Source organism: Podarcis filfolensis (assembly GCF_964270895.1).
Source record: "Podarcis filfolensis genome assembly, chromosome: 8".
Taxonomy (NCBI): domain Eukaryota; kingdom Metazoa; phylum Chordata; class Lepidosauria; order Squamata; family Lacertidae; genus Podarcis; species Podarcis filfolensis.
In genome coordinates, this window is record NC_139611.1 from 59,351,571 (window position 1) to 60,497,817 (window position 1,146,247).

Consider the following 1,146,247-nt stretch of genomic DNA (forward strand, 5'->3'; position numbering starts at 1 on the left):
CATCCGTATATCAGGGGAAGCTAATCTAGTGCCCTGCAGATGTTTTGCATTTGCAGCTCCCATCAGCCTCTGCAGCCAGCTTGACTACTGGTGAGAAATGTAGCCTCAGCAACAGCTGGAGAGCCACAGGATTTACCACTCCTGCATTAAAGAAGGTGTTGGACTTTCCTTCATTGCTATTTTTTAAACAGAAGCTGGATGATCACCTGTCAAGGGATCTTTAGCTGTGATTTTGGCATTGCAGAGGGTTGGACTAGAGGACCTTTGGTGTGCCATCCTTCCAACCTGACACTCTATGATTCTGTGTTCCAGTCTGGTACCCAGACAACGAGAGCTGATATCCCCACTGGGCAAAAAAGGCAATTGATGATTTGCATGCTGAGATGGAAGCAACACTGCAGGGTGGGGACAGGTGTGTGTGTATGCACGCACCCAGTGTTTTCTTAACAGGAGCAGCAGCTGCATCTGAACAGCACAGCTCAGAGTAGCACCGTCCAACAGTTGGGCTTTCCCTTGCCTCCGCCCCAGCTGTGATTTCCAGAAGGGGATGCTGTGCTGCCACTGCTGAGAGAGACAGCTGGTACCCACCCCGCTCGTTTAAGGCTGCATCGTCAGATCCTGGCAAGCATCTTTCTACAACAGCAGAAGCAGGGAAAGGCTGCGAGAGACAGGTGGATGCATGCAGGAGGCAGCGGGGAGCAGCTCTTCGCCAGTGGCAGCAGGGAGAAGCGGGGAGGTGAGTAGCTACTAACAGCCGGCTCGGGCGGGGCGGGGGGGGGGCAGAGGCATTTGTTCCTATTGAAGGCGGGAGATGTTCTCTTTGCGAACAATATGGATGTTGTCTAGGAAGGGTGCGCAGCCTTCTGGTCTCCTGGGTTGTATTCAAGTGGCTGCAATTTACTCTCAGCTGTGATACTCTCAAGTTCGACAAAGGGCCAGCCTGGGTTTTAATTCAACCCCACTCCCAGCAACGAATGGACTAAAGGGGCTGGGTGGGGAATGGTGTGTGTGCATGCACAGAACTTGTCTTTTTCCTACAGGTCCTAAGGAATTCTGGGGTATGCGCTCCAGAGGGCTGTTGGTCATCAGTTCTGCAGATGTCCCCCTCCCAGTATTATGGAGGAGTGCATTATTACCCCCTCCCAGGAAAGAGTTCTGACTTTTTTTCTGTGACTGATCCTGGTGATCTTATGCCTTTTGCAGCAACCTGCCCGTCTATGCCCCATAACATGCTCCCCACCACTTGGCTCTGTGATGGGGAACATGTGGCCCTCCAGGTGTTGTTAGATGACAGCTCCCATGGCCATTGGCTATGCTGGCTGGTGCTGATGGGATCTGTAATCTAACAACATCTTTAATTTTGCTCCACAACTGGAAAAGCTTGTATCTGCTGGTTTTGCATGCTGGGTGGCTGTTCTAGGCGCAAGAGCAGAGTGAGTTAAAAACAAACATGGCAACCCAACTGGAAGTGACCATCTCTGGGGAAAAAAACCATCACCCCTGAATTGTGTGTACTTTTTACTCCAAGTGTTTCCCTGCCAACAGTGTAAAAATATGCATCACGGTGTTTCATGTTTAGAATATTTAGAATCGTTTTTCTCACAGAGACTCCTAGAAGCTTGAAATAAATAACTCATCATGCAAATTAAGGCAGTGGTCCTCCTATGCAGGTTTACTTGGGAATCGGCTCAGTGGGTATTATCTCTGAGTAACAAGGCATAGGTTTGGGTTGCATGTGTTTCTGCCATAAATTAATACCCCAAAATCTTCTACACAGTATTTTGTTTATCGTCTTACAATCACCAGTCAGGTTTGCCAACATCTTTAGTGCTTTTTGTTACAGTACCTTTGGTAACAGTTTGATCCATATGCATTGACAAGTATAAATCTCTTTAGGTGGGTTTTGATAGCTTTTTTCTTCTGTGTGGTTTTTAATGAGTAAATACTGCTTTATATACTTTTTATATTTAATTCTCTGGTTGTATTCTTGTTGTGTTCTAATATTGGGAGCCACACTGAGATAAAATTTTCTATTTTTAAACAGTGGGTAAAAATGACTTAAATATATAAATAATGATAATTTCCATGTTGTCAAGTGTTTCACTTGCTGGTTTCTATAGCTGTTATTAAAGGCAGAAGAGCATGTCAGTCCTTTTTTCCCCCCTGCTGAACTGGCAACCGTAGCCAAAGTCCAGCCAAAGTCCATTGCGACTAACTACCCAGCTAGATTTATGTAGGAATTCAGTGTTTGGAGCTTCCAACAAATTTTTCTGTCCTCAGAAATAATGGTGTGTGTGTGATTTGGATTGGGGCCTCTGTGCAAAAGGAAGCGGTCAGGTCCTGGCCCCTGTGCTAATTCCCCACATTAAAGCAGTCCATGGAACACAGGAAGACATGAACCTGTCCACTTTGGTGAGAAGCATACAGCCCAGTTATTCATGTTTGTACTTTGGAGCAAGCCTAGTAAGCTCAGTGAAGTTTATTCTTAGTAAGGCTACATAGGATTGTTGCCTTACAGTGCAGTCCTTTACATTTCCATTCAGAAGCAAGACCCATTCAGTTCAATGGGATTCTTTCCTAAGTCAGTGTGTATTGGGCTGCAACCTCTGAACTGACAATTTTAGGCAGCTTGGGATGAACTGAGTCGATGGACCATCCATACTGGACTGTGGTTTTGTTCTGTTTTGTTTTTGAATTAGTTTACACTGGGCCATCTGCACATCTTCTCATAGTGGGATTTTGTGTACAACTGCTTCTATTCCATCATAAGCACTAATCATTATGAATGCACAATAAAAATCATGTTTGGATACCCAGTGTCACTGGCGGAATGTCCTCCTGAAGTTGTTCAACAGTTGGTCTATTGAAAAACTTGACAGAACATTTGGAGAATGTTCTCCTAAGTCCACCTTCTTCAACCTAGTTCCCTCAAAATGTTCTGAGACTCCAGCTGGAAGTCAAACAACATCTGGAGAGCTACAGGTCCCCATCCTAGATCAAAGTTGTATCAAGACAAGCAGGGTTTTCCCCACCTTGCAATCTGCTAGCAGGGGAATATTTATCAGTCAGTCACTACTTGAAGGGCCATTCTGTCCACGTTCTGTTTAAATAACTGCAAGAAGGGAGACCAGGAGAGGGGCTCAAAGTGGTTAGCACCATCAGTAGTGAACAGCACCTGGGCAACTAAGTAGGCACACACAACGGATCACCTGGTTATACTCTTATTCCCCACTATGGTGAGACATATCATGTTTCTATTTAAATTATAGTAATTATTTCTAATTGAACCTATAAATTAGCCTCTTCAGTTTTTTGCAACTCTCTTTTTGTAGTGGGGTGTGTGTGAATGCACTTCCTTTTTTTATTTTGGCCGCATCTGTGACCACTCTACTGCTGCACTGTATGCAGTACCTTTGCCCTTCATAATGTTGTTTCATGCAGCTTTAACCAGATAATGAATCAGTTGAAACTCATATGATTAACTGATGGAGATTTCCTAACTGACTGAGAGCACGCTTTGCTACTGATAGATCTTGTGCCATACCTCTTTCTGGTAGCGTTGCCAGCTTATCAAGGGGAGTGGCTAAACTTGTGGAAGGTGAGGATGAAAAGTAGATCATAGAATTGTAGGGTCATCCAGTCCACCCCATGTAATGCAGGAATCTTTTGCCCAATATGAGGCTTGAACTCACGACCCTGAGATTGAGTTTCATGTTCTACTGGCTGAGTTGTGATATGCTACTTCCAGGGTCAGAGGCAGCCTGCCTCTAATTACCAAATGCCGGGGTTTAGCAGCTGGAGAAAGCTATTGTGCTCATATCCTGTTGGTGGGCTTCCTTCCCAAGGGCATCTGGTGGCCTGCTGTAAGAAGCAGGATTTAGACTACATATGCCTTTGGTTTGTTCCACCAAGGCTGCTCGTATGCTGTTATGTCCAGGAAATAGCTGGTTTGGCTGATTTTCTCAATTGAACAGCAGCCAATGCCATTCTCAGGTACTTAAAAGATTTGAGACCTATGTCCATCAGTGGCGTAGCGTGGGTTGTCAGCACCCGGGGCAAGGCAAGTAATTTGCGCCCCCTAACCCGTGGATTTTTGCCCCCTAACCCGTGGATTTGCACCCCCTAACCCTAACCCCCAGATGTTGCGCCCGGTGCGGCCGGCCCCCCCTGCACTCCCCACGCTACGCCACTGATGTCCATAGGCAGAATTTATAGAAAATTTGAATATGCTCATTTGTATTGTGGGTGCGAATTTAAAATCTAAATGTCACAGAAGGCAAGCAAACTGACTTCCCATCCAAATCACCCCAAATTAATTCTTCTTCGGTTATTTTGCACTCTACCCCCAAACCAGTTCCTTTTCCATTCATTTGCCCTAATTAATTTCCCAATGGATCCTGTTATAATTCAATTTTCTTTCCGTTGCCCCATTTTGTGCCCCCAAATCATCTCTAGATAAGGTGATCTTAAATTTATTTTCCCAAATGAATATTCTATGCAATGATTCAGATCACTGCTGCCAATTCACCACCCTGACACACACACATGGAACACTTGGGGCACATAGGAAAAGATTTGGAATCTGTGCCCCATATGATCACCCCTAACAGCACCCAGACAGGAGCTGGAGAGGTAGGAGTTAGCTGGTGAAGCTTTACATGGCATTTTCATCTGCTAACCTCAGGAGATCAGGCTGTTGTTAAAAGCACAAAAAAGCAGGGGCCGTTCAAGAAGTTGGCAAGCTTTCTTTTCATTCCATTCCTATGAGGTGCAGCCAGATCCCACACAGGTGTATCTGTAGGTAATATTCACTGTATTCAGTATGGTATGAGTTCTATGGAAGTGTCAGCCTAATCCGAAGTATGATTATTCAGAAGTAAATCCCACTGAGCTCAACGGGGATTGTTTCTTAGTAAACCTGTTTAGGATGACAACTTTGGCTAGGCGCAATCCAACCAAAAGAACTCTTAAGGCCCAGTGATTTCAGTGGAAGAGAGTTAAGCATCTGTTTCACTTGTGGAAATCAGTGGGACTTGAATTCAGGCAAATTTAAAGACATTCTTTATTTTTGCAAAGCTTTTCCCATTACACATTGATTAGGAGTGAAGAGTAAAACCCTAATAACTAAATGTCCCAGTACTAGAATTTAGCCATGGCGTTTTTATGAAAAAGTACTTATATGAGCACATACCTATCCAAACTGCCAATTCTCCACAACCAGTTTGCACAGATCAGGAAGCAAGACCGGTCATTCCAGTTCTCATCCAAACAAACTGGATCCAGAAGACTTCTTCTTCGAAATGAATCACTGAAGGTCACACAGCTGAAATTCCTGTGGGTAGACAGTTGCAGAGTAGAAATCCATTCCTACTCCACTAACTTAACAAAGCTGTATCCACAACCTTATTTTGCAGGGGTGGGGAACCAGTGACCCACAGGTCAGTGGCCCCCTATCTAGCCTGCATTGCCTCTTCCTTGTGCTGCCTGCCACCCTGTGCAGGTTTTAATCTTGAAAAAAGTATTCTACTGGATCTATTAGGAGGATTTTTTTCAAAAATACTATGGAGAATGGAGGTGTTTGCAGAAGCATCACAGCTGGGGAGGAAAAGGTTAGGCCAGGGGTCAGCAAACTTTTTCAGCAGGGGGCAGGTCCACTGTCCCTCAGACCTTGTGGGGAGCTGGACTATATATATATATATATTAAAAAATGAACGAATTCCTATGCCCCACAAATAACCCAGAGATGCATTTTAAATAAAAGCACACACTCTACTCATGTAAAAATACGCTGATTCCCAGACTGTCCACAGGCCGGAATTAGAAGGCGATTGGGTCAGATCCAGCCCCCGGGCCTTAGTTTGCCTACGCATGGGTTAGGCTTAATTTGGGGAAATAAATTTTAGGTCGCCTTATCTAGAGATGATTTGGGGGCAGAAAATGGGGCAACTCCAGAGGTCTGGTTAACAGCGAATGCAACCCTCAGGCTGAAAAATATTCCTCACCCCTGTTGCTGGGTTGAGGTGAGGAGAGGGTCCAAGAAACTTTTAACAAAGGATCAGACAGCCAGGGGTTAACAGGCTACCTTCAGCCGCCAGAAGCTCTCTTCCAATTAGCTTTAATAAGACAGCAGCAGGTCCCTTTGGGGAAATGTGGCTTGGACTAATTGGCGGCAAACTTAAATGATTTGGCCAAATGCTGGGAATGTAAAACCGATAATGGAACAGGGGTGGTGTGTGCATGTAGAGTGCACAAGGCCAAGAATGAGGAATGCAGGGAGGTCTCCTGGAGTGCCACCTTTGCATCTTTTTAAATCATTTAGTTGCTTGACCAGTAGAAATCCAACAGGTGAAGCAACCCACTTTCCACAGCTTCTCATGTCAGCCAACAAGGAAGCACATGGAACTGACACTTTCTGGTGGTTAACACAACAAAATAGAAAGAAAAGAGAGGTGTGCTGGAAGCTTTATCCTCCCTGGTCCTCAGCATGTGGGGATGCACCATGTTCTTTTAGCACTCTGCATATTCTCTGCTGCATGTAGAGTGGTAGAGCTCTGGAACCAAAAAACCCCATGGCCAAGGCTGAGTCATGGTGAGCTCTGGCTTAGCATAAACATTGTGTAAAGGTAAAGGGACCTCTGACTGTTCGGTCCAGGCGCGGGCGACTCTGGGGTTGCGGCGCTCATCTCGCTTTACTGGCCAAGGGAGCCGGCATACAGCTTCCAGGTCATGTGGCCAGCATGACTAAGCCGCTTCTGGCGAACACCATTTACCTTCCCGCTAAAGTGGTACCTATTTATCTACTTGAACTTTGACATGCTTTCGAACTGCTAGGTTGGCAGGAGCAGGGACCAAGCAATGGGAGCTCACCCCATTGTGGGGATTCGAACCACCAACCTTCTGATCAGCAAGCCCTAGGCTCTGTGGTTTAGACCACAGCACCACCCTTCCTTGGTTAATCTGGGTCTTCATCCACATTATTGCTTGAAATAACCATGTTACAATAACTGCCAGTGTGGCATCTGAATCACTCTTTCACGTGTCCATCCAGGAAATTAATCCAGCTACTCTGGATTAACACTAGTGAGGATTTGGGTGGGTACACATATCACTAGAAATATCAAGTTTCAGTGACCAGGGTGGGGGAGCAGTTTTTGTCACCCACCCACTTTGAGGCTTCAGGAAGGGGAAGGTTAGAACAGACTGTGTTGCAATTAAAATTATCTGCATAAACACACTGGGAATCGTTTTTATAGTATTGCTCCAGATCAATAACTAGAACACGGGTGATGGAAGGGATTATGCATAAATGCCTCTTGTTTTTTTCACTTCTCAGACAAGGAGGCATTTAAAGCGAACCTTCAAGGCTATGCTAAACAAGCAATTAGCCTGGCACTGTATTACATCACTCAGTGTACTGAGACGGTGTCTTGTCTAGAGTGGCTGATTTCATTAGCACCACGACAGGGCCTTGAATTATCTGAGAGATGGCAGCTTATACAGCCCAAATCCCAACAGTACTCTTTGGTGCCCTGCTCCTTAATTTCGGAATGAAAACTTTAGCATAGCTGTTCATTTATTTCAGAGCTTTTATACCCCAATTTTCCTCCAGATCTGAGCACAAGGTTGTTTGCAATATGCACCATAAATTATGAACAGTGATATAAAATACAACAGAAGAAAACCATGCATCCATTATTTTAAAAAACAGCAGCACTAAGCCTAAGCTCCAATCAGCATCGACTTCATCCTGCTCCAAACACCTGAACAAATAAATATATTTTCGCCCGTCACGTAAATATAGCTGCTGTTTTCATGAATATGTGCATTTCTAATGCACATTTTACTCCATTATATGCATTTTTGTACACATTAATTAGCTAATGAACTGCATTTCAAAGTCTGGAGGCAAGTGAATTCCAAGGGATGGCTGGGTCGTAGTCTGTGTGTGTTTCAGGAAGAGTGAATAGGGAGGTTTACCTGTAAATGCTAACAATACCAAATTTCTCCCCCATCCCTAATGTAGGGTGACCAAAAAAGAAGAAGAAAAGCAGACTGTACACCAATATTTTATCTTTCATAGTAGTGCACAAGAGAACATGAATTTAGCGCCATAAATAGAAAAATAGCCTCTTGGGGGTCCTGAACATAGGAAGCTGTCTGATACTGTCAGACCATCCAACCATCTAGCCTGGTGGTGTTTACATGGGCTGAAAGTAACTCTTTGGGAATTTAAAGCTGGAATAATTCTTCTTTTAGCATTATTCCACAAGATCCTGAGTTGGCAAGGATTAAATATGGGTCCACCTTCATCCAAGTCTGGGCTTTCTCACTGAACTATAAGCTAATTTTAATTCTTGTTTCTTTTGTTGCCAAAGGCAATAGGTTTCCATCATGCTGTAGCAAAATAATAGTAATAATAATTGACGATGAAGGGCTAGAGGGAGTAAAAGCAACAGTGCTAGAGGCTAATGACTTAATTGGAAATCATTTAGGAAACTGCAAGAAAGGTTGAAAGCAAACCAGAACACAGATGAAGTCAGTAATTCTGGTTTAGGGGTGTACAAGACTTGTTTTAGACTGGAAATTATCTTAATCTAATGGATTATTTTGTCAGATGTCTGGAAACAATCTGGACTGAAGCCAAGATTCAGGGATACTAGCATGGGCTGAAGCCATGGTTCTGCATCAGTGTACCAGGACTGGACAAATGGAGGTGGGGAGAAAAGGGACACAGCTTTGGGTGAAGAAGATGATACTCTGTAGCATCTTCCTCAGCCAGTGACCCTCCAGACATTTTGGGCCACGACTCCCATCAGCCCCAGCCAGTACAGCCAAGCCCAAAGCATCTGGAGGCACCAGGGGGCAGAAGGCCGTAGTAATGCATGCTGAAAATTGTTTGAATTTTGAACACTCAGTCTCTGCCCTAGAAATGGATGTCTTGCAATGCAGCAAAAAAAGGGTTCTGACCTATTCATTTTGTTTTAGGTGTTTTTATACCACCCTTCAATCATATTCTCAGGGAGGGATGGTGAAATAAGAAAAAAGAAAACAATTAAAATGCAAGTACATGTCTACCCAAGGCCACAGAAGTAGAAAACAGTCAGTTTTCAGATTAAAATTGTGCCTGAAAAGCTTGGAAGGGAAGGTCTTTGGAGGCTGAAAAGACATGATGGTAGGAACCAGGCAATCACCTTTGGGGAGAGCATTGGACACCTGGGGTGCCACCAACAAGAAGGCTGCCCTCTGGTAGCCTCCTGCTTCGTGTCAGATGGTGGGGCACCTGCAAGGATGCCCTCCACTGAAGATCTCCAGGAGCAGAAGAAGACACACTCTTTCAAGTTCCTTGGTCCTTAGGATTTAAATACAGTGGTACCTCAGGTTACATACGCTTCAGGTTACAGACTCCACTAACCCAGAAATAGTACCTCGGGTTAAGAACTTTGCTTCAGGATGAGAACAGAAATCGTGCTCTGATGGCGCAGCAGCAGCGGGAGGCCCCATTAGCTAAAGTGGTGCTTCAGGTTAAGAACAGTTTCAGGTTAAGAACGGACCTCTGGAACGAATTAAGTACTTAACCCGAGGTACCACTGTATCTAAAACAGCACTTTGGACTGAGCCTGGAAAAAGAATGGGATCTTGCGTAGTTCACAGGGCAGAGGTATAATGTGAACATAAGTACCTGGTCCCAGTTAAGTACTCCAGTAGCCACATTCTATGCTAACTGCAGTTTCTGAGCAGACTTCAAAGGCAGGCTCACATAGAGTGCATCAAAACAGCCTAAACTGGAGGTTACTGGAGCATGGATAACTGAGGTCAGGCTATCTCTGTTGAGATAGGGGTACATCCAACTTTTAAAAGAATATCTGCTTGTTTTTGGCCTTCTCAAACCTTAGGGCCCTTTCAGAGGGCTGATGGCCAAAACTCTACTATCCTTCACTGAAATCCTGTATTTGTGGAACCTCTAAGCAGAGGCCAAAGCAAGGAAAAGCATGGGCAGTCTCAACATTATGCACATGTCTGCTGAAGCCTTGGTGGGTCTGAATATACTGATGAGGCATGGAATTTTTCTGCATTTGAAAACCGATGCCTTGCTATCTGATTTCCCCCATGCTGACCTCACTAATTTCCCCCATTTCTAAAACACAGACACTCTTTTTGCCCCATAGGGACACCCCTCCCTCCTTGAGAGCTTCTCTTTTGTTTGTGGTAAGCACAATCTTCTCCAGGGTTTGCTGCCAGCCTTTTGGAGTTCTCCCGAAGGGAAGATTAAGTTTTGTTGTTGATGAGGCTGCAGTGCCCTAATGAAACCCAAGCACTTGCTTTGCAGAGATCAGCTTCTGCTTTGCAAGGAAGAGCAAAGTATGACTAAGAAGCCATCAAGTAAGGGCCCAGCAACTGATCTCTCTGGGTGAGGGGACGCTGCTTGATCCCTCCAACAGCTTTCCCCAGGGCAGGTGAAGGGTATTGAGGTTAGACATGGATGACCCTGTCAATTTTTGTTTGTCTCAGTTTCTCATTTTTCTAACCAGTTCTCCACATTTCCCCATCAGTTTACATATTTTTAAGTCCTCGTGGAAATTCACCAGCATTTTAATGCAAATTTCTCCACATATTCACATTTTGTATGCAATTTTGCCTAATTTAGACACTTCCTCAAAGCTTTTTTGAACATGTTACTTGGCATTGCAAAATTCAGAGAAGTGAAGTGTGAATTTCAAAGGCTGGCTGTGTTCGGTTTGTGAATCGTTTCGTAAAGTGTGAATTAAGTAGGTTTTCCTTTAAATTGAAACTGCATTGATTTTCTCCCCTCATTCCTCATTAGAGGGCTGTTGGAGATCACTGACCAGGTGGAGAGGTTGTTAGTTAGGGTTAATCTGTTTCTGGTTGTGTTAATTTCACATGTGTTTATTCATAATTACATTCCATACTTGTTTCTGCATTAATCTGTTATGTGTGTATATATATATATATATTTGTGTGTGTGTGTGTGTGTGTGTGTGTGTGTGTGTGTGTGTGTAATGTGAAAATTGTATTTAAATACCTATTTTATTACAAAACAGGTATTTAAATATAAACACATACTTTGGGATAAAGCATAAATGAGACAGAATGGATTTATAAATTGGCACATGTAAAATTGACACAGTACACATTTCATCTCAATATGTGCATTTCTAAACATACTTAATCTTAAAGTATACAGGTGGACTGGACCAGTGACTGGTTAAAGAGCTCAGTCTGTAACCAGCAGATTTGGTTTTAGGGCAGCGTGACCCAAGCAGAGAGGGTACCCAGTAAGCATGTTGTTGCTTATAGGAAGGAGCCTGACAGGGGCCGTCTTTAGCATATGTGCCGCTGGGGTGCAAAGATCCGCCCAGTGCCCCCAAATTTAGTTTAGCCACCCCAAATTGGGGGGCAATATTTGAAGCTACGGAGCAACAGAGCGACGGAGGAGGGGACAGGGACTTTCGCTCCATTGTTTTTCACTGCCGCCGATTGAGAGGGACTGATATACAGTAGTTATACATCTGCAGCCCCCTGGAATTTGGCACCGGGTGCCCCGCACCCCTTGCACCTCGGGGTAAAGACGGCCCTGGTCCTAGAGACCTCCCATCTTCCCAAAGCCTTGTGGGGGAAAACAAACCAAGGAGGCAACCCACCCTCCCCAAAATAGCCCAACGAGGGCTGAGTATGCTCTGAGGCCTGTGAACATCATCAGACACAGGACGTTGAGTGTCAGTTGGAAAAGAAAAAGGGGAAATAGAGATGGAAGAGAGGAGAGTTAGTGCTTGAGACCCTAACTAACAGTTTATAGTATTCTGGGGTAAAGGAATTGTGGATTTGAACAACTGCCCTTCTATTGGGCCCTAGCAGTTAGGTGATGGGGATATATGGCAATATTTCATTATGGTCCCACTGGTAAACAGGTATTATGAAAAAGCCCAAAGTCTTCAGTACACTCTTCACTCTCCCTGCTGAAAATGTCTACCCCCTCAGGACACTGGGGAATGCAAAGTGATACAATAGTCACATGTTTCAGCGGAGTACCTTGCAAACAAATAACCAGGCATGTGACACACCTGCCAGGCACAAAGGCAACTCAAGGGCTTCCAAGGAGCTCCCCTGCGACTCAACAAGCACCACATTCTCCCTCGGTTCCACTGAGATATGTTTGTGCAGCTCCTTGGGTCTGATTACATATTGATCCTGGTGGCAGCTTCCATTAAGCCCAGTTCCCCCGGTGCTTGGCCTTGCTTCATAACCCTGAAGATGGAAAATGCAATGGCTTCCCACAAAGCATCCTGGGAACTGAAGTTTGGCAAAAGCGCCAAGAATTCATCACTAGAAGCCTTGTAGAACTGCATCCTAAGCTTCCTGGGAAAAGGGAATGACTGGGAATCTACTTTAAGATGTGTAGCTCATGCTCTCAGTAGTACACCAATGAGTCATGCCTGTTCCTGCCTAGGCTCTTGTTCTCACACCCTTTTTTTCTCTCCTCTCAGTTGAAAATTAGCATGTAAGGACCTGTGGGGGGGGGGGGGGAAGGGAGCAGGGACCACACTTTCTTTCTTTCTTTCTTTTTTTGCTTAAATTACTCTGTAAAGGGCTATATACACAATGCTGGTAATAGTCAATAATTGTTGTTTTAAGGGTAAAGGGGTAAAGGGGACCCCGACCATTAGGTCCAGTCGTGGCCGACTCTGGGGTTGCGGCGCTCATCTCGCTTTATTGGCCGGCGTACAGCTTCCGGGTCATGTGGCCAGCATGACTAAGCCGTTTCTGGCGAACCAGAGCAGCACACGGAAACGCCGTTTACCTTCCCGCCAGAGTGGTACCTATTTGAACCGCCGACCTTCTGATCGGCAAGTCCTAGGCTCTGTGGTTTAACCCACAGCACCACCCACGTCCCATAATTGTTGTTTAAGTTTTAATAAAAAAAAAACCCCAAGGAAGATCATTTTTTTCTCCATTGGTCAAGACACCTCTGTCAAATCTCTACTTTTTGAGACCTTTTTCTTATCCTTACTTGAACAACCCTTTAAATGCAAACTGAATCAAATCCCGCCCCCCATCCCTACCTCTGATTTGTGGTGCGCCTTGGGCCTAGAGGGAGAAAGCAAGTGAGTGGATGGCAGAAGTTATGGGAGGAGGTGGAGGGGAGCACAGTGGTGCCATCAGGGCCTTGCGGGCAAAAGCTTGTTTCGCACTTGTGAGTAATTAATCCTTCAGTGTGGCAACACCTTTCCTTTGGAACTCTCTGCCCCTTGATATTAGGCAGATGCCTTGGCTATATTGTTTTCAGCACCTGCTAAAAACGGTTTTGTTTCAGCAAGCCTAGCCAGGCATGTAATTTTAACCTGCCGTTTTAACATGTAATTTTATTATGTATAATGGATTGCTGATTTCATTTGATTCCACTATCCAAATACAATCTTAGCAGCGTGGGTTATAGTCACTGGGAAGCAGTAATGATATTGCCCTGATGACGTATGAATAGGCCCTCGGTGGAATGATTTAATGTGACAATTGTAGTGGATCTGCCTCTAACTGGTCCTCTTTTCTTTTCCCTCCTGCTCCCTTGAAAAATTGGGATTTGCATCCTGTGCCTTAAAAGTCTTCATCATTTGCATGCTTCCCTGTGATTGGACAGCACAAACTGCAAAGTCCTAGAGGATGCCCAGTGAGAGAACCGCATGTAAATTGCAGCGTTGGTTCTTGTTACTATGTCAGAAGTGTGATGCTCTGGCAGATCAGCTTATGGGCATCAGACATGCATCTCAGTGGCTTCAGATTAAGGGGGCTGTGATTGCTGAGCTGCTGCCACAGAGAGCAAGATATATAGAGAACAGGGATGAGGACCCATCTTCAACTAGAGGGGTATATCCCTTTTGGACCCCCACCCAGAAACAAAAGTGATTAGAGCAATGGATGTGGATTTGACCTTTGTACAGTACGGTAGTTTCTACACCCAACTCACACACCCCTCTCTGTCCTCCATGCAGGAAAGCAAGAGGTGTTATCAGAGCTGAAGGACATATCCCAACCCGGCAAAAACATGCAAGGAGGGTACAAAGCAAGGCCAGTGGGTGTTGTGACCTTGGGGAAGTCTTGGGGGACTGCATTTGGCCTCTGGGCCTGAGTTTCTCAACCCTAATACAGAAGGATAAAAGCAGGAGTCTAGTTACACGCTAATCTTGATAGCAATGGGGCAATATAACCACAGCAAATGACATGATGAAATAACTAAAATCAGTGGCGTAGCGTGGGTTGTCAGCACCCGGGGCAAGGCAAGTAATTTGCGCCCCCTAACCCGTGGATTTGCGCCCCCTAACCCATGGATTTGCGCCCCCTAACCCATGGATTTGCCCTAACCCCAGATGTTGCGCCCGGTGCGGCCCGCCCCCCCTGCACCCCCCACGCTACGCCACTGCTAAAATATTACTTAAATGGTCTCATGTTCCATCTTCTTAGTGTAATAATCATGGCACTATGATTTAAGTGAGTTTTAACTGTGAAACTGTATGTGCTCAAAGAGTTTTTCTATTTTAAACAAGGTGGCGAGCTGCTTTTTGTTGTTGTTTCTTTATGCTTCCTAACTGCTTCTTCCTTCTGCTTCTGCATATTTCCACATCAGTTTGTGATTTTATTTTTTTTAAAGAAATGTCCCCATGGAAATTCATCAGTGCATAATGTGAATTTCTCCTAAACGTACACATTTTTGTATGCAATTTTGCCTGATTATACATATCTTTGCAAAACATACTTTCCCTAATTTCCCCCTTATGCTCACTAATTGTATTTATGCATACTTTACCTTATTATATGCATTTTTGTACACACTATTCCGATGAAGAAATGCATTGCAAAATTTGGAGAACTGCAAGTTTCAAAGGATAGCTGTGTTTCAGTTCACCTCTTTTTCTTTTTTGCAACCTGTGAATCGGGAAGGCTCATCTTTAAATGCGAGCTGAACTGAATTTCTCCTCCCACCCTTTTTTATTTTTTTATTTTATTTTTTAAAATAAATTTTTATTAAGTTTTACACAAATATCGCCAATCAAACAATTTCATAGATAACATATTTTCATCTTTTGGACTTCCCTCCGCTTCTCTGACAATCATCCGTATTTAAATTTTTATCTACGCATTCCCCAAATTTAGTATCGCCTTTTAAAATACCTTTTCAAACATGTTTACATTCTTGCAATATTCCTCCCACCCTTTATTCTGGCTCAGAGCCATGTATCAGGCTGCCATTGAATTACCTTGACTGGTACCGTTTGCCCTCTTCAGTAATGACCTTTAGAAGCGCAAAATCTCTCTTAGACAGTGGCATTTCACATAGTGAACACTTGTCACCCCCCTGTTCTCCTTCCAGGAAGCACTGCCTGAACACCCCCAATCCTCACATGTTGCTATAGGCTTTATTCTGCCTGCTGATAATTTACTCTGCAATAGCGAGTCCTGACCTGGCTACTGAAGTACAAAGTATGTCTGTCTGGAAAAGCAGTTGACTGGGATAGGAGGGAAAAGGATTACATTGCTCTGCCCAAACAACAGTGTTTGGGAAATGACTTTAGCTCAGTGGTAGAGCATTTGCTGTCCAGGTTCAATTCCTGGCATCCCTAGATAGGGTTGGGACCCCTGTTTGAAACTCTGAAGGGTCACTGCCAGTCAGTGTAGATAATATTGAATTAGATGGACTAAGTTAGATGCATTTCTGTACACATTACTTGGCTGGAGAACGGTATTGCAAAACTTGAAGAAGTGTGGTTTTCAAATGATGGCTGTATTTTTGTTCATATTGTTTCAGAAAGTGTGAATTGGGCATTTAATTTCTCCCGCATCCCTTCTGAGATAACAAAACCTTGTCCAAAGCCCACATGGATTAGGATACTGAGAAATCATTTGCAAACATCTCCTCAGATGCAACGGGTTTGTGTGTACATTCACACATACTTGCCTTCTATGAAGGGGCCAATTCCAGCTTAAATGCCACTGTTGAGGTCTGCTATACATATGATGTTTCTCTTCTTTGGCCTTCCCCATTTTTGGTGACCTCCCCTGTGTGATAGGTGGTGGATAGACTTCAGCCCTCTTCACTGACCTGTGCTCTGCAAAGATTGCTCTCAGCCTCTTCTTTTATCCTGAATTGGATTAGGAAAGTTAATCAGCCATTTGATGGAGGTCTGAACCCTTCCTGCATTTCAGGATTAAGAACCTGCTGCCAGAGCTGTTAGCCACTTCTCTAACATGATAATTGTTTCTTGGCTGCTAATATATCCTGTCCACCCCCCCGCCCCGCTTCCTTGCAGTGAGGTTAGCTCTGTCTTAGGAGAAAGAAAGGCTTCGGAAGATACTGATATTGCCTGTTGGTACGACTGTGCTCTCTTGATGTCTAAGCCACAGGGAACCTTTCTTTCACAAGAAGAAAGATAAGAAAGCTCTGATTCACACATGTATGCATGTCCTTTGATGACTGCAATGCACAGAATACCACTGAAGCTTTCTGACATCAACTTAAATGCACTGCTTTTCAATAGAGTTTGTAAAGGCCAGGGCTACACAAGTGGCAGCGTGGGGTGGTGCGATCCTGCAGTGGCAGACTGGACTGTGCCACTTCAGACTTCAATTAGGGGGCAGGACACGGGTGGCACTGTGGGTTAAACCACAGAGCCTAGGACTTGCCGATCAGAAGGTCGGCGGTTCAAATCCCCGCTACGGGGTGAGCTCCCGTTGCTCAGTCCCCGCTCCTGCCAACCTAGCAGTTCGAAAGCATGTCAAAGTGCAAGTAGATAAATAGGTATTGCTCCAGCGGGAAGGTAAACGGCGTTTCCGTGCGCTGCTCTGGTTCACCAGAAGCGGCTTAGTCATGCTGGCCACATGACCCGGAAGCTGTACGCCGGCTCCTTCATCCAGTAAAGCGAGATGAGTGCCGCAATCCCAGAGTCGGCCACCATTGGACCTAATGGTCAGGGGTCCCTTTACCTTTACCTTACCATTGTTAATGGTCTCTTATGTGTTAAAAACCAACCAAACCCAAACTTCATTCAATCGACAAGGAAATTGGGAGGGAAGCTTCTAGTCCAGTGTGCTGTTGCATAACTATTCTACTTGAACAGAGTGCCCACCACCACCTATAGGCTGACGGGATATAGTCCAGTCTAGAACCTCAGAACTATGCCACTATGTTCAAGATTTTGGGCTCAGGCTCTAGCCTAACCCTGTCCCTCCTGTACCGGCTTTCTGTTTGCAAGGAGGGGTTTTTCTCCTTGATGTAGGAAAGCAGTAAAAAAATATGATTGGCCCACCAGGAGTGATGCAGTTCATTTTACCACCATATTGCTTGCTTGTTTGTTTGTTTGAAACATGCCTATATTGCCCTTCAATTAAACAGATCTAGAGTAGTTTTCAATAGCTCATAAAACGCAACACATTTGCAACAATAAGTAAAACACTTTATTGCAGCAATAAAAAAGCAATTGCAGCAGAAACGTTCTAGGCCGTCTTCAGGGACAGCCCTATGCACAATGCACTGCGGTAGTCTAACCTGGAAGTTACCCAAATGTGGGCGATTGCAGCTGAGCTATCTCCATCCATGAGGGGTTGCAGCTGGCAGAGCAGCCTTAGCTGGTGGAAGGTGCTCCATGACACTGAGGCCTTGTGGGTCATTAATCACAGAGCTGGACTAATGAGCACCCCCAGGCTGTAAATATGACGCTTTAGTGCAAGTGTGATGATTTCCAGAACAGGCTGAGTAACCCTGGACAAATGAACCGCTCAACAACAGTACTTCTGTCTTGTCAGTGCTGTACTTCAGTTTATTCATCCTAATCCACTTCACCACTGCCTCTAGGCAATGATTCAGCACATGGACTACTGAATTTGTAGGCCCACTCTCAGTGGTCATTTGTAAATGTGTGGTAATCAAAGGTAAAGAAATCAACAGATGTGCAACCCAATCCAAACTTGATATTATTATTTTTTACCCTTTCTTTATGAGGGCAAGAGATGCAGTTGTGACCAACTTTGGTTTTGTCCAGTGGAGGACTGAATCTGGAACATGGAGTGTAGAAGGAGGAGACACAGAAACTTGATACGCTTTAAAGATGAACCAAGTGTAGAACACCATAGCTTACAGAATTTTTGTGCATGGTTGACTCTTAGCCTCATCTGCCTAACCCAGGGCCTGAATGTAGCTTTCCAGGCCTCTCTGGCTTGCATCCATCTCCGGCCCTCTTCTGCACCTTCATAAGGTACTGTTGCCTGGCTGGAATGTGTTCTTGAGTTCTGATAATGCCCCTTGCTTGTCAGGATGGAAAGATTGCTCTGCCCACTTTTGTATCTGGCCCCTCCCACCCCAGAAGGTTGCCCATGAGGGGCCATTGGGCCGAAAAAGGTTCCCCATCTCTGGGCTAGAAGCTATATACTGTATGAGCTCTTCTGGGTCAAGAAGTCAGTCCTAAGGAATGGGTGTTCTCTTGGTAAGCCCTGGACATCTAAGCCAGGATTTCCGTATAGCAACTGCTGCTATTACTACTTCACCTCCTTTTCCAGGTCCTCACTCTACAGTTAAATGGGAATTTCAGTCCATTGACAAGCCTGTTAAGTTGCTAAGAGAAAGCATCTATTCCGTCCTCCATGAAACTTGGGACAAAGATATGTGAGGCTACATTTTCCTTGGTTCCTGAGGAATGCTGTTGGAGTAAATTTATTGTTCAGCAGTGGGCACTGAAACAATTCCAGGTGACTTCACTGGAGCCAGAGTTTTCACCTTAGTCTTCAAACATCTTAATTCTGGAGCCGCCTTTGTCTCCTGCACCATGGCCAGCATGGACAAACGGACATTTGGATGCATGGGCTATTTTATACTCAGCCTAAGAATCAAGTGCTCTGCAAAACAGAGCAACAGCAACAAAAACACTGCTTGTTAGAACTGAAACAATAGTACACAGATATTCAGATTCACCCCAGAATTTCATTTGACAAATTTTACGTACAAAATTTTGAACCTGAAACTCACATTTAAACATTGTGTGAAATTTTAAATGAGTCCAATTTTCAGTTAGATTTGTTGGCATCTCTCGATTAGTTTGATTTGGGCAGGTGTCAAACCTCATAAACTGTCACCTCTCAAATACTAAATCCGATTAGACATAGGCCCAGTACACACAAGCATAAATGTCACTTGATATCTAATCACTCAACAAATCTATTATGACTCTCGGCTCAATGTCACAAACAAACAAAATTCCCAGCATCCAAATTTTACCCAAGATTCTACGGTTTCAATTCACCTGATCTTGTTTGTGGATCAGCACTGAGGCAGTGCTGTCATTACCAAAGCACAGGAGAAACATTATGTGCATTGATTAACATATCATTTAAAAAGGAATACTGATGTAATGAGACCATCACATCTGGATTCCTTTCCTGTTGTGATTTAATCAACGTACTTATACGTAATTACAGCATCAGAAACAAACCCATCAAGATCCCTATGTTGCCTGGTGTTTTGATCAGTGCACATATTGCTCTCCTCCACCTGGTGGTCTGTCAGTAAGAAAGAAAAATACATTATGCAAACCTGCAGCAAACTGTGCACCTACCAATCCTGAAATTAATTTTAGAAATCATTCTAGTCAAATTTTAGAAATCATTCTAGTCAAACCAGAATCCCACAGAATGAAAACAAGATGGAATGGGGTGCACACCCACTCGTCCCTGGCATTTTGCGTTTGAGGTGCTGTGAGGTGATGCTGAAGCTCTGTCTGTGGCATGTGATCTGCGATGCTCAATTCATGCATGATACAATCACTGATGTCGCCGCCATCAGAAGATGGAATGTGTTCATTTGCAGCAACTCAGTGGCAGGCAAATTCCAAAGAAGAGGAGCCCGTTTGGAAGGATTTTAGGGAAACTGTGAGGGTAATAGGGATGCATGTGCTGTGTGCGTCACCACTTGTCAGTGATCTGATTAGCATTGTGGAATAATGAGCCGGTGATTTGTACTGCTGTGGTTGAAATCCAGAACAGTTGGAAGATATGGATAAATATCCTGTGTATTCCGATGAACCTTGAACCTTTTCCATTGAACCTTGAACCATTAGCACCGTACTGTCTGCTTTTCTGCACTGGCTCAGACCCAGCGCCGTATCAGTGGTACAGAGATGGGGGTGAATGCTGCGAGTGGGTTCAGCAGATTCTTGCCCCTCTCTACATTTCCTCTGTGGCTAATCCCTCCCTGTCACTGTATACTATCCCCCCCCCATGACAATAGAGTTAATGGGGTGGGGAGGAGGAGACACAATATTTCTCTCCCCCGTTTCATTTCTGGAGGGGAAAGAAATCCAGAGGCTGCTTCCCACATGCTCGGACTTTTCTTTCTTTCTTTCTTTCTTTCTTTCTTTCTTTCTTTCTTTCTTTCTTTCTTTCCTTCCTTCCTTCCTTCCTTCTCTCTCCCTCTCCCCCCCCTCCAACTTTTGGCTGTGAGGAGAATTGGGTCAGCAAGGTAACCATGGTAATGCTTAAGCAAAGAGAGTCTACAATCCAGCCCCCTCCCCACCATCTCCCTCTCCCTCTCCCCCCTTTTTTTTCTCTCTCTCTCTTTCCCTCCAGAAACCCTTACATTACAGATTAACTAGATTGTCAGCTCCAGCAATGAGATTTGGGGCCTGAATCCCTTCCATTTGGGGGCCACGATTATTCCGATCATTTCTGGAGGGGAGGTGGAGGGCGGGTTGTTGAGCTGCTTCCGTGACTCCATTTACACTTGGATGCAATATAGGACCCGTCCATCTCTAGGTAAGGAGCATCCTTCTTCCCACCTGCATTGATGTTTATTTTCATTGATGTTGGGCAAATGGGGGGGAGGGGGAGGGGGGTGTAGCATTACTTTTGCAATAACCCTTGGCAGTGTCAATTCTGGGCTGGCAAAGCTGAATTTTTTTAAACAAATACAGTGAGGAATTTGTCCGTCCCCCTCTGCCAAATGACTGGGTCTATGCACTGTATTTTCCTTGCCACAAAGGGAGATTTCTGTTTGCATTTTGCATGCATGGCTCTTTCAAAGAACAACCAAGCTGGCACCATGAGGCAAGGATGCTAAAAGATGCATTCTTTTGATGTCCTGCCACCTCTTTGCTTCCTAAGGGAGGGTCCTGGCAGGGATGACAGGTCATCAGGAATGTGAAATGGATGCATGATTTAAAAGAAATCTCAGAACAGTGTCTGGAGGTACAAATCTCACACATTAAGTTCAGTGGCCCTTACTCCCAGGTAAGTGGATGTATAATTACAACCTGCTCGAGCATCTGTAATCCTGTTAGCTGGTGATTGCCTCACTTCAAACACCCCCGCCCCCGCCCCCGCCCCAGTTCACTTGGAATAGTTTTTTCATGATTTTAGGAACCTGGTATCTTTGAGAATGTTTTCATTTGTTAAAAAGTCAAAAGTTGAGGGACAGAATGCTTCTGCAAGAGAAAGACAGCAAGAGTTGGGAACTGACTGAGCTTCTCTTGCAAACCTTCCCCTCTTCTTGCTGTTTATTTGGAGAGAAATGATGAGGAAACAAACAGCGGTTTGGTTTTGGGATGCTGAAGTGAATGATGGTATTAGCTGTTGTGGGTCTTACAGCAGCCACCCTGTGGCTAAATTAGCAGTGCAACTCTCAGGGTTTCTTTTTTGGAACTACCTTAAAGGCATAAACAGCCTGGGAGAGCCGAGGAAAAGGTAAACCGAAAAGACAGGCTAAGAAAAATAGATGCCTCGTCTTGTGTTCCAAAATGAGCAAATAAGCACCCACCGTTTCAGTTTTTTGCCTCACCTTCTCTTTCACATGTTGCATTGCCAGCGATCTTACTGGCATCGCTGTGGCATAATGATCTAATTTCTGCACCCACCCTAGTCTGGTCAATCTCAGCAGCAGCAAATAAAGAGCAGGGTGGAAGAGGCAACTGACATGGTCCTTTCTACCTGCTTTTAGAGAAGGCTGCTTTGATTATTGTTGTTGTTAATCATAAATGAAACATAAATTTGCTTCATTTATGAATCACTCCCAATGAAGCATATCAAATCAATTTCACAATACAATAAAAACATACAAGACAATTTCAAATCCAATGCAGATATCGATTGGGATAAAAATCTCCATTTGGAAGTCTTATTGAAAGAGGAAAGCAAGCCTTTTTACCAACACAAATGTTCCCTCATTTAGCTATCTATGGATACAAGAGGTTTGGAGGATTATTGCACCCCACATATTTCTGCCATTCATGCCTTGCCCTGTCCTGAAGCACAATTTCACTTAAAATTGTGGAGTGTTGTCATTATGATAGCAAAAAGAACTGTGGTAATTAGTTGTTCAAACATGTGCTTGGTGTGGGAGAGTGGGAATTAAGCAGACCAACAGTGCAATTTATTGGATCTCTATCTGGAAGCAAGCCTCGTTGAGTTTCATGGCGCTTACCCCCAGGTAAGTGAATATAGGGTTGCAGTCTAGTGGCCAAACTATACATGACCCTAAACCAGGAGTGGCATTCCAGATGTTGTTGGCCATTAACCAAACTGTATGGGGCTTGTGGGAGATGGAGTCCAGCAACATCTGGAAGGTCACAGGTTACCCACCTAGAAACATCACTTGCAGTTGGTGTCTATCATGTCGCTGCATCCATGTCCCCACTGTTGCCCTGAGGGGGGCTTAGATGGAGATGACTTACCAGCAGCCACCAGCACCTCTTTGACACCACCCAAACCTGAGGTCATTGCTCTCTAATCATCCTCAGACTCATCTGATAAGCCTGCTGTAATTTCTTCTGCTCCATGGCCCTGCAGGAGCAGGTGACTGCAGAAATAGCTGTGGGCTTCGCTTGCCAACTTTAAGACTTCAGATGACTTTGGTCCTCTGCTGAGACAACATTTTCATTAGCTCAGCCAACAGGGCTTAGCACTCCTTTAACAGAGGTTGGATTGCTATCTGCCATGCATGCTTTAGTTGGGATTCCTGCATTGCAGGGGGTTGGACTAGATGGCTGGTTGGAAAGAGTTGTGCATCTCTAGTAGGTTGCTTAAGAGAAGTTTGAAAAGAATTTAACTTGTTAAGAACTGAGGTTGCAGCCTTCAATCAGTCATTTGTTAGATTAGTCAGCTAAAAAGCTAGCAGGTGTTTTTTTTTTAAAGTGGTTAACTGTCTTAACACCAGAATGGGCAAAACCTGTAGGTGGCAGACAACTTTTTAAAGTGGATGTTTCCCCTTCTCTTTCACACATGACTGTAAGTTGGGTGCTGCTGCGACACTTAAACACAAATAAAAATGTCTTATTTACTCATAGAGGTATTGCTTTATTCATTTGCTAATAGAATAGAAATAGAAAACCCGTATCAGGTAAGAGTTCTTTTAATTGGCTGATGGACCTATTAAGAACTTGAATAAGATGTGTTAGGATAGCTTGAGTGCTGGTGTTGTATGGCAGCATAATGAATTTTCAAAGGGTCTACCTCAGAAACCTCAGCAGCCACCTTTGTAATTCTAAGGAGAGTTAAGTGTCTTTCACTCTATATCTGGGTCTCAGTGTTTCTATAGGAGCATTCAGATGAATCACTAGGGATCCCATTTGGATCAAGTTGGGCTCTTAGCACCTCCTTATGCACTCTTCTGACCTGGGGATATTGCTCTCCCATCTTATTCATACTCTCACTCTGACTCCCCTGTAGCTTCTTTAGCTCCACAGTCATGTAGGAACACGCAAGTTTGGAATCCACTATGGGCCCTTTAAGGATTGCAGGCAGCTTTCCTGGGAGAGGCGGGCAGAGTCACTGGAAAAAGAGGTCCTGACCGCTTTTTAAGGCCTTCACATAATTCTGGTCCTTTGCTGATAAAACATCTTTCTATAGCCCAGCTAGCAGAGGGTACATAGAACTATCCATGGTCCTGATTGTTGCTCCCTAGAACCTGCCATGACAAAGGCAGTAGTCAACTGACCAGCCTTGACCTTGCTTTTTATACCTGGACTTCTCTCCACGTAACTGTGATCTTAAGGAGCTGGTGTTGTCCCATGGCAGTGGCCTTAGATGGAAGAACTCTAAAATGTCACTTATTCAACCCAATTTGTATCAGCATGTATTCTTTGTCAGGGGTGCTAGCCAAACAAAACAGTACACTGCATTTCCATGGAGCAGAACAAAGTGGTAGGATTGGTCTGTACCACATCAGGCAGCAGATGAAGAAATTCACAGGGCATTCAAAACTCTCCCTGTTTTGAATAGGCACTGTTTTAAGGGAGAGAGCAAAACTAGAGCTTTTCTTCCCAGTGTGCTGCTTGGCTGCTCACAGAGAGTCTTCACAGAGAGTCTTCACATGAAAGAGCATTCTAAAAAACAAGATCTCGTTCCTGCTATCAGAAGAGCGGGGACCATCTCCTTTTGATGTTTGTGTCGACAAGGCCCAAGCAAAGTGGTAAGAGACAATATTTTTAGGGCCACCAGTATAGGAACATGAGATCTTCGCAATGCACGTAGAAAAGGTTTTGCACCAACTCACGAAGTGAGGAGGGATGATGGAAACTCACAAAATAGATTTGCTGCCACTGTGATAAAGTGAAGGCAAAGTTTTTCAAATTGAGCTGCTCTTAACTGGGGGCAGGGGGCAGGGGGCAGGCAATTTTGAGGTGCTCTGTAGGAGGCTGCTGTAGAAAGTGCTTGCCAGCAGCTGAAAAGCCACTTGTGAATATGAGTACCTATGCTTAAAATGTGCTGGGATTATTTTAGTCAGTTTAACTGTCATTCTTTCTCTGCAGGGAATTCTGGGCACAGTAGTTCTGTGTGCAGGGTCAAGGAATCTGTGGTAGAGAATAATCAGCACCCTCCTCAAATTCCAGTTCCCAAGATTCTTTGGGAGAAGCCACTGAAGTAGCATGAAACCAACTTTCTCCTCATTGTATGGCTGAATACCTAGGTTTGCTAACATTGGAACAGGTAACAGCAGCCAATCACTACAGGGGAAGAGCTTTAGCTCAGTGCTCAAGCAACTGCTTTGCACTGGAATGATTTCTGGCATGGGACAGATAGGACAAATAAGCAAACACTGGCAATTTCTGCTCCTGTTTCAATTTTTGTCAGAATTCTCTGACGCCCCTAGTGAAGTGCACCTAAAATGTAATGTGTGAAGTGACCCTGAGAACTTCAATTATATACCATTGAAAGCAGGATGTTACAAAAAGTGTGTGTGTGCAGTTAAGGATCTCATTATTTTGACTATTACATTACTCTTTAATTTTCACCACTGTGCTAAGTATTGCTTTGCCATTTATGGCTGGCTTGAAGGAAAGGTCCCCTGCCTCGTTCATTTTCAGAGAATAGAAAAGCGACCCGCTAACCCATTTTGTTACTAGGAGCTGGTTAACGCTCTTGAGCAACAGCCAAATCTTTTATTGAAAGGCTGGCAAGAGAGGTCTATTTATCTAAATTTCCTGGGGAACAGCTGATTTGCAGGACTAATTGAGGGCTGGGGTGGCATTGGCAATGATTTAAACTTGCCGCACAATGCCTGTCTAAAACAGAGTCCTGCTCCTTGACAATAGAGATCATTGGCTAACAGCCTACAGCCAGCACTGTCTTTGTTCTGGGCCACAAAGAAAACCTCAATTTCACATCCAAATTCTGAACTGAGAAAAGCCTGATTCTGCAACCTGAATTGATTCTGCAAATCAAATGAAGGGAGTCCCCTGGAGATTGAATACCCTGCTCTTTTAATATTCTGTTCATTCCACCTTGGGGCTTCTTAGATATTGCGGCTGCTCAAGGTTAACTTGCATTGCCAGGGGCTTAAAATATGCAGAATGGAGAGAGAATTCAGGTTCCTATCCAATATCATTGTCTTTCCCTTTGACTCCCCATCCTGCCCCCACTATATGATTGGAACAAAGTCAAGGGGAACCATCCACAAGGGAGTTCTCTTGCAGAAACTTCATTGAACTGGATGGGGAAAGCACATGGACACCATGCTCTTGAACTTCTGCCATTCATGTGCAGGAGCTTTTCCCAGTGAATGATACTTTTATTCAGCACCTCTGTTTCTAAATGCGTGAGTAGCCTGGTGTCTCCTGCACACACTGGGAAAACCAAAAACCAAACGTTCAAAGAGCAGTGCAGGGCTGTTTGCAAAAAGGCCTTCAAACAGCTCTGGACTGTGCTTTGAAGTCATGAGAGTTAGGGCTTCAAAGCACAGCATCATCTGATGCAAGATGATTGGCAGGTGGGTGGCTCTGCCTGACAAATTTGACCAGGGGTGGGGAGATAATGATCTGGTCTAGCCAGAAAAGCCTCCCCACCCCTGTGGTATAGAGTAAACTGATAAGTCATGGCTGGACCTCCAAATTTGACCCAAAAGGCCATTTTGCCCACCCAATATTCACCTGACATCAGGTGCAGGACAGGTAAAGCTGTGGCTGCAAAGGAACAATGGGAGCCTTAAAGTGAGCTCTCCCAGTTGTTCTTTTGCAAGCACAGTTTGGTTCAGAATGTTTAAAATTGGCACAAAATGCATGCTGTGCTGCTTACAGCAGAGGTTAGATCTACCCGACATCATATGATGCCAGATGATTGACAGGGGATCTGGCCCTCTAGCCAAAAGTGCTTCCCCGCTATGATAAGTAATCTGTAATTCTTTCAGGCAAACAGCAATGTTGGCAAGCACTCTTTCTGGAATCAGATCAGATGAAGGGACAGGGCTCCTATGCAGATAGAAGCAGGCTTAAGGTTCAGTCACTCTAATTCACTTCTGTGATTGGTAGACTGTCAGATAAAGGGGGGCAGCTACCCCCTCCACTCCACAAACCTGAGTTGCAAGGGGCATATTCCTCCCAACATTTTCTCTATGCTTCTCAGCAAATGGCTGCCATTCAATTTTATAGACGAGCCTTAGCTCAGTGGTAGAGATCTGTTTTACATGAAGATCCCAGATTTAATCCCTGGCATCTCCAGATAGGGCAGGGGAAAAACGTTTTCCTTAAATTCTGGAGACCTGCTGACAGTTAGTGTGGACAGTACTGAGCTTGTTAGATCAATGGCCTGACTCAATATATAAGGCAGTTTCCAATGTTCCAGTGGCAGAGCAAACCCTTTGCATGCAGAAAGTCTCAGGTTTAATCCCTGGCATCTCCAGGTAGGTCTGGCAGAGACTCCCTGTCTGAAACTGTCTGGAGAGATGTTGCCATTCAACGTAGCTAATTCTGAACAAGATAGACCAATGATCGGATGAGTAAGGTTTCCTGTGTCTCCACTAGATTTCTCCTTTAGGTTGATGAGAAACAGTCTATTCTCTATAACCTCAAGGTGCTCTGTACTCAGGTCTAGGTTAGTACAGTGGTACCTCAGGTTACATACGCTTCAGGTTACATACACTTCAAGTTACATACACTTCAGGTTACAGTCTCCGCTAACCCAGAGATAGTGCTTCAGGTTAAGAACTTTGCTTCAGGATGAGAACGGAAATTGTGCTCCAGTGGCGCGGTGGCAGCAGGAGGCCCCAATAGCTAAAGTGGTGCTTCAGGTTAAGAACAGTTTACGGACCTCCGGAACGAATTAAGTACTTAACCTGAGGTACCACTGTAATCCCTTTGCCCAGCATTGCCACCTGGAAAGGAGACTTGGGAGAGAAGCCTCCCTTCTCCAGCCATCCATAATCAGGGCCAGCCCTACCATTTGGCAAAGTGAGGTGGCTACCTCAGGCGGCTGATTTTGAGTATCATGAAAGAGCAGCAGATTGTTAGTTCTTTAATTTATCATGGTCCACTTTTTGCTGCTTATGGTATTTTGTGCCCCAGGTGCCCAAATAATTTGCCAGGCTTTGGGTACAATGCACCTTTACTGGAGGGGGACACCATTTGCAGCTCCACCTCAGGCAGCAAAATGTCTTGGGCCAGCCCTGTAAATAACAGGGATGCTTACCCAGCTTCTTGCCAGTGACTGTCTCAGCACTCTGGTCCTTTCCTTCTTACTGTCTCCGAGACTGAGTTGAGGCTCGTGTGCTGCTGTATCATGCCTATTCTGGGTAAAGGGCCATGGCTCAGTGGCAGAGCATCTGCCTTGCCAGGAAATGACCCTAGGTTCAATCCCCTGTTGTGATAGACCACTATCTGAAAGAGAGAGAGCTCCTGCCAGTCAGTGTAGAAAATATTGGGCTAGAGGAACCAGTGAGCTAGACAGAATTCAATTCATCTGGGATGTTTTCCCACACAAATTCCACTGAAACAAATGGAGGATGCAGAAGGCCACAGTAATGTTATTGTACGACACCCAACTATTTCAGTGAGGTTTGTGCTGTGGAACTTCTTTGTGGATTGTTCCTCACATTCACCAGTGTCTGCAAGTAGGTGACCTGTGAACTTTCTGACTCCAAACATCAAAATATTTCAGGCTGGTCCAGCAGTAACAATGTATTTCCCCTCTTCCTTGCCCCTTAGTGCTGTTTAGCATTCAAAATTACATTTGCCACCAGAAAGGAGGAGAAAATTATTTATTTATACCCTGCCCTTCCTCAGAAAGAGCCTAGGGCAGCTAACAACCTTTATCAATACATCTGGGGTTCCCAAAATGGTGCCTTCACCATCTGCCAAGGCTGCATTTCGCTTTAAAAAAGAAAGCTTTCATTGGTAGGGGTTGTTTGTTTGGGTGCCTGTTGTTGTTTTTTGCCTGTGCATTATTTGTTCAGGGATCCACATTTTGTCTCTTCTTTGGGGTGAGTGTCTGAACATCACTGTTTATTCTTCTTTTGTGGAATGAGTATATTGATGTGCCCATGACAGAGCCTTAGCTTTCCAAATGTGCCCTCAGGACCCAGAAAGATTGAGGACCCCTCCCATAAATCAACATCGCCAAAATCATCACGCCAAAATCACAAGGATGCTACACAAGTTGCTACAATGTGGAATAAAATGCCAGGAATTTGTTGTCTCCCAGTTAGCTCCAACCAGCTAAAAGTGCAGCACAAAACCTTTCCCGCACAAAAGCAGTCCAATTCCACCCAGGCACAGCTGGTAACTTGGCAGGCCAGTGAGAAATGTCATCTCTAGAGATCTAGAGAGTTTGCTCATATTTAATCTTTATTTTTTTCCCTCCCTTTCCTCCCCACTTTTTTCTTTCTTACCGCTTTCCTGGAAGTGTTTTCCAAGGCGCAGCCGCCTTCCCCTCTTATTACAAAGTGGCAGGGAATGAATAATTTAGCTTCCTCTAGATGATGGATGCATCCCATCACATGGGAAGGCTGAATTATTCATGGCAGGGAAAAGCAAGAGTGAGCAAGTTAGGCATCTGGGCATTTTAGAGGAGCATTGGAAGCTGCCTTATAGCGAATCAGGCCGTCAGTTCATCTAGCTCAGTATGACTACACTGACTGGCAGGGGCTCTCCAGGATTCCAGGCAGGGATTTTTTTTTTCTATTCCCTGCTTTGAGATTCTGCTGGGGATTGAACCAAAGAGTATCTGCGCACAAAGTGGATGCTCCACCATCGGGTTGCAGCCTGTCCCACTACCGTCCCTATGGCAAGGCTGAGCCACTTTGACACAGAATGGGCAAAAGGAGACATTTGCTGGGAATGTGACTAAAACCTAGGCTATCCCAATGGCAGAAGATGCCAAAGAAATTAAGTGGGGCTGCAGGTGGGGAACCTCTTCTCTGGGAGCTGAGAGTGGTGGCCATACCTTTTACTGGCCTTGCCGCACACCCTCCTTGAAGCGTGATAATGCTTTTTTACTTGCCTGGAAAGAGTGTGTGTTTGTGTGTGTAGACCTCTGCCTTGTGACATCAGCAAGCTCTAGTTTCTGAGTCTCGAAGGACACATATCAGAAAATGTCTGGGAAATAACTGGAATGGAGTGTTTTGACCATATTATGCCTTTGAAATGTCAGTTCATTTCTGGGCACGGTTTAATGTGTTGGTTTTGGCTTTTAAAGCTGTTAATGACTTGGGAACAGATTAACTGAAAGAGCCTCCTTTTCTTGTAAGTACTTAGCCAGCTCTTAAGATCTTCAGAAACCCTAGTCCGAGTGCCCTCACCAAACAAAATGAGGTAGGCCACCACTAAGGAAAGGGACTTTTCATTCAGTAGAGGCACCCCAGTTCTAGAATAGCCTTCCCATAGCTGTTTGCGCCTTTAATTTCAGGAGAGAACCTTCCTATTTTCTCAGTTCTTTAACTTCTGTTTCACAGCCTGGGCCTCTCAGTTTTAAACTGTTTTAATTTTTCAGATCAAGCCATTCTAGTTTTTATTGTTCTGTGCTGCATGCTAATACTGTATTATTTAAAAATGTGTTATTACAACATTATTAATATTGTATTAAAAGCTATAGTTCAGTGACAGGGCATAGTTCAGTCCTAGCTGCAATCTCTGGCCTCTCCAGATATGGTTGGGAGAGACTCCTTTCTGAAATCCTGATTTGCTGCCAGTCAATGTAGATAATACTGAGGTAGATGGACCCAATGGTCTGGCTTGGTATAAGGCAGCTTATATTCCTATTTTAAGGGTGCAATCCTATAGCTTATGAAAGGGGAGAGGGATACAACAGCACTTTAACCACTCATTTGACACCCTCTTAGACAAGCACCCGCAAACCCAGCCCTCCAGATGTTTTGGGACTACAATTCCCATTATCCCTGACCACTGGTCCTGTTAGCTAGGGATGATGGGAGTTGTAATCCCAAAACATCTGGAAGGCTGAGTTTGGGGATGCCTGCTCTTAGAGATGCAGAAGGGGTGGATTCTATGTTCTTCCAGATATTTCTAGGCTAGATTTAAAACAACAACAACATTGAAAACATTTTCCCTCCTGAAAGGGAAGCAATAAGTTTAGACACACTCAGAAGTGTGACCAAATTTCCCTTTGTTTGAGGACCTAACAGGGAACTTGAAGAGCTTAGGATAGTTCAGATCTCATCTGCTTTCCCATAAACTCCACTGTCAGTTTGGCCACAGCAGCAGAGGAGCCCATGTCATTGGAGAAGGCAGCCAGGGACAGGAAGGCAGATCATGGGCCTACTGTATTCTATCTGTTTGGCACTCATACCCCTAATGGATCAAATATTTAATTCACTGATGGTGATTCCCAGAGAGACAACCTAAGGAAGAGATCCTGTATAATCTGTGCATATAGGAAGGAAACTGTATCTCAGTGGCTGGAGAACTCACTTTGCATGCAAAATGTTGAGGGTTCAATTTTTTGGCTAAAGTTTCATGGGTGATAGTCAAATAAAGGTCTTTCCCAGCTCTAAGACTTGGAAGCAACCTCCCCCAACCGAGACAGTTTGGACTATAGCTCCTATCAGCCCCAGCCAACATGGCCATTGATATCCTTCTAGCTGGCTGTGCCAGCCCACATGCAGGCTCTGCCATTAGCTAACAATAAAGAAAATAAATACGGTGATAACCATAATAACCTTTTATACCCTTAGCTGTCAGTCTTTGTTTAATTATGGTGGTAAATGAAAGAACATATCAGAAGACAATGCCAAAGGACCTGCTTACGTTGTATGAAAATCACAGTTGAGCTCTGGTAAATAGATCTCCTGGGCATCAAGGACAACAAAAACGATTCAAGAGCTTCCCTGAAACTTGTTTTCTGGGTGTTACAGTGTTGGCTTCTAAAATAAGACTGAGAGTTACACCATCCAATAGGACTTTTCAAATGTAGATATAGCCATTGGGTATTCATTGAACAGGTAAAAATATGGCTATAGGAAATGTTTGGAGGATTTGACTAGATTTTCAGTAAGGAAATGATACATATTTTATTAAGAGCACTGTTTCTATGTACTCAAAAGTGTCCCATGGAGTCCAGTGGGTCTTTCTCCTAATTACGCTGTGGCTGAAGCTCCAAAAAGCACCTTTTGCTATCCTTCTCTTCAGTGTGAGAAATAAGAACATCCTGCATGATTTATGTTGCTGCATTTTTTTTAAATTTTTTTTGTTAAAGACAATTATGGTCTGAGATGCAAAACATCTCTGTTTTCTAAAGACCCCATCTGTGTGTACTGCTTGGTACTGTCATAATTCAGGGACAAATGCCATTGACTAGGCACAGCTAAATCTAATCCATGCCACGCGAGAGAGCTAAAACAGCTCTAATGTTCAAGCTGGCGGTCAGCTCTGGCAGGGTGGGGCAGACAGCAACACTCAGCAAAGCTTTAGGGCCATGGTAGCTGGTGTCCATTGAGACTGGCAGGGTGCAAAGCACGGAGGCAAATAGTAGATGGAGACAGGACCTATGAGAGGCAGAGCCAATTAATGCTGGTTTTGTTTCCCCCTCTTCTTGGTGGAACGCTCTGTCACAAGAGACTAGGGCCCTTCAGGACTTGACATCTTTCCGCAGGGCCTGTAAGACAGAGCTGTTCTGCCTGGCCATTGGCTTGGACTTAGACTGACCCTTATGTTTTTCCCTCCCCTTACTGTTTTGATCTATGGGCTACTTTTAAAATAAGGCTGCATTTTAAATTGCATTTTAACCTGTATTTTAACCCCTCCTTTATGTTTTTATTGTAATTTTACTGGTGTTAGCCACCCTGAGCCTGGTTCTGGCTGGGGAGGGTGGGGTATAAATAAGTTTTAAAATAATAATAATAATAATAATAATAATAATAATAATAATAATAATTCCCTGCTGAGTTCTGTCAGAGAAAACCTGAGACTAAGGACTTATCCACACTTCCTCTCATCCCTCTGCTCCCCACCCCACCCCACCCTGGGAGAAACCACTCTATTGTGCTCAATTGGAACAAACAGAAAATTGAGTTTTCTCTGGATTGATGTTTGCTCTTAGTGCTAAGGAATGGGTTTTCTTAGGGAAAGGAGCGGGGCAAGGAGGAAACTGCTTGGACCCATGCCTAGAAAGTGTGGGTCAAGTGGAAAACGGTTTGGACAAGCGAAAGTGTGGACGAACTCTAAGGAGGAAGAAGCTGACAGCTGGGATGGCCATCACTTGGTTTTAGTTTTTTAAGAAAAAGGTGAGTAAGGGGGTGAGGACATGTTCCCCCCCCCCCCATAATACTAGAACCTGGGACTTTTGGTCTTATCCCAGCCTTTAAAATAGGTAATTATAATGTTCAAAGTGAAAAAACCATTGAGACATTGACAGTCTCTTTCCTTGGACACTCAAGTCTCCTTTGTCTTCTGTTGCAGCTTCACCCTGCTGGCAAGGAGCCACTGAGATCACCTCAGGTGACCATGCTTAACGGGGAGACAAGTTCCTCCTCAGCCAGGAATGTGGTCCGGAGCTCCAGCATCAGTGGAGAGATGTACAACATTGAGAAGAGTAATGCAGGCAACCCGGATTCAGCTAGCCTCTCATCCAATAAGAAGCGGCGATCCAGCCTGGGGGCCAAGATGGTGGCTATCGTGGGGCTGTCCCAATGGAGCAAGAGTACGATGCAGCTCAACCATCCTGGTAGGGAGGCTGTCAGGGATTTTTGTGTGCTGTGAGATACCAGGGGAGGGAGACTGGAATCAGCCTTCATAGACCTGAGTGTTAAGCAGTCTCTATGTATGGAGGGCTGAGTAGGGAAGCCTTGGAGGACTCCCCTTAAGTGAAAACACTGCTTTTGATCATGCTCAGGGGCATCATTTCCTGCCAGAAAGCAGAAATTTTATTCATTTCAGGAAGCAGAAGGAACTCCAAGTCCCATGCTACGCGATAATAAATGACACTTGTAGATATGCTCAAGGACAGCCTTCCCCTTACCTGATATCCTCAGGTACTAGCCAAGGCTGATAGTAATTGTAGTCCAAAACATCTGGAAGGCACCAAGTTGAGGAAGGCTGCTCAGCCAAGCCACTGAGTGACTATAGTTACCATTTGTTAAACAGGCCGATATGCATGTCAAATTGACAAGCATCTCTGCCTAGAGAAGGAGTTACTCTTTCCTGATTTTAAAAAAGTAACCACAACAAATGTTCTCGAGATACAGTTAGGTGCTTGGCAATTCCCTGAGTGGTGAGAAATGCCAAGAGATTTGGAGGCTTATGTTGTTGCTGTTGCAGTATCTAATTTATTTACATATATACCAGCAGCAGGGAGGCAAACCTGCCCCCTCCGAGGTTGCAAGTTCCATCTAACTTCCTCCCCCACCAGTGGTAGAGCATCTGCTTTGCATGCAGAAGGACTCGAGCTCAATCCCTGTCACCCCACAGGTAGAGCTAGTAAATAGTCCTGTCAGTATAAATAATACAGAGCTAGATAGACCAATGGCCTGGACTTGGTATAAGGCCCCTTCCTACATTCATATGATGCTCCTTGCTTCTTCTTCTTCTGCAGAGTCAATTAACTCCCCTCTCTCGCTTACATGCACATTTTGCCCTTTCTTTTGCCTGTGGAATAGTTTCTCCTTGCAGAATTTCATGCCACTGCTCTCTCCAGCAGATAGCTTATGCTTTTTTTTGCTTCGGCTCGGCTGCGGGCATCAGGGTCAGCTGCTGCTATCTGGCACCATGCTTGCTAAGCTGCTGCCTTGTCCTCAGGAGTTAGGAAGGGTTAGCACATAATGGACAGCTCACGCTGGCTCAGCCACCTGCCCCTTTTCGTCCCATCTCTCGCCGGAACAGTGATCAAATTATAATCATTTAATAAGAGGAAATCCCATTCCCGTCTGTCCTCTTTCTCTTCTGCCCTCTCTCTTTTCCTTGTAACCTCTAACATCGGATGGAAGAAATCCCCTCCAGTCATTGTATATAAATCACACAAAAGGGTTCACAGTAGGATACCGAACAAGCCAAGTGGCTGAGCTACATCCCTAAGGTTTCACAGCATGCCTCCCCAAAGGTCTTTAGAGAAAGGCCCTGCCACACTCTCAAAGCCAAAGAAAGTTTCACTCTGTTTTGCATGCAATCAGTGTGTTTATTCCTCTGTTTGAGGGACAGGGAGTCTCTTTCATTGTAAGGGCCACACTTGCTTCTGGAAACCAGTGGTGGATGGGGCCAGAGGCATAAAGGAGAATAGCAATTACAGTGGTACCTCGGGTTACATATGCTTCAGGTTACATACGCTTCAGGTTACAGACTCCACTAACCCAGAAATAGTACCTCGGGTTAAGAACTTTGCTTCAGGATGAGAATAGAAATTGTGCACCAGTGGCGCAGCGGCAGCAGGAGGCCCCATTAGCTAAAGTGGTGCTTCAGGTTAAGAACAGTTTCAGGTTAAGAACGGACCTCTGGAACAAATTAAGTACTTAATCCGAGGTATCACTGTAATGTAAACTAGCAAGAGGCTAACTTCTACACACACACACCCGCACTCATCTCTGTCTTCCATCCTAGGACTGGATATTTGCGTGGAGGGACTGTGGGTTCCATTCAGCTCTAGCTAAAACAAATTACTGGGCTCAGAATTCATTATTTCTGATGTCTATCTGTCTTCTGCACCAGGCTCTGGTCTTTGGATCTCAGGGTTCTAGTGAAAAACAAGCCTGAAATCTTTCCTCTCATTTCATATAACAGTATCTATCAGCAGTTAAACACTTTAGAGCAGCCTTCCTCTACCTGGTGCTCTCTGGATGTTTTGTACAACAGCTCCCATCAGCTCCAGCTACTATGGCCTTTTTCACTCTGGCAAGAATCCTGGAAGTTGGGAGCTGCTCCTCTTCTTACCATTTGAGTTGAGGACCACCTGAATGGCTTACCGGTAATTAAAAGGGGGAAGGCGTGCCTCCTCCATCATCTGTACAGAGGAATAAAGGAGAAGGGGCTAGGAGTCTGGTGCCCTTGTCAGTTAATCAAAATCATGTGGTGGAGAGGGGCCTGCTTTCCTTGTCAAAGGTTGCCAGTTCAGTCCCAGGAAACCCAAAGAGCCATTGCTAATCAGTGTAATGCTAGCCTGGAAGGACCAATGATCTGAGTTGGTATATGGCAGCTTCCTATGTTCCCATGAGTGGCAAAGGTAACAAGTGATATACCTGTGCAAATTGAAACAGATACTAGAACTTGTTTTGGTTGGACCAAAGACTGAGGAGATATAACAAAGGCATCACAGAATGGGTGGGTTTTGAGGGGGATTTGAAGGAAGAGCCTGTGTGGTATTGTGCGTAAACTTGGATTGAAAAGCCTTGTGTTCAAATTCCTGCTCTTCAAATTGAAGCTCACTGAATGATCTTGGATCATTCAAGATCTTGGACTCTGTTTCTCAGCCTATTCTACCTTAAAGAGTTGTTGCTGCAAGAATAAAAAGGGGGCACTGAACTCCTCAGAGAAGGGGTGTTGTAAAAACACATGCAACATAATTGAGCAGGAGATCAAAGCAGAGGGGAGTATGTCTCAGTAGAGATGCATATTTTGCAAATAAACAACAAGGCTTTCATGCATTCAGCAACTGCATGCAAGTCATTTTTGTTATGCAATTGCATTTTGAAACTTTAGGCTTTGAATACCTACAAGGCATGGGACAATGGGCAGTATCTTCTGTGACCTGCCCTTCTGCATTTGGCATCATGAATTTTCAAAAGAGACCATCAAGTGGAACTGCTGAAGGGGTGTGGAAAATGCTCTTTCAGAAGAAAAGGGGCTTGTCAAGTATTACAGCTTCAGGAAATTTTTATTTGCCTAAAATAGATATTTGGGGGAAAGCCTGAAAAATAATAATATGAAGAGCCCATTATAATCTTGGCAGTTTTTCAAAGTCATCCCTTTGCATTATTATAGTTCTGGTATTTGCTGGCATTTCATGGTTCAGCTGTGATTTGAAAAGAAGGAGTTTATTTGGAGCTTTTTAAGACTTGCACATCTGAGATGTATCCAAAGGGTTGTAATTATCCGCAGAAAGGCTAAGAAAAGAAAGAGCAAAAATAAATAAGTTAAAATGGTGAAGAACATAGCTCAGTAATGTGGAACCCCAAAGCAACATTCTCAAATTCTACTGAACATGAAGAAATACTGCCAGTTTAGCTGGAGAAAAGGTGATGCATAGGAATTTTAGATATGAACAAAAAAATTCAGTGCTCATTGCCCACATGGAACAAGGAGCAGAGACACCAACCCAGGTTCACCTTTGGTGGAGTGAATCAAACTTTCCCAAACTGGTGCCATCCAGCTGTTTTAGCCTCTAGCCATGCTGGTTGAGGCTGATGGGAAATGGGGTCCAGGACAGCTGGAGGGGACTGAGCTGGGAAATGGCCTCTTTTCCACAAATGATTATTGTTCAGCAGGGGAAATTATTTATCAAACCATTTATATCAGGCATGGCCCTCCAGATGTTTTTTGCCTACAACTTCCATCATTCCTGACCATTGGTTATGCTGGCTGGGACTGTTGGGAGTTGGAGTCCACATGTTGCCCATGTCTGGTTTATACATTGTCTTTTAGCCTCAAAAGAACCTCCCAGGCCAGTTTACAGCTTTAAAATCACAGTGGAATTAAACCAGAGCACATTAAACATGCCAATAAAAAGCAAATCTAAAAAAAAGAAGTATGTGTTAAAATAAGTCAGAAGCTTGGTGGAAAAAAGCTCATCTTTCCACCTAAAAATCATTTTTTTAAAGTGCCATTCTAATGTCCCTTGCATGTGTGTGGGGAAGGGGTGGCAGTTCTACAGAGAATGTGGAACCACTAAAACTTGCTTCATGAACAACCAAATATCTCTTGGTGGTAAAACACAGAACACAGCCTCCAAAGGTTTATGCAGAATGAGGTGGTCCTTCAAATACCTGGTCCCTAGGTAAAGGTAAAGGGACCCCTGACCATTAGGTCCAGTAGTGACCGACTCTGGGGTTGTGGCGCTCATCTCGCTTTATCGGCTGAGGGAGCTGGTGTACAGCTTCCGTGTCATGTAGCCAGCATGACTAAGCCACTTCTGGCAAACCAGAGCAGCGCACGGAAACGCCTCGTTTACCTTCCCGCTGGAGCGGTACCTATTTATCTACTTGCGCTTTGATGTGCTTTCGAACTGCTAGGTTGGCAGGAGCAGGGACTGAGCAACGGGAGCTCACCCCGCCGCGGGGATTCGAACCACTGACCTTCTGATCGGCAAGTCCTAGGCTCTGTGGTTTAACCCACAGTGCCACCCGCGTCCCTAGACATTCCATTTTTCAAAGGAAAAAAACACCTGCCGACTTTGATTTTTGAGAAGCATGATCTCACAATAGGTGGGGATCTCTTTCCAGATTTTGGAATGCAATACTCATCAAGGGTTGAGCACTATCACCTTCTAGCTCTTGGAAGCGGGGACAGAGAAACAATTTGAATGTGGCAGAGATGATCACAGTGATAGAGAGATTGGGGGAGATGGGAGATGAGAGAGCCCTGAGAGTTTTTGTCTAGAGTTGGCTGATGATGAAGCAGCTGTGGGTATTGTGGCCTTCCCTGGAAATCTGGCAGATTTTCTGCCTTCTGGAGAGTATCTGTTTCCAATAAGCTCAGCTTGAATATTTGTAATTAAAACATATGTTATAAAAATGTCAATAGATCACTGTCCTAATCCATAGGCAAGTGAACTCTGCAGTGATGCCCCTGAACTTCTTGCTGTTCAGGGAAATAAGGAACCAAGTGGCAATATATAAAGATGCCCAAACATCTCTTCTTATAGAATGAGTACAGAATTCTGGCCCATTAGGCGTTCTCCTGAATCCAATGGCTTTGCCAATATCCTAGCAGCCACCTAGAAAAGGTCAGAAGCTTAGAGCTGAGCTGATGTCCCTTGGTGCTCAGTATTGTATTATTACATCTTATGTCCCCTGCTCTAGATGTGCTGCACAGCCTCTGGGGCAAAGAAGTGAGACATAATTCAGTTTCTGTTGTGCTTGCAACCCTCCCATACTCTGAAGCTGCTGAATTAGCATGGGCCGAGGGTGCTGGGTGTTTGTATGGCATAGGTGCCCACCTACAGGGAACTGGACCAGACAGGAAAGCAGCAGTTTTGAGTTTCTACCCTCTTGAGTGTTGAGCAGAAAACTAGAAGCATCTGTGCCTTCCTTTCCCCCTCCCCTGTCAATCTCATCCAATGGGGAGAGGGGTTACAAATCAGTAACACTTTGCCTTGCTGTCCATGGTGCTGAACTTTTATAAGTAGGGAATGCATGTCTTCTGAGATATAGAGTGGTAATCAACCAAGTTCTATTCTGAGTAGACCCGCTGAAATTAATGGGTCTAAGTTAGGCATCTTCAGTTCAATGAGTCTACTCGGAGTAAGCCTAGCAACAAATACAAACTATAGTGCAAGTGTGGGGAACCTTTGACTCTCCAGATGTTACTGAACTACAGCTCCCATTAGCCCCAGAAAGCATGGTCAATGGTCAGGGATGTTGGGACTTGTCATTCAGGAGCATCCAGAGGGCCAAAAGTTCCCCACACTTGCTGCAATGTCCTGGATTTAGCCCAGAAACTCGAATTGCTCCTGCTCTGTTCGCATACAAGTCATTTTCAGGAAAGTTCATTTCTGACTCTATTTATTCTCCCACCCTGCAAATCTTGAATCCAGGCAAACTGTGGCATGAAGGAAGGGAAAAAAAGAAGCACAGAGGTTCAGCTGTAAATTAGTGTCAATGCAAATGGGGTTAATTAATCCTTGCCATGGATTTGCCCACACTGTGTTCTGATCATGAAGCAAAATAGAATGGGGGTGGCAGGACTTTTATCCTCCATGACTCATTAGGAAATAGCTCTCTTATGCCAAGTCAGACCATTGATCCACCTAGCCTGGTACGGTCTACCCTCTGGACTTTGGGCTATAACTCCTATCATCCCTAGCCATTGTCCATGCTAGTTGGGACTGATGAGAGCTGTGGTCCAAGACACCTAGAGGGCACCAGATTTGGGCAGGTTGCTTCATTCTAATTGGCAACTCAATCTAGCTGCAGTTCCCTCTCAGGACCAGCAGCACTGGTGGACCAGGTGCTCCTAGTTTGAGCCTTACAGTGTTTGCCCCCTCCCCCGTGGCTTAATCACTGGCTTCAGCAGGATCCTAACTTAGGTTTGAGGGAGCCTGAGAGCATCATACTAGGAAGGGAATCCTGTCCAGGCACTGATTGTGTCATTTGGCTTCCTCAGAACACTCACTGGAGATTTCTTGGCATTTGGGGTGTTTAAGCCTCCCTCCTGCATGTCATGGTCTGGATTTTGTGGGTGCATCTGTGGGGTTGATTTCTCGATCGACAGTAGGAATAGGATACCTGTATACTCTTGGGCTCCAGCTCCTACCATCCCCATGGCCAATAGTTGGGAATGATGGGAGTTGTAGTTCAGCAACATTTGCAGGTTTGCAGATATCCCATCCCTGATCTAGGGAGACTTGGCATGCCAACATTCCTGGGGATGGTTCGGCTCCCCACTGCTGGCATTCCTTCCGCTGGTGAGCAACTCCGGGAGGGAGGGAGGTGCAGTCATGAGCAGCTGGTAGTCAGGCCATGCTCTGTGGGGATGAATCACAGTCAACAGGACCAGAGGAACTGCCATGTCAGATCAGGCCACTGGCCCGTCTCATTTCCCTTCCCATGACAGGCTTACGCTTCAGAAGAAACAAAGCAGCCGGCCTCCACGTTCTGTTCCTTCCTCCCACAATGCTGTTTGCCGTGGTACTGGATGTGTGTGGGTGGTGGACTCCAGCAGATTCTCTCCTGACCTTTAAATCAGTTGACTTATGTCCTGCAATGGTCTAGTTTAAATTCTCCCAGAAATGCCTCCTGAGTGACTGTAAACCAAATTGTCTGGTAACCGTGAATGAAAATGGGAGTGAGGGGGCTCTCCAGTCTAGCGCAAAGGTTCACAGATGCTTGTTATTAACACAATAAGTTATTCTGTTGTACAAAAGGAATCCTCTCTAGGTTTCTAAATAGTTAAGTATTTGATGGAGAACAACAGGCTTTTCATAATGGGCATTTTGTACTGCCCCTTGACTAAAGAGCCACATTAGAAAGTATCCTAGAATTAAAGAATCATAGAATTGCAAAGTTGGAAGGGATCCTGAGGGTCATCTAGCCCAAATCTCTGTTGTGCAGAAATCTCGACTAAAGCATCCAAGACAGATGGCCATCCAACCTTTGCTTAAAACCTCCAAGGAAGGAGAGTTCACCACCATCTTAGGGAATCCGTTCCACTGTCAAACAGTTCTTACCACCAGAAAGTTCTTCCTGATGTTTAATCATACCCAACTCCCTCTACCATTCCTCATAAGGTTTAGTTTCCAGATCCTTGATCATCTTAGTCACCCTTCTCTCCACACATTCCAGACTGTCAACATCCTTCTTAAATCGTGGCAGCCAGAATTGGACACAGGACTCCAGGTGTGGTCCGACCAAGGCAGAATAAAGCGGTATTATCTGAACAGGATACTTCTCTTGATGCAGCCAAGAATAGCAATAGCTTTTTTGCTGCTGCATCACACATTTTGAGTGATGCAAGATAGCTAGGGGAACTAAGGTCAGCTTTGATCAGCAGAAGCTAACACTTTCCTTCCCCAACCTGGAACCCTCCAGATGTTTTGGGCTACAATTTCCATCCACCTAAGCCAGCACAGTCAGTGGTCATGGATTATTGGAGTAATTGTCCAAACATCTGTAGGTTGGGGGTGGCTGGTTGCCATATAAGAACAGATCTGTGTAAAATCTGCATATGCAAATTGTTTATATAGTTGAAAATTTAGGACCAATATAATTTAAATGAAAATCCAGTGCACTGTCCCATAGTGGGGAAGGCTTGTGACCTGGGGGCATGGTGTGCTTGCTGGCAATGCACTAACAGTTGATGCACAGTTTCAAGGTTCCTTCTCTCCTGTCTCTGGTTCTTTATCTTGAAACAGGACACTTTCAAATAGAGGACTGTCCTCTTTAGTGCAAGACATATGGTCACCCTAAGCCCATTGCTGGTTCTGCTTTGTCCTTTCTTCCAGGCCTGCTCCTCCCATAAGGGCCTGGCGGTATGATTTATGCCAGACTCTCCCTGGAGAACAGCCTGCTGAAGGATGCTGGCACAGACAGATTAGTATTAGTGAGCAAAAGAGAGAGCATAAGCCTGCTCTGGGAGGAAGGAAGGTACTGGGGAGGGGGTTAACAAGGAGAGGAAGGGTTGTCATGGCAACTCTGTGAATGATTGCGTGAAGTGCTGATTAGGACAGAAATTAGGGGGCCAAAAGGAGCCTGGATAGTCTTGCTCAGTGGTGCACACAACTTCTTTTGCTTCTGTTCTGAAAATTATCCTTATCTACACCAGCCTCCTTCATTCCCTCTCTAGGGGCGCCGCGTTTAAAGCAGGCTGTGCTCCTGCATCTGTAAGAGAAATTTAGCAGCTTTGTTTTGCTGTCCAACTGCCCACACCTCAGTCTGTTGTGGCAGCATGGCCATGAGTCAACACCAGCTGGCTTCTGAATCACATCTGCCTTGGTGTGAGGCAGTCATGTGGATGGCCCCTACATCAGACAACACAGCACCCAAGCCTTAAAGCCTAAGGTTACCCAGATGCAAACTGGAAAGCCCTGTTTGCCTTTTATTTGTTGGTCGGCTTGTTTTAGTAATTACATTTGCATCCCGCCCTTCCTTCTATGGGAGCCCAGGGTGGCAAACACGACAGTGGTGAAATAAAAACAATTTTAAAAATGTAAAACAGTCACATACCCTCATGTCTAACAATTTTGAGGTTGCCAGAAATAGTCTTTCAGCTAAAAGATGTCTGGGAAAGCAGAAACATATTAAAATTCCAACTGAAAGCCAATAATGAGGGAAAGAGACACCTTACCAAAGAGCATTCTACAAAGGAGCTGCTACCAAAAAGGCCCTGTAATGGGTCAGTGCCAACTGGGCAGCACCCGGTGGCAGCACCTCCAGCAGGGCCTCCTGTGTTGCTTGCAGGGCCTGAGATGGTTGGTACTGAGGGGAGGCACTCTTTTAGGTACTTAGGTCTCAAGTCATTTAGGGCTTTGCATGTCAGGCCTGAAACCTTGAATTGGGCCCTTATAAAGCAGGAGCTGTGTGCTCTTCCACTCCTGCCTCTTCTCCACACCACCCTTCCCTCTACTTTCCATCCCTTCCTGCAGCAGGTCAAAGGCTGCTCCAGATGGAAGTAGAGAAGGACAGAAGAACTAAGGGGAGAGATGGGCATAAGACTCCAAACAGGTTCTTTTGTCTCTAGGATTGCCACCTGACCAGGGAAAAACCAGCCTGCTCTGTTCCTCTGCTTTTAATTGATGCTTGATAAACAGTTCAAACCGCTGCCAAAGGTACAATTTTGGTGGCTAGTTCAGAAGTTGGAAAACTAGTGCCTTGCATTGTTGGAATTTGACATTAAGTTGGATTTAGCATCTAGGCCCCGGAGAACAAACCTTTATCAGTCCAAGGTTCCCTCATTTGCAACCTCCAAGGGGCCATGTGCAGGTGGTGGACAGGGCCAGAGGAAGAAATGGTCAAAGAAACAGTGAGGAGTATACAAAGAGTTATATTCCAGCCAAACAAAAGTCACCAAGGTCTACAAACACTAGGGCTGCCATATCTTGAAGAGCAAAAAAGAGGACAGCCCAAGCCGCTGCCAGCCCGAGTGGGGAAAAAAGGTGTGGGGGCTGCCAGACCACTTGCCTCTTTCCCTGACTTGGGCTGGCAGTGGCCGCAGCATGCAGAGCAGCCTGAGCACAAGCCGCCCAAGCCCAATCCCTCCTCCAAAACCCAGACATTTCATTTAAAATGTAAACATCCACCTGGATAGGCATATTGGCCCCCCAAAAGAAGACATGTCCGGGTTTTTCCAGATGTATGGCAACCCTAACAAACACATCATTCAGGCAAATGAGAAGCACCAGCATTATCATCATCACCATCGTGTTCAAGGACATTCTAGCCAGCCAAAAACATTCAAGGAAGGCATGAAGCAGGGCCAGTGAAGTGTGTGGCCTGGGGAGGGAAATGAGGGTTAGTTAGGGAGGATTAGAGGGTTGCATTTGGCCCCCAGGCTTCAGATTCCCCACTCCTGATCTAGACCAAATTGCTATCTCTGCTAAGGTAGGGTTGAATAGAATTTTAGTCAAAAACATATGGAAGACCCCAGGGTGGAGAAGGTTAGATGCCGCCTTGCCACCAAGGATCTAGAGGAGGGAGACGTATTTTCAATAAGATGGGCTCACCTTCCTCTTTGTTTGGCTCCAAGACACACAGAAGTGCCTGAGTTTAGAGCTGGAAGGGTTTAAAAATAGCTCTTTTATTTTGGATTCTCCAGAGGCCTGGCAGGAGGCTTGTCCGCGTGAGGCTTCATTGCGCAATCTGTGACAGCCTCAACGAGTTGCTCTTGAGCCCCCAAATATTGTGAGTGGTGCTGGTAGCTCAGTGAGGAGGAGGCTGCTAATGAGTGGAAAGAAGTACAATCTCTCGCACAGAAGCAAGCCTTTTCGATAGGGCTGGGCAAGTTTTCTTAGGCTCAGTTCTGAATTGACGCACATAAAATGAGCTGATTTGGGATTTCTTTGGACCGATCTTGAATAGCTTGGGTCTATTCTGGAGACTAGGACATGGGTGGTGCTGTGGGTTAAACCACTGAGCTTAGGGCTTGCCAATCAGAAGGTCGGTGGTTCGAATCCCCGTGACGGGGTGAGCTCCCGTTGCTCGGTCCCTGCTCCTGCCAACCTAGCAGTTCGAAAGCACGTCAAAGTGCAAGTAGATAAATAGGTACCGCTCCGGCGGGAAGGTAAATGGCGTTTCCATGCGTTGCTCTGTTTGCCAGAAGTGGCTTAGTCATGCTGGCCACATGCATGACCCAGAAGCTGTTCGACGGCTCCCTTGGCTAATAAAGCGAGATGAGCGTGGCAACCCCAGAGTCATCTGCAACTGGACCTAATGGTCAGGGGTCCCTTTACCCATTATTCTGGAGACTCCCAAGTTTTGTCACACTCCTGATGATATCATTGCAGACATGACCGGCTCTGGAGACCTTTTCTCCTCCACCATCCACATCCATGGCTATATATGGGTGGCACAGCACATGCTTTGCTCACAGAAAGTCCTGGGTTCAATCCCCAGCATCCCTAGGGTGGGCTGAGAAAAATGCTTTCTGAAACCCCAGAGAGCCACTGACACTCAGCATAGACAACACCAAGGAAGATGGAGTAAAGTTCTGGCTTAGTATAAGGCTTTAGGTTCCTTTGCAAGCCCTCTCTTTCCATTGTCCCTGTTTCTCAGAAATAATAAGGGGTGCTGCTCTGGCAGTGGCACCACTGTGGGTACAATGGGCTCCTGGATCCTGCGTAGCCTTTGGTAGCCTTATCCTCCATGAATTGGTTTAATACTTTTGTGCAATCGTAATACAAGTTGTTGGCCATCACTGCACCCTGTGGGAGAGAACTGCACAGTTTAACTATGTGCTGTAAGAAGAAGATATACCTCTTTGCCTGTCCTGAATCTTCCAATGCTCAGCTTTCTTGCATGGCCCCAGCTGATTTCTAGCATAATGAGACTGTGCACGTGCAGGATCTTGTTTTTCATTCTGAGCCAGCAAAGAATTTGGAGGACAAATGCAGCTCACTTCATCATACATCCAAGCATTTTGAGCTTGCTCCAGAGGGCAATGTTAAGTATTTCATCACTGAAAGATCAACTGAGCACATTAAAGGCCTTTTGAACATTTTTTTTAAATAAAAAAATATTGGTTGTGAATAATTTATCAAAGGGCCAGGGACTGGCAATGCAGGGATCAGAAATCTGTTGTAGGGAGTGCGCAGTGTGAATCTGCTTTGCTCTCATCTGCTTTCAAGTATTCACAAGTGATGCCACCCTTGATTCCCCCCTTCCAGAGCCTGGGGGTCTGCAAGTCAGGGACTGTTTCTAAGTGGTTAATCTTGTCCACTCTACTGTCCCTATCTGAGGGAAAGGTCAGTTGTAAAGGGCAGGTAAACAGCATAGCTGAAGCACAAAGCGGAGTCTTGCTTTGTTGAGCCATCAGGAGGGGAAATTCACTCTTTTGTAACTCTCTGAGAATTACAGCTTGGCCACAGGGGATGGGGGTGGGGAACACACTAATGGAGACAGATTTGCTCCGCCAGGTTAATTGCTGTGGATTCTGAGGTTGGCTAGCCGTCGGATTTCGGTTATGGTTGTGCAGTAGAATAATCAACTTTTTTGGTTTAACTTAGGACATAGTGCCACATTTTGGAAATTCTCCCCAGACATCAATTCTGCCTTTGAAATCCCAGTGATGTCCAGATATATGGCAGCCCTGTTTTAACTATAGCCCAGCCTTGTACATTTAGCAGTAGATGAATTGGAGGTGTTTCTATCCCCGTTCTGAAAAGCATCACATGCTAACACCTAAAGCACAAGCACAGAGCAGGTGCTCCCCTCTCCCCACTATGGTGGTGCGGAACATGAACTGTGAACCAGGAAATCCCTGAGTGAATATTAACCTCAGCAATGAATTCACTTGCTAGCCTTAGGCATGATATTGTCCCACACTTGTGTAACTAGCCTCTCACCCACCAAGATGAAGGCAGCCCACTGGGGGATCAACATTTTTGCTCCCTCCTTGGGACACCACAGACCATGGAGTTGTGAGCAAGTTGTGCTGGTGGGCTGTGTACAACTCGGTGGTCACCGATTCTGCAAACCTGCCCCATTTTCTCAGTCTTAGTTTACCATGCTTCAGTCTGCAATGTGGGATGGGGGATACGATCATGCTAAAATATAAACAGATTGTCAAAATCTGTTTATAAACTGACATGTAATGGAAAAGGAAATGTCTAACTTAGTGTGTTAGACATTCCGTTACAGTATGCAAAACTATACTATAACACATATTCATTTTATACCAGTTTAGGGGTTTTCCCCAGATAATTCTGGGAGTTATCATTTGATGAGAATTCTTTGTTGTTTAGCTCTCCCCCCGCCAGACTTTCCATGTCGGGGGGCAGGTGTTAATAAGCATTAACTAAGTTTAAGTCTGTATTGGATGTTAATGAAATTGTAATTTTCAAATGGAAAGGCGGGGTATAAATGTTTAATTAATAAATAACATTGTGGCATAGATGCATCCAAAGAGCAATCCTCAATAATTTGATGGACCTGAAGGTGCCTTGAAACCAATAATAACCCAACCATGGGCACTTTTTAAGTCTCTGAAATCTACCCCCCCCCCAAGTATAATGATTTCTTTCTTTCAGATGGTGGGCCAAAAAAGCTTCGTAGTAACATCCGCAGGAGTACGGAGACTGGCATTGCTGTGGAGATGAGGAACAGGGTCACCCGGCAAGGCAGTCGGGAGTCAACTGATGGAAGCACCAATAGTAACAGCTCCGATGGCACGTAAGGCCCAGTGGCAGTGAAGGCCACTTTTCTATATAGGGCAGGTGTCCCACATCTTTTGTAAATGGCTTTCAGGTTTTACAATCAAGCAGTATATAAATTTTATGAAATCAAATAAACATAAATAAGCATAAGCACAGGAGAGACAGATTACACAGTCGTTCCCCAGTGGCTTGGTTTTTTCTTTTAGTGATCTGCTGTTGGTGGCTCATAAATGGGACAAAGGCACAAGAGGAACAGAAAGCATGATGCCTTTGTGCTTCCTGTTCCCCCACTCCTCTGCATTATCAAAAACACATTCCTCAACAGAGGCTTCTGCAAGAAAAGTGAATGAAAAATGAGATAGTTGGCCTGTCTTTTCCTGCTTTGCTTCACCATCATGTCTGAAACCAGCCTGTGCCTGTGAATACTTTCTTTATCCTGAGCTAACCATTTTGTATGACTGGCTTTTCAGACTGATGAAGCGTGTAGCGAAACTTGTAATATATCCGGAGAACAGGTCTCCTTTTGCTGACTTGCGTTATTCTCACCAGGGTGGTGGCTTTGATTGGCCTTCCCGTGATTGATCCATGCATATGGCTTTGTGTTTCAAACTCAAGACCCATTGAAGAACATCTAATCCAGTTGAATCTTTGAAAAACAGCTTTGAAAAACTTTTTCATATTCTCCAGTGTGCTACCCTTGCCGTTGTGATGGCACGGGGTCACCGTTCTGTGATTGGACTTGCGCTATTTGTTGAACGGTTCATTTATCTAGTTTGTATAATATTTACTGCACATGTAACTTGTTAAGATAGAGTTGTGGCATGAGGAAGAAATGAATGAAGGGGCAAATGAGGAAGTGACTCACATGCCTTACCCTTCCAGGCTTTATCTGAAGGTAGGGAGTGCATTTCTTCTGAGGGAGATATGAACATACTCTGTCCTCACACAGGAGACCCCTTTATTCCTCATGGAAAAGATGTGAATTTTCCAGACCTAGTGTTAAAGGTTGACACTGCTGAGGGCCCAAACCCACTGACAAGAGCCCTCTTAGCCAGCTCCTCCTCTTTCCCATCACAACCTGCTTGTTCGCCCAACTCTCTGGCAGGATGAGCAGGTAAAGAATCATGGTGGGGAGATGGAAGCAGACTTGCTGCCACGGCCTGCTTGGCTCTGTCTGTCAACCAGTCAGGTGGTAGCACTGATGAGGCAGGGGAGCAGTAGCTGCTGGCAACAGAGGTAGTGAGGGGAGTAAGTCTGCTGAGGGAGGGGGTCCCATTGATGGCATCTTGCCCAAGGGCCTGCCAAAACTTGGGGCTGGCACTGCGTCTTTTCCATTAGACAAAGGGATTCAGGGATAACAGTGAATCTTGTTTCTGCATCTTCTCACTCTTCACCTCTAAAATGTCCAGTTTAGCACCTGCTCACTGTATTTCCACACTGCCATTTCTCTCCCCTCACTCCCTAACTCTCTTGTCCTTTCCTTCAGGTTTATTTTCCCCACAACCAGGCTGGGAGCTGAAAGCCAGTTCAGTGACTTCCTAGATGGGCTGGGGCCAGCACAAATCGTAGGACGGCAGACACTTGCTACTCCACCAATGGGTGAGCAAACCAGTTCTAGGCACTCAGTGCTACAAGGTCACCTGAACACCCACCTAATTTGGATTTTGTGCAGTTAACATGCTATCAAAGTCATTTTTCACTGAGCAGGCATGGCACAGGGGCGGATTCCTGCTGAGCTCTTCTCAGACTGACCAGAATGGTGCTGTTCCTCTGGCCCATTGTTGAGTTTTGATGTGTGAATCACAGGTTCAAATCCTCACAGAGCTATGAAGCTCTCCAGATAGCTTAAACAGGGGTGGCAAATGCTTGGCCTGTCTGATGTTGCTGGTCTCCAGCTCCCACCAGCAACATGGCTGACGGGGATGATAGGAGTTGTAGTCCAGCAACAACTGGAGGGTCACAAGTCCCCACCTCTGCTTTAAGTGGTTCTTATTAGAAACAATCAAAGAAGGCCAGGAAAGTGTGCCAAAAAAGAGCCACAAATCCCCTTTTCGTTGTTGTTAAGAAGGGATCTGTGGTCACCTTGTGTTGATAACGTTGCTATTATGAGGTATAACAAAATGCTCTATAAATACACCTGTTGTTTTGCAATAGAGGTGTGAACCTTGAATCTTTTCACTCCAGTACTTAATTTTGAAAATGAAGGTTTTCTGGGAGATTCAACCATCCCTGCTTGAAAGCCTGCCTTTTAAAATTCCTCTCATCTTTTTATATGAGACTAGGATGTGGTTGTTAAGCAGTGAGGAAAAGTCTATCTGCACATGTTCAGAGGTACTTCTACATCTTTTTTTCTCGTGTTCCAAGCCTGAGCTCTGGCTCAGAACAAGGACCCCTTCCCCCAATCCTGTTCTGTTCAAGATCCTGTTCTCAATTCCTATCAGCTCCATGTGCCACTGTTACAAAAATTCCTTTGAGCGTACTGTTCAAGATAAAGCAACTGTGAAACTGCACTGTTGGCACAACAGTAGTTTTCTTAAAAGGAGAGCTCCTTTTGTTTTTCTGTTTCTTGTGCTGCTTTTATCTTTTTTATTTTCCTTCTGCGCTGCTTTATTTTATTTTATTTCAATTTGCCTTTTCAGCCTGAAAACCGTGCCCTCTAGTGGTAACATCTGAGATAACAGATGGCTCATTCTTCTCTTCTACAAATAATGATGCATATCATAAAGGAGTCGTCTCTCCTTTTGCACTCCTAGCAATGGAGAACCCAGTTTCTTTTTTGCCCTCTGCTGGTTAAAAATAGGAATGATGGGCATAGACAACTATCCTAGGGCTGTATTCACATGAACAGGCAAGACAATTTTGCTTTGTGATGTTCACACATTACATGTGGGATAAGCAAGGCTCTTTTTCAGCCAGAACTGGCCAGAACTCAGTTCCAGCACCTCTTAGGTGGGTGCCATTGCTGTTATAAGAGAAGAAGGGAGGTGTTCATGGTGAGTTCTGGCACCTATTTTTCTAGAGAAATAGCACTGGGTATAAATGTGCACAGAGAGCAGCAGACTGTGCTTTTAGCTCCACCTTTGATGTCACATTTGGTTTCCCCCCGCTGCTTGTGAATAAGGGCTCCGCATAATTAGAATACAGTGGTACCTCAGGTTAAGTACTTAATTCATTCCAGAGGTCCGTTCTTAACCTGAAACTGTTCTTAACCTGAGATACCACTTTAGCTAATGAGGTACTGCTGCTGCCGCACCGCTGGAGCACGATTTCTGTTCTCACCCTGAAGCAAAGTTCTTAACCCGAGGTACTTTTTCTGGGTTAGTGGAGTCTGTAACCTGAAGCATATGTAACCCGAGGTACCACTGTACCAGCACAACCAGATGTCCTGATGTGAAGAGCCCCCACTCATTAGCAGTTGCTCATACATTGAACTTCCTCCTTGCAGAACTGTGGTGGATGGGGCAGTGTTTAATGCATGGCCCTCAACATAAGCACAGGACAAGACCATGCAGTTCTGTGGATACAGCACTGAATTGTCCTCTTTGGTGCTTTCTGAGGAGGATCATAGCTCAGTTGTAGAGCATCTGCTTCACATGCAAAAGGTCCCAGGTTCAGTTCCTATTGTCTGCAGGTAGGACAATGGGAAACCCTGGACAGCCTCTTCCACTCAGTGTAAAACAGTGGTGAGGATCCTATGGCCCACAAGTCCCATCATCCCTGATCAGTGGCCATGCTGGCTAGGAGGTGGATGGGAGTCGAGTAATCTCTGGAGAGCAACATCTTCCCCATCAGTGCTGTAAGCAATTCCTGAACTCAAGGAACCAAGGAACTAAGTCAGCACCCGCCAGATTACTAGGTTCCTAAGCTGTCCAGCCTGTTCAAAAGCATCCTGGCAAGGGAATGAATCCTGATGAGGGGCCACTTTTGGTAAACCCTTTGCACTGATGGTGGAAAAATGTTTTCATCTGGTGAACCCTGCTTCCATTTTACATTGTTTTGTTTCAATATTGTTGTTTTATTATAGGATTCTGATGTGTCCGGATTTTTGAACCCCCCTTTAGCAGTGTTGGCTGGTATTCATTGGGACTGGTAGGGCAGAAGGAGGGCGGGCGGGCGGGGGGCAACCGTAGGTGGAGCCAGAGCCAATGACAGGGAAAGCCAGCTAATTCTGGTTTTGTTCCCATCCTCCTACCTGCTGAGTTCTAAACAGGCAAAACTGAGATGGAGGAAGAGGAAGCTGACTGCCAGTGCCACCCCCTGGGCTGGTTTTGAGTAAGAGGCATGCAGGGTAGGAGCAGGCTGAGGTTGGTGGGACAGTGCCCCATTTGCCTTTAGAGACCACCCTCCCCTGCCCTTTAACCTGTATCCAATCCATGGTGTCACAGTATTCCAAATGTGGATATGCTACAGAAATGTCAAGGTGGCATAAAGCAAGTTGCAGAGATGATACATGACCGGCACAGGACTGTGAATATGTTCCCATGCTGACTTCTCTGACTTCTTCTAGGTGATGTCCACATTGGAATGATTGACAGGAATGGACAGCTGGAGGTAGAAGTAATAGAGGCCCGGGGACTCAGTCCAAAGCTAGGATCCAAGTCCATTCCCGGTGAGTAGCCACATCAGAGAAGGCCGTATGGATAGAAAATATCACGTATGACAACCGGCATGGAGCAATTGGATGTGGTTTGGGAAAACAGATTAGTGGACTAAATTTGGTCCATGCACCAGAGGTATCCCATGGAGGAGTTAATTGAGTTGTTTCTAGTTGTTTACTTTTTTCAGAGTGCTAAACCTAGTCATTATACATCCTCCTGCCTCCTTTAGAAGTAGAAAGAATATGTAAAATGGGGTTCATGTTTGTAGAGAGGCAACTGGGAATTTGAGGGAAAAGTACAGGGAAGACTGGGTCTTTTCCAGTAACTCCTTCCTCACTTAGTTTTTCCTTCCAAGAGTTTTACCATCATTAGTCTCACTAAGACACCCAATTCTCTCTAACATATATTTTTTAACTCTGAACACACAGATTATTATTATAAATTGACTTAGTAAGAGTGCTAATAAATGCTTAACATTTAATTAATTCATGAGATGTTTTCATAAAGTGCTATTTGATTATACCTTTGTTGCCTAAATATCTGGCAGTTCCTTTTTAATCCTGCCCCAGCTTCTACCTTTTTCTTTACTAGAAGGCAACATTTTATCTGAGTTTCCCTGCCACAGGATAATTTTGTTTAACCATAAGGGCAAATGAAAGTGCCTTAATGTAAGAATAAAGTCTCCCCTCAAGCCCTATCCCTCAGAGACCTCAAAAGTGTTTCATCTGCTAGACTGCCTCAAAAACCAGCCCCGAGACATAGCTGCCGTTATAACAGGCCATTCATGTTTTCCTCTCTCTGCCAATGCAGCCACCTACATCAAGGTTTATCTGCTAGAAAATGGCGCCTGCTTGGCCAAGAAGAAAACAAAGACTGCCAAAAAGACCTGTGACCCGCTCTACCAGCAGGCCCTACTCTTCGACGAGGGCCCTCAGGGAAAAGTGCTACAGGTGATTGCTTTCCTCCTCTTTAAAGGGTAAGAGGATCACTACCACAGCTCATCTTCCCTCGGACAGAATATGTCCTGGTGGTACATGAGGGAAAGAATATTCTACAAGCTTTTATAGAAGGGCAACCCATTGGGGCAAAGTGAAAGTTTCTGCTGAGGTAAAATGCCCTGGTTATGGGGAGGGGCTCGGTAGGCCTATGTGGGCAGCAATAAAAAAGCCAGGGTGGTGTAGTGGGTAGAATATTGTACTAGGACCTGGGAGACCAGGGTTCAAATCCCCACTCAGCCATGAAGCTCACTGGGGCCAGACCTTGGGATAGTCACTGCTTCACAGGGGGGTTGTGGGGATTAAATGAGGAGTGGGGAGAAGTGTGTACACTAAAACCGCAAGACAAAGGATTTGCTTCGGCAAAACCCCAGTTTTAGACAAGAGTGAAAATACAAAGGGCATGTTCAGGCATTCACAAATGCTGAAAGTGAATGAGCATTTCCTCAGTCCCTTATCTTTCCCAGAAGTCTGCTTTCTCAGGGTCCCCCAATGCAAGTGGATGCTCCTTACAGATCTTCCCCACACAACAGGGGAACTGGCAGCCACTGTTCAGGGTTTCAGGGAAGGAACATTTTCAGCTCTACCTGGAGAAGTTGGGGATTGAGCCTGGAACCTTCTTGGTTGCAAGGTAGATGCTCTGCCATTGAACTATGGTCCTTCTTGCATAAAGCAGCCCTTTGGTTGACTCTGTAGGGAGGGATTAAAAGGGATATAGTTTATGAATGTCAGCAAGTTAAAGGCAATGGAGCTCAGGATTGCTGACTGTATACAAATTACTTTTATTTATTTGTTTGTTTGTTTGTTTGTTTGTTTATATTATTATTATGAGCCATGCATATACTATTCTATTTCCTGCTTTCCTGTGTGTATAAATGTCCAGAATCCAGTTCAGATACAAAGAAATTAGAGGTGTCATTTGAGATTTCGTATGGGGCCAAGGAGCTGATGTTAAAAGCCTGCTCTTCAATATATTCAAAATAGATTGTAGACAGAAAAGGAAAGGAGAGTAGCATTAAGGGCTCATTCATACCTTTTGCCCCTGTGCTTTCTAGGCACAGGTGGCACAGGCTGTGCTTTAAAGTGCTGTATCCTCCTCTTTAAAGCTGGATAAGAACAAACAGAAATTTGTTTTTTTGTGGATTGCTGTTTGCTCTGATTCAGCAGTAAAGAGTGGGCTTTCATGGGGAAAGTGCCAGGGCAAAGACAAACCCAACAACACCAACGGTTGGACATGGTGCTTTAAAGTATACACTTGTGCCTGGAAATGCGGCATAAAAGGAAGTCTAGATAAGCCCAAAGACTATATGTTTGTGGTTACATTTTTATACTTCATAGTTGGCATAGGAATGTTAACCACAAAGGTCAAACAGTTGCACATATATTCCCCATTTTGGAACACAGGGATTTAATTGTTTATTTATGTATAGAATTTACAAGTTTACCTTTTGATGGGAACATCCTCAAGGCTGGCTAGCAGCTTACAAAAATCAGTACACAAAAAAATAGAAGATATAGTTGTTACGCATGTCTAATATACTCTCTGTGCATGTTTGCTCATAAATAGGGATTTTTCTCATTTTACCAAATTCAGTAGTTGTAGTAATAATAATAATAATAATAATAATAATAATAATAATAATAATAATAATATGCTGCCCATCTGACTGGGTTGCCCCAGCCACTCTGGGTGGCTCCCAGCAGAATATTAAAAACCCATGTCTGCAGGAGTGTGTAATTCATACATTTTTGTGTGCCATTTTCACTAATAAGTGCATTTTATGCATGCTTCCCTTAATATGCACATTTTTTTGTCACAAAATCTGGAGAAGTGCTAATTTCAAAGGATAGTTATGTTTTGATTTGCATATTATTTCAGGAACTGCAGATTAGGTAGTAACCTAACCAAATATCTCCCTACTCAGTTCCACTGAACTCATTGGGACTTACTCCCAGGTAAGTCAATATAGGATTGCACAGCTTAAACTACTTTTGCTGCAATCCCTCTTCATGCTTGCCTAGGAATAAATCCCATTGAATGGTATGACTCACTTCAGAGTGAAGATGGATAGGACTGTCCTGTGGATTATTTTGTCACTCAGCGGCTGTATTGCACCTCACAGTAAACCGGGGTGAATGGTTTATCACTATGTACAGATCACTCCCACTTTGCTCCCCTAGTGAGAAGGAGCAAAAAACCCACAGTCCTTGGCTTAGTATTACATCTGAACCAGGGTTCAAGCAAGCCATGATCTGAAGCTAATGTTTGTTCTTGGCTTACCAATCATGGGTTGTTTGGAGCGAAACAAACCACAATCCCTGGTTGAAATGCAATGCTTTTGGGGAAGATCTTCATGTTCTCTGTGAAACACTAATCATGGTTTAGGATGGTGTGCGAATGCACCCAATGTGTAGAACTAGGGAGTTGGCTAGAAACACAGGGGCTCCTAAGGATTAATCATGTGGTCTGAAAAAGCAGAAGGCGGACAGATTCCTTCCCAACTTCTCTAAGTGGCATATCTGGTAGGCCTCCCCCTTACTTTTTACTCCCCATGGTGAAGTTCTGCTGGCAGTTCAACTCCTCCTTCTCCTTCATTTTAGGTGATTGTTTGGGGAGATTATGGGCGCATGGACCATAAGTGCTTCATGGGAATGGCCCAGATCGTTCTAGAAGAGCTGGACCTGTCCAGTGTGGTGACCGGTTGGTACAAGCTCTTTCCCACCTCCTCGCTGGCGGACTCCACCATCGGACCCCTTACGCGACGTCTCTCCCAGTCCTCTCTAGAGAGTTCAATAAGTCCTTCTTGCCCTTAAGGATGGACTGGGAGGAAAGAAGGAAAGCAAAGGAGGAGACACCCTGCTCTGCCACAAATTTGGTAGCATGGTTTGTAAATATCCCATGTCTTTCCCTCCCATCACCCTTCCTTCTACTTCTTCACAGAGGGAAGATTGCTACCAACGATTTTAGGCATTCCCTCACTCACCCTGCAGGTATGCGATTATAGGAAGAGATAATTCCAGAGTGTGGTGGGGGAGGAATTAAAAGGAGATGGGGGTGGGAGGAAAAGAACATGTGATAAAAGGCAAGTCATGCGACTGGCTCCCCATTTTCAAGACTGTTGCATCACTTTCAAACAAATTGCCTTTGAAAAGGAGTCACCCATTTCTCACATCTCTAATGCATTTTGGGGGACACATCTCGAACCTGACTCAGTTAATCCCATTGCAAGTAGCATGTTAATTGAATATGTTTCTTTCCTGCTCCATATTGTTTCATTTCCATATCTCTGAAGGAGAAAGTAGAGCTTTTCTCATTTTTGTTTAGAAAAAAAGAAAAAAGAAAGACTGACTGAAATCAAGCACTATTCAGCTTTTTAAAAAGGAATGTAGCATCTTCAGACATTATGTAGCCTGCCATGTGCTTACAAATCTCTCTGCAATATATGGGTAGACAGTTTTCCTCCTGAATTTCTGGGTGCAAGCCTTGGAAATGTTGAGCAAGCAATCAGAGTTTTGTTTGTCTTGCATATAAAGGGTGGGAAGACACATGATTCTGCCAAAGTTGTGAAGTGGGGGGGGGGGAGCTATAAATGGTGCATTTGACATGACTGTTAAGTTTAAAGCATATTAAGGTTCCTGTTTTGCTTTCTCATCTTACGAACAATTTAATTTGTTTCTCCTACTCCAACCAAGGCATTAGCCTTTGGGCATAATCCAATCTCTCATCCAAGCCCCACTGGAATTGTGGGGCCTGTGCAAGAGCCCAATAGCACTGCATTGCTTCAGCTGAGAGATGCACACAAGATATTGCCAGAGATTGGCATCCTTTGCAGTTTCATCTTTGCATGATCTTTGCCTTTGCATCTGGGTCCAGTTGGCAACCCAAGAGGCAGGATGTCCAACCACTGGCATTCAAATAGAAGGTGAAACTTTCACTGGACAAGGGAGAATATGCCTCTTTGAAACCCTATTGGTGGGCATATCTGAATAGCACATTGTGGTTTTCTCATAAGGGTGAATGTGGTTCTGTCAATCTACTGTTTTGAATTTAAAACGTTCTGGCTGCAATCATAAATGCACTTACTAGGGAGTAAGTCCCCACTGAATTCCCAGTGGGGTTTTACACCTGTGTAAACCTGCATAGGACTAGGTTATTAGTAGTGTATTCATGTATTCTTACGTAGCAATCTGGCACCCAAAGCAAGGGCCAGTTCCTGTAGCAAAACTGAGAATTACAGCTTTTAATGAAGGTGCCTACTAAAATTTGATGAAAATACTCAGGGGAGATACTACTGGAAATCATTATTTCTTCTTCATTATTCCTATGTTTTTTAAGTTTCACACTGACCGTAGTGTAGGAGATCTAAAACAGAAGGACCCCTTGTCACTGCAGAAGCAAAAAAGAAGTTTTGGGACAATTTCTGCTTGCCAGGTAGCTTTGGATGTTTCATATTCAATCCAACAGTGCTCAAATTGAGATTTTTAAAGAAATTATTATTAGTGGTAAGGAGCACATTTCACAAAGAAATTTCATAATCCTATATATAATGTACAAGATAAGATATGGGTTCTTCTGTTGCTCTAGCCAAGCATGAAACAACCAAGTTCTTAAGAAGAGTTAGATTCAGAGAGATAAGAAAGCAGCAAAGAATCATTTCCACCATTGAAATGAAGTGGATGGCAAACTTTTGCTGATGATGATCTGAAGGGATCCTGTCTCTGCCCTCACAAGGCACAAAGATCTGCACAGTAACCCTCTTTCAGCAACTTTAAACCTTTCTGATCTTTTGGATTTGTAAATTATGTGCTTTCATGTTTAAGGCATCAGATGTACAATTTCAGCAAACCTGCAGCCTTCAGAGAGTTGATGAAATTCCATTGGTCTGGGTGTTCTCCTTGGCCATTTCATGCCTTGGTTCCAGTATTTTGTCCATTGTGGCTCCCCTCGCCACTCCACCCCACCCCCAGAAAAAGCAATATGTTGGTTTGCACCCAAGGTGCTCATTCTCTGGTTAATGTTAGAAAGTCTTCAGCGGGGGTGGGGGGGGGTGGGGAACTGATGCTCACTGGTGTGTTAGTCAAGTCATCTGTATTGATTGCTTTTTGCTGTCCTCCTGCTATACCTGCAGGTGTGGGCATTGCAGAAGATATAGCAAAGCATGAACTACTTTAAGTTATTTGTCCATCAGCATTTATGACAACCAATGCATTCAACTTTGCTCTTGCAGAAAAGTGAACAGATCTGTTTGGAGGTGGAAAAAACAACTAAATCACCACTTAGGTCATGACATGAAAGTTATTCAATTGGCTGTCCAAGCCACCTACTTTCTTGTGCCAATAGTAGAACTGTGCAACCAAATAGACCTATTTCTTGAAACCAAAAGAGGGCCATAACAAGATTTGCTGCCAAAGGCATCACTGAGCCCACTGTTTGTTTGGGAGCGAAGTAGGAAAGACCATTGAGATAGTGGACCAGTTGACTTGCTCTGCAAGTTACACCAGCTGGAAGAATATTCATAAAGCACCTAATGCCTCTGGGCCAGAATAGGGAGGAACTCTCTATGGCTTAAGTTTTCATAATGGCACTCATGCTCTGGAAAAACAATAATAAGAGAGCATCACTTCTAAACACATCTCACCAGATATTTCTTCAGATGAAACTGGAACATTGTTGCCAGGCTGAAAGCACCTGACAGCAGACAGAAAGCGGGTCAATGATTCTCCATTCCTCTTGCATCCACATGGTGAAGTCATGACAAATCAGTTTCCAAGATGGACGCAGTATTCTTGAGCCAGTGCTGATAGGCATGAAAAACCTGACCTGCTTCACATTGCAGTCAACCACACGTTAGCGCAACCATTGGACTGCTATGCTGTACATTAACTCAACCCACAATTAGTGCACCAAACATCAAGGTTGGTCTCTACGGGAGATGTTTCAAGAAGGGTATGAAGACAAGTCACAGGTGCAAACTGGGGCATAGAACCACTCAGTCCACATGTCAGCATATGGGCTTAGGCTTTATCAGTTGGCCCATAACAAACTGTGGTGGTGGGATATCTACTTTGCTTTTCTTACCATGAAGAACCCCAACCCACATTTGTTCAGCAATGTGTGAATTAAGATTAGCTCTATATTTTATTGTCTGCTTCCAAACATAAGTGCACTGGCCGGCATCCAAAGAAAAAAGCATTAGTTTCATGCATGCATTCAAAGACCTTACAAAAACACACACAACACATTTAAAACTTTTTTCTAATGGCTCATCTTTGTAGGCAAGGGGTTGCATCCATGGACAGAAGATATAAAGGTTCAAATGGTATTTGAAAAAAAACATTCCAGATTCTCTTGCACTAAACAATTTTCTAGGGGACACACAACCCATTCTGGTGGCAGTAATACTGTAGGAAAGAAAGCTGATGCAAACTAAGGGCGATGGGTTCATAGGAGCTCCTTTCCTCGGAAACCAAGCTACCAAGAAGCAGCTACTCTGCATTCCCAATCTTATTCCACTAATAAATGGGACTTTGAGCAGTTTCCCCAGCACATCCTGAAGGACAGTTGGGTTGTAGGGTGAAAGTATAGCTGATGAATGAATAATTTGGTATTTATTTGCCCCATATATTAATCCAGGTTACAGGAAATGCATGAAGGTGGAATTAAAATTGGGATCTATGGTTAAAACAAAGCTGGAGGGGGAGCGACTCATTTGAAATATTTCCTCTGGGAGTAGAAATGGTGAACAGCAACAGTCTTGGCCTTGTGCTGTTAATTAATAGTGCAAGACTAGCTGCTCCAGTTAACTGCTAGTTATTGGTTGTATACCTCATTATTTTAATTACTAATATGTTGTGACTTGTTTCAAGTGTTTGTCTGTCTGATAAAGGAAACTGTGGGTGTTGAGAAACAGCTGTGAGAAGCCTCCATTAGCACATCTCTTCCCCCGTTTGCTTTGCCCGTGAGTAGATACAGATTCAGAGTTTGTCTACTAGTGTGCGATTATTTATTGCCATCATGTATATTTCACTTTTTTAAAAAGTTTACAAAAAAGGAGTCCGCAGAACCACAATAAAATCACAATTGAAATAGTATCAGATAATTATGAGCACTTCAGCACAAGCTGTATAAAAGGCAGCCACTCGGGTAGCCATTCCCAAGCTAGTGCCCTCCAGATGGTTTGGGCGCAGTCAGCACACATGTGCAATAACAATGGTTATTAGAGTTCTTATTGAAGTTGCTGTTGAAAAGTAGGTTTTGTAGAAGCCATTTGTCCGTTCCACAACTTCAAAAAAAAGTAGTAGTAGTTTTTGGCTTAAAAAAGCAGCCTCAGAACTGTTGAGGAGTGTTGGCAAAGGGGTGATGTGTGTGTTAATTGAGGTTGTTTTTAAGTCACTGGTCTCTGTCCACATTTAGGGGGTGGGTGGGTGGGTGGGAGGGAGGGGAAGAGAGAAAGATGTTTGTCAATTAGACATTCCAAGCACTTGCTGGAATGGAGGACTGTATTTCCGATATTCATAGCAAGGACCTCGAAGCAATGCTTTCCTGATGCCAGAGATGACAGCTTGTTCTCACTGGGCTTGGGTGCAATGGTCTCCCCCAAGACTGTGCACCTGGCTTTGGCCTAGTAGCGAACAGTTCTGGACTGTTAGCACTTTTGATGTTGGTGGCCTTGTTGGGGTTTTTTTCCTTCTTTTTTTAAAAAAGGGCTTATTACCGTACCGTATTTGTTAACTGGATGAAAATCCTTCACCTCCCCATCAGTTTGGTCTTCCCATCCCTTTTAAACAAAGCAACTAGCAAAATAGCACAGGTGATACCCACTGAATTCCCAGAGTGTGACAATGGAAACTGGAGGCGATTCTACCTCTAAATCCTGTTTGGCCTGGAGCTGTTCTGGAACTAGAATCGTGGTAAGGCCTGAGATCTATTCATAAGACCATTTAAAAAATACCCCCAAAATGACATTTAAATAAAAAGAGACACTGATAAATGCAAACCTGATTTAGAAACTCTTTATATTGCCGTTGCTTTAAAATGAGACCTAATGCTTCCCTGAAGGAAAGAGTCCTTGTGAATATGATTCCTTCAGAATCGCTGCCCATGGCAGATGTGGTGCAGGAATTCATATATTTGCAGTTTTATGTCACTTTTCATTATAAAAAAATTCAAAACAGTATACAAGTAATTAAACTGCATACAAAACACACACACACACACTGTAAAAACCACATTAGCAGCAGAGCTGAGCAGCATCTTAGCTAGGGGTCAGCAACCCGTGGGCTGGTCCACCGTCCCTCAGACCATGTGGTGGGCCGGACTATATGTTGAAAAAAAATATGAACGAATTCCTATGCCCCACAAATAACCCAAAGATGCATTTTAAATAAAAGCACACATTCTACTCATGTAAAAACACACAGATTCCTGGAGCGTCCACGGGCCAGAATGAGAAGGTGATTGGGCCTCCTCCGGCCCCCGGGCCTTAGGTTGCCTACTCCTGATCTTAGCAGATGCCACTTCTAAATGCATAATAGAAAAATATGTTAATCTGCTTCAAAAAGGATGACAGAGAGGGAGTCAAATAGGCTAAAAGTTCTGGGGCTAAAACAGAAAAAAGCTCTGCTTCATGGAGGCCAACTTGATTTCTATATATTATACTTTCAGCAGTAGACCTTAAATTGGTGGTGTTCGTATGGAAACAGATTCCCCATGGGAGAATCTGGACCTAAACCATTTATGGTTCTTTAGGTCAAAAACAGAACCCTGAACTGAGCTCATTAACCAGGGGTGGCTGACTGACATTTGGTCCTCAACATGTGGGACTACAGCTGACTACCGGGCATATTGGCTGGGGCTGAGGGAAGTTGGAGCCCCAACATCTGGAATGGCACAGGTTAGCCCTGCCATGTTAACAACCAATGCAGATTCTCCAAGGAGGTGTAATGCGACTGCAGCACGTTGCGTCTCCCAATAGTCAGGCAGCAGCATTCTGCTCTAGCTTAAGTTTTCTGACTTGCTTCAAGGGAAGCCTCAGTAACTGGAAAGCAGGCACATCCGTCACCTCACCCACGTTTCCTTCTGTCAACAAAGTAGCATGGGCCATGGGACATTACCATGGAGACAAGGAGATGAGGAACAAAAGATTGACTTAGAAGCCTGACATGACTGAGGAATGCAGAAAGGGTATGCGTGTGACATGATCACAGCAAAGAATGTTTAATTAAGCAGGGGTGACACGAGCAATCACTAGGAGTTAGAATACAGCAGGGAAGCAGGGATCAGTCTATTTCTGGCCTGTGTCAGTTTCACATAACCATTCCCCCCTCTTTTGGTTTTAATCTGCAACAAAAATTAATATTTAAATAAGTATTTCATCTAGATATATTTTATCCCAAAATATGAATTTTGGTACATGTTTTGAGCTGATAACTGTATAATAAAATTTGGACCAGGGCGAAAGCCAAAGGATGATTATTTTCCAATCAGTGTATTTGTCTGGGAGGTGCAAATCTTTTGCTTAAAGATATGGACCAAATATAGTTCTCCTTCAAGGAATAGCTATGGTAGTCCTCACCATACAGCATAAAAAAAGGTTTCAAAATCAGGTTTTTAAAATTGTGGTTTTGGGGTGTGTGTTTTTTAAAGCACGTAGAAAGTCAATATTCTTTAAGTTGAGGTGGAGAACACTTTTGCCCTCCAGATGTGGCTGAGCTACAGCTGCCATAATCCTTGGCCATTATTCATGCTTGTTGATGCTGATGCAACATCTGGAGGGCCAAAGTTTCCCCATCCTTGCTCTAAGTCAACCAATACAACTGCCAACCTGCCTTCAAATCTCTCCTATTTGGCTATATTTTTTTAAAAAAAATGTATAATGGCCTTTGCTTTAAATGATAGACTTACCACAAAGTTTGAATACAAGGGAAAACCCCACACTTGGAGATTAGAGTTCAAAATCTCCTGGTCACACTGAGCACAAGAAGGGATGAGCTTGTGATGGGCAGTGGAAAATTTGATTATTTATGAACCAAGAAACATAACACACACTTACACACAAATGGCAATTTTATACCTGCGCTCTGTAATGTTTTCTATGTGATGTGGTCTTTCCTAAATGTAGAACTCTTGTATTTTTCTGTGGGTTTATATGCAGCAGGACTGACAGCTTTGAGGGTGCACGCTCAATTTTGTATAAACATTCTTGACAAGTTTTTTCTCCTCTTTCCAAAGGAGACAAGATGGATTAAAAAAAAAAGTTAATGTCTCTCCATTTGGCTTGTTAAATGCATGTACAGTATTTGGGCAGCAAGTAAAGACAATTAAAGCCAGTTTTGAAAACTGTTTTGACTGCAAACTGTGTTTGGAAAAGTTGCGCCAATAGTATTTCCAGTTCTTGACTACACGTTTCATGCATCCAGTACATGCACCCACGCAAATAAGCGCCAAAGGTAGGTGTTTGCATAAATTCACACTTGGTTTTAATAGGAGTCTACCATAATTCTTGCAGATAAATGTATGTGGCCGTGTGTACGCCACACTAAAGATGGAAGTGATTCATTCAACTTCTCCACAATATTATCCCACCTTCATTAATCCTTTCACACTATTGTCATCAAATGGTTCAATGATCTTCCTTAATGTTTCTTGCATCTGAAGCATCTGCTTTAACACACGTTTTTAGCTTTGAAATCGTTTCCCCCCTTGCTGTGTTGTCAACCTGCATACATTTGTTTTTCTGGAATTTGTGCTCTTTTATCATCTCCATTTAGGCAAGACTTCCACTTCTTTAAGGAAGCCTTCTTGCATTTGATTATTTATCCATCTAAAAAAATTATAATCTGCTTAATGAAAGTACACCTGAGCAGCACAAACAAGACAATATAAAATAATCACAAGGCAGGTATCTAAAATAGTATAAACAAGGGTGCATGCTTAATGTTAATGGGCAGGAAGTTCAGAGTAATAGATGCTGCCATGATGAAAGAGAGACTCCTAATAGACACAGAATCAATACTGTGTCATTTGTAAAATGTTTAACAGATTTACACTGAGGAATTTTACTTCCCTCCTTTTAAACTAGTCTCATGTTGAAGAAGTTTCTGTTTTGAAATTAGATGTGGCCACGGTGGACTTTCTGGATAATTGTCCACTTACACCTGTTCCTGGGAGGTTTTTCAATGCTTGCCTCACACACCAGATTTCAGGTCCCTCAAAGCTTCTTTTAACTGCACAACTTTTCTTGTGACTCTTTAGTCTTTAGTTTCTGTATGCTCATTGCCAAAGTTCACCCCTCCCTAGTTTGAGGATCTGAAACACTTAACACCATCCCTAAAGGGTGAGTTTTCCCAAACCAGATTCTTCCAAGCAGACAGCTCCCTCCCTAAGTGGTCACTTAAAAACCCATAACATCTTCAAGTGAGTGAAGCCTGTCTCCTTCAACAAGTCCAACATGTCCCAAAATGTTCTCAGTGCTTACCAGATCTAAGTCCTTCCTCCCAGCACCAGCCTCATTGTTAATTTGCTTGTCAGACCCTGTCCAGGCAGTGATAATGAAAGCAATGCCTTTGAGGTCCTGGGCTTAACATCCTAAAATTTGGCTGCCAGGACCTTGCAACTATATTTATGGGATTACAACACTCTGGTCAGCCACCTTGGACTAAAGATAACAGATTTGTTTTCGTAAGAGCCAGAAGCTCACAGCACCAAGGACACATGCATGGGTTCTACCTAGCAGGCAAAAAAAAAGCATACACAGGATGCACCATGCAAGCAAAACAAAGACAAAAACAAAAAACAAAAAAACCCAAAACCCAAAAACCAATGCATAGTTCTTACAGTTGTTGATTAGCAGAGACAACTGAAATTCACTCAGCATAAGTGCTGAATGCATTTGGGTACATGTGTAGAAGTATTAAAATAATTTTAACACAATGAGTTAAGATAGAGAGAAACAAGGCTTCACTGCAATATTTTTATTAAGGAATTTACATATACACAAGGTAAAGTAGACAGAAGATGCCTAGCTTTCATTTATGCTTTCTTTCAAAACCACAGATTGGATATTCTTCCTCTGTGTAGTTGCTGAGGCGAGTCGGACCACCCCAGTCCCATAGTTTGTATTCCACCACTAAAACTTTCAGGCTGGCAAGTGTGTGTGTTACACAGGAAAACAAAAAAGTGCAAAAAAAAGTGCAAGGAGAAAACTTGCCAGAGTCTTGGCCCTTTGATCAATTAGGTCATTAAAATGTAAAAGAAAGGAAATATTGGTGGGCAGGTGGGGAGAGGAGAGGTTGTTTAAATAGGTCGCCACCACTGGTGGTTAGAAAGAAGAAGCAGTTTCACCCCAATTTCACGCCAATTTCACCCCACCTTGTTCACAGTTCCAGAAAAAAAGATTTGTGCTCAGGGGCCTCATGGGAATTCTACCAGTTCCAGGGTAATAAATTTCAAGCTCATGAAAGGTGGAACTAGTTCTGGAAAACTCCATAGTGTGTGTGTGGAAATGGAATGTTCAGTAGAAAAAAGGCAAAAGGATGAAGGCAAGATAACTTTTTTTTTTTTGGTATGGGGGAGGGGGGAGAAGAGATCGTAAACCTCAGAGAAGGGGCTTGATTTCTGAAATACAGGCCACCTCCCACCTTATGTGCACGCTCACATAGTTTTAAGAGCCAAGATAGTGAAATATCCAGTTCCATCATCAGTTCCATGGATGTGGAGTTGGAAAGCAGCAGAGAAGGTTTCCCTTATTACAGGGAAGGTCCAGCCAAGATCACCAGAATGGAAAGCAAAACCTTAAAATAACCTCAGGGAGCAACTTTTAATAATGCAGAAAACAAACAAACAAACAAAAACCCCTCAAACAAGAAAACAGAAGCAAAGGAAGAAACAAAAGGTCCAAAATCCTGGTGTATTATTTCCACACCTGGGAACTGAGGGTTTGATTGGTTCCTTGGGCCCCTCCTCTGCCCATAGACTGTCCATATCCCACCATTCCATTTGTGCCATAGAAGTTCATCCCAGCCATCTGCTGCGTCATCTGAATGAGAGAGAAGGCAAGAAATTGGTCAGAAGGCCCATTCTATAATACCAGGAATGAGGAACCTGTGAGCCTCAAGATGCTATTTGACTACAGCTCCCATCAGCAGTGGCCAGCGTGGCCAATAACCAGGATGATGGGAGTTGGAGCCCAGCAACTTCTAAAGTAGCCTTCGTCAACCTGGTACCTTCCAAATGTTTTGGCTGAGAACTCCCATCACCCCTGGCGCTTAAGCCATGTTGGCTGGGGCTAATGGGAGTTTCAGTCCAAATCATCTGGAGAGTACCAGGTTGGAGAAGGCCAGTCAGGAGCACTGCAGAGGATACTCATCCCTGTCCTACACACACCTTTTAAATTTCTTGCTCTGTAAACAGATTTCAGCTGGCTATGACACCTTTGCTGCTCTCATTTTTCTGGACTTGCTAGCATCTAGGTCCAATAACCAGTTGCTAGTGACCATGGTGGTTCTCAGAACGGACTTAATGAGCTTCCACAATTTCTTATCCTTTACAGGGAGATCATGATTGTTATGAAAAATATCCATTTTCAGAATATGTTGGCAACTAACTCCATGGGCTTACTGATTGGAGTTCTGATGGATTGAACGCCACAGGAGCCTGATGTTCTGTCTCTGGATCCAACCCATCCAAGAAGGCGGCTGCCTCTTTGCTTAAGAGAGGCAGAATGCCTTCTTGCAATGCCCAGCCTTGAGCAAAGGCCAGACATCACATGTGCATGGTAGGGCTGAGCCAAATGAAGCTTCATCAGGCTCAGTCCCACCTCCAACACACAGACAGCAATGTTTTGAGGGGACTGTGAAATAGTTCTTAGTGAACCCTGTAGCTATAAAAGGAAGCAACCAATGTATCCTAATGTATTTCATTTGCCCTTCATGACATCAGCACATAAGAGATGTGATGTCATCACACGCAGTACATGATCCCCAATTGGCTGGGATTATGGGGGTGGGGGGAGGCTACCAAAGCAGCAGAAGAGGGAAAACAAGCAGTAGTTTAGTTAAAACCCTGCATTTCCCTCCATATGTTTTAGTTAGGGCTACCAGGTTATTGAAGGATTCAGTCAGCATATTACCCAAACCTCTACAGTGGTACCTTGGGTTACATACGCTTCAGGTTACAGACTCCGCTAACCCAGAAATAGTGCTTCAGGTTAAGAACTTTGCTTCAGGATGAGAACAGAAATCGTGCTCTGGCGGTGCGGCAGCAGCAGGAAGCCCCATAAGCTGAAGTGGTGCTTCAGGTTAAGAACAGTTTCAGGTTAAGAACGGACCTCTGGAACGAATTAAGTATTTAACCCGAGGTACCACTGTATCTCTCAGTCCCGAAAGGCACCTATATGAGAGACCCTATTTTAGTATCTCCTTTCATTCCCTCTTACAAGTAGAACACAAAAGCCAGAAAAGCTCACCCTGTTTAACTCCCAGCCTCCATCAATTACATTTGTTTCAAGCATTTCATTTAAGAAACTTTGAGAACTGTTACACAGAGAGCTACCTATATAATGAGAATACACATAAAGTGAGAGGCAATTTTATTTGTCAACTACTGTACTTTTCTGTGTACGTACTTTTTGGGGGAGGATTGAACAGAATTTTTGGGGGAGTTGTTGAGCTTTTGGAGGGGGGGCAAGAGTTGTTGAGCTTTTTTAAGGGGAAAATGCCAAAAAAACGCTCGCACGGCAGACCAACAATACCGTGCGCGCGCGTCACCAAAGCAACCTATCCTCTGTCCCATTGCTGAAAAAAGCAGCAAATTGACCAGCCATTTGCCGCAGCGACAGCCAATGAACAACAGCCCTTGCAGCAGCCACCAATCACAATCTCCAACTCGTGGCAACAACCTATCCCACGGCCCCACAATGCACTACCCATGTATAAGACGACCCCTAATTTTGAACATGCTTTTGGAATAAAAAAACATACGTCTTATACAAGGAAAAGTACGGTAACTCTACTGACTAAAGATTGCTGCATCATCCCAGGCTTCCCCTTACTCATCCTTGATGATGTATCCCTACACCCATTTCTCAGACTTCCCAATTCATTGAAAAAAGAGTAGGCTAGAAATGTAAAAACTAAATTCTACATTATTTGTAAGAGCAGGCAGCTTGTTTTTGTGGAAAGCAAGAGAGCTTGCCCCAAGCCCAAAGGAGTTATGCAGCAGCCACCCTTGCCCCCAATGCCCCCTCTTACCTGGGCAATGTTCCACTGTAACTGCTGTGCTGGTTGCACCCCATACACGGGGGGTGGGACGGGTGCCATGCCAGCCACGTACCCAGCCTGCTGTGCTGGCATCATCCCATTGGGGACGCCGATGACTGCTCCCTGCATGCCGCCTACGTAACCCGCTGGGATGGCCATGGGTGCCACCATGCCAGCTGCTCCCTGCTGTGCCATCATCCCAACTGGTGGTGCCATCATGCCACCCATCATGCTGCTGGGGGGTGGCATGCCTGGAAAACTGGGGTATGCTGCAGGGTACCCAATTTGGGCTGGGGTGATGAACACAGCTCCTAGATGAGATTTTAAAAAAAAAGGTGTTAGTGCTGAAGGGAGTCCTGGGAGGAGTCTGGGTTATTTCGATTTCTCTGCTGACATGCTGTCTTTATGCCTGACGAGCCCACAAGGCAGCCTTTCTTTGCTACTCCATTCTATGGGCATCAGAGTTTGACATTTTGTGTGAGTCACACCGATTGTAATCAAGAAGCAAGGTTGGGAATTGGGGGTGGGGCAAGAGGAAGAGACAATCACCTCTTCGCATATGCTCATCCAAATCGGGAACTAACCTTGGGATGAAAGACTAGTAATGCATTCCTCCTCTACAGCCTAGAAAAGTGCTCTCAAAGGGTGTGAATGACGTAAAACAGTCTGTGATGATGGAGACAGGGAGTGGGAGGAGGAGAGTGCAACTACTTCTTTCGCATGCAGCGTGGTGAAGCAGTTAACAGTGTCAGATGAGGGCTGCATCAGAATGCTAGCCACACCACTGCTCTCCAAATACAGGATATCAAACTAAATCCGATGCAGACCCTTTTCAGCTGCTGTCCCCCCCCCCCCCCCCGCAAATGGCTGTAGAATGCTCTCCCCGGCAAGGACTGCCTGGACTAGGTGCCAAAATTAATAACTTTTTGGTGCCCAGTTACAAAATATCTCTTCTCCCATGCTTTCGTAGGATTACGATAACCATGCTTAATGCTGTTTGGGGTGGGGCGTAGGAGAGAGAGGGCACTGCTTTATTGCTAAACTTCATGGAGATTTTTCCCCCCACCTAGAGCTGCTTTGTACTGGATGGTCAATAAATCAAACAACAAGTCCATCAATTTCTACTATTAAATTGCCTAACTCCAGTGATTTCAGTGGGCTTATTCTGAGCATGATGAACATTAGATATCACCCACAGCATCTAGGAGAAGCACTTTACTTGCCTGTCATAGCCCCAGCACCATAAAAAACCAACATAAAACATTGACATAAACTCTTCAAGAAAACCAATTGCATATTCAACAAGCCTTCCTAGCTTTACCATTAGAACATCTCCATGCAGTCTACTAACTTGAACAAAACCTTTCCTAAATTTAGAAGCTGCACCAAACAATGCAACTTTATGCTTCAAACCCAGCAAATGAGTTAACCACTTACAAAATTTTTCTCTACTAGTTACATTCATTCGCCTTCCTCAAATATAGCATTAGCGATAACTGGCCACAGGATCTTTCCCCTACCCTTTCCATCCCTCACTGGGTACCTTGTGCAGGCATTTGTGGGGTCTGGGAGCCATATAAGGAGAGGATAGAATCCTTTGAGAGCTGCTTCTTCCCCATTTCTTCTGACTTGCTTCCAGGCTCTGGGAAAAGGTTCAGGTTTTCAGGAACAGAACCAGCACTCCCGGCTGTGGGCATAGAGCCAACAACCTGGCAAGAGAATGTACCATGTTTATTCCCAATGGCGGAGGGAGGGAGAAAACAAGGGATACAGCATTCTCCCTAAACATTCAAAAGCATTTCACAAAAATATTTGAGATACTGTATCTCATTCTCTGTGACCAAAAAGGCCCTCAAGGTAATGCACAGCAAACCAATTTACAGTCCTTACACAGCAGCCCTGCATGGTAGGACAATACTGCCATTCCCATGCAACAGATGAAAAGCGGAGGACAAAAGAAAAGTGGATTTGCTGCTCTTTGAAAACTCAGCCAGATAGTGCATCAGGGACAAATAAGAGCAGATAGACAATGGAGAGAAAGATGGTCAGCAGCTCCACAGTCAGCCTTTAGCTTTTCTGCCTGCCTGAGAGGATCTTCAGAATTCTCAAGAGGAACAGCCTGACTTGCACAGGGTTACCTGTTAAGTAATGTGTAACCAGAATCTAGTTACAGTGGAACCTCAGATGTAGAACGTAATCCGTTCCAGAATACCGTTTGACTTCCGAAACGTTCAACAAGCAAGGCGCAATTGATGGTTGGCAAATTCCTTTTAAAAATAGAGAAACGCGCCTCAGAAGCCTTTCGACTTTTGAGGCGCGTTTGAAAACAGCAGCATTCACTTCCGGGTTGTCAGCATTCGGCTTCTGAAGCGTTCGACAACCAAGGTTCCACTGTATTAGCAATTCGCTGCAGATGTTGCAATCAAACACTGAAAGCAGACATGTCAGCCAAGCTTTCTTTGCTAGTCAATTTGATTTAACAACAGTGAGACGCAACAATATACAAGCATTTGGAAGCTGGCTGCAAGGGTACACCAGCCCATCAACATGAATCTTCCTCCTCCTTTCAAAACTTGGGTTGTTGGGTATTCTACTTTTCTCACCTTCCTCTCAGAGGTCATGGAGGCAAACAGGTCCAAGTCCTTCTCTAAACAGCTACTTGATCTGCCATTGGGGAGGGTTGTTGAAACAGGAACATCTGGAAAAGAGGAATGTAATGGGAACAGCCTGAAAGAGGGGCTAACTAATCCAAATCCAGTAAAAATCCACTGGTGGCCAGAGGCCCAATCACCAGCTGGCCCACCACTTGCTTGGGCCTTTTGACTCCCAACAACAAGATGTATCAAATCCCTCTAGCTATATAAAAATTGCAGAAATTAGGGTGAGTTCTCTCACCATGGATTATTTCTGTCGCTGTGTTCACATGGAGGGCAAGGAGCTACACAGAGCAAAGTCCCATCACCTAGACCAAATGAAATCCTATTCAGCCTCCCCGTTACCTCTGGCTTCCGAGGTTTCATCAGGCATTGCTCACACATGTACAAGTGTAACTTGGCAGCTATGCTGGCAGCAGGCAGTGAATTTGTGGCCATCCAGATGTTGTTGGACTCCCAACTCCTATCAGTCCCAGCTAGAATGGCTAATGGCCAGAGATATTGGGAGTTGGGAGTCCAATTGTGTCTGAAGGGCCACAGGGATTCACCATCCCTGCCAGAGGGGCTACAAATTTGATTTAATTTTTTTACATGAAACGTAAGATTCTTAGGAAGCTGAATTTTACTCCATATACTGTAATCTATGCAGGACTTGGGGAAGACACAAAGCATTGGCTTCAGGATATAAAAGGAGAAACTGCCACAAATGTTAGTGCTGCCCATCCCCCCCCCAGTCATCTGTCTTTTTTGAAAAAAGCAGGCTGGAATTGTCATGATCTCCACCCTAAACTAGGCACCCACCACTAACCCAACCCCAATGGCTCATGGTGTATGTTAATTTGGGCCACGGTGTCCTTTAAACCAAGCTACGCTCTTCACTTTGCTGATCCTGCAGAAGCAACTGAGACCACAAGCTCTGTTGCAGTGCTGGGTAGCAGCTGCAGTTCAGAGAAGACTCAATTCGGTGATTTCTGCTGCAGAGGCAGATTTTCAGTACCTCAAAGGATATGTTCCTGTCCACCTCCCATCAGGGGACAACTCTTGGGGAGCAAAGGCAGAATATTACATGCTACATAATCTGCAAAGAAGAGAGCAAGTGCAGAAGGGAGAGTAATGCAGAAAGCAACATCTGCAGCTGTTCCGTAACCCCATTAAGAGGGAGGTGAGCTGCTGCAGCCAGGATAAGAGGAATTTCATGCATGGCTTGCAGTTTTGCTTTGTCGCCCCCCTCCCTTAAATGTTTCATCATCTTTAAAGAACAGCAGTGAGATGGGCTGGGATCTAAACCTTGGTGCCAGATAGAACTATGTGAGCTGCAGAAAACAGAAGAATAGAATATCTAATTCACTTTAAGCTCAAAGGCAGCCCTACACCAACAGTCTAGCTCGGTAAAGCCTACTCCGACAGGCAGCAGCTCTTCAAAGTTTCAGGTAGAGAGAACTACTCTGCTAGAAGCCCTTTTGATAGGGCTTACAAGGGACTGAACCTGGGGTCTTCTGCATGCTAAAGCACCTGCCAGGTTATGGGTGTGCAAAACCCCTATGCAAAAGCACAATGATGTAGAGGCAGAGACAAGTTATACTACACTGGAGCCCACCACCCAGGCAGATCAAAGAATCCTATTGCCAATGCCAATGGTGTGATCCATGCTGCCAAGAGGCCACCTGCCAGGAGCAAGCTCACCTGAGGGAACCTGAAGCACCCCTTTCTGCACAGGTATACCTGCAAATCCTGCCTAACAATCTGCTTTGCAATCTACCAAAGCTACCAGATCTCTTCCAAAAGAAACAATGGATGGAAGTAGATCCAGGAACATCTACTGAAAGGTAGAGGTAGCACTGAAACACCCCAAAGGATTTGTTGCTGTGGCCTCTCTAGGGAGCAGCACTTGTTATTTCTGCCTCCTCTTACTCACGAATGCCTAGTTTTAATACCACACAGAGTATGACATCACCTTGCTATGCTCTTCTCCACCCACACTGCTGACTGGCAATGGTGCAGGCAGGGGAAAAAGGCAAGAAAAAAGGATGTTGCGTTTTATGTTGTGTTCAAAGTGGATCTTTTGAGGAAGGCAGTCCCAGGAGTGTGGGAAGGGAGACAGACTGAGCCATGGGCTCTCTTGGAACACCCAGTCTCATTCCTGAGTGTTTCAGCAAATGTCGTTTATGCAGTTCCATTTCAGTCAAGGATTAAGAATGAAGGATTAAAAGGTTAGGCCAGAGTCTTTGTAGGAGGGGTTGGTCTTGGAACTTTGAAGGCAGTGATTTTTATGCTTCACTGAAACACAGAAGTATAGCACAGAAAGCTGCCTTATACAGAGATAGGTCATTTGCCCATCTGTCTCAGCCCTGTCTACAGTAGGGGTGGGGAACCTTTTTGGCTTGGTGGGTCAGAAATTTATTTCCACCCATCATGTGTGCCAATTTTAACAGGTGGTTGGGACCACCCACATCTTAAAGTGGGGAGAGATAGTGAGTGACCAGCAGGCTTGAACTCCTTACACATCAGCTGATGAGCAGGAAACTCAATCCTGCTTTCTTCAGGTACACAAGTGAGTTCCCAGCAAAGAACCCGCTTGTGCACCCAAACCAAACAGGATTGGTTCCCGTGATGATGCATTGCAGACAGTGGCGTAGCGTGGGGGGTGCAGGGGGGGCCGACCGCACCGGGCGCAACATCTGGGGTTAGGGCAAATCCATGGGTTAGGGGGCGCAAATCCACGGGTTAGGGGGCGCAAATCCACGGGTTAGGGGGCGCAAATTACTTGCCTTGCCCCGGGTGCTGACAACCCACGCTACGCCACTGATTGCAGAGGATTCTGGGTGACACACAGTTCACACAGGGGTGGTGCAGGGCCTGACTCTACATAAGCTTGGGAGCATACAACACACCATATGTTCCCCCACATCTCACACTGCAGAGGATGGGCAGTAAAATCAGGCACAAGCTGTCTTTCAAAGAGGCTTGCCTGCCATGTGTGTTTTCCTTATGGATAAAAGCCCTTTGTTCAAGGAAACACAAGAGTGGACAGAATACCCTGTGGCAGCTATTTAACCTGTTTCCAGCACCTACAGTGTGTGTTATCATGTATAGAACATGACACCAAGGTGCATTTGGACAAAGAAAAAGCTCCAAAGCGCACATCATCTTACCAAGTCCCAGCAAGTCCATGACGGGCTCAGAAGATCTGGAAGGACTTTTCCTGGATTGAGAGTCATCTTTCTTCTGAGGCTGAGCCAAATAGAGTAAAAAGCCCCTCAGTTACTTTGATGCAGACCTCGCCAATCTGGCGCCCTCCAGACGTTTTGGACTACATGCTGGCTAGGGCTGATGGAAGTTGTAGTCCAAAACGTCTTGAAGGTACCAGGTTGCCAAATGTTTCCTTTACATGTTGTCAAAAGCTGCCTCCAGTTTGAAAATATTTTTCAAATGTTTGGAGGCTGTTTGAAAAGCAGAAAATAAACCTACTAAGTAAATCGGGGGCAGGCAATATGGAGCACTCTAGATGTTGTCAGACTACAACTCCCATCATACCTGACTACTGGGCCATGCTGCCTGGGAGTTGGAGTCCAACAACATTTGAAGGGCATCTGGTTGCCTACTACCAAAGTAAAATAACTCATACTAGTTCTGTACATAAAGAGGGTTTACCCAAATTCCCAACAAAAAACGAAACAAATGATACACGGAGCATAAAATTACAGTCCCAGATGTTAACACGCCCCCATCTGTTCATCTGAAGTTCAGGAACAACCACACACAGCAGAAGGAAGGGTTGTCTTACCATTTTCACTTTCTCAAAGATTATTGGCTCCAGCTTTTTCCCTGAGGCTATCTCTTTTTTCCATTTGTCATCCTTTTCTCTCTGTGTATACAATCAAATGAAGCAGTGAGAGAGTGAGGAAAGTAGGTGAACATGACATTGTCTTTTCCAGGCCAGTGGGACAGAAAGCCCAGCTGTTCTGGCAAATGTAAAACCCCTTAAACCACACCACACTTCCCCAACAGAAGCGAAGCATTCCTAGTTTCCAGCCATATTACGTCAGAAATGGGACATGTGTTGGTGCTTATTCCCTTTCAACTTCTCCAATGTGCAAGAGGACACAGTAGCCACATCTGGCTGCTGAGCAAATGCAAAAAAGGTTCAGGTAGTCTAAAGTCCCAGTGTGCTGACCAAGATAGCAGCCTCTGGCAAGCTCAACTGGATTTTTTTTTTGGGGGGGGGAGGTGAAGAACTCTCATCCTTTCTACCATAAAAGGACAGCTTAGATGAAAATTCTTCCAAAACCTGGGCTATCAACAGTTTGGCTGTCTCACGCTAACAAATTAGTCCAGATTATGGCTTTATACTCTTGAATTTATACCACTGCTTTGTATGCAGCAGATCCCAGATTCAAATCCAGGGATCTTGGGAAGCCAGGCTGGAAAAGACACCTCTCTGTCTGAGGTCTTATACTGGGGGTAGTCAGTGTGGCTCCTTCCATGCTTTGGACTACAACTCTCATCATCCCCAGCTGGCACAAGGTAATGGAAGTTGTAGTCCAAAACATTCAGAGGGTGTTATGTTGGGGAAGGTTGCCTTAAAAGAAGCACTGGCAGTCAGAATGAACAGGACTGGGCTAGATGGGACTTAATGGACATCATATATTCAGGATGCAGCAAGCATTCTAATGCATTTAAGACTCACTCGCAACACGTTGATATCGAGGCTTCTGTCGATGTACTTCTTCTTTTCGTATTTGTCCCTGATAAAGCCCTCCACTGCTCTGCATGGAAGTCAGTTAAAGAAGAACAAGGAAGGGTTGACAGCTTGTGCACAACATGGTCAGGCAGCAGCAAGATTCTAGCCCAAGCTAGACCTCTGTCATAGCATGGTTTGACCCACACCTTCTCTATTCTTGTTGAAAAGGTAGACATTGTGACAACAAGGATCCTTGGCTGAGTCGCTATAGCTGTGCTTGCCAGCCAAGTGGTAACAGTGCCTCTCTAGTATGAGCTACAGGACATGTGCAGATCCAGCAGCAATCCAGTGCCTTTTATGGTGCTTTCGCCTCCAATCTACCTAGACCGTGGTGGGGATACCATTTTAAACCCAATAATTACATTCCCGTCTGGGCAACCTTCTGAGGGCCACATGCCAGTGTCAGATGAGGCCAGAGGCAAAGGTGGGCAGAACAACAAATGTTTTTACTTTTGTATGGTAGGCTAGTTTTTACACACACATCCCTCTCTATCCTCCATCCATGCAAGAAGCATTATCCAAGTTCAAGGGCATGTACCAGCTGGGCAAAAACACTCAGGGTGCAAGCAGAGGTGGTGTGGCCTGGAGAGAGTCTGAGAGCTAGACAGAAGGGCTGCATTAGTCCCTTGGGCCTGAGCTTGACAATTAGAAATGCAGAGGCCATAGCCTTGGAATGCGCAACACATGCCAAGATTTTTTGAGCGAATGCTGTGCACCACCCACTCCAGTCAGTTCTCTCTTCCGTCCCTTTGATCAGCCCCCCTGCCTCGCAAAGAGACAGAGAGACACACACACTTCGCTTTTCCAAGGAATCTTGGATACAGTATAATTAAGCTGAGCGTTAAAAAAAGCACCTAGAACTGAAAGTGGAAGTGAGAAAACACCACTCTTCCAACTCCAGCTCTATGGACTTTTCATGGGTGAGAAAAGTTCATCTCATGACCAAGGGGGATTTATAGGAATATGGCTCAAAGGCATCATGGGTGCTGGGGAAGACCTCAAAGGCACAACTTCACTCATGGGCACCATGGTAGCAACCCCCAGTTTGACCCGGTGGGAGTGGGAGCAAGATCATGACTGCAGGGAGGGGAGAGCAGATGGGTGTGCACTGGAATGCAGGCAGAACTGAAACATGGTCACAGTCATGAGGAAGGCAACCACCAATGAAGTTTCACCACCTGTTCTGCTGGCCCTGCATTCAAGACCCATAGTCACAAAATGGGACAAACCCGCTGCATCTGTCTGCTTTGCTGTGGGCAGTCACCCCTCTAGCAACAGCACCTTCTGCAGCCTAATTTTCCAAAAAGTGCCAAGTAACAGAGAGGCCTCAATGAATACAGATTCTAACAAATATTTTAAAAAGTTATACATTCCATTTAAGGTAGACTTCTGCTCCCTTCAAAAGTATGCATTCAGAGATTAGTGAGATGCCCTCCATCCAACAATATGCTGGGAGAAGAGAGGCAGAAGAAGGATGCTGGTCCGTCTGAGGTCGCCTGAAGTTCTCCGGAAGGTAAGCTTCATAGAGGCGATTTGCTTTGCCATTCCCCATCTCCTGCATGCACTGGAACAGAAGCAAGAAACCTTCAATAATGGCATGGCATAGGGTGCTGCCAGTTAGGCTATTCTTGCCATCATTTCACTTTGAGCATAAAATGTTTTATGGAACCCAGAATGCAGGAGTATCACAGAGCCTGCTCTGTGCTGGTATGAAGGAGATGAGAGTTTTCAAAGTCTGCCAAAGCAGTTTCTGAAAGGTGCTCCTACACCAATCTGCAGAGTCATCGGTAACGGTGACTTAGTTAATTCATGCCCTCGATTTCTGACAGATCAGCAGAAAATGGCTGCAGCTCCTAATGGCTACAAAGAGCAGGCTTCTTGCAGTTTTTGTTCTTTTAACAAGGAACACTTTTTGCTTTTGCAATAGGACAGATTTACTTTAATTCTTCTCTCCTTCCAAAGTGGATGCCTGATATATTCTCAAGTGCCTGCATCTGTATTTGTCTTGCCCATTCATATCGCTGCCTGCCTCAAACTTCCCACAGTTCAGCTTTCCTTTGACTATGCCGCTTTTTCAGCACAGTTATTCAATTTTAGTTTTTATTAAAGTCAAGGCAAGGAACAGAGAACACTGCCAGGAATACATTTGCAATTCTTCAGTACTTGTGAGTTCATCCTCACTCACTCGAGAATTAGGAATATCAACTGAAGTACAGATTGGGCAGGGTGTTGTAATACTTAGGGTTTGATTCAGGCTGGATAATTTTGTTTGTGTGTAATACAACCATCTTTTTTTTTTTACTTTCTACAGAGTGTGTAAGCACTGCAGCAAGCATAACCTGATTTGCATAACACAATGATGTCCTAGATCTGAAGCACAGTGATAAAAAGCAAGAGCTGAACAGCAGAGCATGTCAATGACAATCTCTAAGTAATAGCACACAAGCTCAATTTACTCTTGTTCAGACTCCTCTCCTTAAGGAGCACTACCTACCAGATCCCTTCTGGAGGGCAGACTTCAGGCTTGCTGCATCTGCTTTGGTTGGCAGCTCTTGGGGTTCTAAGCAAAAAACAGAGCTACACTCCAGCACAAAGCTATGCTCCAGCGCATGTGTTTTCTAACTATTGGGGGCAGGGAGTGGGGGGAAGGTTGCATGGAAGAGCGCCCGAGTAGTCCAGGCTCACGTTTTTCCTTCTCATCTGCCATTTGAGAAAAGAAGGCCAAGGTTCCCCATATTAATATAAGCAGAGGTACAGAACTGCAGAGGAGAAGCTGAATGGTCCTCAAAAATGAAGCCCACATACAAGGGAGATAGTTTTCTGTTACTAACCTGTATCTGCTCTTGTGTCCATTGGTCCAGATTGACAGATTTTACCCGGGATATGTGGACACCCAGGTTCCTGTGGATTCCGGCGCAACGGATGCAGATGAAAACACCAATATTCCATGACGCCCATCTTGGCCCTGCAAAAGTACAAAGGAAGTGGTCACAGGAGCACTTCTGAGCATCAAGCTAGTTATGCTGGATGGGCTCTGCCCTGAAAACTGCTGCAAGCCAGGCAGGGGCTGAAGGGTTTCCATCTGCAATGTAGGCTGGCTTTAACACATTCATTACCAAAGGTCACAACCATGCTGGAGAAACGAGGGATTGGGAAAGAATCCGACCATGCTTTCTATCTTAAAAAACAGACACAGGACTGGAGAGGTGGGGGAAAAAACGGATGCAGGCAGGAAAAGACAGTTTCATTTTTATTTTTTTATTTAACAGGTCCAAAAATTTGTCTATTCCAACCACATTGACTAGGAATCCATAAGAAAAGCATGAGTTTCAGAGCACCATCTTAGAACAAGAAGAAACATTCTTTTTCAAAGGCAGAAGATTTCTCTGTATGCAAAGGCCTCTGCAGCAGATATGCATAAATCACAGGGTGAAGGACATTGGACACTTTCTAGACATTGCTCCCATCTGCACTTAGGTCTAGTTTACATATGTGAAGAGAATGAGGTGCAGATTGCAGGTGAGGGGGATGCACCTCATTAAAAAAAACTTGCTGCAAATCTGTGATTTGGGAGCCCCCGCCCAAATATGAATTGAGTTTCATTCATTGTAAAGCCAACCACAACTCTTTCCCACACAAGCCAGCTAGGAAGCCCACTGCAGAGTAAGAGAGGAGTCACTATGCAAGGCCGCACAGTGCTGCTCACTTTGTTCATGTGCCCTTAAAACTGAATAATCAGCTGCTTTGAATACAACCAGCAGTGTGGGACAGAAACGGTTTCTCGCCTACGCTGCTTTGCACAGGCAGATCCTTAAAGGAATAGAATCGCAAGTCTTCAAGTCCAGCCACAGAGGCAGTTGAGTGCAGCAGTATTGGGAAGGGCTGCAATTCAGTGGCAGAGCATCTGCTTGGCATGCAGAAGGCCCCAGGTTCAATTTCTAGCAACCCCACATAGGACCAGGAAAGACTCCTGCCTGAAACCCTGCAGAGCTGCTGCCAGTCACATGATATAGTTACACCTCACTTTTCTTGCTGGCTCTACATTTATGTCTTGCTTTTCCCATGGGTGTCTTAAGCATATGCAGCGCCGGGGTGCAAAGATCCACCCAGCGCCCCCCCCCAGGTTGCCCAGTCCCAGGCGTGCAGGAGGGCAGAGCTGGCCAGCCACCTCAGCACCTCGCTGGCTTGGTCGCCCCTGAACTCGCAGTGCAGAACCGCCCGCAGCAGAAGAACCCGCTGTGGCGTTCTGACCAACGGGTGGGCTCTTCCCCGGACTCAACTCTCGGGCCCCAGACTCTCGGCCTGGCGCCCCTGAGAGACCGGCGCCCGGATGCCCTGCACCCCTAGCGCCTATGGGTAAGACGGCCCTGGCTTTTCCTTCCAGGAGCTCAAGACTGTGTACATTTTTCTCCCCTCCCACTTTTTATCTTCTCAGCAGCCCTGTGAGATAGGCCAGGCTAAAATAAGCAGCAATAGGTTGCTTATTCCTGCCAATAGGTTGCCTAGCTAGGGGGAAGATGCAGGGGGTCCAGTCCTGTTGGCATGCCTGCACATGGAACCTCAGACGCCAGAGAAGTCAAGCGTTTGAATGATGAAAAGAGAACCCAGGTAACCACATATTATAAGTTATTTTTAGCTCTGAAAGTTAGCTAGGAATCATTTAGGGTTAGGTCTAAAGTCCCTGTTATATTTAGCATTTACTTTGTTGGAAAGGATTAGTAATCTAGATAAAGCCGTTTCATCACCTTGAGGGTTAGCACCAACTGATTCACATACAGCTCTAGCCTGCGCTAAGAGATGCAAATGTTGGAAACATCTGACCCCCCCCCTTCATTGAGACAGTAGATGGGGGACATACACCAGTTCAGAATATCATGCTGGTAGGGCAGATTTGTTTTTCCTTTTCACCACCTGCATGCACAGTTCTATTGAAAAAGCTTAAGCAGACATAATGAAAGCATTAACTGTTTTAATTGTGTCCTACTATTAAGAGGCAATTTCCAGTTTAGCTTCTTGGCTTCTGCAGGCACTTAAGGGAGAGATCAACTGCCACCAACTAAGTTGATTTTAAAGGTGTTTTTCTTCCCTATCCTTCACAATCTAAAAGAGGAAGTCTGTTTTATTGTTTCATTTCTATTTTATAAATGGTGTAAGAGCAGCTTTGAAGGCGCTGGATAAAAAACAGAATCTAAAGCTACTCAGTAAATCAATATATACATAAAAGGGGCTCCCCCCCAATATCTACTATCTCTGAACCTACGATCAGCAGGGGAGGCCTTGTTGGTGGTGGCACCACTGCTGGGTGCTGCCCTCTTGGCATTAACCCATGATAGGGCTTTCTCTGTGGCGTTTCCCTATCTATGCAAAACCATCTCTGGTGAGGTGAATTTTGTCTTATTAACATTCAGGCAGAATTTTAAAAGCATTCCTGCTTACCCAGGCAGTTGATGGTTGAAATGTGCTGTTCCTGTAAACTTTGACATTATTAGCTATGAGGGTATGCAACTGTAATAAATAAATTAATTAAATATATTTTTATCCCTCCCTTCCTCCCAATGGAGCCCAGGATAGCAAATAAATGTTTTTAATGCTCTTAAATTTAATTTATTTTAAATTACATTACAGTGGTACCTCTAGTTATGAACTTAATTCGTTCTGGAGGTCTGTTCTTAATCTGAAACTGTTCTTAAATAGAGGCGTGCTTTCGCTAATGGGGCCTCTTGCTGCCGCTGCACCACCAGCACACGATTTCCGTTCTCATCCTGGGGCAAAGTTCTCAACTCGAGGTAACTCTTCCAGGTTAGCGGAGTTTGTAACCTGAGGCATTTGTAACTCGAAGTACCACTTAATACCAAAATAGGCTTTAATTATATTGCGTTGCCACTCTTCTTACCACCCTGGGCTCCGCTTTATTTGTCCACCCCAACCCACAAGCTCACAAGCAACAAATGCACAAACCACTGGACAACAAGCCAGACTTTGGAGAAACAAAACCATGGCCAACACCACCACTGTGAATGCTTGGGGAAAGCGTGACATAAAATACAAAATTTATAACCGCCAACCCCTTCCTCTCCAGTGCTGATGCATTTTCATGACTCCATAGAATAACTTGAAATCTACAACACAGAGGTATTGAGCGGGGATGGAGAACCTTTTTCAGTCTGGGGCCGCATTTACTCATGGGCAACATTCCAGTGGCTGTATGGCAGTCAAGAGTGAAGCAATATTAGTATGGCAGGCCACATTCCAGCCACACAGAAGTCATAGGTTTCTATAGAGACATCCATTTCTCCATCCAGGTATGCTAGAGGCATCACTACATTTCAGAGACACATTCCAGGCAGGCCAAAGCACTAGAGGATGGAATGAAGCAGAACCAGTGATGCTCATGACCTGCAAATAGCCCTGGAGAGCTGCATCTGGCTCTTGGGTCGAAGGCTGCCCACCCCTGTTTCAAAACACAAGAAGCAAGGAACATCACAGTATCCAAGAGAAATGCCTGAACAGGATTAACTAGGCTATAGGTGTGCAGGCTTCAGTGGGCTGGGAAGTGGAGAAAGATTTCTATATAAATAAAACATTAGCAGAACACAAGCAGCTCTGCCTGCCAGCTCCACCATGAAAGCAACTTAAAAATGCACAAATGAAACAGCAACTGTACTGCCAACCTCTCATGGTGCCGCACAGCACTAAAAATGCATGTATGCTGGAACTTTGGTGTGAGGGGAAGTGGAAGACGGCACAATTTTTATCTGGATGTTATGGAAAGTATGTATCTGCTCTTGTTGGGAAAGGATAACAGCCAGTAAGGATATTATTGAAACCAAGTTGGATTGTGGGCTTAATCTTGAGGGCTTCCCAACAACATTCAAGCCATGGCTGTGGAAGAATCCCTTAGTAGACTGTCTTCCTAACAAAAAGAGATTCTAATGTCTGCTGCTAAGGAACAATTAAATTGGCTTTGCATCCCTACTGCTAAGCTCCTGTGCCTTGAAAAGACCCAAGTGTCCAAGAGAAAAAACAAAATTAGCAAGTTTCTTAACATGTTTCTCCAAAAACAGTGTGTACAGTCACCTTCCCAAAACTGGTGCCTCCAGATATTTTGGATCCAGCAAATTACAGCCAATAATCAGGGGTGATGGAAGCAGTGGTTCTGGAGGGATCCAGGTTGGGGAAGCCTGGTGTAGAGAACTCTGTTATTCCAAGAAACAGCTTTTTACGCTGTGAAAGATGCACATTTCCCCTATACCTTAAATTCAGATATTAACCAAAGGCTATAGCAGGGGGTAAATATCATCCTACAATTTTATGATCTCAAATACTCATCATGTTTTCCAGGGCAAGTCAAGAAGGGGGAAAGAAAACACTGTTAGGCACAACTGTATATATAGAAGAGGGAGGGAAGGGAAGGTTGTTTAAATTGTGGGTTGTGCCAATTTACAATTTTGAGTGGTTTTAAAGGCTACAATGGGTTGTTTTAAAGGGTGGCTGATCCACCACTGGAGCAATAGACTAGGGCCTTTTCTCCATTTGCCAGAAAAAAATTCAAATCTATGAAGGTCCAGCAGAAAGTTTAAGCACATACCTAATTCATACTTAGGAGGAATGAGCCTTCAGGGTCAGATATCTGACCCCAAGTAAATTGGCCAGGATGTACAAAAATGGTTTGAACCTATGTTGGAAGTGTCAAAGAGATGGAAGGCACATTTTTCCACATGCAGCAGACCTGCAAAAAGGCTAGAGGATTCTGGGAGACAATATATATTGAATTGAAGATGTTTAAGATGTCCCCCCTCCCCCCAAAATATATTAAACCAATCCCAGAAGTCTTTCTTCTAGGAATAATGGAATTGGATATCCCTAAGAAGCTACTTAATTTATTCCTGTATTCAATGACAACAGCAAGAGTAACATATGCACAAAAGTGGAAAGACAAAGATATGCCAACCAAGGAAGTTCGGCTAAACAAACCGACAGAGTATATGGAGTTGGCAAGTTTGACAACAAAAATTAGAGACCAGGAGGAATCTATATTTTGAGAGGTGTGAAAGCCCTTTGCTGAGTATTTGAAGAAACATAACAATAATCAGATTAACACACAAGTAGGATTTGAACTGTAATCAGCAATAAAACAGTAGCTATGATGTTTTGATGACACTGTGTGAAATGTATTATGAGAAGTTGTGGGAACTTTTATAACTCATGTAACCTTTTGTTCAGGGTTCTTCTTCCTTGTTTTTGTTTGGGAGTTGGAACCTTGTTGCAACAATAAATGATCAGGCTTAACTAGCTGTTAGTTTTGTTTCTTTAACCTGGCTTTGGTCTCGTGCTTGAACCTGACCAGTTCTGAACTGGCTAGACCCAAAGTTGGGAAACAATTTAATTAGAGAACCCCAATATCTCGTCCTTAATAACATTAAGAACACATTACGGAGCATCAATAATAAAAATCATAAAGCATACTGACAGCATAATAATAAAATAGTCGTGATAACAGTCCCCCCCTCCCCGACCCCACTTAACAGGTCATAGATTATTTAATGGTTAAAGCCCACCATCACAGTGACACAAGTTTATTGATATAATCTCTCACCGGCCAAGGAATATGCTCATAATGTGTGCTGCCCAAAGTCAGATTTTGACTATATTTACGAAAACAATCTTTGCTTTCATCACTCCCCAGACAGACAAGTCTCTCTGTTAAACTCCAAGCAGGTTCTGTTTCAAAAGAAAGTGGTATCCACGCATGTGGGTTTTATGAAGGCGTTTTGACATCTCCCAAAAGGATTTCATACATTCATCACTATGGCTACCTGCCAGGTTTTTTTGTGAAAAAAATATTAAATTGAAAGTTCAATTTTCTACAGAAAGCAGCTGTCTTTCACACAAAACACAAATTTAGAGGCTCCAGTTTCACATTACAGCCCATGCTATGAGCTCAGGGGGAAAAAAATGTATACATTTCATTGTTCATAACCAGGTAGCTCAGGGCATCTGCAAAATGGAGTCTGGCAAAGACCAACTAAAACATCAAATGGCTTGCAACCAATGTTAGGGAACACTGAGCTGTACAGCTCAGTTAGGATCTCAAATCTTCCACAAAAGGTGGACAGTCACACAATCACATCACACACATGCCATTCCCTTATCAAACCACCTATATATGCTTTAGATATGTTGCTGTCTCTGAAACATCACTGGCTTTGCCTTCTAGCTCTAATGAAACCACACAGTGGCAGTTAGATTGCAGATGTAGAAAGTTGTCATTTCCACAGCTTGGAATGCAGGGTGGCAAACTGAAAATAAAACAACACAAAAACTAATACAAAAGTTGTTTCCAGCCTTACCACTTCAAGAGCAGCTACACATATAATTTAGCCCTCAAATGCTATGCACTTAGCTGGAACTCCAGAAGACAACCCCAAGTTGAGAGCAGGTAATATCTGCCCTCCAGATATACTTTTGGAAACACATCTTAGGTAACAGCCTATGAAAACAGACATCCCTTCTCCCTTTGCACAACTGATTTGGTAACCACATATGATGTTAACTGACTGCATCAGAGGCTCTAAGGCAGAAGCTGGAAAGCTACCAGCCACCTAGAAATCTGAATCAAGCTGGCATCCAGGAGTACTGAAATATTTATTTAGGTCTGTTCAAGGCCAGAGCCCAGAAGCTTCCACTCCCAGGGTGGAAAAAAGTACTTGTGCCTTGGAATTTGAAATACTCTTCCAACCTTGCTTATGGGAAGTACCCATGATAAAAGCAATGAATAAATGCTATGGTTAAATACCAAGAACTGTGCACCACCACAAAAGTAAGGAAGGGTAAGGTCTTCCCATCTACCTGGCAATGTGCTGCAAGAGGGTTGGATTTCAGAGAGGGACTTAAGGGAAAATTCCCACAACACACTGGGGCAAGAAGGAAGCAGGGGAAGGCAGGGGAATGATGTTTGGACAAACCAAAGGAGGAATTAGGGGGCAACCTTAAGACCTGATGAGCAGACACAGTAGAAGTTGCAATAATCAGCTGGTGAGGGCTCCACTTGGGGAAGAACCTGCAGCTCTTGTCACCTGTGGCTCTGGATCCAAAGGAACCTGTGGGAAAGAAGGGATGTGGATCTGGAAGTAGAGAGGAAGAGTTTGGAGAAGCGGAAGTATCAGATACAGTACATCTGCGCAGCGTGATCAGTTTAGTGTTAAAGATTCAAAGACAAGCGAGCCAGAGAATGTCACACTTGCTTAGAAAACTCCAATGTTAGCTTGACAAACCATTCTCAGCATCCATACCCCACAGCAGGGTTAATACAAATCATAAGGCAGGTTGGGCCCAAGGCAACATGGCCAAAGACAATGCCCTTTTCTGGTTATGCGAGGCTCCTGGAGACCAGTGGGACAAGCCTACCCATCTTTATTTGAATGTGAACAATGTAACCAAAGCAGCTATCCTGAAAAACACAGTAGCATCCAAGAATACAGTAAACCTGCAACTTATGTGCATTTAACTTGTGCACATTCAGCTTTACTTGCTAGGCGATTTTTGTTTTTAATTAAAAGGTGGAAAGGGGGCAAGCATCCAGAGGGTGGGAGGAAATGGCAATTCCACCCTTCATTGCACGCAATGTGTTTTGACTATGTGTGATTTTGGCTTTATGTGCTATCCCCGGAACGTAAACCCTGTGTAAGTTGTGGGTCTACTATATTCAAACCCACTTCGCGTGCATATGAAATACCACAAGTGACCATGGTAGGCAGGCAGAACAGAGTATCAAGAGCTGCCATGGGCAGCAGAGAGTTGGGTCGCAAAGGCATTTGGGGATGGGAGAAGCCAAGACAGGTGTGGGTCCTGCGAACAAATGTTTTGGTGGGGACCACCCCACCCAAGGCAAAGCAGCAATCAACCTAACTAAAGAGGGACATGCCAGGGACAGCAGCCAGAGTAAGCCTAACCATGACAGGCTAAAGGGGAACAATGGAAGTTGCCTTATTGGTACATCTCGCTCAGTATTGTCTGTATTTACTGGCAGTGGGTCTATAGGATCTGACAGGGTTCCCTCCCAGCCCCACATGAGGATGCTGGGGATTGGACCCAGGACTACTGCATGTAAAGCATCAGATTTGTCAGAGTTACAGCCTGGTTTATGGTGTGTGTGTGTGCATTTTAATATTACGTGCGAATGCACACACCCCTGCTTAAGAAGAACCCAAATTATTCCAAGGTAACCAACATTTTACATCCTGTATAAATTATGCAAATTTAAGCATAATTTTTGCAGTTTGCCCTATATCCACTAGACAGGACAATGGGGCCATGGAAGGTCATGTTAGATGTCACTTCTGAGAGTTCACAATCATAGTTTGCATGCTTTCAAGCATATATTCTCAACCATAAGGGCTGGAATCTTGCTTTTCGAAAAATAATAGTCCTGATTCTAGGAAAAAGGAATTGTGCACCCAACACTACATTCTGTACTTTTCTAGCGCTACTGCAAAAACAGTAGTATAAGTTATCACTGCAATTTAAGCAATTCCATTTTGTGCTGTGGCAGTGTTACCTTACACTGAACCTTTGTGGGTAGGGGCCACATGAAAAAAGTTTTTCCAGCCTGGAAAACAAAATGAATTTGCTTCAACAAGCACATTTATTAACACACACTGAGCAGCCTTGACTCAGCTTTACCATCAAGCACTGGGAACGATAAAGGACAATTTCATCATTTCTCTGTGTAGTCACAGGAAGTTAACGCAACAGGACCTTTTGAAGACAACAGCATTGGCTACAGCCAGTTGGAGGGTTTCTTGAGCAAGGCAAAGGAAGCAAGTGTGGTTGAAGAAACGGGAGCTAAGTTTATGGTCTGGAGAAAAAACCTGTCAACAGCCTTTGCCCTTCAGTTCCTCTATTTGCCATACTTCCCCCTCACCCTCAAGAAAAACTCAGATAGCTGCTATGAACCAGAATAAGCTGCCCATGGATCTATTTCTTTGTTTATAGTGGCTCCAGTTCAAGTTTCAACCAGATTAAACATGCCATTGTTGACTGCAAAAGGTTTGTCGCCTCCTTAGTGTGTTCTGCAACTGTAACATCCCAGAAGGCACAGGCAGTTCAAGTTCTTAATTACCAAAAATTTGGGAAGTATGTTCCACTGCAATCAGTGGGTCAGGCTGCTCATCAAGCAAAAGAAGTGTCATCATCACTGCAATATGTACAGCACTGAGCACATTCTGCACTACATAAATGTTAGAACACAGCAACAGCCCCGCAAACTGCCTTCCCTCAGACTCAAGTATTGCAGGCAGGCAGGCAGGCAGGCAGGCGATCAAGTTTGCTCAAAGCCAAAAGAACAACCTTAGGTATACACACAAATGGACATCCTGCAATTAGCCATGTTACGCACAATCTGATTAATCTTCTGTTGTTGCCTTTGTCCCATTTTCTCAGCACTGAAGTCTACATGCCTGCTTAGGCATAAAACCTCCTCATTCACTGCCATCCCATTTCTACAAGGTATCTTTCCCTCTTCAAGGTTGCTGTGGCAGCGTTTGTGCTGCCTTATGCCCCAGTTGCAATCGATAGAAAAACAAAAACACAGGTTCAAGCCAAATGCAACCTCCCATGAAACAAAATTGCTACAAGCCTGTACTAGATACCATTATCCAAGTGTGGAAGTGCTTTAAAAATGACAAAATCTCAATGACCATTATATACAGAAGAGGAACACGGGAGGAGGTCAACCTTCCTGTACCACCTTCATCTTCTGACTTCTGCCAGGCACTCTGGCTGAATCACTAATTTTTACTCCATCTTGATCAGGATGAACCTCTTGGAAGTATTGGGGTGCAACCTAGCTTGCACTGTAGGCTGATGCATCTGCATGAGAAAGTGCCAAGTTTCCTAGACTGTCCTTATCCCAACCTGGGTTGTTCTTCCTTTAGCGTTACTGGTAACTTAGACCGCCTTCTTCCTTAGCAACCCTCTTGGGTGCTGAGATAGGCAAAGAAGACCTGCTTGGTAGTTCCTCTGCCTTCATAGAGACTCAGGTGGGGGTGGGGTGGGGACGCCTGGGAGAGAGCATTGTCTGTGGTGGGCCCTAATCTGTGGAACTGCCTCCCTATGGAGGTGCATCTAGCAACTTCATTATACAGTTGCTGGAGAATGCTGAAGATGCACTTTTTTACCCTGGCTTTTGACACTTGAGGTGCATGTTTTTAGAACCCACCTTATTTGTATGATTGTAAGTTTTTAGTGTTTTTAATGATGTAACCTGCCCTGGGACTTTAGGGTGAAGGGTGGATGATGATGATGATGATTAATTGCTGACCTGATCGTACTTCCTACATCTCTTCCCTCCCTTAACAAGACAGAACTAGCATCTTTCCTATCCAAAATTTATTCCAATAATAAATATCTTTCCTATTCTCCTAAAACCAGACTCTTGATGTGATTGTATCCAGAGCAAAGTGTGCTGCTCCAACAGGGTTCAGCTTCTGCCAGCATTCAACTCAAATGCTAATGCCCCCAATTCTGCAGTCCCCATATTTATATTTTGTAAACCAATTAGAAGCCAAATTTAGCATTAAGCAGTATGTAAATAAATAAAGTTCCGCTTAACTAGCCTGCACAAGCCCTTACTGTGGAGGATGCAAACCAGACAGCAAAATGTAGCATTATAAGCAGAAAGAACAAGAGTGCTGCAGGCGAAATAGAAGAGTATATTCAGATAACTTAAGACCAACTCTCTGCAACAGAAGGCACACCACTCCCTCTCTCTCCCCCTGCCACCCCACCAACAGCTGCCAAATCCCCAAATTAGGGTTGTTAATCTGGCCCAAGGGAGAAATTGTTTCAGGCCCAAAATATGGCAGGGAAGCAAGCAGTGAGCATTAAGAAAACCCTATCTACGAAGTCATCCCAAGAGATATTTAAATTGAGCACACTGTGGATGTGCATAGCAATCTTCACAGTCAATTATCTGGCCAGGTGTCATTTCAATGTCAAAACATGGCTCAGGAGACTGTTCCATTGAAGACAAATGGAAAAAAACCACGTTACCAAGGAGAGTATAAGTCAAACTCAGGCAACTGCAAAAGGTCACTTTCCCCACCCATATCTCTCCACCTAAGGCTCTACTCACTTATAATTCCAGTCTGAGGTTCTGCACTTTTGACTAAGTTCACCTGCGAAGTTGGAAGCCCTACCAAGGTGAGGGAAAACCTCCTACAAGATACAGAGGATTCTGGAAAATGTCTGAGGTCACATACACAGCCCATATGAGATGACAGCAAAGCCTGTTTGGTCTTGCCATTTACTCTGCAAAAAGGCAAACATATCTGTGAATGGATCCTAGAAGTACACAACACAAGGAAGGGTTGCCCACCATTACTGACCTGGCACTAAGGATCCAGAACTGTTATAAGACACCCTTAGAACCCTAAGAGTCCCTGATCACAGTCTGAAAATCATGGATCTACCAGGTATTAACCGCAGACTTCCCTCGTCAAACCTAACCAGTTTTCTTCTCGTGCTAGGCATCCTTTTTCACTTTTGTTTCCTTTTTGTCTCCATGCTTTTAAAATTTTCTGTACAGTTTTGCGGGGACACTGGCTGTTTGAAATTTGTTAGCTGTGTGGTACATTTTACATTTTTAATGGCACGCTTCAATTTTACATTAATTATACCATCAAGGTAGCTTGCTGTTTTATGGGCTACTCAAAAATGAATGCTGGCAGGTCAGGGAGTGGATATTAAATACTGTACAGACTTTAGGGAACGTTTTAGAAAGCGGTTTCAGCCAAGTATCATAGAGAGCAAAACTATCAGTCTTGGCTTCTCAGGGAACTGTCATAGAAATATCTTCCAACGCTCAACCACGGGGAGGCTAGCGTAGGCTGCTTGGAGTCAAGGACTATGAGCACACAGGAAGCTATGCAAATGAAGAAAGGAAACTCAGAAAAACAGGAAGTGGACAGAAATATGAGGCAGGCACACCAACAAGAAACTAAGCAAAGGTCTTCAGCAATATTGGTCATTGGTGTTATAGATCTGAACCCTTATTGACATGGGATAACATAAGAAGTGCCTATGGAATTTACAAGAAGCTTCTCCCTCAGACATACACAGATCTTATGCCGGATATGAATCAATGGTTCATTCCAAACAGGCCAGCACATTTTTAACAAGATGCCCTTAGACAAGCAGAGCAAGACAGAAATCATGCCTCTAGCGACTGGTATTCAGAGTTATACTGCCTCTGAACCTGGAGGCTCCATTTAACCTTTCACCATCACTGGTGGCAATGAATTCCATCTTTTTAGGATGTGTTTTGTGAAGAGGTATTACCCCTGCCACCAGCCTTGAGCTTCCAATCAATTTAACTTAATGACTCAATTCTGTTTGCAAACACATGGGCATTCTTCACATGTTCTTTGTAGCCCAGCCTAGAAGCTCTGAAGTTTGGTGCAACACAAAGAGTGAAAGGGGCAAAACCTAAATCAGCCTTCCCCAGCCTGGTGCCCTCCAAGACTATGAACCCCCATGAGAATTCATAATCTAAAACATCTGAAGAGCACCAGGTTGGGGCAGGATGACCTAAATCATTGGTAACTCAAGCTTCAAGCCATCAACATCCACCAAGAAATCCACTTGACTTCCAAAATACAGGAATCTTTCTGCTTAAAGCACAGATGGGACCGAACCAACTGAGCCAAAACATTCTTTGCTTAGAGTTGGGCAATCTGGACTGCAGCTAATCTTTTCCCAATTTTGCATTGCACTTTGCAAAGTGCCACTAGACCCCAGAGCAAAGTTTGTTGGAACATGTTTAGTTTATACTGGGTTCTGAATTGTAATCTATATTACTATTCTTAACCATAAGCTTTGGAGCCTTGCATCATGAAAGCAACCAGAAGGCCACTGGGTCCTGCTTCCTGAGCAGCTGATTTGGGTAGCAACAAGAACACAGGAACACAAGCAGAGTGTTTTCAGAATGGTTACTGCAGAGCAAACAGCACTAGGCAACGGAAGTAAGGGGGCAAAGATATATGAAAGAAGCCAAACATGCTCCATTTTTCTAGGTAGCTTGATTGGGGGAGGAAGCATCATCTTCTTCATTCCAGATATGGCAATCCCCTTCCAAAGAGTTTTCCAAAATCAGTTTTTGAGGATATCATGAGTCAGCCTTCCTCAGAACTTTGAACGGATCTTAGTAACCAGAGGCATTCAGAATAAATCTTGAGCTGCCTTACCAACATGTTTGTTTGCGACCCTTCCAGACACTAAGGTTTTTTCAAACTTCCTTACAACCCGAAGAGCTAAAAAGTTAAGGCATTTAACAGGAAGCTGAGACACAGGAATGTTAACAGGAGCCTGGGAGTACATAATGCTAGACTCCAGTAAACAGATGCTGCCCATGGCTCACATATACATTTCCCAAATCTGTATTTTTTGTGAATCATCCTTCCCTTCTCTTTTCTGATGCGGCCTTCCCATGTGATCTGGCCTTATCAGCCTCCAGAAAGAATTCATCCCCAATGTACCTTCTTTAGATACAGAATTTATAATACGGTCTGTGCTGTCAATTTGCCCAGTTGATGCCATTATGTAACCAACTGCATGCAGTACCCCCTGCATTAGGCGTGGGTTCCCTCCCCCCCTTCACAAAAATGCCAGCCAGCCTGCCAGCAACCTTCCTTTCATACCGCCACTTGATTTCTCCAGCATCAGGGACCATTTTCACCACCTGTTTGCTTTTCCTCCCTCATCCAACTCAAGAGGCAGGGCACGAGCGCATACATCCAAGGAGCTAGAATTTCTGACAAAGAAACCTGCAGTACATGCTTCTGCCTAAGAGGAAGTCTCATCCTGATACCACACAGTATTTATGAAGATGACCTGAAATTCACAGCATTTGCTGCTTACATTTATATAATGCTTTTAGTAATTTTTAAATTAAAAAATCCTTACATGTATTTGTATATTATGTATGCATATTATGTACATATGCATGTTAACACACTCTGGCACACACCAATGAAGATATAATCATCATCCACCAATAGTGGCACAATCTTATCCCACCTACTCGTTGCCACACAGTTCCCTACGGTAAGGCTAAGCTCAGAGTTTTCCCCAACCCCACAATACGTTCACCGGTTCCGCATGTTACCTTTGGCCTGACAGTCTGCACAGTATTTGTTCTCCTCTTCCAACAGCAGATTGGCAAGGACAGCCTGATATCTATCCACATCCCGGACCGATTTGCCTGTCATTGCAGATAAGAGATGGCTGCGCAGGAGTGCAAAAAATATAAAAAAATAAAAAGGGAGAGATGTCCTTTCCTTCCTTTAGCTCTCTAAAGCAGGCCTTTCCAGGCTCCTTCACTCCACACCTCTGATAAAGTGCACCCCACCCTAAAATTCAGCTCACACCCGTCTACATAATCAAGATCTTGGTCTAGAGAGAAAACGGCCTCTCAGCTCCCAACAATGCAACTTCCCCTCTTGCTCTTTGCCAAAAAGGCCTTCTGCAGTGCTGAGCCGAGCACTCCTCCCCAACTGACTGTCACACAGTTTTTAACCCCTCCACAGACCTTCCCATTGAAATAATATCCCAGAAGCACGCTAACATGCTACAAAGGATTACGCTCCGTAATAAAGCCTCTCTGCGGCCTCCCTCTGGTCACAGCATCCCTCTAGCACTTCCCGAACCGAAAGCACAGGCCAGGTCAGGCTCTCCCCTTTCCACATATGAAGCAAAACCCAACCCCAAAACTAAATAAGCTGCAGCTGCCAGTTCCTCCTCCCCCAACCACCACCACCTCAATTGACAGTCCCCTAGGTTTCCCTACCCTGGCAAGTTCTCTGGAAACCAAGGCTCCACAACTCAGCCTCCCCAAAGGCACCTAGTACCCCTGACGTCTGAATGCCCTTGCTACCTCCGCAAACCTAGACCAGCGAAGGGTCACCCCTGAAAGTAGCTGAGGAGCATGTCCCAAGCACACCTCTTCTTGCCCCTTCACCGGCAGGCACGACAGAAGGGGCCCTACAGGACCTGCCAAGCACCTGGCAAATAAATACCTCTCTTTCCTCAGATATACATGCAGTGCCGGCACTCAGGTGTACCTTCGACCCTGGGCGACTCAAGAGGGGTTTTTCCTGAGGGACTCCGGAGCCTCCCACCGCCACCTTCGTGGGAGGGGGGGGAGGGGACCGGCGATGCCTGTGGCCACTTTAAAACCGCGCCTAAAACTCCAGCAAAGGTCACCCCCCAAAAAACCCCAATAATAATACAAAAAGCCCCTCAGCCGCAGCTCTCCCCTCCCACACAAAGCCCTTCTGGCCCCTCAAGGGGAAGCAGGGGGAGCCCGAAAGACCTCCAGCCACCGGTGGCGAAGGAGGACGTTGTCAAGGTACGGAGAGAGGCGGGCAGGGAAGGGAAGGGAAGGGAGGAAGAAAGAAAGAAAAAAGAGGAAGGAAGGGAGGAAGAGGAAAAAGACGTGCGCGCGCGCGCGTCTCCAGGCAGCGACTGACGGCGCCGCCTCCTGGCAGCGCAACGCGCGCGCGCACACGCACACACATAGCGCCGCTAGACGCTTCCGGGAGAGGTGGGCGGGGCTGTGATATAAGCCCCGCCCACCGGCTTTTCTGAGGGGTTTTTTTGTATATACTGTATATACTTTAAACCCGTCAACCTCGGTTTATTCGACGAGCGGATTGCAGAGGCGCGTGCGTCGAACGGAGAGCCAATCAAATCGGAGGGGCGGAGCGAAGTCGGTGGGGGGGAAAGGGTGAGGCAAGAATGAATGAGCGGGAGAGTGAATGAATGAGGGCGGCGGGGTGGGGGGATAAATGGGTTGGGGGCGGGGGAAGAGGAAAGTGGTTTTTGTTTCAGGAGAAGTGGAAGCTGCTGTGTTGATCCATGGAGGGGAGGGGAATTTCGGAGGAAGGGGGCTGCTTTGCCTGTCAGATGCCCAAAGCTCAATTCCCAGCATCTCCAGTCAGGGCTGGGAGGGAGCGCTGCTGAAGCCCTGGAGAGCTGCTGCCTGTCAGTGTAGGCTGCATACTGCAGATGTTGCAGACTGCACACTGCAGAAAGCATACGTACATTTCTGTAAACGTTATTTGGTTGGAAAACTTCACTGCCAAAGTTGGCGAGGTGGGAATTTCAAAGCGCATATTGTTTTGGGAAGTGCAAATTAGGAATATGGACCTCCAAGTACAAACTGAATTGAATTGAATTTCTTCCTCATCCTTAGCTTTTTATACTCCAAACTGTAATACTTCTGCCCTCCAGGACTAAAAACCTACACAATGTTTTTGTGTGTGCGCGTGTGTGCACTGAGCTTTCAGATCCCAGAAGTCTCAATTTGAGGTGCTAATTGGATTAATTAAGAAATGACACTATAGAAAAAGTGAGTAACACAGAGGCAGTGTCTCAAGTGCTTGGTGGTAGGGAAGGCTGTTGAATGTGTATAGCCATGCAGGAGACGCTTTAGACCTGCCTTCCCCAACTGAGGTTTCGCCAGATGTTTTGGACTACTCCCATTAGCCCCAGCTGTCACAGTGTTGATTATATCAGTTAAGTGTCTTTAACTCTCCATCTTAACAGATTGACCCAGAGTGAGCCACAGGTGGTGAGGGTATATTGACCTTTCCAGTGTTTTGAATAAACAGCTACCACACAGTTTCAAAATCATCTTTGGTCTTGCTATTCTGAAATACTGTGTTTCAGTTTCTCCATAAGAACTACATTCTAAAGCTAGCCTCAGACCAGGCAGTATCACCTCTCACACAATAGCAGAAACTTTTTCAAACACCATTTTCCAAGGGTTTGCATTCTCATCATATTATTTAGCTATTTGTTTATTAAAAATATTTATATATCTCTAGCATAAACAAAAATATCAAGGTAGTTTGCAGCAATAAAAATATGAACCTATCAGTTCCCATTGTCCATCTTAAGACGGACACTCAGGCAGGATTTATGGCTTCAACACCAAGCTTGCTTCGTTTTTGTTGTATTTCAAACCTTGCTCCACTTCAGGGACAGGGGCAGACAAGATGGAGATCTTCTCTATTACATTAAAAACCCCCGCCACCATTGGTTTCCTCCAAGGAGTTCACGTGGCACTCATGGTCTTCCATTTCCCCACAGCAACTCTGGTTAAGCGGAGAGAGTGATTGGCCCAAGGTCTCACCATTAGTTTTGTGGTAAATTTAATCCTGGTCTCCCAGCTCCTAGTCCAGTTCCTATAATATCGCCTTCACCTTCTAGAGAAAAAAAAGAGATAGGAGTGAATAAGCTGGGGAAGGGGAATTCCCGCCCCCCTCCGAGGGCTCACCCACGCTTCTGTTTGTTCCATGTTTTCTAGGCATGGGTTAGAGAGCTTTCATTTGCCCCACCACTTTCCCCAGGAAAATCCTGTTTATTGCTGAATCAGAACAACCTTCACTCTACTGAAAACCCAATTGACATTTGTTAGGCGGGTTTTTCTGGGGAAGGCAGCAGGGCAAATGAAAAACTTCGAAAGCATGGGACAAGCAGAAGTGGGGATAAGCCCTAAGGAAGGAAGCACCTGACAAGTGGCAAATAATTTCTGCAGTGTCCCTCATCCCACAAGGGAGTGATATAGGCTGTTCAATGTCTGCATGTCTTCACCAGCTGCTGCCCACATCTTCTGGCAGGGTGCAAAACCTTTTGGAATTGCAGCTCCCTTACCACGCTCAGTGCAAACAGAAAGAATTGTGTCCCTGCATAACCTTGTAGCAGGCAACCTGCGAAGAGGTATGGCAACACAAGCAGTTAATGAATAGCTAAACATAGCTTTGAATGGGATTGGTACAGCCTAGTCCGCTGTACTTTACTTTCTTTCAACCAGAGGTGGGAGATTACTAAAGCTTGTTCCATAGGTTTATGTTCAGCGGGATTTTGTAATAAAATAAAATAAACTATTTTGGAGTTGTGGAGTTTTGAATGCTCAGTTTATTTAAATCACAGTAATTTACAATTTAATTTATTTAAAATGAATGCCTTGTGGTACTTGTTTATTTAAATAGAGATTTAAGTGATCTTTAAAATAAAGATTAAAAATACCCCTTTGCATGATTTTAAAGTGCCATCTTGAGTTCACCCCCCTCCTCACCAGTGAAAATTTATTTAAAAAACAATAATAATAATTTATTATTTCTACCCCACCCATCTGGCTGAGTTTCCCCAGCCACTCTGGGCGGCTTCCAACAAAAGATTAAAAATACATTAAAACATCAGTCATTAAAAACTTTCCTAAACAGGGCTTCCCTAAAAAAAGCCCTCAGTGTCTTAGTCAAACAATACCTGGAAGGCCACAGGTTTCCCACCTCTGTGCTAAGGAAAAATAATAATAATAATAATACCCTGCCCATCTAGCTCAGTATCCCCAGCCACTCTTCGCAGCTTCCAAGAAAAGATTAAAAATACATTAAAACACCAGTCATTAAAAAATTCCCTAAAAAGGGCTGAATAATGAATGTTTTATACTTTCCCACAGTCCAAGAGGAGACAAAAGGGCAGGATGCCTCAGTAATTTCCCTTCACCTGGCCCATGAATTCCATCTTTGAGGCCAGCTCCTCTCGTCTCATATGTCAGTGGGCTGGGAGGGGAGTTCCCAGTCAGGTCATTAACTCCCCTTTCACCAAAATACTACATATTAATGACCCACCATCTCCTCCCTTCTGCCTTTCTCTCTGCTCCTGTTGGATCTAAAGATTTAGTCATTCAGGGGCTGGCGGGCCCCCACTTTTCGTCCAGCTAGCCTGAAGACCTCGATATGGCTAGTTTTTTGGGTAGCCTCAAATTCTGCCTTCTCCTCCAAACCATCTCTTTCTCCGTGACACAATTCGTAAGTTTCCTTTTTACCTATGATTCTACTGGAAAATGCCTAGGTGTGGGGGGTGAGCCAGATGGGGTGGGGGCCTAGAAAACAACAAAACTTGATTGCAGTTTGGGATCCAGTGCTGGAGGACAATGTCTGAATAATTAGTTTTAACACACTATCTTTTCTTGCAAGCTTAAAATAATGAGGGGAACTGGCACAGCTTGATTGTTGGGATTATAAAACATACTCTCTTTTTTTCCTTTTTCTTTGGCTGGGTCAGGGGAGGAGAGAAGAGCTTTCCTTTTATTCCTGGCGAAACTGTTTTTTGTTGTTTTCAGGGGTCTCCCTGTGCTTCTGCACTGAGACTCCTGGGGAATTGTACTCCCTGGAAGTGAACGGGGAAGAGATCTGTGGAAGAGATTTGTGGAAGCAATGTTGTAAGAAGCAAAACAAAAGTGATTTCAGATGTCTAAAAGGGGTCTTGCATTATACCATTATATTGAGTAGGGTGGTAGTAAGTATTATGGCAGGAAATGTTGCCTTTTGTAGGGCCCTGGGCAGCTGCGGAAAAACATTTTGCCTTTGGGAACCAAATTAAAAAGTACTTATGTGGATCTGTCTTTTGGGGCAAAAGATGTGTTATTATTATCTTGATAGTGATGATCAGGATATGTCCAGCAACTGGTACTCTCTGCAGACTACAAACAAAAGGAGCTGAAGAAATTTGGCCGGTCATCTGATGATGGCAATGGGATGTTTTAAAATAAAAATCCAAGTCCCTGGTTAATTCTGAAAAGAAAAAGAAAAACAGTTTTTGAAGCAGAAGATAATGCTTTGAGTTATTTGGTGGTGGTGGTGGTTTGGAAGCCCTTGATTTGCTGAATATTGAGTGTCACCTTCGGGACAGTGACATGCAGTCAGAGATGCACGCAGTCCTTTCTACAACTTCTTTTTGGTTTGGAAAAGAACGCAGGACCTTAACACAGAGAAACTTTTGCCACGCTTTTTGAGGGACAAAGGGGGCTATTCATTCAGCGAATGCCTTCAGGAAGCTTCCGTCCCCAGTGACTGCAAAGCTGGTATTTTATAAGTTCAATGCCTTATTTAGGAACATGTACATATATTATTTGCATCAGTCCAGACCCTACAATGTCACATTTAAAGTAAAGAGAAGTGGGGGAAATAAAGCCAGAGGCCTCAGATTGCTTTAGGATGTGACTGGACTGCTTTGTTTTACATAGTTCCAAGGCTCACAGTGGCCTGGATTCAATTTGCTGTATTCAGTGCTTTTTTTCTGGGGGGACGCATACCCCCTAAACATTTTGTGAATCTTTGTACTTTTGTCCATTTACTGTATTTATTTCCCCCGATTTGAACTGTAAAATGGTGATTTTCTTGAGTCAAAATGAGAGTACCCCTAGACAATTTTAAAGAAAAAAAGCACTAGCTGTAATCATACATGGAAACGTTTAAGATGATTCTTACTAACCAACCACCTAGTAAAACTTCAGACAGGAATGCTTTGTTTTATTCCAAACAATGTCAATCTAATCATCTACCATCCAAACCCTTAAATAAGAATACTGGTTGCAAAATGTAAGCACTTTGAAATTTCATTGATTTCAATGGAATGTATTTACTATGCATATGCTTAACCCCACTGAAATCAATGGAACTGCAAAGTGCTTACATTTATCATTCCCTTAGCATTTATTGTTGAAAGCACTTCACATACTGAAACTCAATCAGCCTTCCTTATTATTATTACTTGCTGTTATTTATAGCATGCCATCATTGGGGGGAAACACAGGCCAACCCCCGGCAGCTATAAATATATACCAAAGGACCTGTGCTTTCATAGTAGCTCCTTGTTTTACACGCAGTAGTAATCTCGGGCTGACTTATTACTGTCTGTATTAAGGTATGCAGCCATCTATTCAGAGAAATTATGTACTGAACACGTTAGAATGTGATTCATCCATATGCTGGCAAATTCAGGTTGTGCATTTAAAGGCGATTTGGCGCTCTTTTGCAACAAACCTGCTTCGCCGAAAAATTGGGTGTTTTGCGATAAAAGAATGTGATGGGGAAATGGACTAGAAAATGTGGGATAACACTTGATGCAATGTCATCTAACCTACCCACGAACAAATTGGGATGAATGCTCTGGAAGCACCCTAAATTGTTTTTAGAATTTTAAAGGAATTTGAGGTACCAAATCCAACCAGAGTTCTGCGCAACTTCTGCATGTTTGTTCAAGCTACTTTTAAAATCGCACAGAGCCTGTAATTTACAGCACACCAAAGTTGCCTTTGGGTATGTGGAGAGCAGATAATGGAGAAAAATGAAAGCAGCAGAACACATCACGAAAGCCAAATTTTGCAATTTGGTGGTGGGGGAGAGGATTTGACACACAAGAAATGCAGTGCCACCAAATGGCATAGAAATGTTCTGGTTCTTCCTTACCCTTAGAAACATATGATTTGTGAGTTATTTTATCTGCAGTAGCCAGGGTTCACATATCCTTTTACCACAATGAGAAGCTTAAGTCCTGTAATGTCTTCCGTTTTGGGGCCAAAGATGTTCTCGCTGTGGCCAGCATCCTCGTAAGGAGTTCCTTAGATTGGAGAGTTGCTGTCTGATCTTCCCACAAATTCAAAAGGCCAAGTTGTAGAGAAACTTGAACAGAGCATTTAAAATTTGTTGACATTATTTTAAAAATGTCAGTCCGAAATTTGGATGCCTGGGGGCATTGCCGCAGTCCAGTTTATGAAGCTGTATGTGTTGGATAAGTAGGCAGCTGAAGACAGTGATTCATATTTAGGGGAAATTTCATTGAGGCCAAATTCCATGCTGTCTTAAGATCCTGTGTCCAATTCTAGGACACCCTGAGATCTGAGAGGAAAAGGAGGAGGAAGCAAGATCTATTTGCCTTTACCTGGTTGATCAAAAGGGCTACAAAGCTGCAGCCAAACCTTTTTCTTTTTCCAAACAAAATTCTGTCTGTTGCTGTCCTTTTGCATCTTACCATTACAACAACCCTGCACAGTAGTTCAGACCAATAGATGGTGCTTAGTCTAAGGTTGCTCAGTGATTTGCCTGCCTGCTTGAGGATTTTAACCTCAAATCTCCCGGATCTATCATGATCTGTACCATATCCCTTATTGTCACCCTGCTTCTGAATGGTTGGCTTCACCTATTTTCAACTGATTTTTTTTGTTTTTTGATCAGGCATGGGGGGGGGGCTGGAAATCTGTCTGCCCTTCCCAAGGCTTCAGGCACACTCCTATCCACACCTCTGTTTTGCAACCCAGCTCTCCGGGGAAGAGGTTGAGGCTTTCAATCTTTGGCTTCTCTGGGGTTGTGATGTGGTTGTGGGACAAGCTCGTCCAGCTTAGTTGGTTCTTGGTTTTCGGTGACCTTTTTCTCCACCAAAATAACTTTGCTTCTTGTTTGATTTCTCTCCTTAGCAAGGTCCTCCAGGAGAACCTGGACCACGAGGGCCCCCGGGTCCGCCAGGAGTGCCAGGCGCTGACGGCATTGATGTAAGCACACCGCACAGGAACCTGAGCAGCAGAAGGGATAGTGTGTGTGTGTGTGTTGGGGGGAGAGAGATGGTTTGGGTACAAAAGAAGGCATTGTATACAGGATCCCAGGTGCAGTGCCCATCCAAAAAGGCTAGAGGGAGCCAGTGGGCTTTGCTTTCTCAAATCTGATTTACAGTACAGACCAGAATCCGATTCATCTCCCAGTGGTACCTCAGGTTACAGACGCTTCAGGTTATTTCTGCTAACCCAGAAATAGTACCTCGGGATAAGAACTTTGTTCAGGATGAGAACAGAAATCACGGCGTGACGGCAGCAGGAGGCCCCATTAGATTAAGTGGTACCTCAGGTTAAGAACAGTTTCAGGTTAAGATCGGACCTCCAGAATGAATTAAGTTCTTAACCCGAGGTACCACTGTATTCTCTTCCCGCAATAACACCCTATTACCATACGTGGGCTTTTCTTTAAGAAACATTCCCTGGAATGCTGGGGAGAGCTATGGCTAGAGTGGGGGTGTTCATTCATTGGCTTTATGTATCAGCATTGCCTTTGCCTGGGGAGGGGGGTGTTGGGCTCCTGTTATTATTTAGAAGCTGCCTAAAGGAGTTGGCTGAGGGGAGATGGATGTGGTGGGATGGAAGGGATGGGAAAGTGTAAACTGGGGTGGATGTTGATGATGTGGAGGGGAATCTGTTCTATGACGCCATGATCCTATGGGGTGGGGCCTAATCCAAGTCTTCCACCCCCTTGCTTGTAACCCTTAGCACGCTTATGTGATTCTGGGATTGCAGTGCAAACTCAGAACAGGATATCTGGATTGCCGATTGGTAATACAGGCACCTTTGATTTCCAAGTGCAAGTTTCTAGTCCTTATGGCTGCAGACGAAAAGCTTGGAGGGGGTGAAATTGCAGAGAGGACTTCCAGTATGCAGTTCTGGAGTCTTAGTGCCTTGGATGCAATTTTTGACTCCCTACCATGATGGCTGTTTGTGGTTCTTCCCTTCTCATGGACCCATCTCTAATTTTTATCTCTTAATTTTAGAGTCTGTACAGGTGACCATAACTCATAACCATTCTGGCTTCTGAGATGCACGAGGCCCCGCAGCCCACAGCAAGCAGTGTGGCACGTTTCCCCAGCAATCATATGGACTAGACACTTTATTTTAAAAGAAAACAAAGCTTAACACTTTTGCATTGGCCTCTACATACTCTCAGTTTGTGTGCCAATTTTTCTAATAATGCAATACCCCAAACCAGGCATAGGCAAACTCAGCCCTCCAGATGTTTTGAGACTACAGTTCCCATCATCCCTGAACACTGGTCCTGTTAGTTAGGGATGATGGGAGTTGTAGTCCCCAAACAAGGTACTGCTTCTGGGTTAGCAGAGTCTGTAACCTGAAGTGTTTGTAACCTGAGGTGTTTGTAACCCGAGGTACCACTGTATCTACTTCCCTCCATGTCTCTCCAGTGATAAGTTTATTTTCACTTCATATGATTCTGTGACTTATTGTTAATATCCAGGAGCAGGTCTGGCCCCTACTGACAGCATTACAAATAATTGCTGTTTTTAAACCTTTCCTCCTGTTGATGTGCCTTCTTTATAGTGGACCCATGCCACTCTGTAATGGGTGAGACATATATTTTGTATTACTAAGAAAAAGAAAAAAAGAAAGAAAGAAGGAAGGAAAGAAAGAAAAGAAAACCTGAAAACATTTGTTTTATTTATGAGATTTATCCCCCACTTCTCTTCAAAAGCAAATCTCAGAGCAGGTTACAACAATATAAAAGGCATTTTTTAAAAAAAATGTTGTTTAAAATACTACTGTAAATTTAAAATGCAATTAAGGCAGGGGTCGGCAGCCTAAGGCCCATGGTCCACAAGTGGCCCATGAGGGTCATTTAACCGTCCCATGGACCCCCGTCACCCACTCGGTTGACTAAACTGGCATGGAGCAGAGTGGGGATCGCCTTCCGTGACACTAGCCGGCTTTCCCATTGGCTGCAGGAAGCTTCTGCAGCCAATGGGAAGCTGCGCACACCTCCACCGCGCCAGAAGGAGCACCGGAAATAGTGTTTGTGCATGCGTGTGTGCATACTCTGGCCCATGGCTGCGTCTGTGGGACCGTGAACCAGCCCAAGCCACAAAAACTTTGCTGACCCCTGAATTATGGCATACCAGCACATCCATCTGCATTATATGACATGTTCAGAAGGCCTGTTCAGAATAAGTTTGCCAGGTCAGGAGCACCCCAGATTTAAGGCTCCAAACCTGAGACCGGGGGTCATCCCCAGTGACATCACGGGGCGGTGATCTCACAGGGGACACCCTCCAGTGATGCCATTGAGCCTGACAAATTAAGCCATAACCACAGTCGCTGAGAGCATGCCATTAAATTAAAAACTGAAAGTCTAACAAATGAGCAAATATATCACTGCTTAGAAATTAAGACAGAAACCTCAGACACCCTCCCTCTTGAGAGTCTGTGTAGTAATCTGCAGCTGGCTCCTGCCGGGCTGATGCTTGCAAGCTGCATACACAGTCTTCTTAATAAAAATGTTGCTTAAAACTGCTCTTATCCAACTGGGGTGTCAAGCCTTCCACCTTCTACCTGGGTGTGCCAGGCAAAACAACCATATTTCAAAGACCTGCAGAAAGAGGACTGTCTTCAGCTGATGCCAGCCAAATTGATGGAAGGAGGATGTGCTGCAGCTGGGGGTGCCATTGTTGAGAAGGCTTTGTGGGGCGGTCACTGATCAGCTGATCTTGGCACTGCTTAGAGTGCCACCCCTGCTGAATCTCAGAGCCCAGACAGGACAGTATGAGGAGAGATGTTCTTTCAAGTAACCAGGTCCTAAGGTTGTCGGGTCTTTACACATCAAAACTAACACCTTGAATTGGTTCCAAGGAGACAGCCTGTGCATATCTTTCAGGACCAGGGGGCAGATGTGCTCATTATATCCCCCAGAACTGCGTATTGGTGACTTTGCATTTCCAGTTGCTTTGACAGCGATCATTTCAAGAGGAACATGCTATTAACCATTTCTCCCCTTTTTTCTCTAGGGCGATAAAGGCCCACCAGGAGCAGCAGGGAGCCCTGTGAGTATCTAAGCAAGCAATGTCAGGAGGGGTTACTTGGGCCTATAATTTGTTTATAGTGTGGACATTAGTATTAATAAAAATCTGCAATCACTTTCAGGTAACATACAGTACCTGTCTCCCAGCTTTGAGTTGTATTGAACTGTCAGAATTAGGTCTAGAATGCAGAGCCCTAAATATGATGCTTATGAGAAGCTGCTGTTGTGGGAGGCTTAAGACCTGTTTTGTAACTGTTGGAAAGCAAAGATGGCCTTCAGTTTAATATGCATTGTTTGTAAGTAGTATCAGACCTTACCACTGTAAAGCTGTGGTTGTGATCGTGTGGGAAATCAAATTACTTTGCACTAAAAAACAACAACCCACCAGTCTGCTCCAGGGGGTTAGGGGACCCTCCAGAGCACATCTGGGGGGCATGTGGAGAGGGAAGAGGGAGTTTCATTGCGCAAGTGGAACTGAGCTTGCAGTGTTGGACAGAGCCTTTGGGCCGGCCCTGTGAACATCCCCCAGAGTGGCAGTGTGCAACTGTGATGCTTTCACTTTCTTTTCTCCCTAAGAACACTTTTGATTCCTCAAATGTTTTTCTGTGACAGGGGGCCAAGGGAGAACCCGGCCTTCCAGGTCCAGATGGCCCTCCGGGGAAACCTGGGATTGATGTGAGTACAAATGGTTGTCCTCCTTTGCTTGCTCCAAATCCACTGTGATTTGCATGCTTTGCTAGTACAGTCAAACCTCGGTTGTCGAACGTAAACTGTTCCGGAAGCCCGGTTGGCTTCCGAAATGTTCCACAACTGAGATGTGGCTTCTGATTGGTCGCAGGAAGCTTCCTGCAACCAAGCAGAAGCCGCATCGGATGTTCAGCTTCCGAAAAATGTTCAAAAACCAGAGCATTTACTTCCGGGTTTTCGCCATTCGGGAGCTGAAACGTTCCAAAACAGAGGCGTTCAGGATCCGAGGTTTGACTATCCATTTTCAGCCTGTTGAGCATTCTTGGGCAAAGTTGTTGAGCTGCAGAAACTGGTTGTTTTGCACCACACTTGGGATACTTTAGCAACTCACGCTTTATATTTGTTTATTTGTCACCCCTACTTCCATTAGACGGAAAATCTTCTGTATTTGTAAGACTCCTGGCCCCACTGCCTGAACCCCATCCTGCCTGCACGAGGTTGAGCATTCCCTGCTCTGTTTGTTTACTTTGCAATCGCCTGCCCTGTGCTGATTTAAAAAGCAAAGAGGGCGTGTTGTTTTGGTTAAAGATATCCTAGAAAAACACTATTGTCCTCAGTTACATCTTGAGCTGTTGATAACATGTCAGTGGCTGAAGCAGCAGGTGAAATAGCAAACTGTGTGCTCTGCTTGGTGCCGTCGTGTTCCTGCATGTGCTATTAGAGGCAGATGCACTGTCAAGGAGATGCAGCCGCCTCCTGCTCAGAGATTGAACTGCTAGCTAGAGATGTGGGGGCTGAAGCCAGAAGGACTGCAACTTGTGCTATCTTTTTTTTTTTTTTGGTAAAAACGGCACCCCCACATCACTCACAATCACTCCCAAAGCTAAACCTTTTTATTTATTCACAGCATTTTGTTCTTTTTTTTTTTTAAGAAATAAGCTTTATTTTCAAAAGCTATAAACTATAAATACAGGTACAAAAGAAATAGATGGATAGAGGAAATAAATGGGGAGAAAGTACAAGAGATGGAGAGAGAACACATATAAATAGAAGTACATAACATTTTCATAGTATTCCCAGAATCTGAATTTGTGGTTTAGCATTTTCCTGTATTTTGTGACACCAATACATAATAAAGGGACTCCACCGCTTATCAAAATACAGTTGTGCCTTGGAAGTCAAGCGGAATCCGTTCGACTTCCAAAACGTTCGGAAGCCAAAGCGCGGCTTCTGATTGGCTGCAGGAAACTCCTGCAGCCAATCAGAAGCCGTGGAAGCCCTGTCAGACATTCGGCTTCCAAAAATAGTTTGCTCTGGGTTTGCGGCGTTCAGAAGCCAAAATGTTCAAGAACTAATCTGTTCAAAAACCAAGGTACAACTGTAGTTATCTGTGTGCCCACCTTCTTATAATACTCCTCAGCTTCAGTGTCTGAACAGTCTCCCATGCTTTCAGAAATATGGCTGGCTGCTTCCACCTTGCCACACTTCCTGGAGTGCTGCTGCTTCATATTCTACTACTATGAAACCCGTCCAGTAGGAAGTGCTAGGTAGGGGAAATGGGCGCTTATGTGTGACTCTTCTTTTAAAAGTTCAAAACTAGTGTGTTGGCTTGTCAGACTAGGACCTCGGAAACCAGGGTTCAAATTCCTACTGGGCCGTGAAGCTCACTGGGTGATTTTGGGCCAGTAACCAACTTTTAACTTAACCTACCTCACCTATGTTGTGAGGACAACATAGATAAGGGGGAAACCATGTACAGCACCTGGAAATCTATAGAGGGAAGCTTACATAAGGAATGTAATAATAAAAGCAAACACATAAAGAAATAAAATAACCCTTGGTCACCTCATATTTTTAAGGTAAGAATGGAAAGGACATAGCAGGTGGGGGAGGCATCTAGTCTGCCCCCCCCCCAAAAAAAAACCTGGCTGTGCCTGTGATCACTGGGATTAGTACCAGAAAGTATGTAATTTAGGAATCTTGGTAAGGGAATGCACATTTGAGGTCTTTTTGCGAAATGCTGGTTTAGATGACTAGCTTATTCCTTAATTTAGCAGCGAAAGTTATACGCATATGCCTGCATTTCCACAAAAACTTTATTTTACACTTGCAGTTTCTATTTCTGGATGCTCTGCAGCTGTGGCAAAGATTTTTGGTTTGAATTTGCCGCTTCACCCGGACTTCCGGAGGCGGCGCGACCGGTAATGGCTGCCTTCTCCGAGTAAGGAGAAGGGAGCTCCGCTGTAAACGGGTCGTCCGCTACGGCGAAGCGGAGACCCATCCAGGAAAACCACAGGTGGCAGAAGCCTGTGGTCTCGGGACCCGGCGGGCGCCAGAAGCAGCCCCCAAAACGTTGAAGGGACCCCGTAAGGGGCTCCGGATCGCGGAGGGGGTAGCGGCGCTGTGGGTCGTTGCGCAAACAGCGAAGTGAAGCCGCATTGCTGTTGCCGGTCAGCGCTGTCCTTTCTTCCTGCAACTTTTCTGAACTTTGGAAACTACAACCCGTGAGTAAATTTGGACATTGAAAACTTTCTGAAACTTTCGTCAACTTTCTGAAACTTTTTGAGAACTTTATGGAACTTTTAAAACTTTTTAAAAAAAAAGTTGAAATTTGGCTGAAAACGGAGTGAGAATAAGCAGGAAGCCCATCTCCCGCGATACTGAACTTTAAGCAAAGAGCAGGAGGAGTGGAGACAAAAAGTTATGCTTTAACTAAATGCTGGCACCCTGTTAAAGCAGCTTTCTGAGAGAAAGACTTTGAGCTATTGACTTTTGCTGGTCATATGTGGGATGCACTGATATTCTTCTTCTGTGGTACCAGTGGATTATAAAATAAATAAGAATCTCTGGTGCTGGAGCTGCCTGAATGAGCACCAGTTTGCAACTTTGGATATATTGAATTCAGGTTTTGAAACATTCTGAGCTGGAACTGGATACTTTGAAACTGTTGCAGTCAAGGCACTGTAAGAAACACTGTTTTGCTTTAAGTTTTACTCTGCTAAAAATAACACACTGTGGAGGCGATAGACATGGATTTAAATTTATAAGTTTAACTTGGATTTGATCTTTTCCCTGAAGACGTATTAAGCTCCCTCTAGAGGATTTTGGGCTTACAGCAGTGACTTTGTTTTACTTTCCCTTTCCCGGCCTCTGTTTGACTATTGCATCTGGGACTCTGCTTTCTCATGGGAACAACTTGGATTGACCTTGGATTACAGATAACTTTGGAATGAGTGGCGCAAGGAGAAGAGGAAGGACTAAACAAACAACTTTAACTTTATCTGCAGCCTCACAGCGTAGATCTTCTGTGCCGGCCTTGCCTTCCACTTTGCCTCCAGACATAGAGGCGGCCTCCCTAATACAGGCAGGGGAGGGTGAGACAGAGGAGCTGCACCTGGGAGATATGGCTTCAGGGACAAGTAGCTCTGTCTTGGAGAAAATTTTGGAGAAACTGGAGGCTCTGGACAAGAAGGCTGATTTGCATACAGCTAAAATTGAACAGAACACAGAAAGTTTGAATAAGCTGACTGGACAAGTTGCACAGAATGCCCAATCCATTGGAGAATTAAAGGAGGCTGTAGGTGAAAATCGTAAACTGGCTGAAGATACTAGTCAAAGATTGGAAGAACTTGAGAAAGAAGTAAGACCACTCAGCAAACAAGTTGGAGAACATCAGATTTACTTTTTGATGACAGAACTGCGAAACAGGGAGACCAACTTGAGGATACGGTCAATACCAGAGGTGGAAGAAGATAATCTTATTGAATTTCTAATTAAGGAATTTGCCAAGTTTTGGGAGTTAGAGGAAAAAGACTTTAAAATTGCATCTGCTTTCAGGCTTGGCAGAGTCAGAAGGACAGAGAAGCCCAGAGATTGTTTGATAACATTGAGATCAAAGGAGGAAAGGGACAAGATTTTGGGCCTGCACTACGAAAAGTCACTAGACATCTTGGGCAAGAGAATTGAAATCTACAAGGACATTCCTAAGCAGTTGCTGGACCTTAGATCTAATTACACGGAATTGGCAAGACTGTTGAGAAGCAACGCAATTATCTTCAGGTGGGAGTTTCCACAAGGATTATCCTTTACCTACAGAGGGAGAAAGATCAAAATCAAAACAGTGGAAGATAGAGACAAGTTTTTGGGAGCACACGGAGAAGACCTCCACAAAGGACTTGGATTGCCAGCGCCAGAACCTCCAGGGGAGCCCGCCCCCTCGGATCCTCAAGGACCGGAGAACAAGGTACCACCCCAGAAAGAATAACCAGATCTATCCAGGATGTCTCTGCAGCTTTTGAGTTGGAACATAAATGGCTGTAACAGTCCCGAAAAAAGGTCTAAAATTTTTCATATTTTAAAAAAGGAACAATTGGACATTATATGCTTACAAGAAACGCATGTGATTAGGCTCCATAGAAAGGTGTTAATAAATAAAAGGCTTGGTCAAGAATTTATATCATCGGATACAGTTAAAAAGAGAGGTGTAGTGATCTATGCAAAAGAGAGCCTTTCACCAAAATTTCTCTTTAAAGACGAAAGTGGAAGAATCCTCGCAATAGAAATACAGTATCAAGGAGAAAAAATTTTGATATTAGGAATTTATGCTCCAAATGAAGGAAAATCGGATTTTTATAAGAAGTTGCACGAGATCATGCTGGACTATCTGGATTACAACAACGTCATCATGATGGGGGACATGAATGGGGTCGTATCAACAAATATGGACAAGTCACAGAACCAGAACATTACTAAAGAGGGAAGACTACCTAAGACCTTTTTTGAAATGACTGACAATATGGACTGGGTTGACATCTGGAGAGTTAGAAACCCCTTGGGAAGAGAAGGAACATTCTTTTCTGAAGCTCAACTGACTTGGACACGAATCGACCAAATATGGATAACTAGAAGTCTGGCACCTAAGGTGAGGAAGGTGGAAATCTGCCCCAAAACATGCTCCGACCATAACGCCTTGAGAATGGATATGACATTGATCCCAATCGGCTCCTTTAGATGGAAGATGAATGATGGCCTGTTTAGAGATCAAAGAATTGTAAAGAAGGCCCAAAAAACCTTAAAGGACTATTTTGAGATTAATTTGAACACTACGGTGGAAAAAAGAACTATCTGGGATGCAAGTAAAGCTGTGATGAGAGGGTTCTTGATCCAACAGAATTCCTTAAAGAAAAGACTGCAAAATGAAAAGAAAGATAAAATTCTGGAAAGTATCAAAGAGTTGGAGAAGAAGTTAAGATCTAACCCGAAGTCCCAACCGATTCTGAGAGAAATTAAACTTTATCAGGCGCAATATTCCAAGCTGATAAATCAGGAAATAGAATGGAAGATTAAAACAATGAAACAAAAAACTTTTGAATCGGCAAATAAATGTGGGAAACTGCTAGCTTGGCAGTTGAAAAGGAGACAAAGATTAAATACAGTAACAAACTTAGAGGTTGAAGGAAGGAACATTCAGAACCCGGGAGAGATTAGAAAGTGCTTCCAGAGGTATTTTAAAAAGTTATATACTCAAGGGCCACAAGATGAAATAGAGACTACACAATTTTTGGAGAGAAATGGATTAGCAAAGCTGTCAGAAGAAAACAGAACAATTTTAAATGGCAAAATAACACAACAAGAGATTGAACAGGCCATCCTGAGTCTGAAACAGGGCAAATCACCAGGGCCAGATGGACTGACCTCTAACTACTATAAGACATTGAAGGATTATTTGATACAACCTTTGTTGGAGGTCAGTAATGAAATAATGGAGGGGAAGAAGGCGCCTGAATCGTGGAAAGAAGCATTTATCACATTGATTCCAAAGTCAGAAACTGAAAAGACACAACTTAAGAATTACCGTCCCATCTCCCTTTTAAATGTGGATTACAAAATATTTGCAGATGTTTTGGCACGAAGATTTAAGAAAGTTTTAAGTGAGATAATCCATAAAGACCAGGCAGGCTTTCTCCCGGGCAGACATATGTTTACTAACACAAGGAACATTATAGACATATTGGAACTTTTACAAACAAACATAAACACCAAAGCAGCTTTAATTTTTATAGACGCGGAGAAAGCCTTTGACAACATTTCTTGGAAATTTATGAAGGGGAACTTAAAAGAAATGGGAGTGGGACGGGGGTTTGAGAACGGGATTGAGGCAATATATTCAGAACAAAAGGCTAAACTGATAGTTAACAATGTGGTTACAGAAGAGTTTAAAATTGAAAAAGGTACACGACAAGGCTGCCCGATTTCCCCATTACTGTTTATTTCGGTTCTGGAAGTGCTCCTGAATATGATTAGGGGGGACCGGTTGGTGGAAGGGATTCAGGTCGGAGCGAAACAATATAAACTTAAAGCTTTTGCAGATGACCTAGTTCTGACATTACAGGAGCCGGAGTCTAGTTTGAAAAGAGTACTACAACTGATTCAAAACTTTGGTCGAGTGGCAGGATTTAAGTTAAATAAGCAAAAAACTAAAGTTCTGGGGAAAAACATGACAGATATTGAGTTGGAACAGCTTCAGAAAGAGACAGAACTAAATGTGGTTAAAAAAGTTAAATACCTAGGGGTAAACATAACAGCAAAAAATCTGAGTTTATTTAAAGATAATTATGAAAAATGTTGGTCAGAGATTAAGAGAGACTTGGATAGTTGGTCAAGATTAAAACTTTCATTGCTAGGCCGAATAGCTGCCATCAAGATGAATGTATTGCCAAAAATGTTATTTTTGTTTCAGACACTGCAGATTGTAGACAAGACAGAGTGCTTCCGGAAGTGGCAGAAAGATATCTCTAAATTTGTCTGGCAGGGCAAAAAGCCCAGAATCAAATTTAAAATATTAACAGATGCGAAAGAAAGAGGGGGCTTTGCCCTGCCAGACTTAAAGTTGTATTATGAAGCTGCAGCTTTCTGCTGGTTAAAAGATTGGTTACTTCTTGAAGATACGGATGTCTTGGATTTGGAAGGTTTTAATAATGCGTTTGGATGGCATGCATATTTATGGTATGATAAAGCTAAGATAAATAAGGCCTTCAAGAACCATATTGTCAGAAAATCAGTTTTTAATGTCTGGACAAAATATAAAGACTTACTGGAGAATAAAACTCCGAGGTGGCTGTCACCCCTGGAGGCTAAGGCTCGGAAAAGAGCCAATATGGAGGCCAATTGGCCAAAATATTGGGAGATAATAGAAAAGGATGGTGACAACTGGAAATTGCAGAGTTTAGAAAAGATGAGAGACAAAGTGCGAGACTGGTTACACTATGCTCAGATTAAAGAAGTGTTTAAAAACGACAAAAAGTTAGGATTCCAAGTGGAAAAGTCAAAGTTAGAAACTGAACTGTTAGAACCTAAGACTAAGGTACTTTCAAGAATGTATAACTTGCTGCTGAAATGGAACACACATGACGAAATGGTAAAATCAACAATGATAAAATGGGCGCAGGATATTGGGTATAATATTATGTTTGAAGATTGGGAAAGGTTGTGGACCTCTGGGCTGAACTTCACTGCATGTAATGCGTTGAAGGAAAATGTGATGAAAATGATGTATAGATGGTACATGACCCCTGTCAAACTGGCTAAAATATACCATTCGTCTGATAGCAAATGTTGGAAATGTAAGGAAAATGAAGGAACATTTTTTCACCTCTGGTGGACCTGCCCTAGAGTGAAGGCCTTTTGGGAGAAAATATATAATGAATTAAAAAAGGTGTTTAAATACACCTTTACTAAGAAAGCAGAGGCCTTTCTCCTGGGTATTGTCGGCCAGAGTGTGTTAAAAGAGGACAGAACATTCTTTTTGTACGCAACAACAGCAGCAAGAATATTAATTGCCAAGAATTGGAAAACTCAGGAGCTACCCACTGTGGAAGAATGGCAGATGCAACTGATGGACTATATGCAACTAGCCGAGATGACCGGCAGAATTCGAGACCAGGGAGAAGAAAGGATGGAAGAAGACTGGAGGAAATTTAAGACTTATTTACAAAAATATTGTAATCTGGCTGAGTGCTGAATAGGATGCCAGTGCAGACAATTGTCTACCATTAAAATAGATTTAAAGTTGAATTATATGTCAAACCAAATTAAGATTATTAATTAAGATGAGTTAAATGATAATTTGCTTGAAAATAATTTAATAATGATGTAAGTGTATGCGGGAGGTGTGGGGGAGTCCCATGTAACAATTGAAAGATGTTAAATGGACAACGATAAGTGCTTATTTGATATATGTTTTATTTGAAAACTTTAATAAATATATTATAAAAAAAAAAAAATGAATTTGCCGCTTCACCCATTTCTTTCCTAGCCCTGGTTTTTTTACGTATTTTATTGCAGTTGCCAGTTGATGTTCCGCAAGCTGATCCTATAATTCTCTTTCCATTTTTTACAGGGCCTAACAGGAGCAAAAGGGGAACCAGGACCTTTTGGGCGACCTGGCCCCAAAGTGAGTGACTGTTTTCTGTGTGACTCGAGGAGATGGAGTGGTTCTTTTAAGACTGTGACAGCTGTGCATTGCAGATGCTGTAGTGGGGGGCTGAAGTCCTCCAAATGAGGACTATTGGGGGACAAAATGATTCAAAGTGGTTTTGGATGCATGTATGCACTGTATACATCCCCCAGCAACTACAGCAGGGGGAAACAGGGGATATAATTGGCCTGTGCAAGGTAACAGAGGGCTTAGGTGAATTCAGACAACAATACTGTCCAGACTGCACCTGCAAACACAAGAGGTTCAATCTTATCTGGTAGGGCTGGGTCCTTGGAGCTCATATCTGGATCTGTCCCATGAAGTAGATCTACAGCTTAAGTCATATTCCACTTGTGTGGATCCTGCTACACCAAATATCTCTTCCCTCTTGCATTCACTCAGGGCCAGACTGGACTTCCAGGACCTCCAGGGCTTCCGGTAAGTGTTTATTCTTTATTGGCTGTATTTGTCAAGAAAGTATACCGCTATATGAACACGTCCAGTGTACACAATCACACCAACGTGTTGGATTATAGTTGAGTGTGATGAGAGTGGGCTTGCATACTCCCCATATCTCCTCTAGTGCGGCAGTAAGGAGGAATTATATAGCATTCACTTTTAAACTAACCACAGTTGCTTATTACCTTTGGACTTGGGGAAACTGTGGTTTGATGAAACAAGCCAAAATCAAGCTGTCCTTTATGGTGCTGGCTTGTTAACAATCCGTAGTTTAAACTAGCCAGAGACCCCCCAGGTTCAGACACAGAGGGGAGCTCTCATTAGTTTAAAAGTGGAAGCAAGTGCTTCCGATCTCTTCTTTGCAGCCAGAGGAGGGAGCATATTGAGCCTCAGGCTTATCAAGGCTCATTCCTATAGCTCTAAGCTATAGTTTAGGGCAGGTGTAGCCAACATGGGCTACTTTGGGCCAATTACCATCTCTTAGCCAAACCTACCTTGCAGGGTTGTCATGAGGATAAAATGGGGAGTGGGGGTGGGGGAGCTATGTATGAAACCTTAAGCCCTGTAGAGGAGAGATAGAAGGCAAACATACTAATAACTAAGTCATTTGTTTATTAATGTCCCATTGATTTAAGTAGAGCTACTCTAAGCGTGGATAACAGTTCAGTCCTAATCATCCATCTCTACTCATAAGTAGAGTGGACAGAAGGTGGTGGACTCTTTCACTGGAGGGTGTGTTTTACGCTGTAAGTTGTTTTAAGCCTCTGCATTGTGGTTTTGATGGATCTGAGTGCTGCACGCTCAGTTGCTATAGTAGATCTGTTTGCTGGTTTTTTTGTTTATAACTGTTATTATTTGCCTAAACTGTCTATCACCCAAAGAGAACCCTGGTTATGGGGCAGGTGACTCAGAAATGCAGTTAATTAATATGACGCAATCAGATTGGGAAAACGAGACATCTGCCCTGCCTCTGGGAGATGCCTCAGCTGCAGCCTTCATGTTTTTTAGCTGGTTTCTTCAACGCAGTATGATTGTTTACTGTGGCTGTCTTCTCATTTCAGGGGCCTGGGCTGAAAGGATCTCCTGTAAGTGCTGTTCATGTGAGCTTGGATTTGGCTGGCGGGAGGCAGTGTGCTGGATTTGTGAGGGGTGCTTACAGGAGTGTGCGCTCAGAGCTTGGCTTGGAGGAAGGGGCAGTGACCCAACACAAAGGGTCTTGCGCTGTCGCAGCATTGTGAGCAGTGATGTGCCACTGGTTTGGCAATTTTTTATTAAAAAAATAATCACTTTATTAGTTCAGCCATTTGGAAGAGGGATCTTGAGCCAAGATGTACCGGGGTGTGTGTGGGGGGGGAGTTTTTCCAGCCAGTGGGCCAAATCCTGGGTTCCCTCACTCCCGTGAGCTACTTTGGTGGGTAGGTAGAGATGCCAGCATGCCAATCACTTGGTGTCATCATGGCATGATGAAACGAAGATCCCTGCTGATCTGAGAAGGGCTTGAATTCAGCACCTCTCAGCAGAGTATGACTCCACTTGGGAGCACCGATTGTCAAGGAGCAACCAGAAGCTGATTTCAAGGCTCCCAGTTGTTCCTTTGCAGCCATATCCTTTTATAAACAAACAAACAAACAAACAAACAAACAAACAAACAAACAAATAAATATTGGGCCATATAAACAAAGATCATAGCAAATGAAACAAATAAATAGACCAAGTCTTCCAATGTTATTTGTATATCACAAAAATAGAATAATAAATTTGCAGGAATATCTGTGGTTCATTATTTGTGGTCAATGCCACATCTTTACCCGCCCCATAACTGACATATATGATGACAGATGTGGGACAAGGGGATGTGGCTTGGGGGAAATAGCCCCATGAGAGCTCTCCCTACCTGACCTGCTGCCAGAGTATTGGGCTAGAATCTAAATTGATCTGACTCAGCATAAAATAAACCAGCCTTATCTGATGATAACTATCCAGACTTTTGCTGGATTAAACAGATTTTTTCCTTGCTTGGTCAGTGGCCAGAATTAGAAAATGCAAACCCAGAAGCGCCTCCAGATGAGCTCTCTCTCCTGTTAAATGTGCACATACTTGTGCTGCCATAGGGCACGTAAGTTCACTAACGTGTCACTTAAGCGGGAGAATGAGGCGCTGCGTTTTCAGCAGACATAGATGGAATCGTTTGCTGTTAGCCGGAGCGTGCCTGCTCATCTCTCCTTCTTGCTTATTAGCCTAGCAAACACTTTGCCACCGCAGACGTCCGACAGAGCCTGAACAGATGAACAAAGGGCTGTTCCCATCATATGACTAAAAGAGAGCATTTTCTCCCCTCTCTGTTTCTTTCTCTTAAGGGCTCTCCAGGCCAGGTTGGACTCCCTGGAGAAATTGGAGCTCTGGGACCCAAGGTAAGGGATCCAGCTAAGATGGGTGAATACTACCTGGGGTTTGTTGGCTTTCCTGGGCCTGCTCTGCAATGAGAGCCTGGCTATATGCTGCTACAGTTGTCAGAAGCAGATAGGCTTTACCTGTTGAAAATTAAGATGTGCAGAGAAAACTGAAGGGGATTACAGGCAAGCACAGGGAAAGCTGAAGCCGGAGGGCCATATCTTAATAGTACAGCACATTACTACTACTACTGCTACTACTAAAGTTAAACATTAGTCATTTTCAAAACAAAAGTAACTCAAAGCGACTTACAACAATAAACAAACTCACACTAGCATAAAATAAAACAATGACAAATCTAAAAGACAGTCCTGTTTTTTAAAGGCAGGATTAAAACATCCCACCCAGTCAAGGTGGTTACAGTTAATTAAGAGCCAAAGGCTTGGAGAAAAATGAATGTTTTTGCCTGCCGGCTTAAGATATGTAATGAAGGCCTCAGGGGAGGTTTCCTGAGGAGAGCATTTCACAAATGGGGGGCCACTGCTGAAAAGGCCTGTTCTCGTGTTGCCTCCCTCCATATACCTGTTATTTACCTCAACTGCCTCACTCATCCTCATCTCCCCCCTCCTAACTCTTAATGAAAATTTGCCCCTAAAGGAGGGAGAAGGTGACCCTGAGATGGAGAAAGGCATCTAGGGGCACTGTGATCATCTCCAACTTTCTCTTCTTTTCTCCTAATGAATTTTTCGAATTCTGAATTGTCAGACCATAGATATTTTTCATGTATTGACTGTAGCACGTAGCCAGGCCTTAGACTAAGCTGCCTCAAACTCAGCCCTCCAGATGTTTTGAGCCTACAATTCCCATCATCCCTGACCACTGGTCCTGCTAGCTAGGGATCATGGGAGTTGTAGGCCAAAAACATTTGGAGGGCTGAGTTTGAGGAAGCCTGCCTTAGACCCAATGTTCATTGGCATCCAGAGCTTCTGTGATTTATACTTGCGTATTCAAATGGATAGACCATGCTGCGCAAACAGCTCAGGTGGGGGTGGGAATCAGCAAGGCTGCAACAATATGCAAATCTAAACATAAACGAGTGGGTGGGTCCTCCTGTAGCCGAAGGGCTCATGTGCTAAGGAGAGGGGAGAGGACAAAAGATCCAGAAGTAGAAAGAAATATGTCAGCATAAAATGAAAACAGCTACATCTCTTCCCAATTGCTTCCATTCTCTCATCCTCTTCCCTATCACTAGGACTGTGTATGCTAAAATAATTGAACTTCTCTGCCAAATTCTGTATCAATATGTGCTGTAAGTTACAACTTGCATAAATTATGCAAAATTATATTTGCATAAACTATGTGGCACATGTATTCTGCATGTTGTTGTTTTGTAGTATTCTGCAAAATGTATGCTTTTTCTGTTAGGCATGAAGGCAGCAGGGGCGAGAAAAATGTTCCCTTCCATCTAAATCAGAAATCCCTTTCCGTTCAGACGCACTCCAAATGGGTTTCGCATGCACACTTTCCAATATGCCTTTGTAACCATAAGAAACTTACTTTTTAGAATGAAACATGTATTCAACTTCCCCATGATGTTTTGCTCTTCCTCTGTGCCACTCTGCAGAACTGCGGCTTAAACACAACCTGGCCTAAGACCTTCCCTCCCTGTCCTTATGTTCATTCTCAATTTCCCCTGTTTTCTAAGTGGCCAAGCAGTCTTTCCAAGGGCTGCAGATCAGTGGAAGAGCAACTGCTTTGCACTCATGAGGTCCCTGATTCAGTCCCTAGTGGCACCTTCAGCTGGAGCTGGGAAAGGCTGAGACTCTGGAGTGCTGTTTACTAGTCACTGTTGACAACAGTAAGCTAGATGGACCAATGCCTGGCTTGCTATGAATGAGGCAGCTTCCTGTGTTCAAGCCAGGTTGTGTGTTCCCATCATCTGCTAAGCCATTATTCACCAAAGACAGCCTCTGTTCTTTTCCTTCCTTGGTTAACTCATCCTCCCAGCGACTCCTGTCACAGTCATTATCTTCACCCTGATATTGATGCCCCCTTACCGGCAGTCATTGTACTCTTGCCTGCCCATCAGCACCTTTGGGTATTTGGGCCTTCATGTCTTCTACTGGTGACTGTCAGTGACTCGTGTTAAAAAACAACATTTAGTAACTTCCCTGCGTAGGGACTGTGACAGTATTAATGGGGAACATTCTGGATTCTTTTTTCACATGTTAGGCTGCTAGTCTCTTGACTTTCATGTCTCTTTTTCAGGGGGTACGTGGACCAGAAGGGCCACAAGGGCCTCCAGGGCCTCCTGGGAAACCTGTAAGTTTTATTGCTACTATTTGGGGTAATTTCGATAGAATTGGAGGGGGAAACACTTACAAGGTTGGAAGCAGCCCTGGCTGACAGCTAGAGACTACAATGCCCATGATGCCATGCAAGTGTGATACTTTGTTTAAAAAAATGAGTAACTACCGTGGGCTGTGGGAAGCACCTTTCCCTGTGCAAGTTGACCATGCACATTTATTTTTTGATCTGCTCCAGGCTGTGACCTCTATTGGTTGAATCTTAAATCTTTTCTTCCGGTTAAAAATGAGAGGGTACACAGTCCGCCTCTCCCTTTCTCAGGCTGATATACATATTGCCTTTTTGGATACTTGATTGTTTTTATTTTCTTCTGCAGGGCCCCGTTGGGCGCATCCAAGGAGTTGAAGGCAGTGCAGATTTCTTGGTAAGGAGGGTTGCATTTACATACCGTGTTCCATTAAAAAAAAGAAGAAAGCCACCCATCTTGTACACGATGTTTGAAAAGTAGAAGGCAAAAGATAGGAAGTGCATTTGGGATTTTGGCTTGGATTCCTTTGTTGGCACAGATTCATTAGATGTTTTCAGAGCTTGGCGGTTCCTGTTTTGCCATTCCTTTAAGGGTGGCAGTGTGCACAGCCATAACTAATCAGAATCCATGATGCTTGGTATGCATGGTGCACTGAATGCAGATGCATGTTAAGGACATAAGGGCCCTGCTGAATCACTCTAAAGGATTTAGTGCCTGCACCTTGTTTCCAACAGTGGCTGCCAGACACATGCTTCTGGAAAGCTTATAAGCAGGGTATGGTACTCATAGCATACAGAAACTTCATGTAGCTATCATGTCTGCTGATAGGCCTATTCACCATGAATTTGTGCTTTCTGCTTTTTCAGCCCAGTGGCAAGCGTGGCTAACCTGTGGCTCTCCAGCTGTTCTTGTTGGACTCCAGTTCCTGTCTTCTCCAGCCAGTCTGGCCAGTGGGCACAGATGCTGGGAGTTGTAGTCCATCAACATCTGGAGAACCACAGCTTCTCCATCCTTGATATGGGTTTTCAGAGCAGAGGGAAGGGAACTTCTTTCTCATCCTCGTTGCCTCTCTGCAAAAGTAAATATTCACACAGTGCATAGTTAAACTAAGAGGGTTGCTTCCATAGGTTGTATATTGATGGCCACCAACTTTAGAAGAAGACTAGACAAATGCAGGAGGATAGTGTACTAAGTATGATGGCTATGTTCTACGTCCACCGTCAGAGGCAGTAATACCTCTGAATACCAGTTACTGGGAATTGCAAGTGGGCAGAGTATGCTGTGCTCATCTGGTTCGTCACTGTGAAAACAGGAGGATTCCTCATCATCTCTCTTTGCTTCTCCTGATGTTCTCCTCCTCTTTGCCCCTCACAAAAAATAAGGCCATGTATAAACCTATTAGTTTATCACTGTAAGGTTCCTGGAGGAGGATACTACCTGGAGATCTTGTGAAAGACCAGGTAATGTGGGCTTTAGGAGGACTAGCTTGTGTTTATCCCTAGCTGCTAAATTCCTTCTCAGTTGAGACAGACCTCTAATCTCCTCTTCCCTCCCTTTTCTCCCCACACAGTGTCCAACCAACTGCCCAGCTGGACCCAAAGGCCCTCAGGGATTACAGGGCTTGAAGGTAAAGCATTACATGTTGTTTTGGGGTTGATAGTGGTTATGGTAGAGAGCCAGTGTGGTGTAGTGGTTAAGAGCGGTAGTCTCGTAATCTGGGGAACTGGGTTTGCGTCTCTACTCCTCCACATGCAGCTGCTAAGTGACCTTGGGCTAGTCACACTTCTCTGAAGTCTCTCAGCCCCACACACCTCACAGAGTGTTTGTTGTGGGGGCGGAAGGGAAAGGAGAATGTTAGCCGCTTTGAGACTCCTTCGGGTAGTGATAAAGCGGGATATCAAATCCAAACTCTTCTTCCTCTTCTTCTTATGGTAACCTCAAGGAGTTGGGGAATCTTGGACAGCTGCACTTAGATAGCTAATCAATCCACATGCCCTTGAATGCTGAGGTGAACGAACCTGAATTAGCTATCACTTTCTACTGTCATTGTCACTAACAGAAATACCAAAATCCTGGCAATATGTTTGACACCAGCTTGGCAGCAGGAGTTGCCAGAAGGAGGTGTACAAGATGCCATCCAAATATCTTAGGGACTCCACTCCGAATTTGTGTAGGAGGTTTGGGATCAGAGTTTTCCTTCCCAGGTAGACAAGCCCTATCTGCCCCTCACTTCGCTCTACAGCATGTGCAGAAATTGCCTTGTTGACCATTGAACCCACTATTGGTCTTGAAGCCATTTCCCAGGGTGTGGCCACTGTCGCATGCTGAAAGCTTCTAGGAGCCACAAAAGAGTGCTCAGGGCAGGGTAGGGACCAAAAGGGGACAAACTATCCCAGAAGGAGCACATCATATCCCCCACCAGAAGTACTACCCCTCCCCTAACACTTCATACAACCCAAGGCCTGAAGTGAGGAAGAGAAAACCTCTCTGTTTCTTCTCACATTATACTGTTCTTGTTCCATTTCCTCTGTAAAGTGTTAGCAGGAATTTTTTCCCCTCTTTGGACTCCATCTGTGTTATTTAAGTTACATTGCTTTGCAGAGGGTTGGATTGGGATGTGGGATACACCAGTTCAAATCCCTGCTCAGTCACATACGGTTCACTGAAGCCAGCAAGCTGCTGTTTCTCAGGAGAATCTGCTACACAGGGTTGTTGTGAGGCAACAATAACTCTTGAGGAAGGGTGGGTTACAAAACTTGTATTAATGAAAACAGCAAAGAGTCTTGTAGGACCTCAAAATAGAGCAGAATTATGGTGGCAGAATTATAAGCTTTTGTGGAACTAGAGTATAATCATCAAATGTTTCTGTTGGAGTAGATTCTGCGCCATGAAAGCATTTTGCCATAACAAATTGGTCAGATTTTAAGGTACTAGAAAACGGTTGCTTCTTCAAGAGACTAACATACAGTAGCTACCTCCCTGCTCAAACCTTATTAAATAATACAGCCTTCACCAACCTGTTGCCCTTCAGATGTGGTTGGACTACAACTCCCATCAGTCTCTGCCAGCATGCCCAGTCATCAGACTGGATGGCACCAGGTTGGCAAAGGCTGAAATGATAGGCAAATGAGCACTGTTTGCCCATTCTCTCTCTCAAATGGTGAGCTAGGCCCACACAGAAATGGCAGTACTCCATTCTTTTTCTGTGGTGGTTATTAGGCCACAAAAACATGGTGGCTCTCTCTCCGTCTCTGCTTATAACGATGGTTGCTAAGGGAACACAGTCTATGGAGCACCTGTCCATTGTGGTTGCTAAGCAACATGATGGATATGGTCCTCTAGAGGTGGCTGCTAGGCACTGCTGTAGCTGTGATGCTGTAATTTATCTTCTCATGCAGGGATAGGGAACCTGTTGCCCTCCAGATGCTGTTGGGCTTCAGTTTCCATCAGCCCAAGCCAGCATGGCTAGTGGTCAAGGATGATGGGAACTGTAGTCCAACACTAAATAGAGGGCCAAGATTCCCCTATAGTGGCATCTGCTATACCTTTTTCTGCTCTGTGAGTCTGTTGCTTCTTTAAATAAAACAATCCTGGTATGTCATTGCTTTATCTGAGACCCATCTTTTTGAAATTTTAAAACAATTTTTCTAGCCATTGTAGCTGGTCTTTCTTTCTTTCTTTCTTTCTTTCTTTCTTTCTTTCTGTCCTTGTGCTTGGAGTTGTGAAGATGTGTTTCGGATATGCTTGGACTTCTTATTGGTATGCCTGAGAACTCACTCTCTCTCTGTCTCTCTCTCTGTCTCTCTCGTCTCTGTCTGTGCACATGTGTGCATTTGTGTGGTCAAACCCCATGTAACAACCACTAGCAAATCGCATCGTAATTGGTTGGAGAGGTGGCATGCTGTTTGATTATAGAGTAGGAAACTATTCATTCTATGTGAGACTCAGGCAGCTTTTAAAATGTTGGCTCTCTTTCTCTATAGGGACACAAAGGCCGTCCTGGAGCTCTGGGAGAGCCTGGCAGACAGGGCAGACCAGTGAGTACATACTTGGTCTATCTCTTCACAGTACCTGTAGTTGATTTTAAGAAGAAAGGTGCAGCCTGGGCAACTGAAGTGCTTTTCACCCAGTACACAACAGCAAACCCAGCCTGGCAACTGGAATTACATTCAGCTGGAACCTCTATCTAATCTGGGCTCCCCGTGAAGTTTATGTGTACATTTGCAAAATTAAGGCTGTTCCCATCTACTCCATTTCCCCCCCATGTGTAGATCCTTTAAACATAAAGAAACACCAGCCCTGGGTTCTGAGATCTTCGTATTTAGAGGGTTGTTGGCATGGTCTGAGGGATCTTCCAGGCGACCTTTTTATTGAACATCCACCCTGATTTGTTTTCACAAAGTGTGTGTGGAAGTTATACCACATTGTGTTAAGTGATGGTTATCACCCCATTTGATTTCCTGTCACTTTCCTTACTGTGAAAAGGCTGGGTGGTTTGTTTTTTTATGGAAGCACATGAACACCAAACCTGCTTCCTTTATTATTTTAAAATTTTATAAGGTTGAATCCCACCTGCAAAATAGCAACAGGGTTGCCATATTTTGAAGAGCAAAAAAGAAGACACATTTACCGACTTCTACTTTTACCTTTGAATCGCTATGATGACTCTACCCATGAAAAAGCGGACGTGTCCTGGGAAAAGAGGACATATGGCAACCCAATGGAAACAGTTTCAGTGTTAGGTGTTGGAAAAGAGAGAAGCAGATAAAAAGAAGTTGTGGGATGAAGATTTTTTTTTAAGGCAGAAAGAAGCAAAGGAAGACATGAAAATAGCATGGCAATACCAAGGGCAAGGAGAAAGACAGACGTGTGTAGGATGATGAGGGAAGACCTAATACACCTTGACAGCATAGAATTGAATGTAGATTTCCTAAATTCCTTTCCATTCTACCATAGAATCAAACTTACAGCTTAAAGTCCACATTTCAAAGCTGGTTTTTGCATTTTTGTTTCACTTGTAGCTCTGATATCTTCCTGTTATTTATTTATTTTCATTTCCTCAGGGTCCGAAGGGTGATGTGGGCCTCTCTGGAGAACAAGGCATTCCTGGCCCTCCCGTAACGTATTTATTTATTTCTGTTTCTTAATGTTCTTGTTTTCATCTTAGACCTGTGGGGACATAATTTATATGTTGTATTTTGTCTTTCCACCAGGTCAGTGTAATTATATTAACTGTATTAATATGGACACTTTTTTTCTAGAAGTACGGATTTCCTCTTTTATTCCTGCATGTTTGGTTGTGCAAATAAGTCCACGAAAGGGTTTACTAGTGTATCTGTTCACATACAACCTCACCTGGTCACCTAGAGATATGTTCATTCCTTACCACAGGGGACCAGATATGCTATTGTTTATACCCCTGTATTAGATAATATTGAGTCTTCCATACAGTTTATGAGGTTAATTAATATAACCTTCATTTTTACTTGGTATTAGGTTAATGGTTTCTGTTTTTAGTTTCTCTACTTGCTAATTGCCAAAGGGGGGGAAATGGCTGGAGAAAAATATGCTTATGATGTAGCCACTTCAGTCTAGGCATCTTGGGGGGCCAGTGAGGTGAGCGAGTGGGGAACTAAATAAGGCTTTGTTTGCTTGTTTTTAAACTTCATATTATACGCATAGCACTGTTTTATTTGTTACTCACCTGTGGTGCAAGTCCCTTGGACTCAATAAAATTTACTTCTGAATAGATATGTACAGGCTTGAGCTGTAAATTGTATATAATGCTTTTCGTGTTTGGAATGCAGCCTGCAATCCCCTGCTGCTTTCATTGCTTGCTTCTGGAAGAGTCTTTGCAGGGCACTTCCAGATGACCTGTTTATTGAGCATTCATCCTGATTTGTTTGTAGCAAGGTTACCAGATTTTTTTCAATGAATCCGGGGAAACTTTTCAACTTCAATGGATTTTGTATGGGGACTGATGTGTAAATCCAGGGACTGTCCCCGGAAAATGGGGACGTCTGATAACCTGAGGTTAGAGTACCTGCATCAAAGCAGGTGCTTTCTCACATTCCAGTTCATTTCCCTATCACTTTTCTAATCTCAGAAAGTCCAATCTTTTGGGGAAACACCTTTGTTGCGCAAGGCCTCTCAAAATCACCTACAATTGACAACCTGTAACAGATTTAATTCCACCCCGAAATAGTGACAGTCTGGGAAGGACCATAATTCTTAACAGTCAGAGCCTGATTACTTACCAGTGATCACTTTTTGACATGCGGGGTGTATCATATAGGCAGACTCTAGAGTTCAAAGGCTAAGTGGGAGGAGGGTCAATTTGGGACTGTATTCTTGGCCAATCCATCTTAGTTTATTGCATTACCATTGAGGCATTCTGCTCTCAGGGTCTACAAAGAGCTCACTTTCCCACCGAATTCATTAGTTCAAAGCTCTTCTGCTTTGGTGATAAGAAGGAATTAACAGGACGGAATTCTTTGTTGAAGCCGGCTGGAAACTTTGTCTTTGCTTGACTAAATGTTATGGTCCTTTCACTTAATATAATCATTAAACTAATGTCTCGACTCCTGTATGGGGTTGTGGGCAGGAAATATCAGCATTAGGTGATGATCAGTGAATCAGACAGAAAAGGTGGCGAGGAAACTGGTGATTAATCTTTACGGGTAATGACTTCCCACGCTTCATCCATGGATGGATATTTTTCAAGATGACAGATGGGTTGGGGGTTTGAGCAGCTTTAGCTGCGAGATGAGACCTCACCCAGAAGGAAGGTAATTAATCCAGGCTTGGTTTCCTTTTCTTTCCAGGGCCCACAAGGTCTCAGAGGATATCCTGGAATGGCAGGCCCCAAAGGAGAGATTGTAGGTACACTAGGCAGAAGGGAAATGGTGAATGAGCTGATGATGTCACAACACAGCAGGACACCATTTTGGGAGTTTACTTTTGTCATCGGAGCACAAAGAGTTTGCTGTGAATCTTAATGTCTGCTTCTTTTCACTCTGTGTTTGCATAGGGCCCTCAAGGTTATAAAGGCATGATTGGAACCATTGGGGCTGCAGGGCCACCGGTAACTCATTTATTCTTCGTTTTTGGGTTTGTTTTTCTCGTTAACCCTATACATTCACTATGGTCCCATGTTTGAGCCCTTTGACCAGTGGCGTGTGGTGAAATTTTTCATAGGGGAACAGTTAGGGCCAGAGGCGCCATCTTGCGAGGGTGATTAGCAGGAGAGGGGGATGTCCTGACGTCGCACGTGTGAGCGTTGTGCCTCCCTCCTCAAGCCAGGCAGAAGCTTCAAAGGCTTTAGGAAGGAAGCACCAGGCCTCTGACAGGATGTTGGAGCCTTGTTGCCCCCTTCCCAAAGCCAGATGGGCTTTGGGAAGGTGGGGGAAGGGTTCTTGGATCCTGTCAGAGCTTCAAGCCTCCCTCCTTTAGCTGGGCAGAAGCTTCCCAGACTTTGGGAAGGAGGCGCCAAGCTTTAATACTCTAATTCAGGGGACTAGCCTAGTTCCCCATGTCCACTGACTGCACGCTACTGCCTTTGACAGCATGGATGGAAACTGGATTGTGGGTGCGGAAGTCTCTTTCTTGGTTTTTGCTAGAGGAGTTTTCTTAGAGGATAATCTGAGCAGATGTCCCAGGAGCTGGACATCAAAGGACATCAGTTCCCTGACCCCACACAACTTCTCCTGGGCCACAGGGCTTGGCTGTTCACCCATGTTCCACTCTGCACCACATGCTAAAAGGAACTCGTAGGAGTTACCAGCCCTGAAAGAAGCATTCATAAAAGATGCTAGAAACAACATTTTGCCCTGCTCTCTTTTGAACTAGCGAACATGGTTAATACAGCATGTAATGCAGCCATTTCTTAAACTCAAACAGTGGCTCCCTCAAGGGTTTCAATAAATCATTGCATTTATGGTGTACATTTCAAATTTTCAAAGTGTGTGCTGTACATGAGTTCAGCTAACCATCTTCTTCACATTCAGAGGCGGAGCTAGCTGCTCCGGCACCCGGAACGGCGCACATGCTGTGCACCTGGGCTCAGGGCGAGCGCCCCAGGGGGGTGGGGTGGCGATGTCACTCCCCCCTCAGGGATGACACCCGGGGTGGGCTGCACCCACCACACCTCCTTCCTCCACCAGTGTTCACATTTTGTGTTTGGTCTGTTGTTAACCAGTTAAACTTTTTCCTAGGGGGTATCCGTGTTAAGTCTTTTTCAGAGTCTTGTAACCTCACAAAGCTGGTCAAATGGGGCTAATTCTACCATTTCCTGTTGCTGTCTTTTGGGTGATTTAACAATTGCTGGGTTTTTTGTGTGCTCTTTTATTGGATATATATTTAATTGCTTTGTGTTACACACACATAGATATATGCCACTTGGATTGCTTTGACAGAAAAATGAGGAAGAAATAATGAACTGTACAGCCTGATGCTGGTTATTTTGTGTTATTTGCATATCTTAGATGTGGGGGAAGAAGTATTGGGCCTTAAAATGACAGTGGCTTGCCTAAGTATGTTTGCGATTAAGAGTTTTTTGTTTGTTTGCTTTAAACCAGGAACTTCTTGGTTTGGAGCTCTCACACTTACTGCACAATCAGACTCATTACCAATGGGGCTTACTCTCAGTTTAGCAAGCATAGGGATTACAGGATTCGCCACTCTACTCCCCCACTCTCAAAAGATGCAAGTTGTCTATCCATAATCACCCAGAATCAGAAGCTCTTCCCAGCTCTCTGGCTCTCCATGAACAAATTGAATCAGGCTTCAGGGACATCAGAAGGATCCATGTTGGAGTCCATGTTCTCTGGGAAGGATCATTAGAGTGCTTCCAGATAGTTGGGCATGTTGTGGGATCAGTGCAGTGTCACCCAAGTTCATTGGCATTAAAAAGGTCAGCCCATATCCCTGCTCCTCTTTATTTATTTATTTTTTAAAAAAACCCCTCTGTTGCCACTGACCATTTTGTGATATCTCAGTAAACTGCCTGCAATATTAATGCCACGTGTTAATTTTAGGAAGGCTTGAAAATGTTCACTTTCTTTTTCATTTTCTATTTTAACCATAAAATATTTGTTGTAGGGTGAAGAAGGACCCAGGGGGCCACCAGGACAGGCTGGCGAGAAGGGAGACCTTGTGAGTAAAACATTTGACTGCAGCATTCAGTTGAATCATCAGGAGATAAGCAGTTTCATGATAAGGGTGCTCCTTTGACCTTTTTTGATCTCTTGATAAACCCACACCACACCACCCTATCCCAGGGGCTCAAGAGCATGTGACAACTCCCACTTCAATTTCATTAATTTATTTCATTGATTTTAGATATTTCAGTTATATATCCCATCCTTCCTCTAAGGGTCTCAGGGCAGCAGAGCATATATTTCTCCCCCTACCCCCTTTATCCTTGCAAGAGCCCTGTGAGGTAGGCTAAGCCGGTGGATCCATGCCAGTTTTATGGCTGAAAGGGAATTTGAATTTGGCTCTTCTAAATATGAAAATAATAATAATAATAATAATAATAATAATAATAATAATAATAATAATAATAATAATTTATTATTTATACTCTGCCCATCTGGCTGGGCTTCCCCAGCCACTCTGGGCGGCTTCCAACAAAATATTAAAATACACTAATGCATCAAATGTTAAAAGCTTCCCTAAACAGGGCTGCCTTCAGATGTCTTCTAAAAGTCTGGTAGTTGTTGTTCTCTTTGACATCTGGTGGGAGGGCATTCCACAGGGCAGGTGCCACTACGGAGAAGGCCCTCTGCCTAGTTCCCTGTAACTTGGCTTCTTGCAGTGAGGGAACTGCCAGAAGGCCCTCGGCGCTGGACCTCAGTGTCTGGGTAGAACGATGGGGGTGGAGACACTCCTTCAGATATACTGGACCGAGGCAAGGGCTGTCACTCAGTGGCAGAGCATCTCTTTGCATACAGAAGGTCCCAGGCTCCATCCCCAATGGCATCACTAGGTAGGATTGGGAAATGTGCTTGCTGCCAATCATGGGAGACAGCGCTGAGCTGTATGGACCAAGGGTCTGACTTCCCATGTTCCCAATAAAAAAAATTTTTTTTCCTTCCAGTAGCACCTTAAAGACCAACTAAGTTAGTTCTTGGTATGAGCTTTCGTGTGCATGCACACTTCTTCAGATACCTGAAGAAGTGTGCATGCACACGAAAGCTCATACCAAGAACTAACTTAGTTGGTCTTTAAGGTGCTACTGGAAGGAAAAAAAATTTTTTTTGTTTTGACTATGGCAGACCAACACGGCTACCTATCTGTAACATGTTCCCAATAGCACTGGAAATTCACTTGGAACTGGCCTCTTAGAGACGGCAGGGCATGTCCAATTAGAATTAGTTCTGTAATCTGCTCCCCATCTATATCTGAAATTGCTTTTTGAAACTCTCCCAAGAACCTGAAGGGAAGAGCTTCCTGACCTATGCTTCCCTCCCCCCAGCTGTGATGTTTGAACAATACCGCTCCTTCCCTCTTTATTTCACCGGGGCAACAAAAACCTCAGCTCCTTCCAGGTTCCACTGGCTCATTAACTCAGCCATCATCAAGATGCATGTTGACTTGCCTTCAGTACAAACGGGATTACTGGGATTCCAGCCTCCCTGCTGTAGCTGAAGAGGGGGGGAGTTGGAGTCTAAACTTGTATCATGAACCTTGCTTTTGAAATTTATCCAACTACTTTCCTCCTGTCTCTCACGCACACACTCCCTGGGGCCAGCCTAAGACATTTTGCTGCCTGAGGTGAAAAACAAAATGGCACCCTCCTCCCGGTCCGGATTCTAAAGCTGATGGGACTGGCAGTTTGGGCCTGGCCCATCCATGAGGCAAGGTGAAGCAACTGCCTCAGGCAGCAGGATCCGCAGGAGCAGCAGATCTGGCCTCCCAAGAATGCACTGTCTGCTGCGACCCGCTGCTGCCATGGTGGTGACGAAAGCTGCGGCACGCTCTTTGAAGGCTGGATTTGCCTTCTCCACAGTAGTCCCCCCGCCACCTCTACAACAGCCCCTTCGTGAATAAGAGGCACTGCTGGTCTCTTTCCACCCCTAGTGTAATGGCGGGAGCAGCCCTCTGCAGACACATGGGCTCTGCACCCAGCCAGTGGGTTTCAGATTGGTGTCCTGTCCCCCCAACGGCCTTTGATTCCCACTTCAATCGTCGGGTAAGGGTGATTTGATTCCTCCTGTTGTCCCTTCTTCCCAGGTAGTGGGAGGGGCGCCATTGTGTGGTTTGCCTCAGGTGCCAAAACATATTGGACTGGCTATGGCCAGTTGAACCTTCAGCCCCATCAGCACCATGCATTTAAGGTACTATTATGATAGGTTATTAAAAAAAAATAAAAATTGGTTGGCTTTTAGTTCCACTTAGCTAATTGGTAGCATCGGTTCACAGCTATGCTTTTGATTTCCGGAACAATGTGCAGCTACTTGACGATCGAAACCCCAGAGGAATTTAATGCCACAGGAACTCCCTCCCTTCTTGCAGTCAAAAGCCAGCCATTGATTTCTGCACATTCAATGTCTTGTTGAAGTTTGGTGGGTCAGTTGGTGGCAGCTATAAGCAGTGCAGAAACCACAGCCAGAAGCTCCTTCAGATTTTTGTGGTTGTCATTTCCTTGGTATATTAACAATGGGTCTTTCTGGGGGGTTACTTTTTTTAGGGTGCTCGTGGTTTCAGGGGCCCTCAAGGAGGAATGGGGCCAAAAGGGGGACAGGTAAGTATCTCCTTTTTTCTGACCTCCATCTTGGAGTCCAATGGTGCTTGGGGGAAAAAGATGAAAGTAAGATTCCTTGATTTCCTGCTTGGGGTAAATCAGCTTCCAAATTGACTGAAAACATGTAAACATCCAGAAACAGTATTACATTTTTCTTCTTTCCCCTTTGCTGTAGGGTCTTCCTGGGATTGATGGCAAAGATGGCACCCCAGGTATTCCTGGGGTAAAGGTAAGAAGATGCCCTTAAATGATGTAATTGACTCTTTGTTCTGCATGCATTTTCTTTCGTGTTGTTTATTGTTCTGTCACAATTGTAACTTGTTTGTCTACATACAGTGACAGTGTTTTGTTTTGTGTTGTGTTGTGTAGGCTCCTATGATGTTAGTAATGGGCCCCACCTGCTAGCCTGCTCCCTAAAACATCAAATATTTTGTTAAGTGCAAATGGCTTTAGATACCTATTAGGTCCATAAATTACCATATAGCATTTATTCAACACAAAAAGTGACAATTTGTTGTTGACAAAGGACAGTTGGACATATAAAGGGCCCCATTACATTCAGTAGCTTAGGGCCTCATCAAACCTAAATCCAGCCTGAGTGAGGGTTTTTGATGGGAGGGGCAGCAAAGCAGCTATACCTATCAAGTCTCTCTCTCTCTCTGTATATATATTTATATATATATATTCTTTCAGAAAGCTAATGTATGGACCACAGTCCTCCCTTCACAACCACCAAGCACATGTGACACCTCCCCTCCATATTTTTTATGGTGCCACCACTACACAAGACCTACTCCCAGTCTCATTCCTGTTTGGCAACCATGTCATGTCTGAATGGGCCTGTTCTCCTTCTTCCCTTTCCCATTTGTAGCAGTTGCTAAGCAACACAGAGCCCACGTTGTCCTTTTAGTTGTTAGGCCTCGCAGGTGCCCAAACATCGCTCGTGTTTGCTTAGCAATTCCCAGAATTACAACCCCCGCAGGTAATTTTTGTGTACTAGGCCACAGAGTGGCTGGGGATGCTGTAACAGTATTATTATTTTATTTACCCCCGTAATTGTGCCCTAAGTAGTTCATGACACCAGAACAACAATACAACAACAACAACAATGCATATTAGTACAACCAAGAGTCTAATCCTAATTCGGTTCATATGTAATGGGTTGTATCCAACTACGTTCTACTCAAGAGTAGGCCCATTGAACTTAATGGGCCTAAGTTACTTGCATCCATTAATTTTAATAGGTCATTTCTGGGTAGGACTGACATTGGAAGCACCCTGCTTAATAATCTAAATGAACAGTTCATTTTGCTAACACTAACCTTATAACATTTTAAAATATCATAAATCATTGGAATTATCCATAATTAAAACACAATATTATGTATGAATTATATCATGATAAATGATAAACATTTGTGCAGTGCTTTCAAATGTTCAAAGTGCATTATCTAGCTGTAGTCCTTACAACAACCCTGCAAGTTTATTCAGTATTACTGTTATATTATTACTACTATCATTAGTATTACTGTTACTATTATATTCTAGTTATAGAATATATCACCACATTCTAGACTGGGGGACTGAGGCTGAGAATTGCTGGGCGGAGGCTACTTAGCAAGTTCAGGCAGGAGGAAAATTCAAACTGGGAGCCTCTTAATATTTGACTCAGTCTTCAGATTGCAGAGAGATCTTGGTGTGACCTTTGCTTGATATTAGATCCCTGTGAGATCCCACGAGTCTCCTTTTTTTATAAGCAATAAGATGGTGTTCCCTTCTGTGAGGCTGGAGTTGTGATCCTACAGCTATTGAAGTTTTATTTTTTAAAAAGACAAAATTGTAAGTGCTGCAACCGTGTCCCGTCTTGCTGTTTCTCAATATTTGCTTCATTCTTTCCTGCCTTCCATTAATGGCTATTCTTCTGTCTTGTAGGGAAGTGCAGGGCAACCAGGTCTTCCAGGGCCTCCAGGCCACCGAGGCTTAGCTGTAAGTATTATTTCAAATCATTTTATTATATTACCTGAAGGTAGTTTGGCAACCTTCCTAGTTTAGAATCAGCCCAGTCAATTTATCCATTGGTGAAAAACTGCCACTGCTGTATTTCATTTAAAACAAACAAACAAAATCTTCTCGTCTGTGTAATCGTAAAGCTCTTATTGAATATGTGTTGGGAACAGTGAAGATTGTGATTCGAACTAGAAAATTGGATATTACTGAAATGGACAGGTTAACTGGATCATGTGGCGGTAGATGGGAACTGGGAATTCTCAGGAACTGCTGCAGAGATGGGCTCCTTAGGTCAGGAGTGGGGAAACTTTGACTCTCCAGCTGTTGCTGAACTACAACTCCCATCAGCCCCAACAAGCATGGCCAATGGCCAGGGATGATGGAAGTTGTAGTTCAGCAACAAATGGGTTACCAAAGGTTCCCCACACCTTTGTTAGATATTTGAGCAACAGCTGTAATGGTCCTCAATTAGGGGAACATATGGCGCTGTTGGTTAAACCACAGAGCCTAGGACTTGCTGATCAGAAGGTTGGCGGTTTGAATCCCCATGACAGGGTGAGCTCCCATTGCTCGGTCCCTGCTCCTGCCAACCTAGCAGTTTGAAAGCACGTCAAAGTGCAAGTAGATAAATATGTACCGCTCCGGCGGGAAGGTAAACGTCGTTTCTGTGCACTGCTCTGGTTCGCCAGAAGCGGCTTGGTCATGCCGGCCACATGACCCGGAAGCTGTATACCAGCTCCCTTGGCCAATAAAGCAAGATGAGCACCGCAACCCCAGAGTCGGTCACAACTGGACCTAATGGTCAGGGGTCCCTTTGCCTTTACATTTATGCCCAATAACATATGATTTTAACATTTTAAAAAAACAAACCATAAGTATACCATAGATTCATAGAATTGTGGAAGTGGAATGGACCCTGAGGATCAACTAGTCCAGGCATAGGCAAACTCGGCCCTCCAGATGTATTGGGACTACAACTCCCATCATCCCTAGCTAACAGGACCAGTGGTCAGGGATGATGGGAATTGTAGTCTCAAAAACATCTGGAGGGCTGAGTTTGCCTATGCCTGAATTAGTCCAACCCCCTGCAATGCAGGATTATGCAACAGTCCCACACAGGGATCGAACTTGCAACCTTGGCATTATCAGCACCACACTCTAACCACTCTATCCAGGCTGCCACATGTTGGCAGAACTCTGCTTATAAAAATGATCCACGTGGCTTATCTAGCTGAGTGCCACATCCACCAACCATCTGTGGTAATGCATTATCTAGTTTCTCTCAGAAGGAATTTCTCCTTGGATCTGGACCGAGAAACCCACCCTTCGCCAAGCCAAACAAGACAAGAAATTCTGGTATAATAAATATTAAATTATCATACAATAGATAATTTGGGGTTGCTGTTTTTTTTCCATCGCAGGGCTTGCCAGGCACACCTGGAACCAAAGGTGGCCCAGGACAGAAGGTGAGTGCCTTGACTTAATAATATCACCTGCTCCTCTTTCCTTTTAAACCATCCTTCCCCTGGTTGGGGCTGATGGGAGATGTAGTTCAAAACCTCTGGAGGGCAACAGTTTCAGGAAGGCTGTTATAAACCACATACAGATGGCCACCACAGGCACATTGATGGATCAAGGAACCATCTAATGCTTTGAATTATGTCTTTTGATGTTTTAAACAGGGTGAACCAGGGGGTCATGGCCTGGCAGGCTCATCGGGGGCACCTGGGAAAATTGTAAGTAAAAAGGGATCTCTGCCCCCCATTATATTTTGTTTCTTAACTTTAAAACATAGACACTTTAAAACAGCAGACACTAAGAGCTCTGCAATATATCCCAGTTTCTGAGGTTTCCTTGCTTATCCAGTAGGTGTTTGCTTCCTGCCACCTTTCTCATAATTTATTGTTAATTCATTTTATTTATTCTCTCTCTCTCTCTCTCTCTCTCTCTCTCTCTCTCTCTCTCTCTCTCCTCCCTCCCTCCCCCCTCCCCCCCCCTCTCTCTCACACACACTTTTTCACTTTTGCTGTTTGGAGAACCTCATTTTCTCTTCTGCAGGCTGTGGGGGGTTTTGGGGAGTGAGAGAAATTGTCTTCTTGGACTCACAAGCACTTTCTATTACATTAATGATGCTTCTGCTATTAATAATGTATATGTAAATGACATCTCTATGTTGGTTGGTTTCTGTTAGTTGCCTTGGTTATATCCCACGGAAATATTCTACATTTATAAATGAAGTTGGGCTCTTGTTACTCCCCACTGCAGGGGGAGAAGGTCCAATATGGCTTCACCTGCAGACATCAAATGCTTGCATTTGAATGGCAAAAAGGTGCCAGGGCAAAGCAGGTGTTGCTTTTGGTGCTTGTACTTTCCTGCTTTGGACAGCAGGGGGCAGCACTAGCCTATCAAATTCTTAAAAGCAAGTAAAGGCTGTGCTGCTTTTAAAGAAGTGCAAATATAATGATATTGAATTACCGTAATTCTGTGCAGTAATTTTTTTTTTTAGCTTCCTTCCATGGCCGAGTAATCTTTCTCTACCCGCCCCCCTCCCCCAGCCCTGCAACAAAGCAGACTTCAGGCCTCACCAGACTTACGTCTTATACTGGTGTGTTTTGCAGATACATTCTGTGAGCTGTCATTGACACAATAATAGTGAACTAGTGGTGGATTTATACTGGACCCTCCTCACGTTGTTCCACTTTGTGAGTTGTTCTGCAATGCTTATCTGCTGTTACCACATTCATGCTGTCTGGAGGGGAACTTTTGTGCTATAGCACAATAAAAGTGGTACAGAAAGAATAACTGGAGCGTTAGCGGTATAAGAAGTTGCAGGACATGCACTGAATGGAAGTGAAGCAGTATGTCCACCCCAGAACCTTTGCAGGCACAAAGATTATTGAAAGTGGGATTGCGTATCGCTGCCCTGATACCATCATGAGCGCAAATTGTCATCAATGCACAAAAAGGGGCTGTTCATTCCTTAAAACCAGATCTTCAATTGGTGTGTTCTGCCATTCCCATTCAGGGTGAGCCAGGACCTCAAGGAGAAGCAGGGCCCCAAGGGATCGCTGGTGTGAAAGTAAGTCTTTTAAAATGAATTCCTCTAAGGTACGGATAATGTAGAGGCATTTTGGGAGTGGGGACAGCAGACTTAGTTTGTACACCAAATTGCTCAACTAATATCAGTGCATCCTTATGGCCTTTTGCAGTTGAGGCAGATGATTCCTTGAAGTAGAGCACTTGCTTCAGGGGGTGTGATATTTTTTCCATTCATAAACTGAGGTTTATGTAGACCAGCCTTCCTTAGCCGGCATGATGTTGCTCAACTGCAACTCCCATCATGCCTGACTGTTGGCCATGCTGGCTGGGACTGGTGGGAGTTAGAGTCCAATAGCCTCTAGATTGGGGGAGGCTGGTGTAGGCCTTGTCAGGCAGGGCGAAGGATGTCTTGCTCCCTGTGGACACATTTAGCTCACAGTTATGGCAGAATCGAACATCTTGAACTCTTCCCTTCTATTTCACAGGGAGATCGGGGAGAGAGAGGCCCAGTGGGTCCTCCAGGAGTGCAGGGGAAAGTGGTGAGTATGAATAAATTCAGTCCTTGAATTCAAATGCATTCCTTCTGAAAAAAAGAACCAGAGCTCTTTTCCAAGAGCTCCGTTGGATGGTGGTCTCCCTTCCAGGCACTTCTCTCTCTGTTTCACCTCAGAAGAGACCATAAGAATCAAACTTTCATCCTACTGTTTTCTCCAAGGAGCTCAAGGTGACATACATGGTTCTCCCTTTCCTCATCTAATCCTCACATCAACCCCTGTCAGGTACTGTAGGCTGTGAGGCAAGTGTTTGGCCCACGGTCAACCAGGGAGCATCATACCTGAGTGGGGATCTGAACTCAAGTCTCCCAGGTCCTAGGCCAACTTGTATATACGGTTGTGCCTCGGTTTTTGAATGTCTCCGTTGACAAACATTTCGGTTTACGAACACCGTAAACCCAGATCTAAATGCTTTGGTTTTTGAACACGCCTCAGAAGTCGGACATGCCACGCGGCTTCCGCCGAGTGTGAAATCTGGAGGCCTAGCTGTTGGCTTTTGAGTCCTAACCACCCACGCAACATGGAGGTGATATTTGGGCTGGGTGCAATATATCTGTGCTCATCGCATCTCAGGAGCACTCTTCCAACCAATTTGTTTTTGTGACTGCATGGATCTAGGGCAGGCATGTCCAACTCCCAAGAGACTGTGATCTACTCCTAGTATATAAAAAAATGGCAGTGATCTACCCATTGTCATTGGAGGGAGGAGGAGCGTGCGTGGGGTGGGTGGGTTGCCCAGAGCTGTTGAGCTTTTGGGAGGGGGGAGGATTGCACAGAGTTTTTCAGCTTCCCCCCCGTAACTTTTTGTACACGATAAGGATCCCGCGATCTACCAGGATCAGCTGCGGATCTACCAGTAGATCGCGATCTACTAGTTCGACATCCCTGATCTATGGTATCATTCGATGGTAAAATTCATGTTAAATTGCTGTTTTAGGGGTTGATTTTAAAAGTCTGGAACGGATTAATCCATTTTACATTACTTTCTATGTGAAACTGCGCCTCGGTTTTCAAATGTTTCAGAACTCGAACGGTCTTCCGGAACGGATTGCGTTCAAAAATCAAGATACCACTGTACTTTGACCCTGCTGTAGTGTCTATTGTATCATTGACTATTTTATTGTTTTTTAAAATATATTGTAAGCTGCCTCAAGAACTTTGGTTAGTAGGCAGGGTATAAATAACTCCCAAATAAATAAATGCTTGGACAATCTCTGTTGTGGCAGGCAGCCCATGGTCCATGATTGTGGAAGGACTGGAACACCTGCTTTGCATTCAGAATGTCCACTTTCAGTCGCTGGCAGCATTTCCAAGTAGGCCTGGGAGATACCCCTGCCAGACTAGGATATCAGCCTCTTCACTGTGACTTACTTTCCCCGTAATGTGTTTTCTCCTTTTCTTTATTTCCAGGGTCCCAAAGGAGAGCAGGGCCCCCCAGGAATTCCAGGCCCACAAGGTCTCCCAGGAGTTAAAGGTGGCAAGGTACCATCGTCTTGAACTCTCTGACCAGAGTGGTGTTGAGGATGGAGTCACACTTGGCTTTTCTGCAACTCTGGAAATGTGACAGCAGGTTTTGAAACTTCCAAAGCCACTTTTAGAGCAGATCCTGCAAACGGGGCAGATTTGCATAAACACACATACTTTGCATAGATGTGGACATGAGGATGGGTGGGAGGAGGCAAAGAGGAATGTCTCCCAGAATGCACCAGGCTTCTTATGCCAGGCCTGGGTTCCACTGAGATGAACCAAAGCTCTAGTTCCCACACGGTGATCCATACAGTGTGATGGCCTGCGTACATAAGTACAGATCTACACCAGGGATTCTAACACCACTTCATTTCCGGGTCCAACTTGGTGTTTAAAATCCTAAACAACTTAGGCCCCAAATATCTAATAGACCCCCTCCTTTTCTACAAACCACTCCAAATGTACAGATCAGCAGGGAGAAGGGACCTCTTGGTAGTTCCACCTCCCTCAGAGGTCCATGGTGTGTGTGACCTGGGAAAGGGGATTCTCTGTGACAGCCCCTAAGTTGCAAAATGCCCTCTTCATGCAGGTGCGTCTGGTATCTTCACCATCAGCAGCATATTTTCAGGCATATCTTCTTAGCTATAAAGGCTAGAGCATCTTGCTTGATTCACTGGTGTTTACTCTGGAAGCCCCTTTTCCGTTGAAACTGGGCCTGCACACACTGTGGTCTGGTTTGGGGAAGGTTTTTGAGAGGCTGATTAATCATTTGTCTTTTCTGTCTCCAGTGATAAGCTGGAGTGGGTGGTCTATTACTGGAAATTTATATAGAATTCAGCATCTCTTGAATCTCAGCATTTCCCTCTTGTCTGCTCTAGGGCTTTCCAGGAAAAATTGGGCCCAAAGGTGACATTGTAAGTCTTTATGATTGATTTTTGTCTATTTTTTACTGCTCTGTTTATAGGGTTACATTGGTGTGAGCAGCTGGAAATTTACTGCCTTCTACTTTTGCCATATTTTATTAATTATATTTTTCATCTTGCACCTTGAGTATAAAATGCTCCCAGAGGGTAGCTAACAAACCATATTAAAAAGTCTTTTGCAATTAATCCATAAAAATCAATAACATGACAAACAGTAGGAGATAAAACCTAGTCAGTCAATAAGTAAATAAGGCAGGCAAAAAACCCACCAGCTTAGATTGTCTGGAACATCCCAACAAATCTAGAAAAGCTAAAATATCTAGAAGGCCTGGAAGATAAAGGTTGGGGGGGGGACATATCCCCATGGCCTAAAAGGAAGCCGTGTAAGTGCTAGGTGAGTCTGCCTGAGGAGGGTCTTCAAAAGGCAAGACATACAGTTGAAAAGACCCTCTCTCTGGTCAGAGGAATCTAGAGAAGAGCCTCAGATGATGACTTCAATAGCTAAGGGCGTTGGTGTCAGGAAGGCAGCCCAACAGGTATCTCGCTTTTCAACTAGGGAGGGGTTTAAAGATAACAGACACCACTTTGAACTGAGCTGGGAAATAGACCAAGGCATGAACCTGCCACCTGGCCCTGTGTGACCAGTGCTGGTCTGAGATGCTTTGCCACTGTAGGCAAAATGCCTTGCCGCTGCTGCCACAGATCCAGGCCCCTGCACTTCCCCCTCCCTGCCTCCACCACCATGCCTGTGATGCCACTGACCCCGCCACCACAACTGCACCCTAATCTGTGGCTGCAAGAGCGCAGTGGTGAGGGCACAGTGGCAGCAGGGAGGGCAACAGCGCTGTGGCAGCTGCATGGGCAAAGCTCTGGCACAGCTGGTAGCAGCACAATGGCAGGGCGGGGGCAGAGAGGAGGTTGGATCTGCCGCCTGAGGCAAATGGCTTCACCTCACCTCATTGAAGGGCCACCTCTGCAGTATATGCTGAACTGCAGTTTCTGGATTGTCTTCAAAGGGTGCCCCATATACAATGCATTGCATTTCTCCAAATGCCAGATTGCCAGAGCATAGATTACCATGGCCAAGCTATCTCTTGTGCACTAGTGGCTTCAGTTGGTGCTCAGCCTAAGCTGGTAAACGACTGGACTTTGTAGCAATTCAGAGACAAAGGGGCATGCAAGACATGAGGGAGTGGAGCACTGAGAGGGAACAGGAAGTGTTAGTTTGGGGATGATCATTTGCTATTCTGGCCGGAAAATAAAGCTATTGTGCCTTCCTTATAGGGAGATCCTGGTGTTGAAGGCCTTCCAGGGGAGAAGGGCGAGAAGGTAAGATAGTTGCCAAAACTGTGCTTCTTGACTTGCAAAAGCCAACATTGTCTGGTGGGCAGAATGTTGTAGAGCAACTTTTGGAGCTGGCTCAGTTATGGCCTTATGGCAGGGATGAGGAACCTGTGGTACTGCCAGATGTTGTTGGATTCCAGCTCCAGTCAGCCCCAGCCAGCATGACCAATGGTCAGGGGTGGTGGGAGCTGGGAGCTGGAAACATCTGGAGGGCCACCAGTTAGACACCCCTCCCTTACAGCATCCTTGTGTCCTTTCTGAAAAATGTTCCCCTCTGACTCCTTTTTGTCAGTGCTATTTACTGCAAACATCATCTTCAGCAGCAAACAGTAGCCAGCTAGGGAGTGCTTCTGGCAGAAAACGGGCTTGAAGCCCAAAGCTATTGCCCTACTCTAAATAAAAGCAGCCGGACTAAGCACACTTGTTGAAACACATGACCAAGGTCTTGCCCTGTTGAGCAGCCTGGCTGCTGAATTAGGCACAAGCTGGCATTCTGTACTCTCTTCAAAAGCAGCCCCATGTATAATGCATTGGAGTAATCTAACCTAGAGGTTGCCAGAGCATAGACAACAGAAGTTAGGTTATCTCTCTCCAGATAGGGGAGCAGCTGAGCTGGGCCACCAGCCGAAGCTGATGGAAGGTACTCAGTGCCACTGAGACCACCTGAGAAGTACCCTCAAGCTGCACACCCGCTCCTTCAGAGAGAGTGTAACCCCCTCAAGAGCAGGCAACCTCCCATTCACCGGGTTTAGGGAACCTCTCACTAGCAGTGTCTCAGTCTTATCTGGATTGAGCTTCAGTTTGTTGGCTCTCATTCAGTCCATTACCAAGGCAAGACCATTGGTCCAGCACATCCACTGCCACACCTGCAGATGTGAAGGAGAAGTAGAGCTGTGTGTCATCAGCATATTGCTGACAGTGTATTCCAAAACTCTGGATGACCCCACTCAGTGGTTTCATGTAGATGTTAAACAACATGGAGGATAAAAGCAAACGCTGCAAAACTCCACATTGAAAGCTCCATGGGATTGATCAACACTCCCAAACACCACCCTCTGACAGCGACTGTCCAAGTAGGATTTTTAAAATAAATAAATGCTTTATAGGTTAGGTTGAAAACTGCATAACATCAAGACAGCAGAGATATGAGACGATCAGAGCCCCCCTGAACTTGAAGCATGGGGAAGTCCTTAAAAAAAATTATATTTTGGCAGAATATTTGGACTATACGATTTGTATTTGTATAGTTTGGAATATTTAATGTGATTTGATTGGATTGTTAAAGTGGAAAATTTAGTAAAACATTTTTTTAAAAAAGAAAGAAAATTGCATAACATAACAAAAACGATTGGTTGATGTTGAAAACAAAATAAAAATAAGAGTATACAATCTTTCATTCCTTAATTGATACTTGCTTTGTACATCGTTTTGTAATTCAATTTAACTTGACCTCCTATCCTCCCATTTCGTTCCCTGATTAAGTTCTTTAAATAGGCACATGGATTCACATGTGGTGGAACTGTAAAATATTAGACAGTTTTGGGAAATGATTTACAACGAGCTTAAGAAAATGTTCAAATGCTCTTTCCCTAAAAAACTTGAAGTCTTTCTGCTAGAAATTATGGGTCATGAAATTCCAAAAAAGTTCAGGAGAATCTTTATGTATGCCACTGTAGCAGCCAGAATCTTAATTGCAAAAGATTGGAAAGGAGAGGATATACCAACTAAATCAGATTGGCAAAACAAATTAAGGGAATATGCTGAACCTGTGAGATTATCAGCAAGGTTAAGAGGCGTTGCAGATGAAAAATCTATCAGAGATTGGGACACATACAGAGTTTATGTAAAAGAACACTGTCAAATTACAAATCAATTGGCAGGTTTTGATTGAACTTCTGTGTGTAAAATAGGAAAACTTGATAAAACTCAAAGTAAGTCAGACAACATGGAGAAATCTTAGGCAAGTCCGTCCAAGTAGGATTTGAAGCACTACAGAGCAGTGCTGCCCACTGCCAGTTTAGGCAGACTGTTGATTATGGTGTGAATTAAATATACATAGGGAGTTTTTCCTCAACTGATGTTTAGAGATTGCCCAAGCAAGCTGTTAAGAAAAAACAGTGGATGATCTTTATTTTTGGTCTCTGCTTTTCATCCGTAGGGTGAATCGGGTGAGCCAGGACCAAAGGGACAGGTGACTATTTGCAAACAAATATGCATTTCCTTTAGCATTGTGAATTAGGTCGGTTTACACCTTTAAATACAAAAAATAAGAATGATTTATTCTTCTGATGATCGGGGAGGGTGGATTGCATTACTTATGGGGCAAAGTGTGTGACTAACTGAAGTTTTTTTAGGTAAGAAAAAAACAATGAAGGGGAAACATGCTAGTGGCTTAAAAAGTTATGGGGATAGAATTTGGTATGAAGAGAATGCAAGGAATAGAACCAATAATTTCTCACGCTTAGAAAGCAAGCGCTATGGAAACTGATGGCCAGCAAGTTTAAGGCAATCATAAGGAATTCCTCCTTCAAGCAGTGCATAATTAACCCTGGAATTTACTGCCAGAGGATGCCCTAATGGCCATTTTCATAACTGTTTTTCTTTTGAAGAAATGGTTTAGATGAGTTTATGGAAGCTATTGGGCAATTAGACATTTTAATCAAAAATAGAATCCTGTATGGCTACTTGGGGATTCACAATGGGGTGGTGGTGGATATTACCCTCATGCCTAGCTTGTTAACTGTAAGAGGCATCTGGTAGGTCACTGAAACATGGAACGGTAAGCTGGTCTTACCCACCATTAGGGATTCCAGAGAATACTGTACAAAACAGATACTGGGGCGGAAATCGTTGCAATGCTTATGTTTCTCCAAGGACAGAACAGAAACCATGCAAGCAGATACAAGCAGTATTCACAATTATTTGCATGCTAAATAATAAAAATGTTATGTAAATAATTATTTTACTTTCCGCATGTTTTTAATATTTTCCTTCCGCTGAAATTCATTGGAATTGATTGCATAATTACTGAATGTTAGTTTCCGCCATTGTTAATAGTGAGATTTGCCACTGTATTCTGCTCTGGTCAGACCTCACCTGGAGTACTGTGTCTAGTTCTGGGCACCACAGTTCAAGAAGGACACTGACAAACTGGAACGTGTCCAGAGGAGGGCAACCAAAATGGTCAAAGGCCTGGAAACGATGCCTTATGAGGAACGGCTAAGGGAGCTGGGCATGTTTAGCCTGGAGAAGAGGAGGTTAAGGGGTGATATGATAGCCATGTTCAAATATATAAAAGGATGTCACATAGAGGAGGGAGAAAGGTTGTTTTCTGCTGCTCCAGAGAAGCGGACACGGAGCAATGGATCCAAACTACAAGAAAGAAGATTCCACCTAAACATTAGGAAGAACTTCCTGACAGTAAGAGCTGTTCGACAGTGGAATTTGCTGCCAAGGAGTGTGGTGGAGTCTCCTTCTTTGGAGGTCTTTAAGCAGAGGCTTGACAACCATATGTCAGGAGTGCTCTGATGGTGTTTCCTGCTTGGCAGGGGGTTGGACTCGATGGCCCTTGTGGTCTCTTCCAACTCTATGATTCTATGAGATGCATAACCTAGGTTTTAGTAGAAACCAAACTGTAGTGGAACGGAAACAGTGCTGGCTGCAATGAACACAGGATGGGACATAAATGTCTGCCTCCTTATGCCCCTGTCTACCAGGCATTCTTACCACGGTGCGTTAGCTCTCCAGTTTTAAAAGGGGCTTTTTTTGAGTCTTGGGCCTCTTCTTAACTAGCATCTGATCTTTCACAGCAAGGTGTCCGTGGGGAGCCTGGTTTTCCTGGACCTACTGGGGATGCAGGCGCACCAGGTATCAGAGGCTTCCTAGGACCTCCGGGGCCCAGAGGTCTACCTGGGGAGCGCGGTGTACCTGGAATGCCTGGGACTCAAGGTGCTCCGGTGAGTTAAACCTGATAATGCTCCATGCTACCACAGAAAACAGCCACACAGCACAGCACATGCCTGAGCTAGATGGACCAATGGTCCGACTCATAGTATAAGACCGATTCCTGTGTATTCTGGCAGTGGCTCTTCAGGCTCTGTCCAAGAGATCCTGTTCTCACAATCTGTTAGCAGGTTTTTAAAATAAGAGGTACTAGGAACTGGAACTGGGTTCTCCTGGATGCAAAGCAAAGGGGCAACTCACAGAGGAAGCAGTTCACTGTGTGTCTTCATGCCCCTCTGTGCTTGTCTTGCATTCTTCCAGTTACCCTCCTCTAGAGGTGAATAATTCTCATCTGTGTCTCCCTGCATCAGGTGCAATTGGATCACTGAGGAGACTGGCCTATTACACCTCTGCATGAATAATTATTCCTCCTTCATGTCAGAATGCATGCCCTGCTGTTGATACTTTGGACGCTCTGAATTAGGGCACAGCACCCTCTCATGGCCATCACTAAGTAGTGCAAAAATAATCTTTACCAAATCAGAAATTTAATCATTTGCACGTGAAGTAGAAACCCTGGTTGGCTGTTGCTGTTCTGCAAGCGTGCAGATTCACTTGTCAGCCCAGCAGAGCTGAACTGCAGGTTGTGTAGACACTGCCTCTCCAAGGAGATGCTATCACGCACTGATATTTGCCCATTGCTTCCTCTTCCACTGATTTGCACACAGAATCTCAGCAGTACCACAAGCAGAGAGTAGAACTGGAAAAGGCACTCTGGAACTGGGCATTGCTTGATAAAACGAAGAGGGGCGAGTAGACCTTCCAGGTTTAGTGGTTGGGGTGTCAGCATTCTGCATGGCTTTTCGTCCCCCACTCCCAATCCTTCATTGCAAGTAGATGCACAGCTCTATTTAGGTAGCAGGTCTGATAGCACATGAGTCAGATATTTTCCTCCATGTAGTGTCCTGGTTGTGATAACCAACAAATCACCTTGCAGGCCTGTAAGGTTTCTGGAGTCCAGAGCTAACTATGATGGTAAGAAATTGGTGCAGGCTTCAATGGGGGAAAATTGTTAGGCTATGGAATACATGACCACAAGAGGCATGATGACCACCAGCTTTAAAAGTGAATAGAACAAATTCATGAAGGACTAAGAGCCTTGTAGCTGGAGTTGCACAGGAATTCTATGAAAGCCCCCAAATTGGTGCAGTTTCTAAAGGTTCAGTCTACCATCTTGATTCATAATGGTATCCAATTTTATCCAAACACAGATGAAAGCCTGCTCCTTGGTCTTGGGTGTCAGATGCACAGCAAAGAGACAAACAACTTTTCAAAATATATGGTAGACTAGAGGGTTCCACTCTGCTTGCTCTACTTCCCAACCATGTTAGTGCCTCCCGCCCTTCTCTTCTTGTGGATTTCTGGTAGGGCTTTCTTCCAAGTCTTGGCTCAGTCTGTGTGCCTATTGTACCCCCTAGTGACTCAGAGTGTTGTCATTGGTCAGGATAGCTGTGTATAATCTCTGGTATCAGAGCCTATGCCTTTGAATACTTGTTGCTGGGAAACAACAGCAGGAGAGGATTGCTGTGCTCGTGTCCTGTTTATGGGTGCCTCATAGCTATCTGGTTAGCTGGTATGAGAACAGTATGCTGGCTTAGGCGGGCCTTTGATCCACCAGGGCTTTTCTTAGGTCTACTGTGATTGTAATTGTGGTGAATGACAAGATCTCCTCTATTTCCACTTTCCAGGGCAGGGACACAGGAGATCAGCACATTATTGATGTGGCTTTAAAAATGTTACAAGGTGAGTACATAGAAAGAGCCTGCTGGATCTGAACAAGTTGGGTCTGCCTTGGCCAGTGTCTAGATTACAACGATGTCCAGCCAGATGCGTCCTATGAACCCACAAATGGAGCATGAATGAAACAGCCTCACCCTTCCATTGTTTGCCCCCAAGTAACTGGCATTCTGGGGCACATTGCCTCTGAAATTGGTAGTCCCATACCTTCTAAAAAACAACAACCAGGGTTGAAATCCATCACAGAATTCACACAGCATTTTCACAGATGTAGATATACAAAGACTATCAACCTAGTGAATTGGCAGGGTTTAGAAAATGATCTTCCACAGCAGATCATCTATTAACTATGAAAATATTGATAGGAAAATGCAATGAATATAGCATCCCTATATGTTGGGTTCATCAGTTATGAAAAAGCTTTTGATGCTGTTGAAACCTGGGCTGTACAATGAGCATTATGAAACTGAAGAATTGACACCAGATACAACCAGCTATTGCAAGAAATAGCAGACAAGGCAACAGCAATGTATCATATCCACAGAAAGACCAACCCAGTACCCTTAGAAAGAGGCGTAAGGCAAGGAGATGGCTTATCACATAAGCTATTTACACTTGCATTGAAAGGTGTGTTTAAAAAGCTGTTATGGTCAGAAAAAGGAATTAACATCAACAGAAAATGCCTAAATAATCTATGATATGCATATGATATATAATTGCCAAAAGTTGACAAAAAGTGCAAGAAATGCCAGCAGAACTAATTGAAGTATAAAAAAGGTAGGACTGAAGATGAATCTAGCAAATACCAAAATAGTGTTTAAAGAAGAGAGTGATATACAATTAGAAATTAAACAAAGCAAATTGAATAACGTCTATTTAAGCCAAAAGAATAATACTGAGAATTGAAAATCAAACAGTGGAAATAAAGTGGAGGTTAAAACAATTGTGGGTGGCCTTGGGAAACTGTATAATGAAAAAAAATTCCTTAGGCTTTAAAGCTAAAGTGCTCAATACGTGCATTTTACCTGTGATGTGTTATGTTGCCGAGAAATGGACCATGACACACAGAAGCACAAACAATGTAAGAATAGAACAATATGGCATAGAATGCCCAATGTTAAGAATATCATTAACATATAGAAAAACTAATAATTGTATGTGACATAGATTGAAGGTTATGGATGGTAGTGGAAAAGGCCACAAAATTAAAATGGACATACGCAGGACATGTGGTAAGAGGCTATTCAGGCTGATGAAATTAGCAGTCTTAGTATGGAGGCACTACAATTTCAAATGACCAAGGGAATGGCCACCTATGTGATGGGTTGATGATCTAAAACACACAGCAGGGCTTACGTGGTTGCAAGAAACAAACAACAGAAAATAATGGTGAGAACTTGAAGAGGTGTATGTCCAAAAAAGGAAGGAAGGAAGGAAAGATATACAGTGTAGCCCTTCTAGAGTTTCATCAGCTGCACATTAGTAAATAGTGTCCTCAAAATTCAGCCACTTTTGCAGTTTTATTCTGCAATAAAATCTTCTTCTTCTTTTTTTGCTACTGGGGTGGTTTTTTTTGTCCCAAATAATGCTAATGTGTAAAGTGTCCCATTCATTTTTTCAAGGAAAAAACAACCTGGAGAAGCAGGTTAATGTCTTTCTCCTGACACATTTAGCTTTGTTTTGGCACATATTATCACTCCAAGACACACTGGAATTTGGCTTGGAGTAACAAAATGTCCATTTCTTAGTAGTGGAGGGGCAGGAATTTGGCCCAGCATTTAAATGTGAAGCTACCCAATTTGCACTTTCCAAACCAAAACATGAACTCAGCAATCCTTCGAAATGCCCACTTCTCTGAATTTTGCAATGCATTTCCCTAGCCACGGGATGTGTATAAATATGCATATATTAGTGAAAATAATATACAAAATGCATTCTATTAGGGGGTATTGCATAAATTGTGTATATTAGGAGGGATTCACATGAAAATGCTGGTGAATTTTCATGAGGACTGATATGGAAAAGTGGAGATTTGAACTCAAGATTGGAAAAATGAGAAACTGAAAAACTAAAATTGGCCCATCCCTATTTCTTAGTTTCTGTCTGTGGAGGTTAATAGCCATTCATAGATCCATCCTCCTTGAATTGGTTTAATTTTGTTTAAAGGCATAGTGAATTCCACATGTCAATTGTGTATTGTATGAATACATACGAAAAGCACATTCTTTTTGTCTGCCCTGAATTTGCTGAATCCAATAAGGATGGAGGAGCCCCATGTACATGCAATGCCTCTCTCTCATTCTCTCTCACTCACTCTGCATTACAGAACAACTGGCTGAGTTAGCTGTGAGTGCTAAAAGAGATGCCATAGGTGGGGCAGGTGTGATGGGACCACCTGGACCTCCAGGACCACCTGGGTCACCTGGTCAGCAAGGGCCACATGGACACCCTGGCCCTCGAGGCATCCCAGGAATCCTAGGAGCTGTAGGACAAATTGGCAACACTGGACCTAAAGGTAAGAGCCCATCTCTGCATGAAAAGCCTCATTGAGTTTTGTGGCTCAATTCAAGTGACATGTGATATGCTTCCTCCTCCCCGTACTGCCTCCTCTTCAGTGCTTAGCAATGGTTCAGTCTGACATCCAAACCAGCAAAATATGGTTAGTGTTTACCCTCCAAACCAGTATCAGAATCCCCTTGGTAAACTTTGCAAATATGACTATTTTCTCTGACATGTTCTGTAGTGTTTACTGTCTTGCATAGTTCCAAGTTTTGCTAGTCATGGGGAGGGGTGGCAAGGAGCTATGTGTGGGCACTGAAGCCCCATCAGATTCCAGTCACCTGCTGATTTCAGCCATGAGGGCTAGAAACTTGTTCAAATTTTAAAGCTGAGATTCTGAAGAAACTGACTTCTGCACACGTTTGCACATTCTATGGGTTTTCTCTGTGGAATTGCAACATAACTGGCAATGGGGGTAGGGAAGCTGAATCATGTCAGTTTCCTTTGCGGTAGCTTATTGCTAATTTTAATTACCGTTGTATGTCTTCAAAACACTTGTTTTAAACTGCCTTTTACTGATAAGTTCAATGTTTTAATTTTTGTAAACCACTTTGAGGTTTTAACTGCAACCGAGTGGTATATAAATTTTGTTAAATAAGAGCTTTTCTTCAGCCAGAGCAATGCAGAATCAGCTGCTCTGCTGTCAGTCCTGGAGGGATGTGTGCATGAAGTGTTAAAAGTCTGTCACTGTTCCCCCCTTCCAATTCTACAGGAAAGAGGGGCGAGAAAGGGGAGCAGGGAGAGCCCGGCCGTGGACATCAAGGAATGCCAGGGCCACCAGGAATACCAGGTAAGGTGACTGCAGAGGCACCAAGGGCAAATAACAAACAGAAAGCTTTTTCAGGGACTTCCCACATGATATCAATACAAGTTGCCTGGGGCAGTAGTGGTACATGTGGTGTGGCAGAGGTGCCTTCTGGTGCCCACTTTGCCCCTGGATGGGAATGAAGCAGTAGTGAGGTTGGGGCCAGGACACTGGTACAACCACACTGCCTTGCCCCTGCTCCATTTAGGCCCCACAGATCTACCCCACCACATGCGCCATGGCCATGGGTCTTCCACTCAGCATGATCCCAGATCACTTATCGCACCTACCTTTCAGTCCACTGTGTCTTTGAGCAGCTTTGTCAGGGTCTTGCCAACAGGCTGGCATCCCGCAACCCAGCCCCCTCCCCAAAATGCCCACCCAGAGAGCGTGAGAATAAAGAGGTCACAGCAACCAGGCCCAGCATCAGCATCTAGGCTGCCATGGGTATGCCAGGACTGACCCCGGTTGCTGTGACATGTTTTTGTTCTTATTTCTTTCAGAAACCTTTTATAGTCAGGGGGCAGCCAACTGGGCATGTCCATGTCTACAGATGATCTGTTCAATATTTTTATTTTAAAGTACATTATCGATTTCCATGGTGCTTAAGGTAAAGGTGTTTAGCCACGGGTGGCGCTGTGGGTTAAACCACAGAGCCTAGGACTTGCCGATCAGAAGGTTGGCGGTTCGAATCTCCGCGACGGGGTGAGCTCCTGTTGCTCGGTCCCTTCTCCTGCCAACCTAGCAGTTCGAAAGCACGTCAAAGTGCAAGAAGATAAATAGGTACCCCTCCGGTGGGAAGGTAAACGGTGTTTCCATGCACTGCTCTGGTTTGCCAGAAGTGGCTTAGTCATGCTGGCCACATGACCCAGAAGCTGTACACCGGCTGGCTCCCTCGGCCAATAAAGCGAGATGAGTGCCACAACCCCAGAGTCAGTCATGACTGGACCTAATGGTCAGGGGTCCCTTTACCTTTACCTAGCAAAAGCAAACACCATTTTATTCTTACAGTCATGATGGAACTATTTCACCTCCTTTTTCTTTTACGATTGGTAACCTGGTTTGGGTTTTTCTGTTTGCTTTAACATACCAAGAATGTGGAATCAGCTGTGAAGCATGGAATGGCAGCGGAGAGAAGAGAAATGTTAATTGTGTGCTTCACACTTGAAGCAATGCACTTGGCTGCCTGAAGGGTGTGTGTTTAAGACTGTAACAGGTGTGAGAAAACTGTGTCCCATTAGATGTTTGGCTCGAGCTCCCATCAGCCCCAGCCAGCATGGCCACATGGGAATCTCCTTTGCTTTTCTCCTTGAGGTCCACCAACTGGAGCCAAATGCAAAATAGTGTCATAGAAAGGGGCAGTGGCAGTGGATGAGGGCACCCCCAAATGTATCTCACTCCAGGAAATTGTTCTCAGTAGTAGAACTGAGATCACAGTTCTATCACACAAAAATCTGTCTTTGTTTCAGCAAACAACAAACAAAAGTTGTTGTGATCATTAAATGGCTGGATTCCAGAAACACTTGGTGATCTATTGCAAATCAGCCAGAGACCTACCAGTAGGTACTGACCTACTTTTTGCCCACAAAAGATGCACAAGCATGAACTACCCATGCCTCTTTTCGTTCTTCTAGGTCTTCCAGGACACCCTGGCCAAGCCACGAATGGCAAAGAGGGAGAGCGAGGCACCCCAGGTGTTCCAGGAGAAGCTGGGCGGCCTGGTTTACCTGGCCCTCCTGGTTCTCCTGGGCTCTGTGAGGCAGCCGCTTGCCTAGGAGCCTCTGCCTATGCTTCAGCCCGCCTGACTGAACCAGGTGCTGTCAAAGGACCTTCGTACTAAATGTGGTCAGGGAAAAGTTATGTTGCATTGAGCTGGCAAAAGCTCCACCACTGGCATTGAGGGACCAAACACACCAGGACTTGAGAGCAAAGAGACGGGGAACAGCCAATCAAAAGCTCTTACAGAGTGAGGAGGCTCTGTCTATTGCTTGGGCAACAGTCCATTGCTGTTGAGAAGACAAAACTTGGCCACTGTGAGTAGCCTGAATCGAGGTGAATTAAAAGGCGCCCATGGAGACTCGCAGAGATGCAAAACTTGTCTTAATATCTTGGATCGAAATTGCACATGAAACCTCACTAAATGACTGTTCCTCTTTTAAATACATAGAGGTAATTGTTGACCCCATCTCACTGCCATGAAAATAAGTGTGTTTTGTCTAGATGGATGTTGTCAATGGTTCCAAAAGCAAGGGGGAGGGGATTTTATCATTTATCTTGACCCCAAATCATATTATAATTTGTTGACTCTGTAGAGCAGCCTTCCCTAATCCGGTTTCCTCAGATGTTTTGGACTACAATTCCCATCAGCCCTAGACATCATGGCTGTCCTGGCTGGGGCTTATGGAAGATGTAGTTCAAAAATTGGAGGCATCATTTTGGGAGAAAGCACACAGTGACTTCTCTCTGTTGGTGTTTGTGTGAAATAGCTCCACATTGGGGAAAAATTTGAATTACTGCATGAATGAATTTTCTTAAAAAGTAGCATTTGGTTTTTCAAAATGTAGTCTTTGATCATTCCCTACCCATCCGAGTTTTCCTTCACCTCACTATGTGTAAATAGCACAGCAAAGCTTGCTGTCAGAAGAATTTAAGAACAAGCTTATCAATTGATCCCTTGATAATTCTTTACTTATTTCATTGATTCACTGGGCCCCCTTTACTCTTCAGTCCCTTTCCTTCTAAATCTCTAACTTGTTAACTTTTTGTCACATTATATTGCATTTGCATGGAAGGATTGAAGTCTCCAAATTTGTCCTCATTTTTACTTCCATTATTATTGTACTTTTTATGAGATACAATTTTTGGTTGATTATTTATCAGAGTCACTCCGAATCATCTCTCCAAAGCTGTAAATCTTTGTAAAATAATGTTATTTTATAAGTACTAATTAAAAATCATTATTTTTTTCCCTCCACAAAAAATAGCTAGTCAAACAAGACAATAAAATGAAGAATGAATGCCAATTAACTTAATTGCTTCTCTGGGTTTAATAGACTTGTAAAAATTTGCTTTTCATTAGTGTGTGTTTCAATAATTATCTTTTGTGGCTAATTAATCATCCTCATGATTTATTTACTGGATCTTGCTCCTGTTCAGGGGATAAAATGGATTACTTTGGAGGACCAACCTGGCTCTGTGATCCTTTAGATACCATATTGTCCAAATTTTGTGGAAGGGCTTGAAATGTAGCTAACTTTCCAAATTTGATTCAAATTCCAGTTCTGAAATGTGTTTGGTGTGTGTGTGCAGGGATGAATCTCAGGTTTTAATGCTAGGACTTTAGCTACATCATTTATTCTAGGGGAGAGCCATACTGGACGATGGAGAGGCATGAAATGCTGTGAAGACCAACCATTTTTGGTGGCATAAGCTTTCATGGGCTTTTTTATTGGTTTTACGTAAAAGTTATACATAACAAACACAACATTTTCAACATTAGAAAAAAGGTTCTTTCGAACCTTCAGACCTCCTTCCATGGGTTCCAATTCTAAATCTATTATATAATCATAGTGTCCTAAATTCATGTTACAAGTGTCACTGTATTCCTGCCAGTGATTTCAACTGTTTACAGTGGTCTCTCAAATATGTTAGAAAGTTATTCCAGTCTTTTAAGAATACTTGGCCAAGGGTAGTGTTCCATGCCTCTGGTGAAAGCTGGTTCACAAAAGCTTATGTCACAATACATCTGTTAGTTGTTAAGGCGACACAAGGCTGTTTTCTCCCTAGTTTGTCACTGAATTTTTAACAAAACTTGAAATTCCCTTACCCAAACTCTGAAGTCCTGTGTCATTCTCATTTGACAATTTATCCACTTTTAAAAACAATTAATTGAGGCTAACACTTCATATATCTGATAACCAATTTAGCTGTAAGATCTACAAATTTGCAATCTTACAATTCAAGTTTCAAAGCAGGAGGATGTGGTTGTAGGGAACGGCCGTGTTCTTGAACTCTCCAAGGTCCTGAACAGCAGAACTGTCCAGGTTATTTAAAATAGGAATTCCAAGCACTTCTTGAACTTGAGGCTCTGTGTATAAGTCCATCATAAATGTTCACAGCTGTCCTCTACAGGAGCATTTGTAGTGACATTACTTTTATTTGCGGGGAAGAAATTTATTCTTCCATTTCTTTATTTTAGAACAAAAACCAGAATAAGAGATGGTGCCATGGCAACCATTTCCAGTTATGCCACACCCTGTGGCAGCCATTTTGTGGCTGGTGCTGATAGAACTTCCTCAAAATTCCAAGTGTGCTCATTGGCTTCAAAGATTTCGCTACTCCTGATGTACAGTTTTGAAGGACAAAACCGCTACCACAGACTACAATAGGCAGTGTCTTTCTTTCAATATGGAAGCAATATGCCAGCTTGCACGTCTCACCAATCATAGGGTTTGGTAGAAGAGTCTGAATGCATAATAAAACCATCACAGATTTCTCATCGCTATTGCATTGTGCCCTTTTACAGAATACAAGCCCAGGTATCATTAGCTTCTGTGGGGATTGGAGAGGGGCTAATAAGGAAGAAGTTGTTGCGAGACCAGCCAGTATAGCGACATGGGCGTGTACCATCACTGGTGAGTCCTGTCATGTGACGCCCAGGGGACCACTTCCTTGATTCTCTGCCACCCACCTCAAATTGGGCAAAATAGGTGGAAGTTAATTTCCAATATTATATTTGTAAGATGAAATTTAATCAAGAAATTAAGCCTCTTGCATACTAACAAGGCTCCACGATGCATCTGACAAATGGAAAAAATGAACGAAAACCCTCTTCCCCCTCCCTCCTCTTCCCCTTCGCATGCTCCATCTTTTTCATTAAGGGCCTTCATAAATATTCATTGTATAAATAGAAGATTGGATGCCATGAAAGCAGTGGGGGCCGGGGGGAGAGAGAGAGAGAGATTGAAATCAGAGTGTTTCTGCAGGAATAAAAGGCCAGGCGACTGGCCAAACTTCAGCCCAAATAACAATAAATCATTGGCACAAGGAGGATAAGAAACAGTCCTGTCATCTTTGTCATCTCAGTCTTCAGGGTAAATCAAAAGAGAGTTAGCCAATTTTTTTTATTAAAAAAAAATTAAACAAAGACCTGCTGGTGCTTTAATTGTATTGGACACTTAGAATGAAGTACTATGAATATTAATTAATGTGGCCAGAGGCAGCTAAACAGAAGACGTGGGAATATAACCCAAGTCAGCCCCAACCACCTGCTTAACAAGTCTACTGATTCGGAAAGTAAAACGAGTTCCTTAGTTAGCTTAATAAATTGCACATTATAATTTATATAGCAGCTCAGTGTAAGATAATGCTGTGCTGAAAGTTCTGAATTGATTTCTTTTCTTTTGGGCACATTCCCTGGGGTGAGGAACAATAAAAATTTTGTGGGGAGAGAAACCCACAATCTTTGATGGGCTGGCCATTTCAGAGGCTGGAGGCTGAATTTTTTGATGGACATGCTCTCCACTGCTCAGGACACAGGTGGCACTGTGGGTTAAACCACAGGGCCTAGGACTTGCCAATCAGAAGGTCGGCGGTTCGAATCCCTGCGATGGGGTGAGCTCCCGTTGCTCGGTCCCTGCTCCTGCCCACCTAGTAGTTTGAAAGCACGTCAAAGTGCAAGTAGATCAATAGGTACCACTCCGGCGGGAAGGTAAATGGTGTTTCCGTGCGCTGCTCTGGTTTGCCAGAAGCGGCTTAGTCATGCTGGCCACATGACCCAGAAGCTGTACGCCGGCTCCCTCGGCCAATAAAGTGAGATGAGCACCGCAACCCCAGAGTTGGCCATGACTGGACCTAATGGTCAGGGGTGCCTTTACGTTTACCTCCACCCCCAACTTTTTTTTCTGCCAAGGGTTCCACTGAGGGCAACCAGGGTCCGCCCCTGCCCCCCAGCTGCAAAAAAAACCCCAAATGTACCTGACCGGATGCTGCATTGTCACTGCTTTTCTGCAGAGACATTGTGGGGTGAAATAGCCCCAGACAATTCTTGGAGCACCACTTTTTGTTTCCCATTGTGGCAAAAACATTTATAGGATGCCTGCAGACCGTCAGTGTTTTGTGCGAGGGACTCAGCACAGACCATCAATTTAAGTTTGTGCAATTCGCTTAAAAAAAAAAGAATGGGACTTTTTGAAGTTAGGGAAGTGACAGGAAAATGCATGGAGAAGTCTGGGGTAAATGGATGATTCACAAGAAGACACACAAACACCCCAAAGCCAAATCAGGATGAATGCTCATTGTCATATAACGGCCCAGCAATGAAGAAGAAAGACTATTAAACAAATACCAGGCATCATCTAACCTTGGAATGAACACTCAGTATACAGGTCATCTCACAGAGCCCATAGAGAAGAAGGGGCAAAGGGGAGGCCTGTGCTGCCACATCCTGCCAACCTTTCCTCAGAAAGTGCCTCCCCACTTTTGCTGCTATAGAATGGTGATTTTAAATTGGCACTTTCAGCATGTTAGGGCAATCAGTTCGTATGTGCAGTTGTCGTCATTTGTCTGTTTGTTTCAAATATTAACCTACCAAGCGGTGCAGGAGGCTCTCCGCCTCATGCTTGCCCTCATTTGTGGAGGCTGGGGATGAAAAGCAGGAAGGGTACATGCCAGAGGGGCACTGTTCCTTCCTTCCCTCTCTCGCTTGCATGAAGATTGCGCTTACAACCTGAGTGTACAAATAAAGCTTTGGTGTGTGATGCACTTGGCAGAGTAACTGTAGGAGCATAAGATGAGCCTGGCTGTTGCATCAGGCCAGAGACCCATCTAGCCCAATATTCTCTTCTCAAAGTGGCTAATTTGGTACCTATGAGAAGCCCAAAAGCAAGACCTGAGCACAGCAGAAGGTATTCAAATTTAGGGACTCTGGCAGCCAGAGCCTGGTGCCTCAGCCTCTATGCTCCTGTGGAAGTTTGTTAGAAGAGGAAGTTGCTGATCTGCTCCTAGCTAGAACACAGAAAGCTGTCCTATACCAAATCAAATCATTTGCCCATCTAGTTCAATATTTTCTACACTGACAGGCAGCGATTTGCAGTTTCCAGCAGGATTCTTTCCCATATCATCCTGAACAGAGGGGCAGGGTTTGAATCTCAGACCATCTGCAAGAAAAGAATAGGTTCTGCTCCTGCACTACAGCCCAGCCCCAAACAGACAAGTTTTAATGTTTGCAGTAAGTGGTTTCTCTCTCTTTCTTTCTTTCTTTCTTTCTTTCTTTCTTTCTTTCTTTCTTTCACCAGGGGGCACTGTTTGCTTTCCAAAGATGCACTGCAAAGCATAAGAGTTTGTGTGGCATGAAAAATAAAAAGACCAAGATCAGACTGGTTGAGTGAACAGAGCACTAGTGAAATGGGGGAAGGGAGCAAGGTGTATGAGTGCCCATGAAATTCTCCCACTTTCAGATTAGATTGCTGCTCAAAGATTCTCAAATGTCGACACCGCGTGGGTTATGGACAGGTCTTTAAATCGGAGACCTGCTTTCAGTAGCACAGTATATCAAAGTGGGAAAGACATACACAAACAGTCCAACTGATGAACATAAGAATGTCTTTGCTGTTTCAGGCTACAGATACGTCTAGCCCAGCTTTCTGCTTCTAACAGTGGACAGCTAGATGTTGTTGAGAGTTCATAAGCAGGGCCTAAGGAGGGTGGTAGCCACCCCCTAGGTGTTGTGACAACTCCAAACACTTGTATGGATCTGAAGCTACTTAGCCTACTGAGATGCAACCCACAGGTGGAGCCTGTGCTTTCAGTATAGAGGGTCCTGGTTCAGTATTTGGCATTGCAAGCAAAAGGATCAGGTGGCAGATGATGAGGCCTCACAGAGCCAGAGTAGGCAGTAAAGGCTATGTGCTTTGTAGGCAGATGATATCATTTTACTGAGACTGAGCAGGTCTGGGTCTGGTCAGTGCTTGGATGAGAGGCTGTATGGGAGCCACATTTACACTGCCTTGGGTGTTGGGGTGGAAGAAAGGTGGGATATACATATACAATGGGATAAACATAAATAAACAAAAATGTGAAAGTAAATAGTGTGTAGAATGAGATGAGGAAGAGAATTAGGCGGGGATGCAACGGAGCAATTTTGGAGATCAGTGTGGAACCAGTTTGACAAGCTGTCATATAGTGTATCCATAAAAGAGGAGCAATATAAATTGCTCTTCAGATGGTACCTAACGCATAGCACTAGAAAGATTAAATAGACTCTACAGGGCTAATTATTTTAAATGCTGAGAGTGCCAAGCTGATTGTGCTCACTTTCGTCATATGTGGTGGGGCTGTCGGACTGCTACATGTTACTGGAGAACAATTTTTCAATGTATGCCAGACATTGTGGACATTACAATAGGAGCTACTTTTTTTTTGCTGGTCCTGTTCAGTGTCATTGGAAAGAAATGAGGTGGAGAAGACTGTAAGATTTTTAGTTTTATCTTATTAATGGCTGCAAAAATCATGCAGGCAAGGAAATGGAAGGACCGGAATTTACCACCCGTTTGGGAATGGCTAATGAAACGTGTTGAACTGGCAATGATGGATAAACTAACAGATGCAATTCAGAAAAGAGAAGGCATGAAATGGATTTCAATAGCTGCAGAGAGATGGAACTGTTTGGAGGATTATTGGAATGAGCTATACAGAGACGAGATTAGAAATATTTTTGATTATTTAGCTTATGTATTTGACTATTCCACCTTCTGTTCATCAGCCTATCATAAGCTACCATTTATAAATGAATAAATTGCCCAATGGATGGTTAGCCTATAGCTCTTCAGGTGTTGTTGGACTCCAACTCCCATCAGCCTCAGCCACCATGAGGGATGATGTGAGTTGCAGTCCAGCAGCATTGGGTCTCTTGGCAGCCTCTGCTATAAGACATGACTCTTATAAGTGTCCTCAGTAAAGCTGAAATAAAACAGATCAAGGCACTGGATCCTTATGAAGAAAGGCAAAATGCTTTGGAGCATTTTGCTGAAGAAGAAGGCAGGAAAAGGATTAAGGGGGGGGGGGAACCTGATTGACATTTATAAAATTGCACATGGGCCAGAGGAATTGGAGAGATTTCTTCTCTCCCTCCCAACTCCCACTTCATGATAAGAACATCTAGTCCAGCATCCTGTTCTACAGTGGCCAACTAGATGCCTGCAGAAAATTTGCAAGCAGAACGCAAGCACAAGAGCCCTATCCCCTCTTGTGGCTTCCAGCAACTCGTATTCCTAAGCACACCCATCGTGCCAATCAGCTATTGATATTTTTATCCTCCATGAATTCATCCAGTTCCCTTTCAAGGCCATTCAAGTTGGTGGCCATCACTACATCTTGTGGCAGACTATTCCATAGTTTAACCAAAGTGTTGCATGAAGAAGTCCTTTCTTTTATGTCATTGGATGTCCATGAGTTCTAGTGTTATATTGGGGGGGGGGGAGCTTTAGCCTATATACTTTCTCCATCCCATTCATAATTTTATAAACTTACATTGTGTCACCTCTTAAAAAGCGCCACTTGCTGCAACCTTTGTGGGGGAGTCACCTGTTGATGATTTCGGTTTTCCTTTTCTGGACCTTTGATACCATAACTAGTATGGAGGATGGGAGAGATCACTTGATGAACCTGACTGCCTGCAGTTTCAAGAGAGACCAAAGCATGTCCTCCTTCATGCAATGCAGAATTAACTTAAGGAATCCACTTCAGATGCCTGGGAGGATGTCTGTGTTCATAGACCCTCCCAGGCTTAACAAAATGCATGGCAGAGGAAGAAGGAGTAGGAGAAAACCCTTCCACAAGCTTATGATTAATGAAAATGCAAAGCTTACCCTTTGGAGGCCTGGCCCAATCTTCAGAGGCCCCAGCTCATGGAAGGCTACCGAGCTGATATGATTAAAGAGCTTTCCCCACAACTTTAACAAGGCATTGATTTGGAAGGACAGTGCCTGAGCAGATTAAGAAAGATTATGTTTTAATTAAAGTAGCTGCCCAGGCCTCAATGTCTTTCTTCCTTTCCCTTTGCCAGTGCATGTCTTAGCTTGGCTTGAGTCACTTCACTGGTGCAGACCAAATGGGACTCGCCAAACCTTGATATTGCAGGGATATCCCCGGATGCAAAAGGACCCAGCTGATATCTTCCACTGCCCTCGTCTGTGAGGTTTCCCTTTTCGTTCTTGGATTTGCAGCTGCTGACTGAACTCAGGCATCAGACTCATTCAGCACAGAGCTGAAATGGGCCACGAGAAAGGCATGTTGTGGAGCACTGAGAGCTTTCATGCTTTCAGAGCTGAAATGGGCCACGAGAAAGGCATGTTGTGGAGCACTGAGAGCTTTCAAGCTCTGGAATAACATTGACCCTCTCACCCAGGCTCACATTAGGAGGAACATTAATTACCTGAAGGTTGTACACAGTGTGTGGGACTTTCCTCTGAGTAAACTTGCATATAAAGCACTGGGAGTCTCTCTTCTTCCAGAGTTCCACAATCTGTCTGGAAATGATTCAGGTAGGTAGCTGTGTTGGTCTGACACAGTCTAAATAAATAAAAAATGGTCCAGTAGCACCTTAGAGACCAGCTAAGTTTGTGCTGAGCTCCTGGACAATTTTTAATTTATTTTATCTGGAAAATATCGAGGAACATTTAACCAAATAAAGGAGGCAGGACCAGCCCACACATTAGCCCTGGTGAGGCAGTTGCCTCAGGCAGCAGACTGGTGACAGATGGGAGGCCTAGCAGATTTAGGCCCCCCAAGGGACATGTGGCCCCATCACCTCCAGTACAGAACCCAAAGGATTAACAGTCTGTTGGGAGTGATCTTCCTGCCCTGGATTACAGTTTTCTTCCAATTCCCTTCTCTCTCTCTCTCTCTCTCTCTCTCTCTCTCTCTCTCTCTCTGTGTGTGTGTGTGTGTGTATGTGTGCATGCGCTCATGATTATTAATTATTTCTGTACTCTCTCTTGAAAGCCATAGGAACTGGGGATGCTGAAGTGTTCTGTAATTAAAGGCACCCAGTTGTGAGCATTTACCAGCAGGGGGATGTTCCAGGGCGGGTGGCAGGCTGCAGTTTGCATTGGCAGAAGCCCCACACTCCATCCACTTCATGTTCAGGCATGTTTTGACTCAAGGGACTATGGATGCAATGGTCTTCTTTCTGGGGCACCAGGCAAAATAATTGCTTCCTGCTTCGCACACAGAAATACATAAAGAGCCCTGTTTCTTTTCTTTTCTTGGAACAACCAGAAGGAAAAGAAGAAAGGGGGGGCAGCGGATGTCATTGTAATGCATACCAATGCTCAAAGACTTATCAGGACATCATTGTATCCATGTCTCAGGGCCTGAGCTAGACATTGTTGTTGTTATAAATTTTCCAAAAATAATTGTACAAAATTCTGCAAAACACAGTGTTATCAAACAGGATCTGATGACAGTATACACAGCCCATATACAATGACAAATCACTGTTGAACAAATACAGGCATGAAAGCAAATAAGCTACAGGTAAGTGAATGCGTGGAAGGTAGCAACTAAAACTGTATATACCACAGTCATAATGGTTAGACAAAACAACAGCCCTATTACACCAAGGGAAAGTAATTGGAATATTCAAATGCCCAAAGTCATTCTATATCAACCATATTCGTCTGTAGGCTGTGGGTAGGGGAGGGATGCGTGTCTATTTATGGAATCCTATCTCACTGAAAAATTCCCTGCAGAATGAAAATCATCAAGTGCAGGAGAAAGGACCAGCCCACCTTTCCTCCTGACATGCTAGTCCTTTAATTTTAATTGTGGAGTTTTCAAATATGCACCCCAGCTGCAGCCTGAAATATTATATTCCAGAGCCTGTGTATATGGGGGGGGGGGTGAGGGTCTGGCTGTGCTCCCACCCTATACACATTCATTAGAAAATCTGAACACGTTCTAATAAACACACATGTAGTCAGGAGGAGAAGCCTGTTGTTGTTTTCCACACTCTGGGGGACTGCAGGGAGCTTGGGAAAAGCTTTAGCATTTTCTTTCTGCTGTGAAGAGGTCCTGGGGGAGAGAAATGAAAGCAAACTGCAAAGAGGCCCACAAATAGCAACTGAATCCACTGACAGGTGTGTTGCTCTAACTGCTAGACAAGCTTTCCCCAACCAGATTTTGGGAGCTACAGTTCCTGGCCTGCCACCCATACTGATGGGCTGATGGGAACTGCTAGATGCAACCAGGTTAAGGAAGGCTGCACTTGCCAGGGCATCCAACAAAGGCTTTGTGTGGCCAATGAAGGGCTTGTGTAGATCCATACAAAGTTGTTGCATTCCGTTATATAAAGATGGGGTGTTCAGCTCAACTTTTAACACAGGGAAAGCTGCATCCACCCCCTCAAAAACAAAACAAAACAAATAAAAACAATATTCCAGTCAATTCTCTCCATAACAGTCTTTTACTGAGCTCCAACACACACACACACACACACACACACTTTAAAATTTAAATGACTGTTAGCTGAATTTGCTGCTGACCGTGTGGACTGCCTTCACATCATATTGCCTGTTACATTCAATTTAGGAGTGGGTTGTCTTTTCTTCTTCTTCTCCATTTCTGTAATGAGAAGCTGGGAGAGAAATGAGACCGTCACGCCTCAGCTTCTTAAATTGGAAATGCATTTTTAAATGTTTTGCCTTCCTGGCTGGGTTGCATTTATTGTCTTCAAATGTGCAGCATAGCTACCTTTCAGCCCAGGGTTTCCTAGAGTTCAGGAGTGGAATCTGGGACACTGATAAACAGTGAGACTTTTGTGTTGGGTCTTAGATCTGTCCCTGTCCCCCCCTCTTTTTTAAAAAAGCAAAACAAAAAAGAAAAAGTTTTTTTTATTTACATTGACAACACTTATACAGTGGTACCTCAGATTAAGTACTTAATTCGTTCTGGAGGTCCATTCTTAACCTGAAACTGTTCTTAACCTGAAGCACCACTTTAGCTAATGGGGCCTCCTGCTGCTGCCGCGTCGCCGCCACATGATTTCTGTTCTCATCCTGAAGCAAAGTTCTTAACCTGAGGTACTATTTCTGGGTTAGCGGAGTCTGTAACATGAAGCGTCTGTAACCTGAAGTGTATGTAACCTGAGGTACCACTGTATACTGCTTCATGTATGAAATTTTCCAAGTACTGTACAGAGATAATAAAATTGTAGAATAAAAAGACGTGGGGGGGCATGTCTATAATTTATTTCTGTTATATTTGGTTCTTATCTGAGCCTCCACCAGAAGCCCAACTTGAATGACAAGGTAGCTGTCTCTCACCGCACCCGCCATACACACCTGAGTGATGGTTAAACTACCTTATTTATTCAAATTGACAATGCCAGCAACAACAAAAATGTAGCATAGACAAGGATATCCCAAAGTTCTTTCCACCCAGGGTCTAGATGTGCCAACGAAAGTCTACATCCTGTCGCCTTACTCTTTGTTAATGCAAGGAGGTGTTTGGTGAGTTGGTATCCCTCGCTCGCTTTTCCACGATGAAAAAGAAGAAGAAGGGTTATGAATATAGTGGTCCAGTTTGTGGCAGAAGTAGGGTCCAGCAATTCTGCTGCTCCAACTGAGAGTTGTGATAGCTGATCCAGCCAACAGGATTGGAAAAAAACATTATCCCGGCTGAAAGTGTCCTTTCCTGGTTGAAAAATTGTCTCAGAGCATGTGGTTCCCCATAGAGGACCAAGCACTGGAGCAATACTCCACACATTTATGGGAATTTGAAGCCAATGAAAGCTGGCATCCCACCTCAGATGGAAAGGGGCTGGACCAATGCCAAACCAAGTTCCATGTAAGTGGAATCACAGTAACCAATCAGAAATTTACTTAGAGGATCTTTCCACCTTCTTAATAGTTTCGAACTTCCTTTACAAAAAAGATAGCTGGGCTACTGCAAAGGGGGGGGGGAGAGAAAAAGAGGGACTAAATTGGGAAAGTGGATTGGAGATAAAACCAAGGATATTTGTTCCCAGCAGAGGTCCAGAGTCCCAAACACTCTATTTTTTTTTTAAATAAATATTTATTAAGGTTTTACAACAGAGTCCCAAACACTCTAGATGGTGCTAGTGGTCTATATCAATATAGAGGACATTTAAAGTTCTACCTTTTAGTCCCTTTGTGGATCAGAAGAGTATAGAATTTTCCATAAAGGATTCTGGGAATAGGGTCAGTTTTCCAGAACAGAGTGGCAAACCTACTTCAGATACATTGATTATTAAGAAGTTGTAGTTTAAACTAATCTTGTGCGAATTAATTGAAACAAAGCATGTTTTCTATCTTACTCGTAATCCTGTACTCAAAGCAAAGACAAAAAGTCAGCTTGATCTTTTTTTTTTACGTTTTAATGATGCAATCATTATGTCAGCAGCTACTGTAATGCATCAGATTGTAGAATCCTGTCCGACCACCGTAGTGTATGATGCAATCATTACATCAGCAGCTACAGTATTTCATCAGCTTTTGATTCGACTGCCGTTCGAGATGGATGTGACACCTAGGAAACGTTTGAAGATCGTACCTCTGCACGAACACACAGCTAAGATGTATCGAGAGATTGCTTCAGTGCTTAGTGTGAGTTTAGCAACTGTCAGCTGTGTCATCAAGTTGAAGCAGGAAACCAGATCGGTTTCTCCTAAACATAAAGGAAAGTGTGGTCGTAAGAAGAAAACAACTCCTAGAGATGATGCTTTCTTGCTTCGACAAAGCAAAAAGGATCCCCGCAAGATGAGTAACACACTGAATATGGATTGGAAGGAGAAAGGAATCCAAATCAGTTCCTCTACAGTTCGCAGGCGCCTTATTGCAGTCAGACAAAAACCCAGAAGACCTGTCAATGAACAGCTTTTAACCGAAAGAAAGAAAGAAAGAAAGAAAGAAAGAAAGAAAGAAAGAAAAGTGGTATACATGGGCAAAAAAGTACAAGGAATGGATGAAAGACCAGTGGAGAAAAGAATTTGTGGGCTATATGCAAAAGTCGCCTCCATGCTGTAGACTGTACAGCTTTGGAGAAGCTCATTCAGGCGCTGATTCAAGTGTGGTACAGGGATCCGAAAATCAACAGTGAATGTCTGAAACTAGTAGACGCCATGCCAAACCGTGTTCAAATGCTGTTTAAAAATAGCAGTGGTCATATCCGTTACTAATGTACATATATGTGAGTTTTGTACATGTACATGTGAATTTTGTACAATAAACTACTAAATTCATTGTTTGTTTCAATTAATTTGCACAAGGCTGTATAGGGAAAACAAACAAAAAACCTTCCAACAACTTAGTTTGATTTCCTTCCTTCCTTCCTTCCCTCCCTCCCAGGGAAGTTTAGATAAAATAAAGAAACATCTGGAGAGCCACAGGTTTCACACTCCTGGTGTAGCAAGTAAAGTCATTTTCTCAGTCAAACTAACCTCACAGGCTGTTGTGGGGATGAAATGGAATGACTCCCCATAGATGCCAGCTTGCTCTCCTTGGAGGAAGAGAAAGGAGAGGATATAAATGGGAGAGAGGAACTAAGTTGCCCAGTATCCTTGCAGTCATTCACCGTCTCCAGCTGTTTGCCCTTGCCCTCCGCCGACGTGACTTGGGTAGTGGTTGCTGATACCTGATATCACTGACTTGTATCTTTCTTGACTTTATAGGCTCAATGATGCAGGGCCCCATGTCTTTCTTAACTGGACCTTAACTGTTCACCTTTTTGCCCTTGAGTTTGTGATTGTTTGAATTAATTCATGTTCTCCAAGAGACAGATTGAATATCGGTTCATAGCCAAGGATGTAATCAGATTTGATCCATGCACCTGGAAAGTGATATGCTCAGCATCCCTGGAGGGCATTAGAACATCCTGACGTGAGGCAGCGATGGCCTGATTTGAGCCTGAGTCTATCAGCTGTGGCTTAGCCCCCAAGCGTATGTTCAGTGTTAGAGCTCTGCTCTCTAGCTTATGATATGAGAATGAGTTTCAAGGAAACCGGAGAGGTGTGGGATTTTAAAATAATATGTACAATAATAATTATTTTTTGAAACTCTACTAGAGAGCAATACACGTAATGCACAGAGCACATACTTGACAACAGATAATTAAAACAGAGCAAAGAATGCAAGTCCAATTATGAGTTGTTATTTATCCTTTTATGAACATTAGAGGGTCTTGTTTTGTATGAAACCTCTCTGCAGTTTTGCTTGAGCCACTCAGTGTTGTAATAGCCATCTATTCCATTTCACACAAGCCAAGAAAGGCATTGAAATTGTCTTGAACGTGTCCTTCTCCAGGTTTTTCCTTTTCTTTTTGGCAAAACCCCTTAGAAATTTATTATGATACCTCAAGTGCTCTGAGAGTGCAATTTCCCAATTCCCACCCAGTCAGCATTTCTCAGAAAATGAGGGTGTCATCTAATGACTGGCGAGCTTCAGGCACACACCTGTGACCAAGAGAAGCACCAGTGCCTGAATTTAGTATCCTCTGACCACTTGATCATAGAAAGGCAGGTCAAGGGGGCATCACTTGCCCTGTAGTAGCAGAGATTTCTGCAAAGTCCATGTCCCAGTAATCCCTTACCATACTCATCCCTTCACCACATGTCAAGTTATTTTCCAAGTAATCTGCAGTTCTGGATTTCCATGGCCCTTTTCTGGGACCTCTTCCCCCCAAGCTGAAGCAGAAGCTTCATATTTCAGCCCCCACCCAGTTGCACCCTCCATCGCTGGCCTTCCCACTCACCTGTCCTGGTGGTGGCTGCAGCAGGAGGCTGGGAGATTTTATTCCCCTCCCTAAAACATGCACCAGGGACCATGGGGGGGGGGGAGAATCTGCCAGTTTTGGTTTCTCTCCATTTCTCATTTTTCCAATCATGAATTCAGTTCTCTACATTTCCACATCAGTTTGTCATTTTTGAAGAACACTCATAAAAAATTACTAGCATTTTACTATGAATCTCTCCTATTGTTCAAATGTTTGTATGCATTTTCCCCTAATATAATGCATTTCTGCATGTTATTTTCACTAAAATATGCATTTTCATGCATGTAATCTGGTTGGAGAACTGCACTGCAAAACTGTGAGAAGTGTGAATCTCAGCTGCATTTTGATTTGCATATTTTTTCTGGAAGCGAAAGTTCCAGATACAGTCTCATTAAAATAGAAATTGATTTTTAAAAGGGTTTTAGAAAAACAGGTCTTTTTCTGAGCTTTCAAGAAAACCGTTCAGTTAACTTAGCATATTCCAAGATCCACCCCAAGGAAAAGAATTGTTCATCTCTACTTTATCCTCCCTGGAGTGTGTAGGTAATCCACACAAGGGTGGCACGTTCTGCTTTGCCAGTTGAGGCAAAATGGGAAGTGCTGCCATTCCTTGCTCTGCTGTTGCTACCACCATACCTGTGACTGCTGGCACCATTTCTTCACCTGTCCTACCACCTCGACCACTGGCGAAGAAGTGGCAGTTCCTTGGCACAGATTTCGGGTGAGATCTTGCCCGTTTTCAAGATCTTGTGAGATTTCAGATGTGATTTCAGCTGATACTGGCGTCACTTCTGTGGCAGTTGTGGAAGGGAAGGTGGAGCACTTGCCCGGCTGCTGCCTTGGGGGTTAGGCCACCTGAGGCAGCCGCTTCAGCTTGCCTAAGGACAAAGCTGGCCCTGATTCCACACATAGGATCCTAAGAACACAGGAGACTGTCAGATGGTTAGGGAAATATTGGGATTCAATGTTCAATACTCTGTGGGTCCAGGCTGGATGGCCAATAAGACCCAAACTCCAACGGTTGGTCAAACAGCAAGGCCAGTGTGACACAACCTCAACCAACAGGTAGTTGAGGGTTGGCACCAGAATATGTCTCCTTGCCTGCAGTTTTGTGGGCCAACCCCAATATTTCCCCAACAAGACCAATGGTCCATCTAGCTCTGTGCTGCCTACACTGACTGGTCCAGAGGCTCTCCAGGTTTCAGGCAGGATTTTGAGCCCTACCTAGAGATGCCAGAGATTGAACGTGGTACAAAGCAACTGCTATGCCACTGAGCTATGGCCTTTCATCAACAACCCCAGTCTTTGCAGGCAAAAGCTGAAATCCTTTTCACTCACGAGGCCCCCCAGCAACCTCCGGCACATCTTCCAAGTGTCACCTTCATCGTGCTTTAATTAGCCACGTCAACCACAGGGAAGTGACCCCCTGTCCTAGTAGAGGGAGCTTTTAAGAGCTTGCTTGTTCCCTCTTTGAAGAGGGCCCTCTGATGCTTGCTGCCATCAATGTGATAAAAGTGGGGCGGGGAGGGGGGGGAGTCTGATACAGAATGCACTGCGAAAAGGCTGTCTTAATTATGGAAATCATTCTGATTACAGCCTGCAAACACTGTTATCTTGTAATTATTGCCAAGAAACCACCATTAGTACATGATTAAACACAATGACTTGTGGGCCGCCAGCTGATCGTCTGATGCCTTAGGAACTTAATTGGTTTGTGCAGATAGAGAGTGATTGGGGAGAGGGCAACTGGGGTTGTGGGGCTGGGGGGGCGCTTTATATTTAAGAGGGTGGTACTTGAAGGGGAAAACAGGCTGGCAACTCCTGATCATTTCCAACAGGGATGCCTTATTGCTAATAAATCCAGACCTCCTTTTTATCTGAGGATTAAAGACTTCTTTTATATGCAAAGGTTATCTTCATTTATGCACATTCCCTGTGCTTGCTCTGTGAAATGCCATTCAAACTAAGATGGTTCCTACTGGCACAGACCATCTAGTTTAGCATTCTCTTTCCAGCAAGTGACCAACTAGAAGCCCCGAGAGGCTAACAGTTAGGCTACGATGGTGATGCATTTCTCTGTTGTTTGCTCCCAACACTTGGTATTCAGTGGTAAACTGCCTCTGGACAGGGATGCTCCATTCACCTAATAAAGGTTAAACCCAGAATCTGCAATAAATTAAAGCAATTAAAACACTTATCAACATTCTACATATCTAGGTAAACAAACAAAAACAAACAAGCAAATAGTAAAGTACCCCTGGAGGGTTAAGCCCAGTCAAGGGTGACTATGGGGTTGTGGCGCTCATTTCGCTTTCAGGCTGAGGGATCTGGCGTTTGTCCACAGACAGCTTTCCAGGTCATGTGGCCAGCATGACTAAACCGCTTCTGGTGCAAGAGAACACTGTGACGTAAGCCAGAGCGCATAGAAAAGCTGTTAACCTTCCTGCCACAGCGGTGCCTATTTATCTACTTGCACTGGCATGCTTTCGAACTGCTAGTTTGGCAGGAGCTGGGACAGAGCAATGGGAGCTCACTCTATTGTGGAGACTTGAACCACCAACCTTCCAACTGGCAAGCCCAAGGGCTTAGTGGTTTAGACCATCCATGTCCCATTCACCTAATACCCATGGATAGGCCTGTCCTTCCCCCATGGATATGTCTGATGCTCTTTTGAAGCCATCTAAGCTAGAGGCTCCCAGTACAACTTGTGACTCTAGCTATGTATTGTTTCCATAGGCTCTGTTAAGAACATAGTAGCCTTGATGCTAGATCAAGCCAAACATGCAATGACAGTCATGTGGCTGAGAAGCCCACCTGGAGATGCCAGGGATTGAACCTGGAGTCTTCTGCATACAAGCAGACTCTTTGCCACTGAGCTACAGTCCTTCCCCAACCCATGAATGTTAAAGTGATTTTTTAAAAAAGTGTTTTAAATGTATAGCGTGGCTGTGACCTGAGAGAAACTGAAATTGACAGATTCGTCCATCCCTAGATCTTCTGAAAAGTCTGGGCACAAGAGGTTGCAAGGCAGGATATCCTATAAATCACCTCTCCTTTCCTCTACCTCCTCCAGTTTTATAATTCAGCAAGATTCTGCATAGAGGGACTGATGAGCCTCTCTCAAGCACCGCCAACCCTGACCCCTTTGTGAAACAAGGGCTCACAAACTCATCCTGACATTTCATTAGCAGAGCTAATTTGCAGCCAGAGTCCCCAGCCCATTGCAAAAGCCACCCACGTCTAAAGCTCCAGTGTAGCTCACAGCTGTCAGGCAAAATGTTGTGATGGCGAAGACTGCCCAGGTCACCAAAGTGTTACAGTTAGGTGGTGGAGATGCAAAAAAGAAGAAGGAAGGAAGGAAGGAAGGAAGGAAGGAAGGAAGGAAGGAAGGAGAAAATGGAGGAAACTATTCTAATAAAGATTGCTTTGGTCTTCAGCTTAAACCCTGTGGTGCAGGAAGAAAGCAGCAGTTCTTTTCTTGGCCAGTTATTGTTCCTGCAGGGTGGCATCCAGTTATGGAATTCACTGTCAGAAGATGGAGCCCTGGCCATGACCTTGGAGGGCTTGAAAGGCGAAAGCAAGCTGACCTCTGGCCATTGTGGGAAGCGGGAGGCTGACCTGGACAGACTCACCTTGATCAGATTTATTTATGACAGTCTTTCATCACCCTGAGCTTCAGTCAAAAAAGGCTCCTGACAAAGCTCACCATGAACAATAGCAAAACAGTCCCTGTCCTAAAGGACACCATTCAGAAGGAAAGAAGAACATAAAAGCAGAAGAAAGGCCTGCTGGATCAAGTCACTTGCTCATCTAGTCCAGCATCTTGTTCTGACACTGACCAATGAGATGCCCCACGCACAAGAGCCCTCTCCCCTCCTGTGGTTTCCATCAATGGGTATTCAGAAGCATTTCTGCCTCTGACTGTTGAGGCAGAGCACAGCCATGGTGGCTAGTAACCACTGATAGTCTTATCCTCCATGAATTTGTCAAATCATCTTTTAAAGCCACCCCAGTTGGTGGCTCTCACTACCTCCTGTGGCAGTGAGTTCCTTGGACTAACTATCCACTGCGAGAAGAAGTACTTGCTTTGCTCTGTCCTGACTCTTCCAACATTCAGTTTCCTTGGTTGTCCACGAGTTCCAGTGCTCTGAAAGAGGGAGAAAATCTTTCTCTATGCTATGCATAATTTTATACACATAAAACCATAGAATCACAGAGTCGGAAGGGACCCCCAAGGATAATCTAGACAGTTTTAATCTCAATTCCTTTCCTAACAATCTCTATCATGGAATTTGCCTTTTTCACAGCTGCCTCACGCTGGGGCAACATCTTCATTGAGCTACCCAGTAAAACCATAAGGTCTTTTTCTTCATCAGTCACTACCAGTTCGAACCTCATGAGTGAAATTAATGATGTGAAATTAAGATATCTCCCCAACATTCATGACTTTATGCTTGTTTACATTGAATTGCATTTGCCATGTCACTGCCCATTCACTCAGTTTGGAGAGGTCCTTTTGGAATTCTTCACATTCTCTTTTTTGTTTTAATGATGCTGGATAATTTAGTTTCATCAGCAAAATGGGTCACTCCTAACACAACCCTTAAGAAATTAAAGAGCATGTTTCTTGGTGACTATGCATACTGACCAGAGAATGTGCATATTACACAGAGAATGTACAAAATAGAGATGAGAGATGTGCACCACCCAAAGCCTGCTGGAGATTATACATAATGGCCATAATGTACAAATTCATTCAGTCACTTTATGCACATTCCCCAAGACCTGTTGGGGAATATATTGACTAGGAAATGTTAACAGTTCCCAATTCATACGTTCATTCTCCCTGAGGCCTGGTGATTGTGCACAATAGCTAGTTATTATGCACATTAATCACTCAACTTGCATTTCCCTTAACATATATATCCTACATTCCACTCATTTCTTCTACAAAAAGGATTGCCTCTCTGTCTCCAGAACTGGATTACCCCATGAGGCTAATTTAACATGAGCATATGTGTCCAATTGCAGCTGACATGTCAAGCTGCACTGTCTCTCTCGTTGCTAAAATTGAAGGTAGTCTAGGTCCTTCCTTTTTATTATTGTTGGACCCCATCACTAGCCATCCAAAGATAGGTGTTAAATAAACCACCTCTAAAATTAACCAAGCTGGGATACTGAAGGAAGAATAAACTTGGCAGTCATTTTTATGTGCTAACAAATCCGACTTACAATATAGGCTAATATCTGGAAAATTAAAAGCGCCTTTCAGATACTGGCATTCTCTTAAGTATATGTGTGTGTGTGTGTGTACTTGGAGAATATATAATGAAACACCATGCAGTACATATATTACCTGTTGAAATATATTAATCTTTAGAGTATTAACTTTACTCCCAGACACTATATATAAGTAATGCCTGTTGTTCCAAACCACTACAAACCTCCATTATCAACTTATTCAGAGGCAATTTAATCACCTCAGAAATATCTCTTGCATCAGGACACCCAGGTATGTTAAGATCTTCTAGTACATTCTGTCATCTTGCAACTGGGAAAGGCTTTACTTGACCTACCTGATCTATGAGATTATTTCTTGCTGCAGTGCTCTTCCTTCCCCCCTTTTTCTTTTTTTAAAAAAGCATACACACACACACCCCAAACCCTCAAACAAACCTAAGGTCAATTCTTAATAATGTGTGGGTAATGAAGTCCCTGCAAAGAAGGGCTGTTGATGGACGCCTGTCTTGATGGGAATTGACAACAAAAGCTAGCAGAGCTCAAGGAGGACATGACAGCCAGTCAATTGTCCTCTGGTGCATATATGATGCCCTTGCCTCGGAGCAGCAGCCAGTAATTTGTCCTTTAAGAGGCAATGTCACTTCTGTGGAACTGGCTGCAATTTGGAAGACAAAGGATTCCTCTTTGGCTTGAGGTGAGACACCATTGGAGGTCAGGCCAACAGTGTTCTCATAATTAACTTCCCCACTTCAGGCTTCTCTTCCACTCATGAAAACCTCTCAGCACTAAAGGTTGCAGGGATTATGCCTTAGGAAAGAGGCACTTGATTGATTTTTATTCCTTATACCCACCTGGAACAAATCATATTCTATACTTGCATGGCCCAGACTCCTGCCATTTGCATTCAAGTTTCCTCTGGTGTCTCCAGGCCTCCATTTTTAGCCCTTCCAGACCCCCATCACCTCTCTTCAGTAATATTTACTGCTGTGCCAAATCTACAAGTAATAAGGGGATGACGACGACTGAGAATTGTTGGGGGAAAGAGCTGCATTCAAAAATCATCAGAGGAGAGAGAAAATGTTGGTGAAATTAGTTGTATATCTGTAGCACCCTGCTTGTGGTTAACGCTTAGCTGGAATGAAATATTCAACGCAGCAATAGAGAAATTAAAATAATAATTTATTTGTCAGACAAATAAATGAGAGACACAATGGTAAATGGTTACCAAAGCTCTGCCCACTCCAGCCCTGATGGTCAGCACTTATATTTCCTCAGCTCAGCCCCCTTGCTCCTCCTTTGGCTGCCTCTGTCCAATCAGCCTGGTTGAAATTCCTATTGGCTGTTTGCTAGAACCAATCATAAAAGATACACCCATTTCCTATTGCCTTTTATGGGAGACAAAGAGCTATATTTCCTTCTATCTATAAATGGCAAATAAGTAGTCATATATCTTACATTTGCCTCTACAAGGCACCTTAATTAACATTTCACCTTTTGCCCTATTGCCCTATTCACTGCAAAACAGATGGCTAAAACAGATGGTGCATGGTTTTTTAATTTTTATCTTAAAGAGATCTTGGGTTCACCTTCTCACACACCATCTATGAAATAAGAATCTAACATAAGAATCTAACATTTCTTACTTTCTAAATCATTGCATAATTACATTTAAGCCAATATATTTCATACATTAACATATATAGCTATTTAGAAGGAAAGGCCTTTTCAAAGTAAAAAGGAACTTAGTAAAAGCTAAGTTCTCTAAGTTCTCTGAAGCTTCAAAGCAGCTTCAGAGAGAAGCCTCTTTCCCTAGCCAGCTGCTGTTTCTATTAGCTCTTGCCCTTTTAACCTTATGAAAATGTGGCTCAAGTTTAATGGGAGGCACAATAATTCTTACTATTTACCAACTCTTAATTGTGTTTTTGTAGCTTGATTGTATTCTGTAATTTGTATGGTCAGTGTGACCTTTTGCTCCCAGCCTGTAATTTCCTTTTACAACCCTGAAATACTGCTATAGATCAGTGGGGCCCTTGAACAGGAAGATAAACATCTGCCAGTCTTTTAGACAGCTGGTCTTCTGCCTGGCATTAGAGATACAAACATTTGCAAATATATTTTTTAAGCTCATTTTAAAATACAGATCTTGATCAGATGCCTCATAATACAGATCTTGATCAGATGCCTCATATCTACAAACAGCTCTTCTGATTCGGATAAAGTTTCAGGTATGAGAGACTCCAAACTTTATCTTCTCAGGTGGCTGTGACACAAGGCCCTGGTCTCCTGGCCCCATCATTTCTCTCAGCCAGGCTGACTGGTTTCCCTGTCGCTGAATCATGGCAGACATCCATCCGCAGATCTGGCATTTGCTCTAATTCAACAGTACAGAGCAGGCTTTCCTGGAGGGGAAGTGGCGACACAAATCACAGACTCTGGATTTCACTGAGACAATTCTCCCCTGCAAGTCTGGGGGACCAGTTAGGATGGTCCGCCCCTGGAGACTGAATGAATCTGATAAATTCCTTGACTAATCTGAGGGGTTTTCCAGTGGCCAGAGCAGGTGATCCTGCTGAGGCCCTAGTTTCATAAGAAGACCCTGCTGGATCAGGCCAGTGGCACATCTAGTCCATTCCTCCTGTTCTCACAGTGGCCAGCTAGATGCCTATGGGAACCCAACAAATTCCCCCTGATAGAGTGCATTCTTGAAGGTTATTTTCACAAATTTCTGCATTCAAACACACAATTTATCCTGGTGTACGTGTTTTGGCGCACATTACTTGCTTTCCTTTACTGCGAAATTTTGAGAAGTTCGGATTTCAGTGTGTGGCTGTGTTCACAGATTGTTTTAGAACATGTGATTTATGTAAGTTTGCCTTTAAATGTGATCTGAAATGAATCCCCCCCATCCCTACAGATGCATGCGCCTTGCTTTCCTTCCACTGGACTGCTGTTTTCTACTTGTCTCTGTCTGGTCCTTCTGATTGACTGCTTGCAGACCTTTCCTGACCTTGGAAGGTCCCAACACTCTCCAAAATATGCCTGTTCCTTGACATCCTCTCTCAGCATCCCACCCCACCCCCACATGCCACTTAAAAACAACAAGTGTTATAGAAGAAAAGGAAGTGGGGGAGGCCCAGAAGATTTGTTGCTTTGCAGAGTCATGTTTGACATGAGCAGATCAATATAAAAAAAACTGTACAATGAGATTCCAGGGTCTGAATAAACAACAGGCTGGGCAATTTCAGCCAATTGTCTGCCATGTTAAGATTCTCCGGAGAGACAGATTTGAAATGGTACCAACATTTCTTTTTTGAATGAGTTAATTACACCTCTAAATTTTCCATTCCCCCCCCCCTGCCAGTTCCATTCTGCTGATGGCTTCCAGTCAAATGGAACTTTGACGACACTTATGTGGGAGAAGATCCCAAGATTTTTACCATTCCTCTCTGCCCATTTAGCCAAGGATGCTTGGGAGTGGGCTGTTGTGCTCAGGTCTTTCCTATGGGAGCATTCGGCTGGCCACTGTGAGAACAGGATGCTGAACTAGACAGGGCATGCTCTGATCCAGCAGGCTCTCCTTATGTTCTGAAACATAAATGATAAAATCAGCATTTGTTGTTTAGTCGTTTAGTTGTGTTCAACTCTTTGTGACCCCATGGACCAGAGCACGCCAGGCACTCCTGTCTTCCACTGCCTCCCACAGTTTGGTCAAACTCATGCTGGTAGCTTCGAGAACACTATCCAACCATCTCATCCTCTGTCATCCCCTTCTCCTTGTGCCCTCCATCTTTCCCAACATCAGGGTCTTTTCCAGGGAGTCTTCTCTTCTCATGAGGTGGCCAAAGTATTGGAGCCTCAGCTTCAGGAACTGTCCTTCCATTGAGCACTCAGGGCTGATTTCCTTCAGAATGGATAGGTTTGATTTTCTTGCAGTCCATGGGACTCTCAAGAGTCTCCTCCAGCACCATAATTCAAAAGCATCAATTCTTCAGCGATCAGCCTTCTTTATGGTCCAGCTCTCACTTCCATACATCACTACTGGGAAAACCATAGTTTTTACTATACGGACCTTTGTTGGCAAGGTGATGTCTCTACTTTTTAAGATGCTGTCTAGGTTTGTTATTGCTTTTCTCCCAAGAAGCAGGCGTTCGTTTAATTTCGTGGCTGCTGTCGCCATCTGCAGTGATCATGGAGCCCAAGAAAGTAAAATCTCTAACTGCCTCCATTTCTTCCCCTTCTATTTGCCAGGAGGTGATGAGACCAGTGGCCATGATCTTAGTTTTTTTTATGTTGAGCTTCAGACCATATTTTGCGCTCTCCTCTTTCACCCACATTAAGAGGTTCTTTAATTCCTCCCCACTTTCTGCCATCAAGGTTGTGTCATCTGCATATCTGAGGTTGTTGATATAAACCAAACCAAAACCAAACCAAAGCTATAGTTTTGGACAGGGCACCTGTAGGTTCACTGGTGCCAGTAGAGGCCTTCATGGGCAGCCCAGACTTTGGTTTGTTGTTGGCATTGGATAAAAGTTGTTGCATTTAACAGCATGGCAGGCAGGATAAACCTTTTCCAGCATGGACATAAGATTATGGCAAAAGCATCACCAACTACAGGAAAAGTTCCATTCTTTCTAATGTTGTGTTATGCCATGCCCTTCATTGCAACCATTTTGTGCAGGTCCAATACGGTTGGTGACCCATGGTTTATGAACCTGTGAGCCATTGTGGTGTAGCAGATAGAATTGATGGCTTCACGTTCAGTATTGACAGGAGGTTGTTATTCAGGGTTGTGGACTGGAGAAATTCCCAGCCATAACTGGAGATGCTGAACATTGAACCTGCGAGTTTTTGCATGCAGATCAGTTGCTTTACCACTGAGCTACAGCCCTTCCCCTGGTCAAAATATATCCACCATTGCAGATCAGTTGCCCCAAGGCCCCTGTGATGGAATTTCACCTACAGATGGTAGCTTGAACCACCGGTTTTGTTTTGTTTCGGTTTTAGGCCCTCTGGGAAATCAATTGAAGCACACAAAAATGAACAGCTGTTGGTTATTGTTTGACATGCTTGGGAAGCAGCTATAATGCTATTTTCTCTGTTTGTCCTACTCAATGTGTCTGCAGGCAAGGAAGGAGAGATCTAGAAAACCAATATATCTGATGAAGTAGCCCCATGTATATCTACTGCTTTATCTATTTTGCTATTTCCTTAAGTGATTTGAGATATTAAAGTCAAATTCTGCTCAGTACCAAACCTTTTTGTCAGAGGTTGCCAACCTTTTTAGACTAGTGGGCACATTTAGAATTTTGAGAGTCATATTAAATTATGCACCAATGCATATAAAGTAGCATGTGCACATTTTATGCTCATTTGTACCATGGGCCTTTGACCGAGTGTTTTAAATATCCAGCAATGCCCCTGTCAGCTGCTACCTTTCTGTATGGGCCAGACTGGACGATCGCAAGGGAATTCCTCTCAAGGCAATTCCTCTCAACTGTAAGCAGCAATCTACACAATGAATAATAAGGAGATGTTACTTACTCAGCAGCAATCCCTTAAATTTACAAATTCAATTCTTTTGTGAAAATTGGTAGAAATCTAATGACAACTTTCTTTTTCTAAGTGGTGACCAGCATAAAGGTTGGAATGACTTCTCCAACCTGACATCAAATTAAGGGCCATTTTAGCTCTCCTCAAGCCAAGAAGTACCTAAATATAAAAATAAGAGGCTGCAGTACCCACAAATAACATTGGTGTCATTTTAAAACAACCACATTGCTGAATCCATGGCAACTGAAGAATTATTTGGGGCATGTAAAAAACCCGACATGTTGTGGGGCTGCCAAGTCACAGAACACAAGGGAACTAATTCGGATGATGCACCGCCTTCTCCTTGCCTTGGCAGATATATAAGATCGGTTGCAGCTGGTGACTTTGTCAGGAGGGGAATTCTGGACTCCTCTTGCAGATATATCTATATGTCTCTCTATATATACATATATCTAGAGAGAGAGAGAGAGAGATGAAAAATACAGAACTATCTCATGTATATGATTTATTTATTTAAACTAGATTTATATACTGCTGCTTGATTGTAATATAACCTCAAAGTGGTTTACAAGGAATATTCTAATTATTAGTTAAAAAAACAACCCAGCAGTTTAAAACAAGCAATTAAAAATATTTAAAAGATAATTAAAATTAACTGTGAAAGCTTAAAATGCCCCAACGTGCCGAGACAAGCTTACCTAAACAAATATTGCTTTCTTACTAGTGAAGAATGAGCATTATGTGTGTCAGCATCGTCCTTGAGCCAGTGTCACCAACTGGACTCATCCACTCAGCTCCGACTGGGCTAGGTGAGCTGGGTAGCACTTCCAGAGACCACCTTCTGGACAGGAACAGGTCAAAGTGCTGTGGACTCACAGCTTAGAGTTATGAGCACCGGATTCACTTCCACACAGTGGCGTAGCGTGGGTTGTCAGCACCCGGGGCAAGGCAAGTAATTTGTGCCCCTGCCAGGTAGGGGCAGAGAGCTGCGAGTGCGAGCGCGCCCCCCCAGATGTTGCGCCCGGTGCGGCCGGCCCCCCTGCACCCCCACGCCACGCAACTGCTTCCACAAGAAGACAGTTGTCGCACAGCAGAGTATAGCAGAGTATAGCAGAGCATAAACGACTCAGAGAGCAGCTCTGTAGAATATCTTCTTTATTCTATCTACAACTATAATACACAACTATATACAGACCTAAATGAGGTCTAAACTGAAATGCTGAACTGCACTGAGTGTCTGCAGTGGCTCTTAACAGCAACCTTATCTATACACACGATCTCTCTCTAACACTCAGTCTCTCTCTCTACGACACTTTGATGTGAGGCTGGAGCGGAATAAGTAGAGAGCAGAAACCGCCCCTCCTCTCTGGAGAATCAGCAGAGAACATCAGCAGATTCTTGGATATGGGAGGGGTGAAATCTCCTCAATGTGGCACTTGCAAAGAGTGCCATGTGTGCAGATTAGAGTAAGGCGATCCTACATGAAACTGGTCCCAATCTGTTGAGGGCTTGTTATACCAATAGTAACACCTGTGGTCTTTCTGAAATGACCAGTAGAGGATACAACTCAAGTTGTGAAATGAGCCTGCCCAAGGCAACAGTTCTCCTTTATGTAGATAAAAATGTTCCAGCTAGCGTCTTCCAGAGGTGCCTTGTTAAGGGTGCAATCTGACCCCCTCCCCAAAGATGAAAACCTTCCCTGAATCACCCAGATTCTCCCCATAATCCAGCATACGCACAAGATATCCTCTTTTCCATTTAAAAGAAAGTGGTCAAAGCAGCTGACAATCTCCAAGACACATGACAAAATGAAACAATGCATCACTAATAATAAAATGGGCAAAGATCAAAACCGACAGAAAACAAAAAGGTTTTAGCCTGGTGGCATGATCAGCAATACGGGCACAAGACCTCCTTGTGGAGGTCATTCCACAATTGGGGCCTTCCTACTTCCGAAATACTGTATTCTCTCTGCAATTGGTGTAAAATCTCACCTATGACAGAGGAGAGCTAGAGAAGACAGCCCTGGAAAATGGCCTTCCAAACTGTTTTCACTCTCCCTTGTAAGAGTAACTGAATGCTTGTAATTACCTCCCCCAATAGATACTGCATCCAGAAATTTAGCTCCCAGTGATGAAATATCAGTCAATTATTCTGGACTATTAGCAAGCTATCAGCCTAACCACAAATGCTACATTTTTGTACTATGTTCCTGCACTCACTGGAACTGCCTCTCATCCAGCCACACCTCATATAAGAACTGGTTGACACGTACCTGTATATTATTTGCTTTCTCTGTCTTATACTTGAATGGAAACTGAATTCGTGTACCAAGTTGGCTTGAGAGCTGGCATTTGCCGACACACAGGTGTTCTCTCTGGGGTTTTGATCTGGCACCTGGCACTAATGTTCCATTCGACCCACCTATCGCTTGGTGAGTGCTACTTTTTGATTGAGAAAGCAACACCATCAATTGGGAGCCTCCTTCCCATGCCCTTCCAGATGTCCTTAAACTCTCTCTCGAAAAACATTTGCCAGGGTAGGGTGTGTTGGGTGGGGGGAATGGCAACTAGAATGAGTCTGCTTACATAATCACAACAGGCAGGACTGGTGCATTGCCGGTTCTATTTCTCCTGACCGTTAACCTGCCCATTTGTCTAAAAAGATCATTCCGGCAACGTATAATTTGGTGGTTGGAGAAATGATGCAAAAAGGGGATGTTTACTGGCCACCGAGTTTTCTTGCACACATTCGCCCAGCAAATTACATACCCCCAGCTCCACACAGGGTGCTATTAGGGTGTTATTTCCATTTCATTAGATAGGAAAGCATAGCTGCTGTTTGTCAAGAGATAGGTCACCTAAGCTACCATATCCTTTCCCTCCTTCCTCTTTTAGTATTGTGGGTCTAGCAAATGGAAAGACAGCTGCCTGTGCTAGACTGATAGGCGCATCTTTTTTTTTTGCACAGCCCCAGAATAAATACGGTAGCAGAGAAATGGCACCATGCAGATCCCAAGAAATGTGTGCGCCTTTATATTTAAATGAATCCCTTCAATTTTCCCCCACAATGCACATCTGGTATCAGTAAAAAAAAGGTTTTCAGTTTTTAAAGACATGTTTCTAGCCCTTGTTATCTCCCTGGTCATTTGATTTGCAAAGGCACAATGATAGGACTGAAAATGGGGGAAATGTAAAAAAAGAAAAAGAAAAAAAGAAAACTATACTTCCTCTGACTACTTTTGTTGTTGTTGTTTAATCGTTTAGTCGTGTCTGACTCTTCCTGACCCCGTGGACCAGAGCATGCCAGGCACTCCTGTCTTTCACTGCCTCCCGCAGTTTGGTCAGACTCATGTTGGCAGCTTCGAGAACACTGCCCAATCATCTTGTCCTCTGTCACCCCCTTCTCCTTGTGCCCTCAATCTTTCCCAACACCAGGGTCTTTTCCAGGGGGTCTTCTCTTCTCATGAGGTGGCCAAAGTATTGGAGCCTCAGCTTCAGGAACTGTCCTTCCATTGAGCACTCAGGGCTGATTTCCTTCAGAATGGATAGGTTTGATCTTCTTGCAGTTCATGGGACTCTCAAGAGTCTCCTCCAGCACCATAATTCAAAAGCATCAATTCTTCAGTGATCAGCCTTCTTTATGGTTCAGCTCTCACTTCCATACATCACTACTGGGAAAACCATACCTTTAACTATACGGACCTTTCTCGGCAAGGTGATGTCTCTGTTTTTTAAGATGTCTAGGTTTGTCATCACTTTTCTCCCAAGAAGAAGGCGACTTTTAATTTTGTGACTGATGTCACCATCTGCAGTGATCACGGAGCCCAAGAAAGTAAAATCTCTCACTGCCTCCATTTCTTCCCCTTCTATTTGCTAGGAGGTGATGGGACCAGTGGCCATGATCTTAGTTTTTTTTTATGTTGAGCTTCAGACCATATTTTGCACTCTCCTCTTTCACCCACATTAAGAGGTTTTTTAATTCCTCCCCACTTTTTGCCATTTCTTCCGGCAATCTTAATTCCATTTTGGGATTAATCCACTCCAGCCTTTCGCATGATGAATTCTGCATATAAATTAAATAAGCAGGGAGACAATATACAGCCTTGTTGTACTCCTTTCCCAATTTTGAACCAATCAATTGTTCCATATCCAGTTCTTGTCTCCTGAGATTTCTCAGGAGACAGATGAGGTGATCAGGCACTCCCATTTATTTAAGAACTTGCCATAGTTTGCTGTGGTCGACACAGTCAAAGGCTTTTGTGTAGTCAGTGAAGCAGAAGTAGATGTTTTTCTGGAACTCTCTAGTTTTCTCCATTATCCATCGTATGTTTGCAATTTGATCTCTGGTTCCTCTGCCCCTTCAAAATCCAGCTTGCACTTCTGGGAGTTCTTGGTCCACATACTGCTTAAGCCTGCCTTGTAGAATTTTAAGCATAACCTTGCTAGCATGTGAAATGAGTGCAATTGTGGTTGGAGCATTCTTTGGCATTGCCCTTCTTTGGTATTGGGATTTAGACTGATCTTCTACAATCCTTTGGCCACTGCTGAGTTTTCCAAACTTGCTGGCATATTGAGTGTAGCACCTTAACAGCATCATCTTTTAAAATTTTAAATAGTTCATCTGGAATGTCATCACTTCCACTGGCAATGTTTTCTAAGGCCCATTTGACTTCACTCTCCAGGATGTCTGGCTCAAGGTCAGCAACCACACTACCTGGGCTGTACGAGATATCCATATCTTTCTGGTATAATTCCTCTGTGTATTCTTGCCACCTCTTCTTGATGTCTTCTGCTTCTGTTAGGTCCTTACCACTTTGACCTTTATTATGGTAATCTTTGCATGAAATGTTCCTTTCATATCTCCAATTTTCTTGAACAGATCTCTAGTTTTCCCCATTCTATTGTTTTGCTTTCTTTGCATTGCTCGTTTAAGAAGGCGCTCTTCTCTCTTCCTGCTATTCTTTGGAAATCTGCATTCAATTTCCTGTATCTTTCACTATCTCCTTCGCATTTTACTTGCCTTCTCTCCCCCGCTATTTGTAAGGCCTCGTTGGACAGCCACTTTGCTTTCTTGCATTTCCTTTTCATTGGGATGGTTTTCGCTGCTGCCTCCTGTATAATGTTACGAAGTTCCATTCATAGTTCTTCAGGCACTCTATCCACCAAATCTAAATCCTTAAACCTGTTCCTCACTTCCACTGTGTATTCATAAGGGATTTGATTTAGATTGTATCTTACCGGCCCAGTGGTTTTCCCTACTTTCTTCAGTTTAAGCTTGAATTTTGCTATAAGAAGCTGATGATCTGAGCCACAGTCAGCTCCAGGTCTTGTTTCTGCTGACTGTATAGAGCTTCTCCATCTTTGGCTGCAGAGAATATAATCAATCTGATTTTGATGCTGCCCACCTGGTGATGTCCATGTGTAGAGTCGTCTCTTGTGTTGTTGGAAAAGAGTGTTTGTGATGACCAGCTTGTTCTCTTGACAGAACTCTATTAGCCTCTGCTTCATTTTGAACTCCAAGGGCCAAACTTGCCAGTTGTTCCTTTTATCTCTTGACTCCCTACTTTAGCATTCCAATCCCCTATAATGAGAAGAACATCCTTCTTTGGTGTCATTTCTAGAAGGTCTTGTAAGTCTTCATAGAATTGGTCAATTTCAGTTTCTTTAGCACCAGTATTTGGTGCATAAACTTGGATTACTGTGATGTTAAAAGGTTTGCCTTGGATTTGTATCGAAATCATTCTATCATTTTTGATCCCAGTACATCCCAGTACAGCTTTTGCCACTCTTTTGTTGACTATGAGGGCCACTCCATTTCTTCTATGGGAGTCTTGCCCACAGCAGTAGATATGATGTCAATATTTATTCTTGCCATCTTATTTTTGACCACATCCAGCTTACCATGGTTTATGGATCTTACATTCCAGGTTTCTATGCAATATTTTTCTTTACAGCATTGGACTTTCCTTTCACTTCCAGGCACATCCGCAACTGAGCGACCTTTCTGCTTTGGCCCAACCACTTCATCAGCTCTGAATCTACTTATACTTGTCCTCCACTCTTCCTCAGTAGCATGTTGGATGCCTTCCGACCTGAGGGGCTCATCTTCCAGTGTCATAACTTTTATATGCCTGTTGTTTCTGTCCATGGAGTTTTCTTGGCAGGGATACTGGAGTGGCTTGCCGCTTCCTGCTCCAGGTGGATCACATTTAGTTAAAACTCTCCAATATGACCTGTCCGTCTTGGGTGGCCCTCCATGGCATAGCTCATAGCTTCTCTGAGTTTTTCAAGCCCCTTAGCCACGTCAAGGCAGTGACCCATGAAGGAGCCTCTGACTACTACAGACAGTCAAATAGGGAGCTGGAAAACCCAGATTCAAAGTCCCATCCCTGTCATAGACTAACTTCATAGCTTTAAGTAAGTTTCTTGCTCTAGGGGGTCTCTGCTCTCTCAATGCACCAAACTGACTCTATTGTATTATGCTGTTAAATTTTATTTGCCACAATTACTCAGCTAATAACAAAGGCGCTGATCAGTCAAGTGAAAAATCTAATCAGTTCACAATTCAAGGAGAGAAGGGGGGGGGGAGTGTATTACATGGGCAGAAAAACATCTGGAAAACATACTGGAAAGGACTGAGGAATGCTTTGCCGAGGGAAGAGGGAAGGCTAAGAAGGGTAAACAGCAACCCCACCATAGAGACTGTGTCCAAACCCCTCCGCCCACCCAACCTGCCCCAGAGGGCTTGTCTGCCCATAATTAAGGGCCTATTTGTAAGCAAGGAAGCAAGACAGGAAGGAAGGAGGGTTCAAAAGGCACTGCAAAAAAGAAAGAAAGGAAATGTATCACCGAAAGACGAGGACAAATTTGTATGTGTTAATTTATCTGCATATTATTCTGTGTTATTATTTATGACATTTCTACCTCACCCTTCCTCCCAAAGGAGCTCAGGGCAGCAAAGACCAACATATAAACACAATTAAAACCAAAATAAAAATGTATTTAAAACATTCAAAAGCAACAAAAAGTGCCAAGAACGTCTAAAGACAATCGCATACCCTGATAACCGCAAGTTTACCAGGAACAGCTGCTTTCAGCCATTAGATGCCCAGGTGAATGGGAATGTGCTTACATTCCTCCTGAACACTAATCATGAGGGAGACAGACACATGTCACCAGGGCACAAATTGCACAAATGAGGAACAACCACCAAGAATGCCCTGTTGCAGGTCAATGCCAACTGGGCAGCACCCAACAGAGTAACCAACAACAGGACCTCCCCTCCCAGTCATGACTGATACTGGGTGTGGGGGTGCTCTTTTAGGTATAGTTGCATATTTGGAAAGTTTCTGTAATGTAAACAGGAGTGTGTCTTGCTAAACAGCAGAGAAAACTGTATAAGCTCCAAAATTCTGCTGGGACACATTTCTTTCGGTGGTGCTGTTACTTGCGAGTCAACCGGTCTCTCTCCCTCAGAAAGTGGTGGACTCTCCATCCATGGAGGTTTTTCAGCAGAGGTTGGATGGCCATCTTCAGGGATGCTTTAGTGAGGGTCATCTAGCCCAGCCCCTAGCAATGCAGGAACCACAATGCAGGAAGGGTTGCAGCCAAATGGTAGAGCATCGGCTTTGCATACAGAAGGTCCCAAATCCAAACCAGGTAGGATTGAGAAAGTTCCCTGTCTGAAATCCTGGAAATCTGCTGCTAGTCTCTGTAGCCAATACTGAACTAGACAGAGCAACAGTCTGTCTCAGTATAAAACAACTTCCTACTTGGGCTCCTCAGCAACCAGCAGTCTCGGGAATCAGGGCTGACAGAGCTTTGTGCAAGAGATCCAATAGGAGACTTTCAAGCTAGTCGGATAAACTAAACACTACACTTTTCCCTTGGAGAAAGTCAATAGCAGAATTTTTGCTTTGTACGTAGAAGGTCCCAAGTTCAATGTTTGGCGTCTCCAGATGGGCAAAACACTTGTCTGAGACCCTACTGAGATGCTGTTGTTTCTCAAAGGCAACAATGGGCTGCAATGGTCTTGACTCCCTCTTAGCATATATTTCCAGTGGGGTCTAATTTGAAGATGGACGTATCAAACCGTTCTTTTGTGAGAGACATTTCTCCTGCTGTGCTTATTCTACAACCAGCTCTCTTGGCATCTATTTCAAAGGCTTCTTAAAATCAATATCTGATTTATGTTAGTTCTGTATGGAAAGAATTGAAAGCAGGTCATCCTGGTGCTGATACATTCCATGTACAAGAACCTACAGGGAGGCAATCATTTCCCAGTTGGTGTGCCAGATGTGGGGGAAGCTGTTTAACTACTATTCAGACTTCTTTTTTCCAAAAAAACCCACCACACACACACACAAATGCTTCCAACAAGATCAAAAAATTGATGTTATTTTCTTGTCTATATATACAAAATAATGCTGTGGTTTTCATGTCAGAGATGAGGGCTGGTCAAAAGGGGGAAATGTAAGGTGGAAAATAAGGAATATTTTCCTAGCCTGGTAATCAACTCCCATCATCCCTTACCATTGGCCAGGCTGGCTAAGGTTGATGGGAGTCCACCAATATTTGGAGGCACATAGGTGAACCACTTTTCAATTAACAGCTGGAGCTGAATGGCAAATGTGGAAATGGTGTGCAATGTATTACACTATAGTCTAGACAACCAAATATTTTGATAACCCTCTAAAAGGGGATTCTGGGTGTGGAATATTCAGCTGCAGCTTTCAGTTTGTTAGCATCTCATTGACATTGCCATCTCCCTCTGGGTTACCAAGGTGCATGGATAAAACGCTTCAAAAAAGATTTTTCGAAATGTGACCGTGTATATGATTGCACCAAGTTCCAGTGGTTCATTGTTACTCAAATGTGCTTTTGTACATTTGGTAAAACAACTGCAGTGAAGTAACTTTGATACAACTCAATCTGCAGTCAGGTCAAGCTTCCTCCTTTTATTTGCATAGCGTTATCAAACAGCAGAAGTGAAGATGTACACTGGGAAACTGCGAAACCAAATGAACCTTTGTGTAACAATGTATTATTTATTTTATTTATTAAATGTATATCCCGCCCATCCTCCAAAAGGAGCCCAGGGCAGCAATCATGTGCAGAAGCCATCAGGATTGCTTGTGTGTGTGTGTATTTTATTATGCTATACAGTATACACACATATATGTGTAAAGTGAGGGGGAGCAACATGAAGAAATTGAAAGTGGTGGTGTTCATTCAGAGACCTTTGTGCAACAACTGAATTTATTTGTTTGCTTGTTTTAGAATGAAGTAGAATTCCTAATGCATCTGCTCTGTTTTTGGAAACATGCCTAAGTAATTCGGGACTCCAAAATCCAGAGAGAAATTTGGGTGAGAAGACTTACAAAAATACCATTGGTTACAATTACCAACACTTTCCAAAGGTTGCACCATTAACAGATTCTTTATTATTTAATGATTAAATAGGTTTGTGTCCCACTTTTTTTTTACAGGAATCCCCAGCATGGCTGACAACATTCACAAGAAGCAACAATTCCACTAAAAACCTTACGAAAGTTTAAATAAACAGATCCATAAGCAATATTATTAGAGATGACTCCTCTGACTCTTAGGACCCACACGCAACCCCCCCCAGGGTTGTCAACAGGCCCCCCCCCCCATCCTGATCTGACCAGCCCCTCCACAATGTCTCTTCAGGACTCGTGACATAGTGTAATCACTACATCTCAATCAACATCAGTGTAGTGCATATTACAACTGAGCCTATTTTTATTTTCAGATGATCATTCTTCTGAGAACTGTTCTTCAAATGTTCTTCTGTGTCCTCCACAAACCCTTGGAGAACAAGGCCCTAAGGAGACTTTTTGGAGAAATGTCTCCTACCTGATTTTTCCACCTGCGGGAGGATGTAGAATTTGGAAGGCCACTCTCACTCAGCCTTAGTTTAAGGGATTGGGGAAGACTCAGAAGTTGTTTACATCCCGGCGGGGCAGTTGAAAGTCTCGCATTCCCCAAACACTTTCAGCAGATGTAGTTTTGTGAGCCATCCTGCTCCCTCCTGGTACATTCTCATCTCCAGAACCCATCGACCATGAAAATATAATAAATAACCAAGGATTCATTTATCACACACCTGTTCAGTTATAATTTTGCCAGTGCAAAAAAAAGAAAAAGAAGAAGAAGCAGTAACACCACCTGCCTTAACGTTCCTGCAACTTTTAAAAACATCTCTTGGGAAAAGGCTCTGAAGAGCAAGTTCTTTTTCCAACATTTCATTATGATTATTTTTAAACTCTCTCTCTCTCTCTCTCTCTCTCTCTCTCTCTCTCTCTCTCTCTCTCTGTGTGTGTGTGTGTGTATAGGGAACAGAGTTTGGGGAAAATGCAGAAGTAAGGATGAGCACAACATTAGAAGCAGAAGCCCAGTAAAGTGAAGTTATGGTAAACTCCTGTAAATATCATGGTGGTGATTAGCACACCAACCCCTTGTTCATCCCCAGCACCTGGTTCAGAAGCATATTCAGTTTCTGAACATGGAGGCTCCATTCCATTATCTTGCATTTTAGGCAAAACATATAAGAACATAAGATCATCAGACCAAAGGCTCATCTAATCTCACAGTGAGCAGTCAAACCTGAAGGCAGCAGACCGCCTCCCACCCAGTGGCCCCTTAGCTAGTGGGTGACATTCCTGTGCCAGTTATTTGCTGGGATGGATCTTATGGGCATCACTAAGCCCAATTTATATAGCTTGCCATCCACCAAGCCGCACAAGGTATGCACAAAACTAGTGAGAAGGCCTCTTTGCACATGGAATGGAATAACAAGAAGCTGCCTTACAGGGAGTCAGAACCCTAAAAGAATAAGATAAGAAGAGCCTGCTGGATCAAGCCAGTCGCGCATCTAGTCCTGGATTCTCTTCTCATAGTGGTTGACCAGATGCCTGTGGGAAACTAAACTGGGACCCAAACACTAAAGCACCCTCCCCTCCTGTTGGTTTTAGCAACTTGTATTCAGAAGCATGACTGCCTCCATGGTGTATAGCCATTGTCACTACGCCTCTTTTGAAGCCATCCATTGCTGCCTCCTGTGGGTGCAAGTTCCATTCATGCACTTTATGAAGACAGGCTTGCTTTTACCTGTCTTGAATCTTTCAACATTCAGCTTTGTTGGATGTTCATGAGTTCTAGTATTATGAGAGATGGGGAAAACATGCCCTTTCTTTTCCATTCCTCCACATCTCATTTCTCTTTCTCTCTCTCTCTCTCTCTCTCTCTCTCTCTCTCTCTCTCTCTCTCTCCCCCTTCTCCTAGTGGTGCAGCAATAAAACTGTGGATACATTTGGATGGGGGACTGTGTGTTGAGGTTCCCGTGTTGCAGAGGGTTGGACTGCATGAGCCTCTGGGTCCCTTCCAACTCTACAATTCTCTAAATCCGGAGCTCACTACAGGATCTTCCACCAGCCCATGCTCTTGCCAACTCCCTGCACTCCCAGTAGTTCAGAGGACATCCTTTTGTTGCCTACCAACCATGACCTCCTCCTTGTCCTCCCTTGCACCCAGCTGCACCCAACAGAATGAATTCTTTTCCTCACCCCAGAAGTAATCTCAGTGCACGATGGAACCATGGTCTGCAAGGTCATGAAACCTCAACCCATATTTCATCCTTTTCCTTCTCCCCACATTGCTGCTCTGGGAAACCAGTTTTAGAAAGAAGGCTATTTTAAACATCAAATTAACATACAAATGTAAAAAGGGAAGGAGGTGGCCTGTGTCTCTGCTAGAGTGACATAAATATAGAGGGCGGGGAAAAATATAATGGTGCATTAATGCTAATTGAAACAGCGAGGGCTCCACTTATGAAATCTGAATATGCATCAATTGAAGAAAGAATTAATAGCACTTCCCTTTCACACAAATGCTGCATTCTGTCCCCCCTCCACCCCAACCATACAGCCCTTTCCCTACCATGGGTAAAATGTGTTAATTTTTGGAATAAGTGCCTGGATTTGCAAATGGAGATTAACCTCTGAGTCGCCAGATTGCTCTATAATTAATGGCTTTACATGTTCATACTGAAGAATGCCTGCAGATGGACTCAAAATGAGCTGCGATTCCTTTCCTATCCTCTGCGACTGCCTATCGAGAGAGTAAATCTGTCTGAATGCATTTGAGCTGCATCTGTTCTGTAATAAGTATGATCAGATCATTGTGAAATTAAATATTCAAGGCTTCATTCTTTCAAAGGAAACTGTTGTGGGCATTTCCACCCGCCTGTACTTCGGAAGTCAGATCTGGCCAGGCTGTGTCAGAATATATGGAGAAGGGATGGAGAGGAACGCAGGAATCTTCACTAGCAATGGGGTGGAAAAGCTCAGCCAATTATGGCATTAACTATCCTGAAACTGCATGGGATGTGTAAATGTGTTCAGTGAAGCCCTGATGGACGCTTTTTGTTTCAAAACAAGCCACTTTGGAAAAGAGCAAATCTTGGGTGGGTGGGGAAGAAATGCTTAACCCTTCCACAACTCACTGTTTTGTTTTGTTTTTGTTTGTTTAATTGCACACTCCTAAGTTGTTTCCTATGTAAGTACATATTAGTTAATTAACTTATTGCACATTGTGAGGAGGAGGCAGCAATGCTGCTGTGTCTGTATGATTCTTTGCAGGAAGCCCTCAACAGCAACCCATCAGGTCAGGCTAGAGATCATGCTTCTCCTCTCAGCATGCAGAGATAATGCAGACTCACTTGGGGGGCTGTGGTGGCATGGGATTAGAAAATTGAGAGGAGGAGGACAGTGGAAAGAAGGAAAGGAGTTGGCAGGGTGCATTTCATGCCACTTGCAGAGTGAGTAGTTTGGGGGAACAGAGATAAGAGGGTGGAGCCAGTGCAGCCTTTAGCATATATGCTGCCGGGATGCAAAGATCTGCCCAGCGCCCCCAAAATTTAATTTAGCCCCCAAATTAACTTTTATTATGCTTATGTCAGACACCACGCTTTCGCCTTATCTCTGCGGAAAGAAAAGATTACCACAAACACCTTGTCAGCCACCTCAAAAGTAAGGCAACCACAACTAAACTACACAAGACCTATTCTGCATTTGTCAGAAATTGGCCATTTAGTGTGGCAGCAGCTGCCTTTTGGAACTCCCTGCCTATTGACATTAGGCAAGTGCCTTCACTGTAATCTTTTTGACGCGGGTGGCGCTGTGGGTTAAACCACAGAGCCTAGGACTTGCCGATCAGAAGGTCGGTGGTTCTAATCCCTGCGACGGGGTGAGTTCCCGTTGCTCGGTCCCTGCTCCTGCCAACCTAGCAGTTCGAAAGCACGTCAAAGTGCAAGTAGATAAATAGGTACCGCTCCGGCGGGAAGGTAAACGGCATTTCCGTGTGTTGCTCTGGTTTGCCAGAAGTGGCTTAGTAATGCTGGCCACACGACCCGGAAGCTGTACGCCAGCTCCCTCGGCCAATAAAGCGAGATGAGTGCTGCAACCCCAGAGTCGGCCATGACTGGACCTAATGGTCAGGGGTCCCTTTACCTTAGCTTTTAAAAACATTTTTATTTAGACAAGCCTACCCAGATATGTAGAATGTCAATGCATGTTTGAATCTGTTTTTGAATCTTCATGTTGATTTTAGTTATCATTGTAGGTGTTAAATAGCTGTTTTTAATCATTTCTACCGATAATTTTATTGTTTCATTTCTGTTTGTAAACTGGTTTGCATGTTCTTACAATCAAGCGGTATCTATCTTTTATGAAACAAGTAAGAAAGAAAGCAGATAAAACCCTGCAGTGCACCTATGAGAATTTTACCATTTTTTCTCTCTCCTTTTAAACAATTCCAAAATGCAATTTCTTTTCTCTTCAGTTGATGGAGAAGGGTTGCAAAACCCACCCACCCCAACAAGTTGCTAATGAACAATAGGAGAATGTCAGAACGTTGCTCAATGCATCCTGCTCAACCAGTAGAATATTTTGGGCAACGTCCTCTTTAAAAACCACAAAGCCTACATGGGGCTTGTGTGAGTGTTTAAGCAGCTGCTGTTGCTCTTGGCAGTGTCAGGCTGCCATACGTGACCCTGCAGTTTGAGCATTCAATTAAAAGATTGCTGAAGATTGCCTCTGCTAACGTAGATGGGACGTCTTGAGCATCATCTATGGCAGGGTTCAAATGGCCCTCTTAGAGGTATCGTAGTCAGGATCTGGAACAGAGGTCATAATTAAGATTTAAGCACCTTTGCAGGAAGGGACAGGGAGCTGATTCTTTGAACTAACAAGCACGGCATGGATGAGCAAAGACTGAAAACTCTAATTAAATTAAGGGGTCAAACAGAACATATTTAATCTTGATGTGTTTTAATGCCCAAAGGACCGATAGAATTCTCTTGGAGGGGTATACAATTTGCACTCACATCCTTTTGACTTAGAATGACCTTCCTGCTAACCAGCCATGGGATGAAGTTCAGATTGTCTTGTTAAACTGTTATTTGAGTCACAAGAAACTGTAGATTTGGGACCGGGTTGGTGTGTGGGTGGTTAAGAGAAATTTTGCGTGAAGCTGAAACCAACAATTCTCTCCCACATGTGCTTTTTGATGTGACATATTCCCTGAATATTTGAGCCAGTGTGGTTTGGAGGAACCATGGAGACCTGGGTTCAAATCCCTGCTTAGTCATGGCCATTGGACCATGGGATGTTGAGCCTGGACACTGGGCCATCTAGCTCATGACAGGCTGCTCTTAGTTCTCCAGAGTTTTAGACAGATTGGCAAGTATTGCCTTGTTAACATTCACCCTCCTGCATTCAAAATGAAGACACAACAGTTAATAACACAGGCATTCTGCCATTGGTAAGCCAATTAACACATGTAGTGTGATTAAAACCCAGTGTGCTGATTCAGTGCCTCTGGATGCATTGCAATTCAACATATTCTTGGTTCCAGCCTCCCTTTGAGTTTTCTTTGTTCAAGGATGGGCAGCTTAAAGTCAGCTGAGGAGTATCCTGGGAAGCTAAAATGTTACCCCACAGGCTTTTCTCTATATTTCTGATCTCAGATTTGTGCCCATTTGTTCTTTTGCATAGAGACTGTCCTGTTTGTCTTGTGGAGAATGCAGAAAGGCCACTGTTGGTTGATGTATTATATTGGAAAGACAAGCAGGGGAATGATGTTGTGAATGGCATTATTAGTTCCTGTAATGGTGCCCTGCAGTCCCATATCTCTCCCTCTCCTGTAACCTGATGGAACAGAACATAAAAGAGCTAATTACTAGAAACAACAGGCCATTCGACAGTAGACCCAGATGCCAACTCTAGCCCCATCTCTACCCTGGCAGCACTATTACAGGAATTAATAATGTTATCCACAACATCAGAGCTTCATTCACCTGGTTGTCTTACAATACAGTGGCAACACCATAAAAAAAATTCAGGAGGGAGTACAGAAGGGGGAGAGTATTTTTCTAGGTGGGCAAGTTTTGTCCCACATATTAAGATCTCCATTGACCTTCATTCCAAGGAAAATGAAGGCACTCCTCAAAACTGGGAAGCATGCATCAATATCACCATTCCATGCAATTTCTGTTTTTGAATGGCCATATTGCCAGTGTCTCTGGCTTCCTAGTGCCCATCTAGTTCCCTGTTCTTAGTTCCCTGTTCTAAGCGCCCTCCAGCTTGCTAAACCATGTGTCCAGAGACAGATGCCAAACTGCCCTTCTCCTCCGCTCCCCCAACCCCTTGATACAAGTCTAATTTCATAGAGTTGCCACGGCAGATGATTGGAACGGGCTGTGAGCAGTTGGTACGCTTTCAAAGTGTCAGAAGCGATGGAGGAGAATGAAGCTTAACTCAGACCAGCAGAGCATAATGTTCACATTGTGTTAATATTAACACTTCCAGAGGAGAATGAAAAAAGGCAGTGGGTGGCCCGTGCTTTTTTGCTCATCTCATTAGTCTCCACTGGCAGCCTTTCTCCTCTATAGGGAAAGGAACTCAGTTCCAAGGGGTGGGTGTGGGTGTGGGTGGGTGACAGCTTCCAAACCAATGTCCCTGCAACCCCAACGAGATGTTGCATTCTATGAGGGTTTCAAAATGGGGTATGTTTGAGAGCAGGGGAAAGAAGAAGTAGGGAACCAGAAAAAGACCATTTGGAATTTGCTCAGCATTGCAGATGGTGTTTATCCATTAGGAGTTAACCTGAGTCCACTTTGTGGTGCAGTACTTTAATAGCATGGCAAGAATTTGATCCATTTTTCGCCCAAGAAGAGCAACCCACCCCACAAACAAAAATGTCAGGAAATGGGAAAATGGAGGATCAGTAATTTTGCATTGGCATGAGAGGATTAGCTCAAACCCTAAGAAATCCATCATAGCTTGAAAGGGCACAGTTGTCCTTCACACCATTCAGAAATAGCTTGAAGGAAATGATTGTCCCAATCTCGAATCGGGTCAGCCCAGTGAGAGCTGGAGGTTCCACACTGTCCTAGTTCTCAGCCATGGCCTGTTCTGGGCAGCTGGTTACATCCTTGGACTCTGAAAGCACGGAGACCCTACAGCCAGTAAGTTTTGCTTTAAAATGTGGACTGAACAGAAATTCTCCACCACCCCTGCCTGCGGCACAGTGATATGACAAGGCTGCGCTCGTCAATATTCCCTCACTGACACTACTCTGAAAGGGGTAGCAGGAGTGACGGTGCTATTCATTTTGCCTGTCCCTGGTGTAAGAATACTTCTAATCATGGTGGCTTAAGGCAGCTGAAATATACAGCCATTTAGGTTCTTTTTTTTTTTTAAAGGAACACAACCCTGCATGATTCAGATTGTCCTTTCTGCGAGGGAAGGGAGGGAAAAATCACCTGCTCTTTTGATCAATTGGCAGCTTTTCACTTTATTCTTGATTGAAGGCAGAACAAGGAAGAAGAAAAGAGAAAAGTGCCAGTGGAACCACATCCAGAGGATATATATATATATATATATATATATATATATATATATATATATATTCTAGCCCTGCTTGCTTCTTCCAAGTGTATTTAAAGTGGGCCTCCGGGGGACAGAGGATAGAAACATGCAGCACGTGACATGGAGGCCAATTTCTTCTGATGGCATGCGGTTTATACCCAGAGCAGAAAGACAAGGAGCACATAACCAGGGCAGGCTGACACATCGCTGAGCTGCATTGTGATGACTTCTAATTCCACTTGTGTTTAGGAGGCGCCAATCCATCTCTCCTTCCCCGTCGCATAGTAACGTGGTGAACTCTGACATGCCTTGCTGAACTTCTTTGAGGAATAATTATAAAGATCTGAAGGAGAAGGAACTGATTACTCACTTCCTTTTTGCAAGGGCGACAATAGCTAAACATTAGAGGGGAAAAAATGTTAAGGTCATGAATCCAGAATATCGTTACAGGAAAGTTTGGGCCAATAGCTGTGCTGGAAAGATTGTCTTGCAAACTTCGAGTAAGGCAGAGGTCAAAGAAACACAGACAAGTTTTTTGGAAGGCAGGCATTTGACTACTAATATTACAAGTAACCAGGAATCTGGGAGATCAGTTCCAACTGCATATAAAATAGTTTGTTCTTTTTAAGGGGAAATAGCATCAGTTGAAGAAGGGTGAGACGAATTAAGGACAACAAAATGCGAATCTGTTTAATGGAGTTAAGGTTATAGAAACCCATCAACGCTGTAAAGGGAAAAAAATGTATTCTCTATTATAGTAGTTCAAACATTAAATTAAATAAAGGAGTCTTAATTCTACTTGTAGAATATATTGTGCTTTAAATGTAAACTGAATTTTGAAATACTGTTGATAGAGTATTTCTACCTCAATCAATATTACTGTTGTAAAACAGTTTGGTATGGAAAATAAATATAACGAAAAGGAAAATAAAAACCTCTGATGTGGAGGGCTGGGACACTGGATTTTAAGTGTTTGCCACCACAAATACATTTGTTTTTCATCAGATGCCAGACCGGCCTTTCCCAGTGCTTTGGACTCCAACTCGCATCAACCTCAACCAGCATGCTCAGTGGTCAGGGCTGACTAGATTTGAAGTCCAAAGCATCTAGATGTCTCCCATGAGCCAAATTGGTGATGCCTTCTGAAATCTGATGAGTCTCCCCATTTTCTGCATTTGTATGAAGGGGAGTTCCAGTGCAGCTGGGGAAAGGGATCCCGGGGGTGGGGGCAGCGGGGGGGGGGGGGAAGGCTATGTCCTTGCAGCTAAGCCATCCAGAATTCACCATGGCACTAGGGTGCTGCAGTTGCTTGCATATTCCTAATGTGCTGAGAAGTTTGAAACAATTAAAAGGGGAAGTTTATGTGTCCACAAACTCCAAAGTTTATATGTCCCCGGACACCAAAATAAACATTGAGATACTCCATATCATACACCTGCACAATTGTAACAATAATGGTTGTACAAAATTATCATGCCTCCAGAATACTAATAAATGCATGATGACATTGCATTGTCTACACCAGGCATAGGCAAATTCCGACCCTCCAGATGTTTGGGACTACAATTCCCATCATCCCTAGCTAACAAGACCAATGGTCAGGGACGATGGGAATTGTAGTCCCAAACATCTGGTGGGCTGGAGTTTGCGTATGCCTTGTCTACACACACACACACGCAGAGAGTTGTATTTATTCATTTGTGGTTTTCTTTTTTCCCCCTTAGGCTTCTCTAAATGCAATACTGTACATAAATCCAAAGCTTTCTGTGCTTAAAATACTTCAGTTTTGTGAGTTTTCTCTAATAACTTTTGAATTTGACCAGGAGGAAATGTTCAAGCAGTGATACTGATGTAGAATAGAATGTCCCTATTTTCATCTGAGGAATGTTGGAGGGTATGAAGTGGTTGCATACAACAGTCATACTGGGATTGGACCCACTGAAAGTAATGCACATGACTAGTATAGGTTCATTCACTTAAGTGGGTCTACTCTGAGGAGAACTTTGTTGAATGCAACTCTATAACTCCAAATCTAACCCCACATACATGAACTAAAAGTAAAGGTACCCCTGCCCATCAGGGCTAGTCGTGACCGACTCTAGGGTTACGCGCTCATCTCGCTCAAGAGGCCGGGAGCCGGCGCTGTCCGCAGACACTTCTGGGTCACGTGGACAGCGTGACTAAGCTGCATCTGGCGAGCCAGCACCAGGGCCGCACACGGAAATGCCGTTTACCTTCCCGCTAGAAAGCGGTCCCTATTTATCTACTTGCACTTAGGGGTGCTTTCGAACTGCTAGGTAGGCAGGAGCTGGGGCCGAATGACGGGAGCTCACCCCGCCGCGGGGATTCGAACCGCTGACCTTTCGATCGGCAGGTCCTAGGCTCTGTGGTTTAACCCACAGCTCCACCCACGTCCCTCATACATGAACTAGCCCCACTGAATTCCATGGGACTTCCCCTTGAGTAGACATGAGTTAGGCTTGCGCTATAAACTAACTTATCCAGTGTCACATGTGCTGCTGACATTGCAAAATTATAGCATCATCAACAGTAGAGAGCCAGGATGCTTTAAATGGGCACTTACAGAAAAAAAGCTCAAAGTCAAATTTTATTAAGAGTCTATTAACAACTTGCCATCACCAGCTCATTAGCAGAGACGTGAGGCAACAAAGCTATTAAAAATGTATAAAACCAGCAATATGCCTCTCTTCACTGTTTTACAGGCTACTAGCAAGGCCAATAAAACAGTGCCAAATTTATTTATTTAATTTTTTTAAAAAACCCCAACAACAATTACACAGCAGTTTAAAGATCTGGAGCATCCTTCCCATATTAACCCCTGACAAATGTTTGGAGTGGGAGAGAAGATATGCACTTATATACATTACAAGTGCTTTCAAGCCAAGAATATCAAAACATTCTTCACTATGAATTAATAAATTACCAAATCAATCTTTTATTTTATTTAATGTCTTAATGCAGCCCCTGCTCTCAGGTTTATAATCTAAGAGACACAACAGGAAAGGGAAAGAGATTGCGGTGGAGCAGGGAGAAAATTTAGGCATCAGTGCTGTGTCAAATGGTCTTTATTTCCAACATTCACAGCACAAGGGAGTTGAAGTGAAATTATTCTTGGGGAAGGGGGTAAAACACTTTTTAAAAAATTGTAAGAGATGAAGTTAGGAGGGCCATAGGAATCAAATAAGGTGGCAGTACCTCTGGTGGGGAAAATGTCATGCCCCTTCCGGGGGAATTTGTCCACCTTTGGTTCCCACCTGGCAATCGACTCTCACTTGTGGCTCCTAGAAGCTGTCAGCGTACGACAGCAGCCACTCTCTGGGAAACCGCTTTGACTGGCCAGCTAAACCAGATGAGAGTAGCCGATGGGTCTCAAATCCTCAGTAAGTTAGGGACTTCCTTTGCATGCAAAGACACGTTTTGGTGGATTGAGCAGATGAGACCAATAGTGGGTCCAAAGGCCAATAAGCTCATCAACCTTGGAAGGTAGTCCATCAAACTCTCATCCTCAACCTCCACACCTTGCATGATTCCTTTGGGAGAAGGAAAGGCTAAGGAGTACACCCTACACAAATCTGGAGTGGTGCCTTGTACGCCGCCTTCAAGCAACTCCTGCAGCCAAGCTAGTGCAAACGTATTGCTGTGCTTTCCTTTGGACCATATCAGGGAGGCCAAGAGAGGGTCTTGTCACCTGGGAGCCCAGGACCTCCATACGCTGGCCAGGCTTGCGTCCCATGGAGGTCACTTTAGTGCTGCTAACACAATGGTTTGACTTGACCCCCGGAAGTGCATTCCATGGTTTCTCAAGACAGACAGATGCCAACAACAATACAAGACGCAGATCGCAACTGTCCCTAAAACTATATTGCAATACAACTATTCGCTTGCCAATTTAAAAAGCCAGGCTTGCAAGCAATTCTCATTCTGGTCTGCTCCAGAAGCTCACTGCTGAATTCTCCTTACCGCTCAACACCCTTATGTGGCCACACTGCCAATATTCATCTTAAACTGATGATTAGGGACTTCCGGAGGCGGTGCCAACGGCAATGGCGGTCTCCTTCTGAGTAGGAGGAGAAGCCCTGTAGAAAGTGGGTCTGTTCCGCTACGGCGAAGCGGGGACCCGATCTGAAATCGCAGGCAGAAAGAGCCTGCGAGCGTGGGACCCAGCAGGCACCTTTTGCGCCCCCCGTTTTTGCGAGGGAGCCCCGAAAGGGGTTCCGGTGTGCAGCGGGAGCGGCGCGGTGCTACGGGTCGATTGCTGCGTCTACAGAGCGAAGCCGCGTAGCTGTTGCCGGAGAGCGCTGACCTTTTTCCTGTGAAATTCGGCTCTAAAAGAGAACACCCGTGAGTAGGGGGACTTAAGAAATTTGGATTTGAGAACAAAAAGGACTGAATTTGGGCTCCGAAGCGGAAAGGTGTAAACAGGAAGTCCGCCTTTCCGCTTTGTAAAAGATCAAAGCAAAGACCTTTTTGTGCTATTACTTTAACGTGGATTGTTCAACTTTAACTCTAAGCACCAAAAGAGAGAACTCCCCTGTAGGGGAAGTTAAGAAAGTGACTGTATTTCTTCTGGGGATCTTCTGGGAATTTAAAAAGACTTTTTATTTGAACTCTCATGGGAACGGTCTGTCAGATTAACGAGGTTTGCTACATTTGAGCTCGCATTGACTGTGGATACAGTAAATATTTGATCTAACTCTGCAAGAAGATACATTTCTGAGGTTTACTGATCTGAATACTTAGTTTCAATTAAAGAGGGGACACGGAAAGTTACAAAAAGACTTGTTTGTCTGGCTATTGAGAATTTTATGGTAGCTACTGTGTCCCCCTAGAGGACTATTGAAGTTAATACTTGACTGGAGGAATTTTCCACTGCTAACTTTGGGGACTTTCCACTACAAGGCTTGCCTGTGGGAATTGACCTTGACTGAAGATAAAGGGGAATGACTGACCAAAGAACAACAAGATCCAAGGTCAAAGTCCAACAATCTACTTCAATCTCCCAGCAACGTAGGGCATCTGTGCCTGGCCTCCCTGTGACTCAGGAGGAAGACCCAGGGCAAATTGAGCCAAAAGGAATGGCCTCAGAAGGGGAATTTACATCTGTGTTGAATAAAATTTACGAAAAATTGGAAGGCCTAAGTAAACAGGTCTCAGATCAGTCAGCTGAAATTAAAGGGAACACAGCCAGTATTAACTCAAATACCAAAGCTATAGAAAAACTGTTGGAGGAATCTGCGACTACTAGGAAAATAGCCGAGGAGGCAAAAGAAAAAGCTGTGGCTGTGGAGGAAGAAATCAAACCAATACGTAAACAGATTGGGGACCACCAGGCCTTATTGTCTATGGTTGAATTGAGAGAGAGGCAGACAAACCTGAGGATCAGGGCGGTGCCAGAACTTGAGAGAGATAATTTGAATGACTATCTTTCACAGGAATTTCAGAAATTCTGGAACTTGGAGCTGGATAAAGATTTTAAGATAGTGAGCGCCTTCAGACTTGGAAGAGGAGGGAGGAAAAACAGGGTGAGAGACTGTTTGGTGACCCTCCGATCGAAAGAGGAACGAGACAAAATATTGAGTGCTCACTTCCAGAAGACCCTAGAGATTAATGAGACCAGAGTGGAGATTTTTAAAGATATTCCGAAACACCTTTTGGATTTGAGAACTAACTACGGAGACTTGGTGGCCTTGTTGAGAAAGAATACTATTGTTTTCAGATGGGAGTTTCCCCAGGGACTGTCCTTTACATTTAAGGGGGAAAAGTTCAGAATCAGATCAGTGGAAGATAAGGAAAAATTTCTGAGAGATTTTGAAGAAGATCTACAAAAGGAAGCGACAGATCTCCCAAAAGCCTTGAGACCAGGAGCTGGCACAGCACCACCACCTTTGGAATTTGACAAATCAAAAAAGAAGATACCACCGCAAGAACTTGACGAGCTCTTGGGAGCGGCTGGAGGAAATTAAAATAACCACACCATGTCTCTGCAATTATTAAGTTGGAACATTCACGGTTTTAACTCGCCGGAGAAGAGGAGGAAAGTATTTCATATATTGAAAAAGGACCAATTGGATCTAATTTGCTTGCAGGAAACTCATGTGGTAAGGCTCCATAGGAAAGTTCTTATTAATAAAAGATTGGGTCAAGAATTTATTTCATTGGACAAAGTTAAAAAGAGAGGAGTTGTTATATACGCTAAAGAGAGCCTATCACCGAAATTTGTTTTTAAAGATGAACAAGGAAGGTTTATTGCAATTGAGATTCAACTACAAGGTGAAAAATATTTGATTTTAGGAGTATATGCACCAAATGAGGGGAAATCTGAATTTTTTAAGAAATTGCACGAGACATTGTTGGACTATATGGACTATAACATCATTTTGATGGGAGATATGAATGGAGTGGTATCTACTAACATGGATAAGTCACAAAGACAGGTGGTAACTAAAGATGGAAGACTACCTAAAACTTTTTTTGAATTGACTGACAATATGGATTTGATTGACACTTGGAGAACTAAGAACCCCCTTGGAAGAGAGGGAACATTCTTCTCTGAAGCCAATATGACATGGACAAGAATTGATCAAATATGGATAACTAGAGGACTGGCACCTAAGATTCGAAAAGTGGAAATCTGCCCCAAAACTTGCTCCGACCACAATGCAATAAAGATGGAGATGAAACTAATGCCAATCGGCTCCTTCAGATGGAGGATGAATGACGCCCTGTTTAGAAATCAGGAGGTGATTAAGAAGGCCCAAAAAACATTGAGAGACTATTTTGAGATAAATTTAAACACTACGGTGGAAAAAAGAACAGTCTGGGACGCAGGCAAAGCGGTCATGCGAGGGTTTTTGATTCAACAGAATGCAATAAAGAAGAGAACTCAAAATGAGAAAAAAGATAAAATTTTGGAAAAAATAAAAGAAGGAGAGAAAAGATTAAGAGCGAAACCAAAATCCCAAGAGATTCTGAGGGAAATTAAGTTATATCAAGTACAATATATGAGAATGATAAATCAGGAAGTGGAATGGAAAGTTAAACAGATGAGACAAAAGTCTTTTGAATCGGCTAACAAATGTGGGAAACTGCTTGCATGGCAGATGAAGAAAAGACAGAAACTAAATACCATAACAAATTTGGAAGTAAATGGAAAGATTATACAGAACCCATTGGAAATTAGAAACTGCTTCCAGAGATTTTTTAAACAACTTTATACACAAGGGCCACAGAAAGAGGTCGAATTAGACCAATTTCTGAGGAAAAACGGATTACAAAAAATCTCTCAAGAAAAGAGGATAATGTTGAGTGACAAAATTACAGAACAGGAAGTGGAGGGTGCCATTCGGAACATGCAGTTGGGCAAATCTCCAGGACCAGACGGCTTAACCTCCAAATACTATAGAGTTTTGAAAGATTGGTTAATTCGACCACTAATGGAGGTATGCAATGAGATACTAGAGGGGAAAAAGGCGCCGGAGTCGTGGCAGGAAGCTTATATTACACTTATACCAAAAACTGAGTCTGAAAAGACGCAACTTAAGAACTACCGCCCCATATCCCTTCTTAATGTGGATTACAAAATATTTGCGGACATTTTGGCAAATAGATTAAAGAAAGTACTATTGGAAGAGATTCATAAGGACCAAGCGGGCTTTCTCCCGGGTAGACACTTGTCGGACAATACAAGGAACATAATTAACATCTTGGAGAAGTTGCAAGTGAATATAAACACCAAAGCAGTTTTAATCTTTATAGATGCGGAGAAAGCCTTTGACAACATTTCTTGGAGTTTTATGAAGAAAAATCTTCAGGGGATGGGGGTGGGTCAAGGGTTTGAAAATGGTATAAGTGCAATTTACTCAGAACAAAAGGCAAAATTAATTGTGAATAATATGGTGACAGAGGGATTTAAGATAGAGAAAGGTACACGACAAGGCTGCCCAATTTCCCCATTGTTATTCATCACAGTCCTGGAGGTATTATTGAACATGATTAGAAGGGACCGTTTGATAAAAGGCATTCAGGTCGGAGCTAAGCAATATAAATTGAAAGCTTTTGCAGATGACTTAGTCTTAACATTACAGGAGCCAGAATCTAGTTCGAAAAGAGTTTTGGAAGTGATCCAAGAATTTGGGCAGATGGTTGGTTTTAAGCTGAATAAATCTAAAACAAAAGTTCTTGAGAAAAATTTAACACCGATTGAGAAAGACAGGTTTCAGAAGGAGACAGGCCTAACAATAGTAAAGAAGGTTAAATATTTCGGGGTTAATATGACTGCTAAGAACCTAAACTTGTTTAAAGATAACTATGAGAAATGTTGGCTAGAAGTGAAGAAAGATCTAGAGATATGGTCAAACTTGAAGCTTTCCTTGTTGGGAAGAATTGCGGCTATAAAGATGAATGTATTGCCAAGGATGTTATTTTTGTTTCAATCTTTGCAAATTGTGGACAAGATGGACTGTTTCAAGAAGTGGCAGAAGGATATCTCTAGATTTGTCTGGCAGGGCAAGAAGCCTAGAATAAAATTTAAAATACTAACCGATGTAAGAGAAAGAGGTGGTTTCGCCCTGCCAGACCTGAAACTCTATTATGAATCGGCCGCATTTTGCTGGCTGAAAGAATGGCTGCTTCTTGAAAACACAGACATTTTGGATTTAGAAGGTTTTAATAACGTCTTTGGGTGGCATGCATATCTGTGGTACGACAAGGTCAAAGCTCATAAAGCATTTAAAAACCATATTGTCAGGAAAGCATTGTTTAACGTCTGGTTAAGATATAAAGACTTACTGGAGAACAAAACCCCAAGGTGGTTGTCACCAATGGAGGCAAAGGCACTTAAAAAGTCCAATATGGAGGCCAAATGGCCGAAATATTGGGAAATACTGGAACAAGAAGGAGATAAATTGAAATTGCAGAGTTTTGAGAAATTAAAAGATAAGGTGCGAGATTGGCTGCACTATTTTCAAATAAGAGAAGCCTATAACATGGATAAAAAAATAGGTTTCCAGGTGGAAAAATCAAAATTGGAAACTGAGTTGTTAGAACCCAAAACTAAAATACTTTCAAGAATGTATAACTTGCTGCTAAAATGGAATACGCAGGATGAAACAGTCAAATCTGCTATGATTAAATGGGCACAAGATGTTGGTCATAACATCATGTTTGCTGACTGGGAACGGTTGTGGACCGCAGGTATGAAATTTACGGCATGTAATGCCCTAAGAGAGAATATTATGAAAATGATATACAGGTGGTACATGACACCAGTCAAGCTTGCAAAAATCTACCATTCGCCTGACAATAAATGTTGGAAGTGTAAAGAAAGTGAAGGAACATTCTTTCACCTTTGGTGGACATGCCCAAAGATTAAGGCTTTCTGGGAGATGATATATAACGAAATGAAAAAAATCTTTAGATATACATTCCTTAAGAAGCCAGAGGCCTTTCTCTTGGGCATGGTGGGCCAATTGGTGCCAAAGAAAGATAGAAATTTCTTTATGTACGCAACAACAGCAGCAAGAATTCTCATCGCAAAGTATTGGAAGACACAAGAGCTACCCACCCTGGAAGAATGGCAGATGAAGCTGATAGACTATATGGAATTGGCGGAAATGACTGACAGAATCCGAGACCTGGGAGAAGAGTTGGTGGAAGAAGACTGGAAGAAATTCAAAGACTATCTTCAGAAATATTATAAAATTAATGAGTGTTAAAATTGTGCTTGGATGGGTAATAAGTGGTAATTAGTGATAAAAGTTATTAAGATTATGCAAAAAAGGTATTGATAATTGGTTGAAAAATAGGGATATAGTATATGTTATGGTACAAAGTTTAAACATTTGATAAAGGGTAAGAATTTGCTGAATTAAATATTTGAATGGGAATACAAAAAGGGGAAGGTGCGAGGAGGTCAAGAACATAAGCATATGAAATTGAGGTTATTGGAAAAATGGAATGGTTTTATTTTTTCTTTGTTTAAATGTAATTTTTCTTAATTAGTTGTGTTTTTCTTTCTGTATTTTTTTTCCCTTTGTGTGTTTCTTTTTTCTGTAATTTATGGTTTTTTATTCTGTGAATTTCTATTTTTCTTTTTTGTAAAACTTTAATAAAAATCTTATAAAAAAAAATAAACTGATGATTAGGGTTATCGTGACGGATCATACCACCAGGCTTTCCCTAACCTCAATAGTTTCTTGTCTATCTTGCTTCTGCGCCAGACTTCTCTCTCATCTCCTTCTCAGACAGCGTTTCTCTGTTTTCTTCATTCTTGATTTCCTCTTCTCTTCTAAAGTCTCTCAACAGAATAGGCCTACTAGCAAGCCTATCCTTCAACCAATCAGATTTGAATTGGCATAGAATGCTCCCCCTCCACTTCTCCCATCCAATGAGCGACCATGAATTGCTACCCAGTAAGCCAATCAGGTGTGATTTTAGAATCCTCTCAGTATTTTAAAGAACCCAGTTTTCCTCAGACCAGTCTTATGTTAGTAAATAACAGCTATCTGTCAGCCACCAACTGATACTTAATATTTCAAATTTACATGACCCCAAATACACATACATTATATCTAAACCAAACCCTGTTTTAGTAAACATGTTTTAAAAAGCGATTTCTCCATGCTAATTATTAACATTATTAAAGAGGGAGGGGAGACCCCAGTGTCTCCAAGCTAAGATATGAGAGCCCCATCTGTATTGGCATTCTGCTGGCTTTTGAAGTCACACCTGTTTACACAGGTATTCCCTTGATCACTCCTGTTTTCATTACTGTGTTTTAATGCAATTGCCTTTTTTGTGTGTGTTAACTATGGATCTTTATATTTTAAGTACTTTTATGCGATTGTTTTACTGTGTATTTTAATTATGGGTGCTTATGCTCTGCACAATAGGATTTTTATACTTTAAAATCACTGAGAAGCCTACTTTGGTATTGAGCATTATAGTGATAAACAATTAGCACAGGCCTCAGCATGCTGGCAAAGACCCACATAGTTAAGTCCCAGTTTAACCCAGCGGGTTAACCAAGAAAACCAGTAGGTTTCTGAAGTAGGATGGCAATCTCCTGTTTCTTGCGGATGAGGGCAACATGTGACACTGAAGGAGTGTGTGGCCTTTTGCCTAAGCACTGAGGCAAGCCTCTCCCACCAGAGGAGAGAAAAAACAGGCAAATGCTGGTATAGGAACTGAACTCAGCTATACATCACTGTCGGCAGCAATTTGCACCAGGGCATGGAGCGCTCATAGGCGTGTTATTGGCTGGATGGTGCAGTGCTCCTGGCCATATATTACTGGTGCCTGCCAGGGGAGGGGATTGTTCAGAAATAAGTGGGCCAGCAGCAAGTAATTGATGCCCAAGGTGGAGTTCGTCTCATTTTTCTTTCTCTGGTGCACATATCCACTTGCAAATCTCTCTCCTGTTTTATAGTAAATACCATGATGAGTGCAACGTATCCGAAGGGGTGGCATCTTGGAGGAATCATGTTGCAGTCACATCATTGATGCACAGAGAAGAAGGTGAGGATGCATACTGAAAGGAGCCTTCCCCAAACTGGTGCCCTCCAGATGTTTTGGTCTACAGCTCCCACCAGCCCCAGCCAGCAGTGGACCCGAGAGAGCAAATATTGGGGGAAGGTGCTCTTTTAGGCCAGTACCCAAGTACCAAATGGATCCCAAGCCATTTAGGGCTTGTTGCACCAGGGTCAACACTTTGACTTGGGCCTGGTAGCTCACTGGAAGCCTGTGCAGTTCTTTCATGACTGGCAACTCACGGTCCAGTTGGGTTGCCCACATTCCAACCTAATACAGTGGTACCTCGGGTTACATACGCTTCAGGTTAAATACACTTCAGGTTACAGACTCCGCTAACCCAGAAATAGTGCTTCAGGTTAAGAACTTTGCTTCAGGATGAGAACAGAAATCGTGATTTGTTGGCGCGGCGGCAGCAGGAGGCCCCATTAGCTAAAGTGGTGCTTCAGGTTAAGAACAGTTTCAGGTTAAGAATGGACCTCTGGAACGAATCAAGTACTGAACCCGAGGTACCACTGTAGCTACATTTTGCACCAGCTGCAGTTTCTAGAGACCAAGGGCAGTCCCAGGTAGAGCGCATTGCAGTAGTCCACTTGGGAGCAGACCTATTTTGGGTGATATAGTCTAACATATGCAATGGTTAACTACACTGAGGAGGAGATATAAAAGGTACGTCCTTTTATTTTTACCCTAAATTTGAGCTCTTTGCGTGGTTTAGGCACTTTAACAACTGTGTGGCTGGCTGAAATTAGGTTGAGGGAAAATGTGCATTTGGATGAACTTGAACTCTATTCCTTTTAAAAGGTAACTTTCCAATCGCTGGGGGCTACTAACACAATGCTATTCAGTTTATCCAGAAGTAAATAAGCCCCACTATATTCTGAGGGGGACGTGCGTGGCGCTGTGGTCTAAACCAGGGGTGGCCAACTCCTGAGGGACTGTGATCTACTTTCAGAATTAAAATCTGGCAGCGATCTACCACCCCCCCTTTTAGGGGTTCAAAGTTGTCGAGCTTTTTTGTGTAGGGCTACAAAATGTGAGTGTCCAACAGCTTGCTCACTCTGTGTGTGTGTTTAAACAGGACTGAGAGCAGAGATCTGAGTTTCTGTCGGCTACTGAGGAAGGATGCCTTATTTGTGTGCATGCTCATGAGAGTCAGCATTGGCCTAAAGCTCTGTTAGTTGCTAAGAATTAATAAAACTCCAATGCTTAAGAATCCATTGTTTCTTTTTAGGGGAGGAGAGGGGAAGGAAAGAACCAGAACAGAGAGAGGCCACACAACATTTCTCCTATCCTGGAAAAGGAACGGTGATAGCAGCAACCACTTCTGAACCAAAATAGTTTAGTTAGGTGCTGTTTGTGAAACTGCAATGCTTAAGTGTCCAAAGTGTGTTTGAAAGGGATGAGAACGGTGAAAAACCAGGCGTGGCCACACCCCTGCAACCTTGTTGGCCAGGCACTCAAGAACTCCTTGCAGCTCCATCCAGTCTAGTGAGCACCAGTCACCACTGGCAAATCTCTCCCCCCCCCCGATAATGGGGTTCAGGAGTGCAGCTCTCTCTCTCTTTCATACACACCAAGTGTGTACATTGTTATAGATTTTGCAATTCACAAAGCAGCAGGCACTAATCAATGGGTTGAAATCTACAAGCCTTTCTTTAACTGCACCCATGAACTCAGTTTTATAGAAGCTGCTGTATGGATTTCCCCCTATCTCAGCCAATAGACTGGCTCTGCCTGTCCGCTCTTCTTATATCATCATAAGTGCTTTTGTGTGTGTGTGTGTGTGTGTGTGTGTGTGTGTGTGTGTGTGAAAACAGCTAAGCATTTTAATCCAGTGCGGGTGCCCAGCTGGAGTGCATTGATCCAAACTGTTGGCCAGTCGCTAGCAGGCAGAAAGCCATCCTGGCCTGACAGCGAACTGTTAAGGGAGATGCCTTTGAGGCTTCTGGCTCTGAGTGGCACATCAGTAAATCCCAGCTCATTGGATCAGTTCTGCAGCAGAGTCACCAATCATGCAGCAACAACTTCCCATCACTGGGAATGCTATTGCCAAGCAACTGGTGGGTTGGAGGACTATTGGCAAGGCAGAGTGCCAGTGCATTGGAAATTCACTTAGGGAAGGGCCATAGCTCACTGACAGAGCATTTGCCCTGCATACAGAAGGTCCCAGGTTCAATTTCTGGTATCTCCAGGTAAAGGCTGGGAGATACCTCTGAAATGCTGGAAAGCCACTGCCAGTCAGTGTAAAGCTAAAAGGACAATTGTTCTGAATTGGAGTGACCCTGATCCAACCTGGATCTGGGCTTCAAACTGAATTGCACAGTGTTTAATTAGAATTGGGAGTAGGGGAGAAGAAGATGCAGATTGGCCAAGGAAGACTCTCAATGCTGATCGGTTTGTACAGGTCAGGTGATTCCTCCTCGACTTCCACGGCAGATCTGCCCCATCTTCTCGGCAACTCAGAAGTTTGCTCTTGCAGCTTGAAGGCTTTCTTTGCTCCCCCTTCCCTTGAATAGCAATCAGGTCTGGCACTAAGTCTCCACCACTTGAGAAATAGCTGAGTGAATCGTCCCTTAAATACAGGAGGTGACTTGATGCCACCGCTAAAGTTTTATGGAGCGTCAAAGTCCGGGGGGGAGTTAGGATTTTTCTTGCAGGCACACACTTAGTCACCAGTTCGCTTTAGGGCCCAGCTCAAAGAGAGTTATTCTCCTTGCAGGCTGGGTTTCAGGCTGCTCAATCATTCCTTGCCAGCAAGATGCAGACATAGAGCCACGATCCTCAGAGAAGGATCATCAATACTGCAGTAGTAATATAACCTTCAGCTTTCTCTAAGCCTCTAGTCAATCACCTGTCAGTGGAACCCATTTATCCAGGGATGCAAGGGAGGGGTGCTGGGTGGGGGATGCTATACTCTTCCAGAACGCCTCTTGACTCCACTTACGTGATGTTCGTTGTTGCTTTTTGCTGCCTGTCTCCTGCTCTTGAGTCCTCCTCCTGCCTGGTGGTACGGAGACTGGAGAATTGCAACAGAAATGGAAGCAAGAGTGGAAATTGCCGGTTCTCACCCTATTCATCCTATGAATACGACTAGCTGTTCTTCTTCTTTTCAGTTACAGATAGGTAGCCGTGTTGGTCTGCCATAGTCAAAACAAAAAAAAAAAAATTCTTTCCAGTAGCACCTTAAAGACCAACTAAGTTAGTTCTTGGTATGAGCTTTCGTGTGCATGCACACTTCGTCAGATAGTTGGTCTTTAAGGTGCTACTGGAAAGAAAAATTTTTTTTTTGTTTCTTCTTTTCAGTTCACAAAAAATATGTAATTGATTACCTCCCCCACCCCCAATTGCATTGTGTTTTGTTTGCATTGAAATGTAATGTAGTAACAATGTAATTAATGCAATTTTACCACAGTGGACAGCGTGACAAACAATGTAGTTTTGTGTGGAAGACGAACCGTAGCAGAAAGGAACCAGCGTTGCATGTGATGAATACAGCAAGGAATGGAAATCAATGCCTTCTGACATCCCTGTGTGGTGGAGAATATTTCATTGTTGGAGTAAGATTCATTGCCAGTCCAGTTGGCTTCTGTAGGTGGAAAAGGAGAGTAGCATCATGCACTTTGCTTCAGGCAGTCAAATGTCTTGGGCTTGCCACATGCCTCCTTGTTGTCCTAAAGGCACAGATGCTCCTCTTGAGATAGAAAAAAAATCTGGCTCAGTCCAGAGCTCTTTAGAAGAAATAGAATAAGCATACAGATTCACTTCCTCACCTCTTGACCTTGCAACACTTCAAAACAATGATAATGAAGGTGGTGGGGTAGGACAGTGGGGAAGGAGGCCAACAGTAGGTGGTGCCAGAGCCAATGTTAGGTGGAGCCCACTGTTTCTAGTCTTGCTCCCCATCCTCTTCCTGCCTGCTGAATTCTGAAAGGGCAACACAGAGATGACAGAGGAGGAAGAAGGCAACCGGTAGCCCCCTCTGGACTGGTGGCAAGTAAGAAGGCAGGAACAGCAGACTGAGGGCAGGCTGAATTTGGTGGGACATTGCCCCCCTTTGCCCTAACAGAGGAGCTTCCCATGGCTTGCAAAGCTTTGCACACGTTAAGTCCTGCTCAGGACATGCTGAGTGGATAGGGAAATCCTTCACCTCTTCTCTTCTCCTGAGCCTCCTGCCAAGTTAACTCCACATCCAGAACCATGGGCTTTGGGCCTGTCTACTCAGCCCCTACTGCTTGGTAATTTCCCTTTGGCAGCTAGAAAATTATGAAGAATTACCATGGCCTGCTCACGAGAGAGAGAGAAAGAGACAGAGACAGAATCACTGGGGCAGGCCTGCTCATATTTCAGAGAGCGGAAGACGGACACACAAGCACACATACCTTGGGCACATCACCTATCTGGTTTACTCACTGTTCCTACATATCATTGTACCAGGGCCAGACACCCTGCCTATTTGTATTATGGATCTAGCGCAATAGAATAGTAGAATTGAAGGGTTTGATGGGACCCAAAGGTCATCTAGTCCAACCCCACAATGCAGGAATGTTTTGCTCAACATGGGGCTCAAACCCACGACCCTGAGGTTAAGAGTCTCATGCTCTACTGACTGAGCTATCCTGTTGCTCATTAAAAAACAACAACAACTCTGCCCATGGGCAGCCCTTCAGACCCACTGCCACTCTCTTCTATCACTGTTTCCAGTGGCAATAAGGAAAACGCAGGTGCTCTGCTTGCTCCCCCCCCCAGCTGGTATTTTGGGGACATTTTTAGATTGCGAAGATGCTCCAACTAAACGTTTTCGCATCCAGCTAACGATGTGTTTCACTGATCAGCGTCACAAGAAAACACTAAACTTCGTGTCCTTAGAACTACCGGTAACCTTACAAATGAATCGAGGACAACCCAGCCTGTGTTCCTTAGTCTCAGGCACTCCTACTCAGAAGTATGTCCTGCATTGCAGAGGGCTGGACTAGATGACACTTTGGATCCCTTCCAACTCTACAATTCTATGATTTTATGATTAAAGGCAAAGGGACTTCCTCACAGGTAAATCCACCCAGGAAAGAGAGGATGTTGTACCTGGGAATGAACAGCAGCAACAACAAAGAGGCAGGCTGAGACCGGCTGCAGTGGGTGCTGGCAGCAGTAGCTCAGAGCAGGATGGTAGAGAAAGGGAAAAAATAGGATTTCACCAAAGCTGTGATATGGCAAATGCATGCCGCCAGGCAAATCGCCATGTAATCTGTTCTGAAACCTTACCATTTTACTGCTACTTAGAAGAAAGCTGGATGTTAGCCATGCAAAAACCATCTGATCAGTATGAATTTCACATGGTTCATCCAAAAACATATAAGAGAGCAAGTGAAAAGCAATGTGTTTTTCATACGGTGCCAGTCTGATATCCTACAGGAGTGGTCTTTTTTTTTACAGTTCCTTGTTGCAACTGGAGTCCCAGCAGGCACAGGCAACAACCAGCAGGGGGCAGCAGAGGCCAATGATAAGGTTTGTGCTCAGCCCTCCAAATAAATGCTCAATGCCTCATCTCCCCCCCTTCCACCCCGTGCCATTAGCTGACAAATGCCATTCCTGCAGAAAAACAGCAGCTTCAATCCTTCACCTATTTTAACTTGGATTTATAATAAATGTCCCAACTGGATTTTAAAAGGGGCTGCTGCATAAACTGTGCTATGCCTCTGCAGGAGTCGTAGCTGGCAGAGGCGGAATGGATAATCTTGCCAGCTGCAGAGTAGGAGGATCAACAGGAATCACTTTTTTTCCTTTGGGTTCAAAGCAAGAACAGACAGGGCACTTAGAAGAGGCAGATGGACTAACCATGAGCTGGATGATCTCCCAACCAATGTTTTGTTGGCTGGGAACATAAGTAAAGTAAAATAATAATAATAAAGTAAATAAAAAGTGAATTCCCTGGGTGATTAAGATCCAGGTTTCAGGCAAGTATTCTTTGGTGAGCGAACAAAGTAAAATGTCCACTTCTGCTTTAACAAGTATGTGTATTGGATTGTTGAGATGTGACTGAAGAATACCTAGAAGTTGCAGCTTTCAGCAGCCCAGGTGACAGCCGTTTCTAGTCATTGCAAGACGTCCCAAAGCTTGCATGTCACTCTAGTCTAGACGATCATCTTTAAGTCTGGATGTCGCCACCAAAAATGGAGGTTGCCAGAAGTTCAAGGGTTGTATTTATTTATTCTCACTTCATTTATGGATCGCTTCCTCTGAAACATCCTGAGGTGCTTGACAATGAAAATATACCAGTATCTACACACATGAAAATATACCACACGCATACACACACACACTCACAATTTTAAATATCCAATACAGATGTAGTCTGGGATATGAATCGTCAAAGAGTGGTGAGAAAAGGATGGTTTTCAGTAGGCACCAAAAAGACAACAGAGATGGCACATGCCTGATATGTAATGAGAGTTCCATATGTAAAGAGAGTTTTGCTAAATGCTTGACTCCTACATCATGTGGAATGGACCTCCTGGTGGGATGATATCTGCAGAGTGCCCTCTCCTGCAAAGCACAATGATGGATTTGGTATATAAGATGCAAGGTGATATTTCAGGTGTGCCACTTTAGTCTTTTAACTATGACCTATGGTGGCCTCGTCAGACAAACCACATAGAATCATAGAATTGGCTCCAGACAGTCCACACCCTCTGCTCCTAAGCTGTTTATTCTCAACATTGCAAGGTATAAATCCTTTTCTTTTCTCCACCCCTTCATTCTTTTTGCCCCCAGGGTACCCCCTAACCTATTCAGCTTGTCAAGGAGTTACAGCTATGCATAAAAAACTGCATGATTAAAAAAAAAAATTATGGAGACCTGGGCAGGAGTCAGCCATCATGATTTGAATTGCACTCAGGCTGATAAGAAGGTAGGAGTGACGGGAGAAATTTGATTCATTTCACATTTAAATGTGAACCAGTGTCATGGATTGCCAGCTGAACAGCAGCCTGGAGGGGGAGAAGGTGAAGTGACTCCACCTGCGGCTGATCAGCCTTCAAGGACACAGAGAAGGCACTGATGAGAACCAGCTGGCTTCAGCCTACTTAAGTAGAGCTCTCAGCAGCACTCACAGGCTGGTAACAATGTTTGTAGTTCCTGGTCCTACCTTGATGCTTTCTGCTCGTTTTGACCCTTGACCGCTATGATCCTTGGATTCCCTGACTCCTGGGCTGCCTGACCAAGTGGACTGCTGTTCTCCTGAGCCTGGGACTGGACCTGACTTGGGATGCTGCCTCTGCCTCCAGGCAAGTACATCTCATAGACTCTTCTGGTTGGTTGGCCACTGGCTCTGCTTGTTGTTTCTCAGCAATGAGATTACAGCAACCGACCTCATCCACAACTTTCTGAAACAGTACAGAAACCGATATGTGGCCATCCTTCTTTGAATTTTGCAGCGCCAACCATGTGAAAATAACACACAACGTGCATTATATTGGGGGAGGGAGCTGGTTTGCAAATAGGTGCAACTTAGGCGAAATTCAAAGTAAAATTCTGATGAATTTTCATGAAGTTAAAAAACCAAACCAATAGCTACAAACTGATGTGGAGAATTGAAATTAAGGTTGGAAAAATGAGAATCTGAAACTGGTAGGTTTGCCCCTTCGTAAACTGTAGGAATGCAGGCTTCTCCAGCACCTGGTCTTGCATAGCCTTCTTTTGGTGACGGGAAAGTTGCAGGAGCTCTCTTTATATCAGGCATAGGCAAACTCAGCCCTCCAGCTGTTTTGGGACTACAACTCCCATCATCCCTAGCTAACAGGACCAGCGGTCAGGGATGATGGGAATTGTAGTCCCAAAACAGCTGGTGGGCCAAGTTTGGCCGTGCCTGCTCTATATTCTCCTCAGAGATGGTGCTTTGTGTTTGCCCTTCAGCATGAGGGTCAGCTGGCATCCATGACTTGTGTCAATGGTTATCTCCAGAAGTCGAATACTGGGCTGGTCTCTGGTTTTCATGGCTGTGGATGTAATGAACTGTTAAAGTATGAAAATGTCTCATTAAAAAGTAAAAAAACAAACACCCAACAACTGTAGAGGTTTTTGATAGGTGGACTCTGAACTGAGACCAGTTAAATTTGCAAAGTTGCCCAGAGACCTTTTGATTCTCTGCCTACCAAACAGCTCTGGTTCAAAGTTCCTTTCCCAGCTTCTGTTCCCCTTATCCCACCCCACCCCCAGTTCCCTTGTCCGAGAGAAAGCGAGATGCTCCAAACATTCTTTGGCTTCCCATCCTCCCAGATCACTGTCAGCCACAATGCCAATGCTAACTCAATGGATATATATTCTTTCTTTTATATTAAAAATATTTTTCCCATATTTAGCTCTGGTGCTGTCTTCACACTGAGAGCTGAGATGGTAGAATAATAATAATAATAATAATAATAATAATAATAATAATAATAATAATAATACCTTCATTCTATGGACTGCCTCCTTCCCCCTCCTCACCTTCTAATCCAAGGTGTGTCCAAACTGCCACTATTTTGGGGCAGAATTCAACAATATACAGGCAAATTCATGTTATGCAATTATGGCTGATTGAGAGGCCCTTGCAACAAACCTGCTTCCCTGAAAGATCAGAGTTTTTGTGAGAAGGAAAATGATGGGCGAAGTGCAGGATAACATTTGTCTAAAGCAATGGCACCTCACCTCCTCGCAAACAAGTCCAGATAGATGTCCTCTAAATTGGTTCTCTGGAAAAGCCCCAGTTCTTCAAGCTTGCACTGAGGAAAATGGTTATGGATTTTTCTTGATAAGCTCTCGGAACAAGATCAGGTTTCCAGGGTTTGACCTGAGGTTCCTTCATCTCAGTCTCTCCCTTCTCAGAGTTCTGATTCCTATGGACGCTGGTTTATTATTATTATTGTGCATTCATGGTTATTTGCACTCATGGTGGCATCAGGGTCTTTATGTGCAGCCTTTACCAAAGGTGTCATGGGCTTTGAAGACACTTGAACTCAGGATGCAAGGGGGAAATGTGCTAAGAGGAAGGCACACTTGGCAAATCCACACAGTGATCAACTCCTGCCCGGAAACTGATGTCCCCACTGTGTAAGGACATGTGGATCCAGAATTACCCTCCACAGTCACTTATGGACTTATGGGCTCATTGTTAAAACCGTGTTTATGGAAGACAATCTTACTTGGCTACAAGTGATCTCCAAAGAAGAAGACATTAGACACATTTTCCTTTTGGCTGCCACATTCCCCCCACCCCCACCCCTGAACTTTAATATATTTTGTGCATAAATTGATCCTTACAATCTCTAATACAAAACAGATCTTATTCTATCTACTGGCTTTAAAAAAGTGTCGGTTTTCCAATGGAGGGATATCACATTGGATATATGTGCACAATAATATGGACTTTAAAATATTTCCCTGAAAATATAAATAAATAGAATAAAATAAATATTGAATACAACTGAACAGCAACACAAGTTCAACAAGTTGTTCTCTGTGTCTGTGTGTGTACACAGGCACATCCTATCTTATAAGAAGAGAACAAGATGGTTTAGTGATTGGCCTAATAGTTGCTCTGCAGTACGCAGGCAATGACAGGCAGTTCCCCCATCACCCTCCCTTCGGAGTTTTACAAGGGACAACACTGAAACTAAGGGGGAGGAGGAAGACAGGCAGGGCCACCCCAAGGACTGGTTGGGAGTAATAAGGCAGGCAGGATGGAGCTGGCTGATGGCAGACTGAAGTTGGTGGGGCAGTGCCCCATTTGCCCCAAAGGCCCAGGCACAACTGCTATACAGAGAATGCTGCATCCTTCAGAGATTTGGGTTCTGGGTGACCACTTCTTGGCCCTCCAGGATCAAACAGGGAAAACAAAATATCCTCCTTGTTCTGTCTCTTTTTCACATATCACCGGCATTGCTTAAAAGGCAAAAATAAAACTTACACAAGTCCCACTGGTTAAAAAGAAAAAAGTTATTGACTTACAGTTACTCCAGTTACTTCACAAGGATGAGCTAAGATTCTAAACAACATGACCAAACTGGTTTCCTGGCAATGCATCCTCGTGCAAGAGAGAAGGGGAAGAGAAAGAGAGCAAGGGGAAGAGCTTTCCAAACTGTATGTCATGACATATTAGTGCAGGGGTAGGCAACCTAAGGACCGTGGGCTGGATCCGGCCCAATCGCCTTCTAAATCTGGCCCGTGGATGGTCCGGGAATCAGTGTGTTTTTACATGAGCAGAATGTGTCCTTTTATTTAAAATGCATCTCTGGGTTATTTGTGGGGCATAGGAATTTGTTCATCCCCCGCCCCCCAAAAATATAGTCTGGCCCACCACATGGTCTGAGGGATGGTGGTCCGGCCCACGGCTGAAAAAGGTTGCTGACCCCTGCATTAGTGTGTCGGCTGCAGTGTGCAGGTGTGTCGTGCAACTGCTCCCCATTCGCCTCCTGGGGCTGGAAAGGGATTAGTTTAACCTCTGGTTTGCGAGTAAAACTGAATGACTGTGTCGCAAAATGATGCATGTCTAAAAAGTGTGTCACCAGCATGAAAAGTCTGGAAAGCTCTGGCTGAGGGGTTTACTGTGAAACCAAAAGTGTATTTTCCCTTGCTATCTGTTGTCTCAACTCAGCCCTCTAGTGACTGGAAGCATGGAAGGTTGCTTATACCCAGCAAAATATCCCCCGTCCTGGCAAAGTCTAGGCAAGAAAGTGTCTTCTGTAGACAACTGTGTTTAAATTGTCCCCAGAACAAGGAAGGAACTTTTAGAAAGTAGGTGTTACGTCTCTCGCTGCCATGGACATGTGGATTTCTCTCCCCCCCCCTTAATCACAGCAAAGGGCTCATTCAAAAGCAGGCAGCAAAGCGAAAGCTGCAGGGATGAGGGCTGTGACGTCTCATCAAGCAGCTGCCCCATGGTGACATGCTAGACAGGGCTCTGCAGCTTGTCTGTCAGCAATCATAATTCACCAGGATTTTGCAGTAGCTTTTTAAAAAGTGTGTCAAATGGGAACGATTGATCAGCTGCACTGGCAAATGAAGATAGCATCTTGGAGAGAGTGGTGCCCGAGGGAAGTGCCTGCCCTGTCCAATTGTTCTTATTCTTAAATAACAGAGTTGGTGGAGGGGGGATTAAGTTAAGCATCACAATGGGCCACCTCATCTTGCTTCCTCAGCTTTCTTCCGCTGCTGTTTCTTGGTAGGGATGGGCAAATTTGTTAGTTTCAGTTTCTCTGCTTTTCTCATTGTTCTAGTCTTAAATTCAGTTCTCCACATTTCCACATCACTTTGCAGTGCTTTTGTTTTTTTCAAAAAGTCACCAGGAAAATTCATAGTGCATTGCAATATTCTGAATATTTCAAATTTTGAAAGTCTGCTGTGTTTCAGTTTGACTGTTGTTTCAGAAATGGCGAATTAGGGTGGACTTCAGCTCTTTGTGAACAAACATAGAATTAAACATTTTGGCAGAGTAGGCGTATCAGGCCCAGGGGAGGATTAGGAAGTAAAGCACTTGTTCCTTGCAAAAACATGAGATGAACCACACCTGCATATTTTGCCTCAAATCTCAGTTTCAATAAATGCTACAGACTCCCCCCCTTTCTTAAGAAAAAGAAAGAAAGTTGGGAGCAGCAGCCCAGGTAGAGATCGCCTTTCGGTGGAAAAACTGTAGGAGATTTATTGATTAAGAGATGGCTTAGATAGCGTGGGGGAAATAGCCCTGTCGGTGGGGGGGACCTTATGCAACTTAGTAGAGTGATACAGGGGCAGTCTAGGAAAGATATTTGATCATTTTTGGTTCCCCTTGAGACATTAATACAGCTTTACCTTGATTTTGCCCTACAGTCATGCAAATTTCACTGTATGTACAGCAAAGGGTATCTACGACATTTGTCCCCCTCATTGTTTCTCTGTCTGTAGGCAAGGCATAATCTGATAATTGTTATTGTGTAGCATGTTTCACCGTCCTTATTTCATATTGTGATGTCCGCCTCTGGTTCTTCACTACTTGTTACACATTTCTTTAATTATGAAAGCATAAGGAAATCTCTGGGAATCCAGAGATTACGGTTTACCTGGGTGAAGCGGGGGATGCCCCCCCATTGCCCTGTGGGTGCCTATGGTCAGGCCCTCTTTAAAAAGATTTTAATTGATTTGTCTTAAAGAGATGTGCAAACTAACATATAACCATGTAAACAGTAACAGAACTATGCACACAGCATATTCTGTATAAAAGGCAAATTGCAGAAAGGGAGTTACATATATAAATGCTTCTAAGGTGAGTCTACGAGATGGAGTGCTTATGTGAATCACTCTGTTTTTTGTAATCAGGCCATCTTGCCTAGAAATAAGTGCAAACAAACCCATAAGGCAGAGTTGAAGCTAGGACCAAAGGACTACATTCTGGATTCTTCATCCCCAGCTCTGTACAATTCAGACCCATATTTCCATTTTCCGTGAGAGCACATAAGTGCTGATCCAGCCCTTTCTAAAGCCCTTTCTTTCCTTTTGAAGAGAGGGGATGGGGAGAGTGAAAATGAACAAACCTCACTTTAAAAAAATCTTGCCGCCCTAAATAATGATTACAGATCCTTCTGCATGTAACAGCAAATGAAGAAGTATTATTATCACAGGCCAGTGAGTTATTTAGAGTCTAGATTCAATTAACTTATACCTCGTTTACCATTTGGAAGGTGTAAAAATACCTTTCGTTGACGTTAACAAGACACTCCGTAATGGAACTTGACAGTATGATGGAAAGGAAAGAGAATATAGCTTAAAAAAAAACTACTTCAGAAATGCAAATACAAAAGTTACAGTAGCTGGAATATGTGGTAGCTATCAGAACTGAGTCCTTGGTGAGCCTGGCACCAGGGGTTGACATCACTATCAAGGCCCACACATGACCATTGGGCCTGCATTTAAACTCTTTCCAACACCTGGCCTCACATAAATCATTAAGACTTAATGCCAGGGTGGGGAACTAGTTTTTATGCAAACCAGTTTATTCACCCAGAATAATACAAAAAAACATGGTAGCTTTGAAGAAGGGCCACTTTTGGCTTTTCTACAAATGTTCTCTTGGTTGTATCGTCCTAAGTCTACATTAGTGGCACATAAGTGCCAGAGCCTCGCCCCCCGTTCTCCCTGACATACAAAACAGAAGAAAAAGTGGCCCAGGTCCCATTCCCCGCCACCAATCATGTGTGTATGCCTATCTGTCAGTAGCTAGCACATTTAACATAATGTGTATTTTGTAGCAATTGTTTCCTTTTGGATGCGAATATGTCAAATGTTTGTTTGCATGTCATCTGACAGGGTCTTGCCAGCGGAACAAGATGTGCCGCCAAGAAAAATTCAGAGAAAGCAACAGTGTAAGTACATCTAATCTCATCTACTGTGTTCCTCATTAACCGCAAGGGAGAAAATTTATTCCTAGGGAGCTATTTGTCTCCTCCTGCATCCAGATCCATTCCCCCACCCCCAGCTTTTAGTACATGTTTGGGGACAATGAATTATCTACATGGGGGAGGGTTAAAAAGAAGAAGAAAAGGCTTACATTTTAACTACATAAAATGTTACGAGGCAAATGTTTTGCACAGTTTCACTTTTGCCTGTGAATTTGCTGCCTCACCCCATTTTATTTTTAAAAAGAAATATCTAGACCATCTTTCCACAGCCCGATGCCCTTCAGATGTTTCAGATCAAAACCAGGACCATTAGCCCCAGCCAACTGACCCCATGTCTTGTAGGGATGCACACATGAGTTTATTTCAGTTTCTCATTTTTCTAAGCTTAAGTTTCAACTGCTGCATTGTGCATCCGTTTGTAAGCTTTATTATTTAAAAATGTGTGCATATCGCCTCGAGACTCCCTGCATCAGGTGAATTCAATTGAAATTGCTGCCAATAATAACAACAACAACAACAACAACAACAACAACAACAACAATAACAACAACAACAATATTTCTTCACAAAAAGATTGTCAGCATTTTAAGAACATAAGAGAAGCTTGCTGGATTGGGTCAATGGCCCATCTAGTCCAACATCCTGTTCTCACAGTGGCCAACCAGATGCCTCAGGGAAACCAGTGAGCAAAATAGGAGCACAAGAAGCCTCTCCCTCTCCTGTGGTTTCCAGCAGCTGGCATTCAGAAGCATTATGGCATCCAGCTGTGGAGGCACAGCAGAGCCCTCAAGGCTAGTAGCCCTTTCCTCCATGAATCTGTCTAATCCTCGTTTTAAAGCCACCCAGGTTGGTGGCCCTCTCTGCCTCCTGGGGGATTGAGATCCATAGTTTGACTGTGCACTGTGTGGAGAAGGACTTTCCTTTATCTGCCCGGAATCTTCCAACATTCAGCTTCAAGGGATGAGCACGAGTTCTAAAGAGAGAAGGAAAAACACATTTCCTTTTACACATTTCTATCACATGTAGCACACATTTCTCCTAACATGCACATTTCTGCAAGCATTCCCCCCCCCCCGCTAGCATAATGCCTTTTTGTCCCTTTTTGGCTGGAGAACTGTATTGCAACGTTTGGAGTTGTGTACATTCTGAAAAGCTTGCATGTGCATATTGATCAGAAGGTCAGCGGTTCGAATCCCTGTGACAGGGTGAGCGTCTGTTGCTCTGTCCCAGCTCCTGCCAACCTAGCAGTTCGAAAGCATGCCAGTGCAAGTAGATAAATAGGTACCATTGTGGCGGGAAGGTAAACAGCGTTTCCATGCACTCTGGTTTCCATCACGGTGTTCTGTTGCGCCAGAAGCAGTTTAGTCATGGACAAATACCGGCTCCCTCGGCCTGAAAGTGAGATAAGAGCTGCACTCCCATAGTCGCCTTTGACTGGACTTAACTGTCCAGGGGCACTTTACCTTTTACCTTATTGTTCTGGGAAGTGTGAACCAGGCAGATTTAGAAAACAAATTTCTCTCTCCATCCTTGGATTTCTTGTCAGATACTTTTGTGGAGGGAGATTCTTCATGGTGGATGTGGGACTGGGCTCACAACATACTCAGGAACATCTGGGCTGCCTGCATTGAAAATGGCCAAACTCCTCCCCTTCCCAAGCAGCCTAGTACTTGCCTTTAAAAAGAGGAGAAACCCACGCAGCCACCCCTGAAAGCCTCATTACTGTTGGTGTTGTTATATGCATCTGCTGGAGTGGAGTGGCCTGTCAGCAGAACGCAAAAGGACCACTGAGTCCCAGCTTTCCCTAATGGAATGCAGCCGCTCATCATTAAAATGGGATTGTGAGGGGTTTGGTGATTTCTTTTCTTCTTGCCAGTTAGGACTATGAGGAAGGTGATGGCGGGGGGTGAGCTTTGCTTTGAATCCACTGAGTGTGAAAGAAACTGGGTCTGCTTTGTGACCAGGTTGCCAGTTATGTTAATTGACTTTGTAATTTTATAAGCTGCATGACTCATCTTTTTAGATGGCCTTCTGTGTATCGTGGTGTTGGATGCATTGTGACTTAGCTGTTATTTTCATTGATTATAGCCTGGTGATGATATATTGTAATTGTTGTCTGTTATTTGTTGTTATTTTGAGTCTAAATGGATTGTTGAACATTGCTTTATTTGATATAAGTTGCTTATTTTAAAGTCAGTTTTTTAAAAAATTATTTGCATTGGATCAGATTGTTATAGGACATGTGGACTTTGTTGTACATTTTGTTGGTTTCTATGGCTTGTAAGCTGCCATGTGTGTAGCAATACAGAAAGGTGGCATACAACTTAAAAGTGAGATGGAAATGAGAAGGTCCCAGGTTCAAACCCAATGGGATGTCCCTTGACCTAGATGGACCAAGTATAAGAATGCTCCCGATGTTTCTGTGCTGGGGTGCAACAGGGAGATGTGATGAGGTTGGGGCTCTATGGATGTGCCAGCAGAGCCATGCTGGCATGCCCAGCATTGCATCTACACAGGCTTAACCTCCTGCTGTTGCCCTGCCCCCACACCATGCAAGTAGGCTGCAGCGATGCCAATGAAGGGAGAGTGGTTCCATAGTTCTTCCTTACCTCACTGGTGGCTACCAACCTAAATACAGTATTTGGGGTGGGTTGGTATGACTTGGAAAAAAGTTGATGAAGCAAATAACATACAGTGGTACCTCAGGTTACATACGCTTCAGGTTACATACGCTTCAGGTTACAGACTCTGCTAACCCAGAAATTGTGCTTCAGGTTAAGACCTTTGCTTCAGGATGAGAACAGAAATCGTGCTCCGGTGGCACGGCTGCAGCAGGAGGCCCCATTAGCTAGAGTGGTGCTTCAGGTTAAAAACAGTTTCAGGTTAAGAATGGACCTCTGGAACGAATTAAGTACTTAACCTGAGGTACCGCTGTATACGGAGACAAATTCATGTAGGACAGCTATATCAATGGTTATTAGCAGAGAGTTCCACAGCAAAATGTTGCCATATGGGCTGGAGGAATGTCAGAGAATTTAGAACATTTATGTCAGAGAATTTAGAAATTTCTGGTGCTCACTTCTTAATCCTGTTGGGCAGCTTCACTTCTTGCAAAAGAAGGGACCTAAAGAAACACAGGGGTATATGGACACAGGCAAATATTCTATAGAGAAAAACAGAGCAACAGAATGGGGGCCTTGATCCAACCTGTAGGGGATTGGACTAGATGACTCTCTGGACCCCTTCCAACTCTACAATTCTATGATTCTAAGGACATCTGGGAGGGGGAATACTCCTGTATTATCACAATTTGCCTTGTTATTCAACTCCCCTGTGTCCCCAGTATTTAGAGATGGGCTGCAAGTCGTGAGGAAGTGTCTTGGGCCTGCACCAATTTCTAGAGCAATCCCCAATGCTACCCTGGAGACAATGGAAGGAAGAAATAGATTTGAGGGGAAACTATTTTATGTTGGGATACTTGGAGAATTGTAGCAGGCGTTGCAACTGTGATCGCCAGCAGATTGATCTTCCCCGATGTTTAAATCTTTCATAATAGATGGGCTCTGAAAGCTGACAGCCTTGAGCAAACAGCCTTGAATCAACAGCCATGAGGTTAGCTAGATTGGTGTCATGGAAAGCAACCCAAGAACCAGCCGTGCCACCCCTTCTGATAAAGGCAGCTGGTCCTGATAGTTCAGGATGGTTTTGCTTTCTGTCTGCCTTGGAGACACAAGTAATTGATACACCTGAGCTAAAGAACGGGAATAGGGCTGAGTGAAAATTCTTGGAGAACAGGTGCAGAGCTGAAAGAGTGGTAGTTAGGAAATTTTCCCATATTTGAAAAGAGGAGAAAAGAGTAACTATGCAATGCCATGGTATCATATTCCATGGTAGTTAGAAGGGGCCCAATGGGTCATCTACTACAACCCCCTGCAATGCAGGAATCATAGCTAAAGAATCTCTGGCAAATGGCCATCCAACCTCTGTTTACAAACCTCCAATGTAGGAGGTTGGTCAACAATGTCTTGAAAAGTTCTAGAACGTTGTGATCATGAAGATGCAAAATGGATTCTTTAAGAACAAGTTGTGCCAGAATAACATCTCCCTTTTGGCAAAATGATGAGCTTGATAGATCAGGGGAAGATGCTGTGGACATAAGGATATCTTGATTACAACAATGCTTTCAGTAAGGTCCCCCATGAATTTTTTGTTGGCAAGCTGATACCATGTGGGCAAGATGATGCTACTGTTAAGTGGATTTGTAGCCGATTGATGAACCGTACCCAAAGTGTGTTAACGAATGGCTCCTCATCAACCTGGAGAGAAGCAGCATGTGGGGTGCCACCAGGAGCATGCCTAAGTAAATAAAGACCTGGGGCAGAGACCTGTGGCAAAACTCCAAATAAAACCAGCACATACTGATTTATATGCATAGATGTAAAATTAGTAGACTTTTGAGGTGAGGGGAATAACTCTAACTCTTGCTGTTAGGTCTTACTCTTGTCTCTCTGGGCAAATGGGTTGCTCCCCCACCAACCTCAGCCTGCCCCTTAGAGAGCTGTCACCTGCCCTCCTTCCTGCTTACAACCAGTCCAGGGGGTGGCATTGGCTGTCAGCTCATTTCTCTTTAATTATAGGGTTGACCTTATGAAACTCAACTGGAGGAGGATGGGGATGAAACTAGAATTAGTTGGCTCTGCCTGTCATTGGTCCTGACTCAACCTGCCATTGGCTCTAGTGCCCTCTAATGTTGGGCTTCCTGATTTCCACCCAATGGGCACAAGCCTCCTGTGAAGCTATGGGATGCCTACAAGATTTTATGCGTGCTGTACATTGTGTCTCGTATGCAATGGAGCACTAAGTCAGCATCCTGTCAATGCAAAGATTCCCACGTCTCCTCCCTCTATACCTCACCAAATCTGTTCCAGAGGGTTTTGGGGAAACCCAGAACAGATTTAGAGTGTGGGTGAGTGGGGAAGAGGGAGAAAGCCCCATCGCATGAATGGGAACCTCTGCACTAATGGGACACATACTTAGCACTGCAGTGGATAAACACCTATATTTGGATTGGCTCTTCTACCCCACCAATAATCTATTGTCAATAACTGCTGCTTGTGTACATGTTAAAATGAAAACCAGTCTTGTTCAAGATCTAACATGGCTTTTCTCCTCAGGCAAAATAAAGATGGACAGTGGCTCAGGTCTCACACACATAGGCCAGGGGTAATGGGCATTGTAGTCTAGCAACAACTTGAAGGTCACAGGTTTCCTATCCCTGACACAGAATGCATGGCTATTGACATTTTCGAAAGTGTGGGTATATTTCCCCACTTGCTTCTGCTCCTTCCTCTTCCTAGATTTAGTCCCATACAATCTGGGATCACATAGAATGAGGTCACAGCAAGTTGCCTGCCATTGAGAGATCATCTGAATGCCAGTAAATAGAATTACATGGATCGAAATAACCAATTCAATCTGGTAAAGTGATGACATCATTGAAAGCAAATGAAGGGAACGAGGCGTAAGGGCAACTTAAACAGGTAAGTGAATGTTTTCAGAAGGAATGCTGAAAAAAATCACATGAAAGGGAAAACCGTTTTACATGGAGGATGTTTTCTTTACAACCGCAAAGGAGTGAACAGTTAAAAAAAATGCAAGCGAGCTTTGTTTCCAATGAGCTGATATATGGTTATGCCTTTTGTACAATTGCAATCAATAAGGTGGGGAATGCGGTGGGATGAAAAGCTCATACCACAAGGGATCTCATTAGTTTTAATGGCAGTAATAACTCACTGTGCAGACCTGGCTCTATGTTAGAAAGGGCGGGGGGACAAGAAAGCTTTGTATTGGAGACAATTATTTCTCTCTTAAAGATCTGCAGCCTCCCACCTATGAGCAGAAGATAAGAGGTGGAGTTTTTAGATTATTATTTTCTGAGGAGGGGCTTTTTGGGGGGTGGGGGGAGATTGTCAAAAGGGGGAAAGGCTCTTCCATGAGGGAAAGGAATTGAATAGTATCTACATGCTAAGGTTCACACAAGGAACTGTAATATGTTTGGAATGTTCTGTCTTCATTATTCTGTCACCTTCAGCCTGCCCAAGATGACGGCTAAAAGTAGCTGAATCCTGTGAGCCATTTCAATGCACCCCAAGTCAGTTGAAGATTTACTTCCCTTCAAATTTGAGGGAAAGCATCCAAAATGCCTGCTACTGCTTTTGTCCAGAATTAGTTCCGTTAGTTCTCTCACCCAGTCAGGAATCACTTTGTGATCTTGCTGTTATTTCATTCAATTCACATCTTGGCCTTGCTCTGAGATAGACTGCAGCTGTGGACCTGTTTGGGTGCAGGGAGAGGAATATCAGGATCCCTGTCAGATTGGAAGAGGTCCTGGCTCTGGAGCCCTCGCATCATCCTGCCCTCTCCTTTCCACAGACCTCACTTTCTAAACCCTGCGCTGCCACTTTCTCTCCACCCTGTGGTTCAAAGCAAAGAAGAGATATACATTTAGCACCAGCTTGGTTGCAGGAGATGCTGGAAGGAGGTGTAAAAGGCACCATCCAGCCATCTTAGGGACTCCACTCTGGATTTATGCAGAGTTTACTCCATAGCCTTTTCTTCTCCTGAAGATATCCTGCAAGGCATTGGAGGTTTAGGATGAGAGTTTTCCTTCTCCTAGATGGAATACTTTCCAAGGTTGATGAGCCCCATCTGCCCCTCACTTCCCACTGCAGTATGTGCAGAAACCACCTTCTTGCCCACTGGACCCATTATGGCCTATTACGACCCCTAGATAGATCCCTACTAAGACACTTAGTCAACCAGCTACAAATCCACCTAACAGTCACCTCATCCAGCACACATTTTGCCAGCTTCTCAAGAGCATCATGGGGGACTTTGTCAAAAGCTTTACTGATTTCAAGATACAGTACATCCACAGCATTCCCCTCATCCACGAAGCTGGCAATTCTGTTAAAAAAAGAAAAGAAATGATGTTCATCTGGCATGACTTCTTTGAGGAATCTATGCTGGGTCTGCAGGAACTTCATTTGTTCTCCAATAATTTTTAAGATTGTAGACAGTGGCTCTGAGATTACATCCGTAAGCTCCTTTAGTACCCTTGAGTGCAGCTCATCACTGATGTGTTAAGCTGAAATGTTATCATAGCAATGATTGAAACTCTGCTTTGGGTGTCAGTTTGCATCATGCGAGCTCATCCAAACCCCACCACTAACATGGTAAACCATCTTTCACCAAAGATCAAAGGGCCTTTTCACACACTGTACAGAAGTGTACCGATGGGCATTTTCATTCAAAACATCTGGATGGTACCAGGTTGGCTCATGTGTTTTTAGGTGCATACTAAAAATCTAGAATGTGAAGAGGTCAAGAAAGCCAATCCTCTCTGTAATTATATATTTTTTGCATTCAACATGGTCTTTGATTTAGCTCCCCAAACCTCTGTCCATGCTAGTTAGGCTGTGCTTTTGCTTTTAAATTCAGCACCAGTGTTACCTCCTTGCTATAGGACCTGGAAGTCTTGTTGCATTTTACTCGAATTGAAATGGCACATGATAATATCTGGCAAGTTCTCCTGCTGATGGGAAGAGAAATTGTGTCTCTGTGCTCTAATGGCCTTGCTCTGAAAGGAGAGTGAGGCAGGAGGAAGGGAGTGTGTTTGAGGTGTTTCTGGGAAGCTGTTTGTGGGGGTTGGGGAGACAGGCTGACAGCATGCAGAGCAAGCAATAATTTAAAGCATTAAGGGTTTGGCAGACACATTAGAGAAAGCCAAGAGGCAGGTAAAGAAGCGCTAAAGTGCTTTCCTACAGTTTTCAGCTGAACCACTGTTAAGAACTAGAGGATGGGCAAGCAGTGTGGTGCCCTCTATATATCATTGGACTTCACCAGTCCCAGCTGGCATGGCCAATGGTCAGGCTGGATTGGTATTGTAATGCCAACAAAATGTGGAGGAAAACATGTTCTTTGGCCTTTAGCTAGAGAAATCCATGAGCATCCTACATCTTTGATGTATTCCAGGAGGTGTCGTTTAAGAGTGCTGGGAGTTGTTCTTCTTCTCTCAGAACTACAGTTCCTAGTGTGGTTTCACAGTCAACCTCCCTTCTCAGGAAACTCTGGGAATTGTAGCTCTGTGAGGGCAATAGCGATCTCAGCACCCTTAACAAACTACAGCTTTCAGAATCCTTTGGGGGAAGCCGTGAGTTTGCAGTGGTCTCATATTGCTTTAAAATTGTGGTGCGAATGTGGCATTAGGCAGGTCATTGGTCTACAGTGCCTCATAGTGGCTCTCCAGGGTCTCAGGGGTCCCCCCCAGCCCTATCAGGAGATGTTAGGGATTGAATCTGTTACCTTCCAAATGTAGGTCAGATGTTCTGCCACCAATCTACGGGTCTTCCACACTTCCCTACAGGATTAGCAGGTGCTAAATCAGGCATAGACAAACTCGGCCATCCAGATATTTTGGGACTACAACTCCCATCATTCCTAGCTAACAGGACCAATGGACAGGGATGATGGGAATTGTAGTCTCAAAACATCTGGAGGGCCGAGTTTGCCTATGCCTGTGCTAAATGCTGGGCATTGAAGTGGGAGAGCAGAGCTGGACAAGTGGCCCTGGTTTCAGCAGTCACCAGCTGTTTGAAGTCAAACAAGACGTGTCACTCGGAGATCTATGAAAGGTTGGGCCTCTGTATTTTTAAATGACTAAATTGGGGTGGTTAACCTGTGGGCCTCCAAAAGTTGTTAGACTACAGCTCCCATCACTCTGACTGTTGGCTATAGCGATCTGGGGATGATGAGAATCATGGTCCAGCAACATCTGGAGGGTCACAGCAAGCCCCTCCTGGACTAAATGCAGCTGCTTGGGGTCTGAATCACTGTCACACATGCTGCTAATATTTAATTAGGTTTTGGAGGGAGGCTATTGAGACTGGAGACATGGTATGTGTGGAAAGCATTCAGCTCCTATTCCCCAATGCCATGGTCCAAAAGTGCATTTACACTTTTGAATACTGTGTGAGATATGATAGCAGGTATATCTTGCTGTTTTACTCATCCAGTTGCATGCTTAGATTAACATCTGTTTCCCTCTCAACTTGTCTTGACTACTATCAGTTTCCAGCTCTATTTTGAAGAACTAACATTTCACCTCTTGCTGTCCATGGTACTAGTTCCTCCTACCTTGCTGGAATCCCAGAAGCAGAAAGGAATAATGTGAAAAGAAAACAACCACTCCGGGGCTTGTATTTATAAAACTTTTGTAAGTCCAGCCTCCCTAACATGGAGCCCAGGTAGCCCCAAAGGGCTGCTGTGCCAATATGTCATCACCCCTCTGAGAAGTCCAGTCAGCATCTTTTAATTAACGAACCATCTGGACCAAACAACAGCCTATTCTAAGGGCAGGTGCATTGTTTTATAGCAGAAAGTCTGCAAAAGAAGAAAGGCTAATGGAAAAGATAGTTAATCAGTGCAGCAATTAATCCCAGCATACTACACTCACAACTGCATCTCCATTTCCAAATAAGTTGCTGTTGTCTTCTGTGTTTGAATGACACAGAGCAAGATAAGGAGAAAGGGAGGGAAAAAAATGTCCAGAGTGACTTGACTTCCCTCCTATGAGCTTGAAGCAGCCAGACAATGGTAGCTAGTGCTAGAATACTGCACAGTTGTTCTGTGCAAATTATTTCCAGAAAGAAGGGCAGTGGTGTGCAGTTGCTGGACCTTGAGTCCAGGAGAGGGCCTGGTTTTAAATCTCCATAGAGAATAGTTTGGAGATGATCAGGCAGTGAATGTTTCAGATATGTTGCTATCCATATTGGAAGGTCTCCTTTCTTCCCAGTCCTCTGATCTTGAAGTTCCTGGTTGGTTGACTTGTGCTGAGATTAAAACTAGTAAAATCATTCTAACAGCAATACTTCAATTCACAACAGTTATTTATTTATTTATTTAGCTAGTTAGTTACTTATGCAAAGCACTTTTACCCTTACTCTTCAGTCAAACAAGGCTCCCAGAGTGGCTTGCAAATGTCCATGATAAGACAATCAAAGCCCTCAGGCATAGAATAAAAAAGACACAGCACAAAAAGAGAAGCAATTGGAAGGGAGGAGGAAGAAAGAAACCCCAGCTAGAATGGAAATATTTCAAGGAGAGGGGGACATTTGATCGGAGGAACTGGCACTGTTGCAGTTGCCACATAATATTTGTTCCATATCTGCAAGGAATCTGTCTTCTAGTGCAGGAACTCCCTGCCTATTTATACCAGTCAGGCATCCTCACCATATTTATTTCATCACCTGATAAAAAGATTATTGTTCAGGCAAGCCTACCCAGATATTGGAAGGGAAGCAGGTGGCACTGTGGTCTAAACTACTGAGCCTCTTGGGCTTCCTGATCAGAAGGTTGACGCTTTGAATCTGCATGGTGTGGTGAGCTCCCGTTGCTCTGTCCCAGCTTCTGCCAACCTAGCAGTTCAAAAGCACACCAGTGCAAGTAGATAAATAGGTACCACTGTGACTGGAACATAAATGGCATTTCTGTGCTCCCTGGCATTCATCATGGTGTCTCATTGCATCAGAGGCGGTTTTGTAATGCTGGTCACATGACTCAGAAAGCGGTCTGTGGGCAAATGCTGGCTCCCTCAACCTGAAAGCAAGATGAGTGCCACACCCCATATTCGCCTTTGACTGGACGTAACCATTCAGGGGTCCTTTACCGTTTATTTGTTTACCTAGATATGTAAAATGTTGATAAATATTTTAATTTGCTTTAATTTATTGCAGATTCTGGGTTTTAAAAAAATGTCTTAAATATCTGTTTTTACCAATAATTTTATTGTTTTGTTCTTTTTGCAAACTACTTACAGGTTTTTTTTACAAGCAAGCACTGTGAAAATTTATTAAAAACATGTTTATTCATTTCAATAGATGCACTCTAATTAGGACTAGCATTGCATTTTAGGTGATTTTTTTTTTAATATATGAAAAAATCTGCCAGATATTTTACTTTTGTTTGTGTATTGTATCATCTGAATAGATGGATGAATAGAGAAGTAATACATTTCCAAACAAGTAAAGTGAAGGGAGCATTTGCATCTCTTTATTGTTCCATTTTCTTTTATGATTGTATAATACCATATGCAGACTAAAAAACTGTCATATATATTCTTTTCTGCACTAGCACATAGCACCATCATGACCACAATTATATTACTATTTGCTATACTAATAGCAAACTCATTTGCCAAGCGTGGGTACTTACATAGGGGTAATCTACAAACAAGAAAGGCATACAAAATATTTAGGTAATAAATTGTAGAATTACAGCAAATGTTTAGGAATTGACAGTTAAGGTGGGGGAAGCAGATCCCAAGGAATACTAATCTTGCTCAGTAGACAAAGAATGCTGACTGAGATCCTGAGATGGAAACATTTAGGTAATTGGGAGCAGGTGGGCATGGAATGGAATATTTGCAGAGGGATATGGCTCACTGGACCCTGAACTAGAGAACACCATGCTGCAACATTTTTTTGCAGGTCTCACTTATTTTTATTTATATAACATCATCCATATGCATGGTGCCTTTGTCTAAATTGGCTAGGGAGAGTGCAAGTTGTACTCCACCAGGTAGGGATCCCAGGTTGAAGAACACTGTGTTAACAGAAAAAGACAGATCCTAGGTAGAACAACATTTGGAGGGTCACAGGTTCCCCACCCCTGTACACTGGTCCATCTTTCCCAACATGCATTTGGCCACAGAGTCATTGACTCCCCTCCTATTAAAGTAGTGTAGCAACAGAGCTTTGCAACTGCCTCTCCTTGCCAATATACTTTTGCACAGACTGAGCCTGTGGTATATCACAGCAAAATTGATTTTCATTGGAACAAAGGGACTTTTCTGAAGCACAGGCTGTGTTATGACAAGCTCGTATATATCCACCAGCCAGCAAAAATGAGAAGCAATTAAGGCAGCAGCTAGAGGTCACTTTTGCATTTCCTTAACCTGACACCAATTTGTTTCCATTACCCCAACTACATGGCAATTCATTAGAGGCCATTAAAGCCCATGCCTGTGCAACCCTTATCTCCATGAGGCTGAAGGCTCTGCCAGCCTTTGTTCCCTTGTACTTAATTATTGGCATCGGTCAACAAGGGAACCAAGCTCTAGGTAACTAGGTAAGTTGCTTGAGTGGCATTTAGGCAATGGTGGCAGAGGCTGACTCATTAGGTGTGTCATTCTAATTCAGGAGGCAAACAGAGCCGCACCATGAAAACACCACAAATGTCCATGAGATAGGGCAGGAATGTGGCTGTCTATGCAAGTTAAGGAAAGGGAGTTCTATACTTTAGGCCCACTCAGTAGTGGCATCCCATCTCACATCCCCAACAACCTAGCAACGTTTGCTGGTGGGACAAGTAGGGCACCCTCTGCTGATCTCAAAGCCTGGTGCCTGAAGAGGCTCTCCATTGGATGCCTGGGTCCCCAGCTATTACATGTAAACATCAGCATTGAAACTGTAACTAGGAATGTTTTCGGAATTCTGAGAGAAATTGCCAGTGTTCGCTTGTTCATCCGGTGCCTGGAATGGAAATTGATCCAGCAAATATGATAGGCATTCACTATTGCTGTTTTTAAAATTTGCACTGCATTTCCTTTCCTTTGTATTGAAATGAATTGTGTGGAATAACATGATGATATCATGGCTGTTTAATTAACTATGTAGAAGTCCACTACAGTGGATAGCAAGATGAACAATTTAGTTTCTGCTGGGAGCTGAACTGCAGCTGAATGGAAACGATGTTGCATGCAACAAGCAAGGGTCAGAATGATAACTGATGCCTTCTTATACCTCTAAAGTTAATGCATATGCAGCCATTGCAAATCCTGTAAAGCAAAATATTAGTTTTCAGAGATTGGAAGCAAAAGTTGTTGTATGCCTCTCCCAGTTCCTCAAACCCCTAGGCAAACTTTCTTAGCCCGATATGTACTTTAATATTTAAATAGTCTTCTAAGTCTACTTCTAAGGAGTGTAGATAAGCAAAAAGGACACCTTGGTCCAAAGGTTGGAGCCTGTGTGTCTCTTAGTTCTGTGTGGCTGTCCCTTCCCATCTTCCCAGTCTTGTTAAAGGACAGAGCACCTGCAACTTTTATGTTAGCTCTCAGTGAGACAGCAGGGGAGAACAGAATCCCAGTGGAGACTTTGGGGAATAAAAAGCAGGGCAGCTGATGGATGTCTGCACTGTAGCATGGAGATGTTCTCTCTGCTCCCCTCCCCTGCCGCTCCCAAAGGACTCTAACAAGACCTCCCAAGAGGAACTAGTGACTTGCTGAAAAGTAGCAAAGCAGAAAAAAGTAGCAGTTAACCATTCTATGTGGAGCAACTTGACAGAAAATGGAAGAGTGTCTTGAAAAAGACATTTGGCCTGGTAAACAGAATTTGAATTATCTTCCTGCCCTAGTCCCTGAGTTTCTATTAGTAGTTTTGCTCTTAATTTACCTTTTCACATCTGCCACTACTGGATCTGCAATTCAGGGGCCCTTGCTTGTTCGGATATTGCTGGGATATCCCATACGAGGCAGCCAGGCGTGGGGAATGATTTCAGCCTCTTACTAAATCCCCCTTCAAAGGAGAGGAGAGCTTGACAAGCCCCGGAATTCCTCTCTCTCCTCTCTGATTTTGCTTCAACAGCCTCTTTTAGTCGCTCAAGTACAGGGTAATACAACTACTCCCACCCTTTATTTCACAATATTCCACAACCTGATGCCATTCAAAGTGTTTTGAGCTGCAACTCCCAGCAGTTTTAGCCAGCATAGCTGACAACTGGAAGCCATAGTCCAAAGGGGAATGCTCTGGGTGGGGCTGATAGTTGTAGTCCAAAAACACCTGTAGGTCAGCAACTTTGGGAAGAAAGAGTCTCTCTCACTTTGCTTGAGAGAGAAGGGTGGTGGTGCTGTGAGGTTTTCCAAAATCTTGGTTTAATTTGGAGACATTGCTCATTCCCCCCCCCCCAATCTATCTCTCTGCCATCAAGCACTCAAGATGATTTCCAAATTAATCTGAGAGGATCTTTTGAAAGCTCGCCCATTTCTAGTTCCAAAGAAAGAACAGCAAAGTGCAGGGTGAATAAATCCAGAGGCCAGAGTAGCTATTTAAATCTGCCTGGATAAAAACTCTTCAGAATTGCCAGACAAATTTGTCCAGCTCAGCATTCTGTGGCCAACCAGATGCTGCAGGGATGTACAAAAATAGAGCTTGAAGTAGGGCGCCTGTTGGTTGGCTGCTCTTTGGCCCCCAGCATCTGATAGAGGTGAGGGGATGCATCGTGGGGCATAATGATAGTCTTTGCAGCTTTCATTCTGGGCTGTTGCAGACCAGCACAAACTGCTCTTGCCTGGCAGCAATTGGCTGGATACTATGATGTCACAGAGCAGCTATTGAGGCAAATGGATCTGGAAAGGGTTAGGGAGAAGCGAAGCAGATGGTTGGGGGGAAAGTACAAAGCTTGGATGGAAAGGCGAAGAGAGTCAAATTTCACACATTGAGTCAAAATAACTTTAGCAGTAGGCTTCTGGGGTGATCAAACGCTACTGGCTGTAATCTTTCTTTGCTCATAAATAACAGGGGTTTGCACCAAACACATTTTATGATTTGATAATTTTAATGTGTCTTAATGATTTCATTAGACACTGGGTTAAAAAAAAATGGCAGTTTATACTCCTAAAAATCAAAATGATTAAGGTTTGGATTGCAATTCAGAACTTCTAGCACCTCTTCCCCATTCCCTCGCTATCCTCAAACCAACTATTTGGATTGAAGAATTGAGGGGATGCTCATCAAATCTGCAGATGACACCAAACTGGCTAATGTTGCAGGAGACAGGTCCCAGAAGACAGAAACGGGATTCTAGATGACCTTAAAAGATTGGAGAACTAGGCCAAAACCAACAAAATGAATTTCAATAGGGACAAATGTCATGTTCTGCCCTTAAGCAGGAAGAACCAGCTGAACAAATATAAGACAAAGGATATAGCTTGCACTAATACATGTGAATAGGATCTGGGGCTCGTACAGTGGCGTAGCGTGGGGGGGCAGGGGGGGCCGGCCGCACCGGGCGCAACATCTGGGGGTTAGGGTTAGGGGGCGCAAATTACTTGCCTTGCCCCGGGTGCTGACAACCCATGCTACGCCACTGGGCTCGTAGCAAAACACAAGCTTAACCTGAGTTGGCAGCAATTATCACAACTTTGGCAGATATGCCACTGGGTGTGGTCCTTTGTCATTGTCAGAGGGGGAGATGCAAGGAGATGTCCTTCCCCTCCAAGGCTGTCGGGTAGCCCATTAAAGGGATCCTGGAAGAGGTGCTTCTGTCCATATGCCCATGTAAGGGCTGGGGGCCATAGCACTCCTCTACACAGTGATCCTGTCAGGATTACACCTAATTGATGTGTGTTAAGAATCAGCCCTATATTAGGTCTGACCACTGGTAATTGTCCAGTAAGTGAGCCAGGTGATACCCAATGCCAAGACAAATCTCACTTATATCTGTAATCAACTAAGTTGCTGCCTCATTTGAACCCAATAATGTTGTCTGTGGTCCTTTCTATGTTTGCATGCATGACACAATCAGGTCGGTGGGCAGACAGTGTCTGGGCATGCAACTGTTTGCCAGTTGAGCAGACTGCCTCAGAATGTGGCCTGGACTCTGTTTCCTTGGAGGTTTTTAAGCAGAGCTTGGATGACCATATGTGGTGTATGATCTAGTTGAGATTCCTGCATTGCAGGGGGTGGGACGAGATGACACTCAGGGTCCCTTCCAACTCTACGATTCTATGGTTAATGCAAATCAGATGTCAGCATGTTGATATATTGGGTTCATTATGAGAATGACTAATGAAGGTTGAAATGATGGGCTTAAGTATTGTAATGCATGAAGACATCAAGAAGATTAAAGAGTTCTTTGTTTGATGAGACTACAGCAAATAGTTATGGGTTTGTTGTGCATTTTATTAACATTAGTTCTAAGTGTTGATGTCTGCATGTGACAAAAGGATGTAACGATAACTGCCTTTTTAACATTTTAGAATGTGCTTTTGTTAATATTGTTGCTTAACAACAACAACAACAGTAATCATTCTCTCTCTCTCTCTCTCTCTCCCTCTCTAATTTATTTATTTGGTTTTCAGATTAAAAATTTTCAATCACATATCCAACATACAACATAAAGACAAGATTCCAAAGAATCTCCTGGACTTCCCTCCTCCCCTTTGTGGCTCCTATTGTTAATCATTTCCTCCTGCATCTTTTATGATAATCCAAATCTTTTACATCTCCATTATGTCCAACATTCACCATTAAATTACAAGTAATCGTTAACTATAAAATAAAATTCAAAAAACCCCAAATCAAACCCCCAATTTATTTCAACATGGTAGCAAACCCTTTTTTAAGTGCAAGAGAGAAATTCCAGGAAGCCAAAGAATATTGCTCCCTTTCCCCTCAAGTCTTCACCTCATTCTAGCTTGATGGTATTTTACCTGAGGCAGAGCATAATGGCTCTTATTAAGTAATTGGCACTCAGTTGCTCCAGCACTAAATGTATGTTTTGTTGCGTTGTTTCAAAAAAACATCAGATGCACAAAGAGGAGCTACACTCTGCACACTGCTAGCTCCCACGGAGTGCCACTTAGATAAACTCATTAAGGAAACGAATCTATTCCCAAGACTCCTGGGAAGCGAAAAGGCAACCGAGGAGGACACACCTAATGACAGCTATAGGCAAGAGAAAGAGCAATAGGTGCATTCTGCACATTGTGCTGAAGAAAAGTTAATTTGTCAGAGTTGGCCACATCTTGATGCCTAAAGAGCCCCTAGCATAATTTGCTTTCAAAAAGGATTTAATAATAATAAAAACCCTTTGTCCGTTGCACATTCAAAGATACCTTAATAAATCTCATGACTTTGACTCAATTTATTACTGCTAAATCTAAGTGTGAAATGCATTTTCCTTTCCTTCCTTTCCTCTTAAGATATCTTTTAAATGCAAGATGATGATGATGAAGATGTTGATGATGATGATTACTATTAAATGAAAGGAGACATATTTTTGAAATGGTGAATACCTTGACTCCACAATCCATTGTCACAGGCCTGTTTTCATTCATTCCCTTTGGGCAGGTTTGCTTGGCTATAAAACATATACTTGTCAGGAATGTCCTGCTTTGTGACTTGAGACGGTCTCTGAGGTAGACTAGGTATTGCTCTGTGTACTATTTTGGCCTGAAATCATGGGCATGGCCAGGATATTTTGGGGAGAGGGCAGGACTTTTGTTGGGGGGCAGAACTAATGTGATTGGTCAGTTAAGTATTTCTATTGTTTTACTTGATCTGGGGGGCAGCTGTCCCTTTCTGCCCCACTTGGCTACCCCATGCCTGAGTTTAATTGAATAAAGTGATATTTCATTACAAAATAGGTATCTTTGATTCATAAAAAGAGGCTGATAGAAAGTATCCATAAGAAACAGACTCTCAGCAGATATCGCTGGCAACAGCAAAAACTTGCCTCTGTTTTATTTCTCAAGCTAAGAGCACCAGTTTGGCTAAGATGGCAAAATCCCTAATTTTTTCACACCACGCTCTGAGTCTTTTGGATATCATTTTTTTATCTCTAGTGTTTTGCATAGAGAATTTTAGCTGCTGTTAGCATGTCTTTCAGCCTCTCTAATTGTTTACCATGTACCTTATTATTATTATATTATATTAAAGGGCTTTCCTAGCCTAAAACCTGTATAACTTCATATTTTAGAATCATCCAGTATTTATTGAAAATAGATATATTTAAAAAATCTCCCAACTCATCTTGACATTTCTAGCAGAAGGGTGAGTAGTTCTTGCTAATTTTATTTATCTTGGAGTAATATGCCATCTGCTCATACTCTAAACCAGTTTCCCCTTATGCTCATGTTCAAAGAAATTTTGTGAGCTGTTGATAAAGGTAATTGAGAACTTACAAGATCTGTATGAAAATAATTATGGGGTGTTAGTTAAGGATTGCCAATTACTTCGGGCAGGGTGGCAGAAATTAACATCATTCTCAGGCAGAATAGCAGAAGTTAAAATGATTACAATACAAAAAAATCTTTTTTTATATATTCCAACCTCTACTACTTAAACTACCAACAAACTAGTTGAAGATGTGTCAACAAGGCATAAGAAAAATTATATGGAATAAAAGATCAAGGTTGAAAACAACAATTTTGTGTGATAAGAAAGAAAGAGGAGAGGACTTCTAGTTCCTAATTTAAAATTATTATGTTACAAACTGTATAACATGGTTTATGAACTGAATATATTTGGGTATCTCAATATTCAAATATAATATCATAGAATTTTCACTGCAGAAATTACTTTGAGGTAATAAAAAGATTAAACTTAATAAGTTTTTGATACAATAACTTATAAAGATTTGGATTTATGATAAAGGTTATTGAGTCCAGGTCCATCCCAAGTTAAGTCTGTATTGAATAAATTTAAGCATCTCAGCAGAAATACAAAAATTGTCTTTGGACCATAATAAAGAATATGTGAATAAAGAAAGATGTAAGAAAGGGTGTGTAATGTGGAAAAATAGCAATTTATTTAGGCATAATAGTCTTAACAAATGATAACCAACAGAATCCCTTCTTTGTTTCATTTTATCTGTTGCTACAGTTATGCAAACAATTTCTGTGTGTGCATTATTTAGCTTAAAATCTGCTTCTGTATTCTTCAATTTACCCTGATACATGCTGCTGAGACTATGCAGATGAAGGAGCGTGGCTTTGCGGACCTGATTCTCAAAGGCTGCGACCACCGTGGACAAGTTTAGCTCTCATCTGTTTCCAAGCACATCCTTTACTTCTTACCTTTAAATGATGGCCATTCACCCTTAACGCCAGGGTGAAAGGAAAAGCACACCTCTGCAGTTGTGGAAACTGCTGTGTCCAGCCAAGATGCTGGGTACCTCACAGATTGAGCGATCTGCTGTGACTGTACATCCTTCCCAATACACATGTGCCATCAGGCGTACACATGTGCAGAATGCTGAGTGTTTTGATAGATGAATAAAGTACTGACATTTGCTTTCCCCCTCACTATACACATATTGCTTCACAATGCATCTTTAATTGCTGTGTTTCTTGGTAACAAAAATGTCTGGCTAGAAATGCTTCTTTTCTTTGTCTTTACTACCTGAGACTTTGATTTAGGCTGAAGGCCCCCACGATCTGAGTGGCGATTGATGGGCGGCAATTCTGTTGACTGCGTGAGATGCTTCTGACACTGAGTGTGTCCTCTAACCAATCTATATTGTCCTAAGTCAAGGTGGTTGGGATTCCAGGGTAAATAACAGATGTTGATGCAGCCATATATCTACTGGTGGCCGGGCACAGGGTGGGAACTTCAGGTCTGGAGCTGAATGCAGCCATCTCTATGCCCCTCATCTGCCCCACACCATGCCCTGTGAACCCTGTCACAGGAAAGATGGGGTGCAAATGTAAGAATAATAAACAAGAGAATAAGAGAATAAAACAAGAGATTAATTTCTCTTGTTTGGCTGGGTGGAGAATCGTGAGATGTGTGTGCAGAAACCTCTGAATCTTTGTGCATCTTACCAGGGTACTAGGGTCAAGGGACGCGGGTGGCACTGTGGGTTAAACCACAGAGCCTAGGGCTTGCCGATCAGAAGTTTGGCGATTCGAATCCCCGCAACGGGGTAAGCTTCCGTTGCTTGGTCCCACCTCCTGCCAACCTAGCAGTTTGAAAGCACGTCAAAGTGCAAGTACAGTGATAAAGGTAAAGGTAAAGGTACCCCTGCCCTTTCGGGCCAGTCGTGCCCGACTCTAGGGTTGTGCGCCCATCTCACTTAAGAGGCTGGGGGCCAGCGCTGTCCAGAGACACTTCCGGGTCACGTGGCCAGCATGACGAAGCTGCTCTGGCGAGCCAGCACCAGCGCAGCACACGGAAACGCCGTTTACCTTCCCGCTATAAAGCGGTACCTATTTATCTACTTGCACTTGACGTTCTTTCAAACTGCTAGGTGGGCAGGAGCTGGGACCGAAAGACGGGAGCTCACCCCGCCGCGGGGATTCGAACCGCCGACCAGGTACAGTGGTACCTCAGGTTAAATACTTAATTCATCCTGGAGATCCGTTCTTAACCTGAAACTGTTCTTAACCTGAAGCACAACTTTAGCTAATAGGGCCTCCTGCTGCTGTTGCGCTGCCAGAGCATGATTTCTGTTCTCATCCTGAAGCAAAGTTCTTAACCCGAGGTACTATTTCTGGATTAGCGGAGTCTGCAACCAGAAGCGTATGTAACCCGAGGTACCACTGTAGATAAATAGGTACCGTTCCAGCGGGAAGGTAAACAGCATTTCCGTGTGCTGCTCTGGTTCACCAGAAGCAGCTTAGTCATGCTGGCCACATGACCCGGAAGCTGTACGCCGACTCCCTTGGCCAATAAAGCGAGATGAGCACCGCAACCCCAGAGTCGTCCGCGACTGGACCTATGGTCAGGGGTCCCTTTACCTTTATTAGGGTCAAGAGGTACTTGGATCACCTTTGCCTCTGCACATGTCTCTACTGGCATGCAGACCCAGGTTTGCTCCAAGGGAGTGTGACCTTTGTGCTGAACAAAGGTTCCCTGTCTCCAGATCATAAGAGAGAAAGTGCAAATGCTCAGCCATTGACTTCAATGCTGCTTTGGGGGGGAAACCACGGTCATATTGACTTGATGGCTCCCATTGTAAGCGTATTGCGCATCTCAGACATAAGCCAAATTGCACATGCTTTGCCTCTGTTGAAAACTGCGTCAACAGCATCTGTGTCCCCCTGACACCCCTTCTCTGGGCTTGCTTCTGCCTCATTAAATTCTGCAGACTCTCCTTGTCCCCCCCTTTTGTCTGTGTTTTTTTTATTTTTAGGAGGTTGTGTGGTTTTTTTTGTTTTTTTTTGCTCTATTTCCCCACTCACCTCCCCCCACAGCTGCTGAAGCTTATCAGGAGATGAAAGATTTGAAGGACATGCATAATTAATAGCCTGGCGTTATTTGAATAATTTAATTTTGCCATCACAGCGCCATTCTCCAAGTTCAGCCTTAATTTTGCAATTAGGAGATACAAGCAGAAGCTGCAACTCACATGATTAAGGCGCATGGAGGAGAAAAGGGACACCGTGGCAGGGAGGAGGGAACAGACCGGAACGGAAAGCGGGGAAAGGCCCCTCAGGAAGGGCAACAAATTTAGGAAACATTTTCTAGAGCAACGCTATTGACCTAGACACATGGGCCCAGAGTCTGTTCATCCAGCTCTCGTGGAAGTGTGTCATGATGATGGAGCCACAGGGAGGGCTGTTTGTGCCATCTCTTGTTATGATACCCCATAGGAAGATGGGGAACTCAGGTCCAGGGACCAAGTGTGGCCCTCTAAGCCTCTCTCACTGGCCCTCTGAGCTCCCTCCCTGCCATGCCCTTCATCAGTTCTGCTTCATGCCTTCCTTGAGTGTTTTTGCCTGCCTAGGATGCATGTTTGAATCATATCTCCTGCTTGCCTGGAGGGGTGTGAGAATATGGGTAGAAATGAACCCAGTGCACAAAGGCAAGATTTATATTTGTTGTCCTGCTCACTTTTGCTGCTGCCCCCACCCCAGATGGGCTGGAAATGGTTCCATACCCCTCCAGTAACCTTTGTGACTCTTTCTGACTTTCCCAGCTATTCTCCATGTGTTGCATCAGTTACTGGCCAGAGAAAAGCTTTACTTCCTCTTTCATAACACTAGAACTCACAGACAACCACACAATTCAGGACAGATAAAAGAAAGTACTCCTTCACACAGTGCATAGTTAAACTATGGAACTTGGCTCCCACAGGAGGCGGTGATGGCTCCTACCTAGAAAAGTTTTAAAAGAGGATTGGAAACTATCATGGAGGAGAGGACTATCAAAGGTTATTAGCCATGATGCTTATGCTCTGTCTCCACAATCAGAGGCAGGAATACACCTGAATAACCATTACTGGAACCCTTGGAGAGTGGAGAGTCCTCTTGTGGTCAGGTCCTGCTTGCAGGCTTCCCATAGGCATATGGTTGGCCACTGTGAGAATGATGAGCCTTTGGGCTAATCCAGCACCCTCTTCTTATGGTCTGATGTAGGAGGAGATACAGCCCTTTGGACATTTGGCTCAGGATTCTGCACAGTGTTTACAAGACTCCTGTTCTTCCTGGTACATCCCAGGCTCACCCTGCTACTACATCAGTAGTAGGCATCTGAACATCCTTTCCCAGAGGCTTTCTTCATCCCATCCTGATTTCTCAGGTGTCCACCTAAGTTAGCTCCCCCAATTGCAAGGAGCAGTGAGGAAACTGCAGCTGACTTGCCTTTCCCTGATCACCATTTCTTTCTTGTGAGCAGGTACACTGAACAAGCACCACTCAAGCAGGCAGCTGCAATTTTGTTCTTGGAGCATCATGGTCACCTTGAACAAGCTTCTCAGAGGGCAGATTATGCATGCTACCATCTGACGGCTACTCCCACCTTGGCAAGCAGACTTGCTGATGAGAAGGGATGATGGAAGTTGTGGAGAGAAAAGTAGGGTAAGTAACACACATCACTCAGCTTTAATTTATAAAACTCTTCATAGTTTTCTGCTTAGTGGCTGGAGCTTTGGGAGAAGTTCCCTTGCACCCAAGAGCTGGTAAGGCATGATGGAAACATTGTTTGTGACTCGCTAGCATGTCTTCCAAGCAGGTTTTTGCAGTGTAATGTTATTGGCAAGCTTGTAAAAGCAGTTTGGGCAGAGGCACAAAGAATATGAGTGTGTCCAGCACTACAGCAGCCTCCCTCAGTCTGATGCTGGGAATTGCAACTTCCATCATTGCCAACCAGCATGGCTCTGTTCAGGAAAACTCAGGTCAAATATGACTTGTTCAAGCCGCTTATTGAGACCACAATATCTGATATCTCCCCATGCCTCCATGGTGACCACCATCCCCTTTCCCTCTCCCTCCTTTGGACCTCTTTGTTCCCCCCCACCCCATGTAACCGAAAGCTTCCAACCCCTCCCACCTCCTTCTAAGTTGCCCACTTACCTTGAGATATAACTCCATCAGAAGCAACAGTGGTGGGGCAGAGGAATGAAATCATGTTTCTCCTCCTCCTGACATAGGACTTGGCCAGGGCTGGATTTAGGTTTGATGAGGCCCTAAGCTACTGAAGGTACTGGGGCCCTTTATACATCCAGTTGTCCTTTGTCAACAACAAATTGTCGCTGTTTTTTTTGTTGAATATTTGCCATGTGGTAATTTATGGACCTAATAGGTATCTAAAACCATTTGCACATAACAAAATATGCATTTTATCAATGTAATTGTTGAACTGAAATACAATTAAGAAGAAGTATATTAATAATGAATTTTTTTGGGGGGCCCAAGAGAGTGGTGCCCTAAGGCAGTGGCGTAGCGTGGGTTGTCAGCACCCGGGGCAAGGCAAGTAATTTGTGCCCCCTAACCCATGGATTTGCGCCCCCTAACCCGTGGATTTGCGCCCCTAACCCTAACCCCCAGATGTTGCGCCCGGTGCGGCCGGCCCCCCCTGCACCCCCCACGCTACGCCACTGCCCTAAGGTATAGCTTGTTTAGTTTATATGTAAATCCGGCACTGGATTTGGCTCTGGGCTTGATACTGTACCAGCATCAAGTGCCCTTGGAGGGAGGAGAGAGTTGAATAATGCAAAGAAACTGGGCTTTCCATTGTTTTGTGTGATGGAAACTTTGTTTTTGAAAGGTTGCATTTGGCCTTAAAGGTTCTCCCACACAGGAGGGCCAAAAGTTTAAAAGCAGCTGTTTTGCTCGGAATTTTTTGAACAGGAGAGTCAGAGATTTATCCTAGAAACCTTGCAGTTAAGGGGAAACAGAAATGTTTCCTGATTGGCCAAAAGGTTAGAAGGGAAAGTGAAACTATTGTATACAAGTCAAGCTAGAAAATAAGTAAGTCTGGAAGTTCAGAAACCAGTAACTTGAAGAGGTGAAGAGCTGTAAGAGAAGGAAAGGGTTTAAACACTTTACAAGGTAAATGCATCCATTTATTCCTGTCTTAGATGGTTTTCCTAATAAAGCCAATACTTCTCATTAAGATCCACCCTTCAGCTCCTGGGTCTTTTTTGGTATTTCTTGGCTTCTGCTGCATCTAGTTTTACAGTCAGAGAACTTAAAATGTGAAAGCAAATTCAGGATATATGCATTCAGCATAATTTGTTTTGGGGGAGAAATGGTCTGATGCCTTGTTATTCACCACATGCCTGGATGACACTCTGCTCTACCCGGTAATGAGAATAGGTCAGTCTAGTCCAGAAAGCTAAAGGTCTGATTAGTGAAAGCAGCCAGAGAAGGCAGCCAGGGTTGGTTTGGCTAGTTAGCTTGCTTCCCTTCCCTATCACGGTGCAGACTGCAGCCCATGCTGTTGTATTTGTATGCAAACCTTGAAGTTTCACACCTCTAACTTCAAATACAAGGTAAGCATTGTAAGAAAGAGTATTGTGGTGCTGGAAAGACTACAGCCCTTCTCATCAGGTGCATGAAGTGCTATCTTTGAGCCGCAGGTACAATTGGAAGCGGGGGTTGTAAACATTTTCAAAGGGATATGAAATGCAGAAAAGCACAGTGATAATTACATAATTAACCATAGTAATTAAGAAAATAGTTGTTGAAAACACAGACAACTTGCATTGGAAAGCCAATTAACACACACAATGCGATTAAGGGGAAAAAATCCCTTGCATCCGTTCAGTTAACAAGTGATAGCACTGAACTTCCCAATGTATTGAAATGCTCCGGTTTCACATTGCAGACTCCTAATAAAATTGCTTTGCTGCCCGTCACATTCAGAGTCTCCTACTAGGCTGAAATAGTTTCCCCAACCATCCCAGTGATGTTTGTATATTAGGAGAAATGCATCCTAAAATGCTGATGAATTTTTGTGAGCATATCTATCGTCTTTCATCTATCTGTCTATCATCTATCTATCTATCTATCATCTATTTATCATCTATCTATCTATCTATCATCTATCTATCTATCATCTATCTCTATCTATCATCTATCTATCTATCTATATCTATATCTATCATCTATCTATCTATCTCACTGCTGCAGAAATGTAGTAAACAGAATTTAAAATTGAAAAGAAAGAGAAACTGAAATGGATAAATTTGGCCTTACTTGCTTTCTGGATTTAAAGGGGACAAAAATAAATCTTGTCTATTAAATATTATTAAAGAAAGGGGGGTTGGATAGCTTCCATTGAGTTGATGTAATGTCTAATAACACACTAGGTAATCATTTCAAAAAGGCAGAAGTTTAGGCCCATGTTACTTCAGTAGTAAAGCATTTCACTTCTGTGTAGATCACATAGTTAATTCAGAACAGCCATAGACCATGTTGAGCAGGGCTGATTATCAACAGCATCTTGAGGGCACAAGGTTTGGATTTTTTCCCCCAGGGGATGGAATTGCTATGTCCAGAAAATGCCTGGCACCAGCTGGAGTGTAGTGGATTTATTCCAAGGTCCCTTCTAGGAAAATATTGCACTCTAATTGAAGTCTGTGTGAAAGGGCTTGAGGTTCATTTTAAAAAGACTCCACCGTCCATGGAAGTATAGAACAGCTTGAGAGTTATTTTCAGCCATGTCTGTGGGTGACCCATTTGTTTCTAGTAACCAGTGGACATGGTTTAAAAATGCTGGTGGGGAATCTCTGGCCTGTGGACCTTAATTAGGCTTTGAGAGTTAGCCTACGAGGACATTTTGTGAGACTTACATCCTATTTTCCTGGGTCTGATCGTGTATTATAGGTTGAAGCCACAGCTGCAAAAGAAGAAAGAAGAATGCATTCCAAGTGTGCTCCTGATCCGCCCCTGCCCCCTTTGCAGAAAAAAATGGTACATTTTGAATTTGGTAGGGTGCCAAAAGCACAACAAAAACATCAAATTCAAAAAATGTCAAGTTTTGGCTGTAAAAGAAAGCTCATGAGTGCACCTGGAGAACATTCTTAATTCTTCCTCTGCATTTGACATCAGGTGACTGACCCACCTTTCAAATTGGCATGTGGAATGTTGGCATCTACTTGTGGTTTAAAGCATGGGAAATGGGCAAACCTGTGGCCCATGACTTCAGTTTATGTGGCCCTCCAATGCACCCAGAAGTGACTCCAATCTCCCACAATGATTCTTTCTCGTTTCCTATCTCCTTATTTTTCCTGGCGTTTAAAAGTAGTTTCTCCATTTCTATAGACTTTCTTAACAATTGGGACAATACTGTATTGGCTAGATATGTTTCTAACCTTTTTATTTCTGGTTACATGACTGGGAAAGACATCCTCCCTGCATTTTCTGAGAATAAATTGGTAGGCTTCAGATATGTAGGAAACTACAGTTTGAAAAGAATTACTGAGTAGACCAGCACAGGACTGGGAATTCTAATCTAAGATACCAGTGATGAAAATTGTAAGAAGGCTGACTTTATTTTGAATTAGTTAATCCAGTACACTTAATCAGGCTCCATCATAATCAGCCCTGGCTCTGCCCAATGATGACATGTGGTTCTGAGAAGATTACCCTCAAGAGAATGCAGTCAACAACAGGGGGCCAGGAAGCCACTGACCATCCGTGGTCTAAAGACTAAATCTCTGTTGTGTAAGATCAGTAAATATAAACCCATGAGATCTAGCTCTTGACCGTTTGTGGCTTCTACCACTCCTTGCCATGTAAATTTGGATTGGCAAGGTGGTTAACCCACCACAATGGGAAATGTACTGTATTTTTTGCTCTATAAGACTCACTTTTTCCCTCCTAAAAAGTAAGGGGAAATGTGTGTGCGTCTTATGGAGCGAATGCAGGCTGCGCAGCTATCCCAGAAGCCAGAACAGCAAGAGGGATTGCTGCTTTCACTGCGCAGCAATCCCTCTTGCTGTTCTGGTTTCTGAGATTCAGAATATTTTTTTTCTTGTTTTCCTCCTCCAAAAACTAGGTGCGTCTTGTGGTCTGGTGCGTCTTATAGAGCGAAAAATACGGTATTTTGGTCAGGGAAAACGGGCAAGAAGATAGCAGAACTGATGGCATAGTCTAGCCATTTGGGGATAAAGGCAGAAACAATGAATAGACATGAGTTTTGTTTGCTCTTGATGAATTTAGGAAGCAAAATTAGATCACGGAAGGAAGCTATGAAGCATTTTTTTTAAAAAAATAATTTGAACAAAGGACAACAAATGCTTCGCTTGCATAAATGCTTAAACTCTATAAAAGCGGCAGAGAATGAAGGAGTGGGAGGGCTGGATGTGTAGGATACCCTGGGAGTTAATCGCTAATTTACAAATAACTAGTATATACATTGCTGTTAATTAGCTTGGTAAATGCTTACTGTGGGCTGCTGAATTAGAACCTGCAAAAGGGCAAGATTGGCAAACTGGAAGGGATCAGCTCTCTGCTTAACTTCCCACCTTGTGTGAATTTTAATGGGATGAGTGCCATTAATATAATATAATATAATATAATATAATATAATATAATATAAATAAATAAATCTCCAACTTATAAAGGAAGTGCATCCATAATGTGCTCAACTTGTGTACATGTCAAGCATCCTCTTTGATGCTTGATAGACCCAGTGCTATTTTTCTAGAAAAAATGGTGCTGGAACTCACCATGAACACCTCCCTCGTTCTCTTAGAATGCCGCCCATCTGAGAGGTGCTGGAACTGAGTCCCAGCAAGTTCAGGCTGAAAAAAAGTCCTTTGTGCTCATCAAGCCAAAAGAAGCCCACCACCAAGTACATCTGTGTGACTGTGTCTTGGTGACTCTAAACTAGCCTGTTGCCACAGGCACAGTGGAGGTTGCTATCTAATGGGCTTCCATAGGCAGGAGTCCATCAAAAAGCCCTTTGTTGAAAGCATGAGATGTATTTGCTGGATCAGGCCATGGTTTAGCTAATTCAGCAATCTTAGGAAGAATTCCAACAGCCCACAAGCATCAGGTGGTCAACCTGCAGACTGCAGCTAGGTCTAACTTCTGCCCACCCCTGAATATTTGCTGCATAAAAGAACGAGGAAGAAAAAATACACCATGTAAGAAAAGCAATGCAAAAATTTATATTTTATTTTAATTCAAAAATTTAAAATAGCTCTCAAATTCAGTAAAGTACGCTGAGACACAAAGGATAAGCCTCATATACAGAGACGGGATAACTTAAAATGTTATATACTGCAGACAAGCCAGCTTTATGTAGAATACATATTTACAGTTGGTTTTCTTTTTTTCCTTCTTTTTCTTTTTTTTAAATGGAAACCATATTTATACATTTTATTACATTTACAAAAAAAGCTGAATCTTCCACTACTTTTTACTACAATAATGAAAAAAGAAAATTTACATTGTGTCTTTTTCTCCACTGTACAAACCTTTATTTCATAAAAATATATCTCTGTACAAAAAAGTTTTTTTTCTTTTTTTTCTTCATTTTTTTTCTGTTAAACTGTGTGATGCAAGTCCAATGGGCACTGAAAATGAAAAGATCTCTTGTCCAGCTTTCAAAAAAGCAACAGGGACATAAAAGTATCTGTCTCTGCCCCCTCCCCCCCACGTTGATAAGAGAAAAGGAATTCATAAAAAAAGAATCAAGCTTTCAGTGGGAGAATACTCAGCAGCAGGGGCCCCTTTGCTCTGGGTCAGCCTTCACCAACGTAGTGCCTGCAATATGTTTTTGGCTGCAACTCCCATCAGTTGGGAGTTTTAGTCCATAACATCCATAGGGCACCAGGCTAGTGAAGGCTGCCCTAGGGTTTGAAGAAATAACATTGACATTGCAGCTTTATACTAGCCAGCCTCCCAGGGCAGTGGTTTTCATAGTTTTCTACCTTAAGGTAACTTTTCACAGTGGCTGCTCTGTTAAGTTCCCCTCAACTGCATGTGGCAATGGGTTCTGGGGCCTAAGCTCAGTCCACAAGGGCCTGTTGACCACTTAAACTGAGACTATGCCTTTAGTACACACCAGAGATCAGTAATTGTGGGCAAGCTGCTCGCCATTGCTGATCTTCCTGAGGAACTTTGGAGAAGTCCTGAAGAACGGTTTGGAAACCATGTTCTATTGCATTATCTCAGCAAGTTTCAGAAGTGTAGTACAGGCTAGGCTGAGAAGGTCGCCTGCTTTTAATCCCTATGAGAATGCAAGATGATGATTGCAGGGGAAGCTGGTACTCTCCAGTTGTTGGTGGACAACAGCTTCCATCCTCCCTGATCCCGGGCCATGCTGTTCAGCGAGCAGGTGAATTTGTAAAAGAGAACACAGCCTTTGGCCAAGTAGCTCCCGAGTGACCCAAAAGCCAGGGAGAGGGGAGGCAAGTTCTGAAGCAAACCCATGATGGCAACAGTGGCGAGTGGAACAAAGTTCCTTCAAGACAATAATTTAAACATGCTACTTCAGGGGTATTGCTGCATGGTGCTTGATGGGTTTGGAAGCATTCGCACTGCCACATGCAATTATTAGCCCTCTGTTACCCATGTCAAAAGTTTAGCCAGAATCCCTGAAGTTTTAACTCATTGTCCTCTGGAGAAAAATGGTAACAAGCCAGAGTGGAACAGACTGCTTCAGGAGGTGTTGGGGTCTCCTTTCACTAGAGGAATTTAAGGAGAATGGACAGCCATCTGTGAATGATGTTGTATCTATAGCCTGCCTTGCAGATCAGGAGATTTGGACTAGATGATCTACAAGGCCCCTTCCAACCCTATGATTCTGTTCTACGAATCACCATTAATTTAGGGCTTCAGTTGGGGAAGCAGGGGACTTTGGGTTTTAGCATGAAAAGTTAGTGAAATTTGAAGGTTTGTTGTAGCTCAATATGGCAGAATGAGTGTCCAAATTTGCCCTTTTAAACAAGCTGTACTGTGTTACCTCCCATGGTTATGAAAATATTTCACTACTTGGTTTAAAACCAAGCAAACTGCCCTGCATGTAGAAACCTATGCATTAGGGGAAAGATCCCTAGCCTGGCGCTCTCTCTCTTGACACTCACTATAGTACTTTTCTATGTGCAAATTGTTTCTTTCTTATGATGAAAGCTGCTCCTTTCTGCTCTGTCCCCAGCTGATGGGAGCTTCTACACAGAATGCCCAAAGTAGTTACACTGACTCTACTCTTCCTGAACTGCCCACACTCTCGGTTCCAAACAGCTCAGAGAAATCAGCACTACTACAAAAATATATCACCAAATCAGTGTTTGGAGAATGCTAGACTGCTAAGAAGTATACAAGGGTTGAAGGTGCACATTCACCCTGATTAGGCTACATTCCTGCTCAAAGCATATATTTTCTGTTGACATAAAAAGGGTGAAAAGTAATTTGGAGTCCTCAACACTAGCTCTCTGAAAATTTACTCAAAATCTACTTGTTCCCTGCAAAAATAAAAAAAAGGGTAAGGCATGATTGTGATTTTACTGTCCCTGGTTCTGCCCAAACCTGGTTGTGTGTGTTAAGGCACCAACTATCACCAAATGGCGTCTTCCAACGAAAGCATGCTTTCCAGGTTGAAAGCATGAACCAAACCCAACAATACTGGTGAAAGTCAACACTGCCGGTTTCTCCCTTTTATTGGGGTGGATGGCAAAGAATGCAAACACCTGGGCTCCTTTATAGGGATTTAAAATGTAATGGTATTTGCACACAGTAAAACAATCCTGCACTTTGAATTTCCTCTGGGATTCTAAAGCCGTTTGGCGTAGAAATTATACAAGACGTTATTTGGGGGAAAGGTCAAAGAGTTCTTATCATGGGGTTGCTGTTCAAAAGTTCCTACTGCAAAAATCTCCTGAAAGGCTGGTAAGAAAGGTGATTCCCACTAAACATCAGGAAGAGTTTCCTGATGGTAAGATCTGCTTGACAGTGGAATGGACTCCATTGGAAGGTGGTGGAGTCTCCTTCCTTGGAGGTTTTTTGCAGAGGTTGAATGGTCACCTGTCATGGATGCTAAGTGAAGCTTTGCTTAGGTGATATTCCTGCATTGCAGGGGGTTGAAGTGGATGACCCCCCCCCCAGGATCCCTTCCAGTGCTGCAATTTTATGGTTCTATGCTCTCAGGTGGATCCAGGATTACATCTAGAATCTTCTGGACATAACTTAAGCATGCTCCAGTTTAATCAGATTTTTGCCTCAAATTTGTTAAGCAGAGTAAAGTCCAGTTTTAAACCATCCCCCAAATGCCTACACAAATCCCAATTTTGTTTTGTCTGGGAAAATACGGGGCCCATCCACCCTAGTTTACACAAATGGTAACTGTAATATACCTTTGATCGCTTGTTGATGGCTGCTCAGTAGATGAGGCACATCAAACATGTGTTCTCGATTGTACCACTTCAGACTGCAGGTGGGGCATTGCAGGGCTGTATTTATACCTATCCCTCTACTGTCTAAAATTTCCTGCATGTGTGTGGGGGTGAGGTGAATAGATGTCAAAGAGAATATTTTCAACCAACTCTCTCCTTGGCAGACTACTACTGTAACCAGCACTGAGCTAGATGGATCTGACTGCATGTGACAAATGTGCTGCTCTAGAGAATGCAAAGTCTCTAGTCTATTGCCAAGAGTAAAAATCCAATCTAGACTAGTAGTGCAAGATTCTGTCCTTGTAGCAAGAGATGGGGGCTAAGTGGGTTCGTTCAGTTTCTCACTTCAGTAGAGCAGTTGTGCACTCCAGCAGGAAGCACAGAATGTAATAAAATGGAGAAGAGAGCAGTTTCACAATGCTGCAGGCAAACGTATTTGCCATATTTTTTGAAATAAATGTAAAAGAAATCCGAGCAACCCTACTATGGTGGTACAGATTTTGGGGGTGGGGTGGGGTGGGGGCTCAGCCTCTTTTTCCCTAAAAGGAATCTAAATGAGGAGGGAGGGGGTCAGAACAAAATGAATTAGTCTCGTTAGACACTGGTGAGGCCACATACAGTAACCAAAAGGACTTAATGACTCTCATGTTGCCATATTCCTCAGGGCATTATTCAAAAAAGCAAGGGAAGTGCATTTGTGAGAAATTGTTCCCCAGCGACAAAATATTGTAGTTCAAGGGCTGGCAAAATGCGACCGACCTGCAATGAATGTGCTAGCTAGGGAAAGATGCTTTGATTTCAACTTTGACAACTGTGCAAATAAGACTGCCCATCCCCTATGCCAAGAAAGGTCCTTGGCATGGTCCTTACTCTCTAACAATCCTGTCAACGCTAGCAAGGACAAAGCAACAATGGCAGCTGTGGTTTAAAAGGCAGGGTTCGAATTGGCCTTATACCTGGAACAAAGACAAGCAGCTGACCTTGACAGGTTATTTTAAAGTACAGAATGAAGTGGGTTGGGTCTGGGTGGGTGGGTGTGTGTGTCAGGTTTTGCAGAAACCTCCAGTCCTTGAAGTAGGCTATTAGCATGAAGTACCTACATGAGATGGGGGAGGAAGGAGAGAATGAACACATATGAAGCAACCATTTCTCCATTTGCTAAACCTGCTGCTTTAGTTCAATGTGATGGGTGCTTTTGTGCCCCATACTCTCTGCATCCAGGAAGTCTCGTCAGCCCCAATGCAGCCACTTCATCTTACATGTCTTTCACTTCCTCTGGTAATTTAATGCTCTTATATTTCCCTACCAGGTCACAATGTATTCCCCAGAAGGCGATAATCAACCAGAAACAAGCAGCTGGACAACCTCTGGTCTCTGGGTTCTAAAATTGGCCAGAATCAGCTAGAAAAAGGCTCAGAGGTGGGGGAACGTGTTGGTGGATCCACTCCCATGTAGTCGTAACACAAGGGCTGGAGTGGGTGCTTTGGTTGATTTGACTATCGGCTGCAGGGCAGAACGGAAGGCAATGAGGATGTGGAGCGGTGATGAACAGCAAGGCAGTCACTCTCTTTCTCTTTCTCTCTCTGGATCAACTCAAAGGCACCATATCAACTCCACAGCCCCAACGTTTCTGGGAGGGATGATCATGGGCAAAGATGAACCAGGAGGAACATCGGGCACTGGCGAGACTCCCGTCCCTGGAGAATGCTGCAGAGGAAGAGAAAACGAGAAGCAAGGCTGGATCCACAGCACAAAAGAGTTAACCTGCTATCAATGGGCTGGCTGTTAATTCCCTCTATGTTTCTAAAATTGAGAAAGGGTTATAACTAATCCCTGCCTGCTTATTATTCCAAAGTGGTGTGAATTATGTCCAGTCATGTTCAAATCTGATTACCATTTTTTTCCTTGTGGAACCTAAATAAACCAAGTAATTTTACCCAAAACAGCCGTTTCTTTATGAAAATATTTACATTGCATCTATATTACCATAGAAAGGAGACCTTGAGGTGTCTACAAACCATCATAAAAGTAACACCAAACGTGGACTCCATCAAGCACTGAGTATAGTCATCTGGAGACAAAAAAAAACACCTAAATGGGGATTGTGAGGAAGCTTAAGAAGTAGAGTGTTTTATGGTATGGCCAGTAGTAGTTGGTGGGATTTGTGTGTGGCCATGTTGCTGCATTGCTGCTCTGCTTTCCTAACACCCTACATCATTCCCTCTTGGCACAGTGTGGGCAGGAGCATTGTATTGGCTTTGCTGCTGCATGCACACCACACTGAGCTCCTGCTGCCTTGCCCCTCCCCCTCTCCCTCTGGATAAGCAGCAACAATGCACAATGTTAGGAAAGCAGGTCGACAATGCAGCAATCCATCTGCACTGCCCTGCCAGTCACTACTGGGCATCCTGTCCCTATTTATTGGAAATTTGTGTCCTAATGCAGAGGCCCAGATCCGGGAAGCCTTTGGCCTATGTTGAGTCACCAATAACAAGGTTGGGAAACTCCAGCAAATACTTTGCAAATTAAAAACGCTAGATCACTTGTGAACTGGGAACAGCTGAACAACACGGCACTTACTGCGCAGGTTTGTTAAGTGCTATACCGCAGTACACACGGTGCTGACTGTAAACTCTGCCTCGTTGGCCATGATATCCGTCGGCTGCAAGTTGCGGTCATACATGGGGTTTTCAAACGTTCCACGAACATTGGTGTTTTCATGCCCAGCGTAACCATTGAATGGCACCTTCGGTCTCCTCCTGTACCAGACAAGACCAAAAAGAGGAGTCAAAGATGGCCTAGCAGGGCATGCCAGCAGAGAGGCTACTTTGATTGAGCATGGTTGATCAGGTATTGCTTATTCTTCGTGGGGAGTTCCTTTAGGCAAGCATCCCTCCCGCCCCTGATCAGAGTAAAAAGATATATGGTGCCCATATCTTTTCCCCAGCACAAAGGGACAGAGTTCGGAGGGAAGCGATTTCGAAGCCCATTTAAGCAATTAATAAATAACAATAAACAGGGAAGGTTATGCAGCCTTTCTCTGCTTTTCTCCCCTCCACTCGGACTGGCAGACTGGTTAAGAACACACACAAACACAGAGATAGGAAAGCAATACAAAATTTGTATTTTGCTTTCTTGCCTCCCTCCGTTTGCTCCCAGGTTTGCTCACCTGTGTTTGTAGAGATAGAGCACAAACCCTGCAATAATCAGGGCAATGAAAGGCACAAGGATTGCAGCTGCCACTGAACTGCTGTTGGATGCAAATGGATGTCCTATAGACTCGGCATCTCGTTCAATGATGTCTGAAAAGGAAGATGTGCCATTAAATTGCACGCCATGCTTTGCTGGGAGACAGAGGTTGGGGTTTCTGAGTCTGGATGGCCCATCCCTCGCCATGTGCCCACTACTGCATAGTTATTTGCGCAATTCACATAACTTATGCAGAAAATATTGGCCGATAACTGGAAACTCTTATATGTAAGAAAAAGGGGAATAAATGCCAAAACTAACCAATTAGGTAAAGACTGTGGCAATTAGAAAACACTCAGGTTTGTCTCAGCCTAGACTCCCTCTACTAGCCAATCAGAATCAAACCTTTTATACATTACAGCTTGAACTGAAAATTTCCCCATTGCATTGCTGTATAAAAATTACAGAAATAATAGTTATACTGGTATTAAAATAATGTACAAGAAAAAAATTAAAGAATAGGATTTTTGCATGAAGGCAGGATAACTTACCTAGCCTCTGCAGGCCAAACTGCCCAAAACCTTTGCCATGCACAAACCCCTGGTAGACAAACGTCCCACTCGATGAGTCTGGAGTGACCTGCGTATGGGAAGGAGGAACAAACTGCAGAATCCCATGTTTCTGATTGCATAAAGATTTTTGGCTTTGGCGGCAGGGTGGTTTAGCATAGATTGCTAGACTTTTTTCTCCAAAAGCCCCCAAATAATTATTCAACGAAATAACGTAACAGTACAAAAATGATGAAAGGACACATTTTGACAGCAAAGATATGGAGCCCACAGCAAAGAGAATTGATCACACACAGCAGGTTGCTCATCCTGAAAGCAAATCCAGCCCTCCTGAGTAGTCTCTTCGAATGTTGGAACTGCTCAAGTGTAGTGTTGGGTCCGGGTGCTCAATCAGCCACCCGAAGGGCACTGATTCAGCTCATGCTGGTTGGACCAGCATAGAAACTAAGTATGCATGATTCTCCTCTGTCAATGTGCTTCATGCTTATACTGGTCAGAGAGACAAATGTCGGAACCAGAGCTAAAGAGTCCCTGCAGATCGCCACTGTTGAACAGCTCTAACCGTCAGACAATTCTTCCTAATGTTTTGTTGGAATCTCATTTCTTGTAATTTGAATTCATTGGTTTGGGTCCTGCCCTCTGGGGCAGCAGAAAGCAAGCTTGCTCTGCCTTCCATGTTACAGCCCTTCAGATATTTGAAGACTGCTATCATATTACTACTCAGTCTCCTCTTCTCCAGATTAAACACATCCAGCTCCCTCCACCATTCCTCAGAAAGACTGGCTTCCACTTGGTGCCCAAGTGGGCATAGTATTCTAGGTGTGGTCTGACCGAGGCAGAATAGAACAGAGCTATTACTTGCCTTGATTTGGGCACTTCTGTTGATGCAGCCTAGAATTCATTATTTTTTTGCTGCTGCATCACACTGTTGACTCATCTGAAGCTTGTAGTCTACTAAGATCCCTAGATCATCTTTTTTTTTACATTTACTGGTGTCAACCCAGGTGTCCCCCATCCTATATTTGTGCATCTGATTATTCCTGCCTGAGTGTATATCCTTATCTTTGTATCTACTGAAATTCATTTTGTTAATTTTGGTCCTGTTCTCCAGTCTGCTATGGTCATATTGAATCCTGATTCTATCTTTTGTGGTATTAGCTGACCCTTCAACTTTGGTGTCATCTGAACATTTGATGAGTGCCTCCTCTATTCCTTCATCCAAGTCATTTATAAAGATGCTGAACAACACCAGGCCCAGGACAGAACCCTGCAGCATCCCACATCACTTTTTTTCTAAGATGATGGGAAACCATTGGTGATCATACTAGATTAGGAGGTAAAAATCTGGTGAAGTGGAATAGAATCCAGCGAGTCGTGTTGGAGAGGATATTCCATAACTATAGTAACTAGGGGGAGGTCACTACTCCAATTAGTAATCTTATGTTGACTTTTACTTCTACAGACTCCCAGTGCAATGGCTCCTGCTGTTTCTTGTTCCCATCCCTACTACCCCCCGCCCTCCGCAGCTCTAAACATCTGCCATTGGAACACTTCAGACAAATTCTGAAAGCGTAATGTGTGGATGGGCCAAACAATACTGGGCTGTGCTAATACTTACATGACCATCTAAAGCCCACTTTTCATTCTTGAATTTGTTCATGAAGATCTCCACCGGCCCTGTAATCTGGTACACCTGGAGGAGCAGGTGGACATCTTCTCTTTTGTAAATACCTGTAAAGAGAATACAATGAAAAGGTTGGTCCTTCAAGAGCTTGTGCCTTCTCTTAGCAAAAAGAAAAGTGTGTGTGTGTGGGGGGGGACTTATTCACACTTCCTCTTGTCTCACTGCTTTTCCCTGGGGAAAATCACTCTTTAGTGCTCATTTGGAACAAACATTAATTTGGGTTTCCTCCAGATTTCTGTTTCCTTTGACTTAACACTAAGGAGTGGGATTTCCCTGGAAAAGTAGTGGGGCAAGGGGAAAACTTGGACCCATGCTTTCTGGACAGAGGATGAGCCAAAGTCTGGACAAGCCCTGAGAGAGACAGAATGAAAGTGACAGTGATGGGTAATATCCCAGTGATATTGGAGAAGAAGACTTGCAAGCTCTTTCACACACTGGACTTGCACTCTCCAGTTGCACCATGTTAGAGTTAAGATGCATTTTATTTCAGATGCTCCTGTCTTCAGGCAGCACTGAATTATTCAGAATGGTGAAATTCCTAAGAGCTCCAAAAAGCTCACTCCAAACAAGGTGGATGGGTGATGAAACATCAGACAAAGGTAAGTGCGAGTAAGTGCGCAGCGATGCATCTTGGAAGCAAAAAAATCCTAACCATTAACAGACTTTCAGTTGATTATATGGAAGCTGACCTCAGCTTGCCTCTTTGATCACTTGTTTTGCCTTGCCTGTTGGTTAGATGCCTGAGCAGGGAGGACTAAGGATCACTGCAGTTCATGCCTCTACACACTTTATTGCAAGGAACCCAAGGAAGCGGCAGTTTCTGGGTCCTCATTGGTCTGATGCAGGAATGAGAAACCTGTGGACCCTCCAACTGGACTGCAACTCCCATCAGCCACAGCCAGCATGGCCAATGGATGATGGGAGTTGAGTCCAGCACTATCTGGAAGGCTGCAGGTTCCCTAGCCTTGGCCAAATGCTGCTCCTGTTTTGGCAGGGAGATAGCTACCTACACTTCTATCCATAACCTGGCACCATCAATACACCATTAATTTGCTACACTGTATACTGCAGGGTAGCCAATGTGGTGCTCTCCATGTTTTATTAGACTGCAGCTCCCATTATCCACAGCCAGATGGCCAATGGTCAGGGATAATGTGAGTTGTATTACAACCAAATCTGTAGGACACTGCATATTGTGCTAATTAAGTGAAGTATGGAATTTTTCCACTACTTTATTACCCAACATGGATGGGCAACTGACTACATCACCTGTGGCAAATGAGGATATACAGAAGTTGACCTACCAGACAGTTGTAGCTCCACACCACTGTGGTCTTTCAGGGTGGCATTGACTTTACTGGTGACCGGGTCAAAACTCGTGACAGAGAGCATAGTCAGCTGCTTCTTGCCCATGTACTCATAAGAGCCTTTCCAAAAGGAGTTCTTTGCAAAGACGTCAGCAGGAACTAGGAACAATGCAAGGCAGAACATTTGCAACAAGATGGCAACGGTTAGCCAAAATTGCCTGACATTCAGTTTCATACTCATTGAAGCTGTCCATGGAGTTTCCATGGAACTGTGGTTTGGTGTGTGAATGCAGAGTGCATTGCAACTAGGGCAAGAGGCACCACTCAGTGGTAGAGCACCTGGTTTGCATGCAGAAGGTTCCAAGGTCGATCTTTGACATCTCCAGGTAAGGCTAGGACATACCCCTGTCTGAAATCCTTGAGAGTCTCTGCTGCCCAGTGTGGAAAATATTGAGCTAGGTGGACCAATGGCCTGACAAATGCAGCCTCTTATGTTCTTAAGGAGAATTTGGTTAGCACCCCTAGGCCAGCCCTTCCCAGTGAACTAAGTGAAGTAGGAGCACAAGGATAGGCAAGCAGGACTTTATAAAATGTTGGCAGCCTAGCAAAGGGTGCAGATGACACATCCCTTCAGAGCTATATCTATGAGCACAAAGGGTTTTGCTCACCACTTGGGTTCAAGGTTGCTAGGAAATCTGCAGAGACATAACTTAGAGGAATTATTATAAGGCATATTGATATGGGGCAAATAGGACTCAAGCCTTAGGATATGGTTCAGGATAGCAGAAGGGATGGCTTACCCTTTAATTTTGCATTGCTCACTAAAACTACCTGGTCCTCTTACACTGAGATCATTCAGTACACCGAGCACAGAGTTTATACTGGTGCTTACAACTTTAATGCGCATATGGGGCAAAAAAAGCTTCATTTATCTGTGAATTTATCTTCCTTTACTTTCAATTAAGAGCACTCATTTAAAGTATTTTAGCTGATTAATGGAATGAGTTTTGATCTATTAATCAGTTAATTATTTGATTCCAATTGCATAAATTTGCAAGCACTGATTCTGTTGGGGGTGTGGGTGAGTGGAATGGGTTCTGTGCCGTTTCTTGTTTGAGCTGATTTTCTAAATTTGGTACTAAGGTTTTAATAAAGGAAAGCAGTACCTGACACCTTGGGAAGAGGCAGGTCCCTCGCAGTGCCCACTGGTCTCCCACTGGGACGGATGTCCGCTATGAAAAAAGAGACAAACAAAGGTCAGCTCTCTAAGCAGCGCAACACACAGGTCTGCCAGAACATGTGAGGATACAAGAGGACCTTTCTGAATAAAGGGGAACATTGTTGGGGTGGGAAGGGTTAGGTGAAAGACTACAGGGGCTTTCTTGGTAGAGGTCTATAAAATTGTTGTTATAGGTTTTGGGGTCAGTCTGGATGATACCTCTGGGTACCTTTCCAGGCCTGTGATTCTGTAATCCAGTGAGGTCTAGAATCTATAAGAGGGAGCTTAGCTTGCTGAATCAGTAAAAGTAGTTCCTTTTTCAAGGTGGTCTTGACCGGCCTCATCAGCTAAGTTAGCTAAGAGGGGATATTGTCATAGTGACAACTGAATATGCTTCCAGGAGGGGGATAGTCATGTCCTCTGCACACACCTTGTTGGGCATCAAGTCATCCTAGGAGTTAGTTTTTGGTTTGTGAGTTTTGGCTGGTGCTGGAAGCTGGAGACACAGGCCTATCTACTCTGTGCTGGACCCAAAGCTGTGACATGGGGCTTCCCTGGAAATCTAATGGGGAAGCAAGATCTGCTGAGGCATTAATGTTGTGAGCCCTTCTATCTTATGCTCAAGCTATATTTATGTGTATATGAAAGCATATCCTACAGACACCACAGTCTTCACTGACCCTCATTCCAAGAAAACTGAACCCTGGGAAAGCGGTGGAACACCTAGAGTCTCTCACCTCTTGGCGATTGGGACGCAAGCAACACTGAATGGGGAGAGACAAGACGAAGGATTTTCTTCCCCTGTGGTGATATGTGTATGGCAGGCAATAGAAAGTAACTCTTTCTGCAGTGCATAATTCAATTATGTCAGAAGACATGGCCTTTCTTAAATGGTGTTTTTTTTAAGGACTAGCCAAATCCACAGAGGAGAGATCAATTGATGGGAGGAGTAAGGAAGCTTTTTCGGACCATGGATGCCCATATCTTTTGAGTAACCTGCAGGTCAGGGGATGCATGGCCCAGCACTGGGTGGAGCCAGAGGCAAGAATGGGTGGTGTAATGGGTGTGTGTGGTGGGAGGGGGGGAAGAGTGAATGAATGAATGGCCAGGATAGTGAAGGATGTAAATGCAATCTTGTGATCTCTCTCTCTCTCTCTGAGTCTGCAGGCAAAGGACAAATTTCAGCCTCATCACAGAATGCTTACCAAGGCAAATAGGGGGCTTCCCTGTCCAACTGCCATCTGCTTTACAGGTCCTGTGTTCTGATCCTCCGGTGAGGTAAAAGCCACTCTGGCAAGAGTAGATCAGGGTGTATCCGAGGGAGGGCAGGTCCAGAGCGCCCACGTTGGCATGGGATGGGGTTTCTGGCTCCTTGCAAGTGTGAGCTAGAATTATACAAAGAGAGTACCCTGAAAACTCAACACACTTTACACCTACATAAACTCTACACAATTATGGAGATGGGCATTATTTCTAAGGAGCAGGAGGGCCCAGTAGGAGAGGCTGCTGGGCTGGATGGGAAGGTCCTGTGAGCTGCAAATGACCCATTGGTTAGAGTTTCCCCCCTTACCAAAAAATGATTTAGCTGCTTAAGCCGGTCCTATTGAGATCAGTCAGGCAGAGGTGCTCATTGTAAGATGCCAGGGGTCTCTGGTAGTGGGGTTCAGAAACTTATTTGTTTATTTTAATTATTTATATACCACTTAATGATGTCGTTTCTGAGCAGGGTACAATAGCTTTACTCTTTGAACCATCATGGCAGCTTAGCAGGTAAGGGAGCAGCTGCACTTCAGCGCCGCCAGTGTGGATGGCCAGAGAGTGGTATTGCACCAAAAATCTCTGTAAGCTCTGGGGTTAAAGCTGCTGCCTCTGGCCTACCGCCTCAGCCAGAGCAATGTGTTGCTCAGCCACAAAGCACATGGACTTTAAGACTTTGGCTTAAAGCACACCCTCTGATAAATGCAACCTCTTAGATCTCACCCCTATTTCCTTTTGTGCCATGTTTTTAGACACAGATTTGTGCTTCAGAGCTCTGTGTCTGAGCACTTTTTTTTGCCCCAGTGCTTTCCACATGAAAATCCACACTTTATCTCTGAAAACAATTCCACGGAAAGCCCAAATTGCTGCTTGTTCTGATTCAGCATTAAAGAGCGGGTTTTCACAGGGATAGCACCAGGGAAAAAGGAAGGAAGGAAGGAAGGAAGGAAGGAAGGAAGGAAGGAAGGAAGGAAGGAAGGTGCTTGGACATGGAACACGTGGACATGTCCCTAGAAAGTGTGCGGCAAAAGGTAAGTGTGGATGAGCACTTAAACTAAGAATGGCCAGTGGGAAGTTTGTTTATTCCCCAGACCTTATTGCTGTATCAAATCTTAGCTGCTTGCCAGAGTGGAAGTGGAAGATGTCACAAGGGCAAAAGTGTCATAAGCTCCCCTTGCTATTGTGCTGCTACTCTGAGCACTAGGCTCACTAACCATGAGAGGAAGATAAGGAGACGGGCTGCAGAACTCAGTGGCAGAGCACATGCTTTGCATATAAAGGCTCCAAAGTTTGACCCCCCAGCTTCTCCAGCAGTAGGGCTGTGAAAGACATCTGCCCGGATTTATGGAGAGCAGTTGCCAGCCAGTGTAGACAGCGTACTCTTGAATCTAAGCAAGGCAGTTTCCTATGAACGGCTTTCAGAATGCCAATCCCTGCTTCACCATTTTCTGGCCCATCTGCTTCCCAGCTGGACTCCCTGCCTGGATGGAAGCCATTGCTTCCAGACCAACCAACCCGTACACTTTCCATGGGGCCATTATAAAATCTGAAGGCAGTTTAGGAGACTTGCTTCACCGCACACCCCAAACCCCAGGATTTTAGTGCAGACTGCACCCCAAAAGCCAGCCAAGACATTCTGCTTCACATCAGGCTGCAAGACTCACGGATGCAATCAGGCTGCATTCCACTCCATGTCAGGTTTGGGAGACAAGCCCGTGTGGTGGAGCCCTGCAACAGGTATCCTTTGTGGCACTTGAAATAGACGATGCTCCCGATCTGTTGGTATGGAGAAACAGAGACTGAGCGGTGGAAAGAAAAGGGGTTTACAGCTTTACAGCCTTGGAACCTGCCTGCAATTCCAAGCTATGAGATGTGGCCCAATAAACTTCAGGCAGCATCTTTAGGCAGCTCAGGCACTCTCGCAGCCACCCTTCCCAGAATGATGCTTTGGGAGCCTTTCTGGGCTATTGAGAAGGATATATGTATTCCAAATAACTAATAATAATAATTGGTGCTTTTTAGAGTGCAGCAGGGACTCTACTGTTAAAGGTAGGGTAAAAGAAATAACCTAAGCAGGGGGAAAGTGGGCTAAAACGAAGAGGAGGAGTGGGGCATGGGCAGTGGTAGCAGCACAATATCTTGTGCCAGCCCAGTTTACGAAGGGCCATGCATAGCGGTAGCCAGAATGTTGGACTGCAGAGATGTGGATTCAATCCCCCAGTCAGCCATGACGTTCACTGGGTGACCTTGAGCCACTCATTCTATCTCAGCCTTGGATTGTGTGTCTAATGCTTGCTGCTCTAAGTTCCTTGGATAAAGATGTAATAATCAATAAACAGGTATATACACCAGGATGGTGCTCAGCACATGAAGGGAAGGGCAACAGAAATAGGAAGTTGTGAGAACCAGTGCCTGCATCCCACTGTCAAGGGAGGAGGAGAGGAGGGGATTTGATTCTGAGCGAATAGGAGTCATTAGATGCAGGGGTTGGTTTAGCCCCTACCTCAGTTGAGGTGACCCAAGGAGCCCTGCAACATCAGACTAAAGGCCTATCTAGTACGCAGCACCCCGTTTCCCCACAATGGACAACCAGCTGCCTCTGGAAAATCCACAAAGCAGAACAGGACCACAATTGCCCCGCCTCCCACTGTTGTTCTTCAGCAACTGGTATGCTGCCTCTGATCCTGGAGATCGCAGGTGACCACCATGACCAGTAGGGAGTACTTCTGCACACAGTACCCGGCTAGCCTATGGAATCTGCTGCCACAGGATATACTGACAGCTAACAGTTTCAAAAGAAGGATGAGACAAATCCCTGAATGATAAAGGTAGTGACGGCCACTAGTCACAAAGAGTCAACATCTCTGTGAATCACCAGTTGCTGGGAACAATTATTGCTCCTCATGTGCTTCTCAGAGACATTTGAATGACCACTGTGGGCAGCAGGATGCTGCATGAGGTAAGCCTTTCGTTTGGATTCAGTAGGGCCTTCTTATGCAACACATTTGCACTTCAGTTCAATCAAAGGAATCGTTCTGTGTCTGGGAAATGTTACGTGGAAGGGAGGAAGGGAGACTAGATTAGATGGATGGAAGGATCGAGAGATACTATGTATCAGGCAGATAAAGGAGTTCATTTAGAGAGAGGAGGGAATAAAATTAGATCAATAAAGAGGCAATAATAATTACCTGATAACCTTGGGAGTTGTTTTGCATTCCATAAAGGGGCACACCAGGATCTATACATGTTGTGTGTGTTGAGTCTGATTAGAAGCAGACAGAAATGTAGTAAAAGATTGAAGAGCAAGGAAGAGTTAATGGCACTATTAATCTAGCATTATTTATCTCCATTTATCTTGCTTAATTCCAACAAGTGAGCTGTGGCAAAGGGATGGGTGAATCTGTCAATTTCAGTTTCTTTCAGCTTCTCATCCTTCTAGTTGTAAGTTCAGCTCTCCACATCAGTCTGTGATTTATTTAAAGAAGCCCTCATGAAAATCCACCAGCATTTTGGTGTGACTTTCTCCTACTATACACAATGTTGCCTAATGTATGCATTTTTGCAAGCAATTTCCCCTAACAGAATGCAATTTTATGCTATTTTCACTAATAATAAAGTGCACATTTCCCCCCTAATACACACAATTTTGCACACAATGTTTATTTAGATCTGTATCATTAAATTCAGAGAAGTATGAGTCATGAAGGATAGCTTTGATTTTGTTCAATGATGGTTATGGGAAGTGCAAAATAGGTAGATTCCCATTAAATCTAAACCAAACTGAATTTGGTTTGCCAGTCTTCCCTATGGTTCTGATGAATGTTGCACTGGGAACTTCTGGGCTGACAGTTTTGCACTACAAGGCTCCATGAGCCCTCCCCCAATCTTGTGTGTCTGGATATTTAAAGTAGTAGCCTGAGACAGAGATCTTATCTCAGGTGTTGGCTGAGAAAGGGAGAGGACTGAAGATCCCATCAACTGCAGTAGGGAGGCACACAAGGAGTCAAGTGTCTCATACCCTGGTCTAGCAACCATACCAATCACTCTCCCTCCCCTTCTCTCTCTCTCTATACACACACCCATCCACACACACACATACCCCTTCTAGACATTTTGTTGTCCATAATAGACTTTCAGCACTCACTGGCTCATAGCTTTCATTGGTGAAATGCCCCACCAAAATGCCCTCTTACCTATGCAGCTTGGCTGTGTTCCACTCCACGATCCATCAGATTGACAGAACCTTCTTGCTGATCCCACTAGCACCAGTGGAGGCAAACAGGAATATGAGACAGAGGAGCGATACGTGAAGCCCCGGTCTTCACGCCTCCCTTCAGCTGGGATTCCCGGGTCACCACAGAAAACGGCTGTAAAAGAGCAGTTAGGCTACCTTAACAAAGGCCACCAGTTCAGTAAGGTAAACACTTCCCAACTCAAACGAATCCTCCGATTATAGACACATCCCACACAGAGCTGCAATTTTAAAGAAAAATCAGCTTCCGGCATGAGGGGTAGGCGAGCATCATTCAGTACACTTCTGCCTTGTCACCAATTACTGTTTAATTAATTTCCTTCTACCTACCATCTCCTAGCAGAAGGGTTGAGGGAGAATGAAAGGTAAGCTTCATTTTTCACCCCTGCTTTGGTTTACATTTAAAATGTATCTTCAATTGTACAGTGGAAAGTCACCATGTGGCACCGCATTAAACAAGACATCTTGTTTTGTTCTACAACAGGCGAGGGGGTGGTGTGCAGAACATGAGCTCCCCCCACCCTCAATCTTTTGATGGCCATTGTCCAGGGAGGTCGGTGGGAAGAAGCCACCTTAATGCCAAGCTTTACCGTGGCAAGTTATTTTAAGAGAACCCAATGCAGCGGCGGTGTGGGCCGATGAAACTCTCTGCACAGAAACAATCAAAGCTTGTTCAATCACACACAGTTTGCGCTTGGAGAAGGATTTAGCATCTAGCAAGCCTTCAAACACTTCCTCAACATCAAGGGCCAAGTCTGCAAACAGAGCTTAGCTTCTCATTTTCTGTCTAAATGAAAGGCAGGTTTGAAAAGGGGTCAGCAAATGCCACCTAGCATTTCCCTCTGGTGCAAGAACGAAGAGGATGGGTTGTAAATTGTGGATTTGATGACACCTTTGGATCAGCGGTTTGTGTGTTAAGTAGGACTCACAAGTAGAGTAGAGTGGGATGGGCTGAGGCTGGGCCACTTGAACCGAGGGAGTGCTTACAGGTCCCCCTGCTCTGCTGCAAGAGCCTGCATCCTGCCATTTCTCTTCTGCCTTGATTCCCTTTTGGGAAAGCAAGTAACCTTACCCACTTTGCCTGTGATAGACAGAGACATTTGGGAAATGGCATGAAGTCTGGGCTCCAGTTACTTCAGTGGTCCTTCCACAGGCCTCTGGGTCCTGGCCTTAGCCCAAAGCAGGTAATGTCTGGAGTGAAATATGTCCTGCCCATTCCACTTCCAATTTTCCCCTACAGCACAGTTGAGATTGCATCCTTACGAAAACACTGCGGGAGTTCTCCGCTCCATGATCCATTCCCTTCGCAAGTCAGAATAGCGGGCAGGGATAGCTGATATCCTTCCAGGCAGCTGTAGCTCACACTTGATCCCCAGCTGAAATCTGACCCCACAACTTTTCCATTGGGGACAACCTGAGGAGGTTTGCAGATGATAGCTGGGCAGAGAGAACAAGAGGGCAGATTCAGTCCCATATAACCATCAGGGATGAGCAGAATCATATCCAGGCTTATGTCAGGCCCTTGGGACTCTCTCCCCAAACCATGGCTCCCCCCCCCCCCCGGCCTGGCAACATCCTTCACTGTTCCTGCTCCATGCCTTCTCTAAATACTGCAGTAAAGGGCTGCAGTAATGTTTCTTGCTTGCCTAAATAGAAAATGCATGACTGGGATGCAGTCTATTGTACAACAATCACTTTCACTGCTCAGTTTACTTTTACCTTTGGCCTCAGCCATCATTGGCACACAGTCCCCAGAAATTTGTCCATGAGGAAAAAGGTAAGGGAGGCAAGCAGGCCCAGTGAGGTTGAACTTAGTGCCTGGGGCAGGATCATACTAGTGGAGGTGATCTTTCAGATAACATGGCCCCAAAGGCCCTGTAATGGCTTTAGGGGTTGCTTGTGCGTAAGTTGCCGCCGCTCTGGGCTAGGTTGGCTGGTTAAACCATTTCTCGCTGGACAGCCATCCACTCCGTGGCTGTTCAGTCGCTGGCAGAATCCGTCAGTGGGCGTTTCTTAAACCTTTTCCAACATAAAAGTTGTTTGACGCCCAGTCTCCTCCTACTCTCCCTGCGCGGAAGTCTTCTGCGCAGGGAGGGTGTGGGTAGCGGAGGACCTGTGCTCTCCCCGCTGGTGTCCAGTGAAGAGTCCCGGAGCCTGCTCTCTGCTTCCCCCATTGGCCCCCCCTCTATCCCTGGTGTTGCGCTGATTTTCTTCCCCAACAGGAGACCTGCCTCTCTCCCTGCTTGGCCCCTCTCCAGCATCGCTGTGGAGCCTCACCTCCTCCTCTAGTTCCGATGGCAGTTCCCTGACAGGCCCCAAACTGTTTTGAGCTTTAACCATCAAAACCAGCACTGCTTCATTTGGCGGCCCTCATAGATAGACATTCATTGGTTTAAAAGAGAAGAGCAAAAACCCACCAGGTCTCTCTCCTCCAAAGGAAATTGACTTCACAAATGCCAGCCTGCCCTTTCCACTTGGGAAAGGGGATTGTCAAACACTGCATGGATACAGATGGCCCCCATTAACAAGGGGACAAGATGACCACAGCATACATGCAACCAGCCATACTGTAAGATGGCCATCTGGAACACCTGTTGTATGGTAAAGTGGACTTCAACACACATGCACACCCAGTCAGAAACTCATGGAAGGAATAGTAATATTCTCCTTGTCCTATTTACTGTGTGCGCAACCATGGTAAATGGTTGTCTGTATCAAGGGCTGCAATCTAAATTTCTTTGGAAAATCTCAGATTACATTCCTAGGCATATTCCTAGGCAATGTGTCTTAAAAACAAATCCTGAAGATGCTGAACAAATAGGCCTTACCTTTGCAGACAGGTTTTGTTCCATTCCACGTCCGGTCCTTGGTGCAGGTCAAAGCAGAGGCTCTGTCTGTCTCCATCATGTAGCCAGGCATGCACAGAAACGTGACAGTCTTATTGTAGGTGAAGTCATTGCCCAACCGAATGCCATTGGCTGGCACTCCAGGATCCCCACAGTTAATAACTGGGTGGGAAGAAAAACACATAAAGTGGTTACATTCTCAGAATGTCTCCAAAGCAAAGTTGCAAAGCTGGCTTCTGAATAATGAGAGATAATGAGCAAATCTTCACTTCAATTCTAAATATAAATCTGTATTTTCTCCAGATTGCAGATTTGGGTGGGTGAAAGCAGAGAATGGTCATTTGCCTAATTCCTAAATGATGTGCTGGGTAAGGCTAAGCTAAAATGCCACACACACCTAAATAATTTGTGGCCCTATTCACAGACTGCAAAAATGAAAGGAAGCATTTCACTGATTTTTGGGTGCCTATGTGATTTTTAGCACATGAAAATCACTGAAGCTCTCTTATGGTTCTGATTAGCTGGTGTCTGCCATCCCCCCTGGCCCCCCCCACTAAAAAAAAGTCTAATTGCAGGGAGTATTCTAGGAGGAAATTGTGGTTGCCAGGAAAAAGTGGCCATATTTTAGTGGCAGCTGCCCCCAAAGTCCTTTAAAACGGGGGCACTTTGTATCTCTGTATGTGTGAAGGCTGCAGTCGCCAGCCAACTAGATCTTCAAAGGAGGTGCAGTGATCCCCCCCAAAAAAAAAACAAGAGAGAGGGGGGAGAGTTTCACCCCCTCTTATGATTCAAACTCCACCCCCACCCCCTATTTGAGTACATGCCGCCTGGGGCTGATGGCATTCCAAAGCATCTGAAAGGCACTAGGTTGGAGAGGGCTGATATAGAAAAAGAAGGGACCAAATGGGAGTGGTGGGTGCAAATAAACTGCAGAGCAGCTATTCAATTGTTCATCATTAAGATTAAGAGCCTCATCTGGACTCTTCCAATGACATCTGGCTAACTGGTGTTGAAAAAGAGGGAAGGCTAGACAAAGTGCATGGAATTTTGGTCAGTGTACTGTATATATAATGCCTTACTGGATTGCTCTTGAGCTACTCACCTGTACACTCTGGGGTACTTCCAGTCCAGGTCCCATTGACCGTACAATGCCTGCTGAGCACCCCTGTGGAGTAGTAGCCATCCCGACACTTGTAAATGATGGAGCTTGAAAACACCAGGCCATCATTAAATGTGACTATTGCATTGCTGGGAGTCCCAGGGTTTCCACAAGATATAACTGCAATGAGCAAATAAAGGTCAAACAAGAAGTGTCAAAGGTTACTTATGAAAGCTACAGTCCAGAAGCATTTGGATTGGCGTATGTAGTTGACTTAGGACAAGGTTCCCCAAACTTGGGTCTCCAGTTGTTTTTGCATTGCAATTCCCATAATCCCTTCATCCCTGACCACTGGTCCTGCTAGCCATTGACGATGGCAGTTGAGGTCCAAAAACAGGAAAATAAACCACTTGGACCTGTGCCTGGAAAGCATGGTGCAAAATGAAGTCTGGATGAGTCCTGCATCTGCGCACAAGATGTGTAGGACCAAACAGCTGTAAAAATGTATAGGAAAACACAAATAAATGAACAGCTGTGTACAACAAGAGTCTCCTTTATTTCCCAAAGGAATCAGGTTCCCTCTCTCCTTTATATATAGTAACTGCCCAGTTAAGTTTCCTCAACATGCCAATATCCTTTTCAATAGAGCAAGAAGGTGACACAGCCAGTCCAGCCACATTTTGGTACTGAGAAGTTTGGCTTTAGAACTCCTGTTGAAGGTTCCAAATGCTGCTTCCTCCAGATCAGATGACTTTTAAAGAATTTGAACTTCTGCACAGGAGTTGTGGAAAATATGACCTTCATCTCCTCAGTTAAACATATGTATTAAAGATTATCAACCTAGAAGGCTTAGGAACATGAAATCTGGCCTTTTACCTGATCCTTATTCAGGATTTTTGATCCCACACGCTCCCCTTTATGTTTTCCTTGCTGCTGAAACAACAGCCTGCAATTGCTCCCTAACAAGACACTACAATGCATTTGCTGAAAGCCTACTTTGGAACAAAATGCTGTTGAAAGCCTTCAGCGCCCTTTAAAGTCCTTGCTTGGAGCTGGCTATTTCACACGCTTTTAAAATTAAACAGTAACTTACATTTTGCTTGAAATGCAAAGCAAGACGTGCCGGCATGGGGGAGAGGGATGGCAACAACAACAGCAACACACTCGGGCAATGTAAATGTACCTTTGACGGTCATATCGGAATACGGAGCAGGGGGACATTTGCCAATTGAAAGAGAACACAGCGGCATTGATTTCAAAATGTGTTCAGCCTTTTGTGGCATTCAAGGGGCTTGATTTTGAACAAAAGTCTGCTTTGGAAATCCAGTCGGGGGTATGAATGTGCAAATCAACGATGAAAACAGCAGCAGCAGCGATTGAAAACTATTTTTGTGAGATCCCGTGATGTCCATTTGTCCCCACACCACTGGCCCAGTTGGTCCCATGCTCAGATGAAAGAAACTGGGAGAAGGACAGGGGACAGCTTTGGCTGGCTGACTCGTTTTTTGTTTTAAAAAGAAAAATGCCCATGTTTAAAAACTGCTGGAAATTAAAGTTAAATGAAGCCTGACACTTGTGCACTGAAAATGGGTCTGGGATACAAGGCAGCCTCTGTCGCATAAAGCAGAGAAGATAATACAGCAGACTTCTAACGCAGAGCGATTAATTAACTCGCTTCATTTCAAGCCATTTGTGGCCTTTGAAATACTGATTGGGATTCCCCCCTCCCTTAAAAAAAGAAATCCTTTTTCCCTGTGAATTTTTATAATTATAGAAAAAAGACTTCAAATTAATAATCCCACAAGAGAGTAAGTGCTGTTCTTTTCACTGCATATGAACTAGACCAGAAGGAAGCCTATTCCTATGTAGGAAGCTCCCTTATGCTCAGTGAGGCTATTGGTGCATCTTGCTCAACGTGGTCTACCAAGTCTGGCAGTAGCTCTCCCAGCTCTACCTGGAGATGCCATTCAGGATTGAACCTGGGACCTTCTGCATACCACTGAGCTACGGCCCCTTCTCCATCCCTGCCATTTCACTATGACTTGGAGGCAGAGGGTGTGGGGCAGCAGGAGATGTTGGTTTTGGGGAAGCTGCATCTCCCCACCAACTGCTTTATACACCGCCCACTCTGGGCAGCTCCCAAAAGAATATTAAAATACAATGATTCATCAAATATTAAAAACTTCCCTAAAAAAGGATGCCTTCAGATGTCTTCTAAAAGTCCAATAGTTGTTTATTTCTTTGACATCCGTTGGGAGGGCATTCCACAGGGCGGGCGCCACTACCAAGAAGGCCCTCTGCCTGGTTCCCTGTAGCCTCGCTTCTTGCAGTGAGGGAACCGTCAGAAGGCCCTCAGCACTGGACCTCAGTGTCCAGACAGAACGATGGGGGTGGAGATGCTCCTTCAGGTATACTGGGCTGAGGCCGTTCAGGGCTTTAAAGGTCATAGGGGTTGATGCCAGACTGCCACAAGTCTGGGGGTTTACAATGGAATCCTAACCATGTCTATGCAGAAGCATGGATGGACAAGAAACCCAGTTTGGTCTGCAGATGAAGGCGAACCTACCTAACCCGAGTTCCATGAAGCACAACGCAAACCAGAACATGACCATCCTTCAAATTCACACTACTCTGAATTTTGCAATGTTGTTCCCAAGCCAAGTAATGTGTATACAACCGTTTATAAACAGGGTGAAATGTGCATTGAAATACACTGTATTAATGAAAATAACACGCACTAATGTATTTTGCTACACAAAATTGCTTTGCCAAAATGTGTCTATTAGGCTGAATAGCATACAAAACTGTGTGAGTTAGGAGTATGGGCAACGGGCAATTTAGGCGAGTCCAAATGATGTGTGATCACACACACACAGCACCAAACCCAGAAGTACCCCCAAAATGTCATAAAGATGTCATGAAAAAGGGGTTGAACGGGGGGGGGGGGCAGAACAGGGCGGAGCAGGCTTAGGTGTGCTCTGCTAATGTGCACATGGCTCTCGAATGTAACTCCCATGCAAAATGAGGACAGCATGTACCTCAGGTTAAGAACTTAATTCATTCTGGAGGTCCGTTCTTAAACTGAAACTGTTCTTAACCTGAGGTACCACTTTAGCTAATGGGGCCTCCTGCTGCTACTGTGCCACTGCACGATTTCTGTTCTCATCCTGAAGCAAAGTTCTTAACCCGAGGTACTATTTCTGGGTTAGCAGAATCTGTAACCTGAAGTGTCTGTAACCCGAGGTACCACTGTAATTCATGCTAAAATGTTGGGTCTCTTTTTTTCTTACTAACAGTTGAATCTGACTTCAACGCTGCGGACAGGCCATAGCCCTCCACTGGATCTGAGGGCAGCCAGTACTTGACGCAGAAACTAGGCTCCTGGCAGGTGAGCCACTGTGGATTACTGGGAGGAAGAGAGGGAAGAGTGAGACATTGGGGAGGCTAGCGTGGGACGGAAGCACCAGGGGAAACCCATCTGCCACTCCGGCCAGTGCATTTGTACCATGCCAACCTCTCTGCCTTATCTCCCTTTTCCCAACCCCCGTTTCCAGCCCATAAAGAAAGAGGCGCTGAAGAGAGGGAGGTCATGGCCATTGTAGAGCTCTGAGTTGCTTAAAGCAGGTCAGGTCCAGGAAAGTAAAGGCAGAGAGCTGGTCTAGGAGGTTTTCTTTGGGGTTCCCTGCTAACAGCATCCTTCTGTGATTCATGTTTGGACGTCAGCCCTTCGAATACCTTCTCCTTCCGCTCTCTTTGTCCTGAATACAAATCAGAAGAGCCCGTGAACTACACATCACTATGAATTACTTTCTGTCCCCTGATCGGTAAGCGCCTAACATTAAAGGATCCGCATTAGGGGCATAATATTCCTATTATTCATAAAGCTGTGATTAAAAAGTCTTGCCTGGGATCTGTATTCCTGCTTGCTTTTGAACTTGACAAGTTATTTATCCTGGGATTAATGTACATAACTCCTCCCTAGCTCAAGCAATTTTTTTTTAAAGAACATTTTTGATAGCACGGGGAGGAATCAAACCCTTCAGACCCCAGTATATTAATAAATGGGACACAGCGTCATTGGCTACATCAATTCAGAATAAATTTCCAACTCATTTGCAAAGTGCTCGGCTTTCTGATCAGCCAGGGAGACGCATGAGCTCACTTGGGTCTTCTTGCGTGTCGTTTCCCTGCCTCTCTCTGGCTTTTGTGGCTTCTGCTGATTGATTTTTAAGTATTTCTATAACAGCATCTGCCTGAAAAGGTTGCCTGTGGTTTATCACACCGGATTACCTGATTTTACTTCTTCTTTTCTATATGTAACAACAGTCGACACAAAATGATTTTTTTTAAAAAAATAAGTATCTGCATATAAGTGTTTAGGAGGCTTCTAACAGGACGTTTAATGTAAATTAGTCTGGTGTGAGATGGCAGTGGGGAAATGCAAAAGCCTTCTTTTGACTGAATTTCCCCCTGCCTGCCCAAACCAAGGAAAGATTTCATAGATTTCTAGAAATGACTCATTTTGTGTATGTGTTATAAATCAATCAATGCAGCATTTTTAAGGACATAGGAAGAGCTTGAGGAATCAGGCCAGTGGCCCATTTAGTCCAGCATCCTCTTCGGTGGGCTGTGGCCTTATGGCCTTTTGTGACCTTTCTGGAGGCCACATTGGGGGGGGGGACAGTTGGAGGAGTGGAGCTGTGCTGCCCCTAATCCTTTCCCTACTGCAGCAACCAGGCTTAAACAGAATAGTTGCATTTGTGGGAATGGGCCTATTTTTCTAATTGATGCCACAATTGCCAAATTGTCCCGCCCCACACAGCAATTAGGTTTCTGAGGATTTTCACCTAATCTAAAACCTAACCGACATTGGGGTGGTGGGCTGGGGTGGAGGGAAGGGTAAAGAGAAGGGGGCAAAATAGAAGGGTGGGGAGAGAGAAGGCAGAAAAGAAAGGGAATGGCAGAAACATTTACCCCAAGGGCCATGAGGCCTTTGACAGAAAAGAGGCTCCACTGCCCTAGACTGCTGCTGTGCCCTTGGAGGGTATGAAGAGACACAGAAGCCTCTAATGGAGTTGCTTCCCTCAACATTTTTAATAATAATACTAATAATTTATAAACTGCTTTTAATATAAAAATGTCCTGGAGGTGAACAAGGGTATGTAGTCTGTCCAAATAATTTGCTCCACCAGCAGCTCGCCCCCAAATCCTCTGTGCTTGTAGTGCTCCATGTGGCTCATTCGCTGCACTGACCTTCGCATTCTGGCTGAGTCCCACTCCAAGAACCGTTGGCTTGGCAGATTCTCTGCAGTGAACCCCGGAGGGTGTAGCCTGGCTCGCAGCTGAACCAGACGGTACTCTCCACACTTAACTCGTTGCCGCCATGCCGGATGCCATGAGAAGGTATTCCTGGGTCGCCACATAGTCCCTCGAGGCTTCCTGGCAAGAGGAAAGCAGAAGTACTGTCATTCAGGTAGTCCCTGTTTTCATTTCTCTTTCCACTTCTAGCTGATGCTAGAAAGCAGAAAGTCCTAGGAGAAAGCTACCAGAGACCTCTTGGATCAGGCCATGGCTCACCCAGTCCAGCATCTTGTTAGTATAATGAACAACCAGATGCTCATGAGCAGTCTGAAAGCTGGAGCGGGATGCTATAGCATTTGTCCCACTTGCTATTCTCAGAAACTGGTATTTAGAGGTAGAACATGGGCTATCAATGGGTCACCTCTCTTAACTTCAGCAGGCATTGCCCACAAACTTTAAAGCCTGCTTTTGTAGCTGCGAGGGCTAGAAATCTGAACAGTAATAATATCAATAATAATATCAAACAAATGTGGAAGCCGGTATTCTGAGAGAGCTGAATTCTGTGCCCAAAACTGCATTTTGCAAATTTGCTTCTGAGTTTGTAGAGTTGTAAGAAGGTGATTTCCATTTCAGCCTGTCTTCATCCCATTCCACATTGTTTCCATTCTGCCAGAGTGTGGTTTCTGCCACATACTATGTAATTCATACTGTTGCCTGCTATTTAATGTAATTTATGTTATGATTTATTGAAGCTATTAATTTATATGATAATTTAACATCAGTACATTCATTTCAATGTAAATAAAACATAAGACAATGCAAAAAAGCCATTAATTACATATCAATTGTGGGCTTTTAAAAAAGGGTTGTGAGTGAATACTGATTTCTGTTCCAGACCAGCAACAAAAACACAAATAGTGGAAACTTCCACTTCTGTTTCTGATAGAATTCTCTGATAGTCTTATATGCTCACATGGTACATACACAAGGATGGAAATGACACACCAATGGCTGAATCATCAGGTGTAAGAACACCCTTGGGTAGCTATGAGTACAATCTCAGCCAGATGTACACAGCAACAGCTGTTGCTGTTTGGGTATTTTTTCATTCGGTTTGCCAGCTCTGGTCTCCTCAAACTGAAAATGACAAGATGCTTCAAAGCCACCTGTTGTCCTCACTGACTCAGAGCTGCTGTCTTTATTGGGAATCCAGTGAAGAAAAAAGACATACCACTGAGCCAGCGAGTCATTTGCTCGCAGAGTACAGAGATATGCAAGGAGGCCAAGGAGGCCACCTTGCGGGATTGCCTTGAGAGATGGAGATGTGCCTGTTCCTTTTGTGGCATGGCAACCATCTGTTATTGGCTCTTTCCACCAACTAACTTTACAAACACAAAAGTCAGCAAACCATGAACACTGTGCTTCTCAAGTGAAAGCCACCATCCCTTTCAAGTCCTGAACAGGGATCTTCTGAAGGCACAGCTCTGTGACTGGGATACAAGCACCTCCCTAGCAGCTTTGCACTATCCGTGTCTCATGTAAGCACCTAATGGGAACTTTTAAAATCTTTTGTAAAATTACTTGTTTGCAAACAAGGAATAACAGCATCCTCTGGTGTGGGAGCTCACAGAATCAGAAAGTGATCTGAAGGCCCACAACTCCCCAAGCTGTGCTGTGAGGCTAGGCCTTTCACTTGCCGTTGCCACACACATAAAGATCACAGTGAGCCACAAGCAGGGAGGCTTTTCATTTCTTTTTCTCTTTTTACACAAGTTGCATCTAAATCAGACTTGGCAAACCTGTGCCCCTCCGCATGTTGCTGCCTAAGGCTGGGACTGATGGGAGGAATACAAGCTCCCAACCCATGACCCATACAAGTCCCTCCTGGAAACTCTCATTTTCTGGGAAGCATCTGAATAATCCCCCCTAGTCCCTGTTGTAACTAATCTGTATGTATGTGTAATTGCACTAACAATATATTCTATCACATGACTTCATTTACTCTCCTCCCCATTTCTCTGTGCTGACTGGGGCTGACACAAATTGTGGTCCAAAACATCTGCAGGGCACCAGGTTGGAGGAAAGCTGTATTGGAATGAACATCTCCCCTTTCATCACAATTGTCTTCACTGCATCCTACAACATGTAGGACATCCTACAACATGTTTACCAGATGCTGGGGTAGCAATGCCATGTTCTTTGTACACTGCTTACAAGCTTCCCAGAGGCACCGGAAACCAAGCCCCAGAAGGCCCATCTGAACTGATGGCTCCCCTCCTTGTTTTGATGGACCTCTGAGTACCAGCTGCTACAGGCCAAAGGCAACACGTTGTTTCTATGAGCTGGCAGGCCACTGTGGGAAATAGAATGCAGGGCTAGGTGAAGCACAGGTCTGAGCCAAAGGGCAATTATTTTGCTCTCACATTTAGCAAATGGCTCAGCCCACTTTCCAACGGTCTGTTGCCCTGCCCATTTCCCCTTGCTGCTCTTTCTACTTTGAACTGCCTCACACAACACCTCTGTGCAACCACCTCATTTTTTTTCCAGATGGCAGATGGATGATTTTTTTCTTCTGTCAACATCCAATTTCAAAGTCATCCATCTATTTGTCTACAACCGTCCTAATTATTTTTTTTTCTAAAGGCCAACTTGGATAAAAAAGCAGGAAGGAAATAAACAACTGCAGTTGGTGACCTTGCGAATTAAGGAGGCAATAAATAAAACCATCATTAGCATCAACTGTGCCATGCGGCCAAGTCTTCCCACCTGAGCAGTGAGGGAGAGACCCACTCCAGCGCCCATCAAGCTGACACATACGGGTGGAATTGCCAATCAAGCTTCTCCTTTCCAGGCAACTGTAACGCACCACAGAGCCAACTGTGTAGACGTCACCCAAGATCTGGGCATGGGGCGGGGATCCAGGATGGCCACAGGAGACCACTGAAACAAGGTGGGAGGGGGACAAGAAGGTTTTGAGCAGACATAGCATTAGCCTTCCAGCACATTCAAAGGGCACAAACTGGAAAGCCACCTCGCCAATAGTGTTGGCAGTTTTGGTCCTAACCCAAAAGTAGTCAATTGATAGAACCATTTCTCATAAGATAAGCCCAACCTGAGCTGACATTTCCGGTGGGTTTCAATTTGTGTTTCAATGGGAAATCCAGCTCATGCCTCCCTCAACATCGCCCAACACATCTTCCTAAAATGGACTGATAACATAGACTCATAGAATTGTAGCGTTGGAAAGGACCCAAAGGATCATCTAGTTCAATCCAGTGGAAACAGAAACTCAGAAGTCCATGCAGGCCACCTAGAAGGCCATGCCAACATCCTGAAGATGGGAATTAAAACTGATTTGACCATAGTTCAATATACAAAGTAAGAAAAAGATGTGATGGTGTTATTAGTCCTTAAAGCCATGAGCATAAACTGAAGGTGATATATCTGCTGGTGGTCTGTGCCATTTTAGACTGCAGGTGTGTGTTTGTGTGTGTAGTTATGTATGGATACTTATTCCCTACATATGCAAAACTAGCACACCAAGAAGGCTATGTCTTGGAGGAGTTTCAGCTTGTCCTGTCTTAGCTCTCAGACACAGCTGGCTCTAAGTTTGAGGGGGAATGCTGCAGCATTCTGGGAAATTAAAATGGTAGCTCATAGCCCTAGCTGCAGAGCATGGAGGGTCCACATCAGATGTGAACTCTGGTGGGTCCTGCTGGGGCAGTTGGTCCCTGGCAGCTATTCCAGGTTGCCAAGTGTTAATGCCATGACTACCCTTCAGCCTAGTCTATGCCACTGGCAACACCAGTACAAGCACCAGAAGCTATTGGGCAAAGGAAGGCAAAATGCACTGGGTGGAAATAGATTTTTATTTCTAAGAGAGAAATAATGGTACATTTCACATTAACACTCCCATCCTAAACATACTTTCTCTGAAGAAAATCCTATTGATTTTGACGGAGTTAAACTACAAGGAAGGGTGCTTAGGGTTGCAGCTTTATTTTAATCTCCAGTTTATGATTCCCTTAGAGTTCATACATTGAATTTCTGTATGTATGAACAAAAGATTAAAATAACTCCTTTTAAAGAAATGTAACATTTTAATCCTAACAATTTTAAATTGTATTTTTAAGTGTTAGATTACAACTACTTAGTTTATTGTTGAGATAATTATTAATTAAACTTTCTCTGTTAAGCAGATTCATGAACTTTTCTAATTAGAATTTCCTTCTATTGTCTGTCCCTTGGTCTCATGTATTATATGTTTGATAAAACAATTTAAAATAGTTTGAATATGAAAAGTAACCACAGGGATTCAGCAGCTGGCAAGCTACTTGTACAGGATGGTACTTGGCACCCTTCCCTTGTCCTATAATTTGAAATGGTGCAGTCAACACTAGCATCTCATTCTGGTTTAGGGAAAGCAATATGGAAATGGGGGCATCATCAGGGAGCTGAAGCCTAAGGCCTGCTTTAATGTCTCAACAAGGAAGAGATTTGGGTCTATCTCTCATCAGTCCTGGGCTAGGTGCAAGCCTGCTTCCTTTTGGTCTGGTCCCAAACTTTCCAATCACCAACACGGCGTGACAACTTACGTGCTCTGCAGGCAGAAGGTCCCAGGTTCAATCCCCAGTATCTCTAGGTAAGGTTGAGAAAGCCAGAGTCCCTGGAGAGCTGCTGCTTTTCTGTGCTGACAATACTGAGCTAGATGAACCAATTCTGACCCAGTATAAGTCAGCTCCCTATGTTCATACATGATTGCTTATTCTGTTTGATTGTGTGAACTCATTTGCACTTGTCCAGTTAGATTGCTGTTCTTGAAGAAATTAACAGAAGCAGGTCCCAAGTGCTGCCTAGTCTAAAACCGCTTTTAAAAAGCCATGCAGCATCAACATATTATCCCAGCAATTAGAGGGTGGTGGACGCGGGTGGTGCTGTGGGTTAAACCACTGAGCCTAGGACTTGCCGATCAGAAGGTTGGCGGTTCGAATCCCCGTGACGGGGTGAGCTCCCGTTGCTCGGTCCCTGCTCCTGCCCACCTAGCAGTTCAAAAGTACATCAAAGTGCAAGTAGGTAAATAGGTACCGCTCTGGCGGGAAGGTAAACGACATTTCCGTGCGCTGCTCTGGTTCGCCAGAAGCGGCTTAGTCATGCTGGCCACATGACCTGGAAGCTGTCTGCGGACAAACGCCGGCTCCTCGGCCTATAGAGCGAGATGAGCGCCGCAACCCCAGAGTCGGTCACGACTGGACCTAATGGTCAGGGGTCCCTTTACCTTTAGGCTGGCTATTGACAAACATCCTAACTTCTGCAAGAATCATTGAATCTGTTCTCAAGTTGAAGGGTTCTTAACATGAAAGGAATGTTAGCCATGGAAGCCCCCCCCCCCCATCCCCTCTCCCATTTTTGATGGGTTCTAAAAATGTTATTGGCAACATCCAGATGGAATATGCAAAATGTACTTTTTATTAACAATTAAAAGATTGAACTAATGTGTTTGCCTACATGAGCATTTTTGGTTTTGTCTTTTAAGACCCTGGCACTGAGCTGTGAGTGAGACCGTGCCAAGATTTCCAGACCAATGCTCTGACAGCCAACGCAAGAAATCAGGCTGTAGCAAATAATTTAATAACTGATCCTCCAGGAATTACATCTAAGCTAAAAACCTGCTTCAGCGACAGCACTTCTAAGGATTAACAACGTACAATGTGCCAGATTTCACAAATGCATAATTCACCTTCCTGAGCAGGGTCTTTTAAAACTAGAAATTGCTGGAATGTAGCAATAATCTCTCCCTTACCACAAAAATTAGATATATTAACTCCGTTTGAAATGCCTTATATAAACATGTGGATGCCAGCCATTAACTGATGCTATTGGAACCAACTGGTTTTAAACAGGAATTTTGCCTTACTTGTACATTTTTTGCTCTTCCTGGTAGATGTGAGGCCAGTCACTACAAATGCCTCTCCCCATGACCTTAGACAGGGTCTTCCTCCAAGTAAGCCTTACTCTATGCTCAAACCATGCCTGAGCAATGGAACCCTAAAATATTCCCCAGCCTAATAGATGAGTAGAGAAATCCAAACTCCAGGGGTATGGATGGATGAGGTGGTGTTCCTCTGTTCAGATCTGCCTGGCTATGTGAATTTTCTGATAACCTGGTGGGCAACAGATTTACCTGACGTCCCTGTCAATCATTCTGACATAGAGAAAGCACACTGAATCCCAAACCAAAAAATGCAGCAATATCTAGGGCTATTATAGTTTGGGGGTTTTTGGGGGGGGGGTCTCTCTTACCAGAGATAAATTTGTGACAAAAAAAATGAATCTTAGCACTCTCATTGCCAAGATTCTGGGACAGAAACATGACCTGCCACTGATAAGTTACAAGCAGATAAAATACAATATGGGCCTTTTGTTTATGTATGGAAATTGATGGTATCCTACACTTGGCAACCACTAAAGAAAGCAGCAAATTGCATTCTACAACTGCTTAAGGTGAATGGGACAGGCAATGGGTAGATTAGAAAATTAATTATCAATACCTCATTTCAAGCACTACCTTTTCAACAGATACACTCAAAAAGGCTAAATAATTTTATCAAGCCCATTTCCAGAGAGCACAGTACAAGTCTGGGGAAAAATGGCAGATTAAATTGGCATGGATTATTTCTACGGTAATTCCGATAGCATACCACCTGCTCTTTTCTCAATCAGGTAGAGAAGCACAATTTAAGAACTGGAAAGTCAAAGGTCTCTACCCCTTTACAGGATTTCCACTCTGCTACTCAACCACTAATAATTAAAACTACTCTTTAATAACAATCAGACAAATTGGTTGCTCCTTAATCAAATTTGTTGGGGTCGTTGCTGGTTTTTTTTTACATGTGATTATGTAAAAGTCAGATGTAGGTAAAATAATCTGGATTCAAGACTAGAACAAAATAGGGGAAACTCACCCACTAAAAATTGGATCCAGCTTTATTAGAGGACACATGCTGAAGTTACTCTGACGGTGGTCATACCCACCATTTTGCCCCTGTGGTGGGACTGTGATCTGGTAAAACAGTTTTGGGCTCGGGTTCACATTGAAATGTGTACAATTTCTGTGGGATGGCTTATTGGTTGCTCTCAACTGATGGTATTAAATGTATTTGATGATGAAAATGCTAGCACATTATGAAAGGAATTCATGACTTATATGATATTAGCAGCTCACCTTGTTTTCGCAACCCAGGGGAAAATGGCTTAGGGTCTCATATTGGACAGATGGGAGGAAAATCACTCTTAATCTGAAATTTAGGTAGGGACCAGAATCTCTAAATTCTTTTTATATGGTATGACATTCTTTCATATCCTACACAACATGCACCACCTTCTCTCAACAATAACCTCTACAAGTTTGGGATGTTTGATACCTATAGCTGACTGCCATATGCTGTCTCTGTACCTTTTCTTTCAGAAAACACCCAAGCTTGGAACAAGGCACAGGTTACTGTTGTTTTCTCCTCCCCCCTTTTCCCTGTATGTTTTTCTTTTCTTTATTGTTGCCTACTTGCTGCTATTTTCTGTTAAAAATAGAATAAAGGTTCCTTAAAAAACCAACACTGTGACATTTTCTTACAGGTCCTACTAGAATTCCCAGCAATTTCTTTGGAGGTGTATCCTAAGTAGGAGAAGGCTCCCCACTTGAGAAATGGGGAGAATATCAGGATATAAAAAATGAGTCCCTTCCAAGTGATTATTTCTCTCTTCCACAACAACACCTTCTTCTTCTGGGTTCTTCATTCGCTGTAATAGCAATGGAGCTATCATGATGGGAGTGGAATCTCCCTAGCAGGTCTCTGAAGGCCTCGTCTACACAGCCTTTCCTCTCTCAGCTTTTCTAAGACAGCAACCTTAAGCCGGAGGGCAGAGCCCCCCCCCCCTCTCTCTCTCTCTCAATCTAATCTATCAACACATACACACAAGCCACTGAAAAGTGCTGGTATGAAAACATAAATAAGTACCTTCTGAATTTCCAGCTTTCTAATTTTTTTAGGGTGTTTGTTTTTGTTTGCATTTAAGGGTTGTTTTTTTAAAATGATGTTCTGGGCTGTTAGGATAGGCGAGTCTGGTTCTTACGTTTGCTACAGTAGGGAAAGGACCTTTTTGCTTTGCTGGCTTCCTCAATCTGTTGTGAAACTCCCAGAGGCATCACTTTCAAAATATGCTCAAGCTAGGGCTCTTGTCATGATGGTAGGTCAAGACCACTACAATCAAGAGAAGGCTCTGAGGACTCCATTTCCAAACCTACAGCAGAGCCAAAGAATCCCCAGCTTCACCTCAGTCAATCTGAAGAATCAAGCGCAGCCACTTTAAGTACTAATGGCTCTCTGTTTGCAGGTAGCCTTAGAAGTCATGACATGCCTGCAGTGTATTCCTTGCAGGTAGCGCTTGACCTTTACTGGACTGGCATCCTCATCTGTTGCCATTCAGTGTCTGTATCAACCCTGAAAAGTGCTTTGCTTTGTTCAAAGCTATCCATGGTTCTGCTTCTGTGCCTGAACTCTTGTTCTGCCCAGTGGTGTAGTGTGGGCTGCCAGTGTCCGAGGCTGCATGGTGGGGGCGGGTGAGAGGGAGACACAGAATACACATGCACATTCAACTGCCTAACAGCATCCGCATCACCCAGCCACAGAGATAAGAAAAGAAGAGTCATTGTATTGTCTGGAGAGGTCACATCCTGGTTCGCATGGAGAAGCCGTTTTCAATGGAACCCAGTGAGGGAAGCATGCAGCAGTATTGAGGCAGCACTTGGTGTTGAAATTTTGCTCCACGGCAACTGCCCCTGTGGCCCCCACTATGCTACACCACTGGTTCTGCCTTCCCAGTCCTCCCTGTATACTTCCTCAGAACAGGGCAGGCTCAAACATGAATTTCTCCCAGCTCCTCTTGAAGCTGTCTGTGGCTCCACTCCCCTGCCTCAAAGCCTCCTCCACTTTTCCTGCTTTCTCAATGGACTTCGCCCGGAACAGGATATAGCCTCTGATGACCTTCCAAGGCTCCCAACACTCCATTTCCCAGCAGTACCCCAGAATGGGATTGTGCAGTCCCTTCCCCCACCCATCAAGGCCCTGATAAATATTGTTAGTCTTACTTACTTATTGATTGTAATCCCATCAATTACTTTAACACCCTGCATATAAAACGCCAAGCACAAAAATCCAGATTCACCTCGGAATTTTGCCTTAGTTAAATTGCTGGGCGTTTCTACTTTCAGATCTTCTGAAATTTCCCCACTGTGTGGAGATATTCTTCACTAATTCCAGGCTTCCCAAAAGGTCATATATGTTGCTGGTGAGAGGCAGGACTTGTCTAATAACCTGCTTTCGTCTTTTCTGCAGGTCTCAGGTATACAGTAACCTCTGAGAGGTTGCTCCAGTTTCATCAAAACTCCTTTCACTTCATTGAAATTTCTCAGATGTGTAGGAATCTTCACATTTCCCCAGAAATGTTGCTTGCTGGTTGCTTCAGTTTTACAAAGAGCAGTTGTTTAACGCCATTTGTCCAATATTTACCCATCACCCTTAAGAATACCAATGTGGGATTCACTTATCAATTTCCCATGGTTTGCACACAGTGGCAAGGTAGCATGCTGATAACATGGGGAAAACAAAAGGTGCAAAAATGTGTGTGCGTGTGTTTAAAAAAACTGCTTAACGTGAGGGGAAGAAGGGAGAGGAAAAACTAAAACTAAAAAAACCCCTAAAACTTGTTCAAAAGGGGTGAGACTTTGGACCATCTCAGCTTTATGAAATGTAAAGCTGTTGGGCTGTCCTGGTTGGTAACTTTTCTCAGGCAGTAATGATTTTCTAATTTGTTGGTGCAACCAGTGTCTGTCCTAAGAAGAAAAATATTGTCTAAGCAGGGCTGCTCTTGTCTCCATTGCCCCCTAATTCTACTAGGGATGATGGCTGAGGACCTGGATTTTTGTGAATTAAATGACAAGATATGGACCTATTAGACGAATGTTCAAATTTGAACTTTGCTATTTTGCAGTGCTTCACTCAAAAGTTTATCTGTACAGAAATACACATCTAAAACTGCATTTTCGGTAGATATTACACATTTAAGAATATGTACGGACATACTTTTTTAAAAAATGAGCAGAAATGGAATGGGACAGGGGAAACATGTGAACATGATACAGACTGAAAAAAGACAGATTTATCCATTCCTAAATCCTATCCACTGGTCCAGTTTTTCCGGGGTTTATATGTATACGTGGGTTCCATGCATTAAATTTTGGAGATACTTTCAGCTTTCACCTACACACCTTCTACAACTATGTGCAACTACAGCTGATTTCAGCTCTAGTAGGCAAGAGGAGGAGGCTGAGAAGTCTCAAAAGCCTGGGCATCCAAAGTAGCCCTCTGCCCCTGCCAGGCAAGCACACAGAGAAACGTAAGGTGCTAGTTGCCTTTTCTCCATCATCTGTTGCTGTTGCTATTAAGTTATCAAATACACAAACTTCTCTAGTGTCATACAGACATTGATTCCTGCATTCCAGGGAGCTGGACTATATGGCTCTTTGGCTCCTTTCCAATGCTACAATTTTATGATTCTATGTCTGGTCATAATCTTCAGTGGCTAATTACTCCTCGCCCTTGTAACTTACAGGAAATATTAGAGGAGATTGAAGTTCTCCCTCCCTTGGGCCTGCAAAATGACTGACATGGGTGGAGGCCAAGTAACCCTCAAAAGTGAGGGATAAGTGAAGAGGAATTCCACCAAGAGAAGTTGTATACACTGCCCAAAACTGGGGCCAAACACAAACAAACAAAAGGGGATGGGTAGAGAATCCTAAATGATTGCTTATCTGAGTTTGTTGCAAACCACCTTAAACATTCACCACTCAGTTGTGCATCTCCTCTCTTATCTCTTTACTCACCTAAACCATTTTAATGTATAGATTCTATGATGTCAGCTTCACTTTAAGAAAGGTTTAACTACTTGAAATCAAACAGCTAAATATTCCTCCGCTCACCATTCTTATTATTCATGAATCTTAATTGGATAAAATCTCAAACACTGTGTTCCAAGTAGATCCATCAGAGAAAGTTTGGTCAAAACCTTCCAATGTGCATTGAAGGCTTTGACCCAACTAAGCAAATAACTCCAGTTTCCTTAGCAAGATTTGGGTTGGTTGGTGGCATCTACATTTCAATTGGTCAGCTGTAACATGATGTGTATGTGGCAGTGGGAGATCACCATCTCAGGGAAAAAAAAGGGGGGGGGACATTTTCAGAACATGTACCACCATAAGGGAACTCAGCCTCTAAAGGAAACTGAAGAACTTACAATGACACACTGGGAGGGGCCGATCCCAAGTGCCATCCCCCTGACAGGTAAGAACATGGGTGCCCAGCAAGTAAAATCCATGGTTGCACTGATATGAGACAGTTGTTCCAAAGCTGTATCTGTGAGGCCCACTCGGTTGCACTTGTCGGACGCTGTTTTCCAGGTGCCCAGGGTCAGTACAGTTTACAACTGCAAGCAAATCACAGAAAAAATAAATAAAACGAAAAACAGAGGGTGTAACAAAGGGGGAAATATTCTTTTAAAACTAAAAAAGGGTGTTAAATTCTTACATAATACTTTTCCAAAATTTGGTTTCTTTTCCACAATGCATTGAAATTAATGTTGTCGTGGTTTGTTTTTTGTTTTTTTGAAAAATGTTTAATTATAATGTGATTTTTTTATTAAGTAAATACGGTCATTCACAGGGGAGAGGGCTCCCAATCTTGAAAAGAAATGGAGGGTTATAATATACATTGCCAGTGGGATTGTTCCAGGATTGGGGTCCAACCTCAACCCCAATCAAGAGAAAAGACCTTGTCAAGATGTGTGTGGGGGGAAATATTTGACAAGGATATGGAAGGAAGGAGACAAAGGAAGGGAAGGGGGTGTGTGCCCAAGATGGGGGAAAGGCAAAAGGGTGGGAATTCGAGAAGTGAACTTTAATAAAATATATAATGCTACAAGCTGATAGAATAGCCCTGGAGGGCTGAATAACAGGAATAATATTGAGGGGCCTTGAGATAGGAAATATCTCCACTTATGCCTGGCTGACATGACCTTTGAAAATGTGCACTCATTCCTCCTGCAATCTTTTTTTTTTTTTTTTACACATCCCTTTATCCAAAGACCCTCAGGGTGGCTTACAAATCAAGCTGCCAAAACAATTCAAATTTCAATAGAACAATGATATAATCAGTAGATTAAACACTGGTCAGCAATGTATTAAAATGCAAAAACATCCCTCCTGATCTCTTAACCATCTGCAAAACTCACCCCCCAACTAAAAAAGAACAACTCTCAGCCCTTCCTGAAAATCACCAGGGTTGGGGGTTGGGGGCTGTGCACCTCTTCAAGAAGCTGGTCCAGAGGGAGGATGGAAGGAAGGAAGAGACGGGCACACCATAAATATCAGATTTTTAAATAGAAAGTATAAATTATTTAAAATGTCACAAACAACTCAAGCTATTTACTGATCAACATTCATGCAACATCATGTAAGTGATAATATGTACATTTCACAACCTGGAAGGGTAAAGCAATTTTCACCATAGTTACATACTGCATCATTTATATATTCTGTCAAAAGTCAGCTATTCAGTATTTGCTTTGGCACTTTCAGTTGGTTTTAATATCCATTTTTAAATATACTTCACTCATTTTTGTGCTCCTGTGAGAAAAATGCACTGCATATTCTTTATGAAATACATTGATGCTTCCCAGCTTCAGACGTGAGACCTTACTCTCCTCCTTTGCTCCTGCAATCTTTTGGCCTCCCTGTGCCCCTTCTCGTTTGCGCAGTCTGGGGGGGGGGGGAGGACAAGACTCCAGGTCCCTGAGATACCAGGATGAAGTGTCCCCTATCACCACCCTGATCTGCTTTTTATTCCTTCTCATGAATTATACTGCTTGTCCTTTTTCTGAATCTTTTCCAAATCTAGAATAGCCTTTTGGAGGTAAGGTAAACAGCACTGTACACAGTACTCCAAATGCAGTCGCACCACAGATCTGTAAAATGGCATTTTGATATATTGGCAGTTTTATTTTCAGTTCCTTTTCCACAGCTGGGTCCACTACTGCCCCAAGTTCTTGATCCTGGTCTGTCACCACCAGTCCAGACCTCATGAATGGATATGTGAAATTAAATATTTTTGCCCTGACATCGATTTACATGTGTTTAACAAATGCAGACACAAAGACATTATATGAAAAGAAGAAGAGAAGGTTGACTTACTGCGGCAGATGGGAAGGGCATTACTCCACTGGCCGTTTGCCAGGCATTGGGACTTGGATGTCCCTTCCAGGCGGTACCCAATGTTGCAGACAAACTTGGCCACATCATTCAGGTTGAACTGGTTGCCTTGCGTCAGGCCATTCGTTGGATTTCCCGGGTGACCGCAGGTTATGGCTGCCGTGAGAAAGCTGAGATGTTAGCCAGTCCACCCTTGCTGTGTGGCTGAAGTATGGGTGCTTTTGGACAGGGGACAGAACGTAACGAGGTGCTATGTGCAAACTTTTTCAAGCACAGAGGATTGCTGCAGGGGAGAGACCCCTAGAACCATCAAGGGGCAAGTTCTTCCCCCTTCTTTGCCCCACCACTGATGCTTAAATATTTACTTTTGCTCTTTCTTAACATTTTTAAATAGGGAATGTGCTTTGCCCTTTTGGTAGGAACGGAATGTATTTGGTTTTCTAATACTTTTGAAATGTTAAAGTTTCATTTTTTTTTAATTTTTAACATTTGCATTGTTTGTTATTTGCAATTATTCTTTGTGAGCCGCCTTGGGGGGATTTTTCAGCCAAAAAGTAGCATGTAAATAAACAGTAGCATAACATACGGTATTTTTCGCCCTATAGGACGCACTTTTTCCCCTCCAAAAATGAAGGGGAAATCTGTGTGCGTCCTATGGGGCGAATACAGGCTTTCGCTGAAGCTTGGAGAGCGAGAGGGGTCGGTGCGCACCGACCCCTCTCGCTCTCCAGGCTTCAGGAAGCTATCAGCGAGCCCGGGGAGCCCGCGGGAGTTCCCGCAGGGCTCCCTAGGCTGCGGATAGCAGCCTGTCGCCCGGCACGCGGGGCGCCCTTAAGCAGAGTGCCCCTCGCGCCGGGCAGACATCGGCCAGCCCCACAAGCTCGGGGGACAGCTGGGAGGCGCAGCGCCGCCATACCGCTGTTCCCCGACCTGGTTTTGTGGGGGAAATAAAGGAAAAAATTTTCCCCTTTATTTCCCCCCCAAAAAACTAGGTGCGTCCTATGGGACGCAGCGTCCTATGGGACGAAAAATATGGTAACTTATCCAATGTCAGTCCTACTCAGAGTAGATTCATTTGAATTAATGAACTAGGCTTAGTTAGGTCCATTATTTTTTATGGCTCTACTCTGAGCAGCACTTGAGCAGTGACAGAGTTTAAACCAAAATCGATCTTTTAAAAAATATAAATATAAAAAGGGAAAGAAATTATTCTGCTGCCACCACTGCTACCAGTAGGGATGCACAGATGTGCCAACTGTGGTTTCTCTTCTGTTTCTCATTTTTCCAATCTTAAGTTCAGTTTTCAATGTTTCTGCATCAGCATGCTAATTTTTTTTTTAAAGTCCACTTGTCCAACACCTTGGTGTGCATTTTTCCGAACATATACATTTTGCTACACTTCATTTGTATGCTACAATTTTTAGGGAGCAATTTATCTTAATATATTCCTATTTTTTCCTAATATTTCTATGAGTGCATGCAACTTTATGCACTCTTTCCCCAAATACTTGCATTATTGTGTAGTTTTTTGGTTGGAGAAATGCAATTGTGAAATTTGGAGAGGTGCACATTTCAAAAGACTTCTGCATTTTGGTTCATGTTTGAAGTGTGAATTAGGTAGGTTTACCCCACGATGAAAAGTAAACCCAAATTTCTTCCCCCATCCCTACAATGGTAAACCTACCCCGCCTCACAAAATCCTGAACAGTTTTCTGCCCCTTCAAAATGCAGGTCCAGCAGGGTGCCTGCTAGTGGGCCCACTGGTTTCCTTGACAGTTGCCCAGCACTGCTGACCCTGCCTGTTGCCCCTTTCTGATGCGAAATGCACTGCACCACACACAACTCTATAGTAAAGATAGCAACATACTTACGCACACAGACAGGAGTCTTTCCAGACCAGCGGTGGTCTTGCTGGCAGATCCGGACAGACATCCCAATGAGTCGGAAGCCAGGGTTGCACTGGTACACCACACTGCCCCGGTAGTTGTAGTTCTCACCATTTATTTGGCCATTGACGATGGGGCCAGGTTCGCCACAGTGACCCGCTAGACAGAGACCAAACCAGGGGGGGAAAAGATCAGCCAGAGCTACTGCTTTACCCTAAGAACCTCATATGGTCCTCTGAACCTATACTTGATGTTTTTATTAATAATTTTAATATCTCTTTGTAAACCGCCTGCTTTTTTACTACAATCAAGAGGTAAAAATGTATAAATAATTGCAATCCTGGGGTATGTTTTGAAAAAGAACTTGAGCTTATCTTGCAGAGGTAGACCATAAAGTGCTAAACTAGTGTGGGTACTCAGTTGTGGTGCCTTCCAGATGTTGCTTGACTCCTGACTCCCAACTCTCATCAGTCCCAACCAGTGTAGGCAGTGATCAGGGATGGTGGCAATGGGACTGCAAAATATCTAGGGGACGCTACAATGGTTACCTACCCCTAAGAGAAAAAATACTAGAGGGATAGGCACCTGCAAATCAGACGTAAGGCTGGAAATAAAAAGAATTAGAAGAATAGGTCATTTCTAAAACGTCTGTGGCAGATGTAGGGTAGTTTGTTACTTATAAGATAATGCTAGCAGTGAAAAACATAAAGCATACTTTTCCTTTTCCCCAAATCAGTGTCAAATGGATTTTTTTTTTTTAAAGTCTAAATGATTTGGGGAACTTTCTCATTTTAAATTTAGATTATTTGCAGTTCCAAAACTTGTTATGTTGAACTTACTCCAGGATTGTCTTGTTTTTTTTATTTTTATTATAATGGCTATTGGCTAGAAACAATAAGAATCTGACTGATATCATTAACTTATCATTAATAAATTGATGCCACTCCAAGGATAAACATCAGGTAACCCCAACATCTGGGGAGAAATTTTCAAAGCACCCTTCTTTCACAAGAATGTTAGAAATATCCCAATCAGGTAGTCAGAAGGACTGCAGGGATTTGTGACAGTTCTCTTAGTTGCTTTATTAAGATCATTCATTGGCTTTTCCCAGCAGGGAGAGATAATAAAGGACGTTCAAGGCAAGTTTCAATCTAACAAACAAATAAACTAAATACTGTAGTACAAGTAAGAAAAACCACACATATTTTCTTTTATTGTGCATGCCAATCTAGCGTTTCAGATACCAGCTGGTTAGCAATGGCAACCAGAGATTCATCAACCAATGTTTCAGCTGATTCATCTATTGGCTTAATTTAAGCTTGCAGCCTCCATTCTAAATCTACATGCCACAGAAATACAGCTTTAATGGTGTTCTTCAGGGTTACAAACAACGTGCAGCTTAGCGGCTGAAAAGCATTACTCAAGCACCTACCTAGGCATGTCACTTCCAATCCACTCCAGAGACCGTTTGCCATGCACTCCCGCACACGTGAGCCCACCAAAGTGTAACCGGTATTGCAGGAGAAGATGGCAGTAGCACCATAAATGGTTAGGGTCCCAATCTTGTTCCCATTGGGTGGTACAGGCAGATCTCCACAGGAGATAACTGGAGGGAGAGGAGAAACATCCGAGTGAAGGACAAAGCAACTTGGGTAGAAAGAATAAACAATGGTCTCCTGCTAGGAATACTCTGCTCACAAAGCTGGATTAATGATCACTTACATAAAGAGTTCATTTTCTGGAGGAAGTTTCTACCATATTGAGCATTGGAGAATGCTTCACTCAAGGCATCCACAAGTTTGTTTGTTTTTTTAAAAAAAATCTAATTAACAAAACAATTATATGCTGCTTCTTGCAGACCAAGGCAGGCACCACAAATGGGTTTTGTGTGTGTGCACAAATGTCCACGTGTCTGCATGTCTGTGGTGTGAAGCTCTTGACAGAATAGGAAAATTATCTGGTGCGGTGTGCTGTGGTCCACAATTTACACTTAATTGATTCATCACCTATGATCTCCGAAGAAGCTCACATTGTTTTTTTACATACACAGACACAGGTAGGTAGAACAGGAGAACAAATAAAATGAGTTGCAGGTAGCTGTCAATTTGCAGCAGAAGTTTAAAAGAGCCAGAGCAACCTTAGGCTTGTACACCAAAACAGAAACAGCTAGTGATGCCACCAAAACACTTAATTATAATCTTGTTCTGCCAGTCCCATCATACAGATCAAAGGTTATTTCCCTCCAAAGTTCTTCTACAGCTCAGATTACAAAATGAGACACTGCATACGCAGCTATTTTGGAATCAATTAGTGCTCACACAGAGCTAATCAGACAATCCAAAGAGAGTCTCTCTCTCTCTCTCTCCCCCCCCCCTTAAGGCTCCATACACTGTTAGTAACCCCCAGCAATGCTCATAATGTTTAGAATTAAGGAGCAGTGCAGCATATAGCTAGGAATACAAAAAACCCCAAATTAAAACTGAAGCCAATCTAATATAGCACAACCAAACATTACATGCCATTTTATAACTTGTTACGTGAAAATAAATTCACTTAGCCCTATATTTTCCTCAAAAAATACTCCATTGCTATGAAAAGCTGGCGAAGAAGATATCTTAGTGTTATCATAGCACTGCCATCAGCACCCTGTTGCTCTCTGGTTATTTGGACTACAATTCCTACAATCTCCAGCCAGTTGGTGAGAGTTTTACTAGAAAACATCTAGAAGGCACCAAGTTAGTGAAGGCTGTCATAGCACAACTCCTGGCTTGCTGACCACATGAATCCATAGTGGTGATGTCCACATCTCTGCCTAGTATGTACAGAATTCAAAAGCGGCAAGAATTTGCTACTAGATGCACATTTTCTAAACTACTGACTTGGTCCATGTGCCCATGAGATCAACGGATGACATTCTGGATGATCTAATGGTTGTAGATGCCCTGTGGACCAGAAACCAAATAAGCTTGTGGAATATTGTTGTTTCAGAGCTGAGGATTGGGGAGACAAAGGGAAGGAGGACAAAAATGTGCACACACCATCCAATTGCCAAAATCTCTCCCCCCCTATCTCAGCAGTAATTATATGGAAAATGTGTTAACCAGAGTGCAAAATACTTTTGTAAGACTTCCATTTTATCTTATGACATGAATTTCCTACAAATGAGAGCATTCTCTTATCAAGAATTCTTGTATTTACAGCTTGGTAATTCTTTGAAAGCAACAAACAGATCTGTCTGGCAAAACCTTACTGAACAGTTTTAATATGACAGATTTGGGCACCTGTGAGTAGAGTGAGTAGAGTAGAGCGAGTAGAGTAGAGCGAGTAGAGTGAAGACCTCAAAGAAAAAGAGGCATATTCTCCAATTGCCACAGCAATTGGCAAAGGAGTGATGAACCCTGCTCACTATTAAGGATGGATGCACCTGCTAGTTTTTGTTCCTTTCAGGTTCTCATTTTTCTAATCTGAAATTCAGTTCACTCACTAATTTGCTTTTTAAAAAAGTCCCCACAAAAAAAACTATCAGGATTTTAGTATGCATTTTTCATAATATACAGACTTTTGCCAAGCAATTTCTCCCCAATATAATGCATTCTTTTCACTAATGTGTGCACTTTAATGTATACTTTCCCCTAAATGTTAAAGGGCAATGTGAATTTCTGTACACAATTTTGGGTTGGAGAACTGCATGGCAACATTTGGAGAAGTGAGAGTTTCAAAGACTAGCTGTGTTTCAGTTCACAGTTAAAATGCCGATTGAACCAAATCTTCCCTACCCCCCCAATTCCTACTCATTACACAAAAGCTCACCTGTCACTCAGCTATGCCTCTGTGCAGATTCTCGTGGGGATTGGGATAGTAAACTGATTTTTTAATTTAAGTAGCAATTTCTACTTGACAGTTTGGTTTGGCTTCATTTATCCCACCACAAAATGGGGAAGCTTGAATAGCTATGCAGTACAGTATGTGTCCTTGCAAAAGAGAAAAAAATGTTCATATATATATATATATATATATATATATATATATATATATATATATGTTCATATTCATATATATATATAGGCTTCATATATATATATAAAGCTTTTTTTTATGGGAGGGCAGCAGGGAGAGGGGATGACAACACTTTTCATAAATGCTGAGCTTAAAACACAACACTTTTGTCAGGGTTTACAAGACAGCTGTCACAGCTTCTACTCTTGTTAGCTTGGTGTGAGTGACAGACTAGACCCTCTGATTTGTTTTTAAAAGCAGTGCTTATAGAAGACTGAGCTGGGGCACTTTTAGTGACCAGTTCTGTCAGCAATGAAAGGCATCCCTTGCCCAAACATGGATCACTGTGAAAGGCAGGTGTGTGTGTGTGTGTGGAGGGGGGGATAGCTGTCTATAAAATGAAAGTTGCTCTGAATGGTCAATGTTTGTTCTCACTTATGCAATTGCTCAGGAACTCCAGCTTGATCAACCACTTATTATTATTGCTTAGAACAGGAATGGGAACTGGATCTGCCCAGCAGGCTTAATCCAGACCTCTCCCAATTCCTATGGGCTAGTTTGACATGTGGGCAGAGCATCACAATGACATGAGGTGAAGCATTCTCCTTTGCTCTTGTGGTTTGAAATCAAATTGTGCGGACAAATGAAAGCAGGGAGGTTGCTTTCAAACTGCACAGGCAAAGGAAGTGTTTCTCTTATGCTTCTTTTGTTTGTGTGGTTTGAAATCAAACCGCAGGGGCAAATGAAGTGGGGTTTGCAGCAACTGCTGATCAAATATTCAATGGCTGCTGCTTTCTTTGCCTGTGTGCAATCCAACCATGCAGGCAAAGGATTTGCTGTAACTGTTCAGTACTGACAGCACATCTTGCTTGCCAAGGAACAACTAGGAGTGCACTTAAGGGGTCCTGATTATTCCTTTGCAGCCACCAATTTTCCTTGCCCCACCTAGGATATATCATGGAGTAGCTGGGAGTGATTTGGGGGGAAATGATACTGTGGGCTGTATTAGAAACCCCTGCTAGGCCTACAGGTAAATAGATATTTAAACTTATTTGCAATGCATATTATTTACACTCTTCCAGTTTCTGAAATTCCATTGAATTTAGTGAAGCTTACTCCCAGGTAAGGGGTTTAGGATGACAGTCTTTTTTCTGCTTCTTAATGTGAATTTCAAAAACCAATAGAATGCATCACTCATTATTGTTCTTTACATATGAAAATAAATTATCCCTTGTTACCTGTAGATTTTATCTCTGGTCCTCAAAGTCCTAGCCTGTTTGTCAAAGTGGGGAGAACCATCTGAATTTGACTGCTCATTCTAAAAACTCATTTTAAAATTAAACTTCTCCTTTTCTTCTCCCTCCACCCTTCCCTGATGCCTGAGTGAGGGGAATGAGATTGTGAAACTAAGGTAGAGAGAGTGGCTACAATATTAACCTCACTTACCTGGGAGTAAGCATCACTGAATTCAAAGAGGCTTATTTCTGACTAGACACGGTTAGGTTTCACGGTCATTAACTATGAAAGGGAACATGGAGGGGAGATAATTGATTTGCAAATATCTATTGATGGCTGAAAGGGAAGTAATAGTTCTGCTCTATTCTGCCTTGGCCAGACCACACATGGAATAATGTTTATGGTTCTGAGCTCTACAATTTAAGAAGGATATTGACAAGCTGGAATGTGCAACCAATATGTTCAAGGGTCTGGAAAACTAGTCTTATGAGGAATAGATGAGAGGGGAGAAATGATAGCCGTCTTCAAATATCTTAAGGGCTGTCACAAGGAAAATGGAACAAGCTTTGGAGGGTAGGACACAAATCAATGGATTCAAGTTACAAGAAATGAGATCCAGAAGAACTTTCTGACTGTAAAAGCTGTTTGACAGTGGAATGGGTTCCCATGGGAGGTTTTTAAGCAGAGGTTAGATGGCCATCTGTCATGGATGCTTTAGTTGAGATTCCTGCATTACAAGACATTGAACTTGATGACCCTTGGGATCCCTTCCAACTCTACAGTTCCATGATTCTATGAAATATGAATATCCGTTGTGTGTTACATAAAATATATTTCTGCATTAGTGAATGAAATGGAACATCTGAGTGAGATCAACTATTTGCTGCAAAACAGAATATACCAGATGAAAGTGCAAATGAATATTGGAACACATTGCAGCATATTTGTCCATCCCTCATCATCTTTATCTTCTCATTTCTGAGCAGATAAAATGCCAAGGTGGCAGCTATCTTACTTCTGCAGGTTGGCTTGGGCTCTCCTATGCTCCAGGTTTCATTGGCTTGACAGTGGATGACACGGTAACCTGTGTAGTAGTACCCGGGGTCGCAGATCAACATTAGTTGTGCATTGTACTGGTACTGGGTCTCGTATATCAGCCTCCATCTACCATGCTCCACAGCAATGCTGCCAATATCAGGGCAGCTAACCGCTGAGCACCAGCCATGGAAAGAGAAGAAAACAAAATTAACAAAATTACCTGCAAGAAACCAGACCAAAGACCCACCACCACAGCTGAACATTGACCAGTTGTGTGACCTGATGAAGCTTATAAGTACAGCAAAATGGCTGCTTCTGCCACCGTTACTAAGCTCAAATATTTGGCAATGCATGAAAGTGGTTGTGAGCTGGTCACAGAGAGGGATGCTTGGAGGGAGCAAAAGGCAACACATCACAATTAGGATACTGCACCCTCATTCCAACCGTTTAATGCTATCCATGTGACACTAGATAGTTTGTCATTGTTTAATGGTTTGTAAGATGCACTGGGAACCTTTTTCTGCCTGAAGTTTGGGTTTGTTTCTTTTTAAGTTCTAAACAAACAAACAAACAAACAAACAAGGAAGATGAAATAGCTAAATGGATGAATAGCTTATTGGAAACTGTGTGACTGGAGGAAATATACATCCAGACCAGATGCTGAGGAGGACAAATGGCAAGGAAGGGTAGGTCTATCAGAGGTAATTAGCTGTGCAAACTGAAAAGGGAATCTCCTTATTCTTGAGCACCAGATGATAGGAACAGGCTACAAAGGAAGGTTTATGCTTTCATGTCCTCCTTCAAGTCTTCCCAGAGGAATGACTGGCCATTGATGGAAACAGAATGTTGAACTACACAGACCCTTTGTCTGATTCAGCAGAGCTCTTGTATTCTTCTTAAATAATGCCAGATGTTTAGTTCAACAAACATATAACTCTCAAAAGGGAAACATTACATAAAAGGGGACTTACCCACGCATGGAAGAGGTTTATTGCCATTACTCCACTGCCCGTTTGTCAGGCACTCAATGCTGGATGCTTCCTGGGCTTGAAGGTGGAAACCCTGCTTGCACTGGAAGACTGCTTTGGTGCCCACTGTATACTCCTTGCCAAAAACGACCCCATTCTTTGGCGCTTTGGGAACTCCGCAGGAGAGGGCTGGGAAGGAAATGGTGAGGTGTGTCATCATTTGCCTTACATGGGGTTTTTGCTTCTCTAATTTGGATTATTCCAAAAGTAGCCCTTCTTGCCTATCCACAACCTCCCCCCCCCCCCAGAAACACAGAAAGCAGCAATGCTGTGATTGCAAAATTGGGAATAAAAATATAGATCAATGCAAGTGGTAGAGATAACCCACTCCTTCTCCTTGCCTCCCCAACAACTTTGACCAATGATTAAGCAGTGGTTCCAAAGAAAGGGGTGGGGTATGAAACAGCTGGCCCCACTTCAGCACCTTATTTGCAGGCAAATAAAAATTAGGGGGCAGCTGTGTTTGTCATGATTCAACCATGAAACAATTTGGGGGGTCGGGGGAAGAAGGAACTTGCAGCTGCAGTGCAGAAGGAGCTTCTTTAGTTTTTTCTTTTCTTTTTCAAAAGGAAAAAAGGAACTCTCCATTATTACAAGTCCCTCCCTTCAAACAAGGAAAGTACGAATTAAGTCAGTCCATCTTTAAAAGTAAGCTGAAATTAATTCCTACCCTAGTCCTATTGCTGCTCAAATCATTTTGCCCCATTCTTTAATTTTGCTTTGTGCCCCCTCCTGCAAAAAAACCCCCACATCCAAATGCCCAAAATGAAGTGAAAGGAGATCTGTCCTATTCCAGATCTGGACGTGGCGTTGGCAAAACTACACTTGGTTGTATGATGCTTAAGTATCTGGTCTCAAAGGCAAATGAAGGCAAAAAAAGAGAGTTCAAACGCATGACACAAAAATCCATACCAAGTTCAAATGGGCGACAGACAGTAGACAGGAATGGACATCTGGGGAAGAATTCTCATAAGCGCCTCAGTGGGGAGTGTCATATAGGTAGCGAATGACACAAAGTACACTGTAAGGATCTCACAGTGCCATAGCTATGGGGGGTGAGCGATGCTAGCTGGGGTTTTTCTGCCCTGGGTTAAACCTCCAGATGAGTGGCATTGAGGTTCCCAGGCTGTGTACATGTGTACACAAATGCATGCATGTGTATGTGTGCCAATCTGCGTCTCTGACCAGGTTGAAATAAAGCCCAGTTTTTTCACCCCTGGGGTCTCATTCCCTACAGTGGGGCCCCTAGAACCACCCCATCCACTTGAAACAGTGCCAAATGCCCCACTCTTCCTTGGCATAAGGAGAATGAGAGCTGTTTAAACTTAGGATGAAATGAAGTGGCAGCTGGGATAAGGGGAAAAAAAGAGGCCTGCACAAACGGATCTCACTGGCCAGCACAAGGGTCATCAGTCGCATTCTGGCTTTGCAATGATAATTGTGTGCATGTCATCTGAGCCACTAAGGAGCTCAGCAAATCCTTTGGCAAGGCCAGGCGTCTAGACGGCTGCTTGTGATGAATACCAATTTCACACAGCAGCAGCAGGAACAGCAGCAAGCACAGCAACAGGCGCCTGGGAATCCTTGCCCCTTCCAGCTCCAGTGCTGTAATCTCTTTAACCTTCAGGTGTTATCTGATCAAAACAATCAGGAGGGCCTGGTATGCAGCTTATCCCCACCTCCCCATACAGTCTATTCCTTTTCTTTTCTTTCAAATCACTTTTCTGCCTGATTCTTCTGGACTTCTGCACACAGACTCTTTTCTCTCTCTTTTTTTAGATACTCATTTTGTACATCCTGTCCATGCAAAACATGAGGGCCATTTTCCAATTGCAGAGCAGGACAACTGTGGAGCTGGCCCAGGCGAAGGGCTGTAGCTCAGTGGTACAGCATCTGTTTTGCATGCAGAAGGTCTTAGGTTCAATACCCAAGGGCACCTCTTGCCAGAAATCATGGAGAGGTTAGTGTAGACAATTCTGAGCTAGATGGACCAGTGGTCAGACTCAGCATATGGCAGCTTTCTGTGTTCTGAAATATCTGCTCAGAGCTCACACAGTAGACAGCTTACGCTGTCCCTCAGCCCATCTGCTCAGCAGGCAGAGGGGAACTTGCCCCATCCATATAAATCAAGGAAACACTAGTGTCAGGGCCGGATGGTGGTGGTGGTGGTTGTACCTGAACCCAGACTTGGAACATATATTCTCCAGCTCAGCATCCCTCAGTCAAAGCTTGAAGCCCAAATTGCAGCAGACCACTTTGTTATTCCTGCAAGGGCAGCTGACCGGCGTGAATTAGGGAAGCTTTTAAATGCAAACTGTATCAAATTTCTCCCCCATCCCTAACAGCACTGGCCGAAGTCAGGGGCCATCAACACACACCCTTATTCCTTTCTGTACACAAGCTATACAGGTGTTGAACACTACATGCAAATATCTGTATAAGTGGACAGCCCAGGTATTTGTGTATGCTGTTTAATATACATACATGAAACCATAGTGCAAAACTATCAGGATGAATGATGCTCAGCTTGGTCTCTCAGCTTGAACTTCATAACTAGAAACTAGTGCCTGAGCTTGCTTTTTCCTTCTCTCCCCCCCTTCCCCTCTCTTTTTTTCCTTTTTTCCTCCTCCCTTCCAGTCCCTGAGGGCATGGGCTGTCTTATCACTGATATTTGTAAGCTGCTTTGGAAAGCACATTTTCACCTTAAGAGCAAAGGTAAAATGCTTTAGATATATAAATGGTATAAATATTGTGGTGCATTATATATATATAGAGAGAGAGATAATAAGAATGCTATTAGCTTGTTATAATAAAGGCTTTCCTCAAGTTGTTACAGCAGCCCAAATGCTTTTTCTTTTTTTAACCCCCCCCCCCAGCAACGGTGTTCTGAAATATGAATTCCAAACCATTCCCCGCTCCTCCACCCCACCAAAAGTCAGAATGAATGATCACAATTTTACTTGACTGCAGACATTTTGGCCCCTCCTGAGTTATCTGCTCCATAACTGTGATATTCCACACTTTAATTAACCATCTTTTAACATCTGGCATGCTTGTTTCTATTGCCCTGCATAGCTTCCAGTTGGATGATCTCCACTAATTCTATGTCAATATACAACCTAGTTAGTCTGAGCGCAGGCCTGTCCAGACCAGCTGCAGCTCACCAAAAAGTTCATTAAGCCACTAAAGGCGGCCCTTGACTTCCATCCACTTCACTTCTACCACAGATGGTCAGGCAGAAATGGACTCTGCTACTGGTTCATCAGAGAAGGTGGAGGCACCCCTTTGGCATCAAAATGACAACCCAGTTTGCAAAATTTGGCAGAATGTGGTATGATGAGTCTTTGTTTACATGCAGCAGAGAAACCTGGTTTTTCAGGATGGTAATAAATTTCCCATCTGCTCCTCCACGATACCCAGCAGAGAGTACTGCTCTCCAGGAGTGATGTAAAAGCAGACCAAAATATATGGCTTTCTGAGGGGAGAAGCTAGAGTGGGTATTTTCCTCGGAAAGAGATCCTACAGTCTTCAACTGGGAGACACCTGCTGGCATAGTGATATTTTTAACTGTGATGTGCTAAGGAAATGAATCAGGAATCAGGACATAGATTTGAAAGTGCCAATAAGCCACTAGCAAACTCCAAAAAAAACCAGAGAAGGTTGTTGAGCCAGGAGGCACTGGCTTCTATGTTTTCCATGTTTCAACTACTTTTCCATGTGCAAGAGCACAGAAGCATCTAGGCCTTCCTTAATGCTGAATCTTCAGTAGCCAATTCTTGACATCCCAGGCTACCTTTCAGCAGTGTAAGCTCTTGAAAAAGACATAAGGGAACTTCTGGGGAGGGTAAGTGGGCTGGCTGGTGGCAGGCAGCTCTTCTTGGCTCATTTCAAACCAAGTGTGGGTTAAATAGATAATTCAGGCTCCATGGAGCCAAGGAGCTCGGCCCTCACTTATCCTACTCCACACCAGAATGAAGCACACTAACTCTCAAAAGAAAAATGGGAAAGGTTCCTGTCTATTCAACACTGAGAATGCATGAATTTATATTCCATGGCAAGTGGTGTCTATTTGTTCATTGGGCTACATCAACCTGCTTTCAAACCTGGAGCCTCCAAAGGTTGTTGGACTCCAACTTTCATCGGCCCCAGTCAGCATGGCCAATGGTCAGATATGATGGAAGGCATCAGGCTCTGGGGAGGCTGAGGCCCATCGGAATAGAGTAGTTGCTTTGGGTCCCCACTGTGGAAGGACGTGTGGATCCAGAATTGGCCTCCACAGTCACTTATGGACTCATTATTAAAACCGTGTTTATGGAAGGCAATCTTACTCGGCTATGAGTGATCGCCAAAGAAGAAGAAGAAGAGGCCCATCACATATAAATATGTATTTTGAGAGAAAATACACATTTAAATACATATTTTGAAATGGTTTTTTAAATGTAGCAATTGATAGAGACTTGGAAAGAAGCCTGCAAATTACTAGCCCACCAAGAGGCTAGTAGCCAGCATGCTGGCTATGGCAGAGGGGAAACTCAGTCCTCCTTGGTCTGGAAGAGCGATAGTAGTCCATGCTGGTTCTGGGGAAAGGGGCTTTTTTTCCTCCGTGGCTACCCCAGAAAGCAAGCTGGCTGATGACTGAACAACCAACCTTCCTTCCTTCCTTCCTTCCTTCCTTCCACCAAGACTTCCTTCCTTCCATTCACTCACATCAAATCCCAAGCACTTCCTTGCATGTAGATCATTTAGCCACAACCAAATGCAATGCCTTGTGACTTTACTGTGCTGTGACAGTGAAGTACACACTTCACAGCAAAACTGCCAAGGTAAATCACAAGTCCAGAGAAACCTGGAAAGAGTTGTCAGTAAGCAGCAAAAGTGACCACTGGCCACAGCTTGACCTAGTCTGAGAATAACAATAATAATTTTCTTTCTGATATTTCATGTGCTGCTGTATGAACTATAGCTGTAGGAAGCTCAGCTGGAACTTTCTTCATTCCCCAAAAGCAGCACACGGTGCCACTTGATTTTTTTAAAAAAATTCTTTTTATAACGTCTCAGGAGCTGGCATTATTCAATGGAATATGCCCTTTCAGGGCAGTCAGTGCTTTGGGGATGGTGGGATGATAATTGCTGCACATTATCACTTGGCTGCCCTGGGTTCCAGCAGCTAAAAATCAGCTGGCTCTTCATTTCAGAAGACACTGATAATTAATTCCTGCTTTCACAGGTGGAGATGTGCTCACACCGGTGGGTTTTTTAACATGTTGCTCCCAGTGGGATTTGAAAGAGTTGCAGTTACCATGGTAACCCCAGCCTAGAGCTGAGTAGGCCTCACCGCTCAGTTCTGCTGCTCCACTCAAAACTAGCTGCTTTCATCCCACTTCTGTTAGACTGGGCTCTCTCCTTTTTCAGTGAGAAGGAGGTACTGTAAGATTCTTGCAGCAATGCCCTACTTAGACTACTGGTGGATGTTTAGTCAGAAACACTTGATAAAAGATCTGATAATCCAGTTGTTCTTGTGTGACAATGGATTTCGCTGATCTAGCAGAAACTCTTTTTGAATTCCCTTGAACTTCCCTGTAGATTTTGCTCAGGGAGGAACTTTCAAATTCACTTTGACTCCCATTTAGGGGGCCAGGGGAAGCTGCGGATGACTGAGAGGTGGTTGGATCTTTCTTCCTCCTGGAAAATTCCATTAGGCTGATTGCTCCTTTTGGGGAGCTTCCCTCAAAATGTTTCATGTGAGGAAAACAACCCAAGTTTGCTTTAGATTGGGATTGTAACTTGAGGGACTGGTGAGAACTTGGGACAGCTTTGAGAAATATCACTCTCCTGTCTCCTAGTTGTTGTTGTTGTTTTTACTTCTGGCCTTAAGGTTAGGCGGCCAAACCATGGTCTATTAAACCAAGATTTGTTTGGTCTTCTGGACCCTATCCAGTAGCTTACCTATGGTTTGTTTACTGTCAACAAACCACAGGCTGAAGCCATAGTTTGTTGGAGGCTTATGAACCGGGGTTTGTTTTAACTATAGCTTAGTGTTACATGTGAACCCAGGACATTTCCTTAAACATGGCTTGTTTGGTGACCCCACCCCAAATGGTCATTACACTATAAAAGCATGGAGCAAGAACAAGCCAAGATTTAGAGAAGAAACCATGTTTTGTTTAGTCACCTTTAGGACAACTCATTATTAACCCATGACTAAACAAATCACATCTTAAACAAATCATGGTGTAGTGTTACACACAAACACAGCAATTGTGGCAGAGAAAATGGGACGGTAGGCCAAAGCGAATGGTCTCATATCATCTGAGGCTGGATCAGTGCTGAAGCTAAGCAGCTGTGGATCTGAAGGATCCCCTGGGTAGGTGGCCACTTGGATTGTAAGAGCAGAATATTAATAACAATATTGCAACAAGAAAAAATAAATGGGAAGACGAAAAGTGAAAACGATCATTTTGCAAGTCCAAGAAAAAGAGATGTGGTCGTGAACCTTTGGACACCTTCGAAAAGATCATTCTTGTGCTTCAGACCTCTAATTTATGCAATATAACAGCCCATTTTTTCCCACTCCAAAAATATATGTAGAGCAGGGTAAATCATAAGCCTAAATAAACAATAGAAATAATATGTTCATTTCACAGCTTCTCCCTTGCCTACCTTGGCACAGAGGAATGGCTTCATTCCAGTGGAAGTAACCCTGTGGGTGCCTTGAACACGTCGCAAAGCTGTGACCAACAAGGCGGTAGCCAGCATCACAACCAAACTGGATGGTGCTTCCTGGCTGCAAACCAGTGTGGCTGAGGATGGAACCGTGGAGAGGAGGTGGAGGGAGGCTGCAATAAGGGGCTAGACAAGGGGGAAAGGAAGAAAACACACCCACAAGAATGTGAGAAAAACATGAATTGCTCTTGCTTACATATGCATCAATATTGCTACACAGAAGCTGGGTTCAGATGACCCCACCTGCAGGCACTGAAAAAAATACCACAGGCTGGCCCTGCCTCCTATGTATTCAGCTGGTGTGTGAAAGGTCTCTGTACATTGGTACACACATAGATCTCCTTTTGATGGTTGCCAAACATGCTGATGGCAGAGGGTGTGGTCCCTGGATGCCTTGGGGGCAGGGAATGGCATAGCTCATGTGGTCACACAACCACCTGAACCCTTGGAACACACATAACTGTGTTGTCCAGAACAATTTCTTTAGTTTAGTTTTCAAAGCCCTTTAGTATCTTGATTGCTTGTCACTGAACTGTGCCCAACACATCCGGATATGTATTTATATCTGCCCCACCCTCCAGTCCGAAAGGACCCCCAGCTTGTTTACAAGAGGTAATAAAAATAAAATGAACAACTGCTCAGACCATTAAATTCAAGCAATTAAAGTCACTGTATCAACCATAAAACCAGTAAAAAATAATAATGCAGATATCTGGCATCTGTATCAACAATGCAACGATGTTAGGAAGTGTGGCAGCACAAATTACAACTGCAGCCGAACATTTATTATAAATGTTAGGGAAATGTATCAGTAGAAGAGATCCTCAGGTCTGGGGGCCAAATGCAGCTCTCTAGACCTCTCTAATTAGCCCTCAGTGAGTTCTTTTTCCTGGATGGAATGTGTCCTTGAACTCTGATCATGCCTCTTGCATCATGCCTTGATGGAGGATGAAAAGATTGGTGTGGGTCTGGAGAAACCTTTGATTTTTGCATGGCTGAAATGTAGCTCATTGCACAAAGGTATGTCACATTCCTTGATCTGCTCTTTTTTTTTTGCCCTGGCCCCACCTACTACTGCCATGTCCCATCCCTCCGTCCCGTGAAGAACGAGGGCTGAAAAAGATTCCCCGCCTTTGAGATGTATGCTGAACATTTTAGAGCAAGGAAGTCAAAAGTGTATGTTAAGACCACCAGATTAATCTGGGCTGGTGCAATGTAAGGAAGGGAAAAGGTGTGGAGTATGAAGAGAGGAGGAATATGGGACAGATCTTTCCGCATTATAGTTAGTTGATTTCTGATTTTCACTTCTCTCAGGACATCTCCCTGTAACACGTAGCTTGGGCTTCATTGTTTGTTTCAACAAACATCACAATTAAAAGAAGAGAAAGGAGAAGTAAATTAGAAATGTACTGGTTTGCTAGCTAGTATTTAGTTATTAGCTTCAACAACTAGTGCCCGGCAAAAGGTCCAGAACAGGGGAGGGAAACCTCATGCCCAGGGGCCAGATGTGACCCTCCAGCCTCTCCATCTTTCCCTAGGGACTCTGTCCAGGCCACAGGCCCTTCCCCACCACACATTCTCTTCTCAGGCCAGACCCCTCACTGCCTTCACACCCTTTCTTGAGTGCTTTTGCCTGGTAGGACTCTGCTCTTGAATTCTGATAACGCCTCTTGCTTGCTTGGATGGGGGACAGAGAGGCATAATAATGTTTGACAGGCAGAGCCAACTCCTGGCTGGTTGTAAGTAATATGGCAGGGAAGGGACTCAGGTTAAGGGCATCCTGAGGTTGGCTGAGCACAGCCCCTTTTTCACTCATGCACCAGCTTCTACTGGAGAGGGTGTATGTGCATGGAATGTAGCCTACTGTACAATGTGCATCTGTTGCTGTGCCCTTTTTTACCTTTGACCTTGACCACCTATGGTATGTGGCTCCCCAAAGAGAATGTGGCCATCGGACGGAAATAAATGTTCCCAGCCCCAGTCTAGAAAAACAATATTAGAACAGACACGGCTATATAACATAAATAGGCCTGAGATGGCATCCAATGTATTTCTGCTTGAATTTGCTTTTGTGCCTCTGTGTTGTGTTGTATTGTGGGGGAGGGGTGAAATGCCATGATAAATTGCCAATTAAAAAGGAAAGGAAAGGAAAGGAATTGGATTTCCCAAAAGAGAAACAGCAGCTAGTTTCACCATTAACATTTTCAATGTGGGTGTTTTTTTACACTGGTCTTGGTTTCATATGAAGTTTAATTACTCCGCCTGTATAAAAGCAATTACCGGGTGTTTGGCAAAGAGTCCCTTTAAAATTAAACAACCCAGTCTTGGAATGAAGCATATTTTAATTACTTAATGAAAAGCAATCAAACTCGGGACAGGGACACGTATAAATGTGTCATAAATAAGTTAATACTGTTATTCCATAAATGAATGAATTAATATTTAATTGGCAGAAATTATGTTTTGGTTGCGTTGCTGAATGAACACAGAAGCTTTGTTCCTCCGAGATTGCTGTGTGTTACTTTTCATCTCCTGGCTGCCATTTAGAGTCCCAAACAGAGTATTTCTGTGCACCTCAAAGGCTCAAAGCAGAGGAAGGGGGGATAAGAGGCAGAAAGTGGCCCCAAGTTTGAGAACAAGAAAATGTAGGATCTTAAAATATACAACAGGCTTATAATAACCTGTAAACAACAAGAGTAGGACCATACTCACACCACATATTTAAAGCACCATGTAACTACTTTAAAAAGCCATGACTTCCCCCCAAACAATTTTGAGAGCTGTAGTTTGTTCAGGGAACTGGGAATGGCTGAGAAACCACCTATTCCCCCCAACGAGCTATAATTCTCAGAGTTATTTTTTATATATATAAAATTTGTATGCTGACCTTCATCTGAAGATCACAGAGTGTTTCGTAACATAAAATTTCAAAATGAGAACACAAAATACTTAATAATAAAAACAAACAAATAGCTCCCATCCCATAAACACATTACGTCATGCTTGATCCAGGTGATTGAGCTGGGATATAAGGGTTCAGGTGGCCCCAAAGGTATCCTGGACCTAAGTTGTTCAGGGATTTGTAAATTAATACAAGGGCATCCCCAAACTTGGCCCTCCAGATGTTTTGGGACTACAACTCCCACAATCCCTTGCTAAACAGGACTAGTGGTCAGGGATGATGGGAATTGTAGTCAAAACATCTGGAGGGCCGAGTTTGGGGATGCCTGGCTTTGAAGATAGGCTTGGTGGTAGATGGGCAGTCAGTGCAGATGCTTTAACACAGGGGTCAGCAAACTTTTTCAGCAGGGGGCCAGTCCACTGTCCCTCAGACCTTGTGGAAGGCTGGACTATATTTTGGAAAAAAATATGAACGAATTCCTATGCCCCACAAATAATCCAGAGATGCATTTCAAATAAAAGGACACATTCTACTCATGTAAAAACATGCTGATTCCCAGACCATCCGCGCAGTGGCGTAGAGTGGGGGGTGCAGGGGGGGCCGGCCGCACCGGGCGCAACATCTGGGGTTAGGGCAAATCCATGGGTTAGGGGGCGCAAATCCACGGGTTAGGGGGCGCAAATTACTTGCCTTGCCCCGGGTGCTGACAACCCACGCTACACCACTGCATCCGCGGGCTGGATTTAGAAGGCAATTGGGCCGGATCCAGCCCCCAGGCCTTAGTTTGTCTACCCATGCTTTAACATGTTATTGGCCAGGTGCTGCCCCCCCCCAGCAATCTGGCCACTGCATTTTGCACCAGCTGGAGCATCCAAACCAGGCCCGAGGGCAGCCCCGCACAGAGCACATTGTAGTGATCCAGCCTCGAGGTTTATTCAAGATAGCATGTATAGGATTTGCAGTCTCTGTTACATGGGGAATCATTTAGCTAGAGAAAATGGGTTGAGCTATTTTTGTACACCCGAACAGGATACTGGAGTTCTATTAATAACTTCAGATTGCAAAAAAAGCCCCAAACAAAACTGAGCATACATTTCTCAGCTCGTTATCACTACTTTATGCATCAATACACATGCCATTTCTATCCCTGCTATTTACTAACCTGAATAGCGGATTCTGAAGCCCTTTCTGCTATAGGCGTGGTCAGAGGACCAGTGGAGATAGACTCTGTTGCCAGAACTGGTTACCGTTAGGGGAGCAGAGTAATTCCCACTTAGGGACAGCAATAATGGACTGTGGCCTGAAGGACCTTGAAGAAAGATCAGACAAACAAAACATAATAATATATAATAAGCCCTTCCGCATCAAGCCATGGGTGCATATAGTTTAGCTGCATTTTGTTTCAACCTTGGTCAGTCAGTGCCTCTTGAAGCTCAGAAACTGTACCTAATGAAACAGCTGTCTCCTCTTGTTTGTCTCTAGGACTTGGTATTCAGGAGTAGGAAGCCTCCAAAAGTGGGTGCTTCACTTAGCTACCATAGCTAATACTGATTGATAGACCCATCTTCCTCCATGAATTAGTTTAATTTCTCCTTCTAATAGCAAACTCCTATGGTGAGGGCCAACAAATTTGAAGCCCAAACATGGCCACTGAAAAGCAAGGGGGAGGTATTAGCATGCTTGAGGGGATCCTCAAGTTTTGCAGAACTACAAACGTTCTTTAGGGAACCTAAAAATTGCTGGTAATTTAGATGCAGAGTGGATTAAGCCCAGCAAATTGGTGAGGAAAATGGACTGGAATGTGACAGAATTTGAGATTATTATTATTATTATTATTGTTGTTGTTGTTGTTGTTGTTGTTGTTGTTGTTGTTATTATGTAAATAGCACACTTTCACAGATGTGTTTACGTTGTGCATAGCATAAAGTACAGTAGGCTCATAGGCACAGGAAAACATTATATACCTTATGCCTGGGGAATGTCACAAAGAGAGGGGAAATGTGACCAAGAGCACTATAGACTGAATGTTTCAGGAGGGCTGTCCAATGGGGATAAGGCTGTTTTATGTGCTAACAGCTTTGGCTACTTGCAAATAAGAAGGCTGCATTGCAAAATGATCTCACTGAGCTAGAAGAGTAAGGAGGAGAAAAAAGGGAGACATGGCAGATGCTTCCTGAAAAGCCCCAGACCAGGACTAACTAAAGCTTGACCAATATATATATATACATACATAAAGGCTGTCTCAATAGAGAATTACTAAGTTGATAGCAAACAATGGCACTGAAATTTAACAGTACGGAATTAGTCTTAATAAAATGAGGTAATCACAGATGCTCATAAGAACAGAAGGAAAATTGGTTTGTGAATCTTGCTGAGGCCTGTTAGGTCTTTGCTTATGTGTAGCATTTGCTTAGACATAACTAAGACAATGGGTTTTGGTGAAGATCTTGGGTATTTTAGATGGCAGTCTTATTCCCTCCCCCAAAACACTGTGATTGGAGTGCCTTGGGAAAATCATTCACTGAGATTAGTCCTATATGTCAAAATGAAAGACACACAGGGCCAGCTTGCCCATGAGGCAGTGGCCACAGCATAGAAGGCTCTGGGCAGCTGAGAGAGGGCAGATCCAGCCTTCAAGAATGCCACTTACCATCTCCAGCACTAGTCAGCCGCTGCCGCCACCTCCTCCTCTTCTGCTGTGTACCTGCATGCCATGGGTGGGTGGCATGTGCATGCACATGCATGCGGAGGCTGCAGCGTCAGCATGCATGTGTGCTGTAGGTGAATGCATGCAGCATTTTCTGGGTGGCCCTTCACTCACAAACTCTCTGCTCCCTCCCCACTCAATCATTTCCTTAGTCAGCTTGGTTTTGCTTTAAAATAATAATAATAAAAAAACAAAATGCAGCTGTCACTTTAAAAATGTAGCCTTTTTTGGTGGGGGGGGGCACCCAAGTCCACAGAGCAACATGGGATTTTAGGGAGTCCCTGATCCAACTTGAAATGCCTTCTTAACAGTGCAATCCAACTCAGGAATGTGAAAGACTTACTCAAAGCACCCCTGCTTGCCTTGTAAATCAGAAAGTACACAGAGGCAACACATACCTCTGCCAGCAATTCTCTCAACACAATTATTCGATTTTATAAGGCTGTATACCTTCTACTTTGTAAGTTATTTTTCTTTCAGTGACCTGAACAGCTCAAAATTTCCCAATCATCCTGGTGACTCACCATCAAAGATGCCAAACTCATCATACTGCTTCTCACTCAAGAAGTACTCGACGGTGAAGGTGATGTTGTATTCTGGCTCCACCTTGACCACCCAAGAGCAAGTATGAAAGTGAGGGTAGCTGCCTGTGAAGGTCGGACTCAGGATCACTCCCATGGAGTCTGTGCGGACCTCATTCATTGGGCAATGAACTGATTGGTGCAAAAGAAAGCAAACACAGAATGTGGCTTTGTGCCAGGGCTACAGAGAAACAGTGGCAGGACAGTAAATATACCTGCAAGGGGCTTATAGGGACATAGAAAGTCAAATCCTTGGTCCACCTAGACTGGAACAAGAGAATTCTGTATGCAAAGCAAGTTGTGAAAACAATAAAATATTTGTGTGGGGGATTGCTCATGAAAATTCATCAGCACTTTAGTGTGGATTTCTCCTTTTGTATGCAATTTTGCCTAATATACATTTTGCAATGCAATTTCCCCAAGTATTTTTTTCTCTATTTAGTTTTCACAAATGTATATAAAGTACATATTCAGTTTTATGCACACTTTATCCAACTATATACAGCTTTGTACACATTACTATGCTAAATAACTGCACTGCAAAATTCAGAGAAATTCACATTTTGAAGGACGGCTGTATTTTGGTTTGCTTGTTGCTTCGGAAAATGCTAATCAGTTAGGTTCATCCCTAGTGCAATCTGAATCAAATGTCTCTCCCATCACTACTTCATGGGCCCTTCCTACTTTGGAAGGATCATGTATAAAATTATACCAAATTTCTTTTTATTCCTAATTTCCACAAGAGAATATCAGTGTGCAAGTTTTAGGAACACTGTAATTAAGGTATCATCAATCTCTTCCGTCGAGCTTCTGTATAGCTGCTGTATCTTTTGATATTTTTATGTGTTAATATAGCTGTTGTTTGTTTTGCAATTAGTACACTTAGAAAAGATTTTAAAACTAACAAAAAAAAACACCGAACCCCATGTGCTGCCTGGTAGTTCCTGTCTCCCCTTAGGGCGGTTCCAAGAGACACAGTAAACTCAAAGTGACTTACCTTCACAAGTTGGGGGAGGCCCTTCAAACTGGAGGTGAGTACCAAGCCTGCAAGTCAGGATCTCATTTCCAACTAAGGTGAAGCCAGGAAGACACCGATACCTAATGATATCACCTGGGGAAGGAGACAAGGGAGTTCAAAATGCATTTCAACAGCAGAAGAGGCAAATCCCACAATGAAGAAAATCAGATTGTGGTCAAACTAGACAGAATTACTTAGTAAAGGACAAATCTGTAAATTCTGGTTTCAATTAGTTTTTACAGTGTTAAGCTCTGTTCTCTACATTTCCACAACAGTCCTCATGAAAATGCATCAGCATTTTAGTGCAAATTTCTCCACATACTGGCATGCATTTTTGCCTAATATAGACATTTTTGCCAAGCAATTTCCCCTAACATAATGCATTTGGGCACGTTATTTTCAGAAATATATGCATTTTCATGCGTACTTTACCCTAGTGTATGCATTTTTGTGCGTACTTGTCTGGAGAACTGAATTGCAAAATGCAGAGAAATGTGAATTGTAAAGGGTGATTGGGTTTTGAATAGCATCTTGTTTCAGAAAGTAAGAGTTGGAAAGGTTTGCTAAACAGAGCTGAATTTCACCCCACCCCCATCCGCAATAAAGACTGGAAAAGATGCACCATCAAGACCTCCTACTTTTCTTTTTTAAAAGCAGCTGCTGTAATAAGGCAGATAGGGGCTTGCTAAGGACAGACTGAGGTTGGTGGGGCCATGCCCAAACTGCCCTAATGGACCAGCCTCTACTGCAGCCAACACTGTGCCCTCCAGATGTGGAGGGAGGGGAAGGAGCAGGAGACCTGGGGCTCAGGCTCCCCGAACCATCCCCTAAGAATGCACTTGGCCCTGTCTCCCTTTTCATCCTTGCCATTTCGGATGTTTTCACACCTGGTCCAAACATCAGCTTTAAAGTGCAATGCTAAAAAAGAGTTCAGTGTGAGTTACTCTCAGAGGTATATTTGCAAGCCTTGAAAGGGTGTCTATTTAAATCCAGAAAATCGCATTGCCGTGGGTGTGGTGGGGAATATGCCTGCTTTGCCTTAGCACCATAGTCCTGGTCCATTTGGAAGTCCTCCTGTGTTATTGCTTCCTCACCTTTTTTAATGCAGGAAATCCCCACCCGAGTTTTCCTTGTGCCACAGTTGTGCCCTTAGGGAGTACTGCCACAAAAGGCAGCAACGTAAAATTTATTGAGCTACTTTGCAATGGCTTCCCCAGTTCTCTGTGGCAACCAGACATTCACTAGCCAAGTCTCATTGCTCTCTGTGCCTCTGTCTGGTGAGGTTTCCCCTCACTTTGCTTCAACCCCAGCCCCATTTATCTTCCAAATCCTGCCACTGCTGCAATGATGGCTTGCAAAACACTATTATGGAGTCGCCTAACAACTCTCAGCACAACCTGACATGCTGAAAAACCTGCCAACTTGGTCTGCAGGACCAATGACAGCAACTAGGCAACTCAGCCTGAGTTAATTAATGACAAATTCCACATTCACCCTGTACATTTAAAACACTCATATATCACATTAACAGCCATGTCTTCCCCCAAAGTATCCTGAGAACTGTATTCTGTTAAGGAAAATACAGAAAGCACCTGAGAGCAAGTGCCAGGGATTCAAGTCATGCAGTCAGTACCTATGTTGTAATCCTCATTCTCTGTGATGATCTCAGCATTGGGGACCATGGTTGGAGGTTGGCATCTAGAAAGCTGATAGGCTGAGAAGAGAAGGGAATGAACAAGATATGTCACAATTCTAGATTGCTAGCTATATGGATTTGCATGTGCCTTTTGTGTTTAAATGCAAGAAATGTTAGCATTTAAATCTATCTCAGGAAACCAGAAACCATAGGTCTGAAGATCTATCTCCATCCAACCTACCTGAGACAGATCCTACCCATCCCCACCTCCAAATGCAACCTGCTTCATCTTTTTGTTGTTGTTGCTGCTGTGCAAGGACAAAACATTTTTTTAAAAAAAGTAGGTTTGTAGCACTATAGAAACCAGCCATGCCAGGCATGTGAAACCCGTGCCCCTCAGATGTTTGGTGCATTATAATTCCCATCATCCCTGACAACTGAGCATGCTGATAAAGCTTAGCAAAGAGTGGGCTTTTGTATGCTCTGGCCGCGGATACTTTTCAATGAGGAATGCAGCTTATCAATGCTTAAATAAATATGTAAATGACACGGAGCCTGACAAATGTTGCATGCAGTAGTTTAAAAAGACATATATATCATAGCAGATGTCAGCATGTCAGTGAGCTGTACAGACCGTAATAGTGAATTGCAAAGACTCCTCCGTTGGCCACGTCACTGTAGAATTTTAGGAGGACCTGGTTGGAAGAGCTTTGGGTGGCTTTCTTAGCAGAGTTTCCTGTAAAAACACCCAGTTGTGGGGCTGTCTGCTGAGGCCCATCCCTAAAGAGAAAGAAGAAAGATGAATGGAAAAAAAGAAATGCACGGCAGCTGAATGGGTCAAAGTGAGAACGCTGTGCATCAGAGGCTGGCTCCCTGTGCACAGCTATCAACTTTCCCCCCCTTTTAAGGGAAATTCCCTTATTCCCTGAATAAGATTCCTTGCAAGAAAAGGGAAAAGTTGACAGCTATGTCCCTGTGCCTCCCATCCAAAAGTTTCAGATGCCTTATTTATTGCAGGTTTGAATGACTATCAGCAGGATTAAGGCCTTCTAAGAGGATGTGGGAACTGTAACTGTGCAGGGTCACAATAATGCAGGCTTCCTGCCCTTTTCCTCCTTCCATACCTCTAGAGCAGATTTGGGTAGGGCATGGAGTTTGTGTAGGGTGTGGGTTTCCACTGCACAAGCAGAAATCCTTGTGTTGATGAAACACATCAACCATGGTTTTGACTCTTCCACACTCATGTGACCTCTACTCAAGTTGAGTTACTATTGTTGGGCTTTCTCAGTCTGCATGTCCTTCTTACCAGACAGTGATGAAGTCATTATATGGCTCCGTTTGCAGCAAGGTGAAGTTGAGGTAGATGCCATATCCAGCTGACACTGTAAGAAGCCACGTGCAGTCCTGGGAACTGGGATACTGATTGGGAAAGCCTGGAGAGTAGATAGTGCCATTGTGTGCAGTGATGTTTCCTCCACAGGGAACTGCATGTTGATTGACAGGAAAGAGAAAAAGAAGTCTAGCAAATTCCTGCGTCGCAGCGGGTTGGACGAGACAACAGCCAGGGGTCCTTCCAACTCTACAATTCTATAAATAAATAACCTTCCAAATCAGGAGTGGCCTGATTTTGGTACAGCATCGCCTACCTTTTCTCTCCATGAACTTTCAACTCATTAGTCAGGATCATGTCTAATAAGAATGGTCATATTCAAAAACTTTGCCTCTTGCCCTGTGGCTGACTTACTGAAGCAAAGTGATCAAAAGAGCAGCTAGGAAGGGATTGTATAATGGGATATATTAGACCTTGAGAGAAACCACAGTAAAAAGGGGATGCAAGACAGATTCCATTTCAGTGCTGTCACTATTGTTATTGGGCTTCATTGTATCTGTCTTCTAATGAATAAGAAGGGAGAACATTAAACCTTGTTAAAGGGATGTCCCGGAATATCCCTATATTTAGGGATAGTTCACCATCCTAGGTACGACTCTCCAACTTTACAGGGGAGGTATGGTCATCCCAGTGGCTGAGGAGAACAAATTCCCTGTGCAGTTCCTTGAAGTTCCTTAATCAAAAGATTGTCCAAAGGATATGTTGCTCATAAAACCAAAAAGTTAGCAGCGTTTTGGAATCATGGCAGTCACCCACGCTGGGTGGTTGAGAAGCGTGTGCTGACAAGCCATCCCCAAATCCATGGGGTTTGACTGCTGGAAAGCCATCTCTCAGCAAGTGGAGCAGCAAGGAGTTAGTCATTAAACTTACTCCAGCACAGCAAGATGGATGTCAAAGGCACAAAGCAAGAAGGTGATCAAAGCCCCGTTCCTTCCACCTTATTTATACTGCTGCTTGGCTCCTAGTTCTGCTCAGACTTTGATGGCTGATTGAATGTGAAAAGGCAAAAGCTCACTTAGAACAATAAAACTCCACTCTAATCATCCTAACGGAGGTGGGGGTGTCCAAAAGGAGAAGAAGGGAGAGAGATCAGGAAGGAAAGGCTGCCTTCATAGGGGAGAAGGGAAGGGTTCAGCAGTCGTATCCCGGGGAAAAATATAATGGCTTATTTCAGATGTAATGTGAAACAAGGTCAGCTCAAGGCATTTTGCTGCCCAAGGGCCAGATCAAGATGGTGCCCACTCCATGTTATGTAGAGAAGCCAATTGGGATGGCAGATTAATATTGCTTCTACATTGGTGACTGGAAAGCCAATTTCTACCACACCTGAAAGAAGTAGGTTAGTTTAGGGGATCAAGGGAACACAAAATTTCACCCTCCAATACTTTACCAACCACTGCCCCCCTCCCAGCATCTGCCACCTGACTCTGCCTAATGGTAGGGCCAAACTTGATGCTAAACCATAGCTTAGTGTTACGTGTATGAGCAGAAGCAAGCCTTCCGCTTGTGTTTTCTCTGTTCCTCTCACCTCCACAGTGTGGCCACAAGAAGAAGATTGGAAGGATCCACTTCCTGTTTTAAGATAACCAGCATTTTTGGTTTTGTTCAAATGGGGTAAAACTCTGGTTAGTTGAAACTCTGGTTTGGGAGATGGGATCATAAACCATGGCATGACCTAGCTTGTTTCTACAAACCAGAGTTTAAACCAACCAGTTTCCCCACACTTTGAACATCAGAAGTCTCATAGTCAGGACGGCTATATTTTGTGTCCTGCTTCTGGGCTTCCCATAGGCGTCTAGTTAGCCAGTGTGAGGATTGGATGTTGGGCTAGATGGTCATCTAGCCTGATTCTAGTTAGCCAGTGTGAGGATTGGATGCTGGGCTAGATGGTCCTCTAGCCTGATTCTAGTTAGCCAGTGTGAGGATTGGATGTTGGGCTAGATGGTCCTCTAGCCTGATCCAGCAGGGCTCTCCTTGTAGTCAAATACTGAAATAAAACGTTGCTGGTGAAGGGGGAGAGACATATATTTCTTCCTTTGTGCCCACTCAAGGAATTTCCTTTTTTAAAAAATTGGGTTTTATAAACAAGAATAATGTTATACAAATAAGTATACCAAGTTTACCTACAACATATGTTTCAATATTAGTGGTCAATGTATGGGTTCTTGGTTTATGAATTGGTTTAAACAATTAGGAGGAGGAGGAGGAGGAGGAGGAGGAAGAAGAAGAAGAAGAAGAAGAAGAAGAAGAAGAAGAAGAGGAAGAAGAAGAAGAAGAAGAAGAAGAAGAAGAAGAAGAAGAAGAAGAAGAAGAAGAAGGGGAAAGAAGGGGATGGGAGTGGTGGGTGTGGTGGTATGGTTATGCTTCTATTATTCTACTTAGTGTTTTCCTTTTTGGGAAGTGACTCAATAAAGCCATACCTTCACACCTGGGCAATGGGTGGTCCCAGTTTCTATTGGTTCCATGTTGGCAGGTCAATACCGGGTGACCAATGAGCTGATAGCCAGGGAGACACTCAAAGGAGATGGATTGGCCCACACTGTAACCGGCTCCTCTCACAATGCCATTGGCAAAGGGCTCAGGGTCAGGACATTCCTGTAGCTCATAAGCTGGAAATCAAATGAGACAAGAGGTGCCATATTTTAAGTTAAGCATTTATTAGCATGGCTTCATAAGAGGCATCCAGGGCACAAGCAACTCTGGGACACAGTCTATTTCGCAGGGTCTCTGGTGTCAGGGATGCTGAAGGACCACCTTCCCCTTACAATGGCTCTGTAGTTCACTAAGATCACTAGAAGAAACCTTGCTAATAATGCAGTGAACAGTTGAGTGTGTCTGAAGACAGTAAGTCATCCATTGTAGCATGTGCCCTCTGAATGCCTTCCTCACCCCACTGTCCCATCCCACCTCTGGCATTCCCCTGGAATGCCCTTTATTGGAGACTTGCCTCAACTGAGCTGGGATGGAGGACTTACATCAGCATATCTCTGGTGAGCTTGGATGGGGGACATCAGTTGGCATAGCCCTGGTTGAATAGCTGGTTCAGTGGAAGATCCACTTATTACAAACTCCACTCATCCTGGAAGATCTTAGGTTTGGACTGCAACCTAAGTCCCTTTTCAAGACCCACCTTTTCTTTTTGGTATAAATCTCCTGGTCTCACTCCCAATCAAATCCGTGCTTTAGGACATATAACTGCATAGGCTCACATATATCTCCCCCTTATTATCTTTCCCAATTCCTCTCTACTCCCCTGTTTTCTCTGCCAGTGTCAAAAAATTAGTTTGCAGTCTCTTTGGGGTGTGCGTGGGTGCTTCTGTTTGGGGTGGTGGCTCTTTAGAAAGGAGCAACAATAATTCTAAAAACTTGCAGACAGACACCAAAGCTCTCTGTGCTTCTAATTAGAACCAGAATAAGAGCGGCAGGAAAAAGCCTGGACAAAAGACCACTGGGACAGAGTATTCCTCTGATGCAACAATTATGAGGTCTCCAAGCATCTAAGAAATTCAGGTCAGGTTGAAACCCCAGGCAGAGTGCAGAAGCCCTCCAGGAAAACACATTGTGAATTAACTTGTCTGTGTTGGCAGGGTGAACAGGCCCTGGCTATTAGGATTAAGCCAGGCTACTGTGTAACCCTTTTATAGTTGCTTGGATTAAAGCCTCGAGATATGACTTCAAAATTAGAGAAGTGGCTCTCGCATTCTGAGCACTCTTTCCACGAGCCTCAAGGGCAATCTGGCTGCATCATCCACAGCTTCATTGGCTCCCTCCTCCTTACCTTGGTATTCTACCTTAAAGCCAGGCTTGTTCTGTGAATGGTCGCTGTGGAAATACATGGTGGTTTCATGGGATGTGGAAAGGAGGGAGCCTGGGAGGTCACTCCCGCTAAAACGGCTGATGATGTTGCTGGTGTCATACGGCCCATTACGGATTTCAACGAAGTCATGGTTAGGCTCGGTGGAAAAGTTCAAAAATTGGAGGTGGGCACCTGTATGACAAGGGGAAAGAGGGAGAAAGGAGGTATATTCCCGGGTCCCCGCCAGAAAGTGGACTGTGGCTCAACTAGGAGTGCAGGCCACTCTCATGTTCACATGTGCCCAACTTTAAGATCATTTCCACATTAATTTGCAATGGTTATTTTTTAAATATGCATAAAAATTCACATTTAAATACTTGTTTTCAAGTAGCCCTCAATACACATTTTTAATGTATTTCAGTACTTTTTTGAAATAAGGACTGTGTCATGACATTCAGAAAAGTAACAAAAATTCAACAGAGAGCTATGTCCAGATCTGCATGTTAGTATGGGAAGTGCAGTTTAGATCAGCTCACTTTGGAAAGATTTGCAAAGATCAAATTCCTCAACTAACCCTGGGCTCGACAAAACTGTATATAATTTGGCTGTAATCCCCAAAACATACCCAGCCCCTTCAACAGTTCCTCATAAGGTTTGGTTTCCAGACCCTTGACCATATTGGTTGCCCTCCTCTGCACACATTCCAACTTGTCAATATCCTTTCTTAAATTGTGATGCCCAGAACTGGACACAGTATTCTAGGTGTGGTCTGACCAAGGCAGAATAGAGTGGTACTATTACTTCCCTTGAACCAGACACTATACTTCTGTTAATGCAGCCTAGAATAGCATTAGCCTTTTTTTGCTGCTGCATCACACTGTTGACTCATGTTAAGCTTGTGGTCCACCAAAACCCCTAGATCCTTTTAACATGTACTAGTGGCAAGCCAGGTGTCCCCCATCTTATATTTGTGCAGCTGCTTCCTCCTGCTTAACTGCAGAACCTGACATTTGTCCCTATTGAAATTCACTTTTGTTAGCTTGTGCCCAGTTCTCCAATCTGTTAAAGTCATTTTGAATCCTGATTCTGTCTTCTGCAGCATAAGCTACCCCTCCCAGTTTGGTGTCATTTGCAAATGTGATGAGCGTAATGGAAGCACAGTTAAAAATATAGGCAGAAGTCCAAAAGGTTTATGGTTAAAAGAGTGAAAGGGGAAGCACTGTCAGAGAACATTATCATCTTGGATCCTGGGAACCAGATGTTTCTGGAGGGGCTGCCTCTCTGATGATTGCTCTCCCTCAAGTCTGGGCAGTCTGTCATTGAGGGAAGCCACTAGACCAGTGTTGGCCAAACTTGGCCCTCCAGCTGTTTTTGGACTACAACTCCCATCATCCCTAGCTAACAGGACCTATGGTCAGGGATAATGGGGATTGTAGTCCCAAAACAGCTGGAGACCCAAGTTTGGCCAACACTGCACTAGACTCTTACTTTGAACTTCCATATTCTTTTCCTGCTTCCTATCTGTTGCATCCTTTGAATAAAGATTACTGGAGTTTCCTCAGCATTTGGGGTTGGGTCCAGGGATGCACAATCCCCTTTGGCGCTCATGTTGTAGATAGCTAATTATAAGAAACTTTTGCATCCAAATAAAAATGTTCTTATTTTTACCACAATTTGTCACCTACCCACTCCTAATGCACATGCACACCTCTTTATCCTGGCCTTTTGACAACTGAGATTTGATTTTAAATTGTACCATGGTTTCCTTGCAACCTGTCCTGGGACCTTATGGTAAATGATAGGCACAAAATCCGAAGAATAAAATAAATAAGTAAACAGACACATAAACAAACATACAGCATTCATAAAACAATGGTTAAGTCTAGTCCAATTTGGCTAACTGATCCTGAGTTTTTTTGTTTTGTTTCTAAAAAGTTGATTTATATGGGACAAAGGCATGCCCTGCCCTTAGAGCGGATTTGATTTTCTCTGGCTTCAGAGATCGTGACATGTAAAGTATAGCACGTAACAGCCACTACATTTTTAAAAGAAACCCTCAAGGAAGGGAGGACAGTTTCTAAGAATGAGAGGTGTGTGTGTGGGGGGGGGGGGTTAAAGCAGCCTTCATCAACCTGGTTTCCCCATATGTTTTAGACTCAGCACAGTACTGGCTGAGACTGATGGGAGCTGTAGTCCAAAACATCTGGGGGAAACCAGTCTGGCAAAAGTTGGGTTTAAGCCATCAAGTTCTACATAATGCAGAAGAAAGAAGGTAGAGGAGTCTTGAGGTGATATAATGGACTGCACCATGTCAAACTATAGGTGGAGAATGCCATTTCTGGATGCTTCCCTGCATAAGAAATTTAATAGATTCAGATAGGGCAGGCTGGGTTAGAATGGTTAGAATGATTTCTCCATACTATTATTATTTTCTTCTATTATTTAATTTATTAATTTTTTAATTGCACAGCAGTTGCTTGCACAGGGTTTTTATATAAAGGGATAAGCATTTAAAAATGGCACCCCCAAATTGCTCTCTTAAGTGGTACAACCCATTCTACAACTTCAGACTATGGCTTATCTCCACTTACTTTCTTCTGCTTTTTCCAGGAATGGCCTGTGTTTGAAAGCTCCATGTCTGAGCACCCCCCGTTGTTGTTTTTTGCTCCAGAGTTTTCCACATTAAAACCCATAGACATTTGCTCTGATTGAGTGCTAAAGAGCAGATTTTCATAGGGAAAGTTCTGGGGAAACATTCCCCCCCTGCAACCCCCCCAACCCCCCCCAAAAGTCATGGCGCTTTTAAGCAAGGACCTGTGCCTGGATAGAGTGGTGGAAAAGGTCAGCTTGGATAAGCCCTGTGTAGACAAGACCTAAACTTGAGCAACCTGAGGTCAGCCTAACAACAGTAAGTGCAAATAGGTTTATTCATTAGGCTTTTAATGAGATGCGAACAGCACAGGGCACTCTCTTACCAAACCCCACCGGAAGGGATATCCTCCACGTACAGTCGCTATTGCTAGGATAGTTTCCTGGGAAGCCGGGACTCAGAATTACACCTTCCATCTCTTCCATGGTCCCCCCACACTGAGCTGTTAGATAAGCAAGAAGAAGGTGGCCAGGAACAAATATCTGCATTTTGGAAAGCTGTTTATCTGTTTGCAAAACCCTTGGACACATCTTAAGACATTGTATCATAATTTTGCATGATGGTTCCTGCGATCAAGGAGCAGGTTTTTGTATATTTTGGGGTACAACTGGATGCCATTTGGAATCAAGATGGCAGACTGAACCTTTTAAAACAGCACTGATTTTAACCACCAATTCCAAAACTACGCCATTTAGTTTTTTGGAATCCCCAGCAACACCAGGCTGAAGGCTGCCAGTTAAAAATAAACCTATTACAATATTGTTTGCCCTTTATCCTGAGGAAACAGGCAAAGGGATCACAGCTCAGCAGTGGAACACGTGCTTTGTGTGAAGAATGTCTCAGGATCAATCCCCAACATCTCCATTTCAAATTATTTTCTTCCACACCTTACTTCAGACTACTGTAAAAACCAGACCCCTGAAAGAATATATGGCATAATGCCCCTACCCTCCCAATTTCACTACTGATTTTTGGGAGGTGGGTAATTTTGGGAGATTTAGCTCCACCACCATAACCCTTCTCACCTGAACCGCAGAGTCCAGTTTTCATCTCCCAAACCTAAATTCAGGGCTCTCTCTGTTCCTAATTCCTCTATATTCATTCACCTATGAAAGTCTCTGCAAATCCTCTTGGGTCCCCCCCTTGCACAGTCTAAAATAGAACATGGAGGCCTGTGCTTTTAATCTATGCTGACACTGACAACACAGATTTCCCTCCATTTAATGGCTCATTATATGTATTTTTTTTCTGCTGACTTTGCTAGTCTCTAACTCCCCACCCTCTTGATGTCTACTTAAATGGAACTCCTCCTCAATTATTAAAAAAGGATAACATCTGGATTAAAGAAGAAGAAGAAGAAACAGCCAGTCGAGCTTGTAGGGACTCATGAACATTTCACCAAAGCTTGATCGCTTCTGCCTTTCTAAGTGTGGCATAAAAAATATTTGAAAAATCTCCAATCTAGTTTCTCTGCTATGAAATGGTGTGCGCCTTTGTGTGTGTAGCTGTCAAATGCAATTTCTCATTCGGGATCTGCAGCTAACAGATTGAGATTCAAATGCATATTTATGCACCAAATTAAGCATCCTGATTTTCAAAAGGAGCAATGAAAGACAAACTCTCCTGGGAAAATGGGCTTCTGATTTCAGCTGTTATACAGCCGAATTGCCTAACTCAATTACATTGCAGACCAATATTCTAGTTTGCAATATTGGTTTGCAGACCATCGGACCTTCTTACATTGTGGTTTTGCAAATGGGAACCTACTTATCAGGCTTTTGGGTTAAAACTCTGCTCCTTCTGCACCCCAGTGCAGCTGTGCTGAAAGGGAAGGTTGAATGGAGGAAAGAGCTTATAACCCTTTATTCCCCCCAGTGGTCCTGAGAAAACCATTCCTCTGAAGCTGCTATTTACATTGGGAGGAAATCCTGCATTCAGCCTGCGAAGTGCTGTAGAAATGGCTTTGCAAGTGTCTGCCAGCTGATTGGTGGTGCCTGCAAACTATATTTCAGCCCAGACCTGTGATATATGATGTCAGGCATAGAGCAGTGTGTGTGGCTTGGCCAAAACAGGGAGGCCTGGTGAGCCTAATTGGACCAAAGGGCCAGAGGTCCCCCAACACTATAACAGAAGCAACAAACAGAACAGCTTATCAGTTCAGGTTCCCCCCAAGGGATTCCTTAAGCAGCCAGGACATCACCAAGCTCCCTTTAAATGAAATAAAACAAATAGTAAATAGTGAGGAGGCTACAAGGGTGTCCCTCTAGGATGTCACGGTCTTAAAATAAATTTCATGGTGGAGTTTTCCTACCGATGCAAAGTGGAGGAGGGTAGTTCCAGCGTCGGACAGTCCCTGGCATGCAGGAAATGTGAGAATGTCCCTGAATCAAGGAAGGAAAACAGACTATGAGATGGTAGGATAGAGGAAGAACTGAAAAAAATGTCCTAATGAAAAGTGAGAGTACCAAAGCAAGTTTATATTTTGCACCACTGAAACAAAAAAAGATATATACACAGACTTAAATCCTAAAGTAAGTTAATTTACATGGGTTTTTTTTTTAAAAAAATCACATATTTATAAATTGTACAAAACCACATTAAAGACCAAAACAGTATATAAACATAAATGCATTAAACAGCTAAAAGGGTGGTTAAATAATCTAGATCGATTTCTTTCTCAAAAATAAAATTTTGTTGTCAGATTAATCTGCAATTTCCTAATCTGTGTCATATAATCTATCACATAAGAATGTAAGAAGAGCCTGCTGGCTCATCTAGTCCAGCATCCCATTCTCACAACAGCCAGCCAGATGCCTGTGGGAAGCCCTCAAACAGGAACCGAGTGCAAACAGGACCTGAGCATGTTGCCTCTGTTAGTGGAGGTGGAACATAACCATTGTGGCTAGTAGCCACTGATAACCTTGCCATCCATGAATTGGTCTAATCATCTTTTAAAGCCATCTAAGTTGGTGGCCGTCACTGCTACCTGTAGGCATGAATTCCACAGTTTAACTATGCACTGAATGAAGAAGTCAGTTCTCAGGTATGGAAGCTGATCTGAGGAACAAGTTACATATGTTTACTAGTAGATCAGCAATTTCACATTTGAGTTGTTTGAGAACTCTCAGGTGGATGCCATCCGGCCCCAGGATTTTGTCAGTTTTTGTTTTGTCTATTAGGCCTAGAACTTCATCACCCTTTCTGAGACCTGCCCAATCCTTCTTAAAGTATTGTGTTACTTAAACCCATCTATTCATTGACTCACCATGTATTTCACGGTCTTTATGGAACACTGCTAATTTCATTATAGTTCATTATATTCGGCTTTTTCCAGATTTGCCCAAATACATCAAATCCACCCATTTTATCTGGCATATAAAACTCTGCCCATAGTTATAGTATATAATATTTGAGTGAAATATATTGTCTTAATCTCAAGAGGTACATCAGAGCATCTAATGGAACATTAGATTGGAATATTTATTTAATCAAGCTGATTACTACAGCTCAGGACACTCATGCTTTATAACATTCAAACCAAAGCTGAGGTCACTTCATATAAGAATTTGCAATGCTCAGATGCCTCAACCATCCTGTTTCCCTCTGAATCTGTCACATCACAGATCCCTGTGTATCTCTTTCAATCAGCTCTATCAACTCACACATGGGCAGCTCACATTTCCACAGTTTTCACTGCAAAGTGAAACACTTCACAGACTCAATAACACTCAGTACCTGGAGTGCGTAGCCTGGCTCACACTGAAAGGAGACAACATCATTCACCAAGTATCTCTCCCCGATCTTCAGACCACTGCTGGGGACAGTGGGTTCTGGGCAGCTGGAGAGACCTACAGCTGCAAGAAAGCAAGAAGAGGTGAATGGGGGTAGCTGGTGTGTGTGGGTGTGTGGGTGTGGGTGTGCACGAATTCTGCCAGAAGTGTACAAATCAGGATATAGATTGGGGCTGGGAGGAGAACCTCTGGCCTTATCAGTCCCAGCATGAGTCTCAATTTGGCCCATGAGGCCATTTCCCTCAAATCACACCAACCCAACAACAGAGACCTAGCTGCCACTGAAGAAACTGTTCTTTGCTTCATGCATTGGTCTGAGAAGTGCACATTTGATAGGTCTGCATTAAATGCACAAGTTGCTCCTCCATCCCTACTGGCACCCAACTGATTAATCAGCTAAGTCTAGAGTGGTGCTTCTCCTAAGAACCTAAGAACTGGCAGCTGGATCAGGCCAGCGGCCCATCTAGTTCAGGATCCTCTTCTCACAGCAGCCAACCAGATGCCTGTGGGTTAGTTTCAAGAAGGACCCTGCAGCACCTATTACATTTTACAAACTAGACACACTAACTGCATTGACGTGATAGCGTTTTGTCCAGTTTGGCCCTAAGAAGAATTCCCCCACCAGGTTAAATTAAAGTGGGCCTCCAATTCTAAAGCACCACCAGATGTACTAAGCCTGTACACATTCCGTATGGAACTGTGTGCATCATGTCTGCTGTTGATCTCTGTTTGGTGAATGAAAAGTTACAGAACGCTGCTCTCGTTTCTGAAAGTGACCTCTCCCATGGGACTCCCTCCAGCGGTTGGCACTGGCACTTTACTTTTCAGCCACTATGACGGGCGCAGCAGCCCAGTCCAGCTGCTCTGCTGTTCTCAGCCAGACGTTTGGCTGTGAAGGTAGCAGCTGAGTTGCAGGACTTAACGCCTTTGTGATCAATGGTGCATCAGCCAGGGAACTGGCAAGAGCTTTAAAGCCTTATGGAGTTGTGCTGTCTGCACCAGGTGATTTGTGCACCACTTGTTAGCTGCATTGTGTTGCCGGTTTGTGTTACATTTTTGGAATCTTGAAATTTTCCTGTCGACCACTTTGAAATCCATTTTCTTGCTTCTTCTTTTGGATCAAGGGTGGTTTATGCATGCCTTAAAACACATAAAGAAATATGTTTCATGTGCATAAAACGCATTCCCTGCCATCTCCAGCTAACAAGCTCCATCTCTCATTCCTGCTTGGAGCACCTCAGAAATAAACCATCGCAGGAATCAAAGAAGAATGCCCCCAATTTTAATTCAGAAAAATTAGAAATAGACTACTCTTATGCAATGGCCATTCTAGTTTCCACCCAATGCTCTTCTCTGGTTTCTGAGCATTCCCCAGTCACCACCTGCATATCCCCCAGCCCCTTTCTTCAGTCATGAGATCTGGAAGCTTGGCTTTATTTTAATTTTTATACACTGAAGTTTCAAATTATATTAAATTCCACATCATATACCCTTTCTCGATCCTGTATTTGCATGATCACTGTGACAAAGTTTGCATGAGCACTGTGACAACCCTCAGAGTAATTGCTCTCACAACAGAAGCTACAACCTGGACATCTTGGAACAGCACCATCAAGAAGAATCCTTACTTTTGTACTCAAGGTGAAATCCTGCAGCAGAGACACTGATGTCGGAGTAGAAATGCAAATAGAGTTGGTTGGAGGTGCTGTTCAGCAGTGCAGGGACTGTGGTTCCTAGGGGAGAAACACATGCACACAAGAGGCAGAGACATTACCAGGGTGCTTCAGAAATATTGGAGAGGATCCGGACTATTTCCAGAGCCACTCACCATATCTGGGGAGGTGTCCTCCCTCCACCCTCTTGCAGCCACCCCTAAACCCTGGAAAGTAAGACTAGAAGAGGGGATTTGGCAGTGGTGGTGGGGTCCCATTTAGCACAGGAGGCAGGCAGGCAGGCTGTAGAGCGGTCTCCAGGTCTTTTGTGCATTAGGAACAGACAAATCTGTCAATTTTGGTTTCTCTCAGTTTCTCATTATTTCCAATCTTAGCTTCAGTTTGCTACAATTCTGCACCAATTTTCAATTCTCTTTTTATGGTCCTTACACCAGTAGCATTTTAGTGCACATTCTCTTAAAAGACTTGCAATTTTGCCCAATACAGTTTTGCAAGCAAGTTCCCCGAATATAAGGCATATTGTATTTTGTTTTCACTAATATATGCATTTCTAGCCACACTTTCCATATACAGTGTGTGGGGGTGTGTACCACACACACACACACACCTTTTTGTATCATGTTTTGGTTGGTCGGTCAGTTGGAGAACTGCATTGCAAAATTCAGAGAAGTGCAAATTTTGATGGCTAGCTACATTACAGTTTGTGTTTTGTTTTGGGAAGTGCAAATTAGGTAGGCTCACCTTAAAAAGTGAACTGAACCAAATTTCTCCAACATCCCTAATGTGCACACACAATTATAAAGGTGTGAGCATCCTGAAGGTTAGCGCCTTCAACAGCTCATTACTGAGCCAGTAAAACAATCATTTCACACAACCAGCAGATGTCCCCATAACAGATCTGTATTAAAAGGATGAAGAATGAATTAGACTTAGGGGGCTGCTCTGCACACCCCCTTCTATCCCATTGGTCTTGGAGAACTGCAGGGCAAAGCCTGAATCTTATCTGAGAACACATCAGAGATTGCATCTGTGTGTCTGAGAAGGCAGCCTTTAACTTTGGCAGCATGGTTCATTTTTGATCAAGCTCCACAGAGGCCAGCAGAGGGATACTCAGAAATGTAGTTTTCAAAGCGCAGAGACACATTTCTCATCACAGAAAGCATTATCCGGTTGGACTAACAGATATAGAAAAGGATTTGGAGATGAGAAGTTACAGGGGGGGGGGAGTCACAGAGGACCCCTCATGGCACTGTTCTCCCCTCTTTGCTGGCTGAATAACAGCTTGGGGTCCTGAAATGAAAGGAATAAAGGCAGCTCTGGAGGGGAATGGATGGAACTCTGTGGGAAAATGGCTCAGAAAGCTTTGGCAAGAGACTCCAACTGTGGTTTAGGAATGCAAACAGATTCACTCTCAGCTTTGCTTCTTTGATGAACTTTCCTGTTTTGAAAAAATCCACTGCCCAGTCAGTTTCTTACTCCATATAAGCACCATTCATGCATTACTGACATATAGGACAACACAATGCTTTAAGCCCTACATCCAACATCACATCTGCTTCCTCCAAGAACCATGTACTGCACATGGATGCCTACAAAACAACTTCAAGGCACAAACTCTTGATCATGTGCAATTGCCCCACACAACTGGGACACCCAGCTGTACAGGTGTCCTGATCATGTAGTGCCTTTATGTGCAAGCAAGAGTTCACACAACCGGTACAAACAACACACCATTGTTGAAGGTGGCAGATGTGATGTTGGAAGTAGGGCAAAAAGTGTGACCCTACTCTCAAGTGAACATGACACTGTCCTTCACACAAGTAACGTCATTCACAGAAGTCAGATAGGGAACAAGATGGGGAAGAGGCCCAAATATTAGCAAAACCGACCCCTTCAAAATAAGGGGTATTAAATTTGGAAATGTTGGCAGTGCTCCAAGCCTAAACCAGACCACAGGGTGCCAGCTAGTTTGTGTTGGCCAGAATAATGACAAAAAGGCTTCCCTTCTCAAGCAGCCATAAAGTTGGACTGGAATTCAATATTTGGAGTGAAATGTAGTATTTCCAAGTTTGTGCTTGCTTCTAACATGCAAAACATGGGAGGGAGGAATTTGTTTGTGTATGTGGCGGTGGGGAGACTGTGCATGGGGGTAAGAATGTTCAACCTGTTCTCCGCCTTGTCTGTGCAAGTGCTGCCTTGTACTATTGTCATTAATTAATAGATTATATTTGTTCATCCTTTTTTAACATAAATTGTCTCAATTGAATCAAAGGGTTCAATAAATAGTGAAAACAAGAAACATACAAAAGCAGCAGTAAAATTAGACCTAAACTGCTCACCCAAATATATATATTTATATATACATAGAAAAGGAACACAATCCTAGCCACACCCCACTTAAAAGCATGAACACAAAAAGAGTTAACAGGTGTAACTAGTTGCCCTCCCAATGAAGGACTAGCAGCCTTAAAAAAAGGGTGATGTTTACAAAAAGCATGCTTCCCTAAGTACAGAATTCCACAAGCAGGGAGCCACCAAAGAAAAGGCTTTTCTGTGCTTGACCGTGGAAGCAAGTCTCAAAGCCCAGCTAGAGGAGAAGTTGCAATGGAGGGAAAGCGGAATCTTTCTGTCCTCTGTCTGTCTTGGGTGTTCTTTCATTACTTTGGAGGTGGCAAGCCTGGTGAATGGTGGACACTGGCGCTGCAAAGGCCAACCTGATGCTTTCTAGATGTTCTGGACTGCAGTCAAGCTGGCTGGGGCTGCTGGGAGTTGTAGTCCAAAACATTTGGAAGGCACCAGGTTAGTGAAGGCTGCTGTGGCCCATTCTGTGTCCGCTTCAGAACTCACCTGAGAAGCTGCCCAGCATGGTGGCTGTGTTATCTCCACCGTCAAAGACTTCTAGGGAATCCCAGTTCTGTTCTGTCACAAAACTGATCACTTGAATCTGGGGAGAGGGGAGGGAGAAAAGAAAAGAACTGAAAGATTATGATATGGATTGCCTTTTAATTAGTAAACCAAATTTAATTTTGTAAAAAGAAAGAAAACATTTGAGGTAGCCATTGGCATACTTTTCTGCCTACAGAGAATCCTTTCCATGTTGAACTATCTGTCAGGATCCTGATGGGCACTCTGAAGTGCATTGAAAAGCTTTGTTGTCGAGCACAGCCTTGACTAGCAAGTGTACGTTCTAGGGCACAGACTTGATTAGCATGTGGTCAATTGGTCTCCCCCGTAGCCAGACCAAAGCTGGCAGCATGATCTTAAACAGGCCCCTGCAGTTGCCAGTGGTGTTCTTTTCCAGGGAAGCTTGCTTGCCATTAGTGATGTTCTGTTTGAGGAAACCCTGTTAAATGCCCAAGGTACTCAGGGTTCCCTGAAACACTTGCATGCTTCCTGTATGCATCTGGCTGGCTACTGTGAGAACAGGATACTAGACATGCTCCCCTAGGAGCCTCGAGTGGTACAAGTCCAGGTTAATTTTCACCACTTGATTCTGATGATACACCAGCCCCAACTTGGTCTCTCTCAGCCTTTCCTGGACATTCTCTAGGAAGTGCTTGATCCATGCTACAGCTGTGCAAAATTCCTCCTCTTCTGCCAGATGCCACAGAGTGAAAAGGTGTGTGTCACATTATCTCTGACATTCTAGCTTGCTTACCCTGAATAACAACTTTGCAGGGACTTTAAAGCAGAAGCAAAAACAAGAAAACCTTTAGAATCCATCTCACTGAAATGCTAATGACCTCCTCCGAGTCTTTACCAATTGCTCCAGCCAAATCAGCATCTGCATAATTATCCCCCTAATAATTATTTCATGCATTACAGAAACAAGACTTGGGGGGTTTCCCTCTCACCATCCCGTCTGACCCCCAAAGCTCCCCTCCCCACACTGGAAGGCCACGAACATTGTAAGCTTCTAATTTGACGCTCGTGTGCAGGATTTCACGAAGGATCAGCCTGTATTTTCTGCCAGGGATCTAAATTAATTCACCCAGGGAAGAGCTGCCTTTGGGATGAATAATTCATACCAGAAGTGCTAGTGAGCAGGATGATTACATAAAATCCTCACTGGCCTGACACTGCCTCTGTTGTGCTATCAAGAACGCTTTCATCTCCAATGCCTCCTCTTGTTTTGTCACCACTTAACCTATACCTGCGGTACAAAATAGGGGTTAACAGCTGTCTAAAGGGATGGGCACCGATGGAGCTGGGCCTCATCCTAGACAATGGCTGCACGTTCTGTGAGTCTCCAAACCAGCACCCATTCAAAGCACAGAACAGCCCTCTGCATTTGATGGCACTGGAAGTCTGCCAGCCCTAAACCTGAACATTTTACTGGTATATGGGAAGGGAGAGTTGGTGGCCCTCACTGCCTCCTGTGGGAATGGAATCCATAGTTTAACTATGTGCTATGCCAAGAAGAACTTTCTTTTATCTGTTCTGAACATTCGGCTTCTTTGGTAGTCCATGGGTTCTAGTGTTATGAAAGAGGAAGAGACTTTTCTCTACCCACTTTCCCCATGCCATGCATAATTTTATAAACTTCTGTCATGTCGCCTCTTACCTGCCTATTCTCTGGGTGAGTGAAACTCAAAACATTCTGGGTCTCAGTTGCTCTCAGCCTGACAAGGCTCATGAAGTCGAGCTGGATTCTAGCTTCTGCAGACTATTCCCCCCGTCCGATATCTCTATAGGCTCAGCTGCCATAAACATCTCGTAAGCTCACAAGCTATCAAGCAAGTTGTTTCAAAAGGAACAAATCCTTTCCCTTCCAGCTTTCAAACTTCTGTACTTCTTCCTATCTAGGGCACCCCCAAATATGCAGAAGCAACAGCTACATTCTGGGGTGGCCCAATTTAGCTTCTAAAGCGATTTGACTTTGCTATAAGAGGGTTTGATGATTGTGGCAGCTTTTGTACTTGCTACCTCTGTGGAGCACTTCAGCTGGGCAGCTGAAGGAACCCTGCACAGAAGAAACGGATAGTTGAGCATATTCAAGAGTCCACACTCAGGTCACACAGAAGACTGGCTGGCCAGGACTGCTAGGCCTCACCACTGCACTCTGTGAACTGTTTCCAAGAACACATTCAACATTCCCCTTTGGTTGCACATGGCAGAGGAGGATCAGCAGCAGTGATCGAGCTGTCTTTTAGGAGAGCGTATCTGTCACGACTGATCTGCTCATTTAGGAACCCTTAATAAGCTTCTGAAAAACACTAGGTAGCTTTCTCCAGGAGAAAACCTGAAAATCGCTGCAGTGGTATTGCAGGAAGTGGGAAGAGAGTTCTATTGTATGAATAAAGTCATGTTTTGCTTAAATGTTTCACTTTTCCCCAGGTCTGGATTAACCATTAAGCGAAATAAGCATGTGCTTAGGGCATCAAGGAAAGGGGGCAACCACAGAAATTTTCCATTGTCAGATTTTTAACATTCATTATCACAAATCGCTCAGCTGAATGTTCCTTTTCTCAGTTGAAAATCCCGAAAGAACTACTATGCAACAAGGCAGGCTGGGTGCCTTATCTCTACTAAGTATAGAAGCAGACATGTTACATAAGATTAGGTTTGAGGATCTGATCAAATACTTTGCAATTAGAAAAGGTAGGAGAAAAAAAATTCAAATATAAATAAAGTGGATGTATACAAAAAATAGACATTCCATTCCATCTTACTATAAGTTTTGTTTCATTTTCAAAAATAAAAGTTTATTTTACCATTTATTATTGTGTTTTTTTTAAAAAAAATGGAATTTGAATTATGGGGGCACCACAATCTTCTAAATTTTTAGGGCCTCTAAAGCTCTTAATCCAGCCCTGCTTTTTCTTTTTGCATATATTCCAAAAATTCATTAGCAGCTTTGCTGAGGATAATCTCAAAATTCTCCACTGCATTTCAAACAAAAGGCGCAAAGAAAAAGAAGTGCTTCATTAGTGGATATTGCTCTCTCTTCTCCTCATTTTCTTTCCCTCCCTGCTTAAATTAATGAATGAATTATCACCTTTAGAAATTGCAAGTGCCAAATGCTTTGCAACTCCACCTCAACTGTTCCAACAGTTTTGCTCTGCTAAAGTGAGTATCCCCCCCCACCTCTCTTTCCCCTTTGCAATGCCTGTGGGAAATACTGATAACAATGCAAACAAGTCACAAGATATCCAGGGCAAAATTAAACATAGCGGGAGGGGAAACAAACCCAGAACAAAACCGATCTGTTAATTAGCTGGAGCACCCACAGAAAGACATGCCAGTTGCTAGTTCGGTAGTTGTAAATAGGTTCACTTGCTGGCACTAATTGTTCCTCTGCCTCCCTTTCCCTGCCTACCAAAGCAGAGCAGTTGCTATAAATAAAGAAATAATAATAATACATTTTTTATTATTAAGAATATTGCAAACAAGTATAGCGGCATCATAATACACTGGATCTAGGTTAAATTAGTTGCATCTAAGTCCCACTGAAATAAATGTGAAAAGTTATGTAGCTTGTGGAGTAACTCCAGTGCAGTTCTATGGATCTAGACACATCAGAAAAGTGTTTCAGAAAAATGTGCTGTAAACCTCAAAGGGGGAAATCAAGTTGATGAAAGACAGAACTCCACAGCGCCATCTGGTGTAACTAATGTAGATGAGTCCCAAGGCTTATAGTGGAAGCAGGCAGTGCCCAACCATTGTCCAATCAAAGTCGGACTCAAAGCAGAAAGCAGATAAGAACAGGGCCTTAGATAGCTTTGATCAGACGGATTCATTCTTCTCCTAAGCCGGGAGTGAGGAACCTTTCTGGCTCCACAGGCCAGATATCAAGATCAGCCTCATGCACCAAATTTGACAGCTGGCAAAATGGACTTCTGTGTTGGCCAGGCCTATCATAAAGACACTGGCCTTCTGACTTTTCCTTGCCAAGATAAGAACATAGGAAGAGCCTGCTGGATGAGGCCAATGGCCCATCCAGTTCAGCATCTGTTCTCACAGTGTCCAACCACATACCTGTTGAAAACTGGCAAGCAGGACCTGAGCATGAGATCATTTTCTTCTCCTGTGGCTTTCAGCAAGAGGTATTCACAAACATTGCTGCCTCTGACTGTGGGGCAGAGCACAGCCAGCATCTTCTGCCTTCTGCAGTTTGCTCCTTGCCCTCACCTGTGCTCAGATTCACACCTTAACTCTGGCCAGCAACTGACTCCAGAGACCCTGGGCCGCAGAATGTACACTACTCCAAATGTCACTCCAGATACCTGGGCCCGCTGCTGTTCAGACCATTAAAGGTAAGCAGCTGTACTTTGGGCCAAGAGTGAAGTCTCTCATTATATTAGTGCAATGATTCACCCTTGTACATCTTACCCCCTTCCCCTATGCACCCCTAGACCTGTTCTGGGCCCCCCCCGCACTGCATTGCTGTCTACCTTTTGCATTGCACCTGGAAGTGGACAAGCAGTCAGTGGAGCTCATTACATGAAGACCTCAGAAGTTCTCAGCTCCTTGTCCCAGTTAGCATCCTGACATATCTGGCTACATCAGGAGGGAGTTTTTATTGCTCTTGGGACATTTGGGCTGGGACTGTTGTACAAGTCCTTCAACTGAGCTCACCAAACAGGGCATTCCTCTAATGTTTTACCTGTATTCCTGCTCCTTCAGGGACGGTTATTTTCCATACACAGTTGAGGCTGTTCAAGTAGGGCTCAGGGAACCCAGGGGACAAAATGGTGCCTTTTCGCTCAGTTAAGTTTCCACCGCAGGGCACTGAAACACAGAAGAGAGGCTGCTACAGGTCTATTCCATATGAGGCTTCCTAATTGCTAGCAGGCTGCTACTCCTCTCTATCAACACTGTTATCGGCTTTCACTTTCCCCTAAGTCCTAAGATTTATTCATAACATTCATTTGCAGCCCAACAATAATGGTTCTCTGGGACACTTACAAAAAGATTTAAAAAATAATTAGACCATAAAACCATAAAATCTAATGCAGTGTGGTGCCTGCAGCTGCAGATAACATCCATGCAACAAAGCTAAAAGCAACACCAGAATTTTTACAATAGAACCTAGGGCCTTTTGCATGCAAAGCACTGAGCTGTGCATCATAGCTGTCAACGTTTCCCTTTTTTAAAGGGAAATTCCCTTATTCTGAATAGAATCCCTCGCAAGAAAAGGAAAAAGTTGACAGCTATGCTGTGCATCCTTCCCTTGAACAATTAAGCTGTCTTATCCTAAGTAATAAAAATGGTCAGTCTTGCTCAATATTGTCTACACTTACTGGCAGCAGCTCACCCAGGTTTCAGGCACAGTTCACTCCCAGTCTTACCAGGAAATACTGTGAGTTAAACTTGGGACCTCCTGCATGCAAAGAAAATTCTGTACTCCCAAGATATAGCCATTCATAATGTATCAGAAAAAGTTCTTGCTCCTCATTTGGCATGAGCTATTGGAGAAGGGCCGTTGAAGATTGCTCTAAGGTCTGGAAAGGTATTTGTGAGAGGAAGCCAACCTTCAGGTAACATGTCTCCAAGGCAGTTAGGATTTTTAGGGTTGTACCAGAATCTTGAATTGCACTTGGAAATGGGCTAGAAGCCACTTCTAATGACAGGGGCAATATGATCAACAAGAAACCGAGCCTTCAGAATCATTGGTTTCCGAGAGGCATCTTGTCAAGAGGAGAGGTGCTTTTGGAGGAATGGAATTCACACCAGAAACAGTGGAGAAAATGCCAAAGAAGAGTAAGCAGCCAAACTTCCCCTTCAATCTTACACATAAAGGTTGGGATATGTCTGTTTATCAGCATTGTGTGCCTAGCCTTGCTCCCTTGCATGGTTAATGAAAGCAGGGGTCCCTGCCTGCTGTCCCTTGGTGCTAGCACCAGCTCAAATCCTAGCTTAAGCCCAAGACCCTCCAGGAATCTTGGAACTGAACAGATCACAAATCTGTAGTCAGGTTCAGAGCTGTTCCAGATTTTATAGGTACATACCAACACAAGTAGGCACAGAGGAATTCCACTGAGCAAGGGCTCCGGGCATTGTCAGGCACTCAATGCTGTGGGATCCTTGGAGGGCATAACCAGCAATGCACTCAAACCGGATCACAGCCCCCACGGAGAAATCACTGCCTATCCGCCTCCCATAGCGGGGTTCAGGCACAGAGCTGCACTGCGTGGCGCTAGTTCGTGGGACAGCTTCAACAAACACACAGGGGGAGAAAGTTACAGAGCAGAATACATGCCTAAGATGAGCAAATCCTTAAAGCAATAATCCTGGAAGGTTGCCCCCCAAATGAACATGGTTCCTCAAGTTGATCCACCTCACCCACCCACATTAGACAGACACAATAAATTCACTCCCTGCCTTGCTGTTGGAATTAATCTTCAGCTGCTGAAAACTTCTTATACGTGCCACACTGATACAGCTAAAGCCATCCACCCACTCCTGCGTGTGGCCAGCAAAAGGAGGCAAGAACTGGCCATCAAAGCAGACAGTGTCCAAATGGAAAGGTGTTTGATGTGGACTTAAGAGAGGTCAGATGCTGGGTGGGGATTGCTCCCATTGCTATTCCTCTCCAAAAGGCAATCAGAAACGATTGTGCAGCCCAGGAGAGGCTGCAATTAACTCTCTGGAGGGAAGGCGGCAATTTTTATTTGACTTCATCAGAGTCTTTGATTCGGTTAAATCATTAACAATTGCTATCAAAATCTCTTCCCCCATAATTAGGTACGAGAGTCAACTGAAAGGTTCTCTGATTAGTGCAAAAAAGCGTCAAAAGAAATCAGGGTCGAGCCTTCCTGCAGAGGCTCAAGCTTGCAACTAAGCTGAGCTACCCAGGATATCTAGGGGCTATCAAAAATTATGAAGCCCTCCTGAGGGAGGAACATCTGATGACTTTGTATGCTTTCCCTACTGGGATAAATCATGCACACCAGAATTGTCATTAATTATGGGTTCCCAATTAAGCTTTTGAAAAACACCACAGGGAAAGATTTATTTTTCCTTCCCTTAGAGTAAAATTGTCAAAAGAATATAAAAGCAGTGTTTTGACTCGCAATAAGAGAGGTATCTAGACCAAAGCCAGAAGGCAAGCACACAGAGGCAGTCTCCTCTCCACAGAGACACATACAACTGGGGACCTTCCTAACCCTGCTGTTCGCTGCGGAGGGAAGCCATGGCTGAAACAAAGCAACCAAGTCAGAGTCTTTGTCTACCTAGCTCAGTATGGCCGGCACTGACTTGGCAGAAGCTCTCAAGGGTTTCAGGCAGTATCCTGTCCCACCTATATATGGAGATACATAGATAGAATACCCTCCTTTTCTTCCAAACAGGGATTCAAGGTGGCTTACTGTTTCTTGGATATGCTCAGAATGAGGCAGAATTTTGTGACTAGTTAGGGGTAGCTATATATATAGCTTTGAGCATATTTTAGTGGAAAGGGAGTGGGCATTTCAAAGGAAAAATAGACAAGTGAGACCTGCAACAAAATGTTTCAATGTGGAGTGCTCCTGTTCAGGATTCCAGCCAGCCATACCCTCTCTTCCAGGATGCTCCATTCACTTCCTTCTCTGGTTTTCTGTATCCCTACTCAACAGACAGCTAGCATTTTGTGGCCACTGAACATACTTGGTCCTCAGCTGACTGTGTTCTGCCCTCTTCATTCCCCTGAGTATGCTGGTAACTTTCTCTATTTCCCTGCCCCTCCTTGTCTGAGCTACAATTCTGTTAACACTCACAAGCTGAGCTCACTACTAGAGGGAATGATGAAGAACAATTACAAGTGAGTGGTCTTCTCATCAGGGCACACCTGAGGAGAGATGGGGACAGCAGGAGTGACTGGCATAAATGCATTAACACTAGAGCACTCAGCCCAGATTAGTTCTGGATTTAAATCTGCTCCTTGTAATATATTGCACAACCATGCTCCGCTTCGCTCAGTGAGATTTAGGCTATGATCCTCCCAAATAACTCTCTCCCGAGTGACCCTCCCTCAATGGCTTCCACACCACCCAACACATGCCTCCATTCCAGTTTGGTTATTGATATCTCTGCCTACCTTGGTAGACAAAATGGAAACCTTTGGCTGTGGCTTGACCTTTGGCACTGAACTTGATGAGGATTTGGTTGGTGGTGGCCAAAGGCAAAGATTCACCTAGGGAAGGAGAAAGCACACAACAAAAATAACAACTCCAAAAGAAAATACAATAAAGCACAATTCTCACCTAAGTGAAGCCAGGATTGGTCTGGTGCAGCAAGCCAATAAGGTGGCAATTTGAATTTTGTAGGGCAGGAGAGGGGAACCTCAGGCTTGGAGGCCAAAGGAGGCCCTCCAAGCCTCTTTATCCTGCTTGTCAGACTCCCCTGAGGCCACACTCTCTCCCCAGCCGCACTCCTTGCTGGCCTGGTTTTGCACCCTCGTTGAGTGTTTTTGCTTGGCCAGAACATATCCTTGCTTGCCTAGATGGAGGATAGAGGTGTGTGTGTGTAGAAAACAGCTTATGCAAAATGTCAAATCTTAAGTCTTTGCTCCACCCATATTGGCCACATCCAGCACTGGCATTGACTGTATCTATTATATCTGAAAGCTGCCTTGACTCCCTTGCCAGGGAAAAAAGGCAGGATATAAATATGATGATGATGATGTGGCATCTGGAAAGTTACCTGGATGGGAATGCTGTAGGACCATGCTGCTCCAGACAGAAAAGAAGAATTGCTGGAGGACCTCCTGATAATGCTCTCTGCACAGAATGCTTCCTCCTCTGCTTGGAAGTTTGGATGTGGTCAGGGGGTAGGGGTCTGCCAAGCCTGGAGTCAACTGTTCTGATGCTGGCCCAGCCCCAGAGCTCTCTACCAGCCCAGAGCTCTCTACCAGTGGGACGCTACTTCCCATATGGCAAGAGGCTGAGAATGGGGTTGATCAACAAAACACTAAGAAGTTGTGCCATAGTCACATGTTCACTCAGGTGTAGGGCACCTTCATAAACCACTGGAAGTGGGGTCATACTTCTAATTCTGCCACAATGTTGCATCACCATTGCTGTGCTGCTCTGACCTCTGCACCTTAAGTAAGGTGCTGGAGGAGACTCTTGAGAGTCCCATGGACTGCAAGAAGATCAAATCTATCCATTCTTAAGGAAATCAGCCCTGAGTGCTCACTGGAAGGACAGATCATGAAGCTGAGGCTCCAATACTTTGGCCACCTCATGAGAATAGAAGACTCCCTGGAAAAGAACCTGATGTTGGGAAAGATGGAGGGCACAAGGAGAAGGGGACGACAGAGGACGAGATGGCTGGATAGTGTCTTCGAAGCTACAAACATGAGTCTGAACAAACTGCGGGAGGCAGTGGAAGACAGGAGTGCCTGGCGTGCTCTGGTCCATGGGGTCACGAAGAGTCGGACACAACTAAACGACTAAACAACAACAACAAATAAAGGGTGCCTTTTGCAAGAGCAACTACTTATGCAAAGGTTCCAGGGCTCAGCCATTCTCACAAAGGATGCAATTTCCCTGACAGATGATGCAGCTGGAAGCATTCATAATGTTATATATTTCTGTTTCCTATTGGCACAGCGCTTCCTACAGTCCATTAAACATCAAGCATGGAGCTTCACAACACTCTACTGCAGGGCAAGTATGTTATGGACCTTCTCCTGACTCCCCACTAAGCTATGTAGGCCATACATCCTGCCCCACATCCATCCTATTCTCATCTCTATAGTTTCAGGACTTTCCCACAAGTCAAGCTTCCATATATGCCTTCCATGCCTTCCCCCAGGGGAGTGTAGCCCAGATTTCAGTTATGCTAGGCATGAATGTACCAGGCATCCTCTACAAAAGGCCTTGTCTATAGCAGCTACCCGTTCTCCCCTCACCCCACTTTACAGAGTGCAAACCAACAAGCGTACACTTTTACACAAACACTTGCACATGTGTAGAGACAGCTTGTACCTGCGCTCAGTGCACTGCATGAACAAGCCTCTTATCATTGCTTCGGCAACAGGCAAAGATGTTCTTTTTCTTTTTCTGGAGGCCACCGATAAGATATTACGATACTGTACCGTTAAATCTGTTTTTAATGTTTATGTGATTTTTATTGCGTGCGGGGGTTTAAATACGTTGGTTGTAAATTGCTTCAGGGTGTTTGAGTGGGAAGCAACATAAAATGGAACAAACTCACCCACTCCCTCACAAGAACAAAGCAACTGATCTGCTGGATCAGACTAAAGGCCCATCCAGTCGAGCATTCTGCTCTGAAAGGCACACTAGCAGGACAGGAGGGCAATATCACTCTCCCACTCATTTTCCCCAACAACTGGAATTCAGCTGCATATGTCAAAACCACTTAGTTAGGGCATCTCCTCAGGGCTACCTGTTGCTGTGGCCCTCAGTTTTCTCTCCATGCTACTGAATGATGCCTGAGCAGTATGTATGGCCCAAGCAAGCTTAGGATCTTAGGGAGCCTTTCTGTCTCCAAAAGGGAGATGGGTGAGAGGGGGAACATACTCTTACCTGTGTGAGAACCAGAGAGAGAGCTGAGGAGACGGGAATGCTGGTTGGGTCCATCATGCACTTCGATGATATCATGGAGAGCGGTCTGGAAGAAGGCAAACTGACCAAACACCACTGTCAATGAAACACATTTGGCGCAATTAAACAGCAGATTAATGAGCAGAAGTTTACCATCACGACAATGAAGCAACAGAGACACAACAGAGTAGTACTGGCATACCCCAAAGTATATAGAATCGCAACAAAAAATCAACAACTAACAAGATTATTTAGGGGAAGCCATAACTATTTAATGTGGTACTGCTTTGAATGTATAGCGCAGATGGAGCCTTAGTTGGATAAAACCCTTTGTGGTTTCAGCTACCACTGTCCATACTGATGTGGGGCTTTATTATTTTATATTTTACTGTAAGGCTGGTTTGTATTATGTATTGTATAACTCCGCCCTTTTATATCTACACAGATGAAGGGCACATTATAAATATTTAAAACAATCTTGACGTGCAAGAACACAGATTGTGGATTGGAGGAGCTATGGGTGCTCAGCAATATGCCCCCAAAAGTGTCCATTCATTTACAGAAGCCCCACTGGAAATGAATGGAAGCTGCACAGAAGCAGCACTTATCTGGATTCTGCCCAGAAAAAGGCAGTCAATGTTTAGTCCCATCAGCTCCCCCAAATGCTTTCATTGTAAATACATCTAGCAGATTCCTCCCCCTCCAAAAATGAGAGGGAAATAAATAACAGGCAGCTCATTAGTCCATTTTATTTATTTCTTTTCAAAATATTACCTTCTGAGGGCTTTGGGTTATTTATGCATATCTATTTTTTTTTTCAAAGCATAACAGCAGTTTTTCTGACTCAAAACCCTGAGGCTCAAGTTCTTGTTGTTGTCGCTTGTTTTTTTTGCATGCTAGATTTGTTATTTGCAGCTTGTAAATGCCCATTTACAGATTCACAAGTGCCTCGCTCTCTTGTTAGGAAATTTCAGCAGTGAAGCCAGCGGCAATGTTTGTGAACTTTGCAAAATCAGATGTTGTGCTGGAATGCTGCAGGGAGCCCCAATCTTCTCCTGATGCCCCCTCAGGTAATCCTCCAAGGAAGCTTCTCCACAGTCCTTTCTTGTCAGACTTTGTGGCACAACTTGTGAAGCCTGGATAATGCTATATCCAATAGGTCCAAGCTGGTGTCCTTCTGAGCTTGCTAGATTACAACTCCCACCAGGCCCTGCATCATACGGCCAGGCTGGCTGGGGCCAATGGGAGTTGCAATCCCTGGTGGGCAGCTTCCTAAGCTATTGGGCCACACTGGCAGGCCTATCTGGTGGTGGTGGGTGGCAGCAGTCTCCAGTAAGTGTCAAGAGAAAAGTCACCTTTTTAATTTTCCACAGTAGGCCCATCACAGCACCTCTCAATCGCAGGTAGGCCCCATTGGGATGCTGAAGTGCCTGAAACCACCCAAGGATGCCACACGCTGATGCTAGTCCTGATTTCATGCTGCAAGGGTAGCTAACCTGGTGCCTTCCAGATGTTGGTGTTGGACTCCAGTGCCCAACACCCATAGCCGGCAGCAGTCAAGTATGATTGGAGATGTAGCTCAGCAACATCTAGAGGGCACCACACTGGTCACCCTTGTTCTGTGGAACCCTGGAAGTATCAATCTTCCCCAACAAAGTGTGGCTGCAGGGGACAATTGTAAGATTTCTAGAGCTCAAAGAGTCGAGGCTTTAGACCCCTGCATTAGTTCTCCACTGAATACTTTTGGCTGAAAAGTTTGGGCCACTGGGGAGGGGAGCTGAATCTCCAGAATTGGTTCCAGATTTCTGGGGGCACAGGATTTTAGTGGGCTCATTCTTCCCTTGCTTTCCTCTCAAACCATACTCCTCATCCCTCTTGACCTTTAAAGCAAAACTAATCTTGACAATATGGCAATCCTTTTCTGTCAGAGAAAAACAACACAACATTTTGAACTTTTGAACTGATGAGTGCCATTTTGTCATCAGTGAATGGCCACACCGCTCCCACACATCTAAAATCAATCCTTGGGTCTCTCCAATATAAAGTGTATACACTGCTGCATACAGATTAAAATATTCCACTAGACCAGTCCTCAACAACTTGGTGGCCTCCAGGTGTTTTGGACTCCTCCTCCTTAGGGACCAGTGGAATATATTCTTCCGGAGGGAAAATAGCCAATCATGTTGCTTCTTATTATACTTCTCCCATCAAGTGGCACTTTTATTTCCTGTCTCAGGAAACAAAGATGTCATCTGCTGGGCGGAACTGTAACAATGTGAGCAATCTAACCAGCAGGGCTTGTGAACACCAAAAATATACCATAGTCTTTGGGCACAACGATGAAATACAGGCACACTTGTCCACTGGTATAGTTCTGAGGATAGTTTGGAGACAGGACGACACCATCTGATCCTGTGTACTGACCGCCACATGGTGCTGGAACGGGCGAAAAACAGCAACAGCAACAATCAATTTGTCTGTCTGTCCTGCAGCACATGCTTTTCTCTTTCCTCCCCCCTTTGTTTTTAAAGATGCATTCTCTTAATACAATGCCCAGCAAGCAGTAGGAACCCTGTAGTATCTCATTGAGGAAATAGAGGAATCCACCCTAAGCAGAACTTGTGCCTGATACATATTTCACTACAAACTCTGTGCCATCAACTGGAAGGTTTATCACCATGATGTAGGGTCTGTTTGATCTCAAAAGCTGTTCTAAGCAGCATCTTGAACTATGTGGGTTGTTGAGAAGTGGAGTGGGGTACGCATGGGTGGTAACTGCTTGAAGGGCTCTGCTATGATTTTGGATGCATAACTATCTGTACCCGTGCAACAGCAATGCTCACATGATGCAATTTGAAGCTGCCTTGGGCAGCTTTGGGAGAATTTTTCCTTATATATAATTATTCCTTATATATCTAGTAGGTCACTGAGGTCTGTGCGAGAGCTCCTCCTGCAAGTTTCAAAGATATCAGAAGCCAGTACCACAGTAACTTGGAGCAGGGCTTTCACAGCATGGCTGCCCACTCTGTGAAACTGCACTCCTGTGGAGATACAACAGGCACCCAGTATTTGCACTTTTTGGAAACTAACAAGTACATTTTTTGTTCTGACAGCCCTTCCCAACTGCATGAATGGGTCTCTGCCATAAGTGTCTATTTTGTATCTATTGTTTTATTTAAAATATACCAGCTATCTAAAACCGTTTTCAAGCTGTTTTTATAGCACGTTGCCTTGAGACACATGTGCAGAAGGTGATAACTAACTAAACAGAAAGAAGTCCACTTCCACTCTACCCTGCTCACCTGTACAAGTAGGTCTTGGTTTGTTCCACACAGGCTTTCCATCTCCTCCCATAATGCATGTCAAGGTAGACACCCCATCAATCACGTAGCCACTGCCACAGTAGTAGGTGATAGTGGATCCCAGTTTCAACTCGCTACCAGCCCGGGTGCCATTCTTAATCAAACCAGGATCGAAGCAAGATTCTCTGGGGTTTTCTGAAACAATAAATTGCCAGGATGTTAACTGTTTACTGCTAGCGACTACCCCTGCTTTGTCTTTCTGAATAAAAGTGCCAAAGGATCCTCTCAGGAAAGAATGCAGGATGGTTTATGGAAAACATATTTTGGAGCACCTATTGACTACATATGGAACAGGGATTCAGCAGGCTTCAGCCTTTGAATCCCTGTTGAAAACTTTTTCTATTCCACCAGGCTTATGCAGGCAATACACACTGCTATACACACTTAATGAGAAACATGCCCTATGGAATTCCATCAGGCTTTCCTTCTGAAGAGACCTCCATAGGATTGAAATATGTCTCAATTTATATATAAATAATTTGGGGGGGGGGATAAATCCAGAAAAAGTGTGCTCCTTTTCTCTATTCTCCCCTCATCTCCTCCTGATTTTTGTATGCATGAAATATAATTAGGGGCTTTGATTAATCCATAGCTTTTGTCTTTTGAAAATTGCTCATTAAAAGCCCAGGGCTTTTTATTGTATTTTATTTTAATTGTGAACAGCGTGGCCCTGGAACAATAAGAAAATGTGCCCTGAAATTAGATTGTCATGGTTCTTTAAAAAACACACACAAAAAAACTCCACCACTTCCCCCCATACCTCACCTATTCTCCTTCAAAAGAGCTAAGATCTTATGTCCTCATTAGGTGTAAAAGTTGGGTACTGTATTGTCACCTCATCTTCTTTGCCACTTGCTTCTGCTGCCTTAGCTAAGCTCATTCTACTTACTTACAGCCTCAACTGAGTTTCCAATAACTACAAACAGAAACCATATTCCCCAAATAGGAAACCTCTAAGGCAGTGTTTCCTTAAAACCATTTGACCTTCTAAATTTGTTGAGCTCAGCCCTCACACGCTGGCAGCAACCACCTGTTCCAAGGTAGATGTGAAGAGATCCATGCATACAGTCATATTCATTCAACCAGTTGCATGCAAGGGGCTCTGGATTTGAGTAGCAACCACTGGCATTAGACAAGAAAGTGAGAACTGGATATATCAGATGGCTCAGGAATGTAGGGAACTGCCTTGTGCCAAGTCAGACAACCCATCCAGTTTAGTATTGACAACTCTGGCTGGCAGTGGCTTTTCAGGGTTTTGAATAGGAGTCTATCTCATCTGAAACTAAAGAAGATAAGAGAGCCCCGTGGCATCAACCAAAAGACGCATCTAGTCCAGTATCCTATTTTCACAGCAGCTGACCAGATCCATATGGGATGTCTGCAAGCAGCTTTTCACATGCATGATTTCCAGCAACAAGTATTCAGAAGCATCCTGCCTCTGGAGGCAGAACATAGCCACTGAGCTACAAAGCTTGCCAGAATATTGTGGCAAATCAGAACATCTCATACCAGCATTCAAAGGCTTCACAGGTTTCTAAACTGCTTCAGGCTACAATTCAGGATGGTTTGGGCCTATTAAGTCCTATATGGTATGGGGCCAGGATATCTGAAGAAGCACAGCTTCCTGTTTATTCACTGAGACAGGGTTCAGCACCCGAGCCATGATGATGGCATCAGGTGGAGCTGTTGTATGACGTGAATGAGAAAGGCATCGCTCGGATAAAGCCTGTGACCAGGAGCAGCTCCATCTCCTTGGGACTGGAAGGGCAGAAGGCAGGGAGCCCAGCAGAAGGTGGAGCCAGAGAGCCAATGAGCGGCAAAAACAACTAAGTCTTGTTTTGTCCCCATCCACATCCCTGCTGAGTTCTACAAGAGGAAACACTGACAAGGAGGAGGAGGAGGAAGCTGACAGCTAGAGCCATCCTTTGGAAAAACAGCAGAGACATCACCTTGCCAACAAAGGTCCGTAAAGTTAAAGCTATGGTTTTCCCAGTAGTGATGTATGGAAGTGAGAGCTGGACCATAAAGAAGTCTGATTGCCGAAGAATTGATGCTTTTGAATTATGGTGCTGGAGGAGACTCTTGAGAGTCCCATGGACTGCAAGAAGATCAAACCTATCCATTCTTAAGGAAATCAGCCCTGAGTGTTCACTGGAAGGACGGATCCTGAAGCTGAGGCTCCAATACTTTGGCCACCTCATGAGAAGAGAAGACTCCCTGGAAAAGATCCTGATGTTGGGAAAGATGGCGGGCCCAAGGAGAAGGGGACGACAGAGGATGAGATGGTTGGACAGTATTCTCAAAGCTACCAGCATGAGTTTGACCAAACTGCGGGAGGCAGTGGAAGACAGGAGTGCCTGGCGTGCTCTGGTCATTGGGTCACGAAGAGTCGGACATGACTAAATGACTAAACAACAACAACAACAACAAATTTTGCAATTTAACAGGCTGAAAGGAAAATACCATGCTGTTGCATAAGAAGAACAAAGGAACGTTTATTGTCTTTGCTGGCCACACAGACAGGCTCAGTGGATTAACATCCAAAAGAACTTAGCACCCTCCCGATGAAGGGGGATTCCTAATATACTGTCCCCTTATCAGTTAAGACTATACATATGCATGGAGTGCCTTCCAATCATTTGGGATAACACCCTACTATGATTCCATATAAGGACTCTGGTTAATTGCATATTAATTAAGCAAGCAAGCAAAGGACTCTCTGAGCACCTTCATGCAGCACATGGGCCTCTTCTGTATTGTGCATACACTTTGGTATGTGGTAACAAGATAAGGAGTAAGGCGGATCCTGGTACCTTGAGGACAGAATGTTTCTTGATAAAGGTAATGGGACCCCTGGCCGTTAGGTCCAGTTGCAGATGACTCTGGGGTTGCAGCGCTCATCTTGCTTTATTGTCCAAGGGAGCCAGCATACAGCTTCCGGATCATGTGGCCAGCATGACTAAGCCACTACTGGCGAACCAGAGCAGTGCATGGAAACGCAGTTTACCCTCCCGCCGGAACGGTACCTATTTATCTACTTGCACTTTGACGTGCTTTCGAACTGCTAGGTTGGCAGGAGCTGGGACCGAGCAATGGGAGCTCACCCCATCACGGGGATTCAAACCTCCAACCTTCTGATCAGCAAGCCCTAGGTTCTGTGGTTTAGACCACAGCACCACCCACGTCCCTAATGTTTCCTGATACAATGGGGCAACTCTTTGGTGCAAGACTAGCAGCAGGTCTCTAATTGCCACAGTAAGAAAAAAGGTGGCGAGTGGAGAATAGCTGAGGGAAGACTGTAGCTGGTGGGATAGCACCCCATTTGCCCCAATGGAGCAGCCTCCTTTGACACACACACACACACACACAGAGAGAGAGAGAGAGAGAGAGAGAGATTGCCTTGATGACGATAGGCAGCGAAAGCCTCCCTGCAGACAACTCCAGCCCCAAGCCACAAAGTAAAAATAAAAATGTTGCCTTTCTTGTCTGCAGCGTTGACTTCTAAGGGATATTATTATCAGGCCCTTTCTCCACGCTAAAGAAACTCTCACCCCTACAGGCTTCCTGCCACCATTCAGTGCCTCTATTTCTCACTCCCCCCCTCCCCACTTGTTATTCTGAAGAGCCGTGGTGCCTTTCATGTAAGGAGCTGAAGCAGCTACCGCTTGACACTCTGCCTCCCACTCAGCTGTCAGGCATCTTAGGTCTTCCTCTTGATCTCTGCCTCTGTGCTCCCTTTGAGAAAAAAATGAAATGAAACCATACTGCACAATGTTGTGCTTTGTTGCTGGAAAAAGAAGTGGGGAGGGGGATATTCCTTGACCAACTGTCCTTCCCCCCCCCAAATCTTTTTCATGGAGATGTCTTCTCTCTTCACTTTCATTCCTTCTTGAGCTTGGAGATGGAGGAGAATGTCAATTGATCTGCACTTTGAAGCAAACTGACCTAATTTGCAAACTCCTGGACCAATACGCAAATCAGACAGTAATTATCCTTCAGGATTTTGCACTTCTCTGAATGCTGAGATACAGTTTGTGGCTCAAAAGTGTTTATAATATGTTGAGAAATGTGCACACTGAGATAAAATACATGTTTAATTGAGCATTTTGTGATAAAAAACTTATCTAAGTACTATGTATATATGAATTACACATTAAAAAGAATCACAAAAAAGAACAGCAACCCCCCTCATATCTTAGGAACAATGGAAGCTGCCTTATTCTGAGTCAGGTCATTGGTCCATCATCTCATTTTCTTTTTTTCTTTTATTCAATCTTTATCATTTTTTAAAAATATACATTTATACAACATTTATACAACACTCTCTGCTTTTGTTTGTAACAAAAAAGCAAATGATGGCAACTGAAGCAAAGATACTTTGTATACCTCATGATACACATGACACTACAATTTATGAAAAAATAAATAAATACATAGATAAATAAATAAAAATAAAGAAGAAGAAAAAGTAGTTGAGGTTTTAAAAAAGACTTCCAAACATTTTCATTGGATGTTAGCTGTTAAATACACTTTTACAGCACACTTACTTATTTCTTCTATTTTTTATCATATTTCTATGTAAATTGTCAATTACCTTTACAGTGGTACCTTGGGTTAAGTACTTAATTCGTTCCGGAGGTCCGTACTTAACCTGAAACTGTTCTTAACCTGAAGCACCACTTTAGCTAATGGGGCCTCCTACTGCCGCCGCACCGCCACAGCACAATTTCTGTTCTCATCCTGAAGCAAAGTTCTTAATCTGAAGCAATATTTCTGGGTTAACGGAGTCTGTAACCTGAAGCGTATGTAACCCGAGGTACCACTGTATATACTACAAGGCTCAGTCTAGGTCTGCAGGAGATTACCCTTTATACCATGGTTCTTTAAATATTCTCCATTCCTTGTGGACTTTTTTTGTTTTGTTTGGCCTCTGACTCTTCCCGTCACCTTTGCTATCATTTTCATCTACAATCAGGGGCAACAGTTCTCCTGGATTTCAGTTCAAAATATTTCCCATCCCTACTTGGGGATGTTGAGGATTGAACTTGGGAGCCTCCACATGCAAGCAGATGCTCTACCACTGAGCTATGGCTCTGCCTCTCGCAACCCTCAATTTTAGCTCCTGCAGTCTTTAATTTCCCCTCACTGGATGGAATGAAGTGACATCACTCCATTACATCCAGAAATCCAGAGTTAAGTCCCTAAAGCGGCTGGAATCTTGCATGCCTCCTTCCAGCAACTCCTGCAGCCAAGCGGGTGCTAATTGTATTGCTTTCCTTTCTTTTGGACCACATCAATGAGGCCAAGAAGAGGAGAATCTTGTTGGCTGGGCAGCCCAGGACTTCCATACACACCACCCAGGTTTGTGCCTGGGAGAGGTCACTTCGGTGCTGCAAAAGTGGCAGAAACAATGCGAGAGCCAGCAGTTATGAGTTATAATCTCTACCTGATTGGCATATGGTACGTGTGCTATGGGTTGCCTTTGTTGGTGGGAGAGATTGCCATCGTCAGCCTGGACAGAGGAAGCTCTACAGCAGCCTTTCTCAACTTGTGGGTCCCCAGACGTTGTTGAACTACAACTCCCATCACCCCTAGCTAGCAAGGCCAGAGCTCAGGGATGATGGGAGTTGTAGTCCAACAACATCTGGGGACCCACAGGTTGAGAGCCGCTGCTCTACAGAGACTCATAAACCATTTTGCACAAGCACGCAGGGAGTTCAGCCTCACCATCAGTTTTACGAAGACCAACATCCTGGGTCAGGACATCACGAGCACTCCTAGCATCAGCACTAGTGGCCACACACTTGTTCTCATTTTGAAGGAGCTTCAACCTTGTAATCATTTTGGGTGCCTTTCTTAAAACTAGTGCTAAGTGAATGCCTAAAAGGAGCAACAGCTAAACAGGTTTAATTGGCTGGATGTATTTATTTATTTTATTTTTTTAAAACCCCAAAATTTGTTATTGCTAGGTCTGGAGATGGGGGGAGGGGCAGGCAGTGTATTTTAAAAACATGGTTTACTAATCTGGGGCTTGCTGACCGATTAGTTTATCCTGAGATGAACAGCCCCCAAACTCACATAAGGCTCATGTTCAAGAAGTGAAAGAGAGGCTGACAGTATGTTAAACAGAATCAGCAACAGGTGGCATAGATGGGGCAGTGGGGTGGGGAGACAGGGGTCATTCTCTTTCACCCTAGAGTAAATTATGGTGAGTAATGAGACTTCTGCTGGGTGGAGTTTGATACAGAAACACACAGGACGTATTTAAACTGGCTTAAGTCCAGTGAGTTTAACAGTCATCCTTTCTGCCCTGGTGAAACCTGAGAAGCATAACTGATTTGGGGAGTAAGACAGAGCTACAGATTCTCTGGAAGCGAATCACCATCCTCAAGAGGCAATACATCCTGGGCCAGCCCTGGGGACTGTCTGAGCTTGGTTGGACAATGCCCCATTTGCCCTAATGGAGCAGTCTCTAATGCAGCTGGGGTCTCCTTAAATTTCTTCTTGGTTCTCAGTCTTGTCAGCATGCAACAACTCAGTCTGCTATTAGAGGGAGTGATGGGGCTCAGGTGAGACTTGAAATTGGGACTCCCAAGATTACAGTTCATTCTCTCAACAGCCGCACCACATTAATTCTCAAATGGAACTAACTTCACCACAGAGAGGTCTGACTCTGGAGCAAAGTTTCTTGTTAATTTTTCCCTTTGAACAAGCCAGAGTTGAAGGGGAGAGAGAGACAGGGCAGAGCATCCAAATTCCTTTTTAAGAATGCATTCAGCATTAAGTCAAGAGAGGTTACCCCCACCCCCACCCTTTCCCTCCAGAGAGAGCTAACAACCCATGTGAAGAAATCTTTAATCCTGCTGCAATACACAGAGAGGTGCACCTGGTTAACCCCCCAGTGCTCCCCAAGTACTCTGGAGGCTGAAAGCTGAGAGGAAGTTGCAAAGGGCACGCTCTGCTCTTTGAAGGGTTGCAAATGCGGGATGGGATTAGTCAAATGCAGAGAAGAAATGGAAGGGGAAAGAAGATGGAATATATTACACCTGTACAATCCCACTTCGTTCCCTCTGCAGATGTTCCTCACCAGGCATCCACTTAGGAGATTATGCTTTTGTTTAAAAAAATAAATTGCTCCCTTGTCCCCTTTGAAAATGTTAGACGGTGTGATTCTCAGCTAAATGGCAGCAGGTTTATACATGAAAATCAGCAGTGTTTAATATTTCCTTTAAAACAAAAACTGCTCATGGAGCTGCAATCATTCCTGGCTTTGAAATTCTGATGGCTTTCCTTCTAAATGTGCACCGCACTGCCTTTACATAAGACTAGAAGCTCAATCCATGTCATTTCCAGGTAGTGTCGGGAAGACACGCTTGCCTGAAACCCTGGGCAGCCACTGCCAAACAGCATAGGCAAAACTGAGCTGGCTGGACCAATGGATTAGCTCAGCTTCCTCTGCCCCACTGCTTTCTGTTGCTTTCCTCAACCATGGCGCAAGCTCCCATTCTTCTCTCGCTCTCTCCCGCACGCCTGTCTCTCTAACCCCCTGCCCCCGCCATGCAATGCTCATGACAAGCCTTCGCTGCCACAATGGTAATATAACACAGATGTCTGCTGAATTAAATGCGGCTAGGGACTGGTAGCAAAAGATAGGGCAGGATAAAAAAAAATGGTAGAGATAATAACAACGTAGCTATCTCCTAGAATTTGACACACACCTGTGTAATAGATTACAAATCCCATGTTGCTGACGGAGGCGTCACTCCGGAAGGCCAGGAAGAGGTTATTGCTGCTGCTCTCAATCCTCTCTGGTAGCTGAGTGTCGTAGAAACTCCCAATAAGGGGGCTAAGCGAGCTGGGACCGTCATAGATGTGCAAAAAATCGTATCCTGGTTCCAAATTGAAGCTGATGAAGAAGGTATGAGGGGGGAAAAACACACCCATCTGTGTTAGATTTATTACCATTACCACCAGTGCCACCAAGTATATTTCTCAGTTAGTTGTCCCTCTATTAAAATGACACTAGAATTTAGTGATAAACTAAAATGGAGTTGGGAAATATTTTTCTGTCTGAGCACAACCTTCTGTGGGGCGCTGCATGTGATACTTACCTTTGTACAGAAGGCTACATTTCGGCCATGCAGAAGCCAGAGAATTCTACACCCACCCCCAACCCCACCCCATATATCTCTCCGTGATTTATTCAGGCAAGGAAATGGGATAATCAAAGTCCAGGGTCACATTCCAGCCAGGCAAAGTACTCATGGAGGGCAGAAAGCAGGGCCAGGGCAGGGTGTAGCTCAGAGTCCTGAGAAGCAAAGAGAAGGGTCTGCATTTGGCCCCTTGGCCTAGGTTCACCCACCATGTAAAACAGAAAATAATGACAGGTTTCAGCACAGCAAACCTTTATCATTTTTAGCCAGCAGCCATAAAATAAACATCATAATAAAAATTCAAGCTCAAAATAGGGGAGAAGAAAACAACAGCAACTAAAAATTGAAACTTAATTTCAGTTTTGCTCAAAATAGCATCAAATCCAAATATACCAATGACTGAAACATCACCATGGCAATTAACTACCAAGTCTGAAATAGCTTTTACTTGGACTCTTGAGTGTAGAGAGAAACCCCATGGGTCACATAAGAGTTTGCGTCATACAAGAGGTAACTTAACTTTTTTTTTTAAACAGAGAAATTGGAAGTAGGATAAAATAGCTCTTTGAAATTGGGAGCGTGACTCAAGATAGAAAAAGGGGAACTGCATTAATGTGGAAGGTCTTCCAATGCAGAAGCTCCAGAAATACAAACTCATTGTGCCAATGGAACCCGGTGAGATGTGCTGGCATGGCTTAAAAGTGAATGGTTGTGAAGGTTTCTCAGAGCCTGCGGAATGGAACGGTAGCCGGTAGGAGGTTCTATTACGGTCATGCTAAGATTTACAACACAAGATGGGGAGGGGGGAATTGCCCATCAAATAGAATGTTTTGATTTTTAAAAATGCAGCCTCAGAATGTAAACACCAGCTTCAGAAAGGGCCTGAAGATCTGCTGGAACTGAGATGGAGTCTACAGTCATCGGCCCTCTATGTGGAGGCATACCGTGGAGAAGAGGAATAGGATTATGCCTCCTGAACCACACCCCAATGTCATGCAACTGCCCTGCCCTGCTCCATTGAGCTCCACGTGTTTGGCAAAAGTTTAAAGGGGAGGCAGATGTCCTTGCAAAGGCTTATCCACACAATATGGAACTCTAATTTGTGCAAGTCTCCAAATCATGCCGTGGAGACTCCCTAGGTAGAGCCACCTCACCTTTCAGACTTTTGTCCACCAATGAACCAAAGTCAAGGAGACATGGAAGTTTGGAGATGAGGCCAGTGGCAAAGCCCTTCATCCCCTACTTCATTACAGTGTTGACCCTTCATGTGGCCACTTACATGAAAAGGGCTCTCACATTAAAACAACACTATACTGATACACAATAAAAGCAGCATGAAGGAAAATACAAAGCATGCTTCCTTGGGATTCATTTGGAAGAGTGACAGGATACTGCTTTAATAAACATATATATATATATATATATATATATATATATATATATATATATGCAAACAAGTGTATTATCCACTTGTCAGGGAACTGCCATCGGAACTAGCGGAGGAGGCGAGGCTCCACAGCGATGCTGGAGAGGGGCCAAGCAGGGAGAGAGGCAGGTCTCCAGCTGGGGAAGAAAATCAGCGCAACACCAGGGATAGAGGGGGGCCGATGGGGGAAGCAGAGAGGAGGCTCCAGGACTCTTCGCAGGAGACCAGCGAGGAGAGCACAGGTCCTCCGCTGCCCACACCCACCCTGCGCAGAAGACTTTCGCGCAGGGAAAGTAGGCGGCGACTTGGCGTCAAAGAACTTCTTTGCTGGAAGAGGTTCAAGAAACGCCCACTGATGGATTCTGCCAGCGACTGAACAGCCACGGAGTGGATGGCTGTCCAGCGAGAAACAGTTTAACCAGGCAACTAGCCCAGAGCAGCGGTAACTTACGCACAAGCAACCCCTAAAGCCATTACACCACTGGTTCAGAATACTTGTAGGAAAAATATGAGTTGTCACTTGCCAGCAAAAAGGCAGCATAAAAGGCTTCCTGGTGGATCTGTAAAGTGCTACTACTGCAAAGCAGGATCTACACTGTGCCTCCCATCCCATTGTTCTCACTTCAGCAAATGAGGTGGTGAGGAGAGATGGGGAGCAAAATAGCATCTTTAGGGCCTTAACAAATAAGGATAATACAAGCTGGGGTTTCAACTTGGGCTAATGTGTTTATCACACTGGCAACACACTGGTTAACAAATACTCCAAGAAAAAGCAAAGCATATCTGTGTAACAACTCTTACAACCCTTTCGTTATTTCCCACCTCCATTTCCAAGTTTGCAGCAGCTGAAACTGAACTCAAAAGTTAGGCTGAGAAATGTTTCTGCCCAGAAAGATTTATCACTGTTGACAAAAATCTGCACCGTGACAATGAGGAATGTTCCCACCCGAAAAGATTTATCATTGTTGACAAAATCTTCACCCTGCCAAAAGCAGAATTAAAATCTGACCAATGTTACAAAAGCTCTTTGTCTGATCTCAGAGCATTGTCAGTAAGGAGGTTTTCTAACAGCTGAAGTTCCAGCAAATGCCTGCAGCCATTTTGGATGGTGGCTAAAAAGCATCTCATATGATCAAAGGCGTTCAGTTTTCAGTGTGGGTGTTGCAGAGGACAGCCATCTTTGATTTATTTCAATGTTCTATCTACAAGAATGAACCCCAAGCTTCATTCCGGTTTTCCTCCTTGCTCAAATTTGCAAAAAAATAGTAACAGAAAAAAATGCATCTATTTAAGTGGGGAGAAGTCAGTGACTGAGAATATCCTACTTGAAGCTAAGGGGCCAATGCAGAAATGCAGATGTCCAATTGTTGTAAGGAGGACTGCTGATGTTAATGACACCCCCTCCCCCTTTTGCAATAAATGTGAAGTGTGTTACGGAAGTCATTCCTTTCAAAATTTATTTTGGAATTGGTTCATGTGCAGTTTTCAACCTGTGTCTTTCCCTCCCTACACAGGTAAGAGATGGGCATGAGCACATAGATTAAAACCACCACACAAAACAGATTCCTGATGTGAGCACATAATCACATCAAGATTCCTTTACGTCTGATGTGTTCCTCAATCTGCATATGCACTCATGCACACCTGAAAAAGAAAAGGAAATATGCACATTGAAAAAATATGTCAAACTGAACTTGCACTATGATCGGAACCAAGTCTGGAAACTGAATACAGAATCATGTAAGATCACTAAAGCACTGGTGGTGCCCCAGGCACTTCAGAGTCCTAAAACTCTGCCTCCAGGAGAAAAGAGAAAATACATGGTGATTAACACAGAGGGGGGGGGTGCTCCTTTTTTTTCATTTTCCCAAATGATTTTTAAATCCCCCCATTTTTCCCCAATTTTTCAAATATGTTTGCATTTAAAAAAAAAAAAATTCACGTGAAATTCTTATTTCCACGCGTATTTCTCTTAATATGTGTGGATTTTTTTGTACTTAGTTTTGCCAAGTGTCTGCATATTTGCAAACCATTTCCCTCTCCTGTAATGCATTTTTGTAATTTTTCTTCTTCTAATATTCATATTTTGTGAGCGCTTTCTCCTCATATACACTAGAGAGCTGCATCACGGAGTTTGGTGAAGTGTGAATTTCAAAGTATAGCAGCAAACTGAAGAAGGTACCTCCCCTCCCATCCTTACCTGGTAAGAAAGAGAAACTTGGAGAACTTACGTGTGAAATACCAAGGCAATGACATAATCGGGAGAGACTGTCAGCTTCCAGTCACACTCCTTTCCTGGGGGGTAAGGCTCTGGGTAGTTTGGTGACAAGATCACTCCTGAAGGCCCAGTCAGGATCCCACCACAGGGAGCTATAAGAGAAGGCATACATGAGGCTTATCTTTCAGAGCCTCTTTCTCATGCACACATGCAAGGCATCTGTTTCAGGTACTGGAAAAACTTAGGAGCAGTCTAAGGACCTGAGTAGGGATGCAGGTGGCACTGTGGTCTAAACTACTGAGCCTGGGGCTTGCTGATCAGGAGGTCGGCGGTTCGAATCCCCGCAGTGGGGTGAACTCCCATTGCTCGGTCCCAGCTCCTGCCCACCTAGCAGTTTGAAAGCACGGCAAAAAGTGCAAGTAGATAAATAGGTACCACTCCGGTGGGAAGGTAAACAACATTTCCGAGTGGTGCTCTGGTTTCACCAGAAGCGGCTTAGTCATGCTGGCCACATGACCCAGAAAAACTGTCTGCGGAAAAACACCGGCTCCCTCAGCCTGAGCGCAGCAACCCCAGAGTCATTCGTGACTGGACTTAACTGTCAGGGGTCCTTTACCTTTACCTTTTTAAGGACCTGAGTATTACCTAGCAACCTTAGGAGCGTCTTCCTCCTCTACAATCCCTATATCTTCCTAGGTTTGTTGCTAATGACATTTTTCCCTCCAACAACATGCTCCCCTCTGGATGACTTGAAATAATTTCCAACCAGCCAGGCTCAAAACACAGAAAAAAGCAGAGCTCAGTTGAGGTTTTGTGGGGTGAGATGGTCTCAGCAAGAGGGATTTTCATAGGAATGGTTATGTGGCCCTTCAACCTGCTTATAGCTCTTTTCCATATAAGGCAGAGATGGGCCCAGCAGATGTTGACAGACGCCAACTCCCATGATGACACCTGGAGGGTCCAGGGTCCTGAACCCAGCCATAAGGCATTTTCATGCCTTTTGGAGCACGTTTGCCAAAATAATGTATAGTTTCACCTTTCCAAAACTTTCCAAAGCAGTGGTTTATCTGGCTACGATTGGTTGGGTTGGGTGTCAAATTATCAAGTTAGTCACTCACAAAGGAATGAAACCCATAAGCTGCCCTCCAGTGAAAACAGAGAAAGAAAGAAAAGAAACAGAAAACTCCTGACCTTCTTTTTAAATTAGTTTTAGAATGAAAGGGTATTAATTAATTTCCCTTGCTTGGGATTATATTTTATAAATACAAATTAAGTACAAGAGGATGACACAGACAGCTAACATTTAATTAGGCCATTAATTGAACATTTATTGCTTCGGTGTACTTGGCATGACAATTTTAATACAGTGTGGACCTGTGTGTGCATGCATTTAACTTTTGGCTGGGGACGGGGAGGCCGGTTTGGTGAAAAAAGAGGGGTAACACTGCTCTTTCCTCTTTCACTATTTCGAAATTCAGTGAATTTGGGTGATGTGGAATTCACCCAAACTGCTCCCACCATTTTCTTTTCTGGAGAATGCCCCAGAATGATGCCACCTCATGACACAGCATCATACTGGGCCATTCTGGTGAAGAAAATAATAGTGGCTGGCAGTTGACAAAAGCCCTTGTGCTCTTCATCCCCCTCCTCACAATATTTACTCCCTCCAGTCACTGAAAATGCTCCCCCTCCACCAACTACAATCATCTCTTTGCAACACAAAATCCTGGAAGATGAGAGGGAATTGTAGCTTCAGCACTGCCAGAGCTACTGGGTCCTCTCCTCCCAACTCATTTGACTTGCCAGCTCAAAAGGGAAAGACCTCTGTGAAACATCTTTTTTAAAAAATAAAAATAAAAATCATACCAAACTGTAATACAAAAGTAAATATAAATATAAATTATCCTCCCCCCTCCCCATAAATGCATTTCAAGATTCAGCTTGTATTTGTTTAAACCACACTACAGTGGTACCTCGGGTTAAGTACTTAATTCATTCTGGAGGTCCGTTCTTAACCTGAAACTGTTCTTAACCTGAAGCACCATTTTAGCTAATGGGGCCTCCTGCTGCTGCCGCGCCACCGGAGCACGATTTCTGTTCTCATCCTGAAGCAAAGTTCTTAATCTGAAGCACTATTTCTGGGTTAGCGGAGTTTGTAACCTGAAGCGTATATAACCTGAAGCGTATGTAACCCGAGGTACCACTGTATATTCTACAGGTAGGATTAAGAATATTCTGTTTCACACAGTAATGTGCTACAATGTACAATAATAATAATAATAATTTATCTATTCATTTATTATTATTACTACTACTACACTAGATTGCAGCTCTGGCCCTGCTCCACACTAAGTTCTCATGAAGCAGAGAAGCGATCCAAGCTGGGCTAAGCACTTCCTTTTCCTGCTGGTTCTACTGTGACTGTCTCTAGCTGCTGGACAACTTCAGAGGGAGCCAAGTTGAAGCCTCTACCTATGCAGGTGGGGGGGTCAGGTTGCCAGAAAAACCTGTTCTCAATCTGCACACAGCTGATCTTGGCGTCCCCCTGCAGGGCATAACCAGGATCACACTGGAAAATGATGGAGTCTCCTGCCTCCTTGCTGTCGCCACTGCGGCTCCCGTTCTGTGGGACTCCCGGGTCATTGCAGGAGGTGGCAGTGGACACTGAAAACAAGAAGGGAAAAAGTGAGTGAACTAAGGCAACAGCATTTCTCATATATTAACCAGTTCTCAATGATTTCACAGTTCAAACCATGGGTCGAGAACCTCTTGGCTGGAGGGAGGATAGAGAGGTGTGTGCAAGTGTGTGTAGAAAAAAGACTACTGTTCAAGGGCAAAATTCACATTTGTTGCCCTGTTCTCTTATGCTTCAGGCCCCATCCAACACTAGCATGCAGCCCTTGATCTGAAAAAGGTTCCCCACCCATGGCTTAAACCTAGAAAGGCCAAATGAGGTACTGTGGACTGGAGGTGCTCAAGGTTCCCTACAGGCAGCAAAGGGAGAAGGGCCATCAAAATAAGAGCACATGTGATTGTCAGGCAATATTGGCCAATACCAGCATATACCAGGGACACAGGCTTCTATTCTTGCCTAGTCAACAGAACAGGGGCTTCCACTAGCCACAGCTTTCGCTGGTTCTGTTTCCAGTCTAGTCCAGATGTGGGGGATCCTGAGCTGGAGAACACGACTCTCCTTTCAGGTACCTCCACCCATAGTCTGACATTGTTGAACAGCGCATCTCAGACACTGAATGTGTCACTTGTCATTCAAGGGAAGTTCCTAGAGTGCATACCAGTCTTAGCCAATCTGGGGGTATTTATACTGCCTGCCACTTTCCGGACTTAGAAGGATGAGGCTGCAAGGTTTCCCTGCATCCTGCTCAATAGAAGAAAAGTGTGGTGCAAGATGTCCACACTCCTAGTCCAATATTCTAACCTCTCCACCACACTGGCTCCCTTTGTCACCATAGTTAGCCACTAGGCGACATCAGCATTCTTACACTTCAAAAGTTCTGCAGAAGTTTGCCTCCTGTTGGTTGAGGACAACAACAATGCCAGGCCATCTATGCTACATGGTCCCCTTTGGTGTTCCCATTCCACAACACTGCCTGAAACTTCTTGCCTGTGTGCAGACAGCCCTTCCTCCCAGCCTAGATGTTCTGTTTTTGGTTTCTCGGTGGCAATGAAGTACACTCTGCACATGCTTAGATGCGCTGTCACTGTTTCAGTGTAAGGCATAAAGCCTGGCACTGACAACAGGCTTTGGTGACTCTGCACATCCTCACGTCAAACTCTGGTGTGCACGTGTGTGTGTGAGCTTGCACAGGGATGCGTGCTCAAGCACACAATATCACTCGTTTCACAGATGACATCTGCCTCTGCAGCTGGGAAAAAGCTGCAGGGGATGACAAGTTCAAGTGTGCTCCGTGGAGTTCAGCCTGATGTACATTTGCACTCGTTCATGTTTACTTAATAAGCCTGGGCATCTGCTAATCCTACATGGCATTTTGTTACAATCTTATGTCAACCATATGCTCTCAAATAAACTGTACTGCAAAAAGATGCTCCTACTAAGTGATGGAGAGGAATTTTGCCGCCAGCTTTCAGAGGTAGTCATGGGCCTGACCTTTTTATGGAAGGAACTTGGGAAATCTGATGTTATGTTAAGTGAAAACTCACTCTTGTTCTTTCCAGTGCCCAAGGCTTTAAAAACAGACAGAATACCTCTTAATTGGAGGGGGTGCTGAAAGCAGCAAGCAGCCCGTTGAAAAGAGAGACTCCAAAGTACGCTTATTAAAAATAGAACAAAGCAATGGCTTTGTTTGGGGGAACACTGAGGGTCCCCAGGTGCTTCTCAGCGGTTACTCAAATAAGATCATTCAACACCTTATACACGACTGCTGACGATTCGCTGCAATGTGGAGGAAAAGTGCTGAGGGTTTGGAAAGCATTTATGGCACACTTGGGCTGATCCTGGGGCCCAAGAGGCATAGCCAGGGACCCATGAACCCTTGGGTGTGCACCAAATAAACTTCTCAGAGTCCTCTCCTGCGCAAATGTGTTTCTGTTTGCTTGGTTTGTAACACATTTTCTCAGGATGGAATTTTCATTGTGGAAATGAGCTTTGAAAGGTCATGAAATGTTCTCTACTATCTTAGAGGTTTCTTATTTTTTCATACCTGTTTGCAAATAACATCACAGCACAGTATATCCAGATTTAGCTTCCTGGTGACATGACTGAGGGCAACTGAGGCCCTTGTGTTGCCCTCACTTCAAATGGGAGGATGGGAAGAAGGGAACACATTCCCTTTGCTGAGGCAGCTAGGCCAACATCCCCTATCTTGCCATGCTGCTCAAGAGTTCCACCTGGGGAGTTAAAGGACCAGTGTTTTTCTATGCTGATGTTTGATTCTTTGTGTTCATGGGGTTTTTTGCAGGGGGGGGCACTCCTCAGGACATTCCTGAGCCTCTTATGGGTCTGAGGTGCAGAGTGCAGAGTATGGTACAAATTCAAAAAGGGCTACTGGTGTGCTGCTAGTGCTCAAGATTCTGCACCTAAGGACCCCTGGTCTAAAGCCCATGACAGGATGAGGAAAGGTGCTTCCATCTGATTCTTGCCCTCCTCACACTCTCAAATGATTAGTACTGTTTATCAGACCTACCCGAAAACTGAATGGCAAAACCCTGCTTGCTGGTGAAAAAGTCTGTGTTGAACTGGAGGACCACGGAGTTGAAGGTGCTGTGGACGTCACTGGGCAGAGTGGAACCGCTGACTTCCTTCAGGAGAATCCCTTTCTCCACAGGCCCATCCCAGATCCTCAGAACATCATGGAACTCCTCTGTGTGGAAAACCATGAAATGGAGGCTGCCATGCAAAGTGAGAGGTGGAGGAGAGAACAGATACAATAAGGCTATATCTGCACTATAGACTTGCAAGTTTCAAAACTGCAACTACCTTGGCTCCCCCAGAGAGCCCTGGGAACTCTAAGGAGATAGGAAGAGTCTGCTGAGTCAGGCCATTGGCCCATTCAGTCCAGTATTCTGCTCTCACAGTGGTCAACTCTAGCCTGATCAGAATGCCCCCAAAACTTTGTTACATATCTCCTCCCACTCCCTTCACTGCACAGTTGTCCTCAGGATTCCTGGGTTGTGGGGGAGGAATTGGCATTAAACAAGTCACTAGGGTGGAAAAATAATATGAGATTGCTGGTTAAAAGGAACACGAAGAGGAGCACAGTTCACGGTGACAGGAAATTGGGTATTTGCTACGAAGAGAGAGGGATAACTGGACAGTCACAAAAAGATTCAATTCAAGATAAGCTCATTACAGAAAGCAGAAAAGAACAGGGAGAAAAGGAGTTGCCTTTTCCAAATGCCTCTACACACTTCAAGCCAAGTTTAACAACCACTTCTGTTTTCTTTATTATTGGTGTTCTTTTCCACTCTGTTAGGCGGCGGCCGCAGCGGCACGGCACTTTCAATATTTTAATTCCATCTTCGAGATAATAGGTACTGTGGCAATGCATTATATATGTCAGACAACTGAATGGTTATTAATTGACTGCTTTTTCAGGCGGCCCAAACCTCTCTGACTTTTTATTGAATATGCTTGTTATATTTGTATTTTCGCCAACGTTTGTACTCGAGATGCAATAAAACATTGAGGAAAAGCAGTGAGGGAAGATGTGAGGCTTTGAAGAAGGTCCCATCACTATTGTTTGGCACTTCTCTGAAACATCTTAAAAGACAAGAACCCCATCCTTCCTCCCGCTGAGGGAACTTACAGGGGACTCACAGCTCGCTCACAGTGACTGAATCTGTTTATCCATCAGTATGTATCTATTCTCTCTCTCTCATACACACTTGTCCCACTTAATATGGGGATGGGGAACCTGCAGCCCTCCAGATGTTGTTGGACTCCATCAGCCCCAGCCAGTATCATGGATGGTATGGGATGATGAGAACTGTAGTCCAACAACTTCTCCAGATATTGAGCAGTGAGTTCAGAAAAGCAAGTCCTAGGGAAAGCCTGACAAAATAAGTAAGTTTTCAGTAGCTGTTTAAAGCCTGCCACAATGAGCATAGGGAAGAAGAAGAAGAAGAAGAAGAAGAAGAAGAAGAAGAAGAAGAAGAAGAAGAAGAAGAAGAAGAGGAGGAGGAGGAAGAAGAAGAAGAGGAAGAAAAGTTTGGATTTGATATCCCGGCTTTCACTCCCTTTAAGGAGTCTCAAAGCAGCTAACATTCTCCTTTCCCTTCCTCCCCCACAACGAACACTCTGTGAGGTGAGTGAGGCTGAGAAACTTCAAAGAAGTGTGACTAGCCCAAGGTCACCCAGCAGCTGCATGTGGAGGAGCAGAGACGCGAACCCGGTTCCCCAGATTATGAGACTACCGCTCTTAACCACTACACCACACCGGTGAAGAGACGTTCTAAGGGGTCAGTGTCACTACAGAGAAGACCCACTTTCGTGATGTCACAATAGGAGAATCTGCCAGCCATGATTTGCACACGGGGCCTCCTTTGACATATATCAACCGTCCTGTCATGGTTCCTTCTAAGCACTCTGATTCAGACCAAGAGTGGGAGCCACCTGAGGATAACGAATCTGAATGGCAGGTGGGATGAGATTATGCAGCAGAGCCCTCTTGCTGAGACCCTCCTCATGCACACAGATCTATGGGCGAGGCAAGAGATCCAGGGGCTGAAAATGATAGGCTGATCGCTTTGATTAACGTAGGTGTAAAATACTAACAGTGATTTTGGCTAATAGCAATGTTACAGTAGTATATTGGGATCAAGGGATTTTTATTCAGCATAGACAGGGAGCTGATCATTTATATCACCAAAAGGGTGCACAGAGCTCCTTAACCCCATTTGAAACCCCTGCTGTCCATTCGCTGAAGCCCTCCCCCCTCCTTCCCTTTTCTGGTCCCAAGGTGGTGACCTCATGGCAAAGCAGCACCATGGAGAGCTCCCAGTAGGGCAATTACACCTGTGGAGGGCTGGATGTGAAGTCTTTTGAACTTCTGCCTCCAGTTCCACCCCTTATGTTGGAGGACTGTAAACTCTAAAAGGGCCATCCCTCTGGCCTGAAGACAAGCACTTCTCCACATGCCCCCACATCTGGTGCACTCCGTGTGCTGTTGGTTTAGCAAAGTGATGTGAGAGGCCCTCAGTTCCTCGGGTCCAGGGAAAGGTGCCTGTGAGGGTTTGGGCTCTATGGGCCCTTCCACTGTGGCACCTTGGTTTAGTGTCATGACACACATACCCTGCCCCTACCAGCTAGGTTCTAATATTAGGAGTAAGTGTAGACTGGGAAAAAGTTGAGTGGAAGGGGAGAAACTGCAGAGGAAATGATGGGAGGGCAGACAAGGAAGGATCCAGCATTCTTTGCTCAAACCTCTTTTTGGTATTTTGATTTCCTGTTTGGGGCACTCAAAGACTTCCTTTTGCCAGTAGCATAAGGTTACCAGATGTCCCCATTTCTCGGGGACAGTCCCTGGATTTACAAATCAATCCCCATACAAAATCTATCGAAGTTGAAAAGTGTCCCTGGATTCATTGAAAAAAATCTGGTAACCTTACAGTAGCGCCTAGGCCAGAATCACAATTTAGAGTATGTTTAGCCTCTGGGCTGCAGACACTGCAGTTGGGAACATAGATCTTTCCAGAAGTAATCCTTGCTATAAACTCTGCAGAATATATAAAACTGATTGGTGCCTGGATGGAAGGACTCTTTTCAGAGTAGACCTACTGAAATAAATGAACACGACTTAGGTCTATTAATTTCAGTGGGTCCTCTCTGAATAAAACTTAGTTGCATGCCACCCACCATGACAACCAGTTTTTTGCGGGGTTGGGAATCTGGTACCTTTTTCTTTTCTTTTCCCAGTCCCTATTACAGCAACAGGCACAAAGATGAAACTAACCTCAAAAGAATCAATAGGTATGGCATTAACTCTCTGCCTCTATGATTAAAGCTAGCCCACCCGCCACTGATTAATCAACTAGAAACAAAATAGTTGATTAATTTACTGATTATGAAGCTTGAGGTCCTATTTTTTAACCTTCTGCCTATGCAAAATAGTAAACATTGCAAAATAAATTATGCAAAGTAAGAGAAATCATGCAAATATGGTCAATTTGCATAATTCACACACATTGCACAACCCAGCTACTCTTGCCAGAGATTTTGGGTTATTTTGGCACAGGCTTTTTCATCTATTTATTTATGTTTAATTGCAGAGCACAAACAGGTCTACACAGGGGCACCTGTTCCCTGCATATAGCATGATGTGATTTAGATCACCAGGGGACATGGGAACGGGAGTTGAGTGGGTTGCCCCATCTCACATCGTGAGCCTGTTTTAGAGAAGTGTGAATCTAATCTATTCCAGATCTATAATTAATAAAAGCCATGTTGCTGAATCAGGCTAAAGATCCATCTAGTCCAGCATCCTAATCTCACAGTGGCCAACCAGATGCCTATGGGAAGCCCACAAGCAGGACCTGAATGCAGCACCATTCTCTCCCTGCTTATGAAGCCCAGGAACTGGTATTGGGAGGCATGGCATCTCCAACAGGGGAGTTAGAACATAGCCATTATGGCTGGTACCTACTGATTGTCTCCTTCTCCCCCACGTATATGTCTAATCCTCTTTTAAAGCCACCCAAGTTGGTGGTCATCAATGCCTTTTATGGGAGCAGAATTTGGTGCGAAGAAGCACTTTTCTTCCATGAACTCACCCTATTGTGCAGCCAGCTTCTGCTTCAATAGTCCAGACACAGTTGAGGTTGTGGTCATAGGGCGTTGGGTAGCCTGGAGACAGGATCCTTCCCGAAGGCTCATCTTTGATACTGCCCCCACACTCCGCTGAAAAATAGCAACACTGGGGTTCCATTGCTGCTCTGCATGCCATTTGCTTAGTAGTCTTTGGCAACTCCCCCCACCCCCACCCCCCGTATAACCCTTTGAGTTCAAGAGGCAAGGGATCATAGTAACTGCATACAGTACATAAAAATACAAGGGAGGTGATAATAGAGAACAGCGTCACCAACTATAGGGGGGAGAAGGGGCTTCACCCCCTCAATAATTGTAGGTAGAGGGCTGAGCCCCCCATATTGAGGGGGCCACCATCCTCTGCCTCCACTTCATTCAGAGCGAGGACAACCTTCTAAAGAGAAGGGCTGCAACTTAGTGGCAGAGCACATGCTTTGCATCTAAAAGTTCAGATAATCAGTCCTGAGTGTCCCCAATTAGTACCGGGACAGATTCTGCTTGAAACCCTCATCATCTACTGCCAGTCATTGTCCACAATACTGAACTAGAAGAGGACAGTGGTCTGATGGCAGAAGGCAGATTTCTATGTAACCCTTATTTATTTATCTGTTTTTTTAAAAAAAGCACCCTTCCAACTATGAATTATCTTTGTCTTCCATTGAACCAGGTAAACAAATCTGAAGCACAAGGTGATTGCAGCACTTGTCCCAAGGGGAGGAAGGACTGAGCCAGTTGAGGCTGTGAAGATGTTCACCACAGAGTGCTACTACCGCTTGCATGTCAGATACCATGGTGGATAGAGACTGAAGCTGCACTTTTGCTCACCAATACAAAAAAATCACTTGAGAAAGTTTATGCAAAAAGTGGCCCTCTGTGGCTCACAATGGAAACCTTCCAAAGGGGGTTGGACTAGATGACCCTCGTGGTTCCTTTCAAAGCTACAGTTCTATGATTCTATGAAGAAACAACCCCCAGCCCTGAAGATATGTCCAACAAACAAGCTAGTGTCCTCTAAATAGATGAAAAAGTAAATTTCATTCAAATTCAGCAATGATTATCATACTGCTAATCAACACGTACACAAGTGAATGGACACTAATTCCTCTCCTGTGTGGCTGGAAACTAAAAGGACAGATATTCTTACGTGGACAGATGTAGCCAAACTATTAAAACAAGATATTGCAACAAGTGGAGGGCTTGATTTATATCCTCATTGTATACTCAAGGAGACAAACAGCCCCGGTCCTATTGATTGGCTAGTTAACCTGAAGGTTATTGGAAAATGGCTGGTGCGAAACCTGGAATGGAAACAGCAGCAATTAAAACTACTGCCAGCATTTAAAACTGAACTGGATGAAGCACAAGTGAGTAAATCTTCTGGAACAGCCCTTCCATTGATTGGTTCCCACTATTAGAGCTGGTGCTCAGCTCCTATTGCACTTGGCTCATTCAGAGCTGATTTCAGACTGAGCGTCAGAGCGGCACTCAAATCCAGACTTGGAAATGTTGCTCTGCAGTTCAAGCTCCACGAGTTCAGCAGGCTGAGCTGAAGAAGGTACTATCAGGAGGCCCTGCTCTGATAGCCAAGCAAAAACATGTGAATCCCAGAGACCCTGACACTCGGGAAAGGTAATCTGTAGGACTGTTTTGTAGTGGGCAAGTCATTGTTCTAAATGAGGGGCAGATCAGCTTAGTGTCCTCCAGATGTTTTGAAGTACAACTCCAATGGTCAGGGATTCTGAGAGCTGTAGTCTAAAACATCACTGGCTACTCTTGTTCTGAATTCAGTGGAGACTGGTTCATAAAGAGGTGTTGCCATACAAACTTTCCTTACCTGCCTGCCTTCCTACTTACAACCAATACAGGAGATGGCTCTACTGATCAACTTCCCCCCTGCTCCTTAGTCCTAGGTGCAGACCTTGCAGAACTCAGTAGGGAGGAGAACAGGGACAAAGCTAAAATTAATTGGCTCCGCTTGTCATTAGCTCTACCACCACCTACTGTCTGGGCTTCTTGCCTTCTACCGCAGCAGCCCCAAATGGCACCAGCCACCACTGTCAAAATCATCCAGGTCCTCAGACAATGGCCCCACAGCACTCATGCTAAAAGTGACCCAAGTGGGTGGGTGGTCACACCAAAGGGAGGAGTCATACCTACGCAGATGGGGAGTGGCTGATCCCAGGCTCGCCGCTCCCCAGTCAAGCAAGCCAGCACCCGGCTCCCTCGCAACGTGTAGCCGGGGTCACAGTTGAAAGAGACAGAGCTGCCCGCAAAGTGCCCCTCATCGTGGACTTTGTAGCCAAACTGCGGGATGCCGGGGTCCTCACACTTGATCAGCTCAAAACCTCAAAGCAGAAGAGAGAAGAAACTTGTTATTTTGGAGACCTTGCCTGGGCCAATCCACGCCACTGCATTAGCAGAACCTGCTCACAACTGCAACTTCCACTGGCAGATGAGGCCTTGTTGGTAGAACTATCTCCAGGGCCTGCCCAATTGGCACTGACCCATGACAGGGCCTTTTCAGTAGTGGTTCCCCATTTGCAGAATGCTCTCCATAGTAAAGAGCGTCTCTCTCCATCGTTATTTAATTTTAAAAGGAATTTGACAACATTCCTGTTTAACCAGGGATTTGGTGGGCTCCTTTGGGAGAAAGTGTTAGGCGTAAATTCAATTAATAATAAATCAATAATCTGGGTGCTCCCAGGATCTCAGCGCCATAACCTTGCCAGGATTGAACCACTGAAGGCATACAGTAATGATAACTAACAAGCAAAAGGAATAACTAAAGTTGGCATTCGTCTGTCTCAAGGGACAATGGAAGGCACCTTTGGGAGTGAAGTCCAACCACTGTCTTAGCAGCACCAAAGCAACCTCCCCAGGGAACATTCCTGGGCAGTGTGTATGGAAGTCCTGGGCTGCCCAGACAACAAGACCCCTCTCTCAGTTTCACTGATGTGGTCCAAAGGAAAGCAGAGCAATAACAGGCAAGTAATAATAAAGAAGAGTTTGCAGCTGAGTACATAAATATTGCAACAGCAATAGATCTGGAGTAGGTGACAGAACTTCCAGGGCCAATTTCTGGGTAACCATCTCCTATTTTAGAAAATAAAGCATTGGTGATCCACCACATCACACAACCTTGCTATTTGTTGAAGCCCCAAAATAGGGATGGGCAACTAGCAGCCCTTGAGCTGAATGTGACCTACAAGCTCTCAAATGCAGCCTTCTGGTTCCTCACAGCTGCTTTCGAGAGAGAAGAAAATCTGCTCCCAAAGCACAGGCTGCATTGCCCAGTAAACCCCACATTTCTCAGCTCCAAGTGCAATGCTGCTTCACTGATCAGCAGCCTCAACCATGCTAGCTCTGCCTATCAAGTTGTCCTGTGCTTAAGTCAGGATACAGGCAAAAGAGCTTATTAACCAGAGTGTATTAACCAGCTTCTCCCCAGGGGGAAGAGCCCCATTCCTATTTGTTAGCTAACACAAGCAAGGCTGAAGCCGAGGCCAGCAAGGCAAAGAACTATGGCCAGAAGCTTTGTTGATATTCATACCAGGTGTTTAAAGATCCCAAGATGTGCTTGGGATCACATATTGAGAGAAAGCACTACAAAATAACACCGGGGGGGGGGGCTTCATGGGAACCAGGGGCTGTGCTCAGAGGATGGAACATCGGGCTGCTAGTTGAATGTACCTAGTGGCCAGGCCCCCCCCCCCACCTGTCAAAATGTCCTACAGTGTTTAGGGAACAAGACATGCAGTCCACTGGCTGGAAACAGTTTTCTGCCTCTGCAAGAAACGTAGGAGTCCCACACGATGATGACCCAGCTTTTATGCCTTGTGTCACAGCAAGGTTGTCTATGAACTTACTAGAAAACTGCAGTTCGAATCCTTGACTTGTGCTGTTGCCATCTGAGATGAATTCGAGCCACATGGAGCTGGAGGTGCTGTTGACACTGAGGCCCAACATCTCTGTCCGGCTGAAGGTGCCCAGGAGGCGGGCAGAGTTATTGTTGCCATCATAGATCTGGAAAAGGGAAAAAGAATTGCAACTGAGGATGGGCTCCTCCCCACAGTTCTGCCCACCCCCAGCCTTTGCACTGTCTTGACCCAATGCCTTCTTCTGGATAATAATTCTGCTCATTTTCTGCTTTTCTTACCTATAAACACTGATGGCATTATATCAATTAGAGTTGAGTGAATGCCCCTCCCCAATTTCTTAGTCCCATTAATTGTGAAATGGGAGATATTTTTGGTGGTTTTCAGGGGTTGCTGGAAGAGAAGTGAGATTTCCCAGAGGTTTTTAAAGTTCTGCTAAGCTGTGCCTAGAGCAGATTTCCCACAATGCCCCACCCATTTTGTGGGAAATTGGTTGTCACCATGGGGGGGGTGGAAATGATACCCCTCATCACCCAATTAATGGCATTTTAATGGATTAATCAGATTATTTGTTAAATTAGCATAAATTTGCATATGATTGAGGAAATAAATATATCTCACAGGAATCACAATACTAAATGTGACGTTCTTTCTGGAATAAGGGTGAAATGAGAACTCGCTGCAGCTTATATTATTATTTATTAAATTCATATTCTGCCCTTCCAGGTCAACAAACATGTCAGTACTAAAACAGCACAATTAAATGCATGTATAAAATGTTTGCATAACAAGGGTGTTACCTGATTAACTGGGAGGGGGGCAGCTTTTCAGTCAAATAAAAAGTTTCATCCAATCAATCAAACTGATAAATCAATGAAAAGCTGCAGTGAGTGGCCCATAAGTGTATTAGATAGTGTTCACTGGAATTCCCCTGGTGGCTACATTATTTTTCTGTTGGAGGGTTTTGCTTGGTCTTTTAAGAAGCAGAAAGGGAGAGGCAGAAGAGGAGAAAGAAGACAGGAAGAGAATGAGAGGGGAGGAGAAAGATGGACATGTAAGGTGGAAACTAATGAAAAAGAGTGCCTGAGGCCTCAGGTCATGTTAAAGGTGCTCTGTATTTCCCTGTGTGGTAAACCACCTCATAATAAGCCCCACTCTTCACCCCAAATCCAAGGAAAGTGTTGTATATTGTGAATCAGTGTACTGAAGAGGATTTCGCTCTTTGGCATTAAACTAGAACAAATGGCAATACGAAGAAAACTCACTTTCCCAGATGAAAGAGGCAGGGCAAATGGAGGTAAAGATGAGTCCTTAGTACTAAGCATTTTATAAAAAAAATATGAAATGAAATAAAATGATAGATGGATAGGACTTTGGGAAAACAGACAGAAACCCAAAGCCCAGTCACCAACATCAGCTCGTCCCCTTAAAGAGGCAGATGTGCCTTACCAAGAACTTTTCATTGAAACATCAACCACCATTTTGAAGATGTTTTCTCTGACAAAAGTTTGAGAAAATCTAGGCTGTCAACATTTGGGAAGCAATTGTACTCTGACAGCTGGTTCCTGCCTGGCAGGGTTGCAAATTCTGCTCAGGATTAATCCATTTGGAGATGAGTGGTTTTTCTTCATTGTAAGCCTTTCATCTGCCCACCAGATAATTAGCCATTACCTTCAAGACATCCCGGGCCTCCAGGCTGAAAGTCCTGGCTTTGAGTTGAATTCCTTTCCCTGGCTGTGTCTGGATGGAGTAGATACATTCGTGGTTGTTGTTGTAGTTCAGAGGGTAGTTTGGGGACAGCAGTACGCCTTGAGTGCCGGTTACAGAGGAGCCGCATTCAGCTACAGAGAGATGCAGAGTAGTTGGGTTTTAATATTTCTGGAAGGGGCCACTAGTATAAAGCGTGAGCACACACACCTTTGGTATGTTCCCTATCTATGTTGGGATGTGCACAAATTCTCCTATCTACACACATACACAGAATTCTAGATCCAACACAAACACATGCTAAAACTCCCATGAACCACAGAAAAGAAAGCACTGCCATCGGGGCAGGACTTTGGAGAAGTTCAGGATCTCACCCACAGCAGGGTAAGCAAGGATGGTGTTTCCTCCATCCCCAAGAGGACCAGCTTACCACATTTTAAAGTAAGCAAGGGCACGTTCAGGCACTTCCCTGAGCATGAAAACCCAGTGGAAGAGGTGCACTTGCGAACCCTGTGCCAAACGTCCCCACTGAGTGGGGGAGATCTGCAGGGGGTTCTTGTGTGTACTTGAACAGAGGCAGAACTATCTGTGCAAAGGATACTGATAAAGCACAGTCTCTGCTCACGCAAAGCTTTCCATTTGAGCTCAGGCAAATGTGAGTAAAAAACAAGAACAAAAACCCCAACCCTGCAGATCTCAAAACAAAATATTTTTTTCCCCTTCCAGTAGCACCTTAGAGACCAACTAAGTTTGTTTTTGGTATGAGCTTTCGTGTGCATGAAGAAGTGTGCATGCACACGAAAGCTCATACCAAAAACAAACTTAGTTGGTCTCTAAGGTGCTACTGGAAGGATTTTTATTATTATTATTATTTTACTACGGCAGACCAACACAGCTACCTACCTGTAACTAGACCTGCAGACCTCATTCAACATAAGGAGGTTGGGAACACAGAAAGGAGACTGATGCACACAGCAATTGCATGTTTCAGAACTGGCTTCTACAGGGAAGTTCCCATAACACAATTTACCTCCTTCCGGCCATGACAAACACATTGAGGAACTCAGGACTCAAAGTTATAGCACTAGAAGACCAGCCTGCTGCCCAGCAGAGGGACTGGAAACAACCTCACCTTGACTGAAATATCCAACCAGCCATATCCCCCAGCTCCAGTAAAAGCAAAGGCAACCTCAAGATTCCCTTGTGAACAGCCAAGGTGACGAGGGAAGGCAACAGGAAGACAGTGGTCCTGAGAGTTCCCCACAGTTTCACCACTGACAGCATAGGAAGACATCTTCTTCTTCCAGGTCAGACTATGTGACTCAGAATTGTTACCTCTGATTGGCATTGACATTCCAGGGCCTCAGGAAGAGTTGTGCTGATGGGAACTGTAGTCCAAAATGCTTTGAGAGCACCAGGTTGTGGAAGGCATATACCAAAGTGGGAATAGAGATCTGCATGTGTCACTTGCTGCAGGCAAAGCATTTCATTGCCCGTTTCAATGTGCTGCCCTGTGTAAGTCTCCTACAGTCACCCAATGTTACAGCCAACCCAGGGATTGCTAGCATCTGGTGTAACACAACCTTTTAAGAAGTGCAATTAGCACATGTGTCTTTATGGAACTCATTAGGCTCCTGATTATTGAGAGTGGCAAAATTACCGAGGGAGCACTTCAGCATATTTAATTCAGCAAAATGGATCTTCAGCAAAAGAAAACCTCCAGGTCCTGAACAGACTTGTGTTCTGAGGCTTCACAGTCCACAAATACATTCACACATATTTTCCAGTGCTCACAGTAAATGTTTTGGCATGTCTACAGGGGTCTCAGTCTCCTAATTGCTCTACTTATACCTAGTAGACATGGCATTGATTCACCACTGCCTTCATCATCATAATCGCCATCATCGTGATGATATGAGTCAAGGTCTTCAGGGGAAACAGAGCACCTGAGGTGGGACTAGGAGCCCTGCATGAAGGTCACACTCTAGGCTGCCTCCTAGAAGTGGAGGAGTGGGGGCAGCAAATAGAGATTGTTGGTGAAGAACACCTGGAGACTGAGAGGTAGTCGAGGGAAAAATTACTTCCTTAGCTAGATCTACTAATAGAGCCTCCTTGAGAAGGTGCAGTATATCTGGAGGAAATTCAGGAATTAACAATGCTGTCTTCTGAAGTAGAGGCTGCTTTTGGACAGCTGAGTAATGAGGTTGAAGCACTGGATTCATGCTAGAGTGAGCTGCATGAACACCTTAGCTCTGAGAGAGGTTTCCAGGGAATGAGGAAATTCCTCTAAATTCAGTTGAGGAAGATCTTCCCTGTGAGTCATTGAGCTGGTGAACTGCTTGCTCTCCTTCATCAGGGAGATATTCTGTTGTCCTCCTCTCCCTGTGTAGTGAGCGCTCCTCAACCAAAGCAAGAGCAGAGCCTCCTGCTGACCTTCCATTGTAACATCACCTGTAACTAGAGTACTTCCAGAAGGAGGGGAATTCATGGGCCCACCTGATCTGGCTCTGAGATGCAGGAGAAGCTGGCCAACTGGGAAGATCTGCCATAACTGAGCTGAAAGTGGCAGGTGCTGCCACTGAATGTGGGGTGGCTGGTGTGGAGACAAGAGCCAAAACTTGAGTAGAAGAGGAGCTGGCTATAATAATGTCTAATGTCTTTACAGGCTGCAATTTTGCTGCTGCAATTCGCTGAGGGGGGGGAGTGTGGATTCCCCCCCTCTTCCTATTTAAGTACAGGCAAAGAAGCCCTTTGAACAAATCCATTGTTAGCTGATCGTTAACAGAAAAAAATGTGGGAAAACTGGCTAACCTCCCACTGAGAGCTAACTACTAGCAGTTTGAAAAGACTTAGCTGTACTGAGCAAAAGGATGGCAGGGAGGGGAATCCAGAGGTTATTATGTCTGAAGTCAGAGTCTAAAGAAGATGCAGATAAGCAAACTAACAATTGAATAGGCCTCAATTAATGAGCAGGAAAACACCAGAGCTGCGGAAGGAGAAGAACTGTGTGGCTGGATTGTAGCCTCCTGTAGAAAGTAACCCACATACTTTGCTCCACTCATTTCAGCCTCTAGTCTCATCCATCTTTTGCCTCTGATCCTGCCCACCACAGGTTTGTGACACCCAGAGAGTTAATTATTAGATAACGAAGCCCTTCAGCTGAAAAAAAAAGAGCTCTATTGTAGACCATTAACCATAGTTTTTAGGTTTGCACAGAACAGGCAGCTCCGATAAAGCTCTGGCTTGTTCACCTGCTTCCATGATGGAAGGAACGAAGCTTCCAGAAAGGGGCTTGGACCAGGTGCACACCACTTGTTCATGTTCTGGATTATTAAGTCAGGATTTGATCACAAGAATTTGCTGAGTTTTGCCACCATGGTTTGAGCTACCTATGCTTTCCAAGTCCTGATTTCACCTGCCTATGCTTAGGAGGAATGACAGTGCAGATGGAAAGCTGTTCTAATGTTTTAACTGCATGTGACGACCCAGCTTTCTCCAGGTCTTTGCTTGTCCATAGAATTGTAGAAGGGATCCTGAGGGTCATCTAGACCAACCCCTTCCAATGCAGGAATCTCAGCTAAAGCATACATCACACATGTTTTAAGCAACTTCTGCTTAAAACATTTGATGGAAAATCTACCACCTTCCAAGTGAGTCCATTCCACTTTCTGACAGCTCTTACTTTCAGAAAATGCTTCCTAATGTTTAGCTGGAATCTCCTTTCTTTTTAACTTGAAGCCCTTGGTTTGGATTCTACCCTCCAGGGCAGAAAAAACAAGCTTGCTCCATCTTCCATGTGACAGCCCTTTAGCTATTGGAAGATGGCTATCGTACCCCATCTCAGACTCCTCTTTTCCAGGCTAAGCATACCCAACTCCCTTAACCATTCCTCATAAAGCTTGGTTTCCAGACTCTTGGTCACCTTCCTCTGCACATGTTCCAGCTCCCTGTTGTCAGAGAAACTCCACATGTGGGTGGCGCAATAGAATGCAAGACAGATCCTCCTATACGCCTTTCACTTGCCTTGCCCCACCTTGTCCCTCCATCGCTTCCTGCGTGTTGGCACTGAGAAAGCCCACAACCCCACAGAGGACTAGCTATTTGCCCGTGTAACATTATGACATGGTAGATTGCCCAAGCAAAATTAAAGCACGTGACCACCTACCAACACACCTTGGCAGAGGCGAACTCCACACACGCCGTCTACCGCCCAGGCAGGTAATGCGCGAGACGCCCTCCAGCCGGTACCCAGGGAAGCAGGAGAAGGTTAAGACATCCCCCACACCAAACTGAAGGCCTTTGCGGATGCTGTAGACCGGCACTTCTGGCTCGTCACAAGGCTCTAGGTCATATTCTGACAGACAGACAAAAAGCAGGCATGGCATTACTGAGCAAGCCAAGAGTTCTTCTTCTCCCACGATTCAAGGGCAGCCCCATGTAGAGCGCATTGCTTTATTCTCCATAAGGATCCAGCATTGCCCATTCCTACAAGGCTCTTCCTACTTCCTGAGCTCTTGACTTAACACCTTCATGTCACGTCAGAGCTGCAAGGGCAACAAATGTTCCTTTGAAAGATTAGTTGCCTGATTTTTGGTGACTGGAGGCATTTTGGACACACACACACACACACACACACACAAAAGTTGTAAGGATTGTGTAGTTAAGGAGGAAGCAGAAAAGGCCATGTGTGTGTGTGTCAGACAGCCACATCAAAATATTTAGGAAGGTGAATAAATGCTGTAGGTTAGCTACCCTTGTTTTAAAGGAAAAACAGTGCCTACCTGAAAAGGTGATGTTGAAGCCCTCATAAGAAATGGAGAAGTCCGAAATGAAGCGGATTTGAGCAGAGAAGTTCCCGAAGAGGCCAGCGCTGAAAGGAGCAGGCAGGTGGGAGCCAGTGAGTTGTTTCAGTGGCTGGCTGAAGCTGCCATTCTCCGTGATCAGCAGGTAGTCGTGGCCACTCTCCAAGTGGAAGGTGTGGAAGGTGAAGAAGACACCTGTGGAGTGACACAATGCAGGGAGGCACCCCAGTTCAAAGATATGTGTTGAGAAAGATGGTTGAGCAGCAGCAGCAGCAGCATTAGAATTGACCATTCACCGAGCCACTGAGTTCCACGGTACACAACATTTTTCAAAGAACCAGCTTTTCACTCCGAAAAGACGACAGCCAAGGCAGTCAAACGAACATTTCCTTTTCTATTTTACTGTTTTGCATATTTTATTCTTATTATGGAATAAGACAAGGAGCTGGCCTCAAACACTGGAAACCTAAATGGGATATCAGGGATATGTAAAGGAAGTTGAAGCAGCTGCAGGTTGGAGCTGCTGATTTGATTGGAGCAGCGCCTGCATTAAAGTTAATAAATAACAATAACAAAAATAAAAATAAATAGGGACATTTCATCCTGTTTGTTCCTTATTTAGGGGCCTTTCTCACTTTTTGCTTTCAGTCATATGGATTAGAAACTTGACTTCTAAACAAATAGCAAACAATAATACTGAGATACTCATGAACTATGCACTTTATATAACATCATGTGGAACCTGCACTCCTTTTCTCCTCTCATGTGTGGAATCACAGCTCACACAGAGCCCTGAACCTGGATGCAGCTGTGCTTTGTTGGGGGTGGGATTTGTATGTAGGTAAAAGCCTTGGGGCTTGAGAGGAGGTACAGTGGAGAAGTGCTACTGCATTGGGCCCAGACTCAGAAGATGGCTCCGACTCTGAGGAATGAAATCTTTTCTTTCCTGAAAAGGTCTTTTTTTAAAAAAGCAAGTCTCTAGGCCTTACCCAAGAAGTCCCATCTCTAGAGTTCAGACTCCCTGACTCCTTTTTTGAAGGCTATATTTTGGCCTGCCTTGATGCATGTGTCACTCTATGACTTTTCTCTAGAAGTAGACATTAGAAAAGAGGTCGTCTGGCTCCCTGTGAAGGGACTCCACAGACAGAAGCTGCGTTTTTATCTTCCCTGGTAGAGAAAGCAAAAGGTAGCAGCACAGACAGGAACACATGCTCTTTCCAACTGAGGTTCAATTTTACTTCTGTTCTGAGTGTGCAAACATTTTTTAAAAAACATTCTAATGCAAATAAAGGCCACCATTAGGACCTCCATGTTGCAAGCAAGAGGCAGCTGCAGTTGAGAAAGAGTTGGTTGCATCAGCCCAGCAAAATTGTCCAGTGTTGCTGGTGGAGGGCTGAGAGAGAGAAAAAAAACCCTGCAGTATAGTTCAGTGTTTCTATCTAGTCTCATGTCATATTAGGGTTGTTTTTATTTGGGGGGTGGGGTGAGGCAGCTGGGGAGATATTAAGCAGATTATAGCAGCAATGTGGAGTGATTTACTGCTTTCCCACCCCTGGGAAAAACAAGGGGCTCCTTGGGGGTGGATTGGTGCTGCTGGTATAAATGCCTAAGTGAGTATGCCTATTTCAAAGGCTCAGTTTTTTTGTGTTGTTTTTTTTTTTGCTAGAAAAAAGCAAAAAAAGCAAAGCAAAGGGAAGGGTGGCTGTTTGACCCATGCTCATAACATCGCTGTAATTACGCATTATAAATAAATAACCACTACAAATGCTCTTAGGATGCACTGTTTGCTTTTTAACAATTTATGCTTCAATTTATCCAAGCACGGCCATCTGAACCTTAGTTGCTGTAAATCTGAAATCTCTTTTGACATATACGCCTGCCACCTTTGAATATGGCAAATACCATGCCTGGCCTTGTGCCTTTAATAGCTGTGTGTCAGGCAGAAATTCAACAGACGAAGCCTTTTTTCTTTCTTTCTTTTTTTAGTATGGAGGTACAGTTATGGGGGAAAGCTTCACCTCCTGAGATTCAGTCTGTCAGACACGTTATTTGCATGTAGTTGCTGATATATTTTGGGGCCTTCCAGCCATCTGTGAAAAAGGGTACAAATGCACACACGGCACACAACATATGAAAATGTTATGCAAATTTGCATCCGCTTTTGCGAATGACTTGGGGTGGGGGTGGGAATTGCATTCAGTGTATTGGATCTAGAGAAATCCTCTTGACATCTCTAGTATTAATCTAACTGAGGCTTCTTTCTGGGTAAATATGCCCTGGATCAGGCAGTGTGCTTCTCTTTGGGAAACCCCATAGAGAGAGGTCCCTGAGCTCAAAGGCTGCTGGAAGAAATGCTCTATGATATTGCCAGTGCATCATCATGGCAACTTAGATGAGTGATAGAAACGTAATTAGTAATACTTCACAACTGCTGTACCTACATTATATCACTCATTCCTACAACAATCCTGCAGTTGGAAGGCTCGGGGAGAGGTTGTGGCTTGCCTAAGGCCCTGAGTGAGTTTAGGGTCATATCAACATTTGAACTAGGGATGTCCTGATTTGCAGCTTATTCCCTTAAACACCCATTCATCACAGATCAAAGCATGCTGAAAAGGGTATTCTGGTCACACACCAGGGCTGTGGAGTTGGCTGACACACTTAGCAGCTTGTCATACAAGTGATATACAGGGAAGTAAAAACTGAACAATACTGTAAGGTACATCATTCTGAACATACACTGTGGTGAAGGGTGGAGACAAAAGCACTCTGCACATGACCCAAGGCATTCCCTTCTTTATCTACTTATATTTCACATGTTCAGAGAGCGACCATTGGCATTAAAAACAGGTCCAACATTCCTTGCTGAAACTGAGCTTTGCTTTTTATTCTTAGCAAACCCGGGTCCTGCCAGACAAATTGGTCGAGCTGGATTCTTAGCTATCTAATCTCTTACAAATATACTGGGATTTCTTTCTTTCTTTCTGATGCATTTTAATGTCTTAAAAATAGATTTATTTTTAAACTGTAATTTTACAGCTCATTAGTCCATAATGCAGATAAGTTCTCTTGGCCACACAGAAAAGAGATTAAAAGCACAGAGAATCACAGCTGGGAGGCGAACATGGGGGAAAGTCTTATCTCTACGGTGCTAAAACATGAGTAAAACCTTGGACTGAGCCAAAGCCACTCACGGTCGGTACAAAAAATGATCAACTGTGCCAAATACATCTCCCCCGCCCCAACACTCCTTAAGAATTATCCATCTGCATACTGAGATTGTCAGTTGTTGTCGGTGCCCTCCATGATAGCATGTAGAAATATCTGATTGGTTATGCAGTACAGCAACATCCTCATATTCACTATGTATCTGACTGGCTTGGATCACCTGCATGACTGCTCTAGGAAGCATTGCTCTTACTCATATTGCCCACATTTACCCTCACTGACAACACTGTGAAGCAGGATCTAATAGGCTAGGGAGTGCTATGATGGTACCTCAGTCACTACAAAATATGTGACTTGTGATTGGGAAAGGGAGAGAAGCAGCAGTTGTGGGTGGAGGCTACCAGTGCTAAAGCAGAAGCTTGCAAAAGAAAGTTATGGCTTACCAGGACAGTGTGAAAACGTAAGCTCTGGGAGAGGAGCTTGCAAATACTTTGCACCTCCCTGGTCTCTCTCTCTCTTTTTACTCCCATACCACACTGTGCTAAGCCAATATTAGTATGCTATCCAAACTAGAACTTGTGGTTCAGCTCTCTCTTCATTAACAATGAGGTGTAGCTAATGGCATAGTGCTGTCCTGCTCTTTGCCCCTCAACAGGTGGCATTCAGTGGCATATTGCCTCTAATTCTGGAGGTAATATATAGCCATGAGGACTAGGAACCTTTGATGAATAATTGTCCTGTCTGAGCCCTACAAGAATGCATCTGTGCTATTCTCCCATCACTCCTTTGCAAGAACTTCATGCTTATAATTGACTTGGGGGATCAAGATGCCAAGGGTCGATTTCATCCATCATTCTAACTGCTGCCAGCCAGATGGTTTTGGGAAGCTCACGAGGTATGAAAGCAATAGCCTGCCCTTGTCAATTCTCTTATGTTACCTGGTATTCAAAGGTATACTACCTATGAAAATGGAAGCTCCATGAATTAATTGCTAATAGATCAATGTATTAATTTTTCTGATCCTTAAAAAAAAGCCACTTGAGTGAGAGCCATGACCCCTATTTTAGGGTAATACTACTTAATTATCTGCTTCCACTGATTCACCTTGCCAATCAATTTGGAGAACTGCTTTCTGGTGAAGTGGGGTTTCCATTTGGCTGTGCCAAGTGTCTGAATCACCTAGGCCCAGCTAATCATGTGGCTTCTTCCTGTCTGATATTAATGACGCATTCAGCCTTGAAACTGCCATCATGGCCAGCCCCAGATATACATAGCGAACTAAAAGCACATCTGGAAGAGGTGTCCTTGTGCCAGTACCACCAGCTTGCTATGCTGTCCTCCACTAACAGAAGACTCCAGTTCAGAAGTCTTAGTGAAACCACATTCTCCTCTGCTCCATTAAAGTCAAGGACTATTAAAGGAAACTGGGCCCTTGCAAATGAAGAGGCTCTTTTCATCAAGGGCAGATGAGTTAGTAACTGAGATAGAGCTGCAACTTCTGTTGAAAGCTCAGTTTTGAGGATGATCCCTGCTGAAGCAACCCCTGAGCTTTGTGCTCATGAAGCTTCCAGCCAGAGCCCTGCATGGAGCTATCCAGGGTGCTACATGGCCTTGCCTCCCCTATTGCTGAGGACATCACTCAAAGCAGAATACTACTTAAGGGTGAAGATTCCTTGCCTGGGGATAAAAACCTGTTTCTTATCATATTGGGTTGAAACCAACAGTGTTCTGTCTTCCAATAGTGGCTCCCTATGAAGGCTGCAATCCTTCTTAGGGATTGATCAGTGCCTGGGGACCGTTGTGATCAAAAAAACATTCAGCGGTAGCAAGGAGGAGGGGGCAGCTAACTGTAAAGCAACCATGTATAGGAAGAAAAGCTGGCAGCCTCAAAGCTTTGATAGCACAGGATTTAAAAGGCTAGCAACTTAATTCCAATGGATAACAGAAAGCACCGTGCTTAGCTTTAGGTTGGTAAGAAGGAGAGTTTGCTTTCTTAGTTTTCAAAGGCAGCCATGGCTACATTTGCAAGGTTGGATCAGAGACGTCAAGATCCTTGATATGCAAATGGGCATGATTCTGCTGTACCTCCCGGAGACCATGAGACATCAAACCTCTCTGACAGTCTGTGCAAGTCAAGCTGGGGGGGGGGGGGGAGACGGGGAGACAGAAAGACTAAGCAAGCAGGTAAAAACCCCAAGTGAAAAAAGCAACACTATGGCCCTAGGAAAATGTGTGCGGGAGGGGAGGGGATCTATGTGTTAGATCCTTCTTCAGACACAGAGGGGGAAAGGAGAAAACCAGTCTCTGTTTTGAGAACTGGGCAGTGGAAGCCTGTGGAGGTTGGTGCACAGCTCCCCTGTATGGTGAGCAGGCAGGATTGCAGTTTTTAATATCTCCCTAGTAGGTAAAGCGTTTCCAGGTACTAGAATGAGTTTGTCCATCCAGATTGGCTAGTGTATCTCTGGCCCCTTTTAAGGCCCTGAGAATCCGCCTGAAGGCTAAAGGCCCCACCCTGCACTAATTCCTTCTCATTGCATTGTTTGTCAAAATCATGTTATTTTCTCAGGAAAACAAGCACACCTAGATAGACAGGTATTGTTATTTCTGAAAACGCAATAAACACTTCTTTAAAAAGTAATCGGTAGCAACACACACTATTGAAAACAGAAGAGATGGTGTCATGAAGGCCCACCAGCTGCAACTGCATGGAAGCCTTAGCAAGTGCATCCGTGTGAACAAAGGCCTCATGCCCACAGACATCTGCACTGCATGCAGAAACACTAGAGGGAGGGAGGCTGACATTTGCAGCATGGGAGGAGAGACTACATAGCCCACCCCTCTTCCCTCCCACCCCCTTTGTGTCCCGGGTGAATTGATGAGTAGAATGCTTGAATAAGAACCGAATGTCTCAAAAACTGGAAGAGAAAAGCAGAAAAAGTCCCTTGCAAATAGCAGGATTTCTCCCACATCTGAGATCATGTTTCATCAACTAATAAACACATCTGATACAAAGTCAAGGGTTGTGGCAGAGCCAGGAAGCGTCCCTTGCTTTTCTTGGCTGGGATGACAGCCTGGCTGGAGGACAGGTCAATGGAGCTATCAGTCAATCAGCAGAGGAGAGGAGGGATGGAGTGTATTGGACTAAATGTTGATTAAGTTTGCTGGTGGAACAACAGGCCAGTGGACAGATCCTCATGTCAACAGCACAGCAAATGGAGCTGTGGGGAAAACTCAAAACACTGAAATTACTTCTGCAACTGGGTGAAACACTGACCCGTATTATTACATTGGGAGTGGGGGAAATGTTCTGATTGTTTTTTTGGGGGGGGAAACAGCAACATTGCACTTTATTTCACCCTCTTCATGGGTGAGGCCCAAGTTAATTGCCCACATTCTCTCTATCCTGCCCCTCCCCCCAGGGCCTGGCTCTCCTCAACAAGAGGGACTAATAAAACCTTCCTCTTCAGGCTGAGACATTGCCTGAGCAGCAGTCATCATTGCTGGCCTCTTGCTACTGGATTCTGCTTTCCCTCTTGACACCCGTCTCTGACCTTGGTGTGAACGCCTGGCTCCTGCTCAATGGCTGCCTGCAGCTCAGCTCTGATAGATTGTCTGGCAGTACAAAGCTTCAGGATTAGCTGGCCTGATATGAATAATTCCAGGAGACTGGCTTTCTCCCACGGCCCTGTCAACAGAGCAGGACCTTCTGATTGCTGCACTTCATGGTATGATCTGCTCTGCCCCAACAATGGGATTCAGGCAGGGATGGGGAACCTGTGGCCCTCCAGATGTGGTCAGGCTATAACTCTCATCATCCAAGACCACTGGCCATTCTACCTGTGGCACATGGGAACAGGAAGCCAACAACAGTTTGAGGGTCACAGGTTCCACACCCCTGGATTAAGGTGAGCTGTCCCTTCCCAATTCTGATGGGCCTTTATACTCCTTAGCACAGACTCATGCACTGGAAGGTACCAAAAGGCACAAGACCCTTGAACAAGGACACCCCAGAAACTGCTTAAGCCAAACTTTTCCATGGGATGAGAACCTTCCCTGCTAGGTATGTCATGGGCTCCAGTTCCTGCTCTTCAATGCAGGTAGTGCTCCAAGTGAGGGCAGGTGGATAGGTGAAAGAGTATTTGGATTCAGGATCAAGGACTGGCCCTTAAGGGTCCTCCTCTCCCAAGTCAGGGATGGAGTTGGGACCATGGAAAGCTGGTTTGGGTCAGTTTTGAGCTCAGATGTCCTTGGAACAAGTGATCGGCTCTCCATTGACCTGTCCAAGGTCCTGAAAACTCTCTATCTGTCTGCCTTCAATATTTATCCTGTGTTTGTGCTCCTGGATTTGAGTAACAAACTGGACTCTTGCCTGCACTGCCAGTTCCTGCCCCCTTCATGAACTTCTGAGTCCATCTGCCTCCCAAGGGCTTTTGAATGGTCCTTGGGACACGACAGCTTACACCAACCATATAGGCTCCACTATTCATAATTCACTCTGGCCCCCTAAGGCTGATACAAAAGGCCCCACAGCCTTTCCCAAAATGAACAATTTCAAGCAAAGGTGTCCTGGGATCCACATCACATGGCCCCACACGGCTTGCAGACGCTGCTCACGTAGGGTGGTCGGAAGCCGCTCTTTGATCTTCAGGAAAACAAGGAGCTGCACAAATTACATCTTACAGGAGAGTGTCAGGCTCTGTGTGCTGCACGTTAAGCATAGCGGTAGGATAATGGGAAGCCTCTCATCAGAAGAGAGAATCCAGGGCTGAGTGGATTAATGAAGAGTGGATTGCTCCTGCTCTGTGGGGTACCTTGCACAGTGTGTAACGCCTGCACTAATGCGTTGCGCTTTTCAGTGACTGGTTTATCTGCCTTAATACAATTGGCATCACAGAACTGATTGATAGTGGCTCCCATTGTGCTGGTATCTAGCAGAACTCAAAGAGCAGAGCTGCTGAATGCAGCTCAAAATTAATGTGCACTTATGTGCCTGATTTCCTCTCTCTTTCCCCTTTTAAAAATCTGGCTGTTTGCAGCAGCATTTCTTCAAGTCCCAACTTTGTCCCAAATCAGCATGAATTAGCAGAGGAACCAGCAAATCCTTTGCAGCTGAGGAACTGCATTGAGGGCAGGGTGTGCTAGTGTGGCCTGCAGCAGATTAATACCACAGCCAGAAGGGTACAGGTGAAAGGGTGTGGCAGGGGTTACGTAGCCCAGGACTGCACCCCATCACAGGGCAAAGATGATTAGAAGCAAAGCAGTGAGGAGGTCATGAAAACAGTGTTGGAAGATTGCAAAAATAAAAAAAGCAGGAAATGCCTGCCTGTCTATTGCAGTTCCACATTCCATTCCACTTCAGCACGGTGAAAAACTGAGGAACTGGGAAATAGGAGAGAGTTTGGTTCTTGATTGAGGGGCATGCCACAAAAGACAGGGAGCAGGTATAGAGCTCCTTGCTTCATGCTGTCTTTGAGTACATCCTTTCATTTTCTCATAAAACAAGGGAAACTACTATCTTTTCAGTTTTATCATTCATGGAGGTACTATCAATATCACTGTATTTATAATTGCCACAGTGCATTTCAAAGCCAATACATTATCTGACAACTATTACAACAGCATTGTTTTATTAGTATTTCCATACTGCAGAAGTAGGCAGTAGGCTGCGCTGGGACTTGAACCACAGAGGGATGTACCTTTTGCACTATGTTACTCCAGAGTATGTTTTTAGTCCTTCCACTTCATGGTAACCTCAGAAAATGTGGAGGGACACCTCCCTGCTCTGAGGATCAACTGGAGACCCACAGAGCTAGATCCTTTCTTTCCACCACCCATGGGATGAAAGGTGGGAGCATGTCACATGAGTTACCTTTGCCATGAGAAGCTTCTATAATCCAAGTGCAGTTCAAATTGTTGGGGTAGAAATCTGGGAAGCCTGGAGAAAGCACAGTGCCACTGGAACCACGGATGTAGCCTCCACAGAGAGCTGTGATCAAGCAAGAGAAGAAGAGGAGACATTAAAAGCCAGAGCTCTCAGAGGTGGGGAGGGAGGAGCAGTTGCTTAGCAAAGACCCAAGCACCTTCCCAGCCGCTGCCTGGTTTTCAGCCTTGCTTGGGCTAGGCAGCCTGATGCTATTGGACAGCCTTTATGACAATTTAGCAGTACTGAAGGCACCTGCTTGAATTGTTCCACTGACTGAAGTCGTTGTGTGGGCACATGTGGGGTAAGGCGATCTCATAAGTGGCCCCTGACCCTGCCCTGTTTTTCCATCCTCTCTCAGTTAATTATGGTTTACTTCCACCTTACTTCCATGAGGTTTTAAAGTGTCCACTCACCCCAATTTTCTATTCATACCAGGCAGGCACCTTCTCTGCACTCTTTTCAGCACTGGCTAAAAACATTTTTCTGTTTTGTTTGCACATATCTACCCAGGTATGCAGAAAGCTGGCCGGTGTTTTAATCTGTTTTTTAGCTCATCATTTAATTTAATTATTTTTCAATGTTTTAAAACCTGCTCTTAACTGCTTCTACTGATCATTTTGTTGTTTTGTGGCCTCCAAGTCAGAGAGGAAAGCAACAGAGAGTCAAGAGAGTGCTGGCGCCTTCTCTGATGCAAGTGCTTCTGGTTTAGTATGTATAATCCATGACTGGGCCTGACAGCAATACTCTGCTCCACTCTGAACCCTGGCCTCATCCCCTGAAGAGTCGGCATACTTGAATCCTAATTCCCTAAGGTTTACATAAATAAGAATTGGTTATGGTAACAAGCGGAATAAAGAAAACAGCAAAAGAGAAGAGAAACATAGAAGCTATTTTGGAAACAAGGCTATGAGCCATTTTGCTTCATGATGTGCAGGAGAGAAGGATGGAGGGGGCCAATGGCGTAATGCTCTGTTGTTATTATTCTTCAAGCCCAAACTTTTCAGCTTTTCAAAGCTCAGCTCTTACCCTCGCAGCTAGGAAGAGGCCTGCTCCACTGAAAATTAGGTTCGCACTCCAAAGCTTCACTGTCACTCAAGGTGTAGCCTGCGTCACAGCTGAAGGTCACCAAGGCCCCCACATAGAAATCGTCCCCATGTCGTTGCCCACTGACAGGAATCCCTGGGTCCAGGCAGTGGTCCGATTGGAGTTTTACCGCTGCAAAGAACACAGAGGGAGAGGTTTGGCTGCTGGTCCTGGGCACATATTTGGCCACTGAAAGCATTAAATGCTACATTTATACTTATTTATTTGCAGGTTTATAAGCCACTTCACAACCAAAAGATACTAGAGTGATAACAAAATAAGAGAAACACTTAAGTTTAATTGAATATCACATTGTCTTAAATTTACTTGCTTATCACATTGACTCAACTTCAAGGTATTTGGAGGCAGAAGCGGGGGTGGGGAGAGAATCACACCTCAGAGATAGACATAACTTTGCACAATAAGCAGGGGTGGCCCACCCTGTTTCACCACCTGAAGCAAAATAGGGATTGCTGCCTCCTGGGCCGCCCTGCTGCACCCCAGTTCCACAGTACTTGGCAGGAACCTGGATCCTCCTCCAAGTATGACTGTTCTCTCAGCTTCTCCATCTGAGGGCAGGGAAGATGAGCAGAAATGCTACATGCTAGAACCCCTCCCTCTAGTTGGTGGAAGTGTTGGGGTGGGCAGAGTGCTGCCTCTTGCACTTCAACCACCTGAGGTGGGAGCTTACAGCCCGTGTCGTGGGCGGGCTGGCTCTGTCAATAGGTAATGATTTTAGGACTCTGTCTTGGGCTGCAATCCTCTGTGCATTTACTTGGGATTAAATCCCATTGAACTCAACGAATTTACTTTTGAGCAATATACATCATGTTGGGCTGCCAGCTGATCTTTAAGGGGACAGGGTGCACTTTGGATATGAGGTTGCTTTCATTCTGATCTGGTAATGTAACAAGAAATGGGGGGGAAAGGCCTGGAACTATGCAAGGGAAACACAATGCAAATTGGGGTGGGAGCAGTGATCAATTACATATCATTGCATAGCGTTTAAGGGTTGAAAACAACCACAATTGTGAATTATGACTAGCTGCAATTCCTGCATTGCAGGGGGGTGACCTAAATGACTCTTGGGGTCCCCACCAGCTTTCCAACTCTATGATCATATTTGTTGGGTTGATTTCTGCTGCAGAAGCAAACACTGGAAATTTCATTCTTTCATTTATGTTTCTGCCAAAATTCTCCAATATCTTTAAAATAGGTTTATATATAAAGCTGTCCTGACATTTCATTTCAAGATTCTGCAAAATGTTTCTCTTGTGTGTGTGTGTGGGGGGGAGCGTTGAAACTTAAATCAAAGAGGGCAGCCAGCTAGTGAGAGATGGATCGTTCCTGATGTAAATTTGAGCAGGACAGATTATTTTTGTAAGATGCTTACTTGACATCCTCAAAATAATATATACTAAATCTGGTTTGGAATCAGTGTTCCCCGGCCTGGAACTCACCAGATATTATGAACTACAGTGTCCCATCATTCCAGCTGACATGGCCAATGGTCAGGGATGATGGGAATTGTTGTCCAAAAAAGAAAAAAAAAGGAGAAAAAGGAGGGCAGCTGGCTAGGGAAGACTGATCTAGAAAACTATGATGAAGGATGATATCATCACTACATGACTGGACCCAGGATCCAAAGAATCTACAAAATATTCCCTGGAAACCTCCATCACACTCTCATTTCCATTCAACACTAAGTCCCCACCCTACATCAAGCTTCATTTCTGAGTCCCCCATATACAGGCTGTGACTGACACCAAAGAATTTCAAGGTCTTCTAACATTTGGTATCAATAGTGCAAACCAAGCAAAGAAGATGAATGGGGGGGGGGGGGAGAGCATATTCCAGACAGTTATAAGGAGTAATTTTATGACACTGGTGAGGGCGTAATTGCCTGCATTTCCTGACTTACTTTCATAGCGGATTTGAAAGCCGACATCAGAGTGGCTCTTGTCAGTTGTGAAGAGGAGGTAAAGGAAGTTGCTGGTGCTAATGAGGAACTGGGGGACCTGAGTGCCGTCATAGACGCCTATCAAGGGTGACGAGTAGGACTTGCCGTCGCGCACTTCCAGTGTGTCGTAATTCACCTCCGTTTTAAATCTGCAATGGGGCGAGAGAAGTGCCTGTAAAAACAACAGCTCCCTGCGTCCCCATTTGCCCACCCCTTTCTTTTAAACCAGAGCTGCAGAATATTTTTCAGCTGATGGAGCCTCGTGAGCCGCTTTCTGGGGCCTGTGTGCCAGTAGGGGCAAGGGCCAAAGACAAAAGTGGGAGGAACCACAGATACAAATCCTGTACAGTAGGCTGCATTCCAACCCCACAAAAGGCAGGTGTTCACACACACACACACACACACCATACCAGGCTTGATCCTTGGCATCTCCAGGTTGGGCAGTGAAAGAAACCCATTTGAAATGCTGGAGAACCACAGTCTGACAGTGCAGACAAGACTGACCTAAATGGAAGTATGGTCTGACTTGGTATAAGGAAGCTTTGTATGTTCTTAAAGGGGCAAAAGTTCATTTGAAACAGAATATTCAAAGGATCTCAAGCTTGCCACAGTTCTCACATATCTGGCAACCACACTGTTTTATTTTATTCTAAAATTTATTTTTGCATTTTGAAAGTGATTTGGTTGGAATAAATCATAATAGCACCCACCTGTCAAATGTAATTTTGATAGGGTATCCTGGCTGAGCTTCTATGACCCACGCACAGTTCAGAGAATCTTTGTAGAATCCAGGCCAGCCAGGAGACAAGATCATTCCACTTGGAGAGGTCAGATGGCCACCACATGGAGCTGTCCGCGTGTGGGGAGGGGAGCAAAAATACAAATGTTAGGCCAATAGATCAGTGCCAGCCGCACACCCACATTTATGCCCCTCCCCCACCTCACAGAAGGCTCCCAATAACCGCTATTCACTTTCAACCCCAAATGCTCAGAACAGCCCCACATTTTCATATACCATCATACCAAAGGGGATTCTGTAGAGGAAAAGTGGTGGCTGTCAACAGGCCCCATCTCAGAATAATCTTGGCAGAAGTAAGGCCACACCTTGAGAATTGCTTAAATTCTCCCTTACAATTGCATGGCCTGCAATGGTGTGGTGAAATGGGAACCACACATTATACACACAGTGTGTACAAAACTACACCAAAGTCATTTATTTTGAATTGTTCTGAAGAGGAGGGAAATTCCGCTGGAGCAACTTCTTACCCCACATCTGACAAGCCGTATTTCTTCCGTATAGTCTCCCCTTTGGTGTTTGTGTTAAGGGACAGGGACCCATCCTCATCTGATCATCCTAACACTTTAGAAGAAGGGTAGCCCTTATACAAGTATCTGGTTAAACATGTAGGGGCTTAATATGGGGGCCATGCAAGACTCACCCCCAATGTCCCCCAGTGTCACTCCATATGCAAAGATCAGAAGTGGAGTTGGTAAACAGAGGAATGTTGGAGGTGGGCCACCCGATTTTAAGCTCATGTGCAATCATCAATATTGGGTTATGACAGAAAAACCTTAAAACAGTAATAGAGCAATCCAAACTCTCTTTGTGCCAGGCTGGTTTGTGCATGGATGGAGCAGAAGTGTCGATCCACCAGGGCAGAGCTCTCCCTTTCATTTGCCAAATGGAGCATTCTAGGCATAGGGAGAAGGCAATCCATTGGATCTTGAGTTGACCCCACTCCTGTCACATGATGGCATTAACTATGGTTGTTGTACTAGCTCCAGCTGGCGCTCCCTCCCCCTGCCTTCTGCCCCCATCTGGCATGGTTAGCAGAACTGCAGATATATTATAGGTTAATCTTATGAGTGGTTCCTGGGTCTACTGATTCACACTTTATTTACCACGCTACATGGATCAAAACTCTCCAGTGGCTTAGGACTGGAGACCTGGTGCCTCTAGATGTCCCATTTGCTCTAGTAAGCATTGCCAATGGGGAAGGATGATGGGAGTTGTAGTCCAGAAACACCTGGAGGGCACCAGATTGCTGCTCCTGCTTTAACTATTCTGTCAGGAATGGAACAGTTGGAAAGGGAGCACCTCTGCCACATAGTGAGCCCACAAAAGGATACTTCTCTTCCCAATATAAGAAAACAGGAAGCAGCTGTACACTGAGCCAGACCATGGGTCCAACGAGTTCATTACTGTCTATGCTGAGTGGCAGAGAGTTTTCCAGGGTTTCAGAAAGGGAACATTCCCTGTTCTACCTGCAGAGAGCCAGTGAGGTGTACATGTGAAGGATTTAGGAAATATCCCTATAAGAGTGTTCATATAGTTTCAGAGAAGCATGATGTCCTTATAGTGTGATGTAGTGGTTAGTGTGTCAGACTAGGACCTGGAAGGCCAGGGTTCAAAACCCCACTTGACCATGAAGCTGATGGGGCAGTCACTGCCTCTCAGACTAGCCTACCTCACAGGACTATTGCGGGGTTTAAATGAGGAGAGGGAGAACCCTACATGCAACCTTGAGCTCTTTGAAGAAGAATGTGGGATACAGATGACTAAATAAATCAACAAATAAATAGCCACATTCATAGCTCTTCCCCATATTAAGGACATAGGAAACTGTCTTATCCTAAGCCAGACTATTGGCCCATCTAGCTCAGCACTGTCTGCACTGACTGGCAGCAGCTTTCCAGGGTTTCAGCCAATAGGTCTCTCTCCCAGACCTACCTGGAGATACCAGAGATCACAGCTGGGAAGTCCTGCATGCATAGTTAGTCTTTCCCCAAAAGCAGAAACCTATAAACTTTGAGGTGGACCTACCTAAGTGATTCTGTCCCACCTGCAGCTTTGTGAAACCCCACCAGAGACATTTCAGTAATCTTAACATTTTGGCTGATGTTGATTTTTCTCTTGATGAGGACAGTCCAAATGAAATTTAAATTTTATTGGCCGGTGGGATGTGCATGGAATCAGATGACAAGTTGGGGGTGCCTAGAATATCTATGAGGGGTGGGGAATTACTCATCTTATTGAAGCTCCTCTAGCCTCTACTGAAATTCCCAGCTTCCAAATTCTATACAGGTTTCCCTTTAGCTTCTGTAGAAACCCGGGATAATTTTTGGTGGCTACGCTATCCTCTCTCCCGACAGAATCTCAATCAACCTTGCTGGTTCTCTCTGCTGATTTTTTTTATTCAAATGTCAAACAGCACTTTAAATATTCTAGACAGACTTCTCCCCTCTTACTTAATTAAAAAAAGGAAGCTAATTAGGACTCACATTTAATTGAGCTCACACTGGAGGGCGAGTCAAAGGCGAGTCAACGAGATGGGCGATAAAGGAGTACACGTTAATATTGGTGGGGTTATCAAAGCTTCCCAGAGATGAAAAGCAGTTTTAATTTTTTCGAAATATATTATTCATTTCCCCCCACCACTTAAAGAGAAAGTGAGGAGGTAGGTGTATGCAATATTATACCAAAGGCAGTGATGGGAGGAGGGGGAGTAAAAATTCACATTAAGTGAATTAAAGTAATTAAAATGAGTAAACAAATAAAGCCACAGGCATTTTCTGACAGTATTGATGGTATTCTGGAATAGAAATGAAAGAGAAGAGAGCAAAACAACAAATTCCGTCATTCCAGTAACTGGATGAGAACTACCTCCTCTCTGGCAAGCTATCACAGTATGACCCACTGATGCAGTTCATCATCTGAGACCTCAGATAATTGCCTGACGCTTCCTGGCATTCCAAAATGTGGAGGGTGGAGCATGTCTACTTCATCTTGCCAAATGGTAGGGCCAGCTCTGTTCTCATTAAATCAGGCATGGGCAACATGGGGCCCTCCCAATGTTGCTGGACCACAACTGCCCTAATCCCCAACCACAAACCATGCTGGCTGGGGCTGATGGGTGTCTGGAGGACCACGGGTATAAGGTGCACTAATTATGTAGGAAGGTTAAAACAGCTTACATAAGATGAATACAGGTGACCAGCTAAGTAAGGGTTAAATGCAGGAAAGTTTCTGTGTTTCTAAAATGTGTGCTAATGGGCAGCAACACGGATGGTTTTGGTAGGCCTTTGTAGGTTTTTTTTGTTGTTTTTTTGCTGCTGTTGCACCACCTTTGGTTACTGACTTGTTCTGGTACTATGGAGCAAGGACAGATCCCTCCATGCATCAGGGTATGGTTCCTAATGAGCCTCCCACACTTTGTGATGTTGCCCATTGACATTAAAGACTCGGAGAACCAATTACTAGAATTATTTCTCAAGAATTTGGCACATCTGTATTCAAACGATTGCAAAGATATCACGCACTGGCATCTTTCTCAGAGAATAAAGGGCAGGCGAAAGCCTTTAAATTTTAAAAACTTATTTTCATTTCACTTGGTTTTCCTGTAACAGAAAATGTTAAGGCTCACAGAGCAGCTTGCCGGAGCGGGGATATGTTCTATCAGAGACTTTAATTTGCTATCACTTTAACTGCTCTTTCTTTCTTTCTTTCTTTCTTTCTTTCTTTCCTAAATTGTATGCCTGCAATGCAGAGTGATGGATCACAAGATATCTAACTTCAGCATGCCAAAAGCTATAAGCTTCAGATATGTCCTAAGGCCATTGATAAGCTTCAGAACCATCCCTTGAACAAATCCCTGAAAACTTTACTCTGAAAACTTTACTCTGGTAGCGGCAGCCATGTACACCCAGACACTGAGGGTTGTATCCAATGCCCTTCCTACTCAGAGTAGACCCACTGAAATGAATGAACATGAATAAGTTAGGTCTATTAATTTCCACACTCTGTGTGTTGGTGTGAATATCAAGCTCTGGAATAGTGCACAACTATTCTTAAAGGGTCAGAAGGTAAACACTCTTACTCAATTAACCAGAAAGATAAGAAAAGGGTACATTCACCCCAACAGTTTATTAATGTGAAGACTAAGACTTTCTGTATACTACCACTGCAAAGTTTGCACTGTGGACCAGGAATGGAGCTTCCCTATGCTGCCCTCTAAAGTGTGGGTGGGGCTCTTTTAGCTGCATAAGGAGCTACACTCGGAGAAGGAATTCACTATTACTATATAGGATGTTCTACGTGCATATGTTAGAATATCCAACATGCAATTTTCAATGATGGATTAGATATCGGTAACTGCCAGCTAATTATGCCAAACTTGCTGCATCTGCCTCCATTTTGGCCTATCTCTGCCCCTGTGTCAACCTTTTGTGACTGCTAAAAGGTAAAGGTAAAGGGACCCCTGTCCATCAGGTCCAGTCGTGGCTGACTCTGGGGTTGCGGCGCTCATCTCGCTTTATTGGCCGAGGGAGCCGGCATGCAGCTTCTGGGTCACGTGGCCAGCATGACTAAGCCGCTTCTGGCGAACCAGAGCAGTGCACAGAAATGCCATTTACCTTCCCGCTGGAGCGGTCCCTATTTATCTACTTGCACTTTGACGTGCTTTCGAACTGCTAGGTTGGCAGGAGCAGGGACCGAGCAACGGGAGCTCACCCCGTTGCGGGGATTCAAACCGCCAAACTTTTGATCAGCAAGTCCTAGGCTTTTTGGTTTAACCCACAGCGCCACCCGCGTCCCTTTGTGACTGCTAGGCCTCTGTAATTGTTAGCCATCTCAAGTGGGCCCTGAGAGTAGAAAGTTTGAGGACACCTGTACTGCTGTCATTTTCTACTGATCCATCTTTGGGAATGGCTAAATTTCCTTGTTTCCTTGTGGCAAGGAGCTGCATAGCTCAGTTTATGTCATGTGAAGTAAATACATCTGTTCTGAAGATAGTCTCACAGCCTTCCCACTTAGAATTTGCTATAAATAGAGACGTCTGTTTTCTTTTATAGTTTTCTCTTCCCACTTCCATATGCCTCGTACAATTTGTTTTACTCATTTGCTGCATGAAGGGGGGGGGGCGGGAGAATCACATGCATGGGTGCATTTAAAATAAATCCATATTTTAAATGCAATTTCTCCCAAAATACACATTTCCAAATGTATCTTCTCCTCAAAGTACACATTTTTATACACATTTTATTTCAAAACACACATTTTGAATTGCATTTTGAAAGCCTTTTGAGCAAAATAAAAAACTTGGGAAGTGTGAAAACCATCAGAGAAACAATTTCAAATCCACACCTCTTCTGTACTGGAAGAGGCAAATATCAAACTCCTCCAGGCCCCCTACCTTGTTTGTACCCCAATCAAGAACATGGCATGCCAGTTTGGCAGCTCACCTTCACATCTCAGCACGGAGTTGTCCCACACCACGTTGCCTTCCTTCAAGACGCAGGTGATGGTCTCCGAGCCATGTGTCCTGATGAATCCCTCATCACACAGGAAAGACACTGAACTGCCAAGCTGCAGACTGTCACCAAAACGCTTGCCATTAACAGGCACACCCGGATCAGGGCACTCGTTGTGTCTGAAGGCTGGAAGGAAGCAACAAGATGGCAGATGAACAAAAGCATTTCCCTTCCGGTGGAAGTGCAAATAACCAACAGCTTATAGGCAGTCTACATTCATAGATCTTTCTGCAGTAACAAACCAGTCTGTAATCCTGGACCCAACACTAGCTCTTCGGCCACTGAAAGAGACTTACATCCCATCCTTGTTCGCAAGGAGCTGCTAGCTCTGCTGCTGGCTACGGCCAGACTTGAAATCGCCAAACAGTGAAAGTCTGCATTAGGTGCATCTAGGATGGTTTGAGAGGGTATGGGATGCTGCCTTGTCTGAGTGTTTAACTCATCACATGAGGGTTCTAAGAGGGGTGGTAAATCAAGACCATTTTGATGTTGTAGGGTTTCTGTTTGCAGTGGTACCTCGGAAGTCGAACACCTTGCAAGTCGAACATTTTGGCTCCTGAACACCACAAACCCGGAAGTGAGTGTTCCAGTTTGCAAACGTTCTTTGGAACCCAAACGGCTGACACAGGTTCCATGGCTTCCGACTGGCTGCAGGAGATTCCTGCCACGCCTTGGTTTCTGAACATCTTGGAAGTCAAGTGGACTTCTGGAACAGATTCCGTTTGACTTCCAAGGTACTACTGTATATGCTTTATAAATTAAAATAGTAGGCTGCATCACACATGCTTCTATGTGGCAAGGCTATCAATATTTGACTCTTACTTCCAAAATGCCCTGTTGTTGAATCTAGGCTCCCATCAGCTGAATATTGGCCATGGTGCCTTCAGCTGATGGGAGTTCAAAACAATTGGAAGGCACTGGATTAGCCACATCTGTGTTAACTGAATGGTTTTCAAGGGCAGCCCCATGCAGAGTTTGTTACAGTCATCTAATCTGAGAACAATTCCAGAAAATGACCCCTGTGACACAGCTCAAATAGCAAACTACATTCACATTTTCTGTATGTTTTGGATGGAGATGGGCAGGCCCAACCCTCCTCCCTAGCAAATTTCACTGGGCTTAGCATAGCTTTGCTGACTTCCCTGAAAAATTCACAGACTTTTCACCTGGCTTCCTATATACAGTCGTACCTTGGTTCTCAAATGGAATCAGTTCCGACAGGCCATTCAACTTCCGAAAATGTTCAAAAACCAAGGAGCAGCTTCCGATTGGCTGCTGGAGCTTTTTGCACTCAATTGGAACCCGTGGAACCTGCGTCAGATGTTCGGCTTCCAAAAAACATTCACAAACCAGAACACTCACTTCTGGGTTTGTGATGTTCAGAAGCCAAAACGTTTGAGTCACAAGGTGTTTGATAACCAAGGTATGACTGTAGATGCTTAGGAAACTGACTTTGGTGCTGGGAATTGTAGTTCTGTGAGGGGCACACTGCAGTCCCAATTAACAGAGACTGCCTGTGCACCATACATTTAAAGAACATATAAAAATGTATAGTGCATATGCATCCTCCGTTAATACATTACCAAACCATTTCTCCACCTCTCTAAATTTGCAGCGGCAACTGCTTTGCTGACTAACACCCAGAGAGCAACCGCTCAATCCATGATGTGACCCAGAATAACCCCTCTGTTCCCAGTGGGGTGAACAAATTCCACATCCACACTTCTAAACATTAGGCATTAAGCCCCTGGCAACCTCCCCCCACAAAAACCCCCAACAGGTTAGGTGACTTTGATGAACCTGTCCCCTAATCTAGCCCAGCAAATTATTTTTAATAATAGCCGGTTTGCAGTTGCCAACCAGAAATACCATTAATTTTGCAGAGCTGTTAACCACTGTTATAACAAAGGTCGTTCATCACTCCTGCCAAGCCAATGTAATCGTGTTCTTTAGAAAATTATAGGAGAGCGCGTGAGAGCACATTGCTATGGGAAGCTGGCATTCATGGCTCAAATTTAAGAGGACCCAAAAATATTTCCTGCTCTGTTATTCTATGCAACAAAGTTTATCCTTTCATTTATGCAGTGCTTGGCGGTTCTGAGGGTATACTCAAAGCAAGCACAGTACATTGGGGCCATGTTAATTCAAACAGTAATATTTGGGGCACTGAATAAATATGCAATGAATATCCAGGGTCTCCAGAAGTGAAAAATCACATATTTGCAGACTGCTGCTAAGTATCCTTGAATAAAGTGACAGGTTTCCAAACATTTATGGATCCACATGCAAAAATGAAGAAAAAGAAGAAAGGAAGCTGAGGTCACATCCACAACACACATTTAAAGCAACCTGAAGCCACTTCAAGCAGCCACGGCATCCCCACAACATTTTTTGGGGAGCTGTAGTTTGTTAAGAGTGCAATCCTTATGAACCACATTAATAGGAGAAATGTGTACAAAGTCTGGAAGAAATAATAAAAAAAAATTGTTGGAAAGAAAAACACCTCTATGGCTATCCCCCACTGAAGCAATCACAATCAAGAGAATTAATATGGATAGACAGTGGGCAACCTACAGAGACTTGTTGGACCTTTCAGGAAGTGAACCCAGACTGAAATCAATGGAAGATTTAAGGAACCACGTTATAGATTGGTTACAGTATCACCAGTTACCAGTACATGATATGTTTAAACAAGATAAGAAAAATGGGTTTTTGGACCAAAACTCACAATTTGAAAGAGAGTTATTACAGAATAAGGATACATTTCTCTCTAAAATGTGTAAATTACTAATGGAATGGGAAACAAAGGACGAACTAGTTAAAGCATCAATGACACACTGGGCAATGGACATAGGGCATAACATAGATCTAAATCTTTGGGAGAAACTTAGGAAGAATGATTTGAAATTTACTGCATGCTATACACTGAAAGAGAAATAAATGAAAATGATTCATAGATGGTATTTAACCACAAGAAGACTGGCTAAGATGTATAAAGTAGAATCAGATTTGTGTTGGAAGTATAAAGAAATGGTGGGAACTTTTTTTCATATGTGGTTGGCATGTAAAAAAGTTAAAGAATATTGGGAAACGATTTCTAATGAGATGAAAAAAAAAATGTTTAAAACAACTTTCCCAAAAAGAGCGGAGACATTTCTGTTAGGAATGGTTCAGACAGAGGTTCCCAGGTGCCAGAAAAACTTATTTATGTATGCAACAACGGCAGCCCGGGTTTTGTTAGCCCAAAAATGGAAAGTGAGGGAGGTCCCAAGTAAAGAGATTTGGCAATTTAAGATGATAGAATATGCGAAATTAGCTGGACCAACATATAGAATAAGAGAGCAAAAAGAACATGTATTTAAAGAGGAGTGGAAAACTGAGTATATGGAAAATAATTGTGCATAGTTGAAAATGCTGGCAGCATTAAGGTAAATTCAACAGTATAAAAACACTTGAGTGATGTAAGATTGGAGCCCTGAATAAAATGGTTATAGTAAAATATGCAGGAATGGTGGATAAGGAAGGGGAAGGAGGTCGTTGAATGTATGGTTCTATGTACGATGTTTATTTTGAGATGTAAAATTGAAAACTTAATAAAAACAATTAAAAAAACCCAAAGGCTGCAACCCTGAATAAAGGGGGGGGAGGCCCCTTCAGTCCATGCAAAATGAACATGTTTGCCCACTTACTGGTAAATGTGATATTGAAGCCTCGCTTTTCGGTGGAGTGGTCAGTCTGAAATTCCAGCCTGGCAACATGGCCGCTGCTGGTCAGAGAAGATGGTAGCTGACTCCCAGAGAATGTTCCCAAGACAGGTGATTCAGCTGTCCCTCCATCCTTGATAGCCAGGAAGTCAAACTGGGGCTCCACGTCAAAATCATTAAAGGCCAAATGGATCCGGCTTTCAGGTTTTGCAATGATTAACCAAACACAGTGCAGGCTGCTGCCATATTCCTCTGGGTAGTTTGGAGAGAGAACGATGCCAGATGACGTGGTGAAGTTGAAGAAGCAGGAAACTGCAACGAGAGAGTGCAAGTGAAGGTTGGTGTCAGTTAGGCACTGGCAAATATGTCAATTTCAGTTTCTTGCAGTTTTCCAATCTTATATTTCCACATCAGTTTGAGATTTTTTGGAAAAAAATGTCCGCATGAAAATTCATCAGCATTTTAGTGTGAGTTTGTCCTATGATGCATACATTTGTATGCAATTTCTCCTGCTGTGGAAATCTGCAAATAAATTTCCTCTAATGCAATTAATTTTTGTATTTTTGATAATATATGCATTTTACTGCACACCTTACCCTAGTTCATGCATTCTGGTACAAATCACGTGGCTGGAGGACAGCACTGCAAAATTAGGAGGAGGGTGGATTTTGAATGATGGGTGTTTGTTTGTTCATGCATTGTTTTAGAAAGTGCGCTTTAACAAATCCCACCCCCACCCCCCGTTCCTAATGTCAGACAAGCTATAATGCATCAAACTGGTTTGATTTATTTTTAATTTAATTTTTTTAAAAAAATTAAATATTTGTTAGTTGCCCTTTATCTAAAGATCCCAGAGTTTTGTACAAAAGTGTAAATAGAAACCAATTCAAGTTCCAATTTTAAACCAGGAAAACACCTGTAACAAAATATAAGGGGGGAAAAACCAAATGTAAAATGGAAGCAACCAAAGCACAAATTGAAACAAACAAAAAATATTTAGGAAGGTATTAATATTGCACTGAAAACCTTGGAGTGCTGGTGCCAGCATAAATACTCAGGGAAGGGATTCCAAAGCTGGGGAGCCATAGCTAAAAATACCCTCTGCCTTGTAGAAACAGAAGGCAGCTCAGCTAAACAGGTGACAGACTTCTGAATGTGAGATTTTGGGGAGGGGAGAAAGAGGGGGAGTCATGCAAACTAATAATCTCTCAGTATTGCAAAGGCAATACAAGGAAAGGGGGAAAGAAAGGGGGGACAGAAGAAAATTGGCTGCCTCTGCATCAATGCAATAAGCAGCTTAGAAATTAAATATAAAATAAAATAAAGGAAAAAAGTGGCAATATTATTATTCACTTATCCTCTCGCTCTCTTATGTACCTCATTAGCTATGCTGCTAAAATTCTGTCTTGCAGCTGGGTCTTTAAAAATATATAAATAAAGTTATACCGAGAGAGAGAGACAGAGAGAGAGAGAGAGAGAGAGAGAGAGAGAGAGAGAGAGAGAGAGAACGAGAACCTTTCATGTTCTGGGCCAAGTTCAAAGTGCTGTTTTTGACTTATTGAGCCTTTTGTGGCTCAGGACCCCAATACCCCAATGACTCCCCATTTGAATGGACCCAGATGCTGTAATCTCCATGTGAGGCTCTTCTTCATGTGTCCCCTCCTTGAGAGGTCTGGAGGTTGGACAACAAGAGAACAGGCGTTTTCAGAGGTGGTTCCCCACTTGTGGGATGCTCTTCCCAGGGAAGCTCACCTGGTGCCATCATTACATAGCTTTAGATGCCCAACAAAAACATTTATTTTTTCACCAGGCCTTTTGCTATTAATTATCTATACACTCCTTTAGTGGGTGGGAAGTTTAAACCTGCCTTTCCCCCCCTTTTCTTTAAAAAGGTCTTTCATATTTTTTGTTTGTTTTCCTTTTATGTCATTTTAATGTATGTGTTTGTTTGTTTACATATCGTAAGCTGTTTGGGAACCCATGCTGTGGTTCTGATAAAAACCATCTTCTGCCAGGGGAGCAACAGATAAATGGCCTGGGAAGGCTGGAAGATGGTTAGAGAACTTTTCCTTCCAAACCCATCTAGAGGGAGAGGGCAAGGTAGCTGGAGATTGAAACAAAAGAAACATATATCTTTATCAATATCTTTTTTGAAGAGGGCAGTCTGGGAGAGGGGCAGATGACAGGGTTTAGGGGCAGTGTCCTTAAACTAACAGCATCAGGCAATGCAGAACTACATCTCTCTCTCTCTCTCTCTCTCTCTCTCTCTCTCTCTCTCTCTCTCTCTCTGTGTGTGTGTGTGTGTGTGTGATGTGTGGCAGTGCATTTAACTGCCAGTTGTAGTACTAAGTTGTGCTGCTACCTTAGCTCATAGGAACATACAAGCTTCCTTGACCGAGCCAGTAGGAATGGGTGAATCTGTCAATTTTGGGTTCTCTCAGTTTCTCATTTTTCCTATCTTAAGTTCAGTCATCCACACTTTGACATCATCTTTCAATTTTTTAAAAAAAGTCTTCTTGACAAATCACCAACATTTTAGTGCTCATTTTTGCCAATATGCATATGTTTGTATGCAATTTTACCTATACTTACATATAGTAAGTATGTAACAGTGTTGCCATGCTGCAGTTTGTGTAGCTGTCAAGAGGTGGTGCTGCTGCAAACTATGGCATGACAACAAACTCAGCTCTCAGAGCTGCTGTGCTATTTCAGCAGTGTTGGAGAGTGAGGAGGGACAGCCGGGGCGAGTGAGTGAATGGGCGGTCCAGGCTGGCAAGCTGGTTGCCCAGGTAAGCGGTTAGGGTAGGTGGCCCCAGTCAAGCCACAGAGGAGCAATCAGGACAGACTGAAGCAGCTCCCCAACATCTGTCCTGCACTGCTGCTGCTGCCCTCTTCACACCCACTGTCAGTCAAGCTGTAAGGGGACAGGAGGTGGTTCAGAAAAGCTGTAAATATTGTGTGCAGTGGCAGTGGCTCTGCAGGGTTTCACATGGAGTGTTTCTCAGCCCTAGCTGTGGATGGTGTGGATTGAACTTGGGAATTTCTGCATGCAGTCCCTTCCTAAGGACACTGTCTCATACTGAATCAAACCACTGGCTCATCTGGATCAGAACTACCTATACTAACCGGTGGCAGCTCTTCAGGGTTTCAGATGCAGCTTTTCCTCAGTCCTTCCTGAGGATGTTGAGGATTGAACACAATACCTTTGGCACATGAAGCAGATGTTCTACCACTGAGCCACAGCCTCTCCCCCTGGCGTAACCATTCTGAGTACAGTCAACTCTCCACTTACATAGGGATTAAGTTCCGGGGATAGCACATGAAGCCAAAATTGTGTATAGTCAAATCACACTCCACCTCCACCTCTGAATGCTCTTTCAGGGCCACTGAACACTCTCCCTGCACCTGCAAATGCTCTTCCAAAGTGAGTGCAGTGGCAGGTAAGATTGCTGTTGTCCCCTCCCCCAGGATGCCAGCCCCCTTTTTATTTTTATGTTTTTTGGCCAAGTATGTAAATCCGCTCCACTTCCCTGTGGGGAGGAGTTGCGGTGGACCGTGTGGCCACCCACTCTCCTCCGGGGGCGGGGGACTTACTCCCCCGTTGCCTGGGGGATCCCGGCCACATCAGCGACCGGCCAGCCAATCTGCTGGCAGGCGGGAGTGACCGGGACCATTTAAGCAGAGGTGAGAGCCGGAGGGCTTCCTCTTTGGCTTGCTTCCTCAATCACCCACCCTCCCTCCCTATTTGCAGGTTTTAGTCATTGGCCTTGCTATGGACCTTGGTTGGTTGCTGTTGAGGGGCCTGGTAGGAATTTGGCAGATTGGCACAAGCCAAGGTAGGTTTTCGCCTACCTCGTAGTAATCATCACAACTTTGTTAGGGTTGCGGTTAGGCATTGTTTGACCTTGTGATGGGGGAGGGGAGGTGTGGCTATCACCTGCTCCTCCAAGCTTAAGGGTATTCTGTTAAAGGAATCCAGGGGTGTTGATCTTGTCTGAAGCCCGGGGCGGGGCTAGGGCCATGACACAACCCCGACGGGACTACCAGGGGGAGCTCGAGTTGGTATGCATTGACGGTGCACCCCCTTCTGGTGGTTTACCCTTAGCGGACTCCCTGCGCATTGTGTAGGAGTCAGATATAGTCGGGTCCATTCAATGCCTAAGCCAATACCACTCACATTCTGTAATCAATAAAGTTGTGGCCAAATTTTTCCCAATAACATAATATCTATGTCCTTGTGTGTGTTATTTCTCAATGGGGGGAGGGCTTTGGGGTCTCGACATGCAAAGCTGAATTTGCACAAGTTAAATGTGCGTAAGTTGTGAGTCAACTGTATTGGTCAATAAGCTCAAAATGCCACAAGCCTCCACTGACCTCCTTCCAAAGGAAACTAATATCAGGTAAGCATGACATCCCTGGAACACCTCCCTGCTTAAATTGGGGCAAGCAGAACTCAAAAGTCACCCAATGCATGAGGGCTAATTGCAGTGTCTCAAAAAAAGTTTTGGGGGGGGCATATATGCATCTTCAGTCAGTGTTCACATGTCCATCTTAGCTACATCTAAGACACTCGCCGTAAGATTATTACAAGGTATGAATTATTTCCTTGCCAGTGCATTCTACACATCACTGTAGACAGCACACAGGTGTGGGTGGAAATGCTTCACACAAGTCATCGGAAAACAGTGGACAGGAGGAGCATTGCACACTATGGAAGTGGTGTGCAGAAGCTGCCACTTGGAGGCTGTTTCCCACAGGAATCTGGTTGTCCGCTGTGGGAACAGGATGCTGGACTAAATGAGCTCATGGCCTGATTCACCAGCCCCTTCTTATATTCTAAGCAATGGGTGAACCACAGAATTCCAACTCACAACATGCAGACTTTTGAAGTGCTACGGAGCAACTAGTTGCCACCCTGCCTGTCATCCTCTCCCTTTATGAGCAGGCCAGGGGCCTGAGCTAACCAGGTGTGAAGCCAGATGCTGGAAAAGTAAAGGCAATTAAGGAAAATGTTTAAAGCACAACAATGAACATGGAGCCCTTTAGCTGTCTAGAGGGATCCCCCCCCCACACACATTGCAGCTGACAGGGTCCATTTGCTTCCCATAGCAAGGAGGCTGTTTAATTGGTACTGTCTACTGCTTGTCTAACACATTACTGATTTAATAGTGCCCCCGCCAACACCACACACACAACCAAACTGGCTTGCGACGCTTCACCTCCTACTCCTGGATACCCTCTGGACCTGCCTCCCCTTCCACCTAGTATGTAAAACCTTTTCATGTTAATTGCTGGCCAGAAGGAAAGGTTCATCAAGCATGTTTTCCCAAACACAGAACTGTATTATTATTTATGCCGTTGCTTTTCCACCTTCCCACACCCCTCACCAAAGGTTATGATGCCATGATTATATTTTTTAATCTATAAGGGCTTCTGCTGGTCTAGCCAATTTCTGAAATGAGAGAGGAAATGGGAAGCAGTTCCATTACAAGGACAAAAGAACTTGGTGATGCAATTAAGTCATGGGTGAAAAATCTTTTTCAGCCCAAGGGCCAGATTCCCTGATTCAAGCAGCCACATTCCAGTGATGGGCAGGGCCAGAAGCAAAAGTCGGGCAGAGCAATAGATGCACCTCCCATCTTTGTACTATAGGCTACATTCCAAAATATGTTAATACAACAGGGCTTTTCCAAACTCCTTGCTTTACCCAAACTTCGTTTTCAACTGTCACTTTGCTCCCTCTGTGTTACTTTCTGCTTCTTCTTCTCAAACCTCTATTGTTGTTTACAATGGCCACTTCTTTTTCTCCCAGTATCCCTCCACTCCAGTTTACTCAAGCCTCTGACACTGTTTAAAACAACCACTTTTTTTCTTTCAGTTTTCCTCCCTTCTCACTGAACTCCAATGCTTCCCTCTTCCTTTCCTCAACTGGCACATGTGAAAGAGATAGGGATGTAGATCCTTCAAATGTTTTGTAGTACCTTCCTAGAATGAAGGAACTTTACTCAAACCCCTGCCGTTGTTTAAAACTGCTATTTTCCTCTCCGTTTTCCCCATCTCTGCTTTACTCAAATTTCTGCCAGTGTTTTAAGACACCAGTTTTCCTCCCCCAGTGCTCCTCCTTTCTCACTCCCATGCCAGGGCCACTGCTATTTTGCAACTGGCCTTCACTTTTGTTTCCCTACTTGACTTCAAACAATTGCAGGATTATGACAAGGCACTACAAATCCTCCAGTGAGAGCTGTGTGATGACATTCTTACCTTTTTATCATACAGAGAGACAAAAGTCAGAGGTTTCTGCACACTCACCCTCAGCTTGCATCCAGGCAAGCAAGATGCATTATCACAGGCCAACAACACTTTACTGCCAGGCAAAAGTACTTGAGAACGACAGGGAACAGGGATAATGGTGGTGGTGCAGCTGAGTGGCCAACAGAGAGTTATGAAGGTCAGGAAGAGAGGCCTCTGAAAAGTGTTAAACTAGTTGTCCTACACTGGCAGAGGCAAGCAATTCTATTTATAAAGGCTTCCAGGACCAAATCATTCACAACAGTAACCAAATTGCTGGTGAACTTCCATACCACCTAAAAGACCTGAAATGTGGTTGAATGTATAGACAAAGGCAACTTATTTACTGAAAAAAGTTCTCCAAGTTAGACATTTACACACCTCTGTCTTGAAACACAGTAAATAAAGAATAAAATTTAAGGTAACAGAAGACATATGTACGTGCACAACACATCTCCACACCCACCTTAGTAATACAAACTCTCCTCCAAAGCTTCTGCACACATTGACCCCCCCCCTGCCAAAAAAATACCACTTTATGCATCACCCCTCCAGACATGAAACTTGATCGTAGGCCTTTGGAAACTCATGCAATCTTACTAGAGACTAGGAGCTGTACCCCTATTCATGTTGCTCACCAAGCCCACCTACTTGCCACCCTTTGCCAACCCCTATCTCCTTGCCAACCCCACTCCCTTTACACTTGACCAACCCCTCATTACAGCTCTCCACCCACTTTACACTTCATTCCCTTCCCCCAAACTAGTGGTGAACATGATTTTCTCCTTTCCAGAGCAGTCATCACAACAGTATCAGAAGCATGGGGATGGTTTACAAAGGGGACAAGGATTTTTCTCTAATTCCTTTCCCTCCCACCCACTAGTGGTGGTGCTAACAGGGGAAGCAGCAGCATAGCATAGCAGGATGGTTGTAGGGTAGCTGCCCCAGTCTGTCCCTGTGTGGCTTACCTGGGCTGCCCACCACCTGCACTGCTTGTTCTCTCTGTCCACTCATTCCCCCTTTCTGCATGAGCAACAGCTGCATGGCAACACCATTACAATTTTATTATATATTAAGAAAGGGATTTTTCAGAACTGCATTCAGGTTTGAGATGGAGCCCAGTGACTGCTATTTTAAATTTGTGGAGAAAGAGTACATCTGGGGGAATTGTGAGAACTTAAAAATGGCAGCTTTCATACTTGACTGCCTAGTGGAGGGAAGCAGGGCAGTCATCAGTGCTGGTGAGTATTGAACGGAAGCAGTTGTTCAAAGGTGCCAGTTGCCAATGCCAGGCCAAGGTTTAATTTTTCCAGTATGATGGATGAATGACACTTCATGGAAACACAATGCAGAAAAGGACTTTTGTGGAGGGGGAGGGGGAGGCAAGGAGCCAAAATGACACCTAAACTTTCCACCTAAACTTTAAACAGTTCAGCTCTTACATTTACCCAAATGACAGTAAGGTCAAGGAATTATTCAGCCTGCCTCTTTCATTACAACAGGGTTGGAAAATCTTTTTTCATACCAAGGGCTGCATTCCATTTTGGACTGCCTTCTGGAGGCCACATGCCAGTGGTAGGGAAAACCAGAAGTAAAAGGGGGCAGAGAATTATTTTTCCTTTGTACAGTAGGCTGGTTTCTATATGCACCCCTCTGTGTCCTCTATCCAGGCAAGCAACAGGCATTATCAGAGCTTAAGGACACATTCTAGCCAGGCAAAAAACACTCATGCAGGGTATGAAATAGGACTGGTGAGGGGTGTGACCTGGGGAGAGTCACATGGGCCAGTTAGAGAGACCTGGAAAGCTGCATTTGGCACTCAGCCCTGAGATTTCCCACCCCTGCACTACAAGAAAATATACTAGTCCACAATCAGAATGAGTTACACTTAACCTCTCTTGAGGAAATAATAGCAGTTGACAGGAAAGTAGTACAAGGATGAAACTAGTGTTTGATTTAGAAACAGAGAATTGATCACATGGATGTAAAATAAATGCAATGAACTACCTACAGCCATGGCAAAAACCGTGATGTTTGGAAAGATTGAGGGCACAAGGAGAAGGGGACAACTGAGGACGAGATGGTTGGATAGTGTTCTCGAAGCTACCAGCATGAGTTTGACCAAACTGCGGGAGGCAGTGGAAGATAGAAGTGCCTAGCGTGCTCTGGTCCATGGGGCCACGAAGAGTCGGACATGACTAAATGACTAAACGACAACAACAAACCAAAGCCAACATCTGGCTTTAAATGCCTTTAGTTCTTGGCACATGCACCTCTCCTCTCTACACATTCTGCAGTTTCCTTCCCCTTCATGCTCTTGCTTGCCCTGATCATCTCTAGAATCAGAGGCAACTTCATTGCTAGAGACTCTCACACTGTCTGCCTCGTTCCCCTGCCATGACATTAGAGAAGTTCAGCCACTTACTGCCAATTGTTTTGTGAACACCACCATCACAAAACCGCTTTAATACACAACCACACAGATAAATATCCATGGAAATATACTTTGTGCAAATCAAGGATTGTGATGTGGCACTACAAATCCTCCATTGGGGGCTGCATGATGACATGCATACATTTTCATTATATAGAGAGACGAAAGACAGAGGCACAGCCACCTTCAATTTTTGATCCAGGCAAACGAGAGGAATTATCATAGCCCAAGGACTATGCAGCATTAAGACCCAATTGTTTAACTGTGAGCATGTGTTCCATTACTCATGAAGTTTGGAAAGAAGCAAACCCAGCTCATCCTGAGCAGAAGTGTACTGAATCATAAAACAGATCCATGTGAACCACTTCACTGTGGGGAATTTAGGTCAGCATGGGTTAGTCTGCTTTTGCATTTTGGCCACACTCACTTTGACATGCATCCCCAGAAGGGTTGATCCATCCCTGGGTTAGCATAAAGCGAAAGCTCAGGGCAGATGTGCATCATGGCCCCAAATTCAAGTAAAGTCACAAAGCAGTTTTGACACAAACATGATATCTGCAGTGACTCTGTGGTGCAATTCTGATGGAGGACAGTCTTATGAAGGGACCAACAGATGAAAGGTGACAATGTAATACATATCCCCAAGACCATCCTTTCATGAAGTAACACTGAAGAACACACGCTGAGTAGAGCACACTTATCTGCACCTTCTCCCCTCCAACCCCAACTCGATAACCCAAAACCTCTTACCTAGTGGTGATTAAGCTGTGGCCCTAAAGAAGTTGTTGGACTCCAGCGCCCATCAACTCCAGCCAGTATGGCTAATAATCATGAGTGGTAGGAGTTATAGTCCAGCAACATTTGAAGGGTCAAATCTAAGCCACCTGGGCTCTAACCCTTTTCTGATTAGCCATTCTAAAACCCACCTCCATGTGCAGGCCAAGGTGGTTCCTAGGCAAGATTCAGCTGTTTTATCCTGTTGGCAGAGGCAGTTTTAGGGTGGCATGACTGGTGTGGCAGCACTGGGCACTGCGATGCAGGGGGCACCACAGCAGTGCCATGGGATGGGGAAGGGCACCAAATTTAAGCATCGCACAGGGCACCACTGAAATTTGAGAGCCCAAAGTCTGCCACTGCTGTTGGAGATTAGTTGATAAAATGCTTGTACTCTGAGGTGGTTGAGATCTGAGTTCAAACTCCTGCATGAAGTTCTCTTTTTGTGTGTGTTTGTGTCTTTGGGCCAGTTACTATCAGACTAAACCAGGTTTTGTTAATTTATACCTTCAATGTATGCAGCTCATAGTACAGAATAACCTACTTTCCGGAGCTGTTATGATGATAAAATAGGAAAAGCTCACGTACACAATCTTCAGTCGAAAAGAGGAAGCATAATACACAAAATTGACATAAAATTAAATAATTGATTTACAAGAGGGGTGGAGAAGAAAGTGGGAGGGGGAGGGGGAAAGGTCAAGATTATCTTTGCAACAATTAGGATTTATAATCTGCATTCCAATGAACCAATGAAAGATAAGATTCTCAAGATGATGAAGTCTGAACAGACCCGATGTTTGAACTTGTACAGTAAACAGAAGAATGTGTTGGGCATGCATGTGGTCGCAAATATATTCACATACCCACCCACTCATTCTAGAAATGCTCTGCTTACAATTTATTGGACTGCTCTTTGCAGCAGGCAGTTTATTTTTCAGGACATCAGCAAATGTAACTAGGCTTAAGGGGATTTGGCACAAACCTGTGGGAGGTTAATCCACTACATATTCCTTCTGCAGTTCTCTCCTGAAGTTCAAAGCAGAATCCACAAACTCTTTTTAAAATACAGCAACCCATAAAACAACAGGCAGGCAATTACTCCTCAATTCCTTAGTGGAACTTGGCAAATTACAAGGAAAGGATTTTTTATTGTTTAATTGTTTTGAGATGTTTCATAGGATGCAATTCAGAAATGGAAATAAATAAACAGATAAACAACCTCAGCACAATGTTATGTAATATTTGTACTCAACAGATTCCTACAAAGAGATTCCCCAAATTAACAGATGTTACATACAGGTGTCGTGAGCATCCACCATTTTTCTGCTCCCGAGGGAAACCACAATACACACACACACACACACACACACACACACACACCATTAGCAGATTTGTTAATACAGTAGTAGCATAACCTTTCAATTCAATCTTTCTTCTTCTTCTAAACCAAGATAGTTCCTGCCCTCAGGCTTACAATCTAAAACACACAATACAAAAGGATGAAGGGATGAGGTCGGAGAAGGAAAAAAGCAAACTCAGGCATTGGTAGTGACAAGCTGGGATGGAAACTGCTCAGAAAGAGATCCAAAAAAGAGCTGATCTCTCAGTAGGGCCAGTGCATTGGGGTCTGCAGGTCCATCTCTTCCTGCTTGGGCATCCCATATCTGCCATTGCTGACAGAAAAATACCCTGAATGTGCACAGCTAGACTGTGGAAAAGTAGAAACTTATGCTGACGTAGAACCAGGATCTGTCTGCCTCTGTCCCTTTGGAGGGAGAAACCAGAGGCTACAGGTCAGAGTGTTTCATGGACGGGCAAAATGTTACCACTCTTTGGTGCAATTCAACTCATCCATTCTAGTCACTGGCTCCCCATAAACTGGAAGGGCTAGAAAAGCATCCATGTCAAGCTCATATTTATTCTGGGCAACAGCAGCATCTCCTGTGACTGACTCTGACTTCTGATTTCAGGTTGTGATTCCACAGCTCTAGCAACAGCTACACCTTTCCCGCAAACTCAAGGTAAATCAAGAGGAGGCTGAAACTAGGCTTCAGCATATGATGATCAAACATAACTGAGATGACTTTGGAGACAATTCCACTATCTTGGTTCCTTTGCTAAACAACATGCCACTCTTGTTACCAAAACCCAAGAGAAGATATGTGAAGAATGTGAGAAGAGTGGCTGGATGAGGCCAATGTCCCATCTAGTCCACCATCCTGTTGTCACAGTGGCCAACCAAATGCCTCAAAGCAGCACCCAAGCACAGGAGCAAAACTCCAGTAAGTGGTATTCAGAAGCATTATTGCCTCCCAGCTGTGGAGGCAAAGCATAACCACCACTGTTTTGTTTCCCATCACTCATTTCTCCAATTTGCCATTCTGGGGCTCTGTATGAAGTTGTGCATTATGGGAAGGAAGAAGCGAGAGAAGGAAAGTTGGGAAAGAAAGCAATAGTCAAGTGACAGGTTAATTTTTAGCTGAATGTAAAGCTCATCATAGTTAACATGAAATTATATAGTGACTCTGGAAACATTGCGAGGAGAAAGCCATTGATCACAGTTTGAATTCCCCTCTTATAATCCTGAAAGCATACATGGGGCAGTGAGCACAAGAGGCTAGACATTCAGAAAGCAGCTTGTTTATGATGGGGGCCTGGGATCATTCAGCAGGTATAATAAGGCAATATGGGATTAACAAGAACAGGTAATTACTACTAAGGGTTGCAAAATTAATGCACGAGAAAGAATCCATTTTGGCACACAGGGGGAAGGGCTAAGAGGAGGATTAGCAGAGAAACGAGACTTCAGAAGGGGAGAGAAACTTTTACAGCTGTTAAAAAAAGGCAATTAAAAATAGTCCCCCACTTAAATCTAAAAAGTGAATTTAGGCCTCTCAGGTGCCTACTGCATCATGGGTAACTGTGGCTAATGCAAAATGAAACAGGAAAGTGAAGTTTCTAGCTCAGGTGTGGGAAACCTGTGGTCTCCAGGTGTTGCTGAGCTACAAATCCCATCATCCCTGGCCATGGTTGTGAGGGCTGTTGAGACTTGTACTTCAGTAACATTTAGAGAACCTAGGGTTCCCGAGTGCTGTGCTAGCTGACAGATATTGTAAATTCACACAACATTATTGAAGCCCAAGCAAATTTAAAAACTCAGGTGTGAAAATGCCCTTAGATGGTGGGATGAACATGAAGCGCTCCTGTTTTCCATGGAGGTAAAATACCAGGCAACATCTGGACACAGAGAGTTAACTGTAAATGAAACAGATAATTCTAGACACAAATAATATGCAGAGGCTGTCAGTATTCTCGGTGGATATCCTCTCCTCTTTTTTTTACAAAAATGAAAGTTAATATCCTGCCTATTGATCCGAAAAATCTATATGATGGCTCAGAAATAAAACCAATACAATAGCCAAAGAAGATGATACAACAGAAGCACACAGCAACAGCAGGGAAACCAAAATCAACAAACCAAGAAGAATTAATCTGGCTGCCCACTTGAACAAAGCTTGCATGGAGGTTACACAATGTCTGTTCTTTACTGAGCATCCATTATGTTTTCTTTAAATGATGATTATACACCTTCCTGTCGATCAGTCTTTATACCACATATTTTAGTGAATCTACCTGTCACTGCATTCCTGCCCCAGCAATTTTTATTATTATTTTAACACAACAATACAAACAACACGTGAAACTATACAAAGTTTTTCCAGTTTTATGGATATATTGGGTGAAGCCCAGCATAGGAAGAAGTGAAGCATTAATTAAGGTGATAGCAAAAATGATCTGCTCATAAACATGGAAATATTCATCTTGCCCTAAGTACCCGGAGGTCAGGTCATCATAGCCACTGGGCTACTTACACAACCTCTCCACACAGGGGCTTGGGAAGCCAGGGGATACAGAGAGTAATGGAAACAAAATCTCCTCAAACCTATCCCTCTTAGATAATCCTCTTGTCATCCTTCTGTGCTGCATGAGGCTATTCAAAAGAGCTACGTCTGAGATGCTATTTATCCAAGCTTCCATCAGGAGCTCTGAGTCAGATTTCCAGTGATAGGCAACAACCAATTGCACTGTTAACAAAAAAGAACACTAGGTCTCTGCGCTTGATCTCTGGATTTTTGTCATTTTGCAGTGATAGCAGGGCTAGGGATAGATCAAGTTTCAATACTTCGGCCATAACGGAAGAGGCAATGGCAAAAATCCATGCCCCCCTTTTTTGCGCTTTGTTGCAGGTCCACAGCACATGAAAAAAATGAAGCATGTTCCCTGCAGTCCTTCTAGCACAAAGGGGATAGGGTTTTGTTTAATCTGGAGAGCCACACTGTGGTCCAGTGCCATAGGAGAAGGACCTTGAGGGGCACCAACTGCAGGTGCACAAAGGTTATCTTAACCACCTGGGGTGGGGGCAGGACCACACCCCTTTCAACTTATGTCCATCAATTTGTATCTCAAGGTCTCCCTCCCAGACCTGGTGAAAACCATCAGAGGTGCCCAAGGTGTGATCTATGAGTATACATTACATCACTGAGGCCACTTCTCTATTTCTTAAATTTGATCTAGTGCATAAAGTCAGAGAGAGTCAGCATGCCTGGGTCAGCTGGAACCATGTAACTGGCAGCCCTTCTTGCTGTCCTCTTAGATCCTCATTCTTGGTGGCTTGGCCTTTTATGCATTAGATCATGAATTCTATATACCTCATTGGATTCTTGGGCCCAAAATTGCTGATATTTATCTAAATGACTAAATGTGGGATGTTCAAGCAGTGGGGTAAGGGGGAGGATACACCCAGGACCAACACGGAGCTCCTCTCCCTCCAAGGCAGAAAGTTGTTCTTAAGAGTTATTCGTTTCCCTCACTGCTCCCCTGGAGAACCACAGAAAGGGAAGTGCTCTAATGGATGGTGTGGAGGGAGAGAGCTCAAGCTGTACCCAAGGGGTCTCCAGAGAGACTCTGATGAGTGGAATTAAGTGTTTGACTTGGAATGCATTATAGTAGGACTTCAGTGGGGAACACCCAGCCTGCCCCCCTCCGTGCTGAGTCCATAAAGCGTAGTGGGGCTTACCCTCCATCTCTTTTCCTGGGACACAAACTGTTTAACAGTTTTTGACAATGTTTAAAACTTGCAATTTGGAGCAGGGATGGGAATCACTTGGAATACATCCAGAAATCTGGCAAAATAGACATTTTGACTGCTGTGATGCAGCTGAGGCAAATTAAGACAGCTCCACCCTTTTAATTCTGCCAAGATTTCTTTGCACAGGTGGCCAAAATTTTGCTCTGAGAATTGATAGGGGTCTGACATAAGAATTAGACCTAAGTATTTTTTTTAAAACAACAACACCACCACAACAAAATTGGGTTGGAGTAAAGGTAGATGCAGTGAATGGCCACTTGTGTTTGGGCTGGGACATGTTAATTGGGAGGACAACACATTTAGCATATTGGATTCCAGTCCTGCTACATGATAAAACATACTGAGCTGTGATTTTAGTGGTTTCAGGGCTTGTCTGGGCTTTTGCAACATTAATAGCATGTTAGTCACCAACATATTTACCTTATGTTCTGCTCCACAAAGCATCACCCCCTCCAGAGCAAATGGCAAGGGTGAGAGAGGGCTACCTTGTTTACTGCTCCCCAGAAGGCTGATTGCTGAAGCATCGTCCCATTAATGGAGATCATTGTATGGGATTTGGAGTGGAGTAATTGCATCACATGGAGGAACTTCAACCACAACCACGTTTTGGAAAGTAGTAGACTTAGGAAGTCCACTGAATTCTGTCACATTCAGAATTTGGTGCCCTATGAGGCCCTATGAGGCCAACGCTGCAGAGGAGCAGGTAGAGTTGACTTCATTGATAAGGTTTATTACCTTACTAAATGCCCCTGCGGGGCATGAAGACAGTTTGGTAGGGCACTAAGTAATGATAGGGCAGTAAGTAATTTCACATCCACATTTATGAGGGTGATAGGAGCCCAGAGCTCTGGGTTTGAACAATAACAACAGTCTGGAGTTGTGCCACATCAGTGGATTTTTGCTCCCATCCAAAATAAAATAAAACAGTTTAATCAAGCATGACAACAGTTCTTCTTCTTAAGCTTTGTAGTATTCCACCATGAAGTCATCAGTCTCTGGGGATTTCCCAGATTTGAGCTTTTGGATCACTTCCAACACCTCCTCCCAAGTTACAGGACAGCTCAGAAGTTCTATCTGCTCGTCAGACAGCTCCTTTAATTTAACCTTGGAAAGGTATGCATTTATGTTACACTGATCCCAGACTGTCTGACGATTACAAGGGTGCAAATAAATTTTAATGCCAGGTCATCAGTTGCTATTTGCAGGACTTGTCTCTCTAACTGACTGACTGAGAGTCTCATTTGCCATTTTGGCACTCATTATTTTACTTGAGTGATATCAAGGTAGTTGCCCAGTCCGCGGAAAAGTCTTTGCTAATTTTAATGACATATTCATCTGCTTCTTGGGCCTCCTCCATTGTGAGGATTGTTTTGTGCTCTTTTGTGAGTGGCAACCTCTGCTTTTCATGTCGGAGTCAAGAGGCCTCATCCGACAGCTCTGAGTACTCTCCCACAACGTCTTCCTGTAAGTCAAGTTTATCTAGCATACATTTGGGGACACACAGTATCTAACATCACCTTGCTGGGAATGTAGTTTTTGAAATGGGAAAGTGGAAATAAATGCCATGTTGCCTTAGATGTCCCATTGTAACTGGAGAGGTTGTTCCACCATTAGCCTCAAAAGTTAGCCACTCCCCCAAGAACATTTTTTATAAGGTAAATTTGCTGTGCCTCAACAGTTTAATCCACTTTAATTGCACAAACCTAAATTTCCAAGTATACTATTTAATCCTTCCTACCAAACAGTGACAGTCTGGGGGCAACTCTAATCTGAACAGCAGGTCCAAGCATCAACAAGTTAATGATTTTTCCCTAAGCTGCAAATGACCAGGATTAGAGCTGTATGTCAAACTCTGATTTTGCTGACATTTTAGTTCCATTTCAGAGATAGGTAATATAGCTTCTTCCATTTCTTGAATGCTGTTCATCCCAGGTTCCTAACCATTCACATTCACCACACATTTCCATATTTATGTATTCAGTTTCTAACTAACTAGTCATAGAGGCTTCAAAATAATCGTGAGGTTAAAAGAAAGAACAATTACAGTGAGGGCAGCCAACCAAAATTAAAATACAGTAGATGGAAACTGAACAAATTTAGGAACCTCCCCTCAGAGGTCGATAGATGGGGTCCATAGTGAAAAAACTCCACACCAGTCCCCAAATTGCATCACCAAAGTAACTAAACACAAATATCATATAAGGGTTTGTGATCCTGACATGTGAATCCCTCTAGAAACTCCATGTTCAGAAGCAGCATGCCTTATAATGTCTAGGTAAACATCAACACATGGTGTGGAATCATGACACTTTGCTGCTTGTCTTTATGGGTTGTTGCTCAGCATCTGTGCTCAGCAATTGGTGTTACATCACACATTATAGTTATTCACAAAGAGGTTACAAAGAAGGCAGGGAGCAAAGGGACACAGAGCAGTGAGAGCCATAAGCTTCATGTAACGTGCAGTTAACCCAGAGACAATATCCTCCCATGAAAGCCAGAATGCTATGTCAGCTCAAAGTAGAAAGCAACATCATATGTACCTTTCACATCACAGCTATTCACGGAATACCAATAAAGTGAAATAAAATAAAAATAAAAATTATAATGCTGTATCACAAGAGCCACATTTTGGCTTGGAAATGGTAGTTCCCACTTTGGTTGCAAAGTTAAGTAGATGCACAAATTCCAACAAACTACAAATTCTAGCGGAACAACAACGACTTAAAGACCTAAAGAAGGACCTTAGCCAATTAAGACAACCAAGCTTATTTCTTGTTGAGTGTGTAGGCATGAGATAGTTGTGGCCTATCATGCAGCCAAACGTAGAGCATTCATCATGGACAAATCAGTCAAATGCAGTTCCAGCCATAGAAGGATGAAGTGATCACTACCTTTCTTTTGATTCATTAATATTTGCTGATTGCTTAAGAGAACATGGCAACAAGGAAAAGCAGACTTGTGAACACCTGGGCAAGACGCTGACAGTGGGGCTCACAACTCTACTGAGGCTCCAAACCTTCTAGCTGTCACCCCACCTTTCCTCTCAGTTGAGACAAGTTCATTGCAATTTGGGGGTTAGTGGCTGAAAACACACACACACACACACACACACACACACACACACAGCTTCCCACCCACATTCCCTTGCAATATGCAGATAAAATGAGAGGCAGATAACACCACAGTGTTTAATACTAGGAAGACCCTCCCCTCTCCCCTGCCATTCCCAGTGGCAGGGAACTGCAGGGCTCACAGGCAATGCCACCAGCCCTAGCACATGCCCCCCCTTGCCAGCTGAGACCCTGGACCTCTTCCTCACAATCGTAATGTGTTTTACCCTTTTGTTTCCCCAAAGTCAGCTGCATATGATCACCACACACCCATGCAGCCCCCAAGTTGTAAGGCTGCCACTCATTTTATTATACAGCATCAGATCTAGCTTTGTGGGTAAGTTTGGGTTGGAAGTCCAGATGGACCGAACTACCACTCCCCACCTGATCAAGATGCCACTGTCTTGCCAGTCCTGGGAAGTGACTACAGATGCCTGGACAGTAGAGTAACTGGGGGTGGGGGCTAAGCAAGACACAGCAGGGTGCTCAAAGCTGTCACTGTAGGTACCACAGGCTTCCTGGTTATCTGGCTGACCTTCTGATCCAATCTGTGGGCTTGAAAGAAACCCATAGTTCTACTCAGCACATTTCCCAAGTCATTAAGGGTTCATGGAATGTCATGGAAGCTTTCCCCAAATCTTCAGCCTGTAAAGAACCAGATCATTTGTGACACTCCTTGGCCCAGATCCAATCCTGCTCATGAACTTTAGAAGGTTTGTGGAACAAACATAGCCCGAAGCAGTCCACAAACTGTTCCAGAGCTATTCAGATGATAAACTATGGAGAAGCTACATATGACAAAATGATGTAACATAAATGTACCATGTCCCCATGTTATAACACACACATATGCATTTATTTATACTTTTAAACATTTCATTCTCTTTGTTCCTCCTCCAAATTCCCACCACCACTAATCTACTTCTACTTCTTATTCTCAAATAATATTGAATCACAACTACAGAGCTACAGGTCAGCCTCATGTACAATCAGATATCATGTGCAGTGGTGGCTGCTAACCATTGGGACTGGTGGGGGACAAGGCAGTCAGGCCAATGGTGGGTGGAGCCAGAGCAAATGAGTGACAGAGCCAGAACCAATGGCAGGTACAGACAACTAATTCTAACTTTAGTTGTCCTGCTCATTGAATCTCACAAAGGCAATACTGAGACTAAGGAGGAGGAAGCTGACAGTCAGCTCCACCCCCTGGATTGACTGTAAGAAAGAAGACAGGCAGGTGGGGGTTAACTGGGAACAGACTGAGTTTGGTTGGGCAGTGCCCCATTCTAGCAATGGCATTTAGAACTATGAACAAGCCTCTTTGGCATCTATGGTGGCATCTCATGCAAAAGGGTGTCAAGAGCAGAGGAAGACACAGCTGATTTCTTCATTAATATGTTGACCAATTTTGCTGCAATTCCTGATCAAACATTTGCATAGACTCCTTCCTACCATCTCTAAGCCTCCCCCTGCACTGCTTCATATCCAACTACTGAACCATCAGAAAATAATCCAGGATAATCCAGAAACCAAAAAAACAACAACAAAAAACATACCAAAACAAGCCCCACAAACTCTGGACCTAAAAGCACACACAGATTTCAACTGCACTAGTTAGATCAATAAATTAAACCAGGGGTCACCAACCTGTCATCCACCCCAAGTACAGAAACCTTTACAGGAGCTCAAAGGGTCTCCTCTTTCTACTGAAATTAGGCTTGAAAGTTGCATACAATTCAAGCCAATTGAATAGGTGGTAAGACTTGTTTGGTTGTGGGGTGTGCACATTTGTGTGGTGCCCACCAGTTTTTCTGGTATGGAAACATGCCCACGTGTCCCAGAAGGAAGGCAGCCCCAAATGCTAACAGAAAGTTTCCAGAGCAGTTTTATATGCAACATATTAATAGATTCAGCCTCCCCTCCCCAATATAATGCTCTGTTCTCTATAATGTTTGACAATCAATAATTGTGAGCATCAGTGATATGCTGTGTATGTCCCCAAATTAAGCTGCATAAATAAAAGTACTTTGCCTATGGCTATTTTTTGAGGGGAAGCTCAGAAATTTCAGCTAAGCATTTCACAAGAAACCAAGGCAGGCCTTACGTTAGGTGACTCAGCCCCTAAAAGGACTCAGCCCCTAAAAGGAGAATCAAGATGGAAAGTAAAGCCCACCACAAGTGCTCTGCCTGACCTAATTCTACTCTCACACAGTCTCAATGCCTCTCTATTGCACTTCCCCCACTCCATGGTCAAATGCTTACCTTAGGGGCCAGGCAGCTCTTTGGATGGAATGGGGCTGCCTGGCCTTGTGACCATGCAGTTGGGCTAATGACCCATGTGGTTCCTTCCAGCTCTACAATTCTATGAAATTCTTGCTATGAAATACAGCAAGGATCTTGGTGTCGTGGAGCCTACTTCTGCTTGGGATCACAATTCCTATCACAGACACCCAGCACAAAATGTGAATGGCCAAAGATGGGGAGAGCAATGTCCCAAATCCAGGGTGTAAGTAGCTGCCACCACATCAGGATGCCAGCTGTGTCTTCTATCACTCTGGGAGGAAGAATGGAGGAAGGAAGCTAGATGGACATAAGAATGCAAGAAGAGCCCAGCTGCATGGATCAAGCCAAAGGCGGCCAGTCTAGTTCAGCATGCTGTTCTCACAGTGGACAGCCAAATGCCTATGGGAAGCCTGCAAGCTCATACATGCAGTGGGTATGATCCATTCAAGGAGATGACACCTGCCTGGCCTCCAATATGGTCCCCATGCCAAGCCTTGGGCAAGGACAGACTGGGGGCAGTGGGGGAGAAAGAGGAAGTAAGCAGGCATGGGGTGGGTTGGAATAAGGAAGGAATCAGCATTCCCAATGACTCTCAGTCACTTTCCTCAGGAGTTTCAGTGTCTGAGAGATTCCAACTCATATTAAGGGCAAGTAGACTGTTGTTCAATCTTATCTGTTTTCAACAAGCGGCCTCTGTTGACATGAATGCAACATTCAAACAGGCTCTCAGGTGTGATTCAGACTCAGACCAGGACACCTGATTGTCTCAGGAGCAAATGGGGTTGATGGTCTTACGACATGGCAAGGATTACATGTTGTATGAAATGGCCCCTCCACATAGTAGCATTGTTTCTTATTATCAAGGTGGCTCAGTCTGGTGGGCTTGGGTCCACCTCCTCCCCAGACCCACTCAGCCTCCATGTCTGTGTCATTGCTGAACTTTGAGGTTTTGACACCCCCACAGACAATCTATGCATGGGCTGCTGAGAATCTAAACTGCTGAGACTTTGAAGCATTCCCTGCCCCCTGCCCCCCCCCAGTTGACCTACTTGTTCAAGATGCAGCCTGCAGGTTCACTCCCTCCCTCAACCTGCTCAAAAATGTTTCCAGAGTTATTGCATTAAACAAAGAACCAAAACCTCAATTTCCCAATATCCCACATAATAACCCATTTCCAAAATGTGCAATGTCGACAGCTCCTTTGCCATCCCTCACAAATGGCTCAAGGCTGCATTCCTTCTCTCTGACTTACAAACACAGATTGGTTTCTGAGAGGACCACTGGCTACTCTTTTGACAAGTGATTGTTTTCTGTCCTTTCAGTTCAAATGCAGGCTGGCATTCAAACGTCAACGAGTCCCCGTGGCGAAAGGTTGACCCTTGTCTCTTGCCGTAGGCTGGCACTCCTGGATCTCCACAACTCCCCTGGTCGATTTCTGAAAAAACACAAAAAGAAAGAGACAGGAAGAGAAGTGGGGAGGGCAAAAGGAGACCTGGGTGCAGCTTCTTTTTACAATCCCTGGATTTTATTCTTGCAAAGCTAGGAACGTTCTTTTTAAAACACAGCAAAGAACACCACCACTTGTGATTAAACTAGGGAACTCTGGCTTGTTTTCCTTGTTTAAATAATAATTTGGGGGACACTTCTAATTTTCCAGTGGCAGTGATACACTTCTATAGAAGAATGTGCAGTTCCATGACCTTGTTGCCCCCTTCTGGCCTCATTGCTCCCCTTCCTGGGAAATGAGTCTGGCAATTTAGAAGTATTGCAGAACCTCATGTTTCCAATCTGATGTGGAAGGCAACTTTGGGAGCTGAGAAAAGCCAAGAGTGACGTGGTCTTGGCAGCCTCTGGGATGCTGGCTTGTCACCCCTTGGTATAAAAAGCAAGTTTTTGGATCTAAAGGGTTTTTTTGGGGGGGGGAGTGGCTCAAATCTTCTCTGAAACAATGCAGCTCAAAGTGTAGGATGAAGGGGAAGTTACCTGCAATCATGTACAGGCTGTTTCCCAGTCTCTCCTGTAAGTTTTTCTTTTAGATACAGAATAGGGGTGGGGGTGGGATAGCAGCAAAGAGAGAAATGCCAACATCTGAATGAGCTGCTTGCTAATCCTCAGCCCAACACACACACACACACACACACACACACACACAGAGAGAGAGAGAGAGAGAGAGAGAGAGAGAGAGAGAGAATGGCTAGGACCAGAACACCTATAAAACCAGGCCAAACAGTTTAAGTGGTATTTTGCCAGTTTAATTGCTAAAAATACATTTGGATCTATTTTCAGAGTTCATCTCATTCTATCTGCCTTCCTAACTGGCCCACTTTAAGCCACTATTGTCATCACCTCAAATGTATTTGGATGTTTAATTAGAGAGGAAGGAAACATTTCCTAGGCAGCGTTTTTGTACTCCCTGCAGGGGAACGGAATATTTATTTCATTTTGTGAACATGGCTGTATGAACAATGTGAAAAGTCACTTTGCTAAGAGAATTTTCCAAAGCTCAGAGCCATTTTGAGCATGAAAATAAGCAGCACAGAAGTAATGGTGAGGAAGTGCAATCCACCTATGCTTCCTCTGTCCCAGTTTTTCCATTGAGTAACTTTTATCATGTCATTACAGGGAACTGTGGTGCTGGTGGGTTTCTCTTGTGGTGACTTTTCCACCTTAAAAATTATGATTGTGTGAACTGGCTAATCAAGGCAATTCCCTTTACCAAGTGCCCAGGGGTGCCAACTTGAATAAAATATTTTGGGGGAGGGGAGGTAAGCCCTGTCCCAAATAATTGATCACATGACACAGCACACACCATTTGAATGACAATGCTCATCAACTGGGGTGGGGCTGGCCCCCTCAAATATTTTATTGGGTGTGTGTGAAGGAACCTGAGCCCCAGGAACTGACTCCCATGCAGGTGCCTTTAAGTTATTAATTACATTAAAATTTGCCATAGTGAACAGTAAGCCAGATAAAGTGTCTTCCTGTGGAAAGAGAATGGCAGCAGAGTGGAAACAGCCCCAGCCATTATGAAATATAGGTAGGAATGGAAACAGCTGCCTTTTTACATCCCTCGTCTTCAGAAACACTTTTTGTAAAACACTCCCAATGCTCCTCTGATTAATCCCACCTAACCCTCCCTCATCCAGTCTTGATTGCTCAGGGTAAATTCTGTGTCTCTTCCACTCTCCCTGCTCTGCTCACCTAACATGGAAGAGCTTCGGATCCTGCAGAGTTTCACACACCGATGAGGCTAAGCAATAGTGATGCCACTGGCGCTGTCCAAGCTGGTACTGAAAGTGTCTGTCAAACTTTAACTTTTCAAATCAAACAGAGAGGTCCCCCCAGCCCTCATGCCTCGATAACAGCTTGTACACAAGCATATCCAAGTAAAAGGGTTGTGTGAGTGTACACTTCTTGATTTCGACAGTTCAGCTGTGTACACCTATTGTATATACACGTAACATGTGAACACCCTTACTAGGACAGGCTTGCAGAACCATCAGAGCTGTGATTTCTCAAAGGGTTCCTGCAATCGCAAGAACATAAGACCCTGCTGGATGAAGCCAATGGTCCATCTAGTCCAGTCTCCTATTCTCACAGTGACCAACCAGCCGTCTCTGGGAAACCCACAAGCAGGATTTAAGAACAACAAAACTCTCTCCTCCCGTGGTTTCCAGCAAATGGATTTGGAAGCATTATTACCTCTGGCTGTGGAGGCAGTGCACAGCCATCATGGCTAGCAGCCATTGATAGCCTTATCCTCCATGACTTCGTCAAATCCTCTTTTAAAGACATTCAAGTTGGTCATCACTGCCTCCTTGTGGGAGTGAGTTCCATAGTTTAACTGCGTGAAACTCCCAACATTCAGTTTCCCTGGATGTCCATGAGTTAGTGTTATGAGAGAAGGAGAGAAACATTCCTCCTTCCACTTTCTTTGCGCCATGCATAATTTCCTATCATGTCACCACTAAAAAGTCCCAAATGCTGTAATATTTGCTCATAGGAGTGTTGCTCCTTGTTCATTATGCATGCCCTTTTCTGAACCTTACCCAACCCTACAATATCGTTTCTGCACTGAGGTAACCAGAACTGCACACGGTATTCCGAATGTGGTCACACTGATCAGAATAACTACAGGAGGAAGGGAAAAAGCAAGAGGCAGATGGGGAAGGGAACTCTTTTGATTAATGTGTTGTGTTGCTGAATATGATGGATTGAGGGGTGGGGAGATGGCTGGTGGGCTGAGCATGTCATCTGCTGGGCCTCTGAGCACCTGAATTGACTTAAAGATTCCCCCCCCCCCCATGACTTCTTGTACACACACACCCTGCCCCCTGAAAAATCTCAAACAGATCTGAGGAGCTGGCTGGCTCATTTTTACTAAATTAAATGTCAAATCAAAGTGTGAAGAGATGCAGGATGTCAGCTCTTTTGCAGAATCATGATGGAAGAGAGAAAAAGTGTATGTGTGTGTATGTGTGTTTTGTGTTGCATGACCATCGCAGGATCATCTCATTTATTTTATTTATTTCATAAAGTTTATATACTGATTGATTGTAAAAAAACAAACAAACCCCAAGCCTAGCGTAAAAGATTCTCTCATTTCTAAAACCAAGGCAAAACACCCTTTTGTGTTTCTGCAGAGATATACAAGCCTTGGGGAGATAAATAGCATTCTGAATCCAGGAATATTGCCTGTGTGCAGTCATCCCCCAGTCCCAGTTATCTGCTTACACACCATTTCATTTCTAAAGAATTTCATTTCTCCCTCTTGCTATTAACACCAGCAGTTTCTCCCTTTCATACCTTCTCCAGTACTTTCCTGCTATTAATCTGTGTCACATTATTCCCATTTTCCACTTTCTCTGGCCTTTTTTTATCCCCTTCATCTGTGATCAACCACCTTGCTTTCATTGCCCTTTCTTTTAAAAACTAAACTAAACTAAATGTTTCTCTTGGTTTTCTCCTCCTCCTTCTCCTTCAGATTTTGATAGCAAATTTGAAACATATTTTGTGACACCTTCCTTACAGAGAAAATTACATAATCCATGATTTGCATTAATCCAGCTCCTGTTTTGATGCAGGCTGAACAGCAATGAGATTTTCCCACTGCTGAACTGTCTCTGGAAAGGCACTGATGCAGGTTGGACTCTCTGCCAAATAACTAAGATGGAAACATGCTTCATAGGTGGTGAAAATAGAACAATTTGTTGTTTTCAATTTTGTCACTGCTGATAATATGTCAAGGACACAGGCTCTCAAACAGGCTGGATTCTGACCTGCCCCTGTCCCACCATAGCTAAAAACCAAACACAGGACATTAAAAAAATGATTAACTGTTTATTCATCAGGAACTCTGAGCTACTTAATGCTGAAGAACTCCCCTCAACTCCTGTGGGAAACTTTGATAAGTGGTCAGGGTTACCCATCTGGCAATCACCAAACAACACCATGATCTCCTAAGCCAGCGGGGGGGGGGGGACTCTGGGACTAAATGGGCCTGTGAGGCTGTTTCCCCCAATACATCTGCTCCACACCTCACATCAAATGTGACTACAGGTGTGGGACAGGTAAAAATTAAAGCAGGGTTTGACGTCAGTGCTGATCAGCCCTGACTTCAAGCACTGCTGGTATTGGCTACACTCTGGAGTTCCCAATTGTGAGCTCTGGAATGCCCCTAGTTTCAGGTTATTTTTGAGGGTGTACCTGGATCCTCAGCCTCTCTTGGAACACCTTGTTTTAGTCTCTGTTACTAATGGAACACTGCTGATGAGACTTCCCTGAGTGCTGTCCTACCAGAGTTTCCCTCTTCTCTGACAGAACAGGTAAAAAAGTAAAGGTAAAGGACCACTGGATGGTTAAGTCCAGTCAAAGGGTTGTGGTATTTGTCCTCAGACAGCTTTCCAGGTCATGTTGCCAGTATAACTAAACAGCTTCCGGCAGAACCGTAACAGAAGCCAGAGCACATGGAAATGCCATTTACCTCCCCACCACATCAGTACCTATTTATCTACTTGCGCTGATATGCTTTCAAACTGCTAGGCTGGCAGGAGCAGGGACAGAGCAATGGGAGCTCACCCCGTTGTGCGGATTCAAACCACCAACCTTATGATCAGAGAAGAGTTTCCCTCTTCTCTGGCAGAACAGCACACATGCTTCTGGCCAAAAGACTTTTTGCAGGATTACACTCTTCTCCTGCTTATTTGTTTAAAAGCATTTATAAGCAACTTAATGTTTTTAAAATAATAAAAAAACCTCTAAGCCGTGCAACACATAAAAACAGCAAACGTTGAGTGGTATCCAACACACTTGTTCTGTCAGTTCAGGGATTTATGCTTGTGCAACAGAACTACCCCCATCTTCCCCTCGTGCACACACAACACACCCCTCAAATCTCTTCCAGAGGGTTGGGAGATCCCACAGAACATATTGGCACATAGGAGGACAAGAGAGGGGAATGGTCTGTTGCGCAAGTGTAAATCCTTGCGCTGAAGGTACAAGTTACTTCATGTTAGAGTGGACACAGTCCAATATGAAAAATACAACATAAAACCAGTAAAACAGTAGTATAAAAACATAGAAAAACAAATGAAAGCAGAAATTCAGGGAATTCAAACCAATAAAAACAGGGCCCAATCTCATTGGTCAGGCAAAGCCTATGCTTATAAAAAAAGGAGGGATTTAAAAGACATCTGAAGCAACTGGTTGCTGCTTCATGTCCAGCAGAGGAAAGGGCATTCCATAATACAGGAATTCCATTCAAGTTGATCAAATTCTATTTAACATGATTGTAGTTGATGATGTAATGCTCTTTTGAAAAAAAAAGAAGTAAGGATTGATGTTATCCAATTTCCATTCCAGTGCATAAAAATAGAAACACATTTTCAAAACTCTTGTAATAATCCAATGCAATTTTTAAATGTTGTATACAACACTAGTTTAATTAATTTGTATTTGTAAACAATGTGTATAAAGGCTATTGTTAAGTGCTCTGGTTTTAATAAAGTCAATGCTTTTAAAGAGGCTTGACCATTATTTGACTGTATTTGACTGTTCAATTTTTATATATTTCCTAAATAAATAAACATTTGTCACCCTTCACCATAAATATTCTCAGGGTGGCTCATTAAAAACACTGAAGAACAAAATACACAAGGAACAAAAGAAAACCCTTCGTAGAGTTATTGCAGAGGAGGGGGGGAAGCATAATGGTTAAGAAGGAAAAGTCTGGGGAAATAAACAGCACTCAGTCTGCCATTGGAAAGGCCCTCCCTAGGGTCAGAGCTCCATAAATGTGGGAGGGGGCAAACATTTGAATGCCCTATCCCCACTTGCCCCTGTTGGTGAGGAAAGCTAAGGGTAGGACTCCAATGACAGTTCTGGGTGTATGGATAGGACGATCTGGAGTCAACTGATGAAAGCTATGCACACTGCAGTGTATAATGGAGCCCCTTGTAGGATAAGGTTACCAGATTTTTTTCAGTGAACCCAGGGACACTTATTGTTTGCTATGTACATGTGAATGCTGAGAAAGCTGTAAATCTAGGAAATGTCCCTGGGAAATAGGGACATCTGGTAACCTTATTGTAGGACACCCGCCAGTCTTGTTGGGATTGCTGACTCCCATGAACTGAAACACATCAACACCCCACAACAACTGCATACTTGCAAGAGGCAGTGGAGGGCACATGCTTTGTTTTAGGAAAAAGGTTTGCCTGCCATGACTTATCTTCTCATTTAGGAACCCTTGACAGGTTTCCAAACCATTTCAGGAGTGCCTGCAACCTTTCAAAAATGCTCTTCCACCCAGCAGAAGGGGTGGGTAAGTGCAGACTCACAGCATCAACAGTAGGTGGATTTGAGCTGAAACAACTACTGACAGCCTCAAGTAACAGAAAGGAAAGTAAGCAAGCATTAGATTGCACTGTGGGGTTGGCAGATCAGGGGTGTATGACTTGTAGGCAATATTAATGTAAGTACATAAAAAAGCCTGATGGATGAGGTCAATGGCCCCTCTAGTCCAGCATCCTGTTCTCACAGTGACCCACCAGATGCCTGTGGGAAACCCGCAAACAGGCCACAAGCACAAGGGCAATCTCCCCTCCTGTGGTTTCCAGTAACTGGTATGCAAATTAAGCACAATGAAGGGGAAGGCATTGAAGAAAAGTTTAGCAAAAGCGAACTCCAGATGGCTTAAGCAAAATGTCAACTGGCAACGTGAAATGTTGCCCCCCTTTTAGTCTTCACTCCATTAAGCTTTAAAGTCGTTAAGAGGGGTCAATAGCAGTCAGTCTGGAGGCGGAGCAACAGAAAGGGGCGAGTGTGGGGAGAGAAGTACATTAAAAAATAAACATCCCTTGAATATTCGGCAAACATCCATTACAAAGGTCGGCGAACTCATAAAGCTGTTTTGGCAGAGAGCCAACAAGGGTGTGTGTGTGTGTGTGTGTGTGTGTGTGTGTGTGTGTGTGGAATATGTAGCACTCAGAGAAAACAATTTGTTCTGACCTACTTCTTTTGAAAACTAGATGATGAAATCATCTGATACAGCAAGAAGGCTAGTCGAATATCTGCAGCGCAATACATCTGCAAGTATTTGGGCATTAATCTGCTGACTTAACCTGCAGAGAGCAGGGCTTGGGTGTGGATCACAGAGGCCCACTATAGTCTCCCCTGCCCTGTCCATGGTGCTGAATGCACTACTGTCCTGCTGGACACATAGCAGTGTGGCCAGTGTGTTCACTTTCTGTACACTGCAGCGCCTCATTCAGTGACTCATCCCTAGCTCCAGACCCACAGGTTGCTAAACAGCCACAGTATTTCCAGCTGCATGAGAAGAGGGCTGGGCAGGAGTCTCTTTTCATGCTATACAGTGATATCTGCATTCCTATTCTTCATTGATATTTGCCAGCCAACCCTGCATTGAGACAAACAGAACAATCCACAGACCCCCTTAAGGATAGGAAAATAGGGAGCAGCTTTAGCTCAGTACTTTGAAGCACTACTGACAGTCTGTGAAGGAGACAGTATACTTCCAAATATTAGTTTCTGAAAACTACAGGAGAGGAGAGTGCTGTTATCCTGCTTGCTGGTTTCCCACCAGCATCTGAATCACCACTGTGAGAACAGGAAGCTGAACTAGATGGGCCACTGGCCTAATCCAGCCAGGTCTTCTTATGCTCCTATGTTTCAGACCAAAGTCTTTCCTGGTCCTACCTTGCAATCCCAGGGATCCAACTTGGAACCCTCGGCATACAAAACATGTTTTCTACCACTGAGTTTTGGTCCTCCCCATCTTCTTACACTGAAACTATCTTGCACCAAACCTCTAAAACTATTTAAGCATGATGAGTCCTACTGACTCATAGGAGTACCTTCTGGATGGCATGGCTCAGTATGAACATACGGGAGAATTAGAATTTGGGACCTGCCTTTAGTGCAACAGTAATACAGTGGATGCTCGGGTTGCGAATGTGCTTCCTGCACATGTGCGGGTCACGATTCAGTGCTTCTGCACATGTGCAAAGCGCGATTTAGCGCTTCTGTGCATGCGCAAGTGCCAAAACCCGGAAGTAACCCATTCCGGTACTTCCAGGTTCGACGCAGTGCACAACCCAAAATCACGCAACCCGAAGCGTCTGTATGACTGTAATAATAATAATAATATTTATACCCCACCCATCTGGCTGGGTTTCCCCAGCCATTCTGGGCAGCTCCCAACAGAACATTAAAAACAGAATAAAACCTCAAACATCAAAAACTTCCCTAAACAGTCACATTGGTTGAAGTATCCTGATCTTCCACCTTTTCACTTCCCTTCTATCTTATTCTAATATAATGCGCAAGTTGATGCCCCATAAATATAATGGGCAGGTTGATGATGCCCCATGTTGATGGCACATGAACAGAGGTGATGGCAGCAGATTGGGTGGAGCTCATATTGAGGGACTGGTGAGGAGGCAATGCCAGATGTCCCTGCTCCTCTGAGCAGGTCTACAGATTCTCTCTCTCTCTCTCTCTCTCTCTCTCTCTCTCTCTCTCTCTCTGTGTGTGTGTGTGTGTGTGCAAGCATTCCCAGATCTGGCTGCACTCCCAGAGTCCCAGGTGGTAACAGTGGGAAGGAGTGCATCTGCATTTTGCTATAAGGAACATTTTAATTTTTAACATCACCACCACCCTGCAAAAAAAAAAAAAGACTGAGAAAATAGGAACATAGAAAACATACCAAGCCAGAGCAATGACCCATCTCTCTAGCTCAGTACTACACCAACACTGAGCAGCAGCTCTCCATGGTTTCAGGTAGGGGTCTCTCCTAGCACTGCTTGGATTTGCTGGGGACCGAACAGAGGACCTTTTGCATGCAAAGCAAATACTCTGTCATTGTGCTATGGCCCAGTTATGGTTGTGTTAAATTGCTAATGCAGCTCATCCCTCTTGAGGCATAATCCTCAGGATCTCTCACTCAGTTAAATTCTTGTCCTTTAACGTAAATAAGACATAGGAGAACCTCCATGACAGCTGCAGCAGAAAACAGAAAGACTGGTGTGTTCAATTGATTCAGTGCTCTTTAAATACTGAGGAGGGGGGTTATATTTGTTTCAAGAGTCAGCACAATAAAAGAATGGGGAAAAGGATGCTAACAAGAGCTTTCCTGATAGGTATTGGGGGTGGAAATACAGTATAGATGACATTCAAACACTGCAGGAACCAAGCTTTTCATTTTCATTTTTTAAAAGGAATATATACGTACAGCAAATGGGGGGGGGTGTCGTACGAATTTACAGTGAGAGGAAAGAAGGGCTGGGGGAGAACTATCCATGAATGCAGATCTTCCCTGCTGTGTTTGCCAGAGAGATGGGCAGATGGGAAGGTGTCTGTATGTCCTTGCTGTGGCTAGGATGACTATGCCAGAACTGGAAGAGCTTGCATTAAAAAATGGATCAATGGGTGGGTGATGAGTCTGTGTGATGCAGTGGAATGTGTGTTGAGCTCGGCCTCAAATTCCCACCTATTCCCCCATAATATTCAGTGGGTAGCATTGAGCAATAACTCTTTCTTTGCTGGTAATGAGAGAAATGAAAAGACCCTGACGTACACTGCACTGAGTTCCTGGACAAAAGCCAGGATACAAATGTGATAAATGAGTGGTGGCTAAAAATTAAGGAGGGTGGTACTCTAAAGAAGACAACAACAACAACAAATGCATGAGGGAAAGTGAGAAACGAGCATAGCAGTTGCACGTGGTTGGAAGGGAAGCTCTAGGGGGAATGGCAGAGGCGTCGGCAAGCAAAACAAGCAAGGGCACAGCCCCTAGTAACCACGTAATCTGTAACTGTAGTGAATTCAAGAACTTTGAGAATTTTGGAACACTCATTAGCTTTACATGACCAAAGGATTGGAAAACATAACAGAATAGGAGAAAATATTTTTGTAAAAAAAAAACCCAACCCAACACACACACGTGCACACGCGCACACGCACACACGCACACACACAGTTTCCCCCTCAGAGACTTGCTTATTTAAGTCTATTATTCATCCAATTACATTTCAATATGAAAATTCAGCTCCACTAAAGACTTTAATTAGCGGATTAAATAAGGTACTCGGCTGCTATAATGAAGTCCAGCCGAGAGGGCCAATCTTAATAGATTATGAAAGGGGGAGTCAAGCTGACAAGCACCCCTCCCATACACCTCATGCTCACTATTTTCTTCTCTTCCACCCACCTCCAGACAGGTGTGCTGGATAGTCATGTTACATTGGTATAAGATCAAGGTATTGTATTCAGGAGACTTTGTTAAGCAAGGTACAATGAACTTGTGGTGGGTCTGTGTGCAGGCCACTCCAACACTTGAGATATTCTGCTGTTCTCATAATGTGGCGCGGGGGGGAGTTGTAAGCCACTTTGAGAAGCTGCTGCAGGATAGGGGCTAGTTGCTAGGGAGACCCAAGTATGAAACCCTGCTCAACTGCAGAGCTTGCTGAGTGACTTTAGAACATTTATTATCATTCAGCTTAACCTACCTCACAGGTTTTTTGTGTGACAATGCTGTGGGGAGGAGAACCATATACACTGCCTTGAGCTCCTTGGAGGAAAGATGTAATATAAGTGTAATAAACACACTCAATTTATTGATAAAGCGGTGGGCTATGGCTTTTGAAAACATATTAACGATTATACTAGTTTTGCTTCCCTTGAAATCCCACAAATGTGCCTGAACAGGAACAGCCAGATTAAACTTGGAAGACGTTGCTTTAGGAAAACCTCAGTGGGGACTTAGGGCTGTGCCAACACCCCTTCCATCCACGTGTGATATGCTGCTAACCTTAGCAATACATTTTGCTTCCTCAGGTAGCTCACCCAAGCAGAAACCTACAAACTGCCTGAGGCAACTCCTACACTCTTATATGACCCACTTTTGTTACAGGTTCTCACACTGCAGTACCAGAGGAAAACTGATACCGGTTCGCCCACATTGAGTGCCAAGCCGAGAGGGCCCTGCAGGGGCCCTGCAATGATGATGTAGAACGGAAGGCAAGAGGTGGCAGGAGGAAGGGCTGCCACTGAAATTTGAAAGCCCAAAGTCTGCCACTAGTGGTACATCATAGCTTTCCTGAGATCCCATTTCACATCTATGTCTGACATCCTGGTGGTGTCATGAGAAGACTTTCCCTCCTTATCCTCAAAATGGGGGGGGGGGGGTCATCTTCAGAAGAAGAAGAGTTTGGATTTGATATCCCACTTTATCACTACCCAAAGGAGTCTCAAAGCAGCTAACATTCTCCTTTCCCTTCCTCCCCCACAACAAACACTCTATGAGGTGAGTGGGGCTGAGAGACTTCAAAGAAGTGTGACTAGCCCAAGGTCACCCAGCAGCTGCATGTGGAGAAGCGGGGACACGAACCCGGTTCACCAGATTACAAGACTACTGCTCTTAACCACTACACCACACTGGATCCCATGCAGTGAACTCAACTACTGACCAATCTCCAAAAGCATATTGCTTGTAATCCTTGCCTAGCTGGTGGTAAATTTGTGGGTGGGGAGAGAGAAAGGGTTTCCATGCATGAGGGAAACCTCCACACCTCATTGTGACTCAGACATGACCTTGATCATGAGCCCCACTGCATGTGGATCTTTGTTTTTATTTCTAAAGCCACACACTGCTCCAGTATAAAGATGGCCTGTTGTCAGGGCAATCATAGACTCACATAACCTGCATCAGACTTTAGGTCAGTGAAAACCAGCTTGCTATGAATCTAGGAATCTGGAGTCACTGGTTTGAGTAAAATTGGTTGCAAGTTTTGCCTCAGGGTGAGCAAACTGTATTGTTCACCAACTGAGAGACACTCTGTAAGTTGAAAGATGATTCATGCCATTGTCAGGATATACAAGGCCGCTGTGAAATACGTAAAAATAAAATAAAAAATATATAAAACCATCCTGCCTTCCCTGAGTTCAGTTCTCCACATTTCCATGTTAGTTTTCCAAAGTCCTCATGAAAATTCAGCTGTATCTTAGTGCTAATTTCTCCTAATATACACTTCTTTGTTTTGTTTTCCTGATATATGAATTTTTTATGCACACTTGACTCTAGTAAATGAATTCTTGCCCCTATTACTTCGCTGGAGAATGGCATTGCAAAATTCAGAGAGGTGTGAATTTTAAAGAACGGCTGTGTTTCCGTTTGCTTATTGTTGTGAAAAGTGCAAATTAGGTAGGTTTGCCTTCAAACGTGAACTGAATTGAATGTTTCCCCAATTCTTAACCCACAGTAGGTGTAACAAATTGCTTTTTTGGCAATGGGAGATACTTAAATCTGAGGCCAACATTCTATTTTCTAGACAACAGTAAGCAATACTATTGCTGGACCAGTGTGTTTCCTCCACCACTACCCATTCCTCACCATTTTACCCTTGGATGTCTTTCTTCTCCTTTGCTACCTTATTATCAGGAATAAGATTAACACTTACATTTCCAGACTGGCACTCCAGGATGGAGAACCTTGCCAGGATATATAGCTATTTAAACATGCTACAGAAGCCAATATCTCCCCTTTCTCCCAGATAATTTTTGGTGAGGTTCCCCCCACCCCCGTTTCCATCTAGGTTTAACAAGGATCCATTAGCTGTACTTTCTTTCAGCCAAGCTGGCTGTAAAACTACATCCAGTTTGCAAGTATGTTGCACATAATTTCATCACCTAATTGGCAGCCCTCTAATTGCTGCTTTCCTCTACAAATTTCTCATTCTGTGCTCCAACTCAAAAACGCTTTCAAGGCAGGATGCATCACCACTACACTCCCCACTGCCTTGCACACAGCTGGTTCAATTAGCAGCAGGCTATCCCCAAGGGAAGGCTCCCAGCAGGTTACATGTGATGCTTTCTGTATTTTTGCTATTCACACTAGAGCTGAAGGAGGGGGCATGTTTCACAAACACGTTGCTCACTGCTGTGTGCCCTCCCCTTTTGCAGAACAGTGCAAAGCTGTTTGCAAGTAGAGTGGAAGATGTGTTGACTGGATATATGTATATATTTGGTCCAAGGGTTACACTCCCTCAAGGACATCCTCCAAGAGGCCTCATGTCAGCAGTGGGTGGAGGCAGAAGAGGTGGAATGATAGACATGTACAGTCCAACTAAGTTTTACTCAGCAGAGACCCACTGAAATTAATGAACATGACCAAGTTAGGTCCATTAATTTCAATGGGCCTATGTTGAGTAGAACTTAGTTGAATATCACCCTAAGTCTCTAGCATTCATCCAGACAAGCAAGAGGCATTATCACAGTTCAGCCAGGCAAAATCATTCCAGGATAGTGCAGTGCAGGACCACAGGGGTGTGGAGCCAGGGAATGTAGGATGTAGGACTGGGAAGGGATGTGGCCTGAGAAGAGTCCCACAGGAAACATAGAGCCCTAGAGAGCCACATTTGGTTCCCAGAGCGAAGGGTGGCCACACCTATGCTAAGACAACTGGGCTAACTCTCTTTCACCCCAGTTAAGTCACACATAATTGACTTGTTTGAGCAGAATGTGGATGGACATTTGAATGGCTATCCCAAGGATGGTGTCTGAATCTTGATGTGCATCTCTAACCCCGAGCTAGTCCACATATAAATAAGTGCAAGCAGAGTTGGATGAGGCTGAAAGTCTTGAAGCTTGATGAAACAAGGAACACCAGTATTGATGATGAGACAGTGTGGATGCATTCTCCTTCCCCACATCTACACACAGAGCAAGGACAATGGGATAGACCTCATTTGCACTTAGCAGCATCAAAACTAATCTGATTGGCTGCATGGTATTTTTATCATTGTGATCAATATACTATCCCTGATTGCATGGTTCAGCTTCATGTCTAGTTTTGGGCAAAGCCCTTTTAAGTCAGAAGAATGAGGACTAACTGGAATTAGGTTTAGAGACTTGTTCTCTGTTGCTGCCCCAGAGGGCAAGACTAGATCTAGTGGTCTTAAATTAAGGGAGGGTAGATTTTGGTTGAGCATTAGGCAGCATCTCTTCATGGTAAGGGCATTCCAGCAATGGGGCCAAGGGCGGATGGGCTTTCCCTTGCTGGAGGTAGTTGGAAACTTTCTGTAGTAAAAGGTTGGACTGCATGGACAACTCTGTGGTTCTATGACCGACTGGATAGAATTCTTTGTGGCAGTGGTTGCATCACAGCCACAGTCTTTGCAAACTATGAGCTGTATCCAACCAAGTTCTACTCATGAGTAGTCCCATGTCAATCATGCTCATTAATTTCAATGAGTCTACTCCAGGTAGGACTAACACTGGCTACAACCTTATGACTACACACAAGCATGGAAAAGCACACAAAACAGTGGAAGGATGATAAACATGTTTGTGCCCATCTGCACCTGAACAACAACTTTCAGAGCCAAAACGTAAACTCAAAACAATGCATAGCAACACTAATTCTTGTCCCCTCCTCCCAGGGTAGGAGGGATGTGTGATTTCTGAAGTCTCACAGCAAGATGAAAAACCCATTTATGCTTCAAGCTGTGCTATTTTGCAAATAATTCTACAGAAGTTGTTGGTCAACATGTTGTTTGTTTTGTTAGATTTGTGTGGGTGGAAAGGCTATGTCAATTATGTGTAGCATACTCTGACAGCCTAGTAGGGGATGGAAGAAACCCATACAAGTTGCAAAAACAACTTATTTTCTGATCTCCTAGAGGCGATTTTCTTACTCAGTACAGGTGACCAGTTGAGTAGCTATTTATACAGGATGTGGCATAGTACATGCTAGGCACACAGAAGGCTCCTGGTTCAAGGTCTGGTTTTTCCACATTGGGCCTGAAACCCTGGAGAACCACAGCCAGTCAGCATACTCAACACCAAGTTCAGTGCACCAATGGACTGACTCAGTAAAGGCAGCTTTTTATGTTCCTTATACTACTAGTAGCTCTCCAGGGTCTCTAATAGACGATGCCAGGAAATCTGGAGATGCCAGGGGATGAACCTCCCTGAAAACTTCTGCATATACAGCATAGACTGTACTAGTGAACTAAGGTCCCATTTCTCCCTACAACCTTTTCTGCTGTTTACACCAACTCTCAGCACACACAAACTCTCTGCCATTATGTTTTCTTTCAATTCTGCACAGAAAGTGGAGCCAGATACCTGAACCAGATTGTCAGCGGCAACAACAAGCAGCAGGCACAAGGAACAGGTGATCGCCCGAAATAGCAGGTCAAGATGACCTAGCCTATGCTCTGAGAAGCCATCTCCTCTCCACTTACACAATATCAGTTCCAAGCCTTGTACTTTGCTTTGTTAAACAAAGCAGGATACCTGGCATCCAAACAAACTAAAACAAACAAATGGACAACAACAACAGCAGGCTGCTGTTTGGTCATTGGGGATGGAGGAATCTGATAATTTCTATATATATGAGTTTCTCATTTTTCCACTCTTCAGTTTGCCCCATTTCTGAATCAATTTTTGAACTTTTTTTTTAAAAAAAAGGGGGGGGAGAAATCCTCATAAAAATATTATGCATATTATCTTCATCAAAATATACATTTTGGTGCATAATCCTACATTTAGAGCTGGTCCTAAAACAGACAATACTGATTTAAATGGACCAGCGGTTCAGCTCAGTAGAATGAAGCTGCATAGGTTTGCATACTCAGCTATCAGTGGCTGCTAGCCACAATGTTTACATTCTGCTTCCACAGCTGGAGGCTGTATCCCGCTGGTACCAGCTGCTGGGTGTCACAAGGGAGGAGAGTGCTATTGCACTAAGGTTCTGCTGACAAGCTTCCAATATGCATCTGCTTATCCACAGTGAGAACAGGCTGCTGGAATAGACAGGGATTAGATAGGGTGCCTTTGACCTGGCTCTCCTTAAGTTAGGGAGGTCTCAGAGCTCAGTGATAGAGTACACATTTTGCATTTAGAAGGTCCTTGGTTCAATCCCTAAAGCCCATTTAAAGAAACTCAAGTAGCTAGGCTGGGGAAGACTTCTTCCCAATACTTTAGCCAGCTCCTACCACTCAGTAGACACATGATGGGAGATCAGTATTACCATGACAAAAGGGAAAGGAACAGAAGCAATTTTCTTATAAAGAAAAGAAAAATACAACCCAAAAATTGTAAGAAACTTTCCCTTATGAAATGTGGGATTGTGTGGCATAGTCCTCAGCAAACCTCCTGACAAGTTCTCTCTCAGTGGTTAATTGTTCCACGTTAAATTTTCTTTTGTCTTGCCTTGTTTCCCATTGTGCTAAGGAACATATTAGCATAGTCAAACACAAAGCCACTCTTTGATTTTTTTAATAGTCACTGAATACTAAAGTGTCACCCTGCAGGTGCCTTCCTATGAATACCTCGTATACATTTGTATGCACTGGATATCCCCCTTAAACTGTGTATTCTTAGCACCCAGCAATTCATTGAGGCCACTGGTTTTCACATGGTGAATGGAGACAGCTGTAGACTCCATTGGCAGTTCTTCACCAAAACAAACAGTGATGGCAGGAAGGTGCCCTGAAAAGTCACTCATCACTTTTCCATGAATGTGTGGTCTGACTCCCCATCTTTAGGAGATGTGGCCAAAAATTTGGAGGAAATGTTGGAGAGGGAGAGGGATTTTCCCTCAGAACTAGCCCCAGACATTCCCGCTGTCTTGAAACTGCTGCAAGAGGAGCCTCTTTTGCCAGAACTTCTCTGGCCTTAGAAGCTCATGGTGCCTTCCTTAGATTCTTGCTCAGAAGCCCCAGCAGAAATCCTTGTGCTACTGGAGGCAATGGCTACCAAAGCAACCTAAACTCCATCACTTCAGAGGTGGACCTAATCATCTATGGAGCTGCAATTCCATTTAAGTCTTAGTCTAATTTTGCTTGCTACTGAAGCAACATTTCAGCTTGTGTTTCACAGGGTGCTGTCCAAGGTGCTGCCTGCTTTTCTTGGAACATGACCTCTGCTTTGCATGATGTTGCCTGACTAGAACATGAACTTAAGACTTGTACATACTTGTACCTAGCACTTTGCCCCATCTTGGGCTACATCCTCATCTGGCTGAAGCCACTATCTGGAACACCACTATTGATGTGCTCCTGTAATGCTGAGGAGCATTTATTTGTTATATTTATATCCTGCCTTTCCTCCAAGCAGCTCAAAGTGGCATACAGTCATACCTTGGATCCCGAACACCCTGGAACGCGGACATTTTGGCTCCCAAACGCTGCAAACCCAGAAGTGATTGTTCTGGTTTGTGAACGTTCTTTTGCAACCCGAACATTCAACGGGGCGTCTGCGGCTTCTGATTGGCTGCAGGAGCTTCCTGAAGCCAATCAGAAGCTGCAATTTGGTTTTCAAACGTTCTGGAAGTTGGACAGACTTCTGGAATGGATTCCATTCGACTTTAAAGGTATGACTGTACTTATTTCTTCTCTTCTCATTTTATAATATTGAGTGTGTTCTAGGTGGGTCCCAATAGTCCTGGTTTCCACTGCAGGCAAGTCAATGGGGAAAAGGGACTCTGAGGGTGGAAAGTTTGGAAGCCACATATCTAGTTATTTAACTCTGAACCTCTAAGAATTGAGAAGAATATGCAGTACTTTTGCAAGAACTGCATAAAAGGTACAATTGTATGCACTGCCCTGTGTTATGTTTGGAACCCTTGATTCACCTGGACAAGAAAACTTCAGGGAAGTTGCAGGAGGGGATTAATCAACATATTAACCTGGATTACCTTCATATGTTGCTTTGAATCCCAGTAAGTTCCTCACACTGTCTGTCTGGAACAGAAGCCACATCTGATGTTGGGTGCTGACAATCAGATCAGGGACTGTTGTGCCTGTTAAACTGTCAACAAAGAAGACAAAGGAATGGTAATAGCAACAGTAACATCAACTGAAGGCAACAATTTAACTGAATTTTGGGGTGGGAGTTCCTCCTGAGGCCAAAAATAAAATAAAAATAAAAATGCAAGGAGCGATGATTTTGCTAGGGCAACTGATTTGTCCTGACCACAGATTCCAGCAGACACAGAACCAGAGGTTTCAGGGTCAATAGCTAAGAAGTCAGACCAGGTTCCTGAACCTCTGTTAAACCCAAGGCAGCAGCCTTCTGGAATAGATCCGACAGCACCAGCACCACAAATTCAGAGCCCCTGGGGCTGAGAAATGGAGTGCTTCCTGACCTACCTCACAGTCCAAGGGTACAGAAAATGCACCAGGAGGCCAGGGATTGCAGAAGAAGTTCCCATCTGCAGGCCAGAGTGTTAACCCTTTAAGGACTGTAGTACTCAAGAAGCGGGTGGAACCTAGAAGAGATGGACTGGAGACTCAGGCTCAAAAAGGCCTCGGTTCACCTCTAGCCTTCAGTGGAGCAAGTTGTTCACTCTGTTCTGCTGCAGCACCTGAACTACCTTGCTGTCCTCCTCTGTTGGGCTCCCTTTCAAGACCCAGATAGGACCCAGTTGGGGATGAGGGAGCACGACCTAGCTGGATTTTATTTAGTAAGGTTGGCTCAGTTGCCAGAGATTTTCAGTAAAAGCAAGCCACATCCCCTCTCCTTAGTGTGCATACATGAATTGTGTAGCCAACTCATGAACAAGCAAGGCCACCAAGCTTGGCCACTATACACCACTCACACACTGCTGCGTGCAATATCACCATAGGAACAGGAAGGTATGGGTGCTTCCTAACTGCCCTGCCCCTAATCTGTTGAATCAAGAAAGGCTGTATGGTTTGTGGCAGTGTAGCATGGCAATACAGCAACAGCACCTGGGGAGATTCTTATCACATCCACTTCCCCACATTGTCTTGCCCCTAAACTTGCCCCCATTTCCATTGGCCTCATCCAAGTAACAGAACTCTCAAAATTGAGTGTTGACAACCCAATGCTTTTCACTAATACAGTCTTTTTAGAGGGCAGAATATAATTTCCTTACCAAAGATGGCCTGCATCAATATTTTCTGAAGGTACAGATCATAGTCAACATGGGGAATGTAACCCAATCTAGCGTTAAATTAAAATAATACTCAAACCAAACCCACCAGCACCAATCGCCTCTAAGGTTTCACTCCTAACTCCTCTACTCACTTAAAAATAAGCCCCGTTGAATTCAATAGGATTTACTTCTGAGTGGACATGATTAGGATTGTGCTGTACATCCTTAGTTTAAAATACAGGCATCATCTCAAGTATCTTAAACGCTGCTGTCCCTAATTTCTGTGCAAGTCTGTGCCTACAAATATCCTGAAATCAATCCCTGTCAATTTGGTCATTCCAGATAAATGTTATGGCATAACTCTCCCAAGATCGTGAAGCTGAGGCTCCAATACTTTGGCCACCTCATGAGAAGAGAAGACTCCCTGGAAAAGACCCTGATGTTGGGAAAGATGGAGGGCACAAGGAGAAGGGGACGACAGAGGACGAGATGGTTGGATAGTGTCTTCGAAGCTACAAACATGAGTCTGACTAAACTGCGGGAGGCAGTGGAAGACAGAAGTGCCTGGCGTGCTCTGGTCCATGGGGTCACGAAGAGTCGGACACGACTAAATGACTAAACAACAACAACAACTCTCCCAAAGACAAACCTGTGTTGACATCAAAAGAAGAACTCTTAAACATTTGGGATTTTCACTGTTGTGGGAATGAGGGACCCCAAACAGATGTATTTCCTAGCTTGGTCAGCACCAAAGACTCAGGGATGTGGCTATGATGCCTGATTCCACGTCAATGGATTCATGATCCACCAAGGAGCAACAAAGTAATTCCCAAGGAGTTCACAGAATCATAAATCAAGGGATCATCATCCAATCCCTAGCTTCAAGGTTAGGCTGACTCATTCCAGATTAACTAACCTGACACATCTAACAAGAAGATAAAGTATGAGCAGACTTTAGACTAAAACCCTGCAAAATGAGGGCTGAGGGGAAGACTCTAAAGTATAACTCTAGACCCAAGGTGGGAACTAAACGTGTGACTGGTTTGCCCTTGCTTAACTGATCATTAAAAAAGAAAAGAAAAAAAAAGCTGCAGGGTGGATTTGGAGCATTGTGTGTGTTAGGGGGATTTAATGCTTTGTCCCCATATTAAAACCTCCCCCTTGCACCTGTTATTTGCAATGAGAAGAAAATACTCATGGCACCATAGATAGATGCATTTATCCCTTGACAAAATGACAGTGTCTATGCCGGGAGACGAAAGGTTAAATCCCTTTCACCATGTGACATGGTCCTGATCCATCTTAAACCCCTCCCAACTAGTTGCTGGGTTTTCTTTTCAAGGTGTGGATGGGTTTAAAAAGAGTCACACGAGGCAAACTACATGAGAAACACCACATCATCAACTCTGGTACTGTCTCCAAGTTTTTCTCCCCCCCCCCCTTTTTGTAGAGTGGATGGAGAACTCAGTTGTTTAGCAACAGCAACAACTAGACTGAGTCAGAAATCTCTTTTGACCTTCTGTAAAAACCTGTAGATCTCAATCTGTTTACCGTTAACCTAGATTAGAGTGCCCTACAAGCAGGAAACACAAGCAAAGATTACCCATCATGGTAAGGGATGGGGTTCATGCCCTTGGAATTCCATAGCATCCATTCTTCAGGGAACCTCTTGCAGTTATAACACAGTGAAGTTTAGGTGGTTAGTGAAAATCTCTGTCTCCCGCCAGGTTTATGGGGAAGCAGATTTGAACCAATTATGTTGCTGCTATCTTGATTGATAATAGTCTGGTTGTTGTTGCACTCCTGTGGATTTTGTAATATATTATTTTGATGTTGTTTTTATGATAGTCTTGTGATTGCTTGATGGTTGTTTTATTGATTTCAATGCTTTTATATTTGTAGGGTTGGTTTATTGTTCCTTTGGTTTCCTTTACTGGCTCCTGTGCACTGAATTGTGGAAAAGCAGCCTAAACTTCTTTAGAAAAGTAAAGAGAAGGAAAATCTCTCCAATCAATTCAAGCAAAAGTCCCACACTATGTGCGAGTCAAACAGCAGGTGCAAGTAAGGCAATTGTGGAGCAGTTGACAAAACCTCAGGTTTGGACTGAGGCGACTCACGTTTAAATTTCCCAACCCAAAGCACACTGGATAACCTTTGGGCCAGTCACTGTAGCCTGGTCCCAGTTTAGATCCTAAAGGTACATGAAGTCATCACCTTGATGAAGCTAAGCAGGTCTGGGTCTGGTTAGTGCCTGAGGGGATGGCACCTGGGAATGAGTCGTGATGCATGCTAGCATACCTGAGAACTCGCCTTGATGCATTCGCTCTGCCTCCATGGCTGGAGACAATAATGCTTCCAAATACCAGTTTAAGGAAACCGTGAGGAAGGGAGCAGTACTCTTGTGCTTGGGTCTTGTTTGCAGATTTCTGATAAGCCACCGTGGGAACAGGATGTTGGACTAGAGGGGCCACTGGCCTGATCCAGCAGGCTCTTCTGATGTTCTAACATCCAATCCTGGTACAGTTTTCAGACCTCCAGACCAAAAACATTTCTGCCTTATCTAGACAGCTTCAGACTGTCAATATCCCAGTTACTGCCTGAAACAGTTCGCTGTTAATTCTACTGACCCCTGTACTGCACATTTCGACCAGCAAGTGAACAACTCCATGTACAGCTCACAGTTCCCAATCTTTGCATGCCTTGCCCCTTGGCTGTTGTCAGCAAAACCCCAGCCCTTGCTTCTATCCTTTCACTGGGAACTTCTACTTGGAAAGCCTTTCCAGAATTAACCTGAAGTCTTTTGAATGGCTATTTCATCTTGCCCTCAATCTGAAGCAGGGGCCCGACTATGCTGCTACAGAACAACAGGGTCCAGATTCTTCTAGTCTATCTCCCAGCAAAAGCACATACATGTCCCAAGAGGTGCTGGACTCACAGTGGAGCATAGGCCCCTTACAGTGCTTGCGTGCTCTTGAACAACAATTGTCAAAAGAAAGATGAGGTGCAGGACCACTGAGGAAGTTATTCCTGGCCAGTATGAAATACTCCAATATGAAAGTCCAGGAGGATTTGCTCTGCAACTTCCCTGGACAGTTTTCTAACAAGAGCTTCTCACCGCATTTAGAAAATGTTGTTTTGTGAAGAAAGCCCCTGAACTCACTTCAGCTTCTGACTTAGGTATCGAAAGGAAAGAGAGAGTGTCTCTAGCACAATCAGACTTACAGGAACCAAGGGAGCTAAACAACTCCAAGTCAGGTCCACCTGGCTCTGTAGTGTTCACTACTAGTTTCAGAAAGTGAGTCTGTTCCAGCTCTACCAGGGATACCAGGGGTTGAACCTGGGACCTTGTGCATGAAAGCACGTGTTCTGTTACTGAGCTACACCACTTCTCAAGATTGTGAGACCTTTCAGTCAGGGTCCTCTTTCCCACCTCCTTAAATTCTTTTGTAATTTCTGGGTATACTGACTCTGCTGTAAAAACAATCTCTTGTCTTAAAGCAACTTATCATATTAACCTTGGCATGGTTGTGAGGCTCTTTCTGGTGAGAGGAGGCCATAGGTTTGGAAGGTAAATTCAGACCTGACTAAGAAGAATTTTTTTTTTGGGGGGGGGTAGAGTGGCCTGTACCATTTCAATGTAGAACTGTACTTTTTAATTATCCCCTAGTAAAAACTCCCCACAAGCAAAAAAAGCGACACCATGAGGAGAAAGGTCCCAGGCCATGCTGGCCTTCTATTGGCAGGGAGGGGTTTTCCGGTTTGTTTTTTATACAATCACATTGGGTGAACTGATCTCCCTCACCTGCAATCTGAACTGTTATGGCTTCTCTACCACCTGAGGACGACCATCTCATTCTGTTGCGTGTGAAGATTCAGTCACAGCAACCCGTAAATGGCTCAAGACAGTCTGAAAGATGATGTAGCTGAACCAACCTGAATTTCTTTCTTGTTTTAAACAGAGGGAAGCAACTCTGAGATAAATCCTCTGAATCTTTTTTGTGTAAACAATCTAGCAGCCAGTGCAAAATATTAACAGTGGGGCAACAGTTAAAATATGTGCCCAAAACAAGAGTCCAGAACTCAGGCTTTGTTTGAGCCAAGATTCCCCAGGGACCTGTGACTCAGACCTGGAGTTTCTGAAGGAATAACAAAGAAGAAGGGGGGAGGAGGATAATTTCCTCTTCTTTGTCCATTTATTGTTTCAGAATATCACTTTGCCCTGAAATCTGATCTACGCGAGGAGAATATTTTGACGGTACAAATGAACCCATCAAGATTGCTTTTCAATGCTGAAAGTGGTGGAAATTTGTGGATATTCTAATTCGATAATTAATCTTATGCATTTTACTGACACGTGCATATGCTCATGTGTATTGGTAAGGCACCTGATAAGAAAAGCAATATTCATATTATTGTATATATCTAGAGAGAGAAAAGGTCAGGATTTTATTCCATTTATTTACTAGCACTTTTGTACCTGGCAACACTCAGGAATTCTAATAAACCCCAAAATCATTGCAGATTTGAAGTCATGGCAGTTTTGCAAGGTTCAGTACTCTACTTATTCAAAATGGCATCCACAGGAAAACATGCTCCTTGATCTCAGGAATCATCACGTAAATTTTGGTTACAATATCTTAAGAGATGTCCAAATGCATAACGAAGAGACAGTCAAACGACTTTCCAAGTTATATAGAAGATTTAATAAATATTTCAAAATGTGCACATGGCAGGAATGAAAGGGGGGTGGGAAGAGAACATGCAAAAGGAGCTAAAAGTGGTAGCGAATATTGCATACAAAGCGATTCGTATAAAATTCAGTAATCAACTTTTTAGAGGACAACAGAGGCTCTTAACAAATTTAATAGAACCTAATTTGCTTTGGGTTGCCTTGGGCAAGATAAAGTGACTAACAAATCTTAATAATAATAATAATAATAATAATAATAATAATAATAATAATAGCCTGCTAGATCAGGCCAATGACCCATCTAGCCCAGCATCTGTTCTCACAGATATGCTCTAAGGGCCACATGTTACGGAGCTGAAGAAATCTATGAGATGGACCTTCAAGTTTGGTACATCAGAAGTACCCTGGTGGGTGGGTCAGAGCAATCTAGTCCACCATCACACTTCCCATACTGGCCAGCTGGATGCCTTTAGGAAACCCATATGCAGGACCTGAAAACAACCGCCCTCTCCCATGATTGTTCTTCAGCAACTGGTAATACGGAGGCATGGTGGTGCCTCTGAATCTGGAGGGAACATTTATTCATCATGGCTAGTAGCCACTGATAACTGTATCATGCATCCTCTTTTCAGTAGCAAATTCCACTAGTCGATAGCTGACTGTGAAGGACTACTTGTCCTGAATGCTGTCCACTTGCTCCGCATTTGATTCACAGCAGCTGGTATTCAGAGGCATACTACCTCCAGCATTGAAAGAAGTACATGGCCATTATCGCTTGTTGCCTTATGCTCCATGAATTTGCCTAATTCCCTTTTAAATGCATCTGAACTGGTGGCCATCACTGCATCTTGCAGTACTTCTGGTTGCCCTTTCCTGCACCTTTTTCAGCTCTCTAATTTCCTACAGGAAATGTAAATGGCATGAAAGCTGTCATTTCCTCTGGAGTACCATGATAACCCGACACCTTCAGTGCACTTAGCTAAATCATCTGTTTGCACAGTGTCTGTCTTGACACTTCCAAGTTACAGCGGAATCTCTTCATTTGTCCAAACTTAATTCCCAGCAGAAATTTTGCTGCAGGGTCATCTGAACTGGAACTAGTTAACCTGTTGGAAGAAGGAAAATATTTCCCTCTCCCAGATTCTGTGTGTCTTGTCCCCATGCTTTTCTCAATGCATAATTCATCCGTCCATCTGTCCACCCATCTTCAAATAAAGACCAAGTCTGCTTACTCCTTTGTGCTGAGAGTGAAATCAGTAATGGCATTAGCTTCCCCCATAATTCAGTGCTGGCACAATCTAATGCACTTGTTTTCCCAGGCAGTTAGTGTAATGTGGTTTGAATGATCACTTACTAAATGCATTTATAGCCTCAAGGTCAACTTGAGCTTCTGTTTAGCAGAAGGGGACTGAGGAACACTATGGGGGTGACCTCCTTTCCTTGACAATTGCTCTAACTTTTCCATGAGAACCAAGAGGAATTCAACGTGACTGGTAGAAACAGGAACTCTGTGAAAAGGTTTATTTGATTTCTATCCTCCACTTAAGTGTAGAAAGTTCTTTAAACTGTCTGTTGTTCCAAGCACAGCTTTGTTTTATTTGTTATAGTTTTGCATACTTTAGAACTTGAATTGCTTTTACTGCTTAGAGTTATGTTAAGCCACATAGATCAAAGGATGAAACGGGATCCAAATAACTAGACGCAAAACCTTTGATGAGCAATTTGCAATTGGGAGCTGGGGAAAACTCTTTCACAGCTCCAAATATGGCCAAGACGCTTTTTGGAAAATGCCCTGTGTTTCCTCTGTGTGTTCGATTTGACATCATTTGTGCCAGTGTTTCCCCTCCTGACAGCCAATGAAGCTGAAGGGGAGAAGAAAATGGGAACTTGATGATGTCAGAACAGACTTCTTTTCATCAACACATTGCCAGGGTCACACTGTTCAGCAGCATTCCTGCTTTTCCATGTAAAATGGAATTTGGGTTCAATACCCTAAAATGTTCAGTACTACCCCATCCATCGAGGGTGCTATATTTGGGGTGGGTGAGTGGGGGAATCTATTTTGCCTTGTCTCTAGCTGCAATCACTCACAATTATATCAAAACATTTCCATAACAACCCATGCAACCAAATCCTACACATGTACTAGCTACCCCAGTGGCTACATTAACTAGTCCAATAGCTGCATTCGGAAAATGACAGCTGAATAGCTCCAAGCCAGAACCACCAAATGTCTCTCCAACTCCTTTCAACCCTTCCTCAAAACCCACTTCAGAACTTGATGGTGGGGGTGGGGAGGGAAGACTGCCACTGTTGACTCTGATTTGCCTCCAATCCATGGCACACCAAATGCAGCATTCAGCTTGATAAATGGCTGCCCACTTCCCTTTCTACCCTGTACCACCAGCTGTGTAAATGGAAGAAGCCACCATCTTCCCATTTCTTCTTGGTTATCTCAACCCAGAGTATGTGGCCATGGACACTGCTCTGCTATTTCCCCAAGACAGACATTTCAAACACTATGAATGCCCCACATACTGCTAGTCAGTGTAGGCAATGCTGAAATAGATGGACCAAGTATAAGGCAGCTTCCTATGTATACAGGCTTTCAATATACTGAAAATTAATAGGTGATACAGAACAGGCAGCCACCCAGAGTCATTGGTGTGGGTCTCTGGAGAGACCTGTGGCATCTCAGCAGAGGAAGTGGTTACAGAGCTGAGGCAGAAGAATTGGTGTAAGCTACCATTTCTGCAAGGCCTAGCAAAACAAATAGCTTCTTGCTGTAGAGAACAAGCTCTTTAATCTAGGTCTGTTATCACTTGCTACCTGCCTGAGACCCTTGCCACAATCCAACACCAGCAACTCTCTCCCAACAGAGTAACCATTCCAGTAACACACATATTTCTTCTCTGTTCCAGGCCACCCCAGCAAATTATTTAGTATACAAAAGTGAGCACGTGCATTCTGCCAAAGAAGTCTAAACTGCCTACAGTGATGAAGACATGCACACTCCAGCAAAAACCCAACCAGAATCACATGAAGAAAAGCCTACTTACACATAGAGCACACTCTTCTGGTCTCCGACCTGACCACCGTCTCCCACAGTTAGCGTATCATAACCTCTCTCCAAGTCGAATTCTTCAAAGTTGAGTTTGATGACCTACCAAAGACACATGGTGTTAGAACAAATGGTTGAAATGTCAGGGAGGAACCAGGTTAACAGAAGGAGTGGATCGAACAAACTGGGGCTAATATGGAGTAGTGACTAGCGTTCTGAGCTGGGGTGCATTATACCAAGGTTCCTATTCCCACTGAGCCATAAAGGAAACTGGGTGGGCCTTGGAAAGCAACAATCTTTCAGTCTGACCCATTTCTAAAGGTTGTTGCAACATTGAACATCTGGGGTAACAGCCAGTGTTATTGAAGTGATGCAATGAATGATCAGGAAGCCAACTTCAGTGATTCTACCCCCAACTATATTCAAGCTGTGCAATCATCTAAATGATATTGCTCACAGTTACTCCAAGAGCATCAGCATGGTGTAGTGCTTACAGCATCAGATAAAGACTGGGTTCAATTTACTACTCAATCATGAAACTTACTGAGTAACCATGGGCCAATCAGCCTAACTTACCTCACAGCATTGTTGTGAGGATATATGCTGCCCTGGGCTCCTTGAGGAAAGGGTGAGATTGCTCCCCTTAATAGAAATCTCAGTGCTTGTGGGTCAACAGAAAAGGGAGCCTAAATTAAGCCACTGGGAAAGAAGGTGAGGGATCAGTATCGCCCAAGGATGTAGAACTAGAAAAAAATTATTTTTTTTTTAAAAAAGGAGGCAGCCCCCCACCCCATAAAGCCCTGTGAAGACAAAGCATACTCAGTGCACACTTAGGAAGGCTGAATGTCAAGTGGGGGGGGGGCTGAGAGAGGAAGAGAATGAATTTGCTTGCATCCATGTCAGTTTTTCAGGGGAAGCCAGTGTGGTGTCCTCCAGTTCTTGTTGAGCTATACCTCTCATAATCTGTGATAATTAGCCATTCTGGTTTAGGCTGATGGGGGCTGCAAATCTGTACAGTACCAGGCTGTCTAACATTCCCTAGATCTTGGAAAATGACAGTGCTTGTTTGACAATACTGCGGCTTTGGTACAGCTGACCAAAAAATAGCATCATTGACTGCTTGAAGCAAGTGTAAATCATTGAATCCAAACAGGGTATTCTGGCAGCAGGGACTAGGCACCTTAATCTCTGCATTATTTGGGAAGCTCTCAGGTAGACTGGCATCAACCTTGTTGCTCTGCATGCCACAACCCTAGAGCCCAGCAGAGATCATGACACCAAGTCGGAGGCTGCAGTGCTATGAGCTAAAGAACCTGGTTCTGAGCCTGATGCTGATGATTAGGGGACCACTGAACCTGAGGTTGGATGGCAGAAATCCATTGAACCAGCTCCCACATCACCAAGGAATGAAGAACTGGGACTAGGACTCTCCCAGGCACATTCCCTGGGTCTATGGAGCTAAGTGCCTCCCACAGTATCTTGCCAGTCCAGTGGCAGAGGAAGAGCACATCAGGAGGGAGGCCATTGAGCAGAAGTGCCTTTCTTCAGGTCAGAGGGCTGGCCCTTAAGGGACTCTAGAATAGGACAAAACCTAGGAAATGTGGGCTGGAGGCAGAGGTTCAAGAGGGGCCAGTTCACTTCTAACCCTTGAAGTAAGTAGCCCATTAGGAGCTCTCCTTTGTGCTGACTTGACACCTGACCTGCCATGCTCCATGGGTGCCTCTGCAAGACCAAAACAGGACACCACAGGTCCTATTGGGTCACATGATATACAGAGTCCAGTTGGGTGACATGATATACAGAGCCAACTGGCTATTTTTAACTGCTGTGTTAAACTTTGTTCCCCAGCCTGACCAATTTGTTGGATGAAGCAGCTGTGCTGGCTAGTCCTGTGCCCTTGCTGCATTTTCAAAGCTGACCTTAATTACACACTTGCCCCTGGATCCTCAGAACTTTGATTTAAAGAAGAGAGAAATAAAAATAAGTTTTTAAAAGTGGGAGAAATATGTTTGTGTCTTTTTGGTGAACACTCACCACAGGATGTTCTTCAAAGTATCTGACTGTATTTATTTAAGAAAAGTATGCAATAGGCACTATCTAAATCAACCTTCTCCAACCTGATGATCTCCACATCCTGCTGAACTCCAGCTCCCATCAGCCCCCAGCAAACATGCCCAATGCTTAGAGATCATGGGAATTGTAGTCCAACACAACTTGAGGGTACAAGGTTGGGGAAAGCTGGTTTATTAGGTTTAGTTGCTGCTGTTGTCTTTATTCAGGATCAGGAACACTGTGCTGGCAGTCCCAGCACTGCTGAAACTCAGCAGATGTGGACTTGATCAGTCCCTTGGATAGCAGACCCCTGGGAACACTATTTCACATTTATTGATAACCAATAAAATAGATAAAGGGCAGGAGAAGAGAAACCTTCAGGGAAACAGAAACCTTTAGCCCAGACTTGCTCACCGCCTGAAGGTCTAGGCTGCAAATTTGTGGGTTTTTTTAAATTATCTTACTGAATGTATGGCCCAGCACTTCACTTGCTATATGCCGCTTTGGAAAACACAATCCTGTAAACAGCTTAATCTGGGGATCCAGCACAAAATTTAACACCACCACTTCTGCAAGATATTTTTTAAAAATGCAGGAGGAGAGAGCTCCACAGCTGCATCAGCATTACCAGCCCAAATTCAGACTTGAAGCCTCTATGTCTCTGAGCTGGTGAACTCCTCTGTGGGCATCATGTGGAGTCTCAGAGAGGAGGTGGGAAGCCAGCAACTTGCTCACACAAACTCAAGATTTCCATGGTTGTCCCACCAGGTTGCATATGACAGGATGAAAAGCTACGCTTCACTGAAAGAGCAACTTTCAATGTGGAAATCAAAACAAACAAAAAATCCAATCCTGACCAAGTAATAATATATCACTGGAAAAATGACAAAGAAATATAATGTGGTACTTTTGAATAAAGCACTCTCCACACTCCTCAGCCACCAAGTGAACGTTCTTACACTCCTTTCAAAGTGAAGGTAAAAGTGTTTGCATTTGTACATGGGAGGAAAAGAGCACAATCCTTCTCAAAGATGGCTGTAGCCCATTCGTGCATTCGGTTCATATGGGTCCCACACATGCAAGGGAAAAGTGTCATAGGATCACACTAGCAAGCCACACACTTTACATGCTAGTCATGCCACTGAATGGTCATGCATTCAGTGTGAATGTCAAAGGCTCCTATTGCATGAGACCCCTCCCACAGTGCTGCCAAACACAAGGGCATGGCTGGCACTCATGTCAACCTGCAGGGGGGCACAGGGAGCGGGCACATTCTGCCCTCTGGCAAGGAAGAACAGAGTGAGGGAAGCAGGCAAAGAAAACACCAGGGCCTACTTTAGCTGACCCCCACCTGGGGAAAACTGTACATTATATTTTATTTATAGTAGTATTTTAAAATTGTCAAGTGCCTTGGGTTCCTTGGTAGAAAGGTGGTATATAAATGCAGCAAACAAACAAATAAATACATACAATTCCACTCCTTGCTTTATGCATTTGGCCCCCAAGAGGCTTTGTCAAATTCTTTTTACTATTCTCCCTACACTAAGTTGCATTAAACCTCCACCTAGTATGAACCTGTACTAAAAAAAAAATTATTAAAAACCATGTAATGATTGAATAATGTAATTAATGCAAAGAACAAAGGGTTGTTAAGTGACACACATCATTAGTTAAAGCAGCCATTCAAGTAAACTACATTTTAACAAGTCTGACCCTAATTAAATAGCTAATTACATTGTAGTACACTGTGGACCATAACCTTGTTGCAGAGACACAAGTTTCTGGAGTCCAAGAATTATTTATGTATTCTTTCCTCCCCCTACCTTTCCACTCTCTTTCTTGCCCTAGTTTCGCTTTTGCTCTTAGTTAAAAATTGAAAATTATTTAATGAGTCATTAAATAACAAGAGACCTCCTAGAAAATATAGATAAATGGATGGCATAAAGCTCACCTTTCAAAAGTCACTGAAAACAAGTAGCAAAAAAACATGAGATGTGGTGAGATCTGCTGAGCAGTTTTCAATGGGCCCAGCTATTAAGGCTTGTCAATAGTCATTATGGGTCACTTTACTTCAGACTAGTTGGATGGCTATTGACAACCAAGGATAAGATTTCAGCTTAGCAGATCTGCTGGTGTGTGTGTCCATGCATATGCAGGCCGTAGAAATTCCATATCCTTACAATTCCATATCTAGGAATATTTCCACAAACCACAATCTGCTAGGGCCAGGTGACCCTCCAGATAGTGCTGGAATCCAGCACCTATCAACCAAAATCAGTATGGCCAATGGGCAGTGATGATAGGAGTTGGAGTCCTACAACATCTGGAAGGTCAAAGGTTCCCCACTCCTGTTTTAGGGCTACACAATTTGCTAGCCTTTGAACAGAGGAGGTAGCTTACATGGAGTTAGACCACTGGTCTTTGTCTGACCATTGTTCGGTGGCTCTCCCAAGGTCTCAGGTGGAGAGAAGATTCCCAGCACCAGCCAACGGGGGTTATTCTAACTAGAAATATTCAGGATTGAACCTGGGACATTTTATATACAATGCATTCCTATTAATGAGTTGTCATCAGCATTTTTACTGTTTCAGGGTATATCTGTGTATCTGACTGCAAGAGAGGGTGATTATAACACTTAACATTAAAAATTTTAGTCCAGTAATGTAACCCATCAGAAGAAATGCCCAAAGTCTCCAGTTACCCACATGTGGGAGATTTCTCTCTAGATCACCCTGCCACCCACATCTTCAACACACACACAATTTGCTTTTCTGACACACTCTAAACTCGTTCAGCTGTATTTTCTGCAATTGCTGCAGATTCTGGTGACAGCACTCAAATGCTAAAAGGAATTGATTTGTTTTCCACCTTCTCTCTCTCTCTTCCCCCTCATGCGCCTGACAAGAGAAGCCCACAGGACTGTAAGGAATATCCTCAGCTATTTAAACACAGGGAAGAAATCAGTCATCAGTTGTGGAACAACTTCTCAAACTAATAGCAACAAGCTGAGTGGTAACAAGTGAGCATAGCTGCACTTTTTAAAAATCCATCAATACAAGTTCTGGCCAGTCATCTGATTCTCAGGAACAAGGACAGTGAGGATTAAAGGAGGGCCTTGGAACACATCCAGGGAAAAGTTTCCTGTGCTGTCTGCTAGTTGTCAGGAAAGCCAAAGGGTCCCAACAAAAGATGATTGCATCTTCTCCTTGTAATCCTTCATGTTCCTTACAAGGGGGAACATCTCCCCACACATCACACTTCATACTGAACTAGAGGTGAGGAACTTGTGGCCATCCAGATGTTGTTGGACTCCCATCAGCCAGCAAGGTCAAAGATGGGACTTGTAGTCCATTAACATCTGGAGGGCTACAGCCCTACAGCCCCCACCCGACATTAAACATACAGTATGACAAAAGTCAATTGAGAGGGTCTTTCCATTCATCTGCCTGGCCCAACTGCCATCTGGACCATTCTCCCTCTTGGATCAACAGCAGCCAGCCACGCAAGAAAAGAGCTCTTTCCTTGGTCTGCTTGGACAGGCTATCCCTCAATGAGGGCTTATTCTAACTTACCATTTGTCCTGTTCTTTCCAGGCACGGGTTCTTACTTTAAAACTCCATGTCAGAGTGCTTGAGTGTTTTTTAGCTTAATCTACTATAGTGGCAAGTGAGAGCTGGACCATAAAGAAGGCTGATCGCTGAAGAATTGATGCTTTTGAATTATGGTGCTGGAGGAGACTATTGAGAGTCCCATCGACTGCAAGATCAAACCTATCCAGTCTGAAGGAAATCAGCCCTGAGTGCTCACTGGAAGGACAGATCGTGAAGCTGAGGCTCCAATACTTTGGCCACCTCATGAGAAGAGAAGACTCCCTGGAAAAGACCCTGATGTTGGAAAAGATGGAGGGCACAAGGAGAAGGGGATGACAGAGGATGAGATGGTTGGACAGGGTTCTCGAAGCTACAAACATGAGTCTGACCAAACTGCGGGAGGCAGTGGAAGACAGGAGTGCCTGGCGTGCTCTGGTCCATGGGGTCACGAAGAGTCGGACACGACTAAACAACTAAACAACAACAACACTATAGTGGCAGTAGCAATACCCCTGAAACCTGTGGGTGGCCAGTGACTGGATTTCTCTCTCTCTCTCTTGAAAAGTGGGTCCTGTAAATGCTCAATATCTCCCCCTCTCTCTGGGGCCTGTATATGCTCTCTCTCCCTCTTTCTCTCACCCACACCAGAACTGGAGAAAAAGCACTCAACCTTTCTGCAGCCACTCTACTAGAACAAAAAGAGATGCCCACGTTCAACAAGTTCTGAATGTGGAGGGAGATATAAACACAAGGGAGCAGAGGCTACTTCAAAGAAAGGGGGGGACCAGGGATACTCCAAATATTATTTATTAAACCCTTTAACAGCCTGGTGTTCTCCAGATGTTTTCAGCTACAACTCTCATCATCAGAGCCAACACAGCTGTATTTGTTGGGGCTGATGGGAGTTGTAGTCCAAAACATCTGAAGAACACCAGCTTCATGAATGCTACTTTATAACCCTGCCTTGATCTAATAACTACTACAATCCTGGAGCTGATTCAGACTATTGTTCCATTTACACTGACTAGCAACAACTCTCCAGAGTTTCTGACAGCCCTATCTGGAGATGCTAGGCATTGAATTTGAAGACCTCTGCATCCAAAACAGATATTGTACCACTGATAGGCATGCAAGGAGGCAGTGGTTTCTATCAGGGCCCAGGTTCATCACCACACTATTTCCATTTTGCTACAGTTCGGTTTCTACTAAACTCTACATTATTTGTATCACTCACTGCTATGGTTAACACCTATGCAATTAGTAGCATAATTAGTTGTGTAATTAATTTCAACTCATTTCAATAGAAGGGAAACATCAAAAACAATGCAGAAAATAATGCAATTATTTGTGTAATATTTATGTACTAAAAACTAAGAAAAATGAATAATGTTCATATTCAGTAGAATGATTTTTCATTCCTGATCTCAGATGAACAAACAAATTGCAGGGATTTCTGTTTCCGATGGAATTCTCTAACATCTCGAACCACTGAGATACAACCCTTCTATTGATCAAGTATTTGTTCTTCACAAGACAATTTAGACCCATACAGTTGGGGCTGCATATACTCAATGCAATTCTGAGACCAGTGTCCATTTGCATAATTTCCCCTATATTGTGCAATGCATGATGTATATTTTTACAGAATTCACTTTCCTTTTGTTAGTCATAGGCAAGGTATAGCAGAGGAAGAAATTGGACTCTGCTGGCTCTGGAAAAATGTCAGCTCCACCAGAGTCCTCCATCAACTGTCATCTGGTGCAACCATTCCACTAGGCTTTAAGAACATAAGAGCCTATTGGATCAGGCTAATGGATGAGGTTACTGCTAGGTGGATTTGTAGCTGGTTGACTGACCCAAGCCAAAGAGTGCTCACTAATGGTACCTCATCATTTTTTGGGGAAAGAGATAAATGGGCTGCCACAGGGTACTGTCCTGGGCCAGTTGTTCTACATCTTTATAAATTACTTGGATGAAAAAAACTGAAGGGTTGTTCCTCAAATTGGCAGATGACACCAAACTGGGAGGGGTAATAATGCCACAGAAGACAGAATCAGGATTCAAGATGAACTTAACAGATCGGAAAACTGGGCCAAAACTAACAAAATGAATTTCAATAGGGACAGATGTAAGGTTCTACACTTAGGTAGGAATATACAGTTGCACAATTATAAGATGAAGGAAAACTGGCTTGCAAGTAGTACATGGGAAACAGATTGAGGGGTCTTAGTAGACCACAAGCTTAACATGAGTCGAGTGTGACGCAGCAGCAAAAATACCTAATGTTTTTCTAGGCTGCATCAACATGAGTCTAATGTTCAGCTGAAGGGAAGTAATAGTACCACTCTATTCTGCTTTGGTCAGACCACACCTGGAGTACTGTGTCCAGTTCTGGGCACCACAACTTAAGGAGGATATTGACATGTGCAGAGGAGGGCAACCAAGATTATTAGGAGTCTGGAAACCAAGTCTTATGAAGAATGGTTGAGGGAGTTGGTATTTTTAGCCTGGAAAAGAGGAGACTGAGAAGAGATATGATAGCCATCTTCAAATACCTTAAGGGCTGTCACGTGGAAGATAGAGCAAGCTTATTTTCTCCTGTTCTGGAGGTTAGGACACAAACCAATTGCTTCAAGCTACAAGAAATAAGATTCTGACTAAACATCAGGTATTACTTTCTAAGGGTAAAAGCTGTTTGACAGTGGAACAGACTCCCTAGGGAGATTGTGGACTATCCTTCATTGGAGGTTTTTAAGCAAAAGCCATCTGTCATGGATGCTTTAGTTGAGATTACTGCAATGCAGGGGGTTGAAAGAGATGACCTTTGGGGTAACTTCCAACTCTACAATTTTATGATTCTATGAACACTCCATCTAGCCCAGCCCCCTGTGCTCACAGTGACCATCCAGACCCCCATGGGAAATCCACAAACAGGACCTGAGCACAACTGTCCACCAGCAGTTTCTAGCAACTGGTACTCAGAAGCACTACTCAGAAGCGTGATTAGCCATCACGGCTAACAGCCATTGGTAGCCTGTCCCCCAGGAAAGAGAGGAATATGGAAATGATTGCAGCCGCCCCCCCCCCCCATAGGCTCCACTGAGAAACCAGCAACTTTCAAACCCTCCTCTCCTTGAAATCTTTTCAAACCAGCTGGTCATTACAAGAACTCTGCATGTAGGAGCCTGTGTGCAAATTTGCTCCTTGATCTTCTTTCCTTTTATATTGTGATATTTTATATTATAAGTGAAGGCAGGAGTGTCTTATGGTTGAGTATCTGCTGATACCGCTATGGAATTCTCTAAATTAACTGTGGTATGTAAATCACTTTAATATTTTTTTATATATATAAAATCTGTAAGCTGCTGTGGGGGCCTTTTTTCAGGGTAAAGTGCTATAAATACATAATGAATACACAGGGAACCATAACCCCACTGGTTCAAAAAAATGGGCATCCCTTTTCAGCTATGTTGATTTACTTAAATAGAGTTCTAATTTTCAGGATGGGCGACAACAACAACAAGTAAGAATAAATGACATAACAAAAGTTTTCATGCATATATTCACACTGCCAGCAAGTTCTATAAATGCTTCCAGGTTAGATTTATTCATTTAAGTACCATTTCCTTGCATTTATATCCCACCATTCTTCCATCATGGAACCCAAGGCAGCATTCATGATGTTCCCAAGCATTTCCCTCTCTGGGGACTAACTAGACTCAGGCTTGTTTAGCTTGAGTGCCCTCAGACCATTTGCTGGGACCAAAAGCTAAATGCTAAAGGTCTGTCTGAACAGCCGGACAGAAACTCTAGACCTTGTTGCATCCATCCCACCTCCCTGTTGCCAATTGAAGGCCTTATTGACCTGTGTATGGCATATCTGCATCACATTACAAAGCAACACACCTTTCCTTGGTTGCATTAGCTCAGCCTTTACCAACCTGGTGCCTTCCAGATGTTTTGGACTACAACCCTCATCAGCCCCAGCCAGCATTGCTGTATTTTGTTGTAGCAGCTGCAGCCCAAAACATCAGGTGGGCAGCAGATTGGGGAAGACAGCATTAGTTGGATTGTCCCATGGCTGAGCCTGTAGCTACATTTTAGCCATTTAGTTTGGAACATGATTGGCTCGCCCTACTTTCATATGCCTCTCACCTGCTGCTGATGCAACTTCCTGCCCTTTACCAGGTTTGCTGCTGAATTATGAGCCCAACTTTGCAAACACGCTGCTCAGGTTTCCCAAAAAGGGCACACACCCAACCCCACCCCCAGCAATGCATCTGCAAGACCTACCTTGGCTGGATTGACTGCTGTTATCACCCACACGCAGTAGGCATTGTTATCATACTGGACAGGATAGTTTGGAGATGTGATAATGCCGCTGGGGCCTCGGAGGTACGTATCACACATCCTAGCTGTGGGGGTGGGGGGAAAGGAAAACAAAAAGCAAGGAGTATGTGTGGAGGGAATATTTAAGCTTGGGGTGGCCCCTTTGTTAAGAGGCCAAGAATGCACAGGCAGCAAATTAGGTGTCATCTTTTATCTGCTGTTTCCTCATCCCACCCCACCACTCTGCTTTCCACCCACCAAGTCATAGAATCACAAAAGGAACAAACTGAAAAAGCACCTGAAGATCATCTACTCCCAGCCCACACATCACAAGACCACCAAGCTGAATGCATCCCACTAGTCATGTATGGAAATACACAAGGGCTCAGCTTCTGCTGCCTGCCTTTGACTCTGTAAGGGGGATGGGATTATCAAGAACTGGCAGACTTCAATGCAAGGCTGATGGCCTGTGTTCAGTTGATTGCAGACTGTGCCAACCTGGTACTCTCCAGATATTTTGGGTTATTATTACTATTAATTAAATTTATATACCGCCCTTCATCCAAGGATCACAGAGCATTTACAGTATAAAAGCACAAATGTATAGCATAGTAACAAACAAAACAATAACCCCCCTGAGTTTAAAAGGCCATAGATTGTTTCATTAGCCAAAGGCCTGGGAGAAGAGGAATGCTTTCACCTAAAAATATGCATTGAAGGTGCCAGGTGGGCCTCCTTGGGGAGAGTATGCCACAAATGGGTCCATTGGTCCATCTAGCCCAGCACTTTGTCAACTATGTGCCCTCCTGATGTGTTGAACCACAACTCTCACCTGCCTCAACCAGCCCAAATATATGGTGCCAGGGCTGATGGGAGTTGTAGTCCAAAACACCTGGAAGAAGAACAGTTGGAGAAGCTGGACCTATTCCAATGGGTGCCAGCTCTCCATTGTCCTTCCAAGACAGACTGTTTGAAATCATTTTACTCAGAGGTACAGTAGCAGAAAGGGGGGGTGGGATATTAATTCAATAATAATAATAGAAAAAGCAACCCCCTCCCTAACACAAAATTAACAAACTAAAACTGTACTTATGGGGAGGGGGTGTTTATAAAGCTGAGTGTTTTTGTCTTTTACCCCCACAAATCTAATCTACAGACCTATACCCATTTACCTGAGAGTAAGCTCCATCAAATTTTATTGGATTTACTTCTGAGTAGACATGACGAGGACTGCCCTGTGCATTTTTTTAAATAGTTTTTTTTTAAAAAAATGTTCAAGTGTTGGTTTGTAAGACTTGAGTTATACAAAACAAACAAAGAAGCAAAACATACCTTAAAGTCTTGTCGCCGAATTCTAAGGCAATAACATTATAAATTATTTACCCTTCATAGTTCATTTACAAACTCTAGCTCCACCACCAATGAGAGCTAGAAACTTATTTTATATTTCTTGTTTTTACAAGAAGAAAAACGAAATAAAAATGAAATAAAGCTGGGATTCAAAAGATGCAGAGCACCTTACAAGATTGTGCATATAACTCCGCACTTATGAAACTGAGAAGGTGGTTTGGCATAGATATCTCAAGATGCAATCAATTTATTTCAAAAAAGAGCAGGGAGAAGAGGCCATACCTGGCAGCTAAGCAGACTATTGGCAACACTATCAAATTTGTTTTGCAGTATGGCTTCCTGATAGAGAGTGAGGTGGGCTTTAACTTCCTTCACCCACGCTCAGCCTGAAGGCCTAATCAAATCCCAGCACTGTAAATATTTAATAGAAGGCAGTCAAATTAAGTTTGGCTTTTCCACAGGTTCTGGGATGATGGAGAATATTTCTGAAGAACACTTTGGATGAAAGAGAGGATAAAAAGGCAAGATTTAAGAAGAAAAGGTGGACACAAAGTGTCTCTCTCTGGGTTCATGGGGAAATCCATAAGTTTGGATGCCAGCATCAAAATTCATTTCAGATTAGGATTCAGATTCATGAAAGGCTCAGTTTTAGACCTTAAATGCTCTGAACACCACTTTGGGAGGCAACATACGAGGAATTTCTTGTAAGTGTCTCTTAGATCTGAGCAGGAACAGAGGAAGCTGCCTCATATCAAGTCAGACCATTGGTCCTTCCAGCTCAGCATTGTCTACACTGACTGGCACCACCTGCTCAGGGTTACAGACAGGAATCTCTCCCAGACCTACTTGGAGCTGCTGGGGATCGAAGTTGAATTGACTTAAATTTGGGACTTTCTGTGTGCTCTACCACTGAACTACATGCCTTCGCCAAACTATTAAGCTGCTTTATTCTGAAACAGACCTCTTGGTTTCAGATAGAAGTCTTTTACAGCTCTACCTGGAGATGTCCGGCGACTTTCTCCATGCAAATTGTGTGCTACATCACTAAGATAAATCCCTTCTCTGAAGCAATTCCTGGAAGCCTATTGTGCTATCCTTACTTTTGCCCCAACCAAACAAATCAAGTGTTGCACACACACTAAATTGGATCCATCCTCAAAATACTAACAATATTTACTCTTATAAATAATAATGACTAATTGCTGCTAGTGGTAATAATAAAAGCAGTTTTGAAGAATCTATTAAATTTACACAGATTTTTTTTTCTAAATGAAAGGAAAGCACAGGTCCTGCCCTCTTGCTCACATTACAGATGAAACAAGGGCACGTAATATGAGGGTGATAAGAAAGAAGAAATGACCACAGAGGAGATGCCTGAGCAAAGAAGAGTGTCTTCAGCAGCTGTTTGAATACAGAGACAGATGGAGATGTCTGTATGTCAGGAGCCAAGACATCCCACAGGAATGGTTCATTTAGCAAAAAAAAGATGGAGATAGGAGACAGAGGAAGACATCTCAGGCATGGCGTGGGGAAGAAGGGACTGAATGTAGAAGGGCAGAGCAGGAGAAGCAAAAAGAGAAAATGAGGAACAAGAGAACTGGCTACATGCATTTAAAGTACGATGGTATTACTTTAAATAGTCATGCTCCCTCCCCAAACAATTATGGGAGCTGTAGTTTGTTCAGAACACTGACAGTTGCTAGGAAACCCATTCCTTTCACACAACTACACTTCTCATAGTGCCTTAACAATGGATCCCTCTTCCCAGAGAACTTAACAAACGACAGCTCCCAGAATTCTTTGGCGAAGTCCTGACTGTTTAACATGGTATCATAGCACTTTTAATGTATGACAAGAATATGGCCAATGTAAAGCAAGGGACAAAAGGTAGGTGCCTGTGTGTATTTAAGAAAAATATGAATGTCAGATGTGAAGGGCATCCAATGAGTGAAAAGTAAATATATCTGACTGGGAAATGGGCAGGGCAGGGGGAAGATGTTATGGCATATTTGAGAACACACCTATGCACACGGCGTTCCCCCAGGGAGTTTGGCTATGGGGGAAGCGAGTCATCAGATCCAGTTTCTGCAAAATTTGGGGGTAGAGAGTCAAGACCTAGAAAGTATACTGCAGTGTCTAAGATTTTGAAAAGATCCCCAGCAAGTATTCCGTAAAAGTGTGCAGGGGGGCACAAGCATACCCCTAAATGTGAAGGGATCCAAAGTGTATACAGGTTTATTTGCACAGGATCTCCTCTGGATAAGCCAGATCCCTGGCTAATCTGCTTTCTCACTTGACCAGAGGAGCTCATACAAGCAAACATCTGTCTCTACGTAGTCTCTTCAAACTGATGTCCTCCCATCAGATGTCAAGCGAATAATAGGGAACCCTGTTTAGGGAAGTTTTTAATGGTTGATGCTTTATCGTATTTTTAATATTCTGTTGGAAGCCGCCCAGAGTGGCTGGGGAAACCCAGCCTGATGGATGGGGTATGTATAAGTAAGTAAGTAAGTAAGTAAGTAAGTAAGTAAGTAAGTAAGTTCTGTCAGATTTGGGGCCGTGGGGAATAGACAGTGAATGCAATCTGACTGCCCCCTCCCCAGTGTAGTCAGTGAACACATGGGGAGGTGTTGCTTGAACTTTCCTAGTCTAGCAGAGCCACTAGGGTGAAAGGGGTTCTGCCCCACCAACCCCCTAGCAATCTCCTATGTGCTCACCTTCTTCCTTCCAACCAGTCAGGGAGCGGCTCTACCTGTCATTGCCTTTGACTCTACAATGGACACTAACCACCATTGATCAGAGCCCTTCTAGCTGGTCAGACTTGAATTTGATAGCACTCAGGGTGTTCCACAGTATGTACTGTTATGGGCAATCATTCTCAAGAGCCTTTCTCACTGGTCCCCTGTAGTTCCCCTGCCCCAAATGGCTAAAGTAGGTTTTTGGAAGTCCTGATGAATACCCAGCTAATGTTCCTTAGGTCCCCAGTTGAGCATCTGCAAACTCACTTCTTAATACAATTCATCAAAAAGGCAAGGCTTCAGCATTTGAAAGTTATTTTTTTTTAATAAAAAACCTAACAAACCCAAAATACAGTATAAAAAAATAGTTACAGGGATAAGAAAAGTCTAAATTTTAAAAGGAAGGAGTTTGTGACTGTATATAAAATTAATGATTAACACTGTCACAATGGCACTGGCAAGTCCTCCCTTATTTCAAATGAAAGGTTGCTATAGAATTCATTTGCAGATATTTATGCCAAATATCCTCTTATGTTGATTTAACTCATCCACACATCAGGGAATTAGCCGGGATTTTGCAGTGCCAAGCAAGTACCAAGAAAAAAAAGGAAAGAGCAGAAATGCACAAGCTGTGCAGTGATGGTTCAAAAAGACTTGTGATGGAGAGATCCAGTGAAGTGGAAAGTGTGATGTTCCCTATTGACTAAATACTACAGCAGATAGAGAAGGAGACAAGACTCTCAACTTCCGTCTCCAGGACATCTCTGGCACAAACTCACCTCTTCTCTTTCGTTCTTGAATGTCTTGTAAGCCCAGATAAATACCTTGTATGTGCCCCATGGGGCACAGAAATCTCCAGTACACTATACAGCCTCTCCTTCAAATTGCTTACGGCTATTCCACACTTCCACTTGTCCCATGCCCAGAAAGCATGGATCAGAGAGGCTTTCCATTTGTCCTTTCTAGGCATGGGTCTGAGTGTTTTCTCATTTGTTCCAATGCTTTCCCCAGGAATACACACTGTTTAACACTGAATCGGAAAACAAACATCAATCTGCAGGAAAAAAACACGATAGATGTTTGTTCTGATTCAGCAGTAAACAACAGGTTTCTTCAGGAGAAAGTGCAAGGCAAGCAGAAGTGTGGACGAGCCCTTGGAGTCCCTATTTGGTGATGACATTAAGAGCTTATCCACATTTCCTGGGGGGGGGGGTGCTCTTTAGCACTCAGTCAGAGCAAACAGCAATTCTGTTTTCCCCTAGTTTGCCATTTGTTCCGATCTATCACTAAAGAGTGAATTTTCCCTTAGAAAGGAGCGGGGCAAGAGGAAAACTGCTTGGATCCATGCTTTCCAGGAGTGGAATTGTGGATGAGCCCTAAGCGTTATTAGCACTGATCCTCTGGCATATGTCCCCCCCCCATTGATTGCTTATGCCAGGGGTGGCTAACCTGTGGTCTTCCAGATGTTGCTGAACTACAACTTCACTCTACCCCCTTGACCATTGGCTATTGCAGGTTGGGAGTTGATGGGAGTTGGAGTTGACAACATCTGGAAGTTCACAGTTTAATCGCCCTTAGTTTATGTTCATTACATGTACTGTTTCTTTAGAAATGAAGATAGTAGACTCTCTCCTGCACTGGAGGCTGTTAAAGAGAGGTTGGGTGGTCCTCTGTCATTCCTGCAATCTGTGATTCCTGCATTGCAATGGGTTGGACTACATTACTTTTGGGGTCCCTTCCACTGCAATTCTATGATTCCATGAAATAAATAAGTAAATAAATAGATTAACCTCAAGCAAGTTTCCCTGTTACGTTCAGTAAACATGGCACGTGGCAGTTCTGTGTAGGCTAGTCAGTATAGCACCAGCATGGCAACATGGAATGTTCAAACTGCACTTTTAAACATCTATGGAAAACCCCCATGAACCAGCGACTGTCACCTTTCCTTGCTTTTAGCCTAAGCATAAAGGATTTCGGAGATCACACCTGTTGACTGTTTGGATCTTGAAGGACACTCTGACCCCACCATCCCAATTCCTGCTGATTTGGGACACTAAAACACTTAGAAAATGGGCTTCGGTGCCTAATGTTGCTCACACCTGTCCGAGCCAAAGAGGTAAGTTTGACAGCTGGAGGAAGAACTCAGTGACTGCACCTCTTTAGCTGAACCACACCTTACAATTAGGGAAACGTGTGTTTAGAAGATTAAACAAGGAGAAGCAATTAAACCATTCCCAGCCCCACTGCAGGCTACACATGCTGCAGGATTAATGGGCCAACCAAAGCTCTCAGCAAGGATGTTATTGGATGCTACCCTGAAAAGAGACCCCTACCGAGTGAACTTGATACAGTTCACAGCATCATATTTTCCCCCCTTCCCTGCTTATAATGAACCCCCAAGAAGGTGGAAATTGAAACCAATTTCCTGCCCAATTTGGAGTGTTTGGCACTGCACAGTTACTTGCCTCACCTCTACAAACTGGCCTCTGGTCACTCCAGGCTGCTATCATACCACTTAGCTTCTTACAGGTGATGCTTTTGGAACCTTGCAAATCGTAGCCTTCGTTGCAAGTGAACTGGATGCTGGATCCTAACCTGAAAGATAGAAATGGCATTGCTTTCAGCTTCTGGGAAAACAGATCAGCAATAAGAACTAAAAGCTGTTCTTTGTGCATTCTGGTTTCCAGTCAGGAAGTCACTGCGGCAGCTGACTGGCCATTTATCTATTTATTTGCTCCTCAACATCCAGACTTTCTAAGCAGAGTACTTCATTATAAAAAAAGCATACAAAGAATAAGAACAATTTAAGAAGCCTGCTGAAATATGGAAGTTTTTGTAAAGTGCCTGAAATTCAGGAGGGAGTTCAGAAAGGAGTCCACAGGACTGGGTCCACAATACTGAATGCATGGCTTGTGGTAGCTACAAGCTATGCCTTTGGGCCATGGGAGACTACTAATAGAGACTGCCACTTGGAGCTCATGAGTGCAGCTGATCCCTGCCAAAAGTGGACAGTGAAAACAGCACTGTCCAAATGATTGGTGGTGACTTTACAGGTGGTTTGGATCAATAGGGATCTTCCTTTGCACTGGTGTTTGAACTCAAGCTGAACTGCAGAGGAAAAATGGGTCACCTGACATCATTGTGATGTCAGGTGACTGACAGGTGGTTGGCCCCATCCAACTGTCCGAGTGGCTTGCCAGGAGTGATGGAGCTAAGGATCTGGTCTGCCAGTCAAATCCTGTCCCCCATCCTCTGCTCTATGATATATATCAACTTTTTATTATTCTAAGGTTTATTCGCGATTCCACCAGGGACATTGTACCTTGGTTTACAACCATAATCTGTTCCGGAGGACCATTTGTAAACCCAAACAGGTTGTAACCCAAGGCGCGCTTTTGCAAATGGGGCCTCCCAAAATTTTTTTGTTAGTAATCCAAAAAAAAGTTGTAATCCAAAAAAAGGTTGCAAACTGGGACACACACTTCCTGGTTTGATGTGTTTGTAATCCAAAATGTATGCAAACCAAGACATATGCAAACCAAGGTGCCACTGTACCTGCACCTTTTAACCTGCCCCAAATATCAGCATAGCATATGGTGTGTCTTGGCAACTGGCACTTCATTGACACAGCAATCAGCTCACCACATCCTAAGTACTTATTTTCTGGTTCAATGGGGAGAGGATGTCATTGATGGAACAGGGAGAAGCCTCTGTTGAGGTCCTGGAGAGCAGCTGGTCTGAGTGTGCATCTTACGTTTGATGTAGCATATAGATTACAGCTTATAGTGTCTCCGAATACTCTTAGATGGGATTGTGTGTTTGTTCCCTCCCTGCCTCATCATATCCCTCAGTGGACATCATTATTTCTTTGGTTCTGACCCAGATTCCAGGAGAATATGGACAGAGGCTTGGGGTGAAAATTGAAAGGCATTTTTAGAGAACAAATCAGGACTTGGCAGAGAAGTTAGATTATATATTGATCCACACACACCCCCACACCCTTCACACACACAATGTGAAGAGCTTGACTGGCTTATTTTAAGCCAAAGGGAAGAGATGGCAACGCAGCAATGGGAAGCCACTCATGCAATTCAAACAACCTCATGGGGTAGTCTCCCCCAACATGGTATCCTTCAGATGTTTTGCCTGTGCTGGCTGGGGCTGATGTGAGTTTTAGTCCAAAACATCTGGAGGGCACCAGGCTGGAGAAGACCATCAAAGGGGTTGGTTCACACACACACATTTGTAGCTTGACAACTATTGGTGCCAGCCACTTGTCTGGATTGAGAAGCACTTTGCTTGGGTTGGGATGTAAGCTCTGACTGATTGTGGTATTTGATCTGTGATTGTTAAATCCATGCAGCTTTTCAATTTACACAAGGACAGACATTGGCACTTTATATTTTAGCCACCATCTAACCTGAATTCCTGATGACTGCACAGCTAATTTTTCCCAGGCCACAAACACTCAGGCTGTTTCACACATTCTCATGCACATTAAAAAGGTAAAGGTAAAGGCACCCCTGACCATTAGGTCCAATCGTGACCGACTCTGGGGTTGCGGCGCTCATCTCGCTTTTTGGCCAAGGGAGCCGGCGTACAGCTTCCAGGTCATGTGGCCAGCATGACTAAGCGGCTTCTGGTGAACCAGAGCAGCGCACGGAAATGCCGTTTACCTTCCCGCCGGAGCGGTACCTATTTATCTACTTGCACTTTAACATGCTTTTGAACTGCTAGGTTGGCAGGAGCAGGGACCGAGCAACGGGAGCTCACCCCGTCACAGGGATTCAAACCGCCAACCTTCTGATTGGCAAGCCCTAGGCTCTGTGGTTTTACCCACAGCACCACCTTTACCTTTACCTTTACCTTTTTAATGTGCATGAGAATGTGTGAAACAGCCTGAGTGTTTGTGGCCTGGGGAAAATTAGCTATGCAGTCATCAGGAATTCAGGTGTGTGGGAGTGACTTGGGCTGTGTACTCATCATACACATAATCTCCTGCCCAAAGGATCATGGGAACTTTAGTTTACCCCTTGCAGAAGCATAATTCACATCACCCTTATCAAACTACAGCTCCCAGTATTCTTTTTTTTTGGGGGGGTGCTTTTAACTATATAGTGTGTATGCAGCTGTGGGTTCAAATCCCACATCAACCCTTCACTGAGGGCTCCTCCATACAGGAATAACTCCTTTTCAAGGGACACTGAACCAAAAGGGGGAAGGGGGGAAGGAGAAGAGTGGTTTTGAAAAGAAGTGATAATTACATGATATGGGATAACTCTCTGTAAACAGTTGTGGCCATACTAAAAAATTTACATAGAAACTACTATCTCTAGGGACACATCCAGTCAGTAGGAAAATTTAGCACAGACCCCACTGTGGTGACTTGTCAGTATTTCCCTTTCTTTTTCCTCACCATGTTGAGAGAGAGAGGCCCCATTCACATGTTACTCATGTGCTGGGCTTGCCATGTTGAGATGCCCACCCCATTTCACTATTACTTTCTGCAACAACCACGTGTGTTGTGCACAGTGAAATTTCAACATGGAAGTATCTGCTGGAGGTCATAAGGAGGGTGTTGGTGTAGTGTGAACAACAGGCTAAATTACACACCGCTTGGTCTCATGTACTGAGTGGCACACACCCCATGTCTGCATGTTCTGAGATGCACTGGGTTACCATAGCAACACCAGTCTCTAGGGCGTTTCCTTTCTCATGTCCTCTGTCAGGTTCTGAATCTGTGAGAGTCAGAGGAAGAGGCTGTGGGTTTTACACAGCAGCGTTAGCTAGCATGGTGGTACTGTTAGTGGACCTGTACATAAGTATCTTTACTTCAAAGACCAGAATACTGTAACTGCATATAGTATATTAGCTTTGTTTTGTATCTGGAGACAATAAACACATTGTTACTTTGAACTGTGTGGGAGAGGAGTTTTTCCCTTAACTGGAGACTCAGGAAGAAGCTGTTCTTCTTGGAGCAGGAAATCTCTGCAGACCCTTCTGATACATCACACGGGTTGAGGTGTGGTGGACTAACAACTGGCTTCCACAAGACACTAGCATAGGAACATCTGGTAGTGTAGGTCTCCTGATTTTGCAAAGCCCCTGCAGGTGTTATAATTTCACTACCAGCAAGTGCACATGACATGTGGTGGTTGGAGAAAGGAGTAGGAACCTTGGGGGTGATGCTAAAAGCACAACCCTGCTTACCTGTGGACATGGCAAGGCCCTAAACACAACACAGGGATATTGTTACACCAGCCTTTGCCAACCTGGTGCCCTTTAGATGTTTTGGACCATAACTTCTGCAACTACGATAGGAGTTGCAGTCCAAAACATCTGGAGGGCATCAGGAAGTTCCCCACATCCTCCAGCAAATAACCAGGATAGCATTTGAGCTACAGGCAGCCATTCCAAGAAAGATACCCAGGAGGAGTGTTCTTCAATTCAGGATCCACAATCCCAGATTTCTGAGGTTCCCATTTCAAATGTCAGAGCCTCAACCAGCTCAGGGCTTGGTAGAGCGATCTATAGCTGAGACTACCATGGAATGTGATCCATAGGGAGTAGACAACTGTGTGTTCTGAAGGCAAACAAGCAAACCCATAAGTGGACAGATGAGAGGATGCTTGGGACAAATCACATGAAGAACAGAACTATAATGCACTGGTTTTCACACTCTGTTCTGGGGAACACTGCAGCTCCACAGAATGCTATTAGGAATTGACCAATGAGATGATCATTGACAGTGGACAGCTCCCAGAAAACTACAACTTAACACCACCACCCATCTGCTGCAATACCCTGTAGGGTGCAGGAGTGTGTTGCCACATTCTAGAGTGCACTTGCATTTTGAAGTGAGGGAACTCTGGGGCACTCAAAAAAGAAAATTCTGTCGATTCCAACTTTCTCAGACTCTCAGTCCCCCCTACACCCCCATATTCAGTTCACACCAGTTAAGGATGTATTTTTTTATCAGCTCATATATGCATTTTTGTGCACATTTTTTCTAATACACATTTGCCCATTTTTACAAAGGTTCCCCTAGTATTATGATTTTTTTGTACTTTTTATTCACTAATGTACACATTTCAGTACACACTTTCATTACACACATTTTAATAACACTTTTAAAATAACACATAATCCAGAAAATGGCTATGTTTTGGTTTGTGTACTGGTTTGGGAAGTACAAACTATGCAGGTTAACATAAAACATTGAACCAAACTAATTTCTCCTCCAGCTTTATAACAGACCTCACCAATCCTGAAGACCTTCACCCTATGGGGCTGGCCTTGAACATATCCCAAAGTCCTCTGCACCTCACAGAGGCCATTTAGCAGATACAGTAATGTGGAAAGACTCATCAGAGAGTTTGAAAAGTGATGGAGTGGGAGGAAAACAAATATAACATTTCTCCTGTGACACTCCCAAGCAATTAAGAGAGCTGTGTGGATCAGTGGGGCCTTGGTGTGGGCTGAGACACACCACATATCTGATTGTAGGTGCCTACATATCCGACCTATGGATTCAAGCTAGTGTGGCCCCCATGTTGAGCTGCAGTCCTAAGCAGTTTCTTGAAAGTGACTGCAGATGAGATCAACCATGCTTGCGCTTGAAGGAAACATGGCTGCAATGAGGTTGCAAGGCTCAATTCAGATTGGAAGAGGTCACCATGTTAATAATAGTGTAGACTCTCATCCCATCATGAAATAGCACATTCTTGGGTTACCTTAATCACTTTTTCATCTGTGAATCACTCCTTATGGAATAATCCACTTTGTCCAACTGAATGAGCTTTGTTTTCCACCCATTTCGCATGGGCAGCTGATAACAGAAATATTGTGTGTGTGTGTGTGTGTGTGTGTGTGTGTGTGTGTGTGTGTGCAGAAAAAGAACATTATGAAGTATGTTGTTGACTCCTTAAGAACAAAAGAAGAGTCCTGCTAGATCAGCCCAAATGTTCTCACAGTTGCCAACCAGCCCTCTCACCACTTATAATTCTTCTCAGCTAGCTTCAGAGGGATATTGCCTCCAACCATGTGAGAAGAACATAGCCACTGTGACTAGTAACCATTCACAGATTTTTCCTCCGTGAATTTAAAGCCATGCAAGTTTGTGGCCATCACAACATCTTACGGAAGCTAATTTTTTTACATTTAACTATGTGCTGTGTGAAGAAGTCCTGGATCTCCCAGCATTCAGCTTCATGGGATATCCATGAATTATATAGTCTTATGAGAGTGCTGGGGGGGGGGGAATTCTCTTCAACATTCATATACATCTTGATCATGTTCTTACTCACTTTTTTCTACCAGGTCCCTATTGCTGTAACCTTTCCTCAAAGGGGAGTTGCTCCAGCCCCTTGATATTTTTGAATGTACTTTTCTGAGTTTCCCCTCAGCTCTACAATATCCTTTGTGAATTGAGTTAACCAGAAATGTACACAGTATTCCAACGGTGGTCACACCACAGATTTGCTTAATGGCATTATGATAGGGACAATTCCATTTTCAATCCCTTTCCTAATTAACCCTGGCATACAATTTTTACCTTTTTGATAGCTGCTGCCCACAGGGTCAGCATCTTCTTCATGCTCTCCACTGCGATCTTCTGTCACAAGCCCCATGATTATGGCAGCCCCAGACAGAAGAGAAGAAGGACCAAGAGAGAGTAGATGGGAGTCCCTTGTAACTCTAGACAACGGGGGGGGGGGAGCAGAGCTGCCTGCTCTTGCCACCCGCCCTCACGTGGACTACAGAGACTTATTAGGCAGCAAGGGAGGACTCTACCAGCCAGAGGGAGGAACTGAAGAAGAGTTGAATGTAAAGGAGCAGGGTATTGTGCCCGGTGCTGCTTTTATAAGTGGGATCAGCTGTGTTCACCCAGGAGGAGTGGGCAAGTGCATGCATGGAAGCTCCATAGGTCTTATGTGAAGGTCTTATGAGTGAGCAAGCCCTACCTCAATTTTGAAAGCTTGGAGGGAGGGGCACGTCAAACTGTTGGGACATCTCCGTAGCTTCTGTTTGGTTCTGAATCTCTCGCCTTGCTCATGTACTCTGAACTCTTGACTCCTGGACCTTGTGTTTGCTGCTGAACCTATATGCTTACCACAAGCTTGGCATTATTGAAACTCTTTGATGGCCCAAATAAATTTTAAAAGAACAAGGAGCTTCTTGTTGATCTTATCGTGGCTAGGTGGAGAAAAGTAAAATTTTGGAAGGGAAAATATTTAATCTTTTTTCCCCCTGTAGTTGCTAGTTAGAAATTTTGTATTTTGTAAAAAGGTAACAGAAGGGGAAGAAAGTATCTAAATATTCAAGCACTGCTTTTGACAGTCTGTTAAGTTTATATTAATTGTGTTGTCATGTTTACATTGCACCTTGGATTGCAATATGGCATCTGGATCCTATTTATCTCTGTAAAGTGGGTGGGTGTTTGAGTTTTTGGGTAGTTTCCTTTTTTTTTTTTTTTTGGTAGTAATGTCTTATCATTATTTATTATTATTTGTTGAATTTATATACCAGGAGGTCTCGGGATGGTTCACAGAACAATCTTATGATAGTGTCAAGGTTTTCTCTTTTGTAATATGTAAAAACCTAATAAAGGACTTTAAGGGGGTGGGTAAACTTGAATAAAAATCTCTTCTTACTTTGACATTAGTGCCACCATCGTTGTGTTCTGGGACAGGAGCTAGACATCTCCCAACATCTCATTTTTAGGTCAGTCACTGCCAATACACACTCCATACTGTTTCCAACACCAGCCAGCTAATTTCTCTTGGGAAAAGCTGGGCACGAAGGCAACAGCATTCCCTAGCCAAGCCCTTGCCCATTGCAACTGATATTCAAAGCAAATTGCCTCTTCTTGTAAGGATTCTATGTAATAATCATGCTTAATGGCTGTCAGTGGGGGACGCGGGTGGCGCTGTGGGTAAAACCTCAGTGCCTAGGACTTGCCGATCGTATGGTCGGCGGTTCGAATCCCCGCAGCGGGGTGAGCTCCCGTCTTTCGGTCCCAGCTCCTGCCCACCTAGCAGTTCGAAAGCACCCCTAAGTGCAAGTAGATAAATAGGTACCGCTTACCAGCGGGAAGGTAAATGGTGTTCCGTGTGCTGCGCTGGCTCGCCAGTTGCAGCTTCGTCACGCTGGCCACGTGACCCGGAAGTGTCTCCGGACAGTGCTGGCTCCCGGCCTCTTAAGTGAGATGAGCGCACAACCCTAGAGTCGGACACGGCTAGCCTGTACGGGCAGGGGTACCTTTACCTTTACCTAATGGCTGTCAGTAAAACTCCCCTCCGCAAATTTGTCTAACTCCTTTTTAAAAGCCTTCTAGACCATATCTGTAACCACCCTTGCTGCATCCAATTACAGAAGCTAACTGTGCATAGGGTGAAGAAGCTTCTCCCTCTGATCTGCTCTGAACAGACTTTCAAAGAATCAAGAGCAGTACTTTGCTGAAACATCTGCAGGGGCTGATGAAGACTGAAGCACACACACACACACACACACACACACACACACACACACCAGTGGAGTTGGGGGACAGATAAACAAATTCTTACCTGAAATCATTGCCTATCCTTTTGCCTTGGTCTGGAATCCCAGGGTCCGGACACATGTTATGTCCCTGGGACACACCAACCTGTGTTACTACAAAGCAAAAAACAGCATATACAGAGATAGAATAGAAGACAGAATCATTAAAAAAAAAAATCAACTCTGTTGGTGAATGTGAAGAGAAAATGGAAAATTACAAGTTGGAATGCATTTAATTTGTATGTTTCCCCTTTTTTAAAAAAAGCAACAAAATCTTGACATGTCTACTAAGGGAATAAGTGCAATGGAAAGACTTAATTTAGCCCAGTCTATGCAGCAGCCTCTGAGATCCACCCATCGCTGCCCCCCCCGCCGCCCTGATGCGGAGCATGTTTTTGCCTATCTCTCACACACATACACACAAATTAAAGGGCACGTTTCCAGAACCAGCTATTTAAAAGGACACCTGTGGAATGACGCAGAATATCTGTAAAAAGCCCACCATCACCAAGACACAGATGTGAATGAAAAAGACACAGCTAAATAAATAAATAAATAAATAAATAATGAATAAATAAGTTGTATAGTGTGACATCAAAAGTGTGCAGAGATATGAAAGGAGAAGAGGTCAGAAGCTGGTTGCAGTGTTCCAAAGTTGGTGATTTAGTTTGAATGTGGGGCAATCTGCAACAGAGCAAGCCTCTTCCTATTAGCAGAAGATAAAGAAAAGTCAACCGGACCAAGATTAACTCCATCCCACCCACTGCAGTCTTGCATTCTTGGCCACAAACACACACAGCAGGGATCAAACCAGGATGAAATGAGATTCAGAGAAAATATGTTGGTCTTTCAACTGTACACCAGCTTCTTTAAAAAAAACAAAAATCCCCAAAGTAATAAATAAAGAAACAAATAGTTTCTACTGCATAAATGTCATGCATCTTCATCGTCATTGCTTTATTTCCTCCAACCCTTCTGTTATTTGATGCAGCTTAATTTTCTGACATTGCACTGGGTGGGTGGGTGGGTGAAGAAGAATGTGAAAGTTCTTTAGCAATGAATGGAAAAGCCACAGAGCATGAAAAAACGAATAAGCATGCCCAGTTCCCACTGCTGAGTGGCTAACTAAATCACACACACACATACACACACATCTATACTATGTGTCCATTGGTCTCAGCAGATTCCCAAAGATCACTGGAGAAGACTGGGTGCCAACGGTCATAACAATGATGAAAAGTACAGGTAGATCAATTTTGCACATGGAACTGAGGTATGCCACAGAGTGAGCCCTCAACAGGGAGCCATGGTCAATGTTGCCATGGCTTTGGGACAACAGTAATTGGCAAGATACATAGGCTTGCAACCACATATGTTTCTGACAGGCTGTGCCTGCACTCAGAACCAGACAAGATCTCTTTAGAGGACAGCCATATCACAGACCCCAGCACATAGTGAGACTGGGAGAGGCTGGGATTAGGTCATCCTTAGAATGACACTGAGGTCACAAAACATCTATCATCTATCTATCTATCTATCTATCTATCTATCTACCTATCATCTATCTCACTTCCAGGTTTTTAATCCTAGCAACATTTGGAAAACTCCATCCCATTGTGTTCAAAACTTGTCCCTCAAGGCCTCTGACTTCCAGTGGACTCTGCTGGTACTGCTAGATAGCTCCCACCTTGACTGCCAGACCCTGACTTTCAATTTTGCTGACTTGGATGAAGTGCTTTCCTGACTCAGCCTAGAAGACCTTGACACATTCACACATTTCACTCTGAGGGGTGCGCAATGTTTTCTGAATGCACACTAGTAACGATGATGATGATGATCATGGTGTGTGGAGCAACCCTCAGTTGCTATGGTGGGATAAAGATTGAAGCAGTATTATCAGCATTCATCCTTGTGTTGTGAGTGCATTTGTATTCTCAGAAACAAGACGCAAGCCCCACGAGCACACATATGAAAAAAGACCTCAACAACTCAATGCAATCTTTTTTTAAAAAATAAAATAAAAAATAGGTAACATCCCTTTATGGCTGATATTCTAGAACAGTGTTTATGTTGCCTCTTTCTTCAATTCTATAATAGGAGGCTCACCCCCACCACCTCCCTTAGCAAACCCTATCATCCATCCTCCCCAATTTCTGCCTTTGGGGCGCAGATCCATCACTCCATCTTGAAACTCTTGAAGGAGAGCTCTTCAGTTCTGTGCACTGCCCACACAGACATTTCCCTAAGGAATGAACCATTCATACAACCAACCTGCAGGTCGTCCTATGAACCACAACATTTTATGAACCCAGTATCACCTCTCTGGGCCTTCTTTTCAAGCACATTGCATGGAAGGCCCAGTCCACAAAGCATTTCTGTATACATGAACCAAAACAATTGCTGCAGAAGACGAAAGGCAGACTTGGAATGCCACATCTGTATACAAGGATGGGCTCATCATCCAGGTGGGAGACAATTTCCTTGCAGGTACCACATATGGATGCAACACTTTTTTCTGTGGAAGCACCATAACCATCAGCTATATTATTTAGAAGCCACTGATCACATGCTTGGTCCACCCATTTGGTTCCAGTCACCAACCTTTCTTAGGCCCATGGACACATTTAGATTTCTGAGTGAGTGTTGTGGATGCCACCCTCTCTGGCCACTGCTTTCTCTCCCCTCCCTGTATCAGCCACCCCCCCAAAAAAAAAGATAGAATGCATGCAGATACACATTTAGCTTTTCCAGGGAATTTGGGAAAAGCCAGATCCAGTAGAATTTATCTGAGCCTTCAAAAGCACATAGAGCTGAAAGAGGAAGTGGGAAATTTCCAACTTCCTCCTTCAACTCCATGTACCTTATAAAGGAGGAAAAAGTAACCATCTTCACCACCTTATGACCAATGTGGCAGTGCAGGAGGGAGCAATCTAGAGGCTTTGTGGGCATTTGAGTAAGATCTCAAGCTCTTGTGATGGTGAAGCAATCATCATATCGTCAGGGAAACAAGAGAACACCAATGCAACCCAATACTACTGCTACTACTACTACTATTACTATTGCTATTGCATCACTGTCAGTGTGTATGGCACTTTAGAGAGTCCTGAGAATGTGAACAAAATAATATAGATCACAATAACCATGAGAAGGTGTCAGGATTTTACTTGACCCAGACTCACCGCCATTAACCCTTCCAACCTGCCTTGATCCCTTGTTCTCCCTAGGATTGCTCCTCAAAAGCAAAGGTGGCAACTCAGAGTCACTGTAGGAATGCAGATTTGGCTGCCAGAAGTCACCAGATGACTCCTTGGCAGGAGGGAGAAGATCCAGCTAAGAACAATGCAGATGACATTGAAGAGCAGAAGTGAAGTTGACAGTTTGCGGAGGTGGGGTGTGTGTTATTGTTAGTTACTATGTTATGCAGTTTTTTTTAATATTGTAAACCACCCTGTGATCCTCAGATGAAGGATGGTATAGAAATGTAATTAATAGTAATAATATAAATAATAATAATTGTAATAATAATTCTCTCCATCTCCTCTGGACCCTTGTTGAGTTAGCAGCAACTTATTGAACTCTTTAATCCCCACTTGGCTCAACTTATTGAGCATTTTAATCACTTGGCTCAGATCCAGTTCCTATGCTGGATGCTAGTCACGGTCACAGAGCACATTGGTTCCTGGGAACCAAGAAGTGGTTTTAAGGATGGTTGGAAATCATAGCAGTCAAGACACTGTGGCTCTGTTTGCATGTCACATTATACCATAGTTAAAATAAACTGTGGCATAATGTGAATGCAGAGTGTGCTGGTGCCTTGCTCCTAAATTGTGGATGCTTTGCTCCTTCTCGGCTCCTTCTGCTGCTGCCACACTATTAGGAAACAAGCCATGCTCTGGCCTAATTTTATGTCCATGATTTGTTTTCTTCAAACAAACCATGAGTGATAAGTCTAGAACAAGCTTTGGTTATCACTCATGGTTTGTTTAGGAGCAAGTGTGGTGTTAAGAGTTTAGGTTAAGAGTGTCGGACTAGGACCTGGGAGACTAGGGTTCTAGTCCCCACCTGACCATGAAGTTCACTGGGTCACCTTGGGCCAGTCACAGCCTAACCTATCTCACAGGGTCGTTGTGAGGATAAAATGGATAAAACTGTGTACACCATAGTTGAGCTCCTTGGAGAAAAGATGGGATATGACTGTAATAATAAACTAAATACAGAGGAAACAAGCCAGAAGCCTAGGTTCAGAAGTGACTCTAAGTCAGACTATGAGCTGGGATAGCTCAGTCGGTAGAGCATGAGACCCTTATTCTCAGGGTTGTGGGTTCAAGACACACGTTGGGTGAAAGATTCCTGCACTGCAGGGGATTGGAGTGGATGACCCTCAGAAAGAAGGGAAAGCAGCCTTCAGGCTGGAAAAGGGTTCCCCACCCTGCCTAGACACTGACGTGTATCTTGTCCTTGCCTCTTGGACCAACCATCTGTGTCAGCCTGAAGGACAGTCCAAAGTGCATGCAGATGGGGGTGGCTGGAGGTGTCTTCTCCTTCTAGATCCTAGCTAGCCAATCTCTCCTCTGCAAAATAAATAAATACCATTTGCCAATTCACAGTTCTGTGTTAAATGTATCCAATTATGGTTTCATTGTTTGCTGTGATAATTTACTTCAGCTACTCAAAGGCCAGGCAAACCCTCGTCAATCCTCCCTCCCTCTGTACACAGCATTAATAAAGGGATAATTGATCTGTTTTTTCCTTGGGGGTGGGGGAAGCTTCCATTCAATGAAGGGTTGTCTTTTAATATCAGCTAGAAGATAAATGAGTTTCTTATTGTCTGGGGAAGCGGGATCTTTAGTTAAAAGAAAATGGGCCCTCCCATTAAAAAAGCTTAGCTTTGGCCTGTTATTCCTCAAAGACTCTGTTGTTTTTGTTTTGTATTGTCTGGCAGATGTACAACAAAACACTTAGAAAACACAAAAGGACATGGCTGTGAACAAACAGAGGACATTTGCGTTAAGGGCCTCAACTGATTCCATGATAAACTATCCTAAGGTTTCACATACACAACTGGGTGTTGGGGGGAAGGCTGCCTGTGTGGAGGTCAGAAGATAGGACTATTGGTCTTAACCCTTCTCAGGAGTGTGTACACAACCAAACAAGAGTGTAGGAACACAACTGTCAGGATCGAAAGAGCACTACCAACTTGACACACGCACACACACACACACACACACACACACACACTGCATGAATTATTCATCTTAACATGGAGCCAAGACCATCTGACTGGGAGGATCCATAGACATGAAATCCACCAGACTGAGAAAGTCTTTCCAAAATTTGAATTGGTCCACCCACCTCTGTTCTCTCTTCTAGAGATTCTCCCTGGCAAAGGCCGACAACCCGAGGCCATTCAACAGAAAGAAAACTGGTCTTTTAAATTCCCTGAAATGGCTCTTGAAATTCTGGCAGTCATCAGGCCCTGCATGAGTATATAATAGCTCGGTTGTGAACACTGAAATCTGTTGGTTGCAATCTGCTTTCCTTGGAAGCTTGCTCAAGTCCTGGAGTTTGCTGCATATTACCTATAACTGTACATTGTAGTCTAACAATATCCAGAGGGCAACTGGTTTCCCATCCCTGGTTTAGACTGATTCAGATGTACCAATAAATCATTGTTTCATGTCATGACAACACAATGTATTTTAGGTTTGTGTGCTCCTCCTCCTCCTCACCTTACATACATGTGCAGAAGATTTAATGCTGCTCATCACAGTTTGTAACAACCTGAAGTTTCTGTTGCATCCAAACAAGGAAACTGTGGTTTGTACAAACTCAGTTAACCAAGTAAAGGATTAAACCAGGATCAAAGTGTTTTCTTTTCTGGTTTGTTAACTTGCTGTGTTTTGTATAGAGCACAGTCTTCTATTTTCAGATCGCTAATGCCTTTTTCTGATGAACTTTGATGAAATGCTTTACATTTTCTCCACCTCTATGTGAAGGAAGGAGGAAGGGAGTATATGTGAGCCTGAGGTTCACGCCTTTAGCAACAACAAGCAATTTTTTGTTATGTATGAACTGAAACTTAGTTTGGTGCCCCACAGGTTCTTAGCATGGTTGGAAGGATGAGCTCAGAAGGAATGCTAACCACCCTACCCTTGAACAGCAGACATACGAATCACCAGCGACTCTCTTAAATTGCAAAAAATGGCTCACCATGTGGCAAGGCACTTTTCAAGAAGCATAAGATCAAAGCCTGGTTGTCTGTCGCTAGGAGGCCTTTTCGCCTCCCGTATACTTACGATTCATGTCTTAATTTTAAAAATGCCACTTCACAGTTCTATTTAAACAAATCCATTCTTTGGTTTACATGAAAACTACTCTCTGTATGTATCCATTCAAAGCTGGTCCTATTATTAGGCAGAGTCAGGCAGCCACCTTGGGCTGCAGATGCTGGGGAATGGGGAGCAGCTAGTAGTGAGGTAGACAAAGTTGTGTATGCCACACATACACTAAACTAACCCATTATCTTCGGGTACTGTACTATCATCAGCACTGAAGAAAGGTTCAATTGCCACTTCATTCAGCTTCTGCACATGGAAGTGTACATGGAAGTGGACACCATCTTACTCAACAAAATGTCTTGGAGAGGCCCTTGGCACATCCAGGTGCTAGACAATCTTAGTCTTCAGCTCATTATGGCTACTGGCTGGTTCTTGCTAGATTGCTTGCTAAGGAGCAGAACCACTCACTGCATTATGTTGAGCCCACACCATTCCTCTATAAAATACAGCAAGGGGTGTGCCAGTGTCGGATCAACAGTCTAAGCTTTGAGTGCTTAAATTACTTGTGTGCCTTGGATTAACTATGTCTATTGCCTGCTGCACCATAGACCAGAGATTTGCATAGGTATCACACCAACCTCAATATTAAAGCCTTTGGAAAGAATCATTCTCTGAGTTCTTGTTCTTCTTAAGCTGGGAGTCAGGATAGACAGCTGCTTGTAAACAAGATGTGGTCCTCCTAAGGAGACAGATGCAGGAACTTCCTATGTGGACATGTGGAACAAACTCTCTTGCAGCTAGAAATATGTCTGCAGGAATCATTGCTGCTAGTGAGGAGAGGACCCAGAAAGCCAAGATCTGATTGCACCTTGCATTAGCAGCCATTGCAAAAACTATATTGGAGTAGTGGACAATCACCTTCACATCTATTTGGGAAGAAATAGTTTAGCATTTTGGCTCCTGATACAAACTGGGCTGAGAAGAACAAGAAACATCATATTATATTTTTATTCTTAAACTTCCTACGTTTTTAGAAAGACCCATGCCATGTTGAGAACATGGTGTGTCACTGAACTAAATATCTGATTTAAGAGTCACTCGGTTGCAAGATGCCCAACCAGTGTCTTACAACACGATTAAGAACACAAATTATTATTTATTTTTGCTTTGTATTGCCAAAGCAGAGGGAAACCGAATGCGCCCCAATATAAACTACTGTGCTGCTTCAGATGAATTTGTGTTGAAGAAACGGGCACTGTGACTTACTCTGCCATGTTAAACACACACAATCTGTCACAACTGTAGCTTATCTCTCAGCTGCTGTCTCTCCTTGCTCATCAATCTCTTAAGAGTCCCACTATCCACACAGACAACCATGTGAAATAGATAACACATAACAGAGCACAGATGGGGATGAGTAGTTAATAGCAATATTCCCAGCCAAATAAGTTGGACTAGATCAAAATCAAATTTTATGTCACCATCTGAATCAGGTATGAGAATGTTCCTTTAACTCTACATCCTGTTTTTCATCCACTAGCCAAACTACAGCCAGTTTGTGCAATCACAGCTCGGATGCCAGAAATGAGCAGAAGAGTAGAATGCCCTTTGAAAGAGCAATTCAAAACCACTCTGGTTTTTTTCCTGCTGTCTCTCTCTCTCTGATACAAATGCCCAAATGGAATTACTTTAAAACAGTCTGCATCCCATAACGCTACTAAACCACACAAATAGCACAAGTAACCTTTCCCCATACCGCCTTGAAAGATGTCAGTGTTTAGTATATTGACCCAAGGAACCAAGTGAGTTTTCAGTTCTGATCCTACGTTAAAGGTAAGCCTAGAGGCAATTCTGCCCTGTCTAGGAATGACACAAACCTTTGCTGCACAGCCATTCACACCACCAGATACCCACTCTTGCACTGTTTCTATCCACATCCAGCAGGGGTAGACTTTGTGCTTTAAAATTTCAGTGATGCTCTGTGTAATGCCAAAATTTGGCTGCCTCCAGGATCGCTCGTCTTCCATTGTTCATCATTGTTGCAGCGCCCCCTGTGGCGCCCTCTTGGCTCAATGCCCAATGCAGGCAAACTGATCACACTCCTCAAAATCCACCTTTGACATCCAACTGCAAAATCCCAGCTCAGTTTCCATTCCAATGCAATTCTATGGAGGGAATCCACACCCAAGGATTGCTCCACTTCGAAATCACACACCTATCAAAGGAGTGCATCTAATGCTTTTTGTGTGTGTAAGGGATCACATGTACAAACAAAAGATCACACACACACAAAATACCCAAAGGAGTCTGCTAACTTCAGTAAAGGAACAATCCCAGGAAAAACAAACTATCTATTCTAGGTCTGTTTCTAGAAAGTTCTTTGTTTAAAGAAAGGCAAAGTTAGTGAAAAACTAAAAAGCACATCCAGAATAAGTGTGGTGAATATTACTATTTTCTCCTTTTGTCTTTTTCTTTAAGTTAGGCACAGTGAAATTCAATGACCAGGAATGGGAGAGAAGAAAGATCTCATTTCAGATTATCAGTGGAGTTACTGCAGCTTTTTTTGTTGCTTGCTTCCTCACCGCTGATCCAAGTCCTCTTACATTCATGCTAGACAAATACATCTGGTTGTCAAAAAATGTGTTTGCATAGTGATGACTCTATAGAGTATGTGACAAAAAGCAGAGATATCCGAGTCTCCCAAAGCCCTCCACAGGATTGCTAACACTATAGATTGCACACACATGTCTTTCCCCTTCCCACCCATCCAGGCCGCATCTTGACAGTTAGTAGGTGCTTGCAAACAGAGCACCAGAAGAAGGAGGTGAGGCGATAATGCAGGGTAGGAGGTGGGTATAACAAGCATTAAAACTTGGGAGAAAGAGTGGCAACGTTCTGGAGATTGCTGTAGAATCATGGAATGCTTAAGGCGCTAGTTCTCACTGAACGTGCAACACTGGGTGAAACTTACACACAGATGTCTTCTGGTTTGTGTCCTTACTCGGCATCAATTTCACTCCCCGGGACTTCATCTCCATTTGTTTTTTGACTAGAGAAGTAACGAAAAGGGAGAGAGATCAGTAAAAGATGGACTGCAGCCTGCCAATAAAAGAGACTTTTCTACAGGCTGGTCCATTTGCAATGGATGCAAATCAGACATTGGGGTGGGGGGAGAAATGCTAAGGAATTAGTGGAAGAACAATTCAATCTCCCAAAGGAATTTCACCCACAATGTTTACAGCCTTCTTCAGTTCCTCGCCCCTGAGGATTACACTATATGCACCTGATAAAATGGACTTTATCTTTTAAAGCTTATAACAAAATGTCTCTGCCTTTAAGGTAACACAAGACTGCTATTCTTGCAGACTTTTCCATGTAAATTGCTCTAAGTTCAGGTGGAATAATTTTTCTCCAGAAGCTCCAGATCACAACAGGATGAATGACCAACATCAGTAGAATTACCCGCTATTTCCTTCTTTGCCACTCAGTTCCTGAGCCTCACCTGTCTCTCACCCTCTCAAAGATTCCCTTGAAACAGCAGGCAATAGACTCTTCATTGGACTGTACATATTTAGTGCATGCCTTGCCAGTATCTCAAAAAAATACTAGGAAGGAGTTTCTCCCAGAGTAACAAAAAGGCATCAAGTAAACTATTAGGGTTAATGCACCACTGAAGAATATGCAGGGTATTCAAATATAAAGAGATGCAACCAATGTTAGGTCCCATCTGCACTATGTTTAAAGACCTATGATTTCACAGTCATGGTTTCCCCCAAAGAATTGTGAGAACTGTAGTTTGTTAAGGGTACTCAAAGTAGTTAGAAGACCCTGACCGATTGTTAAGGAACTCTGGGAACTGAGAATTCCATCCACTTTCTCTTGTTGGGAGGAAAGCAGATGGATGTGGAGTTTTGAGTAGACAAATAGAGGGATGGGAAAAGGTTAAGATACACCTTCCACCCACAGCTATAGCCTTACAAATATAAAGGAAAGGGTAAGGGAAATAGTAAGGTTTAATTTAGCTCTCTCTGTCCTTTGCAAGCATCTTCTGTCATCTGTCTAAGCATAAACCTGTCTCTAAAAAGTAACACAAGAAATTGGTTCCGAATCCCCTAGTGACTCTTCCATATGAGCAATGGCTTCTTAGAAATTTATCTTTTAAAGCACTCAACATGCAAACACTCAGACTATTATGTCTAAGGTTTTTTTGGGTTTTTTAACCAAGCTTACTGGATTAGAAGCCCCTGACGTTTTCCTTAATCAGAGAGGAAATTATAACATTAATCTTTACTTGACTATTTTTGCAAAAAAGAAAAAAAAGGTATGATTCAGGCAGGTGTATTTTTAATAAGCAAAGCAGCAATCATGACTTTGATTTCCCTTTTCTTTTCTTTTTTTTTTAAAAAATCACCATCAGGGCAATTGAAAATTATGACTAAACAGCTTCAGGTATTAAATCTGAAAGATGATTCATAAAGATCACAACCTGAGTTTCTTAACCACAGAACACAGTGTTGGGAGGGGAGGAGAACCCAGTCTGAATTAACACATATGACGCCTTATTCTGAAAGCACCATGCATCTCACAAACACCATGGCAGAGGTTTGAGACCGGATCCTGCTGGTGCTCTGGATTCTGACCACCCACAAAACCTGCAGGTCACTTTGACAAGTGAACAGGGGCACCCACCTGCCAATCACCTGACTTCATCACAGGTGAAGTGCTTTCCTTTGCCTGAGTAATTTGAAATCTGCAGTCCCCGCAAACCCTGATTTCAGTAGGAGGCTGCATATTTAACACAATTGCAGGTATAGAGCAAGATGGGTATAATTTGGGAAAAATGGTCTCCTGAATGAAATTAAGACCCTGGAAGGCCAAAGGAGTCCTGTGAACCAGAAAATCTACACTGCTGAGTTATAGACACAATCCACCTTCCCCAAAAAGTTCTGATATGAAGAACACGGGAAGCTGTTTCATGCGATTTGTCAATCAAGCCCAGTATTGTCTGTTTTGACTCACAGCCACCCTTCAGTGTCTCTGGCAAAGGACATACATCATCTGCCAGCTGATACTTTTAACTGGAGATGCCAGGAGTTGAACTTTGGACCATCTGCATGCAAAGAGGCAGCTCTGTCACTGAGCTATGGTCACACTGGCATGACTTTCCTTCCTGGCAAATGCCAGACAAATTTGAGGTCTGCAGGCCATGCAAGAGTCACCAGCCTTGCCCTATTTGTGGACAGCAGTTCCCATTGCTAGCCATGGCAGTGTGGAAAAGAATATTTCAATACAATATTTGTAGTTCTGTGTTAAGCTATAATTTAGTCTCCTGTTTCAAAAGCATTGCAAGGAGTTGATCAGCAGGGTGGGGACAGAAATGGATAAACCCAAGGAATGCTGCAGGATCTGCTCTGGAATGCAGCCCACTGAGGTGGTTATGAGCAAGCAAAGGCCCACTAGGTATTTGAGGGATTCCAATATTGGTGAATATCAATAAGAGCTGACTTAATCCTCCCCTCCCAGACTAATTTATGGATTAGATTTGGCTACCTGCCAGCTTCCACGTTTCCTGAATATTCTGACAAAATTCTCAGCTCAAAAAATCAGCAAAAACTAAAAAAAAAGCACTATGTTTAGATATCTGCATTTTGATTAAAAGTCTATTTAAATAGGATGGAAAAATGAACAAGAGAAACTGAAAGCTGCAGCAAACAATGCATACTCCAATTCTCAAGTTGGTTTTAGGGATCCCCACTGTTCATTGGTCATTCAGGAGGAGCAGGGGACTGGGCAGAATAAATCAGGAGACTGCCAATACCTTGGTACTGAGCACTGAAGCCCTTCTGCCTGTGGTTGCCATCTGACATAAAGTGCATGCGAAGCCAGTTTTTGCTGCTGATTACAGGGGCAGGAAGGTTTGTTCCCGTAAACCTGCAAAAAAGGAAGACAAAACAAAGACAGCAAAGGTCAAAATTCTGTGGATTATTACTATATATATTTTAAAAGTATTATTTGAAGATGTAGAGGAAGTTCCTGTTGTAACAGTGTCTTTCAAATACCACCCACACCCATAGTCAGTGGATTTGTGTGGCTATTTCCTTGCCTTCAGATGGTCTTTCTCCACCCCAATGAAGGCAAGGAAGTTGAAATGAATACATCATAGAGTATCACCAGGAGCTGAATCTCTGTAACAAGGGAAAATGCTACCCTTCCACAGCTTCCCAACCCATTTCAGAGAATTTTAAGGGAGAGGGACAAAATATACTACGGTCGTAGAATGATTCAGCATTGCTCAAGAATTCCTAAAAGTTCTGCCATCTTGATTCAATATAGCATGAGGATGTATCCTTTCATACAGATTCAATCTCGGGAACTGTCACACCTAATTGGTTGACAACACCTTCAGAGCTATTCTGATCAGTGCTGTTTGGAATGATTTTGTCCGCCATCCTGATTCAAAATGGCATCCAGTGGCATCGAAACATGGATGAAAGACAGCTCCTCCATCTTGGGAACCTTCTCAAGAGGGGTCCAAATGCAGAGAGAACAGACAGACAAAGCACTTTCCAAAACATAGAAATCAGTAAAAGGAAAAATACCCCACCGACCTTCCTCCTCACACCTCATCATTTATACATACCTGATTTTAACTAATATATGTATCATGTTGTTGTGATGTATTAAATTGTTTCTATGACATTTTATTATCAGGAGCTGTCCTTGACTCCTTTGGGGAGGAAGGTTGCATTGTAAATTTGAAATCATCATGATATCAACATGCAGGGAACGATTCCATCTACTGGTCAGGAGTCCACACATTTTTTTAAAATAAATAAATAAAGTTGTTTATATGTTTAGCAGAGGCAGAGCCTGAATCCAGTTCTGAATGCAGGAAAATACTGCTCAATGGTATCACTGCTCTTAGAGGCAGATACTTTGAGCAATTATGGTTCCTCTTGACTAGGACCACATTCACACCACATATTCATATCAAAGAACTCTGGGAGTTGTAGTTCGTTAAGGGTGCTGAGAGTTGTTAGGAGACCCCCTATTCCCCTCACAGAGCTGCAATTCCCAGAGTTCCCTGTGCAAAGGCATTCACCATTAAATCATGGACCCCAAAATTCTTTGTGGGAAGCAATCTCTTCTCAAGGTGGCATTGTAGTGCTCAAACTATATGGTGTGAATGTGGCTGAAGTCAACAAGAAAAATAAACAAAAACATATTGAGATAGGCCATGAAAAAACACACAGAGACATTATCCATGGCTCACTTTGGGAGCACTAAAATGGCACTGGTATTTCCATACAGCATTAAGCATCCTATTGATGATCCAATTAAACAAGAAACCACACAACTCTCTACTCACTTATTCAATACTATATTTTCACTTTTTCTAACAAAAGGAGAGAAAAAAAGAATTGCAATGAATATTTTTTCTTGGAGGGGGATAGGGAATTAATAATAATGAGGGAACTCTTGGCCAAGCCATCAAGGATTCTGTCGGAAACAAATGTTTACCTAATAGTCACAAGCACCCTTGAAAATTGGGGTATATGAGAGCAAAATTAATGGCCTTAACCAGAACAGTGCAAACAACATTAATGCGATAAGAGCTATTACAGAATCCAATTACTTTTAACCAAAGTCCATTTCAGACATTTTATTAGAGACAGTGTCACATTAGTTATATGCTATTGGCATTCTAAGACCAATTCCGTGTTTCAAGAACAGTGTAAAAAAGAAGGCAATGACAAGAAACCCCACATATTCTGCCCTTGAAGAGACTGTGGTTTTCGGCTCTCATTGCAAGAACAAATCACCAAATCAATATGCAACCAAGTACAATCACCAGAATAATCTACTGAGGATGCGTCTGAGATAATAGACCAATTCAGCAGTTAACCCTCTGCATGAAGAAGTAACATATGGATGGGAAGGTGTACCATGCATCCTGGCACTGCCCCTACCCCACCCACCTCACCATACCCATGTGTTTAGAGGTTCAGAAGCTTGCATAGGTGACCCGGAGCTCTAATAATTCAGGTTTCCTAACTTAGTGGGCGAGTCTACACCAGTCCAGCTAACTCCCCCTCCATACCTTTGCTGAATGTGTGGTCAGATGGGTGGTACCAGCTGTGTAGGTTTAACTTTGGGGCGAGGATCCCTTATTCTCCCACCCTTCATGTGGCTAATGCAGCCTTCCTTAACCTTGGGTTCCCATAAGTTGTTGGACTACCACTCCCATCACCCCTGACTGCTGCCCTGCTGCCTATGGATGATGGGAGTTGTTGTCCTGCAACATCTGCAGACCCAAGCTTGAGAAAGGCTGAGCTAATGTGTGGATAGAGCTAATGCCAGATGTGAAGAACCTCAGGCCCAGGGGACAAATGCAGTCCTCTAAGCTACTCTAACTGGTGCTTAGGACTCTCCCACAACACACACCCTTTCTCCAGGCCCTGCCTCCCAACGGTCTTGCTCTGCACCCTCCTTGAGTGTTTTTGCCAAGCTGGAATGTTTCCTTGGATTCTGACAATGCCTCTTAATTGACTGGATGGAGGATACAGTGGTAGGTGTGCATATAGATACAGTGGTAGGTGTGCATATAGATGAGCCTATTGTTCAAAGGCAAAATGTGCATTCCTTGCTCTGACAATGCCCAACAATGGCATGAAGAAGGATACCTAGAGGAGAATGAACCCCTGGGCTGTAAAAGATCCCCCATCTCTGGGCTAATGAAATAACGTAAGTGGAGTACTGAGAAGTGGTACCTGAACTCTCCTGCCACTTTGCATGCCACATGAACAGCCTTCCAACCCCCTCTCCCCACCAGTGAGTGGTAGGTGAAAGATTGGGGTGGGGTGGGGAGGTCCTCAGTAATTCCTTGCATGTTGCAAACATTCCCTAGTATGCAGGAACCAGCAGCAGAGCAAGCCGATCGGGTGCCTGGGGAGGCATGTGTGCCCTCTGCCTGGGGGTGGAGCCAGATGCTTGTGGGGGCTGGGCCAGCCACCACAGGGCAGGGCCAGCCAGGGCAGGATGCTGCGCGGGGCCTCCAAGGAGTCTGCCTGCCTCCTCCCACTCAGCCACCCTACAGCTGAGGAGGACGTGGCAGGCAGATTGTTTGGGGCAGCGTGGAGCCTGCAGGTGCCCAAGCCACCATGTCACTCCCAGGAAAGACATGTGGCTCGGGCATGATGCAGGCCCAGCAGTGACTGCCACCTGGCATTTTGTCACCCCCCTTGGTGGTGACACCTGGTGCAGCCCGACCCCACCACACCCCCTTTCCTCTACCCCTGGCGGGAACACACTGCCACCTTTTGCCTGGGTCTGTTTTGGTATCCACGGTCTGCCCTTTCCTCACATTTAAAACTCACAAACCATAGTTTGCATTTAAAACTCATAAACCCACCTGCATATGTAAATTGAAATTAGTTTAGTGGGAAGTGCAAATGGCTGATTTTACTCTCCTCTCCTCATGAATGGAGAATGGGAAGAGGAACCCAAAGTACAGCTCATTCATGAAAATAAAATCTACCATGGTGTCAATTATCTGAGCTAGGCAGGTATTGGTTGAGATGGACTAATGGTCTGATTCTGCTGAAGGCAGCTTCATATGTTCAAACAGGGTAATGCCACCTTTCTGTCACAATGCAAGACTTCACTAATCCTCCCTTAAGAATGACACAAAGAGCCTTTAAATCATTAAGTCCCCAGACCCAAAATAAATCTAGAACTATTCTGTGTGGGTGGGGCTTCTGGCTTGGGTAGGGGTGATATAAAACTGGTAAAAGAAACACTTTGCCTTTTAATTAGACTAATTGCTTAGAAGGCAATCTCTGGCAGATGATGCATCTGTGCTGATCTCAGAACCCAATGCAAAGCCCCAGGGGGATAAATTAATACGTGATGCAAAGGAATGTTTGTGGCAGTGGCTGTCTGCTATTGATCTGTGCTGAAAACTTTGCATGTTGGGAATTGATGCCTGAAAACTTTGTTGTGTGACTAGAAATTGCATAACTTCTCACGTCTTGATCTAGTTGCTCATTCTGCTTTAATGCCTCTTTAGTGTGTGTGTGCGCGCGTGTTTTGTTGCATGTACCCACACCTATCTGAAATTTGTGCTCTGGTTTATTCCCCATAGGTTTGTGTCCACTTGGTGGGGAACCCCTGAGGAATTTCAAGGGAAGTTAGAGTAGTTAGATAAGGGAAGGGAAATTTCTTGGGAATTCACACATCCTTATGCAAGCCTCCCAAGGCAGCTGAAGTCCTACCAGAAGCTTCTCCTTCCTGAATAGTTTGCTCAGCAGCTGATTGAACAGCCACCCTTTCATTCAAGTATGTTCAACCCAGTTGTGATTCTACAGATTCCAGGTTAGAGAGGCTGGGTGCAGCATAGAGCCCTAATGGCCATCTCAGCCACAGCTAAGAAATAATCAATTGCTGCATGGAGAAAGAGGCAATGGAGGACACGACTTGAATACAATGAGCAAGAAGATCACTATGAGATACATATCTTAAATGAGTCCATTGATTGATAACTGTTAATTTTTACAACAGAAGACTGTGATCTCCATAGGGCTAAAAAGAATGGTGATGAAGCTTTAATGCCTAACATAATGGGCTATTTAATTATAGGTAAAGACACACAGAACTCAAGTAGCTGCTTAGCTCAAGGGCGTACTTTAGGGGAGAAAAGTCTCTCTTGCTGCTTAACATGATACAAGTTTCCAGTACAACAGGAGGCAAGTGCTCCCACCCTCAGGAAGGAACTGGGCACTGTAAAACACATGGAGAAACCACCACTCCATGGCCCTTTGCCCTCGCTTCCTCACAATGTGACCTGTATATTTTTTTTTAAATGGGTTTATCGAGTTTCCAGAAATAACAATATACTGACAAAACAAGCTTAAAGTAACAAATAAAAATGGATGTGTGGAGCACATATTGCAATTGGAATAAGACGAACAGAAGGTTTAGTACACTTTTGCAGACGTCAAAATAAAATACATCTTGCAAATGGAAGTAAGAGTCGCCTGTTTTTAGGTAGCATTGTCTCATAGGGGCATACGTTATCTGGGTCTTATGCAGTTCATTAATGTTATTTATAAAGCATAAAAATGGAAGCCATATTACCATCCTGTGATGGGTTAAATGCTCTGCTAATGTGCCCTATTACTACTATAAATGGTGACATGTCATCAGTCTGTGCATCTCCCAATCACTGTCAATCAAAGATAACAAGGAAGCTTGACACCTAATATGATGACATCCTATCACCCCACATAACCCTGCCAAGCTCCGGGCAGACTGAAAAGATCTGGGTCTACTTTGCAAGACAAAGTATTATTATATACCAGGTGTGCCAACTTGAATGAAATATTGCGGGGGCCCAAGTAATCTAACACATGACATGGTGCACACATACAATTCAAATGGCAATGCCATTTAATGGCAATGCCATATTTTATTATGGGGCCCAAAGCCCCCACGGCTCCTAGGAGTTGGTTCCTATGATATATACAGACTTTATAGAATTATTTACTATGATCATTACCCACAGAAGCGGGTTAGTCATGCTGCCCATATGACCTGGAAAGCTGTCTGTGGACAAACCCTGGCTCCCTGTGCCTGAAGCAAGATGAGTGCCACACCCCAAAGTCACCTTTGACTGGACTTAGCCAGAGGTCCTTTCCATTTAACTGCTACAATTATATATATATGGTATGCTTTACCTCCGTAATCACCTGGCATGGGTTTAAATATTAGTCTCATATCTTTGTGGTTCGTGCTAAAATCTCCACACACACCAACCAAAAATATTTCATCGAAATTCCAGGCAATTTCTAGGCTTGTTTGTTGTTCATTGGCCAAATTGCTTCCTCAGCAAACTTATAACTCGGTGGCTTAGCAGCTTAAATGCACTTGGTCCTTGTGTTTTGCCTTAAGCTATGCGCTTACCTGCCCTAACCTGGTACCTTCCAGATGTTTTGGACCACAACTCCTGAACTCAGGGTTTGTTGCCTACAATAGCTGGCAAGTACCAGGTTGGGGAAGGATGATCTAAACAGCTTATTTCTTTCTCTCTAACCCTGCACCCCCAGAGAGGCCTTAATTTAGAATGGCTATTGAACTTCCACTAGTGAGTAATGATTATTGATTTTTTACTTTAATCTTAATAGGCGGCTAGTCATCCAAACCCATGAGGATATCCAATTAGTATATTGCAATCTTTAGGAAGTTGAAGATGTACTTAGATTGTTCTTGTTTCCAAATAAGGCCAATACATCTTAGCCCCACTCCCAGAACAAGGGTGTGATGTTCCACAGGAAGAGGAATAACCTGGGAGAGAGGAGGAAACTTCAACCATATCTCTATTTGCTATCCAGATATGCTCAGTGTAATGCTGGCCCAAAATCCTCAGCCCCAGGATCTCAAAAATATTCTCTCCATGCAAACATTGGGGGTAGGCTCCTAAATGTTCAGGAGGCAATTCTTCAGCCTTGCACTGCTTCCTGTCAGTAACATTTCCCAGGATGCCTTCAAGTAACACAAGGAGACATGATGTTACAAGAAGTGATGCAAGCAGGAAGCTGTGAATTTAGCTTTCTGCTGTTATGAGCAATATGGGGCTTTTATCTTAAATAGGATGGGGAGGGGAGGGGACTGGAAAGCACTTGGCTGCTTCATAAGTTTAAGCAACAAAAGCTCTAACCCTTTCCTACACAATAGAGAAATACACACACAGACACCCCTTCACCGTCCCTCAGGAGGGTTTTCTTTTATCCCCATCCATCAGATGGATGAAAAGAAAGAGTGATTTTCAGAGCAGCTCTAATTCAGTGGCCAATTCATGATGCTCCAACAATTTAAAGAGACTCCAAGATATTTCTGTTGACCATGGGCTGAGGTCCCAGTCTCTTTAGACTCACTTTTGTAGATGTGGGTTTGTTTGTTTTCATGTACTGAATTGCTTCCAACAATAAAGGCATCAGAAACAAGAAAACAAAAAACAAAGTGTTGTGTGCACAATGGGATTCCAATGAGAAGCCCAGCAATAATTCCCAACCAATTCCCCACTAGGAACACTGCTTGGAGATCTCAAGAGGGTCACCCTGGAGCAATTGTCCTGGTCCTGGGGATCAGGTGACCCAAGGGAGCCAATCTGTTGTGAGCAGAGTGCTGAGCTCAGGCGAGGCTTGGTGTAAGGCCAGGCTCAGTCTGGATGCAAGTCCAGACAGGGTTCCAGCTGTGCTATAAGAGAGTTGAGCTATGATGCAGCGGCAGCAACAGCATCTGCATCCCAATCACTAGCCTGGCTGCCCATGGAAGGTGCCATCACTCACTCCATCAGTCTTCTAATCTGGTAGATCAGGGAAGAGTTATGGGGCGAGTTCAGTGGCAGAGCCCTCTGAGTGTGAGGACAGCAACACCTCAGCCTCAAGCCAGAAGGGTGCTGGCACTACAGGCTCATCTGGTGAAAGCCCACCTGGAGCTAACCTCGACTGCCTTTCCCCTTCTGCTCCAGAGTCCTCACCCCTGTCCCCTGAAGACAAGGGATCCACCTCCAGGTTCATAACAGCCTAATACAAAGCTCCCTCACTCTGAACAACTTGTTGCTGCAAGAAGCCACTAGGCTTTCCCTTTTCATTCCCAAGCTGCCTGCCTGGCAATTGCTCCCTCTGCTCCAGGTTCACACCACTTCTCAAGGCACGGGATGGTAGATTATTGCCAGCACTCAGTCAAGCAGAACAGTGATTTTACAATATGGTGTCGTTCCAAGGATGAATGAAGCAATTCACAATACCTTTGCATAAGACCAACTGAAACAAAAGGGAGCAACACAAGATCTTTTCATGTCAGCTTCAAGTTCCTGGTCCTTATGTTTAAGTAGGGCTTCAGAGATAACACACATGTCTAGGTATTGCATAGAAGGACATGAACAAACATGCACCTCAAGACTCAGTGTGATGTAGCAATCTAAGCTTGGATCTAATGTTGGAGAGAGACCTGAGTTCAAATCCTCACTTGGCCATAAGGCACATTGGGTGGCCTTGGGCCAGTCTCCCAACCTAAGTTACCTCACAGAGTTCTCCTGAGGATAAAAAAGGGAAGGGAGAATAAATGGGTCACAGCTGAGAGGCAGGTGACAGGGGTAAAATAACAGCAACAAATAATAATAATAATGCAGACTTCCCCCTTTTTTCTTAAAAGGAAAAAGAAAAATATATATTACATTAGACTCAATATTTTACTGTCTTCACATTTCATTTTTCTTTCTTTGGCGGAGTTTTTATTTTATCAGTTATACATTAGATTTGAGATGTATGCACAGTATAGCATACATCTGAAATAGTTCTACAACAATCGTAATGAACAAAACTGGGGAAAGGGGAACACATTTCATGTTTCTAAGAACAAACTTGTCTTGGTGAGGAATGCCTGCAATGGCTATTGCACCTGATGGCTGCAAAGCTTATTAAATATGAAAACCACACCATTAAGCAATTCATCTACAGAAGAGAGAGGAAAAGAGAGGGTGCCGATCTTTCAGTAAGCAGAAGAGACAGTGTTTCACAAACTCTACATCATTATTTATTACTGTATTCACTTTTTTTTACCCCTTAACCTTTCCCTCCGAACTTCCAGTCTAATTATCTGAAGAGGTGAAGAGATGGCCCTTAATTTAAAAGCACGTTATTTTAGGCGATTCTCTTTAATAAAGCACACGGGCAAAGCCCCCACCCAACCTCCCATTTTATTTTACCAGCAGGATGAGAAAATTCCCGCCAGGGCTGGACTTCTGCAAGGAAAACAAGTAATTAGGTCAAGTTGTTCTTCAAGATTAAAAGCCACAGGAGTAAAGAGCAAGAGCACTTCTCCAAATAGATCCATCTTGTTTCCAAACAGGAATTGATGAAGCCAGAGTTCCAGTGGTTGAAGGGCATGAGGGGGGCCTGTCACTGCTTCAGGGATTATGGTTTCAGGTTGCAGTCCAGAAACCATTCAAGCCATTTGCACAGGCAATGATACCCCCCCCCCCATAAACGTTTCAGTGTATATGCTGGGGCATTTGCTCCTTATGCTTTGCCCCTTAACAACGGCAGCTTAATTGTGTTCCACATTACACTTTGGCCATTTAACAAATCTTACAAGTGTACATGAGCTATCACTGTGTTACATAATCACTACATCCCATAACCAGTTTCATCAATAAGTTGCACAAATTCAGTGCGAGGGTATGTTGTGCAGTAGTTAAGCATTCAACACCAATCTTCTACTATGAAAAATTAAAGGTGTGCCCATTTAGCATATGTTTGAAATCTAATTATCACTGACTGTAATTCTGGCATCTTATTGCCATTCAACTCCCACCTTACAATTTTCTCCATTATACTGTACATTATAATCTGCCAACTAAGCTTTTGCATTCATGCGTCTGACAAAGTGGGGCTGAGTCCACAAGATTTTTTTCCCATAATGAATTTGTTAGTATTTAGGGTGCCATAAGTCTTTTTTAAGGTTTTTGCTGCAGGAGTTTTTGCAGCATGTGGTTGCCGAGGCTGATGGCAGTTGTTTTCCAAAACATCTGGAGGACACCAGGCTGGGGAAGGCTGTGTTAATCTGAATTTCCTATTAGAAGTCACCATTCATGACAATATCTGAGGCACAATTCTCTCCTTCCCACCAATCCTAGGCATTTTCAAGCCTGTTCTGCAGATTTGGACATTCAGAGCATTTATAGCACTACAGGTTTGTGGGGGTTCAGTTTGAATGATATCCATGAATCCCTTTCAGGCCCATGATTCTGTCTCAAGGCAGCTTAGAAGAGACCACTGTCAAGGTTATGGTCTCAGTTAAGCACCCATCACCTGCATCTTAAAAAGTGAGCTCTGTTGCAGTAGAAACGAATGGGTGAGCATTAGCCTACCTCACCTGGCTTGATAGTACATCATCCTAGGCTGGAGAACAACAGGCCAAGGGGTGTGGGTGGGTGAACTAGGCTGCTGCAGCAAACTGGGGAGACACAGAAACATGTCTGCTCTGAGCTAGACCCAAGACCTGCGGTTTTGAGTTCACTTGACCCCTAATGGGGAAGCAAGATCTGTTGGGGTGTTAATGCTGAGAATCCCTCCAACCTATGCTCAGGTTGCATATATGTGCAAATAAAACCATATATCCAAAAGACACCACAGTCTCTGTCAATCTTCATCCGCAAGCAAACAAACCCTGGGTACATGCCAGTACCCTTGGAGTCTCAATAGCTGCATGATGGAACTGAAGGTAGAAATGGGTAATTTACTTATGAGACATGAAGCCACCTAACTTATGAAGGTAGTGTTGAATGGTTTCTTTAAATGTAAAGGTTCATCATTGTTCCACTCGATGTGTATGTCTTTAAGGGGCCAGAGCAAGGGCCAGAGCAAGATAACGAGACCCAGATTTACAGCTGTGAAACATAGCAGGTGCTGCTGAGTTGTATTGATTAAGGTGTGTCAGCATTTGGGTGTAGTATATAAGGAGCAGCACCTAGCTCTCCCATTACCCTGGGGGATGGGTTGGTGGTTGGGTCTGGTTTGGTTGTTAATGTATTTCGTGTAAAAGGAGTTTTTGTTTTTCTTATTAAAACCTTGTTTAAGTTATTTTTGAGTCCCTTTTTAATGCATGGTCTCCCCAGCAAGCTCTCTGCGCTACTAAACTGCAAATAGCCAACAGGTAGAACTTCTAGTTGCCTAAAAGGAGATGTGGTCGGAACTTCAGGGGTTTATTTGTCTGCGAGGAAACCAGTTCAAGAGGATGACCCCTGTATCTTTACTGAACAAGCAAGCACCCAAGCAAAGCAATTCCCCCAGCACCTGCAAATCAAAAGTCTTCTAAGTCAGCAGCACCTTGTTCTTAAAAGGCATCTTTTGGAACAAAGGCCCTTTCTTACTAGAGGTGACCTGAGATAGTGTTTATCATTATCTCGACCACTTTGGGGGAGTTAGTTCCCATAAAAGATGCAAAGGCTTGCACAGAACAAGGAGAATCAGCCGGGGCTGTCAGCTTTAATTACCATCTACTCTCGCATTACACTGGCTGGCCAAAAACAAAACAAAGCAAAAAACAAAGAAACCAATCAATTTTTTTCCATTGCAAAAGATTTACAGTGATATTCTTAATTCATGCTTTTTTAATTTAAAGAAGAAAAGATGCAATTTGAACTCCCTCAGATTTCTCGATGTGGCAAGCATCTGCAAACACCAGCTGCCTCTTTAAACAACAACAGTGGAACAAAGCTAGTTTACACTTAGTTCAAGAGGTGTGTTCATGAACACTCAAAGTGTGGGAAGGGATAGGGATGCCTGCCCTGCCCCCAGCATCCTCATGTGCATCCCTGCCCCCTGCCCTGTTCCACTCCCTGACCCTCCTCATGCTGGCATTCAAGAGGTACCCCATGCAAGATGGGGTGGTCGGGGATGGGGTGATGTGAACGAGGACACTGTGGGCGGGGCTCACATGTGCACCCCGCTCCCATATTCTATCTGAGCACACCTATATCCAGGCAAAGGGACACGGGTGGCGCTGTGGGTTAAACCACAGAGCCTAGGACTTGCCGATCAGAAGGTCAGCGGTTCGAATTCCCTTGACGGGATGAGCTCCCGTTGCTCGGTCCCTGCTCCTGCCAACCTAGCAGTTCAAAAGCACGTCAAAGTGCAAGTAGATAAATAGGTACCACTCCGACAGGAAGGTAAATGGCATTTCTGTGCGCTGTTCTGGTTCGCCAGAAGCAGCTTAGTCATGCTGGCCACATGACCTGGAAGTTGTACACTGGCTCCCTCAGCCAATAAAGCGAGATGAGCGCCACAACCCCAGAGTCGGTCACAACTGGACCTAATGGTCAGGGGTCCCTTTACCTTTATATATCCAGGCATATGCCTGAACGAGCCTGAAGTATATTCTGCTTTGGCATTTTCTAGCGCCATACCAGAAAACACATCCTTTTTTTGCATGTTCCCATGACCCAGGAGGGATGGCAGCAGCATAGTGGTTTGCATATGTTTGCATTCACAAGAGCCTGGGTTCAGTTTCTGGAATCTCCTGGTTTCTGGGCTACCGGACTGCCAAAGTAGATAGTTCAGGGCCAGACAGACCAATTGTCTTATTCAATGTAAATTAACTTTGTGTATGCTTTACGACTAGCTGAGGATGTAACACAGGAAGCTGCCTTATCCTAAGGACTCATCCACACTTACTTTCTCCTTCCTTGCACTTTCTAGATACAGATCTGTGGATTCTCTGTCCCCACCACTTGCCCCAGGAAAAAACGTTTTTTAACGTTGAACTGGAACAAATGGCAATTTGGGTTTTCCAAATAGTCAGATCACTTATTTATCTAGTTGTCTACTACAGTGATGGGCCGCAGTGGCTCTCCAGGATTTCATGAAGGGGCCTTTCCCAGCCCCATCTGGAGATGTGGGGGATCAAACCAGGGACCAAACCTTTCTGCATGCAAGGTAGGTGCATTTTTTTAAAAAAAATTTGTAACCAAAGCCTGGAATTCAACAAGCCTACATTTATTGCAGCATAAAGCAAACTGCTATATAAATAATGTACTTTAGCCATACGGATATTTCCTTAATGAACTGCATTCCAGTTGCAGGGGGAAAAAGTGTTTTGTTTTATTGGAAGGGATGATGGTAGTGAAATGGGAGTAGGGATGACATGGGTGGGAATAGCTCATTAAGAGCCCTGCCCTAGGAAGCTCCCTGCACAGACCCCATTCCGTGTCTGAACATTCGCCACATAAACTGCTACACTTTTCAAATGAGTTACAGATAGGTAGCTGTGTTGGTCTGCCATAGTCAAAACAAAAAAATTTTTTTCCTTCCAGTAGCACCTTAAAGACCAACTAAGTTAGTTCTTGGTATGAGCTTTCGTGTGCATGCACTTCTGAAGAAGTGTGCATGCACACGAAAGCTCATACCAAGAACTAACTTAGTTGGTCTTTAAGGTGCTACTGGAAGGAAAAAAATTTTTTTTTTTCAAATGAGGTCTTATTAAGGAGGACTAGGAATGGATGGGTAGTCTCAGGATCCATCAACTGGCATAAAATGAAGGTGCCAAACTGTATTGGGAAGCCCCAGACTTCTCTGTCTGGCTCTAACAACTCTTCCTAGGTCACTAGCCCAGCCTTGCACCCTCCTGGGGGGGGGGGGATTTTGCATGGCTGGAATGTATCCTTGAACTGTGATGTTGTCCCTTGCTTGCCTGAGGGTATGTGTGTTTGTAGAAATCTCTGACTTCTGCATGTACAGTAATCTGTTGTTGTTGTTGTTGTTGTTGTTGTTGTTGTTGTTCTTATTGCATTTTCCATATACGTTATACATGCTTTTGTTTTTCTTTTTTTATAAGATATTTATTAGGGTTTTACAAATAGCAGAAATTTACAGAATAAAAAGAAAACAAGAAAAAAAAGAAAAAATACAAAAAATACAAAAATACATTAAAAAAAGGAAAATACAAAATACAAAAAAGAAATAAGTAGAAAAAGTTAAAAACAAATCCATTTTTTTCATATCTTTAAGCTCATTTGCTTGTTTCCTTGACCTCCTCGCACCTCCCTTTTTTGTATTCCTGTTCACATAGTCAGTTCAGCAAATCCTTACCCTCTTTCGTTTATCTTAACTCTATATCTTAACATATTATAACTATATATTTTCATCCATTATCAGTCCATTTTTACATATTCTTATTGGCCTTGTTGCTAATGCCACTTAATTTCAATCCAACATCATTTTAACATTCATTAATTTTACAATATTTCTGCAGATAGTCTTTAAATTTCTTCCAATCTTCTTCCACCGACTCTTCTCCCTGGTCTCGGATTCTGCCAGTTTGTTTTTCATTCTGTCATGTGTATATGTATATATACATTTATGTATGTACATATATATATATACTTTTCAACCTATTTTTCCTTGACATCCTTTTGTACATTCTGTTGGCTTGCCACATCTCCCTTTATTGTCTATTGTTTTCTCCTTACATTCATAATCATTTGTTTTATCTACTGCTGTTCATAGGGTCAACCCTGCTTGTAGATTTATCTTAATACCGCTTCATTTTAGATACCCTTCAAGTTGTTCCCACTCACTTATTACTGTCTTTCCATCTATATTTCTTATTTTGGCTGTCATACTTCCTAGTTTGACATATCCTATTAGTTTATGCAGCCATTGATCTTTTGTTGGACTAGACTTCTCTTTCCACATTTCTGCGTATAGTATTCTTGAAGCTTCTGTTGCATACAGAAATAAGTTTTTAATTTTCTTTGGTGTTTCCTGACCTACTACTGCTAACAGGAATGCTTCTAAGAGATTTTTTCTTTTTTTGGGGGGTGCACTTAAGCATCTTTTTTAGTTCCTGTAGTTCCTGTAATACGCTGTAAAAAAGCAAGAGTGACATTCTGGTCACTTCTTGCCTATCTATGGCCCTGCCCACCACTGGCATGCAATCCTTGGAAGACTGCTCTTGCAGGAATACAACCCTCAGGCTGAGAAAGGTTCCCTTGTCCTGGTGTAAGAAGGAGAAACATTTCAGGAATCGCCAAAAAGATCCACTCCTTCCCTGACCCAAAATGCCACAGCTGTGTTTTCTCCTAGCCATCTCCTCAAGCTAATCTAATAGCTGACTATTTGTACACATGGTCTTCCTGCTCACACCAGATCAGAAAGAATGGGAAGTTATTCTCATTTTCTTCCTATGTTTAAGCCTCTGAATGTTTCTGGTGATGGTGATTCAAGCTGGCCCTTTGGCAGCTTACTCTATTGTCTAATAATCGTCCCGACAGCTATAAAATTGGCTTCTTGTTCTACCTTCGGTTACCACTAAGAATAAGCCTCCTCCCTTCCTTTCCGGTATATTCACACATGCTTTTATAGTTATAACATCCAACTTCATCATCTTTTACATTCATCTCCTCAGAGGGCTCGCTTCGGAATACATTTCTAGAACTGCCTGTTTTGAAATTCCCTTCTAAACCTATTGGATATTTGCCTGTAGGGGGAGGGCTGGTTTCCTTATTTCCACATTCCAGCAGGTCTTTCGCAATAAGCTGTGTCCCTGATTTACTTCATGTAAGCCCCCAATTTGCCAAAGGCAGGAAGCTAGAAAAGAGAGATTATTGGACATTATGTGTCTTTCACACTGTGACTAATATGCTGCAATCATTAAATTTTTGCCAAATTTCCTTTAGTGTGGGTGGACATTTTCTGTCATCCCACAGAAGCTCGAGCAGTGGATGGGGTGGGATCTCAATGATTAATGGAGAGAGAAAACAAATGTGTGCAACTATGATTAGTATATGCCCAACTCATTCAGCTCATCAGAACCTGACTTTATTGGTAGAAAAAAAATATATGAAATTGATTACTGAAACACTTGCACATTAACACTGGGTAAAGTTCCCAGCACTTCAATCAGAATTGGCTTAAAACAAGCAATCAGAACGGGGGTTCTGAGCTTCTCCTTGAGCTGACTATATGGATTTATGTATGCACGTATTTCACAAGATTTATATACTGCTGGATTGTAATAAAATCTCATAGCAATTTACAAGAAGAATAAAGCAATAAAATTATCAGGTAAAAAAAACAAAACCCCACCACAGTTAAAAAAAACTATTTAAAACATTCAAACAATGATTAAAATTAGTAGTACATGAAAACCTAGGTCAATATTCCACCTGTCTGGATAGGCTTGTTGCAAGCCACTTGCCTAAACAAAAATATTTTAGCAGCCTCTGGAAAGAGTTCATTGAAGGCGCCTGTTTGGTGTCAATATGCAGGGAGTTCCAAAGTTTGGGTGCATAAATGTTGATGGGGCTGTGCACATGCACAATGCTGCATTGCACCCTGGGAACTGTAGTTGGTTTCACCAGCTCTATGGTCACAATCACAACACCCAGCCATGGTGAGAGGCCTTTGGAAACTCAGTGTTTCTCCTTCCCAACCCTGCACAACTGCAGTCAGTCAGAGTTTCATCAGGAGTGAGGGACTAAAATCAAAGAGCTTGCATGTTTGCATGAAATGCAGAGCACACATAACCTTTTTGTTTCAGAGGGAGGGTCCACAAAACTCAATTCAGCTTTGCTTTCTTACATATAGATTTATATGTCACGCCTTTAACACACGTTTATGTTCTCAAGGAGGCTAGAAAAAGTAGCAAGAAGTAACAAATATAAAAACAGCAATACATACAAATTAACACAGAAATTTTTAAAGCAACAAACTAGAACAGCAACAGCTGTGGTAAAATGAAGCTGATCTAAGATTTAAAAGGCTTAAATTAGCAATTTTTAAAAGCTTGGGGCACGGGGAACTTTTGCCCAGCAAGTTTTGCCAGGTAATGAGGTATCTAGGCAGGCCTCCTTAGGGAGGGCATTCCAAAGATGAGGACCCACCACAGAAAAGGCTGCCTCCCGGGTCACCCCCTACCACACCTCAGAAGGTGGGGGCACCCAGGAAAAATAAAGTTTCAGAAGACCATCTCAGTGGGCAGGTGGATTGAGGCAGGAGAAAATTGTCCAACAAATATCTGGGGCCCAATTCATCTGACAATTCTGAACCAGGCAAATCTGTAGGTGGAACGAAGTAATGACAACCTCAAATGGCAACACTGCCACAAAGAGCTCATTTAGGCTTGTCAACATTCTAGGTCAGGCACCAATTTCTTGCTCTACAGGAAGGTAACTGAAGACAGTTTGTGCTAGGAAACAGACACCGTGGATCAGAGTGCCACCCCTTTAATCTCTGAAGGGATCTGTCCATTTGAGATGACAACTTAATTGAGGTGTTGAGGTTGCTCAGGAGTGTCCACCCTATTTGCTATCTTTAGCCACGCTTATCCCTGTAGCTATCAGAGTGCTACCACTTGTGCTATCTGGAAATATTAGCCTGTCTACCACCTCACCTCTCAGGGGATTTCCAGCTCACAGAGTGAACCTATTCCCAATCCCAAGGATGCAGAGGATGAACTAAGGGAGTAAAGAACAACTCACAGTGCAGAGGGGCAGCCATTAAAGAGTTTTACTCATCCAATGCATTTTATTATTGTTTTTCATAGAATTTTTATTAAAGTTTTAAAAATGTAAGAGAAGGAAAAAGAAGAAGAGAAGGGAGAGAGAAGATACTAGGGAAAAAAGCATTCTGCAGCATCAACCCAGGCAAAGAACATGAATACAGCACAGATATTGTTGTGGTTTAACAAATATATCTATACCATGGTAATTACCATTATGTGGAATGCATGGTGGATCAAACAAAAATGTTGATCTTAATTCCCATGCTTCCTTATGTGTACACCATATGAACAGAGCTATGGCAAGATATGATAAAATAAAATAAAAGAGCATAGGTGTCCTGTATACCTGAAGGAGCATCTTCACCCCCATCGTTCAGCCCAGACACTGAGGTCCAGTGCCGAGGGCCTTCTGGCGGTTCCTTGACTGTGAGAAGCAAAGTTACAGGGAACCAGGCAGAGGGCCTTCTCGGTAGTGGCGCCTGCTCTGTGGAACACCCTCCCATCAGATGTCAAAGAAATAAATAACTATCTGACTTTTAAAAGAAATCTGAAGGCAGCCCTGTTTAGGGAAGCTTTTAATATTTGATGAATTATTGTATTTTAATATTCGATTGGGAGCCACCCAGCGCGGCTGGGGAAACCCAGCCAGATGGGCGGGATATAAATAAATTATTATTATTATTATTATTATTATTATTAATAATAATAATAATAATTGTATCTTATTGATTGTATTTTCATGTAACCAATTCTATAGCATAAGCTGGAGGATCTGGGGACTCTGGCTCTTTTTGCCAGAGTGCCCACTTCAAGACCCACAGAGCATTCAAGCTAAGCTTTTACTTCTCACGACAGGCAAGACCACCTTCACTGAGGTACTTTGATGTGCCCTTCCTTGTTCGGCACTCCCATTTGTCTAGAATCCCTTTAACAGGTCGCCATGTAAGACAGCAGTGTCGTCTGAGCCAATTTCAGAAATGGTTAACTTGCCAAGGAAAAAGAGTGATTTAATTATAATCAGTGACTGTTCAAAGTCCAGCTGCAGTGGGAATATTCACTAAGCATTCCCATACCCTTCTTTGCCATTCCCTCGCTGCTACTCTTTCCTGCTCAACCTGCACATGCATGCACATCCTTGCATGCTTGTGCTCTCTTCCCTCTCTCTTGTGCACACACTCAAGCTTAATGAGGCATTATCTCCTCTGGCTCCTGGCAGGCTTCAGGAACTGAAGACAAAGGAGGTCAGCAGCCAAGATACTTAGGGGGCTTGGAAAGCTAAACCCACTGAAAGGAACAAGGTTCCTGGTTTGGATACTTACATTCAAAAGCTGCAGGATGCAAAGGAAAAAGAAAAAAGTTGCCGGCTCTTTGCCGTCTAGTGGAGAGAATGAGCCAACAATATTCTACACTGTAAAGAAGCTATTAAATGGTTAAGGAGTTGGGGGAACCACCCCAAACCCAAAGTCACCAAATCCCAGAGACAGGAATTTGGGCAGTTATTTGAGCTGCCTCACAACCTGCTGGAAATAAGAGGTCTTTAAATTTGTAAACTGCCCTATGACTGTTTGTTAAAGGACGGTATAGAATCCCTCCCTCCCTCAATTAACCTATAACACTGTGGGTGAGATCCAATGTTAGAGGTGCTTGAATCAGATCCACTGAAATCACTGGGTATACTCTGACTTAGTTGGCTATCGCCCATTAACTACTTACTATAAAGAGAGAAAAAGGATCCAAATCAATTTACAACTCCGCTTGATACTTTAACCACCAAGTCCACAGCAGTAGCGGAGGAAAGAGGGAGTGGGGAGTGCGGCCCACCCTGTGTGTCATCACTGAGGGGGGTGAAAAAATGAGGTTTTTTTTTTTAAAAAAATGGGCTCATGAAACTTTTTAGTAGTGACATAGTGGCTTAGGCACCTGCAGGTTCCGCGCCGCCTGAAACGGCAGTGTGTGACTTGCGTCTGCCTACTGCCTCTCCCTCAGCGGCCCTACAGCTGAGGGGGAGGTGGCGGAGAGGCTCCAAGCGCTGGAGAGGCTCGCCCCGCTCCCTGTGGGCATGGATCGCGCTGCCCACAGCTGCAGGACACGCCTCCGCACCAGGCACCCAAGCAGCTAGATACACCGCTGATCCACAGTCCTCTCCTAGTTTCTTCCATTCGAACCTGCCTATGGTTGGTAGATTTGGGAGGTGCTAGGGAAAATAACTAACAATTTATTCACTTACAAGTACAATTCACAAAGATTCTAAAACAGTGCCTTTATGGGGAGCATTTTGTTTCAGTATTAAGAGAGTAATAGAAGAAACCCTTTACAGACTGTAAGACCTGTGTTATATGCAGATGATCCCAAAGATCTTGGGTTATGCAGAGGCACACTGGGACAGGGAAGCAATGGAGGTTCTCCATTTGAAAAAAAATAAAATCTGGAGCAGTTATACAAATTCTATTCCAGTGCTAATCAAAACTTACACGTACCCCATAAAGTGGAGACAGCAATAAAGAAAACCACATTCTTTCCAACCTTTAATGGCTATGAGCTGGCAATCATGTGTTTTCTGCTGCTGAGATGTCTCATGTCAAGACTCAGGGCTTAGCTACACTTACCTTTCCTCTGTTCTTTCCAGGCACATTCCACACATTCAAGCACTTTTTGCTGTTACTGATACAAAGTTTTCTCTATGAAAACATGCTCTTTAAAGCTCAATTGGAGGAAACAACAATCCGTGTAAAACCTGAATGGATGTTTGCTCTGATTAAGCACTAAAGAGCAAATTTCATATGGAAAGCTCTGAGGCAAAGCAAAAAAATGCTCAGGCACAGATTTCAAGCACAGACCTGCCCCTGAAAAGAGTGGGGCAAAAAGGTAAGTGTGGATAAGCCCTCTGTGGCTGAATCCTTTATTATATTCCCACTATATATTGCTGAAGTTTCTTCTCCACCTGCTGAAGGATGCATTCATTGACTCTGCTATAAGTCTGTGTGGGCTTCTGAAGCAGACTGTGTTAAGCATTCTGGCAATACGAGCTGACAAATGGAATCTCAATCTCACAATGGATTTGGCTGCAGTTATTATGAAATAGCTGTTATTTACATGTATTCAGCAATATTTACTATATTGGTGCTGATTGTGGGTGGAGGATGAAAGTGAAGCTATTGTAATACAAATGTGAAGTCCATGTACAAACGTATTCATCAAAATTAGTGAACAAACCTTTTTGCTAAAAGGAGAATGTAGGAGTGAGGGAGATGGAGAAGTGAGAGGCTTCACAAAGACCTGCCCCATATTCCCTTTTTTCACTGCCAAAGTCTTTTCTGCACTATACTGGTAGTGGTAGCCATGCTCCCTGATTATGGGTTCCATGTGAATGCTGCTGCCTTTAAGTTTACCCACTACTATACCCCTGTTTACAGGTCCTGCCAGAAACTTGCCCAAATATCCCCATCTTTATAGTTTACAAACAAAGTGGGAAAACTGGAAAGGGGCCATTTTGGTACATCCCTAGATGCACATGAATTGTCTATGTATGCATAGGGATTTTGGATATTGAGATCACTAAGAAAGGGAAGAATCCCAATGAAATCCAATGCACAAACATGTTTAAGACACACACCCCCCAGCGTCCTTCCCCTGACTCCTATGACAAACAAAAAAATCAAACAAATAGCAGAAGCCAAAGTATACTAAAAACGAAGCAAACCTAGAGCCCTTCGCCCTACAGAGGTCAGTGAACTCCCCCTGTTTGTGGCTTGATATAATTTCTAAATCAGCATTAAGAAAAATTGCAGTCACAACACTAAACATGAGCTCCCTTTCACTCCTAATAAGCAGCTTCCAAGACCTAGCAAGAACTATCATCAGCTTTTTATGACTTCAGGCAGGTAGCGGGAAGAAAGAATTAAATTGCCCTCCAAGGTCATCTTTGCCCGGCACTCGGTAAATGAGGCCTCCCCAAGGATTCATAAAAGTGAAATACTTGCGTGCCATATATTAAAATATAAAAAATCAAATATTATTAAACATCTGAGCAAAATCTATAAAAGGCAGGACACCCTGAACGAAGGCTGGGATTCTGGATAGCCTCCAAAACAGGGGCTAATGGAGAGCAGAGAAAAGAAACAGACCAACAGCAGCAGCACCATGCCAGCTATTAATACACATACGTGCACTTGGACAAAAAGTTCTTTATATCACATGTGGCAGCCGCTGCTGCTACAAACACTCCCCTCTGGGAGCTGGGGAAAGAGGCAGCGATACTTCTCACAGCCACCGCTGCTTGCAAGGTTGCTCCCCTTAAGAAGCTGGCTAAGGCCTCAGCCAAGCCAACCCACCTCGCTGCTCTGAAGCAGAATGGAGTTCAGGTGATTGGCAAGCCCCCACCCAGCCTGCTGCATGTTGGAGCCCCTGTTGGCTAGCAGCATGGTTAGACAGAAAAGAGATTAATAGATTAAGGTGGGCTAGGGAGGAAAGAAATGGCTAGAGAAGGAAAGTGAAGAGAGACTTTTTTTTTTTAATAGCTTCTTTGACTCTGTTTGTTAACCATGCTGACACCTGCCTGTCCCTCATAGTACTTTTTCCTGATCCCCTGCATACCTCCACTTGTGCTTCTAATATTGTGTTTTTGAACAACTCCTAAGAATTTTGGAGCGATTTGTTGACCCCCTACAGCCTCATTCTCCACCCTCTGTGAGCAGCCTGATGAAGGCAATATTGACGAAGACCTCTTTAAAGAGCCACATTAATAATGCTGCTTTATTAGGGTAATACATACATGGAAAAGCAGGCTGTGGCAGCAAAATTAGCAGCACTATGACAAAGAAGGATGCTTATGAAGGTGTGAAGATACAGTAACGATGATGTTGAAGAGGCAGGAGGCAACGTGCATTGGTCCCCGTGGTAATTTCTGCAACAGCTATAGGGATGTGATCTATAGCTTCATTGCCAGGAACTATTTTATAACCCAGCAGATTCCTCACACGGTTAGGCTCAGGCATTTAAAGCTCTGTTATTCTTAACATAAGTCCCGGTTTATTTTTGTTTATTTTTTAAGGGTTCTTGGTAAATTGTCAATATATTAAATTCAATGCAACAGTGATGCACTGAGGCAGATTTTCCTTACACAAGAGAAAAGATGAGTAAGGTATTATAGACCAGAAGTAGCATGCTGAATTATGCCTCAAGGAAATTCTGAGCCAAAGCAGACAGAGAAGACTGGGGCAATATGGATCACTGCAGTGGGCATCAATCTGAACTTCCAGAGTGTCATCAATGGTAAACCCATTTGAAGTAGAACACAATAGTTTAACTTTAAGATTATGTTAGCCATAAAGATGTGTCGGGGATACTAAAATAATAATTGGGGAGGACAGTGACCATTCTGAGTAAACTTTCTTTTCTACTCACAAGGGGTTGAGTTGTTCCTGGCTATGCAGAGAAACACTGAAGAGGGGAAAAGTGGCTGCTTAAAACAATGACAGAAGTCCGAGTAAAGTGGAGGGACACTGAGAGGAAAATGAAAGTTTTAAAGCCAATGGGAAGAGACAGAGAGGTTGCTTTTTTAAGAAAACAAACAAACCAGTTTTGACAAGGAAAAATAGTAGAGGGGTACAAAACAAAATTTAAAACCAAAAAGCTAACACAACACAGCCTTTCCCAACCCTTTATTATTATAACCAATGTTATAAACTGCCACTTTCCACCCCTCAGTGCTTCCCCTTGCTGGCTCTACTCAAAACTCTGCCATTGTTTAAAACAACCATTTTCTTATCAGTATTCATACACCCACAATGACCCTCACCAGCCTTGCCTTGAATGACATTGCCTGGCTGGAATGTGTCATATGAACTCTGATAATGTCTCTTGTTTACCAGGATAGGTGATAGACAGAGGTGTGAGTGTCTACGTAGAAACTAGTTCATTGTACAAATGATGAGGTTGTCCATGATAGCCCTTGGTTTGTAAAGGTTCCCCACACAGAGGGACGTGGGTGGCACTGTGGTCTGAACCACTGAGCCTGTTTGGGCTTGCCCATCAGAAGGTCAGCAGTTTGAATCTGCACAATGGAGTGAGCTCCCATTGCTCTGTCCCAGTTTCTGCCAACCTAGCAGTTCGAAAGCCTATTGGTGCAAGTAGATAAATAGGTACAGCTGTGGGGGGGGGGAAGGTAAATGGCATTTCTGTGCACTCTGGCACTCATCACAGTCCTCTGTGCACCAGTAGCAGTTTAGTCATGCTGGCTACATGACCCGGAAAGCTGTCTGTGGACAAACGCCGGCTCCCTTGCCCTGAAAAGCGATATGAGTATCGCACCCTATATTCATCTTTGACTGGACTTAACCTTTTTACCTTATAAAGCAACAAGAAATGTCAGGCTATTTTTCAATGCATGCAGATCAAAAAATTCAACATATTCAATAACGGTGAACTTTAAGAGCAATAATACTACACTTGCAAGAATATAGGTCACTACTGATCTTCAGTAACAGGGTCGTTAAACAAACAGACAGACAAAACGATGGGATTTTATAAACCAAGACATTACGGTTACTTCTTGACACTAGCAGGCCTAAAAATTCAGTTGATTAATTTCAACAATGCTGTATTTCAGTAGCAATACTACCACTCTTGCAATAAGAGTTTCAATAAGAGGTCACCGGGGTTGTGGCTGGGTCTGCCTTGGTCCTTCTTTGATCTCTCAGATACCCTGCCTGCTGTTGAGGGCAATGTTAATGGGCTCAGATCTTCTTCAAGAGACCAAAGCAGAACCCTGAAGTTGTGCTTGTAAGATCATGTATATTTACTGAGCAAGCAGATGAATAATTAGAGCAGAAGAATACGAAACAAGCCCGGGTCCTATCACCTGAGTGAATTATTTAAGCAACCCATTCTTCAAAGACTGGTGCAACAAAACGGTTTCATGTTGACGGAGCACTCTGTGACTTCACGGTAAATAAACCATCTCATCTCGAAGGGTCGGGAGCATCTTCCACTCCCCGAAAAGTAGACACTGATGTATTTGCTGTAATGTGTTAGCACACCAAACAGGAACAGACGGGTTTTACTGTGGTCTCTCTTGCAAAAAATAAAAAATGAAAAAAAATGAAAAATGAAAAGGTGCATATTTAAAGTAAGGAGGCCATTCTATGCAAACATGCAGCCAGATCACTGGATACCTGCAGGTAGCTTGGTTCTTTTCTAACAAGTATAAGCAATAAAATAAATTAAAATAAAAGTGCCTAAGGAAGGGGATTGTATGTATACAAATTTAGGGTGGATTTAGATGGCTGTGTAGTCTCACAAGATGATTGCAATTATCCCATTGCTTCCTGGTAGGCTGGAGCTTAAATCCAATTGTGTGCCAAAGTGAGGCAGCCCTAAAAGAATACTCTTCATCAGATGGCATTCCTATGATAAAGCTAACTACCTCCACTGCCAGAGGCATTAATGCTGCTGAATACCAGGTGCTGAAAATTGCTGGAGGGGAGGGGGCTGTTGCACTCAGGTGCTGCTTGCATGGGATGCTGGACTAGATGGGCCACTGAGATGATTCAGTAGGGCTAGTTTTATGTTTTTAACAAGCCATCTTAATCTACCCTAAAGCCTGGTTCATATGCTGCTCCGGGGGCTGGAGCACCCTCCCTTATAATTCAGCTCAGTTCAGTAGTATCACTTGAGATCAGGGGTGCAGAACATTTTTCATCCTGAGGACTATATTCTCTACAGGGCAACCTTCCAGGGGGCACATGCCGGGGTGGACAGACATTATACCTTGGACTTATTATACCTTGGACTAGTTTCTTCATGGTCCCACATCACTCTCTAGACAAAGCAGGAACCATTCTCAGAGTTCAAGGACACATTAAGGGAGTGTGAGAAGCAGGGGTGGGCATAGCATAAAACAAAATGGCTGCTGTGAAGGTATGCAATATTACAAAAGGGATGCTGTGGGAACATGAGATAATGGTTGCTACATCTTTAAAAAAGAGCAGAAAAAGAGACAGGATCAGAAAATGGTGTGAGCATATCCCTGTGATGTAGGAAAGGGTATATACATCAGCTGCCTCCACAGTTGTTCAAAGAGAAAACTTATTTGTACCTCTCCTCTATTCAAAACAGATTGGCATCCAATCTTGACCCACTGGATCAGGCATCCAATCCAATGATGGGTTGGCATGCTTAGCATAGAAGAGTCTGAACCAGTACAAAAAGTAACAGAGCAGGAAATGCCAACAGTTTTGCATGTACTGTGAATTTTTGAGAGGATATTTGCTTACACCCTTCACAGACACCCTAAGAGGCACTGGTGAGCAAACTGGAGCCTGTCAGCACCACACTGGCAACTCCTGAATTAGACCCTCTAAATGTATTTAGAATTTTAAAATGATACATATTTGCAGTCATCCTAAGAGGGCATAGTAGCTAGAATACTAATACCCATCTAGGATACATGTCTGATTCAAGTGATGAAGGTAGGGCTCGCCACTGCAGTCTTATATAGTAATTGTGGTCTAACAACTACAAGATGTTCTCTCATGCGGCTGACATACAAAAGTCTTGGAAACTGAAAAACTGTCCAACATTAACAAAAGGACACTTGTCAAGGTTGGCTAAACATTGCTGTTAACTTTTCTTTAATTAATTGCATCATCCATAATGATAATGCAAGGTAATTCATTCTGAGCTGGCCCTAACTGTCAAGATGTTGCTCAAAAGAAGCTGCTTGGAAAGTCCATGTGGCCAAGCCAGGCTCTGTTTCCCCAGAGTCATAGCCATTTGCTATGTGAAAGCTGTTATCTTTTAGGGTCAAGAAGGATGGATTTTGCTGTTCCTCATATATTATCTTTTCTGCAGTCCTTCCACCTTTATTTTGAGCACCAGGGACTATCACAAGCAGAGACAGGCTGCTGAATGACATTAGTTTGTGGCACAAGACTGTTTACCTTGGGAAGTGTCAGTGGATGAGAATTGCTCTTTAAGACAATCTGCCACATTTGTAAAATAGAAGGGCATTATCCCTTGTGTTAGAGTGGCTAAGAATACTTAATATTTCCAGTTTTTTTGAGTATGCAAAGACCTTCACAGTACCTTCTCTGACTTGTCCAAAAGCTAACCATGAAAGGGAGACCAATACCACTACTCCTGTGTTGCAGATTGAGAAGAGAAGCTGAAAAGAGATTGCTGAAGAGCACCACCTCCCAAAACAGTCTCTTCCATTGTTGCATTGTCCACACACCATCAGAAACTACTTCCTCAACCACCTTGTATTTAGAACAGGGATAGGAAACTTGTGGCCCACCAATGCCCACCAGCCCCATCCAGGATGGTGAATTATCTGGGATGATGGAAACCAAAGTTCTGAAATATCTGGAGAGCCACAGGTTCCCCATCTCTGGTTTAGTGGTAAGATTTAACTCACTTGTCCCCTGAAAATAACCAGAAATATTCATCAATACTTTAATTATGATAATTGGGGGTGAATGGCCCCACAAAACTGCAGGTGTATAATATTCAGCACATCTTTAATAGCAATGATTTCCATCTTACATATTTTTTCTGTAAGATTTCTTAGAAGATTAATGTGAAATGTTCTAAACTAAGGCTCCAAACACTGAAAAAAGTGGTTCCAAAATGCTAACTTTTAGAAATAATAATAATAATAATAATAATAATAATAATAATAATAATAGCCAGTGACTATTTTCAGTCTAGCTCTTCCAAACACATTATCCCACACTTCCCGGTACTCAGACTTGTCTGAACAAGTATAGTATATGCAGAGAACCTATTCTTGGTTGCCACATAGCTCAAAACAAACAAACCTAGAAGTCTGACTACCTGGTGAAACTGACTGAAGATGATTTAACACCCCATCCCACTCACCCCTACAAAAAGAGCTCTGCATTTGTTCGGAAACTGATCACCACTCAGCTCAAGCAATTACAGTATGTCGAAAATAAAATTCAACGAGGAAGTGAAATTTCCCCTGAAATTCAAAGCTTGAGAAACCTTTCATCATTCCTCAGCATAAATACCAGGGATCCCATCATGCACTGGCTCTTGCCAGCTAAAAAACAGATAGGAAGAAGCTGGAATAACCCCCTTATAAAAAGGCTCAGAGACATTTATTCTGTAAAGAAATAAGAGGCCAGATTCTCCAAGGAGATACAGCTAAGCTTTTAAGTCAGCAGTGAAAAAGGAGAGTGGGGAACCGGGAGAAAAGCAGACAGAAACATATTAAGGAGCTGAGGTTTCTTCTTATCCAGTTTCTTCTATCAGTATATACAGCAAGCTCAATGTACCTTGTTTTTGTATTCGGGCAGAGCCAGTCATTTTAAAATTATAGCGCCTTATAAACCGCTATCAGATAACTCCTTGTTCCATTTTATTGTGATGTTACTGACTTATCATATATGACAGAGAAAACAAACAAGCAAGCAAAACAACAACAACCCAATGCCAAAAGTTTTCCTAGCAAAAGATAGGCTGTCAGGTGCTAAGACAAGTATGAAATGCCATTCCTACGATGGAAAGAAAAAGAAAGAGAGACTCAGGCTGAACTGTGGACATCAATATAAAAACTGTAGTGGGGAGAGGAAAGGGGAAAAAACAAACCAAGGCAGTATGCATGATGTAAAAGGGTTGACATGAATGTCATTCACCTAGAGAGCCAGCAGCTTTGTTGACAAAAGACAATGGAAAGGTGATGAGACATGGTCCAAAGCAGAGCAATATGTTATGAACTTCAAGAGGCAGTACCTCGTCCTCGTCTGGATGACTGTGAGAACCATCAAGGTCACCTCCAGACCTTTGGTATATTGCAGAAGGGAGTCAAGCGCATACCCAAAATGTAGGTTTGTGCAATTAAAAGGGATTAAAGCGCTCCATCTCCCTCGCACAACAAATCCACTTTAAAAAACCAACAGATTTTCTGTAGTTAGGAAATTGATGGGAAATGCAGTGAAAAGTGTGAGATAAACAAATGATTAACGGGAAGGTGTATAAACACCCCACAAGCAAATCAGGATGAATTCTGGTTGAATGGTCATTGTTGTATGACCTTACCATAAATGAATCTGAACAAATGTTCTGGAAAGACAGGCCACAGTTAGGGATGGAGGAGAAATTCAATTTGGCTCCAACTTAAAGGCAAACCTACCCAAGGCAGGGGAAAAGCTAGGCTTTATTTCACCCAGGTCAAACATCCAGTTTGGTAAACCCACTCACACACATTTGCATACACACACACGAACACGCTGGGAGCCTCAATGGTGCCCCTCTGGAGGCTTCATCAGGGGCAAAAAAACCTGGCTAGTCCCCTCCGTAGCTATGGCACTGCCCAAGGTACAAGTTTAAAAATGGTATGCAAACTGAAATCCAGTTATCCTAAGTTTGCAGTTTTCCAAATTTTGCAGTGCAGTCCTCCAGCCAAGTAAGTTTTACAAAATGAATACAGAATTCATTTATACAGAAAACACCTTATATTAGGGGAAATATTGTTTTGTGAAAATGTGCATATTAGGATAACTTTGCAGTAAAATGCTGGTGAATTTATATTAGGACTTAAAAAGAAAAAAGAAATTCACAGACTGATGTAGAAATGCGGAGAGCTGAATGTAAGATCGGAAAATAAGCTGGGAGAAACTGGGAGAAACCAGAATTGTCAGATTTGCCCATCTCTAGTCATCGTCTAATTTCTGTGTAAGTTTAGTGCAAGCAAATCAGGATGAATGCTCAATAAACAGTCTTTCTGGTGAAGTCCCATGGTGACCATATTGACGCTTTTGAAGCAACCCAATCCATAAAGGAATGTCATAGTTTATTATCGCCAAGACATCTCATTTTAATGGATGTGATCCCAAAAACTCTCACTGTGTTTAAGTCCCACTGATTTCAATGGGGACATTATACGCTGCAACAACAGAAGTATAGCATCCAGATCAAGGGAAGTTATAGTACCACTCCATTCTGCCTTGGTCTGACCACACCCGGAGTAGTATGTCCAGTTCTGGGCACCACAATTTAAGAAGGCTATCGACAAGTTGGTACTTGTGAAGAGGAGAGCAACTAACATGATCAAGGGTCTAGAAACCATACCTTATGAGGAACAGTTGAGGGAACTGGGTATGTTTATCTTGGAGAAGGCTGAGGAGTGTATGATAGCCATCTTCAAATATTTCAAGGGCTGTTACATGGAAGGTGGAGCCATGTTGTTTTCTGCTGTTCCAGAGGGTAAGATCAGATTCAGTGGATTCAAATTACAAGGAATGAGAATCTAACTAAACATTAGAAATCACTCTCTGATATTAAGGGGTGACAGTGGCATGGACTCCCTCAGAAAGTAGTGGACTTTCCTTTATTGGAGGTTGTTAAACAGAGGTTGGCAATCTGTCAGGGATTATTTGGCTGTGATTCCTGCATTGCAGAGGGTTGAACTAAATGACCCTTGGATCCTTTCCAATACTGCACATAGAAAACTAGATGGCAGGGGAAAGGTCTTTGCTTAGTTTTCTCTCCGATATACGCGGCTTTGCTATGTGCAGGATTTCCCTTTCCCCTCTTCTGTGCGTATGTGTGTGGATGGAGGAACACTCACCTTATTCAAGTCCCCACATGCAGTCTGAAGTGGCAATGCCCAGGCATAACTCTGCTGTCTGTGAGACGTAGTCTGCAGTCAGTGCTTCTGAGCTCTATTATTCTGGGCACGAGTCTCTTGTGAACAGAGGTTGCCTGTTTTGCTAAATTATTTACTTAAATCTGGGGACAATGGGAAGTGCTCTGCTGAAGATGAGATTAAGAGCTGCATCTCCAAAGCTGTTTTAGACATGACCTCTATCAAATGGTTCCATTTCTCTCGTTCCCTAAGATCATCACTACAAATGCTGCAGGTTCCTGGGGAAAGAGTGGAAATGACTCCAAGAAAATGAGGCTAAATGAGCTTAATCAGGGGTTGAAGAAACTGAGGGGGGCGGTGGGAGTGAGAGGTGAAGAAGCTACCTAGAACTCTTGAGAAACAGGGAATTTGGAAACATTGTTGAGGCTGAATTAGTGAGATAATAAAACACCTGTTTAAGGGACCGTAATCAAATTATTTTGCTGCCTCAGAATAATCAAATATGCTTATTTCGTTCTCTGAAGAATGGCAGGGAGAGGGGGCAGCATGACAGGAGGACAAAACAAAGGATATGACCCAATACATGCCTACATGCAAGAATCACAGCAGAGAAATGTGTTCTGTTATTAAAGTAGTTTGGGCTGAGTGGGATATCAGGCGTTTTATTGTTTGCTGTGAGGTCATTACTAAAAGGCACCTTCAGGACATGTGTACTATAGGTCAACAGGGGATTGTCTGCTTGGTTTCACAAAGTTCACAAGTGGGAAGAAAACATCTTGATTCTTGCAGACTAGATTATTCCAAATCCACAATGACAATGCAGCTAGAGACTGAAATTTTGCTCATAGTGACATTATTCCAAGTAAATTTCATGGTTTCTCATCAAGGAAAACATTTGAAGGATATTAATGGAAGTCAGCACAGTTTTAGGGCTAAGGCTTAAAGTGCTTTTGAGTAGTAGTATTTTTTTAAAAAGGTGGTGATTTGTCATGGAACATCCCCATTGAAGTAGATAACAGCAGTTACCCAGACCTTGTTGCTGGTTGCAAAGGGCCCCCCATCAAAGTTCAAGTTCAGGGCCCCCAAAATCTAGTCTGCCACTGGGCATGGGAGACTCTTGCCCCCTCTACTCCACTTTTAACCATTTGCACATCTACGCTTGTGAGAAGGCTTTAACCTGCACTCATCAGTTGATGAGCAGAGATTAAATGTTGGAGCTTCCCACCCCTGTATTATTTCAATTATTATGTCTGCATTTCACTATCTTGAATGTGTGGTGTTCACCAAGTTTAAATTTGATATGGATACCACCACATTCCCTGCATTTCCCAAAGGATGAATCAAATCTCCAGGGCCCTTCACAAACTACATAATGGGAAACCTGAGTTGTACGTTTGCTAAGTGAAAGCTCAGCAAGAAGCTCCTACTAATCACAGCTCCTTGAGGACAAGACTGGCATAATACACTTGATTTCAAACACACAGTTAGTTAACACAGCCACATTTTACATTTTAGATGTGCATGCAAGGCAATTAAACATGGACACCTCTAAATTCAATTTGTGAATTAGTCCCAACACACACACATGCTCAAGTGCACACACACACACACACACACACACACTTTGTGTAGCAGCCACTACTAAATGCAAATGTACTGCAACTTGGCAACCCGCAAACAAAGCTGATGCGTTGGGACTTGGCTCTTCCTTCGGGATTCTTAATTACCACTTAAAGAATAATGCAATTCCAGGACTGTTCTGAAATGTGCCCCCTTTAGCTACCTCACTTGCAGGCTGCAAAACTAGAGGAGTAGGGCATTTTTCAGGGTCACAGGACACACAGTTTTCAGGGATGGGTATGATCAACAGAGCACCTGAAGATTATTACTATTACAGTCGTACCTCGGAAATTGAATGGAATCTGTTCTGGAAGTCCGTTCGACTTCCGAAACATTCGGAAACCAAAATTCAGAAGCTCCTGCAGCCAATCAGAAGCCACGGAAGCCCTGTCGGATGTTCGGCTTCCAAAAGAATGTTTAAAAACCAGAACACTTACTTCAATTTTCAGGAGCTGGAATGTTCGACTCCCAAGGCGTTCAGTAGCCGATGTATGACTGTATTATATATTATATTTCTATCCCACCCTTCATCCAAGGATCACAGGGCAGTTTGCAATATAAAAGCTGAAAATACATACCACAGCAACAAACAAAAAGAATACCCACCGCCAGTTGACTGCTGCACCGCATTTTGATTTTCCCAGAATGATCTGTTCTGAAAGGCATTCTTTCCTTCTCCTCCCCCCCCCCTTTTTGGTTGGAAATGTAATGGTAGCTGCAGCAAAATAGTGGCTGCCAACTGATCAGAACTGCAGAATCTATGGGAAGTTTCACCTGTCAAAAATGGCATGTTCCAGCCTTGAAAAGGCAAAAGAGGGGAAGGCATTCTGGGGGGAAAGTGCAGGCCCAGCTTCATTCTAACTATGTGGTTGGTGAGCCAAGGTATTATCCCACCAAACAAGAGAAGGGCCTTTATGTTCACTTGAACACTGTTTCTTGCAAATGGTCCCTTGCAATGTTTTGCAGAGATTTTTTTTTAAAATCGCTGTTGATGGAGTACCTACAAACTTTGCTGTTTCAAGCTCACAGCTTGCTAGCAACTTGAGAATGTATGAGGCTGATAAAGGGACTGTAGCAGTAGTGGTGCATGTGGTGGGGCAGAACTGCCCTCCTGACACTGACAACATTGCTGCTTACCTGGATGGAGTTGGGTGGTGGGGAGGTTGAGTGATTGCAGGTGCACCAGAGGGAGTGATGCTGCCTCATCGCTATCCAGGTAAGCAGCCATGGCACCAGTGGCAGGAAGGCGAAGGTGCAACACCCCACCCCCAATCTTGGTTTTGCTCAAAGCTACCCCATGAGATTCATGGCTGAGCAGAACTTTGAATTTGGACCTCCTACATACATGCCCAACACTGTTCACTGCATCACACCACACGTCTCCCTGCAATAAAACAAGCAAACAAAATCGCTCAAGGAAACCATGATGTCAAAGGGAGAAGAGAAATATCTGAATTTTCCCAGGAGGCAAATTGTCTTAATTGAAAAACACACACACACACACACACACACACACACACACACACACACACACACACTATAGTGGGGGTGGGGAGATAGTTGTGCTCCCTTTTGAACCTTATTACATTTTCATTTACTAAAATGTAATTAATGAAGGCTTTTAAGCCCCAAGAACCTTTCAAATTAATGAAAAGTCCACCCAAGTAAATTAGACTTGTAGTCCAAGTGCTAGAGATTTAAATTACAGTAGTTAGGCTGACAGCAACCAAGAACAGTTGTCACATACAATTATTTTTAGGGCAGCAACCAGTTCTTACATTATCTTCCTCCATTTGCTCACTGGGGTATGATAAATATTCAGGTGGGGAGGGTGGTTGTCTCCACTTCACAATGCTGCCAGTGCTTGAAATGTATCAAAACTAACAAGACAGGTGTATGTGCACACAAAGCAGGAATGACGCTTGAGGCGGCAGCTCCGACCCCGCTGCATATTTTATAACGTTAAAGACAATCTAAAGCACCTTTTTTGAGTTTATCTTAGCTTTGTGCTTTGTAAATATTTTAAACCAAGTGATTCCAAAACGGCAGCTAGAAATACAAAGGCTGGTCAGGGAAACATGGCACCATCAGCAATGGCTGTGATGGGAGCAGTCACAGTGCAAGTAAAACAACTTATTGCCTCTCTAATTTCAGAACGTCAGAATGCCTTTGAGCTGCTAAAAGATCAGCTGGAGAAACTATCACAAAAAAACCACAGGCAGTGGAAGCAACTGACGACACAGCTCTACACCTAGGAATAACACCCTCTCTAATAATCCAGGGTGGTGTGTTTTTTTCCTGAAAGCTGACAGAGAACTTATGGAGATGATGACTTATGGACTTGCAAGACTCTAGAGACTGGAAAACAGAGACACTTAGAGAAAGGTGTCCATGCTTTAACAAGCAAGGAGAAGCACAGAAATCTATGAGGCCACTATGCTCTTTCTCTACTCACAGAAGGGACATTACAGTGAAATCCAATGCACTCATTATCTTTGGGCTACTCCTTTGTTTGCTATATATATATGACAATATTACTAGCTGCTTTAATACTGTCTTTGGGGCGTTTTCATTACTGGACATGCAGGTGCAGGTTTTTATGTTTCTCTGATTTTGTTTAGACAGGTACAATTGTATTGACACTATCCTGTTAAGGAACCTTACTACAGTGGTACCTCAGGTTACATACGCTTCAGGTTACATACGCTTCTGGTTACAGACTGCACTAACCCAGAAATAGTACCTTCGGTTAAGAACTTTACTTCAGGATGAGAACAGAAAATGTGCTCCGGTGGCACGGCAGCAGCGGCAGGCCCCATTAGCTAAAGTGGTGTTTCAGGTTAAGAACAGACCTCCAGAATGAATTAAGTACTTAACCCGAGGTACCACTGTAATCTGAAATACTAACTGGGGTATATCTAGACCTGGGGGAGGAATTTTCTCAATACAGTTTTCAAGTTTCTTTCCCTGCAGTTTATAACATGCCTATGCAAGATAACACATCCAAATGGATGTGTCATAGAAGCTCATGAAAGGAGTAGGGTTCTGCTCTAGGCATGAAGTTTCTGTTTGTTTGTTTTTCTGGAGTTACTGAGAGCCACAAGAGTATATGGATTATCCTATATAGTCAGCATGATTCTGGAGATGGGTAATGTTGGTTGATATATATCAGGGGAGAGATTTATCCCAAAGTATTTCAATTCTCCTCCTGATGCCTTATTTTATGTGTTACTCACAACTAATGCTATTAAAATTTATACCCTGGGTAGTCCAATTAAAAGGCAGATAGTTTATGATTTAATTCAAAAGGACTACTCTCATTTTTTTCCCCATCAAGAAATCCGTAACAGAACACAAGACTTCTCCCACATAATTATTATGGAATACAATATTTAGCCCCAGGGAATTCAAAATTGAGGGGAGCTGCTGTACTGCTGACACAATCTTTCGCTTTTGTATGTAAACAAATCTGTAAAGATAAAGAAGGTTGCTTTGTTTGTTTTCCCCCCAAAGGTAAACTAGCCAGAGAAGCAGGGGACAACAGTAGGGGGAGACGAGTGGGGCACACCCCACAAGGAAGGCACCATTAGCTGCACAGGCACCCTCGCCATCTGCCTGCTCGCCCATGTGAAATGCAGAATGCATTGCTGTGGGTCTACTTGCTTAGATGAGTTCTCCCTGGCCAACCTGGAGTCCTGTTCATACTTCTAGCTGGACAAGGAGCCCATCAAGGAGCTGTGCCTGATGCTGGCTCCCCACCTGCAAACTCAGTTCCCTGCGCACAGGGTCATCCCCATGCTCTAGAACAGGGTTTCCAACTGTTTTGGGACTACAATTCCCATCATCCCTGACACTGGTCCTGCTAGCTAGGGATGATGGGAGTTGTAGTCTTTAAAAAGCAGGAGACGCAAGTTTGAGGAATTCTGCTCCAGAAGGTGCTCCTGGGCTTGTGCTACTTGGCCATGGGTGCCTTCCAGTAGGATGTGACCTATGGTGCTCAACCTGCCTCCCGGGGCTCCACCAGCAGGTCTTCCTTGCTGGATGCCATCAAGGCCCACCCACATGTTTACTGCCACCACCAATACTCCACCAATGTGATGGCCATCTGCAGCAAATAGACTTTTTGCAGTTTGGAATATGGTGGGCAAATGCATTGAAATGAATAATGGCAGACTTGTAAAAAACACTCCATATGGAAATCAGGATGAATGCAGGTTGATGCTCGTTGTCATACAACTGTCCTGTAAACAAATCAGAGCAAATGCTCTGCAAAGACTGAACATGGTCTACAACCCACATAAGCTTTCTCCAAGCAAAACAAGATGAATGCTGAATAAGCGAGTCTTCTTGTGCAGTTCTTTATAAATGAGATGAAGTTTAAAACATATGAAGAGAAGGTAGAAGAGACTATTTAGGTTTGTGATGAAAGCAAGGGTGCTGGGGGGGGGTGATCTTTGCAAAATCTGATATGAATAGATCTGAACTTCACCACCTACACTAATGTGCAGATGGGAACTTGGGCTGCAATCCTAACTCATTTACCTGTGAGTAAGCTCCACTGATTTCAATAGGGCTTACATCTGAAAAGACGTGGTTAAGATTGTGCTGTTGGTTTTCCACTGGCTTTCACACGTTTTAAAAGATGTTTATTTTAAGAGAAAATACACATTTTAAAACATGTATTTAAATATAAATTTGCATGCTGATTTTTATTTATAATATAGAAATGTGACAGCAGAGACTTATGGCTGAGCAGATGTGAAAGGGGCACAAATCAGAAATAGACTGGTTTGCTCATCCCTAGATAAAAAAGAAGAAATAAGTTCCCAACTCAGGGGCAGGGGAGGGATTTGAACTCAGAAAATTTCAAAACGAAAACAGTGACAACCACAGGTCCTATAGGAATGTATTGAGAGAGGGTGAATGAGAACATGCTTGGTGTGCAAAGGGCTCTTTCAGAAAGCGGGAATATTCCCTGAATGACCTTTCAGAAAGGTCCCCCTTCTTCATGCCTCTTTTCCTACAGATCACAGCAGTTGCTTCGATAGCAAGATGTTGTTGTGGGTTCCCTCTCTCCCCCAACTAGGGTTGCTTCATTCTCACAGTAAGATGGACCAAGTTGTGAGCATAATAACACCGCAGAGCAAAGCAGATTAGGTCTTTGTGATGATTCAATTAAGCCAATTCAGAGTGAGGGCGGGAAATATTGTCGTCACTCTCTAGCTGGGGACTGTAGATGTAGTCTGAGTGGCTATCAGAGAAAGGAGGAAAGCGCTGCTGTAGCCACAAACTTGCTTAATGTTAACAGTTTCACCTCTTGCATGCTTGCCCTCCATCATGTGCCCATTGAGATCAATACCTGACCATTCCTGCTCATGGCACCTGGCAGTGGCTCTACACAGTGAAGGTTGATTCAATAGGGCATATGTGGCTCTGCCCCACCAACCTCAGCCACCCCTCAGACAGCCCCCACCTGCTTGCTTCTTACTTTCAACCATTCCAGGGGCTGTAACTTGCTGTCACCTTTCTCCTCCTCAGTTCTGCCCTTGTAGAACTCAGCTGAGAGGATGGACCAAAAATAGAATGAGTTGTCTCTCACTGATTCTGGCTCCTCCTGCTGTTGGGCTCCTGGTCTTCCAGCCTACCATTCCCAGCAGGCACCAGGCACCACTGGCTCCACTTTTTGCATGCTTTCACCATGTGCGTAGGAAGATCAATACCTTCATAGTCTGCTCCTACCTCACAACAGGTGAACATTTTCACACACACATCCCAATTGCCAAAATAGGTGGGAGTTTGCACAGCAGGAAAAAAAGTCAATGGGAAACATCTCACCCTTTCTGTTCCATCTCAATTTAGGTTTAGGTTTAGGTTACAGTGCAAAAAAAGGCTGCAGCAACATTTGCAGTCTCCAAAGATAAAGCAAGTTTTATTCCTTGCATTCTCAAACCCTAGGGAAGGGGTAGCCAACTGTGCATGCTCCAGATGTTTTAGACTACAGCACTCATCATCCCTCACTATTGGCAAAGCTGGCTGGGGCGGATGGGAATTGTAGTCCAGAACATCTGAGGAATACCAGATTGGTTACATTTCCCTAGGGAAACTAGCTACAGTTAGCAGATCCTTGGCCTGCAAAGAAAAACCTGGAAGGACTTAAGCTACCTTTTGAGGGTATGTGGCTATACTGGCAAATAAAACATGGCTTATATCAGTAATGAGTTGGTACATTCCTGCTTGTAACTATGACTTTGCAATGGGCCAATAGGCCTGAGGTATGCAAATGGTTAAAGTCAGGCTTTGTCCTTATTGGTTCACTTTGAAGTTGAAGACACAATCACACTCTCTTATGGAACAATGGTATATCATCCAAATGCACAAGCTGGTCTAGCGAAGGCCTTGAAGGCCCACAATAGCAGGGGTGTGTGTGCAACCAGGAAGACACCTCCAAGATGACCGCCATCATGCGTTAACACCCCTTTATAGACACAGTCCGGTATAGCATGTCGGAATCAAGGGGCATAGTCTCATCATAGGCGGCTTTTTAAATCATCTTCAAGGAGCAGCAGTCCAACAGGCTGAACTTCATTGAGCTGTTTCTAGAGGTGCTGAAAACAGCAGAGAAAATTGCCCGAGAAACGTGTGAGAAAAGGAAAGTATGACAACATGGCCAAGGGATACAGGACCCACTGCTCAAAGAAAAGGCAAAGATCCAGTCGGCTGAGAAGAGTGACAAAGTCACACCGGAGACATCGGACAAGATCAAAGAGGAGGAAACATCACTCCAAAAGACGGAGGCCGTTACCTGCTTTCTTCCTCTTCATGGCAGACAAACGCCCCTCGCTCAGGTGTGATCATCCAAACTGGACTGTGGTCCAGATGGCCAAACGGTTGGGGGCTATGTGGCACCAGCAGTCCACTGCTGACAAAGAAAAGTACAAGAAAAAAGCAGCTCAGCTGTGGAGCCAGTACCATAAGGGCAAGGGCAAGGGCAACTGCACCAAGAATCAGAAGAAGAAGAAGTCAGGCAGGTGCTCCGGATTTATGAGAGACTTGGAACGCCTGGGCTGTTGCTAAGTCTGGGAAGCCATTTTAAGACAGCTCCTCACCCACCACGTCCAGAGCTTCTGTTAACGCTTGAGTAAAACTAAGGGCACATCCCTAGCTAGTGTACTGATTTATGAGTGGAATTATTTCCTAGAAAAGAAATAAGCTGTTGGCGGGGGGAGGGGATGATTTTGCTTAGCCAGGTATGCAACTTCTTCTAGTGATGGCTATAAGGTTAAAGGTGATTCAGAACTCCAGATTTCCCATTTTGATCTCCCAAACAAGGTGGTAAATTGGGGGTGGGGGTGGGGTGTGTTGTCTGGCAGAGAGAGGAACTAGTGCTACACCGTCCAGAAAGACCAGAGTAGAAGCCGGCCTGCAGAGGATGCTGCACCAGTGGCAACTGAGGATTTATATACAGGACTGGCCCTACCATTAGACAACATGAGGTGACTGCCTTATATGCTCACATTAGGTCTACTGAATGTGGGATATTGTCCTCGGGAATGGTCAAGGGGTTTCTCTGGGTACCATGTCACCCTATGGTCATGCTGGGTCCACCGAGTGGGGTCCTCCTCATCAGAGGAGGACTTCAATTCCAGCTATAGAAGCCAGCAGTTTTTAAGACCAGATAAACTCTGATTCTACTTAGTGGAGCTTTAATTGTCTGCTCCACTTTCAGTGAAGTGTTGTTGTTTTGGATTGCTTCATTTTTATCTGCCTTGTGTCTGTTTACAGAGAAAGGTGAGGTGCAATGGCTGTTCTAAATACATAAAATATGCAGTCAAAGACACGAAGCTCCCTTATATCAGGTCAGAACATTTGCCCAGTCTAGCCCAGTACTGGCTACTCTGACTGGATATAGCTCTTCATGGGTCTTGGGCAGAGAAGAGGGCCTTTATCATCACCTTTTAACTGGTGATCCCAGGAATCAAACCTACAACCTTCCAAATACTAAGCATGTGCACCGCCACGGAGCTGTACGACCCAGTGGTCTAATGCTGCACACTGCAAGCATAACCCCCAGTGGATGGATTAGACCTTGGTGTATATTCCAACATGCACATTGGAACAGATCAAAAGGGGTGTGCACATGCAGGAAGAATTTGCAGGAAGAGTGGGGCATTGGGGAGCCGCATGGCCAGCAGAATTTAGGGTAAGGCTGGCACGCACAATCCTGATCCCCTTTGCACATCCAGTGAATGTTTTTGGAGGGAGCATTGATGTGTGAAGATCCCTGTAACAAACAGGTTTACCTACAGCCCCTACTAGTAAGATGGGCTATGATGGAGGAAACAAGGGCTCAATCAGAGCAACTTGTCTGTTACCTGGGAGCTACCCTTGGTTCTGCAAACCCACCACTCGATTCTGCTTCCTGATCTCACTTTGGAACCTGGTATCTCAGAGTCTCCAGGAGTGCATTTATGAACTGTGCCTCCCTCAGCCTCCCATTCGTCTGTCAGGTGAGCTCTGCCTGAGGTCTGGCCCATTAGGACTGAACAGAGAGGGATAGGATTCTAAACTAGTTTACTGACTTAGGTTTCCCTGGAAATTAGCTAGTACACCACAAATGATTTTCTCCCCTTTTCCCCATTCTCAATCCTGCCCCCCTCAAAAGAACAAACTTGACACCATCTGCTCTGATGCCAAGAGAATAATTCTGATGGCCACAATTTTGCCTTAGAGAGAATTTAAGAAGCAACGACAGTTTGTTGTTGCAGATGCCACTGTCATCTTGAGCGAAAAACAACAACCACCCAATTCTATTCTATGACTTCATGGCAGAGTATTTAACTGAGCAGGGACAAGGAAATATCACCCTAATGGGACACCAGCATCTTGACAGTCTCCATTCATTAAAATCTATTTCTAGCCATACTCCAGAAGGGTAACTGCTTCGGTTATTTTTCACTGATACTGCTAAAAATGTTTGAAACACTATTAAGTTTTATTTTATATTTTTTTAACAAAAATAAAATGCATGTTTTAAAACTGCATTGTGCTCCCCTAAATGTGGTAATGGGAGGAAATAATGCAAATTAATATAATTAGAATTATATTCTTTTAAGGTGTGGCTCACAAGCACTCAGCAAATGGATATGGAAGTAACATATGTTTGATCAGTTTAATGGCAGTCTATGTTCAAGGGAACCTAGATGCTTTGAAGCATATAGAAGATCAATGATGTCAGGAAAGTTTTACTAACAGGCAGAGTCCCCATCACTCGGAATGCTCCCCCCTGCAAGGCATACTCTCAAGGGAGTGTTGGGCAAATCTCAGCTCACTCAGTGTAATAATGAAGCCTAACATAGTCACACAACCACTGTCAACTAGGATTGCAACCTGGAACATTCTACAGATTCCCCAGCAGCAGGAAAGGGTCCTGTGGCAGATGTGGATGGATACCTCAGCAGGCAAGTGTGCACCTTAAGCAGGAGGATATGATATTATTTTTCTTTGGGGCTGCTGCTGCAGCTCTTGAACAGCAGCAGGAAAAAATGGGCTGGGCTGCCACACTCAGGATAGAGAAATCTGTCTATTTCTAGTCTTTGCCACTTTTGCAGGATTTTGCCCATCGTTCTGTTGTTTTAAAGTTATAAATTAGGAGTGGGGGAAGACTTTGGGTGGGGGAGTTCCATCTTCTAGAGAGAACTCATCTGATCTACAACAACCAAATCAATGTGTAGACTGGAATGTGGTGTGCTTCAGAATCTGTACTCCTCCCAAAGAGATCTGTGAGGTAGTACTAGTCGAAGGGCTATTCCTCCCTTCTTTTTAAAACAGGATCTGGCCCTTCACAGAGACACTATAGGGGAGATGGCTGCCCTGTGAGGGACAATGGCATCACCTTCTGTTCCTCACAGCCCACTTCACATTGTGCAGCAGATGCTGTGGTATCTAGAAAGATGTAAATACAGCCCTCAGACCACCTTATAAATGTTTTGTGAGTATATTGGTGGAATCTGTGCTTGTTTGTTACAAAGTGCATTTTTACAGGGGGGGAGGGGCCTACACCCACTGTTTCAAACTAGACCTAAAGCTCTTAATATTGGTCATGTGTGGAATGGGCACAGACCATATTGAGGCCGATCTGTCCATCCCTAATTATACTACATATTGTAATGTGTATTTCCCCCCAACATATGGTTTCCAATGCACATTCTGATAAACTGCTGAGACTGTCTTACAGCATTTGGAGAAGTGCAAAATCAGGTAGGTGGCTCCGCTTCTCTGGGGAAGGGATAAAACTCAGTGGTGGAGCATCTGCTTTGCATGCAGAAGGTGTCAGGTTCAGTCCGTGACATTTCCAGGTAGGGCTGGGGAACACTTCTATCTGAAACCCTGGAGAGTCGCTGCCAGTCAGTGTAGATGGGTCAATGGTCTGACTCAGTACAAGGCAGCTTCCTTATGTTCCTATGATCCGCTTGGTATTCTCAGAGATGTGGAACAGGTTGTTTCAAGTGAGTTCTGATCCATTCATAAATCTTAGAGATGTGGATCAGGTGGTTTCAAATAGGAGTTTTGCAGAGTGAATCCCTGTGCCCAGGCTTTTATCTCTAGGAGCTCTGAGGTTATGCCACTGGGTATCAAGGGGTCTCAATTCCATCAGTCCTGACAACCTCACTTAATGTAAGCCCCTTTGACAGCAACCATAACTTCTAACAATGTATAGATCTTTTGGGACTCCCTCCACCTACTCCGTCCTATTTCAGCTGCAATTTCTTTCTCTCTAGCTAAGGTTGAGCTAAGCCTCTAACTGTTCCCTGATCCTATAAGAACTTAACCCTAAGCACCAAAGCAACCATTATATGGGCAAATGCACAGTCCCATCCTCCTGTTTGCAGAGAAAACACCAAACACTGAAGGGGGGTCTGCTTTCAGGAGAAGAATGGAATGCGTTGGGAGGAGTGAACCGGGTTCGATTCCCTGCTCCTCCACATGCAGCTGCTGGGTGACCTTGGGCTAGTCACACTTCTCTGAAGTCTCTCAGCCTCACTCACCTCACAGAGTGTTTGTTGTGGGGGAGGAAGGGAAAGGAGAATGTTAGCCGATTTGAGACTCCGTCGGGTAGTGATAAAGCGGGATATCAAATCCAAACTCCTCCTCCTCCTCCTCCTCCTCCTCCTCCTCCTCCTCCTCCTCCTCTTCTTCTTCTTCTTCTGAACAAGGCAAATCTCCTCTGGAAATCCCTACTCCCAGACAGACTCACTTTTATTTTCTGAGCCAAGCTTGGGAGACAAGTTTACAAACTGGTGAGAGGATTTTTGGGCAAGATTGGCAGAAAGGACAATAATTAGTGCCCACGTACTTCCTGCCTGGGACGTGGGTGGAGCAGTGAGTTAAACCACAGAGCTTAGGACTTGCTGATCAGAAGGTTGGCGGTTCAAATCCCAGTGACGGGGTGAGCTCCCGTTGCTCGGTCCCTGCTCCTGCCAAGCTAGCAGTTCGAAAGCACACCCCAAAGTGCAAGTAGATAAATAGGTACCACTCTGGCGGGAAGTTAAATGGTGTTTCCGTGCACTGCTCTGGTTCGCCAGAAGCAGCTTAGTCATGCTGGCCACATGACCTGGAAGCTGTACACCGGCTCCCTCGGCCAATAAAACGAGATGAGTGCTGCAACCCCAGAGTCGGCCACGACTGGACTTAATGGTCAGGGGTCCCTTTACCTTTACTTCCTGCCTATCAGGTCTCATTTGAAAGTACTGCACAACAGGTTGAGGTTTGATCCCTGTATGTGACAGCTTCAGGGTCCTGCATTACAGGGGGTTGGATTAGATGATCCTCAGGGTCCCTTCTAACCCTACAATTCTATGAACACCCACACACACACACACACACCCAGCTTAGTCCCTGCATCATGAAGAAAAAGAGGTGGGAATCCCCTATTCATGTGGTATCACCTAATGTGGCCCTAGGGCACTCTCAAGAAAGGGACAAATCCTCACATTCTGCTCTCACAGAGCTCTCATCAAAGACCTGAATCTTAGTCTCTGTCTACATCAGGGGTGGATAAACTGCAGCTCTCCAGCAGTTGCTAAACTACAGCTCCTATCATTAGTGGCCATTGGCTATTCTGGCTGGGGTTTGATGGGGGTTGGGAGCCCAGCAACATATGCAGGGCCACATGCTCCCCACCATACCACTCAGCATCTTAAGAACAACACAGCATGACAATAATAAGAATAAGGCTCCCCTGCACACTTGCCGACTCCGAATTCAATGTATATTGGTTCAATCTGGGACCATCGCTCCTTCTCACATGCACAGCCTTCAGCAGGGAGAGACACTTTACATATTTTTCATATGCTCCAAACTAATGAAAATGACATTATAATAGATCTTGTAATATCATTTTTATACAGCTTAATGCAGCCTTTGTTACCGTTGCTAAGAGGCAGGAGATGACTAAAGAGAATACCTTTTAAGTTCTGCCGAAGAAAATCAGCAGCAATGCCACTTTAAATTTAGCGAGACAGGCTAAATGGATTAATTTGGATCACTGGCAGATAAATGAGTGGTGGTGTGCGTATGTGGGGAGTGGAGTAGAGAATGGATTAATTTTGATGGCTACCTGACACAGCCGAAGAAAATACTGGTGTTTCAGTATGCTTAATCCACTCATCCAGGAAAGGATATCCCCTTACTTTTTAAGGGCTCACAGCAATCAAGACAGGGACTAAGATACTGGTGGGCAGTGGAGGTGCCAGCCATTTCCTCCTGAGCCATTTTCTTGATCTAACCACCACCATCCCGCCGCCCACCAAAAAGTGCCTTAGGGCCAGATGACACTTTTGAGGGGAGATATTCATCAGGAAAATAGTGCAGAGGAAATGGCTAAATCCCCCTTCCCCCAGCATCAGGGTGCTGATCTGAACTTTGCACACACATACACATCTCTCAAGATATTTGCATTAAAAAAAACACTGCAAAATGAATACAAAGTCAGGTTAACGTCACATGGCTCTAAAACTAGCAAAATGTTTCAGAAAGGTTCTATCCTCCACTGTAAAGCCGCGTTCCACTTCCTCAATTCACAGCATCACTAGGAAAGCACTAAAGTTTTATTAGGCACCGGATAACCTGTACACGATACAACCTGGATCTGAAACAAGTTTGCTATTTTGATGTAACAATTCCCTCCCGGGAAGTGCTTTTAAAATAGGTCCTGTGAATTCATGTGAAGGTCATGTTGGCATTTAAAAAAGAAAAAGAAAGAGTCAGTTTGGTCCCTGCACCCCAAATCTGGAAGCAATACATTCACAGGTGCTGAAAGAAATCTATAATTCTGATCATATTAGGTTGCTTTATACAAAGCCAGAACATTGGCCCCATCCACTCCCCAATTTATCTACTCTGAGAGGTTGTGGCTTGTGGAACCTCAGCCAGTGACATTTCCTCTTCATTCATCGAAGGGTGCCAATAATTAAATCTGAGATCTTCTGCATGCAAACCATGAAGCTATGGCTTCTTCTACCTGTTGGGTTGATCAACTCCTGAACCAGGGATCAAGCTGCTAGCCAGACTGGACCTTTAGAAAAGAGCAGAAAGGCACATCTGTCCCTGGAGGCCAACCCAAAAATGGTAATCCCCAAAGAAGCCCCCAACCCCATCACAAAGCATAGAAGTACTTGATCTGAAACAAAACCAACCTGAAACTCTCTGGAAGGGGCACTGAGAATCTTAGATGAGATCGTGAGATGCTGACAAACTTATTGCATTTCTGGAAGCTATGTATGACTGACACACACACACACCATTTTTGAAGGTCAAAAGCATCCCTTGCAAGGAAGACTTTACACGATTAGGATTCCCTTGGCAGATGTATTAAATTTTAGACAAAGGTCTATTATTAACTTTAGTGGTATTTCCAAAAAAGGGAGCTAAGCAGGTCTTTAAAAAAATATGGGGAAACAACAAGGTCAAATTAAACACACACACACACACACACACACACACACACACCAAGCAGCCTGAATTGTTGAAAGAAGAAGTGAATTACTATGGAAGGAGAGGTGAGCTAACCTTAAAATGCCTCTCCAAGTGAGCCCCCTGCCACTCCTCTAATGGAGGTTATTTGTAGCTATACTCATTTTAACCGGCAGAGTTATGGCTGCATCAGCGCTTTCTATTAACAACATCTTTCTCTTCTACACCTTTAAGCCACTGCACCAAAAATTCTACAGAATCAAATCTATAAAAAGGGAGGGGGATTCTCTCAGTTTCTCATTTTTCTAATTTTAAGTTCAGTTCTCAGCTTTTCCATATCCTTATGAAAATTCATCAGAATTTTAGTGTGTAAATTCTCCTTATATACTCATTTTAATGCAATTTTTGCTTGTAAAGCATTTCCCCCTAACATGAAGCATTTTTGTTTGTTATTTTCTGATGATGGCTATCATTCAGTTCTCCTATTGTTTCAGAAAGTGTGAATTAGGCAGGTTCTACTTTGATCGTGAACTGAACCAAGTTTCTCCTCCAGCCTTGCATGCATCGTCTCCAACTGCCCCCAAAATGCCAGGACTGTCACAAAAACACTTAAGCCACTACAACTTCTCACTTTGTCATGCAGAATCACAAATTCCTATCCCGCAGCTACTGAAAGACTTAGCTCACTGCTCAGTCTTCACCAGTCAATGCGCTCCAGATATTTTGGCTTACAATTCCCACCAGTTCCAAGTCAGCATGGTCAATAATATGAAATGATGCGAGTTTTGTAATAGGACTTTATTTTATTTCATTTCCTGGTGCAAAACATAAAGGGTTCCACAAATTTAGATCACCAAGCCAAAATCTTAGGACAATAGAACACTGCCCCTCCCTTTGACTGTGGCTCCTCTCCACACCAGTGTTACTATAGGTTGGAATCCACATGGATGGTGCTTTGTGAAATTTACTGCAAAATTGGGAGAGAGTGGGGAGGAGTGATAATAATAATAATAATAATAATAATAATAATAATAATAATAATAACACCAGTAAAATTACAGCAAAAATATAATAAGGGGGGGCAATTTAAAATACAGCTTAAAATGCAATTTAAAATGCAGCCTCATTTTAAAAGTAGCCCATAGATCAAAACCATAAGGGGAGGGAAACATAAGGGTCAGACTGAGTCCAAACCAAAGGTCAGGCAGAACAGCTCTGTCTTGCAGGCCCTGCGGAAAGATATCAAGTCCCGCAGGGCCCTAGCCTCTTGTGACAGAGCATTCCACCAAGTCAGGGCCAGTACTGAAAAGGCCCTGGCCTTAGTTGAGACCAATCTAACCACCTTGTGACCTGGGACCTCCAAAATGTTGTCATTTGTGGACCTTAAGGTCCTCCGAGGGGCATACCAGGAGAAGCGGTCCCGTAGGTACGTGGGTCCTAGGCTGCATAGGGCTTTAAAGGTCAAAACCAGCACCTTAAACCTGACCCTGTGCTCCACCGGGAGCCAGTGCAGTTGATAAAGCACTGGATGAATGTGATCCTGTGGCAAGGACCCTGTAAGGAGCCTCGCCACAGAATTCTGCACCCGCTGGAGGTGACCGTCGCATGGATCACTGTGGCCAGATCAGGGCGAGAAAGGTAAGGGACCAACTGCTTAATACAGCGGAATGGAAAAATGCCACCTTTGCTGTGGCTGCAACCTGCACCTCCATGGAAAGGGAGGCATCGAAGGTTACACCCAAGCTCTTGACAGAAGGTGTTGGCACTAATTGAGTCCCTGCAAGAGATGGGAGTTGACTCCCCAACTCCATGTCATCCCAACCCAGCCAGAGGACCTCTGTCTTCAAAGGATTTAACTTCAACCGGCTCCCACGCAGCCATCCAGCCACAACTTCCAAGCATCTGGTCAGTGTGTCTGGGGCCGAGTCAGGGCGGCCGTCCATCAGCAGATAAAGCTGGGTGTCATCAGCATATTGATATCAACCCAGCCCAAAGCTCCAGACAATCTGGGCAAGGGGGCGCATAAAGATATTGAAAATCATCGGGGAAAGGATTGCGTCCTGCGAGACTCCACACACACCTAGGAGTGCCGCGGTGACAACTCCCTCCCTAGTGCCACCCTCTGTCCCCGACCTGAGATAAAGGAGCGCAGCCATTGTCGGACTGTGCCCTGAATCCCCATGTTGGCAAGGCAGTGGTTCAAAAGTTCGTGATCGAACACGTTGAAGGCTGCTGACAGATCTAAGAGAATCAGCAGTCCTGACCTGCCTCAATCCAGCTGTCTACAGAGATAATCTGTTAGGTCGACCAAAGCTGTCTCGGTCCCATAACCAGAGCAAAAGCCGGACTGAAATGGGTCCAGAGCCGATGTTTCATCCAGAAACCTACCAAGCTGTCCAGCAACTGCTCTCTCGAATACCTTACCGAGGTACGGAAGATTCGAAACTGGGTGGTAATTAGATAGATCTAAAGGGACTGAGGGCACACCTCGTCTGGACATGCTCTAATCAGCCAGGATGAGCACAGGTCAAGGGGGCAAGTGGTGGGCGTTCCAGCTCAGAGGAATCTGTCTACATCGGCAGGGAGTATTTGATCGAAGTGGTCCAATACTGGACCCGAGGACAGTCGAGGGGCCTCCAGTTCTGTTACTGTATCCAAATTGGCAGGGAGGTCACAGTGGAGAAGCAAGACTTTCTCCGCAAAAAAGTTCGCAAATGCCTCACAGCTGTGGGTCAAATTCGTATTTAAATTTGGCTGTTCCTCAAGAGTTTCTCCCATGCAGCCCATAGCTAACGGCATGCCTGTGTTGAGTCTCACATATCCCCTCTCTGTGTACTTCTATATATTTCATCTGGAGAATTTCCAAGTGCTATTCCCATGTAATTGGCAGCCATTGCCAACGGCAAGGAAAGACATGACAAGTTGATTACCAGCATACATGAGTCATGCTTAGTCAATGTGGCAAAATAGAAGCCTTCTCATAGAACAAATCAGTTGAACAGAGGCCTATCAGTGCAAGGACTTCCTCACCCTCTCATCTTCTCGTGCCCTTGCACCCCGTAAAACTGTTCTGGGGTTTTCCCCAACCTTCCAGAGCAGATTCAGGAGCTCCATTACTCAAATGGAAATCCCCGAGTTAATGGAACAAGTGCGTTAGACACTGCCTTAATGTCTCAGCTGATGTGATCTCAGAACCACTGGCAGTCATCTTTGAGAATTCCTGGAGAACAGGCGAAGTCCCGGCAGACTGGAGGAGGGCAAATGTTGTCCCTATTTTCAAAAAGGGGAAAAGAGAGGACCCAAATAATTACCGCCCAGTCAGTCTGACATCAATACCAGGGAAGATTCTGGAGCAGATCATTAAGCAAACAGTCTGTGAGCACCTAGAAAGGAATGCTGTGATCACCAATAGTCAGCATGGATTTCTGAAAAATAAGTCATGTCAGACTAACCTGATCTCGTTTTTTGACAGAATTACAAGCCTGGTAGATGAAGGGAACACAGTGGATGTAGCCTACCTTGATTTCAGCAAGGCATTTGACAAGGTGCCCCATGATATTCTTGTAAAGAAGCTGGTAAAATGCGGTCTTGACTATGCTACCACTCAGTGGATTTGTAACTGGCTGACTGACCGAACCCAAAGGGTGCTCATCAATGGTTCCTCTTCATCCTGGAGAAGAGTGACTAGTGGAGTGCCACAGGGTTCTGTCTTGGGCCCGGTCTTATTCAACATCTTTATCAACGACTTGGATGATGGACTCAAGGGCATCCTGATCAAATTTGCAGATGACACCAAACTGGGAGGGGTGGCTAACACCCCAGAGGACAGGATCACACTTCAAAACGACCTTGACAGATTAGAGAACTGGGCCAAAACAAACAAGATGAATTTTAACAGGGAGAAATGTAAAGTATTGCACTTGGGCAAAAAAAATGAGAGGCACAAATACAAGATGGGTGACACCTGGCTTGAGAGCACTACATGTGAAAAGGATCTAGGAGTCTTGGTTGACCACAAACTTGACATGAGCCAACAGTGTGACGCGGCAGCTAAAAAAGCCAATGCAATTCTGGGCTGCATCAATAGGAGTATAGCATCTAGATCAAGGGAAGTAATAGTGCCACTGTATTCTGCTCTGGTCAGACCTCACCTGGAGTACTGTGTCCAGTTCTGGGCACCACAGTTCAAGAAGGACATTGACAAGCTGGAACGTGTCCAGAGGAGGGCAACCAAAATGGTCAAAGGCCTGGAAACGATGCCTTATGAGGAACGGCTAAGGGAGCTGGGCATGTTTAGCCTGGAGAAGAGGAGATTAAGGGGTGATATGATAGCCATGTTCAAATATATAAAAGGATGTCACATAGAGGAGGGAGAAAGGTTGTTTTCTGCTGCTCCAGAGAAGCGGACACGGAGCAATGGATCCAAACTACAAGAAAGAAGATTCCACCTAAACATTAGGAAGAACTTCCTGACAGTAAGAGCTGTTCGACAGTGGAATTTGCTGCCAAGGAGTGTGGTGGAGTCTCCTTCTTTGGAGGTCTTTAAGCAGAGGCTTGACAACCATATGTCAGGAGTGCTCTGATGGTGTTTCCTGCTTGGCAGGGGGTTGGACTCGATGGCCCTTGTGGTCTCTTCCAACTCTATGATTCTATGATTCTATGATTCTATGATTCTATGACAACTTCCTCCCTTGACTGAAGACCTTGAGTCTTTTCCCTCTCAGCTGTTATGAACACACCTGCTGAGACAGACCACTGGTCCATCTAGGTCAGTACTGTCAACATCGACTGGCAGCAGCTCTCCAGGGTTCCAGGAAGGAGTCATTCCCAGCCCTAGCTGAAGATGCCAGGAATTGAAGCTGAGACTAAGGTAAAGGTAAAGGGACCCCTGACCATTAGGTCCAGTCGTGGCTGACTCTGGGGTTGCGGTGCTCATCTCGCTTTATTGGCCGAGGGAGCCAGCATACAGCTTCCGGGTCATGTAGCCAACATGACTAAGCTGCTTCTGGTGAACCAGAGCAGTGCACGGAAACACCGTTTACCTTCCCGCCGGAGTGGTACCTATTTATCTACTTGCACTTTGACGTGCTTTCGAACTGCTAGGTTGGCAGGAGCAGGGACCGAGCAACGGGAGCTCACCCCGTTGCGGGGATTCGAACCGCCGACCTTCTGATCATCAAGCCCTAGGCTCTGTGGTTTAACTCACAGCACCACCCACGTCCCTTGAAGCTGAGACTATCTGCATGCAAAAACGTGAAAACTATCAATTTTCTAAAGCTTCGTGAGCAGAGATCAAGTTTGCCATCCAACATCCTTCAAAAGGACAGTCGGTAACACAACGCAAAAATGTCTTACAAGCATTGTGTGTGTTCTACTGTTAAGCCGCTGCCTGCCCTGCACCCACCTGCCTGCCCCTGCTTCATACAGATCCCCCAGCCCCATCTGTTTCATTTCCACATAACTCAGTTGCAGAGTCCATCTGCTCCTCTGGAAAAACAGAGGCTATTTTGCCAAAAGGAATGTTTATCAAAAGGCTTCTGGAAGACAATTTGCTGTGGTTTGTTTTCTTAAAAAGCTGGAGCAAATGTTTATAGAGTCTTCAGCTCCAGAGGAGGGGGTCATCTCGAAAAATATGCATATTAAAAAGCCAATTTTGCCTACAAGGAGTAAATGAGCTCCCCTCAAAGTGATTTGATGTCATCCTTTGGCCAATTAGCCCGAGACAACAGGCTTGCCAAGCAGCCTTACAATGCAGTTTTTTACCATGCAGAAACAGGCACAATATGCTAATCGGTTTATTAGTGGCATTACTTATAAGCCATTCCATAGCTCCCCAGCTGTGATTACTGCTATGCCACAGTCAAATTTTCAAGAAAATGGCCAAAATTAGCCACAGCGTAGATGAACTTTCCCCCCTCTACCCATCAATAAAAGGCCATTAAAAATTCTCTCAGAGTTCAAGCCTTGTGTTTCATGCCAGAGATTACACACACACACCACACACAAACTCTCCACCACAATTGCCTGTAATGTATTAGCAATATTCCCAGTCAAATTGCATTAAACACTAAAAGAGCACATTTTGCAGCTGGGGAGCAAGTGTTTGTGGGTGGTTAAGTGCCACTTTAATGCAAAAGAATTAGTGCAATATTTATCATTTTATTTTATGGGTGGTTGTGCAGACAGAAAATCCCTACATTCCAAAAGACTAGCAAGAGATGAGAACCAAATTCATAAAAACTGCATTGTCTCAATCAAGGACAAATCCAGCACTCAGATTCCAACAGTGGCTTGACAGGAAGCTCAAAAGCAGGGATGAAGGCTACAACCTTCCCCTGAAGTTTGTCCCAACACTCAGTACTCAGAGATATATTGCCCCTGGACACTGAGGTGCCATCATCAAATTATCAAATTTTTATTTTATTTTAAAAAGCCATTTAAGCTACTAGGCAGAGAATTTGATTCAGCAAACAGCAGAACAGCTCATAACTGGGGTCTGGGCAGGTCAGTAACAGTGTGGATCTTGATATTGAAAAAAGGAGAACTATTCAAGCCTGAGGAAGGGCAAATCTGTTCATTTCAGTTTCTCTCAGTTCACGTTCTCCACATTTCCATATCAGTCTGGTTTTTGTTTCTTAAAAAAAAAAAGTCAGCGTGAAAATTCAGCAGCTTTGTAGTGGAAACTTACCCTAATATACACTTCTTTGAATACAAATGTGCCTAATTTGGGCATTGGGTTATCAGGACAGATTAAGGATTCTGCTGGTTTACCACCTGCCTTGTAGCCCTGCAGTCTCCCCACCTGAGCTGACAGAGATGGTCTAGTAGGCAGTGTTGAGGACTCCCAGTTTGAGGGGACTTCAACATCCAGGCCAAGGGAACTGGCTCTGGGGTGTCTCAGGACTTCATGGCTGCCATGACAACCACGGGGCTGTTCCAACATGTCATTGGCCCAACACATATGGCATCTCACCTGAGCAGGAAGAGGGTGATCTGAAAGTGGGGGATACTGACATCACTTCCTTGTTAAAGTCAGATAACTTTGTGTTGAGATTCAGGCTTTCAGCCCCTTTCCCCCTCTGCAGAGTTGGGGGAACTATTAGAATGGTCTGCCCTTGGAGGCTGATAGATCCAGTGGGTTTCCAGTCAGCGCTTGGAGATTTCCTGGCTGATGAGACTGGTGCTCCTGTTGAAGCCCTGGCTGACCTCTGGAACATTTGAATGTGTCCGTTGTTGTGGACTCACTTGTGTTTGCAAAGGGCCACCATTTTGATCAAACAGGAACAAAAGCTTACTTAAACTGAGTCAGACCATTCTACTGCAATGCACTATGTCTGGCAACATCTCCCCAGGGTCCCCAGAAGAGAAGCTAGGCCTCCTAAGGGCGGGGTATAAATAATAAAGTCTTCTTCTTCTTCTTTTAACTAGAGATGTTTGGGACTGAACCAGGGACGCAGCCATATTCCACAGTGCTATACATGAATGTGAGTCCGTGCAGGGAAAGTTGCTATTTTTCTTTGTGGAGGAAAAACTGCTAATGCTGACCCCAACAGCAGCTAAAGCTGAAACTCTCATCAAAGGTTGATTAAGTCAAAGCACCTGACTGCCCTGACTGAAAACATATGTAGTTCTGGCAACTGGAAATAATATTTAAGAAGTTGTTAATCGTTTGGGAGGTGGGAAATGTCTGAAAATCTCTCTCTCTCTCTCTCTCTCTCTCTCTCTCTCTCTCTCCACACACACACACACACACACACACACACACACATATCAAAATCTTCCTCTGAAAGGAAAGAGAAGGACATGCCAACAACTAATTGATTGCCAGCATAATAAACCCTGTTACCCAGCAACGTGCATAATCTATCATATTGTCCCCTTGGACTTAATTATTCCAAATTTGCAAAGAATGACACCAATAAAGCTGTGTTAAGCATTAACAAATCTTCCTTCCACTTACTTCAAAAACAAGTGTTAATTGCAAGCCTTCAAGGTTTGCAGAAATTCCAGGGTGGCATAATTTGTATGATGGCTTTATTTCTCACACACATTTTCACAAGAAAAGGCAATTACACAGCCCACCCCCCAATGCTAAAATCTGCCCATTTTGTAAGGGGGTAAACAAAGCAGCAAGACAGCACCCCTGCACATCTTCAAACAAGGGAGGGACATGCTGGCAAATCTTTGAAATGAGCATGTTCTCTTGAAGACTTCATCATTTGTGGCAAAATTCCTATAGACTAGCGACAGCAGCAGCCCAAACAAGCAATCATTTATATGTGTACAAAGTACAGAGAGGGAGGGAAGGAGGGAGGAGGGAGTTGGGAGGAAGCCCAATGGGCATTGTGGGGGGCACTAGTGTTCAGAACTAAATGCCACATGATTTAGTTCTAGGTTGAGTTTCTGTGCTTTTGCCTAGGGGCATGTCTCGCTGTAATTAAAAACAATTAACATGACTTGAAAGTTGCATTCTTTTAGCTTCTAGGATGGTCAGAAAAACCTCAGCAAACTCCTGGCAAGCATTAAACTGAGCCCTTTGTCATTAAAAGGATAAGGCTCCTTAGGGGCATCTTTGGACGCCCAGCCATTCTCACAATTCCACATATATATCACTGTGTGATAGCTTAACAATGATACAAAGTCAATATCTATAAAGGCTAGGATTGTGCTCTTTAAGCCCAGCAAAGCATCATTGTCAAGTAGCAGCAAGGATGGACAAATCAGTCCAAGGTTGGCTCCTGTCAATTTTACATATGTTCACTCCTTAGCCTATTCTGCCTGGTTCCACGTTAGCATGTCAGATATTTTAATGAACATGAAAATTCATATTTAAGTGCATATTGCTAAAAAAATTCTCTCAAAATATAATACTTTAGGCATATTTTCCCATCAAAAAGCATGTTTCAAAATGCATTTTGGTACATTACTGAGCTAAGAGTTGTGCCAGTATGTTTAGGAAGTGTGAACGCTAACAGAGTAATCCAAATCTGCATTGTGAGGGGATGGAAGTGGTGTGTGTGTTTGGGACAGAGAAGTCCCTCAGCTCATCCCAGGCTGTGTAGAGAGGACGCCAGTGTCAGCCCACTTACATGCAGCTCCCCCTGGGAAGAAGCACCATGAGGCAGCAGCAAGTGGAAAGCCCCAAAATGGAGCTTTCCAGAGGCAGGGCAGATGCAGGGCTGAGATAGCATGGGACCCATTGGATCCTGAGCCAGGACCAATCTGGGGCCAACGTTGTAATCTGCCTATCCCCCTACTCCATCCACCTTGGCTACCATGTGTACTAGGTCTACAGATATGTTGCAGCTCCATAACTCTGCTGGGTTGTGGCCCTTTGCAGCCAAAACGAGGCATCAAAATTGAGGTGGAGTAGAGGAAGGAATTACCTTCTTCAGGCTCCAGTACGGCTCTAGCCCCACAGCAGCTCATTGGTTCTCCCTAACCTGTGGCCTGGCTAATAAATTGCTTCTAGGTCCTGCCAGCTTCGCCCTGTCCCTTATTTTTGGCTTCTTCTGTCTGACCCACCATTGCCCTCTTGCTCTCTATCTCATACCTTTCTCTACTAGGCTGACTTACACATGTCTCTCTTCCACTCCCTTCAGACTGAAATCTTGGTTTCAGTCCTGATACCTCTCTCTGTACAACTGCTTCTGAGTGATGACATCCACTTCAGGTTCTGGGTTTCTGGTTTTTGGTGACTCACCCTTCATGTTGTATGGGCTGCCTATGGGCCAGAGTGGATGCACAGTGGGGGGTTTTCTGGGGGAACGCAGGGGTATGCATACTCCTAAACATTTTGTGAATCTAAGTTTGGCCTCATTGAGGGGCAGTATTTCAATATGAGTAGGAAAATAAAAGTACCCCTAAACATATTTTTTTAGAAAAAAGCACTGAGTATGCATAAGGCATTCAACTGCCTTCAAAAATAGAAACTGGAATACAGAAGTGGAGGGAGGCTGGTCCATCACAGCAAACAGGCCACTGCCCCACCAACGTCAGTCTGCCCTCAGCCATTCCCCACCTGCCTGCCAGTCCAGTGATAGCACTGCCTGCCAGTTTCATCCACCTTAATATCAACGTTGCCCTTGCAGAACTCAGCAGGGAGAAGGAAGATGGGGGCAAAACTAGAATCAGTTGGCCCTGGCTTCTCTTACTGTTGGTCTCCCTGCCTTCTGCAGGAAGTTCCCAAGGGGACCAGCCACCATGAGAATAAAGGGATAAATTTCGAGTTACGGGTCACAACTGAAAAGAGATGAGTCAGGGCCTCCTGAGCTTGCCATCACAACTGTTCTTCCTTCATCTTCTGATTCATCTCCAAGGTCATGTAAACTAATGAAATGTTAAAATGACATGAAAAAGGTTCTTTTCTCAGGACAACTGATCGTATAAACAAGTTCTTAGAGAGTGCTGGCCAGTGCATTGTTTGAACAGAGTTGCCTAAGCAAGACCACAGAGGAAACTCATGTAAACTGGCGGTCATTCTCTCTCTCTCTCTCTCTCTCTCTCTCTCTCTCTCTGTGTGTGTGTGTGTGTGAGAGAGAGAGAGAGAGAGAGAGAGAGAGAGAGAGAGATCCTTGCCCAATGACTTTAATGGAAGACTCAGAAAAATATGTGGAGTAGTTCTCTCCTCCTCTCTTTCTCAGACATTGCAATTTGCCTGATGCATCAGCATCCCACTGTATTACTCAATGATTAACAAACACTTGCACACAGTGCTTGGATGTAGTAAAAGCACTTACTACGATTAAGTGCTGAGCAATGACACTGTTGCCAATTTCCCCGCATTCACTGGGTGAGTTGTCTGACTCATTGACTCTCTTTGTAGGCTGCCTTTTGTTCAAGGCATTTAACAGGATGTTTTATCTGCCCCTGGGCAACCTTCAAATATCCACATTACCCTTCAGTTCTTTATGCTTCGTGCTCAGGCCCTCATCAGTGTGCAATACCAGAATGCCAGCCGAGTCTCTTACCCACAACAGGGCTGTCTCAAAATAGGTATCTAACATGTGGCAAATGAAGAGCAGAAGAACAGCAGCTTACAAAAGGCCAACCACATGCAAACTATTCAGAAACCCTCCAGGAAGCAAAGAATCACACCCCAAAAGCTAACAGAATGGATGCTCTAGAATAGCTGCAGTTTTCCACTTCTACTCCCAAAAAGAAAGTATTGGAAGATCTGCAAGGAAAATGAAGTTTTAAATACCCACCATACTGCTATTGGAACAGAGGAAGCTGCCTTATACTGAATCAGACCATTGGTCTATCTACACAGCTTCATTGACTGGCACTGGCCCTCCAAGTTTTCAGGCAGGGGAACTTCCCAGCCCTTCTTGGAGATGCCAGGCAGGGATTGGACATTCTGTATGCAAAGCAGATGCTCTACCACTGAAGGTTCAGTCTGTTGTTAATCACATACGTGCAGCACTTGGTAGTTATTTGGACTTAAAAAACAAAAACTTAGGAAGCTGCCTTATACCAAGTCAGGCCATTAGCTACCTAGCTCAAAATATCCACTCACCAGAGAGCGCTTGCCACTTGACTGATCCTGGGGCAGTGGGGAGGGGCATCTTCTTGCGCTGACAGGGGAGGGGATGGTCACTTGGTGCCACACAACTCCAGCCATGCTAGATGCTCCATTTGGGATGGGCCTTACCCACAAGGCCAATCAGGGCAGGGGCACAGGGGTACCCTGCCATATTTAAGAGGGCTGCCATGTACAGGCCACTTGAATGAATTCTTGCCTAATGAGGACTAGTGCACAACAGCAAAGCAGTCAGATGTGAGTTGCAGTGCAGAAATGAAATGAAAAATCTAGTTCTGATGCAGTATATTTAAAAGTCCAAATCTCATCTATAATGAAATCATAGTGATGCTAACCTACTTTATATAAACAACCAAGAGTCTTGTGGCACCTTAATGACCAACGTATTTTGCTATTGCATAAGCTTTTGTAATGAGAATACACATTATAAGATGTAAGAAATACAAGTAGACATTCCTACTTCAATCTTTTTATGTCGTTTTTAATATTGCTGCTGATCTATCTGTTGGCACTGCTCAATATTAAGAAAGTGTAAGGTAGTTTTACTTGCATGATACTTTGTTTATAATTTTGCTCTGCTTCTATGAACCCTTATTCAGCACTTCGAAGTGGACATTTGTGCTCTAAATGGTGGTCTGTATATCAGTTAATGAATAAAAATACATTTGAAAAAGAGGATTGTAAGAATTTCAAAAATCTTGTGGATATGAAGTGCTTTGTACAAGTTACAGTGTTACTGTTAACACAAAGGACATTTCTGAAGTATTTTGCATGAGGTTTGTGTCTGCTGAGCTAGTTGGGCAGTGGCTGGGGAGGGAAACAACAGGGAGGGAGGAGAAGTGATTAGCTGGAGTTGGAAGAGCTTTTTGTATGTGCCAAGTGACATTAAGTTCTATGTGTTATTAATCCACCATTTGATCACTTCACTTTTATCATCAGCACAGCTGTTTCCCTATTAACCCCTCTCTCCCCATCACTTTCTCACAAAAGGAAGGCTGGTGCAACACATTTTGAAAGCTCATCAAAGGCAGCTTCTATTTCCCCTGGCTTAAACTAGCATCATGTTGAAAATTACTCATTCTACAGGTCTACTGACTTTAAAAAATAAATAAATTATTTGATGTGGTACAAGATAGCTCAAATATCGCATTAACTAAAACCAGGAACATAGGGAGCTGCCTTATACCAAGTGAAACTTTTGGGTCCACCTAGTTTGGTACTGTCTTCACACATGGTAGGCAACATGATACATTCCAGAAGTTGTTAAATTGCCAACAGCCCCAGCCAGAATGTATGGTCAGAGATGATGGGGGTTGTAGTTCAATATCTGGAGGGGACAATGTTGGCCGACCCTGGTCTATGCTGACTGGCAGTGGCTCTCTATGAGACATTCCCAGTCCTGCTTGGCAATGCCAGGGATTGAATTTGGAACCTTCTGAATTGGAAGCAAGCACTCTGCCACTATGCTATGGCTACTCCCCAGAGAGAGACCACTCCCTCAAGATACACTCGTGCAAGGTTGTATAGCAATTCAAAGCAGGCTGTAAGTGAAACTGGCCAGCACAGGTTTGGAACAGTGAGTGCTAGGTTCAAGTAATCACTCAGCCAAGAAGGTCCCTGGAAGATCTGGGGACAACCTCAATTTTTCTCAGTCTAACCTCCTACCATCAGGCTGTTGTGAGGCTATCATGAGAAGACCCCATATGCTGACTCTGAGATCTTTGGAGGAAGACTAGAATACATTTGCTTTTTAATTGCTCCAGCACAGTTCTATCACACTGTTCCTTCACTGAACTCAGGATGGCAAATGGAGTCTAGAAGCACAACAACCCTATGTTATAGGTTATGCCAAGGGATAGCAACTATCTCAAAGTCACCCAGTGAGCTTCATGACTGAGTGAGGTTTCGACTTCTTCTTTCCCTGGCTAGAGTCCAACATTCAAACCACTACATCATAATGGATCTGTTATAGTGATAGTCTAATGGGCACCTGTTCCCATATTTGCTGAATAACATGAATACAGAGTAAGGCGTTCATTGAGAAGCACTATTTTGTGTGTGTGTGTGTTTACCTCTGCCAGACTCATCACTTTCTCCTTGCAACTCTCATTCATCACTCACGGTCATCACTCACTCTCTTGCTCTCTTAAAGGTAGAAAATGGATGTCAGGGAGACATTACTAGGCTATTGGTGGTGGCAGAGGAGAGGTAATGTACTCCCTTCTCACTTGCCAATTCTCTCAACTGCAAAGGGCATGGCTTGACATCTTACGCTTCCTTGGGAATTTAAGCTCTTCAAGGTCTCTGTAGATCTAAGTGCTATGAAACAAGTTCTTCTCCCTGGACACATGCTGGTTGGCAACAAGAGAGCTCTCAAGGATGGAAGGGCGTGTGTGTGAATAAGGCTTCTGCCATCCTCTTGGGAGGCAGCCTGCTTTGCAGAGTTATCCCTCCTGGTACTGTATGCAATAGGATCTGCCTCAGAGTCTTCGTCACTGTCACAGTTTTGCAAAATGAAGAATACCAAAGCAAGGCCAAATGTGAATGAAAACAACTGCATTTACAGAGGAAGCAGCGGCAATGGTCTGGGTCTGGAGGCTTAGGGCAGGGAAACTGAGAGTGCAAAAGAGTTTGTATGTGTGAGCCTTTGAAAAACACTTTTGATTCACCTCTGATAGCACTTGGAGCTTGCAGATGCTATTAACAGAAGGAAGACTCTTGTAGAGAAATGGAGTGCACAATCCTGTCAGTGTAGATTTTACAAGTGCCTTAACAGGATTTCTTATTCACTACAAAGAAACAATGAGTAAAAATACTGGGATATCCAAAATACTTCTTTTTATTTTAACTACCAATGTAAACAAGAGCAAGAAGAAAGAGAACAAAACCAGCAGATTTGATGTGCCTGGTGAACATCCTGATCAAGCAGCAGTTTTGAGAATGTTATGATCAGATTTAACCAGAGGAGGAAAGACAGGATGCCCAATTAAGCCAATGGTATATGCAGTACACAAATATTATTCAGATCTGCATAATACTGCCCTGAGAGAGAGTTGAGTACATTTGGATGGGGCACTGAGGTTATTAATGCACATGCAACACACAATAGTTATTTGGATCTGCAATGCAAGAATAGCAAAAACTGTTCTTGCAAATAACTGTCCCAAGCCATGCCTGTGGAAAGAAAATGATAGGTTTTGCATATCACCTAGGCAAATGGCCAAGAAAAGTTCTGCATCAGCCTGGCAAAAAGGAAGGAGGGTCTTGTCTTGGAAACTGGGGAGAGAAATCCCAATAAGGACTATAGACCCAGCCTGAGAAAATGCCTTAACAATTCCTTAATAAGCTCACATAGCCTTAACAAGCTCAGATTTCGAGGATGTAACATTTTTCACGGCATAACAGATTATAAAAATTATTTCACTTCCACCCTACTTGTGCTTGCACACACTCGGGACATCCAATTTCCTGTTTTCTGTCTCCTTCCTTCTTTCTCTATTCTTTCCATATGACACCTCCATAGAACCATAGAATTGTAGGGTTGGAAGAGATACCAAGGGCAATTCAGGAACCACGGCTAAAGAATCCTTGACAAATGCCCACCCAAACTCTGTTTAAAATCCTTTAGTGAAGGAAAGGCCACCACCTTCCAAGATAGTCTGTGTCACTGTCAAGCAACTCTGTTTGTCAGAAAGTTCTTTCTAATACAGTGGAACCTCGGAAGCCAAACGCCTTTGAACTCAAACGTTTTGGCTCCCGAATGATCGAAAACAAGAAGTGAGTGTTCCAGTTTTGAAATGATTTTTGGAAGCCAAACCTCCAGCATGGCTTCTGCAGCCAATCAGAAGCTGCACTTTGGAAGTTGAATGCTTTGGGACTTCCGGGGTGGCGCCAGCGGCAATGGCGGACTCCCTCTGAACTGGAGGGACCAGCTCCGCACAAAACGGGTCGTTACCGCTACGGCGAAGCGGGGACCCTTTAAAAAATCACAGGCGGATGAAGCCTGTGACCATGGGACTCGGCGGGCACCTTTAGCGCCCCCCAACCCGCAAAGGAACCCATTAACGGGCTCCAAAGCGAAGAGGGGGAAGTGGCGTGGTGCTGTGAGTCAACTGCTTTTTCCGTGGAGCGAAGCCGCATAGCCGTTGCTGGAGAGCGCTGCCTTTTTCCTGGGACAATTTGGCATCTAAAGAATCACCCGTGAGTACTTAAACCTTGAACAACTGGACTTTAAAGAAGGATCGGCCAGTAGAGAGGAATTGGACTCAAAATTTATTTCAATTTGGTACTGAAACGGGAAGGTCTAAACAGGAAGTCAGCCTTCCGTTTCTTTGTAGTCAGAATAAAGCAAAGAAAATGTAAACTAGAGCTTAGAAAATTACTTTTAAAGGATTGGCTTTCATCATTTAAAATCGTGGAACCCCCCTTCGGTAGCAGGAAAAGAAGGGGGATCTCTTTTTGGACTGTTTAAACCTGCAGAAGTGAGTTTAAAGTAAAGTAACTTTCCACCGTCCTGATCCTGGAGCGGAGTGTCAGGACCGACGTTTGAAGCTCATTGACCAGAGACAAATGTTTTTGACAGATAGCTAAAAGAAAAGTAATATAGTGATTCCATTGTTTCCTTTCGCATTTCAAAGGAACAAATATTGACAGAATATCTTTAAAAAGAAACTTTGTTGCTATTGTTCTTAAAAGAAAGAATAAACAGAAGTTTTCCCCCTAGAGGGAGACTGTGAAACTATAACCAATTTCAGGAGCTTGCAGCTGCTACAGATTACAATCGTGGGAAAGGACTTGTGACCTTGTAGGACAATGTTTTCAGAAGCTCTGTTGGGTGCGTTCTGTAAAATAAATGCCCTATTGGATCAGTTAAGCCAGAAGACGGATCTGATGACTAATGTGGCCAGAAATTTTGAACAGGCAGTAGGAAACTACATCGAGCCTACCCAGGAACTAAAACAGGAGTGTGCTATGACAGCACAGATGAGAGAAGAGGATGCTGCTGAATCCTGGGTGCCAGAAATGGAGGGAGTTGCAGCCCTGCAGGAATATGAGCCTTTGGATTTGATAAATGAATTTGGAAAAAACCAGATTTGGAAAGATAAAGTTTGGTTTGGTTTGGAAATGGGGGGTTGGATTGACCCTCCCATGCAGGGATGTTTGGACTTTCTGAGTCTGGTAATGGGCCGTCAGATGTTGGGAGTTGTGGGGGCTCTTAATTTTGGAGGGAATCTGAAACAGGTGTTTAAATATTACATGGACTTTAGTCTGGACTATGGAAATGGAGCTGATCTGCTGAAAAGGGTCAAAAACATTACTAAGATGGAGTTCCCACGAGTGAAAGGAAAATATGAAGAAGAGACATGGAAGAGACTTGAGGGCCTCGGATATAAGGATACCAGGTTAATGCGCTAGATTAATGGGACAAAAAGGACTGACAAAATCCGGGACCAGGAGGAAGGGACGCTGGATGAAGATTGGATTTGTTTTACCTTTTTTTGTGTATCATTAGGATTGTTTTAAAATAATTGATGAATGTTAGAAAAATGTTGAAACGGAACTACTTGGTTCTAGTAAGAATGTTTAAAGATATGGTTATGAGAAGTTGGTAAAAATAAGATTTGAGTTTTAAGTTTTAAGGTTTGCTATAAGACAAGATGAAAATATTTAGCAATAAGGTTAAAAAGAATATGTAAAAATGGACTGATAATTAGATGAAAATATAAAGTTATAATATGTTAAGATATAGAATTAAGATAAAAACAAAGAGGGAAAGGATTTGCTGAAGTAACTATGTGAATTGGAATACAAAAAAGGGAGGTGTGAGGAGGTCAGGAAACAAGTAATTGAAATATAAGATACGAAAAGATTGATCTGTTTTTAATTGTTTTTTATTTCTTCATGTATTTTGTATTTTTCTTTGCATCTTTGCATCTTTTTTCTTTTTGTTTTTATTTTTCTTTTCTTATTCTGTAATTTTTTTTTGTCTGTAAAATTTCAATAAATATCTTTTTTAAAAAAAGGAAGTTGAATGCTTTGGAAGTCGAATAGATTCCATGTGACTTCCAAGGTATGACTGTAATTTGAAACTGAAACAGCTCAGGCAGAATGACCACAGCAACTCTTCCTAGTAAGTCTTGCCCCAATGAGGCAGTTGTGAGGACTGAAGGTCCTCGCCTTGCCACAGTTCTCTAAGTCTTGTCCTCACCCGGCTCCTTCTCCAGCAACCCACGGCTCCTTTGTCTTGTCTCTCTTTGCTCCACCCTCTTCATTCCTCTTCATGTTCCGAGAGACCAGGAGGGAGGGGAGCTGGTCACAGCAGGAGGGGGAGACTCCCTGGCTTCTTAATCAGCCTGCCTATACTCTGCCTCTTGGCCCCCCTCCTCTCCAGTCCCCACTTCTGCCTAAACCCTTTTACCTCTTCAGCTTTCAACCCCCCCTTCCCAGTATGCTCCCTCTTCTCCCTCTGACCACTCATCATTGTCCCACCACCAATCCCCTGGCTCTGAGCCTTCTTCCCCTGTGGCATCCAGCAAGTCCATGACACTGACTTGGGAGGGGAACAGGCATGTTTTGGATTCAACAAGAACAAGACTTATTGCTTTTATGCATGAAACTCCCACTATATTTTTTCACAGATCCCTGTTGAAGGTTGGGGATCTCAGCATTCTACAATGCCCAATTAATGTTACTGCAGTAGCCAGTCTCTAATAAGAGTGGTCTAATTATTGCCAAAGGTATTTGTCCAACCTCTTATACCTCTGCCTCAGCAACTGTAGTAAAGCCATTTGTCTAGAACACCCCATTAATAAACATATTCAAAGTGTCTACACCAAACCATCTTATGCACAGACACACACCTTGCCTAGAGCTATTTTCCCTTCCTTTCCTTTGAAAAAAAAAGCTGACATTAAATAAACTGTGCTTCATAATGAGAAAACTAACAGGGGCCCAGCCACATTATTATAATTGATGCAATTAATTACATTTATGCTTTTTTTAAAGGGTTTCTTAATATGCAAGGAATGCTTGCCAAAAGAGTTAATTTGAATCCTTTCATTACCTAAAAGACAATCAGCAGAATGCATTTAAAAAAAAAATCAGCAAGGGGAAAGAGGGTGGTATACAGGTGGTTCTTCCTTCTTATTAACTAGTTGAATTTTGCACTAAGTATCCACATGATAGGGGGACATGGGTGGTGTTGTGGTTTAAACCACTGTGCTGCTTGGACTTGCTGATCGGAAGGTCGGCGGCTCGAGGCCCCACGACGGGGTGAGGTCCCATTGTTCGGTCCCCGCTCCTGCCAACCTAGCAGTTCGAAAGCACCCACTGCAAGTAAATAAATAGGTACTGCTGCGACGGGAAGGTAAATGGCGCTTCCGTGCGCTGCTCTGGTTTCCCCAGAAGTGGCTTAGTCATGCCGGCCACATGACCCGGAAAAACTGTCTGCGGAAGCAGACGAATGCCAGCTCCCTTGGCCTGTAAAACGAGATGAGTGCCGCAACCCCAGAGTCGTCCGCGAGTGGACCTAATGGTCAGGGGTCCCTTTACTTTTATCCACATGATAAGCTCTTCCTGACACGGAGTCAGCTAGCAGCCAGTTCACACATTCATGCACATCTCGTGCATGCTTATTACTGAAGGAGTCAGCTGTTGATAAGTTGAAGCTGAATGTGTGAACTAATTTCCCATGAAGGCACTGTTCTTAAGGTGACATGAGAGCTTGCTTGTGGTGTTGATAACAACAACAACAACAAAGAATGTATAGTGTGTCAAACATGAAGAATGGGAAGAGGGGTCTCTCCCAAATGAGCATACAATTCAGAAAGCAAGACAAGGGAGAGGAAGGGGAGATGGAGTGTGGCCTGGGAAAAGTCCCAAGAGCAGAATAGAGAGGCCTAGAGGATCACATTTCGCCATCAGGTCTGAGGTTCCCCACCTATTTTAACATGTATACTATTTTTATATCTCCCTGTCCAGACTTGTGTTATATTAAGCCTCTGCCTGCCAGCTCCTTGGGCAATAAGCCTTATTTTGCCAATGTGAGCTAGATGCCACAGCGTATGCCCTGACCTATGATGATGCCTGTGAACTTCAGTTGCAACCTCCTGGGTCTGATGCTTGCCAGCAATTATTTTTGAAAACTGGATGTAACCTTCATAGAGCTCTCCTGCTGTTAGCTAGCGCTCTTTCCCCAGCTGCCAAGGCTCTCTGGGGATGGAGAATTATAAAGAGAGAGATGCTCATGGAGCTGCCCTCAAAATGACAAAAGCACTCAAAGTTTAAAGCCCAGGAAAGAAAAGACGGACAAGCTTCCCAGGCACAGTTTGACATTCATAGGGATCTTAAAGTGGTGCCCATTACAGTAGAGGAAGCAGCAAAAATGGCATTAAAGGAGAACCTTGAATGTTAGCAAATTCTCTAGTGTGCGAAGGCTAAAGGGCTCAACAAACACTGCAATGAAGTGCTGTGATATCCCAGCAAAATCACACACATTCACAAGGTGCTTTGAAATAGCTAATTGTCTTGCTTTCAGAGCAACCTTGGGAGTTGAGGTCATTAATATTCGATCTTTTACACAGAACTGATGCTCAAAGCTATGGGGAAGATTCATAGATTATTTGAAAAATTATTGTAAACAAACAACAACAACAACATCAATAATAATAATAATAATAATTTATTTATACCATGCCCATCTGGCTGGGCTTCATTAGTAGGATTAATTTAAAACAAGCAGTTAAACATATTTTTTAAGGAAAACATAGGGAATAACTAATAAATAGAATTAAGTGGGAGATGCAGTAATGAAAATTAAAACATATGAAACTACAGAAGGAGGGAAGTCAAACTGTATATTTTTTACTTGAAAATCTAACTAATCTGTATGATTGTCAAATGAATAAAAAGCTGAAAAAATAAACTGATGCTAAAAGTTGACATGATGGAATGCACATAGTTGGCACACAATTTATTATTATTAGTACTGTTGATTAATTTATTAATTATACTTATCTACTGCTCTTCATCAGAAGACCACAAGGCAGTTTACAACACACAACTCAGCATAAACATCAAAACAATTATGTCAATACAATGATAATACTTTTGCCTCTGGCCCCACTCACTATTGGCAGGTGGTCCCAGGAAGGTTGACCAAAAGGTAAAGTGGCCCCTCGGCAGAAAATTCTTACCTGTCACTCCCAAAAACACTAGTCGTAACATTAGTTCTGAAGAATGCCCATTTCTAACAATGTTACAATGCCTCTTTTTTCCAAGACTGTCAGCTGCAAAGCGTTGGCAGAGTTCAGTCCCTCGGGGCACCCAGTCACTTCAACCTCCAAAGAAAGTCTTTCTGTTTGCTGCCTAGCAGATTAATACTTGCTGTCTCCAAACTTGCAGTTCAACATGTCAACATAACCTGCATCAGATGTGGAAAGACCAAGATACAGCCTGCTGCAGCATAATTTGGGGAACCAGGGTAGGATTTTGATGCACCCACTGCATCTAGGGGTGCAGGTGGTAAATAAGGCAAAAATTCAGGCCTATTTAGCATTCAATAGCCACACAGATAGGGACGCGGGTAGCGCTGTGGGTTAAACCACAGAGCCTAGGACTTGCCGATCAGAAGGTCGGCGGTTCGAATCCCTGCGACGGGGTGAGCTCCCGTTGCTCGGTCCCTGCTCCTGGCAACCTAGCAGTTCGAAAGCATGTCAAAGTGCAAGTAGATAAATAGGTACCGCTCCAGCAGGAAGGTAAACGGTGTTCTGTTTCGCCAGAAGCGGCTTAGTCATGCTGGCCACATGACCCGGAAGCTGTATGCCGGCTCCCTCGGCCAGTAAAGCGAGATGAGCGCCGCAACCCCAGAGTCGGTCATGTCTGGATCTAATGGTCAGGGGTCCCTTTACCTTTACCTAGCCACACAGATACTACACAGATACTACACACACAACACACACTCCTATGTCAACCAAACTGAGGCAAAGGGATTATGATTCGCACCTCCTCAAAACCGTGTGGCCTGGGCTACGTTCCCCTGGCCCCTCCCACACTATGCCCCTGTTCCACACAGCACCCAACTCCCTCTCCGGAAATTCCTCCTTGTTCTATAGCAGGGGTGAGGAGCCTCCATTCAAGTTATGGACGTAGAAAGCAGGTATTTTGGCAGGGGCACCTTTTTGGTGCAATCCAAAAGGCAAGAACCAAAGGACCCTTGGCCCTTTGGCCCGTGGCCTGTGGCACAGCACCCGTGGTGAAAAACTGAAGAGGTGGATTAAAAGGGCAAAGGGAAGGACTTGCTTAGAAATACCACTCCCAAGGCTGGCCTTACACAATGAAATATAAGCCAATGATACCACAGATAGAGACTGTCATCATTCATGTCTACAGACTGCCTTGAGGAAGATGCGTAAGTGAAAGCAACCCTTTGAGATGATCCTTCAGAGGATCCAAGTAAGAGTACCAGAAACTGTATGCCCCGCTGAAGATAGCAGGATTAGCAGCAGCTTGATAGTATTATTGCTATATTGAACATGGAACACAATATCTTTATATTTGATTTTTTTTGTTTTTCATTGCCACCCACTTCCATGTATTATTTTATCAGAGAGGAGAGGTTTAACCTCTCCTTCACCTTATCTTTATTTAATGTTACTTGCAACCAGTTTCTGCTGGGAATCTTTATCTAGCGTCTGCATTCTGGGAGGATGGTAAGCTGATGCTCACAAGAATGTACCCTCCTAAAGAATAATACCCCTGGCATGGGACTAAGGCAACAACCCCAAAAAGCTTCTGAATAACTCAACCTGGTGCATTTTAGAGGAAGCCACTCAAGGACAACAGCCCCTCCTAATTTGCAGTGGCCTTGTCAAGCTGAACTTCAGAAGGCTGGCAAGAGGGGAAAACACAACCTATTAAAATGTGGTGAAGTAAGGAGCAGCAATGGACTAGCTCCAAATATTTTCTAATCCTTCATCTTAAAAGTCCTTTTTTTGTGCTGTGGCAGAGAGATGACTAGGATATGCTGTTCCTTTTGTTTCACCTCTCTTGACACATGAAGCTTGGCCTCCACTCTGCACAGTTAATTAATGTTTTTGTAGCTCATCCTTTGCCAGATTACTCAGGCATTGTTTCATTCTAGCTTCCTGTCTCCAGAAAGGGAGCTTTATGAATGGGAAAGGTATCTGGCTTTGTCTTTGGGGGGGAAACAAAGATAATCACTTTCTCTCATTTGAAGTGAGGATTTCACATGAAAAAAAGAGTAATTAATTCAGGGTAGTGGGGATGGTTACAAAGGAATACCTACAGTATCTGTGCAGATGAAATGGTTGGGCACTTAACACACTTGTAGAGGGTTGATTTTGCCTCAGAGTAAATAAAAGAATCTGAAGATTTACTGTAGAGTCACAAGGAAAAGGTTGCACAGAAGAGTCCACCCCCCCCCAAAAAAAACCCCACACAACCTCTTTTTAAGGGAATCTTTTTATTTCATAATAAAGTTTCATTTCCAGTTAAAAGCCACCTCCCAGATTCCAAATTATAGGGTTCTATCCAAAGTTGCATTAAATAACACCTCCATCAGCACAAGGGTTTCCACTTCTGTAATAGGACCTTCCCCTTCCCCCATGCAGCCTCTAAAATTGTTCTACAGCAGATTTCCCAGAGCAGATTTGAGGAGGGTGCAGGGTGCATGGGAAGAGAAAGTCCTATTGCACAGGCATAAATCTTTGTGCCGATGCAATTCATTAGCTGAATACTACCCACAACCTCTACAGATGGCAGCTCCTTCCACCAAACATGCAAAAAGAATGTAAGAACCACCTTTGCGGATCCATCCAGTCCAACATACAGTTTGCATCGGAGGCCCCAAGGAAGCCACCAAACAGAGCATGAAAGTTACAGCCATTTCCTGCTGTCAACTCCTTTACAGGAAGTGGTATTCAGCTACGTACTGTCCAGGATCATGAAGATCCAGTTGGGTCATCATGGTCTGTTTTACTTCTCATCTTCTTTTAAATTGATCAGATACCACAACCATATGGAATAGTCAATAAGATATACCATATAGCAAGAACTACCTGCAATGGTCCCCCAACCTCTTCACCCAAACCAGGGCATGCAGCTTTGCATGAGGTCACAGTTTCTATCCAGTTAAAAAGCTCTCCAATAGGAGGGCTGGGGTGGGGAGCCCCGCATGAGGGACTGGGGAGCCATTGCCAATTGCTGAGCCAGAGGAACCAGTGGCCTCCCACAGTAGGGAGCATCTTCCTATCTTCATTGCCTTGACTCTCAACCCTTTTCAAGTCAAAAGGCAAACATGTCTCCTGCACGGACTGACAGACTGGCACAGAGCAACAAATTCCCTGACATTCTGTTCCCTCTTACTAAATTAAAACCAAACAGGCAGCTAATGAACAGATCAGAAGCCAGAGCACTGAGTGTACACATAAATGGTGATCATGTGTCCCATTCACAGAGGTTAGTCCTCAGTTGCAGGATCAGCCTGATCAAACAAAGAAAGGAGATGGAGGAGGGCTCCCAGTCAGTTGTCAATCAAAAGTTAGCACCTGCCTGGATAGTAGACAGCACACAGATCACCTGGTCATACTGTGGTGAAATGCACTGCTGCGTGCAATGCTTAACTCTGGATGGTGAGAGACTCCAGGGGTGACTGTGCTTTCTTAGGGTTAGATTTCCTTGGAATGAAAGAGACTGTGGTGTCTTTAGGATATATGGTTTTATTTACACATATATACCACCTGAGGATAAGATGGAAGGGCTCACAACATTAATACTCCAACAGATCTTGCTTAGCCTTTAAATTCTCAGAGAAGCCGCAGCCATAGCTTTGGGTCCAGCACAGGGCAAGATATGCCCCTGTGTCTCCAGCTTCTAGCATCAGTCAAATAACTCTCACATACACAGGTCTCCTTGGCTTGTTGCCTTCCATCCTAGGATGTTGCAGCATCCAGCCAGGTGATGTGGGGAAAAGCACACCCATTTATCTCTATAGCATCAGAGCAACCTCTTTGGATATGGTAAACATAAGTACTTAACTGGCCAGCTAAAGCCATTACCTTAACAAAGAAACTGGTTTGGCTTGTTCAGCATCCTCTTCTAATAGATTATGAACAGGCCTAGAAGGTACCCATGGGTATCATCCAGTCTGACACCAAGCCTATAACAGTATTCTATTTCCATTAGCATTACAGTAATTATTTCTAAATTTGCATCTATACATATGCATTAGAATATGCACATTTAATTTAAATCTGTGTCCTCTTTTTGCCCTCTTGGTTATGCATTTTCTCTTTCTTGGCAATTTGAAAGTGGCCATCTACACACACCATACATACATCTAAACACACACCATACATACATCTACACACACACACCATACATACATCTACACAACAGAAGTGATGCACCTCCTTCAAACTGCTAATGCTGATGGAGGAAGTGTGCACATCATCCAGTAGACTCATACAATGTAGAACTCCTACCATTACTGATACAACACAAGTGCCTGCCATTGAGGAGTAATAGTAGGATAGCAACAGCATGGTGGCACATGTAATTTGTAGATAAGGCTCAGCCTGGAGTGTGTTGATAGTTAAAGCAGAATTTCTAAGGTGATACACACCCAGGTTTCTGTGGGCCCTTGAACAAAAGGCTGTCAATGCTCACCCCCTGACATTAGGCCTATTTTGATGTTAAAACATTAGAATAAAAAAATGAAATAAAGTACATTATACTCCTTTGCCGGCAGCCAGCCTCCAAACATCTGAGATAGGGAGAACAGACTTTTGGGGTAAAGGCATGAACCCCAGAACCTCTAGTTTCACATAATGGAGTTTGGTGGCAGCACAACCAAGTCTCAAATCCCAGCTAAGCAAAACACCCAAATAAAAAGACAAACACTCCAGCAGCATCAAATATACACCCTGCTAGCACTGAAGTATCTGAGGACCGGGCGAAGATCCCACAACAGTCTCTGGGCTTCAGGAAATGTCCAACTGTGTGAGACACTGATTGTGGAGAAGAGCCATTCTAAAAGCGTATGTGGAAAATCATATGTAGGGAGTTTAATACATATATAAGAAAAAGAATAAATTGCAAGTATGGAAGAAGGAAGAGTTTCATTTCATGGTGTGTTCAGGCTGAAATTGTAGAGACATGCCATTAATTTTCTGGTACATTTTTTCCCAGCCTCATTCCTCATTCATATACATTTGCCTCACCTGAGCTTCAGATTTGTTTTCAGAAACAATTCTCATTCTCTCTCTCTCTCTCTCTCTCTCTCTCTCTCTCTCTCTCTCTCTGTGTGTGTGTGTGTGTGTGTGGTGTGTCTCCCTCTCTTTTTCTCTCTCTTTCTCTCACCTTACCTTCCACAAGGGAGGAAGTCTGAGATGGGAGTTAATTGTGGAACAAGAGAAGCATTAGCATCTTGAAATCCAAAATGAATTTAAACACAATGGTGTGATGAATTAAACCTTATTGAGCCAACTGACTTGCAATTTTTGACCAAAGTAAAGTGACAGTGATAAGTTGTAAGGGCCCAGTTAGGCACTGTGTGCTTAAGATGCTGTTTTGCTGACTCTTGGGATGGGGCACTGGGGTGGCGAGGGGTCGTAGAATCCCATAATTGTAGAGTTGGAAGGGACCCCAAGAGCCATCTAGTCTAAACCCTTGCAATGCAATAATCACAGCTCAAACATCCATAACAGATGGCCATTCAACCTCTTCTTAAAAGCCTCCAAGGAAAGGAAGTCCACAACTTCCCAAGGGAAACTGTTCCACTGTCAAACAGCTCTTACGGCCAGAAAGTTCTTCCTGATGTTTAGTCTGAATATCCTTTCTTGTAACTTGAAGTCACTGGTTCGAGTCCTACCCTGCGGAGCAGGAGAAAACAAGCTTGTACCATCTTCCATGTGACAGCCGTTTAGATATTTGAAGATGGATATCTCCTCTCAATCTCCTCTTTTCCAGACTAAACACAATGAACTTCCTCAACCCTTTCCCATAAGGCTTGGTTTCCAGATCCTTGATCAACTTGGTCACCCTCCTCTGCACGTGTTCATGCTTGTCAATGCCCTTCTTAAACTGTGGTGCACAGAACTGGACACAGCATTCCAGGTGTGGTCTGACCAAGGCAGAAGAGTGTGGTACTATTCTTCCCTTGATCCAGACATTATACTTCTGTTGATGCAGCCTAGAATAGCGGTAGTTTTTGTTGTTGCTGATGCTGCTGCATCACACTGTTGACTCTTGTTAAGCTTGTAGTCTGCTAAAGACCCCTAGATCCTCTTCACATGTACATGGCAAGCCATGTGTCATTGACCTCATTAAGTTTCTCAATGTTCAGAGAGAGGGGAGAAAAACAACAGGTTATGCATTGGGTTATGTTCCCATGTCCTTTTATGAACATGTCCTAAACCACATCTCCATAGACCCATGGCTCAACCACAATAGCCTTGGATTTGATAGACATATTCCTACTACTACTTGACATTGGGCACACCTCACTATGAATTTTACTGAATTCTTAGGGAGGGTAGACTTCCAGTTCCCCACTTTCTAGCTCCACATGTCTATAGGATTTCATTTTGCTGTTCATCTTTAAGCAGTATTTCCATCCAATTTCTCTTTTTCTTTCTCTCTCTCTCTCTCGGAGCTACATTTGCATAACCTGCCAATAATTTCTTTTTTAGCCTGCAGGTAAAAATTTATTTTTGGAAGCAAGGGTAAGATTCAGAAGGATGAGGGGTGAAGAACCAGCAAATGGGAATGTTTAAATACTTCTCCAGCTTCACATTCTTATTGTCATACTCTCAACATTGTACACTCTCACAATGACATGGATTTGAAGACAAAGCCAACAAACCATAAACTATGTAAATTAGAATTTAAGTTAGTGTATTGATAACATGCCATCCTCTTTATGTCTATTGATGGAGACCAAGGACGCTAATGCGAAATTAGGACCAGTGGTAATCCGGACCATAAAGAAGGCTGATCACCAAAGAATTGATGCTTTCGAATTATGGTGCTGGAGGAGACTCTTGAGAGTCCCATGGACTGCAAGAAGATCAAACCTACCCATTCTGAAGGAAATCAGCCCTGAGTGCTCACTGGAAGGACAGATCCTGAAGCTGAGGCTCCAATACTTTCGCCACATCATGAGAAGAGAAGACTCCCTGGAAAAGACCCTGATGTTGGGAAAGATGGAGGGCACAAGGAGAAGGGGAAGACAGAGGACGAGATGGTTGGACAGTGTTCTCGAAGCTACCAACATGAGTTTGACCAAACTGTGGGAGGCAGTAGAAGACAGGAGTGCCTGACGTGCTCAGGTCCACGGGGTCAAGAAGAGTCGAACATGACTAAATGACTAAACAACAACAACAATCCACAACATACTATGAACAACACGTCTGTCTATTTTTCAGCTCACTGAGGTCATGTCATTGATGATTTCTTTTTAAAATCATCACCATCATCATCAACAACAGCAACAGCAATGAACTAATGCTGTATTGGGACTAGCACTGCTAGCCTGTAAGCTTGCTCCTCGACCCTGATAATGCCTGCTCAACCAGTGTATTTGAAAATAAAATTATAATGATGCTATCAGCAGCCAGTGTTTCCTGGGGAATTTGTCCTATAAAGGGTGCCATGTACCTAGCACCAATAGCGAAAAGAATGGCATGAACTGGGACCATAGCAATTGTCCCAGAATTGTAGAAGGGCTATAAGCTCAGTCCCATAACATTCACTTTGCATGCAGAACATCCCAGGTTCAATTCCTGGCAACTCCATGTGGGGCTGGGAATGTCTCTTTCCTGAAACCCTGGAGAAACCCAGTGGAAACCTTGCAAAGCCACTGCTACAATCTTGAGCTAGGTGGAACAACAGTCTGACTTGGTACAAGGCAGCTTGCTATATACATGGGAGAGTACAGTGGTACCTCAGGTTACATACGCTTCAGGTTACAGACTCCACTAACCCAGAAATATTACCTCGGGTTAAGAACTTTGCTTCAAGATAAGAATAGAAATCGTGCTCCGGTGGCACGGCGGCAGCAGGAGGCCCCATTAGCTAAAGTGGTGCTTCAGGTTAAGAACAGTTTCAGGTTAAGAATGGACCTCCAGAACGAATTAAGTACTTAACCTGAGATACCACTGTAAGTGTGTAGGATCAGGAAATACAGATAAAAATATGGCACTGTGGTGACATTGCACCACAACATCACCCCAGTAAGTCAACTCCACAACATTGTTGGCTGGAGTTGATGGGGGATGTAGTCCAAAACATCTGGACATCACCAAGTTGGGGAAGGCTGGTGTATGTGTTCATGGGGAAAACACCCTGGCCTATCTAGCAAGCTAAATTAATCATATTTCAAGTATGCTGAGGAGCAGGGGAGGTGAAGGAAATCAGATTAGTCAGGAAACACTTTATAAAATCTAATCATGTTTTATTGAATGAAACAAAGCAGGAAAGGTCAAAGGGTCTCTGCACTGTAATGTGTTGTGAATTCTTTTTCTTAACTGCCTTGCTGCAGAAGGGGAGCGAAGACAGCCAGAGGGAAGGGGGATGGGAAAAGAACCCGCGGCCCAACTGCAGAAGTGTAATGCACCCTCCAGCCACACCAGAATGAAAAAGGGAAGGCCATGCTAAGGATTTAATAAGCAGGATTGTGGCTTCTCTCCAAGACAGCTGTCTGGAAGGGCAGCTCCTGCCAACAAACTGGATTTCAAGTTTCAGAATGAATGCAAGTTTGATGGTGCACATGAGGATTCAACAGTAATGGAACATGCAGCACCCCATCCATGACACCTTGGGCTCCTCCATCCACAACCCAGTGTGGCACAGTGCAGAATTCAAAAACAATGTGCAAAAGTCGGGCTTCTGGGGGTGTTACATTAAGCTCTGGAGGGGGTTGTAAAAGAAATCCAATATACCCTAAATCAATCACTCACTCAGTCAATCAAGTGGTGGAATGAGCTTTGCCCTAGGCAGAAGGTGGAAGCTAGCAAGATCTGTTGATGCACAGAGAAACAGCCACAGCCTCCAGCAAACAAAGGTGGATCCTGCAAGTTTCATAAGGCTTCAGGCAAGACATAGGAACCATGTGTGACTGGAAATTGGCAAAAGAGGCGGACAGACAGAGGACAGCCAAGGAGCCATCCCCAAAGGCTCCATTATAATAGATGGGAAAACCAGGGGCAACCCACTTATGAATCAGGGTGAAGCAGTCTGTTTCAGGAAACACCTGGACAGATGGTTAAGTCCAGTCAAATTTGACTATGGGGTGAGGTACTCATATGCGCTTTCAGGCTGAAAGAGCCTGTGTTTGCCCACAGTCAGTTTTTCCGGGTCATGTGGCCAACATGACTAAACTGCTTCTGGTGCAACAGCACACCATGACAGAAGCCAGAGCGCAGGGAAACGCCATTGGGAACGCAGGTGGCATTGTGGTTTAAACCACCAAGCCTCTGGGGCTTGCAGATTACAAGGTCAAGAGTTTGAATCTGCAAGACAGGGTGAGCTCCCGTTGCTCTGCCCCAGCTCCTGCCAACCTAGCAGTTCAAAAACATACCAGTGCAAGTAGATAAATAGGTACCACAGGAAACACCACTGTGGGGGGAGGGGGAAGATGAAGGCAGGAATTGATGACTGAATGGTACAATAAGTATTTTCACAAGTGGCCCTTGCAAAGTCATGTACAACAAAATGCCTTATGGTGGCATTGGAAAGAACCAAGAGGAGGAATCAGGTGATAACAGACATTATTTCCTTTATCTGAGGCCTTTGATTCCACGTAGACTACATCAACATCACATTTCCTGACACATTAGAAATGCCCTTTCCAGTGAAATACATTGGAGAGAGAAGCATTGGAGATAAAATCTTTTGCCATGGCTAACCAAAATCTGCCTCCAGCAATTGCCTCTCATCTGAGACTTTTATTCTAAAATACAGTGCAATAATAATGTGGGTGTCTCTGAGCATGTTTAGTAAAGGGATCCCTGACCTTTAGGTCCAGTCAACTCTGGGGTTGCGGCACTCATCTCGCTTTACTGGCTGAGGTAGCCGGGTCATGTAGCCAGCATGACTAAGCCGCTTCTGGCAAAGCACAGCAGCACATGGAAACGCCGTTTACCTTCCCGCCAGAGCAGTACCTATTTATCTACTTGCACTTTGACATGCTTTTGAACTGCTAGATTGGCAGGAACAGGGACCAAGGAACGGAAGCTCACCCCGTTGTGGGGATTCAAACCGCCAACCTTCTGACCAGCAAGCCTTAGGCTCTGTGGTTTAGACCACAGTGCCACCTGCGTCCCTTTAGAGGGGATCCATTCTTGAATAACCAAATTCATCTCTCTCCCCTCCCTCCCCCCCCCCCAATATGGTTTCTAGGCAAAACTGATTCCTGGTACTGATGCTTCCAGGGTTCCTGTCTATAGACTGTAGCATATACACAGAGTGTCTAGTATATACACATTTAGTAAGACAAGTCCCTCAGTGCCAGAGGCAAGGCTTTCTGATGGCACTGTCGATGAACTCAAGTTGTTAAAACAGCAGACAGTGAAGCAAAACATGGAAAGGGAGCTTGGTCAGCTGTTTCCCATCAGGCAGTATTCAGCTCACTGACTTGCAATTTGCTATTGTAATGTCAATCGGAAGAACACAGTTCTGAAACCTACTGAAGGGGCTAGAGGTACCTGAAGGCAGCTTTGTGCACACCCTTGGGAGGAGGAAAAGGAAGATCGAGTGAGTAGCTAATAGCATCTTCAAAGCCACTTACATGCCCAGAGACCCTCCAGAGACTCCTATTCAGAACTCCTTTGCAAACTTTGCTGGAGATGGTTCCATGCACAAAATTCTGACCCTTCCATGTGCGACAAACTTCACCAAAGAAGAGTTAAAAAAAAAAGTGGCAGTTTAGTGACACAATATTTCTAGAGACAGGCAATTGTCCAGTCCATATAATTTTTGCTTATGTTGGGTTTTCCTCACACTTGAACCAGAAGGATTGAGGTCTTGTCAGCACAAAACACCTGTGCTCAGAGATCTGCACTGTTTGCAGATTTGCTGCTGGGCGAGGTTCAATGTGTTACTATTAGTATAGAAAGCCCTTAACATATTGGGACCAGTTTACAGTGGTACCTCGGGTTAAGTACTTAATTCATTCCAGAGGTCCGTTCTTAACCTGAAACTGTTCTTAACCTGAAGCACCACTTTAGCTAATGGGGCCTCCTGCTGCCGCCGCACTGCCGGAACACGATTTCTGTTCTCATCCTGAACAAAGTTCTTAACCCGAGGTACTATTTCTGGGTTAGCGGAGTCTGTAACCTGAAGCGTATGTAACCTGAAGTATATATAACCCAAGGTACCTCTGTACCTACGAGATTGCTTTATCCCAGATGTGCCTACACAACTGCTTCAAATACTACTACAGGTGCCACATGACACCCCTTCCACATTTTAAGAACTTGATCATTTAGTGTGGCTGCACCTAAAATTTGGAACTCCCTGCTTATTGAGACCAAGCAGGCGCCTTCGGTGTACTGCTTTCAGACCTGCTCAAAACATTCCTGTTTAGACATGCCTACCTAGATGCTTAGAAAGTTGAGATATTAATCCTTTTTTTAGTGTTTTAACTTAAGCAGACAACCTAAGCAGTGTGAGGTACCACCTATGTAATAGCTTTATCCAGTTCTTAATCTAAGTAAAGTGTTCACAGCACTAGAAATGAAAGAAGGCAACCATGACTGGGATCAGACAACCCTGGGCAAACGAAGCTCTTTCTCAGATCACAACTCTTACCTGGGAATAGGGCAAATTTCAAAAGAGCACAGGCAAGGCTATGGGAGCCAGGGAAATAATCACTAGCTTTAGGATCTAATTTTGCACTGTTATTTTAAAGATACATCATACATACTGAACTGACTTCCACACAGTTACAAGATGGTAATTAACATTCAAACAGCAACAGAGAGAAAACCTGTGTGTTTAAAGAAAAGTTTCTAACAACTGATTTGCTTGACCCCAATTGGGATAGAGACCAAGAACTGATCATGTGGATAGGGTCAGTCTACAACTCACTTTCCAGCACTTTTTGGTGAGAGCTGTCAGACTCTCAAATCAAAGTCTGGGCAAGTATTTGGGATGGAAAGACCAGAGGCAAGGATGCCTGTGCAGAGGAATAGCAACCCATTGTCCAAGCTACAGAAGTGCAGCAGGTCTGGTGGGAACTGCCTGCAATTTCATCAGGATAGCAATACAAGTCCTACAGTGCTCTCAGCTCTAGCCTCTCAGTAGCTGACAAAAACTATACAGCAAGACCTTAGGCTGGGGATAGGCAGTGTGTTCTTGGACTCCAGTTTCCATCAACCCCAGCTCCAACAGTCACAGATGTCATAAAATAGCATATGGAGGACACCAGCTAGGCTCTCCCTGGTCAAGGCACTTGTGGATCTTGCAGAAATCCTTTAGTTTCACAGCTGCTCTTTATTTCTGAGGACATGTTATACAAATTGTTTTCAGTGTTTGTGCTTTTTAAATCAACATCATCAATGTGCCCTGATGAGATAGTAACTTATCCTGCTTGCTCACGGAAGGGTTGTTTTGCACCTCACACTAGAAAGTTGGGCAAGGTGTTCTTCCATTTGCACAACCTCACACACAAAACTGATGTGGAACACATCTATTACAGAGTGACACAGACGCTTTTGCAATGTTCTTTGGGCCCAACCCTCTGAAAGGATTTCTGTTAGAATGACTTTTGTTATAATCTACTAGTTCACAAATCAATACTGCTTACCAGAATGGGAGCACAGGAAGCCACCTGAGAACACTCAGGGTGTGATCGATTGTTGGTCCACCTAGCTCAGTACTGCTTACACTGACTGGCAGCAGCTCTCCAAAGTTTCAGGCAGGGGATACTCCCAGCCCTACCCAGGGACACCAGGGATTGAACCTGGGACATTCTGCATTTAAAACAGCTGCTCTACCACTTAGCTTCCCGTAAGGATCACTTTGTAAGTTCTTCCCTTTTCTTTGCAAAGTACATTTCAAAGCTGGTCTCCAATTTTATCTTCCAACTATATGTCCTTAAACAGTACTAAAATCAAAAGCTGTTCATCATCATTACAGAAGACACTGTTCAGTGGCAAAGCAATAATTAACTATGATGAGGAAGCTGTTCATATTCTGGGGACAGAACAGTTGTAAAAATGTGTCATTTAACCACCAGAGCCTCTTTCCCTACACTCCCCCTGAAAGCTAAATGTTTAATGACAATTGGCCAAAAGTTATAAAAATCAATTAAATGATATTACACTTTTAACTTCCATATTCATCATTGCAATATCTAAGAACACTTGCCTTAAGAAACTGCAAGCTATTGCAGTTTGGTTTTATGGCTTGCATTGACAGCATTTTGATGGAGAGGCTATCAATTAATGAATAACCCAACCTTATTTCAAGTGCCTGAAATTATTCCAGGTTAAATTCACCTCCAAGGGAAAAGCCAAAGCAAAATATCTCTATGCTTGCAGTTCATGGCAAATTCAGATATCTTGTTAGATTAAACTTTTGATACCGGAGCACACTTGGCCCCAAGGGTTAAAGTCTAAATCATGTATTGGACTCCAGATTTTATTTGATGGATAAGGTGAGGAGAGATGATCTATTGAGAAATCAGCATTAGGATGAAGCAACAAGGAGCAGGTCTCAGATGCTAGAGAGTTGGTTACAGCAACTGGCCAGTTTAGGTACTACAGGACCAGGGAGAGCTCCCAGGGACAATAGCATTGTTCTATAATCCATTTCAATCTATATGCCTCAGTGATGGCCTACCGTGGCCCAACTACCAAAATTTCTAAATACAGAAAACTGTATTTAGGGAAGAGATGCAAATGAACTGAGGAAGCCAAAACTGCAGCAAACTGCACATACTTCAGTGCTGGAATTAATTCTAGAAATTCTCCTAACTATACCAGAATTCAGAATAAGAAGAATGCTGGCCAGAGAAACTCATATGGGGCATTATAGGCTATATCTCTTAAATCCTAATAAGAGACATTTAGCCTAAGTAAGGATGTACCTAAGAAGGATGCACGGCGTTTCCATTCGCTGCTCTGGTTTGCCAAAAGCGGCTTAGTCATGCTGGCCACATGACCCGGAAGCTGTACGCCGGCTCCCTCGGCCAGTAAAGTGAGATGAGTGTCGCAACCCCAGAGTCGTCCGCGACTGGACCTAACGGTCAGGGGTCCCTTTACCTTTAAGGATGTTCAAATAATTTCTCAACTCACAAGTATATCAAAATACGTTTTTAAATGCATAAATTGGAGAGGATTTTTTTTAAAAAATAAATAAATCTGTTTTTAATATGAATTTTCAAGCAGGTTCTTTTTTATGGCAAACTTCTTGCAGATGCAAGAAGGAACCAACTAATGGGGGAACACATGAAAATTCTGCAGACCAGAATACATTTGACCTGAGCATCCATCTGTGCTGAGCAGTGCAGTGCAACAGTTAAAGCAACTTGAAGACTTGCTCTCCTTACTATTGTGAAGCCTCCTTCTACCTTTCCCACTTCACCTTTCCAGCTTGACAATAATTTGGTCTAAACCAACAAGAAATCTAGGAGAGGTGAATGTTGATGCCTGTTTATATCCCTGTGTTCTGGTGATGGCTGAGAGGTGGAAACAATAGCTTTAGAAAACGAGAGGGTCAATATGGCAGAAAATATATATGGTATTTTTGTTTTCTATTCTTCTATAAAGCCTGTTCACCCGTTCCCTACAAGAGAAAACACAATTAGGGAAGGCCCACTGAACTAGAATATGTTGCCAACATTTCCCTACCAGGCGAGAAAACCCAGAACTGTCATTTCTAATTGGCTAGAAGGCTTTTCATTCCCCCTCACTGCTTCTCTCCTACTTTTATTCCATCTCCATTACAGCTTCATTTCACACTTTTCAGGAAAACAGGAGGGCCCAAGATCTCACCAGAAACAGTGCAATTGCCATTAAAGGGGCTGTAAAAAGTGTTGTTTCATGAGCTGTGTGAAGTGTCGTTTCATTGTTAGGTGATCCGCATGTGGTGAACCACTCCTGGACTGCCTGTTTCACACCCACCTGGTAACATGATATCCATGTGAGCCTGAGGCAGGTAAGAGCCAAAAGCCAGGAGGTCAAATGCAGGAAGCAAACAAATGCCCTAGCACATGTCAAACTCAGAAAGAAGTTTAGCAAAATGCTGCTTTCTCGCAACTGAAGCAATGGCTGCATGACACATCTATGGCATTCTCATTTCATCTGCAGAAGAACAACAAAGCTGTCCTGATGTATAGAGAAACTCACTCTGGAGTAGAGCCGAGGAACAAAATTTGCAACAAGGCTCAAAAGCTCACTCTTGGGATTAAATCTAATGCAGGTCAAACTATCATCCTTTTTATTAAAGGATTGCTGCTCTACTTTCTCCACTCGCAAACCCTACCTTGCCAACCACTCTTCCTCCACACCTAAGCAAACCTTCTCACTTTCCACTTCATCCACCCCCTTGCCTATACCCACAAGCTCACCACCTGCCCCCTGCCCTCCCAGCTCATCCCTACCCCATTTTAATGGAATTGGAGAGGTGCTTTGTACAGCAGCTTGCTAAACTGCTACGTGAAGTGCCTCCCCCTTCATTACACCTCACTGCAGGTGTGAGGCCACCTACTGGCAGCCACACTAACTGCAGCATGGTGACAGTCTGATATTTTTATGCATATAGGGGAGAAATTGATTTGTGCCTTTGACATGCATTTATTTACTTGCTTATATATCACTTAAGGACTTTTTAGTGGGAAGTGATACATAAATTTAATGAACCTAAACTTAGCAACAACTATGACTATGACTGCTACTTAATATTTGTTGCTGCTAGTAGTTAACATTTGTATAGTGTTTTAGTGTTCTAACTTTTTCACGTTATCTGGTCCTAATTCTAACAACAATCCTGTAAGGCAAGTCACTATTATTATCCTCAGTTTTAGTGGATGGGAAAGAATGAAGCAGAGAGAGAGAGGCTTGTCTGCTGAGTTCATGGTAGAAGTGATATTCAGACAAGAGGGCACCTGGTTCATAGCTCAGTCTCTTAGCACTTGGTATGTAGAACCAGACCGCTGGCATGTATAGGTTATCCTGAGACATAATTGTATACAGACATAAACAGAGGGGGCAGCAATTACTCCTCCAAAATGGCACCCCAATTTTGTGTTAGGAACAGCCACAATACACTGTTATTATGTATCGAGACCATTTCTCCCTCACACCATCCCAGGCATTAGGAGTGAATATCTTAAGCCTGGCTGAATAAATTTTAAACTGGTTAATTTCTTTAAAAAGGTAACTTTCTAGTCTTAAGCCAGAAACAGGTTTTTTATATAGAAACAAGAGGGAATAAATAGTTGACTAATGCCTTAGCAGGGTACATGATTTAGTCACTACTAATCTGCTAGTAGCAGCCTTGAAAACAACAACAACAACACTAATTTCTCTATATAAATGGGAAATGTAGAAGCTGTAAGACTTGCCTGCAAGTGCCCATTTTTCTTCCAAACCTTGGATCCCAAATCTAGAAGGCAAGTATTGATGTAATGCCCTGCTCTGTCAGTTGTGAGTCCTGACACAAAAGTGAGTTAAGGCAAGACTTTTGTGTGTGTGATGGAGTCTCATTAGGCAAGCCCTTCTTTTTGAGGGAGGGGGTTATTCTGGACGTGAATTCTGAAAGATTTAAGGTAGCTGGGATCTCAGACTTGGAACTTTGGCCATGCAGCCCAGGCACATTGGTTTTTTCTACTAAAAGGAAATTGGCAGCTGGAGGGCCTTGCTTGATCACCACTGGACTGTCACATAAGGAGACTACTAAAGCAGCTCATGCCTTTGGAAAGATGAGGAGGGGCAGAGACAAAACACATCCCACCTGGCACTGTAAAATTGTCCTAGCTCGAGAATGAGCTACTAGCACGCTGCCAATTCTTTCTTGTTGTCTCCAGGCTTAAAAACTTCTGTCGAGCTGTTTTGCGTACAGATGCTTCCTCCTCTTTCTGGAAAAGAGTGACAAGTGGGATGCCGCAGGGTTTTTTCCAGGACTCAATGTTGTTCAACATCTTTATAAATGACTTGGATGCAGGATGACACCAACCAGGGAGAGGTAGCTGATGCTGCAGAAGGCAGAATTGGGATTCAAGACTGAAGAACTGGGCCAAAACTAACAAAACAAATTCCATTAGGAACAAATGTAAGGTTCTCAACTTGTGCAGGAAAAATATGACTTGACAACAATGCATGCAGAAAGAATATGGGGTTTTTAAGGGACCACAAGTTTAGCATGAGTCAACTGTGTGAAGCAGCAGAAGAAAAAAGGCTAATGCCACTCTAGGCTGCATCAACAGAAGTATAGTATCCTGATCAAGGGAAGTAATAGCACTGCTCTATTCTGCCTTGGTCAGACCACACCTGAAGTACTGTGTCCAGTTCTGGGCAACACATTTTAAGGATAATACTGGCAAGCTGGAACATGTACAGAGGAGGGTGACCAGGATGTTCAAGAGTCTGGAAACCAAGACTTATGAGGAATCGTTGAGAGAGTTGGGTACATTTAGACTGGAGAAGAGAAGACTGAGAGGTGATATGCTATCCATCTTCAAATATCTGAAGGGCTGTCACATAGAAGATGGAGCAAGTTTGTTTTCTGCTGCTCCAGAATGTAGGACCCAAACAAATGGATTAAAATGACAGGAAAGGATATTCCGACAAAATTTTAGGAAGAACTTTCTGATGGTAACAGCTGTTCCATGGTGGGACGGACAACCTCAGAGGGTGGAGGACTCTTTTTTTAGAAGTTTTTAAATAGAGGTTGGGTGGCTATCAGTCAGGGATTTTTTTCAGTTGTGATTCCTCCAACCCTCCAATTCTTTGATTTTATGCTGCCTCCAGTTATGGTTGTGCCTCTTCCATCCTGAAGCATGGCACCACATCCAACACAAGTTTGCTACATGGATGGTTCAAATTTTTCTGTGTGTTTTCTATGAGTTTTTTGACCTAATTATAGCTGTTTATAATTCTTATTAAATATTTGAGTCAGAATGCATAATTTGGCCTTGAGTCTATCTGGCATGTTGCTAATAATTAAAATCATGGCTCTTATTTTGTTTTAATAAAGGAAATTAAAAGGCAAAAGGGGAAATGATTTCTAGCAGTATTGTGAAACAGAATCATAAACATATTTTAAACAAAACACCAGATTTCTTCTCTCTCTCAGCCCACTCCACCCCCACCCCCACTGGCAAAAATTACTTACAAAAAGAAGGGGGGAAATGAATCATTTGAATTTAATTACCAACCTCTGGGTATTCTTTGGCAGCTTTCAAAAGTAAAATTTGAAAAGCCTTTTCCAAGTCTGCGCCTAGAACTTGAGAAGTTGGTTTCTTGTGAATACTAAATTAAATTATGCTGAAATCATGGGGAGTTCTCCAGGCCAGTAGACTGGAAAGGGCAGCCCTCTGGCTTACTTTAGACAACAGAGACCTGGCCCTTTTCTGAAAAGGGACTCTTACAAATAATGAGGTTTGCCAAAGGCAGCCCAAGGCAGCTAGTCTCTGAGGAGGGGGGCGGGGAAATCCACATAGTACCCACTAACATAGCATAATCCAGCAGGACGAAGTCCTGCAGAAGCATAACAGAAAGACTGTTTGCTAGTCTTCTCCCTGATTCATTCATGCTGTTCAACACCCATCAACCACAGACGGCATACCAACGGCCAATTGTACCCAACAAAATCTGGAGGGCCACAGGTTCCCCATCCCTACTTCCATTCACTGGATATAATCTGAAAGCTCTTATAGAGATCAGAACTGGTCACATGACTTGATGTGGTCTTAATCACTGTTAACCAAGATTTTGCAGATCCAAAATACCCAGGAGAAATCTCTGCCTACGAACATAGCAAGCTGCATTATAGCGTGTCAGACCATTGGTCCACCTAACTCAATACTGGCTGTAATGGCTAGAAGCAGCTTTCTAATGTTTTAGGCAGCAGTCTTTTCCAGCCCTACCTGGAGATACCAGGGATCAAACCAGAGACCTTCACATGCAAAGCAGATGCTCTACTGCAGAGCTACAGCCCTTCCCCTGATGGTAGCATAATACCACCCCATATTCAGGACCAGCTGCAAACTTGGGCTCTTTTCTGTCCTTAGGGACAGACAGAAAGGCTGTTGGGAGAAGCTGACCTCCCTCCTACCTGCAACAGGCACTCGCTGCCAGCACTACACCAAGACAAGCCAAAGGCCTGAATAGCCTCAGAAGCTTCATAGCTTGTGAAGTTTGCCAGCACCAGATGAAAGTGACTGCCCCCTAAAGTATTAACGTACACTAATAAATGCCATTTCTGCATTAAAAAGAGCAACATCTAATTTCCATGCAAGCTCCAGGAACATTAAACAATTGGGTACGAGTTAAATGGCAGCTATCCCAGATTAATAGCTTTGCAACAACTCAGACTATAATTCCCCCCAAACAGCTTGTCAGGCAAGTATAAAATTAGCTACATGAATACGTCTTTACTTCTGATGGTGACACAACTGTGGTAAACACATTACCTTTTAATTTAATACCCAGCAATATCTCTAATTATGTCAGCAGTTGACAACCTTTCCCCTTCCTGAGAGGATTTGGAGTGTAGAAATAATGGCCTCCCCCCCCCCCCAACATCTTGTAAATTGCCTGGTCACCTACAATGACTAAGGATTGGTTATGAGTGACAAGGCAAGGAAAGGATGATCTGGTCAATTAGAAAAGAGTTCCACTCCTCCACCACCTCCTTTTCACTACCTAACTACCACAAATCACTTACAGCATTATGTTTGAGAAAAAGAATGTTTGCAGTTACTGGAGATTTCAAATCTGTGTCAGCATTTTTCATGGCTAGAACAGGGGAACTGCAGGCCTGTGTTCTGCAAACCTATCTGGTGAGCCACTGAGGCTGTAGGTTGGAGCATTCCCTGGATGGTAAAGTGCTCGTAGGCTCTGGAGTGACTGACCCAAGCTGACCACTGGCTCTCTGATCTGGCTTTTGGATCAGGCTGGGATTTTTCCTGGGCAACACAAGTGTCTACTCTACTGTGTGTGGCTCCCAGCTCCTGATGCTCCTTCCACAGCTACCAAAGGGCCAGAACTTATACTCTGTTTTTATCAATGCAGCAGTATGTTCAACAAGACTTTGGAACTTGAAATATTAGAAACAAGTGAAACCTCTGGGCTGCCAAACCTGCAAAATTTCAAGAAATGTGTGAGAGGCACACAAAGCCTATCTGTGGTGGAAGCAAGTTCTTCTGCCAATGGCAGACAGTGGGTGGCTGCCATGATTCAACATCATTCCAAGTCATTTTTTGGGGCGGGGTTGGGGTTGGTGGCTACTGGACATCCAAGACAAATGCTGCTGGCACTAACAAGACCTCCATCGCACCCACCCCAATTTACAAAACATATTCCTTCTCCAATTTAGCCACCTGGTGGTGGTCATTTCCACTGCCATGGTGGCATTTTATTTGGGCAGCCACCAAACTCCACCCAAGTTGGTTTCTTTTCTTCAGATACTTCACAAGCACCCTGTCTTGGACCTCAAGACATGCCCTCTGTGTCCTCCTCCCTTTGAGAAAGAAAGCACAGGTCCAGCCCCAAATGCAAAGGTTGCTCTCTTTTTCACCACTGAGAATTATTTACCACAGGAAATAAAAAAGAAACACAACTGTGATTACAAGAGAAGATTGATTTATTTTGCTCTAAGCAGATGGAGCCTGTGTTATTTTAAGACTCCTTCATGAATGATTCTCTGCATCTTTTATTCTGGGTATCTCTCAGTCACAGTGTCTTGTAACACAGCAGGAGGGGAGAGCGGGAGAGATAGGTGACAAAATGCTAATCCTGCCATCAGAGCCCAAAAGGAAGACCTTGTCTTTGAAGAGACTGCATTCCCATCCTGCATGTAAAGCCCTGGAGTCAGCAGCCGCTGCAGCCCAAGTGGGGGCCTTGATAAAAAATACTTTGTCAATGTCACACGGGCCCAGGGTATACTTACACATTAGAAATTAAGGCAAAAGCAATATACTACAAAAGACACATGGCTGCTTCCAATTGCTTCACGTATCTTCCTTTCATCTTCCCATTTAATATTTGATTAAATATTATTTCATTGCAATTAAAGTTTCCATGTCTCATTCTATTTCCCCACCCTAGAATCCTCCAGAGCAGTTAGAAAATAAAAACCTGCTTTGAGTTCTTCCCCAAAACACATTTGTATTGCCTTTGCAAGAACCCCCATTTTATTTGAACATAACAGCATTAGAACATAAGAAGTGCCTTGCTGGATCAGGCCAATGACCCATCTAGCCCACCATCCTGTGCTCATAGCGGCTAACCAGATGACTATGGGAAACCTGCAAGATGTACCTCTGTTACAGCATCATACCAACACTGAGACCACCTGGTTTCAAAAGTCTTATGGCTCCTGTTACTGCTGGTACATCTCAATCTAAAACAGTGGGACATTTCCAGCAGCACAAATATCTTCTTCCCCTTCACAATTTATGGAGGTGGGGATGAGGTGCCGTGGCAGAAGTTCAGAGTTTCACCCAGCCAACAAGGGATTGTGTACCCTAATTACTTAACTAGCACCACCAATGGTTACAGAGACAAATGGACAGAGGCAATGGTAGCGTTCCAGAGGGAAGGGAGCTTGACTGGTCTACAGGAGCCTGAGGTTCATCCCAAGCCACAGTTCAGAGCAAACCTAATTTTAGCAAGATCACCACAGTTCCCATAACAGAGACAGCAACCCATTTTAAAATAATCACACCATTCTAAAAAGCAAGGTTACGGACCGTTACATCCTACACTTTAAATTCTACTTAACTAGCTCTCTGCTACGGAAATCATCAGCAAGGACATGTATCAAAGACAGAAGCCCATTGCTGCAAAGCTTAACCAAGCTATCAAAAATATCTAGATATTTCTCATTACTGCATGCTTTAAAAAGCTCTTAATAGTGACTATAACAAGCTGCAAATCCTGACCATGAAATCTTCCCTTTAAGTGCAAAACTTTAGTGCATCATAGATGACACCCTGCATTTCATTTCAGAGTTAAAATCATAAATGCACAGATACAATTAAATCTGTATGCCAATGTGAGCGGTATGGAAAATCAGAACTTAACTGCACTCCACAAACACTAACAGCAAAGGGTTGTGTATACAACATCAGCTATGCTAAAAGAAGACCCACTGAAATAAATCTAAATTAGTCATGTTCATTAATTTCAGTGCGTTTACTCTGAGTGTAACTAATGTGAGATACATCCCACAAATCCTTAAAAAAAATCTGGACCCAGACTATCAAAGAGGCTGCCTATGATATATTGCAGCTTTTAAGACTTGCAGTGCCCTTTTTAAATACCTCTACTTTTATTTATTTATTTTATTTCAGAACTCATCTGCTGTTCTACATCAAAGTGTACGCGAGTGGTGTGCAGAAATAGAATATAAAACATAATACAGGTCATAAAGCAGTGTTAAAAGAAAACAACCAACGAGAATGAAAGACTGCATTAAAAATAGACTAATTTTGGAAGCCTTGAGAGATATGTCTGATTTGACTTCCGGGTTGGCGCCATCGCCGAATGGCGGACTCCCTCCGAGCTCCGGAGGGAGCCGGCTCGGCAGGGGCTGGGTTTTACCGCACCGGCGATGCGGGGACCCTTAGAAACCACGGCCACGGGGGCCGTGGACTTGGAGACTCGGCTAGCACCGCTAGCGCCCTCCCGACTCGTGAAGGAGCCTTTTTAAAGGCTACGGATCGGGTGCCGGGGAGAAGCGTGGTGCTTTGAGTCCTCTGCCATCCCTGCCGAGCGAAGCCGCATGCCATCCGGCGGAGAGCGCTGACTTCTTCCATTGAGAATTTGGACTTTTAACAACAACCCGTGAGTAAATTGGAAATCGGGTTTAAAAGAAGAAAAATTTTTGGGATTTGAGACGAGCGGGGGGGGATCTAAAAAGGAAGTCAGTCCCCCTCCCTATTGTAGACATTTTAAAACAAGGATTGGGAAGCCAAGGCCCAAAAAGAACGGTATCTTTGCTAAATTAAGAATTCCATGATGGGAAAGTACAAGAATTGTGCTGGAGGAAGAATTGAAGGAGAAGGAAAATGCACCCCCCTCCCTGGGAACCGGGGCGATTGAGGAGTGAGCCTGGTGAAAAGAGCCGGTGATTTTGACAGCTGTCAAAGTAGCTGTCAAAGTCGGAATATTAAAGAGGATTTTATTACAAGGACCTTGCTGGTCAAATTTGTTACAACTTGATATAATTTGTTAAGACTTGAATACAAAATGGCGAAAATACGGAGAACAATCGGATTTTTGGAAACAAAGTTACAACAACCCCCCTAGAGGAGTTTCGGGACATTACAAAGATGGGCGTAAGCCGGGAAAAATACAACACTCCGGAATTTCACAGAACTGGTTATCTCCTGGGAAAGCTGCAAAACGGAAACTGAATCTTGTCTACAGGGTGTTTAGACTAAAAGGAGACAACAGAATACTTTACTGAAGAAGGAAGGGACTGAACGCAAGTTTTTGTTCCTGAATAACAACAACCCATGTAGAGTTACTAAACTTCTGAATAAGAAAGTTTTAGCAGCGGAACAAGAGGAAGCTGGACTATAACCTTGAAAGAACAATGGGGGGAATTTTATAATTTGACATTTTTAAAGATTTAAGAATTAATTTTTAAAGAAAGTAATCCTAGAAATGGGAAATAATTCTGCAAGGAGTTGGGGGAAAAATGGGATTGATGGACTTAAGATTTCCAGGCTGGAAACATAGATTGGAGGATAAGGGAAATTAAACCGGGGAAGGGGAGGGAGAATTAGAATCCAAAGGCTTGCAACTATTTTCTGAATTGGTTTTCTTTTTTCTAATATATTTTTTATTTTTTTATACTTTTATTCTGTGTGCTTTTACTTTAATGGGAAAAAAGGGGGACATTGTGGAAAGAAAAGGGGGTGGGCTATGGGGAGAGATCTTTTGCTTTTTTTTTATCAAGGGAGTTGCATAAGGTTTGTATAAATTTAAATTTGAACAATGGGGTATATAAATTGTGCTTTAAATCAGAAATAGAACTTGTGGAAACAACAATATGAAAGGGGAATACAGTAGGGGTGGGGGAAGGGGGGAGTCCCAGAAAGTGGATGTTTGAAAATAAGGTTCTGAATGTATCTTCATAATTTCTTTTCTTCTCTTTCTGTATTTTGGAAACTTCAATAAATATTATTTAAAAAAAAAAAAAAAAAAAAGAGAGATATGTCTGATTTAAGTCTGCAAGGACACACACGTAGAGGCTTGGAGTTTTCTTTCCCCACAGATTCACCAAAGTTGCGAGATATACTGGCAGATAACCCACAGATATAAGAAAGCATAGCCGTCATCTTACCATAGGGAGGACCCTTCAGTTCCAGTAACCTCTAAAAAGTCGTATTCGTCTTCTAGCTGGAAATCCAGGAATACCAAAGCGATGGTGTCCCCAGGCTCTGCCAGAATGGTCCATGTGCAGTCTGCATTGTTGCTGTACTCCGAAGGATAATGGGGGGTCGAAATAATCCCACTCTGCCCCCGAAGTGTTCCACCACAGGCATCATCAGCTGAAGGCAAAATATGAAGTTGAATTAGAAGATGTATTCAGTTTGCATTTTCAGGCGAACCTATGTCATTCTCACTTCCTTACAGATTTTGTGATGTAGTTCTCCAACCAAAATGGTTTGCACAGAAGTACATATAATACTGAGGCACTCTTAGTGGGTGGTTACCTAGACCAATTTTTGCATGGAGGAAGAGGATGATGATGATATATGCAAATGGATGTGGAAATGGGTCAAACGGAACTGGCCCACCACCATCCTTAGGCACCCACAACTGAAGGACAAACTCCAGGCTCTAGTTTCCTAAGGTCTCGGAAGACCTGCTCTAAAACAATGCGGCTGGAGGTGCTTCATAGTGTAGGGAAGGCAGTCTATGCATGCTTAGAAGCAAATTTAATATTTCTTCACACATATTCCAGGATCCAACTTTAGGGCTCATACAAACTTGTGCTTGTCTCTTGCCTAGAAAGCACAGGACTGATTAGTTTTCCCTTGCCTCTCCACTTTCCCCTGGAAAACCCATTCTTTAGCGATAAATCGGAGCGAACCCCAAACTCAGTTGACATTTGCTCCAATTCAGCAGTAAAGATCGGGTTTCCTTGGGGGAAAGCTTCAGGGCAAGGGCTGGATGAGTCCTTAGTCTGCTTATTTGTGTTTCTGGCTTCTACAAGGTTGGGGGCTTTGTTGTAAATGCCATCAAGAAAGTATATCGCTCATCCCCATGGGAGGGCACAGCAAAGTGATGACAGTTTGCCAAAGCTGAAATATTATGTCTATATGGTTCTTTCCGACACACAGTCATTTAGTACAAGGCAGTTCAGGCTCAAACGATACATGGCAGAAATGTGAGTGATCTTTCGCCCTGATATAGTGGTTTGTTTTTAATGTAAAACTCCTTGGAGGTGATAGCAAGGGGGAGGGAATGCAGCTTGGAAGGGAGCAATAGAACAGATAGAAGAGACTGGGCAAATCTGGAAGGTGGGTGGAATCAGGAACATAGAAAGCTGTCTTATAGCAGGTCAGACTATTTGTCCACCGAGTCCAGTATTGACAGGCAGCAGCTCTTCAGAGTTTAAAGCAAGAAGTCCTTTCATATCACCAACTAGAACCTGATTCTTCTAATGGAATACACTGGAGACTGAACTGTAGATCTTCTGCAAGAAAAGAATGTGCTTTGTCACTGGGCATTAGGACCCTCTACTCGGGCCTGGGGCTTTGAGCATTAGTGCGTTAGTGGGGCACCACCCTCCACTGGGGCAAAAAACCAATTCTGCTTTGGAAAAAAATTCACCACTATTGTTCTTTTTGCAATAGCTTATATTCTGACATTCAACATAAACAGCACCCAAGGCAGCTTTCTCCATGAAATGGCTTGCTTTGTCCTTGTTTTTCATCACGCCGGTTGTTGAGTTGGATGCAATGCTCATTTTACTGTCTATAATGTAAGCCTACTGTCCTTGGCTGAAACCCCTTCTCAGCCACAAGCTCACAAAACTAACAACAAATAGGAGTGCAATGAAGTCTGGAGTGCGCTTGAACATAGCTTGAAGGAAACAGTTCACAAGTATTCTATCAAGGTGGCAAAACACAAAAATACCAAGGCAGCAGTAGCTTTAATGAAAACAGAAGAATAGACAAATGATTGATTTAGCTATCTGCAAGTTGAATTCTATATACAGTAATCTTGTATTCCACAGCATTTCAGAAGAATTCGGTAATTTGAGTTATCTCTTGTTGACATGTTGGACATTTTCATTTTTAAAACTTAATCTATTTAAATTTTTGACAAGTCACAGTCAAATATTTGGTTCTGTTTAGTTTATTGTTGCTTATGCCATAGAGTGTGTGCATGTGCCAAGTGGTATATATAACTGGCAATTATTCGTAATAGCTCATGGCTAAAAACGACTTAAAAATGACTGATTCATGAATGTAATCCTCTCCGTTGCTTAGCATGCATATTAAAAAAGAGAAAAGACCACAAGTCCCCCCCTTCCATATTTCAGAAATATATTATGTTAGCAACCAAAAATACTGCCTTCATTGCCACCAGTTGATAACAATTGTTGAAAAATATTAATTGGGTTCTTGTTCTGTAAGTATCTCACAGCAGAGTGTCTCCAGAGGTAGGAGTTGCAGCATTTTCCTCAGTCTTTGAGGGCTGAAACAGGGACTGGGAGCAGGAAGGTGGGAGTTTTGCAAACAAGTTAGAGCTGAGCATCAAAACAAAGAACCAGAACTGGAAAACATATCATAGAATTGCAGAGCTGGTGCAAGGGAAATTATTTTCTCCCTTCCTCCCAAACTCCATCATCTCTTCAATATCTAAAGCCTCATCCCCAAAGCATTAGGAGTTTGGCAATGAATGCAGTAAGGGAGGGCTGAGTAGTAAAGGATGATATAGGAACGGAATGGGTGCATTTGCTCACCTTTGCTATTAAATCACTATTAATATTAGGGGGGTTTCCTCTAGTTCCAAGTTCAGTCTGTGATTATTGCTGCTTGTGTAGCCAAAACAGCACTGCCCACACATAAAAGAGAGGTATCAGCAGGCTGGGGTTTGCAGCCCAAGGTTTGCAGAAGGACAGAAATACCGAAGGGGAAATAACCAGACCCAAAAACAGGAAATGAGGACAGAGGCATGAAAAACCTGAATGGAGGGTTTTTCATGGACTGGAGTTGTTGGAATCCAAAACAAAAGTACTGTACTCCACGCTGCAATGTTTTGCTGCAGGTCCCACCTCTAAATAAGCAACACACACACACACACACACACACACACACACACACAAGTCATTCAGTAAAGCTGACAGCATTTACTGTGCAGAAAGAGAACGGGATCCGTGGCTTGCCACAGGTTATCTTCCTGTACAAGCTGACTCTATTAACGCAAAGCTATTAGAGCAAATAAAGTAGGAGGATCAAGGACGAAAAACATGGGGAAGAAGATAAAGGGAAGTGAAGAATTAATTTGACTTGCATTGTGGTAGTGTGTCACTTTAGGATGTTGGAGTGCCATCAAAAGGCGGCACTATTTATTGAGAAGGCGCCAACAAAAGCCTGTTAACTTTACAATGCACACTACAGAACAGCATTGCAGATGCGTTCGTCAAGGGGCTCTCTCCAGCTTTACATGGTGAACACCTATTTATCTCAAGCAGCTTTAAAACCCAAGGATAAATATGGTCATTATATTTTCAAAAGACTTCTGGTTGAAGGCACAGGTCATCTCCACTTGAACATTTACAGCACTGGTGCGTCAAACTCATCAGTCCTATATCTGGAAACTTCAGGTCACACAATACTATGCCAGCAGCAAAACAGCCTCTTAACTCCCCCCCCCAATACATCCACTCCCTGGGTGTCCTCTTCAAACTGAAGAGAGGGAAATATTTGAAAGGCCCAATACCATCTTTATTATACATCAGTCTCTTATAGCCTAAGCCCTATACACTTCTCATTAGGGTATTGAAGCAGCTCATCAGATCGCATTCCTACTTTAGGCAAAGCTGTTGTGATGTCATATGCTGCAAGCTTGCAACTTATGTGAATTTAACTTGTGTGCATTCAGCTTTAGGCTCTTGGCAAAATATTCTCAAAAAATAAAATAAATTAAAAGGGGGTGGAAAGGGGCCAGGCATCCAGGAAAAAAGACTTCAGCAATCAGCAATCCTACATGCATTGCAACCCATATGTTTTTGACTATGCACAATTTTGTCTTTAGGCATAATCCCCAGGTGTAAGTTGCGAGCTTACTGTACATCTTTAAAAAATGAGTAAACATATTCATGAAGTATGCAAGCATTATTGGCTACTAACCACAATACCTAGGTTCACCATGAGTCAAGGCAGCCTGCTGCTGAACATCAACTACTGGGGAACAAGCAGAGAGCTATTGCCTCCATGGCCTGCTTGCCTGGGATAGCTGTTGGGTCACTGCAGGAAACAGGATCCAGACTAGATGGGCCTTCAGTCAGACCCAGCAGAGGGATTTAAAAATGTACCTGTAAACCTGCACTGTTCCTTGCACTGTCCTTACCTTATCCCACAATGACTTGACAAGCTTTCATCTGCTTCTTTGGTTCTGCCAGTTTTTTCTTCTCTAGACCAGAGATATCCAACATGGTGCCCTCTAGTGTTTGCTACAGTTCCCATGAGCTCCAGACACAATGGCCAATGGTCAGGAAAACAATCTCTGGAGAGCAGCATGTTGGCTACCCCTGCTCTAGACTGATCCTTGGTCAAATCAGCAGAGCTCTCCTTTTCACAATATGAGACAGCTGGCTTGGGGTGGCCACTAGGGGCGCATCGGAAGATGGCTGACAATAACATCTCTCCGACCCACACGAGGTAATTAAGAGGCTGTGATGGAAGTAAACAGCCTCCCGGCCCCCCCAAGGGTGTGGGGGGGACTGCCCTTGCCTGCTGTGCCCTATACCACCCCCGAATTTGTGGGGGTGGGGGCACTAGGCAGAAAGCCCTTGTGCGGATCTCGGCGCTCCTGGACACTGTCTCTGATTCGCGCCTCTAGCTGCAGCAATTTCAAAAGAAACAATTAGGAGGAAGCTAATGCACATATTTCAAGGAAGAAGGGGGAGTAAAGACTGCTAACTGAAGAGATCTCTGATAAACAAGACGGGTCGGAGGAACAAGAATAAATCATGAGAAGACACACTAAGGTTCGGTATGTTCGGCAAAGGGACTGGATGGGGGAGGGGGAAAAACTTTCCTTTCTTTTCTCTATGTGATTAACCAAGAACCCCCCCCCCCAAGTCACAAGTCAGAAATGCCGTTTAAATGACTTAAGCTGTGGATTTAAGACTGTGTGGAGATAATTTTCTAACCAAAGCATGTTTCAAGAAGATCGTAGAAAGCATAAGAGCTTTGGAATGACGAAGCAAAAAATATCGTCGCCATCTTGGCAAGTTCTGTCAAAAGACTTATGTCTGGGAGGAGGAACAGTCTGTTTTCATATTGTGGGTGAGCCTCCTCAGAGGGACTAAAGTGCGACAGATTTGCGAGATTAATGATGGAAAGAGTGCTGTTATGAAAGTGATGATATATGGAAACCATCTTGATATGATGACTGGACGAACGGAAAAATTCACACAGGATTATAATTGGTGTTTATCTGCTTAAGGAGATTATCAGAAGAGATCATAAAGAAAAATAGAAAAATATACGAACAAGATGAGATGTGGAAACAGCAAGATAAGACTGGATAGAATTATGAACATTATTTGGACAGATTTGTGGATATTAACGCAGCAGCAAGAAGATGATCAGAATCCCCCTTCGGAACTTGAAATATGGGTCACCCCAACAAAAAATTAAAATTCGGCTTTGTAATTCGGAATTTATGTGATGTGATTTGATTTGATTTGATTGGTCGGTTAATAATATTTTTTTTTTAAAAAAAGAGACAGCTGGCTTGGTCCTGGAATATTTACCACCAGGGCATATTGTCACAATGTTATCTTGATTATTTCCCGCATAATCTGTGCCAAAGGCTTTGGGCTGAGCTAATCCACACCCCCAAAGGCCAGTCCAAACAGGTACAACTTAAGACACTTGGTCCAAAAGGTGCTCAGGATTTGGCATCTCTGGAATTGTAATGTTGGTAGGTATACTGAAGTTTATGGTGAAGCACTAGGCCACATTGTGCAGGAGAATTCTTGCATCAGTATCTTATTCCCAATACTTCAAACAGTCTTAAAAAGAGGGGGAGCCACAAATAGAACTCAGAAGCCTGAATAAAGCTTGCAGATCATCATCTGTCATCTGGAATTGAGGCTAAGTTTGGAGCAAGGTACTGGGTGGGCATAAAAGCTGGACACAAACTTAAATGCTCCAGCAAGGGAGATCCCTAAGGAGGTGGGATCCACTGAGAACATCTCTTTCCCCACATTTGCTGCCTGAATCTAGTACAGGGATAGCATCATTAAGAGGAATCTCTCTGTGCACCTTAAAATATTATAACGGTATCCAGCGGAAGGAAGTGATCTCTAACACACTTTGAGCCCAAGTTATGATATGGCTTGGGAGAATCTTGGTTTTTGAACAGTTCAGCCACCATCTCAATGAGCAGGGCCTAAAATGACTGCTGTAAACTCCAGGAGGAAAGAAGCTCTCGTTCACGCCAACTCAGATTTCTTATGACCATCTGTTGCCCAACTGTGTCAAGCCGGTGAGGCAAACACATTGCGTAAGTACAAATTGCATCCCTGTGTGTGACAGCTGGTACTCGGGGCAGAAATAACCCAAATCACAATTCTGTCTGCATTTTGAAAAGGAACAAGCCAAATTGGCAAATAATTGCTACAGCCACTTGAGGGACAGGAACAGTGTCTGAAAGCCATGGACATGTGAGTTTCTTAATCACTTCTGTGGAGTCCATTACGCATTTCCCCATGTGAGGAAGGCTAGAGGTTCAGCAATGAAGGTGCTTTTGCTGACAGGCCCTGATCCAAACAGGTGCTTCAGTGACCTTCAGCCTCCTCCCAAGTAGCCTTGCAGGCAACTAGCAGGGCACTTTGGCTCTGAAGTTTCTGCCTGGCTTATTGCCTCCTCTACCCTTGTGGTTCTGGGTCAGACGAGAGTAGTCCAGGAATCCAGGCAGCTGATGTAAGGCAAGGCTTCCTTAGGACAAGGTCTCCTCAGGAACATTGGCATTATGGAGATTTGCTGGAGAGTCCTGCTCCTCTTGCTCCTCCTCTGAGGATAGTTCAAGTTCAAGGTCTAGGCAGAGTTCAACTGTGACAACCACGATCCTTTACTGGCCTTCCAAAAGCCCAAGTTCCATTTAGAACAGAATGAGTAATAACAGAATTAGTTTTAAGTATTTACTGTATATATGTCTAATGCTCAAGTGCTTATCATAAAGTACCTCAGGAACCCTTCCAACAGCCTTCTAAGCAGGCCAGTGGTATTCTCTCCATAATTAGGAAGGGAGACACTGAAGCTGAGAGGAATAGTGGTTAATTTGTGGCTGAGGCAATCTTCTTCAAAACCAGGGGCTTTCCAGATAACACTCTGCATTCATTGAACCATTTCCAGCATCCTCATCTGGGTAAATCAGACTAAGTTTCTGGTACTCGTGATAGCATGATCAGGCCAAAGTTGTGTGGTGATCATCCTCAAAATCTAGAACTAGAGTGTGTTCTCTCCATCTTGGGATCCCTAAGGTCAGTTGCTGGAGCCAGAACAGCTGGGTTTCAGCTGGCATAAGGCATTGCTCTGTCAGGCAGGCTGGGGCAACTTCTAGAGTTTATAGTATATTTGATTGGCCAAACCAGAGGCCCCTTGCTGCCTGCCATATTCACAGAGGTGGATGCTACACACAGCCCCATCTCCTTCTGTTGTGCTGACCAGTGAAGAGCAGAAAGTCAGGTTATCAGTCCACATAGTAGGCCTGCCCAATCCAGAGGCTTCCCAGTGCTTGTGAATCGATGTGTTTTAGACAGTAGCAGTTGGTGTGCAGCAGCATTCCTTTCCACATCTGAAGAGTGCTTTGAGGTCTAAGCACACATGGTCCCAGGTAACGCACCAAGATAGGTCACAGCCCAAGGCTATGAGTTTTGTAGTTCAAGTTCCTGAGGCCTGGATGACATGACTGTTGACAGACAATTTAAGAAACAGGACAGCAGGAATACTGATGACAGAGACAATGTGGATATTTCTTTTTTTTAAGGCCCCAATTAAAGAGTCGATTTTCCATCCTGAAAATCATTTCTCCGTTAAATTCTTCATGGAAATCATCCCACGGCACTCTCTCTGAATAAAACCATTATGTCAGACCCGATACCAAAACAGTATAAACCAGCTGGTTCCTTTTCTGGAGAATTATCCCCTTTGTTCTTGAAACTTTAATTAAAAAATCCTTTTAAAATATTAAGAGCTTCCAGCACTACTTGTTAATATTCCCCCTAATTTGATGAGCTTATTTTTAACTTATTATTACAACATATCAAAGTGCCTGTCAAGAGCCCTGGATTAATAAATAAATAAAAACAAAACATAAACACACACTTTGTGCACAGCGCATTCCAAGCAACTGTTTGAGTTCTAATAGGCCAGGGCACTTTTAATGAGATAATGCATATTTGATATGGTTAAAAAGCAGCATTACAAATGTTCTCAACTCCTTCGGCTGGCTTCCTGAATCTGTGCTCAGCTGCCAAGTGGAGTCATAAACCCATCAGCTCCGCTTAAATTCAGCAAACTAACTAACAAAGGGTTTGGGGTGTTTTTCACTTAGCAAGCTTTGCCTATGTGGCGGGAGGAAGGTTTTTGTTTTTTGTTTTTTATTCCTCCTAGAGCATGGAAGATGGTGTGGTGGCATCTCTATTCAACCATGAGGGCAATGAGCCATGAGAGGATTCAAATGACACACCTCTCAAGAGCTGAAGATCTTTGGAACGTACAGGTATTTGGAGAGAGTGGGTAAATTTTGTAGAGGTTCGGCAAAACAGATATATTTGTTATTGGGCTGGTTCTGTATCCATTTTTTGTTGACTACTTCTACTTCTCCTCCTAATGCTTTGCAATTATATGCATGATCACCCTGCAACAGGTTGACAGACATAATATTTTAATTATGGTTTTACTCTGGTGTTTTCCCCTTGGATGCTTGTAACTTCGGATGCTGTCTCATCTGCGTATGTCAGCTCTTTTCTGCTGATCACTATTACCTATGGCTAAGTTAAACTGAACTGAAGGTGGCAAAGCAATCATATCAGCCACACTTGATTTTAGAATTCTGTTTCCAGGACCTTAGGAAGACAAGTTGCTACTTGTCTTATACTTGTTCATATAGCTCAGTACAGTGGTACCTTGGTTTTCGAATGTAATCCATTCTGGAAGACGGGTCAAGTTCTGAAACATTTGAAAACCAAAAACTCAACAGCTGACAGTTAGGCCTCGGGATCTTGCACTCAATGGAAGCTGTGTGGTATGTTCAACTGCCGAGGTGTGTTTGAAAACTGAAGAATTTACTTCTGGGCTTACGGTGTTCAAAAACTGAAATGTTCGTCAATGGATACATTCGAAAACCAAGGTACCACTGTACTGTCCTGGATCTTGCTAGATGAAGAACTTGAACTTGGATTATGGTTTCTGCCAGCATCTTTCATGCTCAGATAAGTACAGTGCAGATCAGCAAGGTGAAGGTTTGACAGCACAGCAGAACAACATAGCTAAGCAAGCTAAGACAGTGACCCAGTGAACAGAACACCCCTTGCTCTTTGCTTCTAAGGAATAGGATGGGCACAGTGCCTTTAGACTGGGGAAGCAAATGGGCACTCCACTGAAAGAACTGGGCCTTAAATGAATGTGGGACTTAACTCAAAATTACTGGCAAGTGGTGTTAGACAGCAGCAAACAGTTGCTGCCTATAATAGGTTATGAGGGTATTGAAACTTTCCCAGATTTATTTTTGATACATTTAATTTTAGGTAGGCTGACACAAGAAAAGTGCAGATGGAAGGGCATCCATAAAAGATGGGGGGGGGGTGCAGGAAAGGTAGGGGAGATTTGGCTCCTTAGGAAGGGAGACTCTTAATTGAATTCCTAAGCAAATCCTCTGCAAGTCTACTCAGAAGTAAGGCCCATTTATTTTTAAAGGGCTCACTCAAGTATACACAGGACTGCATCTTTAATATTTCAGCATTGATTTGGGAGTATTAATATTTAGTTGCTTTTAAAAAAGAACTGTAAAATGAAAAGACTTTGCAAACTAGAAAAAAGAAACTTCTTGTTTTGGAACAACAATGTGTTGCTTCAGAGTGGGAGAAACAAGTTTCTTCAAACATGAGCATCCCGCAAAGAGGCAACAAAGAACAGCTGCTGCCTTTGTTAAGTTAAGAGAGTGATCTCCCCAAGAAATCCTGTTGATTTCCCCCCCCCCAGGCAAGCTGACATTAGGAGGGGCCAAGGATCACAGAGAGGTGAACTGAAGTAGCAGATAAGGTGAATTAAAGTGAGCAGAGTATAAAAGAAAATGAGAGGGAGACGGAAAGACATTGCTGACAGGTAAAAGGAAGTGGAAGGTGAAAAAAGAAAGAAGAGAAATGTTCGAAAAGGTAAAGAGAATATGGAAGAAGGCGCAAGGAAAGAAGCTAGAGGCAGACAGCTGATGATAGAAAGGGTTGTGGGGAGAGGAGGCAACAATAAATATAGCAGAGGAAGAACTGAGAACATGCAAGGAGGCAAAGGAGAGGAAGGTGAGAGGAAGGGAAAAACAAAGGGAAAACAGGTAACAGAGGACAAATACTTCAAGAAGGTAGATGGGGGGGCAACCGCCATCTGGCCAGGCAGGGGTGGGGGCAGGAGGAGGGGGGAAGAAGGTAGATGGAGAAATGGGCACCAGCAGGAGGTAGATCAGGTTTCCTCAAACTCGGCCCTCCAGATGTTTTGAGACTACAATTCCCATCATCCCCGAACACTGATCCTGCTAGCTAGGGATCATGGGAGTTGTAAGCCAAAAACATCTGGAGGGCCGAATTTGAGGAAGCCTGAGGTAGAGAAAGAAAGGTGGTGAAAGTTGCAGAAACCAAGAAGGTGATAGAAGGTGCTTTTAGAGGAGGTCTTACAATAAAATTGGTTAAAAGAGAAATATTTTACATGACGTTATTTTAGCTCAGTGGTGATCAGGACAGGTTGCTTCCAACATAGTTATTTGCTCCTTGCCCTCACCCTTTTATCTATTTTGTGGGTTTGTTTTTTGTTTTGTTTTTGCAAAATCATAGAATCAAATCCATTAACACAGCAGCTCTGAAAATAACATGAACAGGGTTTCCCCTGGAGAGGGAGGAGGAGCTACCAGGGACAGAAGAAGCATGCCTCTGGTTTCTTGCCCTGGAATGCTTCCTAACTGGCCCAGGAAACAAAATGCCAACCCACCACTTCTCAAACTGTGCAATGGAAGATGTCCCATGCTCCAGCCCTTTCTGCCAGCTGTCAGTGCTGTGGACCAAAGGAGCAACCCTCTTTCATTTTTTGGCGCATTTCTTGCCCTTTTTAAAAAACAAAAAACCTCCTTCTACTACGAAACAAATGATAGCCATAACTCAACCAGGGAGTCTGTGCAGTTGAGGGATTTATTACTTCTTTTAGCTCAGAGCTCGAGAATCAATTGTGGCGTAATGGGGCTTCCACGCCAGTGCTGACAATGCTGCAGCAGCTGCACCCACGAAAATGCGCCTCCTGGGAAACGTTGGGCCTCTGTATACAGTGAAGCCACTTTCAGCAAGACCTGCGCTGGTTACAGCTGGGTGCCACATCTCTATCCATTTTTATTTATGTATTGAGACTTCCAGCTGAATGACCATAGGCAGCAGGACACTGGATCTGTCTTTCTCCCTATATGATGATTCTCATGCTACTGAAGCTTCAATCATATGCACACTTTCCTGGGAGAAAGCCCTACAAGACACAGCAGCCCAATGGGTTTTTAAGGAAGCACGCATCAGCTTGTGCTGTAAATTGCAGACCATGTCAATGACAAGACAATTCTGGACTCACTCAGTGAAAGGCATGAGAGGTTGTTACTATCAACTTATTGACCTGCTTGGCCCTTTTAACAATTGACCAGCAGTTTATTAGGATCTCCATTATTCTTTTCTTTAACAGCCCTGTTCCCCACGTCAGTAGAGTCTTCCTCCAAGGCAGGAGCTTTCAAACTTTAAATCTTAAGAGAATTCTTTCCACATCTGAAGACTCTTGAGAGCTGCAGAGGATTCCAGAAACGTTCCGCTCATACCCTACTTCACACAACATGGGGATTAGGACAGTTGGCTTCATTGCCACCCTGTGTTAACTAAATTCCCATCCTAAAACACACCTGGCACTCCCTACACCTACTTTCACACAACGCGGGGGTGGGGGGAGCTGTCTTTCAGGGTAGCTTGTCTACCATTACTGATCTTCTAATTAAATAACCCCTGACATGGTCTGAGGAACCCCAGGGTTTCCCAGCAAGAGTGCCTCCAAGGAAGAACTGGATTGCACTCTTGTTTTATTTGAGGCAGCAGCCTCTGTTGGGGAAAGGGTCTGTGGTGGCACAGCTACAGTGGGAGAAATAACAATGGGTTTCCATGCCCAGGGTGCAGTAAGCAGAGTCATTTAATTTTAGGTTGATGTCTGGAAGGGCAGGTCAGCAAACAGGAGTCCAGTTCCAATATGCACAGGCAGACACAGCAAAAGGTCAAGTTCTAGGATGGCCAGAAAGGAGGGGGTTCCAGAAATGTTGTCAGACGAAGCAGAGGTCATGTCTCCGATGGGCAGGACCAAGGAAGTTGATAGCACCATGCACAGCTCAGAATGGAATGGAATGGAGATGGAAACCAAAGAGGCTTAACTGGACTGATAGCAAACTCTAAATAGGTTTTTGGCCAATCACGGGGGCTTACAAGTGTTGTGTGTAGGGCTTTGAAAGCCCTGGCATTCAGCTGATCACTGGGGCTAGCACAGCAAAATGACAGCAGGTGATCTATTTTTGTCCATGCACACTTTCTGGGACCTTTTCCATTGAAAAAGGGGGGATTGGAACCCTGGGTTGTGGCAACTCCAACAGCAACGATTTTTCAAAATGCTGTGCATCTTCCTTTGCCTTCAACAGGTATCCTTTCACTTTTCCCCTTGGCAAACAAGTCAACTTAGAAACAAGTATGAAAATAGTGTAGATGCTATAGATCTGATATGGGGAACCTGCAGCCCTCCAGCTGTTCCAGTTAGCCCCAATCAGCATGTGAACAGCCAGAGATGATGGGAGCTATAGCCCATAGACATCTGGAAGGCCACATTCTTCACTCCTGCCAGAGATGGGTATTTGTTTTTACTGTCTCATCTCTGCAAGTCTAATTTGTCACAATGCATGATGCTGGGGTGTGTGTGCGATTTTGAGGTTCTTCATGTGGCTGCTCCCCTAATAGGCACAAATGCCTGCACGCTGCCATTCCTCCCACTGGTGTGCAAACTAATAAGTGAGGAAAGTTAGTATAATGCTGGCGCAGAAGATAAATTTGACTAAAGCTAATTGGAACAGGCAAAAGAGATAAAGGAACGTGATCACTGTGAAAAAATAATCAACAGCCATAAGAGAACCACAGATTCAGAGCTGGCTATGCAGGGACGTGATCTGAATTTTCAGAATGGGATGAGTATTCTCTGGGCAATTCTGCCTCTAATGGGCTGCAGGTGGCAGTGCATAATTGACGCTCCCATTGTTGCCCAGAGTAGCTAAAAAAAGAGAAAGAGAGTACATACAAATCCACATACACAGCACACGCACTCATTGCACATATGCAGCCGTAATGCGTGATCGTATACATGGACACAAACTCACATGCGCACACACATACACAACATTCTCTTTTAGTCTTCACAATATGATCTGTGACTGCAGTGTTTAAAGGACCCACACCACCACATGGCTCTGGGGTGGGGTGAAATGCTTCATTTTCTTTTTCCTATCTAAAGAGCAGGCAGAGTGCCTTATCTCTGGATCTCATTACCGAGCACCACAGCTCTAGTATCAGAAGATAAAAGCTGTGTGGCCTGGCAGACCATTTCCCACAGCTTGACAGATCAGATTCTACCCATGGGTTTGCCACTTACGCCCTAACAGGTGGGTTAAAGGCCATTAGATAGCAGCAACACCATGCAGCAAGGGCTGCTGAATATGCATAATGTTTAGTCTGGGGCTCCCAGCTTGCCCTGAATCCTTGGTTCCCAGCAACCCCACACTGGCAAACGCCTCAAACAGCATTTGCTCATCCACAATGTAATGCAGTGATGGGTCATTTAAGGCTCCAGATTCTGTGTTCTCATTGTTGGAAGGCGGGGCTGCACTCAAGATGCCATTTTCAACAAGTCCCACAAGGGTCTCTCAGTAGTGGCCTTGAGACCCGTTACCTCCTTGCGAAGCAAGTCCACGCTTCTAAAAAATTCCTTCCACAATGCGGTGAGATAGAAGACAGTGGTCCCAAAAGGGTCTCCCACAGTTCAGAGACCCCACTTTCACCTGGTGGCTGCATTTCTGTGATGAGGGCATCTTTGCCTGTTGGCAGTGTAGTTTTCACTTGCGAGGCTTGGTGTTGCCCAGGTTCATCAAAGACGTCATCATAAAGCGCTGGGTCAATAGACCAGTTAAGCATCTCTTCAGCAGTGACAATATCAGGTCTGCCTTCCACGGGGAGATGAACCATAGTGAGGCCAGGGCTTTCATGATTATCAAGAGGCTGAATTGCGCCTAGATAATTGTGTCTGCAACATTAGTCCTCGATGGTGTGTTGTTTTCTGTCAGATGCTTTAGTTGAGATTCCTGTATAGTGGTACCTTGGGTTACATACGCTTCAGGTTACATACGCTTCAGGTTACAGCCTCCGCTAACCCAGAAATACTGCTTCAGGTTAAGAACTTTGCTTCAGGATGAGAACAGAAACTGTGCTCCGGCGGTGCAGCAGCAGCAGGAGGCCCCATTAGCTAAAGTGGTGCTTCAGGTTAAGAACAGTTTCAGGTTAAGTACGGACCTCCGGAACGATTTAAGTACTTAACCCGAGGTACCACTGTGTTGCAGTGGGTTGGACTAGATGACCCTTGGGGACCCTTCCAACTCTACAATTCTATGAACTTTGTGGGTCCAGCAAGTAGGTTTGGCTCAGTCCTACATACAACACTGGTCTCTGCCAGTGCAGTGTTCTCCCCCTTATTATTGCAAGAAAATAAAATATGATGCGGAGCAGAGCACCGAGATAAAATGATTATTTCCTACAGCCAAGTTGAAAAATAAGGTTTCTCGGTGGAAGCACCAACTCAGCATGAAGTTCCACTAAGGAGTCAAGATGGATGATGCTAACTTCAGAGAAGAAAAATGAAGGAGGCAGAATGGTCCCTCTCTGGTATCACCCCAGCTGCACTAGTCATACTCTTCGTACTCAGAGCACTGGTAACAAAAATGGGCAGGAGTGGATAAATGCAAGACAAAAATGCAGCCAGCTGCATATATCAGAATTAAACTAAGGAAAGCACCGGGAATTATGCATCGCTAGGCAAACCATCTTTGCTCAATGTAAATATAAGATGTATGCTCCAGCTCAGGATTGCTAATTGATTACATGAACAAAGAATCAATAAAGGAATCAATATGGGATAATTGAGTGAAGGGCACGTAGGATGCATGATAGAATGGAGGAGAGAGGCAGAATTCTCACGACATTTATTACTGTGTATCAATTCAAATGCTTCTACTTATAGATTGACTGGCTAGTCCCAAATGTGAGGTGGGGGGGTATTGCGAAGCTTTCATATAATCAGAGTTGGAAGGGACCCCAAAGCGTCATCTAATTCAGCCTTTGAGATATTTGAAGATGGCTATCATATCACCTCTCAGTCTTCTCTTCTCCAGGCTAAACATACCCAACTCCCTCAACCATTCCTCATAAGGCTTGGCTTCCAGACCCTTCATCTGCACACCTTTCAGCTTATCAATATTCTTCTCAAACGGTTGTACCCACAGCTTTTCTATAGATGCATAAAAGAAATGAAAATAGACATACCCCCCCCAACCCTCCTTATACATTCCATAGTATAAGCGGACTATTTTTATGTCACAATTCTGTGGAAGCGCATGGGGGGAAATGCAAAATGTAGTATTTAGGTTCTTATGCATTCTCCCTTTTACTTAAAACCAAGTTTCATGCCATTATGGGTACCAAATTATATTTACGTGCCCAGTGTCAGCTGAAGTTGTGGAAGCAAGTAAGATGACTGGATATTAGCATTTCTAGTGGTTTTAATAAGGAGGACTTCACTTCCTCCCCCCGCTCAGCAGAAACATAATAAATTATACATAATAAAATACTCAAATATTCCCAGCTTAGTTTATATATGCAGGCCTCACAATTCAGCTTTGCTTGGTGCAGAATTTGGACTGAATGACACAGATTCTCCCCCCACACCAAAAACCAAACATCCCATTAAAATGCAGTCTGAGTATTGTCCCTCCCTACAGAACAGCTTCAAAATGTTTACAGTGTTAGTCTGAACCTAGACACTGGAATGACCCAACCAGTGGCGTAGCGTGGGGGGTGCAGGGGGGGCCGACCGCACCGGGCGCAACATCTGGGGGTTAGGGCAAATCCATGGGTTAGGGGGCGCAAATCCACGGGTTAGGGGGCGCAAATCCACGGGTTAGGGGGCGCAAATTACTTGCCTTGCCCCGGGTGCTGACAACCCACGCTACGCCACTGGACCCAACAATAGTGACTGGGGGGGGGATGACCCAGTTTGCCTTTAAAGATGAATCTACATAATTCCCGCTTTCCAAAAACAATATGCAGACTGAAATTTAATCATCCTTCAAAAATTCTCACTTCTCTGAATTTTGCAACGCAATTCTCCAGCCATGTAATGCATACGAGAATGCATATGCCATGTGAAGTGTGCATAAGAAGCATTCTGGGAAATTACTTGCAGAGGTGTGTATATTAGACAAAATTGCAACAAAAGTGTCCATTTTAGGAGCAATTCAAACAAACATGCTGACCGATTTTCATGAAAGGAAAAAAAAAACCTGATGTGGAAATATGGAGAACTGAATTTAACACACCATCCCTTCCCCAGAATAAATGGAAGGGAAGCATACTTACCTCGACAGAAGGGCAGAGGGAAGTCCCAGGAGGCAGTGTTTTCTGAACTGGAGTGACAAGTGAGCAGTGCATGACCCTCCAGAAAGAAGCCCGGGTTACAGCTGTAACGCACTTTGTCGCCAACACTGAACGTCGTCCCCTGCTGGATTCCATTCTGCAGCCTTCCTGGATTTCCACATGTGTGACTTGGCAGAACTGAGTGGAGAACAGGAGAAGAAGGAATGACACTTGGTTAGTCAAAAGCACCAAGCTATAATCAATCAAATGTTCAGTCCCTTCTGCAAACACAGGCTTCATTTACTGCTCTGCCCTCTTCCACCACCCTCTCGCTTGCCTTCCCATTATTCCACATCACTGAAAAGACTCAGAGTACAGGAGCAGTGTCTTGTCTTCCTCTTCCAGACCTTTCAGGTCAGGCCATGCAAAGCATCAAACAATGGGAATCGTGACATGACAACTTTTTCCTTGATAAGCTGTAATAGCTCTGAGCTCCGGGCCCAGGGAATTGGTGGAAATGAGTACAGGGGTGCTTTCCCCATGGTTCACACTTCATGTCTCAGCCTTCAAGGATCACGACAGGCAACACCAAATCAATGGGAACAAAACCTGTCCATATGTGCTCTACCTTATCCTCATCTTGTTTTGCTTAATTGCTTATTTCCTGCTTTATGACAAACCACAGTGACACCCAATCCTTCAAACTATAACTTGCAAATTACATCAAACCCCACAGATACCTTTTTTTCTGGCGGCAGCTATTATTTGAATTGTGTTTCCACTGGAAGCGAGTTTAGATTTAGCAACCACTGTATGTGGGTATAAACCTAGATCTTCGGGAAAGTGTCTGCTGCTGGCTGGAGGCAAATGAATTTAGTTTCCTTCTCCTGCCCCCCTGCATACCCATATTTTTAATTGTCACTGTTAATGTTCTACAATATCCAACACCAATGTTTTGCACAGTTTTCAATGTCACTTCAGCAGCACAGAACACAGAATTAGATTTTTAAGATAAATGAATAGAAAACACATTTTTATAGGAGATATTATACAAACAACTTAGATCTCTTCTAGGGATTAACAGCTGAAAGTCTCTAGTTCCTCGAGGAGTACTTAGCTGCTAACTCAGGAGCAAGATAGATGAATAAATTCCTGTGGCAACAGCACTTCCATGAAGACAGCCCTCTGTAGCGGAATGGGGCCCCACTATACATAATCTTTCCTTCAGTGTGGTCCAGTTGCTGACTAGGCTGTGCACATGGTCAAAATCATAGAATTGTAGAGTTGGAAGGGTTCCCAAGCATCATCTAGTCCAGGCATGGCCAAACTTGGCCTTCCAGATATTTTGGGACTACAACTCCCATCATCCATAGCTAATAGGATCAGTGGTCAGGGATGATGGGAAATGTAGTTCCAAAACATCTGGAGGGCCAAGTTTGGCCATGCCTCACTAGTCCAACCACCTGCAATGTGGGAACCTCAACTAGATCATATATGACACATGGCCATCCAACCTCTGCTTAAAAACCTCTCAGGAAGGAGAGTCCACCACCTAGAAAGTGTGGTGCTCCTGTTAAGAGAGCTGAACTAGGGAGCAGGAGGCCTAGATTCAAATTCCTGCTTAGCCATGAAAAGGTTCACTAGATGACCTTCAGCAGGCCACTGTCTCTCAACCTGGCTTACCTCCCAGGATCATTATGAAAATAAATGTGTACTCTGCCCAGAGCATTTTAGAGGAAACATTGAATCAAAATGTCATAAGTAAATATGCCTATTGTGTGAAGCTATCAGGGCCAGCTCCAGATCTAAAGAAGGTATGGGAGAAGTGTCATCTTGTTGGCCCCTAACCAGTGGGTCCCAATGGGACCACCTGACTGCAGTGATGATGCAGTGGGTGGCTGCGTCTATAAATGTCTCAGAATGCCCCAAGATGGAGTTTAGTTGCCGCATTGTAGGGAGTTCAAAGGATGGCTAAATCCAATTGCTTGGCACAGTTCATAGTGATGAAAATAAGAAATGGGGGTGGAGCAGTCATCCACAATTGGTTCCACCAGGGTGATGTGTCTCTGGTAGTTCCCATGGTTGTCAAGCGCTGACACCAGCCCTGGAAGCAGTTCTGCGGGGCAATTCCCAAGCACCTAATGTATGCTGTTGTGGCTAATTGCACCTCTGCTCAATGTCCTTTAATAGCCCAGTTGTTTAAATGTGCTCCTCAGTCTCTACAGACACAGCAGGCGCTATGACTCTCTAGTGGTTTGACTTCACCCCCAAAGGCACACTCCTCCGCTGTCTGCAGAGACAGACGGATGCCCACTAGAGTGTCCTGAACCCCTGGCCTACCTGGCAGCAAGTCAGAATGTCAAGCCCCCAATCCAGGGTCAATCCACACATCCAAAGTCCAAACTGAAGCACAGTCCCACAGAGATCCTGGAGCATCCAAGCTGAGGTCCATCAACATGGGTAATTGAGTAGACACAGCTCTGCTGCCCTTCTATACTTTGCATGCTGACTGCAGCATCTGGACTTGATGAGGCAGGTGACCTTCACCTGTTCCAAGCCTACTTCAGCTGAGAAATTATACTCCTCCTCCCAGAGCTAGCGAGCCCCACCTGGCCAGCTACTGAGCTGGGTTTTGAGCCCTTGCCTGCCTTAGCCTCCTGGAATGCCCAGCCCATTGCTTCCTATACATTAGCACCAGCCATGTTCATGAAGACGTTCCCCTTTGACTCTGGTGATGGGTCCTGCTGCTCTAGTTCTGTCACCCTATGAGTACTTCCTACACCAACCTCTCCTTCCCCAGCTTGCCCCTGTGTGTCCCAGTCCCAGCTACACCCCTCACTGGGATTCTCTTCCTCCTCCCTGTAGTTCTGCCAGTTCATGACACAGAGATACCACCAAGAATGACTGCATTACTGTGGCACCCCATCACATGGGAAATGAGGCAAGAATCCTCCAGTGCTCCCACAAATAGGGGCACCATTTAAAATGAACAAATGGTTTGAGGAGCAGCACAAAATGAGCACTTCATTTTCTGCACTGACACTCCAGTACCCAATTTAATTATATCATTGATGTCATTTTTAAAACAGCAGCAACAAAAATTGAACCTGTTCCCGGCTTTTGAGCCTTCTTCGCTTGAAATTAATGACCGAAACGTCACTCCAAGTAAAAATCTATCTTCTTTTTTTTCTTAAAAAAGGTCACCACTGAACACTCTCTGCTCTTTACTTAATGAACTGTTAAGATAAGACGCAGGTTGAGGCTGCTTGCTTCTTTACACATAATATTTGGAAAACTAGAATCTCGTTTACAAATTCCGCCTCATTTGCCTCTTTTAGCAAATGTGATATTCACTTCTAGACAACATGCACATCCTGAGGGCTTGGGTGCACATTACAACGTTGTAAAATGCACATCAGTGTAAGCTGGCTATGGGCAGGGCTGGGGCTGCAGACATATATATCCTAGCCTAGTAAGTGTATTCCCTAACTGAGAACCTCGGCTTATGCAGGAGTCTGAGACCCAGAAGACAGAAAGTTCTGTTCAGTTGACCAGGTCAGAAGACCATGTTCCTCTTATTTACAGCAAGCATAGCCAATCCTGGGATTTTATATTGTCTGCCAATCACATGTGCTGATACTACTCCAGGGTTCATAGACCACTTCTGGCTAGCTCATTAGGCTAGGACCCAGTCTTAGGCCATTAGGTTTAGTCCTGTATCCCATGATGGTTATACTCAGTATATCTTTCCTTTAGGTTAAGCAGGTGGGGAGGATCCGTGGTCCTTGGGATGTTGTGGTACCCCAACTCCCATCAGTCTCAACCAACACAGTCAATGTTCCAATAAAAGTTGGAAGGCCATGAACTGTCCACCTCTGGATTAGAGGCAAATTGGAATTAACCCCTGCTGACCCTTCCCTGTCCCTAGGAATGTGCTTACAGCAGGTGTTGACCATTTTTCTTTTGAGAGCCACATTTTTTTGAGGGCATCTGCCAGCAGCAAAGCCAGAGAAGAACTGCTCTGGATTAATGAAGTGAAGATGTCTTTCCTTCAGTTTTCACTATGGCCACCTCAGATTAGAACTCTCAGTTCCATTGTAGGCCTATTCAGAAGAAATGACTCACATGAAAACAGTGCTGAGTGACAGGGGAATGGGGATGCCATGGGAAATCGTACAGGAACTTCCACAAAAATCTCCACCCTGGTTCATACTTTTGTTGAGGTGTGCTCAAATGGGGCCCTGCTCAATCCACACTGCATGTGTGCTTGCCATCACATCCACCTTCACAGATCCAGAAACATACCCAGGAAGTGGGCAGGATAAGAGAGAGAAGCCAGTAGGAAAGGTGCCTTCTTTGAAGGATCTTGTTTTACATGAAGGACCATGGCTCAGTGGTAGAGCACCTGCTTTGTATTCAGAAGGTCCCAGGTTCAATCCCCAACATCTCCAGGGAGGACTGGGGATGCCCCCTATCTGAAACCCTGGAGAGCCACTGCCAGTCAATGTAGACAATGCTGAGATAGATAGATCAACTTGGTATAAGGCAGCTTCCTGTGTTCCTGCATGTGCCTTGCTTGGAGCACATGCAAAAATGTAACTCTGCATGCTCTTGTTCCGAGCACATGAAAAGGGCCCTTTGTGCATGCCCATCCTCTCTCCCCTCTTCTTTCCTTCCCTGCTTTCATAATTCCACATGCTCACTCAGTGATGGTGAGCTTTTGGGCCAAGGAACAGTATATTTTCATGTTTTATAATGCAGTGTAAATCACACCAAGAGTTCCTGGGATACAGCAGCATATAAACTTAAATACATAAAAATTCCACCACCACAAATGTGTCCTCTGAACTAATATTATTGCTTACGTTTGCCTGATTGTCAGAGCTGTCCCCTTTTCAGCTGCTGCTGAGATTAAGGCATAGATATTATTTATTATATCAGATGCTGTGCAGTGTAATAATAACATCAAGCCTTTGGATCCAGCCAATTTCCAATTCCTCTACAGCCTTTGGAAACAGGCCCCCCTCCATAAAAGCTTTTCTGCTAACAACCAACCAAAGAGTCTCCCTTCCCGTAATTATATGGAAGCCAAGGCAGGCAAAAGACAGAGATAGATACAGCTGCATAAAAGCCCTGTTTATTGGCTCGCAAATAAAAATCCAGTTCTCTGCCTGATGCATCAAATTAATGGATGTAGAAAAGAAGAAAACCTTTGGGAGTTGTCAAAAGATTTGCTGAATGTTTTAAAAGCAGGGAGCAAAGGGGTATACGTGCAGATATTTGCTCAGTGATGTCTCCTAGAACAGTTGGAGGGGGGGAGGGGAAAAGGACCACTTTGGATGTTTAAAAAAGATGGGGAAAGATGAAAATGCTTACACACCTGTCTCTGTAATGTCTGAATGGCCACAACCGCTGAGAAGAATGAGACCTTGTCAGCATATAACAGCTCTGCTCAGACACAAAGGACAGCTTGTTGATTTTCTCCCAGGTGAAGTTCAAGGTGTTATTATTAGTGCATAAAGTCCCCAAGAGCTTGGAACCAGTTTATGTGTAAAGGTGCCTTACCCCATCTTTAGCCCAATTCACTGCTTCGATCAAACTGTTACAGGTGCCACATAATATTTGTTCCACACTTGTAAGAAATTGATCTTTTAGTGTGGCACCACCTACGCTTTGGGACATATTACTTATTTCTCCTATGCTTGCCCCCCCTCAAAATGACAAAGACCTCGTGTTCACATATAAACAGGGAAGGGAGAGGAGAAAGGCAAACAGGAACAAGAAAATTCAGGCACTAAAACTTTCTAGCAGGATGGCTATTCAGGGTGCCCTCCGAGCTTATGGAGGGGAGCCCTGTTTTTTCACCTCTCCCTCTGCCACAGCAGGTGGAACAGTGGCTGCCAGGTGGAATCCAAACTCCAGCCAGAAGCAGCCCAAAGGGCACATATGCCTGGCCATTTTTGATACTAGAAGCTTGAAGCTGGTTTCCTTACAAAGTTGAGAAAGATGCTTCCTCCCGTGTTTCTCACATAAACAAATCTGGCAAGAACAGCACCATCTCAGATAATTTTCAGTGGGAGAAAACTACCCCCTGCTCATTTACCATTCCGATTAAATGTCTTCCCCAGTTTCTCTCCAGATCAATCTACAGTTCTGTCTCCATCCTCTTCTGCACAGCTTGCACATAGATATCCATTCCTCAGCCTTGCCTATTACCTTATTTACATGGCTAAAAGAAATACTTTATTGCCTGAATTACTTGTGGCAGCCTATGACAGCTATATTTTAAACACCATTGTGGATCCAACCTTGAAGCTTTATCAGTGAGAGAAACATCCTTTGCCTTTAGGAAATAAGGTTCCCACACAACTTCCTCAATCATCAGCCAATTCACTTTCGAAGAGCGGGGGTGGATGAAGTTTCCTGAAATTCATTCATTCATTCATTCATTCATTCAACGTACCCTCACAGTTAAGGACTTAGGTCAGGTCAAAATACTGAAACATCAGATTAACTTTAATAATAATTAATGATAATTCAAAGGAAAAAACCAAGGACTTATGCATATAAGGAAAGGAGTGTTATTTGCTGCTTTAACAGTCTTCTTCAACTCCGCACCCTGTCCAAAAAGGAAAGGAAAGCCAGGCTGTTTGGATAGCATAAAATCTGTATGCCAAGAGAGGAAGAGGAGAATCTTTCAACACATTTGCCCTTTAAAAAGTGCAATGTTTTAATAATTATTAAGTTAAAAAAATAAAAACTGGTCTGATTCTCTAGAGAAAGATGCATTATCATTAATGGTGGATGTGATACCGAATAGGACAATTTATATAGCAAGACCCGTTTTTTTCAGCTTTTTTTTTTGCTGAACCAGATATAAAATGTAATATGTAATATATATGTATGATAACGAGGCTGCAGAACAGAGGGGGAGGGGAGAGGAGAGGAAAGGCTATCCTATCCCTACTGCTGAGAGACTAGCTGTCTTTAGTCCTCCATGAGCTGCCACCTAGAAGGAGCCATTCCATCAGATGCCCTGGGTTCCAAGTTGGTTGTTACAATAACTGTTGCCTGAGCTGACTTGCCTCCTTGCCTTCTCCCTCCCCACCCTTTCCCCCTTGTGTGTCATGTCTTCAAGACTGTAAGCCTAAATAAGAAATAACATTCTTATTACTGGTGTTTGCAAGATGCTCTGGTGGGAACCTTTTTGGCTAAAGCATGGGATAAAGGTGCTCTAAATCATAAATACTTGGGGGAGGACATTTGGGCTTGAGGGAAAGTCAGACCATTGGTCCCCCAACAACTGTCACTGTGAGTACACTGGTTCTCCAGCACCTAAGGAATAGGCAACCTTATGCCAAGACCTTACAGGTTTCCTGAGTAATACACACAAACGGATATGCATTTGGAAGCTGAGCATCTTGATATTGAAGGGTAGGATGGATAGAGCCTTCCTTTGCAAGTGTTATTCCTCCACCTACTCCTATGCAAAGTGGCTGTGAAAATCTTTAATGGGAGGTGCCTATCATTGACCCCAGAGCTTTCTGCATGCAAACAACATGCATGGCCATTCATCTACAATGACCTCTGTACAAAAAAGCTACCACCTCTAAAAACACTTAAGCCATGCTAGCTTTGTCGGCAGATAAATTTGTTTTCCCCAATCTGTGGCCATAATTCTTGGCTAAGTAAGGCTGTGGCTGTTTGAGAGCCTTTTATCTCGATCTTCATGTGATGTGTTTCAGTGCCAAAGCAAAGTTTTTTAACCTTCAGAATAAGTGTCCAGCGAGCTCTAGAGAAGAGGAAATAAATGGTATCTTTTTTCATTTCATTTTATCCCCCTTTTATGTCATGATTCATTTCCAGTATGGCCAAGAAAGCTAAAGCTAAATGGAAACTATTTTCTCGCTCTTCTCTATTTCTTTGTTCACTAAAAACAACAACCAGAAAGATACTTTCCCCTCTCTTCCTCTCTCTCCACCCCCACCCTCAGATGTAATGGTTTTGAATGCGACATCATCCATCTTGTAGATATGGGGAGGGAAGGGGGGGTATGTGGGAAAAAAACACTTTTTTCCAATTTTCCACTTCTGGAATCTGCCAGCACAGGAGAGGAAATTGAAAGTACAAATCGAACAAAATCCTAGGCATGGTTACTTGGAACACAGCCGTACTGCATTTGATGGGGATTACTTGCTAATTGAGATGTCAGAAAATTCCAACGAAAACAGAAACAGGAGCAGAAATTACCAGTGTTCGCTTATTCGTTCCAGCCCAAATCATCAGTATTCATGGTTGCTTTCATTTTGCAGATAATATGCAACTGATTACCTTTTCTGCATTTGCATTGTGTTAGCTTTGCACTGAAATCAATGGGGTGGAGTAAGACAATGCCAACATACATAACGTAATTATGTAACTTACCTAAGTTATGTAATTTCTCCAGAGCAGACAGCCAGGCGAATATTGTAAATTTTGGCAGAAGATGAACTGCAATGGAATGGAAATAGTGCTGCGAGCAATAAGTACTGCAAGGGGATGGAAGGCAATGCCTTCTTACTTTCCCACTCTCTAATTCATGTATTTAGAACTGCCGCCACAATGATTTCTCACAGAAATAGCATTCCTTCTAGTCCATGGCCATGACCTCCAGGATACCATTAAACCCCAGATGTTTACTCTCCATTAAGAGTAACACACACACACACCAGGCCACGAAGTTCTTTACCACAGAGAACCTGAATGCTTGGAGGGGACTAGGGATGTTCCTGCAGTCTAGGACCCTGGTAGTTGCCACTGCAGCACAGATGTTCCTCCTTAACAAACACAGTGACAGGCATACAGAAACTTCAGGATGTTTAAATAAACTTGAGCAATGTGTTCAGAGGAATTCCTCCCAGGCAGAACTCGGCATCTATGGGCAGATGTCAGGGTCCCAGCAGCCTGGGACAGTCTATTGCAAAAGCCTGCCCTAAGCTTGCATTTACTCATGAGCTTTCAGAGGATAGCTTGCTATTGAAAGGTGTCCCCTATTTGTGGGCTGTCCAGTCCAAAGCTGGTTTAAAGGCAAAGAACCATCAAAAGAAAGAAACAGGAGTCACCCAACAATGGCTAGCAGCACCCGCAGCCACACAAGCCACCTGGTATCTTCGCCACTGGAGTGAGATGTACTGTGTTTCTATTTAAATTACACTGATTGCTACTAAATATGTATCTATACATATTAATTACCATAAGCATTTTTTGTCCTTTACTGATGAAAATCCTCTTTTCTGGCAAAAGTAAATTTTCCGGAGAAATTCTGCTCACCAAATTCTTAGGTTTCTTTAAAATCTTCAGACGATTTTCCTGAGAAAGAATCACTAAACTTGCTTTTCTCAGTTATATTGCCTTAGCCAGAACCTCCATATTTGCCCCCAAATGGGCTATCAAATAGCCGCATGGGTCAACAAACATTGCCTTCTAGGATTCTAGCTATCGGACATGATCAGAACATTTTACACCTTGATTTGCCAGCAGGGGGAAGACAGAGAGACAGAGGTTCAGATCTGAAATTATTTCATCCAAACACTGGGGGCCAGTGTTGATCTACACTGTATATAATATGCTGGAGATTCCTCCTTTGTCCAAGAGGTTTTGTTTGTTGATCATGAAAATACTCAGAAGCTTACAACTTTATGGGAGTCAGAAAACTTTGCAGTCTCACTGACCTTCCCTCGCTACTGCTTGGCTAGGAAGAACAAAACATCTTGCCAAGAACATAGCTGGGAGCATTCATCAAACTGAATGAAGATGTAATTTGCTATGTGGATTTCCCCTCTTCCATTTCTCTCTCAAAATGTAAAAACTGTGAGATAGCAAGAGGGTAGGGTGAAGGCATCCCGGGCCCAAGATATTTGGATGGCTAGGAAGGAAAATCCACATGACACCCCCTTCCTTAAATTAACCGTTAGATGAACCAACTATGGAAAAAACAGTGAAAGCAGATTGTAAAAGCTACCCTTCAAAAATAATTTATAATGGCGTCCTGTGAATAGAAGAGCCTTGCAATGTCATCAGATGCTATCTGGTGAAGTACCTTGCTTGGTAAGCCTCTCTGGGGAGAGTGTTCCACAGTTGTGGTGCAACCACCGAGAAGGCCGTACTTCATGCGCAACATCTACACACAGGCTAAGAAAATGGAAGTATGACTGGAGCACAGATAAATTCCTTCCCGCCTCCATATATTTCCTTTGAAAACATCAGTACCTTTTCAACATTATGTGCGGCACAGAGATAACTCACCAATCAGTTTTGATCATTTAGACCAGTGTTTTAATATACTTTTTTGTTCCTTGGGTAAATGGGAGGCACATGTTACTCTCACATGTGAAATGTTACATAAATATTTTCTGAAACAGCAGCTCCCCAAATAATGTGCAGCCATCTTCCTTGCGACTACAACATTCTCCAGGTGTGCCTCCCAACTTTCCTTTATTCAGTGGTTATTCAGAGCTCAGTGCTGGAATTGGGCTTTGTGGGAAATGGTGGTGCTTTCAGTCATTCCTGAGAAGTGTAAACTGCAATTCAGGCTGACTAAATGAATCCCTGTGTGATCACCATCCCCAAATAGTGATAGAAAAGGGGAGATAAACCCTGCACAGTGCCTCCCTGCTCAAGCAGACATACAATATGGTGCCTTAGAGTTTTTTTCAAGGCACATAATGCAACTTCTCTTGGGACACTCATCATGGGACTCACTGAGCTGGATGTAAACATACCCACAGCCAGCATCTCACTTTCTCAGCTTGACAGATCAGTCCTAACACTCCGTTGCAGCTGGGAGGGTGGGCTCTGCAGAGCTCTGCAGCCCTGCTGCATCGGTAGACAGGTCACTCATGGCAGCAGCAGTGGAAGCTCAGCGGGGGCAGGGAGATTGGTCCTGGTCTCCATGCCAGCTCTGGGCTGGTGCAGTGATTGAGCCAGGTTCAGGCCTGATGCTGACAGGTGCCAGCTGCAATAGTGGCTCAGAACCCAGCAGACTTGCCACCCTCAGAATGCCTAGCTAAGCCAGCCGAAGCAAGCGGTGTGTGTGTGTGTGTGTGTGTGTGTGTGTGTGTGTGCTTCCACTCAATCCAAACCCCCCACAATGCAGTGCAAGGTGGGCTTGGATTGCATCTTAAGTCTCCAAAATAATATAAAGCATACTATCTGAGTCTGAAATGTACATATACACTTGCATATCATATGCATATGAATTAATCTGCATGTTTTCCAGGTGGGAATTTCATTTATACATTATACATCGTATACTCATACATAATGGGTATGAACCAGCCAAGCACTTTGGAGTCACGTTGATTTCAGTGGGGAAATTAAGAACATGCTTAAATCCCCCTTGCTGGGGGTGTGGAGTGGAAGCTAAGTCCTTAACTTTGGCTGCATCACGCCCCACCACTTCCAGCTTCACACTATTGCAACATTTGCCCGCTCCAAAACATGGTCTCAAGTAAGCCTCATTTGTCTGAGTGGGGTATACAAAGGAGGCAATCCTCACAAGGTTATTATTGTGGAATCTCAGACAGCATTTGATCAGACTATAATAGAAAACATGACCTTTTTGACATTTCCAGTCCATGAACCAAAACCTTGCAGCAGGGAGCCTGCAAGCACCAAAGGAAAAGTGTGTGTTTGTATGGAAGGGTTTGTGCGTGTTGTGGGTTCTCTCTTAGAGGCTCATTAATAAGGCGCACCAGAAATGCTGAGCTCATAGTTCAAGTCAGCTTATGCTACAATGCAAAAAGGTCACATAAATTTCCCCTGAATAGGCCGCCAGACCAGTGCATTGTTGTAATGATTATGGCGTTTTCTCACGGAGTCTGGGAGATTGATGACATAATATGCAGTCATAAACGATCATCAAATAGGAGAGTATGAAGTTCAAGAAGAAATCCTATTATGCTGTACTGCAAACAAAGCTGAAATGGCATAACTGTGCCATAAAAACATGCCTAAGGGCTCTGCATCTCACTACTAGGATTATTCATGGGGGCCTACACGCCAAAGGAGTGGGGTGGAGAACAAGAGGAAGCGGCAGTTTCCAGGCTCCATGTTGTTAGGGACTCTTGAGGCTTCAAGTGGGAACTGCTTGGCCTGCGACTCAGGTGTAGCCTACTGAGCTACCTGAAACAATCCATGTTCAAAGTCTCTTCACGCACAGACAGACCAGAGATGTACGTTCCACATTAGCTGCAGAATTCAAGGTGCTAGATCTTACCTAAATAGTCCTAAATGGCCTTTGACCACAGACGTACAGGACCATCATATTAACTTGTCAATTATTTAAGATGTGCAGTGAGACCCTTTTCCGTCAGAAGTTTTTAAGGGATGGCTACTGTGGAGACTGTACATCCCTTAGGCAGTTCAGCAGACACCTTCAGGCATCACTCCAGGACTGTCCTATCCTACTAAGCATTGCTTCAGTTTTTATTGGCATCATGCTTTTATGCCACCTTTGAGTTGTTGGTTTCATCACATGCTTGGTTTTTAGAGTGCATGGATAGACGGAAGGGCCATAGATCAGTGGTAAAGCACCTCCATTGCATGAATAAAGTCCCAGGTTCAATGTCCAACATTTCCAACTAGGAGATCCCTGCTTAAAACCCTACAGTCCCTGCCAGTCAGTGCTGATAACACCGTGCTACATGGACCAATGGTCTGACTTGGTAGAAGGCAGTTTCCTATGCTGTTCATATAGATGGACATATGTTGTTTTGCAGTTTTATTGCAAGGCACTTTATAGATTCTATAAACAGAATGGTAGGGTAGAAATCAATTAAATAAACAGATAAATATGCTTCTAGTCCCAATCTTAGGTTTTGGAGATGGCAAATAAATCATAGCTCCCTTCAGCTGAACTCAGAAGTCCCTAGTAAGGAGGTCTGATCCAACATGACTCTTATTATGTTCTACTCCCACTGTCAAAGGCATTGTGCCTTTCAACGTCTGTTGCTGGGAATTGCACATGTTTCACTCAAGTTCTGCTTTGGGGCTTCCCACAGGCATCTGGCTGGCCACTGTGAAGAATAGGATGCTGAACGATGGGCCATGGCCTGCTCCAGGAGGGCCTTTCTTGTGTTCTTAAAGGAGAGAGACATGTGGAAAGTAAATCAATTATCTAAGCTGGCACTAGTTTGCCCAATATCTACGCATTGTCATACCCTACTCAGTTTCAAGAGGAGCTCCCGAGGGCCCTTCAGTAGTGTTCCACAGCCAAGGGCATTGCTGGCATTCCAAAAAAGAAGAAAGCCACATGGAATTGTTGCAAAAAGAGGGGAGGGGGTAGAAATGAGGGAGGTGGGAAAAAAATAGAAAGGCTATTTCATAAACATTGTCATGGAAACAGAACATCTTCTCCACTTAAAGGCCTTTAAAAGAGAATTGTACGTATAAGGGTGGGAAGAAAGAGGCTGCAGCTCAACCCGGAATAGAACAGAGCTGATTAACTCTTCTCTAACCTTTCCACCCCCCACTTTCCTTCTTCAGCCTTGATTGCGCTGATGCAAATTCTTACAGCACTTTTGGTATCTCTTGCTCAGCCCTGCTCCATAAAGCATTTTATATTCCACACCCTGCCCCAGAAATAGGCAAAAACCCATTCCTAGGTCTTGGAGCATTATCTAATGATGCTCATTGACAAAAAATAAAAGCAAATTCCCAAACTCTTGAACCCTATGACATCCCCATCACATGTGAAGTTATGATCTAATAGAAGATGGTGGGCTCTTCTTCATTTGCGGTTTTAAAACAGAGGTTGGGTGACCATCTGTAGGGGATTCTTTAGCTGTGACTCAAGCACTGCAGAGGGTTGGACTACAGGACTCTTGAGGTCCCTTCCAACCTTACAATTCTATGCTTATATGTCCTCACTTACTCGCCTTTTAGCTCCAGGTGTTGTCATAGGAGAGTTGCTTGGTCATTTTGCTTGCTTTTTCTGCACATTTTCCAACTCTACATAGCCATTTTGGAGGTGCATCAACCGTAATAGTACACTGTATTCCAAATGTAGTCACACCATAGGTTTGTAAAGCAACATTATAATGTCATTATGCAAAACTACCCCCAAACCCCTCCCCTGTGACCCACGGTAGGCACACAACGTTCCAGTGGCCATGGCACTCGCACATATTTTTAACCATCATTCCACTCCACTGATGCATTAATCTGCACTTTTTTTTAAAAAAAGGATCCCTTTTAAGATGTTTATTTAAATATGAACTGTCTCTCTCTCAGAAAAAAGATATATTTTAGATGTACAGTATATTTTGAAGCTGAGGCTCCAATACTTTGGCCACCTCATGAGATGAGAAGACTCCCTGAATTATACGTGTTTATATGTTTGTTTGTCTATGTATTGTCAGTTGTAATGTGTTTTAATTTATGTTGGAAAATCATTAAAAAATTTATTTTAAAAAAAGAGAAGACTCCCTGGAAAAGACCCTGATGCTGGGAAAGATGGAGGGCACAAGGAGAAGGGGACGACAGAGGACGAGATGGTTGGACAGTGTTCTCGAAGCTACAAACATGAGTCTGACCAAACTGTGGAAGGCAGTGAAAGACAGGAGTGCCTGCCGTGCTCTGGTCCATGGGGTCACGAAGAGTCGGACACGACTAAACGACTAAACAAATATTTTGATATACTTAAATTCCACTATAACCTATCTTCAATCTGGTGGACAGTGAAATTCCAATGTACATATTAATGCAAAGGGTTCTGAGCAGACTATTAATTTCAAAAATCAAATTCTTCCAATAATAATAATAATAATAATAATAATAATAATAATAATAATAATTTGTTATTTATAGCCTGCCCAGATATTCCTAGTGGCAGGCAGACAAGGTACAAAAGAATGGACCAGAGACATGCTCATACTTCTAAATAAACTGCCTAAGCTTCTCTCTTGGAAAAAGCATATAGTCTTAAATCAACAAGTCAGCAGCAGGCTGTATGCTAGGAAAAGGAATCTGGAAGATTAGCTGAACCACAATAGCCCAAAATGTGTACCTAATGATGCTTGCTATGCACTTCTGCTATCTATCTATCATCCTCCTGTTCCATTTTGATGGACATTTCTCCAGGGCAAGAGCTATAGCCCAAGGCCACCTTCTGTTGTCACTGCTGCAATATATCTCCCCATGATGTTTTAGAAACATCATCCACTGAAACGTGGGAGAGTTGCTCAGATGCTCTTCCTGTGCAGTGGTAGAATCACAGTGGTTTGTGACTAAGGCTGTTCTATATAAGCTGGCTATGGACAGATCGAGGGCTTATCCACATTTACCTTTTGCCCCACACTTTTCAGGCACAGGTCCAAGCTTTAAAGCTCTGTCCAAGTGCTCTTTTTTGCACCCCAGAGCTTTCCCTGTGAAAACCCACAGGCATTGGCATTTTCCATGTATCACCATTTCATTTGATTCAGAGTGGGTTTTCTAAGGGAAAGCTGTGGAGCAAAAGAAGGAGAAAAAGTGATTGGACACAGAGCTTTAAAGTGTGGACCGTGCCTGGAAAGCACAGAGGAAAGTTAAATGTGTTAAGCCCTGAGTTAACAGCAAGATCTGAGATTCTGAGATTCAAACTGAAGTTTTACTCAAGGCTCATTAGGATTTGTTCATATTCCAAGGCTAGTACAACTTGTAAATAACCTATGAAACTCACAGCACAATATTTGAAAAGAAACATAAGGAAATGAAAAAATTCTAGGCATGGCTATTCACCAAGTTCACCATGATTACAGACATCAACTTTTGTGTCAAAAGGGAGCACTTAACAGATGACTAAACATCCAATTTGCCGCAGAGACAGAAAGATATTTACCAAACCCAACAAAGTCAGCAGAAGGAGAAATGCCCAATACAAAAATCAATCCATGGTGCCCATTTAATTTTCCAATATATGTGTTTCTGAGATGCAATTAATTCTTCCTTTGTAACTCAAACAATTGGACAGTGGAACCTACCGCTGCAGGATATCGTATTCAACGCTAGCATAAATGTTTTCAAGAAAGGAAGACACACATAGAAATAGCTCCTAGCTAGGGATGTTGCCAACTTTGCACCAGGAAAATTTCTTGTGTTTACAGTTTAAATGATTTTCATCATCAGAAGCATTTCAACATAGAGACAGAAAGACTAGAAGACAAGGAGAAACAAAACAAATCTGATTTAAGGCTCAATTACTTGCAAACTGCCATCAAGCATATTATTTTACTGCCCTTGAATGGTCCAATTGACTCCACAGTGTTTCACATGACTGGGCCCCAAAACTGAATGATGGCTTCCCTTTATGGGACTCTTAATTCCAGTTCCAGTGGTTGCACCTTTTTGCGCTGTCAACTCACACACACCCAGCTCCTTGTTTGCTCCTGCATTGCCACCGAAACAAAGCATCACCATTTTGTTGCCTCCTGAGCACCATTACAGATGCCCTGGGGATGGGAGGACATGGTGAATTGACCTTAAAGGCAAAGCCATTAACTAAAATAACTTGCAAACCTATGTTCAAAAGGTCACTATGGTGAGATGTGCTGCATTTCTGTTTCAATTACAGTACTTAATTCTAAATCTGTGTTTATCTTTGTGGAAACAAATCTTCCTTCGGCATTTTTGTGTGTGGTGCCTTTTCTTCTTATTTGGCAATGCAGAAACCACTACTTTAGGATTCCTTAATGGAATGGGGGGTGGGGCGGGGGTGAGTTTTATTAAGACCTTCCCTACCTCTTTTCATAAGTCAAGCACCAAAAAAGCTAGCCCACAAAGATGGGTGCAAGCTAAACAAATCCAACACATTGATGATGTGGAATTTTAAAAACAAAACAAAAACCAGCACTTTCAGTCAATAAGAATCAGCAACTTAGTGCTGGCGAATCTTGGTCAATCATGTTGTACATGAGAAAATGGAAATTAGGGTTCATGATAAGATTGTGAAGATTTATATATCTGAGGACCTACAAATATATGCATTTGTGCACCCATCAGTGTGTGTTTTATTTTTATCCAATTAATCTTTGTCAGCACTAAAATACAAGGAAAATGCATTTGCTGTTCCCCAAGGCATAACAAAACAAAACACGAAGATCTTTTGTGTTAAGGAAAGGATGGAGCTGTTTATACAACAATGACAAGAAGATGAAATTACTGTGAAAATACCCCCTCCCCCTTTTTAATAAAGATTTTCTTTATCTCGTCTGATTTCTGAGCCTGAGGACAATATTATTCTGAATTGAGTGTATGGATTCTTTGACCTTCTTTCCCCATCTTATTAAAATTTCAGCTGGTTTAATAGAAAGGGGAGGGGCACATGTGTGTCACAATTCCACTGAAGCAAAGATTACAGAATTTGACTTCATGAGAATCTGTATTCTTTCATTTCTAAAAAATAATAAGTTTCTAGCCTTCATGGTTGGAAAGCCACACTGAAAGCATGTGGACAACACTTGGGATGGACAGATCAGCCTCTCCACACCCCCCATCATAAATCCATTCCATCCGGTTTTATGTGGATTTTAAGGGAGATATGGCTATCTGAACACTTGATGGAACACCAATGGGTAGTCAAAGATATTTCAAAACATGACAGATTCAATGGGGCTTGCTCCCTTTCTCAGCTACATAATTTGGCGTGGAACTAATACTTTCCCACCAATGTTGCATGCTACATTATGGAGCAGATATGTCCAAAAAACTTGAGCAACTTGGTTCATTTCTTAAACTTTAAACAGTACTATATCTGTATTTTGCTCAGCATACGCTAACCTTGTTGAACGTTGACTGATATTACTCAAGTCTTGTTTGTTTTCTTGTACTTTTGAAAATCAATAAAAATATTTACAAAAAATAACCACCAGTGAAATCACAAGCAGATAAACGGCCTCAAGGTTACTTGTGCAGGGATAATGATGGCCAGATCCCCTCTGTCCAGAAGGTGTCACAGCTTAATCTGGTAAAAAAATGCAGCAGCAGGAGGTGTATCATGCCCTCAGTAGGCAGCCATATGTGGGATGAGGACAAAAATATATATATTCACATCTCGCTTTCTGTGGACATGTATTCTTTACACAACTGTCCATTATTACAAAAGCTCAAGGTCCTGGCATTAATTTACAAAGCCATGGGCAACTTGGGTAAAGGGTACCTCAGGGACTGCCTGAACTCGATCACCGAGATCATTTGCAGGAACATCGTTAGTCATTCCCTACGTTGGCAAGGTTCATTTGACAACAACAAGAAACTGAGGGTCATCAGCCCAAGCCTCTGGAATACTATTCCAATAGAGATTCAGCATGCACCTTCTGTTCTGACTTTTAAACGGCTGCTGAAAACTTTTCTATTCCATCAGGCTTTTGCTGACAGTAAATCTTTCCACAATAGTTATCGGATTTTTTATTTTACTGTTTTTAATGCTTTGACAGTTTTGTGTACAATTGTTCTAAACCATTCTGTTTCTTTAAATAAATAGAGGCATATAAATATGTTTTATAAATGAATGACTGAAGCCACCATTAAAAAAAAAATCCACTTACCCAAATCCCTACAGCCGTGTGGTCTTTAACAAAGTCACCCTAATGTTAAAAGCAGCCACTGTAAACAAAGCAACTTTCTGTATTATACACACACACACACATGCATCACTTCCATTGAAGGAAAAAAGGCACAAAAAAGAGGCAATAGAATATCAAATAAAAATATATAACATTCTGCTTGGAGGGCAGGCTGCTGAAACTGCCTTGGTGATGTGGGACTAATTGCACACAATGTTGAATTCTGGTCTGCCCACCTACAAAAGCTCCTCATAACCTTCACATAACAAGCCTGGGAAGAAGGTTGTATTTATTCCCATTTCAACAACAGCAATAGAGATGGCTCAAATGACATCTTATTTCTCCAACATAGAACAAAAGCTGTTGAAGAATCATGGTGAAAGATACAATGTGAAAGATAACAGAGGAGTACAAAATTCAGATAGTTCACAGGGGGGAAATCCTAACCCAACCCTTTCCCCCTTCTTCCTCACCCAGTGAGCAAAAAAAATATATCTCAGGATCCATCACACAAATTTGCTAACAAGAGGTGTCCAAATGCATAGAGAACAGACAGAAACATATAATTATATAATTAGTTAAAATGTGAAAAATCAATTAAAAAGAATTGCAAAGAAAGAGGACAGGAATAACTTTCCAAAATATATAGTAGATAATATTGATGATAATGATAATAATGATTTGCTCAAGCTGAAAGGAGTGCAGATTCAGACAAGACAAATTCAAGTTCAGCTTCTTGTTCAACCATGAAGCTCTCTGGCAGGTTTGGGACAAATACCTACCACTGAGTCTCAAATTATGGAACAAAATATAAACATCATATCAACATTATATAAACATCATATCAAAAGTCGCAGTGCATTTGGAGAATGGAGAATACAAAAACGCTGACCACCACAGCAAACAGTCTCATTACTACTGTAAGCATTTCCTGCTTATTAAAGGTAAAGGTCAAGGGACCCCTGACCATTAGGTCCAGTCGTGACCGACTCATCTCGCTTTACTGGCCGAGGGAGCTGGCGCATAGCTTCCAGGTCATGTGGCCAGCATGACTAAACCACTTCTGGCGAACCAGAGCAGTGCACGGAAATGCCGTTTACCTTCCCGCCCAAGCGGTACTTATTTATCTACTTGCACTTTGATGTGCTTTCAAACTGCTAAGTTGGCAGGAGCTGGGACCGAACAACAGGAGCTCACCCCGTTGCGGGGATTCGAACCACCGACCTTCTGATTGGCAAGTCCTAGGCTCTGTGGTCAAATGCTTCATTGGTATATTAAATGTTCAGTTTCTTACTTAGTGATCAAGACCTCTCTAAATGGTCCAGGTGTTGTCACTTTCACACACACACACACACACACACACACACACACAGAAGCTTCCCCCAAAATACCGGTACTTGCCAGCTAATAGCCTTCTCATCTTCTGTAGTCTGGCAGTGGCCATCTTTGTTTAGGGAACAGCTCTATCCTGGAAAGTCAAATCAGGCACTGAACAATCTTGGCCCAGTCACTGTCTCACAGTCTAAACTACGTCACTGAGTTGTTGTGCAACAGTAAACTAAGTAGACGAAAACCAAAAATTAACAAATAAAAATTAATTAACAGTTTCAAACACAGAGGGGTGTAACCAGCATTAGAAAGTTTTAATCTGTTTTTTGCCTATTGTTATTTTAACTTCTCGAAAGTCTCAAAAAATTAACTATTATTGGTCATTTTGTTGTTTTACCTTTTTTGTAAACTGCTTTAAGGGTTTGATTGTTTTACAATGTACATTGCATAGGTTTTTTGGAATAAATAAGTAAAATTGGTCCTACTCAGAGTAGGCACATTAAACATAATGGATGTGACTAGCTTAGGCCCAGTTATTTTAATAGGGAGGACCCAACTGGATACAACCCAGAAAAACAACATCCAAATTCAACTCTGAGCCGCATTGACTGTGATCCAGCTCTCAGAATGTGAAAGGGGCGGGGGAGGGAGCTGTGTGACTGCTTTCATGTTGGTGGGCATGGGAAGAGGCTGTCGGAAAAGGTTCCTTCCCCTCCTTCCTTCTTTTGTGTGAGAAATTGCAAGATGTTTTGAAAACAAATACACACACTTACGGTCTCAGGTTCAAACCTTAAAAGCATTAATTATCTTTCCTTAAAGGTAATTTCATCCTTCCAGTCCCAGCAAGCACAATAAATAACAGAACAATGTAGGACCAGAAAAAGCAGAGAAAAGAACAGTCTTCTTCAGCAGCAGGAGCCAAGACTCACGGGGAAGTGGTGTGTGTGTGTAAAGCTGCTGCTTTTTCATGTGCATATGCCAATAACCATTCTAGAAAGAAAACAGACCCAGAACATATTTAATTGCAAACTCTAGGCTACTGGGTCTCACTGCCTTGTCTAGGCATGCCACAAACTCACAGCTGCAGAGAGCTGGACTATATGACTCTTTGGGCACCTTCCAAGTCTGCAATTCCATGTTTCTGTGGTTCTAATTGTGCTAGCTGAGGTACCCAAGAAGCACATTGGCCACTAAGTACTAGAAAGGAGCATTTCCCACAATTATTATTAATACATTTACATCCCAGGAGCTCAAGGGAGTGTCCATTGCTTCCCCACTCCCCATTTTATCCTCACAACACAACAATCCCATGAATTGAGCTAGGCTGACAGATGATGACTGTCCCAAGGTCATCTAGTGAGCTTGATGCCTGAGTGGAAACTTGAACCCTAGTCAAACACTCTTTTTCACCAGACATGCTCTGTTGTCCACTTTTTCCCACAACATCTGCCACAGAAAGCACCATGCTGAGAAGATATGGGAGCATGCTCCAGGGTATGGGTTGGCAAGGTGTAGATTGTGGTCAAACTATGGTGGACTAAATAGTGGTTGTTGTTATTCTTGCACTGAATGCTGGACTAGAGGGGTTGATCCAGCATTGCATATGTATGCTTAAGAGGGGTGCGGGCTATTATCAGGATGCACAGAACACAGATTTATTATGCCTGTCCAAAGCTCTTAGGAGATGCTGACCACAAGCTCTACATTTAAACTCATCATACAAGTAATCTCTTTAATAAAATATATAAGAAGTAGACCATGAAGCATCCTGTTAGATCAGACCAAAAGCCCATTTTGACCAGCATTCTGTACTCGCAGTGGCCACCTGGGACATCCATTTTAGGTTGTGTGCCCAGTTTATGCTGTTTGTTGCTGAGACCCACTGGGCATCACTTTACATGATGTAGAATAACACAACACAGAGCTATCTCAACTTTCTTGCATTTATAAATGGTAGATCTGCCACTGAAAGGATCATGGCCATGGCTCAATTGTAGATCACATGCCCTGCACACAAAAAGTTCCAGACTCAATCCCTGGCATCTCCAGGTAGGACTGGGGAAGAAGACCCGTCTGAAATCTCAGAAAGCCCCTGCCAGTCAGTATAAATAATGAGCGAGATGGAACAACAAGGAGGCTGGGTACAATGCAGCTTCCAATACCAGCACTTAACTCCAGTGCTGAAAGGCTTGCACTGACTGTCCATATGTCACCAGGTCAAGTTCAAGGTTCTTGTATCAATTTGTAAGGCCCATTAACAACTTGAGTCTAGGATACCTTAAGGACTGCCTGATTCCTTGTATCTCTGTCTGATTACTGAGATATTTAGGAGAGTCACTATTAGTGGTCCCCTATGCCTCAGATGCATGACTTGTATCTACCAGGAGCTGTGCATTCAGTATTATGGTCCCAATTCTGTGAAACTTCCTCCTGGCTGAGATCAGATAAGCCCTCTATCTGTTGAATTTCAGTATCTTGACAAAGACCAATCTATTTTAGCAGACATTTTAAGGAAGTTTTCTATTTTCCTTATGAATTCTAACTGTTTTTACCTACTGTATGCTTTCTGTAATCTTTATGTACACTGGTTAGAAATGTCAATGATTAAGTAGATGAATTTTTTTTCAAATACAGTTTCTGATTCCATAGCTGAAAAACCCTTGTAAAGCTTTCAAGGAGCCCCAGAGTCCTCTAGAACACAGTTTAAAACAACAACAACACTGAGCTATGTGACACTCAGGCTTCCCTAACAATTATAAAATTCATTCCAATATTTCACAGGTCATATTTCAGCTGGATGTGAGCTCTAGATAGGCTCACACCACCTGATTTGCTGGTCATAATGTGCACCTCTCCCTCTGGTCCACCAATATCTTCTACAGGTGAATTTTGGGATCCATTAAGCTTTGTTTGCTGAGTATATGGGGGAGGGGGGGAGGGATAGAATTACTCCTCAAGCAACTGCCACTCCAGTTATGCTCAAAAAAGTGAGGCCCTCAACTACCTAAGTTCAACAGATGATTGACTGGTTGACCTTTAACAGGTGCTGGGGTTATGTGGTACCATGTATGTTATGATTCTGTAACTGGAAGTAGTTCAATGCCCTTCAGGGTGCGAGCCTGCTATGGTATAGATCGGGGTCATTCTCAGGTGAGAAATGGGAGAGGGGTATTAGGTGATCCAGTGGGGGTGGAGCATGAGTCCATTGTTCTTTCAGATATTTGGAGTGTATCTTATTTCTGTGTGCTTGGCAGTGACCCTTTGTATTTTGGTTTTAAAACTGCTGAATGTGTGAGTGGCCACTGAGCATGCTGAGTCTTCATTGGACTGGTGTGTGTAGAGTTTCTTTCTTCTTCTGCAAATCTTGGGATTTCCTCAAGTGCTCTGATACTTCTCTCATAAGTGTGGGTGGTGTCTGATTGGCTACATAATATGACTACATAAAGACAGCTTTTGGAGAACAAGTTTACTATTAGCATGTAGGATATGTAAAACACAGTCTGGATGAATAGAAGATTCTCCCACTCTCTTCCCACCTTCACCACAATTCCTTTGGCCCAGACTTTATCTTAAACCGAGTACGGCTAATCGTCCTGCAATTCTTAATAAAATTTTGTTCAAGGTGAAATACAGCATAATCAGACACACACAGATAAACATGTGGTGCACAAACTTGCTTCTGGAAGTAGAGATTATGTTAATTAAAGTCATTTAATTTGAATTAAGATGGATTCACTCTGCAGTCACCCTCAGTAGCTGCCATCCTCCAACGTTATTTTTTCCAAAAGGAATACAATGTAGATTTTTGCCCGAACACATGCGATTCCACCACCATCATCCAAGAGTGTGGCTTTCATTCCCTTCTATTTATAAATGGCCCAACTGAAAAAAGCCATAAACATCATAGAACTGTATTGCCTCACCCTGTGCAGCTTTGTTTACTTCCCTTGTCCCACATCTTGATGCCACAATAAGTCTTTGGTCCCAGGTACAATCTGATTCCTTTTATTGTCATCAACTTGGGTTCTTATATGTCCAGAGGAGCTGGCCTGTATTGGTTTGGGCACTTAATTGCAGAGGGCAGAGGTAGACAATGTGCTGCCATCTAGATTTTGGTGGACATCAACTCTTCAGCAGGTCCAGCTAGATTATAGGAGTCCAGCAACATCTGGAGGGCACCACATTGGCTACCATTGATGTAGGGGTTCCGTGGTAACATTCGAACATGAAACCATGGTCATCCCATGCAAATTTAGACCCACCTCTTCAGGGGAAGATGGGAGTTTCCCCACATCATACACTGCAGAGGAAACATGATAGGGAATGATTTGCCGCCCCACCCCCCTTATTTTGTTTTACTAACATCAAACCAGCTGAAAGGACTGCAAAATGAAACTATATCTAATCCTTTGGCTAGGAAAGCACATATTGGACAAACTGCTTTGAAGTTCATGGCTCCTTTACAGTCAGGCTCTGCTGGAGTGGTTGACAGTTTAATCATGAAAACGGAAAGAAACACCACCAGGTGAAGAAGAGGAGAGAAAAGTACCAGTCAGGGGCCAGGCGGATTTGAGCGGATTGAGATGAGATGTTTTACAAGCAGCTTAGATCCAAATCAGCTGGCAGAAGTGGATTTTCTGCGGCTGCATTTTCCCTTGCTCCACAAGTACCAGCAGAAGGATTTGAGCATGTCTTTCAAGCAATATTTGCTTCTTCTATTATCCTTTACCAAATCCACACACCACCCCAAGAAAGTGGGAGCCCAGGATGTACAGCATGGGTAGGCAAACTAAGGGCCACGGGCCAGATCAGGTCCAGTAGCCTTCTGGATCTGGCCCACGGATGGTCCAGGAATCGCCACGTGGATCGCCAGCACACACGTTCTTTCCCTCTCCCTCTCTCTCCCTCACACGCAGCCACCGCCATCTCCACCCTCCCTCCTCCTGGCTTCTCCCCGCCCTGCCTAGAGGAGGAAGGAGGCTGGGCTTTGTTGGTGCCAGCAGCAGCAGTGCTTGAGTGGCCGCCATTTTATGCAGCCCCTCTCTGGAGCCCTTTCACATCATCCCTCCACAGCTGCCAGCCCTTGCTGCTCGCAAGACACAGGCAAGCAGCCACCAGGGCTCGTGTTGCTCTTGCATCATTTCCGCCCCCCCCCCAATATAGTCCGCCCCCCCACAAGGTCTGAGGGACAGTGGACCAGCCCCCTGCTGAAAATGTTTACTGACCCCTGATGTATAGCATGAAGGATGAGCATCACAAAGCATTTTGTGGCTCCTTGGTCGCTTTACAAGGCCAAAGCAATAATAGCCAATGTTATAAAAAGAAAATGACTTTACACACTGAAGTGAAGAGAGTAGGTTAAGGACGGGGAGGAGCACCATAAAAGCAAGATTGTAAAAAACAGAAACAAAAGAACTCAATTAAAACATAGTTATAGAAAACACCCACTTGACATTTCAAAAGAAATAATGGTGAAGTACCGGAGAGGATACAAGAGTAAAAACACAAGGAGATCAAGGTAATAAACACGGAATCCAACTGAGGCATTACTTTTTTAAAGAAGTCTTGCACTTACGAGATTGCAACCCTCACATCGCAGGCTGGTTGGTCTGGACCAACCTCTAGGTTTCTCCTTTCCAAGCCTTTCCAAGGCTGCCTTTTCCAGGGCTGTTTCACTCTCAGTGCAAGCAGCTCTTGCTGGATTTGACAACTTTCAATTAAAGAAATAAAAATAAGTGTGGACTTCCTTGATGATGACAGGGGACAGAGTTAGGAAAAGCAGAACCAGTGAATTAAGGGCAGAATCAGGCTACAATGAGAGTGGTTTGTGAGTAGGGTTAAAATAATTTCCCTCACCCTTTTCCTCTAGTTCACTGTACCCTGCATTTTACTCCTCCTGAATTTTGAATTAAATAGGACAATTTCTAAAACTGGAGAATGCAGCTCCTTCCTTTCATTTGCATAAAACACTACCAATCCAGACCTGATTGTTCAGGATCACATTAAGATTCTCAAGGTGAATCCCATCAAGACTGAAGCGCTGATGATGGTTGGTTCTTGTGGTGCAGGAAATGACAGTTCAGCCTGTTCTGGGTAGGGTTGAGCTCCCCTTGAAGGAGCAGGTATGTAATCTGGGAGGGTCTCTTACTTGAAATTGTAGCAATGTTCTCATGTTGATTTATGATACTTTGCCATCACCCTCTCCAGCACCCAAAAGTTAATATTAGACTTTGTATGATGGTAGTTGTCCAAGTTCATAGGACCTATGCTTGTGTAGATTTTTATAATTTGTTTAAGCAAAGGTCACACAATACTGCTTCATTAAAAAAAGCTTGTCCCCTACCCCATCCCACCCATGAAGGCATTCACAAGCACAGAAGTCAAAGTCACATGCTCTGACGGCTTTCAATAACCAAGATGGGGAGAGATCAAGTTATGAGTCTCAAATTTCCTTTATGGGAACTTTGGTGTCAAACTTAGCAACCCCCAGAGGAAGTGTTCTGCCTGGTGAGTTTCCCCCACCCATCTCAGATCTGACCCACACAATTTGATGGAGGCTGCCCCTTTCCTTCCTTCTTCCCCATCCCCACATCTGTCTCTCTCTCGCTTTCTCACACACACACACACACACACACACACACACACACACACTTTCAAGGCAACAGGTCTTCAGAGAGCTCTTTTGCCTCAGCTCTAATCGGACAACCCTCATGATCCCAGGAAGTGCTATAGCTGAGGTATATCCAGGTCATATATTACATTCCCTGTACAGAGACACATTCAAGGGTGGTCAGGAGTGCTTGCATATAAAAAGAAAATGCTATGTCAATGGATATAAAGTTGGGAGGGAGGTGAAATAAAAAGACCAGATAAATCCACCACAGTTATTAGCCCATCTGCTCATGCAAAGCAGTGCAAGTCATTGACAATAGATCAACAGCCTGAAAGGCTACACACAAGCCAACTCGCTTCTAGCTGGAGACAATTGATACTTGCCAGAGCTTAGTGGGCAAGTGGTTCTTCTGCAAAAGACATTACCATGTTTTATACTTATACACACACACAACATAAAATTGGATAAAATTAGAAGCAGGAGGAGGGGGAGAGCTTCAGCCAACTCGCCATGTGGATGGAAACACCAGCAGCTCCGTTCCTAATTTTGATGGCTCAGTTCCATTGATGAAATATAGCCGGGAACCCAACATATGGAGGATAAAAATAAAACTCAAAAATGAAGTAAAAATTAAAAGGAGGGGAGCAGCTGTACAGCATCCACCAGGGAGGGGGCACATTCTTCCAAAGCTTTGATATCATGGGATGTCATCCTTTACTTTTCTCCAGTCTCTGTGATTTACACCTGTTTCCTCATTGCACAAGCCAGTTGGTACTGAAGGAGGGAGGAGCCTTATAAACAAATTGTCTTGGCAGAGAATCTGATGTTTTATCACAGTTAATTGGTAGCCAATATTGGAGAGTTTGCCTTTTCTACCAGATTCAAACACATTTAATGATTGTATGATCTGAAAAAATAAACTCAAGAGTGAACAAAGAATGGGGTTGTGTGAAAGACAAAGGGGGAGGGAAATACTTGGGGGCAAAATTAACTAAGACCCAACATTTCCATCTCTGGTTCGCAACAGTGTATTACTGTTCAGATATCCCTTGCTTTGGGCTAGTTCATACTAATAGTCACCTCTTGTTCTTAAACTGCAATCTGGGGATTGTAATCTGTTGCCCCTGGCTCTTGAAATCATGATAGAAATACTGAAGACAGAGAGGGGTTTTTTTTAGAAGATTTCACAACTTGCTGAAGAATCAGCCCATTTACATTTTCATTTTTTGAAAAATTCCCTAGCTTGCCTCTTCTGCAAGGAAAGGGCTTGCTGCAAACACACAAAGAACGACCCATGTTGTGGGTACCAGAGATGTTGCAGAAGTTCACCTGAGTGATTGTTCTTAAAAGGGCTCCTTGAAAGAAAAGTGTGCTTCTAAGTACCTGCAAAGACGCAGATGGCATCACAAAAGTGGACTCTGAAAGCCCTTAGGGTTGCAGAGACCTAGGGAGTGTGCACATTGCCACCTTAGAGCACAGTGAAGTTCTGAATGTCAGTTAATGGAAGCCACACAAGGAAAGAGTGCTCTTGTGAGAACAGGATGCTGAACTAGATAAGCCATTGGGCTAATCTGGAAGGTTCTTCTTATTTTAGATGCTTAAGTCAGAATCAATAGCATATATTTATTGTTCATGTCAACTGACAATGTTCCTATCTTTTTCTTTCTGTAACATTTGCATTTTTTAAAAAAGAAGAACAACCCCCCCAAAAGCTTTTTGGCTTGAATCAATATCCAAGCCAGAAAAGGATTCACAGCAATCCTCCCTGCATCTTTATCCTTGCACCTACTCCCTCCCGGCCATCCTAAAATGCTCCACTGTGCATCAGGAATGGAAGAGCAGTTGCGCTTGTAAACTGGAGACCTCTCAAGATCTATCTGCCGTAGCTTTTGCAATGACTTTGATCAAGTGCTGCTCATTTGGTCCAGATGTGCTGCCCAGTTTGTTATGGAGGAAAACTAGCCTTCTCCGTGCTGCTGCTACCACCAAAGTCTCCACTCCCTCCTTGTAGTCAAGTTTGCAGATTGGTGGACATCTCCTGAACCCCACCCCCAACTGGCTCAGGAAATGATCTTTAGAATATGACATGATATGACAGCATTCTGTTTTTACAGCAACCAACCAGATGCCCATGAGAAGTTTGCTAGCTGGACATGAGCATAACAGCATTCTCCCTACCTGTGTTCCGCAACATGATGTATCTGACATTGTAGGTAGAATGTAGCTATTAATTTGTCTAATCCTCTTTTAAAGCCATCTAACTTGGTGTTCATCACTGGCTCCTGTGGGAGTGAGTTCCATTGTTTAATTGTTTAACTATGCACTACATGTTCCCCCCCCCCCTATTTCTGATTGTTGGGTCCATTTTCAGTTCAGTCCAAAAAGAGCAAAGGATAGTTTGTTCATCCCAGGCAGGGGAAGATCTCACCTTTGCATAAATATAGTTCCACAAAAGCAAGATCACAGAGGAGAAATGGAATTATTTCGATCTCCCACTCAAATATGCTCCATGAGAGTATCTGCAAAATGGGTATCTGATAGTGCAGACAAATTAGAATATCAGTCCTCAATTGTAAAAGCACTTCAGAGCCACAGAGTGAGAAAGATACCATCTTTTTTCTGCTTTGACTCCTGACTGTCTAAATAAGGACATGGAAACTGTGTCCTACTAGATTTTGCTGGACTACAACTTCCAACACCCCTGATCCGCAACCACAACAGCTTTTTCAGCCAATGTGCTATGAGGTGGGCAGAGAAGCAACTTGGGTGGATCCAGCAATATCCATAAAACAACATAGGATATGTAAGTATATATCTGTAGAGGTGGCTTTTGACTGCCAGATTCTCCAGGTGGTTCTTTAAGAGGCAACTCTGGGTTTAAGCTGCTGATTAGTTAGTATGTAGGGCTCATCATGTTGTTTAGATGTTTCTTTCCTGTGTCAGAATCTGTTTCCAATGCCTTCTATGGAACAGACTGAGGAGCAGGGGACGTGACCAAAAGAAAAAGGCTTGGTTGTGTTTCCTGTCTTTGGACTTGAGATGGCGATACAATCATTGCGGGAATTAACATTGTGGGATATAAATATGGTGGGAATGCTAATTAGGGACAATGGGAGTTGGAGTGCATCAACATCTAGACAGCCACAGGTTCCCCACACCCCTGAACAAAATGGTGAGGCTGCAGGTGCAATCTGCTACCAATACACTTCAATTAGCTGGCTTAACTGTTGCAAGATAGCTTACTGGGGAAAGGGATAGAATTTTTTTTCTGGAGAAGTCAGTAAGGAAAGCTGTCCCAGTGCTTGGAGCCCATGTGCTGCATTTGCTGCAAATGGGTTTCTCTCACTCATGTCTGCAAGCAAAGTCTCTCTCTCTCTCTTTATTTTCTAGCTGACTCGGCAAATGCCATTAAACTTCACTGCTTTCCCAGCCTTAAAAATCAATTAGTTAGTATATTAAGCCACACTGGCTGGGAGCTCATTTAAGTAATAAAAATCGTTTTTGTGTAGCTTAACAAAGTGGAAGGAGGAGGAGAAGAAAATGCACGTGGATGAGGCTGGGTTCCAAGTGCCCCCCGGGAGTTGTTTTAATCTGAAGTTGTAATGGAAAAGGAAAAGGAAGGGGGAAATCGGGGCATCTGCTTGAATTGCTTATTGAAATGGGATGCTAACACTAACAGTATTACCCAGCACACAGGACATAATGGCAGAGATAAGCGGAAAATGCCCACTCTTCTGGCAAACAGATCTTTGTCTCTTGGAACAAAATACAACACGCCTGTTTACCCGTAAAGACTTTAAAAGATACGTTAACCCTCTTAGGAGATGCAGGGAGACAGGTGGGAGAGAGACAAGGTCCACTCATCAGAGTGAAAAAGAATTTTGTGTTTGTTTGTTTGTTTTTTAAGTTAACAAAGTGATTGGTGATCAGCAACTGAAGTTGTCCAGTTGACCAAGTGACCAGAAACCAGGAGCCTGTTTCTTCCTCTTCCCTGCCCATCCAGCTTATCCTTGCTTGCTACCCATCAGGCTGAGTCACACATCAGCCCGGATCAAAATCTGGAATTGCAGCAACCTACATCTCAAGATGTTTTTAGCAAATGCCAAACTACATGAAGGGTTTCCAGCCAGGATACATTTCACATCTCACCCATCCATAGTCCAGGCTGATCCAAACTGGATCCCTGTCAGCCTTAGTCCTAATCATGGGGTTCTCTGAAGGTCTGCAGCTAGCACCTATCTAGTCTCTGTGCAACTTATTGAAGCTGAGGGAAGATAGCAGAGAGGGATCAAAGGAACGCAGCAGTAAGCATACAGGCCCCAAAGGTGTAAAAGGGTTCACTAGGGGTGGGATGGGGGTACAGGAACCTGCTAATGGGCAGGGGGAAATAAGGAAGCAGCTGGACACAAAGACTCATGGTTTCTGTTGTCTCCGCAGTAGGCCTGAAACTTATGCGAGGGTTACATTCTGGGGTGGGGTGGGGTTAGTGCACGAAAGCAAGATCACATAAAGTTGGGAAGACCCCTGGAACTGCCACTCCTTCCTCCATGACCATATCTATCTGTCCAAAGCTAAAGCGCTGAGCGGGTGAGATCTTGGGAGCACCATAGGACCTTCCTAGAGGCCAGTAAGCAAGGTGGAAGGCTTAAAAATTTATTTCCATGATGGGTTTTCCTGCTGTGGAAGGAGCTTTTGAAGCCTTCCACCTTGCTTTCCAGGCTTTGAAGGCTCTTGTAAGATCTCCCACAACCCATTTTGACATTTCCCCCGTCTCCTGCCCCCTATCTATCTATCTATCTATCTTTCAGCAACACCTGCAAACCTGTGATCACATGAATAAACTGCATGTAAGTTTCAGGTCAACTGTACAGTAAATCTGCAACAAGAAATTGATGATGATGATGTGTTTTCTGCTTATTTTCTTTGTATTACTATCCTTTTGTATTCCTTAATATATTTACTTTTACTTGTGACTATGGATGTGTATGGCTGGTTGCAGTAACTGAAAATTATTTCTAGTCCTGAAACTTTCCCCCCTCAGCTCCAATCTACAGCAGCACACTAGCAACAGACAACATAACAACCAAAGCTTAACAGTGTCTGGAAAAGAATAAAGTTTTTCATTCATTAGTTATCAGCAAGAACAACTTTTTTCTTTCTGTTTTCTTTTGGAGGCAGCAGCCATTTTGTGTCAAACCACACCCCTGGCAGCAGCCATTTTGTGACTTGTGCCATTGGCACCTATTCCAAATTCCATATTTGTCTGTGGACCAATAAAAGGTTGGCAACGACTGCCTAACAGATAGTAGATGGGTATATATTTGTGTACACATTACTTGGCTAGAGAACTGCATTGCAAAATTCAGAGAAGTGCAAACTTTTTTTAAAAAATGTTGTGTTTTGGTTCTATAATGTTTTGGTGTGCCTTTAAATGTATTTATTATTTATTTGGCAGAATCTTAATAAGAAATGAAACCTATGAGTGTTTTAATGTGATCCAAATAAAATGTCTGCCTCTTTCCTAGCTCAGAGTACCATTCTCTCTCTCTCTCTCTCTCTCTCTCTCTCTCTGCCCTTGACTTTCAAAAAACACACATATGGTATTATTAAAGTAGTACTCTCTGGTGATGTGAGGGATTGCACTATGACACATAGAAGAAGCTGGGCACCAAGATATGAAAATTCGTGCTGCATTAAAGAACCGAAGAACACCTTTTAAATATAAATATTTCAGCACATCAGTGGGGGAAATGCAATCAACCTGCACAAGATTTATCTGTAGACAGGATAAAACAAACAAAGCAAGACTAGGTGAGGGCTGGTTGTACGGTGTGTGATGGGTTTTTTAAAAATCTAGAATATGAAAATTCAGAAAGAGAGATTAAAACATCCCTGAGGATCTGAATGCTGTTTATGCGGATTTAAATTACCTCAGGCATAGATGCAAACTGAAATTGCTCATCAGCTAGGGAATTTCTAAGTATTGAAGGCTGAGAACGGTCATTGCTTAAACAAAAAAAGCTACAGGCCCATTTGTATTTCTTATGTATACAGGAGACAAGGAGACCCAGGAATTGCCTGAACAGGCCCCACCTATGCTGATGTATTTAATCACCGCCAATGGCTTCAGAAGTGGAGAAACTCTCAGAGGGCTAACTGGCATAAAACAAATCTAAGATTTTTCTTTTTCTTCCCCTCCACAACTCCCCTACCGACTCATCTGCAAAGTCCAGAACATTACTAGCTCCAGGGTATTGTGGAGGATGCAAAATGATGGACAAGCTTCTTCTACTACCACTACTACTTGCTCTCTCTGTGTGTGCGGTTGTGGGGGCATTAGGAAAAAAATTAAGGAGCTGTGCTCCTGCCAATGTTGAGCCCTACTACAGAGAAACTGTTGGATAATCTGACCTCCCCATGGAGAAATTGAGAGAAATTGTCCCTGCAATTTATCTGTCTGTACATAGGGTGGAAAAGTTCAAAAACTTGAGACATGTACTCAAATTCTTAGGGATTGAACATTGCATGCTCCAGTAAATGGGGGGGTCCTGTTTATGGAAATGGGGGTCCCAAGAGGCATCTGGTTGGCCAGTGTGAGAACAGGATTCTGGGGAAGAAGGACTTTTGGTCCAGTAGCTGGGCTCTTCGTATATTCTTATGAAAATCACCAATGACATATTCTAGGTCCTAAAAGGCTCAAGCCATCTGGAAGGTAAGTTGAAAAGAAAGAGGCGCTCTTTAGAGGCTGATCAATAATTTAAGGCATTAAGAGGGATGCGGCTGAGTGCAGGTCATTTGTTATTTTAAGCACATTAAGCTGCTTCCTAACAGGCTGCAGCCGATCAGGCAAATGAAATGGTCTTGGGGCACTGATAAGGAGAGAGAGGGGTTTTTGCCTCTCCTAACCTAACACAACAGCAGCAAGAGGAGTTTTTTAATAGGGATGGTCAGTGCTGGTTGCCTAGAGGTCTTGGGTGTTTGGCACTGTCAGGTGGAGGGCGGATTTCAAACCAAGGGGTGGCAGATGTGAGGCTAATAGGATACAATTTTCTGCCTTCTTTCTTTCTTTCTTTCTTTCTTTCTTTCTTTCTTTCTTTTTCTTTTGCTACAGCACCACCTCCTGTAAAGGTAAAGGTAAAGGTAAAGGTACCCCTGCCCGTACGGGCCAGTCTTGTCAGACTCTAGGGTTGTGCGCTCATCTCACTCTAGAGGCTGGGAGCCAGCGCCGTCCGCAGACACTTCTGGGTCACGTGGCCAGTGTGACATTGCTGCTCTGGCGAGCCTGCACCAGCGCAGCACACAGAACGCCGTTTACCTTCCCGCTATAAAGCGGTACCTATTTATCTACTTGCACTTTAAGGGTGCTTTCGAACTGCTAGGTGGGCAGGAGCTGGGACCGAAAGACGGGAGCTCACCCCGCCGCAGGGTTCGAATCGCCGACCATACGATCGGCAAGTCCTAGGCACTGTGGTTTTACCCACAGCACCACCCGCGTCCCCACCACCTCCTGTAGCTAAATGTAAAATGGTAGCTCCACATGCAGAACCAATTGCATATGGCATCCAACAAGTCTTATGGTAGGGTAACCTGCATATACAAATACAAATCTCTTATTAGAAACCCAACCTTTTATTTTACCTTCCTGCCCCCATCATAAATTGCTACTGGTCAGAGAATTGAGGAAAAATACACTAAAATTTGACCAGGACAACTGCATAAGAAACTTGACCAGAGGCACCAATCAATACCCTTATTTTACAGCTTGGTGAGATTAAAGGTGCCTCCAGATTATTACTATTTCCAACAATCTGGCAAATTGATGTTGCACACAGAACATTTATTTGGCAATCTTGTGCAGCAAACCCACTTTGTCCTCCCCAAATCATAATTATTTTCAATAAGAAAAAAAAACATAATTTGTAACATTACTTTCTATGACTAGATCATTGGAAATCAGAAACATTTGCTGGTCTTCTGCAGGGAGCCATGAGATCTACCTGTAGATTCTGATCTACCTTCTGGTTTATAAGACATGGAAGGGTCTACATTTTTAGATGTCAAGTACTGAGGCTGGGGAAATTGGTTAAAGGGACTGGTTAGGCTGTAGAGGAGACTGGGCTGTGCCCAGACAGCAGTTCCTAAGGTTCTCAGGACCAGAAACAGATGACAGGATTGCATAGGTAAAGGAATTGACTAGGGGGCAACTGTAGACAGCAACAACTTGGAGGCACAGGGGTGGATCTACTGTGAAACTAATGAAGTTTAAACTTCAGGACCCCTAATAATCCTGGAGAGAGCCCAAAAGTGACTTTGGTCTACACTGCATAATTTTTTTTGGTCTAGTACAGTGGTACCTCGGGTTACATACACTTCAGGTTACATATGCTTCAGTTTACAGACTCTGCTAACCCAGAAATAGTACCTCGGGTTAAGAACTTTGCTTCAGGATGAGAACAGAAATTGTGCTCCGGCGGTGCGGCAGCAGCAGGAGGCCCCATTAGCTAAAGTGGTGCTTCAGGTTAAGAACGGACCTCCAAAACGAATTAAGTACTTAACCTGAGGTACCACTGTAGACCCAATTTGATTCGCACGACTCAAAATGATTACTTTTTTGTTGATGTATATATTTCAACAATCCCAAAGTTTGAGAGTCAGTAGCACAGATATTGTAAATATGTGGCAATTAGTCATGGAACAATCCCATTGTAGAAGATGACAGTGGTTACCTAGACCTCGCTGCTGGTTGCAGAGAGCCCCCCATAACAATTCAAGCTTCAGGCCCCCCAAAATGTAGGTCTGCCATTGAGTAGGCAGCAGGTAGAACACCTGGAAGCCAAAGTGTACCTAAACTCACGGCAGTAAATACTACTGAAGGAAGGAGTTTGACACAAAGATTTATATAGCTGGTAGTGGTAAGGGACTTGCTCTCTTAGAGCTTCCAACTCTGCTCTATAGTATTATAGTTTTCTACTTCAAGCAGAAACCCTAGCAGTGCAAGAACTGGTACCTTGCCCACAAGGCTCCAGATCTGAACCTCGTGACAGATCCACTTTCACGTTGTGCTATCTCTATTATGGAAAAGACTTCAAAGTTCATCCAGCAGATCGCACATGTGTAGGAATAATACAGCCAGGTTATTTATTTCATAAAAATTCTACACACACACACACACATTGCTTGATTGTTAAAAAACCTCAAAGTGGTTTACAAAAAAAAAGATAAAACAAGAAAATCAAGAAAAAATCACAAACATACTTTAAAACATACAAAAGTTAAAATACTAAAATGGATTAAAATTTCCTTTTAGATTTTGTCTAAACAAGAATGTTTTCAGCAGGCACAGAAAAGAGTGATCTCAATAGGCAGGAAGTTCCAAAGTGCAGATGCTGCCAAACCAAACAACTAAGTTCTGTAGTAGGGCCAATTCTGCTGAAGCTTTTGAGTGGGCACATGTGGGTAAGGTTAAGAACATTTCACCCAGCACTCTGTTTCCAATTGTGAAATATCATGTGCTCTGAGGACACTTGGAAACAAAGTATGCAAGTGATGATCTGTCCCTGGGATCTTCCCCCAGGATCTATAATTCAAAGGTAATAAATAATAAATAATAAAGTTACATTGCTTATATAACACTTCTGAACATAAAGGTTCCACCAAGCTATCATGACTGACTGTCAATACACCTATGGTCCATGAATATATCCAGTCCTTAAAAGGAAAGTCAATATAATCTAGAGGCTGCCACCACAATTTCACGGTAGCAAATTCTATGTGTGAATTTTGTGTCATGTCAGTTTGTCCCTCACACATACTGGTAATCGACTTCGCCTGATGACCCTGAGTTCTAATATTGTGAGAGATGGTAAAGTGATCTAGTAACTGAACCATGTGTTCCTAAAGTTAAAATAATGCAGTCTTAGAAGGCATGCAAAATCAGATAGACTTGCAAATCAAACTGATGGGTACGCAAGAGAGCGGAAAGCAGCGTGGCTTCAGGAACACTTGTGGGGGATGAAGACAATTTGAATAGTGCTACAGAACCAGCTTGTTAAAAATACAAATAAAACATTTTGTGCAAAAAAGGAAAGGAAAGGAAAGGAAAGCTTGGGGGGAGGGGAACAGAAAGAGAGATGGAGGGAGGGACACACACACACAAACAGAGAGAGAGAGAGAGAGAGAGATACACTGTCATTTATTTAAGGCTGCTTCTCTCTGTATGTAAATGCTTCAAATTTCTTAAAATAAGCAGTATGCTTCAATGCATAATTACTGCTTTTCAGTGTTGATGTTTGTGGCCATCAAATTTGTCACAGCTGGAATCACAACACAAGAAAATGAATCCTCACCTACTTTCAGAACAGAGCGCCTCTATGGAGCAGGATAACAAAGCACCACACTTTTCTCGACTGCATGCTATAGTACACAACCATCACAAACCACCTAAGGAAATGAGCTTGAACCATGGCATGACAGATTTCAAGTCCAGCATTGAACAGGAGGTTCGACAAAGAGACCGCCAAGGTCCCTGTCAGTGCTATGATTTCCCTGAGAAGAACAATGCAAAAGAACGTTCTCCCTCTCTCTCCCTCTCTCTCACACACACAACACCAGAACTCGTGAATATCAAATGCAGCTAAATGTTGGAAGATTCAGGACAGATAAAAGGAAGTAGAGTGCATTGTTAAACTTTGAAACACACTCTCCCAGGAGGCAGTGATGGCCGCCTACTTGGATGGCTTTAAAAGAAGGCTGGCCTCCCTCCTCCCCCCCCCCCCCGCTCCCACCAAGACAGTGTGTGGCCTGTGAGTTCTGTGTTGAAATACTCTTGCAGCCCACTTGGGCCACCCTGCCTTAGATACATGCTTTAGTTATTCGGCTTGTAGCAGTTTAATTTTGTTCAGAACACTTAATAATGTCCGTATCTGTGGCCATATCACGACTACGCCATCCCCTAATGGAATAGCTCTGCCTGAGAACTGCTTCTTATAGACTAATTGCTTGACTTGGTAAAGACTCTAACATATGCAGGCAGAAAGTAGCCAGAGGAAGGAAGCCAAAGAGAACTAGTCCCACCATATTTTTAAACTAACAAAGTTCCACATAAGAGGACCAGATCTCCATGCCTCTAGGTCCCTGAACCAATTAGAATGGGGGAAGTCATGGATACAGATATGCACCAGAGCCTTGTCGCCTCATCTCGACCTATGCCTACTAACAGAGTTATTAGCATTTAAAATAAGAGTCTTCAGAAGGTCCAAACTTACTCCATGTGTAGATTAGAGAGGCTTAAACAAAGGAAATGTAAATTTCATCCAGATGCCCTTTAGGACTGGCCTTAGAAAATCTTAAAATGCAGTTTGGACTTTTAAAAAATGGAAGCAAATAAATGTCAAATCTGATCAGTCCTTGTGAAAATAACTCACAGCCACATTCTAATAAAGCTAGGTGTTTGCATGTCAAAGTACTACATATGCAGCTGAGAGTAGGGAGGTTCGGATAATCCCCCACTCATTCAGGGGGCGGGGGCAGGAGCCTCATGTGTCCATGTGAGCTAGCCATGCTTACCACTGCTGCCACACCTGGTAGCCACACAGCTCTGCTAGGAATTCCCTCCCCACATGGTTGCTGGCATTCATCTGCCTTGAGACACAATGGATTGCCCCTCTGGGTGAAGTCAAACCAGTGCAGAATCACTGTGGCTGCAGAGACTGGTAACTCATAACTGCTGCCTCCTGCATGGTTTTTGATGCATTAGCAGCACCAAAGTGACCCCTCTGGGGCACAAGCCTGGGCAATGTATATGGAAGTCCTGAGCTGCCCAGGCAACAAGACACACCCCTGCCCCCCGCCTCACTGATGTGGTCTAAAGGAAAACAAAGCAATACATTTGGTATGTTTGGCAGAAACCACCTTCTTGACCACTGGACCCACTATTGGTCTCATCCGTTCAATCTGCTGGAGCCTGTCTTCAAAAGACAAGGCAAGTCCCTAACCCACCAAGGGTTTGAGACCCATTGACTACCTCCACCTAGTTTAGCCGGCCAGTAGAAGCTGTTTCCTAAGGTGTGGCTGCTGTCATATGATGACAGCATCTAGGAGCCACACATGAGAGCTGGGTGCATGGTGGGGACCAAAGGTGAACAAACAACCCCAGAAGGAGCATGATAATAATACTACTGTTCCCCATCACCCCATACATTCCACATGACACGGAGGATGTACCCAGAACTCTGTCTCACCCACTATGACACAGAAGGGAGTTTCATCTGAACCCTTCTACTTTCCTTGAGCAATTCACTGCTGCCTCCTGGACTGCTGAAGAGGCAGGCTGTTTTTACATCAAAACAGCAGCTGCTGCACTTTAGAAGGTCACACATTGCTTTCTGACAATCTCTGGGGTTAAACTGAAGAAATGCAAGTTTTGCTCGTTTGTAGCATGACTCAGCTGCATGTTGCTCTGACTGACTGGCAGCTTTGACAACAGAATACCACCTTCTTATCCTTATCCTCCCACCAGTTTTTCAACCTCTTAAAATTAAATTGGTCATGTTTTAGTTGTTTCATTCCTTGATTTCCCTTCAGTATGAATGTTGTGGCTGCAACCTGAATAAAGAAATGTAAAATTGATTAATCATATGCATTTGGCTGTGTAGCTGATTGATATATCAGTTAGATTAGCATATGGGTTGAAACAATATTTCTGAATCAAGAAGCACACTTTTTAAAAGTAAACCTTTGTGCCACAGCAGGCATTCTTTTAGAAGGCTAGGTAAAGGTAAAGGACCCCTGACAGTTAGGTTCAGTTGCGGGTAAAACCAGAGCAGCGCATGGAACCACCGTTTACCTTCCTGCCAGAGCGGTACCTATTTATCTACTTGCACTTGACGTGCTTTTGAACTGCTAGGTTGGCAGGAGCAGGGACCGAACAATGGGAGCTCACCCTGTCATGGGGATTTGAACTGCCAACCTTCTGATCGGCAAGCCCTAGGCTCTATGGTTTAGACCACAGCGCCACTCACGTCCGTTTTAGAAAGATAGTTATCTTTAAATAGTACTTTGCAGCCATTGTGGCAGACCTTCAGTAGCACAGGTGCTTTTTGGACAAGTGCATCCACAAAGGACTCCTCATTCTGAGTCACCTAGGATCAGTGTCACTTCTGTTTTGTCGGCAATGGGTATGCTAGCAGAAGGCACTGGAGATACTCACATATTCACCCACCCACCTGATTTTCCAGGGACAGTCCCAGAATTATGAAAACCATTTGACTTGATCCCAGAATGTCTCTTTCCCCCCACCAGCAGCACCACTGCCAAGCTGGGGTAGGAAGATGAGCCAATGCTTGTCCCGAATGATGGTAATGGCCATGGCTAAGATGGAACACCCTGTTGTCTCTCCATGACCGCAGCAGCTGGCCTCCTCCCTTGGAAGCTCATAGCAGCTGCTGGAGAGTGGGCAAGGAGGAAGAAAGACTGCTGTCGCCAAGGCCAAGGCCCATATGACATGTTGGCTCTGAGGGGGCAGGCAGAGGGCAGAGCTGCCCTTGGTGGGAAGAAAGGGGGAGCAGAGCAGAGCACAAGTTGTCTTGATTGAGGTGGAGGAATGTTTTGTGTGTCCATGTCTAATCTTGCTCTTTCTAAAATTCATTCATTGGTGTGTGTTTTCTTTTTGTAAATCTACCAAAGAAAAAAATAAAATTGGGGTTAAGGGGTTTTCTCAGGATGGTGGAGGACATGTCTGCTGTGTCCCATTGGCGTAGTGGTGGTGGCACTGTTAGAATTCCTGCTCCATGATTGCAGTCATGGGATTTTTGTGTATCACATGACGGTGTATGTTTTGACTCCACGGAGTGGGAAGTGAAGGAGACAGGATGTTTGTGTTCCTGTGTTCCGTGAAGTGGGACTATTGTCCTTTGCTCTTTTTCTCTTTGCTGTCTGATGCTAGAGAGAGAGGGAGCCATGTTGCAGTGCTCCGTGCGTGTTTATATGTAAATAGAGTAGATTAGCCAAAATGCTGAGTTGCTGAGGTCTGTCACACAAACTGCGAACACTCTGCGGATCCCTGTGTGCCGATGTCTGTTGGCATTGGTCGCTGTGATGTTTGGGCAGAAGAAAGCTTTTGAAGCTCCCAAATGAATGACCAGGAGGGAGAGAACATGGCAGTCAGGCATGTGTCTCTGCCAGGGTCCTACTCAAGTGTAGGACAAGCTCCTGACAGGCACTTGCCCTTCTTCTGATAGGAAATGCTCTGTGAGGCAGGGAGCACAAAAAATGGGGAGTCGAGGAGGGTCAGTTGGGGGAGGAGTGATTAATGTCCCTATTTTCATCTGAGGAATGTTGGAGTATGTACTCAGTGAGTGGGCTATGAGGGACTGGTGGGACTGAAGCAAGCATGGATGAGAAGGAGTCAACTCAGTTGTATCTCGTGCTTCCACCAGTGAGCATTGGATGGGGAACATACCCTTTCCTGTCTGCCACCTGAGTCAAGTGGCTCAATGAAGCTCATAGTAGGCCTCACTCTGCCTCCAGATGTTGTTGGACTCCAGCTTCCACTACCCCTGAGCATTGGCCATGCTGACTGGGCCTGAGATCCAACAACATATGGAGGGCCAAAGGTATCCTACTCATGGATTAACCGATTAAACACTCTAACTTTTTTCCCCAGACACAGCCTGCTAAACGAGCATTAAACTGAATACAGCATGCATTTGTTTTTTAAAAAGGTTGACATTAAAAAAGGTGGACAGCCTGTCAGAATGATGTAGGGATAATGTGCAAGAGACAACTGAGCCAGTATTGGAAAGAGGAGTAAGTACGTGTCTCTCTTTTACAGTGAACACACAGGAAGGAAAAGCAGATACAACTGCTGTGCAAATGTGAGTTTTAAAACTGAAACTGCAATTTGGATTGTCCCTAAGATGCACCGTACTGGGAACTCCAAAGAGATCTCAAGGTCATCATCATTTTACATATGATTTTTATCCTGGTGCAAAGGGGATGCCTGAAAAAGCATTAAGAGACCACAGAAAGGTCCAAGCCTAGGTGGGATCGATTCCCAAATCTTTCAAGTCACCCACTCCACTTCACACCTCCTTCAACATCTGAGGATGTTTGAAATGAATAGGTTCCTAGTCCTAATGAGAATTCTAACACCAAATTCTTCTTGGTGTTTTTTTCTTTCTTTAAAAAAAACCACCATTTTGCTTAGTTTATCAGTAAGTGGGATTGATTGGTTCATTAAGACATCAAAGGTACAGTAAAGCTGCTACTTTTTTATCCAATGGACAGACCACCATCAACCATCAGAGCACCAGACAGTCATGGTAGACAGCATGTTGCCCAGCTAAGTGCTTTGAAACACTGAACTAGAAATCAGCACAAAAAACTCTGAAACTTTATTAAGCCCAGCTTGTTGTTTTATAGAACTGCTCCTTCTTTATTTGCCTTATGATAAAGAACAAACCTTCCCATCACTGCATTTAGCTTTCCCTGACTTGTTACTCATGCCCTCCACGCAAACAACAGCACAGCCAAGAGGCAGCGGTTTATAAATTATAATGCAATTCTGTCATGCACACGGTATTAATGTGCTTATTTTAAAAAACAAAAAACCTCGTCCTCTGCTATGATGAACTGTTGTTGGTATTAACCAGGATGTGGTGCGGAATTCATACTGATTTCCCATTTACTGCAAAACACTCCCTCAATTTATTTTAAATGTCACTTCACCATATATTCATCAGGTATGCTGTAGAGGTGATTGTAATTAATTTCACATCGTACCGACATGGCTAGCATACGTAATCCTCAGGGAAGGGTACTAAGAGCACTTGCTTGTCTGCAAGCCAAGGCAGGCAGTCTGAACTCCAAATCAGTCTCTCTGTGATGGATAGAAAGGTATAGAGACAGACAGAGATGCAATCCATGTCTCTCTATATCAGGCATAGACAAACTCGGCCCTCCAGATGTTTGGGGATTACAGCTCCCATCATCCCTGACCACTGGGAGCATATAGTTAGAGCATATTGTCCAGGTTCCTATTTTCATTCATGGCACTTTGACTCTCAACTCGATTATTCCCAAAGACTTTATTCCATAAGTTAAGCACAGGGGTCAGCAAACTTTTTCAGCAGGGGGCTGGTCCACTGTCCCTCAGACCTTGTAGGGGGCAGGACTATATTTTGAAGGGAAAAAAGAACGAATTCCCATGCCCCACAAATAACCCAGAAATGCATTTTCAATAAAAAGGACACATTCTACTCATGTAAAAACACCAGGCAGGCCCAACAAATAACCCAGAGATGCATTTTCAATAAAAGGACACATTCTACTCATGTAAAAGCACGCTAATTCCCAGACCATCCGCGGGCCAGATTTAGAAGGCGATTGGGCCAGATCCGGCCCCCGGGCCTTAGTTTGCCTACCCATGAATTAGGGCATGGTTTAAACATAGCTCTAAGATACACGGATAGGCACAAGCTGAAAACTTTGTCTCAACACTGGACATGCCCCTTGGGCTTCTATTTGAAGAGCGGGGTGGGCACAGGGTATGATTCACATCTCAAGAGATGGGATTGTGCAAGCAAGTAGGCTCTCCTGCGAGTAGGATGAACCTGTGCAGTGGCATATTTAACAGTGGTGGACCTCAGGGTCTCAAATTTCAGCAGCTCCCTCAACACCAGAATTTGGTGCCCCTACACCTCTCACACTTCATGTGCTTTTGTGACCAACATAACACACTCAGCCAACATATTTTTGATTGCACTAAGCTCCTCTGATCTTATTACTAACATAAACTTCTTCTCTGTTACCAAATAAAAAACAAAGCTATCAATATAATAAAGGATCATTAATCTATTGCCTATTTGCTTGGAGATATCTTTAACTGAAGATTAGAAGAAAATTATTGTCTTGTCATCTTGGGTGTCACGCTTCTAGTTATTTTACTCACATGTAAAGTTCCATTTTGAAAAATTGTTGCCAGATAATGAAACTTCGGAAAATTGTATTTAAAATGTTACAGAGCATATTAACAATAGATGAAAATGAAAAATGGGTTGACATTTCCATGGAATTACTCAACACTTTGATTCTTTCTTACACATACACATAATTTGTCAATTTAGCCATTGTTCTCTCTCTCTCTGTGTGTGTAGACTGATAGATAAACATATACAGTAGATGGAGTTTCTTTGTTGTTGTTTTTAAAAAAATGTAAGGAAAGGAGTATTGGTCCAATTTTAGATTCAAAGCAAAAATATAGTTATATATTCCCCCCCCCCCAAAGCATATTAGGGTTGTGAACAGTAATGTAAAAACACAAAAAAACCCCACAATTAAAACCAGGAAAGAACTGCAGCAAAATACAGGACAAAGTACATAATTCACAGAATTACCCTTAAGAAAAAAGACAATGGTTTTGAGTTGCAAAACATAATTTGTCCCAGAAAACCCAAATGGATCTTGACCTCCTGTACAGAAGCAAAGGCTGGACACCGAAAGCTGACCTACCTTCATAGTTTGCCTGAAATCCTTGAGCACTGACAGCATAATCGCTTACAAGCCACAAGGACAGCACCACCCCAGTACTCACGATGGGAGGAGGCAGTTGGAATCCTGTTAACCTGAAAGAGATCACAATGGGAAGAATCACACCAGGCACTTCCTATTAAACATGTAACACAGAACCATCCTGTTACCAACCTGCCCAACCATCTCCTGCCTTTCTTTTAAGTGAAGGTGTAATACTGTAAAACGGGGATTACTCAGATTGCGGCACAGCCTGACCTCTTGTCTTTGCACTACCTGTGCAACATGACTGCCACCCACAATGGTTGGGTCCCCTTTAAACTCTCCCCAGACCATAACTCTCCCCAGGCCACATCCCTCAGCAGCCCCTACTTTGCACTCTCTGTGGATGCTTTTGCCTGGATGGAATGTGCCCTTGAACTCTGATCATGTTTCTTGCTTGCCTGGAAGGAGAGAGGGGGGAGGGGTTTGTGCAAGTGTGTGTAGAAACAAGGCAAAAATTACATTTATTGTTCCATCCACTTTTGCCCTTGCCATCCCCCCCCCCTGGCATTTGGCCTCAGAAAGAGGCCCAGAAGGGAATCTACCTCTCAGAATGAAAAAAAGATTGCCTACCCAAGAGCTATAGTAGATGAACAAAAAGGTTGACAATTACGGCAGCTTCATATGTTCATTCACACTGATAAAAAAAGCAACACTTATGTCTTTGCCGTCAAAGTAACTCATAGGGCAGGCTCAATGAGCTTGACAAAGGCTGACTCGATATGTGAATTAAAGATAATAGCTGGTGACATTCTGCAGCCCTCCTAGGTTCCATCCTGAATGACTTTTCTTCTGCAACTAGATGGCAATTGTTAATTTTATTAACACAGGTTTGTTCAGCAATCATTTCTGAACTGGCATTACGATATCCCAGGTATTAATTCCCAGCTGTTCTATTGACACAGCTGGGAAATAGCTGATGTACATTTCTGACGAACAATTACAGTTTTATCTTCCAATCCTATTGCCTCTCACCTGGCTAAGGCAATTTATTTTTTAAAAAAAGCTTTAAATGTGGATTTTAATTTAAAGTGCTCTCTCTCTCTCTCTCTTTGCTTTCATCAGCTTAACACCTAAAATTATACTCCATAAAAACACTGGAAAGAGGCAATAACTCAGTGGCAGAGCTTTGAACACAGAGGTTTCCAGGTCCAGTCCACAGCAACTCATGAAGCAGGGCTGGAGGAAGGCACTGAAGACTCTGCCAGCCAGTGTAGGCAACACCAGGATAAAAGGACCCATAATCAGACTCAGATGTAGGGACAAGGGAAAAATTCATTTGGTCCACTTTTCCCAGTAGGCTGACCCAACACAATGCTACCAAACTTCTTTCTGGACTGGAACACGACTCTTGGTCGGATAACCCTCTTCAGCGTATTTCATGATGCAGCTTTGGTGTGAAAAATGTGTGCACCCCTTGCTAAATAAAAGATGCACACAAAAACTGAAAATTGTGTGTTTTTATGTAAAAGGAGCTGTACAGGCAATTTATGTCCACACTTTTAATGTGTTCCTTCAAAAAGTCCACACAAATTGAGGTTAAGCATCAGTGAGACTGACAAAGGACAGAATTACTTGTTCTATTCACCGCCTACCTAGAATAAAGTAGTTCCCTAGGTTTGTTTGTTGGTTTATTACATTTATATGCCACCCTGCATTCAAGGATCACAGGGTGGTTTGCAGTATGAAACACAAAAATACATAACATAATAGCAAACAAAGCAACACCCCCTCCTCAGTTTGAAAAGCTGTAGATTGCTAATTAGTCAAAGGCCTGGGAGAAGAGGAGTTTATTTTTTTCTGCTATTCTTGTTTTTTCTATTATACTTTGTTCTGCTGTTTAAATTGTGTGGTGTTTTCTTTTTCTTTTTTAAAAAAGTTAACTCTCTCATTTTAACTACAGTTCTTTCAGAACCATAGCTCTCATTTAAAGTTATATTCCCATAGTCATATAGTCCAGGGTTTGTCAACTATTTTAGGCCCATGGGCCCATATACAAACCATAGAAACTGTTATGTCCTCCCCCACAACCAAGTACACACCACAACCTGCTGCATCTTTCAAGCCTAATTCAGCAGGGAGCTGTGGCTGCAGAGAAGGCCTCTGAGGTCACAGGTGTGCCCACGAGCACCACCCTGGCAACGCAATATATATCATATGTCTCTGCAGTTGGCAAGGCAGTGCCTGCAAATACCACAGCACCCCCAGACTTCTCACTTGGTGCCATTTACACTTAATAAAAGTTTGCTGGATTGTAACAAAGTCTCCATTGTACCAAAGTTGGACTTTGGGGTACACATGACCTTCCTAAACTAGAGTACTCCCTGACAGGTTCTGTTAAGGCTGCCTGAAGCCCAGTTCCCAATATCAAGCTCTTAGGGGAGCGGGTGGCATTGTGGTCTAAACCAATGAGCCTCTTGGGCTTCCTAATCAGAAGGTCAGTGGTTCAAATCCCTGCAATGGAGTGAGCTCCCGTTGCTCTGTTCCAGCTTTTGCCAACCTGGCAGTTCGAAAGCACACCAGTGCAAGTAGATAAATAGGTACTGCTGTGGCGGGAAGGTAAGCGGCGTTTCCATGCGTTCTGGCTTACGTCACAGTGTTTTGTTGCGTCAGAAGCAGTTTGGTCATGCTGGCCACATCACCTGGAAAGCTGTCTGTGGACAAATCCCAGCTCCTTCAGTCTGAAGCGAGATCCAGGGCACTGGATTTAACTGTCCTTTACCTTTTTACTAAGCTCTTAATTAGATAAAGATATGACCAACTGCCACAAATACATGGAATATGAGAGTCTACCAGTGCTCACATCCTCCATTCTTACATTTTCACCCTCCAGATACACACAGCAACTTATATCACAGGTGAAATAGGGGGGAGTACATTGACCTCCATTAGTTGTTAAAGCAACACACAGCTACACACTTGTAGATTCAAGAATATTGTAAGTGGGAAAACATTCTTGTCAATAAAGTGGGTTTCTTAGTAACATCTATGTCATATTGTCATGGAAAGCTTATCATCACCCCCTCCCCCCACATCCTTCAAACAACCTGAGAAAAGCATTATGCAGTATACTCACTTCCCATTGCAATGAGCATTGTAGTAGAGATTACAATTGGACTATATAGCAGACAGCTACAGCACAAGTGGTTCAAATCTCATGGTGAGTGTGACAGGACAGAGCACATAGTCATGTTTGCTATGCGGCAGCAAAGAAAGCTTACTTCTCTGTCTCCAATGCACCCCAAGTCTCCAATGCAGCCAGTTCAGCAGCGCATTGCAAGAGTTTTGCAAAAACTTTGAGGGTAAAGTCCATCTCACCCATTCCAAACTTGATGCCACAGTTGAGCAGGTCTGGTGGAGGTGTTTAGGCAACCATCTGGTCAGAGTGTGGCAGTTCAGGTGCCTGGCTGGCATTCTCTTGTGCCATTGGTTTGATCTCTGCGCAACAGCTGTGGTCTGTTTAACTTCCATTATTATATTTGTCCATTCTTACAAATACTGTAATAGGTTAAGATCTGGTGAAGTACAATAACAACTTTGTAAAGTATATGGGTTTCTCTTTTTCTTTCTCTCTCTTTTATTTACAGCTTACCATGTTTAGTGCACATATAACTATGTACTTTCTGAACTTTCAATAAAGATGTTACACACACACATTGTTCTGTACTGTTGGTGAAGAAGGCATCATGGTAAAAGGCAATTCATGTTTTGCCTAAAGTGGAAATTTAAGCAAACTTGTGGGTTCTGCTTGAAGCAAAACACTTGAGAAATTCTGAGGGAGTTTTGTTACAGCTATTAAAAAAATCCAGGAGCAATTTTTAAAAAATATATTACTGAATTATGTCTATAGTTAAATATGAGACATATTCGAAGGTTCTCTCTTATATTATGCATCTGAATAATTCCAAGGGAAATCAAGAGTTCTAATTAAGTCTAGCAAAGTTTCCCAGAAACACTTCTCCTGTATTTAATATAGAGAGATATCCTGTCATATCATAAAATATAATATAGGCTATAAGTGCCACCTTTTCCTTCCTCTAAGTCTAAAACTTCTCTGTGATAACACAGAATCCATTACCCCTTTTTCTGATACGGTTCTCATCATCAGTTCAATCAACAACAAACAGTTACTGCTCCTGGTGACTAACCTATTAAAAGCCAGAAGGCCAGGGAACTCTCTCCAAACTTTTCCGACTTCCTCTAATGAAAATCCAGTGGAATGCACCATTTAACCTGGCATTAAATTACTCTACCTCATAGTCCAGTGCATTTACTCGCACCAAATTTAAATGTCGTCTATTAATGAGAATTTCCCCCATCAAATTAGCTTTTCTCTTGCTTTTAACCATATGCAGTTAATATGATATGGGGTCTCATGGGGAAAAGCAGCAAAGGCTACCTACTCTAGGAAAAACTGCAAAGTTGGAAGAAAACATCTTTTTAAAGAGAAGCAAAACAGATACTAAATGTTTTGAAACATTTATAATCCACATATTAATTAGGCAGCAGACCTCTCAGCATTCATTCAGTAATGAAGACTAACCAGAGATCCTTTCCAGAAATGAACAGCAAAATAAATTTTCTGAGTTTTTCCTTCATTAATTTGCAATTCACGTCTCACTATCTGTGAACTGCATACAGCAGAACTATGGCTGTGCCAAATGTTTGCCCATTTCAGTCTTCAGGATGAAAGATGTGCTTTGGAAAGGGAGCTGTAATTTCCCCTGAAAAACCACTTGTACCTTGGTGTGTTTGTTTTTGGTGACTGTTCCAGTCATCATGTCCCCTTTTCTCCATTGTTGGCTTAGAAGCAGAATTGTAGAGCTGCCCCCAGTAAAACTGGGAGCAAGAGCAAAACCCAGCACCCCTCAGAGGACCATTGGACTAAGACCATTGGACTCATTCCCATCTCCCCAGGGCAGCTCTTCAAATCTGCCTATAGCCAAGCAAATATTTATATAATATTATATTATCTACCTTTGTCTTGTATGTATTATACTATGTTATGATAATTATGAAGCATATTTCCCACTCTTCCTCCCAAAGGAGTCCAGGACAGCAAATAACAAGCAATACAACAATAAAAACATATTTAAAATAATCCCAATATAGACACAGGCTGGGAAAGAGCTCTACCTAAACGTTTTGTTGGAAGGTCTACAGAAGGTGCCAAAAAGAAAACAGAGGCAACACCTAATATTTTAAAGGAGGGAATCCCAAAGGGTTGGTGCAATCAAGGTTTGGTTCCTGCATGGTGCAGAACAGAGCTCCTGGTTAAATGGAATCTAGGAGAGGTCTTCACCTGCAGAGCACAGTGATGAATTGGGTATATAAGGGGTGAGATGACCTTTCAGGTGATCCAGCCCCAAGCAATTTACAGCTTCATAGAGCAAAATCAGCACCATGAACTTAGACCAAGAGCTAATTGGCAGAGATATGTCTTGTTGCTTTCTCAGGGACCTGTTTTGAAAAGCTCACACACTTACACACAAAATCTGAGTGTAGGACAAAGCCTACCCCTACAAGAGACTCTCTTGGCCAGACAATCCCATCCGGTGGGATGTTACCCTCCCATTTCCCAAGGGGCAGGGTGCATATTGGAAACAGTGTTATCCAATATTAGTTCGTTAGAAGCTGAAGATCTGCACCCAGAAAAAAATGAGGATGAGGAGAAAAGCCGCTGGGTCAGAGCCATTTACAGAAAATGTAGTCAAAAGACAGGCTGATGGTTGGTTAAACAAAAACTAAAGAGCTGGAGGCAGGAATGACGTCAGATATAGGCTGGATAACAGGTATGAGGGAAGGGAAGGCAGCAGGAGATTGCTACTACTATGCATAAAGATGAGTTACTCAGACTAACATGATTTGGAGCATAAGTTATATAGAGTTATATAGAGCCAGCCAGCCCATATTGACTCTTCAAGTAACTTGGCCCTGGCTGAGCTGTAGGACTGCAGATCCAGCTCTAGCCATCATGTGGGTGTTGTTGTAGCCTAATAGAGACTGGGCCTGTACAGCTGCACTCAAAGTGATACTCCGAGGGCACTGGATGCCTTCAAAGCTTTGTCCCAAAGATGGGGAACCTGTGGTCCTCCAGACGTTGTGGGACTCTGACTCCCATCAGTCCTAACCAGGAACAACCAAGTGCCAGAGGTGACAGGACATCTGGAGGGTCACAGTTCCCCATCTGGTTCTGCTACACTGGGTGCTAAGTCTAGGAGCGCCTAAGGGAGTCACAACTATGATGTAGTGAATTAAACAGAATGGAAGGTGAGAGGTAGAAGGGGAGGCACCAAATTTTGCCTTTGCACAGGGTGCTGCTGAAATTTGAAATTCCAAAGTCCACCCCTGCTCCAGGCCCCACTGCTTCCCCTCTCGTGCTTTTCTCGTGTATTTTTATTTTTGCCTGGTCAGAATGATATATTGGACTCTGATTATGTAATTTGCTTGTCCCTATGGAGAGCAAAAAGAGGTATGTGATGAGCGTGAACAAGCCTACTGTGCAAAAGTAAAATTGACATTGATTGTTCTACCTGCTTTTGCTTCTAACCCTGCTCATGTGTTCCTTGGAAGGCTGTAGAAAAGGGAATGTGTCCCTTTGGCTGAAAAAGGCTCCCCATCCCTGCTTTAAATGCAACTCTGCTTCCCTCCATAAAGAGATGGCACACAGATTGCCAATGCACTGGCCGCCAGTGGTGAAATTGAGGAAAACCTCATGTCAGGAGTAGCCTTTTGTAGCACAGCCAAAAGTTTTCACTGTAAGTTTTGATGACTTCCATTTTTCTCAAAGTTTTTTTTTTTGCCCCCTAGTTGTTACTTTGAATTTTTAATACTACAAGCCATTACAATGAGATTTGTAGAGTGACATTATTTTATATTGGCAGAATAATAATTGATATCTTAAATAACCTCATTAATCAAGAAGGAAAATTAGCTCGGTGCGTAAGTGAAGCAAAATTCTGCTGCACTGCCTTATATGGAATCAGTTAAAGGGCAGTGCTGTCTGCCAGGCTGAGCTTAGGAGCACTACACGGATGGTTGTCCTTTAAATCTCTGCTCCCAGGAGGCAGACACGGTGCTCTGGGCCACACAAAGCTCAGCCAACTTCAAATTATATTGTTATGACACACTAAGGCAAAGGCTTTGTGTAGGTTTTTGAAGCCATTTGTCTTTATTTGATGGCATTCATTCCCTGTCCCAATGATTAGGCTAATCCCTCCAGTTGATTTTCCACGCAAAAGACAAACAAATGAAAGAGAGAGCCAAACATGGGGCTAGAGTATAATCAAGAATTCTGTGTAATACATAGGAGTTCCTCAGAATGTGGAAAGGGATCCACACATGTAGAAAGCTTGAAAGTCATTGTCCTGGCAGAGATGCGTCAAACCTGTGGCCCTTCAGATGCTGTTAGATTACAACTCCCGTCATCTCTGCCCGTTAGCGGTATGAGCCTAGACTAATGGGAGTTGGGAGTCCAACCATATCCAGAGAGCCAAAGGCAGCCACCAGGATCACATGGTCACATTCTACCTAAAGGACAAAGGATGATCTTGCCTGCTCTCAAGCACCTGAAACCCCTTGTGAAAGTGCCAGTGATATGTGTCCCCTGCCACAACAGACATCCAAGTGTTTTCACTGGTAAAATATAGATTAAATAATTAGAGCAGATCTTACTAACCATTGCAGATGTCAGTAATCTGGAAGGCCTGATTTACAACCTGGGCACAGTAATTCCACTTCTGAAGACAATTGTGGGGTAGGGAAATTATCAGTGGTTGAATATGCAACTGCATGCACAGGTTAGCAGGAATTTATTAATAGGGGTTCACATCCAATTGTGCATCTTACTCAAAGCAAAGAAATGCATCTACATTTGGATGTGCATCCTGATGTGTACTAAAAGCAATGGATACCATCGAGATATCAATGTGTACTCCCATAGCCCTTCCTATTTACACACAAGTATGGATTTCTAAGACACTCTACAGAGTTTCCATGGATATCTCAGGCCATAGGGGAGAAACTCCATGAAAATGAAGGGAAAGGATTTGCATATCCCTATAGGCCACTCACCCACACATTTTCAGGTTTCCAATGCAAAAACAAATGAACAAACATATAGTGATCTCTTCCTTTCCTTTATTAATTTAAGAACCTATTAATTCTACAAGTTAGAGAGGGAACAGGCTCATTGCACTCATAGTAGAAATGAAAGATGGTGGAACCAGCACATTGATATGATTTATGACCAAATTCAGGCCTCCTTTAATTTCAAGTCAAGCTGCACAGAGATCTCTGAACTAACACCTTCCATCATGGACATGTTGCAAGAAAAACACAGCAAGCCATATACTTGTTCCTTTCAGTACACACAGAGAATGTACAACTGTGAGTCAATGCAGTTGCTAAAGTGAGCCAAGTTAATCCTCTTTCATCCTATGCCCATCTCTCAAGCTTCCACTTCACTTCCCGAAAGCTTGACTTGAGACCCTCTTCTTACATGAAGTTTGTTACCAAGGGAGTGTTTCTGGAATGAATCCCATAAAGGAAGACATGCATGCAAAACAATCCTGTTATGGCGGAATTGGATATTATCTGGACTGTTTTGAGAATTTCTGTATCCTTCCTGGAAAATCCACTTGAATGAACAACGTACAGAAATTGCCCCAAAGCATTTTAATCATTTCCCATGAAGCTCTTTTGGCTTTCTTCATAGTTTGATTTTGCCTTAGGTGCAATTTTGGTGGCAGGTCATGATTAGTTTGGTCACACCTTTCCCCATGTCAGTTGCTGCCACTGTTGTAATTATTCTACACATACTCCCCTTTGAATGAAACTCTCTACAAGGTAACTGGCCCTACGTACTCTAAAAAACAACAACATAAATTCAATTTGATCTGATCCCTTATCTCTATCTATTACACATAAAGAACCTAGGAATGTGGAACAGAAGTTTGATTCCTATCTTTCCATGTATGACCACAGCAGTGATGTAAAAATACAAAGAAGTGAGAAAGGAAGCACAAGACAGAAGTCGACAACACATATCACATCCCCACCTCATGCCTTAATCTCTTCTCTAATTTTAGGTGTGATTTGTTTATTCTGCATTATTTGCTTATTTGCCGTTTTTTTCCTCCTTTCTTTGCATCAAACCCCGAAGCAAATATGGAATGGGATAAATAAAACACCTGAATGTCAATATTGCAGATAACCCCCTTTAACCCCCACCTTTTCCATGCACCAAAAGCAATGTATCAAACTGCCCTCTTGCTTATTAGTCTGACATTGATAATAAACACTCCATTAACCAAATAACATGGGCTTGTCTCTTGGGACAGTCTTACATTTCATAGTGGATGGATCTTTGCATTCAGTTTAAATGTATCGGGGGGTGGGGGTGAGAATCCTTCCTAGACAAGACAGCACCCTCAGCCAGGGATCTCAGACTACACAAGTAAAGTCTTCACATATTCTGAATACTCTGAATATCAATAAACCACATTTTCATATTGCATAATCAGGGAAGTTAAAAAGCATGCACTGTCTCTGATGCCTATCACTTTTCCACTGTACAGAATACTAGGTTGCCTCCTCAGTTCAAATCATGATGATCAAAGGCAGGTTTATGCAAAAAGAACATGAGACCATAACCCACAAATGGCTAACTAACCAAGGTTTTTGTTAAGCATTATGAAGCAACAAATAAATCTGATAGGATCTGAGTAATTTCTGCCCCCGCATGGACTGACATCCTAAACAAGGTGCCCTAGGGATAGAAATTGAGACAAGGGGGAGAACTGGTCATGATTAAATCCAGGCTGGGCAAAGACACATCAGAACTGGCAACACTTCCACCATGTGTGGCTGTGTTAGCACACAACAATTTGGGTCTGATCAAGGAATATTTATACTTAAAAGTAGGAAACATTTAATATTACTTAACATGGAAAAGCTATATACTTTGAAAAATGTATAAGCTCAGCACACTTGGCCCTACCACAAATTAATCAGCAACATATTGCCTCTGCCTGTGGAGGTTTCCTTTCCAGCTATTATGGCTCATACCCATTGATGAACTTACTATCCATAAAACTGCCAATATCATACCGGCATCACACAAATCTGCAGTGTGTATTCACTTGGAATATTACACACTGATCTGGATGCTGTGCCTCGAAAATGATATTGTAAAAAAGGATATTGGAAAAGAAAATCCAGAATGATAATAGGGCTGGAACAACTGCTCTATTAAGGGAGAAAAATAAATGGTTTTGGCTATGCCAAGCAGATGAACAAATCCCTGGGAATGGGGAAATACTCTAAAGTAAGTGGATAGGGACAAGTCATCCTGCCCTCACCCTGCTCTCATAGTACTAGAACCATTCAGTGAAGCCAAATGTTGAAAAATTCAGCAGGACAGACAAAAGGAAGTACATGTTCACCCACAGTTAAACTATGGAAGGCACTATCAGAAGCTTTTGCAATGGCCACCAACTTGGATGGTTTAAAGAGGAGTAAGATGAACTAGCTACTGGCTACTATCTCCAGTAATAGAGGCATCAAGCCTCTGGGTGCCAGTTGCTTGGAAACATGCATGGAAAGGCTACTACAAGCATGTGCTGCTTGCAGGCTTCCTACAGGCACTTGGTGAGCCACTGTGGGATCAGAATGCTGAATTAAATGGGTCTGTGGTCTGATTCAACAAGGCTTTTCTTATGTTCTCCCTGAATTTGTCTAAATGACTGTTTTAAAGCCATCCAAGTTAGTCATCGTTATGTTTTCTGATGTGGGCTTCTGTTAAATGGATAGAAATTGTTAAAAATGCCACTGTTAAAAATTAGCCACTGTTAAAAATTAGCACCTGGCAGGCCAAGCCTCAAGAACTGAGACATACCTCCATGGAATGTCCCCCACCACCACCCCATTTAAGAATTTGCTTGCGGAGTCCAAGCATGCAAAAGGTATTATTTTGTTTTGTTTATTTATTTATTTTTAAAGATGTCTCTGGCTATTTCGGCTCTATTTCTGCTTCTCCTAAGCAACAAAAACATCAATCTGACAAATTTTGACAAGCGGTTCCATGTAGCGAGCCTGACAGAATGGTTAATTATGTTTCTTGCCAGGAGAATATGCGGCATACAATCAATAATGTCAAAAGGGGGGGGTATTACTACCTACGGGCCATTGCCACAAAATGGCTCACTTTCCCTCAATCTCTCTCTTCATTTTTCAATGAAATGGTTTCATTTATGATTTGGTATTTTTCATTAAATCCTTCCAATCAACAATTTAAAGCAGTTTGGGATAAATGACAGCCATGCTGTGCCATTTTTGTGGGTATTTTTTTACCCCCACTCAAGACTACTCAAGGCTTCTCAGGGTTTTGTTTTATTTTACTCCTTTTTACCCCTTCTTTGCCTTTCCCTCCATAATAGCTTTGTAACAGTTCTGTTTAGAATTATTTTTCCCCTCCCGAAAACACCTTTGTTTACCAATTTGTCCAAATTACCATGCATTATTGTGTTCTAATGCTTGGATTGGGGGCCTGAATGATTATTGTCAAGGAAGGAAGGAAGGAAGGAAGGAAGGAAGGAAGGAAGGAAGGAAGGAAGTCCTGGTAGAATAATGAATGCCGGATCAGGCCAATGACCTAGTATGAGACCCTTTTCTCATAGTGGCCAATAGGATGCCTGTGGGAAACCAGGACTTGTGCACAAGAGCACTCTCCTAGATTAACAGATGGGGTGAAAATGTCATCAGATTACACCTTCTAATGTCAAAAGAGAATCCAAAGAGATAGCAGCAATCTAAGCAAGAAAGGACATAGATTAACAAGGGTCACAAATTTTTGTACACCACTGTCCTGACCCCTTAGAACTGGAACAGTGGCAGGGTCTACTGCAGGATTTGAAAGCCTGGACAAGGGACTATCAGTGCTCTTCACTGTCCAGTGGGGAAGCAAGATACACAGAATATCCCCAATGCTCTTGAATTGTGCCCCTACTCTTTCTCATGGCCTGTATTTCCTTAGAACTTTACTGAGGGTCAGGCCTGCCAACTTGGCACTGGGGCCATGAGTGCCTGGGGCTGTGCATGCCATAGGTGTGTGGGTGTCTGATGTTTGCACACGCGTGGCACGCGCAGCCCCAGCACAAAAAAATTGTGGGTGCCTGGCCCATTCATGTGGAATGTTGGGAGGTCTGGAGCACCCAGGGCCCCAGACACTTGGCACCTATGCTGAGGGTGGAACAGAAAGTCTCATTTTGCACTGGCAGTGGGGAGAATAAGAGGTCTGCTTCTACTTTTCCTGAACCAATGAGAATTGTGGCATCTTAGCTCAACAGACTCCTTATCAGCCTCTACCTCCACCATCAAAGACAAAATGCTTCTGAATACCAGTTGCTGGAAATCACAGAAGGGGATTATGCTCAGGTCCTGCTTCCCATAGGCATCTTGTTAGCCACATGAAGAGGATGCTGGACTAGATGGGCCACTGGCCTGATGCAGCAGACTCTTCTACCCTCCCCCAATAATGTGATTGTGTGTAGAAACCAGCTTACTGTACAAACATAAGATTTACATGTGTTGCCCCATCCACCTTTGCCTCCGGCTCCACTCACCACTGGCATGTGACCCTCAGAAGGTCATCAAGAAGCAAACGTGGCCCTCAAGCTGAAAAAGGTCTCCCAGCCCTGGATTAGAGGAAAATGGCACAACACCCAACACATAACCAGTCTAATTAGTGTAAGTGAAACACTCTGCCAACATCAGAACCCGGGAGCTGTCCACTGTGCCAGGAAAAACACCACTCCAATCATTCCTAGCTGACACTTCCCAATGGTGGTTCAAGAATATGAGGGAGCTACTTGGAGATAGTAAATACTAACATGTAGTCATGGGCAATGATGTATAGATGTTCTCTCCCATCCAGTTCATTTCTTTCAGCTTTTGAATCTGAATTCAGCCCTGAAAAACACTCCTGCCTCTCATCTGCACTACCACTGAGTGGCTCTTACATAACTTCTGGTGTCACCTGCACACTACAGAAGTTGAGGACTTCTGTTTAGACAGGTGTGAATAGCCAGAGATCCTAGCAAGGTGACTAAAAAGTCATAAGAAAGCGCTAAAGCAGAAGCAGTACTCTTAAAAATAGTATGAACCATGCACCATTCTTCCCATATGGAGGGTATTTGTGATTCATGGGCACCAGGGCGATTAAGAACCAAAATTGAGAAATGTATGTTTACTCAGTTTCTAAGCTTGATAGAAAAACATGCACACAGGCCATTAACCATAGACTCAGGATTAAGACAACAGCATCCTATCTCGCTGTGATGAACAGCAGCTGATGGCTGAAATAAATATGGATAGACAGTGCAAATCGACACAGCAAACAAGGATTTTGCCAGCTATTACGGGCTTCCTCCATAAATATGTGACTGGTGTAGGCGTAGCTCTGCTGTCAGATGCTTCACTTCTGTCAGCGCTGCATATGATCCGCAGTAAATAAACTTCTATGCCTGAAATAGATTGGAGCGATGGGAGAAGACCATGGCTCGGCCTGCTAATGAAGGGTGAATGTAGCTCTGGCCCACACCATACAGTTCCCCCTCTTTCTTCTGTCCAGCCATTCTTGCCCCACTCTTCATCCAAAGAGTACCCCAGAGCCTTTTACAAAAATCAATAGCAAGCATGCACTGATTTGGAGTTCTTAAAAGGTTCATTAAATTTGGTAACAAAAGTCCAGAGCTGGGAGATGCTACTTCTAAGGATATTTCCCAAAAGAGCCTAAAGTTAAGAGAGAGAAAATATAGAAATCCTCCCACCTGCACTCAGGATTTGATGTTGTCGTTATATATACTGCTTAGATTTGTTTATGCTGTATATGTTGTTTTGGAATATTATCTGTTTCTTATAATAAAAGCTTTAAAATAAATAAAAAATCAGTACCAGCCTTGGGGTTATCATCTTAACAACATAAAAGGAAAAATGGGGATGGGAAGGGAAGAGTGAAAAAAATCAAGCTCAGACACCAGTTACAGTTCCACTTTTCATATCTACCAGCTGGGATGGAAACAGTTCAGGTAGCCTGATGGGAGACTGCCACTAGGTAATGACTGAGGGAGAGCTGAAGACAGCTGTTCTCTCAGCAGAGGAGATGGAATAATTATTATTGATATTAATAATATCAATCATCATCTCATTTTTATTTAACATGCACCATTTGTGTAGATGCCTTTTGCAGAGTAATGCAAGCAAATGACAGCTGCCTCCCCCCCCCCAATAAAAACCTTACAATCTAAATTTAGTCAGAGTGTGGGAAGACAACAGAGGCAAAATTAAGTAAAGTAAAAATGATTTAGGGGGAAAAAATACATGAAGAGACATTTTGTGTCATCTGTGCCTACTGATATTGTCAGGTCAACATCTGAGGCCTTGCTCTGGGGTTTGCTATGCTCAGAGATGGGACAGGTGAGCACGCAGGGCAATGCCCTTTGGGTCATGGTATTTTGTCCGGCAAGTCCGCCCAAGGAAGAACCCACTTGGTCCCGTTACTGATTAAAACATGATGGCTGTTTTTAAGAAGTAATTAGGGTATTCAGGCCTCATCATGGGACTGAAACTGCCTTGGTCGCACTGGTCGATGATCTCTGGCGAGCTAGAGACAAAGGTGAAAGCTGTTCCCTAGTTCTGCTGGATCTCTTAGTGGCCTTTGACACCACTGACCATAACATCCTTCTGGACCTGGGGGCACTGTTATACAGTGATTCTGCTCCATCTTCCTGGGCTGTGTTCAGAAAGTGGTGTTGGGGGACAAGTGTTCGGACCCCTGGGCTCTCACTTGTGGGGTGCCTCAGAGTTCCTTCCTCTCCCCCATGCTTTTTAACATCTATATGAAGCCACAGGGAGAGATCATCAGGGGGTTTCGGCTGGGTGTTCATCAGTATGCAGATGATACCCAGCTCTACCTCTCTTTCAATTCAGAACCAGTGAAGGCGGTGAAGGTCCTGTGTAAGGTGCACAGCCTGGGAGTCGTTTTGGACTCACAGCTGTCCATTGAGGCACAGGTCATAGAATCATAGAATCACAGAACTGTAGAGTTGGAAGGGACCCTGAGGATCATCTAGTCCAACCCCCTGCAATGCAGGAATATGCAGCTGGTCCATACAGGGAGGTCAATTATGTGTCCAGGGCAGCTGTCTACCAGCTCCATCCCTACCTGCCCATGGACTGTCTCGCCAGAGTGGTGCATGCTCTAGTTATCTCCTGCTTGGACTACTGCAACGCGGTTTACGTGGGGCTACCTTCGAAGGTGACCCGGAAACTACAATTAATCCAGAATGCAGCAGCTGGACTGATGACTGGGAATGGCCAAGACCACTTAACACTGGTTTTGAAAGACCTACATTGGCTCCCAGTACGTTTCCAAGCACAATTCAAAGTGTTGGTGCTGACCTTTAAAGCCCTAAACACCATCGGCCCAGTATACCTGAAGGAGCATCTCCATTCCTATCATTCGGCCCAGACACTGAGGTCCAGCACTGAGGGCCTTCTGGCTGCACTGTGAGAAGCAAAGTTACAGGGAACCAGGCAGAGGGCCTTCTCGGTAGTGGCTACCACCCTGTGGAACGCCCTCCCATCAGATGTCAAAGGAATAAACAACTATCTGACGTTTAGATGACATCTGAAGGCAGCCCTGTTTAGGGAAGTTTTTTAATGATTGATATTTTAATGTATTTTAATCTCCTGTTAGAAGCTTCCCAGAGTGACTGGGGAAACCCAGCCAGATGGGCAGGGTATAAGTAATAAATTATTATTATTATTATTCTGTTAGGTAGTTAAAAATCCGTTTGGCATCTTTCTTATGCTTCATACTGCTGTTTCTGCTTGTGTGTTTTAAATAATTATTTTAATTGTTATATCATTCTTGGAATGGTTGTCTAGCGGCTCCTTTGGGATTGGAAGACACAATAAAAAGAGGAAAGGATGGACACACAGTTGTGTTTCCTTGGGATTTGTTTTGGTTATGAATAGAAACATAGGTTTAGCCAAATACTTCATAGAAAAAGTGGGCTTTGAAGAGGCATTTCAAGAGAGATCAGTGACACCATGCAGATGTTCCAAGGAATAGGATATGTATCAGTAAACTTTAAGAAAGAAGCCAGAAAGGATGGCCTGTTTTGCACCCAGAGCTAAGACAAAGGTGGGAAACCTGTGACCTTCCAGCTGTTGTTTGACTCCAACCTTCATCAGCCCCAGCTAATACTAGGGATGATTGGAGCTGTACTCCAGCAACATCTTGAGGGCAACAGATTCACCATCCCTACACTTAATGATGGTTTAGGATTACAAGAACAAAAAGCAGTGACCCTCAGGTTCAGCTGCTCACTTGTCCCCTTTCCTCCTCTGACATGGTCATTAGGAGATACAAGCTTTTGTTTCCATGATTTTTCATTCCAATTTGTTAATGAATCATAGTTTCAGCTTACTAGAGTTCCTCCATGTCAGGTGAAACAATAAACTATTGTTATTCTAAAAGCAGATGCAACAATCTCCTTCCCAAGGCTGGACCAGGAGGAGGAGACAGGAAAGGAAGTCGAGAAAAGAATACAATTGCCACTGAATGTGCCTAACTCAGCGCTTCTCTCATACTTAGTCTAAGGCAAACTGAAGTAGACACTGTGAAGCAGGACATGGGAGGTGTCTGGACATGGAGCTGCCATTTTCAATGACAGCTTGGACTCTTTGCCATGTGCCATTCCATCCTCGGCATAGTGGGTCACTGTCAGGAATCAGATGACCTCAGAGCTGCCTTCCTGAGTCCAACTCTGGCTCTCCCTTCTCTCTCCTGGGATATCAGGAGCAGAGATGACACCAAACAAGGGAAAGACTCAGAGGAAACACCAAATAGCCCACTTGACTGCATGTGGCTGCCCCTTGCATTGTATTAATTGGCAGGAGGGGGAAGCCAGTACCAGTGCACAGCTGGACCAGAACCTAGCTGTAAATCATGAAGGGATGGAGTGACCAATACTTAGGCTTAATGGTGCAGGTGCCATAGGAAAGGCATGTTGTGACTCAAAGACAAACTTTTAGCATTGTGGCACCAGTTCTGGATTTCTCTTCCCTAAGAAGAGCAGCAAGACCCAACTTTCTTGTGGTTTTGGTGTTTATAGAAAATCATTTTTCTGCCAAGCCTTCCCAGATAAGCCTATTTATTTGTACGGTGTTAAAAAAAAATGTTAGTTCTCATGTTGTTTCTATAATCTGTATTTTGCTTTACATTTTTTCCCTGTCCTTCACATTTTATGCTGGTTTATTGTTTAGTTGTATCTTGTATTGTTTATATTTTATTTTCAGATGGAGTTGGCTTTTATTTGAGATTGCAAGCTCCTTTGTGGAGGCAGTTCCCCAAAAAGCATGGTATAAATGTTTAAATAAAAATGAAACCAAATGGTTCCCATAGGTTTTCTGTGAAAACTCCAAACCCATTACCAGCTCCACCTGAGGTCTCAAGGTACAGACACCTTCCTCCTACCTTCTGGGGATCGGGGAAGAAAGCATTCATCAGTTGAGGCTGCTAACACATTTCTTCAAAGCTCTGAAAACCCAATGATTGTTTTCTATACTGAATGAAGAAAAGGTTGTTTGAAGCTTGCCTCTCTGAGCACTATTTTCCAATTCTTAAGCTGCTTCTCAAAGCTGCATTGTTCTTCCCTCCCCTTAGAGAGCCCAGCAGCAGCAATGAATTAAAGTCAATGGGTGCAAAAGATTTGTCAGTTCTCCATTTGATATCTCTAGCAATTTGATATCTCTAGCAATAGCACTCCACAATTTCATTGTATCTCCAATGATCTACTAAGATTGTATTGCTTCTCGTAGGCGGCCATTAATTTTGATAAAAGGGAAATATAGCAGCTAAAGAGGTGCCTCCCTTGGGAAACTCTGAAGGTCACGACTACTGTGTGTGTACGTCCCTGCATACACTCCCATTCTCCTCACATAATATATGAAACAAAAATATGCATGCATCTAGGCTGGTATAATCATTTATTGAGAAATAAGTGAACTTCTCTATTACACAGTCTCTGTCTCCGATATATTATAGAACTCCAGTTATATGCAATGATAGTACAATATTAACCATCTGTATTGCTTAAAAGCCAAAGGAGTGGTGTCAGTAGTGGGAGGGAAATCAAATCATCTCTTACACGGACAGTTGGTTTTGCCCTTGTAACCTCACCCCTTTTACTTTAGTGATGCCCATTCAGAAACCCCATTGCATCTGTGCTCATGTTTCTCCATTTAAGAAGCAATTACATCACTGGGAAATAGCACATATTATTTACCAGCTAGAGACCCTTTATGTTTGGCAGGCAAAGAAAGGGAGAGGGAGAAATTCAGAGCCGGTCACCATCATCCTGCAACAGAACAAAGGGAGCTGCTTTATTCCAACTCAATCCAATGGGTTCAACTTGCTTAATCTGATCCACACTGACTGGCAACAGCTGTACAAGGTTTCAAGACAGGAGCCTCTCCCATCCCAAGCCCTACCAGCAGATGGCAGGGACTGGGACCTGGGGCTTTCTGAACAGAAAGCATGTACTCTACCAGTGAGCTACAATTCTTTCCCCAAAAGCAGGCCTACACATGCCTCCCACAACATTTAAGACTGCCAATAAATGCTAGATGCCTGCAGTATGATATACAGGGTCTTAGCCTGCATCTCCAAATGGGTACCTGTTGGTCAGACCATCCACTGTCAGGGGCGGTAGACATGCTGTGCCCCAGTGTCTCCATTCTGCCATTCCCCAAAGGAAGGATTGGCTGCCATTCACTTATATAGGAAAAACTAAGTGATGTAAGTTTCCAGGGAGCTCACATCAGAGACTCTGGCAGCAAGAGCCAGGTTCCTTATCCCCTGTACCACCAGGCCAATTGTCAGGTGAAAGAAGCTATTGACATGATTTTTGGGACACTGTTGTGCCACCTAGATAATGGTCAGAGGGGGGTACTGCTACTCATTGGCCCAGCCAGACCAGGTGATCTGGGGAGCAAATAGGAGTCCAGCTGGCCTTATATAAACATTACCTTGGGTTTGATTCCTCAGTTTACGCAACTCGTCAGAAGTTGTAGCTGTTCTAGACTCCTGTGCCTTGTCATACAATCTGACCAACTGTCTGAGCTTGACTATGAACCAGCCACTGGCCCCTCAGAAATTTGGTTGGTGCTCTGGATCTTAACTTTCACCTGACCTGCACTACCTACTTGTTCCTGACCCCATCCCCTTCGCCAGTTTCAGGACTAGCTCTGTAGCAGCCTTGCAAATGGTGCAGTTTTGAATACTATTGGGGAGGGGTCTACACAGTGGCGTAGCGTGGGGGTGCAGGGGGGGCCGGCCGCACCAGGCGCAACATCTAGGGGGGGCGTGCTTGCCGCCTCCGGAGTTGCCGAAGAGCCTTGGGCGCAGGCTGTAGCAGAGCCCCATGTCTCGCGGAACCGACAAGCTGTGCGCGCGTCCGGGCTGAAGGCGTCCGGCAGGCAGCGGCTCTCAGCACTCGCCGCGGTCCCCGCGTGTCAGGGCCACGGAGGGCGCGCCAGGCAGCCCCTCCCCCCAGCCCCCCCGTCGCCGCCGCTGCTGCAGCTGCTGGGCCATGTTGCATTTTCCTCGCCTCTCTGCCCTCCTCCTCCGGGCAAGCGGCGTCGTTTGGGCGGCAGCGCCAGCGGCAACTCGCCTCAGATCACCCAACACGGACCCACCGCTGCCGCCATGGCTACCTTACTGTAAATACCCCAGCCCAGGCAGCAGTAAGAAGAAGCTGGCAGCGGCGGCAAGTTAGGGGTTAGGAGGCGCAAATTACTTGCCTTGCCCCGGGTTAGGGGGCGCAAATTACTTGCCTTGCCCTGGGTGCTGACAACCCACGCTACGCCACTGGGTCTACATCTACTCCCACTCCCTGGTATCTCCATCTTTTCAGAATAAAAAATGATCCTATTTGAGTTTGTATGGAAGGAGGTGTCTTTCAGATATCTGGGGCCTAAGTCATTTAGGGCTTTGAACGCTAATGTCAACACCTTGAACTGGGCCCAAAAATGAGTTGGCAGCCAATGTGGCTGTTTTAGAACAAGGGGCTATATGAGTTCTAAAAGCAACCTCTGCCAATAATTTTGCTGCTGCATTTTGGACCTGTTGAAGTTTCTGGGTCGTCTTCAAGGGCAGCCCCAAGTAGGGTACATTGCAATAATCCAATCTGGAATTTACCAGCATTTTGGGCACCATGGCCAAGTCAAGTTGCAGAATTGGGCCCTGCTTAGTGCAGAATGCCAGTTTTTCTAGCATGCACAGCCTGTGTTACAGTCTATGCTTCCATTTCCATTACCCATCTACATAATTCCTCTCAAGCCCTTTTTAACAGTAATTTTGCATCTCCTGTTCTATTTTTCTCCTCCAACAAGCCGTCTCTCTCATTAACCACACTAATTGAAGGTCAAAATGATCATCAGGTATGTGTGTTTATATAACACAATTCATTTTTATGGCTGTAAGAGGAACAGAGACATTTATAAAATGATCTAAATCCCCATTCATTCACAGCAACAGAGTAGCTGTTCAGCTTTTTCTCTCTCTTTTTTAAGTGTGGAAGCAGCAATTTGCAAAATCTGCTAGCAGCAAGCATTTGGGGTCAGCATTAGGGAGACCCTTCCTTTCAAATGGGAGAAGGGAGAAGCTAAAAATACATCCTATTCATACCACTTTGAGGGTCTTTGGTTTTTTTGCAAACCTTCAAGCACAGTGACACCTCAGAGTTCGGGAGCCGGGTGCTTCCATTGACTGATGAGGAAAAATATGGTACTGGAAGGTTAAATGGCTAACAAAGGCTAGAGGCAGGGGCAGATGAAGATAAATTACAAATCTGAATGTTTGGAGGAGGGGAGATTTTGCTCCCAGACAACTGACAAAAATAATTAGGGTTGCCAGCCAGCATTTGACTGGCACAACCAGTAAAACTGTGTTCTGCCAGGTAATCAGTGCTGAGGTACGGAAATCTAATAAACAAAAACTTGTGATTCTGCTACCTTTCACCATCCTTAAGCTGTCATGTTACACCTTGGGCATAGTTGTGACTGGAGCTGAGCCAAAAATGTCATGAAAGACATGTTTTTGGGTGGGGCTGGAATTCTGAGAAGTTCCTCAGCCCCTTTCCTCCCAGAAAAAAAGACCACTTAGCAGAATTTTCTATAAATATTCTCCACGGTTTTTTGGTGGCAGCCACTGCCCCACACATACACACTGGCCCAGATGGATTCTAGGTCCCAGGCATTGCAAAGGATCTGACCTGGTGGCCAGAAGGGCAACACCAGTGCTGATGCTGCTACTTGTAACTGCAGTTTCCCTGGTGGCCCACTGGAATGCGGAGTTAACCAGGGCTACTGAAGCGCCCTCTCCGATTGCATTGAGCCCGGACAGCCCCATGGTTTTCTCCAGGGCTGAGGGCAATGAAACAATTGCTGAGACGGCTAGAGCATTGGTGGTGGAAAACTCATTCTGAATCCGACCAGACACAGGTTAGAGCTCAGTGTCGAGCCTACCAAGTGGCTATAGTTGGATCAGAATACATCAAACAAATTTAGAGTTACTTTTAGATATATTCCAGGTGGCTGGAACTAATTGAGAGAGATCTCTCATTAGCTTTCAAGTTGTTTCCAGGTACAATTCAGAGTCCTATGCAGCCTTACTGTTACCTGTTATTGTGTGGTGCATGGCTACAGAGACAGAGCCTTCTCTGTGGTAGTGCCCCAGTTGTAGAATGCTCACTCTAGGAACACTCAGCTGGTATCTAGCTACCTTTGCTATCTTTTCAGAGCTAGGTGACAACCTTTTCCCCATACATTTAATATATAACTTTTGAGAGCTTCTGGTTTTAATTTTCATATTTTTATGCTGGGTTTATGTTCATTTTGTGGTTCTCCCACTATGACTTTAATTGCAGTTCTGTTGTGCTAAATTGTTCTTGAAAAGTGTCAGCTACCTTGGAAGCTTTGGCTAAAGTGGGGGGGTGCTAAACACCTTTTTTACAAATAAGAAAAATAAAGCCTGATTTCATGCACTCTCAAATTTTTCACCATTGCAGAAAAGTGCCGAATCATTTCCCCCCGACCAACATTGACTGTCCTTCCTGTCCATTGCCTTGTGCAGTAGCAGGAGTCAAAGTCATATATAAATATTCAGAACCTCCCTAAGGTGATATGACAGGACCTCTGATTACCTGACCTTTCTCAGGTGAATATGTGCGCGAGACAAACAGTGCATAGTTTATTATTTTCCAACAGCAGCACACAGATGTTAAGTGCATTTAACTCCCGGCAAGCCAATGCAACATGACAAACAATAAACTCCCCACATCCCTCCAGCACAGCAAGATTGGTATTTCAGAAAAGCTAATGCAGACACATATAATTTCCCTGAATACAGCTATTTTGTATATTCTGCAGAGGTTGCAAGCCAAGTTAAGTAATGAAGTGATCCATAGCACAGAAAGATTTCATTTTAACTGGAGAGGTAAAGATTCAGTCTCCAGCTTAGCAAGGAACTCAAAGGATTGCCAGATGAACTGTGCTGAACCCAGGCCCCCTTGCTCATCATGAATCTACATCCACATGGGCTACTGAAGGCTGACCATGATGTCATTCCAAATCTATAGTGGGGAAATTTCACAGGATTACAACCCAGACCTCTCTGATTCAGACCCAGATTCCCATCTTCTGCTGAAGAGGTCTCATAGCCCCTGAAGAACCCAAACACACTATTAGAGGAGCAGCATTCTGTGGAGGGCAAACTTGGCAGCAGCAACTGACCATTCAAGAAGCACGACTGTTTCTTCAAAGTTCCCAAAGATGAAGGCAGAGAGCACACAATCCAAGGGATTCCCTGGTGACAAAGCACGCAGCATGGACCCAGAATTCTAAGAGTGCAGTCATCACGCCCTGCTTGTGGATAAAAGGACTCAGTTGGGCTTTGTTGAGTCAACTCCTACTGTTTCTGGGAGCTTTCCCAGATCCTGCAGTACCTAAAAGCCAAAACAGACATGGTGTGCAAGATCCATCATGGATATTGCAGCCTTTAAAACCTTTTTAAAAATGGAAGTGCAAATGATACCAACAACTGGCATTCAAAAGCATTTTCGCCTCTAATCATGGAGGCAGAGCATAGACATCATGGTTAAAGGTAAAGGTAAAGATACCCCTGACCGTTAGGTCAAGTCGCGGACGATTCTGGGGTTGCAGCGCTCATCTTGCTTTACTGGAGAGCCAGTGTGGTGTAGTGGTTAGAGTGGTGGACTCGTAATCTGGTGAACCGGGTTTGATTCCCCACTCCTCCACATGCAGCTGCTGGGTGACCTTGGGCCAGTCACACTTCTCTGAAGTCTCTCAGCCTCACTCACCTCACAGAGTGTTTGTTGTGGGGGAGGAAGGGAAAGGAGAATGTTAGCCGCTTTGAGACTCCTTTGGGTAGTGATAAAGCGGGATATCAAATCCAAACTCTTCTTCTTCTTCTTCTACTGGCCGAGGGAGCCGGCGTTTGTCCGCCGACAGCTTCCGGGTCATGTGGCCAGCATGACTAAGCTGCTTCTGGTGAACCAGAGCAGCGCACAGAAATGCCGTTTACCTTCCCGCCAGAGTGGTACCTATTTATCTACTTGCACTTTGACATGCTTTCAAACTGCTAGGTGGGCAGGAGCAGGGACCGAACAACGGGAGCTCACCCTATCATGGGGATTCGAACTGCCAACCTTCTGATCAGCAAGCCCTAGGCTCTGTGGTTTAGACCACAGCGCCCCCTGTGTCCCTTTAGCCATCATGGTTACTTGCCATCAATTGGTTTAATCCTCCTTTAAAGCCATCCAAGTTGATGACCATCACTACCTCCCGGGGGTGCAGCTTTCAAAGTTTAACTATGCGCTGCATGAAGGATTACTTTTTTTATCTGTCCCAAATCTTCCAACATTCAGTTTCACTATAGGAACACAAATTCCATCACTGAGAGGGAGAAAAGCTTTTCTCTGCTTTCTCCACCTCATGCTTAATTTTTAACTTCTATCATGTTGCCTCTTACTCACCTTTTTCTCTAAACTAAAAAGTTCATGCATTGGGTAGACAGCCTGCTATGGATAGTGTTGCACTCCTGCTGAGCAAGCAGGTTTATAGCTTGCAGGTGCTCTTGGAGTCACTGGTGTTTTTTGGAGCCCAGCTGTCTCCAATGTCATGAAGCACCTTTACCTAGCTATGGCTGGTTCAGTAGCTACTGCCGTTCCTGAAATGGCTTAGTTACAGTCGTGCATCCTCTACTAACCTCTTGATTATATGATTCCAGTGGACTCTATCTGGGGCTATCCTTGAAAACTTTCAAGGTTTCAGCACATACAACTGTAAATCATTGAAGCCCAATTCTCTTGCAAGAATAACTACAAGATTAATCAAACAAGTAAACAGGTAATTTGCCAATGATCTTTACACTGACCAACCTGGTTAATAATTGATCCTCCCTTCACACAATCACACAATAAAAGTTTTGTTTAACAATAATGACAACAATAATAAAATTATGTCTCTCATCGGTTGATCACACTGCTGAGGAGGCCAAGTTTTACAGCTGCAAAAGCATTTAAGACGCTTTAAAAGCCAATAGCACTCATTCGCAGATCTGACGAGGGCATTTCTCCATTAACAAATGATGTATGTTTCTGGCACCGGGCTCAGCGGCTGCCATTGAACAGCACACGAATGCCAACAGATGCTCACTGAATAATGGATAAGAGATTCTACTGTTTCCTCTAATCTTACAGTAGCAGTGCTAGCAAATGTTTCCTCTTTGATGTCAGGGTCCATAATCAGAACATGGACAACAAGGGAGAAGGGATATCAAAACATAGGCTCTTGTTCCAACCTCAATTTATATGGCTCCATCATTTCCTTCTTCAGGTGTCAGGTGGTGATTGGCAACGGAAAGAAACCAATGCAGGGGAACAAGGGAACAAGAGCAGGTAAATGCATGCCTGGGGAACCTGAGACTGCAAACGTATCAAAAAGGAAAAAAGAACAACTAATCTTAAGTGTGTGAGGAGGAACTATGTTCTCAAACAGTCCAAGGAAGATGGAGCGTGCTAAGTAGCCATGGAATGTGGAAAGTCAATTGGAAAAGAAAAATGGGGAATGGGTGGGAAGAAAAGAGTGGAGTAACCTGGAAGAGGGAATGGCTGACTGGCTGGCTCTCTGAGCGGGTGCGCTCCTGTTAGAAACTAAATCTAAAGTGAAACATTTACTAACATTTGTCATTCAAAGAGCTGAGTGGACCTCATATGTAGAGGCTTATGTTTTTCTGCCTTGTGTAAAGGGGACTTTAGAAATTCTTTAGAATCTTGGTGTGTGCAGGATTGAGTTTACCATATGGCTGCACGGTGGTTGACAATGCTATGTGTGTGTGTCTTTGTGTGTTTGTTTCCTCATTAAAATGTATCCAGTGCTTTGCAACCTACCCAGACTGTCTCCCTTATTTTCTTCCTAACCCAAAAAAGGTTCTCTTGGAGGAGAGTTACTTCATGACATCTTCCCCTGAACCAATTTCAGTTTCTCATTTTTCCAATCCTGAATTCAGTTCTCATCAAGATCAATCTGCATTTTAGTGCTAATTTCTCCCAATTTTACTTAGGTTATTTTGCTTAATATACACATTTTTTTGCCAATTTCGCATAACATAACACATTTTGTACCTTTTTGCAAAAACATGCATTTTTATGTGCACTTTACCAGCAATGTATATTCACTTTTGTACGCATTACTTAGCTTAAGAACTGCATTGCAAAATTCAGAGAAGTGTGAATTTCAAAAGTTGCCTATGTTTCAATTCAATGTGTAAATTAGGTAAGTTCACCTTTAAATGCAAACTACATCAAATTTCTCCCCCATCCCTATGCAGGAAAAGGAGATGCACAGAGGGAAAGCATTTGGGGCAGGGAAATTATAACCAGAAAAACAATCTTTGAAAAGGGATATGCACTTTCTCCCTTCTGCCACATTTCTGCTCCAAAGAGCAACCTTCTCCATTAAAAAGAAGAAATCAAATGCAGATGGGGCTTCATCCTATACACTTGACTGAAGCATGTTTCATCGATGGACCTGTTCATCTTTCCTTCCAGAAACTTTCCTCTATAGTCCTCCCCTGCTCCCCTTTTCTGGCCAGCAAGTTGGTGGCATGAGCTTTGATAAATGATGTACAGTCATCCATCTTCAAGGCTAGCAGGCAGATGATGAATGGAGTACATTTGGAAAGCAGAGAGAGGAAGTTGGGGGGGCACGTAAAATTGATAGCTTAGAAAAGAAACAAAAATTCTGTATTGGCAACAGCTGTGAGTTTTTTTTCGTTTTTAAAAAAGTTTTATGAAGAAAGGATGCAGAAAAAAAATATTAGTAGAACCAAAATCAAAATGCTGATAAAGCACAGAACAATGAGACATGGGTTAAACTCTTTTTTAAATTCATTTTTCAGGATGGGACATCAACTAAAGCTGCAATCTTAAGTATATTTACTAGAAAACTAAAGCCCCAGGTATGCTGGTATGTGTATATACATACTGGTATATATGAGAGAGAGAGATCACCCATCCAGCAGAGGAAAACCTATGCTGGCATAGATGCATGCTGTCAGTGCCCACAGGATCTGCTCAGCATCACCATACCCTCAAAAAGGAAGAGGGGGAAGTGGGGAGATTGACCACTTAAACTTGGCACTGGCAACACACTGTGGGGGGCATTGGGAAGATACAGCTGCAGACAATAGCAACGTTCTTACAGAGGGTTTGCAGCACAGTCACCGCCTCTTGCAGCCATTCTGGTCCCCTTCAGCAGAGTGTGATGAACGTTTATCAAGACCTGCTATGAGAGAGGGTGTTTGATTTGCCTGTCTCTGCTCTGAGCTGCTGTGCCATTTGGGGGCTGCATCGCCTTCCATGCTTGCAGCAAACCTTACTTGAACATCTCCCCATCTGTGGTGTTTGTTTCTTGGCCTGTGTGTGAGAGACTGCCATCACTGGGCACTAGGGACTTTGGGCAGGTCTTTGTCTGTTTAATATTCTGCTTGGTCTTGCTGTTTGTATATGTGTTCTGGCTGTGCCATATATACCTGTTTGTACCTGGAGGGTGTTTGTCCATGTTCATTCATGATTGTGTGTGGTGGGGGTGCTGTGCATGCCAAGTGAGCAGTGTGTGCTGATTCTGTGACATCAGTGGTGTTGCTGTGGGTGCTGTATGGATCTTTGTGTTTCTTCCACTGGGCTCAGGCGATTTCTGCTAGCATCAGACCCTCCCAGATGATTCTGAACAGGGTTTGAATGAAGTTTTTAAGTTGGGATGTTGCCAGCAGACATAAATCATGCCTATAGTTTCGATTGCTCTGTCTGTTTCATTTAAGCTAATGGAACTTCCAGGTAACCACATAGAGGATTAGGGTTAACATGGGGATACACAAAGGTTTCCCCCTTCAGGGGAAAAAAACCCCAAAGAGATATTTTAAAATACATTTTGCTTTAAGTTGTGCTGCCACAAATATATGGCAGTTTAGAAAGTGAATCTGATAGGTTTGAAAAGACTGGATGTGCACCAAGCCTTACATGGCCCCTAGCTAATATTATTGTTATTCAAACCACGATCGATTGCAAGTTAATTTGAAGTTTGTGCGCTTAGCTAAACTCTGCCTGCCTGCCTTCTCTTCAGGAGTGACTGGCATGGCACTAAGGGACTGGTCTTCTGGTAGCACCATCGCTGACATTCACCTCAATGGTTTTGCAGGATGGGGCCAGGGCAGTGCATGTTACTCTTGTTGTTCTTTAAAAAGTGATTTAAGTCACCTACAAGCAGCCAGCTAATGCACAGGGCTCCCTGTCACCAAAACAGGTGAAAAATTAGGAGGCCATGCTCATTTTGTTAATATGGAAACTCACACTCCATAAACAACTTCACAGCTTGGTTATGGTTGGTTCAATAAAACAAGGGAATAACTAAACCCAACTACATAACTCCAAGTGAGTTTCAAAGTCCAATCAGTTCCATACGAATGAGGGTCACTGAAAGCACACATTCAATAATGTCTCTTTCGAATAAGCATCTTCACTTCCCACTTCACTTGTTTTTCAAGAGAATCAGTCAAAATGTTTGCTGAAGAACAAGGATGACCAGGTGTTCCTGCTGATTTGTTGCTAATGCCCAGTGCTGATGAGTTTATGTTCACTGACTGGGAGCTGATTATTATTTGTTGATGAGAATCCAATGTAAGATTTGGTGGATTTCCACCTTGTTTTTATAAGTCCCCTTACTTCCAATCTGCTTGTATATCTGAGAGTAAGAAATGTAGCAATAAGACACCAGGCATCTTCATTACTGTAAGGTAAAGGTAAAGGGACCCCTGACCATTAGGTCCAGTCGTGACCGACTCTGGGGTTGCGGAGCTCATCTCGCTTTATTGGCTGAGGGAGCCGGCGTACAGCTTCCGGGTCATGTGGCCAGCATGACTAAGCTGCTTCTGGAGAACCAGAGCAGTGCACAGAAACACAGTTTACCTTCCCGCCCTATTTATCTACTTGCACTTTGATATGCTTTCGAACTGCTAGGTTGGCAGGAGCAGGGAGTGAGCAATGGGAGCTCACCCCGTTGTGGGGAGTCGAACCACTGACCTTCTGATCAGCAAGTCCTAGGCTCTGTGGTTTAACCCACCGTGCCACCTGCATCCCTCTTCATTACTGTACCTCACTCAAAAGGAAACTAGACTTCACTGTTGGGGGATGTGGGTTGTTGTTTTTATTTTGATTATATATTTTGTGGTTTTCTATTTTGATTTTGTTCCGTGAACCGCCCTGAGAGTCTAGGATAGTATATAAATTCCATTATTATTATTGTCAGTGTTGAATACCACCAAAGGACTTCTTAGAATAAGGTGCCACCACCTACACGGACAAAGAAGATGCTTTAAACCAAGTCAGAGCATTGGTCCATCTAGCTTAGTATTGTCTAGTACAGGCACCCCCAAACTCGGCCCTCCAGATGTTTTGGGATTTCAATTCCCATTATCCCTAGCTAACAGGACCAGTGGTCAGGGATGATGGGAATTGTAGTCCCTAAACATCTGGAGGGCTGAGTTTGGGGATGCCTGGTCTAGTACATTTACTGGCTGTGGCTCTCAAGGATTTCAGACGGGGGCTTTCCCAGCCCTAACTGGAGATGTTGGGGATTAAACCTGAGACTTCCTGCATGCAAAGCAGATGCTGTACAACTGAGCTACAGCCCTTCTCTTTTAGGAATTAAATAATAAAGTAAGAAATTTGCACAAACTTGCTCTTAAAGATAATAAAAAGAATGGAAGTGAAAGCTCCATTGTCATAAGCAAAAGGTATAATTTATTTACTGGCACCGCTCTGCTCATCTCTCACACCAGCAGAGCAGCTGGTTTCCACTGTAACTTCTGCTTCTTTAACCCAGATTCTTCCAGTTGAGCTAACAGAGACACTCAAAGGTTGTGGGACTTGTTCTGAAGTTACACCAGAGAGCAAATGGCTTACTGTATAATGTAACACATGATAACTTTCAGAGTACTTCAAGGCCAGAGGGGACCATTAAAAGTTGTCAACATCTGACCTTGTGCACATAATTGGGTCACACAGAAATCCACCCAGTTAATTCCTGCCTCAAATCAATGATGGGAGATCATGGCCCTCCATTATCATAGCTTTTGCTTGGTTCTGAAGTTTTTGTCATAGTGAGATCTCCATCGGCTAGGGAGCCAAGGCATGAGGATGCGACAAGAGGACTGAAAATACTCAGTTCTTCAATGAAATTTTCCTGCTAAAGGCAGTCTGCAGCTTCCACCTGGACCTTTTCAGGATGCTGCTCCCCAGATTACTGTACAAAGTGGACATGTGGCCCATCTCACATCAACACTGTCAAACTATTGATAGACAGCAATTATCTAAGGTGTCAGGCAGTCTTCCAGCTCTGCTGCCTGAGGTCCATGTAGACAGGGGTGTCAAAGACTGGGGCTGGAACTTCTGCACATAAAGCATGGGATTCACTACTGAGCTACAGCCACACATATTTGGAAATCATCTGCTGGACTATACTTGGAGTCTGGCACTAGGAAACTCTGCAATCTGAATGAAATGCAAATCAAATGCTGTTGTGTAATAAACTTGGCATAATGAACGTGCTTTTGTTAAACTCTGAGGAAATAACCAAGAAACAGAGTAGGGGGCTGGTGTACTGACAAGGAATGTGTGAGCATCCTGCTGCTTGTCCCAAACAACAAACTGTGCTCTTCAAGTGATCCGTACTCCATGCTCAAAACCCCTCTGAGGGATTTTCATGTGTTCAGTACAAGCACTTAGAAAGCATAATCTAATTTAGCCAACACTCTTTTCCCCCTGGCCCCTTCTTCCCTAAGTGGTTGCACACTCAGTAGCAAATGACCTGTATGGAATCATTGCCCGCTGAGAATCATGGGGCTGGTAGTATTTCTGATCATGGGATCTCACCCAGTAGTTCTTTCAGCTTTTTGAAGCTTTTTAAAGACAAGAGTGCACATCCAATTACACTCAGCTTTCTCTTTCCTCTGTATCATGACACCCAAGAGGACATGATCAATTCTTCCCACGGTTTGCAGTACTTCCACTTCATCGACCAGTTTCTCTCTTTTGTTGAGGACTCTCCATTTTAGTGAGGACCAAGTCCAAGATAGATGTTCCCTTTGTTGCTTCTTCCACCTTCTGGTAAATGAAACTGTCAGTGGGGAAATTTAGGAATTTGTTGGATCTAACATTCTTGGCAGAGTTTGAGTTCCAACAGATATCAGGTTTATTGAAGTCTCCTATGACTACTATATTTCTCCGTTTTGAAAGTCTGATAATCTGCTCTAGGAAGGCATTATCTAATTCTTCAGTCTGGCTTGGAGGTGACACAGTAATGTCACTGTTGTTTCCCTCTCCTACAATTTTCCTCCATATGCTGTCAATCTGCCTTCTGTGCTCCAGGTCATGGATCTTTTCACAAGTATACACATCCTTTACATATAACGCTACTCCTCCTTCCTTCTTGTTTGGTCTATTCCTTTTAAACAGGTTATACCCCTCAATTCATATATTCCAGTCATGAGTCTCATCCCACCAGGTTTCAGTAGTGCCTACCAGGTCATATTTGCCATCCTGTATTAAAAGCTCCAATTCTTCTTGCTTGTTTCCCATACTCTGTGCATTAGTATAGAGAAAACTGACACCACAAGCTGCTTCCTTCTTGTAGTTTCCTGCCTTTTGGCAAGTTTCTGTACCACCACCTCAGTTTCCTGTGCAACAATGAAGCTATTATCTCCAGTACCATGTGTTCGCCTGTTATCTGTAATATTGTCTCCCTCCCCCTCAGGATTTAGTTTATGGCTCTCCTAATCAGGTTCATGAGGCTCTTAGCAAACACATTATTGCCAACTGCTGTGAGATGCAACATGCAGCCCATCTCTAGCCTTCCTCCAGGAAGTCCTTCCTCCAGGAAGTGGGGACCAAAGTCCAAGAAGCCAAACCTTTCCTGACTACATACATCTCAGCTTGATATATCCTAGCATGACCTCTTATATTCCAGTTTGATCACTTAGACCATCTGGAGCATTGCTAGTTGTTACAGGGGGCCAGACTTCAAGTAGAAATCAGGGATTTCGTGCTGTTAGTCCCATGTTGTGTAACATTCTTCCAGCAGAGATTTCACAGGCATCCTTGCTTTTGACTTTCAGGCATCTCTTGAAAACCATTTTATGGTGACACACCTTTGTGGCTTTTATTATTATTATTTAAAAAAATTGATTTCCCAGTCATCTTAACTATTATCTGTATTTTTAATTTTTATTTTTTTAAAAAAACAACACTGTGTTTCTGTGTTTTATATTTTAACTGCAAAGCACCCTGATATTTTATGATATATTGGTATAGAAATACTTTAATATATAAAATGAACAGTATAAGGTTTTGAAGAAGGAGACTTCAAAGACTGGAGAGGGAGTGCAAAACCTCTCAGTTTTAAGAGTTTCACAAATTGCCAATTATTTATCTGCTATCCCTAAAGATGGGGTTGCAGGGAGGGGAGGGACTTGACTTTTAGAAAGCTTCCTCTCCAAGCTCAGTTCCTCTAGCAACAACTTCTAATTAACTTTTCCAGATGTCTCAGGCAGCAACTGCACTGATAACACTATGCCATCGAACATGCTTAGCAATATTTTTGAGGCCTTATCAAGTGTGTGAAATCCAGACAGCTGAGATAACTTTACAGAAATAGAGCTAGGACCTGCTTTTATTGAAACATAAAACCTTCATTCAAAGTGTTCTAATCCAACCAACAGACATCTTAATGTGCTTGTGAACATTTCCCTTCTCTGAATGACAGATTTTTTTTTAAAAAAAACCCTCCTTTTTCATACCTCGTTCTTAGATTTCCCTGCTGAGGCAACCCATCGTAGACAGACAGCACATCAAAATCTTCCTCTAGCGCAAAGGACTGGAATACAAGCTGCACTCTGTTCTGCTCCTTGGCGGTGATTGTCCATGTACAGTTTGCATAATTTGGATAGCCGTACGGGAATCCTGGACTTTGTATTGTCCCGTTTGGACCTCGCAAAACGTAACTGCAGTTCTGGGCTGGGGAGAAGAGGAAAGGAGAAAATATGACAGAAGCTGCATTATTGCTACAGGATTTTAGCTGTGCAACACAAGAGCCATCACTGAATCATTAGGAGATTATAGCCCAATCATAGTAATGACTAGCTCCCCCATAAACTCAAAGGCCACAAAACAACTAATTGATTTCAATGGATTTGATCTGAACTAGACTATCATGAAGGCAAGTGCTTCTTTCGTTCATGAACATATTGAGCAGGAGATCCTGCTGACAAAAGTCTTGTTGAGGGGCAATTTTCCCCCTGTTCATTCAGCTCCTTGTGCCACCTCTCTCTAATTTGTGGAAATGGAAGGGGCTGAAAAGGGAATCAGCAAGAGTCATCTCTCTCTCCCTTCCAATCCTTCACTGGTAGGGGAACCACATGAGCAGGACCACTGGCAGATGTGAAAAAGAGGTCACACTTTGGAGGGAGTCCAAGGCCAACAGAAGCCCCACACTCTTAGGTCTCAATTTAAAAAATCAATTGGTTGTTTCTAAAGAAAGTTGGAACACAAAGCATGGAGGGAGTTCTTAACTTCTGCTAACATCCACTGCTGTTGCGAAGCAATCAGAGGAAGGAATGTGGACCACTCCTAAAGATGTAAGTTTCACAAGGAAGTTGTGGACTTGGATTGAATTTGGGAAACTCTGGAGTGAGAGTGCTATAAGATGACAGCAGCCACCATAAATGCCTTTGTTTGTTTCACTGCTTTCTGAACAAAGAAACATAAGAGCAGCCTTGCTGGATCAGACAAAGACCTCTACAGTCCAGCATTCTCTTCTCACTGTGGACAACCAGGTGCCTATAGGAAGCTAACAAGCAGAGCATGAGTGTAATAGTACTATCTTGCTCATGAGCCCTATCAATTTTCTCAATAAGCCAATTGGCAAGAGTCTTGTCTTCAAACTTTTTTTAAGTCAGCCCATCAGATCCAGAGACCTAATTGAACATTTCTGCTGCCACAGGCTCATTATGCGTTACTCATTGTTACATTGCTCTGGCACCCTATCAGCCAAAGGGATAGCAGAAATAAAGCAATAGCCCGGTAGTAATTTGAAGGTGAGCAAATGTATAATTACATAAACGTACAAAGATTATGAGGAATGAGGCATCCAATAGCCAAATAAAGCTTATGCCATAATATTTTTCTTTTATTAGTCACAGTTCCTTTTGTTTTGCTAAAACTGCACTACATTCCACTTTACAGGTCTGCTGTAAGGATAAACCGTGTTTATGGAAGACAATCTTACTCGGCTACGAGTGATCGCCAAAGAAAGGATAAGAGACTATAAAACAATATGGTAAATTTAAAACGCTCTTAGAAAAAAGAGGATAGTTCAAAGGAGAACTCAAGTGTGCAAAGACTACATGCAGCAGGAGAGCATGAATTGCAACCTGCCTGAACGCCTCACTCATACAAGCTAGTCCCAGCAGGCAGCTACACATTAGATCTGCTGCGGATCTACATGTAATGTCTGGTTGTGTCCCAGATTCCTTTTTCCTTGATTTTTAGGGCGTTTTTTTTTCCTAATTCCAAACCTGCCTCCCACCCCACACACCCATTCAAAATCAGAGACAGGCAGGCAGGAAACAGACTTTTCATTATTAGCATTTTAAAATTTATCATTAGTCACATCCCTGTAACCACCTAGCAGCCCAACAGGTCTAGTGAGCATAAGCTGCCAAAGGGGGCATAGATATGTATCTTGATTTTCCACCCAGCAACTCAAGGTTGTGGATGTTTTCCTCCCCGCCCCCTTTTATATTTGCAACAGCCCTGTGAGGTAGGCTAGGTTAAGTCATTACATGTACATATGCAGCAATTCTTAACAGATGTGGGGAGGCGGTGGGATGCCAGAGGCCCAATCCACACACAGTGTACTGGGCCCAGGAAATCCTGTTGGCATCCCTGCATATGAGTGTAAATCTGTGCAGGGAATACTCCTGCCAACAGGAACAAAACCAAGATCTCAGCCATTGAACAAAATGCGCACTGAAAGGCAGCATATAAATAGTGAAACAAACACATTATAAAAATTAACCACATTTAAAAACCCAAAGCCACTGTGAGGCTTTGTCCTGATGCAATAACTACTGTCTCCCCATCACCCAAGAGTCTGGCTTGGTTCACTCCTTGCACATGATAAATGCTGAGCCATTTTAATTTTAAAATGCATTGATCTGTGGCAGTGATGGCATTTTTTAAAATATTTCTTTCTGCTTGCTGCTGCTGCTTTTCATAAACACTGCCAGTGGAGTTACGAACACCAGGCTGATTGACTACACCACATCCAAAACACACACAAACACACCAAGGAACTAAACTAAATGTGAGCATTCATTAGAACCAGACGTAATTTGTTTGACCTGCTCTGGCACCACAAAAAGAAACCCATAGCTTTATGTCCTTTTTGTTGGGGAGGGGTGCATATTTGTCTTTTGAAAGCTTTGACTCCAGTTCCGTGACTGTCTGCTTGCTGGACTTCCATTGCTCCCTTCCATAGATCTTCAGTTGCCATATTTATCCCAAGGAGGGAGCCTGTCTGTAGTTGGATTAGGCAAATGATCATATTTATTAGGATTGCTCCAGAGGGGCAAGACACTAATGAGTCACACAGTTAAGTCAGATCAGCAAAGCGAAATTACAGTGCCTTTACAACAGAAATGTACCAAGGTGACCGATATATAAATAGCTTGCTAGATGCTGTTCCAATAAAAAGAAATCTTTATTTTTCTCAGCATTCTATCTGCTGACAACAGCCAACCACAAGCCGCTGAGAAGCACACAATGGGATCATCGATCCCTCCCCTAAATCAGATTAGGCACAGGATCAGTTTCTTTCCAATCCGTCTGTCACTCGTAAATGTGTTCACTCATAAACCTGTTCTGTTCTTTTTCCACGATAATTTGCATTTTAAATAAAACTCACATGAAAACCCACATTTGAATATGCATTTCTAAACACATGTCGATGCTTTTTGTGAGCCAAGAACTGAGCTGCAGCATTTGGATGAGTATGAAAGTTGGTGACAGCTATGTTCAGATCTGCACATTAGTTTGGGAGGTGCAGATTAGGTCAGTCCATGTCACAAAGATTGCATTCCTCAAGCATTCCCAAGTTAGATCCATACTGTGGCTGAAAGTGGAAGGGGTGTTTCTGGAGTTCCTGACTGGTAGCCATAAAGAAGTCCCTTCCTTCTCTAATCAATCTCATCTTTTTCTGAAGCCATTTTATGTGAGTGGCCATAATGGCATCCTGTGCCAAACAGTTGCATGGGTCATACTGAGTCTAAGTGATTGAGGGGATGGGTAGGCATTACATTTTTTAAAAAAAGATATTTATTGAAGTTTTACAAAAAAACAGAGAATTACAGAATAAAAAGAAGACAGGAGAAGAAAAAGAAGAAAAATACAAAAAATACAAAAATACATAGGAAAAAAAGATACAAAATACCTAAAAAAAATAGAAAAATTTAAAAACAAATCAATTTTTTCATATCTTAAATTTCGTTTACTTATTTCCCTGACCTCCTCACACCTCCCTTTTTTGTATTCCCGTTCACATGGTTAGTTCAGCAAATCCTTACCCTCTTTCATTTATCTTAACTCCGTATTTCAACACATTATAACTGTATGTTTTCATCCGTTATCAATCCATTTTTACATATTCTTATTATCCTTGTTGCTAAGGCCACTAATTTCAATCCAGCATCATTTTAACATTCATTAATTTTACAATATTTCTGCAAATAGTCTTTGAATTTCTTCCAATCTTCTTCCACCGACTCTTCTCCCTGGTCTCGGATTCTGCCAGTCATTTCCGCCAGTTCCATATAATCCATCACCTTCATATGCCACTCTTCCAGGGTGGGTAAATCTTGTGTCTTCCAATACTTTGCAATAAGTATTCTTGCTGCTGTTGTAGCATACATAAAAAAAGTTCTATCCTTCTTTGGCACCAATTGGCCGACTATGCCCAGGAGGAAGGCCTCTGGTTTCTTCAGGAAGGTATATTTAAATACCTTTTTCATTTCATTATAGATCATCTCCCAGAAAGCTTTAATCTTTGGGCACGTCCACCAAAGGTGAAAGAATGTACCTTCATTTTCTTTACATTTCCAACATTTATTATCTGGCAGATGATAGATTTTTGCAAGCTTGACTGGTGTCATGTACCACCTGTATATCATTTTCATAATATTCTCTCTTAGGGCATTGCATGCCGTAAATTTCATACCTGTGGTCCACAACTGTTCCCAGTCAGCAAACATAATGTTATGTCCAACATCTTGTGCCCATTTAATCATAGCAGACTTAACCGTTTCATCCTGTGTGTTCCATTTTAACAGCAAGTTATACATTCTTGAAAGTATCTTTGTTTTGGGATCTAACAGTTCTGTTTCCAATTTTGATTTTTCCACCTGGAAGCCAATTTTTTTGTCCAAATTATAAGCCTCCCTGATTTGATAATAGTGAAGCCAGTCTCGCACTTTATCTTTTAATTTCTCAAAACTCTGCAATTTCAATTTGTCTCCTTCTTGTTCCAAAATTTCCCAATATTTCGGCCATTTGGCCTCCATATTGAGCTTTTTCTGAGCCTTCGCTTCCATCGGTGACAACCACCTTGGGGTTTTATTTTCAAGTAAGTCTTTATATCTTATCCAGACATAAAACAATGCTTTTCTAACAATATGGTTTTTAAATGCTTTATGTGCTTTAACCTTGTCATACCACAAATATGCATGCCACCCAAAAACATTATTAAAACCTTCTAAATCCAAAAATGTCTGTGTTCTCAAGAAGCAGCCATTCTTTCAACCAGCAGAATGCTGCTGATTCATAATAGAGTTTAAGGTCTGGCAGGGCAAATCCACCTCTTTCCTTTACATCAGTTAATATTTTAAATTTTATTCTGGGCTTCTTGCCCTGCCAGGCATTACAGAGGAAGACATTGAAGGGATGACGATTGGTGTTTGTGCCTGATATCCCCCACCACAGGTATGCAGGTGCTGCTACAGTCTTAGGATGGTTGCTGTTAAGGGACAGGGAAGGAATTTCCCTGCATTGGCAGGTTTCGCCTTCCCCGTAGCAGATGTCACAACTTTGGCAGTTTTAGGCTTTGGGCGGAATCCTAGTCTATCTTCCCTAAGTGTGGGGGAGGGGTGAAGCAGTGATGCCTCCCCCGCCCCCCACGATCCCAGGGTTCTCCATTAAAGGGGCTGAGTCAGTGGGGAGTCACTGGCCATACACTGAAAGGTGGTCAGTGAACTCCCCAGTGCTGCGGAGAAATGGGGGCGGGCACTCTGAGTAAACAAACATCTTCCAGAGCCAGCCCACTTCCCAGACAGACCTGACTACCCTGATGTGCCTCAGATCCCCGGCTGGGGACTGGGAGGGATACACGCCCAATTCCTAAGCCAAGGAAAGTTTACAAAAAGTTGTGGCCAATTTAATCCCACAACACGTTGTCATGAGTCATTCATTTCTTCCGGGTGGCTCTTGGGGTCGGGGGTCTCCGCCTGGGCACACAATAGATGCTCTACCACTGCCCCTAACAGTTGGGTGGTCCTGCTGCTGAATAACTGGTCAGTCTGTAATAAAAACATGCTGATTCATGATTTGATTGTGTATAAGCAAGCTGACCTGGTGTGCATCACCAAGATCTGGGTGGGGGAACCTGGTGGGCCAAATCTGACTCAGCTCTTCCCACCCAGTTACTCAGTGCAACCAAAGCCCAGCCTGGAATGAAGTTGCGGTGGTGGTGCAGGTTGTGTTGTTGTAGTCCACAGGAGTTCACTTCATACCATCAGGAAATCCCTCTCCCTTGGTGTGGAACTGGAGGGCTTCCATCTGGTGTTGGGCCCAGAGAGACAGGTTAGTATTTGACTGACTGAGCTGGCTGAGGTTGTCTTGGGTGTTGCGTTGAAAGAACCCAGAACTGTGGTCTTGGGTGACTTCTACATCCGTGTTGAGGATGCCTCAAGTCCGGCTTGGGAATTCATGGCCTCCATAGCAATGATGGGCCTTTCTCAAATGGTCATCAGTACAACACACAGATCAGGACCATGCCCTTGCTTTAGTCCTCTAACCACGTGGAGAGAAGGGTGGTCTGGAAATGGGGGGGGGGCTGAATTGTGATAGTCACCCACCAAAGTCCACCAACAGTCCATTAAGCTAAAGCCTAAAGCTTTAATATGCATTTCGGGGACTCAGTCTTGTGGAGTAAAAATAAAGGAGCACTTCTGAGCATGTGCTAAGAGCATTTTACAGTCAGCCTTCACATATCTAGGCAAAGTTACAAAGAAGGACATTAGCTCACTTAGCTCGGATTCGCCGTAGCAGAAATCAGCAAGAGACTGCTGCATCAGGTTACCAAAAGTCTATTTGGATATTAAGGAGCCCTTGGCACAGTATCAGTGATGGGCTAAACCCCCACCACCCCATGCACACAACCTCAAGTGCACAGTATTTACCCCAGATGCCAGATTTTGTAGGTCTATAGATTTTAGAGATCTATAGGCTGGGATATATATATATATATATATATATATATATATATATATACCGGGGCATTGCATTTTGGATAAATTAAGCTGGCAAGAGGCCACTGTGAATGGGAGCCAACACAGGCACTTGCCCACCACTAAAATGGCCAGCGGAGAGGAACAGTGAGTTGACAACAGAGTCAATTCAAGGCCCTTTTGAGCTCCTGGGGCCCTTGGACAGAGATGACATTTTTCTTTAAAACTGAAAGGCTAATTTCACCTGAAGAGTAATCTGTGGCAAATTTGGAGGCCCCTCCTCCAGCAAGAAGAACAGCAGGATAGGAGGGTAGAAGAGTGTTGAAATGGCCACCAGGAAAAACTTTCTGACAGTAAGAGCTGTTGACATTGGAATGGTCTCCCTCGGGAGATTGTGGACTCTCCTTCATTGGAGGTTTTTAAGCAGAGGTTGGATGGCTATCTGTCGTGGATGCTTCAGCTGAGATTCCTACATTGGAGGGGGTTGGACTAGATGACCCTTCGGGTGCGCTTCGATTCTACGATTCTATAGCCAAGAGTTAAGGAACAACAAATTCTCAAAGGGAAAGAATTCAGTTCCCTTCAACTTCCACCTACAGCAAAATTCTGAGGAGAAGTTTGGAAGTTCCTGCTTGGGAAAAACAGCTGATGACTGTCAAGAAAAATTAAACAAGTTTTGATAAGACTACAAAAAAAAAGGAGCAGGAGGGGGGAGTGCTACTATTGCACAGGGCTCACAGACCTGTCTGTGATGCCTTGGTGATGGTTTCAAAGGGGTGCCCCCGCCCTTCTGCCAGATATCACTTCAAGCAAATAGACAACATGTACGTTCTTTTCCTCAGGGCCTCAAAAACAGGCCTGGGAGCCACCACCCCCTCAATTTTCCAGCCTCACTGTCAAATCACATTCCCATCCCTGTCACATCCGCGACGGCAGCGCAAGGGTTCAGCGAGCGAAGTCGAACGAAGCCATTTGACTCTACAGCATACTTTTAATTTCAATCATCAGGAAATGTCAAAAAGATGTTAAGAAAGTAGCAATTTATAAAGGCCGCGTCACCAGAGGAGCTGCTGAGAAGTCTGTCAGATGCCGGCATGGCGTTAACTCTGCAATTTCAAGGCTGTGGGTTTAGACATAAACACCAGAGACAACCAAACTACTGTATACTGGGGGATTGGTCTTATCTTGAGGATGTGAAGCTGGATTTCCTCAGAATAGCACTAAATCTGCTACTTGGACTCTTTTCCTCAGACTTTCAGAGGAAACGTAAAGGAAGTCAGTTTGGACTCATGGGAAGACCAGTAATCACATCCCAAGCTTTGAAGTTTGCTGGATGACCTTGAGTCAGCCCCTGTACCTCAGAAAAACCTTCCTCTCAGACTTGCTGCAAAGATAAAATCGGGGGAGGGGGGGGTCCCAACATGTAACATGCAATACAAATAGAATAGATTCAGGAAAAGGCAATATTTAAAAGATATTAAAATATTTAAAATATATTAAAATGTTCATGAGAAGACAATATTTAAAATATTGGTTATCAGGTTTACTTGCCATTTGAGAGTTTGTCCTTGTAAAGCAGCTCATTTGAAATGTTAGCCCATGTTCTTCTATAATGCAACATTTACGGGGATAAAATATTCCAAGTTATCTCTCTAGAACTTTCTTGGCATGTGGGGAACACAGATGAATTCCATGCTTCAATTTTAATAGCAGACTTCAACATAAGTTTGCAGATAACATAGGCAGGTTCTTCACTGTAGCCCTCAAAACTGGACCACCATTATTGAAAGGAATATAGACCTAGAGTCTAAAACTTAAACTATATGATCAAATTGAAGTTTTGTTTTTTTACAGGTTGGGTGCAATATCATCAAGTCAATGATATTTTTAATGTTGATAAGAAGAAGGTTGGTTGTGAAAATAAAAAATCAAGATTTCTAATCGATCTGCTGGAAAGCAGAGGTAAATTATTATCTAAGATGTACAATTTGTTGTTAGAATGGTATACAAAAGATGAGGAAATCAAAGAAGTGATGATAAAATGGACAATAGATTTTGGGCACAATACTGAGTTCAATTCTTTGACAAAATTGTGGAATGAAAACTTGAAATTCACAGCTTGTATGACATTAAAAGAAAATGTAATGAAGATGATGTATAGATGGTATTTGACACCAGTAAAGTTAGCTAAAATGTATAGGATGAGAGATTAAACATACTGGAAATGTAAAGAAGTGGACAGAGACTTTTACCATATGTGGTGGACGTGTGACAAAGTGAAAACATTTTGGAAACTGATCTATAATTAATTTAAAAAGATGTTTAGATATACCTTTCCCAAAAAACCTGAAGCATTTTTGCTAGGTTTGATGGGAGAGGAAATTGCAAAGATAGACCAAAGACTATTTATGTATGCCACAGTAGCAGTGAGAACTTTAATGGCCCCAAAGTTGAAGTTACAGGAATTACCAACGATTGCGGAGTGGCAGGCAAAGATGATGGACTTTGCAGAATTGGCCAAACTGACCTGCAGGATTCAAGACCAGGATTATCAAAAATTTCAAAGGGACTGGAGTAAATTTATTGTACATTTGAATAATAATTGCAAAAATCTGAAGACACTAGCAGGACTGAAATAAATCCTACAACGTGGACAAAAGGTTAAAGAGCTAAAAGGCGAAAGATTTATACGATCTGAGGAGAAGCCAGTCAAGCTTGCAAAAATCTATCATACGCCCAATAATAAATGCTGGAAATGTAATGAAACTGAAGGTACTTTCTACCACCTTTGGTGGACGTGCCCAAGGATCAAGGCCTTCTGGGAAATGATCTATAATGAAATTAAGAAGGTCCTTAAGTGTACCTTTCATAAGAAACCAGAGGCCTTTCTCCTGGGCATGGTAGGCCAATTGGTGTCAAGGAAAGATAGGACGTTCTTTATGTATGTTACAACAGCAGCAAGAGTTCTTTTAGCAAAGTATTGGAAGACACAAGAACTACCCATGCTGGAAGAGTGGCAGACGAAGGTGATAGACTATATGGGACTGGCCGAGATGACTGGCAGAATCCGCGACCAAGGAAAAGAGACGGTGGAAGAAGATTGGAAGAAATTTAAAGTTTATCTTAAGAACTGTTGTAAAATTAATGAGTGCTAAAATGTCATGGGTAATGTAAAACAGAATTGCAGCGATAAATGATTGGGTAAGAGAAAAAGGATCAAAGAAATTGAATCATAAGTAATTGAAATTAGGGGTTGCTGAAAAAGTTTAAAATAGGGATGCAGGAAAGGGAGGTATGAGGAAGTCGTTGAAATAAGGTTTAAGAAAAAAAGGTTATGAAATTATACGTGTTTATATGCTTGTTTGTCTATGTATTGTTAGTTGTGAAGTGTCTCAATTCATGTTGGAAAATCAATAAAAATTTATTTAAAAAAAATAAATAATAAAAAAAGGTTAAAGAGCTAAAGTGTGAGATAGGACTTGAAAGTGGAAAACCTGCTGAAGGAAGGGAGGGAAGCCACAGGCTCGGCAGAGCTGAAAGTAAATGTGTATTTTATTGTATTGTTGAAAATATTGTTTCAGGAGGAAAAAAAAACATGTTTTCAAAAAATGAAGGGAACATAAGTTCTGAGTCAAAATTGCCAGTAATTTATATATTTGATTGTTTTCAGTTTTTGTTATAGATTATTTTAAAGACACAATTTGTGTCCATGTATTTTGTGCTTTTTCTCTTCAGTGGTTGTTTTCATAATCTTATACTACATTATATTGTTTTGGGCTTACTGCCTGGTTATTGCAAATGAGACAGTTACCATGCTCTTGCTCTAATGCAATACCTGAGCAGAGTCTGGGAATAGACAAAGGAATGTTACTATTTCTTTATCGGCCTGTAAGGCTAGTTTATGCCTCTTTGGGGAGCTAAATGTTGGAAGAAAATTTCTTGATACAATGTTCTCTCTGGAAAGTGGTAAATACAGAAGGATGATAGAAGCATAGAATTGTACAGTTGGAAGGGATCCTGAGGGTCATCAAGTCCAACCCCCTGCAATGCAAGAAATCTCAACACATGGTCCCCCCATCCAGTTTGAAACCATACTGGACCCTGCTGAGCTTTTGCAAGATGTGGGGAGCATTGGTTGCTCTGACCACATCCATTTTTGGCAATATGGCCCACCCCTCCACTGGAGTCTACTATGTGGCAGCAGCAAATAGTTTTTATTTCTCCTTTGCATCTGCAAAGTGTTGGGGAACAGTTACTCCAAGCAGGGTGCCTAATTATGCACCACACAAAAAAGAAGATATACAGTGGTACCTCAGGTTAAGCACTTAATTCGTTCCGGAGGTCCGTACTTAACCTGAAACTGTTCTTAACCTGAAGCACCACTTTAGCTAATGGGGCCTCCTGCTGCTGCCACGCTGCCAGAGCACGATTTCTGTTCTCATCCTGAAGCAAAGTTCTTAACCCGAGGTAATATTTCTGGGTTAGCGGAGTCTGTAACCAGAAGCGTATGTAACCTGAAGCGTATGTAACCCGAGGTACCACTGTACATTGGCATTATGCAAGGCATAGATGCAAATTTAGAATTACTAAAATAAGAAGCAAAAAAAATTTTTTTTCTTTCCAGTAGCACCTTAAAGACCAACTAAGTTAGTTCTTGGTATGAGCTTTCGTGTGCATGCACACGAAAGCTCATACCAAGAACTAACTTAGTTGGTCTTTAAGGTGCTACTGGAAAGAAAAAAAAAATTTTTTTGTTTACTATGGCAGACCAACACGGCTACCTATCTGTAAAATAAGAAGTGCATCTCACCATAGTGAGGAAGACTAGATGACCCGCGTGCCTGCTCAGTCTGTTCTCCAGATGCTCGCTGTTGACAGGAAACTACTTCAAGGCCCCTGTTCTCCCTTCTTTAGAGTCCTTTATCTTTATAGTGGACTTGGAATGGACAGCTATTCAAATAGACAGCTTCCTTCTGGAAAGTAGGACACACGATCACCCAAGTGGCAGAAGGGCTATTTCAGCCTTCCCCAACCTGGTACCCTCCAGATGTTTTGGAGTACAGCTCCTATCAGTCCCGAACAGGGTGACAGAGTTGTAGTCTAAAACATCTGGAGGACACAAGGTTCTACATGGTGTACTTTTGCTTGTTTTTAGTATTAGAATGGCTGTTTCCTGCTTTTAGTTTGGTTGCTGGCTTTATAAACCAGTCTGGAGCTGATGAAGAAGGAACAGACCACTCTCTCTTCCACCAGCCTGTTTAGCTGATATGTGGACTTTCAGGAAAGAAAAGCCTCTTTCACCACAACCAGCACAGAAGCACAGTGGGTTGTGGATAATCTCATCTTCCCTGCACCAGTCCAACTGGTAGAAAGCAAATGTTTTATCACATAATAAGAGACTAGGAGCCTGGTCCTTGCAAGTGGCTACTTCCCTCCTCTTAGCAGACTAATAAAGAATATGCAGGCTAGTAAATTGGTGGGGATATTTACAAGTCGATTTCATACTGCCTGCTTTTATTGTGGTTTTACAATAGTTTTGTATCATGCATTTGATTTTCATACTTGGGCATTTTTTTTGTAATTCTTGTAAAGCTCTTTTGTGTATCCTTTGGTGATATAAAGTGGGAGGGATATAAACAGCCACTGCCACTGGGGATGGAAAACAATAAACACACGAGGGCGCAGCGTCTAAGAACAGGAAAAGAAAAACAGAGCACCTCACTTTTCCAATCAATCCACTAAAAATAATTTTGCATTCACAATCCTGGCTAAGACACACTTTGCAGATGGATCTGTCCATAAGAAGAATTTCTTACTGCAGAGGAAAATAGAAAGGGGGGGGAGAGAAAATAGATTTTCCCCAAAGCTGACAACCTAGAAGGCAATAAATTCTTCATCACCTGTAATAGGCAGGAGCTTGGATTATATTGGATGGTGATGAGACCAGTCAGAAGGCATGGGAAAGAGACGAAGGAGCCACAGGAGACTTCATTCACACTAAATAATCTGGTTTGGGTTGGTGGTTGCTCAGTCTGAGTTTGATCGGCCATCCTCAATTTAAAATTCTGCATTTCAAAGCAGGGAGAGAAGGAGAGGGTTGGAGGGAAGAGTTGTGAAGGTTCATCACGATTCTCCCCACTATTCCTCTCCAGCAGCCTTTGTTAAATACAGAAAGGAATTTATATTTTAACAAATCCCAGACCAGCACCTTGGAGACCTGCAGGCCACACATTCAGCATGCATCCCTGGACTCCCACAATGACTGCACATGACAATGTATGGCTGTTCCTCCTCTTGTGACTGTTCTGATAATATATGGGGGGGAGAGAATACCAAATACAACTTCAGCCCCCAGATCTCGGGGGGAACTCAGCAGTTCCTTTTGAGAGCTGTCAGGTTACGAGATGTACATGTTTTTCCCCACCTGCTGGGTGACCAGCATGCTTCAGCTCTTAAGGCAGGCCAGGTGCAGGGAGGGGAGAGGAGGATGCAGAAAGCAGTTGCCTAGCAACCAAAGGACACATTCCTTGCAAGCCTCTGAAGAGCATCACTGCAGCAACAGAACTGTACACCTCCCATCTCACTGTCAGAAGCTGCTCCTCCCCATGCTGGAGAGGGCAAGGCAAAGGCAAGGCAGGGCGGAAACAGAGGTGGGTCTACTGCAGAGAACAACACCTCTTTGTTGCCCAGATGATGAGCAAGCCTAACCTGGAAGCATCCACAGGCGTCAGGAGAATGCAGAAAACCTAAGGAACAACTTTAAACGTTGGGACGAAAACCTTTATTTTGGAAAGCCAACCAGCCTTATTTCAAACCTATCACTTGCTCAGGCCTGGTCTCTCTCTTTCTCTGTGTAGTTCAATTACCATCCCTGTGTGAAGTTGGAATCAGTTGCCCATTCAAATATTTTCAATTTCTTCTCCGATGGCCTAAGTATTGTTAAATACTTTCAAAATGGTGAAGGGAGCTTTGTACATTTTCCTCTTGATGGGAAATGTCCACCTTCCTCTGTTTTTCAGTGAAAACCAATAAAGCTTCACAGCATTTATGTTATTTCCAAAACATATTTTTCTCCCTGCTTTTTCTGTTACACTGTTTTGCTATAATAAGTTGGGAGTTGTTTTGATACTTTGTTATTTTTGGATGATGTAGGAAGCTGCCTTATACAGAGTCAGACCACTGGTCCGCCTAGTTTATCCCTGTTTACACTGACTAGCAGGATCCCAGGGCTTTCAGATAGGGAGTCCTCTTCAGCCCTACATGGAGATGGAAGGGAATGAACCAGGCATCGTCCACATGCAAGCAGGTCCCCTAACAACAACAACAACAACTATTTATTTATACCCAGCCCTTCCCGGTTCAAAAACCAGGCTCAGGACAGCTAACAACCACTTAATTATAAAAGCAACATAAAATACAGTATCAAAACGTGAATAACAATAAAATTCAAAAATCAATTTAGGGGAAACAAGCATTAGATAATCCCCGTCAGCCCCAAGTAGCATGAACAATTGCCAGGAATGATGGGAGTTGTGATCCAAAAGTTCTGGAGGGCACCAGGTTGCAGAAGGCTGCTAGAGAATATCACAGAAAACTCCTCACTCTCCTCTCCAATGTGTCCACAATCATTTTTTCTTTTAAGGATGGGCTTTAAAACTTTTGAAATGACCTTTTCCAATTGAAAAATGAAACCTCCTGCTCTGCCCCTCTGCCAAACATTCAGAAATAAGCTAGTATTAAAGCACGGACCATTTTCATGTTACTTGTTGATCTCTCCCCCCCCCCCATCTTTCCCTCCATCTGTTTGAAACCTATAAACCCTGATTGCCATGAATAAATCTCATTTCACTTTTTAATCACCAGAAGTTTATGCCTAAGGAGTTGATTCCCCACCCCACTCCTACCCACTTCCATGCTGAGTCTACTCTCATAAAGTGTTTGGAACTAGAAATGGACAAACCACCCAGGGCTCACATCAGACGGGATCAGAAATGTGCTAAGTCACTTTTAAACAACTATAATAGATGAGGAACAGCTATTTCCAAGCCACTCTGAATCTGACCACCCCCACCCCCTCTCACATGAACAGAAGTCAAGGATCACTTGCAAGCTCCCCAGGACTGCACCTATGAACACTTTTTGGAGAGATTCCCACAAAGAGAGAATTTGGGGGCAAGAGGGCAGTCTCCAAGGAGTCCCCCCCCCCACACACCCATAAGCTTCTACAGTTACAGCTCCTTCAAATTGCCCTCTCTGTGGTTCTGTTACACTAAACAGGGGGGTTGAAAGAGGCTTTGCCCATAAAACACTCCCTCAGAGGACCCTTGGAGCAAGGTTTATTATATTTATTTCAGCAATTTATATACCACTGAGCACCATAGTGCCGAAGCAGCGTACAAGATAGCAAAGGACACAACAGATATGAAATCAGTTAAAATTAACCATAAAATCAGAAAACGTATTGAAAATGCCAGCTGAAATAAACAAAGGTATTCACCAAGCAAGTTCAACATAGAGGGTCCTGTTTGATCTCAGCCAGGAGGGAGTTCCACAGGATTGGGTCCCCAATATTGAACCAACAGCTCCTGATGGATATGAGCCTTATGTCTGAGCTGTGGGGTACCACTAACAGTGGCAGTGCTCCAACCAGGGCAGAGTGACTTGGAAATGAGTTGAACTAGAGATCTGAGTTTTCCCTTTGCATCAGTGGCTTTTACAGCTGCCAAAGTCAGTCACAGATTGTAGGAGGTATACAAGCCTCCCTGGTCCCTAGCTCCCCTTGACAGATTTATGTAGCCAAGAGACATCCCAAGGAGGCTTCTCCTTGGCCAAACAAAGTTGTCATTTGGGTTTTCAAGGCCTGGTGGGTCAGACCAAGACTTCTCTGACTCAGAGTTCATTCCAAGTTGTCAAAAAACTGAGGGCTTTGCAATGCTCACTTCTCCCTTCTCCCTACAGGTTATTCCTTGATTTTGAAACACACATGCACATGATTACTGGGAGGTTGTTTTATGCTCTTATATAAAGCACCCCACATCCTTTGTTTAGTAGTGAGGTGGCTGCAGCAGGTCTAAGTGTTTTGTGCCTAAGCAAAGACTTGGAGCTCCCCAAACCCGCTTGTGTCAGCCCAGATTTCTGCAGGGGATATTGCATGTCCCATTCTGGCCTATTGCTGCAGAGTCAATCCTCAATGAAGATCTTCCAGTAATTTCTTCTTTGGTCAGAGCTGGGTGGAACACACACACACACTCCACCTGATCTCCCTCCGGTCCCAAGTTCAGGGCTCACCATTGTGTGACCAGGCCGTGACAGCCCCAGCCCCCAGGGATCATAGGAAAGGGATAAAGACTCTGACAATGTGTTATGGAATTAAATTAGGCCACAACTTTATTAAACTTCCAAATGCAGGAAGACCTTGGCTTAGGCCCTGGGCGTGTACCCCTCCCAGCCCCCCAGCTGGGGGGAACTGGGGCTCATCAGGGTAAATGGGATATGGGGGTGCTCTACGAGACGTAAGTGTAGCAGGCAGCCCAGCCCATATCCCCTCATGCAGGGTAGTTCACTGACAGCCTTTCGGTGTATGGCCAGTGACACCCATTATATAACCCCTTTTAAGAGGGGACTCTGGAATTGATGCCACAGAGGGTGAGTCACCACTTCATGCCCCCCCCCCCATATAGGGAAAAAAAGACAAAAGGATTCCACCCAAGGCCATAGCCGCCAAAGTTGTGATGAATTGCTATGGGGAAGACAATTCCTGCCAATGTAGGAAAATTTCATCCTGGTCCTTCAACAGCAACCAGTCAAAGACCACAGCAACACCCACTAAACAGGAAGAAAAAGTTAACCTGAAAACAAGAAAACATTAAACTAAGAGAGGGAAGGGTGGGTGAAACTCCTGAGCCAACTGCCTGGCTATTGTCAGCTCCAACCCCTATACAGTGGTATCTCTGGTTAAGAACTTAATTCATTCCGGAGGTCTGTTCTTAACCAGAAACTGTTCTTAACCTGAGGTACCACTTTAGCTAATGGGGCCTCCCACTGCTGCTGCACTGCCACCATGCGATTTCTGTTCTCAGCCTGAGGTAAAGTTCTTAACCCATTGTACTACTTCTGGGTTAGCAGAGTCTGTAACCTGAAGCGTTTGTAACCCGAGGTACCACTGTATATAAATGGGACTGGCCCCACCTGCCAGCAATGAAACTTGACTACTGAGGCTGGGCGTAAACCTCCAAATAATAACACTGAGAGGCAGGCCAGTCCCTGTTTGCCATAATGTTCCCTGGGAACTGCAGCACCACGTGCAATCCCGCAAAGGGCACCCACAATGTAAAGTGTGAGTGCTCATTGTGGCTCAAGTCCTGAGGTATCCCAGACATCATTACTTCACTGAGCATGATCCACCATGTGATGGTGGAGAGCACAGGCCTATAACTGATGTGCACACAACATAGTCGTAAGGCATGGTCTCCTTAATAACCCCTGCACAAGTATCAAGTGAATACATCCACAGAGAATTAAACCTGTCTGAAAATGCCTTGTAAGAAACTCTGAAGCAAGAGTTTGTTTGTGCCATTTACAGTTTAGGCCAAACTGAATGCCTGTCATAAATCCAGCGTGTCCCTACACTGTCCCCACAAATCGTCTCAGAGCTGCCTGATCAAGCTAAATCATCGTCACAGCAGATGCCAGCAAAACACTAGGGCAGACAGAACCAATGCAATTGCAAAATGCAATTTCCTAGAGCAGCGGGGACTCTTGACTGGTGGGGGTAGGCAGCAGCCCTAGCAAAGAGGTGGGAAAAGAAACAGAAGCTGCACAGACTTTATATGCATGGAAGTCAGATCGAACAGTTAGGAAGGGGGCAGAAGTCCCACTAGGTCCAAGTATTTATCACTAATCACCCATTTGCCAGCCACCTGCAGATTAATCTACATCATCCAGGTAAGAGGCAAAGAGAAGTAATAATTACACATAGTGTGGTGAGGAGAACTTTACAAGACACAAGCCCCATATCATGGGGCAAAGGAATATTCAGGTCATGCAATGATGGTCCTCACCTGTGCCAAACTCCCCACCCCACCCAATTTTACTGAATCTTCACTCAGTTACCTTATTTGCACATAATGCCAAGTCACAGTTTGTTTATCCAAGTTTGGTTTCCTTGAATATACAAGTTTGGTTTCCTTGAATATACAAACCCAGTCAGTAGACTAACCATGGTTTGTTTTCTAGCAACAATCTGCAGTGCAAAGCCATGATTTGTTTTTGATGTGATGCTATGGTTGGCTGGTGGCTTTAACTGCTGTTTGGAGTTCTGTTCAAACCCAATAGTCTCACCCCACCCCAGACACTTGCCAAGCTGTAGAAGCTATAGAGGCATAATGCAACAGCAACTGGAACACAAAGTTTTTGAGAAAGAAGCCACAGCAGTTCACTTGTCTGTGGTTGAACAAACCATGACTTAAGTGTTATACACAAGCACAGTAAGTGCCTCCTCTGCTGATAGGAACCTCCAGAACAGGGACAGTTGCAAAACTCAAAATAAAAGGATGGAATTCAGACATTCAGCTTTGTATGACTCTTCCACCCTCCTTCCTATTAGCCCATCTATGATGGGATTTTAAACTGGATGCCCAGGTTGCAGCCTGACAAAATAGGACTGCAATGGATCACTTTGCTACCTCTGAACTCAGTCATGTGGCAATGACATTCACCAGACACATCAGGGAGAGCTTTGCCCACACAATCAAAACAGTCTGCACCAGGATGCAAAGGCAAATTTATACACCTTAAAAAAATTACAGATATTCTTAGAGAAACCAAAGACTGGAACTGAGGGAAGTCGGTGGGTGGGGGTGGGGGTTGTGTGGGAGGGGGGAGGGAGGAAAAATGGGGGGGGACAAGGATGATATGTTTTTGGATAATATGTCTTTTTTTTTTTTTTTTTTAAATAATATTTATTGAAGTTTCCAAAATACAGAAAGAGAAGAAAAGAAATTATGAAGATACATTCAGAACCTTATTTTCAAACATCCACTTTCTGGGACTCCCCCCTTCCCCCACCCCTACCGTATTCCCCTTTCATATTGTTGTTTCCACAAGTTCTATTTCTGATTTAAAGCACAATTTATATACCCCATTGTTCAAATTTAAATTTATACAAACCTTATGCAACACCCTTGATAAAAAAAAAGCAAAAGATCTCTCCCCATAGCCCACCCCCTTTTCTTTCCACAATGTCCCCCTTTTTTCCCATTAAAGTAAAAGCACACAGAATAAAAGTATAAAAAAATAAAAAATATATTAGAAAAAAGAAAACCAATTCAGAAAATAGTTGCAAGCCTTTGGATTCTAATTCTCCCTCCCCTTCCCCGGTTTAATTTCCCTTATCCTCCAATCTATGTTTCCAGCCTGGAAATCTTAAGTCCATCAATCCCATTTTTCCCCCAACTCCTTGCAGAATTATTTCCCATTTCTAGGATTACTTTCTTTAAAAATTAATTCCTAAATCTTTAAAAATGTCAAATTATAAAATTCCCCCCATTGTTCTTTCAAGGTTATAGTCCAGCTTCCTCTTGTTCCGCTGCTAAAACTTTCTTATTCAGAAGTTTAGTAACTCTACATGGGTTGTTGTTATTCAGGAACAAAAACTTGCGTTCAGTCCCTTCCTTCTTCAGTAAGGTATTCTGTTGTCTCCTTTTAGTCTAAACACCCTGTAGACAAGATTCAGTTTCCGTTTTGCAGCTTTCCCAGGAGATAACCAGTTCTGTGAAATTCCGGAGTGTTGTATTTTTCCCGGCTTACGCCCATCTTTGTAATGTCCCGAAACTCCTCTAGGGGGGTTGTTGTAACTTTGTTTCCAAAAATCCGATTGTTCTCCGTATTTTCGCCATTTTGTATTCAAGTCTTAACAAATTATATCAAGTTGTAACAAATTTGACCAGCAAGGTCCTTGTAATAAAATCCTCTTTAATATTCCGACTTTGACAGCTACTTTGACAGCTGTCAAAATCACCGGCTCTTTTCACCAGGCTCACTCCTCAATCGCCCCGGTTCCCAGGGAGGGGGGTGCATTTTCCTTCTCCTTCAATTCTTCCTCCAGCACAATTCTTGTACTTTCCCATCATGGAATTCTTAATTTAGCAAAGATACCGTTCTTTTTGGGCCTTGGCTTCCCAATCCTTGTTTTAAAATGTCTACAATAGGGAGGGGGACTGACTTCCTTTTTAGATCCCCCCCCGCTCGTCTCAAATCCCAAAAATTTTTCTTCTTTTAAACCCGATTTCCAATTTACTCACGGGTTGTTGTTAAAAGTCCAAATTCTCAATGGAAGAAGTCAGCGCTCTCCGCCGGATGGCATGCGGCTTCGCTCGGCAGGGATGGCAGAGGACTCAAAGCACCACGCTTCTCCCCGGCACCCGATCCGTAGCCTTTAAAAAGGCTCCTTCACGAGTCGGGAGGGCGCTAGCGGTGCTAGCCGAGTCTCCAAGTCCACGGCCCCCGTGGCCGTGGTTTCTAAGGGTCCCCGCATCGCCGGTGCGGTAAAACCCAGCCCCTGCCGAGCCGGCTCCCTCCGGAGCTCGGAGGGAGTCCGCCATTCGGCGATGGCGCCAACCCGGAAGTCCTGTTTTTGGATAATATGTCTTGTTATAATTTTGAATAAAAAAATTAATAATTTTTTTTTTACCAGATATTAAGATTTCAGTTTCTTCATCAAGGATGTAGTGATGAGGGTCCATAGGTTTTAGCTGGTTTTATTGCATCTCCCCCTCTCTTTTACTGGTGAAAGAGCCATAACTTGATGACACAGCAAGTGCTTTGCATGCACAGTGGTGACGTGTGCATATAAACACTTATAATCATGAAAACGGCATTAAAAAGGCATTCTGTTTAGGGACAACGCTTTTCAGAAATGTGTATATTAAGCAAAATTGCATACAAACATGAGCATGTTAGGAAAAATCATGAAAATTTTGATCGTTTTCCATGGGGTCTTTAAACAAACTGATATCAAAATTTTGAGAAGTGAACTTAAAATTGGAAAAATGAGAAACTCAAATTGACCAATTCATCTGTCCCCAGCCCAGAGTCTAAAATCACCTAACTACATTGGTGGCAAGGATGGCAGCCAGGAGCTTGTCCCTGTTACACTCAGCATCATGCTCACCAGAGGCTAAGAAAGGGAATGTATATTTAGAAGGTACAAACTTCAGAACAGGAGAACCACAAAAAGCATGCTGTGCTTCAGCAGGATCTCAAGCCCTGGAGCTCAACGCATATCTGGCAACAACTTGCCTATGTTTCTGCTATAGCAATCACAAAGCCTGCTTGCAAACGTTGCCCTGTGTGTGCGCGCACACACACACATGCGCACAAATGTTGGTTTTGTGACTTCTAGTAAATCTACGGTCTTTATTTCCATCCTCTGCATACGACTAGACCTAGTTCAGGCACACCATATCACAGCCAACATCCCTTCTGCTGGGGCTTCTTCACGGCTCCTTTCTCCTAAAGCTTTCGACTTTTTGCTGCTCTTTCTACTTAGCCCACAATCTCATAGCAGGAGCCTTCTGGGTAATGAATAATGCAGGACAATTCCATTTGCTATAACTTTTAATCAAAATTCACTAGTACAGAGAGAAGAACATCAAGGGGAAAGCGGTTGTCATTTCGCCTGTTCAGTACTTCCCTATCTCTTAAGGAAAACACATGTAAAACACTCAGTGGTATGCATCAGTCCTAAGCCAGGAATTTCTTTGTTTCTCGCCGGAAGGCAACTCACAACATACATAGCTTTTCCTTTTTTTTTATAATATTTTTTATTAAACAGCTTTTATATTAACACAAACAAAACATACAAAAAAGAACACACGTTAACAAAACAAAAAACAAGTACAATTTCATGTCCTAATTTCTTAGACCTTACTTCCTCGACTTCCTCTTGCTTCCCGTTTCTGTATTCCAAGTTCTTACAATTATTCAGCGAATCTTCCCTTATTTTATTATAGATTTATATTAATCGTCCTTATTCTCTCTGTCTTAACCATTACTAATAGTAACCATTTATTTTAGGCCCAACATCATTCTAACTGTCATTAATTTTATAGTATTTCTTTAAGTAATCCTTAAACTTCTTCCACTCCTCTTCCGCCGCTTCTCTTCCCTGGTCCATACATAGCTTTTCCATAGCTTTTCCAAGGTCACCTGCCCAAGAAATATCAGGTACAATTAGGGATGGGGGTAACATCCACTTTAGTCATCCACTTTAGTTCCCATTTAAAGGCGACCCCACCTAATTCATACTTCCCAGTACAAGACATAAACCGAAATGTAGCCACAACTTTGCACTTCTCCATATTATGCAATGGAGTTTTCCACCAAGTAATGTGCAAAAAAGGGACACGGGTGGCACTGTGCGTTAAACCACAGAGCCTAGGGCTTGCTGATCACAAGGTCGGCGGTTCAAATCCCCGCTACGGGGTGAGCTCCCATTGCTGGGTCCCTGCTCCTGCCAACCTAGCAGTTCAAAAGCACATCAAAGTGCAAGTAGATGAATAGGTACCACTCCGGTGGGAAGGTAACGGCGTTTCTGTGTGCTGCTCTGGTTCGCCAGAAGTGGTTAGTCATGCTGGCCACATGACCTGGAAGCTGTACACTGGCTCCCTCGGTCAATAAAGCGAGATGAGCGCCGCAACCCCAGAGTCGTCCACGACTGGACCTAATGGTCAGGGGTCCCTTTACCTTTTAATGTGCAAAAAAACCCTGCATGTGCTAGGTAAAGTGTGGATGAAAATGCATATATTAGTGAAAATAGCAAAGAAAAATAATTATCCTAGAGGAAATAGCTTGCAAAAGTATGTGTATTAGGGAAAATAACATAAAAATATTCATATCCAGATAAATTCACTCTAAAATGCTAGTTATTTTTGTAAGGACTTGAAAAATAAATAAATAGCAAGCTGATGTCAGAATGTGGCAAACGAAATATAAGACGGCAAAAACCAAGAGAAACTGCAATTGACAGACCTGCCCATCCATATGTGGTCACTTCTGTGTGGAGACTTAAACTGGTTTAACAAATATTTATTTATCTTCAGGGAATTGTGGGAATTGTAGGGAGGGGTCAAGCATAGGGACCTATAACAGAAAATTGTCATGACTCTTATGCAACTAAAATAACAATGATTCTTTGGGAGTGCGAGACAGCCCTGACAGTTAAACTGGTATACAGCCAATGAAACGTTGAGGCATGGCAGGTGGCAAATTGAGGGAGGGCATTTTGTTACTTTTTCAGAAGAAGGGGGGGGGCTAAATGATTCAGATGGTATGGGGGGGATGCACATTGTTGCCGTGCTAGTGGCAGCTTCCTCATTTTAAACATTTGCGTATTCAGACCTTTAAACCTCCCCCTTAAATAAATTCAGACAAGACTCAAATTTTGGTTTGGGTTTTGGCAGAATTTAGAATACAACTTTATTGATTACAGAAAGTGACTGGTTGCATAGACTCTGGTTCGACTAGCTCCCTGCACCGTTGCAGGTAGTACTGACCCAGGGCACCAGCATAGGGCAGCCTAGGGTGAACATCTGGATAAGCGGAAAGCCGGGAACAGGCTATCTCCGCCACCTAAATGCCCCCCTGGATTCAGGCACGGGCACAACCCCCTCACAGGGGTTGACCAAACCATTGAGTCCCTGGATTCCTTTAATGGAATACACATAGGGATGGCGAAAGCGTTCTCCCATCCCTATCACCTGAACCAGAGCCTATCCGCAACCTTACAAGTTGTGACAATTTGCTACGCGGCAGGCGAAACCCAAATGGCAACAGCCAATCCGCCAAGTGGGAAAATTCCTGCCATGCCCCTGTCTCAATGACAGACGACACACGACGGCATAGCAAGGTCAAGCGCACAAGCCCTAAATATAGGGAGAGGTGGGCAGGTTTTCCGATGCACGCACCAAAAGAGGAAGCTCTGGGTCATGTGCATAGATATATATATAGGTCCCTTGATCCGTTTAGCATGCGTCCCATTGGCCTGATTAAACCCAGCATCAAGGGACCTACCAATTGGGTGTTGTGGCTATTCAATCAAACCCACCCACAACACAGGGTTTGGTTGCCAGGTCTCACCGCAACACATGCCCTCTTTAAGGAAGGACCCAATTTCCTTAGAAGTTTGAGAGCCCTTGGGGGGATTTTTTGTTCGTTTGTTCAGATGCCATGCTTTTCTCCTTTTGGAATAGCAGCAACCATGGGAAGGGGTACATAGCAAATGAATCTGCTCTGGACTCCATGGTTTAAATCAGGAATGTGACCCATCAGCCCTGACTAGAACTCCCAGCTTCACAGATCATTGGTAATTCTGGCTTTGGGTGATGAGAGGTAGAGTCCAATAAGGTTTCCAGGCTTTAAAAAACTCAAAATCAAGTGAGTTTTAAGTTGAAAAGAAGTTAAAAACAGTGTCACCATATTAATAAGATATCTCTCCTTTCCCTCTTAAAACCAGCTGAATTGTTTTGCCCGCACCAGAGACATATACACCATTGAAAATCATAGCTCCCATTTCAGGAAACCTCCAAATGCCCCTCCTTAGAGAAAATACTTCATTTCAGGGATTTTGCCACAGTCCTAATGTACACCCCACAGCATTCCAGGAAAAATGCCAGTGAATTCTTGGGAACACATCCAGGAACCAGCAGGTCTACCCCACATGGTCTTAGTCTCACTCCTTGGAGTCACTGAGATATGCATGTTCAAGTATTTAAACTAAGGTTGGCAGGTAGAATTCAGTTCTGTTTGCATTCTAATGAGAAACTACACAAATCAGATTTCAAACCAATATGTGACTCAAACAAAGCTTCATTCAAAATTCACACTTCTTCAAATTTTGTGATGTGGTTCCTTAGTGTGCACAGAAGTGCACATATTAGGGGAAAGTGGTCAAAAAACTGCATATATCAGTGGGGAAAATATACAAAAATGCAGCATATAATGGGGCAAGTGCTTGCAAAAAGGTGTGTATATTGCCAAAACTGCAAACAATAATGTCCATATTAGGAGAAATTCACACTACATTGCTTCCAAATTTTCATGATGGTTTTTTTAAAAAACACACAGGGATTTCTGTGGAAAAGTGGAGTATTTACTTTAGGTTTTGGGGAAAATGAGAAACCGACAGAAACCAACTTTGACAGATATGTGTGCTTTGATGCTGAGAGTCTTTCCTTGGTGGCATTAAATGGGGGTGAATCAATGTTTCATTGACTGATAGTCTTTCCAAGAACTGGGAAAACTTGCACTGAGTCTTTTCAGGATGGAATGGAAGTTCATAGTAGCATCAGTTTGAGACTTAATCCCTGTGTCTTATTTACGCATACCTGTGCCACTGCTTGTCACTGCAGCTGCAAGGTGCTTTTCTTCAGGGTTTCAGCTTTTTTTCAAAATTCTATACATAAGACGAGTCCTCCCGGATCAGACCAAAGCTCCATCTAGTTACTCTAGTCCAGGTGTGGAGAACCTTTTCTTGTTGTTGTTGTTGAGGGCCATATTAGCTTGAGGGCCCTCAGGAGTAATCTATTGGGGAAGGGTGCTGTGGTCTAAACCACTAAGCCTATTGGGCTTGCCAAACAGAAGGTGGGTGGTTCAAATCCCCGCGACAGGGTGAGCTCCCATTGCTTGGTCCCAGCTCCTGCCAACCTAGCAGTTCAAAAGCACGCCCAAAAGTGCAAGTAGATAAATAGGTACTGCTCCGGCAGGAAGGTAAACGGCATTTACATGTGCTGCTCTGGTTTCAGTGTTGCATTGCGCCAGAAGCAGCTTAGTCATGCTGGCCACATGACCCGGAAAAACTGTCTGCAGACAAATGCCAGCTCCCTCAGCCTGTAAAGCGAAATGAGCACCACAATGCCAGAGTCATCTGCGACTGGACTTAACTGTCAGGGGTCCTTTACCTTTAATCTATTGGGGACCACATAGCAGCAGAGGGTCGGAACAAAACCAACAGTGGTTGTGGTCATCTCTTTTATCTCCCTCTTTTTGCCACCTCCATCTCTTGAGCTCTCTTCATTCCCACACAGTGGGTTGTCTGGAGTGGGACAGGTCATTCTCCATAGGAAAATGTCCCTAAAGAGCCTCATAGTACACAGAATGCAACAGTAATACTTCAGTGTCAAAAATTAGCATGAGGTCATATCCATAAATGAGCCCTCACCCAATCCCAATCGTGATGGATGATGTGAGTTGTAGTCAAAAACATCTGGAGGACATAGGTTGGAGAAGGCAGCCATAAAGCATTCACAACCCAGTGAGTTTCATATGCCCTCATATGCCTCATAAAACTGTCAGGTCTGCTATTTTAAAAATAAGTTTGGGGTTTGTTTGTTTTTAAACTAAAATAAAATCACTCAAAACTTCACTCCGGAAGATTCCCATTTGGTTTTGATGGCGTAATCTGCAGATAAACCACAGCATGACTGAAGCTCACAATTAGTCATCCACAAAGCTTGGCCACGTAAGTCCTCATTTTATGACAACAAATAATTGATGAAGCTTGTAATGTTTTCACGGTCAATAGCTCTAAGAAGGGTTCAGGTGCCCAGCATTTTCAATCATTCCAATGGGCAAGAATTGCGCTTCTTTTGTCAGGAGGCAAATTCCCCAGCTAAGGCGGCCTGGCTAAGAGAATTAAACGAGCAACTCAGAAGCAGCCAGAAACTCATCGGTAATTTCATTATCCTATTGAGCCCCCACCCCCTTCTCCTTCTTGTATTAAACCAGTCTATTCTCAGGCACACAAACAAGCAGATAAATTGACCCAGCGTAGCCAGACAAAAGAGAGAGCAGTTCCCAAAAGAAGCCTCTCCAAGAGAAGCTTTTAATAATGGCAGCGTTTTTTTATATTTTATTTTTGTCATCGCTGTTGCTATTTTGAACAGCTCAGATTCCCACTTTCTTCAGCAACAGAAACACGAGGTCTCAAGATGTCAAGCAAACACAAAGGACAGTACTCATCACAATGCACCACAAGGCTGCTGAATCGTAACACCTGCTGGCATACAGACACCTTTTCTCTATTCTCTCTCTCTCTCTCTCCCGCTCTGTGTGTGTCTATGTCTGGAAGGAGAAATGAGCATTAACAGGGGGTTGTAGCATGGATGGGTGTCTTTGGTCTTGGTATTTGGTTCTGCATAGGAACAGCAAAAGAGGTATAGCTGGAGTAGTGTTTCTTGGTCCTGATACCCAACACATACTTTTTTCCGGAATTAAAATCAGAAGGAAAACTTCATTTCTTCACTCAAGTAAGCTAGGTCACAGGTTCCTCACTACTGATTTAAAGCTACCTCAGATTACAATCTAGACCTGTCAGTTACAAAGCAGTTCCCTCTCCCCCATCCTGATGCCTTTTTTAAACAGGTTTTGTTTTCAATAAGCTGCTACCTCACTCACACCCACCCCCTTTGATAGTTCCCTTACTATGTAAGTTTAGGTGTATAGTTCCACTTTTAGCAAACTTTTGCATGCAACTTTTTAATGCCTGGATCTCTGAGATGTCACAGAGAGCTTCAGGGGTCCTTGTTCCAGCCTGTGAATCCCACTTTGCCTCAGACAAGCCACAAATCCCTCTGAGGCACCCTACTTTGGCTGGGATTATGGGAGCTGTAGTTCAATAACATCTGAAGGGCCACAGGTTCCTGCAACAGGCAGTTCCCACCAAAGATGGACAGAGTTTGCTGCAACTCTAAAATTAGGAGTAAAGCAGAAGAACTAACTACAAAAACTGACTAGAAAGAGGAAAGGCTAAAGCTGCAAATCATGCAGAGAAGCAACGGGCAGTATTGTTGGTGAATATTATTGGAGCCTTTAATTTAATTCTCATGCTGCACAAATTGGGGGTTTTAATCAGCTAGAGAAAAGTACAACAATGGTCAGTGCTTCTATATAACTATCATTGATCCCCTCAGGCTGATTAAATGGTTGTCCCAGTTCACAGGCTATGATCCTAAGATGTGGGCTGTTAAAATTCTACTTCAGCCATCCCCAGACATCTGAAAACCGCCTTTGACCTCAAGGAAAATAACATCACTACTCCACTAGCTTCTTCCCTTATCTAACCAGCTCCCCCCAGGCTCCCCATCAGCTGGGAAGGACCTCTGTCAGAAAGCGTGTTCTCACTAAAGGAGAGCACGTGTTGCGGATGGGGCCTAGCAAGACACCCCATAGTTGCCAGGCAGTATAAGATAGAGGGGCCTGGCAAGGATTGGCTGTTTGAGTTGCTGGGATAAAATTGATGTTGCCAATTTGGGGGTGGGAACAGGTTATTTAAACAAGGTTCACAGCAAGCTGCTTTCTCTTTCAATGTGGGAACCGGATCACCCGCCCTCCCTCCCTTTTGGGCTTGTGCTTTGACCTTGCTATGCCTATCATGGGGTCGTCCGCCTTGGTGCGGGGGCCTGGTAGGAATTTTTCCATTTGGCTGATTAGTGTGTGCCATTTGGTTTTTGCCTACTGCGTAGCAAATCGTCACAACTTGTAAGGTTGGCGGTTAGGCATTGGTTTAAATTGGTTGGTGGAGGGGTATGGATTGGCTGTGCCTGCCCCTCCAATGCTGCTGCTGCATGGGAATTCTGTTAAAGGAATTCAGGGGCTTACCATCCTCTCGTTCAAACCCTTGGTGCAGGGTGCGGGCCGCGTAAGCTCCTGGGAGCATGCGGGGAGAAGCTGAGGGTCTGTGTCGCAGCTCCAGTTATCCCTGATCTTGTTCCTCCACACTGGCTTTCGCTGGAATCCGGGAGTCAGTGCTGTCCCCCAAGGCGGGGGGGACAGATAGTCATAACCAACGCCTAAGCAACCACTCACAATTTGTATGTTTAATAAAGTTGTGGCCAAAACTATGCCAAAAACCTTAAACAAAAATTTATGAGTGATGTGTGAGTTATTGGGGTAGGGGTGTTTTGGGGGACCTCAGCACGCAAAGCCTCTGCCAATCAGCATAAACAATACTGTGCTAGATGGGCCTATGGCATGACTCAGTATAAAATGACTTCCTATGTCTTTAACTCTCCTTCCTCTGGATGGACGGCAGAGTGCTGTCTCTCCAACTGGAGCTTTAGTCAACTGGGGTCTGGGCAGACTTCTGCACCTGCCAGTACAGGATTTTGTCTGCAATCCTTTCCATGACACAAGCATTCTCAAAGACCTTTGCACTCGTTTCATTTATTTTTAAGCCAAAGCAAGTCACTAGGCTCTCATTCTCTTGAAGGATTGCTTGCTTTTTTGAGGGTGGTAGTGGAGGGCCACTTATCATGCTTGAACAGTGACACACTCGCAACCTGAGCTATCTCAGAGGGTTATTTGAGGATTTCTGTTGAAATCGACATGCTATAGTTATAACTGCTTTACCTGAATCTTCATCTGGGAGAGAGACCACCCTCCTCCCAAGTGTCTCAGCCCTCTAGGATCAACAGTAAAGTCTCACTCACATGAGTTTTGGACTGCTGTGACATCAGCAACCTGTAGACCAATCTTCTCCCTCTACCATACCTGTAACATCTAAAAATTCCAAGCTCAGATACTGCTGAAACCATTCCTTCCCATCCTCTGGTGTTTATTATCCTAGTAACCCTTAAATCTCAGGGACACGGGTGGCGCTGTGGGTTAAACCACTGAGCCTCTTGGGCTTGCCAGTCAGAAGGTCGGCGGTTCGAATCCCCACGACATGGTGAGCTCCCGTTGCTCGGTCCCTGCTCCTGCCCACCTAGCAGTTTGAAAGCACATCAAAGTGCAATTAGATAAATAGGTACCGCTCTGGCGGGAAGGTAAACGGCATTTCTGTGCACTGCTCTGGTTTTGCCAGAAGTGGCTTAGTCATGCTGGCCACATGACCCGGAAGCTGTACTCCAGCTCCCTCGGCCAGTAAAGCGAGATGAGCGCTGCAACCCCAGAGTCGGCCACGACTGGACCTAATGGTCAGGGGTCCCTTTACCTTTACTTTAACCCTTAAACCATTGTGAGTCTACAGATTATCTTGCTGCTCATGTTTTGGCCAGCAAACAAACCATAAGAAATGAAAAATGCAGTCCAAAAAGTCCTATTGAATTCAGTGCTGCTTACTCCCAGGTAAATGGGCTTCAGATTGCAGCTGAAGCAGCTCAGTGTGCACACACTAGTCTCCCTTCCTAGTTTCCTGCAAAATCTGGCTTCAAAAACATCAAAAGAGGTCTGCAGTGCTTTGGAGAAAATGATACAGATTCAGTTCTGTTATCACTGGGTTTCAAAAAGCAGCAACGTCTCCACAGCAATGCCTGTGGCTGGCAAAGATCCAAGGAGGAACCTAAGTATAGGAATGCATCGTTCAAAGGCAATGATTTGCTCTGTGAATAAGAAGCCTAAAGGTAGAAGAGAAAGAGAAAAGCAAAAAGCAGAGGAGGGGTAGGGTGTAATCTGCTATACTGAACCCCCCCCCCAAAAAAAAGAACAATCAGCATTAACTGGCAACTAATATTAACTCCTTGATTTGCTCTGGATTTCCATACAAACTCTCAAAAAGATAGTCTTTAAAAAGAGCGCACAAGCTACATTCAATGTTAGGGTAAACCATAGTTTAGTCCCATGTGAACAAGCTTTAATATGCATCCTCTCTTCTTGCATGGCTGTGAGAAGTTGAAAAATTTACACTTCCAATTTTTATTAACTACAGTTTATTGTGTAATCCAGATTGACCAAACATGGCTAATGTTGTCTACGCTTTCATTTAAGCCAGCCAACTTGGAACCATGGTTAAACATAAACCACAGTATATTGGTTCAGACAACAAGCCAAGCTGCGGCTGAGCAAAGATGGAAGCAAATCTTCCAAGACTCCTCTTTGCAGGGATGCCAGAGCATGAGAGAGGACAGGTAAATCATACAAACCTGAAGGTCACCTAGGTTCATTTACATCGTGCTGAACTATGGCTTAGCATGGGGCTGATGCAGCCCTGGTCCTAATTTCATGAGGGTGAGGGGGAAGAAGTAGGCAAAGAAAGAGAGGAGAGGTCCCATATCCACTTTTGGACCTAACCCCACCCCCTTCTTAAGCCTCACTCACCACTGACATATGGCCACTGACAAATTGCCACCCCAGGGAATGCAGCTGTTGCCACACAAACAAGTTCTACACCTGTGATATAGCATAACATCCAAGCACAGTAACTATTTCACAGCCAGGGGATCCTTCCAGCACATTTCTGATTGATATTTTGGAACAGCAGTTTTGGAAGGTCAACCACGCACACCACTCTTCTACCTGAAGGGGCAGAAATGCCATCAGACTATTGAATGCTTTCCGGTGCCCCGCCATTTCTCACCACTGTCCATGGCATGTACTCTTCGTCATCCTCTTGGCCCAATCCAGTACCAGAAATGAGACAGCAGGCTGCTGCATATAGCCATCATCACCTCCTTGCTCTCCCAGGTGAATAGTAATGGCAGCGAGGAGAGTCAGGTATATTTGCCACCTTCACTCTCCTTCCAGATAGGAGTGGGATTAGCCTCAACAGGAACGGAGAGGTTTGTGTTGAAGCATGAAAATATGGCTTATTCCAAGTAAGTCAATTTCGCTCACTACTGTCCACACCAGTGTTGAGGGACTGCATCCAGCTAGCATGTCCTGGGCAACTTGGATAGGTGGGTGAGGCCACCCACCCAACAGTCACCTGGTGTCATTGTCACGTCTGCTGACAACCTGAATGGGACTCGCATTCGAAGTCCATTTCCAAACACTTTCGCAATACAAGCCGTTTGCAAAAAGACTTCAGTGTGATGTCTCCTGGTGCCCATCAGCTAATCAGCACTAAGAGACATCACCTTCAAAGTCATTTCAATTTCTATGCAAACTACTTGGAAAGTAACTTCAAAGGGATGGTAGCCACACCTTTACTTGGTTCACCCCCCAACTTCAGAGTTGGGGTAGGTGGGCGTGGTTTGGGGGAAATGGCCCTGTGTGACAAATTAGGTCCCCTGCTGGGCCTCACTAGACCCGTGGACCAGAAGTTCCCCACTCCTGGTCTGCACTGGCTGGCATGCAACTCTCCTGTGTCTGCAAGCAAACGGCAGCAGTTGACGCATCTCCCTGGATGCTGGGCCTTGGCAGCTGCCTGAGGATGCCAGCCCCTAACACTGGCCCTGAATGCCTCCTGACAGAGACTACAGTGTACTCTCTTAGTTTAGTCAGCATCATTTCAAGAGAAGAACCCCTCCGCGGCTCATACCAAGGAGGACAGAAAATCAATGATCTGCTCCTTCAAGGAACAAGATGCCTTTGCACCCCTCCTTTTAAACAATGATTGCAAAAAAAGGAGAGAGAGAGAATTAAATAAAATAGATACATGAAACACATCAATAGATTTTAGATTCTCATTTGACCACACTGGTGAGAAGGAAACTGGGATGATTACAAAAGGAGGATGATAGAGAAGAGTGTTGCACACATTCACAACAGAGCAACAATCCCCGCTGTCAAATTGGGTGTATGGGGGTGGGGAGGGTGCAGCATTTAAAGGCAGCCTTTGGATAAAAGATGCTCAGTGTGACATTGAGAGAACCTCAGGCACGGTTGTCATGACAACACAGCACACACACACACCTCTCTCTCCCCTCCCCTCTGCCCCATAAAACAAGGGGGAAAGCAGGGGACACACATCCTTGACGCTGACTGCCAAACAGCACTCTGAAGACTTTGGACTGGTTAGGAGGACACATGTCACAGGTCAGTCAGATCATAAGAGAAATCCAGGCTTAAGCATCATTTAGCAAGATTTCTAGAGTAAAGAAGGAAAACCATTCAGCCCAATTTCTACATTCAGAATCACTGCGATTCTGCCAACATTTGGAAGGAAGGAGACATTGCGTTTGGAGCCTTAGCAACTCCTCTTTACTAGTGTGTTTGCATACAAGCTGGCCACTTTGCATTTCCATGCAGTACAAATGAATGAAAAACTCACCTTAAAATAGTAATAATCTAGTGCTAGTGATTATGGAAGAACATTAGAATAATTTACACTGGAAAGTATTTTTCAAAATGTCCAGAGCAGCATTTGCCAACCTGGTGCCCTTCAAATGTTTGGGATGGCAATTCCCATCAGCCCCAGCTAACATAACTCATTTAGGAACAAAGTAAGCTGTCTTATACCATGTCACATGATTTGCCAATCTGGCTCACCATTGTCTACTCCAGCCTTCCCCTACCTGGTGCCCTCTAGACGTTGCTGCATTACAAACTCCATCATCCTATGCCATTGGCCATGCTGGCTGTGGCTGATGGGAGTTGGAGTCCAACATCATCTAGAGAACATCAAGTTGCAGATGTTCCCTTAGGTTTCAGGCAGAGTAAGGTATTTCCCTATCACCTCTTTGAGGCTTGCTCCACTCCACTGACATCTGGAGAGGGTCTCCTCACGAGCCATGGGGACTTTCCAGCTCTCTCCTGCCATTTCTGGGTTTGAATTGAATTATTTATCTGTTTCCCGGCACTTCATGTATGGGTGGTCATGTGCGAGTTGATCACATGTAAGGGGATTTTTGGGTGGAGGGCCTGTATGCATTTTGGTTGGTGAACTGCATTACAAAATTTAGAGGAATGTGACTTTTGAAGGATAACTCCATTTCAGTTCTGCTGTTGGTTCAGGAAAGGCAAATCAGGTGGACTTGCATTAAAAGGCAAAGCAAAACTATTTTATATTTCATCTCTAACTGGAAATTATACAATTTTTTTCGTAAAATGCATTTTTCAAAAAATACACATTTTTTTCTGTACAATATACATTTTATATACATGTTTAATGCAAAATGCATTATTTCTTACGCACTAAAACTGCATGGCAAAATCCAGATAAATGCAGCATCTGGGTGGGGAGTTGCGTTCCAATCTTCAAGCAAGTTTGCGAGCTTTGGGTATAGCTGGTCTGCTGTAAAAAGCAGGCCAAATGAATTTCTCCCCCATCCTTAGCCTTTTGGAGAGAAAAGGCAAAATAAAAACCTGGAACAAATGAAGCATTCCAGCATTCACATTGGAAGGGAAGGGCCAGAAGTTGCCTTATCTCATATCAGACCATTGGGTCCATTTAGCTCAGCATTGATGAGCACTGGCTCTCCAGAGTTTCAGACAGGAGTCTTTCCCAGCCCTACCTGGCAATGCCAGGGATTGCACAAAGGGTCATTCTGCATGCAAGGCACGTGCTCTGCATGCCCACTGAACTCTACATGCCCCTCCTTTACATCACTCCTATACACCCCACCCACTTGGCACAACTTACACAGCAATGAATAAACTAGCCAAAACAGAGCTTTATTTTTAAAAACATCTCCATGCTACAAGTGGCCTTTTCTCTCACGAAGTAACATGGCTGCATTGAAAAGAGCCGAAGGTCCGCAGATGGCCCTCCTTTTGCTTTATTTTGTTATTAAAGCAACTCAAGTCTATTCAGGAGGGTTGCATAGGTGGGGGCAGCCCCATCCTCCGATTCTGCCAGGCAAGTCACAGCGTGAGAGCAGTGAGTCTTCTGCAAGCACTCAAGGAGGACTGAAGATCAAGAAACAGGAGCCCAGCTTTTGAATGCTTCACGCAGGAGGCCCGAATATCTTTCATTACAAATTACCATTCTAACCAGCTCCCTGACAGCCAGCCTGGTTCATCCCCTTGTGATGGATTCTTTGCTGTGACGCTATGACGTTGGTAGGCACAGTTGCTAGGCAAAGGCGCACAGGAAACTGCTGAGCTGTTCCATGGCAGGACGGGCTTTGAAATAAAATAAAATAAAAATGAAAGCCGGGCCTAGGTGATTAAATAAACAACAAAGGCTTTCTGGAGGACGGGAAGGGGAGGAGAACCCCGATTTAACAAGTGACCAGCTTATAAACAATCCCTGGTGAATTCAGGCTTGCATTCTGAGAGGTCGCCGCAACTCAGGTCTGTTGCCTCTTTGCCTTTGCAGCACCCAGATCATCAATATTCAGCAGCACTAAGTGCAGTCTGGTATACCACAGGACAGAAGGCCTTTTGCAAAAAGAGACGAGAGTGTGTCAGGGGCTAAGTAGCCACAGGGAGCTGGAAACCTCGATCCAAGAGTTCCCAGTTCCAGCTCCAATGGATTCTGACCATGTAGAGAGAGGCAAATACAGAATAGGAGTAGGGCAAGGAAAGGACAAAATGGGGGTCAGGAACCTCAAGCCTAGGTGCTAAATGCAGTCCTCTGTCTGACCCTCCAAAGCCATGCCCCTCACTAGGCCTGCCTTATAACCTCCTTGAATATTTTCCTCTGGCTTTAATGTGTTCTTGGACTCTAATAATGCCTCTTACTTGTCTGGATTGAGGATAGAGGTATGGGTGGGTGGGTGTGTAGGTGTAGAAACTAGTCTACTAAATGAAGGTAAAATAAATACAATTTCCCCACTCATTTTTGCCTGTGGCGCTGCCCACTACTGACATGTGGCCCTTGGAAGGTTGCCAAGAAGGGAACAAGGCCCTCAGGCTGAAAATGGTCCTGTACCCCGGTATAAGCCACCTAGCTATGGAATGAAGAGCTAAACTCTAAACTGGATTTTTAGCCAGATAAGTTTCAATCTTTGGGAGATTAATTCCTTGTTCAAAAACTACAGGGGAAAGAGAAACATAAAGCTGACTAATATTGAGTCAGACCCCTGCTTCATCTGGCCCAGGAGATCAGATTAATTTATATGCTGATTTTCCACAGAAAACTATCCTTAAAGAGGCTCACAATAACACAGAATATAACAGCTAATATCAGCATGAAAATGTATCTCTAATCTGGAGCCTCAAGACGTTTTGGACCACACTTCCCATCCACTCCAGCCAGCATTGCCAATGGTCAATAAGTAAACATCAGCAATTTCCATTCCTGTTTCTGTTTTTGCTGGGACTCTCCAACATCCCCAACCAGTGCCCATTGCCAATTGCTGACCAGAGTCAAAGAAGAAACACCAGTCCAGCGCTCTGAGCCATTCCAGGTTGCTAGATTTAGTCATGCATTTAATTCTTCTGCATTAGTATCTCTGTGGGGCATTGTAGGAAATAAAAAAGATGGCCAGTGCCAGCCAGCCAGAATTGTTCAGGGCACTTCCATCACAGGCAAATAAACCAATCAGAGAGGAAGGGAAGCCACCAGAGGACACACTGTTTGTCCAGGACCTCCCCCCCCCCCCAAGCTTAGGGCCAGCCCTGCTTCACTTCCTGTGTCACAAATACAGATCAGCAGAGCTGTGGCTACCACCAATAAGCCCAAATTCAGTTAAACTCTGAACTTAAAAACAGAACGGATGTCACAAGAGACAGCCTGGCAATGATGATTGGATTTCAAGGCTACTAACAATGAACACAGTCAAGGCTAAGGGCAGGTGGGTGAGTGCAGGAGAATAATGCAGCCTTATCAACACCAAATTGGACTATCATTTCAGATTGCAGCAAACAAGAGACCCATGTGACACAAGGTGCAGCAGACCTTGTCCTTCACAACAGTAGCATTGCAGAACGCAAGGCGTATAAAGCAAGCACATAAAGCTTAGAAGGCAGGAAAAGGTCTCTCTGTCCCACCCTTGGCCACAAGCACAGCCAAGCGAGGAAAGATGGAGTGGGACAGAGAAAACCATGAAGATTCACCACCTGAGAGGTGAATGGATAAGGGAAGTGTCTAGAACAAACCAAACATTGTGCCTTCCGGGAACAAAGGTTAAAATTCACTGAGCTTATCGAGGCTCCTAAATGGACAGTATGTGGAAAACAAGAAAGGAGATTCCAACTAAACACCAGGAATAACTTTCTGGAAGTAAAAACTGTTCAACAGTGAAACAGTCTCCCTCAGGAGGTGGTAGACTCTCCTTCCTTGGAGATTTTTAAGCAGAGGTGGTCATCTGTCATGTATGGTGTACCTGAGATTCCTGCATTGCAGGGGGTGGAATCAGATGTCCCCCCGTGTCCCTTCCAACTCTACACTTCTGTGATTTTCAAGGAAGAATGGATCACTGCCTCCATTTACAGGTGGCCCATAAGAGAAACTCCTTTGAATGTCTCCAAGGTTATCTTTAATTGCTCTGACAAGTATTTATTTATTTTCTTATCATGGTGTCTTAAAGGGAGATCAGTTTGACATGCACCCCTCATTGTAGCAAAACTGGGATCAAAGTGAGAAAGCCCCATTCATACCAGATGCTTCAGAAGATTCCTGTTGCAACTAAGGGCAAAGCACATGGAATTAAAATAATATCATATTCTGTCCCCGTCCAGCTTCCCTTCCCTCCTTCCTCCGTTGATTCTCTCTGTTTGTTTTTTTAAATTGTAAACGCTTTGGGGGTTGTGACCTGTCATATCTGTTATTTGTAAGTGCCATGAATACAAATACGAATAAAAACAAAAGGCAGCAGCGGCAACAATTCACAAAACCAAAATCACACAATGTACCTTGATTAAGAGGGTGTTCAGCAGGACACAGTGTTGCTTTACAAACCTATTGGGCTTTCAAGTTTGACTGTATGCCTAGGGCTTTCCTTCAATTTGCAAGCAATTTTTCCTGAAGATTACATGAAAATGCCAGAAGGGATGCAACCTTGTGTGTTCTGGTGTGGTCAACCAGGAGTTCAGGGTATTGGAGGTACAAATATGAGCAGAACAGAACTGATGCACAGAGGGGAATGCATACATTTGAACAACTCTTATTAAAATGGCACACTCCCTATTTTCCTGGTACTGGTATTGATTGAAGAGATACATAAGGACCAAGCGGGCTTTCTGCCGGGAAGACACATATCTGACAATTTGAGGAATGTAATCGACATTCTGGAAAAGCTAGATGTGGATATAAATACTAAAGCTGTTCTGATATTTGTGGACGCAGAGAAAGCCTTCGACAACATTTCTTGGAGTTTTATGAAGAAGAATTTACAGGGTATGGGGGTAGGCCAAGGTTTTGAAAATGGTATAGGTGCAATATACTCTGAACAAAAGGCCAAATTAATTGTAAATAATGTGGTTACGGAACAATTTAAGATTGAAAAAGGGACACGACAAGGATGCCCAATTTCCCCTTTACTTTTTATATCGGTCCTGGAGGTTTTGCTGAATATGATTAGAAGGGACCGGTTGGTTAAAGGTATACAGGTCGGAGTCAAACAGTATAAACTGAGAGCATTTGCAGATGATCTAGTTTTGACGTTACAGGAGCCAGAATCTAGTACTAAAAGAGTTTTAGAACTAATTCAAGAATTTGGTCAGGTGGCAGGATTTAAATTGAATAAGACCAAAACTAAGGTTTTAGAGAAAAATATGACATTGTTTGAAAAAGAGAAATTTCAGAATGAAACAGGTCTGTCTGTGGTGAGGAAGGTGAAATATCTGGGGATTAATATGACATCTAAAAATGGGAACTTATTTAAAAATAATTATGAGAAATGCTGGTCAGAAGTGAAAAAAGATTTCGAAACATGGTCAAATTTGAAGCTTTCCTTGATGGGTCGAATAGCAGCTATAAAGATGAATGTATTGCCTAAAATGTTGTTTTTGTTTCAAACATTACAAATTGTGGACAAGATGGAATGTTTTAAGAAGTGGCAGAAAGATATTTCTAAATTTGTCTGGCAGGGCAAGAAGCCTAGGATAAAATATAAGATTTTAACTGATGCAAAAGAAAGGGGTGGCTTCGCCCTGCCAGACTTCAGACTCTATTATGAGTCAGCAGCATTCTGCTGGTTGAAAGACTGGCTGCTTCTTGAAAACACAGACATTTTGGATTTAGAAGGTTTTAACAATGTGTTTGGATGGCATGCATATTTGTGGTATGACAAGGTTAAAGCTCACAAAGCGTTTAAGAATCACATTGTTAGGAGATCTTTGTTTAATGTTTGGACTAGATATAAGGATTTACTGGAAAATAAAACCCCAAGGTGGTTGTCACCAATGGAAGCGAAAGCTCAGAAAAAACTCAATATGGAGGCCAGTTGGCCAAAATATTGGGAAATTTTGGAGCAAGAAGGAGATAGACTGAAATTGCAGAGTTTTGAGAAATTAAAAAACAAAGTCCGAGACTGGTTACATTATTTTCAGATAAGGGAGGCATACAATTTGGACAGGAAAATTGGCTTCCAGGTGGAAAAATCTAAATTAGAAACAGAAGTGCTAGAACCTAAAACTAAAATTATGTCAATAATGTATAACTTGCTGCTGAAATGGAATACACAGGATGAAACGGTTAAGTCAGCTATGATTAAATGGGCACAAGATCTTGGACATAACATCATGTTTGCTGACTGGGAACAGTTATGGACCACAGGTATGAAGTTCACGGCATGTAATGCCTTAAGAGAGAATATTATGAAAATGATATACAGGTGGTACATAACCCCAGTCAAGCTTGCAAAAATATATCACTTGCCCGATAACAAATGTTGGAAATGTAAAGAAAATGAAGGTACATTCTTTCACCTTTGGTGGACGTGCCCAAAGATCAAGGCTTTCTGGGAGATGATTTATAATGAAATGAAAAAGATATTTAAGTATACTTTCCTGAAAAAACCAGAGGCTTTTCTCTTGGGTATAGTCGGCCATTTGGTGCCAAAGAAGGACAGAACCTTTTTTATGTATGCCACAACGGCAGCAAGAATACTTATAGCAAAGCACTGGAAGACTCAAGACTTACCCACTCTGGAAGAATGGCAGATGAAGTTGATTGACTGTATGGGACTGGCAGAAATGACCGGCAGAATCCGCGACCAGGGAGAAAAGTCAGCAGAAGAAGATTGGAAGAAATTTAAGGAATATTTACAGAAATATTATAAAATTAATGAATTTTGAAAAGATGTTGGTTTGAACTTTGGTGGTCTCAAGCTGTTATGATAAAGATAATGGGGATTATAATTGTTTTTGTTATTAAATTTTAAAAAAGTTGAGTGGAAAATAAGGTGATATTCTAAAAGGAATGTTAAGAGATTAGGATTTGCTGAATTAACAAATTGAACTAGAGAACAAGAAGGGGAGGTATGAGGAAGTCAAAGAAACATGTGACTGAAAAACTGTTATTGAAACTGAATTGTTTTTAATATTTTTCTTTTTCTTTTTCTTTTTGTCTTTATATAAAATTGGAAAATTTAATAAATATTCATTTAAAAAAAAAATATTTTCCTGGTACTGTCCCTGGTACTGACCTAGCTTAGAGACAACACTAAAGCACAGATAAGTGCCATCTGCAAAAATCTGCTCCCCTCCCCTCCTAAGCCTACCTGGCTGGAAACATCTGCTTCCATTTTAAACTATCCACAGTTTGTCACTTTGTCCAAACTGCAAACCGTGATTAGTTTTAACTATTGCTTATCCAATAAGCCAATATCAAAAACCACCAGTTGGAGTTTGTTCACATCTACAAGTTTTTTAAAAAATAATAATGGTAAGCTCAGATAAGCCATAGTTGAAACTAACCACCACAACCACCCAGTTCAGACCAAGCAACAAACTATGTTTAGTTGAAAATGAAAGTGGCCACTTCCCATATCCTATTTGTGACCACATCAGAGAAGAAAAAAGGAGGGGTTGTGCAAGTCTAAATTTCAGTCACATAAAAATAACTTAAAGTGTTATATCTGAGTTGGATGATGACATCTCTAACTAAGATGGTGCCTTAACCCCCAGCTCCTTCCCACTCCACAAATAAAAAGGCAACACTAAAAATAGAATACCATCTTGAGAAACTCAATAAACCCAAATTGATATCTGACCACAATAATTTTCTGAATCAGGCCTTCTCCATAGAATTTTTTTTTAAGGGAAAAAATTAAAATCATTGAAATCCACCCACCCTGATGGCTACACTGTAAACTTCTATAAAGCCATTGGCAATCCATAGATTCCATTCTTATTGAAATTATTCCTACATATTCAGGAAAGTGGCTGAGTCCTGAACACCTGGAAAACTACAGCTATTGTAGTAATTTCCAAGACCCAAATGGGTCTGGAACTGGCGGACTCTTATCAGTCGCCTGTTGACTTCCTTTGAACCTATAGTATATTCCACCCACCCTTTGGGGAAACTTTTAACCTCATTGATCTACAAGCCCTTGTTTCAGCTTTCCTTAAAACCTTTAACCACTAAAGGCCTGCTGGGAACAAGACTCAGGCAAATCCATTGATGACACCTCCTGGAATCATATGTGGAATAAGGCCCCCTTTCCCTCTTGTTCAGAAAGAGCCCAAGAAAACACACTTAAATTAGTCCACAGATAGTACATGCACCCCGTTTTGCTTAGCTAAAATAAGGAAAACTAACACAGCAAACTTTAGAGAGCTTGCAGCTCGAATTCACTTGCTTGTTGCTCTAGCACTGCAGAACCCAAAGGAAACAGGCTCTGGCTCCATCCATCAAGCAGCAGACTAAGGGCTGCTGGGTTGTGTTTATATGTGTACTTTGGGAACTGGGGTTACATTATTAGAAGAGTGTTTGTCCATTCCAAGGCTGAGAGACCAGCCCCACCTTCCTTGTGACTAGAATTATGAAATAACCTTCTGCCTGGGACTGTTCTTTTGCACTGGGTGAAGAAGCCCCCTTCCCAGAGGGAATATGTCATCTGGTGCTGGCCTGGTGCTTAGCAACCATTTCTGAAAAACTATTTTGGAATTATTCTGACTTTGTATTAAATTGCACCAGTTGATTACTTAATTGCTTGTGTGTGTGTGTCCCCCCCCTTTACTTATATGGTATTGCTGGTATTTTATTTAAAAAAATGATTATATTGATAGAAATGTTTGCAAATTAGGAATTCTTTGTGAGCCACTTGACGCTTTGCATCATTGTTGGAAAATGACAGACAAATATTAAGTCAAATCAGATGACAACCCGCTGTAAGCAGCCTTAATAATAATGTGATCAAAAGGTGAGATGTAACTCATAAAAAAATGAACAAAATGAGCAAACCTATGTGGTGGATGCCAAGCAACACATAAGTTATTGCACACTTTTGGTTGATATAAGAATTCAGATGAAGAACTGGCAAACATCACAGAACTTATCAAGCTTTGACCACCACAGCCTCTTCTCTGGGGACATAATTTACCTTTTAAAAACTTTCCTCCTCTTAACCATCTCTTAATCGGTTCCAATGGGTCCTTTAGCACATTGCATAGTCATTGTCAGCATAATGATAACCCCAGGCATTACTCAGCTATTTCTCACCTCTAATGCACTACACAAGCATTAACCAATTAACACCCATTTTTCCAACACTCTCGCTAACGTTCCTTGGATTTTCAGTTGCATGCATCTGTCATCCAATCCCCTTGGAACTTACTTATTCTTAATATTTTCACCCTGTTCTTCTTCCATAGGTACTCAGATCAGCTTACAAAATTTAAGGTACATAATAAATACAATGTAATAAAATTGCAGATAAAACCTATGCAGTACAATGATCATCAATAAGAATCAATAAAGACCTATTGAAATAAAATTATCTTCCACCACATGCTTGAAGGCCACTAAGGAGTGGAGCCTGGTGGGCTCTCCTCCACAGATCATTTCAAATTCTTGGCACCACAGCAAAAAAGGCCCTACTCTTCATTTACAGCCTACTTTGAAATTTTAAGGATCAGTATTTTGAAGGATTTGTGGTTCAAATTACCATATTTTCCGGTGTATAAGACGACTGGGCGTTTAAGACTACCCCCAACATTTCCAGTTAAAATATAGAGTTTGGGATATACTTGCCGTATAAGACTACCCCTCTTCCAACACACACCAAATAATTAAAAAAAAAAAAAAACCTGTCTCCAGTCCGGCTCGGAAATCTGCTCCACTTCCCAGTGGCTGGGTGTGCGCTTAATGCTGTTGTTGGTTCCCTGCCTTTGTTGTGAGCCTTTCCTTTTCTTTTACTGCAGGGGCTGCTTGGGCTGAGGCAGCGGCCATGTGTCTAGTTGCTAGGGTAACGCAAGGCCGCCATTTTGGATCACGTGGTTTACTACGGGGTGCGGTTAGGGTCATTCTGTTGCTGGTGATTGGGGGGGGGCTTCTGGGGCCAATTTTCAAGCGTATTTCTGCTTCATCTAGAGAGCTTGGTGTCCTCTGATGGTGCTCATAGGTACAAAATACTGGCAGTTCTTTTCTTTTTTGCTGCCCATGGAATGCTGGCACCCATTGAATGCTGGCACCCACGGCATCTTATTCGGGATCCGAGTACCAGCACCTCATATTTACACACATACCCAAGCACTGGTTGTATCTACTCCAAGATCATGAGAGTTGGGCTACGGATAAATAAAGGTCTGAACTAGCACTTTGAATTGGGCTCAGAAACACACTAGTTACCAATGGAGATGACTTAATACTGGAGAAATATGGCTTGACCTACTAGCTCTAAATCAGGAAGAAGCAGCCTCAAGTCTGGGGGCCTTTGTGCTCTTCAAAACATATCTATCTGACCTCTACAACTCTTCTCAGGCTGCACCCCACATCAACTCTGCTTCTGCCCCCACCCCCTTGCAATTCTTCCTGACTAGAGTGTACCTGCACTGTGATAATGCTTCTTACTTACCCGGAGAGAGGATGGTGAGGTGTGTGAGGGTAGAAACCTCTGGAAGTCTACTCTATTGTCCCGTCTACTTTGCCTTTTCTCCCCACCCCCACCGGTTTGTGACCCTTGGTACGTTGCCTATGAGGTAAAAGTCCCTCAGGCTCCTCACCGCTATCCTAGATAATAACTTGGCAAGTGCATTTTGAACCAGATTAAGCCTCTGTTCAACACATTGCACCTAGAAGCATTTTCTTCTCTTTACCCAGCAGACCCTGCTGCAAATCAACTTGGCTGATCCTTAAGAGAGCTGGGAAATTTCCTCTCATTCCGTTCTTGCCATTCGAAATTTCATAAACCTCTATCATGTCCCTCCAGACCTGAACTACTTCAGAAGAGCCACCGCATTTATTTAAATCTTTGTCTACATAATCTTCCTCACAGCTGCTCTGTCTCTCCAGCTGCTCAAAGTTCTCTTCGGTGCCCTCCTTCATTTTCACAGGGATGCAAAGTCATTTTCTTGAACAGGCCAGTTGGAAAGAACTTCTGCTGATGACTGTCATTTCACATGCCACGGTTATAAAGCAAGCGCTAGTTACTACACATTTCCTTAACAGGTTTAAGCTGCTCTGTCCATTTTCCCCCTGTAGTTTCCACCACATGATATTTAAGGTAATTTAAGATTCTGTTTAGGAAGAAAGCCAATTTACCTTTTCTCTACTCCACATATATACACATATACTTCAGTGGGTAGCTAATGTTTTTCTGCTAAATCCAGACAGTCTTTAGAGGCTGGGATTGTCCACCAATGAAATATTATTTATTAAGTTGAAAACACTTCTGCCCTGGGCTAATTTCAATCTGCATGGTTCCCTGAACCTCAACATAAGTGGATTTTGAATGTCATTAAGGGCTCATCCACAATTATCTTTTGCCCCACCCTGCACTTACTAGGCAAAAGTCCATGTCTAAGCTCTGTGTCTGAATGATTTTCAATTTTTGTACCCTGCCACTTTCTCCAGGGAAATCCGTTCTTTAATGCTGAATGGGAACAATGATCAGTCAGAAAAGTCTGCTATTGATCAAAGTAAAAATTATATAACACTTATAGATCAACAACCGGTGATATCTGCAACAAATGTGGTAGTACAGAGTGCTACAGGTCAGTATACCAGCTAGCCAGCCATGCCCTTTTCCAGGATACTCCATTCCATACTCCCTTGGCATTCCGTCATCCTTACTCCACAGACAATAAGTCAGTCAACATTCCATGTTCAATGAGAATGAAAAGTCATCACTGAACTATCCGGGGGTGTTGGGTGTTCCCACCCCTTATACTTTTTTTCCTATAGAGGTTATGTACTTCTGCAAATTTCAAAGTGGGCACACAGTGTCACATAGGAGGCTGTTGAAATCTGAGAGCCCAAAGCCCACCATTGCAACAGTTTTGCACTAAGGTTGTAACTTGCTTTCTTCCACAAGATGCTAACAGGCAGGCAGCACGCATTGCATAATTCTGTACACACACAAAACATAATACTTAATTGAAAGAGAAAAAATTTCTAGCTGACGATGAGGAAGGGATCCACCAAACTCACAATTCCAAAGCAGACTTATCTGATTTAATTTTAGCAGATCAGATCAAGGGTCCTCTTCCAAATTCAAATGTTAATCTAAAATATATTTCCTCATTTAAAAACAAAAATAAAACAAAAACCAAGCAATCCAGCTGCCCACAGTAGCCAGCATATGGAACTTCTTGCCACCACACACATTGAATGCAGTACATAAAGTCTCTGGGGAACAATGGGATTTAATGAAATTCCATCACTCTCAGGAAAAATTAGACAGAGGGGAAACACAGCTGCCCCCGTTCTCTACAAGACTCCATCAGTCCTAGCCAGATTGACCAATGAGAAGGGATAGAGGCTATTCAACAAAATACCGAAGGCACGATGTTGGCTACCCCAGCTAGAATGTCAGACTACAGCCAGGGAGACTCAGATTAAAATCCTCATTCTGTCATTAAGCTCAGTGGGTAACCTTAAACTAGTTACCATTTCCAATACTATTTAAATTACCAAAAATAGGGTTGCTGTGAGGAGAAAGTTGGAAAGGAAATCATATAAAGCACCCTGAGCTCCTTAGAGAAAGTGTGGGGGGCAGGGTTATAATTGAAATTTCCTTCCTAGTTTCAGGCAAGCTTCCTATACTTCTGGTTTCACCTTGTCAGCATTACAGGGACAGAGTCTGTAGACTTTAAAAATGGGAGCAAATAGGTTCCTGCAAACTGGATCAGGATTATTCATGTAATCTATGGTGGCCAGAAGCATCTCAAGAAGGGGGCTGTGTACTAACAGCACTTTTATGTATGGACAGTTCAGACGCATGAACTGTCTATGAAAGTTTCTTGACAAGATATTGCTGCTGGTCTAACGTGGAAGATGAACTGTTACCTCTGCATTCGGTACACTAACTGGCACCAAGAGAATAAATGAGACAAAAGCTGGAAGATCTGGCTGGTTACCTCTAATTGGTGTATGAAATTGAGCTCTCCAAATTGAGGCATCTCCCTGGCCCAGCAGCTTTTGAATATCCACATCCAATTGTCTGCCAACATACCACTGATCATCTGCAACAAGGACTGTCAGTCCATTTATCTCTCAAGTGGTTGAGTAACAGCCATTACTTGACAATGGTCAAAATATTCTGCGAATGTCTGTACAAGATGGCAGCTGATCGTTTGTGTTTTATTTTGTTGTCATTTGTTAGGAAGGGCAGAAATTGGGGCAGTGTTGCCCCTGACCTTCCAGCAGTGGGGACAGGTTTCTCCTGCTGGCCACTTGCTAGAAATGAACGCATTTCCAAGCAAGAACACAGACACCAGTGGAAAATACCTAGGTGCAACCTTCGCCAACCTGGTCCCTTCCATTTGTTGCTGAATGTCATAATTCAGAATTTCCATCATCTGGAGAAGAGGTCATAGACTCAAAGGACATCTCTCCCTGGGAGGAGGATGCACCCTCTGAACCTCAGCCTTTGATAACCCTTCCTTCTTCGAAGTTCCAGCACCTGAGGAATACCAGCATCTCTCCAACCTAAAGAATTTGAAATCAGACTCAGAGGGCTCAGAGGTCATAGTAGAACCATGGCTTATCCAGTGCTGCTGGAGTCCATGGCCCTAAAAGAGAAGAGGCTCCACTCATCAGAGGTGACAGCAGTTGCTCAAGGGAAGTTGAAGGTCTATTTATGGGTCAGGCAGAATTTGCTGGCTGTTGGAGCAATATTCAAGTCTGCTTCTGAGGAAACTCTTGGAGCTATCCAGGGTGCTAATTATCTTGCTTCTTTGCTTGCCTTTTGGACTTTGTCCTCTTGCTTATCTACACTTACACTCTGCTGCGTTTGACCTTGCCTTGCTGGAAGCTGAACTATGCTTGGCCTGATTCTGCTTCTTAGATTTGGAACCGGTGCTGGTGGTATTTGAACTGGTGTCTCTGGACTGTGTGCAAGCACTGTCCTGTGGCAGGGACCACTGCCTGGGACAGAACCCTGGGCTTCCACTTCCATCATCATTGATCACTGCCCATGCTGTCTGGAGCTGATGGTAGTTACAATGCAATATACCTGGAGGGCACCAGGTTAAGCAAGACTGTCCTAGTGGGAAAAGTAATGGATTAGGAGCCGAGAGAGCCAGGTTCAAATCTTCACACAGCCACAAAGCTTCTAAGGGCCAGTTGCACACATTCAGACTAGCAAACTCTACTCAATGGGGCTATTGTGATTATCAAAAGGGGGACAGGGAACAAGCTTGAGTTCTGGGGAGTAGAGAAGAGATGGTGCTGTAAAATATGTAATAAAATAAAAACGAGCAATTCATTACAATTAGTGGATTACAGTGAACTAATGTTTAATAAGAGTAGACCCAATGAAATGACTGGATATGATTAACTTAGGTCTATTAATTTCAACTCTGAGTAAAAGTTAGTTGGATGCAATCCAACATAATTGTTTCACAATAGCTCTCTCATTTGTTATGATTAGCATAGATATCAAACAAAACTTTGTTGTGCCCATAACACTAATGCATTAAAAATAGTTGATTGGTCAATTAGCTACATATTTTTTTCCTTGGGGGGGGCAGTCAAATGATTAGCCCTTTCTGTGATGGAAAACCCTCCTGTTGTAGAGGACTCTGAGTCATGATCTGGGGCAAAGAACACACTCAAGACACGTGGGAATCCTGTTGAAGACCATGAAGCTTCACCATTGCTCCAGGAAAACAGAGGAGGATGAGCCCTGGAGCACCCCTACCATTCACCTGTGGAGGTATATTGCTGGAGAAGCTGGGGACAAATAATCTTTCAGGGAAACTTGGTTCACTATTTCTGATAATCTCATCATGAACACCAGGAAGGTGATGAGAAAGTTCAGTGGTCCACAGTGCGTATTGCCCATAGGGCCCCCAAGTGGGGGGCCCCATGCGGACCCTATTCACACACCACTGACACCCCCTTCAATTCCTAAGCACCTTAACCCCAGCCCCCATGTTTAGCTTCTCTACTCCCTAAGCAGCAGATGGGATCACTTGACCCTTGGCCCTAACATACCCACCAAGTAAGTTTCTATGTCCCTCACAGCAGCACTAATTGCCAACACTGACTGACCCTTCCTCCTTATTAATTAAACTATTCATTCTGTAATACCATTATAATTCAGGAAGGAGATTGGGAGAAGACACTGCAGGTAACCAGTAACCAGGTTTAAGTGCAGATATCTGTATCTACCCAAAGACAGGTCCTAGGGAATTCAGTTTCTGTGAATTCTGAACTGTATCTCTCAGACATCGTCATGCAGATTAAAAAAATAATGGCAGATCAATAGGAACAATGGGATGGAGCAGACTTATAGAGTGAACACATGCAAAAAAATGGCATGCACCAAATACAAACTATTTGCCCATTCCTGTATCTATATTAATAGTCTCATGGCAATAGTAACCATGTGAACCAAATGTCCCATTTGAATTTGCTTCTTTCCATTTGCAGACTGGCAGGCTCACATAAAATATATGCACTACCTTAAACAGCAGCAGAGTATTTTTGCCCAATCCAGCAATATGCCCAGAGTAACAGATCATCAACAGTAAAAGAGTGCTAAAACAATTCTGTTAGTCAACGGAATTTTCCCAATTACACATTAAACACCATCAGATCAGGCTGCTGCAGTAGCAGCACATGGTACGAGTATAGATATGGGTTTCACATTACCATGCAGTGTTTATCGTAAGCCAAGTTCACTGAATTACGTAAATGTGTTGCATTTCAATTCTTTTTTAAAAAAGAAAAGGAGGTTGTATAAATAGAAGGTACAGCTAGAGTGGTAACCTCATTTAATTGCTTCTTTTAAAAAACCAAAACCAAAGCCATCCACTGAACTAGCTTCCTTCCTAACACTACATCAGACAGCACTGCAAAGCGCCAGGTAATAATTACCCGTTTCCCATGTTACAGCAACTGGGACGGTTGGAAAACCTTGACAACCCGTAACAATCATTCTCCACCATCTCCAAACAACACAGCAGCAACATTTACCAAAGGAATGAGGCTTGCCACAGAGCAGCAGCTCACACTGTGCGAGAACAAACAGTGATCGGAAAGAAAGAAAAACACGCAAGGCAGATTTTGTTTTTCTCGTTACACTCATCATATCAATTCAGAGAAAGGTGTCCATTTTTAACAAGGACATTAAACCCTAAGAGACAGGCAGCCAAGCCTGCTTCATTCATCCTCACCAGGGTCGTTCCTTGCAATTCTAACACAGCAGTAAGTTCATTTTTTCAGAAAATAGAGAGATTATTTTTACATGTATAGCCAACCTTTCACATGCAATGGCTCTCGGGTGATTTTCCATACAGTCACTGACCAGAGCTAGACCTGCTTGTCTTTGGGAAGGCTGCTGCATCATGTACCTTCAGATCACATTCTAAGGCCTTCTTCCTCCACCTCCACCTCTTCTACTATGTGCTCATGTCTGGCTTGCGGGCTTACCACAAGCATCTTGCTATCCACTGTGAGAACAGGATGCTGGACTAACTGGACCTGTGGCCTGATCCAGCAGGGTTGGTCTAGTGTGCACTGGCACTTTGGTCCTGACTTCTGACCTGCCCCACAGCTTCTGTTTCTTGTCTCACCTTTGACTACCATAAATGGCCCAACCCTGACCCCATCCTAGGTACTGCAGTCACCTCCTTATGATTAGTCTATATGTGGAGGTGAAGACAGCAACCATTCATTCTAGTCCCACACCTGATTGTCATGTGCTCCTTTGGCCCAGCCTCAACACCCACATGCTCAGTGTGCTGTATGGGCACAGCCTCTCTTGCTGATTGGCTTCTCCATGATGTGCCAAGTCCATATGTATAGAACAGATACATTTTGCCTGATGTGTGGATGATGGCAGCAGCATGTTTGTGGTGTTGGGGGATGATGACCAGCAACTGTGCTCCTGCTACCCCTCCACACATAGATTAAATGAGTGAGAGAATACCATGAATGAGTTGTATCACAGATGTGGGCTGTTAGGTGGATTTGTAGTCGGTTGACTGGCCAAACCCAAACAGTGCTCACCAATAGTCCCTTGTCAAACTGTAAAAAGGTGATGTGGGGTTCTGTCCCAGGCCTAGTGTTGTTCAACATCTTTATATATTATATGGGCAAATGAATTGAGGGGTTGCTAATCAGTTTTGCAGATGACACCAAACTGGATGGGGTAGTGAATACCGCAGAAGATAGAATCACAATTCACGATAACCTTAACAGATTGGAGAACTAGGCAAGAATTAACAAAGTGAATCTGAATAGGTTGAGGAACACCTGTCTTGACAGCTGTACATGTGTAAAGGATTTAGGGGTCTTAGTAGACCACAAGCTTAACATGAGTCAACAGTGTGATGCAGCAGCAATAGGGGGGGGGGAGAGCTAATGATGTTGTATGCTGCACAACAGAAGTATAGTGTCCAGCTCAAGAGAAGTAATAGTACTGCTCTATTCAGCCTTGATCAAGCCCCACCTGGAGTACTGTATCCAATTCTGGACACCACAGTTTGAGAAGTATATTGACAACCTGGAACATGTGCAAAGGAGGGCAACGAAGATGATGAGGGGTTGGGAAACTGAGCCTTATGAGGAATGGTTGAGGGAGTTTGGTATTTTTATAAACTTCTGCCATGTCATCTCTTACTTGCCTTTTCTTTATATAAAAACACTGAACACTGCAACCTTGAGAGTTTCTCCACCACCACCCCACGCCTCCCCCAAATCCATGTTAGAGGGACAGGAGAATCTGTGGAACAGTACACAGGGAGAGGAAGGGAGATCAGTCCCCCTGGAAGCAGAAACGCTTGCACTGACGGAACAATTGTGTCAGCTTCAACATTAAATTCCATCCAAAATGTGACTCGACATGCAGCTGTCCTTTGACTTTTGTATTTCACTGAATTTTCCTGTGTATTTCACCAACCAAAAACTAGGGAAACGCTCACATATGTTAGTGAAAACAGCATACAAAAATGGATTATATATGGGGAAATTGCTTGCAGAAGTGTCCATAGAATCATAGAATTGTAGAGTTGGAAGGGACCCTGCGAGTCGTCTAGTGTCTTCAGACATCTAGATGTCTTCATCTGAAAAGGTCCTTTTCAAAACCTTTTCCAACTCTACAATATCCTTTCTGAGGTGAAGTGACCAGAACTATACACAGAATTCCAACTGTGGTGTCACCATAGAGGTGTATAAAGGTATGATACTAGCAGTTTTATTTTCAATTCCTTTCCTAATGATCCCTAGCACCTGCCTTTTTCACAACTGCCTAAAGGGGAAGGCAAAGGCACATATACCTTGAGGACATCTAAAATTAAGGTGCATGTGACTCCAATCTTGTGTGATCTGCACCAACTCAGCATACAGGCTAGAAAGAGTTGATCTTAACATTTCTGGGGATTTTTGTGGGAGGTGGGGTATAAGATGTATATTGGATAAGCCTTAGTTTTTTCAGCATGTCTTTGATTAATTTGATTCTTCCCTTCAGATTTTCAACCTGATATATTGTAGTGCTTGTGGTTATGGTAAATCTGTGGGTTGTTGTTGCTGTTGTTGCATTTTGTGGTATCTTATTTCTGTGAGGTTTTTTATTGATTTTTACTAGCAAGCCAATCTGGTGTTTGTCATCATATAAGGGGGAAGGGGAGCACTTATGAAATAAATAAAATATTTGTCCCAGTCTTTTGCTGTCTCAAGTGAAGAATTACACTCCTTGCTTTCAAGAAAAATCACATCTTTTGAGTTTCAAATAAGTGTTTGGAAAACTATGACTATATTTAAGACACTTAAATACAGCCAGAACTTTGTGAAACAGTAATTTACAGGGAGATTGAAGTAGACTTTGCCTTTTTCCCACCCGAAAACAGCACCTCAAGAAACCATATAAAAAATCCAACCCTCATAAAAATTTGCTTTTCCACAAAAGTGTCTTAAGAAGTGCCAAGTCACTTTCTTGATAATATGAGTTTGTAGAGAGGAAGATTTTGCACGCCAGTCATAGAATCATAGAGTTGCAGGGACTGCAAGGCTCATCTAGTCCAACCACCTGCAATGCAGAAAACTTTTTGTCCAATGTGGAGCTCAAACCCACCAGCCTTAAGATTAAGAGTCTCATGCTCTACTGACTGAGCCATAGCTGTCATGTCAGAAGCACCACCTGTGTTAGTGCAATAGAAAACAGGGGCAAAAACCTGGTGTGGGTGGGATGAAGAGACCTATCCAGCTTAATGTACATGCTGCTACTCATGCTGCCTCAAGCAAGGGGAGCACTTTGCACCTGCGCCCAACAAATTGGAAGGTGCAGGTGGAAAGGCACTTACAGACACTGTCTGTTAGGTGCCACAGTCCTCTGTAATCAAATGGAAAGGGGGCTAAGTGGAAAGAGCTTTGTATGCAGAGGGTGCCAGGTAGGGCTGACAAAGACACTATTTAGGACCTTGGAGAGCTACTGCCAGCCAGTGCAGACAATATTGAACAAGAGGAGTCAATGATCCAAATTGGAATTTAACAGTTCCCTGTGTTCACCAACCACAACCGTACATGACCAAGGGACAGAGAGTGAGGTGAGCAAGAAAAAGAGGAAAGCAGTCAGAAGTTCCTCCTAGACAACTTGCCTCCCACAATTCTCTCCCTCCATGCATCCCTCTTCTTTCTCCCATAGCTCTGATGGAACTGCTATCCATGGGAAACGGAGGAGGAGATAATGAGGGAACCAGTGGTGCTGTTGCTAGGCAATATCCTCACATGCTGCCTTAACTGTTTCGAGCCAGGCACAGCCAGTACAAAGCAAGGACACATGAACGCTTCTGACAGCAAAGACCCAAGGATGCACCAGCAACCATAAAGCACTCTAGTCACATGAATGGTAAAACAGCAGAGACACAAACACATGTGGTTCTTACTTATGATGTTGCACTGCTCACACAAGTAGACTGTTCTCATAACTAGGGTTTTGCTTGTGTATGCATGCACATATAAGCATGCTCATATTTTGTCAGAAACGAACGGTTGGGGTAAATAAATATAGCACACTGTGTCATTAGGCTCTCCTTATCCACCCGGTTCAAGACTGGTTCATACATGGGTGTTATTTATTTGTTACAGTTTTACCCCACCCTTCTCTGCCACAGCTTAGGGTTGCATACTACAAACCAAATCAATCCAATTAAAATCCTTAAATGTCATAATATAAAACTAATATTAAAAACAGTAAGAATGTGCCATGCTGTATACAGTAGAAATAAATAATGGGCAATCATTCCCAATCACCATTCCTCAGACATTCGAGTATGTTTTTAACTGTTGACAGAAAGATAACAATGTGGGGAACAGCTACAACTTGATGGGGAGTGAGTTCCACATTCCAGGCGTCACCACAAAGAAGGCCCTGCTATTCAAATGGGTCATACCTGTTGATGTGACAGCAAGCAGGGCTCAGCAGCAATTCTAAATGCCAGAGACAGTAAATGGACAAGGAGCTCCTGCAGATTTCAACAGCCCATCCCTCTCCAACCTGGTGCCCTCCAGTTCTTTCTGACTCCAACTGGGGCTGATGGGAGTTGGAGTCCAAAACATCTGGAGAGTTCCAAGCTGGTGGATGCTGTGACAGCCCATCAAGTGGTGTTGTCCTGCATGGAGGGAGGCTAAAACTGGATGCTTTACAATATGTGTGTGCTTGCATTTAAGTCAGTTATATTAAGTGTCTCTTTTACAAATAACATTCACCTGCTTGAAAGTGATTTCAGTTGCAGAGGCTGACACCTGTACTCACAATCTCTTAAAACAGAATCCACAGCACCAACTTAAAACCTGCTTTCTTATATAATAGGAAGAGCCATAAGAGAACCGTATCTGACTTTTGAGGTCAAGGACACCACAGGTCACATGTTATTGTGGCAGGTTATGAATATTTATGACTCCATCAACTAAAATGCATGGAGATTTATTTTTCATTGCAGAGAAGAAAACACTGTTCTATCCAGGAGCAATCAGTCCATGCTTCTGGAAAGCTATGAGAAGAAAAGGCTTAAGGGTTAGGCTATTTAAACCACACTGGAATTTAATCCCACAGATGCTTGTTTTTATTTATTGCATTTGGAATAATAATAATAATTTTATTATTTATACCCCACCCATCTGGCTGTGTTTTCCCCAGCCACTCTGGGCAGCTCCCAACAGAACACTAAAAACAGAATAAAGCTTCAAACATTAAAAACTTTCTCCAGGCTTTCTCCAAGTAATTAAGGACAGGATACATGCGATTCCACCACCACCCCCTGCCTAACTTTAGCACCACAACAATCCTACATGGTAGGCAGGCTGAAAGAAAAAGTTTAGACCAATGCCATTTGTCACTAAGCAGGATTCTGAACCCGAAGCACGCCCATTGCAATTTCAACACTCTGTTATGGCTTCAAAGATGTGCTTGCAGGAGTCTTACAAAGTTACACAGAGATTTACAGAGTGAACTCCAGCTTTTGGAGGGTCTTTTGGCAAGTCACCCTCCATGGGCCCTTCTCTCTCAGTGAGTCCACCTCCTCCTTGCAGCATGTCTAGGAGACTCTTGTCAGTTGGCACCCAGATGGGCTCTGTAGATGCTTGACCATGCTGACTCTTGACTTCAGCTTTGGAAGCATCTCAAGAGTTATTCAATCAGATCTTCCATGGCAAGCATGCATCTCTGAAAGGAAGCTTGCCCAACACTATCTTCCCAATAATACACAACTATCAACGACTATTAAGAGTGTTTAAAACTGCACTTTGTTTACATATTTCAGTGGTGCAGAAACTCCTCATTAGACCCATTAGGCTCCTCAATAGCTCCAATTTGGTTTATGACATCACAACATATGTGATGGCAGGTAAGGACATGGCAGGTAAGGACATGGCTGAAAAAGATCAGTCGTAAGTCTCTAAAGTGTATTCCTAATTGTTCCTTGCCAAGCAGGACTCATTGACTGACCACTTGAGACTGGCTGCACCAGGGTTTCTAGTGGATAACTCCCTATTGCAGCACATGGACCTTGCACTCAGCACTGATCAGCATTGAGAGTGAGGCCCATTAGAACGATGTCAGGCATTTGCAGGCGGGTGGCCCTACCAGCCTGTTAAATGTCTCCCATGAGATAGATGAGGTAAGCATTCAGCACACAGGCTGGAGCCAGTTCCCCACTCCTGACAAAGCCCACCAGGTTAGCCTGTGCTCCACACAAATTCAACATGCACCCTTGAACATCACTTAGAATTTACTGTTGTTGCACTGGGATTCCATGGCAAATAAGCAGGAGTAATTCAGCACACAAATCGCAATGGAAATGACTCCCTGAAGACAGAGAGTCCAAAAGCCATAGCACTCTTCTACATGGCCAGTGCTAGTCAAGTATTTACAAGGATATTGGGGGGGGGGGAGATAATCATGTTTTATCTAGTCAACAAAGAGAGAAGAGGCAACAACACAGCAGGAAGCCAGTTTGGTATTTTAAAATCTAAACTCTGTGTGTGGGGGTGGGTGAAAAGAGAACTGCTGAACCTCCTCAGGAAATCCCATTGCTTGTTCCCGCCTCAGGAGCTGAGAATTTCCACCAAAAATCAAGTCCTAATATCCACATTCTATAGGAGTTGCTCACACTGCTATTCCTTTGAACGAGAAGTCCTGAACATTTTAAGTTGTTCACCACTTAAGCAGAGACATCACTGAAGATTGGCAGTCACCACACCTAGGACATACATACAAACTTCCAGACGGAATTGAGCTCAGGAGCAACTGCTTTTTCCTGTTGCCAGGAGAAGCCAGATGTTCAGAAGACCAATTGGCTGGCCCTTGTGGGAAACACAAAACTGCCCCCCCCCGGAAGTGTGCAGACTATAATAATTAAAACCCTTCCAAACTCCCTCTGCTCCATCAAGAGCAATGTTTCAACTCTTTTAAGAAATGTGCTGGTTTCAAATAATATCAATGATCACACCAAATAAATGTTTGAAATAGAAACATATCCAGCACCTAGGGGGAGCTAAAAATAGCCAAGAGACTTATGGAGGTGAGCATAAATGCCTGCACTATCATCTGAGCCAAGCATAAAAGAGTGAGAGCAGGAGGAAGCACAATGGAAAAATGCACACTTGCTCCTGGAGGAAGGTATATTTGTTTGTTTGTATGCAATCTTACTGACCACAAGATGACCAGATTTTCTGGTACTGATTACAACTGTTTTTCACTACAGGAAACAGTCTTTGCACATGCTTTGAACTTCTCTAGATCCAAGACTGAGAGTTCTCATATTTGCTCGAAAGCCTCTAACACCAGCCCCCTAAACCTATGTTTGTGGGTGCTGGCTACGTAAGGCGTAAGAAATCAGCCCAAGACCATAATTCATCCACCAATCAATCCAGCACAATCTTCTGTGTCTTTAACATTACACCAACTGGTAAAGATTTTCTCAGGAAACAACTGAAGTAATAGGAATCTTTTTTTCTCCAGAACTGCCCTTGAACTGACAGTTTTTAAAGGCGCACAAGCTATGTTCAGTCAAAAGTAGCAGCCTAGGCTTTAATTTCAGCCAAGGAACCCTCTTCTCCCTGCCTGGATATAAATGGCTGATTTAAGCAAAGGTGTGACAAAGGGTCTTGCGGGGCGGGGGGAAGCATTACTATCATGTTTTCTAGAAAGCCTTTTAAGAGACACAGCAATTCAACAGATGCTCTGTGCTGTGATGCATGAAACAATGGCTTGGCTGGCATTATCACACACCTAAGACTTTGTACAAATCTTTAAATACAGATACTTTTCATTTAGTGCTGGGTATGGTGTTGCAAGGCAGGGACGCGGGTGGCTCTGTGGGTAAAACGTCAGCACCTAGGACTTGCCGATCGTCAGGTCGGCGGTTCGAATCTCCGCGGTGGGGTGCGCTCCCGTTGCTCGGTCCCAGCGCCTGCCAACCTAGCAGTTCGAAAGCACCCCCGGGTGCAAGTAGATAAATAGGGACCGCTTATTAGCGGGAAGGTAAACGGCGTTTCTGTGTGCTGCGCTGGCTCGCCAGATGCAGCTTGTCACGCTGGCCACGTGACCTGGAAGTGTCTTCGGACAGCGCTGGCCCCCGGCCTCTTAAGCAAGATGGGCGCACAATCCCAGAGTCGGACACGATTGGCCCGTACGAGCAGGGGTACCGTTATGGAGTTGCAAAGGGACACGGGTGGCGCTGTGGGTTAAACCACAGAGCCTAGGACATGCCGATCAGAAGGTCAGCGGTTCAAATCCCCACGACAGGGTGAGCTCCCATTGCTCGGTCCCTGCTCCTGCCAACCTAGCAGTTCGAAACCACGTCAAAGTGCAAGTAGATAAATAGGTACCGCTCTGGTGGGAAAGTAAACAGTGTTTCTGTACGCTGCTCTGGTTCGCCAGAAGCAGCTTAATCATGCTGGCTACATGACCCGGAAGCTGTATGCCGGCTCCCTCGGCCAATAAAGCAAGATGAGCTCCACAACCCCAGAGTCGGTCATGACTGGACCTAATGGTCAGGGGGTCCCTTTACCTTTACGGAGTTGCAAAACTTCCTCAAGAGAGGAGATCCATTTTTGGATCAATTTTGGTACAACATTTAGAAAAAGGTATTCTTTTCCCGTACTGTCTTATACGACACAAAAGAAGACTGTGAAAAATCACTTTCCTTCAAGGTTCTCCAGTATAGGGAATAAACCCCAACAAAACCCCAACACCACCATCTTAAGAGCTAAGAAATATAACACATGGGATTTGCATAGCCCTGACCTTTCATTTGCACAGCTCCACCCAGAGCTCCATTTCTTTTCACACTGGAGTGTTACTGCAGGACAGGCTGGAAGAACTGGCTTCCATTTATATTTTATTCTTCTCTGAAACCACCACGCCTTTGAGGATCCAATTTCTCACCCACTTATCATTCCTTCTAACTGCAGACTCAGGTGGTGAGTGTCAACAGAATGTGAACCCAAAACAGAGTAACTGCAGAACAAGAAGCTCCAGCATACTCAGGGGGACTTCAAGCTCTGCTGAAGTAAAGGCCTGTTTAAGTCTACAAACAAACCACAACAAACAAACTAACAAAAAAACCAGTCCACAGAATGCTGAGCATCAGATGGGAAAGAAAAGAAGTGGAGGGTGGAATGCCTTGATTGAACTCTTTGCAGTCTAGCACAGGCATCCCCAACCTGCGGCCTTCCAGATTGTTTTGGCCTACAACTCCCACGATCCCTAGCTAACAGGACCAGGTCAGGGATGATGGGAATTGTAGTCCAAAACATCTGGAGGGCCAAAGGCTGGGGATGCCTGGTCTAGCAGGTATAGCAAATGTGGCACTCTCAATATGTTTGTGGACTTCAGTTTGTGGACCCATCAGCTCCAGCTGGAAAGCCAATAGCCATGATTGATAAGAGATGTACAGTGGTACCTCAGGTTTCACATGCTTCAGGTTACATACGCTTCAGGTTACAGACGCCGCTTAGCCAGAAATAGTGCTTCAGGTTAAGAACTTTGCTTCAGGATAAGAACAGAAATCGTGCTCCGGCGGCGCGGCAGCAGCAGGAGGCCCCATTAGCTAAAGCGGTGCTTCACATTAAGAACAGTTTCAGGTTAAGAGCAGACCTCCAGAACAATTTAAGTACTTAACCCGAGGTACCACTGTAGTCTAACAACCTCTGGAGGGCACCACATTGGCTCTCTCTATTTCAATTACAGTGCTACCTCGGGTTACAGACGCTTCAGGTTACAGACTCCGCTAACCCAGAAATAGTACCTCGGGTTAAGAACTTTGCTTCAGGATGAGAAGAGAAATTGTGCGGCAGCAGTGCAGCCCATTAGCTAAAGTGGTACCTCAGGTTAAGAAAAGTTTCAGGTTAAGAACGGACCTCCAGAATGAATTAAGTTCTTAACGTGAGGTACCACTGTATCTTGAAAGAGCATGGCTGAACAGAAACCCTGAATATGAGCCCTCCTGTGCTTAAGAGATAGATTATCACAACTTGTCATGATTTATCAATCATTACGGTTGCATCCCACTTTTCCTCCGAGAAGTTCAATGTGATGTACATGGCTCTCCTGCCTCCCCTATTTTATCTTTCACAGCAACTCTGTGAGGTAGACTAGAAAGTGACCGGCCCAAGGTCACCCAGAGAATTTCATGGCTGAGAACTATACAACACTGGCTCTTTTAATTAACCATTTAATCAATTGTTTTACTTAATTGATAAATAATGGCTGAGGAGGAGCCCCATCAAATGTCAGGCTCCTTTAGAGCGTCTAAACCAATGATTGTAAGAAAGAGCTCGATGCAAGACAGATGGAGGGAAGAGAAGAGGGGGAAATCACCCTGGCAAATTGCTTAGTGATACTCTCAACAGTGAATCAACCTGACAGTGAACATGAATGACCGAGATCCCATGGCAGAGTGCCTGGATCATATTCCATGCACCCATTTTGATATGTGTCTCCTTCTGACAGAACCTCCCAGACAACTGGAAGACGGCAACACAAGGTTACCTCTCGCTTTCATTCCTTCCCAGCAGTGGCTCTGCAGAAAAAGCTCAGCAGGCAGACTGAACAATCCTGAGACCAGGGTGTCCCTTGACAAGGTTTGTACTGCTGAAACACCAGGATGTGTGAGCCTGACCACCAGAAGAATCAAATACCAAGGTATGCTGTTTGGGCAGTGGCATTTGTCACTGCTATTGCTATTTCTGCTATTATTTAAAATATTAATAATCCAGCCTTTGTGGTACTAATGTGACAATGAATTCCCACATGAGCTCAGGGGGGGAAATGGGGGGGTGGGAAAGAGTCCCCTTATTTCAACACAGAGATATAAAATAAACTGTAGGGGCATAGTTTGGAAATTAAACTGTGTATATCTTCACTACAGCTTTCTGTGGAACAGATTTATTTATCCCCAAACTCTCAGTGTTTACTTGCCGTGTACTGGGGTGGGGATTGGAAAGGCCAGGGAAGACTTTCCTCGACATTTCCCACATCCCAATTTAGAACAGCAGGTTCCACCACAGCCCTTTCTGAGATGCTCTTGAGTTGCACTGTTTCTTAAACTAAAATGGTACCTGACACACAGGGAATTAACCCAGGGCATATAACACTGTTGTGATACCACAGGGTGTTGTAATAGATCACTTCCTAAAAGATTGAACCGCTTCATGGAGGATAACCTATCCATTGCCATTGGCCATTGAAGCAAAGTTAAGCCTTCAAATGCAGAGGTAGACCACCTACATCTCATACTCTGGGCACAAATAATGAGAGAATGCTATCACCTTCACATCTTGCTTATAACCCCAAAGAGGCAAATGTATGCTACCTCTTGGAAACAAAATGCTGGACTATAAAAGCTATTGAGGCAATTCTCATGCTTTTACAGTCTACCAAGAGGCAAGTTCTACTTGTTTCAAGATGTTCAGAGTGGATCTGAACCTCAGTTGGCTTTCTTTCCCCTCTCAATCTTAGCATTCAGCAACTGGGACATCTGTATACTTCTTTTCCACCCCCAGATTCTAATCTTAGCACTGGAATTAATGGGAAGGTCAGCCAGTCTACCCCCCCCCCCAAGAGTAGGACACTGCACTCACAACCTTATCACAGATTAAGTGAACAAATTCAGAGTATAAGCAAGGAGTAGGAATGAAATAAAATTACAACACCAAAGGAGCAGAAATGTTCATTAGTTCTAGTACAAGATGGCTCTAGTAAGTGAGCCTAGTCACATGCAGACCATATGAAACTGTCTCATACATTCCCCATCACTCCATTTATTTGGTTTCCAAAAGTATTTCTGTCTCTTTTACCTAGTCAGAACATTGGCCCATCCCAGTATTGTGTACTAGTGGTAGCTTTGAAAGATTTCAGGCAGAGGTCTTTCACAGTGGTCAATCAGTCATGTTTTTCTTATCAGCCACTTTGAATATTCTTTTTTTTTAAAAAGAAGCAATAATAATTGATTGTAGTCAGCTGATACTTTTAACAGGAGATACCAAGGAACCTCTTACTTTCAAATTAGCTGCTTTACCAACTGAACTTTTTTAAACACAGACACAAACAAAAAAACCAGGGTCACCTATTAGGTCTTAGGGAATCTCTTTCCTGTCCCAACATAAGGAGAATGGTTTTCCACCCACCATTTCCTCATAAGGAGACTATTTGGGATGACCTCTCCTGGGATGAACACTCATCTTTCCTAGCCTGGTCATTGTTTAGTCGTGTCCGACTCTTTGTGACCCCATGGACCAGAGCACTTCAGGCACTCCTGTCTTCCACTGCCTCCTGCAGTTCGGTAAATCTCATGCTGGTAGCTTCGAGAACACTGTCCAGCCATCTTGTCCTCTGTCGTCTCCTTCTCTTTGTGCCCTCCATCTTTCCCAACAGTAGGGTCTTTCCCAGGGAGTCTTCTCTTTTCATGAGGTGGCCAAAGTATTGGAGCCTCAGTTTCAGAATCTGTCCTTCCAGTGAGCACTCAGGGCTGATTTCCTGGTCATACCAGTCCCTAAATCCATCCAGGCCTGAGGGGGCCCTTGGCCAAAGGCACTCTGGTGAAACACCTCCTAAGCTTATTTGGTGGCAGCAATAGCTTAGTGGCCATTTTAATATCTCACAGTGTCCTGGAAGCTGCATGCTGATGCTGGACGTGCTCTGAAGTCTTAGAAACTATGGTCAGCAATCAGGTTCCCTCAGCAAACAGTTTTGAGAATGGAGTCTTCACCAACCTGGTGCCCTTCAGATGTTTGGGACAACAACTCTTATCAACTGTGGGAGTTCTGCTCCAAAACACCTGGAGGGCACATGGTTGGCGAAGCCTGGAATAAGAAACGGAAGGCCAGGGCTGCAACCCCACCCAATCCAAACAGCTGCTGCCAGATTCTATTGCCGCAAGCACCACAGCCTTTTCTCTTTTATTACATCCACCTCTGGGTGGGCAATGAGAAGATAATGGAGGTGCACTGACAGGGGCCTGCAGTAGCTGACCCCTACCCTTGAGAAAAAAGCAGGTGGCGGGAAGGAGAGCAAAAGGAAAGGAAGATTCCAGATGAAAGGGGAAACACATTTCATACCAGAATCTTCAAAGCCAAGATGGGTGACTTAAGAGCAACCGCTGATATAGTGGGAATGTAAGATGCCTGGTGGAATGGTGATAATCAATGTGATGCAGTTATCTCTGGACATAAAATCTCTACATAAAAGAGAGTAGGTCATGCCGGCAATCGTGTTGCCCTACGTGTCAAAGAGGACACCAAGCACAATAAATCAGAAACCCGAGGAAGAAATCAAATCACAGAATCACTGCTGGTAGAAATACCAGGTTAAAAAGGGAAATATATTTACACTGACTATTTTCAAAAGGTACCTTGGCTATTTATATGAAGAAATAGTTCTTTCCTTTAGAGACAGAAGAAGCTGCATTCACTGTTGCAATGAAGCCGCTCAGTTAGGCCATTTTAGACCTTTGGTGGTCTAATGGCCTCCCTCTTTAGATGGTCATGTGCAATGCTTTTGAGGGGGCTCATTCTGCTGACTGGGGACCCTGAACTTCTTCCCTTGAATCCTGCCCTGAGAATCAGGGCACATATTTCACTTTAGACTTCACATTCCTCCGTCACTTTTAACTTCCTCCCTCCAGAACATTACCTCTCTTCCTTATCTGTACAAGGCAGGGTATCAAGACTGGGTCTCGGGCCTTACGCCACATTGAAGTGATTGTTAATACAGTGTTACCTCGGAAGTCAAACGGAATCCATTCCGGAAGTCCATTCGACTTCCAAAAGGTTCAGAAACCAAGGCACAGCTTTCAATTGGCTGCAGGAAGCTGCTGAAGCCAATTGGAAGCCGCGGAAGCTGTGCTGGACGTTCGGGTTCCAAAGAACTTTCACAAACCGGAACACTCACTTCTGGGTTTGCGGCATTTGGGAGCCAAAATGTTTGACTCGCAAGACATTCAGGAACTAAGGCATGATTGTACCAAGGTTTCCCACATTCATTTGAAGCTGAAGATTAGACTTGCTTACAGCCAACGCCAACTCCACGTCCAGCTTTTAAGGCCTCTAACCATCATAAAAACTCTTGGTTTGTTTATATCAGTGGTTCCCAGTTAGGGGTCTGGGGACCACTGGGGGTCCCTGGCAGGGGATGGTGCCAGGGGGGTCCCCGACACCACTCCCTGCCTGGGACTCACTTACCTTGTTAATTGCACATTGAAAGCCTTCCGCAGATCATCCAGCCACTGCTCATGAACAGCGCCTGCTTGCTGGCAGGGGAAAAACTTGTGAAAGAGTTGCTGGATGGCAAGTGAGCTGGGATTGGGAGCAAACCTCTGGTGCAGTTTCTTAAGACTCGCTCTTGTGATTGGAGGAGTGGGGGGAGAGATTGCAAACAGCTCACATGCTTATCGTTAAAAAAAAATATGTAAGGGATTCCTTCCCCTTGCTCTCTACTTTTTAACTGAAAAGAACTTTAATTGCTTTCAACAACTATCAAGCTTTGAGCACTCTACCAGTGCTTGTAGGAAGGGTTTTCATTGAATCTTGCCTCATGAGTTTGGGCTTCATGTTCCCAACAGGGGAAATAGCTAAGCAAATTGCCACAATGATTAGCCCAACAGCTCACCCTCTGATGATTTAGTTTAGTGCTCGGGCTGGGTGACACTTTCGTTTCAACATCGTGATACATCAGCAGCTAAATACTGGTATATGCTGATATATTACAATGACTGGAATTTATGTCGGCTGCTTCTTCCTTCCCTAGGGCAGGCCTTCCTTAGGGAAGGAAGAAGCAGCAGAAATACATGGCCCAGCCCTACACAGTGAGCGAGTCCTGATGCCTCTCAGGGCTCACGTGTGAGTTGAGGAGCACTGGGGCTTTCCTGAACTGCTCAGCTGGGGGATGGAAGAGGCCTCAGAATTGTAGAGCTGGAAGGGACCCTGAAGATCATTTAGTCCAACCCCGTGTAATGTAGGAATACGCAGCTGTCCCATATAGGGATTGAACCTGCAACCTTAGCATTATCAGCACCACACTCTAACCAACTGAGCAATCCAGGCTGGATTATATTCTTAGATTTATGATATGTTTCTATTAGCCTTTCAGTTTGTTGGACTATTTAAAATTTGTTATGTCTTCTAATTGTTAGTGAAATATCTTACATAAACTTCCTGATGTCGTGAGCCACTTTGAGCATACAGTGATACCTCGGGTTAAGTACTTAATTCGTTCCGGAGGTCCGTACTTAACCTGAAACTGTTCTTAACCTGAAGCACCACTTTAGCTAATGGGGCCTCCTGCTGCCACCGTACGATTTCTGTTCTCATCCTGAAGCAAAGTTCTTAACCTGAAGCACTATTTCTGGGTTAGCGGAGTCTGTAACCTGAAGCGTATGTAACCTGAAGCGTATGTAACCCGAGGTACCACTGTACTAATAATAACAATACGAACATTACAAAATTCCAGCTGTTTTCTACTCAGTCTTCAGCAATCAAGCCCTGACGAAGCCATCACTTATGACTTGAAGGTGCAAGATCCCTCAGTTAGCAGAGCCATATGTTTCTAAAGTTTTGCTAAAATGCACCATCTTATATTGCAAGTAAGGAATAGCATGTTTGAATACTCCTTCATATAAAAAGACTTCTGCATATAGAACACTTGCAAGTTAGGGACACAATTGCTTTTTTAAAATTAAGTTGTAGTGGAGTAATGGAGACAAGTTTTTCCTATTGTCTGGGGAAAGGCAAATTGTGGTAATATCACAAATTTTATGGTCTGGGGTTTTTTTGTACAGTGGTACCTTGGTTTACAACCATAATCCGTTCCGGAAGTCCATTTGTAAACCAAAACAGGTTGTAACCCAAGGCGCACTTTCGCCAATGGGGCCTCCAAATTTTTTTTGTTCATAATCCAAAAAAATGGGTTGTAATCCAAAAAAAGTTTGCAAACCGGGACACGCATTTCCAGGTTTGATGTGTTTGTAATCCAAAACGTATGCAAATCAGGCTGTTCGCAAACCAAGGTACCACTGTATACCTAAAATCCTTTGCTTTTTAGGGACCACCCCACATTTTCTTCAGAAAACTGCTTTGCTCAGGTAACTACCATTGAGTTATCAAAATTTTCAAAAGTATGGGGTCCGTGGCTTAGCTTTTGAAAAATAGGGGGTCCTCAGTAATTAGCTAATTGGGAACCACTGGTTTATATAATCAGCTGATCAGAGAGGACACAATCATCATGGTCTAATCTTGTGCCATCAGAATGGATGTATTTTAAAATGTTCATAAATATTAATTGACCTCTTTTAATATGACAAAATCTGCATTGGTTAGCAAATCACATCTCTTATTTGCTTAAATTTGCTGCTCTAAACTGAGAGTGTGTGCCACATTTTGGCCAGATACAAGTAAACGAAAGGCGGTAAGCTTATCGAATGCCAAAAGATTAAGAAGTGTATTTTTTAAAAAAATAAATAAATAAATTCAACAACACAAAAACAGGTAACACAAAAGAAAAACAACAGAGAATCAAATGAAAACTAAAATTAAACACGCCCAGGCACAGGCACACACATACAAAGTAGAAATTTGGTTGTTTCATTGCCATTCCCAGGCCAAATGCCTCACCACCACCCCTTAGTTGGTCCTGCTTGCTTATATCCAATGTGCTGTTAAACTATCAAGCAGTTGTTAAAACTGAAACAACAGGACCTGCAATCAGGATCTCTGCAAATTCTGGTCTCATCACCAACTGTGTTGTGGCCAAATGATGATTTAGACAACTGGTAAGAAAGATGACTACAACACCCCTAATTATTCAGGAGCTCTTTTCTTGACTCCTCCTTTCTACTTCAGATTTATCCCTGAATCATGTAAATAATTTGTTTCAATCATGCATGGATCTAAGATGTATCAGACTAAAGACACGTTTCCCCAATCAGTCAGCTCTCTCATATCCCTTATGCACAGATTGAAACCAGCATATTATTTGCATAATTTGATAAAAACAAAAACGAAATACCCACTTCAAAGCCACAACACACGACAATGGTCTGTATGGGAAAAGCAGAATTCATGAGTAACGGCTGAAAAGAATTATGATGAGACTAACAAAATACCCACCATCATTGTTTACTTGTATCCTGCTTTTCTATGGTAAACCATGCTCAAAGTGGCTCACAGCATCAGGAAGTTTATGTAAGATATTTCATGAACAATTAGAAGAGATAACAAAAATTTAAATAGTCCTACAATCTGAAAGGCTAATAGAAACATGTAAGAATACAACCCAGCCTGGATAGCTCAGTTGGTTAGAGTGCGGTGCTGATAATGCTAAAGTTGCAGGTTCAATCCCCATATGGGACAGCTCATATTCCTGCAATTACGCGGGGTTGGACTTGATGATCCTCAGGGTTCCTTTCAGCTCTACAATTCTATGGTGGTATATTAGACATTAGGGGCTTCTGGCAGAATTACATTAGGCAGGTTTTCCTCACCCTTTCAACCTGGTCCTGGTCAGAGTCACCTTGCTGGCCACTGTGAGAACAGGATGCTAGACTAGATGCGCCACTGGCCTGATACATCTGCCTTGGTTTGAGAAGTAAATCTCTCCGTACCTGCATATCCCAAAGTTCAGTTACTCCATTGCTCTGTAGCATGACCAAGTACTAGAATCCAGCAAGTGACCTTTATAGAAACTAGCAACATTCCCACCACCCTGAAGGGCGAATGTATATGGTGGGAGAGCATGGCCCCATGCCTTTTAAGCCCACAAAGTCATATGTGATTCAACACCCTTTCAGGTATCCTTGGGTTGAGAGAGGTAGCCTGCTGCAACGGACAGAATGTTTGGATAAGAACCATCAAGATTTGGGTTCAAATCCATACTCAGGTATGAAAGTCCCTGGGTGACACTGGTTGAGTTGCTATACTCTCAGGCTTGCCTACTTCACAGGGTTGTTGTGATAATGAAAAAATTCGACCCTAGGAAAACTCTGTCCCTTCTTACAGCTTGTTACTGTATTCCCCCCCCCTTAAATGCTTTATTCCAAAATATCTTTATGCAAAAGAAGCAAGCTATTTTGACAGACAATCCAAATCAGAAGTAACCTTACATAGAATAAGCTATCTATGCATCTCAGGATTTGGCTGTACTCATGATCACCTCCAGCCATCAACATCTGCAGAGAGAATTGGTGTATTTGCCCCTTTTTTTTGCAATGCTCATTTACAAAACTCCAAAAGCAATTCAAAATATTGACAGGTTTCAATAATTAGAAGAAGGTTAATGCAACACTAGTAAGGTGGGTGGGCTTAGATACACAACTGAATTTATACATTTAATACAGGCTACAACTACTTCCTGGTAGTTTTATTCACACAACTGTAGTGCCACACTTTGGGCACTCCTGGTCATTACTCTCTAATAAAGCACCTTTTTCCATGGAAAAAGAACCAGGTAGATGTCAGACCACTGAGGTTCCAATTTTGCTCCATTATAGTACCTAATCCTTTGACTAACCAGCCAGCATCACACCGCAGCCTTGAAAAATGCCAACAGTTTGATGGCAACAGTAACATCTGTGCAACAAAGGAGCAAGGAAGCAAGCATGAAATAATCACCGCATTCATTTATATATCTATTTAGGCAGTAATAACTTGTTCCCTTGGGGAAGGAATGTCAATTTTCTTCCTAAAATCTAGATTAGGTATTTTTTTTCCTTTTTAAAAAAACCAGACAGGTGGATTCAATAGGTATGGATTTAAGGAACCCAACTGAAACTCACTGAAGTCCACGGAGACCACGGACTGAGGAGGTGGCAGGAGAGCATAAGGGAAAACCAAGAGATAGTAGTACAGACTGTACCTCTGGACACAATCCAAAGTATTGTTTGACTTCAAAGCAAGCATCCATTTATAAATAAATTAAAAAGGCACGTGAATAGGCAAAATTGGGAACATCAAGTGATCACAGAAGTTAAAACTGGAATTAGCCAGTGTGAAGAAACAACGGAGATCAAGGGAGGAGAATAGTAGACCCATATGACAATCCATCAGCCATGGCTAACCAGTGTCCCACTTGTAGGATAAACCAGATCTGACTGCTTTCCTCCCTTTCGCCATCACAGACCCACAAAGGTTTTGCAAAGAAGAAAAAGCACCTGCAGCAAGTGAAAAGGAATATTCTACCCGTACCCAGTTAGTTGACTCTCTCCGCACCCCCTCCATCTCAACGCCCATCCATATACGAGTTTCCAAAAGATACTCTCAGACAAACAGTTAATTGTCAGCCAATGTCCTCTTGGAGAGACTCTCCCTATGGAAAGACCTCGGTGCTGAATTTCAATTACAACCACAAAGTTGACCAACCATATAAACCTATCCACAGAGCAATCCTACACTGTTATTTTTTTCTTTCTGCAGAAGTAATCCTCATTATGTTCATTGGAGTTTACACCCTTGTAATGTATGTTTAGGATTGTGGCCCACCACTTTAAAAAGTAGGGTGGGGGGAGAGAAGGGAGGAAAACCTTCATGATTCTGGTAGGGAAGAGTGCCAAAAGCAGCCATCTATGAAGACATCCTCATTATTCCAGACAGTAACAGAAATTTTAGGAAAGCCCTCTTAGGGAAGAAAACTGACCACCACTTCTTCCTTCCCTCAATCCCACTCCATCAAGAAATGAAACTTCAGGAATAGATTTCTTTGCTTGGTTTCTGCAGCAAGGGCATTTACAGGAGAAGCAGTCAGGGGCTAGGATGGAAAGGGGGGGGCATTTGTGATATCAGACTACCCTTTTACCTCTTCTGGTAGACTGGGTTATCAAAAATGCCAGGGCCAAAATAGGAAGGAGCCCATCCTTAACCATTCTGTCCTTATAATGTGGGGAGAGGAGGTGTGATGTGTCACACAGTGGTTCTATCATCATTCAAGAACTACAGGTTTACAGACACAACATTTGGCGAGGGATCATCAAGAGGGGTTTCGGGTGGGAAAATCCATGAAACATGTTCAATTTCCCACCTTGATGGAGCTATCACCCTGCTTTGCAAGGGGGGGGGTTGTAGGCTTATTTGACATTCTGAAAAGAGGAGTTGCCCATTTCCGTCCCATCTCACCCACCCCCAAAAGCAAATCTCCCTCGGAACAGCGTTGCTCTCACAACCAGATCCCTGCAAACTTTAACATCCTGCTGTAAAAACAACAACTGCAAAGCAGAGATCCTAGGAAGGCTTTCCTTAAGCACAGAGATTACCCCCCCCCTTCGCCCCGACACACACAGCTGAAAAATGCATGAGAATTTAGGTGGTTCCATGGACTGAGGGAACCCCCAACCTCAGCCCAAAGTCACCCGCCACCCACACCTCGAAAGGTCTTCCCAAACTTAGCCACCCTCCTCTGGCCCCACTTACCGGCGGCTGATGTTGCCAAAACCCCCACCGAAAGCAGAAGAATCCGGCTCCAGTAGCTCACCTCCACCGTCATGAGAGCAAAAATCCCCAATTTTCCCCAATTCCGTTTAAAGCTGCAGTGGCATGCCGGCTTGTCCCAACCGAAAGAGGGTTGCATGTCAAAGAGGGGTTGGGGGGTTGATTTGCTTGGAGGAGGAGGAGGGAAGACAGGGAGGAGGAGGAGGAGGTGGAAGAGGAGGAAAGGGGGGGGAGGAGAAGAGAGAGATGGGTGATTGGTTTGAAATTTTCGTCTTAACCCCCCCTTCCTTTGCTCAATGGGATAATTAGGATAGGAGGAAAGGGAGGCTTCTTTTAAAGGGGGGTCAGGATGGCGCTTATTTAATCTTATATACATATATACATACATATATATTTGCTCATAAAGGAAAAAAAGATCCGAATGCACAGAGAGCTTTTTTTCTCTCTCCTCCCAGCTGCTGCAGCTGGGCTAAACCAACTCACACCGTAGCTTGGGGAGAGAACTGGCTATCTCTTTCTCTCTCCCCCTTTTCCACCCTCCCTTCTCTTCTTCCTCGGTCTTTTTTTTATTTTGTATGCCTACCTTGGATCAAGCTTTTCAGGATTAACAGCTGAAGCTCCCCAGGGAATTATTCTTTTAAGTTCCAGGTGATTAATCACCACTACATCGCTGGGGATTTTGTTTTAATGGTCTCTTACCTTTAAAACAAACACTAAATACTGGGGGTTGGGAAGATTGAGGAGGGGGACTCAAGTCTGGATGGGCCGCTGAAAGGTTCGTTAACTTCCCAGCGCTTTCCGCATCGTGCGGGGAAGGAAAACCCTCCAATCCAGCTTGCATTAGCTTGATTTGATGAGAATAAAATTCCCTGCAAAATCTCTTCCTCATCACCACCTTTAAGGAGAAAGGGGGGCGCCGGGGAAGCGTGCCAGTTTCACGCCACCATTTCTTCCAGGGAACAATCCACAGACCCTTGAGTTGAATTGACAAGGTTCAAGCCCTGCACTGATGGGAAGGTGGGGAGACAATCGCCCCCTTCGCTCGGGAGGGCGAGGGCGAGATGTCTGCATTTGTAAACCATTTGTAGGATGTTGCAAGAGCTAGCGAGGAATTACAAGGTAATTCTCTCCCCCCCCCCCCTGCAACAAAGAATCGGAGCCTCCCCCCGCCCTCTTTCGCAGGCGACTTTGTCTCTGTCTGCTTTTGGAAGGGCTTTGAGTGGGACGGAAAGGGGATTCAGAAATCTCGGCCATTACCCTGCCGAGTACTCCTTAAATGATGCTGGGCTCGGGTACTAGTGTCCTTTTGCAGAGAGGAGAACGGCTTGCTGGGGAAGGAGGAGGGGAGGTTCCCCCCCTCTCTCCCCCACCCCCTTCAGATGGCGCACCTATGCAATGCAAAAGGGCGAACGTAAAGGAAATTAAAGAAACAGTGGGGGGCTTGATTAGCTTTCGGCGGAGGCTCGAAATGGTCAGGCTGTCAATTCCCCCCACACTCCAAAAGCTTCCGGATTCGTTCCAAAAGGCATCACACACACACACACACACACACACACACACACGGCTTTTCCACTGACCATTTCGACCCCAGTGTCCCTTCTCCGACGGCAGATAAATAAGAGGGTGTCCCCCCCACATCTGAGAAGTGTACTGGTGCTGTGGGGAGTAATATTAGATCAGATTCAAAAATACAAACCAGGAGAAAGAACATGAATGAGAAATTGTATAGTGTATGCGCGCGCGCGGAGATTCGGGTGGGAAACGCGCTTGAGGTGCAAAGATGCCTCTCCAGACAATGCACCAGCGAGAATCAAGGCAAACAACAAGGTCTCGCTTGCAATACTGTACTATGCACACTTTTTTTCCCTCTTAAGTAACACTTAACTCAGTGCAGCTTACTCCTGAGTAAACGCGTGGCTGCAGTGCAGCCCTCTGTATGCTCGAGGAAGTAAATGCCAGCAAAAATCAAAGGAGCGATTACTTCCGAGGAAGCATGTATTCTGCACACGTTCTAGGCTTGCAAGCCTATTGCATTAAATGTAAAAGTTATTCGCTTTGTTTGGGGTTGGAGGGCAAGGACTGTTTCCCAGAGACTAACTGTCCCTTCTTCTGTTACTAAGACCTGACTAGAAGTTGGGTATTTCAGGTCACTGGTCACACACAGTTTGCTCCTCTTCATGCAGAGATTCAGCAGGAATCCTCACTATTGACTTCCAGGTGTCTCTTGAAGACCTCTTTGTGATGACAGGCCTTCTGCAGCTGTTTAAACTTTCTTGATTAGCCAGTCATTTAAATGGATTTCTAAACCCTTACCTGGGAGTAAGCACCACTGAATGCAATAGAGCTTGCTTCTGAGCAGACATGGCTAGGTCTGAACATAAGAACAATCTGCTGGATTAAACAAAATACCCATCTAATCCAGGATTTTGTTCTTACAATGGCCAACCAGATGCCTCTGGGAAGCCCACAAGCAGGACCTGAGCACTATTCTCTTTCCAGGAAATAGCTTTCAGTTTGCCGTGGACATAGAACACAGCCATTGTAGCCAGTAAGTATTGTGCTGTAAGTAAGCAATTTTGCTCTGGACCGATCCATTTGCCACTGTTTTAAAGCTTAGGCTGCCAGAAAGTTTGTGTGTGAACGGAACTGCTGCCTTGAGCTTTTTGCCTATCAGTCCATTACCTTCCACCAGGCTCTGCTCCTAATGACTTAGGTGCCTTAGGGGACTCCATTTCCTGCCCTACCACGATCCATTCCCTAATCTCTAAGACACCACCCCTGAGCTCCCAAGCCCCACCTTCTATCTCAAGGTCTGAACCTCAGGACAAGAACCAACCATAAGGTGAAGTTCCCACTTTTGGCCCTTACACCCAGCTTTCCATCATCCACAAATATGATTTTCCTGCCTCCCTTCTACATGCAAGGAAGCAATAGCGTAGTGTGGGTTGCCAGTGCCTGGGGCCACATGAAGGGGGGTGGGAGGGAGGGGAACGGATGGAGTAGGGGTGTGCCTCCAACTTTGTAATGGCCTCTGTGTCACCCAGGAGATCGCAGCTGCAGAGATAAGAAAAGAAGAGTTGCTCTGTTGTCTGCAGAGGTCACTTCCTGGTTCTCACAGAGAAGCCATTTCCAAAGGAGCCCAGTGACAGAAGAGCACAGTTGTATTGAGGCAGCAACGGGTGTTGAAATTTTGCGCCCCTAAGAATTTTCCACCTGGGGCAACTGCCCCTGTGTCCCCCCCATGCTACACCACTGCAAGGAAGGGAGATAAGAACTGTACCTTTCGTGTTTAATTACAATACACATACATACATACATACAGTACAACCACATCTTACACACATTTAACTTGCACAATTTCAACTCACACCCTGTTGAAGGCCAGCTGGCTGAAATTCTGCAAGTTAAATGCAAGCAAGGCAGGGGAGCTTAAAAGCTCTTTTTTCTCGGGGGGGGGGATCTATCTTTCTTGGGATGCACCAAGGGAAGCTCTCATGAGATCTCATGTCACCATTTGAGTTCTTCTGCGAGCATCCCTAGCCTTCTGGAGCTAGTGTGCTGAGTGGGCCTTGCCTGACAAGCAAGGCAGAGAGCTTAAAAGCTTTTTGTACTAGGTCCACTTAGGTTACCCAGTGTGAAAAGAGCTTTTAAGCCTTGCTTTCCTTGCAAGGACCACTCAGCGCACCATCTCCAGAAGGCTAGGGATGGTCATTCTTGACTATACATGTTTTTGTATATAGGTGGAACCCTTGGAACCAAACCCCTGCATGATACAATTGTACTGTATGTGCAAAACTAAGCACAGGTCCAGGGTCAGGCCTAGCATTAAGCAGATTGAGGCAGCAGATGCTATGGTGGGAGTGAAAGGTATCAATTCCTGTCCTCAGGTGCTGCTCCTGTACTCTCTCCTGCCCTCCCCCAATTCCCATTGTCCTGATTCGGTGCCATGCATGCCTGTAAGTGGTTTGGGCTGTCTTGCCTAGCTGTCTTCTCCCAGTGTCTCACCAACAGCACTTCTTGGAATGGCCCATCACTGAATAGGCAGAGAGCCATCCCAGCCCATGTACTCCAGCAAGCATTGTGCATGCACGTGCATTGCTCTGATCACGTGCCACATACTGGTGCCACCACTGCTGCATTGCAGCAATTGTTTGAGTGAGCAAGTGCTAGGCAGAGCACTGAGCAAAGCAGAGGCAAGTTTATTTTTCCTCGCCAGTGAATGCTGCTCCATTAGGGTGAACAGGGCACTGCCCCACCAGCCTTGGTCTCCCCTCTGCTAGCCACCACCTGCCTGCCTCCTTAGTTACAACTAGTCCAAGGAGTGGTACTGGCTGTTGGCTTCTTCCTTGTAGTCTCATTGCTGACTTTGTAGAAATCATCAGGGGAGAGGTTGGGGACGAAACCAGAATGAGCTGGCTTTACTGGTCATTGGGATCTCTGCTCACCATCGTATGAGATAAGGAGAGAGAGAAGGGGTGGTTCTGCCCACTTTATGTTCAGCCCCACCCACCACAGCTAAGAGGCTCCCAAAAGATTACCCACAAAGGGATGCAACCCAACATAAAAAGATTCCCTACCTTTGTCTCTGCTCCATCTCCAAGCTCCATACGGAGATAAGAGATTAGGTAAGAGCTTAGGTCCCAGAGAGAGAACATACGCAATATGCTTAGGTATATCACCATTGAGGAACTGAGCCACTACTGCTACTGGCTCCATCATCTCTTTCTCAGGTTCCACTTTCCTATTGTGAGAGATCTGCAGATCAGGTTTACAGGATGTGTCATCAATTAGCCGAATTGAAACAGAAACATCCACCCTTTTCTGCTGCATTTGCCAGAGTGAAACCTCCCATGCCTAATGCAAACGTTCCTTGAGTCTTTCAACCAGCAGTTCTCCCAGATTTTTTCATTTCTGCACTCTGCTGCAATATATACCAAACTCCAACAAGTCTCAGATTGTGAGCAGCCAGATCTGGAATTAGATCATATATTCACACTGGGTAACAAAGCAACTCATATAAGAACATCCCTTGGTACTGGGTTGAGCCAAAGGCTCATCTAATCTAGCATCCTGTTCTCACAGTGGCCAACCAGATGCGCTCATCAGAAGCCCACAAGCAGGACCTGATTATGAGAGCACTCTTTGCACTTGTGAATCCCAGAAACTGATATTCAGAGGCATACTGCCTTCGACAGAGAAGGTAGAACATGGTCATGTAGTGAGAGAACTAGGAAAAGGCTAGCAGCTGGAGGCAGGAGCTTCTAGTAGCAAGTTCTAAATACAGTGGTACCTCAGGTTACATATGCTTCAGGTTACAGACTCAGCTAACCCAGAAATAGTACCTCGGGTTAAGAACTTTGCTTCAGGATGAAAACAGAAATCATGCGGCGGCGGCGCGGCAGCAGCGGGAGGCCCCATTAGCTAAAGTGGTCCTTCAGGATAAGAACCGTTTCAGGTTAAGAACGGACCTCCGGAACGAATTAAGTACGTAACCAGACGTACCACTGTATAGGGACTGGTTTGTGGGATTTCCTCCCATTAGCCCCTGTGTACATTTAACTCAGAAATGCATCCTACAGACTTGAATGGGCCTTGCTACTGGCACTTAAACAAGTTAATTCAACAGGCTGCTTACTTTCTATTGGCATGCATGTCTGGACTCTTGCCAGAGCATGCATGCATGCATAGGATTCGTGACTTTCCTGTCTTTTGCAAAAGCAATGGCTATGTGCTTTATTTTTTTTAAAAAAAATGGAACCTGATCTGAGATTTTCAGCGAAAGAAAACAAGCCTGAACAAATTTATGGGTGGGGAGAACAGAAGCCATGACATTGTTGTAAAGGCAAAGCCAGTGCCAATGAGGGGGTGGGGTTTGTCCTTACTTCCGCTTGTCCCATGCCTAGGAAGAATGGGTCTGAGTGGTTTTCTACTTGCCCCACTCCTTTCTCACAAAAAACCCTGCTCTTTAGTGCTAAATCAGGGCAAAAATCAGGGCAAACATCAATCCAGAGAAAACCCAAATCACTGTTTGCTCTGACTGAATGCTAAAGAGTGGTTTCCCCTGGGATGTGGGGTGGGGTGAGAAGCAGCAGAATGAGAAGTGTGGTTAAGCCCTTACCTGTTCCTTGGAGGGGGGTAGACTTTCATTACTTGCTGCCTGTCCTTTGTTCCTTTCAATATAACACTATGGTTATGGGTCCAGCATTTGAAATTAACTTTCAACAAAACCCTGCCTACTTAATTTCAATTTCTTTATGAAAGTGAATGTTTTCCCAGGGAAATGGTTGCATACATCCCAAATAACACACAAACACTCCCTCTTTTTGCAAAAGAATTTATTGGTTAATCCATATTAGATCTCTCTGTCCTGAACCCTAATTGGTAAGTGTTTTACTTTGCTAAGAAATATATTTAAAAGCTCATAACCATTTCGACTAGTTGTAAAAAGAAAAAAGAAAACAAGATCACTCTGCAGTGCCACCTACAGTCAAAAGATAATAACAGGAACAAGCAAGTGGAAAAGGATTCCTCCTGTTTTGAAACTCCTACCCAAAACAATACAGCAATTGAAGGCTGAATAAACCCCTTCAATTCCAGGAGCTAAAGATACCAGGTTATACATCTGGGACTCTGGGATAAAGAAGCAATGATTGCTCCCTGTCTCTTATGAAGCTACCTATCACTTGCCGGTCGGTCAAATGCTCTTAAAGGCACAGCTATGGGATCTGTTGAAAAGTTTTCCATGGAGAGCGGCTGCAAGCTCCCCCCCTTCAAATTGCTTCTCGGGATCTCTTCTGTGGAAACTTTGGTTTAATTGGTTTGTTGATATATATTGATAGGAGTAGTAGGGCAGCATCCAATGAGACAAACATTCCATCTATTGTTTTTTACTACACCTTTGCACACTGTACTCAACAGAATAACATACCTGTTTTTAGCAAGAAGAGGCAAAAGCTTACAACTTAATTTTGACAGAAGAAATCAACTGTAGAATGCAGGGAGGAGAAAAGAGAGCATCAAGGGATGGATTTCCTTGCACAAATGTGCTTCTATGTGTTTGGGCTTAGAACCCTGTTTCCCAATGTGGTGCCCTCCATATATTGTTGGACTACAAGTGGAGCTGATTGTATCAGTCCCAGCCAGCAAGACTGAAAGCAGCATCCCAGATTATATGTTCCAGACATATCACTTTGAGACACTGAGCTCCTTTGAATTCATTTATGTGCCATCTTCCTTCAGCTGCTGCTGGGTCTTTGGGACTCAGTATAGCTCCATCCGGTTGTTATCCTTCATAACAGTTGCTATGCCACAAGGGTTCTACGGTTACTTGGCTACCACAGTTTGTTGCCATCTAGTTCATTCTATGCCACCTTTTAAAAAAAAATAAAATAAAAATAAAACACACTACCCAAAGGTGTCTAGGCAGCTCTCCTGTTTTTAATTTTTAATTCCCCTGTTCTTTATTGTACAAGGCAGGATGCTGACTGGTAGGAGCAGCCTTCAGTGTTCAACAGTCAACCCTAAAGGTCCTTTCCCCCTAGGCCCTTTTCCAAGACACATCTGGATCCATCACAACACTCCCCAGGACAGCTTGGACAAAGCCTGCCATGAGATCTGGAAAAGAGTCCAAGGCCTCCCTGAGGAACTCCAACCAAGATCCTCATCACCGCTTCTCCAACTTAGCTGTCATCCTGTCACATCTTCAGAGGCTCTCAGAGAAGATAGCAGTAGTACCACCAGCAGCTCCCAAAAAGAGTGAGTGTTTAAAAAACAAAACACCTCAACAAAACCAAACAAAAAGGAGAGGAGGAATCTTTCCTAACTCACAAATCAATAGAAGCTCTACCTAGCTAGCTGAAACTGGAGTCTTGGAGAATATATTTCATAGTGGTTAATCTGAAATAATGGGAAAGTGTTTATGTAATTCATTTATTTAATTGTATAATGCCCTAATCAGTCCCCATGGGCTTCACATGCCCCAAGGACAATCTTCTTCCATGCACCCAACTGCAATTTTTGTGGTCAAAACCTCTTCAAATTGTTCTCAGTCTAACTTTGAGCCTGGACCTGTGAGCATTCAATCCAAGGACCTCTTTGAATGCTAGAGAACCATGCATTAATAACAGAGTGGAAAGTAAATATTGAGCATCTGTTGAGTGCCTTGTCATAACCACAGGCACCCTGGACCAGTAACACTTCTTGGCCCAAAATTATTGCTGTAGGAAGGATGCCACACATTCTCATATTTTTGGACATTAAGTGTTTTGTGTTCTCCATCTGCCAAGACCATACAACAGGGGTGGTTAACGTTGGGTCTCCAGAAGTTGTTGGAATACAACTGCCATCTTCCTTGGAGGCCGTGTTAGCTGGGGGCTGCTGAGATTTGACAGTTGGCCACCGCTGCCATGTGGCAAAGGCATGTTAGAAGGGCCATAGATCTGTGGTAGAGCATCTGTCTTGAATGCAGAACATCCCAGATTCAACCCCTGGCATCTCCAGGTCAGTCTGGGAGAGACTCCCTGGCTGGGAAACCCTGGAGAGCCACTGCAAGTCAGCATAGACAATAGTGAGCTAGAAGGACCAGTGGTCCTACTCAGTATAAAACTACTTCCTATGTTCCTATGCATATGGGAAGGTATGCTTAGCTGCTAATCCTCAACTTTAGAACTCTCCTCCAGAGATCTAAAACAGTCAAACCCCAAGAGGATTTCAAAAGTAGGCGTGTGGAATTCAGATTGGCTGCACATTTAGACTCAAATCTCTTTTAGGGTGAAATCTGACCACACTATGAGAGGGCTTCAATACCATATTAAAAGAGAAGGTGCAGAATAAATAGAACATCTTTTTTCCCCACTGTAAAAATTGTCTCCTTGTGATATAAGCCTACATCTGTGATACTGGAAACAACCACAAGTCCCCATAGTTGCTTGTGCATTTATATTTTTAAAATTGAAAGATTTCAAGGGGAAAGATGAAAGGAAGCATCCAGATGTTAAAAACGAAAATGAGTTTCAAAGGTAGTGACTAAAAAGATCTACTTTTCTGAAATGCCAGATTTGGCAAGGGGGTGTTTTACCAAAGCCTCCATTGGTGAGGAGATGTCAAGGGGGAAGGTAGAAAAGAGAAAGGGAGAAGGAGGAATTTATATTTATATTTTCATTCTCTAGGACGCTGCCAAAGTAGGAAGATTATAGGCAATTTTGTAAGCATGTGAATTGATTAGTGGCAACTAGCAACTGTCCTGGTTTGAAAATACACCAGACAAATCAGGGAGCAGGTCTTGCAGGATAGTCAGTGCCATGGGGCCCATCAGCTTGGACACTAGCCCTGCCCAGAAGTAGGAGCCTCACTGCCCAGAAAGTATTGTCCACCACTGAACTCTCACTGACTGAACAAAGAGTGGGGCAACAATAACTAGGCTGCCATTCAGTTACAAGGAAGATGAGTGCAGAGGTACATACATCTTTTTTTGAGTGTGTGCCTCTAGTTTTAAACTGTGTCCTCAATATCAAAAGTTTGGGAAAAGGTTGTACTTTAGTCTCAGTGAGGAAGGGATAACAAGTTGGGGCCAGAAGGGATTCATGATGTTAAATTATGGCATCTCTCAGCCTTAATGTAATGAAAAATAATGTTGACACTGTGATAGAATTCTCCTAATTCTCATCCCTTTGTGGTTACAAAATAACACTAAGCAAAAGAAAATACCCCAGACCAGGAAGGCAAATCTTTGTTGTTTGTTCAAAAGATTCCAGAGCCCTTTCAAATTGGACTTGGAGCATCCTATTTGCATAAGTCAATATGTTAAAATAATTAAAGGCCGTGGATCAAGCAAAAGGGCAGAAGGTATAATCTTGGCCCAAAATGTTGCAGCAGATGACAAATTGAACAGACACCTTCCATCCTTGGCAGGCAAGTGTAGGCAGAGATCTAAACAGGGCAGCAGCAGGATGCAAAGAACAACAACAAAACTGTGCCCTTTAGGAAGACTCTAATGAATCAAAGGTGTTTGTCATGGAGGCTTCTGCTTCCATGGTCAAGAGAATTTAAAATGACAAGATCAAAATTCTCTTCACTTTATTGAGTGAGATTTAATCACATGCCTCAGCAGAAGCTGACCAGAATTCACACACACCACACGCACAGTTTGGCTTGTGTCATGCCTAATTTTTTCTCCCTCATCAGAAACAGTCCCCGAAAGGTGATATGAAATTTCTCAAGTTTCTGCAGTTTCAAGACAAGCCCCACTGCCTTGCAGAAGTCACATGAGGAGGGAGAACCAAGCTAGTCTTCTGGGTTGTGTCTCCTTCTGGAGGTTTTCAGGACAAAATGAGGCACTGAGAGATATAGGTGCTAGTAGCAGAGAACGGCAGTCCCAAATCGAGTTCATTTATCTAGGCTACTTGGAGCTCACTTTTCAATTTCAAATAAAAAAAATATATCCAGAGTGACAATGTTAATATCAAATAATTTTAAACAAGAATATTTTGAAACATCAAATAATGAAAGCAGCATATACAGTGGTACCTCGGGTTAAGAACTTAATTCATTCTGGAGGTCCGTTCTTAACCTGAAACTGTTCTTAACCTGAGGTACCACTTTAGCTAATGGGGCCTCCCGCTGCTGCCACAATTTCTGTTCTCATCCTGAAGCAAAGTTCTTAACCCGAGGTGTGTGTGTGTATATATATATATATATATATATATATATATATATGACTAAATTTGTTGTTGTTTATTGGATTTTGAACAAACTTTGATGTTAGTAGAGAAGTGAAATTGATATTATACTATTTTTTTGCAATTTTATCCATTTTGAGTACAGGCTTACATCAATTTTGTTACTATCTATTAGCTGTATAAGGATTTTGGTCAGGTGTTGACTTGAATAGACAAGTCAGGCAGATGTTGTCCCCATTTTCCAAAAGGGGAGGCAGAAGACCTAAGCAACTACCAACTGGTCAGCTGAATGTCAATACCAGGAAAAGTCTGAGAACAGATAATTAAGCAGTCAATCTGTGAGCACTTAGAGACGGCTGCTAGGATCACTAAGACCCAGCATGGGCTTCTCAAAAACAAGCCATGCTAGACAAATCTCATTTATTTATTTATTTATTTATTTTGATAGAGTTACAAGCTGTTGACATAGTGTATCTGGGTTTAGCCACCAACTTGGATGGCTTTAAAAGGGGTTTAGACAAATTCATGGAGGAGAGGGCTATCAGTGGCTACCAGCAGCAATGGAAGCAGCAGTGCTTCCAAGTGTCAGCTGCTAGAAACTGTGAGGGGGCAAATGCTCTTGTGCTCATGTTTTGCTTGATGGTTTCCCGCAGGCATCTGGTTGGCCATTGCAAGAACAGGAAGCTGGACTAGATAAGCCATTGGCCTGATCCAGCAGGCTCTTCCTATGTTCTTACAAACTGCATTATATGTCTCACTGTCTATTTTTATGGCAAAATTATGTAACTTGAGTAATTAACTACATAAAATACATTGTCGTTATGTTATACCACCCCATTCATTTCAATACCAAGGAAACAATGTGAACGGGGAAGGAGGAACACGATCAATTATTTGTTGTTTGCAGACTGAAATTAACAAGTACACCAAATATCGCTCATATTGACTGGATTGATTCTCGTTCCAGACATGGAACAAATGAACAAACACCAGCAATTTCCACCTTTGTTTCCATTTTCCTTGGCGTTCTCAGACATCCTCACCATGCCCCTGCAATTTGAGCAGTGATTCAACAATTGGTGTCCCTTGGCCAGTTCCAGTTTCCTATGTACTGACGTTTATCCGACTATCATCACAACCCAAGAGGCAAAGGAGGAATGGAGACAACTAGCCGTTTTGACAGTCACATCAGACCACCCAGGAGTCTGGTGGGTTAATTTCTCTGGTTAATGATCAGGGGTGTATTTCAGTCTTTTGCATCAATTGCAGGAGATATATACCGAAAAAAGATCACTGAATTAAAAAACAACAACCCAGCAACATTTCAGAGATGCTCTAAAGGAAAGGGAATGGAAGATTGGTTCAATTTATAAAATAATAAAGGCTGCTCTAATTACACAGTGATGCCATAATTAGAGGATAATTAAGTAATATGCAGTTTACAAAGAAATTTGACACAATATTTATATGTATAGATAAGTACATACATAGTGCATGTTTATAACACCAGCTGTTCCATCCTCAGAGCCTGTAACAAAGTAAGTAAAAAACAAACAAACTACATTTATGCTGTTAATGGCAATCGGTAATGAGTGATCAAGCTGGATTGGCAATCCAAACAAAGTTCTTGTTTGTGTTGCCAGATGGTGCAGTTGTACAAACTCTTACTGTGGCTTCTTCCTCGGTTTCTCAGACAGCATAAAAGCAAAGGCTTAATCTTTGTGGCCCTCTTTTGTAGCATGGGAATGGACTCCCTTGCTTTAGTTATTCTTTTGTCTCTTTTCTACAGTGCACCTTCACTTCACTTGCCACATCATTCTTTTCACCCCTGTTTGTTATATTTCCAAATAATATCAAAGCTCTGGAGTAACCAGGGATGTCAGAGAATTCTGACAAAAGCAGCAACAAGAGAAGAAATTGTCAATGTTTGCTTATTCATCCCTTGTCTGGAATGGGAATCAGTCCAGCATATATGATTGGTATTCACTGTTGTTGCTTTCAGTTTGCAAAGGATATGTAATTGATTACATCCTCCCACACTTTGCCTTGTGTTTCCTTTGCATTGAAATGAATGCGATGGAACAACTTAATGACCATGAGACTTCTGGTATTTGTGTATTTAATTATGTGATTTTTGTAATTTCACCACAGCAGAAAGTAAGATGATGGATGTAATTTTGGGCAGAAGGCAAACTGCAGCAGCATGGAGACAGCGCTGCATGCAACAAATACAGGACAGAATGGGAAACAATGTCTTCTTTAATCCCTAATAGTAGTGCGAGTTGAGGGGGTAGCAATATTTCCTACAAATCCGCTGATCCCAGCAGAAAATGATGCTTCAACTTTTAGATCCATTGGGCAGCCAGGGTAACAGGCCTGTCTGGATCACAGTCAAAGGCTTTCTCCTACCACCAGTAAGTTTGCTGCCTTTTACAAAGGTTAGTTGCAAAGGGGTAGAATGATGAGCAGGAGAGGAGGTCTGCCATCTGGGTTTGGTAAACATTCCTTGCAAGTAGTCATAAAGCCCATGGAGGCTTTTCAAGTATTATCAAGGAATGATTGCAGGACCCGAACAGTTCTTCAGGAAAAATGCAGGTGGGAATTGATGACCAACAAATCAGCCTATTTCCATTGAGTATTAGTTTTTCACACACTCCCCCCATCCTTTGCAAATAACTGTCTCAATACCACAAGGAGCAGAAATTATCGTGAATGCTCAATAAAAGGATGTCTGAAGGGACCCTTACTTTAGTATTTTAATTGATGTAATTGTGAATAGTCTTGCATTTCTGGACAAGCCTCTTTAGGATCCTATATGGCTGAATGGTGATGTATAAATATAATATGTAGAATATTTTTGTTTGTTTGGTTTTAACATTTTTATACTACCCCCAATCAAACTTGGTTGAAGAAAGGATTTGTTTTCTATTTAACTACACTGGTAGTTGCCTTTTCTATGATCAAAGGGAGCTGGTCTACCTAGCTCAGTATTGTCCATGCTGACAAAAGCCCATAGCTTTCAAGGTTTCAGAGAGGGGTCTTTCCTAAACCCACATACTGATGTCAAGGATTTTCATGAAATGCATGTGCTCTATCACTAGGCAACAGCCCTTCTTCTTATCCAATTTGTGCAATCCTACATAAATGGTTCTTTCTCTGTTTCACATAGATCTTTGGAAAACAGCATTTGTAAAGATGAAATATCCATGCTGGTTGAGCAAGAGTATTTGAGCCTTACACAAGAGAATGCAACTGAACTAGAGATGCAAAGATCTGAAGATGAGAAGGCCACCCCAGCTGCTTCGTGTCAGGCCCCAGCAAACAACCACCTCACAATGCCCTCTGATGGAGACCAGATGTTAGATGAGAGGGATACAATGGAAAACGTCTACAGAGCACTCACTGGAAACAAAAGGGAAGTGAAACTGAGGTCTATATGTGATGTCCAGCTGTCCACTAAGTCCACTGTCACAGGGATCTTGCTCCCTGCAAAATTAATCTACAAGAATGCCAAAAGTACAGAAAGTGGAAACAGTAATATGATGGGTTCCAACACTCAGATTGCCAAGCTTTTGGCGCAGTTCCCACTCAAACGTGTTGAGGCCACCAAGACTCTGGACGCCAAAACGGTGACAGAAGAAACCAAGTTTATCAAGGACCTACTACTGCAGAACAATGTCTTTGGATCTGCAGCCCACAAAGACAATGTAACAAGGCCATCCCCAATAATGGCAGTCATGGAAAGTCAAGGATCTGTGCAAAAGAAACAGCTCCCAGTATTTGCCAAGATCTGCTCAAAAACTGACCCTGAACTAGTTGCTGATGGGCTCTGTCAAAATAATGGTAAGGGTCGTGGGCTAACTAGTGATTATTCGAGAATGATGAAGGGAAAGGAACCCAAGGTGTGTGGTGAACATGTGCAGAGAAAAATGCTTTCCCTATCATCATTGTTTTATGAAATTGATTGATAGGAGATTCGGGAAAGACATGTTCACATATATTCATCTACGGAATTATCTGCCAAAAGATGTAGTGAAGGCTTTAAAAGGGTATCAGACAAGTGTATGGAGAAAGATCAGTCTATAAATGGTTACGGCTCATGCTGGCTATATAGAGCCTGCATGTTCCAAGGCAGAATGCTACTGAATATTAGTTGTCCTGCCAGTGGGCTTCCAAAAGCATCTGATTGGTCACAGTAGGAAACAAGATGCTAGACTAGATGAGCCATAGTTCTGATTCAGTGGGGCCCTTCGTATGTTATTATGTAGCATTCTGGTTAAAACAGATGAGTCAGTTGAGAGAACTCCTGTTACTCACTCCTCCTGTTATCCTCTTTCCTTTGGCACCCCAGGAGTTCCTGTTTATTTTGCAGTCAAAGTCTATATGAAATAGGTGCCCATCCTTGCTCAATCTTCAGTTTTACTGAGGGTGGGTCACTTCTAGTAGGGGGGGTTGTCAGCTCTGAGCTGTGGACAGGAAAGGCACAGCCAGGCTTGTATAATACCTTGGGGTCAGGGATTAGGGTTGACAGAGGATCCTCATCAATTACCTTCTTTTATTGTTCCTTTTATTGTTCCTTCGGTTCAGAGCAACTGCAGTAACTCATTGGCAAAGCACAAGTTTTGTATGCAAAAGGTCCTGAGTTCAATCTCTGGCATCTCCAAGGATGGCTGAGAAAGACCCCCTGGAGAACCACTAGCAGTCAGAGAACACAGTAGTGAACTTGGTAGACCAGTGTTCTGACTACTACTACTACTGTTATTGTTGTTCTTCTTCTTATTTATTACAACAACAGTGGCCCTCTCTTTCAGCTGCAAAAATGCTCTGTTTCATAGAGGTCTACTATCTATTTTAGAAAGTTGTTTGCTCACTATACATTTGGATACCTCTTAAGCTACCATAATCAAATTTTGCATTGATGGCTCCTAAGATCAAAGAACAGGTTTTTGTTCAGGATACAACTGATTTTGTACAGGATACAACTGAATGCCGTTGGGGTCAAGATAGTGGACTCAGCCTTTCAACCCTGCACTGATTTGAAGCACTGATTTCAAAACTGTGCTAATTGCTTTGGTTTCCTAGAATTCCTGACCAATGCCAGATATGAGGCAAATATACATATAATTAAAATGTTAAGAGTTCTATCAAACAGCCCCCATTGATGGTGCCTAACTCTGTTTTGTATTTTCCACAGCAACCTCTACAGCCATTGATAAGAACAACCTTAAATACAGTGGTAATGTTTTCACCCCACGATTCCCGACGAACTCGACGGCCACCTCATTAAAACAGCCAATGTGGCTTAGCCTTAACTACCCTCCACCTCCTGTTTTCCCAAACCACTCCAGCTTCCCACAGTATCAGGTAATGAATGACCCGAGCCCTTATGAATGGGGTGTGGAAAGAGCTCCAAAACTGAATGAGGCTGGCAGTGAGGAGGAAAGAAAGAGCTATGAGGTTGCATAACTCAGATTTAGAAACACCAACAGGCAAGCAAGCCTGAAGTGTCAAGATTCAGACCAAGACCAAATTTGGAAGGGTGGCAATTAATCGAAATTAAGAGGGCTTCTAGACAGTTTGGAAGCCCAGAAAACCTAACTATGGATTCCTTCAATGAAGAATCCAGACTGAAGGCATCTGCAACAAATGCTTGAGTCATAAGGAGGGCCATGGCCTGGGATTGGCTCATCCATGCTCATCTGATTTTCATGATCAGATGAATTCTAGTTTGTGGTATCTCCTTCCCAGATGCTGATGCTGCCATCAGTTGCCTGGTGCAAGAAGATAGGTCCCTCCCTCAAGGAATTTACAGTATAAAATTTGACACACAAGAGACAACAGGGAGGGAAGGGGAGGCAGTGGTTAACAGGGAAAGAATATTTGATTTCATCACATATTTAGTTTGGAGCCCAACTCTGTGTTCTTTCTGGAAGCATGAGGAGACCAAGCAGGTATAGGGCATGCACACCCATCCTGCCTCTAGTGTCCCCATCTGTGCCAGGTGTACCTGCTCCAATGGAATGCTGAGTGGGAGGGTCTGAAAGAGGCTTCTATGCACGCTCAGTTGGACATGTTTAGAAACCTTCCTACAATCAGGAACTTTATTACGGTTCCTACCTGGGTGGAGGTTTTATAGTGAATTTGGAGGAAATAATGCAATTCCAAAACCCCTTCAGACCAGAGTTTATGTGCCCTCAGCCCCTGCATGCTTTTTGCCATCACAATTTCTATCTGAGTGCCTAAATAGGGTTTTGGTTATCAGCTTATTTAGATTTAGGCCACATCCACACCATACACCTTAAGCAGCCAAGGCTTTCCCCAAATAACACTGGGAGCTGCAGCTCATTAAGGGTGCAGAAAGTTGTCAGGAGACCCCTATCCCTTTCCCCAGAGCTACCATTTCCTAAGTGGTTTAGCAATTAATCCCTCTTCTCAGGGAACTCTGGGAATTGTAGCTCTGTAAGGGGAATAGGGGACCCTTAACAACTCTTAGCACCCTTAACAAATTACAGCTCCCAGAATTCTTTGGGGAAACCCATGACTGTTTAAACTGGTGTCATGGTGCTGTAAATGTATGGTGTGAATTTGGCCTTAGTTGCAGACATAGTTGCATCAAGGCATGGGGATTTGGGGAGTTGTGCCCAAGACATTGTGGGGAATTGTGGGACATTATGGGCATTTTTAGAGCAATGTGAAGTACATCTAGGGATCGATGGATCTGCCAGTTTCAGTTTCTCTCATTTTCTGATTTTCCCAATCTTAAGTTCAGTTCATCATATTTCTACATCAGTTTGCAATGTAAAAAAGAAAAGAAAGAAATCTTAATGAATATTCAGTGGCATTTTAGTGCTCATTTCTCATAAACACATGCTACTCGGTAGTATAATGTATTTTATATGTAATTTTCACTAATATATGCATATTTATGCATACTCCTCCCTAAAACATGTGTTTTTGTGCCCATTTTTTGGTTGGTGAACTATTACAAAATTCAAGAGAAGTTCAAACTGAAGTGAAGGACAGCAGTTTTGCAGTAAGCGCGAACTAGGTAGGTTCGCATTAAAATGCAAACCAAATTTCTCCTCCATCTTTAGTAGCACCACACAGGCATTCTGGGAGGCTGTGTGAAGCATAAGAGGCAGTGAGTCAGAGAGGGCAGGAGTCTCAGTGGCACAGGGAACACTGAAGCAGTTCCTGATCTCCACGTGTTCAAGTTTTCAGGATGCTGGAGAGGACCTGAAAATCATGAAGATGCCCATTCATGGTGTATGTTGACAGGGGAACTGATTCAGAGGAGGCCACTAGTAATAACAGAGGACCTTGGAGACACACCTTGTGTGAAAGAGCAGAAATAATTGGGTGTGTTCAGTTAAGTCTTTTGCTACAATTGGAGGAAGGTGTGGTCTAGACATGGAAGGATTCCTGAATGCTCTCAGAGTTTTTTCAGTGAACACACAATCCTGTTGAGACCCTTGTTTCACTGTAGAATGGGGAGATGCATTGAGCTCTGGACAGGGGGTACCCAAGTGTCTCCTCTAGCACTGCAGAACCAGTTCTGCACCTTCGCGTATCAGAGCACTAAGGATGATGAAACAGGCTGGACAACTGAGTGCAAGTAGCAAAAGATGCACTGGGAAGCTGACCCAACATGAGTTAAACAGCACAATCATGTTTATCACATGGTATTGAGGACAGGGAAGATGGGTCACTTCTCTGCTTTCATCACATCCTCAAGTAGCCATCCCGCGGAGCTTTTCTGTATTGTCCAGGGCCTATAAACATCATCTCCAGTGAATAGAGTTTTAGACCAATTGGAAGCCTTTTGTGTGTTATTTGAAAGGCACTTTGAGGGTCCTGTCTCTCATCTCTGTAGCAATCTTGGCCTCACATTTACAGCATTGAGATGTCCAGGGCAACATCCGCTGTAACCTCATGGTTTCAATACCCTTCAATACCTGTCTCATCAAGGTAGCTCAGGAGGATACCATGGGCAATGGTATCAAAAGCCATTGAGAGATTAAGTAATAATAAAAGCACCACACACACACACACACACACACACACACACATCCTTTTGATGAAATTCATCCATCAGCATGACCAAGTCTGATTCAGCTGCAGAACCAGGCCAGAACCCAGATTGGGTAAAGATTATCTGTTTTATCCAGGTGTGTTTGCAACTGTCCTAACATGGTCCTCTTGATCACCTTCCCCAAATGAGGTATTTGACACTGGGTGGTAGTTTTCAGAAACCAATGGATCCAGTGCATGGCTAGCACACTCTTGCAGCATGGAGTAGTTCTGGCCATCTTGAATGAGGTGGTGATTCAACTTCCAAAAATTTGAATACTTGTCTTGTTGACCATCTCTGGCACCAGAGGCTAATGTGACTTCAGTGGTGAACCATGCCTTTTATAAGCTTTGGTTGGTAAGACAACTACAGCTGTTTCTACATGGGGATAGCCTGCTTGACCACTGTTGACTTGGCATTGTAACCTCCAGGTTGGAGCGGTACAATGTGCTGTATACGAGGCTGCCCCTGCAGTTGGCCCTGTAGCTGCAGCTAGTGCAAAAAGTAGTGGCTCAACTTCTCACTGGGGCAGACTATCACCATCATATCAGGCTGTTGCTAAAAGAATTACACTAGCTGCGAATTAGCTGCCAGGCTAAGTTCAAGGTATTAGTACTAGTGTACAAAGCCCTATACAACTTGGCACCAGGACACCTAATGATCAAATTATCCCTTATATACCCAATCAACCACTGTGCTCTGTGGTAGAAGACCTCCTGCAGATACCATCTCATCAGGAGATCCTTATGTTCAGTGTAGGGGTCAGGGTTTAGCATAGTAGTAAATGTTTTTATGGTTGATGTTTTTAAATTATGGAAAATAAATAAGAAAGAAAGAAAGAAAGAAAGAAAGAAAGAAAGAAAGAAAGAGATGTACAGGTTTGATTCCCGATCCAGTGGGGAATGTATGTGCCCTGGATTGGAGTGTCTATAGAAGGGAAGATAGAATTCCATATAAATATCATGATACCATGGTGCTGGAGGAGACTCTTGAGAGTCCCATGGACTGCAAGAAGATCAAACCTATCCATTCTGAAGGAAATCAACCCTGAGTGCTCACTGGAAGGACAGATCCTGAAGCTGAGGCTCCAATACTTTGGCCACCTCATGAGAAGAGAAGACTCCCCAGAAAAGACCCTGATGTTGAGAAAGATGGAGGGCCCAAGGAGAAGGGGACGACAGAGGACGAGATGGCTGGACAGTGTTCCCGAAGCTACCAGCATGAGTTTGACCAAACTGCGGGAGACAATGGAAGACAGGAGTGCCTAGCGTGCTCTGGTCCATGGGGTCACGAAGAGTTGGACACAACTAAACAGCTAAACAACAATATCATGACAGTAACTTGTGTGATGGCACAATGCAACATGGACTTTCCCCTGCTATCTTTAAAGCTCCGGTTGTTCCCTGCAGCACTCTAGGCAAGGAGAAAATGGACAGGAGAATGCCATGTCTATTCTCCCTCCCAATTTAGCACTGCAGAAAATACAGGGCAGAGATCCAAGCTGCAGCAACCTGGGGAGCCCCAGCAATTACTGCAATGACAATAATAATGATTCCTATTATCTCATGTCTACATAATGATTTCCCAATGTGTCTACTGATGATCCCTCCCAAATTAAAAGTCAACATGACTTGAGAAATATAAATCACTGCCATGTTTATTTAATTTTCTATACATAGCACAGAAATAAGCAGCGGAGGTTGATCCGTTAAGGCTAATGGGGCACTGCCCAACCCACCTCAGATTGCCCTCTCTCAGCTTCCTCCATCTTAGACCCAGTGTTGCCCTTGGGGAACTCAGCAGGGAAGAGGATGGGGACAAAATTAGAAATAGTGGACTTTGCCTATCATTGGTTCTGACTGCATCTGCTATTGACCTCTCTGCCTACTGTGCTACCAGTCCCAATGGGCAGCAGCCACAGCTGGGGGGAAAGGATAGCAGCATGTGATGGGATGATGAGCTGCTTGTGCGCGAAATTCTTAGTCCCTCAGAGTTTGGCTAAGTCCACAAACCTCTGTCTGCAACGGAGCTCTTAAGCATGGCTCCGTCAGTCGCTGGTAGAATCCGACAGTGGGCATTTACGGAATTTCCTCCAGCATAAAAGCTCCTTAACGGAAACGCGCCTCCTGGACTCTCGGCGCGACAGTTTCCGGCGAGGAGTGGGTGTCCCTATAGGAGGTCCTGAAACCTCCCCACTGTTTTCGCTGGAAGTGTCTCTGAGCCATCCCTCCGACTCACTTTCCCTTGGAGCTCCTTCTCTCCCCCTGCTGGTTCCCTCCTCAGCTGATAAGTCTCTCCCAACCTCTGTGAGCCCTTTCCCTTCCTGTTCTTCCGATGGCAGTTCCCTGACATCCACCTCCCCTCCAGGGCCCCCTTCACCCCCTCCCCTCCCTTCCTCTGCGGGCGGCGAGGGAGCAAAACCCCTGAAAGAACCTCCCTCCTCTTCCGAAGTCTCGAACATTTCCCTCCACCGGTTGCTGTTTCTGGTTTCTAAGTACTCCTCCTCATCAGATTCTATTCCTTCTTCCAACTCCGATTCCGTAAATCCTTCCAGTTCCTCCTCCTCGTCGGTGGTGCAAAAGTACTCCCTCCGGAACCTCGCTACTGACTGAGGCTTCCTGGGGAACCTTTGATGAAACGTTTCGATCAAGATCTCATCCTTGACCTCCTCTGCCGTCACCCAGGTGTTTTCCGACTCCGGTTCCCCTTCCCACGCTACCAAATACTCCACCTGATTACCCTTCCACCTGGAGTCGATGATTTCCGCCACATGGTTGCTGCTTTCCCTCTCTTCTAAGACTGGTCCCCGTGTGGAAACCCCTTCACTTCCCCCCCCCCTATACGGTGACAGTAATGACCTGTGGAATACTGGGTGCATTTTCATGTGGTTCGGTAACCGGAGTCTGAAAGCCACTGGGTTGACCTGTTGAATGACCTCAAATGGTCCCAATCTTTTGGGTCTCAATTTCTTGCAACCCCCCTTGAACGGCAACCCTTGGGTTGACAGCCACACCTGATCCCCCACCCTTATGGTTTCACCTTCCCTTCTGTTCTTGTCTGCCTGCCTCTTATATTCTTCTTTGGCCCTTTCTAAGTTGAGTTGGAGTTGACGATGGATCGCTTCCATTTCTTCTACAAAATGTTCGGCGGCCGGGACGCTCCATCTCTCCCCTCCTCCCCCTGGAAATGCCCTGGGGTGGCACCCATAATTAGCCAAAAAGGGGCTCATCCCGGTGGACACATTCTCCGCATTATTGTAGGCAAATTCCGCCAGCGCCAACTTTTCGACCCAATCGTTCTCTCTGTCATTGACATAACACCTCAGGTATTGTTGGAGGATACCGTTTGCTCTTTCCGCCTGCCCGTTGGTTTCAGGGTGCCGGGCAGTCGAAAAATTGACCTCTACGTGCAGTAAGCTCATGAGCTTCCTCTAGAAACTGGACGTGAATTGTTTACCTCTGTCTGAGACCACCCTCAAGGGGGCGCCATGCAGCCTAAAGATATGTTCTACAAACAATTTCGCTGTCTCTTCCGCCGTGACTGCATGTGAGCAAGCTACAAAGTGGCACGTCTTAGTTAACAGGTCTACTACGACCAGTATGGCTGTTTTGCCCTTGGATTTCAGCAGATCAGTCATAAAATCTATCGATACCGCCTCCCATGGCCGTTCTGGTGTGGGTAACGGTTCTAATAACCCCGCCGGCGCCCGCCTTTCTCCTTTGGCTCGCTGGCATTGGTCACACCCTCTTACATACTCCCGTACATCTTCCCTCACCTTGGGCCACCAAAATTCCCTGGTAACCAACCACATGGTCTTGTGTTGCCCAAAATGCCCCGCTGTGGGGTTGTCGTGCAGCTGTTTAAGTACTCTCCCTCTCAATTCCCCTTCGGGTATATATATAGCCCCTTTGTAATGCAATGCCCCGTTTCTTTCTTCAAAACCCCCGGGGTTTTCTCCCTCTCTCCTTAGACATCTGAGCTTATTCTGGGCGTATTCATCATTCTCCGTTCCCTCTACCAGTTCCCTTTGCCCCACCAATGCCGCCCCACACACCCAGCGGTCCTCTGGGATGATATGTCTCTCTTCGGGTGCTCCCTCCCCCTCCAAATATTCAGGTTTGCGTGAGAGAGCGTCCGCCCTGACGTTTTCTGGACCTGGCACATAGCAAATTTCAAAATGAAATTTGGAGAACTCCTGGGCCCATCTCACTTGTCGTTGGTTGAGCACTCGTGCCGTTCTCCAATACTCTAAATTCTTGTGGTCCGTGCACACTTGCACTTTATGTTGTGCACCAATTAGTAAGTGTCTCCATCTCCGGAACGCTTCGTGAATGGCGAGTAGTTCTCGGTCATATACCGTGTAGTTCCTCTCGGATTTGTTTAGCTTACGCGAGAAGAAAGCACACGGTCTCCACTCCGACTTACCCTTTCCCGGCTGAAGAAGCACCGCCCCCACCGCCCGGTCTGATGCATCAGTTTCCACTCTCATTGATTTTTGTAAATCCACATGCAGGAGCTGTTCTTCCGAAGCGAATGCCCTTTTCAATTCTTCAAATGCTTGCTCCGCCTCCACCGTCCAAACAAATTTCATCTTGCTGCTGAGACAGTCCGTAATGGGAGCCGTTAAGTGGGCAAAGTTCTTGATGAACTTACGATAAAAGTTGCCAAACCCTAAGAATCTTTGCACATCTCTTTTCGTTTTCGGTGTCTTCCATTCCAGCACCGCCTGGACCTTACCTGGATCCATGGCTAATCCCTTGTCTGACAAGCGGTACCCCAGGAATTCCACCTCCTTGGTGTGAAACTGACACTTCTCCAATTTCACCCACAGCTGGTTTGCTTGCAGTTGGCTCAACACCTCCCTGACGTCCTTTACATGCTGCTCCTCATTCTCTGAATATACTAACACATCATCTAGGAAGGCCACGCAATTCTTGTAGAGCAGAGGTCCCAGGACGTGGTTCATGAACGATTGAAAACATGCTGAGCCTGCTTGTAATCCGAAGGGCATAACGAGATATTCAAAAGCCCCCAAAGGGGTGAGCATGGTGGTTTTCCATTCATCCCCCTTCCTTATCCGTATCAGGTTGTATGCCCCCCTCAGGTCCAGTTTAGTAAAAATCTTTCCCTTCCTCACCCTGGTCAAAATGTCATCAATTCTGGGCATAGGGAAAGCCACTGGTTCCGACACTGCATTTAGGGCCCGGTAGTCCACTACAAGTCTCGGTTTATCCGTGTTTTTTTTGTCCACACAAAACACTGGGCTGCCCCCCACCGCTCTGGACTCTCTGATGAAACCCCGCTTCAGGTTTTTATCAATAAACTCCCTTAACTCCTGCATTTCCCTGTCTGACATGGCATACAGCTTGCCCACTGGGAGCTGGGCCCCAGGGACTAGATTGATTTGGCAGTCAAAGGCTCTATGCGGTGGTAGTTTATCTGCTTCCCTTTCGCTGAATACATTGCTCAGGTCAGCGTATTGTTTGGGCACCTTCCCTTTGTCCGTTACTTCCGTCCCTGCTAGAAAGGCCTTTGCCCCTACCGGAGCCTTCCCCTCTTTGCAGTGCTCTATGCAATGTGCTGACCCAAAGGAGACCACTCTCTGATGCCAGCCCACTAGCGGATCATGCAACGCCAGCCAGCTCATTCCCAAAATGATGGGAGCCCCTCCCAAGGTGGCCACATTGAACGCTATTCTTTCGGTGTGCCTGGCCACCCTCATTACCATTGGGACGGTCTGTAGGCTAACTTCTCCTCCCAACAGCTCCCTCCCATCGATCGTGGTCACCTGCAAGGGGTTATTTAAAGGGATTGTCTGTATCTGGTGTTCAGCTGCAAACTCCTTACTCATAAAATTACAGGAGCTGCCTGAGTCCAATAGCGCCTTTATCTTTAGTGGGTGTCCGTTTGGCAGCTCTAGCAACACCTCTATCATAGGGCTGGTCTTGGAGGTTCCGGCGTGGGCACTTTTACTGCTCCTTGGCCTGGCTGCTGTGCCCTGAAGGTGGCAGCCAGGCGTTGGCTTTTACTTGCTCCTGGACTTCCTCCTCCTTTCCCCCAACAGCTCCCGCCATCCCTTGCCATTCCTTTCTTTGTGGACAGACTCTGGCAAAGTGACCTGGCTGCTGGCAGAGATAACATTTCTTGGCGCTCTTCCCCTCCTTCTTCCGCCCTTCACTGGGATTTGAAACTGCGTGCGCGCGCGCTGTTCCAATTTCCATCGGCTCTCCTGGCGGGAAGGTTGGCTCCGGAATCTCTGGAATGCGGAAATCCCTCCAACGCTCCCCTTTCCCTTCCTGCTTCTCCAAGGCTCTCGCCTCCTGGCGCGCTCCAATGGTCAGCGCCGATTTGGTCAGCTGGTCCATAGACTCCGCCCTGGGCACCCGGGAAAGTTCATCTTTCACCGCCGAAGAAAGCCCATCTTCGAAAAGCATTTGAATGGGTTCCGCCGATAGATCCCACCCCAATTTATGTATCAACATGGTAAACTCAGTCCAGTACTCACGGACAGATCGGCTCCCCTGTTTACAAGCCATCAACTGTCTGCGCACCACTCCCTGCTCAATGTCGCTGGAAAACATCAGGTCCATGGCGCGAAAAAACTTCCTCGTGTCCCTCAGGACGTCATTATTCCCTGCCATCAGGGGTCTAACCCAATCTCTCGCCCCCCCTTCGAGATGGCCAACCACAAACGCCACTCGCGATTCCTCGTCTGGAAAGTTGTCAAACTGCAGATTGAGAGCATACTGCATCTCTGTCCTAAAGGCTTGATAGTTCCTGGGATCCCCCCCAAACTTCTGCACCAATCCTGGCATCTTTCTTGCCAGTGGGGAGCCTTTTGCCTTTTCTGCATCCTGCGCCCTCCTCTCCTCGAGCCTCGCCGTTTGCAGCGCTAGCTGGACCTCCAACACCCGGTACCTTTCTTCCAGGCTTGGACCCGCTCCAGCTCCTCCTGCTTCTCCGGTTCCGGCTGGGTTACTCATGATGCCTCTCTGCACAAGCTGCTTTCAGGGACTGTCGGATTGCTGTGATGGGATGATGAGCTGCTTGTGCGCGAAATTCTTAGTCCCTCAGAGTTTGGCTAAGTCCACAAACCTCTGTCTGTAACGGAGCTCCTTAAGCATGGCACCGTCAGTCGCTGGTAGAATCCGACAGTGGGCGTTTACGGAATTTCCTCCAGCATAAAAGCTCCTTAACGGAAACGCGCCTCCTGGACTCTCGGCGCGACAGTTTCCGGCGAGGAGTGGGTGTCCCTATAGGAGGTCCTGAAACCTCCCCACTGTTTTCGCTGGAAGTGTCTCTGAGCCATGCCTCCGACTCACTTTCCCTTGGAGCTCCTTCTCTCCCCCTGCTGGTTCCCTCCTCAGCTGATAAGTCTCTCCCAACCTCTGTGAGCCCTTTCCTTTCCTGTTCTTCCGATGGCAGTTCCCTGACACAGCAGTAGCCATAATAATAGGTAAAATCCTTAATTCCTTCCATTTATATATTAATTAAAGCTTTGGTTTAATCAGAGGGGGAAATTTATCTTGGATAATTGGAAGTTAAGGGCACGTTGCTCACCTTTGGTGGCTGTTGTGGTTTTGGTGTATTACTGTTGTACAGAATGGGGAAGAAAAGATGTCCTTTCCATCTAGCAGGTAGTGAAGCTTCTTGAATATGATATCTACGCATTCCATTGTGAACTAACCTGACTCACACCTGCCAGACTCATGTGTGGATTGGGAATGTACAGATCACTTCTCTGAATTTTGTGATACAGGCTGCAATCCTAACCCAAATAACCTGGGAGTAAGCTTCACTGAATTGAGTAGGCCTGACTTCTGAGTAGACATAGTTAGGATTGCACTGAATATTTTTAGCTCAAAAGAAATACCAAAAAATTCCCCACAATGCATATTTTAGGATAAAACACACTTTAAAATGTCTATGTTAAGAAAGAATACGTAGCTAAATAAGTTTGTAATATGACCTATTTAAATTGTCATGTTGATTTGGGGGGGGGGGCCGGAATCACAGATTAATGCAAAAACAGGACAGAATGGGTTTATGAATAAATAGGTGCAAAATTGACACAGACTAAAAACAGACTGATCTGCCCATCCTTACTATTAAGGTGGTACCTTCTGCAATCCTATACATGCTTACCTAGAAGTAGGAATGGGTGAATCTGTCAATTTCAGTTTCTCTAGTTTCTTCTTTTCCCAGTCAGAAGCTCAGTTTTCCATATTTCCACATCAGTTTGAGATTTTTTTAAGATGCATTCTCATGAGAATTCGTCAGCATTTCAGTGTGAATCTCTCCTAATATACTGTATGCATCTATATGCATTTTTGAATGATATACACATTTTTTGCAGCATAATGCCCCCTAATAAAATGTAATTCTGTATGCTATTTTTACTAATTTTACTGGACATTTTACTCTAGTATATGCATTTTGGGGCACATGACTTGACTGGGGAACATGGTAAAATTTAGAAAAGTGGAAATGTCGAAGGATGGCTATGTTCAGTCCCTGTGTGGTTTTTGAAAAGCTCAAATTAGGTTAGTTTGTCTTTAAATGCAAACATAATTAAATTTCTCCATGATCCCTACCTAGGAGTAAGGACCATTAAACACAGTAAAGCTTAATTTGAGTAAGTATGTATAGATTTGCACTGTGAGGCAAGGATAAGGGCACAAGGATTCCAGTTGACACTGGAATAGACCATCCTTTACCAGTTGTGATTCCTGCATTGCAAAGGGTTGGACTAGATAACCCAATTCTATAATTCTACGATTCTATGATTCTATTATTCCCTCAGTTTCTTAAAAAAGCACCTGTCTTAAAGTCTGGCAAGATGCAGATTTATTCAAATTTGTATGAGTAGCAAATTAAAAAGCAAAAAAGGAATTGCCCACTCATATAAGATACGACGGTGAGGTCCTCAGATCAGCATGTAATATCAGAACACAGATTACCACTGGAGTGAGATCCAAAATTAATTGGTTAATCATAATCATAAGAATAATAGGTTGAGGCCTACAATGGTCACTTCCTGCCTTGTGTATTTTTAACAGAGTTTGTATCAGCAAAGAGCACGGATCCCATACCAGCAGACGCTACATCCTCAGTTGGGATGCTATTCCAGACAGGTATGGCATAAGTCCTCTAGCATGAATCAGTATAGAGGCTGTTGATTTGCTGGGCATGGGGAGGAAGAATATGGTTTCAGCTTTCAGTGGCTTTAAGCAAGTCCATCTCTTGCAGCCTTTTGGTGCTTCCAGAATGTCACCATATTGGGGTGGGATTCAATCACATAACAGCAAATTTGGGTTGCGCAGTTATACTTGGTTGGGAGGTCTTGTGCAACAAAACTGCTTCCCCAAATGGTTAGATTTTTTGCAATAAGGAAAGTGATGGGGATATGCCGTGGAAAGTGTGGGGTTATTATGCTTTGGCATAACGTCATCTGGCCTTGGTTAGTCCAAGCTTCACTGCTACCTTGGAGCTAGATGGCTGTCAAGGGCAGAAGGATTGACCTAAGTCCCATATTTGTTCTCTGGAATTGTCACATGGAGTTAATGGTTTAATCCCCCTTCCAAAATGCTATACATTGATAGGGGCTTAAGCAGGCCATTTCTCTTCCTCCTCCATTTTCCTCTGCCCACCTCAGTGACACGGCTAGGAATCCAATTCTGGGCTCCTCCTGCTGTGAATTCTCTCTAAAGTAGACCTAGGGTGGCGCTGTGGGTTAAACCACGGAGCCTAGGACTTGCTGATCAGAAGGTTGGAGGTTCAAATCCCTGCGACAGGGTGAGCTCCCATTGCTCGGTCCCTGCTCCTGCCAACCTAGCAGTTCGAAAGCATGTCAAAGTGCAAGTAGATAAATAGGTACCACTCTGGCGGGAAGGTAAACGGCGTTTCTGTGCGCTGCTCTGGTTCGCCAGAAACGGCTTAGTCATGCTGGCCACATGACCCGGAAGCTGTACTCCAACTCCCTCGGCCAATAAAGCGAGATGAGCACCGCAACCCCAGAGTCGGTCACAACTGGACCTAATGGTCAGGGATCCCTTTACCTTTACCTAGGCAATATTAACAAGTGGAGGAGATCAAGTATGGCCAGCTTGGGAAGATGATTTTTTATCAATAAGAGAGACTGAGTTGTACATAGTTTGCAGACTATTCTGCTGGAGCAGGGCAAAAAGCAGGGGCTCAAGATGTTTGGCAAGTTTAGAATCCATATGGATTTTCTAGGTAAGTTGAGAGGGAGAGGATGATGAGGGAGAGAAGGGAGCTTTCTCAAAGTGGGAAGATCAAGGCCAAGTTAGGCAATCAAGAGGCAGCATAAATATACCTTGCGCGGCAGAAACCCAAGAGGCAGCAGCCCCATGAACACCTTGCCTACCTTGCTGCCTCTGCCACTGTAGGAGAAGTGGCAGTGGCTTCTGGTGAGATCTCTCAGGTGGTGAACCAAGATATGCCACCCCTTTATGTAGTGGCTGTTGCCTCGGACATGCCCCCCTCCATAAATAATGCTGATTTTTGTGATCTCAGCCCCATTTTGAACAGGTATAACAATTTAAGACATTGAGTTGTAGCCAAGGAAATTCTACTCAGAGTAGACCCATTGAAATCAATGGCCTAAGTCAGTCATGCCATTAATGCTGGTGTGTCTATTCAAGCCATTGTGAACTCTAAAAAATTTCCGCTTCCCCCAAAGCATCATCCCTTTCCATTCCTCTTTCCCTCCTGATTCTTTAGGTCACTCCTTACAATCCACAGCAAATCTTCCGCTCACCTTACACACCTGTGCTCAGCTACATCCCACTGGTTCAGCCAGGTTACTCATATCAGCAGAGGAACCCGACCAAGCCATCCAGCAGCGTACGTGATCCCCCAGCAATGGCAGGTGATGGTCCACAGTATCCATTTTCTCCTTCCTATGGGTGAGTCTGTGCTTTGTAGTGGCCGTGCATAAGTGCAGAATAGTCAAAGGTGGAAATCAATTTGCATGTTTAGGGATAGTTTCCTTTCTCTCCATTTCAGGATTCGCTCTCTTCTTCTTCTTCTTCTTCTTCTTCTTCTTCTTCTTCTTCTTCTTCTTCCTCCTCCTCCTCCTCCTCCTCCTCCTCCTCCTCCTCCTCCTCCTCTTCTTCCTCTTCCTCTTCCTCTTCCTCTTTGGGGGTCAGGGGTGCGTTTAGGATGAATTATGAAGATACATGTAGGGAAAATCCTGAAATGGGGAGAAGAGGGTGGCATAAAGTAATTCATGCCAATTTTGGAAGGAGGATTTTGATGACAGAAGGGCTTCTTCCTTTCTTAAACACATTTTGGGAAATAGTGAAGGGGCCTTAAAATGGACAGGGAAGGTTTTTTTTACATTTCCATGCTTTGGGGTAACTTTTAAAGCATAATGTGGCACTCTCCAGATATTGTTGGACTACAACTCCCATCATCCATGGACCCTGACTGTTGGCTATGCTGGTGGGAGTTGGGGTGTCAAGCAACATCTGGAGGGCACCGTGTGGCTCCCTGGCTCCCTTGCCACCCTTTCATTATCAGAGTACTTTGGGAAAGTATGCTGGAGAAGGAAAGGAGGGCAGCGGCCATCACTGCAAGATTTGGCGGGAAAATCTGTACCAATAGCAAATCTGCATTCCCTAGAATTGCTGAAGAAACAGAGCCCTATCTGTATCTTTAGAATCCCCATAGGTGATGATTTCAGGATCCAGACATGTTCATGAACTGGAAGAGGGGGCAGCATACAATAGAAAAAATAAAATAGTGGTAGTTATTCAGGGAGGCTGAGCTCAATCTGTTTATTTTACTCTCAGGTTCACATCTACTACTGCTGGACCTGTAAGGACCAACCCTTACTTCTCTTCCAATGGAGGTGGCAACAGTTTTTAGATCTGCCAGCACTGTTTTTAGGGTGAGGTTTTTTTGAGAAAGGAACATTTTGGGAGCAGTATGAAATCCTTGGGCTTTTTTATTTCTGTTTGAACATTTTGGAACAAAGTTAAAATAATTTGATTCCAAACAGCAAACAGTGTAAATTCAGGGCAAATAGGCTAGCAAGTTCATCTGGGTGGAAAAAAAAAACCAGAAATTTGTTTAGCAGAAATGGATGAAACACTCAGGTACTTTTAAGAAACTTGTTTTTTATTTTTTGAAATGAAAGATAATAATAATAATAAAAAGTTTATTGAAACTGTTTAAAGTTGAATTTTGCTGTAATAAAGATGGCTGATGAATAAAGGATCCCACTGTGTTTTTGTTTTTGTTTTAAATAGAAGTGATATCTTTTAGCCAATGTTCAAAGTGAGATTAACTGTTTGACTGCTGACCTGAGTTTATGGGTTATCATTTGCAGCAGAGCTAGGGAACTTGCAGGCCCTCTCATATTGGTGGGTTACAAGTCCCATCATCTCTGACCATTGGCTATTCTGACTGGGGCTGATGGGAGTTGGAGTCTAAGGAACATCTGGAGGGCTGCAGGGTTCCCCATTCCAGATTTAGGGTAAATCCTGAAATGGAGAGAAAGGGAATTTGTGCCATTTCAGGGCTTTTGATGACATTATCTTAAAACACTTTTAAAGGAAAGATGTAACAATGGAGGTAGGAGGGCTTCTTCCCTTTCTCCCATTTTTGTAACTTTTAAAAGTTGTGCATGGTGGGCAGACATGTCTTTGACACCCAAGCCTCACCTTCAAAGAAAAAAATGAGGGCTGAGAAAAAACAGTTTTGTTTTGTTTTAATGCTTGTTTACCGGGGGGGGGGGGAATGATCCCCTGGTTCTTTGTTTTGTCTTTGGCGTGGCATTCTGTGTTTCTGTCAGCACTGGAACATACAGCAGCTCTTTAGTTGCTGAGCTGACAAATATTAGGCTGAAAGTCAATCTGTGGGTGACCATCTCATGCCAAACAAGGGAACTTCAGAGTAATATCTGCTAACTTTAATTAATCTTAGTTTCTTTTTTCCAGTCTTTAATTTAATTTGCCACACTGCCACACCAGTTTGATTTTTTTTTTTTAGTCCTCACAAAAATTTGTCTGCATTTTTTTTTTATTTGCCAGTTTTTATCGACCATTATCCATTACATCAGTAAACCCCGGGACAGTTTCCAACACAGAAGCAACCCAATTAAAATGACTTTTAAATGGAACAACCAATAAAAATTGAAACATTGCTGTAGCAGTTCAATGACCAATAACAATGGCAGCTCTCGCTGGTTAACCATCAGTGCCTGGGAGAATGGAAATTATTTTTTTTGGTGGTGGAAATCGGTTAAGGTCTCTGCTGTCGTTCTCTCCAAGAGAAAGGAATTCAAAAGCTGGGGAGCCACATCAGAGAAGGCCCTATCCTGTGTCACCACTCAGCAGGCAAAACCCAGTAGAGGGATAGTGAGAAGACCATCCCCCCAACACACACACCAAACACAGTGCCTGGAAGGGTTGTTATAGAAAAAGACTTTGACAAATAGTGGGGTGTGCATTTTAGTAAATGTAGACAATTTGCAAAGTGATTTCCCCTAATATAATGCATTTTTGTATGTTATTTTCACTAGTATTGTACTTTTATGCACACTTTATCACAATGCATGTGTTTTTGTTTACATTTGGCTTGACTGGAGAGCTGCATCACAAAATTTGGTAAAGTGTGAATTTTGAGGCATTATTTTGAGTGGTTGGAGTAACACCAGTCAGATGAGCAGGGTACAAATAATAAAATTACTATTATTATTATAAATGAATGCAGTATTCCCTATGTTCAGGGCCAGCCCACCCATGAGGCTAGGTGAGGTGAAGGTCTCAGGCAGCAGGATCCACAGGGGTAGCAGATCCTGATGTAGACCTTTAACCCCCAGCCCCAAGATATAGATCTTCACTCACTCCTTCTTCTCTGGCAGGGAGGGCAGCACCATTTTGTGGTTTGTCTCAGGTGCCAAAATGTCTTGGGCCGGACCTGCCCATGTCCGAATGCACCTTGGTCTTGCTGCCTATAAGTCACTGTTGCGGACAGATGTCCAGGGAACACAGTGGAACCAGTGGCTGATGTTTCCATAATGTGTGCTGGTGTGGAGGTTGTGAAGGAGATGATGACTGGGTTTTGCTTCAGAATACTGGGGGAATTTTTCACAACTACCCATTATTCTCCGGGATTCCTAACACAATTTAAGTAATGAGATAAAGCAATCATCAAGTCAAATTACATCCCTCCTCCACCTCGGCTTCTCCTTTAGCAAAGGGCTGATGACAAACTAGGAATCTGATTTGTTATTGAATTACTTTTACCACATAGGAGTTCATTAAGTTAGAGCGTCCAATAAAAACTCTCATCTATCAAACGGCAGGACAGACTGAAAACCACTTAGCAGAGCTGTGTTCATTTCCACATTTCCTTCTGTGGTCACATGGCTCGCTTTCTGGCCCACAGTCATGAGAACTTAGGGTGCATCAAACCTGCAAAGCTGTGTAAGCTTGGGACTCTGGCAGGATCAGATTACACCGCTGCATCCTTTAGGACAGGTGTCTATAGCAGCCAGGACTGACTTGAGAGTCTGTCTTGGACAGGATGCCACCCAGGGCCCTGTCACAGGCAGAACGTATGTAAGGAGAAGATCCCTGCTGGATCAGGCCCATGCTCTATCTAGACCAGAGTCCTGTTTAAAATAAAAGAAAAAAATGCAATTTCAGACTGCATAAAAATGCTATTTTAGAGGGAATGTGAAAATGGATGAATTTTAAAGACACCGCCAGTAATAGTTGGGAACCTACTTTCTAGCTACCACCTTATTATTTTTGAATCTCATTTACCACTGCAGATTGCTTGTTTAAACAGTCAAGATTCAGGAGCTCTTATCTCAAGGAGCGGTAAGAGTGGGATAAGGAGAGCATTTGTTCAAAGCTGCAGCTTTCAAACGCTCTATTGCCTCTCTGTGCCTACTTATTTGCTGAGCAACCACCGAGCCTCCAATCACACTGTTTAGCATTCTGGGGTATCGCCTGTTCACCCAGGCTCAGACTGTACTGTAAGGAATATAGGAATCTTAACTAATACCAAGTCAGACCATTGGTCCATCTAGCTCAGTATTGTCCATATTAGCTTGCAGCAGCTCTCCAGGATTTTAAGCAGGAACCACTCCTCCTTAGACTTTCTGAGGATTGACTCTGCACACAAATCATGTGCTCTCTTGCTGGGCCACAGCCCTTCCCTATCACCATTTCACATTATAACATGGACCAGCAGTGTGGTGGTGCCCTTCAGATAATGTTGGACTCCAACTCTCATCAGCCCCAGACAGCATGGTTAATGGCCTGGCAGCATCTGGAAAGCACCACGTCAGTTTCATCACCCAACATTTACTGAGAGTGCACCGAATTGCAGCAAAGTTGCACATTGCAACAAAGGATACCAGGTGCCATGGGCATAAACGGTCATTCAGGAGAGCTTGCCTGCCAATTCAGAGATGGAGGAGAAATTCAATTCAGCTTGTGTTGAAAAGTGAAGCTTGCAGACTTAACATATAGAATAAGAGATCAAGAAGGACATACGTTTAGAGAAGATTGGAAAACATTTATTGAATATATGGGAAATAACTGTGTGCAGCTGAAAATGCTGGCAGCATTAAGATAAATTCAACAGTGTAAATAAATTTTGATGGAGGTAATAATGGAATATTGAATGGTATAGTTTTTGTAAAATATGCAAGGATTTATGATATGCAAAATGAACCATGGAAAGAGAAGAATGGGAGTCATTAATATCTTAAGGATGCAAAAATGAGTGCTTTAACTTGTAAAACAGAAAAGTTAATAAAAATTATATATAAACGAAAGCCGAACCATCACACTTTGAAATTTTGCACTTCCCAAAACAATATGTGAACTGGAGCACAACCATCTTTTGAAATTCACACTGCCCTGAATTTTGTAATGCACTTCTCCAGTCAAGTCTTGTGTACAAAAACACATATACTAGCATAATATATGCTGATGAAGTGCATATACTAGTGAAAAGAAGATATACAAATGCATTCTATATGGGGAAATTGCTTTGCAAAAACATGAGGCAAAATAGCACACAAAATGTGTGTATTAGGAGAAATGTGCACTAAAATGCCGACAAGTAAAAAAAATAAAAAATACAAACTGATGCGGAGAACTGAATTTAAGATTGGAAAAATGAAAAACTAGGAGAAACTGGAACAGATTTGCCCATCCCTACCCATCTTCTCATTGAGGCATGGCAGATAAGCTTCAGAAGAACCCTATTCCAGACTACATTTGGTGGCCATCACGTGGGGTAGATACACCTGAGTTGATATAAGCAACTAGAATCTTGGGTTGAGGTATTTTGGCTTGGCTGGTGCTATCACCCACTGTGGCGACAGGGGGCCTCTTCTAGCAAGGAAAGGCGAACCTGGATCAAAATGAGAAGTTTGGGGGAAAGAGGCATGGTGAGGTCAGAAGCCAATGATGGCAGTTGGGTCAAGTCAGGGTGTAGGAATGGAGGAGGTAGGGCTGATGCATACCAGAGAACCAGAGAAGAGACTCACAGGGCCTAGAAGAGAAGCAGGAACAAATGAGAACAGGAAAGACAGATAAGAAATGAGACCTGATCAGCATCGCATCCACAGCCTGTCCACACACATTTCCACACACTTGGAGTACCTTGCTAGTCAGTCTTGTAAGTTAGCCAAAGCTCATTTGTTTGTGTGTTGATAAATCAGAAACCAAGTTTCATGCCTTTAATTCTTTCTGACTCTTAGCAGTACTTTGCAGATTAACCTCTTAACACTCGATCATGCTATGATAGACACAGGTAATAAGCATATTGTACTGTTAACAGGCCTCAGGGACCGAAACCTCGTAGATGCTGAGGAGGTATTTATCAATCTCTGTGTGTAATTACTCTTCTTAGAAAGGGGAGGGGAAGAAAGGGGGCTGTCAATGGAACTGAATGGCTAAATCCATCTTTGTGACTGAAGCATAAGAGAAAAGCTGTCATTAGGGAATGGCAATGGTTAGAGGAGAGTAAAAGATGCTCAGGAATAGCATCCAACACCTTGATATGAAAATCTAATTCCATATGCATAGTCACTTTTTTATGAACATGCCTGCAAGTTAATCTTCCTGGGATGCTTATGCAAAGAGGCTGATCAGAAATTAAGTGTCTCCTTGAATTGGTGCTCAACCCTCACCTCACGGTTCAGATTGTGCCTCCTGGGAGACTGAGGCATCCAGCACAGATGAGCAAATGGCAAATCTGCTGTGATTTTCAGCAGATTGCATTCAGAACAGGAAGTCAAACTGGCATTTGCTTAACTTTGGCTCAAGTTGGTGCTGCTGACTTCAGATCTAGTTTAAACCGTACCCTATCATCATCATCATCATCATCTTATATCTCATCCCTCCTCCTGAAGGAGCTCAGGGAAACACATAGGCACTAAAAACATTTTTAAAGCATTCCATAAAAGGTTTGGAGCATGATTTCAGGGTTTCCAGGAGCAGTATTCTTCAGTCATCAAAGATCTGGGTAAACAGGGATGTTTTTAGATTCCTCCTAAAAGTCAATAATGAGAGAGAGAAGTTGCACCTTACTAGGATTCAGCAAGTGGGGAATTGTTACTGAAAAGGCTCTGTCATGGGTCAATGCCAAGTGGACTGCTCCAGGGTGGCACTACAAGGGTCCCAACTGCTGACTGAAGGGTCCAAAATGGTTAGTAGTCAGGAAGGTGCTGTTTTAGGTAGTTGGGTCTTGAGCCATTTAGGGCTTTATATACCAGTACTAATACATTGACTTGGGTGCTTGCTTTCTGTCAGCCAGTGCAGTGGTTTCAAAGCCAGTGACACATGGTCTTCTGACTCTGACCACAAGCTACAATTTCAATTTCTCTGACCTTTCCAGTCTTAAGTATACATCAGTTTGTGATTAAAAAAAAAAAATCAACATTTAGTATGAATTGCTCATAATAGGCACATTTTTGTATACATTCTTGCAAAGCAATTTCCCAAATCAGAATGTGTTTTTGCATGTAATTTTCCTGTGAATTTCAAAGGATGGCTGTGTTTCAATTCACATATTGCTTTGCAAAGTGCAAATTTGGAACATTCACCTTTTCGTGCAAACTAAGTTGAATTTTGCGCCTATTACTAATTCATTCTCATTCTCTCTCTCACCCCCCCCCCACATACCCCACACAGAGAGAGCACCCACAAAGAACTAAGTGCCATGTTGGCTACTTGAAAACACTGTGGACCAGAAACATGTGTGTTCTTACAACTTGCAGTCCCAGGCGCACCTCTGTTTGGAGGTGAAGAAAAAGCAAAGTGCATCTAGAAGAAGTTATTTGTGTGAGATCTTATTGAGGAGGGCGGAAAGTTTGCATATTCCTCCCCCCCCCCCCCCGCTGCCTGTGTTGATTAGGAACGGTTGCCATTCGGTCTCCATCTCTCCATCAGCACCTTCCAGCTATCCATCAATGTCACACACAGATAGGAGTCCAAATGCAATCATTCTGACCCATCAGCTTTCTCCTAGTCTGGAAGAGATGAACGACAATGATTTGCTGTCAAGGTCTTCACAATCTCTGTGACTGGAGAGAGGAGGCATGGACTGATAAGCTCTGGGAGGCTGGGGTGTGTGTGTGTGCTTCTGACCACTTGGGGCCTTTATATATTTGCTTGCTGTTGGCAACTTCAACGAATCTTTTGTAACAAGTAAAGAAGGATGGAAGGAGACAGGGACAGGCTGCAGACTAGAAGGGGGGAGCTCTGCAAAGCACACAACTGGGTGGGTGGGAATGAAAAGCCGTGCTTAAGGATATACGTTTTCCAGACACCTCTGCTTTCAGCAATCATATCCAGATTGCACATCAGCTACCTTAAGTATTTATATCATGTTACATTTCTCTTTAAATGGACTTTGAACACTTATATTTCCTTTAGACTCTTGGAAGGCTTGCTAACTTCTTCTTTCTTACCGGCCCTGCTCCTGTGTCTCAGCACCAGCCTGATCCGAAGGACAAGTAATATGAAGGAGTTGAGCAGGTGAAGCCTCTTGACTACTGTATATCTGGCTGCTGTGAAAAAGCACAGGATTTGGGTTGGTACCCAAACCTCAAAAGACAATTGGCAACTTTTGCTGTCAGAGAGTGGGTGGGCAATTTGGGACTGGGATGTTTTGCAAAACTTTTTTTAAAAAAATATTATTGTTGTTGTTGTTTTTATTTAACCAACATAGGAAAAAAGAAATACATTGTAATATGTTAATAAACAGAAGGAAAAGCTAAACACACAATCTAGATCACCAAACAGATTTCTGGAAAGGGTATCTGTATATCGGGGCAGTTCCCAATAAACAATAATGGTTGGAGCACATGTCTACCCTGCATTTAGATGGGTGGTGTGCGTTGCATCCCATTTTTGGCCCCTTGCTAAACTAGGAGTAGAAATGACACCATTAATGTTTTGAGGTAGATTTTGTTCTTGCTTCATGCTTCGGCATTGCTCTGACACAAGCACAAAAACAGGCAGCTTTCATTGAATGGTTATATGAATGGTTCTGTTTGTGCTGGAACCTCTATATATGTCTGTTGTTTTCTTCCCCACTCCCTTCTGCTCTTAGACTGTTACCATGGCATGCATTTCTCTTGAGAGGTTCTCAGTCCAAGGTGCGTACATCAGATTGCGAAGTGATATAAATCTGCTTGCCTTCATTTTGGTCCTTCTAAAAAGCCTTATTCTACTCACCATTTTCAAATATTCCTTTTCAAAAAGCCTGGAACAGGTTTGCGAAGTGAATGGTGGGGTTGTGTGGGGATGTCCTGGCCTGCTCCCTTGCCTTTAGCAGCGGCAGGAGACCATAGCCTCAGAAGAGCGAGGAACATTCTCAGGAATGACTCACACCCTGGCCAGCACCTTTTTAATCTCCTGCCCTCGGGCAGGAGATATAGAAGCATGATAAGCTGCACCAATAGATTAAAGAACAGTTTCTACCTGTGGGCCGTGAGGCTACTGAATGGAAGACAGCAACATTGCAGCTGACGTTCGGGGTTGGTGGTTGTACGACAGCACACAGTGTAACAAGGACTGAGAGATTGTGGGGGGAGGGAGGGAGGGCTCATTTAATCTCATTGTAAACAAGTAGTACAGTGACAATAAAGTATTTCTATTCTATTTCTATTAGCAGGAAACACCAGGCACAGCTTTATGGAGTTGAGCAGAGCAGCATTACAGATCAGGCCACTGTTAAGGTCATAGGAGCAGAAGCCTGCAGCAACGTTGGCTACCAAGGAGGTTTACCATATCAGTGCAATTGCAATGTGAAAAACCATGGCTACTGTAGATTAAATGGGTTTCAAACTCATCTAACCATCCAGTTCCTAACAAGGAGGGAACTGCTGATCCGTTATAAAGAGGCTAGCAATGAGCAGGGTGTGTGGCAAGTACTATGGTACCTTGGTTTAAGAACAGTCTGGTTTAAGAACAATTCGGTTTACAAACTCCGCAAAACCGGAAATAGTGTCCCGGTTTGAGAACTTTACCTCGGGCAAAGAACTGAATCCGAACGGTGGAAGGACACCAGCGGCAGGAGGCCTCATTAGGGAAAGCATGATCTCGGTTTAAGAACAGTTTTGGTTTAAGAACGGACTTCCGGAGTGGATTAAGTTCATAAACCGAGGTACCACTGTATAAAAGTTACAAAATAATGTTGGATTACTGAAGTACAGCTGTGCCAAGAAACCCAGAAAACTCTGGCCAGCTCAATCAGTCTTCAAAAGTATAATTCAGCCTCCAGGATCCTCATTGTCTTATTTTCCATGCTTCTCCCAGAACCTCTCTTCCTCCAGTCCTTCAAGTTTTATAACCAGCCAAATATTTCTGCAATTGCATTACTATCACTCGTCTTTTTCTCCATCCCCCAGACAGACTCCAATATCAGCTTAGACAATCAATTCTGTTCAGATAGAGGACTGTTCATTTTTTACTGATAAATGTTTAAACAAAAGCCTAAATTATTAATTGGGGAAATTTTTTCCCCTGTTCTTTTTCACATTGTCTCGGAGGATGCAATTGGAGAGTCTGGAAAGAAAGGGATCTATAGAGATGAAGTGGTGGTAGTACTTTATGGTTTCGGAATGGGAAAGTTTCCCATCCACCCCTCCCTAAGTAGATTTTGGAGTCTATCCAGTGTCCTGTACCTGGTAAATTAGAACAGTGGGAAGAAGAAAAAGAAAAGAATACTGGGGAAATGAAATATAAATGTATAATAATAACTCAAAAAGAAACTAGAGTAGTACCAGTAGCAGCAGCAGTAATAATAATAATAATGAGGCGACATCAGTGCCAGCATTTTTATTTACTTATTGATAAAATATGTGTATACTGTTGTGTAGTAAAAAAAAGCTATTTACAGCAATAAAAACATAAAACTATACTATAGAAACAACAAAGACGTTAAAAACAGACATCAGGTAGAGAGGGAACCTTCTTCTCTGAAGCCAAAATGACATGGACAAGAATTGACCAAATCTGGATAACTAGAGGACTGGCACCTAAGACTTGAAAAGTGGAAATTTGCCCTAAAACTTGCTCCGACCATAATGCTGTGAAAATGGAGATGAAATTAACACCAACCGGTTCCTTCAGATGGAGGGTGAATGACACCTTGTTTAGAGATCAAGAGGTTACCAAGAAGGCCCAAAAAACCTTGAGAGACTATTTTGAGATAAATATGAACACCACCATTGAAAAAAGAGTAATCTGGGACGCAAGCAAAGCAGTTATGAGGGGGTTTCTAATTCAACAGAATGCAATAAAGAAGAGAACTCAAAATGAGAAAAAAGACAAAATTTTGGAAAAAATAAAAGAGGGTGAGAAGAAACTGAGAGCGAAACCAAAGTCACAAGAGATTCTGAGAGAAATAAAGTTATATCAAGTTCAATACATGAAGATGATGAGTCAGGAAATAGAATGGAAAATTAAACAGATGAGACAAAGGACATTTGAATCGGCTAATAAATGTGGAAAATTGTTAGCCTGGCAAATGAAAAAAAGACAAAAACTTAACACCATTACCAACTTGGAAGTGGAAGGAAAGAATATTCAGAATCCAGTGGAAATTAGAAAATGCTTCCAGAGATACTTTAAACAGTTATATACACAAGGGCCACAGAAAGAGTTTGATATAGACCAATTTTTAAAAACAAATGGACTACAAAAAATCTCTCAAGAAAATAAGTTAATGTTGAACTATAAAATAACAGAACAGGAGGTGGAAGGTGCCATCCAGAATATGTAGTTGGGCAAATCTCCAGGGCCGGATGGCTTAACCTCAAAATATTATAGATCCTTGAAGGATTGGATAATTCAACCACTAAAGGAGGTTTGTAATGAAATTTTGGAGGGGAAAAAAGCGCCAGAGTCATGGAAGGAAGCCTATATTACACTTATACCGAAAAATGAGTCTGAAAAGACACAACTTAAGAACTACCGCCCCATATCCCTGCTTAATGTGGATTACAAAATTTTTGCAGATATCTTGGCTAAAAGGTTAAAAAAAGCATTAGTGGAGGAGATACATAAAGACCAAGCTGGCTTTCTCCCGGGTAGACACTTGTCTGACAACACGAGGAATATAATTAACATTTTGGAGAAGTTGCAAGTGAACATTCATACTAAAGCAGTCTTAATTTTTGTAGATGCGGAGAAAGCCTTTGATAATATTTCTTGGTGTTTCATGAAGAAAAATCTTCAGGGGATGGGGGTTGGTCAAGGGTTTGAAAATGGTATAAGTGCAATTTACTCAGAACAAAAGGCTAAACTAATAGTTAACAACGTGGTGACAGAGGAATTTAAGATAGAGAAAGGGACACGACAAGGCTGCCCAATTTCCCCATTGCTCTTTATTTCGGTCCTGGAGGTTTTGCTAAATATGATCAGAAGGGACCGTCTGATTAAAGGTATACAGGTCGGAGCCAAACAGTACAAATTGAAAGCTTTTGCAGATGACTTAGTATTGATGTTACAGGAGCCAGAATCTAGTACTAAAAGAGTGTTAGAATTGATTCAAGAATTTGGTCATGTGGCAGGATTTAAGTTGAACAAGTTAAAAACTAAAGTTCTTGAGAAAAACTTAACACCGATTGAGAAAGAGAGGTTTCAGAAGCAGACAGGTTTAACATTGGTTAAGAAAGTAAAATACCTGGGGGTTAATATGACTGCTAAGAACTTAAACCTATTTAAAGACAATTATGAGAAATGTTGGTCAGAAGTGAAAAAGGATCTAGAAATATGGTCAAACTTGAAGCTTTCCTTGTTAGGTCGAATTGCTGTTATAAAGATGAATGTATTGCCAAGAATGTTATTTTTGTTTCAATCATTGCAATTTTTGGACAAAATGGACTGTTTCAAGAAGTGGCAGAGAGACATTTCTAGATTTGTCTGGCAGGGCAAGAAGCCCAGAATAAAATTTAAAATATTAACTGATGTAAAGGAAAGAGGTGGATTTGCCCTGCCAGACCTTAAACTTTATTATGAATCAGCAGCATTCTGCTGGTTGAAAGAATGGCTGCTTCTTGAGAACACAGACATTCTGGATTTAGAAGGTTTTAATAATGTTTTTGGGTGGCATGCATATTTGTGGTATTACAAGGTCAAAGCACATAAAGCATTTAAAAACCATATTGTCAGGAAAGCATTGTTTAATGTCTGGATAAGATATAAGGACTTACTTGAAAATAAAACCCCAAGGTGGCTGTCACCGATGGAAGCAAAGGCTCAGAAAAAGCTCAATATGGAGGCCAAATGGCCGAAATATTGGGAAATTTTGGAACAAGAAGGAGACAAATTGAAATTGCAGAGTTTTGAGAAATTAAAAGATAAAGTGCAAGACTGGCTTCACTATTATCAAATAAGGGAGGCTTACAATTTGGACAAAAAAATTGGCTTCCAGGTGGAAAAATCAAAATTGGAAACAACTGTTAGATCCCAAAACTAAGATACTTTCAAGAATGTATAACTTGCTGTTGAAATGGAATACTCAGGATGAAACGGTTAAATCTGCTATGATTAAATGGGCACAAGATGTTGGACATAACATTATGTTTGCTGACTGGGAACAGTTGTGGACCACAGGTATGAAATTTACGGCATGTAATGCCCTAAGAGAGAATATTATGAAAATGATATACAGGTGGTACATGACACCAGTCAAGCTTGCAAAAATCTATCATCTGCCCGATAATTAATGTTGGAAATGTAAAGAAAATGAAGGTACTTTCTTTCACCTTTGGTGGACGTGCCCAAAGATTAAGGCTTTCTGGGAGATGATCTATAATGAAATGAAAAAGGTATTTAAATATACCTTCCTGAAGAAACCAGAGGCCTTCCTCCTGGGCATAGTCGGCCAATTGGTGTCAAAGAAGGATAGAACTTTTTTTATGTATGCTACAACAGCAGCAAGAATACTCATTGCAAAGTATTGGAAAACACAAGATTTACCCACCCTGGAAGAGTGGCAGATGAAGGTGATGGACTATATGGAACTGGCGGAAATGACTGGCAGAATCCGAGACCAGGGAGAAGAGTCGGTGGAAGAAGACTGGAAGAAATTCAAATACTATTTGCAGAAACATTGTAAAATTAATGAATGTTAAAATGATGTTGGATTGAAATTAAGCGGCCTTAGCAACAAGGTCAATAAGAATATGTAAAAATGGATTGATAACGGATGAAAATATATAGTTATAATATGTTGAGATATAGAGTTAAGATAAATGAAAGAGGGTAAGGATTTGCTGAACTAACCATGTGAATGGGAATACAAAAAAGGGAGGTGTGAGGAGGTCAGGGAAATAAGCAAACGAAATTTAAGATATGAAAAAATTGATTTGTTTTTAATTTTTTCTGTATACTTTTTCTGTATTTTGTATCTTTTTTTCTATGTATTTTTGTATTTTTTGTATTTTTCTTTTTTTCTCTTGTTTTTCTTTTTATTCTGTAATTTTCTTCTTTTTGTAAAACTTCAATAAATATCTTTTTAAAAAACAAACAAACAGACATCAGTTAACCATTGTGGAATGATGATGATAATGATGATAGTAATAATAATAATGTATTACAGTGGTACCTTGGTTCTCAAACTTAATCCATGCCTGAAGTCCATTCCAAAACCAAAACGTTCCAAAACCAAGGCATGTTTTCCCATAGAAAGTAATGCAAAATGGATTGATTTGTCCAGACTTTTAAAACAACCCCTAAAACAGCAATTTAACATGAATTTTACTATCTAATGAGACCACTGATCCATAAAATGAAATCAATAAACAATGTACTAAAGTCACACAATCGATCAATCAGTAGCTGAACTGGGTTCCACAGTGTCACCAAAAAAGAGCCGCATAAACAAAAATGCAAAATAAATACCAAAAAACAGACAGACCTCAGCGTAACACTCAAAATGGAAGTGTGGTACTCAAATTGGAAGCATAACACTCAAAACAGAAGTGTGGCACTCAAATCGGAAACCTAACACTCAAAACGGAGCACGTTCAGCTTCCAAAAAAGTTTGCAAACCGGAACACTTACTTCCGGGTTTGCAGTGCTTAGGTTCCTGGTTATTTGAGTACCAAGGCATGTGAGAACTAAGGTACCACTGTACTCATCCCCCACCCATCTGACTGGGTTGCCCCAGCCACTCTGGACAATCTCCAGGATAATAAAAGCACAGCAAAATGTCAGACATAAAAAAACTTCCTGATACAGGGCGGCAAAACTTCCTGATACAGGGCAGATGTTTTTGGAAAGTCATGTAGCTGTTTATCTCTCTGACATCTGATGGGAAGATGTTCCACAGGGTGGGCACCTGTAAAGGGAATTGGGGTTGCTCGTGCGTAAGGGGGCTGCTGCTCTAGGCAACGTTGTCTGGCTAAACCTTTCCCTGGCTGGACAGCCCTTTCTCCGTGGCTGTGTCAGTCACTGGCAGAATCCGTCAGTGGGTGTTTCCTGAACTTCTTCCAACATAAAAGCTGCTTGACGCCAAGTCTCCGCCTAGCCTCCCTGCGTGGAAGTCTTCTGCGCAGAGTGGGCGTGGCCAGTGGAGGTCCTGGGCTCTCCCCGCTGGTCTCTGTGGAAGAGTCTTAGAGCCATCTCTCCGAAGTCCTTCCCTGCTCCCCTTTCTTCCTGGTGTCACGCCGATTTCCTTCCCCAAAGGAAGTGTTCTCTCTCTCCCTGCTGGTCCCCTCTCCTGCATCGTTGGGGAGCCTTACCTCCACTCTTGGCTCCAATGGCAGTTCCCTGACAGCACCACTAGCCAGAAGGCTCTCTGCCTGCTTCTCTGTAACTTAGTATGGCAGCTAGCTAACAAACAACCCTGTATGGCAGGTCAGTATTATTGGCCACCAATTGCAGATGGCGAGTTGAGACGAGAAAGACTCTTGTCCAAGTCCCTGTCTTGGTTTACAGACCTGTCTTGCACCCATAGGCTACGCCAGCATCCGTGTTGTTGTGCCCGTGGACATAGCAGCATACATTCTGTGAGGGCCCTGCTTCCCAAGTAATAGATTCAAGGGGGGGGGGCTGGAATGTATAATAAGATATGGTGCAACATTTATACTTCCACTCAACCGGCACAAGCTAAAACCTGACTTGAGAATTAAAGCTTTTATTTTAGAAAAGGAATACACAGCTAAGCCATGTCTGGAAGGAAGTGGGGATTTTCTTGCAGGCACAGAAGTTTGGTGGTGGATTAGATTTATTTGTTCCTTTGTTGGCCACCACGAGGATGTGCACCCATTCCCAATTCACTCTAAGGTTGCCAACATTTTAGTTAGCTGCTGTAGCTATACTTTTAACACCAACACTCCCCACTAGGGATGGAAGGATCTGCCAGTATCATGTCTCTCAGTTATTTTCTTTGTTTTCAATCTTAAATTCAACTCTCCATGTTTCTGCAGCAATTTGTGCAATCCTCATGAGAATTCTTTAGCATTTTAGAATGAATTTTTCCCAACAAATACATTTCTGTTTGCAGTTTTGGCTAATGGACACATTTTTGCAAGCAGCTTCTCCTAATAGAATGCATTTTGGTCTGTTATCTTCACTAATAATACTAATAATATATTTGGTTTTATGCAGACTTTCCCTGAATACATGCATTTTTGTAATAGGTTTTTCACTGGAAAACTGTATAGAAAGTTTCAGATCAGTGCAAATTTTGAATGATGGTTGTGTATCAGTTTTTTCAAAAGTGCAAATTTGGTAAATTCAGCATTAACTGTGGGCTGAATCTCTCCCCAATCCCTACTCCCCACTTCCCTGATGTTCCAGTGGCAGAACTACCTGAGTTTTGGAGGAGAAGGTGCTGGAGAACAAAGAGTGTTTTTGCAATAATTGATCCCTTTTCAAAAAAAAAAGAAGCAGGGGTGGGGACCATTTCATTTGTTGGGGTAGTAGCCTAAGAACTGTGAAGGGAGCATTGCCCCACCAACCTGTCTGCCCTAAGCCAAGCCCCCTACAACTAGGATAGGAGGGTACCCTGGTGATCATCTTCTTCCTCAATAGTCTCAGTGTTGCCGTTGTAGAACTCAACAGGGAAGAGAATGGCGACAAAACTAGAATTAGTTGGCTCTGCTTCTGCCTGTCATTGACTCTGACTCCACCTGCTGTTGACCTCCCTGCTAGCCCCAAAGGACACCAGCCACAACTGCCGAGGGAGTGAGGATATGCTGCAATATTTTGTTGCTGGTTGAACTTGCTGTGGCAACTAACCTGTATGTACAGGGGCAATATACTTGAGTATATAGATACTGAGGTCAAACCACAGTCTCAAGTCTAGTCCGTTTTCATTTAGGAGACCACTGGGGAAACCTGCACTGAGATCCATCTTGGAAGAAAGAAAGTACATGAATGTGAGAAATAAATACTCTTAATATCATGCCCTGCTCCTGACCTTTCCAGAAACATTTTGCTGCTCCCTGTGGGAGACTGGATTAGACTTTTATCCTTGGAACTATGGTTAAATTATATTGCAGAGTAAAACATCTGCTCTCAAACTAGGGAGCTGTGGGAAGCCTTACTCCAGTTTTGCCCCACTAGATATCCTTATTTAACCCATCAAGTGGTTTTGATTAGAAAACCCATAACCACCAGCCCATTATGTGATGTCTTATGGTGTCATGCGATGGACTGGTGAAGCTACAATGCAAAATTCCAAAGGAGGAATCAGGAACATGTTCTAAGCAGGCATAAATATATACCCAGTACTTCACAGCACTGGTGGAGTAAGAGGAGTGTAGGGTTCCATCGCGGCTGCCCCCTGCCCGCGCTGGCCGCCCCACCCTTGCAGGTGGCATGCCCTGCCCCCAGGACACACGCCCTGCCCCCACCTGCTCTCCACCCACCGGTACCGGAGCATGAAGCTCTGCCACTGCTTCACAGTGGTCTGTGGGTGAGCTTTTCCTCCAAGTTCCAAAATACCAGATGCCCACTCCACTATAACATGGATCAGAGCTTCCAGTCTGGTGCCCCTCTTCTATGGATCATCATTCCTGTTGGGATGTGACCGGTGCACACTATCTGCACTTTCCAGAAATGATACAAGGCATTTCTGTCCTGACAAGCTTTCCCAGCTGGATAAATAGGTCTCTGCTGTGGGTGTCTACTTGTATTGCTGGGGCATGAGGCAAAGTACAAGATGCCCCACCCCCCTCACCATTCCATGTACAGAAGCTGAATGGACTGGCAGTTCACTCTTACTTCAAGTCTTGTCAATGGGAGTTCATCCTCCACCACATCTGACGAGTAGGCCAAATTAGGATGCTGAGGACAGACTAAGTAATAATAATAATAATTTATTATTTATACCCTGCCCATCTGGCTGGGTTTCCCCAGCCACTCTGGGCAGCTTACAGAGTGGCAACAGAGGGAAATAGACTGGGACCTCAGGACAAACAGCTGGGAACTGCCACCTCCCAGCTTCTGCCCCCTGATGCTGTCATCCGATAATAATAGTAGGGTCAGCCCTGCTTCTAAACATCAGGCAGAGACTTTTTTTAGAGAGAGAGGTCTTTGGTAGAGACTGCAGGCTGTTTTACTTTTGTTTTCTTTTTGTTGCTGCCTTGGGATTATGTTTCCCTCTTTACTGTTGACCTGCTGATGTTTTTAATGGTTCCTTTGCTGATTTATGCTGCTCTTGGTTTTTCTAACAAAAACCTGGACTTGAGAAAATGCAAAGGTTTATGGTATAAAACATGCCATATCATATCACAGAATAAAGAATGTGATTAGCAAAATCATATTGAAGAACACAAGAAAAAGGCAAAGAATAACAGAAAAAGAAAGATGCATGTATAAGGGATATCTGTCTATCTGTCATCTATCTATCTATACACACACCTGCATATAGTCCTATGACATATACCAAAAACATAAGCAGATGCTGACTGTCAATGATACTCATAACTTGTCAGCAATATCATATGAAGAAAACTAACCCATTAGGTTGAGCATTATCTTGGAACTTTACACTCCAGTGCTTTTGATTTGTTTCTGTTTCTTTCTGTTTTGTTTTTCTTTGGTTTATATGTTGAGTTGATGCCATTCAATTATATCATATGCTCTGGGTTTTTTTGAGGAACAGTGGGATATCTTTTAAATATATACATTTTATTTTATTTTTTGCAACGAGAAACAACTGGTTGTTTTAAAAAGCTCCAGAAATATACTAGTCACTGTTGTACAGCAATACAACGCAATGGCCCTTAGCCACAAGCTTATGATTTAAAAGAGGGTTGGGGACCATTTGGCTTTCCAGATGTTGCTGTATCTAAACTCTCTCCATCCCTGACCATTGGCCCTTCTGGCCGATCTATCTGATTAGGATTACCATATTTTTAAACAAGCTGTACTCCTATATCCTCAAGAGAAGTCTGGCACATGGGAATCAAGCAGTTTTGCTTTGTTGCCCAGCTGGTCAGCCTTGTGTGCAAATTCCTTTCCTTGGGTCTGATGTAACAAGGCCATGATTCAACACCAGCTCTCTTTTGCACCACACCTCCCATGGAGTGATGCAGTCACTTGAGCAACCCTTACCTTGGATGATCCAACAGGTTAGGGCAGCGGTGGGGAACCAGTGTCCTTCTAGACATTAAAAGGTAAAGGTAAAGGTACCCCTGACCATTAGGTCCAGTCGCCGACGACTCTGGGGTTGCGGCGCTCATCTCGCTTTTCTGGCCGAGGGAGCCAGTGTACAGCTTCCAGGTCATGTGACCAGCATGACTAAACCGCTTACTGGACTGCAATTCCCATCACCCCCTGATCATTAACCAAACTGGCTGGGGCTCCATAGTGAGTAGCAGGGTAGAGCAGGGTAGTGTGGCTCATCTGGCTTCCCAACACAGAGGCAACCAAGAGGGAGAGGGGGAAGGCAGCAGGGAAAGAAGTGCAGCCACAGCAATGGAGCCAATCCAGCAATTCTGCCACTATGCTTGCACTGTGCTAACCTCCATGTCCATCTCTTTCTCAGTTGCCATCTGTGATTTCCATGTTGGAAAACCAGGTGAGCAATGATGCTCCAACTCACCAGCAGTTATTGCAGGGGCTGATGAACGCTGGAATCCAGGGACATTTGAAGCTTCACACTGTCTCCATCCCTGATGGAAAAAAGCAGGGCTTGCCTGTCGTAGGGGTCAATGTTACACTCCTCTATTCCAGGGCGTTTCCCACCTTGAGGCTACATAGCTCTAAACTGTAACCCCAGCTATTGACATGAAATGATCACAGATCTATGCAAGCAGCAGCAGTGGGGTCGGCTGGTTATGACTGCCAGCCAGTTTGCTCTAGCAAATACCTTACACGGTGGATGAGGGCTTACTCATCCAGCAAACAGAATGGATGTTGCTATGGCATGGAAAAACATGCACAGCATGGAAATCAAGCAAGCGATGGGAGACACAAATAAAATGACATGCTATTTATTCATTCAAGCCGGTCTCATCGGAAGCAGCCGTTGTTTACCTCGGCATTGTAACAAATCCCTTCTAGAAAACCAGGAGTGTGTGTATGTGTACACATTATAAATGATACCTTTAAAAAACAACAACAACACAGCAACAGCAAGTAAAACAACATATTTTGCTCTGTGGACAAAAGCCTGCCAGCAAGGAAAATCTTGCCTGTCTGTTTGTTTGCTTTTTGGTCAAGGATGGAAATAAAATGTGGTGTCAACAGATGCTCCAATGGTGTGGGATCTTCACTGGCTGCAGATATGTTACTGGGTCCAATGCAAGGTGTTACTGTTTGCATTTAAAGTGCTGATTTACCTGGGACTTGGGTTTTTGGTGGACCACCACTCTTTCCAGATCAGCCAATTCTGGTTCTGAGAACAATTTGAGGAGTGCACACTTGTGGTCCCATCAGCAAATGTATTTCATCATGTGGGAATGCAGGACAGGGCTTATGGGTAGTTGTGCTTTGGCTTAGGAACTTCTTCCTCCTCAGAGTCACAGATGCTGTTGACTTATATTTTCTCCTAGGCCTTCAGAGGAGCTGGTCAGTTTGCCCTGGGCTTTCCAGGAGCCCTTTTAAGCTGCTCTGTTGCAACTGTCTCATTGCTTATTTTCTTTTACTGTTACCTTTATACCCCACCTTTTCTCCAAGGAACAGTGGCATATAGGGTTGGTTAGCCCTATATAGCCCTATGAGGTTGGTTAGACTGAGAGGCAATGTCTGCCTCAAAGTTACACAGGGAGCTTCATGGCTGAGTGGGGTTTTGAACCCACATCTTCCAAGTCCTAGTCTAAACACTATATAGGTAAAGGTAAAGGGACCCCTGACTATTAGGTCCAGTCGTGACCGATTCTGGGGTTGCGACGCTCATCTCGCTTTATTGGCTGAGGGAGCCGGCGTACAGCTTCTGGGTCAAGTGGCCAGCATGACTAAGCCGCTTCTGGCAAACCACAGCAGCGCACGGAAATGCCGTTTACCTTCCCACTGGAGCGGTACCTATTTATCTACTTGCACTTTGACATGCTTTTGAACTGCTAGGTTGGCAGGAGCTGGGACTGAGCAATGGGAGCTCACCCCGTCGCGGGGATTCAAACCACCGACCTTATGATCGGCAAGTCCTAGGCTCCGTGGTTTAACCCACAGTGCCACCCGCATCCTGTAAACACTATATACCACACTGGTTATTGTGACATTGTGATTTTATTTCCATTTGTTTTAATAATTTGGAAACTACTGCTGTGATTCCTGCATTGTGGGGGGTTAGACTAGATGAACCTTTGTGGTCCCTTCCCACTCTACAATTCTGTGAATCATGAATTCCAACTCCACATCCATGCCACATGTTCTGCACTACATTAAACAGATAAATCAATATTTACAAATCCCAGTGCAATCCATGGCTTTGTCAACATGAACACATTTTACCGTGAAATACTGAATCTTTTTTTGACTGTATTTCATTTTCACTTTAGATAATATAATATTCATTATTCAGCACAGCTGAATTCACCCTTTTTGTGTGTGTGCCTCAAGTAATGTCCCTAGAGACAAAAAATCAAGAGTGAAGCAAGTAACTTTTTAAACGGAGAGTGAGCAGAGAAAAGTGGTTGTGAGGTAGGAAAAGATGTACATATTAAGGCCTTTAAAAATCTGAGCCGATTTCCACATGATGCAAAGAAGTCGCTTTTTCTTTAATGACTCAAATATTGAGGCTGTTGAAACTATTTAAATATTAAGTCAGACGGGGAGGCTGGGAAGCATTAGAAGCTGGGATGAGCTGAAATGGGAGAAAGCTCAGAAACATTTGCATCTCCCATAAAATGCCCCCCATTTAAGCAAGTTTAATAGAGTCCAACTAGCCATGACACCCAGGCATGTCATTAACTCTGCTTTCTACCTACTAATCTCCTGCTATATATATGCCCCCATTCTTTGGTCTCAATTTCTTGTTCCCTTATTATCTTGTCTAAGGTGAGGGCAGCATTTTTGCTGGTCTGCTGCTACTTTCAAAGCAAAAGTGGCACCACTCTCCAAATTCCTTTTCTACTTTCGCCTCTTTTTGGGTGCTGCCTCTTAACTCTGCTACCCTAAGGCTAAGCTGTTCACTCTGAAAGCGGGATGGAAAGTGTCAATATGGCTCATTATCTTTGCTCTTGTTCTTCTCTTTGTTCTTATTCTGACTCTAGATTAAGCCCATGCCATCCCTTGGTGTTTCCGCCCTCTACCCTCATTTCATCAATTCGCATACATGCCCCTAGACAGGTATTATTTGCCAGTCAGGGACTCAAGGCAAAGCAAAATGAACTCTTTCTCCTCTTTGCTGACCTAATTAGAAGCTGCATGGTCTGTGCAGCATTTATGTTCTTACTGTCTTCAAAATGACTTAGCAAGTAGATGTACTTGGGTGGGGTAGGGGAGAAACATTTGAGGACAATAAGCTGGATATGTGAGTGTTGGAACATAGGCAGTGCTACTAAGATACAACCACACTCCAATTTTCCCTGTACCTTTGTGATGTATTATGGGGTCCACCTGACTGCTTTTATCTGGCATTTAATATCTCATCAACTTTAGTTCAGAAGGAACCAGTGGCTTCCTCTTGGGTGCGGTGGAGAATGGAGCCATGCAGACACCTGGAAAGAGGCAATATTGACTGTTCTTTCTATTCTTGTGACCTCTGGCAGCTCTCCAGGAAGCTCCTGGGCCAAATTCCAGCTGATCTGGACCTATTGGCATCCAAGTTCAAGTATTGAAGTTGTGTCAATAGACCACAGAAACTGGTTGCATTTCACCTTGATCTTGCTGAAGATCCCACAGTACAATACAGTGGTACCTTGGTTTACGAACTTAATTCGTTCCAGAAGTCCGTTCTTAAACTGAAACCATTCTTAAGCCGAGGTGCACTTTCCCTAATGAGGCCTCCCACTGCTGGTGCCCTTCCACCATTTGGATTCCGTTCTTAGACTGAGGTAAAGTTCGCAAACCAGGGCACAACTTCCGGTTTTGCAGAGTTCATAAACCAAATCATTCCCAAACAGGGCTGTTCTTAAACTGAGGTAATACTGTATACTTCAGCACAGTGATATCTTCACAAACTGCTCAGCAGGAAACCCTCCACCACAAAGCATTCCAGTAGCTACCTGAGACCAAATGGCATTGCTGTCTCCTCAGCTCCAACCAGATTTAATGTAACAGCCTTCAATTAGAGTAATAAGCATCTAAGTTGACTTGGCAGCTATTTAGACAGAATGATGCCTTGAATCCTAAATTAAAGCTGCAATTTTTTTATTTTTTATTTTTAATGAAAGGTCAAAGCCTACAATCACCTGAGAATTTACACATTTCAAACAGCTTGTTGCCAGTTTCCTTGATATTATTTTCTTCCATCCCTTGTTGAGGTTAGAGCCAACTTTATGCCAGTACTGACTTTGGGGAAAGTGACCTTTGCTGGGGAATGTCCTTGAGTGTGACCTTGTTTCAGTGCTATTAATTACCAACTGGCATTCATCAACTGCATATGTCTACCAATAAATAAAATAAAAGGCTCTTAATTGAGAGAATCAACCTACCTTTGCAGTGACAGGAATAAGCAAGAGGTCTTTGCATGCAAAACAGCAGGGCTCCTTCATTTATGCATTCTTACTGGAGCAGAAATGTTTATCTATTCAAATGCCTCTGCTGAATATTCACAAGTTTGGATTTTTGGCTTAGTAGTAGAGATTTTAGTGGGGCAGAGGAATATAGCATATACCCCCTTCCAATGAAATATTTACCTAATGTGAATATTAAACACTGTGAGTATCCCTCACAGCGAATCCCTCTGGTTCCTGCCACTGCTTTCTCTTTGTAGGATCAGTCGCAGAGTTCAACCCAATCAGTCAGGCACCATGCATGAATGAGATGACATGGATGTGCAGTGAAGCTGACATTGAGGCTGGTGTCACTGGGCTGATGGTGCCCAGTGAGGGAGGAGGGGGAGAAAACCATGACAATGTAAATTAATAGGGAGGGGATATTTCTCAAGGAATGTCAAAAAGCAGAGCATTTTTAGACCCACCCCTCTCTCCAAATATTTTTTGCACAGAATGAATAAGATGTGTTGATAATCATTTGTTTAGATGACTTTAAAAGGAATTAAGGCACACATGGAGAGGATAGGACTATTAGCAGCTACTGTCCATGGAATTAAAATGGAACAGAGGGAGTATTCAGTGAACTAACAGTAAAGAGGACGGTGGCCCTCGTGTATTGTGGGTTTCCTTGAAACATTTGTTTGCCCATTGTTGGAAAGAAACATGATGAACTAGAATCTAGTCACTAGTTCAGAGAAGGGGGACCTTGGGGAAGGGGCCCCTCAAATGTTCCAGGCTTCTCCATCTTGCCATCAGAAGTCTCCACAGGAAACACACCTTCTTCCATGGTCACATCCCTCACCAGACCTTCTTTTGTGCCTTTGCTTTTGCCTGGCTGGAACGGAGGACTCTAATAATATCAGGGGCAGAGCTGAGGAGAGATGCACTGAGGAAGAATGGTGGGAGCCACCCCTCCCCCTGATCCTGAATCTTCCCAGGAGCAGGAGGACAGTATAGATTTGGAACAGTGGTTTGCAGAGGGGCATAGTTCAGAAGGCAGAAGCTGGGAAATACTGGATGGGGAACAGCTAGGAAAAGAAACACTAGATGAGAGAGGGTTTACAGATTCACAGTCTCGGGACAGCATTCACTCCCCTTCTCCAAAGTCACGGAGAGCTCAGAAAGTGTTAGAACAGAAAATGCAGAGGGTACAAGCTCAGATTACAAGACGAAGGATAATTGGGAGTACTGCCATTTCTAGTGTTCTTTGTTCTCTCACTGTGATTATTAAAGATTCTAACTGGTAAGACATTCCTTTTGTTTGATCTTCTTATCTAATGCCACGGGAGGCGGGGGAGCCGATTCCTCAAAGCCTGACAAATAAGGCCTCTTGCTTGGCTGGCTGGAGGATTAGAAGATGTGTGTAGGAAGTAGCCTACTGTACAAAGGTAAAGTTGTTCTGTTCACCCTTGTCTCTCCCCCTACCAGCCACTGGCATGTTACCCCTGGAAGGTTGCCAACAAGAGAATACTGCCCTTGGGCCAAAGAAGTTTCTTCATTCCTGCACTAGATAGACCATCAGTGAGATCTAGTGTGGCTCATCTTGTGTTCTTAAGTGAAACAGCAGCTAAAAATGCAAAGTTTAGATTGCAAGATCACATAAAGATTCATTACTGGTGCTATGCTCATTATCCCAAATTTGCCTAATATTGAAATACTTTTGTCCCCCTCCCCACTAATTCCTTGGCTATTAGATCAAAAAGAAACCCCAGCATTTGCTGCAAACTTCACTTTAGCTGATATTTGGGGTCCAACATCACCAAAGAATGGCTTCCCACAGGCATTAGATGAGACACTATGAATAGTGGTCTAGATTGCAGTTTGGTCTGATCCAGGAGTCAGGTTCGTCTTATAAATGATAATAATATACATTTAACTAGGCCTATGACTTTGACTAAGGAAGTTTTATGCACAATGAGCAAGCAGAATCTGGGTTCTAGAATCAGGGGGAATTGACCTTCTTCTTCCATAGTAATGGAGGATGCCTCCTGTACATAAATAATCATGTCTCCCCTTTAACTGATGAAAGTGTAAATGACTTCTAAATATAGCCCTTAGTTCCCTGCATGCCACAGTCACAGTGCCGAGTTTTTACTGACAATGCTGTAAGCTATATGCCAGACACCTGCATGGAACAAGAATTTGTAAGAAATAAATGAAAGGGATTGCATTGTACTTTCCTTGTGAGGAATATATCACTCCGATTTGGCCTTGTGTTTGGTCCATGCAAATACCTGCCTGCAGAAACACAAAGGTGTTTTACAAAGAAAATTCAACTCCAGATATAGCCTCCTTTACACATCTGGGCAGCTTTAGTGATTGGAGGTTTTTACTCTCATTATGCTTTTAATACATGGATGTATTTTTTATCACTCTGTCATTCTTGTTATAAATTATATCATGGCTTTTTATTGTGGGAAGGAAAATATCAATTCAGTTAATCTAACCTTTGGATAGCAGGGACCTTAATGCATTCCCTTTCCCCAATGAAAGTGGGGCTGGTGGGGATCACTTTGATCTCCTGCACAATTTTGATGAGTAGCACTCATTAAGATGGTTCAAACTGTCGACAGACTCAGGTTTGGATTTGGGCTGATGGAAACATGTTCTAACCCACACAGAGAAATCAAAAGGCCTCTTGTGAAAGACAGTTTTCAAAGGCTGCTGAGTCAATTTCTTTTGTGCTCGTTCCCAGTAACTTTCCCAAATGATTTATGGTGGGCCACAGCAAACGTACACAGAAATTAAGGGCTCTTTCATGCTGAACCGTCATGTTTGGAGCAAGACCCTTGGAAAGAGGATCTAGCAAATGGAGAGAGAGTTTTGGAGTTGGCTCTTTTAGCGTTCAGCTGACAATCTTGACAAAGTGTGCCAAAATCGAGTCCATATGGGGATACCTCTCAACCCCTGGACATCAAAATGAGGGATAGAAGCTCTCTACATGAAGGACAGTCAGGGACATGCCCTCTCCTCAGAACAAATGAAGGCATGAAGGACATTGAATGTTTGATGAGAACAATTACAGAGAAGGAAAGAAATTCAAAGCCTGTGAGTCTTTGTAACACAGTGATGGGAAAACTTTTTGCCACCTGAGCGGAGCCATCTTTCCCATATGGCTTAGTAGTGCATCGTGCCAGGGCGCCGGCCTCTTAGGGGCACCCCAGCAAGTAGGGGAGCTATGCGGCTTTACCAGAGGCCTCCCCTTTCCCAGCATGCCTGCCAGCTGCGCCCCAGCAACCATAAGGCTGGCGGGCATGCAGCTTCCCTCCCAAGCCTCCTTGGGAGGAGAGTGATCCTCACAGAGGGAGTGAAGTTGCACCCCTCCTAAGCCTCAGCGGGAGAAGAGCACAGCTTCACTCCCAAGCCTCTGTGGGGATCGCTCTCCCGCAGCAGCATGGGGAGAGTTGCGGCTCCCTGATGGCTGGCAGTGCGCAGCTACATCCACCCCAACACTATTCGTGGTAATTTGAGGGTACTGGGTGGATATTTGCACCCCAGCGCCGCATCTGCTAAAAATGGCCCTGCACCTGAGGACCACATTCCGTTGTGGGAAAACCTTCTGAGGGTTACAAGTGGTGGGTGGGGTCAGGAATTGGGAAAGGTATTATTTATGTTTCTTACCTGTCTTTCACCATGAGGTTCCAACAGTGGGTAACAACAATAACATTAAGACAAGTGAAAAAAGATTACAGGCAGGAGAATAGGATGGGCCTAAGATGGGCCTTTCAGGTGTTAAAAGCCAGGGTGCATCTTCAGGGTACCAGACACACCTCTTTGAGGAGAGAATTCCACAGCTTAGGGGGTGCCACAAAGAACACTCTGACACTCTTTATACCTGATATTGTATGTAGGAAAGTTGGTAGTCTTTCATATATCTGGGGCCTAAGTCGTTTAGGGCTTTAAAAACTGATACCTTGAATTCATCTCAGAAACCAATTGGCAACCAGTGCAGCTGTTTTAAAACAAGGGTCATGTGAGTTCTAAATGGAAATAAATGAATTTACTTTTTGAAAGTATGTGATAATTGACCTGCAATGGCATTTGAAATTTGCCAGTTACTTGATAACCAACATGTAACAGTAATTGTTAAATGGGATACGACAAACTGTGGTTGGAAACCCAAACCCCATTATATGGGGTGATGCTGACAACCTTACCAACCAATATAAATTAATGTCCGTGCAATACTGCTAGACTGCAGCTATGAACGCCTCCTGCTAACAATATATGACTGCTAAAGTTATTGAGTTCAACCTCATACAATTGTATCCTTCCTGATGTTCCAAAGCATATATAGAGTTCTCCCTCTTTCCTAAATTACTGCATGCAGAAGAATTGTCCATCTATCAGAATTCATAACCTATCTGTGACCTTTTAGCCTCTCTTGAATGAGAGAAAATTAGACTTTCTAATCCCAGACGCATTTAAAAGATCTGGTGTACTTAGAGCTACCTCCACCTGAACTTGCACTAGGAAGGTTCAAAACAGGAAAGGCCTGGAGCTAACCTAACTTGTAGCAAAGCCCCTTCTGAGTTTCTGTAATTAAACTATCGGTGATCCCTCCAGTTTTTTCTTCAAAGGCTTTGGCCTCTACATATTTCCAACATGTCAGAACATTTGCTTTGACTTTAAACCACTTAAGAGTAGCCTGAGCCCTTCTTGTTCCTTTAATCTTCTTTAAAATGACAGTCATTCATTAAATCTGCCTCAGGAATTAGATTTATTCCTACTATTAACTCATGCAAAGAATCTGGTGGCCTTCACTGACCAGAGTGTTCATTTCCATCTTCTCAATAACTTCATACTTATCACAAAGCTGTTTCCATAGTGTTTGCTGTTGTTGTTGTTTTGAACAATCTATCCATCTATCCACTGCCAGAGCCCAGTGTATGGTTGGGGAGATCACAGGATCACCAGTGGGAGCAGGAATCCCCCGAGTCTTCATGCACATCCACTGTGGAGAGGGGTTATTGCTTCTTCAATCAATCTGATTACTGAGGCAGGAAAAATCTCCCTTCCCACTCCCACCCTTTGCTGCTGCTTTCACCAACATTGGGGGAGGGTCCAGGGAGGGGGAGAGAAAGAAAAGTTTGGGGAACTGAGCCAGTGTGGAGCCATCTTTGCCCTAGCTTGGCTTGCAATATGCAAGCTATCTACTTGCCATCTTGTGATAGGTCTCTGGGGCTTGTTGGTCCTTTGCTGACACCTTGCCCTTTAAGCATGCCCACCCCTTCCTCCACAGGGAGGCATAGAAGTCTTGGATTTAGCCTGGCAAGGTCAACACCATGGAAGCCAGGCACCCCGGGAGAGGAGGCCTGCTGAAGGACATGGGTGAGAACAGCCTGGGACATGGGTGGAAACAGGCTTAGAGATGCTTGACAGGCCTTTGGCACACATAAAATTGCATTCTACTGCCTCACTCTGGCTAAGAGTAGGTCTGGCTTCTGGCTGATAGATGGGGCGAGAATGTCATTTCCCCTTGCTTCTGTATTCTCAGGACAGCTGTTGTCATGGACTGGCTAGATGCAGAGAAGTGGTGGGAGACACCAGCTGGGGAACCCTCAAGGAAACCCCTAGGGGTAGAAGACTCAGAGCCAGGGGATTGGTGGTGGGACAACGATGAGTGGTCAGAGAGAGAAGAGGGAACAGGCTGGGAGGAGGAGGTGTCAGAAGTTGAAGTGGCAAGTGGGTTTCATGAGAAGGAAGAGGCTATGGCAGAGAGCAGTTCAGAATCAGAGGCAGAATCAGAGGGGGGTCAAGAGGCATAGTGGAGGCAGGCTGCTGAATAAGCAGGAACGCTCCCCCTCATCCTGTGACCAGCTGCTCTCTTCACTGGTCTCCCAGAACATGCAGAGAAATGAAGAGGGTAGAGAAAAGAGAGAGAAAGATTAAGGAGACTTAGGCTGCTGAGGAAGGAGCTTTAGAGATTGGTGGGAAGGCCTTGGCCTTCAGACCTTGCAACTGCCACATTGGGGTAAGACCTACTGGGAAGAGTTGCTGCAATTACTAGGCCTGCACTGTTTTGGTTTCTTTGAATAAAGAGTTAACTTCACTGACATTGGGTGTTTTATTGCTGATCTAGCCCTATCTTGTTCTCCACTTTCAATGTTTTTAATGGACGTGGTACAGTACATAAATATTTTTAAATAATTAAAATTATTCTTAACATTAAACACAATGAACTTATTACTAGTAGAAATAAGAGTAAATATAGAGGTTTTTATTGGTCTGTTTAGTGTAACAGAGAAAGAATCTGAGAGGAAGTGGCTGGACCTGGGAGGCGAAAAGCTTGGATGCACCTCCTGTGAGCACCATTTCCATATCTGAAATGGAGCTCTTGTCAGGAAGATGAGCAATAAAACACAAAAGCAGCTAAGCAGCCCACATCCAATCTTGCTATGGCCATGGAGCCCCGCCCTATCCACTCTACAGATCTTTCTTGCCACAAAGCTCTGGAAGGTTTCCTTCCCTCCCCCACCCTCCACTATGCTGCCCTTTGAAATGGGAGAGATCTGAAGCTGTCCGAGTCTCAGAGAGCCCACTAAATGGCTGTGCACCGACTAGGAAAGAAATAATATGAAGCTGCGGTCCACAGCCCTGTCCATACGCAGTGGCTCAGCAGGGATGCAGAACCCTCTGTGAAGTGTTCAATTGTCCAGGTGGGGTTTCTACAAAGGCAGGCAGCAGGAGAGCAGCTGCATGTCAAGTACCAGGCCTGTGGAAAGCAGGCCACTGCACCACGGGAGGGTGATGAGGTCTTTTATCTGACTGAATGGGGAAGTGGAAGGCACCCCCCTCCACATAAGAAATACAAAGTTGGAGTCATTAACAATACTGTAGTATCAGAGTAAGCTATAGTAAAAATTGAAGGATGGCTGCTGTCTTTATTCTAGACTCCTTCCTTCCTGCCTTCCTATATTTATACGCCAAACTGAAGCTGGCATACCTGCTTCTCTCCCTCTTCATTTTATCCCACAACACACCTGAGTGGTAGCTCTGTGAGACTGTGACCCACAGTAGGCTTCATGGCTTCATGGGGAAATGAACCCTGGTGTCCCAAGTTCTAATCTCAAAATACTCACAGCAGTACACCATACTAGCTAATGAAGAGCACTTTGGGCACCGGCAGCACCCATTACCAGCATGCGCCCTGGCAGGTTTTTACCCTCATGGCAAAATCGTCCTCAACAGGAAAAAAGTTCCTCCATGCCTACGACATACAACTTTGGAACTCAATAGGTTAACATGCGTAGGATTGCCCTGTCAAGTTCAGAGGTTTGGGAGAGGGCCATAGCTCAGTGGCTTTGTATACAGAAGTGTCCAGGTTCAATCCAGCGAGGGTGGGCAGAATCCTGGAAAATGGCACCTCTAGTGACAACTCTAACAGCATTTGTAAAAGTCTACCCCAAATCTCCTTATAGGCACAAGACAGGCAGGAATTTTCTGAGGACAGTTACTGGAAATTCAGGGTTGTCCCTAAAAGAGAGAGAGAGAGAGAGAGAGAGAGAGAGAGAGAGAGAGAGAGCGCTATTGAATCATATGGACCCTTTTAAAGCCATTCAAGTCAGATGGGGCAGACGTTCCATTTAAGTTTGCATTTATAGGAAGACCAATCTAATTTGCACTTGCCAAAACAATATGTGAACTGAAACACAGCCATCTTTTGAAATGCTCCTTTTCTGAATTTTGCAATGTAGTTCTCCAGCCAAATAACGTCTATAAAAATGAATATACTGGAGACAAGTAGCATAAGGATGCATATGTTAATGAAAACAACACCAAAATGCATTAGGGATAATGTGTATATTGGGCAAAATTAAAATTAAATTGTTCATATTAGGATAACTTTACACTAAAGTGCTGTTGAATTTTCACCAGGACTTAAAGTTCACAAACTGCCATGGAAATGTCAGTTAATGTTGCTATAAATTGTTCTGGAGATTGTGGAGTTTAATCTGAAAGTGAGTTAGTTGGTGGTACTTCTGACTGTTCTTTTATATTGTTGATGTTTGTTATACTGCTATTATGTTTGTATTTTGGTAAACTATAATGCAGTTGCTATGGCCTTTGGCTAGCAAAATAAACTTATTGAACTGAATTAGGAAATGTGGAGAACTGAACATAAGAGTAGAAAAACGAGAAGCTGAAACTGATAAATTGATCCATCCCCTGTACACATGCACAGTTTAATATTATCAAACCCATCTCTCTCTTTAACCGCTTTTGGTGTTTGCACAGCATGCCATATTGTGGCCAGCACTAGTTCTTTCTGCTGCTGAACAGTGCTTGTCCCCTTTGGGGCTCTGAGACCACCCCTGATGTTTCACTGTTGTTCAGGTTACATCATTCTGCCTCCTGCTTGCTTCTTTTGAAAGAGGCTCTCTGACTTGGCTTTCCTGGCCTGTTGATCCTGCATAGAATAAGCAATGCATAGTAATGCCACTCATAATAATCATGTCACATTTATATGAAACCTCCTAAAGACCAGAAATTGCTGGAGTTCTGAAACTAAATTAATTAAGTCTCAACTTCCACCCTCCCTTTTGCCCTGCATGAGACCTTCTCAGCACTTCTAGCTAGCCTGGCTGCACCACTTTGGCATGGTTGTTATTAATTGCTTTTGTGGTATTCAATGTCTTCATCAACAGAACGATTTAGCCCTTGCAGCTGAAGTCTGGGCTGGGAAGAGGGAAATAACCAAGGCCACAAAGGCAGTGTTTTAGCAGCTGCTAATTATGGGGCAGATCGATGGATTACTCTCCCCCCATGTACTACAGAAATAAGCAATAAAAGGCCAGTTTGTTACACCACTGAGATTAATGGAGAAGGTCCACTTAACCGTACCACCTGTGCACTGATTTTTTTTAAAAAAAAATTCATTTTCAATTACAATCTTCCAATTAATGACAAATTAAATCAAATCAGTCCAAATTATAATAATAACAATACCACCAATTATATATCCTGTGCACTGATTCTAAGTGTTGTGCATTTATATAGAGAAGCGTTCTTCAATGTGCTCCTCATTTATGGAATTTCCTTCACCTGGAGGTTTCATTTATGGTGGTGTGGATGTAATGTGCAAGATATTGCCGAGAGCTTAAATGGTTTGTGCCATTTTGCAAGCAGTAAGGGTGTCTGGGAATTCTAACAAAATCACCAGAAATTGTTGGTGTTCACCTATTCATCCTATATCTGAAACGGAATATAATCCAGCAAACAAGCAAACTTGTTTTTCAGTTCACAAATGATACATCATTGATTACTCCCCATTTCTATTTACATTCCATTTCCTTTGCACTGAAATGAATGGGGTGGAATAACAAAGATAATGTAACTTATATAATTTACACCCTTAATTATATAAGGTATATAGAGTACATAATTTTCCTGCAGCTAGCAAAGAGACAAAGAAGGTATTTTTTTGGTGAAGAGAAACCACAGAGGAATGAAAACAGTGCTGCTTGTTACAAATGCAGGGTAGTACAGAAAACAAATCTGTTGGCATAAAAAATTTGTGGCCTGGATGAAATGTGCATTATTGCGTGAGAGACAAGAATTTAAACATGCAGTATCTCATTTATGACTATTGCTCTGTTACCATTTCTCTGACCAGGGATAGGGATGGAGGTAGAATTTGTTCATTCTGTTTTTTTACAGTGGATTGACCAGGCCTGATGCTTACAAATTGCCTTGAGGATTGTAAGTGGTGGAAAGTAAAGTTAAGGATGAAATAACCAAGCATATAGAAAAACAAGCATTGCTGAAGCAGAACTGGTATGACTTCTTCAAGGGCAAGTTCTGTCTCACAAACCTATCAGAGTTCTTTAAGAGTGTCAATAACCACACAGAAAGGCATGATCCAGTTGACATAGTGTACTTGGACTTGAAAAAGCATTTGAAAAAGCAACTCACCAAAGATTCATGAGTAAGCTGAGCTGAACAAGAAGAGAAGTACTTTTGTGGATCAGCAACGGGTTAAGTAGCAGGAAGCAAAGAGCAGGAATAAATAGTCCTTCATATGGAGGGATGCAGAACATGGAGTCCCTCAAGGATCAGTATTGAGACCTGTGCTCTTTAAATTGTTCAAAAATGACCTAGAGCTAGGAAAAGCAGTGAGGTGGCCAAGTTTGCTGATGATATTAAATTGTTCAGGGTTGCTAAAACAAAAAAGAGATTGTGAAGCACTCCCAAAGGAGCTCTCCAAACTGAGTAGATGGGCAGTAAAATGGCAAATGCAATTCATTGTAAACAAGTGTAAATTGATGCATATCAGAGCAAAAAAATCTTAATTTCATGGATATGCTTACAGGGCTCACACTGTCAATGATTGACCAGGAATGAGATTTTGGAGTCATAATGGATTGTTCTAAGGAGATGTAGACCCAGTGTGTGGCAGCTGTGGAAAAAAAGGCAAATCCCATGCTAGGGATCATTAGGAAAGAAATTGAAAACAAAACTACCAATATCATAATGGCTTTATATACATTCAAATGTGACTGCAGGAATATGGTCTACAATTCTGGTCACCTCACCTCAAAAAGGATATTGTAGAGTTGGAGAAGTTTCAGAAAAGGACAACCAAAATGATCATGGGGAGGGAGCAACTCTCCTACGAGGAAAGGTTGCCACGTTTGAGACTTTTTAGTTTAGAGAACACGTAAGAGGTGACACACTAAAGATTTATAAAATTATACAAGGCATGGGAAAAGTGGATAGAGAAGTGTTTCCCCATGTCATAACAATAGAATTCATAGATATCCTATTAGGCTGATTGTTGGAAGATTCAGGATGCACTAACACAAGTACTTTGCACCGTGTATTGTTAAAATATGGAATTTGCTGTCACAATTCCCAAAAGATGATTTAGACAGATGCATGAAGGATAAGGCTTGTCGATGGCTACTAATCAGGAGTGGCCTGATCCAGAGTGAGGCAGTAATGCTTCTGAATACCAGTTGCTGGGAAATGCAGTTCAGGGGAGTGTTCTTGTCCTCAGGTCTTGCTTGTGGGCTTCTACAGGCATCTGATTGTCCACTGTGAAAACAGGGTCTTGGAGAATGTGAGCCTTTGGCCTGATCCTGACTCTTCTGATGCTCTGGGATCCCACCTGTAGCTGACCTCCTTTGGAATGTTTTAGTTTACTGCTAATTAGTTGGTTCGAATGTATATTTCATATTTGAATTTCATCAGTAATGTCTTATTCTAGATTTTTTTATTTGATTTTTTAATATATTGTAAACTGTTTTGATATTTTTTCTTAAAATATAGAAATGTAATGAATAATAATATCAATAATATGAGGTTGCCATATTTCAATAAATTGTTGACCCAAATTTGTTGAGTTGTTTTTTTTTGAGAAATAAACTAATTTGTTGGGCTATTTGGGGGGGCACAAACACAAAAACCACGATTTTTTGGTTATGTTACCGGAAATCCAGGATGAACCCCCAGACATCACAAATGCAATTGAAATCCCAGTAATGTCCAGAAAAATCCAGATGTTATGCAACCCTAATTAATAATAAGGGAGCTATGTGACACTGCCATTCAAGCAGTGACAACTATATTGAGAAACTGTAGCCTTGAATTCCACCACAGGCATGGTCATGGAGCTTGCATTTGGGATGGTGAATATGCATTTTCTGGCATCTCCACTAGGTCTCTGGCTTTCCATTTTCACCGGAAATTCAAGCTGTGTTTTACTCTTATTTTTTCTCCTGTTTCTCTACTTTCCAAACACTCCCCCACCTGTCATAATGGTGGGTGTTTTGTTAGAGGATAAGTACTGGTCTCTAGTCACATCATTGTAATTATTTTAATTATTAAGTATAGCATTTGAAACAAGGTTAAAAATGCCAGCAAGTGAGAAATAGTTCTTTTCTAATCAGCATTAATGTTTTCACCATTAGTGTTTATATTTCCCTTTGAAATACTAAGCACTTCTGTGACCTAACCTGTGAGCGATGGAGCTAAGGGGGTGATATGCATTATAGTCCTTTATTACCTTGCTTAACAATTTTAGTTTGCAGAGAAAGCAAGGAAAACAAAATAATACTATCACATGATATCTCCACAAGCCATGTTTTCCTCAATTATTTCATTCACTTAGGCAAAGTAAACCAAAGCCAAAAACATCTGCTTTCCTTTAGTTCTCTGAAGTCTCCAAAAGGAAACCTTTCCTTCCCATATACAAAAATATGCACATTTTTTGAAAATGGACTGATTGGTGCTTGTTATTGCTTGTTGGAGCAGAATGTGTTGCCATATTCTGTCCTCACACTTTGTTGTTGTTCAAGATGTAAAGAGCTTCCTGATTGCTATCCAATTTTGGTTAACAGTATGATTTGTTTGCATGTCTTTGTGTTCCTCAAATATTTTTCATTGAATTTTAATAACAACTGGCAGGTTGCGGGGGGGGGGGGGGTGTGAAACAAAATTCATAAAAAAAATTATAAGTTACCACAATTGCCAATAAAGGAAATACAGGATACAGCTATGCAATTTACTGAGTCATAATAAAGCATACCAAAGGGAAAAGGATGGGTAGTGTATGATTAAAAAGGGTTCCATAGCCTAAATCAATTACAATTTTTTTTTTTCAAAAAAGAAATGAAAGGTAACCTTAAACAGTACTAAACCCAGACATTCACACAGACTTATTGGACCTGACCCTCTTGTGTTTGTCTAGGAAATAAAATTAAACCACATGGCAAAGAAGAAATCTCAAGCACTTTGGCCAAGACACATTCAGCTTATGTGAGATTTTTTCACGCAAGGTGATGTGCCATGTATGGGAATACCAATGGTCTGAATTATAGATAATTAAACATGAATCATGAAGGGGCGTGGGTGGCACTGTGGGTTAAACCACAGAGCCTAGGACTTGTCGATTAGAAGGTTGGCAGTTCAAATCCCCGCGACAGGGTGAGCTCCTGTTGCTTGGTCCCTGCTCCTGCCAACCTAGAAGTTCGAAAGCACGTCAGAGTGCAAGTAGATAAATAGGTAGTGCTCCGGCGGGAAGGTAAACAGCGTTTCCATGCGCTGCTCTGGTTCGCCAGAAGCGGCATAGTCATGCTGGCCACATGACCTGGAAGCTGTACGCCGGCTCCCTCGGCCAATAAAGCAAGATGAGCTCCGCAACCCGAGTCGGTCACGACTGGACCTAATGGTCAGGGGTCCCTTTACCTTTTACCTTTAACCATGAATCAACAACCAGCAGTGCAATTTCTCATATGTTTCTTCTCCATTCATTTATGGCCCAACACTCTAACCACTACCCTACTTTGGCAATAGCTCCCACTGAGGAGTTCTGAATTGCCTTTCCTTCTTGTAGTGCTTTTGCCGACTAGATGCTACTCTGGCACTGCTGAATGCCAGGGTTCACAAGTATGCTAACACTAGCTTCTGCCTTGCCAGTTGTCACCCAAGATGCATTACAGTTTTAAGTACTAAAAGAAATAAATGTTGCAAAGATGCAGCACCAAGGTCAGACATCTGCTGGGGACCACACACTACCAAGGGGGTCCATTTTTGCAGTGACAAGGAAGCTCAGGATGCCCCCCAAACCTGGAACTGTTACAAAACACAGCATGAAGGACTGATTGTCGCTTGAGGAGCTGATAGCCCAAGCTCCCTGGCATGGTTTTCTTCATTTCAGGCTGCAGACACTGACAGTGGCTGCCACCTGACAAAGGCAGAGAAGCAAGATGTTGGACAGACAGGTGGGAACTTACACAGGTCAACATAAGGTTTGTTCACAAGCTGCCAGCCATTGTAGAAAATACTGAGTTAGATGGACTAATGGTCTAAGGCATACAAAGCAGCTTCCTATGTTCCTACAGCTTCTGTGGTTTTGTCAGAGGCTGTGACCCACTCAATTCACCAGCATTCTTCAGTGACAGTTCTTCAGTTTCAGCGATCACCTTTATTTGCTCAAAGAGAGGCGTTTTCAGGAGTTGTGGTCCAGGAGCCTCATCCCAGTCCTGTCAAATGTCCCATGCTGGATTTGTGGAAGCACAGGTCTGAATTGTAGCTAGGAGAACAATTTTGTTTATTCAAAGCAGCTGCCAGTTTCTGAAGATGCAATACTGTGACATTTTCTTCCAGCACTCCTTTTGGATGATTTCAACATTGCGAATAAGTGACTTTACAGCAGAGGTGAGCAGCAACTGCTTTGGGGAGGTTTGGTTTGGCCACAGGGCATTGGATATATAATGATGTACATGAGCACTGGGCAGATTGGATGATTTGGAGCAGAATATCATGTTTCCCAGTCGCATCATGCTGTTAATAAAGCATGTTAAGGCAGTCTCCAACCATCTCAATACTTTTGTTACCTCTGTTTTTCGAGCAGATACCCTTTGATTTTATGAGAAACAGAATCAAGCTGTGAAATGCCCAGAACTTGAGATGGGAGGGGTGGAGACTTGGGGAATATTTCATTTTGGCAAAGAGAGCTAGCATTTCACCACAGTGAATTATTGTCTTGGTGCACTCCAGTTGCAGTGATTTACAGGAAAGGTGGTCTTCATATGGGTTGTTTCAGCACTTTGGCTGTGAGAGCAGGGTACAATCTATGGAGGCAGACTTGGGTACAGATGAGCTAATATAGATTTGGGTTCTTTTCAGTTTCTGGGTTTTTTTTATCAGTCTTACATTAAGTTTTCCACATTTCCATGTTGGTTCACAATTTTTTTAAAAAAGAAATCCTCATGAAAATTAATTATCACCGTAGGGCAAATTTCTCCTTTTAGACACATTTTTGTGTGTAAATTTTCATAACATACACATTTTTGCAAAGCAATTTCCCCTGATAATGGTGTGTATTTTCACTAATGCATACATTTATATTCACAGTTTACCTGAGTGTATGTGTTTTTGTATGTATTACTTGACTGGAGAACTACACTGCAAACTTAGATAAATGGAAATTTAGAAGTGTGGCTGGGTTTCAGTTCGCACATTGTTTTGCAAAGTGTGAATTAGTTAACACCACCTTTAAACGGAAACTGAGTCAATGTTTCTCCCCTGTGCCTACTCTGGAGACTGTGCTAACTGGAAATCCAAATATTGCTTAACCACGAAGTTCACTGGGTGATTGTGGGAACATTGTTTTTCTTTTTCTTGCAGTGTAATCTACCTCACAGGATTATGGCAGGGTTAAAACCTGATAAACCCATTTATGTGGTTCCTGAGCTGCTTGGATGAAAGGGGGAAGGAAAGAGGGTGAGGTGAAAAGATGATAAACAAAACAAAAAACAAAAAAAGGAAAAGCAACAATATGAGAAGTGCCCCCAATTTCACCCAAAGCAATTTTTCACCATTACACATATTATAAACAGCTGCATCGCCTGTTTACTGATTTGATTTGAAAATGGCTGGCAGCATTGCTGGCAGATTGTACCAATGGCAAACATTGACTGTGGAAGTTCTTGGTTAGTGAGCATCCCAGCTGTTCCATGTGGAACTATTTTGCTGTTTACTTTGCATATTAATGCTTGGGGTCATTGTTTGAAGAGGGCGCTGTGGTGTGTGAATACTAACAAGCCTATAATCTACTCAAGGAAAGCATCCCTGGATACCAATGCAGCAACTGCAATGGAAAGAAACACTCTCCTTTGCCTTAGTGAGATCCTGAGAAGAGAACTGGCTGGGGAAGTACAGACTTGGCCCGAGACCTATCAACAAAAGCAGATGTGATTTTTCACAAGGTGGATCTCAATTATTTCTGGAAATTGCATGGTGAGGAGAGACCCCAGACTGAAACCCTGGAGAGCTGCTGTCAGTCTAGATGATACTGAACTAGATGGAACAATGGTCTGACTTAGTATAAGCAAAAATGAAACAATAGTAGTACTACTTTAGAGGCTCGTAAAGGTATTATTACATAAAATGATTGCCAAGAATGATACATTTTATGAAGGTTATGTCAAAAGAAATTTATTAGTCTTTAAGGTGCTAGCACTATACCTGTTGATGTTTCCCTACAATTTACAGATTGTTATGAGGCTAAAAAGACTATAAAACACTTTAGCAAATTGAAGTCATGATTTAAAACAGCAAGATAATTTGAAAATGTATGGATTCCCATGTTAACAACCCTGTGTGGAACCTTTAATACTAACCAATTCAGGCTGCCATCCTGTACTTACTTATCAGGGAGCAATCCTCATGGAATTCAGTGGGGCTTACTTCTGAGAAATGTAGTTTCTTTGGCATGAAGCCACACTAGAAATGGTGGCAGCAGGGACCTCTTCTGAACCAAGCTATGATACTTGAATGCTAAGTATGAACAAAACTGCAGTGTTTTAAGTGCCCACTGTTTCTTTGCAAGGGAGGAGGATAGGAAGAGAACCAGAACAGGGTGGGACTCACACAACCTTTCTCTCGACACCAGGAACCCTGCTGAATCAAAGCAAGACACTTTTCAGTTTAGTGATAAGTATTTTTAAAAGTGTAATGCTTAAATTCACACAGTATTTTTTGCAAGGGAGGAGGATAGGGAGAAAACCAAAACAACTTGGTCACATCACTGTGACCTTATTGGCTATGCTTCTGTGACCTCTTAGGAGCCTCACCTACCAAGTCTTGTCTGCACGAACCTCCACTGGTCTGGCCCAAGAGGGATACAAGGCTTCAAGTGAGCAACAGACCTGATGGGAGGAAGGTGTCTGCTTAGAGGTGTCCAAGGTCCTGAAATTCCAATCTGATACTCAACTGAGACCTTTTATCCCCATTGGGACCCTTCAGATTTTGGTTTTTTTATATATAATTTTTATTTTCAATGCAGAATCATAACAAAAATTACAAACATTGAATCCAAAATAATACTATACAAACAAAAAAGAACGAAACACACACACATACAAAAGGAAAAAAAGCAGATTTTGCTGGACTACAATACCCATCATCCCTGATTGCTGGCCATGCTAGCTGGAGCTGATGGGAGCAGGAGCCCAACAACATCAGGAGGGCCACAGGGTTCCCTTTGACAGCTGTGCTCCTTTAAGAGGCAGTCCTCTGCCCTCGAGGCTTGAAGTCCATTACCTCCCAGTCAGTTCTTCATTCACACTCTGTATGAGAGTAAGGTTGTGCACTGGGGTCCCTGGTCTGATTCAGGGCCTGATCAGGCACTTTGGAATGGTCCCAAACCAACCTGGGATGATCTGGGGACAACCTGACCTCAGAACTGATTTGGGGGCCTTGCACAGTGAAGTGGGTGGTGGAGGAGATATGCCTAGGCTGCCTGCACATCTCTCCCTCCCCTCTCCTCATTATCAAGCCAACCCCATTTTGATAGCCCCAGATTAGTCTGGGTAATCTGAGCTGGGTCAATTCAGGGCTGCCTCAATCTGATCTGCCCAAACCCTTGTTTGTGATCCAGTGCACAGTCTTAATATGAATCAGGTCTCTAGATTGTCTGCATTCTAGGCACTGTAGGCCTCAGCTTCTATCTTCCGTTCCAGGAAAAATGCCTCCACTGGGATGGAGAACCCACAGACAGCATGGTTGCCTATCTGTCTGGTCTAATCTTTAATTGCCAGTGAATGTTACTCACATCAGTTCCATAAGTGTCTAATGGGACCAGATAAAAGTCAACTTCCCAAACAGGAGGAAAAGAGACAGAAACAGAGAAACTTGAAATATGTGGTGTTTCATGGCAAGGTGACAGATCTAAACACAGTGCAAGGTCAACACCTGGATTAGCAATAAAATCATGTCAAAATCTGATCTGGGTGTTGAACAATCTAGAGAGCCTGATTCATTCTCTGTTTTAAAGAATGGACATTGCTGCGAGGGAAACAACCCAAGTGTTATCAGGATAAAAGCATCCACTTGTCCACAACCCTTCTCTCTCTCCCCCCCCCCCGTTTTTTTAAAGAAGAGAACATTTCCCAATTTTTCTTTCCCCTCTTCCCCTTTCCTTTTTTTCTTGCAGAAGAAAAATGGACAAGATGAACTGAAGCCTATTTTATAGCAGCCTGGGGAACGTTTCAAAGATGAGCGCTTCCATAAGCTAATTGGTCCCCATTATCATGAAATTAAAAGGCACCGGGAGAAAGAAAGAGCCGCTCAAACTTGTCTTTCTTGTATTGTTATTTTTGGAGAGGCACCTTGATTTTTGAATAATTCCAGGGAAGCCAATTTGATGTATGAGGCTGACAGCCCTTCTGCTTCCTTGTCAGAAAAGGGCATATCATCGAAAAGTCCAAAGGTGCTAAAAATGACAGAAATGACAGCTGGAAAGCTTGGGACTGCAATGAAATATTCTGTAGGTAATCTAGAAACAAAACATTATATATATATCCCACCATCTTAACCACGGGGGTGGGGGGGTGGAATGTTCTTAGGAAACTGACACTGGGTTTTTCCACTTGCAAAGATTTAGTGCAATTGAGCTCTAAGACCAAAAGCAGTAGGTCTGCTTCTATTGGCCAGTGTCTTTGGCCAATTCCTTTTGACCTGTCTCATATAAGTTGCCTTACTGAACATGGGAGACAATAACTAGTGTTCAGTTTGTTGAGCAAGGATGATCTCTTGAGGCAACAGAAGAGCAGTGGCATCTCATAGGACTGGTACGTTGGAACCTCACATGTTCTGGTTTAGTTTTGGGATGGAGGAGGATTGTGTATGATTTGGGTGGGGTTTTTTTCAGCAGACCAAGCCAATTCAATGTACCTCAAATTGTGTGCATATTGGAACATCACTTCTTCATCTTGTGTGATGCAGTTTCATCCCTCCCCTCAATAAATAAAAAAAGAGTTATTTTATTTACTGCATATATATCCCAGCCAAGGAGCCCAAGGTGGTCACATTCTTTACTTCCACCCCATTTTACCCTCATGGCAACCCTGTGAGGTAGGTTTGACTGAGAGACTGTGACTGACCCTCGTTCACCCAGTGAGGATTATTATTTGAATCCAGGCCTCTTAGGTGCTGGTCTAATACTCTAATGCCTGCACCACACTAGCTCTATGCCACATAAATGTGGTTTTCAAAAAATGCACTGAGTGCGCTCATGACTGAGCACCACCAAAGTTGACACAGTAGGGATGCAGGTGGCGCTGTGGTCTAAACCACTGAGTCTAGGGCTTGCTGATCGGAAGGCTGGCAGTTTGAATCCCTGCGATGGGGTGAGCTCCCATTGCTCAGTCCCAGCTCCTGCCAACCTAGCAGTTCGAAAGCACGTCAAAGTGCAAGTAGATAAATAGGTACCGCTCCGGCGGGAAGGTAAAAGGCATTTCGACGCGCTGCTCTGGTTTCGCCAGAAGTGTCTTATTCATGCTGGCCACATGACCCAGAAAAACTGTCTGCTGACAAACATCGGCTCCCTTGGCCAGTAAAGTGAGATGAGCACCGCAACCCCAGAGTCGTTTGCGACTAGACTTAACTGTCAGGGGTCCTTTACCTTTACCTTTTTTATCCTTCACTAAGCCAGAACATTTGGTCCATCTAGCTCAGTATTCTATACAGCAACTGGCAGTAGCCCTCCAGGGGTTCAGACAATCATCTTTCTCTTCCTTACCTGGTGATGTCCAGAATAGAACCTGGGGCCTTTTGCATGCAAAAGCATTCACTCTACCACTGAGCTATAACATATCTCATGGTGCCATTGGTTAGTTTCTGAGATATTCTGGATCCGGGGTTGAGACCTAACCTGCCAACTTTTACCCTTGTGATGGGCAGAGTACCAAACCTCTGGATTTTCCCAGTATAAGAAGTATGTCTCTCCTTGCATGATCAACCAAGAGCTTTCTGCTTGCTAGGTCTATATTTTCTGGCTCTGGGTTATCTAGACCCATTTCAGTCTGCTTTAAGGCTTCTTTTTTGCACCTATACAGCTTTGGTCACCCTTTATCAGGAGAGAGGCAGGGGAGTAAGTCCCTGTGTGTGCTGGCTGGGCTGATGGGAGTTGTTGTTCCAGACATCTAGAGGATGCCGTGTTGGCAAAGGCTGCTCAAGAATCAACTAACTCCTGGAACAAGGAGCATTCTGGTTTATGGTGTTAGCATTATAGCATGATTTGCTGGCAGTTCCCTTCCCCATCCATCAGCTCTGCTGCTGGAGGAAGTGAGGAATGGTTACCTGACCCTGTAGGGTTCCTGGTGCAAATCTTGCAATGTCCTTCTTGGTAGCAGTAGTTTTGGGGAAAATGGGCTGTTCCTATCTCTTGGGGACCTTTATAAGGAATGAATGAGCACTGCACAGGGCAAGTCTGAAGAAGCTTTGCAGCTATTATTGGCTCCTATGATCTGTATATTTCTAAATATGACTAGATTCTTGATGGCTTTAAATAACTAATATTCAATCAGTCTGCTAGTTTCTAGCTGTGATAGGTCTCACTTTTAGCACTGCAGAAACTGGCCGGCTAATTATTTTTATTTTATTTCGCAAAGCATAAGACCTTCCTTTCACTTCCAGGGCGACCCATCATGGCAAATGAGTAGTGCAGCATTTGCTCTGTGAAATTGCTTTTTGATTTTGTTGCCCATTCAGCTATTGGGGATATAATCAAATATCACTCGAGTACAACAGGAGCCGCAAATTGTTTTGCGTTCAACTTTGTAACCTTATTTTAAAAGGGGTTGTTGCACCTTGGGTAATTTATTTATTTACTCCTCAATTGGGTTATTGCAAAAAAAAAACAAAAAAAAAAAACTGGCAACAATTGGTCCGGATAAAGACCTAGCTACTCAATAAGATTGCTAACAGTTTGGGAAGCTGGAAAGGGCCATGGTGACAATCTGGCTTGGGCTTCATGCATGACAAGAGTAAGCAGTGATGACAGAGGTTTTTAAAAAGTGTGGCACCGAGAGAAAGGGAGAGTGGCAGGAAAGGGACTTTGCTGCCCACATGATATGAAAACTGGAAGTCACCCAAAAAGGTAATTGGCATTTACATGAAGGACATCACAAATTTCTTCATACAATGAATCATTTATTTATGGCCATGGTAAGGAACTCCCCCCCCCCCCAATCAAGGGTCACATCCTTACCATCCATTTAAAACAGCTTATACCACTTTAACAGTCATGGCTTTGGGAACCTTTGGAAGTGTAGCTGGGGGCTATGATTCCCAGCACCCTCAACCAAGTTCCTTTACCAGGATTATTTGGGGAAAGCCATGCACTTCAAATGTGCTTTAAGTGTGGATATGACCTAGTGGTATTCTGAGGAAATGCAGGGGGTGTATGTTCGTGACAGGTTGGGTCAAAAACCCTGGCAGGTAGATCAGATCTAAAAGTGGGCAGCACCTGAGTCAGGATGGGTGGGGCCACACCTTTTATCTCTCCTTCCCTCACCCTCCCTGTACTTTCTCTTTCTGCCACCCTTCTCTCTCTCCCTCTCCAGCCCAAGCTTTCTCCCCATCCTCCCTCATCCAAGGGGCTTACAGGAGAAACACAGATTGCTCTTGCCAGGGGAATGAAATGATTACTTGCAGAGTGCCCCTCTCTGCCTTCTATTGTTCCCTGAGTTTTTGCCTTTACCTTTCCTTCCTCCCTCCTCTCCCTGCAAACTCCTGCACCCCTTGAAATGCATCCAACTAAGTTCCACTTAGCATAGATCTACTGAGATTAAATCAGTCATGTGCATTTATTATACTCTAAGTATGATTAACACTGGGTAGAACCCTATGAAACCAACTTGGATGGCTTTAAAAGAGGACTCCACAGTGCAGGAACAATAGCAGAAAATGCACATTTTTTTGTCACCACCCTATGCTGTTCTTCATGGTATGGCACCATGGGTTGAGTTTTCCTATATGTGATCTTACAGGTATACCCAGGGGCAGATGGTCTTTCAGGTAACCTGGCCCTAAGCTGTCTTCTTGAAATGCCTTCCGAGTTCTGCTTGCAAATTTGCCAGAGGTTTGGCCCAGACAGGAACCTCCAGATTTTCATTTCCTTTAAAGAGGAAACCTCTGCATCTTAGATGATAGTTTGAGATGGGAGATGTCAGGTTAGGTTCTTCTGAGCAGACTTCAATGCCCATTCCTTATGTGAAGGCCTTCCAAATCACCTCAGTATGCCTTGCTGGCAACTCTACCCGTCGAACGTTGTTGTGGCTCAAAGCTCTTTGTTGCTGGGGCTGTGGAAATGACATACAGATGCCTTTTCCTGAGTTCCATCGCTGCTCTTCTAACTCTTCCTTTTCACGTCTCTCAGAGACTGTAAGGCTATTTGACGGGACTTATCTTTTTTTCAAAAATACTGGATGTCAAACTCAATGCATCTTTACATGTCAGCTTCTGTCAAGGCTCTGGGGCGAGGGGGGGGGGGGAATGGAAGCCAAGTAAACCAGACAGCATAGATCTGCTGTGCATGGCATTTTTTTTAAAAAAAAGGACAAAAATGGCCATCTATTTGTTAGGCCATATTTTGTTGTGTTAAAACAGCCTTCACCAACCTGGTATCCTCCAACTCCTAACAGTCCCAGTCAGTGCAGCCACAAGAGTGTAGGATAAAAGTGGAGAAATCTGAATGGAAATGAGATTCATCATGAATTTAATGAGACTTTATGGTGCAACCCTATGTGTGCCTTTGTCGAAGTAAGGGTGCATCCAGACATGGACAATATTGCATTAGTTTTCCTGACTGTAAAGCTAGCACTTCTTTTCTGTTTTCTAATGGTCCTTTTACTCTGCAGTACCTATTGTGTTATAGAACTGTGGCGTTTTGAGCAAAATACTGGCATGTCATTCCACAAATTTATTCACATCCAGTGGACGTGGTGTGACATGGCAACCAACTTCTTTGGACAACCGTGCTACGCCCCCTCCCTATTCATACATGTATGTTCCTGCTTCCCCATGATTCATCCATTAAAACAGCTGTATGTTGGTATCCCACCCCCAATTTCATCCCGTTACTCCTGTAATTTTCTGAGTTAATGGGGTTGCACATGAATTTTGTCAGAATGAATTAACATAGAAATGATTGCTAAACATCCGCTATATTCTGCAAGATTTCCTGAAGTGGCTTTTACATCATGCAAATGCTCAAATTCCCACTGAGTTTGATGGGGCTTACACTCGAGGAAGCAGATGTAGGATTCCAATTTAAGAGTATGCAGCCGTGTTCTTGGCCCAAGTGAAGACAAACTTTTTCATTCTGAGGGCTGCATGTCAGTGGTGGATATGGCCGGTGTCAAAAGCTGTTGTACAGTAGACTATGTTTCAGCAGTTCAAAAGCGAGAAGCTTTCTCTTCTGCCTGCCAAGCAAAAGCAGTTCAATGACAGATTCCAGCCAGGCAAAAGCACTTGATGAAGGCATGGAGCAGGGCAGAAGGTGGGCATGGCCTGAGGACAGTCCTGAGAGCTTGACAGAGAAGACTGGAGGATCATATTCATCCCACAGGCCTCAGTTTCTCCACCCTTGTGACAATCTTGGCCCCTAGGTTAGTTATGAAGCTAATGGTGTTAATAATATGTGTTAATCACTTCATCAGTTGATTTGCATATTATGCAAATTGGCCATGCTGGCTGGGACTGATGGGAGTCCACCACCATCTGTTTCCTTCCACATATTTTCAATTGACTTTCACCCCATCAAGCAGCCTCCACTGGTATATCTCCATACCTGGCTGGCCTCCTCCTCCACTTGGGTGGACAGAGGTACCTCTAGTGCCAAATATCTACACCACAGACAGAGTTCCTGGAGTTGGTGCATAAAAGTGCCAGGGAACAGGAATAGGAAGTCTCCAGGCACATAGAAATATATTTATTCAACCATATGCATTTTACATATAGATGGGCTGAGATTTAAGAAGGACATGTATAATAAAAGGAAGAAATGGGAAATCATGAAGGAAAAGTATACATGAGTAGCCAACAGTTGCAGGGAGAAGGTTAGGCAGGCCTAAGCTCAGAATGAGTTCAGGGTTGCAAGAGAGGTTAAAAATAATTTTAAAAGTTTCTTTATCTGTGTTTGAAGCAAGAGGAAGGTCAAGCAAGTAGTAGGTCCTCTGTGTGAAGAAGACAGAAAAATGCTATTGGGTGACAGACATAAGGCAGAACTGCTCAATACCTACTTTGCCTGTCTTCACCCAATAGGAAAGCAGTGCCCAACCTAGTGATAACAGTATAAATAATGCAAGGAGAGAACTACAGCCCAAGATAGGAAAATAAGTTGTAAGGGAACACCTTGCCACTTTATATGACTCAAATCTCCAGGGCTTGATGAGCTGCACCCAAGGGTACTAAAGGAGATTGTGGATGTAATTTCAGAGTCTCTGTCTATAAACTTTGAGAATTCTTGGAGAACCGGTGAGGTCCCTATGAACTGGAGGTGGACAAATATTGTCTCCATGTTCAAAAAGTGGCATGTGGGAAATAACCAGGTAACTACCAACCAATTAGCTTGATGCTGATACCAGGAAAGGTGTTAGAACAGATAAACTGTCTGTGAGCACTTAGAAAATTATGCTGTGATTCCTAAGATCCAGCATGGGTTTCTCAAAAAGAAGTCATGCCAGATAAATCTCATTCTTTTTTATATATAAAGTTACAAACGTGGTGAATCAGGGGAATGCTGTGGATGTAGTGTATCTTGGTTTCATTAAGGCTTTTGACAGTCTCATGATATTATTGTGGAGAAGCTGGTAAAATGTGAGCAGGACAAGGTAACTGTTAGGTGGATATGCAGCTGGTTAATTGAACCCAAAGAGTGCTCAGTAATGGCTCATTATCATCCTGGGGGAAAGTGGCAAATGGAGTATCACAGGGTTCTGCCCTGGGCCCATTGTTGTTCAACATCTTTATAAATGGCTTAGATGAAGGAATTGAAGAGACGTTCATCCAATTTGCAGGTGACACCAAACTGGGAGGGGTAGCTAATGCCATAGAAGACAGAATCAGGATTCAAGATTATCTTAACTGGTTGAAAAGCTGGGACCTTACTAACAAAATTACCATTTTTTTGCTCTATAAGACTCACTTTTTCCCTCCTAAAAAGTAAGGGGAAATGTGTGTGCGTCTTATGGAGCGAATGCAGGCTGCGCAGCTATCCCAGAAGCCAGAACAGCAAGAGGGATTGCTGCTTTCATTGTTCTGGCTTCTGAGATTCAGAATATATTTTTTCTTGTTTTCCTCCACCAAAAACTAGGTGTGTCTTGTGGTCTGGTGCGTCTTATAGAGCAAAAAATACGGTGATTTCAACAGGGACAAATGTAAGATTCTACACTTAGGCAGGAAGAACCAGTTGCACAAATATAAGATGAGTGATACCAGGCTTGCTAGTAGTACACGTGAAAAGGATCCACATGTTGAACATGAGTAAACAGTGTGATGATGCAGCAAAAAAAGCTAATGCTATTCTAGGCTGCATCAACAGAAGTATAGTGTCCTGACCAAGGACAGTAATAGTCTTCCTTTAATCTGCCTTGGCCAGACCACACCTGTACTGTGTACTGGGTCCAGTTATGGGCACCACAACTTAAAAAGAATATTGCCAATTTGGAGCATGTATGGAGGACAGTGACCGAGATGATCAAGGGTCTGGAAACCAAACTTTATGGCAAATGGCTGAGGAAGTTGGGTAAAAGAGGAGACTAAGATATGAGAGCCATCTTCAAATGTCTAAAGGGCTTTCACATGGAAGATGCAGCAAGCTAGCTTTCTGCTGCTCCAGAGGGTAGGACCCAAACCAATAGAGTCAAGTTACAAGAAAGCGGATTCTGACTAAACATCAGGATGCTCTGTGTGATGGTAAGAGTTGATCGACAGTGGAATGGACTCCCTCAGAATGTGTTGGACTCTCCTTCATTGGAAGTTTTTAAGCCGAGGTTGGATGGCCATCTATCATGGATGCTTTAGTTGAGATGCCTGCATTGCAGGGGGTTGGGCATGGATTTAATCTGGAAGTTGACATAATTTCTATTTATCCTATTGACTCCCATTTCCTTTGGGAGGGGGAATCTTCTGCATGTGTGCATTTGAAATCCCAGCCATGTGTATGATGAAGGCAAAAGCCGAAAGGTTTAACTCTCTGTTTGAACATTCACTCTGTTTGGAAAAAATGATACACTTGCCATGTGACTGCCTGCCCAATACTTTTTTATAAAAAAAAGAAGAAAAGTGTGTGTGCACACTTGCTAACCAGGGCAGGGACTGTGATACACAGGGATGATGGTGAAATCTGATTCTTCATGTCACTGAAAATTCCGAACCATCTACCATTTGTCTCTTAAATCAGTGTGAATCATCCAGTGGATCTAATCAGGCTGGTAGGCTTTCCCATTTGGCCCACAATGCTGTTTTGGCCAAACTACTGCTACCTGCCCTACACAGTTGATGTCATCAGGTTTGGGGTAGGTAAAGACCTGGCTGGACCCAAAGAGGGCTTGCAGTCACTTTCTATCTGGCAACACCTGCAAAGCCACTTGCACAGTCCTTTGCAAACATTGATGATCAGCTGATTTAGACAAAGTTCAGGCTATACTCTCATGTTGCAAACATATACTCAGTTCTGTGGTGTCTGTGTGAATGTTTGTGTCTATGAAAGAGGGAGGGAAAGAGAGATCACAGAGCCAGGAATGGAATCTTACTAGAGGATTCTGAGATCCAAGAGTCTTTTTTCTGCACCACTGAGAAAGTACAAAGCAGTGTAGATATTAGGATTACAAAAAAAAAGTCATTCGGGAAGCTTTAGAGATTATATGATGCTTAGAATCTACAAACAGCATTTCAACATTGACAAGGGAATTAAAGCCTTTGCTTCATGTGGGTGTCAGCTCAAGATTGATACCAACTTTGATTGGATCTGGGGAACTCCCCTTTACCATTGATTTGTTATGTACTGTGGACTCCTCTAGAGCTTATGTGCTTCAGCTACCTTCAGGAAAGCATCACAAATTCTTCCCAATTCAACTTAAGCAAAGACAACATGACTCCTGGTATGTTAGAGATGAAGAAGTTGCATTTCATCCTGTGTACTCTGAGCCTAGAGAAATTTCATATGAAACATCTGAGCTCAGGAGGGATGATCTGAAAACTCTGGGGTTTTCCATGCTGAGGTGAGATTGGCTCAGATCACTATTTCACTCTTGCTTTCCCTGTGAAATTTGTCAGAGGTTTGGCCCGAAAAGGAATTTCTTAATTTGTGCTTTGTGTGAAATATAGAGACGTATCAACTCTTTGAGAATTTCTGCACATCTTTGCAAGACTCTTTCAGAACAAAGATGATTTAAAATGTCATGTTAAGCAGAATTCAGGAGATCAACTCTAATGAGTCTATGAAAAAGCAGCCAGCCTCTCCACACTGCATTTCAAATTGCGTGGCTTTGTCAGTGGGGTGTGGCAAAAAGTTTAACGTTTATGCTTCCACCCTTGTGCAGATAAGGTAAATACCACATTTCTGCTTTCCCTGGATCCTAGGATGATGTGGCATCCAACCAGGTGAGATAGAAATAAGTCTACCCATTTGATTCTATGACAATAGAGCAACTTCTTTGGATATCCTAAACAGCAGCACTTAGCTGACCAGCCAAGGCCATTACCTTAACATAGGAACTGATTTGGCTGGTTTCCTCCTTTGAATTCTGTCCTACAAACACAAGATCACAGGTCTCGAAGGGATGTCAGATGTCATCCAGACTGACCCTGCCACCCCCCCCCCCCAAATTCATAACAATATTATTTTCATCATGGTATAAACTAGGGATGGGGAACTCATGGCCCCCCTGGATGTCTTCGGATTCCAACTCCCATCAGCACAGACCAGCATGGCCAGGGGTGGTGGGGATTATAGTTCAGCAATGTCTGTAGAGCCACAGGTTCCCCATCCCTAGTGTAACTCCTTGTGGTGCGTAGCTCCTGCCTGTTCTCACACAGCTCCCTACCCAAACACTGGAAAGGCTGTGAATGAAGGCATAATAAAGAAACTTACAGCTTACCATTGAGCCAAAATGAGCCAAGGAAATGTATTTCTTTATCATAATTGAATTCTCTCCCTATTTGTTTTTTTCATTGCTGTTTAATAATTTAGGAGGTAGTGACAATTCGTGTACAACTATGGATATATATTCTAGGCAGTTTTATACCCATTTTGCAAAACAAAGACACAAAAAAGCACTATTTCTTTGGGCGGAAGAACTGTGCATGTGAATTTTACAGAGGGGTCTTTAATAGAGCTATAGATTTAGCCACACTCGTATGATTGACTGCAATATGTGCTGTGTGGATAGGAAGGGGTACTTGCATCTGTGCCTGAGGCCCCAAACATACATTGTTCAATATCATATCATTACATTCTTTTCCAGTTGAATAAGTTTGAATTAGACAGTTTGCTGCAACCTGCTGACAAGAGGAAATGAAGTGATCGCCAGTTTTTTAGTGACACATTACATAGCGGGTGTTCAGGATTTGGGCCTGGCTGCTGAACCTAGTTGTTCGGACCAAGAGAGGTTCCTGTATCAACAGAGTCGGGAAAGGGCCCTCTCACTGCAGTTCCAATCCATGCCCAACACCTGAGCCCACCAGCCTTGGCAGGGTTTTGTTCCATAGACATGAGCTGGCCCTATTAAGTACAAGTGAAAAGTATTTAATTCAGGAGAGACTTTATATCCTCCAAATGTTAGATCATTATTATGGAGTTTTGAAGCCCATTGGGAAAAGTCTACCAATCTTCCTAAAACTCATCTAACTTTCCTCAGCAATCCATTATATTTTCCCCCAAAAGAGTAACCCCCAAATTTGCTTTGAATTTTGTTTTAGGCTGTTTTAATCTAAAGACAATTCACTTTTCAAAAGTCTTTTGATACCCCTCAATAGTCCTCAACTTCTCAGCTGAGAAGGACCTCCCAGTTTGCTTCAGTTCTTGCTTTAGGCAAAATTTCCATAAAAACTCAAACAATGGCTCCCTTCTGCCTGGTCTTTAGTGGCTACTAACAGTTCTGTCTCTTCCACATATTTTCTCCCAATGCTTCCAAAGTGGAAAAAGCTTCTTCTACTAAGACCAACGGGAATTTAATTAGATTGTGGGAATCAGTTGCCTTCTGTTTATTTTCCATCCCTTAGCTTCTCAAACAATATGCTGTTTCAGGCACATCTCTTGAGGGGGATCAGGTTTTCTTGCCGCTTTTACGCACTGACTGTTTCCATTTAACACACCTTTGTCTGGCTCAGGTACACCTCAAACAGTTGGTATGGAATAGAAACATGACAGTAATTGCTATGCACATTCTACTCATTTTTTACACACAGCCATAAAATGCCCCAATTACTCTGTCTCTGTAGTATTTCTCTCTCTCTCTCTCTCATTCACACACACACACACACACAGAGAGAGAGAGAGAGAGAGAGAGTTCATTTGTGCCAAGAAAAGGAAGTCTTAAAAGACATAACTAAACTTGCCATGATCATTTGGTACTACTTGACCCACAAGGTGGTAGGGGGCTCTTCATGTTATCTCTAGACCCTGTTGTGACTTATTGCCTCAACCCCCTTTAACAAAATAATACCCTCCACTGCAGAAAACTTCTAAAAATAGTATCTAGGATAGTAGACACAAAAGGTAGGGGGCCACCAATTACAATTTGAGTATTAAATTCTGGTAGAACACTAGGGCTCTGCGGGACTTGACATCCTTCCGCAGGGCCTGCAAGACAGAGCTGTTCCACCAGGCCTTTGGCCAAGGCGCAGTCTGACCCCCTCCTTCTGTAATCCTCATAGTACTCTAGCCCAATGGTTGCCATTAATTTGATTTTGAATTGATTTTAGAATGAATTGATTTTAGAATGTATTTTAATTAATTGATTGTGATCTTATGTAAACGGTGTTATTTTTACTGTTGTTAGCCGCTCTGAGCTTGGCTTCGGCTGGGGAGGGCGGGATATAAATTATTATTATTATTATTATTATTATTATTATTATTATTATTATTATTATTATTAAGTATGGACATGTTGAATGCCTGCAGCAAATATTTTAGTGGCCCAACCAGTAAAAACATGTTCTGTTAGATAACCAGCAGTGGAGTCTGCAAAAAAACAGTAAGCTCCAGATCCTATCAAGTTCAATCCAAGGCTCCACCCTTGATTTACTAGACTCTTTTTTAACTCCATCCTGACCCAAAGATTCTGCCCTGCCCCACCCCACCCCTGATTCATCGCTGGCTGGTTCCAGCTGCTGCTCCTGCTGGTAGGGAGTAATTTTCAAATCAAAAGTAGAGAAGACCTGAAACTAGGTGCCTTCTGAGATTTGGCAGTTGAAATGAGAAGCGTTGGTTTTTCTTGGCATCTGCCTGTTTCAGGAGACAATGGAGGGGTGTGCCTCTGAGGGTGAAGTCAAACTGTTGGAAGGTTGCAGCGTTTGCTGTGGCCGTAGAGACTGACGTGGAACCTTCTGAGATATGACACACACTATTTCCATTTGTAGTAGGGATAGGTGAATCTGTCCATTTTGGTTTCCCTCGGTTTCTCGTTTTTCCATTCTTAGGTCTCCACATTTCCACATCGGTTTGCATTGTGTTTCTCCCTCCCTCCTTTTTAGAAGCAAGTGCTCATGAAAATTCATCAGTGTTTTACTACAAATTTATCCCAATCTGTATCCTTTATCTTAGTATATTCCTTTTTGTAGCCATCTTAGCTGGAGAACTGCATTACAGAAACCAGTGAAGTGTGAATTTCAAAGAATGGCTGTTTCTTTTTGCATGTTGTTTTAGAAAATAGTGCATTGGGTAAGTTTCCCTTTAAATGCAGATTGGATGAATTTTCCCCTGCATCCTTATTTCTGTAGGAAGTGGATAACGTTGTCCATTTCCAGTTGGTCTAAGATGGCAGGGCAAGTTCTCCCTATGTGAGATTATGTAGGATTGGCCTTAAAGTGTCTTTGTTATCTAAAAGAGGAGTCACCAGAGATGGTTGGAAGTCCCTCTTTTGAATGGTGGAGGGTCTACTTAAGGTTCTCCCACTCTTTCACTTGTGCTGTGCCTAGAAAGTCCAAGTGGTTTTCTGCTTGGCATGGGTCTGAGAAGTTTTCCCATTGCCCTGCTCCTTTCCCAGGGAAAACCCACTCTTTAGTCATAGTTTAAAACAAATGGCAATCCAGGGAAAACCCGAAATGCCATTTGCTCCGAATGAGCACTAAAGAGAGCTTTTCCCTGATGAAAAGCATTGGGACAAGAAGAAGTGTGGATAAACCCTTAAACATAGTTGTTTAAAAATGTGTGCCTCTCACATGGGAAAGGAAAGGAAACTGTCACAGTGTGTTATTTGGGCTCTTATTTAACATGACAGCATCAAAGTAGCACTTGTGTTTTGTACATGAGGATAATGAGTATGTTTGTGCAGGGGGGTGGAAGAATAACACAAAGCATTTCCCATTTCTCTAAAGAAATGATTAGATGATTACTTGGTGGGTAAACTGGGATGTAAAGGTATTTGCTTCTCTTTTTACTCTCATCAGCATCTTGTCTTCTGCTATTATAATAGGGGATGATGTATTTGTTCTGCATTGATTCAAACAGATTGACATTTGCTGCTTTAAATTATCCATTGTTATCTGTAGCGTGAAGCAGGGAAAGTTTTAGAAACTGGAGTGGAACCTACAGCCCAAAGTGCCGCCATTTATTTCAGATCAATGCAAGAAGTTTGGGGAGTTTCCAGGCTGTCCTTATTTCCAGGCTCGATTCTATCACAAATTCAGGCCACACAATTAAAGTGGATTTGGTGGTGTTGTGCAACAATCCAACCCTCCCAGACCTTCTGCAATAAGAAAAGTGACAGGAAAAGCTTGGTGCAACGGTGTATTAGCTCCCCTCAAACAAATCAGAATAAATGCACAATAAATAGTGGCTGTCATATAACCTCCCTGAAAACTTTGCGCAATCAAATATGGCTTAATGTTCCATAAACTGTTGACCTGGAAATGTCCTGTGTGTCCTCTGCTCCTTCTTGTCCTTGTATTCCAAGTGTGGTCGCACAATCAATTTGTATAGTGGAATTATATTGGCAGTTTTATTTTAAATTCATATCCTAATGACCCTAAGATCTCATTCCTCGTCAGTCACTGCCACTTCAGGCCCCATGAACGAATACATTAAATTAAGATTGATTTATTCTTTGCCTGTCTAAAACATAGCCATTGTGGCTAGTAGCCACTGATAGTCTATCATGAATGTGGCTAGTTTAACCATGTGCCATCCGAAGAAGTACTCTCTATTGTCTGTCCCAAATATCCCAACACTGAGCTTCATTGGGTAGTCCTGGGTTCTAGTATTGTAAGAGAGCAGAGTTAGGCCCCTGGTTTCTCTGCCTCATGCTGCAACCCTCCCCTTCCCACCCCCATGGCATTTGGCCACTGGCCCTTGACATAATTCTACCTCCTCTTAATATGTATGAGGTAATTGGTTTACATATATTTTTTATTGCGTCCCATGATTAGAGGGATGTGATGCGTTCAGATATATTATATATTCCTTTAGTTTTATTATATTACAAGGAGCCACGTCCTAAAACAGCCGTTGCCTTAAACACCTTATAACTTATTCATAGTCTCTTGTCATTGAGAGAATGGTTTAATGGGGCAAGAAATGTCTATATAAAGTTGTATACATTCCGTTTTACGGGTGATAGTGGTATTATGGTCCATTGAATAAGGGAATTGATTTCATATAGATAAATGTATAGAGGTAGGCAGGGGGAGTGGAGAGGAGGGAAGGGACACAGAAATCTCTGGGCAAGCTGTTTTCTCATCATCCAATCATCCAAAATCGGTGAACCGCATCACAGCACAACACAAAGGGGGGGTCCATTTCCTCAGGTCAGGAAGGCTGAAGCTTGGGAAATGGTATGAGAGCTGTTGCTCCAGCAAAAGAACAGCGCATACTGGAAAGTTGTACAGGAGGAGAAGGTTCCACTCATTCATGGCTCTCTGTTGGACCCTGATCAGTGGTGGCTGGTGTCCACTGAGGCTTGCAGGGCAGAAGGCAGTAGCTGGAGACAAAGCCCATGAGAGCCAGAGCTAGCTATTTTTATTTTTGTCCCCACCCTCCTTCCTGCTGAGTTCTACAAGGGCAACATTGAGACTGAGGAGAATGCTCAGCCTGGCTGTAAACAAGGCAGGCAGGTAGGTAGGGGCTGGCTGATGGTAGACTGGAGTTGATGAGGCAGAACTTCCTTTGTCCTACTGTGGTTTGATAACATCACCACTTATGTGCTGCAGTAGAACAGCAGCCCACTTACCATGTGGCTTTGTCAGGTTGGGTATGTCAAACCAAATCACCTTATTTGCCACAGACAGACATGGAAGCAGTAGAAAAAATACAACTGAGAAATGTAGAGGGGTTGTTGTCCTTTGGTGGGGTGTGTATGAGTACATAGTTTTTCAGACATCTGTGTATGTTCTGGCTCTATGGACCTTTATATTTTGCACTTGCAGAAAAACTGGTGTTCGGTATAAAATTGGCCAAAGGAAACCTAAAACCTTTTGACTCCCTCCACCCAAAGCCCAAACGTGGAATACATTAAGGGGCATATACAAGGTCTTCATCACTTGGCTGCCTTCCTGAGACTGTGCAACACAGGTCAAAGTGTCCTCTGTCATTTGGACTCTAAATTATTCTGCTTTGGATAGCCTCAAAAGCTATTCAGCTGCTTATTCTTGTGTGGGTGAGTGAGGGGCAATTTTTCTCATGAAAATCAATAAAATATATTTTAAATAAGAAATGAAAGAAAGTCTTCTGTTTGTCTAAGATGTTGCCCTTCAGAGCACACACTGCTGACCTTGATGGACCAGCATGATACTGTCATCAGGGGATAGAAAAGGTGGGGTACAAATTTACTTGAAGAAATCTGTATCTTGTAACACTCAGTTTGATACTTTAATTTAAGTTGTAAATGCCTTTAAGATGTTTTTGTTTTTGAGATATAAAGTGGTTATGGTCTGTCACAAGGATAGAATATAATAATCCCATATATGTCTCTCTCTCACAAAGATCTTCTTGGCTGAAGTGTACAATGATGATAAATCCATTTCCATAATAATTGTTGGCAAATTTCCTACCAAACATAATTCCTCCATTCAGCAACCCTCAGTTTGTTTGCTATTTTCTAGAGTCAATCATGATTGATAAAGTCATTTAATTTGCCATTCTTTAATTGCTGGAAATAGCAAACAGTTGGATATATGGGTCCATATCTATCTATCTTCCTGCTAATTGCTGTTTTCAGTCATTCTCTCAGCTAGCTATGTACACCAAGCAACATCTTAGAATATTAATCAGTCAATTATATATCTTGGAAAGCAGATTATAAGAACATTTCAAAGTACTGAATCCTGACAGGATGGTGGTATTGTGGGTTGGTGGTTCCTGGGTCTAGTAAAAGGGTTTGATATCCAGCATCTTTTGAGTTTCTTCCCCTTTTTTGAATATTTGACCGAGTTTTCATAGTGTCCCCTAGCTTATTTTTAAAATTTATTATTACATTTAGATCCCAGTTTTCATGTTGGCATACATGGTTCTGCTTCCCTCCAGGTAAGTTAGGATGAGAAACTGTGACTGTTCCTTTAGCTTCATGGCTGAGTGGGGATTTGAAGTGAAAGTAGCCTTTAATTTTTTTTCCTAGCAAAGGGTTAAATTTACCTGCTCTCAAAGGATGGTTGCCAAGGTCCAACAAAAACCCTGATCTCCCAGGTCTTAGTCCAACACTGTGATCACTATGATCACATTTGCTCTCAATAATTCCATATAATATATTTTGTGTCTTCATTCTGGAGGGCGGAATGTCCCTAATAAACTGTACTTTCACACACAAACATAGTCACATTTTAAAAATTGACACTTCAAGTGTCACCTCACCTTGAATGAATCCACGTATCAGGGTTCGAATTGGACAAAGAGTTCAACTTTAAAATGTTTGGAGGGTAGGAAAGAGCCAAATCAGTCGGTTCATGGAGCTGCACTTTCTTTAGTGTAAACTATTAGCTGTTAAAAGAGATATTTTTTTCCTCTTCTCTCTTCTGGTTTGATCTGGTGATTCCAGAACATCAAAGGAAAACTTCTGAATCACAGTATCAAAGTGATTTGCAGTGAAAGTGGAATTTCATGTTGTTGTTTTTCTCAACAAAGGTTAGATTTATCTGATATCAATGGATGGTTGTCAAGGTCTAACAAAAATTCTGAAAATTCAGTTCTTTGGTTTTCCAAAAATGAACAAATGCTATGATTAATGACTAGTATGAATCATTATCTCTCTCATACACACACACACACACACAGAGAGAGAGAGAGAGAGAGAGAGAGAGAGAGAGAGAGAGAGAGAGAGACTCAATGCATTCACCTGTTGATTCTGAATTGATGTGATTCTCTGCCTGACTGAGGTGGAGTGGGAAAGTGGGATGGTTTGAAGAGAGTGAGGTGGTTTTGAAGTGGGAGGAAACAAGGAAGTGGAAAGGCTTGACCTTGTTGGGAATTTTGCTACTTGCACAGAAGCTATGCTCGAACAACTAGGCCTTTGCTGGCATACCCGCCATTTCCTTTCCTCTGTTGCCATTCTCATGACATGACAACTTGCCACCACATTGATACCTAGTTTATGATTACCCTGAAACTTAATAAACGTTAGACAGATAATTATGTTTGCTAGATAAAGGGAAGAAGAAGTATTCACACATGCATGATAGATGAAGAGATATGTGTGTATGGGGAGGGGGAGGGAGGTGTAAGAGCTATGGAACCCTTTGTCAATTATTTGCTTTAGTAGCATTTTACCCATAGCAGAATGAGAAAAAACTGACTACCTGGCATTTTTCAATGACCTTGAGCTATCATTACCTTCAGCTCTCTGCAACATCCACTTATAGCCTGCAAAGAGACAGAAGTAAATTAAGACATAAGAAAGCTCTCATCTTCCAGAAATGCTTTCAAATTCCAGGGCATCACCCTGGAAGTGCCCTATAGGCTGCCATCTGTCATATTTGTAGAAGAAATTTCCCCTCTGGTCAGAGGGGACGTTTCTTGCTTTTTCTTAAAGTGTGCCTTTTTTTTTTTTTACTTGTTGTCGGGTCTGGTGGCCTGGAGGCTCAGACATGGATGAGCTGAGCAACAGAAGGGTGATTGCCATCAGTTAATCAGTTGGAAGACGGGATGCACTGCTGTGATGCTAGGCAAAACAAAGTTACAAGCAGGTACACCCTGTCCATCTAGCAGCATTTCCTAAGAACAAGTTGCTCAGACTGAAGACCCAGGCTGGAGTGGGAGGCTTTGTAGGGCCAGGAGAAACATGTCACATGACACCTGCTGCATTAGTGGAACTTTAGTTCAATGTCTCCCTCTGGCCATGTTGGAATGCCCTTCAGCTGCCTCGCTCATGAGTAGACCTACTTGCAAGAAGGCTTCCATTTGAAGTGATCCTTTACTTTCCTGCATTCGTGCCTTATGTGTGGCACACTGTGTTTACATGGTAAACATCTCAGTTCTTGAGAAACTGCATGCCTGGATGGTAATGATATTGTTTGGTTGAAGTGCATATGGAACAGATGCACAATCATGCTTTCTTTTTTTCTTTTTCTTTTTTGGAGACCGATTAACCCTAATTGTGCTGTCAAAATAGCTTAATTGTAATGGCTCCACTGGGAAGATTCGTATTTTTCTCCCCCTCCCTAATTTCTTTTGTTTAATTTACGAAGCATTATTTATTGGTATAATCAAAGCACAAGACAACTTACAGCTAATAATTTGTTCAGTGATGTATTGAAATCTCAGCAGAGACACGATAATAATATCCAATATTTATCAGAGGGAGAAATGTAATGAAGTGTGTGTGTGTGTTTCATGGGTGGAATGGAGAATGGTGAAGTTGTGCATCTACTCTCAAGGACAAAGTGGGAAGGAAAGATGGTGCCTGTTTTAGGAGGTGTTTGTGTTTTTCAGAAAACAGAGGGTGGAATTAAAAAAAAGAAAAACCCATAAAAGTCAACCTGCATACTCAAAGGGTGTGTTCCCTGTCCAAACAGCAAGGCAAAATCAGAAGACATGGTCCAGCCAAAATTTAGCATACTGAGAAGTTCACCTTTGGTTGATGGTGAGGCCACCCCATTACCAATTTCTGACTTCCCAACCAGATTATGATCCAAAGTGAAAGGGTGGGTCCTCTCCAATAGTGGTCTCTTTTCTCTGCCCATTGGATGGATGGCCTGTTATGCCCTGCCCCCCCCCAAATGTATTGAAGTTTTTAGTATTTATTTTTTTATTTTCCTTGGTACAAAACTATGCTGTCTCTGATTCAAAATTTTGTCATAAACAGAGCCAAGAGAATAAACTACATTCCACTGAAGCATGAAGAAGGAAACAGGGGACATCAAAAGGATATAAGCTGCCCATGTGGGGACAAAAATGTGTATGAATGAATGTGTTGGAAAATAGCGAGTCAGGAACATACTTGCTAGCCTCACCCCAAACCTCCAGATGGCCGAGGTCTCACTGGCATTGGGTTGAAGTCCTATTGAGCATAGGCTCTGGACATGCAATGTGTCATTGCAGAATGGATGGCATGGATCGTATATGAGGAGCATATGAACATTTGGATTTTTGCACATACGGTAGGTCCTATAGGGACAGCTGGAGACTGGGATTATAGCCTCTCAGTTTCATGGGAGAGTGTGGGCTAATGGGATAACGATTCTACTGGCATGGGGTGTGTGTGTGGATTTTTTGATATGCAAGTGACCTAAACTGTGCAGGCTTCCAGGTGGGATAGGAAACAACAATTTGCTCTTTAGCTGCCATCTGTATTTGTGTTGTGATGGTATCTGTATTCTTCCTTACTATTTGATGCTTTGTTGGTTTTATTGTTATGGCTCCTGCTGGTATTAGATTTCTTTGTTTTTTATTGCTTTTGCTTATATTGCTATATTGCTCCTACATTAATTAGATTCAAAATGTCTACCGATATGCTGATATATATTGTCCTCAATAAATTGCTATTGCTTTCGGGGTTTCTGTGTGCGTTTATTCGGAGCCATTTAGAATGCAATTGTTTGTGGGAAAGCGTGTTCTCACTAAAGGAGAGCACGTGTTGCGGATGGGGCCTAGCAAGACACCCCATAGTTGCCAGGCAGTATAAGATAGAGGGGCCTGGCAAGGATTGGCTGTTTGAGTTGCTGGGATAAAATGGATGTTGCCAATTTGGGGGTGGGAACAGGTTATGTGTGCGTTTATTCGGAGCCATTTAGAATGCAATTGTTTGTGGGAAACTAGTGTGTGCATTTAAAAACTCGTCTCCCAAACCCCTAACCAGATCACCTGGAAGTTCTATTGATTTCCATGGGAGTGATGGAACCAAATGCTTAACTCTTCCAGTGATATCAAAAAAGGTTTGCATTGTTGAAGAAAAGCCAGTCTGGGCAAGTGAAGCCAGAGAAGTAGGTACATAGGGACAAAAGGAGCTGCCGTATAGAGTTAGATCATTGGTTCATTTAGCTCAGTATTGTCTACTGCAAGTGGGAGGAAGCCGGCTATGCTTGCTGGTCTGATGGGAGATGTAGTTCAGCCACATCTGGACGGCCAAAGGTTCTCCACACCTGATCTACTGCGAGTTGCTGTCTTTGCAAGCACTGATGGAGCTACCAGGTTTCAGTCAATTTGTGCAATACTCAGCTAAACAGCATTGAAGGCACAGTGTTGGAGGACAGCATACTGAAGCACACTACACCTTGTGTGCAGACAGAGCTCCCATCAGCCCTAGCAAGAATGGCCAATGGTCAAGGATGTTGGGAGTTGTAGTCTAAAACATCTGGTGGGCATATTGTTGGGGAAGGCTGATTAAAATACAAGGATGTGGGGCTCCATTCCAACCTAGCAAGCTTGTCTTCTCCTGCCCCAGAGGATAGGACCTGAATCAATGGCTTCAGGTTACAAGAAAGGAGATTCCGACTAAACATCAGGGAGAACTTTCTGACAATAAGAGCTGTTTGACATTGGAATGGGACACTGTGGACTCTCCTTCATTGGAGGTTTTAAAGCAAAGGTTGGATGGCCATCTGCCATTGATGTTTAAGCTGTGATTTCTGCATTGCAGGTGATTGGACTAGATGACCCTTGGGGTCCCTTCCAATTCTACATTTCTACAATGCTACAATTCTATTATTCTAAGACCCCCAGACCTAATGAGCTGATGTGCCTTAATCACCTATATTGCCATCACTGGGCCATTGCCATAGCAACCGGCTTAGTTGACCTTGCACCTGTTGTCTTATCTCAACCATAAGGTGATTTGTGCTCATGAAGGAAATTAACCCCTTCCTCTATGTCCAGTTCCTCCAACGATTCTAACTAGTCTCCCCCACCCATGCCCAACAGCATGGGTTAGGACTGCACTGTAACGTAATTAAGAACTCTTATTTCTCTGCATTTCCTTTTTATCTTATAATCTGATATAACGATGTTATTTTTAAACTAACGACACTAAATTACATTTTATTTCCTCAACAGCTGCTGATTCTGTGAGACAGGCTGGGTGCTCAGTTATCTCAGTAGTGAATGAATCTATTTTTTCAATAGCATTTATGGTAATTCTATATGATGGAGATATCTGGGTGACTCCCAAGGACTAAATGAAAACACAAAGCAACAAGAATAACAAAGATGCAATTTAGTATTAGAGGCACCTAGAATGAGATGACCACCTCTTTCTCAGGTTAGGATCTACTGCGGGAGGGGAGAAGCCTCTGAGCATCTATATCTCACTCTCAGGACTCTTCCTCAGACACACACCCTGCTTCCTAGGCACACCTCATAATGGCCCTGCTGTTAACCCTCGAGTGTTTTTGCCTGGCTGCAATGTAACCTCTTGCTTGCCTGGATGGAGGCTAGACAGGAGCACATGAGTGTGTGTAGAAACTAGCCAACTGCACAATGGTAAAATTTACATTAATTGCTTTAGCTGCTTGTGCCTCTGGCCCCACCCAGCACAGGCATGTGGATCACAGAAAGTTGACCAGAAGGGAATGTGGCCTTTGGGCTGCAAAAGATTTCCATAATTTCTTCACTGTGCAAAGAAATGCTTCATGTTGCCTTGAATTTCCCAACATGCAGCTTGCTTGGATGATTCTGTCCCTTCCCCTGGATTCTTGCATTATGAAGAGGCCAGCTTTTCCTCCTCTGACTATTGAGCTGAAAGCTAGGGCTGTGTCTGTGACAGGGTCTGGAAAGAGAGTGATTCATTCATCTGTGGATTGCAAAAATGGAAACTTGTAAGCAACATGCCACATGAAGCCTACCTGGAGCTGTGCACACGAGCAAGTTGATCAACATGATCTTTCTTTTTTAGCATACAAAGAAGAGAGGAAGTAATCACTTTCCAAAACATCAGTGGAGCTTACAGACTTGTAGCACAAAACAGATCAATATAAGTAAGTAGATCATAAACAAATGAGGGGGGGAGGGATGATCATATTCCCTCATAATTTTAATGTACACCAAAATAACTTCTGCACTTTGACACGTGAGTGGCTGGAGCACAGGGCACTTCTTCCATTTAGCTTATATAAATGATAAATTGATACCGCACCCAATCAAAATGGTACTTTTAGTGCCCCCCAGAAGCACTCTAGGATGGTGGGTGAGATGCTCTGAGAGTGCTTGAAACCTACCTGTTGGCAATGGAAGAGTAGAATATTTCTAGTGCCTAGCCACTGTCATTCTGGTGGCTGCCAAGAGCAAAGATACAAATGTTTTCTGTTTGACTTCAGGATTCTAGGATCATTTCCAGAGATAGCGGCGCTAAAGAGGGGCCTCAAACAAGAGTTTTACCTGCAATAGCATATAATGGAGGAAAGACTTAAGACCACAAATGCCAAATCTCCCCACATTCCCACCACATATGGAAGAAGGCACTTCTAGATCACACTTAAGATGATTATATACTAATCTACATGACCTACTATGTCAGAGTAGGGGGATCCAACTGTGAAAATTGCTTATCAATATTTGTTGACAAACATTCCCAAACTATTGTTTTATTTATTTATTTTATCATTAAGATTGAATGTACCACTTGACTGTAAAAACAACCACCTCAAAGTGGTTTAATAAAATAATGATATTATTAATAAAAACAGTAAAAAAACACCAATTTGTAGAACATTGAAACCAGCTTAAAACATATATTAACATTCTACATATCCAGGTAGGCTTGCCTAAACAAAACTGTTTTTATCAGGTGCCAAAAAGGGATACAGTGAAGGTGCCTGACCAATGTCAGTATGGAGGGAGTTCCAATTTGTGGGTGCTGCCCACTAAAAGAGTAATTTCTCACAAATGCAGAAGTAATATGTGGTATCTGCAACACTTCCAGTTCCATAGACCATGATGCTAGGTTGTGTGTGTGTGTGTGTGTGTGTGTGTGTGTGTGTTTGTGTGTGTGTTGGAAACAAGGAAGCAGAAGGAAAAGATATGAGCCAGGCACATTGCAATTAGAAAGTGGAACATTGATAGAGTTCACTGCTGGCTCCATAACACGTACAGAGCTGCAAAAGTCCCCCACACATGTCATGTTGCCATTTGTTATCGTTAGGGCTTTATTGACTAAAATTCGGCAGAGGAGAATTGAGAGCAAGCTCTTTAATAAGAAGCACGCTTTGGCTTCTAAGCTTGGCTGCACCCAATGTCAGGCAGCAATCTCTCTCTCTCTCTCTCTCTCTCTCTCAGCCACCTCCTCGTTTCCCCTCCCTCTGCCTCGAGTCGCTCCCTTGCCAATAGTAGAAATTAAAAAATTATACCAATTGCAATTATTATTTGCTAACAAGGCAGCTGAGGGCTGTCAGAGGCAAAACATTTGGAAAGGTAGGGAGAATCAACATTTGCTCATCTCCTTCCAGTTTTTCATTCAGAAGCATAGCGTGGTTCTCAGTACTCTTGTCTCTCTTTAAAAACAAAACAAAAAGGAAGTATTCAAATGCTTTTAAATAATTTTTGAAAATGCAACGTGTAAGTTAAAAGAGAGATAGGGTGAGCAAAGGTGCTCATTCTATCATTTGATATTTGTTTAGTTACCTTAGTAACTAAATCACACTTCATATGCACTATGAATATAAATCATGCAATTAATTGGAAAGAATTTAAGAAAGCTGGTTTTCAGAAGTATGTTCGTAGGAAATCCTGTGGTTCCTTAGTAGCTTCAGGAGGTTCCTTAATGATAAGACCAGTAATAATGATTGAGCTTTCCTGAAAGACAGTTTGTTCACTGCTGCTGTTCGCTCTCTGGAATCTGAAGTCTTGGGGAATTGCTGGGTGTGCTTTAGATATAGGCCTGGCTCATTGCCTTCTATGGATTGAGTGTGTGTGTATCCCTAGGCAATTGCCCCAAATCCTCTTGCAGCATGCAGGGATTCATTGGTAGATGCACAGGTGCTCTTGTCAGCCTAGACAGGGTAATTGGAAAATCACTTATTTAAGAACTTCACAAGCAGGACCTGCAACAAAATGATGCAGTGCGAAGGGATCCTTTTCACGATATTCCTGTTGGTTTCTGTGTGTTGCCACTGTGCAGTGCTTGGAGTCACAGGACTCCGTTTACATTCCTGGGATTCCATACTGTTGGAAGTCTCACGGGAGATGGGAGACGGATGTGACGTACTGGTTTCCTGTTCCTTTGTTTGTTTCAGTTGCTCTCTGCTTTCATAGAGAGAGGATGTATATTTCTTTGCTGTCTGCGTAGTAAGAAATAAAGCATAGCAATGTAGCCATAAATCTCATCACTTCCCTGTGCTGGAAACTCTGCTGAACGGGAATGGGCCTGAGGCCTCATCAAAGGCTCAGGTCGTTAATTATCATCGGAGGACTCGGCCGGAGGAAAATGAGCTTTAACAGCTTGGCCGAGTGGAGATCCTGACAATTCCATCCATTCCCAGTCTGCATTTTGTGACTACTGAGCCTGCTCATCCTCACTGGGCTCTTCCCCTTTTAGTCTTCCTTCCTGAATGTTTTCATTTTTTTTTTTAAAGGCTGTCCACAAACTGCGAGGGTTCTCTCGAGCATGCTGAGACCTTCCTTTTTGATATGGACATGGCTTTCTAGCTACATCAGGGCTGGCACTCAGAGAATGACACTGCTATTCATATATATTAGGCTGTGCATGCCCCCACTGTAAACCCAAAGGTCCCAATCTGGTGGTCCCCAAGCAGGTTGACCTATCCTGGGCTACACTGGGGACCACCAGCTCTCACCCTAGATCTGATATTGGATTACTTTTGAGTCAGGTCTAATGTTTAAATTTTCCTCACTGCCAACTGAGAGCAGCGAGGTGGGGGTCAATTCTGCAAGGTGCTCCTTTGCAAGTGGCTTCTATGCAAAGGAGAACCCACATCATGCAGGAGTGTTGCCTCCATTGGTGGAGCCATTGGTCCTGCATGGTGTTGCTTCCAGGACAGGCCTCAAGAAGGAAGGCAAGTCAGGCAGTGGGCTCCTATAATAATGATGACAACGACAACAATGACAATGACAACAATTTTATCATTTGTACCCGGCCCATCTGACTGGGTTGCCCCAGCCACTCTATCTTCTCCCATGAAGATGAAGCTGGCAGTCGGGGTAGGTCTTGGCCTTTTCATAGGGCTTCCTGTCTGATGCCTTGCCTTCTTATAGCCATGGCTTGCTCTAGGCTATCCAACCTATAGTGATCCATGGCTGCCTGTACCCAACTTTTCTGATGACCAAGTCTCTCTGCATATGCTCTGCTTGGCTTGAGCCTTCGACAATTCTGGTACACAGCCCTTGTTCTTAAAGCTCTAGGAAAACAAAAATCTGCCAATGACAATTGCAGGTCCCCCCGCCCCTTTAGACACATAATGAGATCCATTCCTTCAGCTGTTGTTGTTGTTGTTGTTTAGTCATTTAGTCGTGTCTGACTCTTCGTGATCCCATGGACCAGAGCACGCCAGGCACTCCTATCTTCCACTGCCTCCTGCAGTTTGGTCAGACTCATGTTTGTAGCTTCGAGAACGATGGTTATCTTGTCCTCTGTCATCCCCTTCTTCTTGTGCCCTCAATCTTTCCCAACATCAGGGTCTTTTCCAGGGAGTCTTCTCTTCTCATGAGGTGGCCAAAGTATTCGAACCTCAGCTTCACGATCTGTCCTTCCAGTTTTGACAACAGTCAGCGTTTACTCACCTGCTCAGGGCCTTGTCGAGCTACATATTCATCAGCTGTGAAGAATCTCCAGTCCAACCCTCTGATAAATTTCACTAGTCTTGTTGAAACTCAGTTTTGCTTGAGGAAGAAGCCCTCAATTCATCTGCCTGTCTATGTGGCATGCACGCATGCTTTCAGTTAAATTTGGTGGCAGGCTCTATTTCTAGTTTGCAGTAGAACCAGTATGGTGTGGTGGTTAGACTACGATTTGGAGGACGGGTTCAAATCTCCACAAAGCCATTAAGCTCACTGGATAACCTTGGGCCAATCACCACATCTCAGCCTAACCTACCTCACAGGGTTGCTGTGAGGAATTTGGAAAAAAAAAATCAGTTGATCAAACAAACAAACAGCACTGACCTGGGCTGGACTCCTGGAAACTTTCTAAGGGTTTTTGTTGTTTTTTTCGGGGAAGGGGGTGCACCAGCCAGATACATGCATCATTCATCTTCCTTCAATACACATACCTTGATTCTGGCCTATTTTTTCCCCAAAATACAATGGTAATTTCATCCTTCTTGACGCTAATAGAGGTGTGGCCTCCTGTTGCCAATCTCTGTATTAACTCAATGGCATTTATGATGCCTTTGGCACCTCAAACATTATCCTTCAGTTCTGTGTCAGACCATTGCTCCTGCATACAATGGGAGGCAGGAGGGCATCAATCAAGATTTAGTATTATTTCAGAGCCTGACAGCTGTTATAACTTCTGCTGGGCTGAAAATGCCAACAAGAGAAACCTCATAGTTACTGGGGAGGTTAATAAACTCTTCAAAGTGCTCCTGAGTCAGGAAAGTGTCTGCCTGATAGCCACCATTATCTTAACTCACAGATAACCCCTATCTGTTCGGTTCCTTCCTTTGCCTATCATGTCTTATGAGATAGCGAAGATACTGCCAACTCTTTTACAACTGCACATATTTTGCCCGACTGTTCAACGAAGCCTGGATAGAGCATGACTTTTACTTGGGCAGGGAGAAAGGTGAAAAACACAGTTTCCTTTGCTGAAACATGCACAGGCTAAGATGCCCTCCTTACACATGACTCCTGCAATATGGATGTAAAGGGAGTGGAGCTCCATGCATTTAGCCTTAGCCCCACCCCAAGGTCTCACAGCTCCTCCCACCCCCTTGTGTGTTGAGGGATAGTTTGTGAAGTGGGCAACCCTTTTCATTCAGCATTCTCAATAGTCTGGGGAGCTACATGGTTATAAAATTCTTCCTTCTTTCTCTCTCCTGCTGCTGAGACATCTTTTAAGGCCACTGGGAGCTGTCCAGAGTTCTGGTCTGCCTAGAGTTACCATCAAAATAACTGCAAAATAAACGGCCTCGGCCCAGTATACTTGAAGGAGCATCTCCACCCCTGTTGTTCTGCCCGGCCACTGAGGTCCAGCTCCGAGAGGGCCTTCTGGTAGTTCCCTCACTGTGAGAAGTGAAGTTACAGGGAACCAGGCAGAGGGCCTTCTCGGTAGTGGCGCCCACCCTGTGGAATGCCCTCCCATCAGATGTCAAGAAATAAACAACTATCTGACTTTTAGAAGATATCTGAAGGCAGCCCTGTTTAGGGAAGTTTTTAATGTCTGAAGTTTTATTCTGTTTTTAATGTTCTGTTGAAAGCCTCCCAGAGTGGCTGGGGAAACACAGACAGATGGGCGGGGTAGAAATAATAAATTATTATTATTAAGAAGAGAAGAAGAAGAGTTTGGATTTGATATCCTGCTTTATCACTACCCGAAGGAGTTTCAAAGTGGCTAACATTCTCCTTTTCCTTCCTCCCCCACAACAAACACACTGTGAGGTGAGTGGGGCTGAGAGACTTCAAAGAAGTGTGAGTAGCCCAAGGTCTGCATGTGGAGGAGCAGGGAATCAAACCCGGTTCACCAGATTATAAGTCCACTGCTCTCAACCACTACACCACACTGGTGTAGTAGTATCATTGTGCATAGCTTGACTTTGGAGGAACCATCTGACTTCAGGGACAGGACTAAATGTGTGGCTCTACAGTTCCTTTGTACCTGTATTTGTTTCTTTATGCGACTCCATAGAAAGAGAACTATGGATGTTGCATATTCTCATTTCACTAACCAATACACCAATTGGGCCATGGGTTATGATGATGTGATGTTGTAATAGGGACAGCAAATTGAAACAGTTGAGAGGGAATGCTGCACCTGCTTTCAAAGGGCAACAGGTACCCCAGAGGCACCTACCAATTGCACAAGCTTGCCATATGTACTAGTGAATCAAGTGCTTTCATGTCTTACTGGTCAGTTAGCTTTAACTGGCAAAGCCACAGCTGAAACCCCTTGCCCTTGTTTCATTTGAAGTTTGGAATCAGAAGCTTTTCAAAAGAGTACTTCCTTGTTGACATAACCTTTCTGTGACAAAATATGCCTCCAGATTTCCTGTATTTTGTGGAAGGATTGAAGTACATACCAGAACTTTAAGTTTGCACATTTAAAGTGAATTAGAGGATGCTGTCACCCTAACACAACAGATCCATTTTAAAAACAAATACTTTTGTGGTTTGAAAGTGATGGAGAAATGCATTGAAAAGTGTGGGATGAATGAATGATTAATTGGATGATACCCTGGAAGGATGAATGTTCATTGTCATATAAGTGTCCTGCAAAGAAATGAGAATGAGTGCTCAAAAAAGACTGATGTGCAAGAAAATCAGTATGAATCTTGAATAAATCGGTCATCTGGAGGGGCCCTAATTGTTCCACATGAGATACTTGCTTTCACTTCCCCTTTGATTCTGAAAGCCTAGTAAAACTCCCTCCTCCCCAGTTCCTCATTATAAAATGAAGTATCAGATTTATTGTCCCACTGCAATGAATTAAAAGTTTAGGGAGTGGGTGCTGAATTTCAACGGGTCTCCTTAGGAAGGGGAAGAGAGACTTGTGAAGCTTCTTCAAATAAAAAGGTACATCCTATGACATTTGGAAAGCAAGTCTCCTTTTGAATGCAGATGTATAAGTCTAATAAGAAAGCTTCTGATGCAAGGTGACTATTGATTATTTAATGGTTTGATAAATACCACAGATAGGCAGAGTAATTACTCATTTATGCTGGTTTCTCAGCCTATGCATGTAAGAGATGAGGAAAGTGCCTCAGCAAGATTCATTTCTCTGCAACTAGTTGTTCGCTCTGACAGTGACTACTTGCATATTGTGACTCCATGCCTCTTAGAGGTGCTGGGTGTCAGTATTTTCACTTCCAGTAGCACCATAGAGACCAACTAAGTTTGTTATTGGTATGAGCTTTCGTGGGCATACACATACCAATAACAAACTTAGTTGGTCTCTAAGGTGCTACTGGAAGGAATTTTTTTATTTTGTTTCGACTTTGGCAGACCAACATGGCTACCCACCTGTAACTAGTATTTTCACTGCTACTATTGCAGAGGGTCACATGATTGAATGTTTCCACTTCTTATCACTCTGTGTATAAGCGGAAGTTAGGCTGATGAATGTCCACTCTTTGTTCTCTCTCTCCAGACAGAGAAGATGTGTGAGAAGGAGCTCACACCGCACACCATGTTGTTTTTGTTTTCTTTGCTGTAAATAATAAATGTTTGGTGCCACAATTCCTGCACAATCTTGCTTCTGCTGACTCTGTTGGTGTCTCATAGCATGCACGTGTCTTTCGGATGTGTGTCAATGTTTACTACAGGACTCTGGCAAGTAAGTCATCCTGTTACTGGATGTTTGTCTCACACATCTCCAGCAAATTAGTGAAGATGTATAAAAAAGGGGTCTAATTTATGCTGGAAGTGTCACAAGGTGGAGGGAACCCTGATCCATATGTGGTGGTCGTGTAAATATGCTAGAGAGTATTGGGAAATGATCCACACAGAATTAAAAAAAGATTCCAAAATTCACATTTCCCAAAAGACCAGAGGCCTTTCTATTAGGGATAATAAATGATGACATACCAAAAAAAGCAATATATTTCTGTATGTATCCACTGCAGCTAGAATAGTATATGCAAAAACAAAAAACAAAAAAGGGAAAGAAGAAGAGATACCCATGAAGGAAATTTGGCAGAACAAATTGATAGAATACATAGAATTAGTAACCATGACCGTGAAGCTAAGGAATAAGGATGAGTTAAAGATAAGAGAAGAGTGGAGGTGTTTTGGAGATTATCTTAGAGGGTATAATATACAATTGAACCTACAAGTAGGAGTTAACATATGAGCAGCAGATAACATCAAAAAGGAAGACTTGGCATGATAATGGGTGAAATATCAGGATATGCAACAGATCAAGATTTCCCTAGAATGCCACAGAGAGATCGACTGGGAAGTCTTAGGAAAAGAGATAAGTGATAGATACTGTACAATGTGTGTATAAAGGCTGTTAAAAGTGCATAAATAAAAGTTTTTAAAAAAGGAATGAATGATCTGTTTTGGGGAAAGTTATTGCCTGTGACCTACTGCCAATGGCTTGACGTATCAATAAATTAAGTGACATATTTAAAATAATAATAATAATAATTTGGCTCATACATCTAAAGAGAAAATCTCACATATCACAGCACCTCCTGTGAAGCCTTTTCCTTGGCCAGCTCAACTGCTAGCCTTTGTTATATGCTGCCATAACTCTACCCCCACAAAAGAAATCAAGAAATTGTAAAACTTCATTTGGGTCGTAGTTCTTCCCATTAGACTTAATTAGGTTGAATCTGGCCTCTGGGTGTGTGTAAATTGAAGACCAATTGCCCTCCCCCCAATTGCCTCCAATAAAGGAATATTTAACCATGTGAACCCCTGTCTGCAGTATGATACGGTAAGAGCCCCAAGCACCTCTGTGACAGTAAGAGCTGAGTCTTGGCATATTTAGATCAAAATATTTTTTTACTATTGTCTTGAGCCACCAGTTGCAGCCCAGGGCCATGAGATCATTTGCAAAACAGTGATAAATCTTCCAACTCCCTCTCCCTCTCTCTTTTTATTTTCTATAACACAATTTCCTATCAATAAACCCAATTTATGATGTTGTAGTGATGATCGTGGAGGAGCAAGGCTTTCTGCAAGTTTGAGACTACTCCAGTTGTTGGACTCAAGGGAGATCCTTTATGATCTTTTGCAGAAGACAAAAAAGAATGGAACACTAATTTGCAAACAATCTGTCATAGTAATACAAGTTAAATTAAGACAGTAAAATTCAGCTGAGTGGGCTACCACCCAATGGGTGAACTGTGGAGCTCATAAATGCCTTGCATCTAAAGCTCCTGCATCGTCAAACAAAAGTTGAAATTGAAAGTGTTTTACAAGGACAGCATCCTGAGCCCAGTAGGGTAGTTTGGGATGGCAAAAAGAAATATGTGGCAAATACCCATTAAAAGAATGATTTGTTCACTTAGAAGTAGGTGGTCTGTTGGCTCTGCAGGAAACCTAAGGAATTTTACATGCTGGCAGCTGGTGTACAATCTTGTACGAATTATTCTTAAGGAAGGGGATTATTAACTTGGAGATAAAAAGTAATAAGGAATGTGAGAGCCTTGACTAAGCTCTGAGTAGAAAGAGAGGCAATGATAGACCAAAATCCTGTGGAAAAAAGCAGTGTGCTGGGAAGCCATGTGCATCAGGAAATATGCTTGTTCACATGTTACGCTGCAGACAAAGGTACAAGCTGTTTCTAAACACGTGCAAGTGCTTGTTTGAATTAGGGTTGCTATATTTCAAAAAGTGAAAATCCAGATGCAAAAGTTGTTTAGCTTTTTTTTTTTTTTGGCAGTGTTGTTGAGCATTGGAGAGGTGGGGGTGGAGTTATTGAGCAAATTGGCAAAAACGATGCTGCCGACATGGGTTGCCAGGCATTCTTCCAACTGCAGTATTCCAGGTATGTCCAGGAATTCTGGATGCATGGCAACCCTAGTCAGAATGGGTGTACATATGTTGATTTGTACAGTTCAGCCACAGTGTACACTCATCCTTACCTTGCTTTTTGGCAGCAATCAGTTGCATTACAGACTTCCTAATTGGGAATGGTTGATCAGGAACTTGGCAATTGCAGTAAGGGATGATCAGGCTCCCTACTGTTCCTATGCAGCCAGGTTTTTATCGGCTCTACACTTGGCAACACATATGATGCCAAGTGTGAGACAGGTGAGTGTGGTTTGTGGGAAATGACCTTACAGGCCAAATTAGGACCCTGGCCAAACCTGCATTCAAAGAAGGGGCTTGTGATGTTCACAACAGCATCGTTCCTTTTGCCTACGCTTCCTAGAAGGGCTTCAGCTCCAGAGCTACTCCATGAATCATGGTTGGATAGCGCCAAGTGAGCTAGGTGCTCCATCGACCGCTGAGACCAGACTGAGTCTTTGTAAGCCTACACATGCAGACTACCTCTTTCAGGCTCTGCCTCCTTGTGGATTCTTAAAGGACCAATCCTCTGGCCTGAAGAAGTACACTCCTCCTCAGTTCTGTAGACCCCTTCCTGGTGCACTCTGTATGCTACTAGACAATGAGGTCCTGTGGGAGGCATTTGGCTCCTCAGGCCCAGGGGAAGTTGTCCATGAGGGTCCAGGTTCTTCTCGTGGCTCATGTCCATCAGCTTCAGGCTCATTGGTCTCCTGATCTCTAGCAGCAGACTGGGGTCCTGCACCTGGTCTGGCTCCTTAGCTGAGACTCTGCAGCCTCTGAGTCTCTACTGCTTCTGGACTCTTGGGACCATGACAGGAGCTGGTGTAGAGGAGCTCACACTGTTATGAGCAGTATGTTTCTTTTCAAGGTTTTTTAAAAAATTAAGCAGCCCTCAGCCACCTCATGTGTTCAAGTTAAGTGGCTCACCCTGCTCCTCTCTGAGGGAGAACAGCCCGGGGGGGGGGGCAGCTGGAAAATACCTGGTCTATGAGGTACACTACAGGATGAAATGAGTGAGGAAGGGAGAACAGAAAGCTAATAAAATCCCACAAAAAATAAAGAGGAGAGAATTTACATATGGGCTATGTGATAAATACCAAAACTCATGACTCAGTATAACTAACATCTGGATGCACCTTTCAAGAATTTGAGAAATGATAGGCTATTATGATGCTTTTATGAGCATCTTTTTTTCAATTTTGCAAGCACCAGTCCCAATGAATGTGGGGAATGAGGTGTTCCTGCTTGTGAGTAGATCGTAAGTGAGAGGTATGTGGTCATTAACACTGATCCCAGAGGTTGCCATGAAACCAGGGAATGATATAAATTGTTTTCTCTTTGTTCTTAATCTTTGAAGTAAAAAAAAAAAGTTGTTTTATTAAAATTGGAAGGTAGGCAGACTTCTCTTCACTGGGGAGTTTTCTATCTCATTGTCTGATTCTCAATTTTTTTTCTTTTGCTTTACTGCTATTAAAGGAAGTGGTTCAAATTAATTTAGAAAACTGAACTTTGGGAGTCTATTTAGAGGCTCTGCAATACAGTCTCAGAGGCCATGTTTTCATTTTTAATATAAACAGAATTCCGAATTTCTGTAGTTGTGGAGCTTGTAAGAAGCTTGGTATAAATGTAAAAAAATATGAACAAGTAATGGGTTGGATCCAGATTAGCAGTGCAATTCAAATTTTCTATATGCTGGCCTGGTGGAAGATTGGGTGCAGACACCCCCTGCAGCTCTCACAATCTCCACTGGCCTCTGCGCATAGAGTGACATCCGCATTACTCTGCTAATGTGGAGCAGGCAGAAGTGTTGCTGGTGAGATCCCTGCCAGCAGGAACCTCTTCTTGTGCTGCTTACGCATAATAGCACAGAAACTATAACTATAGCCATGGGAAAATTAAATAGCATCCAGCAAAACAACAACAACCCATTGAGAAATTCTTTAACTGAGCTGATATTCTTAGCAAAATTCTAGATACTTCTCAGTTGTCTCATATTTTCAGTATTATGCGCCACCAACTGTGTACTTTGCAGAAGGCAGCCCTGTGGCCATTTGTATTTTTATTTTTATTTTTTACTCAGAGGATGAGTTTCTTGGAGTACCTCTGTCTCCCTAGCCTTGCAGAAGTCAAAGACTGCAAAACCAGGTGGGGACTCAACAGCAGAGATAATTTTTTTAATTGACATATTTCATAAAATGTATATACTGTTTCCTTGTAGAAAAAACATCAAAGAGGCAGAACAGAGCCAGAATGGCTCTCACCTCTCAGTTTCCCATGTCTTTGTCTACTTCTCTTCTGAAGCCATCCAAGTTGGTGGCCATCCCAACATCTTGTGGAAGAGAAGGTTGGGCAGCTCAGCCAACATGCAACTTTATCTTCAGTGCTACCCATATAATCCACCTCCCAGCTGGAATACAATGTTGAGCTCTGTGAATAGCTCTACCTATTTTCCCTTGTTGACCCTTGCAGGGATGGATTGTCTTGCATTGTATCCAACAGCCAAGCTCTGTTTCCATTCCAACAATTTAGCAGCTCAAGTATATCGAAAAACAAAATAAAACACCACAACAAAAGAAGGGGCCAGGAAAAAGTAGGATTTGTGGCCGTGACTGTACAAAGTTATCAAATGCAATTAAATTTTCCAGTGATTATGGCAAATATCTCCCACCCAATTTCCCCCTCCTTCTATGAAGCTGATCATAGCACCGTGTGAAATATTTATGCTGAATTCATTTAGAAGGCTGCCATGTTCAGCCACAGAGCTGTTCAAAAAGCATTTGGATCCTGCAGTAGGGATAGCATCATGCAGTAAGAGGCATTGCTCTAGTTTCTCTCCCACCACCTCTGTGGGCTCCATGCGGTGATAAACCTGCCATTCAGAAACAACGGTGGAAAACATTGCTTAATGAGACAACATCCTATGTATGCAAATTGCTAACCTCTTTTCAAAGTGGCATGCAGACCCTTTTTCAGCCCAAGGAAAACCTTCCAAGAACTACATGCCACTGGGGGCAGAGCAACATGTATAATACCTTTCTGCATTGGTTAAAAGGTAAAGGTAAAGGACCCCTGACAGTTAAGTCCAGTCGCAGACGACTCTGGGGTTGCGGCGCTCATCTCGCTTTACAGGCCAAGGGAACCGGCGTTTGTCTGCAGACAGTTTTTCCAGGTCATGTGGCCAGCATGACTCAGCTGTTTCTGGTGAAACCAGAACAGTGGTAGGAAACACCATTTACCTTCCCACTGTAGCGGTACCTATTTATCTACTTGCACTGGCATGCTTTCGAACTGCTAGGTTGACAGGAGCTGGGACCGAGCAACGGGAGCTCACCCCATCACAGGGATTCAAACCACCGACCTTCTGATCGGCAAGCACAAGAGGCTCAGTGGTTTAGACCACAGCGCCAACCGCGTCCCTTTTTTCTGCATCGGTTACATTCAGCTAAAGGTTTCTCTAAGAACACCCTACACAAATCTGAAGTGGAGTCCCTAAGGCAGTTGGCTGGTGCCTTGTATGCCTCCTTCTGGCAACTGTTGCAGCCAAGCTGGTGCCAATTGTTTTGCTTTGCTTTCCTTTGGACCACATCAGAGAAGCTGAGAGGGGGGTCTTGTTGTCTGAGCAGCTCGGGACCTACAGACACATTGCCCAGGCTTGTGCCAGTGGTGGACCTTGGGGTCTGTGTGACACCAGAATTCAGCGCCCCCTGCCACTTGTCTTCCTTTTTAATCTCGTAGTTGCGGAGCTCTCTGTGGCGCCCCCCAGGCTCCACACCCAGTGTGACCAAACCAATCACGCTCCTCTCAGTCTGCCTCTGTTTGTGCCCCCTTTTCTTCTCCTGATTTCTCCCCCCTCTGGTGTTGCCACTGGTTCAGGTTCCACTTGTCATTGGCTCTCGCTCCACCCACTGTTGTCTTCCCTGCCTTCTGCCCTTCTGTCCCAAGAAGACACCAGCCATTATTCCTAAGCATGGCGAGAGCATTGGTTACATCACTTCCTCTAACAATACTCACCCAGGGGGTTGTGAGGGAGAAAACACCATTTTCTGCTGCTCTCTGAAGTCCTTAGAGGAAGCATGGGATGCCAATGAGATAAATCAATAAATCCACTGGGAACAATATAAGCATTCCTGGAATTTGCCACCACTCTCCACTCCAAGAAATACTGCAGCCTTTTTCTTCTTCTTTTCCTTTGGATGCTGCCCAGGCTGCTTCAATGATAAATATGCCACGCTACTGATTTTAATAATTAAAAAGGCACTTTATAAAAATGGTCCTCTCAGCCTCTGCTGTAGGGCAGACGACGGCATCTGTTATAGCCTCTCCTGATCCTAAAGCTGGAATGTGGAGGTCTTGTTTTTATATTGGAAGCAAACAGATGTCTCTCAAACAGCCTTCTTGTTCATCACAAGTGTAGTTATTTTCTCTTTTAAGATGTGGCATCTGGATCATTTAGATGCATCCCTTTTTATTTAAGAAGTGTTGTGAAGGCCAGAATGATGAGGGAAAGGTTGGTCTGAGGGAACAGCTGCCTCCCACCCCTGCCGACACAGTTTGGCACACAAGGCAAAATGCCCTGCCATCGTGGCAAGATTGGTGGGAGAGGGGAGGGGAGGCTCTGCAAGGAAAAGCCCTTCAAACCTATATAAAAACACTATAGAACATTAAACATTTTTTTAAAAACTTCCCTATACAGTCATACTTCGGGTTACAGATGCTTCAGGTTGTGTTTTTTTGGGTTACGGACCGCCGAAACCCGGAAGTACCGGAATGGGTTACTTCCGGGTTTCAGCAGTCACACATGCGCAGAAGCACTAAATTGCGCTTTGCGCATGTGCAGAAGTGCCGAATCACAACCATCACGTGCGCCGCTGCAGGTTGCGAATGCTGTGGGTTGCGAACATGCATCCTGCATGGATCACGTTCGCAACCCAAGCGTCCCCTGTACAAGGATATCTTCTAAAGGTTGTATAGTTACTTATCTCCTTGGCTCGGGGGGTTGCATAACTCCATACCCTCCCGGATTTCTCTGATGAAAACAGGGATGTCCTAAGGAAAAGCAGAACATTCCAGGATCAAATCAGAAACTGGGACAGCTTTGGTAAATCTGGGACTGTCCCTGGAAAATAAGGACATTTGGAGTGTCTCGATTCTGTGTTCACAAGAACAAAGACAAATTCATGGAAAATAAGGGCATCAATAGTATAAATAGCTTGTGGTCATGATGGCTATATTCTGCCTCCACTGTTGAAGGCAGCATGTCTATGAATACCAAGTGCTGGGAATCTCAAATGGGGAGAGCTGCTTGTAGGACACTGTGAGAACAGGAAGTTGGACTAGATGCAACTGATTTCTTCGGCCAGATGCAACTGGTTTCTTCTTATGTTCTTAGGACGTTGTCACACCTATCTGTCCCTGAGAGCAGCATTTTTCAGGGCACACCTGCACAGGGATGCCTATGTGTGTGCTGCTATATGTATGCAGGCACTTCATGGAATTAGGAGCCCTGATTGCACACAGTTAGGAATGCAGAAAGCTGCCTTTCATTGTGTCAGGCCATTGATCCATCTAGTTCAGCCTTGTCTACACTGACTGGCAGCAGCCACGATGTCTTGTTAGTTGCTGAGTCCTGACAATGCAATTAGTCTGTATAGTAGAAAATTCAAGGGAGAATGGTAAGAAAAATGCATGACAGGCAGAGTTGTTGTCAACAAACCAAGGCAAGAGAGGCCTCTAAAATTGCAAAAGAATTGGGAGATGTGTCTGTATTTCAAATTATGCCTCCTGCCTCCTAGCCCAATTGGGCAAGTGCTGAAATGCAGTCTTTTGCTTATGTTTCTCTCTGTCTGCATCATTTTACAAGAGGGTTCCCTGTTGTGGGAGTATAATGAAGTTAATAATAACCTTCCCAACACCAGCAGATGAGATATCAGGTTATACATACACATATACACCATTGTCTGTCACTGTGGAACAGGAGACTCTAAAATAAAAGATTCTTCTTCTCCAGCACTGGGGGAAAAAAGATATGATTCTATAAAACAGGGATGAGGCATCTCTGGCTTGCGAGCCAAATGTGGCCCTCTAAGCACCTCCATCTGGCCCTTGGGACTCTTCCCCAGCAAATGTCCCTCACTGGTCCTGCTGTGTGTGTTTCTGCTTCCTTGGAATGTATCATACCTCTTGCTTCCCTAGATGAGGATAGAGAGGGGTTGCCTACTGTACAAAGGCACCTATTATTATTATTATTATTATTATTATTATTATTATTATTATTATATCCTTTTTTCCTCCAAGGACCTCAAGGTGGCATGCATGGTGGTCCCTCTCCTCATTAATCCCCACAACAACCTTGTGAGTAGATTAGGCTGAGAGACAGTGACTGGTCCAAGGTCACCCAATGAGCTTCATGGCTGAGTGGGGCTTTGAACCCGGGTCTTCCAGGTCCTAGTCCAACACTCTAACCACTGCACCACACAGCCTCTTTGCATTTATTGCTGTGCCCGACCCTGGCATGCAGCCCTTGTAAGATGTGGCCCTTGGCTAAAAAAAAGGTTTCCCAATCCCTTTTTCTTTTTGATTTTTTTAATAAAAAGAATAATAGTTCTGATGCCACGCCACAGAATAAGGATGGTTTATTATTTATTAACTTAATTGCTATACTGCCCTTCATATGATTAAAACAAAAACAACAAACATCGGCAATTCATTCATTGTGCATTTCTCCTACTATTTTTAAAATGTAATTTTGCCTAATATACATACTTTTGTAAGCAATTTTACCTAATATAATGCATGTTAGTATTTCATTTTCACTAATAGATCCAATTTTATTAACACTTTCCACAGTTTTATATGCACACTTTTTTGCACATTATTGGTATGGAGAACAGCATTGCAAAATTCAGAGAAGTGGGAATTTTGAAGAACAGCTTGGTTCAGTTTCTGTTTTTGTTTCAGGAAGTGTGCACTACATAGGTTTGCATTCACTGTCTGCCGCTAGCACTGGGTTCCTATTTGGACCCCGCATCTAGCCGTGATAATCTCTGTGTAATACAGAACAAGAAGAGAAGAGTTTGGATTTGATATCCCGCTTTATCACTACCCAAAAGAGTCTCAAAGTGGCTAACATTCTCCTTTCCCTTCCTCCCCCACAACAAATACTCTGTGAGGTGAGTGGGGCTGAGAGACTTCAAAGAAGTGTGACTAGCCCAAGATCACCCAGCAGCTGCATGTGGAGGAGCGGGGACGCGAACCCGGTTCCCCAGATTACGAGACTACTGCTCTTAACCACTACACTACACTGGCTCAGAACTGGGAGCAGACTTGCTACCAAAGTTTGCCTAGAGCAACAAATGTTTAGGGGGATGTAAAAGTTTTTGCAATAGGGGAAACACCTGTGGATTTTCAAATGAGAGAGAGAGAGAGAGAGAGAGAGAGAGAGAGATTCGCTTGAAATATTCTGCCTTTCTCATTGTTATACTACTACCTTCCCCCATGATCTCATTTAGTCAAGGTGCATGACAGACAGACCTTGGAGCTCCCTCCTTGGGACCCAACAATCAGTGGGAACATGTGAGTAGATCAGCCAGCTGGGGCGGGGGGTAGAATTTAAGTTAGGTGCTCACAGTTAGCAGTCAGATAGGGACAAGGACTGTCTGAGAGAGTGGAAACATGGATTGTCTGTGGATTAGGTAGGTAAAATAGGGATTTTCTGTCTGGGTGGGCAGAAGGGGTATTTGATTATCTGAACATACTTGGGTAGGATTTATGTGTTAGAAGGAACAGTTCATTTAGTGGCTCTCAGTTAGAGTTAGGAAGAATCTATGCCCAGACAAGGGTTTAACCACCTGAGGGAAAGGCTACTAGCACTGTAGAAAGGGCTGAGAGGTTTTTAGGGATAATATAAGCCAATAGCCATCCTAGAAAGAATTTCACTGCTCAGTGACAGATTGAAAGTGTTAAGACAGTTATTAAACATCTCTGTTAAAAGTGAATATTTAAAATAAAATATTGTGCCTTGCAAAAGTAACCAATAAGCTACGTCTATGAGTGTAAACAAAGTTCCTGGTTTTTTAAAAAGTGCCTCATCCTTACAGTGATAGCTCGGGTTACAGATGCTTCAGGTTACAGACGCTTCAGGTTACAGACTCCGCTAATCCAGAAATAGTACCTCGGGTTAAGTACTTTGCTTCAGGATGAGAACAGAAATCGCGCGGCAGCAGGAGGCCCCATTAGCTAAAGTGGTGCCTCAGGTTAAGAACAGTTTCAGGTTAAGAATGGACCTCCAGAATGAATTAAATTCTTAACCCAAGGTACCACTGTACTTGGTTCTGCTGGGTGAGGGTTGAGTGCTTGCAGAATCCCCTTCAACCTATTTGTTATCTTGTGAGTTATCTGCATGATATTTGAGAGAGGAGGGTGGGGGAAAAGTAGCTGCCCACAAGGCTTGCCTAATATTTTTTTACTCTTTTAGAAATTTAACATGTGGAGCAAAGCTCTTCCCCTCATCAGAATATGCCTCTCTTTATTTAGTTTTAGTTTTGCCCTGGGCTGTACAGTACTGCCTGTGTGTGAAAGGCTGTGTATTTCAGCTCTGGGTAGTAAAGCACAGACAGATTTACAAATTGGTGTGTGTTGGGGGGGACGGACTTCAAGAGGGGCCACCTAGTTAGGCTGCAATAGATTGGAATAGATTTTTTTGAAGTCATTTCAGCACCAGGTGAAAAAAGAAATCACCCCAATGCCCCCACCCCCAGCAGTCCTTCCTGTATTTTGCTAGAACAAAGGTGGCAACCCTACTTATTAGCTCCTATCAGCTCTTGTGGATTCCTGATTTCCATGATAATGGCCTTGTTAACAACAGCAGCTTCACTTGCACAAGCAAAGTTGCCTTTGGTAAGCAATGTGCCCTTTTGCTCTGCTCTTTCATCCCCCTGGTGTCTTCCCTTTTTCTGTATGAGGTGGATGGAAGGAAATAGCTACGTAGCCAAAAGCTATAATCATTTTTCTGCAGACATTCCCCCCATTTTTATTGTTGCACCTTTTTGATATATCTGGTCGCTTTCTCGGAGCCACCGGTTGAATTATAATATCTTTTAGTACAGTCCATCAATCAGATTTCATCATGGGCAGACCCTATTACTGATAATGCGTCTTTTTCCTTCAGTGAACACCATAAAATCAAAAAGAGAGAGACAAGAATTGCTTCTGAAGGGATAGGAGAAGGGGGTGGTAATCAAATCGCTGTGTCCAAAACTTGACAGGAGCAACAGAGTCTTTTTTTTGCCATCTGAAGAAGCTGTCTAGATATTTGGTTTGTGTGTGTGTATGTGTTTTTTTTAAAAAAGCAACCTCATACTACCCTGTTCTTCAAAGGATGGATGATAAAGTTATTTCATCTCCTTGGGTTGCTTTCATAAATATCAGGATCTTTCTGGTTTTGGCAGCTGTTGGAAACAAATGTAAAAATAGGATGTTTTGTATCATTATCATGTACTCTGTGAACAACATGTCAGCTTTCTCCCTGCTATGCCAAAGAGGTAGCTCAAGGTAACTTATTGAAAAGAAATGAATTAAATTGTCCGGTTGTGTAGTACAAGGCCTGGTAAAGCAATCGATAATTTTTTGGATTGCATGGCTTTGGATTGCATGATAAACTGGCTGAAGCCGGCAGTCAAAGGAATACAGTGAGCTGTCGCTAGCGTTTTTAAAAATCCAACCTGCTTATTAATATGCAACTGATTTCCAAGGTTCACTGGGAAGGAGGGGTGCAGGAACACAGTTGCTCAATCTTCCCTGACATGTTAAAAAGGGGGGCTAGTGAGTGGCAGTGGACCCTCCTTGCTGAAGAGGACAAGCAACTGGTCTCTCCTCAGTTCTTGCCCCTGATATAAAAACCCTGCTGAATTAGACCAAAGGACCACCTACCCTAGCATCCTGTTCTCACTGTGGTCAACCAGAAGCCTACAAGGAGCTCTCAGGCAGGTCTTGAGTGGAACAGTGCTCCTTCCCACATGTGGCTCCTAGTATTCACAGCCATACTGCCTCCAACAGCGAAGGTAGAATGTAGCCGTCCATGGTTTTGTCTAACTCTCTTTTAAAGCCATCCAAGTTGGTGGCCATCACTACATATTTGGGGAGTGAACTGCATAGTTTTAAGTATGCACTGGGTGCAGAAGTATTTGCATCTCCCAATATCCAGCTTCATTAAATTCTAATATGTGCTTTTGCCACTCTATCCACTTTCTCCACACCAAGCATGGTGCACCTATACCCCCCCCCAACACGGTCCAGTTCACAGGCGATTGAAGTCCCAGCAGGGAACGTCAGGACCAGGGGCAAGATGGCGGGGTGGGAGCAGGAACGGGGGTCCAGAAGCCAGGATTCAAGAAGCCAAGGGTTCGAGGGTCAGGAAGCAAGGAGTCACGAAGTCAGGGGTCCAAGGAACAAGAAGCAGGGAGTCAAGAAGCCGAGGTTCAAGGATCAGGAAGCAAGAAGCCAAACGCAGTAAGGCAGGAAATGTGTTGCTGTGGCAAAGAGCTGAAGGGAAATGCTGACCTTATAACCCTTCCCAGCTCTTGCCACCAGGTGCTGTGAGTTACCAATCGGCCTCACCTGTGAGGCCGCGCCTTGCCTCTTCAGAACAAACTTAGGAAGGCCCCAGTCCTGCAAAGTCCTATTGGTCACAGGGCCTGGCTCCTGCACACACACCTGACACCATATATATGATCATCTGTTTTCTCCATAAAATTGTGGCATGCATTTCTGTGCTACCCAGCCTCCTGCTTTATATAATCCTCTCCTCAGACTTTATATCTATTTTCTCCTCAGTGCCACTTCTGAAGTTCTCTCAAAGCAGTTATGAAACAGAACAAGAGTAGCCAATAAGGTGCTTTTTCAGATATCAGTTCCCATCAGCCTCAGACAGCATAGTCAATGGTCAGGGATTATGGGAGTTGTAATCCAGCAAGACTGGGAGGGTACCACCATGTTGGCTACCCCTGAAGTAGAAATAGGAAGAATGGGTGTGGCCACTGAGGGCTCACCTACACTTACCTTTTACCCTCTGCTTTCCAGGCACAGGTCTGTGCTTTAAAGCATCCTGCAGCATTTTAAAGACTAACTATAAGGCAGAGTCCACTTCATTAAATGCCTGCAGAGTTATCACCTGTTGGCAAATAGACAGATGCACACACATACATTATTACATGGGCACAGAGAAAAGTGCCTTATAAATACTGGTGCCTGCAAACCATGAATTGTGGCCTGTGTTATTTCTTTGCAGATCTCAATTATATCCAAGGTAAGAGCAGAGTGACCCATTCATAAAAGCAATCACAGGAGATTTGGGTTGGTGTGCTGGTCAGGTCACTGACTATTCTTTGAATAACAAATATTCCAAGAATACCATTGTGTTGCTGGCAGCTTACGTTTTCAAAAATAAAAAATAAAAATCCAGTGTGGTGTCATTTGTTAAGGAGGGCAGCTTGCCCCCTAGCCCAGGTCAGAAACAAATTTAGCCCTATGGCATGGCAAGCTTCTCTTGCTAGCTGCCTACCATTTCCAGAGCTACAATTCTCAGAGTGGTTTAACAATCAATCCCTCTTCTCAGGGATCTCTGGGAATTGTGGTTCTGGGAGGTGAGCAGGGGTCTCTTAAGAACTCTCGGCATCCTTAATAAACTACAATTCCCAGAATTCTTTGGGAAAAGGTGTGACTGCTTAAACTGGTAGCAGAGTGCTTAAAATGTATGGTGTGAATGTGGTCATAGTATAAGGCAGCTTCCTGTGTTCCTAGTACTCACGTGGTTTACCTGAATCTGTGAAGCAGAGCTACATTTCTGCACATCTTCAGTTTCGTGTGCCAATATTGAAATATATCTGCCAAATATATAGTTGATCAGCCTGGATAGCTCAGATGGTTAAGGTAGTATAATAGTGGTAAGAGATTTACAGTTTGAATAATACAAAAATAAAATAAAATAGGCAGTGCTTCCTAGATTAGAAATAAAGAAGTGGATCAAAAGGTCAAACTTTGGAAGTCATAGCTAGGTTCATGGAGACGGCAGCAGCCAAAGGCTGCACTCCTGCTTGATACTGCCAAATGCACTTGGCAGGTATGAATCTGGAACTGATGGGCAATATGAGAAAGGCCCTTTTATTTCAAATGCTGACCTTTGTGCATTACACCACCTCCAATGGCAGCTCATAAAATCCCCTCGTCCAACATTACCTTTTATAGTCTTCATTCTGATAGAACGTATAGAGCCCGGTTATGGCCCAGGAAGCTTTCTGAATTGGAATGTTTAGTGAAGTCCAGTGCAGCAGAACTTAATATCCAACAAGAGACAAATATTTACAGACACAAGCACACAAAACCCACCTACTGCAGCGTTGAGCACACACAATGACTACAGAACACTGTAAAGTTATACAGGGCATTTAGAGACTTTCTCGGCCACATTGAACAAATAAATATATTTGATTTCAAAGACAAAATGATAAGGCATGCTGCTTTTCACCACAGGCATTGGGGAGCTTGGGATTGTTCATTCTCAAGTTATTTTTCCCAGGTAGGGGGAAAATATTTTTAAAAACCAAACAATAACTTATGAAATCTTTGAACTTCTTGTGAAAAATAAAAAATGGGATAGTCTAAGGATAGGCAGAATTGCTAAGCTCAGTTTATAAATGTTTAGCAGAACAAAAGAGATCCAGTTTTGCTAAAACCAGCTGAAGTGGACTTCTAAATTGAGAGTGAATGTTGCAGTCCATTTGGCGCTTGTAGCTTGTGGAGCTACCCAGGCTACTGTGGAGTCAGTGGTGAAAGTCAACCTGCACCATGGCCCAGGTCATGAGTGGAGAGGCATGCCATGCCTAGGGGTCATTCCCAGGCTATGCTATTACTGGAACTGACCTGTAATCTATAAGAAATATGTTTTGAGTTTGGGCCTGAAACTGGTCAGTTTTAAGCAGAAGCTGAGAACTTGTCACCTAATCAGTGCTGATCTTTGGGTGATCTTGGAACTGTATGGAAGTGTTTGGCTCGCACATAAGCATAATGGAAGCTTAAATCTAAGTTTCCCACACCCACAGGGCCTTTGAAGCTTAGGACAGCAGAGTTCTTGAGCTTTTTCACTCCTCTCCAAAGCTCTGTGAAGGTAATAAATCAAAGGAACCAGGGAATGCAAGTGAAGTTGCTGAGGTTATCTGCTGAGAGAGAAATTGACCTGAGTGTGCATCCTCTGATTTATGAAGAGGAGGCCTACAGTAAGGCATGCAGCTCCTCAATAACGCTCACGGGTGTGGGATTGACAAATGCCTTAACAGAAGGGGAAGAGCAGGACGAGCAAGAAGAGGTTGAAGGGCTGATTGGGCCACTGCCCTCTAATGGTTAGAGGAAGAAATACTGTAAAAGCAGTTTCAACCCAGGTGGATGAAATCACTAAAACTGCTAATGAGGCAATGTCACTGGCTTCAGACAATCAAACTGAATTGGAGCTATTTGAGCTGAAGCTAGAGGAGCACTCCAAACAGGAGCACGGAAGGAATTTTAGAGTGAGTGAGGTCCAAGGGAAAGAGGGAGGAAGGGGACAGTTATGCCACTTTCCTGGTGGGCTGGTTTAAAAGCCTGAATCTTGATCGTCCCTTTTTCCTTGATGATTTTGAGAGGGCCCATAGGGCGTTGGGTCCATGGGCCCATAGTGATGGCTTCCCTTACAAAATAATTATTCAGTAAGGAGGACTCTGTTTTTAGGGCACCCTGCAACTTCAGGGAACTAAACTATAAGCAGCCATTAAGAGAGATTTTCCTGGATAGCTGCCTTGAAATTCTGAAGAGGAGGTGAGCGTTCATGCCCTCCACAACAGCGCTGGAAAAAAGCTAGAATCCCTTATCACTGGCGGTTCCCTTTCAAGCTCATTGTGCCATGAGCAGGCAAGTTTCTAACAGTTAGTGATGAGAGGCAAGCTGAGCAAGTGTTAGGTGATCTAAAAATCACTTACTCTGACACAGGCCCTCCCTCAGAGTCAGACCACCTCCAGGAAAGCAGAGGCAGAATGGAATATGAAGAAAGCATGTCAGGAGAAAAGAGAGGGCTATACCTAAACCACTGTGTTGTTTGCAATTTGAGTCACAAGCCTCTGCAAGCTGAAGCCAAGAACTGTTGCATTCTTTGCTTGTGCCTCATGGAGGAAGAGGGCCTGGGGTATTGCCTCTGCTGCCCCTCCAAAAAACAACAACAACAACCCAGGTGCTTTGAGAAGGTTTCTCCAGTTTGCCCTATTCCCAAAGTGTGGAGGGAGGTTGCACCCTGGTACTTTTTAGATTCTGTGTTTCCTTTCTAGTTCCAGTGGGGTCTAGTTGCTTTTGCAGAGTGCAAGTAATATTTTACTTGACTGGGCTGGGACTGGACATTGTATCATATGCTACAGTATCCAGACCTCTGACTTTGTATGCTGAGCCGGGCCTTGAAGATACTTCCCCTCAGCATGAAGGGACTAGGTCCAGCAATTTAGAGTGCATGAGTGGGAGCCGTGTTGAAAAAGGAACCCTCAGACATCCTTTTATGAAGGGAGACACATAAGTAAAAGCATGCTAAATACTGGTTGCAACCAGGACATCAGCTAGGGCAGTGGTTTTCTGTGGGATGTGAAACACAACAAGAGCAGTCAAGTACAACATTCCTAGAGTGAACATGTTTACACATGGGGAGGAATGTTTGTCCAGCCAACAGGTAAACTTCCTGTTTCCTTCTGGTCTGGGACAGACTTCCTCTGCATGTGACTAGAGGTGGGCGTGGCCTTACCTGTGCAGGTAATGACAAAAGCACAGGGCAGGAAAGCTACCTCTCTCTCTATGACAACTTTTGTAGAAGAAGCAACATCTGCTTCACCAAAGATGCTTTCTTGGCCTCCAGCCAAGAGAGGACAAAGGGACTGTCTCTTTATGGGATAGTTTCCAGGTGTACGTTACTTTTCTAAGCTAAGTCTGCCTTCTGGGATCCAATTGTGAACAGAATGTGAGTGAGTAAACTCTTTTTATACATTTATAGAAGACTGTGTCATGTCTTATCTTTTATGAGGGAATAAGGGGGAAATACCAGAACAGTTATTATAGAGGCTTTAGCGAGCCTGAGCAAATGCATCCGCTGTGAGTTTAAAAAGGGGAATGTTACTCTGCTAAATTGTGAACATGTTTACACAAGTTGGAAAGGCTATAATCAAACAATATATCATCTCCTGCATCCCCCTGAACATTCCCACATTTTCAACCAGTATGCCAGGGCACCCTGGGGTGCCTTGAATGATGGTCAGGGGCGCCACGGGCAACACTGGCCTCTGTCCCTCTTTTCTTCCCTCCCTCCATTGATGCCCTCTTGCATCTCTGCCTGCCAAAGGCTTTCACAGCTGTTTGTTGCAGCAGCCCTGGCTACAAGCTCCCCAGGCAAATGGTGCCTCTGGGGCTGGCCAAGGGGTGCTGGTTGCCAGGAGCTGAGGCAGCCTCAGAGTAAGCAAGCAAGCAGGCGAGAGAACTAATGCACCCAGCCCTTGCTGTTGGGAACGGACAGACAAGTCCCAGGCCCCTGTGGACAATGTGAGGAGGCACCTCTCTTTGAGGCAGAGGGGGCAGCTCAGAGACCAGGGGCAGCAACAGCGGTGTCTCAAAGAACTCCCAAGGAGAGGGGAGAGGAGAGGAGGCTGAGGGAATACTTCACAAGGGAGGGTATTTGAAAAAGGGTGAGAGGCTGCCAGCTCTGCAGGCAAGGAGTGACATAGCTGGGCTCCTGAGAACAGTTAGGGCTAGAGGCACCAGATTGAGGGAGATTACGGGGTAGGGGGACGTCGAGACATCGCTCACATAGCATTGTGATCTCCTAAACCAGGCAGAAGCTTCCCAGGCTTTAGAAAGGGGGCACTAGGTTTTATACTTCAATACTCTAATTTACTAGGAACATTTAGAGGACTAGCTTAGTCCCCCTTGTTCACTGCCCACATGCCACCGCCCCACAGGGGTGCCGCAGAAAGAATGTAGTTGGTCAAGGGAGCTGTGGACTCTAAAATATTGAAAACCTCTGGGCTAGGGGAACAATATTCTGCTGCTGCAAATTCTAAGTCACAAGGTGTTGCCATCTTAATAGGGCCCCCTGGTGGTGAAACAAATGCAGATTGTTGTTGGCATTCATCTATTTTGGGAGACAGTGGGGAGTGCTCCTTTTGGGGTGAAGTCAAACTCTCGGAAGGTTACAGTGCTTGCTGTGGCTGAAGAGACTGGTACTGGAGAGACATGTTTGGTTGTAGCTAGAGCAGATGGGTGTGCCCCATTGTACTACTGCAGATGCACCATGACATTTCTTCTCCCTGCAGTTATTCTTCCTCAGGTCACTGCTGTGGATACACAACCTGTCTGTCTGTCTCCAGGCACAGCAGTTGTCTGCAATGGTTTTCCATAGAGCGGGGTCAATGTTGCCAGCCTTCATGTCATGCTTGCAGACATCTTTGTAATACAGAGTTGGTCTGCCAATGGGCCTGGTGGCTGAAGCCAGCTCCCCATAGAGCACATCCTTGGGGATCCTGCCATCTTCTATTCAGTGAACATAACTAAGCCAATGTAGACGTCACTGAGACAGGAGTGTGAACATGCTAGAAATGTGGACCTGGGAGAGCATGTTTTCATTGTTAGCTCCTCACTTGTAGAATGCTGCCTCCAGGATGATCATCTGGTATCATCTGTCTTTTAGTTTTAGGTACCAGGCAAAAAGAAAAAAATCCTTTCCACCAGGGCTCTGGAAACATTTTGTGGTAGTGTAGCCAATCTGGTAACACAGAGCTTCACCAGCATTGGTGCAGCCTACCTGGATGGGACTGGAAGTGGGGCTGGGGGTGCTGTGTGGGCACATTGGCAGAAGCAATCTAACACTCCCGTTGGTACATCCACAGAGTCCCCCCCATCCTGTCAAACTGCAGCAATACCCCACTCCAGCCCCATTTAAGGAAGCTGTATCAATGCCCCATTCCAACCCAGTGGCATTGCAAGGTGGGTGGGGATGGTGCGCCCCAGGTGCCATGTCTGGGGTGTGTATGACAAGAAGGCACCCCACGGGGTGCTCACCCCGCCACCCTTAGGCGCGGCTGCGTGAGCAGCCATCACACCACCACAGCCACATGTGGAGGATCCGCCATTTGCAGCTGCAGCTGTGAACAGAGGATCCTGCGACCATCTGTATGGTGTTTGAGCAGCGCCGGTGGCAAACCTCTACATACAACACATGTGCTGTCCGTAGCGATGCCACACATTTGCTGTACATCGCGGTTTGCCACCAGCGCTGCCTGAGCACCATACGGATGGTGGTGGGATCCCTCCATCGCCATTACAGCTGCAAGTGGAGGATCCCTTTGCAGCCACTGCAGCCACGAGCAAAGGATCCCACCACTGTCCGTATGGCACTCGGGCAGCGCCTGCGGCAAACCGCTACATACAATGCATGTGCGGTGTCGCACACATGCGCTGTACATAGCGACTCTGCACATGCATCATTTGTAGCAGTACAACACATGTGCAGCCAGCCGTTTGCCCTGCCCTAGGTGTCGGTTAGCCTTCGTTTGCCCCTGTTCCAACCCTGTCCAGATAATAACCCACTGTGGCCCCATCCTTGTAAACTGAAGTCGGGCCCTGTGGTAGCCCCATCCAGATAAATTGCTGCAATGCCCCACTCCAGTCTCATCTAGGGAAGCTGTAGCAATGCCCCATTCGAGCCCTGTTCCAATAACCAGATAAAATGCAGCAATACCCCCCCCCCACTCCAGCCCCATCTAGGTAAGCAACGTGCCCCACCACATCGGCTTCTAGTGCATAATGCTAATACGTTTTCTAAATAGAACCTTTTCTTTTTTCTGTTTGATACCCGCTCACACTCTGTATCTCCTCCCCCACCTCTCATTATTTCTCTTCTCCTTTCGCTCAGGGTGACTCCATCCACAGTGGCTACGGGAAAAGGTTTTAAATCACACAAGGTGCATATGGCAGGCAACCCTGCAATGAATAATCTATGGGATTGGCCCATAAACAACAGGGTTTCTCCTTTTTCCCCAACCAAGAAGGCTCACTTTGCTAAAATTATGGCAGGGCGCTTAGAAAACCCAGCTTGTTAATAATGGACTCCCCAACCCAGTGCTACTGAACCAAACGCAAGAGCAACACAGAGGAAAGATCTGATATTAAAAATGCAAGACTTGAGCAACTGCATAAATCAGAACAATGAATGGGCATAAAAACAATGAATGGGAATAATTTCAGTGTGGTTCTTTCCAAGATTCCCCCACCCAGATCCTGTCCTGATCTGCAGCGCTTGAGACTTTTTAGTTTAGAGAAAAAGCACGTAGGAGGTGACACATTAGAAGTTTATGGAATTATGCATGGCATGGAGAAAGGGAATTGAGCAAAGTCCCACCCCCCTCATAACACTAGAACTCATGGGGACCCAGTGAAGCTGATTGTGAAGCTACTTCTTTATGCAGGGCAGAGTTAAACTATGGAACTCGTTCCCACAGGAGACAGCAATGGCCAGCTACCTAGATGGATTTAAGAAATGATTAGACAAATTCATGGAGGAGAGGGTTGTGGAAGGCTACTAGCCAGTAAATGCCAGTTCCTGGGAAACCACTGGGAGGGACAGTGCTCTTGTGCTTTGGTCCTGTCTGAGGGACCACTGTGCAAGCAAGATGCTGGAACAGATGAGCCATTGGCATGATCCAGCAGGTTCGTCATATGTTCTCACGTTTGTTCCTACGTCCACCTGGAGATTTGCCCTGGGAAATCCCTCACATCACATGACCCAATAGCTTGAAGTGATGGGGCAGAGTGTCAGTGTCCTTTCAGGTGAGCAGAGGGATAGAATCCCATTCTTTTTTCACATGAGCAATGCTATGACTTGACTTGAGGTTCCACCCAGCAGATGTTAGACTGATGAGAGCCTTTCATGGCCAGCTCACCTAATAATAATAATAGTAATAATAATAATAATAATAATAATGGTAATAAATTATTATTTATACCCCGCCCATCGGGCTGGGTTTCCCCAGCCACTCTGGGTGGCTTCCAACAAAATATTAAAATACAATAGGCTTTTATTAAAATCCAGCTGATGGAGAACCTGTTTGTCTTACTCTGGTGGTCAGTATCCAACAACGAAGGAATGCAGAGAATAAAATAGAATCAAAACAAACCAACACAACTATGCCTGTGATTTTCAGCTACTTTGGTACACCTTTAGGTAAAGGTAAAGGGACCCCTGACCATTAGGTCCAGTTGTGGCCGACTCTGGGGTTGCGGCGCTCATCTCGATTTACCGGCTGAGGGAGCCGGCGTACAGCTTCCAGGTCATGTGGCCAGCATGACTAAGCCACTTCTGGCAAACCAGAGCAGTGCACGGAAACACCGTTTACCTTCCCACCGGTGCAGAACCTATATATCTACTTACAATTTGATGTGCTTTCAAACTGCTAGGTTGGCAGGAGCAGGGACCGAGCAACGGGAGCTCACTCCATCGCGGGGATTCAAACTGCCGACCTTCTGATCAGCAAGTCCTAGGCTCTGTGGTTTAACCCACTGCACCACCCGCGTCCCAGGCCCACCTTTAGATTCCCCATTATAGGCAATGGGGAGGTTTGTTTCATATGAAGCGACTCGGGAACTAAATTGAAGATCAAAGCTTGAGGGAGCACAGAGAGACCCAGAAACAGATGGCAGTTTTAAAAAGCACACAGACATAAGGTGAAACTTGGGTCATGTGCACACCCTTAGTTCATACATATGTGTGTAGGTAGTCCTTTGGGTCAGTGTTCTTCATTCTTGGATCCCCAGGTGTTGTTGGACTACAATTCCCATCATTCCCAGCCAGCTTAGCCAAGGGACATCCAAGGATGAAGAGCACTTTCTTTAGATAGTCTGGTCCTACGCTGTTTAGAGCTTGGAAAGTCAGTATCAGTGCCTTAAACTGGGCTTAGAAGTTAATCGGCAGTCTATGCAATGTGCAGAGTAGAGATAATGTAACTAGAATGAATGCCTGCCTCTAACAAACATTCTTGCTGCACATTCTGCCTCAGCTGAAGCTTCCTAACCATCTTTGTGTTCTTGCTCTTCCTTCTGCCTCTTTTCTCTTTCTGCCCCGGCCCACTTTTTCCCCTCAGCAAGGACAGAAAGGAGAGAAATGCTCTCAGAACGCCTTGAGTTAAATTTGACACTTCTGTCAAGACAAAAACATATCCGTTGAAGGTGAGCAATTAAATCTCACTCGGCTACAAATAATACCGCAGTTACTCACTTATGTCCCAAGCTGTTTAAAATGCCATTTGGCCCCCATAGGCTGAGCTGTGTTGGATAATGGAGGGTTTCTGTACAACCTGACATGCCTTTACTCACAAGACTTATGAAGGTAGCAGAGGCATAAATCTTCCTTAGCAAGCCACTTTAATCTCCTTACGTTTGCTAAAAAGCAAAATGGTATTTGGGGTTACATTAGCAGCAGGCACGCTGCAGATAAAATGTGAGAGTATTGCACACACGATTGCAATACATGATTTTCCTCAAAAGTGCGGAGGCCAGGACAGGTCAGGTAGGACTGCCATGAACCTTCAGCTAAAGCTCAGTGCTTAGTGGAATCTGGAGGTTCCTTCTTGAGTGAAACAGGTGAGGTGTTACAAAGGGAGGGGAAAGAAGTGTTAGTGGTTCATTGCAAGGAAAAGAGACTAGGATTTTACTTGGTTGGAAAGACTGCCATCTAATAGGGGAGCTTCTCCCCTTAATTCTTGATGTTTTCCAGTTTCTCTGGAGATACATTAGTCTGATCATGGTATTTCAGACTTTAGGAGGTGAGGGTAACAGATGTTTGTTTGTTTGTTTGTCAGTCACATTTATACCTTGCCCTTCAGCAAAAATAAATAAATAATAAAAATGCAATAAATTAAAGTAAGATAGTCCCTGGGCTGTTGACTTACAATCAAAAAGACAAAACACAAAAAGAAAAAAAGGACAAGGAGGGAAGATGAGTGGAAACAAATTCAGGTGCCAATTTTTGAAATCCAAAGAGTAGCTCTTGCAAACTTTGTTGGAGCAAATTGCTCACATGGAGCTATCCATGGGCTGATGACCTTTGACCATCTTTGCAACCAGCCTTGCTGTTTTCTCCATAGGTTCTGTCATCGGACCAGAATGTGATAGTTTCTAAGCAATGTACATCTGAGTGCCACCTGCCAGGGAAAAACACGGGCAGAGTGGGACCATTTGCCTTCATGCTCTGCTTGTGAGCTCCCGAGAAAATGCATCTGTTTGGCCACTGTTGGAAAACAGATGCTGAATTAGATGGGTTCTTGGTCTGATCCGGCAGGCCTCTTCTTCTGCTTTAATGCTCATCATAGCATTAAATTGAAATTGTGCTGGCACTGTCCATAAACAAGCTGTTTCAGGGATGCTGAGAAATCGGGCTCCACTTTCATGAGACTTTTGCATTAGGCAAAATTCCAGGTCTTCCCTTGCCAAGACTCTGAGCAAGATCTCCTCACTTCCCTGAGCTATAATTTATTTCTCTCCATGCTGACAGTGCATAATCATGATGATTTTTTAAAATGACACTCTTAATATGAATTTACCCAGAGTCCACCTTTCTTTTCCCACTAATGCTTGATTCCCCTCCCCAGTCATCATCATCATCTTCTTCTTCTTCAATGCATAACTCACACTGCACCCTCAGGTCCCAGGGCAGATCACAAGAATTTGAAGTGCAATATTAAAAGCAGCTTAAAGCAAATTACAGTAATGAGAGCAGGGTAGCTGTTTAAAGTAAGAAGCAATTGGCTTCCTACCTTGCACCCTCATTGCTTCTTAATACCAGACTTGACTGAAATCGGTTTGAATGTACACTACTTTTGGAGCATGCAAAGGCTTGGCAAGTTGCCAGGGGAAGATGGACAGTCACTAAGCATACTTGTTTGTTTCATTTTCTCATTTCTCCCCATGAGGTGAGTTCCATTCACCTCATTTCTTAATCACTTTATGAACCCCCTACCCTTGCCCCTAAAAAAATTGTGCATATTTCTCCTAATATATGCATTTTTGCAAGCAATTTTCCAAATATAATACTATTTTTCAAGTCATTTATTTATCAACGCATTTCAGTATTGAGGCAGTGTGCAATGAAGTCATTAAAACATAATAAAATCATAAAGTACAGAAGAAATGACCAACACCGATTCAAATTCACTATCTAAGAATAATTAACTGAGTAAGAATTATCCAATTTATTATCAAAGAACAATTAAATACTTGGCGAAACAGAAGCATTTTCAGTAGATGACAAAATATCAGGATTGTAAGTCCCTTAAAATTGCACCAAGCAGGTGAGTAGCAGTCAGTTCAGAGCCCTGGCATAATAGGCTTCCCATGGCTGCCCTTCTATTAGAAACTGGTGACAATGACCATGTGGGCATTACTGTATCTGGCTTCAAAGTTTTTACATTAGAAATGATGGTATAGAGAAGTCTTCCCCTTCCAGATCTTTTGGACTCTAACTCATTGACTGGGGCTGATTGGTGTTTGGGAGGGCATGAGGTTGCTTATAGAGGAAGCAAATAAGATAAAATATTTTGTAACCTATCGTCAAACGTTTCAGCTGAGTGGGAAAGAACTGTTCTGAATAAGGGGGGGACATTTGAACCAGTAAAATTTGTCTCCAGATGTAAATTTTGTTTTAAGAGCCAGGTCCGTCACCCCCCCAAGCCTTTTACTTGATACTGAAAAGCCCATCGTGAAAGCCTGAAAGGAGCAGAAAATGTTGTGTTGGCTTCCTGGATGCCCGAGCCCAGCCTTTAAATGAGATTCTCCAAACAATATTTAGCAACAAGTGCCTTCAAGTCAAAACATGGCTGTTAATTGTTATTTATGTTGAGAGGGTTTAACAAAATCTTGGCTTTCCCTGGAGTGTAATCCGTCACAGTTTGAAATATACAAACGAAATAGCTTTGGGGGGCAGAGGGAATCGGAGGCAGAAACAGAATTACTACATGCCCAGCTTTAAGCTGGCCAAACTCAATTTGCTTACCTTATTTCCAGAAATAGTCATGAGAAGAGGAAGAGGAAGAAACAGCAGTTTGGTTTCTTAACCAGATACCATTTCTTTGGTGTGCTAAATTCAGGCTTGGCTTCAGGTGTAATTCCTGTTAAGCCTCCATGATCCGGTTTACATGTTTGATTGGCAGTATGCAAAATCTGTTCCCAAATATTTACATCTTCCTGCTTGCTTAAAATATGGTCATGCATCCAGGGACTCACCAGTCAGTGTAGAAGGTGGGGCTTGTTTTCTGCATCAACAGAGAAGCCATATTAGGCCTGACCAAATTAAGATTCAGCAGTTCCTGAGCTGGCCCAGCTCCACTCCCATAATCATTTTACCTTTGATCCAGAAAAGCTGGTTGTCATTTGCAGGGATATCATCAACAGTAGCTTCCACCCACCTGCAATTTAGGTAAGTGAAGCAGGGAGCACTTTGATGGCAGACCTATATGAGCAATCTGCACCCAGGGAGAGCTGGGCATAGGGACCCTTCCACTTCATCCAACACCTCCGCCCCAGAGTGGCAAGTTGAGGGTTTGGATTGCCCTGCTCTCTACAGAAGAGTAAATACAGGCAACACCCCACCTGAATTTATGCAAATTCAATATGTGTGTGACCACGTACACGCACATTACGCCAAACCTGGAAGTGACCCCAAAAGTCACAAAAAGGGGCAGAATTGGGTAGGGACAGAACAAGATGTTTGTAGGGTTTTTTTCAAGTGGTGTTTCAAATATATGCGATTACACTGACTCTTGTGGTGCATTGAAATGTAACCCCCACATAAATGGGGTATGTGTGCTGTTTTCACAGTTCTGAACAAAATCATTGCTGCACTAAATCATTGCTGCTCCACCTGTCTGTCTATCATCTGTCTATCTATATCTATCTATCTATCTATCTATCTATCTATCTATCTATCTATCTATATCGATCATCTATCTATCTATCATCTATCTAATCATATGCCCAATCTGAAAGCATGGCAGCAAACACAGATAAGGACCACTGTTTTGAATTGTATGTCCTGCTGGCAGAATTGTGCATTCAGAAACACGAGCAGCAGTGTATATCACTGCAGATCTGAAACAAAACACCCCAAACACAATTTGCTCTATGTGCAAGCCTTGAGCTATCAAGCCACCCCTTCCCCTAAGTTGTGATGATAATCACCACACAACTACTACCTTGCTGGAGCCCTTATCTGCTCCACCAAATGTGTGGGGTTTTTTGCTAAGCTAGTGGAAAATCATGATATTCAGTTTAAATGAATGCCCTGGTTTGGCCAACAGTCACTTAACCCTGACTATGGAAGCATCTTATTGAGGCATCCATTCATGATTCTTTTAAGCATTGTGGCAAGTTCAAGCTGTACAGCAGCATGAGTTACCCTAAGGGTCTCGTATCTCTGCAACGGCAACTTGATTGTGCCGTATCTGCTTCCTGCCTGCAAAATTCATTTCCCACTACCTCAGACTTCCATTCCTTCTTCAGCAACACCCAAGCATGCACATGGGGGCTAGATGTAAAGATTTACACCCCTACATAATGGACAGGCCTGTCTCCTTGGGATTCTGAAGCCTGCTTCCAGCCTCCCGGATGACGCATTGTAGCCACACTCCATCAGAGCTATGGGCCCCTAATGATGTATTACTTTAATTTTCTATATCTTTATTATTAATAAAGCAGGCAATATGGTTTTTCTGAGATGGGGACTTGGCTAATGCTAGGAAGCTTTGTAATTGTTGATGGGTTGGGGGAGGAAGAAATGGTGGCTGAGAGAAAGGAGACAAGGGGAGCTGGAAGCGAGGACTAACATATATCCTCCCGAATTCTCAACGCAATAAAGAGCCTTTTAAAAAGAAGCTATAAAAATGTTGTTAATGATTATTTATTAGCTAAAGATTCCATCAGGCAAAAAAAGGGAGATTATCACCCTCTCTCCTGCCAAGAGCATGTTGATGGAGAAGGGGGTGAAATTGGTCCAGCCCCTGTTCAATGCTACAGACTGACCACAGTCAGAGCATTTAAATTTATACTCCCTGTGTTCCAGGAAGAACTAGCACTCCTGCATATAATATAGCATGCGCCTGTTTATTTCACAGTGGGGATGCAGAACCTGTGGATCTCCAGATGTTGTTTGACTACAACTTCCATCAACCCTGGCCACTGGTCATGCTGAGTAGAGCTCATGTGAGTCCAGCAACTTTGAGAAGGGCTACAGGCTCACATCTCCTGTGGTGATTGTCCATAACACATGCTTCGTTCTCTTTCTATCTTGGGATTGCTGTCCAACCTCAGGGGAGCGAATTATGACTGACAAACTCTGGACAGTCTCCCATCAGGTAGAATAGGGGAAGATTCAGTGAAGTCCAAAGTGCTTCGATACAAACTTGAATTTGTAGTAAACAGGTATACTTTAGGAAGACTAAAGTGCAAGCTCAGTTGGGAGAGCATGAGACACTTAATCTCAGGGTGGCTGGTTCAAGCCTGACGTTGGGCAAAATATTCCTGCATTGCAGGGGGTTGGACTAGATCATGGGTAGGCAAACTAAGGCCTGGGGGCCAGATCCGTCCCAATCGCCTTCTAAATCTGGCCCACAGACAGTCCGGGAATCAGCGTGTTTTCACATGAGTAGAATGTGTCCTTTTATTTAAAATGCATCTCTGGGTTATTTGTGGGGCATAGGAATTTGTTCATTTCCCCCCCCCCAAATATAGTCTGGCCCCCCACAAGGTCTGAGGGACAGTGGACTGGCTCCCTGCTGAAAAAAGTTTGCTAGATGACCCTTCCAACTTTGCAATTCTGTGATTCCATAGGGTCATGGCTGAGCAGTAAATAGTGGAGCCAGGAACCAGGGGACAGAAGCAAGGAACATCTCAGAACACACTGGATCACAACTTCACCGATGGATCTGTGCTGGCTGTCAATATGGTGACAGGCCAGGTTTAAGGCTTCAGAGTTAGTAAATAAGCTCCTTGTTATAGAAAGATCAATGTCCTTGAGAAACCACCTTATTTCACATACCCTGAGTTGGTCACTGCAGTCATAATGGGAGGCTCTGTTGATGCTGCCATGAGCCTGGGGGGAGGGGTTCCTATGTGGCAGCACAGAACAGGGCCTTTAGTGTGGCAACACCTACTCTTATTACTGTTACAACTGATTACCTGTGCTTCACCCAGGGTGAGTTACAATAAGTAAAATGCAATGTTTAAAACATTTTTAAAACAAAGACACTTGGACTCCTTTACAATTACTGTATTTTTCCATCTATAAGATGCCCCCATGTATTAAGACACCCACCCCTATTTTGGGGGACTCAATTTTAAGAAAATGAGGGGAAATGGCCCAAAGTTGTTGAGCTTCTCCCCCCCCCCCAGCTGTGGGCAGGAAACACTGCCTAGATCATTTACTGTGCTCAGCAGCATTGGGGGAGTTGCACTCTTGCAAACCATGCCACTATCTGTGTATTGGACAACCCCAGTTTTTTTACATGATTTTTGAGTGAAAAAACCTCGTCTAATACACGGAAAAATACAGTACCGCTATATGGGTCTGTTTTTATTCAGACAGGGCTTCCCAGAGACACCCTAGCCATGTCTACTTTCAGTGGTGCTGTGCTCTCAGCTGGCTCACATGGGAGCACAGCACCACTTTTCATCAGAGGAATGTTGGAGGGTATGGGAGACCCTTTATTCCTCACATAGAGCTACAGTTTCTAGAGTGGTTTAACAGGCAAACCCTCTTCCCAGCAAACTCATGGAATTGTTGCTGGGGGGGGCAGGGGTCTCAGCACCCTTAAAAGATTATAATGTCCCAGAATTATTTGGATATTATATGACTATTTAAAGTGGTATCATAGTGTATGTGGTGAATGCAGTTATACTGTCCGCCAGTAGCAGACAGCATGGTGGGGCTACACCACTCACCTGACCTTCCTTTCACTGATTCCCTGCTGCATTCTGGGATAGGGAAAGGAAGGGGACTACTGAAAGTGTATAGAAACTTATTCATGTATGCTACTACAGCGGCAAGAATGTTATTTGCCCCCAAATCAAAAGAAGCAGAAGTCCCAGCAAAGGAAGCATGGATACAAAAACTTATGGAGAATATGCAGAAATGGCGAAACTTACCAGAAGAATAAGAAATCAAGATAACAGACTTTTTATAAAAGAATGAAAATGTTTTATTGAATATTTACAGATAAACTGTAAACAGATAAGAACATTGGCAGGATTATTGTAATAACCTGCAGCTTTATAAGCGTGTACATTTAAAGTAGATGAATAAATGAGAAAATTAAGTTAATTTGGATATGCAGAAGATATTAAAAATAAATTTAAGGAACCACAGAAAGAGGGGGAAGGAAGTCAAGTTTTGAAATGTGAAAATGATTGTAAAATTAGTGAAATGTATAAACCTGAAAAGCATAAATGAAATTTTAAAAAGAGAGGAAAAAAGGGAGGGGTGAGGCGGTAGAGAGGTGAGTTTGCTGCAAATGCGCTGGGAAGAGTGTACGATTGTCTCTGGTGGTGCATTTGCATTGCACTAACCTCACTCCGCCACCCCACTCTTGGTCCTTGTGGGCAGCAGTGAAGCTAGAGCGTCAGGAGAGCAGCACATCTGCTATTGGTGTCCATGGGACACAGATTCCAAGGGCTTGGAAGAGCCACAAGCAATCAAAGTCTATTAATGCTGATCCTATTGTCCATAAACATCTGCTATAGAAGAGCAGAAAGAGAGGAGTGGGGGAGAGAGAAGACTTTTGCAAAATAAAGGAGCATGTTCACAATCATGTTTTAAAAATACATCATTTTGAAAATGGTTTACTTATCAGTCTTCTGGTTTAGTTATTCCAACGCTATCTGTCTATAGTCTTGACCAAACTGAATTCTCCAACACTGTTATCTGTGGAGCGTTTCTGTTGGGAAAGGGGGTAAATTGGCTGTGACATATACTGTATTTTTTGTTCCAAGTGGTTCTGCTGGAGAATTAAGAAAGGGTGGCATCTCCACCCTTTGAATAAAAATTAATTATTCAGTGGGGATTTCACAGCTGGCCCACTTGAATACAGTAAATCCAAAAAGGAAGATCCAGGTTTAAATCATTAAAAGCATTAAAAAATGACCTTTACCTGCAGCAAACATAATCCATTAATAATGTGTCTTGTACTGGAGAGATAGTGGGGGATCTTACTCTGGGGATTAAAGGATTGTGGGAACTCAGAGCTGCTGATTCACTTAGAAAGCAGTTTATATCTCAGAAGGGACCATTAAAATAACCCACAAAAACCCTCTACTCAAATGCTCTGCTTTTCTGTTCTCCTTGATAACAATCCTGAAGGGGCACAGAAGAAAGTTCCACCCCCAAAGATGGCAAAGACAAATTTGTGACGTGTTGAACTCTACTTATTATTATTATTATTTGCATTTGTACACCACTCAATTAAAACAAGACAGTCCCTGTCTGCTAGCTTACAATATAAAAAGTTTACAATAAAAAAGACAAGGGGGAAATGGCAGAGGGGTGAGGGATGGGGTAAGGGAATCAAACTCTGGCACCAATTCTTAAACAGGTGTTCTTATAAATGCCCAGGTGACACTGTTCAGGAGTAGGAGGTGCCTCATGGAGTAGGTCTTTTGGCAAAGCTGATGAAATGAATCTTGCTTCCCATCTCTTCCACTGATGCAGTCTGATTAAATGACTGCTCCCTGGTGAAAGGTGTGAGAGAGAAGACCTGATGGAGCTGGCCTGTCACATGTCATTTCTCCAGATGCTTCCACATGGTCAGAAAGTGGCATCATTTTTTGGGTCTGCTGAAACAGGCTGCAATATCTGCATGGACAGGTGTGTTTTTTTAGTTGTTCATTTGCATGTAATTTCAGATGGTAGCATTACTTTGCAATATCTACCTTCCTTTTAAAGCAGTGGTGAGGAAGGAACCTGTGGCCTTGTAGGTGTTGTTGGACTCTATCTCCAACCAGACCCACTCAGTCTGACCAATGGTCGGGATGATGGGAGTTGTAGTTCAGCAACATATGGAGGGCAATAGGTTCCCCTATCTCTGTTCTAAAGGCACATGGATTAATTTTAAAAGCATAAGTGTATGTGTGCACATCCAACTCTTTTAAACAAATTTAACATGCTCTTCTCGATCGTGGGGGCAAGGGAAATTGTTTAATTGTGCATGCTTCTTATTTACAGCACTGACTGTCCATTACTCATCTAGTTACCCATTGAGAATCCTGACCAATTTGTTACAGCTCATCACAGCTTCCCATTCAAAAGACTGACAGGTCTGCTATTGAGCAGGTGCCAGCTATTGCTCAAAGGGCCAGCCTCAATGTGCAACAAAGTGTTGCATTTCCCACCATGGAACTGCAATAAAATGTCCAGGATGCTATTCTTTTAGTGTGCATTCATTTTCAAGAATGAATGAGAAACAACATGTGGTTACATTCACTTGTGGTTCGTTTCCCTTTCACCTTCATTTTACATGAGGACCTTTTGTTCCATCTGTCTGGAATTTAATAGTTCTGATGGCCTGGCTGAGATTGGGGAGGGGGAACAGCAGAGGGCCTGAAAAATTCGTGCCATTTGAATGGAAAATGCAAACGTTATCAAGAAGCAGGAGACAAGGATGGGCCTCCATTGAAATCAGTGGCAAAACAAAAACGAAGTCAATTAAACAAAAACAAAAGATGATGAATGTGGCTTTAAAAAATGAAAACAACTCAAAATAGTTTTCCCCATTGTACACCTATATTCTTTTGCTTAATTCAGTGCCCTTATCATATTCACATCGTAACATATACACATTTATTTTTCCTCCAGGAAATAAAAACCATCATTGCATCCTTCCTTCCAAGTATCCTGCCCTGGGAAGCAAGCCTTTTAAAAAGCTATGAAAAATATTAATAGAAGGAGGACTTTTTACTATTTTTTTTTTCCTAACACAAGGATTTGGAACCTGTTACCTTCCGGATGTTGCTAGATTACAACTCCCATCAGGTCCAGCTGCTAGCATGCCCATGGTCAGTTGCCCCATTTGATGAACCACAAAATTGCAGGTGGCAGCTTCTCACTGAAATACATTCAGGCCCTGGACTGACTCCTACTACCACCTAGGCAGGTGATTGCATCTACCTGGACAAGGAGTATAAGAGGGTTTCGTGTTCCAGCTGAGCCTAGTAACATGATCTTCCTGAGCCTTCCTCTTTCCTTGGCTATTCTGCAGCCCTCCTGGTCTGCTCCTCCCTCACCCTTGAGTTTGAGCTTTATTTGGTCCACACTCCTGTCTCCTGGTTTGTGCTATGGTTTCTGGCCACTGTCACTAGGTTCAGCTGAGACAGCTGCTCACAGACCAAACCTGACAATGAATGACCTTGCATTACTTCCTATCTCTCAGCCTAGAAAAACAACAGCCCCAAAATGGGATAGCACTTTGCACGATGAGGGAGGAATTCAGTTTGCTTCACATTTTAATTCACTGGTAGGGACAGCTCCCAAACCATAATGCAGCTGACTTTGAAAGTCACAGTTCTTCAAATTTTATGATGCAATTCTGGAACCAAACAAAAATGCGCATATTTGGGGGGAATGTGCATTAAAATGCATGTTTTGGTAATAATAATATGCAAAAGTTAGAGAAAATGGCTTTCAAAATAGTGCATGTTAGGCAAAACTGAGTACCAAAATGTGTTTTAGGATAAATGCACACTCAAATGTTGACAAAGTTTAGCAAGGATGACGACTTCTTCTTTTAAGTGAAACTGATGCATAAATACAACAAATGGAATTTAAAACTGGGAAAAACGAGAAATTGAGAGAAAGTGATCGTGCCATATTTATCCACCCCCAAGTATCATGCCAGGTCAGAAGAAGAAGAAGAAGGCGACGAAGAAGAAGAAAACTCCAGCTGCTGGAAATACCTGTATTATTGCAGTGTAACTTAGATAAGATAGCTGTTTCTAAAAACTGTGTTGGAAGAAGAAGGAATTTTCCAAGATGCACTGGGTCTTCAATAAAGTACGTTTTCTAGCACCTGGTATTGCCTCTCTCTCAACCTAGCCTATCTCAAAGGGCTGTTGTAAAAATAAAATGGGAGAGAAACATAAATTCCACCTTGATCTCTTCGTAGGAAAGTCTGAAAAGGAATGTAGTAGTAGTAGTAGAAAGTGCAATTTTCCAGGTTGAAAACACATAAATCTGCAGTGTGAATCTTGAGTTAGGCCAATCTGAAACTTCAGATTGCAAACCCTAAATTGCATAACTTTTCAAGTCCATTGTGGCTCCCACTATTAGCTGTTTGTCAAGTCACCATGAATACAAGTGCACTTTCCTCCCAGCACTCATTAAAATTCTTCTTAGAAAGCCATCTTGATAACATTCATTAGACTGTCTGAGATTAATCTCTCTGGATTTATTTCCACGCAATGAGATTTATTGACAAGCATGCTTTGGAACATGAACCTCACTTATAAATCCCTTTTCCATGTGAATAAAATAGTGCTGGGACATGGAAGAGAAAACAACAGTTCTTAAGAGAAATCCTCCTTACCTGAATTTTTCCTGGGATATTGAAGTTCTGAATTTCCTGGGATCATCATATCTTTGCAACCACGAAGAGTAAAAGCTTGATTTTTGAAAAAAAAATGAAATGCAATATTCTTAGGAAACTGTGCAGTCCTGTACACATCTACTCAGAAATAATCCGGGTTCACTTCCATGAGGTTTAGTCCCAGGTAAGTGTGTGAAGGATCCTAGCCTGAGCCTGCCATCCTAAACAACCAAGAATGGGGTGGGGAGCAGGAGGGACTGAATGTGCTGCTCGAAACCCCTCTGTCTAGTTCTCAGGGTTCCCTCAGTCTGTGTCTGCTCCCTAACCACACATCCTCTCCTTAGCCCGCACCCCTGCTTCCTTATATGCTTTTTGTTGGCATTCACATACCCTCCAATAATCCTCACATGGAATTAGGGACATTTTCATTTGAGGAATGTTGGAGGGTATGCTGCCCCTTGGGCATCTGTGTTTCTGCCACCACTCCCCAGGAGTTCTCACTGCCCCCCAATTGGCCCTCAATGACCCCCACTTTTTTGGATCCCCCCAACCTTCACACAGAACATTTCCCAACTAGAGAATGGGTGGATGCCATCATTACCCAATGGGATTCAGCACGTTCACTACCAGAGCAGGTACGTCTGGGAGCAGGTACTTCTGGGACCCTTTTCGTCCATGCACAGACTCACCCCCTCCCAAGATGGGATCATGTGACAAATGGATGGGTATCTCTGCGTGTCCATTTCTCTCCTGCCCTGCAACTGCCCCTTCAATGTCTGTGCTTCTGCCCCCAGCAGGAGTTCTCGCTTTGCTCCAACTGACTCTCTTCGACCCCATTTTTTGCCCCCCACCACAGAGCATTTCATGTCAGAAGAAAGGTGAGGGCTGCCACCCCAATGGGACATGGCACACATGCCCTCCACTGTTCTGTGAAAACACCTTACTCCCAATTTTATTTTATTCTTTGGTAGATTTCCAAAAAGAAAAACACATACAGTGGTACCTCGGGTTAAGAACTTAATTCGTTCTGGAGGTCTGTTCTTAACCTGAAACGGTTCTTAACCTGAGGTACCACTTTAGCTAATGGGGCCTCCCACTGCCGCTGTTCCACCGCCGCACAATTTCCGTTCTCATTCTGAAGCAAAGTTCTTAACCCAAGGTACTATTTCTGGGTTAGCGGAGTCTGTAACCTGAAGCGTCTGTAACTTGAAGAGTCTGTAACCCGAGGTACCACTGTACCAAAAAATAAATTTTAGAAAGGTGCAAGATTAGACGCAGATAAAAAAACAAAACTCCTTGCTCTCGGCTCCCCTTTTCTTCCCACCCAGGGTGGCCCTGCTCTCAGCCTGCCCCTCAAAGCTGGCATTTCATACAAGGCTGGGCCTTGGTGGCAGCAGCCTCTCCTCCACCTCTCCAGCAGCTGCTATGAGCTGCTCAAGGGAGGAGGCTGGCAGCAGTAGCCATGGAGAGGCAATGTGATGCTCCTTTGCAGCTGCAGCTGCAGGACAAGTGCTCGGGACAAGCCCTGGCTCCTCCTCTTCCTTGAGCTTGGTGGCAGCAGCACTAGCAGGAGAAATAGGGACATTCGCAGATCAATTCAGACACCTGAATGGTTTTTGTAATACTGGGACTGTCCATGGAAAATTGGGACACTTGGAGGGTATGCATTTGTCTGTCTCAGGAGACAATAGAAGACTGCGCCTTCGGGGGTAAAATCAAACCGTTGGAGAGTTACAGTGCCTGCTGTACTCTACTGATACAGAAGAGATGTTTTGTTGCAACTGGGGCAGATGCAGGCGTCCAGTTGTGCTGCTGCAGATGCACCATGCCATTTCTTCTCTCTGTGCTCCTCCCAGCAGCCATTCTTCCTCGGGTCACTGCTGTGGATACACAACCTGTCTGTTTCCAGGCACTGTGGTCATCTGCAAGGGATTCTCACATGACGGGGTTGATGTTGCCAGTTTTCAAGTCATGTTTGCACACATCTTTGACACACAGAGTTAGTCTGTCTATGGGCCTAGTGCCTAAAGCAGCTCCCTGTGGAGTATGTTTTTGGGGATCTTGCCATTTTCCATTTTGTGGACATGACAAACACAGCATAGATATTTTTAAGACAGGAGTGCAAACATGCTAAGAATGTGGGCTTGGGAGAGCATATCTTTGTTTCAGACTCTGTCCTGCCATGTGATACCCAAAATCTTCCTGACACAACGCATCTGGAAGGTATTGAGATATCACTCCTGATGGTTGTAAGTTGCCCATGACTCACTTCCATAAATATGCATTTCTGTACAAATTACTTGGCTGGAGAACAGCATTGCAAAATTCAGAGATATATAAGTTTCAAAGGACGGCTTAGTTTCAGATCTCTTACCGTTTTGGGAAGTGCAAATTGGGTAGCTTTGCCTTTAAATGTGAACAAACAAATTTCTCCTCCATCCCTAATTGGGGGGGGGGAGGTGCGCGCACACACAAAAGCCATTGACTTTTGCATGACTGGAATGTAGGCCACTGTACATACTGTAAGTACAGTTACTTTCTCATTGAAACCCTAGTACAAATTTGCTCCACCCACGTTTTGTCCCTTGTTCCACTCACCACTGTCAGGTGGCACCTGTGAGGTTGACCATAAGGCATTGTCCCCTTCAGCCTGAAAACATTTCCCCATCGCTCCTATGCATGTGTTCCTGAGGGTAAGTCATATCAAACTCAATGGAGCTTATGAATAGGCATGTATAGGATTACATTTTAGCTTGTCTGTGCAAAGGGCAAAATAAGTTGATGACTGGCTATCAGGTCTTGCTGAGCAACAATATTTTCCTCTCCCTCCTGTGGCCTCACTTGCATAGGGAACTTTTCTTGATTGCAGTGACAAAACATTACCTTACTTTCAGAAGGCAGGGGGCAGCGCCTGGAAAAGTAATGGAATTGTATCTCCTTCACAGTAATGAGCTACCTCCTTCCAGGTTTTTTCCTCTGTATGGTGATTAATACACAATTTCATATTCACCCCAGTTGTGTGTAAATAAATTATAGCTGGATGTTTTCTTTATAGCTCTTTGGGAAAGGTTATGATCCCATTTGGCAATACTTATCGTGTGATTGAAGGTTGTTGTGGTCTCCCCCTCCTCCTTCCAACATTTCCTCCTCTGCAAAAACACCAGCTGGAAGAATCTCACAAAAGCAAAAAAAAGGGTAACATTTCAATATAGGCCAGAAGGGAATTGTGCAACAGATCTACATAGATATAGAAGCATAGGAAGTTGTCTTATTCTGAATCAATCCATTGGTCCATCTAACTCAGTACTTTCTAGACCAGGGTTCCCAAAATTTGGTTTGCAGACCACCAGTGGTTAGTGAACTTTATTCAAGTGGTCCTGGGCTTGGGAATTGTTTAGGGTTTCTTTTCTTCTTGGGGATGTTGTTGTTGCTGCTATTGATATTAATTTGTTGTATCTTTATTTTAGAACTTCTTAAGTTTTGTGGGGAAATTGTTCAATGTGGGGTTTTTGGATGTTTTATTTATTGTTTATGACTACTGTCATGTTTGTAACTCTAGGTTTTTTTTTACATGTTGTAAACTGCTGTGAACATGGTTTTCACTTAGGAAAGATGACATACACATAAAATGATTGATTGTAGTAAACTTTTTTTAAAAAAAATCTTAGGATGTAGTAGCACAACACATTACAATCACTAAACAACAGGCATAAAAAAGGTTCAGTGCTCTGCCAAGATCCTGAGTAATTTTCAAGTGGTCAAAAGGGGGTGGGGAGTTTTGGGACTGACTGGCAGAGATTCTCCGTGGCTTCAGGCTGGAGAACAATCCGAGCCCTACCTGGAGATACTGGGATTTGATCTGGGATCTTCTGTATACTGTTTACCACCTGTCTGTCTTGGGAGACAGTGGTAGAGTGTGCCTTCGGGTGTGAAGTCAAACCACTGGAGAGTAACAATGTCTGCTGTGGCTGTAGAGACCGATATGGGAAAGACATGTTTTGTACAACTGGGACAGATGAAGGTGTCCAGTTGTGCTGATGCAGGTATATCAGGGCGTTCCTTGTTTCTGCACTCCTGCAAGGCACTACACTGTGGCTGATTATGAAATGGTAAAGACAGGTAGGTAAAGAATTGGTTGACAGCTTTGAATCAGTGTCTGAGAATCAACACAGTACAACAGGGGGATTTTGCTAGGCTTGCCAAAACTCTTTTGACATCTCCCAAAATTCCTCAGACGTTTTGCTTGGCTAGGAACTTCTGAGTTAGCTCCAAAGGTTAAGAGGGGACTAAAGATTGGATGGAACCTAGGAATGTGGAGAACTTTGTCCCCCTTCTCTGTAAGAATGTCACTCCTTCCTTGGATACTTTATGGTAGGGCTGTAAGACGGCATTGTTTTCCCATTCTGCCCTGTAGTTGTCTCATACAGCACTGTTTCCACTCCACTGCAGTTCAGCTTCTGCCAAAATCCATGTTGTTCATCTCACTGTCTGCTGCAGCATAATTATGTAACTTACCTTATTTACTTAATTAATTACATATATCACATATCATGGTCATCTAAGCATGAGGTTGCCAGAGCTTAGACCGTCAGTTGGAGAAAGAGACGTAGCTCTGTGGTAGAGCATCAGATTTGCATGCAGAAGGCCTAGGGTTCAATTTCCAGCATGTCCAGCCAGGTTTGGGAAAGACTTCTCCCTGAAGCCCTGAAGAATGTCTTGCAGTCAGTGTAGGGAATACTGAGCTACATTGACAAGTGGCCTGACTTGGTATAAGGCAGCTGCCCATGTTCTACATTTCTATGACAGGTGCAAATATTTGCAACATTCCTACCAATAACCAACAAAACAGCATTGTGCAGGACTGGCAGAATTTGTTGCTATACAGCCAAAGATAAATACGTGCATATGTGTGTGCTCCTGTCTGAGGTTCCAGATGGACCTAATGTGTCATCTCTGTTTACACTGCGGTGTATCTCCTCTAGGCAGTGGACAGGTTTTTCCTTTTGTTCTTTGACAGACCTTTTATTCACACATGGCTGCAGTCTTCTGCCTTGCTCTGAGCCTGCTGTGTTAACAATCAGATGGTGTTTAAGACTGAGCAGCTGCCGGGTTAAATGACAGGAGAATGTAGCAACTAGGTAGCAGGTGGGCATGTTCTTAGGTCCCAGATTAGACTTAGATTAGGCTCTAATTTCTGTGCTGCTTTCCAACCAAAGTGATTGCATTTGAAACAGCTTGCAATATACAAAACACATTACTGCCTCTAATGGCAAACTCAGGTTAGATGTTGAGCAGGAAAAGGGTGCCAGGGGTCAGGAGGTGGTGTAGCATGAGCTGTGGTGCCTCTAAAAGGCACATCAGTCCTGAAGGAGAAGCAAGGAATGATGAGTCTGTGGGTGAGCAAAGAGAGTGTCTGGCAGCAAATACTTTCCCCCCCAGAGGCAGAGTTATCAGTGGCCTATTGACCTCACAGTGGCAGAGAGGCTCATCCAGCCCTGGAGGAAATGGGGGCTTGAGTGGTTTGTAGGTACAAACTCCAGGAGAAGGGCAGTGGAAAAACTCCTTCCTGTGAAGCAACAAGGAAAAGAGCTAGCAGGTAGCTGGGAGTTGGATTCACCTGTAAAATGCCTCACACAGCATACTAAGCTTCCACTCTCTTGGAAGTGTGTCTTCATCAGGGACCATCACTATGGAGTGAAATAGGATCCCTCCCCACACACCTAAGCATTCCCAGAGATAATTTAATAGATGGCTCTGGGGCCACATTCACACCATACAGATTCCCCTGAGAAGAGAGATTGATTGTTAAATCAATCAGGGAATTGTGGAGAGAATAGCGGCCTCCTAACAACTCTCGGCACCCTTAGCAAACTATAACTCACATAATTCTTTGGGGGGAAGTAATGATGGTATCAAAGTGCTTTCAGTATATGGTGTGACTGTGGCCAGGATCTAGAGCTTTTGTTTAGCTAACATTTAACCTTTTGCCTCTGTTTCTCCTCTGGAATGATCTAAGTGTACCAACAGCACACTTTGTGGAAGTCAATTTCCTAAGTCAAGGATGCATTACATACTTTCTTTTCTCTGCCCCGAATGTCCTGCCAACCCATTGGGTTGGGTGAGCCCAAGTTTCTAGTAACTCTTTCAGTGTTATTGCCTTGCTGGAACAGGTCAAACTCTGATAATGTCTCTGGCTTGAATAGGTGGAGAGAGAAGAATGTGTGAGTGTGTAGAAACCTCTGGCTTGTGTGCTTAGAGGGGTATGTAGGCTACTGTACAAAGGGGAAAAACTACATCTGTTGCTCCACTCACTTTTGCTTCTGGCCATGCTCCCCACCGCATGCAGCTCCTAGAAGGTTATCAATATGGCCCTTGGGCTGAGAACTTTCTCTCGCTTCTCCTGGTTCTACCATGAGTCCCTACCGTTGTTACCTACCATTTCCCCAAACCAAGAAGTCCTCAATTCACTATCCCAATTGATATGTGCAGTTCTCCAGCCCCATATTCTTTATGGTTGCCCTTTCTATTTTGGTGTGTCATTAAAGATTTCAGCCTCCTGCAAACAAAGCATGGACGGGAGCTTGGCCTCCCAGCTCCCTTGTGGCTCCCTTCAAGGCCCTTTCTTTTATTGGTCCAGCACTGCAAAAATGACAGTTACTACCCTGAGAAACATACTGTTTCCCATTGGCCTTTTATTCATTCAGATAAAAAAATAGAAGCAGCATGTTCTGCATGGCAAGGGAGCCAAGGGTACGCAGCATGCGGCAAACATTTGGAAAGAGAGCAAGAAGCAGCAGCAGCACCCCCCACAAACCGGCTCACTTCTGCAGTCAAATGATTCTTTTGGACCTCCAAAGGACACTAATGAGACCTGAAGAGAAGATTCAAAATCAAACCAGAAAATATTTCATAACCAGATTGTTTTGTATCTCTGGAATTTTTAACACCCAGGTTGCTTCTTGGGCTGAGACACCGATCAATTTTATGTGAACTCCTGGCACAAGGAAGCAGTCTCAGAAATTACTTTTTAGATCTGAAAACAAAGCCGACCCATTACTACGTAGTGTAAATGATGAGCACATTTAAAGGGCTTTTAGTTCTTTCTCTCTGTGGCTGCCATATTTCAGGAGTAGCATCATTGCTGTCAAGGGGGCTCCTCCTATTATAATGCACTAAAGGTCAAACGAAGGCTTTTAAATACTTTTAAAATAAAGTGTGCTTAACGCCAGTCTTTTCCTTTTCATCTTCTTCCTCCTCTTCTTTTCCTGTCCATTAATTTATAGCAACTGGATAGGTACCTGATCTTGATTGGGAATGTGGCATGCAAGAAGGGGGGTATTCACTCATGTGCTTATTATTATTATTATTATTATTATTATTATTATTATTATTTAGATGAAATTTTTAGGCAATGGAGTGGTTGACCCTTCCAAATTACAGGCAGGCCCTTCCACAAGTTTTCATGTGGAGGACTTTACAAAAAAATAAAATAAAAACTTTTTTATTTTCTGCCAGACATAGATGCAATTTGCAGATGTGGTTGCTTCTTCTGAGGGGAGGAAGCCTGACAAATGTCAGAATGATAAGTGTGGTGGTTTTCCTGCAAGAGCAGGAGTTAGCATTGCAGAATTGGTAAAACAGAAATCTCTTACCTCCCCATGTGTTTTGTGGGCAATCAGTCTGAAAACCTGGTGACGTGAGAGATGCCTCTGGGTAGGTGGGTAATTAGGCTGGCAATGATCAACACACCTGGGAGCTCATTTATGGGACAGGCAGGCCTGGCTGAGTGGAGGGAAAGTACCAGTCCTGGAGAGGGAAAAGGGGAAAAATTCTTAATATTATATTAATAACAAAGGACAACAACAATTCAGTGTAATGAAATCCCAGGTATCCTAAAAGTGAAGAGAAGAGGATGCAACATTGCAAAAGTAAACCAAAACAAGGAGGAAAACAACTGAGCATGAATAAAAAAGCAACAAACACATGCACATGCTTCATTTGTGACCTATTTAATTAATGCAGTTAAACAGCCAATAATTAATCTGTAATGTCAAGCAAAGAAAACAAAACTGCCCCCCTTTCCAGTCAATTCCAGAAAGGGAAGGGAAAAAGAGAGGTTTAATGTATATACCTGTGACAGTCAGATGATGATTATGATGATTTCAAACATTACCCTCCCCCTTTCACCATAAGGTGTCAGGACAGGTTACAGTAATATAAATATCCAACATTAAAAGCTGTTAAAACAAATTAGAAGTGGGGAAAAGGGTGGGTTCGGTCATATCCTTGTGTTAACCAGGTAAGCTACACCAGACAAAAAAGGGCCACACCACTTTCCCACCGCCAGGCTCAGCTGTAGTTCAGGTTGAGCTGAGAGATAGCAAGCAGGAGTTGTGCCAGCAGGGTGTGTCAGAGTTGAGGGCTCAAGCCAGCAGATCAAGAGTCAAAGCCAATAAAGGAAACCAAAACACGCCAGAGTGAGGAAGCCCTTTGGTTTGCAGGCAACATTCCAAAGTTGTGTCTAAAAGCACCCAATGGCTTGCCTTGGTGGGTGGAGCCATCCTAGAACCCACAGACACTATTCTGCCCAGGACAATACTCTCAAGTCACAGTTGTAGTGTTGGAGAAAACGAAAAGGGGTTCCTAGACTAAGGTTACCAGATGTCCCCATTTCCCAGGACAGTCACCGGATTTACAAATCAGTCCCCTGACAAAATCCATCTATTTAGTAGAAAGTTGAAAAGTGTTCCCGGATTCATTGAAAAAAATCTGGTAACCTTATTCTAGACTGAAGATATCCCACCCAGAAACTCAAAAGAAAAGGATGCAGGCTCCAAGTGGAAAGATAGGCCTTTCCTGAAATACAAATGTGAATAGGGACAGCTTAAAAAATAAGGAGGAGGCTGAGAAAAACATCCAAAGCAATGTTTCTTGTACACTTCCAGATTACACACATGATTTCTAAACAACCCATCAAATGATTACAACTTTCCCATAGAAATTACAACCCATAGTCATCAGTAGCTCTTTTCACTAGCCAACCACAGTTTTCTCATTATAATAATGTGTGATCACACATTGTCATCCTTCAAGGTCTAATTTAATTTCTGATTAATTATTCTATTATTTGCACGTCTACAAACATCTATTCTTAATAATCAATGATTAACACATCCATTCTCTACATTAACTTAAATTCAATTATACTGTTCTGCCTAGCCAATCTCCTTTCATATATTCTCAACTTTTCATTCTTTCGCATTAGAATACAGGGTGTTTTTAACATTTGAATACAGGGTGTACTTGAAACAATCTCTCTTTTTTTTACTAGAAGGGGTTGGTTGAGAGTTCATACATGGATTGCTAAACAGCACTTCTAATATCAAATATGGAGCTTTAACAAACAAAATGGAGTTCTAACAGAGAGATAATGGGAGATGAGACATTCTTGTTCACTGGTAGCTTACCTCAGGGAGCAGCCACACAGAGAGTGGATGGTTCCTGTTTCTAGACCAGATATTTCTTGTTATATGCTGGGCACGAGGCAGTAAACCTGGCACACTTCCATATCTTCCCTCTTCAAAGGGATGGAGACAAGCTGACTCCTGCTCTTTGATGGGGTTAGCCCTACCATTCTTAGGCAAAGACTTGAGACATCATGAGAAGGCAGCAAATTGTTGGTGACTTAATGTATTATTGTTGTATTTTTATTGCCAGTGGTGGGATTTTCTACCTAAGATGCCAAAGTAAGTTGACCACCCCTGTTTATTTGTATATATTTTTTAAATTTTATATATGGATGCTTTATGATGGCCTATACTTGTAATGCCTAATAAAGGTTTAGCGAAGTGAACTAGTTGACCAGCCTTGGATACTATGCTCCTTGCAAAATGTCTTGGTCTGCCCCTGTTCTTGGAAGAGGTGGGAGGGAGTGCAAATGCCATGACATATGGGGGAGCGTGTTGCTTCATTTTTAACTAGAGTGTCTGGAAGTAGTTCACCACCCTTAATTGGGTTTCTGCTGCTCACAAATTTCCCTGATTTGATTGTGGCCAATTCTTTTCTCTTCCTCGCTGACCTTGTCAGGAATATCCTCCCCACCCAACATGCACCTCAGGTTCTTTATTCCTAGGAAGTGAAATGATCTGATATGGGGTAATTTTCCCTGGAGCTACTAATGCTATTATTTCTACTACAGCTTATTATGTATACTGTGGCAGCAGCGATACACACAGTGCTCTAGGTTACAGTAAAATGAAAGACACGGATCTTTGGGATTTAGAGGCTGATTAGTTCCAGCATCAGCAGGCCATTGATTCGCTTGCAGCTTTCTTTTCTAAACGTATGAAGTTGCTGGGTCAGTATTATCTACTCAGATTGGCAGGAGCACTCAGGAGGAGCTCCTTTCTGGCTGTGATCTCTAAGACTGGAGATGTGAAGGTTTGAACCTGGGATCTTCTGATTATATTGGCTAGAGTGTCATGATTAGAGTGTTGGCCTAGGGCCTGGAAGACCAGGGTTCAGCCATGAGGTTCATGTGGGGACCATGGGCCTGTCACAGGCTTCCAGCCTTACCTTATGTTGTGAGCAAACTATGGGTCAGGGAAAAACTTGGAGGATATGGTAACTCAGGTGGGCTGTTACTGTTTCAATCTGGCTTTTCTAAAAAAAAATCTAAAAGATATTTGAAGCAAGACTGCCCAAGCCTTATTCATGAGCTCCCACACACTCACCTCCAATTTTTATTTTTTGCTCTGCCCCCCTCAAAAAGTTCTTTGGTTTCACCCCCAGTTTTACCCACCTACTACAAGCCACCCCTCCAAACAGAGGTGCCAATTTGAATAAAATATTGGAGGGGGGCAGGGAAGCCCTGCACCACCCTGCTTAGTCAGTCACTTGACGAGGTGTACACACACCATTTGAATGGCAATGCACATCAACTTGGGGGGAGCATGGCCCCCTCAAATGTTTTGTTGGGGGGCTGAAGGGACCTCGACCATTAGGAGTTGGTTCTTATGATTCCAAATAAGCAAAACGGGTCCATTTCGCAAAGTCTGCTGTACAGCATTATCATCTGTTTGCTTGAACTCTGGCACTCTTCTGAACTCTGTTTGCTGAAGCTGACCCCAACTTGCATGATCAGATTAATTGGGAGGTTTTACACTCATTTCACAAACCGCAGGAGCCCTCAGCAATGAAAAAGAAAAGCTCCCTTGCCTCCTTTGCCTTCACTTCTGCGTTTTGAATGTTATATTTCACTCTAGCAGAAAGGGTATGTCTTGACTGGGCAATTGATTTTAAATCAAACGGCTTTATGCTTCTGACAGCTGTTGTGAGCAACGAAGGAGTGTGTGCGTATGTGTGTGTAAGGAAGCTGTGAGATCTTCTCTCACGGAGGCCTGGCTCCTTGACTCTTCCCTCCAGTCCTCCCTCTCTGCCTGTGAATGACGCGTGTCAGACACAACTCTGAGCTGCATCGGGGCACTTTGTATCTTCATCCTGTGTATTGATTTGCTTTTATTGCTTAAGCCTTCCCACTGCACCAAAGAGAACTGGAGCATCTTGACCCTGCTGGGTTAAAGGAAGCCTAAGGAGGCCTGGGGAACATGTGTTTCAAAACAAACTGAACAACCAAGTTGCTCATGAATGCTCTGGTCTGATGGAGTCATGCTGTGCTGGAGGCTGTGAAGCTATATCTCTTTTTGAGAGAGAGGGATGAATTAAAAAAAATGCAATAGGAAGTACACAGCTAGCAACAGAGGTCTAGAGGACTTGGGTATCTAGGCCTCCAACTGGAAGCCCTTGAAGGTCATGAAACTTGCTCAGATGTCTCCATATGTCAAGAGCAATTCCTTATGGACTAGTGACTTAGACCAAAGGTTGCAGCAGTTGTTGTGGGATGTCATCTCCCACAAGGCCCAGCCAGCATAGCCAATGGTCATGGATGATGGGACTTGTTGTCATCAATGCCTGAAGGACCACCTGGTTTTAGACAAGCAGTCCTCTGGCATTAGATCCCCTCCCAACATACAACAGTCACCATATACTAATGCAAAGGTGACTCCGTTGTGTGTTGTGTTGGATCTGATGCAATGTAATGCAATGGTGACTAGTGAGGCTAATGAAGTTTGCTTATTCCCTGGCTTGGAAGAGAACTTCAAATACATTATGGGGCAATCATCAATATTTGATAGTTATTCTCTGGCTTTGAATGTAACCCAAACTGGAGAAGAGATTTACCCTTTGTTGTAGGCTGTTGCCCCACCACACATACCCATTGGTACCCTGGGAAAACAAGTCCCTTGTTTCTGTGATACTAACATTCTTAATAGCAGAGAGGAGGGGAAGTAGGGAAGGAAGGAAGGAAGGAAGGAAGGAAGGAAGGAAGGAAGGAGTAAAAAGAGGCACAGGGAGACAGAGAGAAGAGACTGCTGAGGCCTCCAGAGCTCCACCAGGCCACAAGAGGAAGATGAGGATATGAGAGGCAACATTCTTGCTGGATATGTAACAAACATAGCAGGATTTGTGAATTCAGAACTGAGTCCAGCAAAAAACAAGCTCAATTTACTAGGGCTGTGTATAGGGCCATCTGGTCATATTTGTGACTCCAATTCATAAAACCTGATTAGGCCTGATCAAGTCTGACTTGATCTGGATCCAGATCCGGATTTGACAAATCTTCAGAAATCCCATTGACTTGTTTTGAGAAACAAAATATGGCCATGACATTATTGTTTTTAGCCCAGGGACATGAAATTTGGAGACATGGTAGCCTCTGTAGAGGGATTAAATCTTCCCAAATTGCAGATATGTAGCTCCAGGGGTTTTCATGCTAACCACCTTTAAAAAAAAAATATGAGTGTACAGTCATGCCAGTTCTTGTGCATTATGATCATCATCCTGAATTCAGAAGGCTGTGGCTAATTGATATGCCCACAAGGTTTAACTGACAACTTAAAAAATATAATAAAATTGTGTAACCCCCATTGGCTACAAAACACATAATGCATCCTTTTTTGCAGTTTGTGACTAGCAACTGGAGATGATAATGGTGGTGGTGGTGGTTCTTAGCAATGAGAAGATTAAAACATACATAAATATTCTACAAGTCTGGTTTGGCTTGTCTAAACAACAATGATTTTAGCAGGTGTCTAAAAGAATGCTGTGAAAGTGCCTGCCTGATGTCAATAGGCAAGAAGTTCCAGAGTGTAGATGCTGCCACACTAAAATATTGATTTCTTGCAAATGTAGAACAGATATCATGTGGCGTTCCAGTTCTGCAGATCGAAGCAGTCGGGTGGGTGTATATGGGGAAGGCAATCTTGTAGGTAAACTGGACTTTATATACTAAAAGTAACACCTTGAACCTGTCTTGGTAGCAAATCAGTCATCAGTGCAGATCCCCGAGCACACGTATTCTATGCTGACAAGCTCTCGCTTCTCTCAGCAGTGGTGCTGCAGCATCCTGCACTAACTGCAGCTTCTGGATCGGGTGCAAAGGAAGCCACGAACAGAGCTAATTGCTAACCAATTCACAAACTACTGTCATCAAGCTTCCATGGTCCAAGAATGATCATACCTGTTGTACCAATTGCAGTTGGTAAAAGGCTCTTCTAGCAAAAGAGCCTGCCTGTTGACCGGGCGGGATCCAGTACAGGCATTTGTTCTTAGAAATCGGCACCCAAGTACAAAATATTGTGAGAAGACTCTTTTACAGCCAGCAGGTATTGCTTTATTGCTTACATAAATAAGGACAACCATACACTCCCTAAGGCATTCAAATTTGGGAGGGTTGCTCTGACTTTTCCTTTCATAGTCTGGATTCTGGCCTGGGAGTAGTATAACCTTGTGCTATGGCATTGCTGTTGTGTCAAGAGGGTTTTCTGTTAAGGGAAGGATTGTTTTTAAACAACTAATAAAGATTGTGTAGACCGATGGATAGATAGATAGATGATAGATGATACATAGATAGATGATAGATAGATGATAGATGATAGATAGATGATAGATAGATGATAGATAGATAGATGATGATGATGATAGATAGATAGATAGATGATAGATGATAGATGATAGATAGATGATAGAGATAGATAGGTGATAGATAGATGATAAATAGATAGGTAGATAGAGATGAAAGCTAGAATCAACACAAAATATTGTGAAAAGACGTCCTAAGATTAGAGTGCTTGTTGGTTTGCACTTACCGTATTTTTTGCTCTATAAGACTCACTTTTTCCCTCCTAAAAAGTAAGGGGAAATGTGTGTGCGTCTTATGGAGCAAATGCAGGCTGCGCAGCTATCCCAGAAGGAAGAACGGCAAGAGGGATTGCTGCTTTCACTGCGCAGCGATCGTTCTTGCTGTTCTGGCTTCTGAAATTCAGAATTTTTTTTCTCTTGTTTTCCTCCTCCAAAAACTAGGTGCGTCTTGTGGTCTGGTGCATCTTATAGAGCAAAAAATACGGTAATTCTTACTGTAGGATAAAGGAATCTCTGGTGGGTTTAGGCACTTCCCAATCTGACCCTCTTCCCCTTCTCAACAAATGATTTGTCCGCTTATGTATTTGTTTTATTAAAATTATATCCTAACTATACCATCAAGGAGTACAGTGACCAAATCTGAGCAAGCAATGGTTTCAACAGGGCAAGGCAAAGGAAGACTTCAATTGCACCATGGACAGCTCCATGCAGGGCTGAGCCTGGAGACTCTGGAAGAAGAGAGAGAAAACACTGGCATGGGGAGAGGCAGAGGGAGAACTCTGTAGTGACTCGCAGGTCAAGCTTGTAATCAGAGGGAATGATTTTACCCAGAAGGCACATCCCCTTTAGTTCTTAACACCCAATTAAACTTTAAAAGTGCCTAGTACAAAAGCCCCTGGACTTGCTTGTCTGCAGTTTGTCAGCCTTCTTACTGAAGGATTCAGTGCTCTGCAATTTTTATGACAATTCTCCACAGAACACTAGGGGAGAGATTCATTTTTTAACTATCCCTAAACTGTAGCAGCTGTCACTATGTTGAACCCATTTTGAAATTTGTCAGAATCCATTTCCTCAGAAGGAACTGATGTGCCTACAAATTTTATCAAATTCTGTTCAAAAATAAAAAAAGAAATAGACTTAAAGAGAGAGAGAGCAAATTTTAAAAGTGCCCAGAACAAAAAAAAAATCCTGCACCTATTTGTCTCTAACTTGGCAGGTTTTATTCACTCTGGATAAAAGGACTTAGAACTGATAGTCCTCCAGTTGTTGTTGGACTGCAACTCCCATCAGCCCCAGGCAGCATGGCCCATGGTCAGGGATGATGGGAGTTGTAGTCCAACAACACCTGGTGGACCACAGATTAGCCATCCGAGGTCTGCACTCACTAGAATTCTCAGACAGAGCCATTTCCCTGCCATGCTGGGAACTGATACTGGGGTTCAGCCTGGGACCACATGCACACAAAGCGTGTGTTGTGTCACTGAGCTATGGCCCTTCACTGAATAATGCCCCTTTCCACAAGCAGGAACAGCAGCCACCTTACGAACCCATCAGAATTAATTCAAACTAGTACAATATGTGCCAAGCAGTTTGTGTTTAACATATGCCATTTTGAGATGTGTCCCCTTAATGCACAAGCTCTTCTCAACTCTTCCTTCTCTGAAAGGTATATTTGGCCTCGAGGATGACTCACTGTGTTGTGGAGAAGAATCCCTAGAATAAAAAGTACTTAGCTTGTCCTTAACGATCCTACCTACATCTCCTTGAGCACACTGCAACATGGCCCCATCCTCTGCTCTGCTTCCCTGTTTCAGTTTAACATCTTTAGGGGCAGATGAAAAATGAAGGTAGGTGCAGAGACAAACTGTGCTTTTGATCGATAATGTTTAGCAGCAACACAGCCCAGGTCTCCTCCCTTCTCCCCACTCCCTCACCCACATGCGAATTTGTTCAGATGTTGCTGTCACTGTACTGAAACCTTTGAAACAGTCACAAGAGAGAAAGAGAGAGAGAGGCGGCAGGAAAATTACATTTCTGATGCTACCCAGCATTTTGACCTATTGCAATTGATAGTGATGCTGAGTTGCTATAGCAACCGCAGAACCTCAAAAATGGTCCTGAGTTTGTGAACAAGGATGAGGATGCCACATTCTAAGAAACTCCTGCAATGTCTAGATAACATGATGACTCTAGATAGGAACCTGGTAGGGAAGCAATCCCAGTGGTTAATTTCTTTTTAAAAGGGGTATGGGGGGGGGTGAGCTTGGGATTCCAGTAGATCAAATTGATTTTCTTTGTTATACTAGAGAGTATTAGGATAGGCAGATTATTTATTTAATTTTTTTTTTAAGTGTCTAGGAATATATAAATCTATATATTTCTGGTCTGTACCACTTTAGCATATTTTTACCATAATTTTATTGCATTCTGTTTCCAGGTTAATCTGAATTTAAATTTTAAAAAAAAATATTCTCAAAAAACATATTATAAATGTATATTTTCTCTCAAAATAGGCATCAATTTGATATGTTCAAACTGCCCAGACTAGCATCAAAACATCTGAAGAAGTGCAAAAACTGATGGAAATCTAAGTTTGGACATATTAACCCAAGAGATACAAATCGAGCCATTTCATGTAGGAATTTGCAATGACCAGATTCTTCAGTCTTCCCTGGGTGTGGCAGCATTTGGAACGCAGTTCTTCTCACTCCATCTCAAAAAGATTGTTGCAGAGCTTGTAAAAAGCATCTAGAAAGAGTGACACCGCAGCAAGCATCCTCGAGCCTGGAGGCCAAATGTCCTCTCTGCCTGGCCCTCAGGCTTCTCCAAAGGCTGCATCCCTTACCAGTCTGCATTGCAACCTCCTTGGGTGCCTTGCCTAACCTGAATGCATCCTTGAACTCTCATAATGTCTCCCAATTGTCTGGATGGAGGATAGGGAAGATTCCATGAGTCTTTGTAGAAACTACCATAACATATAAAGTTAAAATTCCATTCTTTGCTTCCATCACTGCCGTGTGGATCACAAAAGCTTGCCCAGATGGGAATTGGTCTGAACAATGTTCTTCATGCCTGGGTTGTGGAAATGATCAAAAGGTCACAGCATCTTCCCCATGAGAAGAAGCTAAAGAGTTTGTATATTTTAGTTTACAGAGAAAGCTGGTATAGAGGGACTTCTGATAAGAGATGGGTAGATGAACACACAGCGTAAAAAAAGTGTACAGAGAAAAGTTGTGTTCACCAGGTAATATGTTGCTTCAACATCCTTCTCTCAACACCTTGAGTGCAGAGCCCTGGTAAAATCATTCCCTCCAACTAGAAATTAGACCCATCCATCACAAAAGAAAAAAGCTCCGCCTTCTCCTTCACCTCAACTTAGCATTTTTCCTTATATGGCAAGCTTTGGGAGAAAAGTTTTGGGTTTTGCATAAATAAATAAATCTGGTTCTCTGAAGCTTCTCAAAACACTTTGGAGGTCACAATTTGCTTGGGGACACATTGAGGAGTTCCTCCGTTGACTTCAACAATTGCCAATTTGGTCTACAGCCAGCACATCCAACTCCCAAGAGACTGCAGTCTACTCACAGTATAAAAAGACTGGCTGTGATCTACCCAATGTCATTGCCAGGAGCTGTTGAGTTTTTTTAGGGGAGGATTGACCAAAGTTCTTGAGCTTTTTTTAGGAGAGGTTTTGCCAAAGTTGTTCAGCTTTCTTCCTTCCTTCCTTCCTTCCTTTCTTTCTTTCTTTCTTTCTTTCTTTCTTTCTTTCTTTCATGTTTTGGAACACTAAGGCAATCGACCAGGGACACCCCCTGGACCTGCCTGGTCTACAGCAACCCTATTTAAGTTCTTGATTTGGGATTTATCTGATTTTTTTTGCATACCCCTGGTATTTAAATGTATTTTGGGTGGAGGTTTGGAGGTTGATTTTTTTTTAGTGGATTAATGTGAAACAGGATGGAATAGACTTATGAGAGCACTCATGTAAAAGGAACATAAACTGGAAATAGAATGGTTTGTGACGTTAGCTGTGACCTTTTGATGATTCCACTTCTGGTTTTTGTCTTCATTCTGGGGTGATCTGCACTGCATTTGTATGGATGTGGGGTTAGCTTGATCTGGAGTCACATTCAGAGTAATAGTCACTGATTGCTCAGGATTCATGTGCATCCTTCAGCAATGGGCCCACCAGGACAATTACCCTTCCACAATTATCATTCTGACAATTTCTGAAAGGCGGCTATTGTCCCTTATGACAGTTTGATAAGCAGCCAGCATCTTCTGTTGATTGTTATGGAAATGGGTGATGACTTTCTTAACGAAGTAGTTAGTTCAGCTTTGGTGTTCATGTTGGCCAGAATGTCTTTCACTGATTTTATCTGTCTGACATCATTTACATAACAATACACTGACTTCATCTCAGCAGTTCTTTTGGCATGGGTTACCTCATTGAGTGACCCTTCAAGGTACTGATCAAAAGAAAACCTCCCCACATCAAAGTCTCTGCATAATTTACCAAGTACACTTAATAAGTTTAGAAGGAAAGTGGTTTTACATTAAGGGTTTCAGGAAGAGTCTTAGTTATCGTTCAAACCAGGCCTATGGCATCGACCATGCTGCCTCTCACAAGGTAAAACCTGTTGATAAAAACAACTGTGTTGTTATTAGCCATTGTGTACCTTGTTGTTGCCAGGAAAGATTCATATTCAGGGCCAACATTGCTAGTATTCATTATTTCACTGACAAACTCTTTAATTGCAACTGTAACTGTGCCTTGCCTACACTCACTTGCAATGGCTGACCAAGCAGATTCCAGGCAGTGTGATATAATAGTTAGTGTTGGACTAAGACCTAAGTCTCTAGAGTTCAAATTCCCATTTGGCCATGAAGCTCAAGACGTGACCTTGGGTCCTTTACTGTCTCTCAGCCTAACCTACCTCACAGGGTTGTTGTGAGGTAATATGGAGATGAGGTGAACCAGGGGAAGTCCAGGGGAAAGCATCATGAGATATTTTATTCCATGGGGCTTCTTCAGTTAAGAAACCATTTGCAGTCAGGGAGACTGCAGAGTGCTGGAGAAATGTTTACTAGGAAGAAAAGCACACATGCCACCTTCAGCCATCTCACTATGATAAATTAAGCTCAAAGCCCCTCACTGTCTGAAATTCTAAACGAAATTCTAAGGTGACTCAAGAATGGGGCCATGGAAGCCTCTTTAGCAGGGGAATTAAACTTTCTGCAAAACTGCAGGACAGAGTTCAGTACAGCACAACTAAAAACAGACAAATAACCTGTTGACATTTGACTCAGTTTTTCCAAGGAGCCCAGCAAACTTACCATGTAATTGCCACTCTTCCAACTCTCCCCCTCTCAAATAGGGAAGAAGGGCTCTGTCAGTTGTGATAGGAGTGATTCCAAGAGGTTTTTTTTAAAAAAAACCAAATCCTTGGTTATAGAAGGTGGATGACTCAAGTTCACAAAGAGAACAAACTAAACCTGCAGTTCTAGGCACAATTACCTGGGAGTAAGTCCCACTGAATATCCTATACACACTTATCTAGGAGTAAGTCCCTTTTGAGCAGGCATGTGTAGAAGAAGAAGAGTTTGGATTTGATATCCCACTTTATCACTACCCCAAGGAGTCTCCAAGTGGCTAACATTCTCCTTTCCCTTCCTCCCCCACAACAAACACTCTGTGAGGTGAGTGGGGCTGAGAGACTCCAGAGAAGTGTGACTAGCCCAAGGTCACCCAGCAATTGCATGTAGAGGAGAGGAGACATGAACCCGGTTCCCCAGATTATGAGACTACCTCTCTTAACCACTACACCACACTGGTGGAATAACACTGTTAAGAGCCCCTTAGCTAGAAACCAGAATATCTGCATCCATTAGGCCATGCTGTGAGCCAGCTGTCTAAGGAAAGGTACAGATACAGATAATGGTTATTCTAAGACCAACCTTGCAAATATTCAAAAGTGGAAACTCAGGGTGGGGATTTGTATAGAGTCGAGCAAGAAGGCTATTCATGTCTCTTGTGTGCAGCTGTTGTTTCCTACTCAGCCAAGATGTGAAGAGACTCTGTCATAAAAATGTCATTCCCTTTTCCATACAAGTGGCTTGCTCATTGTATTTTAGCCAGGAGGAGGAATGGAGTATGGTTCATGGAGTGGGTATGATGGGTTAATGCAGAGCTTTTCCTCCTCTGCTGAAAATCTACAAAGTGAGACTTAGTGTGAGTTTACATAATGGGTATTTTACAATGTAAATGTCACCACCAGGTGAACTCCAACATTAAAAAATAAGCCTCCATAATGTCTCTTGTGAATTTTTATAATTTCATGTTAGGTGATGAAATGGATTTCTCCTGCACGGAAGGAAGGAATATTCTCTAAAATTAGGAGTGGCAATATCTATTTCTGTGCTCCGTATCAATTTCACATGTGCTCCTTCCATTCTGTTGCTACATTAATCTGATTGTTGTTTCACAAAGCATATTTTTAAATATGTATTTTATCTCAATCTACACATTTCCAGATATATTATATCCTAAAGTACACATTTTGTATTTTGGTACATTATTTGAGTGAAAGATTGTTAGCACAAATTTCAGAAAAGTGAAAAATTCAGATAACTGGGTTCCAATCTGCTCTTTATTTTCCTGGAATGTGCAGAATTGGGCCAGTTCATGCCAGAAATTCATAAAAATCCAATTCTTCAAGCTTCCTTAACACATTCATGCCTAAATACATGCACACAGAAAACGTTTCAAAGCTACGGTTGCTCCTGGGTGGTGGAATTCCTTATAATGATTCTTTAGAGGGCTTGAATAGTCTGTTGGCTTGATTCTGGCTAACTTTTTACAAAGACTGTTGAGTTGCATACGGTTTGATGCTTGCTGTTTTCCAAAAGGATGAATTCATGTAAAAATTCTAAGGTATGGTTTTGTGGCTCAGGGCTGAACACAGGAAGAGTCCTGCTGGATCACTCCAAATGCTCATCTGGTGCAGCATTCTGTTCTCACAAATCACACACACACAGCCCCTGCCCATTAGTCTATCATTCTCAATCCTAGGGTTAGAATGACATCTAACCAGGTGAGGTGGGTAAAGGCCCACCCATTTATCTCTGTGGCAACATAGCTTGCTCTTTAAGATGGAAAGGATAGGTACTTAACTTATACATCCTAGTGTCACATACCAGATTGCATGTGTGGAAAGACCCCCTGCCCGCAACCCAGTATACCTGAAGGAGCGTCTCCATCCCCATCGTTCTGCCCTGGATGCTGAGGTCCAGCACCAAGGGCCTCACTGCGAGAAGTGAAGCTACAGGGAACCAGGCAGAGGGCCTTCTCAGTAGTGGCACTCACCCTGTGGAATGCCCTCCCATCAGATGTCAAGGAAATAAACAACTATCTGACTTTTAGAAGACATCTGAAGGCAGCCCTGTTTAGGGAAGTTTTTCATGTTTGAAGTTTTATTCGGTTTTTAATGTTCTGTTGGGAGTTGCCCAGAATGGCTGGGGAAACCCACCCAGATGGATGGGGTATAAATTATTATCATTATTACTATAGCAGTATGTTGTGTACAGCCTACCTACACAATGTTGACTTGACTGTCTCTATCTAGATGCTTGCTGACACTCTCAAAGATCTTGAAAAGGTTGATGAGGTTTACTTGCTAAAGGGGTCTGCTTCTGAACATGGGGGTGGGGTGACAGCTATTTCCTTCACCTCAGCCAAATGATTGGCCAAGGGTCCCTGTGTGAGAGGCATAATAGCTGGTTTGCCCTTGCACCTCTTGCTACAGAGCTGCCTTCCTATCTCCAAACTATATTAATTTCCATTACAAACCAGACCAATAAAGATACCCCTTTCTGAGATAAAATCTGGCACAGCCAGGTCACTGGTGAGCTGGCCTAGGTATACTGCAGGTAAATCGGTACAGTACCTTTCATGACAAGCACAATTTATCTTGTGCTGGGGGGTGGGGAACCCTCCCCCTTCCCATCTAATGGAGTGTGGGGTCATTCATCACACTGTTATTTTTATAACAGTTCTGAGAGTCCCACAGTCTCCCAACCTCCACTCCACCACCAAACCTGACTCCGAAAACATATTACCGAACTATTAAAAAGAGAGAGAGAAAGATGAGAATGTGTTTCAGTTCATGTGGGCAGCTGATTGCAAAAGGAATTACTTCCCCGTTCTTCTGCTTTCCCTCTGCAGAACACGGGGGTTTGTTTTTCCTAGTAATGTACATCTCAGACTGGAGATTCGGTTGCCAAGTTATCCTTGGAGGTTTGGCTGTAGCTCAGTTGCTTTGCATGCAAATGGTTCTGTGTTCAGTCCCCAACATCATCAGGTTAGGGGTGGGAACGACTCCTGCCTGAAAGCTGCTGCTCGTCAGTGTAGATGAAACTGAGCTAAATGGACCAAAGACCTGATATAAAGCAGCTTTCTATGAGAGGCTCCCAGAGGAAGCTGCCCCATAGAATTTTTTCTTTAAAAAAAATAATTAAAAATACATTTCAATAATGTTTTTGTTACTTGCTTTAAAAAACAACAACTTGCACATGTTTTATTGATGTTGATTTAATTTGCTCCTGTGCATGTTATATATCACCCTGAGCTCCTTTGGAGGAAGGGTTGTTCATAAATATTCCAAGTAAATAAATATAATAGGGATGCTTTCAAGTATTTGGAGCCTGAGCCATTTTAGAGCTTTAAACTCTCATATGAACACCTTGAATTGGGCCCAGAAATGAACTGGCAACCAGTGAAGCTGTTTTAAAACAGGGATTATGTGAGATCTAAAGGGAACCTCAACCAGTAATCTGGCTGTTTCATTTTGGACCAACTGAAGTTTCTGAGTTGTTTTCAAGGGCAGCCTCACATTCCAGGAGAATTTAGTCTGGTCTCTACTTTTAAGCAAAAGTGGCCCAATTTGCACCTCCTAGACTAATACCAATGACCATTCAGATTTCACACTTTGATTTTTGCTCCAAAAAAATGAAGAAAAATGTGTATGAACTGAAAATGTGTAAAAATATTTTTTTAGGGTTAAATACATTTAGAAATGTGTGCATCGATGAAAATGTGCATTTTTGTACTGTCTTTCACTGGTTCCTTATGCCCCTGAGGTTTGGTTGGCCTTTACCACAGACTGAGCCTTTAGGGTGGCAGGCACTGACTTGCAGACCTCCTTGCTTGATCCGCTCATTCCTAAAACTTAGGAGGAGGAAAACCAGAAACACAGGAAGTCTCATCCTTGAGTTTCTAGCAGCAATGAAGGCCTTTCAGCACAGAGTGCCTTCCCCGCCCAGAGTGGCTGGGTGGGGTATAAATAAATTATTATTATTATTATTATTATTATTATTATTATTATTATTCCCCTCCACCCCAAAATTCACCATCGCCATTGGAGTTCAGAAATGGCATCTTTACAATGCTGCTTGCATACTTCTCCCTGGAAGGAGTGAAGGCAAGAAGATAGATATCAAGAGTTCCACTTTCCTGCTTCTCTTAAGAGATGGTGACAAACTTTCTCTGGTCTGTTAACTTATTAGGACATGGCAGGACTGGGGGAAAAGTTGTCAGTTTCACCTATTTAGAATCCACTTTTTTGATTTGCCTCCTTCTCTCACACTTTGCATGCATCATTTAAAATGGTTCGTTTTCCCCCAGTAAGTTTGTTTTTTCCCAAAGAAAAGACAATGACAAAAAGGAATGGCAGTTTTTCTTGCATCCTCTAACCTCCAGGGAGTCTGTGAAGTTGTCTACCCTATGAAAGCTACCAAAGCATAAGGAAGCAAAGCGCCCTGCCAGGAATCAGCTAACTGAAGGGAACAGTAAAGCCATCTGGAAATATAGCAATACAGAAGCCAGAATTAGATGCCGTGGGAGGTGCGTGGTTGAGAGTTCCCTGTCTCTACTCCACTGCATTGGTTGTTGGTCAGGAAACTGACTGTACAATGGCAATAGCCCCCTATACTCTGTAATACTAGGTCTGGAGTAGGGATGTGGATTGGGTGGTGGGCAAGATTCAGTGCCGGATTTACGTATAAGCTAAACAAGCTATAGCTTAGGGTCCCACTCTCTTGGAGGCCCCCAAAAAGATTAAAGGAGAGAAAAAATTGGATGTACATTTCCAAAATATAAGATAAAAAACAAATAAAATAAAATTGACATACAGCAACAGTGGCAAACGGCTTTAGATACCTGTTAGGTCCATAAATTACTATATAGCATATATTCAACACAAAAAACAGTGACAATTTGTTGTTGACAAAGGACAGTTGGACATATAAAGGGCCCCATTACCTTCAGTAGCTTAGGGCCTCATCAAACCTAAATTCGGCCCTGCCAAGATTGACAGGTCACTGACAGGTGGGGGGGCCCACAAGTCCCCCCCACACACACACAGAGTTTGAAATGAAACCATGTAGGCAAAGGACCAGTCAACACAAGGCACTATGCAAGGCCCCCACGTGCAAAATAAAATGTATCGCTTCCTAATTACAGTTTCAACCCCTGGGTGGAAATGGATCATCTCACCAACACAGAATATTAGGAACAAACCTTCAAATATCTGGAAGTCTGATTCATTGCTAGAGCTCACTAGGCGGTTTTTGATAAACCACTGTTCTCTCACTCTTTCAGATGCAGAATGGATTCCCATCCTGCTGGTTCACCATAGGCTGGAGTAAGGATGATTGCAAGGATATTGATAAAAGTGCTCCAACTGCTCCCAAATACCATCTTAATGTTTTACATATGAACCGCTAGCTGCTACAGTCACTCGGAGGCTTCTCACCGTATAGAGCATTTTTCATGGAGTTGTGCATGAACTGGCCCACAGATTAACACACACACCTCCCCAGCTGCTCACCTTCAAGAAGGTTTTAATAAAAGGTAAAGCTGCTTATTAAATTCCCAGCTGGAGACAACTTTGCCTATGGAACGACATTTTAATGCAAGTGTGCACCCTAGTGGCAGTGCAGGGACCAGACCACATCATGGAGGAATTATTGTATGCATTCTAGGGTCTGCCTCAGGGCACGTGGTCCAGTCTCTGCCTAGAATCCCCCTGGCATTTGTTACATCTGCTGCCTCGGAGAGCAGGAGCAGTAACGAAGAGCCTGAGTGGAAGAGTGCTTTTTAAATAATTGGCAGCAAGGACTCCAGCCGTCGAGCTAATATTGAGCAGTCATGTGTGGTGGCTTTAGGATGAAATCCCAGCTTGAACCCTGGATTGACACATGGGCTCTGAATAATCTGGGCAAAGCAGGCTGTTCTCTTGCTGGTAATGGGCATCCTTGCATCAAGCTTCCAATCATTGTTTCTTTAGCCAGTTATTTTATTGTATTTTATTTTTTAAAAAAGAAACCAGACAGAAGTTAAACACAATTTTAACCAGATAGCTTTTAGCAAGTGAAATCGATTCAAATGTTAGGATGAGCACTCCTGACCCACAGGCATTCCTGAAAAGGAAGGTTTGACTTCCTGCAAGAATACTATGAAAGGAGGAGACAAGACTAGCTGCCCTCAGGATAACATGAAGGGGCCTGCAGCAGGATCAGGCCAGCATAATATTCTCACAACCAGATGCCTCTGGGAAGTCCACAAGCAAGAAATGAGTGCAACAGCACTCATGTTAATTGTGATTCCTAGCAACTGTTGCTCAGAGGCATTTTGCCCCCAACGTTGGCCAATAGCCATTGTGGCTAGTAGCCACTCATAACATGATCTGCCAGGAGTATTATGTCTTATGAGAGAGGTAGAAAAATGCCATGCTCACCCTCCATCTTTACTAATAGAAGACAACATCAATTTCAAAACAAGATGTTTAATTTAATAAATACATTGCCCTAACAGATTGTCATCCTACCAATATAACCCTAAGGTATCTTCTGAAGGCATCACCTGAGTCCATCACCTTCCTGAAGCTAAACATATCTGAGCCTGGGTCTGGATGAGTGACCACCTGGGATCCACATGTATGTCACCTTCAGCTCCATGATGAAAGAAAAGGGAGTTATAAGTAGGGCAAGTGACTGGTTCGGCCTAGGAAGAGTCCCAAGGGCCAAATAGAGAAGCCTGGAGGGCCATATTTGGCCCCCAGATCTGAAGTTCCTAACCCATGGAATATAGGATTGCATTGTGTTTATTTGGAGAAATTATGCCCTACTTAAAATTACTAGGTCCCCCCCCCACCCGAAAATGCAACAGATTTTTCCTGTTTTTATTGTACATTGCCCTGAGATAATTGAATGGTGCCTTCCTCCTCTCCACCCCCAATGTCAAAATGAGCTCCCGAGAGCCTGTTGGCTAGCAAAAGCTAACCCTTCCTGAAAGTCCGTTGGGCCAGGGATCGAGAGTCCTGTTGTTATCTTGGAAGGTATGTCACTGAGGAGGCAGGGGAGGGAGGTGTAGGTAGAGAAGTAGTAGTATGAACATAGTCTGGAGAAACGTGGCACTGAGAATTATTTTCAAAGTGCTGCCCTTAAGACAGGATTGCAACTGAAACCTCACCTGAGTTTTCCATTAGCACACACCCTGACACATTAGCACACAGTTCCTTGGGGCTTAATGCGCTCTGCTGCCTTTTAAGAGGATGCAAATGAGGTTGTTGAGAGGCTATTAATGATAGGAGAATGAAGTGAAGAGACTACGGTGCTCAGTCTTTTTCTTCTCATTTATTGGAAGCTTTAAACCTCACTTCATTCATGGCTCTTTAACTGCACTGGGAGTGCAGACAGTTGCGCCATCTAGAGTCAATCTATTATGACTCCTCCTGTTATATCCAGGCCAGTGATCTTTGCTGCTGTCTTGGCCACCCTAGAGTCTCTTCTCACAGAATAATAGAACTGTAGAGTTGGAAGGGACCATGAGGGTCATCTAGTCCAACCCCTGCAATGCAGGAATCTTTTGCTCAATGTGGTGCTCAGACCCATGACCCTGAGGCTCAGAGTTTCATGCTCTACCAACTGAGCTATCCCACATGCTTTCAATGGGACAACCTCCCAGGTAAGCATGTCTAGGGCTGCCACTTTTAACCAACTCCATCCATTCTTTCTTGCTGCCCTCCAGACCTGGAAGGTCTTCCTAGAGCATGATTTCATCTTCCAGACCAAACTTTTTCACAAGGCTCGGACTTATTCTATGGGAACAAGCTAATGTTTGCATAAATACTATCCCTGGCTTCCAGCCTACATTCTACCTCCACTGCCAAAGGCAGAATGCCTCTGAATAATAGTTTCTTGGATTCACAAGTAGGGAGAGTTGCTGCTGTGCTCAAGTTCTGCTTGCAAGCGTCCCACTGGAACATCTGGTTGGCCACTATGCTGAATTCTGCATTTTCTGAACTGCAGTTCTGAACAGGAAAGAGCCTGCCACCTTCAACCTCAGCGTGTCTATCCCTGCCCACTCAGTATCTGACTTTCCCATGTTGACGGTAGAAGGTTTGAAGGGGGAATTCTACCCATGTTTTCATGAACTCAAGCTCAAGACCCCATGCAAATGGAATCATAAGAACATAATAATGTAATAAGAATCTGCTGGATCAGGACAATGGCCCTCTCCCTTTCAGTTGTCAGTAGTTACGTCTCTCCTAGGAAGCCAGGGAAGCACCGTCCCACCCCACCGACTGCTGCTGCTTATATAGTCTCTCAGCGTCATTGGCATTGTCTCACTCTGGCTTTTCTGACTTGCTCACACTACGCTATGACAAACAGACAGAATATACATGTAGAGTCCCAACAGTTTGTGAGGGGATGAAAAAATATACAGGCTATCACCTTTGAGGGGTGGGGGGTACTCTACACTGGATTGATAAAAGAGCGGAGATTCAGTAACATGCGAAGGGTCTGATGGGGCAGTGGAGAAGCAAAAGCAGAGAAAAGAGAGGTAAGTGAGTCAGGATGGGGGGCAGCAGACAATATATTTGTCACATAAACAGAGAACAGGGACAGGAGGTGGAAACTCCCCCCCCCCCCCGAACTAAAGCAATGCTGACCAGCTTATGCAGAAATTTGGAAACAGATAAGTAAATGTCCATATACTGACTCCCACACCCATGGTTTCCTTCATCCTCTTCAATTTAAAATGGTTCAAGCTATGGATTTTTGTTCTTTACATCCCCCAGGAGATCTTTGGGCTGCCTAATTGAGATCACTACTCAGCTCTTTATCCTGACGTTCATCTTCAAATGATTCCCGGCACTTCATCTTAGTCTGTAATTCGCCGTACGATATGCGTGGCCCACTCAATACGCAAGCGAGGCGTGTTGGCCCATCAGCCATACCACATAATTAGCCACTTCAAAAGACAACCACCGGAGAGGGATGCCTTCATTACGGCACAGAGCCGGGGATGGCTCTAGCAAAGGAGAATCATTTCCCTTCTAAAGGGAAAGAACCACTGGCTGTCACTGACACACACACCCCACTGCTAGTTTTAACACCCATCATCATGTCTCCACAGCTGGAGGCCGTAATGTTTCTAAAGACCAATTGCTGGAGGTCACAGGAGGGGAGAGTGCTCTTGTGCTTGGGGCCTGCTTGCTGGTCTCCTATCAGTATGTCTGGCCACTGGGACAACAGGACATTGGACTAGATGGGCCATTGACCTGATCCATCAGGCTCTTACATTTTTATGGAGCTTGGGTAATCAGTATAGTTGTGTATACCTTTCTATTTGGTCAACTCATCCTTAGTGTCAAAACTGTACACACACAAACAAAAACAAAACTCAGTCACTGCTCTTGTGGGGCTGTTGGGACATCCAGTTGTTTCTTCAATTTGCTTATAGGATGTAAGAATGCTGGAGCAGCAAAAAGGCCCCACAACCTTTGGCTAACCATACTAAGGAGGAAGTCCCCTTGAACTCAATGGGATTTCTTCTGAGTAAACAGTAGGGATGTGCACTGGATTCAGTCCAAACCTGGATCCCGAACCAATTCAGACAGTTCTGGGTGGATCAATTCTTTGGCCAAATCAGGTTGAAATGAGACAGCTCAGATTGCTCCTAATTAAAGCCCAATTAAAGCACTTGTCCCCAAATTGATTCAGGGTCCACATATGGCCTGGGTTGGCTCTGGATCAGCTTGTGTTGGGGCTGATCCAAAGTTCAGATTGGGCTCTGGATCATATTTGGGGGAAGACACACAGAGCCCTAGTAAACAGCCTTGGGATTGTGATGTGAAACTCACGTTCTTCTCAAACTGATCGTCTTCTTTCCCCCTGCATTCATCTTCTGTTGTCTCTTTCAAGCCTTTCATATTAGAAGTCTGAGGCAGGGGCTGTGCCTTTTATTTTGTTTTGCATTCATTTAGATTTTCGTTGAATAACCATTCATGCCACTTCTCTGTGGTTCAAAATCGCTGACAAAACACAGGCAATGCCATCCACTTAGCTTTCATTGGGGGCAGATTTTCTCTTCCCTCCCACCTAGAGACAGGGCATGTGGGGAGGGAACGGGCTGCTTGCCAGAAGGGAGGGGGAAATGGCAGGGAGGTTGGCACAGTGCAGACACACTGGCAGGAGCACCAGATCAGCCCTGCCAGTGCATTTGCACCATTCCTCCCTTCCCACCATCTCACCCCTCCTGGTATGCAGCAGCAACCCACCTGCTGGGAAGTTAGCATGGTGTCCCCACCCCAAAAGAGCGAGCCACTTCTACTTTGTTTTGAACAATGTATCAGTCCAGAAAGAATGCCCCAAGTGGCATCATTTAAATATGCAGACAGAATGAAATATTTGAGCATCCCTAGTCTTCCTATTAGTAGGGCTTTGGGGGCTAATAATGGCATGAACAACCTTCCTCATCACAACTCCATACCACCCCCCACCCCCCACAGAATGCTGGAAGGTAAATTTTGGGGGAAGGAAAGGAACAACTTAGAATGGGCAAAACTGTTTTACAAGCTGAGCTAAAATCCAAAAGGGTGTGCATGTTAACTTGGAATGTAAAAAAGCTTCTTCTTGCTGGACGGGTGGGTGGGTGCTTGTTTGTTTCTGAACCCCACAACTGCAAAACTTGGCAGCATCCCTCCTTAGCATATCTCCACGGTTCTCTGTTCTCCCACTGCAGACCTGGTTTTGTGCCTTATTGTGAACTTGGCACGGCAGCAGTGCCAGCTCTAATGTCACCACAATACCTTCTGCTCCTGTGTCGCTGCTCACTTAGGATCTTAAACAGCTTTGCAAACAGAAAATAATTAAGCCCACCACAGCCTCCCTAAAGAGCATCTGATTCCACACATTCAACAGATGCATAAACAAAGGCCCAGAGAGCTCGATAGTTTCTTTCTTCCCACTCCGCTCCTCACAATCCCAGGTTGCTTTTCATTTTTACATGCAAAACACTTTGAAAAACATTAGTCCTCGGTGCATTATTTATCAATTTAATTCAAGGACAAAGCTAGGTCATTCACCAGAGCACTCCAAAGTCAGAAATTATCTGGGCTTTTTTGTTTTTGCTTAGTCCAAGTAGTAGCGGAGCTACCTGCTCTTGCATCTGGAGCAGTGAGGTGGGGCGATCCGTTCACGGGGTGGGGCAGTCTGCCCATAGGCGGGGCAATCTGCCCATGGGGCGACCGGTGCAGTGGCGGGATCCTGGGGAGGGTCCGATCGTGATGAGGGGGCGCGATCCTCCTGGCAGGAGGCCAATCGCAGCGAGACGGCGCAATCCTTCCAGCAGGGGGCCGATCACGGTGAGGTGGTGCGAACCTCCTGGCAACGGTCTGATCGTGGTGAGGTGGCACGATCCTCCCGGCGAGGGTGTGGTGGCACGCGCTGTGGTGGCACAATTCTCCCAGCGGGGGGTTAATCGCAGTGAGGCGGTGCAATCCGCCCGGGGGGATTTTGTCACCCTCCTCTGGGATGGCACCTGGGGTGGACTGCCCACACCGCACCCCCTCTTCATACGCTCTTGAGTCCAAGAATCATAGAATAGAATCATAGAGTTGGAAGAGACCACAAGGGCCATCGAGTCCAACCCCCTGCCAAGCAGGAAACACCATCAGAGCACTCCTGACATATGGTTGTCAAGCCTCTGCTTAAAGACCTCCAAAGAAGGAGACTCCACCACACTCCTTGGCAGCAAATTCCACTGTTGAACAGCTCTTACTGTCAGGAAGTTCTTCCTAATGTTTAGGTGGAATCTTCTTTCTTGTAGTTTAGATCCATTGCTCCGTGTCCGCTTCTCTGGAGCAGCAGAAAACAACCTTTCTCCCTCCTCTATGTGACATCCTTTTATATATTTGAACATGGCTATCATATCACCCCTTAACCTCCTCTTCTCCAGGCTAAACATGCCCAGCTCCCTTAGCCGTTCCTCATAAGGCATCGTTTCCAGGCCTTTGACCATTTTGGTTGCCCCCCTCTGGACACGTTCCAGTTTGTCAGTGTCCTTCTTGAACTGTGGTGCCCAGAACTGGACACAGTACTCCAGGTGAGGTCTGACCAGAGCAGAATACAGTGGCACTATTACTTCCCTTGATCTAGATGCTATACTCCTATTGATGCAGCCCAGAATTGCATTGGCTTTTTTAGCTGCCGTGTCACACTGTTGGCTCATGTCAAGTTTGTGGTCAACCGACTCCTAGATCCTTTTCACATGTACTGCTCTCAAGCCAGGTATCACCCATCTTGTATTTGTACCTCTCATTTTTTTTGCCCAAGTGCAATACTTTACATTTCTCCCTGTTAAAATTCATCTTGTTTGTTTTGGCCCAGTTCTCTAATCTGTCAAGGTCGTTTTGAAGTGTGATCCTGTCCTCTGGGGTGTTAGCCACCCCTCCCAGTTTGGTGTCATCTGCAAATTTGATCAGGATGCCCTTGAGTCCATCATCCAAGTCGTTGATAAAGATGTTGAATAAGACCGGGCCCAAGACAGAACCCTGTGGCACCCCACTAGTCACTCTTCTCCAGGATGAAGAGGAACCATTGATGAGTACCCTTTGGGTTCGGTCAGTCAGCCAGTTACAAATCCACTGAGTGGTAGCATAGTCAAGACCGCATTTTACCAGCTTCTTTACAAGAATATCATGGGGCACCTTGTCAAATGCCTTGCTGAAATCAAGGTAGGCTACATCCACTGTGTTCCCTTCATCTACCAGGCTTGTAATTCTGTCAAAAAAACGAGTGCAAACCTATTTGTGATACATTCATACCAAGCCTGGCAAACATGGGAGTCAAGATTGTACACTAGGAATAGGGAAGCTCAGCCACATGGGCCAACTGTGACCCTCCAGGCCTCTCAGTCTGGCTCTTAGGCCACACAATCTCCCAAAATGCACCTCTTTTGCACCCTCCATGAGTGCTTTTGCCTGGCTAGAATGTGTCTTTGAACTCCGTGTCAGCATCGCCCTTGAGCCAGTGCCACCAACTGGACTCATCCACTTCAGCCCCGAATGGGCTAGGCGAGCTGGGTAGCACTTCCAGAGACCACCTTCTGCACAGGAACAGGTCAAAGTGCTGTGGACTCACAGCTTAGAGTTGTGAGCACCGGATTCACTCCAACAAGAAGGCAGTCGTCGCACAGCAGAGTATAGCAGAGTCTAGCAGAGTATAAACGACTCGGAGAGCAGCTCTGTAGAATATCTTCTTTATTCTATCTACAACTATTATACACAACTATATACAGAGCTAAATAGGTCTAAGCATAAATGAATGCTGCACTGCACTGAGTGTCTGCAGCTGCTCTTAGCAACAACCTTATCTCTACATACGATCTCTAACACTCAGTCTCTCTCTCTCCGACACACTGACTGACTGACTGACTGATGTGGTGCTGGAGCAGAATAAGTAGAGAGCAGAACACCGCCCTCCTCTCTGGAGGATCAGCAGACTCATCAGGAGATTCTTGGATATGGGAGGGGTGAAATCTCCTCACTCCGATCATGCTCCTTGGTTCCCTGAATGGGGAATAGAGAGCAATGTGTGAAAGCGAAGAAACTAGCCTACTGCACAAAGGTAAAATTCACATTTATTGCTCTACCCATTTTTGCCTCTGGCCCTGCTCACTGTTGGGATGTGCCCCCTGGAAGGTTGTCCAGCAGGGGGCAAAAAGGATTCCCCCTTCACTGTATTGTTCACTGGGGACTTTTAGGTGTGAAGGGGATGGCAGCTGCTCGCTGTCCAGGTGGAGTGTCTGTACTTGTGGAAGAAATGTTGCCACCACAGCAAAACTGGTGGTCATTGTCTGAAAAGGTGAGCTGGATGAGAACAACTTTTGCCAGTTGAAAGTTTCCCTAGGTTCAGCCCTGGATAATTGTGACACAATTGTCAGGGCCGGCCCTACCATTAGGCACAGTAAGGCAACTACTCCCATAGTTGTTCCTCCAGAGTCTATTGGCCACACCCATTGGGTGGAAGACAGGGCTGTGTGTGCCACATTCTCTGTCTTGCTCCTCTGTATCCAGCCTCCTGCTCTCAGGACCCTTTCCTGCTGGCAGTATTGAAGGAAGATTCAACTGTCAGTCACCTTCTGAAATGGAATTGTGTGTGTGTGTGTATGTGCATCTTGTCCTTTGCTTCAGGCGACACCCGAGAATCATTGGGCAGTTCATCTTTCACACAATTTCTACAATTTAATGAAGGGCAGAATGGAACATTTGAAAAGTGAGGGATGGGGTTTTTTTAGCCAACAGAATATATAACATAATTTTGCTTCCTGTTTGGCTGGGCGCTAGTATCGGCTCTAGCCCTGAGACTAGTAGGATTAAAACTAAGCTTGATGCTGAATCCTCCATCAGCTCTCTTGATACTAGTCCAGAATTTTTTTAAAACACACACACATTCACAGAGCAAGAGCCTCTGGCATTCTGGAAGCTCATTATTACATTTTAATAAGTGCCGGTCCCACAAAACCCAGGTGGAATTAATTACACTTTCCTATAGAATTCTACTTACTCAGTTAATTATTAATTAATACCTACCCATCTCTCTCTGTTAACAATTACCTGTTCCTAATCACTTTCTCGCCATATCACTCTGGTCAAGCGCCAGCGGGTACTTGCTGTCGGGGGGAGGGGGAGGCTCTACTCTAGTAGAGACATTAATACAAAGGTAATTATGCTTTTATTGCTTATGTAATTTTGAATCACTTACATGGTCATTAGATTTATTTCCCGTAGAATGAAATGTAAATATGTTTTCACTCCACAGCCAATTTTGATTCCCTCTCCCCACTACACACACACACATGCTAACAGAGTGTCATATCTTCTGGTAAATAGAGAAGTCATCTGTAAATGGGGGAAATATGTTTTCTCAGGAATCAAGATCTCTGGGCATTGCAAAAATTACTGGTGAGAGGGGGAGCCTTGTTCTTGGAAAACACATGAGACCACTGTAGAATAGAGTTGGGCAAATATTGTCCCCACCTTCAAAAAGTGGGGGGAAGGGGACCCAGGCAACTACTGACTGGCCAGCTTTCATCCATACCAGGAAGGGGCCTAAACAGACAATTAAGGAGGCAATCTGTGAACACTTAGAAAAGGATGCTGGGATTACCATGTTTGGTTTTGAACAAAGTTACAGCTTGTAATGTATCTTCATTTCAGTAAGGCTTTTGACAAAGTCCCCCATGATATCCTTGTGGAGAAGCTGGTAAAATGTGGTCTAGACGATGTTACTCTCAGGGGGGTTTGTAGCTGGTTGAATGTCCAAACACAAGGAGTGCTCACCAATGGCTCGTTGCCAAGGGAAGTTATAGTACCACTGTATTCTGCCGTGGTCAGACCCCACCTGGAGTACTGTGTACAGTTCTAGACACCACAGTTTAAAGAGGATATTGACAAGCTGGAAGATGTGTGGAAGAGGGTGACCAATATGATAAAGGGTCCAGAAACCAAGATTTATGAGGAATGGTTGAGGGAGTTGGGTATGTTTAGCCTAGAGAAGAGAAGACTGAGAGGTGATATGATAACCATTGTCAAATATCTGAAGGGCTGTCACATGGAAGATGGAGCAAGCTTGTTTTCTGCTGCTCCAGCATGTAGGACCCAAACCAAGGGATTCAAATTATAAGAAATGAGAGTCTGATTGAACATTAGGAACTGCTGTTTGACAGTGGAACAGACTAGCAGCCGGTGGTTTGTTTAGCTTGACTGCTTTGTCTGAACTTTTGCTGTGTTCTCCCTGTTCTCCCTTTGCACCCTGCCTGGAACAGGATAGATACAGAACATCTTTATTGATCTCGCCTGTCCATATATGCTTAGGATAATGGTTCCTAAGGACCTGCTAGGGATGGATGAATCTGTCAGTTTCGGTTCCTCTCGGTTTCTCTACTTTTTAGCCTTAGGCAAATTTCTGCATTGGTTTGCATTAAAAACAAAAACAAAAAGATCCTCATGAAAACATGTCAGCGTTTTAGTGCAAATTCATCCAAATATACTCATTTTTGCTTGCAATTTTCCAAAACATGTTTAGCAAGCAATTTCACTTATACGTAATTTTATGTTACTGTCACTACTATATGCATGTTTATGCAACCTTCCTGTAATACATACATTTCTGTGCACATTATTTGGTTGGAGAATTACATCACAACATTTGGAGGTGTGTGACTTTTGAAGGGTAGCTGTGTTTCAGTTTGTGCATTGTTCTCCTAAGCATTAATCAGGTAGGTTTCCTTTAAAACTGAAAACATTTCTCGCCCATCCTTAGGTGTTGTTAACATTCTTTCTTGTAGTGGCTAGGATGAAGGTACCCAAATGATGAAAAGCTTCTTTGGATTTTTCAATAGTGGGATGGTTGTCGAGGCGAGAGCAGAGTGCAAGTCAGCAATAACTCGCAAGGTGCCAGTGAAGTTGACTCTTTATTCAAAGAAACAAAAGCCTAGTGAGCACAGCAACTCTTCTCAGTAAGTTTTGTCCTAATGAGACAGCTGTGAGGACTGTTCCCTAAGTCTCCTCCTCCCCCCCAGGTCCTTCTCAAGACTTGACTTTTTGTCTTGCCTGTCTTTGCTCCACCCTTTTCATATCTTTCTGTGTTCTGGGGTGGGAAATGGAAGCTGCTCACAGCAGGAGGGTGAGACCCCCTGGCTTCTTCAGCATAATGCCTCATATCTGCCTCTTGCCCCCTTTCCTCCAGTCTCTGCTTTTGCCTCTGATTCTGAATTGCTCTCTGCCACAGCCTCTTCCTGCTCACCAAACCCTGTTACCTCTTCAGCTCCTGACACCTCTTCCTCCCACTCTGCTCCCTCTTCTCCACCTGATCATTTATTGTCATCCCACCACCAATCACCTGGCTCTGAGCCATCTTCCCTTGGGGGTTCCCCAGCTGGTGCCTCCCACCACTCCTTTGCATCCAGCCAGTTCATGACAAAGGTATACAAGACATGCATCTGGTCCATCATGCTGTCTGAAAAACCGACAAAACGCACATTTAATGTGGCCTAAGTCCAATCCAAGTATGGATATTCATATGGGGAATATGAATATTGAATGTGAATATTTGTAAGAGGAATAAGGGTCTCCTAACAACTCTCAGCACCCTTAACAAACTACAGTTCCCAAAATTCTTTGGGAAAAGCCATGGGTGTTTAAAGTGACATCATAGTGTTTTAAATGTATGGTGTGTATGTGGCCCATGTTGCAAGCTTCCACAGAGGAAGAGGGGAGTAAAAATAAAATAAATAAAATTCCCTGGACATAAAAAAATAGTGTGCATGGGGAAGTGGTAAGGTTTCGGAATAGCCTTTTGCTTTTATTATTGTCCCTCCTCTTAAATTTCCATCCCACCCTTCCTCCGAGAAGAGTCAGGGTAGCAGGCATATAAACTTCTAAAAATAAATCCAATATAGATGCAGACTGAGAAAGATCTCTGCAGACTTGGAAAGATCTCAGTAGGCACCAAAACAACAGCAAAGATTGCGCTTGTCTAATATTTAACACAAAGTGGGAAGACCCAATTCCTATACTGTGTAGAATGGGCTTCCTGATAGGTTGGTATCTGCAAGACACCCCCACCTGCAGAGCACAGTGTTAAATTGGATATATAAGGTGTGAGATGATCTTTTAGGTTGTTGTTGTTGATGGCGATGGTGAAAAAAAAAATTTTTTGGGGGGGAGGGTATAAACTGACTCTCATTTCCCCTGTTATGAAAACAATTTCATTTGTCAATAGCTAAAATAGCTTTATAAATTCAATGTGAGCTTTTCCAGCAATTGAGTTCATTGCAGGCTCTAGTGACCTGGAACCAGTTTTTATAGCAGAAGCGATGGAATGGTTTATCGTAAAGCCTCCATCCTTCAGTGAACCTCAGCTACAAGAAGCTGCAAACTCAACTGGATTGTAAAAACATGGCTCAGGGGCTAAGCTATGGCACCACCAACCAGCTGAGTTTGCTGGTGAACCTCCTGGTTTTGAGGGAATTCAGTAGATTTCCAGACACAGCCTTCCCCTTGTGGTGTTGGCAATCCATACTCCCATTTCCATCTCTCTCTTCCCCATGCCCCCTCACACCACACTGGTTGCATCCCTTTTTGTTTGTGGGCCAAAATGAATAGGGGGACCTGCATATTACCTATATGGTATTTTATGCCTGCTATAGAAAAAGGGGCACCCTCTGCACAAAACTCCAGCAAACTAAGTGGCTGATTTTCCAGGAAGCAGTATTGTAAGGTCTACTTTTAGTTTTGAACAAGGGGTGATGTTGCAATGAAATGATTGGAAACATGCCAGGTGCCAGGTGTTCTACCCATTTAATCCAGAGGTTAAACATTGTTTATGAAAATATATTAGTTAACCAATTTGGAGAACAAAATTTGTATTTCCAGAATGGATAAACATAGAGCAAGGTACCTTCCAGTTTCACATTTCTCATTTGCATCCATAGATCACTTTCATTCTCTATTATCAGGGAAAACATGAGACTTAATTTTCAAGCATAATAGTAATGGGCAAGGTTCAGAACTCCCCAGCCACCAGCCAATAGTCTTGTATAAAGCTCTTTAAAAAAAAAAAAAGGTCTAGTTGACTTAAAGATAAACATATTTCATACCCTCCAACACCTTGAGTTCCAAAACTGGGACATGCATCTTGCCATCCATGCTCCCACACAAGATCACAGAGCCCAAGAGACACACATTTTGGGGTGGCCATGCTTACAAAGTGCCAAAAGATGTGCATTTTGGGGTGGCATGCAAGATTGCAGCCCCGGAAACACATCCACCCCCCCACCCCCGCTTTTTTTCAGTTTGAGATCTCATCTCAAAATTGTGTGAGATTACAGCACCCAAAATGGCCGCTGTGCTCTTGTGCAAGAAAATAGAATGTCCCTGTTTTCCAGGACACTTGCAGGGTATGCTATTTCGTTTCTTTTTCCATAAAGCCAGTTGTCTTGGGGGGGGGTATCCAAACTGGAAGTGCTTGAAAAGGGGAGTCTGTATATATGGTTGAATATTAATGAGCATAATCCCTAGTTTATGGAAATTCTCTTTCAAGCCAGAAACTATACTCTCTCCCTGCCCCCGCCCCCCATTCTTCTTTCAGAATCATAGCTGTGTGAACTGGATGAGTATAACCCACACCATGTTGTCTGAGTACGTCTCTAAAATGTATATTTTGTCACCAGTCAGGAGCCCCTGTGTTCCCACCACAGTCCTCAAGTGCAGTGCCAGAGGCTCGAAAACTAAAACAAATAGTAGCGGAAACGGGGGACAGTTCCTTTCTTATGATTTTGTAGCATATAAATATTCTTGCAAAAGAAATAAATAATGATGATTCTGTCCTGCAGGCAAAACATGACTGCCACGGAGCTTCCTCCATCCACTGTGTACTACATGAATAACTTGCTCGTTTCCTCATTAACTCCTTTTCCCTTAGCAGGACATCTCTCACAGATGGCAAGACATCCCTCAGTGCAAGGGGATGTTGATAGGCTCCCGTCTTCCCCATCATCTCCTCTCTCTCTCCAACCAGGCCTCAGGCCTCAGGCCCCCAACGTGGCACGGCCTGTTTCCCAGGCCTGCTTGAGTGAGTCGGGAGCGGTTGCCATTTCCCAGGCACCAGATGAAAGACTGCCAGCTCATTTGCACTTCCCAAACTATCTTTTCTCCTGACCTTCCAGATGGTGGCTCTCCTGCCGCTTGGAGACTTGTCAGTTGGGAAGGAGAACAAATGTCCAAGCAGCTGGTGGCTGGAGAGAGAGTAATATAAAAGAAAGAATCTAAACCAGAACATAGCTGTATGGTGTCTGGTACAGATGCCTATGCGGTTCCATGCTTGGTGTTAAATCAGTGTTTGTTAAATCAGGTGTTTATTATATGTTGTACAAATAACTTGTTGCTATATTATTATATTATATATATTTATAATATAATATAATTATATACTATATACTATATTATAATATATTATGTTCATATATTTATATTGTTATATTTATATCCCACCTTTCCCTCAGATGAAATAGAGCAAGCTAAAAACATACAAAGGACAATCATGGAAATTTAATTAAACACTAATAGAATTAAAGTAATATCAAAGAACCATTAAAAACACAAAGATTACTGCACCAGCCCTTTCCTCAAAAAGTCAGTCACCAAAGGCCTGTTGGAATAGAAATGTATTCACTTGCCAGTGGAAGGGAGCAAGGAGGGAGCCAACCTAACTTCTCTACAAAGGGAGTTCCAAAGCTTGGGAGCAGCCACCAAGAAGGCCCTCTCCCACGTCACAAGCCATATCAGGTCATAACCAGTGCTTTGAATTGTGCCCGGAAACTGAAGCAGTTGTAACAGACGATTTATATAAGGATCCTGGTCAACAGTCTGCTTGCAGCTCTTTGAGACTGCTGGAGTTTCTGAGCACTTTTCAAAGGTAGCCCCACATAGAATGCATCATCACCACCATCACCACATAAGCCCTGTTCTTATTTTTAACCAAAAAAATAAAATATTGGAAGGTGCACTAAGAGGGGGTCTTTCCTAGAAGGTGGGCTTTAAGAAACAGGAATCCTCAATCGCCTGCTTTAATTCAGTGGGCCAATACATAAAGTGGTTGGACAATTCCACTATCAACATACAGGGTTCTATAGATTGATCTCTTCATATAATTAAATAAAATTAATTTCCTAAATAAATGTGGTGGGGTTTTTTTGGGGGGGTTCCTTTTTAAGCAAGTAACAAGAAGTTGATCAAATTTTATTGATCAACATGTCAGCAGGTTTTAAACAGTGAGGAGTTAAATGGATCTGTTTTCGTTCTCAGATTCCAATATTCTCTGGGTTCAAGCTCAGCTTAATTCTTGTTAGAAACCCAGATTTTGGAACATAAGCAATGGGATCTCTCTGTCTTCAGACCAGATTCCTGTTTCCCAAAGCAGCCAGACCCCGTTCCTACTAGAATTGTATATATGGGATTCTCTTTCTCACATTTGCTCATTCTCTTTTTGCATGTGTGTGTGCAGCAAATGTTGACATTTTGACAACTGCAGGGAGGTGGTGGTACTGGGGGACATGACAGAAGTTTTTTTTAAAAAAAACAACAAAACAATTCATGGTGTCGAGGAAGTGGCTAAATGGGAACTTTCCTCCCATTTTGTAACACTAAAATTCAGGACCATCCAATTAAAATGATTGACAGGAAATTCAGGACACACAAAAGAAAAGTATTTCTTTGTGCAATACATAATTTATGGAATTCATCGCTGCTAAATGCAGTGATAGCTAATAGCTTAGATGGTATTAAAAGGGGATGAGACAAGTTCACAGAGGGAATGGCTGTCAATGGCTAGTCACCATGATGGCTAAGTGGAACCTGCAAGTTCAAAGGCAGTTTGCCTCTGGGTAGGAACTGCAGGGAGGAATATGGCCTTTTTTTGTGCCTTGCTTTTGAACTTCCCAGAAGTATCTGGTTGGCTACTGTGAGAAGCAAGATGTTGAACAGATATCAGTGGTGGTCCACAAAGTGTCCAGCAAATCCCCAGTGTTTAGTTTGGTGGGACACTGTGCCCTAAGACAAGAGTGGGGTACTTTTTGCAACCTGGAGACCTCATTCCCTTCTAGGTAATCTTCTGGGGCCACATTATGGTGGTGGGTGAGGCCTGGGGCAAATTTGGTGGAGTGATGGATATAATATTACATTGTTAGGGGTGGCTGAATCTATATATTTCGGTTTCTCTCTATTTTGCTCTTTTCCAATCTTGTTCTGTTCGCCACATTTCCACATGAAATTTATGAAGTTTTTTAAAAAGTCCTCATGAACATTCACCAGCATTTTACTGTGAATTTCTAATATATACATGCTTGCATGCAGTGTTGCCTAATACAATTTTTGCAAAGCGGTTTTGCCTAATACAGTGGTGCCTCGCAAGACGAAATTAATCCGTTCCGCGAGTCTCTTCATCTTGCAGTTTTTTCGTCTTGCGAAGCACGGCTATTAGCAGCTTAGCGGCTGTTAGCGGCTTAGCGGCTTAGCGGCTATTAACGGCTTAGCGGCTTTAAGAAAAAGGAAACAAACTCACAAGAACTCGCAAGATGTTTCGTCTTGCGAAGCAAGCCCATAGGGAAATTCGTCTTGCGGAACGACTCAAAAAACGGAAAACTCTTTCGTCTTGCGTGTTTTTCGTCTTGCGAGGCATTCGTCTTGCGAGGTACCACTGTATAATGCTTCTTTGTACACAGCTTTCACTACTATACATGCATTTGCATGCACACTTTATCCCAGTATATGGATTTTAGTACCTAGTGCTGAGCTGGAGCATTGCACTGCAAAATTCAAAGGATGGCTGCATTTCAGTTTTCTTATTGTTTTAAAAAGTGCAAATTAATGAGGTTTGCCTCTAAATGCAAACTGCATCCAATATTATGCCCGTCCCTAACCTTTGCACTGATTTCTACAAACACTCACACTCCCCACTCTGTTCTCAGTCCAGATATTCCCTATCTGTTTGCTAAGTCCAAGTTTTCAAACATATGAATAATAATGTAATCTTCCCTATACCTCTGGGATAGCCAATGTAGCACCCTGTAGCATCTCTGATGGGGATTCCCTTCTTCATTTGTGGGTGCTATTCACTTCACCAAAGGTTGCCACTTTTGTCCTTTGTACAAAGAGTTGAAAAGGGCATATAAGAGCAGCTGCTACACAACAGGCTAGGAATCTGGCATCCTGGCACCAAACAATTTCTTAGCTGGAAAATATGTTTCAACTGAACACACAGCAGAGAACCAGACAGGAACATGACTTTGTACTTCATCTGAAACTTGGCAGCTCCCCAAAATTGGGAACTGGCTCCAAGTGAAATCCTCAAATTACTGTGGTCAACATGCTATTCTTGCTACCTTCACAAACCCAACTACTGGAAATAATTGATAATTATGTATATGCGGCCCTCCGTAATTGTGTATAGCTGGATACAATTCATACCCTTAGGCCCAAGGATACAAATCCAGACTTTCAGATCTCTCTGTCCAGCCCTCAGGTCTCTCTCCAGGGCATCTGCCATTCCCCCATGCCACTCCTGTCACCAGTATGTTCCTTAACTATTTTTACCTGTCTGAAATATGTAGTTGAACAATATTGCCTCTTTTATTTAGCTGGCAGGATAGAAAGAGGTGCATGAGTTTGTGTAGAAACTAGTTTACTGTAGAAAAGCAAAATTTGCATATTTTTTTTTTTTACTCCCCTCAGTTTTGTCTCTGGCCCTGCCCACCACAGGCATGTGACTTCTGGAAATTTTCCCAGATGAGAATGCCTCAGTTTGAAAAGGTTCTCCACCCTGTCTGTAGGCTTTGTTCCTCAGGGGGTACTTTTCTCATATTGGGAGTGTCCCACACATACCTACCTGCAACCTACAGCAAAATATATTTATCAGTTAATTTATTATCATAACAGCATACAGAATCATATCACAAAATGAATAAATTGTTCATGCTAACACAGAGCTTTCCAAACTTTTTGTGTTGGTGGCACACTTTTTAGACGTGCATCGCTTCATGACACAGCAATTCAGTTTTACTAGCAAACTGGAGGTTAAACTAACCCCTTTCCAGCCCAGGGAGGAGCACAAGGGATCATTTGTGCAACGCACCCACATACTGCAGCCAACACACTAATGTGTTGCGACACACAGTTTGGAAAGCTCTGTGGTAACAGATAAAACAATATAACATTGATCCCTTAATAATAATCCTTTAATAACCAAAAGCTTATCCAAAAGGTAAACTTTAATCTTAAACCCATTTGATTTTCAAATTAATATAAAGCACCATTTCCATAATTTTCTTAATCTCTTAATATATAAATCATATCATTATCTACTTTCTATAGGACTAATTTTAAAATTTTAATAGTATTTCTAGTCATTTTTCCACAGTACTATTAATACACAGTAAGTCCATAAGTATTGGTTGGGATCGATACCCCATACATTTCTGCCCTTTTGCCAAACAATTATGTCAACTCTGTCTTCTTTCTTGATCTTTTAGAAAGTTTGTTAATCCCATTTTCTCAACCCATTCTTTGATTGTTGGTATAGTGACTGTTGATATAGTTTGGAATATTCAATATTCAGCACAAAGAATTCTAGCTATAGTGAGCATTTAAGAAACCATCTCTTGGTCTTCTAATTTCACCAATTGTCTAACTTAATTAAACGAAAAGAATATAGGGTGCAGTGGGATCTCATATCCTAAAATCTGTATAATTTGGTTTTTTATTATATGGAAATCTTATACTTCCACCACATGTGGATGTAGTCCCTTCTCACTTCCTGACATTTCCAGCGACTTGTTCCAACCGAGTTAATCCTCTATGCAATAGCCATGCTTGTTGCACACTCCTGATCTAATCCCAAGAACTCCTTAAACGATTTCTCTAGCTATCCCACCAAATGACTCACAGAAAATATTAACGCAAGGTTGCAGATAGGGATATGCAAATCTGTACATTTCAGTTTCAGTTTCTTTAGTCTTAAGTTCAGTTTGCCAACTTTCCACCTTAATTTGCAATTTTTTATTTAAAGGAAATTCATTAGCATCTTTGTGAGAATTTATCTGAATGTCTGCATTTTGTGTGCAAATTTTGCCTAATATACACATTTTTGCAAAACAGTTTTATCTAATATGTTACTTTCATGAATTTATACATATTCCAACCAGGCAAAAGGAGGGTGTGAAGGGCCAGTGAAGGGTGTGGCCTGGGGAGAGTCCCAAGGGCCAGACAGAAGGGTCTGGAGGCCCTCTTGACCCTGGGTCTGAGGTTCTCCACCCCTGTTTGGGCCTTTTGTGATTTTTATATTTTTTTTAAAAAATGCATAGAACAAGACAGGGCAGGCTTTGTTTCTGTCTTGTGATTAACTAATAAAGATGTCAGTGCACATCTCCTATGGCAATGATTGAGGACTAGAGGAGGGCCTGGCTTTTACCCCACTCTCTTTCACAGTTCAGCCTGTCCCATCTTATTCCATGACTGCTAGCTACAAATGAGAACTTCATCATCTTCATCATCATCATCACCATTTTATTTGTATGCCGCCTTTCCATAGTTGAAACTATGCTCAAGGCAGCTTACAACACAACAAGATTTACATAATTACAATCATAACAGAAGTCATAAACAATAAATAAATAAATAAAGTACACAACCAAATGGAAACAATTTCCATGTAAATTGTAAGATCTAAAACTAAAGATGCAACAATAATATCAATAACAGCAACCAGCTCTCTCAACCCCACTTAAACAATACTCCAGCCCAAGAATCTGTTCAACAGCCTCAACTTTTGTAGCTGGAGTCAGTCAGCACTCCACTCTCCCAGGACCGATGGGGAAAGGCCAGCAAGGCAGGGTGCAGGTCTTCCAGGACTTTGGAGCTGTGTGTGGGTATGGCTGAGAGCTCATGCTTCTGTATAGATGGTGACTTTGGAGGCTCAACTTAGATTTGCTTAAAAGTAGGCTGAGTGTGGGAAATTTTGGAGCAAGAAGGAGATAGACTGAAATTGCAGAGTTTTGAGAAATTAAAAAACAAAGTCCGAGACTGGTTACATTATTTTCAGATAAGGGAGGCATACAATTTGGACAGGAAAATTGGCTTCCAGGTGGAAAAATCTAAATTAGAAACAGAAGTGCTAGAACCTAAAACTAAGATTATGTCAAAAATGTATAACTTGCTGCTGAAATGGAATACACAGGATGAAACGGTTAAGTCAGCTATGATTAAATGGGCACAAGATCTTGGACATAACATCATGTTTGCTGATTGGGAACAGTTATGGACCACAGGTATGAAATTCACGGCATGTAATGCCTTAAGAGAGAATATTATGAAAATGATATACAGGTGGTACATAACCCCAGTCAAGCTTGCAAAAATATATCATTTGCCCGATAATAAATGCTGGAAATGTAAGGAAGTGGAAGGTACATTTTTTCACCTATGGTGGACGTGCCCAAAGATCAAGGCCTTTTGGGAAATGATTTATAATGAAATGAAAAAGATATTTAAGTATACTTTCCTGAAAAAACCAGAGGCTTTTCTCTTGGGTATAGTCGGCCATTTGGTGCCAAAGAAGGACAGAATCTTTTTCATGTATGCTACAACGGCAGCAAGAATACTTATTGCAAAGCACTGGAAGACTCAAGATTTACCCACTCTGGAAGAATGGCAGATGAAGTTGATTGACTGTATGGGACTGGCAGAAATGACCGGCAGAATCCGCGACCAGGGAGAGAAGTCAGCAGAAGAAGATTGGAAGAAATTTAAGGAATATCTACAGAAATATTATAAAATTAATGAACTTTGAAAAGATGTTGGTTTGAACTTTGGTGGTCTCCAGCTGTTATGATAAAGACAATGGGGATCATAATTGTTTCTGTTACTAAATTTTAAAAAAAAAAGTTGAGTGGAAAATAAGGTGATATTTTAAAAGGAATGTTAAGAGATTAGGATTTGCTGAATTAACAAATTGAACTAGAGAACAAGAAGGGGAGGTATGAGGAAGTCAAAGAAACATGTGACTGAAAATTGTTATTGAAACTGAATTGTTTTTAATATTTTTTTTTCTTTTTCTTTTTGTCTTTATATAAAATTGGAAAATTTAATAAATATTCATTTAAAAAAAAAAGTAGGCTGAGTGGGAGGGACGCGGGTGGCGCTGTGGGTTAAACCACAGAACCTAGGACTTGCCAATCAGAAGGTCGGCGGTTCGAATCCCCATGACGGGGTGAACTCCGGTTGCTCGGTCCCTGCTCCTGCCAACTTAGCAGTTCGAAAGCACGTCAAAGTGCAAGTAGATAAATAGGTACCTCTCCGGCGGGAAGGTAAATGGCATTTCTGTGTGCTGCTCTGGTTCGCCAGAAGTGGCTTAGTCATGCTGGCCACATGACCCGGAAGCTGTACGCCGGCTCCCTCGGCCAATAAAGTGAGATGAGCGCCGCAACCCCAGAGTCGGTCACGACTGGACCTAATGGTCAGGGGTCCCTTTACCTTTACCTTTAAGCTGAGTGGGAAATGGAACGACTTATTTCTGAACCAATCCCACAAGAGCTGGTGCAGGGTGGAGGAATGTCTCTCCTATCTAGTTGATAATATCTGGGCATATACTAGCCTATGCAAAACCCCAAAGTGAATTTCAGAGAACCTTCTTTGAAAAAAAAATTCCACCAAATTTTGGAAGAAGTGTCAAAACTCTTCCAGCGACATTTCAGAGAGGTGTTCTTCATGCCCTCAAGGGACAGGGTGTGCATTTCTAAACATATTCACAGCATGCCCAGAAGCATAGCTGGTTTTGATGCTTTTGACATGCTAGATGGGAAGATGGTCCCTTGTATCTTCATGTCCCAGCAAATAGCCTTGGGCATCTTACAAGGCTGAGTAGATTTTTGTCATTGCAAAATGGGATTTGTGTCAAAATGCGTTGGGAGGAAATTTCATCTTGGCGGTATCCATCAGCTCTAACTAAATACTACTTGCTGTATCACACTGAACATAGCCTAGCTTGGCCATGTCCAATACTGTAAATGATAGAACAGAAAACAGGACTTGTGAATTCCCATTTCCTGCTGTACTTATAGCCTGTCCCCTCTTACTACTGTCAACATGAACTCCCAGTAGTTCTAAAAAGTACCTGCCAATCTAAATGACAAAAATAAATGAAATTAAGATGTACTGTAGGTAGACACAGTTGCCTTGAACACAACTTCTCTTTCTCTGCTCTACAGATTTAAGTGTTGTATCTAGACCCCAATTCTGTTCAAACCCATATTGATATTAACGTCAGAATCTGTTTGGCTTTTATTGAAGATTTTCCTACACAGTCTCGTGAACCAATCTTGTGAATGGTTGTGGCTATGAAGATTTACTGTGCAAAATACTGGGAAAAGATCAAAGTTCCATTTACATTATTTTTATGTATGAGTTAGCGCATATTGTAAGAATACAGTTTATATAAACATTTTTAAAAGCAGGACAACTTTGTAATAATAACAACAACAATATCAACAACAACAATTATTTATTTTTTATACCCTGCCCTTCTGGCTGGGTTGTCCCCACCACTCTGGCAGCTTCCAACAAAAGTACAGGTAAGACACAACAACAACAACCATTAGAAGCTTCCCAAAACAGGGCTGCATTCTAATGTCTAACATTCCTCCCAATCCTTTTCTCCTGTAGTTTTTTGGGGTTCTTTTGCAAGCAAAGCATATTCTGCAATAGATCAATGCATTCCTAACTCCATTTACCTGTGAATAAGCTCCAATGAATTCAACAGGATTTACCGTACTTCTGAGCAGACATGGATAGGATGATGGTGGTGGTGGTGATGTCCCACCATTCATCCAAGGAGCACAAAGTGACATACTTAGTTTTCTCCTTCCCCATTTTATCAACAAAACAACCTTGCAAGGTAGGTTAAGACTGAGTGACTAGCCCAATGTCACCCTGGGCTTCATGGCTGAGTAGGGATTTGAATTCTGGCCTCCGAGGTCTTACTGCATCACACTGGCTCCTTTGCATCAGGTGAAATTCCAAGTGGTCCTGGTGGTTGAACTTTTCTGCACATAACAAATGGGTCTAATTCAGGAATAGGGAACCTGGTGCTGTCCAGATGTTGTTGGACTACAACTTCCACCAGCCAGGCCATTATTCAGGGATGATGGGAGTTGTAGTCCAGCAACATCTGGATGGACTCATCTTTCCTACCCCTGGAATAATCCCTGCTTGATTCATTGCCATGACAACCAAAGTAAAAGAGCAGACTGGAGGGACAAAGATACATCCAGCTGTGTCCTGGTATTCCTAGGTGAGGTGGCTGCTGTTGATGGCACCTGATATGGTGTGGTGGGTCAGCATCATTGTCCAGGACAAGTAGCTTTGTGAAGAAGTCATGCCTGGTGCCTGAACCGGTGCTGCTGAGATAATCAGTCATGAATGAACTAGAGATGAACAGATTTCTAGGAGAAAATCTTGGGTTACCACTGGGAAACCTAGAAGTCAGTGGCAAATTATAGCTTTACCCATCATGGAATGACTCTGAAAGAAGATTCAGGAATTTATTCTAAAATCTAGCAGATTTAAAACAGTCCAGAGATGCAATATGCACTGTGATGAATCCACCATGCCTTATTAGAGCTCCTCCATTTTTTGATTGAGCATTAATCCCAGTTTGCTTTTTAATCATAAATGTTGTGTATTGAAAGTGAGACCTCTTGCATACAAAGCCTGTGGTCTACCACACAGCTGTAGCCCTTCAGTTAAGCTGCCTTATTCCAAATCAGTTGGTCCATATAGCTCAGTAAGGTCTGCACTGACTGGCAGCGGTTCTCCAGGGTTTCAGGCAGGAGTTATTCCTGGAGACACTGGGAATTGAACCTGGAATCTTCTGCAAGTAAAGCATGTTCTCTACTGCCGCATCTTTCCCCCTTGAGTGAATTATGGCCCTTCACTAAACTTCACTAAAGCTCTGGGTGGAAGTAACAGAGCCTGAGTCCACATTTTGCACCTGAATCAAAAAATGAAACTGAGAAATCCAGGGTCTACCTCCTCTCACAATACCTGGCCTCTATGCAGAGAAAGGCAGCGAAATCACTCAGGTGTGCTATTGTTTGTGACTGCAGCCATCCCAGGGTTTTAGATAGGGTGCTTCATATTTGCCTGGACTGCAAAATGAAGTCTTGGGTGTCATATTTCAGTCACCAATCAAGACAAAGCAACTGCGCACATATTTCTTCCTCTCTTGATGCTCACTCACTTACCAAGCTGTCAACATTCAGGTTTGCCAAAAGGTGCATTTGAGTAGCAAGACGTTTGGGGGGGGAGGGGAGAAAGACATCCTCTGCTGAAAGCAGGAATGCCTCAGAAGTCGATGATTTTAAGCTGAACCCAGCAGGCATGATAACGAATGTGGAATCAATGCATTTCTGGTTGCCCAGACAATAGATTGATTTGATTGGGTATTTTTAACCTGCTCCGTCTCTGAATGCTCAACGTGGCTTACAGTGGTTAAAAACCAATTAATAACTAAAACCCCGCAGGCAAAAATATGGCTGGTATCTCAATATGTGAATTTCAGAATCACCCGCTGCCCGTTAGCTTTGATACCGACTTCCTGGGGCAGAATTACAAAGCAGAGCTGAACGAATCTGTCATTTTTTCTCAGCTTCTCCTCTTTCCAACCTGGATTTCAGTTCTTCACATTTCTGCAGCAATTTGCATTTAAAAATAAAACTCATGAAATTCCACCAGCATTTTAGTGCGGGTTTCCCTAAATAATCACACTTTTGCATGCAATTTTGCCTAACATACTTACGTTCAAAGCGGTTTTCATTGCTAATATAATGCATCTTTATATGTTATGTTCACTCATATATGCCTTTTTGTATACATTGTATGGGAGAAGAACGGGCTCACAAAATTCAAAGAAATTTAAATTTTGAACAATTGTTTTGGTTCACGTATTGGCTTCAGAAGTGTGAATTAGTTAGTTTCTCATTAAAATTGAAAGAAAATTGAATTTTTCCACCATCTTTATTTCCAGCTCTCTGAACCACCACTGCTAGTACAAGCAGCACACAGCCCCTCTTTCCCCTCTTCATATTATGATCCCCAGGAATGAAACTTTGTTCCTCCCTGCCTGAGAATTTTGCACACCTCTTTTTTAAAGCATCAGGTTTCCAGCTAACCCTCTTCCTGTCATTGTAGCCGCTATAATTTGGTGATCACCCACTTCATTTCAAGTGACTGGTACATTCTATGTCTTTAATGATTTCATTCGTACAAAGAGGTTCCATTATTGTTTCTATTATTATTATTATTATTATTATTATTATTATTATTATTATTTATTATCATCTATGCCCCTCCCTAAAGAGAAAAAAATAAGCTTGGGTGCAATTAGCTGTTATCCATAGTGAATGCAGAAGTTGTCCATTTTTATCATAGCCATGTGTGCAGATAACTCCAAAAATAATGATAATAATAATAATAATATTAACAATAATAATAATTTGCCAACATCCTCCTACCCTTGCTACCCTTGGCTTTCCTTCCTTTCCTTCACACAACTCATTTTGCGGCAAAAACCTATATTTTGGCTTCTTTACCTCTGTATAGCAGGGGTAGGGAAACTTTTTGAATGCAAAAAGAGAGCCACTGGGTGGGACCAGAGGCAAAAATATGTGGAGCAACAAATGCTAATTTCACCTTTGTAAAGCAGGTTAGCTTTTACACACACCCACTGACTCCTTTCTACCTGCTTTCTACCAGACAAGATGTATTATCAGAGTTCAAAGACACATTCCAGTCAGGCAAAAACATGCAAGTGGGGAGCAAGTGAGCAGTGTGGACTGGGAGGGGGGGAGTACCAAGGGCCAGAAAGAGAGACTCGAATTGCCACATTTGGTTCCTTACCTCTTTTGTATAGCATGAACACAGAGAATGCTAGAGAAATTGGGGGGGGGGTATTAGTTGAATTCTTACATAGAGCAGAGCTATTGAAATTGATGCACATGACTGAGACATCTTTTAATTTCAACAGGTCTACTGTGAGCAAATCACAGTTGAATTACCACCATAGGGATAAGCTTTTTCACAGATTAGCCAAGGTCAAAGTGACATGTGAGCCACCCTGTCTTTTCAGTAGACTTCATTATCTGCACACTTTTGGCTTCTACAAGATCTCTTCAAATGCTTTGCTTGAGGAAGAACCTCAAACATTTGCTTCTCACTTTAGACCACCTTGGGTTGCACGTAACACAATGGAGAAATTCCCCTCGCCATGCCTTCACTTCTGATATGTTTGTGCGTGAGAGAGAAAGAGAGACCTAGGTTTGCCTAGGTGAAATATTGTTGGGAATTCTAATGAAGGGCCCTCTGGTCTTCCTTCATGAAGAAAGTCTTCCCCGAAGCCCAACTCCTTCCCTGCTTACACATACAGGGCTCAATATAAAACATCTGACAGTTTCACCTTGTGTCCTGGATTGTAGCCGATAGTCATCTCCTTTCTGCAAGAAGAATACAAGTCAAAACTGTTAAGTACAACGGTGAAAGTAAAGGTTATGTAGTCCTCACCAGACCCAGTCTACTTTCTAGACTGATGTCTTATAGCATCCTTCTTGACATGAAAGAGGCCTGCAGAGGCCGATAACTGTTCTAAGCTGGAAGCAAAGGGACTGATCATAAGTAGTCTCCCCTTCCCTCCCTCCTCTATTTCTCTTTAATGGAGATGCAATTTCTTCTTCGAGGATTTTATTCCTAGGTACAGCAGAACAGAAATGTCTTAATGGATTTTGGGTTAGAAAGTGGCCATTGGCATATCATTGATCTTTAAAATCCTTTGGAATAGCCTGGCTGTTAACATTGTCCCATAATTATTGACTGTCTCAAGGAAGGTAATGCTCAGGTAATGGGCTAGAGCATGTTTTGTTGCCTAGGAAAGGGACGAGAAATACCCTTTTAAAAACATCTTGATGAATCGTAATCTCCACTTACACAATCCCAAGGAAGCACCCCAATAGCCCTATGTGGCATGCCCTTTATAGCAGGCAATTTATTTATTCCTGGAGCCAAAAATAAAGCACTGCACCAGAACTACTGATGGGTTCAGTCCTGGAAATCCAAATGAAGACCACCACAACACTTTTCTCTGCTCCTGCCCCAATGCCATCCTACCTTAAGGGAGTAACCTTAAAGGACTGCCTCTTAAAGTAAGAGGCATATCTGACTGGTAGAGCATTCACTTTGAAACCAGAAGGTATCAGATTCAATCCTCAGCATCTCCAGGTAGGGCTGAGAATGTTCCCTGCCTGAAACCTTTGAGAGCTACTACCAGTCAATGCAGAGTTGAATGGCCCAGTGGAACACTATAGAGCAGAGGTGGGGAACCTCTGGCCCAAGGGCTAATCTTGGCCTACAAGGGGATCCAATCTGGCCCTTGTGACCATTTCCCCCAAACCAACCATACCCTGCTGTCATTCATGAACTCAGCTGATGTGCAAGAGGGTGAGGCTAGTGCTTTGCCAGGTCTTTGCTCAGAGCTTCCCAAAGCACTGGATATAGGACCAGCAATGCCCTTTGCAATGTAGTTCCCAAGTGCCCAACAGCCAGATGTCAATCATGGTGTCATAATGGCATCATTTGATTGGCAGGGGGGGTTATCCCTCTCACCTGTCAAAATTGACTTGCAAGGTGGGCCAAAAGGGTTCCTCACACCTGCCATAAAGCAAGTTTTAGACTTGCATTATATCTTCTGCTCGTCACTCAGTTATCTAGAAGAGCAAATCACATTTAGAAATAAGACTGTCCTTTTCCTCCCCCCCCCCCCGAACTTTCCGGACAGGTTCAAAGCACCTTTGAGGTGGTTAGAAATAGCTGTCAACAGGTTTCAAAGAGAGTCTCCTCTCAGAGCTAGGGAGATGCATGGACCATGTCTTAGTAAGAAAGCAATTATCAGGTAACCTTAACACTTCCTATTTGTTACATATCAGGATCCATTTTGTTGTCTCTTTGATGGTTGTGTGTGGAATGGCAAGAAGAAATAGAAACCTAAAGCTTAACAAGAGATTAATGGCAGAATGTGACAGAACAAGTGTGTGCGAATAGGAAATGAAAACTGAAAAATGTTCCTCAAAAAAATCTATCAGAGAAGAGCATTTGACTGTTGTGGATTTACACATGCTTTTTTTTCAAAATATCCTAACCTCTGGTAATCTGTTCCAGATTGATCTGTCTAACAAGGAATTTCAGTACTTGTGGGCTACATTCACACTACACAGTTAAGCACCATGGTACCATCCTAAACAGTCATGACTTCCCACAAGGAATTATGGGAGCTGTAGTTCTTTAAGAGTGCAGGGAGTTCCCCACACAGAGCTGCAATTCCCAGAGTGATTTCATAACAATCCCTCTAGCAGAGGAGATGTGCAGAAGAATCTTGGAAAGGTTACAGTCCACTTTGCTTAATAGAGGAGTCTCCACTGGAGGAAATAGTAACCAACACTCCAACATCATTATTAGCCTGCAGGTTGTTGAAAAATCTGCCAACTTGGTCTGCAGGACCAAGGACAGCAACAAGGCACCTCAACCTTCACTGTATCAAATAGTCCTGGCTTCCCTCAAAGAATTCTGGGAGCTATAGTTTGTTTTGTTGTTGTTTAGTCATTTAGTCATGTCCGACTCTTCGTGACCCCATGGACCAGAGCACGCCAGGCACTCCTTTTTTTTTAATAAATATTTTTTATTAGATTTTCCATAAAAAAAACATTTTTACAAAATTATACATCCATTTTTAACTTAAACCCTTTTTTCCAGAACTTCCCTCAGCTTGTCTGATAATTTTCCGTTTATTTTTTATCCTCGTCTCACATTTCCCAATATTAAATTGCACTCAAATACTCTTAATCACATCATATTTTTTAAACAATATTTCTAACAGTAATTTCACAGAGCTTCTTGAAAGCCAACGAACATTATTTGCTCATCACAGAAATTTTTGATATACTCTGTAAATTTCTTCCAGTCCTCGAAGAATCTCTGGTCACGTTGGTTCCTAATTCTCCCCGTCAATCTGTCCATTTCTGCGTATTCCATCAATTTCATCCTCCATTCTTCTTTTGTGGGCATCTCCTCCTGTTTCCATTTCTGTGCCAGCAAAATTCTGGCTGCTGTTACTGCATACAAAACTAATTTCACATCTTTTTTACTAATTTCATTATCCAGTATTCCCAACAAGAGAGCTTCTGGTTTTTTAACAAAAATATATTTCAACATTTTCTTTAACTCATTATAGATCATCTCCCAGAAGCTTTTTACCTTCTTACATTCCCACCACATATGGTAAAATGTTCCTTTTGTCTCCTTACACTTCCAACATTTATTACACACTTTATACATTTTACCCAGTTTTACTGGTGTTATATACCATCTATATAACATCTTCATAACATTTTCCTTAATCGTTGTACAAGCTGTAAACTTTAACCCATCCTTCCATAATTTAGTCCATTTCTCAAATTCAATATTATATCCGAAATCTCTAGCCCAACTAATCATAACAGATTTAACCTCTTCGTCCACAGTATTCCATTCCAACAATATTTTATACATTTTAGATAAAATTTTCACTTCATTGTTTAAGATTTCTTGTTGAAATCTAGATTCTTTTTCAGAATATCCCCTCTCTAAAACCTCTTTTTAAAACATTTCATTTAACTGAAAATAATGCAGCCAATCCTTAACATATTCTTTTACTTCTTCATATGGTTTCAATTTCCACTTATTTCCTTCCTTTTTTAGTAGTTTCTCATATGTTATCCATCTCCCGCTCATATTTATCTTTTTAATACTCATAACCTCTAATGGTGATAACCAATGTGGAATCTTTGGTTCTAATACATTTTTATACCTATTCCAAACTCCAATCAAAGATCCTCTAAAGATGTGGTTCTCAAACCCGTTATGTATTCTTTTTTTATCATACCATAAATACACGTGCCAACCGAATCTATTATCATAACCTAAATCCAATAATTCATTATTTTCTAACTTCATCCATTCTTTCAACCAACAAAGACATGACGCTTCATAATATAACCTCAAGTCTGGCAGGGCGAGACCTCCTCTTTCTCTTGCATCAGTTAATATCTTAAATTTAATTCTTGGTTTCTTGCCCTGCCAAATATATTTTGATAATATTCTTTGCCATTCTTTAAATATTGTCACTCCTTTTATTATTGGTATTGTTTGAAATAAAAATAACATTTTCGGTAGCACATTCATCTTTATTGTTGCAATCCTTCCCCAAAATGAGAATTTCATTCTACCCCACACCTCCAGGTCCTTTTTTATCTTATTCCGCTTCTCGGCCTTTTGGCTAAGATCAAGTGTAGCACGCCAGGCACTCCTGTCTTCCACTGCCTCCCGCAGTTTGGTCAAACTCATGCTGGTAGCTTCGAGAACACTACCCAACCATCTCATCCTCTGTCGTCCTCTTCCCCTTGTGCACTCAATCTTTCCCAACATCAGGGTCTTTTCCAGGGAGTCTTCTCTTCTCATGAGGTGGCCAAAGTATTGGAGCCTCAGCTTCACGATCTGTCCTTCCAGTGAGCACTCAGGGCTGATTTCCTTAAGAATGGATAGGTTTGTTCTTCTTGCAGTCCATGGGACTCTCAAGAGTCTCCTCCAGCACCATAAGGGTGCTTAAAAAACAGGATTGCACTCTTATGCCAACCAGTTTTGAAATAGCCTGTTTTGGAGATGGTTGCCGTGTCCTTTCAAAGAATGAGTTCCACAGTCTAGGTCACAAAATGAGGAACCTGTGGCTTTTTTATATATTATTGGACTCCAACTCCCATCAACTTTGGCCAGTATGGCCAATGATCAGGGATTATGGGAGCTACAGTCTGGAGGGCACCTAATTGGCCACCCCTGCAATAAAATAACAGAAAATCATCAAATCTCCAGCTTCAGAGAAACCAGCATGGACCACACACGGTTCTTCATAGGAAAAAGGCCTTGAGAGTCCTCTTTCAGTCAAAGAATGTGTATGAGTGCTTCACAACCATATAATTTCCTATTCTGCTGCTTCCTTCCCAGATTGTTGTGTGCTGCAATTAATTTGCATCTCAGTTCTTAAAATGGACACTTAAAAGTTTTTTTCTTTGAAATTGTTACAACCATATGGATTTTTTAAATAAAAAAAATCAGCACCTTTGTGTTAAAAAGAAGAAAAAAGTCTGAAAGACAAAAGGGGGGAGGGTTGCCAGCTGCTAAAGACCAATACATTCTGCAGTTAAAGAATACACTTGGCAAAGTGAAAATTCAGGGTGTAAATTAAATTTGTCAATAAATATGGAAATGGCTTCCAAGTGTCTGACCCCCCGTATTGATGCGATTAAATTTCCCAGTTCCATGTCACTGGCAGGACAGGAGAGAGATCTCTCAGGCTTCTTTTGTTATCATAGGCTCGGTATGAAGTGACATCAATTATCACATCTTCAGATTAGTTTGTTAATTGTACATTCAACAGGAGTAGCAGCCGCCTGAACTCTTGCGGCTTGGGCTCTGTTTGGTGGTAATTGCATTTAAGGGATTCGAAGCAACAGGGCTCCTGTGTGCAGGTTTGTCAGTGATGGGAAAACCATCTGCACAAATTGTAGATTTTGAGATCGCTATCTGGGGCAGTCCCCTGGGCTGAGGGAGGGAGGAGTGGGTGGTCATTGTACATTGGGAGAAGGAAGACAAAGTAGGATTGACTTTGTTTGTTTGTTTGTTTGTTTGTTTGATGCACAAGTCACCTCATAATATAGATTTTCTAGACAACATGCAACACAGTTAAACAAATGCAACTTTATATTTAAATATTGTTGCATGCGTCCCGGTCACTGAGTAGCAAGAGACTCCAGGGGTTCATGAACTTAACAGGATTCAGTTTCCTTGGAATGAAGGGCAACAGAGTCTGTAGTGGATATATCTTTTTATTTACACAGATAGAGTACCTGAACAAAGGATGGAGGAGCTCACAGCATTAACACTCCAGTAGACCTTGCTTCCTCATTATGTTTCCAGGGAAACCCCAAAGCTGACTGTGGGTTTAGCAAGAGCAAAAGGTGTCTCTGTATCCAACTTCCAGCATCAGCCAAAACTCTCACTCAAAACTGCCCCATATACAGTTCCCCTTGTTCTATTGTTCTCCAAACTAGGATGAGGTGACATCCAGCCAGGTGAGGTGTGGAAAGGTCCACCCATTTGTATCTATAGCAATAGAGCAATCTATTTGGATAAGGAAAATAGCAGTACTTAACTAGTCAGCCGAAGTCATTACCTTAACAAAGGAACTGGTTTCTTCTACTAGAAGATTATAAACAGGCCTGGGAAGGAACCCATGGGCATCATCCAGATTGAACTCCCAAACTAATAACAATATAAAGTTGTTTTCATTTAACTTCTTGTATATGGTGCCTGGAAAAATCTATATCATGAGGTGATGAATATGATATTAAAAGTTAAATATAGCTATGCATTCATTTCAGTGGCAAATGTTACACACTTTTTGAGATCAAAGGCAAAAGGAGACTAAGGTAAGATTTATTTTTTGGGTAAAAAAATGGATGTTGTTTATTGTTTGGAACAGAAAGAGTTAGTTGTTTCCAAACATGGAATGCAGTTTTCAGTAAATTTCTATTTCTCCCCTTTTCTTTCCTAATAATAATATGCATTAGGAGTCTGCATCAGCTCTGACTGTAGGCCAAATAATCAGGCAAATCAGGGTTGTTTGGGGGGTCTGTCCCACCTTCTCAGTCAAAGCACCATGTCATTTATACAATTTGAGGTGGATCAGGGCCCTCATAGAGCATTGTGGAACTCTGCTATTGCTGTACTTATAAGGAAATGAAGAGCTATTTGGCACTCATAACTGTTTCTCTAGGTCCATGAGTTTTAGCTTACAAAGAGTGAGACTGTCCAAAATATTGCCTGCAAAGCGCTGAAGAGCTCTATGTTTTTTGTTGGTGTTAAAGCACAACAGGGAAGGATTAAAAAAAACACCACATTATTTATGAAGCTTCATTTACATTTTTTTAATAAAAAAATTACATTGCTTTGCTACAACAATAGCAAATAGTCTAATTCAGTAGCCAGCTGCATTTTCCACACACACTTTCAGGTTCAGCAGGTTTGTAAGTTTCCCAGGGGGTCCCAAGGATGGGGAAAGGACACCCCTCCACTCACAGTTCTTTCCATAGCCTCTTGCCCTCTCCTCCTCCAGCTGCTATTATACTTAAGCCTTACCAGATTGAAACCAGTGGATGGAAAGTTTGGGGTGACTCACACCTATATTGATTGTACTTTACTAGTTAACAGGCTTCACTCTGGGGAAATTCTTCCTGTGCTTTTCTTGCCAAAGAGAGCAGGTACAAGAAACAAAAGTCACTGTCACCTTCCACCCTCTGTGTGATGGATTATGAGCTGGTGACTGATAGCCTTCATTCACATTCTCCATTACATCTTCTCAATGTAATATTAATAGCATGGAAGCAGCTTCACATCTTCCCTGACCTTGACGCCTGCAGTGTTGCTCCACTGGCAGTAGGGCAATGCCTAGAGCTGCTGAACTGAGTCAAAGGCCATAGGACCTGAGAGCCTGCTTTAAATCCAGGCAGATGCCCAGTGACAGCCACACATGGCATAAGAACATACAAAATGCCTGGCTGGACCAGACTAAGACGCATGTAATCTATCATTCTTTTCACATCAACAGGCCATCAGTTGCCTCTAGAACAGGAGTGGGGAACCTGTGGCACCCCAGAAGTTGGGACAGGCCCATAGCTCAGTGGTAGATAATCTGCTTTGCATGCAAAAAGTCCCAGGTTCAATCCCCATCACCTCCAAATAGAATTGGCAGAGACACCAGTCTGAAATCCTGGAGAATATAGGGCTGTGTTCTTATGTTCTTACCTTTGAGGAAGAGATTTCGGTCAGTGGATTAAGGTTTGCTTTGCATGCAGAAGGTCCAGGTTCAATCTGTAACATCTCCAGGCGGCATCTCTTGCCTGAGACCCTGGAGAGCCACTGCCAGTCAGTGCTGACATTCCTGAACCAGAAAAGAAGAAGAGAACTGCCATTCATCAAACTTAAAAAAGGCAGGTGTCTCTCTCACATTTCACCAGAAGTCTCACTTTCTTTTAGAACTGCTGTAGGATTCCCCTGAAAGTGCTATTTTGGTTTTAGGGGTGGGTTGTGGCTCCTTTATGCAATTGTCTCATTGCTCCTGACTATATGGGTGAGATTTCAAGTCTCCACAGCCCTCTGTGTGGCCCCAGAACCTTAGGGGTCCCAATGACAAATTAATTTATTTTTTGGGTGCTATGTAATCTATGCATGTGATTGGCTTGGTATCCATGATCTGAAGGAAGAGGCTTTGAGTCCCCTCTGCAGCCCCCTGTTTGACCCTAAGAGGCCTGACAGTGAGAAAGTCTGTTCCTCCATCCTTAAACTTATGGAATAGGTTTTGAGTCCTGGCCTTTCCTCAGCTCACCTGGCTGGATGCCATCTCATTCTAGGATGGAGAACAATAAGCCAAGAGGGGCTGTGTATGGGAGTGTAGGGTGTGTGAGAAGCTTTGGGGCTGAGGTTGGAAGCTGCAGACACAGATGTGCTCTGTGCTGGACTCAAGAGCTGTGACTTGGGGCTTCTTATGAAATTTAATGGGAACACAAGATCAGTTGAGGTGTTAAAGCTGAGAGCTCCTCCATCCTATGCTCAGGATGTGTATATGTGTAGACAAAACCATATATCCTAAAGACACCACAGTCTCTGTTGATCTTCATTCCAAGGAAATCAAACCCTGGGTAAGCATTGCAACCCCTGGAGTCTCTCACCATTTGGGGATTAGGGTGCGTGCAACACTACATTTAGTAAACCAGTGGTGAGACGCATGTGAAGAGCAGGATATAAAATTAAAATTAAAAAATTGCTTTCATGTGGAAGATCGCAAATTCAACCATGGGCTTCTTCAGTTGGGACAGAGAGAGTTCAGTCATTCCCAGGCAGTGTAGACAATACTGAGCAAGATGGACCAAAGGTTCTCTCTGCTGCCAGCAATGACATCCCACCAAGCTGGGTGTGGCAGGGACCTTTGCAGAAATGGAACTTCCTTGGCCATATTCTTACCCCCTCCTGCCAGCAGCAACAATCAGGGGATGAGGACGCCACTGCAGAAATAACAAACACTGGGAGTTGGTTTCTCTCTCTATAGCATATTTCAGTGTCAGCTTCAGCTCAGTCTCTACCCAATCAGACTTAAGTATCAAACCTTGAAAGAATCTGGCTTGCACTCCACCCTCTGGACCTGCAAATCAGCCCATTGTAAAAACTTCCTGCTCCCTCTGCAGTAAATTGTCTTCTTCCTCTCCTCAAGTCCTGATCTTTGCAAGGCCAGGGAAAAGATGTGACGAGAAAGCATGTGTGAGAAGAATGGAGGCTGAGATCGAATGAGCCCCCCAGGGGAATAAAGTCTATTCATTTTTATTACCTCTTTTCAAGATGCAGCGAGGACAGGCTTTGGGACAGTCTCTCTCTCTCTCTCTCTCTCTCTCTCTCTCCCTCTCTCTTCCCCCTCCCTCCCTTCATCCCTCCCTCCCCTCCCCCTCTGTTTATGTCTTACAAAAGATTATTTGCCCAAAAGCCCTGGGATTGGCTACAGATATTAAAACAAAGTATTTAGGCCTGAGTGGCATGAGTCTGGTTGGATTTACACAGACCTCGCCTTTATCACAACTGCGCCAGGCTTTGCTGTTCAGCAGCTGCTGCCAGTAATTAGCATGCATCGCCATGCCAGGAATGGAGCGTTCCATGTGTTAAAATCCAGCTTTGTCACCAAAGTAGAAGTGCTTGTAACTAATTAGATCCAAGCATTATTGGGCCTGGTCCACTTAAAGACACTTAATAACGCCAGCCTTTTACCATTCCAGACACACACATAGGAACACTGGAAGCTTCCTTGCAATGAGTCAGAGCGTTGGTGCATCCAGCGCAGTGTTGACTACACTGAGTGGCAGGGGCTCTCCAAGATTTTGGGCACGGTATGTTGCTTTTGCAGTCCTGCCTGGAGATGTTGGGATTGAAACAGGGACCTTTCATGTGCAAAGCCTGTGCTTCAATAGGAGTATAGCATCTAGATCAAGGGAAGTAATAGTGCCACTGTATTCTGCTCTGGTCAGACCTCACCTGGAGTACTGTGTCCAGTTCTGGGCACCACAGTTCAAGAAGGACACTGACAAACTGGAACGTGTCCAGAGGAGGGCAACCAAAATGGTCAAAGGCCTGGAAACGATGCCTTATGAGGAACGGCTAAGGGAGCTGGGCATGTTTAGCCTGGAGAAGAGGAGGTTAAGGGGTGATATGATAGCCATGTTCAAATATATAAAAGGATGTCACATAGAGGAGGGAGAAAGGTTGTTTTCTGCTGCTCCAGAGAAGCGGACACGGAGCAATGGAGCCAAACTACAAGAAAGAAGATTCCACCTAAACATTAGGAAGAACTTCCTGACAGTAAGAGCTGTTCGACAGTGGAATCTGCTGCCAAGGAGTGTGGTGGAGTCTCCTTCTTTGGAGGTCTTTAAGCAGAGGCTTGACAACCATATGTCAGGAGTGCTCTGATGGTGTTTCCTGCTTGGCAGGGGGTTGGACTCGATGGCCCTTGTGGTCTCTTCCAACTCTATGATTCTATGATTCTATGATTCACCACCACTGAGTCACAGCCCTTCTAAGGGCTCCTAATTTTTACAGGATGGGAAGTTGTTTTATATGAAGCCTGGTCCATTTAGTTCAGTGTTACGTGGCCAGGAAAGGGAACCTTTAGGGCCGCCATATTTTGAAGAGCAAAGAAGAGGATGCTATGACGGCCCTTCAAAGCAAATAATAATAATAATAATAATAATAATAATAATAATAATAATAATAATAATAATAATTTTATTTATATCCCGCCCTCCCCAGCCGAAGCCGGGCTCAGGGCGGCTAACGACACTAAAATAGTGCAACATTATAAAAACATTATAAAAATTAATTAAAATCAAAATTGATGGCAACCATAAACTAAAGTTTTGTAAAGATTGCCAAAGGAGGGAGTCAGGCTGTGCCCTGAACAAAGGCCTGGTGGAACAGCTCTGTCTTGCAGGCCCTGCGGAAAGATGTCAAGTCCTGCAGGGCCCTTGTCTCTTGTGACAGAGTGTTCCACCAGGTTGGAGCCGCAGCCGAAAAAGCCCTGGCTCTAGTTGAGGCCAGCCTGACCTCTCTGTGGCCTGGGACCTTCAAGATGTTTTTATTTGAAGACCGTAAGTTCCTCTGTGGGGCATACCAGGAGAGGCGGTCCCGTAGGTACGAGGGTCCTAGGCCGTATAGGGCTTTGGAGGTTAAAACCAGCACCTTAAACCTGATCCTGTACTCCACCGGGAGCCAGTGCAGCTGGTATAGCACCGGATGAATGTGATCTCGCAGCGAAGACCCCGTAAGGAGTCTTGCTGTGGCATTCTGCACCCCCTGGAGTTTCTGGGTCAGTCTCAAGGGCAGCCCCACATAGAGCGAGTTACAATAATCCAGTCTGGAGGTGACCGTCGCGTGGATCACAGTGGCTAGGGCAGGGCGAGAGAGGTAAGGAGCCAACTGCTTAGCTTGGCGGAGATGAAAAAATGCCACCTTTGTTATAGCTGCAATCTGCGCCTCCATGGAGAGGGAGGTATCAAAGATTACACCCAAACTCTTAACAGACGGTGCTGGCACTAATTGCACCCCCGCAAGAGATGGGAGTTGCCCCCTCAATCCCATATCATCCCGTCCCAGCCAGAGGACCTCTGTCTTCGAAGGATTTAACTTCAACCGGCTCCCACGTAACCTTCCAGCCACAGCTTCCAAGCATCTGATCAGTGTGTCTGGGGCCGAGTCAGGATGGCCATCCATCAACAGATAAGAGTTGGGTGTCATCAGCATACTGATGGCAGCCCAGCCCAAAACTCCGGACAAGCTGGGCGAGGGGGCGCATAAAGATGTTAAAAAGCATCGGGGAGAGTATCGCACCCTGGGGCACTCCACACACTAAGGAGTGGCGGGATGACAATTCCCCCCCAAGCGCCACCCTCTGCCCCTGACCAGAGAGAAACAAGCACAGCCATTGAAGGACTGTGCCCTGGATCCCCACGTCGGCAAGGCGGTGGTCCAGGAGTTCGTGATCGACCATGTCGAAGGCTGCTGACAGGTCTAGAAGAATCAGCAGCCCCGACCCGCCTCGATCCAGCTGCCTGCGGAGATCATCTGTTAGGGCGACCAGAGCCGTCTCAGTCCCATGACCAGCGCGGAAGCCGGACTGGAATGGATCCAGAGCCGATGTTTCATCCAGAAACCTACCAAGCTGTTCAGCAACCTCTCTCTCAATCACCTTACCCAGGAATGGAAGATTCGAAACCGGGCGGTAATTGGATAGATCTAAGGGATCTAATGATGTTTTCTTTAAAAGCGGGCGCACCACTGCCTCCTTCAGTTCCCCTGGGAATGTCCCGGTGCCAAGGGACAAATTGATGATATCCCCCAGGGGGGCCCGCACCTCGTCTGGACACGCTCTAATCAGCCAAGATGGTCACGGGTCGAGAGGACAAGTGGTGGGCTTTCCAGCTCGGAGGAGTCTGTCCACATCGGCTGGGGATATCCGGTCAAAGTGGTCCAATACTGGACCCGAGGACAGTCAAGGGGCCTCCAGTTCCTTTATTGTATCCAAATTGACAGGGAGGTCATGGCGGAGCAACAGGACCTTCTCCGCAAAAAAGCTCGCAAATGCCTCACAGCTGTGTGTCAAATTGTTATTTAAATTTGGCTGTCCTTCGAGGGTCGTTAAAGAACGAATTATACTAAATAATTGCGCCGGGCGAGAGCTAGCGGATGCAATGGAGGCCGAGAAGTAGGCCTTCACTGCCATCTCGTAGGTTTTCATAAAAACCCTATAAGATGTTCTTGAAGCTCCGTCACGGGCACCCCGCCATACTCGCTCTAGCCGTCTGAGGTCCCGCTTCATTTTCCGGAGCTCCTCGGTAAACCAGGGAGCCCGGTTTCTGCGGGGTCGCAGAGGGCACTTAGGTGCAATCTCATTGATGGCTGCCAGGAGCTGGGTATTCCAGCCCTCAACAAGCTCAGTCAATGAGTCGCCAGGGGGAGAAAGGTCCCTCAAGGCTTGACGTAATCTTTCAGGGTCCATCAGCCTCTGCGGGCGAGCCCAAATTGGCTCGCCACCTAAGCAGGGTGGGGGTGGAACGTCAATCCTGGCTTTCAGAGCGTAGTGATCAGACCATGGCACCTTCATCGAAGAAAACATGATCACATCTATACCGACGCCAAAGATCAAATCCAGCGTGTGGCCTGCTTAATGTGTTGGGCCCGAAACAAACTGGGAGAGCCCTAGTGTCGCCATGGAAGATACCAGGTCCAGAGCCTGTGAGGAGAGAGTGGCATCAGCATGGATGTTGAAGTCCCCCGATACCAATAGGTTAGGGAACTCCAAGGCCCAGCCGGCCACCGCCTCCAGCAGGCCTGACAGGGTGGCTGCTGGTGCGCTAGGTGGCCGGTACACCAGCCAGACAGCCAAGCTCACCTCGGAGCCCCGCACTAGGCCAACACATTAAATGCCGGGGATCGATGGCGATGGTAGAGCCCTGAAAGAACAATCTTCCCGGATTAATAATGCCACCCCTCCCCCCCGGCCCACAGTCCGCAACTGGTGGAGGACGGAGAAACCCGGGGGCGCCATCTCTCGTAAGGTAACAGTATCCCCTTCGCGCACCCAGGTCTCCGTCACACAAGCCAGGTTGACCCCCTGCGAGATGAAGAAATCTCGCAGGGTGGCGGTTTTGTTGCCTATAGACCTGGCATTGCACAACACCAGTGACGGAGGTGAGTAATCCTTGCTCACCCTACCCTCGTCTCTCGGGATGGGGCCCTGATTGGAAGGGGTACGAGCATATCCGTATCTCGATCCCCTTCGCCTATGACATCTGCCCCCACCGCCATACCTCCCTCGCCCCTTCACAGTACCTCCCTCACCCCTCCACAGTAGGAATCCCAAGCCTCATACTCGCCTCCATTTACAAATAAATGCAATTTGTCTCAAATTTCACCCCTGAAAAAGAAGACGTGTCCTGGAAAAAGAGGACACATGGCAACCTTATCAATGGCCTTCCAGATGTTGTGGAACTGCAACTCCTATCTTCCATGACCATTGGTTATGCTTCCTGGAGCTGGTGGGAGCTGTAAAAGGTAAAGGTAAAGGTACCCCTGCCCGTACGGGCCAGTCTTGACAGACTCTAGGGTTGTGCGCTCATCTCACTCTAGAGGCCGGGAGCCAGCACTGTCCGCAGACACTTCCGGGTCATGTGGCCAGCGTGACGAAGCTGCTCCGGCGAACCGTCACCAGAGCAGCACACGGAAACACCGTTTACCTTCCCGCTATACAGCGGTACCTATTTATCTACTTGCACTTAAGGGTGCTTTCGAACTGCTAGGTGGGCAGGAGCTGGGACCGAACGACGGGAGCTCACCCCGCCGCGGGGATTCGAACCGCCGATCATGCGATCGGCAAGTCCTAGGCGCTGAGGTTTTACCCACAGCGCCACCCGCGTCCCGCTGGTGGGAGCTGTAGTTCAGCAATATCTAGAAGGCCAAGGGGTGTAGACAATACTGAACTGGAGACCCTCTCTGTGCAAAGGATGTGTTCTACCACTGCACTACATACCTTTCCATCTAGCTCAGTGTTGCCTACCCTGATTGACAGGGTCTCTCCAGGTTTCAGGAGATGGCAGGCATTGAACTTGAACCTCTTGCATGCCAAATAATTGCTATACTACAGAGCCAATGATGATGACAAAAGCAATAATGAAGTCCTCTTTCAAATAACATCCTACAGGTAGTGGCCACAATAGGTACAGATTCGTGCTCATTACCTTGAATTATCCCAGTTACACAAGATACTTAAGGCCCCGTTGAGAATTAATGAGATAAATCTATGTTATATAATTCATTTTGCTGGAACCATTTTAAAAAATAAATAAAAATAAATAAGATAAAAAAGCAAGGGGATGACAGACTTCCATGGCTTGCTTGCAAGTATTCAGTTAAAAATAGTAAGTAAAAAATAATAATGAAGCTATTGCTTCTTTCACATTTATTTGTTGTATACATCTATATCCCAATTTTCTGCCCATGACCCAACAAAAGAGAACTTTCATTTTCCTTTATTGAAGAGATTGTGTTTTCATGTCACGATGTTCCTGGCTGTAGGCAGGTTACAGATTTGCAGGGTGAGGAGTAGGGATGCCTGGGACCAGAGCCTCAGTCAAACCAGGACAGATATTCATTCATTTAATTATAGGATTTCCTACCTTCCTTTCTACACCATTAGGTCCCAAGGTAGATTGCAACAATTAAAAAAATAAAATTTTAAGATCTGTTAAAACAATTTACATCACAAGGACAAGGTGACTCCTACAGATATCGTTCAGCTGTCAAAGGCCAGGGTAAAGAGGTACAGGTGATGAAAGCTACACAATCAAGGTGCCAGAGGGAGTTGCACAACTCGAGGGCTGCCATAGAGGATGCCCTCTCCTGGGGTGCCACCCATCAAACACCCAAGGGCAAAGGAATTACCCAAAGGACCCTTGATAACAGTGGGCAGATAAGGTCAAAGTTCACTGTTGCCCAAAGAAACCCCAAGCTTTATCCAGAAGCATTTATAACAGGGATGGGGATGCTCCAACCTGGGGGCCACACGCAGCCCTCCAGGCTTCTCTGTCTGGCCCCAGGTCACACAGCTCTCACCAGCCATGCCTTGAGTGTTTTGCCTGGCTGGAATGTGTCCTTGAATTCTAATAATGCTTCTTACTTGTCTGGAGGGAGATTGAGAAGAGGTGTGTGAGGCCTGCCCATCACTGGCATGTGGCCTCCGGAAGGTTTCCTAGGAGGGTATATGGCCCTCAGGCTGAGAGTGGTTTCCCATGCCTAATTTATAGCAATGCTAGTTCAAGGGATCCATAGGAGGACCATGGAAGGTGTCTCTATCACACAGGGAACTAGTTGTGGTAGCATGTTGAAACTCCATACTGACACTAGAAGAGTAATTGAGCCTTTCTGAACTCCCACTTTCCAAATGTCATTGAGATGAGGGGGCAGTAAGGATAATTATAATTACCTGCATAAATCCAAATGCTGATCAATGAAGTTTTTCTGCCGGAGGAAATTATACAGCCTGGAATTGTAGAGCCCTCCAATTGCCACCTGCTCCCCGCAAATTAGCCAGCAGCCCCCAAAGACATGCCTCCCTATTTTCAAATCAAAGAGGCGGATGCAGAGCAAGAGGGCAGGGCATCTTTAAGGCTTCCGTTCCATGGCTGGAGAAAATAACGCCTTTGCGAAAGATCTCTAGACATCTTTAATGCAGAGTCTCCTTAAGAAGAATCCCAAGGTGAGGGATGTGAGCGTTAGTCTTGGGTGCTCCTGGCAATGGGCCTGAAGGCCACATTGAGTTCAGTGCCAGGAATGGCAGGCCCTGTGCAGCTCCAGCCACTTTGTCCGCTGATTCTGGCCATATGCTTTGTAGACCAGCCAAGACTGGGTGCTGCCTCCTCCTCAATGGGAGCAGCAGAAGCTGCCGCCACCACAACCTGTGGTTCAGAGGCCAGAGTTGGCCAGAGCAGAGGTGAGGAAATCAAATAATAATTAAAACACCCATCTTTTGGTGCTGGGAACCAAAAGATGGGTGTCCCAATTTTCATAAGCCAAATGTTGGAGGGGATGTAATAAATTCTCAAGGACAGGTATCAGAAGCCCTCAAAGTTCTGGATAGATTAATGTGCTTTCTGGCAGGTTCCGAAACTCAGTGATGCCTGCCTTATTTCTAGGTGGCAATAGTTCTATAAACTGGGTGTCGCTACAGAGAAGGTCCTCTTGCTGGTAGCTGCCAGATGTACATCCAGTGGCTCTAGCACAAGCAAGAGATTCTCATCCTGAGATCTTGGTAGTCAGGCACAAGTGCTCTCTCAGGTAACCAGGCCCCAAGTTGTTCAACACCTTAAACTCTTGCTTCAGAAGCAAATTGGCTGAAGCTAAACCAAATTCTGGGTCCCAAAGGCGAGATGATTCAAATGCATGGAAATGCCACAGCTTTTTTAAAAGACCAAAGAGACTCTTTAAGGAAACACAAAGAGAAGGAATGTCTCCTTGCGGATGTTACAAGGCATCCATATAGCTAATTGGATGGTTTGGGCCTCAATCTTCTCCTGATGTTCTTTTATTGTTATGGATTGTCATGCAGGAAAAAAAAGAAAAGAAAGCTTTGCTTTCTCAAAAGTGTTTGTCTCATCTGGTTGCATATTCTGCATCAAAGGGAACAATTCTCTCTCTTGGCATAATAACCAATTTAAGCGGTATCCAGCTGCGATGCCCACCCGGCAATTAGAGCTTTAGATTTTGGATGGGTCATTGAGACAGAAGAAGAGGTTTCACTTTCAGATTCTTTTTTAACAAAACATCTCTTGTTTACGGGCCTTTTCGTGTTAGCTATGCAAGGAAGTTATGCATGGGGAAGTTTGGCAGACACTCAGCTGGAATCTGATAAGCTGGACCGTCTTGGCTGAGTCCTGGAAGACCTGCTTCCTGCCTTGAGGGCTTTTCCCACCTGACCTGGGGAGACGGGACCCTGATCCTGATTGACTCCAACTACAGCAGTCCTAGCTTTTGTAGTTGGAGTCAGTCAGGGTCCCATCCCCGCAGGGAGGCCAAAGACCATATTGGCAGTCTCTTAACTGCAGACCTAGGTCATCAAGTCTTAGCTTCGACAGCCACCGCCCACTATGAACCACCACTGGCAGGACTGGCAGCAAGATCAGCAGATACTGTGTGTTCTATGCTTATGATAATATTTTATTCTCTTGTTAATTATTCTGTTTTAAATGTGCATTTGATATCTAACTTCCTTTAGTAATGTTTTCTTTTGAAATGTTTAAGATATTTGTTGCAAACTTTGCTGTATTGAATATGCATTCTGTAGTTGATCTCCTTTATAATGTTTTATTTTGAAATCTTTAAGATAATATTTTAGTTTCCTGTTAATTATGTTGCTTTGAATATAAACTTTATATTGGACTTTCTTCCATAATGTTTTATTATGGATTGTTTTATCTGATGTTTTAGTGTGTTGTAAACTGCTTTGAGATTTTTTTCTTTGAAATATTAAGCATCATATTAGTGCTCTGATTCAGTATAAGGCAGTTTCTTCATTATAGGATTTCACCCATCTGATTTTTTTGGAAGCCCAACCAGCTATGTTTTCATGGAGTTTGTAGTTCACTGTTCTTATAAGCAGTCAGCATCACCCATGAGGTTAGAGTTAACTCAGTTTCTTCCAAGAATGAAATTTAATGTGATTTTGGGAGCATCCCAAAGTAAAATGTCTCAGGAACCTTAAGAGAAGCTAAAAAAGGGTTACAGAGACTAAACAGATTACTTAGGACAGGGGTCCTACACATTTCCCCAAAGTTATCCCATTTTATCCTCACAACAACTGACACCACATCTGCTCTATACACCCATAGGACCATACCACTTGAAAGTCATGGTTCTTGTTACGAAGACCCCTAGTCTGCTCCCAGAGCTACTATTGTCAGGGTAATTTAACAACCAATCCCTCTTCACAGGGAGCTCTGAGAATAGGGGTCTCCTAACACCTCACAGCACCCTTAACAAACTACAGCTCCCAGAATTCTTTGGGGGTTGGCACAACTGTTTAAAGTGATATAATAGTGTTTTAAATGTCTGGTGTGAATGTGGCCTTGGTGTGACGGGAATATGCAAAAAAACCCAAACCTAATGTACACACTCACAGCAGATTTCATGTCTCTGTGCATTAGAGAAAGGAATGAAGAAAAAGGAAAGGAAGGGACGGGAGCCTGTTGTAAGTACCTCAACAGAAAGGGAATAGAGCGGCCTGCGGCTACTCACCAGGAAGAAAGGGAAAGCAAACAAAAGGAGAAGCAGAAGACAGTGGAGAATGTCAGGCTGCCTGAGAGACCCAGAGGAGGAAATCAACACAAGTTTAAGAAGCAGCAGGTAAGGGAATAGATTACAGAGCTTTTAAATTAAAGGCGTTAGGGGGCTCCTGGCGGGAAGAGGAGCTCGGCACAAAGAAGAAAATTCATTATGGATGGGGCTTATCTGCTCCAGTGATTCACCTACTCTGTCTGGCTCCATTAAGCCATGTCTTACATTGCCCTCAAAACTCAGACAGAATTGGTCCAGCTTGGTGACAGCCTGTTTATCTCATCTCAAGTGACCTTTAGTGGAGGAGGCTTTAGAAAAGAGGCAAGCCAAACATTTACACTAAAACTCCACCCCTTTTAATTGCAGTTAAATGAGTGCTGGACATTGGCAACTCAGGGGATGAGTGATGCCAGCCTTTGCCAACCTGGTGCCCTCCAGCTGTTTTGGACTACAATGCCCATTAGCCCCAGCCAGTGCCTACCTTCTTGCCATCTTACTTGCAATCATCCAGACGGTGGGACTGGCCCCAAGCTTCCTGCTCCTCCAAAGTTTCAGTGTTTGCCCCTGTTGAACTTTTCCAACTTCCTCTTTCAGTTTGATGTACTTTTCAAGGGATTGAAAGTTAGCCACCCTCTGATTGGGGGGCTCAGAGGATTGTGGACACCATGTTGGCAACCCCTGGTCTAGAAGCTCTGCAGCACAGGAACATGTAATAAGGCCAATTATGAGAGCAGAGGGGCCAACTAACCACAGTGACTAGTGACCAGCATCCTCCCTTTCTTTTCCTTTATTTACACAAGCTAGTAAATCACCAGCCTGACCCCTTTAAGAACATAAGAAGGGCCTGCTGGATCAGGCCAATAGCCCATCTAGTCCACTATCCTGTTTTCACAATGGCCAGCCATACATCTGTGGGAAATCCAACAGCAGGACCCCAAGCACAAGAGCATCTTCGCCACCTGTGTCTTCCAACCATGGAGACGGAGCATAACCATCATGCCTAGTAGACACTAATAGCTTTATCCTCCATGTTTACCACCATGAGCTCCTTGGAGGAAAAGCAAAATATAACAATAAGGTAACTTTGACCGCTTGCTTAGGCAGGCTCTTATGGAACAACTTCGCCAATCTTTGTAGCTTTCCCAAAAATTGACAAAAAGTGCAGATTTTGCAGATTACGAATGAAGCTGTGAAGTTAGGGCTGATGATTTATCTCACCTCATCTCGGAAAAAGAGTAAAGAAGAAAAGATCTCCCATGTATCCATCTGAAAACCCGAACATTAATGTCACTCGATAGTAAGCCAAGTTAAAGTTACTCCAGAATTACATCTCATCCTATTTATAGTGGTGTCACTCTGGTCTGCCCCCCGTGGACTTTCTCTGCATTTGCATCCAATCTCATTTTCATTAATGTCAGTCTTGTACAATCTCCGTGGAGTGCTTGTGGCTTAGAGTCCAATCTAATATGCCCCCCCTTTTTTTTGCACCATCAAGAGTGGCAATGGGGAGAGCCTTTCTGAATTTGCACCTCATCTCACTGACATTGGCATTACACCAGAAAAACTGTAGGAGAGTTACTGTGGCCCAGGCAGCAGTAGCTGATCAAACACTCTAGGAGCAACTGGTCCATGTTGATGTGGTGCCCACTATTTAAGAGACAGAATAGGGAATGTGTGGCCCTCCAAGATGTTGCTGGACTGCAACTCCCATCATCCCTGGTTATTGACCACTTTGGGAGGCCGACCCCTGATTTTAAAAGATTCTGTAGATTATTTAGAAAACATATTTGGTGGCATCTCTTCACTAGGATCAGTAGAACTGATTTCACTGGCTGTCTCCTTAGGGCAACCATTCTATTTTATCTAGCTGCCCTTCGTGTTGAATCATTCTGGGGCATTCTGCGGGGTGGTGGAATGGTGTCCACCAGTAGGGGCCACCATTTCACCCCCTGATTTCCCCATAACAACGTCATGTCAGAGGGATCTGGCAAAATAAAATGGTGGCCTCCAAGGGGCAGGTAATGGAATCAGTTTCAATGTTGCCTTAATTGGCCGAAAGAAAGGGGTTGAGGAGTGGGGGAAGCAACATATGAAAGAAGAATGAATGTAATGAAACAAACGTGACTTTAATTATCATGTAAGAGACCAAATATGATTTTAATGAATAACAAAATGAATGGCATCTCTAATAACAATAACAACAAAACTCAAATGTAATTTTGAAATAAACAAGTCCTTGCACAATTTAGCTAGATTCCCAGTGGTCTCATGTTTAAGGTCCATACTTCATGAGCTTTGACCGTGCTGCAGAATGAAATGCTTAAAGATTAAACAAAGAAAAGCAGGATGGTGGGAATCCTGATAATATTCTAGGCTATTGTGTGAGTCCTCTAATGCTTGGCTCCTACAGTCTGTTGTAGGGAGGGAGGAGGAATCCATTTTAAATGGATTTAGACACAGAATATGGCTGTCCCCACTCGAATGAGCTATGCTGGCAATGGACTTCCTCTTGCATTGAAAGTCTGCTTATGTCTGAGCCACTCATGAAGTATTTGCTCAACCTGCCTCACAGGGTGGTTGTGAGGACAGAAGGGAGAGGGGTTAAAATTATTGCAGATAAAGAGATAGCTAATTTTGCATGTTTATACTTGCATGATCTGAATGGCCTTGGTTATAGCTTCCAGTGTGTATGCCAGAGAGAGAGAGAGAGAGAGAGGGAGAGAGAGAGAGAGAGAGAGAGAGAGAGAGAGAGAGAGAGAGAAATGTTATATACTTTGTAGTTTTTCAGCCTCTGAAATCTATGGCTTGTAAAACACTTCCAACAACCCTCAGAGCTGCAACACCACGAAGTATTGTTATTGCCTCTATGCGACGTGCCACCATTTCCCCTCTCACTCACAGAGGCCAGGTCAGAAGTGCTTTGGTGTAGGTTGTATACTCTGGGTGGCAGTTGCTATAAAGGAGACAAATACTCTGGTACAATTCCAGGAGAAACTCTTAATGGCCTTGCTAGATCGGGGGAAAGAGAGGGCAGAAGGTGACTGCCATCCCTAGAGCTGCAGAAAGTAATTTTAACATACAGGGAGCAAAAATAGCTGTTTATAAGCACTGCCACAGAGTCATATCCTGTTGGGCTGTTTCACTGATATCTCTTTATACACAATATCTGGTTTTTTTATCCAACCTAGGGATGTCTGATGAATTTGATTTCTATGAATTCCTGTGTGAACTGAGCAAAGCTGTACCTCTCAGGCTAATGTGGCTATCAGAACATAATTACAGTTGTACCTCTGGTTACGAACTTAATTTGTTCCTGAGGTCCGTTCTTAACCTGAAACCGTTCTTAACCTGAGGTACCACTTTAGCTAATGGGGCCTCCTATTGCTGCCGCACCACTGGCGCACGATTTCTCTTCTCATCCTGAGGTAAAGTTCTTAACCCAAGGTACTACTTCTGGGTTAGTGGAGTCTGTAATCCAAAGTGTTTGTAACCCGAGGTGTTTGTAATCTGAGGTACCACTGTACTTTATGCTCATCTGAATTTTGCAGTATACTTCTTGGCTCAAAAGTATACCACATTCATTTTCAATGTGTATTTAAGATTTTTAAAAAAATGTTTAGAACAGTCTGAAGGATGCATTCTTTCATAGGCAACTCTCATGCCACCCCCACTCCAGCTATGGGGTGCCCTGGCAATACCCATGGAGTCATCTCAGCTCCCTTGTACCACCATTCTTCTCCCTCTTTCTGTAAGGTGTACAGTCCTGAGCTGGGTTTGTTAATAGGTATTCTTAAACTCTGTTTCTACTGCCACCACAGAGACCAAGTAGCTGACTAACTCCTACCTCTAATACAACCAGTCAATAGGCATGAGAATATGGGACAGCAATTTATTAGAACAGAAGTAATAAAAACTGCGGGAGGCAGTGGAAGACAGGAGTGCCTGGCGTGCTCTGGTCCATGGGGTCACAAAGAGTCGGACACGACTAAATGACTAAACAACAATAAAAAGGTTTTAAGGTAACTCAGAGTACAGAAGCATATTGTTTCAGTTTTGCACTTCCTTACCAGTTACTTTGGTTCATATAAAGCAACAAGTAATAACAATGCTGACCCTGCTCCCTCAAAACACACTCTCTCCACATACAAGTCTCACACCAGCTTCAACTCAACTGTCTCTCTAAATGGTCTCCCACAAACATTCAAACTTCCTTTCAAACTCTTATCCATTTTCCATTGACTTCCAGCATTCCAAGCACACTCCCTCACTGATATCAACCAAACACTATGATTTACATATTATATTTACCTACACATTTGTCACATATTAGTTTACCTTCATTACTCTAATATCTCATTACATTAACACATGACATTATTTGCATATACTTTCGAACATCCCGGCAAACTTCCGGGGATGGATGAGGCCAGAGGCAAAAGTGGGCAGAGTAATGGATGCGACCTTTACCTTGACACAGTGGGCTAAATTTCCTTAATGCTCACCTATCCTGCCCAGCACCACCACCACACATTTGAAGGGCACTGGTAGAACAAATCATGCAGAAGGTTCCAGGTTCAATCGCTGGCATCCCTAGGTTGGGTTGTAAATATCCCGTTTGAAACTCTGGAGAGACACTACTGGTCAGTGTAGACAATGCAGAGCTAAATGGACTTGGTATAAGGCAACTTCCTACATTCCTATGATATACTCTGAAGGAGACAAACCTGTTTAAAGTGTGTGGGCTGTGCCCATGAGCTAAACCCCTGTATGCTCAGGACTCCTTCTCCACTCCTCATTATAAAGTTTTCATCATTTGCTAAAGAGGCACCTCTTTACACTGACCTTTTGCAGTTAAGATTTCTGTGAGACCACCTCTATTGTCTTATAAACATTCTTTGTTTTGCTAAATCGTTTGACCGAATTTTGTTATTGTGTGGCTGAAATAATTTGGAACCTTTCCCTTACAATGATTGAGACCTAATCCTAGTTTTTGTAAGGAGACTGATGACAGCAGGGATGGCTTCCTGTTTCAGAGGGCCCTGGGCAAAGTGCCCTGCTGTGGACCCCCTGGCTGTGGTGGCAACATGTCAAGCAGCTAATTGCACGAATGGTATCTCATCTAGTTGGGTTGTAAGTTGATGCTCATTCTTGTTGGCTTGAGAGCAAAGCGCTGGTTTAGAAAGGGACCAGAACATACTGGAAGCAAATAATAATAGTACAGGTTCACCTGGCATCCTCAGGCAGCTGTCAGGCCAGGCCTTCAGCATCCTGTCAGGGATCACTGCTGATGCCTGCCCTACCCAATTCTTCATTTCTTTTTGACTGGACAGCATGTGCAGCACCAGACAGGTGGATCTAGTTACACTTTTAATTACCCACAATTTCCCTGAGTGATGCTAGAATAGAGGCTTTAAATGAATGGGTAGATCCAGCCACACAAGTAGGGTTGCCATATTTCAAACAGTGAAAACTACAGTATTCCGGATATCTCCGGGAAATTCCAGAAGTGTGGCAACCCTACATATGAGACTGCTGGGACTACCAGAACAGCAAAAAAAAAGGCAGAGTGTGGTCTTCATCAGCAGTGAAACCTGCCAAGGAAGGAGAGCTCTGTCAGCTGCCCAGGGTTGCCAGTGCTGGGCAATAGGGCAACACTTTGACCTAAGTGGAAAAGGAAGATCCATTTCTTAGTTCTTCCCCCTTCAGTCTATGAACTGGCTTCAGGAGGGAAGCAGGCAAGGTGAGTTTTGTGGAGAGGCAATGTCGCTTGTGCTACCAAATTATATTTTTAATTGCCACCAAGCCAAGGAAGTGATCAAGCTACTGTCCTAGCAGTTCATCAATGTGGTAGAGAAGGACGTTTGAGACACCTGTGAGTTTACTTTTTTAAAAAAATACTTAACAGCAGGGTAGCTAGTTAGCTGGGCAAAAGCAGACATGCAGCAGAGTGAGGGGTGGTGGCAGCCTGGGAAGGGCCCTGAAGGGCTGCATTTCTGTACCCAAATGCATCCCTTCAGGTCTATCTGTCTGACCCTCTGGACTCGCAAGGGGCTGGGCATATGTCATGCAGAGAGGAAAGGCTGATGTCCCTTTTCCTTCAAAACAATTCCTCAAGGGGGGGATGATCACCATAAATTACAAGGCAATAAAGATCGTTAATAGAACATCCCAGTGCTGTTCATTTCAAAACTTCACTTTCTTCACTGGGGAAAAGACGCTTAACTCTTTACAATGGCTCTCATACGTTTTGCTTCTAGGTCCATAATGTCAAGTCTTGGAAGTTTTAACTGCTCATTTGCATAGAGATTTTGCTGAGATCAGGCCTTTTTTCCTCCTCCTGTTTTTTCCACTCCTAAATCTCTTAACCATCCTTTTTCCATTTGGTGGGGTTGTAATAAAGCCCTTGTGTGGAGGATTTTATTACCAGCCGCAAATAGGCCAGCTTTAATCACGCCGAGACGGAGAGCTCTCTGCATCCCTGCAGCAGATAAAGAAAGCTGGGAAATGACTGGTGGATAAGGTCAGGGTGAGAAGTCAATCAGCCCAGCCATTTGGTTATTATTTTAAGAGGCTATTCATCCCATCATGGGATTATTATTATTTTTCTTTTTATAAAAAGGGGGAAAGGAAAATAAGTGAAAATCTGACTCAGAAAATGGTACCTGGGGGCCAAGTGGGCTCTAGAGCAGCCTTTGCCAATGTGGTGCCCTCCAGACGTTCTGAACTGTGACTTTCATCAACCCCAGCATAGGAGAAGGAGGAAAGGCAGGGAAGCCCCATTGCACAAGGGTAAACTCTTGCACTGATGAAACAGTTACTCTGTGCTACATTGGAGACAAGCCTCAGAGCCCATGATGCTTAGGGAAACACATCTTCTTAAACAGGCATTTAAAACATGTTACTGTTTTCCCAGTAGTGATGTATGGAAGTGAGAGCTGGACCATAAAGAAGGCTGATCGCCGAAGAATTGATGCTTTTGAATTATGCTGCTGGAGGAGACTCTTGAGAGTCCCATGGACTGCAAGAAGGACAAACCTATCCATTCTTAAGGAAATCAGCCCTGAGTGCTCACTGGAAGGACAGATCGTGAAGCTGAGGCTCCAATACTTTGGCCACCTCATGAGAAGAGAAGACTCCCTGGGAAAGACCCTGATGTTGGGAAAGATGGCGGGCACAAGGAGAAGGGGATGACAGAGGATGAGATGGTTGGACAGTGTTCTCGAAGCTACCAGCATGAGTTTGACTAAACTGCGGGAGGCAGTGGAAGACAGAAGTGCCTGGCATGCTCTGGTCCATGGGGTCACGAAGAGTCGGACATGACTAAATGACTAAACAACAACTGTTGACCTAGTGGGATGCAGGTGGTGCTGTGGTCTAAACCACTGAGCCTCTTAGGCTTACCAATCAGAAGGTCAGCGGTTCAAATCCCCCAATGGGGTGAGCTCCCATTGTTCAGTCCCAGCTCCTGCCAACCCAGCAGTTCAAAAGCACACCAAAAAGTGCAAGTAGATAAACAGGTACTGCTCCGGCATGAAGGTAAATGGCGTTTCCATGCGCTGCTCTGGTTTCAGTGTTCCATTGCACCAGAAGCGACTTAGTCATGCTGGCCACATGACCTGGAAAAACTGTATGCGGACAAACACCAGCTCCCTTGGCCTGTAAAGTGAGATGAGCACCGTAACCCCAGAGTCGTCTGCAACTGGACTTAACTGCCAGAGGTCCTTTTCCTTTACCTTTTTACAGTTGACCTGGCTCTGACAGTTGCACCTCTTCTGCCCAGACATGCATACAAAGGGCCCCTGGCACAGTCTGCAGCAACTCCCACCAGGTTTGGGACAGAACCTTGGCTGAAACCCTGGGGAGCTGCTGCCATGCAGTGCAGACAATGTTGAGCTAGATGTGTCCAGCAGCTTTTTTGTTTCTGTGTTGGCAGGGGGGAAAGTCACTTCATTTTGGCATTGTACTATGCCTCTAGTCCTCTTAATTTGTGTGTCTTATCATTTCTGTTGAGGACAGTCCGTCTGCCTTACTTATGTCCCGTGCTTGCCACCATTACTGTACTCAACTGGGAAAGCATCCCACCCCCCACCCCACCCCATAAAAAGCAGGATGGAAATAGAATGAATGAGTGAATGAATGAATACCACACCCTTCCAAACACCTGGTTGAACTGGAAGACAAGTTACTATGCTCCTAATCTGATAGGAGGAGCTCCGATCTTTTGACTTCTGAAGCAACCAACCTATCAACCAGTGAAGCTTGGTCTCCCATGGGTCCTTGATGGAGCAGGGTGAGGATGCAGTTGAAGGCCATTAAATGATGCCACAGCTCAAGGCTTAGAGGCAGCGCCCTTTTAACTTCTCCACACTTCTCGTCCCAAAGAAGTCCAGGGCAGAAAATGGTAAGCCAATGCAATTAAAAACGAAATAACATATTTAAGACATTTTAGAAGAATTAAAAACATGTAAATGCAGTCACATACCCTCACACCTAGTAATTTCAAGGTTGCCAGGAGCCTTGTCTTACTGTCATCAAATGCCTGGGTGAACAGAAGTGCATTTAAATTCCTCCTGAATGTTAATAATATGGGAGACAGAGATGACATTCCACAAATGGGGAACTGCCCCTGAGAAGGGTTTGCCATGAGTCAGTGCCAAACAGGCAGCACCTAGCGGCAGCTAGAACTTCTACCCCAACTCTTCTGCCTGTAACATATTGTACGCTGCTACATTTCTCCAGCTGAAGGTCAGTAGCACCAGTATTTGGATTAATGCTTAACAGACTCAAAAGCCTCGCAGGGCGGGGCAGAGCAAGGCAATGGGGCCCTCATATTAATCCTCATGTGGAGACATGCTCCAATTTTTTTTTCTTTTCGGGGGGGGGGTGTGGAAAAGTCAGGTTTGTACAGAATCACAGGTTCTAGTTGAACTAGTCACAGCTAGAATGATCCTAAAGATAAATATTATTTAAATTGCTCCACCAATCCACTTGGGTACCCATGTTTCTCAGCTGTATGCTAAATATACCTTATTAATTGCCTTGCTCTTTACTTACACCGGAGGCTAGATCATGGTTAAATACGCCACGAACACTTTTATTTCCTGAACGTTTTCTTTCTTTCTTTTTATTAAGCTTAGCTGTTCCTTCAGATAATGGCTTCTCTGAATACAGCAGGGCTTGGCTTGGAGTGTGTCTTTCTATAATCCATCCTCAAATGAAAATACCCTTATATCTGTCGAGTAAATTCGGCACTATAGAAGGTGGAATTATGAGAGGGGGGCATGAAAGGATTTAAGAATATTTAGTGCTTCAGTCAGAGAATAAATTTGTTCAAATGCAAAGGATGCAAAGGAGATGGGCAGGGGACAGACCCACCCTGGGATGCAGGGACGCGGAATCTGTGGCCAGCAGATTTTTCTGGTCTAAAATTCCCATCAGCACTGACTGCACCTGATGAGAGTTGGAGCACAACAACATCAGGGCAGAGGTTCTCCATCCCTGATTAAATGACTGCCACACTCTCACATTCCAACTTAGTGTGTGGCAGGTTAGTCCTCACCTTGAAAGCACTGTTGTCTCCCCTGAACTTATGTAGATGTTGCCCTGGGGACTACTCCATGCTGAAGTAGATCTAGATTGTGATTGTATGATTGTTTAGACTGTGTTTGATAAGATGCATGGGATTTGTAGGCTGCTTTGGATGAATAGTGCTTAATGCTCAACCACTCGGATGAAAGAGTTTTCCAGAAGGAGGCAGCTTCCGATTTCCATTTGTCACAGCCGTTCCCGGAACACATTGTTGGAAACAGCAGTATTTGATGGGTCTGTTGTTGGAGCCATTAGGCTGAGCTGAGCATATGGACACTGGGGATTTACGAGTACACAGTAAACATACGCAAAGGGCAACTTCCCTGCAGTACTGATTGTGTAATAAGCTTTTAATATAATAAGCCATATGGACAAAATGTAGCCATGCTGCAATATATTATGGGAAACTGTCTGAGTGCAGAATATTTTTGTTGGCTGAGATTCAGAGCACAATCTGCAAAGCTGGTTCAGTTCAAAATCTCAGGGTTTTCAGTAGGATATGCAAAAGGTTTGGATAACTCCCAAATCAAGAACCAAAGTAGAGTCACTTTGGAGAGATTCAGAGCTTGTCAGAGCTGAAGCAAGATCTCTCCAAAGCATCCCAGGCTGAAGTGCGAATCTCTGGAATGCTTTGGAGTGTTTCAGAGATTCAGATGTTTTTAACAAAAAACACTGTGTGCATGCAAAAATTGAAATATTTCTCCCCAAGCATGCTATATAAGGAAAACCCCATGCTGTGGGGAGCTCCTCTGATTGACAGGTCTAGCTTCTAATAAGAGAGAATGATTTCAAGATAATGATCTGGAAATATTGCAGCACCTCAGAACTGTTGCTGTTGCATCATCCAGAGGCTTTGGAGGGGGAAAGAATGATGGCTACCACAAGGATCTTTGACCCCACTACCACCACAGGCTGTCATGGAATTCTCCTCAATATCAATCCAGAGCAGATTCCAATGTAGAGCTGGAAGAATAAAAACTTAAACACGTTGCAGGATTCCCAAAAAATAGACCAGAGGCAATTATAGTTCATCCAGCAGACCTTTACTGCTACTTCAAGGCAAATGAACACAATGGTCACAAATCCAATATATTCAGAATTGGCACTGCCCATAAGAAATCCAGTTTCAGCAGACTTAACTTAAACTTACAATAGCTTATAATAAGTCTAAACCTTAACACTAAGCATGCTATGTACAGAACCCCACACCAGAAGGAAAAGAGATAGAAAGAGAAAGTGAAAGCCAGGCTCTTTTTGACCTTACTTTTACAGTCAGCATGACCTTGACAGAAGAAGATAAGAGAAGCAGTTTAAGCCAGCTATACTTACTTTCTCTGAAGGTATAACCCAAACATCATGAACCTTCTGCTTGTTTCTTTCACACAGAGAAGCTTCCAGAACCCTTTTGAATTAAGTAGAATAGGAAAGATATCTACACATCAGATCAATACTTTCTGCACTAAGAAATGCAAACGGACACAGACAGCAGCAAAAAGAATTCATAAAATAGGACCTGTTAACACTGTCAGTAGAAGCACCTTGGAACTTCTGAGGTGTCTTGCTACCCTCCAAGCTAACCGTTGTATGGCCTTTACTCTCCTGTCTTGCAATTTGGCCATCTGTGGAAAATGTCTAGGTATATTTTTATTATGTCATCCATCGTATTTATTACAGTATCCATTAACACACTCATTCCTTGGCTATTTTGTGCACCAGTTACATTGCCTTGATTTGGCTGTTTTTATTTTTATGTCTCTGTTTTATCCCATTTCACAGTGATATTTGCTTTGTGTGCTATGCTCAATTAATTGTATAGTGTATCTGGGTTTCTAAACATTTAGCAAAGTTCATTCATGGAGTGGAACTGTTACATGGCAGCTGTCCAGGCTCCCAGAATATTTTTATTGCTCACTAATTTTCTATTATCCTGCTGCTACCACCACATTGACAGGATTCAGAAGATGGCCTCATAACCAGTAGATGGTGACGATTCAGCTTTAATGCCATACTTAACCTGTCAGATCATGGCGAGTTGCATTGCGCCAGACCCATAAACTCCAGCAGCTATTAGACTTCGTCAGAATTCTGCTTGTTCATTTCAGTTAACTATAGCACAGCACACATTTTGTTCATAGACTCCATAGGTAGAAGGAATTTGTATCCCTTTCTCATAGTACTGCAACTCAGAACGGCCCAGTGAAATTAATTGGCAGTAGGTTCAGAGTTAGAGCTGTGTGCAAATGGCCTCTTGAAATTCTACATCCTATTTCTTAGCATGCAAACTGGGAGGGGGGACATTTCACCACATTTCTCCAGGAGGAGGGGGAATTCTCCAGTCGTTACACATGGGAGGGCAGGGCAGACACTGGTGAATGACATTTAGTACAACATGCCAGTGTATCAGTGGAAAAGCCACAGTTCCATAGCACAACAGGTATTTGCAGGATGCAAAGAACATTAGAAAAATGCTAGCATTGTAATCAGGAAAACAAATGCAATATTCCCCAGGTCCAGACCCTCAAATTGTCCCTATTTTCCAGGAACAGTCCCAGGTTTACAGAAGCCATCCCCATTTCTGATTTGATCCTGGAATGTCCTGCTTTTCCTTAAGACATCCCAATTTTCATAGGAGAAATATAGGAGAGTATGGAATAGAGGACGTCCCTGTTTTCATCAGAGAAATGTTGAAGGATATGCAGATCTGAATGCACACACAACATCCAGTACATGATACCTGTCAGGATGCTGTCAGCGGGTGCCAGCTTGTTGCCCAGGAAAATATAAAGACAAGGGAAAGTTTACTACCATCCTTTTTTATTTCATCATTTACAGAGAGAGGCTATAGAACCCAGCCTCTTGGATAATGGCATTGTACCAAGTGAATCTCCACCCCACCCCATTCCTGTTTCTCCCACTCCCTCATTCATTATTCTCATCATCTCTTCTATGGGCCCTCTGTCTTTGAGTTCTTTGCTCTCCTACTTTTAAGGCTCATCAGGTTCTGGGAGATGGAGGATCTGGAATGCTTTCTAATGACAATGTGTCAGGTGGCTATTGTTCCAGCTGCCCCATGCTTTCCCAGCTTTTCCCCTCATCTGCCTCTAAGCTGCTACCTCCCTCAGATCCCTGTTCTAAATCTATACTGTCTTCCCCTTCCTCCTCCCTGGAAGGGTCAGGATGGGGAGGCGGTTTCCACCATTCCTCCTCTGCCCAGTCCCTGACAATTCCCAAATGGATTACTGAACCACACCATCCTTACTGCTCAACATTATCATAATCTAAATTAGAGGAATTAGTCTGAGGAATTAGGGGAATTTATGGATTGAGTTGGCAGCCCTTTCCCACAATCCTAAATCCCCCCCCCTCTCCCTCATTATTGAATGGTTAAGGAAAAACACTAATTTTTACTCCACATTACAATTGAAGCCCTGGCACCATAAATAAGGTTCTACTTGACCATGGTTTAAATTAAGATCTGGTGAAAGATATTCAAAGAGTTATTTTCAGGAAGCTCCTCAGTCTACAAGCAGATAGCTTATTGCTGAATGAGCATCGTGAATGATGGACTGAAATGCATAGGGAATCGTATTTGCTATTCAGACTGTGGTTTTTGGTTGAGAAATCTTTTAAAGCCTTTGGAGACCAACCCCCCCACCCCATTTGCCAGACCTTCCTTGATGTGTTTGTCTTCTTCAGCCTGGGGCAAACTGAGTTGCATAGGTTTCTCAGAAGATGTAACCCTCATCACCCCTCAGCCATGTTTACTGAGGAATATTACTGCCCTAAGGCAGCAGAGGTTTTGCTTGGGCAGTCACTAGTATGAGCAAATGGGTCATCTTCCCTGCCTCCCTCCCCTTCATGAGCTCTGCTGGCCTCCAAAAGGCAGAACATTTAAATATTTATGGAGGATAAGAAATAAATATTAAAACCAACGCCATCCACATTGCCTCTGCGGAAAGAGAGAGCCACAGTTCAGCAAGCAAGCGAGACAATGGGTAGTTCATGCATTATTCACACTGGGTCAGGTCCAGAGAGAAACTTGCAAGGCCGCATGCGACAGCAGTCAGGAGCAAGGGATAATAAACAATGTCTGACTGGGGTGATCTTCCTCCAGGTAGTTGGCTGTGGGCCCCAAGTAGTGGAAAGTCCAGGAATCCCACCTGAAAAAAAACCTCCTCACCCACCACTGCAGATGACAGCTCCTGGGGCTAAAGCAATAGATTGTGCAGAGGACATGGTAGACAACTGCCTTCTTCTCGAACCTTCAGAGTCAATCCCGTCTCTCCATTGTAAGTTGCTCTGGGTTTGCCATAGGCCAAAGATGGGGATCCTGTGTCCCTACAGATGTTGCTGTATCCCAACTCCCATCATCTCCGACCATTGGCTGTGCTGGATAGGGCTGATAGGAGCTGGAGTCCATCTGGGTGGCCACAGGTTCCCCATCCCTGCCATAAGCAATTAAGCAAGTAGGGAGCTGAAATACACATTCTGGCCATATTGGTAAGAATGCCCTCTACAATTTCACAGGTGAAAAGCGGGTTACATATTTAATGCTCCTGATCCCATACATTGCCAACTCTTTTTCCTTCAACCATTACACATTGCTGAAGGTTCTTCAATTCCTATCCTCACATTTACACTGCAACAGCCATGCCCCCTTCCCAAAAGGTATCTGTTTTGCTTACAGGTATGCCAGGAAAGCATAATTGTCACCCTAAAGCATTTATAATTTTATTTGTACACCTCTATTACACACACACACACACACACACACACGAATCATGCTCAAAGTGTCTTACAGCAAAGAAAAGAGGAATACATCTCAAAATCAAACATGACGAGAATAATAACATAAGAATAACATAAGAAAAGAGCCACGTAATAGCAAATATAACAACATATATCTAAAACAACATTCCAGAATGATAAATATAACAAGACAGAGCCAGCCCACCCATGAGGCAAGGTGAAGCAACTGCCTCAGGTGGCAGGATCCACAGGGGCAGCAGATCTGGCCTCCAGGGAATGTGTTGCCCACTGTTGCCCACGTGGTGGCAGCAAGGACTGCAATACACCCTTTGGAGGCCAGATCTGCTACCTCTACAGTGGCCTCTCAGTGAACAGGAGGCTCTGCTGTCCTTCTCCCTGTTAAGAATATTGCAGTTACATCATTATGCCATTAAGGTGGTGGACTCTCATTCCTTCAAGGTTTTTAAGCAGAGGTTGGATGGCAATCTGTCGTGGATGCTTTAGTTGATATTCCTGTATTGCAGAGAGTTTGACTAGATGACCCTTAGTGTCCCTTCCAACTCTACAATTTAATAATTCTATGACAACCATATTCAATATCCAGTAATTAAAATGACAGTTATTATAAACACACAGGGTCTGTGGCCAGGGTAAGGATCATCTCTTGGGTGAACTTGTTGAACCTGCTCAGAGTTGTGGGGTTCAAGGGACAAGGGACAAGTTCACCAAGTAAATGGCAGTTGAACTGTATTTAGCTTTCTGCACAGATTGTCACCCTCCAAATCTCCCTAGTTAAAAATGTAGTCCATGTTGTGCCCACTTCCCATTGTTTTGTCTTCTTCTTTCCTGCATTATGGTCATAGCAGCAGCAACCACAAATGTGAAAGCTACAAGCTAAGGAATAAGATAACTGTAGACGTGAGATCCTTTGGTTTTCCCCTCCCACAACAAAGCCTGGGCGAAGGGGCACCCAAGTCCTCTTGTACAGAAATCTGCTTAGTCATGTTTTCTGCCTTGGCTCACTCTCATTAAAATAAGGGCATTGGGGTGAGTCTCCACAAATGCTGTTGTCTTTTACCGATAATTTGTTCAACTAATAGCCCAAACATTTTGAATGCCTCTTCAGCGCGCAGCACAGTAATTGAATTTCTAATTTATTCTATCCAGATATAATTAAAATAAGTATTATCTCAATTATTTATGGCTGGCAAAGTGGCCAAACGCTCACAGGAAGATGAAGACATAGATTTCCTCCACCCATCCTCCACAAAGATTCACTCAGAAAGGCTCCAACAGGCTCAGCAAGATCTCATGGGGCCAATGGGGAAAGAAAATGCATCCAACTAAGTTTCTCTTGGAAAGTTGCCTTCCTAAGTGAGACTGAAGGCTCATCTAGCTCAGCCAGCCTGCCCAGCCATCAGGGGTGAAGGGAATTGTAGTCTAACAACATTTGTAGCATCCCAGGCTGAGGAAGGCTGACTCAGACGTTCCAAATGCCCATCACAGCCAGTGGTCATTGGTAGACTTATCTAATATTTTAAGAAAAGCTATCTAACAGCCCATTGCTCTGTTTGGTAGTTATAGTAGTGTAAGCCACATGAGATATTTATGCATTGAGTAAAGGACTTTCTTTTTCCTTCCCTGCCAGTCAATTTAGATGCGTTTCAGTGCTAACAATCACAGCAATCTCCTAGGAATGACACAATATTTTGAATGATTGGGCTTGCTTTTCCCTCTCTTTCCTCTTTCTATATCCAGATTTTCCTCAAGCGATCTCCAGGCAGGAGATATAGCCAAGCAATTTTATCCATGCATGGAAACCTTGTGAAACACAGTTGAATGAGCAAAGGTGGTTGGTGGCAAGGCTATCCAGTAAATTCCTTGACAGAGCTGCGATTTGAACCCAGGTATTTGACTTCCACCCCTGCCTCCTAATTAGAAGCTATGAAGGAGAAAGGAATTATGTAAATATTTTTGGCAACTTCGTACATTGTTATTAGCAACAACACCCATAAGAACATAGGGGGCTGTCTTATACTGAATTGGACCATTGGTCCACATAGCCTAGCATTGTCTACACTGACGGGCTGTGACTCTCCAGGATTTCAGATCACGATGTCTCTCAGTTCTACCTTGGCACTCCAGGAATTGAACCCGGAACTTCCTGTATGCAAAGCAGATGCTCTGTCACTGAGCTATACCCCTACCTAAGAGCCTTACAGTCTGAAGATGGATGTAGGGCAGCAAGACAGAAAGCAGGGAGGGAAACAGGAATAAAGGGGGGGTTGAATAAATGGGGAGAGTATCACTGTGTTCGACGCAGGTGGCGCTGTGGGTTAAACCACAGAGCCTAGGACTTACCGGTCAGAAGATTGGTGGTTCGAATCCCCGCAATGTTGTGAGCTCCCATTTCTCAGTCCCTGCTCCTGCCCACCTAGCAGTTCAAAAGCACGTCAAAGTGCAAGTAGATAAATAGGTACCGCTCCGGCAGGAAGGTAAATGGCGTTTCTGTGCACTGCTCTGGTTCGCCAGAAGCGGCTTAGTCATGCTGGCCACACAACCCGGAAGCTGTACGCTGGCTCCCTTGGCCAGTAAAGTGAGATGAGCGACGCAACCCCAGAGTCGGTCACGACTGGACCTAATGGTCAGGGGTCCCTTTACCTTTACCTTTATCACTGTGTTCAGGTCCCCTTGAGAGTTTCTCACAGGCATTTGGCTGGCCACTGTGAAAACAGGATGCTGGCCTGATTGGGTCATTTGACAGGTTCTTCTCATGTTCATATGCAAATATGCATTTGATCTGCACTTCTGAAATGCAAATATGCATTTGATCTGCCCCCCTCCCTTTGTATTGTTACACTGCTGGCTGACCACTGGACATACCTTTGTTAGGCAGATTGCTGTTTAATGGCTCAGAATGGCTGGCTAATGGGAGCTAATAGTAAGGCATTTTCCTGCCTTATGAAATAGCGAGCAAAAAAAAAAAAGGCTTAGCTTTCAAAAAGTGAGTGATAGCGGAAGAAAAATGTTTCATGGCTTGATCGAAAAGCACCAAATCCTGCAGCTTTTCCATCATGCTCAGAATAATTTTTTCATCTGTAACCACCCCACCCCTCACATTTTTAAAAATAAATATCTTCAAATGTTATGCCTGCAATTTTGGTCCGCATTGCCAATTTAGCTCTCATGGCTTTAAGAGCAGAACATAATGGCCATTCTTCCGTCTCCAGGAACACAGTCGTCATCAGTCTCATTTTTGGTTTCTGAGTACTTTATATCCTCTAAAAGAGGAACAAAGCAGATATATGCAATTTTATTATTTTAACAAACATTAGCATGATTATACATACATTTTCTTGGACATATAGGGTTGTAGCCAACTAGGTTTTATTCCAAGTAGACACACTGAAATTAATGGACCTAATTTAAAGTGCAACCCTATCCCTAGATCCACTGACAGATAGGTAGCCGTGTTGGTCTGCCATAGTCAAAACAAAAAAAATTTTTCCTGCCAGTAGCACCTTAAAGACCAACTAAGTTAGTTCTTGGTATGAGCTTTCGTGTGCATGCACACTTCTTCAGATCTTCTTATCTGAAGAAGTGTGCATGCACACGAAAGCTCATACCAAGAACTAACTTAGTTGGTCTTTAAGGTGCTACTGGCAGGAAAAATATTTTTTGTTTTGCCTAGATCCACTGGGATGAGTTAGGATTCAGAAGATCTCTGGCTCAGCCGGCTGGGTCCTGGCTCAGCTGGCCATGCCAGAATAAGTCTCCAAGCTCAGTTCAGACAGGACATAGCTGGCTCAGCTGATCCTAGTGGATCTTAAGCTGCTGTAGGTCCTGAAAAGTGGGTGTCCTGGGGGAGTGGTGGGGTTGGGACCAAGCAGGACAGACTTATGCTGGATCCTAACCCCATTCAGCTTGGTCAAGAGACCTGGCAGCCCAGCAGAATTAACAATGACCGGGAGGGTGCTGTAACTCAAACCATACAATAGAAATTAATGAGAAGGGCCAGATCCTAGGAAATCAGGCCCAGGCTCACACCAAATGAAAACACTTTCCCAATGATTTTCCTGGGAGAAAGTAGCTTCTGAGAGAGAAGCAGGCACATATCTTTCTGCCTTTCTTCTATTTATTGACAGCAGGGTGGGAACCATTGCTATGATTTCCAAAGGAGGATTATCTCATCTGTCCCTTCAAGGCACTTGAGAGGAAAGGAGGCTCATTTAATACTTAGTATTGATAGACTTTTCTGGAATGCATTGGATAATGGATCTGGATGCATATTCAGAGGAGAAATGATCTACACACAAACGGAAGAAAGAGGCACTGACACCTGCATATTCTTCCTGATAAATGTAAAAGGGACGCATGTAGTGCTGTGGTCAAAACCACTGAGCCTCTTGGGCTTTCTGATCAGAAGGTCAGTGGTTCGAATACACACAATGGGGTGAGCCCCCGTTGCTCTGTCCCAGCTCCTGCTAGCCTAGCAGTTTGAAAGCATGCCTGTACAAGTAGATAAATAGGTACCACTCTGGCAGGAAGGTAAACAGCATTTCTGTGTGGACTGGCTTCCCTTATGGTGTTCCGTTGTGCAAGTCTTGCTGGCCAAATGACCTGGAAAGCTGTCTGTGGACAAATGCCAGCTCCCTCGGCCTGAAGCAAGATGAGTGCTGCAACCCCATAGTCACCTTTGACTGGACTTAACCATCCGGGGTCCTTTACCTCCCCTCCCTTTTTATTCCTCCTGATGCAAATGAATTTGGCCTGGGCCAGTTCTTATGGCCATCTGGTATATGGGCAAGGCATGTGTACACAAACATTTCACGCCAATGATGGTTGAGGTGAGAAGGCAGATGGAATATTTAAGCACCCACAACTAGCTCTCTTTTGCTGCTCTCTTAGAACCTCACTCCAGGCTAGGGTTACAGCATAGGATTAATTAATTGCAAATGAGCTGAGTAGGGGGTTGTTGTTGTTTGCTTACCAGATTGGCATAGTTTAACAGTGAATTCACCTAGTCTATGCTGTCTACCCAGTGTTTGTACCTTGCATGTATCTAAAGGTACATTAAGCAAGTTGTTTTGGCTATTATGGCCAGGGGGGTATGGGAAAATGTAACACAGACAGGTAAGAACAAAGGCAAGACTTCAGAGGGGACTTCTGAGACATTGCACTCTGGGCCACAGGACCCAGCTAGCAGGGTACAAAACCCCCTTGCTGCCAAATTGTCTGATTTACCCAGAGCTGAGGGACTTGGTTGAGTGGGAACTTGGTTGAGTGGGAATTTGAACCCCGGCGTCGCATGTCCTAATGCAGCACTCTAGCCACAGCACCATACTGCTGTTGTAAACAAAAATCTGCCCTTTTCCCTAATGGGGTATCCAAGAGCCCATATAGAGTCCTTATGTAGGTTCCCTATTGGTAGGAGAAAATAACAGAAGCCACAAGAGAATATTGAGAAGCAAAGCAGCTAGTAAGCCTGATCTTTATTGATCTGTTGCAACAGGGTCCTTACTTACCACACACAGGAGGGAGGAGGAATGCAGAACAATGGTGTGCAAGCCTTTAGATAGACTTTTGAAATTGCCACCCTGTAGATTAAGACCACCCCCAGAAACATCATACATACATCACAGAAAGGGCGGTCTACAGGAAATATGAGTGCTTTGTTTACCTCCTGTCTGCCAGGTTACCTGTTTAATGGTCATTTGATTGGATTGTCTGGAGAGCCTAGCTTGTTGTTGTTGTTTAGTCGTTTAGTCGTGTCCGACTCTTCGTGACCCCATGAACCAGAGCACGCCAGGTGCTTCTGTCTTCCACTGCCTCCCGCAGTTTGGTCAAACTCATGCTGGTAGCTTCGAGAACACTATCCAACCATCTCATCCTCTGTCGTCCCCTTCTCCTTGTGCCCTCCATCTTTCCCAGCATGAGGGTCTTTCCCAGGGAGTCTTCTCTTCTCATGAGGTGGCCAAAGTTTTGGAGCCTCAGCTTCCCAATCTGTCCTTCCAGTGAGCACTCAGGGCTGATTTCCTTAAGAATGGATAGGTTTGATCTTCTTGCAGTCCATGGGACTCTCAAGAGTCTCCTCCAGCACCAGAATTCAAAAGCATCAATTCTTTGGCGATCAGCCTTCTTTATGGTCCAGCTTTCACTTCCATATATCACTACTGGGAAAACCATAGCTTTTACTATACGGACCTTTGTTGGCAAGGTGATGTCTCTACTTTTTAAGATCCCTTCATGGATCACTGCCTTGCCATGGCGAAGGGGCTTGAATAACTCAGAGAAACTATGAACTATGCCGAGCAGGGCACCCAAGATGAACAGCTCATAGTGGAGAGTTTTGACCAAACGTGATCCACCTGGAGGAGGAACTGGCAAGACACTCCAGTATCCCTGCCAAGAAAACTCCATGGACAAAGACAACAGGAGAGTCTGGCTAGTCTTTTGTAATGATAAATACTTAGTTCCTGAGCTAGGTCACAGGCTCACACCCTATTCATATCTTAAATGTGTTAAGACAGGATTTGTGAAGGAAAAGACAATGGGGAGGCTTCTCCATCTTCCGCTGACCTTGCAGAGAAAACACTTGGTCAGCCTGGGAATAAAAAATGGTTTCAGGTCAGTCTTCCTGTGCTGATCTATGTACGTGCTTGGTTGGTACACTTAAGAACATTTAACATATATCTAAGACCTCAAAATTCCTATCACACTGCCTCCCTTCTGAACGTCTCTTAAAGATGTATGCTTATCCAAGCTTTCCTTTGGATTTTGTAAATTTGCACACTGCTCATTTTTCTTTGTGATATGCAGATGTGGTTTGATTTTATCCAGTTTTTAGAAAAGTATATTGAATGTCACATTTTTATTGTTTTTATGTAAACCGCATAGAGGTTTTTTATGTTAAGCAATATTTTTAAAATTAATAAATTAATAAATAAACCATCCCTTGCTGTTGTTGTTGTTTTGAGGAGGGAGGGGGGAATCCTGCACCTTCAGGTGAAAAATAATTACCAGATGTATGACTTGGGCAATTTCAGTTTCACTCCTCAGTTTATGCCCTTCCTTCAGTCTGGTGTACCCACTAGATAAATGTTAGAGCAGCACTTTCTCCCTTCCAATCAAGAGTTTCCCTTAGGCTGCCGAGGGGTTGCCAACTAAACAAGACATATCCTACTCTTGAGCCTAGCAGTTTGAACCGAAGAGGTTTGCATGTGAAGGTTTTTACAGAACAAATATAAACGTCACCATTTGTTATTGCCTACAAACCAAGGTGCTATCAGAGGCCCCCTGGCAATGAGAACTGACAGTGGGAAGGGAGGGAATGGCAACCCTGCTTGCCCTGCATTTAACAGAGCCTGGTTGTACAGGAGCTGAGATTACATCAGCAATCCTAGTAAGAACATAGGTATTGTCTCCCCTGACTGGCAGTGGCTCTCCAGGGTTTCAGACAGGGTTCTCTCCCAGCTGTACCTGGAGATGCTAGGAATTGCAACCAGGACCTTCTGCATGTAAGCCAGATGCTCTGCCACTGAGCGACAGCCCTTCCTCACAGGCAGCATCCTTAACAACCCCTGGCTTTTCAGTGCATCTTTCTTTTTTCAATTGCTGCTCTGCACTTGGCTTGGCATCACAAGGTTGCTTGCAGATATTCTAAAAACAAAATAGAAATTAAGCGATGGCTTAACCAAGCCTGTAGACCAAATTAATTTTCAGGCATCCAATACTCTAGCCAGAGTAACTATGAACTGAGTGTGTGTCGGTGGGAAAACCTATAAAGCATGATGAACTGTTTTGAAACAGTTTTGAAAACTGAGCTGTTAAAAACTCAGTGAATGTGGTCTTAATGACTGGCTGGCATTTATTGAGGACATGGTAACCCACCTGCTTCAGCAAATTGAAAAGAGACCTGCAGGTGAGTCTATTTAAGGGACCACACTGGAAAGTCTATTATGGAAACAGTGAATGGGGCTGAACGCGGACTGGGCTGCTTTCGCAGTTGTGCACGGGGCAAGAGGGAAAATAGAGAAGGCTCTGCAGGGTTTGGGGTTTGCTTATGGTACACATCTAGCACGAACAAATTACACACACACTCACACGCCACATTGAAAAACTTTGAAAAACTGCTTTTTATTTTAAAAAAAGAGAACTGAAAACTGTTGTCCTTTTTTTAAAAAATAACTCAGCAGTTTTGTCAAAGTCTTTTAAATATCTGTGATTTTCTCTCTGTGTGTGTATGTGTGTAATTTATCCCATGCTGGATGTGCCCCAGTGGCAAAACCCCCAAACCCTGCAGTGCCTTATCCATTTCCCTGCTTGCCCCTTGCACAGCTGTCAGACTAGTCTGGTCTGCATTCAGTCCCATTCATTGTTTCCATAATAGACTCTCCAGTTTGGTCCCTTAAATGCACTCACCTGCGGGTCTCTTTTCAATATGCTGTAGCAGGCGGGTTACCGTGTCCTAAATAAATGGCAGCCAGTCATTAAGACCACATTTGCCGAGTCTTAACAGCTCAGTAATAGACGGGGAATCGGCTTGGCAGACTTGTTACCGCATAAATATGCTTTGATAAGCAGCTGGCGCTTAAATGCATTGTAATACAAGGCAAGCCTGTAATTTGCTGATTAACAAAGGGCTGATTGCAATCGTTATTACAATGTCTATTTCCAAACATTCTAAGGCTGAAACATCACCCAAAAAGAGCATCATGAAAGGGAAAATCTCATAGTGTGATAAGACAACCGGGTTGGGGCAGAAGGGATAACCTATCACCAGATAGTTTTTATCTCAATGTTTTATCATCAGCAATATGTATGAATAAATGTGATTGCTACCGGGCCTTTTGATCCTGAACTTCTAAAGATTTTATGAAAAAGTATAACATACAATCAGAGTGGGGCTATTTTCACCTCCTTTGACACATAGCACACCCTGGTGTGCTTCCTCCCTCACTGGTGACCTCCCTCCCTCACACACACACAGCACCCAGCATTCGTTAGGTCATTGTGGGTTGGCTGTTCTCATTACCCTTCATTCATTGCTGGCAACTGAATGTTCTACCAATGCCCCGCATCCTAACAGGGGGCCCTACTGATGAGAGTCTCCTAGACCTGCTGTGGTGAATATGCTGGAGGTGGCTGGTTCCTGGGTGGGGGACCCTAGGGGTGTGGCATGGCACACAGGGCACTGAGTCAGGGAACCACTTGATCTTAAGTCAATCATCCTAGGGGAACTGAGCTGAAGACGACTTCTTTAAGTCATAGAATCATATAGTTTGAAGGGGTACCAAGGGCCATCTAATCCACCCCCCTGCAATGCAGGAATCAGAGCTAAATAGTCCCTGACAGATGGCCATCCAGCCTCTAAAAACTCCAGTGAAGAAGAATCCACCACCTTCTGTCTATTTCACTGTCAAACAGTTCATACCATCAAAAGGTTCCTTGTTGTAATTTGAATCCATTGGTCCTACCAGAAAACAAGTGTGTTCAATCTTCCATGTGACAGCCCTTCAGATATACAAATGCGGCTATCATATCACCTCTCAGTCTTCTTTTCTGCATGCTAAACATACACAACTCCTGCAGTCATTTCTCACATGGCTTTCTTTCCAGACTTTTAATAAAGTTGGTGAATCTCCACACATTCCAGCTTATTAATATATTTCTTAAACTATGGTGCCCAGGCACACTTCTTCCACACCAGAGGTTATATGGCAGAGCATAGCCATTGTGGCTACTGGCATTTGATAGTCTTATCCAGTTCTCTTTTAAAGCCACCCAAGTCTGTAGCCATCACTACACCTCGTAGAAGCAAATTGCATAGTTTAATTGTGGGCTTTGTGTGGCATGTCTACCCTGTGTCTTCCACTTTGAAGTTAGTATTTTTGATCTGCAGAGCAAAGCTGGAGAATGTTGGGCACAGCCGTAGACTTGATTTATGTACAGCATTTATTTATTATGGATGCACTAAATATATTGTTATGTCTTTTTGGGGGGTTCAGTCTAGATGATTCCCTGGGTCCCTTCCAAACCTGAGATCCTTTATCTGTGAGGGAAGAATGTATAAGAAGAAACCTGCTGAACCATCCAAACCGACCAGCTAAGTACTTCTATTTATATGTGCTAAGAGGCTGCCATAGAGAGAAATGGGTGGGTCTTTTCCTGGCTCATCTGGCTGGAGGACAATAGGCCAAAGGGAGCTGTGTATGTCAGATATGTGTGTGTGTTGGGCTGACGCTGGATGCTGAAGAGACAGAGGCGTATCTGTTCTGTGCTAGACCCAAGGCTGTGAGTTTGGGGCTTCCCTGGAAACCCCAATGGGGAGAAAGACCTACAGGGGTATTATTAATGTTGTGAGCCCCTCCATCCCATACTCTGATTGTGTGTATGTGCAAATAAAACCATATATCCAAAAGACACTCAGGTCTCCAAGGAAACCAAATGATGGGTAAGCGCTGGAAGTCCTCGAGTCTCTTGCCGCTCAAAGACTGGAATTTCCTGCAACAATATATAAAAAATAACTATAATAATGAAGTTTCCCATGAGCCCCTCTTGCAAATACAATTGCCAGGGGCGGGGGTGAGTGGAAAGCCATGATTAGTAAACAGAATGAAATATGTAAGTATAGACCGTGCCCCTAGAGAAATTGGATCACCTCTGATAGTAATCCCGTTTAAGCTTTAGTAGCTGATGGCTCAGGCAGCACACAGCATCTTGCCTGGATTTCCAAATGTCATTAGATATGCGTCATGCAACCCCCAGCAGAACCCATCTCTGGTCTATCTCTAAGGCAAATCCTGCGTCCTTTTAGTCATGTTGTCAATAATTTACACAAGGCCCGTGGGGATACAAGGCACCTGCTTGTGAGCTCTTTCAAAAGGTTAATTCCTTCGGCTGACTGCTCTCTACACAGGCTGGAGCAGAATGGTATTCCACAAAAGCCCTTTGCAAGTTATAGTCTATTGGGCAAGTCTGTTGCAGAGAAAGCAGGGAATGACTTTGTCATTTTAGGTGCAGGCTTTTCTTTTTTTTAAGGGCAGCTGCGTTTTTATTTTCTGATGCACTTGTAACTATTTATTGTATTGATATTTCCTTCACCCCAGGGCTTGGAGCAGTTAACAATACTGTGTCAGGGACTCCAGGCTTCCCTGAATGGTAGCTTGAAGGGGCAGCTGCTACAAGATCAGTGTCCTTCTGAAGAAAGAAGGCTAGGATTTTGTGTCTGTGTATTTGTGTGGTATCTCTTTATTTACAAATGTCATAGCATGAAGCAAGCAAGCATGCAGATGCAGATAGTGCAAAAAGCAGTCTCTGTTTTCCCAAAAGCAAACAGCATGCAGTTCTCCTCAGCTAGCTTCAACATTCATATCTGTTTCTCCATTGCTGGCTATATTTCAGCAGCCAGACTACGTCTCCACTGACATACACAGAGGGAAAACACTTGTCTCAGTCCAGTAGCTAGGGGTCTGTATGGTGTTACAAGTTGTGCAACTAAGTTCTTGATCTGGACTCTTTTGCAGAAATAATTTCTCTTCACCACAAGAATGAGGTTTACAACCCTACTGTAGCACAGTCTTTCCTGAATACTAAGTAAAAAATATAAATGTTTCAAAAATATAAAAAAAGTCTCTGTCCTCTATCCACTATAATGTAGACACTAAAATGGATAAGTTTTTCCATTTTGGCCAAAGTGGATAAAATTTAAAGGCACAGGAGCCTCTCTAGAGTGGATGAAAACAACTAACTCAGGCAGTGTTGGAAAGAAGAGCCATATCTGATTCATAATATCTCATTCAGTGACTAATCCCTGGTTGGGTAGGATCATCTATATGACTAGAAGGCTTTGCCCTTAGTGATGTCATCGCATAGCCAACTTTGTTTACCTGTAAATCCTTGTGAAATCATCCTCTTTACCATCCATATAATCCCTGGTGAGCTTCAGGGCTGGTCCAAGATGTTTTGCTATCTGAGTCAAAGGACAAGATGGCTACCCCCAGTCCATGGACTACTGTTACTTTGAGACTGGCAATTGGATAGCAGCATCCACTACAATCCAGGGCAGCAGTGCAAGCACACACCATTCTCTCCTTTGTGTTGCCCCCAGCAGCTGTTTCACTCTACTTTATGATAGGGCAAATCCAGTCTGTCATAGCTTACCCATGTGACTAGGGATGGGGTTCACTGCTTGTCTGTACCCCTTTCATGTTGTGCTTCTTACCACGCTAGCTCAGCTCATGCTAATACTTAGTTCACTTGGCCCATAGCAGAAATATTGACTCTGCTGTCAGCCACAATGTTGATCTCCAGCTTAATGTTGTGATTGATTTCAGCTCTAACAAAATGAATTTCAATAATGACAAATGTAAGATTCTACACTTAGGCTGAAATAATCAGGTGCACAAATAAAGAATGGAGGACACCTGGCTTGTCAGTAGTACGTGTGAAAAGGATCTAGGGGTCTTAGTAGACCACAAGCTTAATATAAGTGAGCAGTGTGGTGTAGCACCAAAGAAAGCTAACACAATTCCAGATTGCACCAAAAAAAAGTATAGTGTCCTGATCAAGGGAAGTAATAGTATTACTCTATTCTGCCTTGATCAGACCCCACTTAGACTACTCTGCCCAGTTCAAAGCACCGCAGTTTTAAAATAATATTGACAATAAGTTAGATATGTTTAGCTTCACAAAGACTGAGAAGTGATATGATAGTCATCTTCAAATATCTGCAGGGGTGTCAGGTGGAACAAGTTTGTTTTCTGCTGCTCCAGGGTGTAGGTCTCAAACCAATGGATTCACGTTACAAGAAAGGACATTCTGACTCAACATTACGAAGAATTTTCTGAGGGTTAAAGCTGTTTGACAGTGGAATATATTACGTCAGAAGGTGGTGGACTCTCCTTCACTGGAGATTTCAAAGATTTTGTGATTGAGTCACTTATTCATAATTTCAGTACGTTTGGTGTACACACATATGCACGCACACACCTAAGAACAATATAAAACAACACTACAGTGGTACCTCGGGTTAAGTACTTAATTCGTTCCGGAGGTTCGTTCTTAACCTGAAACTGTTCTTAACCTGAAGCACCACTTTAGCTAATGGGGCCTCCCACTGCTGCCGTGCCGCCGGAGCACGATTTCTGTTCTCATCCTGAAGCAAAGTTCTTAACCCGAGGTACTATTTCTGGGTTAGCGGAGTCTGTAACCTGAAGCGTATGTAACCTGAAGCGTAAGTAACCCGAGGTACCACTGTATAACATATTGCAGTTATAACAAGTAGAGTCAAAACTTCACAAGACTATTGGCCAAAAGCCTGTATTTTTAAAAAATAAAAAATGTCTTTACATATTCCCTGATTCATAGAATCATAGAATGCAGGTACATGATTATGAATTTATATCTCTCTTTTCTGCTTTTGGCAAAGCATGCTGCTCATTGCTAGTACATTTTTCAAAAAAGGTCTTCTGTAAGTTTCTTGTGTATTGCTACTCCAGGAGACACAGACAGTTCCAATACACAGAAACAATAACAGAGAGCAAAGTTACAAGTTAGTTCAGAGATTGAGAACAGTGACATGAAATTCGGGATGAAAGTATTAAAAGATCGGTATCGAAGACTGCTCGCTAAGTCTTGCATGTAAGGCCGGAGATTGGTTTCTGTGTTAGGGAATGAGCTTTGATGCAGTTCTTTTGCTTGCTCTTAACAAACTTTGGCACCATCCATACACGTGACAAATCCATGAAGAAGGATCCAGCTGGGAGGAAAATGACAGTGAAGCAGCCTCCCCTAGAGGAATTCATGGCATTGCCCCTTTCTTTTCTGCCATCCTTCACAAATGCCTTTTTTAAAAAAATCATATTTCCCTGTCAGTTGGCGACTCTGTTTTCAAGACTGTCACCCCAGCCAAAGCCCAGACTTGCAAGAAAAAAAAAGGTTATAGTACTTCTGATAAAATACAGTTGGCTTGGATTTTGGTGAATCAAGAGGAAAGGCAGATTTATAGCAATAGACAACACAAAAATCCCCAATACTTTTGGGGCTTATTTTGCTGTTCATTGATAAAAATCTGTAGAATGTAGAAAAACAACAACCCAAGGTTCATAAAGAGAGGAATAATACATTACACTTAATCCCCCCCCCGAAATATACAGTGTATAACACTTTCACAGTTTGCTGAAAAAATTCCAAAACACAGAACGCCATTGTATAATTAGAGCAAAATGAACATGATCTAAAATAAAAGGCTGCAAATGAGATTTGCCCAAATCATACTGCATCTAAGAATGCCTGTTAAATTAAAATGTAGAGATGGTTAAGAAGCTTTTACATAACTAAATCAGCTCTCTCTTTCTCTCAGGGTTACAAGACTAGTTTTAAATATATGTGCTGCAGTAGACTGCAGTGACCCGTTATTTCAACTGTAGATTCATCTCAGTTCACGTAAAGACCTCATTTCTGCTTGCTAGGCCCTGTAAAGTCTAAAACCTTTCTCCCCTGGACAGTTCTGCTGCAGACCTAGTGAATTAATAATACAATGGAGCTCTGTCACAGAGATCCACTCTACCCTTACAGTCCCTACATTCTGACACTGTAATGGTGTGATCAGATTCAGTTAGCCTCAGTGCAAGCCAAAGAACTGTAGTCATCAAGTCCAGCTTCTTCTCCCCAAAAGCAGGATCTTCTGCTCACCAGCTCCACATTAATTAGCTGTCATCATCTGAACCACAAGCAGAGAACAGGCACAAAGAATATACTCTACTAAGGAACTCCAAGGATGTAAAAACTTACCTGTTCATACAGGCAGGCACCTCTACTCTCCAGTCATTAGTACTGGCTTTACTAAACTCTAGATGTTGTGGCTTATGTTTTAGTGTTATTTTATTGTACTGGTTTTATTATTGTAAACCACCTTATGAATGGTTTCACAATGAAAGGCAATAGAATGCTCTTAATGGATCCTTTACGTCCCTGCCGCTGCTAAAGCTAAAGCTGAAATATTTCAGTGCTACAAACCAGCCTGCCCTCCAGATGTTTTAGACTACTATTCCTACAGCTGCAGCAAAAATGGCCAGTGGTCAAAAGGGTTGATGGAAGCTGATGATCTGCAGGACACCTTGTTCCAGATAGATAGATTTTTGAACCATGCAAACTTTCTATTGTATGGGTTGCTTCCAATGACATACTATACAGAGTTATGTTGTTGTTTAGTCATTTAGTCGTGTCTGACTCTTCGTGACCCCATGGACCAGAGCACGCCAAACACTTCTGTCTTCCACTGCCTCCCGCAGTTTGGGCAAACTCATGCTGGTAGCTTCGAGAACACTATCCAACCATCTTGTCCTCTGTCGTCCCCTTCTCCTTGTGCCCTCCATCTTTCCCAACATCAGGGTCTTTTCCAGGGAGTCTTCTCTTCTCATGAGGTGGCCAAAGTATTGGAGCCTCAGCTTCAGAGTAGACAGCATTAAAATGAATAGACCCAAGTTAGTCAGGCTCATTTGTTTCTGTGGGTCTACTCTGAGTAGCTCTAGCATTGGATACTACTCAACATATGCAACGTGCTATGTTTTTTAAAAAATGAGGCACTAATATTGTCTGTTCCTAAAGTTCCTAAAGAAGGACTAAAAAAGGACTTCACTCCAAAATGTGTATCTTCTTCCCAGAACATGGAATGGTGGCCAGCAACACAGATGGTTTTAAGGGAGGATTGGACAAATTCCTGGAGGGAAAAGCTATCAAGGACCACTAGCCACAACTAGTCCAGGCTCTACTGTTGGCAAAAGCAAATGCTTCTGAATGCCCGTTACTGGGAATTGCAAGGGCAGAGTTGCTGTCACACACAGCTTCTTTTTGTCAGCTTCAGTGGTTGGTCACTGTGAGAAAAGGATGCTGGACCAGGCAGAACCATGTCCCTATCCAGCAAGCTCTTCCTTACATATCTATGCAAAAGCAACCCTTTGTAAGTCAAATGCTTTGCATCGCTTCTTAGGTTTGACCACATTTTACTAACTTATGTGGGGTGTGGCTTGATGCCACAGATCACCTGGGGTCTATAATGGTCTTATGCCCCCTGCTGCTATTTATCTCTCTGGGGCCTGGGAACACCCCACAAACCCCGAGTTGGACAGTGTAAGTACAAATGAACATGGTTAAATCAGATATGCATGCATCTGAGGGCAAAACAAATATCACTAGACAAACATCTAAATCTGGGGTAAGATAGATTTAGATTTATTATTTATACTCCGCCCATCTGGCTGGGTTTCCCCAGCCACACTGGGCGACTTCCAACAAAATATTAAAAATACAATAAAACATCAGACATTAGAAACTTCCCAAAACAGGGCTGCCTTCAGATGTCCTCTAAAAGTCAGATAGTTGTTTATTCCTTTGACATCTGATGGGAGGGTGTTCCACAGGGCGGTAGCCACTACCGAGAAGGCCCTCTGCTTGGTTCCCTGTAACTTTGCTTCTCGCAGTGAGGGAACTGCCAGAAGGCCTTTGGTGCTGGACCTCAGTGTCTGGGCTGAACAATTGGAGTGCCAATGCTTCTTCAGGTATACTGGGCCGAGGCCGTTTAGGGCTTTAAAGATCAGCACCAACACATTGAATTGTGCTCGGAAATGTACTAGAAATCAATGTAGGTCTTTCAAGACTGGTGTTATGTGGTCTCGGCGGCCGCTCCCAGTCACCAGTCCAGTAAGTGCTGTCCATGTGATACATAATATATTTTAAATTATTCCAAGAGCATAGTTAAAGGAGAAGTAGAGACTTTCCCCTGCCTCGCCCCCCCCCCATTTTAACCTTGGGACAAATTAAATCAAATTCTTCTGTGAAGCCTAAAGACATAAAAATTTGTTAGCTGTAACAATGTATTCTGCCAAGCAGCCAAGGCTCTGTAGTATTAATTACTTTACTCAGTAAGTTAAACAAATGATATCATATCAGAATTCAAGGGAGAGACGCCTGCCCAAGAGTTTTGTAAGAAAGATGAAAAGGTTAGTCCTTCTAAGAGCATCCAAACTAGAATTGCTAATTTGATGCAAAAGAGTATTAATCTGTTCCAATGCTGCTTTCATTTTAATATAATGCTGTATCAAACATGGTAATAATTAACAAGGTTCTCAGGGAAAAAACACCCACAATCTCTTCCTTTACAGCAGTGGTGGCCAACCTTGGGTCTCCAGCTACCCATCATCCCTAGCTAGCAGGACCAGTGGTGAGGGATGATGGGAATTGTAGTCTCAAAACAGCTGGAGGGCCAAGTTTGGCCACCACTGCTTTACAGTATTTTTGGCTATTGGACTATAGTGTCACATATAGTAAAATTGAGGGAGGTCTCTTTTAACACTTTGTTTGAATTTGACTTTGCTAGATCCCTCATGGCATCAGATGTGCTGGGGGTGATGGAGCCCAGGTATCATCTGTATGCTGATGACACTTACCTCTATTTCTCCTTTGCATCTGAATTGAGATGTAGCAGTGGATTCTCTGAAGCAGCAGCGGTAGGCTCAAGGAGAGGCAATGAATCTGAACACATTTTAGCTAATATTGAGGTGCTGGGTGTTTGGAGTCCAGCTGATCTTGAGGCAATGCATTGTCTGCATACTCTCCAACATTTCTCCCATGAAAATAGAGATGTCCAATCATCATCATCATTTTATTATTTATACCCTGCCCATCTGACAGGGGTGCCCCAGCCACTCTGGGTGGCTTTTATCATATATAAAAACATAACAAAACATTAAAAACTTCCCTATCCAGGACTGCCTCCAGGTGTCTTCTAAAGGTTGGATAGTTACTTGTCTCCCTGGCTCGCATAACTACATACCTTCCGATGAAAATAGGGATGTTCTACCACACCCTTCAACATTTCTCTCGTGAAAATAGGGACATCCACAGGAAAAGTGGGACATTCCAAGATCAAATCAGAAACTGGGAAAGCTTGTGTAAATCCAGGACTGTCCCTGGAAAATAGGGACACTTGGAGGGTCTGTGTCTGCTTTGTATACTCCTGGGTCCAGTGGTGCAGCTATGTCCAATAGTTCATTTTTAATAATAAGAATAAAAGTAAAAAAGAGAATGAAGGATGAATTTAATTAGTCCACATATGAAGAAAACCGTATTTGCCTTATATATAGATGGGGTCAGATTAGATACTCCTCTGAAATTTGCAATGAATTTTGGGATGGAAAAGGAGTGTAAAACTGTATATTTTATGGGGAAATGCATACAAAAATACTAAAAGAGGAGGAGACACTCTGAAAAGCACACAAAATGCCTACCTGTCTACTGTCTCCTCTTCTGACACTCTGTGTGAGGGGAATTACCAACTTGTGGTGGGGAGTGAAGGGAATCTTAACTTTTCTGTTTACAGAAGCTCTTTCAGCTTTCATAGGATGCTGATTCCTCTGGGCTTATTAAATCCAACACTGAGATATTTTCTTTAAGAAAATGTGCTTCTTAATGAAGGGCCTATATTAATAAGACCCAATTGGATGACTATTTCTGGAAACGGGTAAGTAAGGCATAAAGTACAAGAGGAGGAAAATTGGAGGGGTGTGTGCATTGAGGGAAAAAGTATTTCTAGATGAATTGTGTTTTTCCCTGGATCATTGTTCGACTCTGCCCTGAGATCTGTGTTGTGCTGATTCAGCCAGGCTCCTCTTAGGTGGGTGTTGTTGGTGGTGTTGTTAGCATCTTCCAGGAGAATTCATGCTTCCCTGTAAGACATTATGAGAGACAAGATACAAATCTCCTAGGTTAGAACTTGCTAGGGAAATTCCCTATACCATCTCTAATGCCATCTCAACCCCCCCTTTTTTTTAAAGAACTCTCAAATGTTTTAAAAATCTTGATGGAAGAAACAAGGTAAACACAGGAAAATGAGAACTGGCAAGTTTGAATGCTGAGAACAAACTTTTTGCAAAAGCAAACTTTAAAGGTGACTAGCATGGAAACCCCTTGAGCAACTCACCTGAATTTGGCAGGGTCAATTCCCCTCTGTATGGTCTACCATTTCGACAAAGTTCACATCCCTATGTTGGGGGAAAAAGATATGTCCATTTTAATTTCAAAAACATTTTTAGCTTTAAAGGTGCTTTGAAAGGTGAAAACCCCTGGAGCTACGCTTCTGAAATACTGTAGGGGCTAACATGTCCATGAATTTCATACCCCTATGTTAAAAAAAGGCAAGAAGGTAGTAACTATATCCAATTTGCAATGGAAGTCAATGAGATACCCAGAGATTTGTAAAATCTGGATTCGGATGTGGATTTGGATCTACATTGAGTTGGAATGCATCTGGATCAGGCTCAATCCACTTTACAAATTAGAGTCACAAATCAGATTGAGAGGGTCCATGCACAGCACTGTGAAGTGCATGGGCTGCAAATTGTGCCCTAACCCTGTTTTAGAACTTTGGCAGGGTCACTTACCTAGAACCTACCCTGGAAACTTCTGCAACAAGACCCTTAAGAGTTCTTCTGAGATAAGCTGGTGTAGAAATCATCATCATCATCATCATCATCATCATCATCATCATCTGTGCTTTTTTCTGGAGGTACTGAAGGATATGAAGTACCAGGACATTTTCTTTTTCAGATGTTAAAAGTGTGGCACTGTAACAACGTCATAGTGAGTAATGGTACCTTTTTATGATGATGATAATAATCATAATTAATAAATAGGAATTTTTGACCCAAAGACACCCAAAGTGGCACGCTATATGCTATAATAAATGGGATGGTTCCAGAGGAAGGTGGTCACATTACATTGAAGTCAGTGGTGGCATGCTAACTTGATCTCCATGTGATTAAATCAACAGGAACTTCCTTTGATTCCAACTCCATTCCCCTCCCCCCATTAATAAACAACAACACATTTCCTACAGGTAGTAAGTTTGAAAACCACCGGACTACTGCAGGATGAGAACTTGTCCTCCATTGTGATGGTAACCACAGCAGGCACCACAATGACAAAGAATCAGGCTGCGTGAAGCAACTTTCTGCCCTAAGCAGTCAAATCCGTGAGGAATGGAGCCACCATTGCTGAACCAACAAGGTCCCTGCTTAGGGTGAGGAAGAAGAGACTAATTTTTTATTGCAAGACTCCACATATTCCAGCTGCATTCCAGGGGCATATCCATCACAATGTAGGTGGCAGCAGCAGCGGGAACGGGAGAGAAGGAGATCTGTCATATTTCCCCGAGGGCAAAAAGGGTGAAGATGAAAAGCAATTGAGGAAGGAGAGTAAGCCAGAGAGAAGCACCCATGAAAGATCCTTTCATTACCGGGGATAGACCTGCTTCCTGCTCAGGCTGAGTGTGCTGTCACATAAATACAGCAGCCAATGGGTTGTGGTAGTGCCAGCCCAGGGAAGGAGAGGCTTTTGAAGGAACATTTCGACCTTGTAAGCCATTGCTCAAAATTACTGCCGTGAGGTCCTGAGCTGCTATGATCCAGGCATTATTTATCGCCCGAGGATGCCGATTCCATCTCCTTGGAGGTGTTCTGAGGCTTAAAGGAAAGGTTGTTAAGGTAACTAATGTCAAAAATAAAACCCGCAGGGCACATGCCCCCTCCCCACCAAAATCCGCAGCTCAAAAGCAGGGAAGCGGATTGTGGCAAGCTATTTACTCACAACAAAGACATACACTAAGATAATAAAGGGCTTATCCACACTTACCTTTCCTCCACTCTTTCCAGGCACAATCATGCTTTAAAGCTCAGTGTTCTCCCTCTTTTCTTTTCTTTTCTTTTGCTCAAGAGCATCTCAATTCTTGAGATTTCAGGGCCCAAACCTGAGACCAAGGGAGGCCTCTGTTGAAGTCACAGTGGTCAGGTCCTGGTCACATCCTTAAGCAGGACACATTAAGCATAGTCACCAAGAGCACATCATTCAAATAAAAACACACAAAGCTTTTAAAATAGGAAAAATGCCACTGGTTGGACATTCAGAAACCTTAGCTAAAGGGGGTGTTCCCGGTTACAGGTAGGTAGCCATTTTGGTCTGCCGTAGTCGAAACAAATAATAATAAAATAAAATAAAATAAAATAAAATAAAATAAAATAAAATAAAATAAAATAAAATAAAATAAAATAATAAAAAAGTTCCTTCCAGTAGCACCTTAGAGACCAACTAAGTTAGTTACTGGTATGAACTTTCGTGTGCATGCACACTTCTTCAGATACCTGGAGTGTTCCCAGGAGCTGAAATGAAGGAACCCTTGCTTCTCACCTGCTTAGGGAGCCTGGTTAGGAAGATTTTAATCTAACCTATTTGCTTCTGGCCAGAATGGTTTAAGTTCTTCTGCTAGGCTGAAGCTTGCAAGCTGCATGTTCAATCCTAAGTCTGAGAAGTATGTCCACAGATGCATCAGTGTATGCAACTCTGAATACAGAATGTTCAAATCCTTATCTGAAATATTTATAAATCACTTTCATGTCAAAAGATCCCTAAGTGGTGCACTAAAATAAAAAATAAAAATGAACAATATGCAATAAAACAATGTTTAAAGCAAGTCTGTACCATTACAGTGACAATAATGTCAATGGCTGGCATCAGTCCTCTGGGAAAGCTTACAGAAACAAAACAAAAAAGGTTTTCAGATGATATCAGAAGCTCATTATTGGTGGTGCATGTCTTATATCAGTGGGGATAATGTTCTATATAAGAGAAACCATGATGCTGAAGGTCTTTTTCTAGGGACCTCCACAGCAGACCCCAGGAGCATGAGACTCCACCAGGAAAACCTCAATGACTAGGCAAGTCCATGTATTGGGGCAGGGGACAGAGGAATGTGGGACCCAGAGGTATTCTGAAGAAATGAAGATAGTGGCTGGTTGGGTGGCAGTGATTTGCTTTGTACTACATCCAGCCAACCACATGAGAAAAAAAAACTTTTTTAAAAAAAATTAGGAGGTGGTAGGGATCCTTGTGGGCCCCAGGGGAGATGTTCATGAGTTCCACACTGGGGAAAATGGGTATAGGCAATATGGATTTAGATGGTCCATGGTCTGACTTAGTAAAAGGCAGTTGCCTTTGCTCCTAGGCCAGCGTGGAGCATTCAGGCAAAACATTGGTGGTTGACTGGGTTTCATGGAGTCCTGTTGTCCTTTGCAAAGCATCGCATTAAATATAAGTAGCCATTTCCTCAGTAACGCACCATAAAACCTTCCAGCTATGGGCATCACGGCAACGGTAAACCTGCTCCTCTCTGATTTACGGGGCTCCAGTTTTTGTGAGCATGCGGGTAACAATAAAACATTTGTGAAGAGAAACAAAATAGATTGCAGATAAGCCACTTCATGCATGAATTAGAGAAGCACAGAAATGTAGAACTGTAGAGTTGGAAGGCAACCCCAAAGACCATCAAGTTCAACCCCCAGCAATGCAGGAATCACAGCCAAGGAATCCCTGACAGATGGCCATCCACTCCATTTTAATACCTCCAGTGAAGGAGAGTCCACAACCTCCCAAGGGAGTCCATTCCATGGTTAAACAGCTCTTCCCCTCAGAAAGTTCTTCCTAATGTTGAGTCAGAATTTCCTTTCTTGTGATTTGAATCCATTGGTACAAGTCCTACCCTCCAAAGCAGCAGAATAACCAGCCTGCTTCATCTTCCTTGTGACACCCCTTCAGATACTTCTCAGTCTTCTCTTTTCCAGGCTAGAAGTATACTCAGCTCACTCAACTGTTCCTCATAAAACTTGGGTAGAATCTACACACACATTTAAAAAATGCTATGAAAATGCTTTTTAAAAAAAAAAGTTTTGAAAAATATTTTAAATTTGCCATAGCTCACCATTGCCATCTAGTGTACCCTTTGTATATTGCACTTTATAACACACTTAAAATGTTTTATTTGCAGCTGTATAGCTGAGTCCTTGGTTTCCAGGCCCTTTATCATCTTGGTCGCCCAAACGCTGGACTAGAATCATAGAATTGTGGAGTTGGAAGGGATCTGGAGGGTCATCAAGTCCAGCCCTCAGCAATGCAGGAATCTTGCCCGCAGCAGTCTCTAGGTATGCTTGAACCACCAACCTTCTGGTTAACAGCCAGACCCACTGGCCCATTGCACCACAGGAGGCATTCTTATGCTGCAGCATCCTTCTATAGGGGCTTCAGGGAGGTGCGGATAGTGGCACCTACTGGCAACCCCAATTCCCCCCCCCCAAGTCCCCTTGATGTAGCAATGGTGGGGTCTGCATGATAAAGATGGCAGGTAGAAGACGCTAGAAAAAGCTTTGCTGCCACCTGCTGATATACCAGCCGTGAGAGAAAGAACAGGTAAGCTAGCCAGGGGATGCCTTTCCCACTTTTCACCTTCCTTATTTGAATCCAAAGTTTTCATGTGAGGAATTTAGGCTCAGTCTTAGTGTATAAACTCAACACACTACTCTGTCTCTAGTAGGCATTACAGGGCTTAGTGCAAGCCTAGTTAGTTCTAGCTTGGTTATGGAAGGAAGGCTTATGGGTTCTTTATGCAGCTTCTAGTAAAATTCCTCTGGGGCTTGACTTTGAAATTTGTGGGAGAACAACCCCAGAATTTAGTTGGCTCTGAAATTCCTCTATAGCTCTACAGCTCACTCACTTTCAGTCTGACTTCCCCCACATCCCTTCATGAGGACTTGAAACTTGGTTTTAAAAATATAGAGCCAGGGAATCTGTGCAGCGAAACGGCAGGTGCGTTCAAGTCGCACAAAACAGATTGCTGGTGCCCACAGCCCATCTTCCTTCCATTTTTCCTTGTTAAATATCATTTAAAATAAATTAAGCTGAGCCAATACCTTTGTAATATCTCACTTTGCACTGGATTATTTAATAACTGTTAGTGTCATTCATAATAATAATTGGAATAGCCAACATGCAGTTCTAATTGCCTTAAATGTTACTTATTCATTATTGCATCCACAATTTACTAGACTCATTTAAAGAGAGGCGAGAGTATTGTACCCTTGGAGAAATAATCCAAATATATGGTTCTCTGGCACAGTCTTTCTTAATAAATGTACTCCACAGCTTGTCACGTGCAATAGGATGAGTTTGGGCCAGTGAGGCAGCAGCTGCTGCAGCGCGTGCTTTTCTTTTCCCTCTTTGTCCATCTTTTCTTTTGTATCATGCCTTATCAGATTATGAGCTCGCGGAAAGGGCTTATCTTTTAATATATGTACATCACTTACAAAATGTCAGATGCTGCGATGCTGGTAATGATAAATAAACTTGACGTTATATAGAGCGTACTTAACGTGAGCAAGAGCCATGCAATTCAGCCCTGCAACTTGCTGATCGTAGATGAGATGAGTCAGCAGGAGGTTAGCTGACCTTGAGGAGTCAAATTGTTCTGGGTTAGCCGACCAGCAAAAGCTTCATATAGGTGTGGCCAGGGGTGTGCAAAGGTCATGTAGGTCATGTGCATTTTACAATTCCAATTGGGAGAAAGCTGCACTCACAGAGCACAGGCGATGCTGGATTTCAGCATCTATGTCGGCCCTTGTGGAAAGATAACAGGTAGGAGAAGTGATCAACATTTTCCAATGTTAAGTTGGATTTGTGGCGCCACAGAAGGGTGTGTGGATCCAGAATTGCCCTCCACAGTCACTTATGGACTCACTGTTAAAACCATGTTCATGGAAGACCATTTTACTCAGCTACGAGTAAAGAAGAAGTTACAATTCTGGTATTACATTTAGAAATCATCCTACTTTAAAAATACACATTCAGTAGTACATAAGAACATAGGACAAGCTTCCTGGATCAAGCCAGTGGCCAACCTAATTCAGCATCCCACTCTCACAGCAGCCACATGAAAGTAGGACCTGAGTGCAACACCACAATTCTCTCCTACAGTTTTCAGCAACTGGCAGTCAGTGGAGGTAGAACATATCCATCACATTTAGTAGCCATTTATAGTCTTTTTCTCCTTGACTTTATCTATTCTTTTAATTCCATCCAAGTTAGTGGCCATCACTGCCTTCTGTGAGATTCATCCCTTCCTGCAGCCCCATCAGATTTTAATTAAAGTGTGGTATTTTTTTTAAGTGGCTCAGTCTCTCTTCTCAGGAGAAGCAGCAGCAACGATCCACTGTGCGTATTGCATATAAATGCTTTGTGTACTGCTGCCATCTTAGACATTTGCTGCTACCTGCCTTGTGAGGGGTTTATGCAAGAGGCACATTCATCCCCGGGAGGATTTTAAGCATCTTGGGATCATCACTGTTCCGTTACCTCTTCAATTGAGTGTTTATTGATTATTCAATTGAAGGTGTGCTTCATTGTGACCAATTTATATCACTTAGCTTGCTTTATCTGCTTTAGCTAATCAGTGTTGCCATTAATGTGATCTTTCCCTACATGGTTGAGTTCAAATGAAGATTATGCACCACTTTCAAAACTAGTGGTTTTGTTTGGCGTAGATGCCTTTGCCATGGAAAATATTTAAATGGGAACTTTTCCAGGAATAGTCCTTGTTTTCTCGCAACTATTTTTATGGATGCTTGTAAATTCTCCTTGTTCACATTTATACCTGGATTTTGAACTATCCATTTTTTGCAATGGAACCATTGCATATGTCATCCTTTCTCAGTTTGGTGTCCTCCAGAGCTTTGGAACTCCAATTCCCATCAACCCCAGCCATCAGGACCAATCTAGAGGACACCAGGTTGGAGAAGGCTGAACTAGAAAGCTCCCAGCCCCCATTGTTTTCCATTCTTAAGCACTGAGCACTTGTGCCTGTGCTGTGCTGTACATAGCTTTCATTTCATTTAGTTCATTTGTGCCTTTACGTACCTCCTTTTCTTTGCTGATGTACCCCTATGTGTTGATAAGAAACTGCTAAAAAGCGACCCTGATGGGGCAAATGTATTGTTGTATTGAGATTCCTGTGTGCTAATGAGCTCAGGCTGCATCAGTATAACAGTGAACAGAACATAGAAACGTAGAAAACTGTCTTGGAGCTCCTCTTGATGAGCATTTATCCTGATTTGCTTGCAGAAAGCTTACACAGAGGATATATTATATCCAGTCTTATAACAATAATTCTGAGAAACAATAAACCAAAATTATTCTACTTACTTTGCACAGCACACAGTTCAGCTGTGGAACACATGCCCACAGGAGGCAGTGATGGCCTCCAACTTTTAAAGGGGAGATCATACCAGCACTGAGGACTTTCTGGCGGTTCCCTCATTGCGAGAAGTGAGGTTACAGGGAACCAGACAGAGGGCCTTCTCGGTAGTGGCGCCCACCCTGTGGAACACCCTCCCTTCAGATGTGAAGGAAATAAGCAGCTATCCTATCTTTAAAAGACATCTGAAGGCAGCCCTGTTTAGGCAAGTTTTTAATATTTAATGCTGTATTGTTTTTAACACTGGATTGGAAGCTGCCCAGAGTGGCTGGGGAAACTCAGCCAGATGGGCGGGGTATAAATAATAAATTATTATTATTATTATTTATTGTTGTAAATGCTATTTGCAGCTACACCTTCCTCAAATGCTTTGGCCGGGCTGAGATGTGTCCTTGAATTATGATAATCCATCCTACTTGCCTGTATATGAAAGGGTGAGTTCTGACTTTTGAACAGCTGAAGGGTAGCCTGCTGATGCAAAGGTATCAAATCCCTTCCATTGCTCTGCCTACAGTTGCCTCTCGCCCTTGGCAAATGGCCCCTGGAAGTTCAGTTAGGAGAGAATGCTGCCCTTTGGGCTGAAAAGGTTCTCCATCCCTGACCTGAAGGGAAAGAGGAGTCCGCAGAAAGAGGATTAGAAAGAAAACTCAGGCTGTGGACGAAACTGTAGGCATGGGATGGGGTGGCGGCAGGGAGGAGGCAGACGGAAGAGGCACTTTCTTTTTCGTTGTAGGGCTTCATTAACTCCCCATCACATCCCCACTGCCTAGTGAATAATGGCTACCTCTAACACAGAAATATGTACTGCACTCGCCGCATTAAGCAAGGCCTCTGTGTGTGAATGTCTCCCACAAGCAGAACTAATAAAAAGACTAAAGAGAGTGCCGGATCCAAGGCTGATAAATGGCCTATGGAGGAGATGCTCTTCGAAGGGGCTTGTTTTTCACATTCCTGGAGATTGATCAAGGGCAGATTGGAAATCATCTGACCTCTTGAATGCCTTTGGAGGCAGTGGCTCTCCAAGGGTTTTTTTGCCCCTTCTTTCTGAAGGCTAACCAGGGCAGGATCGGGAGGAGGGATGATTACATGGCACCAGCAGAGGACACTGGCACAGTAGGACTGTCAACCCACTGCCAGATAGTTATGGTTAGCATGGCCACTGAGGCATCTTCAAAATCCCAGCATCAGAGATGCAGTGTCACCAGAAAGAGGACAAAAGAGGTCAGTGGTTTGCATAAGATTTGTATATGTACATCTGTATATATGTGGGGATTACCTGGACCCCCCCAATCAGGAACATGGCCCCTAGAGTGCAGGGGATGAGTTAGACTCAGAGAGTGAACGAGGAATCGACTCTGCAGATGAGAATTGCCTGACAGAATCTATAAAGGGTTGTCTGGCCCCCCTTCACGGGGAAGACTCTTTTAGCTCTCAAGAAGAGGGAGAGTTGGAAGGCAGCCAGGGTTTTGCTAGGCAATCAGCAGATAAGCAGGAATCTGAGGCTGGGTCAAGTGAGAGTGGGGAGGAGATGGAATGTCAGCCTCTCAGTCCCCGATCTAGATGTTGGGATAAAATCAGATGGCAACAGAAGGGCAAGAGGAAAAAGGCAGGAATCTGGTGTCCTTCCTGCTGTGGGAGCAGCAAAACTTCAGACTGCGCAACAAATGTAAATTTGAGCAGGTGAGAAGCCGGGCTTGGGATGTGTCTTTTTGTAAATAAACGTACATAAACTTTCCGGGAGTCATTATTTCTTTTTGGAGGCTTGCTTGCCTGCCAGAGATCATTGTGCACCCCCCCCCCCAATATTTTATTCAAGATGGTACCCCTATCCCTGCATGCATATCCCTCTTAATTCCAGTCCAGGGTTGTAAACAATGCTAGTCCTACTCAGAGGAGACCCATTGAAATGAATAAATGCCAATAGAGGTCCATAAATGCTAATAAATTAATAAATTCCAACACTTTTGTTGAGTACAACTCCAAATAAATTTCTCATCCCCCCTGACTTTTGACAAGAGCCTGATTCTGCCTTTACCTTTTGAGAGCTTCGCTTTGACTTTTTCAGCTCTCTTGCACCTGGGTCTCTGGAATGAATGTAAACTCCCATGGAGTTTAATGAATCAACAGGAGACCTGAAATGTATGCGATAGCAGTTCTATTATTTGCCAATTTCTTCCACCCCACCCCAACCCCACCTCTGCTGAAAACATTTCCCTGAGTTCAGCAGGAAAAGTGCTAGTGGTGTCTGTTCTGGAGAAAATCCTTTCTGGAGAATCAGTACGCTGGCATTCTGTTTTATCATTGTGTATAGAGAAAAAGAAGAATGATTGGTTTCCACCCTTGAACACTCTCCATTTATTTTACGAATGACTTGTTGAGGTGTTATTTAAAATTCTCCAACAGGGTATGTGTGAGAGAGAGGGAGGCAGAGGGAGAGACGATACAGCAACATACTCAGGAAGGGATTGGCTTAAGGATCCGCAGAGCCCTTTTCCTTCCCCACAACGTCCCAGAAGACACACTGCCATGTATGCCACTTGTCTTCAACTGGTGGGTCAGGACCCACCAGTGGGGCACAGCTTGATCCAAGGTGGGTCACCACAGCAGCCCTACTACCTTACAAATATATGGCAAAGGATTAAGAAATGGCTCCCCAAATGCACGTTTAGATTCAAAGTGGGTCCTGGCTCTGAAAAGGCTGAAGACTACTCATATACACTACACACCCAGGTAATTCATGCCTATAGGAAGCAAAGTGAAATCCCATCCTCCATCTCCTGAAGAAATCAACCCAGTGCAAAGACAAGTTGTTCAGTTTCTAATCTTGCCAATATTTGAAGGGCTATTACATAAGCCCCATTCACGTGTCATTTGTGTGGACTTAACCACTGCATAAGGATGGATGAATCAGTCAGTATCTGCTCTCTCTGTTTCTCATTTTTCACTCTTAAATTCCATTCCCCACATTTCTGCAACAATTCCCTTAAAAAAAACAACACACAACTTCATGAAAATTCACCAGCAGTTTAGTGGACATTTCTCCTAATAAGAGCATTTTTGTCTGCATTTTGGACCACTAAACACATTTTTGTAAGCATTTTCCCCAGTATAATGAATGCATTGTTGCATATAATTTTCTGTGTTATTTTTCACATACATTTCCATGCATACTTTATTCCAATAAATGCCTTGTTTGGTTAGAGAACTGCAGCATAAAAGCTGGAGAATTTATGGATAGCTGGGTTTAGGTTTGCATATTGTTGCGAGAAGTGCAAATTGGGTGGTTTCTTGTTAATCTGAAAAGAAAATCAAATTTCCTAGAAAATAACCCTGTGTGTGAAAGAATCATAACTTAGCGAGGAAAGACCATAGTTCATTGGCAGAGCATCAGCTTTGAATGCAGAAGGTCCCAGTTTTAATCCCAGATAGGGCTGAGAGAGACCCCACTATGAAACCCTGGAAAGTCACTGTCAATCAATGTAGACAATATTAAGATAGGTGTACCATTGGCCTGACTTGGTAGAAGGCAGCTTCCTTTGTTCCTATGTAGGTTGTGCTTTCAGCCCTGCCTCTGATGTCACAACTCCTAACTGCAACAACCATTGAATCTAATGTCCTTCAAGAGAGATTCATATTCATGACAGATGGAACTCATTCCCACAGGAGGGGCTGATGGCTACCAACATGGAGGTCTTTAAATGAGGATTTGACAGATCAATGGAGGACAATATTATCAACATCTACTAACCATGATAGCTATGTTCTGCTTCCATGGTTAGAGGCAGAAATGCTTCTGAATACCAGTTGCTGGAAACCAGATGAAAGGAGAGTGATCGTGTGCTTAGGTCCTGCTTGTGGGTTGACCACAATTATAACAGGGTGGTGGACTTGATGGGACACTGGACTGATCCAGCAGACTCTTCTTATATTCTAAGTTGGTGTGAGTGGCCACTGAGACCACATAACACTGGTCCTGAAAGACCTACGTTGGCTCCCAGTACGTTTCCAAGCACAATTCAAAGTGTTAGTGCTGACCTTTAAAGCCCTAAACGGCCTCGGCCCAGTACACCTGAAGGAGCATTTCCATCCCATCGTTCAGCCAGGACACTGAGGTCCAGCTCCGAGGGCCTTCTAGTGGTTCCCTCACTGTGAGATGTGAGGTTACAGGGAACCAGGCAGAGGGCCTTCTCGGTAGTGACGCCCACCCTGTGGAACACGCTCCCACCGGATGTCAAGGAAATAAACAACTACCTGACTTTTAGGAGACATCTGAAGGCAGCCCTGTTTAGGGAAAGTTTAAATGTTTGATTCTATTATTAATATTCTGTTGCGAGCCATCCAGAGTGGCTGGGGAAACCCAGCCAGATGGGTGGGGTATAAATAATATAGTATTATTATTCTTATTATTTGCTTGCAGTTTTTTGTTCTGTACTTCATTTTATGGAGGCAATTGTGGGAGACAAGAGTCCTTAGAGAGTTTACCCAGAGTCCCTGAGCAATATCTGTGAATTCCTTTGGACTTGCAGTGCCACCTCTGCCTGGAGACATTGGATGGAAATGATCTTTCTCAAGGAGGGAAGAACTGCAGCAAGGTGCTTGGCTCCTTGGTTGCTCAAAATAAAGTAACAGCAGATATTGGGCTAGGAGGTGATTCTCTGAGTGCAATGCCATCACTTCACTGTATAAAGTATTTTGATTCCCTTGGATCCCAATCTGTACATAGCAGAGCTTCAAAACATTTTAGGGCCAGTAGTGAAGTCTGGATATGACAGATAACAGCAACCAACGGCAGGTGGTTAGAGCAAAATTTAATTTTCAACAGACCAATGAAGATGAACTTTCTTTTAGAAAAGTCAATATTATTCATGTTAGAAGAGAGGAAGGAGAAGGTTGGTGAGAAGGTGCTCACAATGGCAAGAAATCATGTACAAGATGTAAAATCAAATGAGAAACACATCTTCCTCAAACTGATGACGCCTTCAGTGGTGTTTGATAGCGCTGCTATTAGTAAAAGCTATTACAATGTGGTGCTGCGAAACATATTGATGGGGAGCCAGGCAAAGTTGGGTCCCACAGCTGTTCCTCTTAGTGGGCTCCAGGGAACAAGACCAAAGTAAGAGGAGAAGGAAGGGCAAAGGGAGCCAGGGGGAGGCTTGATCTGCTTCTCAGCCACTCCCAGGGAGCAGGAGCAGCACAGCCATTGCAGCATCAGGTACAGATGGGCAAAAGTCGTTATCACTGACTTAGACCATTGGTTCATCTGCCTTAGTATTGTCTACCACAACAGGCAGCAGCTCTCCAAGGTTTCAGGCAGGGGATATTTCCAGTCCAAGATGGAGATGCTTGGGATTGAATATAAGACCTTCTTCATGCATCGCTAATGTCCTTTCCCATTGTGAGATGTCATCAGTGGGCCCTGCTCTTCTCACAGATGTCCCCGATTCTCATATGTTTGGCCTCTCACTTTGGGTCCCATCTGTAGGCAGAGAAAAGAGAGGCTGCTTCTCCTTTGCCTTGGCCCTGTTTTTGGTGTCTTCCTTAGAGATGCAAATAAAACCATTTATCTACTTTTGCTTGGGAGGTGGAAATAAAAAAACCAGGATGAATGCTCATTAAATAGCCAACATTGTCTAATCTCTCTGCAAACGTATCAGGATGAATGCTCAATAAACAGAGTGCCTGGAGCATTGGTGCTGGAGGTTTTTGTGTGGAGGTTACACAACAACAAACATTCATCCCAATTTCCTTGTATGATGTTTCCACATCTTTCTGTTGCTCATTCATTCATCCCACATTTTTGAGTACATTTCCCCATTGCTTTTGCAATCAGAAAAATCCCAGGGTTGTTGTTGTTTTTTTAAGTAGATATGTTTTACCAGAGTGGCAGAGTGCTTTAATCCACTTTAATTGCCAAACCAACATTTCTGGTATGAGTTTGAATCACCCCTGCAAAACAATGACGGTCTGGAGCCAATCTAAAGCCATATGTAGGAATTATAACTCCTGTGTTCATCAACATGGGATCAAAAAGAGGGGCCCCACCCTCACATCATGCACACCCAACGAGGCCTCCACCTGAAATTGACAAGTACACCAGAAATGTCTGTAGGCAGTGGGCCTTTGTGTGTATGCATTCAGAGGCCCTTTCGCTATAAATGTTACCATTTGCATGTATGTTTATTGGAAGAGGAGGGTGCATGCCTGAATATGCCATACTAATCTGAATAAAAACGCACGTTGCAGGCAGCTGAAGAGCATCTGAGTCACCCATTGAAGGCAATGGGAAACAAGAACAATTAAATCAAATCTAATAATAAAGGTGGGTGTGATTGGCTAAATGAATGACCAACTAAAGAAAGAGGTTCCAATAATGAAAAATGAGTGGAGAAACTAAACATGCAAAGCCCCTGGTCAGGGTCTGCTTAAAATAGTTTCAAAGTCTGATTGCCTGATAGCACTCCTCTGGTTGCCCACTGGAAGAAACTCATTTTGCGTAGCACATCCCCCAGAAAACAGGTTTGACTTCTCCCTACAGTGCTTAATCTAGCTGGCCTCCCCCTGACCTCATTCCGGAGGGGTGTCGATTACTCTTGACGCAAAGGACATGGCCAGAGAAAGGAACTAGATAAAGTAAACAGATGTCAGGCAGCGGCAGGGCGCTGAAGGTGGACAGCTTTTCCATCCATGCAGACTGGGCAGCTTTTCAGCAATACCTCAGCATGGCTGGGTGACCTGACTGCACTCGGCCTTGTAAACGTGTCACTCAGCCCATTTCACAAGTGACGGGAGGAAGATGCTGCGTCAGCTTCCTGTCTCAGTGGAATGGCTGCCTTTGATTTAGCACATGTGCTTGTGGCAGCGATCGTAGTTCCAAGCCCAAGTCGGCCTGTTGTATTGGGGGAGCCTAAATAAGCAGGGTTGCGGGACTCCTTGAAGGGCAGGAAAGACTTCTCTTCCCCCGGCAGTGCATCTTTTCAAGCTCCCTTCTCTGTAAACCATACCTTCTCTCTACCTGCGGCCCAATGGTTGGTTGGTGATTTCAGATGAATACAACTTTCCCTGCCACTATAGCTATTGACTGTGTTCTCATTATTCTTCCTCTTCTCTCTCTCTCCCTCCCTCTTTATGTTTTATTTCCCTTTTAGAGTCATCACATGAACATGAAAATGCCTTGTACTGAGTCAGGCCTATTGGCCCACTGTAATCCTTAAAACTGCACACTTCTCCAGTCAAACTGCATACAAAAATGCACACACTAGAGTAAAGTATGCATAAAATTGCATATATTAGTGAAAATCGTGTTTTGAAATGCATTATATAAGGATAAATTCTGTTGCAAAAATGTGTATAATAGGCAAAATTGCATACAAAGACATGTATATTGGGGGGGGGGGGAAATCACTAAGGTGTTGATGAGTTTTCATGACAGCTTTTTAAAAATAATAATAATAATCACAAATTGATGTGGAAACGTGGAGAACTGAACTTCAGAATGAAAAACTGAGGAACGGAGAAAAACCAAAATGGGCAGATTCACCCATCACAAGGCTCTTCCTCCTTTTTTTGTCTTCACATCACAGATCAAAGAACAACTGCTTGGACAGCCACTCCTGCTGGGTGAGGAGTGTGTCAACAGGACGTTTCTGGGGGAAATTTCACATATCCTAATCTCAGTAGCAGGAGGAATATGTGTGCTTCCTTGACCTCCAACACTAGCATTTCTGTAACTTACTGGGAGGGAGAGATGGCAGTGAGGTAAACACAGTGCAAACATATAGATAGAGGAATCATAGTATTGTACAGTTGGAAGAGACCCCGAGGATCATCAAGTCCAACCCCCAGCCTTGATCTCTAACAGTTATTAACTTGCCAGGTTGACAAATACACAAGTTGAGCCTAGGCCTTCTGCTTATTAGGTTGTCAGCTTACTAAAACCATGTTTAAAGATACATTTTGATCATGAGAACAGAAGGCCAGGCAAGTGCTGCCACTCCACCCACTGCTACTGTCTAAAATCTACATTGCTCAGTCCACTTGAACTGTCCTGTGGAAAATGCTAGACTGAATATAGGACAGAGATGTTGGAACAGGGGCAATGAGGAGAGTGGATCAGCTGGTTCCTGGCTATAATAAAGGCTCATGTCATGAGACAGAGGGAAGTGTCAGTAACATGGAGAGACTTAATCAACAATGCTTTGTTTTCCCCAGGGACATGTGCTCTTTGCCAGATGACTCTCACTACTCTAGTCTCACCCTGTCCAACGTGGAGGAAAAGGAGGAGATGGATCCAGAGATCATCAGCTTGTTTTGACAAAATGACATTAGCTAAGGGCAGCCCAAGGCTGGTGCCTCAGGAAGAGAAGGCCTCTGTTTGAACATGATGAGCCATGACAGAGAGATTGGTCAAAGCTCCATGGCTCTGTGGAGGAAAAATGCTGTCCTGGGAAGTATTTGAAAGGTGGGATAGAAATGTAGGTGGTGGTTAGGTGCAATAGCAAAATATTCTATGTAAAGGTGAAATGACACAATTTCCAGAAGACAAAAGCTTTTTTAGAATATTGAGGGTATACTTGGGCAAACTGAAGGAAGTCTTTCCTATAGTGATCTCATTGCCACATCATGCTGTAATGTGGGAGGAGGGACACCTCAGGCTTGTGGGTCAAATGCAATTTTCTGGGCTTCCCTTTTGGCTCTTGGAGCTTTCCCCTGACCACACACCCTCTACCAAGGCAACGCTGCTCCCTAGCCATGTTCCACACCCTCCTTGCATGTTTTGCCTGGCTGGACTGTGTCTCTAAAGGAAGGATGTAGAGGGATGTTGTGTGTGCAAGCATATTCAAGGTATCATTTACCTACCTTGTGCCTTCCATGTTGCCTCTGGTGCCACCCATCACTGCTATGTGGCCCTTGGCAGGCTACCCAAAAGAGAATGTTAGGCTGAAGACATTTCTCCACATTTCCTGATTGGACCAGCCCCTCCAGGACTCATGACAGATGGATGAGAAGGGATGCTCTGAACACAAATGCTCTCACACAAAAATTGTTGGGCTTATCAAAATGTTGGTGGGCATTCTGCTTCTTACCCACAGTTAGGGCTAACCCTAGAATCTGCAGAATCATTCTGAGCATCCTCAAATTTTAGATGCTAGATTCTGGAGGTGCTCAGAAAGATACCACTTGGTGGACCCCTATCCCATCCACGGCAGATGACTTGAGCAAGCAGATAGCAGCTCATCATCATCATCGCCATCCTACTCTCAGGGCTAACCTTACCAGGAGCTGTGGCATGAAGCCAGTAGGAAGGATCAAATAGTTCCCCAGGATTCAAGATCAAACCATGAGGCACGATTGAGGAGTAAGCCAGAGCATCAGGGCCAAAGGACAACTGAAGGGTTGAGAATTTTGAGAGGTTAGTGAAGATGGACACCATTACTGTTGAGGAAATAAGAATACACCATAATTCTATGAAGCATCTGACAAGTACCGTTGTCACATATAGGTAAGGGGACCCAGTAGCATCGACATTTCTCAGGGCTCAGCTATGGGAAGCAATCTGAGTTTGGTCAAGAGTTGTAGGAACAGTTAGTAGTAACCAGTATCTAAGAGCAAGTCAGAACTGGAGGACTAACCAGAAGTCAGAGAATGAAGAAGCCGAAAGCTTGGACCGAATGACAACCAAGGACACTGGAAAGCTCCAAAGCTCAGGAAGACCTGGTTTCTCAAGCAAGACTCACCTGGAACAGGAAGACTTCTCTTATTCCTTCCTGACCAAGAGGAGCCAATACCCAGTCTGGGTGGGCAGGGACAGCCCAGGTCACGAGGGTACTAAATTGCCAAGACACAATTCAGTGGCACAAAACCCCAAAATTGTCTCGGGGCAATGTGTAAAAAAAAACTTACCAAAAAAAAAACACAACCCAGTTAAAAACACAACAAAACTCAATCAATACATTTAAAGCTAAAACAATACAAAATAGACAGAGCAAAATAGAGATGTCCAAGCTTCAATGGCTTTTGACAACCATGCAGTTAGTTACTCAGAAAGCCAATGGGTGAGTCAAAGCAGCAAGGAAGTGGAGCAAATACATGCTTGCTCTTCTGCTCCCTCCTTCTGGGAGATGGTAGGGATTAGTGGAAATGAAAGCAAAGTCTGGGCTGTGAGCCCTTTCAGTATACCCGGCCTAGACATCTCCCCAAAATGCCAGTCCCAGGTGCTGATCTGGCTCCCAGCCTTGCTCTATTTCAGCCCCAGAACCCCTGCTGGATTATTTTCTGTATCTCTCCATTTCTGCCTGTGCCCCTGCACCACTAGATCTCCACTCTATTTGGCTCTGCTGATATTTGTCATCCATCCAACATCCCCCCGCTCTTCAGTTATTTTGCAGTTCTCATTACTGATTTTCTCTCTGTCTGGCAGAGCATCCAGAGCAGCAACTCACATGTTCAGACAGAAAAATAAGCACCAACTGCCAACCTACACACACACACACACCAGCTGTGGATATCTTAGTGCTAGGAGATCAGACACATCACAACAAATCCCCAGGCTTGTGGGTGGAAGTGGCTGGCTGGCAGGGAGGGGCTGATTTTCCACTAGGGTTCCTCTAACAAGCAAGCACAGCATCCGGGATGTACAAATACAAGGCACATTAGGCTGAATTGGTGTGATAGCTCTAAGAGGGAGTGTCTAGGAAACAGAACCCAATAATCAAGTTAGCATCCATGCTCAGCTGGCACGGGAGAGATGGGGAAGGAGAAGCTAGACTGTAGAGGGCCTTGGAGACACATTTAATTGTAGAATCAGATATTTGTTTGGCTGACAAACTATATGAACTAAGGTGATTTCTAATTCCGAGTATTCTGGCAAGATACCTAACACACAAGCTTGTGCTGAGTCAAAAATTTTCAGTAGACATTTTCCTGAGAACATAGCTGAGATTTTATTTTTTATTTTTAAAGAAAGGCAACTTTCTTTATCCCATCTGTTTCCCATCTGTCTTTTGGGTGGTGTTTGCTATTCACTTCCCCCTCCCCAATGCCATTCTGATGCCCCAGAATGAGGTTAGGTTCAAGGTGATAGTTGGTATTCAACTTTGTTCTTGCACTCACACAAACATGAGCACCAGCACAAGGGAATTTATCCCTCCCCTTCATGCACACCCCACCCCATCCCCAAATCTGCTTTAGGGTTGAGGGAACAACTCAGAACAGATTTAGGGGGCACACAGGGAGAGGAGAGGCAGATAATGTTCCATTGTGCAGGAAAAATCCTTGTGTTAATGGAACATTCACCTTTGCACTATGTTGAGTACAATCCAATATTTCCAGGCTGCCAAAACAGGTCTCCTGCTTTCACTTTCAGTAGTGGTGGTGGTGGGAAACCTTGGGGGTGGGGAGGAAAGGAGATGTCCTGTTGTCACAGCTAATGGTGACACCCACTCATGAGAAACATGCTTCTAATGAGCTTCTAATCTTTCCTTATCAGCTAAATACTAAATGCTGAGTCAAAACAGATGCTTTCCCAGCGCCTGCCCTCCAATTAAAAATATGGCTTTTAAGCCCACGTAAAACTAAAAAAGACAAAACAGATATGCTCCTTGCCTGCATGCTGCGATTAATATTAACATTAACAGCTGAGCCAACTGACTTTAAAATTATTCAAAATAAAAACAAATTAAAACAGGCCGTGAAGCTTAATGATGAACAGCCTACTCATTGCCATCTTCAACCAAAAGTCTCAGTTATGACCCTCTGGTTACCTCCTGTATAGGCTAATGTAATGTACTCTAATTGGGCTGCCCTTTAAAAGCTACAACTACTACAGAATGCAGCCGTGAGAGTACTGACCGGCACTGTGGTGTTGTGTTATATAAGCACCTATTCTGAGGACTCTGCCCTGGCAGCCTGTATGTTACCAGGCCCAATTTGAGGTGCAAACATTAAACAATAAGGTTCTTCATGATATGGGACCTAGTGTTTGTTGGAATGCCTCTGTCCATAAAGCCTGATCCAAACACAGATATTGGCAGACTTGCCAACAATTCTGCTCCAGATCCAGAACAGGACCTTTTCCACAGTGGCACTGCAATCACGCAGTTCCCTCCCCTTGGCAACCTTTATGGGTTTTTGCAACATGGACAAAACCCACCTGTTTTCTGAAGCTTTAGGGAGGCGAAATTTCAACCTGGATTGTTGTTCTTATCAGGAAATGGAATGAAACTGTGCATTGACTAATATGGATGTGTGGTTGCTTTTATTGATACATGAAAGCTACTTGGGAGTCGTTATGACAAAAAAAGTGGTATACAAAAGTCAGAAATAAAATAAAATAAATAAAATAATAATGGGAAGGTGTTTTTCAAGGCCTTGGCGGCATTCATATGAGCTGTGTGTTCTGCTCTAAAAAGCACCTTTGACATTGCCATGTCTTACAAGTAAGATATAAGACAGAAGCCCTTTGCTAATAAGATCTAGTGTTGAAAGCAGAGGTCAAAACAAATGCAGGGCAATCCGAAGCAGAGGATCCTATTAGCATGTCCTGAAGGTGCCACCACTTCTTAACGAGGCAAGGATTAATTATGCTGCCTGTGTGGGTCCCACGGCCTCAGCGTCTTCCTTGCCGCCTGTCTGCCATCTCATTAGTTGCAGAGCAGAAATTAACTCCCTGGCCCCACCAGGCCCAGCCTCATTACTGGCCTCACATTTGATGTGCATGCGCTGCATGCCACGACCAGTCTTTTTTTTTTTTTACACACCCTCCTCCTTGCTGTTCCATAGATGGGGAATGAATTTATTTCTCAGGGAAGAGAGAGAGAGAGAGAGAGAGAGAGAGAGAGAGAGAGAGAGAACACTGTGCTGCATCAGGGTCACTGGTGTAACCTCCTAACAAGAGTCATAAAAGGGACTTACTCCATTATCTGATATGATTAGAGACAAATAGCTGCACAAACAAGGGGAGAAGGAACTCTGGGTCAGCACATCTGGTCAAAATAGCCACCTGGATCCATTCATTTTCAACCTTATGTAAATTCTTATGCCCTCAAAGCTTCCAATGGTGGTTCTGTTTGTAGCTCTCTGCATATCCCATAGCTGTCAACTTTCCCCCTTTTTTTGCGAGGAATCCTATTCAGAATAAGGGAATTTCCCTTAAAAAAGGGGAAACGTTGACAGCTATGGCATATCCTGATGTGTTTCAATAATGAAGCAAAAATGGGGTGTGGTGTTGAAGTTCTAGATATAATTAATCTAAACCTTTGTGGGGGGGGGTCCTCCTTTCCCCTCTTTCTTTAGAAGTGTTAATTCCTTGAATTCATCACCCTCCAGGCTTGCCCACTCCATAGATTTAAAGCACTAATATACCACTTTAACCAGGGGTCAACAAACTTCTATTGCTGACATTCAGTTTCAGGTGTGTGCATATATGCCCTGGTGGATTCGCACTGGGGTAATCAATATAGCTTCCCTGAAAATCCCCCAGATGCTGTTCCTGAGAAGGAACCCCCCACCTCAAATTCTCCTTGAATTTCACTTCAGGTGAAATTTGGTGGGATCTCTAACATGCAGTTCCCAGACTAACTCATTTGGGGCATTTCTACAGAGTGTTAAATCAAACATTTCCATCTCATATGCAAGGCTTGCTTGGGCCTGATTACTTATTGCTTAACAAGTACATTAGCGTAAATCATGCGGCATGTTTCAATTATCTAATAGAAGAATTATCGATCTTCCCCCTTGTTCCCGTTGTTCAAATGTTCCAGTAGGAGGAATAATATTTGTATATGCTGTACCATGGAAAAACAGCTCTGTGTTTCAATTAACATTGCACTTGGAAGGACCAGGTGCTCCATTTCACTGTTTGAGGAGCTGCAGCCAAAAGAAGGAGCACGTGCCAGGGTCACATGAAGTTCAGAGCTTGGAGTCAGCTCTGGAGATATTTATCTTCTGTTTCAGAAATATCTGGACTTGTCATAAGGACATAGCTCAGTGGCAGAGCATCTGCTTTGCATGCAGAAAATCCCAGGTTCAATCCCTGGCATCTCCATGTAGGGTGCCTGAAACCCTGGAGAGCCACTGCCAGTCAGTATAGACAGTACTGAGCTAGATACAACAATATAAACCCAAATGCAATTCAGTGTAAATGAGGGTAAAGTGATACATGTTGGGTCAAAAAATCCTACTTTCACATGGGGTCTAAACTGGCAGCAACTGACCAGGAATGAGACCTTGGAGTCATAGTGGATAGCTCAATGAAGATTTGAACCAGTGTGTGGCAAATGTAAAAATATATATGCAAATTTCAGCTTAGTGATTCATTAGGAAAGAAATTGAAAATAAAACTGCCGATAGCATAACGCAATGACTATGTACCACTACATTTGCAATACTGTGTACAGTTCTGGTTGCCTCACCTCAAAAAAGGATATTATAGATAGCTTTATCCTCCATTAAATTGTCCAAAGCCATCCATTATATCTTGTGGGAACAAATAGCCCACTCTCTTGCATAGCCCACTGTTCTTTGAGACTTTCCTCTTTCCTCAGTTGTCACTGTTCTGAAACAAGTGTCTGATCTTAAGACAGCTTTACATAAGAGGGCCTTCAGCATTTCCCCATTTTAAAAAAAAACAAACACAAAAAGCCCATCCATTTTAGTAAGCATTTCCACTGTTTTTGGAGCTGAGAACCACATCACACCATGAGATGCAAATTTGGCTGGCTCACTTCACCTCACCTGTAATGGGAATTGGGGTTGCTTGTGCGTAAATTCCAAACTGCTCCCAGCTGTTGGGGTAGCTAAACCTTTCCCTGATTTGACAGCCCTTACAAGGCGACTGTCTCAGTCAGTGGCAGAATCCGTCAGTGGGCATTCCCTAAACTTCTTCCAACATAAAAGCTGTTTGACGCCAAGTCTCCTCCTAGCCTCCCTGCGCGGAAGTCTCCTGCGCAGAGTGGGCGTGGCCAGCGGAGGTCCTGGGCTCTCCCCGCTGGACCCTGTGGAAGGGTCTTGGAGCCCTCTCTCCGAAGACCTTCCCTCCTCCCCTTCTTTCCTGGTGTCACGCCGATTTCCTTCCCCAATGGAAGTATTCTCCCTCTCCCTGCTGGTCCCTTCTCCTGCATCATCGGAGAGCCCTACCTCCACTCTGGGCTCCGATGTCAGTTCCCTGACATCACCTCAAAAAGGAAATTGTAGAGCTGGAAAAGGTTCACAAAAGGGCAACAAAATGATAAAGTGGATGGAGCAAATGGATCTAGGAGGGAAGGTTGCAGCATTTGGGGCTTTTTAGTTTCAAGAAAAGTGAGTAAGAGATTACATGAGAGACATCTATAAAATGATGCATGGCATAGAGAAAATGGATAGAGAAAAGTCTTTCTTCCTCTCTCAAAACACTAGAACTCATGGACATCCGCTGAAGTTGAATATTAGAAGATTCAGGACTGATAAAAGAAAGTCCTTCTTCACTCAATGCATAGTTAAACTATGGAACTTGCTCCCACAGGAGTGCCTTAGGTGCAGGATTGGACAAATTCATGCAGGATAAAACTATCAATGGCTATAAACCATAAAAGTTATCTCCTGCTTCCATGGTGAGAGGCAGTCATGCTTCTGAATGCTAGCTGCTGGAAGCCACAGGTTAGATGAGCCACTGGCCTGATCTAGCAGACTGTTCTTAAGATCGCAATGCCACCATACTGGGACTTGAGAGGATATTATAGCTCTTCCCTCCCCTACTCAGCAGCCTTGACTGTCTCAGGCCCCAGGGAACAAATGCAAAGAGAAGCAGGAATTTGCCACCAGGTTCCTCTTGCCATCCTCAGAAGAAAATAGGGGAGCAACGCTCTTGTCTAGGTATAACTTCCCTCCTTACTGTGACACATTGCTGTAAGTGCTCCTTCTCCACTCTTCATCCCTTTTGTATGCTGTCTTTGTTTACACTGCAGTCCCATCCTAAACTGGCTTCTGTAGCATAAGTGTGGCCATAAATGTCCCTTTTGCGGTAGCTTGTGAATGTTTAACACAATGTTTAATCTCATAATGGATTCGTTTATATTGTGACAGAACAGTTGCATGCCAGATACATTGAGAAACATTTGATATAAGAACATTAAAAGAGCCTCATTGGATCAGCCACAAGGTCCATCTAGCCCGACACCTCCCCTCCGCCCACATGGACTAGAAGCAAAATGCACCTCCTTGCCCCATTCAGCAATTTAACTTCAAGTTCAGGGATGGGGAACCTGCAAATCTCCAGGTGTTGATAGATTACAACTGCCATAATACCTGAATATTGGAGTGCATCTGGGTACCATTCATCCTACAGATCAAGAGTAGTCAATGCAGTGACTTTCAGAAGCTGCTAGACTCCAACCCCCGTCATACCTGGCCATTGGCCATGCTGGCTGAGGCTGATGGGAGTTGGAGTCCAAGAACACCTGAACAGCACCCTGCTATCACCCATATTAGGAATGGAGATGGGAGAGAAACTCAGTTCAGTCCTTTTTTTTTTATTGCAAACCTACCTAATTCACGTTTCCCAAATCAGTATGCAAAGTGGAACGCAGCTGCCCTTTGAAATTCACACTTCTCCAAATACTGGTGTGGATTTCTGCAACCAGAAATGTGTACAAAAATGTATATATGGATGAATGGTTTATTGTTCTTTGGCCAACCAGGCCAATGCACACACATACTGGTAATACACAGATCACAAAGCAAAAGTATGCATCAGAAGAAGTGCATGCAGAATACATGATTCCATCACAAAAACAGGGCAATACATTTATTTTAACCTTTGTGATCTTCAGCTGCAATCAATAGCCTATTTCACAAATGTGGTGGTTCCCAAGAAAAGAAGCTGGGCATCGATGACTTTCACGTCTCCTCTAGCTTTGCACTTCAGTAATTGCACACCAACAAGTCCGTTTCATTGCAATTCATGAGGACAGTAAACACAATATCCAGCCTTCCTTGTCAAAGAGTTTCATTCAGGTGACTTTATTTCAAGACTTTCTCTGATGTGAACCCGAGGAACATTATTCATCTCATGTTTATTAAAGGAAACATCTCTCCACCACTCATTTACTCAATGGCAACGATAAATCTGCTGAAGCTGAGAAATGCATAAAGGAGGACAGGAATTGCATTTTTACTACTTCACATTGAACATTTTGTGCTGCCAGTCTTGAGCAGGAGTAATAGGTTGAACCGGATGTGCTGCTGCCTGTACCTAACACTTGCAATTATTGACTACCACGTCACCTTTCTCTGAATGGCTAAGTGGAGATGTCATATTTGCGGCTTTTGGTTACCATATCCCATTCACACACATTTTGGATGTTTCTATTTAACATTAAGTTTATTTTTAAAAAAATTAAAAATTAAAACCAACTTTAAAAGTGAAGAAAAAGAATCATATTTTTGTCCTCTCTTTTTAATTTGCTTGGAACATTCATTTTAAGGAAGTGTTCATTCTATGTTAACAGCAAGCTTAGATATCATATGATGAAAAGTGACTGGCAGTAACTAAGACTGCAGACTCAGGTTGCATTTCTAACCCCACTTACCTGGGAATAAGATTGAGTGTGTGTACTGCGAAAGGGAAGTTGGTTTAAGTTTTCAAATGGAGAGAGAAGGCTGAGGAGAAGCCCTGTGCGAAATGACTTGCCCCTCTTCATTCTACCCTCCTTCCCCTGAAGCCTCTGAGAAGGAGACGAAAACCCTTATAAGGTTAAGTCAGACCTTGATGCCCAGCAAGCCTATCAGAGATCCTGGGCACATGCTATAATTACAATGTGACCAACAATCCTTCATGAGAGCCAGTGTGGTATAGTGGTTAAGAGTGGTAGACTCGTAATCTGGTGAACCAGGTTCGCGTCCCCGCTCCTCCACATGCAGCTGCAGAATGACCTTGAGCTAGTCACAGAGATGTCTCTCAGCCTCACTCACCTCACAGAGTGTTTGTTGTGAGGGAGAAAGGGAAAAGGAGATTGTTAGCCACTTTGAGACTCCTTAAGGGGAGTGAAAGGCGGGATATCAAGTCCAAACTCCTCCTCCTCCTCCTCCTCTTCTTCTTCTTCTTCTTCATGTTTAACTCTTGGAGGTCACAGGCCTGGATATTGCTGCCTCTTCTCCTTGCTCCATTGCTGCTTGATTTGGACGCAAGGCTTACTTTTCTGATTTTGATCAGTCCCACCTGAGCCATTATTAGAACTGGAGTCAGGAAATGACATCACTGGATCCCTGTCGAGGCCCACCCCTCTTCCTGTTGCTGCCTGTGCAGCTGCCCCCTCCAAACAAGTAGCAAGGAAGAGGACCTCCCTCATGCCTTGTCCTCTTTCTCTGAGACATAGTGTAGACTGAGCCCAGAGGGAGAGGCAAGCAAAGCAGCCATGGCAACTGCAGTGGGCCAACTAAGGTGCTATTGCCCAAAGGATGTCTATAACATGGAACCACACTGGCAATTATAAAGGGAAGCATCCTTCCAGTCTGCTGACAGCTGGATCTTCCTCACTGAGAATCATAAAGTAGCAGCTTGGGCCACATTTCCTTTTCATGATTATATCAGTTGCTACTAGAAGCAGGATAAGGGTTTATTCTCAGGGATGGGGGGAGGGATTTAAAATTTGTGTATTAAGAAAAATGTACACTAAACTGTTGGTGATTTTTTTTGTGAAGACTTAAAAAAAAATACAAAACACCAAACTGATGCAGAGATGTGACAAACTGAACTTAAAATTGGAAAACTGAGAAAATGAGCTATGATGAAATTGACAGATTCATTCATCCCCAATGCCGCTTCGGCTCCTTCAAGCAAATTGCCTGAAATACTAAAATGCACATTTTGAGTTTCTGGCAGCATGACCATGACCATGACCCTTCTTTAACAATCTGGACTGTGCCCAGAGATCGGTTGTTTGGAAGGGAATCAGAAGGGTGCTAAAACCAGCCCTTGCCAGCCATCCCAAACAGCAAATCAGGAAGAATCCCAGCTTTTTATGTAGATGGAGCCTGAGGGGATTTCAGCACCTCTTTGCACAATCCCATCTATGCTTCTCTGCTTCTTAATGCCCCTCCGTCCATCTTTGTTTCTCAATCCTTCTGCAACTGATTTTTCAAGTGCTGTGTCTTGGAAGCTGAACAAGCTAAGCAAAGAAGTCAACATTTATTTATTTAGATTCACAACCCTTGGTGGAAACATGGTGCGGCGTTTGCCTCCTAGGTGGGTCATAAGGAAAGGGTTAAATGAGTGAGAATGTGATTGGCCAGTGGGAATGCAAGGCGGGAGTAAAAGTTAGAGTGGGAGGTTTGGGAAGTCAGTTGAGGTTTGGGAATTGGAGAAGGAAGAGGGAGGAATAGGCAGTGGGTTGGTCAAGTTGTATTGTGAGAGAGTGAGGAATTCTCAGGTGGAGTCAGATAGATTGTTGGGAATAATCAGTTTGAAGTGTTAGGAACTAAGATCTAAGAAACTGACAAGAAAAATCAACTATAATAATAATAATAATTTATTATTTATACCCCGCCCATCTGGCTGGGCCTCCCCAGCCACTCTGGGCGGCTTCCATAGAAACCAAAAATACAGTAAAATATCACACGTTAAAAACTTCCCTGAACAGGGCTGCCTTAAGATGTCTTCTGAATGTCAGGTAGTTGTTTATCGCTTTGACATCTGCTGGAAGGGCGTTCCACAGGGCGGGCGCCACTACCGAGAAGGCCCTCTGCCTGGTTCCCTGTAGCTTTGCTTCTCGCAATGAGGGAACCGCCAGAAGGCCCTCGGCGCTGGACCTCAGCGTCCAGGCAGAATGATGGGGGTGGAGACGCTCCTTCAGGTATACTGGACCGAGGCCGTTTAGGGCTTTAAAGGTCAGCACCAACACTTTGAATTGTGCTCGGAAACGTACTGGGAGCCAATGTAGGTCTTTCAAGACCGGTGTTATATGGTGTCGGCGGCCGCCCCCAGTCACCAGTCTAGCTGCCGCATTCTGGATTAGTTGTAGTTTCCAAGTCACCTTCAAAGGTAGCCCCACGTAGAGTGCATTGCAGTAGTCCAAGCGGGAGATAACCAGAGCATGCACCACTCCGGCAAGACAGTCCGCAGGCAGATCTGAAACCATAAGCTTGTTCCTGCATTTAAAAATAAACTTGATTATTTCTTAATGTTAACAACTGTCTGGACTCCGTGTGTCCCTGTGAGAAACAGGGTGGTGGCAGCGGAAAAAGCAATCGCAGTGGTGGCACAGGGTCAATAGACCGTCAAACGTCTGGGGGCCCTGTGTGATCGCCACACATGGGTTTGTGCCTTGAGTGTATCAATGGGCCACGCAGGCTCAGTGAGGCAAAAGCTATCCCAAGAGGATGTTTCTCTGATGAAATGACATTACCTTGTATCACTGGATCTTATAAGCAACCCTGTGACCTTGGTGTCTCTTCAAGGCAAGCAGGAGAAAGCTGTAGCAAGCTTAACACCTGGGGAAGTCTAAAGTTAAAAAAAGAGAAAAGTAGGACACCAGTATGTCGCACCTTCTGCCCTCCCCATCCAGTGGTAGCAAAGAAAAAAAATTGTGATGCTATTTATGAACTATTCAGGCTTAAAAATAGCGAGAGTTATACATGGAAATAGGTTAGTGATTGAAATCAATGCCTACATATGATGAAATCCTTGAGGGGGGGGAAGGCTCATGGGGAGAGCGGCCTCCTGCAAGGCAATCAGTAATTCCATGAATACATCTGGTCTCCCCCTGCCTATGGCTAGAGGTGATACTTCCTTGGGGAGGCGCCTGTGAATATGACCCAAATTAGGTCCAAATCAAGCCACTTTTGCACCTCCGATTTGAATCTCCAAAGTAAACTCTGATTCTCAGTAATCATCATAAACAACCTTTGTGGGACAGTGAAAGCCTTCCCAGGTTCTCATGGTTATAATCTTAGGCGATGTTCATTGCAGTGTGCATCAAGCTGGGGAGAAGGCACGAGGTGGCATTTTGACAGTGCATAGAACATGAGAACAGGACTAAGACCAGTTTAAACTACAGGGGCCAGAAGTGACATTTGTCTAAGGATGTCAGAGGATTCTGACTCAAATGAAAAGGGGAGCGGACCTTGCCAGTGTTTGACTTATGCATCCCATGTTCAGAATGGAAATCAATCCAGCAAATACAATCAGTATCTACTGATGTTGCTGCTTTCAGTCCCCAAACAATACATCATCAATCACTTTTTTGCCTAATTTTCACTGAGTTTTCTTTGCACCGAAATAACATAATGCCAACATAATTGGCCTAACTTACCCACTAATTACATAAATTATGTAAATTTCCTACAGTACACAGCAACATTAATACAGTCATATCTCTTGTTGCGTTTGCTTCACGTTGCGGCTTTTCGGGTTGTGAACGCGGTAAACCCGGAAGTGTATACTTCTAGGTTTCGCTGCAGGTGCATGTGCAGAAGTGTTCTGCACGCTTCGCACATGTGCAGAAGTGCTCTATAGCACTCCGAGCTTGCGCAGAAGCGCTGCTCTAGTTGTGGACTTTTCAGGGTGCGGATGGATCATGTCCGCAACTAGAGGTACCACTGTAAAGTAATTTTGGGAAGAGGACAGATTGCAGTGGAATAGAAGCAGTGCTGCCTTCTTAAATCTCTGCATGTGCCATGGCCAAGCTAGACCTGACAAGTGTGTTCTCCATCCCATGATCCCTGAGGTCAGTGGCAGAAGCTGAAATATTGAGCTGGAAAGTGGTCCCCAAATTTTATTAGCACTAGATACTGAAGTTGTCCAAACATGAAATTTACGGCATGTAATGCCTTAAGAGAGAATATTATGAAAATGATATACAGGTGGTACATGACACCAGTCAAGCTTGCAAAAATATATCATCTGCCCGATAATAAATGTTGGAAATGTAAAGAAAATGAAGGTACATTCTTTCACCTTTGGTGGACGTGCCCAAAGATTAAGGCTTTCTGGGAGATGATCTATAATGAAATGAAAAAGGTATTTAAATATACCTTCCTGAAGAAACCAGAGGCCTTTCTCCTGGGCATAGTCGGCCAATTGGTGCCAAAGAAGGATAGAACTTTCTTTATGTATGCAACAACAGCAGCAAGAATACTCATCGCAAAGTATTGGAAGACACAAGATTTACCCACCCTGGAAGAATGGCAGGTGAAAGTGATAGACTATATGGAACTGGCGGAAATGACTGGCAGAATCCAAGACCAGGGAGAAGAGTCGGTGGAAGAAGATTGGAAGAAATTTAAAGACTATTTGCAGAAATATTGTAAAATTAATGAATGTTAAAGTGATGTTGGATTGAAATTAAGTGGCATTAGCAACAAGGTTAACAAGAATATGCAAAAATGGATTGTTAATGGATGAAAAAATATAGTTATAATATGTTAAGATATAGAGTTAAGATAAAGGAAAGAGGGTAAGGATTTGCTGAATTGATTATGTAAATTGGAATACAAAAAGGGGAGGTGCGAGGAGGTCAAGGAAACAAGCAAATGAGCCTAAAGATATAAAAAAAATGGATTTGTTTTTAATTTTTTCTTATATACTTGTTTTTTGTATCTTGTATTTTTTATGTATTTTTGTATTTTTTGTATTTTCTCTTATTTCTCTCTTTTTTATGCTTTTTCTTTATTCTGTAAACTTTTGTCTTTTGTAAAACCTTAATAAATATTATATTAAAAAAACAAACAAACATGGACAAAGTTCAGAGTCTCAGATAGCATTAATATATATATAATATATATATACATATGAGAGACTTCTTAGTATCCTGTCCTAAATCTCCGTGTTCAAACTTCATTTCCTTCCTGTCCATCACTGTTGCTCATTTCATCCTTTCCAGCTGCTGCATTCATCAGTTAGACTGTTTATGAACATTCTGCAACGCAACAGCAATTCATCCAAGGCCAAGCCCCGCCCCCCCCCCCGATATCAGGATATATAGATATATATGAAATTGAAAATCCTTTTGATGAATTGGAATAACAAGGGAGAGATCCAAACAAACAACATAAAAATTGAGAATTTACATCATTCTATTTTTCTCTGCTTTCCCCAAGTGGAATGTGTGAATTTATAGCGCATGGAGATGGAGGACTTTTCCAGAAGAATATTACAACACAAATTTCTTGGTGGGGAGCCAACTGGTCTATCAGCAGTTCTAAATTTTTATATTTTATGGTAGCTGGGGACATAAAGCAAGCACACTAGCTCCTAGCAACAATAATAAGACTTTGAATATCCTACTCTCATTGCTGTATTCATGAAAATTTTACATTTCTTCCTACATACTAATCTCGCACATATACTACTTCATGAGTATTGCTTCCATCATGACAATTTTATTATTAGATGTTAATATTGATTATGTTTTCATTCTGCTTGAGTTCATGGAAGATGGTGAGAAGTTTCTGGTTAGTCGGAAATGCAGTGATCCTCAGTGAAGCCCTCAGAAAGGATCTTGTAACGGTAGGAAAGTCCACACAAGGGCAGACAAAATAATCAAGGGGATGGAGCAACTCATCTATGAGGAGAGGGTTCAGCATTTTCTTTGCAAGCATTTGGGGACGCAGGTGGCACTGTGGGTTAAACCACAGAGCCTAGGGCTTGGCAATCAGAAGGTTGGTGGTTCGAATCTCCGTGACGGGGTGAGCTCCCGTTGCTCGGTCCCTGCTCCTGCCAACCTAGCAGTTCAAAAGCATGAAGTGCAAGTAGATAAATAGGTTCTGCTCTGGCGGGAAGGTAAATGGCATTTCCGTGCGCTGCTGTGGTTCACCAGAAGCGGCTTAGTCATGCTGGCCACATGACCTGGAAGATGTATGCCAGCTCCCTCTGCCAATAAAGCGAGATGAGCGCCACAACCCCAGAGTCGTCCGCGACTGGACCTAATGGTCAGGGGTCCCTTGACCTTGACCTTTACCTTTAGTTTAGAGGAAAGGCCAAGCAAGGTGTGACATGACAGAAGTTTATAAAATTATGCATAGAGAAAAAGTGGATGTAGAGAAAAAAATTCTTCCTCTCTCATAGCATCATAGCACTAGAACTTTTAGGCATCCAATGCAGTTGAAGGTTGGAAGATTCAGAACACAGAAAGGAAAGTACTTTGTGCAGCACCCAGTTAAACTATGGAACTCACTTCCACATGAGGCAGTGATGGCTACCAACTTCTGCCTCAAGAGTCTTTTCCCTTGAAGAAGGGGGTTCTGATGCCAGGGTCATGCCAGGGGCCAGACTGTTCTCCTCCTTTCTATGATGTTCTTCCTGGGAGGCTGAGGGTGCAGCTTCCCTATGGCCCTCGAGCTCCTGGCTAATGGCAGGAGCCACAGTGTGTGTAAATTCAGCTCCTTACTCCCGAGACAGTCCCTCTGATTGCTTGCACACACCGACTGCTCCAGTAAAATTGCTGTTCTCATAAACTGGGTCGCTTTCCTCATGTATGTATCAAGGCAGCAACTGAAATTACAAAACCACTGAAAGTACTTGTGTTTAAAATATCTGACTGAAAACTTATGAGTAGTTTTGGCTTTAGTTTTGTTTGAAACAAAATTGCACAGCATTTCCAGAGACATTGTAAAAACAAAAAACAAAAATTTAAGAAATTGATGCTGTTTTTTAAAAAATGGAAGGAAATGGGGTGAGTAGTTTCATCCTCCTATTACAATACTCCACCCCCACCATCTCCCACATGCTTTATCACCTCTACTTTAAAAAATACACTGCCATGTTAAATGGGCATTTGAATTGCACTCATTCTACAGGTATATGCATTATTCCTTCCCCTGAAATATGCAAGTGTGTGATTTTCAGCACATTTCCCTCTAAGACTTGCATTTTTTATACATTTTTGAAACAAAACTGCATTGCAAAATTCAGAGAAGTGTATAGACTGTCAGCTGCATTCTGATCTACATTGGGACCAGCAAATTAGGATGGTTTGCTTAAAAATGCAAACCAATACATTGTATTGTATTGTATTGTATTGTATTGTATTGTATTGTATTGTATTGTATTATTTTGTTTGTAGCACTTGCAATCCATTCTTCAGCCACAAAGCTTCCTACAGCAACTTACTTACCTTATGGTCAGTTAAAACCAGAACTCACTGCTCATAGGGTTGCAATCTAAAATAAATTATGGAAAAGAAAAAAGTGAGAGGGAGGAAAGAGGAAGAAAGCAACCTCAAGCACCAATTCCTAAAGTTAAATAGGTTCAAAGGGTTTGGGAGATGGGGTTGGGCAGAAATTTAAAATGTCAGAGACCCATTCTTGGCCAGTTCAAATAAAAAGTTGGTTTTGCAAAGAAACAGTAAGCTAGTATGCCAGCTCACCACCTATATTCAAATGTATGTGGGGTTATAATTGTCATAATAAAAACCTCACTCCCATGCCTCTCATCCTTTCTTTTATTACTTTCCCCTATGTATCTGCAATGGCATTGCAAAGATTTCCATCTGTCTCTTTAATATGATTTGGTTATTTTCTTATTTTTCTTGGTGTGGGGGGGAATATGATTAGAATGTGAAAAGTTTGTTAAACCAAAGAGTTCATCAGATTCTCACAGGGAAGGCTGAGTGACAAAGCCCTGAAGCAAATTCTCGGGGGAGAAAAGAATATTAAACTTCCATCCTCCTCCTCCTTTTTTTTTCGTAATAAAATGAGAAGAGCATTTAAGTTTTATGGGAGGAGACAAGGGTAATGCAAACAGCTGGAAAGTAGGAAGGTGGTGTTTTATCCATCAAGTGCCAAAACATTTGAAAAGCAAAACAAAAAAGGGAATAAAAATTAGATCCTTAAATGGCCATAGGATTGGTTCATAGACGCTAGCCCCATTTGGTAGGAAGTAGAGACGCCAGACAAATCAATAAAACCCTTTATAACCATGCTGGGGAACTAAGGCCTGTGGATCACATTTGTTTGTTAATAAAAATATTTATAAACCATCAGTTCATTTAAAAACCATAGCAGTCTGCAAAAATATTATTAGAACATCATAAAATGATAAGATAATTAAAAAGATCATAAAACAGAACAAATGACCAACACTGCATGAAATTACCTAAAAATGCTTGGGAAAATGACATTTGGAAAAACAAAAGCCATGTGACCCTCAGAGCCTAATTATGCACAGCTCATAGAGATGTGGGGGGGGGGAGGAGAGGGAGGGGACTGGCAATGGCACATGTCTGCCCACCCAGGAGAGCTTCATAGCCCTGGTATTTAGAGAACATTAAACACATGTTCAGGCCAATGCACTTTTAGTGCAAAGGTCTGAAGGGTTTTTTAAAGGAGTATCCACCTAAAGGTGCTTAGAAACTAACCCTGTGAACGAAAACCCTGATGAGCCACAGTTTGCCATTTTCAAGGCTGCTTCTGTGTATGTTCAATTCAGGGCACTTTTCAAAATTTTGTCCATAGCTGTTATCGATGTATGTGGAACTCAGTAAGAGGGTTAGGACAGCAGACAGGGAGATAAACTTAGTTACGCAAAGGGGAGGTATAGATTAAGGGAACCAGGAATTGACTTAGCGCTGAAGGGTTAATCTCAATACTATCTGCACCTAAGCTAACTTCTGCAGTTGTGGTTAAGCAGCTAACAAAACCGCAATTGCTTTAGCTCTGCAAGCTGAGAGGCCAACTTCCTCTTTCTGCCGGCTAGCAGGCCAGGCTCTCTGCACATGCTCTCTGATGCAGTAATGCAAGAGAAGAACACACGAACAAGGGAAGGAGGGGCGTTTAGATAGCCATATGCCATATAAGGAAATAAGCTTAACCTTGCCAGCTGATTGGAGAATTTGAAGAGGTGGGAAGAGATGGGCAGACTCTCAGGTATAAAAATGCTTGTTTACTTGTATCGTTGTAGCCAGTCTTTGGAGAGGACTCCACTGGCTGCCTCTGCGCAGATCTCAATAAATCTCTTTTCTCTGACCAAGAAGTCTCTGGAATTATTTTTCCCCTCTGGCCACGGGGTTGGCGGACCGCTGGACCTCCGGGTACTGCTAATCCAAGGCTTCATTTGGGGGCTCGTGTCCGGGATGGGTCCCCACCCCACGAAAGGTGGACCGAGGGGCCAGACTCGACCGGGTGAACAGCCCCGGACCGGCGTTCGCGGCTCCAAGTGCGCACCCCTGCCTGTTCGTGGGGGGAGCCGGCCACACCGCTCCGGAGTGGAGACACCCCTGGTCGAGGGAGAAAAGAGGACGGCCGAAGGAGAGGTCCGCAGCGGAGTGCAGGTAAGCCCTAAGGGAAAGGGCGTGGTAGGAAGCCCGATCAGCTTCCTCTGGCTGTGAGCAGTAGAGTGCCGCCAGAGAAAAGGAACAAAGGAACTGGCCGTGGCAATAAGGTGCCGCCCCGCCAGACGGGAAAAGGGAAAAGGGGAAATAGACGTGGCAGTAGAGTGCCACCAGTAAGGTTGGGGAAAGGGGTAACAGAGGGAAAATTATTTTGGTGTGTTTTGTATGTTGCATGTCAGATACTCCAGTGGTTGAATTGTCAAGTGTGGGCCGGGGCTTAGCGTCCCCTTGGCCGAGCGATTGCAGGGCTGTGCATTTCTTAGCAACGCGAGTTCGCTAAGTCACAGCCTGTAGTGGTTGGTGTGTGAAAGGATCTTAAGCCCGGTTAGGAGCGGAGTATCTGAAAAAAAGAAAAAAGAAAAAAAAAAGGGGGGGTCTGGGGCAAGCTAACGTAGTCCTCTGAAATGCTTTTTAACCAACTGGAAAGCAGCTACGGAGCATGATGATTGGGTTCAAATTGAGAAGAGGAAGAGGATGATGAGGAGTTTATGAAGGGACTAATTGAGTTAGCAAAGAAAGGAAAAATGTGGACACAGTATCAGACATTGAGATTGCAACAGTATGTACAACCCTATGCGAAAGAAGTGGATGTTAGTTCCCATTTGTTGGCACAGAAGGAATGGATAGAAGCAGAAACCAGGGCGTCCCTCCATAAGTCCCATAAGGCACAGAAAAAGGGTGGGACTGCAATGATGCCTCTACGCAGAGTGTATGACCCACCAGCCCCCCAGGACAGGGTGGGGAAGCACCACCTTGCACTTATACAGTCCAACATGTGCCTTTTTCAAGTGCTGATGTGTGTGTGCAGTTGGAGAAATTAGAACCCTACCTTTGAGGAGAACCCAGATGATATTGCCAACGCCCCATTATAAAGGCTGCCTTTGTAGCTCAGGCAGCGTCCGATATTCACCAAAAAAAAAAAAATCCAGAAGCATGAGAGGTGCATCGGCCATGGGCTGGAATAGATGTTGAAAATAGCTCAAACCACTTGCAATCAGAGAGATGAGGAAGCCCAGAGAAAAAAGCAGAAGTATAAAACAAAGAAGCTGATGGCATTACAGGCAGCCACCCCCACCCCTCAGGAAAGAGGAAGTGCCCGGGGAGGAGGGCGAAGCCGTCTGGGGAGGAATCAGTGCGCCATCTGCCGACAGGAAGGGCACTGGAAGAGAGAATGCCCTATTCTATTATTAGGAAGAGATTTGTTGGTAAAGTTGCAAGCCCAAATTACTTTTAAGCCATCGGGAGAAGCCACATTGTCCACTATGTCACTTGGGGAACTGGTTGTGGAGGCACCCCTGAGGGAGTACTGGCGCCTCATGATGGTAAAAGAAGAGGAGGGACCCATCCCCGCCAGTATTCTGGAACAAGTGAACCCCGCTGTAGGGGCTGAAGGCAACCCCCTAGGAATGGCAAAGAATATCCCACCAATAATCGTGAAGCCCAAGCCGTTTGTCAATCCTGATGCAGTAAATAAGTATCCCATCCCACGAAGGGCGACTGAAGGAGTGTGGGTGCATCTAGAGCGACTGCTCCAACATAGGATCTTGAGGCAATGCCAATCACAGTGGAACACCCCTTTGTTACCAGTGAAGAAAGGAAGCAGGCTATTATCCTGATACCAGAACCAAAGAACTCTGTGGCTTTCTGGGGTCTGCAGGATTTTGTAGGATATGGATATTTAATTACAGCATCATTGCCAAGCCTCTACATGAGTCAACCAGAGGAACTGAGAGAGACCCCTTTGTTTGAGGCACAGAACAACAGCAAGCCTTCGTGAATTTGAAGAAGGCACTACAGCAAGCCCCAGCGCTTGGCATCCCAAACCCTGAGAAACCCTTTATTCTATTCGTGGATGAGGACCAAGGGACGGCGAAAGGGGTTTTGTGCCAAAAATTGGGAAGCTGGCAACAGTCAGTGGCATACCTATCTGAGCGCCTGACGCCTACAGAACAAGGCTTACCGCCGTGCATGAGAGCAGTTGTGGCAGTAGCCACCCTACTGAACAAAGCAGACAAATTCACCTTTGGCCAAGACACCATTTGTGTGACCCTGCATGCAGTCCCAGCTTTGCTTGACATGAAGGGACATGAAGGGTACCTATTTTCTCTCCCAAGCGAAGATGAGAAAGTGCCAGATGTTACTGCTGCATCCGCGTTTGAAGTTTCAGGTCACCACCGCCCTCAACCCAGCTACCCTGTCCCCGGTAGGAGAAGGTGAGGATCAGATGCACGATTGCATTGAAGTAATGGATGAAGAATATTTTAGCAGGCCTGACCTTAAAGATGAAGCAAACCCCCACTGGCCTTCATGGTTTGTGGATGGAAGCAGCTTTGTTAAGGCTGGACAGCGAAAAGCAGGCTATGCAGTGGTAGCCTTGGAAGACCAAGTGATCGAAGTGCAGCCACTCCCGCCTGGAACGTCGGCCCGGCTGGCATAAATAACAGCGCTCACCAGAGCCTTGTGGAAGGAAAGAGGTTTGCTTACCTCCAGAGGAAACCAGGTGGCCCACCCACAAGCCTTATTGAACCTTCTGGATGCCGTATGAGAACCTGAGGCAGTAGCAGTGGCACACTGTTATGGACACACAAGACTGGACCAGGAGAAGTGGTCAGAGGAAATCGACTAGCAGACAGAGTGGCCAAGGAAGCAGCCCGGGAACCAGCCCCCAGCGTCAGTTATTGGAGCACTGGTCCCTGGAAGGATCTTGAACACCGCTGATAAGCCAATATACACCAAAAGGAGAGGGGCACTGCAGATGCCCAGGGGCTGACCATGTCCAAAGAAGGATGGTACCTTACTCATGATGACAGAATATGGATTCCAGAGTCCCTTTCTCGGCAGATTACTCAGAGATACCATGAGTCCACCCACATGGGACCAGATGCCGCAACCAGACAGCTGAAGCAGTGCTTCTACATAGCCCACCTTTATCAACTGGCAGCCCAGATTTCCAGGAAGTGCCCGCTATGTCAAAAGAATAATCCCAGAACCGGACCCTTGGCTCCCCCGGGGATTCAGCATAGTGGAACTGCACCCATGGAAGACCTTGTTGTGGATTTCACTGAATTGCCCCACTGTGGACTATACTGCTACCTGTTCGTGGCAATCTGCACGTATACAGGATGGGTTGGAGCTTGGCCTACCAGAACTGAGGGGGCGTCCGAGGTAACCAGCTGCCTGTTATAGAAGATCATTCCCCGCTATGGACTACCTAGGTCAATAGGATCTGACAATGGACCAGCCTTTGTCCACCAGTTTTGCAATAACCCCCCATGCTAGTCAAAATGTGCAGTTTGATAATTATGTGCAGTAATTCTCCCGAGATTTTTTCTCTTTCTAATAGGTGGACCCACGAACGCACCCCGTGTGCTCTGACTGAACCCCTGCACCAGTTCGAGCCGGGTGACGAGGTGTGGATCAAAGACTGGGCCCAGACACCTCTACAACCGTGTTGGAAGGGTCCCCACACTGTCCTGCTGTCCACACCCACCACTGTTAAAGTCACCGGCATCACCCCTTGGGTCCACCACACTTAAGTGAAGAAGGCTATTTTAGATTGGACAGTTACACCAAATCCTGATGATCCTCTGAAGCTAACCATCTCCAGAAGAGCGCCAGACGACTGGACAAGTGGATGGGAGGGACGCCCGCGGGCAGCGTCCCCAACGTAGAGACTTTTTTTTTTCCAGCAAATTCTGAGGCACCGCCAGGACTTTTGATATTGGGGCCAGAACTCTTTGATATGGTCACTCCGTGTGTCAGGCCTCTACAAGGGTGGATATATATTCCTGTGGGTATATGTTAATATATGTAGAGGGAGAAGCCCCTTTCGGATACAGTATGTTGGGAGGAAACCATGAGAGTATTAAGCATCCACAAGGACAGGTGGGAAAATTGGTTAAGATAATAGGCTCCTCCTCAGAGAGGTGGGACACAATCTCCCAAAAAGCAAGGCAGCTGATAGAGCACGAGTATCAGTGGGCCCTTCAGCAATAAAATAGATATGTCCCAGATAATATTTCAGCCACCATTGACCACATGGAAACAATGATAGCTGGAAACCCGTTGAAAACTACAGGAGGTGATCTATGGGGTTGGTTATATTTTTGGCTGCCTCATGGCAGTTGGCTCAGGCATATTGTGGTATTATTAGCAGGGCCGCTGTTAATCCTTCTGCTTCTTTGCCTCTGTATACCCTGCTTCGTGCAATGCTTACAAGGTGTGATGCAAAAAAAAAAAAAAAAAAATATCATGGCCCTTATTGTTCTCCCCCAGGATTATAAACCCAAGAGACCAGGACGAACCTAGGAGATAGGTTGTCCAAAAGAAGAGGAGGGAATTGAAGGGTTAATCTCAATACTATCTGCACCTAAGCTAACTTCTGCAGTTGTGGTTAAGCAGCTAACAAAACCGCAATTGCTTTAGCTCTGCAAGCTGAGAGGCCAACTTCCTCTTTCTGCCGGCTAGCAGGCCAGGCTCTCTGCACATGCTCTCTGATGCAGTAATGCAAGAGAAGAACACACGAACAAGGGAAGGAGGGGCGTTTAGATAGCCATATGCCATATAAGGAAATAAGCTTAACCTTGCCAGCTGATTGGAGAATTTGAAGAGGTGGGAAGAGATGGGCAGACTCTCAGGTATAAAAATGCTTGTTTACTTGTATCGTTGTAGCCAGTCTTTGGAGAGGACTCCACTGGCTGCCTCTGCGCAGATCTCAATAAATCTCTTTTCTCTGACCAAGAAGTCTCTGGAATTATTTTTCCCCTCTGGCCACGGGGTTGGCGGACCGCTGGACCTCCGGGTATTGCTAATCCAAGGCTTCAGCGCAAGCCATAGAGAGGCAGAGGAGGAGAGTCAGAGAGAGTTAGCGGTGGAATGCAAGCTTGTGTAAATAAAGTTATTTGTCTTATATTACTCCAGCCTGGCTCTTAATAATAACTAACACAACTTGAAACAATGGTTTTATTCTTGGTATTATTCTGTAAGTAGCTTTGGGTCATTTACAGGTAACTCACAACTTCACACAAGACATCAAGAAGAGGTGGCAAGAATACACAGAGGAATTATACCAGAAAGAAATGGATGCCTCGTACACCCCAGGTAGTGGGGTTGCTGACCTTGAGCCAGACATCCTGGAGAGTGAAGTCAAATGGGCCTTAGAAAGCACTGCAAATAACAAGGCCAGTGGAAGTGATGGTATTCCAGCTGAACTATTTAAAATTTTAAAAGATGATGCTGTTAAGGTGCTACACTCAATATGCCAGCAAGTTTGGAAAACTCAGCAGTGGCCAGAGGATTGGAGAAGATCAGTCTACATCCCAATCCCAAAGAAGGGCAGTGCTAAAGAATGCTCCAACTACCGCACAGTTGCACTCATTTCACACGCTAGCAAGGTTATGCTTAAAATTCTACAAGGAAGGCTCAAGCAGTATGTGGACCGAGAACTCCCAGAAGTGCAAGCTGGATTTAGAAGAGGCAGAGGAACCAGAGACCAAATTGCAAACATGCGCTGGATTATGGAGAAAGCCAGAGAGTTCCAGAAAGACATCTACTTCTGTTACATTGACTATGCAAAAGCCTTTGACTGTGTTGACCACAGCAAACTATGGCAAGTTCTTAAAGAAATGGGAGTGCCTGATCACCTCATCTGTCTCCTGAGAAATCTCTATGTGGGACAAGAAGCTACAGTTAGAACTGGATATGGAACAACTGATTGGTTCAAAATTGGGAAAGGAGTACGACAAGGCTGTATATTGTCCCCCTGGTTATTTAACTTATATGCAGAATTCATCATGCGAAAGGCTGGGCTGGATGAATCCCTAGCCGGAATTAAGATTGCTGGAAGAAATATCAACAACCTCAGATATGCAGATGACACAACCTTGATGGCAGAAAGTGAGGAGGAATTAAAGAACCTTTTATTGAGGGTAAAAGAGGAGAGCGCAAAATATGGTCTGAAGCTCAACATCAAAAAAACGAAGATCATGGCCACTGGTCCCATCACCTCCTGGCAAATAGAAGGAGAAGAAATGGAGGCAGTGAGAGATTTTACTTTCTTGGGTTCCATGATCACTGCAGATGGTGACAGCAGCCACGAAATTAAGAGACGCCTGCTTCTTGGGAGGAAAGCAATGACCAACCTAGACAGCATCTTAAAAAGTAGAGACATCACCTTGCCAACAAAGGTCCGTATAGTAAAAGCTATGGTTTTCCCAGTAGTGATGTATGGAAGTGAGAGCTGGACCATAAAGAAGGCTGATCGTCGAAGAATTGATGCTTTTGAATTATGGTGCTGGAGGAGACTCTTGAGAGTCCCATGGACTGCAAGAAGATCAAACCTATCCATTCTTAAGGAAATCAGCCCTGAGTGCTCACTGGAAGGACAGATCGTGAAGCTGAGGCTCCAATACTTTGGCCACCTCATGAGAAGAGAAGACTCCCTGGAAAAGACCCTGATGTTGGGAAAGATGGAGGGCTCAAGGAGAAGGGGACGACAGAGGACGAGATGGTTGGATAGTGTCTTCGAAGCTACAAACATGAGTCTGACTAAACTGCGGGAGGCAGTGGAAGACAGAAGTGCCTGGCGTGCTCTGGTCCATGGGGTCACGAAGAGTCGGACACGACTAAACGACTAAACAACAACAACAACACAACTTTTACAGGAAACTCACAGCACACATTTAACTTGTGCACATTCAGCCTTACATTCTTGGCAGAAATAAAAACTCAAAAGGGGGAGGAAAGGGGGTGGAAAGGGGGCAAGCATTTGGGGGGGGGACGACCTTTGGCAATTCCACCCACCATTGAACCCAATGTGTTTTGACTAGACACAATTTTGGCTTTGCCTGCTATCCCTGGAATGTAACCCCAGCACAAGTTGAGAGTTGCCTGAACTCTTAAAAACAATTGACTAAGAAATGCAATAAGTAAACAAATGACCACTTCCAACCTTTGTACTTATCATGCAAACATCTGAATGTGGGTGGTGCAACTAAGGACCAGGGCCAGATTTAGGTTTGATGAGGCCCAAAGCTACTGAAGGTAATGGGGCCCTTTATATGTCTAGCTGTCCTCTGTCAACAACAAATTGTTGCTGTTTTTTGTGTTGAATAGGGAGCAGGCTAGCAGGCGGGGCCCATTACTTACATCATAGGAGCCTACACAACACAAAACACTATTGCTGTATGTAGGTTTTATTTTATTTGTATTTTATCTTATATTTTGGAAATATACATCCACGGTTTTTTTCCCTTTATTTTTTTTTTGGGGGGCCCCCAAGAGAGTGGGGCCCTAAGCTATAGCTTGTTTAGCTTATACATAAATCCGGCACTGCTAAGGACACATAGCCCAGCTCAAACCTTGCCAAAGTCACACCCTTGGACTCTCTACCTGAAAATCTCTTGCTCTCACTCTCTTCTTCACAGACAGATTTTCTGGGATGGGGAGGGGCAACAGTGGTGAGAGAAAATGGTGACTTTTCCAGTTTTATATAACATAAAATAAAATCATCTGATAACCCCAGGAACTATTTGTCTGAACCTTGGCAAGCTTCTTACCCAGGAGCACCTTCTTCAAATCCTCCAGTTTTCAAACTGATTGCTCACCAAATAGGTAAATAAGTAAAACTAAGTAAATATGGGGGGGGGGGAGAGAACATCTTTTCTATTTTCCCACACTTGAAGGAGAACTGCTACAGCTATCTGGCTGAAATCCGGCAAGCTCCCCTCCCCTCAGAAGGGCAAATAGCTCTCCAATTTGCACCAGTTCTTTTTTAAAAAAAGAAATATATTAAAAATTAAAGGTTCCCCACACGAAAACATCCAGGTGGATTTGCCTGGAATTTGGCAGGCTGAATCTACTCTGGAGGGGCTCCTTTGATGTAATCATCATCATCAGTAGTAGTAGTTTATTATTTATAAATTGCTTCCTATAAAGCAAATTCACAATACAATAAAAACAGTTAAAACCACTGCAAGTATAACAACAATATCAAATCCAATATACCCACTTAGTGAAGAAAGAGGAAATAGTTATAGCTGTTTTTAGATTCTCCATGATAGTCAAGAGGGGATGGAGATAAACAGAGCTTTAGATTTAACAGATCAGATTTGGATCCAAAAAAGAATGACATGGAGAAAATCTGAAACAGATCTATCTGCATCTGAAAAACTACAAGTGAATCTTTCCATACACATATGGATATATTCACAATATACTGTACTTGATTTCACAGCTTGGGAGCAGCAGATACCTTTTACTAATGGGAAAATATCCTAACTGTTCTTGAAAGAACTCTTGCCATTATTCTTTTTATCCTTTGGACTTTGTGAAAGGACACTGGATATTATGGAACTTGCTCAGAATAGCATATGTTCAGTTGCCTTTAAGATGAAGGATGCTGTACTGCTTAGGTCTTTTGAGCAGGGCAGAGGTGGGTGGGGTTAAGGTACAGGGAAATTTTCAGGGAGTTCGGAAGTAAATGTGTGTGAGTAAAATGTCAATTAAGAAAATGAAAATCAGAGAGTGATATGCAATTAATATTGCTTGAGTTAGGAGAGAGGCTCACTGATTTATTTATTTTTAATATACCCTTCAATTAAAAGCATTTTAATTTTAAGGAATATGTCAGAATTACATGGTGTGGGACTAGGAATTATCCTCACCCCCATTTCATAAGATTTCCCTAGTTATATAGTTACAGCTATATAAATCCAAAAGCATGGACTCCTTTCAATTAAAGTCATTTTAATTTCAGGAGGCGAAAAAGCCCCCTAAGGAAACTATGCCAGCTGTCTTGAGACACTGTGGTAATTATATCCTCTCTGTTTTGAAGAGCTTCTCTCAGGAATGAGTGCCTACACATTCGTTTCTAAATAATACTTGACTCCCATACCCCTCCAAACTGTTCTGGGGAGAGGTAATAACATTAACAATTATGCTCAAAAAAGTCTCCTGACCACACCTGCCCCATTTGTAGAGTAGACCTACACACTTGGCAAGTGGTGAGTTGATGACAAATGACAATAAAGCCTTGTGAAGATGCCATCAAAGGCAGGTCCTAGGGCCTGGGCAGGGAACCTCAGGCTTGTGGGCTAAATGTCCTCCTTATCTGGTCCTCAGGTCTCTCACTAAGTCACACTTCCTCTTGTCAGGCCAAACCTCTCACTGGCCCTGCTCCAGACCTCCTCAGAGACTTTGCTTGGCTGGAATTATTATTATCTTTAATTTATATCCTGCCTTTCCTCCCCAAGGAGCCCAGAGGAATGTGTCCTTGCCCCTCAGGGTTAAGCCCAAGACATTTTGGCACCTGAAGCAAACCCCAAAATCATGCTCTCTCCACCCACTAGGGAAGAAGGGGTGAGTGAAGCTCTACATTGGAAACATGGGGGGGATCAAACCAAACTCACCTGAGGGCAAGATCCAGATCACTCTGGATCACGATAAGCAAGCACAGAGCCCAAGAGACCCTGGAGGTTCTGCCACTTCCTCCTTAGGAGGAGACCAGCAGTGAGCCCTATTCACCGAAAAGCTGCTACAGAGGCAGCATGGTGAGGCGCCGCCAAGCACACCACAGATCTGGCCTCCAAGGAGTGCACTGCAACAGTGGCACCAGCAGCAACAACAGGCAGTGCATTCCTTGAAGACCTGATCTGCTGTCCCTAAAGATCCTGCCACCTGAGGCAGTCGCTTCACTTTGCCTCATGGGTGGACTGGGCCTAATGTCCCTTTCTTGCCTGGATAGTGAGATGTATGTGCAGACATATACATGCAGAAAACTCTGATTTTTCTGTAGCTGGAATGAAGCCTGTAGCGCAAGATTATAGCTGCAGCCATTGCTCTACTTACATTTGCCTCAGGCCTTGCCTCAGGCATGTGGCCCCCAGAAGGTTGTCCAGAAGGGAATGCAGTCCTCAGGCTGGAAAAGGTTTCAGACAAGGGATTATGGGAGGGAGAAACGTTTTCTGTGGTTCTTTTAAGTGAAGGATTGTTTAATTGTGCAAGCATGACTATGATGCGAGGTTTTCAGCTGTCCCTTCTGGTCACCCAGCTCATCTGCCATTCTGACATCTCCCCTTCTGGGTCTGGATGCTACTATTTCAGTTACCTGGCTTGAGAGCCAATTTGCTCTAGATAGTAATTATGGCTGGGGAATAAAACCCAATCAGTCAATCAATTGGGCCAAACATTTAACCTCAAATCGAATGTTTCTGGGTGAAGAAATTGACAGTGGAACATACAGCATAGGAAGCTGCCTTATACCAAGTCAGACCATTGATCCATCTACTTCAATATTGTCCACACTGACTGGAAGTAGCTCTCCAGGGTGCCTGCAGATTGAACCTGGAAACTTCTACATGCAAGGCGGATTCTCTGCCACAGAGCTTCAGCCCTTGTCTTCTCTCCGTGGTGCCATGTGACACCAACAAGGAAAATAACCTAGCTTCTTGAACCCGGTTTTGCAAAGGTCTCTTGCTTCATGTCTCAGCCAGCTGTGACAACAGCCTCCCACTTGAGATATTACCAGGGCAATCACGAAAGACACTGAAATCATTTTTTAATGCAGGCCCCAAACTATACATAGATCCCCTTTATTACAACCGTAACAAACATCCTGGGCATTTAGAAAGAGGATTCTTCCTACCGAATGAGCCATTTTTCTCCGACCTTATGAAACTAATTATTTTATATTCCCAAACCGAAATGTATAATTCAATGTAATTGGCAGCTGCAGTCTCACAGCACCAATAACTAGGGCTGTTATTATTTCCTCAGCTAGAACCGCAGCATGAGGGCTGGGGGAAGCAGACTACCATTCTGATGTTTAATGGCAAGCATTAAAATAAATCAAGCCAGACCCAACAATAGGTTTCCCCATAAATAATCCCTTCCCCATTCAAATTGTTTAAGTCTTGTTGGAGTTCAGCTGAGCAAGGATGGAGCCTTTTGTGGCAAGGGGAGTATAATTTACCACTTAAGAGAAAGGGCATGCCAATCAGGAAGCAGGTAGAAATGATGACTATTGGACTGAAAGAGAGCCCTGCTGCCTCAGAGCAATGCAAAAAGTCCCAAAGGCTGCAACTGTTCCTCCTAGGTGAGCTGCTCTATACCTTTGGTCATTTTGGTTGCCCATTTCTGGATCTTTCCCAACACTATCCTTTTTTGAGTTGAGATGAAGTGAGCCAACCGAATTTGTACCGCATGAACTACTACGCAGACCAGAATGCAGTTGCCCTTCAGATTCCTCTGGATTTTGTGGTTCTCGGCTCCACAAAAAGGGAAAATGCTTAATAAAATGTATACTTTTTATGGGGAAACGTTGAAGGCCCTCTTATGTAAAGCTGTGGTAAGATCAGGCACTTGTCTCAAAGCAGCACAAACTGAGGAGGGAGCGGAGTCTCCAAGTCAAAGTGCCATTTTCTGAAGACCAGTGGGCCACATAAAAGGAAAACTATGGAATTTGCTCCCACAAGATGTACCATATTTTTTTTTAAAGATATTTATTGGAGTTTTCAAAAATAGAGAAAAAACAAAAGAAAAATTAAAAAAACCAAAAACACACATAGAATTTACATTCCTTACTTTCAATAACATATTTCCCTGACTTCCCCACACCTCCCCTTCCTGTATTCCAGTTCAATTTTTAGTTCAGCAAGTTCTTATCCCCAAATTTTACCTTATTATATTTAATTCATTTTAGTTAACCAATTTTAACATAAACCTCAGTCTTTATACGTCAGTACTTATTCTTAATATCTTTTTCTAAGGTCGACCCCAATTCCCTTCCACGAATTCCCCATTTTTATATAAGTAGCAAAACAGAATACAAAGAAACAAAGTATAATTGTACACCCTTTGGATTCCCAAAGCCCCTCTCCCCGCCTTTCCCGGTTTCGAACCCCAACAAATGTCCATCAGTCTATCTGCTGTCAGCCTGGTGACCTCACGTCCGAGGCTCTTAATTCTCTCTCAATTCCTCTCTGCCGGTTTTTTTGATAGTCCTTTGTATTGGACACCAAATCTCGGAGAAGCTCTGTCCCAATAAGGTCCATGTTTCTTCCAGCCAGACCTCCATATTTAAAAGTGTAGCCCAAATCTTGTTTCTTACTTCTTTTAAGTCCAAATGTCCCAAAAGCTCCAGCTTCCACTTTAGTCAAATTTGTAATCCATAGGTCTTCAGATCTCCACATGAGGAGATCTCTCCATTCCTCATTCTTCAATTCAAACCAGATTTTCATGATCCCATTCTTATTTTCCTTTATATCCATCTTAACAGGCCTCTGGCTCTCCTTAATCATCTGCGGCATTGTAGCTCCTCCTTCCTTTCCCTCCAAATCATCATATATCTCTTTCCCCACTTTCTCAAATTTCTCAGATTTCTTTTCTTGTTCAGCTGCAAAGATTTTTAGTTCAGCTACAAAAACTTTTCGTTCAGATGCAAAGACTTGAGTCAAGTCCCTTCCAGATTCAGTAAGTTTATTTACTGTTTCATTCAATGTTGTGACATTTGTAGCCAAAACATTACTTTGTTCTTGTAACTTTCCCAAGAGAAAGAAAACCCTCTCCAATTCAGTCAGTATTTTTCCACTTGCAGCCATTCTTGTAATGTCCCAGAACCCCCTCTAGAGGAGTTCTGGTTACTTAGTATTCCTTCCAGTTCCAATCCAAAAGTCAAATTAGCTTTTTCTCTTTGTTTTCAACAATTTATTACCTGATTGTAACAAATATAACCAGCAAAGACAACAGAAACAAAGTTCTTTTTTTTCCCCTCCAGCTTTGACAGCTAGTTTGACAGCTGTCAAAATCTTCTATGTCTCTTCAACAGGCTCTCTCACGGATCACTCCCAGGTCCTGGGCGGGGGGTGACAGTTCCACTCTCAAAGTTAACTCTTATCCTCCAGCAAAATCGCTTATATTGCCAAAACGTGAAATTAATTACTTTTATCCACTAAAGAAGAAGATGTTCTCTCAACCTTAGTTATCTAGTCCTTGCTTTAAGATGTTTACAAGGCGGGGAGACGGACTTCCTCTTTGCGCCTTCCCCGATCGTGCCTAATCCAAAAGAAAAATTTTCCCTCTTATAAGTCCAATTTCCGTATTACTCACGGGTTGTTACTTTTAGTCCAAATGTTCAAAGGAAGAAGTCAGCGCTCTCCGACCATGGCATGCGGCTTCACTCCGTAGGGGAAGCAGTCGACTCACAGCACCGCGCCGCTCCCCGTCCCCCGTTCCGAAGCCTTTAAAAAGGCTCCTTCGCGGGTCGGGGGGCGCACCAGGTCACCAGGTCCACAGGCTTCAGTGCCTGTGGTTTCTGAGGGTCCCCGCGTCGCCGCCGCAGCAGGACCCGTCCCCTACTGAGCCGATTCCATCCGGAGCTCGGAGGGAATCCGCCATTAGGCGATGGCGCTAACCCGGAAGTCAAGATGTACCGTATTTTTCAGTGTATAAGACGATGCTTTTTTGCTTAAAAAAAAGGGGGGGCGAAAATTGGGTGTTGTCTTATACACAGATAGTGAATGCAGAGGGGGGACGTGTGATTAATGGCAGCAGCAAGCCGGAGATTGGCAGCGATGATTGGGCAGGTGATTGGTGGCTGTGGCACGGCCTGCTGGCGATTGGCTGTGGCTGCGGCATTTGGACAGGTGGGCTGTTAGTGGTGGTGAGCAGGCAGACAATTGGCGGCTGCAGTGAGGTGTGCGATCGGCAGTGTCTGTGGCAAGCGATCAGCAGTTGTTGGGAATTTCAAATGGGGAAAGTGCTGAAAAATCTTGATTCAGGTTTTCCATGGGCAACTGCTTGGCCAACGGCAGAGGATGCTGGTCTAGAGAGGTTCTTCTTACATTCTTATTTCATTTAGTAATGTTGTGGCTTATTTATAAAGTGACCTTCCTTTGTTCTTGTCCAAAGTTATCTTTAGGGCAACAAAGTCTGGGGCAAACAAAGGGGTATGTTCCCTCTGCAAGGAATTTTCCCAGTCTGCAACTCATTTTCCTTGTAAAGTGCACATATGCTTTCACTCCATCCATTTGAAAGGAGCAGGTAAAAGGGACTTATGGTCAAGAAAATGGGCAGCATGATAAGTAATGATTGCCCTATCAGGCCATGTTGATCCAAGTGATGTGTCAAGAATTGAGGTTTCCTTGGGAGATTTCCAAATTGGCTGGAACCCCTAGAATCCTGCTCCACAAAGCAGCTGTCTCTGCTGCCTCTTGGGTTGGGTCAGCCCTGCCTATTGGACGCTCCCTCATCCACATTGCTACCCAATTGTTTATTCACAAGATGATGCAACTTTCCAACCTCATTATTGCAATTTGATCTACGGCTTCAATTAACTCTCCAGAGAAGTCATGTAAAACGTTCCTTTCCCTCCCTCCCCCCCCCCCAACCTGCTCAAAACTGTATTCATTTCAGCACTGGATGTTTCCAGAGTGGCATTTCATCTGAAAAGCAAATCACAATTTGGCTCGGCAGTCATGCCAAAGAATTGCCCACTGACCTAAGCATGTCTCTCTTTGTATATGTGTGCATAACGGGGAGGGGGCACAATGTGAGCACGCACATGAATGGACCAGCTTTGAATGTATGCAGAGTCATTTATGTGGAGCATGAGAGTATGTATTAGCATTTATTCATTTCTCTGCTAGACTCTGTTTGCATTCATCCTGGCCTTTTCCTTTAATGGGCGTCTGCACTCGTAAACAAGCAAAATGTGTTATTGAAAAGGCTGGCTTCTGCTCTTTTGCCTCCATTTGGAACAAGTGTCACAGTGCCCTTTTGCAACAGAACAGACCTTGTGGTCTGACCCAGTGGGGCTTCCATTATGGGTCAGAGTACCACACCATAATGGCACAGGCTGACTCTGGATTACATGGAAAATGCCAGTCAGATTCTTATCGTCCTCTTCAATGGACGCTGTTTACATGCCCAATGTAAAATTCCAGGTAGGTACAGAGATGGGTGAAACGTGCAAGTCTTGTTCATAAGAGGGCTTTGGGGACTTAGTATCTGTCCCATCTTGAGCAACTGCAGGGCAGTGAGAGGCCATCTCTTCAGGAAAAGGAGAATAAGCAGGATGGGGCTCCAGACATTCTCCCCCTCCCCACACGCCCCTACAAAAATTCCCAATTTTTTTCTCTGGCTTAGATTAAAATCTGAGCAGAGAAGAGTTCCATGTTGAGCGTTGGAAGAGTTGATTTCAGGAGAACAGACGGGGCAAAGCCTACTCCATGTAGGGTCCTCTTACCCCTAGGATCATCCCCCCCCCATGAGGATCAACCTAATTGGACCCCTTTGTAGCCCACACTTACACACACACACAAATATATATATATAGTCCTTCAACGACCTCCCTAATGAAGCTATGGAAGCATCTCTCCATTACTTGCCAAGTGACTGTCTTTTAGAGCCTTAGACTGACTTGGGGAAATAAGCGAGTTGATTCCACCACCCCTTTTCTGGTTACATGTGATGGTAGTTGCAGTCCCAATCATCTAGAAGGCACCATACTTAGTATAACAGAATCATAGAGCTCTAGAATTGGAAGAAACCCCAAGGGTCATCTAGTCCAACCCACTGCAACGCAGAAATCACAGCTAACAGCTAAAGACTTCTATACAAAGAGACAGGCTCTCTGGAGTGAACTTGGAATATTTGGAAATATATACTTGAACTGTCATTTTATAGCCCAGCCTGGTGCCATCCAGCTGTCATTGAACTACAACTCCAGCTTCAGCCAGCATGGCCAACATTCATGGATTATGGGAGTTGTAATCCAGCAACAATGGGGGGGGGACCACCAGAATAAGGAAGGCTGGTATAGTGTGGGTATTCAGGGCAGTGGGAGATAGCCTCCCTGCCCCTTTGCCTGCCCAACTGAACAGAATCTTCTGCTTATCCTGCTGCATCACAGCCTCACCTCCATCTCCATCCCCTAGACTCTAGAACCTTGGGTACTGGCACTTTTACAAATGCTTTATAATGTTCATTCCGCACTTGCAAAGAATTAATATTTCAGTGTGGCACTGCCTACACTTTGGAACTCCCTGCCTACTGATATAGGCTACAGTTCCCATGATTCTTTGAGGGTAGTCATGTGCTTTAAATGTGTGTTGAAATGACTCTTCCCCCCCACCACCACCACCGAATCCCGGGAACTGCAGTTTTCTCATCACAGAGCTACCATTTCCAGCAACCTTAACAAACAAGAGTTCCCATAAGTTATGTGCTTTAAAAATGTGATGAATGTGCTTTGAATGGATAGTGTGGATCTGCCCTGAGTGGTATATAAATCCTATAAATGAACAAATGAATTAAGATATATACTCCAGGTTTACAGCTGTGGCGCAGTCCAAAGCCCAGTAGCCTTGTACAAGGGTCTTGCTTTCCTTGCCAATGAAAGGGCTCCCCTTCCTTTTCTGCCAGTTTATTCCTTTTCCATTTATTTCCAGGCAGCATGGCAAATGTGCCCTGCCTTCCAGAACAAAACTTGCTTTCTCCACCCACTCAATTAACATTCTCTAGTTTCTATTCTCTCATTATGGAAGAGTCAACATAGCCATGCTGAAACCAGCTGTTTGGATTCCCTTTCCCAGCTGTGCCTGGAGATACAAGAGAAGCCTCCTTCAAATTATTGGTGATAGGGATGGGTGGTGGTGGAAGTGAATATGTTTACCCAGGGGCCGTATATGACAATCAGTCTCCACAGGCCCGTTACAAAGCTATCTCCCTTGTGGCAACCTGATATATTAATATATTTCTCTTCTTCCCCCGCCCCATCCCTCATTTAATCTGCTTTTCATTTCTGCCTATTTATCTCCCAGGTGGAATCTGCAGTGACAAGCTAAATGAAGCCGCTTGTCTCTAAACACTTAAACAGAAATCACTTTTGGACTGACAAATTTCTGTGTCTGCTGGAGACCACGATTAGGAGGAAGCGACAGCTTAGCAGAACATACTTTTTGTGAATCAGGCTATTTGATGCTCTGTAAAGAGTCATGGCCCCTAGAACCCAGAACATGGACTGTTATTTAACCCATTGTGACATTTGTATTATGCCTAAGACTGAGCTGAAAGTGAACATTCAGCTCAAATTTCAGGAGTTGGAAGGAAACATAGGCGTACCTATTTTGCTTTCTTTCTTCTTGAACTGAAATTACAATTATACCTACAATCAAATGCATAGTTGTGAGAGACCTCAAGAATCTTCTAGTCTAACCTCCTGCTGATCCAATAAATAAATAGATGCATTATACCAAGTCAGACCACTGGTCCATCTAATTTAGTATTTAGTAATTTAGTCTATGGAGGGACGCGGGTGGAGCTGTGAGTTAAACCACAGAGCCTAGGGCTTGGCAATCAGAAGGTTGGTGGTTTGGATCCCCACGACGGAGTGAGCTCCCATTGCTGGGTCCCTGCTCCTGCCAACCTAGCAGTTCGAAAGCACATCAAAAGTGCAAGTAGATAAATAGGTACCGCTCTGTCGAGAAGGTAAATGGCGTTTCCATGCGCTGCTCTGGTTCGCCAGAAATGGCTTAGTCATGCTGGCCACATGACCTGGAAGCTGTACGCCGGCTCCCTCGGCCAATAAAGCGAGATGAGCGCCGCAAACCCAGAGTCAGCCACGACTGGACCTAATGGTCAGGGGTCCCTTTACCTTCTTAATTTACTCTATACCGACTGGTATTGGCTCTCCAGGGTATCTCCAACCCATACCTAAAAATGCCAAGGATTGAAACTGGGACCCTCTGCATGCAAAACAAATGCTCTTCCATGGAGCCATGGCCCTTCCCCAACAGATGGTTAGAAATGACAACAGATGGTTGAAGTGGAAGGCAATTTGAAAGAAGGGTGGCTGCCCAGACTGTGTCAACTCAGCCTGCTTTCTCCTTTGGTGAAGAGTATTTTGTATTGTTTCAAAACTCTGCATTACTGGGGAGAAATTTTTGTTTGTCTCCTGCTTATATGCTATGTCAATCACCTCTATCTATATGCTTGTTGACACCCTCAAAGAACTCTAATAGGTTTGTGAGACAAGACTTGCCCATGCTGGCTCTGCTTCAACAAGCCTTGTTGTTCTACATGCTTGCTTATTTTATCTTTAATACTTTCCACCAGTTTTCATAGGACAGACATTAAATTAACTGGCCTGTGATTTCCAAACTTGGATCCTTAAAACAAAAACTGGTGTTCTCTTCATTTGGACAAGACTTCAGCTTTTTGAAGGAAGCCTTCTTACCTCTAACAGCCTCTTTGACTCTGCTTATTAACCACCCAGGCATCCTCTTGGTCCTTGTGGTACCTTTCCTGATCTGCAGGATGCACCTCAACACAAGCCCCAGTTAAGTCGAGTACAGGTCCCAGTTTGGCCCATGAGGCCATTTTTTTTTACAGTTCCTTGGTCAGGGAAGCTGGCTGTCAGAGTCAACCAACTGATTGACAGTGGGAGCAAACCAAGTTCAGTGGGCTAACTGGAAGCACTGAACAGCTGCTTGGTGCTCACAGGAAGTCCACTGGGATTGGCTGCCCTTCAGAGTTCCTGATGGGGAACTTCATAGCACAGCCAACACCTGCCCAAAGCTACCTTGCTTTAAGTGCCAGACAGCTGATCTCTACTGACAAAGTGGGGTTTTCTGTAAGCGCAAGTACATTTGCCCATTACTGGAATGAAAAAGCCAGCAGTGTAAAGGATGTTCTTCTGTAGGTGTATCTTGAGCCACACCCTCAACAGTTGTTTTGTTTTGTTTTGGTTAACCTGACATCATTGTGACATAAGGCGATTGACAGGTGGGAATTTCTATTCACTTGTCAAAAGAGCTGATGAGAATGGGTCAGGAACACCAGGATCCAGCTCACTTGCCAGATCCTGTTCCCCACCCCGATCTACAGCCCTGCCATACATCCTTCCAGAGGGGCCTTTCACACTCATGGGTGGGGGGAGCTGAAGCCAGGAAAACCCCAACACATTAGTTCAGTTTCTCTCATGTCTTCTCTGGATCCAACCCCACATATCTATTTAATTTCAGCAAAATTCCAGTGGTCAGCTCTACGTGTCGTTTACAAGGGCATTATACTGTATGCGGTGCTTTAAAAGCCAGATAATTCTTTGCAAGTCAGCCATAAGAGCCAGGAGTTCCCCCTGGGTTGGGGAGATAATCAAATATTAAAGTCTAAACTGAAGGGTTTAAATTTTGAAGATTTTGACTTTTTGTGAAGCTTAGCTTCACCCCTCATTTAATATGAGAGCTACTGAAGTTGGTTGTTGAATTAAAAATGAAACGGGTTTGTTAGCTAATGTACTTGTCCTAATGTGAATCAGATCTGATCACACCACATCTAAATCTTCCCTTTACTTAATAATTTTGCCCCAGCAGAACAGAAACCACCTAATTTGGGCATAAGATGTTTGCCATGTTGACTCTGAAGCCAAAGGATTATGCTTACTTTCTCTTCAAAGGTCTGGCCTCTCTTCCCATATGACTCGGAGTTGCCAATTAAGCCTCCCAAAGGAGCCAGAACTGTGAAAGTTATTGATTAGAGACTTAATTGCTTATCTCTAGGAATTCCTCCTCATACCCCAGTGAAATGAACTCAAAGGGAATGCACTGAGAAAGAGATGGATCATGAAGCGCACACCCTCTGCTCCACAGGGATCATGTTTAACAATTGTTTCCAACTGGTACAGGCTTTGCGATCACATCATCTCTTCCAATCCTTGTTGCAAATGATTTGTTGAAGAGGTTCCAGCGTGAGCCACGTGCCAATAAGCCTTTTCCTATTTTGATCAACCAGGGAGCGATTCACAGATGACTTCTTGATGCGCTACAGTCATTTTAAGATGGTTTCTCTTTGTGAATGACACACCAGGGTGATTCCTCCATGGGGAGGCTGCAGCTTTTACCAGTTGTGGAATTGGGTAACATTTCATTTAAGTTAGCACCTTATTATTATTATTATTTATTTAATGTATTTATATCCCCATCTTTCTCTCCAAGGAACTCATTTCACCCCCATTTAATCCCTGCAGCAACCCTGTGAGGCAGATTAGGCTGAGAGGCAGTGACTGGCTCAAGGTCCCCCACTGAGCTTTATGACCAAGTGGGGACTTGAACTTTGGTCTCCCAGGTCCTAATCTGACACCCTAACCGCAACACCACACTGACTCTCTTAACAGCACCTTTCTGCACAAATTATTGCATGAAATATTGCTCCCCTCACCAACCTAGGCATCAGGTTTCCAATGGCTGGTTTATTGCAATACTAAACTGAAATTCACACCCCATTTTCAAGAAGATGGTCCATGCCTTATAAAATGAGATGCTACATGGGGATGAGATAATGTTCATTGAACTATTGGGGGGATTAAGGGAGGATTAGTCTTAATTTACCTAAATGAGATGATGATATACTTTCCCCCCATTTTTTATAGCATAGATAAACAAGCCTCACGTGACTGCCCTGAATAGGTGCAAATCAACTTTGGAAACCTCTACCCCCATTTATGCAAGGAAGGGATGGGGCACCTGCAGCCCTCCAGATGCTGGACTCTAAGTTGCACCAGTGGATCATCCATAGTTAGAGATGCTGGGATTTGTAGTCCAGCAACATCTGGAGGGCCACAGGCGTCCTACCCTTGAGGCAGGATAAGTTAAACCCTTCCCTAAACTGAAAGGTTCAATGACATTCATCTGCCCTTACCCCATCTCCAAGGGCTTCTCCACTTCAAATGACTGAAATAAAGCAGGATGTTTCAGTTTGGCATTCGTGTATTTGGGGGGGGTGAAGATTTTTATTTCATTTTGTAATATATATATATAGCACAGAGAGAACAATTGTAACAACAGAAGAAAATGAGAAAAGGGAAGCAAACTATAAAATAGGCACGCAGAATGAGCACAGCTGCACATAGTGGCATTAATGTATTGATCTGTCCTTTGCTGCTGCTTTTTCTACGCTGCCTTTCTTCCAAGAAGCTCAGTGTGGTATGCATGGTTCTCCTGCACACTCTGTCCTTACAACAACACAGTGATATAGGAGAGGCTGAGAAATAATGTATGGCTGAGATAATCCAGTGGTTTTAGTGACTGAGTGGAGATTGAATGCAGCTCTCCTAATTCGCTACCCTGTCCACTGTGTGGAAATGGTGTTAACCTTATATAGGCTCATTAACCTTATATAGAACCATGGACTGGAGCTCAGGCAGGGATTCAACTTGTGTGCCTCACCACTTGAGCCTGAACAAAGGAAGGAATGATGTGGAACTACTACCCACATCAGCCCACACAACTTCCTTCCATTTATAGGCCTGAGTGGGCCAGGTGATAGTGTCTAACCCAGAAGTGGTTAATCATCCAGGTGCTATTGGACGACAACTTCCATAATCTCTGACCATTAGCTGTTCTGGCTGATGGGTGTCGCAGGCTGAAGACAACTGGAGGGCCACAGTTTAGCCACCCATCCCTGCCCCGTCTCCTAAAAAAACCTTCCAGATCGCTGCCTGTTTGTCTAAGCAGCTAAGGGCTTACTGTTGCCTCAGACCACTAGAGGAGCCAATTCTGGCCAAGGGGTGTTAAAGACGGATATAACTTTCTTTATGCATGCTACAACAGCAGCTAGAATACTCATTGCGAAGTACTGGAAGACGCAAGAACTACCCACACTGGAAGAATGGCAGATGAAGGTGATAGACTATATGGGCTTGGCAGAAATGACGAGCAGAATCCGAAACCAAGGAAGAGAAGCAGCGCAAGAAGAATGGAAAAAATTCAAGGACTATTTAAAGAAATATCATAAAGTTAATGAAAGTTAGAATGATGTTGGACTGGAAAGTAAATGGTTACTATTAGCAATGGTTAAGACAAGGAAAATAAGGAAGAATAGTCTAAATTTAAATTAAAATAAGGGAAGATTTGCTGAACAATCGATAAGAATTTGGAATACAGAAAGGGGAAGCATGAGGAAGTCGGGGAAGATAGGATATGAAATTAGGATATGAAATGATACATGTTTTTTGTTTTGTTTTTGTTTTTGTATGTTTATGTTTGTTGTATTGTGTTTATATGGAAAAATAAAAATATTTAAAAAAAAAAAAAATAGAGGAGCCAATTCTGACTGCTACGTACCTCACCTTGCCTCATCTCTAAAAATAATGGTGAAATTGTATTGCCCCTCCAAAAATAAAAAATAAAAAAATCCCATGCAGGATCACATCACAGCAAAATTCACGAGCCATTAAACTCAGCATTCAGCTTCTGTTGATTCTTTACACCAGTGGGTGTTGAACTGAGGGAGATGTGGTGGGGAAGAGACATCAGACTCTTCCTCCTCCACTGTAAATCACCCCTATCTAGTCCAAATTGAAAAGTACAACACTAGAAACACAATGAGGCGCTTCTTTACAGTTGAGATGGGAATATTTGCCAACTCGGCTTCTCTTGCCAGACCTCATAACTGTAATAGAGATTTTCAAGGTCCCATCTCTGCATTAATGATGAGCCCCCACCCCTTCCTTGCAGGCTTCATTTGGTGAAGAATGAAAAGCTGCGTCAACCACTAAAAATGACTTGCATTGTAAAATATTATTTTTTAAAATGCTTCTTTTATCCAGTCTCTTCTGCTATTTTATTCTGTTCTCTTGACTTAAAGCTTGCTCCCAATGTGCTCTATAACACCCCTGTGTCTTCCCCTCCTTCTGTCATTTTTTTTCATTCTCACTCCTCACCATTCCTTTCACACCATTCCAGTCCTAACTAGGGATGGACATAATCATCAAGTTTGGGTTTCACTCGGCTTCTCATTTTTCCAAACTTCAGTTTGGTTCATCCCACTTCCACATTGGTTTGTGATTTATTTGTTTTTCATCAACTTAAAAAGATTTCATGTACATTTCTCCTGATACACACATTTGTGTGTTCAGTTTTGCCTAATATGCAACCTTTACAAACAACTTCCCTTAATATATGCATTCCCCCACTTTTTCTGTTTGGAGAACTCTATTACAAAATTTGGACAATTATAACTTTCAAAGGTTTTCTGCAATTCAGCTTACTCATTGGTGTGAATTAGGTAAGTTCTTTTTTTTTATATTAAATATTTATTGGTATTTTCCAAAAACACACAACAAACAAAAACAAAAAATAAACAAAATAAAAACAACACAAAAAAGCATATTCGAAACTAAACAGAAAAATAGAAAAAACACATACAGTTTCTGATACTTATTTTCCTCAACCTTGTTTCTCAGACCTCCTCACACCTCCCCTTCTTGTATTCCAATTTAAATTGTCAATTCAGCAAGTCCTTAACTTATTTCTTCACCTTAACTTAAACATTTATTCTAACATACTGTTATTTTACTTTACTTCTTTTTTCCATTTCCTCCATTTATTTTTAACAGCCTTATTTTCACTTAATTTAAAAAAAAAAGAAAAAAGAAACCAATTTCACCTTATTAAAATTACACATCAATACTTATACCTCATTAATTTATTCTTAAACCTTTTTCCTAAGGTCGACCAAAATTTCCCTTCCACGGTTTACCCAATTTCCTTACCACTAACAAAATATAAAAGAAACAAAGCAATGCAAATTATCCTTATGTACCCTTTGGATTCCCAACCTCCACCCACCCTTCTCCCGGTTCCAGTCCCCAACCAATATCCATCAGTCTTTATATTATTTATTTAGCCTGGAGATCTCAGGTCCGAGGCCCTTATGTCTCTCTCAGTTCCTTTCTGCCGGTCTCTTTGATAGACCTTGATGTTAAGCCCCAGGTCTCGGAGGGGCTCCGGCCCAACAGAATCGGTGTTGCTTCTAGCCAGTCCTCCATACTTAAAAGCAAAAGCAAAGCCTATGGGGTATTCCAACTCTTGTTTCAAATTTCTTTCAAATCCAAATGTCCCCACAGCTCCAGCTTCCACCTTCAACAAATTTATAATCCTCAGGTCTTCAGATCTCCTCAAAAGAGGATCTCTCCATTTTCCAAACTCCCAATCAAACCAGGCTTTCCGCATCCAGTTTTTATTGTCCTTTTTTATCATCATGTCAGGCCTCATATTGTAGCTCTCCTTTGACTCCTGCAAACCTCCATCTCCTCCTTCGTTTTCTTCAAAAAGAACATATTGCTCCATCGTGTCTACGCTTTCGGTTTCATTTATTTGTTCAGTTGAATAGGCTTCCTGTTTCAAATCCTTATCAGACTCCAAGCTGTTGTTTACTGTCCAGTGTAATAGCGATACCTCTGTAGACAAAGCATCGTACTCATCTTGTAAGTTTCCCAAGAGAACAAGTGCTCTGTCCAATTCTGCTTGGAATTTAGACACTCCAGCCATTTTTGTAATGTAGTATCCTTGTTACCCCTCTAGGGGGGATTTAATTCCTTGATCTTCCTTTCAGCTCAAAAACCAAAAGTCCAGTTATTTTGTATCAACCTTATTTTCAACAAGTTATCCCGAATAAACCAGCAAAAACAGCAGAAACAATGTTCTCTTTTTCCAGCTGACAACTAGCTGACTAGCAGCTCACTTGACAGCTGTCAAAATCTTCCATGCAACAGGCTTTCTCATCGGACGTTCCCGGGTCTAGGGGGGGGTGTAGTTTCAGCTCCCAAAATTCTTTTTATCCTCCAGAATATCTTCTTATAATGTCCAGACCGTGAGGTCAGGATCTTTTGTTAAAAAAAGCAAGAAACAGATTCTCTCGACCTTAGCTGCCCAGTCCTTTGCTTTAAGTTGTTTACAAAGAGGGGGGGTGGACTTCCTTTTTAGCCCCTTCCCGCTCGTTCCAAATCCAAGATAAGAAATTTTTTAAAGTTCCAATCTCCGTATTACTCACGGGTTGATGTTTTAGAATCCAATCAATCTTAGAAGAAGTTGGCGCTCTCTGTCAATGGCTTGCGGCTTCACTCCGTAGACGAGGGAGTACTCTCAGCACCACGCCTTACCCTGCCTCCGTTCCGAAGCCTTTAAAAAGGCTCCGTCGCGGATTGGGGGGGCGCAAATGGTGCCCGCCGAGTCTCTGTGTTCACAGGCATCCGCGCCTGTGATTTTAAGGGTCCCCGCTTCGCCGCAGCGGCCAGACCCAGACGCTACGGAGCCGATTCCCTCCGGAGCTCGGAGGGAATCCGCCATTAAACAATGGCACCAACCCGGAAGTCCAATTAGGTAAGTTCACATTAAAATGTGAACAGAATAAAATCTACCCTTCATCTCTGCTACTAGTCCAGTTCTGTTTTTCCTTTGGCAAAGTGAGGGATGTTGTGCAAATGAAGCCACCCGCATATAAAATACCCAACCTTAACCCAGACTTGAAGAATGCCAGACCTTGTACAATCAAGCCTATTGCATACTGCTTGACTTTTGAATAATGGGGAGCAACTTGCCATTATGTCGATTTCAAATGCCACCAATAGAATGATTCACAAATGGCAAAAGTCACATTCTAGTTTCAGCAAAATTTTATTTTTTATTGTTATTTATTTTTATTTATTTTGTTGCATTCATATAGCACCTTTTTCTTCCAAGGAGCTCAAGGTGGTGGACATGGTTCTCCTCCTCCCCATTTCATCCTCACCACAACCCTGTGATTAGGCTAAGAGATGATGACTGGCAAAAGTTCACCCAGTGAAGTTCATGGCTGAGTAGGGAATTGAACCCTGGTCTCCCAAGTCCTAGTTCAATACTCCAACCATTGCACCACACTGTATTCATTGTGTATCCATGATGCCAATTTTCAAGAATTCAAAAAAAATTCTGTGCTGTGCAGTAGGTTGTTGTATGGGCCCTGGCAGATGTAAACATGGTTGTGCAAGAGATGACATGGTGCCACCAACATCAAGGCTACAATTTTCTGACATCACCCCTCCTCCCATATAAGCTGCAGCTGCAGTAAGAGTGTGTGCTTCTTGTGAAGCATCACCCCACAGGATCGAGTCCCCTTGCTCTCATTTGAGAAATGGGGAGGGGGTATACTCCCCACCCCAATTGAAGTCTTCTTAAGAACCTTCTCAAGGGCCTCATATCTGTCACATATGAGTTGAATGGATGTTCACCTTCTTCCAATGGAAAGTCTACTTTCTGACTGTCATATATATCTATACAAAGTTGTATACACAGATAGAATTCCTGCTTGAACAAATGCCACATCATGTTGACATCACCTCACTGTTGGGCAGTGTTTGTGTGTGTGCATGCACGCGCATATGCCTGTCAGCATGTGAGATGGCTCTGTAGTGATCAGATGTCAGTGAATGAAATCACACTGCCGTTCACATCGTTTCGAGTCCTTGACAAGATCGCAGTCCCTTGGCCTTAGTTCTGGGCAAACCATGTCAAGCATTGTATTTTATTTTATTTTCCTGAGGTCATTGTCACAGCCTTCATTTCTCCCCCGTTTCTCTCATCTCCCAACAAAGCTCATGAATAAAGAAATCTTCTCTCCATGGGGCTACATGGAGCTAAGTCAATAGAGCAAAGGTCAAAACAACTGAGGACATCACTGATGCTTTGCAGACTGAAGACAATAAACCCACTGTACAAGCCCTGGCCTTGGATTCTTCTGGATGTGCACAGACAAATGCAGCAAATAACTACCCCAATCCAGTTCCAGAAATTCTTTTAAAAGGTAATGTCAGGGGCTCGGGAGCAGGAGCACAGGGGAGAGAGGAAATGGAGAGCGAAGGGGAAGAATCCGAGGGCAGCGTAGGGGAGTATGACAGTGACCCGAGAGATTCCATGAGCTTCTCCAGCGAATCAGAAGATTCCCAGAAGGGGGCGCCGATGGTCAGGGCAAAGGGGGTCCCAGGGGGGACGCACCAGAAACAAGGAGCCAGCGGGGAACCCCAAAGCAGCAGCGGGGGATCAGGACCAGTTTCCCCACCAGAGCGTAGTGGGGGGGAAGAGTCACATGTGTCAGGACCAGCGTCTCCTCCAGCGGGGAGAGAAGATGAGTCAGGGCTGACCACGCCTCCATCGGAGAGTGGGGGAACAGAGGGGAGGTCAGTTGCAGCTAGCCTCCCCGAAGGGGGAAGCAGTGACAGCAGCAGTGAAACGGTCAGGAGGAAAGTTGCTGGCTGGGCGCGCGCGCCAAGTTCAAATGTACAGGCGCGAGGGACAGCAGGAGACCCGGATTGGGAACCAGCTCCTAAAGCCCGCCGGAGGGAGGGGGAAGGCTCAGGGGATTCAGCGTCAGAAGAGTCTAGAAAGGGCGAGACCCCGACGGACAGGCGGAACCAGAGGCGGAAAGAGCAGAGGAAGAGGTGGAGCAAGGCTAGAGTCTTAAACTGGTGTCTGGGGGGAGGAGACTCAGACGGAGCTTCAGCGGTCTAAAGTTTGAGACGTAGAGCTGCACGCTGCGGCTCTGGAAGTGAAACTGAACTTCAATAAAGACTTTCGTACTTAACAACGAAGCGGCGTTGGTCCTTTGTGAGCTGGGACCTCGGGCAGCTCTGACAGGTAAGTACTCTTGAGAGCTTGCAAACTGGATTGGAATGCACATTCAAATGCATATCCCAATAAAGCATTTTTTTCCTAGCCCAAATATCTGTTCTGATGTGCATGCAAATGTTCATCCTATTGAAGCAAAAGTTATATGATAGCCACAACTGGATGTGTGCTCTGATGAGCCTCTGATTTTCTAGTGCTGAGCCAATGTCAGGAAGGCATTTTCATAAATATGTGCATCAGGCAAGGGATGGGGAAGAAAGTCATTTTGGTTTGCGTATAAAGGAGAACCTATCTAATTAATCCGTTTCTGAATGCAAACCAAAACACAACCATCTTTTGAATTTTGCAGTGCAGTTTTCTAGCCATGTAATGTGGGCAAAAATGTATATATTAGGGTAAAGTGTGCATAAAATATATACATTGGTGAAAATAACAAGCAAATCACTTGCACATGTGTGCATTAGAGAAAAGTGCATAACAAAATGTGTAGATTAGGAGAAATTTGCACTGAACAGTTGATGCATTTTCATGAGAACTTTAAAAAAAACAAAACCACCACACACAAACTGATATGGCAATGTGGAGAACTGGACTTAAGAATGGAAAAAATAAAAACACAGAAACCAAAATTAACAGAATCACCCATCCCTAAGCAAAACTGAGAGGCAAAACTTTGGTCCCAGAGATCATTGCAAAAGTGTTGCGCAACTACCCAGTCATTACGGTGACGTGTGATTGACTAGGATGTGGCTTAAACAGAAGGCATTGACCTGTCTATCAGGTTTGAGTTAACCATGAGTGACATCAACAAGTATCTTAATCTCACGGGTTGCATTTATCCATTCACTGGGTGCTCTATAACAGAGTTCTCAGGGTGGCCTACAAATAGACAGTAGCAACCCAGTGCCACGATGCCTCCACAGCCAGTACATGAAACTTCACCGGTTGTGATCAGTAAATGAAGAATAACACTGAGGAAAACCAGCTGCCAATTGAGCAGCAGAGGTTTCTGTGTGCTGGAAATGATGGGTGTGCAGTGTAGCTGCGCTTCTGGTCCTGCCTGCTTTAATGGAGGCAGCCCCTATGACAGCGGGGGATCGTCGGCAAATGAAAAACAAGGGTGACAGAGGGTAAATCATCCTTGCCAAGTCCCCTCAGGGACAGGGGGGATGGGCTTCACTTGCAGTTCGTCTCGGTACCTGGCTCTCACTCCGGCATGGCATGTGGGTGGCAGAGAGGCACTGAGTGCAAAAGCACTTTGCCTGGCAAAAACCCTCCTATGCCGCCATTAAGAAGCAGAGGTTTTCGGTTTAATTGGATCTTGGGGGAAATGGCGAAGATCTGCAACATGTTTTTTTCTAGTGAGACAGAATGGTTTCTAGCAGACTGCCGCCTGTTCTGAAACATCGAAGCAAGGGATGGAGACATGAGACCTCTGAGAAACTTCAAGATTCAGTTCTGTCCCAAGCCACGGTGGGAGAAAACAACAGCTGGGAAGTGAAAGAGACAACACCATATATGGGCAGAAGGGATCTCCATGAATATAGAAGTTTTCACACGCAGGGCAGAATAAAGATAATAGTTTGAGTTCCTCACTTAAAGCTTTATAAATTTATATACTGTAACATCACAAATGGAAATTATTAATTAAGTAGCTTTTGACTAAGGGATTATTATTATAACTAAAATGTAACTGATATTAATTAAGATTATGGAATGCAGTGATTTAAGATTGGAAATGCACCCAAACCACCATGCAGGGAGCCACTTTAACTAAAATGTATTAACTGGAAGTTGATTGGCATTTTGATAAATGTATAATTTTGGAATTTATTGTTATTGTTATAATTTGGCTATTATTGGGAGCATAGTGAAAAACTAAAAATAATAATAATATGTAGTGTGGCTGCAATCATTTGCAAGCAGTGACAATAAGGGAAGGATCAAGGAGCTTTTCAGAAAATCCCCACTGCTTTCAAGGTGAAAGTTGAACCTGGATGACATTCAGCTCAGCACCAGTTTACATCAATGTTTACTGATCCAGCAATTGATACATGTCCAGATCTGCATAGCTGGGTTGACACACAAAGACATCAGTGGCAGACAGAATAGAAAGGACATTCAAGCCCTATATATTTCTTGCATTTGCATGCTGTGCAGATCACAGTTAGAGTGGAAAGGGATTTTGCCCACTCACAAAGGTAATGGCTGAGCTCCCTATAATTTGCCAAATTAAAAGATTGAACCATCTAATTTTGATAAGTGCTGCTTGAGAGAACCTGTATCTGCCCCCCAAAAGGGAAGGGTCATATCTCTGAAGCAGAGCATCTGATCTGCATGCAGAAGGTCCCACACGCAATTGCCAGCATCTCTGGGAAATAATCCTGCCTGAAACCTAGAGAGTCACAGCTAGCCAGCACAGACAATACTAGGATAGAATGATCAGTGGTCTGACTGGGTATAAGAAAACTTCCTATGATATTCCTCACTCCCTCCCCTTCACCGCTATTAAAGGTGTGCGAACCCTGTCCTCATTTGCATTTGGTCACCTTACGGTTTAGGTTTGCTTTGATGTAAAAGGAAGCTCCTTTTTTAATCAACTCCCTGCTTTATGCTCATTACAGGAACGAACCTCACCGCAAACCATTTCTGTCACTTCCCAGATGTTCATGCTGGGTTCCAGCTGTGGGCAAAGATACCTTGAGTCAACCTTTCATTTCTGTACTTCAAACACACAGGCTGTGTGAGAGCACTTCATCCTGACGTACCAATCCCCTCTGTGCTGTCCGTAGTGGTCCAAATGAATGACGCTGAAGGGAGGGCAAGCAAGAAGACGCAGAGTTTTCATCGCTGGCATCGGAGCACAGGGCAACAAGACAGAGGAATGCACTGGGCAAAGGGATGACGGAACAAGAAAACTATCTCCCAGGAACAAGAAAAGAAAACGAGGGCTGTCAACAGCTTTGGCCACAGCCTGAACTAGATTGGACAAATGAGCACTACTCCAGCAAGCTCAGTCTGCCCTCAGCCAATCCCTACCAGCCTGCCTTCTTATTTCCATCCTGTCCAGGGGGTGGCTCTGACCGTCAGCTTCCTCCTCCCTAGCCTCAGTGTCGCCCCACGTAAGGAGGAGGATGGAGGCAAAGTTTGAATTAGTTGGCTCTGCGTGAAATTGGCTCTAGCACCACTTCCTGCTGCTCTCTCTGCTTTCTGCCCTACTGGTCCCAATAGGCACCAGCCATCACTGTGGGATGCTCAGTAACGATAGCAGAGGAAGACTGGTGTCAGGGAGGTCATGAGTTTACAGAGAGATGTGAAGCCTAGGAGCTGGAGATATTCTGCAGATAGAACTAGGGAGATACTATGGGACCTCTTAATCAATCGATGTTTAAAAATAAGGTTTTAAAGGGGAGAACAGGAGTTTTTTATATATAAAAGACCCATTTAGCATGAGGACAAATGAGCCCCATACCTTACTCAAGGCTTCAGTGAAAATCTCTGAAAAGCCTCCTTATTAGGCCTGCGAGGTCATTTCATCCAAGCCATGCTCACCTGCATTAATGGGGAAATGATCAGCGTTACCTTCTAGTGTGAAGGAGTTGCAGAATTGGGGAAACCAAGTCATTCCCTGGGAAATAGCTCCATTTGCCAAGTTGATTCTGAATAGACACCAAGGGAATAAGAGTGCAAGCTAAAACACAACTCAAATAACACCTGATTCATGAGCTGATTGTGAAATGGGTCAAGAAAGCCACTCCCCCTTGGCCTCAGTCCCCCTCCCTCCAAACTTTTAAAGGTCATAATCAGTCATAATCTTCCATAATTTTGGGAGTTTCTTTGTGTGTGTTTTTACCAAGTCCCTGTAATCTAAATTGTCTGAGTCTTCCTCCAAAAGCACAATCAAGGATGTGGATTGGGGAATTGCTGCCTCCACCGATGACTTAATTAATGCAAATGCGTATGAGAAAACCTTGCCATGATTATAGCCCATGGATGCTCCTCCCTCCACTGAATATCAAGAATGCCTCCCATACCATTATATTGTAAAGTCAGTTGGAATTGCACATCTCAAGAAATTCCAAAAGCAAAACTGATTAAGCCATTTTACTGTGTGTGTGTGTGTGTGTGTGTGTGTGTGTGTGTAGGGGGTTAGTTCCTATATTTGAGAGAGAGAAAGAGAGAGAGAGAGAAGTAATATAAAGGATACCCTAGCAGCAAGTGATTATTGCAGCTGGCATTATAATACCCAGAGGTCTGTGCACACAAGAAGCCGAAGATTTGTAATGAAAAAAACATTAGAAAACATTATCCTTTGTTGCCTTCAACAGAATCTTGGGGGAGCAAATCTGTTATACGATTGCTAAATTCCACACTCCCCCTCCTCCTGACTAACAGAGCACTTACTTTCAAACTTGTTATTAGAAGGTTTCTTGGAAGCTGCATTTAATGCAGAATCTGGTTTAATTCTGCACAGAAATTTTAAAGGGCTGGTTTATTGTCCTCATGGGCTGTTGAAGCAGACAATATCAAGCTACCTTTGCACTCAGTGGTCAACAATTCCATATGGCTGCAGCAGGAGCAGAAATGGGACATCAAGTCCCACTCCATCGTCTCGACTGAGATACTAGCTGCCTTTTGGCTCCTCCTTTCCCTGAAAGGTTTCCATTCAATATGGTTACTATAAGAATCTGGTAACTTTAAGAACTGGTGTCTTCTCTCCCCTCACCATCCCTCTTCCCTTTTGTGTCATGTATTTCAGTTTATAAGCCTGACACCATGTATTATTTTGTTCTTTATTTCATATACACCCCCACATAGAAATATTTAGGTGCTTTAAAAATGAACCGTCATTCAAGTGTATTTAGGATTTAGTAGGCACGTATGAAGTTGCTTTACAGAGTCAAGGGTTACATTACAGAGACAATATTTTCCTGGACTGTAGCACATTTGGCCTCTCTTATAAAAACACCCCTTCCACTTAGAAAGCTTGGAGGTCAAATACAAAGGTTTGACTTGGCCATCATCCGAAAGCAGGGCTGTGCGTACACTTCCTAGGCTACCCTGTGGCAATTCGCCCTGTGCTGTCCTGGGGAACCACCCACCCTACCATGGATCCATCCCTACAATAATTTGGGGAAAGACTTTTAAGATACAGGTTTTAAAAGGTTGGGGAGTGCATGGCACCACATAGGATTGGCTCTTCCCGCTTAACAGCTATTAAGCAGAATGATCTAATCCTGCATAGTGCTGATTGCTGTTCCTTCATGAGTGGCATTCGAGGGAAGCTGCTCCCAAATGAGGAGGAGCCAGCACTGCACAGGATTGGATCCTCCTGCTTAAAAGCTGCTAAGGATCTGGTGCTGCACTCCATGGTGTTGAGCCTTCCTTCCAGGAAGATGCAGCTGCCCATCAAGTTTTCTTGCTTGGTTTTCCCACCCTTCCTGCCCTCTTTTCCCTCTTGCTTGACCCCTTCCTGCCCCCACCCCCAGCCACAGATTGCTCTGGGTCAATCCAACCCAACTTGCAGCAATCCATCGCTGTGTGTGCCTGACTTGTCCAAGGCTCTTCAATTATGTCTGTTTCGGCTGGGTCAAAACTTGTGCAAAGCCCTATTAGATGATGCTAGTTAGTGTGGAGAGATTTTTGCTTTTCGATGGAAAGGAGAATACGCAAGCGTAAAGTGACAATCTCCCTCATCCTAATTGTTCTTCTTAAGTCATTTAGTCATGTCCGACTCCTCGTGACCCCATGGACCAGAGCATGCCAGGCACTCCTGTCTTCCACTGCCTCCTGCAGTTTGGTCAAACTCATGCTGGTAGCTTCAAGAACACTGTCCAACCATCTCATCCTCTGTTGTCCCCTTCTCCTTGTGCCCTCCATCTTTCCCAACATCAGGGTCTTTTCCAGGGAGTCTTCTCTTCTCATGAGGTAGCCAAAGTATTGGAGCCTCAACTTCAGGATCTGTCCTTCCAGTGAGCACTCAGGGCTGATATCCTTAAGAATGGATGTGTTTGATCTTCTTGCAGTCCATGGGACTCTCAAGAGTCTCCTCCAGCACCATAATTCAAAAGCACTCATCCTAATGGCCACCGATAAATAATGCTGTATTAGTGGGTTTATTAACATGAGGAGCTTGCTGGATCAGGCCAATGGCCCATCTTGTTCAGCCTCCTATTCTGGCAGTGGCCAGTCAGATGCCACAAGCAGAAATTGAGCACAACAGCAACTCTCTCAACTTGTGACTCCCAGCAGCTAGTATTCAGAGCCTCCAACAGTGAAGGTAGAACTTCACTGGACGCTGAGGTCCAGCGCCGAGGGCCTTCTGGTGGTTCCCTCATTGCGAGAAGCAAAGCTACAGGGAACCAGGCAGAGGGCCTTCTCAGTAGTGGTGCCCGCCCTGTGGAACACCCTCCCATCAGATGTCAAAGCGATAAATAACTACCTGACATTCAGAAGACATCTTAAGGCAGCCCTGTTCAGGGAAGTTTTTAATGTGTGATATTTTAGTGTATTTTTGGTTTCTATGGAAGCCGCCCAGAGTGGCTGGGGAAACCCAGCCAGATGGGCGGGGTACAAATAATAAATTATTATTATTAGTAGTAGTAGTAGTATTAGTATTAGTATTATTAGAACGCAGCCATCATAGCTAGTAGCCATTGGCGGTCTTCTCCTCTATGATTTAGACAACTTCCCTTTTAAAGCCATCCAAGTGGGGGTCATCGCTGCATCCTGCAGAAGCGAGTTCCATGGTTTAACTATGCACTGTGTGAAGAAGTCCTTCCTTTTCTCAGTCCTGAATCTTCCAACAATCCACTTCATTGGATGTCCACAAATTATAGTGTTACACGAGAGTTCTGGCATCTTAATTTTTTTCCTGTACTGGCAGGGGGTTGACTAGATTATATCTGAGGTCTCCTCCAACTTAATGGTTTCTACAATTCTATGAAATGAAACTACTGAAGAAGAAGGGAAGTGTTTCCACTTGATTATTCTGATTGTATGAAGTGGCTCCTAGAGGTCAGGATAGATTGCTCAGCAAATGGGACTGCCTGTCTGCAGGAAAAGATCTGAGGTTTCCTTCCATCCTCCTGACAAGCGATTTCCCTGAAATTGTAAAAGAGAAGATATGCTGTGGGACTGATAATTGAAAATAGTCTGGTGTCAAAAATGCCTGTCAGTTCTCCAGGTAGATAAAATTATACTGTATTGATATTTTATAACAGTTTTCATCCAACACATCTGAAATGGCTCCTTTCCTCCACCCCTCAAGCTAAGCTTTAAAAAAAATAATACATCTGTCAGCAAGACTCACTATTCCAGTGCTCTTTCATAAAAAGGAGAGGAGAGAACCTTTTGGCTTCAGTCAAGCTAAGGTTATAGCCTGAGGACTGCCTTGAAAATGATGCTTTTCATACATTCTACCTTCAAAATGCAACCTGTCTAAAGAACTAGCATCTGTCAGGATCCTGCCGAAACTAGCTTGGAGAGATCTGAAGAGGAGGAGTGGGATCCTGCAGAGAAGCCCAGTGCTACTGAGCTTGAATGAACCCACTGGCAGAGGAAGAGGAGTGGGGGGGGAGCGCACCGCCCCCGGCAGCGTGATCCTGGTGGGGTGACATGCTGGCTGCCCCCCACCGGCTCTGGGCACCACGCCCCCGCAGGCGGTGCACCACACCCCCAGGACGCGCACCAGCCCTGCCCCTTCCTGCTCTCCGCCCCCGATGCCGGAGCATGAAACTCCACCACTGAGTGAACCTGCTCCATTTGTTAGACCCTCCAATCAGAGGTGGAGCTACCTGCTCCAGCGCCAGAAGCGACATGCACCCGAGAGGCGGGGGTAGCCGCCCGCAATGGCAGAGCACGGGTCCGAGGAGGTGCTCCAGCTGCCGCATGCATTCCAGAGGATGCTCCGGCCGCCGCTCATGTCCCAGGGAGTGTGCCGCCCATGGCATGCATCGGGGGCAGCACGGCGATGTCACCACCCCTCAGGGATGGCACCCGGGGCGGACTGCACCCACCTTTCTCCACCTCTGCCTCCAATACTGAATAGCAAGTGTGGGAGAGGGCCCAGTTATAAGCCTAGACTGTAAGCATGGGGGGAGAAATTTGATAAGGTTTGAATTCCAATGCAAACCGACCTGATTCTTACTTGCCAACACAATATGTGAATGCAAACCTAGCCATCCTTCTAAATCTGCACTTCTTCTGCATGAAACCAGGGTGCAATGGGCTTTAGTCCTGTCCCGTGATGAACTAGGCTAGCACAGGTATTCTCCTTGGGGGCTAGCTCTCTACTTCAAGCATTCCTATCAAGGTGGCAAAAATTCCAGATGGTGGGGGGAGTTCCAGAAGAGCTAGAGTCTTCGGAAGCTGCCTTACACTGAATCAACCCATTGGCTCATCTAGCTCAGAACTGTCTGCACTGACTGGCAGCAGTTCTTCAGGGTTTGAGGGAGGGAACATTCCTGTCTGTACCTGGGGGTGCTGGGGATTGAATCCTCATGCAGAGCTGGTCCTATGCCACTGAGTTACAGCCCTTGCCCAGTTGAGGAGGAGATTGGGGAAAGGAGGAAAGCCGTAAAGCAGTTTAAAAGAGCACCAGCTCTTATTAACACACAATACAGCTTATTAACTGACCTTCCTCCCTCTGTGTTCCAGAGTACAGTCCCAGTGTATAGAAAACTGCCAATATCATAATGGGATTATGCACATCTATGGTCTGACATTACTTGGAATATACTGTGTACAGCTCCAATCATATCACAAAATGATCAAGGGGATGGAGAGACCATCCCCCATCCATGAGGAAAGCTTACAACATGTGTGGCTGTTTAGCTTAAAGAAAAGGGGAGGTAAGAGGGGACATGATAGAGGTGTATAAAATTATGCATAGTAAGGAGGAAGTGGAATGAAAAGCTTCTCAACCTCTCTCCTCCTACTAGAATCTGTAGGCATTCAATAAAGCCGAATGTTGGAAGACAAAAGTTTAACTATGCACTCTTCGCAGAGTGTGTAGCTAAACTATGCAATTCACTCCCACAGGAAGCATCAATATCCACCAGTTTGGATGAATTTAAAAGTATGTTAGACAGACTCATGGAGAATAAATATGTTCGACCTCCACTGTCAAAATCAGTATACCAGTCTGAATACCAGTTGCTGGGAATTACACAGGTCCTACTTGCAGGCCTCCCGTGGTCATCTGGTGGGGCACGGTAAAAGTAGAGTTTTGCACGAAATGGGCCTTTTGCCTGATCCAACGTCTTCCTCTTTTGTACTTAATTGAGTGCAAATAGAAACTTCCAGTCAACATGGAAAGGTTGGGAACTATGTGGCCAGGAACAGATATGTTATCGATGCATCTTCATTGCCTTCTTCTTGTGTTAATTTTTCCAGTTCAGGCATAACATCTGAACACAGCTTCATTAGTTTCTGTGGAAGTGCCACAGCTTAGGAGTGTATATGGTAACCCCATCCTGTTGTCCTCATGCACTGCAATTATTATTATTTGTGGGGGAAGGGACTTCTATTGGCTACAATAGACATCTTCCTTCTTTCAGTGTGGAGAGGAGGTAGGGAAAATTGGGTCCTGTGGGTGCCTCTGCACTCGCAGATGTCGTGTATTAGGGGGAAATGCACACAACTCATGAGCAGTTTTTTCATTTATATTTTCCTGGCAATCTACAGGAGACTGGTTGGATTTATGAGGGGAAATGTGTGAAACTGCCACCTAGTGAAAATAGGCTGATACCGACAGATAGGATTGAGAGAATTTGGGGAGGACTTTTTCACCCAGCCCCATTTTAAAGGGGATTAGATAAATTCATGGATGTCATCAGATGCTAGTAGCCATCAAAGCTAGGTGGAACTGAGGGAATGTATACTTCAAGATACCAGATGAGTGATGATGATGATAAAAGTAGAGAACTGGTGCCCTCAGTCCTTTTTGGCGGGCTTCTGTCCACTTTTGGGAACAGACATCTGGCCTAGGTGGACCACTGATCTGATCCAGCAAGGCTCTTATTATGTTTTGGTCCTTGAAGGGATGAAAAAGTTGTCCTTACTGAAATTCTTTCTCCTACACAACTACAAAGAAGGCATGCTGCCCATTACACGAGGCCAGCCTACTGCTTTCTGTTCTGGAATCGTATCTGCACCACTGCCCTCTTTCATGAAGAATGTCTTAACTGGATGAAAGGATGGCCCAACCACAAGAAACTGGGAATACAATTTCCTTTTGGGCTTTGTTTTTGCAACGGAACAAGAACGTTTGTGTGTGTGATATTAGTAGGCACGGATGATAACAGATTTCAATTGGCTTTTTCTGTCTACTTTGTTCTTTGCCGAGAGACGTCTAAGAAGATGAAGGTCAGAAAGAGAAGGGGGGGAATGACATAAGTGTGTTTGATGTTCTGCTTTACACACACACACAAAGGCGTGAAAGGAAACCCACTGGCTGCAGAGACAAAGAGAAATGAATCTGCTCTCTTCTCTGGCTGACCAGGTGGAAAATGTGTGCACTCTGCTTCTCCAGAGCTTCTTCTCAGCTCATCTGCTTTGACTTTGAATCTAGCAGAAGGACACTGCCCCGGCCACCATCTTAATCTATTGTCTTGATAATGAAAACCCATCATGTGCAACAACGGCTTTGTAACTTTTTCAGCGACTGTGCTTAAAATAAAAACAAAAATGGTGAGCTGCGTTTTCCCTGACGTAGGTGCTCAGAGCAGCTTCTCTTTTTTTCATTATTCAAGAGGGTTCTGTCCCACCCATCTCCCATCTGGAGCTCAGATCAGTTCACAACCAATAGATGTACAGTAATAGTAGTAGTAATAAAGCCATAAGAGGTGAAAGGGTGTGGCTTAGTGGTAGAGCTGCTGCTCTGCATGTAGAAGGTCCCAGGTTCAATCCCTGGTATCTTTATTTCAGGCAGGGAGAAAACCCTTTTTGAAATCCTGTACTGTAAAGTAAGTGTAGATAATGCTAAGCTATGCAGATGGGTCAATTGTCTGACTCGGTAGAAGGCAGCTTCTTATGTTCCTAACAGCAACAATGCAAATGCAAAAAATATTGGTCAACCCACAACTCAAAGAAGTTTATACAAATGTCTGGCCAGTATAAAAATATCTACAGTCTCCTTGTAAAAATGGCATGTGTTACCTCCTTCCCTCCATCTTCACTACCCAGACACATAAGCAAACAGCTGAATCTTCAAATTGCAGTACCTAATAAATCCCACAGCAGTTTAGCTAAACTGTAGCAGTAAAGCAAAAAATAAAATAGAATGTACAACAACTACAACAGAATAATCAGCTAAGAGTAGTGAAAATACAACAAATAGAACAGGAGAAGCAGTATCAATATGCCTCTTTATATAATAAAAAAGTAAGAATGTCATCATGCAACCCCCATTGGAGGATTTGTTGTGCCTCATCACAATCCTGGATTTGCATGAAGTCAGGATGAAACAGCGGAGCAATCGTGAAGGCAGGTTGTACAACAACAGTGGTCATGGCATGGGAGCAAGAAAGAAGAGACATTGAGAGGGGGAAAGTGGCTGATTTAAATAATGGCAGAGGTTTGAATAAAGCTGATGTGGAGGCATACAGAGAGGTCCTTATATGAATATAGGAGGGCTGAGCCAAAATTGGGCTTCAAAATTCTCCACTATTTTCAGGCAGTTAAATTGTATGTGTTGAGGGGGTGGAGAAAACTTTGCTATACAGTGGTACCTCTGGTTACGTACTTAATTCGCTCCGGAGGTCCGTTCTTAACCTGAAACTGTTCTTAACCTGAAGCACCACTCTAGCTGCGCCGCCGCCACGCGATTTCTGTTCTCATCCTGAAGCAAAGTTCTTAACCCGAGGTACTATTTCTGGGTTAGCGGAGTCTGTAACCTGAAGCGTATGTAACCCGAGGTACCACTGTACATAGATTGAAAGAAAAGTATCAGGGATAGGTGAGATGTTTTGGGAGGGTTTGGTTCACATTTTGATGCTAACCTACCTAAACTATGCTTCTCAAAACCAATCTGCAAAATGAAACACAGCTATTCCTCAAAATCCACACTTCTCCCAAATTTATGGTGCAGTGAAAAATACATACAAAAGGCATACAGGCACGGAAAAATGGCCTGTGTTAGTGAAAATATTGTGAAAAATGCATTATATTCTGGAAAATCATTTGCGAGATGTATATAAATACATGCACTATTTCGTGTGCCCCCTCCATTTTAAAAAATCTGTTGTAGAAAAAGGGAGAATTGAATTTAAGACAGGGAAAAAGGAGAAATGGAGAGAAACCAAAATCGAGAGATTCAGATAGTGTTAGTACATGATGATGTACGAAGGAAGCAATGGGCTAAGAATGGAGGAGTGGAAGGAGTTAGGGGTCAGGCCTATTCTTTCCTTCAACAACATTAAGTACATAAGAAGAGCCTGCTGGATCAAGCCAATAGCCCATCTAGCCCAACCAGACATTAGAACACTATTAAACAATATTAAAACTGAATCCACAGGTGCGGCTGAAGTTCTCCACCCTATTTTCAGATGGTGAAATTGTGGGAGTGGGGGGATGGGGAAGTAGTACTGAATATTCTCTGAATAGGGGTGACATTTCTTCCATCAACTCCTAACAAGAGGAGTTCAAAAGCAGACATTCTCATGCAACATATCAGCAAATTCTTTTCTGAGGAATTCTGGCCCAGCTCAACAAGACCTGCCTTATTCTGAGCCACATCGCCGGTCCATCTAATCCACTGTTGCCTGCTGTATTTTGCATCACAGCACCACCTTCCCAAGTTCGTGGGATCCAGAAAACAGAAAATGGGGTGAGGGGAGTTTTCAAAATAAATAAAAAATAAACAAAATATCAGGTGGGGGAGAGTTTATTCCACTCTCACTGTTGCCCAATATCTGCTACATGAGATGATGGGTTCATTCTGCCTTATGATAGGGCCACCCCTGGCTGTGTCCCAATGCCTGGAGCCACTGTGCTAGGGGGCTTTCTGAGAGTTGGCTCAGGGATAAGGTGAACTACCTGCAGAAGTCAGCAACCTTGACTGCTTCAGCAAGTCCTCAATATGCTATTTGTAGTCCATTTGTTATATTGACTAACATTTGGAGTCAAAATTAGGAAGCCAAGGCTAATGACCAGCCCAGAATGTATTTCAAGGTTGGCTACGCCTAAAATTGAATTCCTTGCATCTCTATTTAGCTTTGCTTAGGTTTAAAAAATAAATAAATCCGTCCTCCCCCCCCCTCTCTTTTCCATCCTAATTAGCCCTCCTCGGTGAACAGGGACTGACATTTAAAATTAGCTCTGCTGAAACTAGGTGTACCTTAACACAGCTTCCCCAAGCCATTCTTCCAGTGTATGGCTGGGCGAAAAATCGTAGTGAATATGTCAAGCTCTCTTTTTAATGGTTAGGTGTCTGTCAATATTCATGTCAATTTCATTCATGGAAGGTGCCCTTTCTGCAAGACGGTAGGTCTCAGGCTGAGTGCAGCAGCACAATTAGAGTGCCACAAGAGAGGGCTGTAAGACGGTGCCTTGGAAAATAAAGTTATAAAGTTGGCAGAAACCCATCACTCTATGCTCACTGGAGCAGGCAGACCCTTCCTAATGCACTGATTAGAGATTGGGAAATCTGTCAATTTGGAGTTCTCTCATTTCCCCCTTTTTCCCAGTATTAAGGTCAATGCTCCACATTCTCATCAGTCCATAACTTTTTTAAAAAAAAAACCTTCATGAAAATTCATTAGCTTTTTAATGCATTTTTTCTGATATACACATTTTTTTGTATGCAATCTTGCATCATATACAGATTTTTGCAAAGCAAATTTGTACATTTGTATATTGTTTTCACTAATATGTGTACTTTGATGCACATTCTACCCTAATATATGCATTTTTTTACACATTCTTTTGTTAGAGTATTAAATTCCGAAGTGAGAATTTCAAAGGATGGCAGTGTTTTAAAGGGTTCACATATGGTTCACATATTTGGTACCATATTTTTTTTAACTGGCCCTTGACACAGAGAAACCCAAATACCGTAGTTTAAGAACAACACAACATGCTGCAGGACATGCAATGTTAGGAATATAATTAAAAGATATAGAAACTAATTGGATACGGCAAAAATTTAAAGTAGTGGAAGTAGTGGAAAAGGCTGTGTAATTGAAACAGACATATGCAGGACATGTGGCAAGAGGCGATTCAGGCCGAAGGGGGGGGGGACATTGCTAGTGTGAGGACCCTACAATTTTAAAAGACCAAGGGGGTGGTCACCTATGCAGTGTGTGGATTATCTAAAACTAACAGCAAGGCTGTTTAACAGAAAATGATGAGGAGAGAATGTCTCTGTTGACTTGCATAGGAGAGAGGGTGGTGGTATAAACAACAGCAAAGACCCACGAATCACTGTGACTGAAGTTGCCAGAGAAAACAATTCACTGTGACTGAGACCTGTCAGTTATAATGAAACACACCCCTCTCATCTTTCCACTCTCTCCCCCAGGAGTGCCAGCTTGGCCCCGTGACCCTGAGTGCCCTGGCCATGGGTCCCATGCAGCATGCGTGGCCCTGGTGCTGACATTTGTGGGTGCCCGGTCCCTTCATGGGGAATTTCAGGGGTGCTTGAGCACCCGGAGCCCCAGGGAGTAGGTACCTATGCTCTCCCCACACAAGGAGGGATTCTTCCTAATTAGCTTTCTTTCATTTTCTTTTTAAAAATATATATACAACAGTCACTTTTAAAATGTCACATTTTGTGGGCAGCCAAACTGATTAAGTGACTTGGAGCATTGGGGAATTTCTGATCCTATCTGAGACTCCTTGTTTACAGTGCAATTTGACTTGAGAATGTGGACAGCTCACCTAAATCACCACAACTGGTCTCACTGGAGAGACGTGTGGTGTAGTGGTTAAGAGCAGTAGACTCATAATCTGGTGAACCGGGTTCGTGTCCCCACTCCTCCACATGCAGCTGATGGGTGACCTTGGGCTAGTCACACTTCTTTGAAGTCTCTCAGCCCCACTCTCCTCACAGAGTATTTGTTGTGGGGGAGGAAGGGAAAGGAGATTGTTAGCCGCTTTGAGACTCCTTCGGGTAGTGATAAAGTGGGATATCAAATCCAAACTCCTCCTTTTCTTCTTCTTCTTCATAATTCGGGAAGTAAAAGGCTGATGTGGACCCCTATTAGCAGACCCCTGTTTTAGAGAGCTCTGGAGTAGCAGCTAAGAACATGGGCCACTGTATAGTTAGTTCGGAAATCTTCCCCCTTTATATGGTACCTTACACCACAGGAACAATAACTCGACTTGCTATAACTAGCATACTGCTTAGTGCTTTGCTATATTGACAGCTCCCCCATACATGCAGACCATTCACTCTGTTGGACACAGTTTGGGTACTTCCTTTAAAGCTCCAAACTGCAGGCAAATCAGGGCTAAGTCAAGAAATCCACCACTGATGCATAAGGCTAAACTTGCTTCAGAGGCCACAAAAGTCCCAAAATAAATCTACAGGTATTGTGAGAAATGAGCCCCTTCCTGTGTTTCGGAGTTTTAAACCAATGAGTGCAGTCCCAGGTATGATTGACATTTAGGAGACTGCTTGTATGAAAGTGATGAGTGGCATAGCCATTGTCAGAAGGGAGAAGAGAGAAGGGATGCTTTGGTTCATTTTGAATCCTTTTCTTATTTTTCTTCTTCGCTGCTGGAGTATTGTTCATAGAAAAGAATAGCAAAATCCTGAATTTCAGTGTAGCTGTTATTGAGCATTAGTTATTCTGCCCAGAACAAAAGGAAGAAGCAGAGACAGCAGTTCATGTTCTTTCTCACTCAGGGCTTCTTTTCAAGAAATACCCTACCAATGCAGTTCTGCAAAAGAGCTGAATATTGTTACATCCGTATTGCCAGCTTGGGGGATGGAGAGAGAGAAGTGTATGGGAATGCTGCAGTATTCTCCAGCGCTGCCACTTATTTGCTTTTCAAGGAAATGTAGTTGGGGGAGAAATTCAGACCAGTTCACATTTTAATGGTATTTAACGCAAAACCACGTTTTCTGAAACAATACACAGAATGAAATGCAGTTGTCCTTCAGCATTCACGCTTCTCTGAATTTTGCAATGCAAAATTAGAGGAAATTAGGGGAAAGTGCTCGTAAAATGCATTCGTAAGTGAAAATAACACAAAAGTTCGTGATATTACGGAAAATTGCTTTCAAAAAATTATGCATTAGCAGAAATGTGCAATAAAATGCTGATGAATTTTTAGGGGAATATTTTTTATAAACATCACAAACTGCTGCAGGAATGTAGCAAACTGAACTTAGAGACTGGAGAAATGAGGAACTGAGAGAAAGTAAAACTGGCACATTTGCCCATCTTTAGATGTGGGGAGGAGGCTGTGAAGCTGATTGTAGCAGCTTTGCTAGGGTGGAATGAAAGGGTGAAATGGGGTAAGTAATTACTTTCCCATTCATGCAGGAAAGGAGGCGAGGACCTGCAGGCAGAGATGGAATGGGATTTGAAAAGGGGAAAGGGAAATCTTTATCACACACCCCTTCCAGTGATGCTTCTTCAGTAAACTTAGCAAACCCCCCCAACTAAGCTTTCCTATTTAAAATTCCACTAAACAACCATGCATATTCCACTAAACAACCATGTATTAATCCCTGTGTTCTTAAGCAGTACTTTACATGCTGCACCAAAAGTCCTAATTCTCACCCTACTCATATTTTGTCACTTTATGCCAATGGGTGGTTTGGTTTCAAATACTTCTACAAAATAGACCTTGAGTCTCAGCAAATGCCTGTTTATTTGCGTGTTTGTTTACAGTCATACTTTGTTTACGTCACCAAGCAGTCCCAGGGCAGATTACAAAAAGATCACAATTTAGTTCAATTGCTCCTCTCAGACTCGCTCGCAACCCAAATCCAGCATTCAACTACATACTCCATTTAATTAATTACAAAAAATAAATTAACTCACAGGGGACAATAAGGCAAATAACATAGTCTCTTTTTTTGCAGAAAATGAACAGCAGTGGAATGGAAACAGTCCTGCATGTGACAAATACAGAGTGGGATGGCAAATGATGCCATCTTACATCCCTATCCTCAAGACTCTTAGAAATCATGAGGCAGGTTTGATTCCTACAAGTACTGCAGGTTGTCTTACTTTCATACACACCATGATCTTAATCCCCAGATCCATTCCACCCTCCACTGCCCATCCCAGTTATAATTTGGAATGAAAAAATAAATAAAGCCTCCAGTTTTAATTCTGAAAGAACCTGCGTGTCAGGTACCCAAAGTCTCAAGCACACAAAACTCACCGTATCATCAACAAGAATAACTCTGTTAACACAACAGGGAGAGGGCTTCCCCCCCCCTCTAAATGTGCTTTGCCTCTCTCATCCTCCCAGGTTTCAAATGAAGCGATTTGGACAATTCCTTACAGAACATTAACAACTCATTCAAGCTGCTTTACAGAGTCCTGGAATCGATTCACAATGCAAAGCCTCTTCCATAACATTGGCACAGAGAATGACGCAGCGCCGATAACATATGAACCCATGAATAGCTTGGCTTGAGATTACCGCTTGCTTTGCATGTCTACAACCTGACCACAGCCAAATCCTCTCGACAAAAGAGTGAACCGAGAAAGGATACCTGGCTTTTTGTAGCAGTACAAAAGATCGCAGAAGCTGTTCTAGGCTCTGATATTGGTGGATTTGGGCCCACATTTCGAGAGTCTTAAGGTAAGAAGCTGAAGTAGCTTAAGGTAAGAAGTGCTTAATCTAAAGAAACTTTCCTTCAGATCACTCCATTTTGCTAAGTTCTTACTGCTTTGAGTGTATATTCTGCTGGAAGGCAATCCAAAGTTTCTGTGGGGCTGTGATCAGAATCATCAGTTGCCCCGGACTACAAAGGGTACAAGACTCTAATCTATTTGGTTCTACCCATCAGCACCGGAGACCAACAGCTGCTGAGAAACTGGGTAGCCCTGAGCCTAAATGAATTTTCTCACCTCACTGCCCTGTTTGCAAGTTGCAAACACCACCAGGACAGCCCATGGTCTTCCTGCACCTGTCAATGATTACTTTTGCCAAAGGCTGTGGCTGAGCTGGGATGGCTCCCCATGGCATGAAGACCTATGGCTCAAGAGGTTTTCAGCCTTTTGAAAGAACCCTCAAGGGAAAAGGGGAAAAAATCAAGACCAAAGTTGCAAATGAGATCAATATTCAGTGGAAATGGTAGTGGTGTCTCAGATTGTATGAACATCATAATGAAGGACTAGGAACATAGGAAGATGATGTATACTGAGTCAACCATTGGTCCATCTAGGTCTGTTTAGCTCACAGTTGCCTATATCTTTGGGGTTTCAGACAGGGGACATACCCAGTCCTATCTATGGAGACTGAACCTGGTCTTTCTCCATGTAAAGCCACATGTTCTACCATTGAGCTACAGCCCTGCCCCACTCCACAACCTTGGTACACAATCATACCCACCTAGACAGCATGGGTCCTAATGCTCTGTGATTTTAGATGTAGGTCTAATGTTTAGATGTTTATTTGGAAGTGCTGCCAAGAACTTAGCTGCTATGGTGCAAGTGTGGTCACATAGGAATTAAAACAAAAACAGCTCTCAATCTTGATAGCAGATTGGAAGGTACCGATACCTATGGTATCCAAGGGATCAAGGGGGGCTGTGATCAGTCCTCCCCCTAGCCCCATCTCTTATTGATCAATAGCCCAACACATTGGCATTGCATGGGAGGCTGGGAGAACTATTGCCCCAACAATATTATTATTTTTTGAGGGGGCACAACCAGGTGCCTCCATGGCAGGCTCCCTTGTTGAGGCCATAGCCATAGGGCAGGAAGCTGGGGCCAGGACAGGCCTTTGAGGCCTGGCTCCAGTGGATGAGGGAGCAGTGAAGGCAGCTTCTTTGTGCAATGGCCCAATGCCACCAGATGGCCACATCTCTACTCTTGGGTCAAGTCTGACCTGGGGGCAGAGAGGCAGAGAAGAGGCAATGCAAAGCCACGCAGGGCTGTCAGGGTGGCCTGAGTGCACCCTTGAAGCAGCAGTGAGCTGTAGCCACAGTGTGCTCCCTCCATGAGACATATGCTCTGCCACTGGTCCAACAGAGGCCATCCCGATTGGCAGTGGTGGCTGGTTACCATTTGGGCTGGTGAGGCTGAAGGCAGGGAAGCCAACAAGAGGTTGCCCCAGAGCCAATCACATCCACAGCCTACTCGTTCCAGTTTTCATCCCCATCCTCTTCCCTACATGTGGCAACACTGAGACTAAGGAGGATGAAAGTGGCAGGCAGTGCCAACCCTGGGATGGTATGCAAGTAGGAAGGCAAGCAGGTAGGACAGAGGTTGATGGAACAGTGATCCATTTGCCTGAATGGACCAGCCTCCACTGGCAACAGGTTTCAAGATAACAAGCGTCAGAAAGAGATCAAGGGGCTGTTTTCCCCCCTCCTAAGCTCTGGCTACATGCTGGACACACAAAAGAGCCTCTGTCTCCTTGGCAACAAAATTCCCTGTGACGTCAGCGTCGGCAAAGTTTCCCTTCATCAGACCCCTGCAGCTAAGGGAATAAGCTTGAAAGATACCGTCCAAGATATTTTTCTTCTTATTTACATTTGTTAAAAGAAAGGGTTGTGTGAGGGGAGGAGGGAGAGGGATGAGCCATTCGTCCTCTCCAAACGAGACAAAAAAAGACCAGTGTGAATAACCAACATGGCCCTCTCATTTTCCCCATATGTTCCTAGGTATTAAAAGCAGCAGGGGTCATTATGAGCAACTCGCTTAACTTCCTGTCTTGGGCAGAAGAGAATTTTCACACAGCTATCCCTACACTTAATGGAAATTGCTCCTGCAAGGCTGTGTGTTTTCTTGGTTGCCTGGCTTGACGTAGCTCATTTAAAAGCATTTTTTCCTTTTTGTAAGGCACAGCTGAAGAACATACAGATCACAGGCCATTACGTGGACAGCCAAAAGCTTTTTATGTATTCTGGGAAGGAGTGGAAGAATCCCAAATTAATCTTCTCATGTTTGTTTGCTGGTTCATTCATAAGCATGTAATTACATCCTGACATATACACAGCGCATTTGTATGCCATCTTTCATTTTGCAAAACTCCTAAGGCAGCTCACAGACTAATCAAAACAGTTTCAAATGCAATAAAACACAATATTAAATCAGGGGAACCACTAAAAGCACAACCCACCAATAAAACCATCAGAATCAGGAAAAACAAAACGAAGCAAGTAATGCCAGATGTCAGACTCAACCTACCTAAGGTTTCCAGTATTCTCTTAACTTCAGACACTACCTGGTGTGTGCCTTGCTACCAAGGCTTGGGTACCCATCACATCACAAGACCCTTAATTTATTTTATGTAGTAAAGCTGATCCTCCCTCACAGTCCAGGTTTTCCCCCTCCCCCTTTCCTGGCTTGTCACTGGGCTTAACAAACCCCAAAGTGGTTCCTTTGTCACATATGCAACTATACTTTTGTCTCTGTCCTCTCTCCCCCCCCCCTTCTTGTTTCTTAGGTTACACCTTCCTCGTTCTGTCAACTTCCCTGCCTCACTTTCTTCCGAATGCTGCCCCCCAGCCCCTATGTTGTCACGTTGTTCCAGTTCCAGCCTGCCAATTTCTCTATCCAATTGGGCTAAGGGAAGAGCCATGCAGTGAGCTATGACATAGCCCTTGTCCTCCTGACCCCAAGTTACCAGTTACTGATGAAATGCCAGAGTTCGAGACAAATAAATCTATAAGGTCTTCCCCTGACACCAGAAAGACTTCAGATAAGGCCATGCTGGTTGGGGCTGATGGGAGCTGGAGCCCAGTAACATCTGGAGGGACACAGGTTCCCCTCCCCTGCTTTAGATTGCTGCAGTGGAATATGAATTCCCCAGTCCTATTTGCTATTTCATTGCTACTGCAATTCAGTTCACAGAAGGGTAGAGACTTTCACTTCTCTTCTGCACCTAGAGACCTGTGGGGGTTTAGTTCTTTGGTAAGTAAAGGCTGCTTCCACCAATGACGTTAGTGGCATGACACTGAAGGCATTCATCTTCTGTCCCTCTTTTGTCCCCTGACTCCCTATCCAGCTGCCAACAAATCAGTGCTGAATAAAGATCCAGGATTAAAGGGCTAGACAGGCAACTACAAAGGAGCATATCCATGGCCAATTGCTCTCCAAGCATTTGCTGTCAGAGGTCTGGAACACACACATGCTCACGTAGTTGAAGGGGCTTCACTTACACCAAGCCAATATAAGGCTGTTTGGATGAATGGTTTCATCTGGACTGCCTGGCATCAAGACAGAAAACAGGGAGTCAAATTGGACCAGGTATCAAACTGCTCAATTGCTGCATGGGTGTTTCTTGTGCAGCCACACCTTCCATCCAGTTCTAGTGGTGTTTCCTTGGCTGGACAACTCCCTGCAGCTTCAGCAACCTTGCCATAGACTGACTTCTTGACCTGTTGTACTGGTTGCTGTCCTTGCTGGTATGATGAGGAATACAAAGCCTTATCATTCTTGACTGATGGGAATGGGATACTGCCAATTGGAGAAGACAGTAGAAGAGTTCCTATAACTCCATGTGACCAGGAGCAAGCTCGCACCACAGACATGACCCCGGCACATTTGAGATTACCATGAAGGGGTGCAACATGCACACAAATTTATGCACATTGTGCTCCTCCACACTCTGTGAAAATCAGGGTTCTCACTAGCATCCAGTAACCCAGGACTGAATGTGGGCCTCCACACCTCTCTATCTGGCCCTTGGGTCTCCTTCCAGACCACACCTGCTCCCAGCCATACCTCCTCCTGGCTCTGCTTTGCACCCCACATGGAATATTTTTGCCTGGCTGGAATTTGTCCTTGAACACAGCATCTTGCTTCCCTGGATGGTGGATAGAAAGAGACATGTGAGTGCACAAAAGGATTCCCCCCCCCTATTTTGGTTTCTGGTGCTACTCACCTTTGGCACAAATCCCCCATATATGTGGCCAGAAGGAACATGGGTCTCTGGCTGAAAAAGTTTACTCAGCCCTGAAAAAACCCCTATGTATCTGAACACACAACATGATCCTTCACACTGATGCCAAACCTGTGGCAGATGAGGAGAGTAGCCAGCACACACAGAGATGTGCAGGTGCTGTGGGTGATAGCCATGATCGTATTCACCCCACATACTTGTGAATGCACAGGAGAGGTCATGTAAGCCCACTTCTAAGAAGAGAAGAAGAAGAGTTTGGATTTGATATCCTGCTTTATCACTACCTGAAGGAGTCTCAAAGCGGCTAACATTCTCCTTTCCCTTCCTCCCCCACAACAAACGCTCTGTGAGGTGAGTGGGGCTGAAAGACTTCAGAGAAATGTGACTAGCCCAAGGTCACCCAGCAGCTGCATGTGGAGGAGCGGGGACGCGAACCCGGTTCACCAGATTACGATTCTACTGCTCTTAACCACTACACCACATTGGCTCTCTAAGTATTGAGCTAGCTAGGCCAATGCTCCAAACCAATACAAGGAAAGCTCCCAAAAGCTCACTATTATAGGTAGGTGTCCTGTTGTGAACTGGCCACAGGAGGCAGGGGGTTGCATCCTCCAAGTGCATTGATCAGGTTGCATTTCTACCATCCTCCGAGGCAGTGCACCACAAGGCAGACTGAAAACAACAAGCCCACATGCCATGTAGCTCCCTTTCTGCTGCTCACCTTCACTGTCTGATCCATTCAAGGCAAGGCCAAGTGAAGAGGAAGAGCATCTGTTTGCAAACCAAGCCAGCTGCCAGGTGTGTGGAATCTTTCCCCTGCTCATCGACAAGAGATGTTCTGATGGGGCCAGGATGAAAGCAGGTGACAGTGCAGCATGGCCTCGTCAGTCTAGCGTGATGCATTGCCGTCAGGGTTGCCGGAAAACAAAGTATTTCTAAACCAGTGAGGCAATTCAGGCTTGCATAAAAAAAAGAAATAATAAAAGTGAGGTGACGAGTCCAGCTCCCTGATCTGTCGATCACGATGATTTACTGTAGCATTTCCAAAGTGCCGGGAGCTTTACTGTCATCACTATGATCCCCACAAAATCCTGGGGCTCGTGATTAATTCTTCAAGCAGCACATCATTAATGTGCGGAATCTGTGGCCACAAGATGTAATGTCAGCCAATATTGTTTATTATTTATTTACTTTATTTATAGGATTTGTTACTCATCCTTCACCATAAGGTTCCAGGGCAGGCTATGACAATATAATACAATGTTGAAATCAGTTAAAACAATTTACATCAGAGGAATTGGGAGGGGAGGGGAGGGTGTCAGGAGCTGGAGTCAGAAACAGGTCAGAAATAAAACACAAGTGTCAGTGAAATTAACTCTTGCTGTGGTCACAACAACTCTTCCCAGTAGGTCTTGCCCCAATGAGACAGCTGTGAGGACTGAAGGTCCCCGCCTTCCCACAGTTCCCTACAGCTGCTCCTCTCCTGGGTCCTTTATCAGCAACCTGAGGCTCCTTTGTCTGATCTCTCTCTGCTCTGTCCTCTTCATTCCTCTTGGTATTCTGGGAGACCAGGGAGGAAGGGAACTGGTCTCAGTAGGAGGGGGAGACTCCCTAGATATTCAGCAGTTTGTCTCCACTCTGCCTCTTGGCTCCCCTCCTCACCAGCCTCTGCTTCTGCCTCTGCTGCTGGACTGCTCTCTGTCACAGCCTCCTCCTGCTCACTAAATCCTGTTACCTCCTTAACACCTCCTCCCACTTTGCCCCCTCTTCTCCCTCTGACCACTCATCATCATCCCACCACCCATTCCGTAGCTCTTCTTCCCTTGAGGGTGCCCAGCTGGTGCCTCCTACCACTCCTTGGCATCCAGCCAGTTCATCACAGCAGGATCCAAAATAAGATAGCTTAGCTGGATTGAAAAGAGGCTTATGAAATTCAGATACATCATGGGAGACTGCTGACCACATGTTACAGCTGTTAGGTTCACCAGCCTTAGTGCTGTTGAGCTGCATCCATCTGAATGCACAAGTTTTCACCCTAGAGTGGAAACACCACAAGGTTTGGGAGAGGGGCATTATATTATTGCATTTGGGAGTGACAGTCTGACTTTCTCCCAGCCTCTTACTCACCTTTGGCACCTACCCAGAAGCAAGAACATAAGAAGAGCCTGCTGATGAGGACAATGGCCCATCCAATCCAGTAACCTGTTCTCAGAGTGGCCAACCAGATGCCTGTGGGAAACCTGCAATCAGGACCTGAGCATAAGAGCACTCTGCCCTCCTGTAGTTTCCAGCAGAAGGTATTCAGAAGCATTACTAACCATGGAGGCAGAGCATAGCCATCTTGGCTTGTAGCAATTAATGGCCTTATCCTCTATGGATTTGCCCAATCTTCTTTTAAAGGCATCCAATTCGGTGGCCATCGCTGCCTCCTGTAGGAGCGAGCTCCACAGTTTAATTATGTGTTAGGTGAAATAGCACTTTCTTTTATTGCTAGCTGCTGTGGGAGCAAGTTCCATAGTTTAACTATGTGCTGGGTGAAGAAATAATTTCTTTTATCCATCCTGAATCTTCCAACAGTCAGCTTCATTGGATGTCAATGAGTTGCTAGTGTTACGAGAGATGGAGAAAAACTTTTCTTTCTCCACTTTTTCCATGCTATGCATAATTTTATAAACTTCAATCCGGTCACATATTACTCACATATTTTTCTCTTAAATGAAAAAGTTCCAAACTCATAGGTGAGTCACTCAATCCCCCGATCATTTTGCATTTCTTTCTTAATTTTGATGTAATAAAGGGGAATCTGCATCTGTTGAGAAGCTTCTGCTTTGCTTTACTCTTCCATGGGACCTTCAGTATCTCCAAACCTTAGCGCATCAATCAGACCCCCATAACCACAATTTCCCTCTAACCCAGTGCCCTCCAGATGCTTTGGACCACAACTATGTCAAGGTTGCTGGGGCTGGTGGGAACTGTAGTCCAAAACATATGGAGGACACAAGGTTAGGGAGAGCTTCTTTATGCCAATTTCTGTCCAAGCAGCCTCCAGTTTGCGTCAATAGTTTGTCTTTCTTCCTGTCACCCGCTCAGGAAGGGATACAGCATTGCCATTTGACTCTGCAAGGTCAAATTGGAGAAGAGCCATAGCTCAGCAGTAGAATATCTGCCTCGGTTGCAGAAGGTTCCAGGTTCAGTGCCCAGCATCTCCAGTTAGGACTGGAAATGTTCCCTGCCTGAAACCCTGGAGAGCCATAGCCAGTCAATGTAGACTATACTGAGCACCAATGATCTGATTAAGCATAAGACAGCATCTTGTGGTCTGTCAGTCTTCATGCTTATAGAAAACCTCCAAATTTTGCAGGCTGCAAAGGTTCCTTGGGAAGAAAAAGCAGTCATTTTGGACCCAGCATTGCCTTGCTGCTAATTTCCATCATCGAATTCCCTGGGAATCTGGCTTTATAAAGCCCGGAAGCTTTAGAGAAAGTGGGGGGCAGAATCCCACCACAAACTGTTTCTGAAATAACTTTTTAAAACTACATTTTTATCCATGTTGGGTGCACACTGGGTGCGAGTCTTCAGGAAAATCTTCATAGCCATCAGATTTACACAGCTGGTAGCAATCTCTCCCTCCCCTCCCCACTTTGCTCTCTCTCACACCTTTTAATACTACAATGCTATAGTGTAGCCTGCTGTTTAGTGGAGAATATTAGCTCCCCTGTGCATTTTCTCTGCTGCTCCTTGCCAAGAAGGGGGTGGAGGGTGTTATAGCAGCACCGGTCCTGTAAGCTCTTATTTATTCTGGCTATTAATAGCTTTCACACAAACATTGCTCATTAGTCCAGTTTCTGACTGCTGTCACCAAAGCTCACGGGCTAGGCTGCCGAGAGCCTTGCAGTAGATGGATTATCCCCAAGAAGCATCCTGTTAGATCTCATCAAGGCTCAAAACTCATTCAGTATCTCAGGAGTGAGGAACCTCAGGTCTGGGGGCTGAATGTGGCCCTTCTGGAACTCTGGCCCTCTGAACTCTGTTTTTGGCCTGGCTGGTATGCATCTTTGCTCCACCTGCTTTTGCCTCAGCCTTACCACAGCTAATATGTGGGCCCTGAAGGTAGCCTAAAGGCAAGGGTGCCAACTTGAATAAAATATGGGGGGGGCAGACCTGCCCCACAAAATTGATCACAAGATGCAGCACATACACACCACTTGAATAGCAATGGCCATCAACTTTGAGGTGGCTTGGCCTCCTCAAATATTTCATTGGGGAGGCTGAAGGGACCTCATCCCCTAACAGTTGGCTCCTATGCCTAAAAGGGAATATGGCCCTCAGGTTGTGAAGGTTCCCTGCTCCTGTAGGATCATCTTTCTAACACTGACCAACTTCCCAAAAAGCCCATAGGCAGGAGCATCACGAGAACAGGAGTTGTCTCCTGATGTCTGGCTCCAACCGTTGGTATTCTAGGGCATATTAAACATGGAAGCTACCTGTCACGGTTCATTACTCTTCAGAGGGCCATCCATTAATTCCTTAATGAATTCAGCTAATCCTTGTGTAAAGCTAGTGACCATCATTGCATCTTGTGGCAACAAATTCAACCAGCTATTTAGACATGAGAGGAAGGTGGTGGACTCCCCTTCATTGGAGGTTTTTAAATAGAGGTTTGATGTCAGTCTGTCAGGGATTCTTTAGCTGAGATTCCTGCATTTCAGGGGATTGGATTATATAACCCTTTTGGACACTTCCAACTCTGCAATTCTATGATTCACATGTTCCTAAAATGAGCAACCTGGGATAGAAGAAATATTCTGTGAGGTTCCCACGTAGGCTGGGAAGCTAGGTTATGAACTTGAAAGGTTCCCCTTTCCTGCCTCCTCCCCCTCCTTGCTCTGATTTATTATTTCCTTCCTGATGTTTCTCTGATTTGACGGCAGCAATTGCCAGTTGGCCTGCGACGGTTCGGTGTCCCGCAGATTTAATTTTCTGCCTTTCATGTACTGGCAGGCAACAGTTTTGTGGGAGTATTTCCCATGGGTACCACGCTTTGAGTACAGAATAGGAAAGATTCCATCTTCAGAGGAGAAGGAGAAACACATGACCTCAAGGTAAACATCTGCTACAAGGAAGGTGAGCAGCTGATGACCCAGTTGGAGATGAAATCCTATTTGGGAAGAGCTGGGTAATACGATGAGACAGACAAGCACATATGGAGCTCTGGCAGAGGATGCGGTGCCCGCATCAACCCTTCACTCACGCATAGGAGAGGAAACCATGTAACAGACAGTGACAGAGAACTACTTGGACATCCGATTAAGTATCTTCCCCATCAGGAGCCACTCCACACTCCTAACCCATGAGGAAATTCCCCAGGTCTGGAGAACTCCTTGTCTGCCAGTGGATAGGGTGGGTGGGCAGGGAGTGGCTGGAGATGGCTCAGTGGTAAAGTATCTGTTTGCAAGCAGAACTCCCAGGGTTCAATCCCCAGGGGCATCTCCAGGGACAGGCAAGAAAGGCTGATGTCTAAAACCCCAGGGAACTTTTGCCATTCAGACTAGACAGTATTGAGCTAGATGGAGCAATGATCAGACTCCATTTTAGGTAGCTGTCTATGTTCCTATGCCAGTCAGAACAGCAGGGATTGGCCCTTCAGATGATGACGTGTGATGAGACGCTTATAAGCCCTAACCATTGGACCTGTTTCTCGGGTTGATGTGTGTTGTGGTCAAAGAAGTTCTGGAGGGTCATAGGTCCTCCACCCCTGGCTTAAGGACCCTACTGCCCTGTGTTGTAGGCTTGCTAGCCTAGCCAGGAGGTATATTAATCCAGGTCATTTGGAATCTGTTTGCCAGCTTGGTGCATAGCTGTGATTCCTGCATTGCAGGGGTTGGACTAGATGGCCCTTTGGGTCCCTTCCAACTCCTATGATTTTATGAGTATATGCAGCTGGTTATTAACTGTCGCAGTCATGCTTTTGCCAACCAAACTGGGAGTGATTACTCAGAATCCTTTGCCTACTCTGAGATTGACACACATGCACCTCATTTAGAGAGGATGTTGCAAATGCATCCTCAGCTCTTCAATCTGAATTAATTAACCCTTTAAGCACCTCTACACAACCCTTTTGAAATTCAAGGCCTTCTCAAATTTCTCTGGAATACCTGGATCAGTTTTGCCTGAATCAATCAGCACATGGCAGGCAAGACCAAGATGTAATTGCATACAAAGCTTGGCTCTCTATATACAATTTTAGGTAACTATATCAAGACTCCATTTTTCAAAGCTGGATTTATGCTGTGCATTAGAATCCTGGCAAGTCAGAGCAACTTCTGTGCCACAGCAGCTGAACATTTTGCTCTCCGCCCCCAGTCAAGAGACCTAGTCTTGTCCAGAGTGTAGATAACAAACTAATACTGAATTGAAATCATGCTTCCTGTGTAATCTACCTACAGTCCTTGTGCCGGTAACAATTCCTTTCCAGTTCCTGCAGGATGTGCTCTGACATCAAGTGTGTGGTGGCACAGGGTATGAAGAATGGGAGCACAGTCAATTCCAACCATGTTACCCTACAGCAGCCTTCTCCAACCTGGTACCTTCCAGATGTTTTGAACTACTACTCCCATCAGCCCTAGAGGGCACCTAGTTGAGGAAGGCTGCACTAAAGCTTGTGAAAAATAGCTGCATGGTTTAGCTGCAGAGTGAGATCTGCACTGCGAAGTGCAAGGTGAGATCTGAGGAAACATAAAGGCTTGTTCAATAAATCAGTACAAAGTCTCAGTATCAGCTCAAAAGACAAGATACAAGACTCATAAGTCTACAACAGATCTCTACAGTTCATGACTAGGCAATAGCTAAAACATGGTCCCCAGCACTTGACATGCCCCTCTTTTAAAGAACAGGGTAGGACCAATCATTCACATAGCTTGCAAGCATGCACTCCAGCAAGTAGTCTGGGTCTGTTCATGCATGTACTTGGCGATGGGAGGTGAACCAGTCCCTCTGAGCCCCTTCCATCTCTGGTTCTTCTGGCCTCATCATGGAGTCAGGTCATGGAGGCCTCACTCTTGGAAGGTAGATTAAGCACTGGTCCACTTGGTTCTCCATTCCCTTCTGTGATGTCCATCAGTAATGAGGCAATCCCAACTGAATACTGAGGTTCTCCCCAGCTCCAGCCTTTGAATCTTCCCCTGACAGATCCTTCCAGCCATGAGTCAGGCAGTGCCATGGGACCCATGACATGGACAAAACAACATCAATTGGGGTGCCCCCTTCCCTGGTAGATTTGCCAGTCATGACAGCACCACTGCAATTTTCAGCAGGCTGACAAGAGATGACCAACATTTTGACATTTTCCTAACGTCCCAACATAGCATCACCCCAGAGCATTGTAGGAATGTCAAAATGGCTTCCTCACCACCTGCCACTCAGTTAATTCACTGGAGAAGACAGGAAACCCAACTCAATTGAGCTTCCAAGATGCTTGGCTATTAGCAACTGCCTGAAGATGCCAGGTATTGCTCCTAGTCCTGGATGTGAAGTTAAATTTCCAGACTCAAAATTCATGAGAAGAGCCTGCTGTTTCAAGCCAATGGCCCATTCTAGCCCAGCGTCCTGTTCTCACAGTGGCCAACCTGTAGGAAACTGGCAAGCAGAATCCAAGCACAAGAGCCCTCTCTCTTACTGTGGCTTCCAGCATCTGGTATGCAGAAGCATTACTGCCTCGTAACCATGCAGGCAGTTCATAGCCATTGTGGCTAGTAGCCATCGATAGCCATATCCTCCCCTCCAGTTTGACTCCACTGTCCTCATTTCACCTCTCTCCATCCTCTCTCAACTTATCTATAGTATTTATACTCCACCTTCTGATGCAAAGGTGGCTTACAAGCAATCAATATTAACAATGACGCGTAATAAAACAGCAAAACAAGAATAGAGGCACAATGATAAATGCAGTGCATTAAAATAGAAGCAAGAAACATATAAAATGATCTTCACTGTCATTAGAAGAATGAGAGAACAGGATGGCCTTTGCTTACTGCAGGGGTGGGGAACTGCAGCCCAGGAGTCTGGGTGTGGCTCTCCGGGCCTCTTTACCTGGCCCCTGGGCTCTCCACAGACCATGCCCCCTCCCCAGCCCCACTTCATACCCTCCTTGAGAGTTTCTGCCTGCACAGAAGGTGCCCTTGTACTGATATATTAGTGAAAATAACTTATAAAACTGCATTATACTAGGGAAAACTGTTTTGCAAAAATATGTATACAGTGGACCCTCCAGATATGAACTTAATTTGTTCCGGGGGTCTGTGCACAACCTGAAAAGTCTGCAACAAGAGGCGCCGCTTCTGCTCATGTGCACAGCATGATAGAGCGCTTCCGCACATACATGCGGTGTGCAAAGCACTTCTGCGCATGCCCGCGCTGCGAAACCCGGAAGTATACACTTCCAGGTTTGCTGCATTCACAACCCAAAAGTTATGTTACCCAAAAGTAACGTAACTTGAGGTACCACTGTATCAGGCAAAAAATGTACACAAAAAGGTGTGTTAGGATAAATTGCACTAAAATGCTGGTGAACTTTCATGAAGTCTTAAGAGAATCACAAACTGATGGGGAGATGTAAGGAATTGAACTTGAAACTGGAAAAATAAGAAACTGAAATAAATGGAAATAGGCACATTTTCCACCACTCATCCCTATCTAGTGCATAACAGATAACAGGTTTGGTAGCAAGTAGACATATCCTGGGAGAACATTTCATAGTTTTTGTGCCACCACATTAAAGACTGTTTCTTCATTAATCATCCATCTGAAGGGTCCTAAGAGAGTATCTTAAGCAAGGAGCTGATAAGGAGTAGGTGACCTATTAGATTTGCTAGCTAAACCTGAGGACATTCTGTTTTTTACCCACCAAACTGCTCTGAGCTGATCTGAATTGAAGGGATTCCTCCAAAGACTTTGCTAGTACCAAGTTCATAACTCTACCTTCCTCAGAACACTTGTCAACCTTTCAGAGAAAGAAATATTTCTTTCAAGAGAAATTGTGGATTGTTTGGGACAAATATATTCTGAAAGTAGCTGACCACTTGAGTAATATCATGCTTTTGTGTGTGGGTGTCTGGTACTGAAGGGCCTCTGAACACAGAGAATCTATAGATAAGTGCTACCAAATGAAATAACTACATTTCCTGCTTTATTTCCCCCTCTCTTGTTAAGCTGCTTAGGAAATCAATGGATGGAACTACATGAAGTAAGAAAACACAAGCTTGCAGCCATGGGTCAGGAGCTAGAAAGCGGCCCACAGGCCCACACGGCTTCCAGGACAAAAATAAGAAGAGCCCTGCTGGTTCAGGCCAAAGACCCATCCAATCCACTGTCCTGTTTCCACAGTGGCTGACCAGATGCTCATGGACATCATGGCAAAGGAGGAACCTACCCTGAAATTTAACTACCAGAGACCTGGTAAGCAGGGCTGACCTCTGGAGACATGCCCTGCACTTCTCCAAAAGGCAAGATAAGGACAGAACTAGAAGACGTAGTTGCTATTTATGTAGAACATTCCTAGACAGCTTAACGTTTAAAACTATCTAAGCAGTACACAATATGCGATAAAACATAACGCAAGAAGATGCCACAAAATCATTAAACACATCATAAGAACAGTAAAAATTACAACAGCAGAAGAACAAAAACACAGAGGTGTAAAAATCCAGGCTCAGGGATCTGGAAAGGCCCAGGCAAAAAGAGATGTTTATGAGAGACGGCCAAGACAGATAACTGAAAGCACCTTGCGAATTGCAGAGGGGGCAACTATAGAAAACCCTGTTTCTGGGGCAGTGCTCTGCAACAATCTGCAGGGTGTAGTGCCAGACTTATTTATTTTTATTAATTTGCAAAAATCCCTATACTGCCAACATTAGGGGAGAGGAGTGCTACAGTGATTGACAGCATAAAATAAACACTTTAGCCCTTGTATACTCTCTTTTCCCCTTTCCCTCCTTTTTCACATATTTCTAGTTGCAAGTTCCTTTATAAACCAAAGGAAACAAAAACACATACATACAAGCCTGCAATTGCCCATTCTAGACACTTCTTCGTCTTAGTATCCTGTTGAAATTCTGTAGGAGGTAGCCATAAAAGAAGATTAAAAGCAACAATGTCTTATTAAAGTTACCAATGGATCGGTTGATGTATTAATGTGTTCTTCTCAGCTGTTATAAGTCTACACTTATCCAGAGAATCAAACGCTAATATATCAAGGCTTGAATGCCTGCTTCGTCCCATGGGAAATGAGAACCCCTTCTATTGTGTATTTATCTGCTCCTGAAACAAGGTGGTCAAAACACACAGAGGTCAGACAGAAAGGAGAGAGGGGGAGTGGCAGACTGTGAGTGGAGAGACTCATTTCTATTACTCTCCAGAAATGAATTGTCTAAACCGAGCACAGCATTTCTCAAACTTCCAGGAGCTGAAACACATCCATGAGGGATGAGCTCCATGAGCAAGGCTTAGGAAACATTTTATGGGGATCGCCTCCCGGTCTAGCTTCTTCAAGGAGCCCTCAAAGGGGGTGCGGGGAACAGCAGGGCCTGGTGCTCACCAGGACTGGTAGGGCAGAAGGTAAGGAGGCCAACAGTAGGTGGAGGCAGAGTCAGTGACAGAGCAGTCTAGTTTTGGCCCCATTCTTTCCCCTGCTGAGTTTTACAAGGACAGCACTGAGCCTATGGAGGAGGAGGATGATGGCCTGGGCTACAACCCCCTGGACTGGTTGGAAGTAGCTAGGTGGGCTGGTGGTAATTGGTTGAGCACAGACTGATGTTGGTGGGGCAGTGCCACATTGACTTTAATGGACCTGCTTCCACTGGTTGGGCAGCTTGCATTTCACCAACTTTGTAGAAGGTTTGGAAAATCCAAATGCAAGAAGAATGCCCTCATGGCTCCCACCACACAACCCTTGAGCACCCAGACTCCCTCTCAGCCACAAATGCATTCTTCTCAGCCTCTCTGTCTGGCCTTCAAGACTCTCACACTCTCCTGGAGTGTTTTTGCCTAGCAAGCTTTAAAGTGTCCTTGAACTCTGATGATGCCTCTGGCTTTCCTGGATGGAGAACAGAGGAGAGTGTGCCAGGGTGTGTAGAAGGTGACCTACTGTACAAAGTAAAATTTAAATCTGTTGCTCTTTCCACATTGTCCCATTTACCGTTCCCAACGCAAATAAAATAAATGCACACACATTATTTTAGTTGCAAAATCCATTCAGATACCAAGAATCTGTATGCATAAAACCAGCAGACATTACGTTTGTTCATGTCCACAGCATTAATTTCTGTATTCTCTCCTGTTCTTCATAAATCGATTAAAATCTTAATCAGAGGTAGGGTTGATGCCAACAGGCTTTTCTTGCTGGCGCCAATGTAAAACATTCCTGTGCCCCCAAGCATTTATGTGAGATAAGTCTATGGAATTGTTTGTGGTATCCTCTGAATTTTTAATAGGATTTTTTAAAAAAAATAATGGTGGTTTAATCGTTGCATCGTTATCTGCTCTTATTTTATTGTTGTTGTGATCTCACTTGCCCTGGAATCAGCAACAATGAAGGGTGGAGAAGAAATCTTTTAGATAAATAAATGAATAATATTCAGCCACATCACCAGCTCCTACTAACAAAACTGAGTGCCTCCCTTTTTTGGTAAATCTTTTAAATATAATTTTCCCAATGCAGAAAGAAACTCTGAAGGTATTCCCCTAGTTTATCAAGGAAGAATGCACTCATTCTCCACTTTTACTTGTGGGCGAGTAAGAGTAAGTGTGGGAAAGAGTTTTTGCTGTTACTGTTTTTTATTCTTATTGACAGTGAAATTTATTTATTTATAATGATGACCTTATAAGAAATTTTAATAACAAAGATAAGCAAAAAACAACAACAATAATAATGGAAAAGTAGAGATACATTATAATGGTCAGAAAATGACAACACTGACAACATCCTCCTAAATAAAAATTAAAGGATTGTACCCAATGCTAGCTGCACCCAGAGTAGAATGGCTGGAATGAACGGTCATGACTCACTTTGGTTAATTAATTTCAGTTGAGCTGTTCTGAGTAGAACTTAGCTGGATGCGACCCAAAGAAAGAAAGAGACAGCTTCTGGTCATATTCCTCCTAATAAAGAATAAGGCTGAATTGTGATTTAAACCTTCTTGTTCCTATCATGAATGAATAGACACAGATCTGATGGCAATTCAAACTATTGGCTGAGGGTTGACTCAGAGTAGGCGCATAAAAATTAATGGATACAACTAGCTTGAGTCCTTTGATTTCAGTATGCCTGCTCTGAGTAGGATAAACATTGTATACAACCCCAAATCAGGGTTGAAGGTTGGGGGCAGAATACCACAAAAAATGTTCACCTTCCCAAAGGTTGAGTTGCTTCAGGTCACCCCTTAATAGAAGCTACCAGCAGAAAAGTCTCTTTGAAATGAGCTCCGTCACTTGACAGGCCCAATAATCACTTGCCTCCACAAGCCGGTGCCCTAAAAATCCCTATCTCGTTTTCTTCAGATTCATCTGAAAGGCCTGACAAGAGGCCTGGAGAAGAGGCCAGGGTGAGGAACATGTATCCTATTAGCCATTTACAAGAAGCCTTCCATCAAAACCTTTAAGTGAAGTTTTTGGGTTGATTGGAAGCAAAAGGCTCTGATTAAATAAGAAACTCCATCTGGTTCAAGGGTCCAGCAGAGGAGAGGGAAAAAAAGAAGCCCAAGTGAATACTTTCAGCTACTTGTCAATGACATTGCTGTGAGAATGTCTCCCTCCCTCCCTCCCTCCCTCCCTCCCTGATGACAATCAGGTAATAAGCAGGACTGAAAGAGCTGGTCTGAAGAAAAGAACAAGCAGGGTGAAAGGCTATGGAAACATATGGGTGACTTCTCGTGGTTCTACTATTTGGGGGTTTTCTGATGTCCCAAGGCCCAGACCTAGCACACCCTTGAAGGGCAATTGTGTATTCTGATGTAGCAAGGATGGGAGACCTGCGGCCCTCCAGATGTTGCTGGACTACAACTCCCTTCAAGTCTGACCATTGGCCATGCTGGCTGGTGTTGATGGGAGTTGGAGTCCAACCACCTCTGGAAGGCCTATAGGTTCCCCTGATGTGGAGCAGTCAGAGATTTGCGGCTCATGGGTGCAGCGGAAATGATACATGTGTGATGTGGTCTTGGGTGAAAATGTGCCACAACTTTATTGACTACACAGCTGGTAAGTAGGGTTTGCATGGCAGTAGGGCAAGGAGCAGGGCAGCATTCCAAGCAGCCCTTGCTGTTGGGGTGCTATTCTGCTCAATGACTGGGAAGCATCCAAAGCACCTATGGGTGTTCCATCGTGCTACAGGAGAAGGGGAGGGCTGGGGCTGCAGGCCTCTCTATTGATTCTGCTGAAGGACCAACAACCTTTGGCTCTCCCCCTCTCCTTGAACTCCTTCCATTCAAGATGGTCATTACATGTATTGTGTAACTTCAAAATAGTGCCTGGGTTTGCTTTTCCCCTCCTTCTTCCCCAGATTTCTGTTGTGCTACGTCTTTTAGATTGTAAACCTGAGGGCAAGAATAGCTTTACTGTTGATATTTGTAGGCCACTCTGGGAACTGTTTTTGGCTGAAGAGTGATATTAAAATGTTGTAATTTAATTAGATTTTTCCCTCTTCCCCAGCATGCTCTAGGAATGAGATTACACCATGACGTGATATTATTCCAGGGCTTTCTGGGGGGGAAAGGAAGGTTGCAAAAGGGCTGGCAAATTTCACCCCCAGTCCCCCAAATTTGCCCACACTTCCCCCTGAAATACAATTGAGGGAAGAAAGTTTTGTCCCCTCTCATCTCTGCCTCTCTCTCTCTCTCTTTCTCTCTCACACACACACACACACGGTCCAATGTTCTCTGCCTGAAATGAACTGTATATCTTGTGGCAATGCAAGACTGGCAAACTTGGCAGTCCCTGTCCTTGTGGACTTACACAATGGGCTTTCAATTTCCCAAGTAATTGTGTGGAGGACATGCAAGTTGTGCCTCTCCTCTTGTCCTTAACAGTCCCTTGAGATTCTTTTTTTCTACATTTTGATCAGCAGCCTCAGCCTCGCCTCTTTCCTGCATTCTCCCACATAATTAGAACATCTAAATCTCTCCAATATTTCACTCTGACTTCGTAAAATTTACTTTGATTACTGGCACCCAGACTGCGGACTTGCAAAATTCCTCTAAAATGGTTGAGATAAGCATAATTGCTTCTCATTGTTCCCTCTGAAAACATCTCCTACTTTTATAGCTGCACTGAATTCAATCACCTTTTGTTGACTCTAGGAATCTTTATGGAGTACTGTGCATAACGGTGAAAGTCCCCGGTGCCTCTTGATTGCTGCGTAATAAAATGCCTGGGTTTGAGAGAAGTTTCTTGAAACCAATCCCTTACGATATGCTATTCCTACATGTGCAATAAACAAATTCACCAAGATCTGGAGGAGAAGGAACTGTCAGAGAGCATTCAAAGATTATAAGAACAAAATTTGTATTTTCAAGTGTATATGGAAAAGCTTCAGAAATGTGTAAGGGGGGGATAGAGAGGAAGTGCTAGTTGCTTAAGAACACAAGATCCTGCTTAATCAGACCATCTGGTTCTTACAGTGACAGAACAGATGCCTATGGGAAGCCCCAAAACAATACCTGGGTGCAGTAGCACTCTGCCTACCTGTGACTACAAGAAACTGGTACTCAGACAGTGGAGATAGAACACAGCCATCATGGCTAGTAGCCATCAGTAGCCTTGCCCTTCATGAATTTCTGTAACCCTTTCCTAAATCCATCCAAGCTGGTTGTCACCAGTGCCTCTTGCCGGAGTGGTATCCATAGTATGCACAGCATGAATAAGTACCTTTTTGGTCTTTCCTGAATCTTCCAACCTGAAGGAGTGTCTCCACCCCCATCTGGACACTGAGGTCCAGCTCCAAGGACCTTCTGGCAGTTCCCTCACTGCGAGAAGTGAGGCTACAGGGAACCAGGCAGAGGGCCTTCTCAGTAGTGGCGCCCGTTCTGTGGAACGCACTCCCATCAGATGTCAAGGAAATAAACAACTTCTGACTTTTAGAAGACACCTGAAGGCAGCCCTGTTTAGGGAAGTTTTTAATGTTTGATGTTTTGTCATGTTTTTAATATTCTATTGGGAGCCACCCAGAGTGGCTGGGGAAACACAACCAGATGGGTGGGGTATAAATAAATAAATATTATTGTCATTGTTATTATTCAGCTTCATTGAACATCCTGAGTTCTATTATTTTGGGAGAAAAATGTCTCTCCACCATCTCCATATCTTATACAATTTTATACACCTCTGTTATGTCATTTCTTGTTTGCCTTTTCTGCAAACTAAAAAGGCCACATTGTGCAACCTTTTCTCATAGAGGAGTTAATCCAATCCTTGGATCGCTTGGGTTGCCCTTTTTTGAGCCTGAAGCTTGAGCTTCCTGTCTTCTCTACTTGCACAACCCTACCAACTGTGAGATGCAAAAGATATATCTTGTGCCTCTGGTAGTATGAGTGTAGGAGATGTGTATTCACTACAGGCATCATAACTGTCATAATGGGTTGAGCATGTGTTGTGGTACAGCAAAGGCTTTGCATGCAGAACATCCCAGTTAATCCCTGGGATCTTCAAGTAGGACTGAGGAAGGGTTTGCTTGAAACCCTGGAGAGCAGCAGAGGTTACTGAGCTAGATGGACCTGTGGTCAGACTCTGGTCAAAGGCACTCCTCTGATGACATAATAACACCGGAAACTGCCTTTCATTAGAGCACATGACCGGTCATCTCTTCAGGTTCCCGCTGCATTCAGTGGTGTCCAAAGCTGCTAATACTGCCATGGAAAGACCACCCAAGCCAAACAGGGCAAGAAGGATGAGAAAGTCTAGACAGGAACAGGGCAGCTGCTGCTCCCAGCTGGGAGTTATGGAGCCAAACAGAGAAATGGTCGTGTTACTGTTGCTTTCTGATGCTTGTCACAGCTTGCCATCATCATTGCAATACAGCAAGTTTTAAATGGAAAGCTTTTCTCCCACCCAGAAAAGTCTCCCGCATATATGTCTATTGCTTTCTCTGCTTTCCATTGCCCGCTAAAAACATTTTTGTTTAGACATACATACCCAGATATGTAGAATCATGATATGTGATTTAAACTGTTTTTAGCCTATTAATGATTGTAGTTTTCTTTGCATGCTTTTAAATAGCTGTCTTTAACTGTTTTTTACTGATAATTTTATTGTTTTATTCTCTTTGTAAACCACTTCGAGTTTTCTTTTCTTTTCAATCCAGCAGTATAGAAAATTTTCAAAATCAAGAAAAAAATATTTCTTTTTTAAAACAAAAAAAAAAAATTTCTTTCCAGTAGCACCTTAAAGACCAACTAAGTTAGTTCTTGGTATGAGCTTTCGTGTGCATGCACACTTCTTCAGATACACTGAAACAGAAGTTGCCAGAGCCTTCTATATAGTGAGAAGGTGGGGAGGGGTATTACTCAGAAGGGTGGTGGGAATGGGTGGTTGGCAGATAGCTGTGATGAGCCTGTTGACGACTCTTAACGACTGCAATAGGTCTTACAGGAAAAAGCAAGGGGTGAGAAGGTGAAAAATGGCTTTGTCATGTATAATGAGATAAGAATCCAATGTCTTTGTTCAGACCAGGTCTCTCCATGGTTTTAAGTTTGGTAATGAGTTGCAATTCAGCAGCTTCTCTTTCCAGTCTATTTCTGAAATTCCTTTGTAGTAATACAGCTACTTTGAGATCTTGTATAGAATGTCCTGGGAGATTGAAGTGTTCTCCTACTGGTTTCTCTGTCTTGTGATTCTTGATGTCCGATTTTGTGATTCTTGATGTCCGATGTCCACTGTTGGCATTTGATGTGTCCTTCAGCTCTCTATATTGGACAAACAGGCCAAACCTTACGCCAAAGAATAAACGGACATAAATCGGACATCCCAACCCTTTGTTCCATTAGTGCACAGATTGATGCTGGCGCAAGGGAACCTTCCCCTGTGCATCCCCTGCACCCTCCCCAGATCTGCTCTGGAGGGTTTGGGAAAACTCACAACAGATTTTGGGAAAGGGAGGGGAGTTCCATTGTGTAAGTAGAAATCCTTGTGCCCACAGAAAAAGTGACAGCGCTACATTGGAATCAAGTCATTATGTGCAACAGTGAAGACTGATAAGCACTATTTAACCAGTAAAAATATGCAGTGGAGCATTCTGTATATGCAAAGCCTAAAGAAACTAGATGACGTATTTCTTTTATGGGGTGTTCCCTTGTTTTGGTTTTTTTGGCTTTGGAGTTGTTACAGTTTCTGAACCTTCACCTCAACATTCCACACATCCTGGAAGCTCACAGGTTCTCATTATATCAAACATTTGATTTTGATGAAAAGTAATAATAATAAGTCTATATTCAATGTACTTTTGTTTTCCTAGACTCCCTAGGAAAGTGTGTGTCAGAGTCAATATAGTGTTGGACTAAGACCTGAGAAACCAAGGTTCAGATCCCTTCTCAGCCATGGAGCTCACTGAGCGACTCGTGCCGCTCCTTCGCTCTCAGATTAACCTACCTCACAGGGTTGTTGTGGGGAGGAAGAGCAGGTACCTACATCCCCTTGAGCTCCTTGGAGGGAAGGTGTGATATAAAAGTGATAAATAAATATATGCGTACAGGCAACAAGCAATTTTGGTGCATACAAAGTATGTGAGATCGCACATATGCACACAGTGTCAAACCTGGAAGTAGCCCCCACTACGTCATAAAGATGTCACAAAAAGGGGCAGGGCAGAGTGGGCTTACATGTGCTCTGCTGACGTCTGCAGGGGTCCAGAATGTAACCCCTGTGCAAAACGAGGATTGCCTATACTCCTTTATATTTGGGTGGTTCTCTCTTGCTTCCAAGCTGATAGGCACTTGACCACCTGAGATTGATATGATGAAAGATAATGGTTTCTCTCCCCCCCAACCCAACCCAAGAGGAAATAGTTCATTCTCTTTCCCTCCATTTTCTTTTCCATCCCAAAGACTAACATTTAGCCTTCTGCAATCTGGCTTTGTACTTCTAAGCATAAATGGTCATTCATCAACTCTGCATGGCTATGCATTTCTGCTAATGACCTGATATGGGAACCTTGCCAGTTCTGCTAATAACAGAGCGACTGAGTAGGCAAAAAAAGAAAAGAAAACCTAGTTATTGATCATTATTAGTTTCTTGTTAAATGAGGTGCGACATTGACAATTTACCTGCTTGGTGAAGAAATGTGTTAGTAGCCAACAAGGCAAGGTATTCCTCATGTCTTCCTTTTTCCTTAAGCAGTCGTTTTAAAAACACACATATATAGGATTATATAAAATATGTAGAAATATGCCTAAAATTACCCCGTGTCTATCCCTAACAACTAAAATATTTCTAAATAGAGAAATGTTACATGTAGGGCTGTCATTCATTTGCTTTCATTCATATTAAGTGAGTAATGAATTAAATTTCAATAAATTTGCATATTGCTTAAACCTCCATACAGGTGCATTTCTGAGATATTGAAAGAAATGTGAGCTAATGTACAATGTAATAAAATAGCATCCATCATTCATTGTTTACGATTTACATTTTTTCTGCTATGGTAAGTTGCAAGAATCCTAACAGCCTTAAGAAATGAGCATTTTTTCCCCTTTACTCAAAGCCCACCAATTAAAATTCACCTCCCAGCCAATTAATCAACTGAAATTTTAGTTGATTGATCTCCTGATTATACTTGTGTGCAGCATAATCCTAGACATGCCTACTAGGAGGAAAATCCAACTGAGTTTAATAAGACTGATTCCAAGATAAGTGTGTTTAGGATTGTGTCCTCTTATTACTATCATCATCACCATCATTTATTGCCTTCCATCAGGGTCAAAAGAGAAACTGGGATGGCTTCTGTAATTTTGGGGCAGTCCCTGGAAAATAGGGACACTTGGATGGTATAATGTAAGTCATTCTGGATCACTTAGTGAGAAAAACAGTATGCGTGTCAGGATTACAGGTGTCCCTCTTACACCAAGAACGCAGCAAGCTAGTGGTTTAATTGCTCTTAGATTTATTAGTATTTACAGAGTTGTTTCAGTCGGAGCTCACAACTCAATCATCTGCTGATGATGACGTTGAGCTCACTAAAGGGCGGGTCCTCCACCAACAGCAGGATATCCTCCATGGGCCGCCCCTCCTCCTGTTGGACTGACACCAAGCCTGGACCCTACTCCTTCATTGTGTCCGTGGGGACTCAGGAGCAGTTTGCCCATCCCCCTCTGGAGCCGTCTCTAAAGGCTACAGTTCCTCTGAAGCTGCCTCTGTCTGACCTACGCTATCTTGGGAATTTACAGCAGGCACTCCAGGATGGGAGGGGCTTGCATCACTCTCTCTCTCTCTTTTTTAAATAATTTTTATTGGTTTACAACAAAAACAAAAGAACATATTAATTTCACATCGAATTTTTCACAAATTCTTCTTTTTCTGGACTTCCTTCAGCTTTTCCGTAAATCATCCATAGTCGTTATTTAAATTACACATTCCTTAGATTTATATTGACATTATTTATATCTTTCTTTCTATTCCCTTTAGACAATACTTCTTAATTTTTCACAGTGCTTCTTTAAATCCCTCTAGCGTTATCTGTCCCTCACTTATATTTTCCAGATATTCCACAAATTTCCCCCAGTCCTCGATGAACTTTTGGTCTCTTAAATATCTAATCTTCCCAGTCAATTTGTCCAACTCCGCATAGTCTAACAGCTTCATTCTCCAGTCTTCCACTGTCAGTATTTCCTGTTGTTTCCATTTTTGGGCCAGTAACACTCTTGCGGCTGTCACTGCATATTGAAAGAATTTACAGTCCTTTCTTTTTATCTCATTTCCTAGTATTCCTAACAGAAAGACCTCTGGTTTCTTTATAAATGTATATTTTAAAATCTTCTTCAATTCATTATATATCTTTTCCCAGAAGTCTTTCACTTTCTTACATTCCCACCACATATGGTAAAAAGAACGTTCTTTATATTTACATTTCCAACACTTATTGCATGTCTTATACATTTTCGCTAATTTTACCGGTGTTATATACCATCTGTAAAACATTTTCATAACATTTTCTTTTAACGTCATACATGCTGTAAATTTTAAGTTTTCTTTCCAAAGTCTTACCCAGTCCTCAAATTGTATGTTATAACCAAAGTCTCTGGCCCAGTGAATCATTACCGACTTAACTTCTTCATCCTTTAAATTCCATTCTAGCAACAGCTTATACATTTTGGATAAAATTTTAACATCATTATCTATTATTTCAGTCTGAAATTTAGAATCCTTGTCAGCATAACCACACTCTTTACTATCTTTCCTAAATATTTCATTTATTTGAAAATAATGCAACCAGTCATATACATATTCTTTAACCTGTTCATATGGTTTCATTTTCCATTTTCCTCCTTCTTTAAATAACAATTGACCATATGTGATCCAATTGCCTCTCATATTAATTTTCTTTACACTCATAGCTTCTAAAGGAGATAGCCAGTGTGGTACTCTAGGTTCTAATAGGTTTTTATACCTATCCCATACTTCAATTAAAGGACCTCGGAAGATGTGGTTCTCAAAACCTTTATGGACTTTCTTTTTTCTCATGCCATAAATACGCATGCCATCCAAATCTGTTGTCAAACCCCTCTAAGTCAAGCAGTTCCTTGTCTTCTAATTTAATCCAGTCTTTCAACCAGCAAAGGCATGATGCCTCATAGTACAATTTCAAGTCAGGCAGGGCAAAGCCTCCTCTTTCTCTTATATCTGTTAACAACTTAAATTGAATTCTTGGCTTTTTGCCCTGCCAAATATATCTTGAAATCGCTCTTTGCCACTCTTTGAAAATCCTATTCCCCTTAATTATGGGGATAGTCTGAAATAAAAATATATCATTCTCAGTATGGGAAGGAAGCAAGCCTCTGTTTTCCCCAGCCTGCCACCCCTCCTCTTCGGAGTCCTCGCTGTCGCTCTGGGAAGGGATGTTCTAAGTACAGTGGTACTTCGGGTTAAGAACTTAATTCGTTCTGGAGGTCCATTCTTAACTTGAAACTGTGCTTAACCTGAGGTACCACTTTAGCTAATGGGACCTCCCACTACCGCCTCGCTGCCACCGCGCAATTTCTGTTCTCATCCTGAAGCAAAGTTCTTAACCCGAGGTACTATTTCTGGGTTAGTGGAGTCTGTAACCTGAAGCGTCTATAACCTGAAGCATATGTAACCCGAGGTACCACTGTATGATACACTGACTGGCAGCTTCTGTACAGAGTTTCAGGCAGAAGTCTTTTCCAATTATACTGGAGATATCAGGGATTCACCAGGGACCTTCTCCATTCAAAGCAGATGCTCTACCACTGAGCTACAGCCCTTCCTTTGACTCATCCTAGACAGGAAGTGGTATAAGAATACTTCCTGTTCTAGCTGAGCTTGGCTTTGGCAACAAGGTGCTTCCTGACTTCTGATGTGTTCCTCTAATTCTTGGTTATTCTTCAACGTGTAATCCTTTTTTGGCCCTCAGCCTTACCACCTGGCTTCTCCTTCATTCACTGCCTACTCTTCGCTTAGTACATTCCCAACCATGCCTCCTAGTTCATCCTTTTTGGTTCTGACTACAGGCTGACCCCATGGCTCCTGGCTTAACCCAGACTACTGCATTCCCACAGGCCTCTAGTTGGTCACTGTGAAAATGCAATGCAAGATTAAATGGGCTCCCTTTGGCCTGAGCCACAGCAAGGTTCTTCTTATTCTCATGGACCAAACCTGGCAGGATCAGGCCATAATATTCTGCACCTACCAAAGTGGAATCCATACATTCATCTTTCATGTCCACATTTTCACCTTCTGGGAGGCAGACATGAAAGCAACAGATCCTTTATCATCTCACAACCTCTGCCAAGTCCTTCATACTTTTAACTTATCCATTTCCCTTCAGAATTCTTTATTTTTTATTTTTTTTTACAACATCCTATTAAAAGGGAAAGTGCTAAAGAGATCTAAAGCTGCAAAAGGTTTTGCTAATGAGAGGGTGCTGAGGACAATTTCAAGCCCACTTTTTCCTTTCCATCTCTTTTTTTGCAAAGAGGGGGATATTGATTACTATTTTCAATTTAAATCTTGGACAAGCTTCTTCCTCTCACTCCCTCTCTTTCCCCCCACCCCCTGCCCCAGCTCTCCTTCTCTCTGATGTGCATGAGGGTCCTTCTAGTTGCAAGCAATGAAAACTAAATTGCCATTTCTTTGAGCAAGATTGTACTGGGAATAACTGGCGCAAACAACAATGGATGGTATTTGGCAGGGCATACCCAGATGCCTTGGACCCCAAACAGAGAGACCAATTTTCATCCAGTCTGATGGGGGGCTTTCACTAATAGATTGGGGATTTCTCAGAGCCTCTCATCTTGTGGCTGAAACTGAGCGGCATTGACTCCACAACTGTATTAGCTGACCTTTTCTGGAAGTTGCCCAGAATGTTTGCAGAAAGGAGAAAACAAGGAAAGACAGAAGCACCTCCAATTATCAGGGAAAGTCAGGTATTTTTCAATCTCAGCATGTTTCCTATGACTGTTAAATACTAGAAACAGCTACCAGGCAGGCTGGTTGAAGCTAAGCGTTAACATGAAAAAAACAAAGCAACTGTTGCCATATCCGCTGAGAAGAGAAAACAAAGCAAGAGGTTTCAATTGCAAAAGGAGAAACTGAGGCCTGCTTTACACATCCATGTCCATTGCTGGATTTCTCTGCACTGCACGTACAGCAGCATTCTTGCCAGGGCCAGACCTACCATTATGGAGAGTGAGGCAGTTTCCTCAGGTGGCAGATGCTGGGGCAGCACTGGTGAGGCGTTGAAGAACAGGGCTGCTGCCCTCAGGTGTAGGAAAATCAAACTTCCAATTGAGTTGGAGTCAGCATATGGAATGGGGGAAGGATCCATTTGGGCCAGCCTTGATACTTGTACAGTAGCATGTTCCAGAACTGCTAGACACAGCTCTTGCAGATGGACACGTGCCAAGGATAAGGGTGACTTGGGTTGCTTATATTGAACTTGACAGTATGGAGCCCCACCTCACAAGGGTGGTGTTGGCAGGCTTCTCACTAGGCCCAAAGCATCTGCAGTGAGGGGAGTTGAATCAAAGGAAAAACAACAGAAGTCTAGGGATCTGGAACAGTCACTGAATAAACTGAGTCAAGTCCCAACAAAACAAGGAAACTGGGAGGAGTAATAGAAACAGTCCCCTCTGAGGTTTTAAGTGTTGTGGTGCAGCATCGGATGGCAGGTATATCCTACCTGGTTTGGGCCATGCAGCCCCTGAAGAGTTGGCCAAGAGGACATCCCACCCTAGAAGCAAAAAAGATGTCCCACCCCTTTTACAAATCTGGACGCCTGGCCCTTGAAATATGAATGGGAATAATTATGATTCAATGAATGTGTGAGATGGCATCTGATTCTAAAGTCTTCTGCTGCTCAGTGATTTTTGCCACCAGCCCTCTCATAGGAGCTTAGGAAGCTGCCTCATACTGAGTCAGCCCATTGGTCTGTAGCACAGCATTGGCTACACTAACTGTCAAAAGCTCTCCAGGGCTCCCAGCCATCTCTGGAAAAGCAAAGAATTGGACCTGGGTCCTCCTGCGCACAAAGCAGATGCTCTAGCTTTCATTCTCCCCTCTCTCTCATTCATTAATCCACCATTCATCAATTTTCTCTCTCACACACACTCTTATGTTTGGGCTGCACCTGAGAAGGCCCCCCAGAGCCCACCCCAATTCCCAAATTGCCTTGAAGCTTCCCTAGGTGAAATTCATGGTGGAATCTCACTCCAATATCTCAATGTTTTCCATGTGTCCCAGGCTGAAATGCTCGGGAAACCCTTGAGAAATATCACACACTGGTCTTACTGAGTCCTTTCCATGACTGAAAATTCTCCTGAGATGTTCCTCTCCAGCAGGAACCTCCAACTTTGCCTCGGCTGCTTTCTGTCAGCAAAATTTCCCTGCCAGCTCTATTCTTAAGCCTCCTTTGTAAGTTCTGCTTGAGGGAAACAGTTGGCCTTCCCTGAAGGGGATGCCACCAGGGGCTCAGTTCAGAGATCAGCTTGGCAATGGCAGCCGAAACGATTACAGCCAAAAAGAAGTGCACTAAACTGAACCTAAGAGGCTCATTTTGCAGCAAGAAAGACTTTGAAAGGGCCATTCACTTCTCATCACTCTCGAATCACCTGGGAATAGGATGGGAAATGCTGTTAAGGGCCATTTATTCCAGGGAAGGAACAAGTGGACAAGGAGGCTGCTGGCTCTTGATGCTCAGGCGGCACCGACATCAGTCTAGCCTGCCAGGTGCGGGGAGTCAGGGAGAGCTCCAAATTAAATTCCTTTCATTGAGCCTGAAAAGCTCTAAAGGGTGGCTTGTCCAAGATGTGTTGGGGAGCTGGGTGATTAAGGACCTATGCCCAGTGGTTGGTGGTGTCACCATTTAAAATATTGGAGGCAGCAGGAGATCAACCATATAGGTCAGGCAGGCCACATAAGGGGAAGGACCCCTAGACATCTTTGCTTCTTGGAATCAATTTTTTCTCCCATGCTCTTTAATATCTGCATGAGTCATTGGGTAAGGTCATCTAGAGGTTTGGGCTAAGGTTTGTTTTGTTGTATTGTGATTTTTAATGTGATGAGCTGCCCTGAATGGTGCATGGCCATTTTTATATAGATAAAATAAATATATTAGGATATATCCATCACAATGCTAAGTGAATGTTCCATCAGTGCGAGGATTTCTGTTTGCTGAACAAAGCATTCTCCCCGTCTCCTCCTCTTGTATGTCCCCTAAATCTCTTCTAGATGTTCAATGAACCTTCTGAAGCAGATGTGGGCGAGAGTTGCATGTGGAGGGAGGAGGGGGAGGAAGTCCCATTGCAGAAGTGGACATCTTTGTGTTAACAAGACATGGTAGTTGAATACTGTTGTTGTTGTTGTTGTTGTTGTTGCCAAAATAGGTTGCAAAATAAAAAAGCAAATGCACGAACACTGAAATATGAACACCCATAACTAAAATACATGATAAAACAATCTCATTACAATGTGAGGTAGGGGTGTGTGTGTGTTCCATCCATAATTAAAATACACGAAAACAGAAGACTCAGGTCAAGAGATCAAGGAAATACCTGGGTGCATCTTCACCTATTTAATGAAGTATGCAGGTGACACACAGCTCTGCCTCATGTTTTAAGATTATTGATAGCTGTCCTGGACTCCAGGAAGGAGGAGGATGTGGCATAACAACAACTAATCAGTTGACCAAGCATGCCTGGAGGTAACCGAACCAGGATCAGAGTTTGGAATTCAATAAGGTCTGGATTAATTCTGGGTCAGAGAGGAGAGGTTTCTGCCCAGCTCTACTAAGGGTCAATGTTAGTTTATTTCTCAGAAGTAGGAATGTGAAAATGCCCTGTTTTCCATTGTGCCACGCAGCACTGTTTCTCTTCTGCTGCAGTTTCCCTTCTGCCAAAGTTCATTATTGATCTCGCTACCTGCTGTAGCAAAATTATGTAATATACATAATTTGTGTAATTAATGTCATAAGTTAGGCTTGCATTGTTATTACGTTATTCCAACCTCTTCATTTCATTGCAAAGGAAATGCAGTACAAACGGGGAAAACATGCTTAATTACAGATTATTTGTGAACTGAAAGCAACAGCAGTAGAGACACCAACCAAATTCATTGGACAGAGTTCGTTTCCAGACGTGGGACAAATAAGTAAAAGTTGCCTATTTCCACTCCTATTTTTGTTTTCATCAGGATTCTCTGACCTTTCTATCCATCAGCATTTCCCACTGATTTCAGTCAGATTTACTTCCAAGTGCACTTAGGATTGCAGTCTCAGCTGTCAGAAAGGACACCTTGAATTGATCCCGGATGTCTCTAGTCAGGGCTGATGCTGGAAAAACAGTGAGGAAAGCAGAAAGAGTCGTCTGTCTTTAAGCTGAAGGGACTGACAAAGAATATTTGAAAAGTCCAGCAAAGTTGGTGTTCAGGGTCACGAAACTGGCTGTTCTGAGTGGATTTCTCCCCCACCAAATAAACCCCCACCTTTTGCTGGCGCATCAGATATAGATTTCCCCCCCCCCCCCATCTTCTGTTGTTGTTCTATTTGCCTCAAAGGTTAATACATGTTGGTTATGAATGGGATTCTTGCAAAAAGGCAATTATCTCTAGTGCAATTATAGAGTTTCCCACTCAACAATAGATGGCTTCTCTGTATATACATTGTAACTACTTTTTTCTCATTAGCATTGGCTCAGTTGTTTATTGGGAAGATTATTCTAGCAAAGGAGCTGGAAGGATGTGATGATGGTGGTGGTAAACTCGCTGCCTTGGCTGCACCACCCTTAGAAGAAGAGTTTGGATTTGATATCCCGCTTTATCACTACCCAAAGGAGTCTCAAAGTGACTAACATTCTCCTTTTCCTTCCTCCCCCACAACAAACACTCTGTGAGATGAGTGGGGCTGAGAGACTTCAAGAAGTGTGACTGGCCCAAGGTCACCCAGCAGTTGCATGTGGAGGAGCGGGGACGCGAACCCGGTTCACCAGATTACGAGTCTACCACTCTTAACCACTACACCACACTGGCTCTTAGACTATCACATAACAGATTTCTCTACCATGGTAAAAGTGTTCCTGCTAGGGAAGGGGGAGAAATTCGGCAAATTTGAAGGCGAACTTACATAATTTGCAATTTCCGAAACAAGATGTGAACTCAGCCACCGCCATCCCTTCAAAGTTGTCATTTCTCCAACAGCACAATTTGCGGTGCTGTTCTCCAACCATGCAATATGTACAAAAAAATGTATAAAGCAGGTTAAAGTGTGCATATATTAGTGAAAATAAGATACAAAAATGCGTTATATCAGGAGAAATTGCATGCAAAAACGTAAGAACACAAGAAAAGCCTGCTTGGTCAAGCTAATGGCTCATCCAGCATCCTGTTCTCACATTGGCCAGCAAGATGTCTGTAGGAAACCATCATTACTGGGGCCTCCTGTGGCTTCCGGCAAGTGGTGTTCAGTCAGTCTCTGGCTGCAGAAGCAGAGCAGAGCCATTGTGGCTAGTGGGAATTGATAACCTTCTTCACCATTAATTCGTCCAAACCTCTTTTAAAGCCAAAAGTGTTGGTGGTCATCACTGCCTCCTGTGGGAGTAAATTCTATAATTTAACTATGCTCGCCTACAAATGCATGGTAGGAGAAATTCACAATGAAATGCTGATGGATTTTCATCTGGTCTTTTTTAGAAAATGAAATAAAAATTGCAGATTGATGTGGAAATGTGGGGAACTGAGCTTCAGGTTGGAAAAATGAGCGACACCAAAACTGATAGATTTGCACACGCACCCCACTCTATAAGAAGGAACATTTCCATTGTGTGATTTCTCCCAGCGCCACCTACACTCTGGAGTAGTACAAGCCGGGTATGGTTTTACCGCCACCAAAAAAATTCACCCAGTGAAGACCTGAGTTATAAATGCATAACCATTATGCATCATTTATTCAGGTATACAAGCTCCCAGTGTGGTTTGCTGATTCTCCCCCCAATGTGTGGGAGACACAATGTCATTTGTCTGCTTAATGTCTGCTCAGTTAAGCAGTCACATGAGAGAAATTCCTGCTGCAGAAAATCAGTGTGGGTCTAAGGAAGTGGAAAATTTGACTCATGTATTCCATCCCACTCAATGTAATTTTGACAGTGGCTTACATAGAAGCATTTGTTTATCAACTGTTCAAACATTACCCAGAACTAATAGTAATACTACCAGTAATGCTACCATTACTACTCATATTGTTGGGTTTTTATTTTTTTTCCCCAAAGTCAATTTTCTATTATTAGATATTAGGCCTTATGTCATGGGGGAGCTATTATTATTAATATTATTATCAATATCAATAACCTGCCCTTCATCCTAAGATCCTAGGGCAGGTTACAGCATTAAAAACAAAATTAAAAACAATTTTAAAGCAACTTAAATTCTTGGCTGCCACTACAATGCACTGGAAGTTGATAGCAGAATATAAATAATCATCTTGAGTCAACAGCAAATTATCTGAAGTATGTATGCCACATTGTTTCATTCTGAAGAGTTTGGGTAATCTAGCCTTTCCCCAAATTAAAATTTACATTTTACATTTCAAAAAATAAACAGATTGTGAAAACTAATCATTTTGAAAAGGCTTTGAGGAGGAGGAGGTGGTGGAAACAGAGAGGGCATTGGGCAATACCCCCAGGTATTCAGAACCTGATGTGTCCATTAATCTTCTGATACTGGTATTAGAATGAAAGCCCTTAATACACTGACCGGGGAGTAAACCCCATTAGACACAATGGAACTTTCTTTTTTCTGAGCTACATTTCTGAGTTTCCTGTGAAGGGACCACTCTGAGAATGGTAGCTCTGTAAGGGGAATGGGGGTCTCCCACAACTCTCAGCACCCTTAACAAACTACAGCTCCCAGAATTCTTTGGGAGAAGACACGACTGTTTAATGTAGTATCATAATGCTTTAAACGTATTTGGAAGTGGTCCTTATTTGCAGGTGGAATCCACGAAATCAAGCAAAAGGGAAGGAAGAGTAAGAAACCCTTAGATCTCTTTTCAAAGCGTAGCATCTGATAGCTGGTGTTGGATGTAATAGCTTCCAAATCAGCATTAATCTTGCATAACCATCACTGTTACAAAGCATCTCCTTTTCTCAGTCTGCTTTGTTAATAGCTTGTCAGATATCACCTGGAAAGCATCTGTTACTGATGCTGCAAACAGCTCCCCTTTGTGACTTATCTTGCCAGGGATGACGACTCAATCTCTTTGTTTTCTTGGAGGTGCCACCACCACCACCCCACCACCACTGCCAGTTTGAAGGCATCTATCAATCAGGCTGGAAACACAACCTAAGAGGCAAAGGGGGGTACCCCAAAATGGGGGTAAGGATAGTGTGAGGCATAAGCCATTTATGGTGAAGAACCCATGGGTTGTACCAACTAAGTTTTGCTCAAAGTAGTCCCATGTCCATTAGGTTCAGTGGTTTACAGTGAGTAGGACAAACACTGGATATAACCACAGATTCAGGAGAGGGTAAATAATATCATATATGCAAGCATATTGGCAAGGCAGCTACGGCAATGGCTCACCTCTGCAAAAGGGTATTGGAGAATGTGATGCTAACAACCAACACCAAGATGGAAGCCTACCAGGCTTGTGTGTTGAGCATGCTGCTTTATAGAAGTGACTCATTCACAACTTGCAACCACCAAGAGCTATGCCTCAATGCTTTCCATATGTGGTCCATCAGGAAGATTTTGGGCATCACATGGCAGGACTCAAACAAATATGCGCTCTCCAAAGCTCACTTTCCCAGCATGTTCACAGTTTTGTCTCAGCAACGTCTGTGCTGGCTTGGTAATGTACACAGAATGGAAGATGGCTGGATCCCCAAAGACATGCTCTACAGGAAGCTGGCTTCAGGCCCTAGGGCTGTTGACAGACCTACTCTGTGTTACAAGGATGTCTGAAAATGTGACATGAAGGCTGGCAACATCAACCCCACTGTATGAGAATCCCTTGCATTTGATTGCGGTGCCTGGATACAGTCAGGCCGTGCATCCATAGCAGTGATCAGAGGATGAATGACCGTTGGAAGGAGGGCAGAGGGGAAAAACACCATGGTGCACCGGTAGCAGCAAAACTGGATGCTTTCATCTGCCCCACCTGCCATAAAGCATGTCTCTCCCATATTGGTCTCTACAGCCACAGCAGGTGCTGTAACTTCCCATGGGTTTGACTTTACCCTTCCATTGCCTCCCAAGACAGATGGATGCCAACACACATGTGGTCTGAATTGGGAGTGACTGACCAGGCAAAAAATCTTGGGGTCATGGCGGATAGAATTTCTTGACATGGCACATAGTTAAACTATGAAGTTTGCTCCTGTATAATAACCAGCAACTTGGACAATTTTGAAGAGGGGTTAGACAACGTCATGGAAGATCAGACTATCAATGGCTACCAGTGTTGGCGCTAGATTGGTCAATAGTCTGGATCAGTTTAAAGCAGTTGTCTGCATTCCTAAGGGTGTGGGACTCTGAGTAAACATGCATAAAAGCAAGTTGTAAGGTTGCAATCTTAAGCATGAGAGTAAGTTCCATTGGTAAACGTCTGGGTAAACATGCATCAGATCAGACTGCTAATCTGCCATTTCCACTGGAATGACTGTACTTGACAAATAATCTTTCTGTCCCCAGTCAACTCTTTCCTCCTCTCTTTAAGTAACGAGGGTGACCCTGAGCTTCAAATCCCAGCTCTCTATTATTTTCCAGGGGTAGTGATTGCATTCACTTCCATTTTGAAAGTGCACAGAGACAAATGAGATTTCAATCAGCAGGAGAGGTGTGGGGACTCTCAGCTCATATTAGCTGATAATAATTGCTCTGGGAGTAGGAAAGTTGCCCGTACATTTTTATTTTTTATTTTTTGTTCCCTTCTCTGCTGGTTAGTTTGCAGAACAAAATGTTTGTTCCCGTGCCAGCTGAAGAAGGTGGGATAAGTCCTTGAGTGAGGACAAAGTCTTCCTTCCTTTTGTTTTGTTGCCTGGAAGTGAACAAAAAGGACCCAGGTGTTCAGCTTAAGACTGCTGGGAACATAGATGGGTGGTGATAAGGCGGGTAGTAAGTAAACCCCAGCAGGTGCAGTCAGGTCAAATGCTGCATGTTGTGGGCAGTGAACAGGAAAAAGTCGTTGATTCTCACAGGGAAGACCCAAGGGATGCTTTGTCGGCAGGGATCAGCTGGCTGTTGACAACAGCCTTGTTACAAATTGGAACTTGGCTGCCATCCCAGCTTCATCGCTTGACCCTTGTGCATGATGTCTTGGAATGCAAGCCCTCAGAGCCAGGTTTCCATGTAACACTAAACCCTAGTCCTGCCCCAGTGAACAGTCAATATGCCACATTTGGCACTAGATGCAGTTTCTGGAGCCACCTCAAGGGCAGTCCCACATAGAGCACCTTGCAGTAATCCAGCCTAGAGGTTACCATGGATGACAGTGGTCTGGCTATCCTGGCCCAGAAGTGGGTATAACAATATTACCATCATTTAAAGGCCGACCAGCCCCAAAGGCCAATGCATTCCAAAACAATATGTGAACCAAAACACAGTCATCCTTCTTGACTCACACTTCTCCAAATTTTGCACTGCTGTTCTCCAACTATGTCTACAGAAATGCATGTACAAGGGTAAAGTGTCCAGGAAATCCATATATTAGTGAAAATGTCATAGAAAAATGTGTTCTATTTGTGAAAATTGCTCTGGGGGAAAATGTGTATAATTAAAGGAAATTATGTACAAGTGTTTAGTCATTTGGTTACAGTTAAACTTTGTGTTCTCCAGAGGTCTACCACCCTGGTGAGAAGTAACCAACCTCTAAACTGCAATAAACACCTCTCAAATGACACAATGGAGACAGTGAAGTAGGATGTCTTTGTTGCCCTCATAGCCACACCAGAGAGGGCCCTGAAGAGCGTTCATGTCAAAGTTCTAAAGAGAAACTAGGGCCTTAACAAAATCACCTGCTCTACTCTACTCACTGGGGTGGGGGGGACCATCCAGAGCAATCTTTGGGGTGGACCATTGGTGTCCTACCCTTGCAAGGAAGAATTGTCAGCAAATCCAAACCTCACCAGGAAGTCGTATGACCATGAGAATGTAGTGATATCCACGCTACCTATTCCCAGACCACCACCATCCTTACCTGCATGGGGGCAAACACTAAATCAAGGGTATGCCCTGGTCTAGACCAATGAACATCTGTGCATTGGACCAATGGCCTTCTAAGAGAGGCACATGGTTGCCATGGAGGACATAAACTTGTGAGCCAGACCTGAGGGATCCTCAGCATGAATTCTGAAGTCACCCAAAACCATGGTCCTGGGTCCCTTCAACCCCACGCCAGAGGCAACCTTGGCCAGCTTGCTCAGGGAGACATTTAAGCACCAGGTGAGTAGTATCCTAACAGCATTCCTAACTTGTCCCTTTGGCCCAACATCAGATGCTGACCCTCCAGTCTCACTTCAAGAATGAGGGGTTTCCCAGTGGTGGAAAATGAACTCCTGTGGTCTACAGCAGCGCCTCCACCCTGCCCCTCCAGTTAGCCTGTTATCACACCAAGTCCACAGGTGGGCAGAGCTGAGTCAAATTTGGCCCTCCCAGGTCTGTCCGTCCCCCATCTCTCGGTGAAACACACATTTGCATTCCACTGATGTAATTTTTTAAAAAAAATCCTCTGGAATCAAGATTTGTGAACAGTCTGTTCAGCAGGCTCAGGGACAACAATGTGTGTATAGCTAAACAAGGGGAATTAGAATCCCCTCATCAACCATCAGTTGCCAATAGTGATAAACTTGCCACTCAGATAAGTTGCTGCCTCCCCCTTCCTTAAACACAGTTTCCCTGCAACATAAAGGTCAATTGAATTCATTACGGTGTTAAATGAAGTTCTGAGATTGATTGAGGGCTCCTTTTTAACGTTTGAAATAAATGAGTTGGTTTCTGCTTGACAAAATGCTGTAAAGGTCTCATATAAACTTCCCATTTAATATCCGAACTAATTTCTTTACATCATTTCCCTCTCAGTCTTTAATTTTGTGGCACTTAATTACCCTTCCCACCTTAAAAGAAAAAAAAAAGCCTCCAATATAATGCAGTCAGTGTTAATTTGAAAAAGGGAGATCAACAATCTGAAAAAAAAGTTGAGTGTGGTGAGATGCAGAAAATGTTGCAGCTGGGCCAGATGAAAACATAAGCACTAAGGCACCAATCCTGGGGACCACAGGATAGATGCTAAGGGCATCCCAGGGGGAATAGGATAGAGAAGGGATGAGGAACCTCAGGCCTGAGGGTCAAATGTAGCCTTCCAGGTCTCTTTGCCTGGCCTTTGCCAGGACACACACCCTCAACATGAACATGTGAAGAGAGTGCCTCACTCTCTGGCTGCGAAGAAAGGAGCTGAACTGCTTCTCTCTCAGAGGTTGTTCCGCTGCCATCTGCTGGCTTTTCTCAATGACTTTGTGGGTGCTTGGCCCTCACAATTATATTATTGTGGATGCCCAGGCACCCATGACCCCCTGGAGTTGGCTCCTATGCTGTTACGTAAAGAAAACACAGGAAAGGAAAGATGAGAGCTTCTTAAAATAATGGGAACTGATAAGGAAATGACTGTGGCTGAGTTCAAACAAGTGCATCAGTTTCTGGAGGATGAAGAGAAGTGCCTGGTGAATGAGGGGAAAGAGATAGAGAAGGAGATGGTGAAGAAAATGGATGAACATTTGGTCAGACTCTCTGAGGAGCTCTTCTCTCCTGAATGTATCATCCAGGAATCAGAGAAGTATCAGCAGCAACCGAGTAAACTCCTGCAGGCTTGTAGTAAGTATGTTGCAAAGGTATGAGTAGGTAGAGAAATTTGAAAATCCAGTGGTTTTATCCTTCAGTGAGATGGCAAATATGGGAACTTTGTGATATAAATCCCATTCTGAAAGGTGCCACAAGTCAATACAAAGACTCTTGCAGATGGATATTCGCTACATTAAATGTCTCAACAGCTTTAGACCCAGAACTGGAACCCCCTGAAGCACTTGCAGATTTCTCCATGGAGATTAAAGATGTGGACAAAACTGGAAAGAAGAACTGACCCCCAAAAAGATTGGTAATTAAAACTGATGGAACATGCAGAGATGGCAAAACTTACCGGAAGATTAAGAGATCAAGATGATAAATGTTTTGTAGCAGAATGGGGAAAATTTATTGAATATATGAAAACAAACTGTAAACAATTGAAAACGTTGATATAAACACAAGCTGTAAGAAATCTAAGGGAATTAAAAAGGATAAACTGGTAAAAAGGGTAAATTTGGATATGCAGTAAGAATATGATAGAAAAATAAGAAACCTCAGAACAGAAGGGAGGAAAGTCACAGAAAACATTGAATTTGTGTGGATTTACATTCATTGTTGAATATTATAAAATGGAATAACAGAAAAGAAAAAATATATTTTTAAAGGAAAGATGAGAAACTGAAACTGACACATTTGCCCCTCCCTGTTCATAATAAAGACCTGCATGGGTTTCTCATGAAGCAAGGGTAGTGTCTGTCATTTCTAGGTTTCGTTTTGTGAATGCCTTGGTTGACCACTCTTCCCCTGTAGGGAAGAGCAGGAGGGAAGCGATCTTTAGGGCCTTTCAAGTTTGACAATGTGCCAGTACTAATGCAACACAAATAATGTTCCCTGTCAGCTCTGATAAAATTTGGAATCTATCACTTTCTTTTTCTTCAGAAGCTCTCGTTACCAACGAAAGTAATTACAATTTGTCCTTAATTCCAAATGTATTGCCTGGGAAAAGATACCAGGGAATGGGCAGGGAGGGTGAACACGAGTCCGATCAAATGGACTGCCGGGCGATCTCGGTAATTGCTCCCAAGCTCACTGCCTCACCTTGCATTCTTTTTCATTATACTCTGCTGTCTGCAAAGCGATTGCAACCAGAAAGATTCCCAACAGGAAGGCCAGAGGATGCATCCTTCTCCTTGGCTGTTAAAAGTTTAGTTGTCTATGTACTTTCTGAGCCAAAATTTAAGCGGTAGTAGTTGAAGAAGAGACGGAGCCAAATTCCTAAACTTAAAACACACTGATCCGTTTTTGAAGTCAAGAAGACCAGCTTTGGACCTGGAAACTTCACCTGGGCATGCTGGGGTTTGGACCTGGGATCTTTGACATGCAAAACAGACGCTGTGCTATTGAGCCACATCCCTTCCCCTGAAAATAATAATATTGGGTTGAGGTTCTTGTAACTGTCCAGTGAAACCCAATATTTTCAAGATGCATTCCTTCACAACCTTAACCTTCTAGGAAGGTTTGGTGGCACAATGGGTAAGGATTTAGGAATGAGTGTGAAATAGGAATTCTTTCTTTGCAAATTCTAAACTGACCTGGTCTACAGCTCACCGACAGATGTGTGGAGGTTTTGAAACAAAGATTGGCTGGCCATCTGCCAGGGATTTCTTAGGTGTGGTTTCTGCATTGGAGGGTGTTGGACCAGACCCCCTTCCAAATCTACAATTCTATGACTATGATGTCAGGTGTGAGGCAGTGCCTGAAGAGCCTTATTGAACGTGCTCTGCAAAATAGCACTCTGAAAGGAGCTTCTGAACTCCACTCATCCAGGAGCTTTCTGAAACTATGTTTGCCAAGTGCTTTCCACAGCAACAATCTACTTCCCTTTGCAGCTTGGCAGAACAATCACATTATATCAATAGTTATTAGTCCTTCTTCAAGGTAATGGAGAGTGCCCAGTATTACAAGACTGCGTATTAAATTTGACTTTAAAGTGAGTGGGATTAGTGGCTACTTCCTCTAATATCTTCTTTCACACTCCCAAGGGTTTATAATGCATCACTTGCGAGTTTGCTTCATCTATTTTTTAAATTTATTTTAAAATCCGAGATTTTTCATAAGATTTGGGTAAGCCTGATCACTTGCTAATTAATCAATTAATCAAATGTCTCTTAAAGGGCTGGTTATAGGAGAACTATCCCAGTGGCCACAAGTTTATAGCTATGTGACAGTTGAGCGTCTCCATAAAATAGCCTTCCAAATGGCACACAATTGTCACAGGAAAACAGTGCTCATCCAGTCCGACCCCTGCAAAACACAGGAATGTCAACTAAAGCACCCATGACAGATGGCCATCCAACCTCTGCTTAAAAACATCCAAAGAAGAAGAGTCCACCACCTCCAAGGGAGTCCGTTCCACTGATGAACAGCTCTTACCATCAGAAAGTTCTTCCTGGTGTTTAGTTGGAATCTCCTTTAATTAGCTGTTATTCTTGTATTGCAGAGTGTTAGACTAGATGCCCCTTGGGATATCTTCCAACCCTACAACTCTACAGTTTTATGAATCCCTGACAGATGTGCATCCAACCTCTGTTGGATGAAGGGTCCACCACCTTCCGAGACTGTCAAAGAGTTCTTACTGCCAGAAAGTTCTCCCTAATGTTTATTGGAACCTTCCTTCTAACTTGTATCCATTTGTTTGGGTTCTGACACACAAGGAGAAAGAAACAGGGGAGGGGGATGAATGTTGGAAACCTGGCTTGGAGGGGGGAGAATCACACCTTTCTGCCCCAACTTCAGCCACTTTGGAATGGGGAGCAGGGATGCTGACTCTGCCCACCCCCACATTCTTGTGCAGTGGAAGCTGGGGAGAGTTTGGAGCAGTGAACAGGAAGGCAGAACTGGGGGCAGCAGCAACTGACCAGAAACCCAAACAAGTGGGTGCAGTCTTGTCACCTAGAATCAGATAGCACCTTCGCAGATCGGACCCCACCTCTGAAGGAGTGACCATTTAAAATTTCAACATTCCTGAATGACATGCGAGTCTTGCAAGTGAGCATACTGCACCTTTGTCTTTAATAGCTTGGTGGGCAAGGCATGGAAACTTGTCGTGACATCTTTGTTGCTTCGGTCTAGTTCTGAACGACTTGCCCTTCTCTTGAACTCCAAAACCATGACATCTGAGCCTTGTGTCTGCTGTTGGGTGTGTGCTGTCATTTGCCTGAATAAATATCTCCTCTCATTTTTAAGAGCCTCTGCTAGCATGTTTGTGGGAGGGAGCCAGGAAACTACATGCTTTGCAGTCCCATGTATGTCTACTTAGATGTAAGTCTTACTGTGTATGTAGAGAACTGGAGCTTTAATTTCTGTATTTAAAAGAATTATATCCTGACTTTGAATTACAAGACCTCCTATGTTTACAAGGTAGATTTTTTAAATAAAAAAATGCAAATATAAGCAATAAAATTGCCATTATATCACAATAACCAAGTGGTTAGTGTGCACATTACTTGCATTTCAGTTTGCATTCCTACAAATGTGTATTGTCTCTTATTCAATGTGCTATTGTATTGCACTGCTGTCTCTTATTCAACTTGTAATATCACAATGTGCCAGGCTGTTGCTTATCATTGTTTTACCCATCAAGGTGCAGACCACACTTTTGCCTTCTGTAGTTATCTGTCAAATTGCTGACTAGCTAGCTACTTCCTGTCATCAAAGAATTGACTACCTTCCTGTTTAACATATGTCAGACTGTTGATGAAGAGTCTTGACTATTATGCTTCTTTCCATCCAGACAAATAGACTTAATTTGGAAATGCTTTACAGAACAATCTACTTTTTTTAAGGAGGGGTATGTGTGGGGTTCCTAATGGATAGCTCAGTTGGTTAGAGCATGGTGCTGATAACACCAAGGTCACAGGTTTGATCCCCGTATGGGACAGCTGCATATTCCTGAGTGGCCGGGGAAACCCAACCAGATGGGTGGGTTATAAATAATAAAATTATTATTATTATTATTATTATTATTATTATTATTATTATTATTAGACTAGATGATCCTCAGGGTCCCTTCCAACTCAACAATTCTATGATTCCATCACCTCACTGAATGAATGTTGTGGATGTGTGGATGCATTAAACCTTTTTGGAAACAACTTGCCTTATTTTGAACAACCAACTTCAAATACATGATTTTCACTTCAGAAGTCAAAACGGCCAAGGATACATGGTGCATACCTACCTAATATTTCATGAGCCCAGGCTACTATTGATCCTCAATCAATGTTGATTCCTAGTAGATGAGAGAGAGGGCGGGGGAATACAGAAATAGCTCTTGAGTGGACTTTTGACAAACTTCTGCAGTAAAGTGGGAACCAGAACTGAGTCAAAACTATTTACCTAATTTCATGTTTGCTTCATGAGTGAAAGTTGACCCAAATAGGGGTGCCAGAGATGAAAACAAAAAATGGGAACAAAAGTTTCTAGAGCTCAGTTTTTCAGCCCATGTCAAATCCATCCAGCAAATATAATCAGCATTCACCGTTGTTATTCCTTTCAGTCTGCAAATGATACATAGTTTATTAAGCCCCTTGCCATTCTCATTGTGTTTCCTTCACATTGAAATTAATGGAATAGAATAATACCAATGTAACAGGTAATTTATATACATGCATGTCCTGCTTTCCAAACACAATGTGTTCCCAGAGAATCATTCGTTAGATGAGCATTCACATAACAAGATGATGATTCACATTATTTCCTATGGAAACATTTCTAATCCATGCTTTCTCCAACCATGCTTTCTGTCTGAAACTGCTGCAGCCAATCAGCAAAAGCCAAACAAAGGGAAAACTGATTTGTCCAATCTGTCCTGATCCCTGATTTGTCAGACCTCTCTCCCTCCCTCCATGGTTTCTGCCTAACATGGCTGCCGCTGACCAACAAAATACAAACATGCAAGGAAGTGGACAAACTGGCTGTTTGGATATCTAAATCAGCTGTTTGTATAGCAAGATTTGGGTAGAATTCTGATATTTTGGATAACAAGCATTCCAGTAGGAGTTGTGTGTAATTATGTAAATTATGGGAGTTATGGAATTTCACCACAGCAGACAGTGAGACGAAAAATGTAGTTGTTGGCAGCAGATGAACAGGAACAGTGCCTCATGTGCTAAATACAAAGCTGAATGGAAAGCAATGCCTTCTTACTCCCCCCATCCGAAACTGCTGTTGCTGTGGCTTTTTTGCATAGTGTTTCCTTTGCACTGAAGTGAATGTGGTGGAATAACATGGCGACAACTTAATTTGTGTAACTAATTATGTAAATTACATAAGTTAAGTAAATTTGCCAGTGCAGACAGCAAGATGAATAGTGTAGTTGTTGCCAGAAGAAAAACTGCAGCAGAATGGAAATGTTGCTGCATGCCACGAATTCAAGGCAGAATGGGAAATGATGTCTCCTTAACAGCCTTACACATGGAAGTGATGGCTATGGCTAGAGGCAAAAGTGGGGAAAGTCAGAGGCAAAACTGCATGGGACCAGAACCAGAAGTGGATGGAGCAATGGATGTGCCTCTTACTTTTATGCAGTAGCTTCCATTCCGTCTACCCCAAACTGTTTCTACATCTGTGCACGCACGCACGCACGCATGCACGCACACACACACACACACACACACACGCACACACATACTATGCACACACCTCTCAATCCACAGAAGCACAAGGCACGAACACAATTCAAGGAGACAGGTCCAAGCAGACAAAAGCACTTCAAAAGAGTGTGAAGCATGGCTGGAGAGGGGTGTGGCCTGTGGAGATGGGTGTGGCCTGGAGATAGTGCCAAGAGCCAGATAGAGAAAACTAGAGGGCCACATTCAGCCCACAGGAGAGAAGTTCCCCACCCCTGGAACATGATGCGTATGCTGGTTTGGAAGCAAATGCCAGAATAAGAGAATATTATGTGCAGGTTGAAAAGGAATCAGTTACATGCATTCACTGAATGATTAATGGTTTTCTCAAGCCCCGTATCCAGATGGGCCGGCTCCCCTCCACAGATGTCCCTATCATTGTCACAGTAGCCCCACTGTCTTCCTGACGGGTTCCCAGGTATGTTGCGGCTGTTCTTCTCAGTGAAGAGCGATGGCGGTCAGGGCATGAGGGGGTGTTGACTGTCAGGTCTTTGTTATTCCCCCTGACTCATGGAACATAAACAAAGATTTTATGATGAATTCCACCAATACCAGGAGTCAGCAGGGCTTTGATGTTTTGCAATTGCCTTCTCTAAACACACACACACACACACACACACACACACACACACACACTAAAGCAATGTGAAGGCACCATGCTGGTGTTAATGTATTCTGTCACTCTGCCTGGAAAAAAAACCACAGTGCCAAGATGTGTCATTCTGTCACATGTCAGGAATAGAAAGAAGTCACCCATGTCTAAGCTGTCCACAAATACCACCACTGGGAGGAAGTAGAAGGGACTGGGTTTCAGGAACCTACACAAGGCAGGGAGAAATATGCAGAGCAGAAAAAGCAGCTTCCATGAGCAGCATTGAGAGCCAGTGTGCAGAGTCCTTGGTCTTTGGTGAGCCTCCAGAGATAGAGTTTGCAGGAGGTAGAAGGTCCCAGGGTCCATCTCTGACATCCCGTGGGAAGGCAGGAAAAGTCTCCTGCCTGAAAACCTGGTGATGTGCTACCACCACTGTCAACCAAATGTAGCCAACATTGGTGCCCTCCAGATGTTTTGGGCCACAACTCCCATCCAGTGTGGTGTAGTGGTTAAAGTGCTGGACTTTGACTTGGGAGACTGGGGTTCAAAGCCCCACTCAGCCATGAAGCTCTCTTGGTGACCTTGCACCAGTCACTGTCTCTCAGGGTTGCTGTGAGAATAAAATGGGGAGAGGAAGAGCTCCTTGGAAGAAAATGTTGTATGTAAATGCAATAAATACATACAAATACATGTCTACAGTTTCCATGCATCCCTAACGTTTGGTGAGCATTTCACTTCTTATCATGAGCAGATGATTTCAGCAGTCGCTACAGGTACGCTTAGCAGGATGATAATGTAATTGAAAGAGGTTGAATTGTTCCTACCTGTTGATCAGGAAATGATTATTACTGAATGACAAACTGAAACCCAGCAGGATCAATTCTATTTCCTTTGAATTACAGAAGAGAAAAGCCCCCCATCACCCATTCTCTCTGCTTATTACGCTTTCTTATTTAACTTCCCTTCCATTACAGATGATTCTATTTAATACTTGAGTGAGAATGCTGGCGGCTTGGCTTCTTTATGGGCTTTTCCTCCAGCACATTACTTACCCGCCCCCCTCCACCTCTTGCTGAGAGCTCTAAAACTTTTTCAATTAATTCTGAGAATCTAATTGCCCAAAGTGGGAAGTCCCATTTTACAATGTTACAGCAATGGAATAGTGATATGCAACCCAGTCCCCTTATCCTACCCTCTACTTTCCACAAGCTGTTTCCTGAGATCCATTCTAATTCAATCCACTTTTGCATTTGGAGGCAAACTTTGCTAATGCACACTTTCCGATATGATATGCAGGAATTTCCACATCTCCAAATTTTGCAATGCAATTCCCCAGCCACGTAATGTGTACAAAAGTGAACATAACTAGGGTAAAGTGTACCTTAAAAAATGCATATATGGCTGAAAATAACAGACAGACATGAATTGTTCTAGGGGCAATTGCTTTGCAAAAATGTGTTCATTAGGCAAAATGCAAGCGTGCCTATCAGGAGAAAATTGCACTAAGATCCTGCTGAATTTTCATGAGGACCTATTTTTTTAAATTCCAAGCTGATGTGGAAATGTAGAGAACTGAACTTGAGATTGGAAAGAACCTGAAGCTGAAATGGACATATTTGCTCATCCCCACCCCCCACCCCACTTCCCATGAGCTGTATCTCTAGTCCCATTCAAATTCTTTGCCTCAATATATGCCAGTTTTCCAGGAGACACTGCACATCTGAAAGATCCTGGCAGGTATGTTAGGCTGTGATAGAATGACTTGTTCAAGGTCAGCAAACGAGCTTCATGGTTTAGCAGGGAATTTAGCAGTTACTTTATTCAGGTATACTAGACCTGCACTACTTGCATGTACAAAGGTACAAAGAAACCCCAATTTCACTACATTCTTCTGCACTCTTTATCTTCCCAATTATCTCTTTAGGATATTGACCTCCCTCCCTCTCCCTCTTCTTCCCTTTCACTCCTTTCTCTCTCTCTCTTGCTGTCTTTTGGGTCCATTCCTAATGACATCCTCCCTTTTCCCTTCATTTCCGCTTCTGAAAAATATGCATTCATCTGTCTTTCCTATCAATTGATTTTCATGTTAAAGCTGCTCTTTGTCTGCCCTTGATTCATGCCTTGCAGGGAAACGAGATGCCCGTAAATGAAATGGCTACTCTACTGCTTAAGAAACTAAAATTTACTGACAGCTCATACGCTTCAAATCCCCCAAAGCAGGGGTGGGTGGGGAGGGGGCATGATTGGCTCAATTAATTATAAATGTTTTAATTTAAATGGCTAATGTAGGAGATAGTCAGATATAAAAACCTCAAACGACCAGAGTGTTTGATGAGTCCTGAAAGATTGCTCACTTCTCGCTCACAATCCTCCTGCTATCAATGGAGAATTGGTGCCCTGCTGATGGCCGGGGAGGCAGCAGAGGTCTTTTCTTTTAAATCAGCACTATGTGGTACACACTGGGCAGTCCATTTTCTGGGTCAGAAATGCTTTCAACAGAGGACAGGTGCTGCTAAGAATGGTGGGGAAATTTGGTTCAGTTCACATTTAAAGGCAAATACACGAAAATTGCATTCCCTCAAACAAGGAGGGAACCACAGCACAACCTTTGTATATACATTGCCGAAGATAACATTAGAAATGCACTATATTAAATAAAATTGCTTGCAAATAGTGTGTGTGCGCGCGCGCAGAATTGCATGCAAAAATGTGTATATTGGGAGAAATTCATACAGAAGTGCTGATGAATTTTCATGAGGACTTTAACAAAAATTGCAAACTGATCAGGAAATGTGGAGAACTGAAGAGGGAAAAATGAGAAATGGAGAGCAAGCAAAATGGACAGATTTGCCCATCCATGTATGCTACAGAATAGAAACGTAAAGAGAACCATTGAATGTAATGATTTTGGAATTGTGCTCATGGGAACTCTGTGGGTTCCTCCAAGAGAAGATCAATAATGGCAGATATACTTCCCTATGTTGGCATATAGAGCTTATATGCAGAAGAAGTAGTTAACTTCAGTCAAATTAATCCTTGCTTGGAGCACAGCTTTAGTTGAAAAGTATTCAGATTGAGACTTAGTATAAAGAAAGAAAGCTTATGTTTTTTAAGGAAGCACATTCTTGACAGGAAAGAGTTCTGTAGTTCTAGCTAACTATCTAGTTGGAGAAGCAAAGAAGCCATGCTTATCCCTCTGTTCGCAGAAGCTAGATGCAAGATGACCTCTCGCCTCAAGGTCCGGAAAAAAAACTGTGAGGAGCAGGAAATTGCAAACTGGATGCAACTAAGATTTATCAGTCTAGACATCAAGACATAGAGAGAAGTCAGCAAAGCAATAAAAGAACAGGGATAGTTTGGGAATATGGAGGTCCCCCACTCTGTCTTAGCCTATGCAAACCTCTCTCAGAAAGCTGAGTTAACACCCAAATTTCCAACACCCTAAAGGACTTTGAACCTTTACAACGGGGGTCAGAATCCTCAGACCCTAGGGCCAAATGCAGTCCTCCATGCCTCTCTCTCTGGCCCTTGGGACACTCCCCAGGCAACTCACAATCCCCTGCCACACCCTGTTTGCCCAGGCTGCACTTCACACTGGCCTAACTTAACATCCTCCTTGAGTGATTTTGCTTGGTTGAAAATGTGTCCTTGAACGGCAGTGATGCCTTTTGCCTGCCTGGGATGGAAGACAGAGATGGATTTACGAAACTAGCCTCTGTACAAAAAGTAAAATGTATACATGTATACACCCACTTTTGCCTCTCTCCCCGCCCACCACTGGCATGTGGCCCTTGGAAGATTGCCCAGAAGGGAACAGAGCTCAAGCTGACAATGGTTCCCAATCTCTGCTGTACAACCCACCAGCAGAAGACCAGTGCCCTGGTGCAGGGGTGGTTAATCTATGGCCAACTATACATTGATGGACTCCCAAATCCCAGCAGCCCCAGACAGCATGACAAATGGTAAGGGATGGCAGGTGTTGCATCCTCCTTTGAAAGCTCTCTGTACTTGTGGCCATCACAAAATTGAAGAGTCTTGCAAACTCCTTTGCAAAAGGATAGGTCCTTTTCCATCAATGCAGCCTTTGTAGATTCCCTCAGTTCTTTCAACATCGACTTAATGGTAGACAAGGAACTGATGCATATCTGTGATGTATGCACTTCTAAATGTGTAACTTCATTTGATCTGCATTGTTAAGCAAACGTACCCAATTTTGCACACCCACACACCCCAAGACCGTTACACAGATTGGAATGTAATTGTCCTTCAGATATCGCATTCCTCCAATTTTTGCAATAATGATGTTGCCTGAGCCAATAACAGTATTGCAATATTTAGAGAATCACAATATATATAAAAAAATGGATTCCAATCTATGTATTAGTCCAGGGGAGGGGGGGAGACATTGGGTATGTTCCTTCTAAAAATTCAGACCAAACAACATTCTCTCCATCCTTACCCAAAAATGTCCTTTGTTTGCAGAGTCCCAGTGGTGAGTGGAACACGGCAAAGCAAATGACAAATGTCACAATCATTTTCTGATTTGCTTAGTAGTTTTACATACCTGAGAATTCACCCAAGCACGGAGATATAGTACCTCCCCCTTCTTTCTCATTAGCCCCATTTTGCCTACAAGGTGATTGGCATGTTCCAACCAAGTTCAGTATTAGAGGAAGTGATAAATCTGCTCACCTCATCTGGTGGGCGCTGTTGTGGCCAGGCATCTGGGCCACAGTGATCCAACAGGGGGCGGAGAGTTGACACCCCCTTCCATGTCATCCTGGCTGGTACTCCGGTGCTGGGTGGGGCCACACTGAGTGTGGCCTCACTGGCCAATCAGTGCCAGGAGAGGGAGTGGCTGTGGGAGAGTTACCCGTGGCACGGCCAGGCAGGCCCTCCTCTCTCAACAGGTAAAATAGGCATCTTCCATGCCTTGTTTCTCTGCTGTGAACTTTGAGGGTTCCCTCCCCAGCTCGTTTCAGCTGTCTGGAAATGGCATTACTCCTGTTTTCTTCTCCTCCATCTCATCCAGCCCACTCACCCAAGCCCTTGTAAGCAGCTTAGCTGTTGAGAAAAGCCATCTGACAGTTCCCAGCCATCCTTTATTCTTCAGCTGAGCAGCTTTGTGATTGAAAAGTATCCCACAGCATTGCCAGGACCCCCGCTTACTTCTTCCAGCAGTAAGTGAAAGCTTAGATCCGCAACCAGTTTTCTCCACCCAGTATCTGTGAGGAAATCTGTACTGCACTGTACTGTACTGTACTTATATTCCAACATAATTCAGGACTAGACTGGGTGATCCCTGCTTCTGACGTAGCCTATACCTGTGGAGCAGTAGACTACAACTCCCATCACACCCTGTGTCTTAAACACAGAGTTTGGGGAATGGCATAACCCTTTTTTGCCAAAGTGGCTGAAATTTACAGGCACAGGATCCCCATCTCAGTGTATGATTTATTTATTTTTAAATTGTGGACAAATAGGTCCAGGGCCTTTTTGTGAGGGAAGTAAAAGGGAATCACTTTCCTCCGTAAACTCTTATGAGGAAGGTGTTCCTCCTGCTCTTTCTTGCCTTAAGAAACTTAAGAGATGGCTTAATTGTGTGTTTTCTTGTTTTTGTCCTCCTGTGGGCCTTATAGCATGAGGCTGTCTAGAATGCTGCCTGTGGAGTTTTGAAGAGCTCTGTATCTTTCCCATTTTTCTTAAAGCAGGTGGTGGTTGTTTTTAATTTAGAAACTTAAATGAAGCTCTTACTTTAAAAAAAATTAATATCCTCTGTTGATGCGTGTTAACAACATTTTGGGCAATCTCACTTCTTGCAAAGCCTATGGATCTAGATAAACATAAAGACAAGGAAAACATAAGGTATATAAAAGCACAGAAGCAACAGAGTGACATGAAGCTATGTGGAGGCCCTGATCCAACTCAGTGTGTGCAGGGGTGCAGGGGGATAGGCAGTATTAAATTGTACTACAGCTTGGAAGGGTCATAAAAGCCTCCACATCACCCTGATTCACCTCATTAGTTGGCTCCAACACAGAGCTGATGCACACCCCTAATAAATACTGTATGCTTGACAGGTAACTCTTTCATGATGCAGTGGCTGAAGGAATGGCATGTACAGAAGGCTTTCTGTTCTAGTGCACCGATGACTGGTAAACCTAATAGCAATCCAGAACTTAGTGCATTGTAAGCAGATGTAAGCAAAGTGCACCACATCATCATGCTATCTCAGCAAAGATCTCAATAAGTCTGAGAGGAGTTTCGATCGGATTACCTCAGGCATGTTCTTCATTTTGCCCCTGTGTCATCTGCAGGGAACACATTCGTCTCTCAAAGCAAACTGAAACTCTAGGAGGGAACTGCAATTGTTCCAAGTGGTGCTGTCTCCACACACACACTATCAAACAGTGCCCTCTGGTTTATCTGACTTGGCAAAACCTACTTCCTGTCAATTCGGCCAGAAGAAAATTGTGGCAAATGCAGAAAGATATTGACAAAGCCAGCTCCAATAATGGCCCTTTCAAGAGGCAGCCAGCATTTTGTCCTCCTCCCGCAGACGGGATTTGCCAGCAATTGCAGACAAAAACTATCAGATCAGGGCGTTGGTGGGGAGGGGAGTGCAGAATGGTCTCTGCGCGAGCGCCAAACTCTGTAGCCTAATTGCAGGCTGGAAGGTAATATGTTCACGTGCCAGCCATCTGGAAGGGTTATTAGCAATTTGCTTCACTTCTGTAGCAAATTAGAGAGAAGAGAAAGTCGAGGGCTGAGCTCGGTCAGGCTACCTGCTTGGACTGCTAATTGGAGTGGCTGGCAAGATGTTCTGTGAGTTCTGGAGCATGAAGGGTGTGGCTTTCTCTCCCAGTGGAGCAGTTGCAAAGCGGAACCCAAAGATATCAGACATATTTATTTTGGGACAGCAGAGGCAGGGAACCTTGACAGGCCAAGGGCCACATGCCATTGGTGGGTGGGGCCAGAGACAAAACTGGGCTCAGCAATGGATATGTTGTTGTTGTTTAGTCATTTAGTTGTGTCCGACTCTTCGTGACCCCATGGACCAGAGCACGCCAGGCACTCCTGTCTTCCACAGCCTCCCGCAGTTTGGTCAAACTCATGCTGGTAGCTTCGAGAACACTGTCCAACCATCTCGTCCTCTGTCGTCCCCTTCTCCTTGTGCCTTCAATCTTTCCCAACATCAGGGTATTTTCCAGGGAGTCTTCTCTTCTCATGAGGTGGCCAAAGTATTGGAGCCTCAGCTTCACGATCTGTCCTTTCAGTGAGCACTCAGGGCTGATTTCCTTAAGAATGGAGAGGTTTGATCTTCTTGCAGTCCATGGGACTCTCAAGAGTCTCCTCCAACACAATGGATATACATGTTACCTTTTTGCAGTAGGCTATTTTCTCAACTTGATCCCACATTAATGCCAATAAGAGACCTTATCAGAGTTCAGAGACATGTCCTAGCCAGGCAAAAACACTTGAAGATGTGAAGCAAGGTGAATGAGTAGGAGTGTCTGGGGAGGGGGTGTGGCCTGAGAAGAGCCCCAAAAGCTCAATAGAGAGGTGGGTGGCATTTTGGGGCCCTGTCCCTGAGCTTACCTACTTCTGTATTGGGAAATGGAGAGGTCAGGATTCCAGATTAACAAGAAACAACACCTACTGTTAGTCCTTCATGTGTTCCCAGGCTCTGCTGTTGCTTTTTCACTTTAAGGAGGGCAAAAGATGGAGCCTGCGAGTTACTACGCAGTACTAGGAATACACAACATGTAATTATTTCACTTATGTATGAGGCACCCATAAGGCTTCCCACAGCGATGTACAATAACATCTAGAAAAAATTATGTATAGAACAACTGTTAAAGGAATTTCATATATTAAAAAATTAGAATGTCAACTCATAATATGAAAGCAGTTTAAAACAATAACCGGGTGACTTTAAGAAAAGTGTCAGGTGATACTACACAACTACCAGTTGTGTAGAACTCCCCCTGCTGAAAGATGTAGGAAAGGTCTTCTTTTTCACCTGCCTTCTCTATTATGGAAGAATGAGGGGGAAAGTTATTCTCTCCACACAATTCATGTTCATATTACTCTATATCAAGTCCCTCCCCACCTATTAGTAAGCTTAATTGCCTTTGTAGCCTGTTTTGCAAATTCATTTCTTCCCCCATCCTCAAGTGACCCCTTTAAACATTGTGGGAACTCCAAAATAATACCTTTTGGCTTCTGTTGCCTTAGTAACAGATTACCCTGAAGAACAGAAATGGGGCATTAGGATGGGGGGTGGGGTAAGGCCTTGGCAGGTTTATGGCAGAGTAGCTTCCCTGTGACTCCCTTGGCATTTTAGCTTCTAGGACCAACCTGTTTAAATGGGAATATGCTGAGAATAACATCATATCACACCCTCTCAGAAGCAACACGGATGGATTTCCGATTCACCCACCACCTGCTCAGTGCGGAAGAGTTATTCCTTGCCTCATAATTACTTAGAGGTGCTTACAAGCATTGGTTTCTAGGCAACCAGAGCTATCTTTATTTTTTGTTTTAAAAAAACCTTCTCCCCCCTCTCCTTGTTCATTATAAATGTTGGAACCATGTCATCCAGCTTCTAAGCAGAGACAATATTTGTTTAGTGTTTCTTTTAATCAGTGGCCTACCTGCTAGCTTCCATCGCTTAAATTCACTGCCTGCTATTGCCCAAGCATTTAAAAAAACGACAATAAAAGAAAGTTGTTATGACGGTGGCCTAGTTCTCATTGAAGAGGTAAACCTGTGTGGGACCGAATCACTTGAGATTGCAGGTGGATGCTGCTTACATGATCCCCTCCACATAGTAAACTAAGGATACAAGGGTTGCTGGGGTTGTTTGTACAAAACAGAGACTCAGAAATAGAAGCCCGCCCACCACCCTCAGTCATCGTGCAATAATAAGGTCAGTTGAAACCCAGTACCTACTACATTTCTAAAGAAATTCTCAAGTACCCTCAGAATGAGGCAGAAAAAATGAAGCTTCTTTCACAGGGAAGGAAAACCTGTGAAATACAGGAGGATGGATTTTGGCACAGCACTAATTTAGGTGACCTCCTGGCTTAAACCATGGCCAGGCACGGAAGTGCCAATTCAACCCCCACCCCCCACCCCTCCACACCCACAGACATCAAAGCACCTTTCCAGACTTTCTGGTGATTGATGCAAAGGTCTAAAGAGGGTTTCGAACTGCATTTAGTTGGACATGCTTAGAAACATTCCCATGACCATCCTTGATAAGACAGGATTCCCGAGGGCAGGGAAGTTTTCAAAGCATGTTCAACAAAGCATTGTTTGAAACCCTCTTCAGAACTTAGGTTATGCCTCTGATGGTTGGAGGCAATAAAGCTTCAGAAATGTCACCGGAAGCCACAGGAGGACAGAGTCGTGTTTGCCTGTTTCCCACAGAAATCTGGTTGGCTGCTATAAGAACAGAAGCTGGATTAGATGGTCATTGGCTTGATCCAGCAGGCTCTTTTGTTCTTCATACAAAGCCCTTGTGTTTTCAAGGAATTCAGAATCCTAAAAACCAGGAAGGAAACTGATGAAGATGTAGAGAATTTAGGAAAGAGCCCTGCCCCTATTCCAAGACAGGCTGTCCCGACTAATACTTCTCTAAGCCATGGAGGGTTGCTGTCATTACACAGAGGTTACTGGGTGCAATGGTAACATGTTCCTGCCCACCTCTTTGTTCTCCACTCTCTCTCTGCAGGTTGCTGTCCCAAGCAGAAGGCTAAAGGTCCCCCATCAATACGCGTTCAAAGACTTCGACCTCTCTGTAAGATAAAGTGTAATCTAATTAACTTTTGCTTGGCTGCTCAGATCCCAGAATAATTTGGAGGTATCTATGTAGGTCACATTGCGGACTCTATGCTAGACGGCTCTCTACCACCCTGCCCCCAGCAATTTGTCTCCAAGGCATCCCTGATCACTTCTCCCCTCTTCATCCTACAGTCTGTAGCTGTCCTTTTGCTCCCAGCTCTTGGACTTAAGACTATCATTACTGGTCACAGTAGCAACGATTAGGCTATCAATCAATAGGGTAATTAGTCTATTGGAAGTCATTAGGGAGTCGAGGTCCACACTTTGGCTCCAGCTAATGACCTTAAAAGTCAGTGGAAGAGGGCTGAGCTGCTCCACGGAAGAAGCAAAAGGGAATTAGATTTTGAAATGGCCTCTTATGAGCATGCCAAAGGCTGTTCTTTTTTTATTCCCTCGTTCTTTTTTTTGTTCTTTTTTGTGGTTCCCTGGAACTCAAATAGAGGGCAGCAGCTGATGGAATGAATGGACCATCAGGGCAAGCACTTCCTCTGGACATAGATTTCATAAAAGGAGTCATGAATTGCCTGGCTTCTAACACTCACAGACCCAGCTGTGGTGCAATGCTGAAAGGTAAAAAGACAAAGAGGTGCATGAGAAGGCCAGTCTACAAAGAGCAGTGCTGAATCAGGTCCATCTGGCATCCCGTTCTCATAGTGGCCAACCAGATGCCTGTGAGAAGCCCACAAGCAAGACCTGAACACACAACCACTCTCCCTTCCTACGATTCCCAGCTACTGGTATTCATCTCTCCATTACTGGAGGTAGCGCACAGTCATTGTGACTAGCAGCCACTGATAGCCTTTTATTCCATGAATTTTTATAATCCCCTTTTAAAGCCTTCCAAGTTGGGAGCCCTCACAGCATCTTGTGGTCGTAAATTCCAGGCTTTTCTTAGGATGTTGGATTTTCAGTATTGCACTAGACTGGAAGAGAGGAACTGGGTGTTGCATTTGTGTGCATTTTCCACATGTGAAAAATCTGCTTCAGCGGATGCAGAAAGTGTTGCTGGGAATCCAGCCCCATATAAAGTACATCAATTGGCTGGCTGATGGAACTACAATGCTGGATTACATGGACCTTAGGCTGGGGTCTTTTAAAAGTATCCCTACTAGCCAAGACACCTTGATTGCAGGATTCTCAGCTTGGATTGAATTGCCCAGCTAAAGGAAAGGCTTGCTCAGCACCCATTTTTTTATTTATTTACAGCATTTATACCCTGAGAGGAAAAGGTCTCAGGAATGATTTTCAAAAGTCCTTTCTAAGACAATGCCTGTGTCAGGCTTCCAATCTAAGAAGAAATGGCATATGAGGAAAGAAAAAAAGGCAAGCTCAAACCTAAGTTTTAAATTTTCCTAGAAGGTTTAACAATTTCTAGTACAATAAATAAGTTTTTACCTGGCCAGTGACATTCATCATTAGAGATCACACATTGCTTAGCCAGAGCCCTACACAAAATGTTGGTCATTGATCTCTATGTCCGATCCTATGTTATAGGGCAGGGGTCAGCAAACTTTTTCAGCAGGGGGCTGGTCCACTGTCCCTCAGACCTTGTGGGGGGCTGGACTATATTTTGGAAAAAAATATGCAAGAATGCATGCCTGTAATTTAGGTTTTGATTTTGCATACTATAAGTATGGCATCCATTGGAAAAGATGGAAATTTAGTTGCTGGGTGTCATGTGGTATACTTTGGGAAGGAAGGAAGGAAGGAAGGAAGGAAGGAAGGAAGGAAGGAAGGAAGGAAGGAAGGGAAAATAATTTTCACTTTGAAAATGCCTTTTCTATTGTATACTTTTATCTTAAGAGAAAAGTAAAAGGAGAAAGCCAGGCCAGAACAAATCTTTTGATGTGTAAATTAAATGCATCATCTAATGGGTCCTATTTCAAGAGCCACCTTTTTTTTTTAATGCTGGCCTGAATAGAAATGGTCATTGTAATGTCCTTTCTTATTTAAATGCACATTCCTCCCTGTTGAGAAAAATTGTTTCTCTTCTCTCTGGCAAAGTGGAGAGATTTTAGGGCAAAGTCATTTCTGCCTAAAAGCAAAAGACCTCGAAAGTAGTTGCCATCCATTTGATGTGGATTTTTCTTCCCTCCCCTCCCCTCCCCTCCCCACCATCATCCCGTTAATCTACTTGCCTTCTCCACCTTGGACCAAACTTTACTTGCCTCTGAGCCACACAGAGCACAGAGGAGGCAGAACTATGGGGAAAGAGCTTTAAAATTTATCATCATACACTTCATCTCGGCTCCGGGGAACTTTTACTGAGAGCATTAAAAGTAAGGAAAATTGCTCACACTTTATAATGTGACACATTAACTTAAGCGACCGCACCGATAAGAGTGCATTTAATTACTGCTGCACTAGTGTGTTCTGTGACAGTCAGTGTGCTCCCCATTAGCTCCAGCATCCTGCTACGAACCAGGACGGCTTGCAAAACTGCTGAGGACCAATAAAGCAGTAATTGCTAAACTGCTTCCTTGTGTTAAACTCCCTCTCTTCTTTCTTTCTTTCAACGCTGCATAAAAATGTAAGAAGAGCCCCTGCCGAATCAGACCAAAGGCCCATCTACTCCAACATGCTGTTCCCACAGTGGCCAACAACCAGATCCTGTGGGAACTTCACAAGCAGGACCTGAGCACAGCAGAACTCTCTGCACTTGTGATTCCCAGCAACAAGTATTCAGAGACAGACTGCCTCTGATCCTGGCAGTAGCATATTGCCAGTAATCGGAGCTATTGATGCATTTCTCCTCCATGAATTTGTCATTTGGCAGCCATCGGCAACATGTTGCGGTTGTGAATTCCGCAGTTCAACAATCATAGAATCATAGAAGTGTAGAGTTGGAAGGGACCCCTAGGGTCATCTTGTCCAACCTCCAGCAATGCAAGAAACTCAGCTAAAGCATCATGACAGTTGGCCAACCAAAGTCTGCTTAAAAACCTCCAAGGAAGTGTCGGAAGTTCCGTACGACCGAACTGAAATAGCTCTCCTCCTCTTTGTACTTCAGAATCCATCAGGCTCTCCTCCTCCTCCGACAGTGATTAACGACCCAAGCATTTAATGAGGCTTCAGGCACGTTCCCATTACGCAGAGTATACAAACAGGCAGCAGAAGGATGGGAAATATGAGCTACATCGCTACGTTCTATTGCTAACTACGCAGGACAGAAGAGAATATGCATCTGCTCTCTGTGAAAGACAGAGAACCAACTGGAACAAAGAAACAGGAAACCAGTAACATCAACATCCGTCTCCTGTGAGACTTCCAACAGTCTGGAATGTAAACAGAGTCTTGTGACTCCAAGCACTGCACAGTGGCATAACAGAAACCTAACAGGAAGGAGAGTCCAATTGTCTTTAACTTCCTTACTTTTTAAAAAATACATATAACAACCATATACACCCACCTCCCAAGAAGCATTCAATTTAAAGTTTAAATGTTTCTTGAGTAGCCAGCTGCTTTAATGATTGTTCTGTGCTACTTTTAATACTTTTTTTAAAAAAATGTTTCTATATTGCTATGCACCATCCTAATAATTTGTGAGAGGGTGGCAAATAAAAACTGCATATTTCCTTCCTTACACATTACTTGGCTGGAGAACCGCACGGCAAAATTCAGAGAAGCGCAGGTTTTGAAGAACTGGTGTGTTTTGAATCATGTATTGTTTCAAAAACTGTAGATTAGCTAGATTTGCTTTTAAATGCAAATTGAACCAAATTTCTTTCCCCTCCCCAGCGCCGCACCCAACACACTCTCCCTGCTCAGATCATCTGAATCAAGTCAAAGTGTCCTCAATGAAAAAGTCACCGCCAGACCCCAAACAGCCTTTTACAGTTTCCACAACATGTTGCCAGTTGCTTCCCTGCTTCCTGGAGCTTTGGCAGCAGTTTAAAACCCAGCCAGCGCTAATCCATATAAATTCTGTTAATCATAGATATAATCTTTTAAGCATGCTGTAATTAAATTACACGCCAGCTAGCTCCAGCTACATTAACTTAGCATGTGAGTTTTTCTGACTTCCCAGCATACATAGGTAGTGATGGGGAGGAGGGGAAATAGAAGAAAACAAGACAGAAAGAGGCAGAGGGTGGGGGAAGAGAGAGTTCTGGCAGCTTGGGCAACCTCTGGGTTTGGCGTATAAGAAACCTTTGATACAAACTCCTTGTGTTTTCTTGGGGGAGGCATGTCACTTAATCCCAATTTGCATTCCACTTAGAAGCAAAATAGACATAACAAGATTGTATGCCTCAATATATATATGTATTCCCCAGCTCAAAGCTGCTTCAGGCATTGGGGCACCCTGAATTGGTCCTGTGGCATGTGAATCTAATCCAAGCTTTGCCCACCTGCCAACCAGATGTTTTGGACTACATCACACATCAGCCACACTGGCTGGCGTGTTTCAGAGTTGTTCTCCAAAACATCTGGAGAGCCCCAGATTTGGTTGAACCCTTGCTCCAGCACTATCGGGGCGAACGGAATTGTCACCAGAGCACGGGGCAAAGAGTTTGTGACCCTTCCTGCTCCCCATATGCAGTTTTAATTCAATTTGTTTGTTTGTTTTGTAGCCTAGAAGTGTATCACAAAATTCCTAAGAGTGTGATAGCCATAGGATAACTATGTTCTGATCCACAGATTAAAAATGTGAACCAAAAGAAATCCTCCAGCCTCCAGAGGTGGCTGATGGGGCAGAAGGCAGGGAAGCAAACAGGAGGTGGGGCCACAGCAAATGGCTGCTGGAGACAACTATATCTCTAGTTTTGTCTCCCATCCTTCTCCCTGCTTAGTTCCACAAGAGGAGCACTGAGACTGAGAAGGGAGAAGCTGACAGTCAGGGCCACACCTGGAATGGTTGTAAGTAAGAAAGCTGGCAGGTGGGGAGGGGCTGGCTAGGGGCAGAGTGAGGTGGTGAGGCAGTGCCCCATTCTCTCTAGTGAACCAGCCTCCACTACCTCTGTCCCTAACTGCTTTCCAACACACACACACCCCATGTTTATGTTATTGCAGCCAGTTAAATCCCTTCATGTCATGTCTTCATTACACTGAACAGGGGGATTTGAACCAGCTGCACCTGCAAAAAAGGAAAAAAGGAAAAGAAACCACAAATACTCCTTAGGGCAAAAGATTCAGGAATGGAAGTGTCAGTGGGGCAGGTGAACTTTCTCTCCTTGCTCCCACCAGTAGTATTGCAGGTGCATGTCAGGATCCATGGCTGCTTTTTTAACAGCATTGGTTGCCAGGAGAGGTTCAGGCAAGGCTTCTCCTAGCTGCATGAGCCTGCCATTTTGGAAGTTTACTTTTCAGGATGTAAAAAGGCATTTATTTATTTTTGTTCTGCCCCGTATTCATAATATGCACATCCCTTTATCTCACTGCCCACTGGGGCAAACTTACATAACTTACTCCATAATTTATGTGCATTATGTAAATTATGTAAGTCACACTGTATTTATGTTACTCCACCATATTCATTTCAATGCAAAGGAAACACAGTGCCAATCAGACGGAGGAGGGCATAATAAATTGCATAGCATTTGCGGACTGAGAGCAACGATGATGACAAACACTGATAGTATTTACTGGCTTGATTTCCATTCCAGACATGGGGCAAATAAGCCACTTCTGCTCCTGTTCTCATTGGAGTTCACTGACCTATTTGCTTCAGGGGTGGGTGGGTGGGTGAGTGAGCAAAGACAGGAATTCTCCATCTAACCTAGACTGACAAGGATTCTCCAATATCTCAAGCCAAGGTCTTTCCAGGAATCCCAGGACCACTTGCTAAGGCCCTCACATGCCCCAGCCTAGGCCATAATTACCTCTTTTTGCCACGGGTAAGGGGTAAAATGTTGAGTGTGCAAATGTCTTTGCAACAAAAGAAAATGAAATAAAGAAGGGGAAAAGATTAAACCCTTCCCTAGAAGCCAGCAACAAATGAGGAGTTTTTTTAAGCTATGAGCCTGGAACGGCTTAATAAAGAGACTTATTGTTTCATCAAATTCTAATTTGCAGTGATTGCTTTCTAATTCACCAGAGATTCTTCTTCCAAAAAAATATATTCTTTGTAGTTTTCACCAGTGTAGAGGGAAATGAATAAAAAGAATGAGCTAGTGGCTGATCCTGGGTGTAGAATAACTTGAAAAACTTACAGGGATGGCACTGCCTGTAAAAGATAGAAGGGTGGCCTGAGGACTTGGGTGGGGGGCAGACTGAGGTGGGAGCTGACTCCCCTTCTTCCAGATCACCAGCAAAAGAAAATAAATTCCACTGCTGTAGCTGGGGTTGATTGCATAAGTGTTCTATCATTCCTCCTTTGATCAATTACTAGTTCTCAGATTTTTATTCACATGCATGCACTATTGCCATTTATATTAGGCTGAACCCCACTTGCTTATTTTCCCCCCTACAATCTCCTCTCCCTACAACAGCAGGACTTCTTTGCACCTTTCACAGGGAGAAGGAGAACTTCACACACAAGCATACAAATGTCAAGGGACAGGGCATTATGTGTGCATACACCTTTGGAACTGAGCAAGACAGCTGAAGGTTCTTTTCAATTAGTACAAACTTTTCTTTAAGTCCCATCGTTGCTCAAAGTGGTGCAGGACTCTTTGCAGACATGGTCCCAGCCTGGCAAGGCTTCTTGGAATGACCATGCAACATCGCATGGTCTCTCCAGGAAGCCCAGACAGGCTGTAAGGCTGCTCAGGTCATTTATTAGCAACTTTAGAAGTGCAAGTCCCAATATTGATTCTTGAGGAATGCCATTTCATGAGAACTGCCCCTTTATGCCTACTCTCTGCTTCCTGTTCCTTAACTGGTTGCCTGTTCACAAGAGGACCAGTCTCCTTATTCCATGACAGCTAAGCTCCCTCCGGTGTCTTTAGTGAAGGACTTTATCAAAGGCATTTCAAAAATCAAAGCACATAGTGTCGACTAGACCACCTGCATCCGTGTGCTTTATTGACACTTGCAAAAGAGCTCTGAAAGGTTAGTTAGACAGAACTTTGTGGAAACCCTACTGGTTCTGCTTCAGCAAAACTTGCTTTTTCAAATGCTTCACACCAGTTTTGCTGGAACAGTTGTTAGGCTAACTGGCCTTTAGTTTCCAGGATTGCCTCTCCCCCAGTCCCTTTTTTAAATTTGGTGTTACATTGGCTACTTACCAGGCCTTGGGAATGGAGCCTGATCTTAGGTCCATTGTGACACAAACAGAGGGAAAATTAATTACGCCGCTCTGCCCTCTTTGAATACGTGAAGGATCTAACCTCAAAATATAAAGCTGATGTTAGATATTTGAGCCAATTTTCTCCTGGAGAAATTTCTGATATTAGCTTTCTGGAAGGCAATGTTTTCCTTTCCTTTCTCCTTTTTTTTCTTTTTCTTTTAGAAATAAACTAAAAAAAGTAAAGGAAATAAAACAGACAGTGGGGTCTTTAATGTTATTTTAAAACATAATCTAGAATTTTAGAAGTGCATTGCTTGCTTGAGTGCTGGTGTTCCTGCTGCAAGGCAACATAAAAACAAATTAATAACTCAAAACACTTCTCTGCGGCAGTTTCCTCACTTGTGGAATGCCCTCCCTGGTGAGGTGTGCCTGCCTCCCTCATTAATGGCTTTCAGGGGAAAGTTAGAAACATTCCTGTTTACCTAGTCTTTTGATCATCATCATCATCTATTTTTGGGAAAGCAGACCCACCATCACCACCACCTAAATTATCGTTTATGGCTGGATGACCAGAGTGGAATCCACAACAGGACAGAATAATTATTTTGCCAAACTAAGTGTACCTAGACATTTCTGATATTTTGCTTAACAGCAGAGAAATCAAATTATCAAAAACAAAGGGAGGTAGTTTGACTCTCATATCTCAGAACCGGCATTGCTGGATCAAGACAGAACTGTTGCACAAATTCCTCCTGAATTCGTGAAAATCAATTTTGCTAAACCTCAGCTGCAACGTATCTCAGAGAGGGTATAGTGCATCAAGGTTTCAGATGCTTGACAGACAGGACACATGTCTGCAGATATCATGGAGGGAAAAGAACCTGCCAAAATGTTCCCTTCTGTGCAGTTATCCTGGAATCCTATCCTGGATCAGGGTTGCTTCTTCCGCATGCTCACTTGGGAATCAGTCCCAGTGAACTGAGTGGGACTGAGTTCTGTGTAAACATGAACTGAATCAGGATGCAGATGTAGCAAGCATCCTCTTGATGGAAGCAAAACATTCTTTTTAATTTAACCTTTCTTGCAAGTTACTCAGGATGGTGAGCCTAGCTCTCCTCATCCCCCTACCCCCCATTTTCAACACTCTGGTAAGTTTGCTTAATTTGAGAAACTACCGGTCCTAGGTCAGGAACGTGCAGGTTTTGCATCCAAATATCCCCAGTCCTAATATGAAGTTCCAACTACTATAGCACAGCAAAAAGAAGAAGGAAACATTCTCTTTCATCCGATAACACTCTCCCCACCCTGTGATCATGGTAATTTCTGATCCCAAGCTGCAGGACGTGTTCCGGAATTAATGAAACTGACAAGGCTCCTTCTTTCTCTCTCTCATTCTATTTCTGTCCCACTTCCGATGACAGATTGAAGTCTTCAAAAACACTTTCCCCCCACCCACCACCATGCATCCTTCTCAGTTTCCCCAGCCGTGAAAATTAACACATAGCTGCTCCAAATGGGCAAGCAATTTGCAAAACAAGTAACTCCTCTATTAGCTAATGAGCACTGGGCTGACCTTCCAGAGACCCATTCATTAGGCGACACTTAAGCCCCCACCATCTTTTTCCGTTCTTTCTATTGAGCATCGATTAAAAGGTGCAGGCTGACAGGCACTGCTTCTTGCTGTTTGAATGAATTAAAACGAATCTCCCATTTGGCTCTCAGCATTAGGAAGGGGGAAATTAAATACAGTAATTGTCACGATCCCCAAAGCCCCATTCTTTCAACCTAATAGTTTGCCATGTTATGCTTTTTACACGACTCAAAAACCACTGCCCCCCCCCCTGCAGTCCACTTCTCTCTCTCTCTCTCTCTCTCTCTCTCTCTCACACACACACACACACACACACACACACACACACAGACATTAATCTGCTAATGTGCTTCTGGTGCAATTTTGCCTTGGTGACGCTATTCAAGCTATACTGGATAGGCAAGCAAAGAATGAGAATAAACAGAAAGAAGCTCTGGTTAAGGGTTTGAAGGCCTATCATGAAGCAGCTGTTCTGGACCTAAGCCTTTTTGGCACCAAGGGACCATTTGGAAATCTAAGGAACTGTCAAGGGCGCACAAAATACCCATTTCACAGAAGCAAAACAGGCAATGCTCAGACCATCACCCCCTTCAAAAAAGAAAAGAAACAGCAGAAAACCCTATAAGGGACTAATGGATCAGTTCCACATCCACTCCAGCACCCTGTTCTTGCAGTGGCCAGTCAGATGCCTATGGGAAACCTGCAAGCCCAAGAACACTCTCCAGCAGCTGTAGCTTCCAGCAACTGGTACTCAGAAGCATTACTACCATTGACCGTGGAGGCAGAGCATAGTCATCATCATGACTATTAGCCATTGCAGTCTTATCCTCCATGAATTTGTCCAATCCTCTTTTAAAGCCATCCTAGTTGGTAGTGATCACTGCCTCCGGTGGGAGCAAGTTCTATAGTTCAACCATGCCATAATTTTCTAATTTTTTACCATGTCACCTCTTATTCATCTTTTCTCTAAAATGAAAAAGTCTCAGACTCTGCAACTTTTCCTCCTAGTGGAGTTGCTTCATTTCTTTGATTTGCCCTTCTATACACCAGGAGTGTGTGTGGTCTCTGGGTTTACATCTTGAATAATGAGGCAAATTGGTGTGATTTGGGTCATGATTCATGTTTCCAAAGCAGGTTGTCTTAAGGCAGACCAATGACCCCACTAAGTTTCCAAGTCGAAACATTAAAATCATGGCCCTTTTCTCTGAGAAATGAAACCAAACTGACAAGAGAAATGCCTAGAGCCCAAGAGGGGTGGAGAAGTGAGGAATCTTTTGTTTTGACAGATGGGTCCGGCTTTCTGTAACAATGAATTATAATTCTGAGTCCCTCCAATCATAGTGTTTTGAGGGAGGCATATTGAAGTCAATAAAAAGAGGTTTAATTCACGTGGCTCATCATTATCCTCTGTGTTTTGGCTGTCACAGGAGGGTGTAAGTGGACTATTAGGGCAACCAGTTTCTTTCCCAATATTTATGTTTTCCTAACAAGTAAAAATCATAGATCTTTCACTTTTTATGTCATGACGGGTGTTTCCAGGATGTGAAAAGTAAGGGATTTATTATGTTTAAGAAATTTGACAGAATTATTCCATCTAGGAGGATGGAGTCCATCCACTTATGCAGAAAGAAAGGTTATAACTGGTTTTCGATTCCTCACTATAGCCAATGGGGGGTGAAACAGCAGCACATAAATACATACCAAAAACCCAGAAAAGTTTGGAGAAAAATTGAAAGAGGTTTACAGTGGGGAGGGGAAAGAGGTGAACAACAGAAGAAATTTGGACTGCCTCTGTGAGGACAACAAAGAAGTTTAATAGGACAGAAGGTAATCGAGAAAGAGGCAGAGGGATGAAAAGGCAGGCAAGAGGGGATAGTGTACCATGGGGAGTTGGGAGAAGTACTATATAAGGGAAGAGAAAACAGTGTATGTAAAGCAAAAACAGGCCAGAGTCCTGTAATCAAAGAGTATGAAGGTTTGTTTTTTGTCTGTTTGCTATGATTATGCAGTGACTTTCTGCCACTGCACCCAAGGCAGCTGCAGTGCCAAACCCCTGGTGGCCTCTTGTTCTCTGAGCACCCCCTGGTGGGGAACTTACAGAGTTTGGTTGCCCTCTTTCATTACAGGATCCACCCTGCCCAATAGGAGTCAGGAGAAAAACTATATAAGGGAAGAGAAAACAGTATCTATATATGTGTGTGTGCATAAATGTAGCAAACACACAAAAATGTTGTGCCCTTCTTCCCAAGCCTTCGTACTAGTGATGTATAATGCCATCTGGGAAAGAATAGCTACACATTGGTTATGTGAAACACCCTCAGAAGGCCGTGGGACCCATTACAGGGATGGGGCAAGGGAGTTCTTCTGCATTGGAAGTCCTCAGGCAGAGACTGGGCAGACATCAGCTAGGGGTGCTCCAGTTCTCAATTTTCTGCGTCAAGTAGGAATGTTCAATGAGACGGTTCTATCATTCTAAAATGTTGCTGCCAGTTACATGTGTTGTGAAACCAGTGGCCTGCTTTGTCCTTGTGAGCAAGTGGCTGGTTGATGCCTACTACTTCCTTGATGGTGCTTTGTGGAATCATCAGGCTCTCTGTGCAGTATGAAAAGACAATAACCCAGTTCTACTGGCAGGAAGTTCAGTCATCAATCTTGTCTCCCATTCGGTCTTTTTCTGCGGAGGCCATCCCTTATCTGGTTAGCAAACAGCTTGCACCTTCTGCTTTTTGAATATATATCTTCATCTGCTTAATAAGCCACCACTGACACTAGCCCGGCAGTAGCCCAATAAGCTTACATCTGACAGCTGTGAGCTCATCAGGGGCGGACACCTGATTTGTAATGAATAAAGGAGTTTAAAGTCCAGGCAGATGTTCCTCTCAAAGGCACCAGTGATTCCCAACTGATGGATGCCCCTGTAACTCTGCCACAATAAATTTGTTTGTAGCAGCACAGAAAGCCTTCCTGGCTGTGTTGGTCCTGCTGGTGCCTCTGGAAACACTAATGATATGCCATGGAGATCATGCAGACCAGTGGTGTTCTAGGGAGCCCCGGAGTTCATCTGAAGTTCTTCAGGAATTTCACAATAAGAATATCGGTAGTGGTGGCAAACCTTCTGAAAGGCAGGTTACCCAGCTACCAACCTTCCCCATTCAATTAGCAGCACCAGAATAAATATTTCCCAGACTCAGAAATAGAGATGGATGGACCCACTGAAGTCCAGTTCTCAGGGTAGATAGAACTGGCGCTGCCCCATCCCATCCCATTTCCTGGTGGATGTTTAATGGAAACTTGTGATAAATCCACCCAGAAATACGTTAAAGTACTTACAAACTATGATGTGATCTAGGGGTTCCATGCTGCCTGTGTTCTTCCTCCCCCTAAAAAAAAACATGTTTTCAAAACTTCTGAAAGTGTCTTCTTCTTCTTTGGCAATCACTCGAAGCTAAGTAAGATTATCTTCCATAAACACGGTTTTAACAGTGAGTCCTTAAGTGGCTGTGGAGGCCAATTCTGGATCCACATGTCCTTCCACAGTGGGGACAGGTTTCCGGGTGGGAGCTTACCATGGTGAGGGTTTGCCAAGCATGCCTTCCTCTTAGCAGATTTCTCCCTTTCATCCTGAGTTTGAGCATCTTCAAAGCCCGTGACACTTATGGTAAAGGCTGTTCTCGAACTGGAGCGCTCGCAGGCCAGTGTTTCCCAATTGTTGGTGTTTATACTACATTTTTTTAGATTTGCCTTGAGAGAATCTTTAAACCTCTTTTGTTGACCACCAGCATTACGCTTTCCATTTTTAAGTTCGGCCACCAGCAACCTGAGCAACTATTGGTCCACCTGCTTTTCACCTCTTGCTTTTCACCACCACTGGCATTCAGCCCCTGAGAGGCTGTTCATGAGGGAATGCGGCCCTCAGATTTAAAAAGTTTTCCCACTCCTGAGCTGAAACATCCACTAATGGCTGGGGATTGTTCAGTGGATCCCTTTCAAAAGCACCCTACACTAACTGCATATAAAGCTAACTTACAGCTGTAATAATTATTCTTTCTTTCTACACCATGAATTAACCTCTCCTTCCTTCCTGCAGTTGCCAGAGTTTCAATATATATGTTAAATAACTCACTCTTCATTTGCTCAGCATGACAGTGAGGACCAACAAGCCCAGCCATTTCCTCACTTACACTGGCTGTGAGGAGGGATACCTGGGGAATTCAATCTTCATGAATCCTGAAATGAACCGACCTCATGAGCACCTCCTGGAGTCACATACAATTTAGAACTTAGTTACCCACTGCAGCTCTCTGCTCAAAAAAAAATACAGATGGGACTATTCTGGTGCAGTTTTCTGCTCAAAAGAAGTATGAGCACATTTTTTAAAAATGTGTATTTTGAGAAACTGCCATTCCTGTCCTAATGATGGGCTCAAATCTGTGCCACCTCTCAGAGGAGCAAGTCCCAAGAGACTGCCTCCTGGAGGGAGGACAGCAAGAACTTCCTCTTGGAGTTCAGAGCTGACATTTTCCTGTAGGGCTGGTGCCTACCTGAACACCTGTTTGTTCTGCATGGGAGTCCTACCCACCTAGCCACTGTTTTGCCACATAGGTTTGGCCTTCCCAATGGGGGCTGTGTACAAATGTTTTAGGTATTCCTCAAGTAACCTTTGAAGCCCTGCTCAGCACTATTGGTAGTTGATGGGCTTGTGGTGGGCTCAGGCTGCTTGGTTGGATTGCTTTTGCTGTATATTTCAGGTTGCCATTGAGTGGAAGCAGGTAAATAGATTAGACTGAGCCCCACTGGTCAGCACCCTGAGGCACACTTGTTCAAAGGACACTTCTCCAACCACCTTCACTTGGCATGTCCCCTGCTGAATGCTGAGCAGTGGGAGTGGTTTCCACAGATCAGGATATATATATCTTCATGGCGCATCTGTAAAAATCTTTGCCTCTCATCACACAGTTGATGGTAAAGGAGCCCAGACTCTGGACGCTCAAATTTCATTGGCACCCTGTGCAATGCTAAAATTCAGTGCCCCCGTCTCTCACGCTCTAGTCTACAGTGTTGTTGCATTGTTCCCTGTAGCACATCACCCACCACCTCTGGTTTTTGGAGATGTTCCAGAACCTCTAGGATGCATGAGTGTCCCAATGCCAAGTCAAGAGGTTCTTCCAGGCAGACAAGTTAATGCGAAATGTAGTCTCTGAAAGCAGAAAGTCTAAAAACTACTGGTGTTTCATGTAGGGAAGGCAGTGAACTGGATCCAAGCAGTGGGTCTGATTCTTTACTCCTTAGATCCTCAGGGCAACGTTGACAGGTGGGTGGGGCTTTGTGCTGCCAATCCCAGTGGCGTGTGCTGTCAGTGAGCTCCACTTGCCAAGGAGCAACTGGGAGCTAACTGTAAGTCCCCAAATGTTCCTTTGCAGCCACGTCCTTACTTGTCCCACACCTAACATCACAGACGACACCTGGTGCTGGGCAAGTGGGTGTGCTTTGGGGAAAACTCCCTCATAGACCCTAATCAGGCCCTCAGGCCAGAAGTTCCCCACCCTGGCAGCTTAGTTGATCCTGTTTTAATAAACTGTATAATAAAGAAAGAAATAATATCCAGGTCTTCATGCACAGTGCTAATCCTCAGGAGAAAAGCCACACAGTTCAGCATCTTGAGGAAGTCAACTTTTTACTTCTCCTTAGGTCCTACTTGCACTGCAGCCATATTTAAGCCCCATTTGCTATACAAGGTGGGCAAAGAAGGTGAGTGAAAGGGCTGGAGGAAGGACAGACTGGAGGCCACAAAACCTCCAGATGCAACGTTAAAGTTAATGGGCTGCAACCTGGCCACCCTAGAGGGAGGGCTGAGAGATATTTCACCCCACCCACAAGCCAGCCAGCAGCAGCTGCCAGTTTTATCTCGCTGCATTGTGAACACTGAAGTTAGCAAGTTGTGACAGTTAAGAACACAGGGAGCTGCCTTATACTTAGGCACGTCGGACAATCCCAATGGAAGCAGAAGAGGAAATTGTCGATGTTCACTTATTTCTCCCGTGTCTGGAACAGAAATCAATCCAATTCTTATCTGTTGTTGTTGCTTTCGATCTACAAATGGTCCACAAATGGTATGTAACGGATTGTGTTTTGGCCCATATCTGCATTGTATTTACTTTGTATTTAAATGAACGGGGGTGGAATAACATGATGACAATGTAATTTACACAATTAATTACATATATTGCATAATTTTCCCACAGTGGACAGAGAGAGGACTAACATGGTTTTTGGCAGAAAATGAACTGCAGCGGAATGGAAACAGTGCTGTGTGGGACAAATGTAGGATGGAATGGTGAATGATACAGCTTCTTGCATCCTTCAGGCCAGGACATTTGCCCATCTGCACTGCCAACTTTGACTGGCAGCAGCTCTCCAAGGTCTTAGGTAGATGGAGGTATTTCCCACCAGCAGCTATTTGTTCATTATTCAACTGGAGGTGCCTGTGATTGAATTTGCAATCTTCTGCTGGTAACACATATGTTCTTCCAGTGAGCTATACTTGCTCCTTGGTTGCTACAGAAAATCCTGGAAGAAGGAATGAGCAGCCAACAAGCAGTTGCAGCTATTCCAAGAAGAGTTGAAGGGAAATCCCCTCCAGCATTCTGCAGTGCAGAGGTAGAGCACAGAAAGGACTTCTGCCTGAAATCTCAGAGAGCTGCTGCCAGTCAGTGTAGAAAACACTGAGCTGAGTGAAGCAATGGACTGACACTGTAGAAAGTGGCTTCTTGTGTTCCTATGTTTGCAGATGGTTAAGTGGAAGCTCATCTCAGTGATTTTGTAGCAGGCGGGAGGGATTACAGGAGCAAAAAAGGAAACCAGCATATACTGAGTCAGATCATTGGTCCATCTAGCTCATTATTACCAACACTGACCAGCAGTGGCTCTCTACTGGGTTTCAGGCAGGGGTCTTTGCAAACATTATCTGGAGATGCCAGGAATTGAACTTGGGACCTTCTGCATGGAAAAGAGATGCACCACTACTGAGTTACAAACCTTCCCCTAAACTTATTTTGTAACTACTGATGTTATTTTTCCTTTCTATTCAATTTCTCAACTGTTTTAATTCCACAGTGTAAGAATTCAGCTTTCTAGACCATTTCTTGCAGCTGCTGCCTGTTCCATGAAAGCTTGTGCTGCAATGACTTTGTTAGTCTTACGAGTCTTGAGTTGCCAGCAACATTTCGCTAACAGTGAAATTTGAATTTAGAAGTTCCTGTTGAAATACAATGTCAGCCATATTGCAGGAAGTGAAAGAGCATGGATGCAACTTGCAACATTTATCAGGGGTGTTCTGGAGATTCATTGATTGCCATAGGGTTTCACCTAAAGTGAAATTTGAAAGCTCAAAGGGAGGTTCCTCCTCAAGTGATGCATGTGAAGAACATTGAAAGAAACTGACAGAAGCACAAACCTACTAATCTGGAAATGATTGGCCAGGCTAGAGGCCATCTATGGCTCTGGGAGACATTGATGAAGTGCTGGTCAGTAGGTTTCTGGAGATGACATGTCATCCACTCTTCTCATATTCTGTTGGAATGAGCAATTAATCTTTGCAGCGGCTGTGCCAAAGAGGTACCACCTGCTTTCCTCAGCTCCCAGGCATGAACAGGTGGTACAGGGTGTGTGATCTCCCTTGTTCAGGATAAGCACAGCTGTTTCCATATTATGATGGGCAGCTGTGGCTCTCGCACCATCTCACTCAAACCTCTACCTTTCGCAAGGCATCCTTTTAAGCATCACTCCTGTGACATCCACTTGTAAGGCAAGAGATACTCAATCTGATTTTTGAGGGGAGAATGAGCAATGCAGAAGTCTGACGGATGGTTGCTCTTATGGTTGCTGTCCAGACTGATCATGTCTAGTCAAGTCCTATCCTCCAGCAAATGGTACAGGAAAGAGGTCACAAGGATTATGTCTCCTTCAAAACTTCTTTTTCTGGAGCCAGTGGAGGCTGAAGAGGGCATCCCAGGCTTCTGGCTGGCTGGAACAGAAAAACAAAGACTTTTCACCTTCTACATTCCATTGCTACCCAATTAAGGGATGAGGGAGTAATTCTATTCAGTCTGCATTTGTTGTTGTTGTTTAGTCGTTTAGTCGTGTCCGACTCTTCGTGACCCCATGGACCAGAGCACGCCAGGCCCTCCTGTCTTCCACTGCCTCCTGCAGTTTGGTCAAACTCATGCTGGTAGCTTCGAGAACACTGTCCAACCATCTCGTCCTCTGTCGTCCCCTTCTCCTTGTGCCCTCCATCTTTCCCAACATCAGGGTCTTTTCCAGGGAGTCTTCTCTTCTCATGAGGTGGCCAAAGTATTGGAGCCTCAACTTCACGATCTGCCCTTCCAGTGAGCACTCAGGGCTGATTTCCTTAAGAATGGACACGTTTGATCTTCTTGCAGTCAATGGGACTCTCAAGAGTCTCCTCCAGCACCATAATTCAAAAGCATCAATTCTTCGGCGATCAGCTTTCTTTATGATCCAGCTCTCACTTCCATACATCACTACTGGGAAAACCATAGCTTTTATTATATGGACTTTGTTGGCAAGGTGATGTCTCTACTTTTTAAGATGCTGTCTTAAGATTTAAGATTGTGTCAATAGTCCTCCTAATCTCACCCATCCCATAGTGAGACCAAAGCCATGATAGGATCATCAGCTCTGTTCCTTGAAAAATCCTTCAGAGCATTCTGGAAGCTACCAAGTTTCAATAGTCAGGGATTCTGGGAGTGGCAGTGGGATATAAACTATCTTAATGAATACGAATAAAACAAACAAAGGCTGTAGTTAAAAGCCAATAGAGAATCTGAGAGGCAGAAAACATCGAACACTGTTAAGTAGTAAGTAAATTAAAAGCTCGGTAAGAAACCATGGTCACCAGCAGAACACCAGTGTAGGAGGAGACGAACAAAGCTCCTGCAGAAAGGAGTTCTATATTCTGGATGCCACAGCCAAAATTGCCCTCTCATACTGCAACTCAGACATGGGTGGCGCTGTGGGTTAAACCACAGAGCCTAGGGCTTGCCGATCAGAAGGTCAGCGGTTCGAATCCCCGTGACTGGGTGAGCGCCCGTTGCTCGGTCCCTGCTCCTGCCAACCTAGCAGTTCGAAAGCATGTCAAAGTGCAAGTAGATAAATAGGTACCGCTCCGGCGGGAAGGTAAATGCCGTTTCCGTGCGCTGCTCTGGTTCACCAGAAGTGGCTTAGTGATGCTGGCCACATGACCCAGAAGCTGTACGCCGGCTCCCTCGGCCCATAAACTGAGATGAGCTCTGCAACCCCAGAGTTGGCCATGACTGGACCTAATGGTCAGGGGTCCCTTTACCTTTATTGCAACTCAGAAGGTGGTGGAACACACAAAAGGGCCCACTCAGATTACTGCATTGGAGGCTGATCCATTAGGTCATTAGATCCATTGAATGGGGCATTGCCCCACCAACCTCAGCCTGCCCTCTGCCAGCCCACACCTGCCTGCCTGCCCTCTTACTTACAACCTGCTCCAGAGGCTAAGATTTCTGGTCAGCTTCCTCCTCCTTAGCCCCAGTGTTGTGCTTGTAGATCTCAACAAGGGGAGGATGGGGATAAAATTAGGAATGGCTGGCTCCGCCTGTCATTCACCACCTGGCTCCAGATACTCTTGGCTTCCCTGCCTTTTGTCCCACCAGTCCCAGTGAGATCCAGCCACCCCTGGATTACCTTTCTACTCATTCTCTCTCCCACTTCTCTGTCCTCTCTCAGGAAAAACATGAAAGTGAGAGAAACCAAATTGGGAGATTTGTCCATACATAAATGCCTGTCAGAAGAGCTTTTGAACAGAAGTGCTCTTGAACTGGCTAAACTACTTCAAAAAGGAAACCACTGGTTTCCACGCTCCATACAGCTTGGAACATGCAGCCTTTTCCCCCTTAACCACTTCAAATATTTTCTCCTCTCCCCCCAATAAGTGGTTGAATGTCTTCCCTAAATCCTACCCCACATGAATGGGTTGGATGATTGGGAGAAGGCAACCCTAGACTAAAATCAAATGATGTTCAGGCAAGTGTACCACAGTTGCATTTCCCTAGTGCAGAGGTGGGGAAACTTTGGCACTCCAGATGTTGTTAGATGATAACTCTCATTTCTCAGCATTGGCTATGCTGGCTGGGACTGAGGGGAGTTGGAGTCCAACAACACCTGAAGGGCCACAAGTGAGTTCTCTGCTCTGTTCAAGTGAGAAGACCCTACCAGAATGAGCTCCTGTTCTTCACTCTTTCCACTTAGTAATTGATGTCTCTGAAACCTTATTGTATCCCTGCCTGGACTTGGCTTCCTGCCTCCCCCCACCCCTGTCCCTGCCCCTCACCTGGCTCATGGACCCTGGAGGCTTGACCCCTAGTGAACCCCGAGTGAACTCTGACCCCTAGTGAACCCTGACAATGGCTTAAAGGAGCTCCTCTGCAGTATAATTCCACTCTTCCCAACCACCTGAAAGCAAACACAGAGCATGGCTAACAGGAAAGCTTCTGTGCATTAGATCATTTCCATCGACCGGTTTTGCTGTCCCTGAGCCCACAAAGGAATGGATTCCTAATTAGCTTCTTACTTAAGTAACAGAATAATGATGACTCGGACCCAAAGACCCAGAAGGTATTATAAAAAACCCAATCCCCAGTTGCTTGGGATGCTGAAAGTAGATTTCAAGTCTGGCAGACCACAGGCTTGCAAGATCTGCTTTGTTTTCTACTAGAAACCTGAAGTCTGTGAATAGGACTCAGGTGCAAAAGAAAGGCAGGCTGGTAGTGGAGAAGACAACAAAGTCATTAGAATTTAGGAACAAGGCACCTCTGATAACATGTTCAGCCCAGGAATGTGTTTTCATGGTCAGAACAGAGCTCACAAACCTTTCTCTCCCCCCCCCCATTCTTGGGGTTTTCCTTAGCTTTCATCTCAGCAGCTTGATTTTAAGAAGAAAAATCCTCACATTTTTGTTGTTGCTATTGTTAAAACAAACAGTAATTAAAAAATGCTTGATGACCTACTGCCTATCACCCAAATAATTACTACTAGATCCCAATATGCCTTCTGTCCACCCTTGCTTTGAATGAAGAAGAAGAGTTTGGATTTGATATCCTGCTTTATCACTACCTAAAGGAGTCTCAAAGCGGCTAACATTCTCCTTTCCCTTCCTCCCCCACAACAAAAACTCTGTGAGGTGAGTGGGGGCTAAGAGACTTCAAAGAAGTGTGACTGGCCCAAGGGCACCCAGCAGCTGCATGTGGAGGAGCGGAGACGCGAACCCGGTTCCCCAGATTACGAGTCTATCGCTCTTAACCACTACACCACACTGGCTCACAGTGTGCTCACAGGATCATGGCCTTGGGGAATTCTCTTAAAACTATCCACCAAGTAGCCACATGCAATTAGAAAATCATGTTTTATCTTAGGTTCAATTCAAGGGTGGAGATCTTTTCTGGTCCGGAAGCCATAGTGCTATTGTTAAATTGGTAACTATACTACCCCATCCTCTAAAGAATTGTATGCTTCCTGTTTCTTTCATACCTTTGCATCAAAGTGTTTTACGTACACGCAGGGATACACACACACAAAGTGGGTGAGTGGTGGAGGCTTTTATGGTGGGTGAGTGGTGGAGGCTTTATTAAAATATTCCAATGAATGATGTACACATGAATGATTTCTGTATATGGGAATGAAAAGGTTCTAAAAATTAGTAGGAAACTTTAAGATAGTATAATTAGTACAATGTTAAGTTTTGTACAACAGGAAAATTGAAAAGGTTAAGGTATTGGGGGGGTGGGAAGTCTTATGTGTATATATGTAGGAGTGTATGGTGAATTGTATTGTATTTTGAATTGACATTGTTTTGTAATCCCCCCCCAAAGACCATATATAATTGTTATGTTATCAAGAAAATTCAATAAAAAATTAAAAGCAAAAAGAAAAGAAAAGAATGATGTACACATAAACTCAATTTTAGATAAAAACTGGCTGTAAAAAGGAGTTAAGACCTGGAGAAATAATCAACAGCAATGATAGAGGTTTAAGAATTTCCTAGGTCCTTCTGGAAGGGAAGGAAATTGCTAGGTAAGCACCTAGAGGTACAACAATAAGGATGCAAGGAGAAGCTAGGGATGGACAAATCTGCCAATTTCCATTTTCCCCAGTTTCTCATTTTCCCCAATCTTTAGTTCCACATCCATTTGCAAACTTTATTTTGATTTTTTTTATTATATAAAAAAATCACCTGTTGTTTAAATGTACATTTCTTTCAACGTACACATTTTGTGTATGCAATTTTGCTCAATATACACATTTTTACAAAGCAATTACCCCTAATATAATTCATTTTGTATGTTATGTTCACCAATGTGTGCATTTTATGCACATGTGCCCTAACGCATATGCTTCTGTCAAGTTGTTTTTTTTTTAATTGGAGAACTGCATTGCAAAATTCAGAGTAGGCTACAAGGCTAGCATTAGTGGCACTGAGAAAACTACAGGTCCCAGCACTCCTTGTACCTAGCCAGCAGTTGGAGAAGTGCCTGGCGTGCTCTGGTCCATGGGGTCACGAAGAGTCGGACACGACTAAACGACTAAACAACAACAACATTGACACAATCACTGCCAAGGGTCTTCTCTGGTGCTGCAGAGCATGCAGACAGTGAAGCAGGCTGAGAGAAAATATGCTTTGAAGCTGACCAGAGGTTGTATCCGACTGAGTTCTGCTCAGAGTAGACCCACTGAAATGAATGCACCCAAGTTAGTCAAGTCTTGGTGGGTTCTCCTCTAAGTAGAACTTAGTTGGATACCAGATGTTATATCACTCTCCCATCATGTCCTCAAAGAGCCATCCAGCAAAGTTGTTTAAGGTGGTCCAGAGGCTGGTCATACCAGAAGTGATGGATGGGTCTCTGGAGCACTCGGCAGCATGCTGTGAGCAATTAGCACTCATTTCTGTGGTGCCCTGGATGCCACTGTTGTAGCAGCTCCTACTGAGGTGCCCAGTCCCGTGCTTTCACATACTCTGTCAGATCAGTTGCAGTTTATGCAGCCTGATACTGCAGACAGCACTCTTGCAATGATAAATTTTGCTTCTTGCTCTCTTGGCTCCTGTTCATCCTCACTGCTGAAAGCCATTTGGGGGTTTGGGTAGACTGGATGAGCCCAGGGTGCAATGGACATGTCTTTAGGTGATGGAGTGATGTTTGCTGCCTTTAAACAGGTGTTAGTGCAGCTACTCCAGAATGAGCCCATCCTGGATACTATGGTTTATAACAACTACTGCCCAGTTGATCCCTTATATTCCTGCCTGATCACTGATGTTTTCAGTGGAGTTCCTGTTAGTAGTCTCTGAATGCTTAGATACCTGGCTCATAGCCACAAGGACTGTGGTATTCAGTATTGTGGGGCCAGTTTTGCGGAATTCCCTTCGAGTTCAGGCCAGGCAGGTCCCCCTCCCTGTGGAACTTCCAGCTCCTGCTAAATATTTGTTTTTAATTCCAGCTGGCATTTGAACTGAATTCCGATTTTTATTTTCATAGTATTCGGCTACTTGTAAACCACTCAGAGCCAATTGTAATTAAGCAGTATGTAAATTGTCAGAATAAAAATAATGCAAGAAATAAAATCAGCTACCCTGGCTAGGGAGTCCAACCACATTTGGAGGGGGACACATTGTCCCTGACAGAGCTCTGTAGTTCACTTTCACTATCAAAAGTTTCCACTGGGCCATGTTTTATTCATCATTGGTTCCTAACACACTTTATGGGCAGGAACGACCCTGCTGTTATTGTATGTGCTGTAGAAACTGGCTCATGTGTGTGCTCTGATTATTTTGTTACTGACTATATATATATATATATATATATATATATATATATATATATATATATATATGTAGCTATGCTATGTTTGCTTCTTAAGAATGGGGAAATAGGTGAAACGTGGTTAAACATTATTTACAAATAGAAAGTTTTTTAAAAAAAATAATAATTTTAAAATGATGGTAAATCAACACTGATAAAACCTTCCGATGACTCCCAAACACCGCAGTCAGCATAAAGTCATGCCGCTAGCTAATAAAAAGGCTGGCCTAAACAGGACCATCTTATTCTCTCTGCTGGTTGCAGGTTTTATTGTGGTGCTTTATGTATTTTTGTCTTTTAAGATTCATTTCAAATTCCCTGCACATTGCCCATAGGACTGAGTTATGGGGTGAATAATAAATATAATAAATAAGTAAATAGAAGCAGACGGTGGAAACTAAAAAGCTGAAGAGACCAGATGCAGCTCGCAGGGAGGAGAATTCCACAGTTGGGGTTAAGGTGGTTATTTATGCACCACCAAAAAGGAATACCCAGTTTTTCATAAAATTGTGTGTTTTAATATAGATGCCAATCTATATTAAAATACTTAGTATTTTAGTACTTAGAAGTAAGTACTGTGGATTCTACTCCATACTCTACCATAATCCTGGAGCACTCTTTTGTGCCTTTAAATAAAGTCTTGGGGTTAGCGCATGGACTCGCAAAGAAAGTCTTAGAGACCCCTGGGAAATGCTGATGGTTAAGGATGCTGATCTCACAGAGCTACAATTCCCAACACTCTTAAACTACAGTTCCCAGGAGTCACTGTGAATGCTAATATGGTTTAAAAGTGCTTTAAATGTATGGTGTGGATGTGACCTAAGTTCTACTCAAAGTAGACCCATTGAAATGAATGGATGAATGAATTTAAATGGAAATACAATGCCTCCCATCATAGTGTGGGAAACTGCAACCAAGCGACCTGCCTGTCATAGCTGTGCCTTGTCCTTGGTTTGATTTGGATAGCGCCTTGATAACTTTTTGATCAAGTGGTTCATACATTTTCCAAAATAGGAAGCCTTTCCCTTTTTCTTTCTTTTGGCTTGGAGGGTTGTTCGGTGGGTAGCATTAAGCTGCCACGGTGTTAGAATTTTCATATTGAATTCATTTACTTCATTTAACTAACCTATTAGTGTTGCCTGCTTTGAGCTTTAGGGACGAGACAGGCTACAAATCCCAATAAATTCCAAAACTGCATTTTCTCCCTAGAATTTCGACAGCTATATTTATGTGCATGCCTGTGTGCATGGGAGACGGAGAGAGAAGGGGGGGCATGGGGAGGGGGGGAGAAACAAGATTAATTTTAAAAAGGTTATATAGATTGCAGTCAAGCATAAACTTCAGGCAAGAGGGTGTTATGTAATTACGCACTCCAAGCAGTGCCGGACGATGGAGACAGCTGCTTTCCTCCCCATGTAGCCTTTCCGTTTTAGCAGCTTCTTGATGCAATGAACCATCCCAAGCAAAAGAAATTAGAAGTTTGCTCAGAGTAGCCCATCTGTGGAGCCATAAATTTTTAACTCTAAAAGGGAGATGAAGAGGGCAGAGTCTATGATCCCAGACACTTATGAAGTAAGACAGTGTTCTTGAAGAGGCTGCACTGTTGCAGGAGGCCAACGCGAACGTCTCTTGGAACCAAATTAACATGTGCAAGCTTTTATTTATTTAGGAACCCTCAGAAAAAGCTACAGCTACATCTTCTTCCAGGATGCCTAGAGGACTTCCAAGTGTGTCAATGAAACATACGCCAAGTGCTTGTAGCAGATTCAGACCACCTGAGCAAGCGGCCTGGGAGGTAGAGAGTCCCACTGTCTTAGCCAATCAATCGGGCCAGTCCATGTTTTCTTCATCCCAGTTGAACTTCAACCTGTGTGTTGCAGAGGATGGAAGCAACATATCTTCAGCCCTCTTTTTTTTCAGAAGCAGAAAGTGGTGAAAGGGTTCACGAAGGCCTGCTAAGCTATCACACGCCAACTGTAAGATGCACTCCCCTTGGAGATTCAGCTGGTGACAATTTTGCTCAGTTTTAGATGGCAACTGAAAACCTCTTCTTTTCTTTTCCTTGGCTGTTTTTCACCAGGTCTTTTGATACTGAAGGACATGGGCCTTCAGTAACTAAGAAGGTGTGGTTTTTAAATTTGATTTTAATATTTGATTATTATGTATTTTATTGTTGTAACCCACCCTGGGGTCTGCTGATGAAGAGCAAAATATAGGTTTTAAAAATAAATATGTGAGTGAGGAAAGCAGATTCATTTTGTTCTTTGGTGGATTTACTAAGGTCAAATGAAACAGGGGGCAGGGAGAGAAATGAAGGGTTCATTTAGTAAATTGGTTTCACTCTCCAGCATTTGTACATTAAATAGTTTATAGTGATGGTTTCATTACCCCAAGCATTTTAATTACTAAACACCACATTTGCTTTTTAAATAAAATGGTGACGATTTTTGTGTGTGTCCGTGTAACATCTTGTTTTGTTAATGATCAATGAAAAATACATTCATCTTCGCCCCGGTAATGGCACTTGAAGCCCTAAACCAGGAATGAGGAACCTGCCCCCACCTATATGTGACTGGGCTCTAACTCCTCTCACTCCCCACCAGTATGGTCATTGGTCAAGGATTATGAGAGTTGTAGTCCAACTGAAGGACTGCAAGTTCCTCATCCTTGCCTTCAATTATTTTGTAGCAATTTATTTGCACCCATATGAACCTCCCTGGAACCTGAGATCAGCTTTGGAGAGCTTGCTCACAAGTCCACTTTCAATTTTATTTGATTGGCAGGCCTAGGAAATGGGCTTCTCCATGGTGGCTGCATTCTCCTACCCATCACAAATAAACCCCACATAGATACATTCAGTACTTCAAGAGGCTCGCCTGAAAGCTATATATATATATATATAAAATAGTTGACGAAAAGGCTCCACAGTCACCAGTGTAAAGTAACACCCCAATCCCTAAATGGAACAAAGAACTACAAATGGCACATACCCACACACCCATTTGTACCCGCTCATTTCATTTGTTTTGGGGTGGCTGAAAACTGAATACTAGTCCAATTGATTCCATTTTTCATTAGTTCCAAAATGAATGCACACTGCTAATCTTTCAGATGTGGAAGCTCTGCATTTTGCACTGTGGGCACCTACTGAAATCAATGCATCCAACTATTTATCTAAATCCCATTGATTTCAACCAGGCTAAGTCTGTTTGCAGACAATAATTTCTAACTGGAAGCCTGCAGGCAAAGGACTGACTGTTCAATTTAGCCCGATTGCCCTCTTCTTCCTAGTCCTTGTTGCTCTCTTTAGATTTCTGGGTCACTGTGGTTCTCTGGGAACTGGAAAAGGTGCAGAAAATGCCAAGCCAAATGAGAATAGGGGTGGAGTCCCATTTCAACAAGGAAAGGCATTGGGGGCTTTTTTTTGTTTAGACCAGCCTTCCCTAACCTGGTACCATTCATATGTTGCTGGACTCCCATCAGCCCCAGCCAGCATGGAACATCTGGATGGCTCAGGCTATTGACATAATTGCCCTTGAGCACCCTCTCCCATTTCCTGGAGCCTATTTGGCTCCCTGGCGTACCCTAGAACTTAGGGAGAGAAAACAAGCTGGCAGATGGCTCAAAGACAAGTGAAGGAAAATTCCAGCCCAATGCAATCAAACTTTGGTGAGGACTCATCATCGAGTCTACCCAGTGGCAGTGAAGGCAACAAAGAAGTCATACTTTGCTGCCTCCATTGCATCTTCATTGTGCAATCCAGTAGAGATTTGCTGGGTAGTGTTGTGCCTCTTACCCTCAGCCTGAAGGAGGTGGTAAAACCAATACCAGCTTGCTGTGTCCTGTTTGCAAAGCATTTTGAGAATTCAATTGCTTGCATCTGCCAGGACCTTGGCTCTCCTGTTACAGCAGATGAATCTTGAGAGATGTCCCGAGCACAGTCTAGTCCTGTTGTGTTGGATAAGTCTCAGGTAGTAAGGCTCAAGGATGTGGACAAGGTTCTTGGGTCACTCAGGACCCTTGCCCCTCTTAGCTGATAAAAATAGCAGGGAGGGGACTGCAGGTTGGGCCAGGGAGGTGACTGATGCCTCCTTACAAGGGGGGGGGGGCACGTCCCTGCCTACTTGAAGGAGACAGTTGCAAAACCACCCTTCAAGAAACCCTCTCTGGATTCAAAAAAATCTAAGTAATTACAGGCCAGTTGCCAAACTCCTCCTCCTCTTCTTCTTTTTCGATAAATATTTTTTATTGATTTTCCAATATCCTTCCAATAACAGCCTCATTATAACAATGCCAATTTTATCCAATTAATACAATTATTAAAGCCAATTATTTATGTGCCAAGTTATACAATTTAGTTAAAGTGCTAGTTTTGATGCACTCCTCTTTGTTTGTTTGTTTTTTATTTTCTGAATTTCAAAATCTTAATAATTTCAATTACATTCCCTTCAAGATAGTTGTCTCCACCATATATGCTATTGTGTCCTTCATTCTTCCAACTGCTGATATTTCCCATTGTGACTCGGGGGAAGCGGTTGTCTCACAGTTTTCCAAAAGCCTCTGCGTCACTTCATCCCATAATTCAAGAGTTTGTTAGAGACCCCTCTGTTCCAACAAATAAACTGCCCTCACCATTTTTTCCCCAACCTAGGAAGAGCGGTCTGATTCCAACTACCAATGATTAATAAGAAAACCTCTGACCTTGCAGCTGGCAGACTCCTTTCCTCTTTTCAAAATGAAAAAAATGTAGTCATTTATCTTTCTGGTTAGAGTACATTCCAAATTGTCTCAGTCTCCTTCACATTCCTTTGAAAATAACAGAGTGTGGGTGGTCTTTCTATATTCCAACATAGTCTTTTCAAAGAGTCAATCTTTCTCTCCATTCCATTCCTCTCACACATGCAGTTCCAGTTTGATGTTTAATTTCATGTTATTAATCCCATTTCTTCCACCCTCACTTTTTATATTATATTTTAACCTTGCATTCTGAGGAGGGTTGCTAAACCAGAAATGTAGAAGAAAAACTTTGAAAAACAACTGTAGGCTACCTTCCCCCCACCATCTCTGGCACCGAATGAAACCTTATCTCAATTCCAACCTTTAAATCCTTGTAGCTGAGATAATCCACAGTTTGTAGTCTCATTGCCTCTCGCATGTGCCCGTACTTTACGCAGATTAAAGCCCAGTTAGCAGGATATTGTCTGCTTCCAGGAATGGATATGGGGTGTTGCGGCAGTAGGAGTGCTCCATGCACCCAGTGCCTTTGCCTACCCTCGCATTCCATAGGGTAGTAAGTGCCAGACCACAGAGCAATCTGCAGGTGAGAGTCTGTTCCTCTCCCACCCAGAGAAGAATTCAAAGAATTAGTTCCTCCCATCATTCTTTGTTTATCTTTGTCTGTCTCTCCCTGCGATTTTGAGGGAGACCTCCATTCCTGGCACAGGTGGAAGCAGGAGGCACCAAACTCCTCTTCTTAGTCAAGGTTCATTGGATCTAATTTTTTGCGGCAGATTGATCTGCTCCAACAAATTCAAAGGTTCTCGAGGAGCAGAACTCCCAGCTTAATCATGCCGTTCTATGATTTTGGGATGTGTAAAAAGTTCACACGAAGTATGTATTTTGCAGAAACAATGTGAACAAAAGGGGAAAGGGCAGCCATAGCTCAGTGGGAGAAGATCTGCCTTTGTATGCAGAAAGTCCTGGGTCAATTTCTAGCATCTCCAGGTAAGGCTGGGAATGTCCCTTGTTCGAAACCCTGGACAACCCCTGCCAGTCAGTGTAGGCAATACTGAGTTAGGTGAACCAACAGTTTCAGTATAAAGCAGCTTCTTATATTCCTTTTTGTTGTTGGTGGTGGTGAATGGATTGTGCATTTTATGGGGGGGTATGCAAAATGTTCCCAACAGGATGGAACGGCACACAATGTAAGGAAAGAAATCTATGACCACTGACAGGTTATGTACACATTTAAAGCACATCTCCCCTCCCCCCCCAAAAAAGTATGTTGGGAACTGTAGTTTGTTAAGGGTGCTGGAAATTGTAGCACTTTGAGAGTAAACTAAAGTTCCCAGGATTTTTTGGGAAGAGGGGAAAGTGCTTTAAATATATGGTGTGTATGCATCTAGCAACACCAAACAGGACAGAATTGGCTGATCAGCTTAATGTAGGGTGTGTGGGTATCCTTTCCAGTAGTACTGATTCATTCACAATGTTCCAGATTTTCTCATTTTTCTTTTCGGCATTTCTTGATTGTTTGAGCAGGCATCCAACGTGAAATATTACAACCTGCAATCTATTTAATTCAGGTGACAAACAGCACTCCACGTCACCTTTGAAATACTGTCATTAATAGCAGTACCTGCCAGTAATCAAACACCATTGAATTTCAAAAAATGAAATCAAATAACAAGGGACAACAAATGATAGGAGAGGAATGTTTGCAAACATTGGTGAAGTCTCCCTATCTGCAGTATAGTCAACATCGAATTCCACAAGGGAGAACTTTGGGGAAATGCTCAGCGGTAGCAGCGGTAGCAGCAGGTGCTCATTGAGACTGGTAGGGCGGAAGGCAGGGAACCAAGCAATAGGTGGAGCCAGAGAACCAATGACAGAGCCAATAAGTTCTGGTTTTGTCCTCCTCCTCCTCCCTGTTCAGTTTTACAAGGGACAACACTGAGACCATGGAAGAAGCTGACAGCTAGGGGCACTCTCTGTGTTGGGTGTAAGTAAAAGCCAGGCAGGTGGGGCTTAACTGAGCGCAGACAGTGCGGCTGGTGGATCAGTGCCCCATTCACCCTAACAGACCAACCTCCTCTGGTCCTTAGCCATTTGCCACCAATCTGAAAGCTGGACTACCCATGGAACACCCTGAGATACAAGGAGACAACCTCTCCAGCTTTCGTCCTGTTTGATAGGCAGGGTAGCAAATTATGGTGAAAACAAATATTCAATGTTCCTGCATCATATACTGCTTGCCACCTACTGTGATTAAATCATTTAACAGATTATTCTTAGAGTTATGCTTCTTGCAGATATATGCACTAGAAGGCTGTTAAATTATGATTATGGGATTCTTCTTATTCTTCATTTTATTTTATTTTTTTACTGTGGCATTTTCCGTTCAGTTACAGCCCAGCCATGTTTGCAAGGTGCCCGAGAAGATCTCATTTTCTACACACATGCGATCATTCTCTTGATGGGGTCAACATTTCCAGCGTGTGTCAAGGAAGAAGGCGTCTTTCTCCTCCCTTTCCATTGTCTCTGGCTCATTGGAGTTTCCCGAGAGATACTCACTCAGTATCTAGTGTCAATGTGCCCCCGGATATGCAGGTCTCGACGACTGGAGGAACAAAGTGCTATGCACTGTATCATAATGGAGTAGGAACAGAAAGAGTTGCAAGCGGATAACTGCGGGCAGGGGATGAAAGGCACCGTTAGCCTCTAGTTCTCACCCGCCACTGCGTAATTGGAACAACGCACAGCCAAGTGACGGTGAAACTCAACCAAAGTGAAGAGCATCGCAAGGCCACGACTTTGCATCAATGAGCTCGGGGTCAGGGAGCACTGGTTTTCATCCCCTTTCGCTTTCCTCTGAGACCCTGGAGAACAACCGGTTGATTCTCTTGAAAGCTCTGTTCAGGTTTTACTCTGTCTACCAAAGGAATATGTAGAAGGCTATATGCCAGAGAAAAGAGGTAAAGATCTCTGCCGTTTTGGTTTTGCACACAGAACCTGAACAACGTTGGGGCACTTCCAGCTTTCTCTCCACCAAAATTTCACCCTGGATGTTGGAGTTCTGAATGAACTGGACTTGATTTCAGAGCTCTAAGGACAACTGAGGATTTCAGAGAGATAAGGACAAGGGCTGGGCAAATGACAGGACAAGATCAAATGGTAGATCTCTGGATGATTTCCAGTGCATCAGCAAGGATTTCTGACTTCCTGTTGTTTTGTAACAAAATAACTCCTCCAGCCTGCAATGATTCTTCTGGATTTAAGAAATAACACAGTTGCCCAGGAGTGGACCAGCTGCCCAGTTGAACCAGGAGTGGATTTTTGTTTGGAAGAACTGTGAGCCCACTTCAGTCTTGTTACTCAAAGCAAATTCCTAGGTTCAGTTTTAATCATCATCATCTAGGGGTATGTCTTTTGCGCCTGACTCCAGTTGGTGGATCTCAGGTTCGTAATAAAACAAAGAAAAAGTAGGTCTGCAAACCTAAAGTCAGCCCACCTCCGCATTAGAAATTCTCAATTGTACCTTTGTGCAAAATTTATTTAACATGCAAGAAATGTATTATTGTGTGCAGCCTGGCCGGGTGTTGTGTTCTGATCCTCTAGTGTTGGATTGAGCTTCTTTGCTGCAAAAAGCAGACTGAATTGATCCCCACCACATACAGTGAACTGGCCATTAACATCCTTTATGACCTGGCAGCTCTGTTGAAGCGAGGTCCTTCCTCCATTGTAGGAGGCAGTGTTGAAATATCGGTTGCTGGGAATCAGAAGGTGGGAAGAGTGCTGGTGCTCCACTCAGGTCTGACTTGCAGGTTTCCCACAAGGACATCGGAATGGCCACTGTGAGACCCTGGTGTCGCACTAGAAGGACCCCTGGCCTGATCCAGCAGCAAGCCTCTTCTTATGTTCTTATGTGTATGTTGTCACCCCACCCATGTTAATATTTGGCCCCAGCATTGTGACGCCGCCGAACACTTTTCCTCTTGGAGGGGGTTGTGTAGAGGGCATCTTCTCCACCCCTTCTTGATTGCTATCCGAAGTCTCCTTTTTATACCACACTTTTAATGGCACTCAATTCTGGTGCTTCTCCTCAGCCAACAGTACAAAAAAAGAAAGACGAAGAAAGAAAAGAATCATTTTCTTACACAGAGAAAGAAAAAGGAAAGATTATACTGGGACTTAAAAGCTCTGAGTTATGGCTCTTGCTTTAGGGGTAAAAAAAAAAAGAAAGAAAGAAGTAAGACAAAATGAAAAGCAAGGCTGAGCTTGGAGATTTAATTGATGTCGTAAAAAACCTTGAGTAGTGACATTGAGATGCAAGATAACATTAACCCGGGTTTTTATTTTCAGTCAAACACAACTTGACAGGAGGGCACTAAAAGGAAATGAAAGGAAAACAAATGTAAGCGGGTAGTAATGACACACCGCTTTGCAATTGCCCCCGAGGGAAATGAGATGCACTAGGGATGTCCAGATTAGAAGAAAGGTGCCAGGCGCCAGGGATGGCTGAAAGAGAAAGAAAAGAGGCATTATCCTTAACAGTGCAATTGCTTCAAGGTTTGACCTGTACAAGTGAAATAAGGACATTCTGGAATAATACATATCCGCACACCTTTGTATGCGCTGCAGCAGAGGCAAAGAAGCACAGCACTAGAATTCAGGGCTGCCGATATCATAACACGAGACCTTTGGGGCAATCGACAAAGGTGACTAGTGGATGGTTCGTGACTTGACAAAAAGAAGAGCTTTTTCATACCAAGCTGTTCTAATACTGAGCTGAGCCATTGGTCCGTCTAGCTTAGGGTTGTCTACGCTTAAGGTGGGGCAGCTTTTCCAGCCCAAGGGCCACATTCCTTCATTGATAACCTTCTGGGGGCTGCATGCCATGGTGGGTGGAGCCAGAGGGGAAAGTGGGTGGAGCAATGGATGTGACTTGTGCCTTTGTACAGTAGGCTACGTTCCAACCATGCACAAGCAGGAGGTTTCTACAAACCCATCTTCCCACCCTCCATCCAGGCGTGCAAGAGGCGTTATCAGAGTTCAAGGATACATTCCAGCCAGACAAAGGCGCTCAGGAAGAACAAGGAGCAGGAGTGTTGAGGGGAACAAGCTGGAGAGAGCAAGAGTGACATAGGGAGGAAGCATGGCTTTGGGGAGAGTGAAATAGAGAGGTTTGAGGGTAACTCCATTTGTTCCTGTATGTCCCTTGTTATGCTTGTCTCTCCCTTCCCCTCCTCTCTCTTTGGCTTCATTTAAATGGGATGCCCAATAGATGTTTAACTGTTCCTCATGGCGAGCTTCACACTGAATTTGGGCCCTCAGGGACCATGCATGCAGCAGAGTGGCCACAGCGAGAAGTGGGGCAGAACACGAATCACCTGGAGAAAGTTGCTTGGGTTCGATCGGACACTGGGAGGAACAACGGAGGATGGAAATAGAGATGGACAAATCTGTAAATTTTAGTTTCTTTCTGTTTCTCATTTCTCCATGCCTCATTTCTGCATCAGATTATAAATACATACTATTTTCTATAATATAGATTTTTTTTAATGCACACTTTTCTGTAACATACACACTTTTGTACACATTATTTGGTTGGAGACAGCTGTATTTCAGGTCTGTTTCAAGAATCAACTCTCACACAGCTAGATTACGTGCTGTGGCCTATCTTTCTCCCTCCGGTACATTTCCCCCCCCCCTCCCCTTATTTCTTGGGATTTTAATAATGGGGGGAAAGTGGGGAAGCTATATAATGTGCAATGTGACATGAATTCTTCTTCATCCATCAATGCAAGGCCGCAGGGAGGAAATCATTCATGTCCATCACTCAGCAATCACTTCGGCAATCTCATCTTACTGCACAATTCACAAATAGGTTTTATCCATGTGTCTATTCGATGCTACCATACAAACATCTTCCACCACTTCCCCCTGCCTCGTTTCTGCTAAAAGAAAGTCTGCCCAAGTGAAACTGAGAAATGTGCAACTTTTGTACAGGAAAGACCTGGAAATAAATCTATATTACAGCTCCAGAACCACTCCGTAAACCTGGCAATAGTGTAAGGTCATGTGACAATGCACAGGGCTTAAACCAAAAGACAATAAACCAAAATATCAAAGCTTAGTATCAAAGCAGACCACACCTCCCACCTACCAGCTCATAAAAGCAGCTCTTTAAAAATGTCTGCTCCAGTTGAGTATGGAATACAATCAGCTACTTGCTTTTCAGAACCAATCCACTCCAGGACACGCAAATGTCCATTGAAAAGTTGGGCAAATGATACACAAATTCTTTTGCCTTTGTGTAAAATTTGGGGGACCAACTCTCAAATTCACTCTAGATTTTGTTTTGTTCTTCTTCATAGTGGTTCCCATGCTATGGAATGACTTTCCTCTAGTCCATGGACAAATCCTTACCTGCAACACACATCCCACCTAAACAACTTTGACGGGTGCATGGGGTCACCCACCTGTCAATCATCTGACATCACAATAGCATCATGTGACCAATCCCCTTTTTCATCCTTCACTGAAGAAGCCTGGTGGGCCAAATGAAGAGGCCTAGCAGGTCTAATTACACCTGTGGGCTAGCGGTTCCCTACCACTGTCATAGAGATACAGCATGCTGCAGTGGTGTTGGCATCCCACCTGCTTGTTAAAAAAATAGCTACTCAAAAGGGCATTCCCAAGCCCTGGTTTGTTGTACTAGCTCTGCTAGAAATTCTGGATATCTGTTGTATTTGTGTTTTTAATACATTATTATTTTATTATATTGATTTTATCCTGCACACCGCTTTGCTATTTTAAAATGAAAGGGTGTCTATAAATGTTCAAAGAAGTAAATAATAAAATGTTGGTGGCAACTCTCCAACCCTTCCAGTTCACTGGTGGGGCAGATACTTCACATGGAGAATGTGTCATGATTGACCAATTGTATTTAAACCTAAAAGAATCTCTCTCTAACAACAGGTCCAGGAAAGACCTCAGGTTGAAACCGAGGGGAGCAGCCAGTCCCAAACTATTTGGGGCAATATAGTCTGGCAATGTAAATTATTGCTTCATGTCTTCTCAAAGATACATCACCAACAGCTAGGTGCTACTTATCCTGACAGGAGAACAGGGGGATCCTGTAGCTACTACCCTGATGCAACACATTGGAAGGACATGGCAACTCAGCCTTCGCCACCCTGGTGCCCTCCAGATGTTTTGGAGTATAATTCCCATTAGTGCCAGCACCATACATCCATGCTCGCTGGGACCGAAACAACCAGAGGGCACCAGTTTGGTGAGGGCGGTAATAACTGGTGGAAGTAACATTGCAATCTTACATGGGTTGCTTTATAGCAGTGGTTTCTCCAGTATGTTCCCTGGCAAGCTTGGGATTCTTCTAAAGTTTACCAGGCATTCTTCAAAGAGGATATCACACATGGCAGATCAACTGAAAGACAGCTGGTCCACCACTATAGATAGTAATTATCATAATTTGCTCTATTCTTTGTTAATCTTAAAAAAAGGCACAAAATATTTGACTATTGTTTGATCAATATTAGATGAGTGAATTGAACATGTCACTTTTTATCAAGCTCCCTCTTTAAAAAATCAGGTGCCAAATAATAGAACAACTAGTGGCAATGGACCCCAAAATTGGTCTTCTTTCCATACTCGAAGGGGAAGCCCAAGCTTCAAGGATTTTATCATTCCCTTATGATACCTGCAAGACTTATTATCGCCAGGTTTGGGGGAACTTTAAGGGCAGACTTATTTGAAGTCTGGCATTTGCAGCTTTGGGACCTGGCATTTAATGGACAAATTAACAGACAGAATATGCAAGTGAAAGAATAACAAAAAACACAAAAAAACCAGACAAATTTCATAAAAGGTGGCTTAGCCTAGGGTTTTAAAAAAACTTAAATGAAGCTTTTAGCTTTTTTAATAATAATTTTAAAACCCCTGTTGTTGTGCTTTTTTAAAAAAAAAAGGCCTTGAGCTCTTTAGAGCTCCATGGGCAACATTTTGGACAGCTTCACTTCTTACAAAGCCCATAGACCTAGAGAAGTGCAAATATATGGGGAAACACAGAGCTATATGTCTAGAGGACTACTGAAATTACAGAGCAGCACAGGACTCTGTGATCGTATTGTGTGACTCTGGCGCAGAGTATTGGCTTCAAGCTTGACTTGGGAAGGGAAAGGAGAGACCTGAATCATCCAGATCTGCTTTGTTATTCAGTCCACAAACTCAGCCAATGCTCAGCCAAGGTAAATTTTCTGCTCATTGCTGAACCCAGGTGACTACCGACTGGTCAGCTTGATGTCAATACCAGGAAAGGTCCTATAAGAGATAACAGATAATTGAATGGTCAGTCCGTGAGCACTTAGAAAAGGATTCTGTGATTACTAAGGCCCAGCATGGGTTTCTCAAAAACAAGTCAAGCCAGACGAATCTCATTCATTCGTTCATTCATTCATTCATTTGATAGAGTTACAAGCTTGGTGGAGCAGGAGGATGCTGTGGGCATAGTGTAGCTTGATTTCGTTAAGGCTTTTGACAAAATCCCCCATGATAGTCTTGTGGAGAAGCGAGTGAAATGTGGGCTAGATGGGGTAACTGTTAGGTGGGTTTGTAGCTGGTTGACTGACTGGACCCAAAGAGTGCTCACTAATGGTTCCTCATCGTCCTGGAAAAAGGTAACAAGTGGGGCACTACAAGGTTCTTTCCTAGGTCCATTATTCAACCTCTTTATACATGACTTGGATAAAGCAATTGAGGGGATGCTCATCAAATTTGCAGATGACACCCACCTTGGATAGGTAGGTAATGCCACAGAAGACAGAAACAGGATTCAAGATGCCCTCAACAGATTGGAGAACTAACAAAATGAATTTCAATAGGGATAAATATAGGGATCTACACTTGGGTAGTAAGAACCAGCTGCACAAATATGAGATGGGGGATACCTGGATTGCCAATAGTACACGTGAAAAGGATCTAGGGATCTTAGTAGACCACAAGCTTCACATGAGTCAACAGTGTGATGCAGCAGCAAAAAAGCTAATGCTATTCTAGGCTGCATCAACAGAAGTACAGTGTCCAGATCAAGGGAAGTAATAGTCCTGCTCTATTCTGCCTTGGTCAGACCACACCTGGAATACTGTGTCCAGTTCTGGGCACCACAATTTAAGGAAGATGTTGACAAGTTGAACATGTGGAGATGGAAAATAAGTCTCATGAGGAACAGTTGAGGGAGTTGGGTATGTTTAGCCTGCATAAGAGGAGAATGAGAGGAGATATGATAGCCACCTCAAATATCTAAAGGGCTGTTGTTTTCTCCTACTCCAGAGGCTAGGACCTCAATCAATGGCTTCAAGTTACAAGAAAGGAGATTCCGACTAAATGTCAGGAAGAGCTTCCTGAGAGTGAGAGCTTTTCAACAGTGGAACAGACACCCATGGCTTTGATAAGGACCAGAGGTGCCAACTTAAATAAAATATTGGGCAGGTAAGCCCTGCGACACATGACAAGAAGTTATTGTATAGTGTTTAGTCCTCTGTGAATGACAATGCCCATGAACTTGGGAGGGCAACCCCTCAAATATTTTATTGGGGAGGCTGAAGGGACCTTGGCCCCTAGGAGTTGGCTCCTATAAGAACTGTGTTGAAGAGCAGGCACTGGAGAAACTGAATGTGGAAGTCAAAAGCCACAGGGAACCCTTCAATTTTAATCTGATCTGGAGAAGAATTTGGGGGCTTCTGGCACATGTTTCCAGTCCTGACCTGGTGTGGTTCACTGCCATCTGCACATTGTTGGCCCCACTGCGTCCCACTAGAAGTTCCCAGTGAGTTCTGCTACCTCGCAGGCAGTGGCCAAAAGCCAACAGTGTGGGAAGACAGGAAATAATCTGCACGAATAATCCTGGCACTGTTACCACACGGACACCATGTCATTTCATTTTCTGATACGAGACTTGAATGTGAACTTATTGTGAGAACCTTTTGTCAGGCGCTCTGAGAATCTCTTGAGGCGATAAAGTGGGATATTAGAATCTGAGAATTAAAAAATAAAATAAACCTGCAGTGATATTTACAGGCAGGAGAGGAAATACCAGCGAGGGCCATTCCCCTCCGATTGCGCGGGCATGACAATCTCATCCATCTCTGCTACCGTTGCCTCTGTGGAAGAAGCTGCGCTACCGATACGCGCCAGAGTTTGCTGCTGCAGAAGCCACCTGGAGGGCACATTCCAGGGACTGAGGTGCAAACAGCTTCTCACAGTCAGATCCATTAAGGCTGGCGAGTACCAGTCTCACTTGCATGCTAGCCTTGAATGAGAAATGAGAAGGGGGAAAGCAAAACCTGGCAGGTCCTGTAGGTAGCACAGAGGTTTTACTGGAGGAAACGCATAGATTTATTACAGTCTGCTGCTGCTATACATCCCTGTCTCCTGTCCTGCCACAAAGGCTGCTAGCCAGAAGAAGAGAACTACGCACATGTGAAACCAGCCTCTATAATTTTTTTGCAGATAAATCTGCATTGCCATGCACTGGCATCACATGCTTGGGACATTAACTAATCCACAAAAGCACCGTCCTGTTGTTGCATCCATGATGTTGCCCATAGAATCATAGAATTGTAGAGTTGGTAGGTATCCTAAGGGTCATCCAGTCCAACCCCTTGCAATGCAGGAATCTCAATTAGGTCATACATGACAGATGGTCATCCACCCTCTGCTTAAAAACCTCCAAGACAGGTGAGTCCACCACCTCTCATGGGAGCCTATCTCACTGTCAAACAGCTCCTACCGTCAGAAAGTTCTTCCTGATGCTTAGTTGGAATCTCCTCTTCTGTAACTTGAAGCCATTGGTTCGGGTCTTAGCCTCTGGAGCAGGAGAATTTAGAAACTGTCGAATTTGTTTTTTCTAAGGATTTTATATTTATTTCAAGGAGCCCAGAAAGGGGGTGGGCTACTCAGCCAGATTTTCAGTAGCCAGGGCAGTAGTTCCTTTGATAGGGATGTGTGTGGTGCTGTGGTCTAAACCACTGAGCCTCTTGGGCTTGCCGATCGGAAGGTCGGTGGTTCGAATCCACACAGCGGTGGTGAGCTCCCATTGCTTTGTCCCTGCTCCTGCCAACCTAGCAGTTCGAAAGCACACCAGTGCAAGTAGATAAATAGGTACCACTGTGGCAGGAAGGTAAATGGCGTTTCCTTGCACTCTGGCACTTGTCACGGTGTCCCCTTGCGCCAGAAGTGGTTTAGTCATGCTGGCCACATGACCTGGAAAGAAAGAAAGTGGGTAGTAATTTTGACAATGTGGGAAGCTGCCTAGACCACTCATCCATCTACAATAGGTGTTATATGAACTGCAATCACTTTAAGACTGAGGTTTCAATCTGAGGTCATCCCAGAACTAAATGGAGATGTTCAGAAATGAACGCAAGGCTTTTTACATGCAGAGTTTGTGCTCTGACCCGGAGAGCTGTCAGTGGACAAACGTTGGCTCCCTCGGCCTGAAAGTGAGATGAGCGCTGCACACCAGAGTCGCCTTTGACTGGACTTAACCGTCTAGCAGTCCTTTGCCTTTACCTTTTACCTAGTTCCTTTGATAGTTCTTTGGCCTTCCTTCTTAACAGACAGTCAATAAATTATGCAGATAGGCATATCTTATACACCTTAGGAAATTCACTTTTTTGGTGAAGAAATTTGATTTTGTTTTTATTTTTTAATGCATAGAATATTCACAGACTTCCTTCATTCTGACAGGCTTGAAGCAAGAAGCAATAGTGTCTGGTGTGTTTTTGCCTCCATCGCCGCCACCACCCAAGTTGGTTGGCTTATTCAGGGAGGGCATTTAGCAATAGCCCAAGTCGGTCTGGGTCTGCTGAGGACCTGGGTAGAAGACGAACAGTTGTCAATGCCCTCCTTGTGATATTTTGCTTTCAGCAGGAAGCCTAGGGGTGTGAGAAGGCATCATTTCGTGTTCCTCTCTGCATTTGTTGCCTGCGGCATTGTTTCCATTCCACTGCAGTTTGTTTTCTGCCCATAACTATGTTATTCACCTCACTGACCACTGTGGCAAAGTGACGTAACTTGCATGATTTACATCATTAAATTACATGGTTGTTTTATTATTCCACTCCGTTCATTTCAATGCACAGGAAACACAATGCAAATTGGTAGGGGAGATGTAATCAACTGTGTATCTTTTGCTGACTGAAAACAGCACTAATAGTGAGGACCAATTCTGTTTGCTGGGTTGATTTCTGTCCCAGACATGGGCCCAGTAAGTGAGCATCAGCAATTTCCACTCCCATTTCTGCTTTTGTTGGAATTATTAGACATACCTAATTAAACCCCCATCTGGAAGCACTCAAGATCTCCCATGAACTCCTCCCTCTACGTTATGGCTTTTCTTCACAAGGGAATCAGAATATTTCCCTTTGGTTGATCCAGGAAGCAAAAGCCTACCAAGTGACTAGGAATCCTGTGGCTTTACTGCAACTGATATGCCAAATTGCTGTGTGCAATGTACTTGCTAGCCTTTCCCATCTGCCCGCCTCTGACTTCCCCGGCCAGCTGCAGTTGAGACATCTGGAGACCAGGACAGATTGTAAGTCAGAATGGGGCACTCCTTGCTAAAGGGATGAATCCGGACAGTGAGTCTTCCTTGCGCAAAGGCATTTTTTTGCTCTGTCATCCTGACTCTACCAAAATTGTTTGGAGACAGGAAGGGCATGCCAAGAAGTCCCCTCGATGTGTCTCCACTGCCACCTACTGTCCATTCAGAGAACAGCTCCTCATTGCTACTCAGCAGACACCAGGCGAGGAAGAGGGTACATGTCAAAATGCCGGACATCACTTCTTGTTTATTGCAAGATGGCTTAAGAGGGCCAGCGGTCCTGCCCAGATGCTTATTAGAAATAGCACAAGCGCTGCAAGCAGCAGGAATCCCTGCTTTGACTTGATTGCTTGCTCTAAATATCAAGATAGGATCTAGACCTTTTGAATGGTAGGTGGTACGAATTGCTCAGAACTATAGTGTGTCTTTGGTGATTATAATCATTCTGCCTTCACCACTCCAGGCTAAATCACTCAGCAATGTCCTGTTGCTGGGGGATTAGGAGCACGGCCTCTATCTAGTTTAGACACCGTTTCAAGCTAATATGACTTGCTAGGGGATGGGGGATTATGATCTGGGGAGAAAAGGCTGGTAATGGGATATAAGCACTTCGACTGGCAAGGTTAGTGATTTGATTTCAACCTGGATCAATAACAAATGCACAAGTACAGATAGCTCCTCATCCTTGACTTTTAGTGAAGCAATCATTCCCGGCGCTTTAACAGGCGGGTGTTACTTGCCACAGCTCATCTCTTCTCCTTCACAGTGGCCTAAACAAGACTTTCAGAATACAGAGAAGGTACCTGCCCTCTGACGGATAAAGTAAGGTATGAATCACAATACCTTGCACTTGGAGCTGGTTTGATTTTAAGGTAGTGCGCTCTGCAAAAATAAGGCTAGGTTTGCCATTTCGCAAAAGTAGATGAAATTTTGTTTATTCCATGTACAGTCAGATTAGTGATTACTTGAATTTATTTAGGCTCAGAATTGGTTTTGGTAAATTATGAACTTTCAATGTGATCATTTGCAAAACAAAAACCAGAAAAACCTTCCATCTGCCATCTGAGGGTTATTCTTATTAACTAACTAACTAACTATACCGCTCTTCATCCAAGGACCACAGAACGGTTTACAATATAAACTGTGCTCTCTCTCAGCTCATTATGTCGGCATGTGTGTGCTAATTATGCCTTAATGCATCATTCCACCACCACCTTCCTAGCACTCCCTAGACCTTTAGTCCATCTAAATGCTCAACTATCTACACCAGGGATGAGGAAAGTGTGGCCTTCCAAAGGTTATCGGACCACAATTCCCATTATCCCACACTATTATCTACGCTGGCTGGGGCTGATGGGAGTTGGAGTCCAACAACATCTGGAGAGATACAGGTTTCCTACACCTGGTATACACTGACCCTTCAGAATTTCAGAGAAGATTCTTCGGCAGCCCTCCCTGGATATACCAGGGATTGAAGCCAGGAACACCACCAAGGAGCTATGACCTTTCTCCTGCACCAATCATACTGGAGATCCGGAGGGAAGCGGGTGGCGCTGTGATCTAAACCACTGAGTCTCTTGGGCTTGCCGATCAAAAGGTCGGCGGTTCGAATCCCTGTGATGGGGTGAGCTCCCATTGCTCTGTCCCAGCTCCTGCCAACCAAGCAGTTCGAAAGTATGCCAGTGCAAGGAGATAAATAGGTACCGCTGCGGCAGGAAGGTAAATAGCATATCCATGCGCTCTGGCTTCTGTCACAGTGTCCCACTGCACCAGAAGTGTTTTAGTCATGCTGGCCACATGACCCAGAAAGCTGTCTGAGGACAAACGCTGACTCCCTCAGCCTGAAAGCGAGATGAGTGCCGCAACCCCATAGTCACCTTTGACTGGACTTAACCGTCCAAGGGTCCTTTACCTTTACCTTTTCTTTTTTTTTACTGGAGATCCACTTTGAAAGCCATCCTCCTCACCTTCCCAAAAGCAAACCAATTCAAGAACAAGCTACAAACTCTCTGAAATACTTGAAAAATAAATCCAACGCACTTCACCTATTGTCATCCCATCTCCATTTGGAACTCAAGGCATGCTCTCATGTTGCTGCTATTTGTTTCTGATGGATGACTTCACCTTCACCCCTTGTCCTCTCTGTGGCAAGTTCATGTGAGCTTTTGGCTGGCACTGGCATCCGTGATATAGGATACGCCCGACCCAGGCTGCTCCACTTCCTC

General features: G+C 43.7%; 5 protein-coding genes and 1 long non-coding RNA gene across 22 annotated transcripts; 3 read left to right on the forward strand and 3 right to left on the reverse strand.

Moving 5' to 3' along the window:
• Positions 1 to 231: 231 nt before the first annotated feature.
• RIMS3 (regulating synaptic membrane exocytosis 3) lies at positions 232 to 63,149 on the forward strand. Of its 3 annotated transcripts, none has more exons than XM_083625325.1 (7): positions 232 to 736; positions 33,168 to 33,432; positions 47,089 to 47,230; positions 48,701 to 48,813; positions 51,722 to 51,823; positions 52,623 to 52,762; positions 55,409 to 63,149. In XM_083625325.1, the coding sequence occupies exons 1-7, from the start codon at positions 680 to 682 to the stop codon at positions 55,619 to 55,621; spliced, it is 1,032 nt and encodes a 343-aa protein (XP_083481451.1). In that variant the 5' UTR covers positions 232 to 679; the 3' UTR covers positions 55,622 to 63,149. The 3 variants fall into 3 exon arrangements, with proteins under 3 accessions (XP_083481451.1, XP_083481453.1, XP_083481452.1); XM_083625327.1 differs by having other exon boundaries at positions 52,623 to 52,788; positions 55,409 to 55,510; XM_083625326.1 differs by lacking the exon at positions 232 to 736 and adding an exon at positions 20,550 to 20,805.
• Positions 63,150 to 64,765: 1,616 nt separating this feature from the next.
• SMAP2 (small ArfGAP2) lies at positions 64,766 to 94,026 on the reverse strand. 3 transcript variants are annotated; one of them, XM_083625298.1, is made up of 11 exons: positions 93,535 to 94,026; positions 92,625 to 92,743; positions 78,292 to 78,425; positions 76,939 to 77,024; positions 75,407 to 75,485; positions 74,504 to 74,584; positions 73,872 to 73,950; positions 70,669 to 70,763; positions 69,609 to 69,774; positions 68,057 to 68,376; positions 64,766 to 65,844 (listed from the first exon to the last, which is right to left on the reverse strand). In XM_083625298.1, the coding sequence occupies exons 2-11, from the start codon at positions 92,725 to 92,727 to the stop codon at positions 65,719 to 65,721; spliced, it is 1,269 nt and encodes a 422-aa protein (XP_083481424.1). In that variant the 5' UTR covers positions 92,728 to 92,743; positions 93,535 to 94,026; the 3' UTR covers positions 64,766 to 65,718. The 3 variants fall into 3 exon arrangements, with proteins under 3 accessions (XP_083481424.1, XP_083481426.1, XP_083481425.1); XM_083625300.1 differs by having other exon boundaries at positions 93,580 to 94,010; XM_083625299.1 differs by having other exon boundaries at positions 92,625 to 94,010.
• Positions 94,027 to 97,120: 3,094 nt separating this feature from the next.
• COL9A2 (collagen type IX alpha 2 chain) lies at positions 97,121 to 151,490 on the forward strand. Its single transcript, XM_083625212.1, has 32 exons — positions 97,121 to 97,335; positions 100,782 to 100,856; positions 103,919 to 103,954; positions 104,545 to 104,607; positions 113,018 to 113,071; positions 113,498 to 113,533; positions 114,616 to 114,639; positions 115,912 to 115,965; positions 118,214 to 118,267; positions 118,629 to 118,676; positions 119,851 to 119,907; positions 122,264 to 122,317; positions 123,344 to 123,397; positions 125,105 to 125,158; positions 125,311 to 125,364; positions 127,380 to 127,433; positions 129,973 to 130,026; positions 130,202 to 130,255; positions 131,959 to 132,012; positions 133,455 to 133,499; positions 133,716 to 133,769; positions 135,059 to 135,112; positions 135,558 to 135,611; positions 137,037 to 137,108; positions 137,972 to 138,007; positions 139,301 to 139,345; positions 141,519 to 141,551; positions 143,170 to 143,316; positions 145,051 to 145,105; positions 147,426 to 147,614; positions 148,371 to 148,448; positions 150,098 to 151,490. The coding sequence occupies exons 1-32, from the start codon at positions 97,264 to 97,266 to the stop codon at positions 150,301 to 150,303; spliced, it is 2,073 nt and encodes a 690-aa protein (XP_083481338.1). The 5' UTR covers positions 97,121 to 97,263; the 3' UTR covers positions 150,304 to 151,490.
• Positions 123,338 to 127,229, reverse strand: LOC310767901. Its single transcript, XR_014551112.1, has 3 exons — positions 127,007 to 127,229; positions 124,538 to 124,582; positions 123,338 to 123,449 (listed from the first exon to the last, which is right to left on the reverse strand). It is a non-coding gene; the product is annotated as an uncharacterized lncRNA (long non-coding RNA).
• A 94,625-nt stretch (positions 151,491 to 246,115) lies between the features above and the next one.
• CSMD2 (CUB and Sushi multiple domains 2) lies at positions 246,116 to 732,498 on the reverse strand. 12 transcript variants are annotated; one of them, XM_083625410.1, is made up of 71 exons: positions 732,077 to 732,498; positions 662,773 to 662,989; positions 630,213 to 630,325; positions 586,188 to 586,382; positions 569,337 to 569,544; positions 478,808 to 478,920; positions 475,961 to 476,038; positions 466,738 to 466,825; positions 458,643 to 458,767; positions 452,049 to 452,170; positions 442,112 to 442,215; positions 433,160 to 433,272; positions 415,193 to 415,375; positions 393,888 to 394,214; positions 390,130 to 390,324; positions 384,600 to 384,738; positions 383,851 to 384,038; positions 381,873 to 382,061; positions 380,793 to 380,909; positions 371,735 to 371,950; positions 371,119 to 371,307; positions 366,918 to 367,087; positions 365,238 to 365,394; positions 363,525 to 363,716; positions 361,338 to 361,464; positions 357,254 to 357,456; positions 354,564 to 354,755; positions 352,105 to 352,243; positions 348,013 to 348,200; positions 340,235 to 340,429; positions 339,252 to 339,368; positions 336,915 to 337,028; positions 334,460 to 334,555; positions 332,394 to 332,597; positions 331,049 to 331,173; positions 326,290 to 326,386; positions 323,398 to 323,502; positions 321,714 to 321,832; positions 320,290 to 320,359; positions 318,304 to 318,420; positions 315,311 to 315,520; positions 313,953 to 314,141; positions 311,449 to 311,626; positions 310,777 to 310,922; positions 310,140 to 310,220; positions 308,486 to 308,599; positions 307,432 to 307,620; positions 305,363 to 305,509; positions 301,236 to 301,424; positions 294,519 to 294,704; positions 293,525 to 293,719; positions 288,710 to 288,883; positions 287,263 to 287,436; positions 285,374 to 285,547; positions 283,423 to 283,611; positions 274,843 to 275,016; positions 272,029 to 272,214; positions 266,779 to 266,955; positions 265,659 to 265,838; positions 264,094 to 264,267; positions 262,772 to 262,945; positions 261,767 to 261,840; positions 260,243 to 260,354; positions 258,527 to 258,706; positions 257,269 to 257,334; positions 256,100 to 256,261; positions 254,730 to 254,842; positions 253,094 to 253,181; positions 252,523 to 252,655; positions 251,934 to 252,112; positions 246,116 to 251,060 (listed from the first exon to the last, which is right to left on the reverse strand). In XM_083625410.1, the coding sequence occupies exons 1-70, from the start codon at positions 732,480 to 732,482 to the stop codon at positions 251,953 to 251,955; spliced, it is 11,040 nt and encodes a 3,679-aa protein (XP_083481536.1). In that variant the 5' UTR covers positions 732,483 to 732,498; the 3' UTR covers positions 246,116 to 251,060; positions 251,934 to 251,952. The 12 variants fall into 12 exon arrangements, with proteins under 12 accessions (XP_083481536.1, XP_083481540.1, XP_083481541.1 ...); XM_083625414.1 differs by lacking the exon at positions 283,423 to 283,611; XM_083625415.1 differs by lacking the exon at positions 393,888 to 394,214 and having other exon boundaries at positions 732,077 to 732,497.
• Positions 732,499 to 739,452: 6,954 nt separating this feature from the next.
• LOC310767938 (uncharacterized protein C1orf94) lies at positions 739,453 to 762,910 on the forward strand. 2 transcript variants are annotated; one of them, XM_083625546.1, is made up of 6 exons: positions 739,453 to 739,849; positions 745,940 to 746,613; positions 747,965 to 748,134; positions 759,901 to 759,975; positions 761,585 to 761,769; positions 762,658 to 762,910. In XM_083625546.1, exons 1-6 carry the CDS (start codon positions 739,572 to 739,574, stop codon positions 762,731 to 762,733), a joined length of 1,458 nt encoding a protein of 485 aa, XP_083481672.1. In that variant the 5' UTR covers positions 739,453 to 739,571; the 3' UTR covers positions 762,734 to 762,910. The 2 variants fall into 2 exon arrangements, with proteins under 2 accessions (XP_083481672.1, XP_083481673.1); XM_083625547.1 differs by having other exon boundaries at positions 761,585 to 761,732.
• The last annotated feature ends 383,337 nt before the right edge of the window (positions 762,911 to 1,146,247 follow it).

Coding starts and splice junctions, on each gene's coding strand:
- RIMS3 (XM_083625325.1), top strand. CDS start 680: ATGCAGGAGGCAGCGGGGAGCAGCTCTTCGCCAGTGGCAGCAGGGAGA. Junction 51,824..52,622: donor AGGATCCAAGTCCATTCCCG/GTGAGTAGCCAC, acceptor CTGCCAATGCAG/CCACCTACATCAAGGTTTAT. Junction 52,763..55,408: donor CTCAGGGAAAAGTGCTACAG/GTGATTGCTTTC, acceptor CCTTCATTTTAG/GTGATTGTTTGGGGAGATTA.
- SMAP2 (XM_083625298.1), bottom strand. CDS start 92,727: ATGACAGGCAAATCGGTCCGGGATGTGGATAGATATCAGGCTGTCCTT. Junction 70,764..73,871: donor CATGGACTTGCTGGGACTTG/GTAAGATGATGT, acceptor CCTCTTTTCCAG/ATGTTCCTGTTTCAACAACC. Junction 69,775..70,668: donor CCATGACCTCTGAGAGGAAG/GTGAGAAAAGTA, acceptor TTCTCTTGCCAG/GTTGTTGGCTCTATGCCCAC.
- COL9A2 (XM_083625212.1), top strand. CDS start 97,264: ATGGCTAGTTTTTTGGGTAGCCTCAAATTCTGCCTTCTCCTCCAAACC. Junction 132,013..133,454: donor CAGGCCACCGAGGCTTAGCT/GTAAGTATTATT, acceptor TTTCCATCGCAG/GGCTTGCCAGGCACACCTGG. Junction 148,449..150,097: donor AGGGCCACCAGGAATACCAG/GTAAGGTGACTG, acceptor TCGTTCTTCTAG/GTCTTCCAGGACACCCTGGC.
- CSMD2 (XM_083625410.1), bottom strand. CDS start 732,482: ATGTATGTATATATGTATATAAGATTAAATAAGCGCCATCCTGACCCC. Junction 478,921..569,336: donor ACTGAAGGGTCCTCCCTATG/GTAAGATGACGG, acceptor CCTTTTTTGCAG/GTTTACGGGAACAAACCTTC. Junction 253,182..254,729: donor AGTGGGCTTTAGATGGTCAT/GTAAGTATTAGC, acceptor TCCCATACGCAG/GTCACTCCAGACTCATCGAG.
- LOC310767938 (XM_083625546.1), top strand. CDS start 739,572: ATGCTGACTGGTAGGAGCAGCCTTCAGTGTTCAACAGTCAACCCTAAA. Junction 748,135..759,900: donor CCAGCTTCCCACAGTATCAG/GTAATGAATGAC, acceptor TATTTTTAACAG/AGTTTGTATCAGCAAAGAGC. Junction 761,770..762,657: donor CCATTTTCTCCTTCCTATGG/GTGAGTCTGTGC, acceptor TTTTACTCTCAG/GTTCACATCTACTACTGCTG.